This window comes from Lissotriton vulgaris, chromosome 2_1 (assembly GCF_964263255.1).
Source record: "Lissotriton vulgaris chromosome 2_1, aLisVul1.2, whole genome shotgun sequence".
NCBI lineage: Eukaryota > Metazoa > Chordata > Amphibia > Caudata > Salamandridae > Lissotriton > Lissotriton vulgaris.
In genome coordinates, this window is record NC_141687.1 from 1170767321 (window position 1) to 1171920753 (window position 1153433).

Here is a 1153433-nt window from a genome sequence, read left to right on the forward strand (position 1 = left end):
GGAAAAGGTACCTACAGATTTTCTGGCAGGGGTGGTAATTAACTGTTATGATGCGATTATGGTATGTCTGCAGGAAAAGGCTAAGCCAAAGGATGTTATTGATAACTTTGTTACAATTACAGACCACATTAAAAGTGCATTAGCGGTTACTTTCAAGAATAAGAATAATCATCAAAGTAGAAAGGGCTGGTTTGATCCAAACTGTACCAGAGCATATAGAAATTTAAAACAGGTTTTGCATAATGAAGTTAAAGATAGAGAGAAAAAATGCTTTGCGTGGAGAGAGTATAAACGGGCCATTAAGGAGAGAAAGGAAGATTTAAAAGCAGAAGCCTGGACAGCACTTTATGATGCATCAATTGCAAAACATCCATGCGCTTTCTGGAAGGCAGTAAATGCCCCTTTTCTTAATGATAAGACTGCCTCAGCAATCGAACTAGCTATTCCTGAGAATAGATGGGTGAAACATTGTAACCTCCTATATGATAAAATAAACAGACTACCATTAGAGTCAACACATACAGTGAGTGTGTTAGAATTATTAAATTTAGATGTTAGTGAAGAACAGGGCTTATCTGTTACAGAATCATGGAATGCTTTTATGCTGGAAGAGGTTAATATAGCAATTGCCTCTAGTTCGGGAGGGAAGGCCGCCGGGCCGGATGGTGTTCCGGTTGATGTATTCAAAGCTAATATTGCCTTATGGGGGCCCTTACTTACCCAATTATTCAATGCTTCAGTCTCAGCGGGTTTTATTACCACTTGGTACGTGTCTATTCTTGTACCTATATATAAACAAGCATTTGCAATGCAATAGGTCTCGCATTAGGAAAGTTTGAGGTATTGGTATTGTAAATGATACATTTTTTATTTGTTTTGTTTTTGAAAATAGCTAAATTAATAGCTTTGTCATTTACAATGCCAATAGTTATAACTTTTGCAAATGTGACAAGTATAGCATTTGTAATGCAACATGTGTTGTATTTACGTGACTTCCATGTATTGATATTACAAATAACAATGGCTTTTAATTTTTTTTCAATAATTAATACTTAAATAAAAGTTATTGTCATTTATAATGGCAATAGCTTAAAGTTTTGTAAATAACTTTTGTGAAGATTATGTTCAGTGTATTTTATTGTGCCGAAAATCCAAGAACAGAAGTGAAATATTAACACCTTTTTGTTACATTTGTAATAAAGCTTGAAACATTGAGAGAATATATTTGAACCAGGTGTTGTTGAATGGTTGCACAGATTGATGCTGTGGTGGCGCTGAGTGATGTTGTGATGGCGAACAAGTGATGCTGTGGCGTTCAGTGATGCTGTGGTAGCGCATAGTGATGTTGTGGTGCTTCTGAGTGATGCTGTGGTGGTGCGGAGTGATGCTGTATGCTATGCTAGGTTTATTTTTGCTATCCTATGTTTTGTTTTGTTATGCTATGCTATGTTTTGCTCTCCTATGCTTTGATTTGTTATGCAATGCTGTGTTTTGTTATGCTATGCTATGTTTTGTTATGCTATGCTATGTTTTGCTATGCTATGCTTATTATGCTATGCTATGTTTTGTTATGCTATGCTGTTTTGTTGTGTTTTATTATGCTATGCTATGTTTTGTTGTGTTTGGTATGCTATGTTTTGCTATGCTATTATATGTTTTGTTTTGCTATACTATGTTTTGTTGTGTTTTGTTAAGCTATGCTATGTTTTGTTGTGTTTTGCTATGTTTTGTTATGTTATGCTATGTGTTGTTATGTTATGCTATGTTTTGCTTTGCTATCCTATTCTTTGTTTTGTTATGCTATGCTATGTTTAGTTTTGCTATCCTATGCTTTGTTTTGTTATGCTATGCTATGTTTTGTTATGCTGTTTTGTTGTGCTATGCTATGTTTTGTTGTGTTTTGTTATGCTATTCTTTATTGTGTTTTGCTATGCTATGTTTTATTATGCTAGGTTTTGTTTTGCTATCCTATGCTTTGTTTTGTTATGATATGCTATGTTTTGCTATCCTATGTTTTTTTTGTTATGCTATGCTATGCTGTGTTTTGTTATGCTATGCTGGTGAGGGTGTGTGAGTGTGTGTGAGTGTGTGTGAGTGTGTGTGGGGGTGTGTGAGGGGGTGTGGGGGTGTGAGGGTGAGGAGGTGTGAGGGTGAGGAGGTGTGAGGGTGAGTGAGGGTGAGGGGGTGAGGGTGTGAGGGTGAGTGAGGGTGTGTGAGGGGTTGTGAGGGTGAGGGGAGTGAGGGTGTGTGAGAGTGAGGGGCTGTGAGAGTGAGGGTGTGTGAGAGTGAGGGGGGAGTGAGGGTGTGTGACGGTGAGTGAGGGTGTGTGAGGGTGAGGGTGAGGGGGGGTGGGGGGGTGAGGGTGAGGGGGTGTGAGGGTGAGGTGGTGTGAGGGTGAGGGTGAGGGGGTGTGAGGGTTAGGTGGTGTGAGGGTGTGTGAGGCTGAGGCGTGAGGCTGAGGGGGTCTGAGGGTGAGGGGGTGTGAGGGAGTGTGAGGGGGTGTGAGGGTGAGGGAGTGTGAGGGTGTGAGGGGTGAGGTGGTGAGGGGGTGTGAGGGTGAGGGTGTAAGGGTGAGGGAGCGTGGGTGTGTGGGTGTGTGGGCTTGTTAGGGTGAGGGGGTGTGTGGGCTTGTGAGGGTGAGGGGGTGTGAGGGTGAGAGGGTGTGAGGGTGAGAGGGGGTGTGAGGGTGAGTGAGGGTGTGTAAGGGTGAGGGTGTGTGAGGGTGAGGGTGTGTGAGGGTGAGAGTGAGGGGGTGTGAGGGTGAGGGGGTGAGGGGTGTGTGAGGGTGAGGGAGTGTGGGTGTGTGAGGGTGAGGGGGTGTGAGGATGGGTGAGGATGAGGGTGTGTGAGGGTGAGGTTGTGTGAGGGTGAGGATGAGGGGGTGTGTGAGGGTGAGGGTGTGTGGGGGTGAGTGAGGGTGTGTGAGGGTGAGTGAGGGTGTGAGGGTGTGTGAGGGTGTGTGAGCGTGAAGAGGTGTGAGGGTGAGGGTCCAAAGTAGGGTGAGAGGGTGTGTGAGGGTGAGGGGGTATGAGGGTGAGAGGGTATGAGGGGAGGAGCTGTGTGAGGGTGAGGGGGTGTGAAGGTGAGTGAGGGTTGTGGGGGTGAGGGTGAGTGAGGGTGTGTGAGGGTGAGAGGGTGTGTGAGGGTGAGAAGGTGTGTGAGGGTGAAAGTGTGTGTGGGGGAAACCTGCATGTGGTCACACTACGGAAGGAAAAACAATATTCTAAGAGGAAATGAAGCCACTGGGATCGATATGGAATCTGTGGCTAAAACGAAGTTTAAAGGCCTCGGCAGTGAGTGTGGCTCCTTGCACTGAGGAAAATCGAGGAACACCTGGGGTCTTGGTTTTTAGGAAAGCTACCCTGCTGGAAGAGAGGGGGTTTTGTTTGTAGGGATAATTGATGCAGTGTATGTTCACTACGTTAAGGAACATATTGCTGATTCGTAACATGTTGCAGTTGAAATTGATATTATGTCGTGCTGAGAATTGAAAAAAAAATAAGAAATGTGAACCAAACAGCAATCGGAAACTCCAAATGCCAAGGTAGCTCTGCTGGTTAAGGTTAAACATAGTGCCAGAAGTAAGTGCAGTACAGAGTTATTTAAAAACATCGGTGGCTTTTCTGACCAAAAGGTCTATTTTTTCGAATTATTTCAGTTTTGAAACATGTGACTGTAGTATTTTATTAGCAGGAGTAAGCTGACACATCAGTGACTGCGGTAGCTTACACAAGTTTCACTTCTGGCACCGTTGCCACTGGAATGTAACTATTGCCAAAGGGCAAGCGTTTGCCTGCATCGTGACTACACTGTTTTGTTTTTTCTTGAAATGCTACCCTCACTTGTTCTGAAAAAAAAAATTCTTTGATGTGTGATTTCATAAAAAAAAGATTTTTTGTGGAAAGGAAAAATGAAGAAAAAGTCGGGATAATGAAGAAAAAAAAGTGAAATCCAATAGCCTGCAGAGAAGTTCATTAGCCGCGTCTCAGGTACTTGTTTATGGTAAAATTGATTCGATGATCGACAAGAACCAACTGTGCAGCCATATGCGCCTCAATAAATTGTCTTGAATAGGAGGGTAACACAAAAAAACATCAGATGGACAGCAGGGGGACATTACAATTATTATGCAAAACTGCATTGCGATTTGCGACTGATCTATCTGAAGACATTTCCTTCTTTGAATTAATGTCCCAATGCTCTATCCGAAGGCATCAGGTTGTCGGAATTAATGTCTCAAGTGTTTCCACATCAAATGCACTTTGAAAGCCGTGCACCTCGAGCTTGCGCACTTCGAATGGCTGGCTGCTGGGAAGGTTTAAGAGTTAGGCTTCTGCTGAGAGTTCGCTCAAACCTCGCTCAGTTGATTTCAGACCTTGGTGCCTCGGGGTTCCGTACCTCACGAATGTTTATGACTGGCTGACTTTCTCGCTTCGCCACCTGGATTTGTGAAGGCCTCTCGGTCTCTGCTGTGAATGTGCCGCCAGCTAGGACCCTGCTGCACCTATCACCCCTCTGACAGATGAGTCGGGGCTGTGACTGGCAAGTCGGTACGGGGAAAGACATTCAGCTGGAGTAGGCTCTGTAACTGCTGTGAAACGAAACACTCTAAAATGCGGGGTGAAAAAGGAGCAGGGAAGAGCCAGGACGGGCGGACGGACGGGAGTCCGCGATAAAAAAAAAAACAAGCTGAGCTCTGATGACTAGTTCCTTCCTGCACTGTCTGAGGGAGGCCCTTGTAAAGTGTAATCAGTGCTGAGGTGCACTCAGCCAATGTCGTGCTAGCAGGGCGGAGCCCCGGATGCAGCCGAAGGGCAGGGGCTACGAACCCTGCGCAGCCGCCGTCCTGCCCCGCCCGTGCACAACAGTAGAAAGTTAACAAGCTGGAAGTTTTCAGCCTGTCCCTGGCCGTGTCGCCCCCGCCCGCCCACCCATCGGGAGCCGAGGACCCGGCGCCCCAGAAATGACTGTCCCCAACAGCAGCGATGAGGAGCGGCTATCGGAAGCAGGTGAGAGGTAGGCCCCGCGGGGGCCGTGCAGGAGCGGACTCCCTAGACTCAGACTCCACCCGCGAGTGTATGCCTGCGTGTGTGTGTGTGTGCATGCGTGTGCCTGCGCGTGTGTGTGTGTGTGTGCCTGCGCGTGTGTGTGTGTGTGTGTGTGTGCCTGGGCGTGTGTGTGTGTGTATGTGTGTGTGTGAGTGAGTGTGGCTGTGTACACACGCAAGGCTGATGTACTGTGAATCTGACACAGGAGATGTGCATGGCGCTGGGCTGGGCGTGCGTGCCCACGAGGAGAAATCTGAGGAATCTCCGCGCGTGCCCATCTCCTGTCTCAGATTCCCATGAGACTGACAACAATAGTTGTCGAGCTAGATGCATGCTTCGCATGCGCACTCTAGCTCGACCTAAAAAGGGGATAGAAATGACCCGGCCTGTTACCGCCCCATTTCTTTATTAGATTCAACAGTAAAAATTCTAGGCCGTGATTTATTGAATAGGCTGCAAGATTGGGCCGAAGCAGGGACAGTAATCAGCGATGTACAATTTGGTTTTAGGAAAAAGCTAGGTACCATTGAGCAAGGCCTAAATTTGAATATTTTACTAAATAAATACATTAAGGCTAAAAAGGTCCCCTTATATTTGGCCTTTGTCGATTTAACCTCGACATTCGACTGTGTAGACCACAATAAATTGTGGTCTACTCTCGAGAAAATGGGCATAGATACCTCACTGATTTGTTTTATTAGAGAGTTTTATTTAGGGGCTAGGGCACGGGTTCGTTATGGGAAAGGGATGAATGCACCAGACACTTTGAAGTGAAACGAGGGGTTAGGCAAGGGTGCGTTCTCGCACCCTTCCTTTTTACCTTATATATAAATGATGTTGAGAATATACTCGTCCAAGGATGTAAAGATCTCCCTGATGTTGGTAAGCGGCCCATCCCCGCCTTATTATATGCGGATGACGCAGTTTTAATGGCACGTACTCCGCTCGGTTTACAAAGGGTGGTTACCACCTTTGCAAATTATATGTCTGAGAGAGGTCTTACTATTAACCCCACAAAAACATTTGTAATGAACTGCGGACCAGAGTGCTCTAAGAAAAAATCGATTTTTATTGACCACAAACGGATAGATTCTACAAAGACCTTTTCTTACTTGGGTATATTGTTTGATACCACAGGGTCATGGGTGCAAGCTGTTAAATCAAGGAGGCTACTTTATATTAAAACTTTATCTGCACTTTCAAATTTTAGTAGGAGACTTGGTAGACGACCCACTGTGGAGCTCCTATAAATTTACAAGGCTAAATGCGTTAGCGTAGCTTCAAATGGAGCGGTATATGCGGAAGTAGGCTCAATCCAGGCAGCAGAAAATATGTTTTTAAAGTTTTTATTGATGGTCACCAAAAGTACCTCCTCTTTTGTGTGCCATACTTAATTAGGACTGACCTATATAGAAGATATAATAAAGATTCAGCCAGTCCTTTTATGGCACATAATATGGATCACTGAGGAGACATATTTTAATAGGGGAGTATTAGATGATAGTAGGATCTTGGAAGGGGTAAGAAGGATTGGATGGTTATCTTATGTAAAAAAGTTCTTGTATGATGTAGGACTGCCTGAATTCTATGATCATCCATCTAGTATGGCTGAAATGAGCAGAAAAGCTCTTAAGACTACTTGTCTAAATTATTTAGCAGACCGTAGACAGTGCGCCGAACTAAGTAAAACCACGGTTCAGACACACAATCTCACAATAACAACATTCTGCCTTCAGCCGTATTTACGCCTTCCAATGAAAGATTACGATCGATTTCTGCTAACACGATTTCGCCTGGGTTCCCTTCACAGATTATTAACTTTCCCAGTAGTTAACAATTGGACAAAATATTTATGTAAATGTGCTTGTGATGACGTTTCAGAGCAAAATACACAAAGAATACCCTGCGGTCTTATGCCAAAGAACAACGAATGACTGACAGATACCAAGACTGATCAGAAAAATACAAACATTTGTACGGATTCCCATCAATCACCGATCCCGGTGACATGCTTCATCCTCTGGGTCTCCTTTTGAAAGGGCTAACACTCCACCCTAGTGATGGAGGAGCCCAAGGATGTTTTCAAAGTTAGGATTTGTACAGGAGCGAGCACGTAGTATGTGCAAAAGGTGTATGGGAAATAAAGTGCAGTGCGAAAAAAGTGATGTGAATATAAAATTGAAGCGGAATCAGACAATAACTTTATTCGTGTCTGATCCGAACAAACATTAAAAACAGTGCAGAAGGGCCGGATTCAACAAATAACCGTCCATTTATAAGAATTGGTCAACATGTTTGAGCACAACCAGGTGAAAAATAAACCAAGTGCTTTTATCAGGACCTCTTAGATGTAAAATGCTACTGCAAAACACATTTCAGTGAAGTGAAAAATAACAGATATAAAGGATACGCTTTGAGTAAAGTCTTCAAAACACTCCTCTTGCCTCTTGGAAAAATCTATAAGAGATCATAGTAATCATCTTTATTGCTCAGTTAATTAAAATCATTGCAATTGTTAGCAAATAAAACCATGAGTTAAATACAATTAGTGTATAAAAGTATAAAATAAGAATGACTTTGTATAAAAAGTAATAATTAATACAGGAATTTGTGCTTGTTTCGGGTTGAGCTTAGAAAAAATAAGGTGAGGCACTTATATAACGCCTTGCTATTTGGCCTTCGAGAAGCGGTCCAATACTCATATCGAGTGATTGATCCCTTGTCAATGTCCGTTTGGGTTTCGCTTCATAAATTGGTGTCAGCTTGTTTCTGCCCTCAGTCATTTTTGTTTCTTTTCTGCTTTCTCCAAGAATTTGACAACGTGGCTTGCTAGCTGAGTGTTCGTACCGTCGAAGCAGGCCTTTACCGCCTGCCGGCATGTTCTTATTCCCAGCCTGTTGAGGTGCTGTTTTAGATGGTATCTGCGTTATGTGTCCAGTCCTTTGCAGGTGCATAGTAGGTGCACAATGTCTTCTTTTTCCTTCCCACAGACTCGGCAATTGATTGTTTCTTGGGGCCTTTTCCATGGAGGGAGATGGTTTTGTACGGGAAGTTGGCCCAACCGTAGACGTAGGAACTTCTCCTTTATGCGCCTGGTGAAGCCAACTCCTAAGTAGCTTTGGCAGAGGCTGCTTGTGTAACTTTGGATAACTGACCAACCATGGGCCCGGGTTGCTAGACTTGCTTTATCCTCAATTAACGACATTTATCTGACTGATTTATTAACTAACTGTTTAAAGGTATTATGAGATCCACCGATCTTCCAGGCTTCTTGTAGGCACAAGGAGTTTATGGAGTGCTTGAGGTATATCGCAGCCGCACTGTTGCTCTTACTTTCCATCTCTTTCCATAGATGGTGATTTAGGCTTATGGCATATCCTCTCTGGATCTTGTGCCATCTTTTGGCGTAGGCGCCCATTCGCTCAAATGTTTGGTTTCTCAGGCCAAATTCCAGCCTAATTTGTGCCTGAGAGGTGTAATTAGGCAGGCTGAAAATTATTCTCATGGCCTTCGCGATTGTGCTGTTCAGTTGCTGGGCGTCCCTTCCTCGGAGGCATTCGCTACTGTAGGTTAGGGCCGGTGTTAATTTTGCCTGAAGTACTTGAAGCAGGGGGGTGAAGCTTCGGCCAACTGTTTTTGTTTTGAGGCTCCTTAGCGCGATCCCTACGCTAATACCCCTCCGTTTTATTGCTTCCTTTTGCTGGTGGTATGAGCCCTTTCTGTCGAGGATTACCCCCAGGTACCTGTACTCCTCCACTGTTTCCAGTGTGGTCCCTCCCATGTGCCAGTAAAATCCTGCTGACGATGTTTTTGCGTTGATCCTCATTGTTTTGGTTTTTAGTCGGTTGATGCTTAAGCTGTTGTCTGATGAATACTTATACGTGGTGGTGATCAGATGTTGTAGCCCTATCGGTGTTCTACTGATTAGGACAATATAATCAGCATACATTAAGTTGGAAAGAGTGAGACCGCCTATGCTAGGAGCATGAGAGTTAGTTTAGTCCAGCTGCTGGGCAAGGTCAGACATAAAGATGTTAAATAATGTTGGCGCTAGGACGCAGCCTTGTTTTAGACCTTTTGTGGTCTTTATTTTCCTTGAGAGGAGGTCACCTGGCCCTAGCTTGACTTGGACCCATGTGTCCGTGTGTAGTAAGATCAGCTGTGTGAGAAGGCCTGATGGGATGTTCCTTTTTTCCAGCTTTGACCATAGTAAGTTTCTGTTGACGGTGTCAAACGCTGAGGTGAAATCGATGAAACATACGGACAGGGGTAGATTTGCTGCTTTTGTGGCGTCGATGAGGAGTGAGAGAGCTAACATGTTTGATGTTGTATCCATTTGTTTGCGGAATCCAGTCTGAGTGATAGGAATTACTGTATTTTCTTCCGTCCAATCCAGGAGATCCTCTTATAGGAGACCGGCGTAGTATTTAGCTTCATTATCGATTAGTGCTATTAGTCTGTAGTTATTTGGGTCCTTAACATTGCCCTTCTTATGTATTGGTGCTAATATGGAGCCTTTCCATGACGCTGGGATTGTTGCTGTGTCTGATATCTGTTTGAAGAGTGGCGCTAGGGCCGCTGCCCAGTAATCCGGGTTTTGCTTATACAGTATTGGGGGAATCCCATTGGGGCCTGGCGCCCCCTCCACTTTCCCTTTCGCAATCCTGCTTATTATTTGTTTTTTAGTTGGGTCAAATGAATTACTGGCCAATTGTGTTGGCCGTGCTGGGCATTTTTTTTCCTTATCTGATCGACTGGTTGTAGCAGGTTGTTGAACTTTATTGAAGTGTACCTGAAGATGGTTGGCCCAGGCTTCCTCGGTTACATAGGAGTCGGTGGTGGGAGTCCTGGAGTTCTCGAGTGAGATGACTGTTTTCCAGAATCTTCCGCTTGTGTTGGATCCTTTGGCATTGTGTAAAAGTCTTGCACATAGCTCGTCCTCTGCTTTCCTTTTTTCCTGCCAGATTGTTCTCTTTTTGCTCTGTTTTAAGTTTTGCAGTTGCAATTGGGTTGCAGAGTCCGGTCCTTCGCGGTGTAGTTTCCGCAGTAGTTTGTTGATTGTACTTTTAAGGGCCTTTATCTCGATGTTTTGATTTGGTTCCTTGTCGCGGTTACCAGTTGAATGGGTTCTCTTTCCTTGGTTTTTGCCACTTTGACGATGGGTCTTAGGTTTCCTTGTGTGAGCCTGTCCCAGGCTCCTTGTGAATTGTTCCCAGGCGTTTAGGTACTCAGACTTGTTTGTGATGCACTTTTCCCACCGGCTTTTTGCATCAGTTGTGAAGCCTTCCAGATTTGACGTGATGCATTTAACTCTTTTCTGTGCCACCAGCAATGAACATCCCAAATTTGTCTCCGGCCTAGATTGCACAACCCCCTGGAAAATTAAGGCCACATTTTTGGGGCTGATGGTCACTGACTGACATTGTACCTATTCGGAAGTCCGTGACTTTCGCGAAGAGTTGCAGGGATACAAATGTAAAGTCTAAGGTGGACCTGACTGTTAGATTGTGAAAAGTAGCAGACGGTGGGCTGTCGTTTGTGAAGCGGCCGTTTAGTGCTGCCAGATTAAGGTGTTCTAGATCCTTAGTGCTTGCCATTGCCAGCCGGTTTTGATTGCCCCATTTGCTTATAGCTTGTTGTGGAATGTCCCATGCGAGGAACAGTTCTTCTAGTGGTGTGTCCCTTGTTTGAGGCCCTCCCAGGAACATGTTAAAGTCCCCTGTTACTATGAGGCTGGGGCTTTCTGTCTCTATCAATGTTTTTACGATCTCTTCCACCAGGAGCTTCATTCCTGTTTTTTTCTCTTGGATGTAGATATACATTCATCAGCCTTAGTTTTTGTTTTCGGTCTTTTCCCCTCACTTCTAATTCTAGAGATCAATGTGGTACATAATACAGTCTTGGGTCACAGTATACGCAGCCTTTGGACAATCTTATGTGGCTATAAATGGCCATCAGATAATTTCCATTTAATGAATATATCACTCCATTGAGCCTTACATCAAGGGTATGGAGGAATCACCTCACGCCACCTGGCAACAGCTCAGGGAGAAGAAGGCACCGCTCTAGAGGGGAGACAAACAACACCAGGCATTTGTACGGTGTTCTGGCTCCTCTATACTTAAAAATTACTAACATAACGCCCACTCCGTTGGTGAGAAACTCTCCTCGCTTCAGTAAAATCTATCTCTCCTTTCATTTGTTATATAAATCACCATCTGATGTTTTGGTGATATATAATGTCAATACCGCACTCAATATGTGCCAACATCACTATACAATTTTACTTCCTTTCCGTACTTTCATGATTTATGGTGAGTGTCTGGCGGATTCATTTTAGAGAGGAAAAGTGGCCTGATTATTTATGTACTCGTCCATTTAAAACATGCCTAGAAAGAGAGCATCCTTCGTTAATCTGGGGTGATCCTCGTTAGTCTATCCGGGGGTTCCTCGGATTACGTTTTTTTTCCGATCATAAATCATGAAAGTATGGAACGGAAGTAAAATTGTATAGTGATGTTACGCTGCAGCCTTTTTTTGTTGCATAATTTAGTCAACACTGTGGCATCATTTTGTCCCCATTGCTGCATAATTCCAGTGGCTCCAGAGCAGGTCGCACATGTGCTTCTGCATGAAGCAGAGAGTGTGAAGTTTGCAAACTTAGTTTGGTGTGTGCGCAAATCCTGCATTGCCAATCCTTGGTAAGTTGCAGCTACTACTGGTGAAACAAGGCCAATGGAGGTACCAATGGGTGAGGCAGACTGGCCTTGATGGCAGGGCCAGCTTTAGTGCTGGTGGGGCCCTGTGCAACAATGTTTGTTGGTGCCCCCAAGGATCACCTACCCCTCGGACACTACACAGAGACAATCATTTATACGTGTGTAAATCACTGTACAGGAAATGTTACATAAGACAAAGGACTACAAGGTGTAGAAGCCACATGACAACCTTACTAGTAGGCAGTATAGTTTAATAGCTCACTGTTCTATGTTGGGATTTTAACTTATAAACTGCAAGTAACAGAAGGATCTCTCTGACAAAAGCAGTAACCTACTAACCCAGTTAACATTATGTGCATTGTGATCTGCATGGTACATGTTCTTTGCAGCAGGCAAATTAACCCTCTGTGCCACCTTTCCAGGAGTCAATCCTTCCACTAGACAAAACTCCGACCTCTCTCTAGGAAGAACATTAATCACCGAAGTTATCATGACATTTTTATTGTTGCCGAAAGTTGCTGAAGGCCAGGAAGGAGGCAGCAAGTTTCTTTAAACAATAATATACTTGCAAACACTACGCACCCACCTGAAATAGGTACCCAGTGTGGTCATACTGTTTGCACCGCCATAACCTGCTCAAGGTTCATGTGACCTCAGTGACAGCGTCACAGTGACTGGATCACAGTTGCTCTAGGGTGTGCTGCTTCGTAGGCCTGCCCGCAAGGTTGGAGGTTAACTTCAGTATGGATTGTGTTGGACAGGCCTTCAAGGTTAACCCACACTTGCCACTGCAATGGTCCACCTGCTGGTGCTAAGACACCTGGGCTTCTACGGTCTAGTGGGGCTTTCTAAGGTCTAGTATGGGAATGCAGGAGAGTGGTCTGGGGGACTGGTCAGGAAGGCTGAACCCGGCTCCCCGGTTCCAAATTCGACAGCTCTGGCCATAGTGTCACAGCCTCTCCCCCACTGAACACCATACTACCCCACTGAGAAAAACTCACAACGCCTTCAGCTGCAACCCAATTGTTCCCCGCTATAAACACCAGGATGAGACTTAATTCAAATTATGCATTTGATAAAAGTAATATGCTGCCTGAAAAAATAAAAAGTAAAAGCAAACACTCATAGGGAGTGCAAGATTAAGTAAAGTATGTGAAATGTAAGCAGATACAACATGGTTACCTTAACGATTTCTCACTCACTATTCAGAAATCAGCGAGTGGTTTTACCTGAAAAGTTAAGGACATGACTACAGGGCCCTGAAGGAAACCATTTCAATGTCCATTGCTTATATCCTTAATAAACGTAAACAGTATGGTTTAAAAAGACCACATCCATAAACACAAAGGTACACATTTTGTTTTCCAATCCACCCATCAACCAGGTATTGCAATACATCCAGGAATGGTGCACTTCCCCACCTGGGGACAACAATGCTTTTCAAAGAAAGAAGAAAAAAGAAAAGTAGCGCTTCACTGCACCGTCTGTAAAGTGAGGCTGATGTGTTTGGATGTGAATAAAACCAATCTGGCCACTTTGGAACTACTCTGTCTTGCTTTATTTAGTTATGTATTTATTTTTCATATTTAAAACCCTTTATTTCTCTCCATCCTGAGGCTGCACTTTGGAATAGAAAAATTTCAGAAAAAGGGCATTTCCCGCAAGAGTGTTTTTTGTTTCTGGATCCATTTCACAGGAAGCAACTAAATGAAACAAGGAAAGTGAGGTTGTGAACCGTTTCTTCAAGTCATGGTTTTCAGTAAGTGAGGAGCAAGACAGAAAGAGAGGGAATAATAGGAAGGGGGGGGGGGGTCAGCTGCCAGCACAGAAAAGAAGAGGACATTGTCCATGTCTTCTCTGGGCCGTAAGGAAGAGACAGATTCCTTTTCCTTCTCTGCCCGTCCTGGGGACAACAATGCTGTTCAAAGAAAGATGAGAAAAGAAAAGTAGCGCTTCACTGCAAAGTTTGTAAAGTGAGGCTGATGTGTTTGGATGTGAATACAACCAATCTGGCCACTTTGCAACCACTCTATCCTTGCTTTATTTAGTTATGTATTTATTTTTCATATTTAAAACCTTTTTGTTTCTCTCCTTCCCGAGGCTGCACTCTGGAATAGAAAAATGTCAGAAAAAGGGCATTTCCCGCAAGAGTGTTTTTCTTTTTTGGATACATTTCACAAGGAAGCAACTAAATGAAAGAAGGAAAGAGGTTGTGAACCATTTTTTAAAGTCACGGTTTTCGCAAGATGGAGAGAGGCACGCAAGGCTTAATGAGCCTTGACAGAAACCCACATGCCGGCAGCGCACGTGACCGCAAGCTTGAGACCAGCAAAAGCATCTGGTAGCACTTTCAAAAGCCACTCACTACATTTCTCGCAGAGCAGCGCATGCAGTGGCTCCGCAAGACCTAAAAACAGTTTTGGGTATACATTACAATGTAAATCAGAAATTTGGAAACGAACGAGATGTGTATACATGATAAGTGAATACATTTGACAGACACAGTTACATCGTATCCATTATTATCTTGACAGTAAAAAAGTTTAACGATGTATCTAGCAGAGAGTTTAACATGCCGATTGTCCTACATAGATCTCGCATGATTGCAATGTATATCATGGACCCCACATATCTGTTGTGAGGCTTCTCTGACCCGTAGGCCAAGCCTTTAGATGACTATACAGGTACTCACATCGTGATTAAGAGGAGAAAAGATGATGTGGGGCCCATTGCCCTAATTACTCAGTAGTGAGGCATGATAATTGTGCATGGCTAGATTCTAGTTCATTGAGCCCATTGGCAATGGTGTCCAGACGGACTATCCATTTAGATTCTCATGTGTTTAAGATAGAGGAAATATTGCCCCCTCTTGGTCAAAGTATTGCTTTCTCTATTACCAACCATTGTAGCTGGTCCGGAGTGTGCCCCTTTGTGTTACAGTGTTCTACCAGGGGTGCCCCCTGAACTTTACAACGAATCCTGCTCTGATGCTGGAGTATTCGCGCTTTGATCTTCTGCTGCGTCTGGCCTACGTACAGAAGTCCTCAGGGGCAGATAATTTCATAGATTACATTCATTAAATTGCAGTAGGTGAAGGAATCTAGAACTACTGTGTGTTGTTTGTAGGTGAAATTCTTAGTGACGATTGTACCTGGTGAGCTAGTTGGCCCCAGGGAACCTCAGGATTGAAGGGGAATTAATTCCCCAACTTAAAACACTCCACAGGGCACGTTTGCATAGTGTTGCTGGAAGGGTGCGGGCCTCTGGTGCGATGCCGGATTTGTTTTTTTTAAGGGGAGGACTGTATGGCCCCCCCTTCCTTTCCTATTTTTTGGGCCCTGGGGACCCCATCCCCCAGGGCGGGACCCCTATTTTGTTCATTTTTTTTGTAAAACGGAAGGGTGCCACATGGCCCCCCGAGGCTATTTTCGGCCCCGGGGACCCCATCCAGTATATATTTTTTATACATTTGGAGGGGGGCCGCGTGGTCCCCTACTCAGGCCACTTATGGCCCGGGGGCCCCATCCCCCGAGCCGGCCTTTCCTTTTTAGGTCGAGCTATTTAAAGCTCTGAACTATTGTAGGAGAACAACACTCGAGAACAAGCGGATTTCTCCCAATGCATGTTGTCTACTGGAGAGTGAAGCTTCGCCAGGCGAGCGCTTGGCCTCACTCACACCCCATATGCCTGCTCCCCTCCCCTTCCTCGCACCAGACTTCATTGGAATGCGCTCCCAAGCTTCTCCCCCCGCCGCTCGTCATATGTTCGTTCCCTCCCACTCGCTCGCTCCCCTGCTCCCCCGCCCCCACACAGCAATGCCAAGAGCTTGTTACGTTCACTATTTAACAAGAGGTCCTACATTTCCCACAGACAGTCTCAAGTCCGTCCTCTCACACACCTTCCTTTCAAGACCACACTCTCCCTAGGGCTCACCTGGCCTCTCAGCACAGGCTCAGCAGCTATCTCGATGCCGTACTTCATGTGGGTCAGCTCTTCCAGGTTCAGGAAGCCCAGAGCAGATGCACATAACCCCAGAAGAACCAGCAGGAGCCGTGGCCCTGCCATCTTGGTAAAGCTCTCAACCCCTTCCTTGCTCAGTCAAAGCTGCGCCCGCCCAACAATGCCGATAGGACACAGGCACACACGCGAAGCTTTTCTATTGGCTAGATGTGTCGCCCGTCTTACTCACTCTGCTTCAGCTGTCTACTCTCATTTCAATGGACTCTGATTTGTTTTGGTTCTTAGGTGCTCGGAGCTAATTGGTCCAAGTCACCTCTTCTGGAACCAATAACACTCACAGGCCTGTCTGTACTGTACAAATTAGTGCCAGGAATGCGAGCTGCCGCCCGGCCTCCGTAAGTGATGTCACCCTGCCGCCGAAAGACTAGGCCATCAATCCTGCCTTAGCACTCCCGTGCATCTACCGACAGCACCTCTCAACCCTTTGTAGCAGGTTGGCGGGTGAGGCTCACTTTTAAGAGGACAACAACCCCCCACCCCCCTTTTATTTAAAACCAACTATAAAATGAATTAGCCTGTCAACTGTATATTTGAATAAGTAGACTCAGCGTACACTAGATACACACTAATTTTAGTGCATGCCGTCTGTAGCAAATTTGTGTACATGGGACCTGTCATGCTTCACTCGAAACTTTTATGTACAGCTGCAACAGGTGACCGTTATTAAGCCATTTCGGAACTGCCGCGGATCTTAATCTCTATGCAATAAGAAAGCGACCTTGTTGTAGCTGCAAAGGGCATAAATAAGAGGATTGCCTGTGTAACACCCCCAGGACAAAGTGCCACCCTGCCGCTACAAGAATGAGGAGGCTCTACGCCAAATTTTGTCCTTTAAGGTCTGCCCAATGCCTCTTTAACTTAAGCCATAATCTCAAGGGAGCAAAGGTGTGCAGCTTTCAAATGCTTAGTTTTTGCCATCAATCCTGCCTTAGCACTCCTGTGAATCTACCAACAGCACCTCTCAACCCTTTGTAGCGGGTTGGCGGGTGAGGCTCACTATTAAGAGGACAATGACCCCCCACCCCCCTTTTATTTAAAACCAACTATAAAATGAATTAGCCTGTCAACTGTATATTTAAATAAGTAACACAACAGCACCACTCAAAGCCACAGCACCACTCTATGTCACAGCACCACTCAACGCCACTGCACCACTCAGCGCACAGCATCCCTCAATGCCACAGCATCACTCAGCACCGCTCAACTCCACAGCACTACTCAACGCCACAGCACCACTCAACGCCACAGCACCACTCAACGCCACAGCACCACTCAACGCTACAGCACCACTCAACGCCACAGAACCACTCAACGCCACAGAACCACTCAACGCCACAGAACCACTCAACGCCACAGAACCACTCAACGCCACAGAACCACTCAACGCCACAGCACCACTCAACGCCACAGCACCACTCAACGCCACAGCACCACTCAACGCCACAGAACCACTCAACGCCACCGCACCACTCAACGCCACAGCATCATTCAACGCCACAGCATCACTCAACGCCACAGCATCACTTAGCGCCACAGCATCACTCAACGCCACAGCATCACTCAACGCCACAGCATCACTTAGCGCCACAGAATCACTCAGCACCACTGAATGCCACAGCACCCCTCAACGCGACTGCACCACTCAATGCCATACCACTCAACGCCACAGCACCACTCAGCATCCCTCAACAGCATTACTCAACGGCACAGCATCACTCAACGCCACAGCATCACTTAGCGCCACAGAATCACTCAGCACCACTGAATGCCACAGCACCCCTCAACGCCACTGCACCACTCAATGCCATACCACTCAACGCTACAGCACCACTCAATGCCACAGCATCACTCAATGCCACAGCATCACTCAACGCCACAGAAACACTCAGCACCACTGAATGCCACAACACCACTCAACGCCACAGCACCACTCAACGCCACAGCACCACTCAACGCCACAGCACCACTCAACGCCACAGCACCACTCAACGCCACAGCACCACTCAACGCCACAGCACCACTCAACGCCACAGCACCACTCAACGCCACAGCACCACTCAACGCCACAGAACCACTCAACGCCACAGCACCACTCAACGCCACAGCACCACTCAACGCCACAGCACCACTCAACGCCACCGCACCACTCAACGCCACAGCATCACTCAACGCCACAGCATCACTCAACGCCACAGCATCACTTAGCGCCACAGCATCACTTAGCGCCACAGCATCACTCAACGCCACAGCATCACTTAGCGCCACAGAATCACTCAGCACCACTGAATGCCACAGCACCCCTCAACGCGACTGCACCACTAAATGCCATACCACTCAACGCCACAGCACCACTCAGCATCCCTCAACAGCATTACTCAACGGCACAGCATCACTCAACGCCACAGCATCACTTAGCGCCACAGAATCACTCAGCACCACTGAATGCCACAGCACCCCTCAACGCCACTGCACCACTCAATGCCATACCACTCAACGCTACAGCACCACTCAATGCCACAGCATCACTCAACGCCACAGCATCACTCAACGCCACAGAAACACTCAGCACCACTGAATGCCACAACACCACTCAACGCCACAGCACCACTCAACGCCACAGCACCACTCATCGCCACAGCACCACTCATCGCCACAGCACCACTCAATGCCATAGCATCACTCAGCGCCACAGAATCACTCAGCACCACTGAATGCCACAGCACCACGTAATGACACAGCACCACAATGCCACAGCACCACTCATCACCACAGCACCACTCAATGCCATAGGATCACTCAGCGCCACAGAATCACTCAACACCACTGAATGCCACAGCACCCCTCAATGCCACAGCACCCCTCAATGCCACAGCACCCCTCAATGCCACAGCACCACTCAACGCCACAGCACCACTCAACGCCACAGCACCACTCAACGCCACAGCACCACTCAACGCCACAGCACCACTCAACGCAACAGCACCACTCAACGCCACAGCATCACTCAACGCCACAGCATCACTTAGCGCCACAGCATCACTTAGCGCCACAGCATCACTCAACGCCACAGCATCACTCAACGCCACAGCATCACTCAACGCCACAGCATCACTTAGCGCCACAGAATCACTCAGCACCACTGAATGCCACAGCACCCCTCAACGCGACTGCACCACTAAATGCCATACCACTCAACGCCACAGCACCACTCAGCATCCCTCAACAGCATTACTCAACGGCACAGCATCACTCAACGCCACAGCATCACTTAGCGCCACAGAATCACTCAGCACCACTGAATGCCACAGCACCCCTCAACGCCACTGCACCACTCAATGCCATACCACTCAACGCTACAGCACCACTCAATGCCACAGCATCACTCAACGCCACAGCATCACTCAACGCCACAGAAACACTCAGCACCACTGAATGCCACAACACCACTCAACGCCACAGCACCACTCATCGCCACAGCACCACTCATCGCCACAGCACCACTCAATGCCATAGCATCACTCAGCGCCACAGAATCACTCAGCACCACTGAATGCCACAGCACCACGTAATGACACAGCACCACAATGCCACAGCACCACTCATCACCACAGCACCACTCAATGCCATAGGATCACTCAGCGCCACAGAATCACTCAACACCACTGAATGCCACAGCACCCCTCAATGCCACAGCACCCCTCAATGCCACAGCACCCCTCAATGCCACAGCACCACTCAACGCCACAGCACCACTCAACGCCACAGCACCACTCAACGCCACAGCACCACTCAACGCCACAGCACCACTCAACGCCACAGCACCACTCAACGCCACAGCACCACTCAACACCACAGCATCACTCAAATCCACAGCATCACTCAGTGCCACAGAATCACTCTGCAGCACTGAATGCCACAGCACCACTCAATGCCACACCACTCAATGCCACAGCACCACTCAGCGCACAGCATCCCTCAATGCCACAGCATCCCTCAATGCCACAGCATCCCTCAATGCCACAGCATCCCTCAACGCCACATCATTACTCAATGCCACAGCATCACTCAATGCCACAGCATCACTCAACGCCACACCATTACTCAGCACCAATCAACACAACAGCACCAATCAACACAACAGCACCACTCAACACCACAGCATCACTCAAATCCACAGCATCACTCAGTGCCACAGAATCACTCTGCAGCACTGAATGCCACAGCACCACTCAATGCCACACCACTCAATGCCACAGCACCACTCAGCGCACAGCATCCCTCAATGCCACAGCATCCCTCAATGCCACAGCATCCCTCAATGCCACAGCATCCCTCAATGCCACAGCGTCCCTCAACGCCACATCATTACTCAATGCCACAGCATCACTCAATGCCACAGCATCACTCAACGCCACACCATTACTCAGCACCAATCAACACAACAGCACCAATCAACACAACAGCACCAATCAACACAACAGCACCACTCAATGCCACAGCACCACTCAATGCCACAGCACCACTCAATGCCACAGCACCACTCAGCGCACAGCATCCCTCAATGCCACAGCATCACTCAACGCCACAGCATCACTCAACGCCACAGCATCACTCAACGCCACAGCATCACTCAGCACCACTCAACTCCACAGCACCACTCAACACCACAGCACCACTCAACACCACAGCACCACTCAACGCCACAGCACCACTCAATCCACAGCACCACTCAACACCACAGCACCACTCAACGCACAGCACCACTCAACGCACAGCACCACTCAATCCACAGCACCACTCAATCCACAGCACCACTCAACGCCACAGCACCACTCAACGCCACAGCATCCCTCAATGCCACAGCATCACTCAATGCCACAGCATCACTCAACGCCACAGCATCACTCAGCACCACTCAACTCCACAGCACCACTCAACACCACAGCACCACTCAACGCCACAGCACCACTCAACGCCACAGCACCACTCAACGCCACAGCACCACTCAACGCCACAGCACCACTCAACGCCACAGCACCACTCAACGCCACAGCACCACTCAACGCCACAGCACCACTCAAGGCCACAGCACCACTCAATGCCACAGCACCACTCAACGCCACAGCACCACTCAACGCCACAGCACCACTCAACGCAACAGCACCACTCAACGCAACAGCACCACTCAAGGCCACAGCACCACTCAAGGCCACAGCACCACTCAAGGCCACAGCACCACTCAAGGCCACAGCACCACTCAAGGCCACAGCACCACTCAATGCCACAGCACCACTCAATGCCACAGCACCACTCAACGCCACAGCACCACTCAACGCCACAGCACCACTCAACGCCAGAGAACCACTCAACGCCACCGCACAACTCAACGCCACAGCATCACTCAACGCCACAGCATCACTCAACGCCACAGCATCACTCAGCGCCACAGCATCACTTAGCGCCACAGAATCACTCAGCGCCACAGAATCACTCAGCACCACTGAATGCCACAGCACCCCTCAACGCCACTGCACCACTCAATGCCATACCACTCAACGCTACAGCAGCACACAGCATCCCTCAACAGCATCACTCAACGCCACAGCATCACTCAACGCAACAGCATCACTCAACGCCACAGCACCACTCAACGCAACAGCACCACTCAATGCCACAGCACAACTCAACACCACAGCACCACTCAACACCACAGCGTCACTCAACGCCACAGCGTCACTCAACACCACAGAATCACTCAACGCCACAGAATCACTCAGCACCACTGAATGCCACAGCACCACTAAACGTCACAGCACCACTCAACGCCACAGCACCACTCAATGCCACAGCACCCCTCAATGCCACAGCACCACTCAACGCCACAGCACTACTCATCACCACAGCACCACTCAATGCCATAGCATCACTCAGCGCCACAGAATCACTCAGCACCACTCAATGCCACAGCACCACTCAATGCCACAGCACCACTCAATGCCTCAGCACCACTGAATGCCACAGCACCACTGAATGCCATAGGATCACTCAGTGCCACAGAATCACTCAGCACCACTGAATGCCACAGCACCCCTCAACGCCACAGCACCACTCAACGCCACAGCACCACTCAACGCCACAGCACCACTCAACACCACAGCACCACTCACTGCCACAGCATCACTCAAATCCACAGCATCACTCAGCGCCACAGAATCACTCAGCAGCACTGAATGCCACAGCACCACTCAATGCCACACCACTCAATGCCACACCACTCAATGCCACAGCACCACTCAGCGCACAGCATCCCTCAATGCCACAGCATCCCTCAATGCCACAGCATCCCTCAATGCCACAGCATCCCTCAATGCCACAGCGTCCCTCAACACCACAGCATCACTCAACGCCACACCATTACTCAGCACCACTCAACGCAACAGCACCACTCATCGCCACAGCACCACTCATCGCCACAGCACCACTCAACGCCACAGCACCACTCAATGCCACAGCACCACTCAATGCCACAGCACCACTCAATGCCACAGCACCACTCAACGCCACACCATCACTCAGCGCCACAGAATCACTCAGCAGCACTGAATGCCACAGCACCCCTCAACGCCACAGCACCCCTCAACACCACAGCACCACTCAATGCCACAGCACCACTCAACGCCACAGCACCACTCAGTGCACAGCACCCCTCAACGCCACAGCATCCCTCAACGCAACAGCATCACTCAACGTCACCGAACCACTCAACACCACAGCACCACTCAACACCACAGCATCACTAAACGCCACAGAATCACTCAGCACCACTGAATGCCACAGCATCACTCAGCACCACTGAATGCCACAGCATCACTCAGCACCACTGAAGACCACAGCATCACTCAGCACCACTGAAGGCCACAGCATCACTCAACACCACAGCATCACTCTGTGCAACCATTCAACAACAAATGGTTCTAATATGTTCTCTCAATGTTTCAAGCTTTATTACAAATGTCACAAAAAGATGTTAATATTTCACTGCTGTTCTTGGATTTTCATCACAATAAAATACACTGAACATAATCTTCCCAAAAGTTATTTACAAAAGTTTAAGCTATTGCCATTATACATTACAATAACTTTTATTTAAGTATTAATTATTTAAAAAAATAAAAGCCATTGTTATTTGTAATATTAATACATCTAAGTCATGTAAATACAACACATATTGCATTACAAATGCTATATGTGTCACGTTTGCGAAAGTTAAAACTATTGGCATTGTAAATGACAAAGCTATTAATTTCGCTATTTTCAAAACCAACACATAATTAAAATATTTGTCATTTACAATACCAATAGCTCAAACTTTCCTAATGCGAGACCTATTGCATTGCAAATGCTTGTTTATGGTCTTTTAAAAACAAAATTATGCAAGGGGCCAGGTGGCACTTCTGATCCCCAGGGACCCCATCACCCGGGGCCGGCCCTATCCGTTGGGGACCGTGGGGGTAGCCCCAATTTCCCCACGGTCCCGCCGGTGCCCTGCCTTATGCGGGAGCCGGCACTGCTTTTCCACATGGGGAGCTGCTGACATGCAGTTCCCTGTGTAGAAAAGCAATCTGCTTCGGATTTTGGAAGCGAGAGCAGGCTATGCTCCCGCCCTGTCATAGCAAACAACAGGGGGTGGCGGTCCCCAGGGCCATAAAGGGCTCCAGGAGGGAGGCCACGTTGCCGCCCTCCCAACGTGAGTGAAGTCCCGGGGAGGTGGTGGTCCCCGGAGCTCGGGGCATGTAACGGACCCCCGCATTTGCATGTTAGTGCCCTGGGGAGGTGGCAGTACCTGGGGTCATGTGGCCCCCACACAGGTTTTTTTCTTAAAGCCCCGGAGGAGTGGCGGTCCCCGGGGCAGCGGTGTGCCCCACAAATATTTAAGAGAAGCCTGGGAGGTGGCAGTTCCCAGGGCTTGGGAGGGCCTAGAGGCCCCCCACACATTAAAAAGCAAGCCCCGGGGGTGGCGGTCCCCGGGGCTGCGGGGGATCCATGTGCCCCGTGAATATTTAAGAGAAGCCCGGGGTGGTGGTCCTCGGTGCTTGGGGGGGCCTTGGAGGCCACCCACACATTAAAAAGCAAGCCCCGGGAGGTGGCGGGAGGGCACATGCCCTCCTGCATAGTATTAATAACATAGCCCCGAGGAGGTGGCGGCCCCCACAATTTTTAAATTAGGAATTGCGCAATGCCCCTGGGACCTGGCCCACCCCGGTGCCTCACTTAAATGAAGCGCGGGAGCCCGTGCTTCATTTTATTTTATAATTTCGGCAGGATTTCCAACCCCAGTGCGAATTCCACCGAAATTATTGTTAAAAATGCTTTTTTGGGCCCTGGGCGTCCGTGTGGGACCGACTGAACAGGCCTAGGGGGTGAGGGTGTTTCTACCCTGCCCCCTTTTCTTGTTTTTTTATGTTTGTTTCACTGTTTTCTTGTGACTTACAGAGTCACAAGATGGCTATTAACACTTCCTGGTTTGGAGTGTTGCAAGCCAATCACAGTGAAGCTCGTGCTCGGGAGGGGTAATGAACCCACCGCGGCCATAGATATCAATATTTTTATTTTTTTATTTTCTCAGCAACTACTGAACGGATTTACACCATTTAAAAAAAGGGCGCTTTCTGAACCAAGCGCTACCTTTTTGCCAAATTTGGTGTAATTCCGTTCAGCAGTTCGGGTTGTAGCCTCGCCTAAAGTTTCCTATGGGAAATAGATTTTTTTAATTTCTCAGCAACTACTGAGCTGATTTAGACCATTTTTTTTTTAAAAAAGGTCGCTTTCTGAATCAAGCGCTACCTTTTCACCAGATTTGGTGTCATTCTGTTCAGCAGTTCGGGCTGTAGCCTTGGCTAAAGTTTCCTATGGAAATTAACATGGAGAAACACTTTTTGGGACCCCCTTTTTTCTCAGCCCCAGCTTGATGAATCACCCCCAACTTTCAGAATAGGAGCTGACCTGGATAGACCTCTTTTTTGGAGACTTTTGCGAAGATTCGTCAAACAACGCCAAAGTTATTTGCAAATCAAAAAATGCTTTTCCTATGGAAACTAGGTTCTAACTACAACTACCTACTGGCAACCTATATTGATATAGATATATAATTAGGTAGATCAAATATCAAACTATATATTAATCACTGTAAATAAAATCTAAATTAGTGTTTACCATAGGAGGACATCACTGTTAAAAAAAATTCAAACTAAACTAACCAATGAAATCAGAGTATGAACAACCGTAATCAATTAAATCAGACAAACAATTAAAGGTATAAAAAAGTAGTTGCATCATTTTATAAGTAAATAACAAATCAATCCTTATCAATCCTGCCTTCAGGATTGATAAGGCCTGCCATAGGGGTGACTGATAGGTTTTTAGGTGTAGTGCTATAGATATATATAGTGAACCTGTATCTAAGTAAGTGGTGCAAGCACCAGCTTGCACAGGTTGCAGTAGGAGACCCGTTGCGTCGTTTCGAATGGCCTCTCATGGGTGACATAATACATGCTTCACCCATGGGAGGCCTCTGGGGTACCTATGCCCTTGGTACATGTGTACCATATACTAGGGACTGATAAGGGTACCCCAATATCCAATCTGGAGTGTACCTAAAGTACATACATAGCAATTTAAGTGTGAAAGCAGATAGACTGGGGTGCTGGATAGCAGGATCCCAGTCAGACTAGTCCAAAAACAGTGAGACATCAGCAAAAAGTGGGGGTAACCATAGGAAGCAGATACTACTTTGCTACAAAATGTACCACAGGTACCAAGGGCACTGTGACCAGGGAAGACCTCTAAGGGCTGCAGCACTTATTGTGCCACCCTTAGAGGCTCTGTACCTTTACACCCACATACTGTCATTGTAGGCTCTGTGTTTTGGGGAAGAACAAAGTGAAGAGTCGACATGGTACACATTCCTATGTGCCATGCCTACAACCCACTGCCCTGGCATAGGTAAGCCACCCCTCTAGCTGGGTGCAATATACTAGTGGTCAGGGTACAGGTGAATGAGCCCTCTACCCCTGCAGTGTCTAAGTCAGTTGTTAGACATTGTACGTGCTGTAATGCCATAAAGAGTATATGGTAATGGGAGTTTGTCATTACGAACTCCACAGCAACATAATGACTTTACTAAAAACTGGGAATTTTGGTATCAAACTTCTCAGCACATTAAACCCACACTGATACCAGTGTGGGATTTAATAAAAAATGCATGCAGAGGGTAACTTAGAGATGCCCCCTAAAAACGATCTAATTCTAGTGTCCTGGCTTAGTGGCTGCTCGCCAGCTGCCACCACCAGACTTTTTTCTGGACCCCTGAGTCGATGGCCTGCCGCTCTCTGTGTCCTGCCGCTCTCTGTGTCCTGAAACAAAGCACATCCAGGGACGAGGTGACAAGCCTCCTCCCCCAGGATGGACAGGGTCCACGGAGAGGAAGCTTCAAAGGCTTGCTGCCTTTGTGAGCTACACCAGCCATTTGCTGCTCCCAGCAACTGGCTCCCACCTTTTCTGACCCTCACCTTGGGCAGGAGAATCGGCGGGTAAACCAAGTTAGGAGGAGAGGTGTGCCCACCTTTGCCAACCCCACCCTTCAGGCGGGGGAGGCGAGGTGAAGCACAACTCTCAATCCACCAGAGTGAGGCCGATGACCCCCCCACCCCGGAGAGTGGCATAATAAGGGGTGTACCCACCCCAAGGAAGAGAACCATTGGTCCCAATCTGTACCTACCTGTAACACCCCTAAATTTAGTATTAAGGGACAACCAGGGCACGAGTCGGGGGTACACGCAGGTGGATGGCATCCACCCACTATTTTCACAGGGTTAATGGCATCCACCCTGCCAAGAATTTGGTCCCCACTGAATACTGTGTTGAATTCGTCCTGGTGTAATTTTGAAACACCAGGACACTTTCAGAAGCAACTGCATGTTGTCTGCTTTCCATCTGCAACAAGCAACAACGTGCAGGCAGGGACGGGGTTTTCTTATATTAGACTCCTTCTGGGCCCATAACAAAGGCCGAATTTGAGGCGTCCTCAGCCCTTCTTTAGTTCGAGTCTCTTACCTGGGAGCAGTCAACAGCCTCACATTTGTTGCAAATGAAACAGAGGGGAAACAAAGGCTCACACCTTGTTAGCACTTCACACATACTTAAGAAAGGCAGCTTTTCACTTTGTTCAGTCCCTGTTTAGGAGATGTGCATGCACTGTAAGAATGTCAGATGTGTTGTCTTTCCCAGTATTTACACAAAACAAATTGCATTTATATAGATCTTACTTCCCCTGAGGAGGCGTTGTTGAAATAATGTAAGAACCACTATTTTTCTTGTATAACCCTACTCACCCCAATGCAGGGTGTCAGAGCACTTTACATCAACAAGTGCCCATTACATGTACAATAAATTATATAAGTTTGTAAATGAATATACAGGATGTGATACATAAAACTCTGGGACTGCAAGGTGTACAAGTCGCATATCATCTTCATTAGCTCACTGTGCTATTATCCTCGCAATGCGCTCAAACGTACACTTGGTAGACCAGCTAAACATATATGTGAGGGCTTTAGATCTGATGTCACTTCTTGTGATGCCACTTCCTGTAAAGTCGTGGCTTGAGATGCCACTTTCTATGATGTCAATTCATGTGTGGTCATGTGGTGCCATGTGTGGTCATGTGCCGCCATGTGTGGTCATGTGCCGTGATGTTGTGCGCTGTGATGTCACTTGCATACTGTCTAACTAGATTAGTACCCCCCACTGCGTTTTTTTATGACTTGTGCCCTGGGGTCAATACTGAACCTTGCCTCCTCAGACAAGAAGTACCAAAAAGACGTGCTGGAGAAGAGGAGGAACGCAACTAACTTCACCCCAGACCTACCGGCCTGTCCCGACCTGGACTTTCTACAGCAAAATCAGAGTGTGTCCAGTTGCCAGCAGCCCCCAAGAACCCGAAGGACCTGCCCTGCCTTTCCAAACCAGACTGTCTCCCGTGAGCACCAGATTTGCTCACCCACAGGCTGTGGCTCCGGCCAAATCCGCAAGTCTGCACCCAACGCCCATGGTCAGAGTTCGAGTGGCCCAACACCACAAGGAGGTCTCCCATGGCAATCGTGACCTGTGATCTGGTGATTCTTGACCTGCCTCAAGTCTCCAACCGATGCCTGCAGCCCCTTTCTGAAGGATCCCCCCCCCGACCGCGCCCATAGCCGGTAAGAAAAACCCGACGCCTAAAGACACCCCTGCACCCGATGTCCCACGGCCTTGGATGGCCCAACAGACGGTGTCCCAGCATCCCTAGGCATCCCCAACTTACCGATCCAACAGGTGATCGCCTCCAGAAGATGTTTGTTACCGAGCTTGTAGTGTTTGTTGCAACCAGAGAATCCCCAATGAAATAAACAGGGTACCCAATGTCAAAACAGCACCCTGCACCCAGCTGCCCCTGTGCTGCTCCGGGTGCACCTTGTGTGTTAACTTGGACCCCCCTTTGCCCTGAGCCTAACACCAGGGGGCTTTGCCCCCACAACCTTGTGGCCTGCTCATGAGCAGCCACCAACCGGAGGACCCCTATTACCCATTGGATAACATTGGGCCTTAGCACTCTGCACCCGGCCGCCATAGTGCTGCTGAGGGTGCTTTGAGTGTATTCTCAACCCAGGGGGGGACCCTTGTTCTAACCCCAGAAACCCAACTCACAAAACAAAGTACTTACCTGGAAACCGATAACTTCATTTCCTCCCATAGGATTGCATTGACTGCTTTTCTTTGAAAATATTTGTGTGTGGAGTTGGTTTGTATGAAACCTTAAAAAAATGCAAATGTCTAAAAACTGAATTACTTACCTATTCTCTAGGAAATGTCCCAGTGTGATATCTAGGCATATCACACGGAGCACAAAAAGTAACTTAAAAAGTAATCTGAAAAGTACTGTATAAAATAATCACAATAGTAACTGGAAAGTAATTTTTTTTCAAAACACATTTTTATTAAGTCAGCAGATAAGACGGCTACATTTCGGGCATAAGAAATACAGTTAGTACTGATCAGTATTGTAAGAGTCAGGCTGGTGACTTCCATATGACATTTACAGAATAAGAAAATAAATATTTTGGGCTTGTGAGCAGAAGCCCATAACTTTACAACCAGGTGGGCCATGTACAATACGGTAATCTGTTTAAAATACCTTGCCAGACAAATCACATAAAACGCAGGCCCTTGTATCATCTCTTGTCCCCCTGATCTGTCATCCAGAAGTTTCCACATTAGTAATGCGAGGGGCAGGGGGTTCCAAAGTGAGACCTCGAAAATCCGCCCAACGTTTTCAAATTTTGAAGTGTTTCTGCAGGCAGCCCCGTGCCTTAAATATAGGTTGCTCCATGCTCATACACCAATCCAGACTCGCCCTCCATGCTCCCAATTTGGGCGGTGCTGGATCTTTCCCTTTTGGCCAGGGTTAGGCCCAAGAATAACAGATGTATTTTACACAGGTTTCACCCAATCTCTTCGGTGACATGTAATAGAGCAAGCTTGGGAGACAAGGGTATTTCCCATCCCAGTACTTCCGACAGGAAAGTTGTGACCCCAGTCCAAAATTTGCTGAGCGTCGTGCATTCCCAAATAGTGTATATGAACGTGCCTTCCGCACAGTTACAGCGGAGACACGAAGGGGAAGCTATCAGGCCTGCCATCCACAACCTATATCTAGTAAAGTAAGTGCGATGAATGTATAGTAAAGTAAGTGCGGTGTATGTATTTAAACTGAATAAATCTTAGGCGCGATGCTATTGCGGCTCCTCTCGGGATTCTAATATCTCCATCCACTTGTCATTATCAAGGGGACCAAGGTCTGTCTGCCGACTGAAAAGTAATTCTGTTGACTTACCTGTAGACAAACCAATTGCATTCTACGGCATTTCAACTGTATTTCACTGCATAATTCCTGCAAAGTATTATATACTTACCTGTACCAGGCTTGTCTTGATTCTAGAAAATAAAATAACTGAATATGTTTATACAAACAAATTGGTCCAAGTTCAGTCTCCGAGTGTGTGACATAATTTCTTGCCTGAGTGTGTACAATAAATGCTAAACACTACCCTCTGATATAGCCTTACAGCTCGCCCACACTACCACAAATAGAGTAAGGTATTATCTAGTTTTACCTCTGCCTACCTTTGGGGTTCCACTGGACTCTGGGCACACCTTATCTTACTTTGGTATAGTATATACAGAGTCAGCTTCCTAGTTACCCAGAGATGTTGTATCAAAACTGGATGGATCAATTAGGTTTTGCGTTGATTTCTTAAGACAGTAGATATCTATCTTTATTCATACCCAATGCACAGGGGAGGATATGATTGAATTATTAGGATCAAGCTAATCAAAGAAATCTGCCAGATTCCTGTAAGACATCAGAATGTAAATGAATCTGTTTTTGCCATCCAGAAAGGACTGTCTCACATAGCTGTCATTCCATTTTGGCTAGAATAGATCGTGCATCAGCTACCTTTAAGATGCTCAAGCAACGTTTACATGATCATGTTCAGATGAGTCTGGTAAACACTTGTGAAACATTTTGAAAATGGCCTAAGCATTCTTTAAGCAAGCAGTCCCATGGAAAATCCAAAGAATGCACACTGCCTTTGAAGAAAGTTTAGTATCTCGATTGTAATGTAGGCGGTTAATTTATCAGACTTCAAAAAGAAAGGTGAAAGTCCTTAAGAAAATTTAAATACCCATCAAAAAGGAAATATGCGAGTTATCTTGGCTGAAAACTACATAAAATAAAGTATGCTCAACTTCTCATGCTTATATGCATCCTTATCATATATGTTGAAAAAGACTGCTTCATCTCTTGTGAAGTAAACAAAGTAGGTGAACTGAGTTTTGCAATTACTTCACCGATCATTGTGCATTAGTGGAGATGCAAGGAGTCAGGAAGCTTGGCTGACTCTCCGGAAAGAGCAGGAAACTAGCACAAGGACTATTGGGGAAAACCTGCTATTTCTGTGACCTAAATAATAAAGAGATGGACTACTTATCCTGAGACTCTGCGAGATCCGAGAAATCTTTTTTTTTTTTGCAAAGAGCTATAGAGACGAAAAAGACCTTTCGCTGCAGATTAACCTCACCCTAAATCACCATCAAGAGAACAGCTCTTTGGGTTTCCAACATGTTGCCCTTTAGGAAAACTGAATCCAGTGTGGCACAAGGTGCCAAGTGACAGCTTACAAGGGATGGCCTGAGACTGTCTTTCTCATTCCCTTTGCATGCTTTGGGGTGTGCAGCCCGCCTGCGGCTTTTCCCCTGCAGTTTCACTGCTGCTGGCCTTGTCCTTGAAAGTTCCCGTTACATTCTTATTTACATGTATATGTTGTAGTTCCTGTTTATATGTTGGGTCGGGTATTTATGGTTATGTTTAAGTCTTGTTATCCCTTGAATCTTTTGTAACTGTAGTCTTGGCAACCGCTTGCAATGTAGTGAAACACAGCTTGAGTACTTGCCAAGCCTGCAGGTCTGCTGATGCTGCCACAATTCATTCATTCAAATCTATGCTGGATGTTCTGTTTTTCTTTCCAACACTTCCGCTATCACTACAGCTAATTCTCCCCTCCCAAACACCTCCCACTCCTTTTGTGCTGTTGATGCCAACCTGGGCGCTGCCCATTGCCAACCTAACTAATTGAGATACTCCCACAGTCCAACTTCCCAAGTCCCAATCCCGTTCGTTCCTTCTTCGGCTGCTTAGAGGTCGCTGCCCGGTTCTGCTGTGTTCATGCAGATGGGGTCCCCATTTGAAGCCTGGTGGGCCCCAACGAGGGACCGAGGTACAAATTGACCGTACTAACGAGCAAGAGTGTTTGCGCGGCCCCCTGTGGCTGGACCAGCGATTCCGTGCGGTCTCTTCCGGGGCAGAGAAGCCTGTGTTTCTTCCGGGATGGGTGGATCATCTTTCTCTGGGCGGGTGTTTGTATTTAAACCAATCAAGTGATTCATGGGGCTGTACCGATGCCAAGGCCCTCCTAGGGCCGTCCCTTTGCATGTCAATCAATGTAATCTGGCTTTCCGATTGCCTCTCCCTTCCTTCACTTTTCAAGGCAATAGTGGAAACTAGCAAAGCAGAGGAAATTGGATTTTAGGTCTCTAGCGGGAGACAAGGCCCGTGTTCGGGAACATCAATAAAAGCGAAGCGGGGAGAAGTCCCGGAGAGCATTGGGTCTCAGGTGAGGGGCGCGAGGAGGGAAGGGTGCGGCCTGGGTGGGCGAGGCTGTGCCAGATAAAATGCCACGGGGAGCCCAGGTGTACTTCCTGCCGGTCACCGAGCCACAGGGTAGTGCAGTGACAAAGTTACCCAGACAGATTACCCCGTCCCCAATACTGGGTCAAACTATGCTTCAAAGTGCAGTTTGAACCCCCAGAATCACTGCCAGATACTAAGCCGACATTAACTGGTGTGCGTAAAACTTTATGATTAAAAGGCGCCCGTAGCTTTAGTTCCCTACTCTGTTGAAAATAGACGTCGTCAAAGGGATATTCACTTCCAAAGAAAAGCCTGCCTCTCACACTTTTTGTTACATTATTACATATTGAAGACTACCTCCTACTTTCCTGCCAAACTCTAAAACTTAAAGGCCACGACAATTTTGCCCTACGCATCTGATTGAAAGAGGATCTGCAGTATGTTTCCTTTTTGCAGATATTAAGCCTCACACATGGCTGCCAGGTTTCCCAAATCTATTCGTGATGTGCAGCTCCAGCTCTAGTTTTTTTTTCTTTCATTACTGGGGCGTTCCGTCTTGTTTTATAATGAAATAAACAAGACCTTAAGTCCCAGAATTTAAAGAAAACAAATAATTTACTGGAGCAGGATGTCACGCGTGCACCTGGGAATCTTGACGGGGCTTCACACAGGAAACCAGTGGTCCACTCCACCTAAAGACCGACTTCACGAGAAGTGTATTACGATTACTATCTGCCCGATAGGAACCAATTAATATGGTTGTCAATCCACTCCCTGCCTTCTAGGGCCCTTTCTAGTCTTGCACTTTATACATAGAAATCACGGCTTATTGTTTAATTAGACTAATGGAAGCAAGTAATTATCATAGCAATAATAATACATTCCATTGTCGCACTACAGCACGTGATTGGGAACTGTGTGCCACAGCATGAGGTGGCCATCCTTCCTACAAAAGCCCTGAGTTTTTAACTTTTGAGAAGCTGTGTTCTGCCCTCCCAGATTATGCATTTTCTACAAAATATCATCAGTTGCGAAGTCCCTTTCTGATTTGTTTAAGGATTACATATTAAGTGTTGGTTTTCTTTGTAATGAACATTGATAGAAAATTACCCTGCACATTCATGCGATCGATGGTTCGGTTTGGACAGCAATCCATATGCAAGAGAAAAGCCATGCAAACCGTTACTCCTATATAAATCAATGCTTATAGCTTCACCTTTGACGTGACAACTGCAGATGTAAATAATTTTAGGGACTAGATTAAATGCCCCATTACCCTTAGGGACGAGATTACATGTCCTTTGCCCGTAACACTATGAAACAAGATGACTATGGTAGTAGTACTATTTAGTAATTTGATAATGTTATTTAATTACGTTGTGCTTTTAAGTGTTGTTACTTATTGATATAATTATTGGGACCCTCATTAAGGACTGAGTGTCTGTGTTCTTTAATAGCAGACATAACATTTTTATAGAAAGTTGAAATAATCTTTGAGCCTGCAAACCTGGCTTTAGGTTAGCAGACCAGATGTGAACGATGAAAGAAAAGTTTTCTTTATCAATTTTTTTTATATACATACATCTATCTATCTATATATCTATATATATCTATATATAATGTGCATATGATCCTGCATTTGTGGACTAACGGTGTAGATGACTCTACCTTCCAAAGTTTCATTGACAGGCCGGCTCAAAATGAGGCCCACAGAAACATTATTTTAATGCAACTTTTTTGAACATTACTAACAAGTTTATTTATTTCTTTTATTGATTTATTTAGTGTTTTATAGAGCGCGAACGTGACCTGTTAGGGTATCAGATCGCTTTACAGGGACATCACGTTGTATACAAGTATGAAGTAGTTGAAGAAAAAAAAAACATAAATAGGGGTAGAATGAAGTGAAAGATTTGGGGAATAACAGGGTGTATACAATGTTCAGATCATAATGCAGAGAAATCCAGCAATTACATTTGTGGAAGTACAAGGTCAGTACATGATGAAGAGCAGCCAGTCAGTCCAAACTCTAGCGGCAACAAAAATAAGCAAAGCAGCTGAGCAATGTATGCAGTGCATGATTTATGGGATAAACTTGTCCATTAGGAAGGTTTTACCTTCCTTTTTAGGTCTCGCCTCTCAATGCGCATGCACATTGAGCGGAGCGAGACTATAGGGGCTTAAACAGACTTCAACTAACTGGCGATTTGATGCTGTGCCCGTGCGTTTTTAGATCAATGCGCGTGCACAGCATCAAATCGTCAGCCATCTGTTGCCCAGCTTGGTGCCGCTCCACCCCCTGTGGCATCAAAGGCTTTCACGGCCGGCCGGTCGTACTTTCAGTTTCACGGCCGGCCGTGTCTCCTTATCTTGCTTTGGTGTGAAGCCGCAGGGTCCCTCTGCTGCACTGAGCCAATCTAATCGTGTCACAACTCCGACTGGAGCTGCTTTGCTTTCCACCCGTCACTGCCTTCAGCTGCCATGTATTGCACCTAATTATCTCACTTTAGTTTGAGGCCGCGGGATCCCTCTGCTATACTGAGCCTGTCCAGCCGGCTGGAAGGCTATTGCATGCACACGTTATTTTTTTCGTAGGCTCAGCATTACCCTTGCAGAGCTTTCTATTAAGCTTAACAAGTATTACATGTGCAGGCAACAGTATATTACATGGTGGGGTGATATACCATAACAGCTCCCTCAGGACGCCAAGGTATATATAACTCAGTATTATTTTAAGAATCACAGTTTTGTTGGAGAAACCGTGACCAGCACTTTCAGGATTGGGCACCATTAAAAGTAGCAACTGGTGCCGTGCCTTCTCCCAGGTGCTCCGTTTCCCCAGAGATGTTTTCAGCACGTTCTCTGCTCCACTCTTCCCAGCACATTGTGCACACACACTTTAACACTGCCGGTGCCACTGCATTCCCCCGAATTCCAGACTTTTTCCAGGCAGGGCTCTTTGTTTTGCTTCCACAGAAACTGCGGTGGAAGAACCGGGAGTGCATCTAAAGATAGAACTGACATTAACATTATCTGCCCATCTTTAGAAATCTTTTACTATTGTGCCGCTTTCCCCTGGGTCTGTCTGGAGAAAAATCCTGTTTCAGCTTGCCGAAAACAAGAGAAGGAATCAACACACCTTTTCCAAGTGATTGCGTGCAGAGGGTGTCCTCGGCAGTGCTTTCAACATTATAATGTTATCTTCTTAGAATTCTAAATGCTTGGCTATCTTCTTACAGAGATGCTCTTCTTTCAGTGTTAGTATAATTCAGTTTGAAATCTTCCTTTTCGTTCAGCACTTTGTGGCAGGCTGTGCCGTAATAAATCACAACAACTCTGAATAAGGTTACACTTGCTCGCCCCTCCAATATCATAGCTATTTAGTGGTAAAAGTCTTTTCCCGTCATCCTGATGGAATGGTAGAAACGTAATGCTTCTTGGCAGGCTGGTATACTTCTCCACAGCAGCTTGTTTTCTATGCGGCTGTCTCTTGCTGTGTGGCTGCCTCTCTCTGAGTCTCTGTGCAGGTGGCTGTATCGATGCCTCTTCAAGTATCCGTCTCTCTCTTGCTGTCTCTCTGCTGCTGTTTGGCATTTTGCTACATGGATATTACGACAAATAAACAGATGGAGCGATTTAAAAAAAAAAAATTCAACACAACCCCCTCAGCTGTCGATGACTGTGTGAAGGGAAAGGGGAGGGAGGATTCTCCATTCTCCATTATTCTTCTGTACCTTTGTAATGCCTTCTCTCCTGTCTTTTCTCTCACTCTCACTCTCACTCTCTTCCCTTCTCTTCTTTTCCCTCTCTTTCAGTCTCTCCCCATTCTCTCACTCACCTTCTTTCTCTTCATTCTGTTATCCCGCTCCCACCTCCCCATTTCCACCTCTTTTAATCTCTCTTCATCTTCTTTCACCTGCCCTTCATCCCTTCCTTCCTCAATTCATTACTTGTCCCATTCTATTCATTTCCCTCTTTCTCCTCATCTGCCCTCGCCCATTTCCCAGCTCCACAACACAAAATACCATACCACACATTTACACTTACTAAAACACAATCCCACTCCAGATAATTCCAATACTCTCAATACCACATAAGTACTACCCACATAATTCACAGCACACCATGCCACATAATTCCACTACACAAATCCACTCAATTCCACGCCACAAAATACTACAACTAACAATTCCAATCCAACTCAAAATACAAACTCCGTAAATATTTCAACAACCGTTTGGCCAGGCACGTTAAGCTTAACCAAATACACTCTTCATACATCAACTTGCTGTAAGATTAACAGTGACAGGGCTGCTCCAATTCGCACTAAACTGCAAACAGAATACAGTGTAGCAATCCTGAATCCCTCACCCTCACACCCCCTCACCCTCACACACCACCACTCACCCTCACACCCCCTTACCCTCCCACCCCTTACCCTCCCACCCCCCCACCCTCACATACCATCACTCACCCTCACATACCATCACTCACCCTCACATACCATCACTCACCCTCACATACCATCACTCACCCTCACATACCATCACTCACCCTCACACCCCCTCACCCTCACACCCCCTCACCCTCACACCCCCTCACACTCACACCCCCTCACCCCCCCTCACCGTCACATCCCCTCACCCTCACCCCCCTCACCCCCCTCACCCTCATAATCCCTCACCCTCATAATCCCTCACCCTCATACCCCCTCACACCCTCTCACCCCCTCAGTCACACCCCCTCACACACCATCACTCACCCTCACACACCCTCACCCACCCTCACACACCCTCACCAGCATAGTATAACAAAACACAGCATAGCATAACAAAACACAGCATAGCATAACAAAACACAGCATTGCATAACAAAACACAGCATAGCATAACAAAACATAGCATAGCATAACAAGACACCGCATAGCATAACAAAACACCGCATAGCACAACAAAAAAAACATAGGATAGTAAAACATAGCATAGCATAACAAAACACCGCATAGGATAGCAAAACAAAACCTAGCATAACAAAACACAACAAAGCATAGCACAGCATAGCAAAACAAAGCATAGCATAACATAAAGCATAGCAGAACAGCATAGTATAACAAAACATAGTATAGCATAACATAACAAAACAAAGCATAACAAAACAAAGCATAACAAAACAAAGCATAACAAAACAAAGCATAGCTAAACATAGCATAACAAAACACAATACAACATAGCTTAGCATAACACAGCATAGCATAACAAAACAAAGTTTAGCATAGCATAACAAAACAAAGCTTAGCATAGCATAACAAAACATAGCATAACAAAGCATAGGATAGCATAACAAAGCATAGGATAGCATAACAAAGCATAACAAAACATAGCATAGCATAACAAAACAAAGCATAGGATGGCAAAACTAAACCTAGTATAGCAAAACATAACATAAGATAACAAAACATAGCAAACCACAACAAAACATAGCATAGCAAAACACAGCATAGCATAATAAAACACAACTAAATATAGCACAGCGTAACAAAACATAGTATCGCATAACAAAGCATTGCATAGCAAAACATAGCATAGCCTAACAAAACACAGCATAGCATAACAAATCAAAGCATAGGGTAGCAAAACATAGCATAGCATAACAAAACAAAACATAGGATAGCAAAACAAAACATAGCATAGCATACAGCATCATTCAGCACCACCACAGCATCACTCATTCAAATATGTTCTCTCAATGTTTCAAGCTTTATTACAAATGTCACAAAAAAAGTTAATATTTCACTTCTGTTCTTGAATTTTCATCAAAATAAAATACACAAGTTATTTTCAAAAGTTTAAGCTATTGCCATTATAATTTACTTTTATTTAAGTATTAATTAATTGAAAAAATTAAAAGCCATTGTTATTTGTAATATCAATACATCTAAGTCACGTAAATACAAAACATGTTGCATTACAAATGCTATAGGTGTCACATTCGCGAAAGTTATAACTATTGGCATTGTAAATGACAAAGCTATCAATCTAGCTATTTTAAAAACCCACACATAAATAAAAGAATTGTCATTTACAAGACCAATAGCTCCAACTTTTCTAATGCGAGAACTATTGCATTTCCAATGCTTATTAAATATTGACAGAGAGGGAATTCTTCTGATGAAAGACTGCAGCGAGTTTCAGATTCTTGGTGCAGCCGCAGAGAAAGCACAATTGTACGTTTTATCCTTTTGGAAGCGGGGTGGTTGGAGCACAAAGTGTCTGGCGGACCTGGAGTTTCTGGCTCCTCCAGAAACCATGATTTTCTGGGTGAGAAATGCAGGGAATTTCATGTGTGGCGCTTTGTGGGTGATACATGCCAGTTTGAGTTGGATTATGGCTTCAAGAGGAAGCCAGTTCGGTGCCTTCAGATGCGGTGAGATGCGGTTGAATTTGTTTGAGCCTTTTATGGGTCTGGCGGCGGCGTTGAGACAAGCTTTTAGGGGGGCCTGCAGATCTTGGGCAGGCCTGAAAGGGTTGCAAACAAAATTTGCATATCGCCATTGTCTAACCCAGGGTGGTGTGGAGTGCAAAAAAACGATGGATTTGGGCCCAGATCTTTGGACTGGGGTGAGTGTGTGACATTGATCCACATTCGGTCCATCACCTGTTGTGTTTGCATATTCCGCCCTAAGTGCGCTGGGGATGCCCAGACGTGGGTCCCAGGCAGTCCACACCACTGGAGTCAAGCTAGCCGGGCTGATGAGAGGTGTTACCTCGAAACCGGTCCGGTCCTCGGATGCTTGATTCCGTTCTGGGAAGGACATGGCTTTTGTAGTTCGGACTGGACTGTTCCCATGGGGCACAGGGTCAGAGCTGATTTGCATATCGCCATTGTCTAACCCAGGGTGGTGTGGAGTGCAAAAAAACGATGGATTTGGGCCCAGATCTTTGGACTGGGGTGAGTGTGTGACATTGATCCACATTCGGTCCATCACCTGTTGTGTTTGCATATTCCGCTGAAAGGGTTGAGCATCCGTGTTCGATTCTGCCGATAACTAATGACTGGCATTATTAGGTCTGAGGCATCAAGGAAAGGTTTTAGTTTCCTCAGATAGCTCAGGTGAAACCTGGTAGTTTTAGCCATCAAGTTGATGCGGTCTAGCATATTCAGGTTGCTGTCTAGGATTATTACGAGCGATTTGGCAGATTCCACTATGGTCGGTGTGCAGTTTAGTGCTGTGATCAACTTGGTCCATTCCCGGATGTCAGTGCTACTTTTAGGGGGGGAGATCAGAAGGAACTCTGTTTTTTGTGCATTTAATTTGAGCTGGTTGCAGACGAGCCATTGAACAGTCAGCTTTAGGGCCTCATTCAAAGAGTAGATCTCCGCTAGAGATGAGATTTTGATGTAGATCATCGGCATACATGTGGAAGGAGATGTTGGCGGTACGTAGTAATTCAGCTAATGGTTCAAGGTAGAGATTGAAGAGGTTGGGGAAAAATGTGATCCATGGGGGACTCAGATCGTTATTGGGTAAGGAGCAGATAGATTACTGTTGACTAAGAATCTCTGGGTGCGGTTCCGGAGGAAGGATCTAAACCATTCAAGAACAGTTCCCCCTACTCCCATCCTGAATTCGAGGCGTTCAAGTAGTTTCTCGTGGTTGACTGTATTGAATGCCGAGGATAAATCCAGTAGAATTAGGAGACATGTTTTGCCTTGGTCAAGGCCTTGAAGAGCATCATCCACATTATGGAGACTAGTAGTTTCCATGCTGTGCCCGGAACTGAACCCGGATTGGAATTTGTCGAGCAGATTAAAGTTGGTTGATATCTTGGCTCAGTTCAAGTTGCACACATTTCTCCAGAGCTTTCGCTAGAAGTGGGATTTTGGATAATGGTCTGAAATTGTTTGGAGTAGCAGGATTCAAGGTGTTTCTTTAAGATGGGGACAACTTGGCCGGCTATTAGAGAGTCATGTAATGACCCTTGTAGTAGGGAGGTGTTGATTATTGTAGTCCAAATGGGAATGATCAATTGTGAGGTCGCTGCCATGCAGCTGGAGGGGAGTGGGTCATTAACTGGTGGGGTGTGTGTGTGTGTTTTGTGTGCGTGCACAAGGACGCTCCTGCTGGGATCTATGGCCCAAGGCAAGTGGCGTGGGATGTCGGCGAAGCAAGCCGTCAATCGATCGCACACATAGAAAAGAATATCTGCGCTCCCAGGTTGTGCCGCAGTGGGATTTAATTACATAAGGATCCTCAGATGATCTAAAGCATATAATCGACTCATTCCACATATAGAGTGAGCTACACAACAGACAAGTTGCATGGCATTTTTGCCTCTAGTTTAATTATATAGTGTCATCATTCTGGGACATACTATCGAGATTTAGTTTTATAATAATTTTCAGAATGATCCCCCTGTTAGCACATTGCCTTTAGTCGGGCCGATACCTAAGCTCTCCGGGGGTTATTGTTTTTTTATACACCCTTTCCTTATCTAAGCAGGTATGTGGTATATGGATGCATTGGGGCCAGAGTCACAAAGAGTACTCTTTTACGCACTCTGTATTCTCTTTAGAGTCTGCCTGAAACATCCGACTCCCTAGTAAAAGTGAATAGACCACACTGTTCTTTCCATTTCTACTAAATATATATGAATATTCCCATTTTAAATGTTTTGAGGCCACACTAAGGCATGTAAGATTAAGTAGAAGAGTACTACAGGAGTTGTACTCTGCCTACTCCAAGATACCTTTGGGACTTATTATGAGTTTGGTGGTGCGTGAACGGGACCGCCCACTTCCGCACCGCCAAACCTGTGTTTGAACCACAGGCCAGATGAGGAGTTTTCTCCTGTCTGGCGGGTGGTTCATTGGTGTTCCCACAGCAGTGCCTATGAAATACCCACCACAATTGGAACGTTCAAATCAGTACCGGCATGGCATGCAGCAGTTAATGTCAAGGAGGTACTAGGGTGTATGCACAAGGGTGCACATCATGTTCCACCCTGCATGCGCCCCATGGCGCAGAGGCACAGGGGCGCCTTGTGGAGCTCCCTTTGTTTCCTCACTGAAAAGTGTGGCGGTGAGGAAACTCATGATATGCTTGGCGGAGTCCGCAGCAGCCCATCCAAGTATATGTCGGTCTTAAGATTGCTGCGTCACCGCCAGGGATCTCTGTCGTAATAGGCCAGTTGGAAGACTGCCCCCTCGAGTTCTGGCGGTCTGTGGATGGCCAGACTCTTAATAAGCCCCTGAGTGAATAGGCCCCATTGTGAGGAACTCTGGGCTGTGGGTTCACTGACAGATGTTATGAAGAACGTTGAGGCAATTATGGGACTCCTGAGTTGCTTAGGACCATTTGCAAATAACATGAGGAGCCTCAGCAGCACATAGGCATACTGTGTGCATTCACAGTCCATGGAGAGCTATAATATGTGGCATTCTGGAGAGGCTTAATGTGCAAATGAATAACCAAGATTCTACTCCGTGGTCTCTGTGATAGTTTAGTCTTGTTACTGATGCAGTGAAACCAAGTTGGAACTGTTCAATGCAAGCATTTAAACAAAATAATCTATCTGTCCATCTCACATATCCTCCTTGCTGTTTCCTGCAAGACCCTGAGGGGGCATTGATATGCAGCAAATCCAGCATAAGATCTATACAACTAGTACACAATTTGTTTACTTCATCCTAGTATGTTTTACTTTGGGAAGGAGTTAGGCAATGATGGGTCTTGCCTCTAAGGACCTTGTTCTTATGTATTCTGGAATTACTGTCAGTAACATTGCTCCAGGGAGATTACTGTATAGCGAAGGTCTATTTTTTTAGGGTCTTTGCCATCAGGTAAACGTGCACTTTTGCATCTGGCGTTGGCCAGCACCTTTAGATTTTACTAACATTATATAACTAGTATACTTACTTTTAGGAAATTCGACTGTAAAACAAAAATGCAAACTTAAATTTTTCTTTAGAATGTCTCATGTGCATCCTAATTTGCACAGTCCCTTGCTCTGGTTTGGAAGGCTTGTCCTACTGCGCATATGGTCTTTTGTTGTGGTATTCACCTTTGTCATATGCCCACTGAAGGATGTGGCAGTGGGATAGCCCACATCAGCCATTGGTTACCTTCACTGTGAGTGTCAGTATTTGGGTCTTTCACAGGTAGGACATCTGCATACAAAGTTGTTCCCTTCAGTGCCAGAGACTACTAAGTAATGTGTGCTTTTTGAAATTTTGTGTGTGCATGTATGTATGTATTTGTGTATACAAATATTTATATATATATCCATATATATATATAGTTATCCAAGAGCTTTTATTCTTAGCTCCTACTCAGTAGGAGCTAAGAATAAAAGCTCTTGGATAACTGCAAAGCTGGCCTGGACATTCCTTTCTGTATTGTGTGGAATCGACTTTGGATATATATATATATATATAATATTATATTATATTATATTATATATCTCAACTCCACAGCTTCCCAGTGCCTTGGTGCACTTAAACAGGAACCCGGACACGATAATAAGCCAAAATCAGATTTTCATTTCTTCAATAATATGTGGATCGGTGCATGCCTCATAAAAAATTATTATTGTGTAGGCCTAGCATCCCCCTCAACAATAAAGTTTTACAAAACTCATGACAAAACAAGCATCAATGTAGACCATGCTAGAACTTTTGGCTTTGCCAGTTCAGGTTTCTTCTTTTGGGCATGTTTTCTTTGTGTAATTCTTTCAGGTAATATCTTGAGCAGTTTGCACCTGGAGCATACTAGGTCCATGTGAAATTTGGACCTGAATCAGTTTTCACTCAATTCTGTATTTAACATGCAGATCAGGGAAATCCTGTAAAATGTGTTGGTGGTATGATAGCTCATTTGGATAATGTCCTTGCTGCAAAGCACACACATACCAACCCTTGAAGGGTTATAGGCATAGAGGATCCTTCAGGATTTGACCCTGTGACTGCACGTTACTCACAGGTGCCATCAGGAGCAGTCACTAGCTTGCCAATGTATTATCCAATCAAACGTCACAGGTTCAAAGCCAGTTGAGCTGACACAACTTCATCTATCAATTTAGTTTACACTAGTTGCTATTGACTAGGGAAATAGAAAAATTAGCACTTTGAACACCTTGTGGTCTGGTGTAAGACCGAAGCAAACACAAGGAGATGATGGATGGAACGCTGAAACATTTCAGATCCTCTTCCCCCAGTCATAGATCTGGGTTGAATCCATCATCGTTCTTTAGCTCACTTCGCCACCCCTGTTCAGACCCAGCCATATGCAAATCATTCTTGACCCTGTTCCTCATGGGAACAGTTCAGTCCGAACTTCCAAGCCAGGTCTTCCATGGACCGAAAACAAGCATCCTGGGACCAGTTTCGGGGTATGACATCGGCCTTAGGGGGACGGTGCTCAAATGGTTCACATCCTTTCTTGAGGGCCGCCGCCAGACGATCTGGGTTTCCCAGAGCTCTGCCGAGATGCCGCCACTGGGAGTCGGGGTTCCACAGGGCTCTGTGTTGAGCCCCACGCTGTTTAACATCTTCATGTCCCCTTTGGCGGCCGCGGTGGAGTCTCATGGGGCCCAGATCGTGTCCTACGCCGACGATACGCAACTCCTCTTCACATGCGGTAAAGACCAGGTGTTTGATGGAGAGGGTATTCGGGGCTGCCTGGGAATGGTCTTCGACTGGTTACAGCGGAACAGTTTGAAGGCCAATTCGAGTAAGTCGGAGGTCTTATTCTTCGGCTGTGCCACCGATCCGGAGTGGCGGGAATGGTGGCCGTCTGATATGTGTCCTCCTGTACAGTCATCACTGGTTGCCAAAAACCTGGGAGTCAAGCTGGACAATCAGCTTTCGTTGAGAACGCATGTTCTCGGTCTGGCTGGCACCTGCTGTGGAATTTTGAAAATGCTCCGCAAGTTCCTACCACTGCTGTCTGTGGAGCATAGGCGGATTACTGTGCAGGCTCTCATTGAAGCAAGGCTGGATTACGCCAATGCCCTCTTCCTTGGCCTTCCTGATTATCTGGTCCAGCGCCTGCAGGTGGCGCAGAACTCTGCCGCCCGGGCAATTTTCGGCCTGCACAGGCGAGCTCGAGCTTCCGGGCTGCTACAGATGCTCCATTGGCTGCCTATCCGGAAGCGGATCATGTTCAAATCCCTGACGCTGATGCACAAAGCATTGTTTGGCTCAGGTGCCGGATATCTGCAGCGGAGATTGGCCTTTTACCGTCCAGCCCGCTCCCTGCGGTCTGAATCCCTCTTTATGGCTGTGGTTCCGCGTGTGAGGAAGGCCCGCGCTGGGGGGCGCTCTTTCAGCTGTAAGGCTCCCCAGCTGTGGAATTCGCTTCCGCTGACGCTACGCAGCACCGCCAATCTGCTTCACTTCAGGAAGAGCCTGAAGACCTTGCTTTTTAATCTTTAGGCCTTTTCTGTTTTCCTCTTCTTTTCTGGTGTTTGTTTATCCCGTGTTGTGTTATTCTACTTTGAGCTGCATGTGGAAAGCGCCGGGACACTCTTTTTGAGTAGCCGTGCGCTATATAAACGCATTATAACATAACATAACAACATTTAGCCAGGCTTAGCTTGAGATCCGTGGCAAAGTGAGCACGGGACCCACGTCTGGGCCTACTCTGCCAACTTAAGGTGAACAAAGCAAATACAAGGAGATGGTGGATGGAGCGCTGAAACAGGAAGCTTCTTTCTGTTCCAGAGAAGACCTGGCTTGTCAGTTCGGGCTGGACTGATTTGCATATGGCTTGGTCTGAACTGGGTCGGCGAAGTGAACTAAAGAACGATGATGGATTCAACCCACATCTGCGAGTGTCCGTCCATCATCTCCTTGTGTCTTGTGTAAGACCGAGCCACAGTTGGTATTCACCTACTGTTTATTTGAAACCCTCAGCCTTCTGTATGAATGAAGCATTATTCAATGCAGACAATTTAGAGGTTTTATAAAGGTGTGCGCAACAGGAGGGGCGATCTTGGTGTTGGTGCTGAGAGGGGTATTTGGAAGAATGTTGGTAGGAACTATGTCATCCCTATTCTGGTTCTTGTGCTCAGCAGTGAAGCCCACCTGTCAAAAAAGAACGCATTTGGGACTGTCCTTAGACCACCACCAGCCGCACTAGAATTAACCCTTGATTCCTTTATTGAGAGTGGATGTGTGTTTTCCCTAAGCGCTAAGGGGTTTTGCAGTATGCTAATACGTTTATGTAAAATTGGTTCAGAGAAGTCAACTGCTAAAAAGACAGAGTTTAGTATATTGAACACAAACATCTCAAATATTTTTTAATCATTACCACTAATTTTCAGCCTTTTCTCGTTCAGTCTATTGCCACAACCCCTTTACCCATCACCTAGGTTATAAATAAAAAGATACTAGATTTTGAAGTATTTATTGGTTAATTTTATGTTGGGGTTATTTGTTTTCAACTTTTTAGTTTAACTGTTTGATATTTTTGTTTTTTTATGTTTACAAGACTGGACTACCCTGCCTTTTATCCAGAAGTGTCTAGCCTTCCAAAATACTATTCAATATTTAAGTAGCCCATTTATCTCAAGTGGCCACTTGTTTCTCTTGCAATCCCGCATTTACGTCTTGTTACAGGCAACTTTAATTTTTTAGTGATTTTGTTACTGATATTTTTACAAACTCTTTGTAAGAGAGTGGGCTTTGAATTAGCCCATTTCTGCAATTAGATTTCATGGGGTTTTAATGGTTTTCCATTCTTTGAGCAGCTATCCATCGAGGCTATTGCATTTTGTGGATTGTTAGTTTAATTGTCCCATTTATGTTTCTGTTGTGAAAGCACTCAAGTAGTTATTTTGTTGGACTGCAGAAGCAACCTGCTATACAGTTTGTAATTCAAAGTCAGTGTGTGTTTGATGTGGTTTACTGACATGATGACAACTTAATTTCTGGTTAATTACTTTAGTTTGGTTTGGAAGCTCACCCTCTTTGTCTTCATGACTGGCTAAAGTTGGTCACTGATAACCCTTGAAAGTTCGTTTAGAACTTGCTCTTCACACAGCAATAAACATTCTTACATGTGCAACTAAAATCCATTGTCATAAGTCTAGCAATATTTTACTTTTTATACATTTTTAATGTCATCACTTACAACACAGACTTTATCTCTAATTCGGTTTAAAACTTCTCTTCTATAAGGGTACAACTAAACTGTGCTTATGCAGTCTGCTACGAAAAGGGCTTAAAAGAATCCGAGTGATCAAATCATATTTAAGTAATTTAATGTGTATAGAACAGCACAGCAACACAGCTCCCAGGCTTACAGAGTCAGAGATAAACTGACTGCCTGGAAGCTTAGAATCATAGAGCCTCATTCTAATGGAACTGGAATGATGTACAAGGAACAACACATAAAGATGACGTGATGCTAAGAATATAACATATCTCCCTTATATAAGGAAACAAAACATAAAAGCTAACAAACTAGATAAGAGAAGAAATTATCTAACATAGTCAAACATTCTTGCAGGAATAGATCTCAAACGTGTGGAATCCTTAACCCTATTAGCAATAGATTCATCAGATCTACCTGTGGTTTGAGTGTCATGAGAAGTACGCGGAATAGATAAATCAGACTGCAAGTTACCTTGAAAAGGATTATGGGATGTATCACCAGTCCCATAATTTTCAGGGTATCTAGAAAGCCGTCTGATGTTCCACAACTTGCCATCCTCAGTTATAATAGATTTTCTGAATACTTTGGTGATTTTAATAGGTCTATAAAACTTACTGGAACACTTGGATTGTATACCTGGTTTTTTAATCCTCACCCATTCTCCCACTTTAAAATTATGTTGTTTAGTGTTCCACTTCTTGTCAAACCAATTTTTCTACTTTCTCTGTTTCTCCTCAACTCTTAGAGTGGTATGTACTTTGTCATAAACATTTTTAATATTACCCTCACATTTCTCTTTAAGCCACCAAGGACACATTTTTGACGCAGGATCCCTACCTTTCAACAACCGAAAAGGACTAACTTCTGTCGAAGAGTGTGGTGTAATCCTATACATCCAGAGTCTTTCCCTCAACAAGTGTTTCCACTCACCATTCTCCTTAATTACCTCCGAAATATAATCCTTCAAAACTCTGTTAAATCGTTCCACCTGTCCGTTCTCATGGGGTGCATACAAAGATGTGGTAACATGCTTTATACCCTGACACTTAAGATACTCCTCCATATCATTCGAAATCAATTGCACCCCATTATCAGTGACAATGATAGAGGGACATCATTCTCTAGAAAAAACTTCCTTAAAAAACTCCAAAACTTTATTTGTTGTGGCCATTGGCACCAACTTAACTTCTGGCCATTTTGAGTGGTAATCTACTAACACTAAAGCATAACATGAATCAAATGGTAGATTAAGAAAAGGACCTGAAATATCAAATGCCAGTTTCTTCCAAGGTTCCTCTGGCAGAGTCAGAGATAAACTGACTGCCTGGAAGCTTCGACTCATAGAGCATCATTCTAATGAAACTGGAATGATGTACAAGAAACAACACATAAAGATGACGTGATGCTATGAATATAACAGGGCTTTCCCATCAGTTTCCAAATTGATATAGTCTGAGAGATTGCTTAATTGGGGCACTTTCTTACTAAGATTGCTGGGAGCAAAATGCTCAACATAACCAAACACTTACCAGAAAAAGGCAGACCTTTCAGCTTTGCCATTGCATGTTTAGGAAAAGTGAGATCTGTTGACCTTTCTAATGTTTGCTTTTCTTTGCCTTCAAGTACCAGCTAGTTTTCTAGTTCCTTTTAAAATGCTGGACTGAAGGTATCAGACTTCTATTAAAAAATGCCTTGGTGATCTACTCAACCCAAAATTAGGGCAACTTAACTTTTGCATGGAATCCATAGAGATCTTAAGAGGGAAAAGCAATGTACTCTGGAATTCAGACCGGCCTGGGGCACAGGCAGTGAGAGCAGGTTCTGGCAGATAAACTGAGCTGTGATGATGAATGTTCATGGCATCCCCAAAGAGCTTGTATTTTGAAGCAGATTCCACTGTAAAACAGACATGCAAACTTAAATCGTGTGGCGGCAACCTTGCTGCAAAATGTCTCGTGCATCCTAAAATGCACAGTTATCCTGCTCTCGCTTGGAAGGCTTGTCCTACTGTTCATATGGTCGAGCAGAGGCTGATTTGGTTCCTGGGAGTTGTAGAATGTTGTTCACCTAGTCTCGTAAGAATATGTCTGGTGCATTTGGTTTATCGAGATTTTTCTCTACTACTTGTCATCCATACTTTGCAATTTGTTTGCTAGATGCACTGAAGAAATTGCAACCCGTTCCTATGTATTTGGGAAATGGTTGCCATTCCAATAACACTATCCCTACATCCATCAGACCTACCTGTGTTTGTGAACTGTTTATTTAAAGATAGCTTAAAACATACCATTCCCTCGAATGAAGAACATTGTCTCATGGCTAGTTACCTATCTAACAATACTTGCTAAAAAATGAACTGAATATGGACAACGAACGATTCAGCACAATGAAAATCGGCTATGTTTTTTGGTACACCTGTCCCTACATATATGCCACTGCAAAGATCATCAGTAGGTTTGAACTTATTTCACTTTCAGGCAGTGGCGGCTCATCCGCAGAGCCAGCAAACGAGCCTGGTGCAGAACCAGGAAATGAAAAATAAAACATTTGCCGTCTCTGAGCAGCTTGTGCATGAAGGGGCAGGACAAGGGAGGTGAGAGGAGAGCTTGGACACTCCCTAAGTACACATATGTGTTTGGACGGCTGTTTCAGGCCGACCAAAACACACATGCGCAGTTAGGTTTGAATGCAGTCGGGCTGGAGAAATCCCACAGACTCCATGACCTGAGCGGAGCGTCTTTCCTGCCCACTCGTCAATTCTTTTGCTGCTCTACAGCACGGAAATTGGATGGGAGTCTGCCCCAGGGTCTGCTGGGACTCAGTAAGAGACCAGCAGGAGCGTTGCAGGAGGCGACCGGCGGTGTCAGGTAAGTTTTTAAAATTATTATCCAGCTCCCTCCCCCCGCGCTTTCAGGTTAACATACGAGTCATTACTAAACTAGACACTTAACAAATCTCTGCTAACCATACTCATCCAAGAATACTCCACCTATAAGAAAATCCCAGAACTGTACAAAGAGAGCATCCACAATAGGAAAGCCCTCCAGTGCCATACTAATGGTAGAAGGTGCTATACACAAGCTTATTAAAAACTTATATCTAAAAACATGTTTGGGTGCTTTTATTGCACAATATGCAGTGGCTTGAAAAATATTTCACAGGTCTCTAGGAAATATAAATGTCTTCATCATATCCTCAGACGTGAGTCCCTTGCACTCCACACCACTGGATTCAAGCAAGCCGGGCTGAAGACGGCTGGAATGCCAGAAACCGGTCCTCGGAAGCTTGTTTCCGGTCCAAGGAAGGTATGGCTTGGCAGGTCGGGCTGGACTATTCCCATGAGGCACAGGGTCAGACTGATTTGCATATGGCCATGTCTGAACTGGGGTGGTGTGGAGTGCAAAAAAAGATGGATTTAGGCCCAGATCTCTGTACTGGGGTGAATGTATGACATTGTTCTGCATTTTGTCCATCACCTGTGTTTTTGCATTTGTCACCCCGAGTGGGATGGGTATGCTCAGACGTGAGTCCAATGCACTCCAATCAATCAATCAATCAATCACGTCATTTGTATAGCGCGCTACTCACCCGGGAGGGTCTCAAGGCGCTGGGGAGGGGAAAGTTACTGCTCGAACAGCCAGGTCTTGAGCTGCTTCCTGAAGGCGAGATGGTCTTGGGTTCGCCGGAGGTGGGTGGGGAGGGAGTTCCACGTCTTGGCTGCCATGTAGGAGAAGGATCTTCCTCCGGCGGTGGCTCTGCGTATGCGTGGTACTGTGGCGAGTGCGTGGCCAGTTGATCGTAGCTGGCGGGTGGGCGTGTAGAAGGTCATTCGGTCGTTGAGGTACTTGGGGCCCAGGTCGTGGAGAGCCTTGTGTGCGTGGGTGAGGAGTCTGAACGTGATTCTCTTGCTGACGGGGAGCCAGTGCAGGTCTCTCGGGTGTCCGGTGATGTGGCTGTGTCGGGGGATGTCGAGGATGACTCGGGCGGAGGTGTTCTGGATGCGTTGGAGTCTTTTTTGAAGTTTCGCTGCGGTTCCGGCATAGAGGGTGTTCCCGTAGTCGAGCCGGCTGGTGACGAGTTCCTGGGTGACGGTCTTCCTGGTTTCCGTGGGGATCCATCTGAAGATCTTGCGGAGCATGCGCAGGGTGTTGAAGCACGAGGATGAGACAGCGTTGACTTGTCTGGTCAATGACAGGGAGGAGTCCAGGATGAAGCCCAAGTTGCGTGCGTGGTCCGTTGGTTTGGGAGCAGAGCCCAGGGCCGGGGGCCACCAGGAGTCGTCCCAGGCGGAGGGTGATGATCCCAGGATGAGGACTTCCGTCTTGTCCGAGTTCAGTTTAAGGCGGCTGTTCCTCATCCAGTCAGCGACGTTTTTCATCCCTTCGTGTAGGTTGGCTTTGGCGGTGGTGGGGTCTCTGGTGAGGGAGAGGATGAGCTGGGTGTCGTCGGCGTAGGAGATGATGTTGAGGTTGTGCTGGCGTGCGATGGCTGCGAGGGGGCTCATGTAGACGTTGAAGAGGGTTGGGCTGAGTGAAGAGCCTTTGGGTACGCCGCAGATGACTTCGGTGGCCTCGGATCTGAACGGAGGGAGGCGGACTCTCTGGGTTCTTCTGGTGAGGAACGAGGTGATCCATTCCAGCGCTTTTCCTCTAATTCCGATGTTGCTGAGGCGCTTCACTAGAGTTCGGTGGCAGATGGTGTTGAATGCCGCAGGGAGGTCCAGGAGGATGAGGGCCGCAGTTTCTTCACAACACTGGATTCAAGCAAGCCGGGCTGAAGACGGCTGGAATGCCAGAAACCGGTCCTCGGAAGCTTGTTTCCGGTCCAGGTAAGGCATGGCTTGGCAGTTCGGGCTGGACTGTTCCCATGAGGCACAGGGTCAGACTGATTTGCATATGGCCATGTCTGAACTAGGGTGGTGTGGAGTGCAAAAAAACGATGGATTTAGGCCCAGATCTCTGTACTGGGGTGAATGTATGACATTGTTCTGCATTCTGTCCATCACCTGTGTTTTTGCATTTGTCACCCCGAGTGGGATGGGTATGCTCAGTTGTGAGTCCCATGCACTCCACACCACTGGATTCAAGCAAGCCGGGCTGAAGACGGCTGGAATGCCAGAAACCGGTCCACGGAAGCTTGTTTCCGATCCAGGGAAGGCATGGCTTGGCAGTTCAGGCTGGACTGTTCCCATGAGGCACAGGGTCAGACTGATTTGCATATGGCCATGTCTGAACTGTGGTGGTGTGGAGTGCAAAAAAACGATGGATTTAGGCCCAGATCTCTGTACTGGGGTGAATATATGACATTGTTCTGCATTCTGGTCATCACCTGTGGTTTTTGCAATCATCATATCCCGTACACTCTTGCTAGGTCAGTCTGTGACCTGGCACTGTCCAGCAGCACTGAGCCTCGGAGTAGGAAGTTTGTGGCCTTAGCTTGCTACCACAGGAGGAGTGCGCTATGCATTTGTAAGCTAATAAATGGCAGAACCAACAGAGTAATTTAACATCTCTGCCGCCTGCTGGCTTTTTGATCATCTTCCTTTTATTGACTCTGCCCTGTCACTGAGTCAGTAATTGGAGGATCACTGTATATATATTTTTAAATTGTAAACTTTTTTGAAAAAATGCCTGATTTCCTTTTTTTTATTTTTTACAAAATCACTGTCCTCTAGGAGAGGGGTCTGCAATGTAAATATAGAGTTATCCTGAAAAGTGTGTTTTCTTAACAGTGACGCTAACAGTCTCCCTTTCTCTCGCTCTATATATCACATACATACACTGGAGGGGAGATGTATTCCCACCCCCAAGGAGGCTGAATGGAAATCAAACGTCATCTCCAGACCGGCCTGAAAGGTCTAGAGTTGAGCTCTGTTCTTCCTGCCCTCCACGATCCGTCGACGCCCAAACCAACAAAGAACCAGTGCAGTGAATTTAGAGCAAGCAGTCATGATCGGACAGCGTTCAGCTGCCACGCTCGAAAGCGCAGAATATTTGTCGTTTTTCAGCAGCAGGCTGCACTTCCTCAGGCAGGCTTCCTCCTTTCAAGACTTTCGAATTGTACAGTTGCTCAACGCCCAATCAGCAGCGAGCAACCATGCTGGGAGACGTGTATACTGTATTACTCAACTAGTTAGTTACCCAGATTGGCCATATGAGAGCAGAGTTCAGATCACGATTTATGGGAGTGACCAGTTTCAATGATCCAGGGTACATTCGGTTGTCTGTCTCCATGAGTACTACAGAGAGGGGGGTTGGCTCTGCGCACAAGTTGAAGCCAGGAGTATATGCCTTGATTGGGCAGAAATTGTATGCTTCCACAGAAAAAAGTGCTTCCCCTCTGCACAGCTGTGATTATTTTATTCACCCAGTTGCCTTAGCTGGTAGTAGTATGGCTGCCTTAGCTTGAATTTTCCGGGGTACAAATTTGACATTAGCTGCATCGCAAAGTATTTTAGATAACTGAAGAAAAAAACAAAAAACACTGTAAATAATCCAAAGGGTAGCACAGATGGTGGGAGGGTTGCTTTGAGGAATATATTGCAGTCCCAGACCGTCCTCTTCATCATTAACTTTAGACTTTAACATGCAGTTTTATGTTACAGGGCAGTATGGGATGCCCAGGACAGCAGTAATCTATTTGAATTTTTAGGACAGGTTTACCAGCACAAATGTTGTGTGATCTTATGTGAACAACAAAAAAGGGCTTTCAGAAAACTACTGAGCGAGGGGCTTGGGTTTCTCCCACATATTGAATCACCCGAATACAGGAGCTGATTGGGCCACATTTGTTTGCTTCCACTAAAGACTGCAATTCTTGGGCCACATTTGTGTGCTTCCACTAAAGACTGCTTGAATTGCACATTTTTGGCATGCCGCAGAGTTTATACTCTTCAGCAGGACTGAGTTACCAACCTGTGATCATGGCTGTAGGTGTAATCTGTCTATTATGAATGTTATGTCCAAGGCACAATGCTTGGCTTATTTATTGTGAAATGCATATATTAGTCAAAACACATTTAAATATGGATTGTTATTACTCTTTATGAATGCCCGCATATAGGTATTTTGCTAGATGGGATCTTGCAGATTACCGTAGTTGGCAAATGCTTTGGTGCTGGTTACCCCTTGTACCCCTTGTGACAAACCGTGGTTATTGAAGCTTTGCTCTTTGATAACCCTTGTTAGAGGCTCCTAGGAGAGATAGTATTTTGCTTAGTCAACTGTAATTTTGTATTCTATGTAATTTTATGAAAGTCTGATTAATACTTTGTGGAAAAGCTTACCCTCAGAACTGTAGGCCCTGAGTTGGTTTCTGTGACAAGCAGTAGGCCGAATTAGTGCACTGCACTGGGAAAGGTTATGTCTGGTGCCATAGGTCTGGTCTGCTCTGCTTATTGTGAAAAGTTATGACAAAAGAAGTAGGTCTGTCTTAATAACTGTGAAAAACATTTGTTAAAGCCAGTAATTGGCTAATATTACATTGTGTTATAAGCTGTCAATAGGTATTTTGTTACATCATCATCATATGATCTTTATATCGGCATATCACCATAAAAGAACAATTATAAATCAATGTATGCCATCCTAAAACAGTTAAAACTCGTGTTAAGATATAATCCTATAATATAAAAATAAATTAATGTTATTTTGTTTTCTTTAAAGAACGGAATGCAGAAAAATAAGACTCAGTTTGAGCAAAATCAATCGATAATTTGGGCTTGTCATTCGACTGGGAAACGACATCCATAAAAGTAACCATTACTTCAGTTCTCTTCAGCCCAATATAGTGCAATGATCTAGTAGATAAAGAATATATCTAGTCTCTCTTGCAAATTAAAGTGCAAAGATCTTTAATTGTGGGTCATCAACAAGGTTACACTATCCCCGGAACACTTGGTGCAATAGAATGAGAGCTCAGCTTTTGCCTAATACGCCACATTGATAACTGGTACCACGAGACGGTGAAAACAAAATATTGGCTTACAACAATTAGTAGAATTCGAGTGGCCTCCTTTTTTAGGTCTCGCCTGTCAATGCGCCTGCGCATTGAGCTTGCGAGAATATAGGGGATTATCCAGAGGTTAACCAAACTGGCGATTTCATCCAGTGCCCGTGAAAAGCAAGCTCAATGCGCAGTGCCAGTGAAAAGCAAGCTCAATGCGCAAGCGCATTGACATAAAGCGAGTGTTATCAAAGCCAGCCATCTGTTCCCCAGCTCCTCCCTCCTCCCCTAATTATTCACGGCCGGCCGGCCTTACTTTCACTTTCACGGCCGCCAGGCCGTGTCTCTCGTTTCTGCCGCGCTGCGCCAATGCTTGTTTCAATTGTCATCCTCTACATTCATTGTCATCGCATTGGGTCACATGTTCGTTCCTTGTCAGAAACCATTTACCACACTGACCATGTTGTACATCTCTCCCCACCAACTGTGTTCCGTACATGTTTGTACTTATGTTCCTGCAGCCCTTCCACTGGCTGACAGGCTTTTTTCTCCATTCAGTGGCTCAATTGTCTAACTTGTCTTGTACCAAGGTTTTGTTTTGTTTAGCTTTCCAACGTTGGCTCAGACCTCCTCTTTGCCTTGATCCCTCGCTTGAGACGTCCTCCGGCCCTCCCACTCAGCGCTTACCCCCCCCCCCCGATCACGCCCATTCCCACACGTCATAACCATTCTTCTCCACTCCCACCGCCGTGCCAAACGCGGAAGTCGTTTCCAGCCCGATTAGCTGCTGGGATCGCATACCGGATTCACTCCATACAGTGACAACGATTGAACCAGGTATGCTTACTGCACCCCCTTTGCCCACCAACCCTACTTGTACCACTCCGTTTTCCCTCGTACACTAATCACCCCCTGTCTTCCTCCCGCAGGTCCTGTTCGCTCAACTCCACGATCAACCCGATCGCCATCGTATTCAGAGATGTCCGACTCCGGCGCTCCAATCTACATACCATAAGTTAGTACCCCTGCCGCGACCCCTGCGTCCCACCCCCTGCCCCACTCTTCGTACTTTTTGCCGACCAGCCCCTTTCTCATTCCAGATCTCCCCAGTAAGACGCTTGCTCGCTTCCCTTTATTGGATCCATTTTGCCGATCCACTACCCCGCCTTGACTTCCTACCTCCAGGTATCATGGTTCCCGCATCCCTTCAAACCCTTCCCTGCCGTCCCGCTTTCTCATCCGTTGCTACTGACCGATCACGTACACGGCACCCCTCGGTCACTTAATCTGCCAGCCTGCCTCCCTCCTCCACCCATTTGCACGCACGCCACCTCACTGCCCTCCAGCCTCCTTGCCCGCCGCACCATCACTTCACCCAGTAGCCTCCTTGTATAGATGACACGCCACCCATACTCCATTAGCGGCCCCCTAGCACTTGGCATTTTGTCACCCCATTGCCCCTCTGCGCTACCCCCTTGCGCCATCTGCTCCCTTCCACCTCTCTCGCCCCACTCTCCCAGTCCATCTCTGCTTCTGCGCTCCCGGGGATTGCTCCAGATTCCCCCCACCCCCTTCCGGGCATAGCCATCATTTATCCCCCCTGGGACTGACACACTGTCTGAAGGGAATTAGCGAGTTCTTCCACACACTTTGGCCCTTACCCAGCCTCGGGCCTCCGCGCCCCCGCCCAGTCAGTAAGCATGGCTACCATATGAAAAACAAGTCCAAAGTACAAGCTGTATGTTTTTTAGGCCTTAAAACAAGTTACTTTGTTTTTTAGGTCCCACTCTGGAACAGACCATGCCCGACCCCCGGCCTGTCCTCCCATCGCCCACCGAACTGCACCCCAACCCAAACGGCCTCAGAAGGATGAAAGACCCCTGTTGCGACCACCCCCTTAATGCAATGTCTCTCCCCTCCTGTACCCATCCCCTTTTCACTTCCTCCCAAGCCATGCAATCCCCCCACCTCCCTCACCCATCCAAACTGCGAGCCCAACTCTGTCCCATTGAAACGTCAGGCCCTTTCCCCACTCTCCCCAATTAGCCCCCCACAATGCCGAAAGCTTGTTTTTAGTGGGTGGCAAAAATGCAGCTCGTCCCCTGCTGCTTTGACTGTTGTCACACAGCTCTTCTCTCTTAGCACGGTGGCTCCTTAACTCAGTTCCTTGGCTGCTCCACCTTTACAGACACCCACCCTGCCTGCCATTGTACCTCTTGGCAAATGACGAGCGCTGTCAAAGGCAGTAGGGTCTGGATTGTATGTATCGTTGACATTACAAAAGCTATAGGTGTCACATTTGAAAAAGTATAAAGTATTTCCATTGTAAATTACACAGCTATTACTTTTGCATGTTTCAAGACCCACACATTAAAATAAATTTGTCAATTACAAAACCAATAGCTCCAACTTTTCTATTTCGAGACCTATTGCATTTCCAATGCTTGTTTCTGTTTAGTACCTAAATTCCTGCATACAGGAATTAGCCATTTTCCCTGCTAAACCTGTATGCTGGGCAAAACAAATGTGTTTCACTGTTTAGTTTGTGGTTCCACAGGACTGGCATATCCACTAGGTTCCTCCATTGGTACGGACCTACTTGGCAGTGTATGAGCGCAGTGGCAAAGGCCCTATGTAACCTGAATAAAGAGCTTCCTTACCAGTGCGGGTCCAATCATCTAAAAACTGTTTTGCTTTGTCTTTAGCCTTCGACAAGAGAAACATGTCTGAGAGTGGGCCTAGAGAGGATTGGGTCAGGAGAGATCGCAATTTATATTGACCATACTTTCTCTTGAGGTCTACTTTGGAAGTGGAAGATGCCACCTTTGGGTTTTCCCAGAGTCTTGAATTCCCCATCTTCCTCAGAGTCTTTCCAACATATATTTAAACCAGGGAAGATCTTTTACCCCCAGAATATTAAGTACCTACACCAGCCCCTGTTGGTTAGAATGAAGTTCAGGAGTAGCCTAGATTCTTCTCATAACAGGACAGGTCTCACCCCATTCCCATCGGAGATCGATCTGAGCCCCATGTCCAACTTACAAAGAAGCAATGCGGTACTAACCGGGAGTCCCATCAACTGCAGCAAGAAAAGATTCTGAGTAAGCACAATGGCATTCACGTCTTTGCGCCCCCAATGTTCTGCATCAAAAAGAGTATTTTATGACATGTAATCTCACAGATTGCTGTAGTAGGCAAGGGGTTTAGCGTTGTCCACACTCTGGCAAACCCAAGAGAGCAGTGGAGGGGATACACTTCACTGTGGGGATTCTTGTTGGGTCCTGTTGAGGGTTTGTGTATTGTTTTGCTATCTGTATTTTTATACACGTTTCTGACTTTATAACTTTAGTCCGCTAGAAGCCTTATTTGTTCATAAGGAAACATATTTTCGATGCTATAGGTCCGATCTGTTATTATGAAAAGTTATAATCAACCCAGAAGGTCTAACATATTGATTGTGGAAAGCATATGTTAGAGTCCATAGGCATTTAAGGGTGGATTTTTATTTCTCTGTATTAAATTGTACAGGTAGGTATTTTGTTTCATGAAATGTCACATATTACTTTTGGTGGAAGGGATTTTGCTGTTATTGATAACGCATCTGACAAACCCCAAGGGGAGAAGATTTGTACTGTAATTATTCTTCCTAGAACCATGTCTCTATAATTCTTATAGATAGCGGGCTTTTGGGTCAGCCTGTCCGAGTGTCATTTACATCTTGCTTCCATCCAAGCCAGTGTACTGTTAGGCGTGCTTCCCAAATATTTTAGACCCACAACCCACTTTTTAGAACTGAGAGGTTTTTTGACCCACCTGCCTGTTAAGGGCATGCCACTCATTTCCACGGTCCTAAAGAAAGCCCACCCTACATACCCCTGCGGGCTGAAACATGTAGACCCACCAAATAGCCAACTACAAGAAAATTAATTATTTTTTAGTTGCATCACACATACTTTTTAACCATATCCTGAGCCGCCAATTTTAAATACGAAGAGGCAAGGATTCTCAGAGATATTTTAAATTCACACCACATCACATTTCTGCACCACATCACATTTCTGCACCACAACTGCTGTAATCAGGCATCGTAGCACAAACAGGGGGCATTCGGCCACCCGGTTGGGACCCCAAAGATGAAGCATGACATCAACCCGGTTGGTGTGTGAGAGGTCTTTTAACAAGCCCAGTGGGTCCCAAACACTGCCTACAAGTGATAGTACCACACATAGTTTGGGTTCGTCCATAATTGTTTAATAGCCATTCTAAGATGGCCAACACATTGGTTCTCAGTGTGTCGGTCATGCTGGAACTTTAAAAACTATAGACTAGACTGTTTACAATACCTCTGCAAGACAAACACTTTCTCTTATGTTCGGTTCATTATTAGAAGCATATGGCGCTGTGTTTAGACTGCAGCATGTGTTCTTATTTCTTATTCTAAGTTATGCATCCTTGCAGTTTGCTATACCGAGTTAACCCACAGACCACTTGCCTTGTTGACCACTGGCTTCTCTGACAGGGGTGTGTAATTTAATGAAATATGTACTTGTCCATGGGACAAGTAGCTTCATAAATCTACATGTCCTGTAACAAAATCCACTTGTCCCTTTGGTGCCATGTAGAGCGAAGTCAAATAATGGCTACAATCTCTTTAGTGAAGAGCTCTGATAATAGACTCTCTGGTGATGTCAGGCTAATACTATAGAAGGATTTGAATTTTGGAGTTTTTTTACCAGCTCTTCTCTAATCTTTTCCCATACTGAGAAATGTCAGCAATTTACCCCTGACAATGGCAGAAGTAAAGTTTCTTCCAGGGCTGGGAAAAATGTGGTTGGAGAAAAAGTGAACTTGTAAACACACAACAGATTTCTGCAGGGGCATATTCATATTTGCTCATGCTAAGATGCAATTCACAAATATTTTCTAGGAGTACGGTTTCCTGGCCTACTTAAGGAAATTCATGTGAATTCATGAAAAACGTAAATCTGCATTAATACAAGGACATATATCTTGGGTGCACTTTTGTGACTTTAACATTTGAGCCCCTAATTACATCTGAGTTACCCAAAACATTTTGTTTTTAATAAAATGCTATCTCTTCCTATCGGTGAGCTGGCTTCATTGTGTCGCAGCATTCTGCTCTTTTACAAAGTAGTCTTGTTCAGTGCCAGGAATTTCTATGGCAATATGGCCTTTATGAGACTAAATACTAGCCGTCTAGTAAGAACGCGCTGGCATACAGCACCACGCCTACCTGATAATCCCAAGGTAGAGAAAGGAGCATAGTGTAGGCCAAGTGAGTAACCAGAAAATTAAAATACCCCCCACGTTTATCCAAAGTTCTTATGACTCCAAGCAAGCAAAAAAAGTAATTGGAATCGTCGACAGAATAGCTCGCTTGTCTCTTCCTTCTAAGTATCTATCCATTCATCCTTTCACCAACTGATATCTAGCATTTCACCTTTACATTGACACCCATTCATTCTTTTATCCATTAGCCTTTCACCAATCTGTTCGACCATCTGTTCATCCGTCAGTCCATCTGCTCATCCATATCCAAACCTACCCGTTCATCTCCAAACCTATCCATTTTAACCATCCATCCATTCTTTCGCTCATCCATACACCCTCCCTTATCTATCCACCCTCCCTTTCACTCCTCCTTTATTTATTTTTTTTATTTTATATTCTTCTATAGCGCAAGAATAAACCCCCAGAGGGGTATCTAAGCGCTTTGCCAGTGAGTAAGTCCTCAGATGTTAAATGAAGAGGAGAATGGTGCATTTAGAGAGAGAGATCAGTTAATGGGAAATAGATGTGTTTTCAAGACCTTACGAAAGGTCAGATGATTGGTTAGAGTCCTTATCTCAAGGTGGGCCAGGGCTCGCCCTCCTTGTCTGGCCTTCTTTATTCTGGGCACCTGCAGAAGCTGTTGGTTCACAGAGCGCAGGGTTCGCCCAGGGGCATAAGGCAGGAAGATGTTTAGGGCCTTTGCCTATCACACTTTTGTGAATTGTGCATAGGGTCTTAAAATGCACTCGTTTCCTCACTGGTAACCAATGAAGTTTGGTCAGCAGGGGAAGGGAGGGAGTCCTGGGGGGGGCGTTGAGGACTATCCTAGCTGCCGTATTTTGGATTACTTGCAGTTTTTTGAGCTGCCCTTCATTTGCTCCCAAAAGAAGGCCGTTGCAGTAATCCACTCTGCTGATGATTAATGCCTGCACTAGTGTTTTTCTATGGCAGTCTGGCAGGTAGGGAAACACTCTCCTTAGCATACCGATGGCTCTGAAACAGGTGCTTGCCACCTGGTTTCCATCCACCCTTCGACCCATCCATCAATTCATCCTTCCACTCATCCATCCATTTATCCTTTAAACTCATCCATCCTTTCGCTCTCTAATCCTTACACCCTGTAACCTATCCACTCATTCACCCTTTACTTCATTATAACATCCTTTGTCCATCCACCATCCTTGTCACTCAACCATCCCGGTCACTCATTCATCCATCCATCTAGTCAGCCACACTTCCACTCACTCATCCTTTCACCCACACATCCATTCATCCTTTCACATTCATTCCGAATCTTTGTCTGCTGAGCTGCAGACAGAAGAGGCCCATCAAGAGCTCCACCTCTACTGTAGCTGCTAAAGCAGGGCGTTCACGAAGCCCCTGTTTAAACCTATTCTGCCATCTCCAAACCTACTGATCCATCCCGCCTTCCTTTCACTCATCCATCCTTTTGCTCATCCATCTTTTCACCCCACACATCCTCCTTTTCACTCCTATTCATCCACCCTTTCACTCATCCCTCCATCCATCCTTTCACTCATCCATCCACCCCATCTATCCTCCTTTACACTCATCTATCCACAGACTTTCACTTCCTCCATTTATGCTTTCGCTCGTCCATCCACTGTTTCACCCGTCCATCTTCCCTTTCGCTCATATATCCATCCACCCATTCACTAATCCCTCCATCCACCTTTACACTCAACTGTCCACCCATCAACCCTTCCACCGATCCATCCATCCATCCCCACCCACTCAGCCATTTATTCATCTAATCTCTCACCCATTAATCCACCCTTTCAATAAGCCGTCCATCCTTTCACTCATCCATCCACTTTCAACCTATCCATCCACTCACCTATCCCTTCATTCACCCTTGCACCTATCCTACCATTCTTTCACACATCCATCCTTACATCCATCCACTCATTCATCCATGCATCTACCGTTTCACTCCACTCATTCATCCATCTATCCATCCAGCCTTTCACTCATTCATCCATGCATATATCCATTCACCCTTTCACTCATTAATGTATGCATCTATCATCCACTCTTGCACGTATTCATCCATGCATCTATACATCCACCCTTTCACTTATTCATATATGTATCTATCCATCCACTCATTCCTACATACACCTATCCAACCACCCTTTCACTCATTCATACATCTAAACATCCACCCTTTCACTCCACTCATTCAAATATCCATCCAGCCTTTCACTCATTCATCCATGCATATATCCATTCACCCTTTCACTCATTAATGTATGCATCTATCATCCACTCTTGCACGTATTCTTCCATGCATCTGTACATCCACCCTTTCACTTATTCATACATGCATCTATTAATCCACCCTTTCCCTCACTCTCCCACCCACCCTTTCAAGTCCATTATGGACCTTTGTCAGCGGACTTGCAGACTGAAGAGGCCCATCAAAAACTCTACAGCTGCTGTAGTTGCTACAGCGGTGTGTTCACAATGCCCCTGGTGCAGGCACAAAGTGAGATGAGAGGCTTTGTGCAAGGACAGAATTGGGGGTGGCCTTAGACCTGCATGAAAGCCCATGGGAAAACTAATGAGCTTTAATGTAAGCCCTTGATGATATGAGAGGTCAAGGGGAGCGGGTCAGGAATGTCAGAGAGGGCGGCGGAGGGTGAGGTTAGGAGGTTCAGGCACCGGGTGTAACATAAGGTGTACAGGAAACGCAAAGAGCGAAGGAGGGGGTGCATGAGAAGGGAAATCAAAGTGAGTTGAATATGAGCAGGGATATTGGAGCCCTATGAGGCCCAGGAGTGGAGGAGAGAATACAAGGCAGGGGGTCATACAGTTTCAGTCAGAGCAAGGGGCCAGGAGGCAGAAAAAGCAGGCTCTTACATGCCATTGGTGCCAGTGTACTGGATCTGCAGAAGCTTGATGTGTGTCTCATGCTTGAAGAAAATAAAAGGACCAGGGGAGGGCCTGGAAGCCACAGGAGCTTATCGAGCTGGCTCTAACTTTGAGCTCTGCTTTATCATTTTGTTGTTCTGCTCTGGGGAAATTAAAGTGCAGGCCCCAGCTTTTGCATGGACCCTTTCACTGCCAATAAACTGCTCAGAGCAACTTATTTACTGGCTGTAGGAAGGAAGATATCTGACTATATGGTTACCCCAACTTTTTGCCTAGTGTTTACCTTGTTTTTGACTTAGTTGGCCTGCTAATCAGGGCCCCAGGCTATCTGCTCCCACTGTAAAATGGACTCCATGTAATCTAGGTACATCTCCAATTGGATAGTGGGTCACCTTCTGAGCCCCTGTATAGTGTACCATAGGTACCCAGGGCATAGGTGCATCCAAGCCTACCAGGGGCTGCAGCATGTATTATGCCACCCCTGGCTGACCATCCAAACTGATACAACTGGCTGATCCCTCAGCTGGGGCAAGGTCGTGTAATCACCCCTTGCTTAGATATAGTATTCCTATATCTAACCTTATATATAGACACACATGCACATATAAGTCACTCCTATGGCAGGCCTTGACAATCCTGAAGGCAGAGTGCTTGGTTTTATGTGAGATGGGGCTCTAGCATGAGCTGAGCCTGTCTGCAGCTTTCAGAACCATGTCCTTATAGCTGTTCTATGATATAGCCATACCATATACTCTTAAGTGCATTATAATCCTAGCAGTTAATGCTAACTTTGGTTTGGCTTTATCAAAACATTTTGTGTAAGGTGTCATATGCTTTGGAATACTACCCCCCCCCCCCGCCAGTCCTGGCGGCGGGGGTTGCATTCCAGCCTTAAACAGAGCCTCAGCATCACAAAAGGGATGCTGCTGCCACAGACACAAGTCTGACCTCCTGCAGCTGAGAGCCCTTCCAGCGAGGGAGGCCAGGACAATAGGTTTCCTGCCTTGGGAGGTGCGAGCACCTCCCCAGACATTCTATAGTGTATTTCGGCAGGGTGGGTTGAATGAAATGAGACACTGCCTGGGGCACACAAGGTGCTTCATGCATAGCCCGGTTCAAACCAGTTGCTGGGGCACTCCAGCCCCAGCGCGAAACTGGACAAAGGGAAAGGGGTGTAACCACCCCCTTCCCTGGTCCCACCCACAGGAGGGACCTAGCAGGGAATCCAGCCCCTTTAATCAGTATAAAGCTAGGAGCTGAGTCTAGAGACTTTAGATTATCCTGAACTGAAACTCTGAAATGAAACTCTGGACCTTCGACATTCTATTGCAACTAGAAGACTGAAGAATCTCCCTTGTGGTCAAGGAGTGACCACTCTGTGCAAACAGGCACCACCTAGCGAATTGCCGGTTTGCTTTGTCGACGCTCCCGAAGGATCCCGATGACTCTGCTTCACAGAACTGGACTTCCTGACTTCTCCGACCCCGACCCACACCTCCTGCAAAGCTGAGACCCGTGGCGGACATGAGAGACGTGGGACCGGACACCTGGCCATTTTGCTCTTTGCTAAACTGTGCAGCTTCTGAGGCGTCCTCGAAGTTGTGCATTGGGACTTGAGAAGCCCCAACACCGAGTCGTAAGTGCACCGAAGCTCAGCCCTCCACACTCCATGAGTGCCGCGTGGGGTCTGCGCTTGCATTTCCTCTCCAAGCGTCTTCGTGGTTGCTAGCCCGCTGGATAGTGGCCATCTTGAAGACTCCATTTTGAAACAACGCTGCTTGCCTGGTTGCTCTGGGCTTGCTCTCACTTCCCCTTTCCTGTAAAGGGGAAGCTCCACAGACCTTGCTGGTCTGTACAAGAAGCCGATCTTCACTTCCTGCGTGGGTTGCCTTTGCCAAAGCTTGTTGACTCCGATCCGGAAGCCGACACCGCCAACAGCGAGAGCCTTCGTGGGACAGTCCGTATCCAGCGCCTGGTCGTCGTCTGCGCCTCCTGGTCCACGTGGCTGCAGAGACCAGTTTCACTTCTTTACCTGTTTGCAGCTCGACATCGCCTGGTTCCTTCCTAGTCACTGGCTATTGACCCAGACTCTGTCCCCTCTGCTTTCGGGTTCTTCACTTCTCCGATCCACCCTTGGATCCATGAGGACATCTTCCTCCTGGTAGCCTGCAGGATCTTCTTGCAGCTCTCCATAGGAATCGACGACGAAACCCGACACGACTTCACACCTATGCACCCGGCTTCCCTGTGTAAGGTAACTCGAGTACTCTGGTGCACCCGTGGGTAATAACTATCCAAGTGTCCTGTTCTAACTGGGTTTCCCCGCAAGTCCACCCGGACTGTCCGAAATCAACTAGTTTCTAACTTTTATGTTCTCATTGAAAGTCTATGAGAACTTGCGTGTGTTTTTTGACACTGCACATCCATCCTGTGAGACTCCGACTTCCTAACCTGTGGTTGTTCAGTGTAGTCCCAGCGATGCCCTAGGCACTAGGCCTATTCACCTGTTCTGAAGTGGTTCTTATACCACTTATTTAGTGTATGGTTCGTGAGGGCCCTAGGGCAGAATTGTATTTGTGCAACTTATAGTATGATTATTGAGTCACTTGTGCTGTATCTCGAAATCTGACCTCATGAAGAGTTCAGAGGGGTTGTGTTAGTAATAAATACATATATATTTAATATATACCTTGTGTGGTGTCCTTTCATTTGGTATTCAAGGGGTTATTATTGGTAAACCAATTGGCTTCACATGCTCTCTGAAGTATTAGCCTAAGATTGCTTTGTTCATGCTACCACTAGGATAGCTGGTCTGTAAGGTTGACTTTACAACCATCACCATAAGGGTTGTTTGGACTGATCCTTGGTGCCCAATAGAATAGTGGACATCACATATCCGGCCAACTTCTCACACTGGCTGTGACCTACAGGGTTGAACAGCTGTGTATCATATTACCATAAAACTGTCTACTTGTCCTTTGGACAAAATGCAAATTAAAACCTCTTGCCATCCTAAGAAATCTAGATGTCTCGGGCGTCTGGAGAGAGGAATTCCCCACCCCTGGATTCTCTTCCTGGCACTTAGACACCTCTTTCAAGCTCTGCGAAGGAAGGGGATTCAAAATGACTTAATAAAGTGAGAAACTGGAGAGTTTTTCTGGAAATCATGCAAAATATTATAGCACTCCAAAAAATGTTACACTGATGAAAAATGTTTCCCGATACACTCATTCAAAATGCAGCCGTGGATTGGCCTTTACAGTTCTGTGGTGGCATGTCGACCGTGATCATTTGGTAACCTACTGCTGTTCTATGCATGCACAAACTACTTAGCAGTAAAACGCATCTGCCAGTATGTGCTGAACTCAAACACACATCCTTTATAAGTCTAGAGTTCCTCATGAGTTGATCAGTGAATGAGACAGTGAAGCAACACTTTAATGGCATATTACAAGATGACCCATTGATATATCTACTGAACATGTCTGAGTTGTGGCATGGCGAGATCAGTGTTTCACACACCTGGTGTCATTGTATTGCAATTGCAGTGGGAAATTATTACACTGTTTAATTACAGAGCATAACCAACATTGGCAAAGCCAATAAGCCTTGCCAATACAAGAGCTATTGGCTTTGCCAGTGTGTTTTTAGCGATGTTGTACACCAGCTGTTTATCAAAGCTAAAAGTTAATTGTGTAGAGTGGCCTAGAGTGTTGCAGAGCTGAGAGGAAGTGTGTAGAATGGAGTGGAGTGGAGAGGAGTGAATGGAGTTATGTAGAGTGTACTAGATTGTTGTGGAATGGCATAGTGTCGTCGAGTGCAATGTCGTTAGGAGTGGCAAGTGTAGGATGTCATGGAATGGAGTAGCATGCATAAAGGGAGTTATGTGGAGTGGACTAGATTGTCATAGAATGGCATAGAGCGCTTTACGTTAGTTTCGGTCTTTTCTGCAGGATAGACGGCAGGCGGTGTCCCTCCCCCTTTTCAATCTGCATTTTCCAGTGTGCCGCACGGTGTACCTCAGGGCTCGGAAATTAGCCCCATCTTATTCATCATTAACTTAAAACCTCTGATTGCGGTCATCAAATCACATAATATTAACATCATAAATTATGCAGATGACACACAGCTGATCCTCTCCTTTAAGGGAGATGACTTGACATCAGTGGAGGTGTTTCATAACTGCTTGCTGAACACGGCCCGTTGGTTACAGAACACTCCCTACAATTCAATGCAGGAAATACCGAGGTGCTCTTTTGTGCCGTGAATAGGATCCCTCATCCCCTTCCTTGCAATTTCTGGCTCCCTGGAGCTTCGGCCGCAGTTCGGCCGGTGAAAACTGTCCTCAATCTGGGAATCATGCTTGACAACAAGCTTACTATGGAAGCTCAGGTCACGAAAACGACAGCTTGCTGTTTTGCAATCATTAGGTCCCTTCGGAAAATCTTTCCGCTATTACCTTCTCAGGCGCGTGCACAAGTAGCAAGGTGTACGATTCTCAGTAGGCTTGACTATTGTAACGCCCTTCTGCTTGACTCCCCTAATTTTCTGCTGGACAGGTTACAAAGGATCCAGTCAGCTGCAGCCAAGTTAGTCTTATGGTTGCCTAGAAGGTCTTCCGCGTCTGCAGCTCTGGCAGAACTTCACTGGCTCCCTTTGAGTGCAATTTAAGTCTCTCTGCCTTGTTTTTAAAGCCCTCCATGGGATAGGGCCTGTGCTGAATCAAAATAAATTTGACTGGTACACCCCAACAAGATAGCTCCGCTCCTCAGCGGCGAGACTGGTGAAGGTACCAAGGTTCAGGAAAGCTAGGTCAGGGGGTACATCGTTTGGGGTGGCAGCGGCCAAACTGTGGAATAGACCCCCCTGGGAGATCAGACAAATTAGGGAGCTCCTTCCATTCAGAAAAAGTGTCAAAACCTCGCTGATCCCCAAGACCTAGATGCCTGACGTTGTCTTGATGCATCCTCCTGCCTTTTTGAGCCGCCAGTGCCAGGAAGTGCCAGCCGCCAGTGCCAGGAGGCCGTCGCTTCTCTGTTAAAGCTGCCACTCGGTGGAACCAGCTCCCCCGCAGATTGCGAATGGAACCCTCCTATTTGGCCTTCCGCAAACAACTTAAAACGCTGCTATTCCCCAATTAGTGAGTCCAACTCCACCCTCCCCCTTCTGAGCCATCCTACAGTTCACAGCGCGGGGATGCCTTCGGGTCACCAGGCGCTCTACAAATCCTTAATAATAATAATAATAATAAGGTCATAGTGCGCTTTATAAGCTGAATAAATAAATAAATAAAGTGTCATGGACTGGCGGATTGGAGTAGTGTGTTGTGGAGTGCATAGTTTTGTCGAGTGGAGTTGTGGCTTCGCTTATTGTTATGGAGTGTCATATTATTGTGGAGTGGCATAGAGGATTGTGGAGTTGTGAAGAGTGGAGTAAAGTGGCTTGGAGGTAGTTCCATAAAGTGTTGTCACATTTGCTTTGCATGCTACCCCACAAGATAAGAACAAGATTTAAAGGCCTGTTTACAAAAGGCAAGACAAGCCCTCGTGGAGAATATAGTAAATGGGGTATGCTCCATGAGAGGGGCGAACTTATGCTGAACAGCCTGAAACTAATAAAGCCAGCAAAAAGAAAGTAAGCAAATATGAGTTACAAAACTGAAAGGCATGGGTAAGCAATGGGTGGAATCTGCTCCTAGGAAAACTTTCAGAATGTCCTCAAGAAGTCGTTAGCAAAACAGACAGCTGCACTTTCTGGTGGGGGTTGACTTAAAAATTAGAAAAATGTTGTATGATATGCAAAACAAAAAGTGTTTGTCCGCAGCCTATCTTAAGAGACCAGGCTCATTATCATTTAAACCCAGTCTTTGACCCATTTTGTGTGCAAACTCTTTGAGCCAGTCTCTTGGCTATAAATGTATCTTTTGGTGTCGGTCTTTACTGCATTGGTCTACTTTGGATGTAAAGAACCCTATGTTCTCATCTACGAAAGTTGGTGGCCTTTCAGGGTTTGGGGAGGGGGGCTTCTTTGCTTTGGAAACCACTGATAGGATTTTAATGTTAACTTGAAAACACTATGAATAGAAAGGTATTTAAAAGGCAACTTTACCTTCATCCAAAACACACGTTAAGGGCACACTAACAAAACAGCATTAATGTATTTTTTGTTGTGTTTCTTGACTTTTGTTATTATTTCTGGTGTTTGTGAGTTGTGGTTAATTTTCTGTATCAAAAATTGCATCCAGCCCTTGTGCTTTATATCCTATTTTCTTAAGTCCTAGTGCTTTATGCGTTTGGCAACACATTCCCTCACTTTTTGCTCCATGCAGCTCCTTACTATTGGCCTTATACATATGGTAATACATGCCATCACATTCATATTTTACTTTATTTGGAGATCATCAGAGTATAGCCGTACCACTTGACGGGTTTTTACATTTTCTTAGCTCAGTGCTTCAATCATAATAATTTGTGTACAGTTGTCAGTAATCGTTTGATAATTACCTTTTCTGCAGCTGATCTTCTCTGGTACTATACCATTAGCCAGCCAAGTTTCATTTTGAGAAACATAGTGCATGTGCAACAAACTATAATTAATAACTATCCGGTTTCTTTCTTGTATTTAATATCCCTTCCTCCTTTTGTGGTCTGCCATTGCATTGTGATCCTTACAGTTTTCTTATTTTTCTGCTAAGTCCTTATTTTATCCAACTCTTGGCGTGATAGCACATATCCAAAGTTATGTTCATAGTAGTTTTGGTAATCTTAAAACCTTACTCAATCTTTCATATTATCCATCCATAATTGAGTAACATTGAGAGTGTGGGTAGAGAAGAAACACACTAGGGAGTAAGCAAGAAAACACACAGACTCCCGTGCAGTGCTAAAAGCAAAAGAAACAAGCATTTGCAATGCAATAGGTCTCGGGTTAATTAAGTTTGATCTATTGGCATTGCTAAATATTGCAACACCAACTGCAACAAAAGCTATTGGTGTTGCAATATTTAGCAATGCCAATAGCTCAAACTTTACTAATGCGAGACCTATTGCATTGCAAATGCCCCTTATCCCACGAGTATCTCACAGCGGCCAGTCCATCCCAGGCCAGGGTGCTTCAATAGCCACCTTCATCATCTTTCAGAACAAACAACCACCTCAGCGCTGCGAGAATGACCACTATTGTCTTCTGACAGAGCGATAGATACCATCTGCTATTTTCACCGCTGCGGCCCAGGCCCATGAATGCTTTGTGCCAGTTTCGTGAATGCGTTGTGCCACAATCACCGCTTGTGGCCCGCCGTGAATACTAGCTGCCACTTGCACCAATGCGTGAATACCTTCTGCCAGTTGCACCACCGCGGCCCGGGAGCCGTCAATACTGCTTGCAGACTTCACAGCTGCGGCCCGGGGGTCTGCACGAACCCTTTTGCCAAACACAAAACAAAATCATCGCTACCGCAATTACCGCTGACGTCCCTGCAGGCCCGTGCAGGTATTGGCACAAGTGCTCAAGCGTCCCCCGGCAATGAAGGGGAGCGTCCAGGAGGAGCCTCGCTGGGATTGGCCCCAGCGCTGACACGTCACCGAGCGATAGCTACCCAACTGGCTTGTCTCTTGAATGAGTCAGGCTGTTTGCCGTGAAGCGCTATAGGGGGTTATTGGACTGGCGATTTCTTTGCCGGCTTTTTTTTTTTTACCGCATCCGTAAACTCAAACGAAAGTAATTTGAAGGGAAATGTACTTAAAAGGGAGTGTTCTCACATGAGACATTAATCGAGGCTAACGTAGGAACACTTGAATGTGTTCCACAACGTGTAACTGCGCTGAAGTATTTGGCAAAGTATAGGAAACTTCACGGGTGCGGCCTTGCTTTGGTTTCGGGGCTCGAAGAAGTGGTGTGGCACCATAGAGCCGCTCGCAGAGAACCGGCGCCGCCGCTGCCGTGTCCTGCACGGATGACCTTGGGCGCTGGTATTGCGGATTCAGCACCCCCGCCTCTGTGTGATTATTAGCCCTTCCCCTAGCACCTTGAGGCACTTGTGCGGTTTTACGCTACCTCGCTCTCCACTCCCTTGGGCTGACTTTCAGTACATGAAACACATTTGTGTTTATTTTAATAAAATAAATGCAATCACTTCCACGTGGGCTGCGTTGCACATTGAGGGCCTGCGATTTGCCCCATGCGGGCCTGCGATTGCTACACCATGCATCACCAGCCTCTGCGGGGAGGAGTGGGGACAGGCCCTTGGGTAAGGTGTGGAGGCCGCGGGTGAGGCCTTCCATATGGGGGTGGGTGGTCATTGCTGTCAAAACGAAAATGGCTGTTCGGGCTGCGAAAGTGCAGCTTTCCCATTATTTACAAAATGTCCTCGTTTTCCGCAGTTGGGGTTTGAGTGAAACATTCTCGCGGCCTCGGAGGCTCCCCAAGAAGGGAGGAGGGCGCAGAAATAAGACCTGTGTGTGTGTGCGGCCATTCGCACTGCGGATTGTGATGTAGCGCTTGAGGCCACCTCCACGCGCACAAGGTATCAGAAGAAATAGACACGAGGAGCAGCCAGCTCTTGGGTAGCCTCCGAGGCCGCGAGACGCGCACCAGGGCTCAGAAGAAATCTTCGCCCAAAGCTAGCTTCCCGGTCTGAATACATTGTGGGTACCTAACTTGGGGAAGGGGCTTGTGGGAGAGGTAAGTGTTAAAGTAAGGGTTATCTTGAGGGGGGAGGGTGGTGGTATTAAGGCTTTAAGGCAAACCCTGGTATCGAACAGATTACCAGTCTCTTTGCTGTGTGGTAAAGTTTTCTTCTCTATGGCAGCATTGACTGTTTGCATAAAGTTCATTCACTGCCTGTCCACAGAGCTGCAAGGAGCCCTCGTTTAATAAATAGGCTGCATATATCTCTGTACTGAGTGGCCAGTCTGGCGCTGCATTGTGCTGTTTTAATACGAACTGCATTAGGAGCGTTTTCCTTACACTACGTGCCATCGGGTTTCCAATACATGGCTGCGTTTGGTCGGTTTAAATAAGATTACCCTTGGCGCAGAATTTTATCCTTTTTAACTATTGACGATAGTGTTTTTTTTATTCATACAGTGACTGTACGTATTTGCGGTTTTAAACTAGTTGTTGCTCTTAGCATTATATTGGAGGCACCATGTTGGGCCTGGGGCTGCTACTGCTGCCGAATGGTGTGCCATTTGAACATGGTGGTTGGTCCCTGCGATATATTGGCTACTGGATTTAATGCAGTGGCTGCTCTTGGCGCCTTGTGGCTTACTGTTTTTGGACCGTAGTTAGTAGGCGCTACACAACTCTTTCAAGTCCGTAGCGGGATTGGCGCCATGCTGGGTGCCGTATAATTCAGTGTCTGCTCTTGGCGCCGCTTCTAATAAAAATGGCGTGACCTGTTTTCATGAAGATGATCTGACCTGTGGGGGGGAGGGGGGGCTCCGATATTGATCCAGCAGAAAGACCGGATCATGTACCTCGACCTGGGCGCCCAGATTTTAATTGCCTGTGACTTCCTCTGGTATAGGAGCATGTGCGGCACCCATGGACGTACTTGCTGCTGGGAGCTTTTAAATAATGCATTTCTATTTTTGTTTACACTATTTGAAACGGTTAAGTCGGGGATGTATGAACACACATTCTGAATGCATTACCAAGATGTGCTTGGGTGAAGTTCTGCCCAGATGTTTCTTAAAATCTCGCTTTCAACGGCTTGAGCCGTGCTTGTTATGCTCAAAATATTTACAGAAAACAGAGCTGCTCCAGCAACGGGAAGGAGGGGGCTGTTCAGGGAAGCCGTACTTGCTGCTGGGAGCTTTTAAATAATGCATTTCTATTTTTGTTTACAGTATTTGAAACGGTTAAGTCTTAAATGTTAATATTCGTACCGTTTTCCGTGCTCGGGGATGTATGAACACACATTCTGAATGCATTACCAAGATGCGCTTGGGTGAAGTTCTGCCCAGATGTTTCTTAAAATCTCGCTTTCAACGGCTTGAGCCGTGCTTGTTATGCTCAGAATATTTACAGAAAACAGAGCTGCTCCAGCAACGGGAAGGAGGGGGCCGTTCAGGGAAGCTGTTATCAGCGCCACGAGCCTCTCTGCAGACTCCCCCTGCATTCCAGAGAGGCGCGCGACGCGATCCGGACTGCCATGCAATGCCGTGTAGACAAGACCTGGCCGCGTGCACGTTATCCTATGGGAAAACGCTGCGCGCGGCCAGGTCTTGTCTCCCTTCGGCGTTCTCAGACTGCTGAGAAGCCGACTATAGTTTTCTGGCGAGAAAGCACTTTTCAAGCGCGTTATAGCCGAGACCTAAAAAGGTAGTTCCATGAAGGTTAGCAGTGGAAGGATACAAATCATTCAGACAAAAAGACGGAAGCTCTAATTCGTGAAAGAGGGTTAATCAAAAGAAGAGAAATGAAGGCCATCGACAAAGAAGGCAGCAAATAAGATTGCCAAGTAAGCAAACCAATGTTAAGCAATGGGCTGATCCAAAGTTCAGTGGCTTTGTGCTTCCTTTGGTTCTCTTAATATCAAGTGATCTGCAGTTCTAGTGCATGGTGCTCCACTAATTATCATCATCCCAGACTGGGTCAGGAGGGAGAGAGTAGGTCTGCTTTCTCAGTAGATGCCTTATCTGCACATGTGAAGATTGAGCGGCGCTAATTGGAGGTTTTAATACTCATGCCAGAGGTAGTGCATGTCGTTCTGGGTGCCCCAAAACGCCTGTTTAAGCTGGGCACTGAGACAAGATTGTGTCTTGGTGCCAGGCTGCCGGCTTGAACCCTTTCAGGGTTCATCCTAAAGTGTTCTACATTTTGTTCTTTCCCTCATTCACCAGTGTGTGGTAGTTTCTACCCTTAAGAAGTGCCTGGTTACACAGTCTGCCATCTCGTGCCTTCCTGACAAAAATAGTTGTTCAGATCACCCCTGTTGGCTCATTTTCTTAAAGGTTTGCAGTATGTTTCCACCTATTCCTATTGTTTCACTTTGGTTCAGATTTTCCTCGCGGCCTCACTGTTAGAACTAAGGAATAGTTATGTTTCTTGTGACAATATCTTTGGCCCTGGGTCTCAGAGTTGGTGGCCTTGCCAGTCCATCCACCATGCTATATTCTATCTAGAAAAGCTGATTCTGTTTATTTGCCTCTTGTTTCTACTGCCTTTCAGATGGACAAGTCTACTAGTCTTCTACTTTCATTGCCCCTCCTCGTCCTTTCTAGGAGGGCTAGTGGTTGCATATGCTGCACCCTCTGCTAACTGTCTCCTATTAAGTCGACGAACAAGCTCATAATTGGTGGATGACCAGCTATTTATTTTTGTTGGGGCTAAGAAAGGCAGTGCTGTAACCAAGTGTACTATTTTCCATTCAGTCACTCTTTGCATTAAGATCAGATGCACCTTGGCCCAAAAACCTATGTGGGCATTTATGCGATCTTTACCATGGCTATGGCAACTTGTGCTACCTGCTCCATGGGTGTCCCTAGTGGCTGATAATTGCTGGAAGGCCACACAGTTTTTGTTGCTTGCTTTTGCTAAACATCATTTGCTAGTGGTTCAGGTGCAGAGTGATGAATACTCTGCAAGAGCTTTGTTGCATGATTTCCTTGGTTAATTGCCACCATCCTGCCCTAGCTTTCATTGGTTCTACTTTGGGACTCAGTCAGTCAAAATCACTTTATTCAATCCTTATTTGATAAGACCATAAAAGCTCAAACATACAAGCAAAGAGCATTCATCATTCTACAAAATATTAAAATATCCTGTTGAAACCATCCACTATAAACAAAGTAAAAACTTGTAATTCATTCCAGGTTATTATGCAATCTCCTAGTCTTCACAGAAAGGCATAGAAGAGACGCAACACAATACCAAAGTGATCAGACAATAATTGTAAAAAAAATATATATCCCTGGGTGGCAACGTCTAAAATTATATTTGCGCAGGATTGACTATATAAATCTTTTGCGATGATTCGAATAAAACTTACAGAAGAAAAAGATGTGCAGATTAGATTGTGAGGACACATAATCGCATAGGTAAAGCGGGAGCTCGAGTATAGAATAGATCCCTGGTGAATAGGACAACATCCAGGGGATAAGATTTAAACAAAATCTAAGTAGGATAAATCAACGGCATTGGTTTGATACAGAGAGTAAGTATGGGGCTATTCCTTCAATGGTAATCGGTCCCTCTAAACAGAATTTTACGGTATGTTTTGAGTTGTTCATTTTGAATCTTTCTTTTGCCATTAGATTTAGAAATCGGGGTTTAATCTCCTTTTTAGGTTTCGCTGGGGGGCGGAGCCGTTAGGCTCCTCCTCCAGAGAAATCTGTAGTTTCTAGTATGGGTGACTTGAACACGCCTCTCTGCTTCATTGGCTAGCTCCATAAATGGAGGCTAGCCATTGGAACAGAGAGGCGTCCGTCAATGCCGGACCAGACACGGGGGCGTTCCCGAGATTCTTTGGCTTTTGCCGACGTCACGCGACGCCGGGAACGCCCCCGTGTCTGGTCCGGCCGGGCCGTGTTTGCTGCTGTCCTGCCTTGTGTCCCTCCTCCCGCCGTCCCCACGTTTCCCTCCTCCCTCCCGACGTCCGTGTCCTTTCCCGCCCCCCTCGTCCTCTCCCGCCCGCCCCCCTCGTCCTCTCCCGCCCCCCCCCCCCCTGTCCTCACAAATATTGGTATCCCGTCCCGCCCGGGGGTTTCTTCAGCCGGCCGGCCAATCCTAGCGCGGCCGGCCGGAAGTGCCCGCCCCCCCCCCGCCGCCCAGCGCGAGAAGAGGAGCCACGGCGAGCGCTGGAAGTCTGCGCTGCTCCCGGCCGGGTGACAGCAGACTGGGAGCCCAGAGAGGAACTCCCGCAGCACCCGGGTGAAGCGAGGCGGGACTGGCCTGCAGCGCTGCCACCCCGGCCGCCTCACTTGGAAGGAGGAAGAAGCGGGCGAGGGTGGGGGGCTAACCGGACAGGAGCGGAGGGCCGGCCAGCCCTGGAAGTCCAGGTGAGTGGTTCCTTTCCTGTCCCCCCTCCGCTACTGACGCTATAATTTCCTTATTTTCATCGTGGGGAGTCTTGAGCATCTCCGCTTCGTTATTTTACCAGCTTCTCAAAAAGACTTCCTTTGGTTGTACACGCTGGTCTGTACTACACTGTGCGGGCCTAGTTCCGTTTTTACAGAACCTTACCCACAGAATCAGTGTCAGTCGCACGATCGCACGTACACCCACATCTACAAAAACAAACACGTACCCACATTATGAACACACTCGAAATGCCCCGAAGTCCACCCACACGTAGAAGCATACAGGTAGTACTGTAGAAAAAGATAAGTATCGCATCAACGTGCGCCGACAGCCAAACACACAGCTCACACATTTGCTTAACATACCCACAGACCGTGCCATACCTTGCACACACACACATACACACACGGCACCACCCCAGTACTCTGGTACACTCACCAACGCATGGAAAACAAGCTTCCCCACTCGGGTAACTGCTGGAAGTGAAGGTAGGCACATCGGGCATGAGTGTGTGTGGGGCTTCAGAATTGGCACTTTCCCCTGTATGACGAGCACTGCTAAAAACACCAGCATACGGACCTGGAACCCTTGGAAAGCTGCAGTTTCTAATAGAAAGCACAAGCCCGAGTCTAGGAACTCGGCAGCACCCTCCCCCGAACCACAATCCGCCCCCCTCCACAACTATGTAACACCCGAGATGTCACAAGACCGCTCAATAAATCCCACTGCACGTATATTCCGTGGCCGCGTGGACAATGCCACCTTTTCATACCCACATCTGCACATATCCCATTCCCCCAGCAGAGCCAGCGAGGGAACCAAGCCACCAGGGGCTGCGTCCGTGCACTCCCTGCTCCTCCCAGAGCACCTTTCCCTCTAGAACTATGAAACATCAGAAAGGGTTTCTGGCCACCCCAGGCCTGGCGTGTCTTACCCTTTCTGCCGAAAGCAAAAATCTCTACGGTGAACCCCGATTTTCTGGAACCATATACCACGGCCTCAAGTGACAAGCTCTGCCATGCGCCCTTTCCTCTACCCTCCCAACTCTTACAGTTTTTCTCCTCCACAGGCTGAGATTTCTTTTAAGTATTATTCCCCTCACCCATGGCCCAGGTCTTACCCCCCAGTCATGTCGCATCTCGATTCGAGGCTCTATCTCACGCCCCTTCCCGGTGCTAGAAACCCTTCTAAAGGATGCCCCCATCCGAAGCTCTATTTATCCACTGCCCCCAGAGAGATCCCAACTTTGTAACATAGCGCTTTGTTTCTTATTTGGCTAGACTGTGTAACATAGCTCTCCCTCCCTAACTCTTTTCTTCCCTCCCTTCGTCTCCCCCTCTCTCTCCCTCCCTCCTTCCTCTCTCCCTCCCAGCCTCCCTCCCTGCCTCTCTTTGTCCCTCCTACTCATCATCCCTCCCTCCTTTCCTCTCTCGCTCCCTTTCTTCCTCCCTCCCTCTCCCTCCCCTCCCTCCCTCCTTTCCTCCCTCCGTCCCTCTTTTCTTCCATTCCTCTCTCCAGTCCCCCTCTCTCAACACCTCCCTCCCTCTCCACCTCCCACCCCACCTCACTCCCTCTCTCCCTCACTACCTCTCTCCATCCCTCCCTCTCTCCGTCCGTCCCTCTCTCTACCACCCTTCGTCTCTCTACCTTCCTCCGTCCATCCCTCTCTCCCTCCCTGCCTTCCTCTCTCCCTCCCTCTCTGTCCCGCCCCCTCCCTCTCTGTCCCTCCCTCTCTCTCCCTCGCTGCCTCCCTCTCTCCCCCTCGCTGCCTTCCTCTCTCCCCCGTCCCTCTCTCTCTCCCTCCCTCGTCTCTCTCTCCCTCCCTCCCTCTCTCCATCTCTCCCTCTACCTCCCCCCTTCCGTCCCTCCCTCCCTCTCTCCCTCCCTCTCTCCCTCCCTCTCTCCCTGCCTCTCTCCCCCCTGCCTCCCTTCCTCTCTTCCTCCCTCACACTCTCCGTACCCCCCTCTCTCCCTCTCGCTCTCCCTCTCTCCCTCCCTCTCTCTCTCTCCCCCTCTCCCCCTCTCTCCATCTCTCCCTCTCTCCCTCCGCCCCTCCCTCTCTCCCCTGCCCCCCTCCCTTCCTCTCTTCTTCCCTCACACTCTCCGTACCCCCTCTCTCCCTACCTCTCTTCCTCACTCTTTTGCTCTCATTCGCTTTCACCCTCTGTGTCTCGGAGACTCCCTCATGCTATCGGTCCATAAGCCTGAAGACTACTTAAGGAAGCCTGGGACCCACAATTCCCTGGAGCTCGTGGGGGATCAGTACCACTGAACCCCCTGAGATGTGAAACCGAACCCACTGCACCCTCTTATGTGTGAGCTGCTGCTATGTTACGATATTCTAAATACACCTCACTGTCTCCGAATATTACATATAAACACACATTTTGAATTTGGACGAGTGCCCCTGTGCACTGTCAGTGATCTGGCCAAAGAGGGCACGAACTACCTGAAACTGGATCATAAATCCAAGATGTTCCAAACAGGGTCCCCAAAAATACGTTTGGCCCAGAGCCCCCAAAATCCTTAAAATGTCCCTGATGACAGCGCTGTAGTGATGGACTTCCATTCCTGGAACGTGCCAAACCTGGACCATAGGGCATCCCGACTGACCATACATCCTCCTCCCGGTGACGGGATCAAGTTCCTTCATAGCTCATCCTGCAAAGTGGTTCACTTCAAGGCGTTCAGGTGCGTTCATTGTGTCTGGTGGTTTTGAAAAGCGCCAGATTAGGAATATTGGGGTTTTGAGCGTTGTACAATACAGCGCCCCTACATTCAAATCACACAAGGTCAGGTAGGTGAAAGGAGAGATGAGACTTCATGCCCATTCAATCCACAGGGTTTATTCCAATACTGGCAGCGGGAGGAGCTTGTGTACCAATTACATAGATGCCGCCAAAAGGGAACAAGCATTTACAATGCAATGGTCTCGGCATTCTTAAAGTTAGAGCTATTGGCATTGCTCATGACATTATTTTTATTTATGCTTTTGTTTTTAAAACATAAATAAATGGCATTGTCATTTACAATGCCTATAGCAGGTCATAAGCCTCCTTTTGTTGGAGTCTCCTGGCTGTCAGCAGTCAGGAGCCTCACACCTGATGCAAATGGAGCGGAGGGCTCTGTGCGTGTGTTTGGGGAGCTCTTTGCGTGTGTGTGGGGGGCTCTTGTGTGTGGGGGGCTCTTGTGTGTGGGGGGCTCTTGTGTGTGGGGGGCTCTTGTGTGTGGGGGGCTCTTGTGTGTGGGGAGCTCTTTGCGTGTGTGTGGGGGGCTCTTGTGTGTGGGGGGCTCTTGTGTGTGGGGGGCTCTTGTGTGTGGGGGGCTCTTGTGTGTGGGGGGCTCTTGTGTGTGGGGGGCTCTTGTGTGTGGGGGGCTCTTGTGTGTGGGGGGCTCTTGTGTGTGGGGGGCTCTTGTGTGTGTGTGGGGGGCTCTTGTGTGTGTGTGGGGGGCTCTTGTGTGTGTGTGGGGGGCTCTTGCGTGTGTGTGGGGGGCTCTTGCGTGTGGGGGAATCTTGCGTGTGCGTGGGGGGCTCTTGTGTCTGTGGGGGGCTCTTGTGTCTGTGGGGGGCTCTTGCGTGTGTGGGGGCTTTTGCGTGTGTGGGGGTCTATTGCATGTGTGGGGGGCTCTTGCGTGTGTGTGGGGGGCTCTTGCGTGTGTGTGTGGGGGGGGCTCTTGCGTGTGTGTGGGGGGGCTCTTGCGTGTGTGTGTGGGGGGGGCTCTTGTGTGGTGTGTGGGGGGGCTCTTGTGTGGTCTGTGTAGGGGGCTCTTGTGTGGTGTGTGTGTGGGCCTCGTGTGTGTGTGGGGGGCTCTTGTGTGTGTGTGGGGCTCTTGTGTGGGTGTGTGTGTGTGCAAATGCAATACGTCTCGCATTTGCGACAGAGTAAGCTATTGGCATTGTAAATGACAATGCCATATATTTATCTGTTTTCAAAACCAACACATAAATAAAAAGTTTGTCATTTACAATGCCAATAGCTCTAACTTTTCCGAAGGCGAAACCGTTGCATTGTAAATGCTTGTTAGAGATGGTACACCATTTACTTGGCATTTCAAAAATATGTACTAAACCTAGGGAGATTAAACTATTTCTGACATACGTAATCCAAGGGATCCTATGTGATTGTTCCAAAGAAAGATGATCTTCAATAAACTTATGAAGGAGGATAACGGATTCCCTTTACGAAATGGAGGGCCATAAAAGAATTGGGGCCAGGCTAATCAGGTCTGATATATATGGAACGTTCAGTTCTAGATGACAGATAACATTTGAACAGCTTTTGGGGAGACCTACTAGTTTTTTCCAAAAGGTGTCTACAATAAACTGGAGAGCTGTAGGGTTATAGTATCCCCATATACCCGCCCGTAGGTTGCTACTGAGGTGGATTTGGCCATATATATTTAACAATCTATCAAAGGTCTCCCCTAAATATGAAAACGTATTTGTCTGTGCCACTTTTCACCCTAAAACAGAGAGGGGCTCTTTAGATCAAAGGGAATGGAGCCCCCAAATACCATGAAGTAAAAAAAATGTTTTTCCTTTTGGTTTCAATTTATATAAAGTGCCCCACATCTATACTCGCATCCCACACACTTCTCGTGCCATTATCAGGGCTCGAGTCGGGGTACCACACGGGTGGATGGCGTCCCCCCACTTATTTTACCGGGGGGGACGCCACCCCCCTGCCAAACAGCTGGACTTCACTCTTTGGCCTCTCTGGGACGAGGAGCTCGGCACCTTTTGTGACGTCACTTCCTGTCATGACGTCACTTCCGGTGACAGCGTCCCCCCACTTCTTTTTTTATGACTTGTGCCCTGGCCATTATCAAACTATTAAAGCACTTACAAAGAAGACCACTACTATATTTATGTAAAGTACAACTTTTATTTATCATTAAAAACAATGCACTTAGCACAAAAGTTCATTAAAAATTCTACCACAAATATATAGAAACACCTACATCAACTAGAATCATTTAATTGGCTATAGAAAAATATCAGGAGAAAACCCAGACAATTAGCTTTGTCTTGCAAATGTTAATTCAGATTACCTTGGTACAACAGAGGGCATGAGTTAATTCCCTGTCTCCACAGTTTTGTTGAGCCTTTCAAATTTAACATAAAATAGAGCGTTGACGCGTTTCAGTGGTGTTTGTTCGATAAAACCACCTTCATCAGGACAAAAGTAATATATTTCTCTTTACAAATGGTAATAATAATATACCGAATATTTATATAATATATACTTAATATAGAATAAAAGCAAAACATTCTTTTTAATTCCTAACTTTTAAGTAAAATCATAATGTGAACGATTACCACAAAATATATCAAACATTAAACAATAAAACTGTTAAAAACCACAGGAGCTATTCAACCTGCTGTATAAATGGTTGGTGCTTTTTTTGTCCTTACAACTAGTAACTAGGATAAAAGACTTCGCCTCATTCGTTTTTAAATCCAATTTATGCATGTAATTCGCATTTACCTCTAGAAGTTCCTGAAGTGATAGATTGGCGCGAGCAATAAGCACTGCGTCATCTGCGTAGAGAAGTATGGGAATGGGCACCTGGTTCGTCTTTGGAACATCTGACATAGATTCTAACAGGGGAGCCTCCACACCATTAGTATAGATTGAAAAGAGAAATGGGACTCATATGGTAAAGTATCTGCAAAAGGAAGAATTCTTCAGAATTTTTTTTTTTTCGTGCAGATGCAAGATATTCCCTAAGATTCTTACCTGCTTTCTCTCCTCCCTTTGTGAAAAAAATTGCCATGTGCAATATGGTTTCAAGACATCCTAATTTTTACTTCAGTTTGAGGGCATGCAGTTCCTTCAGTTAATCTATGTTTACCCCAGTTCAGCATGATAAGAGTTGGGTATTGATGCCTCCATGCAGACTGTGACATATATATACTAGTGCTGTCACTTCCTGGACGAGCAGAGGAGCAGCTGGAGATGGTTGCACCACCTTGCAACGCTGAATAGTTATTGCTAGAAAGGTTTCTGCATCTTTTCTGGTACCTGTGGATTTTCATGAAGTGAAGAATTAGCAGGAAGCTACTTCTATACTCTAGAACTATTGTAACCAGAGGTAAGTAAATGTTCTTCTGTTACCCAGTAAAATTGTACTCAATTTACTGATCACTGAAGAATGAAAGGCTGAGTTTGCTATGCTGGAATGGGGGGGCGGGAATAGCCCTTTATTAGATCTGCACAGAAACGGATTCCTTTCTTGACAAAGGGACGCAGATGGATTAACTCAGGATGTTGTGCTTTCCTAGAGATTTAAGATAGCCATTTATTTATTTATAAAATCTTTATTTCGGCAAAATAGCCATAAAAGACACATGTATATACATACATAAAACAAGAGGATTTGAATTCCAATTATCGATTAATAAAAACGTGCATGAGCATTTTTCTTAAAATAAAGTTCAAAACAGGTCACGATTCAGCAGTCTCCTTATAACACGGTTCACCAGAAAAAATAGTTCATTTAGCATGGTTCATTTAGCAACAGGAGTGCAATACAGAGTATACCTTCTTGGAGAATCTGACACAACCTCTCAAAGCATTTGACCCAATTTTTTTCGTATAAAAAACACTGAAATTAAGAATCTACTAATGCTAAACACAATGAACTGGGCAGTATCCGTTTTGACAATCCTATATGCAGTATGACAACTTCTAGTTCCTAGGAGAGCACACATAGGTTTTAACCATTTTTTCCGTGCTTTTATGTAAGCATTGCATACAAAGAGCATGTGAATTTCATTCTCCAAACAGGAGGCTGAACACATAGGACATATTCTGTTATTGTCAGTTGTACATGCCACACTTTTCTTTGACCATCGTTCTAAATTAGAAGTTAACATAAGGTTCCCATATCTGAATTTCAGGTAGAGGGTCTTAGCCACAGGAGGCTCAATTTCATCCAGAAATGATTCGAAACAAGGTTCGTCTTTAAACAATAGGAATTCTTTAGTTAGAGTCCCAGTTCTACTCTCGTGAACAACCTTGCTATTCATATAGGACCAAAAAGCTCTCTTCACCATGGTTTTTGCAAAAGGTGGCAGGTTCTCAGGGTGTTCCCATAAAGAGTACAACCCCAGCAATCTAAACCATTTTTGTATATGTCCAAACCATAGGATGGAGTTAAAAGAATCGAGGTTTAATACCTCTTGAAGACTGTTCCTATAGTCCAACAATTCTGGGGTGGACCAAACTCTAATCCAGAACAACAAAGGTCTTAAAATTGTAAAGTAATCAGTTCGCTTAAAATTTAGGTCAAATTGGAGGGGGATTAGGAGGGTGCTAGTAGGAACCCTTACAATAGATCTCATAAATTTGTTATCCAGTCCTTGGAAACACTCTCTGGCCCAGGGACCCCATATTTCAGCCCCGTATAGAGTAGCAGATTGGATTTTAAATTTGAAGAGCTCAAGAGCAGGAGTTGCACTCTTACTTGTACTAGCGTTCAATTTACTCATTATAGGTTTAGCATTTTGAGCATATACCACCTTACTTTTCTCAATTTGGGCCTTCCATGTTAACTTTGAGTCAAGTACCACCCCCAGGTAAGAAAAGTTATCAACGACCCCAAGAGTTTGTCCATTCAGAGTCAAAATCCCTCTATCTGGTCTGCTAGGGTTTAATGCCATACACTTAGTTTTGTTAGTATTTATTTCCAGGCCTTTTTTTCCACAGTAACCATAGCCATTTGAACTTCAGTTTATTAGTTTCTCGCAGAGCTTAAATCGTGGCGTCAACAAAGTGGCCTGAACATTTGACACAGTCTATTCTTTCAAGGAGAAGGATGCCCAAAGCTGACTGGTGAACCTAGGCTGAAGAAGTTCTGATCTCAAGTTAGTAACCTGTTGAGCCAGCGTGTTAACTACAGGCTTTATGTTGGGATTTGAAGACCGGGAAGCCGAGCCAAAATGGAGATACAGCTATTTAGACATCCCATTTGAGGTGTTAATGTCTTCTTTGCAAAAACAGAGGCTCTCATCTTGTGTTCTTCTGAAGCACTCTGTATGCCATGCCTTAGCCCGGGTTTGCCACATACTTCTTATTTCTTGGATTGTTGTCTTGTTATGTTATTTAATTGTGGCCTAGGTATACATTGTGTTTGTTTTGCATCCAAACTGAGTGTGTTTTTTTTTCTTTCTTTGATAGTATAATCCTGTGACTGGTGCCCTAATGGACCCAAATACAGTCACCCCTTGCCGGCATGCATGCATGCCACTTGAATCTTCCCTGTCCTTTGGGAGTCTGTCTTCGGGCTTGTAAGAGGTTGTACATGTCTTGGCTCCAGATCTCAGTAATACGGATACAGTGCGGGATTGAGAATGTGTTAAAATAGGAACATGGTCTCCTGTGTTATCTCGGGACTTGCAAACAGTGCTGAGAACCACCTTAACTATTGTGTGCAAGAGTTACATAGTTAGTTATTTATTACCGAGCTGAAGAAAGTGAAGTGTTATATTGCACTCGGGAAGGAAAAATTACTTTCACGAGTTTCATTGTTAACTTCACGGCCTGGGTGATTCGTGGAAGTGGATCCTCATCACTGTGTAGCAGATGTAGGTCCTATTGAATTGGCAGTCGAGCAAAACAGATGAACTGTGAACACTTCCAGGTCAGGGGTCTCCTCTGGATATTTGTACATGTAGTAGGTAAACCGACACGAGTTGGTTCCCCCTCACTTTCTAGTGTCCAGGTTATTCAGCAGGAAGGGTCCACTGCTTCAATATATTTCCTCCACCTGTGGGATAAAGTATTGTTGAGGATTGTTGAGTGTTGTTTCTCAAACTCCTCGTAGGTACACAATCCCGTTATTTCTTCTCCTAGACGAGAGTATCAGTCTTCAGGTCTTTGAATGGGCCAGCCAGGATGTTTGTCACAAAACCTTTCTCATTGCCCGTAGTATAAAGACTAGGTTAGTGGTTTACCTACCTTTACTGTTTCAATCCAAGTTATACATTGTTTGGAGTATCCCATTGAATAAGGGCCTGGACAAGTTTGCTGCTGATGCGTTATGCCGATCTCTTCTCCAACCATGGTCAAGTGGGCTGAATGGACCGGCTAGCAGACAGGCCTGGATGAGTTCATACCTTTTGGTGCTCTTTTAAGAAGGGGCCATGGTATCTAATGCATTTCATACTTAGAACCTTTTGGAAAGTTAACCTGAAGGTGCCAGGTTAATAGGAATGACCTGTTCTACAAGAGTTTTACATTAAACAATTCTAGAAGCTGACCTGCGCTCTTCTTGGTGAGCCACGGTCATGACATGGAAGACCTATTATTTTCTTTTTAAATGCTAATGTGTATGCAAGGATAGTCTCTTAAAGACTGGAGGCCAGTATTATCCTACATTTTTTTACAGTAAGCCATCATTCAAGGTAACTTGAAATTCTCATAGGCATTTAATGTATTTTGTGTGTAGTTCTCTTTATCATGTATATGGTGCCCTTCTGTCACTTGATAATGTTGTTTATTCTGCTTTAGAACAAGGCAGCAACAAGGGCTCCTATCTAATTTTTTGCTTCACATTGAAGACATGAGATGGAATGCTATTTGGAACATGGCTGGTGCCCTCTTATGCTGGTTGAAGCTCAAGTAATGGTATTAGAACTGCATTTCCCCCTGATTTCTGAAATATTTAGTGTGTATTGCTTTTACTATTGCCTTTGAGGTAGTAGAGAATTGAAAGCACAATCCTAGCCTAAGTGTCCTTAAGATAGTTTGAAGTTTATTGTAGGCCCGTATACATTTCCTGTATTTTCCCGGTTCCTCTTCTCCCTCCCACTCCTGACTTGAAAATAACGGTCATCAGTTGCTACCCTACATCTTTTCCTTATGAACTTTGAATTGAGGAACATGGCGTCCTCTGTTCAAGATTTAAGTTTAATTGTATTTCTAAAATAATTTATATATACTGCTGATTAGGATTTTAATAGTTGAAAGAGCATGAACTAAGAAACTGCCCATGTCAACAAAGGCATGGGCATGTTTGTGGTTGGACACTGCTTAGGTTTCTGAATTGTTGGAGAGTCTATCCAGAAAGGATTCCAGGGAAATAAGAAAAATGCGCAAGGGAAGAGAACAACTGTACCTCTACCTTCAAGGAAAGGGGAGTAACAACCCCACTTGCAAAGATATGTAGTCAATGAGAGAGTGATTAGGTCAAAGTACGTTAGGTCCGGAACCAAATGCAGCAAGGGTATGAAATTGGGAAGGCAATTAAACGTCCTCTTATTTATTATTATTTTTTTTTCCACAGTAACTGAATGGACAAATACATAGAGTAAAAAAAAGACTTCAAATAGACATACAATCAGAAAACGACCCTCAAATTTCTAGACCAATCTTTCGTTTCTTTGCCCCTTTAATAGAATACAAACTAAACTCTAAGTAAAATAAATTATACATGTTTGCCCTCATTCGTTCAAAGGATGGAGGTTCAGCCTGTAACCAATCCGCTGCAATACAAAGCCAGGCAACAGTCATTGCTATGAAAATAAAGTATCTGTGTTTATATAGGGGGTACCCTTCCCCAATTCAGGTCCAATACCCCAAAGCATAATTATTGGTGTTATGACATCCTGAGCAAGGATGACTTTAGACGAAAATCGCTCAATACCATTAATATAATTTGTCAAACGACCACACATAAAAAAATGCAACATATCCGCATTGTCCCCCCCACACCAAAAACATTTCCCATCTTGACCAATCCCCCATTTTCGCATGCGTGCCGGCGTATAGTATATATTAAAAAAAAGTTTCGAAACATTGTGCCTTCAAGATGGCAGACAACAAGGCCTCCCTTGATCTAATTATAACATCCTTTAAACATACATGATCAATTCCTAGAGTCAAAGCCCATTTAGCATTATGTCTGTTCAAATGATCCTTTCTAAATGACAACAATAATTGGTACATCTCACCAATTTTAACACGGCGTTGAACAGCCATAACTACTGTGCTAGGATCGGATCTGATTTTTTTCCGAAAAATAAAATCTCTAATCTGAAGAAACTTAAAAAATTGGATTTTAGATAAACTATGCTGATGAGTCAACTCTTCATAAGACATCAGAGAACCATCATTGTCAAAAAGATTTCCAAGTTGAACAATGCAGTTTGCCCTCCAGCCCGCAACAACAGTGTCCCAAAGAATAGGAGGAAGAAGCTTAATAATAAAGTTATTATATCTGCTCCCCCTTTCTGTACATGATTTTTTTTATCCCTGCACAAATGGACGTCTGCATGACACACAAACCCACTGTATGCGGCATGTTGTTTGAGACCACAGGATGCTTGGCTCATAATAGAGTATTTTCCCTACTTAAAGGTAACATCAAATCCTCCTTCTGGGTAGACGGGCCTTCGATACCCAATAGATAACTGCTCCGCGTATGCACACAATGGGGGCGTGGTGGCCTTACCTATTTCCTTACTTATTTTATAGTACAGCCTCACTTTAGACCTCCTAAGCCACTATTAGTACAAAACCACGCCCGTAGGAGCGCCCGTTACACGAGAAACAACCTCATGGAGAACCCGGTTTTTCCAATATGGCCGCTACACACTGCCGGCATTGAATAACAGACCGGTTTAGTTTTTACTAGACTTGTGGCCTCTCCCTACCGACACAGGTGCAATCAATGATCCCATTCCACCAAAATATAAAAAAGCATCCCCTGCTCCACTCATTCATACCACAGAAGCCGCGGACGAGGGAGGATGCGAAGATTTCTCGATGAGTAGTGAGTACGGCACAGCCGCGTTAGGGAGCCCAGAACCTTGACTTTGAGTATTTGCTCCCACGATCTGATACTGAACCTTTGCACCCCCTTTTTCCTTCTCCTATACCAACAGATGGAAGTTACATTTACCCCTCTTCCAGATCGGCTCATGGGGCATTGACTCCTACTTATTCCAGTATGTATTGAGCAGAATATAAAATTTACCATGAGCAATTCGTTTGCAGCTCACCACTGTTTAGACAGATCTTCACGACATAGAGTGTGTGTTTTATGTTTTGTGTGTCTTCCTTCATGTAGTGTCTTCCTTCACACCCTTTTCTTTGAACAGGTCACAGCACCATAGTGTGTCTTAAAATTAGAGACTTGCTAAAATCGAAAAGTCACTATATATGTCACCATGCCTTTCCTTCCACAGGAGACATATAAAGGTGCATTGGGAAGCGCACGGGAAGTATTTAAGTGCTCTCATTTTATCCTACAGGCTCACGATTCAGAAATACTGATAGGGCTGTAACTGTAATTTAATCCTATACCACATAGGTATTATTTTCTCATTTTTCACTTGTATATATACATTGCACATATTGATGGCAACATTAGTGAGTGACAGAGGGATCTGACCCCGTCCTGACAAAGAGGCAGGCAGCCTCGAAACATGTTGACATAACCAGGAGAACTAGCTCATTGTTATGTTTTGTTTTCTCCGTCACAGTAATTTTAACGATACCAGCCTATGAGCAATAAAGAATTTTTGACTTCATAAGGACAGGTATTTTTTTTATTTCACTTTTCCAATCACTCCTGACCCTACTTACACTCACTCAAATACACCTCACATAGCACTGACAATATCTAAGTGCTCCAGTGTAGTCGCTAGTCGTAGCACGCCCGTCCCGCAACGGGGCGGGAAGACCCCGATGATGAAGCATGACGCCAAGGGCTCTTTTGGTGTGTGAGGGGTATTTTAACAAATACTGTGTATGCCTGTCCTATCTTGGCTCACAGGAAACCTCTTAGAGGTGGATCTTGTTGTTTACTTATACCATTGACTGGAGGAGGGTGCATCCACCTGAGTGCTTTCTAGCACTACCTCTTCACTCCCTAATTTGATTTTTTGTTTACATTAATGAAATCGGCCTATAAGAACCCACCAGCTCCGGGTCTTTACCCTTTTTACTAAAAACTACAATAGTGGCTTCTGCCCACGATTTGGGGGCAGATCCCTCCTGTGCTGCCTAAATCTACGTAGCATATCCTGTTTTAATACGCAAAAAAATTGCTTATATATTTCTGTCAGAAGTTTGTCAGGTCCGGCAGCTTTCCCCAGAGCTAACCCATTAACCGCTGCTTCCAACTCTTCCATACTAATCAGACCATCCAACGTCTCCCTTTCACTAGAATCAAGCTGTGCTATAGCCCCATCAAAACAATGTGGGGTAAATGCACTAGAGGCTAGCTGTTGCGTATATAGTTCTGAGTAAAACTGATGAATAATTGCTAAAACCCCTTTAGGATCCTGACAAACTATCCCGGCATTATCCTTCAAAGCACCAATACGGCTCCAGGATTCTTTCAGACGAAGCTGCAGACACCGGCCAACAGTTTCACCAAATTCATGAATTTGTTTTTTCTAGGCCAGATATTTCCTGGCATTAATAATAATAATAGTCTTTATTTAGATATAAAACAATATCTTTAAAAGTTTCCCAAATCACATTGTGTACAGTTTTATGAGAGAACTAGTTTAAAAGAGAAACCATACAGACATGAAAAGCATAAAAAATAAGAACTTAAACTATTTTGTGAAACATGACCTAGCGCGTCTCAAACATCTCCGGTCGTATTCAATTATAAAATCAAACCATAAAGGGTACATGCTACAGAGTTTCGATTGGTGTTGCGACCCTCCTGGTCGTTGAGGCTTCTGTTACAGTACATTATGTAATCTAAAAAGTCAGTGGCAGGGCCGTGGCAGTTTTCTTTGTATTAAGGCAGCGATACGCTTCTTGAAAAAATTTAGCAAATTTTAGGTTTAAAACAGTATTGTCCGTGGACAAAGCGGCTATGATGGCATGCCTACAAGTCCGAACCCCCAACCTGTTCCATTCTGACCTAAGCATGCGCCTGCGTTGAGAGTTAAAGATAGGGCAGATGCAGGCTACATGCAGAATTGATTCTATCGCTGACCCACATCCTCTATAGGTTGTGTCCTCCTCCGTACGACACCAGATGGGTAGATTTTGAAGAAAGCGCCAGTCCCCCATTCTTAGGGCGATGAAACTGCGCTTTAGATGGAGTGAAAAAGTGGTGGAAAAATACGTGGCTGCAGATACTTGATTGTAGGAGTTAACTACTGCCCAAGAATGGCTACGTTTCGTGAGGAGGGCTTTATCAGTAGCGAGAGATATCGATCTCACACATTTTTTTATTGCATTTTTAAAGGCAGGCTGGCTAGGATTGAGGGCCCAGAGGTCAGCGGCTGACATCTGGTGGATGTAATTATTCAAAAGACAGCCAAATGATCCTCCTGGGTTACTCTCATTAATTTCTTTCCAGACTAGAAATTCTAGTGTGCCAGATTCAGCCTGTCTTAGTTTGTGGCAGAGCTTGAGGTATGTACCAAGGTTATGGGCATCGTAATTTGTTAGCCTCAGCTCTAATCTGATCTGTGCAGGGGATGCAGAACTTGGCAGATGGAGTACTTTTTTGTACATTTTTGTTGTGTGTTTGTTTAAGGCGGTGTTCATTTTACCTTTAAAGGTCTCTATACCATAAGATAATGTGGGGCATATCTTTGCTCTTAGGACTTCTAATAGGGGAGAAAGGGTTGGGCCTGAGAGTTTCGTCGACAGCTTTGTCAATGATACCATTAGTGCCGTGGCTTTGGCTGCAATCACATTACTCTGCTTTACAAAATTACCCCTGGAGTCCAAATGGACGCCTAGGTATTTGTATGATTGGCCAGTGCTGAGGCTTATTTTGTTTAGTGACCAGCCACCACCTCCATAAAGTTTCTTGCCAATGGGAACTATCAGGGTCTTTTTCATATTTATATTGCATCAGTGAGTCAAGAAGCCTTTGTAGCCCTACCCTTGTGAGGCTGCATATAAAAGGTTACATCGTGCCGTGCCCCCTACTTTGGGCAGGTGACTGTTTACTTTGTCTAGGGTGCTTGACAAGTCTGCTATGAAAAGGTTGAAGAGGAGGGGGACCAGCACGCATCCCTGCTTAACTCCTCTTGAGGTCATGATTTTTCGCGAGAGTTGCGTGCCGGACCCTAACTTCACTCAAACCCAGGTACTTGTGTGCAATTGGATAATAGGGTTCAGGATTTTGTCTGGCATTCCCCACTGCCTCAGTTTTTTCCAGAGTAGCGCCCTAGGAACCCTGTCAAATGCAGCTTTAAAGTCGACAAAGCAGCATTATAATGTCCTAGATGTTAAAATGGCTTTGTCGATGATGGTGGAAACTGCTAATAAATTTGTTGTGGTTCCTGAGTTGGCAACAAACCCTGTTTTATTTAGTGGTATCAGATTGTGGTCCTTTACCCATTGCCCAAGGTCCTCCAGAATAAGCCCCGCGTAGTGTTTCGCCTCTATGTCCAACAGGGCAATTAATCTGTAGTTTTTAGGGGCAGCGCGTGATCCAGATTTATAAATAGGGTGGATAATTGCACCACGCCAAGAGTCCGGGATTGTTGCTGTCCTTAGGGTGTAATTGAAAAGGTCTGTTAGCTCCGTGCACCAGAAGGGAATGTCTGAATTAAACAACCTCTGAGGTAGGCCGTTCAGGCCTGGTGCTCCGTCTTGTCTCCCTTTTGTCAGTGCTTTGATGACTCTTTCTTCAGATAATACATATTCCGCGATGGGCTCTTGTGCTAGAACAAAAGGAGTGCTCGATGTTACACTAGCACCAGTGCCATGTGCACTGGGTGGACCAATGTGGCCCGAGTGATCTTGTACCTGAAAGTGGACCATTAGGTATGTTGCCCATTCCGCTTCCTGAATATTTGCTGAGCCAGAATTTGTCAGGTTTGGATTGGTGCCGTTCACGAGGGCCCAAAATTTCCTCGAGTTTTTTTTTCTTGCTCTCCCACACCAGTTCAACCCAGTATTGGGATTCCTGCGCCTTTTTCTCTTGAATAATTGCCCTCCTGAATGCTTTTTGAGCTTGTTGGTAAGTTGTATGGTAGGCGCTATTCCCTGGAAATTTTAAGAACAACCTTAAGGCGTTGTTTCTTGTTCTCTTTAGAAACTTTGTGTCGGTGGAGACTGTGAGCTCAGCTGATGGAGTCGGCTTGAGCCCTGCACTGTCGCTGGAAAGCTATTAATCAGATGAGAGCAAAACAACAACCATTTCACTGTCAGGGTGGCGTCTTGATCGAATCTGCCTTTAATGAAGTCCTTGCTTACTGTTAAGATGTTCTTGCTGTTATTCTCGCTCCATTTGAGCCGCTTTAGATTTTCAGAATGTATTCCCTTGTAGGTTGCGGGCGCCGTTTTGTGGTATTCTATCTTTGTATTAAGGATAATAACCTGGGGCCTGTAGTCACTTTCTGACCGTGGGTGGCTGCTGAAACTGTCCAAATTGAATAATAGTTCTGAGTTACAGATGGTGAAATCTAGGTATGATTTTTTGCTTCCGTTAGACCAGGTCCAGTTTGGAGGGGTGTCACCGGTTGACCTTCCATTCATAACCAAATAGCCTGCATTGTAGAATCTCATCACGGAGAGCTCGCCCAATTTATTGAGAGCTTGATTCAAAGGTTTAGTTTGGGACATGGCCTCAATGATGTTAGTCAGAGCGGGCCCTTCCATGTCTGCAGCTTTCCCCTGAAATAAGTTGGTATTAAAGTCCCCCGTGACAATACAATCCGAATTGGGATGTTCTGTGGCAATGTCGTTCATGATTTCACTAAGGCGGGTCAAGTGATCTTTTTTGGTTCGAATGCTGGGGTTAATGTAAACATTTATAAGGTAGAGTGGACGCTGCTTTCTCCACGGGTTAATTTTGACCCCTAGTAACCTGTCTTCTTTAAGTGAAAGGTGGTTGAATAGGCCTTTTAGGTTCTTAGAAATATATGTAGACAGACCGCCTTTGGGGTGACCGTAATGGCTGTCCCTTAGTGCTGGCTTCCGAAATTCAATGTACCCTGATATGGGGCGGTCCTCTGTGGCCCAAGTTTCCTGTAATCTGATTGCTTCGTGTTTGCATAGAAAAGCCAGAGTGTCATTGTTAGAGGTTTTTTTGGTAGAGCCTACTGATGTTCCATGAGCACAATAAGAAGGGCTGCGACCCCTGTCTGTTGTCTGTTTTTGGCTGTGGTTCTACTACCGAGTGTGGTTTTCCGGGGAATTTATATTTATCCGCCTGCATCTCGGCCACGAACGGTCAGTTTGCATTTTTTGAGGACAGGAGCGCTGGCAGCCACCCCCAGCCTTGGCTTGAGTGAACCTGGGTGCCTTCTTTTTCAGATGATTTGATTTGGACTTCTGGTCCTGACACGTTTTTTAGGATGGAGTAGGGCCTCGCTTGTACTATTAGTTTGGTAGCGGTCGGTTGTCTGGGTGGAGTCGATCTGGTAAGCAGGGAAATTGGATACCCTGGTGTGAAGTTTGATTTATCTATTTGTATAGCGCGCGATTGCCCGAGGGTGTCTTGGCGCTGAGATATACCACTGGCTCATTAAAGGTGTTGACTAGAGCTGTTTAGAGAAAAGCCATGTTTTAACTTCCTTTCTGAAGGATTTCAGGGATGGACTGGTTTTTATGTCTAGTGGTAGTTGGTTCCAGATTCTTGCTGTGTGTACCAGGAAGCTTCTTCCGCCCCAGTTAGTTCTCCTGAATCTAGGGACCCTCATGAGTTTCAATTGGCTGGATCTGAGAAGTCTATTTGGCTCATATAGTTGCAGATGTGTTCTTAGAAATTGTGATCCAGTTCCGTTTAGTGCTTTGTATGCCAAGCATAGTGATTTAAATTGTATCCTACTTACAATTGGGAGCCAGTGCAGGCTTTTTAGTTTATGGCTTACTTTTTCGAACTTTGGTATTCCTAGTATCAGCCTGGCTGCTGCGTTCTGCAGGCGTTGTAGCTTAAGTAGGATTTTCTTCCTTGCTCCGGCATATAAGCTGTTCCCGTAGTCCAGTCTGGACAAGGCCAGTGCTGTCACCACTGTCTTGCGTGAATCATACGGTAGGTAAGGTAGAATCTTTTTGATCATTTTTAAGATGTACCAGAGTGATGAAGCTAATTTGCTTGCTTGAGCGTCTTATGAAAGTTTAGTGTCTAACATGATCCCTAGGTTTTTCACCTTTTCTGACGACTCTGGGCATCTTCCCATATCTTTAGGCCACCATAAGGGGGACCATATGTTTGTGTCTCCTCCTAGTATCACGACCTCACTCTTGTCACCGTTCAATTTTAAGCAGTTCATTCTCATCCATTGACTGATTTTTGCCATGCAGAGTTGGAATTTTTCTGCTGTGTCCTGTACCTCCTTACTTACTGACACCACAATTTGGGTGTCGTCGGCGTAAGATATAGGGGTGAAGCCGTTGTTCCTTATTATCTGTGCGAGTGGAGCTACATATAAATTAAAAAGAGTGGGGCTCATTGATGAGCCATGCGGGACTCCGCATGGTAAGTTGAACAGATTGGATTTCGCTTCTCCTGATTCTACTGAGAAGGTTCTGTTCTCTAGGTAAGAGGCTGTAAGAGCGCATGCTGAGTCATGTATGTTTGCTGTTTTTAACCGCGTTATAAGGATTTCGTGGCTGACCGTATCGAAGGCCGCTGATAGGTCGAATAGTATCAAAGCGGCCTTCGATCCGTTGTCCATTATTTGCCTAAGTTCCTCCACTGCTGTGATCAGGGCCGTCTCCGTCCCATGTTCTACCCGGAAACCGAACTGAGCATGGTCCAGCCAATCTCCGTCTATCAGATGTTGAGATAGCTGTTTGTTTAACAGTTTCTCCAAGATTTTTGCGGCAAAAGGGATCCTGGCTATGGGTCTGTAATTGTTGGGATTTTCGCAGTCTAGGTTAGGTTTCTTTAGCAGCGGCCTGATAGATATCATTTTCCAGTCGTCTGGGAAGATATTGGTATTGATAATTTTGGAGAATAATTTTTCCAGTACTAGGCTTAGTTGTATGGAACAGACATGCATTATTCTGGGTGGACAAGGGTCCATTGGGCTACCTGAATTGGTAGTGTCGATCTCTTTCTGGATCTGCTCAGCTGTAGGGGGTGTAAATCTAAAAGCTGATGTTTGATCTTGTTGGATTACTGGGTTTATTGGGTGTGATGTGTCCTTTTCTATTGTTTCAGTACTCTGATTTTTGAAGGAGTCGTATACTGATGAGACTTTATTAACGAAGAAGTCCCCTAGTATATTGCAGAAGTCTGACGACAGTGCTTCTGGGTTATTGTTTTCAAACTTTGATAGATTTTTGACGGTGTCAAAAAGGGTTTTGCTGGAGTTTTTTGACTCGTTAATCTTCTTAATGAAGTATTTACTTTTTCCTTCTATTATTAGTTTTTTGTATCTGGTTAAGGTATCTTTGTATTCTTGTCTGAGGTGGGTATCGTAGTTAGTTCTCCACTTTTTCTCTGCTCTTCTACACGTTTGTTTTTGTGTTTTTAGAGCTCCTGAGAACCATGGTTTTGATGGGGTTTTTCTTTTCAAAGTAGCCTTTTTTTGTGGGACTGTCGAATTGACTGCCTTGTCTATCCAATCATTGAATTGTTTGCAGGCTATATTACTATTGTCGTTAAATGTGGGATGGAATGTTTGGAGTTTTTCTATAAATGCCTGGTTGTCAATTTTAGACCAGTCACGATAGGTTACTTGCTTAATTAGTTCCACCGGTCTTCCAGTGTCCTCTTTAACTTCCAGAGTGAATCTTACTAGTTTGTGGTCTGACCATGGGATTGGGAGAGTGTCAATTTTATTTAGGTTCTGACAAGATGTGAAAATACCGTCTAATGTATGTCCGGCGTTATGGGTTTCTAGATGTACTTTCTGTTTCAAGTCGAAGTTTGTCATTGCATCAATAAATGCTGCTATCTTAGGGTCTGAATTTTTCTCTAGATGCAGATTGAAATCACCTAGGATGGTATAATCTGGACATGTCACACTTGAAGTATGGGTACACTCTGATTCCCCAATTTTGCAGAATGGACTTGTGTTCCAAAAACGCTCCTACCCAACTGGCCGATTTAAAGGTCACCACAGTGACCTCAGACGGTTGGTTGCCTCTGGGAGGAAGGAATTTGATGGAATCTATGCTGTCCGTTGACAGCCCTGCGAGCCCTGGGATGCCTTCCACAAGTTTTATCAGGTTCGATCTTTTAAGAATGTTGTGCCGACCCTTGGATTCGTATTCAGGAACCAGTAAGATCTGATGGCGCAATGGGTCGTTTTTCCTCCCGTCCGGTCACTTGGAGGCAGGTTGTCCAGTTTTCCAGATAGTATAACTGGTTTGGTTTTGCGTGTCTGTTGTATCACTCTTTTAGCGATGGGCTGTATCTGGTTAAGGTGATTAGATTATTGCAGATGGTTTTAGAGAAGTTTGGTCTTAACATTACATTGTCCGAGGCGGATGAAATTAAAGCTGTTGAAACTTTAGGTTTTCCTGTTGTCAATATGGGCCCAGTTACACTTGTCTTATCTGGGGTCGTCGTTATGTTTACTGTAGGTGCGCCAAGGTTGTCCATTTCTGGGTTCATGATTGCATTACTTTGGTCCTGGTGACTCCTCGCTGGTTGTTGAGTAGCTGTTACTGGGAGATCTCTATTGTGATTTGTCGTGGGCGATCATGCACTAGTTGTGATGAGAGATATTTTGTTTTCTGTTTTTAGAAAAAGAGGGAAGAGTTTCTGATGGACCACATTATTGCTTTGCCTGAGTTTATTTCTCTTTTTACGCTGGCGTTTGCGCTCTCCCTTACTGCATAATGGGGGGGGGGGGCGGTTGGGGAACTTCCGCTGTTGGAGCGGTCTGGAGCACTGGACTCTCTTTTGACCCGGTCACATCTTGGTCTGGACCGATTGTAGGCCCAGTTAAAGTCAATGATGGACCGTTGTCATCTGTCAACTTTGGTTGTAATTGGCCATGGTGGCTCTGCCCGTCTCAGGTGAGATGCTGTTGTTCTTGCTGTGAGGTGGAGGGAGGTATAGTACTAATGTTTCCTCACCTCATCAGCTTCACTTCCCTTATGACAGTAGTCCGGCATTCTGGGAGCAGGGATAGAGAGTCTATGATTGGGGAGCAGCAGCAGACTGGTTGTGAAAGCTTCGCAGATGCTTGTGCCCTTAAGATTAATTTGCTTAGTTTATCCAGTTTGTTGTCGATCCCAGACGTGAATAAAGCCAGGGTGTTTAGTAGATCGACCTGCACCTCCAGTTGTACCGAATTCTAATTTAATGCATTGACAGTTTGTTGGAGAGTCTGGAGGAGTTGCGGCCAGGCGCTTGTTGCTATGTGTTCTTCGGGGTTAGACTTTTCGTTTTAGGTGTGCCTGGGAGAGTTCTGATTGGTCTTGAAAAAGAGAGATAAGTCTGAAATAAGCTGATCATTCGATTCAGGCAGTTCTGGCTGATTTTGCGGTGAGACCTTTGTTAGTCCAGGTGGCGAAAATATCATGTGCAATGGGTTTAAAACTGGTGACGCAATTGGAGTGATTGTGGTTGGTGGTTGGTGATGCTGAGGGTGACTGGCTACTATTGAGAGGCACAAGGTTGACTTCCCCGTGGATTTGCACCGTCGTTGTTTGCCGGTGTAAAACCAGTGAGGGCTCCATTGGGGTCGCCTGGCGGGTGTCAGGGTGCTGTGTTGGAACTAAGCGGGCCTTTGTTGTACACAGAATACCCTCCAGCTGGGTTTGCGATAAGTGAAATGATCCTTTGTCCTCTGCTGGGGGCAAGGAGGAATTGCCCGGGGTGGAATAAATGTGTTGAGAATTTTTACTATTTGCAATAGAGGTTTCGTCTTTTTGCTGCTTCCTCAAAAAATTGTTATTGGTAGATCCAAAGACGTAAACTTCAGATGGTTCCGTCGCCTTTTTAGTTTCGAATGCCCCAGTGTTGCGGTGAGGCCAATTGGGTCGACCCTGATTGAACCGGGGTTATAGGTGTGGATGTAGTTGTCTCCAAAGTTTGAAGGCCTCATTGTGACAATGCAACAATTTTTGCTGGCGTTCTTCTAAAATAGTCCCGTAGGCTTAAGGGTTTTTGAAGTTTTTGAAGTTTTGGTCTGTGGTTGGCCTCGTTTAATGTTTCGGCGGCTTCGGAATGATTGGATTTCTTTCGCTTGATTGGCGCCGTGTACTTCCTAACTTTCCCAGACCTCATATTCCACGATGTGATCACGTTGTGATTAGGGGGTGGTTGGACTCTTCTGGATTCTCCCGAGCCAGGGCTCGACTAAACTAAGCCGGGCTTGCAGTCACTCACAGTGGATTTTTCTTTTTTTAGCGTTGTTTTTTTTTAATGACTGACCACCGTGCGTTATGTCTGTGTAATTATAGCTGTATATATGCCCCTCAAATGGAGGAAACGCTGGTAGACAGCAGAAGCGAGGTAAAAGGCGAGCAGAGCGCGCAGGAGCGGGCCTCGGGCAGAGTCGGACCTAGTCGGCCCTGCCTAGCTCACCGCCCCCCCCCCCGGCTCTTACTTGACAGCTGCCTCTAACGACAGCCGTGCTCGCGATCCCAGGGCCCAGGACTCACCTCACTTTATGGCTTTGTGGTTTGGGTTGGAGCGCAGAGTCTCTAGTGCAGCTCTGGAACACCAGGGACACCAGGGAGGCTCCAGGGAGACGCCAGGGAGGCTCCAGGAAATCTCTCGGCAGCTTGTCCAAGAAAAAGCTCCACCTCAGGGAGGGTGTCAGGGAGGGTGTCACTAAGCAAAAGTGGTGGCAACTCCTTTTGACTGTCGTGCCTGACTGAACACAAAACCACAAATAAAACAAGCAAACTGGGCCCTTGCGTAGGGGGCCATGCTGCCAGCTCCTGCCGTGCGCCTCTTAGAAAAGGAATAGTTGAGACTACCACAGTCGCTGAGGAATTCACTTGCGACCTCTGTTGTTGCAGAGAAAAGTTTTCACAGCTTCAGCTGTGTGAGGATTGCTATGCGGCTCCTGCCATTATGATAAACGTACTCGCAGCATTTAACCGTGTGCGGGAAGGTTTTTTGTCAGCTTCTACCACGGGGGGGACTGACCCGTGGCTTCATGCAGAAATGCTTGGTGGCTCCTGCCGCTTCGGAGGATAACTTGCGGTTCCTGCCGCGTTAGAAAATGTTTAGCGACTTCTGTAGCTTCGGTAGTAGATTTGCAGTTTCCATCGCGTGAGAAAATGTTTTGGCGGCTCCCGCTTCGGAAGATGACCTCCAGCCCGCGGCTTCCACCACGTACGGGGATGCCTAGCCGCTCCCGCTCATGCTCCCTCCGGAAACCGACATCGCGGCCACAGCGCACAGCGCACAGAAGTCAAGGGCTGCTTCTCAGTGACTCCGGTCGCGCCTCTGAGGGCTCTAACGGCTGGGCGGCTCCGAGAGCTCCGAGAGAGTTTGTCAGGTCGTTTGGCAGCAGCAACAGCAGCGTTTGACGCATTATCCATATTCCAAACCTCCTGAATCTTAGACCTTACTAGCTCTACTGCTTCCTCTAGTACTTGAATATTGCCTGCCTGTGACATAGCCCCCTGAATTCATTTATTCTCCGCATCTTTAAGCCTCGAATACAACTCCAACATCTCCTGCTTTCTCTTCCTTTTCTGATGATAAACAAAGCTTAATACCTCACCTCTAAAACATGCCTTGAATCAATCCCATACTATTGCAAAATGAGTAGATTGTCCATTAATAGAAAAAAACTCATTGATCCACTTAGACATATGTCCCTGAAAGTCTTAATTCAAGCAAAGTTTCCGATCAAAAGAAAATGTTTTAGCCGGAAGAAAATGAGCGGGATACCCCGAGTACAATTGGAGAATGGTCAGATGAAATCCTTGGCAAAATTTGAATTGAAGCCCCACCGAATAATGAAGCCGCTAGAAAAAAATTATCTAGCCGTGCAAACTTTTTATGGGGGAAAGAGTAATAAATAAATCCAGGGTCTGCCGAGTTTAAATGACCCCAAACATCCATCAAACCATGATCTTTTACCAAATTGTGTAAAGCTTTAAGCACTTTTGGCTTCCGCCCCTTATAATTCTGGGGCCCATTCTGCAACTCTACAGTAGATAAATTAATATGTATGTCCCCACAGACTATTAAGGGAGGCACCCACATCGCTAATTCGGTATTTAACTCTACTAGAACAGAAGCATTGTCCAAATTGAAACCATGTATTGTACAGAGGGTGCATTTACTATCCCCAATCAAACACTCCGCAATGGCCCATCTACCTACTTTTTCCCTAGTCTACATCCAACGGTAACCGTATTAGCTTTGGCTAAAATCGCTACCCCTCTGATCATTGATGATTGTTGAGAAGCTACTACTAAAGAGAACCCCAATGTTTCTAAGATTGCCCGCTGTGACCAAGGTATATGTGTCTCTTGGAGACATACCAATTCTGGACAAATACTACGCAACTCTGCTGAAACTCTGTTTCTTTTATGCCTGTTATTAAGACCACACACGTTCAATGAACAAATCTTTACCCCCTTAGCTGTCATAATAATGATTAAAAAAAACCATCATTCCACACCCTCATTCTAACCAAGATAACAACACATTTTACCCGGCAAACCAAAAAAACAAATCTGACTTTATTTCCTCCTTGAGTTACTGTGAATTTTTTTACCCTTTTTTCCCCACCTAAGTGATCCTCCCCCCAGCCACCCCCCTACCTACCCCTGCACCGGCTATGTACCCACAGATAATTTGCTGCTACAGTGTTCTTTGTGAAAATGCCCAGCCCACCTAAATCGATTTAAAAAACTCATTGGCGGGACCTTAGTTGGAAAAAAAATGAGTGCGATCCTTAAAAATCACCTTCAGCTTTGCTGGATTCAGCAAATAAGCTCGAGCATCTTTAGGCTGAAATCTAGGAATCGGCTCACGCAACTGCCATGTGAGCTCAACCGTATGTCGGCAAAAATCAGGCTGCACAACGAACGCCAAGTCCCGACCAGATCTTTTTTTGTTGGGCTGTGCGAAGCGAAACACATCCTCACGTGCCAAAAAGCTATTAAATGCAATTAAAAAAGCTCTAGGCCGCTCGGCCTGCTGAACATTACTAGAGCCAACATGAACACGCCTATTCAATGGAAATTGAGCCCTCTCAATTTCACGGTCCCAGTCCTACTTAGACAACTCCGGGAAAGATTTTGTAAAGAGTTCAACAATGTAACGCCGTGGATCCTGTCCTTCCTTCCCCTCAGGGATCTGGATCACTTTTAAATTATTCAGATGAGCGCGGTTTTCAATATCAGCCATCTTCCATTCCATATTGTCCTTAACCATTTGAATAGAAGCAGTTTTAGTTTTTTGCTGAGCCATTTCATCCTCCAAATTGGAGATCCGTGTTTCGGCTTCATTAAACCGGGAGACAAAATTTGCATCTGATTTTGACATCCCACGAACGGAATTCTGCAACTTCCTGCATATATTCTGTACTCTCTGACTCTCTTCACGTGTTTCAGCCCGATGAGACATAATTGACTGGTAGATAAGAGACAGAGAAATCTCATCTTCCCCAATAGGATGCGATTGCTCAGCAGGATATTCTGCGACTTTACCCTCATTTAGCTCTAATTTTTTGCAAACAGTAAGTGATTACCTTTCATTGAGGTCCCCCACTTCCTTAAGGAACGAGCTGCTGTGCTCACTACCATCATTAACACTCATCTGCATTGCATACTGCAGTACAAGGTCTTCACAGGATGAGTTTGAGTGGTCAGACAGTGAAAAAAAATTGCCAGATTCTGTATCAGGCAGCTGCGTTTGATCGTCCAATGAAGAGTGAGGAGGCCCCTAGGACATTCACCCCCTTCAGATACCTCCGCTTCTGTGACCCCCAGCCTCACCGATTTACCAACACTGGCACTCTCTCCCGGTTTAGCATCTCCACCAGGGATTGGGGGTGTAGCGACGATAGGATGAGGTTCAAAATCAACTTCACCATTCCCCCGTCCAATCCCATCTATCACAGCGCCGGGAAGATCAACACTTTGCCTAGGGAGTGCCCAGGCCTCATTAATGGAGTCTGAATTTAAATTAAATTGAGCACAGTCTTTTACATTGAGCGTAGGCTGTTTACCTTTGCGTTTTTCTTTGTTTGCAGAGAAAATTGTTGGTATTTTCTTCTCCGCCACATGTTTGTTTTTTAGTAATCGGAGGATCTAAAACAGCGCGCAGACCAGCGCCAGCACCTTTTACGGTTTTACCGGGATCTTCTCCCATAGCCTCACTCACCTCCATATCAGTGCAGTTACCATCTGCATTCACCGTATCTGGTGCCCGGGTCTTCCACGTGTACCTTTTGGGGGCATCTTGAAGATCTGCAGTCACTTTTGTCAATGCTTCCACACAGAGATCAGAGAGCCTCAGTGATATCCCCGGCACCGATACTAACGAACACAGCGTTGGCCACCGACCACCAGGAGTCACTCTGGCCAGAAACCGAATTCCACAAGTCAAGTGCTGATAAGCAGCTCGAACGAGTTCCCTCCAACAGATGAGCCGACCTGAATGAGCGAGTCTGGGTCCGAGCCGCAAAGCAAGGGAAACAGCCGCAGGCTGTCAGAGCTCAAGTCCCGCCCCACGCTAAACACCATACACCGTACTCTGCTGGCTGAACACCAAACGCCGTGCTCCACTGGCTGTAGGTAATCAGCGTGGACCGATTCTCCCCCACAGCTGAACCAGTCTGAGTCCAAGCCACAAAAGAGAAGAAAAGAATCACACGAAAATCAAAGCGGCAACATGGTAGCAGGTTCCTCTTCTACAAGCCGTAAGAGGGAGTAAGAACAATCCACCTATGCATCCGCAACAGGCGCCATCTTGCCTCTCCCAGTTCAAGGAGTAAAGATTCCAGTTAAACGTCTTTAAATGCATTTTTGCAACAAACTAGATTACCTACATTTTGGATCTGGGCCTACTGGGCAGTCTTACTGAAATTGACATTAGGCATGTATTCATTGCTCTTAGCAGCTTTCATGGTTTTTTTTCTGTGGTAATTCCAGTCGGTCAGAGAGAGATGGCTTCCTGACATCAATGAATCTTTGTCTGGCCTGGCAGTTTCAGTCATTGGGACATGTGCCTTCTCATGCCGCAATTAAGAAGTATTGCAATATAGGTTAGATGGAAAATGAACAAATAATACATGATTTAAAGCAGTGCAAAGGCTAGCTAGCCTTTTAGCGTCTCAGTTCCTTTCCTCATTTTAAAAATTGACTTTCGTGATTTATTTCCTATGGGGCCATAAGTCTCCCTAAATTACCCCGCCCCGCCTTGACACCCACAGATGCAGTGGGTAAAGAGCATTTAAGCATTGGCAAAGCCAAAAATGTTTGAGCCTTTCCAATGTGAATCCAGAGCTCTTGGCTTTGCCAAGTATGGTTTAAAAATAGTGAAAAAAATAATATTTGACAAACACTGGATGAAAAATAAACGCATCTTATGCAATCTCAAAAATGTGCATTGAATTTGATCTTTATAAATAGCATGGTTCATTTTTCAAATACATTTCACTTATAAAAATCTGAACAAAATTAAAAAAAGAATGTTAGTGCCATAATGTAAATGGAAACTCTCGCCTAAGCCTAATTTACTTTTCACAGGATTCAGGTATTTGGACTTCTACTTTTGCCCAGGGAGCAGATTTCTGGGCCTCCTAGAGACATTTTATACTAAGTACACTACCTGCTTCAGAGACCACCTGTGGGAATGCTGCAGATTGACCTTCCCTCAGCTCCATGAATGCCTTGGTGTGCCAAAGCTTGTCCTTTCGTAGAATGTGTAGAATGCAGGACATAAAACCTATAAAGTCTGCTCTTCTGCCATACCACGGCAAAAATATCTCTGTTGATGTGCTTTTCCAGACAAGTTTCAAGAGGGAGATCAAGGGGGCATCATAGTGGCAGGTTTATAAAGGAGACAGCAGAACAAGTGAGAGATAGCTAGAAAACACATGCACTCTCATGGAATGATGAATGGAAAGGAAAAAGTAGTGCCCTTAATGTGAGCAGTGGAAGGAGACAAGTGGGCCAATAAATAGAAGTGTGAAGAGTCTGTGCTCCAAGGAAGGGAACAACACAAGAAAAGGATGGCAAGCAAAGCTAGCAAATGAGGGACCTAGTCAACCAGCGGTTAGCACTGTAAGTTCAGATTCGCTTTTTCACCGCCAGCAAGCTTGCGCTGTCTAGTAGGTGACACTAGCAAATGAGGGACCTAGTCAACCAGCGGTAAGCACTGTAAGTTCAGATTCGCTTTTTCACCGCCAGCAAGCTTGTGCTGTCTAGTAGGTGACACTTAAACTGGTACTCCTGGAGCTATATGGAACAACTGAACAATTAACGCCTGTAGTGCTGCTGATGCTCAAACCTTCACGTTCTCGTACCCTTCCCAGAAGTTACCCCTTCAAGACCCTTGTATTCTCAGTGATGCATAAGGGGACAAAGAGCCCTGGTTGGAAAAGCATATCTAAAAGTTTAGGAATCTAATTGCATGGAAATGGCTTCATAAGACTGTGGGGAAAGTATCATCCACAATTTTCCTTCAAGCCTGGAAGACTGCTGCAGAAACTGAACATCCATGAAGTCGAGCAAAGTTCAAGTGCAAACGGATAAGGTTCCTGAACAGTATGGTTGTTTCCCAGAGTCAAGAGTTACAGAAAAATATAGTCACAAAGTCTCTGCAGTTTTCTTCTTGATCTTGAATAGTTGTATTCTCAGACGATGCACATCTTGCTAATGAGACCAAAGTGGCTATGGTGGAATTTGAGTGGCCATTTGCGTTTGGTCCAGGATGCGACAGGATGATGTGGTTGCAGGTAGACGTCATTGATGCAGGAAAGGATCCCAGGAGTGTGTGGAAGCCCCTATGTTTTGTTGTGCTTTGCACAGTTTTCTTTTTTTTTTGGGGGGGGGGGGGCGCGCTTTGTTGAATTTCCTTATCTAATTGATTGCTTCAGCTTCTATAGCGTGCTTTACATTATTGAACAATTCTACATTTTACTTCTTTGCATTACGCAGGAAGGATGTATTTTTCTAACTTAATCTTCCGTAAGTATGCTAGTCAAATTGTGGGGCGCTACTGAATAGGGAAATATTCTGTGTGTCAAATAGCACAGGACACTAAAAGGCGGTTACCTGAAACTATAATTTTAATGTATACTTCCAGCAGGCTCTTCATCGTTTGAAATATTCCCAGGTGTCAGACTGCGTTGGATGGTTTTAACGAGCTGTAAAGGCGCCAGAATGGCTTCCTCATGGATCCCCATGGGTGACCCTCTCCAGACAGAACGTATTTACGTCATGAAGTGGTGCCTTGTACCATGCACATTCTTCCTACTGATCTACAAATCTGTAAGAAACTACTGCAATGGAGGGAAGAGGCCCCTTGGACTTGATGAATCTGGCGACCGGTGCATTCAAGACTTGTAGAAGATGAAGTGAAGGATGATGCCAATTGCAGTTTAACTCGCGTCTGTAACTAACAGTAAAGGCTAGTGTCCAATTAGAGGTGTTACTTTTACAAATAGTACGTTTGTATTGCAAGTGTTAGAACAATTAGCATTAAAATAATATCTGCCCTACACCAGCCTTGAAACCACATGACCACCAGGTTGTACCCACAATCCGTTTTCCCATAACAAAATACAGTACCTCAATGAATGGCTCTGTTGCTTTTCAAGTCTGGCCTACAGGCAGCATCTACCGGTTTTGACGGCCTCAAGGAGCCCAAATTAATTCACAAATAAACGTGCATAAATCTATATTTACATAGGACTTTGGGTCAGCCCTTTAGTCATATTTATATTCAGCTGTCATTCACATTTTGCGTCTCCCATCTCCCCCACCAGAGCATACAGTGGGTCTGCCCACTTAAGCCATCAGCTTTGTTATGCTCTGACTGACCGTTTTGCCTGATGACAAATACACATCCACAAGCTGCCTATGTGCCAGAGCTGGTAGGCTAACTCGTAATTTTGGTTACACTTTTTTACCATTCTTATATATTTTTTTCTTGGACGTTCTTGTTGATTTACCGTATGGCTTTAAGTTACTGTAATTCACTGCCAATAGGACTTTATTTGTGCCAGTAGAAAGCATATTTTACTGTGATGTGCATTACCAAAAACAGTTTCTATACCTGTTCATCAGCAGATGGGTGTGTCTGGAAGCAATGAACTGTTCTATTAACATTCCATATGATGGCTATATTTTTTTCAATTGATTTTTATTTGATAATATACAGCTGTAACGTTTATGTGGTGGCATGTCTTTTTTTTCCTTTTTATTTTTATGGCCTATGATTGCAACCGAAATGAAAAATATTTACCGATAATTCCAGCTTGCGGAAGCCCTATCTAGTGGCCTTGCCGTGCTTGTTTATTTTTCATTCTACCTCGTCCCTTTTGCCTCCCTGATCTACTCATTCTGGATCAACTTCTTCAGTTATGTGGGTGTTGCACAGCTCTTACCTCCGCTGGATCAAATACTGTCAGTTATTTTCTGACTTTTGAGCATTGGTTAGGCAGACTTACTTGAAGGAATCTGAGATTGGGTCAGGATTGCCGGCCTGTCACATGGCTTCATGACCTTTAGCTGGAAGTTTTTCCTTCTTGCCCTACCCCTATCTCCAATCAAGAATACCGGCTTGGTCCTAGATGACAAGGATGCTAAGCTGAGAATGGATTGGATCTCAAGGCAATAAGGACTGGATACTTCCATCTGAAACCCCTATAATACATGTTATATTTCTAAAATGCTCATTCTCGTTTTAGGCAATCTCTTATCTGGTTGATCAGCCCGGAGTTATTGCCAAACCGCTCTACTTGTACTCATTTGTAAATCTCCTGACATACTTTATCTTAGTCGTGTCTGCGAAGGCCTGGAATGAAATAACAATGTAATGTCACCCTTTAGAAAATTCCTAAAGAAACGCCTCTTTCCTATCTATATCGCCCACCATTCTTTCATCTTCGAGTCCCTGAAGCAAAGTACTTGGGCACGCTGTTAGTTTAGCACTGAAGGGGCACTTGCTGGATTCTGTTACTGTTTACTAATTGCACCACTCAACACAGAACATAATTTGTACATGGTAGCTGTCACCCATTGAGCAGATGGGACGTTGTTAACTTAACGAGGGGATTTACAAAGCTTAGAATATGTGGCTTGTTCCCATGTATTTTTTCCTTCAAATTCTTAGTTGAAGCCTTTGTAATGCAGGCTGCATCATTGTTTCATAAAATATTAGAATGATCTAGAAACAAGCATTTACAATGCAATGGTCTTGGCATTATTAAAGGTAGAGCTATTGGCATTGCTCATGACTTTTTTTTTTAATCATAAATAAATGGCATTGTCATTTACATTGCCAATAGCTTAATCGTTAAATAAATGGCATTATCATTTACAATGCCAATAGCGTAATCGCTCGCAAATGCATGACCTATTGCATTTACGCCCACACAGAGCCACACACACAGAGCCACCCACAGTCATTCACATAGAGCCACTCTCACAGACAGTCACCCACACATAGAGCCACCTTCCAAAAAAGCTATCCACACAGAGCTACACACACACACAGAGCGCTATGCGCTACACACACACACACAGGGCTGGCGGGGCTGTGACGGAACCGCTCCGTCACAAGCACAGCTCACCCGCGGGCCGTGACGAAGCGGTTTCGTCACGAGCACGGGACCGCCGAGCAGCCCCACCTCCCCCTTAATGCTGCGGCAGAATAGCCGCCGCAGCGAAGGGGTTTAAAAAAAACAAACAATAGATGCAGCCAAAACAAATAAGTCCCAATGAAACACCGGGTGAATTAGGAATAATCTTGGCATACAAAAACAAGAGAAAGCACTCAAGAACATTATGAGACACAATTGGCAATAGTCTAAGTGATCCAATAATTGGTGCATCACTACCATATAAGCCATCCATTACCTACAGATGAGACCCGTCCATGGGCAAATGTCTGGTCACAAGTAGTCCTGAGACCACAGAAGAGCACTCATGGATTTCACAACAAAATAGTTTTGTCAAATGCAAGAGTTGCAAAGCCTGCCAATATGGAATCAACAAGACAACATACACTATACCATTTAGGAAAAGGGAATACAAAATCACCAAACCATTGCATTGCAAGACAGACTACGCAATATATGTGCTAGAGTGGTCCTGCAATTTAAAATATGTGGGCAGCACTAAATTGGAACATTTTAAATACTACTTAATAGACGCAGTGGTACTTAATAGAAGGGGTGGTGACAGAGAGGAAACCCTCAGGAAATTAGAGACAAGATACATTTTAGATCTAGATTGTAAATCTTCGGGGGTCTCAACACAACAGAAGATCTGTTCACCTGTCTGCATTAGATTTTCTAGAGTCTCTCCACTATGAATTTTAGACACTATACTGTCCAAACTGAGGATTTGATATATAGAATGTTATACTTTTATAGATATGCCATTTCCACACTTGTGTATTCCAAGGGTACAGACATATGTATTTGTGCATTCTCGACGTATTTAAATGAGAATTGAACCAAACAAATCCTTGCAACAACTGATCCGTTTGTGCCATACCTGGCTGAACCATATAAACAGTGGGTTTTTAGATATCAGCACTCGAGCACTTTATCATTAAAACAGATAACAGACACTGATTAGATGTTTTTTGCGCTTAATATATTTGCACTTGCACTTTGTTCCCTTTATTACAACATAGGCAGGATTTACAATTACAGCTCATTGAGAATGACAAATCAGCAACACAAATACATATGCTAAAAAAATAAAAGGGCGGATTTGAGGAATGCTTAATGCATTATGCAGAAATCTATGAAACACACATATTCCTAAAAATCCACACCAGGTTTTTATTGTATTTATTGAGATACTTTTATCCGGAAATGCATTTTAAATACTTGTCATTGATGTGATCCAACTTTAAATTTGAATTCATAATTTTAAATGGTGGAAAGCCACGAGTCTGCTGTTTACACACTACACTACACCACACTACACTACAACCATTTAGTATGTCTTCAATGTCTATGCGCAATCATTTTGGAAGCTATGCACTTACCACTTTAAAAAGAAAAGAATGAAGGCAGCGTTTGGCATGTGATCAAGTTCCCGCCGGACAGAAACGTGTAATGGCCGATCAATAAGGAAGATACTCCAATTGCACAGATATATATATATATATATATATATATATATATATATGTATATGTATATATATATATATGTATATGTATATATATATATTACACACATATACACACACACACATGTACACATACATATACACACTTTTTTTTACAGAACTTTCAGGACCTTTTTAAGTGAAAAGACCTAGCCAAGAACAGCTGACAATACTAGACATAGAACTCTGCACACCTGGTATAACGAAGATGAGTAACTGTACATAACTTAATGAAAAGAAGATAGAATGACCGATCACTAGACCTAATGCCTAATGTCATGAATCGCAGAACAGCAGACCTTTGAAGTAAAAAATGTATTTCACAGTGTGAGATGAGGGAGGCGTCCCATGCCTAGGAGGCACTTATGTCCCCTCTTCACACCTCAGAAAAAAAGAAGCTTATTGAGACTGCTGCAGATGTCCCTTAACGAACATTGCCTGATCAGATCCTCAAAAGGCGAGCTGGAAACGTTTTGAGTGTAGTGGTTTCCAACTTGTCTACCCTGCCACCGTGTTATATAGGCTCCTCTCCGGGTGACAGTGTTAAAGGAGCTGATATAGCGTGAGGCAGGGTGTTGTGTTGCCATATCTGCCAGGAGCTATATGAACAAGTAGGACACACACCTAGTGATACTAGAAAAATAAACAAAGTTAAACGATGAGCAGATACCAAATAGGTGGCCACAAACTGAAAAGAGACAGCCAAACAATGAAATCTGAGAGTTAGAATATATGTAAGCAAAGCAATATGGATCGTCAGTACCCAGTCTCTGCCCCCACTGCACAAGTTCTCCTCTCTGTGTCCAGGACAACCTGGCAGCCTTTAGTCAACTTCTGCTATACTAGTTTAGGTTTTCCCGGTTGCACTTCCTCTGCATTAGTATATCTGCAGTCCAAGCAATCGTGCCCAGTCCCTCCTGTCAGAGTCCTGCATCAGGACAGACCCTTCTGCCAGATGTCAGCCTCTGCTCTCGAAGTTGCCTGCTTCCCCGGTTGTCGACCCATACATGGCATAGAGCAGCATGTGCCTAGTCTGTTTGATGATCATGTCAGATCTAACTTAGCCCGTCTCCCTTTCAGAACTCGTTGACATTTAGGCTGCTTCCTAGATCAGTGACAGCTGCTATCTCTAGTCTAGTATATGTCTCTGTACCTGGAGGACTGTGCCTCCTCTTTCGCGAGTTTCCGGACGCCTCGCTCCCGCTGGCCCGCTCATAGAAGCCCAAGGTCTCGGTGCGGGCAGGGGCACTGAGCGGTCTGCGTGGCTGCCTCTCCGCTTCCTCTTCTAGACTGTCTCCGTTAGGCTCAGCTGTGCCGCCTACAGCCGCAGCCATCTTGCGCGCTCCGCAACACAACAAACCTGAAAGCAGGTGCAGTGTCATGCCGCCTCACGCCGTTGCGTCCTCATTACGGGACCACTAGAAACGGATGTCAAACCGAAAGACATGGAACATCTGTCCGCGCTGAGCTTCACACATTCGGCTTTGCAACGCGCCATTGTGGAGTAGTGGCCTTTCTGCAAAAATCCACACAGAAACAAAGGATGTAACATGTATAAGAAGAATATCGTAACTCGTCAGACAAAGTTCCTATTGCGATGTTTTTGGAAATAATTTCAAGATAATGAAATATAAAAGGACAAAGGTCAATGAGTTAATAAGGTGCAGACAGACAGACGCAGTTAGGAACCTTACCTGGGGGCAGAAGGCAAGAACGAGAAAGCCAGAGTTTGTGCCTCCGACGCCTGAAGCTCGGAACGGGGGGAGGGAGAGTGCAGGGCGACGAGAAAAAATGGTGCCCGCCAGCTTCTGAATTTTTTGGATTTGGGGGCGTGGTTTTGCTGTTTTGAGTGACGGACGATGTCACGAGCTAAAGAACAGCAAAACTTACGCCCCCAAATCCGAAAAAGACGGAGCCTCTTCGGAGGGACAGCTCTCTCCTCCAATGGCTGGCCTCCGTTTAGGAAGCCAGCCAATGGGAGACAGAGGCGGGACAAATAGTCCAACTAAGAAACATTAATTCTCGGACTTCCGGTTCTGCCTTCGGCAGACCGGATATTACCTCGACCTAAAAAGGACGCTAAGCAGGAAGTACTTCTCTGTATAGTGTGCAAAATAACAAAGTGCTGTGCCACCATAAACAGTTAAAATACGCTATCTCTTAAAATTATAATTCTTTTAATATTGGATCACATCTGAAAAATAGCATTTAAAGAGAGTCCAGAAAAAATTGGGATGGATGAGAATTTAGTTAAGTGAACAGACCAGCAAAGTGCAGAGCACTGCCTTCAGCAGCTGTAACCGGGAAATAGCCTTACAGCTTGCTATGAGACCAGCTAGATGGGACATGGAAAATCGGTTATCCCAGTATGGGAGCACGCAAACTGTTTGCCAATATCTGGCTCAAGGGCAAGGCTTACTTATTGTTGGACTTGAACACATTGTCGCTGTGGTCCAATGGGGCCAAGATGGGTAAGGTGGTGTCATAGGCAACAACCCAATGACAGACTTATTTGCGCTGTATGGTATTACCAGGATCTTTGCTGCAGGGTGAGTTTGCATGCCAGACATGGATACTATTTGGACCTCTCACCTGCACTTGTAATCGTTTTTGCCATTCTGATCAGATCTCAAGGTGCATTACTGTTATGGTTGTAGGGCAGCCTCACAACCTCGAGGGTACAGGCAATCCAGTTCTATGATGATGAATGTTGGTCTTTTTCTTGAAATAGGGTCATTATTTTATTCTGCGGAAAGTGCTTCCAGTAGCAGGCAATTCCGGACAAAATCCAGGAGAAGAATTGTGTTACCGTCTGGTAGCAACTGGAGGGAAATGAAGGTCATGCATTGTCCTGTTTTGTGGAGGTCACAACCTGTTTCTCTCTAAAGTCTTAGCAGCAAGAGGCCAGCGGTTATGCAGTTCAGGGAGGCTTGCCCTGCTATCATTCAGAGTTTTTTCTTTCAGTTGTTCAAGGCTTATTATTCAGAACAGTTGGTTTTGCCAAACTCCCCCCTCCCCTTTTTATTGGTACTGAATCACAGAGGTTGACACCACAGCTCGAGTGACAGCCCACCTTTAGCTGACTTATCATCTCCTTAAATGCAGGCTTGGTTTTTCCACAAAGCTTTACAAACCTGTACTTCCAATTTTTCTCGTCTTGAGACTTTTCGTCTCCGGCATATTCATGTTCCTTCAGTCTAGGCTGATACTCTTTCTGTTGTGCCTCTACTTCATTGTAACCAGGCTTTGTTTACACAAGTGATGCTTTCCGATCTTCCCGATTTCGTGCACAGACTAGTGAATGGTATACAGGAAACATATTGATGAGAGCGCCTTTAAGTAAATCCTAGCCTCAAATCAAGGTTTTAATTAATTGTTTCCTAATGAGATGAGTCCTACTTTAGGAGAACTGTCTATCATCCGCTGTTCAAATGGCCAAGACTTTGTAAAAATCTGTATATTTGGGAGATGCATCCTTTCTGCACCTTTGTAGTGGAGCAGTGAGCCGGTTTTCTCAGTTGTTCATCCACCGTGTGTTAGTTCTGTAGATCATCTGCAGTAGCAACTCTTCCTAGAAAGATGCTGTTCACTGGCTGAACCCTGAGACACGAGTTTACATTTGAGCAATCAGTGGGTGAATATGCTATTTAGATATTCGAATTGACCTATGGTTGACTTCTGTCACCTTGGTGTCATCTGTTTTTATTTGAAGACGTTTTCTCTTTGAAATTTCTCAGGGAAAGCCTGTCTGAGCTGCTACTTCCTTTGCTTAATGCACGTCCCCCAATATCTGTCCTTCGTCCAGTAAACAAGAAAATTGAAGACCGTTTGGCGGAACTGATTTTCTTTCCCATAGATTTGTGAGTTGCATGAGTTACCTGGGCAATCAGGAGTGCAGTATGTTGCTGGCCCTCTGCTTCCTTGGAGGTTGGTCACCAAAATATCACCAGTTTCTGCCTTCGGGCCGCACTACCCTTACCTTTTCCTTCTTTCTGGTGGAATGGTGCGATAGGCGACAGTACACAGGCGCCGCACCACTGTCCTCTTGCACAAATGAATGGACACTAAAAATGTGCCTGATTAGGTGCCAAAAATAGCAAATGCTTGTAAGACATTTGGAGAAAAAGCACAGTGCACTGGTACCCAAAAGACCGAGAAATGCAGAAAAAAAGAATTCAAATCCATCACGGAAACAGAGGGGAAAAACTAAGCAATGAACAATTCCAAAAGAAGTCAACAATGCCACTATATTCACGGAAAGAGAAGAACTACTGTTGTGTAAGGGACATAAAACGCAACCTCTATGAATCCTTGAACATTTCAGTGCGAGTTAGAAAATGAGTACAAATCCTTATGTAGCCTCAATTGCTTATATTGCTCCTATAACCCAGAGATGCCACTTGGTCATCTAAAATAGGTTACAAACGTTTTCAGTCAATGATGCTTATTGCAGCCCTTTCCTTAATAGGGGATCCCATGAGCAGACGTTTCTTCTCCTCTCCTAATCGTGAACAGATGCAAGACCTAACCTGTGGCGGTCCCCTTTCTGGTGAGTGAGGTTGACGTTCAGGCTCTAGGTACCAACGTGCTGTTAGAAGCAGGGGCAATGCTGTCAGGATCTTCATGCTGCGCCTTTCTGTGATCGCGCAAGCGGCAACATCTGCACGACCGCAAACGCAAATGGTGCTGCAGAATAAGTGTGAGGGCAGTCAGGCAGTACTGCCAATGGGGTATAGGAGTTCCTTGACAGGAATCCATGGACGGCAAAACCGCAGCTTGAAACTGCTGTGGAGGAGAGTGGGCTTATGCTGTCTACAGCTGCAGCGCAACACTGGTGTGAAGCCTTAGAGAAGTGACCTGATCACTTAGTAACTGTTGTTGATGTTGCTGGTGTGGTAATGGTTCGTAGAAGGCCTTCTACAGCCCACTGACTCTTACAAGTGAAAAGGGTGTTGTTTCTGAGGTATGTTGCATGACCTGAACCTGTTTTTCAGGGGGAGATGTGATGTGGCACAGTGTAGGAATATCTAGCAGCCATGTGTGCATTATCCGACTGGAACACAGCGTTACTTTTTTAGAAGAGTTCTGTCTTGGAATCCATGCACCCATGTTGTTTTGTGTTCTTGACATTGGAGACTATTGTTCTCACAGCAATAGGATTAATAATGTGCATCGGTCGGTTATAGCTGTTTAGGTTCTTAAGAAGAAAACCATGAGTCTACAGAAAACCATCATGTGGCTAAAAAAGCATAAAAGCAACCATCAAAGATGGTGTGTTTTAAGAGCTTTACTGATGGTAAGGTGGTCAGAAAGGGGGTAAATTTGCATTGGGAGTTTTCATGGCTTGAACCTTCATCCCAGAGAATGACCTCCAGCATGACCGAGTTTAATCATAGAGACTGGTAATGGGCATAGAGAGCAACCTTGTTAAGAGTGTGCAGGGGTTAGTTTGCTTGCAAGGGAAAAAATATTCTTGAAGCATGAAAACTCATGGAATACTTTGTGCCTCTTGCGTTTAAAACGATATTGTGTTTCACTAGGATCTACGTGCTGCTGATACATAGTTGCATTTTCTTACCCGGTTGACCCTTTGAATAGTAAAGCTCTGAATTCTCTGTTTAAATGAGAAGATTCTGGCAGACCTAAATACAGTATCTGGTAGAATTAAGGACTAGATCACCTGCAGGCGCAATTTCACCTACCCCCCACCCCCCTTTCGTTTTATAATTTTTCTGCTGTATTATGTTGTTATCGGGCTTAAGCACTTGTCCTGCTGAAAATGTTTATGGAGTTTAATTTGCTGTAAGAGATTGATTGCCATATGTCTCTAACTCTGAGCTTTCCAAAGGGATAGGCGCTCTGTTGATTACACCCCACCACTTCTGCTCCTTTTCACAGATGGGCTTGACAGATCTATACTCTCAGGAGGCATTATATAGTAGGCTGTGACTCCAGAAATAAGACAGGTTTTGCCCATGTTGTTCTTCAGTGTTTCTTCAAGTTTTGTTCAACTGCTCTTTCCAAAGTGTATTCTCTGTTCTTTTTGCTCGTTAGTGCTGTCTGGAGTATTTTCAAAGGAGGAGGAATCTCCGTGAAATTGTAGTTATTAGAATACATTACACCTGTTTGATAAAGTGTTTTGATGGCTCTCTATCCTCACAAATTCATAATCGCCCTCCCTCCTTCCAGTATGGAGCTTATATGTCTTTTTAGGTCTCGACCTGCCAATGCGCTTGCGCATTGCAGCTCGAGACATATAGAGGTGCATCAGGAAAGCTTACCAAGAGGGCTTTGGCAGGCGGATTACGCACAGTGCATGTGCCCCGTGCACGTGCTTGCCATTTGCTCCCCAAGCTCTCGGCATGTGCCTCGCATCATCACATCAGACCCGCCACAGCAATGCCGAGAGCTTCAAATTTCAAAGGAATGCTCTGACCCGCCCCCCTCTGCGCAATACCAGAGCTTGCCACTTCACGTGCTCCGCAGAATCAGCCCTCTTCCGAAGTCTTGTTTACAGTGCTGCCAGCCTTTTGCGTGCCCGCCGCATCAGACTTCAAAGGAATGCTCCCCCGCCCCCCGCCACAGCAATGCTGAGAGCTTCTTTGGCTCTTTACGACCCTCGGCATCGTCTCTTTTAGTGGCCTCTTTCTGTGCTTTTTTTTCCCTCCGTCTCTGTACCGTCCCTCGCCGTTTCCCCATTCTTCTACCCACTCCCTATTCACCCCTTGTGCCCCCGTCTTCTTCTAACTCCTCTGTCCCAGTTCTTAGACCTTCATACCGCTTTCCCTTTACCGAGCCGCAGCGCTTCATTTTGGGTTTGTGCCTTTTCGATCTTTAGAGCGATTTCACTTTACCAACACCAGGCATTGTATCAGATCGCCTCATGCTACAGTTCTGCCTAGTGTTCTACTGTGTGTGGTTTCTTCCATTTTCATGGCGCTTCCAATTATACACATCCCGGCCACTAACTTTTTTGTAGCAGCCTCTTGGATCTTCTTGCCGCTTTCACTTTCCCAAACCGTGGCGCTTCATTTTGGGTTTGCGGCTTGCCTTTTTATTAGATTTACATGTTGCTTTCACTTTAAAAAATTGCGGACTTTCATTTTTTGATGTGTGACGTCTTTAATTTTTGTGGGCTTGTATTTTACCGCATCTCGCCGAATAGCTTTTTGGTAGCGGCCTGTTAGATCTTCATGGCGCTTTCACTTTACCAAGCCCTGGTGCTTCATTTTGGGTTGGTGCCTTCTAGATCTATAGAGCGCTTTCGCTTTACCAACACCAGGCATTGTATCAGGTCAATTCATGCTACAGTTCTGCCTAGTGATCTACTGTGTGTGGCTTCTTCCATTTTCATGGCGCTTCCATTTTTACGCATCACGGTGACTAACTTTTTTTGTTGCAGCCTCTTAAATCTTCTTGCCGCTTTCATTTTCGGAAATGGCAGCGCTTCATTTTCGCTTTGTGGCTTCTTACATCTTTATAGCGCTTTTGCAACACCGGGCATTGTATTATGTCAACTCATGCTACAGTTATGGCTGGTGTTCTGCAGTGTGTGGCTTCTTCCTTTTTCATGTCGCTTCCATTTTTAAACATCAGCATGTGATCTGCTATGCTGCATATGTACATACCACCCATATCAACCAGGTGGAAACAGCCAAAGGCCACATCTACCCGTTAGTTCCTGGTTACTTTTACAGTCACTGTCTTGTATGTACCTTCTCCTATCTCCATGGTGCTTTGACTTCAGCATGTCCCGTAGGTATATTCTTGTGTAGATGCCTTTTTTTAAAATCTCCTTGGCACTTTCACTTTGCAAAACCGCGGCGCTACATTTTTTGGTGTGGCTTCTTAGGACTAAACTGAGCTTTCGTCTTATCAGGGTTAAACATACATTGATCAGTGACTATTTTGTAGTGCCCCAAAGGTTGGGAAAGGGGGGAGGGTTTGTGATACGTGTGGGTAATAGGTGAAGGAAAAGAGGGTTTGCAGTGACAGTAAAATCGGCGAATTAGAGTATTTCTATGTAGTTACATATCAATGTACCCAGAAAAAAGACCAATAGGTTCATATAAATTCTTTGACAAAAATCATACTCCAAATGCACAACTAATGAAAGCAGTAGGGCGTGGAGTTGACTGCATAAAGCAAAGTGATGTCGACGTTTCGACCCTCGTTCGCAGATGTGGGTTTAAATCTTGCCGTGGGGTCTTCCTCAGGACTGGGGAGATGGGGGCATGTGACCTAGTTAATGTACAAATATACACGTATTAGTGTGGGAAAAAGAAATTCCCATATATTACTCAGGCTTGAAAAACACACCAATCTATTGATGAAAATGACTGACGGGTAGCGAAATCTTATTGGATACATATAGTTCAAACACTGTGTTACCACGAGTATGACTTGATCAACCAATGAATATATTTTTAATCCTCAATCGTGATCATTATGCACAGGAAAAGGGGGGGGAGAGAGTTGTCTGAAGATAGGTCTAACCGCACTTGGGCAACCCATCTAAAACACCGGAGGGCTATACGTGGATTTAGCCGCAAACGTTAATAGGTACAAAATGATGATCGACACTATACAATCCATGCATACCGAATATACCGGTTACTAGGAGAGGTTACAACTTACCACCGTGGTGGTGTGCAAAAGGACCCGTTAGGTGGATGGTAAGTATCAGCAGTAGATCTGTAGATTAAAATTAAGTACGGGTCTTATTATACTAAAAGTGTCATTTGCCAAAAAATGCAGAAATCAACGCGTGGTAGAGGACTTACCAAGGTACCACAAGGAACCGCCTATGGTCGGGGGTCCGTAGAAGCATCAAAGGGGAAAGTAACTCTAAATGTAAAAAATAGAGAACCTTTAAAAACTATCCTCGCAGGGCCGGGAGGGTTAGGACAAAAAGCTGAGACCCATCAAGGACTTACCCGACAGCCGTATTCCTTCGACTTTCGGCGTGGGGTAGTGGGCACTCGCGCTGTGGCGTCGAGTCCGTGGCAGGACTAGATCAGGAAATAAAGAGTACACCAAGCGTTACTAGTCTGCTGGGAGGGTGCGGACTGAACGCATGCACTCCAAAAATTGCTGTGGCTTACCGGTGTGAAGAATTAATCCGGAGCCGTTCACTGCTCGCCGAGGAAATGGCGAAGCAGAGTTCCGCTTACAAAGATGTTGCCAGGGTTACTTGTCACGTGATTAGAAGGCATGGTAGACAGACTCAGTGAGTCAGCGGGTCGCATAAAGTCAGGCACTTAATGGAAAAACACATACGGATTGGTACCAAAACGCGTAGTGCGTTAGTGCACATTGTTGATATAGCCATTAAGGCGACTGAAATAGCGTATTTGGAATTAATATAGCGACTGGGTGGAATCCAATAACGGGATATAACCCTCAGAACGGAGGTATTAATAGCCAATCTGAAATGGGCAATTGGGCACTTATTATTGGAGCAGAATACGTGCATATGGAGGAATGCCTAGACTCGGAGATAACTAGTGAACATCCAAAAACAAATAAATACAGTTCTTTGTGACACGCTAAACGCTGGGTATAGCCCGAATATACAGGGGTGAATAATGACATCATGGCCTCAACAAATTAGTCTCATAACTTAAATACCCCTTACTGAATTGGCAGGGTGCTTTAATATAGGGCGTACCTCACACAAGTGGGTATAAGCCACTGTAGCTCCCTTCTGATAGTTTGATTATGGACAAAATTGCTGGTTGTTGTACAAAAATTGGTTCCTGGGTAATACCACCGTAATCACAGAACAGTTGGTCCTGATCTTGGACATCCTAACTGAATTGATTGACAAAGGTCAAACTACATGGCGCACCTCACACACGTGGGTATAGGCCATTATAGCTCTGTACTGATGATTGTTAATACACACACATATAATCAAGGTTACTACAACATTGTAGGAGTGGCGTACCTCGCACATGCGGGTAAAGGCCAACTACACATTGTCGCAGCTCGTCGATGTAAAATTGGGCTACAGATGTCTTAACTATATGTGGATTGAAGCCAGACATATCGAATCATCATACTAAGTAGATTCATTGGTAGGAAGAGTGTAATGTCAGGCTCATAGTTAATTCTTAGTGTGAATAACATCATTGAAACAATCATCACGGTAGAATAGCCAGTTGGGAAAATGAACTATCATGTTCGTTAAGCCCAGATTCAATGGAGTTAAAGGTAAATATCCACTTTAATTCCCGGGTGTTAAGAATGTCTGAGATATTGCCGCCCCGTGGACCCAGTGTTGCTTTCTCTATGACTACCCACTTGAGGCTTTCTGGTGCGTGGCCTACTGCTAGGAAGTGGTCAACTAGAGGTACCCCCTGGGTTTTGCATCTGATCCGGCTCATATGCTGAAGTATCCTTGCTTTCACTTTTTGTTGGGTCTGGCCAATATAAATCAATTGACATGGGCACAAGATGGCGTAAATGATGTTCTCAGAGTTGCAATTGGTATGAGATTTCATAACGATTCTGTGTCCTCCATGTGTGAATTCTTTTGTTTGAATAGTGCTGGCACAGGCTTTGCAGCAACTGCATCTAAAGTGGCCTAGGATGGGAGGAAGATTCCACATGGTTTGGATAGTGGGATCCTCAGGTGTTTTCAAGAAAGAACGTACCACAAGGTCCTTGATGCTTCTGGCCTTTTTGAATGCATGGAGGGGCAAGTCACTTTGTTGAATATCATCAGAGATGAGGGCCCAGTGATGGTTTATTATCTTTTTTATTTTGTTGCTGGCGGTGTTGAATGTAGTGACACATACGATTTTATGTTCAGATTCCTCTCTGTCGGATTTGGGGGTCAGAAGTTCTTCTCGAGGATAGAACCAGGCTCTTTTCCGTGCACGCTTGACAAGTTGTTTTGGGTAACCCCTGGACAAAAGTCTCTGTTTGAGTTCTTCAGACTCGTTGAAATAATGATCTTTATTGGAGCAATTGCGGCGGATGCGTAAAAATTGCCCAAAGGGGAGGTTGTCTCGGAGGGCACGTGGATGGTGACTCTCGTAGTGCAGAAGAGAGTTTCTCTCAGCTGGTTTTCGATACAAAGTGGTGAGTAATACCCCAGCCTCCTCATAGATGGTGAGGTCCAGGAAATCGATTCGATGATTGTCAGATTGAATGGTAAATTTTAAGAAAAGAGATTGTTCATTGAGCCAAACAAAGAACGCCGTTAGTTCTTGTAGGTCTCCGTGCCATATCAAGAGAATGTCATCGATGTAACGCATCCAGAGACTCAAATGGTCTCTGAATGGTTTGATCTGATTGAGTACAGTATCTTGCTCAAAGGCTGCCATGTATAAGATTGCCACATCAGGAGCAAAGGGAGCCCCCATGGCTACTCCTGAAGTTTGGATGTAAAACTTGTCCTTGAACACGAAGAAATTTTGGGTCATCGCTATACGCAGTAATGCAACAATAAATTCGGTGGGTACTTGCACCGGAGCAGGTCGCTGTTGTAGGCACCGTGTTACTACCATCAGAGCTTCCTGCTGTGGAATACACGTGTACAATGATACAACGTCGCACGTGGCTAACAGTTGACAGTCTGGATTGAAATGTTGGCCTTCCACAACATTTATGGTGTGCATCGTGTCACGTAGATACGCTGGAGTGGCTTCTGCGATGGGTTTCAAGAAAAAATCAATGTATTGACCCAAGGGTTCGAGGATCGACCCACACCCGGAGACAATGGGGCGGCCCGGGGGGTTGGTCATTGACTTGTGTATCTTTGGTATCCACACTAAGAATTAACTATGAGCCTGACATTACACTCTTCCTACCAATGAATCTACTTAGTATGATGATTCGATATGTCTGGCTTCAATCCACATATAGTTAAGACATCTGTAGCCCAATTTTACATCGACGAGCTGCGACAATGTGTAGTTGGCCTTTACCCGCATGTGCGAGGTACGCCACTCCTACAATGTTGTAGTAACCTTGATTATATGTGTGTGTATTAACAATCATCAGTACAGAGCTATAATGGCCTATACCCACGTGTGTGAGGTACGCCATGTAGTTTGACCTTTGTCAATCAATTCAGTTAGGATGTCCAAGATCAGGACCAACTGTTCTGTGATTACGGTGGTATTACCCAGGAACCAATTTTTGTACAACAACCAGCAATTTTGTCCATAATCAAACTATCAGAAGGGAGCTACAGTGGCTTATACCCACTTGTGTGAGGTACGCCCTATATTAAAGCACCCTGCCAATTCAGTAAGGGGTATTTAAGTTATGAGACTAATTTGTTGAGGCCATGATGTCATTATTCACCCCTGTATATTCGGGCTATACCCAGCGTTTAGCGTGTCACAAAGAACTGTATTTATTTGTTTTTGGATGTTCACTAGTTATCTCCGAGTCTAGGCATTCCTCCATATGCACGTATTCTGCTCCAATAATAAGTGCCCAATTGCCCATTTCAGATTGGCTATTAATACCTCCGTTCTGAGGGTTATATCCCGTTATTGGATTCCACCCAGTCGCTATATTAATTCCAAATACGCTATTTCAGTCGCCTTAATGGCTATATCAACAATGTGCACTAACGCACTACGCGTTTTGGTACCAATCCGTATGTGTTTTTCCATTAAGTGCCTGACTTTATGCGACCCGCTGACTCACTGAGTCTGTCTACCATGCCTTCTAATCACGTGACAAGTAACCCTGGCAACATCTTTGTAAGCGGAACTCTGCTTCGCCATTTCCTCGGCGAGCAGTGAACGGCTCCGGATTAATTCTTCACACCGGTAAGCCACAGCAATTTTTGGAGTGCATGCGTTCAGTCCGCACCCTCCCAGCAGACTAGTAACGCTTGGTGTACTCTTTATTTCCTGATCTAGTCCTGCCACGGACTCGACGCCACAGCGCGAGTGCCCACTACCCCACGCCGAAAGTCGAAGGAATACGGCTGTCGGGTAAGTCCTTGATGGGTCTCAGCTTTTTGTCCTAACCCTCCCGGCCCTGCGAGGATAGTTTTTAAAGGTTCTCTATTTTTTACATGTAGAGTTACTTTCCCCTTTGATGCTTCTACGGACCCCCGACCATAGGCGGTTCCTTGTGGTACCTTGGTAAGTCCTCTACCACGCGTTGATTTCTGCATTTTTTGGCAAATGACACTTTTAGTATAATAAGACCCGTACTTAATTTTAATCTACAGATCTACTGCTGATACTTACCATCCACCTAACGGGTCCTTTTGCACACCACCACGGTGGTAAGTTGTAACCTCTCCTAGTAACCGGTATATTCGGTATGCATGGATTGTATAGTGTCGATCATCATTTTGTACCTATTAACGTTTGCGGCTAAATCCACGTATAGCCCTCTGGTGTTTTAGATGGGTTGCCCAAGTGCGGTTAGACCTATCTTCAGACAACTCTCTCCCCCCCCTTTTCCTGTGCATAATGATCACGATTGAGGATTAAAAATATATTCATTGGTTGATCAAGTCATACTCGTGGTAACACAGTGTTTGAACTATATGTATCCAATAAGATTTCGCTACCCGTCAGTCATTTTCATCAATAGATTGGTGTGTTTTTCAAGCCTGAGTAATATATGGGAATTTCTTTTTCCCACACTAATACGTGTATATTTGTACATTAACTAGGTCACATGCCCCCATCTCCCCAGTCCTGAGGAAGACCCCACGGCAAGATTTAAACCCACATCTGCGAACGAGGGTCGAAACGTCGACATCACTTTGCTTTATGCAGTCAACTCCACGCCCTACTGCTTTCATTAGTTGTGCATTTGGAGTATGATTTTTGTCAAAGAATTTATATGAACCTATTGGTCTTTTTTCTGGGTACATTGATATGTAACTACATAGAAATACTCTAATTCGCCGATTTTACTGTCACTGCAAACCCTCTTTTCCTTCACCTATTACCCACACGTATCACAAACCCTCCCCCCTTTCCCAACCTTTGGGGCACTACAAAATAGTCACTGATCAATGTATGTTTAAAGTGACGTATATATATATGATACTAGCACATTGTGAATAAAACAATGTGTCTTTATGATTGGTTTCTTTGATTGTTTATATTTTCTTTGTTACTATTGTTCATGTTTACTGGGACCCCTTCCCATACCTCAACTGATAACCCAGGTCCCTGTAACTCTATCTGGGTAAAACCCCCCTCTTTATAGTTCGTCTTATCAGGGGCATGCATTGTTTCACATGAACTCCTGGTGTCGTTCTAGCTGGTGTTTTTTTCTCAGCCATCTATATGTAGTCTTCCTAAAGCCCAAGTGATATTAGCGTTATAGCATATCTAGATAGAATAGCTAGCATACTAGACAGGCAGGGGGAAACAGCCTCTGGCCACATCTGCCTTATTGTTCAATCAATCAATCAATCAATCAAAGACATTTGTAGAGCGCACTACTTACCCGGAGGGTCTCAAGGTGCTTGGGGGGGGGGGGTGCTGCTACTGCTCGAACAGCCAGGTCTTGAGCTTCTTCCTGAAGGAGAGGTGGTCTTGGGTCAGGCGCAGGTCGGGAGGGAGGGAGTTCCAGGTCTTGGCGGCCAGGTAGGAGAAGGACCTTCCTCCTGTTGTCGTTCTTCGGATGCGGGGGACGGCGGCGAGGGCGTGACTGGCTGATCGGAGATGGCGTTTGGGAGCGTAGAAGTTGATGCGGTTGTTGAGGTAGCTCGGGCCTTGATCGTGTAGGGCTTTGTGTGCGTGGGTGAGGGGACGGAAGGTGATTCTTTTGTTGACGGGGAGCCAATGCAGGTCTCTCAGATGTCCGGAGATGTGGCTGTGTCGTGGGATGTCGAGGATGAGTCTGGCTGAGGTGTTCTGGATCCGCTGGAGTCTCTTCTGGAGCTTGGCGGTGGTTCCGGCGTAGAGGGCGTTGCCGTAGTCCAGTCGGCTGGTGACGAGGGCCTGGGTGACCGTCTTCCTGGTCTCGGTGGGGATCCACCGGAAGATCTTCCGTAGCATGCGCAGGATGTTGAAGCACGACGCGGAGACGGCGTTGACTTGTCTGGTCATGGAGAGGGAGGAGTCCAGGATGACGCCCAGGTTGCGTGCGTGGTCTGTCAGTTTGGGTGCGGTGCCCAGGGCGGGGGGCCACCAGGAGTCGTCCCAGGCGGAGGGCGAGGAGCCCAGGATGAGGACTTCCGTCTTGTCTGAGTTCAGTTTCAGGCGGGTGGTCGTCATCCACTCGGCTACGTCTTTCATCCCTTCGTGAAGGTCGGCTCTGGCGGCGGCGGGGTCGTTGGTCAGGGAGAGGATCAGCTGGGTGTCGTCAGCGTAGGAGATGATGTTGAGGTTGTGCTGGCGTGCGATGGCCGCGAGGGGCTCATGTAGACGTTGAAGAGGGTGGGGCTCAGCGAGGATCCTTGAGGGACGCCGCAGATGATTTCGGTGGCCTCTGACTTGTACGGTGGTAGTCGGACTCTCTGTGTTCTTCCGTCGAGGAAGGAGATGATCCACTCCAGTGCCCTCTCCTGGATTCCGATGTTGCTGAGGCGCTGCACTAGGGTGCGGTGGCAGACAGTGTTGAATGCCATGGAGAGGTCTATGAGGATGAGGGCTGCTGTTTCTCCGTTGTCCATCAGGGCTCGGATGTCATCGGTGGCAGCGATGAGGGCGGTCTCGGTGTTGTGGTTGGCTCGGAAGCCAGACTGTGAGGGGTCGAGGGATCCATTCGTCTCGAGGAAGGCGGCCAGCTGCTTGTTGACGGTCTTCTCGATGACTTTGGCTGGAAACGGTAGGAGCGAGATGGGGCGGTAATTCTTGAGTTCGGTGGGGTCCGCTGTAGGTTTTTTGAGTAGGGCGCTGAGTTCGGCATGCTTCCAGCTCTCCGGGAAGGTGGCGGTGTCAAAGGAGGTGTTGATGATGTCCCGCAGGTGGGGTGCGATGACCGCGTCGGCCTTGTTGAAGACGTGGTGAGGGCAGGGGTCGGTTGGAGATCCGTAGTGGATGGAGTTCATCATGCGGACGGTGTCTTCGGTGCTGATCGGAGTCCAGGCGCGGAGGGTGGTGGTGGGGGGCGGTGGTTCGGTCGTGGCGTGCGTCGGTTGAGTGCTGAAGCTGTTGTGTATGTCCGCGATCTTGTTGTGGAAGTAGGAGGCGAGGGAGTTGCAGAGGTCTTGCGATGGGGTGATGTCGTTGTTTCCGGCGTTGGGGTTGTTCTTAGTTGCTTTTTATTAATGCTCAGTTTTGCCATTAATTGGCCATGGACTTGCTCTGGTCTCCGCAGACAGCTGCAGTATAAACTCTTTCTAACAGTGCTGCACCTATTTCACAAGACTAGTTGGTTTGGCTTTCGTTGTTGTCATTGCCCTAGCACCTCCATTTCCCTTTCTTCTCTCCCTCCCCCTCCCTTCCAATCAGTGAGTGGGCTCCAGTGTTTTCGTCAGAGTAGGCAATAGTGGATGCGCACCTTTCTTTTTAAAAGTGCGCCTTGTCTGACTTGCTCCACCCTCCACCTCCACCTCCACCCTCCAACTCCACCTCCACCCTCCAACTCCACCCTCCAAAATGTACGAAATTACATTATAAATGTCAGAGAAAATCTTTTTTTAAAAATCCACCTCCAACTCCACCGTCCAACTCCACCCTCCAACTCGCTGGACACCACCACATCACTCGGGGACACCACCACATCACTCGGCCCAACCACATCATCACTCAGCACTGTCCTTGCTTGCTACCAACAAGCATTGCCATAGCCAATAGGACTCACATTAGGAAAGTGTAAGCTATTGGCTTTGTGAATAACGATGCTATTAATTTATATATTTTTAAAGCCATCACATATTAAAAAAATGTGTCCTTTACAATACCAATAGCTCACACTTTACTAATGCGAGACCTATTGCATTGCAAATGCTTGTTTTGGTGTTGATGCGATGTGGCTTCACAACCAGAGTGGTGCAGATGCCTTCTGTTGATAGTCAAAATCTTTGGGATCCGTTCCGATTAACAGGGCTGTATAAAAAAAATGAGATCTGTGACTGAAGGTAGAATCTTTTATGAAACATTGTTACCCAAAGTAAATAAATAATTCTTAATTTGGTAATACACATATCATTCCCTTTATTTTTTCCATTTCAATAAAATAGTCCATGGAGAATAAAATAGAATCCAAGGCGTATATTTAAAGGATTTCAGCACACTCCTTGCCTAGCGAGTGTTACTTTGTTTTGTGTTTTGGTGCGCACTAAGGGCACATTTGAAAACTTTAACTTTCCTTCCTTTGTCCTTTATTGGTATATAGGGGCTTTTAGGTCCAAATCAAACTCCATCCCACTTCTTCGAGGCAGTTTGCATTGTCAGTTTTTCCTTCTTGCCTCTGAGACATTTGAGCCCATCGTGCTGACACTTCCCATTGCAGAGACATCTGCAATATGTATTTATTGCCATTTAAAAGTTGAAGGCACTGCAGAGTCCCTATTACTACTAACTTGAAGGAACCTTAACTTTGACTTGAACTATGTCAAGTTCGTGGCTAGTGTATCAAGTTGATGCAGTCTGTAAGATACTGTAGCTTAAGTGTGCGAGGAGCCTTGGTGGATATGTTAGGGGTAGCCTTTGTTGACTTGATCATACAAGATCTTTGACCATGGGGGCCTTAAAGAGAATTCTAAGGGGGGGGAATCAAACTACACGCTACTATAAGGCTGTTCGCTTTGCCTTGTTAACTCTTTAAATCTGGGGAACATGGACCCTCCTGTTGACCCACACATAACATTGCAGCGATATTGCTCCAAAATAACTTTATATAATTTTTAACATTGAAGACATGCTATTTATTCCCTGACGGCTAGTAATTCTGAACACCTATAAAATTGTCTAGGAATGTACTAATTTGGTGGTGGCCATTAATTTGGTGATAGCCATGTTAGCTAGGATCTGCTGGCCACTGGAACTCATGCCTACACTGATGAGAGGAGCTTTTTAGTCTCTTGTAGCATTGTATTAAAGCTCTTTGGTTCTGAATCCAGCCTGATCCCTTGCGCTGGCACTATACGTTGAACGTCTTTGGTTCGAGATCAAGTCTGACCTTTCTCTCTCCCAGAGCTGGCATGAGACATTTATGTATTTCTGTTCTAGATCTGTCCTTCTCTTCCTGTGCTGCTGCAAAGCATTGGTGATCTTCAGTTATGGACTCTGTCTGTTGATGGGTTTTTAGCCGTGCTAGAAACAGCTGTTAATGCCCTTCAGTTCTGGTACATAAGGAGGTACTCTGCCCTGCTGGAGATGGGCAGTAGTGCTCTTTGGTAGGTCAGTACTTGGCCCTGCAGGACACAGGCGCTGCTGCTCTTTTGTCTAATTCTTAAGTGGGTATTCGGCCCTTTGACGCTGATGCTCTGCGGCTGTTGTCAGTAGGTGGGTACTTTGCCTTGCAGGACAGTCTATGATGCTGTTCAGCTCTTGGCCATGGGAGGATACTCTGCTCTGCTAGAGATAGATTCTGATGCTCTCTGGCTGCAAGTAGGTAGATTTTCTGCCTGCTAATGTTAGGCACTAATGTTTTTCTGTTCTAATCCATCAGTGAGGGCCCGGCCCTGCTATGGATAGACTCTGCCTCTGGCTGTTGTGAGCAGGCTGGTACTCTGCCCTGCTACATATATATATGTAGACACTGGTTCACTTCAGTTCCGATCTCTTACGTTCTAATACTCTGTCCTGCCGGAGACAGCTGTTGATGCAGTCTGCTTCGGATACGTAGGGAGGTACTGGCTCTCCTGCAGCCTGGCACTAATTCTCTTCGGTAGCTGTGGACTTGGCACTGATGAAGGGAGACAAGAGAAAATGCTATTTTGTTCTAGTCCGTTAAGTGAGTCCACGGCCCTGCGAGGGACAGACACTGATGCTCTTTAGCGCCTGGCAGTAGGTGGTGGTGTCTACCCTGCTGGAGACAACAGTTAAGGGCTCTTTGGTTCAGGTATTTAGGGAGGTACTCGGCCATGCAGGAGGCGGGCAATGGTGCTCTTTGGCAGTTGGCCACAGGACGGTTGTCTGCACTGCTAAAGAGGCTCTGATCCTCTTCGATTCTAATCCTTAACTGAGTACTCTGCCCTGCCAGACAGCTGCTAATTCTCTTCAGCTGTTGTCAGTAGGAGGATACTCTCCCCTGCTAGAGATAAGTGCTGATGCTCTTCGGTTCTAGTCCATGGGATTGTACTCTACCTTGCTAGGGACAGACTGTGATGCTCTTCTCCAGTTGTCCATGGGTATGTACTCTGCCCTGCAAGAGATGAGTGCTGATGATGCTCTCCGGCTCTGCTCCGTAGGCGGGTATGTTGCATATCCCTGCTGCAGACAGGCACCGATGCTTTTCTGTTTTGATGCATTATGTCCTGCGAGAGAAGTGCGGATGCTCATAAATATTGGCCTACGGGATGATACTAAGCCCAGGGGCAGAGAATGGTTGCCCTTGGGATGATTCTAAGCCCTGCTAGGGGCAGAGAATGATGCTCTTTGCCAGGGGTCCGTAGGTGTGTACTCAGGCCTGCTAGAGAGAAGTGCGGATGCTCTTCTGGATCATAGGCAGGTACTCGACCCTGCTGGAGACAGTCGCTGATGCGTTTTACTCCTGGTCTATAGGCGGTGCCCTCTCCCCTGCTGCAGGCATCCGCAGATGCGTTTCAGGCAGACACATATTCGCTGTGCATGTTGTCTGTAGGTGTGCTCGCTGTCCTGCTAGGGATGAGCGCGGGTGCTCTTGGGTTCTGGCCCGTAGGCGGCTCCTCGGCCGTGCTGTGGCAATCCTGGCTAAGCCCAGGTGTAGGCCGCAGATGGCGGCAGGACTCTTTGGGCGGCGCTCCCTGGGCCGGAATCCACTGGAGCGCGCGCGCTCGCGCTCCGCACCGTGATTAATAATGCTGATGGCGGCGCATCCGGCCTGCAGCTGTCATGACCCCGCTCGTTCACCGAGGGAGGTCTGGGGAGAGAGCACGAAGCCTGCCTGCCTGAGCCGTCTTTTCCTGGCAGAGACCACAGTTGGGGAAGCGAGCACACTCAGCTCCGCCTCCCCGCCGCCCCGGGCTGCTTCGACAGCTAAAATGTTCCTGCTGAGCCCACGCCTGCCATCCCTCCTTTCTCCCTGTAGCAGCAGCATCTCTCTGGGTGAGGTGGGGGCTCTCGTAGCGCTCCTGCCTAGGGCCCAACCCCGTAGCAGCCTGTGTTGGTATTCCTTCCTCCAGCCCTCTCCCCTCATTCTTTGTTCCGTGAGCTACACTAGGGCCCTGACCCCCTGTGCTCTCTAGCGGTGGGGGCTGCTTGGAGTTCGTCCTCTTAAGTTCCACCCGCGCCAACCCCCCCCCCCCCCCCCCCCCCCATTACCCATGCCACTCGGGTGACGAGCCCTTGCCCCGTCTGTGTCTTTCTGTCTCTTTTAACTCTTCAGCTGCGCCGTTTCTTCAGCTTCCACCCAAGTTCTTTGGCCTGGCTGTGTGGAGGGCAGGATCCCCCTGGGCCCTCTTCGGCTCTTCCCAGTCCCCCTCACTGTGACCTCTCTATGCATCCATGCCTCGGCTCCCTCGTCCTCTGATGGAAGGGCCTGTTCCCAGTGCTCTCCCCCTAGGGCGATCAAACGAACCGGATTTGCCCGGACAGTCCCTGTGTTTTGTTTCTTCAAGGACTTTCCTGACACTTTTAATAGAGGGTCGGGCCAACCTGCACATTAGTCAGTGTTGTGCAGGCACACATTTCAACCTTCCAGCTCTCACAAACCGGGGCCGAAAGTTCACTTGTTTGGACTGCCTGCTGTGGTGGCACATCAGGATTTAACGAGGTGTGAATCAGGGCTGCAGAGCTCCCAAATCATACCCTGCCCACCAGTAGCGGACTTTGGGGCTCATCAGAGAAAGGGTAGGATATACAGGGCTTTAAGTAGGCCGGGTCCTGCCAGTGCTCCGCACCAACAGTTCTAAAAGGCGGGTCCTGGGAGGGGTCTCTACCGGCTCCACATTTTGTCTTCAGCTTCAGGGTGAAAAATCTATCTGAACTCTGCTGCAGTACTGCCCTTCACTGCCTTTGATGTAGCTTCAAAGAGGCTCGTATTCGTTCTTTCACAGTCTCATCATTTCAGAACAGAAGCATTTTCAATATTATATACAACAAAGCCATTGTTGTTAGTTATTGGTTGTTAAGACTTAGAAGACTGTCCATAACAATTTAATTCTTTTTTATCTAATTTATGCTGACATACCGTGTTTTAATTATCATTCCAATTGTACAGTCTTATTTATTTCGACATGCTGTTTTTATCTTTTTGTACTGCTTTTATGATATGTGCATATCGAAATAAAGCATCAATCAGTTATTTATCTTGCACAACAAACCACCATTGACCAGGCCAAAAGTCATGGCTTGTTGTAGGTGTAATGTTAGTAGCTGTATTATATGGCTGGATGCAATGACAGAAGCAGCAAAATACCTGTTGGGCAGCACACTATGCTAAGCACAGATTTTTAGTTGATGCGTTTTAAAGCCACGCCCTAAATTATATCGCCCATGCCACTTTGAGAGGACCCCAGTTGTGTGTGTGTGTGTGTGAGAGAGAGAGAGAGAGAGCGAGAGAGAGAGAGAGACGATGCATGTATACAAAGATTACAACAAAGATATTACCCGTAGAAAATTCCAACTACAGCAAGAAACAAAGCTAGAAACCAATCTAGACGGAGTCTCCTCTTGGACAATATCCGTAGTAATGAGACTAAGCAGGGGTTTAGGTTAATTGCTGGTTACTCGAGTAACGTTGAAGCTTTTAACAGCATCATTCAAAAAAATTGGTATATTCTGAAAGTAGTCCCTATGATTGGAACAGAAATACAAGAACAGCCCAGTATCCCATATAGGGGCGGTAGGTCTATAAAAGATCAAATAGTCCGTTCATTTACCAATTAAAGATACAAGCTGAAGTGTAATGGTAGGATTTTTCCCTTGCAATAACTGCAAAGCATGTAAAAACAATAAAAGGGTACTAACATATCGAGTACCAGGATGCAAAAAAACTAAAAATAAATAAACTCATGAACTGTAATACCACCCACACAGTTTACTGCATTCTATGTCCATGCCAACTAAAATGTATTGGCAGGACAATACACCAGATCAAAAAACAGATTCTCGAACATTCAATGGCTAGCTAAGAAAGATCAGTCATATCCCATCTCGAGACATTTTGAGACACACCACGGTAGCAATAGAGTTCTACTGCAAGTATTTTTGTATTCTTCCCCTGTGAGTGCTTACCTCTTCTGTTGGAGATTTGGAGCTATTTACAACTTGAATCAAACTACACGAACGCCTGTCAGTGCAGTGGTATCTATCGATCTATATATCTACCTATCTCCTTTCCCAGTTTTTTGTTCTGAGAATCTGGCCCCCCTACCTCGCCTCCTCCCCCTGTACTTTTTGGTGGGGGAGCCCTGTACCCACTGCCACTTCTACCCCACTGCCTTCCCCCCCCTGTACCCACTGCAACTTCTACCCCTACGCCCCCCTCCACAGTGCCCTCCCCTCTCCATGCTTCGAGTCCATCATCCTTGTGCACTGTGACTGAGGGTATCTACTCCCCCCCTCCTCTCCTCCCCCCCTCCCCTTGCTGTTTGATAGCGGTGCCTCGGACCCAGTGCCACCTCTTCACTCCCCTCTCCCCGCTTGCGGGAAGTAGTGCTCTGTCTGCCACTTCCCCTTTCTAGGGCAGCGCTAATGGCTGCCTGCGATAAATCTATTTTTAAGTGGCTTCGTGCTGTTCTCTTCCGAAATTTGCATGTGGCTCAGAAAGTGTCGATTCTTCGGTTGCGCATCGCTTGCTGATTTAAAACGGCGCAGAAAACTTCAGCCGCCTGATCGGATCCCCTCCGGAAATGTTGCCGGGGCTATAATTACATCACAGACAATTTCTCCCCTCTCAGCAGTCACCGGGGAGAAGGCAGTGACGCCCTGTCTCCGGGAGTGGTACTGTGAGGTTCCTGTGGCGGTTACACTACGGCCTTTCGACGCCTCCTTCGGTTGTCGCTGCAGCTTGCCCCAATGCTCCCTCACCAGGGTTTCGAGGGGCTCCCGACTGGAAGGTTGAAGCTTTCGCTCTCGACCCCCAACTTTTGCCGTCTGTTTCCAGGGTAGCAGATTGATTGGGCGGGGCGAGGGGATGGTTGCACCCGTTTTCGCTCTGTTGGATGTTTCGTTGTGTAACATAACTGGCTATAGCGCCCGCATCACCCCTAGGTGATTTTGGCGCTTTCGGCAGAAACCTGATCTGTGCTGTTAGTCCACTCCTAGGCCCTCTTTGCATCGACTGAATATGAGAGGCGAAATGGGCCCCCCGCAGCCGGTTACATTACCTCTCTGAGCCGTCAGGGCTGAGTAGTATGCGCTGGTGCACAGAAACACCTTTATTAGCGTAGCCATCTGCAGACGCTACCAATTCTTTAAAATCTACGTGGAATGGGCTTTGGACTCCCGCAGGAGCACGACTCTGTTCATGTTCTTGGCTAGTTGGTGTATCATTCCGCTTTCCATGAAGCGCTTCCTTTGGAATGCACGAGGGGCTATTTTTCATCAGGATAAGTCCCCTCAATCATCGCACAGTTTGCCAGATTTACTTTTTCTAAGACGTGCATATGCAGTTAGCAGTCCCCACTTGCTACTTTTCCCCTTTGTTGGCAAAGCATTAATAGGACACATATCATCTCAGTATATTATATGTATTTGTCCATTCAGCACGCGTAAAGAGCATTAATGAATGCTGCTGTTAACGTGCTTTGGCTCATTCATGCCAGACCGGTTGGCTTTGCCAGTGCTTGTTGGTTAAGCTCTTATCTCTCCCGTTGTGTCACTGTTTTCATGTATTCATATTGGTAACAGACTGTACTATACAGGTACAATGTCAGTGTGTCCTCATCTTGGCGTCAATAAATCGTGCGCTCAGCCTTTCTTGATCTGGTTGCCCTTGCTGTATAGCTCTTGTGTTTTTCATCAGTCAGTCGTATAGTGAGGTTTAATTGCGTATGATCAGTAAAGAATTTTTTGTTTACAATTTTGCTTACCCATAGATCCTGATTGGTAAATTGAGAACTGCGTGGGTTGTATCCAGGCTCCAGTAATGTGTTCTGTACCCAGAGCTTTAAGTGGGATGAAAAAACTGGGGGGAGGGAGATGTCTCTAAAAGGGGCGTGGCCAAAGTAATTGAGGGCGTAGCTTAAAAACCTGTAAGCTAAAAATCTTTGCTTAGCATAGTGTGCCGCGCGACTTGTATTGTGTTGTTTCTGTCATTGCATCCAGATATATGATACAACAAGTAACATTATACCTGCAACAAGTCAGGACTATTGGCTTTGTCAATAGCTGTTAGTTGCGAAGATAAATGAGCAGCAACTATGGCCATGGTGACACCACGACATTGTTGCTGCTCCTGAGGTTCAAAAAGAGATGGGAAATCCAGAGAGAAAATGACTTTCTGTAAAGGATTTCCCTTCCCCTACAACAATCACCTGGCATGAGGTCCCGACAGTAGACCATGCAGATGGTCAGTGCAGATATGCACTGTGGGTGATTGGCCAATGTTTATTGGTAGTTGGTGACCTGTTAGTGACCAATGCCATGAATAATGTGCTTGCCGAAGCATCTTTGGCGGTCTCATTTCTGACAAAGTTGTGCATGGCTAAACAGAATTGCACTGACCAAGCTCTTGTCTAACTACTTGGATAGTAGTGTATGAAAGGATAGAGAGGCTCTTTGAGATCTCCAATAGCAAAACAAGCATTGGCAAAGCCAGTAGGTCTCACCTATGGAAGCGCTATTGGCTTTGCCACTATGTTTGGCCATGTTGGCCAACAGAGTAGCTCCTGTTAAGGAGGGCTTAAACCTAGTGGGGTAAAGGAGAGTGGAGTGTCATAGACTGAAGTGTTATGGAGTTTCGTGGAGTGGGTTAAAGTCTAGTGTTGTCATGGATGGAGTAGAGTGGTGCTGAGTAGGTGCCGAGTCCTAGAGTGCAGTGGCGCACAGTGGAGTAGAGTGGTGTAGAGAAGAGTAGAGGGGCACAGGGTAGAATGTTGTAGAGGTCAGTGGTGGAGAGTGCAGTGTTGCAGAGCAGTGTTCTATAGTGCAGTGGCGCGAATGTTGTAGAGAATGCTGGTGTAGTGCGCAGTGAGTCAGAGTAGATTTGGCTGGGTGCAATGGCATAGAGTGTATTCATTTTGAGTAAATTGGCGTTGAGTGCATTGGTGTTGAGTGGAATGGGGCAGAGTGTAATAGAGTGTGCAGAGTGCAGTGGTGTAGAGTAGATTTTTTCCAAGTAAAGTGCTGTGTCATAGAGTACAGCAAAACCAAAGGGAATGATGGACGGAGTGTTGAACATTGCATACACTCTCCCCAAGTCAACTGATCTGGGTTTAATACATCCTCATTCTTTAGCTCACTTCGCCACCCCAGTTCAGACATGGCCATATGCAAATCAGTCTGACCCTGTGCCTCATGGGAACAGTCCAGCCCGAACTGCCAAGCCATGTCTTCCCTGGACCGGAAACCAGCATCCTGGGACCGGTTTCTGGCTAATCAGTCGTCATCAGCCAGACTAGCTTGAATCCAGTGGCAAAGTGAGCAAGGGACCTACGTCTGGGCATACCCTGCCAAATTAGGGCGAACAAAGCAAAACCAAAGGGAATGATGGACGAAGTGTTGAACAATGCAAGCACTCACCCCCAGTCCACTGATCTGGGTTTAATCCATCATCATTCTTTAGCTCACTCCGCCACCCCAGTTTAGACAAGGCCATATGCAAATCAGTCTAACCCTGTGCCTCATGGGAACAGTCCAGCCCGAAATGCCAAGCCATGTGTTTCCTGGACCGGAAACAAGCATCAGCCAGAAACTGGTCCCAGGATGCTTGTTTCCGGTCCAAGGAAGACATGGCTTGATTTAGAACCAGGCTGCAGAGGGTTCTGGGTTGAATCTTGATCTAGAGGTGTATCTATTGAACCATGGAACCATGGGGTTCCTCCGGGGCCAGTGTTGAGGCACAGCTCCATTGAGTAATTTGTGAACCAGGTGTCAGAGGTGAATCATGGTGAACAAGTCAGTGGGTTTGCCGGAGAACCGAACGGGTGGGGGGCGCGAGGTCGTCACTGCTGAATCAGGTTCCACGAGGAGGGGTCACATTTGTAGCCACTGTACATCTCGCCACTTCCCGCCTATTCTCTAAGTTATCACCGACGTGTCTCTGTCTCGTGCTCCCCCTTGCCTGACCAGAATAGTGGTAGCAGGTTCCTAGACCTTCGCTGTCTTTAGCTTCGCCTCCATTACTCATGTTCGTGCGTAAAAGTTGTCGGCGCGCTCGTGCACGTACGTGCTGTGATTGTTCACCTGTGCCTTTCCAGTTACAGTAATTGAATTACAGTTAATTAGCTATTTAGACTTGCAGGAAGGTGGCTCATCGCCTCGGTGTTCCCGGCGCGCGGGAGCACGTGGCGCTGCGGCTTTCATTGCCTCTGCAGGACCTGGCTGCGCTGACGGCTCGGCTTTGGAGGGCTTTGCACTCCTTGTGGTAGGAGCTGGGCGTCCTGCGAGGGGCCTTGATCATAAGTATGACAGGCAGAGCACTCTGAAGAGGGGAGACATGTTAGAATAGAGGTCCACAAGGTGTTAGTCGGGCCTCACATGCGTAACGCACACAAACGGTCCTGTCATATGTCTGTTGTTGCAGGTCAAGATTGTTCTTCGAGTCCTGTGATTTTTAGAGAGGTCATTGAGACCAGAGATTTTATTGTTGAAATGTATAGAGAGCTTACTTACCCCTCTGTGGGTCACTGAAGCGTTTGCCTACATGGTCAGCACGCAACACAGTGTAGGATGTGTGGTTTGAGGTCTGTTTGTTTGATCGTATGTGGGAAGTGTTTCCATGTGGTGTGTGATGATTAACCAAGTGCGGTTATTGTGAAATAGGATGCAGAGCTTAGCATTGTGATGGATGACTGCGCATGAGATAAGCGCACAGCTAATCGTCTAATGTAAAGTGGCAGCTTTGCATGTCCCATTTTGGTATGCATGTTCATAGTGCACTTAGCATGTTACTGCACTGGGTTGTCTATTCGAGATAATTTGTTTAAAGTTCATGGTCCTCAGCTCCTTGTTACCCTACCACCCTATGATGCTGTATAATAGACCAGAGTTGAGGAATTTCTAGGAAGTAATATGAATGTTGATATGAATGTTGCTGACTCTACTATTCCTCCTGAGGTGAAAAGCCGGGAGACATACTGCATGTGTTTGTAAATGAAAAAAAAATCTGATTATTTTGTTTTGCGCCGCTTTTAAATTGATCACCCTTGCAGGACTCTGCTTCCAGCTTACACCCCCCACCCTTTACTCAGCCGAGATAGGCGCTGGGTTAAAGGAGACAAAGGCGCTGAAATAACAATAGCGACCATCTTAGGGAAGGCAAAAAGCACTGCGCTCTAGCGCTTTAAGGCACCAGTATAAAGGTAGGGAACGCGAGGTGTCGTGAGACTCTACTATTCCTCCTGAGGCGAAAAGCCGGGCGACATACTGCATGTGTTTGTAACTTTAAAAAAAAAAATCTGATTATATTGTTTTGCGCCGCTTGTAAATTGATCACCCTTGCAGGACTCTGCTTCCAGCTTACACCCTCCACCCTTTACTCAGCCGAGATAGGCGCTGGGTTAAAGGAGACAAAGGCGCCGAAATAACAATAGCGGCCATCTTAGGGAAGGCATAAGGCACAGCGCTCTAGTGCTTTAAGGCACCAGTATAAAGGTAGACGGTTATGCCTCCGCGCAGCGGACGCGAGCTGCGGGCGTGCCCTTGTCGCGCCGAAGTCAAGCCAAAGTCTAGCCCGTCTGCGCCCATCCGCGCTGAGGACGGGCCAGAGGCCGGACACGATGCTCAGGTAACTAGTATTATTCATTTGTCCAGAGACCGCTTAGTCTCATTTAATAAGCAGCAAAAGCATTGTCATCAGGCGATTAATGTAGACACTTGGGTGGGCCCTATTACCTGCTGTGGATGTAAGCAGATATTAGAACCCTTCCAAAGATTCAAAGGGAAAGGGGCACCCAAGACGATAATTGGTGAACTCATAAATGCATGCTCTATGTGCTGGAATGCACTACATATACATGACCTGATAGTGGAAGGGGAGCTCGATTGCCTGTTTATCACCGAGACGTGGCTAAAAGAGTGGTCTAATCCGGATATTGTACATGCTCTAACTTCTGGGTTCCTAATTCAGAGGCTGGACAGACCAGTGCAGCGTGGGGAGGCTTAGCGATCATCTACCGAGATTCCATGACCTGCACGGTTTCAGAGCTAGTTGATATCAAAGGAGCGGAAAGTCTTGGTTTCTGCCTCCAAGTCCACGACTCTTTCACCTTTGCGGGAGCGCTGGTATACCGCCCACCGGGTCAGCCTACTCAGTTTTTGGAAAGCGTGGGGGGAAGTGCTGAGTAACCTAACCCTTAAGTTTTCTAATTTTACTCTTTTGGGGGACTTGAACCTCCATCTGGACAATACTAGCGATCCGAGTGTAGCGTGTTTTAAAGATATAATACATGTCCTTGGATTAACCATCCGTTGCCTAGATGCTACCCATAAAGCGGGCCACATATTGGACTGTATTAGCTCCAACTTAGATACCATGAAGGTCGAATCTCCTCTGACGCAAATTTGGTCAGACCATAAATTCATAGCATTCAGTTTCATAGTAGATAGCTGTGTCGCGATAAAGATGCGCGCTCAAAATAATGGGAGGAGCACGCCATGCTGGGGTAAAATTATAGATCACCTGGACTTTTACAGTTGGGTAAAAGAGAGCAAGTCCATCTTGACAGGAAACACTACCATAGACAATCAGCAGTTTGAAGAATGGATTAGTGAAATAGGAAATAGAATGAAACCCTCAGGTGCAGAGCCTAGACCCGTCCAAAGAAGAAATCTGCACCCTGGTACTCAGAAATATTAAAAGAAACGCATAGGGAAGTGAGAACATTAGAGCGCAGGTGGCGTCGTAACTACGATAGTAAAGAACACAACATGTACAAAACAGCAAGGAGGAACTATCATATCTTGATTAAGCGGGCGAAGGCCGATTTCTACACGGCCACTATCAAATTGACCAATAACAAGCAGAAGGAAATCTTGTGAATAATTTTAGAAATCCCAACTTCCTCACACGGGAGATTCCTCCATCTCAGACTCTCTGTGACTCCATAGCCAACTACTTTGAACAAAAAATACACAACCTCACAAAGGACTTCCTCCCAGCCCAATCAGCGGATCCAGAGAAAGTGGCTGTGAAGGATACTGAGATGGCTTGTTTAAAGGTTTTCTTCCAGATTACTTTGGAGGATACTCATCAGGCCATATCTCTAGGCAAAAGGGACAAAAAGAGGAGAGATGGATCAGGAAGGGTCATCCTCAAACCCCTAATCAATCGCCACAAAACACGAACGGCCACTGAGTAAGCCAATGGGTCTCCACTATGCAAGACTTGTTGGCTTTGTCAAATGTCTTTTAGACATGTTGTACAGCTGCGTGCTGACATGGCTAGCAGTGGCTGCTTTATAGTGTTGCCCAGGCAGCGCATGTGCTGTCTCTTCGAGACATGCTGTATCTACTCTGTGGGCTTTTCTCCCGTTTTAATATCGTCTTAATCTCCATAAAAAAGACTGAATCAACATCCGCTGTTGTGATAAAAAAAATTTGAACAGATACTTAATTGCTAAAAATGTTAAGGATTCTGTTTTGTTTTTTGGAAAACCGAAATGTGTACTGTTTCTGTCGCGAATACAGGGTGTTTGGGTGAGTGCCAGATCCTGTATATGGTTCAGCCGGTCAGCGCACGTCTTACTGGCCACTCTCCGCCCGACAGTTCTCCCCGGTGCCCGCTCCATAATTACCTACAGGCCATAAAAACAAGAAACTACGGCGCCGGAGCTGTATTTAAAGTTTTTGATATTTACATTTTGTTTTCGTGTGTTGTTGAAGCTAGTAATGGTGTTGCCCTCTTTCGCCAATATGCTTCGCCCCCCCACTCCATGTTCAGGTCGCCCTTGCATTTTTTTTGTTCTGCAGGTTAACTGGGCGTTGAGGCGACTGACTGGCAAGCAACAACAGGGTGGGTAGGACAACTGGGAAAGTAATGATTGGGCAAGCAACACCAAACTTGCAGCCCCACCATAGCAATTTTTAGTAGTGGCAGAAGGGGGTTTTGGATGGAGCAGCTGGGGTGAACAACAACAACCAGCAACATTGAGGCTTGGGGAGGATGGGTCAAGCAATGATTGGGGAGAATGGTGCGGGGACAGAGAAGGTAACGATTGATAGGGCAGTTGGGGTGAAAGCAACGATATAGGAGCTGGGTTGTGAGCTCTACTGGCGCATAATTTGTGGTGCCAGCAGGTGTACCACCAGCCCCAGAATGCCATAGCTTCCTAAGAGATCACAAGGCTGGTTGGCTTGGAGCCTATGGTATGAAAGACAGGACTCTGGTTCCATCAAGGTTCCATTACCACCATGAGCCAGAGTCTCGAGTTTCTCCGGGACTGGACTCCCTATGGCAGATATTGCTTGGCATGGGCTGGGATGTCACTTGGAGCCTCACAGTCACACTGTGTAGAGAGAGTAAAATTACTGCAAACAGGTTATTGAACTTTTCGCAGCTCCTCCGTATTACAAGCATTCCTGGTATTTAATTACCTTAGGCTGCAGTAATATTACCAGGAGGTGCCCGGGAACACTGCACAACTTTCGTGTATAATCCGTGATGGCTTCAGGAACCTTTTTGCTGCCTGCAGAGACTTGAAAAATAATGCTTCTGTCATTAATCAAACAATCTTAGTTTGTCCCAAATACTGCAGAAACATCTGCCAGTAATGAGGACACTGGCCCACTTCATATACCTGCAGTAGCCCACCTGTAATGTGCACGTTCAAGTTAAACCCCAAGGAATGGAGAATTACTGTGTGGACCGGTAAATAACCAGTGGTATTTCACGATTTAGCACATGTTCTGTGCAGGGGGCTGTGGTAAAAGTGTATTGTATGGCACGGTTGGAATGAAGGAGTAAGGAGGGTGCATGGCGGGGTAAAGAATAGTTTGTTGGCAGGGGGAGAACGTTATGTTCCCTCTGTGGCTTGCATGAGGTTTGGGCGAGTGTCATAGAATGGGTCGGGCTGCAATGCAGACATTTCCCACATTGATTTTACCTGTTGCATTTTTCAGCCAGTAAAATCTGGTTTGCTATTTCTGCTCCGAGTAAATCTGTTTGCACGAATGCTGAACCGCTTACAATTGTGTGGAATGGAATTCTACATCTGAATTCTGCACCGCTCTGTTCCCAATTGGAAACTGTCTTTTAGGGGGACCTTGCAAGTGGGCAGATTAGGTAGAGCTAGTGTGACAGCATGTGGCACATGAAACAGTGAAAACAAACAAGGCCTCATGTACCTGTAAATGGCCTTTTTTATGCAATACGGTATCTTGGACTGTATATAATAAAGAAGTTGACATGCCAACAGATTAACCAGGATATTTGAGCAGAGTCTAGCTTTTAGAAACCTTTTAGACCAATGGGCGTTGCTCGCAATGAAGACATTGAAAAATAAATTCAGCTTAATCTACTGTGGGCTGGACACTACAGACTCTTTGTTAAGGTAGGTGGTATCAATGTGGTGCTTCAACGCTATGCCTAGATGAGATGCACTGTTTTTTCGGATATCATTGAAGCGTCAATAATACTTACTTATGCCTTCTGCTACTCCTGGGGTATAAAAAAAAGTTACCAGATATGGTGAGACTCATGCATATTCTGTTATGTCTTTTAGTCAGTTTAAGCTTTGTATATGCTGCAGGATGGTAACTCCTTCTGAGTATGAGGTATGAATTAGTCTTGATTGCGCTATCCCCAAGTACTGGGGTGCGTCCCCAAACCTCACTCGTGAATGATTTATTTGCCTGCACAAGGTAATTCATTTGACCTTATTTATATTTGATATCCATTTATTTAATCATTATCTGATTTCATTTATCCATTCTAGTCATTTATCAAATATTTGTATCCATGAATTCTGCCCAATGCATTTCGGGCTAGGCCTTTCATCAGGGGCTTGCTTCACGGTGATCTTGTATCTTACACGTGACAGTCGACACAGCATAACACGTTCGTCAATTTTATCCGCAAAGGTCGAGTGATGTCTACTCATGTCATCCAAATTCAAATGTGAATTTGGAAGACTCGAGTAGACCTCACTCAACCTTTGCGGATAAAATTGATTCATTAAATGGATAACCAATAAAAATAAGGTCAAATTGATTACCTTGTGCAAGCGAAGAAATCCTTTCACGAGTGCGGTTTGGGGACACACCCCAGTTCCTGGGGATAGCGCAATCAGTATTAACTCCTGGGGTATAGGCCATCAACAAGGACACTCCAGCCATATTTGTCCTTGGCTTTTCTTTCAGTCGGACTCCAGGTGTAACCCATCTCCTTGAAGTCTGCCTCAAAGCCTCTGCGCTAGGTGTTTCTTGGCTTTCCTCTTTTCCTTTCCTTTGAGGGTACCAGGTTGGAGTTTGCCTTGTGAAGTTTGATGCAGGCTTGTGGAGGGTATGACCTATGCAGCCCTTAGTGTCTTCGTGACTTCGTCACAAGCAGGGAGTTAGAACGTCTGCTACCATAGGTAGTTGATGCTGATGGTGTTTAGCCAGCGTATTGTGAGAATTTTCCTCAGACAGGTGTTGATGAAGGTCTGGACTTTGTTGGTTGTGGTCACTGTTGTCCTCCAAGTTTCTGCTCCATACATAAGGACCGATTTTACATTGTTTTTTTTTTTTTAATAGCCTGATCTTGGTTTGCAGTGTTAGGTCCTTGGAGCTCCAGATCTTCTTTAGCTGAATGACTGCAGCCCTTGCTTTGCAGTATCAAGCCTTGACTTTGGCGTCTGTGCCGCCCTGCTTTTCTGACTCTGCCTAGGTAAGTAAAGCAGCCACTGCAGGCGATACACTGGGAGAGGTTGAGACAATTTGTCCTGGCCGTGTTAGCCTTCTGGATCTTAAATTTCCCCTGTGGATATTGAGGCAATGTTGTGCTGATGTGGCTGCCCCATTGTTGGTCTTCTCTTGCATTTGCAGAAGGGTATGGAAGAGTAGGGCCAGGTTGTCTGGACGCAGCTCAATGACCTAGAATTTGCAAAGTGTCTACTGGAGCCCGTTTCTTCTCCTTTCAGTGGGCAGTCAGTGGAATGGACCTCTCCCCTCTCTATATCAACTATGTTATCTATGAGAAGGCATTCCACAGCATGGACACAGATCCCACTAGTGTGCCAGATAAACTTGTAAGAATCATCAGGAACTCTTACGAGGAAATTACCTGCAAGATAGTCCGTTGAGGACAACTCACAAAAGCCTTCCAAATGAGGACCGGAGTCTGCCAGGGTTGTTTGTTTCTGCCTTTTCTCTTCCTGCTGACCATAGACAGTATCATGAAGACATTAACACAAGCTATTTGACGGCGGACAGCTTTTCGAAGACAAAGCAGACTCCTCACTGATGTGCTTCAAAGAAAGTAGGACACAGAGCGCGCCCTCGCCTTGTATGCATGTGTACTGTAGTCTCCCTAGCATTTTCTCCCTTTTCCTTTGCTTCAATACAGAGTTTTCCACAAAAGGCAAAGTAAATACTCCCCGTCCCAACAAGACAGCTCCCAGTCCTTTCAGGAAAGATTCAGGGTTACAGGCTCCATGTCTAGTCCCTCAGGGGCAGCATACTGCCTAGTCCTCTGCCCATCTACTTCAACTTCCAAGCTGCTTTAGTTTGCCCACGGCTGCATATTACTACCATGTTGGAGGCAGAATAAACTATGTCCATGGGTTACGGAGCATAACATCCAAATAATGGGTACTCTGATTGTTCAGCGACCTCTGCCTCTTCTGCTTCAGGCTCCGAAGAAGATCAGGAACAACTAGGCTCAAGTAATCTTAGTGGCTCTGCATTGGGCCAGGAGAGCGTGCTACCCAGAACTTGTGGGCATGCCCTTCTGTCCTCAGATGAAGCTGCTGCTTCAGGAGGATCTTCTATAGGTGCAGCAGTGCAGAGTCCTGCACCCGGGCCGGCTCAACCTACACCTCTATATGTGGAAATTGAGGTGGAAATTGAGCAGAGACAAGTAAATGATTTTGATCTTCTTCCCAATGTCATGCCATTTGTAAGGACCAGTGCCAACACTCCAGGCTCTGATATAGGTGTGTCACCTGTTGTAGCTTCTGCCTTACAGACCCTTTACAAGCAAAGTTGTCTGATGTTTGCTTTTTGTGCTATCTCTAGTCCAGCAAGGATTGGCATTGTTAAAGGTTATTTTCTGCACTTTCGGCAGTTATGCATTTGCTTGACCAGCTGTCCTTGTTTAAATCACTTGCTGTGATGCTTTCTTAAAGGTTTAGTTCAGGTTTCCACCCCAAACTTGTGTGATGCCGCAGTGGGACCCTTGTTCCTTATGTGTGTACCATTTGAGATTATGATCAACAGTCCTTTGCACCTCCTGACTCTCAAAACAGCTTTGCAATAATATCAACTTTCTTGTGAGTGAATTTAAAGCTCTTTCCATCCACCCTCCGTACACTGCCTTTTCCCCTGGACAATCTCACGTTGCAGAACGGAGCAGCATTTCTGCCAAGAGTTATGACTCCGTTTTATGTTGGTCAATCCATCACGATTCTGACAACCTTTGCTCTGCCTCAGCCCTTGAAAGGATTCAGAAAAGGGGTGGTGATGAACAGAGTGTCTGAATTAAGCAGACCACTCTTACCCAGTCCAAGATCAGGGCTTGATCCATCACCGTTATTTATCTCACTGCACCATCCCAGCTCAGAACCTGGCAATATGCAAATCAGTCTGTCCCTGGCCCAGTGCATCATGGGAACAGGGCAGACTAAACTACCAAGCCAATTCTTCACCAGAAAGGAGACAAGCTACCGGGGACCGGTTTCTGGCATTTCAGCCATCTTCGGCCTGGCTTGCTTGAATCCTGATGGTGCAGTGAGAAAGGGACTCATGTCTGAGTATAGCTTGTTTCCTTCCCAGTATAAGAATTGGCTTGGTAGTTTTGTCTGCCCTGTTCCCATGATGCACTGGGCCAGGGTCAGACTACTTTGCATATAGCCAAGTTCTGAGCTGGGATGGTGCAGTGAGCTAAAAAACGGTGATGGATCAAGCCCTGATCTTTGGACTGGGTAAGAGTGGTCTGCTTAATTCAGACACTCTGTTCATCACCACCCCCTTTTCTGAATCAGCCCTTGAAAGAGCATAGAGACTCCCATCATTTGGGCCAAAAAAAGAGCTTTGAGCTTTTATAATGATCCTACCAAGAAATATTCGGCATGGACAGCTCTTTGTCGTGTTTTTGAGGCAAAGAATGGTACAACAGGTCAGGAAACAAATCTATCAAGGTGAATAGTCCTCTGTAATATCTGCTATGCAGTGCCCAAGAAACAGCCTCTGGAGGATCTGAGAGCTCCTTCGACTGGAGACAATGCTGGCATGGAAGGGGGCTTATATGCAGCTCTGTTGTCACTTCTGGGGTGTGACAAAGCTGAACTGGAGCCACATGACGTCACCCGCTGGCGTGCAGGAGTATTGCTGCAAAATCTCCGGATCCAATCTGTCGCCGGGGAGGGTGGGGAATGAAGTAGTCTCAAGGTGATGCATCTGTAGTTAGATACAGATTATCCACTAGAAAGAGTGTTACCGAAGGTAAGTAAAGTACGTGGCCTACAGCAATGCTAGAGTAGTGCAAACCTACTCATACAGCTTTTGTACCTGTTGGGCTTTGCTATCAACGTTCGGCACTTGCCTTTGTGTGTGAAACCCATGCAACAGAAGAAATTTCCAGGGGTGGATGTTAACTCTGAAAGCATTGGTTAATTCCACTGCTGAGAGACTACTTGTGTTTAAAAACACGGTTCCTTTTTACCATACTTCTGTCTGACTGTGAGGACAGCTATGAAATTTTTGGGAGTGATTTTATCGTACACGCATCTGTCGTAGTCAAACCTTCACATGAGGCCTATTCAGGGCCTACTTTTAGCCAGCGGTTTCCGGTGCATCATCAACACTGGGACTTTTCATGAGCACCAGTTAAGGGCACATTCTTTTGGGGACATTAAGTAATTTGCCCAGAATCGCAGGATGTTGAGCCGCCGTTGAGACTAACCTGGTTCCCCAGTGCCGAAGTCGACCGCTCTGGTCATTATGCCACATCCTCTCCCCACTTTCATGCTTAGTAGTTGGTTCTGTTTTAGGCGACACTAACAGGAGAAATGGGCTGGTGCAAGCTGCCCCCTGGCAGGGCACTGACACTTATTTTTGTACAAATTAACCACTGGGCCCCTTCCGATTTGGATCTTATTGTATTGTAATTGCATTTATTAAGGCAATGGTCTCCAGCACGAAGGGACAATGAAAAGCTACTGGTTGTGTCACAGTGTAGTGTAGTTCCTATAGTACCCTTTATGCAGGACCTGCGCTGTTTTTGAATAACATATACTGTGGGTCTGGTGGCAGACTGACTCTGTACACCCCCACTGAGTACGTTAGCCTATTTTTGCATTAGCTAGCTCACAGTGCCACTAGAATCTCCTTTTATCAGAGAGATTAGTTTTTGGCAACCTCCGAACACAACAAACCCTGATTCCTCCGACTCGTGTAAACAAATTCTACTTTTCCCCCAGCCGCTTGTGCTTGCTCATTTTCTCTCAGAGAGATACACGGAAGAAACCGTTGAGCTTGTTTACAATAAGAATTTATTGTACCGTTGTTCTTCTAGTGTAAAATATATGTGCTTCTACAACTGTTACACAGTAGCAGAGATACAGTGAATAAACTGGAATAGTACAGTTCTACCATTTTGCAATAGTAATGAACAGATGCATGAATATAAAATGCATTTATAAAAGTGCGTACTCCTATGATGTCTGTCTAGATGTATCTAAGTGTACCTAGCATGTGAGTAGGTGCGAAAGAGCCTAAGAGCCAAGAATCCTGCTAGGATTTATTCGAACCCCATTACCTGAAATAGTGAGAGTGTGAAACTTCGTCCTGGACTCGAATTGGACACCCCGCAAGGGATAATCAGACCACTGTCAGCTGGAGCTATTGCATGATGGAGCCTCAGTGTCTCTGGTCAGTGTGTTGGCGTGAAGTCTCTGTCCCTCCTCCTTACTGATAGCAAGAGGTGCTATATTTATACAGTCCATGTGCGTGTTAGCTATTGTTTGTGTTCAGTTACTCAAGTATTGTTGTTCAATTAGCGTGAGCCTATGGAATTTGATAAATACACTCATCACACCTGAAGTTAAACTGATACATATATATATTTATATCCTGCACTATAATTGTGTTGTGGGTTGCTTTTTTAATGTTTCTACAGACACTGATGATCAAACACCGTGATTGAATATGCCTGTCTGAAATTATGTTTCACTTGGCAAGCATCTCTTTTAAAAGCTGTAAATCAATGAGCAAACATAGTTGGGGGAACTAAAATAGGGGGGTTATTGAGTTGTTGAGTCTCTCCTAAAATCTTTCCTTCAAGTCTGTGGTGAGCAAGTAGCAATCATAAATACTAATAAACCCTATTAGGCGGAAGAGTCCCAATTTTTAAAGCCAATAATGGCTTCCTTTTAGGTGTCTCCTGCCTGAAATTGTCTCTGCTTCAATATAAGGCAGTGGGGAAAATGAATTCCCCAGATTGTTTTTTAAATCTCCCACTTTCATAGACATGTATGGTAGTAACATTAACAGCATTTTCTGCCTTCCCTTACTCTGCAGTCTTGACATACAGACCAGTTTTAGGAGAGGGACTCAACACCTCAATAACTGCTGTTAAAAAATTAACAAAACAAAGATGGCAGGGATTCCTAAGGTTACAGTGCTCCCAGGAGACTGGGGCAAAGTCTTATTCTGGGAGATATTTTGCCTGCCATTGTTTATTCATCAGTTTACACTTCTAAATCTGGGGTGTGGAGGGAGGCTGTTTTCCAGTGCGTTGTCCTCCTCCAACATCTGGGGATTGGGAGGGAGGGGGGTTGAATCTCCTGTCTCCCTCCATCTCCTACGGTTCCTAGCCCATGTTCACTCGCGTAGGGACGGCATCTAGTGCTGTGAGCTCTTGTGTTCCAAGTACTCATTTTCTCACGTGGACCACCAGAAAGCGCTTACTATTTATCACCCGCTAGAGAGGCACTGGACGGAAGGAACCCTGCTTGTTTCTGGTAGAAGCATTTGCGAAATATTGTGTTGCCTATAGTGCTTGCGGCTTCTAGCCTCCCAGCCTTTTTGTGTTTTAAGGGACTTGTGCACAATACCTTCGCTGTGTCTTTCCACCATTCTGAGTGTTCATAGTCTTTCCGTCGTAAGCACTTCTTTTCGTAGAACCATCCCTAACAAGCTTTCCTCAGCCTCCAATGCTTAATTTGTAAACAATTAAGTGCCAGGGCCCTTCTCAGAAGGCTACAGCAGCCTGCACCACCCATACCCTGCCAGTGGTGCCATTGACAGTACCAATATAACACCTAACCATCACACTCATACAAGCGTGACAATTCAGACGATATCAGGCGCACACAAAGCTATAATGACAGGCTGGTGTTGTTCATTTTCAGTGTATATTGACTTAATAAACACGGTTGTTGTGCTCATATAAAAATTGAAAAGACTACGCCGTCATGTGCTGGGCTGTCACTAGAGCCAATGCTGACAATTAAGTGCCAGGGCAGAGCACCGGAAACCACAGGCACAAATTAAGCACTGCCCGCCTCCCCTCCGTGTGCGAATGGCCCTGTCTGACACTACGAAGTCCTGGCAGCAAGTTCCGGTATCTGTGTGTCCATGGGCGCGGCTTTCAGTCATTAGCGAATCCATGTTTGCAGTGAAAGTACCTTCCTGCAGTGAAGCTCTTCGGCGTCCCCCGGCGAAGAAAAGCGCTTTGTTGAAGCAGTATTGCCGCGTTGTGTGCTCATCGCTCTGATGAAATGTATATTGAGAACATTCCCTTAACCGCATCGCTGCTGCAGTGATTTTTGCGCTACGCGGGTTTTTTTCGAAAAGCCGCGTTAGATGACGAGCTCAGCTCGTCATCCGCACACGCCCCCCGTGGCTGATGACGAGCTGAGCTCGTCATCAGCATCGAACGGGTTAATATTGAGGTTCTCGCCAATCGCCATCCCCTCTCTGCGCCTCATTTCTGCCCCATCTAAACAATTGCTGTTGTGAGCGCGTGTTCTCTTTAGGAAACTGTCTAGCCGCTCTCTGCCTTCCCTTTGGGAAGGAAATGAGAACATACCTTTACCTCTCCCTTGTGGAATTACGGTTTCTGTTGTGCGAGCATTCTTCTCTTAGGTGGGACTGCTCTCCATTCCCGTATAAAGATAACGACCTTTCCACTGATAAGATTTCTTCACAGCTCCAGTTTGGCGCTTCCTACCGCTAGAGGGAATTCCATGTGACACCATGTTCGCCTTATGCGAGTTTCTTGCTGTAGAGGCCTCTATAACCTCTCCTACCCAAGAAGAATTTTTTTTCCTTCAGTTTCACGTAGCGTGAACCCTGCGCAAGGTCATTGAACGCTTTACGTCAACACCAGATTACGTCACACGACGTCAGATGACTTTTTTCAGCGCGTAGAGATTTGCATATGTTGTCCGAAGCACAGGATGTTGAGCAAACGTCGCCTACCCAGCCTGCTTCCCCAGTCGGCAGCCCTGGCCTTTAGGCCTCACACGTCTCCTGCGTGTGACCTCTTTTTCAGTCGGACTCGGCTCTTGGATCGAATGCGCCTCTCCTCGCTCCTCTAATTCGGATGTGCCGTGTTGCACAGCTAACCCCCTCTGCCCGGTAGGGGTGCAGATGTTCTCACGGCCGCGAGAGCAGTGCCTCATCCTCTTGTTGCGCAGGGAGGCCCGGCGGGGGGAGGGTGGGGGTGGGAGGGCCACACCGGGGCCGCGCCTGTCGCTAGTGCGGCATAGATAAGGCGGCGAGGCTGCCAGGCAGCCCTCCCGCCCCCCTCATGGAGGGTGTTTGGACTGCTTGGCAGGCGCTGCCGTCGGTGACAGAAGGGCATGTGACTCACTGCTGTGGGAAGGAGGCTTTGACTGCAGCTGCCACGGTGGCCTTGTCTGAGGGAAGGGGGGCGAGGGCTGGAAAAGGCAGGGCTGCTGAACATTTTGCTCCCCGATGCCCATCGATAGAGCCGCTTTGGCTAATTACATCTGCAGGCGCGCGGTTGGATGGCTCTGCAGCTTCCCTGCCCTTTGTCCCCACCTTCAGGGCACCTTCCCCGACCGCCCGAGCCGTACAGTGGTAGCCTACAGGAAAATACCGAAAGAATAGTGGCAGAAGGCTGGCACTGAGGCCATGAGAAAGGCATTCTGTAGGGAGGCGTGATGAGCAACGACCAAATTACAAATGTCGCGACTGTTAGAATAGATGACGGTAACAATTAATACTGGCAACATAAGGCTAGCCACTGGTACGGTACAGTATAAGAAGTCTTAATTAAACTTAAGGGGTAATAACCGGTACCGGCATTTAAAGAAAACAAACAGTGGTCTGAAGGTTATGTAGTGTTAGAGGTGTCGGGCCCTGCCCTGTTTTGGTGGTGGTGGGGCGGTTAAGGTTGGTTCCGCCTCTGTTCCACCATAGCTTTGCAAACTGGGACTAATACAACCCTTTCCGCTCATGTCTCCCATGGGAGCAGTCACAAGCTTCTTTATCAGGGTGGCAGTGTGGAGCGCCTTTGCACAGCACTCCACAGTCCAACAACAGACACCAAAACGTCCATGTCCAACTCAGTGCATGCCTTTAAAGAAAACCCATTTAAACTCTCAGCAGCACTAAATATTACGCAATCCAACTATTTATACAGACCTTTGACCTTGTATATCCTTCTCCCGTGCGTTGCACCACCAACTGAGTTCCCTTGAGCTTATCCCACCGGATGATGCTTTTATGGCAACCCCCTCCACCCATCCATCCCCCTCCACCGTTTGTCAAGTAAATGCATGAATCTGGTTCAAATGCTGTCTGTTTCCCCCCCCACAGATCACCGTGCACTCAGTTTAGTTTCTTTCGGATCTTGACCCTGGTGGCATAGAGGGTATGCAGTAGTTCTTTCCTCCATTCACCAGAGCGGATCTAATGGCGACTCAGCAGTCCTGCAGGATGGGGCCAAGGTAGACAAAGATAGTTCTAGGGGCCAGCGAGTAGGCCAGGTGCAGCCCTGTCTCTGTACTTGTGGCTGCCTGTCTTAGTCCCTTAGTCCTGTAGCTCAGAGGCCATAGTGACTGAAAGCAGGTGCGGGCGCGGCTGTTGCAGCGTCATTGGGCAGTGGGTTGGTTGTTGGCTGTCTGGGGCAGTGGACCATTTGTTGCCCTCATCGTGCAGTCACAGTAACCACAGAAGATGCAACCTTGATCAGGCTGATGGGCGCAGAAACTTGAAGCACTTCGCTACTAGAACTAGTTGTGAGTGGCACATATTTCCTGTATCCCAGGTTGCAATCTCTTGCTCTCCTGTAGTTAGCTATCTGGATATCCCTCAATCCCTGGGAGGCATTGGGGCTCTTTCCTCCTAAAGAATCTGTAGACCTGCAGGACCAAGTAGACTCATTACCTCTTTCAGCAGACTGGCTTATAGGCACTTAAGCGGTACAAAAGGGGGTGGTAATGGACGGAGCATCTGAACCAATCAAACACTCGCACCCAGTCAAAAGATCTGGGTTTAATCCATCACCGTTCTTTAGCCCACTCTGCCACCCCAGTTCAGACATGGCTATATGCAAATCAGTCCGACCCTGTGCCTCATGGGAACAGTCCAGCCCGAACTGCCCAGCCATGCCTTCCCTGGACCGGAAACAAGCTTCCGAGGACCGGTTTCTGGAATTCCAGCCGTCTTCAGCCCGGCTTGCTTGAATCCAGTGGCAAAGTGAGCAAGGGACTCACGTCTGAGCATACCCTGCCACACTTATTGCGGCCAAAAGGGGTGGTAATGGACAGAGCATCTGAACCAATCAAACACTCACACCCAGTCAAAAGATCTGGGTTTAATCCATCACCGTTCTTTAGCCCACTCTGCCACCCCAGTTCAGACATGGCTATATGCAAATCAGTCCGACCCTGTGCCTTATGGGAACAGTCCAGCCCGAACTGCCAAGCCATGCCTTCCCTGGACCGGAAACAAGCTTCCGAGGACCGGTTTCTGGCATTCCAGCCGTCTTCAGCTCGGCTTGCTAGAATCCAGTTGCAAAGTGAGCCACTTTTGTACCGCTTATAGGCAATTAAAGCAGATTCTTCTCTTCTTCAGCAGAAAATTAAGACTTCATCTGATGCCCCATCATCTCTAGGAGGCTGGCTGTCAGGCAAATGCCACCCAGATTGGACCACACTCCAAGTACTCTGCATAGAACTCCCTTACCTGGTCATGAAGGTCTTAGAACCTGAAACAAGTGGGGTGGTTTTGTAACCACTTTTACTCCAAGCTTCTAGAAAGGAGTAGTGGATCGACTGATTCAAACTTCAGAGCTGGTTTGGTCATGAACGTGAAACTGGATTAAAGTGTGTTGTTTGGTCCTACCTTTAAACACATTTATTAGACTTTGAATGTGGATCAACTGTCTTAAAAACATTTGGGGCGATTCTCTTAAAATTATCCTCCTTGGGCTGATCTCCAGACATAAGCTTTGCGTAGGGTGATGCTTCTCAAAGCAGGTGCTGTCTCCAGACTGTAGCACTAATAAGCTATTAAATACGAAATAATAATAATAATTAATTCAATGCTGCAAATAAATGAGGCATGCATCTGGTACCTACGCAACCAAACTTAATCACCTGGTCATGAAAACGCCTCAGCCAGGATCATATTAGACATCCCACGCAACGAACACATCTCTGGTCACCTTAAAGACCTCCACTGGCTACCCGTCAATAAGAGGATCACTTTCTGACTGCTAACCCACGCACACAAATCACTCTACGACATCGGACCAGAATGCCTCAACTCACGACGGTCCTTTTACACCCCCTCCCGCCAACTACGTTCTTCCAGCCAAGCCCTCGCCACTGTACCTCGCATCAACAAGACCACCATGGGAGGCAGATCCTTCTCATACCTGGCTGCTAAAACATGGAACTCACTCCCCGCTTACCTTCGCCTTACCCAGAACCACCTAGCATTCAGAAAGCAACTTAAAACGTGGATATTTGACAAGTAATCCTCCTCCCCTTTCTAAGCGCCTTGAGACCCTCTGGGTATGTAGTGCGCTATATAAATTCTCTGACTTGACTTGAAAAGAGGCTTAACTGTGCCCCATGGAATCGGTAGGGGTACAATATCCTGGTAGATTTGCTGCCGGGATACCATAATCGGTCTCACCTAGGCACCTCACCTAGGCAAAGCCCTCCGGTTAATATTTCGTATTTAATAGCTTATTAGGCTTTGGGTAAGGAGTGGCGAACACAGGGCTGGTCTCTGTGTAGCCCTGAGGAAGTGCTAGGGGGACGCACGAAACATGTTGGCAGACAGGAGTTGTTAGGTACACCTAAACCCATTACAATTTAGGTATCCTACCATTTCTACCCCATTTTTAGCTTTACCACCTAGGAGCCAGAATAAAGTATTTGCAACTCACTAGGCAGGTCATTTTAACCAATCACATATACTCCACTCCTTCACATCACATTCCTCGCACCACACATAGTCTTTTGTAAGTGCTCCTACGTAATTCCGCAAGTCGCAGCACACCCCAGTCCGTAGAGGGCTGGGATGGCCCCTATGATGAATGTCACCGTGGGGCGACCCTGGTGAGTGAGGGGACACCTAAAAAAATGAATATTTTTCATTTTTTCCTTTTTTCTTTCTTGGAACTATTGACACTATTCCAACACCATTGTGTGCTTTAGGAATAGAGTCATAGACTACGGCTGGGTTCTTGATCTCTGTCCCCAGAGATCTTGTGTGACACTTTTTTTTGTATACAACGAGAAAATGATTTTTCACCAATGCTGCATAACCTCGACATACAGTGTTGGGAAAGCCAAAAAGCTTGTTTAGTTGTTTTCTCTCCTTTAGACGTGACTCCACGGATCCCGTAAAAACACTTAAATACTCCAAATTATCCAGTAAATGCCTGCTTCTGAGAGTTATAGGTAATCAGTAGTGCACAAGTTTGAATTTTGGTAGACCCAGCTCAGCCTTTAATTTTTTAGATTTATCGAGTTAAGACCGTTTAATTGCGTAAAGTTTTTAAAAATCAAGAGACATGTGTACAGCTCAGGCCACATACCAATAATGGTCGATGCGATTAACCCCTTGTGCGCTGATGACGGAACCGCTCCGTCATCGGCTGCGGTGGCGCTGTGCTGATGACGGAGCGGTTCCGTCATGGCCCGCCCGCCGCTCATGCGCGGCGCGAATTCCACGCCTGCGCTGAGCGTTCTATTGAGCGGACGGGGCCATGACGGAACCGCTCTGTCATAAGCACAGCGCAACCGACGCTGGTGACGGAGCGGTTCCGTCACCAGCATGCGCCCGCCGCTCTTCCTCCCCGCCCCCTTAGCACTGCGGCGGAATAGCCGCCGCAGTGAGGGGGTTAAGTGCGCCTTTGTTTTGTATTTGTTATATTGATGCTCTATAGTTCCATCCCCGTCTGTGACATAGTTTGCCCCTTCCCCTGCATTGGCACCTGTCTCTGCAACATCGGGATGTTAAATGCCACTGAGTCACTCTCTTGGACTCTTTTCCTTATGTCAGAAAGGAGCTATATATATTTTCCTGCAAAAATTCCAGTTAAGTACTGCGTGTTAACATTGGAGCACTTCCAAGCCAGAGTTTAGTGCGTAAATGCCTGCCAATTGCATGTGTGCCTGTATTAGCACTAACTTGTATTATGAGAAATGGACAGTCCATACTAAGGTGTATCTGGTAAACCTGCGTGCAAATAAATTGTGATTGTTTTAGTAGCAATTACTTTACCCAGAGGTTGAAATGGCTTTCACCTTGTGGATACCCTGCCAGGGTTATCTCACAGGGGAATACCAGGACGGGTTCCCTAAGCAAGCGCGGAGATGCCCCAGGGTAAGTCATGCGCTATATAAGCTTCATTCATTTCAGTTCATTTCATTTCATGTTGGCACCTAGAGGCATATGGCCTGTAGTTATATCATGTTGGCTGGTATTTTATAGTCCTAAGTATTAGACGAGCAGCCCCCAGGTTCCTCTAGGGAAATTGTTGATATTTTGCTCTTATTTTTTACTATATAAATGACTGGAGGTAAACATCTTGCTGATTACAGGCGATAAAAATATGCACCAGACCAGTGTAACCCTATGTACAGCCCGGGGGCCGATGGTGCCCTGGCAGACCTTTCCTTGCGCTTTGCAGACCTTCTCATGGGAATCTGTAACCAGTAGCATAGAAAAGTTGCTTCAATTCTATTTTTTTTTTTCTGTTGCCAGGCAACATCCTTTTTGGATTCTGGGCTTCTTTTCAATAGTCAGTTCGGCTTGTTTTATGAACAGGGCTGCCTTGCTCATAGAACATGATATGACAACATGATATGACTGTTGAAACAGAACTCCGAAAACTAAGAAAACAATGTTGCAAGCGTACATTTGTTTGAACTCTTCTGGTTGTGGCTTTGTTTCTAGAGCCAGATAAGCTTGCACTGTCCTCCGGGAAGGCATGGTGAAAGATGAGTTGAGTGGACTGTGGAAGGGCATAGTTTAGTGCTGGCTTTGTAAGCTTGAAGAGATCTAGTCCAGGTTTTTCAATTGCACTCTGGTACATGCAATACTTTTTTGTTTCATTGTAAATTCAGGAGTACAGGTAAGAGAGTGCAAAGAAATGTCCAGTTGTGGGTAACTCCTCACACTTGGAAATGTTAAACCTAAGAGATTTGTAGCAGTAAGCTAGCTTTATGTCATCTCTCTGGCATCATTGTACTGTTCAGTATGTTGCTGGTTCATGCCACACATGCCGACGTTTTAGAAGAGGAAATCAGGAGTTTTGAAAAAGAATAATCTGGAGAATATATTTTCCCCATTGACTTCTATTGGAGGAGATGCTATTTATATTATGTATTTGGACATGTAAGTGTGCCTTTAATACTGTTATGTTTGGAGTGTTATCTATTCACTGGAGGCTCTCTACGGCGTTCCAGGTGAGACGGTTGGCTGGAGCCTGGAGGAGTAGCAGAGACTGTGGTGCTGATTTCTTTTATTGGGGTTATTAAACTGGAGGACCTTACCTCTCTTCATGGAGGAGTCTGTACTTGTTGTAACCAACACTATTTGAGACGGGAGACCGCCAAAATAAAGCAATTTTTGGCTTCCAAAATGATCTTAACTGAATCAGGTCTATTGGCATGTATGGGTACTGACTGCATAGAGCAATTGGCCTGATGGCTGGTGGTGTGTGTGCCTGTAGAAATTGTGCACTGATGGCTGGTGGTGTGTGTGCCTGGTGGAAGTGTGCACTGCCGGCTGGTGGTTATGTGCCTGGTGAAAGCGTGCACTGACGACTGGTGGTGTGTGTGCCTGGTGAAAGCGTGCACTGACGGCTGGTGGTGTGTGTGTGTGCCTGGTAAAAGCGTGCACTGTCGGCTGGTGGTGTGTGTGTGCCTGGTGGAAGCGTGCACTGACGGCTGTTGGTGTTTGTGCCTGGTGAAAGCGCGCACTGACGGCTGGTGGTGTATGGGCCTGTTGAAAGTGTGCACTGACTGTGTGTGGTTGTGTGTGTGTGGTTGTGTGTGTGTGTGGTTATCTGTGTGTGGTTGTGGCGTTGTGGGTGTGGGTGTTTGTGTGGTTGTGTGTGTTTGTGGTTGTATGTGTGGTTGTTTGTGTGTGCTTGTAGTCTGAAGTCCGACATTTCTGTAAGGTTTGTAAGCATTCCCAGACAGATAAAAGGAGGAGCAACTGAATGAGGGAGTATGGCTTAACAAGCAGAGCTGCTGACTTTGGAACTGGGACAGCATGTTCGACTCGGCTCTGCTCAACATCTTGTGATTCTGGGCAAACGGCGTAATCTCTCCATGTCTCAAAATAAACAAGAAAATGTAAATGTGTGAAAGCTTTAATGAAGAAGATGGTGAAATATTTCTTGTAGCAAGTTTCATATTTTAATTTACAAAATACCAATAGGAAACAGTTCTGCAAATACAATAAACCGAAAGTATGTGCCATTGTCAGTCAGACCGTGTTAAGCACAAACTTCACAAACTAGAACAGTAGGGTAGAACACAGGTCCCAGATTTCCTTTAACGTGTCAGAAATGTTTTAAACGTGCCCTTTTTGGAATGTTCACCCAGTTCTTTTAAAAACACATACTTAACTGCATCTAATATCTTTATATCAGTGTTCTTTGGCCGCTTGTAAATAACCTAAAAATGGTTACCGTTTGAGGTGAACTTGCCATGATACCGAATTAGCATATTTAATATCCTTTTGCTTAGATGTAGTCAGCTTTGCTGTTTTCCACACCTCAGAGCGGATTACAGCCATACTCCGTTGGGTTGATGATGAGAAATCGCCATACATGTGTCTTATCACAAAAGAGGTTTTAGCCAGAGGTCTGGGCGGTGGTAGGGGGCGCAGGAGTGCTACTCACGCCTGACATGTGTCTGCCTGGGGTCTCTAACGCTGCCCCTTGCCCTGTACATGGCACGACGGCGTCTGCTGCATCAATTGGTATGCAGCTCTTGGGCTTTGTTACATGCGTGTGGGTCATGCGGATCTATGTGACGAGTGACCAGCACCGGTGTCTCATGTCTGTTTCTACTAGTTGTTTAATGATGCCTTTTTGTGCTGCGTGAATGAATGGCTGTGTCTCTTGTTGGTTTGTGGGAATTGATTTATGTGTGTGTTTCTGCGTGTCCCCAGTTGCGATAGGTATCTTGACACACAGCGATGACGTGTTAGTCCACAAAGCACGCATCACTGTCAGAGTGGGTTTATTCAGGTACTGCCTCTTTCAATCTAGCTTTGCAAAACGTATACATTCGATTGTTGTATTATTTTAGAGCAACATAGGCATTTTCAAATAAGACTAGGCGCATGCCTGGAAAGCAGCTTTCACAGCTTCCCAGGAGTGCTTACACATATAAACATTTCTGCACTTCTCAGAAGGACGGCAATACTTTCAATGGGAGAATACTGGCACTGCTCAGTAGTACAATATTTCCATTTAAATAACTGAATTGATGAATACACACGCGTTTTATTATGCCGCAACGAGGGCACGCGGCCGTTGGATTTCACCATGTGCAGATTAGGATCATGTAGAACAAATGCTGCATGAGCATTAAGCTGTCCAAAACACGTCAAGACTCACCCCATAGTTTATCATCGTTTATTATTGTTTCTCTGAAGGGGATTTCCGCACACACGCACGCGTGACTAGTAGGAAAATAGTTTGGTTAATGCATTTCCCTTTTTCCTGCTTCCTGGAAAGCATTCTTAAGCACCACAGAAAGACAAACTAAGCGTAAAACTTTTGTTATAATATGCAGACCCAAAAACACATGTACCTTTAAGAAATACTGATGAAGGTAAGAAAAAAAAAAGACTGATCCCGGATCACCATGCAAGTCCTTCCCTAGTTGAGCAGCCTCAGAGTGAAGCTATGGGCTCGTTAATGGGTCACAAACACTTCATTGTAAAGTCGTTGGCCAGAACAAGGGACAGGGAACCCTGGCAGGAAGATTACCTTCACCATACCTGATGAGGCCGAGCCCACTGACAAGTTCTCCGGCAGCGCCATTCTAGTAGCAGGCAGGCACCGTAGGCATGGGAGGTGCCTCGGGGCACGTAAAGCCGCTCTTGCTGTCCGTCAGCGGCGGGGCTCGGGCTTCAGATGCTCTTGTTTTTCAGCAGTCACCCGCGCTCTATTCTACCGAAGCCATTCAGTTTCGCTTTCTATCGCGAAGGTCCATGGGAGATTTCGGCTAGGCGGGTCCCTCATAAGCCACTAAGAGCCCGAGACGATCTGCTGAGCAGCGGGAGAAGTCTATTAACAAGCTGAGGATCGCCACAGAAGACACAAAGAGCTCTGAGTCTGAATTGGAGCCTGCTACCGAGACTCACCCGCTGCAGAGGGAGAGGGACACGCGGAAAAAGCCCGGTGAGTGGGGGGGGGGAGAAGAGGGAGGGGATGCGTGTGCGTGTATGTATGTATGTATGTGTGTGTGTGTGTGCGTGCACGTCTGTGTGTGATTCTGTGTGTGTGTGTGTGAACAGCATGCCGGAATCGGAGCGCGACCTGATCCGATTCTGGCATGCTGCACGTGCCCATCTCTTGTCTCCCCTTTGGCTCCTTGTATGCAGAGCCGACAGCAATAGGTCTCGCGCTGCGACAGGGCTTTCGCCCTGTATCGCAGGTGCAAGACCTAAAAATGAATGTGTCCTCCTGTAACGCAACTGATACTCATGTAAAGCGCTCCGATACCTGTTCCCTTCGGGTCAAGTATGCGCTATATAAAACTCTGGAAAAAATAAATGCTTGAATGTAATTGAATATACTACTGATGCTAATACTTTTTGCCGTTAAGGCGTATTCTTTGTGCTTCAGGTCAGTACATTTTATAATGAAGTGTCAGCAGAGGTGTCAAACTTAAAATATGAAAATATCACATGTAGGCACAATGCAAACGTTGCGTATGAGCAGGCTGAAAACTTGGCAGCTCTTTATTGTATGTACATGCATGGCTTTGATGGGAAAGCTTTGTTCTAGCACCACAGTCTTCAAATGAATGTGTGTAACTGGAGGGTCACTGAATTAAATCCGGGTTGGTGTACTGGGGAAGAGTGATGCATAATTATAATGCTATTGGATGTCATCTTGTGTCAGTAAGTACTGTGAATTTGCAAGTCAGATGGTCATACTTTTTTTTTATACACAGTATAAAATAGGCTTCAACATTTAAAAAATATATAGACTACATATAGTTTTAAGATACCCTGCTGTAAAATGTGTAAAAAGATTTGAAACAAAGCATTTTGTCATAATGTTTTGAAAAGGTGTGCATTTCTTTTCGTCGCCATAGTTCCACACTGTAGTATGAAGTATGTTTAAAATCAAAGTGGGAACTGCTCCTTTATACCTGCAGTCTTTGGTCAGCCCATATGTGCCCTCACGGTGTCTTCGTTCATCTACCCAAGAGAAATGTGTTGTGCCGAGAACTAAACTGTCTCGGATGGGCGGCAGATCATTCGCATATCTTGGTCCCTTATTATGGAACGCACTTCCCTTAACCATCCGGAATGAAACCTTTTATACATAATTTCGTAAATCTCTCAAGGCCTGGCTTTTTAACCAGTAGCTAATTTAAGCTGACACCTCTTCTTCCAGTCTTTGTCGGCGCCGGGAAACCCTTTTTGGGTAGCTGTTGGGTCTTATAAATTTAATAATAATAAGAAAAATAATATCCTTGTGCGACTCTGTAGCACGAGGATAGCTTAGTGCTATACAACATAAGTTCCATACTCAGGAGTGGAACAGTGCCTGAGTGTCTCACTGCATGTTTCAGTTGATGGTGGCTCTTAGCAGACACCGGGCGCTCCTGGTTGGGGGTTTATGTAAACCCTGAAATAAATAACTGTTAGACGGGGACCCGGAGGGTCGGCCGAGTACAGGGGGAGAGGCCTCCGGTGAGGGTCGTCTCTGGCAATCGTACAGACAAGTAACTTCCCCCCCACAGATGGACACCACACAAGGATGAGTTCAACACACTTTATATAAGAATCTTGAGGCAAGGTGATAAACGATACAGTGGGGTCAGGACACGAGGATCCTCCCAATTCTAGTCTCTGTAGGGGAAAGGGGTAGCGGGACAGTCTTAGTACCGGTCCGGTACAGGTGCGGTAAGAGGGAAGCTCACAATCCTCGAGCTTGGGGGTCCGCAAAGATGGGCCGCGGCAGCGCCAGCAGGCTAGGACGATGGTTCACAGCGAGGAGGGCCGCGGCAGCGCCAGCAGGCTAGGACGATGGTTCACAGCGAGGAGGGCCATGGCAGCGCCAGCAGGCTTCGAGGATGGTGCACGACGAGAAAGGCCGCGGCAGCGCCAGCAGGCCAAGACGATGGTTCGCGTTGAAGAGGGCCGCGGCAGCGCCAGCAGGCTTCGGAGATGGTTCACAAGAAAGGGCCGCGGCAGCGCCAGCAGGCTTCGGAGATGGTTCACAAGAAAAGGCCGCGGCAGCGCCAGCAGGCCTCCAAGGATGAGTTCCTCATGATGTCTCTCGACTCCAAGATACAACTGCCTTCCTGGAGCTGCCCCAGTTATAGGTCTGGTCTCCTTTGATGTCCGGACCCTCGCACTTGGAGGTCGGGAGGTCCGGGATGAGGGAGTCCAGACACCCAGCTGGGGGGTGGAGCCAGCGCCCGGGGAGGCCGGGGGTGATCGACACCTGGCGGAGGGGAGCCATTGACACTCCTTCTCCCATTGACCTGCCAAGTGGTCTCTTCACCCCCTAGGTGGATGGTGGTGCCTCGATGTCGGGGCCTGGCCAGGCCCAGGGTTGGGGTCGAGCCGAGGCCATGCGGCCTTGTTATGTAGTGTCCAAAGATGGCGGCTGGGTCGGGGCAGTGGTGCTGACGGGGGCCCGGGCCAGCCGATCCGGGGGTGTTCGGGGGCTGGCGTTCCGTTGTGGACGGGTCGTGGGTTGCCCCAGCGGGTTGCCGGGATGGTTCTTGTAGGGGATACAGGGAGAGCAGGGGTCCGGTCCCCGTCATGCGGGGAGGGAGCGGGCCTTCCCCGAGGCCTGTCCAACATGCGTCCCCCCCCCCCCAGCTGAAGGCAGGGAGAGTCACCCATCCTCTTGGGTTCTCTCCTCGCCGAGGCGGAAGAAGCGTGACAGGCCGTCTGCGTTGGCGTGGTCCTAGCCTGGACGATGCTCCACAGTGAAATCCATCCCCTGCAGGGAGATGGACCATCGCAACAGTTTTGGGTTCTCTCCCCGCATCTGCATCAGCCATTGCAGGGGTCGGTGATCTGTTTGCACCCGGAAGTGGGTACCGAAGAGATAGGGCCGGAGCTTCTTGAGTGCCCATACCACGGCAAAGGACTCGCGCTCGATGGTGCTCTAGCGCTGTTCTCAGGCCAGCAGGCGTCGGCTGATGAAGGCCACTGGTTGATCGAATCCCTCGGTGTTGAGTTGAGAGAGGACAGCCCCAATGCCATGATCTGAGGCGTCCGTCTGCACTATGAACTCCCGGCTGTAGTCGGGGGCCTGGAGCACGGGGCGGTGCACATGGCGGCCTTCAATTTCTCAAAGGCCGCTTGACAGTCCGGAGTCCAGTTGACTGTTTTGGGGTTTTTCTTGGATGTGAGTTCTGTGAGGGGCCCCACAATGCTGCCATAGTCCTTTACAAACCGCCGGTAGTACCTGGTGAGCCCCAGGAAGGCTCGGACCTCGGTTTGGGTGACAGGTGGTTGCCAGGCCTGGATGGCAGCGATCTTGAGCTGGAGGGGGCCACCAGACCGCTCCCCACTTGGTGTCCCAGGTAGGTCAGGGACCCTTGGCCAATCTGGCATTTGCTTGCTTTGATGGTGAGCCCGGCCTGCCGGAGGGCGTGCAGGACCTCCCGGAGGTGGTGGAGGTGGTCTGCCCAGTGGCGACTGTATACAGCAATGTCGTCCAGATAGGCGGCGCTGAATTCTTCGAGGCCCGCCAGTACCTGGTTCACGAGTCTCTGGAAGGTAGCTGGGGCGTTTTTCATGCCGAATGGCATCACCTTGAAGTGGTAGTGGCCATCCGGGGTAGAGAAGGCGGATCGTTCTTGGGCCTCGGGGGTGAGGCTGATCTGCCAGTAGCCCGCTGTTAGATCGAAGATGCTCAGGTAGCGGGCGGCCCCCATGCGGTCAATCAGCTCATCCGCCCGGGGGATGGGGTGAGCGTCGGTTCTGGTAACGGCGTTCAGGCCCCCGATAGTCCACACAGAACCGGAGCTCGGGGGCAACGCCCGGGGCGGCAGCCTTGGGGACCAGTATGACTGGGCTGGCCCAGGGGCTGTCAGACGGCTCGATCACTCCTAGAGCCAGCATTTTGGAGACTTCGTTCTGGATGCAGGCGCGCACTCGATCCTGCACTCGGTGCGCCCTTTGTCGAATAGGGGGGGCTATCCCCGGTGTCCACGCCGTGAAGGCACCAGGGGGTGACCCCGGGGATGAGGGAAAACAGGTCTGCGAATTGTAGCAGGAGATCTCGACAGTCTTGGCGTTGCAATAGGGGTTAAGGCATCGGAGAGTCTGACCCCTTCCACTGAGCCGTCCTGCTCGAGTGCCCTCAGCAGGTCAGGAAGGGGCTCGGAGTCTTCTTCCGTCCCACTATTGGTAGCGATCAGGAGGCTGAGTTCTGAGCGTACGAAGTGGGGTTTGAGTTTGTTGGCGTGGAGGACCCTTAGGGGGTTCCGGGGGGACTCCATGTCGATCAGGTAGGTGACGGGACCCTTGCTTTCTATCACCTTGAAGGGCCCTGTCCATTTGTCCTGTAGGGCGCAGGGTTCAACCGGGGACATCACCCAGACTTGTTGTCCCGGCTCGAATTCGATGGAGGAGGCATGCTGATCATACCATCTCTTCATGTCCTCCTGACTGGCCTCAAGGTTGGCCTTGGCGAGTTCCCTGAATCGCCGGGTCTGGTTGCGGAGGGTCAGGAGATACTTGTATACATCCAGAGGAGTCTTCTGGGGGGGCCACCTCCCACCCTTCTTTGACCAGGCTGAGGGGACCCTGGACGGGGTGTCCATACAGGAGTTCGAATGGGCTGAAGCCCAGGGATTTCTGGGGGACTTCTCGGTAGGCGAACAGGAGGCACAGGAGCAGCACATCCCATTGGCGACGTAGGGGTTCTTCTAGGCCCATGATCATCCCCTTGAGGGTGCGGTTAAACCGCTCGACCAGTCCATTTCCTTGCGGGTGATAGGGGGTCGTGAATTTGTAGGTGACCCCGCACTGTTGCCAGAGAGACTTCATGTATTTAGAGATAAAGTTCGTGCCCCTGTCTCTGACGACTTCCCGGGGGAAGCCCACCCGAGAGAAGAGCCCCATCAGGGCTCTGCCTACCACGGGCGCCGTCACGGTCCGAAGAGGGATGGCCTCGGGATAGCGGGTGGCGTGGTCCACCAGGACTAGGATGAACCGGTGCCCTTGTGCTGTTCGGGGGTCCAGGGGCCCCACAATGTCTATTCCCACCCGTTCAAACGGGGTGGTGACGATGGGGAAAGGCTGCAAGGGTGCTTTGATCTTTCGGCCGCTCTTCCCGCTGGCCTGGCAGGTTGGGCAGGCCCGGCAGTGGTTGGATACATCATTCCGCATGTTGGGCCAGTAGAAGTGGGTTACCAGGCGGCTGTACGTTTTGTCTTGCCCCAGGTGTCCGGCAAGGGGCACATCGTGTGCTAGGTTCAAGAGGAAGTCTCTGAAACGGAGGGGGACCACCAGCACCCGGCTGGCCCCCAGGCTCAGCAATCTTTTGCTCACTGTAGAGCAGGTCATTGTCCCAATAAATCCAGTGGGCCCCCGAGGTGTCTCCTGTGCTCTGGGCGAGGGCTTGCTGCCGGAGTCCCTCGAGGGAAGGACATGTTCTCTGCTCCTGTCGGAATTGTTCCTGGGTGGGGTCACCCTCTTGACTCCACTGGGCCAGTTCGGGAAGGTCCCGGAGCCGATCGAGTCCTTCTTCGCTGTGTTCCGTAGAACTGGCTTCCAGGGTGGCTCCCTCTTGGATGATCGGGGGAGGAGGCTCTGGCCATTCGGGTTCTTCGGGACTGGGGATGGCGCGGGCGGCCATGGACCGGGTCGTTACGCAGACCCATTCAGGGAGGCCCAGCATCCCCAGGTGCTCTCTTCTCTCGACGGCTGACCAGGGAGAACTTTCGAGGTTGTTCCCCAGGAGGCAGTCCACGGGGGCATCATCGCGGACAGTCACTTTCAGCATTCCGGATACTCCTCCCCACTCGAAGGGGACGCAGGCCATCCGACATAGGCTTTCTGAGTTGTCGGCTGACCGTACGGGGCAAAGGATATTTGGCAAGATCTGGTCCGGGGTCACCAGATGGCAGCGGACTGCGGTCACACTGGCCCCGGTGTCGCGGAGGGCTTCAGCCCGGTGCCCATTAATGTTGACCCACTGGCTGTACTTCTGTGTGCTGGCGGGAAGGGGTGCCTGCGGGATCAGGTCTCTATCCCCTAGGCAGACCAGGGACATGGCGGCTGGTTCCCACTCGGGCTGGTCTGGCTCGTACTCTTCAGTGTCTTCTTGGGTTTGCTCTTCTCCCAGGGTGGCGGCAGCGACCTGGCGGGGCATAGGGCTCTGGTTCTTCGGGCAGTTGGGATCATTGGCGTAGTGGCCGGGTCGCTGGCATCGGTGGCAGGTAACGTTGGCACGGAAACCTGGTCGCATCGGGAGGCTCCCTCTGCCGGCCGGGGGCGGGGTGTTGCTGGCGGGAGCCACCGGACGGTGTCTCTGCCCCGACCCTGGCCTCCTCCTCCCCCTCGGGGACGATGGAGCCCTTGGGCGGCTCTGTTCTGTTCGCTGGGCCCGTTTCGGGGAACTCGGGTGCTTTCCCATCGGTCAGCCTCGACGGCGAGTTGCCGAGGTTCAGTCAGTTTACTGTCAAGGAGGTGCTGCCTGAGCTCGATGAAGCAGTTGTTAGAAAGGTGCTCCCATACAATAAGGTCAAAGAGTTGCTCGTAAGTGGTCACCTTGCTGCCCTTGATCCACCCCTCGAAGGCTCGGCTAAAGAAGTTCACGTACTCCACCCAAGTCGTACCCGGGATCCGTTTGCAGTCGCGGAACCTCTGGCGGTACATCTCGGGTGTGAGTCCGTATCGAGTGAGGAGGGCGGCTTTCATGTGGTCGTAGGATGTCATCTGATGGTCCGGGAGTTGCAGCAGGGCGTCTCGCCCTTCGTTGACAAACCTCTCCCATAACCCGACTCCCCAGTCGCTCCGGGGAATCCGGTGGGAGGTCATGGCTACTTCGTAGGCTTTGAACCATTGCTGGATATCATCGTTCCGGTAATATTCTCTGACAACATCCTTGGGGATGTGGACCTTGGGGTCCGTAGTGACAGGGGGGCTCGGGTGCCTGGGGACCCCGAGATCTTTGTTCTGCCTCAATCTCCAGTTCCTTCAAGTTGCACTCATGCTCGAAGGCTAGCTTTTTCTCTTCTAACTCTCTCTGCCTTTGTTTCTCTTCTCGCTCCTCTCGGAGCCGTAAGTGTTCCAAAGTTATTTTTTGTTCCGCCAATTAGAGTTCTCCATCTAAGCGAAGTCGAGCCAGTTCCAATTCGTGGAGCCTGCTCTTCTCTCGTTCTCGGGCCTCCTCTGGTGAGAGACCCGGTCTTCTTTCTTCTGTCGGCGCGGCACTTGTTTCGGTTATCTCGAGGCTTTGGTTTTGGGGTACGGCCGTACCCGTCTCTGCCCAAGATTCCAGGGCGTGTTTGAAGTCCTCTTTCGTGCTCAGTCCTGTGGTAGCAATGCCCAGTTCTATGCAGAATTGTTTTAGTTCTCTGTAGCTGTATTCTTCTAGTTTTTCCATCTGGAATTTTTCCGTTGTTCCGCTCTCTTTTGTTGTCATGGTGGTTGTGTGTCGTGGGGTGAGTTACTCTCTGTACGATTATGCGTTGGCTCGGATCGCGCCGCTGGCCACCAATATTAGACGGGGACCCGGAGGGTCGGCCGAGTACAGGGGGAGAGGCCTCCGGTGAGGGCCGTCTCCGGCGATCGTACAGACAAGTAACTTCCCCCCCACAGATGGACACCACACAAGGATGAGTTCAACACACTTTATATAAGAATCTTGAGGCAAGGTGATAAACGATACAGTGGGGTCAGGACACGAGGATCCTCCCAATTGTAGTCTCTGTAGGGGAAAGGGGTAGCGGGACAGTCTTAGTACCGGTCCGGTACAGGTGCGGTAAGAGGGAAGCTCACAATCCTCGAGCTTGGGGGCCCGCAAAGATGGGCCGCGGCAGCGCCAGCAGGCTAGGACGATGGTTCACAGCGAGGAGGGCCGCGGCAGCGCCAGCAGGCTAGGACGATTGTTCACAACGAGGAGGGCCGCGGCAGCGCCAGCAGGCTTCGAGGATGGTGCACGACGAGAAAGGCCGCGGCAGCGCCAGCAGGCCAAGACGATGGTTCACGTTGAAGAGGGCCGCGGCAGCGCCAGCAGGCTTCGGAGATGGTTCACAAGAAAGGGCTGCGGCAGCGCCAGCAGGCTTCGGAGATGGTTCTCAAGAAAGGGCCGCGGCAGCGCCAGCAGGCCTCCAAGGATGAGTTCCTCACGGTGTCTCTCGACTCCAAGATACAACTGCCTTCCTGCTCTGGAGCTGCCCCAGTTATAGGTCTGGTCTCCTTTGATGTCCGGACCCTCGCACTTGGAGGTTGGGAGGTCCGGGATGAGGGAGTCCAGACACCCAGCAGGGGGGTGGAGCCAGCGCCCGGGGAGGCCGGGGGCGATCGACACCTGGCGGAGGGGAGCCATTGACACTCCTTCTCACATTGACCTGCCAAGTGGTCTCTTCACCCCCTAGGTGGATGGTGGTGCCTCGATGTCGGGCCTGGCCAGGCCCAGGGTTGGGGTCGAGCCGAGGCCACGCGGCCTTATGTAGTGTCCAAAGATGGCGGCTGGGCCGGGGCAGTGGTGCTGACGGGGGCCCGGGCCAGCCGATACTGGGGTGTTCGGGGGCTGGAGTTCCGTTGTGGACAGGTCGTGGGTTGCCCCAGCGGGTTGCCGGGTTGGTTCTTGTCTGGGATACAGGGAGAGCAGGGGTCCGGTCCCCGTCATGCGGGGAGAGAGCGGGCCTTCCCCGAGGCCTGTCCAACAATAACTAAAACATACCTTCTGTTTTCTTGACATACTTACTAAATCTTGGCAAAGATCAGAATGTACCTGTATTCGTTGTCATAAACCCACCAACCGTTGGCCTTTTTTCCTCTGCCGCCTCGGAAATCCTATATGTATTAGCCACAGGCTGCCTGCCGTGAGTGGCTTTCGCATTTTCTTGCTACCAGACCTCAGCAATTGTCAGACATCGGGTGGGCCTAATGACTGGTGGTGCTGCCCAGGTATTGCTCATGTGTGGCTGTGCGCACATTCATCCTTTCCAAAGTAGGTAGTGAGCAAATGTGCAGGTCTTTTTGTGGTAACAAAACTGCCCCCATCCCCACCTTTCCAGCTCCCAGAGAAAACGCCTGATACCCGGTCCGGCCAGTCTGGCCTTGCTACCACCCTCCAATAGTGCCCCTCCTCTTCACGTAGACCCTCTCTCATGTGTATTTAATATATTTTATAATGCTTCTCAACCCAAGTATGTAGGGCAGAGTGTCGGAGTGTGTTACAACACACACATATTATATAGAGATAGTGACTCTTATAAATGTGAATTTCAATGTATCCGAAATGTTGCTTAAGAGATAATGGAGCTTACAATGTGTAATAATACTTTCATCCATCATTCAGTCTTTCCCCATTCATTCTGTCCTTGCATCTGTGTGCTCATCCATGTACATATTCAACCATTTACAAACCTATCCATCACGTATCCTTCCATCCATCATTTCACTCATCCATCCCTCCATCCACCCTTTTACTCGTCCATCCATCCACCCTTTCACCCTATCCATCCGTACACTCATCCATCCACTCCTCCATCCACTCTTCGACAATCCATTCGCCCTTTCACCCTATCCATCCGTACACTCATCCATCCACTCTTCCACCTATCCATCCACCCTTTCACCCTATCCATCCATACACTCATCCATCCAGTCTGCCACCCATTCATTCATCCACCCAGTCACTCATCCTTCCACCCATTCACATGTTCAGTCATCGATTCACCCTTCCTCCCTTTCTCTCTCCATCCCCCTTCCACCTAGCCATCCATCCTTCCATACAGTCATCCATCTACTCATGAACCCACCCATCGATCCAATCACTCATCCTTGCTTTCTCCCATCCATCCTTCCTTTCTCTCATCCATCCTTCCTTTCTCTCATCCATCCTTCCTTTCTCTCATCCATCCTTCCTTTCTCTCATCCATCCACCCTTTCACTTGTTCACTTACCTATCCATCCTTTTGTCCATCTACCCGCCCTTTCACTCTCATCCAGCCTTGCATCCACCCTTTCACTCATCCGTCCACCCATTCACTCGCCCATCATCCACCCTTTCACTCACCCATCATCCACTCTTTCACTCATCCATCCATCCATGCATCATTTCACTCATCCATCCAGCCATCTCTTCACTTACTTACCCACTCACCTTTTCACGTTAATTGTGAGCTGAGCCTTTGTCTGCAGAGTTGCAGACAGAAGAGACCCATCAAGAACTCCACCCTCGCTGTAGTTCCTAAAGCAAGGGGTGGGGTGGGGGCAGGGTTCACTATGTCCCTGCACATAGGCAATCTGAAAAAGTGGAAGGCATGAGTCCTGCATGATGCACAATGCCTGGACGTGAGGGGACAGTGACATGGTGTCGTTTCCAGAGCTTTAAGTGGGATGAAAAAACTAGGGGGTCTCTCCAAAAGGATGTTCGATGCAATTAAGGGCATGGCTTAAAACACCTACGCTAAAAATCTGTGCTTAGTATAATGTGCCGCCCGACCGGTATTTTTGTTGCTTCTGTTATTGCATCCAGATATATAATACAGCAAGTATTATGTATGATATGCAAAGGTGAGAAAGCGTCTCTCCATTGAGGACCTGCGGTTCGAGTCCCAGCTAGCCGGCAGACTGATGGTTTACAGTTTGTTGGACTGCGAGCACTGAACTGTGGAAGCGCTCTTCCTTCAGCGTCTTCTTTCAACTCCTCGCGGAACCCGCTTCGCGGGTCCCGCATCGCCTGCGGATCCATCGGACTGCGCTCTTTGAACAGCGCTCTGGTCAAGGTTTGAACTGTGGCAAGAACAGTTAAGGTGTGATCCTTGGGGCTGTGGTGCGTGCAGGGCTGCGAGCGAGGGCAGGCGCAGGACTTCAAGTCCCAGGAGCGCCTGACCCTCGGCATTATCACCAGCTGACACGCTCTCCCTGCTGGCTCCTCCCCCGCCTCAGCGCTACTAAAACCTGTGTGCTAGTGACCTTCGCTGGATTGCTCTTGCCTGTTACTCAAGGTTTGTTGGACTGCGAGCACTGAACTGTGAAAGCGCTCTTCCTTCAGCCTCTTCTTTCAACTCCTCGCGGAACCCGCTTCGCACGTCCCGCATCGCCTGCGGATCCATCGGACTGCGCTCTTTGAACAGCGCTCTGGTCAAGGTTTGAACTGTGGCAAGAACAGTTAAGGTGTGATCCTGTGGCGGTGGTGCGTGCAGGGCTGCGAGCGAGGGCAGGCGCAGGACTTCAAGTCCCAGGAGCGCCTGACCCTCGGCATTATCACCAGCTGACATGCTCTCCCTGCTGGCTCCTCCCCCACCTCAGCGCTACTATAAATCTCCCTCTAGGCCCCGCGACGCGGGAGCGCGCGGGAGCGCGCCAGGAGAAGCCCGGGACAAGGGCGGGACCGTCTGAGGCCGTCAGAGGCTGAAGTAGGCTGGGCTGGGCCTCCTCCCTTTGATCTCTGTTATTACTTAGTTTGACATTTTACTACAGGGTTGTTTTGTGTCTTGGGGCTTTGGAAATTTCTTTCTATTTCATCTTGTGTAAATTTTTCTCATGACGGCTAAAAAACTGCGTTCTGGACGTGTTCTAGTAGGGAGATCTGGGTCTAAAACTAAATCTAACCCTTTACGCAATAAAATTACGTCCTCAATGCAATTGAAAGGCCAGTGTCAACTTTTCAATTTATGGGATAAAAGGAAAGATAAGTCGGTTGAGATGCAGCCCCCAAGCGAAGTTCTAGAATATAACGTTTCTGAGCCAGCTAATATGGTTATTAACGTTTCCTCTAGTCTGAGCTTGGTTCCCAGTCAATCTCTGTTTATACCTGCTAGCCCCGAAATAGTAAGGGGTTTGCCTTTGACATCAAACGACTCGCAATTGAAACGGAATTCACTTCTTAAGTCCTCGGGTTGTAAGGTTCTGAAACCCGACAGTACTGTCCCCCCTCAAGCATCTCTCATGGAAGCTCCCAAAGTTATAGTGAATACTAGCCCTTTGTCAGTTTTGCCGGCTAATCCGGCCATCCCAGAGAGTGATTTTACATTACCAGACATTGATTTAACAGCTCACAAAGATCTGATGAGATCCTTTCAGGAGAAATTTAGGGGTATCCCAAATACAAATGAAGTTATAACCATTTCAAGTGCGGGTCCTCTGAGTAGTACACCTTCTAATAAATTAGATTTTTCCCTTGCTCAACTAAATTTTACCTCTTGTTCTGGTCCCAATTTGAACAATCTAGCTGAGGGTTCTCCAAGTATTAATGGGAGGTTAATTTCCAATTCATTATCCTCTTTGGAATCTATACTATCTTCTATTCTGAGCCTACTTGAAAAATTTGTTGGAGGCTCTGAGTGTATTTTTGACACGGTAACTCAAATTTTAAGAGTACTTTTGCAAAATAAGAGTGGACCAGTGTCCGATTGCCTCCCAACGCCTGCTACTCCGTTGGAGATCCCTAAAAAGAGTTCTCCGAGTGTTCAAGTAGCACTGGACTCAGCTCAAACGCCTCTCCTTACGGAAGGCCCAAAAGCAATGAATCCAGTAGCTCTACCATCTGACCTTAAGATTTTCAAGGCGGCTTCGGCTGGTGCTAATTGTATAGCTTCTATTAGTGATGAGATAGAGGTAGTACCTACGTCCCCAGCCAACCATAATGTTGAAACCCCCTCTCTCTTCCCTATATTTTCATTACAGTCAAAAAAGAGGAGGAGATCACTACAGCAAATTCTGGAATTGTAGAAAAATCGATTCCCCCAAAACACAAAAAGATCAGAATAAAGAAGAGAAAACCCATTCGAAGATTCTCTAAAAAAAGACAGAGAAAACTTCTATTTGATAAAAGTTCGGAACCAATTCTAGAAGATCCCCCCCCAGGTTGAGCAGTCCTCTGCCTCTCAGGAAGATATGATTGCTTCCCCTAAGGTGGAACTAACGTCTACAGGATTAGGTCCTATAAGTTCCACTAACCCCTTCCTCCCCAAGGTTACTTCACCCCCTGTTAATCCTTTCCTTTCCTCTCTCAATCCTTCGGCAAGGCCTTTCCAAGATGCACCCTCAACTGCAGTCATTCCTCCTAAAGAAAAAATAAATGTAGATACTTTGTTTCTTGATTTTTCTCCCTTATTTGAAACAGATTTAATTCTAAATAGATCTGCCTTACTTATCTGTTTTAAAGAGATTGAAAGCTTAAAATTAATTCAAACGTCTGATTTGGACGTAGTATTTCTTCTTAACTCTTTGGTAGGGAGATCTACAAGGGTGAAATTTCAATCTAAAGTGGTGCTAAATCTTATTCTACAGTGGGCGGAGGAATTACAAATCAGAGGGATAGATGTTACGCCATACTTCGGGGAAAAACGAAATCAAAGCGCTCTTTCCAATTTGTCATCTCCCTCTAATACTGGTTTGATGTTGTCTGATTGGTCTAGTTCTAGATCGGAGGACTTAAAAATATGTGTGTCCAGGAATGAAAGGCAAGTCTCATATAAAAATCCTCCTCCTCTTAAACAAACCGTGAAGGATGATCAATCTAAATGGAGTTGGTTACCAGGAGTTTTATCGAGTAAATCTGCTTCCTGCCCCAAACCGCACTCAAATTTTTAACAGAGAGCTGAAGCTCATTTCTTGGAATACTGCAGGTTTTAAAGATCATAAGGAGAAACTATGTTTCTTGCGTTCCCTAAAGGCGGATATAATCTGTTTACAAGAAACATGGGTGGAAGGTAGATTATCTCTAGAAAAAGATTACTTTGTTTTGGAAAATAGCGCAACCTCCTCCAGAAGAGGCCACGCAAAGGGAGGAATAGCATGCTTGTTAACAAATAGAATACAATGGAATTACTCACATTATCTTGATCCAGGGAAATTGTTCCAGGCAATAACCTTAAAAGATGTATTCAAGGATTGCCCTAATAGATCGCTTGTTGTGATAAACATCTATATTCCCCCAAACTGTTGCTTTAATGATGGTTTAAAAACACTTTTCTCCTTTCTAACTAAAACTATGGATACTACCCCGTCTCCTCATGTATTAATGTTTGGGGATTTGAATTGCAATATATCCAATTGTGGGCTGGATTTGTTTAGAAACAATCTTAGGGAAGAGACTCTGAATATACCATCGGCCCAGTTCCCTCCTAAAGTTAAAACTAACAAAAGAGGTAAACTTGTCCTAGAAGGCCTACATAAAGTTGACTGTTTAATAGTAAATGGGAGGCTCCCCTCTGACACCCCGGTAGCTTATACGCATAAATCAAATAAGGGAAAATCTATTATTGACTATATTATTGTAGATTATGCTTTCTTTTCCCTGTTGAAAGATATGAAAGTCATTGAGTCTAACCTTAGTGACCATAATGTGTTGATGCTTACAGTTTCTGTCAGTCCTCCGAAAGTGGATCCTTGGAGTATGGATACAGATCTGGTGAATTTTGACTCCAACTCTGGGAAATGTTTCTGGAATTTTCGTTCCTTTGATAGTTTGGTGTCCCTCTTGAATTTAACTGTCGAGAGTTTACCTCTCTGGGAAGGGAGAGAGCTGTTGGGTTTTGCTGACTTTTTAGAATTGGTAACTTCCATAGCGAAAAAGAAACCCTGTGTGAAAAAACCTTTAGCAGTCCCCCATCCCCTGCGGGCTATAAATATAGAAATAAATAAAGTAATAAGGGGCAATATCTATCATTCACCCAAGAAGCCAACTATAAGTTGACAATTTTAAAAAGGAGAGCTAGGCTTAAGGCCCGTTTAAAACGCAATAAGGAAGACTCTCTTTGGATACAACTGAGGGAAGCTTCTTATAACGGCCAAGCCAAGACTTTCTGGTCTTTAATTGGCAAGGGTTGTGGTACTAGAGCCAGTCCTACACCTATTGCCATTGAGGAACAGATTTGGGTCCAATATATTGAGAATTTGTACAGTAACAATAATTCACAATTTTATAATGTGGAATCTAATTTTGTCTCGTGTGTATTTGATTGTCAATCTGAAAAGGAAATTGAATTTGCTATTAAGAACATGCGTTCCTCTGGTGCGATGGGTCCAGATGAAGTTCCCATCTCTGTATTAAAACAACAGAGTGAACTTTGGAGCAAAATCCTCTTTCCAGTGTTTAAATTTTGCTTTTCTAGCGGAATAGTCCCCCCCCCTCCTGGAAAGGAAGTATCATTGTTCCTTTATATAAAAAAGGGGCAAGAGATCTTTCCCAAAATTACCGTCAAATCGCTTTGCTTGATGCTATTGGTAAGGTTTTCGCAAAATGTATTCTTACCTTAATGAACCAATGGGTAACTGAGTTTAAAATCCTGCCTCTTGAACAAACGGGTTTCAGACAAAATCATGGAACTCTAGACAACTTGACGGCATTGCAAGTTATCACGGAAAAATATGTGAAAGTCCGTGGTGGGCAGGTATATGGCGCTTTTATTGACTTCTCCACCGCATTTGATAAAGTGGATAGAATATTGCTGTGGAGAAAGTTATTTGATTTAGGGATGCCCCCCTCTCTCATTAAGTTAATCCACGCCCTCTACTCAGATACCTGGTGCAGAGTTCTGCTGGGAGGTGAATGTGGTTTATCTAAAATAATTCCTACTTCTAATGGGTTAAAGCAAGGTTGCCTTTTGGCCCCTTTGCTTTTTTCCCTTTATACAGTTGATTTACCTCTTGCACTCTCAGCTTGCGCTGGTATTGCCCCGTCTTTGGGTGGAGTTCCGATTGCATGCCTTATGTATGCAGATGACATCTTGATTCTGGATCTTACCCCGAAGGGCTTGAATAATCGCTTGCAAGCGCTTTCTGAATACGCTGAAAACCATTACCTATTGATAAACACGGCAAAAAGTAAAGTGATGTGTTTCTCTGGTAGGAAGAAACCTAAATTTCCTAACTTTCCTTGGGTAGTGGGGGGTCAAAAATTGGAAATTGTGAAATCCTACACCTTCCTTGGCAAAATTGTCACAAGTAATCTAAGTGACAAAGCGCATATAGACAATAACTCCCGGAAGGCTATTTCACAGGGAAAGAGTTTAGTATCCTTGTATAAAGCCACAGGTAGAAGGCACTTCTCTATTCTTCTAGATATATTCAGAGCGAAAGTTCCTGCCTCCCTGTTATACGGAATAGAGTTAATTGACCTAAAAAAGTGGAGTTTTTTAAACTCCGCGGAAGGAAAAATTTTGCGCAGTTTATTATCTGTTAGTACAGCAAATTCGACTGCTTCCCTGAGACAGGAACTTGGCTTACGCAGTAGCTGGGTTCAAGGTTTGGCCAGTATCATACGTTGGGTAGTAGGTATAGCAAAATGTGAGTCTAACACCTTAAGACATCTTATAAAAAATGAATTGCTGGGAAACTTCAATGACTATTCCTTGATTGTAAAAAATTTCAGATTTGCCGTGGCACAATTGAAACTGGATAAAGAGACTTTATTTTCTTTATCCTCCTATCAATTAAAAACCATCTTGAAGTCCGCCACATGGGAACTGGGGTTTAGTCAGGACAGAGATTTCCGGCTGTTGAAAAAAGGCTGTACTCCTGTTATTGAGTCCTGTATTTTGCGGAAAGCTCAACCTTATATGTACTGGAACATCTCTCATTGCGTTAGACGCTTAGTGTACTTAATAAGACAAGACCTGCTTCCGTTGAAAGTTCTTTATGCCAGATGGTATGGCCATTCAGCACTCTGTGATCTTTGTCAGATGTATGACCAGGACTTGGATCATGTCATTTTTGTTTGTCCTGCCCTGATGCCTTTTAGGCGTAGATGGTTAAGACCAATTTGCCTACAACTCAACATTTTATCTGCTTCTTCATTTCAGGCGGCCTTGATTAACCCACCAAATGAAATGTTTTGTTTTAAACTGTACAGTTTCTTTAAATGTTTTTTGGACCTGTATTAAGATGGTAATTTTTTATTTCTTCCTAGTGTTTAATTGACATTTTATGTGTTACTTGCTTTTGTATGTATATTTTGTCTTTTATGTGGACCTCATAAAGAGTTCCTTTATCATAATAAATAAACTTGAAACTTGAAACTAATACAGCAAGTAACGTTACACCTAGAACATGCAACGTTACACCTACAACAAGCCAGAACTATTGACCCAGAACTATTGACTTTGTCAATGGTTGTTAGTTGCATAAAATAAAAAAGCAGCAACCATGGCTTCCTTTAATATAATATTGAAAATGCATCAGTTCTAAAATGATGAGACTCTGAAAGAACTGGTAAGCAAAGTGGGTTGCTGAACTGTTCCTTAGGAAAGGAATTATGTGTATCTGGCGCGGCCTGAGGTGTAGATATGACACCTGTGGGCATCCATTTTGTTGGATGTATTTGCCTCACACACCCATATGGGTGTCATGCTTCATCATAGGCGTTGCTCCTCGTCGGGGAGGCGGTGCAATCCCCGACGGGCTCACCTCTGAGAGGGGCTCTTTGGCGGAGATCTTTTGAATCCAACTGCCTTATGGTGAAGTGCGGGTGTGCGGGTGAAGTAGCAAGTAGCCTAGGAAAGAGATTTAAAATGTAGTGTATATGCTTCTGAATGGCCTCTCAGAGAAGACGTGCCTGTCTGTCTCGCTCGCTACATAACCCTACTGCATGCTTACCGCCTTACTGTGCCTGTTATTCTTGCTCTTGAACTTAATAAAACAAATTTGAAATTAAAATGTAGTGGGGGGTACCGGAAACTACTTTATTCTGGGGGTCCCCCACTGCAATTAAAACGTGAATCTAACTCGCTAGGTGCCAACCAATTAGGTATAGTGGCCCTAGATGAGATTAGGAAAGGAATTGGTCAACATGTTTCTCGCGTTTGGCTATTGCCCGAGATTCATCAGGACCTATAAAGGGTAAAAACTACATTCATTCAACAACATGCTAGTGTCATGTGTATAATACCAGTAGTGTGGGTGTTGGTTACCTCTGTGGCTTTTTCCTATGCCTAAATAGGGAATAAGAATACAGGGTTAATAGCATTAAGTATACGCCAGAAAACAAACATGGTCATGGCCAAGAAATACACACAGTGTGTCATGCTAGTGATCGTGAATTTCAACTAGCATCAGAACAACGTGACTGTGTTGTAGCAACGTGTAGTGTAACCGTCACACAAACACTATGTACGTGAAAAGGGTGCTTCATATTAAAAACAATGGTGTAAAAACAGCAGCTGTCTCACAGGAGAAACATTTTACTTCTTCTTTTGTGGCCAGATGATGTTCAAAAGTGCTCACTAAATGTGCAAAATGACATTACAGACAACCGCCTGACTCGCCTAATGGTCAGGGATTAAATGCCACATGAACGTACGGCGGGTTGGTACATCGGGGTTGAACCTTCAGGTATGGCTGAGGGGGAGACGTGTATATCGTCAGATAGAGGCTTAAATTAGAGTAGTCCGAGCCCTCTGAAAGATCGGGATCAATCATGGCTGAGAAGAGTTACTGGGATCCCGAAGGATACTTCAGGGGTACACCTTACCTCATATTTCCCGTGTCCTCGCAGATTCACCTACCCATCGCCGCCGAGCTCGGATAGATAGTGGAGCTCGGCGGCGCTCGCCATTTCTAGACGTGAGCGTCAGGATACGGCGCCCGTCCCCGCCCCCTACTTTGGGTCAGGTGGTTCGCCTGGTTATTATGGCGGCCATTACGGAATGAGTTGTTGAGAGTTAGCGTGAGGCTTAGTTGGATATAGACAGCTAAGATGTATTCGTATTAGTCTGAGGGGGATCTGCTGTACAGTTATAAACTGAAACCAATACGTCAATAGCCAATAAGGTTGCAATATAGTGATTGCGAATTGGATATACATTATTCGTATTGTATGGAGGGAGCGAATCGGGAATAGTAGAAAACACAGAGTTCAGTTCTCAGTTCCTTACATTAAACTTCAGTGTGGAATGCATAAAACAAGGGGTGGGAAGACCATAGCAGTAAGTTATAGTGGCTAGTCTAAAGAGAGTGCCACGGAATGTCCTCATTGAGGCCTCGACTGTCAGAAGATAGTCGGTGGACCCTCCTTTGTTCTTTCCGAAACAAGGCTTGTTTAGGGCAATTGGGGCTAGATTCTAACACAAGCCATTTCAGTGAGTCTGCAGTGTGATTAGACTCCACATAATGTTTACACATCTTGGTGTGTGTCTTCTTACAGCGAAAATTGCTGCGATGCTCGATAATGCGGGTTTTGATTGGACGTGTCATCATTCCAATATATTGCAATCCGCATGGGCATGTCAACATGTAGATACAGTGGGAGGTGTTACAATTAGTATGTCCCCTGAGTTCCCAGTTGAAGGCGTCAGTGAGTTGTATCGTTTTGTGTATGGCTGTATAGGCACACACTCCACAGGAGCCACATGGATAATGACCCTTGACAGGAGGTAAGTGCCACAATGTCTGTTGAACACCCTTCTTGGTTGCTTTGGGTCTAGTGCTGATCAAGATGTCTTTTACATTCTGGGATCTTTTGAACGCAAACCTCGGTTGTTCTAAGCTAAGGTTGCCTGTATTCAAAATGCCCCAGTGGCGTTTGATCACATTTTTGATTTTGTTTGACACGGGGGTAAAAGTTGTGACACAGGTAATAGGTTGGTTCTGTAGTAGGGGATCTCTGTGCATAGTCATAATCTAGTGAATAGTCCCGCCCATGTGCGTGGACCCCGGCAATCAAAAATAATCTCTTAAGTTGTCAAAATAATGCAGAAACTGCAAAGACACTTAAGAGAGAATTTAAAGACAAATAATGCAGCCTATATCCACAGGCTACACTGTCCAGTACTTCAACTAGAAATTCCACCAAAAATCACCACACACAGCACAGCCTGCTAGTTTCTACCATAGAGAAACTTGCCTCCCCCAGTCAAAGACCCAGGAATGATAGAGAGGAAGGTAGGGACAGACAAGCCCCATAGGCTGCCATTATGTGGCTTAAATAGGATACTGTGCCTTTAAGAGAACTTTCCAGAACTTCTCCCAGTATCCCAGAATGCATAGCAGGTCCCTCTACTTTCAGTTCTTTTTTCCGGCTCCTGCTTACAGGACCCTGGCATTGAGCTCTCCCTTTTTCAAGGGTTTATTCGAATTGTTTTTTGCACTTTTGACTTTTAAAAGTGTTGCAGTTATTTCTTGGTGCTCTCCTCTCCCTTTTGTGCTGTTTTCTAGGTGTTTTGGGGCTCCAAAATGCCTGGCCTTTTTGTGAAGTGCCCAGCATGTGAGAGGAAGAAGGCCAAGAGTGATCCCCATGAGGTCTGCATCGTGTGCCTTCCGGAAGATCATGTCCCTGAGGATTGTGTAATCTGCCAGCAGCTTTCTGCTCGGACCTTGAGGGACAGATTGAAGATCAGGCTGGCTGGCCTGGAGGATAGGCGTCTGCGGGCTGCAGGTGGGTCTAGGCAGCCTGGGAAGGTTCCCTCTGCCTCTGCTGAGGCCCCTGGGGGGCTCCCCGGGGGCAGGAAGTCCAGCAATCGGTCCATTCTCCGTCGGCGTCGATGGCATCGACGACGGCGTCGAGAGGGATGACGGCGTGCTCCCCTTCTCCCCGGGGCTCCGGGTCGAGACGGCGTGACGGCTCGACAGCGAAGGAGAAGCCGACGTCGAGGCCGCCGTCGACGTCATCGTCTTCGTCGACGTCGAGATCTTCCTACCGACGCCGAAGGCATAGTGACGCGTATCGACGCTCGCCGTCGAAGCGGCGCCGACGCTCGCCGTCGAGGCGACACCGTCGGTCGTCGTCGAGGCGACACCGTCGATCGCCGTCGAGGCGACACCGCCGATCGACGTCGAGGGGCTCCTCGACGTCGGGGACATCAAGACGACGGCGGCGCTCGTCGTCGAGGGCGGACCGCCCGACGTCGAGAGGACGACGGAGGTCGACGTCGAGGAGTCGACGTTCGACGCCGAGGAGAAGACGGTCGACGCCGAGGAGACGGCGCTCGACGCCGGAGTCCAGGAGACGTCATTCGACGCCGGAGAAGCGTCGTTCTGCGTCCAGCAGACAGCGGTCAGCGTCGAGGAGCAGGTCACTCTCTCCAAAACGGCGGAAAAGGGACTCTAGTCCCAGGAGTCACGCTGCTTCCAGCGGTGGTCGCAAGAGGAAGAGGTCGCCTGCGGATGGGGATGGCTCTCCGCACCCCTCGCCTAAAGGGACACCGGGCTCGGTGTACTCGGAGGTGTACACTCCGTCCAGGCCCAGGACTCCGACTCCTCCCCCCGTGCCTAAGGAGGACCCTCCGCCCAAACCACCACTGCCTTCAGGGGACCCTTCTCCACCTCCGGTCCCTCCGCATGGGGCCGCACCGCAGCCGAAGGTTCCTCCGCCGAGGTCCACTTCCCTGCCGTCCCTGCCTGCTCCTCCCAAGGGGACTCCGAAACCGAAACCCCGGGAGGAACCGAAGACACCTCGTGATGAGCCGAGGAAGACCCCTCCGCGCAAACCAAAGGAGCGCCCACGAGCTGGCAGGTCTCGCTCTCGCTCTGGGTGGAAGGAGAGATCGAGGCACAGATCATCCACGAGATCGAGGCACCGCCATAGGAGGCGCGAGTCTCGCTCACACACGAGGTCCTCTGGGACCAGGGATTATTCACCTACCCTATCGGGGTCACCGGACACCAGAGTGTCCCCGATAGATGACCTGGTGGCCTTTCAGGACGTACTGTTGCGGGGCGCGGCGAAGCTCGGCATATCCCTGACAGTGCCTACACCGAAGACATCGGTCATTTTCGAGACGCTACATCAGAAGCATCTGTCTCGTCCTCTCCTGCCCCTGGTGCCTGGCCTGGAAGAACCTGCTATGGCTCTGTTTCTCACCCCGGCTGTGACGAGGGCGGCTCCGTCGAGATTACTAAAGAAGTACCGGGCTCCCGACTCGGATCCGGCCTTTTTGAGAGCTGAGCCTCCGCCTGACTCCGTCATCGTCACGGCGGCCCGCAAGCAGCATGCCACCACCCCGACCTCCACGGTTCCCCCGGACAAGGAATCAAGATGGATGGACTCGGCAGGGAGGAAAGTTTGTGGTACTTCCGCGACCTCCATGAAAGCGGCGAGTGCCACGGCTTTGTTGGGTCGCTACGACCGCGCCCTCTGGGACTCCCTTGAGCGCTTTGCGGAGCATTTGCCCCGGGAGCAGCGTGAAGACTTCGTGGAAGTCCTGAGTGAGGGGATGCTGGTGGCCAACCAGATAATCAGCGCGGCTGCGGACTCTTCCCTGTTGGCGGCTCACGGATTTTGCCACGGGATCAACCAGCGGCGCCACGCATGGCTCCGGCTTACGTCCCTGAAACCGGACGCTCAGCAGAGGGTGGCCAATCTGCCGTTTTCCGGTGAGACCCTCTTCGGGAAACATGCTGATGATGAAATGGCCCGCATGAAGGCGGAGGCCGAAATGCTGACGGCTGTGGGCCTGGAGAAGCCCAAGGAGACCAAGAAGCAGTACCGCCCCTTCCAACGGCGGTTCGGCGGACAGGGCCGAGGACGAGGACAGGCTTCGGGGCACTCGCAACAGCAGCAGCATTTCCGGAAGCCGTTCCAGAAGCGGCAGAAGGGCAGGGGAGGCCAGCAGTCGGCCCCGGCGCCCAAGGGCCAGGCGGGGTCTAGGCCCTAGGAACTTACTTCCCCCGGATCCGTTACCCACTCCGGTAGGGGGAAGCATCCAACTTTTTCTGGCAGAGTGGAGAAAAATTACTCAGGACAAGTGGGTGCTGAATATTGTTTGCAATGGATACAGTCTTCGGTTCACCAGCCCTCCTCCAGCTATTCCCCCGGTCAGCTCGCAGTTTCAGCTGCGCGAGCTTCAGGCGGAAGCGGATATCCTGTTGAGGAAAAGGGCGATAGAAGACGTACCTCTGTCTCAGAGAGGAAGAGGTCTGTACTCCCGGTTCTTCCTGGTTCGCAAGAAGGACAAGAACGAGTTCAGGCCCATTCTGGATTTGCGACAGGCGAACAAATGGATTCGCAGAGAAAAGTTCCGCATGCTGTCGTTGCATCAGATTTACCCTCAGTTGCAACAGGGAGACTGGCTTTGCGCTATAGACCTACAGGATGCTTACTTCCATGTGCCCATTGCACACAAACACAGGAAGTTCCTGCGGTTCCAAGTCGGCACCAATCACTATCAATACACAGTACTCCCATTCCGACTGAAGTCTGCGCCGAGAACATTCTCGAAGTGCATGGCGGTGGTAGCAGCACACCTGAGGAAGAACAAGGTGTTCGTCTACCCGTACCTGGACGATTGGTTGATCAAGGCATCCTCCTTCTCGGAAGCGCGAGCACACTTCCAGAAGACGTGCGTTCTCTTGAACAAGTTGGGGCTGCACATCAACATGGCCAAGTCTGTCCCGACTCCGGTCCAATGCATACAGTACTTGGGAGCCTCCATCAATACGCTGTCAGCAAGCGTGTCTCCTTCGGAAGAGCGACGATTATCACTCCTTCGGAAGGCTCAGGCTCTCGTGACGTCTCCATCTACAACAGTGAGGACGGTGTCTTCTCTACTGGGATCGATGGCCTCTTGTATCTTCCTGACGCCACACGCACGGCTGCACATGAGACCGTTGCAGGAGTGCTTGGAGGACCAGTGGGATCAGAGGAGAGGATCTTGGGACGACAAGATTCGACTGTCGCTGCATGCTCTTCAGTCTCTGAAGTGGTGGTGTTCGGCGGAGAATCTCCTCAGGGGGGTTCCCTTTCACAAGGACATTCCCACGCAGACTGTCGTGACGGATGCGTCTCTTCTGGGATGGGGAGCGCACTCCGGGACTCTACAGATTCAAGGCACGTGGTCACCGATGGAGGCCACGTATCACATCAACTTCCTGGAACTCAGGGCTGTTCACCTGGCGCTGAAGGCCTTTCTTCCGTCCTTCCAGACCACCTCTCTGCTTGTACAGACGGACAATACCACCACGATGTATTACCTCAACAAGCAGGGGGGCTCGAGATCGCGCACTCTGTCCCAGGAGGCGCAGACAATCTGGCACTGGCTCCTAGCCAGAGGGCTGACGATAACGGCCACCCATCTACCAGGTGTGCAGAATGTTCAGGCAGACTCACTGAGCAGGCTGCTTCAGGAAAACCACGAATGGGTCATAAACGACGAAGTACTAGGAGAAGTCTTCGCAAGGTGGGGAACTCCAGACGTAGATTTGTTCGCCACCGCCGAAAACAGCAAGTGCAGAGACTTCGCCTCCAGGTACTTCCAACAAGGGACGCTGGGGAATGCGTTATGGATCGACTGGACGAACAGCTTTCTGTACGCCTTTCCTCCCATTCCCCTGATTCCGGCGGTACTCATCAAGCTGGCCCGGTCCAGAGCTCGGATGATACTCATCGCCCCGGAGTGGCCCAGGCAGTGGTGGTTCACGGACCTACTTCACCGGTCTCTCCTTCCTCACATTCGGTTGCCGTGCAGGCCGGACCTTCTCACGAAGTTCGGGGGACGGATGTTACACCCCAACCTCTCGTCTTTGAGTTTGGCGGCATGGCTCCTGAGATAGTGCAATATGGCCATCTGAATCTGCCCGATGACTGCATGGACATACTGAAGGAGTCTAAGAGACCTTCCACTCGGACTTCATACGCTTACAAGTGGAAGAGGTTTTGCATCTGGTGCCAGTCTAAGAACCATGATCCTACGTCCTGCAAGGAAGATGTCATCCTTCCTTACCTTTTACATTTGGCGCAGTCTGGCCTTAATGTCCATTCCATTAAGGTACATCTTGCTGCATTGACTGCCTACAGGAAATGCCCTTCACAGACTTCCTTTTTCCAGATCCCTGTGATCAAAGATTTTCTGGAAGGTTTGAAGAAAGTATTCCCTCCTGTCAGGCTTCCCTCGCCTTCATGGGAATTGAATGTGGTGCTGTCCAGATTGATGAAGGAGCCTTTTGAGCCTATTCATAAGGCTTCGTTGCAGCACCTGTCCTGGAAGGTGGCGTTCCTCGTGGCCATTACATCGGCCCGCAGGGTGAGTGAAATTCAGGCGTTGTGTTGTAATGAACCTTACACTGTATTTCATGCTGCTAAGGTTGTTATGCGTACTCACCCTAAATTTCTTCCCAAGGTTATTTCTGATTTTCATGTCAACCAGACGATAACTTTGCCTACGTTTTTTCAAAACCCTTCATCCCCAGCGGAGAAGTCTCTCCATTCCCTGGATGTTAGGAGGGTGTTGAAATTTTATCTGGATAAAACCAAGGATATTCGTAGGTCTGACCAGTTGTTCATCAATTATGGGTCGGTCAGGACGGGTCTTGCGACCTCGAAGCAGTCCATCTCTAGGTGGATTGTGTCCTGCATACAATTGTGTTACCAAAAGGCTAATAAGACCTTAGGAGGTAAGCCTAAGGCTCATTCCACCAGGGGCAAAGCTGCCACGACGGCTCTGCTCCGTAATGTGCCGATTGCGGAAATCTGCAAGGCAGCCACTTGGAAGTCGGTTCATACCTTTGCTAAGCATTACTGCCTGGACACTGACACCAGGGCAGACGCTCAGGTTGGGCAGGCTTCGCTGCGGAATTTGTTCGCACAGTAGTGGCGTTATGTATTTATTCTCCACCGCCGCTTTGGTGTGGGGATGGGCTTGCCATTCTATTCACTAGATTATGACTATACACAGAGATCCCCTACTACAGAAGGAGTAGTTTCTGTCCTGTAACTCCAGTTCTGTAGTAGGGGTATCTCTGTTATAGTCATAAGCGCCCGCCCTCCTCCCCGGTGGAGATTTTTCATCATGTAAAGAATGCGACATGTCTGGCATGCTTCGCCTTCAAAAAGAACTGAAAGTAGAGGGACCTGCTATGCATTCTGGGATACTGGGAGAAGTTCTGGAAAGTTCTCTTAAAGGCACAGTATCCTATTTAAGCCACATAATGGCAGCCTATGGGGCTTGTCTGTCCCTACCTTCCTCTCTATCATTCCTGGGTCTTTGACTGGGGGAGGCAAGTTTCTCTATGGTAGAAACTAGCAGGCTGTGCTGTGTGTGGTGATTTTTGGTGGAATTTCTAGTTGAAGTACTGGACAGTGTAGCCTGTGGATATAGGCTGCATTATTTGTCTTTAAATTCTCTCTTAAGTGTCTTTGCAGTTTCTGCATTATTTTGACAATTTAAGAGATTATTTTTGATTGCCGGGGTCCACGCACATGGGCGGGACTATTCACTAGATTATGACTATAACAGAGATACCCCTACTACAGAACTGGAGTTACAGGACAGAAACTACTCCTTCTCGACCGGTATCACCTCCCGTTGTTCGAGCAGAGCCTCTCGGTGATTGTTTCTGGCTCGTTTTTGTGCTATAGAGACCTCTCTCCTCGGGTAACCCCTGTCCAGTAGATTCCTGGACAGGATTGAAGATTCTTTCTTGTAATCAGTTAGATCACTACAATTACGCCGGATCCGGAGGAATTGTCCAAAGGGGAGGTTGGAACGTAAGGCCTTTGGGTGATGGCTCGTGTAATGGAGCAGGCTATTCCGGTCGGTAGGCTTTCTGTACATGGTGGTACTGAGTGATCCCTCTTTCAGTCTTATAGTTAAATCAAGAAAGGCAATTTCCGTTGGTGATGCAGACATTGTGAAGTGCAGGTAGGGGTTGAGAGTGTTCACCCAGTTGAAAAAGGCCTCATGTGAGGTCGGTGGTCCAGTCCACAAGATCAGAATATCATCTATAAATCGCCTGCACATCTTGATGTTATCAAGCAAGGGATTGGACTGATGATGTATATGTCTGTCTTCAAATCCAGCCATGTATAGGCATGCCACTGAAGGAGCAAAAGTACTGCCCATCCATGTACCTTGGGTTTGATGGTAATAGTTCCCCTTGAATTCGAAGTAATTCTCCGTTAGTGCTAAAGTGGCACACTCCATAATGAATGCAGGTGGGGTGGATGAGCTCCAGGTTTCAAGCCCAAGTCTTTCCTCTATTACTTCTAGTGTGGCCCTCTGAGGAATATTTGTATAGAGGGCTTCCACATCGAGAGTAATTAAGAGATTGATCTGCTCGGTGTCATGGATAGTGTCCAGTAAGGGCAAGACATCAGACGTGTCTTGGATGAACAAGGGGATGCGTCTTACTAGAGGTTGCAGGAAATGATCACAAAATTGTGAAAGTGGTTCCAAGACGGAGTCAATCCCCGAGACGATTGGTCGCCCTGGTACCGGTCTGGTTTCTTTATGGATCTTGGGAAGAGTGTAGAAGTAGGGGACCCTGGGATCTTTTTTCATCAGGAAGTCCGCCTCTTTTTTACTGATCCACTGTTCACATTCTGCACTGTCCACCAGGCCAGTAATTATGGTCTGTAGACGTGCTGTCGGGTCACAAGGGATTGGTGTGTAGTAGCGTCTATCGTTTAGTTGCCTTGTGCATTCCAGGTCATAGTCTACAGTGTTCATGAGAACTGTAGCGCCACCCTTGTCCGCCTGTTCGATGGTAATCAGGGGATCCTCAGCAAGTGATTTGAGAATATTTATCTAATTTTGAGAGATATTGCAATGCTTTACCTGCTGATCTAGCGTTTTGATGTCTTTTAGTACGGCTTGTTCGTAGGTAAGGACTTCATTCGGAATTATCCCATTGTGGGGTGTAAAGGTTGAAGGATTGTGAAGGCCAGAATCTTCCATTCGATCACTAGGCCTCCCCTCAAAAAAGGCTTTCAATCTGATTTTTCGGAAAAATTATTGAATTTCCCGAGTTTGTTGGAAGAGGTCAGTTTTTGGAGTTGGTACAAAGCCCAATCCCTTTTGTAAAACTTGCTCCTCTCTCTCTGTCAAGAGTCGGTCTGATAAGTTCACCACCAGACTCATCTTTGTCCCGACCGGTTCGTATTCCTCGTGTCCATTCCCTGGGGGCCTGTATCCTCCCACTATAATCCTTACCTTTGAACTTCTTTTGCCACCTTCCTTTGGTTAACTGGGTTCTCGCCTAGCAGCAGCATGGGCGTTTTTGCACTTCCAGAATGCCCTGCCCTTGACCGAGGCCGGAGGAGGATACCACATGCAGTACCAGCCCAGACTGACCCATTGTCATTCTGTATGTGGCAGTCAGCCGCATCTGAATGACAATGGGTGGGGTGGGGCTGCTCTTGTACGCAGAGGAGTGAGAGGTGGCCCCTTCAGGGAGCTGAGACCTTTCGCAGGGGAACAGCTCTGTTCCCTGAAAGGCCCAAAATTATGGATATAAGGCGTCCGTAAAAGGGATCCTCACGGAAAACGGACATGAGGTCCAATTTACGGACGGTCCGTGAAATTTACGGGCGGTTGGTCACCCTATGATGGGAGACGCCTGTACTTCAGAAAAGGAAGTGGCTGAATAGCGATTTGTTTACCTGAATACATGGTGACAGGCACACATGTTCTTCTAGAAATCACAAGTAAGACCCTTATTGACAGCCTGTGAATACAGTGATAGGCGCACCTTAAAATCTATGCTTTGGGATGAACAGATATAAGGTGACAGGCACACATTTAACCCATTCTGCGCTGTGCGAATTTTCCCTCTGTGCGGGCGTTTTATTGAGTGTGTGGATTTCGGACGGCTCCCGGCTGTCCTCTGCACACGCCCACCATGATGTCGGACGGCTAGGGGCCGTCCGAAGCACACAAGGAGTTAAATGTCTGTCTGTTTGTCTATCTATCTGGTTTTTTAACAGCCTGCACACTTGGGGTTTGGCAATCTTCTTCTTTGCAGACAGCCTGCTAATAAATACATGTAGCTATAAGTTTAGGTGGTTTCAGCTGACTCGCAGACGACCAATGTGCAGCATTTCTCTCAACCTCCTCCCTTTCTACAACAACCAGGCAAACCCAGTATTAATTGACACCAGTGAGGGAACGTGTTTGAGAATTATTTGGTAGCCATTGATGTGGTTACATTTCCACCTGAATGGAAAGTAGCAGTTTTATACAGTTGCTTTAGCTATGCAGTACAGCAGGTTTTTGGAAACCTCCCATCAGTTCCTCCACCACAAGGAAGCTCTGGTGAAGAGGAGTATTGGGATCGCTATAAAGAGGCCTTGGCACGCATGAGCAAGCAGTACGATGAGGAGCCGACCATTCTACTGAAGAGACATCATTTTTTTATGAGGAAGCAAGGCGAGGAATATATTTCGCCTTAAGGATATCCGCATCTACGTGCAAGTTTGAAGCACACACTGGTCTTGATATTTTTTATATATATATATATATATATATATATATATATATATCAGAATCAGACAACAATTTGTATTTGCCTGCTTTTGTTTAAAAAAATACAGGTACAACTACTCAGTTGCAGGAAACCTATGCTGTTGGAGACTGTCGATCTAGCAAAGGGCCTTGGGCGCTCTGATTTCAACTAAAGTGATTAATAGTGAACACTGATCAATGCTCTTAGTATTACAATGAATGTTTTGACAGATACTTTCAGTACGGTGAATATAGGCAGATCTGGGAAACAACTGTTTAAAAAGGGAAATGTTTTCTGTTTCAGGTGCAGCTCAAAAACCCACCTTGGTAATGGTGTTAACTGCCCTGCCACAAAAGAAGTGTGTTATGTAAAAAGAAATTGCCCGTATTTAAAGGGCGAATACAGATCAGGCAAGAGGTACACCTGAGTCCGTAGCATAGAGGTGGGGGATTCGGTGGACATGTGTACAGAAAAGCTTGATAATGCCATACTGTTAAATGTAATACTGTATTTGATTGCAACAAAGTAAAGGGTCCATGGGGCACTGCAGTAATTTGTGATGTTGAAATTCCAGTCATAGCTGACTCTAGCTCGCCAATTACCATTCTGTCAGAAGTCCTGTTTCTTGCTAAATGGAAGGACATTGTCAAACTCGAGCTGACAGATGTTAATCTCAAAGTGTTTGGTGAGTCTGACATAGATATACTGGGGTACTTCATAACCAATTTGGAGTTTTTGGGAAGGCGCATTGTTACAAAGGTATATATATGTAGCTGCCACAGGACAGAACATCATCAGATGGCAACACAAACTCCATCGTACAAACTAAGGCAATTTACTTCTCCAGCAAAATATTGAACTCCACTAACACATCTAAAGACATTTTTGTAATTGTTGCTGAGCTATCTAATCCAGATTGAGTCCTGGCTAAACTTGCCCCTACCCAAGCAATCCGCGACGCACTTAACACCTTTTTCATTGAAAAAATTATCACCAGCAAGTCCAGCATACCCTTTAACTCCTCCCCAAAACTCAGCCAACTTTGCTCAGGAACTCTCACTCCTTTGAGCATTTCCCCACTATTAGTAAAGAAGTCTTTCTGAAATTACTATCAAAGATTAAACCTGGCTCCAAAAAAAAAATTGGGCCGTAGTAATTTATAAAATTGAATGTCTTTCCCAGGAGTTTTACTATAACCCAAAGCCATCTACCTTTAGAATCTCTTTGCACCTGTACAATTTCCCAAGGTAAATTTCTTGAAAAATATATTGCGACACCCCTCTGTGCAACCCCTGCTGAGGAAAAGAACCCATGGGAGAAATATCTTGGCAGAAACAATTTTGGAGAATGTGTTTTCAGGTGTGTCTCCTGAAGGAAGACCACCTGGGGCTTAAGAGCTGTAATCCATTTTAAAAGAGCACCGTATTTCTGTTTGTTGAGCAGCCCATTTGCATTTATGGACAGGATTTTACATGGATCAGATCCCATCAATAAAATAGAAAATTCTTAAACATATTCTGTACCAACTATTTTCGATAATAACAAACCTACTGTGCTTGTATTTTTTTACTGCATTTACCCCACCCCACCCTACACTCCCCCAGTGACGTGGGAGTCCCCCCTCCGTCCACGCAACCCACATCTCTCCCTCCATTAGCTTCTTCAGGTGTCTTCTTGTTACACCTGATGTGACCCATTAACCCGGGCACCCGCCTTGATTGTTCCCCCTTTTTTCCCCCCCCTTTTTTTTTTTTTTTTATTTTTTTTTTAGGTTTTTAAGCTTTTAAGCCTAAGCCTTTGTGGATATCTCATTGAGAAGAGTCTGGGCCTCCTCTATATCAGTAAACAGAAATAATTTTCCCTTTACCAGAACCTTCAGCTTTGATTGCTGAGCAATCGAAGCCTGGGCACCATTAGCTTTAAACAGCTGTAGCAATTTTACAAATTCTTTCCTTCTTTTGGCCGCAGCCGCTGTCATGTCCGAGAATATCCTACATTTAACAGTTTCTGAAATAGCAAACTGACGTTGTTGATAGGCTTTCGAAAGAATCCGCTCCTTGATCCTGAAATCCGCAAAGTTCAGTAAGATGGTTCTTGGAAATGGGGAATTCGCGAAACGCTGAGCCGGTACTCTGTGTGCCCTTGTTATTGTTAAGTCGCCCTCAAAGTCTGGTAGGACTACCTTCTGGATGAAGGAGTTAACCCATTGTACTGTGTCGGATCCTTCTGTTCCTTCGGGAACCCCCACGACCCTCAGGTTTGATCTGCGAGAATGATTCTCCAACTCCTCGAGTTTGTTTTCCATAGAGATCCTCTTCTTTGTAGCCTCCTTGGTTGCTCCTGAGACCCTATTCATTTGATCTTCCAAACTTGTTATCCTCGATTCAGCTTCCTGAACCCTAATAGGGAGTGCTAATGTTAATTCCTCCAGTTTATCTATTCTGGCATGGATGGCAGCTAGCTCTGTTCGCTGATTATTTTTAATTTCGCGGATTTCGTCGAGGATTAGGTTGAGCATCTCGCGAATGTCTAGCTGGAATTTCGCTTCAGATCTCCCTCCAGAGTCCAGTAAACTTAAGTCGAGCCCTGTTGCTCCTTCTTTCCTGGGAGTTATAGCTTGTATGATTTCCCCATCACTTATTTCCTCATTTGCTGTTGGAAGCTGGGTTTGGGGCGCAGATACTGTCTTATCGGGGCCTTTAGATAAGGCACTAGGGGCTGGTATATCCTCAGTATCCACCGTGATAGAAACCACAAGGGGCTGTGAAGAAAGAGGGAGGGCCGTTTTTGGAGTTGTTCTTTTTGCAAAAAGTGGAAAGTCCTTCACTTCTTTACCTCCAGTTCCACTCTTTCCGTTCTTCCCATACTCCTCTTCTATCTGGGCTGCTGGTATAGCCAAAGTTGGGGAAGGATTAGGAGTTTGAGGATGAACTACCACCTCTAATTGAAGAGAAGAATCTACAGTATTAACATCAATCCTGTTGTCCTCATTTATTACTGCTTTACGCTGTTCTTCATTCTGTTGGGGGGTGGAGGGGAGAGGTGATTCATCATCTGAAGATTCGGGTGTTGTGTCGTCAGGCACAGGGTTTCCCTCCCTGTTGTCTTCCTCCCTTTTATCCTTAGCAGCTTTGCGTGCCGCCTTTCTAGCCAGAGCGAGGCGAGTTTTAGCCTTCTGTCGGGCAGCCGCTTCCACTTTGCTGAGTTTGACTGCATCTTCGCACTCTTTCTGCGGTTTGCCCATTTTTAGAAGCGCAACCTCACCTTCCTTTTTTTTTTTTTGAAGTATTTTTGGGGCTTTAGCTGTACAAGACTGTGCACATCTATTACAGGTTTTGTGTGTCTATCAAGAGTTTTTTTTTCATTATTTATTACTTGCCAGTCTTTACAAGTTCCAGATGCTAATAGACCCCGCTGATATTTTACTGCCGCGCCGCGCCAGATTCTTCATTAATCGCCTATCTGCAAGCCAATTCAATGAAATGACTGTAATGGGCGTTTTATTCAGCCTCCATGAGTGAGTGAGTCCAATTGCCTTTTATATTCCCCCTCCACTTTTGCACAGTTTTATACAATATAACTCCGTTTTAGGGAGTGCTCACCTCAGACACTGGTTAGGGTCTGGTTAGGGTGTGCTCACCTCGGGCAGCCCAGGAGCGTTACGGCGTTGCTGCAATTGAGAGTCAAACCAGACTCGCGGGACAGAGTTTAAAACGGCTCCTCCGTTTCAGTTTTCTTCTGAAGTCGCCGCCGTTTTGTTCACGTTTTCGAGCACCCGCATTTCCTCTCTTCGCGGCACTTCACAGCATCCAAGCGGTCCGAGAAAACAGCTAGCGTCCGTGGGAAAAGCAGCTAGCATCCCAATAGCTCGAACGCCATTCCGGAGGCGGGGCCGAGTCACGAGTCACGGGAGACTACACAGAGGCGTGGATCTCTGCAGTCTCCGTCATCCCCGAGCCAATCTGGCCGTGGATCTCTGCAGTCCAATTTTTGATGACACCTCGGCCCTGATCGAAATTAGTGAAATGTTGAGGGGTACTCTGGGTCAAATTATAATAGGAGGTGATTTCAATTACATTCAGGATTTAAAGAGGGACACCTCTAACAAGAACAAGAAGCAATTAAAACCAAAAACGAAAAGGGTGCTGGAGGCCTTTATGTTGGAATACCAACTGCGGGACTCTTGGCACTCCCTGAATCCCAATACTGAGTCCTACACATGCTATTCTAATAGATTTAATACAGCCTCCAGAATAGACTTTTTTTTAACCTCCAGATCACTTCAAATCTCCAATGCATTGATAGGCTGCAATCCGTTCTCAGACCACGGGAGGATTGAAATTGAATTGATTCTGGAGGGGATAGAGGGGGGGCGTCCCAGGTGGCAGCTGGACCGCACCCTTCTACAGAATACTTTATGGGTAGAGAGTTTTAAAGAATGGATAAAAGATTTTTTTACAGTTAACAAGGATTCAGCAGAGCCTTTTGCAGTATGGGGCGCATTTAAAGCAGCAGCCCGGGGGCAGATAATAGAATTTTCTAGCAACAAGGCAAATGCCCGTAAGGGAAAAATATCTGCCCTTCAGTGTTCTGCAGAGAAAGAGTACGCACTAAAATTGCATCAAATGCCTAATAATTGGGAACAAGCCAAAGCATCGCTTAGGGACTTCTTTATTTTGGAAGAAATAAACTGCTCAAAGGCCTTCCAGCAAAAATCGTATGAAGATAGCCAACTGATGGGGAAGCTTCTGGCTAACTCAATCCGAAAAAAACAAGTCTTCTATTATTTTGAAAATTCAGGATCCCCTCGGTGGCACAGAGACTCGGAGTGAGGGGATTGCGGAAATATTCCTTGATCATTATAAGAGAATTTACTCTCCAGATATTCAAGTGGAAGAAATACTGATCGGGGAATACTTTGGCAATCTGGATATACCCAAAATCTCTGACTCTAGGCACGATCAAATAAACAGCTAAATAAGCCCCTTGGAAATTCAAAATAGTATAAAAGAAACAGCGGGAGCGAAAGCTTCAGGTATAGATGGGTTCCCGATTGAATTTTATAAGGTGTTCTTGAAGGAATTAGAAGACCCCTTGAAAAATTTATTTAATTATATTAGACTTGGCGGTACGGTTCCTTCCGAGTTCAAGGAGTCCACAATTATTAGTTTCGTTAAGAAAGATAAGAATCCTGAGGATGTGAATTCCTTTAGACCAATTAGTCTATTGAACTCGGACTATAAGGTCTTTATGAAAATCTGGGCTCAAAGATTTATGTTCGCTGCCCAGGAGGTAATACATCAAGACCAGACGGGGTTTATAGCCGGTCGTTATATGGCAGCTAACACAGAATATTTGATACAGGCGCTAGATTTTTTTAATACTAATTCAATCCCTGCATGCATCTTAATGATTGATGCAGAAAAAGCATTTGATTTAGTTAACTGGTCAGTTTTATTTAGTTCCCTGGGTTATTTTGGATTCCCTGCCCCAATTATTAATATGCTACAGAATATCTATGAAGGGGCATCAGCCCAGGTGATAATTAACGCTAGGCAAGCAGAGAAGATAAAAATAAATCGAGGCACTAGACAGGGGTGCCCCTTATCTCCCTTGCTTTTTACCTTTTTTATCGAACCTCTAGTAATAAAACTAAGGAATAATGCAGCAATATCTCCGCCAATCGCTGGAATGTCAAAGCTAAAATTGTTCGCGGACGATATTATCTTATGTATGGCTCCCGATAAAGAAAACATTTTACATCTTATGAAAGATCTTAAAGAATATGAAAAGATTGGGGGGTATAAGATCAATGAGAAAAAAACAGAAGTTCTTGTTCTAAGCTCAAATTTAGATTTCCTTCCGTTAGAACTCCAGCCCCAGGCAGAAAAACGGGATCCAATAAGATACCTAGGGATCTATGTGACCAGGGAGTATCAAGAACTTTTTCGTTTGAATTATTTAAAAACGAAGAACAAAATCAAGAGCTTACTTGAACAATGGGACTTGTTGCCCTTGTCTTTGATTGGCAGAGCGGCTTTGATAAAGATGAATGTACTGCCTTTGCTTTTATTCTTGTTTTGCAATATTCCAATTAAAGTCAACATGGCATTTTTTAATGAACTTGAATCCATGTTAAGAAGATTTATCTGGAATAAAAAAGCCTCAAGAACTAAGCTCTCGGTGGTACAACTTTCCGTAAACCTAGGTGGACTCGCCCTGCCCCATTTTAAAACTTATTATGAAGCAGCTTTTTTTGACATAATGGCGGGATTATTAAGGAATAGACAGGCAAGGGACAATTTTTTTTTTGGATAAAATGCTTGAAGAATCAGGCTCTCAAATTTTTTTCTTTTTAAAAACTGCAAAGCTTCCTAAAAGAACGAGATATAAGACACTGATAGGATACTCATCAAGATTACGGCTTTTATTTAAAAAACATGGCTCAGATGGATCTATTTATTTGAAATTGGTAGAATGTGCAAAGATGGGTCTTAAGATATCATTGAACCACCTGTTAGAATGGGAATCTGCTGGATTTGGGGAAATAAGGCACTTACTAATTCAAAATACTGTAATTGGTTGGCAAATGGTATTAGATAGAGCACATCCTAGACGTATTAGATTTTTTGAATATATACAAATGGTCAATTTTATAAAAAAAGAAATGGGGTTAGACACAACACCCAATGCTTTATTATCAGCTTTATATGGGGAGAAACATACGGGTATTGGATTTTGGTATAAAAAGCTCTTCTCTTCTGGATCATCTCCTATAATTACTAGTCACTTAGAAAAAATAAGCCTTACGACCCAGTGTGTTTTTACAGACAAAGACTGGGAAGTTATATGTCATTTAGGAAACAAAGCACTTCGAGCAGCTAATTATAAACGTATGTCCTTTTTTTCTCGTTGGCTGTTATACTATACCCCTGAGGCCTTGCAGAAAATATTTCCTGAATATGAAAATAAATGTTTCAGATGCAAAACTAGGTCTCAGGGTGGCTGGTACCATATCTTCTTCTCTTGTCCAAAGCTAGAATCCTTCTGGAAGGGGATTTTTACAGACTTGGGGATGGCAGTTGGGAAAATTCTACTTCCAGAGGCAGAGGTGGCCCTTTTCGGTATCTGCAAAGAAAGGAATAGGTTTAACAAATCAGAAGAAGTGTTTATTTTTATCTCTACGGCTGTAGCACGGTCTTTGATCCTTCAAAATTGGAAATCTATGATAGCTCCATGTCAATTAAAATGGATTAACAAAATGAGAAGAACATGTAACTTTGAGAGAGCCTATGCAGGTAGAGTGGGAGCGATAGCAAGATTTGAAAGGAACTGGAAATATTTTGAGATGCTTGAATCGATAAAATGTAGTTGATTGTTCTATTTAAGTTAATTTTTAGATGGTTTCGCTTCTACATTTTAAATATCTGCAAGTATATATTTGATCTGTTATAGTATATCAGCAGTATGTGCACCTAGTCGTATATATATTTGTTAATTCTGCGCGATTCTGCATTTGTATTTTAAAGAAATATAATAATACTCCTGCTGGTATACATGGACAGATTTCGCACTTTAATGCACTAGTCACTTTATATATGCTAACTTTGTACGTTATTGCACTAGCACTTAAGGGGAAAAGAGGAAAAAGAAAAAGGAAAGGAAAGAAAGAAAAGGAAAAAAAAAAAAAAAGAAAAAAGAAAAAAGAAAGGAAAAAAATGTACAATAATACTCTTGCTGGTTTAAATTTGCGGCTCTCATTCCTCATAGCACTAGCACTTTATAAATCATATTGTAATCTTGATGTTTGCTCCAGACCAGTAGTTGTTGTATCTCTCAACTGAGTACGTCTTTGTTCTAGCACTTTATGAAAGGAAAAATGTTTTGTTTTTTTGTTGTCTCTTGTATATTGTCTGGAACTCTTTGTCTAATTATGAAATATTTAATGTACCAATGTTTCTCCTACGGCTTGTTTAATAAAAAGGAAAAAAAAAAAAAAAAAAAGATTAAACCTGGCTCCCTGGCAGATTGTTGCCTCTGCACACCTGAAGGGAAGCCTTCCTCCTATGCCCTGACCCTCCTCTCTCACTACTGAACAATTCCCTCACTCCAGGGAGGTTCCCAAAGCATTATAAGAAGCTGAACTAGTTCCTATCTTGAAGAAACTTAGGGCAGACCCCCCCTAGCCCTTTCGAACTATCATCCCATTTCCCTGCTCCCTTACTTAGCCATAGTCTTGGAAGCCCATGTTACAAATTGCCCCTGTTCTTTTATCGAACAGTCCAAATTTCTTGATCCACATCAGGCCGGCTTTCGACCCTTCCATTCCACAGAGGCTGTAATTTTAACAGTACTAGATGAACTCAGGAAATGGGCAGTCAAGGGCACTACACACGGCCCTGGTACTTCTCGATCTCTCTGCAGCATTCAACACGGTCGACAATGAACTCTTGGTGGACTGTGCCAGCTATGCAGGCATACATGGCCTGGCTCTTAAGTGGCTCTCGTCCTTTCTAGAGGACCGCACTCAAGCTGTTCGCCTCGCCCAGCTCTCTTCCTCTAAAGTCAAATGGACATGTGGGGTACCACAGGGCTCCTCCCTATCACCGCACTTCCTTAATCTGTACCTGTATCCTCTTGTTCAGTCATTAGGTGAAAGGAAGGGATGCACCTTCAACTACGCTGACGATCTTCAACTGATCTTTGACATTGACAAGTCGGACACCTCCATCACCAACTTTCAAACTATCAGGCGACACATCAGCAGCTGGATGAACAGTAACCACCTGAAATTAAACCCAGACAAAACTGAATTGATCTTAATTGGTGGATCCTTAAACCCCTGGAACTCCAACTTTTGGCCGACTGAGCTGAGAAATCTACCCCTACCATGTAGTTCTACTAAAAGACTGGGCATCACAATTGATTGTGATCTGTCAATGCAATCCCAGAGTGGGACAGTGGTTTCTACCTGCTTTTTCAACTCCGAAAAATCAATACGATCGGTAGATTTCTCACTACGGAAGCATTAGTACAGGAAGTATATTGACTATGCCAATTCTCTCTACTTTGGTATACCCGCTTATCAATGTAAAAGACTACAACTGGTGCAAAACCAGGCTACTAGATTAATATATTGCCAGCCAAGATGGCAGCAGGTCACCCCTCTGATAAAAAGCTACATTGGCTCCTTGTAGCCTAACGCAGTACATTCAAGTTGGGATGCATAATTTTCAAAGCGCTGCATGGCAACTGCCCAGCATTAGTTTCCTCCCGGGTTCAGAGATGCACCCCCACGCGGGACCTTGGGTCTTCCCATCTGAACCTCCTAGACACCCCGTCCTTTAAACGCGACTAAGATTTGTGGTCCTGGCCCCTCCGTTTTGGAACTCCCTTCCTCAGGACATAAGGTCTACGACATCATACCCTCTATTCAGGAAACTCTTAAAAACCTGTCTCTTTCCCCAGGCGTACAAATAAATCTATCAGTGGCAGGGCTTCCTTTGAACCCAGCGCCATGAAAACGTTGGTGTACGAGCGCTTAACAAGTATCTTTTAACATAACATAACATTTGGCAAAGATGGGCCTATACTTAGTACCGGTATCTAAGAATCCCTTAGTTTTAGGGGAGATTCCAACAAGTTATCAGGAAGAAGGTCTCCATACAGTGTCTGTTGGTGATCCACATGTGGAGGATACTAAGAATATTTTTAAACAATTCCCAAGTGTGTTTGCCGAAAAACCGGTGACCAACATGGGCTTCAAACGCCAAATTTGCTTAAGTCAGATGCTCAACCTGTTGTGCACAACGTACGTCCTCTTCCTCTAAGTGCAAGAGATTAACTCAAATCTTTACTTAAAGTATGTGCTGAGTGGGTGATAGTGCCCAGTGACTCCTCAGAATGGGTTTCTCCCATTGTGGTGGCAAGGAAAAAATCTGAGCAGGTCATGCTTTGCGATGACTTGCATTCCTTCAACAAGAACATCCTGGTTGATTGCCACCCCCTCTCCCAGTTACAAGAATTACTCTCAAAGTTGGGAGAGCCAAATTATGTTCCATTATAGAACCCCAGATACCACTCACGGCTGAGTCACAAGTGCTTACCACATTTGTCACCCTGTTTGGAGTATTTAAGTATCTCAAATTGCCCCTTGGCCTAGCTTCTGCAGCTAGTGTCTTCCAAAAACACCTGGACAATTTATTGGAGGACATCTTGTTTGTCCAAACCTACCAGGATGACACATTGGTTTTTGCTGGTGGTTTGGAAGCACATAGCACATTTTTGTACATGGCATTCTCTGTGTTAGCCAAGGCAGCCATGAAGATAAGAAAAGAAAAATGTAAATTTGGACCACAACAACTTGAGTATTTAAATATCTCACCTGAAGGTATCAACCCCAAGTTTTCCTTGATCAAGGCAATTCGTCAGGCAGTTCGGCCCAAAGATAGAGACACCTTGCTGTCTTTTTTTAGGCTTAGCAGAGTATTACTTCTGGTTTAATCATTGATTTGCGCAAACTGTGGAACTCTTATGAGCCTTTTTGAGGAAGGGTGCAAAGTTCACTCATCCATGCAAATCTTCTCAACTGGTTTAACAATGTTAAGGATTTGATTGTTGTGGGGGCTGCATTACATCCCTGCCAGGATGGTTGTAAATGTTTCATGAATGTTGATGCAAGCCTAACTGGGTTAGGAGCAGTCTTGGGGCACTGGGTGTTAGGCAAGGAACACACCATAGCCTTTGTATCCAGAATGCTAAGACCAGCTGAAACACATTACAGCAATATAGAACGTGAGGCTGTCGCCCGCATTTCTATCAACAGGTTCAGGGCGTGTATTTGAGGATCTGTGTTTGTGGTTTTTACTGACCAGAAACCCCTATTGCACATGTTAAGTGGAAGTGGTGTAGGAAAAGCACCAACTAGACTGGTGCATCTATTATCTAAACTGCAAGAGTACCACGTCAACATTAAACATTTACCTGGTGGGAAAAATGTCAGGGAGGATTGCCTGTCATGTATGGCCTTAAATTATGACAAAGACCTAGTGCACGCTGAATGTGTGTTGTGGTTGCATTGGATGCTGTTGAAGAATGTGCTCCTGTCAGTGGACAAGTGTGTCAGGAAGCTTATTTTAAAGACTCTAAGCTTAGTCTAGCCAAAAAGTTAATAAATGCCGCCTGAAGGTCGAAAATTGTGTGGCGACTTCGTGTTTTTTCTTGTAACCAATGAGTTGTCTGTGGTTAACATCATGGTTATTCCTCCTGATATGTTCATTCTGCCGAAAACTTTGAGGAAGGATAGAATAGTGGCTGCACACTGTAGGCAATTAGGGGTTACCAAGATTTGCAAACTTCTCAATCCATACTATTTGTGGCCTTCTTTAGAGTCCCAAGTCAAGCCATTGATTGATATGTGTGCTGAGTGTCTGGTTTCTGACAAGAAGTGGAAGATGATGGATACCCCTCTCCATCCTGTTAAAGTTGGAATGTATTTCTCTGGGTCGTAAAAGGTTTTACCTAGTAACATTTGATTTTGCTGATTATCACTCCAAGTGGTTAATATATCATATGTTCTGCGATGTAGAATGTCATTAGATTTTTGCAACTCATGTTTGCAGTTGAGGCTGCGCCTACAACGATTGTATGGACAATGGAACACATTTATGTCCTCCAAATGCTCACATTTCTTGACCTTAATGGTGTACAGCATGTTAAAGTCGCTTTATATTCCCCATCTTCAAACGGTTAATTAAAAGGGCAAGTAGAATAGTGAAAGAAAGAATTCAAACAGCACTTTCATCAGGTCAGAGGGGGGTACAAGAATTTACTAAGATCTGGAATTACAACATTGCTCCACACAGCACCACTGGTGTTCCTCCTTTTTCACTATGAAAGTAGGATAAATGTGCACACACGTTTCTTTCCTGAATGGTTGCTGTGCAAGAGCACAAGGAAAGACATTAGGTGAAGAATGCCTCTGTGAATGCTCATGGATTGCAGAAGCAAAGGGTCATTAAAGAATAATGTGATGCTGGGAAAAGATTAAAAAACATGGACCTCTGAATTTGCGACTGACTAGTGATAAGAAATACCCGGAAGGTGTTGAAGGGTTGGTTGATATTCTCCTCTACTGTACAGGTCACAAGTGTGAAAAGGGGTTTGGCCTTTCTTGGTGATAGGCATGGTGGAACAAGAAGAGTCTTATCCGTCTTTCGGATATACAGGCGGTTTCCTTGAGGAAACTTTATGCAGAAGAGGTGAGCCAATGTGATTGGTCTAACTGGTTGCAGGTCTCATAAGAGGGGTCTTGTCTTCTCTAGTTGAGCTGTCTACGTAGGTTGACAAAACACATCCAGTAGATGCCATTGTTCAGGATGTTATTCACACGGAGGTTACAAGGGAGGTAGGGTGTCACCAAAAAAGACACATTGCAGATTTAATGATTTATGTATTATAATATTTGCTTCATTTTTTGCAGATATGATGCATGCATTATATGTGCTTGTATTCTTCGTTTACTAAGTTTCAACTTATGTTCCTGTAGTTAAAAAAAGGTAAATGTTTTAGAGTATAGTATCCTCATGTGCCTATAGCATGAGGATACCTTATTGCAATACGACATGAGTTACACACTCTGGAACGGTGTTTGCATGGCTCAAGTTTGTCAGTTACTGGTGGTTCCTCACAGACACTGGGGCTCCTGTGTGTGGGTGTATGGAAATTCTAAAATAAACCTCTTAAACTCGCCTGCTGTTTCTTTAACATCCTTACTACACTCACCCGTCTCTCTGGGCTAGCCCCGCTATTGATGCGGCTCTCAAGCACACCTGCACTGTACTCACTGTACTTTTTTGGCCCCCCCCGGACCGCGCCCAGTGCCAGAACCCCTGGTCCCCGCCCCCGCCACAACGACAACCACCGCTACGACGCCAGCACACTCCACGCTCTCATCCCCGGACGGACCTACACCTGCTTCAAGGCCGCCCCGAAATGCACACACGGTGCCTTCACCTGTCGGAACTGCAGCTACACCAGCCTCAGAGCTGCCGAACAACCCGCCAAGAAAGACCTGAACCACCACCGATGCATCCTACTAAACACCTCCTCCGCATGCAAACACGCAGTTGAGCTCTGGGACCTGCTCGACAAATCATCCCCGGACATCGACTTCGTAACAGAGACCTGGATGAGTGGTGACTCAGCAGCAGCCATAGCCATCCTAGACGGCTACAAGACCACCCACAGAAACCCCAGCAACTGAGTCAGAGGAGGAATCGCCATCATCCACAAGAACAGCATCAGGGTCTCGACCAGCACCGCCGACACGCTCAGCACCGCCAAACACATGCATTTCCAGATCCACACAGACCCCAACTCCACCCTCCGAGGCACCCTCGTCTACAGACCCCACGGAGCCCGACCCCAGTTCAGCGACACCATAGCAGACTTAATCAGCACGCACGCCCTAACCTCCACCGACTAGATCCTCCTCGGAGACCTGGACTTTCACCTGGAGAACAACAACGACAGCAACTCGACAACCCTGATCGATAACCTCGCCAACCTCGGACTGAGACAACTCGTCACAAAAGCTATCCAATCCGCAGGCCACACACATGACCCCATCTTCTCCGCAAGCCCCCACGTCGCATTCAGCCACGCCACTAAACTCCTCTGGACCGACCACCGCTGCATCCACTTCTCCTTCCAGAAACCCACCGCACCCAACAGATCCCCCGCTGCTGCTGGAGAAAGATCACAGAAGACCAACTACATGCAAAACTCGCTCTCATCCCACCCACCGAATCCTCCAACACTGACGACGCAGCCCGCAACCTCAGACGCTGGATCGATGACTGCGCCAACACACTCGCCCCGCTGAAGAAACCCGCTCACAGAGACACCAGCAAGAGGGCCAGCTGGTTCACCCCAGAACTCCTAGCCTCCAAGAGAGCCTGCCGGAAGCTAGAGAAGAAATGGCACAGCGAACAGACTCCGGACTGCCACACAGCCCACAAGGACTCCACCCGCAACCACCACCACCTCATCAGGACGGCCAATAGGACCTCCTTCAAAGACCGCCTCGGCAACAACGCACACAATAGCAAGGAGCTCTTCAACATCGTAAAGGAACTCTCCAACCCCAGTTCCAACACCAACGATATCCCGCCGTCGCAAGCCCTGTGCAACTCCCTCGCCACTTTCTTCCACCGCAAGATAGCAGACATCCACAACAGCTTCAACACCCAGACAGCCCCAACAGACAGCAACACAACAATCTCTCCGCACACCATCGACCACGACCCCCTGCTAGCCTGGACCAGCGTAAGCATCAATGACACTATCAAGACCATGAGCACAATCCACTCTGGCTCCCCGTCAGACCCATTCCCGCACCCCATCTTCAGCAAAGCCAGCAGCTCCATCGTACCCCACATGCGCAACGTCATCAATCACTCCCTCGAAACCGCGACCTTCCCAGAGAGCTGGAAACATGCTGAGATCAACGTCCTACTCAAAAACCCAAGGCTGACCCGAGAGACCTCAAGAACTTCCGGCCCATCTCTCTGCTCCAGTTCCCGACCAAGGTCATCGTGAAGACCGTCAACAAACAGCTAACCCAATACCTCGAAGAAAGCAGAAACCTGGACCCTTCTCTGTCAGGGTTCCGCAGCAACCACAGCACCGAGAATGCCCTAATCGCTGCCACCGACAACATCAGGATAGTGCTGGACAACGGTGAGACCGCAGTCCTCATCCTCCTGGACCTCTCTGCCGCCTTCGACTCAGTTTGCCACCGCACACTACGTGCATGCCTCCATGCCTTATGGATCCGAGACATAGCCCTGGAATGGACCACCTCCTTCCTCTCCGGCAGAACCCAGAGCTTCTGTCTCCCCCCCATTCCAATCCAAAGCTTCCGAGATCATCTGCGGTGTACCCCAGGGTTCCTCCCTCAGCCCGACACTGTTCAACATTTACATGGCCCCGCTCTCACACGTTACCCGACAACATGACCACAACATAATCTCCTATGCCGATGACACTTAACAGATCCTCTCCCTCACCAAGGACCCCATCACCGCCAAAGCCAACCTCCACAAAGGAATGAAGGCTGTCGCCAACTGGATGACGACCAGCTGACTGAAGCTGAACACAGACAAAACAGAGATCCTCATCCTCTGCTCCAACCCTTCAGCCTGGGACGACACCTAGTGGCCGATGGCACTGGGGGCAGCCCCGACTCTCACCGACCACGCAACCAACCTGAGAATCATCCGCGACTCAACACTCTCCATGACCAAGCAAGTCGACGCAATCGCCTCCTCCTGCTTCAACACCCTCCGCATGCTCCACAAGATCTACAGGTGGATCCCGACACATACAAGGAGGACAGTCACCCAGGCCCTCATCAGCAGCAGACTCGACTACGGAAAAGCCCTCTATGCGGGAGCCCCGACGAAGCTCATCAAACGACTGCAACGCATCCAAAACGCCTCGGCACGACTGATCCTCGACGTACCACGCCACGTCCACATCACCCCCCCCCCCCCACCTGAGAAACCTGCACTGCCTGCCCGTCAACAAGAGGATGTCCTTCAAGCTCCTAATCGACGCACACAAAGCACTCCACAAGACTGGCCCAGCCTACCTCAACAAACGACTTTCCTTCTACACACCCAACCGCCAGCTCCGCTCCGCCGACCTCGCACTCGCCACCGTCCCGCGCATCTGAAGAAAAACCACCGGCGGGAGGTCCTTCTCCCACCCCGCCGTCAAAACCTGGAGCACTCTCCCACTGAACCTACGACCGACCCAAGACCTGCTGACCTTCAGGTAGCTACTCAAGTCTTGGCTGTTCGATCAGTAGCGCCCCCCCCCCCCCCCCCTCCCAGCGCCTTGAGACCCTCACTGGTATGTAGTGCACTCTTCAAATGTTGTTGATTGATTGTGTGTGTTGCAATTGAGGACTCAACCATAGGTCCTTCCCACATACAAACAGCAGATCTATATGTGCTTAGTGGAAAGCCATATTCATCTTTGGATGACTTATTACGCACCATATGTCAAGGTCATTGCAAGGGTATGTTGGGTGAAAGTCCCCACTTTGGGTCGGTTGCCTTAGTCTTATTGATGTGGTGTGCTGGTCGAGACTATTCCAGAAGTCTGGACTGTAGTTGTACTTATAGAAACGCTGATCATTCCAGGTTCTGTTCTATGGTGAGCGGTTGATGGTAATTATCTTGGAAACAACCAGCGTTTCAACCCTCTACTGAACTTCAGGTGCTCAGTTCAGTCTTCAGATGTGAAGTCCCCTGGTGCATAATGAAGAGAGGGATTCCCAGGAGCAAAATAAGTGTAGGGACACCTCAGATTCCTGGAATGAAGAGTGAGTGGGAAATACCCAATTGTCCCGGAGTAGGAAGCGGTCTCGCAAAGTAAAGATAGGAATCCCTGGTTCAGAATGAGTAAAGGGCAGGATTCAGGGAGCCGCCCGGTAAGGGGAATAAGCAATGGATTTCTGGTGCAGAATGACAAAAATCCCTGGGTGCCCAGTGAGCTTTGTGTGAAGAGAAGAGCTCCTTTGTGCAGAAAGATGGGAGGAGGTCCTTTCGGCAGAATGAGGGGAGGGGTCCCCGGATCCCTGTGTGAGCTGGGAATGAAGAGTCTTCTAATGGGGAAGGAGAATATGAGGCCTCTTGGTGATGGAGGGCAGAAGGGACCTGATGCTGAATGAGGGGGGTGGAACCCCACATTCTGAGGCACTGAGTGAGTGGAAGAGGTCCCTGGTCTAGAATAGGTAGGTGAGGTCCTTGGGTGCAGGGAAGAAGGCCTGTAGCTCCGTGACAGAAACCCTCTGCTCCCTGGCAGAAGGCTCCCTGCGCAGAGTGCGGGAGGAGGTCCCCTGCTCTCTGCCGAGGAGTGTTGATCAAGTCTTTGTAGCCCCAGGGGGCTCAGGCTGCGGTTCCTTCTGTCTGTGCCTCAGAATCCTATCCGCCCATTAGTGCAGCTCACGCATATCTGTCATGGAGCGAGTTCATTCTCTTCCTGAGGGGGTGTCTGCTTCCGCAGTGTTCAGCTTCCCTGGCCGCGCTAGGAGGCGGCGGTAAGGGGGAGGCCGGGTGTGTGAGCTACAGTACTTTTGATATTAGGTCATGGAGGCTTCTGCGTTCCCTTATTTCCGTGGGAGTGTGTGCTTCTTTTCTAGATCTAGGTGTTATAAGAAGCGTTTGGCACATTCAGAGGTGAGAGCACGTGCCCTCTGGGGGACCAAGGTTTCAAGACGTGAGGTTTGTAAAAGTGACCACGTTCTGTGGGTTACTCGGTGGTGTTGGCTGAGAATGTGTGAGGACTCGAGGCCTAACCCGGGCTAATATCAACTGCAAATTATTTATCTTTTTTTTAATGTGTTATTGAAAAGCACTCCTTCTCCCGTGAGCATCGTGGCGCTATTAAGTTACTGATCTGAAATTTCAAAGAGCTTTAACCTGTTCCTTTACCTCCTTGAAGAGTAAACATGTTTCCACCTTGTTTCCTTAAGATTTGGCTCTCTACACTGACCAAGAGGAAGGTGGTTCTAGTGAATGCCGCTCTGGCTGAAAGGGCACATTCACCTAGTCTGGCTTTCCTTACTTTGGGAATCTAAAGAAGTAATTGATATCGAGGTCTAAGCGCCGACAGAGGGCGATAGATACTGTCTAAAAATAGGTGTCATTTTCTGCGTTCAAGAAGAAGGTGTAATCAGACGATTAAAGACAAAGAAAGAACATATGAATTGAAAAGTATGGGAGGAAAATGAAGCCTTGGTGTACTCAATGTGCAAGCTTGAGTTTTGTTGATACAAACGGGGGAAGCTTCGCATTTTGAGTTACGTTATCAAGATAGTCCTTGAACCAAGCTAGTTCGTTAACATATACTTTGCTATATATCCGTTCTATTAATATCCAATGGTTTAGGGTGTCAAATGATGCCAAGTCCTCAGGATAAGTGCAGCTGGCTTAGCCTACCAGCAGAAAGTTCAAGTGCAGCCACCCTCACATTTTCAGTGCTGCACCCAGCACGAGCATCCCTTGCACAGGCAGAAGTGTCTTGTTGATCAGTACAAAGCTCAGAAGCTGAATGTAAACCAGTTTTTCAGGAAGTTTGGATAGATTTAGAAGTTATGAACAACAGTTTGCAATAGAAGTGGAGTACAAAGTTGGCTTCTTCAAAATGGGAGCAACAATTTCAGATTTCCAGTAAGCTGGTACGGAATTGATAGAAGTGCTGGTAATATTTCTCGCATCTCTCCTTTAGGTAAGGAGACATTTTTTGTGAATGTGAGCGGTAAGGGTGTCTGTGGGAGAACCTTAGCAGCAGCAGCAGCTTGTCACTAGTTGGATAAACTCTTCCTTTGTCGCACATTGAAAAGGCAACCGTGCAGTTACTGCACCCGATGTAGTGGGGTGATTATCATGTACATTTAAAATAGCTCGTTTTCAGATATTTAAAGATTGGACACTGGTATCAATATTTGTAGTAAAATCTGCAACTTGTTCACAGCTGTCAATCTATGTGCTTCACAGGGGCAGGGAGCCTTATTAATTTGTCCAATAGCAAAAATAAAAGCAAATGTGTTGGCTTTGAATGTACTGTCAGCATTTTAAGCAGCTTTGCTGTTCTTTATAGCATGTTTATAATCTTGACTACTTTATAGCATGTTTATAATCTTGACTACTGTTCAGACTGTGGATTTTAAGCTAGGGATCATATGAACTACACCATTTATTCTCCATGCCCATACATTTTTTCTTCATTTTCCTAAATTCGTTAGAATAACAAGGTGCAATTGAAATGAGGAAAGATCAGTATCCTGTGGAGGTGCATCATTGTTCCACAGGTAGAATGCTAGAACCGTTACATTGAAGTTCTCAGATTTAAAATGGATATGTCTACTCTGAGTGATATGACGCCAACATTCACGTAATATAGCACCTCATGGTCATTAAATGTGTAGGGAATGTCACTTATTGGACAGGTATGACAAAGTCTGTGGGATCCTCGGGGTCTCGTTCTCTGTGAAGCCTACAGGCTTCTAGTAAGTGTTTTAGTACCAAATAGACCGTCAAGTCTCCAGTACTACAATAGAGAGATGGGTACATTCTCAGGCAAAGCTTGCACTATCAGAACTGTAGGTCCTCTGAAGTGCACTGGGGCGGCTGGGGTCGCAGAGTGTTCTGCTCCTATTTGTTATGACTTAGTTCAGGAAATTCAAGTTCCTGGAAATTTCTTTTTTTGTGATTCCTTCAAATTGCAGTATTAAAAGGTGGACATTTTTCAGATCCATTGAGAATATGGAGCTTTCCTGGTTTGTAGAATGAGACTCCTGAGCCAGAATCAGAAAAAAATTACCAGTCACATTTGATATTTTTGCAGGCTTGGATAGTAGAAGCCGGTGGCTAGGATTTGATGGCAAGAGGCTTGGTAAGCAAATGTTAACTTGGAATGCACTTGTGGCAGTTGACATTTGTGGGTGCTGCATGGTATGCTGGTTATTGGCATGTTGTGACTTGCTGCACTGGGAAATCTCTAGCAACAGCTTTTCATTCCACTGGTAGAAGTATGTTTTTTTAGGTTGAGCCTGGGCAGCGCATGCGCTGCTCTGCGAGGCATACAAAGCAAAACCAAAGAGGATGATGGACGGAGTGTTGAACATTGCAAGCACTCACCCCCAGTCAACTGATCTGGGTTTAATCCATCATCATTCTTTAGTTCACTCCACATCCCAGTTCAGACATGGCCATATGCAAATCAGTCTGACCCTGTGCCTCATGGGAACAGTCCAGCCCGAACTGCCAAGCCTTTTTCACGGACTCAATAATTCTCGCTCCGGTGCCTTCTCGACTCACGGGTTCACACTCTGCGACTCTGGGCAATAGCTTGCTTAATCTCCACAACGGCCCCTCGCGGCGGGATGCCTGGCTTTCACCTTGTGGATACCCTGCCGGGGTTATCTCACAGGGGAATACCAGGACGGGTTCCCTAAGCAAGCGCCGGGAAGCCCTTTGTGGGTAGCTGTGCGCTATATAAGCTCAAATACATACATCAAATACAAGCCATGTCTTCCCTGGACCGGAAACAAGCATCCTGGGACCAGTTTCTGGCTAATCAGCCGTCATCAGCCAGGCTAGCTTGAACCCAGTGGCAAAGTGAGCAAGGGACCCACGTCTGGGCATACCATGCCAACTTAGGGCGAACAAAGCAAAACCAAAGGGGATGATGGGCGGAGTGTTAAATATTGCAAGCACTCATCCCCAGTCAACTGATCTGGGTTTAATCCATCATCATTCTTTAGCTCACTCCACCACCCCAGTTCAGACATGGCCATATGGAAATCAGTCTGACCCTGTGGGTGGGAACAGTCCATGCTGAGTGAGGAAGTCCCACCCACTCTCCACCCATATTTGTAATTGGCTTGTGCCAATGTCCTTCGTAAATGCTGCCTTCTGATTCGTGAACAGGCTTGTTAGTCCCTTCTTGGTATGACTTTGTCTTCCTTTGTAACCTCCCATGGCGACTGGCACTTTTACTTTTGTTGCGACACGGTATGTCTTATTAAGTCTGTAAGCACTATTTTCTTTAATGGGTTTCTCCTACTGAAGGCACTAGTTGCTTTCCATATTATATTCAGCACTCCATGTGCGCTTTCACTTTCAAGCAGCCCTGGACAATGGCAGTCGCTTCTTTGAAGTGAAATAGGTCTCACATTTCCAAGCGTTTGAGCTATTGCCATTGTAAATGACAATGGCTTAAACTCTCGTAAATTCGAGACATATTGTATTGCAAATGCTTGTTTTTAGTTTGAGGGCACTTCCTCCTCCGGGGTGCCTGCCAGGTAGCATTGCAGACCTCCCTGAGCACAAACCTCTCTGATTCCGATGAGCATCAGTAAAAGTTCACAATTCTTGGCTCTGGACACAGGCTTTGACCTTCACCTAACGTGGCCGTGAAATCCTGTAACTCCGAGGGGTCCCACCGAATGTCTTTGGACAATGTAGCTTCTGTGGTTGGGGGTGATGGGGCTCATAGACACCCGGTTCATGTTTCCCTGAAGGGGAATTTGCTTTGCAGACCTGCCAACGTTGAAATTCATTCTACCGTGTGAGGTAGCGGCGGGTACTTGATGGAGCATAGTCTTGTGTTGAAATTAGGGCTTTGAGCCCATCAGCCCTGACCAAACATGAATGGGGACACACGTGAAGGGGGCGGGGGCTTAGAGTCTGGTACTGTCCCTATAGTGCTGTACACTCCAAGAAAACAAATCACAAAGGCTTCTAAGGCTGCCGTCTACGTCCTGTGGAGGTTGTAAAACCCCTGCTGGACGTCGGGTGCGCTTAGCTTCAGGGTGGGCCCTCAGTGTGGTATCGGCTCTTCGCTGAGATATGTGAGGAGAGGCTATAATTGTGTGAGCACACATGGTGGTGCTGTGTGAGTTGGCAGGTCTGGCTTTGTTCAAGAAAATGCTTTGCGTCAGCACCCTGGCAGGTAAAGCTTTCCACTGGAGTCCAGTCCGAAATTCTCAGGTTGGTCCCAGCTGTAGGGGAACGGGCAGCATGTGGCTTTCATATCCACAAGGCACTTGTCAGGGCTAGGCCCATCTTCCGTATGAAGTTGTTCAAAAACAGACTGTAGGCACTCAGTACTTCTAAAGTACAGGGTGTACAGACAATACCCCCCATCTTAATCAACAAGGAGGCTGTTTGCTGTCCCTGAAGATCGCCGAGTTTGCTGACTGGCACAGCACTTGGGGCTTGCACACAGTAGCATCTGGGGTTTGAAACCCCGGTTGAAAAGGAACGGGGGTAAATATTATGGGGAACATTAAATAACAAGTTTGTTTGTGATGTGAGAAACTCACAGCTCGCTCAATTTCCTTAAAGCACTGAAGCACTTGCCCCAATATTAAAGCCTATGATTTAATTAAACATACATGTGTTAAAACAGCTTAAACATCTGGATACAAATCTTGCCTTGGTGGCAAACGGTTCTTTCCCATATTGTAATTGCATCCATTTAGTGCTTACTGCTGCTCGTGAGGCTTATGAGTCTGTATTGTGGTTCTATAATCTGGTAGCTGAAGGGTATTTACTGCGGGGGGGGGGGGTAAGCGGGCCTTGGTCAGCAGCCCTTTGCTTCTTTTCTTCTGGGGGTATTGTACGCATGTTAACCTATAGTTGATATCTTCACAATTTATACCCCGCACCCCCCTCCGTTCATTTTGTGCACACATTGTATTGTAATTGTAATTGCATTTATATTGCGCTTACTACCCCTGATGAGGCGTCAAAGCGCTTTTTCGGCGAGTAGCACGCTACTCCGGGACCCATGGAGGATTTGTGTTGAATTAGTATAGTGAAACATGCAAGTACATTTTAAGTGGTGGATAGGTTAGTCAGTTATTTGGATTTAGAATGATAGCAGAAGGATAGAGGAGGGCAAAGGTTTGTATTTATATAGCGCTTGTTGACGCACGCTATTCAGGAAGCCTACAAAGGATTAGTGGTGAATTAATATGGTGAAATATTAAGTCGTTTCAGTGGTGGACATTAGTTAGTTACTTGGAGTGAGAAGGATAGCGGAGGGATAAAAGGGGAAGAAAGATTTGCATTCATATAGCACTTGTTACCCCTAATGGGTGTTGAATCGCTTTTCTGGCGAGAGCACGCCACTCCGGAACCCATAAAGGATTACTGTTGAAAATGAGTATAGTAAAAAAATATGAAGTAATTTGAGTAGTGGATATGTTATTCAGTTAATTGGGTAGTATATTAGTATAGTTTAATATGGAATATTATAAGTGAACATGTTAGTCTGTTAATTTCGATTGAAAAGGATAATGGAGGGATAAAAGAGTGAAAGATTTTTTTTTTAGGTCCTAGCAATAGGAGGAGGCTAATGGATGAGTAAAAAGGAGTTTTGGAGGGGAGGACCCAAAGGAAAGAGTTTAGAAAGGTTTGTTTTAGGGGATCGGTATAGTAAAAGAGGTGTCAGATTATGCATGGAGGGGTAGAGTAGGAGAGAGTCTAGAAAGGGTTATTTTGGCAATCATAGTATTGGTATGGGGTTTGGGATAAATGAGAGAGTGGTTGTAGAGGATATATTGATAGATGTATAGGATCAGAGATAGGGTAGTGCATTGGAAGGATTATTAGAAGAAGCTTGAGATGAGTCAGAAGATTGGGCTAGAAGACATATTGAGCGAAGTATAGGCTGAGAAATAGGGTAGTGCATTGGAAATGCTAAATTAGAAGAAAGTGATAAATATATAGATCCATAATTACATTGAAAGTATATAGATACATAAAGGAGGTAAGTATATGTAGATTAAAGATATTGATAGAGGCACAGGATGAGAAATAGGGTAGTGCATTGGATATGCTTTTTCAGGAGAAAAGTAACAGACACACAGATCCAAGTACATGGAAGGTACATAGATGCACAATGGAAGTATGTCAGGGCAGATGGTGCAGCACGTGGGTCATGTAGTAATGATCTAAATTGTGTAATGGATGAGAGGCGGTTAGAAGAGAGGTGCTGTATTGCTGTATCTGTGTTAGGTGTGGTGGAAGAGTGAAAGCTTGGCATTGGAGTTTGTTCCTTTGTGTGGTTTGAAAGGTGGGTATATGTTTGTATTTTGTGATGGTAAGTATTATGAGGTGTTGCGCTTTGAAGATCTTGTGCTGGTGTGTGTGATATGTTTTGCTTTTGAGGAGTAGTGAAAAAGGGTGCTGATGTATATGTTTCATGCAACAGATTTGGTTGTGTAGTATTGTTTGTGAGAGGAGGATGTGACGTAGAGGGGGTGGTGATGTGTTTATGAGTAGAGTGTATGTTGCGTGTAGGAGGGAATGAAGTAGAGGTGAGAGTGTTTATCTTAGACTGGTTTGTTGCAAGAGTTACAATGTGTGGTGGTGTGCAGTGTGTGTGTTGTGCGTTAGTGTTATTATGGTAGAAGGGAGAGGTGGGTGTTTGTTGGACAACTGATGGAAGGATGATTATACGTTTGTTAGTGATAAAAGGTGGTCTGTTAGGTGTAATTACAGAAGGGAGAGTGTGTCTGAATGGGATGTAGTTATGTATTGTGTTGATTGGTGTTGTGTTAGTGATGAGTGTATTGGTTAGTGGTATAGGATAGCGTTGTGTACTGTTTGTAGTTGATGGTGGATATGTGTGGTAGTTGGGATAGTAGGGTGTGGAAATGTGGTTTGGTTGGGTTTGTAGTGCAGGCTGGTACATTAATCTGTACATAGTGTTGTGCGTAGTGTACATTTGGTGTGAGTGTGTTTCTATGTTTGTGGATGGTGTGGGCTGGGTATTGCTAAATGAGAAAAAGGGCAGCATTTCTTGCCCTAGTCCCGACCAGTCTCGAACAGGCTCAAACAGGAAACTGCCCTTGTCCTCTCTGCCCTGAACAGGCTCAAACAGGAAACTGCCCTTGTCCTCTCTGCCCATAACAGGCTCAAACAGGAAACTGCCCTTGTCCTCTCTGCCCTTGACCTCGACGCCCGGGCTTAGACACCCTAAGCCTGGCCTTTTTTATAGCCATAGTAATCAGGTGACCCCTTCAGCCAATGGAAACCCTAACCCTAACACTATCCAAGCACAACACTAGCCCTAAAATCTAGAACCAATTGGAGACCAGGACCTTACAGCCAATCTTAGCCCTAGTCCAAGCACCCAATCAGTTCAAAAACCCTGATCTCTAATTCCAATAAAGGCCCTAGCCCTACCAGTAATCCCAAAACAAGTCCATGCAACCAATGCCACAGGTAGCTCTAGTCCCTACTTCCAATAGGAAGTCTAACCCTACTCTAAGTCTCACACCTAGTTCAGCAACCAATCACACCAGAAGCCCTAATTGCTACTTCCAATTAAATTCTAACCTAGCCCTAGTCCCACCCTACTCCCAACAACCAATAACATAGGAAGCCCTAGTCCTTACTTCCAATAGAAATCCTAACCCTAGCCCCAAACCTACAATGATTGAATCACAGACCCAGAAACCAATCGGAACCCTCAAATACCCAACCAATGAGAACATTAACCCTAATCCAATAGAAACACCAGATACAACCACCAATCAGTGTAGACATGTACCAACCACTAGCAGACCATATAAGGTCCCAGGGACCTCAGACAAGGTTTGCTGGCCAGGGAGTTGGAAGCTGCTTCTGCTGTTCAGAATCTCCTAGGACAGACAGGCTCAATCCACACATTGGACATCAGCAGGTAAGGGCCTCACTAGCTTGAAATCTAACAATACTGTTAGAATCAAACTTTACTGCCCCTGCTGGCCAAAAAACGAAGTGCACTGGCCCTAGTAAAACAGTTTAAACAGCTCACATAAGCACCCTCTGATGTAGAAAAATCCCTGTTGCTCGGGGGTGGAGGCATGGGGCTGGTTTCACTGGCTTGTGAGCACAAAATGGTGGCTGGGAGTGCACTGTTTTAACATACAGGTCTTCTTAGCACAGAAAAAAGGAGAAATTTGGAGGGAAAACAGAATTGTCACCAAGGAATGAGAAGGACAAACTACAGAGGTTGGACTACAAATCCCACAATTCAACACACTAAATGGAGGCAATCATGGGCAGGGAAAACCAAATATTTAAAACACAACACAGCTGATAAAATATGCAATTACAGGCAGGCTAAAACTACAATTTTTAACTGCAACAACCACAGGCATAGACAGTAAACACAAAGTGAAAATCACTTTTTGTCTTGGGAAGAGACAGCACTAGTCTGTCTCCTTACCAATTCCTGGACTCTGCTCACTGCACAGGTAGGCTGCAACTCATAAGATGGAGGAGAATGATTTGGGGTGCACCCAGCTAGGCCTTAAGGGGCCTGGGCAGGTGTGAGAGGAGGGCTCAGACTTGCCTGGTAGCTGAATAGCCAATGGTCTGCTGGCCTGGTGATGGGTGCTGGGCAGCTGCTTCTCCTGTTCAGAATCTCCTAGGAGACAGACAGGCTCAATCTACACTTTGGACTTCAGAAGGTAAGGGCCCCACTAGCTTGAAATCTAACAATACTGTTTGAATAAAACTTTACTCCCCCTGCTGGCCAAAAAAATGAAGTGCACAGGCCCTAGTAAAACACAGTTTAAACAGCTCACAGAAACACCCTCTGATGTAGAAAAATCCCTGTTGCTGTGGGGGAGGCAGGGGGCTGGTTTCACTGGCTTGTGAACACAAAATGGTGGCTGGGAGTGCACTGTTTTAACATACAGGTCTTAGCACAGAGCAAAAGAGAAATTTGGAGGCTAGACCTATTGCATTTTCAATGCTTGTTTATGCTTCACATAAAATGTACTCCCAAACGTCCTTTCCTTTTGACTATGAAAAGAGAACCAGGTGAGGCAACTGACTTGAGCAACTGCTATAAATTAGAAATTCCCTAGCGGTAAATTACTTCAAGACTGTTCAAGTGAGGTGAGTTCCCCAACAGCTCACAACTGGATGACAGGATGTGACATCCAGTAGCTAACCTCTAGGTACATGAGCTCTCCTCTTTAGGGAGCCCAAAGTCCTGTCTACCGGTCTTAAAGGATTTAAGTGTGTATTTCTTATACAGATCCCTCCAACTTTGTTGGCAGTTTCTAAATTTCACCATCTCCAGCCTCAGTGTGAAATGAGGCTTTCCAAAGGAAACGGTGTCCGATGAGGGATACGAGATGAGCCCCTTACGCTGTTTTAAATAGTCCCACAACAACAGCATGGAGCTCATTACTAAAGACGTACATTTTACTCCGTGTTTGTGCATGTAAGACCCACAGAACCCACAAGAGCCCAAATATCAAAGTAAAATGCTCAGCACTGCGGGGTTTGGTGGCTTTTACATCGAAAGGGCTAATATAATCCGTACCAATTCGCATGAGAGAGCTCAACCAGGTAAGAAAAACTTCTCACGCCGTGTCCAGACTCTCCTTTCCTAGTTACTGGATACATCACCTGTTGGAGGGCAAACGACATTCCAAAAGCATAATGTAAACACTAGACTCCTTATACAAACAAGTGCGGCGGAGGCGGGCTGCGATCTGAAAATGACAAAGAGCGCTGTGTCGCTGAAGTGGCCACCGCGCTCCGAATCAAGTAATAAAAATAAGTAAATAAACGGAGCGCGGTGTCCCTGAAGCGGGCACCACACTCCAAATCAAAGTAATAAAAAAAAGTAAATAAACGGAGCGCGGTGTCCCTGAAGCGGGCACCGCGCTCCGAATCAAAGTAATAAAGTGCGGCAAGCTAATAATAAACCTACTGTGTCACGCCGCGGGTAAAAAATCCAATCCCGCTGGACGTGGCTAAAAGGAGTCAGGGTGGCAACAAGCAGCGATTGAAATGCCTTAGGTGCAATCATTGCACTGCCTTTGGCATAATTTGTGACGCCAAATGACGCGCACAAATTTAAAGTGAAGGTGGAGCTGAGACACAGCTTCTGGAATTGTATCGATTCCAAGAAGCCTCGTACGACGAGAGCAGCGCATGCGCTGCTTACGTCAGGCCGAGACCTAAAAAGAAAACACCCTCCCTCACCCAGTTTTCACTCTTCCCCCACCTCCCTCTCTCTCTCGCTCGCGTTCGCTCCTCCTCGCCCCCGTGTGGGAGTGGCGTGCTTTATTCATGGTGCCAGTCTTATTCAAGTTGAACATCAAGGCCAGCGTGTTCCAAGGTCTGTTTATGAAATTTACAGCAATGCACACGGAAATGTACGGTGGCACTTCTAGTGAAGTAAACACACTGTTAGAGTGGCATTCAAGTATGAGGTAATTGTTTTTTTTTTTTTGCTAAAAGGAATGCTTAATTTCGACTCTATTCGTTTTAAAGTGTTTGGTGCCTTTTAAGGTATCACAGTCAAAAAGTTGACAACTCTGCCCACTTTGAAAGCGCCAACGCAATTCCTTTTATCCGCAGCAGGGGGGCAATAAGTGCTCTAGGCAGCAGAAAAGAGTGCTCTTTGTTTCGCCAACGCCCTCCCAATAAGAGGACCTAGCTTTTTTTGTGCGTTGCCACGACCTGCCCTGACCTCCGTTTCATTTATTGATGCTTTTTATTATATAACGCGACATTACCCAAAGGTGCAAGAGAACTTTACTGTAGAAAACGTTTGTTAAATAAGGTCCAAAATTACAAAGTAGCGGATAGTTACATAAGGCATATATTTGCAAATGTACGCTTTACATCCTTGTATCTGATTGCTTTACAACTAACCAAGATCTTTATACAAGGTCCAACATTTTAAATGCCATATGATACATACAGCACAGAATTACAGCTGTTCCAAGTAGGGAGTATAAGATGCAGCAATAAACCGATAGTCTGTCCGCTGTGCCAAGTAGGGACATAGTTTTACTTACAGCGGTTTGGGGGTTGGCGCATGAGAGCACACGTTAGTCTGTTTTTCACTGTGTTGTATGTAGTGTCCGCATTATTTTGGTTCTTGTCAGGCTGCAGACATTAAAGAAATGTCACATTTTCTTTGGGTTACCTTGTGGGGATTGTGATGGATAAAGCCTCGTTCTATAACAAGGGCTTTTTTCATCATTAAAAAATATTAATGAATATTCTAAGAATTGTGGGTTATACATTTTTCCCTTTTTGGGTTGGATGGGTGGCGGGGGGTGCTAATATGACACACTGGTGCTGGTGCATAAACACTGTCCAGCAGGCCGCGGTGCAAGGGTGCTTGATTTTGGGGTGCCAGTATGACACACTGGCGCATAAACACTGTCCTTCGGGCCGCGGTGCAGGGGTGCTTGGTTTTGGGGTGCTAGTATGACACACTGGCGCTGGTGCATAAACACTGTCCATCAGGCCGCGGTGCAGGGGTGCTTGGTTTTGAGCTGCGGGGCAGCATGTTTGAGGATCCAGGACTGATCATTTGTGGGCATTTGTGGCTATTTAACCCCTTCGACGCTAATGACAAAGCCAGCTCGTCATGGGCGTTACCTGCGCTGCGCGGATGACGAGCTGGCTTTGTCACGTTACGCGGGATTTTTGAAAATGCCGCGCACAGCGGGAAAAGCCGCCACAGCGATGCGGTTAGAGGGTCTCAGAACGAGAGTACTATATTTAGTACAAAACATTTTGGCTACAAGGCCTCGCTACTTTTGTGGTACCCGAATGATGAACGATTTTTACAGATGCAATATTTTGACATTTTTTGTTGGATATTTCATAAATGTGGCTTTAGGTTTTAAAAAACATTGAATGTCTTCTGTGTGTGTGGGAGTCACTGGTCCGCACCTTGGCGGCCTATATAGTCCAAAGACATACTTTCCTTCGCTTACTTGTGTTTTACTCACAGACTCTGATATGTCAAGCTTTACTCTTGCATTTTCAGTGCTATTAGCCACATCTTCCTGTGTCATGCTTTTTTGATGAAATTGCATGTTGAACAATTTGATTGAATCAGTTTTGTGCATTAACCAACCCTTCTGTGAAAATGCCGGAGTTATGCAGCATTTATGGCTGTAGCTATACATGCTTTGTACACTCCTATCTTCTGTTGAGGGACATAACAAGTTGTTTTTCTCTGAAGAAGTTTTGAGTCACTGGATGTGGAGTGACTTATGCCGTAGTCCACAAAGTGCATTTACCTGCTCCACCCCTGGGATGTTTTTTTCTGACATTTGGTTAGGATGTGGTAAGCCACAGCTCTGATAACAATGAGGTTGCTCCAGCGACTTGGGCCCTGTTTCGGTTGACACCTTCTCTTAGATTTGCACATTCTGCTCCAAAGATGACATTCGATCCAGTCTTTGCTTTAGGTCGAGCCTAGGCAGTGTTCACGAATGGGAACCCCATCCTCCAGCCATACAACAGTACCGCTAACTGGAGGAGGAGGGGGGGGGGGGGGGGGGGGGGGGTCCAACATTCGACCTCTTCACCACTCAAAAAAAATGTACAATCCTGATGCTTCGCCTACAGGTACTCCCTCACTGTCTGTCTAAAATGTACTATGGATTACCTTATTAGGAATAGTTCCACCTCTCACACTGCTCCCTTATGTGGCTGTCACGAATATGATACTAGCCTCCGTGACCTTCATTCTGGTAGCACCAATATTGGCCAAACAGCCATAGTAGTCCGTGCTGTTCGAGTTCGCCATCAACCTTTGCAAGATGAGAAGCTGTCCATCAGACTCCACCTTCTAACTCAACATCCGGGATTCATCGGCCACCCTGACCCTAGGAAACAAAATCTTGCAATTTGACACTGGGTCGTCTTAGAATTGGAATACTTAACTCTTCCAGGAAAGTGCATGGCTATTCTGTGTGAAGAACGTATATCTACCACATGGGTGTGCTTTGCCGCCAAGTGGAAGCAGTTCAGCCACTACTGTCTTGTGAATCTGCTTGATCCTTTTAAGGTAACTCTGCAGGATATAATTTCCGACTTTTCTCATTTACTAGACACAGGATTGGCATATACCTCTAGACATGTCCACCTAGCAGCAGCTGCAAACATGCAGAACATGGAACACTCTTCCCTTCCTAGAATTCCAGTGGTCAGAGTTTTTACGAAGGGTCTTTAAAGGGTCATACCCCCAGATCGTCTCCAGGACTGGTCTGCAATGTGAATGTGGTTCTCACTAAGCTCATGGGACCACTTTGTGAACCTTTGCGCTCAGTATATTTTAATTTCATTTCAAAGAAAAAGCCTTATTGTACTTATTACATCTTCAAGAAATGTTAGCTAGTTACAGGCGCTCACGATCCAGAAGGCCTTTGCTCAAGTGCATAGAGACAGTGGTCCTTCTTACAAATCTAAAGATTGTGGCCAAACAGTTTTAAGAACTTTATTTCAAACAACTGCCCACTAGCCACTGCGGAAGGATACTGCTTTACAGTTGATGCAAAGCATTTGTATCAGCAGCCGCACATGCTATGAATTAAAGAGGTTATTACCCTGTAATCTTCTGTTAGTAGCATGTTATGGATTTTGTAGCATGTTATGGATGCACTTGCACCCTCCCACTTCCCCCCATAAGCGGGCAGCGACTGCATATGTTTTCCCTCCTTTTACTAGCTACAATGCACAAGACCTCTATTTACTGACCTACTACACTTCATTCACACCTGTACCCCGTTGTATAGAAAACAAATCTAAGGATGGAGGCGATGCCCATGCGCACTGTGGACTAAGGAAAGGGTCACCCTACATTCTGTGACTCTAAATTTCTTTAAAGAAAAAACACTTTTAAAACCTGGATCCAACACTAGATGGCAGGAGTATGCAAAGCAAGTGAATTTTCAGCACAATACGCTATGAACAGATGCTCACAGCATAAGTAAAAAAAAAAATCTGTAATGTACTATTACCTCTAATGAAGAAGGCTTAGTAGTCAGTCTGCAGCTCCCAAGCACTGCTGTCTCACTCCGCATTTTCTTTATTTTCCCATTAAGTGCCACTTTTCAGCATTACCAGTAGTTTCTGTGCTACGGAAACCCACTGGGAACAGCTCTACTGCTCGTCAGACAAGCCAAATATCGCCCTGCTTTGACTACAAGGGAGTATTCTCCCTCACCCGAATGTGGAAGATTGAGTGGTTGATGGCAGTATGTCTCATATTGGGGTCTACAGTCTTTTTTTCTGCCCCATAGCTGATGTCTACTGACCCATTCCCCTGCCTTGTGAACCCCCTGTGTCCTCCCTTATCTTGACCTTCCACTTATCTTCCATGAATGTGTGGTATATAGCTGTAATATATTGTGGGAATCATTTCTTGAAACCAACTTGTTTACTTAACCCTGCCAGAACTGCTAGTTCTTGGTAAGGAGATGTACTGCAGATCTATGGCTCTGGACTAGAATCCACCAGTCTCACTATCCAGTCAGCATTCTCCAGTTTGTCCATAAAACAGCATGTATCCGTGCTCCTTCCTGGGAGGCTGACCCCCTGAATATTTTTAACAAATCTCATCTCTTATTGGTGACTGGACATTTAATCTGCTTCCTTCACTGAAGAACTCCTGTACTCCGTTCTATACGTTCCCTTCCACCTCTGATCAAGCTGGCCCTAGTTCTTTTGAACCCTAACTTGATGTCCCTGCCTACTTAAAGTGCTGATCTGTAGACTGGAAGAAACCCAGCGAAAGGAGTCTATTAGTATAATCCCAGGAGCAGTCTGCTACCCTACTAAGACCGCGGAGTAGCCTTAAGTCTCAGAACAGTAAGGTGCTTGGAACCAAGATGATAAAAAGTATGGGAGAATAGCCCGGGTGGTGACAATGCTTCATGGGCATACACCTGCTATGTCAATAAAGTTATTGGATCACTTTTTACAGCACTCCTCATGGGCTGGCATGGTGTTGAGTTGGGGCCTCTGGTTTTGCCCCCACCTTTGTGCTGTAAGGTCTTCTTAAAACACTTTCGCTACCCACTTTCTTTGAGCAGTAATGAGGTCGAATGACTGTAGCTCAGAAGAACAGACCATATATTGTAAATTCCCAAGTCTAACGAAGCAACAAAGCTGCAGATGCTGGAGAGACCCCTGGGCACAAGATAACATAACCATTAGTAAGCAGAGCTAGGTACAGCCTTCCACTGCAATCTCCCACCGGACCCCCTGTTTCTATTGTGATTGAAAAAAAGTTGGAAAACCACTGCGCCAAACTGTAATTTTTGAAATATAGGCCCTATATAGTGTCTGGTGTTTCAAGAATGGTACTATACAGGGAGATTTATAGACCAGCCGGGTGCACCAGGAAAACTCTGCATTGAAGAGTAAGAACAAAGTTAGGCAATTGTTTTGAACATCTTGTGCCTTCATGCTTATTTGGGTTTTGAGCGCGGAGCGAGATCCTTGACATGCTCATGGTAGAGGAAGTCCTGTGCAGATTTTCTCGACTCAAAAGGCAGACTGACCGGTGGATGCTGTGTCCACACCTTGTGGCAGGAAGTGTCTTTGAAGCAGGAAGCATGGCTCGTGGCGATAAGAGAGACTTAGTTTATACCACATTTGCCCTCACAAACAGTCATTAAAAATGTGTGGAAAGTGATTGGAGACCACTATTAGATCTTTGTTTAAAGAGGTATGTCACTAATCTGTTAACCTCTATCTTATTTGCCTTTAACTCCGCAGAATCGCATTGCCTCGCTGCTTTGAATCCCTATCGTCCTTTTGTATTTTACCATACATATACATTATCTCATTCATTTCTCCCAACCTTATCCTATCTCCTTTTCTGATCATACATCCTTTTCTTTACACTTCATTTAACTTTCCCCTAATCAAACGTACCTACCATATCCTTATCTCTTACAGTGTTTCCCTAATAACAGCTCTAAACGTTTTCTATACTATAACTGTGACCATAGCCCTACATCTATCTCCTATCGTAACACCTACTATATAATTTACCTTCAAACGATACCTTTTTTACGTTTATCTTCATCCTCCGCCCTTTCCTACCTGTTTCTTACTGTTAACCTTTCTCATTCTTTAACCATAACCGTTCTTATTAAGGTAAATGTAATGATGGGGTAATGTTGATGAAATAAACAATTTTCAAGAAGATATTGATGAAATAAGGGTATATAGAGTTAATATAAAGATGGTAATTGAGGATACCTAATTAAGAGAAGTTTACATGTAATAATATCTGCTGCGTGACCATCATATATCCGTTTTAATGGCAGTTGTGCTTTTTTGTCTGGCACCTATGTTGATTAATACTGGCTAAAATGACTGTCAGTAGGATGGCCGTCTGGACCAACTTCTAGGAATGCTGCTTAAAGTCCTGGAAACCGTTTCATAGTCCTGCTTATGCAACTGGGCACATTGGTGTGGCCTTTCTAAGATGGTGGGTGACTGGTGTAGTTCACGTCGTCTTGCAGTTTAGCCCCACTGACAGTGCAATGAGTTTCAAACAATGTGCAGACCTACTGCAGAAAGCATAATCTCTTTTGATTGACTTAGATCTAAGGGCTCTGCAGGCGCAGGCACCTTGTTCTGCCTTCATCAGATTTCTGTTGGCTGCCGTCTTCTGCCAGCACTTTTCGCTACTGCGGCCACATGTTTTTTTTTGGTGTTTTTTTTTGCGCAAATAAGTTCTCATTCTGGCATTTTCCTACTGACCCTCTGATGCGAGGGACCACTAAGATGCTGAACTGGCAGAACGGGTAAGGGATATCCAAAGTTCCCCCACTCTTATCTTGGAGTGTGATGCCTGGTGATTAGTGTGGTTTGTGGTAATCTTCTCACTGTAGTCCCAGGGAGGAGCTATTAGGTGTGCGCACAGAAGTGTGATAAGATTGTTTGTACCCAACGTCTCTTGAGCCTCTAGCTGGTGAACTAACCATTTCTTTATCCCAGTCTTCGTGGACCATGTAGAGTCTAGAGGGGATCCCAGTATATTGACTTTGATGATGATGGACATGTCTCATTTCAAGAATTTAGCTTGGGTTCTTCTGTATTGTCCACTAAAAAGGGCACCAGAGTGGGCATCGTTACATTAAAGTTCGTCTCCTTCATGCATGGGTGATCTTTCTGCAGATAGACTTTAGCCGAACAACATTAGGAATAAGTCTTAGAAAATTTAAGATCACCCAGGTGCTGTCGGCTCAGCTGTGGAATTGCCCCCCCGGCGGGTCAAGTGGTTCATCTGGTGTCTGGATGGAAGTATCAAACGTGATGGGGAAAAACCTTTGGCACCTGGCATGCGAATATAACCACCATCAAAGGTGGCATAGCGATTAGTCCGAGCTGAGAAGGCTCAGAGTTGGGAAAAGCAGGAGATAAGTTGGACAATCTCTTCTAAGAAGTACTCCAGCGATGCCCCGCTTCCTCGTGTGGAAGTTGGAAAGATTTTAATTTTGTATTGGCTGGATATTGTTTTCTCTTCAGTTTGATCTGTCTAGATTATGAACCCCTCTTTGTCGATATTTAGTCCTGGTCCCCCAGGGAATACAGCACCACTGCATTTTGCCAGTGCCAGTAATGCAGTTTAGTTGAAGACTGCCTCAAATTGACTTCCCTTCTCTGGGAGGCTTCTCTTGACACCTCTGTTTTCTTTATCCCTCTCCACACTATCTCCAAGCAGTCATGTGCCCCATTCTAGGCTGAAGGCCACTCTGATCTGGTTGAGCAGTTAGTAGTGGCTTGAGGGGACCGGAGTTTGTCTTTAGTACATTTTGAAGTGGCACCGGCATGGCTTTTTGTAGTTTGAATTGGACATCTGATTGAGGGAATTGGGGGTCCCCATTGGACACTTGCATTTAAAGTGCTTTTTGTGGCAGTGTGATATCAACGCAAACTTTAAAGTATTGATGGATGGCAAGTTATTAGACCCTTTCTACACCCGCCCAACCTCGTCCTCTCCCCAAAGACTCTTCTGGAAGGGTAACTCGGTGACCAACTGTAATTTGTTCTGCTACAGGTAAACATTTATCTCTTGCATATACCTCAGTATGGACATGCTTAAATTCAATGCCATAAAATCTCTACATTTTGTGGGCTGCCTCCGTGGCGAGGCCACGTTTCCTAAGGTAATATCCTGGCTTGAGCTGGATTTGACATTAATGGATTTCCACTCCACCCCTGGTACCTGCATGGCTAATGCAGGGTCCTTCTGCAAACCATCTTGGACTAGCTCTCCGCTGATAAATTTTTCCTCGCCTAGGAGAGAAGTACCTTAGTTAAAGTTAGACAGAAGGAAAACTAGAAGCTTTTTATTTTTTGCCAGTGCAGACAGTAACTGCGTAAATGACATTTCGAGAACCTGTCTGGGATTGCTTATTGTGCCCTTCAGGGAAGTCGTGGCCTGCCAGTTTGAATGTTCATATTGGAGCAGGTCCAAGATTGATTTGCATCTAGTTTTTCCGTCTGGAGCGCACACTGGGCCAAAAATAAAAATAACAAAACAGTGGACTGGAATGTTCTTATTTTTTATCATTTATTCAGTGTTTTCTATAGCGCGAACCAGACCCAGAGTTTGGGTGTCAGAGTGCTTTACATTTCAACCACTTCGATATCAGCAGATACCCAATTCTTTCAAGTCAAGAGCATGTCTTTGTATTCCACTAACATTGGCATATATTTATCCATACATAAAACAAATGTAATGAGGAGTAATATAATCATTAGATTACAGTCAAGATTGTTGTGTCATACTTAGATTTAAGATAAGACCATTCCCGAGTTCTTCTATATCCAAGCTGGTTATAGTATTATGTTCTACACATTGATCGTTATGGTAGAAATTTACCCATCAGAAAGGACTCTGTCTCCTTTTTGAATCGTGGCGCATAGGTGATTCTACTGATATTCGATCGGAGTGAATTCCAGATCCTTGGTGCAGCTCCCTTTTACGCTCTATTGTAAGTCTTTTTCTTACGGAAAAATGCTGGTTTCAGTAGAAAATCCTTTGATCCCCTTGAGGGTCTAGTGCCTCCAGACAGCGTAACTTCATGGGCTAGACAGTGAGGAGTTTTGTGGTGTACTGCCTTGTGTGTAATACATGCAATTTTTAGCTCTATTCTTTCATCATTTGGAAGCCAGTTGAGCGCTTTCAGATGTGGAGTGATGTGGTCCTATTTTTTGGTTCCCGTTATAAGTTTAGTTGCTGCATTGAGACAGGCTTTTTTTCAGGGAAGCTGTTGATATCTCAGGGAGTCCTGATAGAGTTGTGCATCCATATTCAATTCTTGATATAACCAGTGCCTGTACTGCGATTTTCAGATCCACGGGATCGATGAGTGGCTTCAGATGGACTATGATCTAAGCGATTTTTTTTTCTTCAGTGGGCGAACATTTTTCAAGCATTCCCACTGATCACCTTTTGTTATTATTGGAACCCAGTCATATTAAACATACTTTGAAAATATTTTGAACCAGTGTAATGGTCAATCTTACCCATTTCTGTTTAATGTGGAGAAAGATAATGAACCAGTGTAATGGTCCAGTGTATCTTGCTTTTTTCACACTGAGCAGAGATCGGTATCTGGTCACCATATAAGGCGTCCATTTTGTGCCGGAATCACGTAGTGTGGAGGCTGCAACTACACTTAGTCCTGCACTGCTCTCTAGATCAACTCTTCTAGTAACGCAAGGTACAAAATGTTGGGACCGAGATTTTTTTTCAAATTAAAAATGGTTAAGAAATGCAAATGAAATTGAGAATAGGACCACATTGCTTTGCACAGGCTTTTTTTTACAGAGTGGCTTCGCCGAGGGCGGCTGTCCTTGCTTGTCCTCAGGGGTATAGCTAAGTCAGGGAGATTCAGGGGGTGCGATCCAGTGCTTGAAATGGAAAAATAGAAGTGCAGGTACTCTGTACCAGAGTACCTGCTTGTTTCTGAGAAGTGCAGGTACTCCACAATTAAAAGTATTACATCTCTCTTGAAGTGCAGTACTCTTTCTCAGAAAATAGAAATGTGTTGGTACTCCATATCGGCATGTACGAGCACTGGTGTTATCTCAAATTTCTCATCTAAAAGGTGGTGAGACGACAGGGTGGAGGGGTGATATGCTCAAGGAGTACAGCATCCATGAGAGGTTGTTGGAAATATCTGGGTGCAGCGTTAAGACAGTTTTTATTTTTAGTGGGACACATGGGTTTTTGTCCATTAAATATTTTTGGTAATTGTGTTGTCAAATAAATTGTTAAGCCCCAAATTCGTTTCAGATTTTGTTGGTGGGATAACCCACAAATTTTAGTGCTCGCTCAGTGCATGACGGGTTGGGATTAAAACAATTTCTAGGGCCTGCTTGTAGCTCAGAGTTGAGCTCTGAAACATTAAGCATAACAATACCACGAGAGTTCGACTCGTTTGAACTGCTGTCAAGCTCCATCTCCCAAACCATCTCTCCAAAAAAAGTAGAAAAGAGAGCCTTAGATATTTCTATTGTGCTCCTCCATCCAATAACATATTAACATTGTGGACCGACTTAAAGTCACATTTATGACCAAGTCCACCCCAGGATATCAGGCGTTTACTAAGGCTTTATTGTGCCTCAGAAATTCATACAGTTAAGCAGTGGTAAATCCTGTGCAAGTAATGTGGAGTGGGAGGTACCATGATTTGCATCGAGAATTTGTGAATGGCCTCCAACTTCTGTGTTGGTGGGCATTGTTAAACTCCGGTCCATTCCCTACTTTGGTAATTGTCAGAGATGTGCTCGAGCAAAGGGCTGGAGTTATTTTACTTGCACGATAGGAAGGTGAACAGAACACCCCAAACTTTTGTGAGGTGCTTGGGAAGGGGTTTCAAATCACTGTAAGAATGCACTGTAAAAATGCTTTACTGTAAAAATGCTTTCCCTTTCAAGGGAAACAAGCACTATTGCAAATAAACCTTTTCCAAATGAGAAGATGCACTGTTTGTGCAATCTGCAGTTCAGAACTGTGAAAACTCCAAAACTGTCACATGACCAAAATGTCGCATGAAATTACCAGTGCTATGTGTGGAAAACTGAGACTGGGGCATCTTTCCAAGCTTATTACTGCCGACATTTGTGAATCCGAAATAGTAGTAAACAATATCTTATTCAAAACAACACTTCTAGGGGTGTAGATTACCTACTTTATTTGCAGATCATCCGCCATAGATCTTTAAGTTCCTTACTCAAAAAAATAACTTATCTTTAGTTAAACGAAGATGATAAAAACCAACACAGACGTAGCAGACCCGACTCCGAGCCCCAGACCCAAGTACCCAGCCAAGTATTTATTTATTTGGGGTGTTGTCAAACCCCCCAGTACTCCTAGAAGCTAGGCCCCCTGCTTGTTCTTCTAGAACCATGGAAGCTCCACTCTCGGGCTGGCAGCCGACACGGTTCACTGCAGTTATGGCATTATATGTTCAGAGTGGCCAATGAACAGAGGAAGTGGGGGCCAGTAGCCGCCACAGCACACAGTGGACGCATTATTTTGGATTGTATGTGCCAAGGCCAGTAAGTGCTGCTGGTATGGCTGACGTCACCGTAGGTATACGGGGAGCTTCTTCTCGCCCCCACTGTACCCTTTGTGTCGACAGGCACGTCGCCGATGCACGGGAGCATTGCCCTGCACTCCAGCCTTCCCGCCCCTCAGTAACCGCGTGCCCCGCACACCACAGTGGAAAGAGCGTCGACGTCACCGCGGGCCTTCGGTGCTTAAACGGGGAGACTTGTGACGGGGGTAGCTAGCAAAACAACACCACGTCACAGTGGAAATGTGCATCATGCATGACTTCCACTTTTTGGATTGCCTGTGCACAGGGGCGTAGTGAGCCCTCCCCCGCCCCACCCCTTGCTTCAGTAACTACAGCCGGGGTGAAGTCCTTGATTGGCCTCTTCTTTCAGCAACTCTGCAGACAAAGGCTCAGCTCATAATTAATGTGAAACCGTGAGTAAGCGAAGGGATGGGAGGATGGCTGGACGGATGAATAAAAGGGTGAATGGATGAATGAAAGGGTGGATGGATAATGAGAGAAGGGATGGACAAGTGAGTGGAAGGATGGATGAAAGAAAAGGTAAAGTCATAGATGTATGGGTGGAAGGGTAGATGGATGGGTAAAAGGATGGATGAGTGAAAGGATGGATGGATGAGTGAAAGGGTGGGTGATAGGCGAGTTAGTGGGTGGATGGTTGAATAAACTGATGGGTGGATTGATGAATTTATAAGTGAACTGATGGATGGATGAGTGAAAGAGTTGATGTAAGGCTGGATGAGTGAGTGATAGGGAGGGTAGATGAACAAAATGGGGTGACTAAATGAATGAAGGAGTAAAAGGGAGGATGGATGAGAGGATGGATGGATGGATAAATGAGTGGATGAGTAGATTGGTGAGTGGATGGAAGGATGAATGGATGACTAAGTGAAAGGGAGATGGAGAGAGAAACGGAGGATGGATGGATGGATGACTGAAAGGGTGAATGGGTGGAAGGATGTGAGTGACTGGGTGGATGAATGAGTAAGTGAAAGGTTAGCTAGATGGGTAAATGGCTAGATGGATGAGTGAATGGATGGAGGAGTGGAAGAGTGGATGGATGAGTGTACGGATGGATAGGGTGAAAGGATGAATGAAGGGATGGATGAGTGAAAGGGTAGATGGAGGGATAGATGAGTGGAATGATGGATGAATGGCAGGATAGATGATGGATAGGTTTACAAATGGTTGAATATTTATATGGATGGGCACACAGCTGGAAGGACAGAATGAATGGTGAAAAGAATGGATGATGGATGAAAACATGATTACACCTTGTAACCCCCATTATCATAAGTAACATTTCCTATACATTGACTTTCACATTTATGAATCATTGTCTCTATATAATATGTGTGTGATGTAACACACTGCGACCCCCTATCCTACTTACTTGAGATTAGTAGCACTATAAAAGAAATTAAATACACATGAGAGAGGGTCTATGTGAAGATGAGGGACACCATTGGAGGGTGGTAGCAAGGACGGACCGGCAGGCCCGGGGTTCGGGCCTTTCCCTCGGAGGCTGGAAAGGCAGGGTTGGGGGTGGTTTTGTTACCTGCACATTTTCTCAAAGCAGCGCGCATACTGAAAAACCATGAAGTGCACAATTGTCTCTACCTAATATAAACTTTTTTTCACTTGTACTTAAGTGGTTGTCTGTTTACTTACATATATACTTTTGCGCAACCACCTCTGATGTGTCTGTGAAACGTACCCTTTGTCCTGAATTTTGACTTCCTGTCCTGAATTTTGACACACTGTCCTGAATTTGCACCCATGCCAGTTGGTCACCCTGGTGTTTGGGGGGAGGGCAGGGGGGGTGGGGTCCTACCTGTGAGAGGAGTCCAAACATGGCAGTGACGGTGTGGTCACAAGAAGAATGAACAAGTCCCGGGAAGCTAGGGAGGGTGCTCTTGTGAAGAGCCTCGTGTGCAGATTGTGCAGAGGCCACCGTGAGTTGGGAATTGACCCCGCTCCATACCACTTTTTCTCACAGCAGGAGGCCTGCGAATTTTCATCGGAGGCGGTAGATGATAGAAAGTCTGAACTGCATGTAAATAAGCGGACACATTCCTGTGCGTCGTGTTTTAACAGATCAAAAGATTATTTCGCCAGAGCAAAGGCGACGCGCCCCGATTTCATGGTTTTTTTAGACGTTTAAAACGCATCAAAGGGAAAAAAACCATATAAAAAAAAGCTGTTGTTTGGTTTTTTGATTTTTTAAAATTATTATTAGTTGAAAAACCGCTTGTCTTAAATGTTAAGACCTTTCATGGGCTAGGTTTTCTTTATTAACACGTATGTAACATCGGGAAAATGATTTGTAAGCAACCTAGTGTAAAACAAAAACCTATATGTGTTAAGGCTGAAATGTTTTCTCCCACCCCTTGGAACGTAACTGCGACAAATGTTTCCACCACACCGTCCAGACCTGACACAAACACACACAGACGGACAGACTGACAAACGCGCGCGCGACCTTTTCTCTTTGGTTGCTTGGGCGGCAACGGCCAGCTCAGCTCACAGGGAGCGACCGCTCTAAGGGCCGGATGCTGTTTCCTGGGAAGGTCTTTGACATCTGAGAGAACGCAGATGTGGAACATTCTTAAAATGGAAACCTACAAAAATGCACATCTCCTGCCATACTCCTCCAGAGTGGGTTGCAAGGTCTCTGGTCCAAATGCAGCACTTTTGGCAGGGCCTGAAAAACTTAACCCACACCCTTGCACCCCGGGTGGAAAGTACGCCTCATATCTCAAGGCCTGGGCTTCAGTGCGCTCTCCCCCACCTGTAGCACACGACCCCAACGGCTACGGGGAAAAATGGATAAGGTCACCAGATCATTCTGTCATCAAGGACACAGTGCTCCACTTCTGGTGTTTTGTTTAACAGAATGCATCCTGGGGATTGTAGTCCAGTTTATTGTAGTTTAACCATCATCTGTGAAAGCAGCGGTATGCTAAAAACTTCCAGGAGTGGAGCAGTGCACGGTGACATGCTGTAATGTGGCACCTTAGCAATGGGGAGATTTCCGGAAGGCTGTGGAAATCGAAGGCTGGTGGGGTTGAACTCACGACCAGACTCACACTTGATAGCGATGCTGGGCATGTTGTAAGCGCACATTGTTTACATTCTTAGTCTGACTAGTACATAATATAATAATAATAATTCTTTATTCGGTTAATCACAAAGAGAAACCATAAAAGAAGCAATCAACATAAGAAATTCATACATACATAGATTAAAAAAGAGGACCGTTTCATAAAAACATTTATGCAGTTAGGCAAAAGGGGAAAAAAAGTAATTTTGTTTCAGGGAGTCTTCAATCATTAAAACATTTTTCTTTTTCTTTTTTCCCTAGTGCAGTTTGCTAAAGGTTTTTTCTGTGGTTCAAAATGCATTTTAAAAAGTTTAAAACCAGGTAGCAGACTTCTTCCGACTCTAAGGTTTGCAGTCTTAGAAAGGCTGGTCGACATTGTCTGAGGCCCCATCGCCTGCATAGCGGAAGTATCCAATATTTTCTGTGGGGATGGTAAAATTTACAGAATAAAATGACGTGGATATTGGATTGGGTTGACTTCGCGTCACAAGGACACGGAGGCAGGTTTGGGTCCCAGGCCTTGTTTAAGGGAAAGGCGACCAGTCTATAAAAGAGGTTCAGTCTGAGCCTGGTAAGCAACATCCTCTCGTATGTTTTAGTATCGAGAGTGAGATACGGTTGAATGCCAAACGTTTGCTGGACTGTGTTTGCGTGAACCACTGATGGTTTAGCTGACTCGGTTGACAGTCTTAGTGTTTCCAAGTGCCGTAGTGCAAGTTCCTTGAGTTCCTTTTTTAGGACCCACCCAGGCTGGTGGGGGTTAGGGGTGTCGAGCCGTCAAGCACAATTAACTCTTCAAAACCAATAGTCAACATAAGCAAAATGAACAGCCTGAACTTGACTGATTACTGGCTTCGAAAATAAACAGTTCTCAGACCACGTTTATTACACATCGAACCAAACTTGATTAATATTTTCTTCATATTTACCTAACTTGGCAAAACACATTGTGACATTCTGTTTTCAACAATGATCTAGACATGGAATCCTTAACCAACACATCCTTAATGTAATGGTTGACCACCCACCTGCCCCTTACAGCATCATTTGATTGACTTGGGTCCCAGGGACCCCCAGATATAGCTTTTCGCAAGACTAACTTCCCCACTTCCTCATGCCATGGGATCCACAGGCCAACTTGTAAGCTGAGCCCCTAACCAACCATGCCAGAGGCAAACCAAAAGAAGAAGTATGGCTCAATGGTTAGAGCGGCAGACCCTGATGCAGAGGTCTAGCCCGGGACCAGGGTTCAATTCCCCGCCTCAGCGGGTCGTGGGCTCTTTCCACGGACCTGATAATTCTCGCCTCGGTGCCTATTCCAATCATGGAGTCCCACTCTGGGCAATAGCTTGCTTAATCTCCACAACGGCCCCCCACAACGCTAAGGATGCCTGGCCTCCACCTTGGGGGTGCCCAGGAGTGGACGCCTCACAGGGAAAGCCAGGATGGGTTCCACAGCGGTATTCGTACAAGCGCCTTGAGACTCTTGCGAGTGAGTAGTGCGCTATACAAGTATCAATTTATTTATTATTATTCTGGCACCTTTTGGGATATGTGCCAAGGCAACCAGGCCATATCAACTTCCTGACATCACCAGTTGTATGCTATAGAGTACTCTGAAGTGCTAGGAGTAATCGCTGTAGCAAGCATCCCGCCGCCCACTCTAAATGCCGCAGTATCACTGCCCTTGCTTGGGATACGATTTAAAAGCAAATCAATCCTGCTTTCACATGGCCTTTTTATGCCTGATGCCAAGGTGTCCAACTGCTTTGTCGCCACAGGCCTGGATGGTGACTCTTTTATCGCGATGGTACAGGCCTAGTACGCGACCCCCTGCTCCAGAGTAATTGTAAATGGAGTAAGCTCTGAGGCATTCCAAGTGGGGAGGGGAATGAGACAGGGGTGCCCACAGTCACCCCTTCGCTTCGCGTTGAGCATAGAACCTCTCGCGGCCAGGATAAGAGCACAACAGGCGATTAAATGAATCCACTTCAGGTCAGAGGAGCCTAAGATCTCTCAGTTCGCTAACAATATTTTGCTTACCCTCCCAGACTCCCAGAACTCCCTGTCCACACTGCATGAGGAGTTCAAACACTTTGAGGAAATAGCCGTCCTCCATATTAATCTAGCTACATTGTACCCCCTTAATTTAACAGTACCAGACGCAGAAGTGGGGATGCTAATTACCATGACCCACCCCCTTTCAGTGGTCAAAGAAGGAGCTTACCTATCTCGGTATCAAACTTACTCCCAGATTTCTAGCTTATTTCAGGCCAATTTCCCTCCACTCCTCCGTAAAGTACAGGGTGATCTTAAGCGCTGGTCCCAATTTATTTATTGTGACTAGGCAGAATGCATGCAATCAAGATTGTGATCCAACCAACGTTTTTAGGTTTCGCCTGTCGAAAGCTGCGCAAGCAGCGTTTTGCGCAGGCGAAATCTTTTGTTTTGCAGTATGTGGCTTTGTCCCGCCTCAGTCTTCCATTGGCTAGCTCCATAAATGGAGGCTAGCCATTGGAAGACCGAGGCGTTCGTCATTCTGTGAGGCGACTCGTGGGCGTTCCTGAGATTTTTTCTCATCCAGCCCCTTTGTGACGTCATTCCGGCGGTGGGCGGGTGTTTTTTTTTTTTTCTCGTCCTGTTTTGGTCAGTTTCAAAGTGTCCTTTGCAGGAGTGGGCTGCGAGATTGAAGTTGCCAGGATGCGGTGGGCTGCGCGATTTCTTTTCTTGCAGGTAAGCGGCATTTTTAAATATTTTTTTCTCCAGTTTTCGCCCCCCCTCCCGCTGTCCGTTTGCCCGTTCCCGCCCCCTCCCGCTGTCCGTGTTTAATGCTTGTTTATTTAGTTTTGTGTAGGTTGGAATTGTGGAAAACATTTAGGAACCACTGTTCATATTTCACCATTAGTGGCGCACCTCTGCAAGCTGCAGTTCAAGACCTGGGCTGTTTGTTTAATTGAAGGGCTGCCTTTAATGCAACGCTTCTTTTGGGCGTATAGTTACAATTTTTACTGAGCACAGTTCTTTTCCATCCACACATTTCCCCAAAAGATTCCTGTTTGCGCCAATAAGAAACATAAGTGTGTTTTTTTTATACTTAAAAGTGCAACCACCCTGTGAATGACGTGTCTCTGCGGCTGCAGCGCCAGGTTTCCAGTCATGGACGGATTACCTCTGGTGCTCATTCAGAGGTAGTCTCTTTCCCAGGAGTCTGATCCCCGTGCGCTCAGTGTGTGCGTTCAGCAGAGTCTGGCATTGGCGTCTCTCCGCCCGCCCTCTCGCTCTCGGCCCCATCGGATGCCGGGTTATTTTAAAAGCGGCTGCAGTTGTGGCGCGAGCTCTTTCCCAGGAAAGCTGCGACCGCAGAGATAATGGACACTCGCACGGCTCTTTCATGTGGTGAGGCGGGCATGCTTCAGATTGTTGAGGTGGGGCCGTGCACCACCGACCAGCACGACCAGGCATGGGGAACATTCAGGAAGTCGCTGCTTGTAAGCAGGCCCCCCACCCTGAAAAAAAGCAAGACTTGCTGTGATAGGCTCCCAGAAACAAGACGTGCTGTGAAAAGCCCCCCAGGGCTGTAAGTGTGATGAAAAAAACTGCGGGGGGGTCTCTTAAAGCGGCGTGGCCGATGTAATTACGGGGGTGGCTTAAAAACACATAAACTAAAAATCTGTGCTTAGCATAGTGTGCCGCCCGCCTTGTGTTTTGCTGTTTCTGTCATTGCATCCAGATATATGATACAACAAGTAACATCATACCTACATCAAGGCAGGACTATTGGCTTTGTCAATGATTGTTAGTTGCATAAGATAAATAAGCAGCCACAATGGCTTGTTGTATATAATATTAAAAAAGCTTCCACTTAAAGCCCTGCTGACACCACGACAATGTTGCTGCTCCTGAGTTTCAAAAAGAGAAGGGAAATCCAGAGAGAAAATAACACTCTTAAAGGATTTCCCTTCCCTTACAACACTCCCCTGGCATGACGTCATGCCGTAACTTCTCCAGTAGTGAGAAGTGAGCAGTGTGAGCACACGCTCATGGATTTGTCTGCTGTCACTGCAGTCCAGAAAAAAACGGACCGCCTGTGCCAGGGCACAAAACAGAGACTGATTGAGACCCACTTTGAGGACCCCTTAAAAAACTGTCGCTGCTCAGACCTAGTGAGACCCGGCCCACTTAAAGCCCTACAATAGGTCTGAACATTTGCGAAAGATTAAGCTAATGGCAATGTAAATGACAATGCCATTTATTTATCTGTTTTCAAAACCAACACAAATACAAATTTTGTCATTTACAATGCCAATAGCTTTAACTTTTCCAAAGGCGAAACCATTGCATTGTAAATGCTTGTTTGGGAGAGCTACCAATGATTCAGGATGGAGGTAGTACTTTTCAAGGCCAAGGTCGGTGAAAAAGTTTCTAACGTAGCTAAGCCACTTTATTCTGTAGGCGTAGTCAAGTGACATTATGTCGGCCACTATCGACTGTGATAGTGTGTTAGCTTCCGACGTCCAAATACGCCTCCACAAAAGCAATGGCTGGATTTTAAGGAGATCCTGCAAGTAGGGAATTCCCTATTCCATGTGGGAGGCGTAGTTTGATGAGCCTTTTGGGGTGGCAAGAAGAAATCTACAAATCGGTTTTCGATTATTTGGAGGGCTCCAACGTCTGTGTGGCCCCAGACCCCTGCTCCATAGAGAGCTATCGCCTGGCACTTGGCATTGTAGATTCTTAGCAGTTCTACTGGGCGCCTCCTTCCGAGTTTCCGAGAAAAGGTCTGCAGGGCTGCTATTGAGCGCTTAAAAATGTGACATCTCGCTTCAACTGCTGGTTTCCATGTTAGATTATCGTCAATCACAATCCCGAGGTATGGATATTGTGTGGCGATCTCCAGAGGTTGACTATCGAGAAAGATGTTTTTTTTGCCTTTCTTCGCCCTCCCCGTGATCATGACAAAGGTTTTTTTTACGTTAACCTTTAAGTCCAGGGAATTCATAAAGGTGGTATATCTATTTAGAGAGTACTGGAGTTCACGCGGGGTTCGGGCCAGGATGACGGCGTCGTCCGCGTAGAGGAGCGCTGGAATCAGTCTCTGTTTCATTTTTGGGAGGTCCTGGGCCCCCCTCAGCATCGCCTCCTCCAAGCCGTTTGTGTAGAGCGAGAAGAGAAAGGGGGCTAGGACGCAGCCCTGCCTAACTCCTCGCTCCACCCCAAATGATGCCGTCAACTCGCCGTTCTTTCCGAACCGGACTCTGGCCGAGGCCCCGGAATACAGCTCTCTAAGAAGGTCCAGCAATGAGGGGTCCACATTCATCTCTCTTAGAACTGTCCATAGTTTGGAATGTGCAACGCAGTCGAAAGCGGCAGACAGGTCTACATAGACCATGTATACCTTCGATTTCTTTGCGTGCATGTATTTGGCCATTATGAGGCTGAGATTAAGTGCCTGCTCAACTGTCCCAAGGCCTTCTCTAATGCCGAATTGTAAATCCGAGATAATGGACTTTTCCTCACTCCACAGTTGCAGTCTCTCCAGAATGACCCTTCCCACCACTTTGCCAAGGGAGTCCAGAAGGGATATGGGACGACAGCATTTTGGGTCCTGTCGGTCCCCTTTCTTGAAGATGGGGACCATAATTGATCTGGTCCAGGAGTCCAAGATGCCCTCACTAGCTGCTGCTATACATACTCTTGTTAAGATAGGTGCCCAAAGCTCCTGGTTGAACTTAAAAAGGTCCACAGGCACGCCATCCGGGCCCGGGGCCTTTCCGGTTTTGCTTTTATCCAAAGCCACCAGGATTTCTGTGATGTCAAAAGATATTGGGATTGGGTATTGTACCTCATTGTGGTGGTGAGGTGGATGGTCTGTGGTTACTTGGTTTTTAAAAATTTGTTCAAAGTGAGCTATCCAAGTTCCCTCATCTATAGCCACCTCTATCTTGGGAGAGTTGTTGTCCGAGAGGAAAGGAGATCTGATCGTTCTCCAGAAGTCCTTACTGTTTTTTGATAGAGAGCTCTTATCTAGGTCGTTCCAGAGTTTCTCTTTCATTTGTTGTAATTTTAATTTACGTTCCAGATTATATTTTCTTCTCAGAAGTTGGATATGGCCCGCATCCCTTGGTTTTTTATGGAGGGCGGTTTTTAGGTCAGTTAGGGCTCTCGTGCAGTTGTGATTAAACCAACCTTTCCTTTCCGTGTGTTTGTTGCTTGTTTTCCCCGTAAGTAGTCTCTTGGCTAATTTCAAGATTTCTGCGAAGTTCAGCAGGACCTCGGAGTGGTTTAGAGCTGGATCCAGGCAATTAATAATATGTGAATATGCCTGGTTGACCAATTGTTTTGTGAATTTTTGTGGGTCGAGCTTTTCCCATTTTATAGAATAGCCATTTTGTTTACACAGTTTCAGACTATCTTGGGTAAGGGCAGCTGCGATGTCCGTGACCTTTGATCTATATTCCGATAGGTGGAGTTCGGTCTTTAATGCATAGTGGTCACTTAGTAGATTGTGTATTACTTGATGATCTGTGACTTTTGCGGCAAGACTGTGGGACAGCAGGATGTAGTCCACTGTTGTCTGGTGGCCTCTAGCTACGTAGGTTGGATTAAACTGATTTTTCTCAGCCTTCGGAGAGTTGGAAATGAATAAGTCAAACTCTGAGAGAGTGTTATTCAGGGCGTTGCCGGATTTATTGTGGACGAAGTGAGCTAGTGGGGCATCATTTTCGTCCACAAAGCCGCAAATTTTGGTGTCTGCCATTGGACACGGGTGTGTGTTAAAGTCGCCTCCCCAGATGAAATGGATCGTTTTGGAATTAGTCTCCCCATATTGGGGGGATCTTAGTCTCTCCTGCATGTTATCGATGAAGGTGAGGAAGTCATTTTCCGTTAGGTTGTTATAAAAGTTGACAAGGATGATGGTATCTTCGTTTACAAAGGAGAGGGAAAGTATCTGGCAGTTGGAGTCGGTGAGAAGGTTAGACACTTTTAGATGGGAGAGAGTGTTGGCAATGTAAATTGTTAAACCTCCTTTGGGTCTGCCTATTGGGCTTTGAGTAGCGGGTGAAAAATAGGTTTTATACCCTAATAAATGTAGCTCTGAAGTTGCCCAGGTTTCTTGGAGGCAGATTATTTTGCCTTGCTCTAGGAAATTGACTGCCACAGGATCATTGATCTTGGTTCGGAGACCCGCTACATTCCAAAATAGTAAAGGTATTATATGTGTGTTCTCTTTCGGGGCAGAGGTTGGTGAAGTTATAACAGAGTTGTTACTTTGGGAGGGGGAATGTATCGAGTTTGGGGTAGTTTGTTCTAAATCCCTTAGTGGTCAATCCACCATTTCTAGGGGACTGTATCTGTTTGTTGTTGGGATGTTAAACCAGGGATCCCATCTAGGTGGAGGTCTGCGGATCCTCCTCTGTTGTTGGTATCCCCATTCTCCGTGGTTTTCTCCCTGCTGGCGTTGATTGACTAGTTGCCAAGGGTTTTCCTGTTCTCTAAAGCGAGAGGTGCCATATTGTCTGTTGTCGGGGAAGCTTAATTGGCGCTGGGATGGCTCGACCCAGGGGAAAGCGGGGTCCTCAAAGAAATTGCTATTTGAGGTTTGAATGGAGGGGTAGAAGAATGAGAGGGGTTTGATTCTTATGCTTCCCTTTGGATTTGGGTGTTCCCAAGAGGTGATATAGTCTACCACCCATGGGCCCTCGAAGGTGATGATGATACAATCCCCTGGGTATTGTTTGCTACCTTTCCCCACCCACGGAGTCCTAAAAAGTGAGGAGATCCTGCCATGGCAGTTTGGCGGCATGGGGCGATTAGCCTGCAGCCAATGATGAACTTTGTTTTTTAGGGACCATGGCGGTTCCGCCGTATTAGGGGGTAGTTCGATTACTCCAATCATGACTGCTACATAGGGAGCGGCCTCAGGAGGAAGCTCCGTATGTAGTCTGGCTTCTCCAGTCTCTTTTAGGGAATTTTTTTGGGCTGGTTGAGAAGAGGGATTGTGTACCGGGGTTTTAAGGGGAGCAGTTTTTCTGGGGGCTGGTTGTGGCCGAGTGATTGTGGGTGGTTGCGTTTTGGTTTGTTTTGATATAGTCGGACCTGCAGTGGTAGGGTTTGGTGTGCTTTGGGTCAGGGTAGCTGGAGGTATTGGAATGGGGGGAGGAACAGTGGGTGGTGCTATCTGTGGTGTAGTTGTGCGAGGGATAGAAGGTTTTGTGATGCTGCTCAAAGAATTAGAGGGAGCGTTGTGAGAGGAATTTGCGTTCCCTTTCTTCTTTGGGGGGGGGGGGGGCCCTGGGGGTGTTGTGGAGACAGGATGAGCTTCGAAATCTGTGTTTCTATCTTAGTTAGCTTTAATTCTACAGGTCGTAGTAGTTGTTTAAAGATTTCTGTTATCTTATCTAAGAGTATAGAGTTGTCCTGATCTTCGGGGGCCTTTATGTGTGGTTGCGATGGCGAATCCAACAGAATAGGTATGGATCCTTCCTGTTGGTCTTGATGAACTATTACAGTCGTAAGTGCTTGCTGTGATTGTAGGGGAATTAGTGGCGAAGTTAATGGAATCTGAGGAATAATCGGGGGAGGAGCGGTTTTGGCTAATGTAAGATTATTTTGGGGGAACTTGTTTTTGCTGATCGCTCCTTCTCTCCTTCCTCTTGCTTGCATGTCGTCCAGGGGGGATATCTGGGTAGGTGATTGAGGTGGTAACTCTGGGGTTTTTTCTAATTCTGAGGCTAACGGGGAGTCTGCAAGATCAGATACGGATAAGTTTACGTTGTTTGGAAGGCTGCGTCTGCCTTCATTCGCGATACCTGACACTTTTTTATTTACAGTCGGGGCGGGAGTTTTGGCTTCTGCGAGATTGCCCAGGGAAGATCGCTTAGCAAATTCTAGATCCAGTGAAACTCTTTTTTCCATAAGGGTGATACTTTGGTCAATGAGTGAATTTGCTTTTGCCAGGAAATCGTCCATGGGTCCCAGTAACTTCCTGGCACTCCCTGGAGCGGGGTTTTTTTGTTTAGACCCTCTTGTGGCTACCATCTTGTAATACTATGGAATGATGATGTTATAGATGGTAGTTTCCGTGGTTTGTAAGAATATGGCTTAAATAGCGATTGTGACGAAGGGTAGGAGAAATACCTTACAGTAGATAGGGCTCTGGCCTATCTCCCGGTCTCGCCGGGCCTCGAACGGCCTCAAACGGCCCGCTCTTTGCCCGGTCTTCGCCCCGGTCTATGCCCCGCGCGCGTCCCGCGATGCGCGTTGCTGGGGTCGCTTTTACGTTGTGCTTGATTGTAGGGGCGTGGCACTGGGAGGGGGCGCGGCTCACGCGGGAAGAGGACCAGCTGGAGCTGTTGTATGCTGGTCCTCGCAGTCCCGGGGCCGGCGCCTCACCCTCCTCTGCGGCCACGAGGTCTCCTAAGGCTTCCCAGCGGATCAGCAGCACTGGCAGGCGTTGGTAGGCTACTCCTGTAGCGGAAAAGAGTCTTGAGAGGCTGTCAGGAACGCAGTCAAATTACGAGTGGCACCCGCGAAGCGGGTGCCGGGAGAAGTTATCGCGCTGTGCTGGGGGCGTGGCACTGGGAGGGGGCGCGGCTCACGCGGGAAGAGGACCAGCTGGAGCTGTTGTATGCTGGTCCTCGCAGTCCCGGGGCCGGCGCCTCACCCTCCTCTGCGGCCACGAGGTCTCCTAAGGCTTCCCAGGGGATCAGCAGCACTGGCAGGCGTTGGTAGGCTACTCCTGTAGCGGAAAAGAGTCTTGAGAGGCTGTCAGGAACGCAGTCAAATTACGAGTGGCACCCGCGAAGCGGGTGCCGGGAGAAGTTATCGCGCTGTGCTGGGGGCGTGGCACTGGGAGGGGGCGCGGCTCACGCGGTAAGAGGACCAGCTGGAGCTGTTGTATGCTGGTCCTCGCAGTCCCGGGGCCGGCGCCTCACCCTCCTCTGCGGCCACGAGGTCTCCTAAGGCTTCCCAGCGGATCAGCAGCACTGGCAGGCGTTGGTAGGCTACTCCTGTAGCGGAAAAGAGTCTTGAGAGGCTGTCAGGAACGCAGTCAAATTACGAGTGGCACCCGCGAAGCGGGTGCCGGGAGAAGTTATCGCGCTGTGCTGGGGGCGTGGCACTGGGAGGGGGCGCGGCTCACGCGGGAAGAGGACCAGCTGGAGCTGTTGTATGCTGGTCCTCGCAGTCCCGGGGCCGGCGCCTCACCCTCCTCTGCGGCCACGAGGTCTCCTAAGGCTTCCCAGCGGATCAGCAGCACTGGCAGGCGTTGGTAGGCTACTCCTGTAGCGGAAAAGAGTCTTGAGAGGCTGTCAGGAACGCAGTCAAATTACGAGTGGCCTGACTAGTACAGTGGAAACAACCCAAGACTCCCACACCCAGAAATCATTGAGCTCGCCAGTCAGATCCCAACACCCCTTCTGTCCGTGCCCTGTAAGCCCAGGGCGGGAACCGCTGTTCAGTTGACATGGAGTGAGGTGTCCAACCAGAGCTCGAGTCGGGATACTACGTGGGTGGACGGCGTCCCCCCACGTATTTTACCGGGTGGTCGCCGTCCCCCCTGTCAAACAGCTGGACTTCACTCTTTGGCCTCTCTGGGACGAGGAGCTCGGAGCTGACAGCACGCTGCTCACGCTCTGACTTCTCAGATGCAATCGCATCTAAGGGGTGAGCGAGGGGAGGCAATGAGCCCGATGGGGCAAGCTACCTTTCGTGATGTCACTTCCTGTCGTGACATCACTTCTGGTGACAGCGTCCCCCCACTTCTTATTTTAGGACTTGTGCCCTGGAGGTGTCCATTCCATATCTGACCTGGACCTGTCCTAGCCCTCTAGGGTTATGAGAGCCACAGGTTTGCCAGGAAGTCGCCCTTTCCCTCTCATGTGTGTACCCATTGAATCTTTCTGCTCACCCTGTGAAAACTAGAGACATCGGCTGCACTGTGCTGGGTCCCTGAGGACTGACTGCAGGGCTCGAATATTCGCATTCTCTGAGCACAGTTGTATGATAGAGGCAAGCATGCCTAACCACTGCTTCTGCCTTCATCACAGCAGCAGCTAGACCGCACACTGCCTTAAACATGCACATGCATGGTTAAGGCAAGTGTGGTTGCGCTTGCATAGTTGGAACACACGTGACTCAGGCCACGGCGTTCTGTTTCCCTCTGAGCACCACATATAATGTCACTGATTTAAAAAAAAGATAAAGACTATAAGGCAGTGCATCTTGGCAAATCTGTTGACATCTACGCGTCTCAAAATGGCAGTCCTGTAAAGGACTAGTGCATTCTGTCTGGGCAGATCTTGGACTCCCCTCCATATGAAATTGGAAGGAGAAGAAAAAAATAAATCTACAACCGAGGAACCCACAGAGCTAATCAGACCTGCCATCATATCACAAACCATATATACAATGCATGTCTGTCTCTCAGTTCTCGCCCATCTCTCACCGTCGAGTGCTGCATCCCATAATAATCACACCTCGGTCATGATCACACACACAACAACCCTCTCCAGATAAACTCCAAGCAAAGACAAAGCCTTATCACACACTCCACACAGTGCAGCATGCTGCCCACGTTGAAAACCACTTCAAGGCCACCCATGGAGGTTGTAAGAGCTTAACAAAGACAATACATTACAATGCAGCAACCCTATGATGACGCACATACCTTTTTGTAAAGCTGTTGACTAGTATTGCTCAAAACCGTTCTCTTTTTGCAAGTCCCTTGAAACGATTGGCACATAAAACCACAAGCTGAGAGTACATTTTGCATTTCTGATGAAAAATTAGGAATTTTTTCTCATTACTAGACCGTTTCAAAATGTCGCCAAATTTTCAATTCTATTCACCCTTCACACCACTCTGTTAGTATGACGGGCGATCCAGTCCCAATAGTGGGGACTTGTTGACCAGCGCACGTGTCCCCTCGGAGCGCACTCATCCTACAGAGTTACTCGCATGCAGTCATGTGCACACATCTGCTCTGAGATATCCATACGTGGTATTACTTCTGTAGTCACTTATTTTTTTTTGTAAAACCGTTTTTATTGCAGAACCAAATCATACATACGTTATACACTTATGAGCACCTTACATGGCCATTATCAATGCTTATTGCTTGTTTGGGTGATTCGTATACACGGCCTATAAGCCCACAACCCGGGGGTCGGGCAGCGTCAAACAGTGAATCGCCCCTCCCTGCAAACCCTGAGCGCCTTTAATTCCCCGTGCAAGGATTTCTTCAGTCTGCTTTTACATTTTTTACCCCTCTGCCCCCCCAAACCCCTCCTCCCCCCCAACTTCTTAACACCCTAACTCCCCCCCACCCATCTCCCAGTGCCTGCGCCTACGCCTGGACTCGCTGTCAGTGTGTGTATATGATTGCTGTCAGGAGTGATTTGAGATTCACAAAGGAAGTGCACCTGCTGTGTCGGGGGGGATCTTCAGTTCCCGAGTTGGAATGCCCCTCCTCCTTCCCCAGCGTACGATCTCGTAGTGCTTGCAATAGCGCCTCCCATGCTGCTGCCGCTTCCAGTGCCCTATCGTCAGCTTTGCGGCGAGCCAGTTGATACCGGAGCGTACTTTCGCTCGCTGCCCATTTGAGGCATTCATTAAACCATCTTTTGTGCGTGGGACCCTTTTTCGATTTCCAATTTCTAGTTATTTCCCTCTTAGCCAGTATCAGCCCCATATCTATAAACTTGCTCGTGATCCTATTCTTGGGTGTGTGCGGAAACCAATGCAGCACTCCTACCGCCTTAGTGTATTGTAGTTCTCTATCCGTTGCGTTGTTCAATGCCTCGCCAATCTCCTGCCAATAGTCTTGTAAGTGTTGGCAGTCCCATAGCATATGGCCTAGGTCCGCCTCTGCTGTGTTACACCTGGGGCAAGCCGCATTTTCCACCCCAAAATATTTTCCGATTTTCCCTGGTGTAAGGTAGGCTCTATGGAGAATATAAAAATGTATCAGTTGGAAGCGTGCGTTCCTCGTGCTCTTCCTTGCCCGCCTCGGTAGTTGCGCCCAAGTTGTGTCGGGGATCTCCAGCTGGAGGTCTAATTCCCATTTGGCCTTCAGTGTTGTCAGGGGTTTTAAAGTTTCTCGCAGCATTCTAGAATAAAGGCACGTCACTACCTTATAAGTACCAGCTGCCATCATAGTGTACTGGCAGGCCATGGACGTGGGGGGCTCCAGCAACCCTTCCCCCCAGTGCGCCTGCATGGCTCTGATCACAGCAGCGTGCATCAGATAGTCTCCTCTCGGGAGATCAAACCGATCTTGCAAGGTCTGGTATGGAAGTAATACCCTGTCTTCATACAGGTCTCCCAGCATTTGTAGCCCTGCATCTTCCCACCCCTGTAATCGCGACCAGTCGCCGCCGTGAGGGAGTGCTGTCACCATTCCCAGCGGTATCTCGGGTCCATATATACGCCGCACTCCTGCTCTCCGTCGTGCTCGATTCCAACAGAGCCTAAACGTCTGCTCCTCTAGGTATAAATCTGAGGATGAGCCTCTGCTGTAGAGTGATGTGCGCGAGCACATGTCGGGGGGTACCCCTGTCCGTCTCTTGCTCCGGGCCTCGATACACCCTCGCCACTTCCTGCGTGAAGAGTTGTAATTGAGCCGCTAGGTAGTAGAGTTCAAAATCCGGTACTGCCATGCCCCCCTCGTCCTTTGGTTGGACCAACGTGTCTAACGCTATTCTACGTCTGCCCATGCCCCACAGGAACGATATCAGCAATGATCTCAGCTGCTGAAAGATAGAGCCAGGTATCAACACCGGCAGCGTACGGAAGTAGTAGAGGAGGCGCGGTAGAGCTATCATTTTCACTAAGGAGATGCAGCCTGTTACCGAGAGCGAAAGAGTGGCCCAAAAGGACATACTTCCCTTCAATGCCCGGACACAACGGCCCACATTGCCCTCTAGCATATCTGCCGCCTTGTGGTACACATATACTCCTAGATATTTCAAACAAGTAGGTTCCCAGTTGAGTAGCGGGCGATTGGTAGGTCGCTTCTCTCCCTGTCGCAGTGGGAATATACAGGATTTAGACCAATTAACTTTTAGGCCTGATAGCTTACCAAAAAGTTCGAGAAGTCTTTCTGCGCCCTCCAACGCCTCACTTGCATCCTCTAGAAATAATAAAAGGTCGTCTGCGTACAACGAGATAGCCTGTGGGTTTCCCCTGTAGACTAGACCCTTGTAATAACGTCCCGTCCGTGCTTCCGCCGCAAATGGCTCTATCGCTAGGGCAAACAGCAGGGGGGATAGCGAGCACCCTTGCCTAGTACCACGGCACACTTGGTACTGGTGCGATATTAGGGAGCCTATCCGGACTCGTGCCGTCGCCGACGTGTACAGCACTTTGGTCCAACCTATATAATTATCGCAAAGGCCGAAGCGCTTCATGACCCTGTATAGATATTCCCATTACAAACTATCAAACGCCTTTTCGATATCAATTGATAATACTAAAGGCATTCGCGTCCCTGGCATCGGGTCGCCCATTAGCCATATCAGCCGGCGTATATTGATGGTGGTGTTCCGCGTGGGATTGAAGCCGGATTGATCGCTATGGATCAGCTCCGTCATGTGGCTCAACAGTCTAGTGGCCAGTATTGTACTCAGGATTTTGTAGTCCGTTGTAAGCATGGACAGTGGACGATAAGAGGCTAGTTTATTGTTCTCCCTCCCCGGCTTCAGCAATGGGATCATCAAGGCTTCGCACATGGATTGAGGCAGTCTTCCCCTAGACTTAGCTTCGTTGTAAACCGCCTGGAGCCGCGGAGCTAGTTGCCCCAAATATTTACTGTAAAACTCTATGGGCAAGCCGTCCAAGCCCAGGGTTTTGTTTCGAGTCATCCAGAACGCGGCAGCCAGGCTGCTAGGGCGAACCACAAAATACCAATCAGTGTCCCCCATCATACGGCAACTCCATTGGCTCCCAGTGAAGAAAAGGATCAAGTTCAAGTCATTGTGTTTGATCTACAAGGCCTTACATAACGCGGGACCAGTGTTCTTCACTCAGAATTTGACCCCCTACTGTCCTTCCAGAACACTGCGTTCCTCCGGCTCCTTTGACCTGGTGGTCCCCCGAACTAAAACGGTCCACTGGGGTGACAGACGATTTCTCGTAGCGGCACCGAAGCTGTGGAACACTCTTCCTCTTTCTATCAAGGCCAGTACTTCCCTCTGGTCTTTTCGAAAAAATCTGAAAACCTGGCTTTTTAACCAATGATCCTGACTATCACCTAGGCACCCCTTGTGGGTTTAACATTTCAGTTATTAGCGCTGAGATGCCCTAGGGCCTTCGTTCGCGCTCTACAAATGTTATAATAAATAAATAAATAAATAAATCTGCTTCACCGCGCTTCCTATCTCCCCCAGTGTAATATCCCTGCCCAGGTCTTCCGACTGTTCTTGATCTAGCTGCGGCAATTGCAGTCACTCCAAAAAGGTGTTGATCTCACATTCTCGTCCTTCCAATCCGCTTTCGTATAGCGTTTCAAAATATGATCGGAAGCTGTCCAAGATTTCTGTTTGGGAGTTGCATAGGTGACCCCCTTCTTCCTCGACGGCCAAGGTCGGGTGGCTGCGCCTAGTTGGGTTAGCCAACCAAGCGAGCATCGTCCCTGCCTTGTCCCCCTCGGCGTGCGCCCTCGTCAGGTAAATCTTATGGTCAAAGCTCCGGAGCCGCTCCGTTTCAACCGCCACTGCTTCCTTGGCCTCACTAACAACTTCCTGTAGCTCGGGATGGTTAGGGCGCGCCAACTCAGCTTTCCGCAGTGCCCTCTCTGCCTTATCCAAATTGTCTAATAGCGTCTTGTGGGCTCCTTCATAATTCCCGATACAGTGGCCTCTGATGACAACCTTGAAGGCATTCCACTCCATCGCTCTGGAGGCCGTGGTGCCATTATTTCCCTCAAAGTATTGCGTGATTCTCTCCCCTAGCGCTTCCCTAAACAGTGGGTCGTCTAGGGTGTCCGGACGTAGTTGCCACGTCTGGACTTGTGAGGTCTCAGTCATCCAGTTTAGCGTCAATAATAGGGGATTATGGTCGGACAGCGTGCGAGTTAAGTACTCTGCGTTTGCCACAGTAGAGATCACGAGCGGGGAGCACAAAAACACGTCCAGGCAGACGTGGAGGTCATGCAGACTAGAGTAATACGAGTAATCCCTCAAGGTTGGGTGTCGTGCTCTCCAAGCGTCTACCAACTCCCATCTCTCCTGCCATTTGGGCCTACGCTTCACTAGTCGATGCACTGGTGACGCTCCCAGCGGCGGGTGAGACCCGTCCAGAGCAGTGTCTACCACTGAGTTAAAATCTCCTCCCATGACGATAGGGCCTGCTAGGCAGCTCGCCAGTGCACCAGAGAGCTTCGTTAAGAAGGCCGATTGATCAACATTGGGTGCGTACACACTGCATAGCACTATATCCCGGCCCCTAAGTTTCCCCTCTATGGCCACAAATCTGCCCTCTGGGTCTATTACTTGTCTAGTCACTTGGAAGGGAACCCCCGCTCGGATCCAGATCAGCGCCCCCCTTGCGAATGCAGAGTATGTGGTGTTGAACAGTTGCCCTCTCCACCTTCGCTGTAGCGCAACACCCTCCTGTTTTGTCAGGTGTGTTTCCTGTAATAGCGCAATCTGAACCACTCTACGAACTAGATAAGCATGCACCTTGTGTCTTCTCGCCATAGTGTGTAGTTCCCGCACATTCCAGGTCACACATTTCATTGCTCCAGAGTTAACCATAGTCTGACAGTAACCATCATAAAACAGTACAAGTCCACATCCAGGCGTACGTAGTGGCACCTCCCCACCCCAAGCCCAACCTCAAAACATAGCCATAGTCCCATGTTAACCAACATGAAATAGCATAAGTCCAGGTGCATGTGGCGGCACCCCCCCAACCCAAGTCCCCCCCAAATCAACAGTCCCCCCACCCCATGTCCCACGCCTCGAACCACCCCAACTACTCTCTGCATCCTACCCCCAGAACAGGACCTAACTTCACAAAAGCAGCTCCCATCCAAACTTCAACAAAAGGGCTAGCTACCCAACCGCTGCCCCCCTAATCCGCAGTCTTCACTACGGTGGCCTTATGGGCCAACAGGGCGTGACGCAACCCCGAGGGTGGTTACCACAGTCCCATCCCCCCCGCTCCACAATCCCCCCATAATCATTCAAGAGCTTCCGATCTTCTTTGTCGTAGTCATCTACGTCGGAAGGCCCCAGTCCCCCCAGGCACTTTGTGTAGTTAGTACTGTTCACCTCCTCCGTCAAGCTTTTATAATTTCCTCCGATGTTTGCGGCGTCACCACTGGGCCCCTGGCGCCACCAAGTTCTGAAAGGTCAGTTTCCGAGCCCGTAGCATGGCCCTCTGAATCCGAGCCCCTACATGATCGGTTGCTCACTGTCCCCGATAAGTCCACCACCGCTTGCAGTGCTGTCCTTCTCTCCTCTTCCGTTTGCGATTCCGTTGGCTTCTTAGATCTCTGTCGATGCCTCCGGAGTCTCTGCGATTTCCGAACCGGCTGTTTACGCTTCTCCTCCTCGGCTCTGAATTGTGCTCCGTCCGTCCCGGCCTTGTAAGTTTCCCACCACGCCCAGGCATCTGCTGATGTAGGAAAGAAGAGTGCCTTATCATCCACCACCACTCTAAGCTTGGCTGGGAAGAGGAGTGAGTATTTTATGCCCTCCACTCGCAGTTCCCGCTTGAGTGACAAGGAGGCCCGCAGCTTCTGCGTTTCGAATGTGAAGTCAGGGAACAGTGTTACTTGGAATGGGCCCGCCTCTCTCGCCCTTTGCAACAACCAGTCTCTGTCCTTATAATGCAACAGTTTTATCACCACTGGACGGGGTGGTTGGCCCGGCTTAGATGGTCTGGCCGGGACCCGGTGCGCTCGTTCCAGCGTGAAGAAAGGGGAAAGTCCCTCTGGCGCCACTTCTGTCCGCAACCATTTATCCAGATATCCCACCATGTCATCACCTTCTTTTTTCTCCGGCAGACCTACCAAGCATACGTTATTGCGCCTACTGCGATTTTCAGTGTCCTCTGCTCGCCGTTCCAGTGCCAGTATTCGGTCTAGAGCGTCCCCCAATCGTCCCTCCATAGATTTATGCCCTGGTACCATCTCTTGTAGGGTGTCCTCCGCGCTCTTGATCCTGGCCTTCAGTTTATCGTGATCCGCGCGCAGAAGCCCCAGTCCTGTTGCCACCTGAGCTATATCCTGTCGCAGAGCATCTTTTGTGGCCGTGATAGCTTCCAGGATACGGTCTTGCATTTGTTGTAAGTCCGTAGGGCCCTGCACCGTGCCATCCGCCGTCTCAGAGCTGGCAGCCCCTTCCACTCTCCCCTTGGGGTTCCCCATCTCGACCTCTCCGCTAGTCGACTGCTTCTCCCCTGTAATACTGGAGGGGGGTTCGCTCTCTGCCCCCCTTCAAGGAGCGTGTTCTCAGCAGCCCTTCTTTAAACCTTTTCAAGAGCACCACAGGCTTCAGCTTATAAGTTCCGGCTGGCGCTCAAAGCCTCAGCCTCCGGTCAGCGCCCTTTCTGTTGCGGCTTCCAGTTCTAGGGTGTCACTCACAGCACCAGCCCGCCCAACTCTTCTCGTCTTGGTCCGGCCAACCTCGGTGCACCAGTCATCCCTTCAGCCTTTACTAGGCCTGCGCTCCACCAGGGACTAGGGGCTCCCCCAGCACTGCACATTCGCTGCTACGCTCACCTCCAGTGTATACTGAGGCCTCGGGCTGAGTGTTCCTACTCTTGTTGCTGCTCTATTTGCAGTGCTCTTGGCCTCCCGATCCTCCAAGCACCATCCCAGCCTGGGCTCAAGTGACGATCCGCATTAGGGCTCTCCTTCACAGACATAGGGCCCTCCTGGAGACTTTGCTGTCTCCGATGTCGCTCAGGCGGCGTGGGTCCACGCAGGGGCTCCTCTTCACCCGCACACCCTTTGGGCTGTACAGTCGTCGCCAACGCCGCCGGCGTCCTAGCCCCAATTCCGCCACTATTTAGCCCTTTTCATGGGGCTCTGCGCACCCCCAGTCTTGCTGGAGCGCTTGCTTCCCCCAGTTCTCGGCAGCTTGCTTAGCCTTAGGTCCGCCGACTCGCGCTCCCTTAGTCCTGGTATGCCGGTAATAGCCGCCCCTCACCCGCTTCTTGCTGGCCTCTGCTAGTCTTTCTGCTGCTTCGGTAGGCGCGCTGCACTCCGGCCTCAAATCGCCGGGAAGTCCGCTCCCCGTATATGCAGGTGGACCACTTTCCTCGCGGGCAGGCTCCGTGCAGGGTGTTCACCATTCACTGTATCCTTGGCCCTTTGGCACTGCGGTTCCCTCATCCGCCGATTCCCGGGGTAGCCGCCATCTTGTGGGCTCCTGCAGGGGAGCCTGTCGGTCAGCAATCGAGGCCGCCGCCGCTGCTGCTAGGGGATTCAAGTCGCGGCCCCCGTTATTGGTGCCGATCGGGAGGGTCTCGGGTGGCACCTCCTGTCTGTCCGGTGCGTCCGGGAGGGGGATTGCTGTTTTCCCTCGGCACTCAGCTGCGCTGGCTCCGAGCGCCGTCCGCCATTTTGGGCCGAAGCGTCGCGATCATCAGTCATTTCGTCGAGTAGGTTTTAAAGCGCTAGATTGGCGTTAAACCCGATCCCTGGGGTTCCTTTGCCCCTCCGACATTCTCTGCTGGCAGGATGCTCCTTGCACGCCGGATTTCGTGCCTTTTAACAGGATTTCAGCGGGGATCGGGCGCGGAGTTCCGGGCTCACGCTGCCTTTCCCCTCGGCATCCAAGCCACGCCCCCTTCTGTAGTCACTTATGTTGTACAAAATTTAGAAATTGATGCCAGAATTTGCTTTAACTATAGAATGGTCGAAAAACAGCCCAAAGGATTTCACTCGTCAACTCCATAGGTTAGCGGATTACACGCCCTCTGCTTAGATATCCTCGCAACTTGCCGCTCATAACTTAGAGTTAAGGTTGCGCTATCACAGCTTCGAGGTAATACCCAATGGCACTGTTTATGCCTGCAATCCTCAAAAAAGGGGGTATTATGGTTTCCTGGTATTAGAGAGCTCTTTGGGAACAGTTGTGTAAAGAGAGTTTATTATAAATTCAGCTCTCGCACATTTTTTATTGATTTATTCATCTATTCATTCCTAGTGATCATTTGTACTGGCATCTGTGACCAGCATGAGAACCAAGTTCTCCGGTTTCCCCCTTAAAGTATTATGCCCCACTGCAGTGCATTTTCTGAGGGAGGCCTTCCTCTAATACCTGACATGGAAGTGGATTGTTTCCAACTTTCCAACAACTGAGTTTCTGGACTTCAATAGATTGGTGCCAAGTATTGGGTGGTTCTGACCAGAAGTGATGGAGAACTCCCCAAAAATTCAGAGAGCAGTCTTTGGGAACAAGTCTGTCCCTGTAAAGTCTTGCAAGAAATTCCTTCTCGTTATCCAGCCATTCTCAGATGCTTGGCACCGACATGGAAAATGCAGCAGACTTGAATCTGTGGTCAAACACACTGATTCAGGATTATTTCTTTCTCTTTTAGTTTTGAAATATCCAGGATATTAATGAAAACTCTGCTCATTTCTGGTTGAGATTGCCATTGTTCTGAGTTCGAATGGTACCAGAATCAATATGACAGGTGCACAATATCCCAGTCGCTGAAATCCAGTGCCAGCAAGAGCTGCCTTTCAATGGCAAGTCTTTGATACATACTTATATAGAAGGAACAGTTATAATAATGATTTGCAGTGAACGTCGGGTGCCTCTAGCTCTGCAGGTACTTTGAGATTTGGAAAGTTCTACATAAATTCGAACACAAAATGATACAGCGGGGTTAAAAATGATCACTTGTACAGGTTCAATACAAAGGTGGGGGCTACCACATATTTAATTGAATGGGGCATTTTTGAGCCAACATATTGTAACACATAAAATTTGATATGCGATTTAGATTTCTGTTGGATTGATTTTTAACTGACTCTTTCTACCTTTAGGGAGAAAATTCGGGCAGATGTTTTAATCAATATTAACTTTCATAAGAACTCTGAAGTGCTTCTGAATTTGGCTCATGACTACAGATAGATTGCTAAACTAAAAGCTTGTTTCTCCATGGACAGTGTAGTTTTGTTGATCTTTTAGAACTACATTTTGCACACATTTATTGCCAAACATACTGCAATTCAATCAAACAATTGTCTTTTTTTTTTTTAAAAAAGGTATTCCTCTCAAATTTGTCATAATGAATTAATTCAGTGTGGCAGTGGAAATCTATGGGCATTGAATATGCAGTAAATTGTCAATGAAGACTGACAGTTGGTGTACAGCTCTGTTTTGTGTTCTTGTTTTATGTAAAGTGTTGAACATTACTCGTGTGTTAAGCGCTTTTCACCCAATTATCACTCTATTGAGGAGACTATTTTTATTTACTGTCTTAAGATTGCTTTTACTCTCTAATTAGAAAAATAATAATATATGGAGTACATTTCCACTGCCTCAAAATATATCTGGATGCCTGGTGACTGCTTTGCTTGCTTGGTTCAGTCATGTCTGCTACAAGTAGGTTCTTTGTTGTAGGTTCGGACTGGGTGTTTAATGCATCCATGGAAGATATTTTAAAATGCCCCCATAGTGTGTACTATAAGCATATCTAGGTACTAAATACAAAAAGAATGGGTACTCTTGTCCAAAGATGTATATATTTTTTTAAACGGGCCAAAAATGAATGTATTGCTCGATAGGCTAATCTATCACCCTGGGGTCCAGCGTTTGTGTGTGGGCCAGATTCAATTCAGAGTTTCAGTGTAACCACTGACTAAGTAAATGATTTCCTTTTAGAATCATTGCATGAACATTTATCTTGAGTGGTTATCGTGAAATAAACCTCCAAGACCTAGGACAGGTGCTCCACCGTAGGGTTTGCAGGGATTAGGGTACTGAAGCTACGTATCCCACTGTGACATTACGTTTTACCGTGTCGGCTGTTGGAATGTATTTTTAATCTGCACAGTCAGTTGTCTGTTCATTTTATTTACATTGTTTCTTATGCTTTCTTTAGAAACGCCTGCTTGATTCGACCGTTCAGTAGCAAGTTGAAGTCCACAATCGAGGTAAGTGCAGCACACCTGGCCAGCTTGATATTTGCAATGTTGTACACAGCCTATAGTGCAATAAAATGACTTCTCAAAGTGTATTTTATTTTAACAATTGGTTGCACAAGTGTCAGAATCCGTTGCACAGCACCAACATACTAAACTCTATTTCGAATGCTCGCTTATGTTTATTTTTACAGTTCTTAACTTCTAGATGTTACTTTTCTTAAAAAAAGAAACAAATTCGTTTTTGCCAAATACTTGACATGCCGGTCTGTGCCTCCCACCCAAATTATTTTTAAGTCTGGCCTCCTCCAAAGCGTTATGAAAAGCATCGGGGAAGGGGCAGGGGGTTGGGCTTATGAGATCATTTCAATGGTAAGTTTTCAGTGACTCATAATCCACACTAAATGTGAGACTTATAAAAGAGCAAATATATGAAAAAACCTGAAATAGACAAAAAAACAAACACTACTCACATTAATTGGGGTCTTGTGAGCCCCTCTCACTCCTTGGCCCCAATGCAACTGCGCCTTTTGCTTGAAATGTATCTGTGGCCCGAGTAGTAGGCTATTCCTTAAGCCTCTTTCAATCCCCCATCATAGTCCTCACTCCAGTCCTGGTCCTCATGCCAATGCTGGCCTTTTCTCCAATCTTGAAACCGTCTCTATCTCCTTTTCAGAAAGAGTGAGCTCCTTGTGTTGTCATCCTCCAGGTAGCAAGGGCACCCTCAGTCCTTATACTCTCCCCTTACCTGTATTGTAAAGTAAGACAGTTGTAATTGTGATGTAGTGGATCTTTCACACTCCTGGGCATCACTGCCACTGCACCTACCTCAGTAACGAGAGCTAATGCCTTTGGAAGCGGGGTGTCTCCTCTGCCCTTTGTTAAACTCCACCCTCATCCTTTTTTCTGCCATCTCTCTGAAGCCTAAGCTGAGATGTCTCTTCAGCTTTAATTTTATCCTTTCTTGGACCATCGATTGGATCGATGCCCAAAGTACCACTGAATCAGCAAGTTTGCACTGCGCCCAAATACAACAAGAAGCTCAAGTGGGATGTCCCAGTGAGGACTCTTCGCTCAGGTTCAGCCATGAACCTGTCTTGCCCCCCCATTTAGGAGAACCACCTGGGCTGGTAAGTGCTTTTTCTGGATCACTGCAGTGCTCTGGAACAGCCTACAACTGACACTAAAAGCTGCTCTCTCCTTACTCGCCTTCAGAAAGGACTTGAAGACCTGGCTATTTTTGCAAGACTAGGAGGCATCCGACCTTCTGCAAGTAATTTTTTCACAAACTGCTCTGCATCCCTACCCGCCCTCTATAGCGCCAATACGACCTCAGGCATGAGTTCGTGCTTTACAAATTACTTTCCTTCATTCATCTGGGCCCCAATGCTGACGAGGAATAGGCCTCCCTTCCATCTTTGCTAATAACTCATTCATAAATGGGGTGCAGTGGCCCCTCACACCACTGCCCATACACCTGCACTAATGGTAGTTAGGGCCCTTTAAAAAAAATGAGCCAACATTTCTCAACAACTTCTTAAGAGCATATCTGAGGAAGTGGGATAGAGGTCTGTCTATTTGTGGATGAAAAAAAAACATAGGCCACTTAACGCCCTCTTCTCTGGGCCATCTCTTTGAGGCTATCAATGGACTTCTCTCCTTTTTCCTTTTTCCTGGGCCATTACCCTGAGGCCCCAGTGGTCTGGACGTTCATGGCTCTGAATATGACCCATTTGGTCTCCTCTCTGTCGCCTCCTGAACTCACCAGAAAGGACATATGCTTGTAAACAGGATCCAAAGTTGGCTGGCTGAATGAGGACTGAAGTGTTCATGTGTATTATATTTTTCATAAACCTTTCCCACAAGGTGATAAAAGCAACCACACCTGAATTGTTAGCGGGGACCTGGATGAACCTCTGTGTGGGAGTGAAAGAAAGGGATCTCAAGTGCTTTCATTTATGGAGTCACTTGAAGCATCATAATCGCAACGAGGTATTATTTTTGAGAGATAATGTAAGGATGAAGAGTTTTGGAAAGTGCCCTTTTAAAGGACTTGGCTAACCAGACTGCACCCAGTGCAGACGTTATTATAGTGCGAATATGTATTCTTTGAAAGCACTTGTTTTACCATACACACTAAATCATTGTGCGCCAGCCTATCTAATATTATGTGTAATAACATTTTAAAATAATGACATATTCACGGTGCTTAAATAATGACTTTTTATTGACATTGCTCTCCGTTACATGCTGGGACTTCATAGCGCTATATGACTCCGGTCTCACAAAGTGATTCAACGGTGATCACGTTAACAAATTGACGTTTCATAATGTGAAAGAGTGCATTTCCCACCAATTCATTTAATTTGCATTTTTCATTTAAAGGCTGTGCATTATTTTATCAGGCAGTTGTGAAAGTAAAAAAAGAAACATACAAAATATTTGTAGAATATTTTGTGTTGTCATTTCTTACACCCCGCCACCACAGGGCTCAGTCACAGCTGACTTACTTAAAATGATCCACTTCGATTGTTTCACGTAAATGAATGAAACACGAAAAAGAAACGAAGTTTCACTCCCAGGCCCTCTTCGTTTACAAGTACCCAAGGAAGAATTTGCACCCTCCTGGGACTGTTTCCAGTACAGTCCTTACTTGTTACAGTAATTTTTCTAGGTGTTCTAGAGCAATGGGCCCAATTTGAACTAAACCAAAACTGTGTCCCATGGTAACACAGAGTAGCAGCCTTTGCTTGCTCTCCCCCCCCCCCAAAGTTTTGTTGATTTATCTAGTGTTTTTTCCTACTCTAGACTTCATTATATAGATGCAGTTCATTGTGCCAGGGGGCATGTGCCTGTTGTGCAGGTCATACTGACCTAGTTTCCAACTCACACTTGAGAAGCTGTAGTAAAAATAAACAAGCATTTGCAGTGCAATAGATCTGTCATTTGCGAGAGTTTAAGCTATTGGCATTGTAAATGACATTGCCTCTTATGTATCTGTGTTGATAATTAACACATGAATAAAAGGTATGGTCATTTATGGCGCGCTGAATGTTGCAGGAAAGCATGTCATGCCTGCAGTAGGAGAAACGCATTAAAGAAAATAGTGCTTACAGACTAAATAAGACGAACTGTGTAACAGAAGTAAAAGGGCCAATCCTCATGGGAGGTTACAACTGAAGACAAGGTGGTACTAAGGAAGGACTAACAAGCCTATTAGCTAATCAGAAGCCAGCATTTACAAAGGACAATGACACATGCCAATGAAAAATATGGGCAGAGCGTGGGCGCAGCTTCAAGTCCATACTCGAATACTGTATGCCTCGCAGAGCAGCTCATGCGCTTCCCAGGCTCGACCCAAAAGTGACAAATGTTTGCCTGCAGCTGAACAGACAAGTGTGTATGAAGTGGCCTAAAATGATTTTGCTTTTTCAGTGTGTCTGATTAATGGTCAAGTCACAGCAATTCCAGTGACCCTCAGCAAATGGTATCAGCAGGATCAGACTGGGACTGGAAGTAGGACCGGGCACCAAAATAAAACTCGCCTACCATTCATGAATTAGATAGTTAAAAGTGGGACATGTTTGCAAATTGGGACACCATTTAACTTGTTAAAACACTATGTATAAGTGTTTTGCAGGGCAAATAAGAATGCCTGGATTTGAGTTTACTGCTGGCAGTACTAATTTTAATATGGGGGAAATCAACAGGAACGATCTGCTGTCAGATCCTGAAACAGCCCACAGACCGTTATAAAACCGGCCCACACACTGACTGTAAGACCAGGCCGGTGGGCACCTCTTGACTGCCCCATAGGGCAGTCCAACCCTAGATAAAATTACACTACTGGGTCGTTCATTCCTCAGTGCTGCGTCCTTCCAGCCCTTTACTGTGGCTCTACATGCAGACCCAGCAGTATCCAAAGGCAATGATGTCTGTTAATTGTGTGTTCACTCCTCGACATACTGGGCTGGACCGTCAAGGACGGTAATCTACCTTTACTACGCGGTCATTACTTTTTATTACCATTACTACACATATTTTATTTCGCAGATGCCATTACTTAGCATTCATTTACTACGTTTGTTCCATTACTTAGCATGCACTTACTATGCATAATGGAGTTAGTGTGCAAATTAAAGCTCAAAATATTTAGTGCAAAAAGGTACTCCCCAAAAATACCCTAGTATTAAATATGGTATTGGGTTCAGGGTGCGTTTAAGGTTTTGGGGTGCAGGTTTTTTTTAGGGGTCAGGTTGGTTTAGGGTTTTGGGGTATAGGGGTATTTAGGTGCATTTAAGTTTTGGGGTGGCAGGGTATTTTTGGGGTTCAGGGTGCGTTTAGGTTTTTGGGGTGCTTGGGTAATTTTAGGGGTCAGGGTTGGTTAGGGTTTTGGGGTGTCGGGGTTAATTTTAGGGTTCAGGGTGCGTTTAGGTTTTGGGGTACTGGAGTATTTTTAGGGGTCAGCGTGCTTTTAGGTTTTGGGCTGCTGGGATATTTTTAGTGGTCAGGGTGAGATAGGGCTTTGGGGTGTAGGGGGTATTTTTAGGGTTCAGGGTGCATGCCAGGGGATAGGTTACTATTAACATAGATTTTCGTTTTAAAGTACTAATAACACGTTGTAACAGTATGTGTAATAATTAACTGCAAAGTATCAGCATTTTTTATGTATTTATATATATTTGCGAAGTAAAAGCATGCGCACTAAAATCATGTGTAGTAATGGTATTTGCGAAGTAAAAACTTTGAATAAATACCTGCGGAGTAGCGGTATGCTATGGTCAAGGAACAACCCGTTTTTTTTTATCCCTGACTCGTTTCCTTTAGAGCTCTCAGCGGTGGGGTTACAGAAACATGGATCTTTCAGCGATTTGAGTATTTATTTGTGATAGGTGCATTCAGCAGTTAATGAGTGTGGTTTGGAGAGTTCGAGAACTGTTCAAACGGAGAGGGTTTCTCATTTGAAGGCAGTGACATGTCTGTGCACAGCAGTTGTCAGCTGTTACCTGCAGGGCAAGTAATGGGCTGCGCTCTCGGGTGGGGCTTCGGCATTTCATAACTTGGAGCCCAGGTCTCTGGAAAGCCCTTGCATGCTTCTACGACGGCCCCTCCTCCTTCTAGGTGTCTCATCTAACTGGGTGCCTTGTCCTATCTCTGCCAGGGCACCTCCCCGCACCCTGCATCTCCACTGTTTATCAAGATGGCCGAATAGTTGAGCTCAGTAGAACCCAACCGGTCTCTTTACCTGTACCTGCCCAAATATCCCTGAGCTGCAGAGCCCTATTTCATGGTCACTTAGTCTTGGTAGGTTTGTTCTGACTTTTCTAGATCTGTACTCTTCAAAAGTTTAATGTTGGTACGCCTGTCATGTGAAATTATTTAATTGCCCCCACATAATGACAAAGGTGACATTTTTACGATAATAATCCAAAGGCAATGTTCTGGCTTCTATTGTTTTTTTGTTGTTGTTTTTTTTTCTACAGTATATCTCACAATTGCAACTAAAATGCTTGGTTAGCAATGGAACCAAAATCTATGAAGGCGTTTAGAGCATGTCCAAGAAATGTTGATATAAATTAATGTTCATTCTTCAATTTATTCTTTCTAATTATCAAACTCAGGCCCTGTCCTGGTGTTTTGGCCAAAAGCACTTGCATGCTAAGATTTTCGGGTTGGCACTAAAACGTTAAATGTGAAATTATAAGTCGCAAATTGCAGTGCATGCTGGCTAAAATATTAGGACTGGCTGAAGGTGTTGTACAAGACATGGAGCCAATTGGCAACTATGAACATATTAAACATGTTGAACTTTGCACTTAGGTTCAATTATCCCTCGGAATTATGTCCCCAAATATACGATTTCTGTGGAGGTGACTGATAGTCCTGGATGCTGTGATATAGAATTGCATGCCAGCTAGATGAATACACCCGCACTCCCAGAATGGGGCAGGTTCAAGACCCTGAATGGTCTTTGTCCCCTTTATTTATTCTGTTAACCATACCTGGCTGCAGGGTGCAAGTGACATGGGTTCTGTTCCCTTGTAGTGGCCAGGTGGTTCACTACATCTCTTTCCAGCTTTGGAATACACCAACAGTATAACGGTTACCAATTTCTGTGGCTTTTGTTCTTGAGTGTTTAGTTTATGTACTCTTAGAGTCTCTGACTTGGCCTAGGGTTTGGTCTAAGCTTATACCTCTGGCTTTGCTGGACACAATTTCCTTATGTTAATTTCTCAAAAGGGCCTTGTTTTTCCAAAGTAGGACCTTGCCTGCTGGCCAGTGAAGATCCATGAGCTGGGTGGCTGGGGCTTTTGGTGGCGGGGGTTCCCACCACTTATCATTTTCCAGGTCTTCACTCTTGAGTGGTGTCATGTCACATTCAACCTTAGTGTCCCTGGTCTGTTTAAACACTGAGCTGTTCCTACCTCTTCAGGGCTGATCATTTTTCCTTTCATTTTGGCAACTGACTATGGTGGAGCTGCAGGCACTCCTTGTCTTGGCCAAGTTCCAGTTATCTTAGGGTTCTGCTGAGGCAGGAGTAAAGACTTCAGGTTGTCACCATCTGCTGCGTCTCAAGGGTCCCTCTGCAGGAAACGTTGCTGCAGAAAAGGGACACATTGAATGCCTCGGTGGGCTTGGTATAACAGGTTGGTGGTACATAAAGAAAGTGGGCCGGGGCGCGAGACTCCTCTGGAACACTGGGCAATATGCTCGAGCGTCTCATAGCCTCCGGCTGGAAGACATTGAGGTGTTTGGTCCGTTATCTCCTAGTCGCCTGTGTGATGGTGGCAAATAGCCTACGTTGTGATAATACAAGATTGAGTGTGCCAGCCAAATGTTACACCCGCTCCCTCAGAATGGGGCTTGAACGAGACCCAAGTGAGGCCTTTCTGTATCCCCTTGGCCGTGCCTGCCCTAAGGGTGCATGTGATGTCTGATCTGTTCTCCTGTAGGGGCCGGGAGGCTCACTACAATTGTCCACATGCTATAGGCAGATATTTCGCCCTCACAGTGTTCACTGTTTGATTCTTTATCCTATTTGGTATCAGTTTTTGGGGACACATTTGAGGCCATACTTTGACACCTACTCTGAGCCAGAACATGAATATCAAAAGATGTACTGATTACTCGGTATGGAGTGGATTACAGATGCTCCATTTTAATTTTGTCCTACCACAAAGCTGTTTTCAGCTTGTTGTTTTTATTGATTGGACAGCGTAAGAGCTTCTTTCTGTCAATTCAATGCAAATTAAAAAAAACTTTATTCTAATGCCAGGTGTATCCATAAAAGTGCGTAAACACACACAGTAAACTGCGTATAATACAACAGGATAAAAACAGTTCATAAAAATGATCAACTGAAATTGTCTCATCAAAGAACAATGAGTACACCAGACATTAGAGCAGATCTATTCAGTATTCATGGAACCACGAGCTCCTACCGCTGTTCTCAGAAATGCACCTAGATTAATTATCACTTTGTCGTCCATAAGTTGAAAAAGTACATTAAGGGCTTCTCTGAGATTACTAATGACACTTTTTTATAAGGGGAAACAGAAAGTGCCTTGAATAAATGGAATTATATCCACAAAAGAATGTAAAGTGCAACATTGTTTTACCAGACTTCCCGTCATAGGGACATGGCAAAACTGTCATCAATGCCTTGATTACTTCAAGGCTAGATTATAGTAATGTGCTGTACCTAGGGGCAAAGAAAGCTACAATCAGAAGGCTGCAATTAGTACAAAATGCAGCGGCGAGACTTCTTTTCAAAATCCCTATGTCCTGCCCCACTACTAAATACGTTATCGAAAACAGGGTTATACCCAATGCAGTCAGTGGGGACCTGGGTAGCAATAGGAAAGAAGGGAAGGGGTCCCAAGACCAAAAGAAAGGAATTACAAATTCATACCATTTGTGTCAATAATTTCAAAAACAACTTTTTTGATGCAAAAAGGTTTTACTTCAAGATTGCATACATCCTAATTAATAGATGTAATATCCATTATACATTTGTTTTATATACAGTGTACGCGCCCACATTCACAACAGGGAGGGGGTGACGTGAGGGAAAGTGTAGGGGGTAGGATACATGTGATATGATTCATTCAGTGACAAGTCTTATTCAAAATACTAAGACAATGTACATGTGGTCCCTTAACATCAGGGCCACAGTTAAAGTCTCCAAAGGAGTCCAAAATAATAAATCACGAAAAGGCCTGCCTCCGTTATAGCCGTAAATGTCTAAATGGGGACCGGAGCTGGCCGTAGGTTATGTAGTGGTCTACGTTTCGACCCGATAATAGTAGGAATCTTTTCCTTACGAAAGGGTCTTCATCAGGACGAGCATAGTTGTGGGTGGGCAACCTCCTTTCACCAGGGGGCGATAGGAGTAGACTCGAAAGATGGATGGATTTTCTTAGTCCAGGCTGATGGTGGGTACCTCTGGTGACTTCTATAGGATGAAGCACCGGTTGATAAATGAGGTATTTCTTGTTGATAGGTACAATTGTTCAACCACTATCAACTGATTCATAGGGATTTAGGTTAAATGGTTCCTGTATGTATTGCGCAGGGAATGTTATTCAAGCGTATTATTCCATTCAGTGTACCCCCAGTCGGTGTGGACGAACGCTAAGATCCTTTGAATGTGCACGGCGAGCAGGAGACGGTGGAACCACTTTGAAAAACGGTCCCTCAATTTGCCAAGACCACTCCACTGTGGAGGTAATAATGGCGGGCCCTTTTGAGAAGTGTTAAGGACTGTAATACGATTATCCTGGCAATCTTTTCGTGCCACTCTTCTAAATAGGTGAACATTCAATATATATATTTTAAAGAAGTGGTGATACCAACCAGTTGAGTGCTTTATCGAAAATCTCCTGCTGCCCCTGATGGTTACCCACCAACAATCGGGGGTACACTGAATGGAATAATACGCTTGAGTGACTGTTGGAAGGATGCCTTTAAGCAATTAATTCAAAAGACCCTGGGATCCTTCTATGATTTAAGGGCCAGTTACATCTTGCCTGGGTCCCCTACATGAGGCTTGGTTAATTTTCCTAGGCCGCCCATGGAGTTTAGACAATTGGTGCAGGTTCTGTAGTGCCCCCTTCATGACAGTAGCTCTGATTCCATCTGTGGGATTGATGATAGCTGTGGGGGGGCTAGAGGGGGCTGGTCGATGAGCTAAACTCTGCTGCTGCAATGGGTCTGAATTCAATCGCTGACAGACCCCATGAGGCTTTAAGAGACATAGAAAGAGTGGAATAGCTTGGAAACAGGTCTGGAAAAAAGATGAACCAGGATCTCGGTCTAGAGCAGTATGTGAGTTTACAGGTGCCCTAAAATGATCCGTAGTGACTGGAATAATTCTGGGCGTTGGCAGTGGACCCCAGCACTCCAGTAGCATAACCAGCAAGACAAGAAGGGTAAAACAAACCATGGCTGACTCCCCACCAGTGTATCCTGTATACAAGGCTATGCCTGCAACTTCAAAGAAAACTAGGCACCCTCTCCTACACCTCAACAAGAACAAAAAGCAACAGTGCAAGAGGTGGTACTGGAAATTATAAAAACTAAGTCCCTTTCAAATTCCTCCAAAAAATGTAATTCCGGGAGTTATTAAACACCCATTTCTGATGAATACTTCTAACTGCAGGTTTCTCACCATGGAGTACTCTCCAGACTGGATCTAGAGATTTCTTTTCAGTACCAGTGCTCATGCATGCTGCTAGGTGGCATGATGCATATCCGTGCAAGCTTCATACCACCTTCGAGTGGTGGAGCAGAGCGTCTTATAACGGCCACCCAGGCTTGCTGACATCAGGTACTTTCTGTCCATGCCTACTGATGCTGTTCCGGAGCCCCACTCACGTTTTTTGTCAATTTTCCGCTGACTTGTAAATGATTTCAATGTACTAGGGAATGATGTCCCCATTGAAAAGAACGGGTATCAAGCCATGCCTTGCTTGCAGAAAGCAGATATCTCTCACAGACCTGCACAAGGTGTCATCGGTCTCTGGGCTCTGAATACAATTCTCAGGTCGTGTGAGAAGTGCTCCCTAAGGTGTACTGAGACCGGGAGGCGATGTTGTATGCCACCAAACACAAGAAGTCGTTGTGGCTTTCATTTAGGTCCCGCTCATACTAAAGTCACAGACCTGGACTTGGAACCATTTCTGAGACCTTTCCTGCAGACATTCACCTTCTCTCTCAAAAACCTCAGTTAATTCCAAGTCTAAATGCAAACATAAGAAACCGGAGCAGCTCACACCCATCCCTCTTATCTGACTCCAAAGAGAAAGCGCGAAGGTGTCACAAAGTCAGACTTACTACTTTAGGGTCTACAGCTGCAAACTTATTTCCTCAGTTGGTCCCAACGCACCCTTAATTTCCCGGAAAGTCTTTCCGCAGTAGAACAAAGCCTTCAAAGAGGCTATGCTGCAAATCTTCAGTGTGCTTCTGGCTCCTACTGCAGGGTTCTCCAGTCGGATTACCTCTGGCGGTCTAGTACCGACTATGGGACAGACTTCTGATCTGGCCTCAAGATCCACAGTGGTTTCTGCCATGCTTATATGGGTGTCAATGCTACTGGTGCCCGAGGATGATCCAGTGACCACGCCAATGTTGGACCCCAAACCGACATCAGTCCAATTCTGACCAATGTTTCACCTTGAATTACAAAAGGGCAATTGGTTGTCATGCAACCTGACTCTAACCCTGTGCCTCTGCCAACTACCAGCAAACGTTCTGTTATTTTGAACTCTGATCCTATGGCAGAGAAGGGAGTATCCAGGAATGATGACTGTAATGGCCTGCTGCCACCTCATTTTACTGATGATGCCTTGTGCCTTGATGTACAGAATTCCTGTCGGCTTGATGCCTCTCCTGGAAGAGATCGACTCTCCACTTGGGCCACGAGTGGACGAGTGCCACACTTGCAGTGGTGGTTCGGAGGGCAGGTAGGGAACTAGAATTACAGCAATCCTCCATTGATACTGAACCTAATTTTCTGACACATTCTGCAGGCTGGACCTGCAACATGAGATAATATTACTTCTAATGATTTTCTCATAGATAATTTGATAGCTGCTTGGTCAATGATTTGTTCTTGCCAGCCTCTAAATAGGCAGGTGGCCAGACCTGACCTGCAAGATATTGCCAGCTGTCCCGGAATGTTTTAGGGTCTCTTTGATCCAAATAATACATCTTTGACTGGACACGGCGAAATATGTCATCTGTGCAGGCCTGGATGCCAGGGATTGCCTGGGCAGGGCAGTTGGTATCCGTGTTATCATTCCTAAACAATTGTGGATGTGGCCCCCCAGATATGTACAGGCCCCCCTAATGGACATGCAGTTTGATGGGTTTCTCCAACGAGGTGTACTCCATGTTGGAACACCTTAATGACAGCAGAGCTACTGCATGTTATTTGTGCTATTGACACCTGCCAAACAGTATCTCCATCAGTTACAGGAGTTTAGAGTGTACCTCAGAAGGATGGCATATAGACAGAACCCCTTTCCAGTCAGTGGTGCAGCAGAAATACCAGACCTTTCAAGGCCATGGATGCAGATTTGGCAGAAAGCATGCAGGTTTGAATGAGTATCAGTCTTGGACGCCTCACCTCTTGCTACAGTGGCCAACAAACCACTTTAGTATGACCTTAGTCGTAGATGCTCAACCATTGGTGGGTAGGATTCAGCATTTCCATCCAGGCTGGCAATCAATCTTGTTTGACAGATGTGGCTTACAGATTGTTCAAAAACAACTGTCATGCCTTTTTCCTCCTGCACCAGAACACATTTTCGAAGAGTATCTAGCCATTCTGTTACAGGAAATACACCTGATGCTCTCCAAGGACACCACGGAGAGGGTACTGGTCTCGGATGAGGCAGGAGGGTGGTTGTTCTCTCTGTTCCATCATCTTGAAAAAGGACAGAGTCATCAGGCCTGTTCTGTACCTTCGATCCCTGAATGCCTTTATGCGGAAGGACACATTTGAAACACTGGCGCTGTCCAAGATCCTGTTTAGTGTGAACCCTCGGCAACTGGATTGTTTTCTTGGACTTGTAGGATGTGTATTTTCATAGACCATTTCTGCAGTCCCACAGGCGTTCTCTGCAGTTTAATGTGGGCAGAAGCATTTTCAGTAGTTTGCCATGCTCTCATTCTCTTTCATCAGCACTCCTTGTGTGTTCACGAAAGCGATAGCGGGGTTTGCTGCCCAACTTGGGAAATCGTGGATACCTGTATTCCTGTAGCTCAACTGGCTGCTGAAAGTTGACTTTCTGCAGTCTGTTATGGGACACATCTGGATGACTGCTGATCTCAACGTAATTTAAGTTGGCTATAAACAAGTCGTCCTGATTCTTCGTCGAGGCTTTTTCATTGATTAGGGTGATCCTGGACACAGTGCAGTTAAGGGAATCTCCTCCACCGTAAAGAGTTCAAGACTTTTGTGCTCTAATCCCAGTGTTCAAGGATTGGCCCTGGATCACTGAGACTGGCTCTGAGACTTCTTGGTCTCATGTGTTTCCCTTGCCACCTATGCCAGTTGGTTCATGCGTCAAGGCAATCTTGCTGACATAATCTAGGGTTCTTCAGAGAAGGCTCAAGATTTTCTATGGTGACTGCTTGAATGTAATTAGTCTAGAGGCAGGCCCTACTCCTCACAAAGTTAGCAATGGTGCAGGGTGCATCGCTGTTGGCTGCGGAGGTCATCTGGTGGTACTGGAGAACTACGAGCACTCTGGTCTTCAGCACAGGGCCAGGCCACCCATCAGTTTGCTGAAGCTGCGGTCCCTTTGTCTTGCTCTAAAGACCTTCCTTCCTTTCTTCAATTCAAGGCTTCTGTAGGTAATTTTTACGTTGCGTTGCTAAAAGGTGTGTGGAGTAGGGTCGCAGGGTCCTATGCCAGGATGCTTTGTGTCTCTAGAGGTGACTGAAGTGCCAGGTCATGTTAGCAAGCCACACAGCAGGGTCCCTGGATGCCTGAGCGGACAAACTGACCAGGTGATGCCTGGCAGATCAGCAATGGTGTGTACGTTCCAAGGTGGGGCAGGGCATCTTCCAATAGTGCGGAGAATGTGACTAGATCTTTTCACCATTGTCTAGAATGGGCAGTGTAAACTGTTTTCCGTGTTGCAGTTCCTCAAAAACAATAGTTCAGAAATGCCTGCTGAAATTGACCAGAAGACTTTTTTTTGTGTCTAATCGGACCATTTAACAATCATTTGATTCACAAATTCTTAGCATCCTAGATAGCAGGGTTGCTAAGCTCCAGAAATTTAGCCAAGGTATAGGAAAGCTTACAATTGATGGTGTTGACTAAAGTATCACCTTTGAGGCATCAAACGAGTGTGCATCTATTTCTGAAGAAAACGACCACGACCATGTCTTCGGCATCCCTTGGATAGCAGGAAATGTTTCTACAATTGCCTGAGTGCAGGTCGACATCTTACTCTAATAATTTCTGGCCTGTGTGACTGTAATAATAGATACCAAACTAATATAAATTGATTATTCGTATTTAACATTTAATATTGATCATCTCAAAAGTAGGATTAATTATATTATGATAGAGCTGTCTAGCTGGAACCTCGTGAGCGATATGGCAGTTGATGACGGACCTGAAAGCGATCATACCCCCTTGTTCCCCATCTTATACCCTTGGTCTTTAGGCATTTAGCTCTTCCAGAAGACGTTGTGACAATATAAAAGTCTCAAAGGTACCCCATGGGCTTTAATTGGGATTATGTTGAAGCAGAGCCTCTGTTACCTTTTTATTGATCACTTCATTAGTGGTGTAATGGGGCAAAGGTAGCCCCCCTAGACCTAGAATCTCATCAGACGTGTGAATTCCTATGATAAATTATCACGCGTCTTAAAAAACGTGATGTCTGTAGGAAGGCGTCTATAGCAGAGTCGCGTCCATGGTTCCGCTGAAACTACAGGCCAGCAAAGACCCAACTCTTCGAAGCTGTAAAGAGCAAGAAGTCTGAAATATAAAGCAATTTAGTAGATCACATAAAATAATCCTATCCGGAAAGAATTGGAAATGGGAACATGTCAGGTCGCCCGACTAACTCAAAGCAGTCAGTGCAAAGGGCCAGAGGCTTTTCTGGTATCTTGTGATGCATGGCATCAAGTGAAACAAGCATTAGAAATGCAATAGGTCTCGCAGCATTAGAGTTAGTGCTTTTAGAATTGTTAATGGTTTTTTTTGTAAATCTTTAGCATGAGGTTGAGGGTGAGTGAGGGTGAGGGGTTGAGGGTGAGTGAGGGTGAGGGTGAGGCTGAGGGGTTGAGGGTGAGTGAGGGTGAGGGGTTGAGGGTGAGTGAGGGTGAGGGGTTGAGGGTGAGTGAGGGTGAGGGGTTGAGGGTGAGTGAGGGGTTGAGGGTGAGTGAGGGTGAGTGAGGGGTTGAGGGTGAGTGAGGGTGAGTGAGGGTGAGTGAGGGTGAGGGGGTGAGGTGTTGAGGGTGAGTGAGGGTGAGTGAGGGTGAGTGAGGTGTTGAGGGTGAGTGAGGGTGAGGGTGAGTGAGGGGTTTTGGGTGAGTGAGGGTGAGGGGGAGTAGTTGAGGCTGAGTGAGGGTGAGGGTGAGTGAGGGGTTGAGGGTGAGTGAGTGAGGGTGAGGGGTTGAGGGTGAGTGAGGGTGAGGGTGAGGGTGAGTGAGGGTGAGGGGTTGAGGGTGAGTGAGGATGAGTGAGAGTGAGGGTGAGTGAGGGGTTGAGGGTGAGGGGTTGAGGGTGAGTGAGGGGTTGAGGGTGAGTGAGGGTGGGTGAGGGTGAGGGGTTGAGGGGGAGGGGTCGAGGGGGAGGGGTTGAGGGTGAGTGAGGGTGAGTGAGTGAGAGTGAGGGGTTGAGGGTGAGTGAGTGAGGGTGAGGGGTTGAGGGTGGGTGAGTGAGGGTGAGGGTTTGAGGGTGAGGGGTTGAGGGTGAGTGAGTGAGGGTGAGGGGTTGAGGGTGAGGGGTTGGCGATTCTAAGGTGGCCCCTTACTGCAAAACTGGTTGCGGAAATCCTGGTGCATGAGCTGGACTGCTGCTGGGGCGCATTGGTGCTGTTACAAGGGTGTAAGTGCAGCAAAATCACCCGATTGAGCGCTGGGCGCTGCGCATCTAAAATGACGGCAGCGCACTGAGGGGGAGACTTCCACCGGCTGCGGCAACGGGAGATGTGCACTCTGTTTGTGAGCGGCTGGGAGGCGATTCGGCGTGCAGACTCACAGCGGAAAACTGCGGAGGCGGCAGTCCTGGGGGAGGAGTCTGGAGGGCGAGATCGCCTTAACCTTCCTGTGGTGCACTACGCTCCCAAGATGGCAGTTATGGGATGCGGGCGGAGGCCTGATGCCGGCGAAGGTGAGAGGCAGACCGAGGCGGTGAGGCGAGGAGGTGCTGAATGCTGGAGTGGCCGCTGGGACACGCACCTTGCGCCCTGACCTACAGCATTGAGAGGTGAGGTGGCAGCGCTGTACCGATCCTGCTACGCAGCAACAATGGTGTGGAGGCACCGAGGACGGAGGCTGACTGGTGGCTGTGAGCACTGTGTGAGGGTGAGGGTGAGTGTGAGTGAGGGTGAGTGAGGGTGAGGGTGAGTGAGGGTGAGTGAGGGTGAGTGAGGGTTAGTGAGGGTGAGGGGTTGAGGGTGAGGTGTTGAGGGTGAGTGAGGGTGAGTGAGGTGTTGAGGGTGAGTGGGGGTGAGGGTGAGTGAGGGGTTTTGGGTGAGTGAGGGTGAGGGGGAGTAGTTGAGGCTGAGTGAGAGTGAGGGTGAGTGAGGGGTTGAGGGTGAGGGGTTGAGGGTGAGTGAGTGAGGGTGAGGGGTTGAGGGTGAGTGAGGGTGAGGGTGAGTGAGGGTGAGGGGTTGACGGTGAGTGAGAGTGAGGGTGAGTGAGGGGTTGAGGGTGAGTGAGGGGTTGAGGGTGAGTGAGGCGTTGAGGGTGAGTGAGGGGTTGAGGGTGAGTGAGGGTGAGTGAGGGTGAGGGTGAGGGGTTGAGGGGGAGGGGGAGGGGTTGAGGGTGAGTGAGGGTGAGTGAGTGAGAGTGAGGAAGGAAAACGAGAAACCTGTGCGTGTTTGTGGGGCGAGGAGTTACACCAAAAAGCGAGGCACTTTTTAGCCAGAGGTTCACCACAGGCTGCTGCCAGGATGCTGCGCGTGCTTCTGCTGAGAGGATTGCTGCTGGGGCTCTGCTGGATTGCGACGAGGGCTTCCCCCGCCCCGGGGACTGAGGGGCAGGGCTCGGTCACCGACTGCCCGTCCTGCGCCCTGGGCAGGCTGGAGAAGGCGGCTCCCTCCTCACAGGCGGACATGGTGGAGGCTGTCAAGAAGCACATCCTGAGCATGCTGCACATGCGGAGCCGGCCCAACATCACCCAGCCCGTGCCCAAGGCGGCCCTGCTCAACGCCATCAAGAAGCTGCACGTGGGCAAGGTGGGCCAGGACGGCTATGTGGAGATAGAGGACGACGTCGGGCGCCGGGCGGAGAGGAGCGAGCTGCTGGAGCAGACCTCGGAGATCATCACCTTCGCAGAGGCAGGTGGGTGGCCGCAGCCCCCTGGTCCCGGCCGGGCGCGAGCGCATGCACTGTGCCACATTCAGGAGCAGACTTGGGACCAGGCGTGAAGGGGGAGGCTGACCGGACAGGCGTGGACGGGGAAGGGTGACAGTGCCGGCGTGCAGAGAAAGGGTGACAGTGTCGGCGAGGACGCAGTGGCTGACAGGGACTGAGGTACGAACACTCTTGACCCTTTTTACCCTAAAGACGGGCAGGTGATGTGCACACATACGCTTTGCAATGCGGATAGCAGAATTGATGAAGTAGAGCGCCACCCCCATAGGCATCTTACATTTTAGAGTTATGTAGTTGTGCAAATACATAGGTCACGCTAGGCAGCAGCTGTACTGGCATCTCTCGTGTATGCGCGCCCTGAGGCAGCCGATTCCGTCAGGCGGCGCTGAAAAGCGGGTGGCAGCAGGTAGTTTAATGCGGCAAGGGTGAATTGTTAAAATCCTAACGCTTCAGACTAGGTGCCCATCAGCAGCACCCTTCATATGGTGAGACAGCGTCACACATTTGCATCTTGAGGCACTGCACAGACAACAAGCGCTGGCAAAGTTCCTTGCTGAAAACGTGCAGGCGAGGTGCGACACGGCAGGACGGAAGGAAGAGAGGGGAGGGGGAGGAGAAATGCGACACGGCGGGAGGGGGCGGAGGGGTAAACAAAGACGGACGAGGGGAGGGGGAGGAGAAATGCGACACGGCGGGAGGGGCGGGCAGGGGGCGGAGCGGGGAGAGAATGAATGTTGAAGGCGAGCAAGACTGAGAGGCGGATCTGTAAGTTAAAACAAGCTTCTCAGCAGTGGCCGCAGGCTGCCAGTGGGAGGGAACGAGCGAACATATGGCGAGCGGCGGGAAGGGGAAGGGGCGGAACAGGGGAGGGGGCGGAACGGGGGAGGGGGCGGAGAGGGGACATGCACGCGCCCGTGACTTTTAAGGTCAATGCGCATGCGCATAAGCTTAATGCGCATGCGCATTGACCTTAAAAGTCACGGGCACTGCAAGGAATCGCCACGATTCCTTGCAGTGCAGATAAAGTGTGGATAACTCGCTATAGTCTCGCCTTGCTCGATGCGCATGCGCATCGACAGGCGAGACCTAAAAGGGCCAAACCATATGCATTATTGAAGGAGTACCTCACCATGGAAATCCTGGTGTTGCTATAAATGTACCGATCAGATTGAGGAAGTCCTATGTTTTGCTTTTATGACTCTTGTACGCCATAGTAAGGACTATTGGATCAGCCAAATGTTTAAAGTGCATAGATGGCAGCGAGGCAACGAACTTTATTGAAATAAACAAATGTAAACACTAATAGTCTGTCTCCTGCTATCTTTTGACCACTTGGATGACTAGGTGACAACACATCAAGCCTTAACTATTTTATCAATTTTAAAGTCTGATCCTATTTTTAAGTTTTTCGTGTACATTAAACCTTGTGTTATAGGCAGCCTGATCTGGTGGCCCAGTGGACTAATGCGTCTACTGCAGGGTCCTGTGTTCGACCTCATGGTCACAGGTTCAAGTCCAGGCGGGTCCACTCAGCCTTTCATCCATCTGAGGTCGATAAAATGAGTACTATTGAGTTGGGTAACAAAAAACATCTGTTATTCAGCGCCAAGATACCCGTAGTGGTGAGCGTATGCTTTACAAATGCACGTTATGTTATGTTATGTTATAGATGTGAAGTTATGAGATGTTTTGGATACTGCTGTTATCATAATCCTTGATCTCTATTATTATTGTTATTGCATTTTATAGATGTATGGGTTGTAAACGTAAATAAACTTATTTTCATTAACTGGCTGATCCTCCCTTTAAGTGAAGGGTGTGTCCCTTGGACAACAAGCCCAGTGACTCCAACAGATTTAATACTGGTCACCCTTCTTTCATACGCTTTCTACCTTACAGAAATATGTTCAGGAGCGACTCCTCCATTTGAGTGAAGGAGATTCGCCCCACTGTTCAGAAGTGGCTCCTCCATTTGAGCGGAGGAGCGTCGCCCTACTTAAATATTCCCCAAAGCCCCGATATTTGTTACCATTTTATTCTTCATCCTCCCGTCCTGAGCCTAGCGTTATGCCGGGGCGGGGCTGCTGCTGAATGACCACAGCAGGGAGGAGGGTGGGCTGTATGTGCATTTTTCAACATGTGCATGTCCCTTTGGCCAGCTGTCTTGCAACAGCCAGCCAGACGTGCACTTTGACACCTCTAGCCCAGCTGTCTTAAGACAGGTAGGGTAGAGTAAGTGCAGGCCTCCGGGGCGTTGTAGAGAGCGGAATAATGCTGCTCCCTTAAATCGTGGTGCAGCTCTAACAGCATGAGAGAAGCACCAGGGTAAGACTAGAGAGTTTTCTGGTGGCCGAGCTGCAGTCACAGGAGGTCCTTCTCTAAGGTAAGTTTACTTTTATTATATTTTAAGTTTATTTCTGCACAACCGTCAATTGTTTGTCTGCACAAACATGAACATCACCCTTCTTGGCAAGCCAACCAGTTGCGAGGCAAGCCAATATTGTGGGTGTGCAGGTGTGAGACCAGCTTTTCTGGCCATCCGCCTTGAGAAGTGAAGCTTCTTGGGCCTGTGTACAGCCACTCTAATGTTCCTCCTTGCCCTTCCTATTGGTTATATAATGGTCTAAATCCTTGTTTCTCCTGGAATCCTCACGCCATTGCTTGTTGGTGTCACCTTCAATTCTGTGCCTCCTCATCAGTTTGTTTCATGGCTTGGCTAAAGAGAGAGTTTGTGTTTAACTGTGGTAACGAGTGGCTGTAACCTGCGTCCACCTAACTCTTTCATCCTTATAAGCATTGCATAGAACAGACCATAAGTTGGTTTCATAGTTGGTTTCAAATCAAGTTAACCTTGACTCCCTTTTATTCTGCTATAAACGCATTGTGCAAGGCTGAACCTTAGGTTTGTTTCAGTTGCCAAAGACTTCACATTTTTTCCACTGCAAGTTTGGCCCGGTAAGTTTTCATTCAGAAGCCACCAAGGTATCGGCTCCATAGTTCTATTGGGCAGAGCTCTAGATAATATGCATGAGGAGCACTACAAGACTTCCTATTTTGATCCTGCATGGATATCCTTACTTGCTGGACTAGGGAATGACTGTGGTGATGGTTGCAATTTAATTAGCGTGAAGTGTAGACAGTTTACCTCCTTATACGGTGGATGAGGTGAAGACCCGCTCTTCTCCTCCACTATGTTATTTGAAATGTAGTCCCCCATTACAGGATTGTTAATTTCACCCAAGTATGTGTGCAAAACTGTGTAAAATATAATGTGTGGGATATAACCCAGCTAGACTCCCCTGAAACCTCAGTCACCATATCTACATGGCGTGTTCTGTAGCTAGATTTCCTTAAAAGGAGTTAGCAAGACGTTTGTCTGAGGTGGGTAAATACACGTCATTTTTCTTCTCAAAACAGACTATCAGTTCTGTTTTTTGGTGCCAAGGGGTGGAAACAATAGTGGCTTCAGAAATCCGGTCTGTCTCATGGTTGACTGGCCATCTAAAATTTGAAACTCACTCCTGTTTTAATTGGAGCGGGGCCCCAGCACATTCTCTATTAAACAAGATAAATAAATGGCACAGCTGGATGCCAATTTCAGTAATTGGAACCAGGCTCAGAGAAGTTCTGTGGGTACCTGGACCTGCTTTGACTGCCTAAGAGCATTAATGTAGAACAAATGCACACAACAGCAGAAGAAGGACTTTATCTACAGTATCCAAGCCTCTCCTACCTTCTCTGACACCAGCTCCAGGACTGTTCCCGACCCTCCCTGCCGGCTTTGACCAGAGATCATGCAAGCCCAGGCGAGGGCCATTGAAGCACAGTGGAAAAGGAGATTCAGCACACTAGAACAGTGATGGGAGTGCACTTGAGCCACCTGTAGTTCTGTCCGTCTCATGAGCATATTATACTTCCCATAGAGGACCTTTCACCCCTTCCTGCTCACTGTTTGCTCCTGTTGGCATAATTACTGCTTTACATTGTGATGTCAACTTGAGACTTCCACCTTGCAGTGTTGAGGTCCACCAACTTACATGCACCTGTATCAGATCCATTCCTTGATTTACAATGGACCAGCAACAAAAATCTGAGGCCCTGTCAACCAAAATATTACTCAAAAGGAGGTCTAGGTTAGCGGGAGCCCTTTGGTGAAAATGTCACCATTTTAGTTTTTCCCAGTTGACATAAACATGATGCTCAAGGATCCTAAGGAATCTGTATTGACATGGCACAGAACAAAAATGCTCCTGTGACCACCTAGTCCTGAGATATGTGTCCACTGGATCCTCCTGGTATCCTGAACTCTGATTGTCCAGTACCGGTATCCAAGGGGTGCCTGAAAAACACAACTGGTCTATTTTGTGATGTTAGCTATTTTTGCCACCAGTTAGCGCTAATGAGAAAATCCAAACCACAAGATGCTCTATGCCACCAGGGAACATCAGAAGAAATATTTCACCGCTAATGTCTGGAGCCTTGATGTGCAATGGCACTTGCACCGTTCACAGCAAACATATTGTATTCTGTAGGTACTCTAAAGGGTATTTGTTCACCCCAATGCAGTCATTGAGTTATTTGCCTTAGAACCTTTAGCAATTGACTTGAGACATGTAAATACCCTTATGGGTTTATCCAAGATTTGTCTGACAATCTCATTTCCTTTCTGTTCGCTGTTTAAGTGGATCATTCCGCCTCCATTGGAATCCTTGAGGGATTGTTTTACGTTTGAACGTTGTGAAACTTTTAATTCTTTCTCTTCCGTGGAATGTGTACTCAAAAGATCTATTTGTTTTGATCTGCAGCAGATCGTTTTGTTGCTGTTGTCTGCACTGTAGATAAAGCTTCTAAACCTATTGGCTTTACTACTGCTTGTCCATTCAGCGCGATTGTCCTCCACAGGATTTTATGGCCAAAATGTGATGTTGCAGCAGTGAAGCTCACCTAGTTGATTTCAGAATTCCGGTCAGCCTTTAAAAATAAATGTAATGTCATCATAGTTCATTTGACCCACTGCCTTTATGTACTTAAAGTAGCGATTGCCTGGAAATCCGATGCCAGAAGATTTGCAGGGATAGTGAGGGGAGTGTTTCTGGGTAATCCTGAAGACCCATGCAAGGCTGAGAAAGGACCCTCTATTTTATTTTGATCTTTAATATGTAGACAACAGTTTATGAGTAACAGTTTTAGAACTAGGAAGGCTACACACTTTTGATTGTAACTGCTATTTGAACCGGAATGTCCCCAGCTGGAAGTACAGACCATATGTATTGTGGGCTGAACAGCTTGTATCTGGTATCTTGATTTTTGTTTTTTGGCACCAGCATCACACTAATCTTGCATGTGTACTGAGGCCTAGGTCTGTCCTTGACATCCTGATGCAAAAAGAACAATGGATGGATGGAATGCTGAACAATGTCAAACATTCACCCCAGTACAGAGCTCTGAACCTAAATCCATCTTTTTCTTGGCCCACCATGTCACCTCATTTTAGACCCTGCTCCCCGTGAAACAGTCCAGCCCGAACTGCCAGGGCAGGTCCTCTCTGGACCGGAAATAAGCATCCTGGGACCGGTTACGGGGTATCACCCAAGCTAACTTGAATCCATCAGCCAGGCTAACTTGAATCCATCAGCCAGGCTAACTTGAATCCAGGGGCATAGTGAGCACGGGACACAGTTCTGGGCATACCTGTCCCACTCCAGGTGACAAATGCAAAAAATATTAATTGATGGACTGAATGCTGAACAATGTCAAACATTCACCCCCAGTACAGAGATCTGGGCCTAAATCCATTGTTTGTTTGCTCACAATGCCATTCTAGTTTAAACCCGGCCACAATGCTCACTGTGCCACTGGATTCAAGGTAGCCTGGCTGATGATGGGTACTGTTGAACGTGTTGAACCCTCTTTTGCCCAGTTAAGCCTTTGCTATCCAAATCAGCTATTCCCTGAGATGAAACAAGTGAGGGTAGGTGGGAGAACCTTCTGGTTCCTGGTCTCCAGGCCCTGGAAGGATCTGCTTATGGCAGTGGTATTTTCTTGATGTGAAGCTCCGACTACGTAAAAAAGAATCTGGTAGGGCTCCCCTGCCTTTAGGTCCCCATATCACCTTGGCCTCCCCTGCCTCTAAATCTCAGCCATGCCCCAACCACCACATACCTGCTAACCATGAACGTTGACATGTGTTGAAACAGTATGTTGGAAGTTAAAGGGAGTTAATTTAGGGCTAAAATCATAATTCAGGCACAAATACTCACACATCCTTTTGTCTTCATTATCTATGCCGCTTGCTACTGCAATTAAGTAACTCTAATAGTGTGTCCTGTGCACAAGACTGAAATTGAGCTGCAGGTCACAATTGCACTAACCAGTTGTCTCCCTTGGTTTACACATTTGTTGAAGACATCCTTATTTAACCCAAAGGTTACAAGTGGCCCTTTTGAGAAATACTTAACTGAATTGTGCACCTGCCACAAACGTGCATGATACCTGGGGCGTAATTTTTAACCCTTTTGTGGCTTCATTATAGAGACCTGAAAAAAAAAAAAGAATGCCATTGAGGTAGATAGTATTTTTACAGGGCTCAAAAAAGAACTGTTTCTATTGTGCATAATCATTCACTTCTTGGAAAAACTTTTTTTATTACCATGCAAAGTTTTCATTTAAATGTTTACTTTTGGCGAGACCTGTAAAACAAAAACAGTGAAACTTTTTTCACTTGATTGGCTCATTCAGTCAGTCAAAACCAGCGGTTGCCAACCTTTCTGTATGAGAGCCATTTCTGATCAGTGGAAACCATTGTGAGATACTGACGGGTAAGCAACTGGTGCATTGTACCAGACACCCATAGCCAGCTTCATTGACTTGAAGCTTAATGTCTATGGAGCCAGATAATATGGTTTGAGCAAAATACTTTGACTAGGGGGCACTATGACAAGGCTGCCATGTGTGTCCGTGAGAGCGTGGTCTTTGGGGATGTATGGACATTTGTGCTTATGAATGGCAGATATGTGTATGGGTGACTAAGCGCTTGTGTTTTATGCACTTGTCTCTTATGCAGTACCTTTTGCCATATGTGGCACCGTTGCACGTATAACACAAACATACCACCGTTTTTTAAGTGAAAGATATTTAAAGTGCAGAAAATTGTTCTGAATTTTTTTCAATATTAGAAGAATTTTCTGCACTTTAAATTTCTCTCACTTAAAATAATGGCAGTATCTTCTAGTTATAAATATGGCACCATGTCTACCAGTCACTATGAGCAGGAGGCCTGCTGTGTGTAAAGATAAGACTTTAAAATGGGAGAAAATGTAACCAAAGCATTAACTTTGTTTAAATGGATTCCATAAAAGTGTCACATATATAAATAGCAGGCATCTTGCTCCCAATGGGTTATAGATGGTGCCATATTTACAACAAAAAGTGTTACAGCAAACAAATGATGGACGGAATGGTGACAATGCAAACATTCTCCCCAGTCAAAAGATCTGGGTTAAATCCATTGTTCTTTTGCCCACTACGCCACCCCAGTTTGGACCCAGCCATATGCATATCAGTCTTGACCCTGTACCCCATAGGAACAGTCCAGACGAAACTGCCAGGCCAGGTCCTCCCTGGACCGGATACAAGCATCCTGGGACCGGTTTCAGGGTATGTCATCCTTCTTCAACCAGGCGAGCTTGAATCCAATGGCACAGTGAGCTAGGGACCCACGTCTGGGCATACCCAGGGTGGAGAAGTGTGGCTCAATGATTAGAGCGGCAGACCCTGATGCAGAGGTCTAGCCCAGGACCAGGGTTCAATTCCCCGCCTCGGCGGGTCTTGGGCTCAAAATTCCATGGACCTGATAATTCTCGCCTCGGTGCCTATTCCAATCATGGAGTCCCACTCTGCCACTCTGGGCAATAGCTTGCTTAATCTCCACAACGGCCCCCACAACGCTAAGGATGCCTGGCCTCCACCTTGGGGGTGCCCAGGAGTGGACACCTCACAGGGAAAGCCAGGATGGGTTTCACAGCGGTATTCGTACAAGCGCCTTGAGACCCTTGCGGGTGAGTTGTGCGCTATACATGTATCAATTTACATTTTTACATTTTACCCATCTCACTTAGGGCAAAAAGTGTTACAGCACACTAAGGATGGACGGAATGCTGACAATGCAAACATTCTCCGCCAGTCAAAAGATCTGGGTTAAATCCATCGTTCTTTTGAACACTACGCCACCCTAGTTTGGACCCAGCCATATGCAAATCAGTCTTGACCCTGTGCCCCATGGGAACAGTCCAGACCGGACTGCCAGGCCAGTTCCTCCCTGGACTGGAAACAAGCATCCTGGGACCAGTTTCAGGGTATGTCATCCTTCTTCAGTCAGGCTAGCTTGAATCCAGTGGCACAGTGAGCAAGGGACCCACGTCTGGGCATACCCATCCCACCTAGGGCAAAAACATAGAGCCCGTTCTTTAAGTGGGACGAATTTAAAGTGCTGAAACATGCTTCATAAAAAAGTTAATCGTAATTGTCTTAATTGAAAGTGGAGGAATACGTTGATAATGTTTCATAGAATTATTTTTCCTCGCTTTAAATTTGTCCCATTTAAACAAACAATTACTGTATTTTTCCGTTATAAATATGGCACAATGCGGACTGGCCATTAGGAGCAAGACCCTTTGAAATGGGAGTAAATTAAAACGAAGGGTTAATTTAATCATTAAGGTAACTTTTAATTTTAATTTTCTCCCATTTAAAAGCATTCAGAAACATCATTTGATTTTTCCGCTCCAATATTGCAGTGACAATGATTTTTATTTAAGAGTTAAATACCTTGGTGCTTCGATTTCTTCACCACTGTGCCCCAGATTGGGTCATAAATCTGACTGAGCACTGCTTGTTATCATGCCCTGCTATCTGCAGCCTGGTGATAATGATGTAAAATAAACTCCGCCTTCCCTTAACTTTAAAAAGAAAACGTGAGGCTGGGTTCATTTAAAAATGAACTCAACGCTGCGAGCTACTCTTAAGGGGTCTGTGAGCTACTGGTAGCTTGCGATCAACTAGTTGGAGACACCAAAACGGAGGTGGCATGCTGTGCAAAGGAATCATTAGTTGGGATGCTACTCTGTACGCTTGCCAGTGGTTAGACAAAATGCAAGTATTCATCCCATCACCTTTTGTGTGTTTGATGTACCACTCTAAATGGCAAGGGTTACCCAGACGTGGGTCCCGTACTTACCGTGCTACTAGAATCAAGCTGCACCAGTCTGAGCCCTTATGGCAAAACTGGCCCTAGGTTGCTTGAGTTCTGGGTGGGTGAGGACTGGTCTGTCAGTTCAGGGTGAACTGTTCCCATGAGGAGCAGGGTCAAGGCTGATATGCTTATGGCTGGGTCCAAACGGAGGTGGCCTGGTGAGCAAAAGAACAATGGGTTGGGATGCTATCCTAAGCGATTGTCAGTGGTTAGACAAATTGCAAGCATTCTTCCCAACACCTTTTGCGCGTTTGATATTAATTAGGGCAAACTGATCTTTGTGAAAGGGTATTTAACACCAACTCAAAGGTCTACAATAAACTAGCAGGTGGGGGGTTGGGGGAGGTTCTGAGCAGAGCCTTAAACCCCAAAGTAGGAACTGCTTACTTGATGTGTGAACCTGCCTTTTTGTTGGATTATGCACCCCTTCAAAGAACATCGAGGCGCCAATGAGGACACAGCCCACAGCTCAAGCCATTGGAACTTCACATCTCTATGTACGGAGAGTGAGGGAGTGGTTTTTGGATTAGCCTTCCTAAGGCTTTCACTTTCTTGGCTTTTTTGTGGTTTGCCATTACTTGGATTGGCTGTCCATCAAGGCCATGGTATTTTGTGGATAGTTACTTTGTCCCATTGAAGGACTCTTTAGGTTCGAGTGGTGGGGCATCAATTAGACCATTTCTTAGAGTACATCTGCAACATGGTGTATAGCTTGTAATTTGTTTTACTTAGTTTACCCAATGACATTTTGATTTTGAATTTTGGGGCTTTTTTATCAGGAAGTGCTTGCTGTTTGGATGACATCCAAGCCCCCCCGCCAGGCAGTCTAAAACCGCTCCATGGTTCTCTGAAAAATTAAAACTAGCCAAAACCAGATGTAAAACTCTAGAGCGCAACTGGAGAAAACATTACAACCTCGAGGATAAAATGCTATATAAGACTGAACTCCATAAATATCATAAATTAGTGAGATCGGAAAAAAGCTGCCATCTCAAAAATAGAATCGACTCAGCGGATAATCCTACCAAAGAACTGTTTTCGATCTATAGCACCTTCGACGCTCATGACGAGCTCAGCTCGTCATGAGGTACACCTCTCGTACACTCATGCCGAGCTGAGCTCGTCATGATTAGTAGGAATTACAGATTTTCAGCACAGGGGGGGAAAACCATAAGCGTCGATGATGTTAAAGAACTTACTATTCCTACTAGATTGGAAGCTCAGGACACGTATTCGAAAGAACTATGTGACTCCATTGCTGATTTTTTTGTTAACAAGATTGACAAAATCCATGCCACCTTCACAAAAGATGAGTCCAGTTCTAGCGAATCGGCAGAAGTCAACAATAGCAACACGGGGACCCCTGGTCTCACGTGCTTCATCACTCCTGAGAAACAAGAGCTTCTCAGCATTGTTAACAGCATACAATCCGGTTCTCAGAGTGATGTATGCCCACCATCTGAAAGAAACACGTTAGTGTTAGATTCCTTACCTTAGAATATCCCCATGCGTCAGTCTGGATCCGGAAACTTTTGCGTAGCAGTACCCCTGCGCGTCGGCAGGCGTCCCCTGCGGCTCCGCGTCCGTCGTCGGCGTCGTGCGCCGTGATGACGTCGCTGGAGTATATAGACGCCGCCTCCGCGCGCTGACGTCAGTTCTTCTTTTTTCCGCGCCAGTGGACGCAGATCTGAAGAGCAGTACTCCGGTCTTTTGACCAAGCTTTTCGATAGTTATTTCTCTCTTTGTGCCTGATAGGATGCCTGGGTTCAAGCACTGTGATGACTGTGAGCGCACGATGTCGGTCACAGACCATCACCGCCTCTGTCTCCGGTGTCTGGGCCCCGACCACGACGTGGACTCCTGCGTCGACTGCCGGGCCCTCACCAACAAGGCTAGGCGGGAGCGGTCCCGCAAGCTACTGGAGCTCCGGGTGTCGGCGCCACGTCGGGACCGGGAGCGGTCCCGGTCCGGCCGGAGGTCGAGAAAGCGTTCGAGGGAGCGGTCGCGGAGCCGCGCCGAGCGTTCCGGAAGTCGACACCACTCATCTGAAAGAAACACGTTAGTGTTAGATTCCTTACCCTAGAATATCCCCAGGCGTCAGTCTGGATCCGCGGTGGCGGCCGTGGAAACCGCCGTGGCGGCGGTCGGGGACAACGGCGGGGTCAGACCACACCTCCCCCCGCAGCATCTGCCTCAAAATCCTCCTAGTCCGTGCTTTCGGCCCCATGTGACGCCAGTGGGTGACAGGGTTCGCCATCACCACGCTCACTGGCGCACGATCACTTCGGACAGGTGGGTGCTGCAAATCGTCCGAAGGGGCTACTCCCTCCACTTCGAGACCACTCCTCCAGCCATGCCACCGCAGAACCACCGTGTGTCGGGGGACCACTTGACACTTCTGCAGGAGGAAGTTACGGCCCTCTTGGCCAAGGGGGCCATCGAGCGCGTTCCTGGGCCAGAAGTAGGGCGTGGTTGCTATTCCCACTACTTTCTGGTACCCAAGAAGGACAAGGGGGGCCTACGTCCTATCTTGGATCTAAGGAACGTCAACGGCTTCCTCCGGAAGGAGAAGTTCAAGATGTTGACGTTAGCTCAGGTCTTGGCTGCTCTAGACCCACAAGACTGGATGGTAGCGTTGGACTTGCAGGATGCCTATTTTCACATCCCCGTCCTGCCGGCCCACCGGCGTTACCTGCGGTTCACGGTAGGCCAGGAGCACTTTCAGTTTATCGTGCTTCCCTTCGGCCTTACCAGCGCCCCACGGGTGTTCACAAAGGTGATGGCGGTGGTCGCAGCCCATCTGCGCAGGTTGGGGGGTTTCAGTCTTCCCCTACCTAGACGACTGGTTGTTGAAGGCGGGCTCGCCCCAAACAGTCGTCCACCACCTTCAGATGACGGCAGACCTCTTGCACGACCTGGGGTTCTCCATCAATGTGCCGAAATCACACCTGTGTCCCTCTCAAAAGCTCCTTTTCATCGGAGCGGTTCTGGACTCGGCGCAGTTTCGGGTTTATCCTCCGGAACGGCGGGTCCGGGATATTCAGGCTTTGATTCCCATCTTTCAGCCGCTATCCCGGGTTTCGGTCAGGTTGACGCTGCGGCTGCTGGGACTGATGGCTTCCTGCATCCTTCTGGTGCATCACGCCCGGTGGCGGATGCGGGCTCTGCAGTGGGACCTGAAGTTTCAGTGGGCCCAGCATCAGGGCAACTTGTCCGACCACGTCTTGATCTCGGAGGGCACTGCGAGACAACTGCAGTGGTGGCTTACGGACCGCGATTGGGTCAGTGGCAGATCCCTCTCCCTTCCCCAACCGGAGCACGTTGTCGTGACGGACGCGTCCCTCCAGGGCTGGGGGGGCCACTTGGGAGAGGCAGAGATCAGAGGCATCTGGTCTCCGGCGGAGTCCCGGCTCCATATCAACCTGTTGGAGCTGCGGGCGATTCGTCTGGCACTGAAGGCATTCCTCCCCTTTGTCAACGGGAGTGTAGTGCAGGTGTTCACCGACAACACCACCGCCATGTGGTACTGCAACAAACAGGGCGGAGTGGGGTCGTGGACCCTTTGCCAGGAGGCTCTGCGCCTCTGGCAATGGCTGGAACGTCAGGGCGTGACTCTGACGGTTCAACACCTGGCAGGTTCCCTGAACACCAGGGCGGACGAACTCAGCCGTCGGTGCTCGATGGATCACGAATGGCGTCTGAACTCGGACGTGGCGCGAGGCATCTTTCTGCAATGGGGAGAGCCTTGGTTAGATCTATTCGCCACAGAAGAGAACGCGCAATGTCATCAGTTCTGCGCGTTGGAGTTTCCAAGACGGCACTCGCACGGCGACGCCTTTCGGCGCGAGTGGAGTTGCGGTCTGTTATACGCCTTTCCGCCTATACCACTTCTGCCCAGAGTGCTGAAGAAGATCAGGCGCGACCGGGCACAAGTTATCCTTGTGGCTCCGGACTGGGCTCGAAGGTACTGGTATCCCGAGCTACTCAGCATGTCAGTCGGTCCCCCGATCCGCCTGCCTCTTCAGGAGGACCTTCTGTCGCAGCAGCAGGGGACGGTCCTCCACCCGAACCTGTCCAGTCTCCACCTCCATGCTTGGAGATTGAGCGGCGGCAGTTGAGGCCATTTGACTTGCCTCCTGAAGTCTGTGATGTGATTCTGGCAGCCAGGCGTCCCTCCACTAAGTCGGTATACGCCTGTCGGTGGAGCAGATTTGTGGCATGGTGCACAGCAAAGGCTGTGGATCCACTCTCTGCCCCTCTTTCCGAGGTTCTTCTGTTTCTTCTCTCTCTTGCCCAGCAGGGCTCTGCTCTGGGCACTATCAAGGGCTACCTTTCTGCCCTTTCAGCCTTTTTAAGGCTTCCTGATCAGCCTTCTTTGTTCAAATCCCCGATTGTAATTCGATTCTTGAAGGGCATCACTCACATGTTTCCACCTGTTCCGTTTGTGATGCCTCAGTGGGATTTGAACCTGGTTCTGACCTTTCTGATGTGTGCTCCCTTTGAGCCCCTTCATTCTTGCCCTCTCCGTCTCCTGACTTTAAAGACTGCTTTCCTGGTTGCCATCACCTCTGCCAGGAGGGTGAGTGAGCTCCAGGCTCTTTCTGTCAAACCTCCTTTCTTGTCCATTCATCCTGACAAGGTGGTTCTGAGGACTCGACCCTCTTTCCTGCCCAAGGTTGTTTCGGCCTTTCACATCGGGCAGTCCATCACCCTCCCTTCCTTCTTCCCGCCTCCGCATCCTTCAAAGGATGAAGAGCGGCTTCATCGTCTGGACCCAAAACGTGCGCTTTCATTTTATATGGATCGCACACGCCAGTTCCGGTTGGATGACCAACTGTTTGTTGGCTACGTGGGTGCGAAGAAGGGACGGGCGGTCCATAAACGGACCATCTCTCGATGGGTCGTTCTCTGCATCAAAGCGTGCTACTCTTTGGCTTGGAAGGAGCCTCCTGTTGGGCTGAGGGCCCATTCCACTCGGGCCACGGCGGCTACTACTGCCTTGGGCCGGGGAGTCCCTTTGCAGGACATTTGTCAGGCGGCTACGTGGGCCTCGCTGCACACTTTCGCGAGGCACTACTGCCTGGACAGTCAAGTCCGGAGGGATGGCTTCTTTGGCCGTTCTGTCCTCCAGGACTTTCTGGTGTAGGAATGTATTGGTTCGCAGACCCACCACCGGGGTTGGTATTGCTGGGGTATCTATTCTAAGGTAAGGAATCTAACACTAACGTGTTTCTTTCAGATGAACAAGTTACTTACCTTCGGTAACGATATATCTGTAAGAAACATTAGTTAGTGTTAGATTCCTTACCGAACCCACCCATCCTCCCCGTTCTGCGAACTGATACCTAGGGTTAAGGACATCCCTTTCAGGGCCCTAGTTTTACATGGCACCAGTGTTGGTTCTCTCATGGCTCTGCGTCTCCTGGCGCGGAAAAGCTGTGTACAAAGAACTGACGTCAGCGCGCGGAGGCGGCGCCTATATACTCCAGCGACGTCATCACGGCGCACGACGCCGACGACGGACGCGGAGCCGCAGGGGACGCCTGCAGACGACGCCTACCGACGCGCAGGGGTACTGCTACGCAAAAGTTTCCGGATCCAGACTGACGCCTGGGGATATTCTAAGGTAAGGAATCTAACTCTAACTAATGTTTCTTACAGATATATCGTTACCGAAGGTAAGTAACTTGTTCGACTCGCTGCAGAGGAGTCATGGAGTCTACAGTTATTGACTATATCGGTCTTATTGTATCACTGTCCTTCAAGGAATGTAAGGTACTAGATGCCTGGAAAATTGCCCAAGTAATCCCCCTGAAAAAAAAGGCCAACATCCACATCTCCCAACTCCAGAATCTCCGCCCCATATCCCTCCTCCCTTTTTGTGCCAAGATTGTGGAGAAAGTAGTGAATAGGCAGCTCATGAGTTATCTGAAAGATCACTCGCTCTTACATCCTACTCAATCAGAGTTCAGAGCCGGATACTCTACTGAGTCAGCCCTACTTTTCTCCACCGAGAGTCTTAGGCGCATAGTGGATGAGGGAGAGCGTTGGTACTATTAGATCTAAGTGCAGCCTTTGACACCGTGCTGCACTCAACGCTGTTGTCTCGGCTATCTGGAATGGGAGTAAAGGGGTCAGCCCTTGCGTGGCTGGAGTCCTTCCTGGCCAATAGAAACTTTCAGGTGCATTGCCCCCCTTTAAGTCCTCTCTTAGAAAGGCGAGCCATGGGGTCCCTCAGGGCTCTAGTCTGAGCCCCACCTTGTTTAATATCTATATGGAACCCCTGGCTCGCATAGTAGAGACTTATGGGGTGGGCATTGTCAGCTACGCTGATGACACCCAATTGATGTTCAAACTTACGCCCGACCACAGAGAAGATGCCACCAATTTCTCCAACTGCCTCTCTTACGTGGCAGCTTGGATGAACAACAATTGTCTTCGCCTTAATGGCGACAAAACTGAGCTGTTGGTGGTAGGAAAATCCTCTTCCGCATGGTCCCACATGTGGTGGCCTGCGAAACTGGGCAGTCTGCCTTGCCCTGTGGCTTCGGTGCGGAACTTGGGCATAACATTGGACTCTAACCTGTCATATAAACCTCATGTGAATAAAGTCACAGCAAGATGTTTCAGCGTACTGAGGGTCCTTCGGAAGGTACTAGATCTTCTTCCCATGGACTCAAGAAAGACCATTGTCCATGCCCTAGTCACCCCCATCTGGACTATGGGAACGCCTTGTTACTGGGTTTGAGCAAGAAGGGCACCCACCAACTCCAGTGCGCTCAGAATGCCGCTGCGCCCCTTGTGCTCAAGCTTCCTCGAAGAGCCTCAGGGAGACTGGCCTTGTCCAGACTCCATTGGCTCCCCATCAAGGAGCGAATTAAATTCAAGGCCCTATGCTTTGCCCACCGCATAGCCCATGGCAACGGTCCAGGTTATCTGCACAGTTTACTCACTATACATCGACCTACCAGGAATCTTAGATCTTCTGGTACGATGTTGTTCAAAATCCCTAAGATAACTAGAGCCAAGATGGGTGGCTCCTCGTTCAGATACTTGGCTGCCAAGGGCTGGAATGAACTCCCTCTCGAGATGCGGAACCCTCTGAAATAAGATTTCGAGGAAAATTGAAAACCTTCCTCTTTCCCCGCTTCTAACCTCTTCATCCCCCCTTGCCCCTGTCCGTTCTTCCTGTGTTCATTCCTCTGAGCTCCTTTGCGGTTTTCAGCGCGGGGACACTCTGTTTTTGAGTAACCAGGCGCTTTATAAATGGCTTCTATTCTATTCTATTCTATTCCTAAAGATTGGTGCTATTCTCGAATTTCTCTTGCGTGTTCGTTTTATTAGTTTGAAATCATGAGAACACCTCATTGTGTTTATGGATTTCTTTTTTTCCAAAGTTAAGCAGACCACAAATAGAGGCCTTCTTCAAGGTATAATAAAAATAATAGCCTTTTGATCTACTATTTATGCCTTTTAGGCTTACCAGTTGAAATGCATATGCATCTTCTGTCTGTTTTTCATAACCCTTTCTGTGAGCGACAGAGTAACTCTGCAAATACAGTCTATTTAGCATTGGAGCCTGCTGCTAATATTGTAGTCCGTGATCATGTTTCATTATTGGCTTTATTTTCTATGGCGGCTGATGGCAACTTGCACAGTCACCAAATTATTATTAAACACTTCCCCTACCAAAAAGCCTGAACTTTTGTCTTTGTCCGTGCTTGCTACATGTCTGGTGAGATGATGTGGAGCCCATGTCTTAGGATGTGACCCCAGAACAGTAACTCGGCAGAAGACCGGTCTCTTAAAGGGCTGTGCCTCACGGAACAGTGCCATGCTAACGAACCTGTGCTTGGCCTGTGCTTTGTGAAGCTCTGCTTAACCTGTGTTGCATGAAGCTGCACTAGGCCTGTATCTCATGAGGCTGCGGCTACCATTGTATAGTGCTAAGCTTTTGTGTCTGAGAAAGTATCGGCTGTGTCCCAGAGGAGGAAGCTGGGCGACTGTCTTGCGTGACAGTGCATTATAGGTGTCTCCTGAATTGGTGCCGGGCTCATGTCTAATTAACCAGTACTATATTTGTGTCTCATTGGATGGTAGAAGGCCTGGATTTCCTTGGGTGGTGCCAGATAATGTCTTGTTAGTTGGCTTGAGACTTTCATCTTGGTGGAATAGGCATGATATTCAACTTCTCAGAAGTTGATTCGTAGTACAGTGCTAGACTGTTGTCTGACGAGACCACGCTTGTTTATTGTCTTATGGAATGACTCTAGACCCCAGTCATGAGAAAGATGTGGGCATTTGTCACATGGAATTGTACTAAGCCTTTTTTACGAGAGATGGAGCTGGGCCAATGTGCCAGGCCCACGGTGAGAGATATGGAGCTAAGCCTTTGTCCAGTGGTAAAAAGCTGCACCGGTGTTTTGTTGGACCATGCTGGGCCCTTGTTGCAAGAGACGGAGGTATGCCACTATTGCTTAGCATGGCACTGTGCCAGCGACCCTTCTGCTGGTACAAAATGCTTGTTATGAGACGGAGGTGAGCCTATACCTCATGGAGTAGTATTGGGCGCCTGTCCTGAGACAGTTGATCCTGTGTGTCCCTGGGAGTGAACTGCACAGTTGGTATGTTGGACATCAGAAGGTTTTTTTCGCAAGACTAAGATACGTTGCAAGACTAAGATAGACCACTGTCTCATGGAACGCCCTGAACCCTCATCGCGAGATATAGACCTGATCCTCTGTCAACATTGTACCCTTGTTGCGAGAGAAGGGTCGGAGCCAGTGTTTAGTCAAATGGTGCTGTCTCTTTACTGTGAGAGCGAGCTGGGTCAGCATCTTTTGTGATTATGCCAAGAAACCAGGGCAGTGATCTGTCTCGAGGGACGGATCTGGACCAATGTCTCGTGTGACAGTGCTAGGTCCCTGTTAAGAGAGACAAAAATTGGCCAGTGTCATGTGAGCGCCCTGAACATCGTCACGTGAGGTATAGCAGAGCCGGCGACTCGTGTGACACCACTTAATCGTTTCCCTGTGAGAGGCCACCATGCGATAGCAATACCACAGGTGGCGTGCTTAGAGAAAGCACCATATAATGCATGAAGGACAGGTAGCGGCGCATCGACTGTAACAGGAGGAAGTAGCGCGGCACGTGGATGGTTCTGCTGGGCGGAGGCCCAGAGTGCCTTTCGGCATGGCGTCCTCTTCCCGCTGCACGAGGATGGCTTTGTGCGCGCCAGGAGTCCTTGACTCGCTGTGAAAGCCGAGGCGCGCGCTCTGAAGGGCTTCCAGGGCAGCAGAGCCTCCCACTGAACCGCACTCATCCACCTATTGTCGCATGTTCTCGGTGTAAAGGCAAGCAGTGCCTTCTGCCGCCCGGCCTTGGGCTAGAGGCCGAGGACAGGCAGGAGCCGTGCTTAGATTCTGAAAGGCCTAGCGTGGAAAAAAAGAGACCCTTCACTCTGAATAGAGAAGAATTGAAGGTGTGGGTGTATGTAGGGGTGGGAACTGAGATGTTGCTCATGTCTCTCAGTGAGGATGTAATCCTCTTTTTTCACAGTTCTTGTAGTGGCAAACAGCTACTATTAATTTCTTTATATATTCTAGTTATTTATTTATTGTAAATTCCTGCAAATGGCAATACCCGTCTGACTCCTTTGGTTCGGATGGGGTGAGGTTGCATGTGACCGTAATTGGAGTAGGAGCAGTGTCTGATGTTGCCATGTTTCTGGGTCTGCCAGTGATTGCACTTTGTCCAGCTGTAGAGTCTCCCGTAGGTACCACACGTGGGAGCGTGGGGGTGGAGTGGGTGGAGAGGTGTTGATAAGGGTATGATAAGCTGGGGCTGGTAGAGATAAATTGAGTCTATTCCTGAATTTTTCATGTCAGCCTCCAGCAGATGTTGTAATAGCTTTAAAATTGGCCCAGAAGCATGCCTGAAAGACCAGATATCCAATCTAGATCTTGGAGGGCCGGTCACTTACCAAAATTTCAGGATAAATGCAAAAAGAACAATTGATGGACAGAATGCAGAACAATGTCATACATTCACCCCAGTACATCGATCTGGGCCTAAATCCATCGTTTTTTTGCTCAACATGCCATTTTAGTTTGGACCCAGCCATATGCAAATCAGTCTTGACCCTGCACCCAACGGAAACAGTCCAGCCGGAACTGCCGAGCTAGGTCCTCCCTGGACTGGAAACAAGCATCTTAGGAACGGTTTCGGGCTTTCAACCCTCATCAACCCGGATAGCTTGACTCCAGTGGCATGGAGAGCATGAGACTCACTTCTGGGCATACCAGTCCCACTCGGGGTGACAGATGCAGAAAGAACAATTGATGGACAGAACGCAGAACAATGTCCTACATTCACCCCAGTCTGAAGTCAAGCGCGTGTGTTTGTTTGTTTTACCATTTTGCCAAATTTGGTCTAATTCCGTTCATCAGTTCGGGCTGTAGCCATGTCTAAAGTTTCCTATGGAAATTAACAAGGGGAATACGCGTTTTGGGACCCCCTTTTTTCTCGGCCAGAGCACCCCATTAGTTTAGAAAATTCTGCGAAGATTCGCTTTTTGAATAGAAACCAGGTCCTAACTATGCACCGCCAGTTTCCATTGGAAACTTTAGACATGGCTACAGCCCAAACTGCTGAACGGAATTACACCAAATTTGGCAAAATGGTAGCCTTTGCTTCAGAAAGAGACCTATTTTTTAAATTGTGTAAATTTCGTTCAGTAGTTCCTGAGAAATAAAAAAAAGAAAAATATCAATGTCTGAGCACTGAGGAGGGTTCGCGAACCCTCCCGGGGCCGAGCTCCATTTACTCTGATTGGCTGCCAACACTCCAAACCAGGAAGTGTTGGCAGCCATCTTGTGACTCGGTAGAACCGAGTCACAAGAAAACCGTGAAATACAGGTTAAAAAACAAGAAAAGAGGGCAGGGTACAAACACCCTGGCCCCCTAGGCCTGCACTGGGGGGGTCCCAATCCCCCCCCACGCTGCCCCGGGGACCGCCACCTCCCGGGGCTTTGATAATGAACCGCATGGGGTGCACCCGACCCCCCGCAATCCCGAAGACCACCACCTCCCTGGGGCTCTGTTTTCAAATTAAAATGATGTGTGGGGGTGGGAGAGCCCCCTCACACGCCCTGGGGACCACCACCTCCCCCCGGGGCTTTAAAGGCTTGTGAAGAGGGCCGCGCATCCCCCTCCAGAAGCCCTTGATGGCCCTGGGGACCGCTTCCTGCAATGTCTCTGGGTGCTCATCCCCGGTACGTTGCCGTTTGCTATGTCAGGACGGAATTCGTGAGGCTCCCGCCCTGTCATAGCAAACTCTGCTTTGCTTCATTGAAGCGAGAGCAGGAAAACCTGCTCTCGCATCAATGAAGCAAAGCAGATTGCTTTTGAGCAAGGGGAGCTGCATGTTAGCAGCTCCCCTTGCTCAAAAGCAATGCTGGCTCCTGCAGAGGCGGGGCGCCGGCGGGACCTTGGGGGCATTGGGGCTCCCCCCACGGTCCCCAACGCAAAGGGCCCGCCCTGGTGGATGGGGTCCCCGTGGCCAGGAACGGCCCCCCTCCCCAATAAAATATATATATTTTTTTAATGAGACAGAGCCCCTGGGGATGGGGTCCCCGGGGCTAATAGAGGCCTCATGAGTGGTGCCACGTGGACCCCTTTTTCCAACAAAACAAATATGGTCATGCCCCAGGTGATGATGTCCCCGGGGCAGAAATCGGCCGAAGGGAGGGGGGGCCACGCGACCCCTCTTCCCATTTTTATCTTTAAAAAAGAAAAAATAGGGGTCAGGCCCTGGGGGATGAGGTCCCTAGGGCCAGAAAAAAGGGAAATTAATGGGGGCCACACAGCCCCCTTCTAAACATCAAAAGGAAAAAAAAGCTGGCATCGCGTCTGAGGCCTCGCCCTTCCCTGCAGCACTCTGCAAACACGCCCCCGGCGTGTGGCATGTTTTCAGTTGGGAAATTCATTCCTCTTCAATCCTGAGGGTCCCTGGGGTCCAACTAGCCCACCACGTACCTCCAGTAAGCGCCACAGTGCTGCGTTGCAGAGTGGTGTATAAAGAGGCGTGGCCTGGTCCACTTCTCTGCAACGCAGTGCAGTTTCGCTTACTGGAGGTAACTGGTGGACTATTTGACCCCCAGGGACCCTCAGGATTGAAGAGGAATTAATTCCCCAACTTAAAACGCGCACCAGGGCTTGTTTGCACACGTCACCTCAGGCCCCGTCACCTCCCTTCACCACTGTGCAAACACGCCCCCTGGCACGTTGTGAGTTAGGGAATTATTTCCCTTTGAATACTGAGGGTCCCCGGGGGCCAACTAGCCCACCAGGTACCTCCAGTATGCGCTAGGGATCTGTGTTGCAGAGAGGTGTTCAGAGGCCACACCCCTTTTTATACCTCTGCAACACAGCTCTATGGTGCTTACTGGAGGTACCTCGTGGGATAGTTGGACCCCAGGGACCCTCAGGATTCAAGGGAACTTAATCTCCCAGCTTTAAACGTGCCACAGGCGCGTTTGCACAGTGGTGAAGGGAGGGGGCGGGCCTAAGGTGACATGTGTGCATTCACGCCCTGTGGCGCATTTAACGTTGGGGAATTATTCTATTTAAATCCTGAGGGCACCTGGAGGCCAACTAGCCCACCAGGTGCTTCCAGTAAGTTCCACTGCACTGCGTTGCAGAGAGGTGGTCCAGGCCATGCCCCTTTTTACTCCTCTGCAACTTATCTCTGTGGCGCTTACTGGAGGTACCTGGTAGGCTAGTTAGCCACCAGGGGCCCTCAGGATTGAAGGGGACTTTATCCCTCAACTTAAAATGCGCCATGGGCACGTTTGCACAGTGGTAAAGGGAGGGGGTGGGGCCTGAGGTGCCACATGTGCATACACGCCCTGTGGCGCATTTACAGTTAGGGTATTAATTCCCTTTCAATCCTGAGGGCCCCTGGGGGCCAACTAGCCCAGCAGGTGCTTCCAGGAAGCGCCACTGTGCTGCGTTGCAGAGACGTGGTCCAGGTCATGCCCCTTTTTACACCTCTCTGCAACACAGCTCTGTGGTGCTTACTGGAGGTTCCTCGTGGGCAAGTTGGACCCCAGGGACCCTCATTCAAGGGGGCTTAATCCCCCTACTTAAAATGCACCACGGGGCACGTTTGCACAGTGGTGAAGGTGAAGAAATAAAAACCTTCTAAGGGGTTCACTGATACACCTGGTTCTTTAAACCAACAAAGAAGAGATTGGCACGGAAGCTGTAATATAAAAACAATGCATTTATTAACCTCACATGAGGGAGATTGTGTCACACAGTACCCTCAGGCCACTGTAGGAGGCATTCTGAGGAGTACAGAGATTAGGGGCCTTATATATATGCATTTGTTACATAGTCCGCATAAACCCAAGGGGAGGTACTGGCACATACAAGCATTCTTATTGACTAATATGGGTATACAAAATGTGCTTGCTCCACAAAGTGGGATGGGGGACTAAACTGAACACATCAGTAAGAATAGCCTGACAGTTCTATACTAGGAGCAGGTGCATTCTACCAGCTAGGCCTTTCTGAGCATTTGCAAGGTTCTGAAAGAGGGAGAAAGCACATGGCTAACTAAAATGGCTGCCAAGAACAAAATGGCTTTTAGCTCATGCTAACAGTGATTCCTGCAATCTTTAACAAAGGGAGGGGCGGGCCTGAGGTGAGTGCATATGATAGTCCTGTACTGAGTGACCACAAGTATAAGTGACAGTACGGGTGAGTGAGTGGATGTGTGTGTGTAAACCTAAGAATCAGTGAGTGTGTATGTAGTTGTTGCTGTTGGAGTGTCTATGGTTTAGAGAATGGCAGTCTGGAATTTAGAGTGGGTTTATCAAAGGTTATATTAGGGTGTGGGAAGATGTATCAAATTATCACATGGTTTTTCCATTGAAGATATATTTCCATCTGTAAGCAGTGGCCATCCTTTAAGACCGTACATGGAAAGGAGCATGATTTCCCTTTGCAGGCTTTTCGTTCCTTTTCTTTACCCAACTAACTCTCTTCACTAGCTCTACCCTATGTGCTATATCACATAGCTTCTGCGTTTCGGGCCCTATATGTATTGCCCACCATAACATGACTCCCTGGACTTCTTTCATTGTATTCCTACTGATGTGCAGACTCCACTCATCTTACCATCAACAACATTTTCATCTACTCCATTGTACCTAATTGAGAGTAATTGTTTAGTACATTGATGACACTCAGTTTATGACTTATCCATCTAATTAACAACTTAACAAATTCCTATTTCCAGAATGAAGATTTTAACCTATCTGCCTAACTTATGACCTAGCCAACCTGAAATATAATTTAATTTCAATCACATTAGGCGCCTCTGGTGTAATGCATGATATCCTTCATCGTAAGAGCAGAAGACTAAAACCTGTTACCTTCAACAACAAGAATCCTAAACTAATGCAGGATATGGTTTCCTGTCTAAAGACTGCAGAAGGAAAGCCTCAGTTTAACCTATGTGCTTACCACTAACCATTCCTACCTGGAGTAGCATGCTACTCACCGAAAAAGTGCTCTAACACATCTCAGAGGTGGTAACATTAATAAAAATGCAATTACAATACAAATAACGGTTGGGTGGCTTGGGAGCCTTCGCCATAGTCCTTTAGTTTTGTGAGAAAGAACTCTGGGTAGGACTTTAGTGAAGACTTCTTTTCGACCTTTTGATATAAAAACAAAAAGAGAACTGTATTAAAGACAAACTAGACTTCAGGTTAGGCTGCCTTTCTCTTTGATTGAAATAAAAAAAATCTAATCCTGGTTGTAGCTAATAAGCCCCAAATCAGATTTTATAGAACATGTGCGCATGTTCATTCTTCCAGTTGCTTAAAACTGTAGACCTCTACTGAGGTTAAACCATAGGTAGATATGTCCCATATGCTTGGAAGATTAGTGGCTGTGCTTGAGCAAGGCAGGTCACTACTGGACTGTTGTATCATCACAGGCAACTGACCGGACTCCCAAAAGCATAAAGCACCCGTGATCTTTGTAACCATTCCGGTTCAAGTGGATGAAGCTAGTGTAGGATGCTGGCTCTGTATATACTATACCAAAATGAGGTATAGTGTGCACAGATTCCGGTGGAACCCCAAAGATCGACAGAGGTAAAAGTAGATAGCACCTTACTCTCTATTTGTGGTAGTGTGGGCGAGCAGTAAGGCTTTATCAGAGGGAACTGCTATGCATTTGTTGTATACACTCAGGCAAGAAATGAGGTCACACGCTCAAAGTCTGAACTCAGACCAATTTGTTCGTATACAAAATATTATTTAGTTATATTTATTTTCTAGAACCAAGCAAGGCTGGCACAGGTAAGTTTAAATGGTACTTTTCATTGCAGGTTGAACAATACAAGCAGGCTGATGAAAATGACTGTTACAGGTTTGTAAATACTTTGAATTCAGTTGAAATTACTGTTGGATTACTTTTGATTACTCTACAGAATTCTTTTTGGATTACTCTCTCTACTCCGTGTAATATGCATAGATATCACACTGGGACATTTCCTAGAGAACAGACAAGTAAAGCAGTTTTTGTATATTTGCAGTTTACGTTTTCATACAAAACCAACTCCACACAAAATTTTCACAAGAAAGCAGTCAATGCAGTCCTATGGGAGGAAATGAGGTTATCGGTTTCAAGGTAAGTACTTATGTTTGGGAGTTGTTTTTCTGGGGTCAGAACTAGGGTTCCCCCGGGTTAAGGATCCACTCTCAAAGCACCCTCACCGGCACTAGGGTGGCTGGGTACAGAGTGCTGAGGCCCAATGTAATCCAATAGGGGATAGGGGGCCTCCGGATGGGGGCTGTTCAAGAGCAGGCCACAAGGTTTTGGGAGCAAAGCTCCTGGTGTTAGGCTCAGGGCAAGGGAGAGGAGCAAAGCTCCTGGTGTTAGGCTCAGGGCAAGGAAGGGATCCGAGTTAACACATAAGGTGCACCCGCAGCGGTGCAGGGGCGGCTGGGTGCAGAATGCTGTTTTGGCATCAGGTGTCTTGTTTTCAATGGGAGTTGCCAGTTTTGGATTTTGGCTGCAGGCTCAGTTCGGGAAGATTTCCGGGAGGAACCAACAGCTGGGCAGGTGAGTTGGAGGGCTCGGGCTCGGGCTCATAGGTGCACCTTGGGTTCTCTTCTCCAGGGCACAAGGTGGCTGGATACAGGGGTGTCTTTTGAGGTCCGATTTCACCTAATTGGGCCACTCGCGGTTGGGGGACACCATGCAGAGACAACAGGCGACGCCAGGGAGTCTTGGAGGGGTCAACCCATGGTGAACTTGGAGTCTGGAGCGCTGGGGGAGCTTGCTGGGACCGGTGGGACACCTGGATTCGGGCCATAGGCATCGGGCGTAGTGTTGGTTCCAGGCGTCTGGTTTCTTTGTCCTCAGCAGGCTCAAAGTCTGTCTTGGTAGTTTCTTTTGAACAGGGATGCTGTTCACAGGAGATCCTGTAGGAGGAGAGACCGGAAGGGGGCCTGCTCCTGATAGCTGGAAAGGCTGGGGGTTGCGTTACAAAGGTGGCAAGGCCTTTGAAGCTCCCCTGTCACAGATGGCTCTTCTTGGCCTTGGGGAGGTGTTACCACCTCCACTCAGGATAGGCTTGTTTCTGTAAATTAGGGAGCAAAGGCTCCCGCCCCAGGGGTCCAGAAATATGTCTCGGCGGCTGGCTGGTGTGTACTAGTCAGGGAACCAACCAGAGGCTGGTTGTTTTTCAGGGGACAACTCTAAGATGCTCCCTGAGTGCATTTTTCTTTAAATCCCACACTGGCATCAGTGTGGGTTTAATGTGCTGAGAAGCTTGATGCCAAACTTCGCAGTTTTTAGTAAAGCCATTATGGTGCTGTGGAGTTCGTAATGATAAACTCCCAGCACCATATACTCTTAATGGCATTACTGCACTTACAGTGTCTAGGAATTAGTCTAGACACTGTAGGGGTACAGGGCTTATGCACCTGTACTCTCACCACTGGTATAGTGCACCCAGCTAGAGAGGGTGGCTGACCTATGCCAGGGCGGTGAGTTGTAGGCGTGGCACACAAGGATGTGTGCCATGTCGACTTTTCACTTTGCTCTGCAGCAAAACACGCAGCCTGCATTGACAGAATGTGTGTGTGTGTGTCTGTCTGTCTGTCTGTCTCAGGCCCTGGGAATCTGATTGCCAGGGATCCAGGGCACATCAAGTCAAAGTGCATCAGTAGTGTTGCAAAAAATGGGGGGGTTACTGCAACAGAAACCCAGCTTCCTACAGCTAGTACCACCCAGTCTAGCATAACAACTGCTGTATGACTTTGATGCAGCAATCTGTGGCAATAAGTACTATGTCACACTTCTTACCTTCCTCCCTGTCTGTCTTCATTCTCTCCCAGACAGATTCACACAAAATGGCACCATGCAGATTTGTTGCCATTTCTTCCTTACCCACATTCTGGACAATTAGCTAAGCAAGATTGATGTAATGCATTTACCTACCACTATTGCCATGCATGGTGGGAGTATAGTTTCTCCCACGTACCACCCGGTGTGTTTGTTAGCTGAAAAACTGGTATACAGACAAGTATGTTTATTTGTTGGAAACAAGCCATTTAAAAAAATATTTCCTGCAGGGACTTCATTAGGCAGTCCTGATCGCTCTCATTTGTTTCCCCTCTGGTCTCCCTTGCAGCCTCCTGTTCGCGACCTTGTGTCTCACGAGATTCGCCGACTGCTGCAGAAACCATCAATGAACTTCAGAGCCAGTCATCTGTGGTGAGGTAACTGATGGCATAGGCATCTTTTTTTGTGGACCTGATGGCATTGGCATCCTTCTTTGAGATAACCGGTGGCAGGGGCATCATTTCTTTTGTGTCTAACTCAAGGAAGGCAGGTGGTTGTTTTTATTTGAACCTGATGGCAGCGGAATCTGTTGGCGAGATAAGATGACTGGGGCATCTGTTGTTAGGTCCATCCTGGGCAGCGCATGCGCTGCTCTGCGAGGCATGCAGTAGTGGAGAATGACGTTGAAGCCCCACCCACTTCACCCATATTTTTTATTGGCTTGTGTTATTGTCCTTTGTAAATGCTGGCTTCCAAGTCGTTAATAGTCTTGTTAGTCCCTCCTTGGTACTGCCTTGTCTGCATTTGTTCCCTCCCAAAACAATTGGACCTTTTATTGGTGTTGTTACATGGTCTGCTTTATAAGCCGGTGAGCGCTATTTTATTAAATGATCTTTCCCTATTCCGCCCACTACCTCGCAGCACGCTGCCCTCTTTTATTTAAATTTTTACTAATGGCGCTCCGCTTTAACTATGTCACTTTTTAAAATGTATTTTAGTAGCCGCACCAATTATTTATATATTTTGTTTACTAGCGCCCATGCGACGCTATCACATTCTTAGAGGCTGCACCCCTTTCTTTACACAATTCGCACCTAAAGAAGGGTACGCGGCCGACTTCAGAGGTAAAGTACGGCATAGGCGCTTTTACCAACAAAAAATAACCATCTGTTTGTCAACTTGACAAACAGATGCTTTTTTTTTTTGTCAAAGCACCCATGCAGTGGTTTCACTTTATTTTGGGACACGACCCTTTCTTTAGACGCAGCTTGTCTGAAGAAAGGGGCGCGGCCTTCTTGAATGTGAAAGCGCCACATGTGCGCTAGTAAAAAAATATATTTGCACTGCAATAGGTCTGGCATTTGCGAGAGTTTAAGCTATTGCAATGCTAATAACTTAAACTCTTGTTAATGCGAGACCTATCGCATTGCAAATGCTTGTCTTAAAGTTGCAATACTATTTATGTGCGTATAGTTTTACTATTTGTGTCCATTTAGATTACCTGCCCTCATGTGTGGGCAAAACCCTCACGTGGTGACATTATCGCTCTGTGGTATTGCCAGATTTTGAATTTCAGGTAAACACAGATTCCAAGGAGGACTGCAGAGATAATATGTTGAAGGTAGTATAGAAATGATAAGGATGAATCGAAAGAATGAATGCAAATCGATACAACCACAGAAGGAATATAGAGAGAACAAAAGGAGCAATTTACCAACATGATAAAGAAGGGAATTTAGAGACACTAAAAGGGAGTATTTACTAGTACCACAGAAGGCTGGATAGCGGCGGACAGAAAGGACTATCAACGGAAAACAAAAATACTATCACAGGAAAGCAGGAATATGGAGTGACAGCAAAAAGATAACTGTAGAGGCACAACGAGGGATGGAGGGAAAAACAGAAGGAGGAACATGGGGCGACAAATGGGTGCATACAAAAGGGCAACACCGATGAATATAGAGAGACAAAATGAGACGAGATAGGCAAAAGAAAATCGGAATTATATGGAGTGGTAAAAGGAAGGATCACTTGTCCTGCATAACTCTGGGTATGCCGTAACTGTTCCGAGTAGTCCCAATGTTAACCCTCATGCACGTGCTGGTAATCGTGTGGTATTGAGCGGTATATCTTATTCTCCGCCGTCCCTTGCACATGTGTGCATAATCATCGGGTTGTTTTTTATGCAACCTCCATCCAGGAGGCATTACCCATTGTTAAAAACAGTAGTGATAAGTGATGGTGAGGTGAAGTGATAAAAAATGTCTCTTTTGATCAGAAAAACTATTTATTTGTTCTGTATTCAGAGGCAATATAGTTAAAAATATGTCGGTGAACGTGAGTTATTATGACTCGACATTTTTTATCACTTCACCTCACCATCACTTATCACTACTGTTTTTAACAATGGGTAATGCCTCCTGGATGGAGGTTGCATAAAAAACAACCCGATGATTATGCACACACGTGCAAGGGACGGCGGAGAATAAGATATACCGCTCAATACCACACGATTACCAGCACGTGCATGAGGGTTAACATTGGGACTACTCGGAACAGTTACGGCATACCCAGAGTTATGCAGGACAAGTGATCCTTCCCCCCCTGATCATAAGTTTATAGTTCGAGGAAATTGGTTGGATCACAAATTCCTCTCTCCCTCCACATTGATTGTGGTAAAAGGAAGGACAACAAAAAGAGGACCATAAAGGGACCAAAGAAAGGGCCAAACAGAGATAACAAAATGTGAAATGCATAGGAAGGCAAAACGGGGTTTATTGAGTCCACAAAGGAGTAATTGTGTTTCTCTTCCAGGGGATCCTCATCAATAGTCATAAGCATTAGAATATTCCCGCCCATGTGCGGGACCCCGGAAACACTATATTATATGTGCCCCACATATATATATATATATATATATTATATATATACATATATATATATATATAAATAATATATATATAAAAAACATGCAATAGTAGCCAAATAACATCAGAGCTGAAATATGCTGTGAAGAATTTCCACCATACATAAATAATAAGCATTAGAAACATGAGAAACAACACCAAAGATTGTTTAGAAACTGTTTTAATGCTCAGAAAGCAGTAGAAATTCTCATAAGTCACTGAAAGCATAGGAAGCTCCCAGGCTGCATTGCAAACACACAGTCTAAAAAGACTGAAAAGCTAACCTGTAGCTGAATAGCAATAAACTGACACCGTGCCTTTAAGGCACTCATGACCCCCTGTATCCCATCATGCCCCAGGGGTGACAGTTAGGTCAGTTTTTCTTTCCGGCTCCTTCAGGAAGGATCTTGGTTACACAGCTCCACTAATTTCTGTTTTCTGACAGAAAATTACTTCACTTTGAACAACTTTTTCACTTACTTTGACATTTTACTTCCAGTCAAGTAAGGAACTGCCTTTTTCAGTCAGTTTGCTGAGCTTTTTCAGTGGAAAATGCCTTCACTTTTCGATAAGTGTCCTTCTTGTGGTAACAAGAAAGCAAAATCAGACAACCACGATGTTTGTATCCTGTGTCTGCCTGAAGAACATGATCCCGGCACCTGTCCTCACTGCGAGCACCTGTCAGGAAGAACTCTCAAAGACAGGGAGAGAATTCGCATCTATGGCCTGGCTCATAGGTCATCCAGAGGAAGGTCTCCGGGGAAGAAGGGTTCCAAGAAGACTAAAACACCTTCAAAACACAAGTCTTCCATCCCTTCAGCCTCAGCGTCAGGCTTGGCGCTGAGGAAAGAACCACCGGTGGATCGTTTGGCGTCAAAAAGGCCGTCGACGGCGGGCTCGCCGTCGAAAAGAACAGGTACGTCGACGACGTCGAAGGATCCAATTCCGTCGTCGAGATCCCCTCCGCCGTCGTCAATTGGGCGACGATCGGCGTCGAGAGATGTTACTCCACCGCCGTCAACCGGGCGACGGTCGGCGTCGAGATCAAAGGCCCCTCCGCCGTCGTCAACCAGGCGACGATCGGCGTCGAGGGAGGTTACTCCTCCGCCGTCGTCATCCAGGCGACGACCGGCGTCGAGAAGTGTGACCTCTCCGCCGTCGTCCAAGAAGCGGCGTTCGGCGTTGAGGACCAAGACCCCTCCGCCGTCGACAGTAACTCGTCGATCGGCGTCGAGTGCGCAGTCTCCGGCATTGCCTCGTCGACGTTCGGCGTCGAGGGTGCCCAATACCCCTCCGCCGTCGTCGCACAGGCACTCGACGTCGAGACAGAGGACTCCGTCGACGGCCGGACATCACCGTTCGACGTCGAGACAGAGAACTCCGTTGACGGCCGGTCATCGCCGTTCGACGTCAAGACAGAGGACTCCGTCGACGGCTGCTCATCGCCGCTCGACGTCGAGAGACCATGGATCCTCACATAGACATTCGAGGTCGAGATTGTTTGACCCGCCGACTCCTCGAAGGCGTTCGACGGAGAGGGAAGAACGATCGACGTCGAGGCATTCAGATGCGATCATGGTAACGGAGTCTGCTTCCCGTCATCCCTTTTCACGGTCCTCTGGCTCCTCAACGGAACCTTCAAGGTCCAGAAGACCTGTGCGCAGATCTCCTGAACGTCGGCCAGATCCTTCGGCCGAGCAAGTCAGACTTTCACCTAGATGGTACAAGTCTTTGGACCATTGGCGAAATTCTGGGGCTACCAGACGTATGCAAGAATATGCCAGCCCACAGCACAGGTCTCCTCTTCAGAATCTGGTAGAGGAGATGGACAAGCGTAGTCCTCCCAGGCGCAAATCACCTGTGAGAACACCAACCAGATCTCCCAGAAGATCCCGATCTCCCAGAAGAAGACCTCGGTCAGAAGATCGGATCAGATCTCGCTCTCCTAGACGGGAGGAGCGTTCAAAGAGATTGCGGTAGCGGAGACACAGTGCTCACCGTAGACGTCGACGAACTCAGTCTACTTCATCTACCTCTTCTACCAGGTCGTCCAAGAGGGACTACTCCCCTACGTTGACGGACAGTCCTACGTCCAGATCCTCCCCAGTGGATGACATTGGCACGTATCTGGATGTCCTACAAAGAGGAGCACTGAAACTGAACATTGAAATGTCTGTCCCTCAAGTAACAACGACAGTCATTTTTGAGACTTTACACAAGAAAGCCATCTCCCGTCCTCTGCTACCTTTAGTCCCGGGGATTATGGATCCTGTCAAAGAGGTTTTCCTAACTCCAGCGGCTATCAGAGCGGTGCCTGCCCGCATTCAGAAGAAATACAAACCGGCATCTTCTGACCCGGTTTTTGTAAAATCTGACCCTCCAGCAGACTCTGTAATTGTGGCAGACTCATGCAGTCGCTGGTTCCTCTTCAGTCCCACCAGACAAGGACAGCAAATCTCAAGACTCCTGGGGTCACAAGGTTTGCAACTCAGCTGCTTCCACTCTTAAGGTTTCTAGTGCGGCTGTGCTTCTGGGTCGATACGACAGGGCCTTATGGGACTCCATGGAAAGGTTCAAATCCAAACTGCCAAAGGAGGACCAGCAGGATTTTGAAGAGACTGTGACAGAAGGATGTCTGGTGGCGAATCAGATGATTAGCACGGCTGCGGATGGTGCAGTGCTTGCGGCGCATTCCTATTCACATGGGGTTTGTGCCAGAGGGTCGGCCTGGTTGCGCCTTACAGGTCTGAAGCCGGATGCTCAGCATTGCATCCTCAATCTCCCTTTTTCGGGTTCCGCTCTCTTCGGGGAACATGCTGACGAAGAGATGACCCGAATGAAGACGGAACTAGATACGGTGAAAGCGGTGGGTTTGGAGAAGAAAAAAGAATTCAAGCGCCGCTTCAAGACCAACAGGCGGAGAGGGGCTCAACAGAGGGTTCAAACCCTCAGTGGTCCCAAAGTAAGAACCATGGAAAACCCCAGTTTCGAGGCAAGCCCAGCAGAGGTAGAGGAGGTCACCACCAATCCTCTAACACCACAAGAGGAGGAAAGGCCTGAGCAGTGGCTTCCTCTGGCTCCGTTACCCACTCAAGTGGGAGGAAGTGCTTCACAACACCTGGCAGAGTGGGTCAGCATCACAATGGATCAGTGGGTGCTGAATATACTGTGCAATGGATACAAGCTACGTTTCCGTGCGCCTCCGAAGAGCATTCCTCCAAAGAGCTCCTGACCTCACCAGCTAAGCTTGCTCCGAAGAGAGGTGAAAGTCCTACTGCAAAAAAGAGCGATAGAGGAGGTTCCTCCCGCTCTAAGAGGAAAGGGAGTTTACTCCAGATACTTCCTTGTCCCCAAAAAAGATCAGAAGGACAAGTTCAGACCAATACTCGATCTACGACTATTAAACAAAATCATTGTCAAAGAAAAGTTCTGCATGTTAGCACTTCACCAAATATGTCCACATCTTCAAGCCGGAGATTGGATGTGTTCGGTGGATCTGCAAGATGCGTACTTTCACATCCCAATTGCTCAACAAAATCGCAAGTACTTGAGGTTTGTCGTAGGGAACAAGCACTACCAGTACAAGGTGTTACCCTTCGGTCTCAAGTCCGCACCACGATTCTTCACCAAATGCATGGCAGTGGTGGCGGCTTTTCTTCACAAAAAGGGTCTCTTCATTTACCCATACCTAGACGACTGGCTCCTAAAAGGCCCATCTCCGGTACAGGTAACGCACGATCTACAACTGTGCCTGCACCAGCTACACAGGCTCGGCCTCCATGTGAACCTGGAAAAGTCAGTCCAGCGGCCTACACAGTCCATCCACTACCTAGGCTCCGTTCTGGACACAAGCTTGGGAAAAGCGTTTCCTTCGGAGAAGAGACTTTTTTCCATGAGTCAGAAATGTGGGATTCTGCTAGAGTCTCGGCTTCCAACAGCCCGACAAGTAGCATCCCTGATGGGTTCCATGGCGTCCTGCATTTTTCTCATCCCAAACGCCAGGCTGAGAATGCGTCCTCTTCAACAGGCTCTGGAGGACCAGTGGGACCAAGCGACAGGACGCTGGGAAGATCATATCTCTCTTTCCCAGGCCACGAAAGATGCCATCAAATGGTGGACTCGGAGAAAGAATGTACTGGTGGAGCTACCGTTTCACCAACTCTTTCCTTCCCAGTCTATAGTGACGGATGCCTCCCTGCAAGGCTGGGGAGCACACATGGGTCCGCTTCAAATTCAAGGCCAGTGGTCTGCGCAGGAGCAGACATACCACATCAACATGCTGGAACTCAGAGCGGTATTCCTGGCTCTCAAAGCTTTCTTTCCAGCGATCGAGTCCAACTCCGTCCTAGTTCAGACGGACAATACGACCACCATGTTCTATCTGAACAAACAAGGAGGCACAAGATCTCGTCCAATCTCTCGAGAGGCTCAGGCAATCTGGCATTGGCTTCTCTCTCGAGACCTCACAGTGGTGGCAGTGCACCTTCCGGGCGAGTTGAACGTAAAAGCAGACGCACTCAGCAGGCACTTCGAAGATCAGCCAGACTGGGTGCTAAACGACGAAGTAGTATAAGAGCTTTTTCGTTGCTGGGGTCGTCCATCCATAGACTTGTTTGCAGACGACGAAAACGCCAAATGCCACGCCTTCGCGTCCAGGTTCCACCGGCCAGGAACGCAGGGGAATGCTCTACTGATGGATTGGTCAGGGACATTCGCATACGCGTTTCCTCCCCTGGCTCTGATTCCGAGAGTAGTTTCCAAGCTCCTCAGGTCGAACATGGAAATGATCCTGATAGCTCCGGATTGGCCGCGGCAGTGGTGGTACCCGGACCTTCTACATCTGTCTGTGTGTCCACACAAACGCCTCCCTTGCAGGCTGGACCTGTTGAGCAAGATGAACGGTAGGATAATGCATCCCAACCTCCCATCATTGAACCTAACAGCATGGCTCCTGAGATCCTGAAATATGGACATTTGAACTTGCCTCCCGAATGCATGAAGATTTTAAAGGAGGCTAAGAGGCCTTCCACGAGAGCGTCCTATGCGTTCAAGTGGAAAAGGTTTTACTTGTGGTGTAGGGATCATCACTTAGATCCGACTAAAGGGCAGGAGGACGTCATCTTGCCATACCTCCTTTCCCTGGCAGCTGTTGGTTTGAAGTACACTTCTATTAGAGTGCATTCGTCAGCCATTGTAGCATACAGAAAATCACCTGATCAGATTTCTTTCTTTCAGGTTCCAGTGGTTAAGGACTTCCTCCAGGGGTTGAAAAAAGTGTATCCCCCTGTGCAAAATCCTTCTCCTCCATGGGAATTAAACCTGGTTCTATCCAGGTTAATGTCACCTCCTTTCGAGCCCATCCACAAGGCCTCCTTGCAACATCTCTCTTGGAAGGCAGCCTTTTTGGTGGCGATTACCTCTGCGCGCAGAGTAAGCGAGATACAAGCGTTCTGTGCAAAGGAACCATATACTGTTTTCCACCACAACAGAGTAGTCCTAAGGGCTCATCCATCTTTCTTGCCTAAAGTAATTTCTGATTTTCATATAAATCAGTCCATTTCCATCCCTTCGTTTTTTCCAAATCCTACGACCCCTGCTGAGCGGTCACTTCACTCCTTAGATCTTAAGAGAGTGCTCAAGTTTTATTTGGAAAAGACTAAAGAGATTAGGAAAACAAATCAACTGTTTGTGAACTATGGTTCAATGAGGACCGGTTTTCCAGCGACCAAGAGGTCCATCTCCAGTTGGATTGTCTCTTGCAATAAATTGGCCTATCAGCTTGCAGGCAAGCCTTTGTTGGTGTCACCCAAAGCGCATTCCACTAGAGGGAAAACCGCTACAGTAGCTTTCTTGCATGACATTCCAATGCCAGAAATATGCAAGGATGCAACCTGGAAATCGGTTCATACCTTTACGAGGCATTACTGTCTCGAATCTGATTCCAGGGCCGATACTCAAGTAGGGCAAGCCTCCTTGAGGAATCTCTTTGCGTAGTCTATAGTCTACTCAGACTTGTTGATGAGATTACTGTCTTATCATTCCTTTGCCTGCAGGGAAGAGGAGAGGCTCGCTATTCTATTCTAATGCTTATGACTATTGATGAGGATCCCCTGGAAGAGAAGGATCAGTTACTTACCTGTAATCCTAGTTCTCTTCCAGGGGTATCCTCATCAAAGTCATAAGCAACCCTCCCGCCTCCCCGGGCAAATGATACTCTTTAAAAAGGAGATATTGTTAACCTATTTGTTACTGGGTTTGTTTTTCAGTCTCTGAAAAGAACAACTGACCTAACTGTCACCCCTGGGGCATGATGGGATACAGGGGGTCATGAGTGCCTTAAAGGCACTGTATCAGTTTATTGCTATTCAGCTACAGATTAGCTTTTCAGTCTTTTTATACTGTGTGTTTGCAATGCAGCCTGGGAGCTTCCTATTCTTCCAGTGACTTATGAGAATTTCTACTGCTTTCTGAGCATTAAAACAGTTTCTAAAAAATCTTTGGTGTTATTTCTCATGTTTCTAATGCTTATTATTCATGTATGGTGGAAATTCTTCACAGCATATTTCAGCTCTGATGTTATTTGGCTGCTATTGCATGTTTTTTATATATATATAATATATATATATATATAATATATATATTTATATATATATGTGGGGCACATATAATATAGTGTTTCCGGGGTCCCGCACATGGGCGGGAATATTCTAATGCTTATGACTTTGATGAGGATACCCCTGGAAGAGAACTAGGATTACAGGTAAGTAACTAATCTGAACTTGTTACTTAATGATGAAAAAAAGTGAGGATTCTGAAAAAGCTCAAAGGGGTAGCATAGACGAAAGGGATGATAGGGGACAATAGAAGCAAGAAAGAAAGAAGGAAGAAAGTGTGGGAAAAGGAGGGATGTGATGAAGGAAGGTGGGGGTCATAGGACTAAATTAAGCCAGCCTAGGGAACAAATTAACGATGCTGTCCAGGGATGTAAAGGATGATGAGTGACTATGAATCCTTGAACATTTCTGTGCGAGTTAGAAAATGAGTACAAATCCTTATGTAGCCTCAAGTGCTTATATTGCTCCTATAACCCAGAGATGCCACTTGGTCATCTAAAATTGGTTACAAAGTTTTCAGTGTTTATCGTTTTTTTTTGTTTTTTTTTTACAATTGCTGTGTACATTTCATGTTTTTCCTCTCTTCCAACCTATTGTAAAGCGCTCTGATATCCACCGGGATCTTGTTTGTGCTATATAAAACTTTATAAATAAACAAAAGTTAAGGATTAGAGACACAAGATCCAAAGTGTTGACCAAGTGGCCAATGGGCTCATTCTCTCCAAACAAATGGATTCGACAAGTCTGTAGGGTAGAGGAAAGAGTGGTGGTTTTAAACTGTGAGAAGATCATGGGAGAAACCAGAAGGAAGGTACATTAAGTATAAAAGGATGGGTCGGGGGCAGGGGGGTAGATGGTTCAGAGAATAAAAGAGGTGCAGATTAAAAGGGTGTAAAAATAATTAATGAAGTAAGGGAACAAAAAGGAACATAAGAGAGAAATGGATAACCAAGGTTTCAGTTAAGAATACAACAGAGCAAATTTGGAAAAAAGACTGGGCGAACAAAGGGGAAATAGGGAATAAAAGTTACAGAACTAAAGAAAAAAAACAGAACAAGGAGCAGGAAACAAAAAATGGGTACAGGTGAAAGAACAAAGGGGTCGAGAGAACAGGCAATTCAGAGCAAAGGGGATCTGAATCAAAAGCAAACTTGTAATCGTGGAAAAAATAAAATGTGAACATTATAGTGAGTGGATCAAATTGGAGAGCTAAGGTTAGAGGGAAGGCAAATAACAAAAGAGCAAGAGGAAGAATAAAAAGTGCTAAACAGTACAAAGAGGAGACCTCATCCAAGCCTGCAGACTAATATGGAATTGGTAAACAGAATGAGAAGCGGGGCAAGAACAATACAAGGTGGGAAAGAGGAAATAATAAAGGGGATCAAAGATAAGATGGATGCAGAGAACAAAAGTGGACTTGCAAGGGCAGTAAGAAGAAAAGGTGTACGGAAAACAAAAGGAGAAAAAAATGCAGGAAGGGCAAACTGAAAACATTGATATTAGCACAAATGAGAAAACTCTTCTATATATGCAAACCAAATTGGCACGGAAAACCTGATTTCAGGGGAAAATGGGAGGGAAAAGAGAGGGAGCAGAGAGAAGTGGGTTTTTTGGAGAACAAAAGCTGAATTGAGGAAACAAAACTAATACAGAAAACAAAAACTGAGCATAGATGTAAAAATTGACCAACGTAAAGGAAACGGGGAGTAAAGGTGCAACAGCTCCAAGTTGAAGGAATGCCTTCATCGCCTTGCAACCAGGCGAATGTCCATCATCTTGGAGCCTCCTAAGGGAGCAGCATGGAGTCTGCGGGTCCTTAGCCTGTGTAAAGCAGGCAGGGTTTGGAGCAGCCGCTTGACTATTAAAGACTTTTAGCCGTGCCTGCGCCTAGCTCCAAAATCGTCGAGGCCTGGGAGGCTGGTCATCATTATTGCTCAAACAAAGAAAACATCACTTGACTCGCTTGTAAACAGAATAGCTGCCTGCTCTTTACCTCCTTGTGCAACCTCGAAGGCCTATCACCCGAGGCGTACCCTCCACGGCCTCTGCATCCCGATGTGTAGGTGTGGGGTGAAAGGGTTGAACTGCGCCCCCACTGTTCCCACCTTTTTCATAGAAAAATCCCTCCCATTAGTACACGTCTTGAACTTCTGGAAGCGCCTCGAGAGTCTACTTGCATATCATTTGTGTAAAATCCTCAATGTCTTTTTCAAGTCAACCCTGTCTTGCTTTAAAAATACATTGATATGTTTCCATCTTGTATTTGTTTCTTTAAGTTTATAGTTCAAAGAAGACAACACATTTATATGATTTTCTAGGTTATTCTTACCAGCTACATTAAAAAACAAATACTGTTCAGGTGGGAACTGTGCTGCCAGGAATAGGGCAAATGAAACGTTTGGCAGGCATGTGGGGCAGAAATGGTCAGAGTTGGGCACCTGGCATCTGCCCTCTCCTCTTTCCTTGGCCCAGCTGTAAAGGCATGCAACACCAGCCCTGTACATCCTGCAACATTCCATGCTAACATGTCGGGTCAAGGGGATCACTAGCGTTCACCTGACGGAGAGTGTCCTCCTTCTTTCCCCACCTCCACCACCCCTGGAAGTCCCTCTGTAGGAGCAGAACTGCCTCTCAGAGACTGCATTCTTCTCGGATAGTGAGCTTTGTAGCTCTTGCACTGTAGCGTAACATTCTTTAGGAATAAGTGGTCCAGCTCGCTACAGACTAGAATCTTGCCGTGGGTCCATCTTCTAAACGTCCGGAACCCATGTTTGCAAAGAAAAAAATTCTGTGCTGAGAGCTGCTCTATCAGTGTTCTGATGACGCTGCTCTGTAGCCCACAGTTAATCCTGTTCTGAGAACATTGTGCTGCTAAGAGCGTGCTCAACCGCTCCCTGGGGTGATGGCGGTCTCGGGCGTAGGCTGGCCATTGGCTGCATTTTAATGCTCAAGACATTAGGAGAGTGGTGCAGGAACCGTGCTTATTCAGACCTTGCACAAGAGTTGGTCTGTTTTTAGCTGAGAGGGGAAATTGCCACCCCGAGCATATGCTGCAGTTCGAAAATGCATGAAAGTCATGAGAATTCTCTCGCTTTCTACTTAGCAACCCCAGGCAATAGAAGGAAACGTGTTTTTTTTTCTTGCAGAGTGCTGAGTCTGATTCACCCGCTGTGTCTAGGAGACCGCTTCAGAACAAGCACGCGCTATTAGTGGCTCTGCAACACTTATTAAGGGGGTTATTAGTAAAAGGTTTCTGTGTTCTTGGGGCTCCTGGCCAGAGTGACATGCAAGAGCACTAAAATCCAGGATCGCTGCCATTTCTCAGTGGGTCGTTAATGGTAATTTGCTCTATTGCAGTACCATGGCTGGGATTGTGGGTATTTTTAATGTTTCTTAATAAGGGCTGCAGGAACATGTTGATTACCAGGGTTCTTTGGTTGTCCCTGTTGGCTCTAAAATTTGCATTTCTGCTCTGCACTAAGGTGTCTCCAATTTGCAAGACTGGTCATGTCTAGCTTCCTCTGGTTGTTTTCCTTCATTCGTGTGCTTGTCCAATTGGGACCATGTTCCTAGGAACTGAATATGCTCTGATTGGTGGTAGTTTGGGTACCTGCCCACATGAGCTTGCCTGGCTCTAGACTATTGTCTCAGCTTTCATTGTGTTTTACCTGGATCCTCTGCACATCTGGTCTTGTTTGGGTTGGCCCTATTACCCTTAGCTCCTTTTGTTGTCTGGTTGCATCTCTGTTACCTGAGCTCCCTTGTGTTTCTTCTGGATGCGGTGGTGTACCGGAGAGCTCCTTGTTGTCCTGGATACCCCAAGTTACTTTGATGTTTTGGTTGTAACTTTGTTAACAATTATCATGTTGTTCACCAATTGGGCCCTGTACTAATGGGTTATTTGAGCCTGGCTTTGTGCTCCAGGTTTCTTTGGTAATTTCGTTGTGGACTCCCATCTGATCTCCTTTAATCATATAGTCATTGCTTTGATCTCAAGGCCTTAGTTTTTTTTGTAATATTACCTCACTCTTTCTTTCATCTTGCTCCTTGTTGATGTAAGCTCCTTGGATTGTAAGGGTGCGTTTTGTACCTTCAACTCCCTAATTTGGAAGCACACCTTTTTAGATTTCATAAGCCCCAAAATGTATAAATACAGTAGATATTGTCTCTGTGAAGAAAGGGAAAACTGATAGGTATGCAACACTCTCCTTGACCCACCCCTTTCCTTGAGAGCTATACAAATTAACAATAGATGTGAATGAAGTGCAGCAGGCCTGCCCAATGACTCTCTGGGAATAAGAGGGGTCTATCCCGTTTTGCACCCCTCAAATCAGTATAAAAATAGGCAGTTATGATAGTGGAGACTTTTTATACCCTAGCATATTTAGATAACACTGATTAGATTTTACATTATTGCAATACAAACGCTAGCCAAGTCAAACAAATTCAGAATAAAAAGGCTTGTGAACCCCACGCGTCACCATTAGTGAGAGTCCTGGCCTACCTTTGTTCCCAGCACTGCGAGGAAATTAAAAACGTTTACTTGTTACCATGGCACAACCCAAGTGACGGGTCTGTTGACCTGGTTCTCTGACAAGGAGATGGTTCTTACAACTCTGGCAGGAGAAAGATGGTTCTGTACTCTTTGTGCCCCAGTGCTGTATGCACTTAAGAAGATTATCATGCAACTCGTTTCAGGGTGGATGCATAGTAACGCTTTTCTGGATGAGCGTACTTAGTAACTTGTGACTGTGCTTGGCTGCTTGGTGACCTTTTTGCAGGCCAAGGTGGTATGGAAACCACTTATCGTAAAGAGTTCACACAGGAACCCCGAGTAAAAGCTGTTAATGACTCAAACATTAGTACTATACTACCTGTGTGCTATCTGCCAAGTTATTTTTCAGAGAAAGTTTAGTTAGTTGAATCATATTGTCAAAACAATATGTAGACAACAAAATATTGTAAGGCCCTGTAGGACTGTACTATGAGAGGTATTTAGTGCAGGTAATTAGTAAGGAACTGTCCAATAAGTGAATGATCAAGTATTTGATCGATCATTGTTACTTTGGCTCTCTTGTGTAGTTTCACATTAATCCTTAAGCTTTCTTAGTTGTATGTTTCTCATTTTATTTCCCACTATTCATTACATGGTTTCTCCTTGTTTCGTAGTCTTCCTTGCTTGTATAGTTGGTTATTTTTCTTAGTCTCTCTTGGTTATGTGTTTGAAACTTCTGTTCCCCGTATTCCTTCAGTTGTTTGGTTGACACTTGCTCCAAAGGAGTCTTAGTTATCTTGAACCTTTGGTAGCTCCTTTGGTTATGTGGTTGAGAACTTGTTCCGTGGGCTCCCTTGTATTTATGACTAGCTCTTGTTCTTTAGACTCCCATGGTTGTATGATTAGTCCTTGTTCTTCAGATGCCCTAGGTTGTGTGGTTGAAACCTTGATCCTGAAAATCTCTTGATCTATTTGGGTATTGTTCCACAGGCTCCCCTGGTTGCTTGTTGGTGCTTGCTTTTCTGACTACCTTGCATGTCAATGCTCTTGTTTCTCAAGTTTACAAGGTTGTGTGGATGCAACGCTGTTCCTTGCAATTTCTTAGTTGTGTGGTTGCACCTCATTCCCCATGTAACAGTGATTGGCTAGATTGACCTTATTAAACATACTCCTTTGGTCGTCTCGTTGGTCTGCCTTCTTCGGAATCCATTGGTTGTGTGGTTGGCAACTTTTTTCCATGTGCATCTAAAGCTGCATAGATGCTCCTTGTTCCTTACCTTTCATATATTCTTTGTTTTGGGCATTGTTCTTTTCCTTCCTTGAGATGTGTTTAGCCTTGTTGCTCAGACTCATTTGGGTGTCTGCTTGGTTTTTGTTCTACAGTTTTACTGTGGTTTGGGCCTTGCTCCCCCTCCTCCATTAGTTGTATTTTTGGGTTTTGTTCCTCAAAATGTTATGGTGTAGTTGGGAATGATTTTCTTTGTGCTCACTTTTATTGGTCTTTGAGACCTTGTTCATCAATCTCCTATAGTTGTGTTGTACAATTTGTTTCTGATGGATACTTCACACTGGAGAGTACGTGCTTCTTCAATCTCCTCTAGGCTCCACACTGGGTCATGAAAATGAGTTGGCTCTCTTGAGTCCCAAAAGCAGCAGGATAGACACCGGGTAGGATATCATGGAGCAGTACAAGGTGTTTGTTATATTTTTTCTTCGCCATGTGTTACACCTGAGTGGGTCTTCACTAAACATTTCTTCCCAAATTGTACTCTTTTTTTCAGTGTTTGAGCAGTATATCTGACTCAAAATCTCCTTACTTCAAACCATGTTGCTCCTGTCACAAATAGGTGTCACTCATGGAAGCCCATGATTGTATTATTGCTATGTTAATATGTATGTTATTTATGTGGCCCTCAATGAGAGCCAAATCATAATAAACTTTTGAACTTTTGGAAGCCCATGATGTCCATCTCCGGTGCCTGTGGCCCGAACACCACTCAGATTCATGTAATAAGTGTGGTTTCATGCATGTCAAGGCCATCAAGAAGCGGTTAGTGAAACTTTTCATGACGCAAGCTTGAGGCTACCACTGATGTAGTCACTTCAGATCCAGTTCCTACTTCGGCCAGGATAGCTGCAAAGCAACTGCCTTTAAAAACGAGGACACGCCTTCTAGGGAGAAGACCAAGAAACCCCACACGAGGGATTCCTCACTTTCCGCATTACACTTCCTCTGGAGGTGATAGGTCTTTCAGTAGGCGGTCTAACTTCCTGACTCTGGTCTTAAAGTAGTCTTTGGAGACTGATTTGGCAGTGATTCAACCAGCGCAGTATTTGATCTCTGATTCAGCTTCCACAGAACCCCTTACTCCGTTTCAGTGACCTTGCACAGATTGCAACATTCACCAAGGTTATGCTAGCACTTTTCCACTCCATTTTGTTCACTCCAAGAAGTCGTCGTGGGCTCCAACCTGGCTTCCGTCGACGATTCAATCCCTGGTGGTTGTCAACAGTCTTTAGCCTCTTGACAACCTACTGATGCTGGCCAAACCGCTTCCTCTGCCAAAGGCCTTACTGGTTTCTCCAAAACTGGATCTGTCTTTGACGCTAACGGCATGACTTCAGATCAGTAAAATTCTTTTTTTTTATTTATCCAAAGTCAAAGGATATTTTGGTCAGATCCTTGCTCAAACACTGCAGTTGATGAAAGAATGGCCCCTGTTCATGCCTTTGCCTGGTGAATATTTTGGCAGACTTTGGGATCTATTTGTCTTGGATTCAGACCCGATTCAGATGCCAAATATGGTTTACCATGATGATAGCAGTGAGGCTTGCAATTGCCTTCCCATTACTAGGAACAATAGTGGTCACTATATGGCCATGTGGCCTGGATGTCTCCCTCGAGGTGAATTTGAAGTGTCCTTGGAGAGGCCTCCTGCTGAGGAAGTAGCCTCATTCACAGCTGTAATGAGCAAGACCTCCGATGTTCTTGAGTTGCTATTGCCTTTGGAGGAAAACAAGGCTAACCTCACAGAAATTCTGCATACAGTATCTTCCATTGTTGAGTCATTGTTCCCTCTAACAAGACCTTGTCTTCCATTGTGGTGGCTTGGAGCAAACTGGTTTCTGCGCTGAAGTGCCAGGTAGTACACTGTCCAATCCAGCCAAGTGCCTGAGGATCTAACGGTTTAGACAGCTCAGCCTTCCATGGAGAATTTTGTTGTTCAGCCTTCCTTTTCCTCTAAGCAGGACCCTACATTTGTTTCCTCTACTTATAGACAGAGGAAATTAAAAAGGTTTAAGGCAATGGGGCGGGAAGTATTCTTTCTGGGGAGCCTTGCCCTTCACTTCACAAACACATTTTTCCTTCTGGTCAATTATACCTTTGCTGAATGAGAAATGGTGCAGATGGTCATTCTGAAGCTCCCCCGTCACCTTCATGATCACATTGAGGAAGCTGTGGGTGATGGGCAAGACCTGGGCATACTTATCTGCCACTCTGTACTGTATACAGTGAATTCAGTGATGCGATCTATTGGCTTTTCTATTGCCATCTGATGCCCATCCTGACTCAGGTTTGTTTTATATATATGCTGTTTCAATGAGCTCACCTCTTTGGCAACAAGCCTGACTAGGTTCTGGAACATTGCAAGCACAGTTTGACTATGGCTCTGTTGGTGGCACCAGCCCCCGCAGCAACCCAACCATTTTTTTCTCTGCTACCGGGTGTGTGGCGGCTGCCAAGTATGTAGAAGACAGAGGCAGCTTCTTCCTCCTCTCTGGTCCCTCCCACAAACCTGATTTAGCTTGTTCTAGGGGCAGCATGTGCAACTTGTAAGGGGGGTGGGGTGTTTGTTTACTTGAACCCCTGGCAGTCCACCACCATGGGACTCTGGGTCTTCCAGCGGTCCATGGTGGTGGACAAGGCTAAGCCCTTCCATTCCAGGACGTACCCCCCCCTTTCCCTTTGTCACCTCAGAGGACCTTGCTTACATTCTGCAGCAGAAAGCTTTTTCTCTGTTGATCGAGGGGGGCATATATTTGATTCTAACAAAATCTGGTAGTATTGCTATTCTATTTTATTTTCTTGTTCCCAAGAAAGACAGTGGCCTTTTTCTCATTTTGGGCCTTTGCATTCTGAAGGCCTTTCTCCACAAGGAGAAGTTCAAGATGTTTTCCCTTGCATAGGTCATTTGTCCCTGGAACTGGAAGACTTGATGGTGTCCCTTGACTTGCAGTATGTGTCTTTTTATCCTGCAGTCGCACATGAAGTACCTGCATTTTGTGGTGGTCAATACCCACAATTTGCAGTCCTACCATTTTGGCTGTCTTCAGCCCCTCCAGTCTTGACAAAGGCGATGTCTCTGGTTGTAGTGCATCTTCTCAGGTCCGGGATTTCTGTATTACCATACCTTGACTGGCTTCTGCAGACTGGTTCGCCAGAGATGGTGTCTGAATACATGCAGGCCACAATCACCTTGCTCTTCAGCTTGATCTTTTTCCACCAACCTCCCAAAGTTACACCTCCGGTTGTCCCAGCTTCTTGTCTGAATTGGACAGAGCTGGACACTCATCCCCCCTCCCCCACACACACATACCTTGTCCTTCCTACCTCCCCAGCGAGGTTGAGACATTCAATCTACGATCTCAATGTTGTGCGAGGGAGCTCTTATAGTCTTCCCTACGCACAGTGATACCTGCTTGCACTTCAGTAGTGCCTCTGTTTTCAGTGGGCCTGGCATTGGGGACGCCTGATGAATAACATTGAAATTTCCCTGGAAGTGGCTCAAGACCTCCGGTCGTGGCTGGTGGAAGACCACATTTTGTGGGGGTTATCCCGATGAATTGAAAGTCAAAGGCCTGTAGTCTCCCAAGTAGCATAAATAAAACATCACTCTACTTGAGCTTTGGTCTATTCTGCTAGCTCTCAAGGCAGTTCTACATTCCATTGACAATAGATCAAGTCATGTCCTGATGAACAACATGACCGCACTGTGGTACACTACCAAACAAAGTAACATAGGCTCTTGTCCTATGTCTCTGGAGGCACTAAGGCTGAAACCATGGGCTCCCAACCCCTCGAAAGTACTGACAGACTATTTCAGTCGGTCCCTTACTGCCGCCCCCCCACTGGCATCTTTAACAGGAAGTGGCTCAACTACCCCCTTGGAGGCAGCCCTCTAGTAAACCTCTTTGCCACACATAAGAACAGCCACTGCCTTCTGTTCTGCCCTCCGCAGTTTCCTCTTCATTGGACCCTGCTGAGGCATTCCTCCAGAAGTGGCACTTCGAGCTGCACTACTCTTCTTGTGTTCCAAGGAAGCTCTGTCTGAACCATGCGCATATGAACTTGGTCACACTGGACTAGCTGCAGAGGGTGTGATACTCCAATCTGCTCAGCCTGTCTGTGTGCCCTCCTCTTCAACTCAGGATTGACTTCATGTTGCAATTGGATGGGCAGATTCTGCATCTTAATCTCTATAGCCTCCAGCTTCATACTTTGAGATAGAGTGGGACAATCTGAGCTTCTTGGACCTGCCTGCAGAAATGGACATCGTCTTGTCAGCTTGCCGCTCCTCTGCCAGATTTCTGTTATTCTAGACTTTGGTCCCATTTAATTTCTTGCTGCGCCTAAAAAGACATTTTTCCCCTCAAGTTGCATTTGTCTAATGTTTCGCATTTTCCTTGTCTCAGCAAGGCTTGTTTTCTGCAGGGGTTGACTTTTTTGTTTTCCCCTTCATGCTTTTCCATGCCTCAATGTGACCTTTACCTGGTGCTCAAGTTCCTGACTGGTTCTCCCTTTGAGCCCATGCACAGATGTCCTCTGTGACTGCTTACCTTAAAGGTAGTATTCTTGATTACCATTACCTCAGCTTGGCATATTAGTGAGTTGCAAGATTTTACTCTTTGTCCTTTATCTTGATTTATCCCAGACAAACTGGTCCTTTAAACTAAGGCTTCTTTTCCTACCAAAGGTGTTTTCTCTGTTTCTTGTTCAGTGCATCACTCTAACTACCTTCGACCCACCTTCGTACCTCACCACACAGAGGAGACTGCACCGCCTGGAACCTTGCAGGGCCCTCCATTTCTACATTGGCAGGCCCTGTGTGTAACTGATTGATGGTCAGCTTTTAATTGCCACCAGGAAAAGCAGGCTATTTACAAGCAGATCATATCATGCTGCCCATCAAATTATGCTATGCTGTTGCCCCAAAGGAAACTTCAGAGGGAATCAGTTTCCTATCCCACCACAACCAAGGCTGCTGCTTCAGTGTTCTCCTGTGGTGTTACAATCCTAGAAATCTGCCGGGCTGCAATGTGGACTGCAGTCCAAACCTTTACCAGGCATTATTGCCTCAAGTCTGAAATTTGCAGGGATGGCCATTTTGCCAGATCTGTCTTGCAGAATTTTCAGTTGTTACTATCTCCTCAGACCTACCACCATGGAGGCATCACTTGGTATTGATTACAGAAGTGAGGATTGTGCTGGTAGAAGTATCCATCAAAAGAACAAGTTAGTTACCTTTGGCACTGATCAGACTGGGGGATACTCGATCTTCAGATTCCGCACCAATCCCGCATGCGTTACTGTTCTGACAAGTGCTCATGCATCCTTTATTAAGTTACTAAGTTAGTTTTGGCATCCTGCAGTTTCTGTCAATTTTGTCAGCTTGGTAATCGCCTCTGCTGGTATGGAAAAAAAGACTGGGACTTGGCATCAGTGCGCTGGGGTTGCACCTTTTGTGGCTGTGTGATGTCCTATCTGAAGTAGAGATGATTAAAGTGGTGAGGATTTTGCAGGTAGCCAGAGTGTCCACCAGAAAGATTGTTAAAGTTAATAACGTATTCTTCAAGCTCTGTTATGAGTGTCTGACCCTGTTTCGCAGCCTCCCTTGATCGTGCGGTTTAGACCTCTGGCTTCCTTCCCTTTTCTGTATGGCTGGGATTGGTGCATGCTCCCTTGATTATTCGCTAGGTATGTGGCAGGAAAAAAATAGATGGTAGTGTTTTAGTAGATAACCTAAATTCAAAGCGAAGGGTCCGAAGAGTATCCTATTGGGCAAGTGATCACTGGACGATGATTGGTTTAATGTCAATATACTCAACTGTTCTTAGTTAGCTTATCACACCCTCCAAGATATTGAGGGACCTAAGAAGGGGGCTAAGAAGTTTATTTCGATGTTGGTAGTGAATATGTGGTAGAAGCAATTGAATGAGTTTAGGAGGTTGCTGAGTGAATCTTTATATTGCGAGAGGGGGAGCTATGGGAATACCACTGACATAGGGTTGGGGTTTGAGTCAGCTTGACTGTAGACGGTCGTATATTAATGTTTGCAAGGTAGGAGGAGAACCAAAATAGAACACTCTCTGGGTTGTTTTGGCTTAGTAAACTCCTACTGAGGATGTCAAGGCTGACTAGCTCAAAGGCTGTTGATGAGTTAGGGAGAGGATGTGATGGTGGGGATATGGATCTGCGCATCCTCAATGCAGTGCAGCATGCAGAATCTTGGTTTAAGAAAGCTATGTATGTCCTTGCACAGAAGACATTGACAATTCTTTTAACATAATTCTTTGTAGAATTACAGAGAAATACAGGAGGATGAAAATGGGCTGGTAGTTCATTGAGTGCATGTCTGTCGTGGGCTCAAGGTTTCTTAATAGACTTATTGTTTTTTCAAAAAAGAAAAAAAATACTGCTCTTCACTAGTGATGTATCAAGTTCTTCTAGGAGAAACAATCGAAGCTCTTCATTTTTTTTGTTCTTAACTTTTTTGTAAATATTTTTACTGCTAAAGCAAGCTTTTATTTTTCTTAAAATTGCCTTTAGCTTTTAAAACTATAGTATAGTTTGCGATCTAGAGGACTGAAAGTTACATGCTTTTTTATGTTTTGACAGAGAATATGCAAAGTGCAAGTTTGACAGAGAATATGAAAAGTGAAAGTTTGCATGTGTTCCTTTCTATGAGCAAGAAAATGCAACCGTTCGCATTGCACGTTTTGGGATTATGCAGATTCCTATATGGACAGTACTTAAATCTCCTAGTGGGATATGTGTTCTGAAATTCATGGTTTGTCACCCTTCAGAATATTTTTTAAGTAAGACAAAGGCTAACAAAAAAATGAAAAATAAGTAATACAAGCAGAGGAATTTGTTATCTACCAGAAAATGAAAACGCTATAAAAGACTTAATTATCATATTTTTCGAATAACATGTGTGCTGCCTTTAAGTATGTGGAGGAGTAAGGTATATTTTACTGGGAAAAGTGAATGACATTTATTAGGAACGAGGTGACAAGTCTGGGGTGTAGGGGTTAAAAGGTACGAGATGCGGTTGGCTGTTTGAGATGAATTATATTGGTAGATAATTGTGCTAGTCGTCTGGGAGGATTGGGTTATTGATGTTAGCTAGGAGGACGAAGTGTGAGGCCATTGTGGTTGGGAGAGCGAAGGGGGTGTGCTTGTGCTGGAGATTGAATCAAGGTCAGGAATAATGATTTTTACTGGGTAGGCCATGGCAGTAGATCGGATTTTCACCGGTTCTCCATCTAGTGGGCTGGAACCTGACCGTAGCACCTGATCTGCTGCCTTGCATTATGTCAGGATACATTTGGTACTCTAGATTTCCCTAGCCTTTGTTTAGTCAGATTGAAGGACCGTGAATTTCCTTTTGTCTTGGATTTTTTATTTGTCCCTCTTAACTCGTGCTCTTGATATTCCAGCCTGCAATAGTTATCGATAATCACTGTCACTGCTATGCTTACATTTTGTTTTTGAACTTCTGGGCTTTGTCTTTAAATGTTGTCCTGGCTTCAGTATGCATGCTGGAGTTTAGTTCATGGATATTACTTTGATTCCTATTCTGCTTCTCTTTTGTAGTCCCTTAATATCTAGACCCTAGTGTGTGATTTTGAGGGTGCTCCTCAATCAGGGACACAGCACTACGTCTTTACCTCTTTCTTTAGGGTAGTTAGAGGTCGACCTGATTCGAAGCGTAATCCTTGGTGATGGAATTGGTCCAGGTCTGTCTAATCTGCGATTGTGACTCAGAATACTAGGATATTTCTTAGTTGGCTCTTAGGTCAATTGAAATTCTCCCATTTCTGTGTTTCGTTTACATTCTGTTCAGGGATAGCAGGTTGCAATCCTCCATGCCATCTTTGTATTTTTTGCCAGTAGGGTCTTCTATGGAAATCTCCTATATTTGCTAGACTTATTTTGCTTCACCTGGTTACATAGCTGGGCTTCACCGTTACTGGGCTCCTGGCTTGGGCTATGCTGTCCATCTTTCTTTCGTCCGTGCAGTCTGGAGTTTTCTGTCCACCTTATTCTTATGTAGCTTGCCAACGTTTGGCCTTCACACCTGCCTCTGCTTCCCACCTATGGCCCATCTACTATGGTGTTTGCTGCATGGCTTTACCCTGCGGATTGGGATTCGCTGCTCACTTTTGGTCTGCTACGCTTGGCTTTGCTTGCTGTATTTTGCCTATTAATGCTGCAGCGAGTGGCCAGTTTTTTTCCCATTAGAGTTTAGGCTTGAACATGAGGTTTCCATCGGTTTCCCACCTAACCAGTGACTCATGGTATTATGCAGCCTGATATGTTGCATTGGTATTATCAGGGTGACTGGAGTCATTATTCTAAGTGTGTGCGAGGGCAATTTGCGGTGTGGCAGACCAAAATAATGTGCAGGGTGTACTTATTCTATAGGCCGCTGTCCTATTGCCCCAGGAGCAGTATGTACTACTCCTATATATTTGGGATCACTATTAGGTCGTCGGGTCTGGTCAGTTTTGCAACAGTCTGCAAACAGTTCAAGTTGCCAATCAAACCAAATATCTGAAGAGGAGTTAGAGGAGAGTTAAAAGACTGGTTTATCCTATTGATTCCTTCGGTGATCAGTCGCCTCCTGGCGGAAAACTCAGCCTCTTGTCCACATTTAGGAAGCCACTACACTGTGCATGCTCTGTTTTGGTGCATGTATCTCCTTGATGCAGCACCTGTTGACATTGTTCAGGCACATAGTTGGAGAATGTGGTGGGAAAGCAAGCTAGGGGAATTGGCTGCAAGGGGGCAAGCTTGAGTCATTGGCTGAAAGGGGCAAGCTTGGGGCTGCGCTATGGAAGATGAGGAGACCTTGCACTACAACGAAGTGAGCTAGAGGAGTGTAGTGGCAGAGAAGAGGGACTCGTTTTCAGGTGGTGTACAAAAGAGGGTGGCTAGAGCAATATTTGAAGGTGCTAGCTAGGGGTGTGGTCTGAGGTGTGGGAGAATGCTCGGCTGCCTCGCCTTTTTAACCTACTTGATTTTTCTCACAGCTTATGTGATTAAAGTGAAGTCGGATGTACTCAGACAATACTCAATTTCTGGTTGTCTCAAGAAGCAACTCCAAAAACGACGGTGCTCGTGTGCTGATAACGGCTGGGGTTCGTCATGGCCCGCCCCTGTTCGTTTGTTTACCGCACGGGGGCGGAAACGGGCCAGCAGGGAAGGGGTTAAGATATAGGCATTGGAGGAGAGGAAGGTGGGTAAGTATGTGACAACCTGAAAATCAACACTAGCGTTCATCCACAACTTCTCCATTTCAGGGCTATTTTATCTTTGTGTTGTACATACAGTTATTTGTTTGCTGTCCTTTTAAGGCCACTCTCTATTTTGTCTATTCATTTTGTGTTGGCTTCTTTTTTACTTCAGTTAATGTTTCGGTTTAATTAATTATGCATGGTTTGTTTACTGTGCCTAGAAACTATGCCTCTTCCTTTTGTTTGCACATTCCAAACACTAAACAAGAACACGGGTTCAAGGGGAAAATGTTTGGGGTGAGCTAGTGATGCATGCTGTGGGTTGTGTTGTGAGACCGCGTAGACAGTCGTGCTCTGGTATTCTTAAGATTAACTCCAGAGTGATGTGTATGAATTGAGTTACAATTAGGTTAGGCTTGAACTAAGGGAACACAGTAACAAAAAGTGAAATGCGAGATGTTAATACATAAGACTAACTTGGAGAATGTGCTGAAAAGAGAGTAGTTTTGCTGAGGAAGTATACTAAGGCAAGAGAGCCAGAGGAGTTCCTGGAGAAAGGAGAGGCACTGGTTCTCCGATGATTAACTGAGCATGTGACATGGGTGCTAGTGGTGGCATGCATGTGGAATGTGGTAGTGTGTGATGTGGGAATGTGGCTGGACTTTGCTAGGGGATGTGGGGGAATAAGCTGGAGGGTTCTGGTGTTACCATCCTAGATGAGTTTGATGGTTTTGCGCTAGAAGTGTTTACATGAAGCAAGCTAGGGAATTGAGATGGATGTGAGCTGACAAAATGTGGTGGGGGCGAGGTAAGAGCGCAGTAGGCAAGCTACAGTGGTGTCATGTGGTAAGATAAAAGAATGTGGTGGAGGAAGGCTGGACAAATATGGTGAACATTGTTTTGAGAAAACTAGAATAGTGGTAGAGTGAGCTACGAGAGTGTAGTGAGGGCACATTTGAGGATATGGAGTTGTGGCTTGAACTAGGGGAGTGTGATGGGTGACCCAGGAGAGTGCAGTTGGTCTGATTAGGGGTCTGTTGATGGCACACGAGGGAAGTATAGTGGGGCGAGGTAGGTGGTGGGGGAGAGCTTAGAGGGACTAGCATGCAAGCCATTGGAGTGTCATGGAGAGAGGTAGGGGAAAGTGCTCCAATGAGATGGAGGAGTCTGGTGATGGTGAGCTAGGGGACTGTTTTGAAGGAAGCCAGGGTAGTTTAGTGCAGTAAAAGAATGTGGTCGACACGTTGGGGAATGTGTTGGGGGTGAAGCATGTTGGAGGAATGCGGCGGGGGCATGTTGGGGGAATGCGACGGTGGCATGTTGGGGGAATATGTTGGGAGAATGCGGCTGTGTGTGTTAGGGTATTGTGGATGAGTGAGGCCTCTTGGTATGTTAAGGCATACTAAGGGAATGTGGTCATTATCATTGAACTAAGGGAGTAGGATGTTGATTAGTTGAAAGTTATGATGAAAAGCTCAGGCAAATGTGCTAGTGATGAACTAAGGCAGTGATGGTGGCGAGCTACCAAGAATGTGGTGTGGTCAAGATTTGAAGAGTGGCAACGGGAGGGAACGCATATTGGGTGAGCTAAGGTAGTGATATTGAGCAATTCTGGACAGTGGTGAAGGGGTGCTGGCAGAATGTTCAATTGTGTTAGAAGTAGGATATTGTGATAGTGGTATTTGATAGAAACTTCTAGCTTCAGATTTCATACCAGAGAGTTATCCCATGCCCTCAGACTGGATCCAGCAAATTTTCATGAGCAGTAACCCTTGCGCTCCAGTAGGTGGCTTCGAGTGGCTCCTCTTGGCATCGTTGGCGGCATCCATGCCAGACGTGACGAGCATGGTGCATATATAGCTGCCATCTGAGCGCACTGGTGTCAATTCCTGTCTTTCTGCACCAGTCAGCGCAGATCTGGAGAGAGCTACCCGTAGACATTTTTTGACTAAGCTTTTTTTTTTTTTTACTTTTGTTGAAGTGTTTTTAGGAATGTCCTTTCCTGGTGTGGCATGGATGTCATCCCAAATGGCCTGCTTCAAGCCCTGGGGGGCCTGTCACCGATATATATTGGTGATGTACCCGCATCGTGTATGCCTCTGCTGCCTCGAGTTCGACCACGATCTGAAGGCCTGCTCCGATTGCTGCACCATGAACCCAAAGGCCTTGAGGGAATGATCCCTCAAGCTTCTTGCGGCTCGACGTGCGACACCAGTACAATCTCGAACCCGAGAGGAAGGTCCCAGAAGCAAGGCCGAGATCTAAATTGCATTCTAAGTCGTCTGGCCACTTGGATAAGAAGAAGAGCAAGAAGTCAAAGAGGTCTTCAACTTCTCCTCGTCCGTCGGCCAATGAGATGAGGGAGCGCCTGCATTCGAGGCCTGGTTCTGCAGTTGAGCCAGCGCCTGGTCGGGTCAGTGCTTCTCTGAGTTTCCAAGATCCAGGGCCACCACCACTCAGCTTCAAGAGTTTTTCTGATACCTGACTCCAACACAGAGATTGATAGCTGTTGCACTCTTCTGGCTCAGGCTGGTAACATGCCTTCTAGGCCAGAGCCTGAGCCATATTCTTAAGGGCTAGGCTTTGGGTAGGGTTGGGGAGGATGTCCACTGGCATATGTGGGCTCTACAGTGGGACCTGAAGTTCCAGTGGGTGCAGCATCAGGAAAGTCTCTCCGACACGTTCCAGATCTCAGAGGGAACTGATCAAGATCTGCAGTAGTGGTTTATGAAACCCGATTGGGTGTGCGGCAGACCTCTCTCCCTTCCCCAACCAGATCTGACTGTAGTGACAGATGGGTCATTCCTGGAAGAGGTGGAGATTATAGGCCTCTGGTCCCTGGCGGAATCCGGACTCCACAGCAACTTTCAGGAGCTCTGGGCGATCTAGCTGCCATTAAAAACCTTTCTACCCTCCATCAAGGGAAGACTAGTCCAGATGTTCATGAACAATACCGCTGCCATGTGGTACTGCAATAAACATGGCTGGGTGGGTCGTGGACCCTTTGCCAAGAGGCCCTGCTTCTCCGGACATGGGTGGAACAGCAGGGCATTTCTCTGGTGTTGCAACACTTGGCGGGTTCTCTGAATGCCAGGGCAGACGAACTTAGCCGAAGGTGCCTAGCAGATCATAAATGGCATCTCCATCCAGAGGTGGTGCATGGTTTCTTTCAGCAGTGGGGAGAGCCTTGGTTTGATTTGTTCACCACTGCTGAAAATGCGCAATGTCCACAGTTCTGCGTGTAGGAGTTTCCAAGGTGGCTCTTGTTCGGAGATGCTTTTTGTCTCGAGTGGAGCTCAGGCCTCCAGTATTCCTTTCCGCCCATATCACTCATGCCCAAAGTTCTCAAGATGGTCAGGAACTACCGGGCCAATGTCATCCTTGTGGCTCTGGACTGGGCTCAGAGAGTTTGCTATCCTGAGCAGTTGAGCATGGCCATCAGTCATCCGATCAGGCTTCCCCTTCAGAGTATTCTCCCCCCGAACCCCTCAACACTCTGCTCTCTTTCGTGGAGTTTGAGTGGTGACAGTTGACAGCCTCTGACCTTCCGTCTGAAGTCTGCAATGTTATTCTGGCAGTCAGGCTTCCCTCCACTGAAACGGTCTATGCCTATTGTTGCGGCAAGTTTGTGGCATAGTGTGCAGTAAAGCAGGTTGACCCCCTTTCTGCTCCACTTTATCAGGTTCTTCTCTATATTCTTTCCCTTGTCCTTTAGAGCTCGACTCTGGGCACCTTAAAGGGTTATCTTTCTGCTATTGCAGCCTTTCTGTGGTTGCCTGACCAGCCATCCATCTTCAAATCCCATATCGTACATGGGTTCTTGAAGTTTTGCTACATATGTTTCCATCTTCTCCCTTAAACATGCCTAAGTTGGACCTTAATCTCAACCTCTCATTCCTGATCTGGGCTCCCTTTGAGCCCTTGCACAACTGTCCTCTCAGGCTACTTCCCATCAGGACAGCCTTCCTAGTGGTGATAACATCTGCCCAGAGGGCCGAGCTTCAGGCTTTATCATCCAAGCCTCCATTCTGAACATCTACCCAGACGAGTTGGTTCTACGGACTAGAGCTTCCTTTCTACTGAAAGTCATCACTCGCTTTCATGTAGGGCAGTTCATCACACCTACTTTTTACGCTCCTCCACATCCTTCTAAGGAAGAGGAGTGACTTCACGTCTGGATCCAAAAAGAGCATTGTTGTTCTACTCTTGACTGCATGAAAGAGTTCTGAGTGGACGACCAACTCTTCGTGGGGTATGTCTGTGTGAAGAAGGGAAAGGCTGTGCAGAAGTGGAGTATTTCCCAATGGATCGGGTTCTGCATTAAAATCTGTCACACACTAGACAAGAAGCAACCCCCAGAGGGTTTGACTGCCTATTCCACCAGAGCCAAGGCTGCAAACACTCTTACCATCCAGAGTCCCACTCCTAAACATCTGCCAGACAGCAACGTGGGCTTCCTTGCACACATTCACAAAATACTGCTGCTTGGGCAGTCAGGTCTGTCGAGATTGGCACTTTGCTCGTTTGGTCCTGCAGAACTTTTTGGTATGAAATTGTTTAGAAGACCCACCTCCGGGGAGGTATTACTAAAGTATCTATTCTAAGGTAAGGCACCTGTGACTAGAAGTCTCTATCAAATGGACAATCTGCTTACCTTCGGTAACACCGTATCTGATAGAGACTCTTGTCTAGCCGCAAATGCCTTACCGGCCCACTCAACCTCCCTGCTCTGCAAACTGATTTCTAGGGACAGGGATTTCACCGTTCCGGGCCCTAATTTCCCACACCAATGGTCTTTATTCTTCTTGGCTCCGTTCTCCTGGTGTGGAAAGTTGCAAAAAAGCAACTGACGGCAGTACGCTGGGGGAGGCTATATAGGGACATTGCACGTCACTTCCTGTGCAGACGCCACCTAACGGCACGCAGGGGTACTGGTCATGAAAATTTTGGGGATCCAAACTGGTTCGTTGGGATAATTCTAAGCTAAAGAATCTGCAGCTAGATAGTCTGTACCAGATATGGAGATTCCAACTCCTTGTCCATTTTTTTGTGTGCATGGTATTGACTAGCTTAAGGGTTGTGGAGCTGGCCTGCTGCGGCAATTTTGGTGGCGAGCTGGAAATGTGTGCTGTGGCGCGCTAGAGAGTTGTGGTACTGGTGGCATGCTTGGAAGGTGAACAGGACGAATAATCTTCAGGAGGCTGCTAGTAAGGAGATGCAAAAGTGTATTGGGGTAGTGTCTTGGTGACGGGCGATACAAGTGTAATCCAAGCTAGTGTGCTTTCAGCAAGCTCGAGTAGTGTGCTAATAGTGCGCATGCTGTGAGCGATCTAGAACAATGCTCAGGGTGAACTAAGAAAGTATGCTGTGGTTGAGCTAATTGAGTACTGTGGATGAACCAGATTAAGGTGTTGATCGGAGGAGAATGCTGTGGGTGTGCTAGGTGATTGAGCTATTGGTAAACGAAACAAGTGTGTTGATGGAGAGTTTAGAGAATGCTTCTTTCTTTCTGCTCATGCAATGCACCTTTGTCACTCATTTATTTTTGTTCAGTGTATTGTTTCCAGAATTATGTTCTTTGCAGTTAGCCCATTCTCAATTCTCATATTTTTTTGCCATCAGGTTTCTTGATTATTTTGGACGGGGAGCTTGTCCGCAGCTGAAGCAATATGCCGCTCGTGACTAGGAACATCGAGCCAAGGCACCTGTGCCGTCAGGCCCTGCCCAGCGTGCAGAGCGAGCTGGAGTGCATGACCAACATCACACTGTCTAATGTCATCCGACAGCTGGGCAGTCTGAGTGAGTTCTGCTTTGGGGATTACTTGAGCGAGCACGGAGGTGTGATGTACTCTGCCTGAGTGATTATGGGTGAAGGTATACTGGACTATTCTGCAAGAGAAACATTATGAGGGGGATTCTGTTAGGGTGAGTAAGATTAAGGGCTCTGCTGGAGTGCATAACTGATCTAGGAAGGGGAACTGCTTGGCAGAATTATACTTTTTTGCTGTCTCTCACCGTGGCTGGTATTTTTATTCTTTCCGCTGCTGCAATAGTCTTGAAGCTAAGCCATAAAAAATATCCACCAAATAAATTTCCTATGTTTTTGGAGTAAGAAAAAATTACATTGTGTTCAGCTTTGCTACTCTACAGATTTTCGACATTGGACTCCCCTCCTATGCAGTCCTTAGCACATACTCTTGCAGTGGTTTGGGCAGTGGGGCACTCCCCATGTGCACCGATCAACTCTGTCATGTCACGCTCAATGCACACATCTTTACTCGTCTCACTCACTACATTTACACTCTCGCCAGACTCATTTCGTTACCCATACCTTTATCATCAGAATCCCCCCTTCTCCACACACAAATTTCCACTTCTACCATTTCTCAGTAGTGGGAGACTTCATGCTTAAAACTAGCCTTTCTGCTTCTACCACTAGCTCCTAAATGGTGGCATATTTCCAGATCCACCTGTCCACCTACTCCATTTTCTCTTATGTACTGCAGACTCCACATATTTCCAATCCTTCACCTCTCTCTCTCTTTAGACAGTCTTCAAGCTTGCCTCATTATTATTATTTTTTTTAATACTATTTTCCCTCTCCTGCCGCTCTTCCCTTAGTGGTAGCAGTGGATTGGTGTGTTTGTGAAATTGTGAGCACTCTTTTCTCAAATGTGGAACAACCAAAGAACACCTTGCCACTTCTACCACGTACCTCTCACTATAGAATGCCTTCAAATCTTCAGTACAGCCATGTCTTTTCATTCTGTACTGACATCCATTGTAAGTCGTGGGGTTATCATCTCCAGTCTTATCAAGGAAAGGTCTGGTGCTGAAGAAAGCTCTCTTCTAAGTTGAGATGGTTTTGAACCTTGACAGGAGAATTTTCTTTCATACCTGGTGTGGTCAACGCACCAAGAAATATCAAGCCATCCTGGCGTAGATTAGGCATATGAAGCTGAACCCATAAAGTATATTGATAGGACTTGACAGATCCCTTCTTTTGAAGGCTGAATCAGTCTCTATCCCATGCCTATAAACTGATATTACTTGGAACAATTGATTCCCAAAACCATACCCTCCTCCGTCCTACATCCAGTCCGTATAACGTTTTCAAAATTAAATCAGATGTAGAACCTAGTTCATTTTGGGTTAATGTGAAGAGCGCACTGAAGAGGATAAAAAGAACGAGAAACACAAATTGGTGCCAAATTTACTTTGAGAAAATTCTTGTTTGGAGATCAATATATTACTGATTGCAGTCTTCTCCGGTACTAGATTTTTCTTCAACGTATGGTGACGCCTCTTTTGGGCCTGTTCATATTTCGTATTCATGAGCGGGCTTAATCCCACCTGACTAGTTGGTTGCTGCTCCGATGTTGCAGGGTGAAATTCAAAGCCCTAATTTTTTACAGGATATCTTCGTTTTATCGTTATTTTTAAACCATATTCTCCAAATACATCTTCAATTAGGATCCACTATTTTTTCATACAAATATGCAGATGCCACAAAGTATGTGTTAATAATTTTTGAATGCAAGTTACTATCTTTCTTTTACTTCAGTGCCTCCTGCTGATTTAAAAAACAGCTCTTGCATCCATAGTGGATTTCCTACATAAAAATATATATATATTCTCAAGCTGAACCTCAAACAAATTAGCATGACACCTAGAGCTTTGTCGTGCTACAGATTGCAGACATTGACCACAAAGGAGAGACTCCTACCAAGCAATACAGTCTCTTTTGCCAGAGTATAGAACCATAAGCCTTTCCTTCATCTCGGTCTCCCCAGGATTTCCCCAGACCATGCAAATCCCTTCAAAAGTAACATTTGTCTTCGATCAAGCAGCTTTTCTGTGAATGAAGCAAACCTTGCTCAGAACCTCTCATATCTCATCCCTGTTCCTTTAAGCACAAAGCACCCAAATGTGAACCTTTGATCATTAACATCAGTTTACATTTACAAGGCAGGTACAATCTGCTGCTTTTAATTGCTGCTGAGGAAAAAAAAGATCCTTCATCTATTTTAGGTTGGATACCGTTTGCGTGCAAGTAGTGCACTCTCTCTTACACAAAGACTCTGCTTCTGTAATGGCATGTGCCTTCTACAGAATAGGTCTAATCTCAATAATTTTACACCACGTCTTCCTCCTGAAGTTGTGTGGGGGAGCGGCTGCCTCACCAACGTTGACTGACTTGGCTGCTTGATATGTATGAATAGGCATGCTTGATTATTCACATTTTATTTAAACCGATATGTGCGATGTAAGGTCATGGACTAACAATTTCCAGACCGTCTTATGGGAATGCCGAAATGTAGTCTCAAATGGAAAATCATTGAACACAATTTCTTCAGCTCCTCAAAAGCATGGTGAATGCCATCTTTCCTGGGTTTTCAGAGCTTTTATGACTGTGCATCTGTCTAAATAGAAATGCGCCTCAAACCAAAGCAGAAAACCTGCTTTAAACCAAAATCTGCAGCAATATAGCACAATTTAGATACTCTAGTGGTTACTGGACTTGTACAGTGCTCAGTTACTTTTAGTACTAATAGTTTCCATGCACTGACAGTGGAAGAACCCTTCACTATGAAGAACGTGCCCTTGGTGTGGCTGTTATGTGCATATGGAAATTGGGTTTTGGAGCGTCCTGGGAACTGGCCTACTAGCCTGAAAACTCCATCATTCCAATGGCACTACCTACATGGTTTCAGCAGTTTCTAGTTCCATGTTCCAGCTAGAGAATAGCATTTTCCGCCTTTGAGATTTGCTAGTTTAGTAATTTTATATACATTTATCTTTCAGCCTACATTCTGTACCAAAGGTGTTTATGAGGGTGGTCCTCTAAGTTGTGTTGGCTCATTTTCAGTTTTAAGAGTTTGCTTTCTTCCTTAATTACAGGACAGGGTGGCACAAACATGATCTGTGTTTGTGAAGCCTTCACCTTGTATGCAACATTTGCTATCTGGGACACCTGGCATGGGCAATCACAAAATACTCCCACCTTGTTTGCACCAAGACACTTTAGTTAAAAATATCAGTATGTGATGTAACTTTGGTCCAGACATTTCCACTGTCGAACATATTTCTGGCTGCGTCTACTTTTTTATACGCTCTGTAAAATGCTGGATCCTGAAACATTTCCTACAAAAGCTTCTTTATGGTGGAGTAGTGGTATTGAATTTTACATGTGTCTGTTCCATCTCCAGAAGTGATGGCACAGAGCTGCATATGGGTGTCACCTCTGTGCCCTAACATTAGGTTCTCTTTTTTGCACACCCTTTGATGTGGATCCAGAGTGCACTCTTAACTTTTTTGGTACTTTTACCATTTTTTTGATAGTGTGGAGGGATGCCTTCCTCTAGAAGTATAAGGTTTAAACCATGCCACGCTTGTAGGAAACCGATGTGGATCACAGATCCTCACTATGTCTACATGTTGGTGCTTTGGCTCCAAACACAACTCAAAGCACTGCAACAAATAATCTTTGATGCATCTGAAGGCTATTGGGGGCCACAAAAGCAAGCTTTACGTTGCTGAGCATATATGGACCGGCCTCTTTTCAGGTCTATGGTCCATTCCTCTTATCAGTACTTAAAGAGTTCAAAATGAAGTTGAAAGACTCAAGTGTAAGATCAAACAAGACTCTGTTTTCTACCCCACTTCGCCCACCATTCCTGTTACAGGGAGAAGTCATGCATTCATAACTCAAAAGCTTTTACTCTAGCAGCACCATCGGGCTGAGACCTGAGTTCGAGGCATGTGGGCTGCTGAATTCATATCTGTGCATAGATCGCCGCCTAGTGTTGGGTCCGGATGATTGCACATTGTTGTCCTGGAAGAGTCTTCGAAGTATCACGAGATAGGTGGCTCCTCCCCCGGACTATAGTGCGCATGGGCATCGCCTCCATCCCCAGATTGTTTCTAAGATTGAAGCCCATGTACCCTTCGTTTCCCAGGCCATCATCGACTCCAGATCAGATACAGTCCTTTATGGGGGCAATGCTGTAGTGAGTCCAGGTGGTTGCAGGTCCATTCATTCTGACGCTTCTTTAGGTCCCGCAGACCTGTTGGAGTCGCCGGTTAGACTTCTGCTGGTGAGTCATTCCCCAGCGCTAACTAACTGAACCTGTTCTGCTTTGGACTGACCTTTGGCTGATGCCAGGCTGTATTGACACCTTTGCCACGGGCCTTGCCACTGGCACCACACTCTGCTCCACAAGTATCAGTTCTGGGCTCAGTCTGTATTCCGATGTCTAATCCAGAACCAACTTGAGCCCGATCTCAACCTAAGTTGCTCTATAAGATAACAAAAGTAAAACTTGTAACTTTGGATGATTCCACAAGAGTTCACTTGTCTTGACACCAGTACTGTTGGAGTTTTGAAGACCTTATTAGTTTTGCTCTGACGAATTTCAAGGGATCGAACAGGTTGCCCATGACAATGAGATGAGGTAGACAGTTTGTCACCCTCACTACACTAATGCTGCCCTCTACCTAGGCCTCAAAAATGCTAGTGGTTTGGACTCCTTGCTTGAAACTGAGCTGGATTCATCATTGGGTCTCCCTTCTGTGGAGAGTACATCCTCTGCTAGTGGTAGTTAGCAATGCAGCAGAGATCTTCGATTTACAGTTGCCAATGCTTGAAACCAAGGTGAAGTTATTGACCAAAATTTTACAGCCTGTGTCATCAGCTACTGGGCCATTACTATCATTTACAAGGCCCTGCTTGTAAATCATGCTTAGCACCACTGCAAGCTGTCCTATTGCTGTGCACCACAGGCCTACTCCTGTAGACCCATCTTTTCTAATGCACCATTTAACTATGGAGAGTCGTGGTGTTCAGGCTTTCGGCAGGCAAGGTAGACTGTAATGCTTTCCTCCTTGGCGTCTTCTAATAGAGAGCATAAGAAGATTGATGCTCCGGCTGAATAGGTCACTCTTTTATCTACTTTAGTTCTTATTTAATACTACTTGCCTCTTTGCCTATGCTCTCACTCGCACTCTCGCTTTGGTACAAGGCGCAAGAGATCTTGCCCATTCTTTGACATTTTTTCAGGACTTCATATGTGCAAACAGTACATGACACCCAGGATGTGGCAAAATACAGCCTTGGGGCCAGCCTAGACACTACTCAGTTGGCTATGCCATTGGCACTAGTGTCATTGTTGGATACCGTGCTTGGATGCACTCTCCCAGGTCTTTTTGGGATTCCCTGGTGTAATTGATGGATTTGCACTTTGATGGACCAGACTGTTTGGAGCAAAGAAGGATTTGGTTCTGAGGTGCATGAAGTTGATGTGGGCTATATCCTGCTTCCTGGGGGTACTCTAGGGGCCCTGCCTGCCGACAGAGGCAGCCCTCACAGCCTGTTCAGTCGTTTTGTGGCTCGTATGCCTCCAGTTTTTGTTCAGACATTGGCAGCGCTGGCTGCCGTACAAGCCATATAACTGCCCCTGAAGGTCATCTGCCTTTCATCTAGGGCATGTCACTCTAGGACCCGACGGAACACAGGACTGCCATATGATAATATAACAAAGGACAGAGTGTGGTCTCATGCCTTATGTCTGGAGACGCTGTGGTGATAGCTGGGCCCACCTGGGATATCCCTAACTGCCAGTCACCTGGTGGGTTCCCTGAGCTTCTGAGCACAAGAAACAGCAGTTGTCTTATCATCCACTACTGGCCACTCCTAGAACTGACCTAGGGCATTTTTGTGAAGTATGGCTTGCCCCCGTAGTAGATCAGTTCGCTGCACCGAGAATGCTCAATGTCCAGCCTTTTGTGCTCTTGAGTTCCCTCCTCCAGGTACGCTTGAAATAGCCTTCCTTCTTCAGTGGGTCCTCCAGCCTTACTTATGTGTTCCCGCCTTTACTGCTTATTCCCACATGGGAGCTCAGCTCCATCTTGATAGTCCCGGGCTAGGCTCAGCAGCTTTTGTACTCCGGCCTTATGGATCTGAGCATCTGCCCTCCACTTCAGCTCCCCTTGCAGGAGAATCTGCTCCCAGCCCTAGGGCAGATTTGTTCGCCTGAACACCCAAGCTATGGAGATTAAGCAGAACCAACTAAGTGGTGGATGTGATTTTGGCACAACGTTGCTTTCTACAAAGTCCTGCTTTAGCTTCTGGTCTCATTGTGACACCTGGTGTGAGGCTGATTCTCTTGAAGCCAAACTGATGTCCCTTTTTTTGCCTGAAGGCCTGTAAGGCTTTGCTGTGAGAACAGTTAAGGCTTCATTATCAACCATTTGGTCTTTTTTCATTTGCCTGATCAGCCCTCTTCATTCAATTCACCATTTGGGATGTGTTTCTGTTGCACTCTGAGACTTTGACCCTCAAGCATGTTTTTCTCATACCCATCAGTACTGCACACCATATCAGCAAATTGCATACACTACTATTTTGCACCAATAAGTTAGTGCTTTGGATTTGGGCATCCTTTTTGTTCCAAGTGTGCTGTCACCTTTTCATGTGAGACAGTTCATCATTCTGTCTGGCTTCGCTCATTGTTTGTTACGTTGGTGTCAAGAAAGGAAAGGGAGCCCAGAAAGCTTACCCTTATTGAGGCAGATTGTTTTTTCCATTAAGTTGTGCTCTGCTATAACCAGAAAATACTTAGATTTTACATTTTATGGCAATTGAGACAAACAAATTTGAATTGAGCCTTGAAGAACTGAATAGCCTTGTTGTGTGCACCAGTCCACTCTGGACCATGTCCCTAGTAAACCAGCTCATACATATTCACCATCAAGTGGTGCTTCTTGTGTTTTTGTCTTGGATCACTCTGTAATTTTATTAATGCCTCTGTCTCTAATTGTGGTCCCATATATTTATCTTGCAGTGACGTAGGCAGTTTATCAGCCTCACATAAGTCTACAACCACTGTTGCTTCTGTGCAAGTCCTGAGAGTGCATGTAAAGTTTTTTTGTCTGATTTCAGGCTGAGCTTATAATTTGTCTAGGCTCAGTCCATCCATAACTATTTTTCCTGGAGTACTTGGAGCGCTTGATCTATGATTGAGTGACTGATTCCTTGTGCACACCAGCTCTCTCCCATGTTCCTCTCACATACAGTAGCCTTTACACCTTTTCCTGTTGTGGCTAGTCTTTTTTGTCTGAACCTTATTCTTTGAGTCCTGGTGCAGTCTGTAACTCTTGCTTTCTGCTCCCCAGGTAAATATGCTGAGGATATTTTTGGTGAGCTGTACACGGAGGCGAGCAGGTTCGCTCTACGGGTCACTACATTGGGTGAGAGGGTGGACCGGCTGCAAGTTAAAGTGACACAACTGGACCCGAAGGAGGAGGAAGGTAAAATCTTAGGGTCTGCAGTGCCTTTTACCTGAATGTACACTATTTCCACAATCCCCATGTGGTTTGTTTTCCGACGCCCATGTCAGGTATACAATTTGCATGTCGAAGCCACAGAACACACACATACTAAGAGCAGCAATCACTCTGTTTAGGAGCAGAGGGCTGGTGTCAGTAAATCGCTCATCTCTGTTGCTACCATTGTTGCATGCAGGCTTGCCAGATTTATTGCCCTCAATAACTTACTTTTCTTATAAAACTCCAATTCCATGAGTTCCAACCACAGTTATAACACATTAGTAGCGCACACTGGAAAAAGACAGAGATGCTTTTGCCAGAATTCAAACTGATGCACTTTACAGAGCAGCTTTCAGAGGAACACCTGTCAATCTTTCTTCAAGCGGTACAGCATCCTATTGCTAAAGGTGCCAAAGAGGTTTTCTGATCTGCAAGGAGGGGCTGGCTGTTACTTCCTCTATTTCATTGTGCTGAAGGAGGACTCCGAGGCATTGTCCTATTTGAGATCTCCACCCTTTGGAACACCTTACTGTGGCTGGACAATTCAAGGATGCTTACGTTGACCCATGTTCCGTCTGCCCTGGATCCAGGTGACTGGATGGTGACTTTGGAACTGCAGGACGACTACTTTCATGTGTCCATCCCAAAGATTCTTGTGGCTCAAAGTAGACAGGAGCATTTTCAATTTGCCATTCTCTCCTGTGTCCTGAAAGAGATGGCAGTGGTCGGAGCACATCTTTGGAGTTTGGGATTTCAGTTGTCCCCTACCTCGACTATTAGCTCTTGAAGGTTGACTGGCCACATTCAGTTGTAGACCACCTCCAGATAATGGCAAACCTTCTGACATATTTGAGGATTACTATCAACTTGCTGAAGTGACACTTCTACGCAGATGCTCCCTTTCATTGAAGCACAAAGAGTTCACAACATTCTGGAAAGATCTTCATGTTTCAGCCTCAGCCCTGGTTCTCAGTGAGCGGGCCTGCTACTTCTTGGCCTCCTACATCCTGTTTGTTGATTACCAGGTGGCATGTGCAGGCTCTGCAGTGCAGCCTTAAGTCTCAGTGGGCCGGGAACCAAGGGAACCTGTCTTATTCCATCCAGGTTTTGGAGGAGTCTGTAAAAGATCTGCAGTTGTGGCTGATAGACCTCAGTTGGACTAGCGGTAGAACCATCGCCCTGTTCCACCCAGAGTTTTTGGTGCTGACAAATGTGTTGCTCCTGGGCTGGGGAGGTCATCTGGGAGAGGTGGAGATCAAAGATCCACATCATTCTGTTGGAGTTGCAGGCGATTTGCCTAGCGCTAAATGCTTCCGACCATCCATCAAGGAGTGGTTCATAAAGATTCTCATGGACAACACCACCGCCATGTGGTACTTCACATGCAGGTTGGGGTGGGGTCCTTGATTCTGTGCCAAGAGGCTCTTTGTTCCTGGAGCTGGCTGAAGTGTCCGGGCATTTCCCTGGTTGTGAACCACCTAGTGCCAGCTTTGAATGTCAGGATAGATGAACTCCATCTTTGACACCTGGCTGACCACAAATTGTGACAGCCTTAGTTGGCATAGGACATCTTCCATTAATTCGATGATCCCCAGCTTGGTTTGTTTGCCAGAGTCAGAAGCACAGTGTCCAACATTTTGCCCACTGGAGTTCTGAAGAAGGCTGTCTCTTGGGGGATGCCTTCCGGCTAGAGTAACGCACAGAATTTATGTGCGCCTACAAGGCTCTTCCTCAAGTTCTGATGATCAGGAGTGACTGTGCTCATGCCATCTTAATGACTTAAGATTCTGCCAGGAGAGTGTGTTATTCAACGCATGAGCATCTTTCCTTCGATCAGGCTACCTCTTCAGAAGGATCACTCTTGGGTTCTGCACCCTGGCCTGCCCAATCTACACCTCCAATCATGTAGACTGACCAGCAACAGTTGACTGCTTTTGATATCCCTTCTGAAGTTCTGGATGTCATCCTTCCTGTCTAAGCCAGGTGCTTGGACAAATTTGTGGTGTGGATCCACACACGGACCCTTTATACGCCAAACTGTCGGATATGTTGTTGTTTTTTTCATCTCTGGCCCAGAAAGGACTTTCAAGGGGCATTATTAAAGGTTATTTGTGTGCCCCCTTGGCTTTAAGTATGCCGGAGCAGCTGTCCTTTAAATCACCTATTGTGATGTGGTATCTAATAGCTTTGATTCATGTGTCTGCCCCAAACCCTTTGTGATGCCACAGTGGGATCTTAATTTGGTTCTCACTTTCCTCATGAGCATTCCCTTTGAGCCAATGCACAGCTGTCCTCTACCTCTCCTGACTCTCAATACTTCATTCATTACTGCTATAATATCAGCTTGTGGTGTTGGTGAGTTTCAGGCTCTCTGTGCCATCCCCTACACCAACGTTTTCTAGACATACTGGTATTGAGGACCACATATGTCAGAGAGGAGGATATGTTTTAATATATCGGAACAAAAGAACATGTCTCCGTATAAAAAAAACCACAAGGCAATATTGGAACTTGGTGTACTGGATACTCTTATCACATAAGCGCATTATATCCAGTGCCATTTGTAATATGGCTGGTGGTATATCTGCAATGCTTTTGCTGTGTGTCCTGTCCATCAAACTCAAACTAAGGCCCAAAACCTGCAATATAAGACTATGTTACACAAAAAAAGCTGCTGCAGTAATACTAAGCTATATATGTTTGCCTTTGTGTTTTTTTTACTTTAAAAGCTGGCAGGAGCTGGAATTACATGCACTTTGGCTTTGAGAACTATTGCCATAGAAGGTGTAGTGCAGGTCATATTATTCTGTACGCCGTGGTTCCAAGTGCGCCCAGTTGGCCCTTTAAAGAGCAATCCGAAGTTTTTGCTCTGGAGATGGCAGTTCACAGTAGATAACCACAGCAGTGATCTCGGTTAGCTGCCAGAGGAGCCTTCCACTGGCACAGAAACATACCTCCTGCTTCGCATGCTGTTGCCACCCATTGACCCAGTCCTTGGGCCCGCATACTTGAGGATCTCATCTTTCAGCCACAGGCTATGGAGGATTCTCCTAGAAGCAGACCTCGTCTGCTTCAGGTATCCTGCCTCTTGGGGAAAGAACAACTGCAGCACATGGCTGTTGCACTGCAGAGTCCTCCTGGTGTTGTTGCCTGCAAGTAAGGCTTTATCTTTGGCTTTTCCTCTCATGAAGGAAGGTAATGTTCCCACCCCTGCCCCATCGTTAGCCAATCCGCAGCAAATTAAAGGATGTTGAGTCAGAAGGGGCCCAAATGTGGGAGTATCCAATTTTACCCTCTCTTATCCTCCAAGCAGCCTCTGATTTGATCCTCAGAAGTTGAGGGACAAAGCCGTTGCCCGATTAGATCGTGAACATCGCTTAACAGCCATCTTTACCTTATGCTCCTGGATGTTTCCTTGGTGTCTTAGCCAGGGGTCACAAGGAAGTGTCCAACCGCAAGGTTGTGCTCAGGGATTGCAGGTAAGTGCTCAGGGGAATGGGAAATAGACATGCAAGGTAATGTAGACGATGAGCCTCCGTTCTAAGAGGATGATGCCCTAAATGCGGAGGATGCGAAGATAGATCCACCCTTGGAGGAGGTACGATTATATCCATACAGGGGTTTATCATGATGTAATAAAAGGAGGGCATAAGCATATGGAGTACAATTGGAGGAGGAACAAGAGGATTCATGTTCCCTACTCGAAACCCACAGCCCTAATCAAACAAAAAACGATTTCTACGTATGCTTCCAAGCATATTACAACAGAGTAAGGAGGTGTTAATGAAACCAATAGTCGCTAAAGCAGTAACATCTCAAATAGAGATAAAGTGTAAACTGCCTTGACGATTCCCCATATAAATTAAAGGTCCCATACAAACGGACTTATTACTAGTAAACACAGCAAAAAGAAGATAAAATAACTTCTCATTAGGGCTGCCTCTTCATAAAGATTTCAAAAGGCTAGAGACCGTTAGGAGAATTTTAGTGAGTGCAGCACCAACACAGCGAAGTGTTGCCAATTCTAATGCTCTTCTTACCGGATATGCCAACAATGGGAGGAAATAGAGGAGCTACTCCCAGCATCTACCTGAAGAATATAAAATTAGAGTTAAGGTAGTAGTAGAATAAAATAAAATTATAGGCAACCCCTGTCTAAAATCTTCCTTGGACTCAGCAAAGACTCTGAGTAGACATTTGTCTGCTCAGAACAGTACAAGTCAATATTTCAGGTTTGAATCAAAAGGTTCCATCAAATGTGCCTGATATACCTTTGTCAGGATAAAATCTATTTGGTTCTTTTGTTAATGCCACTATAGGAATAATGAAACCCAGTAAGATGGCTAGAGCAGCATGGCCATTTAGGCAAGAGGTGGCGTCAGATGAGGTTTGCCTGCTAATAGTAGAGGACAAATAAAACACTGTTTGTAACACACACATCTCAGCAGCCAACTTTCCAATCAACAGGACAGTGGCATCAATGTATCATACAAAGTCAACTAAATGACGTGGTTACTCCAACCTCATAACAAAACATATTTAGTGGGCAGAATAAAGGGCCATCTTAAATAAATGGCAGGCCATAACAACAGGCAAATGGGTTTTGGATTTGATAAAGCATTAGCATTCTATAGCATTCATAACGTCTCTTCCAAATGTAAGACCAAAGAAATAAACCTACAAAAAAGATTATATCCCTCTTCAGCTACAAGAAGAAGTGAAGAAACTACTGGCATAAGAGACAATAGAAGTGTATTTTATGATCCCCTGTTGTGGCTTCAAGACCAATACTAGACTAAATAAGCCTAAACAAGATTGTAAAGGCTCACAATTTTTCAAATGACTACTTTGAAAAAGTCTTTTTAAAAGACGACTTTCTTGCAACTTTCAAACTTAAAGATTTGCACTTCCACATACCTGTGCATCCAACACACATGAAGTGTCTAAAGTTTCCAGTGCTCCGAGGTGATTACCAATGCAACATACTGCTGTTCGGAATAAAATCAGCACCAAGCGTGTTGACAAAATGTATGGCTTTGTAGCAGCTTATCTACCACGCAAAGCCATTCACGTACACCCTTATCTAGACTATTCGTTGATGAAGGCGACAAGCCTCAAACAATGTCAAGACTGTATTAAAATGTTTTTGGACTTAATAGAGCAACTAGATTTACTGTCAATTTAAAGAAGTCGGCGTCTACTCCAGACTAGATGAAAACATTCTTGAGACCAGAGCTCAATATGAAAATAACATTAGCACAAAAAGACCATGCCCCTCCAAAGTCATATTATCCTGTTCCAGATGCCATTGCCTGACAGTGAGAACAATGGTGACTTTGTTATGAATGATTGCATCCTGAATCCATTTTATTCCAAATGCTAAATTTACACATACAACCACAACAGAAATACATGAACAGTCAGTGGTGTCCAGCCAGAGGGGATTGTGAAGATCTAGTGGTTGTTAGAAACAAGTTAAGAAAAGAGAAAAAGTTGTGCAATCTAAACCGTGTGTCAACGAAAAGTAGTTTGTGATTCACTCATTACAGTCCAAACAGACGGGTCACAGGTTTGGGAGCCTTTCTCAAAAACTAGAGTGACAGAGTGTAATGGTCCCAGAAAGAAGTGAATCGTGTGAATTACTTAGAACTAGTGACTGTATATCTGTCTTAAAAGTATTTGGAGACTAATTCATAATTGTGGTACAAATTATGCGACACAACACTAACACATTTTTTTTTATATAAGCAAACAAGTCAGAACTTTGTACTACCCATTATCGAATCTAGCACATTACAAAAATGTGGCTTTGGCCAATCTTGCAGCCCACGCTGTTCCAGGAAGTCCAAATATACAAGCAGATTACTACAATACAGAACTAGACAAAACACACACATGGGTTCTAAAGCAGACCATATCAACCTACATATTTCAAAGGTGGGTTACAACCACCCACTGATATTTTTTGCAATAAAAGAAGCAAAAAAATTCAAAACTTTGCATTCGGACCCAAGCATCCACCATATCTAGAGGAATGCGCATTTGATAAGCTGGTTTGGAATTTCTGCATGTTTCCCCTGATACCACTGAAAGATGTTAGTAACTATTGATATTAAAGCTCCAACATGAATATAATTTTAGTTACACAGCAAGACAAAATAGACCATGTTTTCACACCTAATATTTGTGTTGTATAACAACATTTCCAGTAAGCTACGGTTCTTCTAGATTTGGGAGTGGGAGAGATTTACCACCCATGTCTAAAACAACTGAATTTAGCAGCATGGCTCCTAAGTTACTAGAATCTAAACTTCTATAATTTCCGAATTGTATGGATGTTATAAGAGAGGTAATGAAACCCTCAACTAGGAATAGCTGTGCAATGAAATGGACCCTGTTTCTTAACTAGTTTTAAAAATGAATCTTTACAAACAATCTGAGCGACGAAAGGGTTATGTAACAATACTTAGTATAGCTACTGGATTGCACATTTTCTTATGCTTTATTAAGAGTACATTTATCCGCAGTAGCTGCCTATAATAAAGCATTAAATCAAAAACAACTTCTCATAATACTGGTAATCAAAACAGTTTTTAGGATTTAAGATTATATCCACCACATGAGGTACTTCCACCCACATAAAATAAATTTGTATCTGATTGTAGTAGGTCTCTTAAAATGTTTAAGACTCTTAAAATCTTTCCTGATTACGATTATTTCACTAAGAAAAGTCTGTGTGTTAATAGCATTAACAGTAGGAGAATCTTAATTAATTATACACAGATATGAGGTAGTTATTAGAACTAATCCACATTTAATACCCGAAGTAAGTTCACAATTTCATGTTAAAATCAAGTCAATATATTACCAGCCTCCATTAAAAATAATGAAATCCAGCAGAAAGACTTTTACATAAATTAGATGCAAGGTCTGTAACATGTTACTTATAAGAAGCAAAGGATGTATGCAAAACAAAATCCAGTTACAAAAGTGCAAGATTGCGCAAACTATTAAGATATGCAGTTATTTAACAAACAATACAGTGTTATTTAAACCAAGGCTCACTCAACTTGCAACAAAAAAAGTACGATGCTTTCGTTCATGGGTAATGTTTCGTTTAACGCTATTGTTACAGCAGCCGCTAGGTAATCAAAGCAAACTTTTAACTAGCAACCTTCATGCATTTCAGGCGTGATGAACGAGGAAGCTTATTGGCACAGCAAATAATCAGTATGCCAGCGACTAGGCGTTACACCCCCATCACTGTGATTTTCACACTTTCTTCGTAGAAAGGTTAGTTGCCACTCTGAGATTGGTGCCTTTCTGGTGCCCCTTGGACATCAACGCCTGCCTGTGATATCTCAAGCTGTGCAATTAGGGGTACCTTTGGTGGGCTTGTATGCCCGTAGCGTTCAGTGATGTAGGGGTGGTGGTATGACTGTACCTGGAGAAGTGTGGCTCAATGGTTAGAGCGGCAGACCTTGATGCAGAGCGCTGGCCAGGGACCAGTGTTCGATTCCTGCCTCGGCGGGATTGGGATTAAATTCCTCTGACCGGATATTCTCGCCTCAGTGCTGAATCTAAGCATGGGCCCCATGCTGCAACTCTGGGCAATAGCTTGCTTAGTCTCCACAACGGCCCCCGATACACAAGGGATGCCTGGTTTCACCATGGGATGCCCAGGAGTGGACACCTCACAAGGAAAAGCCAGGAGGGGTTCCCTTGTGGTAGGAGTACAAGCGCCGGGATGCTTACGGGTTACTGTTCGCGCTATACCAATACAACACATTTACATTTACATTTACTGTTCAGAATCCTACAAGAGCAAGGCACTACAGCTTCAAAAAGCCTTTCAGAAGACGTTTTCTCTAGGCCCAGCCCTTGGTGCCCTTACAAAACCTGACTGTGGCCCATCTGGCTCAGCAGATTCTTTGTTGTCTCCTCAATTATTATTTTTATCTTCTTTTCTGGCTCAATCAGGTCGCTGTGTCACTCAACTGTGATTGTGGCAATGCCCGCTATCTGTCACCCTCCTGCTCACCGGGTGCAACATTTTCAGCTTCCAAAGCACACTGATTTTAAAGGCCTTGGCGGCATTTCCAGTCATCTCAGCACCCTCCACTCACTTCTGTGCACATTTAAATTTTATGTCCTGTGCATGACTCGCCCTTCCCTTTTCACGGCCTTCTGCCTTTACTGTGCCAACTGCTGTTTCCAAATTAGCTCCAGCTTGGCCTACTTTTGCACCTGCTCGATTTGCCGGCAGAGAATGGGTTTTCGCCCTTTCTTTCTTTGCTGTAGAGCCACTTAAAATGTCCTTGCTGGTCTGAATGTGATCGTTTTTCCACCACCACGTTAATGTCGTCAGTTAGCAACATAATGTGCTTAGTGATAGTAATCCCTGCCTGGTATGAATGGTAGCAATCGGTGCGTCAGCCAGAGGACTGTACACCTGTGTAGTCAAGGGTGTCTCTAGGTTCTTCATGCTCATCATTTTTTAAATAAAGCTCGCTAGGTGCCATTGCGTTCTCTCCAGCCTGGGTTACATCGAAGTGCTCAATCTCAGCATAGTACTCTAGTTCAGCTTGTGTCACTTTGGCAGGTGAAGGCCCAGCCCCTCTAAGCTCCCAAGCATATGTATCGCTTTTTGCCTTTTGGATTGTCAGACATTTGGTTAGGAGGTGCACCAATGCTTCTCACTGGATGCTGTTGTGTTACAGAGGAAAACGATGATTGTACACATTCGCTCTTACACACACTCATTTAAAAAAAGTATTTGGCGCGCAAACCCGTATTTCACTCACTTTGACGCGCATTCCGTCTCTCACATTTTCCTTCTCTCTCTGTCTTCCCACCCCCCAATTACAATTTCTCTGTTATTGTGCCATTCACATTTTTCTTCCGCCCACTACAGTATGGGGACACAAGTCAGCCCCTGCAGCCATTGGTTAATTTCACTGTGAGGGACCGCATTCTGCTCTTTCAGTAGAACTTCAAACACACTGTAGTTCCCTTTGTGCCTGAGGCTACTATGGCAATTTTTTATTATATAGTGGCAAGGTTCCAGCCAACCCCACCCCGTCAATCGGGTTTAAAAAAAAATGAAATGACAAAATAAACAAGCATTGGGAGAATCAAAAGGCTGTTAGCCCATGCTAGATCTTTTGGCTTTGCCAATGCTTGTTAAATATATCTTTCTTGAAAACATCTTCTTCTGCCAGTCTGTGCATCCTTTTATTGCTAACCACTAATACACTGCTTGCCCCTTGTGGCCGTTTTGAGAAAATATTTGCTAGGGCTGAAGAGAAATGAGATTACTCAAAGCAACACCAAATGTTTTTGCTACAACGTTTAGTTCCTCCATCAGAAGTCCTAATATTGTAGGTGTGGCTTGACAGCGTAGCTGTTTCCAAAGCTTTTGTTTATTACCAAAAAAAGAACTTTATGAAGCATTCCTGAGCGAGGACTCAGCCTCCCCCCACATGGTGATCCTCTTCTCTACAAGCTTTTGATTCGGCAGCTGGTGTGTCCTTCCATTGAAAAAGATTACTTGTACCGCAGTTTGATCAGTTGAATAGGCCTGAGTTAGTTATGGTAACAAGCCAATGATCAAGGCTGATCTGTTTATTATGAAATGTTATGACAAAGGCAGTATTGCCAGACTTCTGTTTTTGTGAAAGGAGTTTGGGTTGGTAATCCACCTTAGGGAAATAAGATTTGCACACAGTGCGTGGGCCGGACTGGCCGTTGTGGGCATCGGGCATTTTCCCGGGAAGCTGGAAGGGTGGCTGTCTGTTTTGCAGAAGTGGGGGCACGTTTTTTGTTACTAGAGGCCGGTTTTGCAGCGTTACTGCAATATTGGCTGCCAGTAACAAAAGCTGCAGTGCTTCACACTTGCAACCCCACCCGCCCACCTCGAGAGGGGGAGTTGGGAGGGGCCAGGTCCTACAAAATTGCCAGTGGTGCTTTTTGTTCCCAGCCCGGCCCTGGACACTGGCACTCATTTTTGGGGAACAGGACTCTCCTTACCATTCAACCTGACAGCAGGCCAAATTTATCCTCCCGCGCAGAAAAGTAACCTGAGACTGCCTGTCCCTGAAGCCTGCACAGGCACAGTCTGTCCCTGCTCACTGGTGAGTGTGAGCACGCCTCTCTGCTGGGGCAGAGCAGGCCATGCGCAGGAAGTATGTGTGACAAAATGATCATTTAAACGCACTTTAAGAAGCGAAAGATGTACCAGTGGCCCATTCAGCTCAAGGCAGGAGCCTCCCAGCTAGGCCTCGGTCCCCTGTCCTGCTTTTTTATTACTCCCCAGTGTTGTGGCCCACAGCCTGCGCTTGCTGTGGCTTTGCACTGGAATCACTGGTAGATTCAGATCCAGGGCAGACTATCCACTGCCAGTCCCTTCCCTTGGTGGTTGTGCAGGCAGTCCCACCCCTCGCAGGTTGTGCAGGCAGTCCCACCCCTCTCAGGTTGTGCAGGCAGTCCCACCCCTCTCAGGTTGTGCAGGCAGTCCCACCCCTCGCAGGTTGTGCAGGCAGTCCCACCCCTCGCAGGTTGTGCAGGCAGTCCCACCCCTCGCAGGTTGTGCAGGCAGTCCCACCCCTCGCAGGTTGTGCAGGCAGTCCCACCCCTCGCAGGTTGTGCAGGCAGTCCCACCCCTCGCAGGTTGTGCAGGCAGTCCCACCCCTCGCAGGTTGTGCAGGCAGTCCCACCCCTCGCAGGTTGTGCAGGCAGTACCACCCCTCGCAGGTTGTGCAGGCAGTACCACCCCTCGCAGGTTGTGCAAGCAGTCCCACCCCTCGCAGGTTGTGCAAGCAGTCCCTCCCCTCGCAGGTTGTGCAGGCAGTCCCTCCCCTCGCAGGTTGTGCAGGCAGACCCTCCCCTCGCAGGTTGTGCAGGCAGTCCCTCCCCTCGGTGGTTGTGCAGGCAGTCCCTCCCCTCGGTGGTTGTGCAGGCAGTCCCTCCCCTCGGTGGTTGTGCAGGCAGTCCCTCCCCTCGGTGGTTGTGCAGGCAGTCCCTCCCCTCGGTGGTTGTGCAGGCAGTCCCTCCCCTCGGTGGTTGTGCAGGCAGTCCCTCCCCTCGGTGGTTGTGCAGGCAGTCCCTCCCCTCGTGGTTGTGCAGGCAGTCCCTCCCCTCGGTGGTTGTGCAGGCAGTTCCTCCCCTCAATGGTTGTGCAGGCAGTTTTTCCCCTTGTAGGTTGTGCAGGCAGTCCCTCCCCTCGGTTGTGCAGGCAGTCCCTCCCCTCGCAGGTTGTGCAGGCAGTCCTTCCCCTCGCAAATTGTGCAGGCAGTCCCTACCTTCGCATGTTGTGCAGGCATTCCCTCCCTTCGCAGGTTGTTCCGGCAGTCCCCTCCCCCTTCGTAGGTTGTGCAGGCAGCCCTCCGCCTTGCGGGTTGTACAGGCAGTCTTCCACCTTGCAGGTTGTGCAGGCAGTCCCCCCTTCATAGGTTGTACAGGCAGTCCCTCACCTTGCAGGTTGTGCAGGCAGTCCCTCCCTTCGCAGGTTGTGCAGGCAGTCCCCCCTTCGCAGGTTGTGGAGGCAGTCCCCCCTCCTCGCAGTTGTGCAGTCAGTTCCCCGCCACGCATGTTGTACAGGCAGTCCCTCACCTTGCAGGTTGTGCAGGCAGTCCCTCACCTTGCAGGTTGTGCAGGCTGCGGCATCAGGACGAACTCTGGTGCAGCTCGGAGCTGAGGTGATGGAGATCTCCAAGCAGCAGAACCTAAAGCTAGAGGAGGGCAAGCCAGCAAATTAACAGGGAGAGCTGAGCCGAGGCTCTGGGTTGGCTCTTAGAGCCCTGAAAATGTTTGCCATTCAAATTGTACAAATCACGTAAAATATAATTTAGGCTCTTCATTATAAAAAAAGTATCTTTCTTGAACGTGTAACCTTTGACATTAAAAATGTTAAATTCTAGAACTGCACTGAGAAGTACTTATTAAAAGTGATAGGTTCGAGGCATATGAGCTGGAGATCGTGCACTATGCATTAGATCGCCACCTGGTGTTGGGCTCGGATGATTGCAGGTTGTTGTCTTCGAGAAGTCTTTGTAGTCACGATATAGGTGACTCCTCCCTTGGACAATACTGCGCATGGGCATCGGCTCCAGCCTTAGATTGTTTGTTTTTTTCCGCCACTGGGTTCGGATGAAAGTTTCTCCGCTCCGGCTAGAAAAACTTTTCCAGCAACTTCGAAGCGCAAAACTTCCACAAACTTCAAGAAACTACCTTCGACATCGAAGACAGGGCTTTTCGACGACATAACTTCCATTCCGGTCATCGGAGTGGGCCATTAGGCCTATTGACACCGTGCGGCCTACACCACATGGAAAGAACTCCGTTCAAGAAATGCCCGAAATGCCAGGCAAAATTCCCGCATAGCGATCATCACGAGGTTTGCAACCTCTGTCTATCGCCGGATCACAACGAGTCGACCTGCACAGCTTGTGCGTCCTTCCGATCGAAGAAGACCATCCGGGATCGGAGGGCCCGTCGACACGAGATGAGGAGATCAGCCCCAGCACCGGAGAATATCTTCGATGATGAGGTTCCGCTCGTTCCAGAAGAAGATGATTCGCCGGATCTCCAGATCATATCAGAGGCAGAGAACTCGGATGACTCGATTTCATCACGACAACCGGTGAGTACCTCTGCCCCTGCACCCCATACACTGCCCAAGCCAAATGCGAAGGTCAGCACTCCACCCAAGGGGCCCAGTCGAGACCAAGCGCTCCCTCTTAAAGCCCAGACTTCGAGCTCGGCTCCGAGGAAGACAACTACGCCTTCAGGTGCTTTGGCACCGAGCAAACCACATGTGCCGATCCCACCACCTCCAACGGCACCGAGGCCAAAAGACTCTTCGGCACCGAAACCAAAAGACTCTTCGGCACCTGAACCGAAAGACTCTTCGGCACTGAAACCGAAAGATTCTTCGACGCCGAAAGCGAAAGACCCTTCGGTACCGAAATCAAAAGATCCTTCGGCACCGCAGACTAAAGTAGTATCGAAGCTGTCGACTTCCAAAGATAAAGATGGAAAGTCAGCTTGCACTCCGAAGACTGCCGCTACGGTGACAACACCTGCAAGACCGTATCCCGAGGTTCCGAAGCCCTCGGACAGGCCTGTCAAGCCGAAAGCAACACCTTCGGCACCAAGAGCTTTGCCACAGGACACTGTAACACCTCCCAAGGCAAAACGACGAAAACAACCTCTGTCGAAACCGAAAAAATCGACGCCGAAGAAGGTGTAGAGGAAGAAAAGGAAGAATTGTTCAGACCAGATCCTAAACAAAAGAGGATCTACATAAACCCAAAGACTGGACATGTGGGTGCTATACCTCATAAGAAGAGACCAGCAGAAACACCACCTACACCTGTGGTTCCTACCAAGAAGGACTGTGCAACTTCCCCTATGCACCCTCCCTCTCCTGTATCTCCTTCCTATCCTTCCTTACATTTCACCTCAAATCTCTCCTGTAGCCTCTCCTGAGGAATCCAAAGTTATTGATGCGTCAGGTAAAAGGATTGCTGCACAAGCTACAAATATATGGCGCATTGCGAATACACAAGCCCTTCTCTCGCGTTATGACAGGGCTCATTACGACCAATTAGAGACACTAATACAGCACCTTCCAGATCAGTATAAAGATCAGGCAACTGAGCTCATTCAAGAAGGCAAATTAATCTCAAATGCCTCAATAAAATGTGCACTAGATGTCGCAGACACAGCTGCTAGAGCTGTAAATACTAGCGTGATACTCAGGAGACATGCATGGCTGCGCATTTCCGGGTTCAAACAAGAGGTGCAAACCACAATTTTGAACCAGCCTTTTAACCAAAACCAGTTATTTGGTCCAGAAGTAGACACTACACTGGAGAAAATGAAAAAAGACACGGATACGGCAAAGTCAATGGGAGCTCTACAGTCCACACAGACTACAGGTTCATTTGGTCGCTCCTTTTATAGAGGAGGCTCCAAGCAGACTGGAGCAGACACAGCAACATCTTTCAAGACACAAACATCCTCTAACAAAAGATATTTTAGAGGAGGATACAGGGGCAATAATAACAAGGGAAGAGGACGTGTTAACAACTAAACAGTGGCTTCCCTCTGCTCCCCCAATAGCATTCCACTCCTGTGGGGGGCAGATTAACACAGTTCCTACCTGTCTGGAACTCCATCACAAGGGACAGGTGGGTGATACCGATTATCCAACATGGCTACTGCCTAGAACTTACAGCAACCCCCCCAAACATACCACCCAGGAAACGTCCTATGTCTACAGATCACCTGACTCGGCTTCAACAGGAAGTCCTAGCACTTCTACAAAAAGATGCTATTCAACTAGTCCCATTAGAGGAACAGGGGACAGGGTTTACTTGCTGTATTTTCTAATTCCCAAAAAGGATGGAACACTGAGACCAATTCTCGACCTCCGGCCCCTCAACCATTGCATACAATCAGATCATTTTCATATGATTACGCTGCAACAAGTGCTCTCAATGTTGCAACAAGGCGATTTTCTTTCAACGCTAGACCCAAAGGACGCCTATTTTCACATCCCAATACATCCTGCTCACAGGAAGTACCTACGGTTTGTAATACAAGGAAGCACTATCAGTTCAAAGTCCTTCCATTTAGTGTCACAACAGCTCCACGGGTGTTCACGAAGTGCTTAGCAGTAGTAGCAGCACATCTCAGAAGACAACAGATAAACGTCTTCCCTTACCTGGACGATTGGCTCATAAAAGCCAAATCATTCCACCAATGTGTACAACACACTCAGCTGACAATTCAACTGTTGCACGACTTAGGGTTTATGATCAACTAACAGTCGCACCTAGAGCCTTCGCACGTGCATCAGTATCTAGGAGCTACCATAAACACATCTACAGCTATAGTGTATCCCAGTCCAGCCAGGATACAGAGCATTCAAGCCTTAGTATCAACTTTTCAACACCAACTGTCTCTCCAAACAAGAGTGTTCATGAGATTAATAGGCATGATGGCATCTTGCATCTTCATAGTGCCACATGCAAGACTGCAAATGCGTCCTTTACAAGAGTGTCTAGCACGACAGTGGAATCAGGCTCAAAGTCAGCTCACAGACCTGGTGTTGGTAGACAGCCGTACACATCGCTCTCTGCAATGGTGGAACACCAAAAACTTGACAAGAGGACAGCCGTTCCGCGAGCCTGTTTCACAAATAGTGCTCACAACAGACTCATCCCTCACAGGATGGGGAGCCCATCTCTTACACCACACGACTCAAGGTCGATGAAACAACCAACAAAAGCTGTTGCATATCAGCCATCTAGAGTTGCTAGCGATATTCTTAGCACTCAAAACGTTTCAACTTCAAGTACAGAACAAAGCTGTCTTAATCCGGACGGACAATATGACAGCAATGTACTATATACCAAAATAGGGGGGACACACTCTCTGCAACTGTCCCAGCTCGCACAGAATATTTGGAGATGGGCCGTTCCTCAAAACATATATCTGTTAGCGGAACACCTTCCAGGAGTTCAAAATCGGATAGCGGATCTGTTAAGTCTGCATTCACAACAGATTCACGAATGGGTCTACATCCACAAGTTCTTCAACCATTCTTCCAACAGTGGGGGCACCCACACATTGACCTGTTTGCCACCCACGAAAATGCAAAATGCCCAACCTTCGCCGCCAGGTTCCCACACCCAAGGTCAGAGGGCAATGCAATATGGATGAACTGGTTAGGCAGATTTACGTACGCTTTTCCGCCTCTCCCCCTCGTTCCACTAGTGGTGCGCAAGCTCAAACAACAGTCTCAAGCTCATTCTAGTAGCTCCCACATGGGCACGCCAGCCGTGGGTCACCACACTACTAGATCTCTCTCTGGTTCCACATCAAAAGTTACAGCTCACACCCTCGATGTTAACACAAAACCATGGAGAAATCAGACACCCAGACCCAAACCAATTGAATTTGGCGATCTGGCTCCTGAAGTCTTAAAGTTTGGTTATCTTAACCTACCACCAGACTGCATGAATATCATTAAAGAGGCGAGAAAACCCACTACTAGAGCGTGTTATGCCACCAAATGGAAAAGATTTGCAACATATTGCAAACATAACCACATTGATCCACTATATGCTTCCATCCAAAATATAATTTGTTACCTTTTACATCTACAAAGGTCTAATTTGGCATACTCTTCCATACGCCTACATCTTGCAGCAATTGCAGCCTATTTATAAAACAGACAACACTTGTCTCTTTTTAGGGTACCTGCAATCAAAGCATTTATGGAAGGATTAAAAAGAATAATCCCTCCCAGGCTGCCACCTTCCCTAGTATGGAACCTAAATTTGGTCCTTACGAGACTCATGGGACCCCCTTTTGAGCCTCTGCATAAATGTGAACTGCAATTTCTCACATGGAAAACTGCTTTCCTTGTTGCCATCACCTCTCTCAGAAGGGTAAGTGAAATACAAGTGTTCACTATACAAGAACAATTCTTTGAAATACATACTAATAAAGTGGTTCTCAGGTCTAATCCAAAATTTCTTCCAAAGGTTATCACACCTTTTCATTTAAACCAATCTGTAGAGTTACCTGTGTTTTTCCAAAACCCAGACTCTGTAGCAGAAAGGGCCTTACACATGTTAGATGTTAAAAGAGCTCTGCTATACTACATAGATGGAACCAAATCCTTTAGAAAGACAAAACAATTTTTTGTATCTTTCTCTCCTCCACACAAAGGCAACCCTATCTCTAAGGGTGGGATTGCCTGGTGGATTGTTAAGTGCATACAGATATGCTATCAAAAAGTTATACGCACGCTAACAATTCCTCCTAGAGCATACTCCACTCGCAAGCTAGGAGCCTCTATGGCTTTCTTAGGAAATATACCATTAGAGGACATATGCAAGGCAGCAACATGGTCTACACCACACACCTTCACTAAACACTATTGTGTTGATGTGCAAGCCAAGCAGCAAGCTGCAGTAGGCCAGGCTGTCCTTAGAACATTATTTCAGACTACTGCAATGGATACAGGCGACCACCGCTAGGGGAGACCCTACTGCACAATCGATGCATAGTGTACGATCTGCAGCTCGTAAGCCTCGAACGGAAAATGCTACTTACCAGTATGCATCTGTTCTTGGCATGTAGAGCTGCAGAGTTGTACACGCCCTCCCGCCTCCCCGGACCTGTATCCATTCCAGTTCTCATCTTACTTAGATGCACACGCATGGACATCTTTTTTTCTTACTGTATCTTTACTAACTCCATCATTTTCCATCATGGCGAAAAACAATCTAAGGATGGAGCCGATGCCCATGCGCAGTATTGTCCAAGGGAGGAGTCATCTATATCGTGACTACAAAGACTTCTCGAAGACAACACCCTGCAATCATCCGAGCCCAACACCATGTGGCGATCTAATGCATAGTGTACGACTCTGCAGCTCTACATGCCAAGAACAGATGCACACTGGTAAGTAGCATTTTCCTTTTTAAACATGAACTTAGGACCATTCCTGATCTAGGAATCCAGGCAGTTGTCACAGGAACCCTGCATGAGGCCCAGATTCTTATAGCTAGAGCAACATTATAGTCTATTACATCAAGCACAATAGGATTTTGTACAGCTGGTATTCCAAAGTCACTTAATTAAAGGGGCTTTTATTTGGGCAAAGAAGGAAAAGGATCGGTAAAATGAAACATTTGCCTAAGATATCACAATTTGGTTCAGTGGAGAAGCTGCAACTAATGTAGGTTTTCTGGTTTCACTTTGTACAAATCGGCCACTAAATGGGTATCTATTGGTCTCTCCTTTTTAGGTCTTGCATGGTGCACTGCGCACATGCGCAGTCGAGCTCGCAAGATTTTATGTTTTTAGGAGTACTTCACTAGTGAGGGTTAAGCCCTGTCCCTCTTCTCCATTGGCTGGCCTCCTAAACGGTGGCCAGCCATTGAAAAAGAGGTCCTATTGACGTTCTCCTTTCTCGCTAAGCCCCGTCCTTTTCAGACTGGGTTCCTTGCCTTACGTTTGTGGTAAATGGTTTCTTATCTTCTTTATGGGTCCAGATTTCCCCATAAAGAAGATAAGGAACCTTTTACCCAAGCAGGAAGTCAGGGCACCCAGTATGAAAGGGACGGGGCTTTGAAGAGTAATTTCTTTTTTTTAGTATGATCGCGGCACCCGTGCATTACTTTTAAAATGTTACAAGTAAAGCGCGGGTGCCGCGATCATACTAAAATAAAAAGAAATAGAAAAACATCTATTTCTTTCATTTTAGTATAATCACGGCACCCGCGGTTTACTTCTAACATTTTAAAAGTATTGCCCGGGGGGAGGAGCTACGACAGCAAGCAAGATGGCCACATAGTCTCCCGGCTCCGCTGACCTCCGTCTTTCGCTCGAAGATCCTGTCATTTATCCTGATATTCCGTCCCATATCTGTGTCTATGAACTAATCTGCAGTCCGATGGAGCAATCCCGAGACTTTTCCGACATTGTGGAGTGGAGTAATGTCGAGGTTTGACTTGAGGCCTAACCCAGTCTGGAATCCGGGGTCTCGAGTGCTGGTCCAGCCGGGTCCTAGTTGAACAACAGCGGACCGGTGAGGGTGGCAGGGTCCGGTTCATGGAACTTTCGACATCTTTTGGATTGCTTTGCTGCCGATCTGCTGCCTGGTCTTGTGTCGAAGGTGAGGAGATGAGTGACGCCCAAGGCGGTGTGGCGGGGGTCCCTGACCCGGAGGCCTAGCGTTTGCATCGCCGGTGCCTTTGGGTTGGAGACTTGGTGCGCACAAACGCATGTTGACGATCTGTCCCTCACAGTTCATTCCTGCTCCGACTAATCTTCCCCCGGGGAGGACGACTCTCCGAGGGGATCACTATGCCTGATGTTATGCGAAACCCGGCGGAGCGGGCTAAGTGCGGCCCGTCATTGCGGTCAGTGCTGGACTATGGAGGCCCAGATCTGTAAACTGATGTCGTGCCTTTATTGTTTCTATGGCCTTTTTTCTCTTTCGTATCTTTCCTTTTGCCTTTTCTTTTCTTTCTTCCTTTTTTGGGTCAGAGTAATGGGTCCACTCTTCAGTCAATTATCGATTTTTTTCTTATCTGTGCCTATACTTTTCACGGTATTTCAGTATCATTGGGCGGGCGCTTAACTGGTGCGAACTGTGATTGTATGCTTGTTTATCCTGAATTGTATGCCTTAGCGCCACTGTCCTAAATGAGATCGATCTAACTGTGGAAATCCTACTATTTTGCCCGCCCTTTACGCGATTCTGTGATATTGTATGGCACCTGATCCTTCTATTTTTATATTGTAAAATGGAGCCTTTAGAATCCTGTCATTCGCATGGTATGCTTAATAGCCAGTTTTAACCGAATTTGTGGTACTTTCGCTTCCCGGGCTGCCGAGCTGTGTCCTAACGGACTTGCTGTGATGAAACTGATTAGCGGCAGGCCCTGGTGGTTGTAGGCCCATATTTGTAACTGGTTGAAGTAACAATAAAGGTTTTCCAAAAAAGAAAAAAAAAAGTATTGCCCGGGTGCAGCGATTATACTAAAATGAAGCCCATCTTGGCAGGTGGGAAGCTGCGCATTGGCCTCTGGCCCGTGACTGCAGGTCATTTAGAGAGATGTTTCATTCGACCCAACCGCAAGAGCTGAACGGTACCACAGGAACATGGAATGGCCCCGGCGAGTAGCGCCGCCATGAGGGAAGAGGCACGGTAGTCGGGGCGTAGCGGGACCCTGAGGTGTATGTGCGGGGTGGTGTCTGCTGCCCAACCTGGTCACGATGTCCCCGTGGATAGGGCGCAGCCTCACGGCCAGGGCTGCTGACCGTAGGCATTGAGGAACCTGGCCAAGCCTCGGCGATCGACAGAAAAAAAAATGCTCTGTTGCAGGTTATATCCTTCCCTTCCCGTGCCCTACGCTGTCCCAGGTGGATTAAACGATTTAGGCACTGCCCCATTACACTGCGTAGGACCCTGGCCCAGCTGCATATCAGTGGCCCGGTAGCATTGTGCAGGCCTTGCAGTGGTAGTTGTGGCCCGGGGCGGGTACGGAGCAGAATTGAGGGGATTTGTACGGGGCCGTAGATAGGCAATCCTCACCCTGCTAGCCCCCAGTTATTTGGGCGACCAGCACCACTCACCACCGGTCGGGCGGGGGACCAGCAACCGCCCCCTCCACATGGTGCATGGTACCGGGGTGTGGCCGGCAGCGAGCGCACTTGGGCTGGTCGGAGCACCAGCTTGAGCGGGCCGCCTTAATTTGCCCCCCAGCTCCCTGCCTGGACAGAAGGCTCAGCAAAATTCAGGGCCACTTCCAGCGCGCAGCCCCCCCCCCCCCCCTCTAGTTGGGTTGGAGCCCTATCACGTGGAGCGCTGTGAGGTCCTCTGACCTCTGCTCCTAGGAGAAGGCCCACGCCCAAGGATAGAGGCCAGATAGTAAAATGATCCCCAGTATGAGCCTGCGCTTAGCTGGCTTCACAATAGGCCCCTGCCTAGGGAAATACCTGATTTAAGTGCACTGGCATGCCCAGCCGTGTTCTGTGCTACTGTGCTCGGGTGATTTTTTTGGTGGTTTGTTGCGGGGGTGGTCCCCCCTCTGCGCGGCTGGGCCTGAGGTGGCCGTGATGGTTCAGGGGTGAGGCGATCCCCGGCAAGTTGCGGGGACACCGAGCCCCGGGTAAAATGGGCACATTTGTGCAGTGTCCGCGAGGGGCCGTTTAAAGCAACACAGTGCAGTGACTAAGGGTGCGTTTCGGGGCCTGGGCCCGCGTGGGCCTGTTGCTGCGTGGTGGGGGGGGGGGGGCCTCGCTGGGATGGTGAGATATGCGGGGGGAGGGCGGAGAGCGTCGCAGCCCTCCCCCATTCGCTGCCGAGCATTCCCAGTGACTCGTACTGTACATGAAGTACTTTGCCAAGGAATCGTAAAGGATAAAATGCTGAGCTTCACATGTATTGCTAAAAGTCTGCCGCCTAAGCACGCAGAGCCTGTAGACATGGATGTGGCTGCCCCGCTCCGATCACGCTATCGCCCAGAGTACCACCTGCAATCAGTTAGACACAACCCCCTCTCTGCGTTAAATGGAAACACCGACGGTCCGCCCCCTCCTCCCTAAGGGCAAATATTATTTTGTACCTGCTCTCTATCCTGAGCTCGGATGGAAAGTCAGAGAGTGACCCTAAATAAGGGGGAAAGACTTGGATGCTGACTGCAGGAGCCACACGAGCCGCGGACACGGGACCGAGCCTCCTCCAGCGGCGGAGCCTGAACTTACTCTGACCTGAGGGACGCTGGTCTTGAACGCTGGCTGCCGCGGCGCGCCGTCGATGGACCGGAACAGAAGAGGTAAGGACCCCGAGCCTATAGTTCACTGCTGCCTCCTCGGAGTCCCCGCCCGGAGCCTCCTAACGGACCCGGAGTGTAGGGCTTGAGTCCTCCCCTCAGCAGTGCCCAGCAGTGCCAGCAGCATCCCTGGAGCAGGGGACCCCGCAGGACATGCAGAGGCGGCCAAGATCAGCTGTACATTGCTACATTCAGAGATCCCAATGTCTCTGGATCTGCCCCAAAGCAGTGCACCTGCACAGAAAACTGCGTGGAAACATTTCAAAACCGAGACATGGAAAAAGCGTTAACCTTGTGTTGGCAGAGAACACGTGGAAAATAAACTGCCACACGGTTTGAACCGAGCATGCATGGTAGCTACTGCTCTCTGGCATAGCTGTGGGGTTGTTGTGCAGTGTCCTTGCATCTTGGTTGCATCACGTGGGCCAGGGCGATGCTGTTGTTTCTGGCACTAGGGTTCGCGAGCTGAAATGTGACCTAACCCTCCCACCCCCGCCCCCACCCTCCCTATCTATAATATCTGAGATTGGGAGTAAATAACTGTGCTGACGTCATCGGCAAACCGGTGTGCATGCCGAGTTTGATTTTGTAGACATATTTACACCCGGTTCAGGCTCCATGAACCCCCATGCCGGGGTTCTGGGGTGCCACAAATGCGTCCTCTACAACACCTCCCCAGCGCCTACCTCCTAAATAAGTATGACCAAGGGCAATCGGCGTTCGAACTGGTGGTTTAAACACGATTGCAGCAGGCACCGGGGCCGCCGAGCTGTCCTGCAGCCATTTCAATCCTGAAGTGTCTCCGAGCGTGATAGTAGGAAGGGGGGGGCTGCGAGGGGCAGTGTCGACTGTGGTAGGTAATCTACTTCTACTTTTCAATCTATTATTTGCTTTCCAAGTTAGAAATCGTGGCCTACAAGTTCTCCAATACAAGTAAAACCAAACATTGTCAAAGCCAGGCTCTGTGTATGTGTGTGTGTGTGTGTGTGGCTCTGTGTGTGTGTGTGTGTGTGTGTGTGTGTGTGCGTGTGTGCGTGTGTGTGTGTGTGTGTGTGTGTGTGGCTCTGTGACTCTTTACTGCTTACTCTTTCACTCTTTGCTACTCGCTTTTTACTACTCACTCTCTAATACACTCTCTACTACTCTCCCCACTCTCTAATACTCACTATACTCACTACTACTCACTTTAGTCCTCTCTACAACTCACTACTACTCACTCTATATTAATCACTCTATTACTCTTTACTACTCACTCTACTCCTCTACTATGCACTCTCTACTACTCACTCTCTACTACTCTTTATTACTCACTCTACTACTCTTTATTACTCACTCTACTACTAGGTCTCGCATTTGCTAGAGATTAAGCTATTGGCATTGTAAATGATAATGCCATTTACTTATCTGTTTTCAAAACCAACACATAAATAAAAATGTTTTCATTTACAATGCCAATAGCTCTAACTTTGCAAAGGCGAGACCGTTGCATTGCAAATGCTTGTTTACTCCAGTAGTAATGCTTTGTTTTTACCTCTTTGTGCAGGAGGGCAAAGGAAGGGAGGAAGGCAGAAGCGGCTTGAAAGCTCTGCTATCAGTGGGCTGGAGGTTTCAACAGGACCTCGAGCCGAGCCGGAGCCAGGCTCAAGCTGTCCGCGTCACCCACCACTCCTTAAAGCTGCTCTGCGATGGGCACCAGTCCAAGCTCTCCCGTGAAGGCAGGCAGAGAGCAATCTAGTGACTTTTCTAGGAGTTTCCTAAAACGGAGCTCATGACACGAAGACCTCAGTGTGCCTGACTCTGTGCGCGCCCCCGGCCATCATTCTTGAGCTCTTGAATTGCTGTGTCTCTGTATACTTGCTTTGTGCTTGTGAGGGAGGTTTGCACTGAGTGCTTGCTCTGTTTCTGATTAGATCTGGTGCTGTTGCTGCCTGTGTGTGAAAGCGCTTGCACGTGTTTTTCCATGATGCAGACCTTTGATGTGAAAACCTAGACTTGAGCTCTTTAGTCTGTGGGTTTGCCCATGTGTTTGCAGTGTAGTGCTTTAATTTCCTACATTTATCTTTGTTGCGCCTTGTTTGGCACTGCTGGCTTTATTCGATTACGTTGCAGTACTTTGCTGTGCTTGGCTGTGCAGTGTTTTCCCACGTTAAGGTGGTGTCTCAATAGGTTGCAGAGCTTTCCTTGGCAGTTCTTTACTGCGCGGTGCTTTCGTATGCAGTGGTTGGCACCCTCCCTTTGGGTTTGCAGTTCTTTTCTACGATTAGCTTGTTCCTTTGTGTTGCTGTGTAGTGGTTAGTTGTGCACTACTTCACCATTCAGTCCTGTGCTGCAGTTTTTTTCTTACTGCAGTGGCTGTGTTTCCTGTGTTAGTATGAGTGAGACCTCAACACGGGTGGGGCCTGGGTATTCTTGATGATCAATTTCCTTGTACTGCTTTGAGCATGCACGGTGCTTTAAAAGTTAATTAAAGGCAGTGTCTATAGTGCCTTGAGGTGGTGCCTCCCCAGCACTAGTTAACAACGGATCCGAGGAGAAGTAGAATATCAGGCCCTGGGGCTCAAGATCTACAGCTCCTGCAACTGTTGCACATTTTTCACAAATGTTTCTGAGACAAGAGTCCTCCTTAGCATTACCAGTTTTCAGGACAGGAAAGTTAACCAGCAGTTGAGCATTTGCAATACTTTAATGTTGTCAACTTCTTTACACTAAAATTAGCAGAGACTCTGTCTCTGCCCCGCTGACTCTGCACCCCTTTTCTCTTGCACCCTGTGCTGGCTAGCAGAGGTTTCAACTGAATTCACAAATGTATTTCAACTTTTTAATTAGAGGGCGCACACCTCAAAGGTAACGCTGCACACCAGTCTATGATAGCGCACCAAAGAGAGAGCACTCATTCTTGGGGACTCTGGAGCAGGGGCGTGGCAAGGGTGCCGCCAGAGCTAATGCAAGGAAGGAAAAGTGTCCGCATTGCCCTATTTGGGCATTAAAAACAACTATAATACGGGTGCATTAGGCCAGTCAGTTTCCGAAGACGCTGCTGACACTGCATCTGTTGCACTATTGATAGCCACAATCATGCTCTGGGGTCAATAGGTACAACGACAGAGCAGTGTATATTGTCCAAGCCCATGAATTGCCGGATCCTCTGTAGGCAGAGCGGTCATTAGAACATTATAATAATGGGAGCTCCATTGAAAAGCTGAAGTGGCTCGAAGCTATTAATGGCTGGTAAAAGCCTTCTGCTGCAGCTTCAAATGTTTGTCTTTCTGTTTCTTCCATTTTCATTTAGTACATTTTACCGTCAGTGGGTGGAATGTTCTAATAGACTTTCTGCCTCGGGCTACAACGGTAGTTAAAGCCCCCTCCATCATTATCATTCCTCGCCTGTGGCTCAGGCCTTGAACTTGGGTTTCGAGATATTAACAACCAGTATAACCCTCAGCTGTGGGCTGGAAGGCTATAGAATGGTACTGGCCCTGGAATTCATTGACTCCGGGTGAAGCATTTAGGGACGCCACTGCTGCTTTGACTCCTAAAATCTCTGGGAGGCCTTGGCACTAATTTCTTACACTTTTTTTTAAAACTTCTCTAATGGTGTATTTTGGCCCTGCTAGTGGTGGTAGTGGGCAGGAACCTCCTTAGAAAATGTTTGCAATATATAGAAAGCTTACCTCCTTAGAAAATGTTTGCAATATACAGAAAGCTTACCTCCTTAGAAAATGTTTGCAATATACAGAAGCTTACCCTCGTACAGTTGACCTGAGTGTGCATGGTGACCTGATTTATTTGTTAGGAAAGATGCCACAGGTCTGATTTGGTTATTTAGAAATGTTAGGACTAGTGGCGGGTGAAAAATTCTCCACCTTCATTTTGCCCACTCGGCGTTCGGCTTAGAGTGCAGAGTTCTGGCAAACCTCCGCCAACCGCCGCATGACAACGTTTTTCTAACATGCGACCCGCAAACATTAAGTTGGCGAGCGTGAGCTGGAATTTGCATTCTCTTCCATGATTTTTGGGTGCTAGAACGCCTCCCGGCGAGATTTTTCAGTGCGGGTGGTCGTGGCAGGTAGCAGCTGTTCACGTTGAGACAGCTGCCGCTTGAGCAGAAAATCTACTCAAGCGGCAGAAGAAGCAGCTCCCTCTAACGCACTGTGTGGTGCAGTTTGCACTGATTTTACAGGGCAGAACAGGCTCCTGGCACTAAAAATCAGCGCAAGGTGCTGAATTCTTTCCGCTTGCAGAACTCTGTGGAATCTCGCTGGGTTTTATGTAACTCAGAGTTCCGCCCACCCCTAGTTACAACAAAGGCTGTATGGCTGACTAATTTATTGTGAAGAGCTTATATTAAAGATAATAAGGTGAGTTGTTAGCCTTAACAGCAGTGGAAAAGTAGAAAACATAAACAACCTGACATGCTTGTTTCTTTGTACTGGGCACTTGGGCTAACGTTTCCCTTTTTTGAGGGAATTGGAGGGCCTTGCAAAGTTGGGGTACAGTGTAGCTTATTAACCCCATTGATGCTGCTGTCGTCCGTTGAATGTTCAGAGCACTACCTGGCTGGGGATGCGAACGTTCAACGGCCGATGCGGCCCCGCCCACTCCGTCGAACGCCCGCACTGCACCGAAATAACAGCCGCAGTAAACGGGTTAAGGAGAGCTGGAGCTATGCTGCAGCGGTGCAGAACAGGAGCCATTTATTAACTATAAAACTGAGAACTGAATTCATTTACTAGGGAAGGTGCTTAAATCCCTATTGCCCTTCTCTGCAAGGCAATAACTACTTTTAATTACTTCCCCTCGCTAATTGCTGAAGGGCCATTAACTGCCATTATTACTCGTAGGTGCGGCAGAAACACTTAATTATGAAAAGTCACAGCAAAGGTAGCAGGCCTGACTTATTTATTGTGAGAAACATATCTCAAAGCCCGTAGGCTTATATAGGTGGATTTGTATTGTTACTGTTGACAGGTACTCTGTTAAATGAAAGTCCAATATTTACTATAATAGGCAATGGTTTTAATGTTGCTTACCCCCTCTGGCAAACCCCAAGGTAAACGATTTGCACTGTGAGTATTCTTGTAAGATCCTGCTAGGAGAGATTATAATTTTCCCAACTGTAATTGTGTACATGTATGTAATTGATAATGGTATATTTGGTTGACTGTGGGAAAGCTGATGTTCTGTACCGTGGGCTTGAGTCGGTCATGTTGACACGCAAATGATAAAGGCGGTGCCAGATATGTTCACTGCAAAACATTTATGCCAAATACAATAGGTGTCATGTTTATTATGAAAAGTTACGACAGTCAGTCGAGGGAATATGCTTTTGTGAAGACTGTGTATGTAGCACGCACAGTACCATTCCAAATGGTTGTCCTCTGCGAGGTTTACTTTTTTCTTCATTTTATTGCAAGGATGTACCCGTCACATTTAAGCAACTGTTATTTTTTTTACCATTATTTGTTTAATGTTTAATTTATCTTGCATATGTTCTTTAAGTTAATGTTTTACAGTGGATAGGTGAGTGGGTGAATGCAGGAAGGAGTCTGTGAACAGATGCAAATGTGCAATCTTGATAGACAGTGCACTTGTGATGAGTGCCTAAACTCGCCAGGGACTGAAGATGCACTTTCGGTAATGAGCTAGAACTGAAGGCATATCCAAAGCTTGTTGTGGCATGTTATTTATTTAATTCCCTCTTTCTAACTTTGTTGGGGCATTTCATTGCTTATTTTCCTAATTGTGGCGGTGTTTGGGTTAGTTCTTGATTGGGCACTGCATGCATTTCTCTGAGGAAAGCATTTTTGCTTGGACCAAGCAGCAAGGGTTGTTCCAGTGATTCTTTACACAAACTTTTTTTTATCTTTTGATGTCATGTTTGGGCCTTGTTTGAGACCAGTCCTCGCATCTAGGATGTGGCCTCTTTCTCCCCCAATGCTCGACACTCGGATATCCAACGGTAGCCCTCCCATAGAAGAGATGGAACCCCTTCCCTGCAGGTTTAGGGAGAGCTTCTCAGCGGAAGCTGACGCTCTGGTTTCTGCCCTTGAGCTTGCCCTCTTCTGCTCCTCTCCTGGGGGGTTCCTGGCTTTGATACCCTCTTGGAAAAGAGTCACATTTGTGCGTTGTAGTCTTTGAATTATTTGCTTCCCACACCAGGTTGATGTGGTTTTTGCTCTCCAGTCTCCCCTTTAGGCTGTGGGAACAGTCTGTACCTGGGCTTTCCAAGACCTTTGCTGTATAGATTCCAGCTGGTTTATTATGAGAACGCCAGCCTTCTCTTGACTTTGAATAGAACCGATTGTATCTTTCCCCCTCTAACCACCATGACGGCTTCCCCTGGCAAAGTGAGCGTAATTAAAAACTCTAGGGGTGGTTCGCTATGCCTTTCATTCCATGGTCTATTTTTTATCACCACATTATTTAGCCACTGTTTGCCCAGGTGTTCATTTAGATTTTCCCGGTGGATTTCTCATCTTTCCGCCTTTAAGAGCACATGAAATCTGGTGGACTTCTATAAGTTCTCTGCATCAAACCCTGCAGTATCCCAGAGGCCTGAGGCAAGCTGAGTCATGTATTCTTTATGAAATATTCCTTGTGTACACTCAGTTAGGGAGTCGAAGCATGTCTTGCCATTGAAAACAGCCACAGGATCCAGCGTGAGGTGATTTTATATAAAGTTACCTGGAAAAGTCTTTCTTTCCGTAGAAAGGAGTAGCTAACGTTCTCTAGGGTCCAGCCTACAGAAAGACAGTAGGGACGTCAATGAAGATTTAGAGGATACCAATTTCCTGCATGAATATTCAAACCACAGAATATTGGGCACACTTTTTTTTTCTTTTCCTGGAGAGTAAGACCTGAGATATATTTTGCGATTGTGTGGTCACAGGTGTGTGGTCAACTCCTGAGGGTGACTTGGCAGACTGAAGTGGCCGTTTGTACAACAGCTAACGCAAACGCAGGCTCCTTCCTAACATCTGGTTAAAGGAAACTTGCTTTCTACATAAAAGTAATGAATAAAAGACCCCAGCGAGGGATATAACCTGCCCGACTTTGCAAATCGCGAGTCCTCCCACAGGTACGAGACGGATTGCTTTTGATGTCAGGAAAGTCCCAGACGGGAATCCGAGCAGATGATTGGGTTATGTCTCGAGAAAAAAAAACTCTGTGACATCTGGCTGCAAACAATAACCCTTTCTGAGGCCTTAAACCTACGAAAACCTTATGAAATGTTCTTTGAGTTGAGGCAGAACACGTTGGGACAGGGACCAGCGCTGTAGCTCTCACAAATGCTTCATGAAACCCACTGCTTATTTGAAGTTGAAAGGTTTGTTTCTTTTCAGTTGTACTGACAGTATATTAAAGTAAAACAAAGGAAATGGTTGGTCATATGGGTGTGTGTTTATTTTCTTTGGTGAAAGAAACCAAGTCCAGAGGTTGGTGCCTTAACAGGTTTGTCCCTGGAGACAAGTCGTACCAAGTGTGACTCCATGAAAGATACCAAAAGACACACAATTGATGGATGGAATGCAGAACAAATCAAAACATTCACCCCCAGTCAAGAGATATGGGTTAAATCCATCATTCTTTTGCTCACCATGCCACCCCTGTTTAGACCTGGCCATATGCAAATCAATCTTGACCCTGTGCCTGATGGGAACAGTCCAGCCTGAACTGCCAAGCAAGGTCCTCCCTGGACCGGAAACGAGAATCCTAGGACCAGTTTTGGGGTTTCACCCCTAATCAGCCAGGCACAGGGTCAAGACTGATTTGCATTCATCAGCCAGGCACAGGGTCATGAATGCTTTGCATATGACTGGGTTCAAACTGGAATGGCATGGTGAGCAAAAAAATTGGATTTAGACCCAGATCTCTCTACTAGGGTGAATGTATGACATTGTTCTGCATTCTGTCCATCAATTGTTCTTTTTGCATTTGTCACCCCCAGTGGGACAGGTATGCCCAGACGTGGGTCCCGTGCTCTCCATGCCACTAGAGTCAAGCTATCCTGGCTGATGAGGGTGAAACGACGAAACTGGTCCTAGGATGCTTGTTTCCAGTCCAGGGAGGACCTGGCATGGCAGTTCGGGCTGGACTGTTCCCATGAGGCACAGGGTCAAGACTGATTTGCATATGGATGAGTTCAAACTTGAATGGCATGGTGAACAAAAAAACAATGGATTTAGGGCCAGATCTCTGTACTGGGGTAAATGTATGACATTGTTCTGCATTCTGTCCATCAATTGTTCTTTTTCAATGAGAGATACCAGCACTGAAGAGACTTATTACAGATAAATAACTTTCTCTTCTCCACCATTCAGACTTTTATAGACCTATGTGTTTTCTTAATGTCAGTTGGAAGTCCTCCATAGAATTTGGATCTTTGTAAAATCCCAACACAAGGAACTATTGTTACAGGTAAATATTTACTTCTATCCATACTGTGAACAGCTGGTTGTTCTAAGATGTCTGTAATTCCCACTACTATTCGTTTATCAAATCTTGTGCTCACTGTGCCTTTAAAGGGTACTCAGGGTTTGTGTTTGTAGGCATGAATCATGCCTCTGAGGTGAACTGTTCATTTCTGACAAAAGGGCTCACTCCTGCATGATTTGCAGGTTTTGAGCCTCTGCTTTAAGTGAACAGGCATGTGAGTTTCTGAAAAGGTTTTCATTGTTGTTTTGGCCTCAGCACAAACGACCATCATGAGTGTACGCTAAGAACACCTAAGTGAGGTACTGCAGGCCAGAGTGGAGCCCTGTGGTTTGGAGGCACACCAAGCACGCCTTCCTTTGTGAGGTGATCGTGACTACTGTCGGCTAACCATGCTGTAAGAAGCTGACGGGTGGCAGTGACTGACCTTTTTACTTCCTCCCTGCTGGGGCAAGTGGCCTACTTGACTCGCCATGTTATAACCGTGTTCCTTGCTACCTCCTTGGGTGTCCGTGGACATGTGACTGTTTCCAATGTAGCATAAGATTGCCAGGAGTAATTGTGCCGTTACCCTATGAAATCAAGTTAAGGGTTGTGTCCTTTGGGCTGGAAAAGGTTTTACTCATCTCATGTAGGCTGGAAACGACAAAAATACACTAGCCCAGCTGGATAAATCACAATTAGTATGCCAGTGAGTGCCATTAAGCTGGTGTTTACCACGCATGGCTGCGGCAACAAACAGTCCGAATCCTTCAGCCTCCCTGGGACAGTGGCACTGCATTCCAAGAGGCCTCATGCAACCGGCTGTTAAGCGCCATATGCACCAGCTGCAAAGCACGCACTCTACTTGCGCCACTGAAATAGATTTCATGAAGGGGTCTCTCCGCCAGTGTATCAAATAATAATGGGCTTTTGCCGTCTACTCATAAAATCAAATTTTAAAGATGATCTCACTTTGAGATTGCCAATTAGGCCAGAAGAAACCCTGGCTACCAAGTCCTTGTCCAGAGGAGGCCCCTTTTAACATGGACCGAAACACATCAATACCATATGCCCAGGGGATAAGACCAGCCAAGATGACCCCAGTGGCCCTCCATAAGAACCTAATCAGAAGGCCGTTCTGGCCACGTGGATCAACAGGGTCACTCTCCCTTTGCACAGTTTGAATAGTTGAGAGCTAAAGTCTTTCAAAATACATTTTCCCCAATGCCCAACTTTCTAATTGCTTGTGGACTGGCGTTTTTACTTGCATAACTCTCGCATCACGGGTGACTCTTACAGCATGTTGTTACAAGTAATGTACGAGATGTTGTTTTAGAACCTTGCTCTTCTCGTACTGTGTATGTCACTATGTAGGAATTAATGAAACATTGCAAAATGGAAAGTTGATTGATTGTGTATAAAATATCATATTAAAACAAGTGAAAGTTTTCTTTTGTTCTTTGTGAAATAATTGTTCTCTCTTCCTCCGGGAAGAGAGAGAGATATATATATATATATATATATATATATATATATATATATATATATATATATATATATATTTCCTCTTGCGGTTTTTTGCTGTGTGGGCAGATTAAAATCCATCTTGATTTTGTGTTTCGGTCAATATGCAAAATGGAGTTGGCAGTGCCAGGCAAACTAGCACAGTGCATTACTGGCATCCCTGGGCATTCTGGAAAGCACCAGTCGGAGGTGTGGTGAGATCGATTCAGGAATCCCTTTTGAAACGCAGCAGTAGTCAGCAGCTGATCATTCCCTTTTGAGAGGTGGATTCGTTGAGGCCTGATTGCTTCTTAACTAACTGTGCTCCTCTGATTCCCGGCCACAACTGCAGCACTCCACTCCCATTTCCCCATCCCTCGATGACGGCACCTGAAAAGGTGGGGGGATGCTTGAGATTGGATAAAGTGCGGCAAACACCCGTGTTTACTGGCAAAAGAACTGGTCCTGTAGGTCTGTAATGATGAGAAGTCCACAAGTGATCATATGATTGTATGATAGATTATTCCAAGTAACATAGAGAGACCCCAACAGGAGCATCCAGCAAGGTGATCAGCCCAGCCAACTGTAATCTCCCAGGCAGATCACCAACATTTTGATAGATACATCACATGAACATTCCATTAGTGGTAGAGAAGGATTGCATTGAGAATACCAAGATACCACAAGGTCTTATTCCAGTGAACCAGGTAACACAGATCTGCTGCACCCAAAGTAGCCAGCTGATGGGCAAGGAGAGGAAAGGTAACACAAGAGGGGCTGAACCTTTAAAAGACTGACTAGAGAGGTCAGTGATTCACAGTCGGAGGGCTCAACTGATAGGCTTGTACTTCAAGAGGGATTAGCACCAGGCAAGGTTATTCCACATTTGCGCAAGCCCACTTTGAGGGAGGAAAAGTGCCTTGTGGTTAGTAATACTGTCAAGAAATATTAGTTCCTTGTTGTAGATGTCACTAGGTAGGTAGCGATTTAGCAATATTGTGACATTGTGGAAGTAAAGCCATGCTTAATTTGAGCCAGTGTTTGCCAATGCTCCGCAGCGGCACTTTATTTTCAGCTCTGGCTCTCACGACCTCCACCAATTAGTGGCGCTGCTTATCCATTTTTCAGATGAGTGCATTGAATGTTTAATAATTCAATATTCATTAAAAAATAACAGTACCAGCCATCCAGGCCATTTTTAAGCTTTGGGTGACTTGGAATAGTCCGCACTATCACACACAAGCGTGATGGTTTGTAGCTGTGTTTATACTGGCGCTGACAAGGGCAATGGGTGGTGCAAGCTGCAGTGGCCTCTTGAGAATAGCCCCGACATTTTGATGTTTCCAAATTAAGCACTGGAATAAAATACTACTCTTTTTACGAGATCAAGCACTGGCTAGATATTTCATCTATTGGAAGGTTATTTTTGTGCAGGGTGAGGTGGGAATCTCTGACCCCACACCACCACCACCAACCACCCAGAGTTAGCCTTCGACTACTACTCCACGTCTGCTATGAGAGTCGAGTGCTATCTGGTTTTACTGTGTGCTCAGTCTGCAGAGCCGAAGCAGGGCCTGTGTGTGGAACATCGATGGTAAACGAGACTGCAGTGCCACCTCCACACCCCAATGGTTGGGGCCCAGTGAGCATCAAACAATGAGGGAAACCTGCCCTGGGATGGCCTGCAAGAGGTCCAAAAGACTAAATGGCACTCTAAACCCTGATTGGATATCTCACAGATAAATCAACACGTGTATTATCAAAACTATTTATTATTGATTATTATAATTCATTTTTTTCATTTTCATTTTGTATTTTAATAGTATAGACAAACATTTTCAGAGCAGACAATTATAAATATGCAATGATAAAAAATTGGAAAAAAGGATTAATTCCTATTCATAGCCCATATTCCCACGACACATACCACAACACACAAACACAATCATTCACACTTCATGCAACACTTCACACAATTGCCACAGATGCAAAAGATGGATAGGGGACAGATGACATAGAGTCCCCGATGGTTTAGTAGGTTCCTGGGGTGGAACAAACGCATGTGAGCCCCAGCACCTCCCCGAATTGGTTCTGACAAGGTGCATCTGAGGTCACATCCGGTTTTGTATATAGGTGATAAACGTACATCTAAGACTAACTTGCTAATGGTGGATTAAGTCTTTACCGTGCTGCTGAGGTAAAGAGGGCCATCAATACAGAGCCGCGAGAAGCAAGTTTTGTCTGAGGCTTGGCAAACTGTGGTAATATGCTGAATTTATAAACACAGGCCTTTTTGTGTGTTTTCTACAGTTTCTTTGCAAGGAATTAACTCCCGCAAGGCATTCAAGAGCTCTACCTCCCAAGACCAGCAGCTCTTTGTGCGGGACTCGCTGCCTGTCCCGGTGTGTGAAACCTACAGCACGTGCAGCGCCCCGCCACCCCTGAACAACCTCTCGAAATACAGGTGAGTGGAAAATATATTTCCTGTGTTGGTTCGCGAGCTTGCTTTCCCTAACAATCGCTACTAGTTTGTGGTGCTCTTTTTAAGCAATGCATTGTGGGTTATTTATATTGTATCTTGGTGTTGGTCAGGACTCGTACTAGCAGAGCGTTATCTGCTGGTTGTCGATGTCCCAAAGTGTGGCGGAAACTACTAAGGCCTTACACTTTGACCTTCTCCATACAATTTGAAAATATTTGTATGATGTTGTGAATTCATTTGTTATGGTTTTAAATATAGGCTGTGCCCAATTCGACATATTTTTCCGTTGTCGCGCAGTCGGTAGTCCACGGGCCTCCAACCATTTCTGTACTAGAGCTATGAAACGCAATGAGCGCTACTAATGTTATTAGTGGTGTATAATCTCCATTTTTTCTAAATGTATGCAACCAAGCGTTGTCATTGTATACATGCGCAAGCATATCTCCTAGTGCCCCAATCTCATGTTACTGTCTCATTGTCTCTATCTCCCAGCGCTGGCATCTCACAGTATCCCATAGTGTCAGTGTTTCTGGTCTTTGTCACCCTATCCCAGTGTCTACGTTCTAGGCCACTCTAGCACCGTCCTCAACTCTCTATCCAAATGTTGGTTTCTCCCAGTCCGAATATCAGTGTATCTCTATCCCACTATCTCCCGGTGGCAGTATCAAATATATCAGCAAGGTCCATCATTTTGTTTTAATTGATTGGAATTGAAAATGTTTCAATCCTGATGGTATAAATCCATTAATTAAACATTGCTAAGGTTTGGGTAGAAGTCTTTGGAGTGTCTCTTTCACTTATGTACTCCCTCACAAACATCACTTTACTCTGCAGTCTCTCACTCAGAATCTTTGGGCCTTTTTCCGGAATCCTCCGTCTGCATATTTCACATGGTATCTCTTTCCTCTTCAGGATTCTTTTCACTCAGTCCTTCTGCACATACTTTTATTTCCTCCAATTTAACACCCCCCTTTGCACATACACATCCCTACACAATAAGCCCTACGTTTTCTTTTTGTATTGTCTAATTGTGTCTCTTTTGCTTTCTCGCCCTAAGTGCACCGGGTATGCCCAGACTGGATCCCGGGCTCACTGTGCCACTGGAATCAAGCTATCCTGGCTGATGAGGGGTCAAACCCCGAAACTGGCCCTAGGATGCTTGTTTCCGGTCCAGGGAGGACCTGGCTTAGCAATTCGGGCTGGACTGTTCCCATCAGGCACAGGGTCAAGACTGATTTGCATATGACCAGGTCTAAACTGGGGTGGGATGGTGAGCAAAAGAATGATAGATTTAACCCAGATCTCTTGACTGGGGGGGAATGATTTGTTTTTTTCTGCATTCCGTCCATCAATTGTCTCTTTTGTTGTCCATATTTTAACAACTGTGGACCTGCTTCATTCACACTTTCCCACTATTATAACAGGCACAAGTGACCATTGCTTTGTACTCTCTGAAGACGGGCCAAGGATTGGCCCACAGGTGGGTACGGTGAGGTGCAGCACTGTCTTCTGCCTCGCCTTCGGGGTCTCAATCATTCGCTGTCCTGAATATATATCAACATCCTGAATTCACTTGGGCACCTTAGGCGTCTTGGTTCACAGCATGCACTACACAAGAATCATATGTTGCCTGTAAATTAAAAAAAACTGAAAAATAACATCTGGGAGCAGCAAATCTTAAGAAATACAAGACGAGCATGTGAAATTTAAACCGGCGCTGCATTACTGACCGGGATTACCTCAGGAGTGTTTAGTCACTTTTGAGCAATAGATCAGTGTTTTTATCTGGAGTGTTTGGGCCTGAATATTGGACCCATTTCAATGAGCCTTTTTGTTTACGGCTTCTGTCACCTGGCAGAGCCTGGCCCACCCAAAGCCTTGACCTTTCTCTTTGCCCCGGTGTCCGCCTCCCCTTGTCCCCCGACTCCCTGTCCGAGTGTTCGTGTCTCCTCGTCCCAGCATCTCCTTGTGGCAGGGCATTATCTCCTTGACCTGTGGTGGGCGCTGCTGATGCACAGGGGAGAATCAATAACGCTGGCAACCACACGGAATAAAGGGTTTCATGTCTCGCCCCTCAAGGTTGTGTTTTGAAATAGGGTGACCTTATGTAGTATCTATGGAGGCGTACTGTTTTTGTGTGGTGCATATTCTTGAAAAAAGGTTAAGAGACTCCACGTGAGGGTGAGTTGGGTATGCTACCGTGTGTTTTTGTTTTGTTTTCCAGCATCCCAACCTCTCGAAGTACATACAAGTGAGCATTGCATATGTGTGATGTGTGTGGTACTGACTGGTCAGCGGGGCGCCAAGGCTGCTTTACTTTTGTGCCCCTGGTGGTGGCCCCAGACCTGGTATTCTGTAGTGCAAACGCCCCTCCCCTCGTCACTCTGGAAGTGTAGAGGCCCCTCGTCCTCCTCTACCGACCACCCACCTGCATTAACTCCCCGAACACAGACCTCTGAAGATCGTCTCGTGATCGTCAGGCGCCTTGAAATGCTGCCCTGTTTTGGAGCCTGTTTACGTTTTCCTCTCCCTCCATGTCACACTCCCTCCCCCACCACCTCCTCTCCAGCCTCTTCCCACAGACCGCAGGGTTCCTGGAGCATTGCAATAATTCCCGCTCCCTCCGGTGACTCCCTGCAGAGTTCTCTCGCATTCTGGAACGACAGCGCCACCCAGCGGACACATCCAGCATTCTGCAGTATTCAGGCACAAACAGACGTGTGTTCTAATTTTTACAAATCTAACTTTCAATTTGTGCACTATTGGGAACGTGTTAACGGCTCCCCTTTAAGAGTTGGACACCTACCCCTTTAGATCGAAATAGAGGAGGAAAGGCCGTGCCGCCCTTAGAATGCGACGAGCAATGGCACTCGGGCGGCTAAAACGTTCAAACCATTAATGGCGTGGCCAATGCTTTAAATGAGAAAGAAATAGTGCAGGTACTCATTTAAGTGGGCGGGGCTAGGGGCGGGACTAAGAGCAAGGCATATTGTTACTTGTTGACTTCTGTACTAGTTGCAGCATGTACCAAAACACACAAGAAATGCGTTTCTATCAGTGGTCGAAGTGGGAAAAAATAAGTAGGGGAACTGTGGATGGAGCACCAGGAGGCGGGAATCACCAGAAGATTGGGACAGTGGGCGGAGTCAGAGGTGTGGCTAAAAAGAGAAAAACATACCAATTTTTTGTATGTTTGGCATTTTACTGACTGACCAGTTACAGTTTATAACGTTATTTAATACAACCAATGGATACACCATATTTAAACTCAGACACCATGCGCTACAGAGTTACAAGCAGACCCAATTTGCAGTGCTAAAGCTAGCACCACAGATCCCAGAATGCATTTATTGCTTAAACTAATGCAGCTGGACTAGTTACCATTATTCCCCAGTGGGCCCACCTTTCAGTATATATATTTACCGGCTATTGCTGGTCTCCCTAAGCAAGTGAAGGTGACTATGAGTGTTGCAAACCGTGACCAAGATGCATTATGAAAGCAGTGCGTGTCCCAGATGGACAGCAGAAGATGTCACTCATCTGACAGCACCGTAAAAGGGTGAAGGATTTCCGGGTTATAAAGTATACTTGTCTAAATTAAAATGAGAAATTATGCGGTATAACACAGTGCATCCTGTGACATTATTAGTTTCCCATGATGTTATTTTAACACTAATGAATACTGCCAGGGTGTACATTTTAATTCGTTATTACCAGTGTAATATAATTTGAATGCTGCAATCAGTAACTAAAGTTGATTGGGTAAGCTTTATAAACACTTTGCGGCATCACATTGGGCGCTTTCTATTACGAATCTTACATCGGCTCGAGCTAGAAACAAAATTGTTTTCGGTCAGAGCTGTATATTATGCCGGAGATGGCCAATTATGTTTCATAATTATGAGGGAAATCTCCACACCAGTACAATCACGCACTTCCAGGAGCCAGATAAAATTAACTGGATTGAGTAGTAATGTAGTTGATCTCGACCCCACATAATCCAAAACTTGAAGATTTTATCAAACAAACTTCAACAAGCATTTGAAATACAAAGGTCTCACATTCGCGAGATTTTGAGCTATTGTCATTGGAAATGACAATGCCTTTTATTTATGTGTAAAAAAACGTGCAATAAGGTGTTGTCATTTACAATACCAATAGGTCAAAGTTTAGAAAATGTGAGACCTATTGCATTGTAAATGCTTGTTTTTTAAAGCGCCTAAGTTTGGCCATTGTCTGCCAGGAATTCTAATTGGAGTGCTTTTCCTTTCTTTGTGGAGTCGTCCAGAGGCCGAAAATAAAGGGCAGATGAGGGCAAGTGTGATGCCTAAAATGCATCCTGATGTGACCATTGTATAGGTCAGAGTGGGGGCAGGCAGGGGGCCTCCTCGCTAAATTAGGTGTAAATAGCGGTTGTATGTTCTTACTTCGCATTCCGTTGCAACGCATGCCTTTACCACGCATGCGTTACAACGGAATGATATTTCTACGCATTTGCCTTTCCTCGAATTCCTCCGTTGTGACGTCATACGTCGTTAAGAGGAAGCGGAAGTTTTTTTCCGTTTTCTCTTAAACGACGTTGATTGCCCGACGTGACTTCTGGTGAGTTTTTTTATGGGGGGGAGACCCCCCCAAGCCCCCTTTTTTTACTTTTAACCTTTACCACATATGCCTTTACTACATACCTCGTAGTAAAGGTATGCGTGGTAAAGGCTTTCATGGTAACCACGCATGCGTTGTACTGCATGCGTGGTTAAGGTATTCGTGGAAACGGCCTCGTTGTAGCTGCCGTTTCCCGTAAATAGCACTCTAGCGGCCACCAAAGGTTGCCGTTTTCGAGTACTTATTAATTACTCCTACAGTGTTGCTTTCCAGGCCCCTGCCTCCAGGTACAGAGGATGAGAGGGAGGAGGTTGTGGCCGCTGTAGACGCCATCCTTAATGTGCAAAGCACAGGGCTGGACGATCGCACAATATTGTTTAAATTCGGACCATTCCTGCCGTCCTGGGACGCATTTTCAAAATACAGAAGTAGGGGAACGGACTGTGTCAAATTTAAAAAGTAGGGGCACGCCGTGCCCTTCTGATCCCGCCCACTTCTACCACTGGTTTCTATAAACAAATCGGTTAACGCATAACGAAAGCCAAACGTGTGATGTTTTAACATTTCCTTGTTTTATAATATTTTAAGTTTCCATACTGTTATTTGGTATTGCTTGGCACAATGATATATATACTCGAGTGTGTGCGCGCACGCACACACACACACTTTTTTCCTCACACAAAACCGCGCACTGACAAACATAAGCAGACACTCAAGCAAAAGAATCAGGAAAGATTAAAGCTTTTTTTAACCTAGTTACCTTCTTTGGATTTCTTAATTGCTCCGTCTCCTGTTTGCCTTAATCCTGTGTTTTGAACACAACAGGATGGTGATCACCGGACGTTATGCAAAGAAGTGCCGGTACTCAGAGTGGTAAAAATAAGAATTGCCGGTACTCAGTACCTGTGAGTACCGGCCCATTTAAAGCACTGGGCGTGGCAAATACCAGCCTCACTGTGTGCCTCTTATCTCCGAAGGATAAGCACTCCCTTTACCTTTGAGAAGGGACAAAAAACAATGACAAAAATGTGATGGGTGGAATGCTTCACTTAATCTCCGCGACTGGTATTTACTCTGGACTGTTTCTATTCCATCGCAGATTGACCCCCCTCCGTGCTACGTCAGAAAGTGATCCGTCAAAAGCAAATCTGCCTTGGTCATGCTGCAGAAGGAACCGTCCAGCCTGGACTGCTAGTGCTAGACCCTGCCCCCTTCAAACAGGAGCGTAGGCAGCCCCAGACTGGATCAGCCTTTTAGGTTTCCTCAGGGGGGTGCCGCCTGAATCCAATGGCCATTAGCAGGGAGCCCACGTCTGGGCATACGTTGCCACGCTGACTTCAGTTCAGAAACTATTAAATGTGGTGGGTGAAGGGCCTGAATTAATCTGAGTTGCCGGTAGTAACTCTGGCCAGATTGCAGGCCATTGTCTTAAACCTCTTCGGACTGGAGCTGTATGCAAATTAATCTTAGTCCCACTCCTTCATGGGACAGTCTAGCTCAAAATGACAAACCACATCTCTTTTAGACCGAGTAAAAGCAAACCCAGCATGCCTTTGGCCACCTTCTGCCTCATCAGTGAGGTGTAACTTGAGTTCAATGGCCCGGTGAACATGAGATCCACATGTTGCTTAAGGGGATTCAAAATATTAGCACTCCAGGGCATTGATATAACAAATTGGTGCATTCTAGGGGTTGTAGTCTGTCATCTTCAATAGAACCAATTCGACAGATACACCTGCAAACAGTGCTTTCTGAAAGTAAGGAGCAGCACTGGAAGATTTGTGTCCCATGACTGAGAGCGAGCCAGTCACCCCGTGCTATTTAGGTAATTCAACATATCAATCATTATTTGAAGAGTGCTGCAGGGTCACCCCTGGGGGTATCTGGGCACTGAGGTACAAGGTCTCCGTCGAAAAGCCAGGTCTTGAGGAAATGGGAAGAGATTAGCATACAAATGCAAAACAGAGGGCAGAAAAGGTCAAACAGAGGGCAGAAAAACTATCATAAAAGGCAGAATAGGGGGCAGAAAAACGAGCAGAAAAGGGAAAATGGAGGTCAGGAAAACGAATAGAAAGACAAAACAGGGCAGAAAAGCGAGCAGAAAAGGCAAAAAAGAGCAAGAAACAAGCCGAGAGCATGTAGACATTCAGAATAGAGTAGCAGAATGCAGGCAAGCTGGACAAGAGAACTGTTGCAGGGGGGAGCTGACATGAGGACCTGCTCAATGGGGTCGCGTTGTGGCCTCCATTAAGTAGGTCCTGGGAGGAGAGCAAGATGGTGGATGGAGGGAGAAGGAACACGTTCGGAGGAGGGAGACAGAGGGAAGAAACTAGCGCAAGAAGGCAAAACAGAGGGCAGATAAGTTGGCAGAAAATAGAGTAGAAAGGGCAAAACTGAGGGCAGAAAAAAACAGGCCAAAAAAATGAGCAGAAATGTCAAAAACAGTAGAAGAGAGCACAGCAGAGGTCAGAAAAAGGCAAAACAGAGGTCAGACAAAAGAGCAGAAAGGCAAAACAACGCAAGACTCAAGCAGAGGAGGCACCAACGGGGCAGCAGGTAGACAGGCAGCAGGGGATACCTGACTGTGGGCAAGCTGGACAGGAGAACTGTCACGGGGAGCTGGCACAAGGACCCCCCTAATGGTCCCTAGGCGAACATACGGAATAGGCGGTTATAAATGTAAAATTATTACTATTAATGCTAGGGATGCTAGTGTTTTTTGTCCCTTCCTATGAGGTGTGTGTAATAATTTGGCCTACATGTTTTTTTTTTTTTTACTTTATCTTCAGCCCTTGCTCTCACTATCTGTGGTGCTAGAGGCGTGCAAGCTGGGAGAACTGGGCCAGCCTTTCATGCCCCCTTATCCCCCCTGGTGGTTGTGTAAGCTCTCAAGGGAGTTAAACCACTTTTTTTGCCGTATGTTGTTTCAATGTAAGCTCTGCAGTGAGCACCCATTTCCTCCTTTTGCCTCTATGGCAAGTTAATGTATCCTGTACAAGAACGGCAGTGAACCTCTGTCCACCACTTGCACACATCCCTGTCCGCTCTCTACGTAGCTCACTTCTGCCCTCGGTGCCTTCATGGCCTGTTCTTGTACCTGTACCTGTAAGGCTAGTAGGGCGCTCACACTCTGCGCCCTTTCACCTCCCCTGTCTGCCTGTAACCTCTACAGTGAACCTCCTATCCTGCTAGCCCTGTGCCTGTACGGCTTGTAGAGAGCTCGATCTCAGCCTTTGCACCCGTTCACCTGCCCTCATCTCCAGCTGCCTGTAAGGCTTGTGGTACTGTAGCCCGTGCATGGATCACGCACTTGCCCCCAGTGCCTGTATAGCTTGTGTGACAGTAACCTGTTTAGTCAGCCTCCTAGCCCTCTAACCCCGTGCCTGTAAGGCTTGCATGGCGCCCACTCACCTCCCTCCTCGGTTGCCTGGAAGCAGGGCTTTAAGTGGGCCGGGCCTCACCGGTGCTGAGCACCAGCGGTTTTTTTAGAGGGAGTCCTCGAAACGGGTCTCTATCGGGCTCTGTTTTGTGTCCTGGCACAGGTGCCCTGTTTTTTTCCAGACTGCAGTGACAGGAAGCACATTGATGTGCGTGTGCTCCCACTGCTCACTTCTCACCAGTGGAGAAGTTACGACAAGACGTCATGGCAGGCCAGAGTCGTCATGGCAGGCCGCGTCGTAGGGGAAGGGAAATCCTTTAAAGAGAGTAATTTTCTGTCTGGATTTCCCTTCTCTGTTTGAAATTCGGGAGCATTAACATTGTTGTGGTGTCACCACGGCTTTAAGTGGAAGCTTTTTCACTATTATATGCAAGCCATAGTTGCTTCTTATTTATCATATGCAACTAACAACTATTGACAAAGCCAATAGTCGTGACTTGTTGTAGGTATGATTTTACTTGGATCATATATCTGGATATAGTGACAAACAGCAAAATACAAATCGGGCGGCACACTATGCGAAGCACAGACTTTTAGTTTACATGTTTTAAGCCACGCCCCGGATTACATTGGCCACTCCCCTTTGAGACCCCTAGTTTTTTCATCCCACTTCAGCCCTGCCTGTAAGATTTATGTCTGGACTGTAACCTCTGCAGTGAGCCCCCTAACCCCGTGCCTGTAAGGCTTGTAGGGCGCTCCTTTTCTGCCTAAAACGTAATCTTGAGTCCTTATGTATCGCAACTGTTCGCTCTATATAAATTCGCATTAAATAAATAAATAAATAAAAATGAATATGTTCCTGTAATCTCTGAAGGGACTGGGAGCCCTTCGCACCACCTGTGCCTGGAATGGCCTTTGTCCCCGTGCTCTTCCATGCCCGCGCGCTCAGGGAATGCGCCGGAACAATCGTCCAGTGTGCGGCGGCGGCCCGGCCTCATGCCTACCCAGGATGCACCGCTGCTGGCAGCCTGCGAGGCTTGGGCCTGGCGGGAGTGCAGCAGGGGCCGGGCCTGCCGCTCAGGCTTGTTTGGATTCACTGAAGCTCACACTTGTGCCTGTGTCAGCAGGCCTCTCTGCTGTCAAGGTTATCTGGAGAAGGTTAGCGCCAGAGGGGGAGGGGGCAGGGAATTAATGGGGGCGCAGAGATGCCAGCAGGCTCCAGGGCACTTCTCCGGCGGCTGGGAGGAGTGACCGGGTCGGAATTAAAATGGCTCTCCCAGCTCAGATCTCTGCGGTTATTGTTCTGTTTTTCATGGAAGCTACGGGCGAGTTCTCCTGGTCTCTGTTTTCCTCAGATGCTCGGGTGCTTGTGCACTCAAAGCTGTTTAAAGGAAAGCTCTCGTGTTCGAGGATTCTGCAAGCGCAGTATGCTGCTGTGCAGCCACCCCCCCTGGATAAACCTGCGGCTATGCTTAGCTCAGGGGGTGTCGTTTTAGTAGTGCACGCACAGCACTTGGCAATGCTTGCGCCATGTGTGGACATGCATGTGCCTTGAATGGATTTTCATGCGCCTACATGGTTATTCGTGTGTTGTAGGCCGTGTCTGCACCTTGTGGGCTCCTTTCCCCCAAGCCGGATGTGCCCCATGCTTATTCCTTTTATTCTATGGAGCAAACCTAGCCTAAAGTCAGCGGTGCGCAGCGCAGGGTCAAAGTAAAGCATAGTCATCGAGTCACAGGAGAGAAAACCGGCTAGTGAATGGTTAATGCATTGTGATGTAGTGTTCTTTAAACAGCTGCTTCTCCACATCCTTCTTAAATTGGGTCAGTCCTGGTGATGTTGTTCCACATTTTAAGTACACAGACGGAAAATGGTGAACTTGTCTGCAGCATTTGCCTGGGGCTATCAGGGCAATAGAGTTTTATTAAGATGGGGTGAAGGGATTATTTTTCCTCAGGCCTTGGATGAAACGTGATGCCGCGCATAGGACGCCCTTAGAGAGGGTGTGGGGGAGCAGGGAGGGAGCAAGTGTGGAGTCTGAAAAGCCATGGAGCAGGGTCGTTACCAAATTGTGTAAAAAATTAAATAGGAGTGGTTGATGTTTCACAGACCTATCGTGCTGTAAAGTAAAAGCAACTTTAGACATTGCACCAGGAAGAACCATGAGGCTTCTGAATTTCAGTTAGCTGGTTCAGGAGGCAGACTTGTCAGAAGTCTTTGCGAGAAAGCACCCAGGCAAAAATATAATGGCGGGCTGGGGGCTTCTGCACACTTTTTCTGATTTTGGCAGGTGCCAGAGCAATCCCCTGCAAGGTATTTAAACACGTGTAACCCGCGGTAAGAGAAAACATGGCGTCTGGTGCAATCTAGTGCTTTGACCATACAGAACCCAAAAGGCTTTTTGAGATACAGCCTAATGTAGACGCACTGTATACTGATATCATTATGGGTGGTGCAACTGGGTGAGTGGAAAGCCCTTGGAACCACTCAACAATTAGTAGCAAAAACTACCAACTTAGAGGAATTACGGGGTTACCAAATGCACTCATAACAAGTAAATCACATAGTATGTAACATTCAATAGTCATATACACAAAACAAAGCAACAGAAAAATGTAGGAATCCCCAGTGGGAGAGTGGTCCGATGGAGTCCTTTATTGTCTAAGACAGCCAGCCGACTATTGCTAATCCTCAGGGCAATATATGGCTGTTTCAAAACCAGAAGGTCACTCAGCTGGTGATAATTCCGACCCAGCCGGGCCCGTAACCGTCAATGAAGAGTAAGCAGGGAAGTAACCTCCAAACCCTGTGTGAGGTAACTGTTAATCAAAACTGTCTTGTGTCGAACAAACGTAGGTAAATGAAGTAGTCTTCCGTATATGCCGTGTTGAGCACTACAGTAATTCTAGTGTCGTTCTAAAAGGGCATCACGCCAATTAGAACAGCCTGGAGTCGGGTACGACTTCAGTCGCTTCGAACAAGACGCCAAATTCTCATGTATCAGAGTGCAGCGCAGCCACGTACTCCTCGTTCGCTGTGTTCTGTTTGGACTTAACATGGCATATACGGAAGACTACCTCATTTACCTACGTTTGTTCGACACAAGACCGTTTTGATTAACAGTTAGCTCACACAGGGTTTGGAGGTTTCTTCCTTGCTTACTCTTCATTGACGGTTACGGGCCCGGCTGGGTCGGAATTATCACCAGCTGAGCGACCTTCTGGTTTTGAAACAGCCATATATAGCCCTGAGGATTCGCAATAGCGATGAAACACGTGCCGGCTGGCTGTCTTACACAATAAAGGACTCCATCGGACCACTCTCCTACTGGAGATTCCTACAGTTTTCAGTTGCTTTTTGTGTATATGACTATTGAATGTTACATACTATGTGATTTACTTGTTATGAGTGCATTGGGTAACCCCGTAGTGCTTTGACCATGTCATTTACCTCTATTAATGAAGATGACAGGCCTGCTTACATTTATAAATCCATAACTAAATCTTGCTGAAGCAGTGCAGGCCTGGGGTACAACACCCTTTCTGCCGCCCTACCCCGTGTGGTGGCCATGTCAGGAGATGAGCACGCTGCTAGGAAAGGAAGCAGAGCTCTGAGTAAACACCTCCTGTCGTGAACAGTGCCACGAATGCTGCACCTGTTGCCTCTCTCTAATATATCATCTTCTACCACTTTAAAAACTTATGTCATGACACTTGTAACAATCCTGGTGCACTGTGAGCCTCCCCTTACTCCTCTGTAAGCGGCACTGCCTCATTACTATGGCCCCTTCTGCCTCGTGGAATGACTCTTGTGATCACACCTCCTTTCCTTCTGAAGACACCTCCTTTTGTCCCAGTGTAACTATCCCCTGCTGCCCCAACAACCACTTCTTTTGTCCCCTGTACCCCCTTCTGCAGTTCCCTAGAACCACCACCTCCTGCTTCCCCCTACAACCTCTTCAGCCCTTTTGGATGCTCTGCTGTTCCCCTAACCACAGACTGTCTCCTGTAAATGCACCCTGCTTTCTCCAGCGGCTACATCCTGCTATATCTAGCTAGTACTTTTTGCTGTCTCTAGGAACCATGCTGGGTGTCCTTTGTCTCTACCACCGCTGTCCCCACACAGGAGCATCCCCTGCAGTCGACTTAACCATTTCTTGATATTCTTCTTTAGCCATCTGTTGCCGTCCCTCCATAGCTACAGTGCGTGGTCCTCTTATAACCACACTGTGCGCCCCTTGCATGAAGACACCCCGGTGCCCTCGCTTACCCACGGTCTACCCCCTGCTGCGTTCCTCTAGCCACACCCCAATGTTTCCCACAACCCTTGTCATCTTAAGGATTTTTGGGTCCCTGGCCAAAAAATATTTTGGCAGCCCCTGTATAGCAAAAACTTAGAATTTTCATACTCCTTTTTTGCTCAAGCTCCTGAGCTGCGTACCATACCTTACCCTATGCCAGGTTATGTCTGCTACTTTTACATCTGTATTTTCAGTGGTTTAAACCTATGGGATTGATCCTTTCAGCTCTCTCCACCTCACCTTTATTTCTCTCTGTCTCGCACTCCTCTCTCCCGACTTAACCATCCTTTCTTTTCAATCCACCCTGCTATCCCACTCACCTCACCTCTACTTCCCCCCACCTCGATTTCTTCACCTCATCCTACTCTCTCTGCCTTATCTACCCGTTTCCCTTCCATGCCCATCATTCTCCACTTCACCCTCCTATTTCTCTTTCCGCCTTATTCTACTTTCACTCTTTCCTGAACTCGCCATCCTCTCACTGTACATCAGCTTGCTCTCACTGGACTTCATCCATCGCACCCTTCTCTCTCCACCTCACTCTGGTAATATAAGGTAGATTTGTAGAGTGCTACTTGTCATCCGTGAGGGTATCCAAGCCCTTCTCTTATTTCCTTGCCCTTTCTGTCTTTCTCTCCATTTTCTCTGTTTGTTCTCACCTTATTCTTGCTCGCCAGCCTCTGTCTTGCTGACTAGCCCCCCTTCTCTCTCCCCCTCAACATCTCCCTCCTGCCTCAGCCTCCTAACTTAAAACGTTTCTGCCCATAATAACGTCTTGATGTCTCTGTACCATAATTCTGATGTCCATTTATTAAGCCCTCTGACTCCTTAGAACCACTGCTTGCTGTTTTAAGTTCCCGTCTCATTCAACCCTGCTGTAACAACTACTTTTACTCTTCCCCCTTAAACTGCAATCCCTCTGTCCCTTAGAACCATGACCCACTACCCCCCGAATGACCGCCTACACTTACACTGCCCCACTCCTGCTATCTTTTTGTAAACTCTCCTTCTAGAACCGTTTGCTACCCCATCTTTTTTTAAAGCTAATATAATTCTGTTTAACCAGATCAGGGACATCTAGCAGTTCAGAATGTGTACATTGACGGTGGGAAATCAGTTTTTTCCCCGTAGCGCTAGCTATAAAAATCCAGTTTGAAGCAGGCTCTGGACCCCAAAAAAAATTGAAGCAGAAGTCTGGAAGGACATAGCAGGGTGCTTCAGCAACCAGACAGAGGATAAACAAGAATTGTGATCTGATCCTGTTTAATCCCTTTCAAGGGTGCAACATGTTTTCATGTGCCCCAGACGGGCCTTTCAGGCAGGATTTGACACTGTAGTGCCAACAGAAGGGGCAGCCGCCCTCACCCTGAATGCCCAGCTATGCTCGGAGGAGTGGTAAGTGCCTATTCATGTCCACCGGACTATCAAAGTGGTCTATTGTGTGGCAACTGGAAGAAATTTCACACCTCATTAAAGGTTAAGTACTGGCTGAGAAGCTGAGTGAGGAGTAATGCAATTTGGCCTCCAAGAGGTTCAGGCAGGGTAAATGTAACTTTCTTAGAGTTAGTTTTCCTAAAACTTTTAAAAATCCAACTTCACAATTTAAATTGGATTTTTTATCGCATAATTCCAGTGGCCCTGACAATATTCCATTTCTGACTATTCATGTGACAAAATGAGAGAATTTGTCGTGAGAGAATAAATTCACAGCCACCGATGCCCCAAATATGGGTATCTGTACTTTATAAATTCTGGTAGAAGGCTCTGCCTTCTGCGAGCACCTCAGGAGATTGAGAGTGGGCAGGACAGCACCAGCAAGGTGCCAGCGCTGCCACGGAATTTTTGCCCATGCTTTTCTTTGTATAGTGGACACTTTCACGGCTCCTTCCCATTCCGTATCTGTTCTGTTAGTGAACCATGGCAAGCCCTTTCACTTGCCAAAACTTGGCCAATGTAAGTTTTCTTTTCTCAATATAGTGCTATAAGCAGGACCTCTGGGGTTTGCGATTCTGTGGCTACAGCGTATTCCGCATAATTATGGATTTGCAACATTTGTCACATAATCCATCTGCTGCAAAATTTGCAGAAATATGAAAAAATTGTTTCTAGCTCAAACAGATCAAAAGTTACTAAAACACAGCGAAGTGTTGCTGCGCATGGAAGGCCCTTCACGAGGGTTGGCTCGCCCCCTTTCAGTTGCCCAGTAATATATTACGGCGTTAAACTGATACTAACCAGCTGTAACCTTTGCCAAGACAGTGTTGAGTTGTAAATATGTAAAAATAAGAAGTTATACTATCATAAAATGTCCCACATACAGTAATTTGCCTTTTCTTGTCACATAATTGTGTCAACCCTGACGCATATTTGGTTTTCACCACCCACATAATTCCAGTGCCCACGGCCATAAATTGGCGGATAACGTCAAAGCAGAAAGAAAATATAACAAACCACTAGTAAAATATATATCCTGAATGTATGCCCATTTTTTTAGTACTTTTCTTGCATTGGAAAAATCCTTCACACTGTTTCTGCCATATAAATGTTTTAATCTCTTACTTACTGGTAGCTGGAGCTTGGGTCTCGATATAGTGGGGATCCTTCTGCTTACAGTGCACAGTGATAGATGCCATCCTCAGTGACCTTACCCATGTCCCTAGGCACTTAAAATTGTTAAGGCGTTGTCGTTTTAGATTAAAGTTGCACAGACAGCTAGACTTTTTTTGGAACGGTGCAGGCCACTTCGATTTTATTTTAATTAGGAAAAAAAACAAAAGATGATTTTTTGCTTGTGAATAGGTCTTGGGTGGGTCATGAGGTTATCTTGAGAGGGCCTGGCCCACTCTAGAACCGGGCATGATATACGCCCCTCTTAATCCCCTGTACATGTCCCTGCTGTTCGCTATAACCACGCCTCTTTTTTTCTTCCAGAAACCAGTTTTATATTCATGTTTTACGTATTACTGCCATCTAGTGGCGCAATCGGGAATTATGGCAAAGGGAAATGGCGAAAGATTTTCCCTTGGTATTCGTGCAGAACAAGTGTTTAGTCAGTCCGAATTAACTTAAGTGTGTAGTACGTTTTTTTTCTCCATAAATCATTTAGTTTACTTTCAGAACTCTTCCTGCCGTCTTACTTGGAGAAAATGTTTCCCATTCATTGCGCAACTTGTCGCAAGAAGTTGTATATCAATATTAGAACATGGGAATGTTGGCAGCTCCATTGAAGATGATGAGGTGGATCAGGGCTAGTTTGTCTGTTTCTCTTTTTTGATTTAAAACACTCTACCTGCAGAGAGTGGAATGTTCTAATAGCATTATATAGACTTCTGCCTCAGGCTACACCGCTAGTTTAAGGCCCTCTCTCTTGTTACAGGCTCGAGCCTCAGGAGAGTGCCGCTCTGGTCCAAGACATTTAACAGCTAGTAAGGTCTTCGAAAGCAGGTTATTCGGCTATAATGTACACCAGCTTTTGTGTGTCTTTTCATCTTGCTGCAAGACTCGTCGGCCTTTCCTCCACAAACCCTTTAAGCTGTTGCTGGCCTCCTGTTGTAGCCAAAAGGCAAGTAGAGAAATAAGAATGCACAGTGGGCACAGGGTCAAGACCAGGCCTTTCTGCACTCTTCTGGTCTTTGTCTCTGGCTCCAGAGCTGAACGTCCGTATGTATAAACCTGGTTACAGTGGTTGCCGCCTGTGAAGCAGTCAAATGCTGTGCAGTTGGTGCAGCCTCCCTTCGCTCACAGAAGTTTGACCTCCGAAGTGCCTCATACTTGCTTTGCCTTTTAGAGATGCCCAGTGCTTAATTTGTAAAATATGAAGTGCAAGTGCTCAAATGTTAGTCGGAGGCCACACCTACTTTTCTCTGGCTCCACCCACTTCATCCACTGGCTCCACCCACTTACTATATTAGCCCCACCCACATTTTCAACTGGCACTGCTAAAAGTCAGAGGTAATATATATCTGGCTGGTCGGAATTTCAGCAAGGAAGCCTTCCTCATAGTAAGGTTTTGATAGGAGGTTTCCTTGCCCAGTGAACATTTTGAAAAAGATTAACCCAAAAGTGCATTTAAAGCACAATTTTAGAATAAATTAGCTAAAATCACTAATGCATTGAAAAGGGACATAAGATTGTGAAAAACCCAAACATACACTAAGGGCAAACTTAGCAAATGAGCCTTGCTCATTCCGGCAGAGGTGGTGAGTGTGTGGTATGTTGCAGTAGAGCATTTAGAAGCCCACTGCTTGTTGAGTGGTGTTGGTGAACTCAATTGTATGAACCAAAGCTTTCCACAATACTAAACTCACCACCCCAAGTACCTCAACTTCCTGCTCTATCCAGTGCTGTGGTAGAATTCCTGCATATCAGCTGATGCTTTGGACAGTTGAATAGCTACCAGACATTGGTAGTGGTTATTTGTTAATTATATGTATGTAGGCATACTGCCATAGTAGCTCAACGAAACAGCTGTAATGATTCAAGATGGCTTGACATAGGTCTTTCAAGCAAAGTGAGCCCTATGAGGAAGAGAAGTTGTATAGAGACCCTACGCCTGCCGTAATATTCGGTATGTTTACTTTGGTACCTCCAGGGCTTGGCACTTTAACTTAAGGCAATTCAGGAATGGGCTGGCAAGGTGAGCTGGCATTCTTCGAAATGGGGAAAACGGAATTACCCAGATCCAGTAAGCAGACCCGTGCCTTGGGTTAGGTAAGGCCTCAAGGGCACTTTGCAGGCAGCATGTAGGCCTGTGTTTAATGCTAAGAGAGTTAAGCTGCAAGCTATCTCAACTCAAGCCTCTCCCAGAGATGCTGTGCTGGCTGGCAGGGGTTCTTTATTGAGCTTCCTGAACAGCTATTAGGTCTGTATCAATGAGGGATAACTTTACATCTATGTTCGGGTTTGCGCACCTGTGCAGACTTATTTACCACATTAAAGTTACACATTTGAAAACGTAAACTTCAATGTAATGACATTTGGGAGTGAGAAACAAAGTCCTAAAATACTCTAGATAATTTGGGCTACAGTTTAGTTGCAGGCTACACTAGAGAAATATTTCGTCTCCGGAGCAGAATACAGTACATTTTCACCAAAACCTTGGTGTCCTAAAAATTAAAAACATTGCTCAAAGTTGTTGAACAATCACCGACGTGTAACGCCCTGTTTGGGAGCATTATGTAGCGGAGTACCCAGTTTCTTACATTAATGTAGTTTAATAGCGCCTCTCATACCAGTTTAAGGTGTCGGAGCACTTTGCATCATTCACACATTGCATAAATACAATCCTACGTGTGTAACTCAGTATAGAGGGAATGTTACATCAGACAGGACTACAAGGTATAGGAGTCACATGTCATCCATGATTGTCATTGTAGGCAATATAGTTTAGGAGTTCAAAGTCTGAAAAAGCGCAAATGCAGAATTAAAAACATACCAGCATTGTTATGGGTACTCTTCAATAAGAATTGATTTCTACCCACATTAGACCCTTTTTGCAAGATTAGGATAATGAAAGATTAGCCCAAAAAACATATAGCTGTAATATATAACTTGCCGTTTGCATGCAGCTCTTTGATGACATACAGACTAGTTAATAGCTTGCTGTTCTATGGTAGCATTTTAACTTACTAACTGCAAGTAACAAAAGGATCTCTCCGACAGAAGCAGTAACACACTGATCTATTTTACATTATATGCACTTTTTGATCTGCATGGTAAACGTTATTTGCAGCAGGTATATAACCCTGGCCTGTACTACCTGCCTTTCAAGCAGTCACAGCTTCCCCTAGACAAAGCTCCTTGCAATATAACAGCGCTATCTATCGCCACCATTGTTCCTGCCTTCAGTGTGTACTTGGTTTGTGTGTCTCTCTCACCTCACGCCGTATCCATTGCTTCAGAAAACCCCAGCCCTGCTTTGCAAATGTTAATGTGTGAGAACATTTGCGCACGCTGCTTGCCTGGCACAGGCCCCAACCCTCACAGATTTTATGAGCGTGCCCGGCCTGCCCTGAAAATGAAACTGAATCCTGCCCTGGGCCTGCACCCTGTAGTACTGATTCCAGGCAGTCCGGCCCGCAACTGGGCAACAAATAGCCAGTGCACACTGCTGGCAACATGATCGTGCATCGTGATGATCTAACTAGGGGATCAGAAACAACATTAAAGGCTTAAGCAGTGTGACGTGACCATGAACATAAAAAAGTAAATCTGTAGGCCTCACCTGCGCAGATTTATTATTTAATCCATGATATGTCTGCCGGCCTACGCCGCCTATCCCAGGCCATCATGTGATAATGATAGATAACCAATCAACCATTATAATTTAAAAAAAAACATAATCCTGCGCCTGCGGCCCCCGCCACCCCAGGCCCTGCCCTGCCTTGCCTTGCCTTGCCTAGCCTCACCTGCCTGCGCAGCTCAGGATGATTATTTCGGCCGGCGCCGGCCTACCCCCAGGCCATCTTGTCCAGGCACTGCTGGTAGACCAATCCGGAATGGATGATTTTAAAAACCTGACTGACTGACCACCAGTAAATTAATCACCGTAAGGGCCTCGCTCGCGCCTCACCCTCACCTGCTGAGGGCTCCCAACTCCTCCGAGTCCAGCACCAGCAACTTTGAAAGGCAACGAGTACTTCCTAGATAATCGGCGAGGGGAGAGGTGCGGGTATGCTGGGGCGGGCAGGCAGGCAGCGAAAATGCACGTGCATTCAATTGCAAATTGCATGCATAATCTGCGCATGCGTCGCTTCCTCTGCTGTGCATAGCCCCAACCCCCGCAGCAAAGCCCTGCCCAGTGCCTGCCCCTGGCCCCTGCAACAACACACAACACTTAACAGTGTCCCGCCCACTGGGGCCGGGGCCCTGATCCGCGCCGCGGCCGAGAGTAAGAGGTAATCACTGGTAGGCTGAGCAGGCACGTGACGTCACCGACAGCAGTAAGTACTGTCTGCATGCATCATCGAGTCAGTGAGTCAACAAGTTTGGCACCACAACAACGCAGTAGCACAGCACAGCCACGCACACTCTGTGTGTGCCAGTCACCAGTGCGCAGTGCTGTGCCACGCACGAGTCACGACTTTAAAAAGTCAAATTCTGAGGCAGGACAGGTGCACTTAATGCCGCGTGATAGACCCGGCCCCCATAATTAAGTGCCGGTGCTAAGCACCGGCAAGCTCCGGCTCAAACTAAGCCAAAGAAAAAGCTTTTACTTTAACCCGTTCCTTGTTGAGGATGGCTCCCTGCCGCCCCATGTGACGGAGGACGGCCGGGGGCCGTCCATTCCCCGCCCACTGATTAAATTGCCTGCATCGGGGCGGAATTCACGGCGCGGTCAACGGGTGCTCTCTGCGTTCAGCCAGTAGATGGCACAGTCATGTATTGCACGTGAGTCTAGATTTGTTTCCCGCTGCAAAAGCATGGTTCTCCCTACTTAACCAAACTAGTGGCAAATATTTCAGAGTATAGGAAATCAGCCTTTCCTGCGTAGTTATCCCTGATTTTTCACACTTAGCTGGACCCTCTTTTATTGCTGATTTTTAGACTTTGCACACTAGGGGACTGCTGTCCATTGTATGTGTTCCACCCCTTAAAACATGGCGGCATTAGTTGGATTAGTGTATTTAACTATTCTATAAGCTTATAGTATATAGTGCAGAAATTCACTCATGACATGAGAAAGGTAGCTGTCACCTGTGGACTGTAGCACTTATTGTGCCATCCACAAGCGCGACAAAAGATAACATGGCTTCAGGCCTATCCTGTGTAGCCTGACTGCTACAGTGGAACACCAGCATTGCAACCCTTTTTGACCGGTAAAAACATCCCTTTTAAATATTTGTAAGTCACCCCTCTGTGAGACTTGTAGCCCACAAGGTTGCGTGCACAGTATTTAAAAGTTGGACATGTAGATAATTAATATTACCATGTCCTTGCATTGACATGGGTTCACCCCGACAAGGTTAGTGATTGTTCCTTGAAGTGGACTGTCACCAACGTCAGAAAAGAATCCCATTTCTTGCAATAGTATGATGAGTAATGTTGCATTTAGGAAATTGTAAGATTGTGGTTAAAAGTTGTGCTAGAAACAATAAGATGTTCTTGCATCTGAACAGCTCAACAGAACTATCAGATCGGTTCATCTGACTTGTGTGACTTCAGCAACTCTGGTTGCAGATACGTCCTCCATTTACTTTGTCACTGGTTGTTTACCAACACATATATAAGTATTCACAATCAGTCTCTCTATGCCAGCATTATGTAAGTTAAAAAAATATTTATAACCTATTCCACGATTCAAAACTAGTGTGAAATGAAAGTGACTCCTTAAAACCGGCTTGCATGCCAAATAGAACCAGTTTTAATGCACCACCATGGCTTGGAGACAAATGGATGACAAACTCCATGGCTTGGAGACAAATGGCTTGTGTTTCCACATTTTATCCTATTTGGTACATTCTGTGATTAGAAGCATATCCCACTTTGTCAATATATTTTAATGTTAATAACTCATTATAACATTAAATAATCATGTGTATCCATTGGTTGATTGAACTGGGCAGTGAAATGCCAAACAATGCGCATTCTGGCCACACCTCTGGCTCCACCCATAGATCCAATCCTTGGGTTATTCCCGCCCTTTGATTCTCCGCCCACTGTTCCCCTACTTTTTTCCCCCCAATACGACCACTGTGCAAGACTCAGCATTTCTGGACCTATGATGTGCCACCGCTGAGGGCGCCGCATGTGCCATTCATTTACGGTGCCGGGTTTCCGCATAAGGGAGCTGGCCATTATTGCATCCCTAAACGTGGGCACGTTGTCAGTTTGACATGGACTACACGTAGAGGGACTCTTAAGTTTCTTTTTAAAAATATAGCTAACATTTGGACCTATACATTTTATTTTGTATAAGTTAATTGAATGTGTGTAAAATTTAGCAATGCCCGGGGAATTTAGTAAAGGGAGCACCCACTGGCGAATCACTAGCGTGTGTGATTGATGCATTATTTATGACTAACTTTGACGTTTTGCTTTAACTTTGGATAAAAGTTATCATGAATTCTAGCACCAAGAAGCCAATATTGGTAAATATGTGTGCTACAAATAATCCCTAACATACACTGTGCATACAGTATATTTAATCTGGTGCTTTAATCATAGGCTGCTTTAAAGTATTCTGATAAAAATCGAATCGTGCTGAAGACAGCCTTATATTGGTGTTGGATCGAGGACCCGGAAGTCTGCACACCTAGCAGATAGAGATAAAGCACCTTGTCAGAAAGTTTAGCGTTTTCCCTACAGGTGGTGTCTGGTGGCCTGTGGCAGGGTCAGTCACATGTCCTGGATTCCTGGCATTTAATTGAGTCTATCCCAGTTCTGCGCCCCAGTGTTTCTTGTGCCTCACCTGGCACACATCATGTCGTAGGATGGTGATAACGTTAACATTTTGCCCCCCCCCCCCCTGGAAAAATGTCTGCGGACGCCCATGCAAGACGACCCAGATCTAGAGCTCTACCCTGCCAAGCCATGCCCACCAGATGAACCCGCTTCATACAATGCAGTAATAGAAAGCGCGGCACATCATTACTTAACAACTGCACAGAATAGAGGTCGAGGAAGACGTCCTGTTTGAAACATGGTCCAAGAGCATACAGTCAATTTCCTCCCCATGCTCAAGGAAATGCTCAGGTGTACAACCAACAACTTTATGGAGCCGGTGAAAGCCAGAGTGGTTACTCCTCAATGTGGAGAAAAAAGATAAATTTGCTCCAGGTGATCCGGCTTACACTCGTGGACAAATTGTTCTTGTCTACTTAGTCATGCACACTGACCATCCTCCCGGTAAGGAGCCTAAGCGAACTGAAGCCACAGCAAAGTTGGTAGCACTTCGTGCTGCTATTCATTTGTCCATTACCCGTTCAGTGGGTTTCCTTTCCGGGTACCACTGGGAGGTGATGGAGGAGCTAGAAAAACACCTACCAGAGACCCACCGTGAGGAAGAAAAATAATTTGTTGTGGAAGGACAAAACCATTAGCAGTGCCAATATTAGATTCACTCACTTCACAGTGGGTACAGCCACAAGGAGTACTGATACCTGAATCCTTCCCCGCAGGCATGCCTGGCTTAGGGTGTCTGAGTTTAGGCTTAAGGTGAAACAGTACCTCTTTAACACCCCTTACGATGGGGATGTGTTGGCCTGATGCTCGAAACAATCAAAAAAGGTCATGCACAGCCAAATGCCTGGGTATCCTAGAGAACCTCCGTCCCAAATCTGCTTTTCGTTCTCAGCATAGAATGACAGATGCAAACTCAGTGTGCTCATGTCGGACTCCTGTGTCAACTACCCTTTCAAGATCCCCAGCAACCTGATATCTTTCAGAGAGGGGTCTATTGGGGAAATGAGTGTGGGAAAGGAAGAGGAGACTCTGCAAGGGTCACCTCTAGTGCAAAACTATGTCTCTCTCTTCTTTCCCCCGACCGCTGCAGACCTGTCTGGAAAGACTGAAGCACTTCCTAGCTCAGTGGGAAAACATTACCTCAGACCTGTGGGCCAACTGCCTTGTGTGGGAAAGCTACCGCCTAGATTTTCACACAACGCAACCCATCCCACCACACTTTCACTACGGTGTTCAGACCACTTTCACATTCTTGAGAAAGAGGTTCAGGTCCTTTTCCCAAAGGGCACACTAGAATCCATGCCTGCACACCAAAGTGGCGCAGAGGTGTAATACCTGCATCTTTAAATCCCCCAAAAGAAAGGCTCCCTCTGGCAATTGAACAAGTGTAACCTCTCCGCTACACTTTCCCGTGGTCACTGTCCAAGACCTCATGTCGCTGCTATGACAAGGCAACTTCATGTCAGCGATGGATCTGAAAAATGCATACTTTCACTTTTGATATACCCAGCGCATCGCCCATACTTTTGGTTCCTGCTTAGTGTACAACACAACTAGTTCAATGTATTTCCCTTCAGAGCCACCACAGCTTTAAGGGTGTCTAGCGGTAGCAGCAGTGCACCTGTGTAGAAATACCATGCACGTCTTTACATACTTAGATGACTGGCTGAAAAAAGAGGCGCAGCGAATGAGGATGCCTAGCACACACTCAAACTGCGGTGTCCCTACTTCACAGCCTAGATTTCCCTGTCAGTGCAAAAAACCATCTTCAGCTGCAGCAGGTTCATCACATCCTTGGCTCAGTCTTAAAAGCGGTGACAGACAAAGCGTAACCAAACAAACAAAGGGTGATGGCATTCTAATAGTTGCTACCTCTTTTTCAGGTGCATCACATTACTGTTTAACCTATCATGAAACAGTTGGGGGTGGTGGCTGCATGCATAGCAGTTGTACAATATGCCAGGTTGCATGCATGGCTGCTACAAGAATGAGTCTCTAAGCAGTGGGCACAAGCATAAGGGCAATAGTAGGATCTAGTATTTTTTAGAACCAAGGCCCAGCACTTTGTTTTGGTGGACCAGCAACAACCTGTTGGTAGACAGTCCCTTACTAGATCCCCTCTGCAGGTGACCATATCCACCAATCCCTCTCTTGTAGGGTGGAGAGCTCGCATACACGACATGACTATCCAAGGCACTTGGACTCTTCACCTCCAGGCGTGCTACATAAACTACCTGGAGCTGAAAGCCATCAAGCTAGCTCTGAAAGCATTCCTCCCATTCCTGTGTGGGAAAACAGCACTAATAGACACACAACTTGACAGCTATATTCTGCATCCAGAACCAGGGCAGTACCCACTCTCCCCAGCTTACTGAGCTAGCACATGGCATTTGCCATTGGACAGCCCGCAACAACTTTCGCCTGTTGGCTGAACATTAGCAGGAGAGGACATTGTCTTAGCGACCTGCTAAGCAGGCTGTATCAACAAGTTCCTGAATGGAAACCCCACCCACAAGTCCATCACGGGTACTTTTAACGGTGGAGAACTGCAACAATAGACTTGTTTTCCACATCCGAAAGCGCAAAATGCCAAAACTTCACCTCCAGGTATTTGTACCCACAGGCCATGGGCACTGTACTAAGTATGAACCAGTCATAAATATTTACCTATGCATTTCTGCCTCTCCCTCCCATACCATAAGTTGTGAGGCATATGAGGCAGAGGTCTCTGACCTTCATCCTAGTAAACCCATCATGAGTGAGTCAGCCCTGGTATTTTATGCTTCTAGAGATGTCACTCTAACCTAAAGAGTAGCTCCCACACGCCCGCCCTCCTCACTCAGCATCACAGTCAGCTCAAACTCCTAGATCCCAAACAACTGTACCTACAATTCTGGAACGTGAGTTCTTAGAGTTTGGTTACCACAGTTTGCTAGAGGAATGCATGGCTGCTCTAAGGGAGGAACAAAGGCCCACTACTCGCAACAGTTATGCCACTAAGTGGAAAAGGTTCATGCATTACTGCATATCCAAACTGTTAAAAACTTTTAACGTTTTTAACAGTTAAAGTCTGTGCAAGAGATTGTGTCTTACCTCCTACACTTGTACAAGGCAGGTCTTGCCTACCCTTCTATATGCTTGCACTTAACCACAGTGGTGGCATACCTTCACAACAGATGTCCCAATTTGCTGTCTAAAATATCTTTAAAGCTTTTATGGTGGGTTTCAATAGGGACATGCCCCCCAAAGAAGTCTCCGGTACCTCTTTGGAATCTGTGACCTGCATTGGGAATCAACACAACTCAAGGTTCCTCCTGTAGAACCCCTAACCTCATGTATTTTCTGGTTTTCAGCTTTTTTAAATGCAGTCACCTTCCACAGACGCATTAGCGACTCAAAGCTCTTACAGTCCAAGAACCATTTGTTTAGGTTCACAAAGATATGGTAATTCTTCTTACCAGTCCTACATTTCTGCCCAATGTTTCACCTTTCCACATGAACCAGACATTTGATCTGCTTACCTTCTTCCCACAACAATAGTCTGTATTAGAAAGTGCTTATGTACTACATTGACAGTAATAAGCCCTTCAGAAATTCTACTCAGCTTTTTGTAGCCTTTGCAAAACCACACAGGATCTGTGCCGTCTTGAAAGCTGGCATTGCCAAGTAGATAGTTGAGTGCTTCTAGACTTCCTGTTTCAATACTATGCACTCCCCATGCCCCCAAACAATCTACTTGCAAAAGGAGAGCCACCACAGCCTTTATAGGCTGCAGCGTTGTTTTTCTGTTCGGCCAGACAAGCCTTGGGTACCCTTTTTACCCCCACTGCTGCCTTTTGACATTTCTGCTGCCCCTAAAACTACTTCTGTCAATCGCATGCTTCCTCCCACAAACTACCATGGTTCCCTTCCAGAACACCCATGCTGCTCCATTTTCATACCAATATAGTTTCAAATGGGACCCACCCATGTTGCCTTTAATTATTACTATCCATGCTGCCTCGCCCGTAATCCCCCAAGTTGACTGTGCTCCATTTTCTCAAGAGGTTGCTGTGCGAAGAACTAGCCTGTATTTTTAGGACCTGGGCTTTTCATCATCCAGGCAAAGGCAGAAATAAGTAAAAGGGCGGAAATGATAGTTTGAAAAACCGTGATAGAGGAAGAGAGCTGAAATGAACAAAAATCTGCAAGATTGAGCTAAAGTGACGGGAAGTATCTGCAAAGGAAGAAAGAAGTAAGAAGCGGAAGAAGCACTTCACAGCCTTGGTTTTCTGCAACACACTCATTCCACAGCACCAGTGGTGGGATATATGTGAATATGTATATATAGATATAGAGCGAGATTGAGAGAGAGAGATGGAGATATAGGGAGAGTGTGAGAGAAATTGAGAGAGACTTGAGAGGGAATTATGTATATATATATATATATATCTATAGCCACAGGGACTGCAACCCACCCAGGCAGTAAACAATAGAAATATGGGGTTTCCCGCTTGCCCCAGCCCTGGAGACTGCCACCTTCCTGGGGCAATTAACACTAGAAATACGGGGTTGCCCTCGCCCCACTCCCACACCCGCTGCCCCGGGACCGCCAGCTCCCTGGGCACACTTTTTTTAATTAAAAGAAAGGCAGCAGAGACCCTACGGCTGGCCCGTGAACTGCCATCTCCCTGGGGCACATACATAATTTTTTTGTAAAGCGGGGGAGGCCCTACGGCCCCGGGGACCAAACAATAATTAAAGGGGTCCGTTGGTCCATGAATCAGTGAGTGGGTGTGTAAGTACTGGTATGGGTCTGTGAATGGGTTTGTGAATGGTTGTGTGGGAGTGGGTGTCTGAAAGGTTCTATGGGGGTGTGAGTGGGTGCGTTAGTAATTTTGTGGATGAGTTAAACAGTGATTTCACTGATCATGTCCTGAGTGTTGTATTATGTGAGGTCATAAGTTATGGTTAGCACAACTAACTATAACTGCTCAATATCACTGGTTTTGTACGAGTGAAACCTGATCCTAACTATAATGTCCTTGTAACCTTTGTTTTTTTCAGTGAATATCACTCCAGCCAGTGGCCCCTCTATAACAAGCTCCTTACCACCTCAGCCTAGGGCTTCTCTGCTCTTGCATGATTGACTGTAAGATTGAGTCTGCTTTATAAAATCTCTGCTCATTGTCTTAGCATACACCAGTATGTTTTTTAAAGACAGTTTGAGTGTATCAAAACAAAGTCATTATATTATGCTGCTTTTTAGCGATTGCTTATTCCATTTAGTTTTATCTTTAAGATCATTCACAGCTTTATAATTTTTTTGTGATTGAGACGCTCTGAAGACCACTGCTCTTTCCACATACCTTGATTTAGGTGTAAGCCAGTTCTTGTGTTACATATCTGGATGCAAGCATAGGAAGCATAGAAGAACATCAAAATACCAGTTGGGTGGCACACAATGGGAAGCACAGATGTTTAGTTTACATGTGTAATCTACATCCTTAATTACATACGCCATGCCACTTTTAGAGAGATAAAGAGATTAAACCCCCCAACACACACAAGTTTTTCCATCCCACTTAAGGCCCTGAGTATTTAGCACCTACCAGCAGAGTAGTATCCGGAAGTAGTTGTTATTGATACTACCTCCCCTAAAGAGTCCTCTTCTTTTGAAAATTCCCACACACCAGACTGAATGTATTGGGAAATTTTGCAATAGCTCTCCTGCACTGTTAGGTGGCTCCTTGTCTACATTGGTTGCTGCCCGGACATGTCACTGGAGCCATGTAGTGATACCTTGACATCAGTTCACTATTGTCTATGCCACAGGTACTCATAGTACGGCCCGCGGGCCGTCAGCGGCCCGGCAAGCCTTCCCCGGCGGCCCGCGGACCTTGCAGACATGTACCTGTGTTTAACATTTTTTTTTTTACAGAGTGTCAGCAAACACCCCTGCGGCAGCGTGACTCAGACTGCTGCTCTGTGGGGGCCGGGCGATTCCCGTCGTAGTCAGAGTGGGGCTGCAGGGGGCTAAGAGGCGACAAAGCCTCATTAACATACAAATGGTCTTTTAAAGACCTGTGAAGTGCGCCGGTGAGGCTGTGTGTGTGTGCCCAGAAGCTGTCTCAGCCCGGGCACACACAGGCAAGGTGGAGGGAGGGCGACAAGGAGGGAGGGAAAGGGAGGGAGAGAGACAGGGAGGGAGGGAGAGAGAGAGAGGGAGGGAGGGTGCGTGGGGGTGAGTGAGAGAGGGTGAGTGAGGGTGAGGGTGAGTGAGTGTGAGTGAGGGAGAGTGAGGGAGAGTGAGGGAGAGTGAGGGAGAGTGAGGGTGAGGGAGAGTGAGGGTGAGGGAGAGTGAGGGTGAGGGTGAGGGAGAGCGAGAGTGAGGGAGAGTGAGGGTGAGGGAAGGCGAGGGAAGGAGAGTGATGGAGCCCGCCAAGAGTGAGGGAGCCCGCCAAGAGTGAGGGAGCCCGCCAAGAGTGAGGGAGCCCGCCAAGAGTGAGGGAGCCCGCCAAGAGTGAGGGAGCCCGCCAAGAGTGAGGGAGCCCGCCAAGAGTGAGGGAGCCCGCCAAGAGTGAGGGAGCCCGCCAAGAGTGAGGGAGCCCGCCAAGAGTGAGGGAGCCCGCCAAGAGTGAGGGAGCCCGCCAAGAGTGAGGGAGCCCGCCAAGAGTGAGGGAGCCTGCCAAGAGTGAGGGAGCCCGCCAAGAGTGAGGGAGCCCGCCAAGAGTGAGGAAGCCCGCCAAGAGTGAGGAAGCCCGCCAAGAGTGAAGGGGCCCGCCAATAGTGAGGGAGGGAGACAGAGGGAGGGAGACAGAGGGAGGGAGGGAGACAGAGGGAGGGAGGGAGACAGAGTGAGGGAGGGAGACAGAGTGAGGGAGGGAGACAGAGTGAGGGAGGGAGACAGAGTGAGGGAGGGAGACAGAGTGAGGGAGGGAGACAGAGTGAGGGAGGGAGACAGAGGAAGGGAGACAGAGGGAGGGAGGGAGACAGAGGGAGGGAAGGAGACAGAGGGAGGGAGGGAGACAGAGTGAGTGAGGGAGAGAGAGGGAGACAGAGGGAAGGAGGGAAAGGGAAGGAGAGAGAGGGAGACAGAGGGAAGGAGGGAGAGGGAAGGAGATAGGGAGAGGGAAACTGAGGGAGAGGGAAACTGAGGGAGAGGGAAACTGAGGGGACAGAGATGGAGAGGGAGACAGAGAGAGTGAGACAGAGGGAGAGAGGGAGTGAGACAGTCGGAGTGAGTGAGACAGAGGGAGAGAGGGAGTGAGACAGAGCGAGAGAGGGAGTGAGACAGTCAGAGTGTGACCGATGGAGACAGAGAGAGGGAGGGAGACGGAGAGAGAGAAAGAACGAGAGAGAGAGAGAGATGTGTGTATACCGGGTCTGGTGGCTCAGTAGACGAAGGCGTCCGCTGCAGGGACCTGTGATCAACCTCATGGTCACAGTTTTATTTTGTTGCTCTAGCCCCGCCCCTTCCCCCACTGACCCCGCCCCCACCGGTGCGGCCCTCGGACATAAACCACACTGTAAATTTGGCCCCCAAGAGAAAGTTTGTGAGTACCCATGGTCTATGCCCTTCGGTGCGGATCTAGAACTTCTCTCTGTGAAATTTCACTCAAAATTCTTTATTTTTCATAGACTAGGGAATAGTTGCCTTGACAAAAGTCAGGGTTTAAATCCTGCAATTTATGTCATGGATGTATGTTCCGCTCTGACCCCCAAGAGGTCTGTTTGTGGCGCATGGTACACTCAAGTTGTGCGAACAGTGTGGCTCATGCACTCAAAAGCTAACAAGAAGGGGGAGGCTAAGCTGTTTATAGCGTGAGATAAGCGTAGGGCTTGGCACTGACCATACTCTAGGTGAAGGTCTAAGTTGCACTCATTGCCCTTGTTAAAATCTTCCGAAGATGAGAAGAGGTGCAGGCAGAACGACTCCGCCCCCTTTGTACTCTGGGGGATGTCTCCTCAACACTCTCTTACACAGGCTGGGACATAGTGAGCTAGAGTTTGTAGACTTCACACTGGCTGAAGAACCTGTGATGCCAAAGCTATGGCCCCTTCCAAGTCTCTGAGATTCCTCCAGTTTATCAGGTCACAGCATAGTTCATAGCCTTCAAGTAGGCTACAATGGCGTTGTCAGAACTCAGATGTTCTCTCTGGTGCTACTGTGGGGCCATGGCTTCTGTCTGGGACATTTCAGACTGGTATGTCCACGATTCCAGCCAACCCCAGGACAGCTGCAATATGGCACACACCCATCTCCTGCTTGAGCCTCACTGACACTCACTTCTGCAGAAACCCACAGGATCTACGCCGGAGACGTAGGCCATCCTGATGCACTCCGGTGTCAAGGTCAAAGGATTGTAGTGGAGGCCAAGAACTGGAATGACATCTAGCCAAGTCTCCTGCCCAGGGAGGACTGCTATCAGAGACTTAATGACCTCTTTGGATCAGACTCTGATCACATTCAGATGTCACAGATCATCCCAAATGACGATGACAACCGCAGTAAGGCAGCCCATTTGCACCCTCCTGTGGACTCCGACGCAGTAGAATATTAGTCTCACAGAAATGGCAGTTGCCTGGGCACCTCTCCCGAGGTAGAAATGGAGTGCTCTTTGCAGCCACCACCGCTGGAAATGGCTTCTTTTACTAATTATACTTAGATATCCTCCCTTGAAGATGTCATCCAACTAAATAACACTCTAGTTAAAACTCCGTCCTGACTAGCCCAAGGCAACCTCAAGCTGAACTCTGTGAAAGGAAAATTCCTACTTGTTGACCCTCACAACAGCTCCATACATGTCCATGATTGGCTCAATCCCCTTTGGGACCTCAACTGCAAATCTACCATTATTAATTCCACTAAATCCCTTGGTATAACTCTCGACAAGAATATGAACATGCAAGCACATATCAGCGCAACCACATGCACTGCGGCATTCCAAAGCATACTATTGAAGAAAGTGAAACCACTCCTACCACATCAGAACTTCAAACTAGCATTACAATCATTAATGGTTTCCAGACTAGAATATGGATGCGTAATCCTTTCTGGTCTTACCAAATCGAGAATGGCTCTTCTCAAACTGATCCTAACCACACCAGCTAGACTGGTAACAGGCGATAGATGCTTTGACCACATTACCCCATCTCTTAGGTCTCTTAATTGGCTCCCTCGCAAAGCCAGAACTCATCTAAACATTGCTTGCATCATATATAAAGCCTTACATATTAACAAACCTACGTACCTGGCAAAAAAGATTTGAATCTCAGGAGGCAGCCGCTCCCTCAGAAGCGTAAACTCTCTCGGCCTAGACTCTACCCCTCCTCCCCCCGAATAAAAAACGTATATGCTCCTTTAAAAAAAAAAGAAAAGAGGTAAAAAGATCCTAATGAATAGATTCCCCTTATAAAGTCTCAGTAAGTCGCCCAGTAAGCTTGTCCCCTTGAGTGCAGTGGACCCTATACCATCACTTATTCCAATAGAGGACAGAAGCACATACTTCCCAGCAGAACGCCACATAAACATTGTTCCCCCCGGGTAACTGCAAAGGATCACACTCAGAGCAGACTCAGGAAACCATCTTGGAGAATCAAGCACAGTGGTTCATAAATGAATGAATGATGTTTATCAATATCTCTGTTACAACATGCCATATAATATACTAGAGTCTTTAGCTTTTGATTGATGTTTTAATTAAGGTGTCCATTTCTTCCTTGTTTTCAGTTTTGTTTATATGTATGCTTCTTCAGTCTCTTGTACAGAAATAGGATACCCTCGAATCATGGTCTTGATTTATAAAACACCCTAAATAAAATTAAATCAATACATTGGTCATCCAGAAGGCTGCAGTGTTTTTTTAAATGTTGTTTATTGCCCCTTCCAGCAGTGGGCACCAAGTCAAACCTATTGACAATGATCCTTCACCAGGATTCTGTGTCTTTAGAGCCACTACTCTTTTAACGAGACTCATATGAGCCTATTGATACAGTGTGTGATATTCCCACGGTCACACCAGCAGTGATCAGGCTAATCACCGTCACTATAGACTGGTACCAAGTGATGTGAAGTTCCTGTTCGCCCATCCCCTCATTGGAAAGCTTGGTGGACCAGGCCTTCTCTTGTTCCAGACAAAATCTACAATCAATCCTACTGCTCCTTCCGATATTGAATCTGAAAGCTGTCTGGAAGAAAGACTTCTATGCAGAGAGTAGGTGCTTTCACCTGTGAATGCAACCTGTTTACTGGTCAGGTATACCTCTTGCTGTTGGAGATGGCGATCATGGCTGTGACTAGTCTGCTGTAGCACTTGAAGGATAGCTGTATAGAGATGAAATCTGAATCTTCCTGGCAAACACTGCCAAGCACATTCTCATACAGGATTCAGTGGCTGGAGCCATGCCCTATTCTTTGGCATTGAAGGGACATGCCTGGCTCTGCTCAGCAGGCTTTGAAGAGTCTCACATCTTTGATGACCAGGCTGACTGCACTCAAATGATTTAAAATGGGTCAAGCGACCGCTTGTTCTTTGGGTTTGGTGTCTCCAGCAAAAGGTGCCTGCAGAGAATACATGAAGTTTTGTGGCTGATCCAAAAGACTCTGATTGTGTCATCCCCAACCCTCTTCGCCCTTCCAGCAGCAGATCGTTTCTCAAGAAGTATTGCACGTGTGACATGTCCAAGGACAAGCCGACTCTACAACTTTCCTACTCCTCCTCGACACCTCCTGGAAAAGCCACTTTAGATTTTCCATAAAAGAGCATGTACGACCTTGTGATGGGGAAGGATGTTATCCTTTCTGTAGGCATGGCATGCCGTTACGATAGACCAGTGGGTCTTACTAATCGTAGAACTGTACTATTACCTTGCTTGCTCACAGAAGACCATCCCTCCCCCGATTCCCTCCTCCCATTGGGAGTACTGACCTTCTCATTCTCCAGCAGGAGGTTGCAGAACGTCTGCACAAAGGGGCTTTGGACTTTGTCCCAGAGCAGGAAATTAGGCAGGGATGTTACACCTGGTACTCCTTTGTTCCCAAGGATAGCAGTTTGTCTCTTTCCCTAGACCTCAGAGCCTTGAATTATTTTCTCTGCAAGGAGAAATGAAAGACTGTCTCTGGCGCTTCTAGCGTTGGTATTGTAAGACTGACTGTGTCATTTGACTTGCAGAACATTTATTTCCACATACTGATCATACAGAGGCTGTACCTACGTTTCATAGTCTCCATCCATTACCAGATCGTAGTTCTCCTGTTTGGCTTAACATCAGCACAGGGTCTTCACCAAAGTGGTGGCGGTACACTTTGTGCGGATTGGGGTCTCACTATTCCTCTACATGAATGACTAGCTACTTAAGGCACTTAAGACCACTTTAACGCCACAGGATCTCTTTTTTGAATTTTCACTTTCCATCAGTCTTTCCAAGTTTCACCTGGAGTCCTTCCAATGTTTCCTGTTTTCAGCGGCAGTACTGGACAAGACGTCCTTCAGAACCTACAATTCAATCCAGCCGATTTCGGACATTCTGGATAGCATTCTGGTGATTTGGGAGATAGCTGAAGCTCCAAGCCTGGGAGTCCTCCACATGCTGGTTCTGCTGGCTTCTTGCATTCTGTTGGTTACTCAAGCATGAAGGTTCCAGCTTTAGGATGATCACACTGGTATTATCAGGGTCCCGTTGGGCAGAGAGACAGATCTTGTGTAGTGATCAGTAGATGAGAACCTGTCAGATGTAAGTCATTTTACCCACCACCGGCAGTGACCATAGTGGTTACAGGTCCCTCCGCCTTAGGGTGGGGGCACATCTGGGGGACCTGGAGATCTGAGGTCTCTAGGCTTTGCACGAGCAAAGACTGCGCATCATTTTGCTTGAGCTGTGAGTAATTCCTGTTATTGCTTTGCAGTGAATTGGTTCAGATCCTGAATGAGAGCACGATCACCATGTCATATGTGAACAAGCAGTGATGCGTGGAGTCCTCTTCTCTGCCAAGAAGCCATAATACTCTCAGCACAGGCTAAGGCGCACTGAATTTGGATGGCTGCCAACCATCTGGCAAGCATTATGAATACAAGAGAATACACCCTGAGTCAGCATCATCTTAAAGACCACGAGTAGCGTCTCCACCCAGAAGTGGTTCTGTACATCGTTGCCAATGTCCCATCCCCCCTCAAAAAATACATTTGATACCTGAGTGTTAAGAAACTTGCCCTGGATTAGCCAAGAAGGGTGTGGTATGCAGATATTCTGAGATTCTCCTTGTCTCCTCTGCTTCACCTCCTGCCCAGGAAGATCTCTTCTTGCAGTTGGAGGGGCAGACCCTTCAGTCTAACCTCCAGAGTCTTCACTTGCATGCCTTGAGACTGAGCGGGATCAGCTGTGCTTTTAGTCTGCTAGAGCGGGTTGATGTGAGCCTGTCTGCACATTGCCCCTGCATGAAATCTGAATTTCTGATTGAGACATCTGTCCCCGATACCTCACCTCTTGAATGTTTGCTAGGCATCAGACTGGATCCAGGAACTTTTCATCAGCATCTTCACTCTGATACTGTTCTGCTCCAGAAATGACATGTAGAGCCTACATAGGCACCATCCCTTGCAAAGGCTTCTGTTCCTTTGGGAGAGCCAAGACTTATCTCGGCAATCGAGCACTTTATAAATATAAATTTCATTCCATTTAGTTCAATACCACCAGACACCGATCTGGAGCTATCACATGCTCCATGAGACCCTTACCTCTTCCAAAACATTGTGCAGGTCAAGCACACCAGAGAGGACATTGGTGACCGATGCCTGGCTTCTGGGTTGGGGTGGCCATGTGGAAGAGGTAGAGATTATGGCTTCTGGTCTCCAGCAGAGACCTGGCTCAACATCAAACTCCTGCAGCAAAGTTGCACTTGGTGTTCCTTATTTCTATCAAGGAGAGGCTGGTACAGGTGCTCACAGACAACACCCACCGCCATGTGATACAGCAACAAACAGGGCAAGGCCTGGTCATGTTTCTTCTGCCATGATGCCTTGAGCCTCTGGAAATGGTTGGGCCACCAAGGAATTTTTCTTGTGGTGAACCACTTGGCAGGCTTTTTCAATGTCAAGGTGGACAGAGTCAGCCGTCTGTGCCTAGTTGATCACGTGGGGCAGTTACACCTGGTGGTGGCTTAAGGTCTCTTCCACGACTGGGTAGAACTGTGGCTTGATCTGTTTGCTACTTCTGAGGACACGTAATGTCATCACATCTGTACATTGGAGTTTTCAAGTTGTTGTTCGCTCAAAAACTAATTCCGCCCCGAGTGGAACTCAGTAGTCCTGAATGCCTTTTAGCCAATACCACTCCTGCCCGAGTTTGCTGGAAGATTAGAACCAACTAGGCCTTAGTAATTCTAGTGGCCATTGATTTGTCATGGAGAGTACTTTATCAAGAACTCCTGAACATGAGCATCTGCCCTCCAAGCAGGCAACCCCTACAGGAGGATCTGCTGTCGCAGCAACAGGGCAGTTATCTGCACCCAGGCCTTCATAGTCTCCACTTTCATGCATAGAGATTGAGCGGTAACAGTTGAACACCTTCAACCTTCCTCTGAAGGTGTTTGATGTCACCTTGGCAAGCAAACAATGAGAATTCCCCTGATCAAAATGAGTCCCTTAAAGTGCAAACTGTACAAAAACTTTCTACACAAGAAATATACAAAAATATATTTATTAACTATAAACCCATATCATGAAAAATATTATGCACAACTCCTAATACACAACATAAACGGGACACGGAAACTCCATATTAATCCATCAATCTAAAATAAGAAAATACCAACAATATATGCATTTATTAATATGACACATAATCAGATATTAGCTCCATATATGTTTTATGAAAATTAAAAAAATCCAATGTGGTGAGAATCACTCCTATTTTGCTCGTCATCTTGGCAGACAGGTTTCCCTTGACAAAGACTGTATAAGATTGTCGCTGTGAGAAATTTGTGGCTTTACACTGCAGATGGACCCTTTGCAGGCAGTAATCTGACCTTTTGTTTGCTTTGTCCCGAGGCTGACCAGGTTTTATCTGGGCACACTTAAAGGGTTCATTTTGGCTCTTTTGTCCTTTTTATATTTCACTGATCAGCCCCCATTATTTCAGTCTCCAGTTATGCTCTTTTTGAAAGGGTTGCAACATGTGTTTCTCCCTCTCCTTTTGTCTTGTCACAGTGGAACCATAACTTGATTCTCACATATCTATGTGCACTCCCTTTGAGCCGCTTCACAGCTAGCCCTAGTAGCTTCTCACCCTCAAGATTGTATTCCTTGTCACCATAACATAGGGGCGTCAAGTGAGTGAGCTTCTGTGTGTGTCAACCTGCCATACACCACCTTCTTCCCAAACAACATGTTTCTAAGGACATGGGCATTCTTCTTGCCTAAATTTGTGATGCTGTTCAACACAAGTCAACCTTTCACCTTGCCAGCTTTCTGTGCTTTGCTGCACCCCTCTAAGGCGGAGTAGACACTCTTCCATTAGGACCCAAGAGAGCGCTAAGTGGCGCTTATATAGCCTCGGCATGACCTTTCCAGAGCGGAACGGCATTGGTGCAGAGCCACATGGTGCTACCTACTAGCTTGCTGCTGAAGACTTGCCGCACCCAATGTGATGCCTGGGGAATATTGAGAAAGGGAGGAATCTGTAACCAGATAGTCTTTACTAGAAAGACCGTTACCGAAGATAAGTAACTAGTTCATTACAGACAGTGGAATGGTTTCTTTGCCTGGTGTGCAAATGAGTCTGTGGATGCCTTCAAAGGTCTATCTCTCTGATGTGTTGTGCTTCATACTGATCCTGGCCCAGTAAGGTTGTGTTTTGGGCACCGTATAAGGCTATGTGTGGCAGCATTGTTATTCTCCATTTGTCTATCAATCCTTGCTTTTTAAGTCCCTGATAATTATGACATTTTTGAAGTTGTCGTTTAAGTGAACCTCTTTCGGGACCCTAATTTGTTTCTCGCATTTTTGATGGGGCCTCGTTTGAGCACATAGGTGCCTGGCGTGGCTGTTGATGTTCAGAACAGTATTTTTGGTGCTAATCAGCTCTGGGCATTAGTAAACTGCAAGTGCTTTTAGTCAGGTCTCTCTTTACTTCTTTCTACGTTGATTTGAAGTGACATTTCTTCAAAAGAGTTAACATTATGCTTTCCACATTTTTCCCTCCAACCCATCCCACCAAAGACGAGTCTATGCGGGCTGGACCCACATAGGGCAGTCACCTACTACATTAACAGGACCAAGGATTTAATATCCTACAACTAATGGTTTGTTTTATATGATGTGGACAACAAGAGAGGTAAGACGGTCCAGAAGAAACCTTTGTATCTGTGTCCCAGTTGCTCACTGGGCACTGAAACGATTCTACTGTCCGGCATAAACTGATGTAATGGAGGGGTGACTTGCAGATAGGCTGACATCGACCATCTCCTGCAGATCAAAAGAGCTCAGCTGCCTCCACTTAATCTCCATCAATGAAGGAGGAGGCTCCGGAGATTGGGATGATGGACCTGCCACTCTAAGCTGATATGGGGGACACATGGAGAGTCTCGTGTCTGTGTACCACATTTTTCCTGGCGAATACTGTGCCTCCAGAATAATTTGTATCCTGTCTTGTTGCAGCTTCCTCAACATTTGAGAAATCTTGTGCAAGGGGATACGAGGTAAGGCATAGCAAAGTGAAATATGTTATGCCCTTGCCAAACAGAAACCTCCAGTATGGATCTGAACCAAGTCTGCCAGGTGTCCCTGGCATTAGCTAGGAGAGTACCCGTAGCAGATATGACATGCAGTGAAATCTGTGAATTCATATGTTTACGAAGCATTATTATTTAGATTTGGCAGTAAGAAAGGATGGCCATTACGTGGCTCGTTCAATGCTTAAAAACTTCCTACTTTGACCATTTCTTCAGACCCGCCACATTGACGGTAGGTATTGGTGTACTATCTATTCAAAAAAGCGAAGAATGTAGCGGTAGAAATCTGTATCAGAAAAAAAACAATTACATTTGGTAACAAAATTTCTTATTCGACCCTACCTTCAGATTCCTCACTGATCCCACTCACCTCCCTGACCTCAAGGATCGTTGTAATTTTCTGGTTAATAAGATTTCAAATTAAAATTGTTGGACTGTGTATTCAACTTTTGATTCAAGGCTGGTAAAAAATGGTCAAGGAACTGACTGCTTAACATGGGGATGGTGCTATAAGGCTCCAGTGATGAGACCGAGCAGGCACCACCCACTTGTGCCGGAGACCTGTTGCAAAGTAGCTGGATCCATTCTTACATTTTCTTCCTGCTTCACACGACACAACATTGCGTCTCTGTTCTTTGGTTGTGCAACACAATTCTCTAGATTCTGTCGGATGTGAGCCTATTTTGCATAAAGGTCTGTGCCTGTGCCCTGAAAATGTCAGTAGTTAAGGCCAAATCTGCTTCTCTAATGAGCATGGTGTCCTCAAAAACCACATGGCTCAATACAGGAGCCAACCAAACTCAAATTGATTAGTTGTTGCTCATCAGATGATGCATATTAGGCCGAGGGACGTAATTTTCTGCACTGTGATGCACACCATAGAGACAACTCAAGCAAGTTCTAACTCCCTGTGTTTAGATGGCAGGTCACAAGATGCGCTGTGGATCCCAGACACACAGAAAGTAGCACACAGACACCGAACCAGACTATGTATCCTCATCTTGGCCAGGTCATCTCTATGCACACCCTTGTGGACAGCCCTCCTCCCCTGTCACGCCTGCCAATTCGCTAAACATCAATAAAGATGGCCGCGCCGCTGTGTGCATGAGCGAGAGAGTCAGGCAGTAGTCAAAAGCCTGAAGTCCCTAAACTCCGACGCTTCGCGCTCTAGTGTTCGTGCACTCATTTCGTCGCATCAATCGGCTCACAGCCCGTTTTCGTATCTGTTCCTGATTCATGTGCGTTCCGTGCCGGTGTTCCTTTCCGCCAGCAAGACTCCGGCTCCTCTGTTGACCTGACCCCTTTGATGTTCTTTCGGATATCAAGGGGGCTTCTAATTCGTTCCTGGTGGTCTTTTCTTTGCACCGATAGCGTTTCCGCTCTGGACAATTAGAGTGGTGCTCGCATCCAGTGGCGGCTGGTGACATTTGAAACTGGTGGGGCGTTAAATGAGTGGTGTAGCACACCGTGCGAGCGAGCGTAGCGAGCGAGCCTGACCCACATAAGGAGGGTTCGGGGGGGTTCTCCCCCCGAGAAAATTTTGAAAAATTAGTAGGCAAATGGTGCATTTTCAAGGCTTTTGGAAGCCACTGTGCTAACCAGAAACAGGCACATGCCTCCCCTCAAACTATCATCAGTTCCAAAGCCCCTGCCCTTTTCTACTACTGACATGATCCTCTTCAACCAATGGCACTACCTGCTGCCTGCATAGACTGACTGAATTCAGGTGTACTACCTGATCGGATATGCAGAGAGAAGAGGAGCAGGTTTTCACTCAGAAAGTTTCAAGAGTGGGGTTGATGCATCTTGCATCAGACAAAAAAAATAAAAAATGTTCAATAGTGCATTTTATAGTGATACTTTCACTAACATTTGCTGAAAAACCATAGACTCTGTTATGGCACACATTAAACATTCCAATACTTTCTTTAAACAAAATTAAATGGAAACCGGTTAATCAAGTTAAACAAGATCAGAGAGAACCAAGTATTATGCTATTATGCAAGGTGGCTACAGATTTCACAGAGATGAGTGAATAGCCAATGCCATTTTATAGGAAGCGTTATATTATATCATCTTTAAGAGAAAAATATTCCATAGACAAACAGCTAATAAATAGGCCCAAAAAGATTTAAAGTGTGCCCCTCACCTCAGACTTGACCTGCAGCACAAAATGGTCCAACTAGCAATCGAGACTCTGGCCTTTGAGCCAATACTCTTCAACTCTTATAGTGGCACAACTCTATTACTGAACCAGTCACACCATGCCATGCTGGTCAGTGCCAGAAGCAGGATAAAGGGTATAACAGTCCTTATGCATGCGCCATTTAACTTTGTTCAGATTTTGCACGCCCTGGCAGCCTGGGTGGGTCCGCATCATAGGGTTGTGCTGACAGATTCAGGGATGCTAAACCAAGTTCTGCAAGCACTACTCTGCAAGCTGTAGTCTACGTGCAAATTGGGAAACAATATTTACATTGGTTAAGTTGCGGTCTAGGCCAGGCACATTGTTTTTTTTACTGATATCTCTGTAAATTAACTCTTGTGAGGCCCAAAGATCTTTCCTTGTGGTCAAGTAAACCCTATTCAACTGTTTTAATACTTAGACACAAAGAAGTATAGTGCACCTGACCTGACTACACCAAAGAGGAATGCACAAATCACATGTCCACAGGAGCCATCAGCTAGGCATATGTGTCTCGTATGTTAACAACTGAAGCAAACCGGGTCAGCTCAAATGAAAACACCAATGCTGTGGCATGTACAGTTCAATTGATATCTAAACCACAGACATATACGGCATTCGTGACCATGTCAGTTCAACTAAGAAACATTTTTAATTTATTGCACCACGCTAATATCTAGCCAGATAAATATGCAGTTTTCAGGACTAAATGCTCACATACACACACAAGCATAGAACTACACAGTTGCCCTGCTCATCAACACTGAACTAGTCACATTCAAACGTGCACCATATCTGCTGCCGCTGGGATCAGCTGTAGGTGCTGTAGGCAGGATGGGGCCAATGCCTCCTAAAAACCGCTGCAAGCTCAGAGCCCATAGTGAATAGGTACAGTAAACAGCTGCAGTCAGCTTTAAGAGATGTTTTAAACAAAGTAAAGTGATGCAGACTAGACGAGCAGGGCAGGTAAGCGGGTTGTATAAGTAGGAAAATGGGTTCAGAGCACATCACATCCAAAACAGAACAATTTTCAGAACAATTTTTAGGCACTGTTGCCACCCACTTGCACTTTCAAGTCCAGTTGAGTACCCCTTTCGCTGCTCTCAGCCACAACAATTTCAATTAACCAACACAACGGCATGCGTGACTGACATTCAATCACCGGCCAGGCCGCACTGAAGATTCTTGTCACCACCAGGGGTTCGGCAAAGCCACTGGAGCAAAAAAATAAGTGCCGGTGGGACACACAAATGAAGTGCAACTCCCCCTCACATGCCACCAAGGGGACAGGATGGAATTGGCGCTGTGGCTGCCAATGATGCATATTTTCAGAGTGTATGAACAAATGATGCCCCCCTCCCCCCAGCTTGACGCCCGGTGCGGTGGCACCGCCCAGCACTGATTGCGAGGTAACAGCTGGAACGATGGGCTAGGCACATCACATGAGAAGTGATAGATTATCATGCAACCTTTGTTATTTTTCGTACACAGAACATGAACAGCAGTGAAATGAAGAGTGATATAGACTATTTGACATATGCCTTTAAACAAACTTGGGTAATGGGTTGTACTGCGCACTCAATTTGCGATGATGATCACTTGTTTCAATTGTTTAAATAGTTTCAAACTGGGCGTGCTAGGTTGGGAGGAGGGAGCTAATCTCCTATGAATAAAGAATGAGTAGTAAGTGATAAGTTATCACTAAACCCTTCCTGCACTGCTGTTGCTAACCCTTTGGGTTGGCTACTCAACAATTACGACAGCTGGAATTTTTATCTATATGAGTTTTGAACCAGAAACTTCATGCTTCTACTCTTATCCAGTACCACAAAGTTCAAAGAATACTGCGAGGATTACGGCTACCAATCAAACCAATGCTCTTCAAATTTCAATACATTAATCACTTTATGGATAAATGGCACGCAATCCTCAACAAATATTCCCTAGATCTAATTTTACTACTAGTGGAGGAACTTGCAAAAATTATCAAAATCTAGAAGAAGAACTTGAGTTATTAACCAATGAACTATCCCGACAAATACAATCAGAAGAATGGAGTGCCATCTTGAAAGAGTTGAAAGACAAATTAGATAAATATGGAAAAGAAACACAGGATCGAAAGTTGCGCAAATTCAAACGGGATACCATTGATTACAAATTAAATGAGGTTTACACCTGGGCAGAGGTGTATGCACAACGAAAACCTCCTCCAAGACCAGTAACATCATCAAAAGAGAGTGTGGTATCCGTCCAAGAATTAACCCTATCACGACAACCACCAACAAGCGTAACAACACCAGTGATCAGTGACAGCAGTTCGTCACAAGCTTCTGGTAGCCAAGATATTGCTCAGCAGAATTTTTTAGAGAAGGGCCCAGTAGCAGGCAAACCACCGGAAACGGCAGGAACTCGAAAACAAGACGTAGCAAAAGAACCAGTAAGCTCAAACCTACGGAGCAAGGGGAAACCCTAGTGATAAATATCTCTAGTAAGGAACTCAACAAACAACAACTACAAATTCTACAAAAAGGCACAAGCTTCGTGCCTACTTTTTCGAGCAACTACTTTGACACCGAAGTTAGTCTTTTTAAATGTATGCGTTTATTGCGCTTGAGACATTTCTTCAATAATATCATGCCTACATTGCCAGAGCCTTCACCAAACCTCACAAGCGAATACAAAGAATTTAAGCCACCTAGTACGTTTATGTCTCCAGTTTCACATAAACTCCTAGACACTTTTGAAATCTTGGTGAAACAAGACTTACAAAAAATAAATTGGCATAGAACAACGAAGAAAAACATCAACAAACACGAGGAGAAAATTCTTCAAAAACTAAATGAAGTAGCCAACCCAAAGGGTTAGCAACAGCAGTGCAGGAAGGGTTTAGTGATAACTTATCACTTACTACTCATTCTTTAAACAAACTTGATCATGTGCCAGCCAGACTGACAACCACTTTCATTAGAGAAATTGCACATTTAAGGACCTGATAGTGACACATGAGTCTAACCTTTTCTAGAGGAGAACTTAAAATCTCTAAAATTAAACTACTGTTTGGTTAGGTTACTCCCTCACAGCGTCACTGAAATCTCTTATTTTTCTCCTCAAATTATATATCATACGTCACTCATGACGAGGCCACAACACCACTGAATCACACAGTGAAAGCAGACACACCACACCCAAGAGCCAGCCCTTCTCCGCTTAGCCTGCAGTGCGCTCACCACCCCTCCACTCCCCCCCCCCCCCGCAAAGGTGGGATGCATCAGTGACTGCTGCTTTGAGCATGTGTGAGAGCTCCACAGATGGGGGTCTGCAGCCGACACACACCCAGGCATATCTGTGGCCTGGCCTGCAAACACACACAACCTGAAGGCAGGCCTCGAATCTGGGGCCTGTAGTCTAATGCATACGTGTTCACTGCCAGCCATAGACTGAGCTGAGGGATGCGCACACACACCATACGTGTGCACATCGTACGCTCGGGAAGACACCTGTCCTGTTACCTGTGCTGTGAAACATGCATGATCAAAGTCACACACAGAAGCATACGCATGCGTGCGTGAAATCTTTGGCCTGTATTCTAACGTCGTATACGTGTTCACAGCTAACCATGGACTGAGGCATAGGTACAGACATCATACATGTGTACGTCATAATATGGTCCAGAGTTCCGTCTCCAATCTCCATTCTATGTGAGGGTATTTCAAATAGGCCACACATGAACAAATATTGAGACATAATTATCTGAACAAACATAGGAATACTGCCCAAGGGGAAACATCCTTTAAAACAAAGTCTTTAATACGAGAGGCCTCAACAACGAAACTGGTACCACAACAGAGTCACTCATTACTGCGCACGTCTTTACTACGAATGGCATTACCACCCATGCCATTCCAACGAAAATAAAACTAACGCTGCACCAGCATTGTGAAGTGAAAAGATTTGGTGCAGGATTACGGGGGAGGTGCTGTTTGTTGTCCGGTTGAGTTAGTGTCTAAGAGCTGCAGTGGGCCAGACAGATTCTCAGCGTGCATAACAACAATTTATTTGTTTATATTTGACAAGAGGTTTTAACATGGCAGTCAGGCAGACACAGCAAACATTACGGCATGATGCCCCGTCATTACAGATTTGTAGAAATATCCCACCTACTCTGAATAACACTGCTGCTTGAGGGTGTGAAGGGATGGAAAATGCACATGGTGTGGGTCTTGAGTCTTAGAGCTGGGGAAGGGGCAGTTTGAGACTTGAAGGACATACATCCAAACGTTTATCAGAAATATGCGCACATAACAGAATGACAAACTAAAAGAGGGATTACTAGTTTTTGCGTGCATCTGCAGCAATAGTACTCCTACCCAATTATGTGGTCTTGGGCCCATAAATTCATTGAGCTCTGTGCAACAGGACAACATATGTGGCACTATCTGAATGGAAGGCACAGTTTGTGTGAGAGCATCGAAAATGAGGTGATCCTACATTCATGCTAAAGTCCTTTTGAAAGTTCAGCAGTGAGCAGGGGAAAATCTGATTTATTTATGTAAGGGAAGGTAATAAAGAGATGTGGTGACAAAACACAGGCATGATGACAATAAATAAATTGCAGTTGTGCGCTGCATTTTTTCATTGGCTCAAGGTAATTTAGCATCGCCGAATGACAATTTTTAAGTGATTTTTTGCACTGCCAATCAATGTGAGGAAAACTGATTTTAGACGAACTACACCCTTCCCTAGTACAAAAAAATGGTTGGCTCTGATGCAGTTTCGGTTTTCCATTCCCATAGAAGCAACACTCACCAAAACAAAAAATGGAGAAAGTGAAACGATAAAACCTGTGCTCCATATAATTCTTGTCTCTGCAATGTAAAATACATTCAAAGGCAAATGAAATTGGCTGTGAGATCCTGGTATTGCTGTTGCAGCGAGATATGCTTTGACGGGTTATGCTAAAGCCTTTATAGTTTAATCCCGTGTTTCTTTCCTAAAGTGGAAATCTATACCCAGAGCAAAACCTGCTTCCTCTCCGAGAGCCTTAAACCCTTCTGATGAGGTTACAGGAGATTCTTGTGATGCAGAAATCCAAAGTCTCCCCGAGAGCTAGGCCATACGGAAACCAGGTGACTCCCCAAGAAACGCTAAATGGGCACTTGAGCAGGGATGTATAAAGGCAGTGTCATCATTATGCATTTGATTCGTGGTACAAGCCTTCGTTCATTGTAAAGCCATACATACATGATGTATGTATGCCTTTACAACGAACGGAGGCTTTTACCACGAATCAAATGCATAATCATGACACTGCCTTTGTCCGAGAGAGGCCCCAGAATTAATTAACATTATGACCTACTAACCTCCAGCTGCAGCTGCAGTCAAGTCAGGCGTGGTGGCAGGATCGGCAAGCAGCAAACTGGCATTCGACTCGAGTCTGACAGTCGTCTCTGCTTCCAGAAAGTTCCAGTCTGTGCAGACATGCTGGAAACAGTCCATGGTTGAGTCTGCGCAGACTCCAATCCTCTGCCTCCCACCTGCCACACCCCTTTCCCAACTCATCACAGGGTGGGTTCCAGCACGCCCTGTAATGAATTGGGAAAGGGGTGAGTGACAGTCTCCACACTCTGATTGACGTGGAGGGTTAGCGATCCCGGGCTTAGACTTAAAACGCCCGGGGCTAACTTTCCCTCCACGCCATCAGGGGGTGGAGACTCGGCCCTGAAGCTCAGTCTTTGCCGGGCTGATGACATCACAGCCTTCAGGGCTGTGAGGTTGTCGCCCGGCAAAAACTGAGGCTTCTGTCAGTCAGTCTATTTCATGTCACGTGATGCTCCTCTTGAAGTCCCGGCCGCGGTATTGGTGAGTGGCCGAGGCGACAGTGCTGGGGTAGACAGGCTGACAGTGGCTGCTAATTGTGAATAACTGTAAAAGTAAATGGAGCCAACATTTTAATTAGAAGACGTTAGAAAAAGTTTTTTTTTAAACTAAATAAATATGATTGAGCAGCTTTTATGAACGGGGGCGGAGCCCCGACGCCCCCGAGGAGAAACCGCCACTGCAGCATCTCCATATTATTTTCCTCAGCGCCGGCTTAGCTCTCTACTTTGCTTCCTGTCCAGGACTCCCACTTGTTGCTCCCGGTTCCGCCCGTCAGCCAGACTTGGTTCTCGTTGGCCGGCCGGGCTTGGGTAGAGCAGGCACGGGGTATTTTTTGGGGCATTGTGGGACTAGTAGTCCGCCTGAGTTACCCTGTATTAATTTTCCCCCGGGCCATTAGTTATTATTTTGCGGCATCAACAGACCAGTCTTTGGTGTGTCGGAATTGGCAGGGGTTGCAGCTGAGGAGGCTCAAAAGATCCGAAATCATCACCAGACCAACACCTCTTTCAGCCTCAACCATCTATTTGCCATTACACCTCACATTAGGATTAACCCATAGCAACGAATGAAGAGAGTTTAGCTGTGGCAGTTAACAAGGGATGTATGGTGTTCAAGAGAGGAGTGTTGTTTCTTATCTATAGGTAAAGTAGTCAGGGGAGGTGAGGAACAGGGAAACAGAGTTTGGTGGGGGTTTTCCTACTTTGAACATTGTTCATTTGTCCTCTTTCCTTACAGTGCCAGTATCCGACTTACAGAGACTCGGGTCCAAGGTGTCTTCTTCCCTCCTTCCCTTGTTTTGTTCCCTCTTTTCACCTCCACGTGCTATGGTCTGGTAGGCGTGTTGGTGTTAAGGGGAGGGGCTGGGCTTATCATCAGTTCCTGGCACACTTGTGGAAATAGCTTGTGGATCCTTACATCCCCCTTCCTTTTCACCTCCGTACCTTTGGCGTAGCACTGCTTCTTCATGAAAACGAGGTTAACTTTTAGTAAACGGCAGCTCTGACAAGATCCTTCAGTTCCAGACTGCTGCTTATGCTTCATCACCTTTTTATTTGAATATTCTAAGTTTGTATCAAGGAGTTTAGATGTTGTAGCCATTCCATTTCAGCTTAAATGCGGGCTCCGAGGTAGTAGGAGACGAACAGTAGGCCACATGTATTGTAGATTCACCAATAGAATTCGATGACCAAACATGGATATCTGCTGCTGTTTTTACTTTTTTTAGCTCCTTAACGAAGATTTTCCTTTTTCAATGCAAAGTTTCCCCAACCAAAGATTTTCGGCACTGGTGAAATAAATCCAAGGAAAAGCGAACAGAATGAGAAGTGGTCCATTCAGACTCCTCGATTTCCATTGGTTACTCACAGGTGCCTAGCAAACTGTGCGTCCGTTTTATGTCCTGCTGGATGTTGATGCATGATTTCATGTAGCTCACCACCAGTGATGACTATTCTTCTCTCCCACCAACACAGTTTTGTGCTGTCAATCCACTCAGTGACTGCTTGGGAATTTCTCGTCCATATCTACATGGCATCTTCTTGATGCTCACCATTTGCTTTCAAGGAGCAAAGAGGATTTTAAAGAAAGCTCATACAGTCATCTCATTCCATCAAACACCCATTGAGAAGTTTGAATTGAAAGAGGGAATCTTCATTTCTGTGCGACAATAAGGAAGGTGCAGAGGCTTCTGCGTATGTGCAATCTGCCTTATGTCTGCCATTGTGGGGTGGGATGGGCTGCATCTCTTCGAGGCAGGCCACATCACAGTGGTGTTGCAGGCACTCCACACCAACCTCTAGGCAGAGGATACACACCATAATGGGGTGCCAGCACCTTATTGTCTTTGCTCTATGCCAATTCAGACACTTTGTGCGCTTTGTTCTGGTAAATGTCTTGTTAGAACACTGATTTGTTCTTGTGAGCCGACCAGCAGTGAAAGATGCTTCCATCTGCTTTTTAAATGCAATTTCTACTCTGTCACCCTGGGGCTGTTCACCCCTCAATTTGCCTACAAGAAAGAAGACAAAGTCAGGATCTAAATTTTATTTTAGATTCTACAAGTGACATGATACCATCAGCCATTCCTGGCTTTTCAGCCAACATAATGTTGCACTTTTGTGGTTGTAGTTTTGCTTTTAACACTCCTTAGAGTAGAAACTCAAATCCCACCATTGCACAGCTCTGTTGACTAAAATGCTGAGTTGGCTGAATGTGTTATACAGGACATGAAGCAACTACTTGTCAGCTACGTTTTAAAATTTGACAAAGTGTTCTACTCTACTACAAAAACCTTTTGTTTTGTTTTGTATGTATCAACCCCCTCCCAGGATGCAAGCATGACTACTAGGCCACAACCGTGGGGGATTGATATTTGCCTTACTTTGGCTCTGCAAGCTGTGCTAAGTACAACCCTTTCTTCACTTAATTGTGGGGTAGCGATGTGAGCAATCACAGCTTCTCAGGAAAGATACTGTGAGTGTTAGTCGGGCCCAAAGATCCCTACTACTTCCAGCAGTGCAGTAAGATCAATGTCTAGCCCCATGATTCTCTTTGTAGAAACGACAGGTACTTTATTTGACAGAAAACATAGAATTCCACAGCAAATCAAGAATTTATGAGTGCCTGGTTCACAGGTGTGAGTCTTTGTGTTATAGGGGCTTTTACCGAACACGTGCATCTCATGCCACAAACTCAATGACTCGCTTAGCAATGTTATGTTTAGCCAGTCTTCCTGTGGGTCACACAGGCCATCATCGGGCGCTTATCTCCGCTTCAGTCAGTCCTGGTGTAAGGGCATACCGCTCCAGATGCCTGGCAGCTACGACCAGGATAACTTGATGAAGGTGGCACTTCCTGATCTGAGAGTACCCTGAGTCTGTTGGATTGTCTCTACACCAGGATCAATCACAGCTGTGCCTTCCATGATCTGCTCATCCTCTCTGGTTAATGCTTTCTTCCATCACTCATAAGCAGGATGTTTGTGGTCCTAGGACAGTCTAGAAATTCCTCCTTCAGATAAGACTCAAGGCACAGTTACGTCGGCTGTGGGGAGTTGACTGCCTGTGTGACATCAATCCTTGATTGCATCGAAGTCGCTCAGTACTCTGCTGGATACCCCTTTCTCTGTAGAAGAGACCAAAATAACTTTGGGTCTTGAGCTCCCATCTTTATAACGATTTTCAGACTGGTGATGTGTATTTGAGGTATGCTTCCTTGGAACCGGTTTGGCCTTCCAGCCTGACCTCTATCTACATGGATGCTCTGCCAAGCAGGAAAGTCTTTAGGTGGAGTGCTCACCATAGAAGTACAAAGAGGTGAGACTAAGCTGCATCCAGCTATTTACGACCCCTCCTCACAGAGCTGAAGAAGAGAAACCAGAATCTGTCTAATGATCTGCTTTGAGAAGTTGAGGTAGAAAGCACAGATATCCCAGGCGTCTGTACGCCTATTGCAAAATTTGAGGGCGATTCTGGATGTAAAACGCAAACTGAGGGAAGATCGTTGAGTAAACGTTTGCACATTTATCAGCAGAAGGCAGTGGCTTCGGCCCTATAGGGGACTAAATTATGAGGTTTTGCGAATTTGAAAAAGCTTCAAATTGAAGAGAACAATTTCTTTAGGTCTCTAATGGCCATGGGTCCTTGAACCCCACTGGTTCCCCTGTTTTTGGAGGTGGGTACCACACTCACTACAGATCAAGCAGGGTTAAAACCTTTGTGTTGGATGCACTTTCATTGAAATATTGGCACATCCGTTTGTATAAAATCTATCCAAGATATGAACCCTACTGTGGTTAAGTTCGTGACAACTGGCTTCAATATTTTAGGAACATTTTGAAAGTGTTACTCTTGCACCACTGCTGGAAGCATCCATCTTCTACTGATCACGACTCTCTTCAGCTTGTTAAGCAACAGTACTGGGCATATATCGCAGGAGAATTGATTAAAAAGGCTTTAGGCGTACATTAATTGGCTAATTCTCTTGTCCATAAGTAGATTTCTTCTCTGGGCATACCCTGACAACTTAGGGCGAACAAAGCAAACACAAGGAGGTGATGGACGGAGCGCTGAAACGTTCCAGACACTCACCCCCTGTCACAGATCTGGGTTGCAACGAAGCCAAGTGAGCTAAAGAACGATGATGGGTTCAACCCAGATCGGTGACAAGGGGTGAGCGTCTGGAAAGTTTCAGCGCTCCGTCCCTTATCAAATTTGCACTTTCTTTGCCCTAAGTTTGCAGGATATGCCCAGACGTGGTCCCTTGCTCACTTTGCCTCTGGGTTTAAGCTACCCTGGCTGATGAGGGGTGTTACCCCGAAACGGATCCCAGGATGCTGGTTTTCGGTCCAGGGAAGACCTGGCTTGGCAGTTCAGGCTGGACTATTCCCATGAGGAACAGGGTCAAGACTGATTTGCATATAGCAGGTTCTGGATTGGGGTGGTGAAGAGAGCTAAAGAACGATGATAGATTCAACCCAGATCTGTGACCGGGGGTGAGTGTCTGAAAAGTTTTAGCTATCCGTCCCATCATCACCTTGGGTTTTATTCTGTAGTTCTAAGGTTAGAGTGACCTGAGAAAGGGATTTTTTTTATTTTTGTTCCTTAATAACTTGGCATTCTTTTGGCGATTGTCCGCGAAGCTTTCCAGATCTGCTGCTCCAGTTTCATTGTCTAAATATGTGAAGTTTTGAGATGTTTGGTCATGGGGTGCAATGAAGTAAAGGGGGTTCCAGAACAGGTGGAAAATCCAATGCATTTTAAATAGACTTTCGGGGGGATTTTCGCAAAAAATGTCAAAGATTATATATTATACTGTTCAGAATATTCTGTGGGGCACAGCAGGTAAGTAGGGTAATTATTTTTATTTTTTTATTTTTACGTGTTTTAAACTTAGTTATATCTCTATCCGCGGTACTGCTGAGGTATATAAGGATGACAAATCATTAGCTGAATGGCTAATGACTGCCTTTTCAAAAGTTAATAAAAAGTATTGCACTACTGTTTATGCCACTCCACCATATGCTTTTGCACTGTACCGTTTTACACTGTAGTGTACGCTATTCTGCTCAGCACCACTGCACTGTATGACACTCCAATATGCTGCAAGCCATTTTACACAATTTAACTTTACAACACTACACTGTAACACACTCCACTTTACGTAAACCCACTGGACACCGCTGAACTGTAACCCACTCCACTGTGCCCTACCCCAGTGTACACTATTTCAGTACACAATATTCAAATATTACAAAACTATTAATAACATTATAAGACCCATTAAAATTCACAAACAACCAAAGGTTAAAGATAAGTTATAGTTAGGAAAACTTTTATGTTTCGTATACAAACCCAGCTTGAACTACAGAAACATTAAACATTCTAAAGTTATACTTATCGCTTAAGTTGATTTTTGCACCACTTTTGCACTTTTTTAAATCTTATTTGTGCCAAACGCACGATAAACTACACAACCAAAACAAATGCAAAATTCATACATATCTGGTGAATTTATCCTTTACGCACCACGTTCACATTACTATAAGTCATAACTCACATTTATACAAATGCACTTGTACACATCCGTACACCTTCTTGTCACCTCACCACACTATGTTAACTATAACTCGCCTTTGTACCATGCCCTCTGTTCTGGCTAATATTATAATTTCCGATGTTTTAAGTGTTTAATTCATGCAAAGATTTCACATCCTATAACTTATGTAATATCCAAAGGGATAGCTAGTGCATAGAAAAGGGGCAAGGTAAATAGTGACCTACATAGAAAAAAATAACAATTGATAGATTCTTGGTAATAGGGTCATGCAAATTGTTGTTATTTTGGAGGGGGTTGGGGGGATTCAAAATTGCCACATAGACTTCCACTTTATCATTCAACTAGCTTCAACAATTGCTTCATAATTTTCCTGAAATTATTGTTTCATGGTCCTATGAATAACTGGCTGTGAAAAGTGCCGGTGGAAGGCCTTGTTTCAAGACTCTGGACTCTGGGAGTCACAGTATTTGATGGTTGTTACCATACGTTTGCAGGCACCCCTTTAGGCCACGTTAATACGGGGCTTGTGGGTTGAGGTATATGGTGTCGTGTGTTGTCCGTTTTTCGCTGACCCAAGTGCATGTTGTGTTTGCAGCTAGAGCTACAAGTCATTCACTTAGTCCCTGAACCATTTATTTAACATTTTCTCCTTCTGTTTTTCAGGGATGATGGGAAGGAAGCTCTCAAGTTTTACACAGACTCCTCCTACTTCTTTAATCTATGGAAGGAGCAGATGCTGCAGGATACCAAGGACATCATGAAGGAGAAGCGAAAGCACCGGGTGAGATGGGGTCAGAGGGGCACATGTTAGAGACACACCGGGTGTGATGGGTAAAGAGGGACACATATTTGTAAGATGTGGCTGAAGACGTGTTTGAGAAACTTGGCAAATGATTGAGAAATACAGGGTGAGTTGGGTGGATTGGCAGACGTTTATGAAATGCTGAGTGTGATGGGCACATAAATACCCTGATGAGATTGGTGCAGAGGGGCAAATGGTTGAGAAATTTTGAAAAGGGCACAGAGAAGCAGGTTTTAGAGAAACACTGGGTGATATGGATGAAGAGGGGCAATTGTTTGTTCGTGGGATTGAACAGAGAAGCAAGTGTTTGAGGAACACCAGGTGAGATGGAGTCAGAGGGTAAGTGATTGTTAGTGAAATGGAGAAAGAGGGGAAAGTGTTTGAGAAACACTGGTTTAATATTGGGGCAGAGAGGCCAGTTTTTGAGAAATGTAGGATAATTTTGGGACGGAGGAGAAAGCTTATGAGAAACACAGGCTGAGGTAGGGTTCAGAGAAGCAAGTGTGTGAGAAACACTGGGTGAGGTTACAGGGGCAATTGTTTTAACATCGTTCGAGATGAGAGCAGAGGGTCAAGAGTTTGAGAAACACTGGGTTGGATGAAGCAAACGTGTAATTATTTTAGAAACATCTGATGAGAGATGAAACCGCGTGTCAAGTGTTTAAGAACCCAGGAGTGAAATGGGGGAGAAGGGTAACTGATGAGCACTGCCTAAGATGGGAGCAGAGGGGTATTTGTCTGGGAATAACCATTAGGGGTGGGGGCAGAGGGGCAAAGGTTTAGGAAACATTGGGTGAGATGTTGCAGAGGAACAATTAATTGTTATTGAGATGGTGGTCAGAAGAAAACCTGTTTGAGAAATTGCAGATGAGTTGGGAGAATGGGGGCAAGTGCTTGCAGGTGAGATGGTGGCAGCAGGACAAGGTTTGGTTTGAGAGACATTGTTCCATGGTGACAGATGGAGTAGTTTCCGTAAATGCCAGGTGATAGGCAGATATCTGTGGAAACATTGGGTCAGGTAAAGGCAAGTAGACTAGACCATGTAAGGAAGGTTGGGCAGGGTGTGGAAAAAAATGAGTTGGAGGTGAGGAGCGGTTGACTGGGAAACACTTGATCAGGTAGGGCAGAAGGGTTTTGCCTATGAATCTCGCACTTGTCAAGAAGGAGTAGAAAAGTGGGTTTAGGTAGAAAGTGTTTGGGACCTGAGTGAAGAGGAATAGAAATGCAAGTATCCGTTCAATTTTGTGAGATTGAGAGTTTCTGATGTTATCCCTTTATAGTAGAGCAACTAAAGAAGTGACAACTCTAGTTCCATGAATGAAAGGAGACGAACACTGGTACTGCACAGCAAGGCATGGGCTCCCTTCTACTGCAATCGTCTGGACCAAAAAGCTGCCCGCTCCTTGGTGGTCACTGTTGCATTAGTTCTTCTGTTGGTGCCATTTTGGGCAGGGCAGAGGTCTCATCTAGTGTTTTATGCAGTCTCAGTTTGTAGATGCATTATTAAGTAGCTGCAGTAAGGGGGGGAAGGTGGTAACTCCCAATTAACTTTATATATTGAAGATAAATAAGCGCACCCTTTTTACTTCCGACTGATCCATAGAGCATTGTCCACAGGCAATGTATTTCCTGTAACTAAGCGGACTCATTTATCCCTGCCCGCTCTGTTTGACTGGGCTCACAATTTCCCCTGCACAAAGCTTGGAGCAGCAAACGGGCTACTGTTGCCAAATCAAAATTAACACCAGCCTTAGAAGAAATATTGGTAAGTGCTGGTTGCTCAAGAAAGTGAGATCGACACCCCACCCCACCCCCCACACACACACACACAAGCACTCTTTCATTATCCTTCGGGGTACCTGTTTGTTACTAATTTCAGTACAGTTCTGTCCATGCTCCTGTTATTCTTAAACCACTGCTTGCTTGAACAGTATTCTACTACTGGCAGCGAGAGTCACTGGAACATGCATGCCATATAGTAACATCAGTAACTGAGGGTAGGATTCCAGAGGTGAATCTACTATAAAAGTAGCTTAATCAAAGTCTGCAGTACTGGTCGACTGTAAAGTTTAAGCTGCTCTACTGCAAGTAATATCTGATCCTCTGCTCACACCACACAAGAGTGCAACGCAATAATGCTTGATTGAGTGGCTGATGAACAGTGTAGTGCTAGAGCTGCGTGTCGCAGTAAACTGTGATGTTCCCCCTCCTGCAAATGGTAATTCCTACTTGCGTATGGAGAGAGTGGATATTTTATGAGTTTCCAAGGTTGGGCTACTGCCAGATCCTCTCTGAAATGTTAGTGGCGACCCAGGCCAACCTTGTTGGACTAGATTATTTCATTGTTAGTTGTATGTTCCAATCTGAAGTATAAAAATAAAGAGAGAGGGGTCCCACTCGCCAAAGGGACAGGACACCAAAATAGGACACTTCTGTCAACAACAAGATCCCTTTGGGCACCTTATGTTCAAAGCATACAGGTACTTCTCAGAAGTCATACATACACTGTTACAATCATCACCAATCACACAAAACTAAAAAGATAATATAAAAGAGAATTTTTATTTTGCTTTATGTAGTTCTCTTAGGATACACAATATATAAAAAATATATAGAAACAATTTTATAAACACATCATCAATGTGCATTCAATGATCAAAGTTCAAAATGATTCAAGAAAACGCAGTCTCACGGGCTGTGACTATTATTGGAGACATAAAACTTATTTATAGCAAATAGGCACACCAAGTCTTATAATTGTATTTAAACAAGGACAGCACATTTGTTCGTTATCCTCTTTCTTAATGACTCTTGGGGATGCTTGGGTGCTCAATGAACATAAAGTAAAGCGACGGGTTTCGGTGCCCCAATATGATTCACCACCTTCTTCAGGCTTAATGTTACAAATCAGTGTCTCCCCAGACAATCCGTTATGAGAGATGGGAGAACGGTTTCTTCCTCTGGTGTGATTGTTTGTCACCTCCAGACCACATCAACCCAACATTAGTGATGTAAGATGTGTGTCCTTCCTTAATTTCCTTCCTTTCGTTGCACTGTTAGGTGGTGCGTGGAAGAGGCCTTTTTGAGGAAACAAGCAAAGGTTTTGTTCGAGGCATATGAGCTGCAGATTACACACTGTGCATAGATCGCCATCTGGTGTTGGGCTCGGATGTTTGCACTTTGTTATTGTCCTGGAAAGGTCTTTGGAAGTCATGAGATAGGTGACTGCACCTGTGGACCATAGTGCGCATGGGCATGGGCTCCATCTTCAGATTGTTTTTTTCCGCCATCGGGTTCGGATGTACTTGTAGCACTCCAGTTCGGAACCGTTACCAATTCTATTTTCGACACACAATCCTTCACCCTTTCGACGGTATTGTCTCGATCGAGATCCCAGTCGACGTGCATCTCAACAAATTTGAAGTCCTTGATTCCAATTGTCGACGAGGGCCTTCTGGCCTTCTGGCCTACTTGGGCCTCGGTATCTGGCTCATGGAAAGGACTCCTTTCAAGAAGTGTCCTCAATGTGGGTCGAAGTTTCCCCACACCAATCTGCATGAGGTGTGTAACCGCTGCCTTTCCCCGGAGCACGAGGCCAGAGACTGTGAAGCTTGTGCCTCCTTCCGCTCCAAGAAGACCATTCGAGATCGCCGAGCTCGAAGGAAAATGGCTTGCTCTTCGACTCCAATCTCTGACGACATCTTCCAGGAAGGCGTCGATGTACCGGAACAGGAGAGCGTCGAACAAATCCTCTGCAGCGAATCCAAAGCAGAGGAATTTGACATTGAAGAAATCCCTCCTGCGCAGCGGGTCGTAAGTTAGATTGTCGACCCTGACCCCCTCTGTACAAGATCGAAAAAGGCTTTGGGCACACCTTCTCTTTCGGACTCAAGTGTACACGACACACTGCTTCCAAAGCCCCGCCCCCGGGCTCGGCAAAGAAGCCTATTAAGCCTTCAGGCGACTCAGGCTCGAGCCAGCCTGCTATCGGTACCGAAACACCGGCACCGAAAAATAAACCGTCTTCATCCTCATTGCCGATCGCTGCTTCCATATCCAAGCACCTGGCACTGAAATCCACCGGCACCGAACCATCAAAGCATTCGGTCCCGAAACCCGCAGGCACCGTACCATCTACTCCGAAACACCCGGACCCGAGTAAAAAGCCAACCACTAAGACTCCAAAACCAACCAAAGAGCCGGTAAAGCACCACAAAACCGTACCGGAACCAGTGCCTCATAAGTCTAGCGAACCGAGAAAGTCGGTGTCGAAAGAGCAGCCTACGCCATAAGAGCTTTTTTATAACTGATCCAAAACTCTTCTCAAGGACCCCAAGACTGGTCAACTCACCCGCCGCTCAAAGAAGAGACCTTTGAATACACCTGCACCAGCCCCACCACCTAAAAAGAAGGATATTGCTACATCTCCCCTCAGGGTCCCTTCTCCACCACCTTCTTCACCGCCTTCTCCTTCACCTCCACCACCACATCATTCTCCTACACAATCTCCACCATACATGATACTGCTAATGAAGGAGACGGAGTACATGAGAAACCACTAGGGGATCATAGTCCACCTTCTTCCCCTGACCCCTTGGATTAGTATAATACACCCGATGTTCCTAATGTCCAATAGGAGGACATATACCTCTCTAGGGGACACAATAGGCTTTAACCAGCTGCTTCACAGAGCTGCTCCGTACCATGGGATTAGCTTACACAGACCCAGTAGAAGAAGATTTTCTTATGGACACTTTTGACACCTCACAAAAGTCCACCTCTATTTTACCAATACTAAAAGGGTTAACTAAGCATGCATCAGAAGAATTCAAAGATCCTGTGCGGGCTAGAGTTATTAACCCCAGGATCGACAAAAAGTATAAAGCTGCTCCTGGAGACCCAGCCTATATTAAAGGCATCATACCATTAGACTAATGCCCGAAAAAGGGCCAACTCCCAAACATCAGGAGATGCTCCACCCCCTGATAAAGAATCCAAGCTGTTAGTCGCCTCAGGCAAAAGAAAAGCATAACAGGCAGTTAATATTTGGCGTATAGCCAACACTCAAGCTCTGTTGGTCAGGTTTGTTAGGGCACATTCCAGACGAACTAGAGCCCCTATTGCAACACCTACCAGATAAATACAAAAACAGGGCCAATGATCTTATACAAGAGGGTAAAATAATTACTAACACTTCCATTTGTTGCGCTCTGGATGTAGCTGATACCGTCTCTAAAGCAGTCAATTTCAATTCAATACAAGCTTTATTCGATTTCAGGTGATAAAATCATTAAAGCATACATACAAGAAAGAGAATTCATCAATTAATATCACATTAAAATGCAACTATATACTACAATCCAGTTAATTATACAAACAAGTTCATAAAAATAGTTCCTTTAAAAGTTTTCTAATTGGTTGGTTGATAGCTTTATTTCGATATGCAAATATCATAAAAGCATTACAAAAAGTTATATAAAATAGCAACTGTACAAGTTAAAAACCAAGTCGAATAAAAGATTTCTAATTGTACAACAGATAAATTATTTAAAAAGGAATTAAATTGATATAGACAGTCTTTTTAAGCGGATCAACCATGCCCATTTTAAAAATGTAGACACCCCACAAACTATGGGGGAGGATGTGTCAGCTAATAAAATCCGTAAAGCCACCATATACTGGCGAGTTCCCAGTTGTCTACAGAGAGGTTTGAGCCAATAACTTCTTGGGCAGGTGTAATCAGGGCACTCAAAAAAGAAATGAGCCACAGTTTCGGGCCTAGTTGTGCATAGTGCGCAGTGTGGTGATGCCTGCGCGGGCATATTCCATCTTGAGAGCAGGTCTCCTAAAGGTAAGGTGCCTACTCTAAATTTAATGTAGAGTGCCCGGTCAGCAGAAATTGTAATTAGGTCCAAGTAAGGCTCAAAGGCAACAACGTCTTTTATTTTCAGGAAGGCTGCGGTGGAATTGCAGTGACGTGGGTTGCTGATGAGCTGGGCAGAGACCCACTCCCAATATAGTTTTTTCAGGGTTGCCTTCGGCGGAGCAGATTGTGTAGTCCAACAAGACCCCAGACCTAGTTCTCCCAGGAGATTTTTGATGTCCCTGAGCCACTTGATCTTATGCCAGCCACCCATTCCCATCACCTCTGACAGCCCGTCCGCATATGTTTTCAATTCGGGGACCCTCCACAGACGAGCCCATAAAAGAAGGGGCCGGAGGCGAGCCTGGTCCTTAATTGATTTACAACCCGCATCCAAAAGCCCCGGAACTGTTGGAGTGCTCAGCGGAATGGCCAGAAGGTCCTTCAGAAATTTATTCTCAGCCTTGGATAGAGCCTCCGAATTGCCAAGGCCCCATAACTCAGCCCCGTAGAGAGATGCCGTGACAGCTCTGGCTTTGTAAATGTCAATTACTGGAGCTACACATTGCTTAGATGAGTTACGGTACTCACTCAACAATGCTCCCCCCACCCTTTTGTGGCTAAGGGTCATTTTGTTAATGTGGGGTGACCAGCTCATGACATCACTCATGCGAATCCCTACGTAATCAAATTCTGAGACTCTCTCAAGGGGAACAGAATTCAGTACTGGAGGAAGACCAAGCTTGCGTGCAGGGTGCATGATCAAGTATTTAGTTTTGTCCACGTTAATGACCAGCCCTCTTTTTGAGCAAAAGTCCTGAAAGCGGTTCAAAAGCTTCTGGAGGCCCTGGGGAGTCTTTGAGATGAGGAGGGCGTCGTCCGCAAACAATAGGGTTGGGATCCTCACGCCCCCCAAGGAGGGGGCGTCTGCTGGTTCTTCAAGCAGGTGCTCTACCACACCATTCACGTACAGAGAAAATAGTGTGGGAGCTAGTACACAACCCTGTCGGACACCCCTGTTCACCGGGATCCTATCGGTCTTTTCCCCGTTCTGTCCCCATCGCACCTGGGCATAGTTGTTGTTATGTAGTTTGATGAGAAGCAGTAGAATATAAGGGGGCAGCCCGAGACCCTGCAAGACCCTCCAGAGTTCCTCCCTAGGAACCAGGTCAAAGGCAGTCTTTAAGTCTATGAAGGCCAGGTATAGACTGCCTTTGCCCAGTTCCACCACCTTCCAGTGTAGAAGCAATAGTCTGAACACTTGCTCAATAGTTCCTGTACCGGAACGAAAGCCTGCCTGCAAGTCGGACAAGATGTGGTTTTCGTCCACCCAGTGGAGAATCCTCCTCAAAATCGCTTTTCCCGCCACCTTCTGGGTTGAGTCGATGAGGCTTATTGCCCTGTAGTTCCCCGGTTGATCCCGACAGCCCTTTTTAAAAATTGGAACTACCTCTGCCCCTTTCCAAGACTCGGGGACAGGACCTCCCTCTAGGATGGCGTTCAAAAGAGCAGAAATCAGTGTGCCCCATTCGCCCGGATAGGCTCGGAGTAGATCCCCTGGCAACCCATCAGGACCAGCTTCTTTCAGGGGTGCCAGGGATTTGATCAGGTTCGTAACCTCCCGTACAGTGAAGGGGTCAGTGGCTCTGTCCAGTGAAAATGGGTCATCAAGTGGCCCGTCTACAGCTGAATATAGGGCCTTAAAGTGGTTGAACCACGTCTGGGCTGGGATGGTACAAGTCCTCAAGGTGTCATCATGACGATTCCTACTGCCCACCAGGTCCCAAAAGCCTTTAGCGTCTCTCCCTCGACTTGCGGTCAGGAGATCCTGCCAAAAGTTATCCTCCCATTCCTTTTTGGCAAGTTTCAAGCATTGTGAATATAGCCTTCTGGCCTCCCTGGTCCTTGTTTGGGACTTAGATTTCACTGCTTCGACGAGAAGTGTCTTAGTTACCCTACACTTGTGATTAAACCAACCCTGTCTTTTCCGGGGGCGTATCTTCCTCCCATTATGACTGGATGGGACAATAAACAAGTTACTTATAGCCTGAGTAAGATTACAGAACCGGTCGAACAGCTCCACCGGCCCTCCTTCAAGAGAATCCAAATTGTCTGAGGCTGTGGCTAGGAGCTGCGTTATGATGGACATCTTCTCAACCGAGAGCGTGAGCTTGGCCCACTTCAGCCGTCTGCCACAGTTTGAGACAACTGATTCACCGGGAACAGTAGCACATACAGTCGAACCCCCTATGCCCTCAAACCACCCAGGAGACAAGGCAAGAGAGAGCAAGTTGTGATCGCTCTCAACGGACGATATCATCTCCATATCTTCCACCGAGCTCCAAAGGTGAACGTCAAGCAGAATGTAGTCAATTCTTGACGTGTGGTTAGGCCTATTATACGTATGGGCTCCCGCTTTGTCGGATCTAGTCCTTCCATTAAGGGCCCTCAGGTCGAACTCCATGGTAAGAGAATTGATCTGGAGTGCCACTTCCGTCCATCTCTTGATTGGGCTAAGCTCTAGAGCCGGTATCCCCCTCCTATAATCTTCCTCCTCCTGGTCTTGAGTGACTTCTGAGCCAAGAGGCTCAAACGTGCAGTTAAAGGCGCCCGCGACCAGGGTACATAGCTTGTAGGGGGAAGATCTAAGCAGACCCTCTAAAAGAGCTATAGTGGGTGATTGTCTGCCTCCCTTTGTGCCCCGCGCATAAATATTGAAGATGTTAAGGATGACTTGACCCCTGGAATTTTTTAAGGTGATATTAAGGAGATCCTGACAGTTTGTTTGGTGCTCCTCTACCCTGCAATTAAGGGAGGAAGATACCCAAATAAGGAGGCCTCCCGAGGGACGTCCCCTGCCTGATACCGGGTAGACAGCAGGTATATAGTGGGATGAGTAACCCGCCTTGTGTAGGGGCTCCCTACTCCATGTCTCCTGGAACACACAAATGGAGCACTCCTCCACGAGAGCATTCCAGTCAGGCAAGGCCAACTTTCCATCTAGTCCAGCCACGTTCCAGCTGAAAACCCTAATAAGTGGGTCCGTCACAGCTGCAGCGCTACTGGACGCGACGGTACCGTCCGAACCTGCCTCTGTCAAAATGGGGTGGTCAATAACAACTTCATTTGGGTCCCGCCCCACACCTGATTCCCGACTAGCCATTAGGGATACCTTCTTCCCTATTGCGGATGGGGAACTCGTCAGCTTTAGAGATGGGTGGAAAGCTCCAACAGTTTTTGAGTCCCCCCGAGCCTCCCCAAGAGAATCAGCAAGTCAGTACCCCCTGGGACTCCAGCTCGGCCTCGGCCATACCGCATGCGGCTGGAACAGAGGTATTGGAGGATGCATTGGCTGCCAGAGATGTTTTGGTAGGTAGCCACAGGGAGTTGACCAGGACATTTCATAGCCGGCCGTGGGTAAAAGTATGTTAGGTCAACCGCATCAATACCTGGTCCACCCATAACCTGCTCAGAATTGCATATTGCGTGAGCAACTCTCATATCTTGAAAGTTGACTACCACACAATCACCCTCAAACGGTTTTTTTCCCTGTCCAATCCATCCTACCCTACGCACTTCAAGAATCAACCCATCCACGCCCCTGGGAAGGGGTCTATTGGCTTTTAGCCAGTGGATGGTTTTATTCTTCAGTGCCTGGTGGTTTTCTAGTTGGGCATCCTTCAAGACGGGAACATTAATGAGGACGGCAACGTATGGATGGAACTCTGGGGGGAGATTTACTGGGGGACATTTTCGAGCCACCTTCTGCGGTATGGCCGCGGGAGGAGGGGCTCCAGGATGGCTCGTTGCTGCTTTTGCCTTTAAGACCGGGGCAGCTACCCTGGCGTCAACAGTTTGGTGAGCCAGTCGTTTTGGCTTAGTTAGGGCCCCTCCCACTTGCAACTTCTTTTGGTCAGGTTTGGGCTTTGCATTCCTCACTATCGGGGGGGTACTAGCATGGACCTGTACAGAATGAATTATAGTTCCCGGTTTTACAGTAGCAGGGGTCTCGGAAACAATTGCCGAGTCCTTCCCTGCTGCTATGGCAGATACAGACATGGACGGTAGTGTTGCCTGGATTGAGCCCCCTAAATCCCCCTTCCCGACATTCCCACCCGCATTGTCCTCCCTAGATTTAGATTGTAGTTTAATAAGAGATTTCAGGGAAAAGAAGTTATCCCGGGTGGTCTGTTCGAACCTATCAAGCCTATCCCCCAGACTCTTGACTTGGTCGATGAGCGGGACCAATAAGGACTTAACCAGATTCTCAATGAGCTTAGGGGAAGGCGCTTCATGGGGAGCTGTTGGTGGTGCAGGGGCGATGAAGTTTGCCTGTGTGGTTTCAGCCACAGTTACCAGGGGATCATTTCCTCCGGTTGGATCGGTGGTCAGTGTGGCAGATCCACGGCTGTTTAGTAGGGCAGGGCCTCTTGGGACATACTTCCTCGGGCGCTTATGAAGTGAAGTAAAGCTACCCTTCTGTGTACTAGTAACCCTTTTTCTCTTAGTGCGAACCAGGGAGACACGTGCCAAACACGACGGGTTAGGAGCCAGGGAAAGGTCCTGAGGGGGCGGTTGACACACCTGGCTGATGGAAGTGCTTGGGGGTGTAGTTGATCGAGGTCCTATAACCACTGGACTAGAGCTAATGGGCAAGGATTGTGCTACCATGCTTTCCAGCCTATCAATGCTTGCCCCTATTGCAGCAATCCATGGCTGCTCGGACAAAATCCCAGGAAGAGGGGAGGCAGGATGGGTAAAAGTTGGAGACAGGGCGTGTGCCACTGCTCCTGGCGAGGAGCGTCTGGCCGGTAAAGAATCTTGTGAGAGGCGGCGTTCCGTCATCACAATCTCCTTTTCAATGACAGCAGCTACTCTTGTGATGAATTTATCCATCGTGCCTATCATGGAACTCCCTGCAGCACCCTCTCCCCCACCCCTCAGAGCTTTCCCAGAACGGGTAGACATGTGGGCCTCTAAACCCCCAAGGAAACTACTAACTCTGAGACAAAAGATGGTAGATGAAGGGGGGGTGGCCCAGCCCAGCCTCTGACAGCCCCTGACTGCCACAGACTGCCCGCCCTTTGCCCGGGCTTCGCTCGGCGTCCTGCTTGCGTCCCGCTGAGCGCCAAGCAACCTGTTAAGTAATGGTTGTTGCAGGCGGGGGCGTGTCTCACTGAGGGCGCGACCGAGCACACCTGAGCGGCGCAGGGACACTTGGTCTTCCGAGTCCCTGCTTGCACACGCCCTCTGCAGATGGTTCAATCCTCCTTGCTGATGTTCAAACCGCCCAACAGCCTTCCTGCCTTAGCCCCTCGCTGCAAACCGCGAAGCGGCACCCGCGAAGCGGGTGCGGCTAGCAGTAGCGGTAGCAGCGGTATCCCTAGGGATAGAGAGCAGGCAGGGCAGCTCTGTGAGTCCGTGGCTCCTTCGTCTCTCCCAGGTAGTAAACAGCGTATTGGGCGTCCTAATGGGCTCTTCCCGGGATTCACTGGTTGATAACTTTTCTAATCCTTATTACGCTCTTTAAGAATCCCACCATGGAACCAATGGAATAAAAACTGTCCAGCATCTACAAATATGTAAAAGCAGGACGACATTGCCTCCAACCTCCCTGTTTAAGTAGCGGTTTTAACCATCTAATCCTTTCAGTAGAGTAAAACTTGCAAAATAAGACCACGTGTATCGTGCTTTGTTGTGATGCACTATCACACGGGCATCGGGATGGTACTCTCGAACAATCATTAATATTTGGGTGCGAAACTAAATGGTGGAAATTCCCAAAATTAAATCTGGTCAGGAGTAATCCGTCATATCTGCTCGAAGCGTATTGCAGGTATGGTTGGATGTTACACGTGGTTATTATTAGTTGATGATGGATCACAGTAGGTTTGTTCATAACAAGTGCTAATCTGTTTTCTTCTAAGTGGGTCATAATGATTCCTTTAAACACTTAATGTGTGATCACATTCAGGTTATCGGGAAGGTTAAAAAATTCAGGATGGCCAATGTCCCACATAAAATTCTCCACATATTTCAGCCATTGGATTTTGCGGGCATTATCTAATTTCATGACATCCCTCATTATATCCCTATTAAGTGTGGCACTCTCTGTGGTCCAAATTCTGTGCCATAAAAGTACAGGTTGGGCCCTGATCAGGTCAGAGATATGTACAACTCCCAGCTCGGAATGGCAATTATAAACAGATATACTATTAGGAACGCTTAAGAGGGACCTTAAAAAGGCATTTTCCGTGCACTGGATTAGCGAACAATCTTGGAATCCCCAGATCCCTGCCCCATAGAGAACTATGCTTACGCATTTTGCGCGATATATCTTTAGCATAATTTCTAGAGGCCTTTTTCCCAGTTTTTTTAGAAAAGTTAAGAAGGCCCTCTAGACACTTTAAATATAATAAATACCTGGCCTTAACCACCGGTGCCCAGGAGCCCGTCCTATCAAAGAGCACGCCCAAATAACTAAATGAGTCAGTGGTTTCAACTTTGCTACCCCCCGCCTGAAATTTTCCTATCTTATTTTTAGTTGGCCCACAAGCCATCACAAAACTTTTCTTAGCATCAGTCTCAGGCCAAGCCTATCCATGAAGATAGAATTAAAAGAGAGGGCCCTCTGTAAACCGACTTGGGTACTGGCCATAAGGACGGCATCATCGGCGTAAAGGAGTGATGCAATCGGGCGGGAATTTACATATGGCGGATCCCTGGTATGTGTCACCAACTCCTGTTCTAGTGCGTTTGTGTATAGGGAAACAGGAGTGGTGCCAACACACAGCCTTGCCTTACGCCTTGTTCTATTTTAAATGGGGCAGTGCACTCACCCTTGGTTCCGTAACGGACCTTTGCAGTGGCCCCAGTATATAAATGTCTTAAAAATTGTATTAAAACAGGGTCAACTTTTAATTCCTTTAGGACCCCCCATAGCTTTTCATGAACTACACAATCAAAAGCCGCGGAGAGGTCCACAAAGGCCAAATAAAACTGCCCGAATTTTGCCTTGGAATATTTGCCAATTAAAGTACGTAAGTTTAAAATCTGCTCGTTTGTGCCTAAACCAGCCCTGAAACTGTATTGAACATCACTTAAAACATCATTTTCTTCGGTCCATCCCTGCGATCGATCTAGGACTATCCTACCTGCCACCTTCATCAGAGAATCCAACAAGGATATCGAGCGATAGCAGGCAGGATTGTCCCGGTCACCCTTTTTGAAAATGGGGACGATGATGGATTCGGACCAAGTATTGATAAATCCTCTCACAACATCCCTGAAATACCCTGGTTAAAATGGGGCCCCACATCTCTAAGTTTAACTTATATAGGTCGATAGGCATCCCGTCAGGACCGGCCGCCTTTCCACTCTTGCTGGCAATAACTGCGGTATTAACGTCCTTTTGTAAAAGATCTAAATTAATTGGAATGAAATGTTGATCGAAGTTCGACAGTTCTTGTCTCCCCGGAGTACCCTCGTTACGCCAGAGAAAAAGTCGATCCAGGTCTTTTCACTTATTGCTACCTCTATGGCTGGTTCCTCATTTTTATTTGCAAGGAAAGGTGCATTTACTGCTGCCTAGAATTTCGAACTATCATTGGATTCAGCAGCTGCTCTGAGATCCTTCCAGGCCTTATCTTTTAAATCTGAAATCCTGTGTTTCCTTGCTTCGTTATACGTTTTCCTACATGCCCTTATCTTAAACAAATCTCTCCCCTCACACTGTAAGGCAGTTTTTAAGTTCGTATAACTTTGTGTACATTTTTTATCGAACCAGCCTTTCTTTGTTTTAGATGAGCCTTTAGATTCCTTAAACAGAACATTTCTCACAGTTTCCGCAAGACTATTAAAAGCCGTTAAAACCTCGTCATGCGAGGGACCATCACCTAGACATATTAGAATAGGATCTAATGCCTTAACAACAATTTCATTGTTCAGTTTCTTTGGATCCCTGCTTCCCCAGCGAACGGCATAACCATTCTTCCTTCCTAATTCAATATCCTGAAGCCATGATAATTTATTGCCATTTTTCTTCGGCCCCCCACTTGGAACTATTAGGTTTACACTAAGGGCCAAGTGGTCACTCATATTGTTTGAGTGGATATCATAGGCTTTCATATGACTGGCAAAACGATTTGGGATAATGATAAAATCAATAGTGGTATTTGCACCTCTCCCTATAAATGTATGACCAAAATCCATAAGGGGCGTGCACAGACGGTTAGAAAATCCCAGGTCGTGCTTAAACATGACTTCATTAAGCAGCTCACCCTTGATAGTATGTTGGAAATGGAAAGCTGGATCATCCCCATCCAAGGATAAGCCACACTTCCCGATTGCTGCCGCTGAGCACAAGTTAGTATTAAAGTCCCCACCCCAGATAGGGAAAATTTACAGGTTTGACTTCGAATCCATTTTCAGGTTTGACTTCGAATCCATGTAGCTGATACCGCCTCTAAATCAGTCAATACAAGTGTACTTTTGCGTAGACATGCGTGGCTACGCATTTCAGGTTTTAAACCAGAGGTACAAACTGCTATTTTAAATCAGCCTTTCGACCAAGAGCATTTATTTGGCCCCAATGTAGATTCCTCATTAGAAAAAATGAAAAAAGAGACCGACACAGCCAAATCTATGGGAGCCTTGCAATCGCAAGCTTCCAGACATTTTTTTTGTCGCTCATTTTACAAAGGCACCTCCAGAGGCTACTCCTCTGACAACCCTACCACTTCTTACAAAGCTCCCACCCAGTCTACCTTTACCAGATGTTACCAAAGAGGTGGTTACAGAGGCAATAACAATAAGGGAAGAGGCAAACCAACAACACTAGGTCTGCCTCCACCCCTACCCAATGACTTCCCTCCCCTCCCCCTGGAACATTCCAATCCTGCCGGGGTAGAATACAACAGTTTCTTCCTGTCTGGAACAACATCACCACAGACAGATGGGTAAGACAAATAGTTCAATCAGGCTACTGTCTAGAACTCACCTCTACTCCCCCAAACATACCACCCAGGCAGCGTCAAATGTCAGTAGATCATTTATCACTGCTCAAACAAGAGGTCATCTCCCTTCTGCAAAAACATGTAATAGAACCAGTACCACAGCATTAACAAAGCACAGGGCTTTACTCCCTGTACTTCCTTATTCTATAAAAGGACGGCTCTCTAAGACTCATCCTAGATCTCAGAACCCTAAACCTATACATACAATCGGACCACTTTCACATGGACACGCTTCAACAGGTTCTCCCTCTTCTGGAAGAAGGCGATTTCCTTGCTACTCTAGATCTCAAGGAGGCCTACTTTCATATTCCCATTCACACCTCTCACAGAAAATATCTCAGGCTTGTAGTGGACGGTCAGCATTACCAGTTCAAGGTACTCTCATTCGGAGTCACCACAGCACCCAGAGTTTTCACCAAATGTCTAGCAGTAGTTGCAGCTCATCTAAGGAGGCAACATATTCATGTGTACCCCTACCTAGGTGACTGGCTCATAAAAGCCAAGTCGTACAACCAGTGCGTACAACACACCCACGTTACAATCCAGCTGCTTCACGACTTGGGGTTTGATTTGATTTTAGGATTTCTAAAGCGCGTAGCTACCCATTGGGCGTCCCATGGGGTTTACCATAAACCATCCAAAGTCTCCCTTGCAACCGTCCCACATACAGCAATACCTAGGGGCAACATTAAATACCTTAAAGGCATTTTCATATCCCAATCCAGCCAGGATATCAAGCATACAAAGCCTTCTCACAAAGTTTCAGCCACAACACTCTCTCCCAGCTCCAGTGTTCATGCAGCTAATAGGGATAATGGCATCTTGCATTTTCATAGTTCCTCACGCAAGACTCCAGATGCGTCCCCTACAGGAATGTCTAGCACGTCAGTGGAACCAGGCTCAAGGTCAGCTAACAGATTTGGTGTTGGTGGACGGTCTCAGTCATCGCTCTCTGCAGTGGTGGAACACCAAAAACCTTTCCAAAGGGCAACCGTTCATCGTACCAGTTCCACAGATAGTGATAACAGCAGACGCATCGCTCTCAGGCTGGGGAGCTCATCTCTTACATCACACCATAGAGGGCACGTGGACACCCCAAAAAAGGTTGCTCCACATCAATCATCTGGAATTGCTAGCCATATTCCTAGCATTAAAATCCTTACAGAAACACATTCTGGCTTTCTCCTAGCCCAAAACGGCATAGCAGATCTCTTGAGTCGTCAAACACAACACACTCATGAGTGGGAACTGCATCCGCAAGTTCTTCAACCATTTTTCCAGATGTGGAGGCACCCAGAGATAGATCTCTTTGCAACCCACGAAAATCCCAAATGCCCAAGCTTCGCCGCCAGGTATCCACACCCATTGTCCAAAGGCAATGCGATATGGATGAATTGGTCAGGCAGATTTGCGTACGCTTTACCGCCTCTCCCACTCATTCCACTGGTGGTGCACAAACTACAGCAACACTCACTGACGCTCATCCTAGTTGCTCCAACATGGGCCAGACAACCGTGGTACACCACATTACTGGAACTCTCAGTAGTCCCCCACCAACAACTACACCTCTCTCCACACCTCTTAACCCATAGCCATGGAGAGATCTGACATCCAGATCCAGCACAACTCAACCTAGCAATCTGGCTCCTGAAATCTAACAGTTTGGTTACCTTAACCTTCCTCCTGATTGCATGAATATTATCACAGAAGGTAGACGCCCAACCACTAGAGCTTGCTATGCAGCCAAGTGGAAAAGATTTGTTATATACTGTAACAATAACAACATCAATCCCTTAGATGTGTCAATCCATCAAATCACATGTTACCTGCTACATCTCCAAAGGTCTAACCTAGCATACACAGCTATTAGGTTGCACCTTGTTGCTATAGCAGCTTACTTGCAAAATAGACAACACTTGTCATCATTTAGAGTACCTGCCATCAAAGCCTTCAAGGAAGGACTCAAAAGAATCAATCCACTTAGAGTACCACCCTCACCTGTGTGGAACTTAAATATTGTCCTCACAAGACTCAAGGGTCCTCCATTTGAACCTATGTACAAATGTGAATTGCAATTCCTTACATGGAAAGTCACTTTCCTAGTAGCCATTACTTCTCTTAAAAGTCAGTGACCTTCAAGCACTCACCATCCAAGAACCATTTTTACAAATGCATCATAATAAAGTGGTTCTTAGGAAAAACCCAAAATTCCTACCAAAAGTTATTTCTCCTTTTCATCTCAACCAGTCTGTAGAGTTGCCAATATTGTTCTCACAACCACAAACTGCCACAGAAAGGGCTCTTCACACCCTAGATGTTAAAAGAGCACTCTTCACACCCTAGATGTTAAAAAAGCACAACTTTTTGTACCCTTCTCTCCACCACATAAAAGCAATCCTATATCAAAATCTGGAATTGCAAGGTGGATTGTAAAATGCATTAAAATTTGCTATCAAAAAGCAAAACGTACCTTAACTATTCCACCTAAAGCCCACTCTACAAGAAAAATAGGGGCTTCAATGGCTTTCTTAGAGAACATTCCCTATATGACATCTGCAAAGCAGCTACATGGTCTATACCACACACATTCACAAAACATTATTGTGTAGATGTGCAAGCAAAGTAACAAGCTAGTCTGGGCCAAGCTGTACTCAAAACATTATGTTCGAGGCATATGAGCTGCAGATCGTACACTTTTACAATAGATCGCCACCTGGTGTTGGGCTCGGATGATTGCAGGTTGTTGTCTTCTTGGAAGAAGTCTTTGTAGTCACAAGATAGGTGACTCGTCCCTTGGACAATACTGCGCATGGTCATCGACTCCATCCTCAGATTGTTTTTTTTTTTTCCGCCACTGGGTTCGGATGAAAGTTTTCCGCTCCGGCTAGATAAGACTTTTTCAGCAACTTCGAAGCGTGAAACTTTATACAAACATTTTCGACATCGAATAGACTTTTCAACATCACCAGCTACATTCCGGTGCGTCGACGCGGGCCGTTGGGCCTATCGGTGCCGTACGGCCTACGCCTCATGGACAGAACTCCATTCAAGAGATGCCCGTTATGTCGAGCAAAATTCCCTCATAGCGACCATCACGAGGTCTGCAACCTCTGTCTATCGCCGGAACACGACGAGTCGACCTGCACAGCTTGTGCATCCTTCTGATCGAAGAAGACCATTCGGGATCGGAGGACACGTCGACACGAGATGAGGAGATCAGCGCCAGCACCGGAGGCCAACTTTGAGGAGGAGATCGTCTCCGAGGACAAAGATCCACTCGAAGACATCTCCGAGGACGAGGCTCCACTCGTCGCCGAGGAAGACTCGCCTGATCTCCAGATGATTTCGGGGGCAGAGGACTCAGACGACTCGATTCCATCTCGGCAGCCCGTGAATACTCTTGCCCCTGCACAACATACACTACCCAAGCCAAAGGCAATGGTCAGCACTCCGCCCATTGGGCCCAGTCGAGACCGAAATATCCCCTCAGACGCCCCGCCTCCGGGCTCGGCTCCGAAGAAAAAAAATACGCCTTCCGGTGCCTCGGCACCGACAAAACCACATGTGCCAATTCCACCTCCTCCATTGGCACCGAAACATCCTTCGACACCGAAGAACTCTTCGACACCGAAGCCAAAACGCCCTTCAGTGCCCAACGACAAAGATCCTTCGGCACCCAAACCAAAAGATGCATCGGTGTCGAAGCCAAAGACCATACCGGATCCGAAAGCTTCGACTCCGAAACCTTCCGGTTCCAAGAATAAAGATGGAAAGCCAGAATCCGGCGCCGCAGGGCCAACAAGACCTATCTCCACTCCAAAATCTCCAACTTTGGTACCAAAGACTCCAAGGCCTGATACAGAGACACCTAAACCCTCTAACAAGCCTACCAAGCCGAAACCACCTTCGGCACCGAAAAATTTGCCACAGGACTCGGTAACGCCTCCTACAGCAAAAAACACAAAACAACCCCTATCTGCACCGAAAAAATTGACGCCGAAGAAGATTGTAGAGGAGAAAGAACTGTTTAGACCAGATCCTAAACAAAGAAAGGTCCATATCAATCCAAAAACTGGACATGTGGAAGCAATTCCTTTAAAGAAGAGACCAGCAGGCACACCACTTTTACCTGTGGTTCCTCCCAAAAAGAAGGATTGTGCAACTTCTCCAATGCACCCTTCCTCTTCTTCACCTTCTTCCTTTCCTATCCCTCCTTACATTGAACCTACAGCTTCTCATGTTCAATCTCCTGCATCATCACACCACACTGACGAAGAGTATGATCTAGGTGGGTGGAATGACGTACCAGAGCCACATGCATACCCTTTAGATGAAGATGTCAATCCAGAATATCCTAAAGATGACGATATATATGGTTTCCCACCACACAATGTGCCAGACATTCCTGATCCTCAGTACTACCCAACAAAACCTTCCCCTCCAGAAGATAGTATTGGGTTTAATCATCTATTAAAAAGAGCTGCCCTTTACCACGGGGTTTCAATGCACTCTGATGCCATTGATAAGGATTTTTTACTGGATACATTTGAGCAGTCACAAAGGTCTACGCAAATACTACCCATGATCAAAGGAGTCATTAAACATGCTCCAGAAACATTTAAAGACCGGTACGATGTAGGGTATTAAATCCAAGAATAGAAAAGAAGTATAGACCAGCACCAGCTGATCCAGTCTATATTAAGGGACACCTGCCACTAGACTCTTTAGTAGTGTCTAATGCACGGAAAAGAGCCAATTCCCAGACTTCTGGTGACACGCCCCCGCCTGACAAAGAATCCTGCTGCCCAGGCAACAAACATATGGCGCATAGCAAATACACAAGCCCTACTCTCACGTTATGACAGGGCTCACTACGACCAATTAGGAAAAATAATGGAGTTTCTCCCAGATCAATACAAAGATCAGGCAGCAGAGCTCATACAAGAAGGCAAAATAATATCCAATGCCTCAATTAAATGTGCACTAGATGTAGCTGACACAGCATCCAGAGCAGTCAATACTAGTGTTATACTCAGACGACATGCGTGGTTACGCATTTCAGGTTTTAAACCAGAGGTACAGACTACCATCTTGAACCAGCCCTTCAATCAAAACCAATTGTTCGGGCCAGAAGTAGACAACACACTAGAAAAGATGAAAAAAAGACACGGACACAGCTAAGTCTATGGGTGCATTGCAATCCACACAGACTAGAAGTTCTTTTTGCCGCTCCTTTTATAGAGAAGGCTCTAAGCAAACCGGCTCAGATACATCATCTTTTAAAACGCACACACAGACCTCCTCTAACAAAGGCTACTTTAAAGGAGGCTACAGAGGCAATAATAACAAGGGAAGAGGTAGAGGTAATAACAACAACCGCTCCTCTTCCACTCCCCTACAGCATTCCACTCCTGTGGGGGGCAGATTACCTGTCTGGAATTCTTTCACAACATACAGGTGGGTAAGACATATTATCCAACATGGCTACTGCCTAGAACTCACAGCAACCCCCCCAAACATACCACCCAGGCAGCGTCCAATGTCCACAGAACATATGATTCTGCTTCAACAGGAAGTTCTAGTACTTCTACAAAAGGATGCTATTCAAATAGTTCCTTTAGAAGAAGGGGGAACAGGAGTTTTATCCCTGTACTTCTTAATTCTCAAGAAGGACGGGACACTATTCTCGACCTCAGGCCCCTCAACCATTACATACAATCGGATAATTTTCATATGATCACTCTACAACAAGTACTCCTACTACTACAACAGGGAGACTTCCTTTCAACACTAGACCTAAAGGACGTCTACTTTCATGTTCCTATACATCCTGCTCACAGGAAGTATCTAAGGTTTGTCATACAAGGACAGCACTATCAGTTCAAAGTCCTTCCATTCGAGGTCACAACAGCACCACGAGTGTTCACAAAGGGCTTAGCAGTAGTAGCAGCACATCTCAGAAGACAACAGATACATGTCTTCCCCTACCTCGACGATTGGCTCATAAAAGCAAAATCGTTCAACCAGTGTGTTCAACACACAAAAAAAACAATTTAGACATTGCACGACTTAGGGTTTACAATAAACTACACCAAGTCGTACCTAGAGCCTTCGCACGTTCATCAGTATCTAGGAGCTACCATAGACACATCTACAGCTCTAGCATATCCCAGTCCAGCCAGGATACAGAGCATTCAGTCCTTGGTCTCCATTTTTCAACACCAGCAGTCTCTACAAGCCAGAGTGTTCATGATACTGATAGGCATGATGGCGTCTTGCATCTTCATAGTTCCACACGCAAGACTGCAAATACGCCCATTACATGAATGTCTAGCACAACAGTGGAATCAGGCTCAAGGTCAGCTCACAGACCTGGTGTTGGTAGACAGCCGTACATATCGCTCTCTGCAATGGTGGAACACCAAAAACTTGACAAAGGGATGGCCGTTCCTAGAACCTGTTCCACAGATAGTGCTCACGACAGACGCATCCCTCACAGGATGGAGAGCCCATCTCTTACACTATACCACACAAGGCCAATGGAACAACCAACAAAAACAGTTCCATATCCACCATCTAGAGCTGCTAGCAATTTTCCTAGCACTCAAAACGTTTCAGGTACAAGTACGAAACAAAGCGGTCTTAATCCGGACGGACAATATGACAGCCATGTATTACATACAAAAACAGGGGGGGACACACTCTCTGCAACTGTCCCAGCTTGCACAGAACATTTGGAGATGGGCCATTCCTCAAAACATACACCTGACAGTAGAACACCTTCCAGGAATTCACAATCAGATAGCAGATCTGTTGAGTTGACAGTCACAACAGATTCACGAATGGGAGATACATCCACAAGTTCTTCAACCATTTTTCCAAATGTGGGGGCATCCACAGATAGATCTGTTTGCCACCCACGAAAATGCAAAATGCCCAACCTTCGCCGCCAGGTTTCCACACCCACAGCCTGAGGGGAATGCGATATGGATTAACTGGTCAGGCAGATTTGCGTACGCTTTTCCGCCTCTCCCACTCATTCCACTAGTAGTGCGCAAACTCAGACAACAGTCTCTCAAACTAATACAAGTAGCTCCCACATGGGCACGTCAGCCGTGGTTCACCACACTACTAGATCTCTCACTGGTTCCACATCAAAAATTACGGCTCACGCCATCCCTGTTAACACAGAACCATGGAGAAATAAGACACCCAGAACCAAGCCAACTGAATTTGGCGATCTGGCTCCTGAAGTCTTAGAGTTTGGTTACTTAAACCTACCACCAGACTGTATGAACATAATTAAAGAAGCTACAAGACCCACTACCAGAGCATGTTATGCCGCTGAAAAGATTTGCAATATATTGTAACAATAATCACATTGATCCACTGGATGCTTCCATCCAGAATATTATTTGCTGCCTTCTACACCTACAAAGGTCCAATTTAGCTTATTCTTCCATACGCCTGCATCTGGCAGCAATTGCAGCCTATTTACAGAATAGACAACATCTATCTCATCTATCTCTCTTCAGAGTACCTGCAATCAAAGCATTTATGGAAGGATTAAAACTAATAATCCCACCTAGGTCTTGGTCCTTACAAGACTTATGGGACCCCCTTTCGAGCCTTTACACAAGTGTGAATTGCATTCCTAACATGGAAAACTGCTTTCCTTGTTGCCATCACCTCTCTCAAAAGAGTTAGTGAAATACAAGCATTCACAATACAAGAATCATTTTTTCAGATACATCCTAACAAAGTGGTTCTTAGGCCTAATCCTAAATTCCTGCCAAAAGTTATTACTCCTTTTCACCTTAACCAATCAGTAGAGCTACCTGTGTTTTTCCAAAACCCAGACTCTGTTGCAGAAAGGGCTTTACACACCTTAGATGTTAGAAGAGCTCTGTTATACTACACAGACAGGACTAAATCCTTCAGAAAGACAAAACAGCTATTTGTATCTTTCTCTCCCCCACACAAAGGCAACCCCATCCCTAAGGGAGGAATTGCCAGATGGACTGTAAAGTGTATACAAATATGCTATCAAAAAGCTAAACGTACACTAACGGTTTCTCCTAGAGCGCACTCCACTCGCAAACTAGGAGCATCTATGGCTTTCTTAGGAAATATACCACTACAAGACATATGCAAGGCAGCAACATGGTCTACAATACACACCTTCACTAAACACTATTGTGTTGATGTGCAAGCCAAGCAGCAAGCTGCAGTAGGCCAAGCTGTCCTTAGAACACTGTTCCAGAATGCTGCAACGGATAAAAGCAACTACTGCTAGGGGAGACACTGCTGCACAATCGTTGCAAAAGTGTACGATCTGCAGCTCATATGCCTCGAACGGAAAATGCTACTTACCAGTATGCATCTGTTCTTGGCATGTAGAGCTGCAGAGTCGTACACGCCCTCCCGCCTCCCCCGGACTTGTATCCGTTCCAGTACTCATCTTACTTAGATGCACACGCATGGACATCTTTTCTCTTTACTTCTACTAACTCCATTTCCCATCATGGCAAAAAACAATCTGAGGATGGAGTCGATGGCCATGCGCAATACTCGTCCAAGGGAGGAGTCATCTATCTCGTTACTACAAAGACTTCTTCCAAGAAGAAGACAACCTGCAATCATCCGAGCCCAACACCAGGTGGCGATCTATTGCAAAAGTGTACAACTCTGCAGCTCTACAAGCCAAGAACAGATGCATACTGGTAAGTAGTATTTTCCTTCAAACAACTGCAACAGATACTAGTGGCCGCCGCTAAGGTGGAGTACTGCTATACAATCTTTTCACAGTGTGTAATCTGTAGCTCATATGACTCGAACAGAAAATGCTACTTACCAGTATGCATCTGTTCTTGGAATGTAGAGCTGCAGAGTTACAAACGCCCACCCGCCTCCCCGGCTACCTCTATCTGTTCCAGTATTATCTTATTTAGATACAGCATACACCGGCATCTTTTCTGTTTCTCACAAAACTCCATCATTTCCCTTACTGGCGAAAAAACAATCTGAAGATGGAGCCTATGCCCATGCACACTATGGTCCATTGGAGGAGTCACCCATCTCTTGACTTCCAAAGACCTTTCCAGGACAATAACAAAGTGCAAACATCGGAGCTCAACACCAGATGGCGATCTATGCTGAGTGTGTAACTCTGCAGCTCTACATGCCAAGAACAGATGCATACTGGAAAGTAGCATTTTCCTTCAATCTCGTGCCTATTTTTGCCCCAAACTAACAGTACAACGATAGGAAGGAAATTAAGGGAGGACACACATCTTACATCACTAATGTTGGGTTGATGTGGTCTGGAGGTGACAAACAATCACACCAGAGGAAGAAACAGTTCTCCCATCTCTCATAACGGATTGTCTGGGGAGACACTGATTTGTAACGTTAAGCCTGAAGAAGGTGACGAATCATATCGGGCCACCGAAACGCATTGCTTTGCTTTATGTTAATTGAGCACCCAAGCATCCTCAATGGTCATTAAGAAAGAGGATAACGAACAAATGCGCTGTCCTTGTTTTCAATACAGTTGTAAGACTTGGTGTGCCAATTTGCTATAATTAAGTTTTATGTTTCCAATAATAGTCACAGTCCTTGAGACTGTGTTTTAAAAAAAATCATTTTGAACTTTGATCATTGAATGTACATTGATGATGTGGTGTTTATAAAATTGTTTTTTATATTTCTTTTATATATTGTGTATCCTTAGAGAACTACATACAGCAAAAGAAAATTCTCTTTTATATTATCTTTTTGGTTTTGTGTGATTGATGATGATTGTAACAGTGTATGTATGACTACTGAGAAGTACCTGTATGCTTTGAACATAAGGTGCCCAAAGGGATCTTGTTGTTGACAGAAGTGTTCAATCTGAAGTTTGCAAAGCCTGACATATGGGCTGCCAAAGATTTCAGGTTGGTACAGGCAGCTTTTGGTTGAGTCTCTTGGTTAGGAATGGAATGCTACAATGTTCATACAGTTGTTTCTTCAGTCTTTCTATGAGCTCTGGCAACGAAGCTCTGTATGGGGTGCTCTTGTGTCGAGTCCCATCACATTCCCGACTTTGGCCTGGAATAAGATGGGACATGATATAAGACTGCCAGTCAGAATGAGTTAACTGTGTGCCAGCCGGACCGCAGAAGCTGCTTGCAAAATTTGAAATGTGCCATCTCTGCAAGTCAATTGTGCACTGTCTGAACCCTCTTGGTGCTCCGTTTGGCGTTTGTCACTGGATGGTTCTGTTCCACAATCTGCAGGAACTTTGCATAAAGTGAAATAAACAGTAGGGTCACCACAATTTGACAGATGAGTGTGAACACGGAGCCTTCTCTGCCAACATGTTAATTTTAAGTGATGGAGGAAGCACTTTCCAGAACGAGAATACCCTCACACTGTGCAGTGCCTGAAAATAGAGTGTATTTCATATAATGCACTTTTCTACCACAGCAGCAGGCACCAGGCCTTCATGTCCTTTTGGCATGGTCCTGCTCTCAATTCGAGAGCAGGTTAACCCCTTTTCCTGTGTTCTTTCTCTGGTGTGACGTGTTCCCATTTCGGGAACCTTTTTGTAGAAAATCCTGTTTCAGTCCTTGTCTAAAATGCTAGGTTCGTAGAATGGGTGGCTGTAGAAAAACGTTATTTGCATACTCCTACTACCTAGTGATGTATCTGGACATTACACAAGTTGTTTTTTATCCTCAAAGAAGTTTCGAGTCACAAGATGTAAAGTGTCTCATCTTAGTTCAGAATGCACATGGACCTCAGCTTCACCCTTAGGTTATTGTTCCACCATCTGGTTCGGACGTGAAAAGCAGTGGCTCTAATAACATTACAGTTGTGCTCGGCAACTTTGGGCCCAACTTCGGTTCATTGGTCCATGGAACACCACTCCCTGGATGTGGCAGATTTGCTAGGGCCTTCAGAGCCACAGGTCTCGAAGAGAACTCCACGCCCTGAAGTCTTATCAGAAGCTTCTAATGAAAAATGCGACCCCTCAGAGTCTCAGCAAGCAGGCCTACCCACAAAGAAGACAGAGTGAGGTATGTGAGTACTGACCTGTGGCATGGGGAAATAATGAACCACCATAAAGGACCACCGTCCCTGAAGGAGTTTGGCATCCAGCCCGTAATAGCCAAAAAGGAACCTGTAGGCCAACCGCTGCTCTTGGGCCCTTCCCAGAGCTGAGAAGTAGGTTCTGAACTGAAACCGCTGCCACGTATGATTCCAGCACCAACCCATCCAAAGGACTGCAAGCCACGTCGGAGTGGAGCGCCAAACTGAGAGTACTTTCAATGCCCTCTTTGGAGACCTCTGAGGTCCCAGATTCTAGAAAGACTAGTAGAGGAGCTTGACACCCTACACTAACACCTCTTTAATCACCTGGACACAAGCGGAACATTTGGTGCAGCCTCCACTGCGAACTCCTCTCTCCATGTTTCCTCTTATTCCAAAGAAAAGGAAGCTTTACTTGTGCACCACCACCTAGGCCAATCTTAACACTGCACCTCTGCCTCTGACACAGTCTTCAAACAAGTGTATTTACTACATCACAGACCCAGTCAGCCCATATGGAGAGAGGTAACTATATGATCAACCCAAGGGACAGGAGATACTCTCTGGCAAGACTACAAGACTACGGAAGATCATGACATAGAGCCTCACCAAGAAAAAAAACATCTCCCACCGGTGATACAACAGTGTCCTATGCTGTAATTCAAAGAGTGGATTGACTCCACAATGCATTTTGTGGAAGATGAAAAACAATTTCCTAGTAAAGACCCTCTCAGGAAGCGAGTGCAGCATTTAGTTCTTATCTATGTTTAAGTGTTTGATGAAATCAGCCAACCCGTGACATCTTTAAAGACCTGGTCAGGGCAAGGATGGTTACGCCTGAATAGAAAATAAAAAATACAAGGTGTCTCCAGGAGTCCCTATTTACATCAGGGCACACATTCCACCAAACTGTCTGGTACTATGTACAGCAAGAAAGAGGCTGCACAAACCATTCGGGATGGCCCACACCCAAATGAAGAAAGGAAGCGCATAGATGCTGCGGTAGGTACCCCAACCCACTGGAGCATTACCAACTCTGTAGCGTTGCTGTCTATATGACAGATTACATTGGGAAGATGTGGAGACCTTAATACATCTTCCTGAGGCATATAGAAAACGCGACGAGGAATGTATGGCTGAAAGGAAAGTATTTTCCAACACCAGAATGTGCTGATCACTGACGCTGCAAACCCTACCTCTTTGGGTGTAAATACCAGCATACTGCTCTGAAGGCATATTTGGTTCTGTGTATCGGGTTTCAAACCAGAGATACAATTACACCTTCTTAACATGCCCTCCTAAGTAGACCATCTGTTGCTCCCTAGGTAGATTAAATATTAGAGAAAATGAGAACGATAAGGAGATTACCAAATCAGTGAGTGCATTACAAACGGCCACCTCAAAGGGCACTCCAGCAGGCTTACCAAAACAAGGCAATGGTCTCATTCCCAGATGCAAGCATAGCAAAGACAACAGACCGTCTATGACTTTCAGCAGACCAAGGGATTACCAGGCAGGGGTAATGCAGGGTCCCCAGCACTAAACAAGAACTAGCCCAGGCCACTTAATACATAACACCAGCTGGACTTGACAGATTAAGGATTTAGTTCCTCGCTGGATTGAAATCACCTCAGATCAATAGGGGCTTGCAATAATTAAACAAGCATTTGCAATGCAATAGGGCTCGCATTTGCGAGAGTTTAAGCTATTCGCTTTAAAAATGTTAATGCCTTTTATTTATGTTTTGATAATGAACACAAAAATAGAAGGTATTGTCATGTACAACGCCAATAGCTCAAACTCTTGTAAATTCGAGACCTATTCAAAGAAGCGGCTGCTAATGTCCCTGGCTGCTTAGAAAGTGAAAGCGTGCATGGAATGCTAAATGTTGCAGGAAAGCATGTCATGCCTGCAGTAGGAGAAGCTATTTAAAGAAAATAGTGGTTCCAGACTAAAAAAGACTTGCTGTATAACAACCGAAGTAAAAGGGCTAGTCTTCATGAGAGATTACGAATGAAGACAAGGCGGTAATAAGGAGAGACTAGCAAGCCTTTTAATTAATCAGAAGCCAGCATTTACGAAGGACCATGACGCAAGCCAATGACCAATATAGGTGGAGCTTTCATTTCATATTCCAATACAGCATTGCTCGCAGAGCAGCACATGCGCTGCCCAGGGTCGACCTTAAAAGGGCTATTGCCTCAAATTCTGCTCCACCCCACACAAAATACAAAATTAAAGGGTAGTCGCTCAACATCATTTCACCCTTCTGAAAGAGGAAGCTCAATCCTTACTTCAAAATGGGGCCATAGAACCAGTAACCACACATCAGTGGGAATACGGTATATACTCCCTATACCTCCTCATCCCCAATTAGGGTGGGACATGCAGCTCATACTAGACCATTGGCAGCTGAACCAGTTCATATTATCAGAGCATTTTCATATAACAACCTTAAAGGATGTCGTCCTGATGCTCTACCAAAGAGACATTTTGCAACATTAAACTTCAAGAATGCCTAGTTTCACATCCCTGTCCATCAGCAGATCGCGATAGCTCCGGTTTATGATAATTGGTCAACCCTGCCAGTTACAGTACTTGCCTTTGGGATCACAACAGCCCAAAGGGTTGTTTTAAAATGTCTCACTATTGTGACCACTCACCTCTGATGGGAGGGTGTCAACATATTTCCTTAACTAGACGAATGGCTGATCAAGAGTGGCTGGCAAAACTGCTTTGATCACACTTAAACAGCACTCCTTCTCCAGTATTTGGGTGTCTTTCATAGATTCACATGCTTCAATATTCCCCGTCGTCGGAGTTGGAGTCCCACGGTACATAAAATAGTAGTAAAAAATCACATATATAAAAATATATATCATAGTAAAAATAATAATAATAAAATAGAATTTAATAATAGAATGCTTGAAAGTACCATATAACATTATTAACACATAAGGAAGCAATGAGGGAGAATCACTTCACTGGCATATCCATGTCGTTATGATAGTCCAAATTCCAGCCGATCAGGCTGTCGTACCCTCTAGAACCTTATCCTCAGAAGCTCAGGCCCTCAGATTTTCTACCGCACGTCGTGTGAAGGGAGTCTCCCTGAGCTCTGCTCAGTTTTTTCTTCTAAATTTCTACATTCTGCAAGTATGTTTACTTTTCTTCAAAGAAGTCTTTATTTTCAACACAGCTTCGCCTGTGGAAGGCTTCGCCTTTTTTCTAAGGACCCTCACGATAGTCCTGTTTTTTTTTTTTTTTACTTGAGGTGAGGAGTCGCAGGTTCTGTGGAACCCTTTTCTCAAAGGACCTATGAGAACGGAGAGGCCCGTCTCCTTCTGTGGCTACAGAGGTTGTAGACTTTCAGACACCCCTGTCTCTGACATGGAGTGTTTGTTCTGGACATGCTAAGTCCTCTCTAAGCGTCGGTGTGGAACTGAGATTCCTTCTCCTTGGCCTCCAAGGATGAAGTAGGATCCTCTGGATATTGTTCCCCCACGGAGTCTGCTGGCCTCCACGCCTACGGGACCTGGTCTCTGGCGTTTCAGACTCTTACTGCCACCTTTACACTATAGAAAGGTGCCAGTCTTTCGACTGGCTCGTCGACACACCCGTCGATGATGAAAGACTCTGTTGTCGTCGTCACTTTGTCGACGACTACGTTGAGTGTGTCGACGAGTCTCGTCAGTATAAGCCTAGTCTGCCTCGTCGACAGTGGCCTCGTCGTAGACGATGGCTCCGTCGATGACAGTGAAATAAGCCTCGTCGACGGTAAGGCTCGTCGACGGTAAGGCTCGTCGACGGTAAGGCTCGTCGACGGTAAGGCTCGTCGACGGTAAGGCTCGTCAACAGTTGTCCTCGTCGACGGTTGGCCCATTTGCGACAGTCCGCTTCGTCGATAGTGGGCTCATCGGCAGTAGCTCGTCGACAGTCCTCCTCGTCGACGGTAAACTTCGTCGATCATCGGCCTCATCAACGATTGGCTTTGTTGACGACAGAGCTGCGTCGATGGTGGGTTCGTCGACGGTCAGCTCCGTAGACGTTAAACTTCAGCAATTACTTCGACTATCAACTTTATCCAACAATGGACTTTGTCGACGACTGAAAGCTTCGTCAACGGTTGGCTTCGTCAAGGGTTTGGCGCTGTCGACAGTTAGCTGTGTTGACGCAGATGGCCTCGTTTACGGTTGGCCTCATCGATGGTTGACCCAGTCAACGGTTGGATTCGTCGACGGTTAACCCAGTTGACAGTTGGCTATATGCACAGTGCTCTTGTAGCCTTTTTATTAGTTGTAAACAGCTTTTCCGCTACATCCATATGATGGCGTGATGGCTCCTTACTCAACGTCATAATTTCTTGGACTAGTTAGAAACTTAGCCAGACTTTCAGCCTCTGGTTCCTCAAGACCAGAATTATGTTTTTCTGACGACAAGGCTGCCATGTCCTGTTCCAGTTAAAATTATACCCTCTTACACCTGAATCTCTATTACATTACCCTCCGGTGGATATTGGAGGATCAAACCTCCTCATGGAGAGAACGGCGACTCGCTTTCATTTTCCCCTCGTCATGAGGAAAAAGCAGACCGTTTTTCTCTTTGATTTTACAATTAACTATGGACACAATTTTGTTCAGTTCCTCTGATACCTTTTAATTGACAAGGTCTTTGACTCTTCCTGAGCACAAGATCTGCGCTAGCGGTTCTTTCACGCCTTCAACACAAATTTAAAACGCCAGACAATTCACCTGCTTGTCTTGTCTCTCAACTACAACCGGACTCATCTTTTGTTCAGGCGGCCCAGCGACGTCCTCGCAATTCCGCTTCTCCTTTGACGTTTTTCTCCCGACCGGGAAGGTCGATGCCTCGTATTATTGGGGGGAAAATTTCTCCACAATGGCTGCAACCACAGTTTTAGTAGGCAACTCTTTAGCCATTTTGGGCAGGTACCACTGCCAGAGGTAGTCTGGCATGTTGTCGCAGGTAGCTCTTATTCCCGAATCCTCCTCAGCTGACGCTTCAAGGATTCTGCAGAAGAATGGAAGAAGTGCATCATAAACAGAAGACCGTGCAGTGCACATTGCGTCTCCAAGTTTTTAGACAGCTCGCAGCAGCAGCAGTATTGCAAAGACAAGGTTGGCAGAACGCTCGGTTTTTCGCCCAGAGGTTCCGCCTAAAATAATGGACGTACCTTTTATGGGTAATCCCTCTTGGCCAACATGTTGAGCAGACACTGCAGACACTACCCACGCCTTCGGTTCTCTCCAGTACATAAAGCAGCCCTTTCGTGGTGCCTGAGGTTGCAGCTCCACATCCCCTTTTCCAAGGAGTTCCACCCAGTATCACTCCTACCATCAGAACCAACTGCATTATTCGACTTTAAATCGTATACAGGATGTAATTTTTCCAGGAAACAACGACTTGCCTTAGAACCCATCCTTAATCCATCCCTAAAAGGATGACGGTGGAATTTCTCTCTTTTATTCCATTTGGTCAACCAAGCCATTTGTCTGTTGGGGGTTCTAATAGTTGTGTCGAAAGGGCACGCTTTAGAATTTGGCAAATTCCCTCTTGCTACACCTTCAAAGGGGACCTTTACCTCCTCATCTACGCGAGTCGTTTGCACAAGTGTCTATATTGATACACACAGGGACCGTCTGAGTGGTTCCGAATCTCCAATAACAGAGTTAGGGTTTACTCTCAGTTCCTCATCAACTAGCAAGTCAGGAAAGTAGCGCCTGATTTTAGATCTTTGCGCAAACTTTTCAAATGTTGTACCTCAAGAAGGTCCTAAAGTTCTACTGCCAGAACGACTTTATAATTACACTCGACCTCCAGGATGTCTATTTTCATGTGCCAATCCTTCCAAAGCACAGGAAGTGGCTACACGTTACAAAAGGTACAAAACTTTTTTCAATTCAAGGTCCTACCTTTTGTACTTCGGTCCGCTCCACGTGTCTTTACGTGGATCCTGGCACCAGTGGCAGCCTGTCTACGTCTGCAAGGCCTACAAATTGATCATTACTTAGACAACTGTATAATAAGGGCTCACTCTTATCAACAAGCAGTCCAGCACACCCAGACTTGTCAGTAACTGTTTCAAAACCTGGTTTTCAATAAATCATGTCCCAGCTAGTCCTAGCTCAGATATGAACATTTCTCGGAACATCAATCAATACAAACCTATCAAAGGTGTTTGTCTCACACGAACGACAGGCCTGCATCTCCCACTTGGTGGTTCTTCTACGTACATGAAAAAAAAAAGTGTTTCAGTAGATCCTCAAAGTCATTCCTGGCTACGGCCTCCACCTGCATCCAGTTGGTTCCCAACTGCAGATTACACATGAGAAAAATGCTAGAGGAGCTAGCCAAGCAGTGGCGACAGCTATCTGGCTCATTCAACGACAAAATCTTATTTGCCTTTCGCATGAGGACACCGCTGGGCTGGTTGGCCCATGCTCCCAGTGTCGCAGCAGGCCGCTTCACCGCTCACCCTTACCAACGATGCCTCTCTGGAAGGTTAGGGTGCGCACCTTCAAGGTTTTTTCCATCAAAGGTAGATGGACGCCTCTCCAACGCATGTCACACTCTAACCGCTTGGAGCTTTTATCCAGCTTCCTGGCTCTGAAAGCCATCCGCTTCCTAGTGCGAGAGGAATCAGTGTTAGCGTCTACAGACAATACTATCACTATACACTATCTCAACAAGCAAGGAGGTACACGATCACTGTCACCCAAACAAGCACAACACATTCGCAAATATGCCATTCTAACCATGTCACATCCCACTCATTGTGCTCAGACGGCCTCGCCGACCGTGGTGCACGGGTCTCCTCCTACTACCTTGCTGCGAACCTATCATGCTTCGCCCTCTGCCACACCTTCTGACAGTGCAGTATGGACGGATTCACCATCCGCATTCCTCAGGCCTCAAGCTTGCGGCTTCAACCTGAGCACTCTGAATTTGCTCACTTGTGCATTGCCTCAGACTGAAGGGAGGTTTCTCGCGAACGCAAGAGCCCCTCCACTACTTAGACATATAAACTAAAATGTAAACGCTTTGGTATCTGGTGCGAGTCTGTCTGCATCAATTCTGTGCAAGCTACACCAGAGCAAATCCTACCTGTTTTTCTCCTTATGGCAAAGTCATCCCTTTTCTCATTTCATCTTGAAAAGTACTGGCTGCACTTCTCGATTTTGCCATGACGAATTCAGGTCTCTCTATTCCTCCCAAAATTATTCGCAAGTTCTTTTAGGGCCTCTACAGAATGTGCCTGCCCATCGGGCGTTCCCTGCCTACTTGGCGCCTCAAAGTCTTATTGGCCCAGCTTCTCAAAGCTTCTTTGAATCAATCCATTTCACCCATTCAACATTTCTAACATAGAAAGTTTCCCTCCTACTCGCTCTCGCGTCTTCTCGACGTGTGAGTCCTATGCAAGCTTTTTCCCTCAAACATATTTACCTTCAACTTCCATTTTACTCTCTCTGGTGCTGCACACCAATCCACTATTTATACCACATGTTCTATCTGACTTTCACCTTTATGAACCAGTCATCCTATGAAACTTTCTTTCCAAACCCTCAGTCTTTAGCTGAGCGCACTCTACATTCTTTAGATTGAAACGATGTGTTAAATTCTACATACAACGGACAGCTGCCTTCGCAAGCCAGACCACCTTTCTTGTGTATGAGCGGATGCGTTTAGTGCATCCAGTGACCAAACTAACCATTGCCCCATGGTTTGACATCCGCTATCTCTTTTTGTTATACAAAGATTGGCAAGCCCTTACCTACTCCGGTGAGGGCCCACTCAACAGGGGCAGTTTCATACTCCACTGCTCTACTCGCTGGAGTGCCTCTCCATAAGATCTGCAGAGTGGCAACGTGGTCCAGCAGACGTATGTTTCACGAGGCACTACTGTCTGGAGGTAATTGACAGCGCAGACACTGCTGTGGGTCAAGCGGTGCTTCGGAATTTTTTCAAGTAAGGTGAGCCTCTGTTGCTTCCCTCCTCCTGCCATAAAAGGTTTTGCATTTTCGCATCAGTGTACCATTAATAGTGTTTGTTTAAATATGCGATATGTTCATGCATTACAGTTGTAACCTTTTATGGATATATTGGCTATTGCTTGCTCTTCTATTCAAGCATGTGAATCTATGAAAGACAGCCCAATACTGGAGAAGAACAAAAGTTACTTACCTATAAACTGTGGTTCTCCAGTATTGGTGTCTTTCATAGATTCACATGCGACCCACCCTTCCTCCCCTCAGAGGCTCTCTTCTCCTCATCGACTCTTTTGTCACACTTGTGCTACGAAAATCTGAGGGCCTGAGCTTCTGAGGAGAAGGTTCTAGAGGGTGCGACAGCCTGATTGGCTGGAATTTGGACTATCATAACAACATGGATATGCCAGTGAAGTGATTCTCCCTCAATGCTTCCTTATGTGTTCATAATGTTTTATGGTACTTTCAAGCATTCTATTAATAACCCCTCCCCTGCTGATGACGGAACCGCTCCGTCATCAGCTACAGTTGAGCTGTGCTGATGACGGAGCGGTTCCGTCATGGCCCAGCCGCCGCGCCTGCGCGGGCGTTCTAATGAGCGGGCGGGTCATGACGGAACCGCTTCGTCACCAGCATAGCTCAACCGCGGCTGGTGACGGAGCGGCTCCGTCACCAGCATGCGGCCGCCGCGCGGCCGCCCCGCCCCTTTAGCGCTGCGGCGGAATAGCCGCCGCAGCGAAGGGGTTAAATTCTATTTTATTATTATTATTATTACTATGATATATATTTTTATATATGTGATTTTTTTACTACTATTTTATGTACATTGGGACTCCCACTCCGACGACGGGGAATATTCAAGCATGTGAATCTATGAAAGACTCTAATACTGGAGAACCACAGTTTACATGTAAGTAACTTCTGTTCATCTCTTACACCACCTAGAGTTTACAGTCAGTATAAGGAAACCCCATCTAAATCTCAGAAATTCTAACACTTCCTAGCATTAGTCCTAAATGGTATCATGGGGAAAGCTAACCCCAATAAACAGAGGGGGGTGGAGAAATTCTAACACTTCCTAGCATTAGTCCTAAATGGTATCATGGGGAAAGCTAACCCCAATAAACAGAGGGGGGTGGCATTTCCATAGCTGCTGCCTCTTTTTCAGTTTACTTGCCTATTGTCAATAACTGTAATAAACCTGCTCAGGATGATGGCATTATGCATTGCAATTGTACCGCACACCAGCAGTGCCTTGTTAGTCAATGGTCACAAGCATAAGGTCAGCTCAATGATAAAGGCCAGTACTCCACACACTCTGCACTGGTGGAACCCCAACAATATGTTAGTGGGCAGGCCTTTCTCAGACCCTTTTCCTCAGGTGACAGTTACCACTGACGTACGCTCATAGGATGAGGGCCCCAGTTTGGTATTAGAACTGTACAGTGCACGTGGCATTCTCTTCAGCAGACCAAGCACATCAACTACCTCAACCTCCTAGCATTTTCACTGGCTCCCAAAGCCTTCTATCCACTTGTACGGAACAAGGTAGTTTATATAAGGGCCAACGATATCACTGCAATTCACTACATCCAAAAACTGGGAGGCACACAATCACTTGTGTTGTCCACTTTAGCTCAACTGATTTGGAGCTTAACTGTCTGTCACAACATAGACCTCCTAGCAGAACATCTCCAAAGAGTTAGCGGACATGCTAAGCAGGACAAATCAGCAAGTATACGAATGGGAACCCTAACCAAGTCCTTCACCAGTACTTTCACAAGTGAGGGATCTCCAACAGTTGACATTTTCACCAAACATGAAAACACAAAATACCAGAGTGTTGCTTCCAGTTACCCACACCTAGAGTCCATTAGCAATTAACAATGGATGAGCTAGTCAGGGATATTTATGTATGCTTTTCCAGTTTTCCTAACTAACATAGAACTCAGCCCCATTAGACATGTCCATGTCCCTACTAGAGAAATTCGCCATCAGATTGGATCATCTCACTCAAAACCAGAGCCTAATAATATATCTCTACCCCAGGAAGCTAAATCTTACAGTTTAGCACCTGGCATCTTAGAATTTGAATACTAGTATCTTCCAGAAGAGTGTATGGCTATTCTGTACGAAGCACGCAGACCTACCAAAAGTGTGTGATAAGCTCCCAAATGAAAGTGCTTTAGTTATTACTGTTTTGCAAATCAATTAGACCTTGCAAAAGTAACTGTTCAGGATATAGTTTTCTACCTAATACATTTTCAAAAAAAGTTTTGGCGTACACCACTATATGACTTCACTTAGCAGCAGTAGTCGCATTCATGCAAAACAGAGCACTCTCTTGTCTTTTTACAATTCCAGTAATCAAACCATTTATTGAGTGCCTTAAAAAGGCTATACTCCCTAAAACCTCTCCAGCACCTGCATGGAATTTAAATGTAGTCCTCACCTGCCTCTCAGGACCACCTTTTAAACCTCTGCGTTCAGTGGATTTTGTTTCTTTCATGGAAAGTAATTTTTCTTGAATAGTGTGTGCATGTAACTCACCAACTCAGCTTAAAGACATAATGGCTACTAAGAACATAGAGACAGAATGATACGGCATACTCAGTGTTTTACCGAAAGAGATTTCTCCTTTCCAATTGAATCAGTCTATCTAGTTTCCAGTTTTCTCCCCAAAACCTGCCTCTGTTGTGGAGAGAGTTTTACACACACATTAGACGTAAAAAGAGCACTCATGCACTCTACTGACAGAACAAAACTACATAGCGTTTTATTGCCTATGCAACACCACAGAAAGGACAAGCAATTTCCAAAGCAGGTATTGCAAGATGGATTGTAAAATGCATTCAGACCAGTTATGCTAAAGGTAAGCAAGTGCTTTCAGTACCTCCTTGAGTGCACTACAGGGAAGAAGCTGGATACCATGACTTTTTTGGGTAACATTCCCCTAGCTGACAGATGCAAGCCAGCAACACTGTCAACACAACACATGTTTACTAAACGTAACTGTGTGAATATATCACCGGCCAACATGCTATGGCTGGGCACAAAGTATTAAGAACATCAACATCCACACATGCCACGAATAGAATATTAGTTATCCTGTAAGCATCTGTTCTCAGCATGTAGTGTTGTATATTCACAGGCACCCTTTCACCTCCCCATAAGTCGGCAGTGAAAGCATATGTTTCCTTTATCACTCAACAGATAAAATCCACAGGGCATATATTTACATATACATAAATCTTTAATCACTTCATTAAGTTTGCTTTTCCACCCTTATGAATGGAAAACAATCTGAGGTCTGAGCGGAAACCATTTGCACTGTGGGATAAGGGAGGAGACCCTCTACATCTGTGACTTGAAACTTAATCTAAGAGAAATAACTTGTAATGTCAGTACCCAGCATCAGACGACTGGAGTATGCAAAGCATGTAAATCTACTGCACTATACACTACTAATAGATGCTTACAGGTGGAGTACAATATGTTTTTCCTTTTGATTTGTAAAGTGTTTATTGTCCCATTTAATGTTTTAGAGAGAGAAGAAAGATAACCCCAACCGAGGCAACATTAATCCACGGAAGATTCGTACTCGAAAGGAGGAATGGGAGAAACTGAAGATGGGCAAAGAGTTTGTGGAGCCGAAGGAAAAGAACGCCCCTCCCGGGTACGAGGGTGGTAGGATGAGATGAGTGTGTGGCCTGAGATGTGTATATCACCGTTGCAGAGCAGTTAGAGGGTGGAGGAAATGTGTCACTGTTGCAGAATAGGTGTTTGCATAAGCTTGCGTGTTGTTGCTCTAAAGCAGGTGGTCACTTTTTCGTCCCTGCGTTCAATCCCCTATTGTCTACAATGTCTGTCCTCATGGGCAGTAAAACCCTCCTTTTCCTGTGTATCTTATATATTAAGCTCTTCAGAGTCCCAGTTCACCCCACGTTAATATTTAACTTCCTCACATTAGTGTTTTCACCTTTCCAGCACTTCTGTCGCTGTGTAAAGCTCTACCTTCATATTTCCAGTTTTCTTTTGTATGAAACTCTTAATATTTCCAGATCTCCTTATGTAATGGCTCTTCCTCCATTGAGTTATTGAAGCCCTTCTCCAATAGCTCCTTTTGTGCTATTACCAGTGCTGCCTTCCCTGGCAGTACCTTACATGTGACTATTTACTCTCACACCTCCATTGCCCTCTTCCTCCTGTTTAGTTAAAAATTGAATGGTAATATATGGTCACTGCTGTGAACTGAATTTCTAACTTTGATTATAAAGTCAAACCAATAACATTATATCATGTTTGTAGCACCAACTTTTGCACTGTGAATCTTTTCTATATTCACATGCTGTGCATTATTCCGCCAACTAGCGGTTGGGTCCAGAATTGTTGTATGTCCTTTTTTTCTTGTTGGTGGGTTTGACTTACCGCCATTTGGTTTCTCCTTGTGGCGTTGTCGTGCTTCCCCGGAAGCTCCCACCTTAAATCGCCATCTTTCGATTATTTATTCCCGACGTTGGGTCTGGAAGGATACGGAAGGAGCTCCAAACTTTGGAGAGAAGAATCGATGAATATCAGGAAAAAATCTACAAAAAACTACAATATGGCGATTCAAGGTACCGGACATGGAATCAAGGTGCCGGACGGTGCTGAAAGGGAATGAACAACCTCAGCGACGACCAGAAAAACAATGCTCGTTCAGGGGCTCCCTGTGCGTGGTGATGGACAAAACACTGTTCAAGTTTTGCCTGAATTGCCTTCACAATTTTGCCAAAAAGGACCAACATCCATTCTTCAACCTCTGCTTACAGGTAGATCACCGAAGTGACGATTGCAACGCGTGTTTGGCGTTCACCCTGAAGATCCTGAGAGTGAGGGAGAGGCAGAGAGGAGCCAACTATAAGATGCAGGGGCAGAGCACAGCACCAGCGCTACGGGACCTGGGCCTCTCCAGCGATGAGGAGGACAATGTCCCAGAAGGAGACACGGAGATGGACATCCAATCGTCCAGGTCAAAAAGAAAGCTTCAAAAGAGGTAAGAGAACCATTGTCCTCGAAGAAACTAGATGCTCAAGGCCTCGAATGGGAGCCTCGGCGTCAAAGCACTTGACGTCCGCAGCTGCGTTTGAGAAACATACTGTAGGATCTTTAGACAAGGACTCCGTAATGGCAAAGACCCTCGAAAGATCCAAGACGAAAGGACTAATCGACTTCAAAACAAGAGGTTGACTGCCAGGGTCAACCATCAAGATTCCTTTTACCACGAAAAGAAAGGCTGAAAGTCTCGAGGCCGAAACACGCGTCGGAGGTAGAGAGTATTTTACAGCGAAAGAAAGATTTAGATGAAAGCTTAAAACAATTTCAGATACCGCCAAAGACCTCGATGAGAATCGAGAAAAGCATTGAGGATGTTTAGCCTCCGTTGACCCCCGAACCTCTGGAGTAGTAGGAAGAGAATTGTTTTTCGAAGAAGAAGAACAAACTAACATAGGATCAGAAACCTCAGAGGTCCAAGAGCTACATTTGCAAGATTTCAACACAGATTCCCCGGAGGAGGCTGTCGACACCTTTCCTTTGAGGCCTTCTCCATCAGAGTACAATTCGAGGAAGAAAAGCCTCAGTCATATTTTTTTGCTGTAAACTCTAATGCCTACACAATCAATGAACCAGTTCCTTCCTATGCTGCCAAGTGTGCTAGACCGGGGAAAGGAGGCATTTAAGGAGCCTGCCACATGTAAGGCAGTCACGCCTCCAGGGGAGAAAAAATACAAACGCACCTCCAAAGATCCTAATTACATCAAGGGGTCGGTGGCTGCTGACTCCATCATAACAGCCAGGAAGAGAGCTAATGTACCAAGTACTATTGGGACACCAATCAATAAGGAAAGCAAGAGAATGGACCTTATGGACGAAAAGTATCGCAAAAAATGCGGCGAACCAATGGCACAGCGCCAATTCTAATGTGTTGCTCAACCGACATGTATACCTGCACTGGGAGGAAATAGGTGAGCTACTAAAGCACTTACCAGAACAATACCAAAAGAGAGAAAGACACATCGTAGAGGAGGGGAAGAATATAGCAAATACCTTCTTAAAATCAGTACTAGATGCTCCAGAAACATCAACCAGGCCAATGATGATTGGTACCACCGAAAAAAGACATGCATGGCTATGAATCTCAGGATTCAAGCCAAAGGTGCATACTGAATGCTCCTTTCAATAGAGAACAGCTCTTTGGAAGAGTGGTGGACGACATGCTAAACCAATTAAAAAAGGACAACGAGGTACCAAGATCTATGGGGGCTCTACAATTCATAGGTGGCATGCGTAGTGGAACCACCCCCTCAAGAAGGTAAGCTCTGACATTGAGGACAGTAGGGACGCTGCTGGGGATGATGGCCTCATGCATTCACTTAATCCCCAACATTCGCCTACAATAGACCCTTCCAAGAATGGCTTCAAGCACAATAGTAACAGGGAGTTGGGAAGATCTAGTGGTTGTCACCCAAAGGATACAGAAAGAGATAGCGTGGTGGAACAAGACAAGCGTATACCAAGGGAGACTTTTACACAACCAACTCCAAAGGTGACCATAGCTTCAGATGCGTCCCAGATAGGATGGGGAGCTCACCTGAACAGCTTCAAAGTAATGGGATTGTGGACAGAGCAGGATGCAATACAACACATCAACATCCTGGAATTAAAAACAATGTTTCTAGCCTTGAAAACGCCTACAGAAAGAGCTCTATGGGAAGATGATTATTTATTTATTTATTTGTTTACATTTGTAATGCGCACAGCTACCCAACAAAGGGTTTCCCGGCGCGGCAGATCGCCATAGCAATGCGGTTACAGAAAACTAGATGTTAAAGAGCCATGTTTTTAAGGCTTTTCTGAATTTGATGTAATTCGACTCAGACCGCAATGTATGTGGCATTGAATTCCAGAGCGAAGGTCCTAGGAATGAGAAGGACTTGCCACCCATGCGTGACAGCCTGGTCCTTGGAATTTCAAAATGATTTGCCGTGGAAGACCGAAGAGATCTGGAAGGACGGTAGGGGCGCACCAGGTTTTGCAGATATTTAGGAGCGGTGTTGGTGGAAATCCTGTGCATAAAACATAGAGATTTGAATTTAACTCGGTTTTCAATTTTTAGCCAGTGTAACTTCCTGATGTATTTAGTGGTTGGAGTAGAGATGGGAATTTTACAGAGTAGTCTGGCTGCTGCATTTTGCACTGATTGCAACCTGCGGACAGTAGTTTTGTTCGCCCCCAGGTACAAAACGTTGCCATAATCTAGCCTAGATGTTATTAGGGCATTGACAACTGTTTTCTTGGTGTTTTCAGGCAGCATCCAACAGATCTTTTTTAGCCATTTTAATATGGCAAAGCAGGTGGCTGAAGTCTTTACCGCTTGCTGATGTAAACTGAGTGAGTCGTCAATAATGACGCCCAGGTTGCGAGCATGAGTAACCGGGGTAGGGGGGTGCCCATTTCAGTTGGCCAATGTTGGGGTCCCCAAAGTTCTTTATTTTTGCCCAACACAATTAACTCGGTTTTTTCGCCGTTAAGTTTTAGGAAGTTTTTTTGCATCCAGTCGGCGATTTTACAGAGTCCGAGTTGTAGGGTGGAGGAATTATCAGAATCTGCAGCTGATAAAGAAAAAAGCAGCTGGGAATCATCAGCGTAGGAAAACATTAAAAGCCCTGTTTCCTCCACTATTTTGGCCAGGGGGCTCATATACACGTTGAAAAGCAACGGGCTAAGAATAGAGCCCTGTGGAACTCCGTGTTTGAATGTCATGGTATCGGAGCAGGCAGTTTGTGAGAAGACCTGGAACGTGCGGTTTTCCAATAATGATCTAATCCAGTTGAGAGCTGCCCCACGGATGCCCAGGGAGTGGAGTGTTTGGGCGAGGACCGCATGCGACACGGTGTCGAATGCCGCGCTGAGGTCGAGCAGCACAAGTGCCACTGTTTCGCCCTTGTCCACCATGCGGCGGATATTTTCGGTTACCCCCAGCAAGGTAGTTTCTGTGGAAAAGCCTGCACGAAATCCCGACTGGTGGGATGGTAATAGGTCATGAGTGGTAATGAAATCAGTGAGGCAACGATGTACATGTTTCTCCAATATTTTTGCAAAGGTGGGCAGCAAGGATATTGGGCGGAAGTTAGCTGGCAAATTGGGGTCTGCGCCAGCTTTCTTCAGGAGCGGATGAATCATTGCATGCTTCCATTCACTGGGTACAAATTGTTCCAGTAACGAAGCATTGAGAAGATCAGTGATGGTAACCAAGACGTTGCTGTTAAGTTGCTTTAAGACTGAGCACGGCAATGGGTCTTTAGGTGAGCCAGATTTAATAGTTTTTAGCAGCCTTTGAACCATATCAGGGTTCAGCAAGGGCCAACTATCAAGTGTGACAGAAGATGCATTAACCGGAGTAGAGCAATCCGGAATGCCTGGAGCATTACCCGAGGTAGGTGATGCACAGTTTGGGGTAGCTTCAGTGGTTAACTTATATTTATTAGAAGCTTGATTAATGTCTTGGTGAATTTGGTCGACTTTATTGATGAAGAAGGCAGCAAGTAGGTCACATTGAGTTTTATTAAGTTCAGGTGGGAGTTGAGACGTATTAGAGCCAGCCAGCTCTTTTACTAGTTTAAAAAGTGTTTTGGAGTGGTCTAAGGCATTTGTGATTTTTGTGCAGATGAATTCTGCTTTAGCCTTGCTATACTGCTTTTGATACGCTATTAACTGAATTTTGTATTTTTCCTTGATTACAGGTGAGTAACTCCTCCTCCATTGACGTTCAAGATTTTTACATCTAGTTTTTTCATTTTGTAAGATATCGTTGAACCAGGGCGCAGGAGAGCGGTGGGTGTTAAGTTTAAGCTTTGTTTTGGGCAGGGTGGAGTCAATGGCTGCAAGAAGCCAGTTTTGTACTGTGGAGGAAAGCTGTTGAACAGTGGTCTTAGTGCAAGGCCTATGTTCTTCCAGGAGGGTATTGAGACTGTCAATGTCAAGTTGTTTCCACTTTCTTATAAACTGGGTGGGTAGGGGAGTATTATCTTTATTTATTGGGTCGACCTGAAGGGCAAATTTAACCAAATAGTGGTCGGACCAGGGCAGAGGCTGGGCAGAATGCGTCACAATATTGTTAAGATTGGAAAAGATGGGATCTAGCAGGTGTCCAGCACGATGTGTAGGCCCTGAGTTCTTTAAGGTTGGATTGAGAGCTGCTAAGTCATTTATGAAGTCTTTAGCTAAAGAGCATTCCTCATCCTCTAGATGCAAGTTTATGTCGCCTAAGATTGTGAAATTGGCAGTTCTCATGGCTAACGGTCCGATAAGTGCAGACATATTTGTCACCCATTTGGATGCTGCCCCCGGAGGCCGATACACAAGGACTCCGGCTAAAGTGAAATAAGGGGCTAGCGTAAGTTTAAATGTCGCCGCTTGGCAGCCATCACATAAAAGAGGTTTAAATTCGCAATTAAAAATCTTTTTGAAGATGATGGCAATTCCTCCGCCAGGTATCTTTTCCCTGTCAAGTCTGGTGATAGCGTAGGAGTCCGGAAGTGCCATAGCTATGTCTGGACCCGAACTTTCTTTGAGCCAGGTTTCAGTAATAAACAGATACAGATACAGACAACCCAACCACCATGTTCTACATAAACAAGGGGGAGCACAATCAGTAGCCCTTTCAATTCCAGCACGGCACAGCAACTGTGGCGATGTGCAATCCTACGGGAGATAAAATTGTAGCAATACACGGACCAGGGAAGGACAATGTTGAAGCGGACAGGCTAAGCCGGAAAGCTTCTTGGTCCCATGAGTGGGAACTGAATCAAACAGAACTCAAGAAGGTCTTTCATAAATGTGGGACTCCAGAAGTCGACCTCTTCGCAACACCACGGAATGCAAAATGCCAACGCTTCGCATCCAGGCAACCTTACCAACAGTTCCCAGGGAATGCACTATGGATAGACTGGTCAGGGATATTTGCTTACGCTCCCCTCGCACAGTGATCAACAACTGCAAGATTAGCCACATGAAGATGATTCTCATTGCTCCACAATAGGCGAGACAGACCTGATTCTCAGAAATAATGGAGATCTCTCCAGGATCAATTTACAAATTGCCAAACAGACAAGACTTGTTGACAATGCAAAAAGGGAAGGGTGCTCCACCCAGAACCGGAAGCATTTATCCTTGCAGCATGGCTCCTGTGGACTTAGTTTGGGCCCCTAAAGCTACCAGAAAACGCAATGGCAATTCTTTCGACCACTAGGAAATGTTATTCGGCAAAATGGAAAAGATTCTCTCTATGGTGCCTCAAAGAAGAACTTCTAAAAAAGAACACAAAGGAAAAGACAGTGCTAAAGTACTTAACACATCTCCTGCACAGTAAGCTAAATTACCCATCGCTAAAGGTTCACCTGGCTGCAGTTGTAGCATATACAAGGTTCCACACAAGAAAGAGCTTCTTCACTTCACAAGTTGTCATAAGATTCCTAGAAGTAGCCAAAAGAATTCTCCCTTAAGAGGGTGCCGGCACCCACATGGAATCTAAATATGGTACTCGCTCAGCTAATTAAAGCGCCATTTCAGCCGCTTCACAAGGCCACGCCACAAATGCTCACATTAAAAACAACCTTTTTAGTTGCAATAACAGCTCTACGTAGAGTGTGTTGCAGGCACTACCGTCACAGGAACCCTATTTCCAAATATATAATGACAGAATCGTCATGAGAACGGATCCATGCTTCATGCCAAAGGTGGTATCACAATTCCACACAAATCAAACCATACAGATACCAAGTTTCTTACAAAAGCCAAAGACGCAGGCAGAAAGAGCATTACACACTCCAGATGATAGAAAAGCAGTGATGTATTATATTGAAAGAACGTAAGAATACAGAAAGACAAAAGAACTCTTTGTTTAATTTGAAAACAGGTTCCTTGTGAAACCAGTAACCAAGTACACAATCGCAAGATGGATAGCACAAACCATACAATTGTGCCTCAAACTGGCAGGAGAAATCTTACAAAGGGCCCCATAGGCTCATTCAGCAAGAAAGAAAGGGGCAACTATCGCCTTTCTCACCAACACACCACTTCAAGACATTTGCATGGCTGAAACATGGTCTTCAGTGCACAAGTTCACAAAGCACTACTGCATGGACATCCAAATGAATAAGTAAGAGAGAAGGTCTTGCATCATCTATTCACAAACCAACGCTCACTCGTCTTTGACCCAGCCACCACAGTACTAACAACCTGCTACAAAATCTGGGTGGGAGCTTTAAGAGGAAGCACTACGACATCACAAGGGGACACCAAATGGTGGTATGTCAACGCCCACCAACAAGAAAAAAAAAAAAAAATAAGGAAATTCAACAATTCCGAACCCAACCTCTAGATGGCGGAATAATGCACAGCATGTAAATCCAGAAAATTCTTCAAGCTGCAAAACTACACAGACGGGTAAGTAACTATATGATTTTGATGGCCTGTCTTTGCTTGAAATGTAAATACCATGAAAAATCTTGAATACTCAGAGTACAAATTCCATTTTTGCTCCCTCATTGCTATCCCAGTTTTTTCAGCGTGAATCTTTTCTGGATTCACATGTAATGCATTACTCCACCGTCTAGTGGTTGGTTTCGGAATTGTCTTTTGTAGTCTCCTTTCTCTCATCTCTCCTCTCCACCAGCCTCCACCCCCACAGGTGTCAAGTCTTCAACCATATGGTGCTATGTCCCTCCTTCTGTGACGTTAGATGCATGCTCTGGAAACCCTTGAACGAAGACACTATCTCAATCATCTCTTCAGATTATTTTTTCTGCCATTGGGTCTGCAAGCAAAGGGCAGAGCTCCCGAGTTGGGAAAGAAGCTGCATCACAGAAGATCATTTTCATCAAAGAAAACAGAGAATATTCTCAAATCACGGGGATCACGACAAACGTTGTTGGGTAAGGAGAAGACACCGGAGAACACGGAAGAGGTGAGAAGCGATAAACACCCTATTTGTTGGAGAATAAGAAAGGAGTATGGAGCACACCCCCTTTAGATTTTGTGTGATTTGCTCTCACAAATATGCGCAGACTCTGACTTACGAAAGACCGTTGTTTGGAAGTGTGCCCAATTTACGCTGAATTTATGCAGGAAACAATCCGGGCAAGATAGAGGGTATGCCATCCTCAGTGAAAGCAGGAGTGTTTAAGAGAATTTGGTTTATCGAATGAGGAAGAGGACCCACTTGAGAAAACTGGAGAGGCCTAGGAAGAAGAACCGGAACTTACAGAAGTAATCAAAGTCTTGTCAGAAAAAAAGGCACAAAAAGATGCTGAGGGACGGCAACACAAAATGCAAGACAACACTATAAGGGCATTCGAAGGCAGAGGATCTTTGACTCGAAGAAGGCAAAACTAGCATCAGGGAAAAATGTCTTTACACTGACCTCTAAAACCTGACTGACACTGGTACAGAAGAGAGGCTTGACACCCACCTCAAAGATTGGCTTAGCACATATGACGAAGAACGGTTTGCCACTGGCGCTGAAGAGCTGATCAACATAGACCTCAAAGAAGAGAAGCAAAGAGTTTATGTTGAACAAAAATTCCTCTGGGTTGCGACATGACAAGACCAAACTGGAAGCCCTCATTAATAAGAAGAGTTTGATGACTCTCTAAAGAGCTACAGAATTCTACTCGGAGTGAGAAGGAATTAACGGAACCAGAACCTCCACTGACCTTAGAGCTGCAGGCGAAGGTGTAACAGTATCTGTTTGAGGTTCGTTGAGGAGAAACCACAATTCCAAGATCAAGAATCGACCACAGACTGCAGAGTCTAAGGAGGATTGGCAGGACACGTATGTCGACCCATCTAACAGTCTCCCCCAGCCAACATTGCTGCATGCAATCAACGCAGTCATTGAGAAAGCTGCAGACACATTTGAGGTACAACGGGAAGAGTAGCAAAAAGAAGCATGCTTCCTCCTAGAGACATTACTGCTAGACCAAAAGAGGAATCATTTCCTCCTGATGTTACCCAGTATCGTGGACCATGGTAGAGACAGGCCTTCAGAGAGCCAACATCAGATAAGGCCATCACCCCAAGTGTGGGAAGCAAGTACTGTTTTCCATCAAGGACTTCACTTACATCAGGGAAGACGTGTCAGCAGATTCTGTAATTGTGGTACTGGCTCGCAAAAGAGCCTACAAACCAACCGACACAGTTCCTCCACCAGACAAGGAAAACATGAGGGTGGACATGGTGGGAGAAAGATGAAGAGGTTGGCTGTGGTGCAATGCCTTTCTCAATCTGTATGCCCATCAGCAGTGAGATGAAATGCAGAAACACTTGCAACACCTACCAGAAGTGTACAAAAAGAGAGCAAATCGTGTTGGAGGGCAAAACAATTGCAAACACCTGTCTCAAATCTGCATTAGACGCAGAAGACACAGTCAGAAGGCATCATGTACTGCTACTGCCCTATGCAGATAAGCCCGGCTTACAGTTTTCAGAATAAAGGTAGACAGTTGACAAAACGCTACAGCGCATGATTAAAGATAACGACTTCCAGGGCCATGGGAGTGTTGATTTATACAAAGAGCCATGGGAGTGTTGCTTTATGCAAAGAACCATCTCAAGAGGCTATGGCACAAGGAAAGAGAGCACCCACAAGGGGATGGCATGCAGCTAAATACCAGACATACAGCTTCAAACAACAAAGCACTGTCACAGCACCATGGCATGCCAGATGGGTTGGAGGGAGGGAACTCTCATAACAATGTGACTAATAAGGAGGACTCTCCTAAACAATTCGCAAGTGGGAGGAAGGGTGGAGGGGTTTCAAGTGGAATCGAGAAAGCTCACCTCCAACAAAGGGATACTAAATATCGTAAGACATGACTATTGCATGAAACTGACAAAACATCTCCCACAATTACATAAAAACAAAAGAGAATCACAAGGGAAGAATAAACTCACTTATGACAGGAGGTAAAAGAGCTGTTAAGAAAAGGGGCTACAAAATGTGTGCCACACCCACTTACTTTCTAGTGCCGATCCTGGAGAACACATTAAGACAATAGTAGATGTAAGGACACTCAATAGGGCATTCAAGGCAGAAATTGAACTTGACAACCCCACAGGAGGTCATTCCACTTATAGGAAAAAGAAGGTACCTGGCAAGTATGGATATTAAGGGCATATACATTCACATACCAACAAACAGATTAAACAAAATGTTCCTCAGAATAGTGGTAGACAAGACAATTTATCAATTTACAGCATAACCATTTGGAATTAAATCGGCACCACAAGTATTTACAAAATGTCTACCCTTAGTGGCAGCACACTTCAGTCAAAGGGGACTAAACGAGTACCCATGTCTGGTCGACTGGCTTATAAGGGCAAGCATGTTCAACCAATGCAGGAATAATAAGTGTCATAAAGACATTACTTGCAGTTTTTATTATCAACTATGAAAAATCATCAGCCCTACTAGATAGAGAAACTTATTTTGGGCCAAATTCTAAATTCAGACAAATGCCTTTCCAGTGGAGAAGAGGGTCAAGGCAACTGTAGGCCAAAGTCATCTCTACCAGAAGGAGCAAAGTCTGACAGTGAGGACAGTGCTGAAAAAGATGGTCATGATGGCCTAATGTAGTTCCCTAATACCACATGCAAGACTGGACATGAAACCACTACAGGAATGGCTGCAACAATAATGGTCACAGGCAGCCAAGAGGTTGGACGATGAAGAGACTGTTACAAAGTTAAGAAGGAAATGCAGTAGTGAAAAGCCTTCAAACCCCCAACTTCCTCAGGGCCATTGCATCAGGCGCATTCCACACGGGAGGGGTAGCTCCCTCGCTAATCCAAAACATCACAGGTATAGGTAGCCCCATAGAAGTGGTACAACACATAAATGTGTTGCAATTCAAGACATTACCTCTAGCACAAAAGGCCTTCCAGATACACCTGATGGGTGGTACAGTGCTAATCCAAACCTCGACAAAAGAGGGGGGGGGAGATGGGGTTTGGGGAGTAAAGCCACACCCCTTATCAAAACTAGCACAAGGAATATGGAAATGGACGATAGAGAACTAAATATTGATATAATTGTCAAATCTGTTTGAGTTCCCTTCAGCACTAATCCTCTGTAGTAGATCCCCCAAAACAACTCAAATACTTGGATGTCCCTCCGTGTGATTTAATGTTTTCTCGTTCTTTGCTCTCTTCTCCTTGTGGCTGTTGACTCTCTCGAACTCCACCTGTAACAGGGCTCATGTTTGACTTCAGTCCCTTGCATCCACCGACACTGCACTCTGGTGGGCTCCTCCTCTCACACTGGGGCACTGGACTCCGGAATCTGTTAGGTCCACATAGTGCTGGCACTCTCCCTCCCCCCTAAGCTGTCTGCACCTCTTAAAAGGCACAGTTTTATCGTTTGTGACTGATTTCATTTTTATATCCCTATATTTGAAAAGGTAATGATATTTGGCTTTACAATTCTTTTGTTATAGCGGTTTCCTTCCTGTTTTTGATGTGTCATGTGGGTGGGCATTCAATGAAAGGAGGTTTGGAGAGGAGGGCTATTTTAACTCTGGAAGTGTAGGATGTACTAAATCGCTCTCCTTTCCTGTCTCTGGTTGGAATTCTAGAGCCTGTATTGGCCAAAGCTTGATTCAACTGCTTTTTACATCAGCCACACTGTCCTTCTCTTTTGTTTGCTCTACTTAAGTGAATTGACAAGAGTCTTTGTGGATGTGCTTATTTAGAAAAGAACAACAAACAATATGCAACAATGGGTCAACGCAAGAATGCAGCAAGCTATGTGACTATGTGTGGAAAAGGGGCACAATTCCTGAATCCCAAGTATCTTTGGTGAAAAAGTGTTCCCATCAGATACCCGTCCTGTACCGCCCTACATCACTTGGGATCCTTCACCCGAAGGAAGTGGAAAGAACCACTTAGGATTAGGTAGAGTGTAGCCTAATCATAGTTTGAAGGAATGTGAAGTGTGTGGGTTTGAACTTAGTGTAGGTATCAGGGGGTACAAAAAATTAACATAAAGCAGTGCATAAAGTGCTCAATGTGGCAACTAGGAGTGGAAGAGTTAATATTGGGTTGTGGGAGTGGAAAATAGAGTTTAATAGAGTCCTACCCACACCCAAGGTTAAAAACAGTGCAAGTAGTGGTAACAAATAACTACTCAGATTGTAACTAGGTCGACATGTTTCTGCAGTGAGTTGGTTCAAGGGATACCAGTCTGCTTCATCAGGACCTTCTTGTTGTTAAAGTGCAACTGCCAAGTTCTGGGGAATGCGTTCTCCACCTCACCCGGCCACAGCTCAGGTACAAATGGAGCACCGCTCTGTCCGTCGGTACTCCTCGCCTTCCTCTAGGCTGACTTGTGGGAGGTCCAACCTTGTGGGAGGTTTAACCTTGGGTGTGGGTAGGACTCTATTAAACTCTATTTTCCACTCCCACAACCCAATATTAACTCTTCCACTCCTAGTTGCCACATTGAGCACTTTATGCACTGCTTTATGTTAATTTTTTGTACCCCCTGATACCTACACTAAGTTCAAACCCACACACTTCACATTCCTTCAAACTATGATTAGGCTACACTCTACCTAATCCTAAGTGGTTCTTTCCACTTCCTTCGGGTGAAGGATCCCAAGTGATGTAGGGCGGTACAGGACGGGTATCTGATGGGAACACTTTTTCACCAAAGATACTTGGGATTCAGGAATTGTGCCCCTTTTCCACACATAGTCACATAGCTTGCTGCATTCTTGCGTTGACCCATTGTTGCATATTGTTTGTTGTTTAGTTATAGGGACTGCAACAATGCAAGGTCATTAAATATTTTCCCACCCTTGCCCCCCTTATTGTGTTATTATTTAGAAAAGAAGCCATGTATCTCTTTGGCTGACCACCTGTCCTCCTTCACATTTCTCAATATGGATAGTAATGCTTTCACACCCCTTCTTCCCCTTTCCTGGGCATTAGATCTTCATACATTCTTTATGCGTACTCTGTGATCTCATGCGCCTCTGTTTATGTTCTCCCCTAAGGCTATCCTGCATAGCTGTATATCCTAGCCTTCCAAGATGTTTAACCAGTTTCGCAGTTTCATTAGATGTATGCCTATACTGATGGTGGGGAAGGCACAGGCACGTCTTGCACAGAACTCACATTTTCAACAGCCCTCCTGCTGCTCCTGCTCCGTGCCTGCATTTCTAAAACCTTGTAGGAAATAAACTACTGGAAGCCATCGGCGTGTTGGAAGGCTGGAGGTGTTTTCTATTCAAAAAGTTCAAATTCTACTAATTTAAAGTGGAGTATGTGTCCCATTGCATTGTGAGGTTTAGACTGACTTACAGATCTGTCTGCAGAACCCTTCGGACCTGTGTCTGTCCAGTGTATGTTTGATGGCACATGTTTTTTGTATTTGCAGTTCTTCAGGCTTGGTTTACCAAAATGGCTCAGTGAGCTCCGGGGACAGTATGGATATAAACCTCTATCCTGCACCTCCGCAATACGACATGGCTTCACCGGGGTCTCCGGCTCTTCCAGATGATGCTTTGCCACCGCCACCAATGGAGTTTGGGTAAGTTAAATATTCACTGCACACCCTGGGGAAACTGTCTCTTCCATTTTAGGGGGCTATATCTATAAAACAAAACTTTGAGTGTTTTCAGTGTAGTCCTTCAGCGACAAGGTCAGGTGCCAACATTTAGTCTTCTTTCTTGTCTGTGACCAACCTCCTTTTTCATTCTGACAATCTGGTCACCCTAAACTTGTGGATGGATACTGGTGGAAAAAAATATGCGAAATTGAGGACCTGCTTTTCTTTCAACTTGTATCCTTATCATAATTTCTTCCCCCCAACCCATCCTTTTTGTGGTTTTACAAACTAGTTTTTGTTCTCTCTTGCAGGTCCTATTGTAACCCGTACTTTCACATGTACTATAGGTTCTGCTTTCGATTATCTGTTTTCCATCATATTAAGGGTTTGTCCTGCCCGTGAAGAATTGCACTCTCTGCATGCTTTTTGACTAGATGTGTTACTACCTTACATAGCTGACGTCAGGGGACTTTTTCTCTGTATGCTTTTACATATCCTTTGTCTTTTAGCACTCCATGGAAACACATGGTTGTTGTCCTTCTGTTTATAACCTTTTTCTTCTTTTCTTCTGATCGCTTCAGATCAACTGGTGTCCACTTTTTTTTCCCTTGTCTTTGTTCCTGTCGCTCAAGAGCCTCTCTTGGTCTGTTGTCTTGGTAATAGTTTTCTCTCTAGCCACCCTTCTCTTGCACCTTAATGGTAACTGTTTTTGACTTTGTTCCTCCTGTATTGGCAGAGCCAGTAGCGTCAACAAGCCATTTTAAAAGTTTAGAAAATATTGTTTTCTGTATTATCTAGATGGTCATCGCATTGCATAATGTGATATGCGTTGCATCATCACATTGTATCAGGCAACAAGATGTGCATCAAGAAAGTATAAAACATTGTGTTCAATGCATGTGTGCTGTAGATACACGTGCTTTGCATACTCCTACCATCAAGTGCTGGGTCCGGATGTTTGCACGTTGTTTTTCTTCAAAGAAGTCTTATTCAGTCACGAGGTATAGTGACTCCTCCTTTCGGTGATAGTGCACATGGGCATCAACTCCATTGTTAGATTGTTTTCTTTCCACCATCGGGTTCTGATGTGGTTGTGGTGCTCCGGTTCGAGACTGTTCTTCGAGATCCCTTCGATGCGCAAACTACTGTACCCTCATCGGTATTGTTTCAAACTCGTTTCCCATCCTCTCGGTGTCGGAAAACTCCCTAGTTGGATCAGGAAAAGTCCAACCGCAGCCTTCGGGCCTAGCCTGTTTCCATTAACTTTCACTCAAGGAAAACATCATTGAGTAATCTGCAGAAGGAATGGACTCCTTTCCAATTTTGCCCTCGTTGCCGCTCTAAATATCCACACACTGCCCTTCACAAGGTCTGCAACCTGTGCCTGTTTCCGGAGCACAAGGAAAGAAGTCTCTGATGACTTTTGCTAATTTCGATCTAAAAAGACCAGCTTGACCATCTGGCTCGAGCGGAAGAGGAATTCTCTGTCCTGGACTCCTATTCGGAACTGGGGTCCCAGGATGTCCCAGCTGGTCAAGGTGCCATCTGTACTAAAACCCCTTTGCCCACAAAACATGCTTCCACCAAACAAGCCTTCCGGGCCATCACCCCCTTTTCTGAATCTTGGTAGTTTAGTCTGCCCTGTTCCCATGATGCACTGGGCCAGGGACAGACTGATTTGCATATAGCCAGGTTCTGAGCTGGGATGGTGCAGTGAGATAAATAACGGTGATGGATCAAGCCCTGATCTTTGGACTGGGTAAGAGTGGTCTGCTTAATTCAGACACTCTGTTCATCACCACCCCCTTTTCTGAATCGATTTTGGCCACTATAGGTGTGGCAGGGTATACTCAGACATGAGTCCCTTTCTCACTGCACCATCAGGATTCAAGCAAGCCGGGCCGAAGACGGCTGAAATGCCAGAAACCGGTCCCCGGTAGCTTGTCTCCTTTCTGGTGAAGAATTGGCTTGGTAGTTTAGTCTGCCCTGTTCCCATGATGCACTGGGCCAGAGACAGACTGATTTGCATATAGCCAGGTTCTGAGCTGGTGCAGTGAGATAAATAACGGTGATGGATCAAGCCCTGATCTTTGGACTGGGTAAGAGTGGTCTGCTTAATTCAGACACTCTGTTCATCACCACCCCCTTTTCTGAATCGATACGGCCATGGTAGGCACCGAGACTCTGTTTCGAACGCCCATCCTCCGGCTTGGCACTGATTGTGCAAGTCAAGCTTTCCGGCCCAAGTTGAGACACCATTCCTTCGGCCCCTAAAACTTAAGTTCCAAAGGATAAAAAGGAAAAATCCGGCTCAGTACTGAAAATTTCAGCACTGAAACAAAAATGCTCCTCAAAAGCCTCGGAACCAATTCTGAAAACTATGCATGAAAAGTCGTTCTCAAAACAAAAGAACATTTATATTAATCCTGACACTGGACATATATAAAAAAAACTGTGATGCCATTATCCTCCAATAGGAAGATTCCTAGCTCACAAGACTTAAAATATAAAAACTCCTTTAAAAAGAAAAAAGGACATGGCTACTAGCCCGCTCCACCCCATTCCTTATTCCCCGCCACCATTTTCACCAGTACTTTTAGTACCAAGTTCAGACCCTCTAGATATTACACCACAGTGTTCCCCTCATACAGATCCTGATGCCGGGGCTGGAGACAACACTTTTGGCCAACCACCACCAGATCCATGGGATGATTATATTAAAAAAAATCTATCTATCTATCTATCTATCTATCTATCTATCTATCTATCTATCTATCTATCTATCTCTCTCTGGACAAAGATCCAGGTCTATACCCTGCAAAACCGGCACCTCCTGATAAGAACATCTCATATCAGGAGTTAATTGCCCCGGCAGCCGCATATCATGGAGTAACTCTACATGAAAAGGCTTTTTATTTGAAGCATTGGGGACCTCACATAAGATGGCAGCCTTTACCATTGTTAAAAGGCGTTATGCACCACGCAGAAGATATTTTTAAAGACCCTGTACGCACACGTATCTTAAAACTCAGGGTTGATAAAAAAATAAATGCAAACCCCCATCATCTGACCCAATTTTTATTAGGGGCCAGCTTCCATTAGACTCTGTGTCCAATGCTCGTAAAAGATCAAATTCCCAGACCTCAGGCGAGTCAGCGCCTCCAAACAAAGAGTCTAAATGAATAGATGTCTCAGGTAAAAGAGTGGTTGTACAATCAGCCAGTCTTTGTTGCATAACCAATACACAAGGTATGACAGGGCACACTGGGATGAAATGGAAGAGTTACTCCAATGCCTCCCAGAGGAGCATAGGAAAAAAAGGGCAGGAACTAGTGCAGGAGGGAAAATTAATGTTAGAGGCATATGAGCTGCAGATTACACACTATGCATAGATGGCCACCTAGTGTTGGGCCTGGATGTTTGCAGTTTGTTTTGTTGTAGAAAAGTCTTTCGGAGTCACGGGATAGGTGACTCCTCCTTAGGATGATACTGCGCATGGGCATCGGCTCCATCCCCAGATTGTTTTTTTCCGCCACCGGGATCGGATGTGTTTCCAGCACTCCGTGTTGGAACCAATTTCCTTCGGCGCGCAATCCTCACCAAACTACAAAGCTTAGTTTTGAACGCTTTCCAGTCGACGCTAATCTTCAAACATCGAGGATCGCGATTCCGATCGTCGTCGACAGCCTTCGGGCCAACCTAGGCCTCAACTCCAGCTCATGGAAAGGACGCCATTTAAGAAGTGTCCTCAATGTGGGTCGAAGTTTCCCCACACCTCCCTGCATGAGGTGTGTAAGTAACCTCTGTCTCTCTCTTGAAACGTGAAATCGGATCGGGGGGAAGATGGCGGCTGGGTAGGACGCTCAGCCGATGTGCTCCTGAACCTGTGAGGCATGCGGGGGAAGACGGTAGCCTAAAAGAGCACCACAATGCACAAAATGACAAGTAAATGGTAATCCAGCAAAACGGCAAGGGATTCTCATCGGCAAACCGGCACGGCATGGTGGTTTCTGCAGTTTCCGTACCTGGGAGAGGAGAGAGTTCACGCTGCGGCAGGCAGGAGAGAGCGGAGCCGAGTTGCAGTCTCAGCTTCTGGGCGGTGGCTGCGGGAGCCAGATCGCGCTGCAGCCGAGCTGCCGGAAGGTTGTGCTTCCAATTCCGGGGCATAAGCGGCAGAGTAAGCGTGAGAGGCAGTGAGCTGCCGAAAGAACACAGAACAAGCACTGAAAGCACTGAAAGTGTGCAGCAAGAAGCGATCAAACCAAACTATACGGGGGAAAAGCTTACTAATAGGGAAATTGGAAGCAACAACAAACGAAACAAGCACAAGCAAAAGCAAAAAAAACTGCAGAAGAAAGAAACAAGTAATTACAACGAAAAAGAAGCGCAACCCCCTGAGGTAAGGTCAAAAAATTGTTTAATTCTTAAACTTCCAATTTATCCAAAGAAAACACAAGACAAAACTTTAGTAACAGTATCTATATGCCCAACTGAACCAACTGAACCAACTACTCTCCAATACCCATTAGACACAGAAGCTAACAAACAAGCTATCAAACAAAGAGAAAGCATAGATAAACAGCCTAGGAGCGACTTGCCGAGCATAGTAGTGGAGGGTGGTAAAAAAGGCTATAACAACTCGGAAAAGTCCCCTCTCCAGTCACAAGTAACAGAAACAGAAACAAAAACTCAGGGAGGACAAGTTCTAAAAATACAAGAAGAGCAAAGAGAACAAAGGGAACAAGTCATATCCACTTATAGCCTGCGAAACAGAAATTTCCTAAGGCAAGAGCAGTATCCTAAAGGGATATCTCCAAGAGAGCTAAAAAAAAAAAAAAGCTCAGAAAACATATTAGAGACAATAACTAGACTGATTTTGAAGGAGGACCGATTACTCTCAAAGAAAAAATAGTATCCTCGTCTCAAACAAAAACCAAAATAAAAGTGACACCCTCTCTAAGATCTTATTTTAAACTTCAATCTACCCAATCTATCCAAGAATGCAAACAGATTAAACCCTCATCTCACGAACTATCACCTACGAGGGCGGAAGAAGAAAGTTGTTGTTGTTTTAACACAGCACTACCACTAAATCGAGCTGAAACTTCAGAAGCTCTATCAAAATTGGATAAAGGAGCCTCGCACAGCACAAAAAAAGAGAGTAAAACTAAGAACAAAAAAGGTGTCGAGTCAAAGTGTCTAGAAGACTGTTGGAAAAGCAGTAAGGAAGTTAATTTGAAAAAGGATACAAAGCCTCAAGGAGAACATATGGCGGAGGGGGGAGAAAAAGAGCAACGTGTCAAAAAAACACAGGAAGCAACAAAATATATGGAGGAAACACCGGGGGAATCACAAGGGGGAGAAAAAGACACTCAACACCCTCAGAAAAATCAAACAGAGGAGCTCCTTGAAAAAATATGGACTGAAATGAGAGAAAAATTCGCAATATCTGAAGCCAAACAGGATAAAATACAAGAAGCTTGTGAAAAATTGGACAATAAACTAAATGCCTTGGGCGAGAGAGTGACGCTAGTAGAAACTGAAGTTGTTGCCTTAGGCAAAACAGTAGCAAGAAATCAGAAAGATATAAATTCTCTGAAACAAGAAACCAAGATAATGAATGAAAAGATGGAATCACTAGAGAACCAAGCAAGAAAAAATAACATACGAATTCTAAATGTTCCGGAAAATAAAGAAGGTTCAGACATAAAGAAATTTGTAGTAGCATTACTGACGGAATTCTTTCCCTGGGCAGACCAAGCACTGTTACAAGAGGACATCCAAAGAGTACATAGGGACCCATTTGGGAAAAACAAGGAGAGGAAGACCACAAGGAAAATACTTGTGAATTTCAAAACATACCTATTAAAAGAGAAAATCTTGGGGGAAGCATTGAAAAATTGCAACTTTAACAAACAAAACTGGACCTTTAGAATAAGATCAGACATTCAAACAAATTTTTGAGAAGCTTATAACAGCACTCCTGTGGGCTAGTAATTCTAACAGTTAGGGCATAAGTTGTGGACCCTCAATATATCAGAACTCTACTACTCGTAGAGTATTTTAGAAAGGAAACAAGTGACAAGGTTGCATTCAGTAAGAGATATCAAAACAAAAGGGTTTCACGATATAGTCCACTTATTTTGTTTTCTTCAATCTTTATTCTTTCAATTCCATAAAACAGATGTTCCCAGCAAAAATAGATATCACCAACACGTGTTTCGTCCTACACAAGGACTTTTTCAAGGCATGAACACGGCGAACTGAGATGTATATTGAGCATCACGTTTTGAACAGAATGAACCGTGACTTGGGGATGAGACTTAATATCCAAAATATATGTGGCAGAGAGAGAGGTAGAGCAGAAATGCGAAATGAGGACAGTTATCCGGTCAGTAGCAACAGTTCCAGTAATCAGATACGACCCAGCTCATCAGCTAGCAATATAATAAACGATAGGTCAGTACACGTCTGTTAATATTTGGTTCTTAATGACGAACACTCGAAGGTAAGCTGGTGTTCTCAAAGAGGTAAAGTTTACAACCATGATAAGTTGGTGCACATAAGTATAGTTATCGCATTACCTCACTCAAACGGTCTTCGTGACGCGAATAAGATCAGACATGTCGAAGGCGTCCCAAACCAGGCAATGGGAGTTAGGAAATTTAATGTCAGAACTTCAACAACTTGGTGCTACGGTACAAATGAAATTCCCACCATCTCTTAGAATAATGTGGCGGAACAAAATGAGGAACATGAAAGAACCGCAAGAAGTCAGAACATTTATTGAATTTATGAGAGACCAGAGAAGAGCAGAAGAACCGATGAGTTAGTGGGAAACCCCTTGAATTCATAATATCGACTAATAGCAGAAAAATCAGAGGTGCAAGGCTACTAAATAACACCACGAGCAAATCAGGAAATCACGGGGCAGGGAAGCACAGCCGGTTATGAAGATAACCAAAGGAAAAGAAGAAGGAGGCTTCCCCGGGGAGGTTTACACAAAACTAATAAAAAGAAAACACAAAAATATCACGAAAAGAAATGAGGGTGGGGCGCAAATTAGGGGGAAAAAAACAAAAAAAAGGTCCTCATACGCTGTATCAAAAGGAGAAACAAAATGGAGATTTTAAACAATAATCTACAATCTAAACAGAAATGGAAAAATGGGGAGTACAACTAAAAACATCAAGATACTCTCCTGGAATGTAAACGGGCTAAGAACAAAGAATAGGCGGAACAAAATACTAGAATATATCAAAACATCAGATTCCGAAGTTATAATACTACAAGAAACACATCTCCTGAAAGAAGAGTGGATACAAATAGTAAAAAATTTAGGCTGGATAGATACATACGCTTGTACAACACAACAATGTAACATCAAAGGAATCATAATAATCATAAAAAAGTCTCTAAAAGCGGATATTGATTCAGTAGAAGTGGACAACAAGGGAAGATGGGCAATACTCAAAATAAAGATTGAGAATAGACCGCTCACGATAGCAGGATATTATGGTCCAAATCAAGACGATGCAGAACCCCTACGGAAACTATACTCACAACTTCTATTAGCTACCTCACCTATTATCCTGGGAGGAGATTTTAATCTCGTGATGGACCCTAAACTAGACAGGTCACCACCAGGAAGACAGGCAAACCTGCCAAAAATGAGAGAGTGGATTGCCATATACAAAAAAGATCTTGAGCTGATCGATATCTGGAGAGACAAAGGAGACATCAAGCAGCCATTCACTCTACACAACAAAAAACTAGGACATAGGTCGAGGATTGATTACTTCCTTATTGATCGAGATTTATCCAGTAGTGTGGCAAGTGTAGTACACCTACCAGCTCATATTTCAGACCATTCAGCTGTCCAATTAACATTACAGATTAAGAAAACAGAAACTATAAAAAGATTCACAGTAGAAAGAGCAATACTACAGGACAAACAAATAATAAAAGAATTAGAAAACGAAACTTTAAATTTCTTTGAACTCAACAAAACCAGCACCACAAAACAGATAATTTGGGACACATATAAAGCAGTGGTAAGAGGGAAGTTATTGAGCCTAGGTGCTTATAAAAATAAAAAATTAAAGAGTGAAATATCAGATCTGGAAATTAACATTACCACTCTAGACTCCTTAATATTAAGGGAACAAGAAACAAGTAGAAAAGAGGAAATACAACAAGAAAGACAGCGCGAGAAAGAAAAATTAGAAGACATCCTCGAAGAGAGAGTGCGGAAAAAATGGGAGTCTAGCAAGTTATCTAAACATGAATACGGCGAGGGATGTGGAAAATGGTTGGCATGGAAACTTAAAACAGACTTAGCCAAAAATAAAGTAAGAAGTATACATCAGGAGGGACAAACAACACAAAGAACGGATGATGAAACAATAAAACAAGAATTCAGGAATTTTTTTGAAAAATGATATACTGAAGACACAAACCCACAAGTTTCACTAATTGACTCCTATCTCGAGGATGTCCCAATACTGGCACTAACAGATGAAGAAAAAATAGAACTAAACAAGGAAATCCTAACAAGCGAAGTGGAAGTGGCCATTAAAAGTCTAAAGAAAGGAAAGGCAGCGGGACCGGACGCTCTACCAAATGAGTTCTACATGGAATTAAGGAATATTTTACTCCCACACATCACAGACCTAGCAAACCTGATTCTTAAGCAGGGAAGCAGCATACCAGATTCCTGGAATGATGCGGTCATCACCATTATCCTAAAACCCGGAAAGGATCCGGCTAGATGCGAATCATATCGCCCTATATCTCTGTTAAATACAGACTATAAAATCTTCACGAAAATAATGGCGACCCGATTGGGAAAAATTCTGCCGAAACTTATAAACACCGACCAAAAAGGTTTTATTAAAGGGAGACAATTGCACGAAGTCACACAAGAACTATTGACTGCAATAGACATAGCCACACAAAAGAATCTCCCTCTTACTATATTAACTGTCGATGCCGCAAAAGCATTTGACAGAGTGAACTGGGCTTTTTTAGAGAGAGTCATGACTAAAAATAACATAGGGAAGCCCTTTATGCAGGTGATAAAACAAATATACAAGACACCAAGATCTAAAATCCTAATTAATGGATGTCTTACGGATGATGTGAAAATTGGTAGAGGAACAAGGCAGGGGTGTCCTCTCTCACCCCTGCTTTTCAATTTATACATTGAACCGCTTGCGAACAACTTAAGGAAAGCCAAAGAAATCACCCCATTTAAATATAAATATGGGAGAAGAAAATTGCACTTTATGCAGATAACTTAATGATCTTCACGAACAACTATTTGAAAGCCAAATATAAGATTGAAGAAACTATTAGTGCTTTTGGAAAGGTCTCAGGTTACTTATTGAACCACACAAAAACGGAAATTATGACTTGGAATACCAAATTTAAAAGTTCAAATATAAAGAATGAAATAAGATACCTGGGAATCCTGATAAATCATGATCTAAATAAAATCACGCAACGAAATATAAACAAAGTCACAGTTGAGGTGAGAAGATTGTTTAAAACTTGGTCCACCTTACCCCTTAGTTTGATAGGAAGATCTAATATCATCAAGATGTCCATACTACCAAAATATACATTTTTGTTCAATTCTATCCCTTTTGAATTCACGAAATCATTATTGAATAAACCGCAAAGCGAAATTGCAAGCTTCATATGGGCCTCGAAAGGCATAAGAATTTCACAAAAAAAACTTTGAAGAAGAAAACAAGATGGAGGACTGGCTAGCCCGGACCTATTGGAGTATCATAGGGCTTTTTACTTTAAAAACATTCGAGTGCTACTTAAAAGCTATGGAAATTACCCAATATACTTGCAAGTAATGACAGACTCAGTTGATCACTTTTTGTTTAAATTTGAACACCCCAAATACTTCAAAAAGATTAAATTGAAGATTCTAAGGGAGGCAGCTAAAGTTTGGACTCAAATAAGAGGAGTCTTAAATGTCCCGTATTACAGCGAGAAAGCACCTATTTGGAGCTCACCAGGGACTCCAGAATGCCTAAAGGATACTTTGGCAACTCCATTAAAGATAGCTAACGTGAACTATTGGGGACAACTATTGAATGGCTCAACTTTGAGAACATGGACAGAACTTCAAGATATTACTAATAATTCAATCTCCAAATTTAAATATTATCAGATTCTAAGTTGGTCTAAAACAATACCCATATATAACAAAGAAAATGAAAAACTTGAAAAAGAAATGGTAAAACATACATTAACATCAAAAGAAGTGGCAAAATGGTACTGGGCATTAATAACAGCTGAAGACGGAAACCAAAACATTGAAGATCAAATCTGGGCGAAAGATTTGACCACAACCGACTTAGACTTAATTTGGGAAAAATCAGTGGAGAAATGCTGGTCGACACTAAAATCAGCGTCACTAAAAAGGAACCATTTATATACAATACATCGAGCATACTGTACCCCGAAAAAACTCAAAATTCAAAAATACAGGAATAAAGAAATGCCCGAAATGTGGCGAAGAAAAGGCAGACGACATCCACATGTTCAGAAGCTGCCCCATGTTAAAGGATTTCTGGAATGAAGTTGGTAAGACACTGAGTGAAATCATGAAGAGAGAAATAACTGTAAGTACTACTCTTACTCTTTTCGGGATAGAAGAATCAGTCAGTAGAGGGGGGTTAGATAATTACCAAGAAAACCTGCTCTTTGTATTAATTGTACTTGCAAGAAGGGAAATCTGCATTAAATGGATAGGAACATCCTCTCCAACACACAGTGAGTGGATGAACTCAGCAGTAAGAATAAACAAATTAGACAGAAAAGGAAACAACAGCAAAAGATTTAAGTATTGGGAAAATTTTGAAAAACACATAAATCCTAGCACAGAGTAGAAACTTTAGTCCTATGATTAAGGCGAAACAACTTCTGGTTAACAAGTATGGTACTTGTTGAGTAGCTATAACAGCTAGCTCCCTCACGTTTCGAAACCGAAGTTTAAACTATGTGATGTTTCAAGGATACTCCTCTATACTACCCAGACAAGAGAGACCAAGGGGTAGAGATGGAACGAAACAAACAAGTTAGAGGTAGACACCTGAAACTCCGACCACATAAAGCTTCGCAATATGAGGACAAAAAAAAAACCTCTGTCTCTCTCCGGAGCACAAGGCGAAAGACTGTTCAGCTTGTGCCTCTTTCCGGTCCAAAAAGACTATCTGGGACCGAAGAGAGAGGAACACAATGGCTCAAAGATCTTCAGCTCCGATTCCGAACGACATCTTGGAGGAGGGCGTCAACGTCCCTGAACAGAACAACGTCGACAGCAGCTCCGAAGCAGACGACATCACTCTAGCGCAGCGGGTCGTAAGTAAGACCGTCGACCCCAACCCCTCCTCGACACAAAAGGCCCCGGTCACACCCTCGCCCTCCAGCTCGGGTGCACACCGTCAAACTGCTTCTACTGCCCCACCTTCGGGCCCGGCTAAGAAGCTAATCAAGCCTTCAGGCGACTCGAGCTCGAGTCGACCTTCACACGGTGCCGGCGCACACACACCGGCACCGAAAAAGACAACGGCCCGACATCCAAGCCATCGGCGCCGAAGCACACCACCACTACTCCTTCGGCACCGAAACCCAGGCCGGAGCCAAGCAAGCCCGCTTCGGATTCCAAGACACCACCAGAACCGAAAAAATCATTGGATCCAAAAACCATACCGGAACCGAAAAAACACTCTGGCTAAGGACCCAGTCACTGGACACCTAGTTTTCGCTCCAAAAATCGACCACTGGGCACACCAGCTCCAGCTCCGCATTCAAAGAAGGACATGGCTACCTCTCCCTTAAGAATGCCTTCCCCTTCTCTCTCGCCTGTACCATCACCACCACCACAGCATTCTCCAGCATCCCCTTCACCTTCTCTCTCGCCTGTACCATCACCACCACCACAGCATTCTCCAGCATCCCCATCACACCACACAGGGATGATAGCTCTGACGATATGGGGGGTAACACACCTGATCCAACAACGACCACAGGATCCCCAGACCCGTGGGACAATTATACCACCCCAGATGTCCCAAATGTCCCTCAGGATGACATATACCCCTCAAGGCCTTCCCCACCAGAAGACACTATAGAGTTTAATGAATAAATGCACAGGACTGCACATTATCATGGGGTAGATATTTATACAGACCCTGTTGAGGAAGACTTTCTGATGGATACGTTCGATAATGCACAAAGGTCTTCATCTCATCCATCTTGCCCATGCTCAAAGGACTGATCAAGCATGCTCCTGAAATCTTCAAAGACCCAGTCAGAACTCGGGTCATTAACCCTCGAATAGAGAAAAAATATAAAGCTGCCCCATCAGACCCAGCATATATTAAAGGCCCAGTACCACTAGATTCACTTGTAGTTTCCAATGCACGCAAGAGAGCAAACTCCCAAACATCCGGTGAGGCTGCACCACCAGATAAAGAGTCTAAGCTACTTGAAGCATCAGGCAAAAGAACAGCGTCTCAAGCAGCAAACATGTGGCGTATCGCCAATACATAGGCACTGCTAGCCAGATAGTACAGGGCACATTACGATGAGCTAGAGTCACCTATGAGGCACCTCCCTGACAAGTAGAAGGATAGAGCAAACCAGCTCATCCAGGAGGGGAAAAACATCACAAACACCTCTATTAGGTGTGCCCTTGATGCAGCAGACACGGCCTCTAGGGCAGTTAACACCAGCGTCTTGCTTCGCAGACACGCCTGGCTGCGCATATCAGGGTTCAAACCCGAGGTACAACGCGCCATTCTTAACCAACCCTTTGGCGAACAACACCTATTTGGACCCGAGGTAGATGTATCATTCGAGAAAATGAAAAAAGATACAGACATCGCCAAATCTATGGGAGCCCTGCAGTCGCAGGCTCCCAGACGTTCATTTCGTCTCTCAAACTATTGAGGTGCCACCAGGGGATATACTTCAGACACAGCTTCTACCTCGTACAAAGCCCCTACACAGTCTACCTACAGTAAAGGCTACCAAAGGGGTGGGTACAGGGGTAACAATAACAAAGGCAGAGGCAAAAATAACAACTCACGCTCTGCCTCTACCCCTGCCCAATGACTCCCTCCCCCTTCCCCCGCCTCATTCCACTCCTGTCGGGAGAAGATTTCAACAGTACCTGCCAGCCTGGGAAAACATCACATCAGACCGGTGGGTGCTCCAAATAATTCAATCAGGTTATTGTCTGGAACTAACATCAACCCGCCCCAAACATACCACCCAAGCAACGCCCAATGTCACAGGAACATATAACATTGCTCAGACAGGAGGTAGTATCCCTACTGTAGAAAAATGCAATAGAAATAGTTCCAGAGCATCAGAAAAAAACAAAGGAATATATACCCTATATTTCCTAATACCAAAGAAGGGGACGGATCTCTAAGACCCATCCTAGACCTCAGACCTCTAAACATTTACATAAAGTCGGATAATTTTCATATGGTCAGATCCTCCCATTACTGGTATTAAACGACTTCCTTGTCACTCTAGATCTCAAGGACGCCTACTTCCATATTCCCATCCACGCAGCCCACAGAAAATATCTAAGATTTGTGCTAGACGGACAACACTACCAGTTCAAAGTGCTCCCATTCGGAGTCACAACAGTGCCAAGGGTGTTTACCAAATGCATAGCAGTAGTAGGAGCACACCTAAGAAGACAGCACATTCACGTCTTCCCATATCTGGACGACTGGCTCATAAAAGTCAGCCCATACAGACAGTGTGTGCAAAACACTCAAGCTACTATTCAACTGCTTCACAACTTGGGATTCACGGTAAATCACGTCAAATCGCACCTGCACCCCTCGCACATACAAAAATATCTCGGCACTACAATAAACACCCAAATAACACTAGTGTATCCCTCTCTAGCCAGGATAACAAGTGTACAAACTCTCCTAACAAAATTCAAACCACAACACTCGCTACCTGCTCAAGTGTTCATGCAACTCATTGGAATGATGGCATCTTGCATATCTGTAGTACCTCACGCAAGATTGCAAATGCGTCCACTTCAAGAGTGCCTAGCACGCCAATGGAACCAGGCTCAAGGTCACTTAACAGACCTAGTGTTGGTAGACGGTCGGACTCGTCGTTCTCTGCAATGGTGGAACACCAAAAACCTTTCCAAGAGATAACCGTTTCTAAAGCCAGTTCCCCAAGTAGTCATGACAGCGGACGCATCGCTCTCCGGCTAGGGAGCCCATCTACTGCATCACACCATGCAGGGCAGGTGAACACTGCAACAACAGTTACTCCATATCAATCATTTGGAGTTGCTAGCTGTGTTTCTAGCTCTGAAAGCATTTCAAACTCAAGTGTCAGGCAAAGCTGTCTTAGTCCGCTCAGACAATATGACAGCTATGTACTACATAAACAAACGGGGGGCGTGAGGCACGCTCTCTGCAGCTCTATCAGTTAGCACAGCAGATATGGAGAAGGGCTATACCGCTAAAAATCTTCCTCTTAGCCCAACACGTCCCAGGAGTACAAAACACTATCACAGATCTGCTAAGTCGACAAACACAGAAGATCCACGAGTAGGAACTTCCCCCACAAGTTCTTCATCCGTTCTTCCAAATGTGGGGACAACCTTAGATAGACCTCTTTGCCACCCAAGAAAACGCAAAATGCCCAAACTTTGCCGCCAGATACCCACACCCATTGTCCAAGGGCAATGCGATATGGATGAACTGGTCAAGACTATTTGCGTACGCTTTTCCACCTCTCCCACTACTTCCGTTAGTGGTGCGCAAACTACAACAACATTCCCTGACATTCATTCTAGTCGCTCCAACTTGGGCCAGACAACCGTGGTACACCACGCTGCTGCAAATGTCGGTGGTGCCACATCAAAAACTAAATCTATCTCCACGCCTATTAACGCAGAACCATGGAGAGATCAGACACCTGGACCCAGCTCAGCTCAACCTAGCGATCTGGCTCCTTGAGGTCATAGAGTTTGGTTACCTCAACCTTCCTCCAGAATGCATGAACATCATTAAAGCAGCTAGACGTCCCACTACCAGAGCATGTTATGCTTCTAAGTGGAAGCGCTTTGTCATATACTGCCAAAACATCCAAATAGATCCCTTAGACGTGTCTATCCAACACATCATAGAATATCTATTACACCTTCAAAAGTGTAACTTAGCCTACATGTCTATCAGACTGCACCTTGCTGCCATTGCAGCATACTTACAAAACAGACAACATCTGTCTCTTTTTAGAGTACCAGCTATTAAAGCTTTCATGGAAGGACTCAAAAGAATAATTCCTCCCAGAACGCCACCAGCACCAGTGTGGAACCTGAACATTGTTCTTACAAGGTTAATGGGTCCTCCCTTTGAACCATTACATACATGTGAATTGCAATTCCTAACTTGGAAAGTAGCTTTCCTGGTAGCAATTACTTCTCTTAGAAGGGTTAGTGAACTACAAACATTTACCATTCAAGAACCCTTTTTGCAAATTCATCATAACAAAGTGGTTCTTCCTACTAATCCAAAATTCCTGCCTAAAGTTATTTCACCATTCTATCTAAATCAATCCGTTGAGCTGCCCGTATTGTTCTCGCAGCCTTAAACAGTCGCAGAAAGGGTTCTACACACATTAGACGTTAAAAGAGCTCTGCTGTACTATATCGAAAGAACACAATCGTTTCGTAAAACAAAACAACGTTTTGTGTCTTTTTCGCCGCCACATAAAGGCAACCCTGTATCAAAATCGGGGATCGCCAGATGGATAGTTAAATCCATACAAATTTGCTACCAAAAAGCAAAACGCATGTTAACAATTCCTCCAAAAGCCCACTCAACAAGAAAGATAGGGGCTTCAATGGCATTCTTAGTGAACATCCCCTTAGATGACATATGCAGAGCAGCTACATGGCTCACACCACACACATTCACAAAGCATTATTGTGTAGATGTGCAAACTAAACAACAAGCCACTGTGGGCCAGGCTGTATTAAAAACACTGTTTCAAACAACTGCAACAGATACGGGTGGTCGCCGCTAGGTGTGGGTACTGCTATACAATCTATGGATAATGTGTAATCTGCAGCTCATGTGCCTCGAACGGAAAATGCTACTTACCAATGTGCATCTGTTCTTGGCATGTAGAGCTGCAGAGTTACACACACCCACCCGCCTCCCCGGCTACCTTTATCTGTTCCAGTATTATCTTAATTAGATACAAATCACATGGACATCACTACTTCTTGTACAGCTCCATCACTTCCTTAATGGAGAAAAACAATCTGGGGATGGAGCCGATGCCCATGCGCAGTTTCATCCTAAGGAGCAGTCACCTATCCCGTGACTCCGAAAGACTTTTCTACAACAAAACAAACTGCAAACATCCGGGCCCAACACTAGGTGGCCATCTATGCATAGTGTGTAACTCTGCAGCTCTACATGCCAAGAACAGATGCATACTGGGAAGTAGCATTTTCCTTCCAACTCATCAATTAGGTGTGCGCTGGACGCTGCTGATACTGCAGCCAGAGGAGTTAACACCAGTTTTCTCCTCAGTAGACGCCCATGGCTGGGAATCTCTGAGTTTAAACCAGCGGTACAACAAACAATACTCAATGCTTCCTTTGACAAGGAACTTTTTTGGCCCTTGAGTGGATGAAGCACTTGAAAACATGACAATAGACACTAAAGGGGCTAAATCCATGTAAGCAATGCAGTCACCCTCTAACAGAGGCTCCTTTTGCTGTTGATTGTATAGGTGAGGCTCAAAAAGTACCTTCACAAATGCCACTGCATCTTCGTACAAACCTCAAACTCAATCCTCTCCTTCTAGGGGATTCTACAAGGGTGGTTATAGAGGAAAATTTTTTAAAGGAAAAGGTAGAGGTACACCAACATGTACCTCTCTATTTCTCAACAAGCAGCGACTTAATAAAGTTTCCCCTCGACCATCATACATCTGTCGGGGAAGACTGCACCAGTTTCTTACCATTTGGCAATCAATAACATCAGACAGATGGGTTTTGGACATTATCCAACTTGTTTATTGCCTGGAGCGCACTAGCAATCTTCCCAATATTCCACCTCACATTCACAAACTCTCTGTAGAGCAGCAACAACTGCTCAAACAAGAAGTACAAGTTCTTTTAGCACAAGGAGCTTAAGAACCAGTTCCCAAACAACACTAAGGATCAGGAGTTTAATCACTTTGCTTCCTGATCCCCAAAAAGGACTGTTCTCTACAGCCAGTATTATATCTCAGGCCTTTAGACATATACATACTATAAGAGCACTTCCATATGGTCACACAGGAATTTTCTAGCCTTTTTGGAAGGCCTTGAGAGTGATACCACCTAAAGTTCCACCTGCACCAGCATGGAAACTTAATATTGTTCTAACAAGATTAATCGGTCTACCTTTTGAACCATTACAGAATTACCCACTGCAATTCCTTTCTTGAAAGTTGCTTTTTTGATTGCTATCACTTCACTAAGACGTGTCAGTGAGCTTCAGGCACTAACCTCGGAAGAACCATTCCTCCAACTCCATAAAGACAGAGCGGCTGCGCACTAGCCGAAAGGTCCATCCAAAGGTAGTCTCTGCTTTTCATATCAACCAATCAGTTGAGGTACCTGTTTTCTTCCTTCAACCTGATTATGTAGCAAAAGAGCTCTACATACATTAGATGTCAAAAGAGCATTATTGTATTGCATTATACTGATAGAACAAAAGATTTTCACAAAACAACTTTTTATTGCATTTGCTTCTCCCTCATAAAGCTCATAAAGGAAAAGCTATCTCTTAATCTGGAATTTCTAAATGGATCGTTAAATGTATCCAGACATGTATGTATGTATGTGTGTTCTTATATAGCGCTCGACTTACCCTAGGTTGATCAATAGCACATAAAAAAGAGAGAGTAAAAACACAGAGACCGGTACAATATGTCTTTAAATGTTACACATCCGTTGTATAACAATATCTGAAGCACGGAATTCAGTAGTTTTATGGTTGATACTCTAAACCATGCCTTTTGTTGACGAATTGTGTATTAGTATTGATGCCTCAATACTATTCCGTGCTTTTTACTCTCTCTATTTTATGTGTTATTGAACGATCTTTTAACTAATCTTGCTTCACTATTAATGTGATGTAATGTACATGGATTGTGTTTTCTACTGAGAACTAAAATCTTTTGTAAGATGAATAAATGAATGTATAACTTTTTAATTTTAATGTTTATGGTTCTTACTTGTTTTATATGGTTCAATCTTTTGTATGGTGGACAAGTGAGTTGAATGAGGGCAATACCTGGTCTATGTGTGGCAGCTTGATTGATTGTTGGTAAAGATTGTAATAAGCTACCTAAAGGGAATCTAGCTTTACTTACTGTACAGTGCCCTATTCCTTTGGGTCTAAGGGGCTCCTCTTACTCTACTCACTTTACATTAAGCCACAGTTCTAGAAATGGCTCCGATGATATGAAGACCTCTAACACTCATTCTTTTTTTCCAAGATTATAGACAACAGATGCAGAGCTTCTGTTGGTCTTTAATTCTTCAAGGCTCAATTTAGTACCTCCTCTTTCTCATCCTCAAACTCGCAATCCAAAAGCAAACACTGAGGAAAATCGAAGTCTGTCACTAGCATCAACTGAAGCCAAGTATTCCTAGCAACGTCCCATATCTGATAGAGAAATCTAGCCGCAGATTCCTTAACTTTTGAGTTCTCCCCAGGCTTCCGACTGGATCCAGAATTTTTTCAGCCGCACTTCTGCACACTGGGGGATGGCCTTTGTATGACTCCATGATGACGTTGACTCCGATTGTGATATCAGTGGAGTCCTATAAGTCCCCTCCGGCACACTGACGTCCATTTCATTTTTTCCACGCTGTAATGCAGATCTGGAGAAGTGGTTCCTCAGGTCTTTTTCAGGCCTCCTTTGTTGATTGGAAACAGTGTGCTTTTCTTATGTTTTGATGCTGTAAGCCTTGGGGGTCTTGTACTCGACAAATGTCGGTTACAGACACACACTCTGTTTGTATGTGGTGTTTAGGGGAAAATCACGACTCCAAAGACTGACTTGTCTGAAGCTGAAGCAGAAGGCGCTCAATGAACGCCGTATGAAACTTCTAGCGGTGCGGATGTAGTGGTCTACAGAGACTTCACGTTGGCCTCTGTCTCTGTTTTCTCCTTTGGAGGGTTGTTCTCGGGCTGTGCCAGGAGTGTGAGCTGGTCATGGGGACATTGCTCTCTATCAACTAGATAAGCACAGGTGTTTGAAGTCGCGGCACCCCCCAACTTCGTCGCATGGAAACTGTCTCCCATGGCTCCTTCCGCTTGTCGGTTAAGGAGGCCATGCACAACTCCGTACTGCCCCTCCCTGTCTTTATGGGAGCAGGGGTGTTGATGAGCCAAATGAGAGAGTACTACAATTCTCTGCATCTTATCTTGGGGCCCCCACCATTCTCTGAAGTGTTGTCGGGCCCCATGAAGGTGACAGGAGCGACACTGGTGAGTTCGACCTCTGTGCAAGTTGGGCTGTTGGGGTTGTTGGGTCGGTGCCGGACGGCACCGGTGCACAGGCCTTTGGGGGTCTCCACCTTTGCCATTGATCCTTGATTAGCCGACTCCGGCAGTGACGTCTGTGGTGCAGATCGAAGCCATTTCCCCTTTTTGTGGTGCTGATCGAAGTCATTTCCACTTTTCCTCTCGACGTCAAGGTGTTGCTTTCTGAGCGTCGGGTGAGGAGTCGGTAGAGCATACTGAGGAAAATGTTTTTCCCCTTTCCTCTAATGGTTTTTCTTCTGGATGTCTCCTTGTAGTGGTTGAAACAGAAGAGTCATGGCTGTTACAGCATATTTTGGAGACTATCCACCTCTTATAGAGAAGAATTTGCTATATTCACTCGGTGAGGCTACTGGCTGGGTCTTACCACCCTCTGGGTTACTTTACCCTCCTAATCTTGCTACTGAGGTGAGTTCTGTTTTTTGCAGATATGTTGAGATTGGCTACAGTATTGAATTATCTCTGCCTATGGTGGAGAAGTCCAATGATCCCCTGATTGATGGATTTTATCAAGGAGCCTATTCTCCCATACAGTGAAGTCCTGTACGACATACTGTTGGGCACTTGGGCTAAGCTTGATACAGGGGTCTCAGTGGGTGAGGCTATATCTCGCAGGCACCTGCCTGCTCCGGGAGATCCAACTTGTATCCTACCCCTCAAAGTTTGGTAGTTCATAAAATATGCATTCTTCACCTAAGGTTCCATTGGATAGAGATTTTAGGAGACAAGATTTGTGTGGCAAACATATTTTTCCTCTACTAGTTCTGATTTAAGGTTCAGTAACACGTCTTGGGTTCTTGGCCATTTTTCTCAAGCTTCGTGGGATTCCTTGCAGACTATGTTCCCAACACTTCCTGATGACCTCCAATCTAATCTTGAACAGTTGTTTCGGGATCAACAGCAGGCAGCTAAGCTGATTATTAGATGCGGCATGGACACTACTGATTCAGTAGGATGGGCAATACAATCCGCTGTGACACTACTGCGTCGTGCCTGGTTGGAAACTTCAGGATTTTCAGAATCTGTCCAGGCTGCCTTGGTCGATGTGCCCCTTGATAGCACCCATCTTTTTGGTGCCCAGGCAGACTCTGCTTTACAGCTTTTCCATGATTGACGAGGTGAAACAGTCATAGTTTCTCTTTTTCTAATTATATATTAAATAGATTTTTCCCTATACGAGGGTCATATGAGGGATATTAATCTTTTGGTTTTTATACGGCTGGCATGTCATGCCAGTGCTATGGTGGTATAAGTTCAACCTGGGGTGACACCTGATGTAGTATTGTGTTGTTAGCAGATATTATTGTATCAATATGGTCTTTGACAGGTTATGTGGTACAGGTATACCTATTGCTTAGGTTTTTCCTTCTCTTTTTTCCTCTGATGATGGGCGTCATGCTCGAGAATATTTGCTTGCGATTCTTCTGGTTGGGAAGATTACCTATGCCTCAGGCTGCTTTGGAAGCGATCGGTATGCTTGTATGCATTACTTTTGATTTTCAGTATATCTTATAGGAACATCTTGCTTATACCTATGGGAGATCTTTCTTTACACCTACTCTGAATATCCACTTCAGTGCAATTTTTGGATCAGATTTAACCAAGATTGCCACAAGGACATTCTTGTTTGATCGGTCCTTCATTTGATTGCAGCCCTTTTTGCTAGTTTTGGCGGGGTGCACTTTGCTTTGAATTCAGGGGGGTGCATGGACTGCTTTTGCATCAGGTGATTTTTTGCAAAGGTTATGCTGCCCTATAAGGGGGTTATGCCAGCTTTACCACATTGTGTGTTAATGGCCTGTGCTTGGGGTTTTGTCCTATGATATGTATTTCTCTTTCTTGGAGACGTTACAGATAGCAGGTTCAAGTGCTCTATTTTGTATTCTTTTGAATGTTTATATTACTAACGCTTACCGTCATTTATGAGGGTTCTTTGGCTTACTCCCGTACTTAGAACATGGTTGTTCCACGATCACTGCTTGTAATCTTATCTGGAATGCAGTGTCAGAATATTTTGACCCTAGGGGGTTTCGGTTTTACGGCCATGTCCAGCATTTTCTGGGAGGATTTCTTAAGAGACTGTTCACCTTTATGGCTCTTCTCTTCTCTTAAGAACATCCTGAGTTTCCCTTTCCATATACTTTGATATGCTGGTGTAGTTACACTTATGTATTTTTAAGCCCTTGTTAGTTTTGCGGGCAAATGTTGGTTCTGTCCAATATTTCTTGTGGTCCAATTTTCCAACTGGATAGCTCTTTTTGAGATATTCATGGGTTGGGTTGAACTTCATTTTGACATATTGGATCATGTGTGGAAGTAAATGTTTTCTGTTAGCAAGGTTTCATTCTCCTGTGTTTTCTTTTTGGCTGATGATAGTAACTGCCTCTCAGGATACTTTTGAGCAGTTGAAATTATCTTAATGCTAAGTCAACCAGGGTACATGGCATACACAGAGCTGTAATGTATCTGTTGTGCATATTTAGATATAGCTTTGCCATATGCAATAAGACAGGACATATTTTATATTTTTGCAGATCTTGCTATGAGTTGCAGTTTGCTTTTCTCTTCACTGTAGTTTTATCTGTGACTGGCAGGTCCTGTAGATATTGGTATGTATATATGTATATATATATATATGTATATATATATATGTATATATATGTATATATATATATATATATATATATATATATATAATATATTCACTGAAAAAACCATAGGTTTTAGCCCATATATAGTTAGGGATTGGCATTTACAAAACCTTAATTTACTCGCACAAAACCATAGAAATTCGCATATATAGTTAGATGTAATAACTATATATCGCGCACCCGCAACCCACTGCTGATGATGTCACATATTACATCATTCATGACATGGTCAGTGACATCACTGATGACATCACTGATGACATCTCAAATGACAGCATCCAGTGACTGTATGTTTCTGTAAAGTTAAAATATGTCTTACATATTGAAGAATGAGTGGATGTATATGTGTTTGGATGAAGGATTTAGTAGGTGCATGACTGACTGTATGAGAGAATGATTAAATGTGTCTCACTGAGTGCATGGGTTAGTGACTAAACTGTCTTAATTTGTGCATCATTATTACTGTAGTTCTGTAAACTGCTGCATGTGTTGATCAGTAGCTATATGAGTAAGTATATGGGTTATTGATTGGTTGCCCAAATATTTGTATGGGAGACTTAGTGTGTGTGTGGGAGTGGCTGAGAGGTGTGTGACTCTGTGCATAGATGTGTGAGCAGTTGATTCAGTAGATGTATGGGTTCAAAAGTGCATGTGAAAACAGCTGTATGGGCGGTTGACTGTGTGCATGAGTGTATTGGTGAGTGAATGGATATCTCAGTGCTACATGTCAAAGTAACTACATATGTAAAACACAGTACATGTAAGAGTTGACATATATAAATAACTGTGCATAAGAGCCAGTGAATGTGTGAGTGGCTGTATGGATCATTGTGAACTTGTATCAGGGATTGTATAAGAGAGTAAATATGTGTTAGTATATGTTTGATTAAGTAAGGTGTGTATAACTGTATAGTTGAGGAAATGGAGGTGTGATTGATTCTTTGCACGACTGACTAGGTTTGTGAGTAACTCCATGGATGAGTGACAGTCTGTGAGAGTCTGTTTACACTGATTGTATCTAAGGTTATATTAGAGTCTGAAGAGGTTGATCGTATTATCACATGAATTATATAATCAGTGATGTGATCAGTAATGACAAATGAGATGTTATCAGTGATTTTACAAGTGATGTCATTTGAAATATCATCAGTGATGTCATCAGTGATGTCACTGACCATGTCATGAATGATGTCATTTGAGATGTCATCAGTGATGTCATCAGTGATGTCACTGACCATGTCATGAATGATGTAATATGTGACATCATCAGCAGTGGGTTGCGGGTGCGCGATATATAGTTATTGCATCTAACTATATATGCGAATTTCTATGGTTTTGTGCGAGTAAATTAAGGTTTTGTAAATGCTAATCCCTAACTATATATGGGCTAAAACCTATGGTTTTTTCAGTGTATTTCAATGGTTTTTTAATAGCAAATATCAAAAGCTGTCAAATGTCAAGTACGTGATAGGTAAAAACTTTTGCGTGTTTATGCACGCTGATGTGCTTTGAACGCTGCCCCCCCCCCCTCTTTTCTCTTAGTAGTACTCTCTCTTTGCAGATAGTGAAGGGTAGTTAACGCAGGCCTTTGCCCCCGTTGTAATCCGTCGTGCCTGCTTGTCTCTCGATTTGATTGATTGTTATCCAAGCATTTACTATTTTACAATTGATTCTCTTTGGTTCATTCTCTATTTACAAACAAGCACAAAGTCGCAATACTCTGTTTAGTCTTTGCAGATAGTGAAAAATCGTGTAAAAAAACAAAAGTAATCGAGCAAAATCAGTAGGCCACTAATGGGATCTCTTTTTGACCTCGCTAATATAGAAACATTAGGAACAACCCTTAATGAGAAATACGAAAATAGTGAGATGAACTGAGCTCCACACCATGAGGGCTGCAAGACAGCTCGGCTCCGCCACCCACCCCGCCCAAAATAACGATAAACTCTATGCAAAAATTATAAATATATACAACACACCAGCAAAGTAACAGGGTAAAACAATTTATTAAATAACTATTTACATAACTATTTTATAGTTTTTGTTGCCTGATCCGGCTAGCTCAATCGATCGAGCATGAAACTCATAAACTCTGATAGCAAGCGTTGCTGCTGATGCTATGCAGACAAAAACTGGTTTTCAGTTTGTACATTCATCAAGATTTTTCCATCCAAGGCTGGTTGAGAGTTTGTAGAACGATGGCTTCAGATTTTCAACATACGATGTGGTGGCGCGGACTGGGAGGGGGCGCTTGGCTCCTTCCCCAAGTCGTGTTGCCCTGGTGTGGCCTAAGATTGCCCCCGACATAGGCGGCCGGCTCCCAGGGTCCGGCGGAACTTTTTGCCTTTTGATGACTCTTCCATTCTGGACCTTGTCCCACAATCCGTTTGACCTGAAGACACGCTGTAGTGGGGCGCCCCTTTACCGTTTCAGTTGCCATTCCGCCGCTTTTGCTACACTGTGCCTCTTCCGCCATTCAGCTGTTTACCGCCCGCTCTTGCGACTTCAGCGCCTCGCTCACCATGTAGTTGAGTTGCTCCCGCTCTTGCGATGCAGCGATAGGCGGCTGCCACAAGACTCTTAAAATGGCGGCCGGCTCTTCAGATTTGGGCGTGATCCACTAAAATGGCCCTGGGACACCTTGGAACTCGGACGCTTGTCTGCTAGGACTTGGGCCCCATTCTCGAAAGCGTCCCCTGAGCCTTGAAGATTCTACAAAAGTCTTGGGGGCCCCCCGACTCCCGCAGGCTTCTGGTGGGGAGCGGCTGCCATGATTGCTCGTGGAATGGCCACGACTGAGCTACGAGATGGTGGTGCTCTCATGCTGACGCCAGCTTCAGTCTGAAACATCCAGAAACACTGTAGACTACCAATTCGATCAGTTCCGGTAGCGCCCCAACGTGACCCGGTAGGGAAGAACTTGCCCTCCCCTCTTTGACTGATGGTTCTTGTTGCCTGTCCCTTCTGTTGTCATTTAACAGAACTTTTTAGACTACTGAAAGGGGTTGTGTTCCGACCGCTGGTTGGTGGAGACATTTTGACTATATTCTGGACCTACGTTGTCGCGTAATGCGTTATGACACCCTGCGTTAGCGCACCCGGAAGTGCTCCGGTGCGCGAAGCGCAGCTTCCCGGAAGCGATCCGGGTGCGGCGCGTAACGTAAGCAAAACAGGTCATGTGACTTGTTTATAAAACTTTTCATTGGTTCATTTTACTTTTGTTATTCTAATGATGAAAGGCTTGGTCATATGACCTAAAAATTACGCTTTTTATTGCTTTCGAACATTATTTTTTCTTAAACATATATGTTATAATGTTCCAGGCTAATGTACTTTCCCAGGAAAATTTACAACTGTCCTGCAAGTAAAATATATTCCTTTTTCTAGCAAAAGGGCGTTTCTTCGTCCCATGACGGAGCCGTTGAGCAAAAGATGCTCGGCCTGCTGTCTTAGTCGCTGATACGCCTGAATATCAGATTCTTATCGATTACTTTATGTTGCAGGAGTAAAAAACACAACAGCCCTTGACCATTTATCTTAACTGCGTTCCTGCGTATTATACCTTTTATCAGTCATGTAATTGGACTGCATTATTTCACTTGCCTTTTACTGATTCGAAAACAGTGACTAAAATTAAAAACTTTACCAATGTAAATACTACTACCATGTTTTGTTTTAAAAACCTTTATTGTGAAAATGTCAGTATACAAATACGGGCCTATAACCACGTGGGCCGGCCACGGAGCAAACTGGAATCGTATATGATGAGGAAACATTTACACTGTAGAGGAACGTAACGAGCGGGCCGTTAGGTTGCAAGAACTAAGGTGTCTAACAGTTGCGGAATCGGTGGACGTACATTTTGTAATTAAAATACAACAGGGCCACTTACAATAACATTTTCTAGATATACATTTGCGGGCAAGTACCATGGGTGACGTTAATTCGAACTTACAATAGTACAGTAATCAATAACACATCAGAACTTAATATCAATAAGGATGTCGAAATATTCAATCAATTCTCGTCCCCGCCCGCCATGTGCTTCAAAACTGCATACGTATCTCGTGATATCAAGGTTGTTCAACCAGTACACAACAAGGAGTTACGAATCCCATTTATACCGGCGCCATTTTGGGCGAGGTCGGGCAGGTCCAGGATATAGTCAAAATGTCTCCACCAACCAGCGGTCGGACCATAACCCCTTTCGGCAGTCAAAAAAGGTTCAGTTAAATGACAACAGAAGAGATAGGCAACAAGAACCAACAGTCAAAAGAGGGGAGGGCAAGATCTAAAGCCATTGTTCTACAAACTCTCAACCAGCCTTGGATGGAAAAATCCTGAAGAATGTACAAACTGAAAACCATTTTTCGTCTGTATAGCATCACCAGCAACGCTTGAGTCAGCTTTGTGTGAAGCCGCCATTTTGATTCAATCAATAGCGTCCCCCTGCACACATTCAGGGACCTGGTCGTGTCTTCAGGTCTAACGGATTGTGGGACAAGATGCAGAAAGGAAAAGGAAAAAAGTTCCGCCGGACCTCGGGAGCCGGCCGCCTATGTCATGGGCGATCTTTGGCCACACCAGGTGTAGGAAGGGGGAGGCTCTAGTTGGCGCAGTGTAGCACTAGCGACAAGCAGGGACTCTCTCTTCCTCGTCAGGGCTGAGGGTTACCTTCCAGACAACCTCTGCTTACCCTCTAGGTAGTGTGGCTTAAGCAGTCTTAGGCTAATCTTTGGGGCACATAGGGTTAAACACTTGCAATATTACACCATCACAATCAACCCACCACAAAATGACACCAAACTGTGTTCTGTAAAAATATATATCTTTATATAGATTTCAAGCAGGCTTGTAAATACAGTTGTCAACTTTCGATAGCGGTTCCAGGTTACTTAAGTTTGGGTTACCACAGTTCTTTCCAGCAATAAGCGTTCTTTAGGGCCTTCTGCCCAATTCAACAAAGTTCTTGTGGAGCAGGCGGCTTTCAGGGGAGCTGTCCCACGTCGCGTTGCCTTCCCGGGGTCGCTGTTCGTTGCGGCTCTCAGCCGAGCAGTTCACGGGTCATCCGGGGCAGCGGTGTTCGGTGGCGGCAGGGTCCTTCCTTCGGCGTTCTCTCCAACCCGGGAGGCGGCGGCTGTTGTGGTGGCGGCCAGTGGCAGTACGGTCCCCAATTGCAGGACGTACCCAGCCAAGGGCCGGTTGCAGCTGCGCGCTCACAGCTGGGCTGTCGGGCAGGATACCGACCAGAGGGGGGTTCTCACAGGGCGGCTGTCCGTCTTTGCAGGTGGGCTGACGGCTCGAAGCACAGTCAGCTCGGGAGCTTGGACCGGACGGGTCCTCCTTTGCTTTGCTCTCGGTTCCCGGTGCAGGTGCGGTCACGGTGTTCAGGCCAGCGGCGGCTGGACCTCACTTTGCTCTCGCTGTTGCCTTGGGTCCCAGTCACGGTGTTCGGGAGGATATCGATGCCTTGGTTTACGGGGAACGTGGCAGGTTTGCCCAGCGCTCCCAGACCCCTCTGTCAGTACTGCAGCGATAAGCAGCACACACAGTCGCTTTCTTCAGGGTGTAGCGCCCACTGGTCCTGGGGAGCTGGTCAGGGGGCAAGTTCAGCAGCAAGCCCTTGGAGATCTTTTAGCAGAGTTTGGCACAAAATCTTGTAAAGCAAAAGTCTTCTCGCAGTCTTTCCTTTTTCCTCTCCTTCGGCAGCAAGGCACCAGACACAGGCAAGAGACAGCACTCTTCCTTGTCCTCCACGGTCCTTCTCGTCGGGCAGAGTTCCTTCTGTAGCCCAAACAGGATCTAACTTTCAAGGAGCAGGGCTCCTTCTTTTATACGGTATTTCTTTTGTTCTCGCAGGCCAGGGGGGCCTTTGCATAGCCACTTTCAGTCCTTGAGTACCCTGGTGGGTGTACTCCGGCTTCTGCTTTCAGTGTGAGGGGCAGGCGCATCAGACGCCCCACAGGAGGTGGAGCCAGCATTGTGCAGACAGGGGCAGCCAGAGTACCTTGTTGATGGGGCTTCGCCCTTCCTGGGCCAGGTGTCGGCTGAGTCATCAGACGCTCCCCAGGAGGGTGGAGCCAGCATTGTGGTGGCAGAGCACAGCAAGATTCAGAGTCAAGAGCCACTCCTACCTCCCACTAAGGTGTAATCTGCGCATTCACCACCTGTCATCCCCCAGCCCTGTCACTCCCACATCCCAGACAGTCAGATACACATACCAGCAGAGGCGGGCTGAAATGGTTAGGCAAGCAAATGCTAACCTTCTAAAAGTAGCTTTTGCAAACACAGGATACTAAAATAAACTTTACTAAAAGAAATATTTTATCATCCTGAGTTCAGGCATACTAAACACGACTCGCTGCCATGCTCCTTGAGCCTGCTGGGATTATAGGGTGTAATAATTCCAGCAGCTCATTCTGGCCTAATGGAAGCAGGTAGCCTTCAATAGTGAAATACAATTTTGGTTGTAAGTCACTACTAGGACATGCCACACACATCAGGGCTTGTCCTACCTTACACCTACAATGCACCCTGCCCGCAGGCCTACCATAGGGGTGACTAATATGCAGTCAAGGGAAGGTTCAGGGGCTGGCAAGTGGTTGCACTTGCCCAGCCGGCATGACAGTACGAGACTGCACGCGGGTTCTGCGGTGGCAGTCCCCAGACACATCTTACGGCTGCTTCTGTGGGTGGCGCAACCAGCGCTGCAGCCCACTAGCAGTATTGGCATCTACAAGCCCTGGCACTCCGAGTGCACTTTACTAGGGACTAACAGTAAATCCAATGAACCAATCATGGATATCAATCGCATGTACAATTTTACAGTAGGGAGCACTTGCACTGCGGCACGGGTCAGCCGTGGCGCAGTGCCCTGAGTATCGGAAAACCAGCAAAACATCGGAGGCACATCAGCAAAAAGTGGAAGGGAAACTCACGCCAAGGTGCCAGGTCTAACATGTGTCCCCTCCAGCTGAAATGTGGGGGGAACTACCCTTCCCCAGGGAGTTCCACATATACTAAGGCGGAAAAATCTGGACAGACCGTCAGCGTTGGCGTGATCGGTGCCAGGGCGGTGTTCCACCGTAAAGTCCATACTCTGTAGAGAAATGGACCACCTCAACAGTTTCGGGTTCTCACCCCTCATTTGCATCAACCATCTGAGGGGCCTGTGGTCCGTCTGAACTCGGAAGTGAGACCCAAACAAGTAGGGTCTTAGCTTCTTCAGCGCCCAGACCACAGCAAATGCTTCACGCTCTATTGCACTCCACCTACTTTCCCGTGGAAGCAACCTCCTACTTATGAAGGCTACGGGTTGGTCAAAGCCCTCCTCAGTCATCTGTGAAAGAACAGCCCCTACACCATGCTCCGAAGCGTCTGTTTGCACTATGAATCCCTTGGAGAAATCAGGAGCCAGGAGCACGGGCGCCGTGCACATGGCAGTCTTCAGGGTGTCAAAAGCCTTCTGACAGGTGTCAGTCCAAATCACATTCCTGGGCTGCTTCTTTGAAGTCAGCTCTGTCAAGGGGGTCACGATCGTGCCATAGCCCTTGACAAACCTCCTGTAATACCCAGTGAGCCCCAGGAAGGCTCTCACTGCAGTCTGGGTCTTGGGGGGTTCCCACGCCAGGATGGTCTCGATTTTGGGTTGCAAGGGTGCTACCTTGCCACTCCCCACTTGGTGTCCCAAGTACACCACCGAACCCTGCCCAATCTGGCACTTGCTTGCCTTGATTGTGAGGCCTGCTCTGCGCAGGGCCATCAACACTTCCCAGAGGTGTCGCAGGTGTTCTGGCCATGTGCCACTGAACACCGCGATGTCATCCAGGTAGGCGGCACTGAACTCGTCCAGCCCAGCCAACACCTGGTTGACCAATCTCTGAAAGGTGGCAGGGGCATTCTTCATCCCAAATGGCATAACCCGGAACTGGAAATGCCCATCTGGTGTCGAGAATGCCGACCTCTCCTTTGCCCCATCGGTCAAGGCGATCTGCCAGTACCCAGACGTTAAATCAAACGTGCTGAGGAACCGGGCAGCCCCTAGCCGATCAATGAGCTCATCAGCTCTGGGGATGGGGTGCGCGTCAGTCTTCGTGACTGAATTGAGTCCTCTGTAGTCCACACAGAACCGGAGTTCGGGTGTGGCTCCCGGCGCAGCAGCCTTCGGGACCAAGACCACGGGGCTGGACCAAGGACTGCTGGAAGACTCAACCACCCCAAGGGCAAGCATCTTGGAGACCTCCTCCTTGATGCAGGCCCGGACCCTGTCAGTCACTCTGTAAGCCTTATGCTTCACAGGTAAGCTGTCTCCAGTGTCCACATCATGGACGCACCAATCTGTGACACTCGGAACCAGGGAGAACAGATCTGGAAATTGCCCCAGCAACTGGCGGCAGTCTTCCTGTTGTTCGGTGGTCAGGGTGGGTGAGAGGTTAACTCCATCCACTGACCCATCTTTTTCACAGGCCACCAAGAGGTCCGGAAGAGGCTCCGACTCCTCCTCCATTCCGTCATCGGTTGCCAACAACATGCCCACTTCGGACCTTCGTAAGTGGGGCTTGAGGCGGTTGACATGTAGGACCCTCAAAGGGTTCCTGGGCGTCTTCATGTCCACCAAGTATGTCACTGGGCTCTTGCGCTCCACAACCTCAAATGGGCCTGTCCACTTATCCTGAAGGGCACAGGGCTCCACTGGGGCCAGGACATACACCTCTTGTCCAGGCTGAAGCTCGACCAGAGTGGCATTCTGGTCGTACCACCGCTTCATCTCCTCCTGGCTTGCTTCCAGATTTGCCTCAGCAAGTTGTCTGAAGCGCCTGGTTTGGTTTCTGAAGGCCAGCATGTAGCTATATACATTCTGGGGAGGTTTCCTGGGAGATTGCTCCCAGCCTTCCTTTACCAAACTCAGTGGTCCTCTCACGGGGTGACCGTACAGTAGCTCAAAGGGGCTGAACCCTAGGGACTTCTGTGGTACCTCGCGATATGCAAAGAGCAGGCATGGTAAGAGGACGTCCCACTTACGCCTCATCGGACCTTCTAGGCCCATGATCATGCCTTTCAGGGTTCGGTTGAATCTCTCAACCAACCCGTTACCTTGGGGATGGTAAGGCGTGGTGAACTTGTAAGTTACACCACACTCTTGCCAAAGGGACTTCATATACTTGGATATGAAGTTGGTCCCCCTGTCGCTCACCACCTCTAGAGGGAATCCTACTCGTGAGAAAATTCCCATCAGTGCACGTCCCACCACGGGGGCCGTCACTGTCCTCAGAGGGATGGCTTCAGGGTATCGGGTGGCATGGTCCACCAAGACCAGGATGAACCTGTTGCCCATGGCTGTCTTGGGGTCCAGAGGCCCAACTATGTCAATACCCACTCGTTGGAATGGCGTACCGACCACAGGGAAGGGTTGGAGGGGAGCCTTGTTCTTCCCTCCGCTCTTCCCACTTGCCTGGCAAGTCGGACAGGTCCTACAATGAGCGTCTGAACTCTTGTGCATTTGGGGCCAGTAAAAGTGGGTGACAAGCCTGTCATAGGTCTTGTCCATCCCCAAATGTCCTGCTAAAGGCACATCGTGAGCCAGACCCAGTAGGAAGGCTCTGAACTTCTGGGGTACCACCAGCACACGGGCTGACCCAGGTTCAGCAGCCTTAGGCTCTGAATACAGGAGGTCGTTCTCCCAGTACACATAATGTGTTTTGGCCTGAACACCATTGGCCTGGTCTGCAGCCTGCTGCCGCATACCCACGAGAGAAGGGCATTCTTTCTGCTCCTTGCAGAATTCCTCCCTGGAGGGTCCTCCTTCTTGCTGCCAATGGGTCAGCTCAGGCAGGTCCCCCAGTTCAGCAATCTGTTCCCCTGTAGGCTCCAGGGCATCCCCCTCAGGGTCTGCTTCCTCCTGGACCGTGGGAACTTCAGGGGCCGGTTTCCCGCGCCCCCTGCGCCTTCTCCCTAAGGCCGGTTCCTGGGCCTCTCCTTCAGGCCCCAGGACCTCTTGATCACCCCTACTGGCTGCCATTGACCGGGTGGTCATGCACGCCCAGTCAGGCAGACCCACCATCCGCAGGTGAGTCGTCTTCTCCACCTTTTCCCAAGGGGAGAGCTTCAAGTCATTCCCTAGCAAACAGTCAACAGGCATGGTTTTCCTTACACAGACCTGCAGAGTACCAGAGACCCCCCCCCCCACTCAAAGGGAACTTGAGCCATCGGACACTGACTCTCTGAATTATCAGCGTTGATAACCCTACAGTAGGCATGGGGTACAACCTGCTCTTGAGACACCAGGTGCTGCCTCACTGCAGTCACACTGGCTCCTGTGTCTCTAAGAGCCTCAGCTTCCTTACCATTGATGATCACCACCTGCCCATATTTCTTAGTGTTAGAGGGCAGGTAGTTCGTAGGGATCATCTCACTGTCTCCTAGCGAGACTAGGGTCATGTGAACGGGATCTCCACCCCCCGGGACCATCACTACTTCTTCTAAGTGAACACTAGTCACTTGACGGGGCGGAGCACCAGTGGGTGCGGGTTTTCCAAACAGGCGACACTTGGGGTCACTGGATATGTGCCCAGGCTCGCCACATTTGTAACAATTGAAGGGCCCCTTTGGAACAGGTTTACCTGTCGGGCCCCATTCTGCTTTGGGGGTGGGGGAGGCTGAGAACCTTGCTGCTGGTTCCCCTGGGAACTACTTTGGGGGCCTTTTTGGAACCCTTTCTGTTTTCCCCCCTTGTCCCCCCCCACTCTTCTGCTGGGGACCCTGCCCACTCTTGGCGGAGTCTCCCACGGGACCCTTGTGGACCCTGGTGCTGAGCCAGCGGTCCGCCTCCTCAGCAAGCTTCCTCGGGTTGGACAGCTTGCTATCGATCAGGTGTTGGCGTAACTCAGGAAAACAGTGATCAGACAAGTGCTCCCATGCAATCAAATCAAAGAGACCTTGAAAATCATTCACCTTGCTACCCTTCACCCAACCATCCAGTGCTCTGCAAAAATAAGTCACATACTCCACATACGTATTCCCAGGCCGCTTAGTACATCCCCTAAACTTCTGTCTATACATTTCAGGGGTAAGCCCGTACCTGTTCATTAAAGCTTCTTTCATGTGGGAATAGGATCTCTGATTTTCAACGGGCAAATCTAGCAAGGTATCTCGCCCTTGGCTAAGGAACCTTCCCCACAACCCCGCTCCCCAATCCTTGTCAGGGACCCGGTGGGAGGACATGGCTACCTCGTATGCCCTAAACCACTGTCCTATGTCATCCCCCTTAAAGAACTATTTAACTACGTCCTTAGGGATGTGCACTCTTGACTCTACCTGCACTGGCGATGTGCTGCCACCAGAGGGAGGATGATCCAAGCCTCTCTCCTTCAGACTCATCTCCCTCATTTTCACTTCGTAATCCATTTGGTGCTTTCGCTCTTCCAGCGGCATTCTTTTGGTGTCAAGCTCCAGTTGGATTTTTATTTCTGCCAGCTTTCTTTCGTGATTCCTGGTTTCTTTCCTGTCTGCCAGCTCCTCTGGCGACAGGCCTTTACCAAAGCTGTGCACGCTGTCTTGCCTTTCGAGATCCACCAGATCCACAGGTGCATTCTGCTCCTCCGTTGTGTCTTGCTCCGCAAGGGCATCTTGATCCTCCGGGGCCTTTCTGGACTCTATCCAGGCTTTCAGGGCCTTGTAGAGCTGTGGCTTGTTCTTGCAACCGGTGTGTGGAACCTTGAGTTTCTTGCAAAAAAACTTCAGTTCCGTTCTGGAGTATTTATCCAGCTTTGTGGCGTCCCACTCCACCTCCAACATCTCAGAGGTCGTGGACTCCGCTCCATCCAGGCTCTTCGTGCCCGGCATGGTTTCCACACTCGGAATCTTCTTTCGGCAAAAAGCAAAGTCTGTGGCTACGTAACTGGACTGTAATCACTGTGCAATGGTCAGCAGTTAAGGTATAGATACCGCAAGTGTAAATTCGAAAATCCCACCGCTGCCACCAATGTAGGAAGGGGGAGGCTCTAGTTGGCGCAGTGTAGCACTAGCGACAAGCAGGGACTCTCTCTTCCTCGTCAGGGCTGAGGGTTACCTTCCAGACAACCTCTGCTTACCCTCTAGGTAGTGTGGCTTAAGCAGTCTTAGGCTAATCTTTGGGGCACATAGGGTTAAACACTTGCAATATTACACCATCACAACCAACCCACCACACAATGACACCAAACTGTGTTCTGTAAAAATATATATCTTTATATAGATTTCAAGCAGGCTTGTAAATACAGTTGTCAACTTTCGATAGCGGTTCCAGGTTACTTAAGTTTGGGTTACCACAGTTCTTTCCAGCAATAAGCGTTCTTTAGGGCCTTCTGCCCAATTCAACAAAGTTCTTGTGGAGCAGGCGGCTTTCAGGGGAGCTGTCCCACGTCGCGTTGCCTTCCCGGGGTCGCTGTTCGTTGCGGCTCTCAGCCGAGCAGTTCACGGGTCATCCGGGGCAGCGGTGTTCGGTGGCGGCAGGGTCCTTCCTTCGGCGTTCTCTCCAACCCGGGAGGCGGCGGCTGTTGTGGTGGCGGCCAGTGGCAGTACGGTCCCCAAGTGCAGGACGTACCCAGCCAAGGGCCTGTTGCAGCTGCGCGCTCACAGCTGGGCTGTCGGGCAGGATACCGACCAGAGGGGGGTTCTCACAGGGCGGCTGTCCGTCTTTGCAGGTGGGCTGACGGCTCGAAGCACAGTCAGCTCGGGAGCTTGGACCGGACGGGTCCTCCTTTGCTTTGCTCTTGGTTCCCGGTGCAGGTGCGGTCACAGTGTTCAGGCCAGCGGCGGCTGGACCTCACTTTGCTCTCGCTGTTGCCTTGGGTCCCGGTCACGGTGTTCGGGAGGATATCGATGCCTTGGTTTACGGGGAACGTGGCAGGTTTGCCCAGCACTCCCAGACCCCTCTGTCAGTACTGCAGCGATAAGCAGCACACACAGTCGCTTTCTTCAGGGTGTAGCGCCCACTGGTCCTGGGGCGCTGGTCAGGGGGCAAGTTCAGCAGCAAGCCCTTGGAGATCTTTTAGCAGAGTTTGGCACAAAATCTTGTAAAGCAAAAGTCTTCTCGCAGTCTTTCCTTTTTCCTCTCCTTCGGCAGCAAGGCACCAGACACAGGCAAGAGACAGCACTCTTCCTTGTCCTCCATGGTCCTTCTCGTCTGGCAGAGTTCCTTCTGTAGCCCAAACAGGATCTAACTTTCAAGGAGCAGGGCTCCTTCTTTTATACAGTATTTCTTTTGTTCTCGCAGGCCAGGGGGGCCTTTGCATAGCCACTTTCAGTCCTTGAGTACCCTGGTGGGTGTACTCCGGCTTCTGCTTTCAGTGTGAGGGGCAGGCGCATCAGACGCCCCACAGGAGGTGGAGCCAGCATTGTGCGGACAGGGGCAGCCAGAGTACCTTGTTGATGGGGCTTCGCCCTTCCTGGGCCAGGTGTCGGCTGAGTCATCAGTCGCTCCCCAGGAGGGTGGAGCCAGCATTGTGGTGGCAGAGCACAGCAAGATTCAGAGTCAAGAGCCACTCCTACCTCCCACTAAGGTGTAATCTGCGCATTCACCACCTGTCATCCCCCAGCCCTGTCACTCACACATCCCAGACAGTCAGATACACATACCAGCAGAGGCGGGCTGAAATGGTTAGGCAAGCAAATGCTAACTTTCTAAAAGTAGCTTTTGCAAACACAGGATACTAAAATAAACTTTACTAAAAGAAATATTTTATCATCCTGAGTTCAGGCATACTAAACACGACTCGCTACCATGCTCCTTGAGCCTGCTGGGATTATAGGGTGTAATAATTCCAGCAGCTCATTCTGGCCTAATGGAAGCAGGTAGCCTTCAATAGTGAAATACGATTTTGGTTGTAAGTCACTACTAGGACATGCCACACACATCAGGGCTTGTCCTACCTTACACCTACAATGCACCCTGCCCGCAGGCCTACCACAGGGGTGACTAATATGCAGTCAAGGGAAGGTTCAGGGGCTGGCAAGTGGTTGCACTTGCCCAGCCGGCATGACAGTACGAGACTGCACGCGGGTTCTGCGGTGGCAGTCCCCAGACACATCTTACGGCTGCTTCTGTAGGTGGCGCAACCAGCGCTGCAGGCCCACTAGCAGTATTGGCATATACAAGCCCTGGCACTCCGAGTGCACTTTACTAGGGACTAACAGTAAATCCAATGAACCAATCATGGATATCAATCGCATGTACAATTTTACAGTAGGGAGCACTTGCACTGCGGCACGGGTCAGCCGTAGCGCAGTGCCCTGAGTATCGGAAAACCAGCAAAACATCGGAGGCACATCAGCAAAAAGTGGAAGGGAAACTCACGCCAAGGTGCCAGGTCTAACACCAGGGCAATAGTGAAGCTGCAGCAGGTGCAAATAAGCTTCAGAGTGTTACAAGCACTGCTCAGAACTCTCAACTATGGCACCCAACATCCAGGACTTGCCATCCGGATCTTGGCGCCTTGTGCTGGTTCCGACCTATTCACACATCGGTCCGCTACTGACACCACCTCATAAGCCAACGGGGCACCCCGCGCCGACTTTCGGCGCAGCATTGTAGGATGGCCACACCAGTGCGGCAACTTGCTGGACACCACCTCGGTGCCATCCGGATCTCGGCGCGTTGTGCTGCCTTCGGCCTACTGTAGCCGCAAGTGCGGACGCAACTCAGCTGGATAGCGAGTGAAACACCAAGGGGCGCCCCACTGCAGCCGAGGAGCCTCCATCTTGGGGGCGACGCACAGCATAACATTGCTTTCTCAAACAGACTGACGCGACCTCACAGGCCAACGGGGCGCCCCACGCCGACTTTCGGCGCAGCATTGTAGGATGGCCACACCAGTGCGGCAACTTGCTGAACACCACCTCGGTGCCATCCGGATCTTGGCGCGTTGTGCTGCCTTCGGCCTATTCGCACATCGGTCCGCTACTGACGCCGCCTCACGTGCCAACGGATTTTCTACGCTTTTTATACCAGCGCGTAACGTAAGCATAACAGGTCATGTGACTTGTTTATAAAACTTTTCATTGGTTCATTTTACTTTTGGTTTCCTAATGATAGAAGGCTTGATCATATGACCTAAAAATAACACTTTTCATTGGATTAAAACATTTTTTTTTTCCCAAACGATGAAAGCCCCACCTTGTTTCTGGATGTTTCAGACTGAAGCTGGCGTCGGCATGAGAGCACCACCATCTCGTGGCTCCGTCGTGGTCATTACGCGAGCAATCATGGCAGCCGCTCCCCACCAGAAGCCTGCAGGAGTCGGGGGCCCTCAAGACTTTTGTAAAATCTTTAAGGCTCAGGGGCTCATCCGAGTTCCAAGGTGTCCCAGAGCCAATTTAGTGGACCAGGCCCAAATCCGAAGAGCCGTCTGCCATTTTAAGAGTCCTGTAGCAGCCGCCTATCGCTGCACCGCAAGAGTGGGCGCAACTCAACTACATGGTGAGCGAGACGCTGTAGCCGCAAGAGCGGGCGATAACCAGCTGAATGGAGGATGAGGCACAGTGTAGCAAAAGCGGGCGGAATGGCAACTGAAACGGTAAAGGGGCGCCCCAGTACAGCAGACGAGCCTCCACCTGGGGAGGCCCGTTCACGATGCCAAAACCAGTGCGGCAACTTACTGGACATCACCTGGTTGCCATCCACATCTCAGCGCGTTCTGCTGCCTTGGGACTATTCGCACAACAGACCGCTACTGACGAGGCCTCCCCCCGCACCACCCGGGACGCCCCACGCCGTTTTTCGGAGCTGCATTGTAGGATACCAAAAACCAGTGCGGCACTCAGGTAACATCACCTGGGTGCCGTCCAGAACTCAGCACGTTGTGCTGCCTTGGGACTATTCGCACAAAACACAGCTACTGACCATTGTTGCTTCTTTTTTAAAAAAATGTTTAAATGTATTTACTGTTTTTGTTGCGTTGTATATATTTATAAGTTATTAAAATGTTATAATCCTACTACTTTGTTGGAGTGCTATATATTTTTAATGTGACACATAATTGTAAAAACTTTGATGTACAAAGAGGCATCCCTGGAATCTTCCGCTTCAGGCTCGGACCCACACACCCTCACAGTGAGAATCCCCTCCCCAAGCACAATACAGGATGGTTATCAGATAGTAGGAACGCGTGTGGTGTGACGGATCTCATCGGGTGGGGGCCTTGATCTACTGTAACTCCTTTGAAGAGGGGTGATTCTCTACAGCTGGGGCCATAAACTACACCTGCAGGACTAGGTGATAGCCTGGGACCGGCCTGGACAATCGGACACAGAGGAAGAGGAGTGTCAGAGGGTGCGGTAGTGAATAGGGTGAAAGGGAGGTGTCGGGCGGGCACAGGGTGTGATTCTCAGAGAAGAACAGCGCAGATGGGAGGAGGTTTCTGGCCCATGCATAAGAGAGAGAGCGGGGGTGACCAGTGCGTGGGGGAGATGCTTGCGAGGGTGGGAAGCCATGCTGAGGATCAGCGGCGTGCAGAGAGTGGGTCTGGTCAAGGCATCTAAAATGGCTGCCGTGCTCAACAAAAGTGTGGCATTGCAAAAAAGGCAAGATGGCGCAGACAATGTTCATCAATAAGGATTAATTTATAACAATTATTTTTAACAAAATATTTAATCGCAGGTAACAAAATGGCGGTCAACAGTTCCTGATTTCCATCAAATCAAACGTTAACAGACGTCACGCAGCAAAAAAAAAAAAACGCTCACGAACAGCGCAGATGGGAGGAGGTTTCTGGCCCATGCATGAGAGAGAGAGCGGGGGTGCACGCAGCAAAAAAAAAAAAACGCTCACGAACAGCGCAGATGGGAGGAGGTTTCTGGCCCATGCATGAGAGAGAGAGCGGGGGTGACCAGTGCGTGGGGGAGATGCTTGTGAGGGTGGGGAGCCATGCTGAGGATCGGCGGCGTGCAGAGAGTAGGTCTGGTCAAGGCATCTAAAATGGCTGCCGTGCTCAACAAAAGTGGCATTGCAAAAAAGGCAAGATGGCGCAGACAATGTTTATCAATAAGGAATAATTTATAACAATTATTTTTAACAAAATATTTACTCGCAGTGACAAAATGGCGGTCAACAGTTCCTGATTTCCATCGACTCGAACGTTAACAGACGTCACGCAGCAAAAAAAAAAAAAAACCTCACGCACAGCCGCTGGAAGACATGTATCAACATATATGAGCCTCCTCAGCCACCCTCAGAAAACATAAGGGGTCAGGATACGTCTCCCGTACCCCCTTATACCTAGTAATTTAATTAAATCGAAACACAAAATGGCGAATTCACGTTTCGCTACCAGTTTGCGACCCGGTTCGCGAACCGAGAAGCGCTTCTACCGCGAAAAATCACATTTTTATTATTTGCCCCACGGGACCCTTTACTAACCCCAACATCATTCCTAGGGGGTCAAGAAGGATCTACCTTGCCCCCTTTCATTAAATTCCCCCTTCGTTTTTCTCCTCCTCTTGTCTCTCGATCCTACCGAGAGACAAGATGGCGGCCGCACCGGACTGTTTAGAATGTTGACAGACACCGGAGAGCCAATCAGCTTCGCTACGCAAAGCTCCGTTACGCGAAAAGTACGTGATCTGGTGCGCTATCTGGGACGCTGTCACAGATCTGTTTTTTTAAACGTTAATTTCTCAAAATCCACTGGAGCACATATATTGAGACCCAGCAAAGGCACATCGGGCTAACAGTCCCTATAATTTTGCCAAGTTTCGTGTAAATCCATTCAGCCGTTCGAGCTAAAAGTGAGCCCAAAGGCCCTATGGAAAAATGAATGGGAAAAACGCGTTTTGGGACCCCCCTTTTTTCTCGGCCCCCCCTTGACGGAACCCCCCCAAATTTTCAGGGGCTGCTCAGAAACAAAATGTGCCATTTTCCTGTAAATTTCAGCAGATTCCGTCCACAAACGCCAAAGTTATTAGACATAGAATTTTCAAAAGTTCCATAGAGAAAAAATCCTAGCTATATATACCTACTGGCGACCGCCAGTAGGTAATATATATATATATATATATATATATCTCTTCATCTTCAAAACTAAAAATCGTGACGGAAAGACGAACACGGACCCAGAAAGTTGAGTGCATGAATATATTTATTTTCCTTCAGACACCATGCACCGCCATGACGCGTCTCGGCTTCCCAAGAAGCTGACGCTGACAGTGCAAGCCGCCCTTTTAAAGTGCTAGTGCAAACCATCACATGATCGGCGGATCAAACAACATGGAAAACATACTAACGGTGTCACAGCGTAAAAAACAGCATAGAATGCGCCTAATAATGTCTAAAATACATTTTAGCAACAGTATATAAACCCTATTCCAAGGGATGTGCAAATTGGCAAAATACAGTACAGACAAATGCTTGACAATTTAGTCTTGTGCAAAATGTGATTAACCCCATAGTGGGGTGCACAAATGGATATGTAGAACAGTCAGACATGACATGAATAACCATAAATGGGCTGAGAACATAACGGGATAAAACAAAGTTCATAATGAATCATATACGTTACGATGAATGTGCAAATAGGCATAAATTGTGCAAACACATTCAAGTTAGTGCAAATTTGTTCAAGACCTGATGAAACCCATAATGGGTGAAGATGCACAGGTATAATAGGTACCTGATTCAAGTAACCGCGCATGTGAATAGGCAATTGTCAGTCCCATGGAACTTATGCATGTCGCCTGGCTGTTAATAATTCATCCCGATTAGGTGATGTGCCTCAATGTGTGTATGGGCCAAAATGCTGCCTTGGTGTACAAAGATGCTGGAACAATTGCAACCTGCGCTGAGAACCTGAGATTATTTTACTAGTACATGGCAAGCTGCCACTGGGATGCAATTAGCTCGATTATGCCTTCACCTTGAAAAAACTGAAAAAGCCTAAACTATAGTGTGTGCAAAAGTCCACGATGTAAAAAACGGTCTAAAATAGCTCATTGATGCCTGTCTACCCCCATAAAAAATTGGGAGCAAGTTGCTCAAATGGACCAGAGTCAATGTTGGTTGTGTATAACAGTTGGAGGCAGTGAAATAAAAATCAATCGAATAATGATTTAAAAACACAATGTTATGTTCACTACCCTCTATAATAGCATATACCAACACAGAAGATCGTCATGAATTTGGTCTTTGAAGTTCTGTTGCACAAAGTATAAATACAAATATCTATTACATCATAAATGTTTTAAAAGCCACATAAAACTATAAGACAGTAAAAACATCCTAAGGTATGGGCTTCACACCAGCATGGTAAGCTAATTGCAACTCGTCTAACATGGACAGGTTGCCAAGTAGAGCATCTAAAAACTTAGATCGTCTGCACCCCATAATGGCTAATTGAATCCATGTGTGTCCATGATACCCAGCCGGGGAGTTTGGTCCACTAAGATCATGATACTAAGCATAAAACAGGAGGAGTGAAGTGTGGACAGAGGGAAAAAGTGATTAAAAAGTCATTGAAATGCGATCACGGGAAATTATCTACTGCTTAAAGAAGTCAATTACAGTGAAGCACGTAGATATAGATGGATTCTCATCTGATGCTGAGATACTCATAAACGCTGGGAGGAGATTTATAAGTGGGTATATAAATCTTCACTCGAGTTCAGACCATTAGAGCTCTTGGTATCAAGCTCGAGGATATATCTTGTTTCCCGTTTCCTGGGTAAGGCCTCACAGTCCCCCCCACGGCGAAGTATATCTGTATTAAGAGTATTGATCCCACATTTCAGCAAGACTACGGCTGGGGGAACATCCTTCTCCTACCGCGCAACAAAGACCTGGAGCACCCTGCCTCTACCCCTTAGGCAATCACCGTCACTGCCCCAATTCAGGACGGACCTCAAGACCTGGCTCTCCGACTGAACCACAGTCCCCTGCAACAGATCTGCAGTTATGGCACGGATTGTTTCACGGAAGAAACTGAAGTCTGCACGCCTTAGGTGACTTATAGGACTCCACTGACGTCAGACCCAGAGTCGACTTCATCACAGAGTACTACAACGCGCAGAGGTACTGTTGAAAAATTTCCAGATCCAGTCTGATGCCTGGGGAGAACTAAAAAGTTAAGGAATCTGCGGTTAGACTATGTCTCTACCAGATAATGCGTCATCGAAGGTAAGTAACTTGTTTATTGATCCCTTAGGGTTCCTACACCTCTCCCCATTTCAGCAGCGACTTTCTTTTTATACCATCATTAGGCATGGATCATTAATGAGTCCATTTTGTTTTTGGTGGTTCTCAGGAGCTGTTTGAAATGTTCCACAGCCACTCCCAAGAGCAGTAACTCTCTAAAACAAATAGGTTTGGCCACTGTAACCACAACACTCAGAATAAAAAATAAAGAGAAAGGGTTCTATACGGAGTTTGTACATCATTGACTACTTTCTTTCCTCAGAAGTTGTAGATGGTGAATTTAGCCCACATTTTGGCAGAAGTTCAGCTCAACAGATGGTTGTGCTTGATGAATTGTGAGATGTATGTTATCACGTCCTTCAGTTCCACTTACTCTGGTTAACCCAGAGAGACCAGAACTACCAACAAAAACAGCAACATGCATAATTGGAAAACTAATAATTCTGGTTGTGTCTTTTCTGCAGCTATATAAGCTCTATTATTATCCTTACTTTGCTGACTGCCTGCTGGGTTATCCTCGAAAGAGGTGGCTGCGCCCAAGACTACCAAAATACTCTGAAGTTATTTAAATAGTTTCTTGTTCCATCATGAAGGATTCAGGGTAATTTCTAGCTAATAGACTAGTAAGAGCTCCCTACATCCAGCCCCCCCCCCAATAAAAGCTAGAGTTGGGGCCCATGTTCTGCAGCTGCACAATCTGATTTATGAACCATCTTTCTAGTTGCTATATATCTGGGTATGTCACTATTAAACACCACATTTAGTCCTTAACCTGAAGTTTTAGTTCCTAGTTGGCACTGGTGAAGCCATTTGATTTGTTTTATTGCTGCTCAACCTTGTTTTGTGACATCATGTTACACTGTAGAATTGAAAGGCGGAATAACCTGAGGCATGACTATAAGAGGCATTGCCTCACCACTTTGAGGAATCCATGTCCTATAGTTCAACATTGTATGCAGTAGGACTCCTCGCAGGTGTAAGAACGAAACCTGCGGCACAAAGAGAGCTGTGAAAAAAGGAGGTATAAAGTCAAACTATTAAGGTAATGAGAGACCTATAGGAAAATGAATACCTGGGAGTTGAGTCACAGTCACTGAAAACTATTTCCACTGGGGCAACTTCAAGGGCTTACACTTTAAGGGGAATGTTGTAGACTTAAGGAGAGCAGAAAACTAGATTCCTGGGTATCAAGAGCTACTCTGTTCTTGGGTGTAGCTTAAAGGGAATCATCCGGATGTGTCAAATAAATGGAACAGCTATCAACCGTATCAAAACCAGTAGAAAAATACATACAGAGTCCAAGCTAAATGCACAATGTTCCACAATGTGGCATTCAACGAGGCCTGCCGGGTTTATAATCAACATGGAGAAAATTGTGAAGATGTTTCCGCCTTTGCTGTGGCTTTTTTAGGTTGAGCCTAGCGCAGCGTGCATGCGCTGCTCTGCAAGACTTTATGTAAGGGCTTTAAAAATCTCACTAGAGGCTTGCACACGCTCTGCACACACTCATGCTTGTGCTTAACTGCTATTGGCGTTTGCGTGCGTCTTTTTACAACGGCAGTTTGCGATTGGTCCAAGGCAGGTGCATGTCCCACCTTCCTTAACAAATGTAACTGCCAATGGCCTATTGCTTGCGGTTATGCGCAGCAGCAGCATGTGTTTAGAATTACTGCTTTTGCTTTTGTTGCTGTGCTCGCTCTCCCCGCTCCTATCTTGCGTGTTTAAGTATTTTTGCCTCCCCTTTTTGCTTCCTGCGCAAGTGTAGTGCGCTCGCTTTGCTATCGCGCTTGTTCGCTCGCCCCCGCTCCTCTCTTGCAGGTTTTACTATTTTCGCCGCTACAAGGCAAAAACACATATGTGTACTTTAGGATAGTACAGTGCTTTAATAGCATCACGCTCGCTTCATGTTGCGCTCCTTCGTTAGCCCCTGCTCCTCTTTTTCATAATTTACTATTACTATTACTATTTTCACAACACATAATTCTTCTTTAAAATAGTACAGCGCTTTAATAGCATTGCGTTTGCTCGCCCTCGGTTTTGTTTTGCATCCTATTTGTAAAAAAAAAACGCAACGCAGGTGACATGAGGGCGTTCGCTTTGCTTTCTCCCTCGTTTGCTTGTCCCGCTCCTGTTTTCCATGTTTTACTATTTTCGCCGCCACGAGTCAAAACACCTACGTTTTCTTTGTTATAAAATACACTGAAGGGGCTGCATTTATAGGGAGGGAGGAATGTACGAAGTCTTGGTAAATATGCAAAAAATACTACGCAGAACAGGTCACATAATGGGCAGAAGTATTGTTTTCATATGATTTACTATTTTTGCCGACACAAGTCAAAACGCATGAGTCTTCTTTGTAATAGTACAGCGCTTCATATAGCATCGCTCTTCCTCGCCCTTGGTTTTGTTTTGCATCCTATTTATCCAAATAACACAGAAGACCGGTCCCATGAGGGTGTTCGCTTTGCTGTCTCGCTATTTCGCCAGCCCCCGCTCCTCTCTTCCGTTTTTCTTTATTTCTGCCACCACAACTTAAAACACTTACGTTTTCTTTAAAATAGCACAGTGCTTAATATAGCATTGCGCTTGCTTGCCCCCCCCCCCTTTTGTTTTGCATTGGATTTTTGGAAATAACACGCAAAATAGGTCACATGCTGAATTATCGTATTGTTTTCACAGACATTGTACATAAACACACAAAAAAACAGGCCTGGGAGGCTCCTATGATAAGTGGCAGTGACATGTGTTTACTATTTTCTCACTGTTCTCTCTTCTATGTGACAGAACTCTCCCGTTCCCATCCTCCCACAGCACCCTCACTATTAGTTCTTATCTACATACTTGAAACAAGTCCTCAGGCTGCTTTTCTCACTTGCGACAACTGTCAACAGGAAGCACCCCAATGGCTGTATAGTAACAGTATGCAAGCAAGTAGCACTGCTGCCAAAGCAAACGCATAAACATATTGCACATTATATTACTACACATAAAAACATATGCTACCTAACTACCTACTTACAACATACCAAAAGCGAGACATATTGGCTATGTCAATGCGTGTTTATACTGACTGGGACTGCTTCTTATCCACCCTTTCCTTTTTCCTGCATGGATGCTACTGACACTGTTCAAGGCAGGTATTAGTCACAGTAGTCGATGGGCAGAGTCCCCCTCCAGGGACACCACAATTCTTCTGATGCACCGATGTATCCAACCCCCTTCAACATCGCATAGAAAATGCCTCCACCCACCTCTGTGCCCACCCCTCTACCACTGTGGGACCTTTAAAAAAGACCGATTGCAAAGCTGTATTTTATAGCACCTGGCATTTTTCAGATACAGACCTGCTTTATTTTGTACTGACCCATATTGTAGGCTGTAGTTATTTGCAGAAGCACTACCTCAAACTGCAGGCAAGACATTGCATGACTACGAGACCAAAAAAATCCTTACTTCTAGCTACTGATCAGGGAAGAAAGAAAGAAGCTGAGAGAAAAGTTCAGTTGTTTTTAGATGGTTTCCTGTTGTGTATATATGACTTTTTAGTAGCATGTTTGTAGTTAAAAACCCTTGGACTGATGAGAGATGTAGTGTTATTACTTGGCTGCTAAATGAGTAAAGACAAGAAGGAAAAGCATAATCCTTGTCTCTAGTTCGGACATAAAAATGTATATCTGAATTACAAATTGTAATGCTAACCTGAATTTGGCTATACAGATTAAGCATTGAGTGAAACAATTTTACGTTTAAGTTTTCTGTAGTGCTGTTACATATCCAAATTATATTGTCAATGCAATGCAAGCTGCTGGTGTTCATTTTGATCCTGTGAATGTTATTGATAATATGATCTGTTAAAAAGGTGTGCATAAAAATATTTACATGCAACATAGCCATTTGGGACCCTATATCCGTTCCTTCCAGTTCACAAATAAAATGTTTCTTTAAATTTGGACTAATACAGATAACATTTTGCTCTTATTTCCAATTATTGAAGTAAAATGTACTCTGCATTTTCAGAACCTTGTTTTTGCAGTATTGATTATAAAAGTAGGGTAAATAGTCTACATTCCTCCGTGAAATCAGGTGTATTCTGTATTTGCTTTATACAATCTACACAGTGTTTAATTAATGTTGACATTGTTTTTAGCTATAGTTTTGTAAAATCTCCTAGATATATTAATAAAAGTTGTAGTAATTAATTTATGCTCTACAGGATTGTCAGAGATGACACATCACACACACTCAAAATGAAAACAGACATGCTTATTAAACCATTGCTTGAGATCTTTGTACACTGAGCGCTTCTTGGGAGGCTCTGGTGCTATATTTAGATGGCTTCTGTGATAGTGTGGGTTGCTTGACTCTTTCATATGAGACCTTACCTGAGAGCTAGTAGAATCCTTTTTTCAGGGTGCAGGGCTCAGAGTGCTACCAGAGTTTCAGCCCCTTTTGAAGAGTGTTGGGGTTCTGCGAGATGCTTGTAATTTCCGATCTCTGCAGCTTTGGTATATCATGTAATAAAGCACTTTTCCAGCTGTGCCCAGCTGCCTGAAAATGAATGCCAGAGTCTGATTCTTTCTATTTGGTTTCCAGTTACAGCTTTCCAATGGATGAACCAGGAGGGCCAGGACTGGTGAAGCGTTCCAGTCTAGTGAGCCCTGGTCACCCGCCTCCTGCACCACCCGTGGGATCCCCAACAGGTGCTAGGCCAGGATTCTCCCCACCCCCTGCCCCTCCACCACCACCCCCCTATGGGGAGAGTCCTTTGCCACCCCCCTTGTATGACTATTCTTCACCCTCTACCCCACCTCCTCCATCTCCTCCTGGTTTCCCCCCTCATCCTTCATTCAATGCCCCGCCTCCTCCTCCACCTCCAGCCTCAATGTTGGACTACACTTCTATGCTCCCTCCACCATCACCTCAACCCCAGAGCGGGGCTCCACCAGCCCCACCTCCACCACCTCCACCTGGACCCCCACCACCACCTCTCCCTCCATCAGCCCCTTCTATAACACCCTCTGCTCCCAAGCCAAAGTCTTCCCTGCCTCCTGTCAGTGATGCACGAAGTGACCTGCTGTCTGCCATCCGTCAAGGTAACCATGTCTTCATATGCATGCCATCACTTCTGAATCTCTCTCTTTCATGGATGATTTTCTACATTTTGATGTTAGTTGGGATGGATTTGAGATATTTTGTTGGCCACTCTTTCAACCAGATCTCCTATGGTGCATGTAATTGATCAGAGGTCTGTGACGGAAAGTCACTTATGTAATCATATTCTGTCCAGCAGTGGTCTCACTGTATGTGTGACCCCAGACCGGGAGCTGTTATTTGGACTAATATTAAGTTTGCAACCTGAATTTGGCCAAACCCTACCCCAGTTTTCTTTATGAAACCGTAGTTGTGCCCAGCATGTCAATGCAACTTTTGCTGAAGCGGTCAAACATTTTCTGTCCAAAGTACATTGTCTGCTGAACTCATTTATGCCTTTTTGGTAATTGTGGGCCAAAAGGCTCTGTCCTTTGTGACTTCCTCATCATCCTCGTTCTTTCTCATAAGATTTTTTTAAAATTCATATAAGCCCTTGTTTCGCACACATGAGTCAGATTACAGAAGACACTATTTAACTAAGTTTTGGTCAAAACTAGCTAAAACAGCAGCTAGGCTGTTAAGTTTTTGTTATCTATTTTATCTATTGGACTCTGACACTTTTAGGAAGGTGGGCATCAAAATCAAGTGGCACTGGAGTCAGTTATTCAGAGAACTTTTTTCCTAAGTGCTGCAAAGAGGCCTAGAAATACACTTTCTTTTGCCTTTTATAATTCTTGTTTTTAAACAACCGTTTCAAAGCAGATTTGTTACTATAGTCAAAACCCTATTCTGCCTGTTTGATTTTTTCATATCTTTACTGAGAATTTTTGTTTACTTTTTCTTAGCCTTTTTCTGTGAGTTTGTTTCAGTTATTCGTTTTGCTCGTTTTGAAAAATACCCTTGTGGTGGAATTAAGTCCACGAACGATTAACTGGTTCTATTCATGGTTTATCCTCCTGAGAGATGGACTGTAAATGAGCTCCCAAATATTTCCACAGTGTCCTATTACCGAGGTTGCAGGATAGAGCAATAAGGTGCTCACAGGACAATCTGGTCATCATGAAAAAGTGCTCACAATCTCCTTAACCAAAATGGAAGTGGCATGGGTGAACATATATGGTAAGGCAATGCAGTTCCTTTCTATATGTTTGTGAGCCACCTACCCAGACATACTTTGGGGGTCACCCAGAGGAGTAGCTGTATGACCATGATGGTTCACATTCCGTTTGGAGTAGTTCTCCGTTGATCAGTTAAAAAAATACCTCTGAAAGGGCCTCTGCCTTGAGGACCTTGCTGTCTACATACAGGGTCTTGTTGCTAAAGGATTAAACAGTGACAATACTGTAAAAGACACAATCCTGCAACTCCAGCTCAATCACTAGAGGCTGCCCCTTAGATCACTACATGTTAAAGTCCAATACATCAAATCTTTCATAACTATGCGCAGGTTGGGCCCCAGGAGTACATTAACTGATCGGGAGTGGAACCGGTCGCGTGTCCTTGACCTTATCCTGTGCCTGCTCTAGTGCCAGCACCACCGATGCCCAGCGGTGGCTCCACCCAGTCATCATTCCCTACTCTGATACTGAGCCACATGGCCATATCAGAGCCAGTGCCTTATTGCTACGACAGGCCTCAATTGGGTGATGATTGGGAGAAGTCTGCAGACCCATATGAATACCAGACTTTAGAATATCCTGAGGACAACTGGTAGGAGGATCTACCAGATGCTAGTGGATTGGACGTCTCTCCTAACACTATCCTGGTCACTCCGCATACCGTGAGTATGGAGGAGGGTGACTCTTTCGCAATGGTGGTGCAGAGGGTGGCTGAGTTCCTGGACTTCACGCTGCCCTCAGTGGCAGTCAAGACGCACATCTTGACGGAGGTGCTTCAGCCAGGAGTTGCTCCCATCAAACCATTACTCCAGTTCAATAAAGCCCTATCTGACGTACTACTCGGGCCTGGTACAAGGAGTTCATGTGCATAGGAAAATTGCCTGCCATTGCCCACCCCAGGAGACCACAATTTCCTCATCCAGCACCCCACCCCATAGAGGTTGGGGGTCCAATCCTCCATCTCTAAAGTCAACCTCAACGCATTCCCTACCAGTCCTTTGGAGAGGGCATCCAAAAGGCTGGATACCTTTGGGAAGATAATGTTCTTTTTCTCTAGCCTGGCAATGTGGTTGTTGAACACTGCATGCCTCTTGGGTCAGTATTTCCATACCATCAGGGACTCTTTTGCGCAAGTGCTGCCCATGGTCTAGGAAATGGCCTGAGCCCTGTCTGCTCTGAACCCAGGAGACTGTATGGTATTGTTGAACTTGCAGGACGCATATTTTCACATCCCCCATCCTACCTGCCCACAGGAGTTACCTGTGGTTCGCGGTTGGCCAAGAGCACTTTCAGTTTGCCATGCTCCCTTTTGGGGCCTTACCAGCACCCCTAGGTATTCACAAAAGAAAGTGATGGCGTTGGTAGAAGCTCATTTATGGAGGTTAGGGGTTCCCTTCTTTCCCCTAGCTTGATGATTGGCTTTTGAAGGCAAGCTCACTGCAGGCATTTGTCTCACACCTCCAGCTACGGTGAACCTCCTACATTTGCTGGGATTCATTAGCAACATGCTGAAGTCACACCTCACTCCCTATGAGATGCTCCCTTTCATCTGAGATGTTCTGGACACAGTGCGGTTTGTGGCTTATTCTCCTGAGCAGTGTGTCCAGGATGTTCAGGCTATAATACTGATATTTCAGCATGTATCCCTGATTTTAGTTAGACTGTGGCTGGTGGGACTCATGTCCTCCTGCAATCTGCCTGTAGCACATGCCCTCTGTCATACGAGGGCTCTGGAGCGCCTCCTGAAGTTCCAATGGGCGCAGGAATCGGGGAAAATCTCCGACATTGTCCATATCTCAGAGGGAATTGCAAAATACATGCAGTGGTGCCTAACAAACCGCGATTGGGTCAGTGGAAGACCCCTCTCCCTTCCCCAACTAGAGCTGTAGTGACAGAGGCCTCCCTCCTGGGCTGTAGTGACCCTCTGGAAAAGGTGGAGGACAAAGGACTCTGGTCTCCTGCGGAATCCAGACTCCACATCAATCTACTGGATCTTCAGGTGATCGGATTGACATTGAAAGCCTTCCTTTCTTCAGTCAGGGGAAGGATGGTGCAGGTGTTAATGAAGAACAGCACCGCCAAATGGTTTTGCAACAAACAGGGTGGTGTGGAGAGCATGGAGCCTTTGTCAAGAGGGAGGCCTCGCACCTTTAGACTTTGCTAGTTCACCAGAGCATATTCCTGGTGGTTCAACACCTGTTAGGCTCTCTGAACTTCAGAGCGGACAAACTCGGCGTCAATGCCTAGCGGATCACGAATGGCATCTTCATCTGGAGGTGGCTCAAGGTCTCGCCCAAGAGTGGGGAGAGCCTTGGTTATATTTTTTCACCTCAGTCCAGATTGCACAATGTCAGCAGTTTTGCTCACTGGAGTTTCCAAGGCTGCTCTCGCTCTGAGACACTTTTTTGTCTCGAATGGAGCTCCGTTCTCCTTTACATATGCCTTTCCTCCCAAAGCACTCTTTTCCAGAGTTCTCAGGAAGATCAGGATTGACCTTGCCCAAATCATTCTTGTGGCTATGGATTTGACTCGGAGAGACAGGTATCCTGAGCAGTTGAGCATGGGTTCTCCGATTAGGCTGCCTCTTTAGGAGGATCTTCTGTCACAGCAGCAGTGCAGGGTTCTTCACCCGACCTTGAAAAAGTTTGCCTTCATGTGTGGAGATTGAGCGGTGACAGTTGACTGCTTTCGACCTTCGCCTGAAGTTTGCAGTGTTATCTTGGCAGCCGTGCGTCCCTCCACCAAAGCCTGCCATTTAAGCAAGTTTGTGGCTTGGTGCACAGGTGAAAATAGTTGATTCCCTCTCTGCACCCTATTTCCAGGTTATTTTGTTTATTCTTACCCTAGCCCAGCAGGATTCTGCCTGCTTTGGGCACATTGAAAGGTTATTTGTCTGCCATCTCTGCATTTCTGCGGTTGCCAGATCAGTCATTGCTTTTCAAGTCCCCTATTGTAAATGGGTTTCTGAAAAGACTTCAACATAAGTTCCCTCCAGAACCTTTCATTATGTTGCAGAGGGCCCTCAATCTAGTCAGATGTTTGATGGATGCTCCCTTTGAACCTCTACATAACTGTCCTCTTAGGCTTCTTACCATGAAAACTGACTTCTTAGTGGTGATAACACCTGCATGGAGTGTCAGCATGTGGCAGGCACTGTCAGCACATCCTCCAGACCTCAACATTTACCCAGACAAACTGGTCCTTCGTAGAGTATCATTTCTACTGAAAATGATAACACCCTTTCACATAGGCTGCTCCATCACTCTGCCTACCATCTATGCTCTGTCTCATCCCTCTAATGAAGACAAGAGATACCATCGGTTGGACCCAAAAAGAGCGTACTCTTTCTACCTTGACTGCAAAAATGAGTTTCAGATGGATGATCAACACTTCATGGGATAATTCGGAGCAAAAGAAGAAAAGGCGGTGCAGAAACGCACCATCTCATGATGGATAGTGCACTGTATCAAAACCTGCTAATCATAGGCAAAAAAGTAACCTCCTCAAGGATTTCAAGCTCATTCCATCAGAGCTAAGGCTTTGACCACTGTGTTAGCTTGCTGAGTTCCTATCCTGAATATCTGTCGAACAGCAATGTGGGCTTACCTGCACACGTTCGCAAAGCATTACTGCCTGAACAGTCCGGTCTGGTGTGATGTGCATTTTGCCCTCTCCGTCCTGCGGGACTTTCTAGGCTAATCCATATCACAGCCCCTCTATTCTAAGGAATCCCCGGCTAGAAGTCTCTGTCAGATAAGCAAGTTACTAACCTGCGTTAACACCTTATCGGGAAGAGACTGTCTAGCCGCAGATTCCTTACGGAGTAAGGGCTGTTCCCCTTGCAAGCCCCTAGTGTAACGCATCAGTGGTCCGTGTCCTTCATGGCTTCACACCTCTGACGTGAAAAACCACTAAATGAAACGGACATCAGTGTACTGGGGTGGATTCTTCTTAGGCACTGCACACATTACTTCCAGCGCTGAGGATGCCACGTGGTGCTGAACACCACCACACCTACTTGCACACAGGAGTTCTGCTCACTAAAAAAAATTCATATCAAGTTTCACGCCTGATGAATATTCTAAAGTAAGGAATTTGCTGCTAGATAGTCTCTACCAGATAAGGCATTTTCCAATGGTAAATAACGTTTTCATCAAGACCAATGTTCTAATCCAGGATTTCCTACTTTCCAGACTGCTGAAACTGCTACTAATGTACAGGATTCATCTGAAATCTTAATGTTAGGTGGGTTGGCGGCAAATGGAGTTTATTATCTTGTAGATGTTGCAATGTACAAGTTTACATTCGGCTCATGATTATTTCACAAACTTGGTCTCAGATGCTTTGCTGCATCATCATCCTAAGGTTCAGGCGTGTGCTTCAAGCCCTCCATTCTTCTCTACCTTCAGTGATACCAAAGACAGTTGTGGTGCAATCAAACCGCACAACCACCATGGACTGCCTCCAACAAGCTAAAACTAGGTTTTAACTCCATCAAGGAATTGCAAAAATGTGGTCATAAGGAATTTCCTTTTCCATATGTACAACTGTGAGAGCACATTCATTTTACTTTACAGATTTTCTTATCACAAATGAATCCTTAATTATGAAATACTAAATAAAGGTTTTAGTCAGTAGGTGCATCCACAAATGATCTATTCACAGAAGTAAGAAATGCTGAATGTCAAAACGCTTCGTCCTTTTATCCAGAGCCCACTTCCAAAAGCCATTTTTATTCACTGGTGCAGCACTTGTCTGTTTATACTCAAATTATGCTTCTGCCCAAGCCATTATCAAAACAAAAGAATCCATGGCAAATAAGATTCAAAATGCTAATGCGTTTCCACAGCAGTGATAGTTTTAAGACATTCTTCCGGGAAGAGATTGCCTTGCAGTCTAGATCCTTCTATCCATTGAGGGTAGCATCCTGCATTAAAGCCTTTCTTTGCAGAATTTGACTGCCTGTGTCCTGGTGAACCAAAGGGCAGAATCTCCTTCCAAACTCTATAGACGTTCTCACCCCGATCTCATGCCCATCAGCTAATATATATTCTATCTGATAGAGACATCTATCCACAGATTCCTTAACTTAGAATATCCCCAGGCGTGAGACTGGATCCGGAAATTTTTCCAGCATCACCTATGCACGCCGGGGGACAGAGCAACGCGACCCCGCCCTGACTTCGTCCTCATACGTGACGTCAGTGAGGTCATATAAATCCCTCCCAGCGCACTGACATCAGTTTCCTTCTTTTCCGCGTGCAACGCAGTTTCGGAGTGAATCCCTCTGGCCTGTTTTCAGGCCCCATTTTCGATGCTTTGTGTCGGGAACAGTGTGCGATGCCTTCGCGCTTTAAATCTTTTCATTTTTGTTTGCGGCAGATGTCCACGACCGACCCGCATCTTATTTGTATGTGATGTCTGGGCCAGCACCATGACTCCACGGACAGTGAAGCCTGCCAACGTCTGGAACCGAAGTCTCGACGGGAGCGCCGTATGAAGCTTCTCTCGGCACGGCTGCCCCGGTGGGAGTCTTCTTGCCTCCCGGCCTCGTAGTTAACTGTAGGTTCCTCTACTATCCGGTTCCACTGTTGAACGCCCTCTGGGGTCCGGGGCTGTCGTTCTCCACTTGGTAAGTCGAGTCTTTTGTCGCCGAGGTCTTTGACCTCACCTTCTTCTGTTGTCATGGGCTCTGCTTCCCGGAACTTTCCAGATGTGCGCTCCCGACAGTCTCCCCCCTCTATCTGCCCTTTACGGGTGTGGGGGCGACTCGGGCCCAAATGGAGGCCTATGCTATGACCTTGCAGGCCTCCCTTGGGTCCTCTCCCATTCATGGGGCGTACTCGGGACCTCGTGGAGAAGTGTGGCTCACTGGTTAGAAGCGGCAGACCCTGAAGCAGAAGTCGGTCCGGGACCAGGGTTCAATTCCCGACGCGGCAGGGTCTTGGGTCAATGTCCGCGGGCTCGATAATTCTCACCTAGGTGCCTAGGCTAACCATGGGTCCCACTCTGCAACTCTGGGCAATAGCTTGCTTGATCTCCACAACGGCCCCAGCAGCGCCGGGGATGCCTAGCTTCACCTTGGGGGTGCCCTCTCACAGGGAAAGCCAGGACGGGTTCCCCAGCAGTATACAGCGCCAGGACGCCACGTAACGAGGTAACAGTGCTCTTTACAAGTATACATACATTACACTTCTTGTGGGGTCTCCGATGGACACGCCGGTGGGTTCGCCTCTGGCGCCAGTTGAGCCCTTGCCTCCCAGGAACGTCGGAGATGTGGTGTCGTTAGGGCGCAGCTGGGGTCACCGCCATCCCGGCGCCGGAGGCTTGCCTCCTCGGCTCTGGCTCCACTCTTTTCTCCGGAATCAGAGCCCGCTCCGGATGAGGCGGAACCGGTGCCGGAAAATTGCCTGGCCGGCCCCAGCGACCTCTTCTTCTTCAGAGGGGGAACTTGTCAAGGTTTCGGCGCCGAGTCTGCGTCTGACGAGGCACAATCTGCGCCGACACGTGTCGTTTCGAGCAGTGTCGACGCAGAGTTCTGGATTCTTCTATAGAGGCCTCTGGAGAGTGTTCGGCACCGCCCTCCCGCCCGGCATCGACGGAGCTAGTGCAACCAGTGGCCCCCTTGGAATTTGTGGAACCTCCTCAGGAGCTCCCAGATCCGGTAGGCTGTTCGCCTCCACAGGAGCCACGTCAGGATCCTCATTCTTCAATGGGGCTCCCTTCCGTTGGCCATTGGGCGCACCCTTTGTGTCTTGAGAGGGTCAACCTGCAACCCTCCACCACTGATGAGCTGTTTTCCCCTCCGCGGAGGGCTACAGAGGCTGGTGCTGCTTTTTTGAGAGTGGTCTCTTTGGACACCCGCATTTTGAATATGCAAACCGCCTCTACCCACTTGCTGGAGGTCCTCCACCGTGGGTCCGGCAATAAGGAGCCGCTTTTGCCTTTTGAGGCATCCCTTTATGATGCCCTCATCGGTTCCTGGGTCCGACCTGCTTCAGGTGATCCGCCACCCCCCAGCTCCACATGATCCGGCATGTCTTTCTGTGCACCATGATGCGTAGTGATTTGTGTTGCAGACTGTCTTTCCTTCTTGGCCCCCTCTAACGCTTCCTCACCTCCCCAGGTGGCTTGAATCCGGGGGTAGGAACGTCTTTGCATACACTAGTGCGGCCCTTCGGTCCTTAAATACCGTATGTGTTTTGGATCGGGCTACCTCTGCCCTGTGGGACTCTACAGAGTCTTTGCCTACTGCCACCTCCGAAGGTGCTCGCGCTGATCTTCTTCACTCAGTTCGGGATGGCCGCGATCAGGCTGAATTTATAATCCGTTCAGCCTTAGATACTGCGGATTCTTTGGCCCGAGCATTAGCAAGTTCTTTGGCCTTAAGGTGTCACGTTTGGTTGGGAGATAGTGTCTTCCCTGAAAATATCCGGGAGCGGCTGGTTGATTTACCCTTTGATGGGGGTTTGCTCTTTGATGCTCACGCCGAGTCAGCAGTTCACCGGCTGATGGCGGGCTTTCACCCTCCCACTTAGTACTTGTTAAGCCTGTCTTCTGTGGTACTTTTTCATTTCGCATCCTTTAGATGCGCTCCGTTTTTTACATAGGCAGTGAGCCTTTAGATGCATCCTGTGTTTAACATATGCAGTAAGCCTTACATCTTCTTTTTTATGTGGTCAAGGGTGTTTACCCTTTTATTAGCATCTTTTGGATGCGTTTTGCTTTCTGTGCCTGTGGGCCTTCTGTGGCCGTGTCCCACAGGTTGCTGTGTCCTCTGCTTGTGGTTTTCAGCTGGTGGCTCAGCTCGGTAATGTCATTACCACCCGGAACTCTGTTCATGGGTTCAGTTTGTTGCTGCATTCTTTGGCCTGGCTTATTGCCCTAAGAGGTATCCCCAGTTGTCCGGGGTATACATACTCCATGTGGGGTACTTTTACTCTATTACATAGCCTTGCTTATCTCACCTGGGCCTGGAGATCATGTGGGCCCCATGCACCGATTGAAGGTCAGTTGTACGGTGTTCTATATTTTTCCTTGGAGCCATCTGCTTTTGCCATGGTCATTCACCTCTTTGGAGGTTTCATAGTTTCCTCTTCGCGAACGGCTCCTACCTGCCTTTAACGTGCTAGGTATAGTCCGGCATATTCATTATGTCTACATAGTGGTTGCCTTGGTTTCCTCTTCCAACGTCGCCACCTCTTTTCGTGGTTGCGAAGCTTGGACCGATATCTCCATATGTGGGGGAGCCTTTTTTAGGTGGTTGCAAGTTGCCATAGGTTCCTTCTTGCTTCCACTTCCTGGAATGATTTTCCAATTGTCATATGCTCCCTTTTTGGTGTTCGACACTGTCCGTGTCTTTTGGAGTGTTGGACTTGGATTCTGAAACTCTTTCAGCCATTTGTTGACTTGGTGTTTTTGGCCTCTCCCTTCGGATTTGCCTACTCTTGTTAAAGCTACGCCTGTGGGACAGTTCTTTTGATGGCAGTGGTCATTGCTTACTGTCTGTGAGTCTATATTGTGGTTGTTCCTCTCTTTGGTTTCATGCTGCCCGGTCGGGCGCTCTTCTGTTCCTGTGCAAGCCACTTTAAGGTTTCTATTGCTGTTTGCCGACGGCATATTCTACCTGCTTCAGCGGGTTGGGGATTGATGCTATTGCCCCTCTTTACCCTTTTGGGGTTGGATGTGCACTTGGCGTGCTTTCTTGTCCTGCTGGCTGTTTCCAATGCATTGCTCAGGTTCTGGCTTGCCTTTGGGCTCTGCCACCAGCACTTTCAGCTTCCTTTTATAACCTAGTCTGTTAGGCGCTGGTTGCATCTCTTCGAGTTCTTTACAAGCTTGGGTAAATGCACTTTTGTGCGCCATTTAGCGGAGAGTGATCCTTCTCTCTTTCTCTCTCTCTCGTCTGAGGATCATACAGTTCTAACTGTCATTTCTATACTGGTATGGTGCCATTCTGGCATTTTGCCGGATATCTTCTATCCTGTGACTTCTGCTCTTCGCGCTGCTGGTGTTGCTGTCGGACTTTCTGCCACAGTTCTTCCCCTTTATCCATTACCCTATTGCCGGATCACATGCCTAGCGCTTTCTGTTGTCCTGTCGCAGACCCTCCTCTCTCTGGGGTATGGCTGTGGTATGTATTTTAAGTTAAGGAATCTGCGGCTAGATGTCTCCATCAGATGTAAGTTACTTACCTTCAGTAACGATGTATCTGGTAGAGACGTTGTCTAGCCGCAGATTCCTTAACGCCCATCCATCCTCTCCGTTCTGTGAGGACCTTTTTCTGGTAGTGTTCTCCACTGGCCTCTTCAGTTGCCATTGGGCTTTATCTTCAGGGGGTTCTAGTTGTTGCACTCCCCTGGGTGCTTTCATATACAGTTAACCACTGCTGAGGGACTTCTTTTCTATTATGGTACCTTAAATTCACGGGAAGGTTCGTTTTCTTCTCCAGTACCCTCTCTTCAGTCTGCTCTACCGCCTCGGAGTCCTGGTCTCCTCGTGGTCATCCTCTTGGAGGGTTGGTTGTGCTCTGTTTCCCACCTCTGTTTTTAGAGGGGAAGGCCAGTCTTCTTTTTCTTTCCTACAGTGGACTGTTGTTCTTTCTGTGTTCCGTTCTTACTGGACGGCACAGTTCCACATGGCACTGTCAGTCTATTTCTGTCTGATGTAATATTCTGCCCTTGTTGCAATCGGGAGGGTGCCTCCGCTTCGCTTGCGGGGCTCTTTCTCACAGCCTTCACTTATATGTGTAGGCGGTGTCTATTCTGCCTTTAGGATGGTGTCTTCCACCAATCCACCTTCTTTATTCACTGAATTTGCATTCCTCGCACATTGTTCCCATACTTTCACAGTTTTTAGTTGTGCTGCGGAAAAGTTTATCCGAAGAAAACTGAATTCAGCGCGCCGGGAGGGATTTATATGACCTCGCTGACGTAACGTACGAGGATGACGTCAGGGCGGGGTCGCGTGGCGCCGTCCCCCGGCGCGGAGAGGTGCTGCTGCAAAACATTTCTGGATCCTTACTCACATCTGGGGATATTCCAAGTTCAGGAATCTGCAACTAGACGACGTCTCTACCAGATACATCGTTACCGAAGGTAAGTAACTCGTATGTTAGAACATGCTCATATGAGAACTCTACAGAATGCTGTTCCCTTGTTACACCAAGGTGACTTCATGACTACTCTAGATCTGAAGGATGCCTGCTTCCACATACCCATCCATCCTGCTCATCAGGGCTGCTTTCGCGGTAAATGAAAAACACAACCAGTTCAAAGTCTACCCTTCAGGCTTACTAGTTTCCCAAGGGTGTTTTCAAAATACCTAGTGGTAGTGGTGCAGATTGCCCACCTTAGAAGTGGGGGCACTTGTGTTCCCACATCTAGACGATTGGCTGATCAAAAGTGCTGGCTGGAGGCAATTACATTCGTTTTTAAATAATCACTCACTTTCTTGGGCCCCCACTTAGATTTAGAAGTGCCTCCCTGTCTCCAGGTGTAGGCCCGCTCTCTACCAAACCAATTTTCTAGAGATCGAGGACTGGCAATGATGAAGCATGACATCTGGTGGTGTGTGAGGCAGTCCTTCACTTTTTGTGAGATGCCCGGTACTCTACCAAGTACCTTTTAAACCCCTGGTCATTTTTCATTCAGGGTAGCTTCTTTTGTGTATACATGTTAATGTTGAAGGCCAGCTCACCCTAAATCCCTGTACCTCTAGTTACCTCCCGTGGGACTTCCCAGGGTCAGTTTGTTGCACATTCCCATTGCTGACATCTGTAAAGCAGCCACATGCTTAATCTCACACACCTTTACTAAGCACTACTGCATGGATACTATTGCCTGTCAGTAGGCTAAAGTTGGCCATGGCCAGACAGTATTATAAACTTTATTTCAGACATCTGTATCTTCTACCAACTAGCCACTGATTTGGAAAGTACTGCTTTAGAGTCTAGGCATAGAATGTGTATCTACAGCCACACATGCTGTAAACGGAAAATGTTATGTACTGTGTAAGCATCTAATCGTAGCTTGTAGTGCTATAGACTTGCCAGTGCCCACGCTTCTCCACGGAGTCAGTCTTTTGTTGCGCATGTCTGTATTATTAAAATCCACTACTATTATACACAATTTGCATGGTCGCTATTATTTATACCTGTTCACCACTCAATACCTACATTCACCCTCTACGTGAAAGACAATGTAACAATAGAGTCTCTGCCCATGCTCATCAGTAACTTAGTCATCGCAAGGTACCTTGTAACTCGAAAAATATCTTTGAACAAAGGTAAATGGATGAGCCTTGTAAAGCACAAGTGTTCAGGGTGCTAAAAAGTGTTTGTAACAAAGCGTCTGCCTCCCCACTCTTGATGGAGTGTGTCGCCATCAATATGGAGGACCAAATAGTAGGCCGGTTCCCTCTTTCCCCGTCGATAAAAGCTTTTGTCAAATCTATCTTATCTTCTGGTTGCATTAGAAATGTTCCCATTGTTGGGTTACCTAAATGACCGCAGGGTCGCACATAACAGTCAGGAGCGTCTAGTCTGTTCAAGCAAACAGACGAATGCAGCTTCCTCGGCTCATTTCTCTACAAACATCATGGCTCGAACAGTGCTTCCAATATTTTCATATTCAGAACAACTCCTCCCGCCAGCAAAGCTTGGCCTCATGACAGTTAGGTAGCCGACTACACAGGTTTTACAAGAGTTAGGCCAGGCCATGACTGGAGCGAAAAGGGCAGTCCAGTGGAGATTCCTAGGACTAGGAGGAAAAGGGGTATTATTTATACTACTCTGATGGTCATTATGCGGTGCCTGAAGCAACAAAGGGTCTGCTTTATGTAAAAAAAAAATGAAAGGCCCTGTAAATCTTGGAGGAGCATTCCTTTTGACTATTTTTGTGCGATCTCCTCCCACTATCTACATTGAGACCATTTCTGACTCTCTCAACTGCGAGTCTGGAGACTCACTCTGTCCTATTCTCAGGGCAGTTTGTGACTACACAGGTAAGGGGCCGGTGTGAGGTTTTGTAAAGCGGAAGAAATCGTATTCTAAAACAAAGGGAATGGCCTTGAAGCCTCGAGATTTACAGGTTTCGTGAACGAGACGGAACAATTTTACATGTAAGTTTGTATGTCCGACATGAAAATCACCAGCCCAGAATGTGTTTTAAAAACATATCTTTGTCACTTCATTCATAGTTCTGGATTTCCCAACACTCTGTGCCTGGGGTATAATTTTGGTAAAGCGCACTACTGTATTAGAGTTTAGGAATGCCACGCCTCCCGATAAACACTAGGAGAAGTTGTATGGGGGAGGGGGGGGGGTGAGTATGTTTAGTTATCTGAGAATATTAACTGAGATGTTGATGTCACTGGAGTGCTCCTTTAGCCTCTAGAACATTTTGATTACTAAAAAGGCAATTCTTATTCTATAACTAGGCTTCTTCCTGTCTAGTTCAGATTATTTATAATTTTTAAAATTTGAAGAATTACAAATGGCTTGAGCAGATGAATTCCTTCTAAAACTATTTTTCATTTCAGTGCTGTTATGCATAAAGAAGTGCCTCGATATGCATACTAGTTTGCTTATTTAATTGTAAAGTGGTATTCTCCCTTAAAATGTTTTTTAAGATCTCAACTTGGGTGAGATTTTCGAGAGATTCCATGATGTGGAACTACGATAACAAGTAAGTAGTGTTCCTTCTTACCTTAATTACATTCTCTTTCCATTAGATAGCGGTCTCCAAACATTGGATCTCCCATAGGTTCTTGTGTTATGGCCCATTACTTCAGTCTGTTTTTTGACTCTGGGGATCATTTTGCTGAACATGTAAATCTTTGGAAGTTTCTAATGCCAGAAAGCCACAGATCCAGACCAGTAACATTGTGGCTGTAGAAAGCATGCAACATTTAGGCGTAGTAAGCTTGGTTCATATGAGTGGAGGATTAACCTTGCTGGAGAAGTTTCAAGCATAAAAGGCATGTATCCATGAAATGGAAGAGCTTTGGGATGTCCTTTTAACTCGAAATCACACGGGTGTTGTGGCCTGGATGTCTGACCTTCTTGCTGGTGGTTCTACAGATGGGATTCACAGTAGTGAAGTCGAATTCCCTAGCTTTGATTTCAGACCATTCTGACCATCCTTAATTACACAAGTATGTACGTAAGACTTACTTGTAAACCTTTGTTTCAAGCAAGTAACTGCTGAGTTTGACAGAAGAGCTCTTGTTGCCATGCAACATGAAAGTTATCTCTCCCTGTTTCACAGTAGATCCTGCACAGTGCTTGCAGGCTAGGAAAATCTTCTGGACATAATAGGGCGACAGAAGCAAGCACATACTCTTAGATAATTTGTAACATGCCACACTTTCTTGGGCATTTTCCATGATTAGCTTCTGATCAATTCCTCTTAAGTGGCAAGTCTGAAGGACTCTTATTAAGGATTGTAATCAAGGCTATATGAAAACCTTGTTACCCACAAGGCTTTACGAACACATTGGTACCCTCATCTGATGTTGGTGTGAACAGATTGATGTTTTTGCTGTGGATTTGGCTCTCTGTTCAGGTCGTGTCATAATGTGTAAGAAAAAGGCAGTAGGGGCATGAATAAGGGAGTGTCTAAATAGAAGGGGCACAGCAGCCTCAACCTTGCAATATTTAGAGCAATCCTTAGCATTCATAGATGCAGTTGCTGACCCATCACCTAGTGCAGGAGACCGCCAACCAGAAGGGTCTGGAGAGACCATTGTGCCCCCACAAGAGATCCATAAATTGAGCCTCGGAGGTTTCAAGAAGGACCATTCCCGAAAGGTTTTCTGACTCATAAAATGGTCTTTGCGAACCATCTTGACTAACCATTTCAAAGGGGCATAAAAAAGCAGTTATCAAACTGCAATTTGGTTTGCAATTTATAAATGCTTTGTGAACGGACGCAAACCATTGAACAGTTACCAACATTTCTAAGGATGTGTTAACTGAGGTGTAAAGGATAAGTGTTCTCTTTGCAAACTCTTCTCTCTTTAGGAATTAAGATGGCAGTTTTTAGGGGAACAAACAGGGGGCCTTAAATTGTGACCTGCCTAAATAATAATTATCAAGCAGATAATTTGCAACCACTCCAAAGACTGTTGGATTTGCAAAGTGACTCAGTAGTATGTAGGTTACTTTGCTAAATCAACTACTGGTCTTGTAGTCAATGTGAAATTTGTGACCAGTGTGATTGCACATCTGGTCCTTAATTGTTTCATACAAGTAATCTCAAATTTTTTAGGTCCTCTGCTTGAACTCACGTTGCTAAAATCCTCTTACCTCGCTGTTCAGTTATCCTGGGATGAAAACTCTACTGCAAGTATTATTGATTGGGATCATGGTTGTGAATGTGTGCAAGTAGTTGTGGAGAATAAATTTTTTCTACTGGCCATTGCCATAAGATTATTGTCGCCTGTAACATTCAAAGTAAAAATAGGAACATGAAACTTCTGTTGATTTCTGGACAATTCAGATTTTTTTGGATGCTTCACGTACAAGCAGATATCGTAACTACTTTGAAGCAGCGTGGCTGTTACGGTTTGAATTTTAGTCTTGAGATAAAATGTGTGTATGGATTGTGGTGTCCGCATCTCTCGCTGATCTCTCTTGACACTTCCCCCTTCTCTTCAGCTCAAAGTGTTTGTGATTTTCACCAAACCAAATTACCAAGATGCCTCTCCTGTTTCTTTCCTATCCGCAGGGTTTGAGCTACGTAAGGTGGAGGAGGCACTGGAGCACGGTAAAAAGGACGTGGGTGGCAGTGATGTGGCTACCATCCTCTCCCGCCGCATCGCTGTGGAGTACAGTGACTCTGAAGATGATTCCTCAGAGTTCGATGAGGAGGATTGGTCCGAATAGCTTCCTTACTCAAGCAATACCATCAACTGAGAAACCAGCCCTGTCACACCAACTTGATTCTGAGGAAAAGCAATAAGACCACCTGGAGCCTTGTTCCTCAAACATGTCCCTGCAACCTAGAATTCTCCAGCCACTTGAGCATTTTCCACAGCCATCTTCGGGTTTTGGGACTTCAACGGATCTGAGCACCTGCCTTCTAGGCATCGGGGGATACTGAGTTCACAGAAAGGTGCTCAGTAGCAATTTGGAGGGTTCTCTGTGCGATGTCTGCAAGGAAAGTCTGCAGTTTGGGACTATATAACGGGAGGAGATGTACCCTATGCTTGTCTGTTGATCATAGAAGCTTTATGTACAGGAGCGTGGGACCTGAGAGATTTTCTGTGATAGATATTACTGGGTAATATTCGAAGACTTTTTAAGAACCCACAAATGTCTTAAACCAAACAAAATAGTTTTTTTTATGGTGAGCTGCTGATTGAAGTCAAGGTGAAGGCGGTGCAAAGCCACTCCGATACAAGGTTGTGTTCCCTGAGTGATCCTATTGTTACATATGGGGGAAAGGGAACGATCTGCCTGATGTCTACTTTTCTATGGTTTAGAGTTGTCTTCCTGCAAAAACAGCCATGTGTCCATTTTTGGCAGTTATAACAGCAATCCTTGAAGGGATGGTCCTCAAAGCACAGACACAGACTGATTCTTAACAATGAACCGTTCTCTCGTATGTCTGTCTGATGTGACCATAGCTGCTTGATTACTTGGGCTTCTTCAGGAATCGTGTAATCTGGGTGGACTCAACTACATACATGGTTTCATACAGCAGATCATATGCTATAAGAAGCCGAATGGCTGCAGATGTTAGAGCTCTTGTCCTCAGCTTGGACTACTGTTCTCGCACGTGAGCATACTTGTATGTGCGTGCATGTACACACTTGAAGTTGTGCGTCCTATCTGAGCAATACTGGAGTGTTATGCAGACACACTCGTTATTTAAAAGCAACATGGGGAGCTGTGAGAACAGCACACACTGCTCTAGCACTTCTCCCATCTGAGCAATATCATGGGCACACAAGGTGTTTTCACATCATCCAACTATCAGCATTGCTGAGTGCACGCAGTTGGATTTTGTGGTGTCTTCCACCTTTCTCAACTCTTCTGTCTGCAGTACCAAGTGTGTCGAAGATCACAATAGGCCTTCACTCTCGACCACCTGTTGCCACTTAAGCTATAGTAAGTGTGTTTGAGGAGTTAAACTCTTATGCACCAAGTAACATGTGCGCTCTGTGCAGAAGAGGCAACCAATCACACAAAGCATCCTTTGGAGAATCCACTTGCTTTTTCTAATGTCGGAGCCACCACAAATGTGAAAGTCAATTGCACTCCCTGCAGGCACTGCCACCTACTCTCCTCCCTCAGCACTGTTCCAAGTCTCTGTCACCTCTACAAAGAACAGTCTGATCCACCAACTAGAACTGGTATTGAATGGAGAGGTCATTTGTCTGCTTATTGGAAAGGCAGTGTCATTGATACAATAGCTTCAATACGCAGAATGCGCACCGTTCATGCGAGAGCAGTGGTCATTCGAAAGCTCCAGGTCCACACCATCTCCATGAGAAGTCTCTCCGTGGATTGACTGCCCAAGTCGACCAACTCCTCTTGCCCAGCCCTTTCCTCCCCCTTGGGCAAATAGACTGACTCCAGAGCGTACCTCTGAACCAGCACTTTAGTAAGCGTAGGTGCTAGTAGGTTCTGCAAGCTAGCTGAATTTTTTGGAATTCGAGGGAAATTAGCTTACTGGATTGACATGGGTGCAGGCATACTCAGGATTGCTCCCCAGTTGCCCTTTTCCCTGCTGTGCCTTTTAAAACCATTTATAAATATTTTACTTTCCCATAACTACCTGCCCACTCTTTTCTGCTCCAACACTCCCTTCGGTGCAGTCGCTGGGTGCATTATAAATCTTCTACTCCACGTGGCTGAGCTGCTAGTTTTGCCCATTATACCATGGAAAGCAAGCTGGTTCTTTTCGCCGTACTCTGTTTTAAACCTATATGCAAATTTCTTTTCCCCTTATCCCTTCAACTTCTGCCTGCTTCCACTAAGAAATGTGTTCTGTCTGGAGAAGACTAGACTTGATAATATAGCTAAATCAGGCAGGTGACCCTCCCACACGTACACTCAATCCTCGACCGATTTTATGCAATCTTTTTCTGCAATTTAGCTTTCTCAAATTGTTCACATGTAATATAAATCCAATTTCTAGCTTTATAGAGTTTTAGTGTGGATGTAACTAATCAGTGTAACGTTACCATTGTGGTCAGTGGCAACCAATAGTTCATCAAAACCATGAGGAATTGAACAGCGTCTACAAATGAAGCAGATTTGATGACCAAACAATGATACTTTGGGCATCAGGGTTTCTTGGTGCACGCCTGTTTGAGGACTGTTTCAGTATCTCAGATTTTGCTGAACTGGAGGTCTTTGAGGATGCCAATTTAGTTCCTTCCAGAAGCATAGGCTGGGTCTAACTGTCAAGTCTTTGTCTGAAACGCAGACCTGACCAGGCCTGGCCTTCATTTCGTGCTTCCTAAAGCACATGACGCAACTGCGCCCAGAAGCACAGGGTGGGCCTGGCCTATATGCTTTTCTTCCTTTAGCACCAGCAAGTTGCATACTCCATAGTGCATCTCTCAGCAATGTGAGCCAAGAGAATTCTGTTTCTGGTACAGCTGCAAAAACAGGTTGGGCAAAGTTCGTAGTGTTCTGTGAAACAAGGACTAGGCCCAGCCTAAAGGAAGGCAGGCCCAGCTCTTGTGCTTTTTGAAGTATGGGCTTGGGTGACCAATATTTCTGCTTCTCCAGATAGGACAGTTTGACCATCTTTCTACGCTTTCTGGCCATCTATATTTTTTGTATATGGTTTTGTAGGAATGTGTACTATTAACCAAATGATGTTTTGAATATTTGTACATTCCAAAGTAATAGCACAATTTTGGTATGCTGAAAAAAATATATATATTTGTGTGTGATGTTTCTACCCAATAACCTTAAATAATGTGTTTGATCGCTATGATAGAATCAAACTGGTCCTTAAAATGTTTTGTATTGTCCATTTAGCTTCTGGACTCTTGCTGGGCCACATGCCAGGCTTTGGTGAGTCTGCCATGCTGCAGTGTGATATTGATGCCTGTGAGTGACCCAACTAGATGCACAACACAGGCTGCACTGTGCCATTGATCTGTGCTCTTGTAACCCTTCTGTGTCTTAACTGGATGCCCCTATCATGCTTCCCTTTCCCTTGATGCTTGCCTGCATGTCCCAGCTAGCTGCATTTTCTAGGTTATTATGTCCCCATGTCTAGCTTCTCTTAGTCCAGAGGTGGGACACCCCCTTGGTAACCTGTGGGCCCTAGATGCTTCGTAGTCACTCATTCTGTGGCACGCCAAGGAGTTCCTGCCAATTTGCAACTGCTGGGTGAGCTTGCTGTTGTTACCCTTACACGGTACATATGGAAGGTTGCTGCAGATTAGATGGCACGCCCGGGATTTTTGTCACTGATGGGTGTGCATGTCTGGCTGTTCTGCTCCAACTGGATTTGTAAGGCAAACTCCTGACCTCTACCGAACTTGAGAAGCACATTACCATGCTTCATTAGAGGGTGCATTAGTAGTTCCACGCTTGCTATGTGTTGATGTTGGGCACCAGTACTTTCGCCTAAAAACATATGACAGGTTGCAATGCCCACCGTGTTTGTGCATGCCAGACTGAAGTAACCCTTCTTGATTATCATGATACACTGCAGTCCCTTTCTGGGTGTGCAAGCCAGACTTTTTCAAGTGCTTGGCATGCATTCTAGGTTGTGAGCCCTCTGCCAAGCAAGCATGCATGTTCTCCATTCTCCCTCATGGGCCAGAATGTCAGGATGCTACACTTGGGGTTACACATGCCAGGTTGCTGCTCTGACACTAGGTATTTATATTCGCAGTTGGTACCCTGCTTGGTAGCTGTGTGCTGGGGCATGGTGGGGCATGGTGAGGTAGGTTTAAATGGGTGTATTGCAGTTTGCGCACCAGAAGTTGCACCATCATGGTTTTAGAAGTGGTTAATGGTAAAATAGTGTGCATGTGAAGTGAGAGTGTGAACTTTAAACACAAAGGTAACCTTCTGTTCATCTACACCCACTGGGATCGTGTGTGTCACTAACCGTGCAACTGCATTGTTACACTAAAGGACCATGTTAAATTTTATTTTGTGTACTCAACTTGTGCCATAGAAGAGCCATGATGTTCCGGAAGTGCCTTCTTTGAAAAATTTCCTCTACTAATATATTTATGTGTATATACTCTGGTTGCTGGGATCAGGTGTGTGGTGTGCAGCAGAGGGAAATGAGAACTGGAATGATATGTCTTAAGAGTTTCAGACCATGGGCAGGTTTACAACCATCTCTCAAGCACTTTCATTTAGGTCTGCCTGCTTCATTGATCTGTTGGGAGTCCACCGTTTGAAAGCCGTGGGAATCAGTGCTGAATTTCAATCAGACTCAAAGGGACAGGCAAACTTCATTTTCATTTGAAAAACAAAACCGATTTTCATGTAAATATTTTATCTGCATTGCTGGCGTTTGTCTTTTGCTTCTCTGTTTTTTAGTTTCTTTGAATCATGTAATTTATAAATCTAAAAAATGGCATTGAGTTTTTAAATCTGTTTAATACTTTTGTATGCGCCATAGAATGATGATGCTAGAGAACCTTCATTTCTCTTGGGCACTGACCTCTGATGTTAGGTTATTGCTTCTCTTTGCTGTGTTGTGCTTTATCTGTCTATCTCAGTTTAACAATCCCATTTCCTATCCTTATCCGTCTCTGCTTCTGTTTCTCTTTTCTATCTACCGTACACGGTCTGTAAACGCTGTCCCTCATTTGCTCTTACTCTTGCAAGGTGATATGTATGGAGGGATCATTTGAAGACCCAGACATCAGACCCTTCAGAAGTCAGAGTTCTCTTCTATGACATCTGAAAATAGAACAAACTTTGTTATTGAAATGTAAATAATGGGATAGTAACAAATCACTGAGAGCAAACATTGTAAAGGTTGTTTACATGTTAATGGTGCACCACATGTTTGTCAGATTTCCCCTAATATTCACAGGTGTAACCCAGGGACTGAGTGACACAGTCTAAGAGAAAAGAATAAGCTGTCTTAACCCCATATTAGAATTCCTAAAGAACATAGTATATTTAATGGTCTTTTCCAAATATCTTTGAATCAGAAGTAAGGATTTTGTGTAACACAATAATTAGGAGCACCATGTGCATCTGACCGATCACTGCCACATGTTGCCCCCAAACTCCCTTGAAAGTAATGGGAATTGCAGTGTCTTTGTCTTCGGTCTACACTTGTTCATTTGTAGAATTGTAAACTGCAACTGCTAGAGTTGTCTTAGTACTGAGCCTCCTGGTATATTTGAGCACGTAAACTCTTTACCAAGCCTATGCCTAGATAGTACATTCCTGAACTCTGCTGCCCTGCCTGCTAAAGAAGTTATTGCCCCTTTCTATATGTCTGTTATTCCCAGATATGCTAAACCGATGGTTGTATGCAAGGTATAAATATTTGTATTCTATGTAAGCATTCAGAAAATCTTTTTGATAAAGCTTTTATAGCCACACTGTAGTCTTGTGTTCATAGCAAAGTGAATGATATTTGATCGAGTGATGTCTGGCGGTATGCTTGGTTGGATCAAATGGTATCTACAACATGTATTGTAAATGTCATGCCTTGCACTCTGCTGCCAACAGTGGTTGGTTTGGAAATAGTCTTTATGTCCAGTGCAATCAAGTGCAGAACTGGTTCGCACTGAAGCTTCTCAAACCTATAATTCACAAGGGCTGAAAACGTACCTTTGTTAATTTCTTTCACAATTCGATTTGAAATTGTGTGCTCCGTTCGTTTGAATACCACAAATGAATCAGAAGATGTTATCTGTGCGTTGGCATTGAAACAATGTTAGTGCACCCTTTGAATCCCAACATTGAAATTTTAGTTTGAACCGACGATCCACTTCCCAAGACTTTTGATCATATGGGAATGACTTAAAGGAGGTGGATAATAAAAATAATGCCTTTTTGAGTCCGTGACATTTGATATGCAAAGTTTACACCGTCTGTTCGGCATCAGGTTTGTAATTTGTGCCTTCCTCTCAATCACACTGAATCTAACTGTTCTGCGTGTAGGCAGTTTAAATATAAAAAGTCAGTCAGTAGCAAGATCATAGCAGGGCCTACTACATCACTATTTAGAATGAGGGAGGCATCAAGATGGTTCAACGCTTTATGAACAATTTGAAAGAAGCCAAAATGAAGGCATCAGTTGAACGCTTCCTGCATAATTGACCCGGAGAGAGAGTATTGCTGCCATTCCATGCAGATTATGAAGTCTCCGATCCAAAGGAAATATCCTTTGCAACTCCATCTAGAGCCGTGTTTCGAAGGACAGAAACTCCATCTTGAAATATAAAATCAAAACAAATGGAATGGCTGGCCTAAACTTTAGAATTGGCTCCAAAGGGGCATCCGCTTCTACACACGGGTTGTCCTCGTTTAAAAGGTCAAATTAGTGTGAGAAAGGTCTAGAACACTACATTCGACAGAACTGCATTCGATGAACAAATTTGAAGTAAAGTTGGCTCCAAGGGGAAAATTCAAGCCCGACTCGAGATCACATCACAGGCGCTGGTACCAGAAGAACTTTGAAAATGAGGTAAATTAAGACTTGGATCCATCGCAGGAGTGACTTCATTACAGACAAAAAAAAAAAAATATATATATATATATTTTTTTTTTTTTACATCTTGACACAGATCATATTTCAGTTACGATTCCAAAATAAGACATAAGTTATGTGGAATTAGTTATCCCAGAGGCAGACAAACGATCTAAACGGAAACCTAAGAAAAAAAATACCTTTGTGCAAACTACCTTCAAAGAGATAAAATCCTAAAAATCTCAGAATTAATCAATGCTAAATCCAAGGATGAGAGCCCAACATACTCCAATACAATGAACAGAATTCTCAATTTTTACCTTGGTACATGATGCTCTCCATCTTTGCCACAGTATCAAAATTCAAGTGAGGCCACTTATAGACCAGATGGCCAATCAACCAGAAAAGCGTGTTGATGGTCTCGGGTACCACATGTGGCAGACTCTGACAAGGCAAGTCAGAACAATGGCCAATCAAAGCTTCATCCCCAAATGAAACGTCAGCATACCACTCTGTTATTCAAGGAGCTACTTCTTGTCATAGGGTTAAAATGGCAGTGTAAGAAGAAGAATTATGTCTTCATAGTATAATGCCGCACTGAAAAGAAAAACATTTAAAATACTTGGTAATAAAATGTAAATCCACACAGCATGTAAAAGGCATATAATCAAGGTGATGTGTCTCTACTTGATAAAGAAACCACAATGATTGACACTTTTAAAAAGTAGCAATGGGAGGGCCAATGAACTGAACAGTTTCAATATCCCAAACCTCTTCCTAGATGACCCATCTCAAGGAAGTGATGGAAAATAGTTTATACGTTTTAATGGAAACATGCAGGAGGACAAAGAAGAAAATAGTTGCTGCAGGCAAATGATTTCTATATGTTCTACATGTTGTGCTTTAGATGCCACTTGACCATGTTTATAGCCAAGTTAATGCACGAATTATGCTGTGTTGACCTGCTTAGCTGAGTGTCAGGCTTCAGGCCATGAAGATTATCCAGATTTTCTAAATCTCCTTTTGGATGCAGAGCATTTATTTGTTCTACAGGTGGACGAAGTTTTGGGAAAGATTTAAGGCACAGGGACTGCCATCTCTGTGGGAGCTTTGCATTACCGTTTTGTGGAGGAAAACCGGTTGGGCATTCAGTGGACTTAAGTAGAGACCACTTTACAGCAGTCATCTTCCACAAAATACCAGGGTTCCTCATAATAGCCTTTTTGAAAAGGGATTTTTCAAGCCAGTTCCAGATCCTGCTTAAGAGGGCCCCAAGACATGTGTTTCTCTGCCAGTAAGCAGTGACGAAAAATGGTTGATTTCTATATTGGAGGTTAGGTATTGATTGAATTTAACCGAGCAGCCTCCACACATTCTTCCTTTCAAGCTCAATCACAATGAGGAACACATGCCACAGCTGCTAGAGGAGAGAGTAGCTTTACTATCAAAAGGACTGTTGAGGCCCAGCAAGGCACAGGACGGAATTCAGTTTATTTTTTGATACCGAAAAAAAGACTGTTCATGAAGACCTATCCAAAATGTGTGCATGAACATTTCTGTAAAGTAAACTGCACTAAATGTGTTTATCAAATGTCTACAGCACAACAGCGTTGCCAAGTGTTTTCAGGTGTGTGTTTTTTGTTATTTTTTTTAATCTTTTACCTGGAAGAGACTAGCTGCATATTTCTTACCTTAGAATATTCCCCAGGTGTCAGACTGGATTCAAAAAATCTTGAGGACCTCTGCGTGTTGGTAGGTGGAGCTGAACGGCTCCGCTACAGCGGCGGCCCTGCTGGAAGTGACATGCGAGGTGCGTTGACCTCAGTTCCTTTCTTTCCGTGCTCTCCGTGTGGATCTGGAAGAGCTACATTGGTTGTTTTTCTAATCACATTTTCGATATTTTGTCGACTTTTTTGAACCTGTTTGTTTCATATGTGGCTTAGGGATGTCACCCAAAAAAACTATGGTTTTTAAACCCTGTGGAGCCCGTCACAAGCAAATATCTGAGACAGACCCCCTTCTGCTTTGCTTGTGGTGCCTGGAGCCAAACCACGGCTCCAGGGCCTGTCGCGACTTCCGTACTCCTGGCCCCTGACATTGGACAACTCTACACTGCTCCAGGTCCTGGTTGCAAGGAAGTACCAGGTCAGCTCTCCGAATTGTTACCACGATTGTCATCGAGGTCAGAGTCACTGTTGGGTAAGTCTCGCAAAATGTTCAAGAAGTCTAAACGCTCGAAGACTTCGCTGCAACAGTCCAAGTCCTCGGATGAGACATAGGAAGAGCGTCAAAGGTCCTAGCCATGCTCCAACATGTCTCCCGTGGAGCATGAGCCTGGTTCCACTCTGCACTTCCCTGAATGACCTGGAGCCAGAGCGACCCCAGCCCAACTCAAGGAGTTCATGTGGCTCATCTTTGAGTGGCCGGATCCCTCTGGAGCTCCCTAGGGCTCCACCGATGTGTGAGATGCCCCGATTGGGTTACCACTGGCAGGTTCACCCTCTGGATCTGTTCTTGGATCCTGACTGACTTTGGTCCCAAATCCGCGGCCTTCGGCAGGGTTTGGTCCAGTGGTGCTGCTCCCTGCGGCGACGAACCCATAGTCATTCCCAACTCTGATATGTATCCGGCGCCCATCAGAGCTTCCTGGTCAGAGACAGTGCCTCCTTTTCCTGACAGGCCCTGTAAGGAGTATGACTAGGGTGAATTTGAAGTTCATTACAGCTACCCCTGACCCCCTTGAAAACTGTTTGGCCAAAGACAACTGGTATGAGGATCTGGCTGATGCCAGGGTCCGGACACCGTACCAGACACTGGCCTGGTCTTGCGTCCTAGTGTGCAGCAATTGATGAAGGGACCTCCTATGCTATGGTGATGCAGAGGATGGCTCTGGAACAATTTGCAGAGCAATTTGAGATCAATTGAGGGCCTCATACCTTTCTTTTAAGCCCTGAAGGCATGACTGTATACTCAAGATTCCACTCCATGCAAGGTCAGTTCAAGCATATGTGGCTGACCCTCAGCTAAATATTTCTGTGGACTTTGCAACTCCAGCACCTTTTGAAAGCTTCCATCTCTGCTTGAAAGATAAATCTGCATGGCTTACAACTAACATGCTTAAGTTCAATGGAAACAAAACAGACATTCCACAGAAAGAGTACCGTGAAAATGCCCTTTTAATCTTTGGCCTTGATCAGATGAGTTACCTTCTTCTTCTGTGTCGGTAGTATAAAATCTATGTTTTCAATTCAATTGTAATCTTTCTTTGTACAATTACGTAAACAAGCTGTCTTCTATCTGTTTTACTCAATTAAAAACTTTGAGGGACATACTCCGACTTCTGCCTAATCATCTGTGATACCCGATAGTACAGATGGCTATTTTGAGTAGTTTAGATTATGCTAATTTTCTGTTTTATGGCTCTCCTGATTACTTACTTAATCTTTAAACTCGGATCCAGAATAACGCATCAAGGCTAGCATTCACTGCCCCATCATTCTAGCCTCTGTGGCATTTAATAAACGTCGCTGCCTCCCTGTACAAAAGAGGTTTATTTTTACATCTCTCTGTATGGTGCATACAGCTATTCATCAGAAAGGCCAGTGTTTCTTCAGAATATATGTCTGCGCTATCAACTGCTGCGATCCTTACGTTCCTTCCAATCCAACATGTTGGTCCTTACCATATTCAAGCGGGTTTGACAGAAGGTAGGAGGGGGCAGGGTAGGAGGAAGATTATTTTCAGTTCAGACCAGCTGTGTCTGGAACAATTTGCTGAGCAATTTAAGATAAATTGAGGGCCTCTTACCTTTTCTTTAAGCCCTGAAGACATGGCTGTGAACTCAGTATTTCAACCCATGCGAGGTCAGTACAAGCATAAATCAGACATAGTGCCAGGTCACCTTCTTAGGTAGCTATTTGTGCTTTATACATTTCACAATAAATATAACAGAAAATTGCTCTAAGATGTTATAAAAGGGCAGAACATCTAAGTTTTTGACTTTCAGTGAAGATTACTATGGTGAACTGAATTTACAACTAATTAACATTTTCCTTATGTTATTCTTCTGTGATCGAAGTTGAGAACACGACTTGATGAGATAGTCAAGTGGCTGGTGGCTACTACAAGAAGTGCTAGTACCTCGTTAATCAGGTGTTATATTACCTTGAGGCAGTCTGTTGAAAAATGTGCAGAATTTATGCCAAAATCGTGAATAAGGTAGTGGTCCTCTAAATCCAGATTATCAGTGCAGACGCTGATGTGATGGATTACCTGAGTTTATGGTTATTTCCATGGCCTTTTTAGCTTTATTTTGGTGCTCTGTGAAGTGTCTATAGTCATCTTGTGACAACTTTGGATCAGAGCATCAAGCTGAAACTCCATTACAGGAGATTACCTGAATGTTGAGAAGACTCAGTCGGACAACTCATTTCTTGACTTCATACTCCGAGCGTAGCTGGCATCCTCTCAGCCTAGCCCGCAATGCTATATCTGCGATTGCAGTCCCTCAGAAGGGTGCTTAACAACTTGTGTGGAATGTTGACAGAGAAGATTTGCAGTTGGAGTCTATAGCTTTGCATTGGAGGAAGGAAGTCTAACTTAGTCTTCTTCTTCTTGTGCCTAGGTGACCTCATGGGTTGGAGGAAAGGAGCCAGGCCGAGCCTTTCGAATGGTCTTTTCCAAAATGGTGGTCTTTCCAAAGATTTCTGCTTGAAATTCCGGATTGATTTGTCATTTCATAGTTGAATCCTATACAACGGAGGCACTGACAACACTTTTGTACCTTTATTTTTTGTCATGTCTGTCACCCACTATCTTCAATTTTTGTCACAGATTTTTGCTTCTTTTTAAGCCAGACTTAATTTTGGATTTTCTTTCTTCAAATCCTCACTGTTCCTTTCTTGTCATGATGCCAGGGAGATTTAAGTCCCTTGCTCATCTATGTATGTATAATTAATCATCTTCAATAAAGAACTAGAGGATTGCCAAGAACGTTTTTTTTGCCTTTTGTGGATCCTGTCAAAGATCCAAGATTGTTTTAAACTTTATTTTCCCTTTCTGCAGCAGGAGAAATTACTTGTTTTGAAACCCCAAAAACTCTCACGCCCACCCGTCAGTGGTACTGGTCCACTTAGACCCTGATTGTGGGAATGCCTAATGATGATCGAAAACTAAAATTAAAGGCATTTTTTGAAGGCAAAACAGACCCAAATGAAGCAACCAGGAAAGGTGACACACGGTTAAGACCGAGTTCCACCTTCAACCCTCCCCCGCACACTGTCCCTGCGGCCATCACCGCCTTTGAGCAGGCCGTATTCAAAGACTTGGAAACGTGCCATAACCCCAAAACTTTTGGGAATTTCAGCACTGCTGAATACCAAGCGCTACAAATGCTGCAGTCAGACCCCTCAATAACCATAAAGCCGGCAGACAAAGGTGGAGGGATAGTTATTCAAAATACTAGAGTACGAGAAGACTTGCAATGACCTGCTTGGGGATATTAGAAACTATACCCCACTCACAACAGACCCTACAGCAGACCTTACCAACAAGATCACGACCTTGGTGCGACATGCAGAGGAACGTGGTCACCTGTCCAAAAACGAAGCGGACTTCCTGAACAACACTAGCAATGTCATACCATACTTCTATACATTGCCCAAGATGCACAAAAAACGGTTGCCACCTCCCGGACGTCCCATCGTGTCAGGGATTGGCTCTCTCTTGGAGCCTTTGTCACAGTTTTGTGACTATTTCCTAAAACCGATAGTACAATCAACTCCCACTTACCTCAAAGATACCAAGAGCCTACTCAAACTACTAACAGAGGTCACGTTCACTGAAAACTCAGTCACTCTAGTGACCCTCGATGTAGAAAGCCTCTACACGAGCATCCCACAGGACGATACCATTGAAGTCCTGGGGAAATCACTAGACTCCATCGAATGGGATTACCAGACACCCAAGGCCTTTATCATTGAGTGTGCCACTATAGCCCTAAAAGAGAACTTCTTCTCATTTAAAGACAAACTATTCCTACAGTGCTCAGGAACTTCAATGGGCAGTACTTTTGCTCCTAGTGTGGCCGGGTTGTATGTCGCAGATTTTGAGGCCAAATACATTCTGCCACCAACCGCGGCTTTCTCATCGTCTACGCTTTTATGGAAGCGTTATATAGACGACATTCTACTCCTTTGGACAGGTAGTGACAGTGAGCTTGAAACCTTTTTGGTTTGGATCAATACTCTAGACCACAACCTGAGATTCACCAATATCATAAGCAAAACAGACATTGTCTTCCTCGATGTGGTTATCTCTGTTAATGGAACTGGGCTTACAACCAAGACCCACCATAAGCCTACAGCTAAAAACAATCTCCTTGAATTCAGCAGTTTTCATCCGCGCCCACTCAAAGAAAATCTCCCCTACGGGCAATATCTCAGACTAAGGAGAAATTGCAGCACCCTTTCTGATTTTAAAGAACAGTCTTCCTGTCTTACAGAAAAACTTGGAGACAGAGGTTACCCAGCACCTATCTTGAACAAGGGTTTCAAAAGAGCTAGAAACCAGCCAAGAGATGCACTCTTGGAAGAAAAGGTCAATAATCCTGACTCAATACCACTCACATGTGTAACCACATATAACAGTATGTCCAACTTAATGAAGAAAACTATCAATAAACATTGGAATATTATAACATCCTGTAAAGAGAACTGGGAGAAACTGCTCTTCTCTTTCAAAAAAGGACGGAGTCTGAAAGATGCCCTGGTCCACACTCGGCCAAAAGAAAAGCCTCCTGACAGTTTGCCCACAATAACTGCAGCATGGGGTTTACCAAGAATTACCGGGCACTACCCTTGCTCTGACTGTAGTGTCTGCCATCTGACAGAAGCAACAAAAACTCTATCGCTGGAAGCAGGCAAGGTTTGGACACAGAGAGAACACACAAACTGCAACTCAATGAATGTAGTGTATCTGATTACCTGCCCCTGCCAGCTTCGCTATATTGGCATGACCACACGCAGGGTCAAACAGCGCATCTGCGAACATCGGAGCAATGTCAGGTGCAAAAAAGTAACAACCAAGCTGAGCCGCCATTTTCTAGACAGGAACCACACACCTAATGATATGAGATGGACTGTAATCGAATCAATCAATGGCACAACAAATATTACAAGTAGACTCTTTGAAAAAGAGCAGCGTTGGGTGTATCGTCTAGGCACTAATACCAACGGCCTCAACGATGACATCCTGTGGAACACTGTGCTATCTTGAGCAGGATATCTGGGCACCCATAAGACAACATGATTAATCTATCTCTATAATGACAAGGCCATTTGGATGTATGCCATTTGGACTGGTACCTCTCTATGCCCTCTATCAGTAATATCCTTTTCTAGGCACCTTGCAAATTTCAGTATAAACCCATAAGGTAACCAGCTGCCCTGTATTGAATTCCATCAGGCAACAGGCTAACTTGTTCCTTCACCATAAATACATTAACATTATGTATATCATCCCAATCACCATATTGCATCCTAGTACTCCCATGCACTGTCTGCATAATAGTAAAGGCGTTCGTTTTTCCATAACCACAGAAATACTTAACCTTATATGAATTTTGTCACAAATGACCATTAATCCAAGCTTTGAATCGGCTCAGAGGCCGGCTAGGCTCTCTATTTTGATTTCGCCACCAAGCCTCGACTTGGTGCAAAGCCGTGCCCCCTCCACAATGGGCGGGCGCGTCCCAAGCCTCGTTCGGGCTAGACACGCCCACCCGGAAGAACGCGACGTGCAGCCCGACTGCTTTAATACTCAAACACCGGCCCCGCTCTCCATCGTCGGGGTCCGGTTCTGAGGCTGAACATAGGGTTCCAGCAGGCTGAGAGCGTTGAGGGCGTGAGTGCACCCGGACTACAAGATCGCCGATCTTCCACATAACCAAGCTAAGTGCCACCCGTATAACTGGGATCTAACAGCTAACCTCTTTCTTTTACAGGATGTGCCAGGCACGCTCCAACCCCCCTCCCGAGACCCATGGTGCAAGTAGCGCCCGTTTTTAAAGTGATATATCAATCTAAGTTACCATCTTAGGGGGTCACAGACCTTTGGTCCATTGATCCCTTCATAAGGAGTACATATATTATGTTTTTAACCCTTCCTTTCACCAATTGAGTTTTTAAAGACACCCTTATCACTTCACTTCCCAGAGTTACCGATATCATCCCCATAGGGTTACGTGGATGGTGTTAAAACTAGTGTCTACTTTGGGAACACAACTTATGCCACAAACTAAGGAGCACTACGACCAAACGCAATGGCATATATTAATTAATTATGTTTATGTTTGTTTGTGTTTGTATGTGTACTTCACTTCACAAGTGCTGAGATACTCCTGATTTTGGAGCATTTTTGGAATGAGCAACCCGCTCTTCCTTTTTTCTAAAGCACTTTTTTCACCTTTTTTTATAATTTTCACTTTCACGCCCCCAGGTTAGGGTGGATGATTAGAGAGTCCATACCGCCGGGGTTTAGTCCTGATGAATGCCTTGGTAAATTTAAACCACCCATATGGCAGAAACATGTTGACTGACTTAATGTATTTTCTCTGAATTTAACCAATCCTTAACCTTGGCATATAAATTCAGACACATAATACTCTGTATCCGTGTCTTAGGGATCACCCATTAAACTTTTTACTGATACCCTTTTAGACACTTTTAATTTTATTTACCCTCACAACACGTCCCTCTTCACACAACCAGCTCCGCAGTCTTTCTGGCGTCGCAGCACACCAAAGGGGCACTCGGCCTCTTTGGTGGGGCCCAGTGATGAAGCATGACACTGACTAGGTCGGTGTGTGAGGGCCTTCCTATCCACCCAAAGTGAGTGTGTGATCCTTATCTCGCTCCATTTTTGTGGCAGTTTTGAGACTGATTCAACCTCTCTTTTTTTGTTTACTTGCATCTAACCGGGGACTGAGAGAGTGTCCTTGATTCTCCCTACCTCTCCCATTGTTGTTTTGTAATGATGAAGCATGCCACAAACGTGTAGGTGAAGGCCTTGTAAATGTAAATGTAAATGTATAGGCATTTATATAGCGCACTACTTACCCGGAGGGTCCCAAGGTGCTTCGACCGCTGCGAAACCCTTCCTGGCTTCCCTGAGAGATGGTCCCTTAATGGGTATCTCCAGGGTGAGACCAGGCATCCCCGGCGGTCTGGTGGGGCCGTTAGTGAAGATGAGGCAAGCTAATGCCCAGAGTTGCCGAGTGTGATCGCTGATCAGAGTGGGCACGGAGGCGAGAGAATTATCGAGTCCGCTGACCCTGGTCCAGAAACCTGCCGCGCCGGGATTCGAACCCTGGTCCCGGGCCGTCCTCTGCTCTCGGGTCTGCCGCCTCTAACCATATCTGCCCAATCTGAGGATTCTAGACCTGAGTAGCCCTATTCGTTTATTATAGTGTGTTTAATATTGACCTGGGAGGATGGAAGAATAGACCTTTAGGACCTCTCTCCCCTCTTGAATGTGTACATACTTGACATATTTCATGTGTAGTTTCAACTGCACGGTGCCATCAAAGTTACTGGGAAGAGCTGCCCTTTCCTTGGCAATCAAGAAGGAAACTTAAAAATCTTCACAGCATCCAGGTACCTACTCTGTAAGTTTGCTCACTATGTAGATTCTTCTAGTGGCCTTTGTGCTGGTGCTACAACAACTACGCTTTGAAAATTCCGATTTAAGACAGCTTGTGGTATTATAATAGAAATAACAACCCCCATCATAGTTTCCATTCAAATCCTGTCAATCCATCAAAGAGTATATATATGTTCATGTATGGCTCAGAGGGATCTGATCTTCATTTTTATTCTTTATTTTTCATTACAAAAACATGTCATTTTTTTACATCTTTCTTGTTCAGAGCATTAATACATTCTCTTCAAGCAGCCCATCCTGAGTATCTTCAACATAGGTCTCACCGAAAAAACAATTTTTCTTTTATATAAAACTTGTCTCATCCTCAAACATACACACCCCATGCATATTCTTTTTTGTTGCTGTGGCTTATGAAAACTACTTTCTACGCAGGCTGAAACATGCTTTGAAAGTGTTTTTCATAAGCTACAGCAACAAAAAAGAACATACTTTTTATAGGCCACTGCAGAAAGTACTGTTTGAGGCATATGAGCTGCAGATTACACACTGCATGGATCGCCACCTAGTGTTGGGCCCAGATGTTTACAGTAGTTTTTGTCCTGAAAAGTCTTTGGAAGTCACAAGATAGGTGACTCCTCCTTTGGATTACACTGCGCATGGGCATCGGCTCCAAACTTAGATTGTTTTTTTCCGCCATTGGGCTCGAATGGGTTTCCTGCTCTCCGGTTTGGAACTGATTCTCCTAAGACGCGCAATCCTCACCATTTTCAACAGTATTGTCTTGAACGTGTTTACAATCAACGCAACTCTTCACAACTTCGAAGTCTTCGATTCCGGTCATCGACGAAGACCTTCGGGCCTACCTGGGCCTTATCTTATGGCTCATGGAAAGGACGCCATTTAAGAAGTGTCCTCAATGTGGGTCGAAGTTTTCCCACCCCGATTTCCATGAGGTGTGCAACCTTTGCCTCTCACTGGAGCACGAGGCCAGAGACTGTTCCGCTTGTGCCTCCTTCCGCTCCAAGAAGACGATTTGGGACCAACGAGCTCGAAGAACAATGGCTTGCTCATCATCTTCAATCCCAGTCGACATCTTCCAAGAGGGAGGTGACGTGCCAGAACAGGAGCAAGAACATGGCATCGACAGCAACTCCGAGGCCGACCACTCGGACATTGAGGACATCACTCTGGCACAGCGGGTCGTAAGTACACACGTCTACCCCAACCCTTCCTCGGCACCCTCCAAAAAGGCTTTGGTCACACCCTCGCCTTCGAGCCCGGGTGCATACCGAGACACTGCTTCCCATGCCCCGTCTTCAGGCTCGGCAAAGAAGCCTTATAAGCCTTTAGGCGACTCGGGCTCGAGTCAGCCTACTCCTGGTGCCGGCACACACCTACCGGCACCGAAAAAGAAGCCATCTTCTTCCTCCTCCATGCCAGCTGCTTCCACATCTAAGCACTCAGCCCCGAACTGGAACCGGCTCCTCAGCACCAAAACCACACTCGGAGCCGAGCAGAAAATTGCCACCGAAAGGATCTGACTCCCATGCTTCGGAGCCAAAAAAAGCCTCGGAACCGAAAAAAAACCACACCTTCCACCGGCCAAAGACACTGCAAAAAAACATGTTTCAAAGGCGAAAGATTCTACCGGTTCGGTGCCGAAAAAGCCTACGGAACCAAAGACCTCGGCACCAAAGGATCTACCTCCCACAGAGGAGCTATAAAGATGGGTGGAAGGAGTGTCAAATTCACCCAAAAATCCTCAGCCCAGTACTGTAGTCCATGATTTTTATTATTCAAAATCTTTTTCCAAACTTCAGAAATTTCCAACAGAAAAATCTCCAATCCAATGTGAATTACAAGAAATATTCCATCCAAATAAATGCTTCCTTGTCCACGAATAATCACAAATCAAAACAGCCTACGCGTTTCGTCCTCCTAGGACATCATCAGGGCTGTGAAATGATAAAACAACAAAGAATCATAATTCAGTTCTGATTATACAAAATCTGATTAACACATATACAAGTTTTACATGCATTTGAGCAGTCCACAGTGACAATGGAAATAAATTGCACAAGTTGCAGTAACCTCATAATTATCCTGCCTAATTCCATTCTAGCAAGTACAATAAAAAACAGAAGAGATTATTAAAGATTTTAAATAAGCTCGAATCCACCACCCTGTACACAAGATTTCGTATTCCTACACAGAACCTACTTCATAATTGCATATAAATAAAAAGTATATGTATGAGAACATACCTCATCAAAATTTACAGCTCAAATATGCTGCTGACCGAATCCTACTTGAATTAAAAGGATGTATATTCATCACCGCACTCCTCATACACCGGGATCTTTCAATTCAAACCACCTATCAATGTAAAATTGAAGAAAAATTAACAATGTAAAAAATGTGGTCTCAAAAAAAGGATGGGGTGTTATTACAAGGGCGCTAACCCTTCCCTATCCAGACCTACAATTTCTTGCTTAAATATCATAAAGTCTTGTATAAGAAAGTGGGAATGTACCAGTCCTCACCAACCACTCACATTCTGTGGACCTATGCCAAACCTTAATACCAAGAAAAACGTTGGTTCAGCCACCGCATGAAAAGACTTATAAAAAAGTGAAAATTCTCACCAATCATCAAAAACGTCCTGTTACTATATATCTTCCAGTTCCAAATGAGATCTTCAACAAAACTCCACATTCTGTAATCTATAATAAATGCAACATGGAAAATAGCCAACTGAGTGCCAAGCAACTAATTACAAAAATATCAACCTCTGTCCTTGTCTCAAAGTCTAACCTTGCCAAGCGTGTAGTATTAGGTCGGAAGTCCCAGACCGGCGACAGTAGGTCGTGATAAATCAACTGTGCAACTCTGCCTTCACTGCACTCGCATTATATCCTCCCAATCGCAATTCAGCTGATTCCTGCCTAATTGATGTCCCAGTTTGTGCCCTTTATGGTCCGCTATGCCCTCAACCTATCAGGCAAACGCTGAACTCTCCACTTCCCGCCAAGTTGATTTAGCCAATCGCCGTGCTTTATCGAGTCAGCCTATCCCCGGTGCCGGCACACCTACCAGCACCGAAAAAGCCATCTTCCTCCTCCGCGCCAGCTGCTTTCACATCGAAGTACTCGGCGCCGAAGACTGGCACCAGCTCCTCGGCACCAAAACCACACTTGGAGCAGAGCAAAAAAATGACCACCGAAAGGACCTGACTCCTATGCCTTGAAGCCAAAAAAAGCCTCGGAACCGAAAAAAACGCACGTTCCACCAGCCAAAGACACTGCAAAAGAACATGTTTCAAAGCTGAAAGATGCTACGGGTTCGGTGCCGAAAAAGCCTATGGAACCAAAGACCTCTGCACCGAAGGATCTACCTCCCACAGAGGAACTATTTCATCCAGATCCTACACAAAACACTCTTGTTAAAGATCCCAGAACTGGTCTATTGACTCTTAGTTCTAAAAAACTACCATTAGACACGCCGGCACCAGCTCCTCATCCTAAGTAGGACATTGCAACCTCTCCTCTAAGGATCCCTTCTCCTCCTCCTCCACCACCACCACCACCACCACCTCCTCCTCCCCTGCCACATCACTCCCCTACTCCATTAGAAGATTATGATAACAGGGATGGCACCTCTGATGACACAGGTGGTGGTGCAGATAATGAGTCACTAGATAATCCAAGTCCTCCTGGCTCACCTGACCCTTGGGATGATTATAGCACCCCAGAAGTCCCTAACATGCCACAAGATGACATATACTACTCCAGGCCTTCCCCACCAGAGGACACTGAGATTTAACCAACTTGTCCATAGGGCTGCCCAATACCATGGGGTTGACCTACATACTGACCCAGTAGAGGAAGATTTCCTTATGGATACTGTTGACACCACACAAAGGTCCACCTCAATTTTACCCATGCTTAAAGGGGTCATTAAGCATGCGCCAGAGGTCTTTAAAGATCCAGTTAGTGCTTGAATCATTAACCGCCGAATTGAAAAGAAATATAAGGCTGCCCCCTCAGATCAAGCCTACATTAAAGGGCCTACACCACTAGATTCCCTTGTAGTCTCCAACACATGCAAAAGAGCCAATTCCCAAACATCAGGCGAGGCTCCCCACCAGATAAAGAGTCTAAGCTCCTCGACGCCTCAGGGAAAAGAACAGCGTCACAGGTAACAAACATATGGCGTATTGCCAATACTCAGGCCCTACTAGCACGATATGACAGGGCACATTATGATGAATTAGAATCCATAATGCAGCACCTTCAGATAAGTACAAAAATAGAGCCAATGAACTTATACAATAGGGTAAAACCATCTTCAATACCTCTATTGCTTGTGCCCTAGCTGCAGCAGATACTGTTCCAAGGGCAATTAATACCAGTGTCCTCTGGCGTAGGCATGCCTGGCAATGCATTTCAGGTTTCAAACCTGAAGTACAAAGTGCCATCCTCAATCAACCCTTTGATGAGCAACACTTATTTGGGCCTAATGTGGACATATCCCTTGAAAAAATGAAAAAGGATACGGACACAGCTAAATCTATGGGAGCCTTGCAGTCGCAAGCTTCCAGACGCTCCTTTCGTCGCTCATCCTACAGAAGCACCACCAGGGTCTACTCCTCAGATAGCCCCTCTACTTCCTACAAAGCCCCTACCCAATCCACCTAAAGTAGTGGCTACCAAAGAGGGTGTTCCAGGGGTAACAACAACAAAGGCAGAGGCAAAACTAACAACTCCTGCTCTACCTCCACCCCTGCCCAATGACTTCCCTCCACTTCCCCCACCACATTCCACTCCAGTTGGGGGAAGACTACAACAATTCCTTCCGGTCTGGACCAACATCACATCAGACAGGTGGGTGCGAGAAAATCAGGTTACTGTCTCGAACTAACATTTACCCCCCCAAACATACCACCCAAACAGCATCCAATGTCACAAGAAAATTTGCTTCTGCTAAGGCAGGAGGTAATATCCCTCCTACAAAAAAGCTCAATAGAACTAATTTTACCACATCAACAAAACAAGGGAGTTTACTCCCTGTACTTTCTTATCCCAAAAAGGACGGCTCTCTAAGGCCTATTCTAGACCTCAGACCATTAAACCTGTACATACAATCAGACCACTTCCATATGGTCACACTCCAGCAGGTCCTTCCTCTCCTTTCACAAAATGACTTCCTTGCCACTACAGATCTCAATGATGCCTATTTCCACCTTCCCATTCACACAGCTCACAGAAAGTATCTCAGATTTGTACTGGACAGTCAGCACTATCAATTCAAGGTACTTCCATTCGGAGTCACAACAGCACCAAGAGTGTTTACCAAGTGCCTAGCAGTAGTAGCAGAACACTTAAGACAGCAGAACACTTAAGACAGCACATTCACGTCTTCCCATATCACGATGAATGGCTCATAAAAGTCAGCTCATACAGTCAGTGTGTACAACACACTTACACCACCATCCAATTACTCCACGACTTGGGGTTCACAGTAAACCACACCAAGTCCCATCTGCAACCGTCCCACGTACAACAATATCTCGGTGCCACAATAAATGCCTCAATAGCGCTAGCTTATCCCTCTCCTGCCAGGATAACAAATATGCAAGCTCTTCTAACAAAATTCCAACCGTAACACTCTTCCAGCTTGAGTGTTCATGCAACTCATAGGAATGATGGCCTCTTGCATATTCATGGTGCCTCATGCGAGACTACAGATGTGTCCTCTTCAAGAGTGCTTAGCATGACAATGGAACCAGGCTCATGGTCAATTAACAGACCTAGTGTTGGTAGATGGTCGGACGCACCGCTTTCTGCAATGGTGGAGCACCAAAAACCTTTCCAAGGGACGACCGTTCCTAGAGTCAGTTCCCCAAATAGTCATGACAGCGGACTCATCGCTCTCGGCTGGGGAGCTCACCTACTCAGGGATGTGGAATATTTGTAAAAATCTACTTGTCCAAGGGACAACAGGCTACCGAAATCTACTTGCCCTGCAAAGAAATCAACTTGTCCAGACTACTACTTAATTTAATTATTTGATGTTCATGCACTGGAAAAAACAATATTACAATATACATCTTGCATTCTGTATTGGCAAATAAAATACAGTTAAAAACATTTTATATCCAATCTGATCTCTACAAAACATCTGTGCTCCAGCCCAAAGTCAGAGATGGACATAAATGTTATTCTTTATATGCCTTAACTATGTTTTCTTCAGCAGAGCAAATGATGTTTTTTTCTGATTCATCAGTAAAGGGCAAGAGTCAGAACTCTTTTCTTTTCAGGAGACAGTTCTGTAGATTTCAGTCCAATTACCATCAAAGCATCATCTCACATGATGTGAAAGATTTTCATTTGCTTGACTGTAACATTGCAACATGTAATGGTAATAAAGAAAACTCTTGGGGCTGGGCCCATGGTTGTGCAAGCAGTCGGAGAGAGAGGCTCAGGTTTATGCCTCAGGTATGGCAGTCTTACCAGCAGTCCCAAAGAGAGAGTACCATTAAACTTGGTGATGAGTCAGTAGGATCTTCAACAGAACCCAAATAGTGTTACAGATTTACAAAAAGGATTTCTATGTCTTCCCATAGGAAGAAGCTGATTGAAAGCTTCAGTAGATTCCAGAATCATTTACCTTACCTGTGGTAGATAGGTAAAACTAACACGATAACCAGTTGTACAGCAGTAGTGGTGACATCTGAAATGACTAAACTCATGCAAGTAGCTGGTATCAGGGTCAAGGATCTGAAAATCCTTCTCTTGTGAATCTGGTCAGTCCCAGCAGGATTATGATGTGGCATGATACAAACTGAAAGAAATACGGTCTATGAAAATGCTTTGGTATGCTCATGATGAACTGCTGAATAAATCCTGTGTTAAAACTATGGACAACATATCGGAAGAATGAATTGTGCGTTATCAGTATGGGCAACATATTGGAAGAAATGCCTGTGTTTTCAAAACAGTTGTGGTTGGAGCTTTGAGGTTCCGCCAGTAATAGCTACCACAGTGCAGTGGCTGAATTACACTTCTGCAGCAAATTTAACACAAACATTCCACCTGAGGGAGAGCTGCAAAATTAGTCTGCATGGATTAGTCAATGTCATTTTCGGTAAGCTCCTTGAAGGAGTAGTTGGCATTCACCCCAACCGTTATTCTCCAGTGAGGGTAGTCTGCCCTGTAAGAAAATACAGATCACTGTCTCCAGGTCCAGTGTATCCTCGTCGGACATAAGACAAAGGACTGTTGCTATTTGCCTGATATACTTTAACCCCTTCCATGCGTCCCCGATTCTGCGCCTGTGCGGTAGAATCGCAAGTGGGCGGGTTCATGACGGCCCCCAGCGGACATCAGCACGCGAGCACCGTACTACATGATGGCTGGGGGCCATCATCAGTATGGAAGGGGTTAAAAGAATCCAACAGGGATCATGTCTGCAGCGTGGCCTGGCCCAAAAACCACTTGCTTACCCGCAGGTTGTCAAGAAATGGGCCCTGAGTCTGGTATTTCTTGAACCAGATACACTATGGTTTAGGCAGGGGCCCAGGAGGAGGAATAAAGAAGGTGGCTAGTAGGAGAAATCTCTAAGGAAAAAGCATAAATGATGCTATATTCTTAAAATATTCCTCAGCTGTTGAGTGGAGAGTGATTGAGTGGATGCTCGGGCATGTTGTAGGCCTGGATTTAGATTTGGCAAAGGAGAGACCAACCATACACAGGGGCTTGTGAATCGGGTTTACATTGAGCATACATGTTAGGAGACAGGATTACTCAGATGGAAGATTGATACCATTTTGCAAATGCAAGACACCACCTGCAGTTTTAAGAAAGAGTAGTGTGGGTGGAGGGTAGGAAGATAAAATGAGAAGTAAAGATGGGGAATGTGAATGTTTTAGGGCATTTGCAGGAAAATAAATGACACAGTAAAGTAGCTGTGCTGGAGGTAACGGTAATTGCCACATACATTAGTCCTCAGGTTTGTATGAAGAGGTTACACCAGTTTTCAACATCCAAAAACTGACAGCATCCTCAGTCTTTCAAACTGTGGCGATCTCTTCTTGAAGACAGCGGCTAAAGAACAAGTAAAAGCGACTACAGAAATTGAAGTAGAGCCTGTGCCCTAAAGTAGGGAGGGTAAATGCAAGTGATTGGTTCTCTCAGTACAACATATAATCCAGGCACGCCCTGACACACAATCATGTGACACTCATGACATTAAATGTATGACAGAACCAAAGACCCTTCGATATTCACAGCAAAATTAGTTAAGGGAGGCAGGTTTGAGGGGGATCTATAGATGGGAATGGAGATCCATGGGGAGCCAATTGTGACTGAGGGGTAACACAGGGAGGCCGGGATGTCTTACAGTTACATCGAGAGCCTATGGTAGCATAGGATTTATAAAAAGAGACAGAGACAGAGACAGTAGTAGCCCAGGGATTCTTAGCTAGAAATGGCTTAAGTGTCACAGGGAAGTCGCTGATGGCTTTGTGGTTACATTGGTTTTGGACTGGTGGACGGAGAAGAGTGAGGGGTGATTGAGAGGTTAACCATTGAGTTAGAGAAGGGAGGGGCGTTAGACAGCAAAATAAAAAATATCTGTAGGTTTTAGACAAGGAAAAAAAGAAGAGTTAGAGTCCTGGAGGCATGGAGGCATGGGTTACACTGGAGACTAGAAATGAGAGAGAGGTTGGGGATGATTGTGTGCAGGAGAATGTAAAGGGTCAGACGTGGATAGAAATAGTTCAGGAGTTTGATATCGTGCATGAGAAGATAGGTTTGTTAGACAAGGATAGATATAGTGGAAGTGTTAGGTAGGGCACTGACTAGTTTTGGTGCCTTTGTTGATTTTTTTTAACAGAGCTGGCAGTTGCTGTGAAGAATGCTACGTAAATGCATCAATTTTTTTCTCTGACTGTTATCCTACTGAATTCCTCTGAGAGTATTGAAATGTTGATTCCTCCTGGATTTAAATTCTTTTTCTGCAGCTTGTAGTTACTGTCTTTGTGTGCAGTGTATTTAAGGCACAATAGCTTCAGTGCTGCCTGTCTGGGGGTTAAAGCCTTGGCTCTGTGATGCTTTTTAAAGGTTAACCCTGTTGCAAGTTATAGGTTAGAGCACATTAAAAACACCTGGAAGAGAAGCCAAATGAAAGTCAAAAGACAGACTGCAAGACATAAAAGTGGTACTGCCTGACAGATAGGCACTTCTAACTGATGTGAAGGAACACCTGTGCCTCGTTAATCTATACACTACAAACAAGAGACTGCGTAGAACATTTCCGACCCATTGCACACCCTCCACACCTCAAGCCAGTTCTACAGGGCCATTTTTAAGAAACTACTTTTTATGCACTGCATTAACACATTGTCAGGCATTTGACCGGGCTCCATTTGGTGTACGTCTGAAATAAACGCCCCAGGTGTTTGCCCTCTGAATGCACACAATATGTCATGTTTGTTAAGATGTAACCTAGTTGCTAGATTAGAAGTGATCAAACGAGGAAACGAAATTTTTAATACTGCTCCACTTTACTACAATATGTGATCTTGTGCAAATGTTCTATTTTCCTGGGACTCTACTCCTTTCCCTGCCAAAACTGCTTGCACTTGACAAAAGGCTAACTCCTATGCGTTATGGCAATCAGCTTGGCTTTTACACAAGTATATATAAGAACCTGAGAACACAACAACACCATTTTTAAAACGTTATTTATATAGTTTTCACACTGAGAACTAAAGTTACCCTGCTTAAGACCCTGTCAGAATCGGGAGGCATCAATCCTGTAATAGGAACACCTATAGCAGATACTGACAACAGCTATTTGTTGCCGTCCTGCCTCTGCAAAGGCATGCTTGGCACGTCATTGAAACTCCTACAAAATACCTCAATGTGTTGAATAAATGCCGGCATTTATTGAAAATACACTATCAGAAAACTTGCAAGCAAACCTGCAAAAGTATGCACTGCCTTTCCTGTTTCTTTTAGCAATCCTTATGTTTATAGATGCTGCTGAAGTGAGAAGTACTACAGAACAAAGCGTTTTCACAAAGCCCCGGGTTTTTTGCAGATTGCACTCACTGTACATAAAATGCAGGCAAGCAGGAAGCACAAGAGATTAATGAGGGGCATACCGCTGCTCATATGTGACGTCCACGGAAAGTAAAAGGTAACAGAAATGCCCACTAGGAGCAGACTTGTATGGGCTCCAAGAGGCCCAGGCAGAAAAATGCTAGAGACAGACCCGACGTGTAGATTTAAGATGATTCTGCAAGGCCCAGAGGGAGCTAGGGCCAGAGACTAGGCCGAAAGAAATGCACGTGGCACAAGGAGGAGCAAAGATAATCGGGAAGGAAACCAAGAGGCAGAACTGAGAGGGCTTCCATTCCTCTCCTCCCCCACCACCCAGTGTCTTACCTGGCAGTCTGATGGGATCTGTGACGTGCGTTTCAACCTCTGCAGAAAAAGCAGCTTGACTTCGCATTTCATCTATCGCCATTTCATAAATATCAGCTGCCTCGAGCTCGTCCTGATTCCCAACCCCCGGCTGAGGTCACCAATCAAAAGCAACGCTTTACCTGAGAGTGGATGCATTGCGGAACGAGCATATCACAATAATGACTACAGTCACAGGCTTAAAGAATCATACGCCAATAAACATTTCAGTTGTTGAAGGCATCTGCTTTAGATTTCTTGATTAACTGTTCGCTCGAGGGGGAAGCAGTTCTGTCCGTAGTTTAACTATTATCAAATCTGCTTGTTCTTCGTACGAAAAAACCTTTAAAACTTCTTGCCCTGGTACTACATCTAGATGTGTCGGGCGTCGGGCGATACAAATTCCCCATCCCTGCTACTGCATCACACCATGCAAGGCAGGTGGACACCGCAACAAAAGTTACTCCACATCAACCACCTGGAGTTACAAGCCATATTTCTAGCCCTAAACGTATTCCAAAAACAGATATTTGGTAAAGCTGTCTTAGTCCGCACAGACAACATGACAGCCATGTACTACATAAACAAACAAGGAGGGACACACTCTGCAGCTCTCTGTTAGCGCAGCAGATATGGAGATGGGCTATACCTCTAAACCTCTTCCTCTTAGCCCAGCATGTTCATGGGGTACAAAACACCATAGCAGATCTGTTAAGCCTCAGACGCAACAGATCCACGAGTGGGAACTTCATTCGCAAGTTCTTCAACCGTTCTTTCAGATGTGGGGACAACCTCAGATAGACCTCTTCGCCACCCACGAAAACGCCAAATGCCCAAGCTTCGCCACCAGATATCCACACCCGCTGTCCAAAGGCAATGCGATATGGATGAACTGGTCCCGCAAATGTGTGTACGCTTTTCCACCTCTCCCACTGCTTCCAATAGTAGTGCGCAAACTACAGCAACATTCCCCGACTCTCATTCTAGTTGCTCCAACTTGGGCCAGAGAACTGTGGTACACCACACTGCTGCAACTTTCTGTGGTACCGCACCAAAAGCTATGCCTATCTCCAAGCTTCCTAACCCGGAACCATGGAGAGATCAGACACCCGGACCAAGCTCAGCTCAACCTAGCGATCTGGCTCCTGAGGTCCTAGAGTTTGGTTACCTTAACCTTCCCCCTGACTGTATGAACGTTATTAAAGAAGCTAGACGTCCCACCACTAGGGCATGTTATGCAGCCAAGTGGAAACGTTTTGTAATATACGGTCATAACAATTACATCAATCCTCTAGATGTTTCTATTCAACACATCGTAGGATACTTACTACACCTCCAAAGATGTAACTTAGCGTACACATCTATTAGACTGCATCTTGCTGCCATTACAGCATACCTACAAAGTAGACATCTATCACTTTTTAGAGTACCTGCCATAAAAGCTTTTATGGAGGGCCTCAAAAGAATAATTCCTCCCAGAGCACCACCTTCACCTGTATGGAATTTAAACATTGTTCTCACACGGTTAATGGGGCCTCCCTTTGAACCTTTACATAAATGTGAACTGCAATTCTTAACTTGGAAAGTAGCTATCGTAGTAGCTATTAGTTCTCTGAGAAGTTAGTGAGCTACAAGCATTCACCATTCAAGAACCTTTTCTAAAAATGCATCATAATAAGGTTGTTCTCCGAACCAATACTAAATTCCTTCCACCTCAATCAATCTGTAGAGCTGCCCGTATTCTTCTCACAGCCACAAAGAGTCTCAGAAAGAGCTCTTCATACCTTAGATGTCAAAAGAGCATTGCTTTTCTACATTGAAAGAACACAACCTTTTTTTCGTAAAACTAAACAACTTTTTTTGTCTTTTTCACCACCACACAAGGCAACCCCATATCAAAAATTGGGATAGCTAGGTGGATTGTCAAATGCATACACATTTGCTACCACAAAGCTAAACGTACGTTATCTATCCCTCCCAAATCCCATTCTACAAGAAAGATAGGGGCTTTAATGGCATTTTTTAGGGAACATTCCCTTAGATGACATGTGCAAAGCAGCTACATGGTCTACACCGCACACATTCACAAAACCCTATTGGTAGATGTGCAAACTAAACAAGCTACTGTGGGCCAGGCTGTAATCAAAACACTGTTTCAAACTACTGCAACAGATACGGATGGTCGCCGCTAAGAGTTGGTACTGCTATACAATCTATGCACAGTGTGTTATCTGCAGCTCATATGCCTCGAACGGAAAATGCTACTTACCAGTATGCATCTGTTCTTTGCATGTAGAGCTGCAGAGTTACACCCGCCTCCCAGGCTACCTTTATCTGTTCCAGTATTCTCTTAATTAGATACAGCTTACATGAGTATCCTTCCTGTTTCTTACAAAACTCCTTCATTTCCCAGCTGGCGAAAAACAATCTAAGGATGGAGCCGATGCCCATGCGCACTGTAATCCAAAGGAGGAGTCACCTATCTCGTGACTTCCAAAGACTATTCAGGACGAAAACAACTGCAAACATCCGGGCCCAGCACTAGGTGGCGATCTCTGCACAGTGTGTAACTCTGCAGCTCTACATGCCAAGAACAGATGCATACTGGTAAGTAGCATTTTCCTTTCATAAGCGACCGCAACAAAAAAAATTGTTTTATAAGTCACAACAACAAACAAGCAAGAACAAAATGGACAAAATAGAATTGCACTTTCATTAGAAAAAAGTTTAGATTTGGACCAATGTAATCAAGTGCTTAAGAGGTTGTGGAATTTTCAAGACATATGTGAAGTTATTTAAATGTGTGTACGAATTGATGGAAGAATAAATGTGTTTGGAGTATGGAGGTTTGAGGATGATTTATATAAAACACAAATTTGTGTTTTCATTGAGAACTGTATTGAAGATACACAGGACGGACTGCCTAATAAGAATGTATTAATGTTTTATAGAAGAAAGAAGTTGAAATATGACTACACTTTTGTAATTAAAAATAAAGTATAAAAATGAAGATCAGATCCCTCTGAGTCATACATGAACATATATATACTCTTTGATGGATTGACAGGATTTGAACGGAATGGCTGATGCGAGTTGTTATTTCTATTGACTGCCCAAGTAACCCTACTCAAGCAGGGGGTCTTATATTTTTTTAGTTTAAAGTCTACACATGTTCCAGTAGTCTCTTCAAGTGCCTTGTTTTCTGGGAATTCTTTGAAGTTGAGGGAATTGTTAGACACTTATAATGCACTTTACCTTTAGCCCAGCACAGTTGAATCCAGATAAAATAAAGTTAGATTACCTGATTGGCTGCATTACTGAACCTGCTTAGGCCTGTCAACTCCTCTAGAAGTGACTGTGAATGCCTACTTGAAGACTCATGGTGCCTTTGATTTGCATTTAAGATGTTTGTATGTCCTGATTTGGAGTATTCTGCAGGAAGATATTGTGCAATATTCAGCTAGTAGAAATTGATAAGTTTTTTCCTACAAAATTCTCTATTTTTACAATGTTCCTTCCTAGAACCACCCCATGAGATCCCTATGACGTCTGCCTCTGATGTTTGGTTTGACACATTACTCCAAGTCCTGAGAGGAGTATGTCCTTATAAATCCAAAGCCAGATTGGGAACGCAAAGCTGTATGTCGCTTAGTACAGAAAGAAATCCTCATTGTGGTCCACACATCAGTTAGAGATTAAAAAGAAGGCATATAAAGATCTGGTTACAGAGGCAGCTAAAACACTAAGCAGAGCAACCGTAAATAGAGTATATTAGGTCGGGGACAAGGCAGGGAAATTACTGGCATGCCTTGATAGGTGTGATCAAGCAAATCAGCTTGTAACAGAACTTATCACTGAGAAAGGAGAAACAATATGTGATCCGCAATCAATTGCAGAGGAGTTTGGGATGCATTATCTGAAGATATACACGTCCACTAATACCATGCCAGAATCGGAGTCTAGAGCTTTACTGGCAGATATGCCACTACCAAAACTCACAGCTGAGGATCTAAAATCGCTTGAAATCGAATTATTTAATGAAGAGGTAGCACAGGCCATCAGGGGCCTGCGGTCTGGGGAAAGTGATGTGACCCAACGGCCTCCCAATAGAACTCTACAAACTGACACCTAACACCATTGCCCCCTACCTCAAAGAAAGTAGGGATGTGGGTAGGCTCCCTGCAGACCAGAGACTAGCCGCCATAGTGATAAATTGTAAAGAAGGTAAACCCAAAAACAAAAGCTCCTCGTATTGTCCTATCTCTCTGCTCAACGCAGAAGTCAAGATTTTGACTAAATTACTGGCCACACGACTGATACCAGTTATCTCGAATCTGGTACACCCAACCAATCGGGTTTCATGCCGGGAAGGAACACATCTAAACCTTTGACGGCTGCATGGGGTGTTGGGCAGGATAGATACACGGAGGGAAGATGCAGTGGTGAGGTCCCTAGACACCACGATGAACTTCGACATAATCGAGTGGCCACCTATTTATTTGCGGTACTGAGTAAAATGGGATTTGGTCACAACTTCATAGGCTGAATAAGACTTCTGTATAATGACTCATTAGCACAGGTAGTACTAAATAATGAATAATCCCAAGTTTTGATCTCAACAGAGGGACTAGACCGGACTGCCCCCTGTCGTCGCTGCTTTTAGCATTGCTACTAGAATCATTAGCATCATGGATGCGCAGAGACGCACTGATAAGGGGACTTAGATGGGGAGAGCGGTGGGAGCGACGTATCTCCTTTTATATAGACAACATAATGCTGTTTTTGGCCTCGCCCCAGTCGTCAATAAAATTTTGGAAAATACTCTGGCTGTATGATTAATTGGACAAAGCGAGCAATTTTCGTGTTGAGAGGAGGGTTTGCCCTCTCCCTAGGGGATATGCGGTGGACAGAGCAAAGGAGGGGTTTACATACCTTGGTATATATATTACTATTGATCCTGAGCGATTTTATGCTCAAAACCTCCTGTCCCCGCTGCAACGCTTGAGGTCTGAGGTACGACACTGGAAAACTCTTCTGCTGTCACTCTTGGGTCGTGCAGCATTATTTAAGATGATGTCTCTCCCACGCTTCTTGTATGTGTTGCATAACATGCCATTTCCGGTTCCCACCTCCTACTTTAAAGCTATTGACAGCGAGCAGAGAGAGCTGTTGTGGATGGGGAAGCCGCCTCGAGTGGCCGCCCAGAAGTTAGTGAGATGATGGTATGATGGAGGCATAGTACTCCCTGACATTAAGAAATACTATTGGGCGGCACAGCTCACAGCTATTAATCACTGCATATATAAGCCACAGGACGACCCTGGCTACAGAATGGATTGATGGATCCTTCCGGGCGGGAGTTTCCATAGAGCTCTCTATACCAAACCATCACAATTGCAGCTCACAGGCCCCACCTGTCTTGCAATCCATATATGGCACTCAGTTAACAAAGGCCTGGGATGGACAGGGAAGATCACACAAGCAACTCCATTATGGGATACGGAACAAGTGGGAACCTTAAGGAAAAGGAAGGGATTTGACCGCTGGGACACAATAGGAATCTCTCAGGTGGGAGACCTGTGGGCAGGGGGGGGGGGGGGGGGGGGTTCTCACCTTTGAACAATTGCAACAAGACTATGAACATGCAGACACAAAGGTTCAGATATATACAGATTAGACATGCCCTGCAGGTAGCAGTCACCAGGGGTGAGGTGCCCCTGGAGTCCTCCCCTTGAAGGACCGAATCCTCATTGCTTCATGCATAAAAAAGCAATCTCCCTGACCTTTCAGAAACTTGTTAATAATGCACCAGATCCCCTACTCCAACTCCGCAGCCACAGTGAAAATTATATGGGGGACCTGGAGGATGATGATTGGATGGAGGGGCTGTCCTCACCAAAGGAGGTGGCGATCTTTTCATGGCTTAGATTAATACAACTCAAGGTTTCACATAGATTATATCTCTCAGGTCCTGCACTGCTCAAGATGGGGTATAGGGAGGATCCCAAATGTAGGAGACAGTGTAATCAGGAGGGTGCGTTTTTCCATATTATTTGGGAATGTATAATTATACAGAGATATTGGGCAGAAGTACTCTGATGTATGACAGAGGTGCTAGGGAGAAACTTGGAACCAGGGACCAAAAGGTGCCTCTTGAATGTTTTGGGAACCCACAGACTTGAAGAGTGAAGAAAAAACCTGGGCTGCGTTGGGAATAGTAGTAGCCAAACGTAATATAGCTAGGGCATGGGGGGCTCCGGAGACACCAATGGTGGATGTTTGGATGAGAGACATGGATTGGTGCATGATAACCGAAAAAAACTATTTGTGAATCTCGAGGCTGCCCAAGGAAATAGAAAAAAATATGGGGCAATTGGAACATCTATCGAGGAAACATTTGTGAGTCCCCTCGACCTGCTACGTTCCCCCATCCCCAGGCTTAATGTGTATGAGTAAGGATAGGAGTGATGAGGTAGATATAGTGGGGAAGCAGGAGTAATGGCAAGAGAAATGTATATTGATTATATGCATATTACCTTTCTCAGCAACTTAATGAATTCCTGTTATGTTTTATTTTGTCATCACTCAAAAGTGTTATAAATAAAAGCAAACAAAATGTTAGCTGCAACGTTTGAGTAATGTGAACAGAAGAAAATATTCAAACATATTAACTGTTTTAGTTTGATATCAATCCCACCCTCATAATTTTAGCTTACTAAGATAAACTCTGCACCAAAAGAAAGAACCAGTTTGAGTTGTGAAAATCGTTCATACTCTTAATACCTGCTTAAAAAAAATAGTCATTGTTCAATACAATAACATAGTCTGCTAATCTCATTTGCGCTTGGAGGAAGGCTGATAAGACGTCAGCAAGTGAAGGCTTAACCTCATAGATGCTATTAAACATTCCTCCCCAGTGCTGCGCTGTCCATTGGAACTAGTGCTGAATGGACGTCCAATGGTCGTGCGCAGCACTGGGGAGGTAGTGCTGCCGTCGGCCAATGCACCGAGGCAGCACTTAAGGGGTTAATGCACCCCTGTTAGCCTTCAGTAGATGTAGTTGAAATGATTCTGAAAGGTTGGTTTCATTTCCGTCTCCTGGCACAAACCCTTTGCAAGCTCTTAACACAATCTTCCTAGGATTGCCGCTCCGGGAACCCCATCCCCTGAGGCCTGGCAACATTTTGAGAGGGAGGAGCATGTTTGGCCGCCCTCACAGGTCTAATTTTGGCCCCAGGGACCTCATCCCCTGGGGCCTGGCAGCATTTTCAGGCGGTAAAGGGCACACAGCCCCCTCCCTGGTCCAGTTTTGGTCCCAGGGACCCAATCTCTAAGGGCCTGATAGCATTTTCAAGGGGGAAGGGAGTGTTTGTGGCACCCAGGGCCCAATCACCTGGGGCTTGACAGCATTTTTAAGGGTGAGGGGGTGGCACACGTGATTCCCCCTCCATGTGCCGATTTCGGCTTCAGGGACCCCATCCCCCTGGGGCCCAGCACAACAAAAGTTTGGTGCCCTGATGCCCACCAAGGTTCTGTTGTTGAAGGCTTTGGAGGGAGCACCAAGGCCCCCCACTGCCCCAGCCAGCTCCCCGCATACATCGGGATCCTGCATTGCTCTTGACTACAGGAAGCAGCTAATAATGCTGCTCCCTGTGGTTGGAAGCAATATTTTCATCTGTTTCCCTGCCTGCTTCAGTGCAGGCAGGGAACAAATGAAATGTCTGCTACCAGTGGTGCAGGAGCATTTTTTAAGTTCCCGTCCGCTGGAAGCAAACTTGGTGTTTTCTCACGCTTGGCGTGAGTTTTGAAATGCTCCCACCAAGCAAGAGCAAACACAGGTTTCCCTGACCACTCCAATTCAGCCGGGGAAAAAGCGATGTCCCAGCGATGGGCTCCCCAGGCCATAGCTTGCGAGCCGGCCCTCGGACTAGGCTCCCTTGGACCTCTCGGGGAGGGGGCCTTGTGCCCCCTTTCCCTTGAAAAGTAATGTGGGACCTGTGGGTGGATTCCCTGGGGTGTCTTGAGGAACAGGGAGAGGGGTGGCGCAGCCCCCCTTCCAAATCAAGCTAATTTTGGCCCAAGGGGTCGGCTTGTTAAGGCTACACCGGGAGGGGGCCACATGTCCCCATCCCCTTTTTTAATGATATCAGCCGTGGCAAAGATACCCCCTTGCATCAAGCTGTGGGTGTTGAGACTGCAAGAGTATGACTGTGAAATCGTTCATAAACCAGGGAATTATCAAAACCCAATTTAACAAAACAAAAGAAAGGAGTATCCACAGGAACCAGAGTACTAGTGATCTAGCGTGGAGAGCAAAAAATGGAGAAATAATTCTTTCTTTCTTAATAAACCCCTCATTCGCCCGACCTAGTCGGTGACATGCTTCATCATCGGGGTCCACCTGAGCGACCGAGTGCCACTCAGGTGTGTTTCGACGCCTGCAACTGTAGCGGAGCTGGATTTTCTTGTGAGTTGTGAAAGAGTGAAAATAAAAAGTGTACTACATGTACTATTCTGGAGTCAGTGTGACACTATTAAAAACAAGTGGGATACTTCTCTTCGCGTGGTGTGACCAGGCAGTATCACATTTGAAGTGACAATATGGTCAACATGTTTCAACCTTATGTAATTTTTTGGTTTTCTTCAGGACCAAATGAGGTGAGCCGGGAGGTCTGCGCACTCTAAGGCGCACCCGTCCCTGACTCAACTGTGTGCCAGACCGTGTACTTACGGTTTAGCTTGCTTACAGCCTTCTGTGTAAGGAATGAATCTGAAACAATAAAACAGAGCATAATAATGGCACAAGTGTATGCATTTCTTGTGTAATTTGCTCCAGACAGACAGGTTTTTGTCTCCGTGACATTCAGTTTATAGGGTGCGGTGCATGCAAGAACCATTCAAACGTGCATGCTATATTACACCATTTACTGGAGGTGCACAAATAGTCTGACCCAGCTGGGTATCTTTACGTTAGGAACATACCCACTCTACAGTCATCATCATTTTGGTGGGCCAAGCGCTCTTCATAAATATATTACGGGCGCTATGTGACTAAATCTAGTCAACGTGTGTATGGTGTCCTAGGATCAAAATGACGTGTACATTTGTACACTTTTTTTTTTTCATTTATACACCTTGTCAAGGGGACAAGGGTGAGATGGCCAATATATCTTTCACTAGTGGTCTAAGTATTAAAAAACTTTAAAACGACAGAGAGTGCACTCAACAAATGGACTTACTAAAAATTACTGGTAGTTGAACACCAAGAATACCGTGGGGGGCTGCCTTTGAGCGTTCTGTGGGCATAAACAAATGGAAAATAGCAGACATAGTATTTAGGGTGGCGGGACGTCGTAGTTAGAGGCGCCTATCCCAGCATCTCACGGCTACATAGAGAGTATTGCCCACCAGTCCATGTCGTGAGCAACTTACATGTCAAAAGGTGTTGGCCCGCTGGAAACCTATCCTTGCCGCACGGAGTCCCAAGGAAAATGCGGGATGTACTTCCGTGTATTTAATACAAGAGCCATGTGGTTGGATGATCGCTAGCCAATCAGAGTGCGCGTCACCCAGTCAGGTGACAGCAGCTTTAGTCATGTGGTGCAGTGTGTGTCTGGGACGGGTTATGGGATCGTTTTTGCAAGAGGTTCTCTCCATATCAACAAGGGGATCTGGGAAAAGTGTTCTAAATGTTAGGAATCAAACTTTATTATTCCCACGGGCAATTTACAATGGAGGCAACAACGTCAAAAAATGGTGTTATACATATATCTCAATTGAAATTGCTGCAAGCTGATGAGAAGGTAGCAAATATAGATGAAGGATTCATGCACATTAATTTATTGTTTTGAATGCATATACTGAGTGTAGCTACAACAGTAAAACACTGAAAAGATGGATGATCTTTGTCTAACAGTGTTCCAGGTATATTATCATACAGACCAGATACATTTGTGGAGAGTCTGTATATCCATAGTTGTTCCTTTTCAAACAAGTGTTGTGTGGTGTTCCCCCCTGGTTGTACTAGTTCAATTATTGTCCACCTTATGTCATTAGTGGTGTGGTTCATCGTCAGGAAGTGTTCCGTTAGTTTAGTGGTTACTTTTTTGCACCTGATTGTGCTTCTGTGTTCACACATGCGCTGCTTGACCTTTCTCCCGGTCATGCCCACGTATTGTAGACCACACGGGCATGTTATTAGGTATACCACGTTGCGGCTATTGCAATTTGTGTGGGTCCTCTGTGTACAAATTTTACATCTTTCCAGTTGAAGGGTTTTTGTTGCAGTGGTCAAGTGGCATACACTGCAATTGCCACACGGGTAGTGCCCAGTGACTTTCAGCAGACCCCAGGCGCTGAGTACTGTAGTTGGTTCTTCTATAATATTCTGTTTAGGGCGTGCATGTACAAGTGTGTCTCTTATAGTTCTGGCTCTTTTAAAAGAAAAGAGTTGGTTTTCCCAGTGAAGATTTCTGGTGTTGAGTATATTCCAATGTTTGTTAATGGATTTTGTCATTTTATTTGACAACATATTGTATGTGGTGACACACGTTAGAGCAGGGGTCTCCAAACTGGTCCTGGTGGGCCAGATCCATGCCAGATTTTTAAAATGACTACATGTATCTCAATGGGGATATCCAAAAAATCTGGCATGGATCTGGTCCTCCAGGACCGGTTTGGAGACCCCTGCGTTAGAGGCAGTTGTTTGTCGTCTTTGACCATATCCTCTAGGAGCGCCTCTCTGGGCTGATTCCTTGCTCTTTTTTGGCATTTTTTTAGGATGTGGTTCGGGTAAGCCCTGTCTGAGAGTTTTTCAGTCAGCTCCTTTGCCTGGGATTGGTAATCTTCTAGTTTACTGCAATTCCTTCTTAATCAGAGATAATAAGGAAGATTTTCCTTGAGCGCCCTCGAATGGAAGCTCTCGTATTTCTGCAACCAATGTTCCCCCACAAATCTTTTTGCCTGCCTTTTTTAGGGATGGGTCGGAGAGGAAGAGGACGACGCAAGGGAAACAATCAGGTCCACTGGGAGGAACAGGACAATGTGGGCAATCACACAAGAAGCAAGACACAAACACCACAACCAGGGGCAAGCAACACCAAGACCTAGTGACCAACTTATCCTCTAGGGCTCTAACAGAGATAGAGATGAGTACACTCATCAAAGGACTAGGGTTTGTCCCAACAGCTAGAGTAGACACCGATATCGTAGCCACCAATGGAGCCTTAAGGGATCTAGTGTAGTTCCCTTGCCTAGTTGAGTGAACTGAGAAGGAACTGAACGCGTGCCACATTTGCAATTGTTTGTCTCCCAAGGTGATGCAGCACCCAATGAAAATGTCTGACATTCCTGCCAATGCTTGATAGAGGGTTGCAGTTGACTTTTTTTGTCTTTAGGAGATGGACATCATCTCATGGTAGTCCTAGATGAGTATTCACATTTTCCTTTGGAGGAAGACCTATCTTCAACAACCCATGACAGAGTCAGAATAGCTTAATGAAGCCTTTGCAATGTGGGGTATCCCAGAAATCCTCTTATCTAATAAAAGGCCCGCCTTTTAACTGTAAAGAGTGCAAATAATTTTTTGTCTGACTCAATGTCAAACACCAAAGGAGTACACTCCTGTAGCCCCAGGCCAGTGGTGTAGTTGAACAACTCATCGGCACCCTCAAGAGGGTCATTCAATGAGCGTCCATAGAGGGAATTGACCTAACCCAAGCTCTGTGCCAGGACTTCTGGGCTTATCGCCTAACCCCTCCCTCCACAACTGGTGACAATCCAGCCACCTTGCTATTAGGGAGCGTTCACGCGCAGCGACCGTGCCCAATCCGTGCCGAAGGTGCGCCAAAGGTAAGCCCGTCTACGCCCGTCCGCGCCTGGACCGCGCCCAGCGCCAGACCCCCTGCCCCTCGCGCTGCCCAGCCCCCCCGCATTACCTACGATGCCGCCGCCCTCCTAGCCCTTAACCCCGGTCGCGCCCCCAACTGCGTTCAAGCCGCTCCTGGACGCACCCATGGACCTTTCTCATGCTACTCCTGCAAATTCAGCGGCACCGACAACATCTCCGCTACAACCACACATCAGACTCCCGACCCCAACCACTTACAATGCATCCTTCTCAACACCCGATCGGTCCACAGGCACGCCATTGACCTATGGAATCTACTAGACACCATTTCTCCGGACATCGCCTTCCTTACGGAAACATGGATGAACGCTTCCTCCGCACCAGACATCACCATTGCCATCCCTGAAGACTATAAGATCACTCGCAAAGACCGCACCAGCCACACAGGAGGAGGAATCGCTATCGTCCATAAGAAATCCATCCGCATCTCAACCAGCTCTGACGCCAACCTCGCCAACTCCGAACACCTTCACTTCCCGATCCACATCGACCCCAAAACCACACTCCGAGGCACTCTCCTCTACAGACCACCAGGACCCCGCGCAAAATTCAGTGAAGACATCACGGACTTCATCACTCCACACGCGCTCCCCTCCAAAGAATACATCCTTCTGGGAGACCTCAACTTTCACCTTGAAAATATCAACGACCGCAACACCGCCACCCTCGTGGACAACCTCGCCAACCTCGGACTTAAACAACTAGTCACTTCCCCCACCCACATCGCAGGTCACACACTCGACCCCATCTTCACATCCAGCAATCATGTCTCCTTCGGCCACACCACGGACCTCCTCTGGACTGATCACAGCTGCGTTCACTTCACCTACAACAAACCAAAACCCAACATCCACCTCCAACCTACCCTGCAAAGAAACTGGAACAAAATCACCACGGACCAAATCTCCGCATCGCTCCTTCAAAACTCCCCAGCCCCCTCTTCTAACGCCAACGAAGCCGCCGCTAACCTCACCCTATGGTTATCCAACACCGCCGACACCTTAGCACCACTGAAAAAACGGCAAAGCAAACCTGGCAGCAAGAAGGCCTCATGGTTCAACGATGATCTCAAGAAGTCCAAGAAACTCTGCCGCTCCCTTGAAAAGGCCTGGAAAAAAGACCCAACCACCAGCACCAAGGACGCCTTCAAAAACGCCACCCGCACTCACCACCAACTGATCCGAAAAGCCAAGAAAACAGCATTCAAGGATCGACTTGACAACAACGCCCACAACAGCAAGGAACTTTTCAACATCGTCAAGGAATTTTCCAATCCCTCGGCCAACTCCAACGACATCACCCCCTCTCAAACCCTCTGCGACTCCCTAGCATCATTTTTCCACAACAAGATTGCAGACATCCACAACAGCTTTGACAACCAACCCGGAAATCAACCCACCCTACCATTTGCTGATCATCTTCCCCCCGTGAACATTCTCAACGACTGGAACCCAATCTCCACTGAGGACACCATCCGCCTGATGAATTCAATCCACTCAGGATCCCCCACAGACCCATGCCCTCACCACATCTTCAACAAAGCAGACTCCGTCATAGCTCCGCACCTCAGAGACGTCATCAACTGCTCCTTCAACTCCGCCACCTTCCCGGAAGACTGGAAACACGCTGAACTCACCGCCCTTCTGAAAAAACCAACAGCGGACCCCATCGAACTCAAAAATTACCGCCCCATCTCGCTTCTCCCATTCCCGGCCAAAGTCATCGAGAAAGCTGTCAACAACCAGCTCGCCACCTTCCTCGAAGCCAACAAATCCCTCGACCCCTCACAATCTGGCTTCCGAGCAAAACACAGCACTGAGACCGCCCTCATCGCAGCAACAGACGACATTCGAACGCTACTAGACAATGGAGACACAGCCGCCCTCATCCTCCTCGACCTCTCCGCAGCCTTTGACACAGTCTGCCACAGCACCCTCCTACAACGCCTCTATAACATCGGAATCCAAGGAAAAGCACTTGAATGGATCACCTCGTTCCTCACCGGAAGAACCCAGAGAGTCCGCCTTCCTCCATTCAAGTCCGAGGCCTCTGAAGTCATCTGCGGCATACCACAAGGATCCTCACTCAGTCCCACCCTCTTCAACGTATACATGAGCCCCCTCGCGGCCATCGCACGCCAACACAACCTCAACATCATCTCTTACGCGGACGACACTCAACTGATCCTCTCTCTCACCAATGACCCCAGCACCGCCAAAACTAACCTACACGAAGGAATGAAAGAAGTTGCCGAATGGATGAAACAAAGCCGTCTGAAACTGAACTCAGACAAAACAGAAGTCCTCATCTTAGGTACATCCCCCTCTGCATGGGACGACTCCTGGTGGCCGGAAGCCCTCGGAAAAGCACCCATCCCGACAGACCACGCACGGAACCTAGGCGTCATCCTGGATTCTTCACTCTCAATGAACAGACAAGTCAGCGCCGTATCCTCTTCCTGCTTCAACATTCTTCGCATGCTCAGAAAAACATTTCGCTGGATCCCCTCCGATACAAGGAAAACAGTCACCCACGCTCTGGTCACGAGCCGACTGGACTACGGAAACACCCTCTACGCGGGTACTACCGCAAAACTCCAGAAGAAACTCCAACGAATCCAAAACGCCTCAGCCAGGCTCATATTAGACCTCCCACGCAACGAACACATCTCTGGTCACCTTAAAGACCTCCACTGGCTACCCGTCAATAAGAGGATCACTTTCCGACTGCTTACCCACGCACACAAATCACTCTACGACATCGGACCAGACTGCCTCAACTCACGACTGTCCTTCTACACCCCCTCCCGCCAACTACGTTCTTCCAACCAAGCCCTCGCCACTGTACCTCGCATCAACAAGACCACCATGGGAGGCAGATCCTTTTCATACCTGGCTGCTAAAACATGGAACTCACTCCCCGCTTACCTTCGCCTTACCCAGAACCACCTAGCGTTCAGAAAGCAACTTAAAACGTGGATATTTGACAAGTAATCCTCCTCCCCCTCCTAAGCGCCTTGAAACCCTCTGGGTATGTAGTGCGCTATACAAATCCTATGACTTGACTTGACTTGACATTAGAACGAAACCCCCCAAATGGACCTCAGATCAGTGAACAATATCAAGGTTCGAGATACCAACGTGACTCGGAAAAGAATCATTTAAATGTATGAAGATCAGAGTCGCCATACCTGAGAGACAGCTTTTAACTCAGGAGACTGGGTACTGGCTAAGCAGAGACAAAAATGGAAACCAGACACTATTTTTGCTGTTGATCCATTACAGGTTGTCATACGCAAGGGACATCTGGTGACAGCCCATCGTCCCGGACAATCCATCACTCGGGACACATCACATTTTAAACACCTACCGCAACAATTGTTAAGTTCTGAAACCATGCATGGAGGTGATCATGCCAGCAGGTACAGCTCAAGTGCCTGAGCATATCAGTTGCAGCTCACCCGCTAAGGCGGAGGAGCGTAACCCCTCCCATCTGAAAAAATAAAACGATAATAATCAAGTTTTATTATTGTTTTATTTTTCCTTTCCTGTTGAGTCTTGGGGGAGGGGGAGGTGACAGGCACATGGGGAGTGGTAGGCACTGTTGTCAAGGAGCATGATGGTTTGGCTGGCCGGCCAAATGGTCATGCACTTTGAAGCTCTCGCCAACCCAGCTGCATTGCTGGGTTGGAGAAAGCAGGCACAGGCTCACAGTCTCACTGGGAGCTCAAATTTGCGGCGCTCAGGCCAATCCTGACACTGCTTTCATGCTGCCACCTGCAGCATGGGAGCAGCATCAGGGTTGGGTGCAGTGGAGTCCATGAGCCTCTGCCTAGAGGAGAGGAGCAGAAGAGCGTGACACAGCTGGCTGCAGGTAGGTTTTTTTAAAATTTATTTATTTCTTTATTTTGTCCCGTGATCCCTCCCACCACGCCCCTCCACTTCTCCGGAACACCGGCCTCTACTGGAGACAATGTTGCTGTTGCCCGATCAGGGTGGACCTCGATCCTCTCAAATCACCCAAGCTGGCAGACAAGTGCAAGCACCTTGTTGACTAATTAAGGAAATGTGATTTTAGTGATGTCTGCTACTTTTTATTTAGCAAAGGGGGAGATGAAGAATATTGATGTTATGTGCTCTAGGAACCTCGTGATTCTGGGCGGACTCTGGAAAGGAAACGTGAATGCATGTTGAGGAATAAAGAAGTATTTCACTGCAGCTCCTGTCTGTTGTAGGGCTGGGGAAGATGATACATCCGGGAGAGAAGAATGCCAAATGAAAATGTAGGTGCTGCAGTGCACCACAGTGGAGCACTGCTGCGGCTGTAGGGTCACCCAGGTTCATGCCTTCTCCGCCCAGGGATCACTGGAGGAGGGCAGGCGCGGGCACAATGACCAGACGGACAAAAGGTCGCCAATTACGTCATTGCGCTCCCCTGAGAACTCACTTTCCTTCGGGATGATGTGAGGTAAAGATGTGTCACATGACCCTCCCTTGAAGAGATTTGGAGAAAGGGCAGGCTTGGTGGATGGATGGGCATATGGGCAAGCCTGCCGGATAGATGGATAGATGGACAAGCTTTCCAAGGCCGGAGAAGGCAGAGGGAGCCAGGAAAAACGCCATAGGAGCCTCATGGAGAGATAAGGACAGATGCTGTACAAAGGAGGTGAATCAGGAATATGTAAACGGAGCAAGAACTGTTTAGGAAAGGTGGGATAAATTAGTTGTTTCACTTTTTTTGTTTTTAATCACAGGATTGTAGGTTGTGCAACATGACGCTGAAGGATGGTTGTTTCATTGCCCATCCTACTCCCTAATAAACTGCCTTTTTACACACTTCTTTGCGCCTGTGGTTCAATTCTCTCCCAATTTACTCTTTGAGGAAAATGTGAACCCTCTGGCAGTGAATCATAAGCTTAGTGTCATGATAAGGATTCTTGTTCTGCGAAAATACTCACTTTAAGGGCCTTAAATACAATAAATGATGCAACGCTGCACCACAAGCCATTTAGCTATGATGTGACGCATCCCTGTGCTTTCCCCTGTGCTGGTGCACAATTGGCTGCCATGCACCAGTGCAGGCACCCTTGCATCATTTTACAAGGGTTCCTGCACTGCAGGGATGTTTGTTTTATTGCAGGAAGGGACGACTTCCTGCACAAAAACAATAATTAATGCCATTTCCATTTTCTATGTATGCTTAAAAGAGTAAAAATAGGGAGAAATAAAAGTATTTCTGCTTGTTGCGCCATTCCTATGCCTCCCCTTGAGATGCGTAGAATTCGGACGAATTCACAGATTTACAAAATGTTCTACATCTGGGAATGCGTCAAGTTCCATGGATGTTGCATGGGAACACCCACAGATACGCCCAAGGAACCCCCTTTCCTCGCAGAGTAATGATGACGGGGGGTCCATTTTTACAAGGCCATGAAAAGCCACGCAGGGTGACTTTACGTGGCCATGTGAATATGGGCAAGCTCATTGCGCCGCCGGTGCGTCCAAAAAAATTACTCACTGGTGGCGCAAAGGGCTTGTGAATAAGCCCCTAAGTATTGAAGTCTCAGCATCCTTCAGTGCAACGTGCTTAAAGTTCTCTTTCAATAATTGCACAGGGTGGCTATGCATCCATGGTAACTAGTGTGAGAGGTGCTGTTCTGCTCATGTTGGTGTATCAGACGGATTGTATATTCACTCCTGGTTGTCTTCAGAGCTAGTCTGGTTTGTCACGAGTGTTGTGATCCCAACGTGTGCATTAATTACTGTTGCATTTGAGTCTATGCCTTCCAGCCCTCACGTCTTGACTTTAAAGGACGATTTAGCACTGGTCACCGCCGTGCATTCGGGCACTCGCGCAACATTGTAGCTGGTGTTTTATGCTTGATTTCAGTGTCCTTTTCTGTATGGGCTTACGTTTGAACCAGACATTAGTGTGGACACATTCCGCCATTTTTACTTTCTGTCCCATTACGGTGGGAAAACAACCGCATGCAAATCAATCTTGGTCTAGCAACAGGAAAGGCAAGGCCACGTCGTGACCTCTGAAATGGTACCCCAGCAACCCCAAGCGCCTCAACAATGTTGGACCTCCTTCAAGTGGTACATCTTGAGATGCTATGGGCCAGGGTGCTATGAAACCATGTCAGGAGTACGTATCACACTCTGGGAACCTCCCATTTTTATGGGGCCGGGCCAGGACAGTTACTTCCACATACAATATGTCCCTCTCTGTTATGGCACAGACAAGCGTTAAATTAACAGAATGGAATGCTGCCCAGAGTAATCAACAACTGCATTATAGTTAAAGGTATATAGCATGTTCTTCTCCGGGCCAGGTAGCAAAGCACATTTGTAAATTGAGGCATGGTACTCCTTGGGAGAGATTTTGAAGAAAGCGTGTGTCTGTCATCGAGCCTATGTGTAGATCTGCTGTGTAGTCATACCTTGTTGCAGCTGTCCATTGCATGGGTGTAGAAGAAAAATATGAGAACAGACCTTTCACGCACGCAGATGCTTTACATTTTTGGAGTGGCTAATGGTATACAGTTTAAAGCACAATGATCCTTTTCCAGAGATGAGCAGCAGAGAGGCCTCCCATGGGAATGGGCCCTATGCCATCAGCCATGGTGTATGGGTATATGCTCTGAGCCCACGCAGGAGTATCAGAATGGAACCAGCACCAACAGGCATCATACCAAAGGCCACATTGTGAGTTCCACCAGGAATTACAGAGGAGTCTGCCACATAATGAATGGCTGGCTGGATAGTGCTAAGTGTCCACCTAGGTGCGGTAGGGCAGTAACTATTAAGTAAGAAACCATTGTATATAATCATTAGCCCAACCACGAATAGCTGGGGAGCGAAACGTATAGGAAAGGGCAGTATACAATCCTCCATCGTATATGATTCGAGGGGGTCATCCCTGGAGCGGTAGGTAAGCTGCCCCTTGCAGTGGGCATTGTAAGATGGTATATCCTGTGGGAATGTCTGAGGTGTCCACCCAGTACAAGAGGAAGAGTGGCAACCATTATAGAACAAGCCACGGTACATGATTAATGAGTCTGCCAGGAAGAGATACTATACATCTAGCAGTATTATATATCTGAGGAGTCCATGCAGGAGTGCCAAGGAGCAGCTCCTATACAGCCAGCTTTTGTGTAGGTCTGTACTGCCTCCCTGGTGCAACAGAGGAGCTTGCGTTTGCAGGATTTGCGGAGTGCAATTCGCGAGGCGTCCTTGCACGTTTATTTATTTTTTGTTTTATCTAGCTTAAAGTCGACTCTAATGCATCAGAGCGTTTTACACGAGTAACAGTTGCATTACATGAGGACATGTTCCTTAGGTCGAGCCTAGCGCAGCGTTCATGCGCTGCTCTAGGAGGTGACCTTTTGGAATCGGTCTGCACTTTTCTAACACTCGTGATTGTGGCGGCATCCACCTTGTAGGAGCGAGCAGCGGTGTGCAGGAGCCATCTGTTTCTATTTAGCGTAGCCACGCTTGTTTACATTTGCCTGTCTCGCAGTCGCTTTCACTTTCCAAGCCCTCAAACAATATTTTAGCAAGAACAGTTCTACTCTGATTCATATGTTTTTGCAGTCTGTGATGAGAATAGAATATTAATTGGGCTGAGACTTGCTCCCTTCCTTGTTCCAAAAGCAGACGGCAATAGTGAGAATATGCGGTGCAAAAGTAATGTTGCTTTACAAGCTTATGTTGCATCATCTGGGGTGTTTATACACGATGCTAGTGCAACTGTATTCTGCAAATTTAAACTGTCATTGCCAGAATAATATGACATAGCTGTTAGGAACAAAGGTTTTGTGGCAGTGACTCTGCCCCTGCATGATCCAATCTCCAAATTATGCTGTCATGTTGTGATAAGGTACTGAGCCTGGATGGAATGTTTTGAATGGATGCACCACTGGATTTAATATATATTTTTTTAATTTAAACAGATTGGCACATGTGCAAGGGAGCGCTGTAGTTTGAGGTTTCAATGGGTTTAGATTTTTGCTGTCTTGGAATGCATGTAAAACGGCATTTGCCCACAGGGTGGATTAGTATAACGTGCTGTTTAGCATGAACGTTTACATTCAGATGGGTTGAATCCTTAAACATGTCTTAGTAAAAAAAAGTACCTGCTAGGAGGGAAAAATGTTGCTTCCTCCTCCTCTTCAACTGCGCTCTGTCAGTCCCCACCTTGAACACCATGCCCCACACGGGAGATGCATCGCTGGGTAGGAGAGTGCCTACAGCATCCAGGTTGCTGCGGGGGCCGCAAACGGACTGCCGCCCCTTCCACCCTCACCTGTAGTTAATCACCGGGCACCTACAAACACTCCTCGCGCCTCCCGCTTCGTGGGAGACGCATCGCTGGGCAGGAGAGTGCCTACAGTATCCAGGTTGCTGCGGGGTCCCTGAACGGACTGTCGCCCCTCCCACCCTCACCTGGAGTTAATCACCGGGCACCTACAAACACCTACAAACACTCCTTGCGCCTCCCGCTTTGCGGGAAACGCATCGCTGGGCAGGAGAGTGCCTACAATATCCAGGTTGCTGCGGGGGCCACGAACGGACTGCGCCCCTCCCACCCTCACCTAGAGTTAATCACCGGGCGCCTACAAACACTCCTCGTGCCTCCCGCTTCGCGGGAGATGCATCGCTGGGCAGGAGAGTGCCTACAGTTTCTAGGTTGCTGCGGGGGCCGCAAACGGACTGCTGCCCCTCCCACCCTCACCTGGAGTTAATCACCGGGCGCCTACAAACACTCCTCGCGCCTCCCGGTTCGTGAGAGATACATCGCTGGGCAGGAGAGTGCCTACAGTATCCAGGTTGCTGCGGGGGCTGCGAATGGACTGCCCCTACTCCCACCCTCACCTGGAGTTAATCACTGGGCACCTAAAACACTCCTCGCGCCTCCCGCTTCGCGGAAGACTCATCGCTGGGCAGGAGAGTGCCTACAGTATCCAGGTTGCTGCAGGCCGTGAACGGACTGCCGCCCCTCCCACCCTCACCTGGAGTTAATCACCGGGCGCCTACAAACACTCCTCACGCTTCGCGGGAGACGCATTGCTAGGCAGGAGAATGTCTACAGTATCCAGGTTGCTGCGGGGCTGCGAACGGACTGCCGGCCCTCCCACCCTCAACTGGAGTTAATCATTGGGGAAGGATATAACTGACCAGCACTTCACGCCACGCGGGACACGCGCGGGATGCGCCGGGCTAAGCCAGGGCAAAGGGCGGGCCGTCTGTGGCCTTCCGGGGCCAGAGGAGGCCGGGCTGGGCCACCCTTCTTGGTGTTTACGTCTAGAGGCCCAGCGATCCAGAAAATTAAGGTAAAATCGCCAATTTTATATTGCTCAGGTGTTTTTATAATTTCTACATAAAGTATGCATAACCTGAGCAAATGGAAGGGGGCAGCAGGCACACTGGACGATTTTATTGTAAGGGCTGAATCGGTGCTCATCCACCAAATCCAGGCAACTGAGAGACGGTTATCCCTAGATCTTGCCATGCCCCAATCACACTTGTCTTTGGGGGGTCACAACGATCCACTGTCCTCGGCCAACTCGAGAGCCAAACCTGTGCCTTTGAGTCCAGACAATGAGATATTAAATTCTTCACCGAATTCTCTGGACCCATATGCCCCGGCGAGTAATACTCGAGGCAAAGTAACTAAACGGCAGATACCGACTGCTTCAACATTGGGTGGGAAGAAAAACGCTCCAAAACCCAATCAGGTGGAACATAGAAAGAAGACAACTGAACTAAATACAGATGTCATAAGGAGCAACGAAGGAGGGGATGCTAAGGGATGCTAATGGAACACTCGAGGCAAGGCCCACCAACACCATTTCCACTCAGACTGATTTTTATCCTGCCAACGGCTCTAACACAACTGATATGGGCATTGAAATTTTGGACACCCTGATGGAAGGCTTTGAATCTTGGTTAGACGCCCTAATGGAGGTTTTTGCAAAGAAACTTGACGGCATATGGAAAGAAATGTACAAAATAAACGACGTAGCTGTAAACATAGAGAGGGTATAGCTGCTTTGCAACCCATGCTGTCTGGTCTTTTAACCCATGACAAGGCCCCGCACCCACACTCCACAGCCAAAACTACGATACCATCTCAAGTAGTGGTGGGTGACATATGTGGGAACAGGGGGGCCACAGGGCGTAACGGTGAAGACGTTACTAATATTAGTAGAAGTGATGGTTTGTCTCTAGGGATCCCTTCCGTAAGCACGCACAGGGGAAATGCAAATCAAAGCAGATGCCCTATGCTGCCCCCAGGGCCTACTGATGGTAGTAAAGATGCAACCCAAGCATCTAACAAGTCAAGTACCACTAATAACCCGGATGCTTTACACCTCCCACCGGCCTCTGCTCCATATGTATTGGTGTTAAGCGGAGTGCCAGCACTGAAAAAGGGTCAGAAGGAGTCCTGGTATGACTTGCAAAGAAAGTCAGTGGACTGGCTCCACAAGCACAAAATCTTTGAACCACATAGAAGGGAGGACATAATCATGGCCAGAAGAGTAGGGTGGGTAGGCCCGTCAAACAAATGTATTCAGGGGGATTGTGTTGTTTTACATTTTAGAAAGCCTCAGCAGGTTCGTCACCTTTTGTCTGTCACTGATGAAACCTTCAACACCCCCACTGATATCAGTGCTCTCCCTCTGGGATATTTTTACAAGCGACCATGTACCCCCAATGGAAGCCTTCGAACAATTACACACCTCTCAAACAATTATCAAGTTCTTTGTAGCCTAGACCAACAAGATTTACCACCAAAACCCTCAGATTCCATGGTTGATAGTATCCCGCTAATTGAAGATACATTTGCGCCATTACATTGTACCCAAGGGAGTAGAGAACCAGTAAATAGGGATAATGGAACTAGCTTAAGTATACTGAGCTGGAACGTGGCAGGTCTTTGATCAAAATTGGCTAATATCGAATGGGTAAATTCATTAAGGGACTACGATATTCTTATGTTCCAGGAAACATGGGCGACTGAAAAACTATATATCGAGGGTTTCCATTGTTTTAGTGTCCCTTCAGAAATACCCAGAAAGGGCAGGCCATCGGGGGGATTAATTATGGGAATTAATGTGGCAGCTGGTGGAAGTTCTAAAGTAATTCTAACGCATAGCTTAGATTTCCAACTACTATTGTACAAAAGAGGCATTCAATTTTATGTATTAAATTTTTACAACAATGATTTTCAGTCAGTTCCTAATAAAAGTTTTATAAAGTTATTCGATTTCATTTCAGATTTAGATAATGAATCTGATAAGGGAGACCCTCTGGGTATTTTGGTAGGCAGTGACTTTAATGCTAAAATTAATAGTTCAGGCCTTGATAAGGGCATAACTCTCTGCGCACAATCCTCACTTAGCCGAGGCATAGAACTTAAAAGTCTGATCAATTCTCATAATCTTTCTGATGTAATGGATTTGGTTGCAGGTCCCGATAGAAGCAACCATCCGACATATAGGGGAAGGGAATGTAGTTCTACAATAGATTATATCTTTGTATGCCCTTTAATTGAAAAGCAGTTGGCCGCCGCCGTAGTCGTACCCTCCGACTTCGGGGATCATAATCCCATTCATGTAACATACATACAACCAGACGCCCTATCTTTCAGACTGAATGTGGGGCTGCAAATTTACAGGTCTCAACTGACAACCTAAGACTATGCAGGAGGGGAGCTGATAACAGAGAAATTTTTAGGACATTGGCAAAGGGCTACATGCCACTTATTGATTCCTGCCTTTCCCTTGAATCCCCATTGTAGGAAGGTGGATATCGGACTATGGTTGCCCCCAACCTTTTGCCTAGTGCTTAGCTGGTTTTCGACATAGTTGGCCTGGGATCCTGCTATTCAGGACCCCAGGCTTCCTGCTCTCTCTGTTAAAATTGACTCCGTGTACCTTAGGTACATATCTAATTGGATACTGGGTCACCTTATCAGCCCCTGTACAGTGTACCTTAGGTACCCAGGGCATAGGTGTACCCAGGGCCTACCAGGGGCTGCAGCATGTATTATGCCACCCCTAGCTGGCCAACCAAACTGACACAACTGGCTGGTAACACAGCTGGGGCAAGGTGGTGTAAACACCCTTTGCTGTAGATATAGTATACCTATATCTAACCCGAAATGGACACATAGATTCCTATAAGTCACTCCTATGGCAGGCCTTATCAATCCTGAAGGCAGAGTGCATGGAATTATGTGAGATGGTGCTCTAGCATGAGCTGAGCCTGTCTGCAGCTTTCGGAACACTGTCCCTATAGCTGTTCCATGATAACGCTATAGCATATACTCTTAAGTGCATTATAATCCTCGCGGTTATTGCTAACTGTGGCATAGCATTATCAAAACATCTCGTGTAAGGTGTCATACGCTTTGGTATACTACCCCCTTGCCAGTTCTGGCGACGGGGGTAGCATTCCACCCTTCTAGAGGGATAAGACATGTATGTAACTAGAACCCCGGTTAAAGTTAACCTGAGCCTCAGCATCACAAAATGGATGCTGCTGCCACAGTCACAAGTCTGACCTCCTGCTGCTGGGAGTCCTTCCAGCAACAGAGGCCTGGACAAAGGATTTCCTGCCTGGGGAGGTGCCAGCACCACCCCAGACAGGACTTTGTGTATCCAGATAGGCAGGGCTGAAAGGAATGAGACATGCCTGGGGCACACAAGGTGTCCCTGTGCATACCCCGGTTCAAACCAGTTGCTGGGGCACTCCAGCCCCAGCTCTGGCACGAAACCGGACAAAGGATAGGGCGTGTAACCACCCCCCCTTCCTGGTCCCACCCATGGGAGGGACCTAGTCACTAGAACAGCCCCCTTTAGCAGAATAAAGGTAGGAGCTGGTCCCATTCCAAATTGGATTATCCTGAACAACTTTACAAGAAGAAACTCTGGACTTCGACGTTCTGCTCCACAGAAGACTGAAGAAATCTCCCTTGTGGCCAAGGAGTGACCACCCTGCACAAGCAGGCACCATCAAGCGTCCTATCGGTTAACTTTGTCGTCCTTCCTGCCGGAACCAGACCTCAGAGCTCGACGAGACCCAGACTCCCAGACCTCTCCGACCTCTACCCACATCTGCAGCACAGCTGAGACCCGTGGGTGCGACGAGACACGTGGGACCGGCCATCTTTGAAGAACTGCACTTCGCTTCCAGCACGACCTCTGAGGCACCCTCGAGAAAGTGCTTTGGGGATTGAGAAGCCCCAGCCCCGAGCAGCTCCTGCACCGAAGACCAGCGCTCCAGCATCCACAAGGTCTGCGTGGGGCCCTTCTGCTTGATTGCTGCTCGACGCGTTGTCTGGTCACTTGCCGGCTGGCTAGTGGCCTCCTAGACGACGAACCTTGAAATCTACACCGCTGGTCTGGTTGCTCCAGAAGGGCCCTTGCTTCCTTCCAAAAGAGAATAATTAAACAACAAGGGGTGGTGATGGACAGAGTTTCTGAATTAAGCAGAATACTCTCACCCAGTCAAGAGATCAGGGCTAGATCCAACACCGTTTTTTAGCTCACTGCACCATCCCAGCTCAGAACCTGGCTATATGCAAATTAGTCTGTTCCTGTCCCAGTGCATGATGGGAACAAGGCAAACCAAACTACAAAGCTAATTCTTTCACTGGGAAGGAAACAAGCTTCCGGGGACCGGTTTCTGGCATTACAGCCGTCTTCGGCCCGGCTTGCTTGAATCCTGATGGTGCAATGAGCAAGGGACTCACATCTGAGTATACCCTTCCACGCTTATGGTGGACAAAATAATTAAACAACAAGGGGTGGTGATGGACAGAGTTTCTGAATTAAGCAGAATACTCTCACCCAGTCAAGAGACCAGGGCTAGATCCAACACCGTTTTTTTTTTTAGCTCACTGCACCATCCCAGCTCAGAACCTGGCTATATGCAAATTAGTCTGTTCCTGTCCCAGTGCATGATGGGAACAGGGCAAACCAAACTACAAAGCTAATTCTTTCACTGGGAAGGAAACAAGCTTCCGGGGACCGGTTTCTGGCATTACAGCCGTCTTCGGCCCGGCTTGCTTGAATCCTGATGGTGCAATGAGCAAGGGACTCACATCTGAGTATACCCTTCCACGCTTATGGTGGACAAAATAATTAAACAACAAGGGGTGGTGATGGACAGAGTTTCTGAATTAAGCAGAATACTCTCACCCAGTCAAGAGATCAGGGCTAGATCCAACACCGTTTTTTAGCTCACTGCACCATCCCAGCTCAGAACCTGGCTATATGCAAATTAGTCTGTTCCTGCCCCAGTGCATGATGGGAACAGGGCAAACCAAACTACAAAGCCAATTCTTTCACTGGGAAGGAAACAAGCTTCCGGGGACCGGTTTCTGGCATTACAGCCGTCTTCGGCCCGGCTTGCTTGAATCCTGATGGTGCAATGAGCAAGGGACTCACATCTGGGTATACCCTTCCACGCTTATGGTGGACAAAATAATTAAACAACAAGGGGTGGTGATGAACAGAGTTTCTGAATTAAGCAGAATACTCTCACCCAGTCAAGAGATCAGGGCTAGATCCAACACCGTTTTTTAGCTCACTGCACCATCCCAGCTCAGAACCTGGCTATATGCAAATTAGTCTGTTCCTGTCCCAGTGCATGATGGGAACAGGGCAAACCAAACTACAAAGCCAATTCTTTCACTGGGAAGGAAACAAGCTTCCGGGGACCGGTTTCTGGCATTACAGCCGTCTTCGGCCCGGCTTGCTTGAATCCTGATGGTGCAATGAGCAAGGGACTCACATCTGAGTATACCCTTCCACGCTTATGGTGGACAAAATAATTAAACAACAAGGGGTGGTGATGGACAGAGTTTCTGAATTAAGCAGAATACTCTCACCCAGTCAAGAGATCAGGGCTAGATCCAACACCGTTTTTTAGCTCACTGCACCATCCCAGCTCAGAACCTGGCTATATGCAAATTAGTCTGTTCCTGCCCCAGTGCATGATGGGAACAGGGCAAACCAAACTACAAAGCCAATTCTTTCACTGGGAAGGAAACAAGCTTCCGGGGACCGGTTTCTGGCATTACAGCCGTCTTCGGCCCGGCTTGCTTGAATCCTGATGGTGCAATGAGCAAGGGACTCACATCTGAGTATACCCTTCCACGCTTATGGTGGACAAAATAATTAAACAACAAGGGGTGGTGATGGACAGAGTTTCTGAATTAAGCAGAATACTCTCACCCAGTCAAGAGATCAGGGCTAGATCCAACACCGTTTTTTAGCTCACTGCACCATCCCAGCTCAGAACCTGGCTATATGCAAATTAGTCTGTTCCTGTCCCAGTGCATGATGGGAACAGGGCAAACCAAACTACAAAGCCAATTCTTTCACTGGGAAGGAAACAAGCTTCTGGGGACCGGTTTCTGGCATTACAGCCGTCTTCGGCACGGCTTGCTTGAATCCTGATGGTGCAATGAGCAAGGGACTCACATCTGAGTATACCCTTCCACGCTTATGGTGGACAAAATAATTAAACAACAAGGGGTGGTGATGGACAGAGTTTCTGAATTAAGCAGAATACTCTCACCCAGTCAAGAGATCAGGGCTAGATCCAACACCGTTTTTTAGCTCACTGCACCATCCCAGCTCAGAACCTGGCTATATGCAAATTAGTCTGTTCCTGTCCCAGTGCATGATGGGAACAAGGCAAACCAAACTACAAAGCCAATTCTTTCACTGGGAAGGAAACAAGCTTCCGGGGACCGGTTTCTGGCATTACAGCCGTCTTCGGCCCGGCTTGCTTGAATCCTGATGGTGCAATGAGCAAGGGACTCACATCTGAGTATACCCTTCCACGCTTATGGTGGACAAAATAATTAAACAACAAGGGGTGGTGATGGACAGAGTTTCTGAATGAAGCAGAATACTCTCACCCAGTCAAGAGATCAGGGCTAGATCCAACACCGTTTTTTTTTTTAGCTCACTGCACCATCCCAGCTCAGAACCTGGCTATATGCAAATTAGTCTGTTCCTGTCCCAGTGCATGATGGGAACAGGGCAAACCAAACTACAAAGCCAATTCTTTCACTGGGAAGGAAACAAGCTTCCGGGGACCAGTTTCTGGCATTACAGCCGTCTTCGGCCCGGCTTGCTTGAATCCTGATGGTGCAATGAGCAAGGGACTCACATCTGAGTATACCCTTCCACGCTTATGGTGGACAAAATAATTAAACAACAAGGGGTGGTGATGGACAGAGTTTCTGAATTAGGCAGAATACTCTCACCCAGTCAAGAGATCAGGGCTAGATCCAACACCGTTTTTTAGCTCACTGCACCATCCCAGCTCAGAACCTGGCTATATGCAAATTAGTCTGTTCCTGTCCCAGTGCATGATGGGAACAAGGCAAACCAAACTACAAAGCCAATTCTTTCACTGGGAAGGAAACAAGCTTCCGGGGACCGGTTTCTGGCATTACAGCCGTCTTCGGCCCGGCTTGCTTGAATCCTGATGGTGCAATGAGCAAGGGACTCACATCTGAGTATACCCTTCCACGCTTATGGTGGACAAAATAATTAAACAACAAGGGGTGGTGATGGACAGAGTTTCTGAATTAAGCAGAATACTCTCACCCAGTCAAGAGATCAGGGCTAGATCCAACACCGTTTTTTAGCTCACTGCACCATCCCAGCTCAGAACCTGGCTATATGCAAATTAGTCTGTTCCTGCCCCAGTGCATGATGGGAACAGGGCAAACCAAACTACAAAGCCAATTCTTTCACTGGGAAGGAAACAAGCTTCCGGGGACCGGTTTCTGGCATTACAGCCGTCTTCGGCCCGGCTTGCTTGAATCCTGATGGTGCAATGAGCAAGGGACTCACATCTGAGTATACCCTTCCACGCTTATGGTGGACAAAATAATTAAACAACAAGGGGTGGTGATGGACAGAGTTTCTGAATTAAGCAGAATACTCTCACCCAGTCAAGAGATCAGGGCTAGATCCAACACCGTTTTTTAGCTCACTGCACCATCCCAGCTCAGAACCTGGCTATATGCAAATTAGTCTGTTCCTGTCCCAGTGCATGATGGGAACAGGGCAAACCAAACTACAAAGCCAATTCTTTCACTGGGAAGGAAACAAGCTTCTGGGGACCGGTTTCTGGCATTACAGCCGTCTTCGGCCCGGCTTGCTTGAATCCTGATGGTGCAATGAGCAAGGGACTCACATCTGAGTATACCCTTCCACGCTTATGGTGGACAAAATAATTAAACAACAAGGGGTGGTGATGGACAGAGTTTCTGAATTAAGCAGAATACTCTCACCCAGTCAAGAGATCAGGGCTAGATCCAACACCGTTTTTTAGCTCACTGCACCATCCCAGCTCAGAACCTGGCTATATGCAAATTAGTCTGTTCCTGTCCCAGTGCATGATGGGAACAAGGCAAACCAAACTACAAAGCCAATTCTTTCACTGGGAAGGAAACAAGCTTCCGGGGACCGGTTTCTGGCATTACAGCCGTCTTCGGCCCGGCTTGCTTGAATCCTGATGGTGCAATGAGCAAGGGACTCACATCTGAGTATACCCTTCCACGCTTATGGTGGACAAAATAATTAAACAACAAGGGGTGGTGATGGACAGAGTTTCTGAATGAAGCAGAATACTCTCACCCAGTCAAGAGATCAGGGCTAGATCCAACACCGTTTTTTTTTTTAGCTCACTGCACCATCCCAGCTCAGAACCTGGCTATATGCAAATTAGTCTGTTCCTGTCCCAGTGCATGATGGGAACAGGGCAAACCAAACTACAAAGCCAATTCTTTCACTGGGAAGGAAACAAGCTTCCGGGGACCAGTTTCTGGCATTACAGCCGTCTTCGGCCCGGCTTGCTTGAATCCTGATGGTGCAATGAGCAAGGGACTCACATCTGAGTATACCCTTCCACGCTTATGGTGGACAAAATAATTAAACAACAAGGGGTGGTGATGGACAGAGTTTCTGAATTAGGCAGAATACTCTCACCCAGTCAAGAGATCAGGGCTAGATCCAACACCGTTTTTTAGCTCACTGCACCATCCCAGCTCAGAACCTGGCTATATGCAAATTAGTCTGTTCCTGTCCCAGTGCATGATGGGAACAAGGCAAACCAAACTACAAAGCCAATTCTTTCACTGGGAAGGAAACAAGCTTCCGGGGACCGGTTTCTGGCATTACAGCCGTCTTCGGCCCGGCTTGCTTGAATCCTGATGGTGCAATGAGCAAGGGACTCACATCTGAGTATACCCTTCCACGCTTATGGTGGACAAAATAATTAAACAACAAGGGGTGGTGATGGACAGAGTTTCTGAATTAAGCAGAATACTCTCACCCAGTCAAGAGATCAGGGCTAGATCCAACACCGTTTTTTTTTTTAGCTCACTGCACCATCCCAGCTCAGAACCTGGCTATATGCAAATTAGTCTGTTCCTGTCCCAGTGCATGATGGGAACAGGGCAAACCAAACTACAAAGCCAATTCTTTCACTGGGAAGGAAACAAGCTTCCGGGGACCGGTTTCTGGCATTACAGCCGTCTTCGGCCCGGCTTGCTTGAATCCTGATGGTGCAATGAGCAAGGGACTCACATCTGAGTATACCCTTCCACGCTTATGGTGGACAAAATAATTAAACAACAAGGGGTGGTGATGGACAGAGTTTCTGAATTAAGCAGAATACTCTCACCCAGTCAAGAGATCAGGGCTAGATCCAACACCGTTTTTTAGCTCACTGCACCATCCCAGCTCAGAACCTGGCTATATGCAAATTAGTCTGTGTGAGAAGTTGGCCCGATATGCAACGTTCGCTATTCTAGCGACCGCTATGTATCGTTCCAACGACCCTTATGGTGTTTGGTTGTAAGTCAACCTATAGACCAGCAATCCTAGTAGCGTGGATACGAGCAGTCTAAGGCTAAAGACTCGAGAGGGCGTGTTAAGCCAGCTGTTTACCACACATGTACCCCTTGAACACCCAGTGAAAGGACACCACACAAGTGTTATGAAAATAAACAGGATATTTATTAAGAATCACAACAGCCCTGTACTCTTTATGAGGACAGGGTACTTAGCACAAACCAAATCTCTTTAGCAAATACTTTAAGTGCACAGTTAAAACAAGTGTCCGAGGACACGGAAAGGTTAAGGCAAGTCGGAAGCGAGGGACTCGGGACCCTAGAGTAAGGAGGCTATGCAGGCACTGAAATGCCGAGTTACCTAGCCACGAGGGCTGCGGCTGCACAAGTCTTACAGGCGTCGGGGTCTTCGCTGACGAGCCAGGAGCCGGAAGAAAAGGAGTTGCTGGCCGGCGACCAGTGCTGAATAGTTCGTAGAGATCCAAGCCTGGATCGGAGATTGATGAAACCTGAAAGCAGAGGGGACCAAGTTCGTACTACTAGCCAGTAGTCAGAGGGTACCAGGAAGGCACCGGTTGGCCGTCACCTCGACCAGGTGAGTGGGCGACGCTAGGCTCTGCAGTCTCACGGACCAGGAGGCGTTGTCGGCGACCACGGTGGAGGTGCGAGCTGTCCCACGACGGATGTCGCTGTCGGCGTCTTGAGTGGACCAGGAGGGTCCGGGGTGCTTCTCGAAAAGATGGAAGCAAGGGCCAGTCTGGAGCAACCAGACCGGCAGTGATGATTCTCGGATGTCGTCACAGAAGGACACAAGCCAGCGGCTAGTGACCAGACAACGTGCTGAGCAGCGAGCAGAAGGGCCCCACGCAGATCGTGGAGCTGCTGGGAGACTGCACTTCGGTGCTGGAGCGGCTCAGGGTCGGGGCTTCTCGGACCCCAGAGCACTCACCAGAGAGTTACCTCGATGGTCGTGCTGGTTTTTAAGAGCGTGCAGGTTCTGATGATGGCCGGTCCCTCGAGGTCTCGTCGCACCCACAGATCACAGCTGAGCTGATGACGTGGGTAGAGGTCAGAGGTGCCAGGGAAGCCGGTTCTCGTCGAGCTGGGCCGTCGGATTCCTTGAGGAAGGACTTACAGCAAACCGCAGAGTTCTTAGATGGTGCCCGCTGATGCGGGGTGACTACTCCTTAGCCACAAGGGAGAAATCTTGAGAAGAGTCTTGAAGTCCTTTCGTAGAAAGTATTCTTGATTCAAAGATGATCTAATTTGGAAGGGTCCCCGCTCCGGCCTTTATCCTAAAGAAAGGGGTGGGTACATGACTAGGTCCTGCCCTAAGGGTGGGACCAGGAAGGGGGGTAGTTACACCCCTCTCCCCTGCCGGACTTTCCCCAGGCCAGGGCTGTCGCCCCTGGAACTGGTTCTAACCGGCAGATGCGTAGTGAGCACCGGGGTGCCACTCCGCAGTCACCTTCTCGCAAAAGCCCTACCTACCCAGAATACACAAACCCTGTCTGGGACGGTGCGAACACCGCCCTCGACAGGAAACCCTTTGTCCAAGTGCTCCTCGCTGGAAGGACTCCCAGCAGCAGGAGGTCAGACTCGTGTCTGTGGTGGCAGCATCCATTTTGTGGAGCTGAGGCTTTTGTTAACTTTAACCGGGGTTCACAGTTACGTACATGTCGTGTCCCTCTAGAAGGGCGGAATGCTAACCTCGTCGCCAGAGTTGGTGAGAGGGCAGCATCCCGATTCGTATTACACCTTACTCGACATGTCTTGATAACGCGACACCGAAGTTACCGATGTGGCACGCGTTATCATGGAACAGCCATTGGGTCTTTTCTCCGCAAGCTGCAACCGGCTCGGCTCGGGCCAGAACACAGTTCACGCGAGCCCATGCACTCTGCCTTCAGGATTGTCAAGGCCTGCCATAGGAGTGACTGATAGGGACTCGGGTGTCCATTGTATGGTTAGATATAGAACTACTATATCTAAAGCAAAGGGTGATTACACGACTTCGCCCCAGCTGTCATGCAGCCAGTTGTGTCAAATTTAGGAGGCCAGCCAGGGGTGGCATAATACATGCTGCAGCCCCTGGCGGCCCTGGGTACACCTATGCCCTGAGTTACAGGGTCTGATAAGGTGGCCCAGTACCAATTGGTAAATGCACCTAGGGTACATGTTGTAATTTAGAAAGAGAACAGCCAGGCTGTGGGTCTGATTGGCAGGCCCACAGCCAGAGAAAGTCGTAAACCAGTGAAACAAAAGCAAAAAATCTGGGTGATCATAGGATTGCAGACCCTACTCTCCTACATGACCCCCCCCCAAACGTCGGAACAACTAGCTAACCTTGACCAGGTAAGTCTTCTTGTTCTAAGTGGAAATATCTGGAGAGCCCATCGGCATTGCCATGATCAGTACCAGGTCTATGTTCCACTGTGAAGTCCATCCCCTGTAGGGAAATGGACCACCTAAGCAGTTTGGGGTTTTCACCCTTCATCTGATTTAGCCACAAGAGGGGCTTATGGTCGGTCTGAATCTTGAAGTGAGTGCCAAACAAGTATGGCCTCAGCTTCTTCAGGGCCCAAACCACAGCAAAGGCCTCCCTCTCGATAGCTGACCAATTCTTCTCTCTAGGGGTCAGCCTTCTGCTTATAAAAGCAATGGGCTGGTCTTGACCATCAAAATTCAGTTGAGAAAGAACAGCTCCCACACCCAACTCAGAAGCATCTGTTTGGACAATGAATGGTTTGGAGTAGTCCGGACTCTTGAGGATAGGCGCTGTGCACATGGCCTGCTTTAGGTCATCGAATGCTTTTTGACAGCTCGCTGTCCACTGAACCTTTTTTGGCATTTTCTTACTTGTCAGTTCATTTAATGGTGTCACGATGGAACCATAGTTCCTGACAAACTTCCTATAGTAACCAGTCAGGCCCAAGAAAGCTCGAACCTGAGTCTGGGTTGTTGGAGGAGCCCAGTCCCTGATTGACTGTATCTTGCTCTCCAGTGGCTGAACCTGACCTCCACCTACAAGGTGGCCCAGGTATACAACCTGTGTCTGCCCTATCTGGCACTTGGTGGCCTTGATAGTGAGGCCTGCTGCTTGCAGCGCCTCCAATGTCTTCCGCAGGTGGACCAGGTGATCCTCCCAGGTGGAGCTAAAGACAGCAATATCGTCAAGATACGCCGCACAGAAGTCATCCAGCCCAGTAAGGACGTGATTCGCCAACCGTTGGAAGGTGGCAGGTGCATTTTTCAGACCAAAGGGCATCACCACGAACTGATAATGCCCACCAGGGGTTGAAAATGCTGTTTTAGGCTTGGCGTCCTCAGCTAACCTGATTTGCCAATACCCAGCTGTCAGGTCAAACGTACTTAAGTAGTTGGCCGAAGCCAGCCTATCAATAAGCTCGTCTGCCCTTGGTATTGGGTGGGCGTCAGTCTTAGTGACTGCATTGAGACCCCTGTAGTCTACGCAGAACCTCATCTCTCTCTTACCACCCTGGGTGTGAGGTTTCGGCACTAGAACTACGGGACTAGCCCAAGGGCTATCCGAGGGTTCAATGACTCCCAGCTCCAACATTTTCTGCACTTCACTTTTGATGCAGTCTCTAACGTGATCAGGCTGCCTGTAGATTTTACTCTTTACGGGCAAGCTGTCACCAGTGTCGACCTCATGGGTGCACCAATCGGTCTGACTGGGTGTCAGAGAAAACAGATGTCGGAACGACTGAAGAACCTGTTTACAGTCGCTCTGTTGATGTTCGGAGAGGCTGCCACAAAAGACAACACCGTCTACCGAGCCGTCGTCAGGATTCTGAGTGAGCAGGTCGGGGAGAGGGTCACTCTCCTCTTCCTGTCCCTCATCTAGGGCCATGAGCAAACTCATGTCCTTCCTGTCGACATATGCTTTTAGCCTGTTGACATGAAGCACCCTGTGGGGGCTCCGGGGAGTTCCCAGGTCGACCAGGTAGGTGACCTCTCCCTTCTTCTCCAGGATGGTGTGGGGCCCGGACCATTTGTCCTTGAGTGCTGCTGGGGCCACTGGCTCCAACACCCACACCTTCTGTCCGGGCTGGTAAACAGTCAAGACAGCCTTTTGGTCATGCCAAGTTTTTTGGAGTTCTTGGCTGGCCTTAAGGTTTTCAGATGCCTTCTCCATGTATTCAGCCATCCGCGAGCGGAGGCCGAGCACATAGTCCACTATGTTGGTTGCCGGCTTTTTGAGAGGTCTCTCCCATCCTTCCTTCACCAAACACAGGGGTCCTCTTACAGGATGCCCGTACAAAAGTTCAAAAGGGCTGTAGCCAACCCCCTTCTGTGGGACTTCTCTGTAGGCGAACAAGAGGCAGGGGATCAGGACGTCCCATCTACGCCGAAGCTTTTCCGGTAGTCCATGAATCATCCCTTTTAGGGTCCTGTTGAATCTCTCAACAAGCCCATTGCATTGTGGATGATAGGGTGTAGTGAACTTGTAGTTGACACCACATTCCTTCCACATAGCAGTTAAGTAGCTCGACATAAAGTTTGCACCTCTGTCGGAGACGACCTCCTTAGGGAAGCCCACTCTGGAGAATACTCCAACCAGGGCTCTTGCCACAACAGGTGCTGTAGTGGTCCTAAGGGGAATAGCTTCAGGGTACCTGGTGGCATGATCCACTACCACCAGTATAAACTTGTGCCCTGATGCTGTTGGTGGTTCCATGGGACCGACGATGTCGATCCCCACCCGTTCAAAGGGCACCCCCACCACAGGCATTGGTATAAGGGGGGCCTTTGTCGTGCCACCTGACTTACCACTGGCTTGGCAAGTGACACAGGAGCGGCAAAACTCCTTGGTATCTTCATTCATGTGAGGCCAGTGAAAGTGCGAGACAAGCCTGTCCCACGTTTTCGTCTGGCCTAAGTGGCCTGCTAAGGGAATCTCGTGGGCCAAGGTAAGTAGGAAACCACGCTGAGACAAGGGGACGACCAGCCTCCTGGTCATGCCAGGCTTGGGGTCTCTTGACTCAGTGTACAGGAGTCCATCTTCCCAGTATACCTTGTGGGTACCTGTGGCGTTCCCAGCAGCCTCAGCAGCAGCCTGCTGTCTGAGGGGTTCAAGAGAAGGGCAGTCTAACTGGTCCTTCCCCAGGTCTTCCCTTGAGGGTCCCCCTGAGCCCAAGAATTCAACTTGATCAAGTTCGAACTCCCGAGGCTCAGTTTCCCTCAATTCCTGTAGGTCAGCCTCCTCTGAGACTTGATCCTCGACCTGGGGCAAGGGGGAAGGCGCAGCCTTAACCCTACTGCTCTTTTTCTTGGGAGGTGTCTGGTCCGTTGTTCCAGGATCCAGCACCTGTTCAGTGGGGCATTTCCTGACCTGTGACCTAGTCACAGCGAACACATGTGCTGGCAAACCTAACATTTCCATGTGAGTCCGGTGCTCCACTTCTGACCATTGTGACGACTCCAAATCATTGCCCAACAAACAATCCACTGGGAGGTCTGGACTAACTACAACCTTCTTTTGGCCAGTTACCCCTCCCCAGGAGAAAGCTACAATTGCCATACTGTGATTGGTAGTGACATTGCTTGCATTGGTCACCAGGAATTCTGTACCTGGCATGATCTGTCCAGGGTCCACAAAGTTAGGCGTCACCATGGTGACGCTGGCACAAGTGTCCCTATAGGCCTGAGCCATCTTTCCATTTATGAAAGGCGTCTGTCGGTATTTGCCCAGCGTATTGGGACTTATGTCAGGGGACACGTCCGCGTCCCCCGTACTGACAAGGACAGCCTGAGTGAGTGTGCCAACTAAGTTGTCACGCCCCTCAGAACCCAGGGTTAACCCTACTAAACCCTTGGGAGGCGCACTACCACTGCTGACTGTACTAGGGGGCACAGGTGCCTTAGGGGCTGCAGTGGCAGGAGTCTGCCCTCCTCCTTTCTTGGTGCACTCACTAAACCAGTGAGATTTACTTTTACAGTACTGGCACCATCTTTTGGATTGGCCTTCTTTCTTCTTTTGGGGAGCCTGACCCCCACCCTCTTTGGGTTGTTGGGGACCTGTCGAAGACTTCTGGTCATTTTGTTCCCCCTTAGAATCTTTACCCTTCTGGTCTGCTTTCTTCTGACCACCTTGATTCTGGCCCTGGTTCTGTTTAACTCTCGTACGAACCCATTTGTCTGCCTTCTGTCCCAATTCTTGGGGAGAGGTCAGATCCGAGTCGACAAGATGCTGATGCAACAACTGGTTCTGACAATTGTTTAAAATTTGTTCTCTCATCATCAAATTATACAATCCTTTGTAATCAGTAACCTTACTGCCCAGCAACCAGCCCTCAAAAGCCTTAGTGGCACAATCGACAAAATCAGACCAATCTTGAGACTGCGTTTTCTGGGTATCCCTGAACAGCACCCTGTACTGCTCAGTGGTTAGGCCGAACCCTTCAACGAGTGTATTCTTCAAGACTTGGTAATTATTAGCGTCCTCTACCCTTGTGGTGAGGAGCTTGTCTCTTCCTTTTCCTTCAAAGGAGAGCCACAAGATAGCTGCCCACTGACTCTGGGGAACGCCTTGCACAGTGCAGGCCCTCTCCAAAGCAGTAATCCATTTGTGGATGTCGTCCCCTTGTTTAAAGGGGGGCACTATCTTCCCAAGGTGTTTCGTATCGAAACTCTTTTCCCTATTACTAGGCACATTGCTGCCACCAGTGGGGATTGCCCCACTTAACTGTTGCTCTCTAGCGAAAGCAAGCTTTTCCTTGGCCAGGGCAAGTTCTTCCCTTTCGATCCTTAGATTAGCTGCCCTTTCTTTCGCCTCGTACACTCTCCTCTGAGGGGACGTCATCCCTCTTTGAGAAGAGTTGTGAGAGCCGTTGGTATGAAGGGATCTGCCAGAGTCTCTTGACAGAGATCGGGCTCGTCCATTCCCCAGGTTAAGCGGAACCGACAGTAGCGCCGGGGTTCCCCCAGTACCACTATCGTGTCTGCTTAAGTTGGACCGTGTTAGTCTGACGACTTCTACCTGTCCCTTATCTGCCTCGTCCCCAGAGAGATCCTCATCCTCATCCTCCTCCACATCCTCGTTCTCGGTTGCGAGGTGAATGAGGTCAGGATCGTCCCGGGTTCCCTCGAGGGGAGGCATGTCTCCTTCTGGATTAGAAGAGCTACGAAGTTTCTCAGCTCTCCTGGCATCATAAGTCTCCAAGAGACCAATCAGAAAGGACGTTGTGGGGTTAGACCCCTGCTGAATCTTCCGGGAGTGACACAATCGTCTTAACTCCTTGAAGCTCAGCACAGTATATCCTGAAGGGATGACCTGTGGAGGGTCAACTGACACAAGGGGAGACTCAGAGTTTCCTCCTTGGCCCGACATACTGTTTCTAGTGTGGTGTAAGTGATGCACCTACCTACACTATGTGTTTTCCTACTGATCCCTTGCTAAGAGTTGTAGCCAAGGTGTGCTAAGCCTTGAGGAGCTACAACAGCTGGTTCAGTAGAACTCAGAGTATTCTAAGCTTTAGTTATATGTACTAACAGTACTTGCGCGATCTTTCAACAAGATATTCTTAGGATACGTGTGGTAAAACAACAGCAAGCTCAAATCCCAACCGCTGCTCACCAATGTGAGAAGTTGGCCCGATATGCAACGTTCGCTATTCTAGCGACCGCTATGTATCGTTCCAACGACCCTTATGGTGTTTGGTTGTAAGTCAACCTATAGACCAGCTATCCTAGTAGCGTGGATACGAGCAGTCTAAGGCTAAAGACTCGAGAGGGCGTGTTAAGCCAGCTGTTTACCACACATGTACCCCTTGAACACCCAGTGAAAGGACACCACACAAGTGTTATGAAAATAAACAGGATATTTATTAAGAATCACAACAGCCCTGTACTCTTTATGAGGACAGGGTACTTAGCACAAACCAAATCTCTTTAGCAAATACTTTAAGTGCACAGTTAAAACAAGTGTCCGAGGACACGGAAAGGTTAAGGCAAGTCGGAAGCGAGGGACTCGGGACCCTAGAGTAAGGAGGCTATGCAGGCACTGAAATGCCGAGTTACCTAGCCACGAGGGCTGCGGCTGCACAAGTCTTACAGGCGTCGGGGTCTTCGCTGACGAGCCAGGAGCCGGAAGAAAAGGAGTTGCTGGCCGGCGACCAGTGCTGAATAGTTCGTAGAGATCCAAGCCTGGATCGGAGATTGATGAAACCTGAAAGCAGAGGGGACCAAGTTCGTACTACTAGCCAGTAGTCAGAGGGTACCAGGAAGGCACCGGTTGGCCGTCACCTCGACCAGGTGAGTGGGCGACGCTAGGCTCTGCAGTCTCACGGACCAGGAGGCGTTGTCGGCGACCACGGTGGAGGTGCGAGCTGTCCCACGACGGATGTCGCTGTCGGCGTCTTGAGTGGACCAGGAGGGTCCGGGGTGCTTCTCGAAAAGATGGAAGCAAGGGCCAGTCTGGAGCAACCAGACCGGCAGTGATGATTCTCGGATGTCGTCACAGAAGGACACAAGCCAGCGGCTAGTGACCAGACAACGTGCTGAGCAGCGAGCAGAAGGGCCCCACGCAGATCGTGGAGCTGCTGGGAGACTGCACTTCGGTGCTGGAGCGGCTCAGGGTCGGGGCTTCTCGGACCCCAGAGCACTCACCAGAGAGTTACCTCGATGGTCGTGCTGGTTTTTAAGAGCGTGCAGGTTCTGATGATGGCCGGTCCCTCGAGGTCTCGTCGCACCCACAGATCACAGCTGAGCTGATGACGTGGGTAGAGGTCAGAGGTGCCAGGGAAGCCGGTTCTCGTCGAGCTGGGCCGTCGGATTCCTTGAGGAAGGACTTACAGCAAACCGCAGAGTTCTTAGATGGTGCCCGCTGATGCGGGGTGACTACTCCTTAGCCACAAGGGAGAAATCTTGAGAAGAGTCTTGAAGTCCTTTCGTAGAAAGTATTCTTGATTCAAAGATGATCTAATTTGGAAGGGTCCCCGCTCCGGCCTTTATCCTAAAGAAAGGGGTGGGTACATGACTAGGTCCTGCCCTAAGGGTGGGACCAGGAAGGGGGGTAGTTACACCCCTCTCCCCTGCCGGACTTTCCCCAGGCCAGGGCTGTCGCCCCTGGAACTGGTTCTAACCGGCAGATGCGTAGTGAGCACCGGGGTGCCACTCCGCAGTCACCTTCTCGCAAAAGCCCTACCTACCCAGAATACACAAACCCTGTCTGGGACGGTGCGAACACCGCCCTCGACAGGAAACCCTTTGTCCAAGTGCTCCTCGCTGGAAGGACTCCCAGCAGCAGGAGGTCAGACTCGTGTCTGTGGTGGCAGCATCCATTTTGTGGAGCTGAGGCTTTCGTTAACTTTAACCGGGGTTCACAGTTACGTACATGTCGTGTCCCTCTAGAAGGGCGGAATGCTAACCTCGTCGCCAGAGTTGGTGAGAGGGCAGCATCCCGATTCGTATGACACCTTACTCGACATGTCTTGATAACGCGACACCGAAGTTACCGATGTGGCACGCGTTATCATGGAACAGCCATTGGGACTTTTCTCCGCAAGCTGCAACCGGCTCGGCTCGGGCCAGAACACAGTTCACGCGAGCCCATGCACTCTGCCTTCAGGATTGTCAAGGCCTGCCATAGGAGTGACTGATAGGGACTCGGGTGTCCATTGTATGGTTAGATATAGAACTACTATATCTAAAGCAAAGGGTGATTACACGACTTCGCCCCAGCTGTCATGCAGCCAGTTGTGTCAAATTTAGGAGGCCAGCCAGGGGTGGCATAATACATGCTGCAGCCCCTGGCGGCCCTGGGTACACCTATGCCCTGAGTTACAGGGTCTGATAAGGTGGCCCAGTACCAATTGGTAAATGCACCTAGGGTACATGTTGTAATTTAGAAAGAGAACAGCCAGGCTGTGGGTCTGATTGGCAGGCCCACAGCCAGAGAAAGTCGTAAACCAGTGAAACAAAAGCAAAAAATCTGGGTGATCATAGGATTGCAGACCCTACTCTCCTACAGTCTGTTCCTGCCCCAGTGCATGATGGGAACAGGGCAAACCAAACTACAAAGCCAATTCTTTCACTGGGAAGGAAACAAGCTTCCGGGGACCGGTTTCTGGCATTACAGCCGTCTTCGGCCCGGCTTGCTTGAATCCTGATGGTGCAATGAGCAAGGGACTCACATCTGGGTATACCCTTCCACGCTTATGGTGGACAAAATAATTAAACAACAAGGGGTGGTGATGAACAGAGTTTCTGAATTAAGCAGAATACTCTCACCCAGTCAAGAGATCAGGGCTAGATCCAACACCGTTTTTTAGCTCACTGCACCATCCCAGCTCAGAACCTGGCTATATGCAAATTAGTCTGTTCCTGTCCCAGTGCATGATGGGAACAGGGCAAACCAAACTACAAAGCCAATTCTTTCACTGGGAAGGAAACAAGCTTCCGGGGACCGGTTTCTGGCATTACAGCCGTCTTCGGCCCGGCTTGCTTGAATCCTGATGGTGCAATGAGCAAGGGACTCACATCTGAGTATACCCTTCCACGCTTATGGTGGACAAAATAATTAAACAACAAGGGGTGGTGATGGACAGAGTTTCTGAATTAAGCAGAATACTCTCACCCAGTCATGAGATCAGGGCTAGATCCAACACTGTTTTTTAGCTCACTGCACCATCCCAGCTCAGAACCTGGCTATATGCAAATTAGTCTGTTCCTGTCCCAGTGCATGATGGGAACAGGGCAAACCAAACTACAAAGCCAATTCTTTCACTGGGAAGGAAACAAGCTTCCGGGGACCGGTTTCTGGCATTACAGCCGTCTTCGGCCCGGCTTGCTTGAATCCTGATGGTGCAATGAGCAAGGGACTCACATCTGAGTATACCCTTCCACTCTTATGGTGGACAAAATAATTAAACAACAAGGGGTGGTGATGGACAGAGTTTCTGAATGAAGCAGAATACTCTCACCCAGTCAAGAGATCAGGGCTAGATCCAACACCGTTTTTTAGCTCACTGCACCATCCCAGCTCAGTACCTGGCTATATGCAAATTAGTCTGTTCCTGTCCCAGTGCATGATGGGAACAGGGCAAACCAAACTACAAAGCCAATTCTTTCACTGGGAAGGAAACAAGCTTCCGGGGACCGGTTTCTGGCATTACAGCCGTCTTCGGCCCGGCTTGCTTGAATCCTGATGGTGCAATGAGCAAGGGACTCACAGTGTGTCATACTGGGTAAGAGTGGTCTGCTTAATTCAGACACTCTGTTCATCACCACTCCCTTTTCTGAATCCTTCCAAAAAGAAGCACCCTGGACCCTCCTGGTCCGCACCAGACGCCGTCTCCACTTGCCGCGTGGGTTGTCTTTGCCAAGGCCTGTTGACTCCGATCCTGGAACAGACACCGCCGACAGCGAGAGCCTGTGTGGGACGGCTCGTGCCTCCATCCTGGTTGTCGAAGACACCTCCTGGTTCACGTGGCTGCAGAGTCAAGCGTCACCTCTTCACCTGATCGGGACAACATCATCTGGTTCCACTTCGGTCACTGGCTAGTTACTTAGAACATTGTCCCCTCTGCTTTCAGGTCTCCATCTTCGATCCGCCCTTGGATCACTCTGGACATATTCCTCCTGGTCGCCTGCAGCATCTTTCTCCAAGGCTCCATTGACTTCAACGCGGAAACCTGACACACTTTCACACCTATGCACCCGCAGCCCGTGTGTGAGGTAACGAGAGCATTTTGGTGCTCATAGGTAGATTGACTCTCCTAGTGTCCAGGTATCCTGTAATTTCAGTCTCAACCAGTCGGAACTGTCTTTGCTTACCTATTTCATAATTTATTCATGCCCATTGACTTTGCATTGAAACCCGCGTGTGTGTTCTAACACTGCACATGCATCCCGTGGGCCTCCTGCTCCTTACCTAAAGTTAGGGTAGTGTAGCCCCAGGGATTCTACAGCCTCTGGGCATCCTCATTTCTTCTATCGTTCTACCTATACCATTTACTTAGTATATGGTTTGCCGTGCCCCTAGGGCACCATTGTAATTTGTGCGACTTCTTGTTTTTTTTTCTTAAGAGTATTGTTATGTGCTTAGCCCTCTGATCTCATTAAGAGTTCAGAGGTGTTTGTTAGTAATAAATATATGGTTTATTTTCATAACAAACTGTGTGGTGTCCTTTCATCTGGTATTCAAGGGGTTATATGTGGTAAAACGGCTGGCTTCACATGCCAAAAGAGTTTAGCCTAAGACTGCTTTGTCCATGCTACCATTAGGATAGCTGGTCTATAAGGTTGACTTACAACCAATCACCATAAGGGTTGTTTGGACTAATACAAGGTGATCACTAGAACTAGTGGTACAAAAGGGGAGGGTGACTGGGTGTGAATGTTTGATTGATTCAGATGCTCCGTCCATCACCACCCCCTTTTGTACCGCTTTTGTCCGCCATAAGTGTGGCAGGGTATGCTCAGACGTGAGTCTCTTGCTCACTTTGCCACTGGATTCAAGCAAGCCAGGCTGAAGACGGCTGGAATGCCAGAAACCGGTTCTCTGAAGCTTGTTTCCGGTCCAGGGAAGACATGGCTTGGCAGTTCGGGCTGGACTGTTCCCATGAGGCACAGGATCAGACTGATTTGCATATAGCCATGTCTGAAATGGGGTGGCAGAGTGGGCTAAAGAACGGTGATGGATTAAACCCAGATCTTTTGACTGGGTGTGAGTGTTTGATTGATTCAGATGCTCCGTCCATCATCACCCCCTTTTGTACCGCTTTTGGCCGCCATAAGTGTGGCTGGGTATGCTCAGACGTGAGTCCCTTGCTCACTTTGCCACTGGATTCAAGCAAGCCAGGCTGAAGACGGCTAGAATGCCAGAAACCGGTCCTCGGAAGCTTGTTTCCGGTCCAGGGAAGACATGGCTTGGCAGTTCGGGCTGGACTGTTCCCATGAGGCACAGGGTCAGACTGATTTGCATATAGCCATGTCTGAACTAGGGTGGCAGAGTGGGCTAAAGATAAAGAACGGTGATGGATTAAACCAAGATCTTTTGACTGGGTGTGAGTGTTTGATTGATTCAGATGCTATGTCCATCACCACTCCCTTTTGTACCACTAGAACTAGTGAGCATCATATATCAGGCCAACTTCTCACATTGGTGTGCAGCGGTTGGGATTTGAGCTTGCTGTTGTTTTTACCAAATATAATCTTGAGATATCATTTGAAAGATCACATAAGGTACCATAGGTACATATAACAAGCTTAGAAATACTCTGAGTTCTACTGAACCAGATGTTGTAGTAGAAAGGGCCTAGCACACCCTGACTACAACTCTTAGCAAGGGATCAGTAGGAAAACCCATAGTGTAGGTAGGTGCACACACCACCCCTAAACTAGAAGGCATGTCTATCACAGGAGAGTCCACAGTGACTCCCCTTGTGATTATTGACCCTCCACAGGTCCTTTCCAGATATGCAGAACTCAGCTTCCAGGAGATGAGACAATTGTGTACCTCCAGTAAACTGAAACAGGGTTCCAACCCTACCCTTCCTTTTCTGTTAGGACTCTTAGAGACCTATGATGCTAGAAGGGCCTCTAACCCAGGCCCCTCAGATCCAGCAGATGGAAGCATACCCCCTTAGAAGATGACTCTAACCTCCCTGAAACAGAAAATGTAGATGGTAGAGAAGATGGCAACTCATCTGAGGAAGAGGTAGACAATGGCCATGTTTTAGTCAGCAGACTTACAAGGGCTAACTTAAGCCTACATGGGGATGGGTTTGGGGGAGCCCCAGACCTAGCCACAAGCAGGCCTAACCTTGGGGATAGAAGAGGTAGGTCTCAGTCCAGAGACTCTAACAAATCTATTCACTCCCATGTCTCTCATGTATCTGCTCAGAGGGGGATGACTTCCCCTCAGAGGAGAGAACACGAGGCAAAGATGAAGGAAGTTAATCTGAGGATCCAAAGGGAAGAACTTGCACTTGCCAAGGAGAAACTTGCTTTTGCCAGAGAGCGGAAATGTATCCAGATAGGCAGGGCTGAAAGGAATGAGACATGCCTGGGGCACACAAGGTGTCCCTGTGCATACCCCGGTTCAAACCAGTTGCTGGGGCACTCCAGCCCCAGCTCTGGCACGAAACCGGACAAAGGATAGGGCGTGTAACCACCCCACTTCCTGGTCCCACCCATGGGAGGGACCTAGTCACTAGAACAGCCCCCTTTAGCAGAATAAAGGTAGGAGCTGGTCCCATTCCAGGAGTGACCACCCTGCACAAGCAGGCACCATCAAGCGTCCTAGCGGTTAACTTTGTCATCCTTCCTGCCGGAACCAGATCTCAGAGCTCGACGAGACCCAGACTCCCAGACCTCTCCGACCTCTACCCACATCTGCAGCACAGCTGAGATCCGTGGGTGTGACGAGACACGTGGGACCGGCAATCTTTGAAGAACTGCACTTCGCTTCCAGCATGACCTCTGAAGCACCCTCAAGAAAGTGCTTTGGGGATTGAGAAGCCCCAGCCCCGAGCAGCTCCTGCACAGAAGACCAGCCCTCCAGCATCCAAGAGATCTGCGTGGGGCCCTTCTGCTTGATTGCTGCTCGACGCGTTGTCTGGTCACTTGCCGGCTGGCTAGTGGCCTCCTAGACGACGAACCTTGAAATCTACACTGCTGGTCTGGTTGCTCCAGACTGGCCCTTGCTTCATTCCAAAAGAGAAGCACCCCGGACCCTCCTGGTCCACACCAGATGCTGTCTCCACTTACCGCGTGGGTTGTCTTTGCCAAGGACTGTTGACTCCGATCCTGGAACAGACACCGCCGACAGCGAGAACCTGCGTTGGGCAGCTCGTGCCTCCATCCTGGTCATCGAAGACCCTTCCTGGTTCACGTGGCTGCAGAGTCAAGCGTCACCTCTTCACCTGATCGCGACGACATCATCTGGTTCTTTCCTGGTTCCACTCCGGTCACTGACTAGTGACTTTGAACATTGTCCCCTCTGCTTTCAGGTCTCCATCATCTTCGATCCACCCTTGGATCACTCCGGACATTTTCCTCCTGATTGCCTGCAGCATCTTTCTCCAAGGCTCCATTGACTTCAACGCGGAAACCCGACACACTTTCACACCTATGCACCCGCAGCCCGTGGGTGAGGTAACGAGAGCATTTTGGTGCTCATAGGTAGATTGACTCTCCTAGTGTCCAGGTATCCTGTAGTTTCAGTCTCAACCAGTCGGAACTGTCTTTACTTACCTATTTCGTAATTTGTTCATGCCCATTGACTTTGCATTGAACCCGCGTGTGTGTTCTAACACTGCACATGCGTCCTGTGGGCCTCCTGCTCCTTACCGAAGTTTAGGGTAGTGTAGCCCCAGCGATTCTACAGCCTCTGGGCATCCTCATTTCTTCTATTTTTCTACTTATACCATTTACTTAGTATATGGTTTGCCGTGCCCCTAGGGCACCATTGTAATTTGTGCGACTTACTGTATTTTTCTTAAGAGTATTGTTATGTGCTTAGCCCTCTGATCTCATAAAGGGTTCAGAGGTGACTTAATTACATGGAATCTGACATTTTGGGCCCCCTTGCTTCTGAATATTTTTAACAATTTGATGCTGGCGAAGTTACCTGATACATGGGCCAGAAGTATAATAGTCCCGATCTTCAAGAAGGGCGACAGATCACTTCCGTGCAACTACCGCCCCATCTCCCTAATAGATAATACCCTTAAAATCTTAGGTAGAGTTCTTTACAATAAAATTGTAGACTGGACGGAAGCAAATAACATCTTAGACCTCTGTCAGTTGGGTTTTAGGGGTAAAGTAGGAACTAAGGAACAATGCTTGAACCTGAACTTAATTATTGGTAAATATGCCACTGCTGAGAAATCCCCGATTTATATGGCCTTTATGGATTTGTCTACAGCTTTTGACCTAGTGAATAGGTCAAAGATGTGGGCAATCCTTTTAGCGGGGCGGTGGACGAAACATTGGTCAGCTTTTTGGCATTTTTGCACAGAGATCTTACGGCCCAAGTAAGAATTGGGGTGGGTGGTGAGGTCTCGGGACTCATTGATATTGGCAGGCGGGTCAGACAAGGATGCGTGTTGGCCCTAGATGATGCTGACCTAATTTTCCGCACCAGCAGTAAGGGCATGCAGAACTATGATGGACTCTTGACACTGTTACAAATAGATTCTGTAATGTTTTTCCATCTTACCAATTTATATGTATCATTTGGATGATCAGCTTTGCACAAGTCACTTTAGCATCTGCAGATTGAATATTTTTTTAATTTTATCGATTTTCTGTGTTGTCATGATGAATAGCTCTGCATAAGTCACTTTGGCAATTGTAAACTGAATATTTTTAAATTTCATGGTTATTTTAAGTGATGTATTTGTCTTGTGTGCTTTTATGGGTACTGTTGTATCCGAATAAAGTTGAACTGAACTGAACATGCCCCACACAAATTCGATTTTAAATCGAAGGGAATGATTTGCCTCCTATGTGCTGCCTCTTAAACTGTAGTCAATCTCAAGTCGTGGTATGTGCATCCGTCCTGTAGATCCCTACAAGTGGAACTAAACACCCTATTAAAAGGATGATTAAAATTACTAGCGTCAGAAGTTCCTTTTTAATTTGATATGTTAAAATTGTTGATTTTGCAGAATTGTGTGTAAGCTTCCAGGACCCTACACGATTTTCACTCAGATGGGGATCTATCTGTGCCTCATCTAAGAAACATTCTTGAAAGGAATGAAAACTTGTCTACAACCTTGCGACCGTTGCCTACAAAAATTACACCTTTTTCGGTAACCTTAACGTTGAGGGCAACGGTTTTTCTTCTTGTTCTCATTTAAAATCCAAGCTTCTATTGCTTAAAGCTATAATCACTTTTTAGATCCCAATATTCATATGTAAAGTCTTTCGTTTTGTTGTTAATAAATCTTCAAATGCTAATATTTTTCCCATACAAAGAGCCATCCAGAGCACGTGATGTATGGTATGGTGCTTGGGGGACACTGGTTGCCTCACCTACCACTGCACTACAGCGACCACCTCGTGCCGAGGTAGGTTAACACAAGGGGGCATAGGAGTTGCCATCACCTCTTTCTCCCCCCCCCCCCCCCCTCTCCCGCAGCAACGAGAGCAGGCGGCGAAAATTCTTTGTTTGTATTTAAAAGTATAAATTGTAAATGAAAGGGACGTTTTTCCTCTTCTCACTCATTCGGCGTACATTTGTTTTGCTCGCAATCTCCCACCCAGTGCTACACGTAGTAAAACCTGTACATGTTAAGCACCCAGAATAATGTGCTGCATGGCTGAAAACTTATAAGGTCCCAAAGACCTATTGGCTATACCAATGTTTGTTTTTTTGTAGGCACGGGGAGGTTAAGTGATTTGGCCAGAATCACAGGATGTTCAGCGTCCCCGAGACTCGAACCTGGGTCCCAGTTCCGAGGTCGACCTCTCTAGCCGTTAGAGGGCAGCGTATAGCCCATTCAGAGTATTGGGATAGGTGCTTATTAGAATAGAACTGTGGAAAGAATTTGGGGGCATATTACCAAGGGCAAGTATCAGCGCTTTTTCGGCGAATTGTGCTGAGAGGCGATACTGCTAGAGCCCTATTACTGAGAGAGCGCAAACTGACCAAAATGTAGAAATACATCACACTTACACGTAGTAAGCACAAATCATGAAGAGAAATGCCATGAGTGCTGATAGTATCCATAGTTATATTCTGAAATGTGTAGTTAATATAGAAGTTTAAATAGAAGTGGAACTAATACAGAAATGTGTGAAGTAATACGATTTTATTAAGCGTGATAATTCCTGAATCCATGTTGTGTAGCTGCTAAAATGTAAGATGGCATATGGAAAGTTGAAATGTGGTAGGCCTCAGGGCCAGAGCAAGACGGGAGGGGGAAGGTGATTAAAATTCACAATATGGATTGCACTAATGTTTAGTATTAATGAGTAGGCTTTTTGATTTATAGATGTGTTTACCGAAATCAGTAGAATATGAGTACTAACATGCTAATAATTAAAGAAGAAGTTGAATGCTATAAAATATAGTAGAGCTGGAAAGCTTTAAATGTTGATTTATACGTATTAGTCTGGGTCGAAGAATGTTGCAATGCGGTTGGAAAACCATGAGAATTGGGATTAGGCTGCAGATGTCTGTCTGGAAGAGAAAAGGGGGTATTCAATTATTAATATAATGAATAGAAGCTTGTTCAAGAAATGGACCAGACATGGAGGAGGGTTCCGGAATGTTTAAGGGGTATCAGCGGGCCGGAGACGAGTCTGAGAAGCAAGGTCGACTCTAACCACAAGGCCTCATCATGGAAACAGCCAGAAGCTACACCACGTGAGGGGCGTCTCACGAGGGGCGTCCTAAATGTTGTTGTATTTTTGTATTAGGGACAGCACCCCTGGGGGGAGTTAGAGCAGACGCCTGAGGATCCTTTAGAGAGCGGATGGGTAGGCAGAGAGGGGCCATGATTGGAGAACTATAGGTTTTCACCAAGAGTTCGAGAGTGAGTGGCTTCCCTTGGGAGTCATTCACTGCTGACACCTTTGATAGATTGAGACCTGGTTAAGTAGGGATACCATCTAGAGCAGGGTAGGGAAAGCCTAACCTGTATTTTCCTTCCGCCTGTAAATGAGTGATAGATTTCAATATGTGTCTATGCTAACGGCACTATTGTTTTTAGAACTGGTATTGATAGTTTCCGTTGTTCGTCTGAGGGCTTTCAGAGAACACGTGTACGTAGTTGGGCCCGTGTATCTGGTGAATCTCATCTTGAGATGCTTGTACTTGCAACTTATAATAAATCTTTGAAAGCTAGAAGTTGTTTGTGATCCTTTGAAGCAGAGTCCTTTACTGGGGGAACTAACTTGGTAAGAGATGCACTTTCTTTCCTCAATGACAGGCAATAAAGATTCAGTCGGCCAGACCGGGGTTTTAGATCGATAGTGATAAGGTATTGATCAAAATCTCAACCCTTCCAGTTGGTAGCTATAGAGAATGGTTGCCTTCTTGAGGAAGGTGATCTAGGCCAGGTTAGATTACCCCAAGCCCCCTAGAGACCGATGATCGGAGGAACCGCCCGCGGAAGAAGGACCGGATGACGTGAGACAGAAAAGCAGCAGTATCGGTCGAGAGTGAGTATAAAGGGTCATGCGTGTTAAGATTGCGGTGTTTTGTATTGTATCTATGTTGTAATGTTTGGCGGAGTTGAATGACTGTAGAGAGACTGTGGAACAGGTTGTGAGCGCGCGCAACCGGTGGAAATCTTAGGCTCAAGGAGAGCTTAAGTGGTTCGGGTGTATCGGACACCCAGAAGTAATTGTTAACCAGGGTGAAGGGGGTCATGAGGTACCAGTGACCACCCGAAGGACCAGATAGGGGGAGTGAGTGCGCGAGTAACAGACGCTGGTCGGAAGTTACTGTGTGCGTAAAGAACCTATCAGAGTGACGACAGACATCTCGTCAGTTGTGTTGATAATTACAGATAGACTGTGGACGTACAGTCGAGGGAAGTGACCGCTTGGTCGGAAGTAGTCATTTTTCGGAGTATGAATGGGACGCATGCATGACCGCGAGGAGAGCTGAGAAAGGAGGGGTGCTGCTGCGAAGCGGAGACTAGTGACGTCAGAAAGTGCCGCGCTGGGATTGGCCGGCCGGGGAAAGACCGCGCTGCGATAGGCCAGCTAGCTAAGCCGCGCTAGGATTGGTGGATTGTCATCAGGAAGTAAACAAAGTATTCAAGCTGGAAATTTTGCGCATAATTATGAAGTGTTTTAAATGGTTAAGAGCGCTGTTTAAAAGAGAGCGCAGGGGATCGTATGAAGGGGAAGAAGCCCCGCCGGAGGGTACGCCAGCTCATTACATGGGGACAAATGTTGGGCTGCACACGATTCTGTGGATCTCAGAGTGGAGTAAGATGACAGATGGAAATGAGGAACTCACGTTCCCGAAGTACGGGACGTATAGATTAGAGGTGCTACACAGATTAAAAGCAATTATGACCTCTACGAGACCCTTGCCTAGACCAACTCAGTTCGAAGCCCTTAATGCATGGATTAGGGCAGCGCATGAGAAGAACATGAATAGACGGCAAGAAAGAGTGAAACGTTCGGTAAGAGCAGTACAGGATTCCAAGTGGGATGAGGATGCTAAACGATGGAGGGTGCATAACATGGAAGTAAATAAATTGTATCCAGTGTTAGAGATGCCCGGGAATAAAAACCCCCTAGAAGAGGATGACGAGAGCGAGACAGAGGATAGCCTGATAAACAGATTATTGACAGACAGGCCGCCTCCGTATAACAGAGCAGGGGGAGATGCCGAGAAAGGGGGGGGCAATGCAGGAGAGCATGGGCCGCTTCCCAGTTCCGAATGGGATCCTGCTGCAAAGAAAGAACTGTCCCAGCCTAGCCAAGTGCAACAGGTGGTCGGGAGGTTTGTGGTGCAAAGAGCGCCAGAAATGGAGTGTGCCACATCCTACGCGTTACCTGATGCACTACAAGTACCGGTTACCATAGGTCCTATAGTATCGGTATATGATCCAGACAGGGCTAGAGGGGAGGAACGAGTACGGAGGGACAGAGAAAGAGCAGAGATGGCAAGGAGGAATGATACGATCAACTCCTCAAGCCAGTTGCCGATACCAAGAGATTGGAGCACCCCAGTACCCACGGCAGGGGATCTGGGGGACATTAGATACCCAGAGGATATGAGGGGACCAGGACGGAAATCCTTTCAGGAGTTAAATGAGTACATGAAGAAGTGGGATGAGGCAGTAGAGGCTCACAAGAACATCATAACTGCGGAAGCTGAAAGGGAAAGGCAGGACAGCAGAGCCCGGACTCACTGCGGGGCTGAAGAGAGCAGTCCGGAGTGGGACGGGAGGGAGAAAGACAGTAGGAGAGGCACCCATTGGGCCCGGAGTGGAGGTAGATCAGACCTGGAAAACGGAGGGGTGTCTCGCCCAATACGTAGTGATGAAGACAGAAGGGCTCGGGAGTACAGAGACAGCTTTAAGTGTAACCACTGCGTGCCAGACAATAGAGAACAGAGTGGGAGTTGCGAAAGGCCGCACCATAGTCCCTGTGATGACGGACATGAGCGCAGCCCAGGGAATATGGGAAACCAAGAAGGATCGTATCAGATACTGAGTGATACAAGGCCAAGAGGGGATGGGGACCGAAGGGAGAATAACAGGGAGTCCTACTGTGAGAAAAGAGGAGAGAACGGACAGAGTAAGGTAGGGGGTAACAGGCCTGTGTTCCATCACCTTCCAAGATCGGATGGCCGAGCATGGGATCTGGAGAGATGGGAACAAGAGAGAGCACTCCCCGACTCTCCCGAACCCAAACGAAGGGCCCGGAGTTGGGATGGGAGAGACACCTGTGAACCTCCCTCGAAGGAGATATTACGAGCAGAAATAAAAGCCAAAAGGCTCGATGTCTCCAGCTTAAAGTCAGATCTGGATGACATGGTAGATGGTACCCTGCCCTTAGAAAGAATAGACATGTATGAGCAGGGTGAAATTCTGTTCATGGCAAAGGACGTAACTCGAAAGGCGAGAGCAACCCATGAGAAATTAGTGGAACTAGCAGGCAAGTACATGGTAGACCTGTCAAGAACCAAAGCCTTACAGGGCAACCACAGGCTACATTACACAGACCGAGACCTAGATGAGAGGCGAACCATCGGATTGAAAACACACATAAGGGAACTGATCACTGGAATAAGGACATGGAGGGCCCTAGATAAGTGGGAAGAGAGGTGGTCCAAGAGAGGGACCGTCAGGAGAAGCACACTTATGATGACACCAGGAGGACAGCAGGGAGTAGAGACATACCCTTTGAGGGAAGTCGCAAATGGGACCTATGTCCACGTCCCTTGGAGTAGGGGGGATTTAGCTGCTTTTACCACCTCTTTCCCCAAATTGCGGGAAAACCCAGTGGAGTGGTATAAGCAAGTTGAGAGATTCGTAAAAATCTCAAAGGTCTTATGGATAGATTTGAACACGCTGTTTGACATAGTAGTGCCAGGAGATTTGTGGACCGCATGCAAGGTTAGCGCTGAGTGGCCCACCATAGAGCCCGAGAGAGATGCTAAGACTAATGGGCCGTCCGAGAGTGTGATGGCAAAGTTCGAGAGAGTAATGACTTGGCTGAAAGATAAAGTGCCAATGCAAGACATAGATTGGGTAAAAATTGACCGAACCAGACAGGAACCCAAAGAGACAGTTCACGAATACTATGAGAGATTGCTGAAGGCGTTCAAACAGTATAGCGGTCTGGATGTAATGGATCCAAAGGACATAGGGCAGTTTGTGTCCAAATTCGTCTTGGGTCTGAGACCGGATATTAGTTTAATGATACAGCAACACTTGATCTGTTGGCAAAATAAACCCCTAGACGAAATACTGAGGTATGCCAGATACTGCTGTGATGAGATAGACTCCAAGGCTAAGAAACTAAAGGAGAAACTGATGGTGGTACAGATGCAGGCAGCAGGGAAGGGGGGACAGCAGCAACAGCAACCGGGAACAGGTACTGGAGGAAAGAAACAGTACAGTCAGAACAAGGACAATGGGGAGAACTCCACCTTTAGGCCCAGGATAGATATAACTGCCTTAAAGAAAACAACTAGGTGCCACCAGTGTAACGAGGTGGGACATTGGAAACGCGAGTGTCCCTATAATGTTGAGATAGGAGACGAAGAGGTAGAAGAGGAAGCGACCCAGAGTGCGCCTGCAAGAGGGGTAACGCAGTACCAGGGAAAGGTGCTCAAAGGGGGGGGGCCACCTCCCCGAGCTCAGTTCCCACAGCCACCCAGATTAGGGACTATGGGTAAGACCTATAGACAGATGCCACTGTTTGTCGGGGGAGAGGAATGTTATTATGTGGACCCACTAACTGGACAGAGGGTAGAAAGGGATGACTGCACCCTCGGGGCAGCTCTGGAGGTAGATCAGAGGGGACCCTATGTTGAGGCCGAAGTGGCAGGGTTCCCCACGACCTTTCTCGTGGACACAGGAGCCACCAGATCCACGATCAGGTCAGCCGCAGTGCCAGGCCTGCCCATGTCTGGAGAGACCATACAAGTGGTGGGGGTCGCTAACAGGAGAATGACCAGTCCTCTGACGGAACCCGTGCAGGTGAAAATAGGGAAGTACAGTGATGAGCACCAGTTTGTGGTTTGCGATTCTAGTCCTGTATGTCTGTTAGGAAGAGACCTTTTATGCAAATTGAACTGCACTATATACTGTACACCGCAAGGAGTGGAGGTACTGACAAATGATGATGATGCTGACTTTAAAGTCGCCAACTCCAGAATATGTGTGGAACTGTATCCCACTTTGACAGTAGACGAGCTCCCCTGGGATCTGAGAGAGACCGTTGCTCCAGAAGTATGGGATTTCACTGGGGAAGAGATTGGGTTGGTGAAAGGAGTAGACCCAGTGAAAATTGTAGTGAAACCACATGCTGAGTTCCCAAGAACCCCTCAGTATAAATTGACCCCAGAAACGATTGCAGGCATACAACCCGTGATTGAGTCCATGATTAAGCAGGGAATACTAAAGGAAATCGTGGGTAGTCCATGTAACTCCCCGATTATGGGTCTGCAGAAACCAAATGGGAAATTCCGGATAGTGCAGGACCTCAGAAAGATTAATAACATAGTCGTTTCGTGTTGTCCAGTGGTACCAAATCCATCAGTGATACTGTTTCAGATACCGTTCCAAGCAGAATGGTTCACTGTAATTGATCTTTGCCAGGCTTTCTTTTCGATCCCTTTGGACGAAGAAAGCCATTTTCTTTTCGCATTTAAGCTGGAAGGTCGCGTCCTAACATGGTGTCGTATTCCTCAGGGGTATACAGAGAGCCCATCGATCTTCAACCAGCTCCTGAAGAGAAATCTTGAAAGTCTAGTACTGCCCCAGAGGTCAGTTCTGGTCCAGTACATAGACGACCTCCTTGTGGCGTCAGAGACAGAGGAAGCTTGCAGGGAAGACTCTATTGCTTTGTTAAACCATCTAGCCGAAAATGGGCATAAGGTGTCCCCGGGAAAATTGCAGTACTGCCTGACAGAGGTACAGTACTTGGGACACAGAATTGAGAAGGGGAAACGGAAGGTGTCACCAGACAGGATAGAGGCCATCATGAAGATGAATGCGCCTAAAACGCAGAGAGAAGTCAGGATGTTTCTAGGAATGGTGGGATATTGCCGACAGTGGATCGCAAACTTTTCACTGAAAGCAAAGCCCTTACAAAAACTGACGCACAAGGAGGTGAGTGATCCGGTACCATGGGACAAAGACTGTTTGATGGCGTTCCTGCAGCTGAGAGAGGACTTGTGTCGTGCTCCGGCTCTGGGAATGCCAGATTACGATAAACCATTCTTGCTCTATTGCTGTGAGAGAGAGGGATGCGCGCTGTCTGTGTTAGTCCAAATCCATGGGAATGCCCGTAGACCAGTCGCGTATTTCTCGGCTACTTTAGACCCAGTAGCCGCAGCGTTGCCCGGATGTCTCAAATCCGTTGCCGCAACAGGTGTCAGCATTGAGAGGTGTGAGAACATTGTAATGGGGCACCCGTTAGAGGTGCATGTGCCCCACTCTGTTGAATTGTTGATGACCAGGACCAAAACCCAGCATCTGACGAATAGCAGGCTCACGCGCTATGAGCAAGTTATTCTTGCTGCAGAGAACGTGACCCTCAGGAGATGCTCTGTTTTGAACCCTGCCACCTTGATGCCACTTCCAAACGATATTGAGGGTGATGATGAATGTACAGACCATGACTGCCTCGATGTGACTGAACTATGCACCAAACCAAGACCCGACATCGTAGATGAGCCACTGACCGACCCCGATGAAATTTTCTTTGTCGATGGCTCATGTGTAAGAGACGAAGTTGGGCAGTTAAGAGCAGCTTACGCTGTTTGTACAATTACTGGAGTAGTGGAAGCTGGATGCCTGGAAGGAGTACACTCCGCTCAGGTAGCCGAGATTATTGCCCTGACGCGTGCCTGCCTGGCAAGCAATCAAATCCGAGTCACCATATACACTGACAGTCAATATGGTTACGGGGTAGTTCATGATTACGGGCAGTTGTGGTCTCAAAGAGGTTTCATGACCTCTTCAGGCTCTCCCATTCGCAATGGAGAGTTTGTGCGCCTGTTGTTGGAGGCATTGCAATGTCCAGCAGGTATCGCAGTTGTGAAGTGTACCGCACATACCAGAAATATGGACTTCGTGTCACAAGGCAATAGATATGCCGACGAAGTCGCACGGTATTGCGCGGAAACAGGGTACTCTTTCACCGAGGTGGAAGTGGGTGGAATAAATGTAAGGACTGAATTAGCTATGATATTGGAAACTGTTGATACTTGGGACGAACTGAAGGAGATGCAAGAAAATGCTCCTGATTGTGAAAAAGAAACATGGCAAAAGGCAGGATGTGTAGTGGGGGAGGCCCATTTCTGGGTTTCAGCAGATGGCAGAGCAGTGTTGCCCAATGAGATGGTGAGCCCAATGGCCCGACAAATACATGGTCCTGTCCACCTAGGAAGAGATGCTATGCTGAGAGTGTTTAGACAGACCTGGTACAACCCCAAGTTCAGAGTAGCAGCCGAAGCAGTGTGCCAGCGTTGTGTGACGTGCCAGCAGTTGAATGTAGGGAAAAAGACACCAGTTGCACTGAGCCACATAGGGAGGTCAGGAGGTCCATTCAACCGAATGCAGATAGATTTTATTGAAATGCCAAGGTGCAGCCGCCTCCGTTATATCTTGGTGGTTGTTTGCGTTTTCTCCAGATGGGTTGAGGCATATCCTACACGCAGGTGCGACACCCTCACAGTAGCTAAGATATTGCTTAGGGAGCTTATCCCGCGCTTCGGGGTGCCGGCCTCTTTGGAATCAGATAGGGGAACGCATTTCAACAGCTCGCTTGTGAAAATGATTTGTGCAGCTTTAAATATAGATCAAAAACTACATTGCAGTTATCGACCAGAAGCTTCAGGAATTGTGGAGCAGATAAATGGCACCATCAAGGCCAGAATTGCGAAGGTGTGTTCATCAACATCCTTGAGTTGGCCTGATGCGCTGCCATTGGTCCTTATGAGCCTCCGTAGTACCCCGGATAGGAGAACTGGTTTGTCTCCTCATGAGGTACTGATGGGAAGAGCAATGAGGTTACCTTCTGTCCCAACTGCTGCATTGATTAGCATCACAGATGATATGATCCTGGACTATTGTAAGGGGCTGTCTGACGCCATTCATTCTGTGTCCCTTCAGGTGCAGGCTGCCGAGGTACCATCGTGCCAGGACCCTTGTCATGACTTGCTTCCTGGGGACTGGGTCCTGGTGAAAAAGCACGTGAGAAGCAGCTGCTTGGATGTTCGTTGGCGTGGGCCCTTCCAGATCATCCTGACCACAAACACGGCCGTGAAGGTGGGAGGCCTGCCCAATTGGATCCACGCGTCGCACACGCGGAGAGTTCCAGCACCTCTGGAAGAAACAGCTCCTCTCTCGGATAGACGTCCAGCAACGGACCGAGAAGCCATAGAGGGGGCTAGCCAAGCTGTAGAGGTGCCAGCGGAAGCAGGGAACGAGTCTGACCAAGCTGAGGACGGTCAGTACAACAGCGAGACAGACGACGCTACTGAAGGGGAAAGTAGCTGGGAGTACGAGTCAGACGCTGATAGGTCTGACAGAGAGCGTGAACAAACGAGAAGAAGACGGAGTAGAAGGGTACGCGGAGAAGCTGATTGGCCGCAGAGAAGGAGCTCTAGCCTAAGGTCAACTCTGGAGAGAACCCTTCCTCCGATATCAGAAGACTCAGACCCAGAAGACGGTGCTCAGGGCGCTGAAGCACCGGAGTTGAGGAGGTCAAGAAGAGTGCGGGTGCCTAACAGAAGATACTCCACCCCTGAGTGGACATATCTGGCGACAGATGGCTTCGAAACCAGTGACAGGGAGGATCAGAGCGGTGGTGGTGTCCAGTTCTGAGCCCATCGTAACAGTGGAGATACGATTGTTAGTACCCGGAGTCGAACAAGAAGGGTCACTGACATTCATGCTTCCCCGTCCTCCCCGCCTCAGCAAGATAAAGGACATGTTTCTCACAGAATTGCAATTCCCTGATTTTGGTACAAAGATATCAGCCGCAGAAGAGCACAATCTTCGTCTGGAAATATTGAATTTTGCTGTCGAAGCTGCAGGCGAGCGCCTGATAGTGGATGCTTAAAAGACTTTGTAAATAAGCGTGAAGAAAAGAAGATTACCTAGCGCCTAGGAAGCAGAGAATCTTAGGGACTTTCCCTGAGTTGATGGAGAAGGGCTAGGGTTGTCTATATTGAACTAAAAGGAACTTTGGCGGAAAAGGTTGTCAGCTTCCAGTTGCGTGGTTCTCAAGACAAAAGGAGTAAAGAGACTGTAAAGGAACGAAAAAAAGAAAGGAACTTTGTGCTGAGTTACGAGAGAGCCACACTATCTGACGAAATGGAGGCTGGTACCCAGAACCGCAGAGCGAAATGTATAATAGGTACACTAATAGTAGGAGTGATAATATTAATAGCTTTAGTAGTAACAGTCTCCTATGTAAAGGGACGTGAGGAAGAGGCAAAGGTAACTGATGTGAAATCTGTAGAGGCGCTTACACCCACCGTTGCGGGTGGGAAAGGGGAAAACACACAAGAGAAAGCGTTATTAGCTGCAGAAGCCCGCAGGTTACACGTAGATGAGTCCCAAGGTGACTTTAGGTCAAATGCTTATGCAAAATTATTGTATGAATATGTGGATGCCATGGAGGTCAAGGACTGCTATGTCTGCATGCAGTTGCCGGCATCTGTAGATGAAGGCATTCGATATCATCACCTCCCGCTGACATATGGCATTACATGTAGCTTATTGCTTAGTATATTTTATGGGAGAGATAGTTTTGAATACTATTTCTCCAATTATGACTCAGTGCTACCAGAAGTCCCAAATTATAAGCAGATGAACAAATGGGACTACTGGAAGAGTGAAGACAGATTGGCCAAGTTCTTCATTCCTTGGATTACATTAGACACTTCACATGCCCGCAGAAATAACCTGACATGTAAGGTGTCAGAGGTCGAGAAAAAGTTCATAGGGCAGGTGGATGATCGGAATAGGAGACAAAAGATTTTGAAAAAATCAGGACAAGGGAAAACAGATTGGACCGATGAAGAAAAAGTACACAAAAGAAAGGGTAGTAGTGGTCCAATAGCTTTAGATAGAACGCAGAGAGGAAAGTTATGTCTTCATAGAGCCAAAACGTAATATGAAAATGTATATGTGGGAGAAGTTAGCTGTGAACATGCTTTCAATTTAGAGTACTACACCAAGGACTTCCTGAAGGGAATGCAAGTGATTCCAAATGTATATTTCGTATGTGGAAGAAATGCTTACGTGAAGCTACCTGATAATTGGTATGGCTCATGTTACTTGGCAATTATCTTCCCTAAAATATACCATGCCCAAGACTTAGAGATCATCGAGGGCAAGACATCATCGAGGGGAAGGAGAGATGTAGGAGGTGTAGAAATGGTTGGGGATGTCTTTGGAGCTGTGCTCCCTTTTCTAGGATTAATTCTTAATGATGTTAAAATTAGACGACTAGCAACAGTCGTAGACAGGTTGTCTGCCAGTACTGCTCAGTCCTTAATGCTGGTAGAAGGAGAGATGCAATCGATAAGGGCTATGGTTCTTCAGAACCGTCTTGCCTTAGATGTCCTATTAGCAAAAGAGGGCGGAGTCTGTAAGGCTTTGAAGGTCCAAGAATGTTGTACTTACATTCCAGACAATTCGAAGCCCCTTGAAAAGGTTATTAGGAACATAACTGATATTCACAAGGAGATCGAAGACCTGAGCAGAGAAAATGTCTGGGAAAAGGTGGGCCAAGGGATAAGTGACGCTGGAGGTTGGCTCACCACCTTAGGCAAAAGTTTTGTGTGGAAAATACTAAAACCTATCATCATAATATTGATCTGTGGGATCGTGTTGTGGGGATTGGTGAGGGTATTCAAATGGTACAGATCAAGAAGGTCAGAGAGGGCTCAGAGAAAGCAGCTGCAGAGATTGGCTGCCATACAAGATAGTCAGTACCGGAGTCTGAGGGCTTTGGAAACCCAGAAACGAGTTATGCTAGCAATCACTGCAGTTTGAATATTAATGATGACCCCGAGAGGTCATCAAAGGGGGGAACTGAGAGAGCGCAAACTGACCAAAATGTAGAAATACATCACACTTACACGTAGTAAGCACAAATCATGAAGAGAAATGCCATGAGTGCTGATAGTATCCATAGTTATATTCTGAAATGTGTAGTTAATATAGAAGTTTAAATAGAAGTGGAACTAATACAGAAATGTGTGAAGTAATACGATTTTATTAAGCGTGATAATTCCTGAATCCATGTTGTGTAGCTGCTAAAATGTAAGATGGCATATGGAAAGTTGAAATGTGGTAGGCCTCAGGGCCAGAGCAAGACGGGAGGGGGAAGGTGATTAAAATTCACAATATGGATTGCACTAATGTTTAGTATTAATGAGTAGGCTTTTTGATTTATAGATGTGTTTACCGAAATCAGTAGAATATGAGTACTAACATGCTAATAATTAAAGAAGAAGTTGAATGCTATAAAATATAGTAGAGCTGGAAAGCTTTAAATGTTGATTTATACGTATTAGTCTGGGTCGAAGAATGTTGCAATGCGGTTGGAAAACCATGAGAATTGGGATTAGGCTGCAGATGTCTGTCTGGAAGAGAAAAGGGGGTATTCAATTATTAATATAATGAATAGAAGCTTGTTCAAGAAATGGACCAGACATGGAGGAGGGTTCCGGAATGTTTAAGGGGTATCAGCGGGCCGGAGACGAGTCTGAGAAGCAAGGTCGACTCTAACCACAAGGCCTCATCATGGAAACAGCCAGAAGCTACACCACGTGAGGGGCGTCTCACGAGGGGCGTCCTAAATGTTGTTGTATTTTTGTATTAGGGACAGCACCCCTGGGGGGAGTTAGAGCAGACGCCTGAGGATCCTTTAGAGAGCGGATGGGTAGGCAGAGAGGGGCCATGATTGGAGAACTATAGGTTTTCACCAAGAGTTCGAGAGTGAGTGGCTTCCCTTGGGAGTCATTCACTGCTGACACCTTTGATAGATTGAGACCTGGTTAAGTAGGGATACCATCTAGAGCAGGGTAGGGAAAGCCTAACCTGTATTTTCCTTCCGCCTGTAAATGAGTGATAGATTTCAATATGTGTCTATGCTAACGGCACTATTGTTTTTAGAACTGGTATTGATAGTTTCCGTTGTTCGTCTGAGGGCTTTCAGAGAACACGTGTACGTAGTTGGGCCCGTGTATCTGGTGAATCTCATCTTGAGATGCTTGTACTTGCAACTTATAATAAATCTTTGAAAGCTAGAAGTTGTTTGTGATCCTTTGAAGCAGAGTCCTTTACTGGGGGAACTAACTTGGTAAGAGATGCACTTTCTTTCCTCAATGACAGGCAATAAAGATTCAGTCGGCCAGACCGGGGTTTTAGATCGATAGTGATAAGGTATTGATCAAAATCTCAACCCTTCCAGTAACAAGGGCATTTTAAAGCCTGGCCCAAGCCCACTTTGCATATCGGCGATAAACATCGCTAATGACATTCAAAGTGGGCGTTCCCACGTCCAACCACATGAAAAATGTGGTTGAAGGTGAGAACACCCTATTACCAAGGCAGGCGTTGGGAGGAAAAGACCTGCGATAAACTCGTTTATCGCAGGTCTCCCAAAGCCTGCTCTGACCAGGCGTTAGGCATTGATAACATGGGGTGTGGATCATAAAGCTGAATCCAACCCCCCATATTATCAAGGCCCACATTAGCGCGTGAAAACGTTTGTTTTCATGCCCTAATGTGCCATATCGCCGGATTTTAATTCGCCTACCTGATGCGCATTGATAATTGTGCGCCAAAACGGCAATGAAATCCGTCGATAGCCGGCGATACGGGAATGTGCGTTGTGCGTTTTCCAATACACTCCTTGGTAATATGCCCCTCAGTTTGGTGGGAGAGTAAGCTGTTAGGGTGGAGTGGTGTTAAGATAAGGGATGGGTTTACTGGTCCACCCTGCAGCTGCTTGATACAACACACTAGTGGGTCATAGTAAGGCTGAGGTGAAATTAAGTTGGTGACCAGTACTGTGCGTAAACGTAGTTACACTAGGAACACGACGAACAACTTGATGTCATTGGGGGAAGAACTATGAGGTGCAGAACACGAGGTGTGGTCTATGGGCACAGGGAAATGCCCCTAACCGCTTCACCCTTTCCCCGACTGGACACAGCAGGAGGGAAAGCTAAGAAGGTTCATATTCATTCATGCATTCACTTTCATCTGCTTCTGTGACTCCGCCCCACCTCTTCTCAATCAATGCATGGTTATACTTCGTTGAGAAGTGTTGGTTTTGTTCGTCTACCTATTGCGTTTACATTTCCTGTGCTGCAGTGTTGCACGTGCTGTGTTGCACTGCAGGAGCCAGGTTGGCAAGGCTCAAGCTCTGTGAAAAATGATTAATAAAATAAATACATATTCAGGGCCAAGGAAGCCACCACTCTTGTAATATTAAAGCACTTTGCATAGCTACAGGCACAAAATAACGCACCGCTCCCAGCACGTGGGCACACTTGATCACAAAGGCATTGATATGGAACACATCACACAGCGGACCACTTCGAGTACAAAAAAAATCCGACAACGTTCTATCACAAATAAACTTTCTTTTATTTTGTAAACAAAAACACAGGTACTTTCCAGGTCTGATAGAAGAGCAGGGTTGAGGGGTCAGTTTCCCAATCAAGCTTTAATGTTCATATTTGGTCATTTTAGTTTCCTTTTTTCAGACGACACATCAATTCTAACATGCTTAGTCAGGGCTTTCGAACACTGGTCCGCAAGAGCCTGATCCAGGCCTTGTTTTTAGCATGTCCATCTGAACAAAATACACATACAATGAGACTAAAATGGAATTATTTACACAGTGGTTATCGTGAAAATGTGGCACGGATCTGGCCATCTTAGTTCAACCTTGGTCCCCACCGTAAATGTGCCATTTCCCTTTGGTGATATAGGGAGGGAGGGTCACTTTGCGGGTTTTTAATTGTCAATCCCTCCAGGCCAGTGTGTTTCACCGCTCAAGAGGAAGATTAAAAAACATTGTTTTAAGCACAAACAAATCAAATTCGACCCTCTCTAGGAGGTGGGGGGCACTAACAAAGGGTGTCAGCCGTTGATTCTCCCATTACAAGAACCCCTCTGTAAAGCAGACTAGGAAAGGCTGTCTCCAAAGTGCCTTGGGCGTCCGTGCACTCATTCCCATGCATGTGCAAATAAAAAATGTCTGGAGCAGTTGCTTTCTGTGGGTCTTGTCGCCCCGCCCGACTTGGGCGGCTCAGGGCCACAGGCCACCACCGAAAAACTTAGTGCAAAGTCTTTACTTTTAAAGCTTGCGCGGCAGGGGCAGGACACGTTGGCGTTTCCAAATAAATAGGCACAGATTCTCATTGCAAGGTCCCCTGCGTGTCACGCAGCCCACTGCCTCAGTATATAAAAATAAAAACACACACACTCCCACCCCTAAAATACTGGCCAACCAAGAGCAGCATGCAGTTTCAGTTCAATGCATTCCACAGTGCGAGCACCAGAGGGCAGTACAACACCAAGCTTCGAGGGGATACAGGGTTATATTGTCCTGCCTACCAACCTGTTGACTCTCCAGAGAGGGTGTAGGCCGGAGATTTTGGAAGTTGGTTCCACTGAAGACAAGGGGGGCATTTCTGGAAGGGTGGCACATGCCTGCTCCAAGGGTGATCCCATTGAAGCCAGTGGAGACTGTTTTTGAAGGGTGGGGGGGATTCCAAGGGCATAGCTGCGGAGTGGCCCCACGTCATGAGTAATACTTCCAGCATGTCCTGGATTTTTAGCCAGAGTCGCTGTGCACGACGGTTTTTTTTAGATCGTACTCTTTATGTTCTGGCAAAACTAAAAATCCCAGAATGCAACTGGTTGTTCGATAAAAATTCAGAACAGGCTGAAGGTACATGGGGCTAACTTGGCAACTATGCAAGGATAGTGAAAGCCTACACAGTATGTGTTTTGGTGGTTGTGTTGGTGTGTTTGCTTGTGTGTGTTACTCGACGGTTAAGTGAGTTATGGATAAATACTTGTATTTTTACATAAGGTAAGGTGGGCTAGGTTAGTCCTTGTCTTGGTTACGTGCATGGTGTGTTTGTGTTTCTATGTGTGGCAGTTGTTTAAGAGAGGTCTGGTTAGGACATTTATTTGCACGTATATTACTCATGTTTAGGTCATTCAATGGTTTTTTAAACTTCGATTTAGAATATGTGCTTGGCAAAAACTTGCATTTACACTTCTGTTAATTTTGCCACATCCACACCATTTTAACGTGTGTTGTGTTAATTATTGTGCAACCACGTATTCTCTGGGTGTGATGACTTAGTTTTGGTGCTTGCACGATAGTTTAGTGTGTGATTGGTTAGCTTAGCTGTTCACACATTAGCTGTCTATTGAGTTAGTACTGCCCCTGCACGTTGTTTAACTGCATAAGTACGTAGTAAATGCATAGAGACCCTAAACAAGTGTGGCTGGATCAGTACTCTGCACACTGCTTAAATCTGCGACTATTTAGTGCACACTTCCTGTTTACACATTGTTTAAGGCATACTGGGGCATATTATCAAGAAAGGGCTTTACATTATCGCCGCTTTTATCGACAGGAAACTGTCGATAAAGCGGCGATAATGGGCTTGATAATATGCTCTATGAATTCCAATCGAAGCCCATGTTAGATGTAAAGACATGTAACATGGGCTTCGATTGGAATTCCATAGAGCATATTATCAAGTCCTTTATCGCCGCTTTATCCGCAGTTTCCTGCCGATAAAAGCGCCGATAATGTAACGCCCTTTCTTGATAATATGCCCCACAGTTTGCACATCGGTTATACGTGTGGTGCGATCACATACAGTATGTGTTTACTTATTGGTTAAGCATTTTCCGGGTGAGTAAACACGTATGACCAAACACACGTTAAGCATGTAGTAAGTTAGTGCCGAGTATGTGTTTACAGCTCGGTTAACGGTGTCATGAGCTAGTAGGGACGATCGCATCAGTTCCCAGAAGGCTTTTCAAGTGTGTGACGTTGTACTACACGAGTCCTATGTCACATACTCATTAATGCTTGTATGAACTGGCCTCGAAATGTCCAGCTTCCGTTTAGTAAAAGTGCAAAGAGGGCACAATCTTTTCTATTTGTACAAATTGTATAGGGATTTTCCTTGAATGCAGCCATTTTAGATAGTATGTGGCCAATCCACAAAGGTACTTAAGTAGTGAAACCACAGGAGAACGACTGCGCGCACTCAAGAATGCCTTGGTGATATGGCCCCTTTTGTGTACAAGTCAGGTAAGTGTGAGATGGTTTTGTAAGCACTATGTCTATACACGCCTTTTATGTGTGTGGCGAGTTACTACACAGTATTCCCACACTGCTTATGCATATGATGGTTTAGTACTGAGTATGTGTATAAACATCAGTCACGCGTGTGATGGGTTAGTAAACAGTATGCATTTACATATTGGTTACTCATGTGGCAAGTTCCTACACATTATTTACGCAATGCTTATGCATGTGATGGTTAAGTATTGCGTATGCGTTTAAATATCAGTTTGGTATGTGACGGGTTAGTTAACAGTATACTTTTACACATGGTTAAACAAGTGATCGGTAGGTAGTATGTACAGGGGCGGCTCTAGGCTCATGGCGGCCCTGGGCAGGGAGCGTAGGTAGGGGGTCCCGGAAGAGGGGGCCTGGGCGGGGCGGAGCACAGAGGCCAGTGAAGAGGGAGGGGGGTCAGGGTGTTTGGAAGTGGAACAGGCCGCCAAATCCCTGCCAGGGGCCGCCACGCAAATATGTATCCATCCTCAGAGGATTATTATACTAAGGGTATATATAGGTGTGGTGGACCCTGGGGTTTGGTGGCCCTGTGCAGGTGCACAGCTTGCACATGCCTAAGGCCGCCCCTGGTATGTAACTGCACATTGGTTTAGTGTCATGGATTAGTAAACACAATTTTTTGACATCGATTATGCATGTGATGAATTCTTCCACAGAATGTGTTTGTATATGGTTCGGGCGGGGGATGGTGTAATATTTGAGCCTACACATTAAATGTAAATGTGACTATGCGTGGGAGCTCATTGTCTAAGTGTGTGCTTGGGGAGGAGGGAAGAGGTAAGCTTGGTAACTCCACTCTGTCACATGATAAATAAATAATTTGGCTCTGAAACAGGAGCCTCTCTCCTCGGTTACCCCGAGAGATGTAATATTTTTTTTTCTTTTCACTTCAAAGCTAATTATATTTATGTAAAAATAAACTTTATTTCGAAGAGATGAGGTCATTGATATGACAGGTACAAAGTTTTTCAGAAAACCAAAAGGTCCTTGTTTGGGAGCTTAGAAAGCTGATCCCCTAGTGCCTGTATCAGGTGTGCTCCCAAGCCTAAGCAGGGGTTCACCGACACCCACACCACAGAATCGTCTCTGGCCTGGGAGTATCTTTAAACACAGGGCAGAGCCCTCCGCGTGTTTATTGCAATAAATAAATAAAACTGCAGTGGTTAAGAAACATCCCAGGGAAAAAATGGCCAGTGTCCGACCCCAATCCTGGACATTTTGTGAGTCAAATATCGTTTGACTCAGGATGCATGTTTTTAACACGTACACAAATTGCCTTAAGTGTTCTTAAATTGCAGCAAAGTGGCATTTTGGTGTAATATACAAATAAATAAATAAATACATACACGTAATCAATAAATAAGTTCTGTGACCAAGGCCTTGAGTTGCTTTCTGCGATGTCTTTGCTTGAATAATACATGCATTCGTGGACAGTGTAATAGCACATTTGGCCTCACGGATGAGAGCGGTTTTATTTTCTGGCTCGTCTGGCACAGCTCCTGCATTTTGGGGCATATTTACAAGCCCCTATCACCACCGGAGCGTCAATTTTTTTGATGCTTCGATGGCGTAATACCATTTTCCATATTTACAAGGTGCCGCTAAGCCACTTAGCATAGCTTAACGCCACCTTGTGAATATGCCCCTTTCCGCTGCAGTCCTCTGCGAAAAAGGGGCGTGCAATAGGTGTTACTTTGGGGCATTCCACTACAACACCCATTGCTTTTTGACGCTGCACCAGATTTACAAGGCTGAGGCAGCGCCAAAAACGAACACCGTGGAATACCGGGTGTTAGAATGGCGAAATGAGGAGAAATTATTAATTTCTTTTTGTTTTTTGCTCTTTCCGTGAGTGCTGCATTCTGTAGCACACATGGAAAGAGCTAATCACCATTGATTGTTTATGCACAGAAGGTGTCCTTGCAACATGGTGTCAAGGTGCCTGCTCTGGCGCTAGGCAGTTTTTTTGTGCCAGCACTAAGGGAAACACAGGTGTGCACCGTATTTTTGTGAATATGGCACATCCCAGCGTTTTAAAATGTCAGAGCACTGCAATACCAAATTTGGCATACCTCTGCGCTCCAAATTGTTTTTGTAAATATGCCCCCTTAAATTTGTCAGAAGCAAATGAAAGCTGTGTTTTCCTGTCACATATATTCAGTATAGGTACCATGAGGACAGAATGTTGGTACCCCACTAAATGCTGTTAAGTTTTAGAAAGCACTGCAATAAATATAACCTATATTTGTAGCATTTGGAAAAGTCTGGCATAAACTGTGTGCAAAGCAGTAGACTGTGGGATAGAGCAAAAATTCCTACAAGACTTAAAAATGGGAAATTCGTCTTTTAGATGAACCCCCAAATAGCGTTAGACCCTGTTGACCAATCCACAGGACATTTTAAAGGTTGACGCTTGGGTGCATGAGTGTAGCTGTTGCCAAATTTTCCACTGATTCGGCAAATGGCACTAGAGTTCTTTGCAAATTAAAAAAATAAACACAATTTCCTAGGGTTAATGCAGCTCTACCCCAATAGCCATTATTGCTGACTGTGAAATATATGGGATAAAGTCCCCCCCCTACTGCATGTTATAGGAATATTGCAAGTCACCATGGAGCCTGTAACCCAACAGAGTATACAGTCTGAGTTCCTTTCTGAGATCACCAAAGCCTCCATATTAATAATATCTGTTGTCACACCCTGTGACGTCAGAGCAGTGTGAGGACTGAAGACGCCATGCTTGACAATAGTCTACTGCTGGGCTCAGAACCTTTTCCACATGATGGAACAGTTTGGGTTTTGGAGTTGCGCTTTTTCTTTCTCCGCAGTGCAGGCGTACAGAAGAAAGATGGACCAGGTTGCTAGGGTGAGGATGCGAGGATGAAGGGAGTGTAAGGCGGAGCTGAGAAGTGCGAGTCTGCCTTGTCATATTTCAGGTAGCAGGTTCTTGCTTCTGCAAGACGTTGAGAATCCCTGAAACTTAGCATCATATTTAGGCACATGAATGATTGGGTCCCCGCACGCACAGCTGCAATAATGGGACATGATAGGGTGGCAGGTTGCAGGACCAATCCCAAGTGGGCCTGAACCAAGACACCCCAAAAGTGTCAATGCATCTCGGAAAAACTTCCATAAGTATCCGAATGGTTGTGCAAATGAGCAAAAGAGAGCGAGAGTCCCAAGGCATTGTTTAGTTTAAACATTAATATGGCGCGGATACGCCCAAGTCTTGGTGCGTTGTGCGTCAGACGTCGCTGGGTGAGCGCGACCTAAAAGGCATCCTGGTGGAGCAGCACCCACAGCAAAGCGTCCAAAGCACCTTCTGAATCTCTTGGTTGCGATAGGCATAGATGACGGGGTTGATCATAGAGTTGTAGGTGGCAGGAAGGATGGTTGCGTAGGTGTAGAGCGAGGGGTAGCTGTAATCACCCAGCAGGCAGTAGATGGCGAAAGGCAGCCAGCAGGAGGCAAAGGTGCCCAGGATGACAGCCAGGGTGGAGATGCCCTTGCGCGTTGTGACGTAGTGCGAGGAGGGCAGGAAGTGGCGTTGCACCGCAATCTGCTGGGCATGCCGGCACACGATCTTACAGATCTGAACATAGAGTTGAAGCATGAGAGCAAAGATCATGAAGAAGGAGATAGACAGGATGATGAGGTTGTTCTTGGTCAAGGGCCGGACAATGCTGCAGGTGGACGGGGCCTTCAAGCAGTTCCAGCCCATGATGGGCAGCATTCCGAAGGAGACAGAGGCCCCCCAGGTCAAGATGAGCATGATGTATGTCCGGGTAACCGTCCTCTCCGAGTAGTAAGTCAAGGCATTGTAGAGCGATAGGTAGCGATCGATAGTGATAGCAAGTAGGCTGCAGATGCTCGCTGTGAAGGAGGCCACCAGGAGTCCCACCGTGACCAGGCTCACCACTTCTGACTGGATGCAGTAGACAAAGGCAAAGTGGAATATGAGGCCCAGGCCTGCCAGCAGGTCTGCTGTGGCTAAGCTGCCAATCAACAGGAACATGGGCGTTCGGAAGGCCGGCATGAACGTGACAATAGCCACCACAATGGCATTTTCACAGGCTATGAGGGTGCCGGAGATGCAGAGCACCACGTCCCACGGGTTCAGTGTCAGAGGCTGGGCCACAGAGGCTAGCTCCAGTGACTTGCTTGCATTGTCCGGCGCAAACCAGTGCTGGAGGATCTCTGAGGGAGGTTGAGTTGAGTTTTCATTCATGGTATCCAAAGGAGACCTGCCAAGAAGCAAAGACACATCAGTGAATGGTCAAACGCATCAAAGCACAACAAGACACTACAAATGGTCATCAGTGTACGAGCACGTAAAAAATGGGTCAAAAACATCAGGGCACCATGTGCTGGCACCTCCAATATCAGAACAAGTCAATGGATGGCAAAGCAGATGTAAGGGTACCTCTTGTGTCAGAACATGTCACCTATCAGCTAAGGATTTCAAAGCACCATAAATGGGTGCATTCTACACCAACAACCATCAGCAAAGACACAGCCACATCCAGACATCATGAACAGACACATCCTAGTTTGGGAAACATTGAATTGCAAAGCACAGAACTGTATGACCAAGTGCATCCACTCATACCACGATGTATCATCGCACAACATAAAATCGCCAATCATTTGAAGGCTCTCTGTATGGGCATCTTTGTTAACCCCTTGTGTGCAGCCGCGATTCTGCGCCTGTGGGGCGCTTTTAAAGAGTGGGCGGGTTCATGACGGCCCCCAGCAGTCATCAGCACACGCCCACCATGCTGCATGACGGACGGGGGCCGTCATCAGCATGCAAGGGGTTAAAGGGAACCACCAACAAATGGCCAATGATGATTAAACACCATTTACCGGTTCCTTCTATTAAAAGACAAGTTAATGAATGGCCAGGCACGAAAAGGCGCCATACATCAGCGCCTTGGGAAATGTCAACAAATGGCCAAGCCCATCAGCATAAGCCCGGACGCCATTGATGGCCAAGTCCTACTTTGGGGAAAAACCATCAAATGTCAAGACACCAAGGCATGGACCAAACACACAAGCTCATGTTCAGAATGATGGCTGCCACCTCTCACACCCGACATTCTCAAGGAATAGTCATTATATTATGTACGGCCACACCTACATCTGAACAAGTCAATAAACAGCCAAGTACATCAACGCGTCAAGATACACAATACGAGCACCATCTACATCGCGAAATACCAATGAATGGTCAAGCCTATTAACACACTAATTATGCACCTTTTACATTCAGAGCAGCCAGCAAAAGGTTAAGTTGGTCAGAGTACTTTAGGGCACCATGCATGACCCAATGAACGACTAGCATGTCCAAATACCATATAGGGACACTTTTTACATTAGAACATGTGAACGATTGACTTTGCTAGCCAATATTTGGTAAGGACCATTTATATAACGCGCCACTTTGTCTTAATTTAATCGAAGCCACCTGGGCCACTCGTGTTATCAGTCTTGGAAAAATGGAAGGCTGAGTTGGTCTGGCTGGATTTGAGACCTGTAGGGTGTACTGAGGTCTCAGCAAGGTTTGTCAAAATAGGTTTCTACTGGTAAATGTGCCTTTGCCTGACCTGTACTTCAAGGGATACACAAGTAATACAACCAAAAACCCCGGAGGAAACACTGTTACCGTTGTGACTCTTTACATTTTAGACAATTCTACTGGTTGCTGTCGTATTTGCTCCCCTACTGACTTGGACATTTTGTTTTTCGGACTAACAGGACATTGTATTACTTGTCTCTCTCTTTTTTTGTTTTTTATTTGGCTGGCTGAGAATTCGGTGTATTCCGGGAAGAGCGTCATCTAAGTGGTGTTTTCCTGCTATTTTCAGTAGCAGAAAGCCTTAGCCAGGTGGGTGAAAGGGCGCCGCCCATGTTGCTGACATGTGGCCATTATTTGCTTATCTTAGAAGGGGCTGGACATAATCTCTAAATACACAAAAACATCACTTGATTTGAAGCCGCTAAAAAACACTCAGAAAGAGAAAACACCGCAGGCAGCAAAAAAATAAAAAAAGTCACTGGTCCTTAAAATCCCCAGTTGCTACAAAAAAAAATCCAGCCTCAGGAAAACAGTACCGCCAGCAAGTGTAACACCAACAGCATTACAAAATCACCCCAAGACCTAAGAGTAACAACAGACAGCACTAGGACACGCTCCTAGTTGCAAATTAAACCAGGTATAAAGAGAACACACTCCGAGCCATATTTACCACCCCATGAGCAGAGAAGCACCCAAGAAGCAAGAAATCATCCGAAGATCCTCAATCAATGTAATAAAATAAAATACTCCCAGTAGCAAAATAAAATCTGCAGAAACAGAAATCTTGAAGAACAGAAAACGCTCCCATCAGCAGAGACAACCCATTCATATACGTGCATCTCTGGCAGCAGAAAATCATCCCGCGCCTCATCAGCAACCCAGCAACAGACAGGCACCTCAACAGCAAACTACCCCCTGCTAACGGAAAACCACCAGGTAGCTAAAGAAGACCCAGCAGCAGAAAACCAACCCCAGCAGTATAAAAACAAGCCCAGTATTCCAAACCCACTCCAGACCTCAGTCACTAGGTTTGAGGTCTGAGGACCTCAGCCTGACGGCCACCGGCTTTACGTCCATCCACCTGCCCATGCGTTGGCCTGTCTTCTCTCACTCTTTCCTCTCACTCTCTGCTTTTGGTTTCCTGCCTCACTCTCTGCTCTTGGCTTCCATATGCACTCATGCTTTCAACCCTTGCTCTCATTTTCACTCATGTTACCACAGTCTTGTGCTGTGCCCTCCCATGCGCCTCAGTATTCTTCACTGTTACTCACCCTTCCTACTCTGCTTTCACTTGCTCCTCTTAACTCTCGTGAACGTCCCAATGTTCCGCACCCATTTTGCCCTATTATTGGGTCTTGACTTTACTCCGCTCTTGTTGCATGTTCTTGCTGTCCCCTCGCCCTCTGCTCTTGCTCCTTACTCCTGTCTGCCCTTGCTACATGTTCTTGCACTCTGATTAGTGGAGTGGAGTGGTGTGGCTCACTGGTTAGAGGCGGCAGACCTGGAAGCAGAGAACGGCCCAGGACCAGGGTTCAATTCCCGACGCGGCAGGTTCGTGGACCAGAGTCAGTGGGCTCGATAATTCTCTTCTCGGTGCCTACTCTAACCAGGGATCACACTCGGCAACTCTGGGCATTAGCTTGCCTCATCTCTACAATGGCCCCCCACAGACGCCGGGGATGCCTGGTTTCACCTTGGAGATACCCAGAAAGGGACCATCTCACAGGGAAGACCAGGACGGGTTCCCCAGCGGTCTTCAGCGCCAGGATACTCCTTGGAGTCACAGTGCGCTTTACAAGTACACCCACATTTACATTTACATTAGTCCCACCTTCTCCTTTTATGTTCTGCTGTAATCCTCCCCTTGCTCCTTGCCCTCACTCCTTGGCCTTGCTCTGTGTTTTTTCTCACCCCGCTGACTCTCTTTACACTAGCCTTCTCCTCCCTTAATATTCTCTCCTACTCTCTGCTTTCTTATTCATTCTTACTCTAGCTGTAATTCATCCTCTTCCCTGCTCTAACCTCTTCTTTATCTGAGTCTTTTTCCACTGGATTTCCTTCTCCCATTGCCCTATTTTCTTACTCCTCCTACTTCTTCCCCTCTTCCTCATGTTCATTCCCTTCTTATCCTTCCGTTTCCCCTTCCCTCTTTCTTTCCCATATTGGTGACACTCTACAGGTCCTTCGGCCACTACTTTCATCCCCTTCACCTCTCTCTGTTCCTCCTCAGTTTTCCACTTGCTTCTGCACCCTCCCCTACCCACCTCCTAGCATCTCTCTATCTTCTCTACTTTCATATTCTCTCATTTCATGTTCCTCCATCCTGCTGTGCTTTATCGCTCTTTCTTCCCCTTGCCTTCTTTCTCTCTGCTAGATTTGGAGAACACCGAAAAAGCACAGTATTCCATGTGAGAACAGGGTGATTAATATAAATATGACAATATTCTCAGAGGATATGGTTAAATAGTTTACCTGTTGGGGACTGTGAAGAAACAGATCAACTAATGAAATAAAAAATGTTTGACAGAGGTATATCTAGAAAGCTAATTAAATGTATTCTTAGCTAGTTGCTGATCCATATTATAACAAAACAAGAATGGTGAAAGTTGTATAAAACCATAAATAGTGAACAATGGGTGCAGCAACTAGTGTCAGAATAGAAGATGAAGTAAAAATCAAATACGGTACTCCTAGTTATTGTTCTAGAGCGACAGTAATCTAAGTACAAGTATCCAGTTAGGTCATGTAATCTGTCAGACATCAAGGAGCATACATGTTTCAACCCATAAGGTCTCATTTGTGATTGGATCATCATCAGGACAGTTAAACAAAGGTACTTCTGATTGTCACTAATGCTTAATTTGAGCCAGTGGTTGACAATGGAGTCCACTGCCACTCTTTTTTTTAGGGACCAGAACTTGTTTTTCTTCATCAGACTTTGACCCAGAGCAAGGGCGAAAAAAACACTCACAGACAGAAAAACTTGGCAAATAGAGAATGCAAGCACCTGCAAGTGTGAAGTAAAGGGGCAGGAAGTGGCTGAAGGCGGATTAAAGAGACAGCAGGTGGAATCAAGATTACGCAGCCTTGATATTTGGCAAGCCAGCATTTAATAGGGCCGGCCGCATGCTTCAGAGCAAAACTTTGGGGTCCTGCACTTACTATTTTACAAACATGCACTGGTTGCCACCATTCTGAAAAAAGAACTATAACCCCATTGTCATTGTGCACCCTAAACACAGTCTGAGGTGGCCTGGTGTATTGTGCCTGCACCCTCGACATATCAGTGCAAGGGAGGGTCTGTCTCAAAATATTTCTTTCTACTCCTGCATCCCCAATTAATTCCCTCTTTTTCCATTCTGCCCTCCATCTCCTCTATTTCTCTCATCTCTGCATTCGCTTCCCAACTGTGTTTCCCTTTCTGTTTCTTTCATTTTCCTAATTCCTTTAGTCATGACTTGTCCTTCATCTTCCTATTTTTCATGTCCAATAGTCCTTCTCCTGTCTCTACTCTTCATCCTTTTTCGCTGCTCTAGCAGCTTCATCGCCAGACCTGTGACCTCTCTTCCGCTCCCTCCCTCCTTCCCACGCTCTCAGCCTCCCACGGTATTATTGATTTGCCGTCCCCTGGAAATATTTGCACCTTCCAAAGCGCGCTCCTGTTTTTATCTTCCAGTACATTTGCATGTGCGCGGTTCGCAAGGAATGCCGCGCGTGTGTGTGCGCGCGTGCTTGCGGTGAAGGGAACTGGCGGCACCATTAGGTAATCTTTTCATGGAGGAACATTCTAGAAAATACCAAAAAACGCACTTTCTCCAAAATCCAGGAAACCGCAAGTATGCAGTAGATAAAGAGCCGACCCACTACTCAATTGTAAAACATGCAATTCAATGTTGAGACTGTGCTGGCCAATCAGCTCGCCCAGAAGGAGGGCCTTAACTGGCAGCAGGGCCTTCATACACCAAAAATAATGCAATGCCGATGCGAAAACGTGGATTCAAAAACATCGACTATCAAAATATCTGCAGCACATAAATATCCCCCTTAAACACAACACTTATTCCGCAGTTTAGCAGGTACTTTGAGCAGCTCCACATACTTTAATTTTAAAACCCAGCGCTGAGAAGGTTTGTGATTTCCTGCTGCTCCTATCAATCAGCTCCTAAAAGCATGAATGAATGTTCTAGAATGCATTACCATGCAGCAATTGACCTGCATTATCGTCACACACCCTCTTCGGTTTTGTATGCATAAGCGGGAGAAGGGCTATTATCTTTCCATAATGCCCTCTGAAAAGCCTATGCTATTGTCGCACTCCTGTTCTTTGGCACCTGCCTCATTGCATTGGTTAGAAAAATAATTTGGAGAGAAAATGCAAAGTAAGGGAATTCTCCCTCTTATATCATATATTTAACCAAGAGTGTTTTCGTATTAATCTAGATGTTCAGGTATGCTCATGGGGTTTGGTGGTCATTGCATTCAAGCCGTTGCGGGGCTCTCTGGGGTCTCAGCTCAGAGGGCGAGCCGGGTTTAGGGGGCTGCTATGTTCCTTGAGACGTCAGCGTTGGGGGTGCTACCTTCCTGGTCCGATCATTATGGAAACCAACGAGTATCAAGCTACCCATCGGCAATTCCAAGGGCCTGGAAGAGAGTTCTTCCGCAGTGCCATCATGTGCGATAGCTCAGCGGGTGAATGCGCCTCCTGCGAAGAAATGGGCGCGGACGCAGCCAATCCCACTGGCAGAGGAAGACTGGTCAATGTGGAAATCTGGAGTCTTTGAGACAAGCCACGTCCTCTAAAAACCAGGCAGTTGTGACCGAGTCAGTCACAGCCAGTTACTGGCTGACAACACGTGCCACATTTCTAACACGTGCTAGAACATTACGTGGATGCAATCAATACATAAAATGTGACTATGTCCCAATCTGTCACGGAAAAAAATCCATGGTTAGATCCGCGTATTTCCTAAGAGGCCTATCTATCTATCGGTGCCGGACCGGGTCTACTCTGCCTTTCACCATTCCGAGGTCGATAAAACGAGTACCGTTTAAGTGAGAGTTACCGTCCGTCCTTTAAGTCCTATTAGTATTATTTTTATGTATTTTTAGGAGGATGGCGATAATGATTGTTATCAATAATAGAATCAACGTAATGAATCGACAGGATGCACTCACCTGGTGCGATGCCGCAGTAAGGAGGCCACGCATGCACCTGCGGCGTGCGGTGCAGGCGGGGGCCGGCTGGGAGGCTCAGGCGCTGCCAGGCGGAGTGACGCAGGGCTCGGCGCGGGTGCAGGATGCGGGGCTCGGCGCGGGATGCAGGACGCCGGGTGCCGGGGATGCTGCTGCTTCTGCACTAGTGCTGATTCGAGACTTGTGAATAAGCTCTTTCGGAGTGAGTCACCCCCTCCCCTCTCTGACAGCGTCACCCGCCTTTCTATGTGACGTCAATTACAGACAGCGGCCAATCGGCGGCGGATCCTGGAAGGAACGCATCGCATAGTAATAGGGCTAGAGCCGGCGGATTCCATTCATAAAAAATACTCCTCATGACAGAGCTGTCAGATGCGGCCATCTCCCCCTCCTCCTCTCCTGGTCGGTCTGGCACCGCCGGGTGATCTCACTGCACCAAGCACGGCTCGCCTGTACTGAACACTGTACCACAATACACTGAGCGCGGATCCACTGGACCCCCCCTCCCCCCCCCACAGCACCAAACATTTCAATGTTCCATTCACTTCACCAGGACTCCTCCCATTGACCCCCTTCAGTAAACCCAAGGTGGTGGCATGGGAGACAGATTGTGGGGTCCATCTCACAAGACCCACTTTTGAATATAAATCGAGAAGAACTGCAGGTAGGACAGGGCTGCTGTCCGCTCAGCCACATTTCAAGGCTGGGTAATGCCTTTCATTGTAAAGTCTCTGCTCCTGTTCCCTCTGCACACCTCGCCCCCTCTGCTCACACACTGCCTTCTTTGCCCTTGCCCCCTCTGCTCACACACTGCCTTCTTTGCCCTTGCCCCCTCTGCTCACACACTGCCTTCTTTGCCCTTGCCCCCTCTGCTCACACACTGCCTTCTTTGCCCTTGCCCCCTCTGCTCACACACCACACACTGCCTTCTTTGCCCTTGCCCCCTCTGCTCACACACTGCCTTCTTTGCCCTTGCCCCCTCTGCTCACACACTGCCTTCTTTGCCCTTGCCCCCTCTGCTCACACACTGCCTTCTTTGCCCTTGCCCCATCTGCTCACACACTGCCTTCTTTGCCCTTGCCCCCTCTGCTCACACACTGCCTTCTTTGCCCTTGCCCCCTCTGCTCACACACTGCCTTCTTTGCCCTTGCCCCCTCTGCTCACACACTGCCTTCTTTGCCCTTGCCCCATCTGCTCACACACGCCTTCTTTGCCCTTGCCCCATCTGCTCACACACTGCCTTCTTTGCCCTTGCCCCCTCTGCTCACACACTGCCTTCTTTGCCCTTGCCCCCTCTGCTCACACACCACACACTGCCTTCTTTGCCCTTGCCCCCTCTGCTCACACACCACACACTGCCTTCTTTGCCCTTGCCCCATCTGCTCACACACTGCCTTCTTTGCCCTTGCCCCCTCTGCTCACACACCACACACTGCCTTTTTTGCCCTTGCCCCATCTGCCCACACACTGCCTTCTTTGCCCTTGCCCCCTCTGCTCACACACCACACACTGCCTTCTTTGCCCTTGCCCCCTCTGCTCACACACCACACACTGCCTTCTTTGCCCTTGCCCCCTCTGCTCACACACCACACACTGCCTTCTTTGCCCTTGCCCCATCTGCTCACACACTGCCTTCTTTGCCCTTGCCCCCTCTGCTCACACACCACACACTGGCTTTTTTTGCCCTTGCCCCATCTGCTCACACACTGCCTTCTTTGCCCTTGCCCCCTCTGCTCACACACCACACACTGCCTTTTTTGCCCTTGCCCCCTCTGCTCACACACTGCCTTCTTTGCCCTTGCCCCATCTGCTCACACACTGCCTTCTTTGCCCTTGCCCCCTCTGCTCACACACTGCCTTCTTTGCCCTTGCCCCATCTGCTCACACACTGCCTTCTTTGCCCTTGCCCCATCTGCTCACACACTGCCTTCTTTGCCCTTGCCCCATCTGCTCACACAGTGCCTTCTTTGCCTTTGCCCCCTCTGCTCACACACCACACACTGCCTTTTTTGCCCTTGCCCCATCTGCTCACACACTGCCTTCTTTGCCCTTGCCCCCTCTGCTCACACACCACACACTGCCTTTTTTGCCCTTGCCCCCTCTGCTCACACACTGCCTTCTTTGCCCTCGCCCCCTCTGCTCACACACTGCCTTCTTTGCCCTCGCCCCCTCTGCTCACACACTGCCTTCTTTGCCCTTGCCCCATCTGCTCACACACTGCCTTCTTTGCCCTTGCCCCCTCTGCTCACACACCACACACTGCCTTTTTTGCCCTTGCCCCCTCTGCTCACACACAGCCTTCTTTGCCCTCGCCCCATCTGCTCACACACTGCCTTCTTTGCCCTTGCCCCCTCTGCGCACACACCACACACTGCCTTTTTTGCCCTTGCCCCCTCTGCTCACACACTGCCTTCTTTGCCCTCGCCCCTCTGCTCACACACTGCCTTCTTTGCCCTTGCCCCATCTGCTCACACACCACACACTGCCTTCTTTGCCCTTGCCCCCTCTGCTCACACACTGCCTCCTTTGCCCTTGCCCCCTCTGCTCACACACTGCCTCCTTTGCCCTTGCCCCCTCTGCTCACACACTGCCTCCTTTGCCCTTGCCCCCTCTGCTCACACACTGCCTTCTTTGCCCTTGCCCCCTCTGCTCACACACTGCCTTCTTTGCCCTTGCCCCCTCTGCTCACACACTGCCTCCTTTGCCCTTGCCCCCTCTGCTCACACACTGCCTCCTTTGCCCTTGCCCCCTCTGCTCACACACTGCCTTCTTTGCCCTTGCCCCCTCTGCTCACACACTGCCTTCTTTGCCCTTGCCCCCTCTGCTCACACACTGCCTTCTTTGCCCTTGCCCCCTCTGCTCACACACTGCCTTCTTTGCCCTTGCCCCCTCTGCTCACACACCACACACTGCCTTCTTTGCCCTTGCCCCCTCTGCTCACACACTGCCTTCTTTGCCCTTGCCCCCTCTGCTCACACACTGCCTCCTTTGCCCTTGCCCCCTCTGCTCACACACTGCCTTCTTTGCCCTTGCCCCCTCTGCTCACACACTGCCTTCTCTGCCCTTGCCCCCTCTGCTCACACACTGCCTTCTTTGCCCTTGCCCCCTCTGCTCACACACCACACACTGCCTTCTTTGCCCTTGCCCCATCTGCTCACACACTGCCTTCTTTGCCCTTGCCCCCTCTGCTCACACACCACACACTGCCTTCTTTGCCCTTGCCCCCTCTGCTCACACACCACACACTGCCTTCTTTGCCCTTGCCCCCTCTGCTCACACACTGCCTTCTTTACCCTTGCCCCCTCTGCTCACACACCACACACTGCCTTCTTTGCCCTTGCCCCCTCTGCTCACACACTGCCTTCTTTGCCCTTGCCCCCTCTGCTCACACACCACACACTGCCTTCTTTGCCCTTGCCCCATCTGCTCACACACTGCCTTCTTTGCCCTTGCCCCCTCTGCTCACACACTGCCTTCTTTGCCCTTGCCCCCTCTGCTCACACACCACACACTGCCTTCTTTGCCCTTGCCCCATCTGCTCACATACTGCCTTCTTTGCCCTTGCCCCCTCTGCTCACACACTGCCTTCTTTGCCCTTGCCCCCTCTGCTCACACACCACACACTGCCTTCTTTGCCCTTGCCCCCTCTGCTCACACACTGCCTTCTTTGCCCTTGCCCCCTCTGCTCACACACTGCCTTCTTTGCCCTTGCCCCCTCTGCTCACACACCACACACTGCCTTCTTTGCCCTTGCCCCATCTGCTCACACACTGCCTTCTTTGCCCTTGCCCCCTCTGCTCACACACTGCCTTCTTTGCCCTTGCCCCCTCTGCTCACACACCACACACTGCCTTCTTTGCCCTTGCCCCATCTGCTCACACACTGCCTTCTTTGCCCTTGCCCCCTCTGCTCACACACCACACACTGCCTTCTTTGCCCTTGCCCCATCTGCTCACACACTGCCTTCTTTGCCCTTGCCCCCTCTGCTCACACACTGCCTTCTTTGCCCTTGCCCCCTCTGCTCACACACTGCCTTCTTTGCCCTTGCCCCCTCTGCTCACACACTGCCTTCTTTGCCCTTGCCCCCTCTGCTCACACACTGCCTTCTTTGCCCTTGCCCCCTCTGCTCACACACTGCCTTCTTTGCCCTTGCCCCCTCTGCTCACACACCACACACTGCCTTCTTTGCCCTTGCCCCATCTGCTCACACACTGCCTTCTTTGCCCTTGCCCCCTCTGCTCACACACCACACACTGCCTTCTTTGCCCTTGCCCCATCTGCTCACACACTGCCTTCTTTGCCCTTGCCCCCTCTGCTCACACACTGCCTTCTTTGCCCTTGCCCCCTCTGCTCACACACTGCCTTCTTTGCCCTTGCCCCCTCTGCTCACACACTGCCTTCTTTGCCCTTGCCCCCTCTGCTCACACACTGCCTTCTTTGCCCTTGCCCCCTCTGCTCACACACTGCCTTCTTTGCCCTTGCCCCCTCTGCTCACACACCACACACTGCCTTCTTTGCCCTTGCCCCATCTGCTCACACACTGCCTTCTTTGCCCTTGCCCCCTCTGCTCACACACCACACACTGCCTTCTTTGCCCTTGCCCCATCTGCTCACACACTGCCTTCTTTGCCCTTGCCCCCTCTGCTCACACACTGCCTTCTTTGCCCTCGCCCCCTCTGCTCACACACTGCCTTCTTTGCCCTTGCCCCCTCTGCTCACACACTGCCTTCTTTGCCCTTGCCCCATCTGCTCACACACTGCCTTCTTTGCCCTTGCCCCCTCTGCTCACACACTGCCTTCTTTGCCCTTGCCCCCTCTGCTCACCAGTTGCTGCTTGTGATCGTAGGAAGTGGTGCGGTGTAAAGGTTGCCCTGAGCGAGTAAGTCAGATTTGTAGAGGAGTTTGCTGTGAATACAATTGAAAAACGCAGCAAACTGCATTTTAAAACACGATTTCCGCACACATTTTCTGAAAGGTCATATGCTCTCAAGGAATACTGATATATTTAACCATCCATACTAGTCTGCCCTGCTATGTACCTGGCATCCTCATTATCAACCCACTAATAAACATGACACTGCTAGAAAGGGCACTCTCTCAGGTTTTTGTAATGCACAGGCAGACCCTCTCTTCCTACCTCTTTTCTCTTCTGTAATGTATTGTTGCTTAAGAATATTGTTTAACCAAGAGTCATACTAAGTAATATTATTAAATTATTATGCTGAGGACCCCTGCAATTTTTTGCACCACAGGATGACTGAACTACGCGGCAGGGTGAAATAAATTATGTGGGAAGGAAAGGCTAAATATCTAATGGTTTGGGATTTGTTTTTACACATGCTAAGCCTATCTGGGCAATACTGGCACCTCATTAGCACCACTTTGACACAGTAGAACAGAAATTAGAAGAGAAAGTTGACTAGTCAGTCCTTGCAAAGGGCCTTCCAGTGAATGAATGAACGAATGCTTCTTTATTGTATACAGGAATTAAATAATCTTTACAATATTAAGATACAGTAAAAACATAAACGAAAACCACAAGGAATATAAAACTTCAATGAAACCCACATATTGTTTACATTTTTTTGAGGCAACTGCAAGTAAGATCTAGAAATGTGGTCAATTTCCCAGTGAATTTACAGTCTTTTGTGGAAAAACGATATGCAACAACATCCTTAACAGATCTGCAGTTATTAAAAACAGATGTATATTTTCAAATATTTCTTTCTCAAGTCTAATAAGCTGTGACACAAACAAATTAAATGCTCAATTGACTCCTCCTTCTACGTACATGGGTGACGTGCCTTTGAAAGTAAACAATTTGTATTTCATAACCCTTCAAATTGGGATATCAGAATCAACATTAGATGAAATCTTAGATATTTTAATTTACATCTTGGATCCAAATTATGATATATATATTCTTGTTTTACACTAAAATATGATTCTGTAGCATATTGAAAATGTTTTTATTTCTGTAGTGCTAACAAGTCCGCAGATCCGGCCTTCCTCCACAGATTTTGCCTTATTAGCCTCTTGCGCTCATGACACAACACGTTAATCAGGCCTGAAAATAGCAGAAGATTATTTTCCATAGTTATTCTATTAATAGCTGCTGAATTTAGTTCAGGGGATAATTCACACTTGTCATCTCAGTATAAATTTAACGCTCTCAAGGAATCCTTGTTTACAATTGCGCCATAATAATTAAACCTGACTGAAAGATATCTTGCAGTTAATGATATCAGAGATAATTCAAATCTGAATGTGGGATTGAGGAGTGAATATTTAGTAAAGATGTAACTTCTTTTATGTAAATTTCCTCCAAGCCATTAGTAAATTTTCCAGGAAGGGCTTTTGCTCCATATAACAGCGCAGGGACTAATTTAAATTTGATTGCCTTTAGAGACTGACTAATCGCATGACCTCCATGAACTTTAATACATCTTCTGATTGTGACACTATGTAAGCTTGGTTTTCATATTTAAGAGATGAGTTGACCATTTAAGCTTATTATTTATCGTTATACATACATATTTGTACCTTGTAACGTCTTCCAAAATGTGCTCATTAATTTCTAGATCAATGGGATTCTGGGATTTAACAAAAACATAACTTTTGTTTTACAGGAATTAACTTTAAGATAACTTTCCATGTTGAATTTTTTTGTAAATTACATACCTGTATTTGAAGGCCTGACAGGGATAATAATGTCAACCGCAATGCCTGATAGCTTATTGGTTTACAACCAAGCTTTGTAGGCAATGCCTCCGGGTGATTTAAATATTTTGCCAGACCCACAATGTATAAAGGAAAAAAAGTGGCGCTTAAATGCAGCCCTGTTTAAGCCCATTTCATGTTGGTATTTTCGCTGACAGCATTTTTTGTCAGTTTAAACTGGAGCCAGGTATTGCCAAGAAAAGAGATTAAAAAAATGTACAATAGTATGATTGATTCCACGTTTGGAGAATTTCTTCCAATTTTTTTTCCTATTGACCTTGTCAAATGCTGATGAATGGTCAATGTGACATACATATAAGCTAAGATTCCCTTTTAAGGTTTTATTGATGACACATTTTAATGTATTGGCATTATCAACCGTTGAATATCCTTGACTCAATCTAACCCACAACCCACCAAATCTCTAAAATTGGAACCAGGCAAAGTTTGGGAAATACAGAGACATAAACATTGCAATACTGCCAATGCAATATATCTAATTACATGCCCATGCAAATTAAGGTACGTTGATATGACCAGTCGGAAGGTGAAAACAAGAGTATGTGAACACAGAAGCAATATTCGGTGTAAAAGAAATACCATTCGAATGACAAACCATTTCCCTGAAATGGGCCACACCACGAACGACATGGAATGGACCACCATTGAGCACTTGGACAACACAGCCACTCAACAACAACTGTTGGAGAAAGAACAGAGATGGATATACCGATTATCCACTCATTTGCATGGATTAAACTATAACATTCCGTGGAACAGTCTGAATAAATGATCCGGAGTAGGATATAGTTTAAGACCATTGAATTATGAGTGTGGCTTAACACCAAACATTAAGATGTAAAACACCACTGAACAAGAAATAACCTAAAGGCATTACAGCTTGACATCCAAAAACTAACCAGTTTATATAAAACAGCCTTAGCTTAAAACACCTGCCTACACAAAATATATTTGCAACAACAGCAATAACAACTTGTACTTGAGACACCGCCTACACAAATAAATTAGCAATAACAGCAAGTAGCCGTTAGTGGCCTAACACTTGTGTGTGGTTATCATTACCAGTCGAAAACCCACAGGCATGAAACCCGTGCTGTCTAGCCTGCTCAAAACAAATGCCACGCTTTTATCAGAAAAGCCACGTTTCATACTTTTGTATCGACCACTAACTATGACACACAGGGTGTCATTATGCATCAACATCTTGCATGTATACCATGCTCTTTAATACCTTTAATATATTTCATATCACTATTGACAGTCATACTACACATTGGCTTTTCAGTCGTAATACGCTTATACTCCTTCTGACACTTAAAGCGCATGCGCACTTGTACCACGGTTCCCTTACACGTAAGAAGTGAGCACTCTAGTGTTAGAACGCCAATGTCACCCTGTAGGCGACATACTAGTAGTACCCACAATGCTTTCCAAGTACAACGCGTGCATAGCCTGTCATGCTTGACAATCCAGCAGTCTAGTGCCCGGCCGCCACCTTCACTACGCAGGTGACGCCCACACGCCCGGCAATTTACCTGCGCTATCCTGCTATTTAACAACATAGCAGTACCCCGCTCAAGCACCAGCCAGGCCCGCGGAGTCCAGAATAGGTTCTCAGACGGGTGAGCCCTTCAACACAAGTAAGTGCAAAGCTTCTTGTGTGTGCAGGACGCGCTCTGTCAGATTTTGTGATCCTTCTTCCTTCTACGAAGATGCTGGCCAGACATGGCTAACCCCTATCTCCCTCAAACAGATAGTGAGGCTAAGGGTCTCCCGTCCCCGGGTCCTGATTTACGTTGTATTTTCGTAACCAATGTAAATATATATTTTTATATATTTTGATACATTTGTTTCCTAAATAGGATAAAGTTCACGGGCCACTAGATTAATTTTGGGCCACGCTCTTCACAAAATGTATCAATAAAGTTATTCCACGTATAACGCGCCATCATTACTACACCTGGGAGTGTAAACGCGTTAATTCCTGGCCAGATACGAGGTGGCCATTATGCATTTACAACGCCACAGGAACCACGATGGACGCGCTATGTGTAGCCCTGTCACAAGCATGTATTTCCTTCACTAAAAATCATCTTTTGGCATGCGTGTCTTGTGAATGAATGGTTTACACGTATGAAAGACACTGCATGTTCTTATAAATCACCACCATACTACCAGTGAGTGATTATATTGGAATTTATATATTAAATGTTGTATTGTTCTGTCTTATTAAATTCCTTTGCAGGTAAATTACCACAGGTGGACGCGAAATACGGTCAGTCCACACAGCATAAGTTAGCACACCTTAGCGTATGTGCTACTTGAAATCCATATACACATGGCGTAATTACTTTTTGCCAATCACTTTCACTTTTTCACCTACACCACATTTTTTCACTGTGAGTAAGGTCCTGAAGAAAGCCTGACACTGTTTTATATGGGCTGAAACATGTCGACCTAACGGATAACTGAGACTCAATTAAATAGTCTCTTGTAGTTATCCACTTGTTTTTATTATATCCAGGGCCTCTGGGAATAAAGCATATCATCAGTTAGAATCCCAGAGATATTTTTAAAACACCACTTCATCACACCTTCACAAAAACCAGCTCCACTGTAATCAGGTGTCGCAGCACAGTTGAGTAGCATTCGACTACTCAGCTGGGAACCCAATGATGAAGCATGACACAAACTAGGTTGGTGTGTGAGGGTTCTTCTAACAAACCCCAGCGGTGCTGCACACTGCAGTGTCGGACATTTTGCTAGACAGGTCAGTCCTCTTTGTTTTTGTAAACCTAGATTGCTCCATTGGAATTAGATTAATATTGAAGGTCCAACGTACAAAGTTGTTGCATAAGAATTTCTTAAAAAGATTTCCTTCAGCATGTTAAATGGCAATGATATAGTAATTATTGAGTCCTGCTTTGAACCCTTTTTTGCAGGGGATGCATAACAGCACCGATTTACAGTATCTGGCCTGGTTTATGAGAGACCGGAGCACCGAACAGAAGTGGCTTCTCTCGAGTGATGGCGAATCAGTCAGTTTTAGCTGTAATTTGTCCAGTACGGCGTACAAATTAGAAGCTCGGCAGCAGCCATGGAAGCCAAACTAATGGTGAGGGTGGGCCTAGCTGTGTCCTCTTTCTTGCCTTTTGGTGCCCCTGTGACTGCACTTTATTTCCCTGGTCTCAGCGGTCATGAAGGCGACAAGAACATTAAGCACTGCTAAAGCTAATGGCCATGCTATTGATTTTGCTGGGTCATTGTTAGCAGCAAGGCTCAGCAGATTAGGTTAGATTATATATATAACGCCTAACTTTGGTCTGCCCTGCCGTGAGGGAAACGGCTTACCTTTGATTCATTTACCGGCTCACCGGCTCCTGGCTGCCAAAAACTTTGCCTTTATTTTGCCGTGAGGGGAACGGCCGATGGAACCTCCCTGCCTACATCTCCCAGAGTGCCTTGCTGTGGACGCCAGTCACCGCGTCAGCAGAGGGCACCGGAAGCCCTCAAAGGACGCCCGGCTCTCCTGCAGCGCGGGACGCGTAACTTTGGTCTGCCCTGCCGCGAGGGAAACTGCTTACCTTTGATTTATTTACCGGCTCACCGGCTCCTGACTGCCAAAAACGTTGCCTTCATTTCGCCGTGAGGGCAACGGCCGACGGAACCTTCCTGCCTACATCTCCCAGAGTGCCTTGCTGTGGACGCCAGTCACCACGTCAGCAGAGGGCGCAGGCGGCCCTCAAAGGACGCCCGGCCCTCCCGCGTCCGTCCACACCAGAAAGAGCCAGGGCAGAGCCACCCCCTTGAGTCTTCGTTTAAGCCGACCCATGGCTTGGTGGCGCAATTGTTGTGTCTCATACAAAGGTACTGTTCCCCTGTTCTTGATATTCGTTTTAAAAAAGCTGGTGGGCTTACTCTTCCTTGTGAACAATTAGTGGACTACTAAATAAGTGGTTTCTTCCTTGTATTCTATTTGTTTGGTACTCCACGAGAAGGGGTTGATCCGGATGGGGAAGCGTAAATCAAAGGAGGGGAGTAGTGGGGGGCCGAGACTGTGACATCTTCTAAAACACGAAAGGGCAAAAAGGCAAGGAAGGTGGCTAGACAAGCAGCTGCCAACTGTGTCCTTGATCGTATTGACAATCTGGTAGAAGAATGTGAGGCAATTCTAGGCACTGCTATTAATGCAAAAGTAACTGGTGTCGTCTCGCAATTGTGTATAGGTGATGTGGGGACAGTAAAAGGGGATAATGTTTTGCCTGTTATTCCTGCTATGTTTCTCACAAAACACAAGGGTGCAATTGATTTTGATTCTGGCACAACAGGATCTCTAACTGTACCAATTAAGAGTACCATAGAGAATAACACTGACAATTCGACTCTAGTGGACAATTGCCAGCCTTCTGTATCTAACCAATTTGTCCCCTTTGTTAACAGGTTTTCTGTCTTGGCCAACATGCATAGTTATAGTCCTACGATAGATATACCCCTCTTAGCTGACACTGATCTAGCCCCCACCGTCAATCCTATTTCTAAACTCTTGCCAAATCAAGTACCTGTTTCTTTAGTACAATCTGGCTCTAAGGGCAAAAATGTTTTGCAGGAGATTTGTGTCTTAACGAGTTTAGTTTCCCTTCTAAGAGATGAAATTGAGTCTATGAAAACCCTAATATTAAACTTATCTGCCATGGTAAGACCCCAGATAAGTGAGAGGATACGCCCGCATTGAATCCTAGCACAACTAATGGTAATGCGTTCCCTTTAAAAATCAGCAGTATTAGGCCGAGGTCCCAAGCTGAGGGTAATATAGCCAGGGTTGGGAATACAATACAATCCACTGATACGGAGCAGGCTAGGGCAAGTGGATCCACTGCATCTGGGAAAGGCCAAAATAAATTGCAAAAACCATTGGAGTATAAGCTGACACATCAGTTGAAGACACCAGTGGGGGAGCACTCCACACCCGATATTGGGGGGGGTATTACTGATAAAGTGCACAATAGAGGCAAAATACCAACAAGGAGACAGGGTGCTGAACCTAGTAGACCTCATAGTTCCAACAAAATCTACATGACAAATGTCCCCAAGTTAGGTTAGGGACGGGGGGGTACATTTTAGAGTGCTGACTCCCTGACCAATAAAGCCATTCACTGGCTACTTTATGTTAGAGGTTGCCGATCAGTAATTAGGGAGGATATTACTAAGGCAACTAGGCTTACCTCAGATGCTGGACAATAGGACTGTAGTGAATTGGTTTTAAGAATGGAGTCACTGGCCGATAATTTATTTGCCTTGGAATTTAGAACCAGCCCTCCAGCCCATTCTCGTATCCAGCTGAGGAAATCGCCTTTAAATTTATCCTATGGGCAGAAATCGCGGATTAACACTGGGGGCTCTGGCCTAGAAAATATTGACTGACTTCCAGTTGTCTCTGCGATAACTCTCTCTGGCTCAAGTCTTGGGGGCCTCGCCAGGGGAGGATTTGACATAGAAATAAAAATTATTAACAGTAGCTTAGGGTCTGGTAATAGTTTAGCGGTACAAACTGGTAATGTTAATATGGCTGACCACTCTATCGAAGTAACATCCGGTAAAGGGTTTGATTGCCTCCCTGGTGTTTGCTCAAACATTAGGGCAGACTGTTCGCAACAATATATATATTCCCCTCTTCTGTTTTTAGCCAGGATAGGCCTACTAGTCTAACTCAGTCAAGTACTTCATTTGACATAGGGACGGATAGGGGGTCTAGTATTGTTATACTCCTTTTCTCCCCTGAGGCGGAAGCCGGGGGCCCTTGAGCACTCTTGCTCCTCTTGAACAGGAAAAACGAACAGGACTGATTGATTGCAAAGCTTGATTTTTTAAGAACTGTAAATATTTTAACCGGGTCGATTTTAGAGATCCTGTGGGCCTTACCTTGGTGCAAGCATTACGTTGCCCAGGGCGGCCTCACACCCCCTCCTCAGCTGGAAAGCCTCGCTAGTTCGGGCGCTCGGCGCTGAAATCATTTTGGGCGCCATCTTGGGTAGGGGTAGGATCGCGGTCTAGTTGATCGGCGATCCCGCCCTCCCAGGATACAAAAGGAGTCCCTCTTCTTTCACTCGAGGTATTGTTATACTCCTTTTCTCCCCTGAGGCGGAAGCCGGGGGCCCTTGAGCACTCTTGCTCCTCTTGAACAGGAAAAACGAACAGGACTGATTGATTGCAAAGCTTGGTTTTTTAAGAACTGTAAATATTTTAACCGGGTCGATTTTAGAGATCCTGTTGGCATTACCTTGGTGCAAGCATTACGTTGCCCAGGGCGGCCTCACACCCCCTCCTCAGCTGGAAAGCCTCGCTAGTTCGGGCGCTCGGCGCTGAAATCATTTTGGGCGCCATCTTGGGTAGGGGTGGGATCGCGGTCTAGTTGATCGGCGATCCCACCCTCCTCACGCCCCCCACACTGGATATAAACGTCAAAGTCCCCCGTCCGCGCAGCGGGCGCGCCGGCGGCGCGCCGAAGGCGCGCCAAAGGCAAGCCCGTCTGCGCCCGTCCGCGACTGGACGGGACCAGGGGCCATACCCCCTGTGCGAGGTGATACAGAGCGGGGCAGATCGATGAGGTATGATGCTATCACATTAAAAAACCTAATGCCTCCGATCAATCACATCTGTCAGCACTCTATCCTCCCGGACTCTCCACCCGGGATATGTCTACACTGTAAATTTTCACTGACCAGCTATTTAGATAAGTCCCCTTCTAGTAAAATCTACAAAATGTTTCTTCTAAACTGCCGGTCACTGACTAAACATGCCACTCAAATGTCTCTCCTGCTGGAGGAAAATGAACCAGATGCAATATTTCTGACGGAGACCTGGTTAAGAGACGCCTCTGACATGGATATCACCTCTATTCTGCAAATGGGATATACCTTGCAGAGATTGGACAGATCAGAAGGTAGAGGAGGAGGCCTAGGCATCCTTCATAAAATCAGTACCTCTGTAGAACCTCATCGGCCGATATTTCCAACTGCGAGAGCATGCTATTCACCCTTGAACTTTCACCCACAGATTCATTCTCTGGTGTACTTATCTATCGCCCCCCCAATCAAATAGGGGATTTCATTGAATCACTCCAGTCAAAAATAGCTAACTCTGTGGTTAGTAGATCCAATTTCTCTGTACTAGGAGATATAAATATTCACTTAGATGATCCTAGCAACTCCATGGCCAAAGCATTTCTGGACAGTATGGCAGCCCTCCAGATTACACAGAAAGGCTTTGTGCCCACGCATGAAAAGGGCCACCTTCTTGACGGTGTTTTTAGCAATGATAACAGACTAGAAGTAGGGACCCCACTACCTCTTACCTGGACAGACCACTGTCTAATACCTATTCAGTGGACTCCAGCCACGCTAACTCAGTCCTCTCCTCGTACAACCCTTCTTGGAAGAGACTGGTCCAAAGTCTCCCCAGTCCAATGGGCCAATTTACTCTCGGCCGCTCCCCCCCAAAGGGCAACAGACCCTGCAGTACAATATGAGAACTACATCAAATGGCTGTGTACAGCTTTGGACTCTATCGCACCTATCAAAGTTCTTAAAGAAAAAACTAAGTCCAAGGAATCACCTTGGTACACTCTTGAACTTAAAGAACTAAAAAGGGCATGCAGAAGATCTGAAAGAAATTGGAGGATTTCCCGTAGTAAGGAAGACAAAACCACACACCTTGAAGCCATTAAAACATATAAATTAGAAATCAGACGAACCAAAACCTTATACTTCGAGGAAAAAATTCTAACTGCCTCCAACTCTTCTAGAGAAATCTTCCAGATAGCAAAATTCCTGGTTGATATCCCCTTGGTTCTTGCTGATCCGAGTACAGCTCAGGCCCGCTGTGAAAGTCAAGCTGAATACTTCCACAGCAAAATACAAAAAATTGCCTCTGCCTTTAGCTCACCTAATCTATCCCAAGATACTGGAACCAGCTTACCTAACATCACGACTCCAAAACTAGATGAGTTTCCACTGCTGGATGAGAACTCACTTGCAACCATTATGATGAAAATAAAATCCGGATCTCCTACAGACCCTGCCCCTCCCTATCAGTTAGTAAAAATTGAGAACATTATCAAACCTGTCATTCTCAATATACTAAATTCATCTATTTCCACAGGTTCAGTACCTACTGCATGGAAATGTGCACAGGTTAGGGCTTTGCTGAAGAAACCCACTTTGGATCCAGGGAATATGGCCAACTATCGGCCTATTTCCCTCCTTCCGTGGATCAGCAAACTCCTAGAAAAACATGTCAATTCATCCATTACTCAATTTTTAGAGAACCATCATCTCCTCCACGACTCCCAAGCGGGCTTTTGCCCAAAATTGGGAACTGAGGCGGCCCTCCTGGCGGTAACTGAGCTGGCCAGGAAGCAAATGCTGGCCTGCAGCAATTATGTTGCTTGACCTCAGTGCCGCCTTCGATACCGTTAACACCAATATTCTTCTTCACCGCCTCAATCAGATCGGAATTTCTGGGAAGGCCATGCAGTGGCTCCAGTCATTCCTGGAGAATCGATCTTTCAGGGTAGTTGAGGGCACTACTCACTCAAAAGTCTGGCCCCTGGATCAAGGTGTACCTCAGGGCTCTTCATTGAGCCCTACTCTTTTTAATATTTACATGCAGCCGTTAGCCGACATAGTGCACTCCTTCGGCATTGATATAATAACCTACGCCGATGATACACAATTAGTTGCATCCATGAATCAAGCAGACTCTTCCCCGTCCAACTTAAGTAACTGTCTGGTAGCGGTAGCTCAATGGATGGCCACCTCGCATTTGAAATTAAATGGCGAGAAAACTGAGCTCATGGTGCTGGGCAACCCAACCATTCCCAGCCCTCTGTCAGATTGGCCACCTTGCATGGGGCCCACACCCCAACCGAAATGCCACATAAAGAGCTTAGGCATTTGGCTGGACTCCAATCTCAGCTTTATGCAGCAGGCTACCACTCTGTCTGCCACATGCTTTGGGCTAATGCGCATGCTGAGAAAAGTGCTGCATCTTCTTCCTTTTGAAGCCCGCAGAATAATGGTCCAAGCCATTATCCTGTCCCGTCTGGATTACGGGAACTCGCTATATTTAGGTGCCCCGGCATTCACAATCAAAAAGCTACAGGTGATCCAGAATGCTGCAGCTCGCCTCCTGCTGGGCCTCAACAAACGAGAGTCAGCCACCACTGCCCTGAGGAAACTGCACTGGCTCACTGTTAAGGCTAGAGTGCTATTTAAATCTCTTTGCTTTATGCACAAAGCTATGTGGAAGAATGCCCCTACTATGATCTGTTCCTTGGCAAAACCCTATCTTCCTCACAGATCCCTAAGATCCAGCACTGCCTTTCTGGCTACTGTCAGTAAAGTCAGACGGACAAGATGGGGCGGACGCTCCTTCTCCTGGAATGCCGCGAAGGAATGGAACTCCCTGCCCACCTCCCTTCGCAGTGAACCTAGCCTTCTAAAATTTCGGAAGGCTTTGAAAACGCATCTGTTCATTTAATCTCTTTCCTTTTTAGTATGACGGTACTTAGCGCTACGAGGCCTCCGGGTTGTTTGCGCTCTACAAAACCCGATTAATAATAATAATAATAATAATAGGGCAAATCTTATGAATGAGGCAAATATTTAATCACCTGTGGGCTGTGGTCCCAAGGGGGACACACTCATTTCCTGGAATATAGCAGTCTTGGGCGCCAAAGTGTCATCACCGGGATGGTTAGCGTTCATTGGAGGTTTTGATGTCTGGCTCTTCCAGGAGACCTGGTCATCTCAGCCACATTTTTGCCCTGGCTATTTAATTTTTTTTGTCCCTGCAATAAAAGGGGTTAAGGGGCGTGCAATGGGTGGGTTAACCATTTGGATGCAGCAGCAACTCCCTTTAGCTATTAAAGAATTACCCTCAGGGAGTAATGACATTCAAGTTTTAAGATTGGATTTGAGCTCTATGGGACGCTTGGACATCTATAATGTCTATGTGAGGGGGGTCCGAGGGGGTAGATCGCAGGTCATAGCGGCCTTGGACTCCGTCATTGAGCTCCACTCGCAGGACACCAATGTGATCGTTGCGGGTGACCTAAACTCTACTGAGCCCCTGGTAGCTACTGATTGGCATCTTGTGGACGAAGCTGAAGATAGTCAGTGGGGGGTACCAAAAGTAGAACTTGAACCTGTTAAGAAGTGGACAGAGGTAGTCATACAGATTAACACAGTCTGTTATGAAAGGGGACTTAGGGCCGTTAATGGTAGCACTTCGAAGGATAGGACTGGGGCTGCTACATTTAACAATGGGCGTAGCAAAAGTAGAATTAATTATGTCCTTTGTAGCCTGAAATTCTGGCACACGATTGTTGACATGGTGGTTAACAACCGCATGGAAAGTGACCATAATCCCCTGTGTGTCACCCACGACTGGTGGGAGCGGGACTTACCTCATGCAGATTGGGTTGAGCTTTATCCCCCAACTATTGTTCCTACCAATGATATGAGGCGTCTTAATTGGCTAAACGTAGCTTCCAACCCAGAGGTTTTGAATAAAATAGCTGAGGAGGTTGATAGTGCTCTACTGGCCCTAGAAGATGTTAATGTTAATACTGATTTGAGCTGTGTAACTCCAATTCATGAGAGCCTGTTTAAGTGTGTTAGTGAAACGATATTGTTAGGACTCTGATTAGATTTGTCATGGGCACCTCGTTGGTGAGTTCATGAAGCCCTTACCCACCACCCTGGTTGGTGGCATGCTTCATCGTCGGGCCCACCCAGTGACACCTAATGTGGATTCAGAATGGTGTTCGGTTCTTGTGTGTTATGCGTTTTAGGACGGGTGTTAACTAGTTGATCCTTCAAGTTATTGCTTTCTTGTAAGCAAAACGCGGTATGTCCCACTGCCTCTGGCCAGAATTCAAGATCTTCCAGTTCTTCTTAATGAGTTTGGCTACCTCATTAGGTACGTAGTGACGCAGGCAATAGGTTGTTCCTGCTCCTCTTTAGCTGTGGTTTCAAGGAGGGCCTCTCTATTCTGGTTCCTGGCCCTCTTCCTGGTTTTGGAGATGATGGCTGGTTGGTAGCCCCGGGCCCCCAGTTTCACGGATAGTTCAGTGGACTGTTATTTGCGATAATCACAATAATGGTACCACCAGTGCCATTACACTTTTGCCAACTGTAGCCTACCCACTGAGCACTGTAGATTCGGCATTCTATGTATATGACTATGTGGCGAAGACGCCTATTTGACTCTCCTTTTGTTACATGTTTTGTCTATGTCTTCAATGTTGTCGGTACAGGCATATATGAGAAGGGAATCCCCTCTCACACTTGGAGAAACACCTTAGTGAGTGTAACACATAGCCTGGATTACACTCCTTTTTAACCTGCACTACACTCTATTTTAAAAAGGTCCTGAGGAAAGCCAGATTTAGTTTAGGGCATTGGCTGAAACATGTCGATCAACTGATGGATGTAGGAGGTAGTAACTTGCCTCCCTTAAACATCCCCAAGCCTCATTTTAACCGCTGACGGGGGCCCAGTTATTAAAATGTAATTTACCCTCGGGTACTGGGACCCTCGCCAAGCCATTTTAACTCACACTTCACTTTACACCTCACGCTGCACTCTCAGTAAAATACCAGCTCCGCTGTAATCAGGCATCGCAGCACACCCGGGACAAATTAGGTGTCACTGGGTGGGCCCGATGATGAAGCATGCCACCAACCAGGTTGGTGGGTGAGGGCTTAATGAACTCACCAACGAAGTGCCCATGACAAATCTAATCAGAGTCCTAACAATATTGGTCATATTTAAGCTAGTCTCTTTTGATAAACATATCAACTACGGGGACTCGGACTAACTTTCTACTCCTCTCTCTCTCTCTTGATATGCGCATAAGTGTGTTAGTGCCCATTTTTTAGCGCCTGTCAAAACTAAGAAATTAGCTACCCCAAAATCACTAAGGTGGTATAATGATGATTGTAGGAAAGCTAGAGCCGACTTGGGCAATGCCATTAGTGCTGGTAATCTGGATGCTGTCTGCCGTGGCATACAGATGTATAAAAGAGCTATCCTTAAGGCCAAGAGACTATGGGATGAGCGTCGATGGCAGGAGCTCAAAGAAGCAAGCGACAAAAAGTATTCCAGATTATTCTGGAATATTATTAAGTGGGGCAGAGGGGTAAGTCTGAACAGCCTGAAAATTATGTCTCTCAAGAAGGGTGGATTGATTATTTTAGACCACAGTATGCGTGTAACCCTGTAGGAAATCAAGTGGAAGATTTAAGTTTTGTTCTTTTTAAAGATGATGCTTTTAATAGTAATGATGTTTTGATTGCCCTTAATGCTGTGGCAGGAGGTAGAGCTCCGGGGCCCGATGGCGTCCCCGCCGATGTCTTTCTGTACGATAAGGCTCGTTGGGGTAGATACATATTACTGTTGGCAAACACTACAGCACAAGGTGCCCCGGTCCCGGCCTCCTGGAAAGGGGCGGTGATAATTCCTGTGTACAAAAAGGGTGATAAGACACGACCTGGAAATTACAGACCTATCAGTCTGATAGATACAATTAAAAAAATAATTGGGAGGATTACCCTGAGCAAGATTTTGGACTGGATCGAAGAGAATAATGTACTGTCCCCCTTTCAAGCGGGTTTTCGTAAATACAACAGTACTATCGATCAAGTCTTTCGTTTTACTCTCCTCCATTGGAAGACTGTGATCCTGGGCAAAGGCAGTCTCCATGCTGCCTTTGTCGACCTGTGTGCAGCCTTTGACCTTGTTCCCTGCTCACATTTATGGATGAGATTAAAGCAATTAGGTTTCTCTGTGGAGATTTTAACTATGGTGATGCAGGCTGCACGAGGCCAATTATGCTAAAATCCAATGGGGAGGCCATGGCAGGGTCACCGCCCAATTTCTGGTTGAGCGTGGTGTGAGGCAGGGCTGCGCCATGGCCCCAACTCTGTTCTCTTTGTACATTAATGGTATAGTTGATTGTTTGTCACCAGTAAACACAGATGCCCCTTCGTTAGCTGGTGTTAAGGTTCCGATTTCAATGTTCGCGGATGACACTCTAATTATTTCCAAAACCCCAAGTGGCCTCCAGTGCGCCTTAGTAATTTTTGAAGAGTTATGTTCCACGCGGGGCCTAGAAGTTAACGTGGCCAAAACTAAAATGATGACATTTAATCCGCATCCTACTTTTAAGGGGAAAGTTTTTATGAACGGGAAACCCCTCGAACTGGTCAAGGCTTTTACTTACTTGGGTGTTCATTTGGGTAAGGATCTTAAATGGGAACACCATATAGACATAGCTGCTCTCAAACACCGACAAATTGCAGGAGCTCTAAACTTGGAGCATAAAAAGTTGTTGACTAAACCAATCCAGCCTGTTTTACAAGTCTACGAATCCAAAGCTGTTTGCTCCGTGCTCTATGGCGCAGAATTATGGGGATTTGAGAAGTTGGCACCATTGGCACTCTCCGAAAACAAGTTTTTTCGTAACATTATTAGTCTCCCTCAGAGCACAACCCTATTGCCACTAAGATATGATTTGGGCAGGAAAGCTATTGTTGATATCGCCAGTATACGCCCTATTTTATATCGGCGCAGGCTCTGGTTGACACATGAGCTCTCCACATATGCCTACTACACAGCTTTCCCCACTTGGAGGAAGACTCCCGGGTGCACGCACAAAATTGACTACAAAGTCTAAAGTATCATATACAGTTCATCAGAAAGATAAATCCAAAAGTTTGAGAGGTTCCTCAAATTTTTAATCCATATTCATTGTTTTCATGAATAGTTCTATTATGAAAAGAGAGAGGAACCCCTTGAAGTAAACAAGGGAATTGGGGTGTTAAACCTAAATCAAACAGAATGATTCCCTTGGGTCGTGTACAGGAGAAGCTTGGAATTAGCTATAACCACAATCAGATATAAACACACTAACTAAAGAAATTGATCAAAAATGAAGTTACATAACAATTTATTGAAACAATAAAAAGACAATTTACAATTACACTGGAAAAAATGTTAAAAAACAATTAAAATACTATATAATTTTGTGACCAGCACAAAAATGAAGGACAGACAAAACTCAATTGTAAAACATACAAATTAGAGATTACAAAGCGTACATTCACAATTAAAATTTCAACGACCCCTGGTTTTATAACCTTACAATCTTATATACACCGGGGGGGGAAAAGATGAATTGTACAGATGAATAGTTCATCAATGCTTGAAGATGCATGGCGCAAACATAATCCCAAATGAAATGTCATCCAATGATTAATAGTCCCAATGCATTTCGGGCAGATGACAAGCCCTTCCTCAGTGCCCAAATCTACAAACATAAAGGAAAACATCATAATGTCACTAAATAATACATGTACCAAACTGTCATTGCACCAATACTACAAACTCAATGCTGTGCAGTTAACAACACAGGGTGTAAGTAGAAACCTCATGCTCAGAACGTAACCCAGTATGAAGAAGTCACGAAAGTGATGTGCAACAACATAAAGCATGGGTGTGTTAATAGAATGGAAAAGGTCGTGTTGGCTAAAAAACACAAATGCGCGGATTTATAAGAAAGATGAGATAACGCTCAACTGCACCCCAGTGCCTCGAGGTTTTAACAAAGTGCCACAGTGTACCGAACAACCCAGGAGTATGCCGTCTCTACATTCAATACTCACAGGATGATTGCATCCGAAATGCGCAGTCGTAATAGCCTGCAGAAAACATAAGCCCCTGCCCCCCCGAGCGGCCCAGCCACAGCTGAGCCGCCCGCTCACCAGTTTTCCTGCCGCTGCTCACCACAGGCCCCGCCCACCACCGGCCCATTGGCCGACCCGCTCCCGCCGCCCAGCTGACCCGCCCTCCCGTCCCCCTTCTTATGACGCCCCCAGAGCGACCGCGCAGCGGACGCGCGCAGCGGGAGCACCTATTGAGCACCGAAGGTGCGCCAAAGGTAAGCCCGTCTGCGCCCGTCCGTGCCTGGACCGCGCCCAGCGCCAGGACCCCTGGCCCCCGCAGAAACCAGCCCACCCGCCGGACCTACGACCCCACTGAACTCAATTCATCAAAACAACAAGTGGTCCTGAGCATACGAAAATAGGGAAAACATTTAGATATTTAGACAGTGCGAGCAGCTTGAGAGACCGACGCCTCGGGGTACTTCTCCCTCACCGCGGACCAGTTATTTGTCTGGCCGCGTGTCCAGACTCAGCGCTAATTCGAGACGCTGCAGGACGCCGATCCGGCCGATAAGGCTCCCTCAAGCATATCAGCTTGCAGTTTCATCCTCAGAAACGGACCTTTTGCAAATCCCTTATAGTCATCAACATACCACGTAAAATAATGACATAGGACCAGATGTCCCAGATTGATCATTTTCAAGATCAGTTATTGCGGTTTCACATCACCGCGCAAACCCTAAAGATCGGGCTGCATCAATCCCAGCACCAATACAGAATCGAGTGACCGACACCTCGGAGAAGTGTGTTATTTTAGATTGGGCTCCATCATTCCCAGCACCAACTCAGAATCCATAACAACCTTTGGAACGTTTTACCCCTTAAGAATTACTTGGCGGACCCATTAAGTTCTCTCATCTGAAGACAAGTCCGTGTCAAGCCACCACCTTGGTGTGTTATATAACTGTGTTCAGGCAAAATTATTTCACTTGTCCTGATGATGATCCCGTGATACCCGAGCTAGGGATAGAAACGTCGACCTTAGAGTAGTTCATACATGTACTTCCCTGATACTATTGGTTGCATGAATGACTCCAGGATACACTGTTAAATGTATAACTTATACCAGTGACCTGCAAGCTCACACTGTTTGCCTGATAAATTTTCTTCACTTACCTCTGCTTTCTCACCTTTCTCCCCCTTGCATGGCACAGGACTGTGCCCCAATGTAACCCGTAATTCTCGGGTTATTTGTTGTATCTTTGAGATTATAAATTTATTGAACCAATAAATATTCTTTGGCTGGCTGGTCAAGGAACCTTGAAATATATAGAGCCCCATTGCGATCTATATATATCTAAATGTTTTCCCTATTTTCGTATGCTCAGGACCACTTGTTGTTTTGATGAATACTTGCTACCCATGGTCCCGAGCGATCTAATGGGTTCCCCTTGTCCCTTCTCAATGACCCACTGAACTCAACGCACTCAACGCCGGCCGAATCCCTGGCTGCTACCGAGCCACCCCGAGGCGCACCCACGGACCCTTCTGCTGCCACTCCTGCAAGTTCACCTGCATCCGGACCTGCACTACTCCAGCACCGACCAAGACCAAGACGAGCAACAGCAGCAGCCACTTGAAATGCATCCTGCTCAACACCCGCTCCGTCCACAGACACGCCGTCGAGCTCTGGAACCTGCTCGACACAACTTCACCAGACGTCGCCTTCCTCACGGAAACCTGGATGAACGCCTCTTCAGCACCCAACATCGCCATCGCCATCCCAGACGGCTACAAGATCATCCGAAGGGACCGCATCAACCAGACCGGAGGAGGCATCGCCATCATCCACAAGAACACCATCCGCATCACGACCAACACCGACGACACCCTCGCACCCGCCGAGCACCTGCACTTCCAGGTCCACATCAACCCCAAGACCACCCTCAGAGGCACCCTCATCTACAGACCCCCGGGACCACGCACACAATTCAGCGAAGACATCGCCGACTTCATCAGCCCGCACGCCCTCCTCTCCGCTGACTACATCCTCCTCGGGGACCTCAACTTCCACCTGGAGAACAACAACGACCGCAACACCACCACCCTGCTGGACAACCTCGCAAACCTGGGACTCAAGCAGCTGGTGACCACCTTCACCCACTACGCCGAACACACACTCGACCACGTCTTCTCATCCAACAAGGACATCACCTTCAGCCACGCCACCGGACTCCACTGGACGGACCACAGCTGCGTCCACTTCAGCTTCAGAAGGACCACGATCCACCACCACCAACAACAGGTTGCACGCAGAAGCTGGAACAAGATCACAGCCGACTAGCTCACGACTTCCCTGAGCAAGAACCCACCCACCAGCGCAACGAACCCCAGCCAAGCGGCCACCAACCTCACGAAGTGGATCAGCGACTGCGCAGACGACCTCGCCCCCCTGAGGACCCCGCCTAGCAGACCCGGTAGCAAGAAAGCCCCATGGTTCACCGACGAACTCAAGAGCTCCAAGAAGAACTGCCGAGCCCTCGAGAGAACCTGGCGCAGAGACCCAACACCGGACAACATGACTGCCCTCAAGCTCGCCACCCGAAAACACCACCAACTCATCCACGCCACCAAGAAAACTGCATTCAAGGAACGACTGGACAACAAGGCACACAACAGCAAGGAACTCTTCAACATTGTTAAAGAGCTCTCCAACCCCAACGCCGGAAACAACGACATCACCCCTTCGCAAGACCTCTGCAACTCCCTCGCCTCCTACTTCCACAACAAGATCGCGGACATACACAACAGCTTCAGCACTCAACCGACGCACGCCACGACCGAACCACCGCCCCCCACCACCACCCTCCGCGCCTGGACCCCGATCAGCACCGAAGACACCGTCCGCACGATGAACTCCATCCACTCCGGATCTCCTACCGACCCCTGCCCTCACCACGTCTTCAACAAGGCCGACGCTGTCATCGCACCCCACCTGCGGGACATCATCAACACCTCCTTCGACACCGCTACCTTCCCGGAGAGCTGGAAGCACGCCGAACTCAGCGCTCTACTAAAGAAGCCATCAGCCGACCCCACCGACCTCAAGAACTACCGCCCCATCTTGTTGCTCCCGTTCCCTGCAAAAGTCATCGAGAAGACCGTCAACAAGCAGCTGGCCGCCTTCCTCGAGACGAACGGATCGCTCGACCCCTCGCAGTCTGGCTTTCGGGCCAACCACAGCACCGAGACCGCCCTGATCGCAGCCACCGATGACATCCGAGCACTGCTTGACAACGGAGAAACAGCAGCCCTCATCCTCCTAGACCTCTCCGCGGCCTTCGACACTGTCTGCCACCGTACACTAGTGCAGCGACTCAGTTACGTCGGAATCCAGGAGAAGGCACTGGAGTGGATCATCTCCTTCCTCGCCGGAAGGACACAGAGAGTCCGCCTCCCCCCGTTCAGATCTGAAGCCACCGAAGTCATCTGCGGCGTTCCTCAAGGCTCCTCGCTCAGTCCAACCCTCTTCAACGTCTACATGAGCCCCCTCGCAGACATCGCACGCCAGCACAACCTCAACATCATCTCCTACGCCGACGACACCCAGCTGATCCTCTCCCTCACCAACGACCCCGCCACCGCCAGAGCCAACCTTCACGAAGGGATGAAAGAGGTAGCCGAATGGATGAAGAACAGCCGCCTGAAACTGAACTCGGACAAGACGGAAGTCCTCATCCTGGGATCCTCACCCTCCGCCTGGGACGACTCCTGGCGGCCCCCCGCCCTAGGCAGTGCACCCAAACCAACAGACCACGCACGCAACCTGGGCTTCATCCTGGACTCCTCCCTCTCCATGACCAGACAAGTCAACGCCGTCTCCTCGTCGTGCTTCAACATCCTGCGCATGCTACGTAAGATCTTCCGGTGGATCCCCACCGAGACCAGGAAGACGGTCACCCAGGCCCTCATCACCAGCCGTCTGGACTACGGCAACTCCCTCTACGCCGGAACCACCGCCAAATTCCAGAAGAGACTCCAGCGGATCCAGAACGCCTCAGCACGACTCATCCTGGACATCCCCCGTCGCAGCCACATCTCCGGACACCTGAGAGACCTGCACTGGCTTTCGGTCAACAAGAGAATCACCTTCCGACTCCTCACCCACGCACACAAAGCCCTACACAACCATGGCCCAGGATACCTCAACAGCCGCCTCAACTTCTACGCTCCCAAACGCCAGCTTCGATCGACCGGCCACGCCCTCGCCGCCATCCCCCGCATCCGAAGAGCCACCACAGGGGGACGGTCCTTCTCCTACCTCGCCGCCAAGACATGGAACTCCCTCTCGACCCACCTCCGCCTGACCCAGGACCACCTCGCCTTCAGGAAGCAACTCAAGACCTGGCTGTTCAAGCAGTAGCGGACCCCCCTCCCCTAGCGCCTTGAGACCCTCTGGGTGAGTAGTGCGCTATATAAATGCTTTGATTGATTGATTGATAAGCCCGCATTAAAACCACACGCAGTAGACAAGCCTAAATGCTGACGCGGTTAACAATTGTCCTCAGTAGATGAAAGCTCTGATAATGTAAAAGTGAATTACGATCGGTGTGTTTGCCGAATATGGTTGTGTTCACCTTTCCTGCATGTCGTTCAACCTTTACATCTAGGAAGTGAATGCACTGTCTGTCAAGGCTCCATGTGAACTGTACTCGGACATTGATTTCATTCCATGTTTTCAAGAAATCAATCAAAGCATTCTCTGTTCCTGTCCATAGGATGAAAATATCGTTGATGAATCTCAAATAGAGTTTCCCACAATCTTGCCAAGCTGGTTGATTCAATATGTGTGATTCTTCGAATGATTTCATAAAGATATTAGCGTACGACGGCGCCTCGCAATTTCCCATGGCGGTTCCGCATAACTGATGAAACCATTTATCAAACACTGTAAAATAACTGTGGTATAAGGTAAATACCATCAGTTCCATGAGTAATACCTGCAAGTCAGCATCTAGGTCAGAGTTGGATAGTTCATGTTCAACAGCTGTTATCCCATGGTCATGAGGTATTGAGGTGTACAACGAACAGACGTCCACTGTGCACAATATCAACTCTTGGTCCTCCAACAGTTCTGACGCTTGTTTCAGTTTAATCAAAAAATCGGTGGTGTCTCTGACATGTGATCTAGTGTTCAAAACAAAAGGCTGAAGATATCTGTTCAAGAATTTACCAGTAGTTTCATGAATGCTTCCTTTTGTCGAGACAATGGGTCTTAACGGTGGTCTTGTAGGGTGCTTGTGCACTTTCTGCAACATATATAACACAGGAGGTCTAGGATTGTTGGGTGTGAGATAGCGTCTGACTCTGTCATTGATAGTTCCATTGTCAAAGGCCCGACTTATGATTCTGATTAGAATAGAAGCAAACTCGTTGGTGGGATCAGTGGGTAAAGGTGCATAAGTATTGGGGTCCAGTGTATGGGCCTGAACTTGTCCTTCATAATATGCAGCATCCATAATCACAAGGGCACCTCCCTTGTCAGCATTTTGACACACAATGGATGGATTATTAGCAATATTTCGCAAGATGTTCTTCTCCTTTTTAGTCAAATTTTCTTGTTTGATCCTAGATTGAAAAAGTAGTATAGCAATGTCTCTTTTGACTAGGTTTTCAAACATGTCAATAATCTTATGACTCACGGGAGCCATAAAGGTACTATGGGGGCGAAGTCCTCGTAGCATATTTTCCTCTTGCATGGGTGTGGTTACTACATTTTGAAAGTAATGCCGTAGCCGAATGATGCGAAGTAGCTTAAAGGTACTGACCTCTAGTTCCAAAGTGTTAGTTCTGGTAGTTGGTACGAAGGACTGACCTTTCTGTAAAATGTGTGTTTCTTTATCGGTCAATTGAGTTGCCGAAATGTTGATCACCAAATTGTCCTGCCAAGTTATTTCCGGCGATTGCCCTTTTTGGCTTTGGGTTGTTCTTTTTCTGCCTCTGCGGGTTTTTTCCCGCCTGGGTCGGTGGGTTGATCTTGGCCCTGCTCTAAAAAACGGACCGCAGTGTTGGAGGTGCTCGGTTGCTGTTGTTCAGCCTGGGCAGACGGTCTAGTCGCTTTCTGTGTTCTGGTGTCACCATCGGATGAGGAAGTCTCATTTTCCGAATACGGGTTGTACCGGCGATTGGGGCGTCGGCGGGCGTACACTTCTGCCCAAGTGTACACCTCGCCGAGCTTATAATCAATGGTGTCCCTTTTGTACTTACGGAACTTACGTTCCTGTGTCTCACGGGTGTGTTTTTCCAGTTGGGCATTCACATCCTCTAGCATTTTGGCCAGATCTGCAGGATCCATGGCATTGTCCAGCTCAGTGCGTATGCTTTTTATTTCCTGGGCTAAATCTTCAAGGGTTTTAGAAAGTTCCTCCACAATGAGAAGAATCAAATCCAGCGAGCATTTGTTGAGAATGGCGAACCATCTCTCAACAAACCTCACGTTGTTCTTACATAGTAATGGTTTGAGGGGTACCCGTAGGCCCCTAGGGATCCGCTGGGCTTGGTGATACCGCACGAGAGTGCAAGCATGAAGTTTTTGGTTGCATTCCTTCTTGAGTAAGTAGAGCAATTGTTTGATGTTACTCTCTGGGCTACGGGTGTTAGCTGCCGCGACTACCTCCTCCTGGATCATTCCATAGATTTTATCCGCATCCCCCGCCGAGAAGTCATCTTTTGTCACGTCATTGTTTTACTGGTACCATTTACATTGCATGTTTATTTTCAGCTACCTGTTTTTAAGTATGATCATTTGTTCATGGTAATGTGGTTTTCATGCAATTGAGCGAGCTTGTGTTGAGCATTTCATTGTTCGTTTTTCGGAACTTTTATTTTCCCACACCTTTCCAAGATGGCGCTGTTTTTCACATCACCTCACAGTCCTATATCTATAGTCATCATACACCCCGCGCGTTTACTAACTCCACTACGATCTCGATTACTAGAGGCTTCTTGCGTGCTGCAAACTTAGGGAGTCTACGGACTTCGTGTAATGTGAGTACCTCTACTGAGGACCATTGTTAACCGCGTCAGCGTTTAGGCTTGTCTACCGCGTGTAGTTTTAATGCGGGCTTATGTTTTCTGCAGGCTATTACAACTGCGCATTTCGGATGCAATCATCCTGTGAGTATCGAATGTAGAGACGGCATACTCCTGGGTTGTTCAGCACACTGGCACTTTGTTAAAACTTTGAGGTACTGGGGTGCAGTTGAGCGTTATCTCACTTTTCTTATAAATCAGCGCATTTGTGTTTTTTAGCCAACACGACCTTTTCCGTTCTATTAACACACCCATGCTTTATGTTGTTGCACATCACTTTCGTGACTTCTTCATACTGGGTTTCGTTCTGAGCATGGGGTTTCTACTTACACCCTGTGTTGTTAACTGCACAGCATTGAGTTTGTAGTATTGGTGCAATGGCAGTTTGGTACATGTATTATTTAGTGACATTATGATGTTTTCCTTTATGTTTGTAGATTTGGCCCCTGAGGAAGGGCTTGTCATCTGCCCGAAATGCATTGGGACTATTAATCATTGGATGACGTTTCATTTGGGATTATGTTTGCACCATGCATCTTCAAGCATTGATGAACTATTCATGAAAACAATGAATATGGATTAAAAATTTGAGGAACCTCTCAAACTTTTGGATTTATCTTTCTGATGAACTGTATATGATACTTTAGACTTTGTAGTCAATTTTGTGCTGTGCACCGGGGAGTCTTCCTCCAAGTGGGGCAAGCTGTGTAGTAGTCTTCTGTTGTTCACGCTGACAGGTACAGACAGCGTTATCTCTTAAAGCACGCCACAGACCATTAACAGTGGTTTATTTTGGATATACCCTAGCTGTGCAAGTCCTCTCTCAATTCTTTGTCTCTCCACATATGCCGCAGGGTTTATAGATGGTATAAAATCAGACTCTTTCCATAAGATTAGTTGGCTTGGTCACCTAAGAAATAGTCTCGTAGCTCTGGGCATGCAAATGCTCAGGGTTAGCCCTGCGGAAGTCTCATTCCTGTCTAAGAAAATCTTGAAGGAAAAATATTGGGAACAAATTGCGTACCAGTCTTGGAGCGACACTGATTCAGCCACTATGGCGGGGATTTTTTTAGGGGCAAAACTTGCACCCAAATTTGAATCTTATTGGGACACTATTACTTAGCCTGGGGATAGGAGGCTCTATTTTCTGCTTAGAGCTGGTTCTCTGCCCCTGAAGGCATTGACCTCTAGATGGTCTGATGCAAGTACTAACATCTGCCTGGCCTGTGGAAACCATACGGAAACTCTTGCACATCTTCTTTTTGTCTGCCCAGGCTATGCAACCCAGATGCATGTTTGGCTTACACCAATGTGCAAGTTACTGGGTACCAACAGAAGTTCTGTAGCTGAAAGGCTGATATGTACCAGCACCATGCCATTTATTTCAATAGCAGTAGCCAAATACTTGGGATGGGTATGGGTGCTAAGGCAGAATTCAATTTGAGACCAATTGATTGTTTCTGAATAATGTATATAATTGATGTCTTTGACCATGTATCGACTATCTGTCAGTTGATCTTACTATTTTTTTAACTTTATCAAATGATTCTATTTATTGTATTTTATGAAATTGTATTTTCAATTCTTCCATTTGCTGCTCGTTTTTGCACTTTTTATTCATTATTTTAATTATGCAATTTTTTAACCCAGATTCATGTAATCTTGTCTGAACTATGGATAATTTGTCTTGCTTTTATGAGTTTTATATCGAATAAAGCTACTTTGACTGACTGGCATAACAGCACCTTTCCATAAAGACGGTAAGATATCGAATTCCAAAACCTTTTTGAATACATCTTAAAGTAAATCATTCCATAACAGAGGGTCTACTTTTATCACGCCAAATGATATACCATTAGGGTTAGAACGATTAACCAAGACTTTTACCCAATATTGCACCTTTTGTTTATGATGCTTACCAACATTTTTTGAGTTACGTAACTAAAATCAATTAAATAATGAATTAACAATTAATAATTAATTGTTCATTAATTATTACTTAATTACCTCTCCCCCTATACCCCTACAAACCTAACAGCCCACAAATAACTATGAGGAAAATAAATCAGTATTACATAAATTAAATAGTGAATATTAATCATGTTATTAAACAAATTGTATTAAATAATTATTTATTGGTTATTACCTACTTAACTTCCTACCCTATCCACCTGTAAATCCAACAAACCACTACAACACTATAAATTACAATTAAAAATAAATCAGAAATTCTAGATCACTTAAAATTACAAATAATATTTTAACACAATTAACATTTATATAAACAATACTAACATAAAACTTACATATCAACAAAAAAAATAATTAAAACACAATATTTCTAACCAATATATTAGTAAAAACAATATTAAATACATCCATAATATTTGCAACTATTGGACTTATCTCAAAAAATTATCTTGTCAACGATTTTTGTGCATCACAATATTTGGTTGGTGCAAAATTTAACTTCTGATATTTCTGTCTTCCGATATTTTTAAATCAATATTTTGTCCAAACATCAGCATCCACATTAGAGAGCAGCAGCACAAGCTTCCCTTATACACAGAACCGATACAACATGAACAGCTGCAGGCCTTGTTCCACCCACAGCTTCATACTCAATAGAGGCAGCAACAGGGGAAGGTCTTACACACAGAACTGCTTTAGCAGTAGAGCAGGTTTAGTGTGTAGAACCTAGTAAACAGCACACTGGCAATGTGGGTACCAAAGGGTGCACTGGTATGTAATTAATACAAATTCTGTTTCATCCAACATTCTACTTTTGTGACCCCATTGCCAAGAGGCCACCCCAAAACAAGGTCAAGAAATAACAAATGAAAAGGAACATTCAATTCTATACAGGATTATCTGTTTCAAAACCAACAGATGGCTAAACTGTTCTCCAGCAATAGATCAAGTAGTCATGATGTGATGAATACAAGTTATTCAGGAGTCTTGAGAGTTGCTTCAAAACCAATTTTATTTAAAAAATGCCAATTTGACAGAAGGAATCCATTCGGCCCAGCCAACGCGTTTCGTCCCAGTGGGACTTCATTGGTGCTGGATAGATATCCCAATGTTGTCATCCACCCAATGTTAGCTCCTGTTGTTGTCTCATAAATCCTCATAGATACAATTTTGTACCACTAGATGGCATGTTGTGCTCCCATATTATCTTCATCCTTTCTGATTTCTGGTTCGAATGTCCTATGAGTTCACAGCGCTTGACATATCAGGGTCCAGGAGAGGTGCGCAGCACGGGCTCCTACACTACTATGAGGCATCACACATAATAGATGAGGAACAGATGTCAAAAGTGAGTGACCAGCACATATTGGTAGAGACAGCCGTAAGTCCTCCTAGAACATTTATTTATTTTTATTATTTATTTATTATATAAGTTTTATATAGCGCAAACATGACCCAAGCGGATATCAGAGTGCTTTACATACAGGTTGCGGAAGACATAGGAAGATAGCTGTGACAGAAAGTCAGAGAAAAATACATTAGGTAGAGAAAAAATACATCAGTTATAGTATGAAGTAGTAGCTGGCTACTCTGAGGCCGTAACAGATGTCAGGTCGCAGATTGGTTGTCAACCAAGGAAGGGGATAAAAGGTGAAAGTCATCTATTTCAACGTAGTGTTCATCAATAGAGATTTTGTTTCCTTCTTGAAGGCAAATGTTGAGGGGATCAGTCTTGTTTCCACAGGTAGGGAGTTCCAGATTCTCGGGGCAATACCAGAGAATGTACAATTGTAGGTTTTTATCTTCTTGAATTTCTTCGGCTTGAGCAGCAATGTGCTCCTAGAGGGCCGGGAGCCACCTGAAAATTCAAGCTTTTTTGTCAGGTAAAGAGGAGTGTTAAAGTGTAGGACTCTACGTGTCATACATGCAATTTTTAGCTGATCCTTGATTCAAAAGGAAGCCAACTAAGCAATTTGAGGTCCGGGGAGATGGGGTTAGTTTTCTTGGAGCCCGTGATGAGTCTATTCGTGGCATTCAGAGATGCTCTGCGAGGGGCTAAGCTGAGTTTCGGGAGGCTGCATAGTGTAGCACTTCCGTATTCTAGTCTTGAGATGACTAGTGCTTGAACAGCAGATTTAAAGTCCTCATGAAGAAGGTAGGGTTTGAGTTTACTTAGGATACTAAGTTGGAATATCGCTCCTTTGGTAGAAGCTCTGATGTGAGCTTGCATGTTTTGATTCTTATCCAGCACAATTTCCAATGATTTCGTGGAATTGATGACATGTGGTGTGCAATTGAGAGCAGTGAGATTTTTAAGATATGTCTCAACAGTGGAGGTTTGCCTAGTAGGAGAGATGAGGTGGAATTCAATTTTTAGGGCGTTTAGTTTGAGGGGGTTGGAGGTTAGCCAATTAATTGTTTTGTGCAGGGTTTCGTTGAGTGATTTGATGTCTTCAGTGTAGGCGATTTTCATGTACAGTTGGGTGTCATCCTCATACATGTGGTATTGGATATTGGATGTTTTGAGGATTACCGTAAGTGGTTCCATGAAGAGGTTGTAGAGTGTGGGGGAGAGCAAAGATCCTTGGGGGACACCCAGAGGGCAAGGACTGGAGTAGGATAGATTTTCATTGGATTTGATTCTCTGTGTTCTGTTGTTGAGGAAAGAGGGAAAGCATTTTAGTACAGTGCCTCTAAACCCCATCCTAGATTCCACAAGTTGAAGTAGATTGTCATGTTTGACGGTGTCAAATACAGATGAGAGATCAAGTAGTATTAATAGGCAGGATTCATTCCGGTCAAGCAAAGTGAGGGCGTCGTCCACTATGTGAGTGATGGCTGTTTCAGTACTGTGGCCAGGACGGAAGCCAGAGTGGAATTGGTTGAGAAGTTGGTATTGCTCAATGTGTTTATGCAGTTGCTCATGTACACATTGCTCAAGGAGCTTTGCCAGTGTGGGGATGTTTGTGATTGGTCGATAGTTATTCAGGTCTATAGGGTTCGCCGTGGGTATTTTGAGAATAGGGAGAACTAGGCCCGCCTTCAGGCACTCGGGGATCTCACCTTAATGAAGAGAGGCATTGATGATCCTGGACCAGAGTGGGACTAAAGATCCTATCATTTCTTTAAAGAATTTTGGGGGAAGGGGATCATTGAAGTGATTTGAAGGTTTCAGGGTCGAGAGTATGCTGAGGATGGAAGTGTCATCGATGGGTGTAAATTGACTCCACGAGGCATTGTTTTTAGGGGAGAGACCGGGAGGGGTGAAAGGGGTCAAGGGAAGGGAGGAGTCAGGAGAGGGTGAGAGCTCAGTCATGGCAGACTTTAGATCTGCATCGATCTTACTTGCCTTTGCAAGGAAGAAATCAGCAACAGCATCACAGTTTGACTGAGGCTAGGAGATGAGTGGGGATTGGAGAAGAGTGTTTTTGGATTGTGACTTAAATAACTAGAACAACTTTTAGAACATATCTCCTTCTTTCCACCACTTCCTTTCTGTACTGATGTCAATCACCTCGTCTCAAACACAACTTCTCTGTTGTTCCCTTTCTCAATAACATCTTCTCATTCTATATTTTCCCTCTACATACCCTGTCTCTCCCTCAATCACTGTTATTCACTATTCTTATCCATATGCTCTCCCCTTAGGTCCCTTATGTCAACCGTCTCCATCCACTGCTACAGACATCCTGGCATCTATCCATTTACCCACCCACCTGGTAGCTTCCAATCAACGTATCAATCAATCCACCCAGCCACCACACCCCTGCTAATCACCCATCCATAAAAAACTCATCCTTCTGCCTATTTTTCTAAAGATATCCATCCATCCATCCATCTGATATTCTTATTAACCCACACATTTTCTTTCTCCTCCCCTGTTCCTCTCTTTCAGTATTTGACCACCGTCTGCCCATCTATTGTACACAAATGGTATGATCAAGCTCCGCTTACGCCGACTCCCCTTCAATATTAACAAGCATTAACAATGCCAGTCAGTCTTGCTTACCTTTACATACAAGCAAGACTAACTGGCATTACCAATGCTTGTTATCTTTGTCAATAGAGTGGAGCCCCACTGGCCCACTCGTGTAAAGATCTGCTGCTTCAAGCTAACCCGGATATTAGCATGAGCATCCCAGAATGTGTGTGCATGTATGTATGTCTGTAGTGTGCATGATATATACGTAACACATGTATGAGTGAGCCAGAGTGAAAGTGGACTGTCGGTTCCATTTTGGCGCCTCTGGCCTGTCCATGTGCACAAGATGGAGGTGAGGTTATGTTCCCAGACAGTGAAACTGGATTATGGGCACTCCTGAGACAGTAAGAAGGGCAACTAGACCCTGAAGTGAGAAAAGAGGAGATAGGCTTCCCTTTAGATTGGGTCTGTTTACTGCAAGGAGCTGCTAATTAGTCTACCTGAGCACTGCTATCTGGTAGATGATGGGGGTGAAGGCTTGGACTGCAGTGTCTGTGGTGCTGAGTGTCAAGGATCCTTTAGATTTTCGATGACGCCAGTCCTTTTTTCTCTTCATGATCACTTTCAGTGTGGCTGGCGATAACCACGTATAGAAGGCTCACACCTATTTATGCCTCAGTTATGGATGCTCCAACCAGATGACAATCCCTCTGTGAGGAGCATGACTTTTCACAAATACTGAGCCGGGAAGTTAGCATGGAAAGGACACATGAAAACAGAACCAACCTCAAACCTATTCTGAAAGTGCAGACAGAGAATATGCCTCCCATGTCTGCCTTCTCTATATAAAAGTGAGAGTGGCTGACCCACATATTCCAGTTCCAAGTTTCACTTTGACCAAGGGGGGGAGTTCTGCAGTGTACCCAAAGAACTGCTGTGCAACCAGAGCTGGTGTCTGCCTGACAGCCTGCCTCCCAGGGGTGAGGGCACATCACCAGGAGTGGAAGGAATACCTGTCTCTCTGTCCTGGAAGTTGTAGTGTCCTCCCCAGCCTGGAAGCATGTAAATAAATATGCCACACACTGAGCTCTGTAACAGATGTCTTTATTCCTCAGTATATGATCGCACACTGCACTCAAATTACGTCATAACTATCTGAAAGAAACACGTTAGTGTTAGATTCCTTACCTTAGAATATCCCCAGGCGTCAGTCTGGATCCGGAAACTTTTGCGTAGCAGTACCCCTGCGCGTCGGTAGGCGTCGTCTGCAGGCGTCCCCTGCGGCTCCGCGTCCGTCGTCGGCGTCGTGCGCCGTGATGACGTCGCTGGAGTACATAGACGCCGCCTCCGCGCGCTGACGTCAGTTCTTCTTTTTTCCGCGCCAGTGGACGCAGATCTGGAAGTGCAGTACTCCGGTCTTTGACCAAGTTTTTTTTTTCGACTTTTTTCTCTATTGTGCCTGATAGGATGCCTGGATTTAAGAATTGCGATGACTGTGAGCGCACGATGTCGGTCACAGACCATCACCGCCTCTGCCTCCGGTGTCTGGGCCCCGACCACGACGTGGAATCGTGCCTCGACTGCCGGGCCCTTACCAACAAGGCTAGGCGGGAGCGGTCCCGCAAGCTGCTGGAGCTCCGGGTGTCGGCCCCACGTCGGGACCGGGAGCGGTCCCGGTCCGGCCGGAGGTCGGGGGAGCGTTCGAGGGAGCGGTCGCGGAGCCGCGCTGGGCGCTCCGGAAGTCGACACCACTCGTCAGGCTCGTCAGGTAGGAAACACAAGAAGTCGGGGCGTCGTCATCGTACCCCCGACTCCCCCCGACGCTCGCGCGATGCGGCCGGGGGCTCGGGTGACCCCAACCCCGCGGCTCCGCGAGAGTCGCCGGCGCGGCCTGCCTCATACCCTCCGGTCCCTGGGCATGGCGCGACGCCTGAGGAGATCGAGGCGTTCCTCATGGCCATGAGGGCGCTCGCTTCTCCGACGGGGCCTACGGCGCCTTCGGGCCCAGTGCTACCGTCTGGGGGCCCTGGCGGTTCGGGTGTCCCTGCCTCGGCGCCGTCGGGTGCTCCGGGCCCGGCATCGCCGACGGCTCCGACCCCGGCGCCGCAGGGGCCTTCGGGATCGGCGCCGGCTGGTCTTCCGGCCTCCCCGGCGCCGTTGCCATCGGGGTTACCCCCGGCGCCGTCCCCGCGCGGCGCCGGTTCTCCACTGCCGGTTCCGGCCGGCGGTGGGGTTCCGGCGCCGGCTCCGGGCGGCGCCGTCCCCTTACCTTCTCCGACGCCGGACGCGGCGCCGGATGGGCGTCGCACGACGCCGGTCCCGGCGCCGATGGGGCCCATGAACCCCGAGGAGCCGGTCTTCATCATTGACTCCGAATACGGAGAGGATGAGGAGTACGGTGAAGGTTGGGAGGGGTCCGAGGACCCTCTGGCTCGCGAGTGCCAGTATGACCCGGACTGGACGGGTGACTTGGGGGATGCCAGTGGTTTGGACGACTCCCCTAACCCTGGTTTGATCTCTCCTCCAACCGTGGCATCGGTGGAGGGAGCTGCCTATTCTGTGGTGCTGATGAGGGCTGCCAAGGCCTTAAACCTTGAGCTCCCCGTCGCGGCCGTGAGGCCTAACATCCTCACCGAGGTCTTCAAGCCGCAGTCATGCCCTTTGGAGCCTCTGCTGCCGTTTAATGAAGCCTTGTCTGACGTTCTGTTGGGCACGTGGTCCAGGCCCGCTTCAGGTGCGCCTGTTGATCGGAACGTGGCCAGGCGCCACCGTCCTTGTCCGGACGACCCCAAGTACCTGTCTACCCACCCCACTCCTGAGAGTCTGGTGATCCAGGCCTCGACCTCCCAGTCCGCATTCCCGTCGGCCCCGCCCGACCGGGAATCCAAGAGGTATGACCAGTTTGGAAAAAAGGTCTTCTCGTCCATTAGTTTGGGCCTGCGGTCTTGCAACACCGCCTGCCTCTTGGGCCGCTACACCCACTCTGTGTGGGATACGGTCGCGGAGCTGCTGCCAGAATGCCCCATGGAGGTGCGGGCAAAGCTCGGTCAAGCTGTAGCTGAGGGCCGGGATGCAGCGAAATATTCCATTCGGTGTGGTCTTGATACGACCGACTCGCTGGGCAGGGCTATGTCTACGACGGTGGCGATTCGCCGTCACGCCTGGCTGAGATCCGCCAATTTTTCGGCTGATGTCCAAAATACCCTGATGGACATGCCGTTTGATGGCTGTCACCTGTTCGGTGACAAAGCGGACCACGCGCTGGAACGCTTCAAGGACTCCAGGGTCACGGCCAAGTCCTTGGGTCTCTCGACCCAGCGTCAGCAACCGGGTTCGTTTCGTCCCTTTCGTGGCCAAGGAAGGGGCGCCCCCACACGTGCTGCCAGCCACGCGCCGCAACAATCCTTCCAACGCGGTGGCGGCCGTGGAAACCGCCGTGGTGGCGGTCGGGGACAACGGCGGGGTCAGACCACACCTTCCCCCGCAGCATCTACCCCAAAATCCTCCTAGTCCGTGCTTTCGGCCCCATGTGACGCCAGTGGGTGGCAGGGTTCGCCATCACCACGCTCACTGGCGCACGATCACTTCGGACAGGTGGGTGCTGCAAATTGTCCGAAGGGGCTACTCCCTCCCCTTCGAGACCTCTCCTCCAGCCATGCCACCGCAGAACCACCGTGTGTCGGGGGACCACTTGACACTTCTGCAGGAGGAAGTTACGGCCCTCTTGGCCAAGGGGGCCATCGAGCGCGTTCCTGGGCCAGAAGTAGGGCGTGGTTGTTATTCCCACTACTTTCTGGTGCCCAAGAAGGACAAGGGGGGCCTACGTCCTATCTTGGATCTAAGGAACGTCAACGGCTTCCTCCGGAAGGAGAAGTTCAAGATGTTGACGTTAGCTCAGGTCTTGGCTGCTCTAGACCCGCAAGACTGGATGGTAGCGTTGGACTTGCAGGACGCCTATTTTCACATCCCCGTCCTGCCGGCCCACCGGCGTTATCTGCGGTTCACGGTAGGCCAGGAGCACTTTCAGTTTATCGTGCTCCCCTTCGGCCTTACCAGCGCCCCACGGGTGTTCACAAAGGTGATGGCGGTGGTCGCAGCCCATCTGCGCAGGTTAGGGGTTTCAGTCTTCCCCTACCTAGACGACTGGTTGTTGAAGGCGGGCTCGCCCCAGACAGTCGTCCACCACCTTCAGATGACGGCAGACCTCTTGCACGGCCTGGGGTTCTCCATCAACGTGCCGAAATCACACCTGTGTCCCTCTCAAAAGCTCCTTTTCATCGGAGCGGTTCTGGACTCGGCGCAGTTTCGGGTTTATCCTCCGGAACGGCGGGTTCGGGATATTCAGGCTTTGATTCCCATCTTTCAGCCGCTATCCCGAGTCTCGGTCAGGTTGACGCTGCGGCTGCTGGGACTGATGGCTTCCTGCATCCTTCTGGTGCATCACGCCAGGTGGCGGATGCGGGCTCTGCAGTGGGACCTGAAGTTTCAGTGGGCCCAGCATCAGGGCAACTTGTCCGACCACGTCTTGATCTCGGAGGGCACTGCGAGACAACTGCAGTGGTGGCTTACGGACCGCGATTGGGTCAGGGGCAAGTCCCTCTCCCTTCCCCAACCGGAGCACGTTGTCGTGACGGACGCGTCCCTCCAGGGCTGGGGTGGCCACTTGGGAGAGGCAGAGATCAGAGGCATCTGGTCTCCGGCGGAGTCCCGGCTCCATATCAATCTGTTGGAGCTGCGGGCGATTCGTCTGGCACTGAAGGCATTCCTCCCCTTTGTCAACGGGAGTGTAGTGCAGGTGTTCACCGACAACACCACCGCCATGTGGTACTGCAACAAACAGGGCGGTGTGGGGTCGTGGACCCTTTGCCAGGAGGCTCTGCGCCTATGGCAATGGCTGGAACGTCAGGGCGTGACTCTGACGGTTCAACACCTGGCAGGTTCTCTGAACGCCAGGGCGGACGAACTCAGCCGTCGGTGCTCGATGGATCACGAATGGCGTCTGAACTCGGACGTGGCGCAAGGCATCTTTCTGCAGTGGGGAGAGCCTTGGTTAGATCTATTCGCCACAGAAGAGAACGCGCAATGTCATCAGTTCTGCGCGTTGGAGTTTCCAAGACGGCACTCGCACGGCGACGCCTTTCGGCGCGAGTGGAGTTGCGGTCTGTTATACGCCTTTCCGCCTATACCACTTCTGCCCAGAGTGCTGAAGAAGATCAGGCGCGACCGGGCCCAAGTTATCCTTGTGGCTCCGGACTGGGCTCGAAGGTACTGGTATCCCGAGCTACTCAGCATGTCAGTCGGTCCCCCGATCCGCCTGCCCCTTCAGGAGGACCTTCTGTCGCAGCAGCAGGGGACGGTCCTCCACCCGAACCTGTCCAGTCTCCACCTCCATGCTTGGAGATTGAGCGGCGGCAGTTGAGGCCATTTGACTTGCCTCCTGAAGTCTGTGATGTTATTCTGGCAGCCAGGCGTCCCTCCACTAAGTCGGTATACGCCTGTCGGTGGAACAGATTTGTGGCATGGTGCACAGCAAAGGCTGTGGATCCTCTTTCTGCCCCTCTTTCGGAGGTTCTTCTGTTTCTTCTTTCTCTTGCCCAGCAGGGCTCTGCTCTGGGCACTATCAAGGGCTACCTTTCTGCCCTTTCAGCCTTCTTGAGGCTTCCTGATCAGCCTTCTTTGTTCAAATCCCCGATTGTAACTCGATTCTTGAAAGGCATCACTCACATGTTCCCACCTGTTCCGTTTGTGATGCCTCAGTGGGATTTGAACCTGGTTCTAACTTTCCTGATGTGTGCTCCCTTTGAGCCCCTTCATTCTTGCCCTCTCCGTCTCCTGACTTTAAAGACGGCTTTCCTGGTTGCCATCACCTCTGCCAGGAGGGTGAGTGAGCTCCAGGCTCTTTCTGTCCAACCTCCTTTCCTGTCCATTCATCCTGACAAGGTGGTTCTGAGGACTAGACCTTCTTTCCTGCCCAAGGTTGTTTCGGCCTTTCACATCGGGCAGTCCATCACCCTCCCTTCCTTCTTCCCGCCTCCGCATCCTTCAAAGGATGAAGAGCGGCTCCATCGTCTGGACCCAAAACGTGCGCTTTCATTTTACATGGATCGCACACGCCAGTTCCGGGTGGATGACCAACTGTTTGTTGGCTACGTGGGTGCGAAGAAGGGACGGGCGGTTTGTAAACGAACCATCTCCCGATGGGTCGTCCTCTGCATCAAAGCGTGCTACTCTTTGGCTCGGAAGGAGCCTCCTGTTGGGCTGAGGGCCCATTCCACTCGGGCCACGGCGGCTACTACTGCCCTGGGCCGGGGAGTCCCCTTGCAGGACATTTGCCAGGCGGCTACGTGGGCCTCGCTGCACACCTTTGCGAGGCACTACTGCCTGGACAGTCAAGTCCGGAGGGATGGCTTCTTTGGCCGTTCTGTCCTCCAGGACTTTCTGGTGTAGTTTTGTATTGGTTCGCAGACCCACCACCGGGGTTGGTATTGCTGGGGTATGTATTCTAAGGTAAGGAATCTAACACTAACGTGTTTCTTTCAGATGAACAAGTTACTTACCTTCGGTAACGATATATCTGTAAGAAACATTAGTTAGTGTTAGATTCCTTACCGAACCCACCCATCCTCCCCGTTCTGCGAACTGATACCTAGGGTTAAGGTCATCCCTTTCAGGGCCCTAGTTTGTACATGGCACCAGTGTTGGTTCTCTCATGGCTCTGCGTCTCCTGGCGCGGAAAAGCTGTGTGCAAAGAACTGACGTCAGCGCGCGGAGGCGGCGTCTATGTACTCCAGCGACGTCATCACGGCGCACGACGCCGACGACGGACGCGGAGCCGCAGGGGACGCCTGCAGACGACGCCTACCGACGCGCAGGGGTACTGCTACGCAAAAGTTTCCGGATCCAGACTGACGCCTGGGGATATTCTAAGGTAAGGAATCTAACACTAACTAATGTTTCTTACAGATATATCGTTACCGAAGGTAAGTAACTTGTTCTTTAATGACCACACCTTAACACCTCTCAGCAAGTTACACAATTCCTGTGTTGAATCTGCCCAGAACTACAAGTGTCCTAGTGCACTCAGTCTAGTGACTCTACATCTCCTACTTTGTTAAATAAAAAGTATAAACAACAATTACATCATAGTTCTTGAATGTCATCGAGGTGCACGCACTAGTCAACAAAATTCAGTGGCTTGAGAAAGTTGAGATGCACTCTGTGTACCGATGGCACAAGTTCTGAAGCTTGATCTGGACTATTAGGCAGGGTCGCCTCATTCATGATTGCAGGAGCTGACAAATGTTGAGGTAGGTGCTTAAAGTGTGACAAGTCCCGTGAGATGACTTACTGGAACGATGAGCCATCACCATGTGTCCTTTGTACGTCACAACCCTCAGATGATAGACAGCAAATGGAGTGTCTGTCTTCCAGTTTTGTTTCTGTTTGACCAGGACCCGGTCACCTTCATCGAAGACTGTTTCCTGAGCTTGTCGATGCAGATTGGCATATGTTTTCGCGTTGAACTTTCAATAAATGTCTGTGACATGAACCGTCTCAGCAATCATGGATCAGTCGGCTGTCCACTGTGGCAGTTTAGTTCCAATACCTCTCCCAAATAGCAAGGTGGCAGGACTCTCACCAGTTGTGGAGTGAGGAGGTGAGCAATGAGCATGGGGTGCTTGACAAAGGGCCTGGTTTAACTCGATTTCCTCCATGGGTACCCTTCCTTTTGTGAGCACCCATGAATTGGTCCACACCATTGGCTTGGGGCCAGAGAGGTGTACTCTTTTGATGCTTGACATTGAGTCTGACTAGTAACTCCTTGAATTCTTTGCTATTGAACGGTGGACCATTGTCAGATTTGAGAATGGCAGGGATACCCCCTCTCTGCAAAGACGTCATCCAGCTGCTCGATGACCTTGTCATGGGCTGTTGATGATAACTCCTCTAGTAAAGCAAAGTGTGAATACTCATCAATGACTACCTTGAGATTATGCTAATTTCCTAAGGGCCAAATAAATCAACTGCAACTCTCTCCCAGGCATGTGCAGTGAGGTCAGACATTGTCAATTGATGCTGCGTCACTTTAAGGGAAAGGCAGTTGCAAAGATGGCACTCTCTTTTAGTTCTCTCTCAACTCGCTCATCTAGGCATGGGAAATGCACTCAGTCTCTAAGGGTTTTTCTGGTGGTTACAATGCTATGATGTCCTTCATGGGCTAGTTCAATGACTTGCTGTCTTAGTCCCTCAGGTATGATGATTCTCGAGCATCTCAATACAACACCTTTCCTGGTACTGGCAGCTCATCCTGTACATTTTTGAATTTTTGAAATTCAACATCTTCATCAAAAGGTACTATTCTTCCATGACTGAGTTGAAATGATGTATTTGAGGATAATCATTAGTAACAGCAAGAATCTGTTCAACAGATATGGCTGCTGGCATGCTGGACCCCACAATGAAATTGATGTACTCAGCCATTTTGGATGTCGAAATGTGATGATTTAGCGGTACTTGTGAAAAGTAATCTGCAGGGTTCTGATCTTTACCTGGCTTGTGTACAATTGCATAGCCATACTCTTGACTTCACAACCCCCATCTCTCAATACGAGGGGGTATCTTGGCTTTCTGGTTTCCAAAAATAGTGAGCAAGGATTGGTGGTCTGTAACGATAGTGAATGTTTTCTATAGAGAAACACATGAAAATGATTGCAGGCCCACACTACAGTCAGACTCTCCTTCTCCAGATGAAAATAGGCACGCTCTGTGTCACACAGGGTTCAACTAGCATAGGCCACATTGTGTTTCTGAGCATTTGGATGACCATTATGTTGAGCAAGGATTGCCCCCAGCCCCACCAGTATCGCATCTACTGTGATCTCAGTATGTAACTTGGGATCACAATAGGCCCTCTAGGTTCCATTCTCAATTGCATGTTTTATTCTTTTGAAACTTTGATCACATTCAGGAGACCACTGGAAAGGGATATTTAATTTTGTCAAGTCTCACAATGACACAAAGAGTCTGTTGCGTCTGCTAGCAGAGATCACATTCCCTGAAAACTCGATCACCCTTGTAACATTAGATGTGGAAAGCCTCTACACAAGTATTCCACAAGACGATACAATCAAGGTCCTTACTAAGGTACTTGATTCAACCAACTGGGAATTCCAGACACCGAAAAAGTTCATTATTGAGTGTGCCACTCTAGCACTGAAAGAGAATTTTTTCTCATTCAAAGACCAACTGTACCTACAATGCTCTGGGACATCCATGGGCAGTACTTTCGCGCCAAGCGTGGCGGGGTTGTATGTGGCAGACTTTGAAGCCAAACATATCCTACCACTCAATGCAACCTTCTTTTCGTCAATGCTTCTGTGGAAACGTTACATTGACGACATTTTGCTCATTTGGAACGGTAGTGATAATGACCTGAAGAATTTCCTCACATGGATCAACACCCTAGACCACAATTTAAGATTCACCAACACCACAAGCAGAAGAGAAATTGTGTTCTTAGATGTGGTCATCTCAATCAGTGGAACGACACTCGCCACAAAAACCCATAACAAACCGACTGCAAAGAATAACCTCCTGGAATTTAATAGCTTCCATCCACGTCCGCTGAAGGAAAACCTCCCTTACGGACAGTACCTCAGGCTGCGAAGGAATTGCAGTACGACCACAGATTTCAAAGACCAATCAGTCAACCTGACGGAAAAACTAAAAAATAGAGGCTACCCTACTTCTACTCTTAATAAAGGATTCAAAAGAGCTAAAAATCAGCCAAGGGAGGCACTCCTTGAAGAAAGAACTAATAACCCAGAACAGATTCCACTCACCTGTGTCACCACATACAGCAGTCTCTCAAACATCATGAAAAAGAGCATAAACAAACATTGGAATATTGTGAAAACCTTTAAAAAGGACTGGGAAAAACCCCTTTTTTCTTTCAAAAAGGGACGCAGTTTAAGAGATGCCCTATTCCACACACGCCCAAAAGAGAAACCACAAAACACGACACCGTCAGTGACAACATCATGGGGTCTCCCTAAAATTACCGGGCACTACCCCTGCTCGGACTGCAGTGTGTGTCACTTAACCCAAGCTACCAAAACACTGGCACTAGAAGAAGGGAAAGTGTGGACCCAACGTGAACATACCAATTGCAACTCGATCAATGTGATCTACTTGATCACCTGTCCTTGCCAGCTCCGGTACGTAGGTATGACCACTAGAAAAGTGAAACAACGGATCTGCGAGCACCGGAGCAACATAAGGTGCAAAAAGATAACAACAAAATTGAGTCGCCACTTCCTAGACAAAAATCACACCACCAATGATATGAGGTGGACTGTTATTGAAGCTATCGATGGTACAAGGAATGTACAAAATAGACTGTTCGAAAAAGAACAGCGCTGGGTATACCGTCTGGGGACAAACACCAATGGCCTCAACGACGATATCCCCTGGAACACAGTCCTAACGTGAACCCCCTGGCTCCTAGCTTCATATGTCTGAAACTGTATCTGATAACGAGACATAAAGGTGATCTGATTAGACATACCACCGAATACTGAATAATTGGTGCATTTTCATAACCTGCGCATTTCTATCATCAATGCCTTAAAATTGAACTATGTCTGCAAACAAAAATATATGTTTGTAATGTCCCCAACAGTGTGTGCATTTCTCTTTTAATACCATTCAATTATCTCCTTAATCACAGCAGTGCTAATATCTCCAAAGTTTTGGAATTCTCCTATCCTTAACACTTGATTTCACAAACGAATACAATAAGAAACGAGCGCTCCCGGTTGCCGCAGCAACCATAAGCGTGCCTAAATCCCTCTCAGTTAAAACTCAGGGATAGGCCGATTACTCCAAGCCTCATTCTGATCCGAAGCACACTCCGCCCAGATGGGCGTGTGCGCTCCAAGCCTCGCTTGCAGGTTGAGAAGCGGGTTGTGAGCGCTGAGGGCGTGAGTCTGCATCCCCATCAGAACGACTTTTACGATCACCAGAAGCTAAGTACTTGTATGCTTGGGTTGCACTGACATTTAACTCTTTCCTTTCCTAGGATGTGCCAGGCGCGCTCCAATCCTCCTCCCGAGACCCATGGTGCTAGTAGCGCCCGGTTTTAAAGTGAGATACTCTCCATACTTACCATCTTAGGGGGGTCACCGACCATTTGGTCAAATTGATCCCTCCTTATGGAGAATTCACATTGTGTTTTTACTCCCCCCTCTACAACAGTAGTTTTTAAACCACCTTTAGCACTCCACCTCTTAGCTTATACTAATACAACATCCCCAAGGGCTACTTGGATGGTGCATAAGATATCAGTTATTGTGTGCACACAAAAGTTTGCCACCATCTTAGGAGCACTATGATAAGTCTACTCTGGCATATACTAATCGTATGTATGTCTATATCTGTTTGTCTGTATATTTTCTCTTACAGGTGCTGATACACCCCTGAATTTGGGGCTTTTTTGGAATGAGCATTTGCTCTTCTAATTTTTAAGCACTTTTTCACTTTTCCTTTTTTCACTTTCACGTCCCCAGGTCAGGGTGGACTATTAGAGTGTCCATACCGCCGGGGTATAGTCCTGAAGAATGCCTTGGTGAATACATACCACAAGCACGGCAGAAACATGTTGACTGATTAATTTTAAACTCGTGGTATTTAGCTGAATTTAACCAAATCCTAACAACCTTGGCACTTAAATTCAGACACATATACCACCCACACGTGTCTTAGGGATCACTCATTAAAAGTTTTTTTTTTGATACCCTGTTAGGCACTTTTAATTTTCTATTTTTCACAACACGTCCTCCCCACACGACCAGCTCCGCAGTCTTTCTGGCGTCGCAGCACACCGAAGAGACACTCGGTCTCTTCGGTGGGGCCCGATGATGAAGCATGACACTGACCAGGTCGGTGTGTGAGGGCTTTCCTACTCAATCAGAGTGACTGTGTACAAAAAAACCCTCTTATCTCTTTGCTCCACATTCCTGGCAGCCTTGTAACTGACCAGACCTCTCTTCTTTTGTTGTTTGAAGTCTCACAATGGGCCACTCACAGTACCAAGGTCACGAATGTACCTTGAGCAATAACTGGCCATGCCTAAGAAGATCACAGCATAGTGCCATCTTGTGGGGGGCAAGTAGCTGACAATGCTTGCACTTTATCTGGGTCAGGAGTCATTCCCCCATGAGAGAATTTGTGGCCAAAGAACTTAAGTGTGGTTTTGTGAAACTCACACTTTGCTGCATTCAGAGTGATACCTGCTACCTCAAGTAGCTGGCACACTTATGAAAGAGCATTGTCATGCTCCTTTCGCATTGTCCCAAATACCATTATGTCATCACTGTAGTTAAAAGCATGTGTAACAGGTTGAATTATTCAACATATAACATCCTGAAATATTTCTGCAGCTGACGACACTCCAAAACTCAACCTTTTGTATCTGAAAAAACCCAACATGATTTGATTAGTAGTAATGTATCTATAGTTCTCTTCCAGCTCGAGATGCTAGTATCTTTTTTTCAGGTTAAGACGAGAGAAGACTTTGGCTCCATTCAGCTGCTTGATCATGTCCGCTGTGTGTGGACCAGCATGTCTTTCTCTCTAAATTGCTTTGTTGGTTTGGCGCATTTCAACAAAGATGTGCACCCCACCTCCACTTTCCTTTTTTCGCACCACCACTATGGGCAAGACAGAGGGTGTAGGACAGCTGGAGTGTTCAATGATGTGATGCTTCAACAGCTTTTGCAAGTGAAAAGCAATTCTTTAGTGCTTCTGGGGAACAGGGCAAATGTCCTCATCAATATGAAGTTGCACTTTCATTTTCTTAAGCCTTTCCAGGCCATGAAACAACAATGGGAACTGAATCATAATTTCAGATTGAGTTTGGAGGTTAGTTAAGGGATATCAGTTCCATGTCTGCAGCAGTGGCAAAACTGAGTAGGCATGCACTGGATGAAGTTCCTGTGAAAAACGCGAATATGTGCTTGCATTGACTTTGTTTTATGTAGCATGGTTACTGTGAACAACCCTTCATTCTGCAATGGCATGGTGGTAGTTCATGTGTTTACCTTTGTGTTTGACAGGTTGAGGCGTGGCACAGGAGAAAGGCTGTTAAACTTTTCGACTGGCATGATGTTAATTGACGCACCACTGTCTATGATAAAAGTTATGGGGCAAAGGTTGACCTTTATTACAATGTTTGAGCAGAGGCCAAATGAATTCTGCTGTTTCGTTTGTTGGTTTGTCTTTGTCCTTTGTTCTTCTCTGCAATCAGCCAAACTACATGCGCATGACGTTCTTTGGTTGATACCATCATCGCACTTCCATGTTCTTCACTGTTGCTTGATAATGACGCCTTTGTAGGATGAACTTGATGACGATTGACTTTGTCTGGTTTCTACTTGTCACATCTGATGTTGCCTTTTGGCCTTATGGGCATGAAGAGAATGCTTCTGGCACCTTCTGGTGCCCATTTTCTCTTCTCGCTGTGACGCAGATGGTTTCTCTTTTGCCTTGGAAATTATTATGAAGGGTCTTTTTCCCACAACCTTTGCATGTCAATCCTATGGCTAGACATTTACCTTCATGGGGAAACGAAAACCCACATCTGAAACACAAACTTGTATTTGTGCTTGCTTTTCATGACCAACCCTGATTCAATTTTTGCTGTTCCAGCTTCCATATCACCAGCTTGTTCAATCCGCTCTTTCATCAGCCCTTGCAGGTGTATGCCTTCTTCATCATTAAACTCATTAAACTTGCATTGTGTGATAAACATGTCAAGTCTTTTACAATCCCTCATTTTACCAGCTTTCTGTCTCACTTAATTGATAATATATCTTTCCTAATTGACATTCAGCATCGGATTGAACCTGGTTCCCAATGCTTCTTTGATCTGACGGTACAATATTACATCAGTCTGCAAGATTTTCTGCAGCACTTCTTTTACTACGTTCTCCAGCAAGGTTGTTTGAGTATTTAATGATATTCTTATCATCTATTTCTTCTAGGGCATCTATGAAGTCATCAAATGTCTCGATCAATGCAGTAAACCTGGTGCTAATATTCTGTTTTTTGGGTGGAGTGGTTTCAGGAACGTGGCTGCCGTATATTTCTCCCTCCCTTCCACCACCATTGAAAGCGTGTGCTGTTCGGGCAGCTTTTGCTGCATTTGGTATAATCCTGCAAACTCTACAATGGCAGGCCATACGTTTGAGTCACCACGCTTATTTGAGGTCGAAATACACTGGCTGCTACTTGCTACGTTACACGCATCCGCCTCTCACCCGTTCCCAGGTCATCACATCTGATTTGAGGTTGTGTGGCACTTCCCTCGCTCTTGACAGTAAGTATGTTGTGCTTTCATACCTGGTTATCGCTGCTTTGCATGGATGATGGCTCTGGATTATGGCACAGCCCAGTATCTCTTCCTTCAGCTGCACCAGTGGGTTCTGGCAGGCTTTCTGACGGTGCTTCTCTGCAAGGCCTTCACCTTGCTTGAGGGATGTGTCTGGGCTGGAGCAGGGCTTTGACTCAAAGTATGGCAACTTCGATCTGCTTCTAATCGATTTGGGTGCATGTGGCACACATGAGCAGTTTGCTGTACTGTTGAAAATGCTCAGTCTTGTTTCTCCGGGGCATAAAACCCCCCTACTTGTCGCAAGTTGTAGCGTCCGCCCCAGCCTGAGAGTGTCCCAATAAATATGCCATATACGGAGCTCTGTAACAGACGTCTTTATTCCTCAGCATATGATCACACACTGAACTCTCATTACATGATAACCATTAATGACAACACCTTAGCACCTCCAAGCAAGTTACGCAATTCCTCTGTTGAGTCCACCCAGAACCACAGTGATCCTAGCGTACATAGTCTCTTGACACTACAGAAGTCTCCTTCGTGTGAAAGCTAGAATGAGGGAGCCTACCATAAAGAAAGAGCCCATTGCAAATGTTACTTACATTATATCAAGTGGGGCAGATAGAAAGCGTTTTTTAGAGCAGGTAATAAACTCCAGGTGCTAGGTAGCATCTAGGTGCTTTTGCAACTTCTTGCCGTATCATAGCAGAAGGAGGGAAAAAAAATAAATTGAATTAAGTCGAAAATGGAAAGCTTTAATTGCCTACCACCTTGAATCTGTTACACAATTAATAACTCTTTAACTACAGGAATCTTTCCAGAAGACCTAAAAAAGGTATACATACACCCATTAATAAAGAAAACGAACCTGGACCCGCTTGACCCCAACAACTACAGACCAATTACAAACGGACCTTTCCTGGGCAAACTGATAGAAAGATCAACATTCTCCCAGATGTCCCAATCTATTGAAGATAACGCCTTACTTTCTGACTTCCAAACAGGATTCCGCCCAGAGAGAGGCACAGAATCTGACCTCATCGCCATCTGGGATGACCTGAAAAACACAGTAGACCATAACGGGGTTGCTGCACTACTTCTCTTGGACCTCTGAGCTGCCTTTGACACAGTTGACCATGACACTCTAAAACAAAGCCTTTATGAAGCCGGCATAGAGGGGACTACCCTCGACTTGATCACATCCTACCTTCAAAACAGATCAAAGATCATCCATTTACCCTCCTTCTCATACAAACCATACATCACAAAAGCAGGGGTCACTTAAGGCTCTAACATCTCACCTGTGCTTTTTAACATCTACATAAAGGCACCACCGGTAATGATCAATGAATTTGAGTTCACATGCTATAACTATGCAAATGACACACAAATACCCCTAAAACTAGAAAGTCTCAAAGACATTGGAAACTCACAAATTTTCAGTTGCCTCTGAGCCGTCAGTGGATGACATGGAGCCATCTCAAATTGAATGTTTCCAAAATGGAAACACTCATGTGGTGATTGGAAAAATGATGACCCACTCTCTGCCTGGCCTGAACATCTTGGACCAGCTCCTAAAGTATCTAAGGAAGAAAGAAACCTTGGAATTACATGGACTCCAAGCTATAAAGGAATGCCCAAGTGAACAACTTAGCAAGATCAAGCTTCATTACTATGAAAAGTCTGCGATGCATTTTCCCCCACCTGGGATTTCCGCATAAACTCCTAGCTACTATCTCTCTTTTACTGTCTAAAGTTGATTACGCCAATGACCTCTACCATGGATCATTTTTATCAACTATGAGATGACTACAAAGTATTTATAACTTTGCTGCCAGACTACTCTTACATCTAAAGCCACAAGCCCACATCTCCCGTGCTTTTGAGGGCACAACATTGGTTATCGGTTGGCAGAAGAACCACATTCAAGCTGCTTTGTATCACCTACAAAGCAAAACATGGAATGTGACCGATCTTCATCAGGAATAAAATTGCCAAATACATTCAACAAAGGAACCTCCAGATTGGCTCCTCGCCTCAAAATCCCACCATCCAAGAAAAAACTATAAGTGGCACATCCTTCTTTGTTCAAGCAGCCAAACTATGGAACTCATTACCCCCATACATAAGATCCACAGATAACTGTCTTATCTTCAGCATATCCCTGTGTATATAACATTTAATATGTATGTATCTAGATATGTGTATTTCTTTGTATAAATATATAAATATGTATAAGAATTATGTTTTTAAATATATAGATATTCTTTTGCTCTGCTTAACAAAAATGTACATATTACATATGCCTAAAATATATAGATACATCTAGATATATAGCTAGATCTCTCTCTCTCTCTCTCTCTCTCTCTCTCTCTCTCTCTCTCTCTCTCTCTCTCTCTCTATATATATATATATATATATATATATATATATATATATACAGCTGAATAGCTGGGAGGAGTTTGAACTGACCTTTTCCATTTATATATATATATATATATATATATATATATATATATATATCCACGCTCCAAACTCGCCTCGTATAGAAGAAAGAGAAAGCACTCTCAGGGGTGAGTTCAGGTCTTTATTCAAGAACTCTCAGTGGCCAGATGCGTTTAGGTAGTCGCCTTTTTCGATGGTGAATTGGCGCACACCGGAAACAGCCATTTTTTATATTATTTCATTTCCGATATGTACATGAGTATAGAAAGCAGACTGTTTTTTCTCTCTCAAACTCCTGCGCCATCTTAGAACATGTTATGGCAAACAATCGTACATTTCCACATTTTTATATATATTGACATTTCATTGCTTCACATATGTTATCGTCATACAATCCATGGATGGGTTCACTTGCCTAGAAACCCAATGTTTTTCTATTTCACTCACATCGAGATGCCTGAGCAAAATTCTAAGGCACAATATCACTACCGCTTAAAGCCCTGAATGGGCACCACTTCCTTCATGTACACATGTACTCAAATCCTTTATTCGTCAAACACTTAAGATCATTCCAAACTTAATTCATTATACTAGCATCTTTTGCTGACCAGAACCGTAGTTTACATTTCATTAATATCATTTACTCAAATGAACTGCCAATTCCTCATTTGTGTTCAATCCCTCTGGGGCTCTTGTTTGGAGATTGATGATGTATCGAGACTCTAGTCTCCTTAAAGTCATCACCATGTCTCCTCCTCGGGTGTGCAGGGACATGATCTAGAGAAAAGAATGTCAAAAGATCTCTTTAGTTTGGAAATGCCGGGCTACCGGATATGTCATATCGCAGTTTAATTTTTTTTAAATATATATATATATCAGCAAAACGACCTCCTTTGTGCAAAGAAATCCAGGGACACAACGGGGATTCTGTGAAAGCCTTTATTCACTGGTTGTCAGCATTAGCATAATGCATTTCGACATGCGTCTTCTTCAGATGATGCTGAAAATGCGTGAATGCCTGTTCCCTCCTTTAAATATCCTCTAGCACTCCCATTGGCGGGAGAACCGCTGATTCTGCTGCCGTAACAGGACTGAGGTTTAATGGACAACTACAAGTCCCATCATGCAATGTTCAAGTAAGTACTACACTCAGGATCCGGTAAAACTGCTGTGAGTGCTGATTGTGTAGTATTCTCATGTAATGTGTATGAATGCAGCACCGCAAAAGGGAGGGCCATGTGGTGGCGGGTAAAAGCGAACTGTTCATGTTGCAGGCTCCCTCAGGTCCCCAACTTCCAGCCTTTGTACTAAGAACACACCGGGCCTGAGACAAGCTGTGATCATGCTCGCCTCCACATGTAGTCACAGGCTGCCAGATAGCAGCGGCCTCTGATCTGGTCCGTTCTCGAGGCGGTCCTGGTCGTATCAATCCCTTGATAAAAGTCTGAGTTGGAAGCAAACACCAGAACTACTTGATGGACGGGTCCCTGTATTGCGTTCCTGGCAGGCGTGAAAAACATCACCAAAACGACCTCCTATGTGCAAAGAAATCCAGGGCAACAACGGGGATTCTGTGGAAGCCATTATCCTATGGTTGTCAGCATTAAAATAATGCATTTCAACTTGTGTCTTCTTCAGATGTTGCTGAAAACGCACTATTGCCTGGTCCCCCCTTTAAATATCCTCTAGCACCGGGCGTGCTACGCTACTTGTGCACGGAAAGGTGATTGGTTCACGGGTGTATGTAAACATTCAAAACAGTCCGGAGCGGCCGCCATCTTGTGTCTCGGTAGGATCGAGACACAAGAGGTGGCATAAAAAAAAGGGGGAAATGACTATAAGGGGGCAGGGTAGACCCCCCCTGACCCCCTAGGTTTGATGTGGGGGCTAAAATAGGGTCCCGCGGGGCATTTAAAAAATAAATTTCGAATTGCGTGGGGGGAGCGCCCGGTACGCGCACCGGGGAGCGAAGCATGGGGAAAATCCAGGGTCTTATTTATGAAGGCCTTGCGACAGTTTTGCGCCGCCGGTGCGTCACTTTTTGTGACGCACCAGCGGTGTAAAAAGTGCGCCTCGTTGCGCCATATTTAAAAAGTGACACATCTAGGTAGATGCGTCACTTTTTAAACCCCTGCGCCACATTATACCTGCGTCAGGTATAATGTATGCAGAGGGGGCGTTCCCCCACAAAAAGCCTCGTAATAGTGACGCAGTGAAATCTATGAGATTTAACTGCGTCACTTTTAGGACGCTGTTGCGTCAAAATCTTGCGCCTGCCTCACAGCAGGCGTAAGACTGACGCAAGCCCTTTCACATGGGGCTTTCCCCATGTGAAAGGACGCATTACTGGAGTTGCGTCACTTTTGTGACACACTCCAGCAATGCGTCACTTTTGCGCTTACAGATACATCAGAAATACTGACGTATCTGTAACTCCTTGCGACATGATTCGTCATACATTAAATATGACGCATCAGGAATGTCGTAAGGAGTGCGCACTGAAAAGTGGCGCAGCGATGCGTCACTTTTCATAAATGAGGCCCCCAGTTTATTCACTGTGTCACCTCTACGACCCTTTCTTGTGTCAATACGTCCCTTTTGCATACATTACACCTGACGTAGGAATAATGTGGCGCAGAGGCTTACAAAGTGACGCAACTACCTAGATGTGTCACTTTGTAAATATGACTGAATAAGGTGCATTTTTTACAGCACTGGTGCGTCACAAAAAGTGACGCTCTGGTGGCGTTAAAGTGACACATGGCCTCATAAATGAGTCCTTCAGTCTTCTACTCATGCTTCATATTAAATTTATGACGTATTATGTTGGAAGTTCTTACAGATACGTCAGTATTTCAGACGTATCTGTAAGCGCAAAAGTGATGCATTGCTGGAGTGTGTCTCAAAAATGAAGCAACTCCAGCAATGTATCCTTTCACATGGGGCCAAGCCCCATGTGAAAGGGCCTGCATGCCTGCTGTGAAACAGGCGTAAGATTTGGACGCAACAGCGTCATAAAAGTGACGCAGTGATATGTCATAGATTTCACTGCGTCACTTCTATGACCCTTTCTTGCGTCAATACGTCCCTTTTGCATACATTACACCTGACGTAGGTATAATGTGGCACAGGGGCTTACAAAGTGATGGAACTACCTAGATGGGTCACTTTGTAAATATGACTGAATAAGGTGCATTTTTTACAGCACTGGTGCGTCACAAAAAGTGACGCTCTGGTGGCGTTAAAGTGACGCATGGCCTCATAAATGTGTCCTTCAGTCTTCTACTCATGCGTCATATTAAATTTATGACGTATTATGTTGGAAGTTCTTACAGATACGTCAGTATTTCAGACGTATCTGTAAGCGCAAAAGTGATGCATTGCTGGAGTGTGTCTCAAAAATGAAGCAACTAAGCGTAAAGGGTACCTCTTAGAAGACCTATATTGCTTTTATCAAAAGAATAAATCCAGCAAACATTTTCATATAAAGGGATGCTATAGTTAGAAGCCAAGACTTGTAGATATTACAAAAACATTATTTTATTTTCCTTTTCTTTTGTCTTTTTTTACCATTTTACTTTTTTAGAAATTTATACATATGTGCATTTTATCATACAACATTACATACAAAAATTCATAAATAATCATTATACATTTGATAGGTTTCAAACAGTGCAATTGGATAAAGTGCAATTAGAAAAAAGTTTTGCCCCTAATAATAACGCATCTTACTAACATACATTCTTTCACACATACCAGTCATACAACCACATTCATAATTCTTTAAAAAAAGAACATACAAACAAGACTAAATAGAATGAAGCAATAACCCAAAGGTGCAAATGGTGGTTCACTGTTCACTGTTGGTACAAAAAATTAGGAATTCCACCAGTTTAGACGATGATCTGTGTGGTATTGACCAATCTTTGATGCATTGTCCAGATCTTATTGGGATGTATGGCCTACGTACGTTTCGGTGATAGGATCACCTTCCTCAGGGCCAAGATGGTTAAACAAAAAAGACTTATACAGACGATCAATATACAGGGTTTAAAAGGAGAAGGGGCAATAAGTATTTTCTTTTCTGAAAGAGAAAGAAAAACAACTATAAACATTTATGCATACTGTTGGTTTTGCATTTTCATTTACAAAATTTTATACATTTGGCATTTTGCAGCATAGCATCCTTTAAGTGCAATGGTCTAGTAGATCCATTTTTTAGTTTACAAAAGACTGCTATAGTATAGAATATATAAAATTTAGTTGAAGACATGGGAGATATGGAGAAAAAGGTTGAGAAATGGCCCAGGCGGTGAGGCAAGAGAACACCCAGTGTGATCAAAATGATAACAAGATTATAAGAAATTGAAAGTGCTGAGGGCTGTGAGACATCACGGATCTGTAACCCAGGTAGATAGATCAAATAAGGAAATAACATGTGCAGTGGTTACCTATTTCAAGTCACAAAAGTGTACAGAAGAAGAAATGCGGGTCCACTCTTACTGCTACAGTTGGGGTAAAATCTAAAGAGGAATGGTGAGACTGGTAAGGTAATGGTGTTTAAAAGGAAAAAGCACCTGCAAAGAAAGTGCTTGGAGGCATTACCTGCTGTGGCAAATGGGACGATATAATAAATTATTCCATGGTTTGTTTGTAGTCTGGATAATACCGTGTAATAATAGGAAAAGCGATGTACATGAGTATTAAATCCTCATGAGGTTCTGCATGGAATAAAGTGCAAACATTATTTTAGGAGCTGATATTTGAACTGAAAGGGCAACTGTCTATTAGGGACACAATGTAAAGGAGTGAAGAATATACCTGGTCTTGTAGTTTTAAACGTGCTGTTGCCAGAAATTTGTATTTTGGGGTTTGTCCTCTCCACCTGTAACAAGTGTTGGAAATACAAAGATAATAAGTACCAGGGTTACGAGTAGAGATCGTAATAGTGATTGTCTATATAATGTGAATGAAACAGAAAATACGAGAGACCCGATAACTGGGTCGGAATGACTCGAAAGATTTGCAAATGACATATAAGTAACACCGTCAAATGCTGGGACTGCAGCACAGGTTTTATATGGGCAAAAGATAATAGACGGCGAGACAGTAGAGCAAGTACTGATACGATGGCTGTGCTAAAGTGTGATAGCGGGGGAGGGCGCTGCTCGAAGGGCAGTCCGACAAGCCAAAACGGGAAGCAGGTAGTGATAAACGACCAATTTGGTGTAATGCGGAAACCTCTTAACATGTTCACAAAACCTCAAGAAAATGAGACGGCTTAAAGCACTTTGAAAAAATATCGAGGGGGCAGGAAAAGTAGCCTGAAATGCACCAAAACACTATGGAGTTTACTTACTTTTAGTGTGGAGACGATGGCCGTAGCAGGGGGTCCCAGACGAGTTCGCGCAGCGTGCGTGTGAGAGAGAATAAAAGACGCCGGTTTATATAAGCCGATCGCCGTCAGTTAGGATCTAATGATCTGCAGCTGAGCTCCGAGTTTGCAAGGAACGACATGAATGTAGGACTAAGAACAGAAAGCCAAGGCGAAGCTCGGCTTAGAATGAGTGTGTATGGACACAGAGAATGGACTATTTAGAAAACAAACACGAGAATACAAATAGTATGAGTGTAATGTTCTGAAGGTATGGGCCCTGGGCCCTCATGGTAGGCGCAGCAAGGATGACACGGACACCAGGAATGAGTGGTAGCAAAGCTCTTGAGCACGTGCGCTCAGCCTCTTTTATTGGCAGCGTCATGTGACACCATGACGTCTGTGGTGGGTGGGTGTAGATTGTATTACATTGCATAGAAACACTAGAACGTGTCCACGCTAAGACACCACATCACTCCCCCTTTTAATCTATGGAAAGACTCAACTTCAGGGTTCACATTTGTAGAAAATAACATATCTCAGGATGCAGTGAAATGTTCAGTTCCGCCAAGCTTTTCAATCCGCCGCTGCTTGGAATTGGGCAGATGGAGTTCAGGTTGTTTAGGGGAACAACTGTCCGCTTTGGCCTGGTTGGTGGTGCTGATGGAAACAGTCTGCAAGCCTTGGGGAGCCCCGTTGTACTCACAATCTTTCTGTTGCTGACCTCCGCGGTGACGGGAGCGGTTAGAGTTCTTGTGGTTCGCCGTGGAATGATGGTTGGCCTTGGGCTCACTGTGGGGACTCACTGCGCACTGACTTCTTCCTTCACTCTTAACTGTGGCAGCAGCCAAGTGGATGTATTCCTTCCTTCCTTACTTAACTGTGGCAACGGCCACGTGTATTACTTCCTTCTATTATTAACTGTGGCAACAGCCACGGGGATATACTTCTTTCTGTTCTTAACTGTGGCAGCGGCCACGTGGATACCTTCCTTGCTCTCAAGCCGTGGCAAGGTGCCACCTGTCTTCCCTTTTCTTCCTTTCTTTTCGCAGTGGCATACGTGCCACACAGATCTCTCCATTTCTTCCTTTCTGTTGACAGTGGCAGACGTGCCACACAGATCTCTCCTCTTCTTCCTTTCTTTTCACGGTGGCAGACGTGCCACACAGATCTCTCCTCTTCTTCCTTTCTTTTCACGGTGGCAGACGTGCCACACGTGTCTCTCCATTTCTTCCTTTCTTTTCGCAGTGGCTGACGTGCCACACAGATCTCTCCTCTTCTTCCTTTCTTTTCACGGTGGCAGACGTGCCACACGGGTCTCTCCATTTCTTCCTTTCTTTTCGCAGTGGCTGACGTGCCACACAGATATCTCCTCTTCTTCCTTTCTTCTCACAGTGGCAGACGTGCCACACAGCTCTCTCCTCTTCTTCCTTTCTTTTCACAGTGGCAGACGTGCCACACAGCTCTCTCCTCTTCTTCCTTTCTTTTCACGGTGGCAGACGTGCCACACGGATCTCTCCATTTCTCCCTTCCTGTTTCGCGACATCACTCGGTCCGATCTTGCGTCTTCTCTCCTGACCTGGCTCCTCCATGCAGGGCGCGCCCGCTGCATGTGTGATCCTGGTTTGTCCCCGACTGGAACGCTTCCTCCTTCTTCCTCAGCTTCCTGAGTTGGCGTCGCGAACCCTCTTCACTAGATACTTGTAGGTGACGTTCGTGGGATGGTGTTTGGAGACCTTGGCTAGGTCGAACGTCCTGGACCCTTTGGCGGTCCGCTCCTGCTGATGTTTTGGCAGGTTCCTTTGGTCGTCCATCGGACTTTCTGATGTAGGTTTAGAGAACCCATCACGGGTCATACTTGGTACGCGATCTTTCTGTGGATCGGCTTCTGGGGGTGCCACGCTTAGTGGTCTTCTTCGGTAACTCTTCTGCACTGTGGCGTTACCTGTGCCCTTCTTCCATCTCGTGGGGGCTGTGCCTTGCCACGTGGCGCGTTATCTGCGCCCGTTCTTTTCAAGGCTCTCGGACACTTGTAGCGTGTCGTCGGTACTTGCAGCTTTGGCTGGCGTCGTTTTCTTGCTGCTTTGGCTGACGTCCAGTACTTTGCTGCTTTGGACCGTCGGGTACTTGCTGCTTTGGATGGCGTCAGAAGTTTGCTGCTTCGGACCGTCGGCGGGAGTAGTTGATGCTGCGGTGATCTCCTGTGGCCACTAGAAGTCACTGCTCTCTCCGTCTTCTGATCTCGGCAGTCTTATTCCCTGATCGTTCCTCCATTGCTTGGCAGTCGATTTCTCCAGACGTTTCGTCCTTGCTTGGATGCTTGGTGAGGCGTTGGTGCCTCTTCCCACGTCACTCTGGAAGTGGCATCTGCCGACTCCTTGCTGGTGCGTGTTGGTGTTTTCTCTTCCTTGTCTTCTGCGCGGAGCGTGCTTTCTGGATTGCGGCGTTGAGATGCTTTCCCTTGGGGCACTACTCCGTCTGTTGCCGCTAGATGGTGCTAACTTCTTTTGTGTTGAGCAGTGCTTGTTCTTGAGCTGAAAGCTGTTGGTGCAGTAATACTTTTGGCCACTGGGTGGCAGTGTTGCTGGATATTTTAGCAACCTGTATTGTCCTACCGGGTGTGCACTCTACTGCTTCCGTGCACAGGGGGTTGAAGCTGCTGCTGATAATGGGTGAGTGGATTCTCTCTGCTTTAGGTGTACCCAGACATGTACTAAAGTTCAATGTATTGGAGTCAGGAAGTCATTGCAGTAACACAGTTTATTTCCCTTGTGTATGGTGCAGGCTTTTGATGCTGGATCTTTGGCAGACTTTTATAGGTGCACCGGTGGTTCCTCTTATTTAAGTGTCCCGGTGGGCTAATTTAAACTTTTGGCGGTGTTGACCGCTTTGCTGGCACTCTGCGAGCACATAAGGAGGGGGGACTGTTGATCTTGGCGGCGCGGGCCGCTTCCAGGCACTTTGTTCCTGTCCACTAGGTGGGGACGCTTTATTTCACGGCCACACTGGCCGTATGCTTCTCCCGCTTTTCCCTCGCTCTCTCTCTCCGTCCGCAGCCGCCTCGGCAGTCTCTCGCGGGCGGGGGAGAAGTTGCTTCACTTCGGTGGGGGAGCTCGTCGCTCCGGTCACTCCTCCGTGGGCAGGGGCGCTCAAGGCAGGCCGCGGGTAGGCTCCGCCGGCTCTGCCTTTTCAATGCTGATTAGGCTCCGGTCTCCCGCCGCAGCAGCTTCACCTTCCACACGCTGCGCGGCGGAGACCTGTCCCGGACGTCGCAGGCCGCGGGTAGGCTCCGTTGGCTCTGCAGTTCTTATCCTTCTCGGGGGTGCCGTCGGCAGGCCGCGGGTGGGCTCCGCTGGCGCTGCAGAGTCTTTCTTCGGTGGGGATGCCACCGGCAGGCCGCGGGTGGGCTCCGCTTGGTCTTGCTCACGTTGCGAGGGGGGTCGGGAGGCGGTTAGCTACTCCGCTCCCTCCCCCTCGTTGTTGACGGGTGTTGCGGGTCTGGCCGCACTTCCTCACGCCGCCCTTAGTCTCTGTGCCCCGCCGCTTCTGAGCACACACGCGGCGGGGGCGGGGGACAACTCGGGCAGGCCGCGGGTAGGCTCCGCTGGTCCTGCTTATTCAGTGGCACAGTTCATGGCGGGCATTTCGCCCGTGGGGCTCACCTTCGGCTGGCGGGCCAGATGCTCCGTCGCGGTCGCGGCGGGTGGGCTCCGCCCGGCCCGTGCACCTCTCCGGTGGGGGTTTTCAGCCACGCGGCCGTCGCAGGTGGGCTCTGGGCGGTCCGCTGTTGCTTGGTGACACTCGTTGGTGGCGGTCGACGCGGGTGGGCTCCGGTCGGCTTGCTGTGTGGCTCCCGGTCACTGCGGGGTTCCGACGTGCCCACCGGCTTCTCGGCGCGCTGCGCCTTGCTGCAGGGGGGTGCCCTTCAGGCAGGCACCTCTCCCCCTTTCCTCAGTGTTTGGTAGTGGCACGCGTGGGTTACACTACCGACCTCGTTGCCATTGTAATGTTCTGAAGGTATGGGCCCTGGGCCCTCATGGTAGGCGCAGCAAGGATGACACGGACACCAGGAATGAGTGGTAGCAAAGCTCTTGAGCACGTGCGCTCAGCCTCTTTTATTGGCAGCGTCATGTGACACCATGACGTCTGTGGTGGGTGGGTGTAGATTGTATTACATTGCATAGAAACACTAGAACGTGTCCACGCTAAGACACCACAATGAGGTGTAGATATAAAGTGATGGACCTACATGGGGATATGTGGATAGTGAGTGTTTAAGAGACCTGTTAGAAAGAGACATAACGATCGTGAAAAATATAATTGTTGTGCTAAAAAATATAATGCACAATATTGATGGACGGGCTGAAGAAACACTAAAAATACTTAAAATATATGATAGCCAGTGAGTGCTGTTAATAAGTTGTTCTGGATACGAATTTTTAAGTCACAAAAGAAGGGAACCTGCGATATTTGTAGAGGTCTGTAGTTATATATTCAGATAGTACGATAGTCAGCCTAAAAAGAATTAGGCTGTATGCAGATAGTAATGGTTACAGAAATCAAGACCAACGTGGTATGACGATGGGGACTGTCACAAGGTCACTATCCAAGAGATCTCCTCATTGTGGCCATAACGTACTGTGTCCAGTTGGTATATCCAAAATGTCTCGCGTTTCTTTCGGACATTTGTGGGGTCTTTGCCTGGTGGTACACGGATACGTTCTAGGATCTGCCATCTCATGTCTTTTTCAGTGTGCCCATATTGCAGAAAGTGCGATACCATCGGAGCATTGGTTTTCTGTGTTCTAATAGCAGACTTGTGTTCTGAAAATCTCGTGCGGAATTCCCTATATGTTTCTCCAATGTACCCTAACTGGCAAGGGCACATGATAAGGTATATTACATTTGATGTTTTGCAATTGGTCATTTCTCTCAGGTTTCCTTTTTTTTGGCCATACGTCCATTTTTCTCCTGGAATTATTTGGTCACATGCGTGGCAACTGCCACATTTGTGGTTTCCTTTAGGTAACGGGTTCCCATCGAGAGTATTCTGTCGTATAGGGTCTTTGTTTTTCCATCTGCTGTGGACCAGTTTGTCCATTAGGTTCTGATTGCGTCTGAATGCTATGATAGGTTTACTTAGTTCTCCTTCTTGTTCATTGGTGTTAAGGATCTTCCAGTTACTGTTGATGACTTTTCTGATCTTGTTATTGATGGTGGAATGATTTAGAACGCAGACAAGTTTTTGGTTTATGGGTTTTGGTGTTGCATGCAGCAAAGCATCTCTATTGTAGTACTTCGCTCTTTTCATAGAATTGCGTACCAGTCTCTTGGGATACCCTCGCGCAAGAAGGCGTTCTGTTAGCATGCTTGCAGGTGTCATGAAATCTTTCATCGTAGTACAATTTCTTTTTATCCTCAAGAATTCTCCAAAAGGGATGGAGTCTTTCTGGTAGCTTGGATGAAAACTACTGTGTTCAAGGATGGTGTTTTTGGCTGTCGGTTTTCTATATAAGTCGACAGTTAGTTCTCCTTCTGTGTGTCGTATCCATATGTCAAGAAATTCTACCTTGTCAGGTGAATAGTTACAGGTGAATTTGAGGTTTCTGTCAGCTTAATTAAGCCATTCGATAAATTCTTCAAGCATGTCCTCTGTGCCAGTCCAAATGAAAAAAACATCATCAATAAATCTGTGCCATCTTGAGATGTTTTCATAAAATGGTGCGATTTCATTGAAGATGTTTTTAAGCTCAAATTCTCCCATATATATGTTAGCTATACTGGGGGCACAAGAGGCCCCCATGCTAACTCCTTTGATCTGGTGGTATAGATCCTCTTTAAGTTCAAAAAAATTGTTTTGAAGAACTAATCTGAGGCATTCCACTATGAACATGTTGGGTCTGGATCCTGGTTCTCTGGCTAGCAGTGCTGCCACTGACTCTATGGCTTTGTCCTGAGGTATGTTAGTGTATAAGGATTCAATGTCACATGTGACAAGTAACTGTGTGACATTATTAAAAGGAGAATGTTCTAGCACACTAATCATATGTCCAGTATCTTTGATGTAGGATGCATAAGTAGTGGTCAGTGGACATAGAAAGGTGTCTAGATATTTTGACAGGGGTTCCGTACTGGAAAATAATAGATGCAACAATGGGTCTAAGCGGAGGGTCTGTTACATTTTTATGTGTCTTGGGGACACCGTAAATAGCAGGGACCATTGGATTGGTGTTGATAAGATAGTCCCTTTCTTTTTGACAGATGTATCCTTCAATGAAGGCATTGATGACTGCTTCTTTTATTTCTTCTGCTAGAACAGTTAAAGCTCGTCTGTTAGTTTTTTTTATAGTGTTCTTCTATTCTTAACATCTGGTTGATTTTCTCCGAGTAGTGGTTGGTATCTCCCCCCTCTTGGCCTATAACTAACTGGGAGAACTCCTTTCTCTTACTATGTCAAAAATTAAGCAACTCCAGCAATGTATCCTTTCACATGGGGCCAAGCCCCATGTGAAAGGGCCTGCATGCCTGCTGTGAAACAGGCGTAAGATTTGGACGCAACAGCGTCATAAAAGTGACGCAGTGATATGTCATAGATTTCACTGCGTCACTTCTATGACCCTTTCTTGCGTCAATACGTCCCTTTTGCATACATTACACCTGACGTAGGTATAATGTGGCGCAGGGGCTTACAAAGTGACGCATCTACCTAGATGCGCCACTTTGTAAATATGACTGAATAAGGTGCATTTTTTACTGGACTGATGCGTCACAAAAAGTGACGCTCTGGTGGCGTTAAAGTGACGCATGGCTTCATAAATGAAGCCTTCAGTCTTCAACTCCAGCAATGCATCTTTTCTTACCCTTCCACACCCCCGTTCCTTTTCAACATTTTCTTTGAATATCCATATTCCCCATATTCACTCTTCTTCTCCTTACTTTCCTTCCCAACACTCACCTTCTTTCAGTCCCCCTACTTCACTTCATTTCTCCTCTCATACCTTTCTGTTCTTTCTTACTCATTTTCCTTTCCATTATCAATGCTCTCCATTTCACTTACTCTTTTTCATTTTTTTAAGAATGTAGCTCTTTGATGAGAATTGGAGGTAGTTCTGAAAAGACCTTTTTTTTCTTCTTATTTTTAAGAACAGAAACAAAAACAGGGAATGGAAACTGCTCAACAGGAGCAAAAAAAACCCCCAAAAAATTAGGGCTGGGAACGGCAGTGATGGTTCTCCAATGCTCGAACCATGAGCAGCACTCTTTGCTCCCCAAAGGTGAGGAGTTGATTGCAGTATCTGCATCTGAGGACACCATGGTTAAAAGCAGGTTGAATATTTGGCACGAGCTCCTGCGATTGCCCCCTCCCAGAAGTAGTTGCTCCTCCGGTGGATGTAGAGGCCCCATCACTGGGAACCTCTTGTGCCAGAGCCCTGACACTTTCCCGGGCAAAATTCTGGGGGTGCCTCCTCTCCACATGCCGGATCATTGTAAAGTTCCCAAAAGTGTATTTTTTTTGGGGTCACCCCATGACAGGACTTGTTTGCAGATCCTGCACTCCACTTTTGGAGCATTCACCTTTTTCTGGTTAGGTGGTATTTTAAAAAATTTCCAAACAAAATGCTCCTTCACCTTTGGTTGAGGAGGCTCTTCATTGATGAATTCAGGCTCTTAATCACTGCTGGATTCTCTGGCAGCCATGGTAAACCAAGAAAGATCCAGGAGCAAAAAACAGGTCTTTCAGTCACAAAAGTGAAAGAAGAAGTGAAGGAAATGGGTGGGGATTTCATTCTTTGTAAAAAAAACTGTTAGCAACCAATGAAAAGTGTTATTTTAAGGTCACATGACTTGACACGCTGACGCTGCGCGCACCAGAGCGCTTCCGGGGGCGCATACGCGGCGTGAACGTAGGCGCTTCCGGGGGCGCACACGCGGCGCGAACGTAGGCGCATACGCGGCGCAAACGTAGGCGCTTCCGGGGCGCATACGCGGCGCGAACGTAGGCGCTTCCGGGGGCGCCTACGCGGCGCGCCGAAGTGACGTCTTGATAGTTTCACGGAAATGCAAAATCATTTTCATTTCCTTATTAAAAAAAACTGCTTTTATTTGTATGGTACGAAATGTTTTGCGTTAATATTTACTTTTCATTCATATTTTTTTCACGAACGAAAGTAGCGCTCTGGGTGCGCTTTCCGGAGAGCTTACCGGAGCGCGCACCCAGAGCGCTCCAGGAAAAAAATGATAAAAAAAATAAAAAAACTTAAAAATTAATACTTACACAAAACAGCAAATTAAAAAAAAAACATAGGTTAGAAACTCGATATAGAAAGGAATTAGCATTTAAAAAACCTATGAAATTCACTGAAAAAACCATAGGTTTCACACCAGTTATAGTTAGGAATTAGCATTTAAAAAACCTATTAAATTCACTGAAAAAACCATAGGTTTCACACCAGTTATAGTTAGCTGGAAATTTTACTGACATAAAACCATTGAAATTCCACGTTATAGTTAGTTGGACTCACTATAACTTGCGCGTGTAATGCACTGCTGATGACGTCACATATTACATCACTCATGACATGGTCAGTGACATCACTCATGACATCACTGATGACACCATCCAGTGAATGTGTGTCTTTCTGAAAAACATATATGTTTTATATATGTATTTGTAAAGGACGATGGAAGAATAAATGGTTAAATAAGTGTGTAAATGGATGTTTGTTTTTATAAGAATTGATTGGTTAACTGCCTTATTAAGTGTATCTTAGTGAATACATATATTAGCAAGTACATTTTAAATATTGAAATGTATGTATCAGTGTTTCACTTTGTGTATAAGTGGCTGTATGGGTTGGTGACTGACTCACTGTTTGTATGTGTTTTGAAGACAGCATATGTACAAAACTGAATGGATGGATGAGTGTGTATATGTGTATGTTAGTGAGTAAACGACTGTCTCACTATTGTCTTTTTCAGTAACGACATATGTTTTAATCTAGTATATGTGAGTATTGATTTATATAAGTGAGGATATGTGAGAGTGAGAGATTGTAAGAGTTCCTGTTTAAATAAGTATGTGTTTCTATAAGTGATTGTTTAAGAGAGTAAGTATGTGTAAGTTTCCTTAGAAGTAAAGTGGTAGTGTGTGTATTGCTCTATATGCAAATAAATGGATGTTCAATAGTTTATTTGCATCTGTGAGTATGTGTGTAAGTAACTTTTGGATGACTGTTGGTGTGTAACTGGATGTATAGGTGTATCACTTCATATGATGAGTGAGTATATGTATGAGTGACTATATAGAACTGTTGGTGAATGAGTGGATGTGTATATAGATAGTTGAATTACTGAATTGGTTGTTGTAACTGATATGGGTATCTCAATTTTTTAGAAAAATGTAGTTTCTATTTTTGAATATGTGTTTCAAGTGTTACATTACAGTGAAAGGAGGTCTGTCACTATGTCACAAGGATGGTGTCATCAGTGATGTCATGAGTGATGTCACTGACCATGTCATGAGTGATGTAATATGTGACGTCATCAGCAGTGCATTACACGCGCAAGTTATAGTGAGTCCAACTAACTATAACGTGGAATTTCAATGGTTTTATGTCAGTAAAATTTCCAGCTAACTATAACTGGTGTGAAACCTATGGTTTTTTTCTGTGAATTTAATAGGTTTTTTAAATGCTAATTCCTAACTATAACTGGTGTGAAACCTATGGTTTTTTCAGTGAATATATATATGTATATATATATATCTCCACAACTCCTTGTCGTGTAGAAACCTGAGCCCCTTACAGCGGTGGGCCGTGGCAGGGGTCGTAAACCCCTGTTCTCCACCAGGATCGTTTGTTCGACGTCACAATAAACAATGCCACAGCCACTAAATCTTTTTAACAGCGTATTTATTTAGGTTTAGATTTTCGGCCAAATCACTCAAGTGAGTGATTTGGCCTAAATAAACACGCTGTTAAAAGGATTTAGAGGCTGTGGCATCGTTTATTGTGACGTCGAACTAATGATCGTGGTGATATGTACTTACATAGAATTTTATATATATATATATATATATATATATATATATATATATATATATATATATATATATATATATATATATATATAATTCTATGCTTAACATGTATATAGGTCACTGTGCAGTTTTCATATAAGTTTTTTGATTTATGTATCAATGTGTGAATGTTATCCTAACTAATTATCTACAATTACTTCACTATTAAATTAGTTATGAATATTTGAAAAAAATATATATTAAAAACACAAATAAATTAGTTTGAAGTACAGCAACACTTGAAAGTCTGAGTTTATTAAACACAACTTACATTTTGATATGTTACCTTCCTTATACATGTATACCATCCAGGTACTTATGTATCTATATATTTATTACTTTACTCCTACTGTACATTAAAAAAATATTGTTGAGTCTCTCCAATTGACTACCCTATGTTTCACCCTATAAGACTCTCAATATATCCTCTACCTTCACTCTCTGACTCATCCCAAACCTCATTCTACTACTCTGAGCTCCATATTAACCATTTATAAACTCTTCCCTCCTCTGTCCCTCCTTGCATCACCTCAAACCTTATTTTGCTTCTAAGATCTCCCAAACAACCCTTTCTAAAATCTTCCCTCATTTATCCCTCGTTAGACTCATCCGGGACCTCATTTACTACTATGATCTCCCTTCTCCAGTTCTAGAGACTCTTCCCTCCTCCGTCTCTCCTTTACTCATCCCGAACCTCTTCCTACTACTATGATCTACCAATAAACTCTTTCTAGACTCTTCTCTCTTCTATCCCACCATTATCCTTTTCAATCCAACCAACAGGCTCACATGTCCACCACTCAAATTAATTTGTATTCCCTATACTAACTCATCACTAATCCTTTCAGGTTCCGGAGTAGCCTGCTACTCTCCAAAAAGCACTACGATACCTTGTCAGGGGTAGTAAGCGCTATGTAAATACAATTAGAATTCTTTATCCTACCACTTGGTGTGCAGTATGTCCTTTACACTGCAGTGTTCCATATTCATTGGTTAGGCTGGGGCAAAGCACTGCTCTTCCATGCTTGAGAGGCTAATTGGTCATAGTGCAACCAATGACTGCAAAGCGAGCACGTAAACATGTAAATAAGTCCCACATTAACAAATGCCTGAAAACGCCAGACTTATTGACTTTACCCACTCTTGTTTGATAGTGCTTTGCTGCCCTGAGAGTTTGGCACCAAGCAGCAGGTCTATGTCTGACATTTCCCAGAGCTATTTACAGAGGTTTGGCCATACATCTATCCACTTTATGCAAATTGCTGTTCATACTTTGTAAATAAATCAAATGACTGCCTACTTCTCAACTGCCCCTCTTGTACCTTACCACTTCTACTACATGTTCACCCTTGCAACGGGCACCAGAATCTTCTGTCCATCTGCAGCCATCTGCATTTTGCTTGCCTTTTAGGTTAGTATCTGTTTCCATGGATCCAGGTGAATTGCATCCACAGCTTTCCTATTAGCCCCATAATCTGCACAATTTCTGTGATTCTCTTCGAATTGTTAGAGGCATCAGCATAGCCCTGATGTATGTGGATTAAAAGATAAACTGGGAAACCACATTAATGGAAATCAAATCATAGAAAAACTATTTTAAGGAAATAGAAAAAAAACATAAAAAATGAAAAAAACATTTTAAAGGAAAGATCATCTTAGGGAAAAATCCGAAATTACAATAAAAATAGGATGGAGTGTAGGGCTACCGAGTGCTTTTTGTGTTCAGGGATGGGTGATATTTAGGGGTGATGCAAGGTTTTAGAGGTCAGGGATGGGCACAGTCTGGCATAGAACAGGGGTTTTAGTGCTCAGGTATGTGTTGATTTAGGAGTGGATAGGGTTTTTAAGGATCAGGAATGGGTGTACTTTACCTTCATTATAGAGGCTTTTAAGAATTACCAATGAGTGGAGTTTAGAGGTGGTAAGGGGTTTTTAAAGTTAAGTGATGGGTAGAGGTTTCGGGTGGTGAAGTGCTTTTGGGCTTCAGGAATGGGTTGAGCTAACGGGTGGTGAGGTGTTTTAGGGACCAGGGATGAGCGAAGTTTATGGCCAAAAATAGGTTTAGGGTTCAGGAATGGGTGGAGTTTAGAGTGGTGAGGAGTTTTAAGGGTTCAGGGATGAGTGGAGTTTAGGGGTAGAAAGCGCTTTAGGGATTATGAAAGGGTGGAGTATAGGGGTGATGAGGGTTTTTAGGGGTCTGGGGTGGGTGGTGTTTAAAGGTGATGAGCGGCTCATAGGGATCTGGGATGGGTGTTGTATAAGGGTGGAGATGTTTTTTTAGGGTTTAGGGTTGGGTGGAGGTTAAGGGTGGCAAGGAGTTTTTAGGCTTCATGGATGGGTGGGGTTTAGGCATAGAAAGGAGTTTTTAGATTTCAGGAACGGGTGGGGTTTAGAAAGTAGTGAGGGTTTTTTAGGGTTCAAGGATAGATGAACTTTATGGGTAGAAATGGGTTTAAGATTTCTGGTTTGGGTGAAGTGTATGGGTCAGTGATGGGTGTATTTATGCATGACAGGGCGGTTTTAGGATTCAGGTAATGGGTAGAGTTTAGGAGTATAAAGGACTTTTAGAGTTTGACATGAGTAGAGGTTAGGGATCAGGGATGGGTAGAGTTAGGACTGTGTTTAGGTGGCAGGGCTGGATTGTGTTTAGTGGTTGTAAGGGATCAGCAAATTAAAAGCAGCCAAAGTAGCAACAGCTGGCTTTCTACCTCTTTAGTGTTGGGCCACACTCCTGTTCACATGATTTTGTAGACTGTGCCTCGAGTAACCCAAATTGCTGAGTTTTCAGTCTTGAAAGGTATAAAGTATTGGGTCCAATGTTTGATATTTAATGATTCTTACTGTTGTCTTTCCTGGTATGTGAAAAATTAAATAACAAGCAATTAACTACCACCCAGTATCTCTGCTTCCAGTAATCAGTAAAGCCTAAGAAAAGCATGTTAATCTAAGCATCTCTGAATTTCTGGAAACGAACTGTCTCCAGTACGCCACACAAACAGGCTCCCGGCCACTACATGGCTCGGAAGCTGCACTGCTGGCGGTGATGGAGGAATCCAAACGTATCCTCGATCAATGGGGTGCAGTGGCTATCATCCTCTTAGACTTAAGTTCCGCATTTGATACCTTGACATATTAGGGAAGAGACTCAGGGGGAGAGATGTCTCAGGGGAGGCTCTCAATTGAATTCAGCCATACTTGGAGAATAGGACCCTCCAGGTTTTCTCAGGAGAAGCCACCTCTAAAGCTTTGGGACTCAGATGTGGAGTCCCCCAGGGATCCTCTCAGAGTCCCACATTATTTAATGTGTATATGCAGCCATTGGCGGAAATCATCTTGCCTTACCGGGTAAATATCATCACCTAGGCAAATGATACCCAACTGGTAATCTCCCTTAATGACCCACATAACCACTCCTGGGACCTGGAAACATGTCTGGAAGAAGTGGCCTCATGGATGGAACACTTCCGCCTTAAGCTAAATGGGGGAAATACCAAACTAATGCTGCTGGGCAACACCTCTGGCCTGGACCTTAAACACAGCTGGCCAAATTGCCTGGGTCCAACCGCCCTCCCCAAAATCTAAGATAATAAGCATGGGTGTCTGGCTGGACAGCTCTCTTAAATTCGAAGATCAAGCGGTAAGAGTAACTGTAGCTTGTTTCGGTGCTATGAGACTGCTGCACAAGATCCTCCCCCTCCTGCCAATAATTGCTAGGATAACCAATATCTAACCAGCTTTTTAGTGAAGTTCTTCAGCTACTTTTGGAATACCAAGAGCAGGGCAGCTGGCCAATCTGAGAATGTTATACATTGTCAAACTTGATGTCACAATTTTAAAAATATATCAAATCTGCATGTGTGGAGATCAAACTAGGACCCCTGTTCTAGGTAGGCTTAGTCACGGATGTTTCATTAGGAATGCCTTTTGTAGTTGGGCCATAGCTAACTAGTCCACCTGAAGGTTCAGATCTTGCTTGAGCTCTGCCATTCAGAAATCTCAGTACTTGAAGGGGCGTGGCCAAGGCGCCAACTAAGATGGCCGCCTAGAGGAGAGTCTCCACCGGATCGAGACAAATTCCTCCTCACTTCATCAGTTTCCTGACGTCATTGTCGATGTAGACCATCTTCCCTCAACGCTGGAATGTTAGGTGCTCATGGTGTGACCTTTCCTGAACTCTGAGCGCTTTTCTGTGCGGAATTACGGCCGCGGCTCGCTCTCGTCAAACGGAGCATCCCACCGCCATTTCAAGTGCACGTCACCTCACTTGCTTCATGCTGCTGCCTACTGCCGTATGATGCCCTGGATGTTGCCGGTGAGCTGTTTATGATATCGGAGCCTGCCTGCTCGCATTTACGTCCGCGTCCCATTTTTTCTTCAAACGAAGCGGTCCGCTTTCCTTTCTTTGTGCTTAGACTTTCACACGTCATGCTGCTGTTTCCTGCTATTCAAGCCTGTATAACCCTGACACTGTGCCTTATGTCAGGTCTCTTCAAACCTCCCCGCATATATTCCTCAGAGGTTGGCTTCCTCATCTATGCTCAGTGTTCCCATCACACCTAACTGGGATGTTTGCTTCATGTACTTCCTTTTTTGAAAGAGTTTCCTCACAGGATTACCTTCCTCACAATAAGACGCTCCACATTATGCCTGCCTTCACTGCTGGAACCTACCTTTTTCCTGCATTTCCTGCCCTTTTGTGGTCTTTATCTCTGCAAGCAGTGGCACTTTTGTTGTTTAACATTATGGCACTTCCCTAAGCAGCTATAAACCTACTTTTCATTGGAGGTTTTTCTAGCATTGTATGTTTCCACTGTGCTCAGCCTATGCTGCTCCTTATAACTCCTTATAATTTTTATAATTTTTGGAGCTTATAATGTGGCTCATTTGTTTGTCTACTTCCAACCAGACTGCCTGTTTTACACGGATTTAGACGATTTTTGAACAAACTTTATCCCTTTTTTTTCAAGCTGCGCACACCGAAATTTATTTTTGTGCCCTCTGCAAGTACTCAAGAGACTGTGTCTACATCTTTGTGTACCTCCTCCACTACATTAACATTGGCTGGGTCTGCTCCTCATCGTTCCTCTGTTGCGCAAGCCACTTCTAATAAATCCTCTCCTCCTACGTCTTCTTCTTAACGTTTAAAGCATGACCCCCCCTCTCCTGACAAACCTTCATCTCCTATCTCTATGGAGTTGATTTTGGAAGAAAATTGCGCATTATGTCCATTTATTGAGTAAAAAAACAAGGATATGCAACTTTTGAAGGAAAAGTGGTACGTCATGGATACCCAGATTTCTTCAGTTGAACAGCAGGTTTCGGAGATTCAATCCCACTCACAGCGTATTTCTTCTTTGGAAAAATCAATTCTCTCCCTTCAACAACATATGGAGGATTTGGAAAACAGAAATAGAAGGAACAACCTTTGTATTTATGGCCTGCCAGAATCCATTGAGGGGGAAGACCCAGTGACTTTCTTCACTTCATTCCTTCCAAAGCTCTTAGACCTGCCACCTTCCACTTCTCTCAGGATCCAAAGAGCCCACCGACTTGGTCCTCATTTAGCTGCTTCTACAAAACCTTGTGGAGTCATCATCCTCTTCTTGAAATGTACTGATCTGCTTTCAGTCCTCTCTGCGGCTAGAGCCAAAAGACAAGTCTCCTGGTTAGGTCAACGTGTATTCCTTTCTCAAGATGTTTCAAATGCTACTGCTTCAAGGAGGAAGGAGTTCCTATCTCTTCGCCCTTCTTTACGTTCCCTTGGAGCATGATATGGCCTTTTCCACCCATGCATCTTCAAGGTCACTCATCAAAATCGAAGATGGACGTTTCAGGAGCCTGGTTAACTTAAGAATTTCATTCTTCTGCATTCCAACGGAGGCATGGATACCTCTGCTCCTCCTAGTGGCTAGACAATTTCACAATTCTACATGATTGTTTTCATGTGTTTTTTTTCCGTTTCTCTTCTTGGTTTAGATGTTGATGTTTTCTGCAGTTTTTCTTCTTACGTTGTGTATTCGCATTGCGCTATATTTGATTCCTGTTGTATGATGCATCTGTTTTTGTTTGTTATACATTTTATATTGTATTCCTATGTTCCCTGTTGGGTCTTCAATTTTGGAAAAGGTGATGGACAGAGTTTCTGAATGATGAAGAATACTCCTACCCAGTCAAGAGATCAGGGCTTGATCCATCAGCGTTTTTTAGCTCACTGCACCATCCCAGCTCAGAACCTGGCTATATGCAAATTAGTCTGTTCCTGTCCCAGTGCATGATGGGAACAGGGCAAACCAAACTACCAAGCCAATTCTTATACTGGGAAGGAGACAAGCTTCCAGGGACCGGTTTCTGGCATTTCAGCGATCGTCGGCCCGGCTTGCTTGAATCCTGATGGTGCAATGAGCTAGGGTCTCACGTCTGAGTATACCCTCCCACACTTAGTGCGGATAAAATCAATTTTGGAAAAGGTGATGGACAGAGTTTCTGAATGATGCAGAATACTCCTACCCAGTCAAGAGATCAGGGCTTGATCCATCACCGTTTTTTAGCTCACTGCACCATCCCAGCTCATAACCTGGCTATATGCAAATTAGTCTGTCCTGTCCCAGTGCATGATGGGAACAGGGCAAACCAAACTACCAAGCCAATTCTTATACTGGGAAGGAGACAAGCTTCCGGGGACCGGTTTCTGGCATTTCAGCCGTCGTCGGCCCGGCTTGCTTGAATCCTGATGGTGCAATGAGCTAGGGTCTCACGTCTGAGTATACCCTCCAACACTTAGTGCGGATAAAATCAATTTTGAAAAAGGTGATGGACAGAGTTTCTGAATGATGCAGAATACTCCTACCCAGTCAAGAGATCAGGGCTTGATCCATCACCGTTTTTTAGCTCACTGCACCATCCCAGCTCAGAACCTGGCTATATGCAAATTAGTCTGTTCCTGTCCCAGTGCATGATGGGAACAGGGCAAACCAAACTACCAAGCCAATTCTTATACTGGGAAGGAGACAAGCTTCCGGGGACCGGTTTCTGGCATTTCAGCCGTCGTCGGCCCGGCTTGCTTGAATCCTGATGGTGCAATGAGCTAGGGTCTCACGTCTGAGTATACCCTCCCACACTTAGTGCGGATAAAATCAATTTTGGAAAAGGTGATGGACAGAGTTTCTGAATGATGCAGAATACTCCTACCCAGTCAAGAGATCAGGGCTTGATCCATCACCATTTTTTAGCTCACTGCACCATCCCAGCTCAGAACCTGGCTATATGCAAATTAGTCTGTTCCTGTCCCAGTGCATGATGGGAACAGGGCAAACCAAACTACCAAGCCAATTCTTATACTGGGAAGGAGACAAGCTTCCGGGGACCGGTTTCTGGCATTTCAGCCGTCGTCGGCCCGGCTTGCTTGAATCCTGATGGTGCAATGAGCTAGGGTCTCACGTCTGAGTATACCCTCCCACACTTAGTGTGGATAAAATCAATTTTGGAAAAGGTGATGGACAGAGTTTCTGGATGATGCAGAATACTCCTACCCAGTCAAGAGATCAGGGCTTGATCCATCACCGTTTTTTAGCTCACTGCACCATCCCAGCTCAGAACCTGGCTATATGCAAATGAGTCTGTTCCTGTCCCAGTGCATGATGGGAACAGGGCAAACCAAACTACCAAGCCAATTCTTATACTGGGAAGGAGACAAGCTTCCGGGGACCGGTTTCTGGCATTTCAGCCGTCGTCGGCCCGGCTTGCTTGAATCCTGATGGTGCAATGAGCTAGGTTCTCACGTCTGAGTATACCCTCCCACACTTAGTGCGGATAAAATCAATTTTGGAAAAGGTGATGGACAGAGTTTCTGAATGATGCAGAATACTCCTACCCAGTCAAGAGATCAGGGCTTGATCCATCACCGTTTTTTAGCTCACTGCACCATCCCAGCTCAGAACCTGGCTATATGCAAATTAGTCTGTTCCTGGCTTGGTAGTTTGGTTTGCCCTGTTCCCATCATGCACTGGGACAGGAACAGACTAATTTGCATGTAGCCAGGTTCTGAGCTGGGATGGTGCAGTGAGCCAAAAAACGGTGATGGATCAAGCCCTGATCTCTTGACTGGGTAGGAGTATTCTGCATCATTCAGAAACTCTGTCCATCACCTTTTCCAAAATCGATTTTGTCCACACAAGTGTGGGGGGGTATACTCGGACGTGAGTCCCTTGCTCATTGCACCATCAGGATCAAGCAAGCCGGGCCGACGACGGCTGAAATGCCAGAAACCGGTCCCCGGAAGCTTGTCTCCTTCCCAGTATAAGAATTGGCTTGGTAGTTTGGTTTGCCCTGTTCCCATCATGCACTGGGACAGGAACAGACTAATTTGCATGTTGCCAGGTTCTGAGCTGGGATGGTGCAGTGAGCCAAAAAACGGTGATGGATCAAGCCCTGATCTCTTGACTGGGTAGGAGTATTCTGCATCATTCAGAAACTCTGTCCATCACCTTTTCCAAAATCGATTTTGTCCACACTAAGTGTGGGAGGGTATACTCAGACGTGAGTCCCTTGCTCATTGCACCATCAGGATTCAAGCAAGCCGGGCCGCCGATGGCTGAAATGCCAGAAACCGGTCCCCGGAAGCTTGTCTCCTTCCCAGTATAAGAATTGGCTTGGTAGTTTGGTTTGCCCTGTTCCCATCATGCACTGGGACAGGAACAGACTAATTTGCATGTAGCCAGGTTCTGAGCTGGGATGGTGCAGTGAGCCAAAAAACGGTGATGGATCAAGCCCTGATCTCTTGACTGGGTAGGAGTATTCTGCATCATTCAGAAACTCTGTCCATCACCTTTTCCAAAATCGATTTTGTCCACACTAAGTGTGGGAGGGTATACTCAGACCTGAGTCCCTTGCTCATTGCACCATCAGGATTCAAGCAAGCCGGGCCGACGACGGCTGAAATGCCAGAAACCGGTCCCCGGAAGCTTGTCTCCTTCCCAGTATAAGAATTGGCTTGGTAGTTTGGTTTGCCCTGTTCCCATCATGCACTGGGACAGGAACAGACTAATTTGCATGTAGCCAGGTTCTGAGCTGGGATGGTGCAGTGAGCCAAAAAACGGTGATGGATCAAGCCCTGATCTCTTGACTGGGTAGGAGTATTCTGCATCATTCAGAAACTCTGTCCATCACCTTTTCCAAAATCGATTTTGTCCACACTAAGTGTGGGAGGGTATACTCAGACGTGAGTCCCTTGCTCATTGCACCATCAGGATTCAAGCAAGCCGGGCCGACGACGGCTGAAATGCCAGAAACCGGTCCCCGGAAGCTTGCCTCCTTCCCAGTATAAGAATTGGCTTGGTAGTTTGGTTTGCCCTGTTCCCATCATGCACTGGGACAGGAACAGACTAATTTGCATGTAGCCAGGTTCTGAGCTGGGATGGTGCAGTGAGCCAAAAAACGGTGATGGATCAAGCCCTGATCTCTTGACTGGGTAGGAGTATTCTGCATCATTCAGAAACTCTGTCCATCACCTTTTCCAAAATCGATTTTGTCCCCACTAAGTGTGGGAGGGTATACTCAGACGTGAGTCCCTTGCTCATTGCACCATCAGGATTCAAGCCAGCCGGGCCGACGACGGCTGAATTGCCAGAAACCGGTCCCCGGAAGCTTGTCTCCTTCCCAGTATAAGAATTGGCTTGAAAGTTTGGTTTGCCCTGTTCCCATCATGCACTGGGACAGGAACAGACTAATTTGCATGTAGCCAGGTTCTGAGCTGGGCTGGTGCAGTGAGCCAAAAAACAGTGATGGATCAAGCCCTGATCTCTTGACTGGGTAGGAGTATTCTGCAACATTCAGAAACTCTGTCCATCACCTTTTCCAAAATCGATTTTGTCCACACTAAGTGTGGGAGGGTATACTCAGAAGTGAGTCCCTTGCTCATTGCACCATCAGGATTCAAGCAAGCCGGGCCGACGACGGCTGAAATGCCAGAAACCGGTCCCCGGAAGCTTGTCTTCTTCCCAGTATAAGAATTGGCTTGGTAGTTTGGTTTGCCCTGTTCCCATCATGCACTGGGACAGGAACAGACTAATTTGCATGTAGCCAGGTTCTGAGCTGGGATGGTGTAGTGAGCCAAAAAACGGTGATGGATCAAGCCATGATCTCTTGACTGGGTAGGAGTATTCTGCATCATTCAGAAACTCTGTCCATCACCTTTTCCAAAATCGATTTTGTCCACACTAAGGGGCCGATCAGGATTGCGGTTTTTCCGCATCCTCGGGGCCGGCGGAAGCCACCGCCGGCCCCGAGGATGCGGAAAAACCGCAGCGGACTGACCAAGGACCCACCGCCACATTAGGATGGCTGGTGGGTCCTGGTTTCCGTCCGCAGCTTTTCCGCCGCGGTTGGCTTACAACCGCGGCGGAAAAGCTCTAATATGGTGACGGTGTCTCTCAGACACCGTCCACCATATTAGGATGGGCAGTGAATTATGCTTTTCCGCGGCGCGTTTCCCGCCGTGGAAAAGCATACGGAACTTCACTGCGGGGGCCCGTTACGGGCCCCCTAGGTGAAGGGGGGGTGGGGGGTGCACATGGGGGGTACCTCTGGTACCCCCCTGCATTTGCATGCAGAAAGCGGCAGGCACCGCACGGTGCCTGCCTCTTTCTGCATGCAAAAGCAATGCGTGCATTTTTAACATTGCCGCGGGTGCAGCTTGAAGCTGCACCCGCCGCAATGTTAAAAATAGAGGATGTGACCGCCAGGGTGGCGGTCACATCCTAATTGCACAGGAGGGAACTCCGCATGCCATGCGGAGGTTCCCTCCTGCTCTGGGGTCGCGGACGGACGCAAGTCCGTCCGCGATCCTGATCGGCCCCTCTGTGTGGGAGGGTATACTCAGACGTGAGTCCCTTGCTCATTGCACCATCAGGATTCAAGCAAGCCGGGCCGACGACGGCTGAAATGCCAAAAACCGGTCCCCGGAAGCTTGTCTCCTTCCCAGTATAAAATTGGCTTGGTAGTTTGGTTTGCCCTGTTCCCATCATGCACTGGGACAGGAACAGACTAATTTGCATGTAGCCAGGTTCTGAGCTGGGATGGTGCAGTGAGCCAAAAAACGGTGATGGATCAAGCCCTGATCTCTTGACTGGGTAGGAGTATTCTGCATCATTCAGAAACTCTGTCCATCACCTTTTCCAAAATCGATTTTGTCCACACAAGTGTGGGGGGGTATACTCGGACGTGAGTCCCTTGCTCATTGCACCATCAGGATCAAGCAAGCCGGGCCGACGACGGCTGAAATGCCAGAAACCGGTCCCCGGAAGCTTGTCTACTTCCCAGTATAAGAATTGGCTTGGTAGTTTGGTTTGCCCTGTTCCCATCATGCACTGGGACAGGAACAGACTAATTTGCATGTTGCCAGGTTCTGAGCTGGGATGGTGCAGTGAGCCAAAAAACGGTGATGGATCAAGCCCTGATCTCTTGACTGGGTAGGAGTATTCTGCATCATTCAGAAACTCTGTCCATCACCTTTTCCAAAATCGATTTTGTCCACACTAAGTGTGGGAGGGTATACTCAGACCTGAGTCCCTTGCTCATTGCACCATCAGGATTCAAGCAAGCCGGGCCGACGACGGCTGAAATGCCAGAAACCGGTCCCCGGAAGCTTGTCTCCTTCCCAGTATAAGAATTGGCTTGGTAGTTTGGTTTGCCCTGTTCCCATCATGCACTGGGACAGGAACAGACTAATTTGCATGTAGCCAGGTTCTGAGCTGGGATGGTGCAGTGAGCCAAAAAACGGTGATGGATCAAGCCCTGATCTCTTGACTGGGTAGGAGTATTCTGCATCATTCAGAAACTCTGTCCATCACCTTTTCCAAAATCGATTTTGTCCACACTAAGTGTGGGAGGGTATACTCAGACGTGAGTCCCTTGCTCATTGCACCATCAGGATTCAAGCAAGCCGGGCCGACGACGGCTGAAATGCCAGAAACCGGTCCCCGGAAGCTTGCCTCCTTCCCAGTATAAGAATTGGCTTGGTAGTTTGGTTTGCCCTGTTCCCATCATGCACTGGGACAGGAACAGACTAATTTGCATGTAGCCAGGTTCTGAGCTGGGATGGTGCAGTGAGCCAAAAAATGGTGATGGATCAAGCCCTGATCTCTTGACTGGGTAGGAGTATTCTGCATCATTCAGAAACTCTGTCCATCACCTTTTCCAAAATCGATTTTGTCCACACTAAGTGTGGGAGGGTATACTCAGACGTGAGTCCCTTGCTCATTGCACCATCAGGATTCAAGCCAGCCGGGCCGACGACGGCTGAATTGCCAGAAACCGGTCCCCGGAAGCTTGTCTCCTTCCCAGTATAAGAATTGGCTTGAAAGTTTGGTTTGCCCTGTTCCCATCATGCACTGGGACAGGAACAGACTAATTTGCATGTAGCCAGGTTCTGAGCTGGGCTGGTGCAGTGAGCCAAAAAACAGTGATGGATCAAGCCCTGATCTCTTGACTGGGTAGGAGTATTCTGCAACATTCAGAAACTCTGTCCATCACCTTTTCCAAAATCGATTTTGTCCACACTAAGTGTGGGAGGGTATACTCAGACGTGAGTCCCTTGCTCATTGCACCATCAGGATTCAAGCAAGCCGGGCCGACGACGGCTGAAATGCCAGAAACCGGTCCCCGGAAGCTTGTCTCCTTCCCAGTATAAGAATTGGCTTGGTAGTTTGGTTTGCCCTGTTCCCATCATGCACTGGGACAGGAACAGACTAATTTGCATGTAGCCAGGTTCTGAGCTGGGATGGTGTAGTGAGCCAAAAAACGGTGATGGATCAAGCCATGATCTCTTGACTGGGTAGGAGTATTCTGCATCATTCAGAAACTCTGTCCATCACCTTTTCCAAAATCGATTTTGTCCACACTAAGGGGCCGATCAGGATTGCGGTTTTTCCGCATCCTCGGGGCCGGCGGAAGCCACCGCCGGCCCCGAGGATGCGGAAAAACCGCAGCGGACTGACCAAGGACCCACCGCCACATTAGGATGGCTGGTGGGTCCTGGTTTCCGTCCGCAGCTTTTCCGCCGCGGTTGGCTTACAACCGCGGCGGAAAAGCTCTAATATGGTGACGGTGTCTCTCAGACACCGTCCACCATATTAGGATGGGCAGTGAATTATGCTTTTCCGCGGCGCGTTTCCCGCCGTGGAAAAGCATACGGAACTTCACTGCGGGGGCCCGTTGCGGGCCCCCTAGGTGAAGGGGGGGTGGGGGGTGCACATGGGGGGTACCTATGGTACCCCCCTGCATTTGCATGCAGAAAGCGGCAGGCACCGCACGGTGCCTGCCTCTTTCTGCATGCAAAAGCAATGCGTGCATTTTTAACATTGCCGCGGGTGCAGCTTGAAGCTGCACCCGCCGCAATGTTAAAAATAGAGGATGTGACCGCCAGGGTGGCGGTCACATCCTAATTGCACAGGAGGGAACTCCGCATGCCATGCGGAGGTTCCCTCCTGCTCTGGGGTCGCGGACGGACGCAAGTCCGTCCGCGATCCTGATCGGCCCCTCTGTGTGGGAGGGTATACTCAGACGTGAGTCCCTTGCTCATTGCACCATCAGGATTCAAGCAAGCCGGGCCGACGACGGCTGAAATGCCAAAAACCGGTCCCCGGAAGCTTGTCTCCTTCCCAGTATAAGAATTGGCTTGGTAGTTTGGTTTGCCCTGTTCCCATCATGCACTGGGACAGGAACAGACTAATTTGCATGTAGCCAGGTTCTGAGCTGGGATGGTGCAGTGAGCCAAAAAACGGTGATGGATCAAGCCCTGATCTCTTGACTGGGTAGGAGTATTCTGCATCATTCAGAAACTCTGTCCATCACCTTTTCCAAAATCGATTTTGTCTACACTAAGTGTGGGAGGGTATACTCTGACGTGAGTCCCTTGCTCATTGCACCATCAGGATTCAAGCAAGCCGGCCCGACGACGGCTGAAATGCCAGAAACCGGTCCCCGGAAGCTTGTCTCCTTCCCAGTATAAGAATTGGCTTGGTAGTTTGGTTTGCCCTGTTCCCATCATGCACTGGGACAGGAACAGACTAATTTGCATGTAGCCAGGTTCTGAGCTGGGATGGTGCAGTGAGCCAAAAAACGGTGATGGATCAAGCCCTGATCTCTTGACTGGGTAGGAGTATTCTGCATCATTCAGAAACTCTGTCCATCACCTTTTCCAAAATCGATTTTGTCCACACTAAGTGTGGGAGGGTATACTCAGACGTGAGTCCCTTGCTCATTGCACCATCAGGATTCAAGCAAGCCGGGCCGACGACGGCTGAAATGCCAGAAACCGGTCCCCGGAAGCTTGTCTCCTTCCCAGTATAAGAATTGGCTTGGTAGTTTGGTTTGCCCTGTTCCCATCATGCACTGGGACAGGAACAGACTAATTTGCATGTAGCCAGGTTCTGAGCTGGGATGGTGCAGTGAGCCAAAAAACGGTGATGGATCAAGCCCTGATCTCTTGACTGGGTAGGAGTATTCTGCATCATTCAGAAACTTTGTCCATCACCTTTTCCAAAATCGATTTTGTCCACACTAAGTGTGGGAGGGTATACTCAGACGTGAGTCCCTTGCTCATTGCACCATCAGGATTCAAGCAAGCCGGGCTGACAACGGCTGAAATGCCAGAAACCGGTCCCCGGAAGCTTGTCTCCATCCCAGTATAAGAATTGGCTTGGTAGTTTGGTTTGCCCTGTTCCCATCATGCACTGGGACAGGAACAGACTAATTTGCATGTAGCCAGGTTCTGAGCTGGGATGGTGCAGTGAGCCAAAAAACGGTGATGGATCAAGCCCTGATCTCTTGACTGGGTAGGAGTATTCTGCATCATTCAGAAACTCTGTCCATCACCTTTTCCAAAATCGATTTTGTCCACACTAAGTGTGGGAGGGTATACTCAGACGTGAGTCCCTTGCTCATTGCACCATCAGGATTCAAGCAAGCCGGGCTGACAACGGCTGAAATGCCAGAAACCGGTCCCCGGAAGCTTGTCTCCATCCCAGTATAAGAATTGGCTTGGTAGTTTGGTTTGCCCTGTTCCCATCATGCACTGGGACAGGAACAGACTAATTTGCATGTAGCCAGGTTCTGAGCTGGGATGGTGCAGTGAGCCAAAAAACGGTGATGGATCAAGCCCTGATCTCTTGACTGGGTAGGAGTATTCTGCATCATTCAGAAACTCTGTCCATCACCTTTTCCAAAATCGATTTTGTCCACACTAACAGCCTGATTCATGAAGTGAAATTGCGCCCGCAATCGCTGCGAAAACGCAAATGCGGGCGCAATTTCCGTAATCGGCATTCAACAACAAAATAGCGAATTCGCTAACACATATTTGCGAATTCGCTAATATAATCGCAGAATCCCTGCTGCTGAGCATTAGCGAATCGGAAATTGCGACACACCACGGAATCAGCGAAAATAATAGCGAATTCGCAATAGAAAATCGCTATAGGCATTCAAGAAAAATCGCAATTTGCGAAAAACCCAAAAATCGCTATTTGCACGGCGCAAAATAAGGACAACTCAAAGCAGGTGGTAACCATGAAAGGCATTGAAATTTTTTTTCAAAAAACCGTTGTCCTATCACCAACAGGGCCAGGCCTGACCAATCACACATAAGGACATTCAGCAGCAGCATTAGGCTTTCCACAATGCCAGGGATGTACATGGTGGTGAGGCGGCGAAGGCTACAGCGAGCAGCACGGAGGAGACGCATGAGGCAGGCAAGGATTTACCGGCTGCGGGTCACCTTGCTGGGCCAAACCAGAGAACAGATTTATGCTAAATACAGGCTGAATGGGGAAATGATCACCTGGCTGATACAAGAACTCGACCCCATCATGCAGCACCCAACAAGGCGAAACAATTCTGTGCCCACACATGTGCAGGTATTGTGCAGCCTGCACCTCCTGGCCTCCGGCAGTTTCCAGGGCATAGTAGCCGCTGCTGGGGGGATATCCCAGCCCACCATGTCACGCTGCCTCCACACTTTTGTTGACGCCATGCTCAGCCAGCTCCACCGGTACATCACATTTCCCACGAGCCAACAGGAATTGGACCTCACTAAACTACAATTTTATAATGTTGCCCATTTTCCCCATGTCCTCGGCTGCATAGACTGTACCCACGTCGCCATCTGCCCACCAGCTGGCACGGAGTATATATACCGCAACAGAAAGTGCTACCACTCCCTCAACATACAGATGGTCTGCAATGCCAAGAGCATCATCACTGACATTGTGGCCCAGTACCCAGGGAGTACCCATGACTCCTTCATCTTCAGGCACAGCGGACTCCACACACGACTGATCAGGGGAGAGTTTGGGGAAGGACACCTACTTGGTAAGTACACTTTGTCGACAATGTCACATTGCTATGAAGTAACTGCGCTGCACAGGCAATCAACATCTGCTCCTCTCATTCAGGTGACAGTGGCTACGCCCTACGGGAATACCTCCTGACCCCTTACCTCAACCCTGCCACACCTCAGCAACGGCGCTACAATGTTGCGCACATCCGGACAAGGAACTGTATTGAAAGGACATTTGGCCTGCTCAAGAGCAGGTTCCGTATACTGCACAAGACAGGTGGGGCCATGTATTACAGTCCTGCAGCGTGCTGCCGCATTGTGGCTGTCTGTGCAATGCTTCATAACATTGCTACCAAGCGGCGGATACCAGTTGACATCTCAGGCAGTGAATCTGAGGGGGACGACCGGCCACCAGCAAATGCGCACCATGCACGCGGGGAGAACCCAGCTGAAGGCCACAGACGTCGCAACCACATCACAGATAACAATTTCTAGCCCACCCCCTTCCCCCACCCCACATATCACAATTGCATGCTAAATATAATGATAACACAAGGCGAATGTATGCTTCAAAATAAATGTATTTGTTTGATTCACAACAGAAAAGGGACATGGAAAGAACTATTTACAAAAAAAATACAGTATTCCAGCATACTGCATGTTATTGTGCATGGCAGGCTTATCTTCAGCCTGTGCCTGTGTCCCTGACACAATGTCATTGGTGCTTCCTGCGCACATTTCCCAGGCGCCTTTGAGGCTCCTCATCCTCATCCTGGGCAGATGGACCAGGCGTAGCCCTGGTGCTGCGCCTAGGTGGGGGGGCCTGCGTGGCAGAGTTGCTGCTCACGCTGGAGGCATCCTCACTCCCATCATCTCCCCCTACGACGGCCGGTACCACAGGTTGGAGCAGTGGGACCACGGCGGTGGTCAAGTGCTCCAGCACTCGGGTGATCTCCTCGCAGCACTGGACCAGCTGGTGCTGCTGGGTCATAGAGCGCCGGGAGAGCTGGGTGGTGGCATTTGCTGCCACATAATTGGAGCGACTATAGGTCGCCATCTGGCTCAGCAGCTGGTGGTGGCGCCTGCGTGCAACACTGCGCTGCTTCCCCAGCGCAGCAGTATTGGCCTCCATTGCCGCCGTCATGCGCCCAATGGCTGCCGTCATGCGGTCCACCCGCTAGCCGACTCCCGCAACATTGCGGCCGATCTTCTGCAGCTGGAGCTGGATGGCTCCTTGCTGCTGGGACTGCCTCTGGTGCAGACGGAGCATTCGCCGCTCCACACTCATGCAGGCATGGAGATGCCCTTTGCCCCTCCTGCTGTTCTGCCGCTGTGTTGCAGATGTGGCTGGCCCTGATCTTGGAGGACGAGCTGCAGGTGTTGTGGCAGCTGGCGTCGCAGGTGCGGCAGGCACTGGAGGCACATTGGTGGGGGGCCTGGCCTTGGCAGGCGGTGGTCCTGCAGATTTTGCTGCAGGTAAGGTGGTGGGCCTGGCCTTGGCAGCCGGTGGGCCTGCAGATGGTGCAGCAGGTACGGTGGGGGGCCTGGCTGCTGGTGTTGGCGCAGCGGCAGGGGATGGTGGCTGGGTGGCGGGTAGGGATACCTCCTCCTGGGCCTCCTCGACGATCACCAGCCTCTCACTGTCACTGCTATCATCTGCACCTGTGAGGGTAAGTGGATACTCATTAGGTGCATGTGACTGTCAGACGTGCAGATGTTACATGCATGCTGGGTGACATTCCCTGGATGGCTGTGGATTTGTGCGCTTAGGAACCTTTCAGGCCGCATAGTGGTACAACTACATTGTGGACATACTACGTCTCCCACAATGCCTCAGGGCATTTCCTGATGCACAACATAGGCATGATTAAGGGCCAATGAGTGAGCCTATTTGGGCAGGGACGGTCATAGGGGACAGGGTCGCAGTCGCATGCCACTTACCTTGGGTGTTGTGGGTTGGGCGGGAGGAGTCCAGGGTGGTCACGCCAACACACGCCTCCCTCTCCAGGGTGTCCTCTACCTGGTCCTCCAGGGGGGTGTTGGGTGGGACAGTCGGTCCACCACCTCCGGTGCCTGATGACTCACCGAGACGCGCCGCCACCCTCTCCTTGGCACGCCCTCGGAGGTCGTACCAGCGCTTCTTGATCTCTTCCACCGACCTTGCCGCAACGCCAACTGAGTTCACGCTGGAGGCAATCCCCACCCAGATCCTCCTCTTCTCCTGTTCGGGGACCCTCCTTGAGTTGGCACCAAACAGCTGGGCGTGTTGGGCCACCACCCCTTCAATGAGGTTCTCCAACTCCGACTCGGAGAATTTCAGCTTGCGCTTTCGGCTAGCGCTGTTGCTGGGGCCGGGCAGTGGTTCTTCAGACATGGCGGGCGCAATTTCTGCCGGGTCGGGAGTCGCTATCGGCGGTTTGGCGGCTGCTTTCCGTCGTGTAGAGTCGGATGATTGCGTCACTGTGGTGTTTGGGGGTGGGATTTGGCAGATTCCTGGTTGTGATGTCATCACGGTGCTCGGAATGCGTAATCCCGTATTTCCGGATCCCGCGATAATGCGACACGCAATCCCGATCGCACGGGATTGCGAGTCGCAATCCCGTGCGATCGGGATTGCGTGTCGCAATCCCGATCGCTGGTGGCCGGAAATTGCGATTTTTCTGCGTTTTTTGTAGGTCGCTAACGGCTTTTGCGCCCGCGTGCGAGTCGCTATTTTTTCCCTGAAAAATACATGAATGCCGTTTTGCGTTTTCTCAATAGCGAGTCGCTATTATTCGCTATTAGGGACACGCAAAACGGCCCGTACATGAATCAGGCTGTAAGTGTGGGAGGGCATACTCAGACGTGAGTCCCTTGCTGATTGCACCATCAGGATTCAAGCAAGCCGGGCCGACGACGGCTGAAATGCCAGAAACCGGTCCCCGGAAGCTTGTCTCCTTCCCAGTATAAGAATTGGCTTGGTAGTTTGGTTTGCCCAGTTCCCATCATGCACTGGGACAGGAACAGACTAATTTGCATGTAGCCAGGTTCTGAGCTGGGATGGTGCAGTGAGCCAAAAAACGGTGATGGATCAAGTCCTGATCTCTTGACTGGGTAGGAGTATTCTGCATCATTCAGAAACTCTGTCCATCACCTTTTCCAAAATCGATTTTGTCCACACTAAGTGTGGGAGGGTATACTCAGACGTGAGTCCCTTGCTCATTGCACCATCAGGATTCAAGCAAGCCGGGCCGACGACGGCTGAAATGGCAGAAACCGGTCCCCGGAAGCTTGTCTCCTTCCCAGTATAAGAATTGGCTTGGTAGTTTGGTTTGCCCTGTTCCCATCATGCACTGGGACAGGAACAGACTAATTTGCATGTAGCCAGGTTCTGAGCTGGGATGGTGCAGTGAGCCAAAAAACGGTGATGGATCAAGCCCTGATCTCTTCACTGGGTAGGAGTATTCTGCATCATTCAGAAACTCTGTCCATCACCTTTTCCAAAATCGATTTTGTCCACACTAAGTGTGGGAGGGTATACTCAGACGTGAGTCCCTTGCTCATTGCACCATCAGGATTCAAGCAAGCCGGGCCGACGACGGCTGAAATGGCAGAAACCGGTCCCCGGAAGCTTGTCTCCTTCCCAGTATAAGAATTGGCTTGGTAGTTTGGTTTGCCCTGTTCCCATCATGCACTGGGACAGGAACAGACTAATTTGCATGTAGCCAGGTTCTGAGCTGGGATGGTGCAGTGAGCCAAAAAACAGTGTTGGATCAAGCCCTGATCTCTTGACTGGGTAGGAGTATTCTGCATCATTCAGAAACTCTGCCCATCACCTTTTCCAAAATCGATTTTGTCCACACTAAGTGTGGGAGGGTATACTCAGACGTGAGTCCCTTGCTCATTGCACCATCAGGATTCAAGCAAGCCGGGCCGACGACGGCTGAAATGCCAGAAACCGGTCCCCGGAAGCTTGTCTCCTTCCCAGTATAAGAATTGGCTTGGTAGTTTGGTTTGCCCTGTTCCCATCATGCACTGGGACAGGAACAGACTAATTTGCATGTAGCCAGGTTCTGAGCTGGGATGGTGCAGTGAGCCAAAAAATGGTGATGGATCAAGCCCTGATCTCTTGACTGGGTAGGAGTATTCTGCATCATTCAGAAACTCTGTCCATCACCTTTTCCAAAATCGATTTTGTCCACACTAAGTGTGGGAGGGTACACTCAGACGTGAGTCCCTTGCTCATTGCACCATCAGGATTCAAGCAAGCCGGGCCGCCGACGGCTGAAATGCCAGAAACCGGTCCCCGGAAGCTTGTCTCCTTCCCAGTATAAGAATTGGCTTGGTAGTTTGGTTTGCCCTGTTCCCATCATGCACTGGGACAGGAACAGACTAATTTGCATGTAGCCAGGTTCTGAGCTGGGATGGTGCAGTGAGCCAAAAAAACGGTGATGGATCAAGCCCTGATCTCTTGACTGGGTAGGAGTATTCTGCATCATTCAGAAACTCTGTCCATCACCTTTTCCAAAATCGATTTTGTCCACACTAAGTGTGGGAGGGTATACTCAGAAGTGAGTCCCTTGCTCATTGCACCATCAGGATTCAAGCAAGCCGGGCCGACGACGGCTGAAATGCCAGAAACCGGTCCCCGGAAGCTTGTCTTCTTCCCAGTATAAGAATTGGCTTGGTAGTTTGGTTTGCCCTGTTCCCATCATGCACTGGGACAGGAACAGACTAATTTGCATGTAGCCAGGTTCTGAGCTGGGATGGTGCAGTGAGCCAAAAAACGGTGATGGATCAAGCCCTGATCTCTTGACTGGGTAGGAGTATTCTGCATCATTCAGAAACTCTGCCCATCACCTTTTCCAAAATCGATTTTGTCCACACTAAGTGTGGGAGGGTATACTCAGATGTGAGTCCCTTGCTCATTGCACCATCAGGATTCACGCAAGCCGGGCCGACGACGGCTGAAATGCCAGAAACCGGTCCCTGGAAGCTTGTCTCCTTCCCAGTATAAGAATTGGCTTGGTAGTTTGGTTTGCCATGTTCCCATCATGCACTGGGACAGGAACAGACTAATTTGCATGTAGCCAGGTTCTGAGCTGGGATTGTGCAGTGAGCCAAAAAACGGTGATGGATCAAGCCCTGATCTCTTGACTGGGTAGGAGTATTCTGCATCATTCAGAAACTCTGTCCATCACCTTTTCCAAAATCGATTTTGTCCACACTAAGTGTGGGAGGGTATACTCAGACGTGAGTCCCTTGCTCATTGCACCATCAGGATTCAAGCAAGCCGGGCCGACGATGGCTGAAATGCCAGAAACCGGTCCCCGGAAGCTTGTCTCCTTCCCAGTATAAGAATTGGCTTGGTAGTTTGGTTTGCCCTGTTCCCATCATGCACTGGGACAGGAACAGACTAATTTGCATGTAGCCAGGTTCTGAGCTGGGATGGTGCAGTGAGCCAAAAAACGATGATGGATCAAGCCCTGATCTCTTGACTGGGTAGGAGTATTCTGCATCATTCAGAAACTCTGTCCATCACCTTTTCCAAAATCCATCCCTGTTCGGTCGTCACCATTTTTCTTCCCTCCCACAGATTCATACCATCTGTTCTCTCCCTCTTGTGACTTCCTTCCTGTGGTTCTTGTGATCTCCCGATGCGGTTGGATTCCGGCTCTTCGACTTGGTCCATCTTGTTAAGTGTCGCCATTTCCCCATCTTCCTCTTGTATCTCTCCTTCAGGTACGTTGTTTGCAGTCATCGCTTTGGATATGTACTGTCTCTTCTGTTATTTCCTTCCCTACTTCTTTCCTTTCTTTTTCTCCCATCTTTCCCCTTTGTTTTTTAGCTTATTCTATTCCTTCTTTTTCCTCTCCCTTTCTTCTTTTTTTCGTTTTTTTTATGTATGCTCGTCTTTTTGCACTTTTTAAAGTTTTTATATTTACTTTGTTTATACATTTAGAGTTGTTTCCTTGAATGTGAAAGGTTTTAATAATCCTATTAAACAACAGAGAGTACTCTCTCATTTATCCGCTTACAACCCTGATATTGTTCTCTTACAAGAAACCCATCTTTCTGAACCTGAATCTCTGAAGTTGAAAAGAAATTGGGTTGGTACTGTTTTATATCCTTCTTCTGTTAACAAAAAGAATGGTGTTGCTGTTTTAATTCATAAAAAATTGTAATGTAAAGTTCTACTGGAGGAAAGTGATGCTGATGGTCAATGGATTTTAGCTAAGTTACTCATTAATTCAATTCCTATTACTGTTTTCAACATTTATGGTCCTATGCAACCTGATTGTTCCTTTTGGCCCCTAATCACTAGCAAATGTATTCAACACAAAGCTGACTTTTTCCTTTTAGGAGGCGACTGCAATAAGATTATAGACCCATTTTTAGATTGTAAATCCTCTGTCCGTTTTATCCCCTACAAACCTCACAAACAGTTTTTAGATACTATTTCACAGGCACGTCTCTTAGACTCTTGGAGGCTTATGCACCCTGACACACTGGACTTTTCTTTCTTCTCTCCTCCTCATGCTTCTTTCTCTCGCTTGGACTATATCTTTCTCTCCCCTTCCTTGTCTCAAAACGTATTGTCTTCCTCTATTGAACCTATTGTTATTTCGGATCATGCCCCTATTCTTACGGATTTTGACTTACTCCCCCCTATCCTAAATCCTCTCGTTGGCGTTTTAATTCCACTCTTCTTACTGATCCTACTTTTTCTTCTTCTTTCCGTTCTTTCACTAATGAATTTTTTCAGTTCAACTCTGATCCCCATACCCTTCCTCATGTCCTTTGGGCTTCTTTTAAAGCCACTGCTCGTGGTTTTATTATTGATTTTGTTTCTAAGAAAAAGAAACAGTTTCTTCAGAAACGTAAAACTTCTCTTGCGCATATAAAGCAGTTGGAACATCAATTCTATACCTCTTCTAAGAGACATATGTCACCAGAGCTTCTTTGAGCCAAGATCGCTTTTAATAAACTCACCACTGACAATGTATCATCCATTCTTCTCCGCAGTAGTGCACGTTATTATGGTGGCCGTAATAAATCCGGGAAACTCTTGGCTAATTATCTTAAATCCTGTAAAGAGCATTCTATTGAAGCCATCTATTCTCCTGACAACATTCTTCTTCGTACTAATGAGGACATTTTTCATCAATTCCAATCGTTTTACCAGAATTTGTATACTCCAGAGCGCCTCCTACTCCCTCTCTTCTTCAATCTTATTTTGACAAATTGCCCAAACCTTCTACTTCCCATCTCAATTTCCCAGACCTTGAGCTTGATCTTTCATTACATGAACTCTCCACTGCTCTGTCTTCTCTTACTAAGGGTAAAACTCCAGGCCCTGAGGGTTTCCCGGTTGAATTTTATCTACATTTTTCTGATCTCCTGTTACCCAAACTTCTCTCTCTTTTTCAACCTTTTTGTTCTTCTGGCAAAGCAGATGGTTCCTTTCAGGATGCCACTATTTGCCTTATCCCTAAAGAAGGTTGGGACCAGAAGTTTTGTAAGAACTATCGGCCAATTTCCTTAGTTAATGTCGATTATAAACTCTTTGCTAAAATGCTCGCCCTTCGTTTAGGTCCCCTCATTACTCACCTTATTGGAAAAGAACAATGCGGTTTTGTGAAGGGTCGTCACACTTCTGATAATTCTCGACTCTTTTTAAATGTTTTAAATAAGGCCTCTTCTCTCTCCATCCTTTTAGCAGCTATCTCTGTAGATGGTGAGAAGGCTTTCAATAGAGTTGACTGGTCTTTTTTATTCACTTCCCTAAAATGGCATGGTTTAGTCCTAAATGTATTTCCCTCATTTCCTTGTTATACTCAATGCCCAAAGCTTCGGTTCTCGTTAATGGTCAGCTTTCCTCTTCCTTTACCCTTCAACGTGGGGTTCGTCAGGGATGTCCTATTTCCCCACTTCTTTTTGTGTTGGCTCTTGAACCTTTCCTTTCCTCTATTCGTAATAATCCTTCCATTTCGGGTTTCCCTTATGGTGACAGCCAATTAATGCTCTCTGCGAACGCTGATGATATCCTTTTATTTATTTCAAACCCAGAGTTATCCATCCCTTCTTTATTGGTTGAATTTGAGGCGTTTTCTCTTGTTTCTGGATACAAGATCAATTCTGACAAAACAGAGATTCTTCCCTTAACCAAATTTTGTCTCCCCATCTTTTCTCTTCTACTGGTTTTTGTTGGAGTAGTACCAAAATAAAATATCTTGGTATCTGGTTTTCCAATTCTATCTCCTCATCTATTAAATTAAACATGTCTGCTGTTATTTCTCGGATTGAACAATTGTTCTCCTCCTGGAATCCCCTCTTCCTTTCTTGGTGGGGTCGTCTTGATTCTATTAAAATGAAGATTGCCCCCATTCTTATCTGTATGCTCCCTATGCTATCTGTCCATATCCCTGCTTTTTACTTCAAATGTATTGATTCATCGCTATCAAAATTTCTTTGGAAACACAAAAAGGCTAGAATTTCTTTGTTAGCTCTTCGCAAAGTTAAATCGAATGGTGGTGTCAATTTTCCTGACTTCCGTCTATACCACAAATCTTTTTCTCTACGTCAAGCTTCGCGTTGGCTTTCATCAGAACATGCTCCTCTTTCTCCTCTTTGGCTTCACATTGAAGAAACTCTATTATTGCCCTTTTCTCTGCAGGAAATCTCTTGTTTTTCTTCTAAATCTCCTTATACTGCCCTTCCTTTCTTTAAGCATACTTCTTCTCTTCTCAAACCTTTGCTTTCTCCATTGCCTGTTACTCGTGAATCTTTTTTTACATTCACCCCTTTGGTATAATTCACTTATCTTCTTACACAATAGACCTATTGGTTGGACGTCTTGGAGATCAAAAGGCATTATTTGGGTTAATCATCTCTTTGATGGTCTTTCACCTTGTACTTTCCCTCAATTCTAATCTCGGTTTCATTGTCCTCGCTCTTTCTACCAGAAATACAACATTCTCATGGGAATAATTCTTGACCGTTACTATTCACTCCCTTCACCTACTCTTCCTTCTCCTCCTTCTCATCTCCTTGTGATTCTCTCTACTCTCCCTAAGGCTTCTCTTATTTATCATTTCTTTTTTACTCCTACCCCTGAAAGTCCCAAATCTAAATTGTAGATTTCTTGGGGAAAAGACCTGGATTGTTCCTGGCCCATTGCTCTCTGGAATAAATTATGGTCTAAACTCTTCAAGACTTCTCGTTCTGCCTCCCTCACTCAATCTTTATTTTTCTATATCACAGACTTTACCTCTCTCCTCTTTCTCTTTCTCGCTTTACCTCCTCTTCTAACTCTAATTGTTGGACGTGTGGTGTGCCCGATGCTGACCTTCTTCATCTTTTCTTTTTCTGTCCTACTGTTGCTACTTTCTGGAAGCAGGTCTGGACTTATATTTCTCACATCTTTAAATTCTCCGTTCCATATTCTACTTCTCTTGTGTTTTTGGGGAGTCTCTCAGATTCTCTAAATCTCCCTCCATACTCACTTGGTCTTTATGATCTCATGCTTGCACTTGCATTCCAACACATTGCCTCTAACTGGAAATCCCTTAATGAAATCTCCATATGTTGTTCTATGCCATTTCCATAGACTTGATGTTGCATTTGCATCTTCATGTAAACCTCCTCGTAATGTCGAACTTTACTGGTTGCCTCTTACCACATTTTTAGATCACTTAACTCAAAAGAAATACACCTTTCTCTCCTCAGAGAATTTTAAACCACCTTGAAGGACTTATAAGCAAACACCAGTGCACATCCTTTTTAGTCACCAAAGGGTCTTTGTAAATTATTGATTCTTAGAATACATGCTGTCCACCTTAAAGTACTTGCCTTGAAAAGCCAGCGGAAGGCGAAACTCGCGTCGGCTGTGACAAGAAAAGAATTAATAAAAGAACATTGAATATTGATGAACATTGTGCGTTTATATCTGTGGATGGCAAGAACATCTGAGATACTGGATTGACGTGGCCGGATGCCCATTGGATAAGAGTGACTAAAAAGGATGTGCACTGGTGTTTGTTTATAAATTGTATATGACACTCTGCCTAACTTTGAGTGGGTAGGGTATCGTAGATTGGTGCTAAAAGGTGGATGAGCACTACATCAGGATTGCACTCCAACAAAGTGATTTAATCAACATTGTATAAATTCATAACAAGGGAGATACTTGATTCTATGATGTGCTGATCGTGCTAAGCAAATCCACCACTTGTTTTTTGTCACCTTGAAGGACTTGTTACTCCCTCCTCCTTGTTTTTTATTTAATATCGCTTGCAGTTTTTTCCTACAATATAACGTTCCTCAGATCATAAGGATTATTCTATTATAACATTGTTTTCATTTCCTTCCTTCCCCCCTTTCCCCTTTCCTTTAAAATCTTACAAAACGCTTTGGTTTCTTAATTATGACATTAGTATGTTCCTTGATTTACATATGTTTTGTTCTGTGCTTTATCTTTTTGCTAATGTCATATTGTGTTTTCATATCAATTTCTTCAATAAAGCTTTTCAAACATAAAAAAAGAAATCTCAGTACTTACTGCCATCCAATTTCTGGTGGCTTTACCCATGCTGCTTCCGCCACATATTACTCAATGAGTAAATGCTATCTCGAAAACAGCTGAAACAAAACATGTCGTGTTTGGTATCAAACACCTTGGAATCATACCTCCACACCGGCAACCAGTGTGTGAGGTATGATTCCACCCTTCAGAAGCAAGCTTTGTGGGATTACTGGACTTTCCGGTACCAGCCTTCTTGACCCGGGCAGCCCAAAATGGTTGCTGGCAACCACAGACACATTTCAGCCCTCCTGATGCTGAGTGAAGCTCGAGCAGGGGAAGGCAGGACAATAGGCCTCCTGTCACAGGGAGGTGTGCCCACCTCCCCGACAGGATTTAGTGTATTGGGGCTGGGTGGGTGCACTTCCAAAGTGCCTGAAAGTCTGCACAAGGGGCACATTTGGTGTCCCTGTGCATAGTCCAGCTCAAACCAGTTCTGGGAGCCGTTGGCTCCTGCTCTAACACAAAACGGGACAAAGGACATGGGAGTATCCTCCCCCATGTCTTGATCCTCACCTGGGAGGGTCCCCTGAATCTGTCCAACCCTCCCCTGTGGGTACAAAAGGCCTTACCTGGCTGTAGGACCCTAGATTCAACGTGGAAAAGATTCTGATCAAGAAAGCTCTGACCTTCAACCATCTGGAAACCCTGGACTTTGCTGGACTTTGACTGGGCCCGACTTCATTTTTCTCTCCGTCCAAAGCATTATCTGTGCCCGTGCACCATACAGGCTCTGTGCAGGCCCTGTGAAGCATCAAGGACAACTGAAGAATCTCCCTTGGGGTGAAGGAGTCACTCTCCTGCATTCGCAGGCACTGTAATGCAACTGACCAGTCTGCTGATCCTGAGCCTCTGAAGACTCTGAAGGCTCCAGCAACACAGGAGGTGGGTTTCTACGTTCCTTGAGGTTGAGCTGCCCCTCTGACTGAGTTTGAGTCCAGTATTCCTTGTGGGGACCTTATAACCTGAACCCCTGTGCCCCGTGTACATTTGTAAGTGCCTATGCTTGTTGGCATTCTCCAACTTTGTGCATTAGGCTGTTGATAGCTCCAACCTCTGCGCACATTTCATACAAAGGACTCTGGCCTCTTCACACTCGGTGCCTTGCTAGCCGTTGCTTTGTGAAACTACAGGAGGGCCCCTCGTAACTCCTGTGCCTACGGCATGTGGGTCTATTTGAGGGACAATCCTGATTTTCTTGGGCTCCCCTGGTTGCTCAAGGCCTGCCCTGACTCCCTTTGATGTGGTGAGTCCCCTGGTCCTTGCTGAGCCAGACCGTAACCATCTTTGACCTTCTTCGAGGGTTGACATTGCCAAGGATTGTTGGTGCTCCCGCCAGACACCGATCCCTCAGCACACGACATCCTTTGTGGGACAGCTCGTATCTGGCTTCTGGTTGTCTTTGACATCTCTTGGTCCCCGTGGCTGCAGAGTCAAGGTCTCCATCTTCGCACTTGAAGCACCCGACATCGGTGGGCATCCATCTACTGAGCCCCTGGTCACTCCTGAGTGACCCAGACTCTGTCCCCTCTGCTTTCAGGTTCCTTCCATCAAGCATCCACCAGCAGATTCCACCGGACACTTTTCTTCTTTCTAGCAGTGGTATTTCTTTGAAGACTCCCATTGAGAATGAATCCTTTTTCCGACTCCTCTTCGACCCTATGCACCCGGCTTCCCTGGGTGAGGTAACTCTGATACTATGGTATCCACGGATGGGGTGGCTCTCCAACCTTCTATGTTCCAAAGGGTTCCTCGTAGTCCACTAGAAAGGGTCCCTAAACTTTAAAAGCTGCAACTGCGACTCTCCCATTGTATTGTACGTAGCACGCAGTCGTATTCTCACACTGCACCCTCTGTGGGGTCCTTACTCACTCACTTTGGTTAGTTCCTTGGGGTCCCAGTAATTCTTCACTATCTGGACATTGTCTTGACTCGAGTCGTGGTTCTTGTACTACTATTTTAGTATATGGTTTGGTCCCCCCATGAGCCCACTGTGTATTAATGCTACTTACGTTTGTTTCTGTGCTATAGTATTATGTGCTTTGTGTTTATCTGTATGTAGCAGATACCGTGAGGTATTTAGGGTGTTATAATAATAAATATATATGCTTATGACTAGTGTGTGGTGTTCCTTTCATTTACCCAATACAATAAGATTGCATTCATGTAAAACAAGCTGCTTAACATTCCTTTAAGACTAAGCCTGAAGGCTGCTCTCCGCTGCTACCACTTGGATAGCTTTCTAAGGGTATCTTCGACCTCTTAAATCACCATAAGCGTTGTTTGGACTGGTGCAAGGTGCCCATTTTAATTAGTGGACAGTCTGTACTAGGCCAACTTCTCACATGCACCAATTACAATATTTACCCATTCCGAGGAGTCAGTGGGTGACATCTCCAACTAGCTTCTCTAATAGATTTTTCAATTCAGCTCTAAGACTTAAAGGGACAGCTCCGGCTTTGTGTGTAACAACCTCTTCAACTTAATTGTGTGCACTTTTTTCTGAACGAGCACAACTTACCAGATACATTTTCTAGTATATCTTTTAACAATATCTTCAGTGGGATTAAAATCATCAGTAGTGAGTAAGAAACATTTGCTACCCTGACTGGTGGATCAGCACCAGGCACAAGCATCAGAACAGGTTTTGCAAGGTCCTGCCAGCCAACTATATTTCTATCCTTGATTGCAACGTAGATTTTAGTTGACATTGACCTGCCAAGACAAGACACAGTGTCTATGAAGAACCTAACCATATTGATATCTTGATAACCCTAAGCTTTAGGATGTGTAGTCCGGTGTGCTCAGGATAACATTAGAAACCCACTGTTGGTGAAATAAAGAATCATATATGGTAGCAATAGGTGCATCTGAGCCACACATCACATTAAGAGTTATTTTGGAACATAGAATCACATGACATAAAGGTTCCTTAATTTTGCTAGTAGACAAGGAGTCAATCTCAAGATTTAGGATCATATTTGAGAGATCCACAGGACAGCCCCCTTCATTTAGGTCAACACTGTGCACTTTAACTTGGTGTTTACCGGATCTGCAAACACTGTGAAAGTGACATCATTTCTTGCACTTATTGCATTGTTTACCTACTGCTGGACATTATATATGATTGCCTGAATGGGATTTAGATCTGCACCTGAAACAAAAAGGGTTAGTATTATGTTGACCCTTCTTAATGACTTTGCCCTTAATTTGTAAAGCATCAACATGTTCAAAATACCCCAGAGCATTAACAATTGGAGAAGATATCTGAGTGGATTCCTGAGCCATCATGCGACTCGAGATTATTGAATGTTCAATGCTTTTGGCCAGATCAACAACCTCTGACAATGGAGGGTCTCTGCAACTGAGTTGCCTTTCTTGTTTCTTTTTTGAAAAACAGCTATACACAAAATTATTTTGAATGCATAGGTCAATGGACGCTACAAAATTGCATGTAGAGGCTGATGCCCTTAATGCGGAAATAAATTCTTTACAGTTTCATCAGTTATTTGTGTTTACTTGAAAAAATGTACTTCCTCCAATAGAACGCCAGGTTGTTCTGAGAAATTGACTCTAAGTCTTGAAATCACTTCTCAGTGTTCATTAGAATCTCCGGATTGTCCAGATGAGGCAGCAGCTGGAGGACAGTTAGCAAAACCTTGCTGCCCTTCATTTAACAAATAACTAAAAAAAATAGCAGCCTTTCTTTTAGGTTCAAAGCCATCTGCTCCAACTGCAATTAAATCGTTTTCAAAAGTTCTTAACCAAGCATTCCACCTAATCAAAGGAAGTTGAAGAAATGGTGAGATCTGAGCTAAAATGTTAGAAGCCATTGAAATAATACCATTCTTTAAGATTCTACCATTCAATGAAGAGTTGATACAGGTAATGACACAGTTCTGAGATGTCAATAAGTATTTCCAAGTTCACCTGAGCTAATTCAAACAAGTTCTAAAGAAATGTTACTGTAAGCTTGAAATATCCAAGCAATCTAGCACTGGCATTAAAATATGAACATATTGGCACAACGCCAATAATTAAAGCAGAAACGGTGCTGTAAACCTGAAATATCTAAAGCAATCTAGCTCTGGCATTGAAATATGAGTTTGTTGGTACAGTGTCGATAATTAAAGCAGAAACAGATCAGAAATGTAAAGTTAGTGCCAGGAGAACATATGTGTGTAGGACAGCTAATTATTTACTTGAAGAGCAAGCACGTAAACTAAAGAAATGACATCAAGCGCATACACAAGCGTGCTGGCTGGGTGGCTCACCAGTGTTAAAGAAGCGGAGCACACAGAGCTGAAATGAAGCAAGTGGGAGGAACTGCGCTCAAAATAGCCCAAAAGTAATATTGGGCTGCGTGGGCTCCAAGAAGTACAGGAGAAGCATTCACCAGGTAACGGCTTTGATGAGTGAAAAAAATGCGTGGGTTGTCCGGAGTACGCTGTACACTAAATTCTTGATAAATTGTCATCAAATATTACATAGAGACTTCGGGAGCCAGCGGAGATAAGCACAGAGCATATTTTGTGAAATACAAAGTAATAAATAAGGAGCCCACACGCAGTCTGTCCTCATGCATCAGATGGCCAACGAACACTGAGCAACCGATGCGGGACAGCAGTGCGGGCCACAACGCAGTAACTTAAAAGAAAACATAGTAACCAGAATGCATTTACTCTTGACAAGTGAGCTCGCTCCGTACAGCAGGAGCTTGTTGCTCACAGCAAGCTCCTAAGGCAGAGCACACTGCATATTATACTGTAATGTCTTATGGTACAACACACACACACCAAAATATATTGTAATTACCGAAATAGTCACCCCTAGTCTGTGGTGTCTATTTGTAGTTCACACAAGGAGGTTACTTGCTGTAATTTTAACAAAACTAAATTCTAATTCTTAATGCTGCAAGGCAATTATTCATTTAATAAGTATCAATAGGAGAGAGAGGAATGAGAATTAGCTAGTTCACGTCCCCTTGGTATATATTTGAGAATCAGAAAGAACTAGCTTCAAAGTAGAAGTTCAAAGTGTGCGTTTCAGGAATAAAGAGAAAACATTTGTTTTTTATGAAGACCCTCACCCACCAACCTAGTTGGTGGCATGCTTCATCATCGGGCCCCACCCAGGGCACCGAGTGTGCCTCGGGTGTGCTGCAACGTCTGTTTGCAGCGGAGCGGATTATGTTTAGTGAGTGTGTAGTGATGGTGTTAAGAGTGTAAGTTTAAAAACTGTCCTAAGGGTCCCAGTGTCCACAAGGGTTATTTTAATAGTGGGCCCTTGGCAGTGTTAAAAGCAAGGCGACGGATGTGAGAGGAGATGACTATGAGCTTCCACATCCAGTGTGGTCAACATGTTTCAGCAGGGCTCTTGTTAAATCTGGCTTTCATCAGGATCTTATGTGAAAAGTGAATTCAAATGGTGGTCTACAGAGTATGCCAGCTAAACGACACACTCACTAAGGTGCGATATATGTGAGAGGATAAATTCCTCTAGTTTCGTACTCTGGTAGTTTCAGAGAGAAACTTCATGAGTCCCGAAAGGGGGTCTGGCTTTTAGTCACACATTCGTCAAAGCTCGAGGCCCATATTATTCACTTGCCCTACCAAGGATTGTTACTTTGACATGATATTGCCTGAGTTGGTAAACTAAGCAAAGTCAATGCTATGGTAAAAATATGTTTTAGAAAGTATTTACTTAATTGCAGTTGGTGAGGCATACCTAAACATGAACACTTTTGAAGGGCTGCGCACCGATTACAGTACTGCTGTTTACTCAAAAGAAGATTAAGCATACAACTGGAATAAAGTGAACTGTTGTGAATAACCAGAAGCTTATCAATGAACAAACTTCATTTTTCCAGACACAGGAAAATGGTTGCCATTGTAAATAATTCCACTGCAAAGTATTTGGTGAGGTGATTTAATATGATCTCACACAGCTCAAAATGGCGACCTTGCATTTACATTGCTGCCAGGAGGTGATTGACAATACAATACATTGCAGCTTTTGCACCAACCGAATGTGAGCTGCAGTCGGAGCCAAGTGCACAGTGAGCATACTCCAATCACAAAGGTTCAGAAAGCTAGGGACTCTTCAGGAATTTTCGGTATCCTTCTTCTTCACCTTGTAACAGTTGATCAAAAAAATGACACCACACCAGCTACACAGTGCGACAGTGGAATACTTGTAGCAATTCCATTTCATCCAAGTAATTTAACTGGAACAATGTTGACAACCACTCTTGCCTCCTTGCCTCATTGTTTGTAGAAAATAGACTAATTCCCTCGTTGCTCCAGTCCACTGACTGCCAACTGCCAATTGTAGGTATGACTGAAAACCAAGCTCTAGCAAGTTGAGGTAGTTTATTTTCTAATGTAGCAGGTACTTTAAAGGAACAAAAAGGGCATACACTGATTTGTTTACCAAACTCCTCACCAGCCATCCAGATTAATTGTCAAACATTCCATCCTACACATTCCACTTCCACTCATTTTGACAGAGTGCGGTTTTCTATATCTTAATCTTCGGGCGTAATCATGAAATAATCCCTGTTATTGGTTGTATGGACCTTTGTTCATCGACAAGGAGAAATTAAAAGGAGCAATCATTTACATCAAACAATTTAAATGATAAAATCATTAAAGACTTTAGTACATTCAATAAAGAGAATTTGTGTGAGTTAAGGGTTCAAATTAATTTCAACTAGAAGAACTACAAATGCTAGTTCAACAACTACTAATGTGACAATAACCACTATTCAACACAGCCTTGGAAAGAATACACGTGTCTACAGTCAGACATTTAGTAGAATTGGGGAGAGGATGTAGCCTTATGGCTAGAGCGTTTGACCTTAAAGTTGGGGAACCAGGTTCAAGTCTTGGCAACAACGCTCACATCCTGTGATTCTGGGCAAATCACTTAATCTCCCAGTGCCTAACAAAAATGAATGTGTCCATCCGTAACGAAACTGGTGCTCATGTAAAGCGCTCCGATATCTTTGTGTCTAGTTTGCGCTATATAAAACTCTCTCTCTCTCTCTCTCTCTCTATATATATATATATATATATATATATATATATATATATATATACATATATATATATATGTATATATATATATATATATATAACATGCATCGATCTTTATAAATTCGTCAGAAAATGCAAACTCAAGAAATGGCATTCTCTCTACAAAAAAGACCAAAGTAACCAACAGTCCATAGAGACTTGCAATGACAGCCCCTTTTCAGACCTAAACATTGCAGATGCAGAAAAACTAAGAGACATGCAAAGTCTGGCTATGGGAATAGGTTCATCTGAAATAGACGAAAATGTAGAGTGGGACCTGTCTGTCCCTACAGAATCAATTAGATCTACAAAATTCAAACCTAAATCTGTTTTCTTTTCCAACCTCCCCCATGACAATATAGACACTTTTCAAGAGGTGGTTATCCAGTCTTTATTAAAATTGAAACACCAAACCAATAAAAAGAAAATCTTCCAGTACAATCTGTCCAGTACACAAAGGGAATTTTTGAAATCATTGGGTAATGATACGAACATCATCATACGCCCTGCAGACAAAGGTGGAAATATTGGCCTATGAGACAGACAAATGTATATTGCAGAAGCACAAAGGCAACTAAGTGATCACAAATTCTATGAGAAAACTAACATAGATATGTATAATAACAGCATTTTTGATAGCTGGAAAAAACTTAAAGATTGGGAAGAAAAAGGTTACATCACATGGGAGGAATACTGTTTTCTTAAACGGGATTACCCAAAACTATCTATTCTGTATCTTTTACTTAAGATCCACAAAAGTGCCACTGTACCACCAGGGAGACCAATAGTTTCCTCCATAGGCAGTACACTTGAGTATGTATCCAAATATGTCGACCATTTCCTTCGTGAATATGTAACTGGACTACCATCACATGTTAAGGACAGTAAGGACTTTCTCATCAAACTGAAAGTAATTAGATGGGCAGATTCAGATCTCATGTTAACCTTAGATGTAAATTCCCTGTACACGATCATCGATCATGTACAGGGCATTTCAGCTTGCCACCACTATCTTAAGAGTAGACCTATAGAGTACTTGGAACATACCAACATGATTTTAGAGATGATACATCTTTGCCTCACGAACAACATCTTTATGTTTGATGGGATTATCTGTAAACAAACCCTTGGCGCAGCTATAGGCACATGTTTTGCCCTGAGTTTTGCCAACCCCTTCCTGGGCAAGTGAGAGGAGGATCTCAGAGTAGACCACCCCCTTACCTCATCCTTTGGCAAAGTCAAACGTTGGCTTCGATATATAGATGACCTTTTTCTAATCTGGACAGATACCAAAGAAAAGGCCATGGAGTTTGTTGAGAAGCACAACAAAAATGAGCGCAACATTACCGTGACCAGCAAGATGAACAGGCATTCTATTGAGTTTCTGGATCTCCTGATAGAACCAAAAGGAAAAAATCTTGAAACCAGCCTCTTTTGAAAATCAACTGCTGGCAACACTTTACTTCACGCTCTCAGTGGCCATCCGGATACCCTCAAATGGAGTATTCCGTATGGTGAGCTACTGAGAGCGAGAAGAAACTGTAGCACCGAGAAGGCTTTCCAAACTGAAAAAGAGAACATGATACAAAGATTTAGCAACAGAGGTTATCCCATGTGGGTTCTCCAGAAGGCAATTAACAGAGTGAACCTAACAGACTGTGCACAAACTCTGACCAATACAACAGACACTAAAACTGACAACACAACGATTGAAGAAACCTTCTTACAAACAACGGAAACTCAGGGCAAATACAAAAAATACTGGCCATCAAATAAGATATACTCACAAGTGATCCCATTATTGGTCACACTTTCCAGTGTAGGCCAAAAATAACCTATAAAAAGGGACACAACCGTAGAGACATTCTTGTCCATAATGATATAACACCCAAGTTGACTGTTAATACTGTGAATCTGAAAGATTTTTAACCATGTGGCCACTGCAAAGTCTGCCAGAACAGCTGCATGAGAACTACAGTTGCAATCCCAGGATACAGTAGACCCAAAAACATTAACCAATTTGTAACTTGCAGTACGACATATTGTATTTATGTGCTGGTATGCCCCTGTAAAATGTGGTATGTGGGGAGCACCGTCTGTATGGCCAAAAAGAGAGTGCTTGAACACATGCGTGCTATTACCAAAAAAGATCAAAACTACTCCATTGCCAGACATTTTGAATTGTTCAATTTATCCAACAGCTCCCTGCTGGGCTATTTTGTACTAGAGCAAGTGCACACTGGGCCGAGAGGAGGTAATAGAACTTTGCTTCTTCGAAAACGTGAACCAAGATGGATACTTGAACTTGAAACAAAATATCCAAAAGGTCATAACTTGGATGAGGAATTATGCACACATCTACGAAATGATTAGGACTTTGCCTCTTGGTAACTTTATAACTGTATCTAAATGTACCCGTCTCCTGTTTTTGCAGACCTTACTCACATGTATTTTGATTGATGCTTAAAAGTGATCTGCATAAGTAACTGAAGTTCAACACTTAGCTGCTCAAGAGTAATGTAACTTGATGATGTTTTTTTCATTTTAGGTGACAATATTAGAACAATATAGCCCCTTTATTGTTTTAACTTTACCTTTTCTTTTCTCTTTTGACACAGGAGGAAAGGAAGGGTCACCACACCTGCAGACTCTCTTCCGTCTCCGGTTACCCTAACCTTTTATTCCCCGTCCTGTGGGTCCTCATCTCAAGATAAGATCAAATTTTTCTTCTTTATTCTGTATTCTACTGCACTTTTACTTCACTTTGGGCACTTCTTGATAGAGGAAGTCAGAGCTGCATTGGTTTAGGAAATGTGAATCCGGACATTGTGTAATTACATCTTTCTTGGTGCATCCATGTTGATTTACCATTATGGTGATCTTATTGTCTACAAAATAATGGCAGGTTTTTTAAACTACTGTTCATAGAGATAAGCATTCAGCATCCTTTGCTCTACAGTTGGTTATTTATATGTACCAATGCCTATCTTGAAGTTCGCCAATAGGGGCACTATGCCATTAATATGCCCGAGCTACACTTTTCTTAAAACATTGGATCGATGTAAAATGTTGGTACTACGTATTCATACTGCTTTACTGTTTCAAAATGTGGCCACACGTAATTCCGATGATCTTTTTGACTTATGTGCACCGGCATTGTTTATTTGTGCGCATGCGCTGTACTTACAATCAAGGAAATTGGAGCTATTCCGTATCTAAATGCCAATTAATGCATTGTTCATCTATAAAACAAATTTATCTTATAAATGTAATGGCCAGTAACCCGCTACACGACTCAGGCTTACAATACTCTATAGTCGTTTCCATACTCTATGCATTCAAACATGACCGCCAAACTTCACAATGATCATGTATCCTCCAGCAGTCTGTCTTTTATTTTGGTAACTATGTAAGACTTCCTCTTACGTCAAAAATTTGTGTGATCAAGTCAGTTTCCTGACGAAATGTGTCACGACAAATAAATCACTTTGGTACTCACTCCGAGTGTAAGTCCTTCTTTTAGAAGATTTGGTGGATAATTATTACCGGGAGACCTGCTCGGTTTGACTTACCACTTGCCAACGGGACATGGATTCAGGGAAACAGGGTCATGTGTGGAGTATATATATATAAATATATAGCAGCAGGCATATTCAATATTTCTGGGTTAACTTCTACTTGTGCAAATGAGTAAAACGTTTGGTGATTAACCTATTTCATTCAGCTTATATACAGTAGTCTTTGTGAGGAATCCCTAGCCCTATTCCACCTTCTTCTAAATGTGTTATCCCTACTTTTCTACTGCAGCCTTGGCCCTGGGCAATTCTTATGAATTATTTTTACTTGTCTTTGTTAATGAATACTTGCCATGTTCCTTCATCACAGTCTTTACTTTTTTGTTAAAACTCCGTTCCTTGTTTGTAAACTTAGATTTCTCTGCTTTTTATTAGCTAAACATTGCTTGTCAAGTCTTTTCTTGCAAATATTGTTTTAGAAATTTAAATCAAATGCTATTTTAATGTGTGACAAAGCATGGTGGTTCAAATGATGTTGATCTTAGTTAATTAAAATGTTGATCTATATTCTTTTTAACAATAGTTTGTGGTATGCGTTCAACTGACACACTAGATTTAAATCTTCCCTCAAATTTGTTCCTTCACCAGGATCATTTGTTTGGTCTTGTGGCAATGCAACAGCTCCTCTATTTTCAGCTGTCAGTTCTCCATTTTCAGTTGATACTTCCACACCACTTTGTAAGAAATGCAGGATCTTGTACAGGTGAGGAATTTTGCTGTGCTTCACCCCCCTCTGGTCCTTCAGGATTTATGTACACAGGAGATATCGGACTCGGCCCAAAGAACACCACTTCTTCCAATAGACACCTCACTCTCTGGGTGTGCAAAGCATGCACCCAATTAGGGATCCCAGCACATTTCACAGCAGTGTTGGTAACTAGTATCACCTGATAGGGACCCTTTCACCTCGGCTCAAAGCAGGATTTTTTTAATGTTCTTCTTGGTCAAAATCAAGTCTTTAGGGTTAAGCTAGTGGCGTTAATTTTTCAAAGATCCTGTACAATTTCATAATTTCTAGTGGGCTTCTGTGAACCCATAATCGTTGAAAAGCAAGGAATTCCAACAGTTTTCTTAAATCCCTTGTTTTAACATGATTAATTTCCGCCACAGTATCAGATGTTAGATTATAGGGTGGTGATCTTGGAAAGACTGCAATTTGCTTGATTGTGATTTGGACCCATTCTACACCTTTGATTAGTCTGATGTCTTTCCTAGAAAAAGCCCATACTTCTGACTTTACAGTATCTAGTAAATCAGCAGGTAAATCCTCTACTGTTCATACAGGATACAATACTACAGGTGGTTCTTGCCGGGCCCTTTTAAATTCGACATCTTCATCATGTGTTTGAAATTCAACACCATCCGCTGTGCAATACATTGTGCAATTTAACTTGCACAAAAGACCCCTTCCTAACAGATTCACGGGACCTGAATCACACACAACAAATTGGTAATCCTCCTCAAATTAACCTATTTTTACATGTTCTTTCTTTGAAACTTGGTTAGTTATTTGTCACTTCCACAACTTGGATCTTCTTTAACATGAGCAGTAGGTCTGGGACTTCCACTGTTCAGCATCTGTGTTGATGAGAAATTACACTTGGTGGCCATTTACCTCTCCTGCTACAAATGGCCTACTTTGGTCTTCCTCTAAGACTGCACCAAGCATACAATCTTGCTTTCCCCTCAGGCACCGTCCTTGGGAATTTTTCAGAATCAAAGTTCTAATTCTCCAACGAGGAAACTGTTGAAAATGGTTTCTGATTTTGAAATGGATTTAAATTTGCCCTTGATACTGGATTAACATTGAATCTGGGATTACCCGCATTTTGTGAAGCCATTGGAGCATGTGAGACCTGCATCATATGGACTTGTGACTGTGTTAACATTTTAATTGACTGGACTGGAGTCTGAACTGGAAATTTTGCATCTGTGTTTGGTGAACACTTTGGATTTGCCATTCACCATTTACTCAATTAGGATTCTGTATATACTCTCTCTTCCAATCCCTGAACCTGTTACCATAAAGGCAAGGAGTCGATTTCTTCAACGTTGCCTTGTCTACCTCTGAATTCAAATCAACTGGTTCTCCTCGACCTCTACCAAGAGAAACATTGATTCCACCTTGAGGTACCTGTCCTCCATTCGGGAAACCAACTCCCTGCATTCCACCAATATTCCCTGTATACGATTGATTCTGAAACTTTTTTTGAGCCAACTTTGTTGGAGCTAACATTAATTTTTTTTAAGCCTTATCTGCTTCATCTCTTGCTCATCACTACAGTATTTCGCGTATCTCAGGATCTCATCTAAGGGTTTTGTCTTCCACAAATCACTTTCTGTTGTACGTGCAATACTGATTTCTGGGAGCAACCCATGATATAACTGCAACACAAAACTCCCTATATCACTCTTTTCTGGATTTTTTGTTCACTGTGCTGTTTAAACACCTGCAATAACCGTTCAGAATACTCATGCACTGATGATTCTTTAGCCTCTTGAGTGATTCTATTAATCTTCATATAACCAATCAATGTCCTACGCTGGAACTTTCCCTTTTAAAAAGGTAATCACCTCCTCGTACATTGTCATTACCACAGATAAGAGTGTATGGGATACTCTTTTCCCTTGGAGGCTCTGCATGTGGCCATTGCACAGCTATTTTACATTCAGACCACATACATACGGAACGACAATATCAAAGAGATATTCAAGCCTGTCAACAAAACCTTTGAGATTTTCACAAATCTGTCAACTTGTGTATATGACTGGGCAGGATCTTTTCTCAGTTTTGGAAAGTTGTTTGTGAATATCTAAAAAATACCTCTGTTCTGTGGTACATGTACATACCCTCCACTTAGTAATGCACTCATAGGAAAAGTTAAAGACTCATCTTCATCTGAGGGTACTGGTGATGATTTACCATTACCTAATTGTTTCTTTTTCTTTCCCTGTTTCTTTGCCCACTTGTTCTCTAACCTGTCAAAATCACTACATAACCCTATTGATACTCACACTTCCACCACTGCAACCGCTTTCAGAACTGCAAACTCCTTCAGTCTTCAAGTTCAGGCTTTGGACTTGAGGGACATGCATTGCCACAGGACCTGCAGTAATCACCTCCTTTTGAGCTTGTGGCCTGCTGTCACTTTCCTTGCCATTAGTCTAGAGAGTTGGTACAGCACATACACTGCATTAGATCTAGATTTTTTTACTTCAGACTCTTATCCAACTTGCCTCTAGCCCCCTCCTGTACTCTGAAATAGTAGACATTGCACTTGTGGTTCACCTACTGCTTCTTGCCAAACTTCCATTGGAAATGCTTAGATTACTCTGGGCAATCCTCATTGTGGTACTACATCAATCTGACAAAGTCCCAAAATGTGCAACTCCAGCTTGAAAAGACCAGACTGGTGAAACTCCATTTTGGGAAATTGCCAACATGAGGGATTCCAATTGCCATGACAATCAGAAGATTGTTGTAGAAAAACAAAATAAGAGGAATTTTAAGAACTTCTTTTTTATCACATCTAATATAAATGGGGGAGAGTACCAAAACACATAAAGAGAGTTTTTTCCATGTCTACTGTCATTCAGAAAAGAAAAAGAAGAAAACTGGAAAGAGAAAAACAAAAGAAAATGGCCCCAGAAGATGAAGATAGAAAAGAGGACATGGTAAGTACACAATAAAGAGGGAGGGGGGTTTATTGATACAATGACAAATGAAGAAAGTGACCTGATTAGGGCCACTCGGGTCACTCGCGACCACCTCTCAGTCTTCCTCATTAATGAAGAGTCGGTCAGAGAGTAGAGAATACAAACCAAAAGTATTTATTGAAAGTACACTCGAGTGGAGTCCAGTCTGACCAGCCTCCTTAGATTGCTGAAGAGGGACTGACTTCTACCACCAGGACAACGTATAATGTACATTTTCAGGATCACTAAAGACACGTGCAGCCTGAAAATTTCCAGTTGGTAGCTGGTGAAAAATGGAGATACAGAAGGATGAGTTGCAATCCCAGGACCGGGTACATGTCTCAGCATCAAGGTTACTCTGCTTGCACCCTGCCGCTCTAAGGGCAGTGAGAAAGTTATGTGATGACAAAAACAGTCTATTCATTAGCACAGCAAAGCTCAACCTTGGAGAAATATAAGAAAAGGATAAAAAATAATATATCATTGGCTTTCGCTGAGGCAGACATACGAGTGAGACAAAAATGAGTTTTGATCATGGCTCAAAATGGCGGCTCAACTTAAAAACCCAAGGATATGAATATAGCCCAGAACCATCCATAGAGTGTCCAGGTACCATTCTCTTGGTGTATGTCGGATGTGTAACTGAGGGGAGCAACCCACAGATCCAGCAATTAGTAGCATTGAAAGTATCATGGGCCTGATGCAGCATCTGTGAAAATACATTGTCTGCATACGTTTTTCAATGGTCTCCTTTGTGAGGATCAAAGTAACAAACATGTGTTCAGGGGGGCGGGTGTTGTCCCAATCAAAGAACGTGCAGGATATTTTTCCTCCAAAAACCAAGCAATCCCCAGCATAAATATCAATGCAATTTCAATTATGGATGAGAAAACTACTTTACTTTTAGAGGACCAACTCCGCTCTGGGCACAGAGGTGCAAATGGCTCTTCTTCCTCAGTAATGGGCCGACCAAATAGATATATAGTGGAACCAGAGAAAAAAGGAATGCAATCAGACTAATAGCAAAGCCTCGACCGTTGAGCTGTACGATCCTAGCTCTTGAAGAAAATCCCACGTCGTCCAGGATACCGTTCCCACACGTTCAATCTATCATGTCCAATGTCCAAACAATGCACCAATTTCGCCTCTCCCTAATCTACTGTTGGTACCATAGACAAGTTACACCCTGACTTGTGCAGTCCATCCCTACTAATCTGACTTCTCCTTTAGTGCACTGGTCCTCCGTCGGGGGTGCAAATTTTACCTAGCTACTCCAGGCACAGAGTGGTCAGGAAAAAGGAGTTCAGACACAAAGGAGCCGGTGGAAAGGGGCTCTTGAATTGCCTTAATCTCAGAGGGCACTGCTTCATTTAGCACCTCATCGTTCCCAGCCTCTGTTTGGGGCCACATAAGCTTATTATCTGAAAAGGCGATGAAAAGTGGGACTTGTTCCCACTCTGAGTCCCCAATTCCTTCGCCGACCCACTGGTCGTAGGGCAGGAGAAGAGGCACTCTGTGGCAATGCTGACAATGAATCCCGTTCTTTCGGCCAGTGACGTTGATGGGACTGTGTGTTGCAAGGAGCACCTGAACCGACCTCTTCCACCTCAGCTCCAGACTCTTCTTTCTCTAGAAATTGCAGACTAAGACATAATCGCCAGGCCGAATGCCATGGCCTGGCCCCTCGGTGCTGTGGGAGGGTTTCCTGGATCTGTTGGTGAATAGAGCGCAGACTTTTAGTTAACTCATACAAATAGTCCACCAATAGAGGATATTCAATTTCTGAAAAACAACAAAGTCGCGGGATGTCCCAAACATTTGTGAGCCGCCCAAACACGACCTCGTAGTGTGACAGTCCTGTTCTAGAATGGGCTGCCGATCTTGTGGACAAAAGGGCTAATGGTAAAGCATCTAATCACTGCAACCCTGTGCTCTCCTGAATCTTTGCTAATTTCAGTTTGAGAGTACCATTGAACTTCTCAACCAAACCCACAGACTGGAAGTGATTCGCAGCATGAAATTTTTGTCACAAACTAACTGGATAACTTTTGTGTTGAAGTGACTTCCGTTATCACTCTAAATCAAACGGGGCAAGCCAAAGTGAGAAAAGAACTCCTTCAGGAGCACTTTTGCAGTCACTATGGCTGTGTTTTCCTTGGTGGGGTAAGCCTCACTCCATTTACTGAATGCACAAACGCCCACTAACACATATTTCAAAATGTTGACTTGGTCGATTTCTATAAAATCAATCTGAAGGACTTCAAAAGGGAAAGTGGTAGGTGCAAAATAACCAGGTGGTGTAGGTATACATTTTTATTGATTGTACATCATACACACCATACAATATTTAACCAAATGAGCGGCTGTCTTCGGGATGTTAATATTTACAAATACCTTTAGCACTGATATGAGCTGGCCCATGCACCATGGTGACTACAAGAAGGACATATGCATCTGGTAGCATCCATCTCTGTTTCCCTGACTTATCAGTCCAACACCCATCTCATCCAAACGTGCTGTGCTTTCCTGCCATATTGCTAATTCCTAAACAGTTGTCTCACTTTGTATCTCCTTGACATTTTCCAGAGTACCTTCAAACATGGTGACCTCGGGCACCCACCTAGTGGGACCTGCTACAAACATCCTTTTCATCTTTGTTCAGGCTGTCGCCTTAGCTGTCTCATCTGCAAAAGTGTTCCCCTTACCTACATTATCAGTAATTTTCTTGTGTGCACTGCACTTCACTGTTGCTAATTTCTTGGGAAGTTTCAAAGCCGACAAGAGCTTATGTATTAGGGGGCCTTGTTGGATCTTTACCCTATGGGAAGTGAGAAACCCTCTCAGTCTCTGCCCAGAGCCGTCCAAAATTATGGGCGACTCTGAAGGCATACTGACTGTCAGTATAGATACTGAGAGCCAGTCCCTCACTCAACTCACAGGCTTGAATAAGGGCAAAGAACTCTGCAGCTTGAGCCAACTGATAGGGAACTTGTGACGTCTCAACTACCACGTGCAGAGTCGTGATTGCATATGCAGCTGTTGTAGTGCCATCTGGTAACTTGAAACAAGAGCAATAAACATATAGTTCCCCTTGGGGGTCAGATTAGGGAACCTCAGTCAGGTCTACCCGTCCTTTATCTCTATCTCTGTCCGGAAGATACAATCATGTATGTCAATTTCCTCACTTTCAGAAGGGAGGGGTAGCAGCTTGGCTGGGTTCAGAGTGGCACATCTTTTGATCGTGACATGCGGGGCAAAGAGAGTTACCTCATAACCGGTCAGACGTGCACAGGTGAGGTACTGGGTCTTGGTCTTATTCAAAATGGTATCTACAGCATGGGACACCATGACTGTGAGGTCAGTATCAAGTACGAGCTCAGACGATTGTTGTATTGAGACAGCCACAGCCACAACTGCTCTTAGACAGCTAGGGAGGGCTCTTGCGACAGGGTCAAGAAGCACAGAAAAATAAGCACACGGCCGTTGCTAACCTCCAAAGGCCTGTGTTAAAAAAGAGAGCGCAGAACCAGTTGTTTCGTGTACGTAGAGCACGAACAGCTTTGCATAATCTGGCATACCAAGCACAGGTGCAGAGCAAAGCACAGTTTTGAATTGCTCAAAAGACTACTGACATACAGGCGTCCAAGGCAAGGGTTCATGCACATCTTTAGTGTTTAATGTTAGCAAAGGCTTTGTTAGTAATGAATAGTTAGGGATCCAAAGCCGACAATAGGAAGTAATGTCAATAGAAGCAAGCACATCCTTTTGAGTTTGAGGGATGGACATTTTAACAATGGTACTGATGCGCTTAGGATTCAATTGCCTACCCTCATTAGACAGTAGGTGACCTAAATAGGTGACCTCCTGTCAACAATATTGAAATTTGGAAAGGGACACTTTATGTCCGTGGTGTGCCAAATGCAGCAACAATTTAACCGTACTATCTTTGCAACCCTTTTCAGTGTCAGAAGTGATGAGAAGGTCATCTACATATTGAAGCTATACATTACCTGAGAGGAGCATAAGGGACTCCAATTGGGCTTTCAAAGCTTGACTATATATACTAGGGCTCTCAGTATAGCCCTGTGGAGCTCAACAGAATCTAAAGCTTCTGCCAGCTAGTGTAAAACCGAACAAGTACCTGCTGTCTGGATGGATCGGGATACTGAAGAATGCATTTTTCAGATAAATAACAGAAAAGAATTTAGCAGAGGAAGAAATCATCGTTAAAAGAGCAGTAATGTCAGGGACCACAAAGAACTGATGATCCACTATTTTATTAATTTCAACCAACTCAATCACAAAAGATATACATTAGGATGATCATCAGAGGAGCCAGAGAACGTCCTCTTAAGAATGGGAAGAATAGGGCTATTGCACAAATTTGCATTCGTCTCTTCAACAACTCTGAATCAAGTATTGTATAATTTGCAACAAGGCTCGTTCCACTGCTTGCGGTATTATGTACTGAGGAATACAGGGCAAAATGGCATTGTGTTTAACTTTAATAGAAACTAGGGATATCTGTAATAGTCCTACGTCAGTGTCACCCGTCACATCCTAAAATTCAGCAGAGAGGGGCGCATCTTTGGACAGACACTACTTAGAGCTGACTACATTTGGGCCCATCATCATGTAAACACCTTCCGGGGAACAATAAATGGTGGCATGCAATTGCTTTAATAAATCCAAGCCCATTACATTTTCTCCACAATTAGATGTCAACAAAAATGGTGAATCCACAGTACAAGGACCTATAGTCAGTGTAAGAGGTTTGAAAATGGGGCTCACAACCGAAACAACAGAAAATCCTACCAAAACATTATTATGGCCCGACAGAGCTGCCCCGGGGACCAGTGAACGAGAAATAGAGCTATTCATTGCACCTGTTTCCACCAAAAATTCTGTACCTGAGCCATGCAATTCTGCAGTAACATAAGGACCGCACTGATATACAGGTATCTGGACTGGTCCCTCACTCTGTCCCTGGCTGTCCTGGCTGTGAGACAGTCCAGTCACCTCGGCCCCATCATAGTCATCATGATAATACTGTCCGCCTCTATAGTCATTGAAGTAACTACCGCCGGGACGACCCTTTGAGGCTGCACCATGCTGATCTCTGTCCTGTCCACCTGCTCCACGGCCCCATCCTCTAGGGGCCGCGACTTATTGCAACAGTGCCAGACATTCACTACGCCAATCACCCTCCTCTTTACAATCTTACAATCCGCACACTGATTCAGCCCTACAGGCGTAGTATTCCGGCTGGTACGCGGAAGCTGCCGGTTCCAACCACCACATCCTTTACGATTACCCCTAGAAGCATACTGCAACAACACCTTTGTCTTCAATTCCTTATGCTTTTTCTCCACCTTCTCCTTCTCCTCATTCTCCCTATGCTCATATTACTGCGCCATACTCAATATTACAGAAGAAGAAGAGGTAGTCCAAGTGATCTCTGTGGCCTGTAACCTAGTCACACTCTCAGGAAGCAAGTTCGTACCAAATCTATTAACGAACAATTGGGCACCTCCTTCCACCGACAAATCCTGTCCGCTAAAATCCAAAGACACCCATTCAAATGAGTGAAGCAATCAGACACACTCTTGTCCTTCTTCTGACGACATGCAGGTAACTTGTCCCAATCTACCCTTCTCGTGGCATAAGAGAGTGCATGTATGCAGTGATTCGACCAGGCAAAGCTAGTATCTCAGCCTTAGGCTTCTACCCAGGCTTCCTCTCCTGGTCCCATGTTTTAATCTGGTCCCAGGTACCACACAATTCCACAACGTGATCCTGTGGGTGCACTTGCCTCCAAACATCAACGGGCACCAGCAAACCAAACACATCTCAATATCTGCAAGCATCATCACTGTCGATGAAGCAGCCTCAGTCAATTCCTTATAATAGTCAGTAGGATTTTTCCTAGGGTCAGGTAACTGAGTAATAAGGGACAAAACCTCACTCCTTTTCCACTGAGTGTAGACCCATCTTGGAAACGGACCTCTACTCTCTGTCTAATAACAGTATTCTGCTGATCCCGTAGCGCTGGTAGTTTAGAGTGATATATGGGGTAAACTTCCCTCATCAGAAACTGGGATACTTTTGGCTCTTGTCTAGCAGTCTACTTCGATAAGCGACCAGCGTCGTGATGTCAGGAAAAACCTCACCAGGTGCCATACCAGTAGCATATACATGATCCCTAATATCATAAATAATTTGGGGTGCCACATCATTAAAACACTGTTCTCACAGTCCAATCAAAGCAGCCTACATGTGCTTAAGGGCATGCTGCTGCACATATAGCTCATAATCTTTCATCACACTCCACACTGTAAATGGGGTTACATGCCCACTGAATGGCCTGATTGGCTACCACTTTTTTCTCTTCATCTCCCACATCAGATCGTATCAATATCCACCCCAGTCGCTCCCTAGCAGTCACCCAGTCTCTACCACCTAGTCCACGTACAGGCGTTCTGCTGCCCAGTAATTTTGGGGAATAGAAGAACAGGGGAGGAGTAGCAGCTGAAATAACAGGCACCAACGTCGCTGCCGGCTGCTTCGTAGGTGTGAGAGCTGGCGAAAGAGATGTCAAAACAATAGGCGTAGCAGGGAGACTAGCAGTTATCGTAGCCGCAGAGGGCGAAGTCAAAGAAAGGGAAGAGGTGCCGTGACAAAGGAAGGCAGACGGAGCAACAGTAGGAGAGACAGAAGAACCAGGTAGCTGGGGCTGTGGGGAAAGTATGGGGTATACTCTCTGCAGGGCCTACGGAGGCGGGGGTCGAGCATCCAACAATTCCTCCACAAAAGTATCATTCTCTTCTCGGGCGACATAAGACTTTTCACATTGTAATCTAAACTTCCTGTCAGCACACTCTATTCCCTTTTCTATTTTCTCTCTATCATGCGCTACGGCTTTCTGAGTCAATGTCTGCATTCTCCCCTTCCGGGCCTTTTTCTCAGCTTTCATTCATCTCTCTTTAGCTTCCTTTTGCCACGTTCTGACGGAATCAAACATTGACTGCCTACTCCTTTTTGCAAACAATTTATCCTGTAGAAAATTAATTTTCTGTTCATCAAAAGTGCCCATCAACGGCCACTGCAACTCGGCATTGTCCCTCGTATATTTGTGAAATAATGTACTAAACATAATAGGGCCAAGGCCATGTTGTACGTACATGTCAAAATTTGGAGTGCCTTCTGGAGGCGCTGGCTGACTTTCTTCCAATCGAGCATCTGAAGAACAACAACAACGGCCCAAACAAAACACCTTACTAAAGCACTGCAGGCATATTAGCAGGAACAGGGTTAAAATTATCGCCGCTTTAGCGGCAGAAAACTGCAGCTAATGTGGTGATAAAAGGGCTTGATAATATGCCCTTTAGAATTCCAATAGAAGCCCAGGTTTACACCAGAACATGGGCTTCTATTGGAATTCACAAGGGCATATTGTCAAGCCCGTTATTGCCGCTTTATCTGCAGTTTTCTGCCGCTAAAGCGGCAATAATTTTAACGCCGTTCTTGATAATATGCCCCTTCATATTTCAAAAGAAAGCAAGTTCACTATTTATGCCAAGCAGATATTTGCAAATATCTTTTTCAAAGTCTGTCCTCAGACCTCATCAAGTACAAATCAAAAATGCTACCATGTTCATAAAGAACTCAAACAAATTCAAGCGCTAGTCCAAAGACGGTCCTCAGCTGTGTCAAATACAAATCAAAATGGCACCATATCAACAAAGAACCAAAGCAAACTCACCTGGTGCACACAGGTCAAACAAGTTTATTCTCCACTGCTGACTCTTCAGACAGAACGGTCAGATCCAAGGGTTTTGCCGTTCGGGACCCCGGTCAGGATGACCATTGGACGAGGCACTGCCCGGTGAGACAGACGGGGCAGCTGCGAGTACAAGACTCTCTCGTGCAGGGATCCCCGGTCTGCCCGTCCGACCCTACATGGCCCTAACCTCCTCACCCAGGATGGGCCTTCCGAGGGAGTCCCTGTTTGAGTACCAATTGAAGGAAGTGATCCGATTAGGGCCACCCAGGTCCCTTGCGACCTCCTCTCAGCCTTCCTCACGAATGAAGAGTCAGTCAGAGAGTAGAGAATGCAAACCAAAAGTATTTATTGAAAGTACACTCGAGTGGAGTCCGGTCTGACTAGACTCCTTAGATTGCTGCAGAGGGACTGACTTCTACCACCAGGACTACGTATAAGGAACATTTTCAAGATCACTAAAGACACGCCCAGACTGGAAATTTCCAGTTGGTAGCTGGTGAACAATGGAGCTACAGAAGGATGAGCTGCAATCCCAGGACTGGGTACATGTTATCTCAGCATCAAGGTTACTGTGCCTGCATCCTGCCGCTTAAAGGGTGGGAGCAGGCCTATCTAGTGAGAAAGGTAAGCGATGACAAAAGCAGTCCATTTATTAGCACAGCAAAGCTCAACCTTGGATAAATACAAGAAAAGGAAAAAATAATATAGCAGCTGCTTTTGCTGAGGCAGACATACAAGTGAGACAGAAATTAGTTTCGATCATGGCTCAAAATGGCAGCTCAACTTAGAATGGTGCAGCAAATGCTAACTTTAAGTAGAGCAATACGCTAGCAAAATGAATCCATAACTTTTACATTCCAACAAAAAGTAGGCATAGAGGTAGTGGAAAGGTCTCACCAGTATTGCTTGGGTTGGGAAAGAGGGGATAAAAACAAAAGATTAAGGGTGGGAGTAGGCTGGGGTATCAGGCAAGAACCCCCCTTATCCCCCTTTCCCACCTCAAAAAAGAATAATGTAGGTGGGGAAGCAAAAAAGGAAAAAAGTGATGGGGAAAAGAAATAATGGAATTTCTGAATTATTGGAAAGAAAAGTATTCGTAGAAGATTTTGGACAAAAACGGTTCATGAGAGCCGATATCTGCTGATCTATTTCTTGCAATTTACATATACAACCTTTATAATGCCAAGCCTTGGCATCCTTGTTCTATTAGTCTTAATCTTGAGGCATGCTGCAACCTCATAGATCTCTGGATATAGAGAAAAGGAGGAGTAGGATATCTAGAAGAGCGAAACAATTGCAGACAGTGAGAAAAGAGGTCTGTAGGTAAAGTCAGGGGCTTTGAAGGCCTGTGGAGAGGCATCAAGCCTTAAAATAAATTGTAAGTAATGAAACAAATATATATGAGGTACCGGTAATGTAAATCAGCTTATTCTCTCACCAGTCCCTGGTTTAAGTCACTGGCTTGGGATAATCGCAACCTCAAACGTTTCTCACTGTCTCTGCCTCTGTGCTCTCATATTGTGAGGGGAAGGACTGACTAAACTGGCTAGTGCTCCTTGCTACACAAAGGCTTTAGTCTGGTGAGGTGGATCAAGGGACAAAAGTGAATTGGAAGGAAGAAAATAATATGACATTCTTACTCAGAATATGTATATACATACACGCAGATGGATGGGAAATTACCTTGGTTACAGAGCTGCAACTGAAGGCCTAACTCATCCTGCACCAAACTAAGAAAGGGCATTTATAACTTCCTCAAGCTCCATACCTAGAGGACTGCAGGGCCATCCCAACAGCATTATAGGCCCCCGGGCAAAGCAGTGCACTGGGCCCTGCCTACACAACCACTCACGGGAATAAAAATGTTAAACTGAAAATTAGTGTTAAATTCTGGTCTGCATGTGACCCCTATATTTGTTGCGTCCCCGGGCACTGCCCAGAGTGCCCATGCTTTAAGACATCACTGGTGAACTGTTCACAAGAAGTGGTGAGTGCAACCCCAATACGACTACCGGCCCTTTTTTGTAGATGGCCTTTGCTGACCCCACATACCGTACGACGCTGCTCACTGCTGCCACCAAAGCTAACGCCACCAACCTCAGGAACCTGCCAGGACAGGTAGTCGGAAGCAGGAAGTCGACGAGTGATCCAGGTCCGGACCAGGAAGCAGATTGTGCCCACATCAGTGTGGAACCCGAGACAAATGCTCCCTAAGAGAGACCTTCTCCCCCAGGAGGTGCAGGAGGACGAGGGAGGCTTGTGGGGGCAGCCCGAGGCTGCTGGGACAGTTTGAGTGCCCCCGCTGCCCCTGCAGTAGTCAAAAGAGATACAGGAGAGATCCAGTGGCTGTACAGGCAGTGCAGGACGAGGGCTTGGCCCCGGTCCCGTCTAAGGGTCACAGAGGCCCTTAAAACACACAGAGAAGACTTGGGCTGAGAAGTCCTGGGGAGTGCTAAGCCTAGCAAATTGTCACCAGGTGGAACCTTGGTGTGGAGACGTGGTGAAGGAGAAGACGTGAAGAAGGTAACCAGGATTATAAATTACCTTTTCACCATAGTTTGTTATAAGCTAAAAAAACCTCCATTAAAGTGTGGTAGTGTGTGGCAAAAGGCATTGAACCACAGGAACAGGGTCTGAAACCAGGCTTGGTACTGGAAGATAAAATTTGGGAACTATTAAGTGGCAGAGCGAACAAGTAGCAAAGAATTAGGGCACACTAAACGGTAGGTGAGCAGAGGTAAGGACTAACCATTTAGATTTAATACAGAAAAGTGTGGAGGAGGAAAGAGGATGAGCACTTGAAAGTGACCAGAAGGGCTGGAAGACGGAGCGTGGGAGCAAGAAGAAGGGCCATTTCAAACCGATCTTAAACTGTTTCTTGGGAATTAAGGAAACAGCACAAGTTAAGGAAAAATATGGCACTTGGGATATTCAAAGTACCCAAGAGACAGAATAGTCATGGAAAATCAAACAGTCCCACCGAGAAGGGAGAAGATGGGATATAATTATGGAGTAATAAGAAAGTAAGGAGCAAAAGCTGTACAGAGGAAATAACGCAAGGCCCTAGTCGCAAAAAACAGGTAAAAGTGCCCTAGAAGAAAACCCCACAGTGTACTGAAGCAGGGGAACAAAGAGGAGGACATGGCGGTGGTGCATCAGTCACCAAATTGATTAAAGACTTTGGGCCAGATGTAGGAGCCCAAATACCGGTCGGTAATGGCCGATTTCGGCCGTTACCGGCCGGTATGTGGGTTTTGCTATGTAGGGGGCTGAAAATTACAGAATCGGTATATTTACTGATTCGGTAAAATTACCGATTCGGTAATTTACCGAATCGGTAAATATACCGATTCTGTAATTCCAAATGTAGGTGGCACAGTTTTCAGTGCCACAGGCCCTTAAGAGTCGGTATTTTACCACACAATCCTATTGTGTGGTAAAATACCGAATTCAGGAATTAAGGAAACAGCACAAGTTAAGGAAAAATATGGCACTTGGGATATTCAAAGTACCCAAGAGACAGAATAGTCATGGAAAATCAAACAGTCCCACCGAGAAGGGAGAAGATGGGATATAATTATGGAGTAATAAGAAAGTAAGGAGCAAAAGCTGTACAGAGGAAATAACGCAAGGCCCTAGTCGCAAAAAACAGGTAAAAGTGCCCCAGAAGAAAACCCCACAGTGTACTGAAGCAGGGGAACAAAGAGGAGGACATGGCGGTGGTGCATCAGTCACCAAATTGATTAAAGACTTTGGGCCAGATGTAGGAGCCCAAATACCGGTCGGTAAAGGCCGATTTCGGCCGTTACCGGCCGGTATGTGGGTTTTGCTATGTAGGGGGCTGAAAATTACAGAATCGGTATATTTACTGATTCGGTAAAATTACCGATTCGGTAATTTACCGAATCGGTAAATATACCGATTCTGTAATTCCAAATGTAGGTGGCACAGTTTTCAGTGCCACAGGCCCTTAAGAGTCGGTATTTTACCACACAATCCTATTGTGTGGTAAAATACCGAATTCAGGTGTGCATGCACACCTGTGCCATGTGACACACAGACATGCCCTTAGGGCATGTCTGTGTGCCACATGGCACACAAGCATGTAAGTGGGGTGCTGGAGGGAGTCAAAGTGACACCCCCTACACCCTTGCAGGATTCGGTATTTACCGATTCGGGAAATACCGAATCTTACAGATTCGGTAATTCTAAAATGAGAATTACCTACATCTGCCCCCTTCCTATTTACCTACTCTTAAATACCGAATCGGTAAAATTCGGTATTTAAGAGTAGGTAAATAGGAATTACCTACATCTGGCCCTTTGTGGATAAACATTTAAAAAGAACCAAATATTGGAGACTAATATATGCAAGTTAAAACATTTAGCGTCTAATAGTTTTGCTTCACAGAATCTGGAAATGCCAGACCCAAGACATTATGACATCTCAAATATAAGCGATATGATACTCGAACCAAGACTGTCGTCACCCCCTCGGCTATTCTTTGCACTCGAGAGGCAAAATGCAGACGATGGGGAGACGGAGAGGAGTACAGATATGGAAGATGATAATACAAGAGTCGAGAACTGGAAGAGGAGCAACAGAAAAAGAACTTACCCCCAGCAAGGGTGAATGATCGAGTGGAAGGGTCAATATCTAACCTAGAAATCACAGCGTCGCCTAGCGCCTCAATGATAGAAGTAATGTTGTTCCTACAGAAGACCTTGCAAGGCCTACTGGAAGTCTCTGTAATGAACAATGACATTTTGAAAGATCAAATAGAACAACTACAAATAATTGTGGGGGAGTTGAAACAAATAACAAACCATGTGCCTTCTATAGTGAGACCGGTTATAAGAGAAGAAAGATCATTACAGATGGAGGAGGAGGATCAGGCACATAAGGGAAAACAGAGCATATATATATATATATCACGATACCCGATGCTTATAAATAAACGGGGAGAAACAACGAGATATAAACAATATATACCAAGAACAAGAAGACAGGTGAGAAGGGGTAAGAAGGGACTGGTTACAAAACATAAGGAAAGAGAGTATGTGACTATAGTGGAAGGATATAAGGGTCCAGCAAAAGACTCAAATAAATATCAGGAACAGAATTTAGGAAATAAAGATGTAAAACATATGGATACTAAGAGAAGAACACAAGATAAAAAATTAAAGAGAATACCACTGAACCCCATAACACAACTCATGAACAAGAACGAGCAGGGGGTAAGGAGTGAGGAAAAAGAAGAATCTGAAGAACAAAAAAGGGATGGGAAGAGTAGGGAAGTGTAAATGGGGAGGGGAGGTTAGGAGAAGAACTTCTGTAAAAGAAAGTGAAATGAAGAATGAGTTATTACTATATCTGGAACAGATAAATCAGAGGATTGATGGAAAGAGAGGAAGAAAACGAATACCTTTAAATCAAACCCAATTGATTTACACCTTCTCTAAATATGGAGGTCTGAAAGACATAGGGACAGAAGACCTCAGACAGGTAGGTTTTACAGAAAATAGAAAGGGACAAGAAGTAACAAAGGTCTTGCTATATTCACGATTGGTAAAGGTAGCATTAATGGGTGCAGAACTAGACTTACTTGAAGAAGGAATTAGATTAGTCCCAGAACAGGAAGTAAGAAATAGGAATTTAGATAAGCAACCCTTCCTAAAAAATCATGCAGGACTAGGAACAAGGCAGATTAGATTGATCGAGCAGGCATACAGAAATAAGGAAGACCTAAAATGTACGCTGAAAATTGATGACAGAGAGGAGCACAGAGAAAGTTTAAAATTAATAAATAGATATAGGCCTTTAAGATCATTGGAGAATGCCGAAAAAAGTTGGTTAGGTGAAATCGATTAGGAGGCAGGGTCGTCACACAGCCTGAGCATACCTACTTGGAATATCAATAGTTGTAATAGGAATTACCAAAATAGATGATTTAAAAAAAGCAATCCAATGCTTTGAAATTGTGTGCCTACAAGAAACATGGCTGTGCGACGAAACCCCAGTGCAGGAAGGGTACGTACAACTGAATAATCCAGCTAGGAGAAGTCATGTTTGGCCGTCCGGCGGGCTGACAAATAATTATGACATCAACTAAAATGGCCAAACAAGTGGTACCTCTGAAAGTTAAATGTAAATGGTTGATGGTCGGTAGAGTGTACCTCCGGGACCCTAACCCTGATTACGAAGATTTAACCATCGTAAATGTTTATATGCAGGGAGGTGGATATAAGGAATATAAAGCAGACCTGAGCAAGTTTAAAGAGGATATCACGGAGATCACAGATGCCTATCAAAAGTGCTTGGTTTTAGTACTAGGTGACTTTAATCACAAATTAGACCCATGCAGATTTGACATAGGATTTAAAGAGATATTGATGGCCTACAATATATATGGTGCCAACTCCCCGGGGGGAGTTACTGCGCGAGATATGGCCTTATGTAACTTAATGAGTTTAATGTGATTAGTCTGTGCTAACGGAAGGAAGGAGTCAGATCGGCCAGGTAACCGCACATTTAAGATGGGCAACCAATTGTGCTCAATAGATTAAATCTGTATTCATGCATGGAATTTGAGAGTTTGAGGTGATGAGGGTTGAAGGAAGCGATCACTTCCCCCTTAACGCTAAGATAGCCAGAGGAAATAAAAAATCAAGAGATGTTATTATCCCAATACAAATGGAGTAACCCAAAAGGTTGACTACCCGTATGACGGAGAGAGGCCTGGAAAATTTGAGGTAATTTCACATATTAGATGACATTCCAAGGATTGGTAACATAGGATGGTTTGAAAATGTAATTACCCAAGTTGTCCAATGTCTTAGAGCTAAGATAAAAGGGAAAGGTTGTAGGAGAGATAGGAAAAGGAAATGTCATACAGAGAAGAACTGGTTCAGCGAGGAATGTAGGAAATTAAAATCAAACATAAGAAAAGGGGAAAGAAGTTTGAAACTGAAGTATGATGCAGATAGGGTGATTAGCCTATAGGAACTAAATACAACTTATAAAAAGGTCTTAAGAGATCATAAAAGAATATATAAAGAGAAATTCTGGGGGAACTTAGTAAAGGCAATAGAAAGTAAGGATGTAAAGAAGTTTTGGGAAGTGGTCCAAGAGGGGTCTGGGAAGACACAGGCAATTATGAATTGCCTAGTGACAGAAGATGATTGGGAACGATATCTGGGTGAAATATATAGCACAGGACAACAGCAAGCAACTGTGAAACAAATAATATGGCCAGCGATGGGGGAGGATACTAGGTTGTCATTCTCAGAAAGCAATGTTAAATGCATCTAACATTGATTAGAGCAGCTGGCCCTGATAACCTCCCGGCTGTAATTATAAAGACCCAATCTGACTGGTGGGCAGACTTTTTTGCAAAAATCTTTTGGGGGTTCTGGAGAAAGGGAAGATGTGTTGAACTGTAAAAAATTTATTCTGTTAAGTTAGCCTCTACTCCTCTTCCATTTTCACTACCAGGCCCCATTTTGTGTTTCTGCTGGGACTTTCGTAAAAGTCAGAAGTTACGTTTTCACTGAAAGCTGGTTGTACTGATAGTGCTCGTGTATCACAGTAAGGAGACCTGCCCTGCCGAAAGGCCTGAGTGCATAGATAAGCCCACCAATGCCTGTAACCTCTGTTGCCTATCTATAAAAATGATGTGGGTAGGGGTTTATCATGATCCAACAGTTCAGCATGTAAGCATTATACAAAGGGGTTGTGTAAGGGGTTGTGTAAGCATTATGTAACAATGACAAATGGGTTTTAGTGCTTGTCTTACTGTACTAAAATGTATAAATACTGTGTTTTAACCTGAACTTGTTAGCCCCCTCCCTTGGGCACTTGCAGTGTCTGAATGATGTGAGGCCTCTCATGAGATGTAATATACTTGTGTTTTGTTCCACTCCAGTGTTGATCCTCATTTTGTGAACCCGTAGACAAAGAGTGTCCCTGCACCAGTGAGACTGATAGGAATCTCACTTCTACAATTGGCGCTGGCAACGTGGGGCCCCATTGAAGGACACAGCTGGACCAGAAGAAGGTCGCTTTGATGAGACGGAAACACCAAGGGGCGCCCCGCAGACTGAGACTTTCTCTTGCGGTCAAGGTGTGAGTTTTAGCTTATCTACCTGACCTTCGTGGTGGCTGTGTGTCTCAACTGGGACTCTTCGGTTGGCATTTTGAAGGTGATCTATTGATTTGAGGATCAGCAGGTGGGAGTTGGAGAATTGCGATCTGGTAGGATCAAATTGGTTGTCTTTTTGGTTTTTGTCTTTGAAAAAGAACATTTGCAAATGTTTTTGGCAGATAATGTGGGAAATCTTTCTCATTTCTCAGTTTTGGTATAAGAGTCTCTTGACAACATTGTTAAGATGAAATTTGGTAAACATGCCTGTTTTTAGCACAAATCGTGCATTATGTTGTTGTTGAAAAATAATGGAATTTTAGCAGAAAGACAGCCAGCGCCTCTAGAAGGCACTCTGAATTATGAAATATACATTAAATATGGTATTTCTGGAGGAGGAGCTACGACACCAACCAAGATGGCTGCATAGTCTCCCGGCTCCGCTGACCTCCGTCCTACGCTCTATTATCCTGTTGCTTATCCTCCTTACCTGCACCGGATCCGTGTGTGTGATCCGACCCGCATTCCAGGGGTGCAATCCCGGAGTTTCTCCGCCGTTGTGGAACGGAGCTACGTCGAGTGTCGCATTGAGGCCTAACCCAGCAGGGAAGCAGGGATCTCGAGTGCTGGCTTTGCCGGGTCCGAGTTGAATAACAACGGACTGCTGAATGTGGTTGGGTCCGGTCTCTGGAGCACTCGGACTTTTTTGATTGTTTCGCTACCATCAGCTGCCTGGTGCCCTACAGTAGGTGAGGTGACGAGTGACGCACGATGCTGTGTGGGGGGTCCCTGACCGGGGGCTCGGCATTCACATCGCCGATTCCCCCGGGTCGGTGCCTCGCTGCGTACTACTGCTCGCTAACTGTCAGTCCCTCATGGCTTACTCCTGCTCTGCCTAATTTTGCCCCGGAGAAGGCGCCTCTCCGTTGGGACCACCATGTTGGAGGATGGAAGGCATCTAGCGGAGCAGGCTCGAACTGGCCCGTCTCTGCGAACGGTGCTGGAGGCACTCATGGCACTTAAGGGGACTATTGAAGTCCAGACTTGCAGTTTGTTGTCTGCGACGGATGGACTCACAAGCCTGAGACCGGATCCTGACTCGACACCCGCGACCCGGCAGCCAGCCCGCCTTTCAATAGACGTTTCGGAGACGCATCTTGACCCGGCACTGGAAGCAGAGTTTGCCCCTATTGTATTGGATCTACCTGAATGTACTGTGCCTGGTCACCCAATGGAACCGTTGGAACCCCCGATTGTGTATCCCTCGGAACATTTACATGTCGTCCCCATTTTGGAACTTTCCACTTTCTATCTTTTGCTGTTTTGGACCGTGTCGACTCCCCTCCCCTGTCGGTCCTTCAAGATGGCGGATGGGGTAAAGCTTGGCTTCGAAGGCAGGGAGGGGCAACATTGGTACCAGCCATCTGCATCGAGACCTGCCGTTCTTTTCTCATCTGTGTACTCCTGTTTTGTAGACTTTTGCAGTATTTTGTGGAAAGGGCTTTCTTTAATTGACGACTTCAGTGAATTTGATCGACGGGGCCAGGGTTGAGATTTTTATCTGGGTCTCTCATTGTGGCACTATGTTTAACAGGATTGTTTTTATTGACCTAACGGAGTCCGGGGCGGGGCTGGCTATGACGGGGGAAGGAGACCGGGAGTCCGTAGAAATATGCCCTCCTCCGCTTTCCCTCATCGAGTGGGGTTCTTTGCCTTTTCTTCTCTTTCCCTTTCTTCTATATTTTGGGTTCTGGTTACTGGGCGACAGGCACGCTGCGAGGGGGGTGGCCGTAGTCATCAGCAGGGGTGCAGGGTGGGGGGGTGGGGGGATGGGTGTTCGTTATTATTTTTGTTCTATGGCCTCTTTTTCCTTCTCTTCCCTTGTCTTTTCTTCTTTTTCCTTTTCCGGGTTAGTGTAGTGGGTTCGGCTTTCTTACATCCTTGTTTCTACATCTGTACCTTGCCCTTTTTTGAGGTTTTGGTGCTATGGGGCGGACGATAATGATGGCCTAGACGAACAATAATGTGCTAGCTTATCCTGAGGCCGTATGTCTTAACGCCGTTGACTTACATTATAGCGAGATTATTTTGGACACGTTGTTCTTTTGCTCGCCCCCCTTTGTGATCCGAGACACTGTATGATACCTGATCCTTTCTACTTATTATTGTAAAATGAAAACCTCCTATCCTGTTTTCGAATTGAACTGCTTTTGCAACTGATGCGCTTTGTGAATGGGGTTCCTATGCTCCCCAGGGAGGCGGGTTCGAAGTTGGATTATAATAACGTACTGAAACGCTAGCGGCCAGCCCTGGGGGTTGTAGGCCCTTGTCTGTATTTGATTGCTAATGTTAAATAAAGGTTTTCAAAAAAAAAAAAAAAATGGTATTTCTTCCATACTGTTTAGCACATTGTGGAACAAATATATGAAGGCAAATGCCAGTTTACCGTGGCCACTTAAATGGTACTTTTGATTTAAATAAACTGCAATATGTAGAAGAGCAGCTCTTTAAGAAAAGGAAGTAGGCAGGGTATGTTTGATACCGAATTGTTATGGAGAAAACAAATTAAACAGAAACAGATTAAAGAAGAACAGGATCAGTAGAAAGTTGAAGAACAGACTCTTGTACCAAAAAATTTAAGAATTACAATTAAAAGCACAAGAAGGGAGTGTAGAAAGTGATGAGAGAAGGGTTAAACTTGAAATGCATAAAGTATATGTGATCAGGGCATTCCCTGGCTGCCTGAAGTTTGAGGCAGCAACTGCCATTTCAATCAGACAATCAGCAGGACTTGTATTGATCATAAATTGACGATTTTTGTTCCCCATTCAGTTGATGTATTATTGAATCAAACTAAGATACAACATTTGACGAGGGCTCGTCTTAGTGGGTACAAACTCACTTTGTTAGCACCACACATTACACTTAAACGCTGCCTGACCTTGAATCGGCTAATTTGTTGCAATTGCCCTCTGAGCAGTCCAGTGATATACATGGCTGTATTTTTACCACTGAAGAACAAACAAAGGGACGAGTGGACCTGACTGACATGCCCCTGCCTGATGCTCAGGGTGAATTGTGTGTAGATGGATCTTGTTTTAAGCTACCTGATGCCTCCACAACTGCAGCTTTTGCTATTACCACACTGCATACAATTGTGGAGACAGCATGGAGAGTTAGTTCAAAATTTGCTGACTGCATTAACACTACCAAAGCAAGTGGCTATTGTCGAGAGTAGTGCACACCAGAAAAGTAGTAGATGATGTTAATTATCAGATTCCTGATGAGGATGCACATTTTAAATTGGCCCAACAAGAGACAGCTATAGCAGAAATGACAGTTGAAAAATTACCTTCTGATTTGAAAGAAATAATAAACATAGAAGTAAAGGAGTTCACAGAGAAAGATGTCAGATTAATAAAACATGCAGAACATGTCTTATTCAAATTAGAACCAGATGACGTGTTCAAGAACAACATCATTTGCAGAAATTTTACTAATAATTGGAGATAAACTCAGTAAAGGATTTTTGATGGAATTGATTGGAAGTTTATGTAACTTTCTGATCATCGGTTAACAGAAACTTGGGGGTAGATGTATCAAGAAATCGTTTTGCACTTCTCTAATAGCGATTGGTAAGGAATCGCTATTAGAGAAGTGCAAAATGGTATGTATGTAGGAATTCGCTATATTTTAGCGATTCCTTAACATTCCTTAATTGCGATTAGCAAATTGCTAATCGCAATTAAGGAATCATTTTCCCATTCATTCCTATGGGCCAGGAGGCCCATAGGAATGAATGTGCAGTAATTCTCAAATTGCGAATTCGCAATTTGCTATTCGCAATTTGAGAATTATTTCAAGGGTGCAGGGGTGTCTTATGGACACCCTGCTGCACCCCTGAAACTTACATGTGTGTGCATATGGCACACATACATGCCCTATGGGCATGTATGTGTGCCACATGCCACCTTCAAAATAGTGATATTTTGTTGTTTTAAAGGATTTCGCAAATTAACACGAACCTCAAGTTCGTGTTAATTTGCGAGTCCTTAACCTCAATTCGCTAACAAAAAAAGCTTCATACATGGCATTTAAGGAATCGCACATTTGCGATTCCTTAAATGCTGATGCAAAATAAGGAATCGCAATTTATTGCGATTCCTTATTTTGCTAATCACACATACATCTCAAAAGATGCAAAATTTCGGCCTTAACGAATCGCAAACTGCTTGATACATCTAGGCCTAAATGAAAAGAACAGAATAATGCAGGAGAGTAGCAGTATAACTTTTCTAGGTTGTCCTATTGTACCGAATCCAGCCAACATATTTTTTCACATTCCATGTGCTGAAAAATGGCTTACTGTTATTGTTTTTGTCAAGTTCATGTCACAGTGCTATTGTATGAGAATAGTCAGGAATACTGTCAAAAAGAAGATGAATGCCTGGGACATATAATTAGAAAAGGAGCTAGAAAGATGTCACCAGAGAGAGTGGAAATAATGCACCAGATGAATCCACCTCAAATTCAGAAAGTCAGGATGTTTTTTCTAAATGGTTGGCTGCTGTAGTGAGTGGTCACCAAACCTTTCCCTAGTGGCTAAGCCTTTATTGAGGCTGACACAGAAGGATGTGTCTGATCCGCTTCTATTGGACAACAATTGCACAAAAGCATTCCTAGAGTTGAAAGAGAAAAAGTGTTGCGCCCCGCACTAGGAGTGCAAGTTTATTTAAAAGAAAATACACCAATTTGCAGTGAGAGGGAGGGCTGCGCTCTCTCAGTGCCTGCTCATAAACATGAATGTGTTCAAAGGTTTGTGACGTATTTCCCTATGACCCTTGACCCCAACGTCACAGAAATGCCCAGCTGCCTTTATTTAGTAGCTATGGTAAATGTCAGTCACAAAAAGAGTGAGGAAATAATGCCTTCCTTTGTAAAGTTGTTTTGGGATAATACTGTGACCAATAAATGTCTGAATTCAAATGTATTGAGCTTACAGCCAACAAAAGAAATTGTGTGTGATGAAACTGAATCTGAATGTCTCATGAATCTATGCGAAAAGCCAGGTCAGACTTTAAGGATGAACGTCTGATTGAGCCCAACAATGTCCATTTTGTAGATTGCCCAGGTTTGAAAGGTAACAATGACAGATTAGAAGCAGCACATGCTGTGCTCCCTATATATTATGTTGTCAAAGCGTCATGGCTTTCAGTAGTTACATCAGCCCAAAATTCAAAATTGATTGCCCTTACCATAACATGCAATATAGCTGCTCAAATGGGAGTCATTATTGTCATGGGAGAGACAAATGCTAATTCAGTTGTACAATACTGTGTCCTGTTAGCATATACATTCAATGGCATTTTCACAGATGAATCTGAAAAGGATACTGTTTATTTAATGCTGACACTTGTAAAGAACTAAAAGAGGTACAAGAACATGTTTTAGAAGCAGACAACAAGGTTGTCTCAGAACAGAATCTGAGAAAAATGACAACTGTATAGTAGCAAATGTGTTAGTGCAAAAACTGATGCCCAGGTATAGATTGCCAGTTTCTCTGAAATCAGATCATAATGAGGTCTCAAAGATTATGTGTGCAGGACCACAGATTGGACAAAGATTGGATTGTAGCTATCTGCCTGAAGTTTCAAGCACAATAACGCAACACAAAGACAGCACAGAGTTACACTTTGCAAAAGACTGTGTTTCAGCATCACTGAAGTGGCTTGAATATGTAAATGCAAATGCACTTGTGAAAAACACTGATGAAAAGACTAGCCATTGCTGTGAAGGTCTAGCTGATGTGGAGCGTGCAGTTTCTCACCAGATTGCAGTCACTACACAAGATCTGCATAATGGTTGGTGCCAAAACTTTGATCGGAGAGATGCTGTGAAATGGAAAGGCCTGTTCCAAATGATCCTGGCAAAGACTGTTGTGAAATGCGGTGGCCTTCTAAATTGGGTGTATGCCTCTCACACACTATAGTCCCGCGTCCCCCTGATAAACAGCTCCTTTTCAAGAAAAAATGCCAGCAGTGGTCAAAAGCCAACAGAAGAGGGTCAGTCAAGCTGTAAGGGAACACACACAGTCTGAAGCAGCACTAAAGCAAACTGCACTGGAAAAGCAAAAAGTGAAAACTGACTCAGATGAAAGCGGTGTCAAAGAGGTGAATGAGTCAGGTGCTGCCTCTGAAGGAAAAATTAGTGCTGTGGGCCTACGAGTGGAGGTAGAAAAAAGTTGGCTGAAAGGGTATCCAAAATGTCTGCGGTGGTCCCTTGAAAAATCATTTGCACCGATAGCTGAAACGTCTGAAACTGATCAAAGAGAAAAAAAGTGAAAGGCTTGCATTGAAAGTGTGCAAAGGATTGATGGTGCTCTGTCAGAGTTTCTCAGCACCTGAGTGATCAAATTGCATGGAAAAAGTACAGAATGCCACATTGAATTAACTGTGAGGTTTGAACTGTATGAGCCACCCTGATGGCAAGCTGATAACAAAGATTCAAGAAATGCTGAAATAAATAACTGAGAACTGTCAAGAGCTGACGAGAAAAGAATCTTTGAATGGAAAGAAGATTTGTGGTGCAGAAAACTGCTGATACTATCCGTGTGTACATTACTTTGCTCTGCCCAGGATTGGAAATAGAATATGAACTTTCCACGAGTTGGCCCAGAAATATTTCTTGAAAAAAGCAACCTATTTAACGATCCTTCAGGGGCTGTTGCAGATGAACTTGTGGATGACCTTTCTTGAAGTACTTGTTACACTGATTTTTCATTGCTATAGTTATCATCGCGCTGCAAGTCTTCAACGATTTTTGTTTTTACTTTTTTAGCTTGGTCTTTTATGAGGTGAAAATGTTGTTTGATTGTTTCAAATGTTTCTTTTCTTTCTGAAACTCCCCATTGACTGATATATGCATTGGACATAAACTATAAACATTTTGAAAAGGAAAATGTTTGCAGCGTTTTTTAGAGACAATACAGTTAAAAACATTGTTGATTTTTGGATGCCAAACATGGAGGAAGAACGCCTAAATATTCAACACCCTATGACAAGATAGACTAAATATAATGGGACATTATTTGTTTGGCAGCAAGTTTATTTAGTGTTATGAGTATTTGTGTAATAGCTTGGTTCCTACATGTAATATTTCCTATGCATACACTTGTCTGCCCAACACCTACACCTGAACATTATTATTTTACTCTTTCACTGTTAGATGACAAAACATAGGTTTTCTTACCAGAACAATTTACTTATTCAAATGTTGCATTATACGCATAGTATTGCTAATATTATTGATTGTTGGGTTTGTGGATTGTTGCCTGCACACTAGGAAAAAGGGGGAACGCCTTTCATACAACTCCCATTCTTCCACAATGACTCTTGCACAGCTTGGTTTGGAGTCTTGTGGGCAGCACATGCTAATAAGATTTTTGGCTTTGATATAGGAGGTCTTAATAAAGAGCTGAATATAGCATGTTATCCAGATGATGATGGTAACCCACAGGCAAAAGGATCAGATTTAGAAGTAGAGGAATATGGTAGTTATGGTGATTATATCACTAAGAATGTTCATTTGTTCTCTTTTATGCTTTCTGTACTGATGAACTTTTATTGATCTGGAATATATGTATTTTTTTATTATTTAATTAGACAAAATGTGTTTAGCAGAGTCTAAAAGGAGGGCCTGTTGAACAGTAAAAAATGTATTCTGTTAAGTTAGCCTCTACTCCTCTTCCATTTTGTCGATCAGCCCCCATTTTGTGTTTCTTCAGGGACTTTCGTTAAAGCCAGAAGTTATGTGTTCACTGAAAGCTGGTTGTACTGATAATGTTCGCATGTCACAGTAAGGAGACCTGCCCTGCCGAAAGGCCTGAGTGCATAGATAAGCCCACCAACACCTGTAACCTCCCTTGCCTATCTACAAAAAAGACGTGGGTCGGGGTTTATCAGGATACAACAGTTCAGCATGTAAGCATTATACAAAGGGGTTGTGTAAGCATTATTTACCAATGACAAAGGGGTTTCAGTGCTTGTCTTGCTGTACCAAAATGTATAAATACTGCGTTTTATCCTTAAGTTGTTAGCCCCCTCCTTTGGGCACTTGCAGTATCTGAATGATGGGACTCCTCTTATTAGATGTAATAAACTTGTGTTTGGTTCCACTCCAGTGTTGATCCTCATTTTGTGAACCCGTAGACAAAGGGTGTCCCTGCCCCAGTGAGACTGATAGGAATTTCACTTACACAGATGCCCCAGACTTGGAAAGGAGCAATTATAAGAGCCATTCATAAACGAGAAGATGTAAAGACCCCCAAAAACTATAGGTTAATTAACCTCTTGGATGTGGTAGAAAAGGTATTTTCCAAAGTAATATTAAAAAAACGTAGAGAATGGGTAGAGGATAACCAAATAATACCACCAGGACAGGGGGGCTTCAAGAAGGGGCATTCTACAATAGACCATTGTTTCTCCCTTTGGTCCATCGTGCGGAAGTCGTGGAGCAGGGGGGCAGGTTGTTCAGCTGCTTCATCGATTTCCCTGCAGCTTTCGATCTGGTTGACCGCAACTGGTTGTGGGAAATGTTGATAGATATTGACATTCCTAGGGATCTTTTGGTTATTTTACAGGAGCTCCACAGGAACAATTGGGCACAGGTTATCCTGGATACAGATGGGACACTGTTGAAGAAGATACCAATTGAAAACGGGTTAAGACAAGGGTACGTCTTGGCCCCTTTGCTTTTCTCTTTGTTCACAGCCTACATACCAATTATATTAAAGAAGGTACAGGGTGGTAGCCCTAAATTAGATGGGAAATATATTTCCTGTCTACTCTATGCAGACGATCTGGTAATTTTAGATCGGACAGAGATAGGTCTGCAAAGGAAGCTGATGGTGTTTAATGAATATTATAAACACAAAAACTTGTTGTAAACCTAGATAAAACCAAGGTCTTGAGTTTTGGGAAGAAAAGGAAGAAATTCAGTTGGTTTCTGGGCTACACTAAGGTGGAAGAAGTAAATCAGTACAAATATTTAGGTATATGGTTGGAAAGATCCTTAAACTGGGAAACTCACCAGAATGTATTAAGAATACAAGCGCAGGCCTCAGTCTGTGGGCTAAAAAAATGTAATAGGAATTGTGGAGAAATTTCAGATCGACCCATCCTAAAGGCTTATATAGCCATGATACCGCCTCAGTTCCAATATGGAGCTGAAATATTCAGGTCAGGTCAACCACTTCCGCCCTTCTCCAAGCTTGAGTTTAGCATTCTAGCTTTCCTCACTAAGTATGTTATGCGCAGACAGACGCGCAGCGGACGTGTGCAAGCCTGTCTGCGCCTGTCCGCGCCTGATCTGTGGCCAGCACCAGCCACACTGCCGGCTGCCCTCCCAATGCCCCAATTTGCTGGTCTATCCCTCAGCTGCTTGCTATTAGAGAGAAATGGTGTAGCTGCATTACCCCATCTCTGTATAATTTTGCTGATCCTTTGCCACATTTTTTGTGACAGCTGCTCCACTAAAATCTGCCTGGAACCCTACCTCCCCCTTCCTCCCGTCCCCACCTTTATGCACCCCACTCCCCCAGCGCCCCTACTGACCTACCCCCGCCTGTTGAAGCCTGTTTCATCAACTGCCAATCGCTTCCCCGTCACTCTGAGGACATTTGGCTCTCCGTCACACCCCATGCCTGGGACATAATGTTCCTGACTGAAACATGGATCAGAGACTCCTCTAACCCTGATCTCAGCCTGGCTTTACTGCCAGAATATCGCTTCACAGGACTTAACAGAACTAACAACAAGCTTGGGGAAGGGATTGCGGTGATCCTTAGGCAAGGTTGGGAGGTATCCTCTAGAAAAATCCCCAACATTAACCCTTTGGAAGCTATGTACTTCTCTATCTCCTCCACTTCCAATCTGGTGCTGGCTGGAATTCTTATCTACAGATCCCCAAGTTCCCCACCTCAACACCTAGTAGACTTCTATGACATTGTGACTGACCTCTCACTGAAGCACGCGCATTTCACTGTCCTCTGCGATTTTAACCTTCACATTGATGACACTGGCTGCCCCAAAGCCAGCCAACTTGTTGATGCTTTGAATGGCCTTAATCTTACTCAGAGGGTGAAAGGTTCCACTCATCGGGTTGGACATTCCCTAGATCTATTGTTCACTAATAACCCCAACCTCCTCACTGCTGCTCCTTTGCCGCTACCCTGGTCTGACCATGCTTTGATTCCCTTCAGCTTAATCTCCACCCCATGCCCTAGTTTGCCTTTCCCTTCCCAGGAGCATAGCAGGAAATGGTGCAGAGTCTCCTGCTCCTCCCTGGTCTCCGCCCTTGGCAGTTCCCTGCCACTGGTAAGTGATGATCTGGATCATGATGTTACCAGCTTTAACAACTGTCTCTCCTCTGCTCCTCTGCTAAGGTTGCCCCTATCCAACCCCTTGTATCCTCTAGATTAAAACCTTCCACCTCGTGGTTCACTCCCACACTACTGGCCACAAAACGTCAGTGCAAAAAACTAGAATGAAGCTGGAGACTCACGTATAACAATGAGGCTAAAGCTACATACTGAGCCACTTTCAAGAACTTTCATAGACAAAAGCGTGCTGAAATGAAAGACTATTTTGTTAATAAAATTAATTCCGCTAGTAACTCTTCTAAATCTCTCTTCAAAATTGTAAAAGGTTTCACTAAGCCTGCTGCCCTGTCTAGTAGGACTCCCCCTACCCAGAAACTCAGCGATTGCCTCTCAGACTTTTTCTATGATAAAATTGAGGACATCTATTCTACTTTTAAACCCTCCCAGCAACCCCCGGAACTAACCACGGGTATTACCAATACCAATGCCCAATCACTCACCTCCTTCACCCCTATTCCTCATGAAGTTGCTCTCCAAATATGGTTCCCTTTTTAATTCTATTCCTCCCCTCATCATCTCCCCCCTGAACACCATTTGGAATACCTCACTACAGTCTGGTGTCTTACCTTCTGCCTGGAAACAGGCCATACTAATTCTATTTTGGAAAAACCTGAGGCTGACCCTTCGGTCTCAAAAAACTACCGCCCCATCTACCTTCTTCCCAAACCGGCTAAGGTCCTCAAAACATTGTTCTAGAACAACTCACCAGCTATCTTGAATCTGGCCACCTTCTTCATGACTATCAATCCGGTTTAAGACCAGGTTTTAGCACTGAGACCGCTCTGTTGGAGGTGTCGGAAAATATTCGCAAATGTGTGGACACAGGCGAGGCAGCCATGTTAGTGCTCCTCCACTTGTCCGCGGCATTCGATAAGGTCTCCCATGAAATCCTGGTAGAGAGACTCCTCAGCCTCGGAATCCAGGGCCCCACCTTATCGTGGATTAGATCTTTTTTAACTAACCGCTCTCACAATGGTTTTCCTGCAACCTTTTGTTTCCAGCGAGAAGCCTCTTAACTGTGGCGTCCCTCAGGGCTCTGCACTTTTGCCCTTTACTCTTTAACGTTTACCAATCCCCCCTGGCTAAAGTAGTTGAATCTTGTGGAGTCCCTGTGATCTCCTATGCAGACGACACCCAACTAGTGTTCTCATTCAGAGACCACACCGAAGCTACCTTCTCCAATTTCAGGCGCTGCTTGCTTAACATCTCCTCCTGGATGGACCTTAACACCCTCAAACTAAACTCAGATAAAACGGAGGTGATGTTCTTCAATCAACCCAGCCCCCCCTCCCTGCCTCTGGTGGCCATCAGAACTGTACCCCCCTCTGGAACCTGTGTCTTCAGCCACAAATCTAGGTGTCAGGTTCAATAGCGAACTCTCTGCAAAAATCAAGTCGACCAACTTTCTGCAGCCTGCTGCAGGAAACTCCACATGATCTGAAAAATGTTCCCCTTCCTCCTTCAGGACTCTCGTTGTCCACGCACTCATCACCTCCCACCTAGACTACGCTAATAGTCTGTACGCAGGGGCTCCCGCGTACCTGATCAGACATTTACAGACGGTCCAGGATGAGGCGGCTAGGCTGATATACAGCATCCCTTATCGCCAATCGATCTCCCCCTACCTTAAGAAGCTTCACTGGCTTCCAGTAGCCAAACGCATCAAATTTAAATCAATGGTTCTGGTTTTCAGATTACTACGGAATACGGGCCCGGCCTACCTGAGAGCCCTGCTCAAACTCACCCAGTTTAGCCGTGCTCTCAGATCCAACCATCTGTGCCTCCTTACATCCCCCGTTTTCTTCGTGCCAGAATTGGCAGCAGAGCATTTGCAGTGATTGCCCCTAAAACCTGGAAGCCTGCCTCTGCCATTGCAAATGACTAATTCAGAATCTATTTTCCGCCGAGACCTTAAGACTTGGCTCTTCTCCAGGGTCTAAATACCACTGAGCTTACTCACCCCCTTGGCCTGTCCAAGCGCCGGGACACCCCTGTTGGGGATAGCTGCACGCTATACAAGCTCCTAAAAAATAAAATAAAAAAATACTGTTTATGAGTGGTAAAAGTAGGTGCAATATTGAAGATGGAAAGTTTATAAAAAATGTATTATCCCTACCTAGATCATCTATGATACAGGCAGTAAGAATAGAACCAGGCATGGTATCTTGGGAGAAACTGGCACGTATGGCACTAATAAGATTTTGGCAACGCCTGGGAAATGGGGAGGAGCAGAAAATAGCTGGATGGTGCAAAAAGGAAATTTTGCAGAGCAATTTGAAATGGGCATCAGGAGTCAGGGAAAGGTTAAAGAGAGTATGCAGGGAACTAGGAGACAAACTAAACCCCAAGATTTACAAATTGATGTTGCAAGAAAAGAATTGAAGGTGATAGGGAGGGAAACGTCTCAAAATCAGGATTACCGGTACCTGGAGGGTAAAAAGTCTTTGGTTTTCATGTTGAAATCCTGGAAATCCGACCAGCAGTTCCCGTATATAGACATACTTCCCAACCGCTACTTTAGAAATTAAGTTTTAAGATTACGAATAGGAACCAATCCTTGCTATGTGAATGATGGGATTAAAGAGGCTATGATGGATCCCAAAGGAAATTGTACCTGTAACAGGCACGAAATGCAATATTTTACACATATTATTAGATTGCCTTAAGGTCCTCGACACACGGAAATTGATTTTACGACCTATATTTTTAAAATATGGTATAAAGAACCGAGCACATGCAGCAGAATTGCAAACGGAAATGACCCATTTGGACATAGCAAGTGCACTGGGAGATGAAGGCTTGAAGTCAAAAAAAGTTTTTAGTGTTTATAAAATTTGAATTTTATGAAGTTCATTTTAGGAAAATAATAGGAATTGATTTAGAAAATGAAATAATTATTTATTGTGGTATTGTAATGCTATTTTGTATGTATGATATTGACATTTTAATGTGGAAAGATGGGAATGTTCTTTTTAATGCCTATTTTATGTTTAAGGACCCACGGTCTAACTAAACATCACCTTTGACTTGACTTGACTTGACTTGAGTGCAACCTAGCTCTGTAGCTTCACACGCATCTTTCAATGGATCATACACCGCAGACCGAGGTGTACATGCATGGTAGTAGGCACGATGGGTTGAGTCCAACCGGCTACCACGACTGGCTGTCTCTCTTGTCATTCAATTCACGTTTTCCTCTTGTGCAGTAGCTGCTGCTACTGGACCTTGGAGGTGGGGTAGAGGCGGTAGCAGGGTTGGGGCGGGGGGGGGGGTGCAAGAACCAGTTTCTACAGGTCTAAAAAGTTTTTTTAAAACACTTAACAGACGGCTGGCCAACTGCCGCCTCTCGTCCGTCCTCTTCTTCCTGACTCCGGTCCCACAACAGGATACAAGAAGCAGCAGGAAGCACCCAGCTCCCAGGCTCCCCATAGTCAATCACAACAGTGCAATGCAGCGCTGTGATTGGTCTGAGCGATTTGGATTGGCCCTCAGCCAGGGAATGGGGGCTTGGGCATGTTCTCCACGCAGGTTGTAATGCAGCCTGCATGGAGAAGATGCGAAGTGCACATGAATATTTCTGGCGCCAACCAACAGTCATGTGCACTTAGGTGTGGACAAAGCCCTCCTCCCCTGCTCCTCTGTCGTCGGAGCAGCCCCGCCCCAAACGCAAAGCTCCAGCAGAAGGAAACATAAAATGATTATGTTTTCTTTAGTTCACTGCTGCGCAGCAGGGAGGCAACGCTCCTCTGCCTTAGCAAGGAGCCGCCACTGCTCTTGTATCTTCTTCAACCGACTTGTCACTCTTGGGTGGGGAGTCAGATTCAGTGGAGACGTCACCAGGATTACAATATGAGAAATGTTATAGATGTGCTCTCCAGGAAAGGTGTAGCCTTGAAACTGAGCATATGTAAGTTGAGTTGAAAGCAATTGGAGCATCTCCGGGATTACAGGCTGTAACTGGAACTCAGGGGGCATCCATTATGCACACCCAGCATGGATGGCAAAGGTTTCTTCTGAGAGTGAGCGAGAGCACAATTGTATTATAATTTTGTATGGTCATTTATGTAATGCTTTCCATAACCATTGCAATGCGTAACGCGCTTTCGGATAATTAATTTGTTTTTGAATATTTGTGAGTTAGCAATGATTTAACTGATTGACCTATCTTAAATTGATATACTAGAGTGTACATTGAGTATATGTTGTTCGGTTCTATCGAATAATTGCTTGGGGGCTCCCTTTGTAGAATGGTCCTAGCACTGGATATTGTGCAGTAGTAGAGAATAAGGGAGTGTACGGGTAGCAATAGAAAACGAATGGGTTATTTAGTAAGATTTGGCAAAAAAAGCTCACGTGGCGCAATGCGACGCAAAGCATTGTGTCAATTTACTTTCTATTAGAAAGACGAGGTGGTGCAGCAGCAAGTTGCACAGGGTCATGAGCATCTGCTCAACCTTTAGTAAATGGAGCCACAAACTGCAAACACACAGACTCGAACAATGCTTTCTTACCCATCCAAAAGGCACTTCAACTCCCCACCCATGGTAGTACACATTATATAAATATTCTTACTATACCTTCCTGCCAACACATCCATCCTACAAAAAATGTATAGCTTCAAAAATGGCAACAAACAGCTAAACCCTCTAACAATCACTTGCCTCTAAATATCCTAGAGCAGTGCTTCCCAAACTTTTTAGAACCACAACCCACTGTTTAGTATGACAAACCGTCGTGACCCTCCTAGCTGTAATGGACATGAGGCAGGTGATTTTTTTAATGGAACGAATGCATCAGAGATACCTTGATGTCATGTACAAACAGCACATTTTCCATTAAAATGGTTACTAAATTTGGACAGACATGCAGTTTTATTGATAAAACTATATTGCACACACTTGATAATGTGTGGAAATCGGGTTTTACTGAATATTTATTAATTGTTCCTCACCAAGTCAGGTGTCTTGATTTTTCTGATATTAATAAAATCTTTGTTTCCATCACACTTCACAATTATTTTTTAAAAAAAGCTTCTTTTTTTACTTTCTTAACTGCTGGATGTCTATAGTTAATTTACCGGTATTTATATTTTGTTGTGTGTTACGAAAAACTGCCATCCTAGACAGCCTTTTCTCCTGATGCTATCTGGTACTACTTGCCAGGGTACATCCTCTTCCTAAATCAAAGTGTTTCTCTGAACAGACAGACTGGCTTGAGGAAGTAGTCGCCCTCCTCTGACAGACTGGAAAACATAGGGAAAGAGCATCTTGTACGTCCAGCTCTTGACTACGCGAGGCACAGGGAGAAATGAAGGTGGTTGCCCAGGTAACGCGGTGGTGGTGATGGTGGGTGTCTGGGAAGGTCAGTTTGCCCAGCTCCTTGTACGAGGGGATGTTTATGGTGAACGGTCCATGACTGTGGACTGCAGCCATTGGTCCAGAGAGGGACACGGGGCTCTTAGCTCGTCACTAAGAGGTTCGTGCCCCATTGACACACTTCCGGTTCTGATTTATCAATTATCTGCAGCCAGGCAGACACTTTCGAGCTCTAACAAGCACTCCTCTCGTGGGTGTTCACTAATGAGGTGGGTAAGCTTCCGAATCGGTGCCGTCAGCTCCCTGGCGCATGGCTTCATTTTTTTTTTCAAAATACACCTAAACGAAGAAACCAATGAAAATAATCGAGCTACAAGACCCAACACGGGGAATAACCATGCACGTGATGAAGAAGGGCGAGGTAGGTTAAGGGAGTGTAAGCAGGGTAAAGCTTAAAGCAGGGCAAGATTGGGCAGGGAGAACACAGTAGGATAGACCAATCGGGGAATGTCAGGATAAGGTTAGAACAAGTATGAGTGGGAAGGACACAGAAGGAACAAACAGGACACTGAGGGGCATATTTATCAAAAAGTCACGCAGCGCAGCACAGCAAGTCACCTTCCTGTCCTGCGTGACAGGGAAAGGGCAGGAATGCGCCGTATTTACAATAATACGGCACATTCCTGGCTTTCCCCAGCGGTGGTGCACAATTTGCTGCATAGCGCCAACGCAGGCACCCTTTCAACATATGGTGCAAAAGTGCCTGCGTTGTAATCAGCATTTTCCTCATTCTATGTGCGCTGCTGTGATGTATGTGGTGTGTCTCGAGGTAACCCTCAAGACACTCCTCAATGTTTTAATTTGTATGTTGCAGTCAGACTCCGTGTTTGGTAGATGTGACATGCCGTGGGTGACAACAACGAGCAAAATAAATGAGTTAAGCCTCTTGTGTCTTCATGAAGTTCCTTACCTTATCATTGTGGCTAAATGGTTAGAGCGGCAGACCCTGATGCAGAGGTCTAGCCCGGGACCAGGGTTCAATTCCCTGCCTCGGCGGATCTTGGGCTCAAAAATTCCACAGACCTGATAATTCTCGCCTCGGTGCCTATTCCAATCATGGAGTCCCACTCTGCAACTCTGGGCAATAGCTTGCTTAATCTCCACAACGGCCCCCACAACGCTAAGGATGCCTGGCCTCCACCTTGGGGGTGCCCAGGAGTGGACGCCTCACAGGGAAAGCCAGGAAGGGTTCCACAGCGGTATTCGTACAAGTGCCTTGAGACCCTTGCGGGTGAGTAGTGCTGCGCTATACAAGTATCAATTTACATTTACAATTACCACAGCTGCAGGATGCACCACACATGGAGGAAAAAATAAAGGAGAAATAAAGATATTTCTCCTCGTTGCATCTCCCCTGGGGTTGCGTACCAGTTTTGACGCATTCCCAGGTCTACCAGTAATGGAAAATCTGGGACGGTTCCAAAATCCATGGAACACCCACGCACCACCCATGGAACCCCTCCCTGTGGCAGAGTGACGCAATGCAGCAATTTGCGATGCATCGCGTAACTCTGGATTTATCAAGCCATGCTGTGCCATGCAAGGGGGCCTTGCATGGCTCGATAAATCCTACTTATGAGTTGTGTCACTATTGTGCCCCGTTGTGTGGCGCAAGGGCAATGCAACTCATTGACAAATATGGCCCAGAATGTTATTGTAAGCCAGATTTAGGCAGGGTAGAGTGGGGTAGAACAGGTTTCCCTAGAGCAAGGTAGAGTGGTGTGGATGGAATTTGGACATGACCAGAGCATGGCAGGGTACCAAAGGGCAGATAATGACAGAGCACAAGTTGTAGTACATGGCAGTGAAGGAAGGAACAGGACACGTGAGGTACTGACATGCCAGAGTAGCGCAGAAAAGGGCAGATTAGAAATGGGCACAAAGAGGGCAGCATAGAGTAAGGTACTTGAGGCAAGTGTATTTCAGGATAGGTTAAAGTAGAGCAGGGTATGGTAGGGTAGTGTCAGGTAGAGCCTGACTGGATGGTGTAGAATAAAGAATGTCATGGCAAGGTAGTACATGGCCTCCTAAGTAGGGCATGAGCAAGTCCTCTGGAAGACACCTGTGCAATAGCCCTGTTTAAAAAACATAAGCATGATTCTATGAACAACTTATTCAGGGAAAGTATGATTTTGATCATTTATCAAACTGAAAATGTGCAGGTTGTCCTCCAGTAGCACTATTAAACAACCCATTTGTGTTGGCAAGAGGTAAAAGGTACAGTTCATCCTGGACTCAGCAGACCCTGTCTGTGCGTGTGGCAGTGCTTGGCATGTGCTTACATCAGGGTTCAAGAAAGCAGAGGTGGACCATGTACTGAAGTAGAGTCCTTGGATAACTGTTGCCTACGCGGCCATTGACCCTTAGGAGATCCCTCTGGATTAACTTTATGGTGAAATGAAGCAGTTCTTGACATTCTTGGAGATGGCAAAAGGCCTTATAATCATCGTCTTTCCAAGTATTACAGACTCACCACCTGAGGTTCCACCCCATAGTAGGCTCCTGGAGGGACTTGAGGTGATTCTGAGATCACCTGAACTCAGGGCCATGTGGTTAATTCGGATAAAGGGCAGTCAATGTGCTGGAACCCACTTATTGCTCCTTCCAGACCTGCATCTGCACACACAGCCCAAAAATAGGGACTTATGGGCCATATAAAAGGAGTTAGATTCCCTTGAACTTAAGGTCACTTATTCACCACCAGAGAAACTCAAGGTGTACCGTCCCAAAAAGTGCTGTTTTGCCAAACAAGATGCTGCAAGATATTTTCCAGAAAACATAAAATTGAAAGGCTTAAGAATGGTCCTTAGTCATCTTCTCTGCTAGCTTGAGCCCAACAGGAGGATGCTTCTGCGTTTAAAGTGAGGGATCTCTTCCCAGCGCTGGGCGCCAGAATGGAAGATAAAGTCTCATGGTCCGTGTTGATGAAGCCGTGACAGCTTTGATTTGCCGCCCAGACCTATTCATCCTTTGGGACCACTGTTTTATGAGATCTTCATACTTTACAGTTTGGAGAAGTTAATATTTTGATAATTTCTGTGTTGCTAATTATGTATTTTTGCATTTTGATTTTGGTCTATTGTGGATACATGTGCTCACTGCTCAGGAATACGAATTATGTGAGTATTCGATAATAACATGATTTAATATTAAAATGCGAATGTCGATCTTCTTAAGTATATGTTTGACAACAGTTATTGCTTTTTGCCACGCATTGGGTTCCCTGCATCCTTGTGGCCCGCACTTGCTGCCGCTTCTTCCGAGCACCTGCCACCAGAGAAGAGCCAAGGAACGAGCCTTGTTTTGCCTCTGACAGACAACTGACCTGGATTTGGCCCTAAGTGATTTGATACAGCACACGGGATTGTACCAATCTGTCTCCATGTCTCACACCCCTTGGTGGAGACATGGAAACTCCTGTTGCCTATTCCCATGTCTTTCCTCAGCTTGGAATTTTCCATTTCTGTGTTCTTTGCTGTGTCCAGTATTTTTCCAAGCTGGAGGCCAAATTTGGCCTCCTGTGTTTATTCTTAGGAATTCTTAATTTCCCTCTCTGCATGAGAGACTTGCTGGGGTCTAATTGCCTGTGGCAGAGTAGGACAAAGCGGTTCTTAGTCTGTACTTCTCACAGGCCACGCTGCTGGCAGAACCTGGCATCTCTGAGTTTCTGGATCGCTCTCTGCTGGACGGTCCCTGTAGCTGGTCTGTGATCACCCAGGGCCACATGTATCAAAATAGCATTTTGCAATTATCAAATAGCAATTTTTACTGAATCGCTATTTGGTAATTGCGAAATGCGATGCATGTAAGGAATCGCTAAAGATTTACAGCCTGATTCATGAACGGGCCGTTTTGCGAGGCTCAAATAGCGAATCATAAGGAATCGCTATTTGAGACTCGCAAAACGGTATTCATGTAGGAATCGCAATATTAATTGCGATTCCCACTGATTCCTTATTTGCGATTAGCTAATTGCTAATCGCAAATAAGGAATAACTCCCCATGCATTCCTATGGGCCAAAAGGCCCATAGGAATGCATGGGGAGTCATTCCTCATTTGCGATTAGCAATTAGCTAATCGCAAATGAGATTGCGAGTACAAGGGTGCCAGGGGTGTCCAAAGGACACCCTGTAGCACCCCTGCAATGGAAATTAACACAGGTGTTGCACACACACATGTCCAAAGGACATGTGTGTGTGTAACATGCAACTCAGAAAAATGCATTTAAATGCATTTTTCTGAGTTTTCGCAATTTACCACGAGGTTTGACCTCGCGGTAAATTGCGGTCCGAAATTGCGATTTCGCAATTGTAAAATGGATGATGAATTACATTTAAGGAATCTCAAATAGAGATTCCTTAAATGTAAATCCTCGCAAATATGCGAATTAGCAAATAGCGATTTTTGTATTTGGGATGTTGAATCCCAAATGCAAAAATGGCACTCGCAAAGGGCCAGATTCTCAGAATCTGGCCCTTTGCGAGCGCTATTTTCATTGATGAATCGGGCGGTTAATGATTCCTTAAAATGGCCAAATATCAATACGGTGAATAAGTAATCACTATTAGGTAATACCACTCCATTTGTTCATATGGGCTTAAAGCCCGATAGGTGCGAATGGTTTTGCATTAGCTAATTTGTGATTACCTAATTGATAATGGCAAATTAGGTAATGCAAAATCAAGGGTGCCCAGGAGCCTAAGGCCCCCGTGAAGCGTCCCCCAAAAAATATACAGATGTAAAGCGTTCACATGCCCCTAGGGCCATGTGTGCCCTACATGGCACTTTGAAAAAAATGCATTTGTTTTGCATTTTCAAAAATTGCACATGGTTACTGGAGTATTTAGAAAATGCTTGGTACATGAGCTTAGAGAATTGCAAATTACGATCCCCTATTTGTGGTCGCAATTTTAGATAATACCAAACAATTGCGATTAATGTACTGCCAAAGCTTTTCAAATATCTTGGAAGGCTAGTTTGCATTCATAAACGCCGAATTTAGCGATTTGGACCATTTGCGATTTCAAAATAGAATGATTCATGTGGCCCCCAGTCTGTATTTAGTAAGCGTAAGCCTTTAGATTGTGCTTGAAGCAAGTTGGAGGCCTCTTGCCTGCACTCTATAGCATTATCGTTTGTCATTTTGCCTCAGCCATCTCTCTCAGCATGCTGTCTAGAGACTTTCGATTTCACTGAAATTATATACTTATATAAAAGGTCTTTCAGCCACCCCCCTTCATCCATTATTCTGTTATTGTGTCATTTGCATTTTGTTCTGCCCAATACAGCGTATAACATGGGCAAATGGATCGTGCCATCTCAGCCAAAGGATAACTTCACTGTGAATGACGGAATTCTGCCTTTTCATAAGGAGCACATCCACAAGCAAAGTAATTCTGTTTAGTGCTAGGGACCTATGGCAGTGTGTGTTTTTTGAGACTAAAAGTTATCTTTGCTCTTTTTCTTTAGATGGTTAAGAGTCTGCCATATTCCCCAAAATTTTAATTTTTCAACAAAAAAAATGATAAACCAGCCATTAGGAAAGCCAAACATCTGGAAGCCAATGCCAGTCAAATTGGCTCAGCCGATGATTGTTTGACGTTTTATAGATATTGGACGCCATTCTGGTGCTGTTGTGGCTAAGACTGAAGCGTAGTCCACCAAATGCAGACATCTTCCTTCCCAGTAGGATGGTTGCCAGTTCTGGTGCCCTTGTAAGTGATATATGGACTCTTTGTTGAATGCTGGGGCTCAGACGTCACTCAGTGGAGTCGGATTCGTCTGCTGGCAGTCTCCTGCCACTTTTTGCCTTCATTGACATAGACAGGTTTGTGGAAAACAACCTAGGCAACATATACTGACCTATACAATGTATTCAAAGACAAATGGCTACAAGAGGTTAAGAAAATATATGTTTTTTTATTCTGAAGTTATTTTTTTTAAAAAATATACACAACATATAGCACAATTAACATTGGACATCAATAAAATTTTTATATCACACAAGTGAAAATTAAAAAAGTTCATATACTGATAACAATATACATGAAAATTGATTTAAAAAAACAGAAAGTGGCAGATAGGATCTCTACGCGCGTTTCGGCGAACCAGCGCCTTCTTCTGGAGTAGCCACACAAAGCTATGCAATATTCAGGTTTTGCGTCAATGGTCAATAAGACGTTCAGATGATGTTTAGATATTTTCTGGCTAGTTGATATGTTCTCGATGCTCGTATAAGTTGACCAGAATCTGTAATTCCCGCCTGCCGGATAGGTATAAAGGGTATTGATGGTTCGATATTGATCAATTTGGTGAAGAAATGTTTCTTAATTCAAATAAGCGTCAGTTGTCGAGTTATTTAAAAGATCTCCCTGCCCGAAATATTTCGGCAGAGCTCTTTAAAATTGAGGGTTATGTTTGAACAAGGAAGAGGATCCCCCTTGTAATGTAACAGGAACTATTCCTGCATGATCTGTAGTTTATGAAGCACCCAGGATATAAGGTGGTTCTGTTTTAAAAGATCTCCCTGCCCGAGTAAATCGGCAAGGCTCTTTGTGGATAGTAGAGGGGAGCGCCCTTTCTGTGGTTAGCAGCAGGGCAACAACAAGTCCGGCGGCGGGATTGCCGTGAAGCATGTGTATTCGGCCGTGACGGATGGCGTCCTAGTTTCGCAGGATAGTTCCTGTTACATTACAAGGGGGATCCTCTTCCTTGTTCAAACATAACCCTCAATTTTAAAGAGCTCTGCCGAAATATTTCGGGCAGGGAGATCTTTTAAATAACTCGACAACTGACGCTTATTTGAATTAAGAAACATTTCTTCACCAAATTGATCAATATCGAACCATCAATACCCTTTATACCTATCCGGCAGGTGGGAATTACAGATTCTGGTCAACTTATACGAGCATCGAGAACATATCAACTAGCCAGAAAATATCTAAACATCATCTGAACGTCTTATTGACCATTGACGCAAAACCTGAATATTGCATAGCTTTGTGTGGCTACTCCAGAAGAAGGCGCTGGTTCGCCGAAACGCGCGTAGAGATCCTATCTGCCACTTTCTGTTTTTTTAAATCAATTTTCATGTATATTGTTATCAGTATATGAACTTTTTTAATTTTCACTTGTGTGATATAAAAATGTTATTGATGTTCAATGTTAATTGTGCTATATGTTGTGTATATTTTTAAAAAAAAATAACTTCAGAATAAAAAAACATATATTTTCTTAACCTCTTGTAGCCATTTGTCTTTGAATACATTGTATAGGTCAGTATATGTTGCCTAGGTTGTTTTTTGTCAATTGGTTCATTTTTCCCTGGCCTAGGAACTTTTGTATCCGAATCCTCAGGGGGTCCTTGTTAAATACACACGAATAGACAGGTTTGTGGTGCAGAGCCCACCTCGAAAGCAACCTCTGCCTGGCAAAGAGCAATAGATGATCTCATTGTCATTCAAAGTTTGCACACGTTCTGCTCATGGCCCCAGCTGGATTACTCAATGACCTTTTATTCCACTCTTCAGTTATCAATGACAGAGCTCAGTTCCCTCTGTAGCTAGGTTCGACCTTCATAAACACATTCAATGAAAAGCAATAATAAAATAGGATTGTGGAGAATTTGATGTCAAGCATTATTCATGGATTAAATAAAATATGCTGGATGTTTCGTGGTAGCTTAGAATGGATAGCTGGATTTGTTTGTTTTTTCTGGTGCTTATTCTCAGGTGCACATAGGTTTGCCTTCTGTGCTACTAGAGATCATTTTTATATTTTTTTCTGACACACCATCTTATTTTTATTTTTTGCTCTTGCCTAGGCAGTGCTTGCCCTTGTCTCTCCGAGACTTGCTGTATTCAGTATATGGGAATTAAGCTCTACCACTTTCTGTCCATCTTTTTAATTGGCTCCTGTCTCTGTCTTTTATAAATGATGGCTTGTCATTGGTCAATAGGCTTAGTAGTACCTCCGTAGTACCACCTTGTTTCTTCTTGTAACCTCTCATGAGAATGCCCCCCATTACATGTGTTGATACTCCCTAGGTTTTAATTACAACCTCACAGCACTATTTTATTAAAGTGCTTCAGGCAGAACACATGCTTGGTGCTCAGTAAGGCTGGCAGTGGTTTCTTAATTCACTAGCACATCTCACATTTATATGGAGCCATCTATAAATTTCCCTTCATCAGCTCCACACAGTGTATAACCTAATCTGGAATTAATATATTTCGTTTGACACATTTCGAAGCTACTAATTGTATATATCGAAATAGCTATTTGAATGTATTCGTGGTACTGTCTTGCATGCAATGCATTTTGGGTAGGGTGGATTTACCATATATTTTGCAGGGTGTAGTACCACATGTAACCAAAAGAGGTCCCATGGGACCTCTTTTGGCCAAATATGGTACTGCACCCTGCAACATGGCTAAATAAAAAACATTGCCATTTATAATGCCAATAACTCCAACTTTGCAGGGTGCAGTACTATATGTGGCCAAAAGACATCCCAGTACTGCACCTTGCTACACGGCTAGGTAAAAAATGTTGCATTTCCAATGCAATCGGTCTTGCATCTGTTAAAGTTAGAGCTGTTGGCGTTGAAAATTACAATAATTTTTACTTTTGCTTTTTTAAACCATTGGCAATAGAGCTATGTAAATATAGTAACTCCACTGCAAATTTATAAAAAAAATAGAAAATGTTATTTTCAATGCCAACAGCTCTAACTTTAACAAATGCAAGACCTATTGTATTGAAAATGCTTGTTTTATTTGGATTCAATGGTCTTTAGCACCATTTGTGCCATATCTTTTGATGTCCATATAAGAAGGTAGTCTGGTGTATTGTTTGCAACTGCTTCCAGATGAGGAATGTATGAGACATTTTTGGAATGTGCCTTTTAGCTATTACACCTTTCACGTGTGGTATTTCATCATGTCCCTTGGTGCTTGAGCTCAAGGAAGTCCTGTCCTCAAAACAGCCATGTTGTATCTAGGGACTGTAGCAACCGCCTGTGTCCATAAAAGAGTGTTTGCCTCAAAGAAGAGCAAGCCATTGCTGAAGAAGAGCACACAATGTCTCTTTCATATTTTCAAAGATTCCTTATGTATGCAGGCCAATATGGTTATTGTGGTAGCTGCTGTTTTTAGGTGCGGCATTCACCAAGACCTTTCGGTTACTAAGTGTATATGTATTTTATACATAAAACATACCTAACACAGGGTGCAGTGGGTCAAACCACAGCCATTGGCTAAGGTCACTTTGAGTGTGCTCTTTCACAAAAAGCACATATGCACACAAAGTAGTTTCACTCAGTGCCAGGGATGGCCAAGGATTCCATGTGTGCTTTTTGAGACCCAAAAAAATATTTTACTTTTAGCCAATATTTGTATTACTGGTGAGGGTAAACTGCTTCATTAATGACAAAAGTTTGCAAAAACCATGACAAAATAAAACAAGCATTGAAAAAGCTAAAATCCTGGCATCTGAAGCTAAATCTACTGTCTTTGCCAAAGCTTGTTTCAGATTGCAGCAAAGCAAGAGAGCACATTATGCCATGTTTCTATTGATGTGCTGAACCCTGCACTGACCTCAGCAGACAAAGAATAGCTCACACCCTAACCTCCCAAGAAAATATAGCAACTGTTAAGGCCAACCCTTCCCACAGAGAGAAATCAGGGCTTGAAGCATGTGGCACTGGACTTTGGTGTAAATATGACTTTGACGTTGATTATCGGGGTTGTATCGCCATACACTCATACTTTTTGATCCTGTGCCAGAAATGTGTCTTGAGATCACTTAAACATGATTGTCCAGACCAGGGATCCCTTTAATGGGAGTGCCTTGTCCTAGAACTCTTGTAGCAGTGTTTACCAAGAATTTCTTCAGTGGGTTTGCCAAGTCCTGGGTTCCCTTAGCAGGATTGCCAGGGACTTTGGTACTGTAGGCAGCTACCAGGATCTGGGGTCTAATTAATGGTTTCCCTACATCTGGGAACCATTTAGGAGGTTTATAAATGCCTGAGATCTTTTTTATCGGGGTTATAGGTGCAGGATCCATTTATCAGACCTTCTAGGACCCCTTTAGCACAGATGCTTATGTCTGGAAACTATTTAGCAGGGTTGGCTGGTTCTGGAATTCCTGTAACATGGTTAGCCAGGCCTAGGATCAGTCTAGGATCTCAGGCAACCATGCTAACACAATTGTGAGGTTTCAATAGTGATCTGAAGTGATCCTGGAATCCTGTACCAGGATTGCTGGGTCTTGGAATCCCTTTATTGGGCTGCTAGGAACTAGATGGTTTTAGGAGCTTCCAAGTCTGGATGAGCTCTAGCTGGATTCCCTGAATCAGGGTTCCATTTATTGGGTTCTGGGATCTCTTTTGCGGGGTTTCTAAGTTATGGGATCCTTTTAGCTTGTTTGTCAGGACCCTGACCCATTTGTTAGACCTGTATAGGTTTGGGATCTCTTTAAGAGGCGTGCTGGCTTCTGGAATTCCTTGAGCCCATTTGCCAGGGCCTGAGATCCCTTCAGCACTGTTGCTTGGGTTGCATATCCATTTTGTGGGGTTGCCTAAGCAGTGGGTAGGGTTGCCACCTTTCCCAGAGAAAAATACCAGCAATCTGTTCACGTTTTCACATTTTGCAAAGGCTCAGACATGATTCTTTAGTAGAACTTTATACGAATTCATCCATATTAATTTTTAACATAACCCTTCTGTCTTTGTCTACTTTCAGTATCACTCAGTGGTCATTAGTGCTGCTGTAGAACTTACTTCAAAATGCTTTCTTTTTATATTTACTGTTTAAAGTATTACGGATAATGAGAAAAATTCCAGCTTAAGGTGATTTTTCTAATTTTTGTACAGGCTGGGACATTAAAATGCTGGCCATGCCGGTATAACAGCGGCAGGTGGCAACCCTAGCAATGGAGCGCTCCAGCTTTGACCCTATAACATGATTGACTACTGCATCTAGGGTGTATTTAGTGGGCCTTGCTGGTCCTAGGAATCCCTTTAGCACCTGGGGTGGTCCCTATATCATGGTCAAAATGTTGACCTACAAAGATGCTGCATTTGCAATATCATCGTATAGTATGTTGAACTTAAGAATACTACATCTATTAATAAATAAATATAACACAAAAAAAGCATACTACATCTATACTTACCTAGATATGCTTTCCTTCACAATATAGGGCCATTATCGCCGCCTTAGCGGGTCTTTTTCCCGCTAAAGTGGCGATAATTTTATCACCCTATTACCTAACTGTCGCTAACACCAGTTAGCGACAGCTAGTAGGAGACAGCGATCATCTTGGAGCCCACTTTGCATGTCAGCGATAATTATCGCTAATGACATGCAAAGTGGGCGTGCCAAGATGTTAGCGACTGGAAACAGTTGCTAATATCGCTATCTCCAATTATCAACAAAGCCTTACTTTTGGAAATATTCGTGCTAAGCGAGAATATCTCCAAAAGCTAACGCCTGCCCAGAGCAGTTCTTAGCCATGTTATCCAATGGTACGTGGATAACATGGCTAAGAGCATTGTCACGATAATGCATGAATATCGCTGATTTTTCAGCAAGATTCATGCATTTCGCAGGATTTTTACCGCTTTTGAGATAAACCTTGATAATATCAAGGTATCTCAGCGGTAAAAATCGTCGGAGCGCGGCGATATAATTTTAGCCGCTAACCATGCATAGCGATAATTATCGCTATCGCTTGGTAATATGCCCCAAGGTATTTTTTTTAGGTCGATATTTTGACCATGAAATTGTGAAGCACAATAATTTAGCAGGAATTCCAGTGCCTGGGATCTCTTTGGGGGCTTTTTCTGCCCTGGGCTTTCCTTAGCGAGGTTGTAGTGTGCTGTGATCCTCTGAACTGTACTACCAGGGCAGGGGATTCCTTTAAAGTGTTGCCAGGGCCTTGGATTAGTTTCGGACCCACGAACACTTTAGTGGCCTTGCCATGGCCAGGGGTCATTTTGGCAGAGTAGCCAGTTCATTGGCATAGATGCTAAACAAGGGTGGACTGAAATGCACCCCATGAGTGTTTCTTTTATTTTCATCTTTCAAGCTGGTTGAGATATCCTTGGGTTTATTATAAATGAAGCCCCTCGTCTTCCCTACCTTTAAAGCCAGTCTGAGTTCACTGCACAGATGAATGCGTTGGATACATGATCTCACTGATGCTGGTTGTCAGGGTGATGCTCCTCCTACGCTCACCCATCTTCCTACTTGTGTACACCGTCCCCCGAAAATAAACCGTCTTCCATCTGAATTTGGGTTTGGTGCATCTGGGGATGCTGCAGTTCACTCACCTCCTTTTTTCGAATTTCCTCGTCCCCCCACCTTCCTTCCATCGACCCTTTCTATTCCCAGTTTTGATTCTCACGCATTCTCTTTTCCACTTCATACCATCTTCTTCTTCTCTCCTTGCTGCCTTTTACCTTCCATCCGCATCTCTTTCCAATCGTTTTCCTTTAAATTCTCTCCTCCTTCTGTCCTCCATGTTTTCCTTTTCTGTAAATTATTTCCTAACTCTTTCGTTTTCTCCTCACTGTACATTTTTCTGAGTTTTATCCTTTCCTAGTCCCATCTGCCGCACCACCCTCACAACCTCAAACCCATTTCTGTCCGAATTTCCATCCTCTCAAACTCCACCCTCATCTCTTCCTTTTGTCCACTCTCCTCCTTCTCTCCCCTCATTCCTTTACTACTCCATCACTCCATTTGTATCGTCCTCTCCTTTATTCCTTGCTTTCATCCACACATTCTTCCCGTTCCCCTCCTTCATCTCCTCTCTCATGCCTTAATCACAGATTTCACCGTCAATTTCCACCTTTCTTCTCACTCCTCCATTTTTATTTTTTATTTTCTCTTTCTCATGTCCGTATTTCCTGCTCTTCTCTCCCCCGTTCCTTCTGTCCTGTCCCCACAGTCATTCTTTCCTTTATCCTTCGTCTTCTTTTTTCCCCTCTTCCCCATTCCATTCTTCTTCTTCTCCACTGATCTCCCATGATTTCTTCGCCTCCTCTCCATTGTTACTTAATCTTCCGCGACCCTTCTATCCTTGTCTTCCTCCTATTCTCCATAGCCAGTCACAATTGCTTCTTTTCTCATTCTTTATTCCTCTCTGTCCTTCCTTTCCTATCCCCCATTCTTTCCTTTCTCTCCTCCTCTCCAATGCGCTCATTCTCTCTCACTCCCCTTTTAGGTCTCAGCTACAGACAGGCAGACCTATTGTTTCCAGTACACAACATATATTTAGAATAGAGTTTGTTTCAGCTCCGTGGTCATGACTGGAAGTGTCTGTCTCACTTCCCTGCACATCAATCAATATCTTTCCTGCCTACTCTTCTGGATGTCCGCCCAGGAGCACTTCGGTCTCACATTGTTTTGATTTGATAATGTACACTCCCACTGCTGATGTTCGACTTTGCTTGCATTGAGGAATATATTCTCTCCTCTCCCTCACCTGTATGGATCCCATGAAATTGTTGTGTTTGTCCTGAGGAATCCATTAACGTAAGTTGCAGAGAAACATGTCGACAGTGGTATATGATGTTCTTTAATGGTCTTAATTAATACTCCATCCAGAGACACAAATAATAAAGGTTTGTGTCAGTCTGGCATATTTAAGGTCGGAGGCAGGTTCCTTTAGTTTTGGGGGGATCCAGTATGCAACTCATAGAGTAAAATTATGAGTGTATAGAAGGTGGCAGTAGCACTCGGCACTGGATAGGTAAGGTCAGCGTCAGGAGGCAGGGCTTGGATAGCAACACTTAGGTGATGGCAGGGAGGAAAATCCCCGTACACCTATGATGATATACACAGTGGCTAGTTGGATTATCTCCGACCAGGTCCACTTGGTGTTGCATCCTTGACGTGTACAATACAACTATGTGCAGTTTATTTGTGTGTTGATGCCCTTATGAATGTGTTATTGCCACAGTGAATATTTAGAGGCTATTTACGAGTCTGGTGGTCAATGGACTGCCAGACTCGTGGGGGGGTCCTAGTACAAATAAGGCAGTCGGGCCACCCTGGCGGTGGCACGGCGGCCTTAACGCCACAATATGCTTGGCGGGACTGTCGCAGTCAGGGCTGCGTGCAGTGGGATGCATGGAGTGGGGATGCATGCCGTGGGACACATGTTGCGCCCCCCTGTGTGCATGCACCTACTGATTTTGACGTTCTTATTGCGGTTGCTATTTCATAGGCACAGCCATGGGAACGTCAAAGAACTGCCCGCCAGACAGGAGAAAACTCATAATCTGGTAGGTGGTTTAACCACGGGTTTGGTAGTGCGAGAGCAGGGCGGTCCTGAACTGATAAATTCATAATCAGGCCATAATTAAATTCCCAGATACTTAAAAAATTAGGTGTTTGGACGATCATGTCCATTTGTATTTTAGTCAACGGTGTTGTCCATTTTTAGGTTATCTGTGTATTAGGAGAACATATTCAAATAGATTTAAAAGAGTCTCCTTATTCCCTTTGGGTGTTGATCAGTCTCTTGACCATTGTGGTGTCAACGGCCCTAGAGCAAGGGAAAGCTTCCACTCATCCTAAAAAAAATACAAGCTGTAGCTAATACATGGAGGTAAGAGCATCAGCAGGGTATCTAGACGAAACCTATCTGAACATGTACACATGACCTCAAGGGGCAGGGTGGGCTGCTGTTGTTGCACTTACTCATTACCAACCTTATATACTTGACAAGTGGCACATAATAAGAATAATATTGAGCACTAGAAAGAAATGAGGGGCAAACCAATGACTATTAGCACGAAGCAGCAGTGCGTTTTTGCAAAATGTACATCACCATAATGCAGACAAGTGAGATTAGACAACAAAATAATGATGGCCACTATTTTACCATCCTTGGAAGTCCAGAGACTATTCTAATGTAGGAAGCATCCATGCTTTTCCCAAACCATAGGCCATATTTACAAAAAAATGCTGGAGCGCAGAGCTGAGCCAAATTCACTAGCGCCGTTAAAATGCATGCGCCATATTCACCCGAAATATGGGCACCCCTGTGTTTCTCATAGTGCTGGCACAAAACAAGCTGCCTATCACCAGCGCAGGCACCCTGCCACCGTGCAGCAAGGGTGCCTGCGCTGCAGGGGCGATTGTTTATGTGCTGGAAGGGACACATTCCAGCATATAAACATTCAATAATGGTGATTTGCTCTTTCTGTTTGTGCTGCAGATGATCGTATCGCCATTCTAACACCTGGTAATCCATGGCGTTAATTTTTGGCGTTGCGTCAGACTTGTAAATCTGGGGCAGTGTCAAAAAGCAATGGGTGTCTCTATGGAATGCCCACAGAAACACCCATTACATGCCCTTTGTCACAGAGAACTGCAGCAGAAAGGTGATAATTACAAGGAGGCGTTCAGCCACATTCAATGGCTTAGCGCCACTTTGTAAATATGGGAAATGGCAATACGCGACTGGAGCATCAAAAAAAATGACACTCTGGAGGCGATAGGGGCTTGTAAATATGCCCCCACATTCTCAGTTGCAAGTGCTCCTTTACCTCATGTAAAGTGGGCAGGAGGGGCGCAAGCTTAAGAGATACGTACATAGTAATATTTGAATCAGGCACAAAAAAGCATTTTTACCAGCTGAATCATCCAGAGTTGTCCCATCGTAGATGTCATCCTGTAGGAATTGGTGGGCAGCATATTTTATAACAGCTTAATTTTTTTGGAAGCTGCAAAGCATCAAGCAAATGCTTAGCATGGGAGCCATGTTTAGTTGGTGTACTGGTAGAGGCCAGAAAACCTCTTCATAACCACCATCTTCCAAAATTTACGCAGCACCCCAAAGAGACACTTCGGTTCAGAAAAAATGGTGAGACTTATTCTCTGCGTAGATGCAAACTTTGATGAGGGCAAGCCACGTGGGCCAAGGACACCTGGGGTAAGCAGCTACTTTCCACTGCATCAGTTGGGGTGCAGCAGCTCAACCTACAGGCTACAGCTAGCTGGCAATCCTTGTTCCTAAGGGAAGATCAGTCAACATGACCGCAGTACTACAATGCATGGTTGGGATACTCTTGTAATCAGGTTGGGCCCTTGCTGAGAAAGAAAGGTGGTGGTTACCAAACAATCGGCATGTGATTCAATGTGAAATATTTAGACAGTCTTGACATTGACAGAACCTGTGTTTTAGTAGTGTTTTTGGTGCCACAACTGAATGAGGTGCAGCAACTGTAAATGGAGAGGCCAAAGCGCTGTTCTCAAACACTTAAACCAAGAGGGGAGTCGCTGCGATTTCAGGTAAAAGGCGGGAACTCTGGAGGATCCGGGATCCAGGGTGGAGGAGCGATCAGCAATGGGCGTCTTCTTGTCCTTGTGTTCTTGCTGTAGTAGCACAAGGACAAATCCTTACTTTTTAAGACCACTCAAAATGAAAAGAGGAGAATAATGAGGTAATTCTTGAGTAAGTACTGAAGGCAAAGCAGTCTTTAAAAAGACAAAAGTATTCTCTCTTTCCGTCGACCAATGCACAGGCTTGAGGTGCCTCTTTCAGAGAGATCCAGCGGTGACTTTATAATGCCAGCAAATCCTAAAACCTACAGTTGGCAATACTCATTTTTACACGGGTGTAGCTGCAAAAGAGGAAAGGAGACCAGAAAATTAAGGCTCACCTAAATGACATCTGCAGATAGATATAATTCTCTGGCTGAAATACAATGACCTAAGTATCAGGCACAGGGAAAAGAAAACTATAACATGTCTGTGGAGGCTTTGTGACCCATGTAGTCTAACTCTATGAGCAAATACTTTAAATCATGTTTGAACTGGTCCAGGGAATTGGAGGTCAGAATAACTCATTCACATACTGGATTTTTTAGGGTCTTGAGAGAAAAAGGAGGTAAATTATAAATAACTTGTGGGAGTCAGGCCCACGGTAATTGTTTCTGTTCCAATGTAAAGGCAAATGAGAATTGGTTCTTGGACTGTATTGGCATTGAAATGGAAGCAGGACACACCTCAAACACTATAAATAGGCATTGGTAAGTGCTATGCAAAATAAGATGAATGAAGCATTTGGAACACCAGGAAAGCTGGGTAACACAAAAGGGTTCACAGCTCTCAAATTTCGTACAGAAGGATATGTATCGCTTCTGAGTTTTTAAATAGGCAGGAAAGAGAAGCTGCACATGCTTTAAGCAGACCAATAAAGAGGAAATAACATCAAGGAAGCAAGCATGAGCCTACACTCCTTCTCTGCTTTACTGAGCCGATGCCTAAAAAAGGTATGTAAGGTATTGATACAGGAGCAGGGTTAGACACACAGATCTTCTGCTGGAGAGCGTGTTGGACCATGAAGTTCTGACTAGAAACCTGAAGGCACCATAAGGCACATAAGGAATTGCGTGACTTGGCTTATTAGCATAATATGTAAGACTGACCCGACCATACCACTAGATGGACAGTTACAATCAACTTTGGTAAAATTGTGATTTTAAATCACAATTCTTTTAAGTCCAAACATGATATTTCTACCTGTTCCCAATCAAACTTTAGTACTTCTAAAATGTAATAAAGTAACCCAATGTTATCCGATGGGAGAGTTCGGCCTTTGGGAGGTTTCACTACCAGAACATGTAAAACTTAAAATCACATGTCCTATCCGTTAAATACAATGCACTCTACCCTATGGGTTATTTAAGGCCTACAACAGGGGTGACATATGTATTAACAAACATTGGCAAAGCCAATAGGTCTCACCTATGAGAGCTATTGGCTTTGGCAATGTTTTGTAGTCATGCTGTACAGCAGAACAGATGTTTTACAGTTTGGCTAAAACTGATTGGAAAAAGGGCTATGAAGCAACCAGTGCACTTTTTTTCAAAGTTCATTAAAGCTGTATGTATCATAGTATTTGTTTTAAATAATTGTTTTTAGCAATGCTGCTATACAGCCTAGCTGCAAATCATCGCCAAAGAAAGCAATGCCCATGGTGTACATGAATAAAAGGCAATGGCAAAGTCAATAGTTTCAAAGTAGAGACCTATTTGCTTTGTCCATGCTGGTTAGGTCTCAGCACAACACCCCTATGATTCTGAGCAAATCAGTACGGGCCTGGATAGGTTCCCCATTCCCCCTTATTTCCCTTTTGATCAACAAAGTAATAGGTGCACAGGACTGGTTAATGGAAGCCACGAGACAAATTATGATGACAAGCTAGAGCTTGGTGGATTTACAAATTGACAGCAAGGTTTATGAATCAGCAATGCGTAGGTGATATGACAATCTCCCTTGTTTAATAGTATGTCTTTAATTTTTGGGTTGGATTTGCATATCCTGTGTGGATTTGAGAATCTGTGGGGGATCTACAATTTAACGGTTTAGATATGGCTAACATGTAATCTCTTCATGCCCAGACTGTATCACTTTTTAAATGCTAATTTCTTGAAAATTACTGAATGGATTTACACCACACCAAGCAAACACATCTCCTAAAGTGAAGTTCTATTTACATGGCAGGTTTAGTGTAATTCTGTTCAGCCATTTTTCTGTGTCAAGGAGGAAAGACTCCAATAGGTGTTAAAATGGCAAATGCCACTTTTGGAAACCACCCTTAATTTTTGGAGCCCTCTTGACTTATCAGCACAAAATCTGAAATGAAGTGCACAAAGTGGATTTCCTTCTTTTTGGAAAGTTTTGTTGAAATTTATTTTACGCTGGCAAAGTTATTAAGGAAACAAAAAAATTGCTCTTCAATTGAAACTCTAACTATAACAATAGAGAAGCGATCCATTCCTCTGTTATACAGTGCCCCTCACGAGTCAACTGTTTCCTTGCCTCCAAAAGCCTATACTTCCCACTTTTCCTTCGAATTTCTTATCATTTCCTAGTTCAGTGTTCCCCGAACTGTGGAGCAAGACCCACTAGTGGGTCGCCAACTGAACTTTGGTGGGTCGCAAAAGTCCATGAAATAAGTAAAGAGGCCTTTACATTCTGTATTTATCTTGTCATATTTGCTGCCCTTCAAAGACAGAGGTGAAATGTCAGGCTCTGTCTTCTGACAAATTGCTGCTTTTGTTTAACATGGGGATTGGTGTTTACAAACTCTTCTCACTTTGCAGTCAGAGAAAACAAAAGTAAAGTGAATTATGTGACAATCTTGGTGGGGTAATACAAAGCTCCCCCCATTTGGAAGGAGACACCCAGTTGCACAGCTTGAAACATAGACAAGATTGTCTGTAAACAGTTCATCAAAGTTGATTCCACCAAATGTTAGGGTTCCAAGAGTATTTAATACTTCATCAAAAGTTCAACATAATTCCAAAGTTCATAAACTTCATCCAACGCAAAAATCATTCAGTCATAAATCCTCCCCAATGCATTTCGGGCAGATGACAAGCCCTTCCTCAGGGGGCAACTCTACAAAAAAGGAAAATACCATAATATCACTATGTATGTCAAAAATTGCACCTCTACAATCACCTAATTGTGTCATTAGCCACATATAGCAAAATCAGCCTTAAAGGTGAACACAGGACTGTAAAATGAAGATCCTCACTCAAGTACCACATGAACAGTGCATGTTATTGTTGTGCTCATCGTTAAACCCTCATCCAAAACAACATAAATGAAAACGTGATTCCTCTAAGTGCCAAAATGAAAAAACAACGTAACGTGCACAACCGGCCACCAAACTGTGAATGAAACTCCAAAGTGCTCGTGAAATAATGCTCTCGTGAGACCAATACTCACGGACGGCTTTAATCAGTGATTCCTGGGTTGTAATATCTGAGAAAACGTAACACAATAATGAAAATGCGGTTCGGAATTGTATCAGGCACGTGTGCCGAAAAAGTAACGTAGTCACCAGAGTGGAGTACTTACAAAGTGATGCGGCTGTTCAGGGGCGAAACCATATCTGTCTCGGGAACCCCACGAGTGATCAAGCCAGGCGGCGATTGATGCCGGCTTGTAGTGAATGCATGCAAAAGTGAAAACGGACTAAATGAAAAAAAGGTAGCCGCCATGTTTAGTAAGGAAAGTGAAGCAAAACGGGTAAAGGGTTTGAATCTAACGCGATCAGTTTGAATGAAAGAAAAGATATGTACAGTGAAAGAGCCATCAGTGCAGAACTAGAGTACACATAAGGTAATTGCAAATGCATAAAAATAACACAAAAGGACTATAGATAGATACAATGCAGAGTACATGCGTATATCATCAAAAGAGTCACAGATAACATAAAAATTCCATACGGTCATTAAGGCCGTGTGGCTGCATCGATGCCATATAGCGAATCCAGAAATTTTCTCTCTTAAGCACGGTCTGCTTATTGTTGTGTGTGGGGGTGATTTGTTCAAGTACCAGGTATTTAAGTTGGGCTACAGAGTGTTTGTGTTCAACATAATGTGAAGCAACAGTGGATTTCATGTTCCCAGTCCTTATGTTGCTTTTGTGTTCGAGTAGACGGGTTCTGATCTTTCTTTCAGTATGACCAACGTAGCACTTCCCACAAGGGCATTTTAGCATGTAGATTAGATTGGCCGAGTTACAGGTGGCATTAACTCTCAGTTAGATGGGATGGCCCTTCATTGGATGGCTGATGACATTTCCCTGGATGCAATTATTGCAATTGCTGCAATTATAACAAGGCCGGAGACCTTTGAACGTTGTGGGTTCACTTTGTTTATTGGCTTTCTTCAAGATTTCTTTGAGGTTGCGTCCCCTTGTGTACGCAAACATCGGTGGCTGGCTGAAGATGCCTTGAAAGTCAGGTTCTAGACTCAGCAGAGACCAGTGTTTACAAATGATGTTTTTAAATCTGTTACTCAGAATGGTGTATTTAGAGACCACCACCATCTGGGTATTCTCTGGTTTAACTCTGGTTTGCAACAGTTCTTCACGCTTCATTCCTCCGATGCGGATGACTGCTGTATCCAAAATTTGTTGAGGGTAACCCCGTGTCTTGAATCTGTCAACCATGTTGATGATTTCCTGCTGGCATCTCTCTTCAGAGGAAACTATCCGTTTCACTCGCATTAGTTGGGACAGTGGAAGATTGCGTTTCAATCCTGGTCTGTGAAAGCTCTGATGATGTAAAAGTGAATTCCGGTCAGTGGGTTTTCGGAAAATAGTCGTATTCCAATTCCCATTGTCACATTGTATCCTGACATCCAAAAAATGTGTGAAGATCATTAATTCCATGATCAAAAGTTGCATGTCTGAATCCAGATCAGAGTTCGCCAGTTCATGTTCAATGGCAGCAATGCCCATGTCATGTGGTATTGATGTGTAGAGTGAACAGACGTCCACTGTACACAACAGTAACTCTTCATTACGTGATGTAACATGGATAGAGTCTGCATACATTTTTTGGATGTCAGGATACAATGTGACAATGGGAATTGGAATACGACTATTTTCCGAAAACCCACTGACCGGAATTCACTTTTACATCATCAGAGCTTTCACAGACCAGGATTGAAACGCAATCTTCCACTGTCCCAACTAATGCGAGTGAAACGGATAGTTTCCTCTGAAGAGAGATGCCAGCAGGAAATCATCAACATGGTTGACAGATTCAAGACACGGGGTTACCCTCAACAAATTTTGGATACAGCAGTCATCCGCATCGGAGGAATGAAGCGTGAAGAACTGTTGCAAACCAGAGTTAAACCAGAGAATACCCGGATGGTGGTGGTCTCTAAATACACCATTCTGAGTAACCGATTCAAAAACATCATTTGTAAACACTGGTCTCTGCTGAGTCTAGAACCTGACTTTCAAGGCATCTTCAGCCAGCCACCGATGTTTGCGTACACAAGGGGACGCAACCTCAAAGAAATCTTGAAGAAAGCCAATGAACAAAGTGAACCCACAACGTTCAAAGGTCTCCGGCCTTGTTATAATTGCAGCAATTGCAATAATTGCATCCAAGGAAATGTCATCAGCCATCCAATGAAGGGCCATCCCATCAAACTGAGAGTTAATGCCCCCTGTAACTCGGCCAATCTAATCTACATGCTAAAATGCCCTTGTGGGAAGTGCTACGTTGGTCATACTGAAAGAAAGATCAGAACCCGTCTACTCGAACACAAAAGCAACATAAGGACTGGGAAGATGAAATCCACTGTTGCTTCACATTTTGTTGAACACAAACACTCTGTAGCCCAACTTAAATACCTGGTACTTGAACAAATCACCCCCACACACAACAATAAACAGACCTTGCTTAAGAGAGAACATTTCTGGATTCGCTATATGGCATCGATGCAGCCACACGGCCTTAATGACCGTATGGAATTTTTATGTTATCTGTGACTCTTTTGATGATATACGCATGTACTCTGCATTGTATCTATCTATAGTCCTTTTGTGTTATTTTTATGCATTTGCAATTACCTTACGTCTACTCTAGTTCTGCACTGATGGCTCTTTCACTGTACATATCTTTTCTTTCATTCAAACTGATCGCGTTAGATTCAAACCCTTCACCCATTTTGCTTCACTTTCCTTACTAAACATGGCGGCTACCTTTTTTTCATTTAGTCCGTTTTCACTTTTGCATGCATTCACTACAAGCCGGCATCAATCGCCGCCTGGCTTGATCACTCGTGGGGTTCCCGAGACAGATATGGTTTCGCCCCTGAACAGCCGCATCACTTTGTAAGTACTCCACTCTGGTGACTACGTTACTTTTTCGGCACAAGTGCCTGATACAATTCCGAACCGCATTTTCATTATTGTGTTACGTTTTCTCAGATATTACAACCCAGGAATCACTGATTAAAGCCGTCCGTGAGTATTGGTCTCACGAGTGCATTATTTCACGAGCACTTTGGAGTTTCATTCACAGTTTGGTGGCCGGTTGTGCACGTTACGTTGTTTTTTCATTTTGGCACTTAGAGGAATCACGTTTTCATTTATGTTGTTTTGGATGAGGGTTTAACGATGAGCACGACAATAACATGCACTGTTCATGTGGTACTTGAGTGAGGATCTTCATTTTACAGTCCTGTGTTCACCTTTAAGGCTGATTTTGCTATATGTGGCTAATGACACAATTAGGTGATTGTAGAGGTGCAATTTTTGACATACATAGTGATATTATGGTATTTTCCTTTTTTGTAGAGTTGCCCCCTGAGGAAGGGCTTGTCATCTGCCCAAAATGCATTGGGGAGGATTTATGACTGGATGATTTTTGCGTTGGATGAAGTTTATGAACTTTGGAATTATGTTGAACTTTTGATGAAGTATTAAATACTCTTGGAACCCTAACATTTGGTGGAATCAACTTTGATGAACTGTTTACAGACAATCTTGTCTATGTTTCAAGCTGTGCAACTGGGTGTCTTTTTCCAAATGGGGGGAGCTTTGCATTAGTTCATAGATTTACGCTGTGAGGTACAGACAGCGCATTACCCCGTTAGCACGCCACAAAATTATCATTTGGATTTAATTATTTGAACTATCCCGCTGTGCATGTCCCTCCCTTACTGCTTTGATTCAAAACAATCTTGGTGGGGCACATGAAGAGTGAAAGGAAAGGCTGTAGGGTCTAATTTTTTTGTAACATGCAACAAAATATAAATACCTGTAAAATGTGAACTGTACACATTCAGCAGTTTATAAAAGCAAATATGAAGCACATATTTTTTTACATTTTGAAGTGTGATGAAAAAAAGATTTTATTAGGGGCAAAACAAATCAAGCCACTTTACTTGCTGATACACAAATTATAAATATTCACTGAAACCTGAATTGCACACGTTATCATTTGTTTCCAATATAGTTTTAACAGTGAAACTGTATGTCTGTGCAAATGTTGTGGACATTTCAAAGGAAAATGTGCTGTCTGTAAATGACAGTGTGCTTGCTACCACACTTTAGTTACATTTCAAAAATCACCTGCCTCATGCCCATTAAAGCTATGTGGGTCACAAAAGTTTGTTGTTTGAAAAACTGGGTTGTGGATCTAAAAAGTTTGGGAAGCAGTGCACCAGTTAATTTCTATGACATCTTATACCCAGGTCTTCGAGACAGGCAACGAGATACTTGATTTAAACCACTAAGTACAAACGCAATATCTCATTTGAAGTTTAAATCATAAAAATCCTATCTCGTTGATGAGATGCGCCAGGTCTGTGCTCTATTCAAGTATCCCTAAAGAGAAATCCCCATCACAGCCTTTAGTAGATGTCCAATCCAGCACTGGCTGCTGCTCCAGGTTATGTTATTGCAAATCTGACTTCCATAGCACCAAGAGTGTTACAGAACACGTCAGTATTTTGCTTTCGGGGTGGAAAATAGCAGCAGTGATGAGACAGAAGTCTCCCCAGGTTCAGCTGGCATAGGTAAGAGCTGAGAGGTGAGGTGGGGCAAGGGTGGGGCATGGTGAGGGGGGAGTTGACAGACGATAGGATAGGTAAAATTAAATTAAAAAAAATAATAAAAACACTTACCTTGCACTCGCCGCATCACCGAGTCGGCGATGCGGCGAATGGTTTTAGTTAATCTTTTATTTAATTTTACCTATCCCGTCTTCTGTCAACTTAACCCCATCCCACCACACCCACCCTTGCCGTGCACCATATCTCTTACCTGTGCCGGCCCCCCCTGAGTCTTTCTGAAATTCGCAGCACACATAGAAAGAGGAAAATGCCATTAATTTTTGTTTTGTGCAGGAAAGTGTCCCATCCTGCACAAAAACAATCATCCACTCAGCGCGTGGCCCCCTTGCAAAATGATGCACGGGTACCTGCGTTAGCGCACGGCAGCCAATTGTGCGTCAGCACAGGGAAAAGCGCTGGGATGTGTCGTATTGTTGTTAATACAACGCATGCCTGTTATTTGTAAATGACGCAGCATGGTGCAGCTAAATGGTTTGAGCGCCGCGCCATATTCTTGCAGATGAGGCACAAGGAGTGGCTTTGTTTTACTAGTGGTGTGTACAACGTTTGTGTAATTAAGTGAAATTTTCAAAACAAACGTAATGTGACATGAAATGCCGGAAATTAGTATGCAGGATCATGCTGATGTAATGAAAATTTTGTCCTAGCCTACTTTTTACCTTGACAACTGAGATGTACGGCTGAACACAGAGTTCCACCAAGGGCATGAACCGTTTTCCTTACATTAGCGACGGAAGCTGTTTCCAGCCCCGCTTCTAGATGGTATGGTTCCAAAGCAGCAATCATGCTACATCTTATGGACGAGTAGCAAATGCCACCATGAAGGTAAGTATATCCTTTCCAAAATCGTTCACCTGAGGAACAAAGTAAAACGAGTAGTACAAAAGAAGCTCTGGGGCAGAGAGCTTTGAATAAAGGCATAGGCTGTTTGTTGCTATTTTGAGGTATCAGCAAAAGGCTTCTCCATTTACACAAAGTTAAATTATTTAGAGTTCTTGGAGAACGTAGGGTTCAACACCATGAAAAGGCATTAATCATGAAAAGGTTTTGTAGAGCACACTGACTTACAGAAGGGCATCAGTACAAAATATCCTGGGGCTTATTTACAAGATCCTTGCGCCACTGGCACATCATGTTTTGTGATACATCGACAGCGCACTTTGCTGCTCCATTTCCACAAGGACACAAAAAGCCACCCTGCGTGGCTTTTCGTGTCCTTGTAAATACAGCCCCTTTACATGCAGCACTTTGCGTGAAAGGGGTGTTCCATGGGTGTTGCTGTGGGTGTTCCCACACAACACCCATGTAGGCTGACACATTCCCAGATTTACGAGAAATTGTACACCTGGGAATGTGTCAGAATGCAATGTCTCCTTAGGGGAGGCTTAGGGATGCGCAAAGAGGAGAAATGTTTTCATTTCTCCTTGTTTTTCCTCTTTCTATGCGTGCTACATTCTGCAGCAGACATAGGAAGAGAAAAATACCTCTTGTGACTGTTTTTTGCACAAACACAATCTCCCTGCACCACAGGCACCCTTGCACCATTGTGCAAGGGTGCCTGTGTCGGTGCATGGCAACCATTGGTGCACCAGCACAAAGGGTAGCACAGGGATCCATCATATCATTGTAGATATGACACATCCCTGTGCTTTGTAAGTGACTCAGTGCGGCTCAGAAAAATGGCTTGCAGCACCAGGCTGAGTCACTTTGTTGTAAATAATGCCCTTACTTCACACAGGGAGAGCGAGAGACGACCCACCTAGTTACATTCTCTCAAATTTACACACCAACATAGCTAGGTATTTTGGACGGAACGCAAAAGAAAGAGACAAGGGAAACACTTAGAGACCCTACTGGAAAATCCAAAGATTTTGGATAAGACGCTTCACCCACTAAATAGTGGCATGCCTCCTCATCAGCGCCTATCCACAGCCTGGTAGGGTAATACCCTCAAGGCAAACTCAACCATGAATGAGAGTTCCTATATAAAATACCTATCTGGACAAAACAGGGATCCAGTTAAAGAAGAGAAAAAAGTTTAAAATACCCTCAAGGCATACAGACCTAATTTCAGAACTACCTTTATTAATAGGGTACCATGGGTTAATTAAAAAAACAGTACTGGGTTTTCATTGAGTGTTAATCTCTTACTCACCCCTGATTTATTGCTGACATGTTTCGGCCCTCATAATGAGCCCAATTGGGTCTGGAGCCTACCTCAGGGTTAAGTATATATGTCCATGGGCATTTTAGCATGGCTTCCATGCAATTTTAATGTGGCATAATGATCTCACCTGATGAGCATGAGTCCTCTGTTTTTTAGGGGTACCTGGTCTTGTCCTATTTCAGAGATCATGCATGTCAGGCAGCGGGGACCATCCTGTTGTCACACATACTCCAAGGACCTGGTCCCGCAATTTCACCTTGGTCAAGTAGTCATTTGAGATGGTATCAGTGATGCCACTGACCATGTCATGAGTGATGTAATATGTGAGATCATAAGCAGTGTATTACAGGGGAATAAGTTATAGGTAGCTCAGATAACTATAACTGCTGAATGTCTCTGGTTTTGACTGAGTGAAATGTCAGCCTAACTATAATGTCTCTGTAACCTATGTTTGTTTAGTGAATATCTATCTATCTATCTATCTATCTATCTATCTATCTATCTATCTATCTATCTATCTATCTATCTATCTATCTATCTATCTATCTATCTATCTATCTATCTATCTATCTATCTATCTATCTATCTATCTATCTATCTATCTATCTATCTATCTATCTATCTATCTATCTATATATATATATATATATATTACCTACTGGCGGTCGCCAGTAGGTAGTTATAGTTAGGATAATTTTCAATGTTAAATCTCAACATTCTATTTTGAATAACTTTGGCGCCGGTTGACGAATCTGCCTGAAATTTTCAGGAAAATGGTCTCATGGCGGTCCGGTCCTTCCCTGAAAGTTTGGGGGGGATTCGTCAAGCGGGGGCCGAGATAAAAGGGGAGTCCCAAAACGCGTTTTCCCCATGTTAATTTCCATAGGGCGGTCGATTTCACTTTTAGCCCGAACGGCTGAATGGATTTCCACCAAACTTGGCAAAATTGTAGGGACTGGTAGCCCGATGTGCCTTTGCTATGTCTCAAGATATGTGCTCCAGTGGATTTTGAGTAATTAAGGTTCAAAAAAATATATATATCTATAGCAGCGCTCCGGTAAGCGCACCGGTACGCGCACCGGGCGCGTCACGCGACTTGCGCGGAGAAAGCTGATTGGCTCTGGGGTGTCTGTAAACATTCTAAACAGTCCGGAGCGGCCGCCATCTTGTGTCTCGGTAGGATCGAGACACAAGAGGTGGCCAAAACAAAGGGGGAAATGACCATAAGGGGGCAGAGTAGACCCCCCTTGACCCCCTAGGTTTGATGTGGGGGCCATAAAAGGGCCCCACGGGGCAAAAAAAAAATTAAAAAAAATTTTGATTTTCGCGGGGTGAGCGCCCGGTACGCGCACCGGGCGCGTCACGCGACTTGCGCGGAGAAAGCTGATTGGCTCTGGGGGGTCTGTAAACATTCTAAACAGTCCGGAGCGGCCGCCATCTTGTGTCTCGGTAGGATCGAGACACAAGAGGTGGCCAAAACAAAGGGGGAAATGACCATAAGGGGGCAGAGTAGACCCCCCTTGACCCCCTAGGTTTGATGTGGGGGCCATAAAAGGGCCCCACGGGGCAAAAAAAAAATAAAATTTTTTTTTGATTTTCGCGGGGTGAGCGCCCGGTACGCGCACCTGTAAGCGTACCGGGGAGTGTACCATGGGGAAAAAGAATGACAGTTTTAAAAGTAGCTGATTAAAAAAAAAAATGTTTAGTTTTTTTTTTATATATACACATACATATATATAAATGCATATGCACATATATATATGCATATATGTCTATATGTGTGCGTGTAGAGAGAGGTAGAGAGGTAGAGGTGTAGAGGTAGAGAGGTAGAGAGGTAGAGAGTAGAGAGTGAGTAATAGAGAGTAGAGAGTGAGTAGTAGAGAGTAGTAGAGAGCAGTAGAGAGAGTAGCAGAGTGAGTAGTAGAGAGTAGTAGAGTGAATAGTAGAGTGAGTAGTAGAGAGTAGTAGAGAGTGAGTAGTAGAGACTGAGTAGTAGAGAGTAGTAGAGAGTAAGTAGTAGAGTGAGTAGTAGAGAGCAGTAGAGAGTGAGTAGTAGAGAGTGGGAGAGAGTAAGTAGTAGAGAGTAGTGGAGAATATTCCAAAGTTTGGCACAGCACCACTTTCACAATGAGTCCAATCAAATCATATCACTTAGAGTACTTATTGAAGCGCTGAATCTTGGTGTATATTCAAATGCTTTTATTTTCCTTAAGTTTATGTACCACAGCCAGCCGAAACGTTTCATTCTGTACAACAGAACTTCTTCAGGGCGTTCTTATTTCCTTCAAGTTATGTCGGTATCCCGTTGTCATATAACTAGATATTTCTTCCAAATGTTAGACGAGACATAAGTATATTCTTATTAAAAGTGACTAGGTATCAATTTTACCCACACAATTCGGGCAGACTTGAGTAATTTATAGCATCCTCAAAGTCAGTCTTTCAAAAATTCCAAAGTATAGGACATGATAATCCAAATCCAAATGTTTCTCAAGAAAAGTCATTTACAATCGTTCGGAATATCGGTGTTTGGGCAGATATGATCCAGGGACCCCCAGTATGCAAGGGGAATTAGTCCCCCCTCTGCAAAGGCGCCAGTGGCCTGCATTGCAGAGAGGTGTAACAAGGGTGTGGCCTCATTACACTTCTCTGCAATGCAGCTCCCTCGTGCATACTGGAGGCTCCTGGTGGACTAGTTGACCCCAGGGACCCCCAGTATGCAAGGGGAATTAGTTCCCCCTCTTCAAACATGCACGGGGGCTGCGTTGCAGAGAGGTGTAAAAAGGGTTGTGGCTTCATTACACCTCTCTGCAATGCAGTCCCCTGGCGCATACTGGAGATTCCTGGTGGGCTTTCAGGTCTTATGTAGTTAGGAATTAGCATTAAAAAAACCTTTGAAATTCACTGAAAAAACCACAGGTTTCACACCAGTTATAGTTAGGAATTAGCATTTAAAAAACCTTTGAAATTCACTGAAAAAACCATAGGTTTCACACCAGTTATAGTTAGGAATTAGCATTTAAAAAACCTATTAAATTCACTGACAAAACCAGTTATAGTTAGCTGGAAATTTTACTGATATAAAACCAATGAAATTCCACGTTATAGTTAGTTGGACTCACTATAACTTGCGCGTGCAATGCACTGCTGATGACGTCACATATTACATCACTCATGACATGGTCAGTGACATCACTCATGACATCACTGATGACACCATCCTTGTGACATAGTGACAGACCTCCTTTCACTGTAATGTAACCCTTGAAACACATATTCAAAAATAGAAACTGAAATTTAAAAAAAAATGGAGATACCCATATCAGTTACAACAAGCAATTCAGTAATTCCACCATCTATATGCACATCCAGTCATTCACCAACAGTTCTATATAGTCACTCATACATATACTCACTTATCATATGAAGTGATACACCTATACATCCTGTTACACACCGACAGTCATCCAAAAGTTACTCACACACATACTCACACGTGCAAATAAACTATTGAACATCCATTTATTTGAATATAGAGTTATACACACACTTCCACCTTACTTGTATTGAAAATTACACATATTTATTCTCTTAAACAATCACTTATAGAAACACATACTTATTTAAACAGGAACTCTTACAATCTCTTACTCTCACATATACTCACTTATATACATCAATATTCACATATACTAGATTAAAACATATGTAGTTACTGATAAAGACACTAGTGAGACAGTCATTCACTCACTAACAAACACATATACACACTCATCCATCCATACAGTCCTGCACATATGCTGTCTTCAAAACACATACAAACAGCGAGTCAGTCACTCATGCATCTATGTGCTAAGTAATACCCCCACCAAACCATATAGACACTCATACTGATACTAAGAGAAACATCTAATAACCCATATACATACGCATGTAGCTACTTACCAACACATGTAGCCACTTATACACAAAGTGAAACAATAATATATATATTTAAATATTTAAACATTAGTCACTAATATTTATTTTTCAGAAAGACACATATTCACTGGATGGTGTCATCAGTGATGTCATGAGTGATGTCACTGACCATGTCATGAGTGATGTAATATGTGACGTCATCAGCAGTGCATTGCACGCGCAAGTTATAGTGAGTCCAACTAACTATAACGTGGAATTTCATTGGTTTTATATCAGTAAAATTTCCAGCTAACTATAACTGGTTTTGTCAGTGAATTTAATAGGTTTTTTAAATGCTAATTCCTAACTATAACTGGTGTGAAACCTATGGTTTTTTCAGTGAATATATATATATATATATATATATATATATATATATATATATATATATATATTCACTTAAAAAACCATAGGTTTCAGGTCATATATAGTTAGGAGTTAGCATTTAAAAAACCTTTGAAATTCACTGAAAAAACCATAGGTTTCAGGCCTTATATAGTTAGGATGTCACATATTACATCATTCATGACATGGTCAGTGACATTACTGATGACATCTCAAATTACATCAATGATGAGATCACTGATAACATCATCCAGTGAATGTGGTTTGCTTCGTTATTTAAATATGCATTATATATATATATAGCAATTTGCATTGAAGTATGAGTGGATATATAAAAATAAATATTTGGATGGAGGACTTTAACAATTTATAGTGTCTCACTAAATATAGTGGATAGTGACTAAACTGTGTGAATATCTGTATCACTTTGTCAGTTGTTGTGTAAACTGGTTCTCCAGTTGGTTACTAGCTATATGAAAGTAAATATTAGTTATTGATTAGTTAACTGAGTATTTGTATGGGAGAGTGAATGTGTGTGTGTCTCGGTGGAGGGTGTGTGACTGCCCAAAGATGTGTGAATAGTTGATTCAGTAGATAAACTAGAAAAATTAAAAGCAGTGTATGTGTCAATTGTTGTATATAAATAAGTGTACATAAGACTGTGTGTGTGACTGTATGGAAAATTGTATACTTGTAATAATGATTTTATTCTACACTAAATTTGACTTACTATCTAAATAAATAGATGAAGTGGTGTTTGTATAAGTGTGTAGCTAAGTAAGTATGTAAGTATGATCCATTGTTTGCATAAGTGAGTAGGATAACTTCATATGTGAATAGGTTGTGTTTTGGTGTGTAATGTCGATATAGGTGTATAAGTATTTTTGATAGTGTTCTATTGATCATTGACAGCATGTATGAGTGAATCTACAGGTAAGTGATTAGATGTGTGTATACATCTAGGAATCAATGAGTGGGTTTTTAGATACTTGTATTGCTGTGTCAATGGATTCAAATATGATACTCTGTATTTTACAAACAGTGATGAAAGATTTTACTAGTGTATGAAAAGGTGTATGTGATTGTCACGTGGATGATGTCATCATTGATGTCATTTGAGATGTCATCAGTGATGTCACTGACCATGTCATGAATGATGTAATATGTGACATCAGCAGCAGTGGATTGCGGGTGCACGAAATATAGTTAGTACAACTAACTATATAGGAGCAATTTCAATGTTTTTTTAAATGCTAGGCCTGAAACCTATGTTTTTTTTCAGTGAATTTCAAAGGTTTTTTAAATGCTAACTCCTAACTATATATGACCTGAAACCTATGGTTTTTTAAGTGAATTTGCAAGGTTTTTTAAATGCTAATTCCTAACTATATATGACCTGAAACCTATGTTTCCTTAAGTGAATTTGCAAGGTTTTTTAATTCTAATTCTATTAGCGGATAACGTTTAAATATGTTAATATCCTTCTGGGACCAATTTTTAAATGCTAATTCCTAACTATGTCAGGCGTGAAACCTATAGTTTTTTTCAATAAATTTCAAAGGTTTTCTAAATGCTAATTCTATTAGCGGATAACATTTAAATATGTAAATATCCTTCTGGGACCACCTGAGCAGCCCTAGGGGGTCAGGGTGTTTCTACCCTGCCCCTTTTTGCGTTCTACACGTTTGTTTTTCTGCTTCTTTTGTGCCTCGGTCTACCTAGCACAAGATGAATGCCAACACTTCCTGGTTAGAAGTGTTGACAGCCAATGAGCATGCTGATTTCCTGTGAAAGGCATGCTGATTGGCTGCCGCTGTCTGTCAACACTCCAAACCAGGAAGTGTTGGCAGCCATCTTGTGACTCGGTAGAACCAAGGCACAGGAAAGCAGTGAAACAAAGGTGCAAAACACGCAAAAAGGGCAGGGTAGAAGCACCCTGACCCCCTAGGCCTGCTCAGCGAGTCCCACAAGGACCCCCCAGGCCCCCCCCCCCAATTTTGTTTTTTGAAAAAAAAGATTTTTTTAATTGTTTTTTTTTTAAATCGTGCTTTTTCACAAATTATTATTTTTTTGGGGGCCTTGGGTTCCTTGTGGGACCCCCTGAGCAGGCCTAGGGGGTCAGGGTACTTCTACCCTGCCCCCTTTTTGAGTTCTACACATTTGTTTTTCTGCTTTCCTGTGCCTCAGTCTACCGAGGCACAGGAGAGCCAATCAGCATGCAGCTCGCACACGCTAAGGTCCGCGCACGTGCAAGGACAGTGCAAGGACGGTGCACGCCGTGCGCGCACCGTGTCCCGCCTATAGATATATAATTTGAAAAAAGTCAATTTTCTCAACAATTACTGAAGGGATTTTCACCAAATATACAAAAGGCACTTCTGCATACCAGGCTCTACCATTTTGCCAAGTTTGCAGTAATTCCATTCAGCCGTTCGGGCTGTAGCTGTGTCTAAAGGTCCTATGGAAAATTGCACTGGACTCAATTTCACATTCAATTTTTTCATAAACTACTGGAGGGATTTACACCAAACATATAAAAGGCACTGCTCCATACCAGTCCCTACCATTTTTCCAAATCTGGTGTAATTCGGTTCAGCCGTTCGAGCTGTAGCCTTGTCAGAATGTCCCTATGGAAATTAACATGGGGAAAACATGTTTTGGGCCCCCCCTTTTTTCTCGGCCCCCGCTTGACGAATCCCCCCGAAACTTTCAGGGAAGGAGCGGAGCGCAGCAAGACAAATTTAAGGAAAATTACAGGCAGATCCCTCAATCGGCGCCAAAGTTATTCCCAATAGAATGTTCGGCATTTCCTATGGTAACTAGGTCCTAACTATATATACCTACTGACTATCGCCAGTAGGTAATATAAAAACTCTTAATAATTACCTGCAAAATACTTACAATTACATATGCCTTTACCATTCATGCCTTTACAACGATATTCGTTGTAAATGCAACCGTGGTAAAGGCATACTCTTGGTAGAAATTGTTGTTGGACAAACAGTTGGGGTAAAGACTTTGTTGTAAAAACATTGATTGTTCTGCCCTCATTGAAAGCAATGTTTCCCAAAAAGAATAAATGCACAGAAATGTCACATGGGCAATTTAACATGTGTCTGTGTCTCTTCTGATGTCACAACGTACAACAATATGTCTAAATGTTGCAGGTGTGAAAGGGTTTTTATGACAAGCAGGGTGGGTCAAAGGTTGAATGCTAGTCACTGAAATATGCTGTGATCTGCAGGTCACGGTGTCAAGTCCATGCAGCCATCCACCCCTCTGAAGTCAGTAAACTGAGTGTCTTCAAACAGTTTATTAGTAACACCTTTTCTTTACAACCGTTAGAAATGTCAGTAGCGTTTTACAAAAAATACTTTATTATTGGGAGCTCCCACCAGTTAGCTGTCTGTGCTACATTTTTCCACTAGATGTATGGGTTCAAAAGTGCATGTGGAAACAGCTGTATGGGCGGTTGACTGTGTGCATGAGTGTATTGGTGAGTGAATGGATATCTCAGTGCTACATGTCAAAGTAAGTACATATGTAAAACACAGTACATGTGAGAGTTGACATATATAAATAACTGTGCATAAGAGCCAGTGAATGTGTGAGTGGCTGTATGGATCATTGTGAACTTGTATCAGGGATTGTATAAGAGAGTAAATATGTGTTAGTATATGTTTGAATAAGTAAGGTGTGTATAACTGTATAGTTGAGGAAATGGAGGTGTGATTGATTCTTTGCATGACTGACTAGGTGTGTGAGTAACTCCATGGATGAGTGACAGTCTGTGAGTGTCTGTTTACACTGAGTGTATCTAAGGTTATATTAGAGTCTGAAGAGGTTCATCGTATAATCACATGAATGATGTCATCAGTGATGTGATCAGTAATGTCAAATGAGATGTCATCAGTGATGTCATTTGAGATGTCATCAGTGATGTCATCAGTGATGTCACTGACCAGTGTCGAACGACTGGGGGTCCAGAAAACTGCTCTGGACCTGCTTGTATCGTTTCTGGCCAATAGATCACAAGCAGTATCTCTAGGACCCTACCAATCATCGAAGGTGTCTCTGCCGTGTGGGGTCCCTCAAGGCTCATCCCTGAGTCCGACACTATTTAATATCTACGTGTCGGACCTTGCAAATGTCATCAAAGCATTTGGGATGAGCCTGACCTCCTACGCCGATGACACCCAATTGGTACTGGCTATCAAAGGGGACGGGGAGGAAGTGGCCAATCGATTCACGAGAGGAATGATGGCAATAGGTGACTGGATGGCCACGAATTGTCTGAAACTCAATTCAGAAAAAACTGAAGTGGTCATCTTCGGTCACCTCTCCCCGGGCTGGTCACCTGTCTGGTGGCCACCATCTTTCGGTCCCCCGCCGAGTCCAGCTAGCAAAGTGAGAAATCTAGGCGTCATCTTCGATGCTGGCCTCAATTTTATGGCACATGCGAATAAAACTGCGGCTTCAGCTCATATGAAATTGAGAATGATTAGGAAAATACTACCTTTCCTACCGAACACGGCCGGGAAAACACTGGTCAGCTCACTAGTCCTGTCCTCCTTGGACTATTGTAATGCTCTATTCTTAAATGCCCAAGTCCGAGTGACAAATAAGATGCAGTCAATCCAAAATGCAGCCGCACGAATGCTGGCTGGGATCCCCAAGTTCGCACCAGTTACAAACATCATTAGGGATCTCCATTGGCTCCCGATACGCAGCCGTATCAAATTCAAATCGCTGTGTATTGTTTACAAGTCACTCAATAATCAAGGTCCCCACTTTCTCAAACAGAATCTTCTCCATCATGTCCCAACCCGATCTCTTCGTTCCTCTATTCAGAACTTCTTGGCTGTGCCTTGCACTAGAACAGTCACCTGGGGCGACAGGCGTTTCCTGGTTGCCGCCCCTAGACTCTGGAACACCCTTCCTGCACATATCCGAGCAAGTCCCTCCCTGTTCACATTCCGCAAACAGCTAAAGACGTGGTTATTTGACCAATAGCCTTGTATATCTTCTTTACCCAGTTGCTGATCCATCCCTTAACTAGCGCCGAGACGCCCACGGGTATTCGCCGCGCTCTACAAATGTCAATAAATAAATAAATGAATGATGTAATATGTGACATGATCAGCAGTGGATTGCGGGTGCGCGATATATAGTTAGTGCAACTAACTATATATGCGAATTTCAATGGTTTTGTGTGAGTAAAATAAGGTTTTGTAAATGCTAATTCCTAACTATATATGGTCTATAACCTATGTTTTTTTCAGTGAATTTCAATGTTTTTTTAGTAGCAAATATCAAAAGCTGTAAAATGTATTCTTCTTTTAAAGGAAAAATATATTTTATACGTATTTAATATAATTTTTTTATGTATATAAATTTTTTGAGGGAATGAATTTATCAACTAGCATGCTGAAGAAGAGTGTGGGGAAAAAAAACAAAGAGGAGGACTAAGAGGAAAGAACAATCAGTTCAAAAATACAATTGCTTTAAAGCATGAAGTGCTTTTCCACACATTTACATTTAAATAACCCATATTAGAACATACAAAATATCTACAGAGGAGACGGTGTACATTGAATTTTAGACTCTTCATTGGTACCTACATGTTGGTACTTACATCACCCACACAACACAACAGCTCTATTCAGAGCTACCCTACCTCAAAGCACTCTAAAATATTATTTTACTATTTCCCTTGGTTTTCCCCTTTTTTTACGTATATGGGCCTCCTCAGCCACCCTCAGAAAACCTAGTGGGTCAGGATATGTCTCCCGTGCCCCTTATACCCATTCCCAACATTGTTTATCCTCCATCTTGTGACTAAATTCGTCCGAAACACAAGATGGCGGACTCCCGTTACGCTACCGGTGAGCTACCCGGTTCGCGTACCGGGTAGCGCTTCCACCGTGAAAAATCGAAAAAAAAATTATTTTATTTTTTTGCCCCGCGGGGCCCTTTAATAGCCCCCACATCAATCCTAGGGGGTCAGGAGGGGTCTACCTTGCCCCCTTTCATTCATTTCCCCCTTCGTTTATTTCCACCTCTTGTCTCTCGATCCTACCGAGAGACAAGATGGCGGCCGCTCCGGACTGTTTAGAATGTTGACAGTCACCGGAGAGCCAATCCGCTTCTCCTCGTGAAGTTCCGTTACGCGCCTGGTACGCGAACCGGGGCGCTAACCGGGACGCTGTCACAGATATATATATTTTTTTGAATGTTAATTTCTCAAAATCCACTGGAGCACATATCTTGAGACCTAGCAAAGGCACATTGGGCAAACAGTCTCTACAATTTTGCCAAGTTTCATAGAAATCCATTCAGCCGTTCGAGCTAAAAGTGAGTCCAACCGCCCTATGGAAAACTCAATGTTAAAAACATGTTTTGGGACCCCCCTTTTTTCTTGGCCCTCGCTTGACGAAACCCCCCCAAACTTTCAGGGGACGCTCAGAAACAAAATGTGCCATTTTCCTGAATATTTCAGCCAATTCCGTCCATCAACGCCAAAGTTATTCAACATAGGATTTTCAGAAATCCCTATTCAAAAAAATCCTAGCTATATATACATACTGGCGACTGCCAGTAGGTAATATATATATATATATATATATATATATATATATATATATATATATATATATATATATATATATATATATATATATAACATTTCTATGGCAAAATGAAACCCCTCATTTTGTTCCTTTTCAAATTAAATGTTTTAAGTGTTAACACTTTATTCCAATCAAGATGACTTCAGGTGTGCCATACTTTTGTCATAAGTAAGACTGTTAGTGCTCTAGTTGTTCTTTAGAACACTCTGGGACATTCTGTCACTGGGTTATAGTTGGGCTGCATCTGGCTGATATTTGGGCTACATTTGTTTTTTTTGTCTCTGGTGGCCATCTTTGGGCTACATTGGGCTACATTGGGCTACATTTGGGCTCTAACATATATATAGCCCAATGTAGCGCAATATATATTTTTCAAAGTTAATTTTCGTAAAAACCACTGGAGCATATATCTTGAGACATAGCAAAGGCACACCAAAGTTATTCAACATAGAATTTTCAGAAATCCCTATTAAAAAAAATCCTAACTATATATACCTACTGGCGGCCGCCAGTAGGTAATATATATATATATATATATATATATATTCAATGAAAAAACCATTGGTTTTAGGCCATATATAGTTAGGGATTTGCATTTAGAAAACCTTATTTTACTCGCATAAAACCATTGAAATTCCATATATAGTTATAAGCGCTAACTATATATCGCGCACCCGCAATCCACTGCTGATGATGTCACATATTACATCATTCATGACATGGTTAGTGACATCACTGATGACATCACTGATGACATCTCAAATGACATCACTGATGACATCACTGATTACAACATCCAGTGACTGTATGTTTCTGTAAAGTTAAAATATGTTTTACATATTGAAGAATGAGTGGATATATAAGTGTCTGGATGAAGGATTTACTAGGTGCATGACTGACTGATTGAGTGAGTGATTAAATGTGTCTCACTGAGTGCATGGGTTAGTGACTAAACTGTTTTAATTTGTGCATCATTATATCTGTTGTTCTACAAACTGCTGCATATGTTGATCAGTAGCTATATGAGTAACTGTATGGTTTATTGATTGGTTGTCCAAGTATTTGTATGGGAAACTGAGTGTGTGTGTATGGGTGGCTGGGAGGTGTGTGACTCTGTACATAGATGTGTGAGTAGTTGATTCACTATATGTATAGATTCAAAACTGCATGTGGAAACAGCTGTATGGGCGGTTGACTGTGCATGAGTGTATTAGTGAGTGAATGGATATCTCAGTGCTACATGTCAAATTAAGTACATATGTAAAACACAGTACATGTGAGAGTTGACATCTATAAATAACTGTGCATAAGAGCTAGTGAATGTGTGAGTGGCTGTATGGATCATTGTGAACATGTATCAGAGATTGTATAAGAGAGTAAAGTAAATATGTGTTAGTATATGTTTGAATAAGTAAGGTGTGTATAACTGTATAGTTGAGAAAATAGAGGTGTGATTGATTTTTGGCATAACTGACTAGGTGTGTGAGTAACTCCATGGATGAGTGACTGTCTGTTTACACTGATTGTATCTAAGGTTATATTAGAGTCTGAAGAGGTTCATGGTATTATCACATGAATGATATCATCAGTGATGTGATCAGTCATGTCAAATGAGATGTTATCAGTGATGTCATCAGTGATGTCATTTGAGATGTCATCAGTGATGTCATCAGTGATGTCACTAACCATGTCATGAATGATGTAATATGTGACATCATCAGCAGTGGATTGCGGGTGCGCGATATATAGTTAGCGCTTATAACTATATATGGAATTTCAATGGTTTTATGCGAGTAAAATAAGGTTTTCTAAATGCAAATCCCTAACTATATATGGCCTAAAACCAATGGTTTTTTCATTGAATTTTCAAGGTTTTGTAAATGCAAATTCCTAACTATATATGGAGTATAACCTATGGTTTTTTCTGTGAATTTCAATGGTTTTTTAATAGCAAACATCAAAAGCTGTCAAATGTCAAGTACGTGATAGGTAAAAACGTTTTCGTGTTTATGCACGCTGATGTGCTTTGAACGCTGCCCCCCCCCCCCACTCCCCTCTTTTCTCTTAGTAGTACTCTCTCTTTGCAGATAGTGAACGGTAGTTAACGCAGACCTTTACCCCTGTTGTAATCCGTCGTACCTGCTTGTCTCTCCATTTGATTGATTATTATCCAAGCATTTACTGTTTTACAATTGGTTCTCTTTGGATCATTCTCTATTTACAAACAAGCACAAAGTCGCAATACTCTGTTTAGTCTTTGCAGATAGTGAAAAATCGTGTAAAAAAATAAAAGTAATCGAGCAAAATCAGTAGACCACTAATTCGATCTCTTTTTAACCTCGGTAAAATACAAACATTAGGAATAACCCTTCATGAGAAATACGAAAATAGTGAAATGAATTGAGCTCCACACCATGAGGGCTGCAAAACAGCTCGACTCCGCCACCCACACCGCCCAAAATAACGGCAAACCCTATGCAAATATTATAAATATACACAACACACCACCAAAGAAACAGAATAAAACATTTTATTAAATAACTATTTACATAACTATTTTATACTTTTTATTGCCCGATCCGGCTAGCTCAATCGATCGAGCATGAAACTCATGCACTGATAACAAGCGTTGAGAGTTTGTAGAATGATGGCTTCAGATTTTCCACATACCGTGTAGTGGCGCGAACTGGCAGGGGGCGTTTGGATTCTACCCCTTCTCCAAATAAGATTTTCATACGTGAATGTTCGTTCATGCTTTTTGTCCCTGAGTTGCTTCCATGTCACTGCCTTACATAAATGGCATAAGTCTTGGTTATTGAGTGCCATACTTCAGAGTTCTAAGCAGTTCTTGTAACACTGTTTAAACCTTATTTGCACCTGCTGCAGCTTCACTATTCAAAGTAAATGGGGTCCATTTGTGGACCTGACTGCATTGGAAAACAATGTGATACGGTGCCTCCCTAAACCGCTTGACGGAGGCCCCCGAGGGGCGGTGAGATGGCGCGGACTGAGAGGGGGCGCTTGGCTCCTGCCCCCTCCCCAAGTCGTGTTGCCCTGGTGAGGCCTGAGATCGCCCCCGGCATAGGCGGCCGGCTCCCGGGGTCCGGCGGAATTTTTTCCCTTTTGAAGAATCTTTCATTCTGGACCTTGTCCCACAATCCGTTTCACCTGAAGACACGTTGTCGTAGGGCGCCCCTTTACCGTTTTAGTTGCCATTCCGCCCGCTTTTGGTACTCTGTGCCTCTTCCGCCATTCAGCTGTTTACCGCTCGCTCTTGCGACTACAACGTCTCGCTCACCATGTAGTTGAGTTGCTCCCGCTCTTAAGATTTGACCGAACTTTTTGGACTGCTGAAAGCGGTGGAATTCCGACCGCTGGTTGGTGGAGACATTTTGACTATATTCTGCACCTGCATTGTCGCGTAATGCGTCATATGACGCGACGCGTTAGCGCACCCGGAAGTGCTCCGGTGCGCAAGGCGCAGCTTCCCGGAAACGATCCAGAGCGCGCCGCGCAGCGCGTAACGTAAGCATAACAGGTCATGTGACTTGTTAATAAAACTTTTCATTGGTTCATTTTACTTTTCTTTTCCTAATTATGTAAGACTAGGTCATGTGACCTAAAAATAACACTTTTCATTGGATTAAAACATTTTTTTTCCCCAAACGATGAAAGCCCCACCTTGTTTCTGGATGTTTCAGACTGAAGCTGGCGTCACCATGAGAGCACCACCATCTCGTAGCTCCGTCGTGGCCATTCCGCAAGCAATCATGGCAGCCGCTCCCCACCGGAAGCCTGCGGGAGTCGAGGGCCCCCAAGACTTTTGTACAATCTTCAAGGCTGAGGGGACGCTTTCGAGAATGGAACCCAAGCCCTGGCAGACAAGCGTCCGAGTTCCAAGGTGTCCCAGGGCCATTTTACTGGACCAGGCCCAAATCCGAAGAGCCGGCCGCCATTTTAAGAGTCCTGTGGCAGCCGCCTACCGCTGCACCGCAAGAGTGGGAACAACTCAACTACATGGTGAGCGAGACGCTGTAGCCGTAAGAGCGGGCGGTAAACAGCTGAATGGCGGATGAGGCACAGTGTAGCAAAAGCGGGCGGAATGGCGACTGAAACGATAAAGGGGCGCCCCACTACAGCAGACAAGCCTCCGCCATGTGCTTCAAAACTGCATATGTATCTCGTGATATCAAGGTTGGGCAACCAGTACAGAACAAGCAGTTACGAGTCCCATTTACACCGGCGCCATTTTGGGCGCGGCCGGGCAGGTCCAGGATCTACTGAAACATAAAAAATGAGGCTGACGTCTCTGAAGCAGTTCACGAACAGCAGGACATAGCAAATAAACATGAACTCTCTAAAGCTGTTAACTCACTGCAGAACAAAACAAGTGAACCTGAAACCTCTGGAATAATTGTCGCTCAAAAGAACAACACACAAAACTCTGTAGAGCCTGAAGAAAAAAAAACAGAAGGGCACTGTAGTTTCAGACACACTTAACACTAATGACTAAACAAAGATATCGTCTGTTTATAAAGCAGTTATCATCTTGACAGAATTGACAAAGAAGTGTACAGACACCAATGCATCAGCATTCTCGGAGATAACATCTTAAGGAACAAAGAAAGACCTGTTCACTCTTGACACCCCAGGTGCTGTGTATATTGCACTATAGTGCTGCATCGAGAAAACGGGCAACCCTATTGATGTGGATTTTTCATTATTGCTTATTGTAAAGAAATGGCGACTCCCCCCTTTAGCAGATTAGCTAAATGTTTGCGTAATTTAGGCATAAAAGTTATATTATTGTTGTTGTTGTTGTTATCGTTATAGTTCTGGTTAATTTCAAAAAATGGTTAAATATATTTACAGTTTTTGTTGCGTTCGTTATATTTAAATATTAATAAACTTTTAAAATGTAACTGTCTTGGAGTACTATATTTTTTTAAAAAATCGGGTGAATGGGGCCTTGAATCGGGTTATTGTCATGTGTGGGCTTTGCAAGTGTACTGCTACAAGATCGGACATTTCAAACTCAAATGCACGTTCTTTTTCTTACCTTTCCGAAGCATGGAGCGCAATAGCAGGCAGAGAAAGGGTGATGCACGTGTTGAACACTGCCTGGCCTGCAAATTGCTGCCAGTGCCCCCCCGCCCGCTCCTGAAAGAGGACACACACACACCGCCGCCCCGAGTACTTCACAAATCTTTAAAAGACCATGCGCTTGTTCAATGGGAAGTGGATAACATGGCTAAGAGCATTTGCTGACTAATGCATGAATATCGCTGACTTTTCAGCGATATTCATGCATTGCGGCCGTTTTTTATCGCATTTGCGATAAATCTTGCTAATAGCAAGGTTTATGTGCGATAAAATTCGCCGAAGTGCGGCGATAATTATTGTCTCTAAACAAGTTAGAGACAAAAATTACCTCTAGTTGTTGGAAATATGCCCCCGGGTTTTTCCTTGCAGGAATCGGGAAGCGAAAGACTAGCACTGAAATCAGTAGTCTCACACCTGAATCGGGAGGGTTGGCATGTCTGGATACTCTACAGCTGGAGCCATAAACTACATCCGCAGGGCTAGGTGATAGCCTAGGTCCGGCCTGGACAATCGGACACAGAGGAAGAGAAGTGTCAGAGGGTGCGGTAGTGAATAGGGTGAAAGGGAGGTGTCGAACGGGCACAGGGTGTGATTCTCAGAGAAGAGCAGCGCAGATGGGGGAAGTATATGGCCCATGCATGAGAGAGAGAGCGGGGGTGACCATTGCGTGGGGGAGATGCGTGCGAGGGTGGGGAGCCATGCTGAGAATCGACGGCGTGCAGAGAGTGGCCCTGGTCAAGGCATCTAAAATGGCTGCCGTACACGACAAAATTGTGGCATTGGACAAAAACGCAAGATGGCGCAGACAATGTTTATCAATAAGGATTCATTTATAACAAAATATTTACTCGCAGTGACAAAATGGTGTTCAACACTTCCTGATTTCCATCGAATCGAACGTTAACAAACGTCACGCAGCAAAAAAAAAAAAAAAAAAAAGCTCACGCACAGAGCGGTTTTTAGCCATGTTATCCAATGGAAGGTGGATAACATGGCTAAGAGCATTTGCTGGATAATGCATGAATATCGCTGACTTTTCAGCGATATTCATGCATTGTGGCCGATGTGCGGCGATAATTTTTGTCTCTAAACAATAAAAACGAAGCACAAAATGGCGAATTCCCGTTTCGCTACCAGTTTGCGGCCCAGTTCGCGGCCCGTGAAGCGCTTCTACCGTGAAAAATCAATTTTTTTTTATTTTCCCCACGGGACCCTTTAATAACCCCAACAACATTCCTAGGGGGTCAAGAGGGGTATACCTTGCCCCCTTTCAATAAATTCCCCCTTCGTTTTTCACCTCTTCTTCTTTCTCGATCCTACCGAGAGATAAGATGGCGGCCGCTCCGGACTATTTAGAATGTTGACAGACACCGGAGAGCCAATCAGCTTTCTGTTATCCAATGGAAGGTGGATAACATGGCTAAGAGCATTTGCTGGATAATGCATGAATATCGCTGACTTTTCAGCGATATTCATGCATTGTGGCCGATGTGCGGCGATAATTTTTGTCTCTAAACAATTAAAACGAAGCACAAAATGGCGAATTCCCGTTTCGCTACCAGTTTGCGGCCCAGTTCGCGGCCCGGGAAACGCTTCTACCGTGAAAAATAATTTTTTTTTTATTTTCCCCACGGGACCCTTTAATAACCCCAACAACAATCCTAGGGGGTCAAGAGGGGTATACCTTGCACCCTTTCAATAAATTCCCCCTTCGTTTTTCACCTCTTCTCTCTCGATCCTACCGAGAGATAAGATGGCGGCCGCTCCGGACTGTTTAGAATGTTGACAGACACCGGAGAGCCAATCAGCTTTCTGCGCGCAAAGTTCCGTTTCGCGAAAAGTAAGCGGACCGGATCGCTGCCCGGAGCGCTGTTACAGATATATATCTTGTTTTGAACGTTAATTTCTCAAAAACTACTGGAGCACATATATTGAGACCTAGCAAAGGCACATCGGGCTAACAGTCCCTACAATTTTGCCAAGTTTCGTGCAAATCCATTCAGCCGTTCGAGCTAAAAGTGAGTCCAACCGCCCTATGGAAAAATGAATGGGAAAAACGCGTTTTGGGACCCCCCTTTTTTCTCAGCCCCCCCTTGACGAAACTCCACCAAATTTTCAGGGGCTGCTCAGAAACAAAATGTGCCATTTTCCTGAAAATTTCAGCCGATTCCGTCCTCAAACGCCAAAGTTATTAGACATAGAATTTTCAGAAATCCCATAGGGAATTAATCCTAACTATATATACCTACTGGCGATAGCCAGTAGGTAATATATATATATATATATATATATATATATATATATATATATATATATATATATATATATATATATATATATATATATATATATATATATATATATATATATATATATATATATATATATATATATATATATATATATATATGCACAGGAACCCTTCAGCAAACCAGCAAAAGGAAGAGGCCACACGGGGAATCCAATTTAGGAGGCTTTAATGTAGACAGCATGCAGGCATAATGCATTTCGGCCAACGGCCTTCCTCAGACGCCCTCTGCTAATCAAACAGCACCACCAACTTTGCGCCTCATAATGCTCCTGCTGTTCCCTCATTGGAGAAACAGAAATCCCTCTCCAATCACGTGGACGCCCTTCAGATGGAGCACTGTGAGCACTGCATCTCCCAGATTGCATCAGTGCTGGGCAGGTATTGCGTGGAGACAACGAAAATTCAGTCCATGTGGGCAGGAGTCCTGCAGGGCAAGGCGCTGTGTGCCTGATTAAATCACAGTCCCAAAAAGCCTCCTCGGGTCCCCGCATCCGTTTTCCACCCCTTGGCAGTGAGCATGCCAGGCCGTGAGCTCCAATTAAAGTTAATCACAGCTCCTTGTGAAGTCACAAGCCGCCCCAGGCGGCGGCCCCTTGCTGTACTCACACGTCGAGGTGGGCTGGCACCGATCCAATACCTTGGACGAACAGGGAACTGCAGATGCAGGAACCAGAATGGCAGCCAGCCACTTAGTGAAAACGAGGCCTCTTAGCGCGCCTCTGGCAGACGCGAAGAAATGCACAGGAACCCTTCAGCAAACCAGCAAAAGGAAGAGGCCACACGGGGAATCCAATTTAGGAGGCTTTAATGTAGACAGCATGCAGGCATAATGCATTTCGGCCAACGGCCTTCCTCAGACGCCCTCTGCTAATCAAACAGCACCACCAACTTTGCGCCTCATAATGCTCCTGCTGTTCCCTCATTGGAGAAACAGAAATCCCTCTCCAATCACGTGGACGCCCTTCAGATGGAGCACTGTGAGCACTGCATCTCCCAGATTGCATCAGTGCTGGGCAGGTATTGCGTGGAGACAACGAAAATTCAGTCCATGTGGGCAGGAGTCCTGCAGGGCAAGGCGCTGTGTGCCTGATTAAATCACAGTCCCAAAAAGCCTCCTCGGGTCCCCGCATCCGTTTTCCACCCCTTGGCAGTGAGCATGCCAGGCCGTGAGCTCCAATTAAAGTTAATCACAGCTCCTTGTGAAGTCACAAGCCGCCCCAGGCGGCGGCCCCTTGCTGTACTCACACGTCGAGGTGGGCTGGCACCGATCCAATACCTTGGACGAACAGGGAACTGCAGATGCAGGAACCAGAATGGCAGCCAGCCACTTAGTGAAAACGAGGCCTCTTAGCGCGCCCCTGGCAGACGCGAAGAAATGCACAGGAACCCTTCAGCAAACCAGCAAAAGGAAGAGGCCACACGGGGAATCCAATTTAGGAGGCTTTAATGTAGACAGCATGCAGGCATAATGCATTTCGGCCAACGGCCTTCCTCAGACGCCCTCTGCTAATCAAACAGCACCACCAACTTTGCGCCTCATAATGCTCCTGCTGTTCCCTCATTGGAGAAACAGAAATCCCTCTCCAATCACGTGGACGCCCTTCAGATGGAGCACTGTGAGCACTGCATCTCCCAGATTGCATCAGTGCTGGGCAGGTATTGCGTGGAGACAACGAAAATTCAGTCCATGTGGGCAGGAGTCCTGCAGGGCAAGGCGCTGTGTGCCTGATTAAATCACAGTCCCAAAAAGCCTCCTCGGGTCCCCGCATCCGTTTTCCACCCCTTGGCAGTGAGCATGCCAGGCCGTGAGCTCCAATTAAAGTTAATCACAGCTCCTTGTGAAGTCACAAGCCGCCCCAGGCGGCGGCCCCTTGCTGTACTCACACGTCGAGGTGGGCTGGCACCGATCCAATACCTTGGACGAACAGGGAACTGCAGATGCAGGAACCAGAATGGCAGCCAGCCACTTAGTGAAAACGAGGCCTCTTAGCGCGCCTCTGGCAGACGCGAAGAAATGCACAGGAACCCTTCAGCAAACCAGCAAAAGGAAGAGGCCACACGGGGAATCCAATTTAGGAGGCTTTAATGTAGACAGCATGCAGGCATAATGCATTTCGGCCAACGGCCTTCCTCAGACGCCCTCTGCTAATCAAACAGCACCACCAACTTTGCGCCTCATAATGCTCCTGCTGTTCCCTCATTGGAGAAACAGAAATCCCTCTCCAATCACGTGGACGCCCTTCAGATGGAGCACTGTGAGCACTGCATCTCCCAGATTGCATCAGTGCTGGGCAGGTATTGCGTGGAGACAACGAAAATTCAGTCCATGTGGGCAGGAGTCCTGCAGGGCAAGGCGCTGTGTGCCTGATTAAATCACAGTCCCAAAAAGCCTCCTCGGGTCCCCGCATCCGTTTTTCACCCCTTGGCAGTGAGCATGCCAGGCCGTGAGCTCCAATTAAAGTTAATCACAGCTCCTTGTGAAGTCACAAGCCGCCCCAGGCGGCGGCCCCTTGCTGTACTCACACGTCGAGGTGGGCTGGCACCGATCCAATACCTTGGACGAACAGGGAACTGCAGATGCAGGAACCAGAATGGCAGCCAGCCACTTAGTGAAAACGAGGCCTCTTAGCGCGCCTCTGGCAGACGCGAAGAAATGCACAGGAACCCTTCAGCAAACCAGCAAAAGGAAGAGGCCACACGGGGAATCCAATTTAGGAGGCTTTAATGTAGACAGCATGCAGGCATAATGCATTTCGGCCAACGGCCTTCCTCAGACGCCCTCTGCTAATCAAACAGCACCACCAACTTTGCGCCTCATAATGCTCCTGCTGTTCCCTCATTGGAGAAACAGAAATCCCTCTCCAATCACGTGGACGCCCTTCAGATGGAGCACTGTGAGCACTGCATCTCCCAGATTGCATCAGTGCTGGGCAGGTATTGCGTGGAGACAACGAAAATTCAGTCCATGTGGGCAGGAGTCCTGCAGGGCAAGGCGCTGTGTGCCTGATTAAATCACAGTCCCAAAAAGCCTCCTCGGGTCCCCGCATCCGTTTTCCACCCCTTGGCAGTGAGCATGCCAGGCCGTGAGCTCCAATTAAAGTTAATCACAGCTCCTTGTGAAGTCACAAGCCGCCCCAGGCGGCGGCCCCTTGCTGTACTCACACGTCGAGGTGGGCTGGCACCGATCCAATACCTTGGACGAACAGGGAACTGCAGATGCAGGAACCAGAATGGCAGCCAGCCACTTAGTGAAAACGAGGCCTCTTAGCGCGCCTCTGGCAGACGCGAAGAAATGCACAGGAACCCTTCAGCAAACCAGCAAAAGGAAGAGGCCACACGGGGAATCCAATTTAGGAGGCTTTAATGTAGACAGCATGCAGGCATAATGCATTTCGGCCAACGGCCTTCCTCAGACGCCCTCTGCTAATCAAACAGCACCACCAACTTTGCGCCTCATAATGCTCCTGCTGTTCCCTCATTGGAGAAACAGAAATCCCTCTCCAATCACGTGGACGCCCTTCAGATGGAGCACTGTGAGCACTGCATCTCCCAGATTGCATCAGTGCTGGGCAGGTATTGCGTGGAGACAACGAAAATTCAGTCCATGTGGGCAGGAGTCCTGCAGGGCAAGGCGCTGTGTGCCTGATTAAATCACAGTCCCAGTCACATATATATATATATATATATACATATATATATATATATATATATATATATATATATATATATATATATATATATATATATATATATATATATATATATATATACATATATATATATATATATATATATATATATATATATTTTTTTTTTTACAAAACAAACAGACAAAAGTGCCTTTACCCATTTGGGTCAGAATAAGTAAATGTAATAAATGTATATGCACTTTACTTTTGTTCGAAGCTGAGAATATTTATAAAATGCTATCAGTTTGCTGTCATATGTTTTTAAAAAGGGAAAGCACTTGAGCACTTTATCTAAGAAACGCCATAAACAAAAAAGACACAAGTAAATACAAGCAAATGAACACATTACAAGATGACCACCACTATGTTTGTGAAATGTATGCTACCGTCTACTATCTCAATGAATGATTATGTCTTTATAATGGCGCGAGTTTTAACACGCAAATTGACACTGGCAAAGCTTTTTGGAAGCGAAACGCGTCTGTTAAGGGTGACGGGGTTACAATAAAATTTACAAAATCGGAGACCTGTGTGCTGGCCTGATTTCAGCCTTATTGGAGTGAAAGTGTTCGAATATATATATATATATATATATATATATATATATATATATATATATATATATATATATATATATATATATATATATAATATATAGTGATTTTTTGAAACCAATGTGCCCTCGCGCAGAGGAGCTCACTCGACTTCTCCCTATCATCCGGTTCTCTTTAGCAGCCCGCTTCTTTGCACCCCATTATTTTGCTTTTGCCAACGCGTTTCAGGGCCACCGCCCCTTCCTCATGGGCTCAAAAAGAAGACTTGAAACACTCGCTGTTTCTGAATTCGGTTCCTTTTATTTCTGGCATATTTACAAAGAACAGCCTCTAGTGGGCGTTTATATATTGTAGTTCATTTCTTTGCAGAATAATGGGACACGAAGTCCCAAAACGGTAACATTTTACTTCTAGTAAGTTCAAGTGCTCTCTTTGTATTTCATTTGCTTTGTTACCTTAGTAGGCTGTTGTGCAAAAAGAAGCAAACTCAATCTGCTTAGTTGAAGTTAAGCTTGGCAAATTTTGCGAATCTGGCGTTCACGAATTTTGCGAATTTGCGAACTCGCAATCCGCAAAATCCGCGAATTCTTGCGAATTTGCAGAATTTTTTTTTTGTGTTCGCAAGGATTTCTGCCAGTTCGCAAGGATTTCTGCCAGTCCGCGAGGGTTTTGTACCAGTTCGCAATTGCGAACTTACATGTCGGCTCGCAGCGGTCACGATTATGTTGTTTCTACGTCTGGTTCATCATCACAGGTTCCCAGAACCCTCTGTTTCACCCCTGCCACCCTCTGTTTCACCCATGCCATCCTCTGGTGCATCAATGCCACCCTCTGGTTCATCATCACTGTAGATTACGGGGGGAAAAAGCAAGCACACCTGCCTGCTTCAACTGACATGAATTAATTTGGGGTTGATTTATTAATGTGTCACTGTTTTAAAATTCCAGTCTGGCACCTGCTTCCTTATCTGTAATTTGCTTTCTGTTGCAGTGCAATTTTTTTTTCCAGGACCTTTGTGGCCTACTTGTAGCTATTCTATGAGCCTGCTGTGAGGGTCAGAGCAGGGTCATATAATTGTTGCAACTAGCAACTGAACTCTGGAGGGGCCCTTGTCAGGAAGCACTACAGGGAATGGTTACTAATGATGAGTTTGAACTTTTGAACCTGCTGAATGCTTTTTTGTGTTCGCAAGGATTTCTGCCAGTTCGCAAGGATTTCTGCCAGTTCGCGAGGGTTTTGTACCAGTTCGCAATTGCGAACTTACATGTCGGCTCGCAATGGTCACGATTATGTTGTTTCTACGTCTGGTTCATCATCACAGGTTCCCAGAACCCTCTGTTTCACCCCTGCCACCCTCTGTTTCACCCATGCCATCCTCTGGTGCATCAATGCCACCCTCTGGTTCATCATCACTGTAGATTATGGGGGGGAAAAGCAAGCACACCTGCCTGCTTCAACTGACATGAATTAATTTGGGGTTGATTTATTAATGTGTCACTGTTTTAAAATTCCAGTCTGGCACCTGCTTCCTTATCTGTAATTTCCTTTCTGTTGCAGTGCAATTTTTTTTCCAGGACCTTTGTGGCCTACTTGTACCTATTCTATGAGCCTGCTGTGAGGGTCAGAGCAGGGTCATATAATTGTTGCAACTAGCAACTGAACTCTGGAGGGGCCCTTGTCAGGAAGCACTACAGGGAATGGTTACTAATGATGAGTTTGAACTTTTGAACCTGCTGAATGCTTTTTTTGTGTTCGCAAGCATTTCTGCCAGTTCGCAAGGATTGTTGCCAGTTCGCAAGGGTTTTGTACCAGTTCGCAATTGCGAACTTACACCGCACGCAGCAAAATTGTATCACCAAGAAAAAAAAATCCGCTGCATGCGAATTTGCGGATTTTGCGGGAAATTCGCGGATCTCGCGGATTGCGAATTTACCGAAAATCCGCAAAATCCGCGAGCGTAACGGATTTTCCGCCCATGCTTAGTTGAAGTGCTGATCCGTAGCTGATTTGCAACCAGGCAGCCTCGCAGCTGGGCTATTTCCTTTTTCCAACCGCGATGGTGCAGCTCCCCACGGCTGGACCGCCATGTAAATATGTTGAAACCAATGTGCCCTTGCGCATAGGAGCTCACTCGACTTTTCCCAACCATCCGGTTTTCTTTAGCAGCCTGCTTCTTTGCACCCCATTATTTTGCTTTTGCCAATGCGTTTCAGGGCCACGGGTAAATATATATATATATATATATATATATATATATATATATATATATATATATATATATATATATATATATTACCTACTGGCGTTGCCAGTAGGTAGTTATAGTTACGACCTACTTACCATAGGAAAATCGCAACATTCTATTCCCAATAACTTTGGCGCTGATTGGCGAATCTTCGCAAAATTTTCAAAACTACGGCCCGCTTCGGTCCGCTCCTATCTTGAAAGTTTCGGGGTGATTCGTCAAGCGGGGGCCGAGAGAAAAGGGGGGTCCCAAAACGTGTTTTCTCCATGCAATGTTCCATAGGAAACTTTAGACATGGCTACAGCCCGAACTGCTGAACGAAATTACACCAAATTTGGCAAAAAGGTAGCCCTTGGTTCAGAAAGAGCCCTTTTTTGTTAATTGGTGTAAATCTGTTCAGTGGTTTTCTAACTATTAATGTAAAAAGAAATATATATATATGGGCGGAGCCTAACCACACATCTCATCATGAGATCTGATTGGCTGTCAGCACTTCATCCAAGAAGTGTTGGCAGCCATCTTGGGACCAATATACATGATAGCACCTCATTAAAAAGCATTGGAGTTAATAGAAGGATTTACGACTTTAGTTACATTATAAATCATTTGTTGATGGTACCATTCTCATTTTAGGAATTGTGGTGTGTTCTAAGGTGATTTTACCATGTGAAAAAGCCTTCTGCTGGGATATCATGAATCATGTTTGAGAGAAAATTATGTTCCCATGCTTTTCCCACAGAGGTTTAGAAGGTGATCTATAAGCTAAACTGAGAGCATATTTTCTGTAAATTCACACTATCTTTCTCAGTCATGTGAGAATGAAGTCTGACATTCTCAGTACAACATGTACATCCAACAAGGGCAGAGACTGTCAGTTGATTCTTTTGTGTTCTACTGCAAATTCCCAGAGTGTTCTAAAGAACAACTAGAGAGCTAAAAGTCTTACATATGACAAAAGTATGGCACACCTGAAGCCATCTTTATTGGAATAAAGTGGTAACACTTAAAACATTAAAGTTGCAAAGAAACAAAATGAGGGGGTTCATTTTGCCATAGAAATTATGATTAGTGCTGCAGCAAGAGACATTAGGGCACATTTTGACTTCTCAAATCCTCTTCTACTTCATTAAAACATTCTAATATGCAGACTGAAACAAGCACTTTGAATACCAGCAGCAGACTTCCCCGGTGAGCAGTAGCTTGACTACAGTGATCTAATGAGCAACTAGAGTGCTAACATTCAGAATTTATGGCAAATGTGTGACACATCTGAATGTCTTCTTGATGGAACCAAAGTAAAAAACTGAAAGTATTTCCTACTGAGGAGACTGCAGTAAATGAGGACATTAAGAAACTTCATAACAAATAAGTCTCCCAAGATGGCCAACAGAGACAAAAGAGCCCAAATGTAGCACAGATATCATCCAGATGTAGCCCATGTATAGCTCAATGAAAGAATGTCCCAGAGTGTTCTTAAAAACAACTAGAGCGCTTACTGTCTTACTTATGACAAAAGTATGGCACACCTGAAGCCATCTTGATGGGAATAAACTGGTAACACTTAAAACATTTAATTTAAAAAGGAACACAATGAGGGGGTTCGTTTTGCAATAGAAATTATGATTAGTGCTGAAGAAAGAAAAATTAGGGCACAGTTTGAGTGACTTCTCAAATCCTTCTATTTCATTAAACAATTCTGACATGCAGACTGACGCAAACACTTTTAATACTAGCAGCAGACTTCCGTGATGAGCAGTAGCTTTACTACAATGATCTAATGAGCACCTAAAGTGCTAACATTCAGAATTTATGGCAGATGTGTGGCATATCTGAATACCTTCTTGAGGGAATCAAAGTAAAAAACTGAAAGCATTTCCTACTGGGGAGACTGCAGTAAATGAGGAAATTAGGAAACTTCATAACAAATAAATCTCCCAAGATAGCCACCAGAGACAAAAGAGCCCTAATGTAGCACAAAAATCACCCAGATGTAGCCCACATGTAGCCCAATGATAGAAGTGTGCAAAACACTTTTTATTTTTTGTGTTTTTGCAGTTTTATATAGTGCAGGCTTGTCAGGTATTGGAGTGCTTTACATGAGCATTGGTTACATCACACAAGAACAAATTCATTTTGGTTTTCGACATGGGGAGATTAAGTGATTTGACCAGAATCACAGAATGTCGAGCTGAAGTAGAAACTTCAACCTGGTTCCCAAGTTGCAAAGTCTGTAGCTCTGGAAGTAACACCACATCCTCTCCCTTAAGTGCAACATTTAATCAAGTGGTCAACTGGATAAAAAAAATAAAGATAACAAATAATTCAAAAGTGCTATTTGAAAACTCAGAAAATATGTCCTCATTTTAGTTTTTTAGAGCACTAACCATAATTTTCATGCAAACAAGACCCTCTCATATATGTAATTTCTAAAGGAAATGCTCTAGGTATTACAGTGTTTTTTTTTTTTTTAATTTTTGAAAACCTTTATTCAGAGCAGAGCACACGGCTATTCAGCCTGACATCCCGGAGGCAAGGCAGCATGGGTAATAGGAGAGTAATAGTGCAAAAAGATCCAGACATAATCATCGAAGGTTTATATTAAGATGAAGAATTCAACAAAAGAGCGCCCGAGGGCGCGAAAAATGGCAATAGAGTCAATATGAATCAGGGCGTCAGGGACGGGTAGGGGAGGAAAGGCAGGGAAGCGATCATCAAGGAGAGGATGTCAGAATGGGAAGGAGGGGGGGGGAGGACACCAGGAGAATGCAGTACATCAGAGCTCAGTTGGTGTTACAGGTCAGGGTGACACATGATCGTCCAGAGTGACTGGTTCAGGAGGCAAGCACACGTCTCCCCTAAATTCATTCCAAGCCCCCCATATTTTATTCCAAGTTTGAGGTCTCCCTCTTGCCACATAGACTGTCTTCTCCCGGAACATGCACCAGTCCATGTTGGCTTTCCATTGTACCACCAGGGGGGCCGTGGACGCACCCCACTTCTGAGCAATGTCCCTTTTGGCCACCATGTTCCCAAGGGTCACCCCCCTAGTCTGCGCTGCGCTGTGGTCAGAAGGCTCCCATACGTTCAGAAGGCATCTACGAGCTTCCGCGTGAGCAATCACGCCAGTAACTTCTTCCATGATTCGGTGCACCCTCCTCCAGTAGGAGGCTATTACGGGGCATTCCCAAAGGATGTGTAGGAAAGTGGCGAGGGCCCCGCAACCTCTGCGGCAGAGTCCGTCAGGCGAAAATCCCATGCGCATCAATCGGGGCCCCGTCATATACACCCGGTGCAAGATCTTGAACTGCACGAGGCGAAGACGGGAGGAAATTGCAACCTCCTTAGGGGAGGAAAGTGTGCTCTGCCAATCTTCATCATCAAGTTCAAGGCCATCCGCCACCCACTGGTCCCGCAAGCCAAGGAGGAGATCTGTGCGCACGTTTATCAATTTCTTATATGACAGGGAAATCGCGCTGTCCGGCATGTGCCCATCCAATATCCTGTCCTCCAGAGGGGAACTTTCAGGAATATCGCCGTCCGGCGGTGAGGCCGAGAGCAGCGTGTGCCTCAGCTGGGCGTAACGGAAAAACTCCGTCGCACCCAGTTGGTATTCGGTTTGCAGCTGGGGGAAGGTCTTAATCGAGCCCTTGGAAAGAATGTCCTCAACTCTGCTGATTCCGATGAGGTCCCATTTATCAAACCCCTTGGTGTGCCACAGTCTACCCAGGATGTCCGAATCAAAAAGGGGAGTGAACCTAGTGAGTCTGCCTTGCCAACCTTGCGCCTTAGTGACCGCCCGCCAAGTGTGGATCGCCGTCCGTGTAGGGCCCGTCAACCGTCGGTCGAAGGACTTCGAGTATAGGGCCCGATAATAGTTGCCGTCGCCCAACAGCCATCCATCCATGGCATAGCCGGGACTACCCACAGGGCCATAGAACCCGTGGTTGAGGGCAGCAAGTTGAGAGGACCAGTAGTAGCGGCGCACGTCCGGGAGGGCAATGCCCCTGTCGTACCATGGAAGCGTGAGTTTATGGAAGGCAACACGAGGTGGACCGTCCCAGAGAAGGGTTCGCAGGAGGCCTTCAAGGTCTCGGAAGTAGCGCGCCGGGACCGGATCCTGGGCGTTCTGCAGGGCGTACAAGAACCTGGGCAGGGACATCATCTTAAACAACGCAGCACGGCCAAGGAGAGAGAGCGGGAGCCCACGCCAGCTGTCTACATCGCGTTGTAGACGCTGGAGAGGAGGGAGTAAGTTGAGGTCGTACCGTAACTTGGGATTGCCGGAGATATAAATTCCCAAGTACTTGAAGCCACGTACGGCAATCTGAATGTTGCAGCCCCTGGGAAGTCGTGGAGTATCTCCTTTAAGGACGTACAGGAACGACTTTGCCCAGTTTATAATCAGACCAGAGTAACGTCCGAAGAGTCTGAGTACGTCACAGGCCACGATGAGGGACTTGCAGGGGGAAGTCAAATAAAGTAAGATGTCATCGGCATACAAGGATACCCTGTCTTCAAAACCAGGGGCCCAAGTAATACCGTGTAAATCAGGATGCATACGCAGTAGGGCTGCGAGCGGTTCAAGGGCCAAGGCGAACAGAAGGGGCAACAGGGGACAACCCTGTCTGGTGCCCCGATGTAAGGGGAATGGCGTCGACAGGCGGCCGTTGACCGTGACATTGGCCATCGGTTCAGCGTACAGTAGCTTCACCCAGCTCACAAAGCCGGCCCGAATCCGAGTTTGGACAGCACTGCCCAGAGGTATGGCCACTCGAGAGAATCGAAAGCCATCGTGGCGTCAAGGGAAGCGAGGACAGCTGGCTCTTCGAGGGTGTGGGCTCTAGCCATGACACCGTGAAGGCGGCGCAGATTGAGGGCGGTATTCCGATGGGGGATGAATCCCGACTGGTCAGGGTGCACGAGGTCGCCAATGACACCAATCAGCCAGTTGGCGAGCAACTTGGCGAGGACCTTGGGTTCCACATTCAGGAGAGAGATAGGACGGTACGATCGGCAGACGTCTCGTGGTTTACCCTCCTTGTGGATGACCACAATAGTAGCCAACCTTTGATCCAGGGGGAGACGGCCCCTCTCAAAGGATTCCAGGAACATTTTCCGCAGGTGCGGAGACACCGCGTCCGGGCGGATTTTATACAGTTCAACCGGGATGCCGTTAGGCCCAGAGGCCTTACCGGTCCGTAAGGAACGGATCGCCAAAGCAATCTCGTCAGCGGTGATCTCTCTGTCCAAGTCCGCGCTTTCGTCCTCGGAAAGGCAGGGAAGTTCAATACCCGAAAGGAAAGCCGACGAGTCCGCCTCAGAAAAGTCCGAAGCAGACTCATAGACCCCCCGAAAATAACTAGCGAAGGAGTCGTCAATGGCACTCGGGTCCATAAGGACCACTCCGTCGTCCCCCAAGAGTTCAGGCACCACTCGGCTGGCCATCTCCCTCCTGTAAAACCAAGCCAGCAACTTCCCAGCCTTGTCGCCTACATCATAGACACGGCCCTGCTGTTCTCTAGCCAGAGTGAGTGCGGCATTCGTGGCCAGATCGTGGTATTCCGCTTGCTTCAGCCAGAGGGTATGCAAAATCGAGGGGTCTGGCTCGGGCCCCAGCTGGGACTCGAGACTCAAGACCTCTTGCTCAACATTCAGCAAGTCGGAATCCCTAGTCCGACGGGCCTCCGCAATGAGCGCCTGGGCCTCACCCCGGAGCACCGTCTTAAAGGCCTCCCACAACGTAACGGCCGACCCAACCGAGCCCACGTTTTCAGCAAAATAAAGGTCAATGGCTTTGGCCAGGAGGGAGCGGGTCTTGATGTTGCGGAAATACCACGGATTGATCGTGGCCGGTCGCTCCGACAAGACCACGTCAAAGTCAAAGGAGATCCACAACGGGGAGTGATCAGAAATGCCCCGCGCTAAGAAGCGGGCTTCGGAAACGGCCGATGCGTGCGATGCCAGTGTAAGGATACAATCAATGCGGGAAAGACTCCCATGTGCACCCGAAAGAAAGGAAAATTGACGGAGTGTCGGATGTAGGAGACGCCAGCCGTCCACCAGGCCCATAGACTCAAGAAAGGAGGGCAACCACATCTGTGGGCTACGTAGGTCCCGAGGCGGTTGGCGATCAAGCAGACCAGAGCAAACCGAGTTAAAGTCACCCCCCACTATTAAGAGGCCAGCCGGCATAGACAAAATGGCACCACCAAGGTCCTGAAAGGTACTGGATTGCAACCCCGGGGGGACGTATACTGAAAACAACGTGAGGGAACGCCCTTCCCATCTACCCGCCACGGCAGCGTAACGCCCCCTGCCGTCAATCATGGTGACATCTATCTTTAGGGGAAGGGACGCGCGCATGAGGATACCCGCCCCCCGGGAACCGGAAGAGAACCCCGAATGAGCCACCATTTTGTAGCCTTTGCGATTCAAAGCTTTGCACGTATTTCCCACCAAATGTGTCTCTTGAAGGAGGACAATATCAGGCATGTGACGTTTGATCAGTTGTATCACCACCCCTCTTTTAACTCGGTCACCCAACCCGTTAACATTCCAACTGAGAATTCTTAACTTCCTACCCCCATCACCCCGCAGCCCGCCCCACCCAGTCCCATAAGACACCGATATCAAATACAGTTCAGGAGCATAAATGACCCATTGCCAAACAGAGAAAAGAAAGGAAAAACCAGCAAACAAGATAACTCTTCCCAACATACCCCCCACCCTGCACCCCTGCATCAGACTAAAAAGCCCCCCCAACCAGCAGTGTGCCTGTCGCCCCATTAACTAATCTACGAAAGACCCAGAGGAGTAGGGAAACTCCATGAATACGTCCCGCCACCCACCATGTAAGCGAAGGAGAGTCAGTTCTGTAACGAGTACCAGCTCCGGCAGTCATTCGAGGCGGGGGTGTCACCAGCCCCTTACTCAGTCTCACTGTTCCGCTCCACCAGAGGCGCCCCCATCTTTATCTTCCTGTTCATCCCGGCGTGGCGAGACTGTGGCCAACCATTCACTGACGTTTTCAGGGAAGTCAAAGAAAAGGGCACGTCCCTTATGTTCAACACGGAGTTTAGCGGGGAACATCATTGAGTACTTGAAACCCATATCCCTGAGGCGCCTCTTCACTCCCGCGTAGCTCAGGCGTTGGCGCTGTACCGACCTGGTGAAGTCTGGATAGAAGTGCACCTCCGCATTCTGGTATTGGAGTGGCCCATACGATCTAGAAGCTTGCAGGATCACGTCCCGATCTCTAAAGATGAGGAGGCGTGCCACAATCGGCCGTGGCGCCACCCCTGTCTTCGGCGGGCCACCCGGTACCCGGTGGGCGCGTTCCACTGAGAAAAAGTTGCTCAGTCCAGAGGGTGCCAAATAGGTTTTGACCAAGTCCTCCACGAGCAGGTCCGTCGCAGCATCTTCGGATCCCTCCGGTACGCTGACGATGCGGACGTTCTGCCGCCTGGCTCGCCCCTCAAAGTCCTCCAGCCGCCTCGAGAATAGATCAGTGGTCATCCGCAGGTTGCGGACCATAGTCTGCAACTCGGAAACATCGGAGGTCAGGCTGGAGGTCTTGATATCTAGCGCCTTCACACGCTCGTTGGTCCTGCCCAAGTCGGCCCTTATAAGAGTAATGTCAACGGCCATCGAGTCTACCTTGCGGCTTAGAGTTTCGTGCTGTTGTTGCATGTCGGCCCGGAGACTCGTGATGGCGCCCATGATGTCGACGAGGGTAGGGTCCGATCCATCCGGCGAGCTCGTCAATGGGGGCCCCTTAGACACGGCCCCCGATGTAGGCGGTGACTTTAGGTTCACATAGCGCTCGATGCGATTCTGCTGCGTTTGCGACTTGCCCCGGCCACCTTTGTTCGATGCCCTGTCCGGGTCGCCTCTGCCCGCCATGATGGGTTCGAGAGAACAAAGGCAAGGCGCCCCCAAGTCCGGGTCCACAGCCGAAAGGCAGGTAGGGCCGAGGAGACAAAACCAGGGTGAAGAAGGCGCAGGCTGGGACACTATCACTCCGCCATTGAGGGCATCAGGCGGTCACTACGCAGTCCAATCGTGCGAAGTGGCGAAGTCCGGAGGGACAATGGCACCGTCACGGAGCGGAGTTCAGCTCGACGCAACTCTGCACAGGAACCACCGATTTGGAAGCCGAGTGCAGTCCCCGCCTCAGCAGACCACCAGCAATACAATTCCACCAACGTGGATCAGGATTTCAAGCAGGATATTTGCGGTGGGTCGGACGGTCCACGGAGCTCCGGGCTTACGCGACCATCTTGGGTGCCCGCGAAGCTCCTCCCTAGGTATTACAGTGTTGATTACATCAAGATGACATCAGGCGTTCCATACTTTTGTAATAAATATAGAATGTTAGCAATCTAGTTGTTCATTAGGATACTGTTGTGAGGCAGAGGCCAGGGGCACAGACTCTGAAAATTGACGGCAGGTAGGAGGGTGCAGAGGCAACCATTTAAACACACTGGGCAGGCAGGAAGAGCAGTGGCAGAACAACAGACTATGGAGGGCAGTGGAAAGATGGGCAGGGGCAACAAACCAACAATACAGGACTGGCAATATAATAGACCATTGTGGGTAGAAGGAAGAGGCAGTGGTAGTACAACCATACATGCCAATAGACCCGATTCAGCCAAGAAACGTCCAATGTTTTTAAGCCCAAATAGGCTTTATTTGATCTGTCTCCTGTCTACAAACTCGTCTTTTTCAATGCAAGTCGAATGGTAAAATCAATACCTTAGTTTTTTTTCAAAATCTCCCTCTCGAGCCGAAACATGTGGATCACGTTCTTTGCAGATTAAATACTTCCAAACTACAACCTGAGTGCTGATTCCTTTATTGTAAGAGTGATTGGAGATTAAATACATATATATATAAAATTCACTGAAAAAAACACAAGTTTCAGGGATTTTATAGTTAGAAATTAACATTTGAAAACCTCAGAAATTCACTGAAATAACCACAGGTTTCATGGACGTCATACTTAGTTGTACATTTCACTCGAACAAAACGAGAAATTTGGCCGTTATAGTCAGTTGTGCTAACTATAACTCGCGCCCCCGCAATGCACTGCTGATGACGTCACATATTACATCACTCTTGACATGGTCAGTGACATCACTGATGACATCACTGATGACATCTCAAATGGCATCACTGATGACATCATTCACATGATCATCTGATGCACCTCCTCACACCTTAAAAACAGACTACCATTCTCGAAACTATAGACACACCGATACTAGTTCAGCTACAATATTTTGTACACTATGCATGCACACCTCTAACCAGCTACAAACTATTGATACGCTCTTCTAAATACCCAGTTAGTACCTATTCAGTGTAGGAATCCTCCTGTCTGTCCCATGCATTTTTCCAATCACCCATCTAGCACTATCTACTTATCCTATTACTTCACCAATACCTAAGCACTTATAAATTCACTATACACTCTGTTTGTAATATTGTAATTATTCTAGTTACTAGTCATGAACTTATGGAATGGCCTAGCTACTAACACAAGTACAGCTATATTATTTTGTGCACTATCCAAGCAGACCTCTAACTAGCTACATGCTGTTGATACACTCTTCTAAATACCGAGTTAGTACTCATGCATTGTAGGAATCGTCCAGTCTGTCCCATGCACTTCTTTAATCACTTATCTACCACTATCTGCTTATCCTATCACTCCACCATTACGTAAGCACTTATAAATGAAGTGTTCACTCTGTTTGCTGCACTGTCATCATTCCAGTTCTAGTGGTATTCTTATAAAATGACCTAGGACCAACACAAGTACACATAAAATATTCTGTGCACAATCCCTACAAATCTCTAAGCAGATACATACTATTGATCCACTCCATTAAATACTGAAGTAGTACCCATGCAGCGTAGGTTACCTCGTGTCAGTCTCTGCCAATACCTAAGCACTTATGGGGCAGATTTAAAAGCACCCTGGGCCACCAGTACATCATTTTTTGTAACATAGTGATGGCGCCAGGCACTGCTTCATAATTACAAGAAGAGGAAAAGCCACCTACATAGTTTTTCCTCTCCTTGTAAATACAACCCCTTCATACACAGAACTTTGCTGTGAAGGGGCGTTCCATAGGTGTTGCTGTGGGTCTTCCCACACAACACCCATAGAACAAGACACATCTCCAGATTTATGAGAAATCATAAATCTGGAGATGTGTGTGAATGGTGTGCTATCCTAGAGTTGGTGTAGCAAGGCGCACGAGGAGAATTGTTTAAATTTCTCCTCATTTTTTCCTCTTTCAATGCATGCTGCATTCCACAGCATACATTGAAAGAGGGCAAAGCCTTTACTGATTGTTTTTGTGCAGAAAGGTGTTCCTTTTTGCACAAAAACAATCTCCGCATGACACATGGCTGCGATTTCTACAGCAGTGCAGAGGGAAGCACAGAGTTGCAACATATTCATGTACATATGTCACATCCCTGTGCTTCGGAAGTGCCACAGTGCGGTGCAGCTAAAGAGCTTGCAATGTCATGCTGCAGTACTTCCTCATAAATCTTCACCAATAAATTCACCATACAGTACTAATGCATTCTTTCAGTCAATCATGCTGTAAACGTATATTCAACCAAACTTTCACACAATACCTTGCAATTATAGTTCTTTCTTTAACCAGATAAGGTAGTTCTGATAAGAACTTTTTTTCTTCTTTTTTTCTTTTGTATTTGTTTGTATTTTTTTTAACAATTTTGTATTTTTTTGGTGTTTTTTCAAAAAATGAACAAAAAAAGAACGAATAAAACAGGAAACTACTGGAATTACTTATCATTCCAAAAACAACAACAACAAACAAATTCAGTACAATGGTTGCGTTGAGCAGCATAAACTGCATCCACGACTGCTCACCGAAGCATATACGTTTCCTACACTTCACACAGTTTTGCTCAAGAAAGGCGAAATCTGGTCTAATGGTCATTGTAGCTGTTCCCGAGGACGCTCCAGACGTACTTGCCACAGCAGGTGAGGGGTTCAAAGCAGCTCGCCTCATTTCCTTCCGAGCAAGATTGAGAGGATGTTTGGTCCGGAGATGCTTGTACATAGAAGCAGTGCCACAAGAGTATTTTCTTTCACTGCCTCTTGACAGGACTCGGTCACAAATTTTGCACGTCACTTTTCTCGCATTTACTTTCTTCTCTCCAGGTGGAAAAGTGAAGAATTTCCACATGACAGATTCCGGCCTCTGTGGACGTGATGCCTTGTCCAGATGCCATTTTGTTTGATATTTTTTGAAAAACACCCAAAAAAACAAGCAAAAAGTGTTCTTGTAGGAAAAGAGATGTCTCTCTAAAGATGCTCCAACAAGAATGATTAAAATGGGTGGGGTCCTTCAATAGTTACAGTGGGAAATGTTATGAACCAATGAAATCTTTTTTTTTTAGGTCACATGGGATCCGCGCACTCTGCGCTCACGAAGCACGCACCCGACGCAAAGTTTATTATAAGTACAAATACATTATTCAGACCCCCCAGGATAAAGCGGCATGGATTAGCAAATTTAGCGGCACAAAAATGGAAATTTAGCGCACAAATATGGAAATTTAGCGGCAATTTAGCGGCATTTTATTTGGCGGTTTTTCCTACAACAAACACAGATATCTTCGTTTTTTCCGTTGTTTAACTACATGAAGCTATGTATTTTTGGTTTATTTACAATGTAGACACTTTGTTTGGCTTCAAGGCTGCATATAGGATATAAACTAATGAATAAATGCCCCAAAAGCAATCCCCCCAGGGCCCGCCGCTGAAAAGGGCCCTCTCTCAGTATAATTTTAGGTTTGTGAATAGGGGAAAAACAAACCATCAAACAAATATATACATTCATGCTTAACCTATCTATTTAATGAAGGTAGTCAATCCACAACAAGCACTGACCCAACTAAAGCATGTTAATTGCTTGTTAATAAATCCTTTTCAATGTCGTACATTTTATAGTTTCCTTTAAGCATGGGCGGAAAATCCGTTTCGCTCGCGGATTTTGCGGATTTTCGGTAAATTCGCAATCCGCGAGATTCGCGAATTTCCCGCAAAATCCGCAAATCCGCGAGCAGCGGATTTGCTCGCATTGTTCGCGTGAGTTCGCGGCTTCCCAGTTCAACCTCGCGCCCCGCGAATAAGCGCTAAATTGCAGAAATACGATTTTAGCAAAACTGAAACTACTTACCAGGTTCAAAAGTTCAAGCTCATCATTAGTAGCCATTTCTTGTAGTGCTTCCTGAGGGGCCCCTCCAGAGTTCAGTTGCCTACTTGCAACTATTATGTGACCCTGCTCTGACCCTCAGAATAGATACACAAAGGTCCTGAATTACAGCTAAGGCAGACAAGCAGGAGCCAGGCTGGAAGTTCAAATCCAGTGACACATTAATCAGCCCCTAATTCATTATTGTCAGTTGGGGCAGGGCAGGTGTTGTAACTAATTTTGCAACAATGAAAGCACTTAGCAAGTGCAAAAGATCACTAATCAGGAAGCACTAAGGAAGCAGGTGCCAGCTAAAAAAATATTCTGTGACACATTAATCAGCCCCAAATTAATTCAGGTCACTTGAGGCAGGGAAGGTGTGCTTTGCCGAAAATAATGTACACTGGACAATCAGAGGGTGCGGTGATGAAACAGAGGGTGGCATGGGTGGGCCAGAGGGTGGCATGAGTAGTCAGAGAGTGGCAGTGGTGACAGAGAGTGGCAGTGATGAAGAAGAGTGTCCCCAACAGGCTGGACACGTAGAAACAACAAGTTCGCAAAACTTGCGACCAGACAGGTAAGTTCGCGTTTTGCGAAATTGTACAAAAGCCTCGCGAACTGGCAGAAACCCGCGCGAACACACACAAAAAAAAAATCCGCAAATTCGCGAGAATTCACGGATTTTGCGGATTGCTAGTTCGCAAATCCGCAAAATTCGCGAACGCGAGATTCGCAAAATTCGCCCATGCTTAGTTTTGTTCTTTTTTATACATTGTGCTTTAAAAACAATCCAACTTTACTTATCTATACACCCCAAAACTGGGTCATTTAGAGAAAACAACTGCGATCATAAATACAGAATGATCGAACAACCACTCCATTTTCACTGACCCTCATTCATAGAGGTCACCTCCTCTTATGCTCGCTCAAAACAAACATAACCCAAATTGATGGAATTTAATTGGCAATCCAGCATGGGGATCACTGCTTCAACATCTCCAATGTTGTGTCCAAGTCGGGGGACTCCCTACAACCTCCGCCAATGCACATTTCAGTGGAAATAGAGATTCTTTAACCTCCTTCTACAAGAGCTGTACCTATATAGCAATTCCGCCAAACACAGGAAGGGGGTACATTCTAATGGAAATAAAAAACCTTACAACGAGGGTCAGGATTCAACAATACATTTTTACACCTCATTTTATAAAACCTGTCTTATACTAAGAAAGCCCAGACTCCACCAAGTCACCACTATCATACCACAAATATCTGAGTAACACCAAGATTGTACCATAAAAGTAACAATGGATAACCACTGTCGCTAGCAATCCCATGACCAGTAGAGTAGATCTTCACAGGAACATTAACAAAAAGATTTGCCATCACCAGGGTAACATCCAGTGGTGAACACTGTTATATTTGTTTGATGATTCAGTTAATTTTGTTAAAATCTTAAGATTATTGAGCGGATGTTGAATATTATGTGGCAAGATTGGCAAATTGATAACAATTCGGAAATTGTAGTTATTGCAGAATCTCATAATTCCAGTGGCTCTACCTCCGACTGATAAAGTTGCATCTTTATGTGAATAATACTCTATCTAGTATTAATACTGGTTTGGTTGTCAAGCTAACTTGTATGTTATGGACTTGCCTTTCTGGAAGTCTGATACTGCAGATTGGCCAACTTGAAAGGGGCAATGTTTGGGCAGTTTTTGAAATCCTGTTGGCCTTGATTGGATTAAAAAAATAACTTATCACAGTGGCTATTTAAAGGGGGCTTGTCTGACTGTGCCAGACTGCTAAAAATGTGGTGTAGTTTATGGTTCTTTGTATCTGTGCTGTGGCAGAGTTGGCCTAATGATATTGTGAGCCTGGTGAACTCTGTGTTTTCAAAGCATGTGGTCAAGGAGGAGTGAACTCATACTGATGGGAATCATTTCACAGAGGGTGGTTTGTGTCCTCCGAGTAAAAGCATATAGCAAGTTAAAGTTGGAGTGCTGTAGGTGATAATGAGCATAAGTAACTAGGCAACAGAGAACATCTTCAGAGAACATCAAAAGATGCATTTCTAATTATAAAAAAAGCAGACAAACAATACATATGAATGAAGAATATAACATAACTCTATTGTCATAGCCGTCTTTCTGATGCCCATGCTGTGAGGCAGCATTCTTGGAAAACGTAGCATCTCCCGTTGAAGATTTATATCGTTTTCCGTTAGTCTTCTAAGGCATGCATGTTGTCTCGAATCTTGTCTCAATAATGGAAATGTATATAATACAATTTTTTTTGTTAAAGGCATTTTTTATACTGCGGAGAAGTTACTAATACCTTGCTCGCGCATTTGTTGTCTTGGTGAGGCTTGGTTGTAAGGAGAGACCTGGTGTCAACCCTCATTAACTGAGATCTGATATTATTTGCATGGTTTGTTCGATAGAAGATTTCGTAAATGTAATCTGCATAGTTTGTGCTCTGTAGTGCAGTTGTATTGTTGGTTAACAGTCCATTTCCCTCTTTTCAGAGTCGGGGAAGATAAGGCTCCAATAGAGTTGTGGCTTACATCGACTGTCGTGATCGCATGTGGTTAATTCCAGCCGTAGGCAGAGGGGTCAAAGAAGGGGTGAAACACAAAGCCTCATTACAAAGTGAAAGGTCTTTTAAAGACCTATTAAGTACTCGGGTGCGGCTGGCAGATAAAAAACTGACTGTCTGTGTGTCCCCGGGAAGCTGCTGACACACACGAGTGTGGAGGGGCGCACAGCCAATTAAAGGCATTGTTTGTTTTGCTGTCTCCCGCCTGTAGAGACACTTTTTTCTAAATATCGCGGCCAATATGGTAATTATCGCGGCCATCGCGGTAGTCTGCCGATTTCGCTATTTTTTCGTGAATCGCGAAATCGCGATAAACTGGAGGGTCTGATTATTGTTATAAATATCTTAGATAATCTCTTGCCCTAATTTGTATATTAGAGACACATACATATAATTTTAGAACAATTTGCGGGAGTCGCGCACCCAGCACGCCCTAGCACGTATATGATGTCATGCGGGACCCACCACCGTGCAAGAGTCGCGTACCATAATGCGCATGTGTCGCGAATGCGTGGGAGCAGGAGTGGCAGACTGGTCGCATACCAATCGCACACATCATGTAATATTAAATGTACATGATGTAACTGAAAAACACGCAGCTGTTGCACACCGTACACGGATCCTTCATGACTTTTCTAAAATGGCGGCTAGAATCCGCGCACCAACCGTGATGTGTAGGCTTTGGGTGCGCGACTCTGATAAACATTTGGAAAAAAAAGAAAATAATATAAATATATTGAAATAAAAAATAAAACAAAAAAATTAAACAATATTTCAGTTTGATAAAAAAATATATAATGTTATTTAATGAATAAAATATTCATAAATAAACAGTTAAAAAACTGTAGAAAATCAGAACAAAAAATAGGTATAACTACTATTACACTTAAAAATTAACATTTAAAAAACCTTCGAAATTCACTGAAAAAAACATAGGTTTCAGAGATGTTATAGTTAGAAATTAGCATTTAAAAATCTTTGAAATTCACTGAAAAAAATAGATTTCAGAGACGTTATAGTTAGAAATTAGCATTTAAAAAACCTTAGAAATTCGCAGAAAATAACATAGGTTTCAGTGGTGTTATAGTTAGCTGGACGTTTCACTCGTACAAAACCATAGAAATTCCTCCGTTATAGTTAGTTCTGCTAACTATAACTCGCACACCCGCAATGTACTGCTGATGATGTCACATATTACATCATTCATGACATGGTCAGTGACATCACTGATGACATTACTGATGACATCATCCACGTGACAATCTGAAACACCTCATCATACACTAGTATGACCTTTCATCATTCACTGTAAAATACAGAGTACTATATTTGAAACCATTGACACACCAATACCAGTTACCACATACCCACTCACTGATTCCTAAGTGTACACACACAACTACCCATTCAACAACAGAATCACTTATGCATGTAGTCACTAAATAATAGAACACTATCAAATGCACTTATACACATATATAGACATTGACACATCAGTAGTCATCTTAGTCGGTTATGGAGTCATCCTACTCACTCATGAAAAAAATTAATCACACTCACATTTACTCACTTACACAATTATACACACAACACTTCATTTATTCAAACACATAGTAACTCATAGTTAATGTTAAAAATTCACCATTACAATTATACACTCATTCATATTGTTACTCTCACAATCACTGACTCTTACATATACTTATTTATATACACTAAAGCTCACATACAATGCTTTTTTTATTTTTTTACTTTGTTGAAGATGTACAACTAAAACATATATTCGCTCACCAACACACAAATAAATACACTCAGTTACCCAAACAACTGTTTCCACATGCACTCTTAAATCTATACACCTAGTCAATCAATCATTTACACATCTATGCATAGAGTTACACACACCTCATCCAACCACACACAAACTCAGTGTCCCATACAGACTCACCAAACTAATCAATAACTAATACACACTCATGTAGTTAGTGACCAACTGATACAGCATGTTATACAACAACAGAGACAGTGATGCACACATTCACATAGTTTGATTACTAATCCATGTATTAAGTAAGACACTTTTAATTACTCACTTAAAAAGACAGTCAGACAGCTACTAAAACATCCATCCAGACCGTTATATATCCACTCAATCTTCATTACAGATTGGTATATATATATAATACATATTAAAGTTTCAAACTAAACCACATTCACTTGATGATGTCATCAGCGATGGTCATCAGTGATGTCACTGATCATGTCATAAATGACGTAATATGTGACATCATCAGCAGTGCATTGCGGGTGTGCGAGTTATAGTTAGCAGAACTAACTATAACAGAGGAATTTCTATGGTTTTGTACAAGTGAAATGTCCAGCTAACTTTAACACCCCTGAAACCTATGTTTTTTTCAGTGAATTTCTAACTATAATGTCTCTGAAACCTATGGTTTTTTTCAGTGAATATATATATATGTTAGACAGCTTGTCATTAAATGCCACTCCTCCTTCTTTCAATGTTGGTGCCAGCAGTGGTAATGACATCTGCTAATATTATTCACAAATAAAGTATCCGGGAGATCCAGAATAAATCAAGCAGAACACTACAAGGATAGCACAAAGGTTTATTGTGCATACAACAACACGTTTTGGTGAAGCCTTTTTCCAGTTGTGTGACCTGCACCCAATAGCCTGTAAAAATACAGGTTACTGTACAGAGACATAGAGAAAATATACATATATCATATATTATTAACAGTTTCTAGTGCAACTTGACACAAATATTATTACATTCATAATACTTTCCAATGAGATCAAATAGCAGCGTATGGAATCGATGTTTATAAACATAGAAGACAGACCTTCTCAGTATTGCCATTAGTCCACCTTAAAATAGAGTATTCTTACCAATTATTGTGCTAATGCGCACAGAGCAGCAAGATCATGGTTGATGACCCCTTGAAAAATACATCTCACAGGTAAACGAAGGTAAAAATTCTATCAGATCGGCATAATTTATTTCTGCCATGTCATGGGTAATGTGCCCCTTATAAGATACGTTTCAAAAGCATGCATAAGCATACATTCTATCACATAAACACAATTAATTCAGTTATGTTGTGGGTAATGTACCCCAAAGAAAATGCTTCTCATAAACAGCCAGAGGCATGCTGTATTCTCACATAAGCATGATTGATTAAAAAAAGATGCATAATCATTTGTGCTCAGAAATGCATGAACATCATAGCGAAAGTCACAAAACCAATAATTAATAGATTCGGCAATAACATTCCATTGATAAAATAGTCAGAGTTGCATTCTAACTGACTCCTAATGGTCAGTGTCTCTTATTACACTACGCATAGTAAATAGTGGGCTGGTACTAAGTAAATGTGATGCACCTAGGTGAATATAAACTAAATTAAATCTTAGAACAGGAATTCTACTGGAAGGGAATATGACAACATACAATATAGAGGGAATCTAGTTACCGGACATAATGTAGCACTGAAGAACTTTTCATGATGGTGCGATAGGCCACTGCCACTTATATCACAACTTTAAATTTCATGGGATGTATTCCCTACTGAGAATGCATCATCATCCCTCCCATGTTAAAATAAAGTGATATTAAAATCAGACAAAATCTGAACAGAATCATAAGTGTAGGCAGTCAGGAAGAATAGTAGATGTATTTACATCATTCATATCCACTGTGGGTTGCTAGCTCTTCTCCTGAATTGAGCCCATGTGGTCATTTAGTATTGAACTCAATATTATATAAAATGTCTGGCTACTGGGTAGCTCAGATCGACATTAGTGACGGCTCTCATGTGTTGCAAAACCCGGGTTTTTAATTACAACTTTGCCCACATGGGCATTGCAAAAAATAAATGACAAAGTCACTTATACATGTGATGAGTTTGGTGATTTTCTTGATTTTACCTTTGCCTGCCCTATAGCTATCTTTTTTGTGGCTATGTTTACAGGCTTTACGTGAATTACATTTCCTGAATCCCTTTAGCATGCCTAGCCAGGTAGTAGGGCTAGGTGTACCTTGATAGCTGTGAACAAGGTGGTCTTTTAATGATTTAGATTTTCTGTAGGTCACCAAAGGTGTTGTCCCCACAGATGACCCTATGACAGGATCAGTTAATAGCAGACCCCAATGTTGTTTCATCATTTGCTTCAGAGCATTGGACTGGGTGTTGTAGGTAGTGATTAATCTAGGTGCCTTCGTTATATTCTTACTATACCTAGCTTTTTTCCTTTCTAATGAGAAAAGAGCCTCATTCTGTGTGATGTTACTGACTTTGTCGCTAGCTCCTGCAATTACTTTATTATTATACCCACACTGAAAGAACCTCTCTTTTAATGACCTGTTGTTCCTTTGCAAAGCCTTCATCTGTGTTACAATTTCTGCTGGCCCGAAGAAACTCACCATACGGAATGCTATTGCGTAAGGGAACAGGATGATTACTGTTGGTGTGAAGCAGTGTGTTGCCAGCAGTCTCTTTGTGAAAGAGGCTGGTCACAATCTGTCCGTTTTTTATTTCAACTGCTACATCCAAGAATTCACAATAGGTAGTACTGATCTTATGGTTGAATTTTAAATTCAGTTGATTCTTTCACAATTCAGTGATAAATTCCTGTGCTAGGTCCACCAGCCCATCCCATATCAGGAACAGGTCATCAATAGTCATCAATATACCTGATCCAAATAGGTATGTGCTCAGTGAACCTCTCGTTAGTGTCGGTCCAGACCACCTGTTCCTCCCACCAGCCCAGGAAGAGATTAGACAGGCTGGGGGCAAAACAGGTGCCCATCGCTGTACCAGATTTTTGTCGATACACAGTCTTCTCATAAAGTAATATATTCTCCTTCAGGCAATAGAGCATCATGCTTTTCAACATTTGTGTATGGTCAAGAAATGAGATGTGTCGTTCACAAAAGAAATACATATAGGCATCCACCCCTTGTTGTTGATCTATAGATGTATACAATTAACACACATCTAACACTATCATATGGTAGGTATCCTCCCACATGACATTGTGTATGCGTCTCAAAAAATCCGAACTATCCCTACAATAGAACTGTAATTTCACAACAATGGGTGCTAAAAACAGATCAAGGAAAATAGATGTATTCTCCAATAGGCCTTCATTGGAGGATACTATAGGCCTCCCTGGAGGTCTAGTTGGGTGTTTATGCACTTTGGGGAATAAATAGAAACAAGGCACACGCGGATTGTCTGTTTTCAGGAATAAATACTCGTCACTGTCCAACAAGCCATTAGCTCACCAGTTTCTCAGTAAATCATGATACCTCATGATAGATGACAAATAGGCATCCCTTTCAATCTCTTCATAACAGTTCGTATCTTGTAACTGTTGTCTAGCCTCCTGATCATATTGTTGGACATCCATAACAACAACATTGCCACCCTTGTCCGATGGCTTCACAATTATACTTTGATCTTCAGATAATGCATTCAGTGTTGCTCGTTGCGTTTTTGTTAGATTGTTGTCTCATCTTGGTTCAGGTGGTTTGTACTTCAATTTGTTAATTTCATGAATCATAATGGCATTGAAAGCTTTGATATTATCATGTGGAAAATTTGGATTAAAAATAGATTTCGGTTTGAATCCACTCCTACAAGAAGCATCAGGTCTAAATCCCAATTCAATAAGCATTTTTCTTTTTTCTTTTTCAGTTAAATCTGTCAAATTGTCTTCCATTTTACTCAGATCTAAAAATAAATCTACATCTTCAATGCACAAAGTGGATGTCTCTTCTGACAAGGTACAGTTGGACTTGGTATTCTTTGAACCAATAACCATCTTGAAAATCTTCATTAGTTTTAACTTCCGGATATATACAAACAGGTCAATACGTGCATTGACAAAATCCATATTATGTGAATGGCAGAAAGAAAGACCTAATTGTAGCAAGGATTTTTCTTCTTTTGTGAGAGTTCAGGACGATAGGTTTATCACCGATTTCTTAGAAGCATTGGAAACAGCAGTTAAGTGGGTGGAGGGATAGGTCCTCCCCCCTCGTCGATTTCTTACTCTTAATCTTTGTTTATTCCTGCGCCTCTTCCTCTTTTGGGACCTTTTCCTCTTCTTCTTGTTTTTACTTGCGGTTTCTCCTCCTGGTCCTTTTTCTGTTTTAGGATCTAAAATTCGTGGAGGAAGGTGAGTGGACGTACTGCTAAAGGGACACTTCTGGCTTCAGTATCAGAACTAAGATCGGAGCTTGAACCTGTGGATATGGATTCCTGTTGTTTCTGTCTTTGGATAAGATGGAAGTTCCTTTGCGCCCAATCAAAACGCTTTGCATGAGTAAGAATCCGACCTTCAGCGTAGTCTTTTTTATCACATAAAAATGTCAGCTGATTCTTAGCTTTAATAGCATCTTCGTAGTTTTTCAATTTTAATACAAGTTGTTTTCCAAAGTCAATTACTGCCGTATCGTTTTAAAATTTTTCTAATACTTGTCTCAACTCAGTTAATTCCTTGCGGGTTGTATCCAGATCAATCTTTGCACACTTTATCAGCATTTCCATCATGCCCTGGCATGTCTTTGCCATAAATGTAGACCACTCTTTTAACAACTCCGGGTTTGGATTCTCATAGGTCGGAATAATAGATATTCTGAGTCCTCTGGGCACTCTATTAACCTCATCGTAGTTGGTTAAAGAAGTCACCTCCCACCATTTGTTGAGTTCTCTCTTTGTAAATTTTTCAAGAAGTGCAAGTTTTTGTTTCAGTGATGGCTCTGTCGTGTTAACACATGTTCCTGGTACAGATGGAGTACTATCTAAGAATCCAATTCCTCCTCAAATAGCGAGATGGATACAGCCTTCCTGACAGTTTCCCATCCATTCATAGTTATAAAAAGTTCTATGTACAGATACATGTCCTCCGACATCCAGTGCAATGCAGGCACGGGCGTTACATCTGCTCCAAATTCCAACTGATCGTGAGCTACATGAACCTTTTACGTGGATGGGTAAATGAGGCTGACTCTCACCCCCACCCTCCGGCACAAGATCAGTACAACTCTCATAAATCCCCTCCAAGCTCGCTTACTCACATTTGATCAATTGATTTCCAGGTAGCGGCACAAAGGTTTATCGTACATACAACAACGCGTTTTGGCAAAGCCTTTTTCCAGTTGCGTGACCTGCACCTAATCAACAGTAAAAATTCGGGTTACCGTGCATAGACATAGAGAAAATATACATATATCACATATTATTAACAGTTTCTAGTGCAACTTGAGACAAATAATATTACATTCATAATACTTTCCAATGAGATCAAATAGCAGCGTACGGAAATTGCAGAATTTAAAAATGAATTGAGGAATTAATTTACTTTCGCCGTGCAGTGTTGATGTTTATAAACATAGAAGACTGACCTTACTGATCAAATCACTTTTCAATATTGCCATTAGTCCACCTTAAAATAGAGAACGACTAGACTACACATAAATACACACTGCTATTACTGCGTATATAATTCATGTCATTAAATGTATACATAGAAAAATCCAGAGTATTCATACCAATTATTGTGCTAATGCGCACTGAGCAGCAGGACGTCTTCCCCTCTGGTGGGGTCTGTACAGTTTGCCTCTCATTGATTCTCTGCCATATGAGGAAGGAGCCAGCGGGCTCCGAAACTCATTGGGGATGCTAGAAACAGCCGTAAAATGCAGCTATCATGAAATAAAGGTTTGGTGAACCTATTTTCCTTGCGTAGTGGCGTCCTTACAGACAGAGGCAACTTTGGTGAAGATATCATGCGGCAGCCTCAGCCGCAGAGGATGCACCACCTGTCGGGAATGAGGTGACAGGACCGCTTGGGGGGTCATTAAACAACTAAGAAAACGGGCGCAGGAAAATTTCAAATTGAAGAAGCTGCTCTTCACGTCTGAGGCCCACCGGAGGGCTTGTAAACCAAATAAACATTATGGCAGAGAATCAATGAGAGGCAAACTGTACGATCCTACCAGCGGGGAAGAATTGAACTACAGCTACCAGCATGCTCTCACTGGGGAGCGCATGCCCTTAATGGTGATTGATGGCTGGAGTGTAACCGTCATTTGCTACCTGCTCCCCCATGAGGAAGGAGCCAGCGGACTCCAAAATGCATCGGGATGCTAGAAACAGCCGTAAAATGCAGCTTTCATGAAATAAAGGTTTGGTGAACCTATATATATATATATATATATATATATATATATATATATATATATATATATATATATATATAATATGTTCAGGTGAGCTCCGCTTCAGTAATTTTAATCCATGACTGGCAGCACCTTTGAAGTTGTTCTTTTTGTTCTTTGCAGTTTCCATATATATATATATATATATATATATATATATATATATACGCGGAAACTCCAAACACCACTTCCGAGTCAGACGGGAGTCAGACCGGTGAGGAAACATAGGAGACGGACCACCAGATGCGCTTCACAGGATCTTTATTGCAGCAAAGCCGGTAGGCAAGAGGGCACTACGCGTTTCGGGCTTGAGAAGCCCTTGTTCACATGCTATATATATATATATATATATATATATATATATATATATATATATATATATATATATATATATATATATATATATTCAAGCTTCAGTTTGTACCAAAATGACGGGGCACTGGCGGTGGGTGCCGCAAACACGGTTGGTACGCCGTGTAGCAATACTACTCCAGATCTCCTCCCCCAGCCGGGAGTTGTTGCTTACTTTGCACATTCCAATATGGCGCTCGTGAATTGTAGACGAGTACTCCTATTTCACTTTCCTCATGAAAACTCACACTGCATTTTAAAAATGGCTCCTGTGCAACACTCGAGTTGACACATTGAGAAAGGGCTTGACCCGAAACGCGTCTGGGAGGAGCGCATGAATAAAGGAATAACTGATAAACACCCCGCGAATGCTGCCTCTTCTTTCCCGGCTGGGGGAGGATATCTGGAGTAATATATATATATATATATATATATATATATATATATATATATATATATATATATATATATATATATATATATATATATGTATCTATATAAATATATATATATATATATACTGCAAAAAACAAAAAGAGCAACTTTAAAGGTGCTGCCAGTCATGGATTAAAATTACTGAAGCGGTGCTCACCTGAAGGAATATGGGACTCGCAGTATTGACGGCGAGCTATATATAAATAGTTCCTGGGAGTTGCTCGATAGGTTCCAGAGTTGAATGGAAACAAGTGAATCCATGATGCTAAGTAGCAATAAATGTTTGTATTTTGCTGTGCTTGATGATAATCATTTTGGTAAACTGAGGAGGAGTTCCTGCTACTGTCAGTTATGACATCCCAGTCTGAGTCCCTTAATAATACGTGTATAATCATGGGGGTGGGGGAGGCAGAGTGAGAATCCTTTCAGTCTCCGTAGATAGCTTTATAATCAGAAGGGGGAAAGGATCACTGGTCCTGCTTAAACCTTGGGCTCACAAGTCAAGGACCTGGTTTTTCTCCCAAATTTAAATGACTCTCATACACGTGTATGTTGGTAGTGGTGGTTTCTCGTTTGCGGTATATACTGTATCCCCGCTTTTCTACACGTGCGTGCGTAATCATTGAGTCATTTTTTTGTCTTGTGCACCCTCCACCCGGAGGTTTTGCCTTAGGGTTTAAGGCAGTAGTGATCGTGGAAGTGGGGGGGTAGTGGTGTGGAAATTAAAAAGTCGGAAGGCCAGACAAGTGTTCTTTATTAAGTCTGGGTTCGGACTGTAGTTAAAAAATTAAGGATGCACTTTGTGAATAGGTAAGGGATTCTAGTGCATTACAATGGAGATTAAAAAGAGGTCGACATGTTTCAGCCTTTGGTAGTCAGTAGATCTATAGGCTTTCTTCAGGACCAATGGGGATAAGTGAATAGTGAAAACTGTGAGAAGAAAAAAGGAAATTTGACCTGATTCTTCGTGACTTTTAAGGTTACGTTGTACCTGTAAAAGTAAACAACAAACACACAAACAGCGACAAATGGGGAGAGGGGGTGTGGAAAAACACATAATTATGTACAATAGTACCTTAATGTTATAAGGAACTAGAAAATGGCAATACTTCCCGTCATACTCATTTCCGGGCGTCAACTCTTCCATTCTCATGCTTCATTTCGACTTATGTTGAGGTGCCCATAGTTCTGACATTAATACTGTAGTGAAGTGCGCATAGCTCTAATTATTTCACTGTGCGTGGTCTATCGTGAAATTACGTTAGACAATGCGGATCTTCTGTGTTACTGCATACATTCTGAGTATTCCAGGAATGGAGACATGATGATGGTGCCTAAAAAATATATCTCACAGGTTGTGTCAAGTGGTTACATTCGTGCTCAATACGCTGCTGTTATGGCAGAGTTTTTGGCTTTATTTAGCAGTGATATAGATCATTAATCTTGCTCGCATCTAGTATAGGTATTCTTAGCCTGTGTTGGCCCTTTTAAGCCCTTTTTTCCAGATCTAGAAGAGGATAGCTGCTTAATATGCCTTTATTCTTGACTTTCACCTGTCTATTGCCTATTGGCTTTAACATATTAGACACATTGGTATGGTTTATGTAGGTATTCTGACAGAGCTAAGGAGCATTTCACCCCTTTTCAGGCCTACAGGCCTAGAGCTAGAGGGACTCCATCTTGATGAAGCTGAGAGGCTTTTCAGGGCAAAGGCAATGTTTTTAGTTAAGGCTGTTGTGCTAGAGGGAAAATCCAGTTAGGACTGCTTCTTATCCGAGAAATGTGTTTTTCTCTTGGGCCCAGACGTAACAAGCAGATGGCCACTGCGGTTGCGTGGAAGCCTGGGAGCTGGCACAGGAATTCGGTAGGAGACAGCCCTCCGGTGGAAATTTCCATGAGGGGAGAGGAATCCATATTAGTGAGCTACAGGAGAGGAGGAGAGCTCAGTTCAGCTCAGTTCAGTTCAGGTTTGGAGGTCAGTCCAGCGTGGTGTGCAGTTCAGCGTGGTGCTCAGAACAGCTTGGAGCACAGAACTGCTGGGAGCTCAGAACAGCTTGGAGCTCAGAACAGCTTGCAGAGAGAGAGAGGATGTCTGCTGGAGCTGCAGAATAGAGTGCAGTTCTTGAATGGAGAAAGAAGGCAGACGATTGCTGAAGATGAGGAGAGAGAAAGCAGTGCAGAGAGCATCAAAGAAGGCTGTCAGCTGGAGCAACTGAACCAGAGGCGTGGTGATGTGGTGAAGGAGGGAGAGACAGAGAGAGCCCTAATCCCACCAGAGGCAGAGAGAGAGCCCTAATCCCACCAGAGGCAGAGAGAGAAATCTTCCTTCTAATAGGTGAGGTAGTCTGAATTAGTTACACTTACACTTTATGTCTAATCTTTTCCCTTTCAGCGGAGTGTTCCTGTTATGTTTAATCCTTCTCTTTCAAGCAGTGTGTTCTACCTATAGTCTTTGTCAGATCTGTGTAAAGGCTTATATTGTACTAATAATAAATGACCCCATTAATTAGTGAATTAGTGTGCATGAGTTCTTTTATGATAAAGTTATCCTGGCTTCAAGCCAGTTGCCGTTGAGCCACTGATGGATCAAAAAGGGGGGTAGGAGCGCTTAAATCAAAAAAAAATAACTCAATCACATAGTGTGTATATCTTTGTCCTCATACAGTAAGGATAATCTTTCCTGGTAAGTATTACTGTTTGAACAGATGCTACCCCTGATCAGGTAAGTAATAGTGAGGGAGAGAGGAGACTTGCAACCAAGGGACTAAGTTAGTACACCATCCCATAATATTATTGTAGTAGCAGACCCTTAGTGAAGAGACTTCCCCATATATATATATATATGTATAGGTGTTCATAGGAATGTGGTCGTCGTTGATATGCGGCGTTAATGAGAGCACTGGGGGGTCGAACCAGTGTGTATACCCACTGGATTGTGGCTTGAGTAAATGAGAGCACTAGGTGGTCGAACTAGTGTGTAGTTTCGCAGGATTGCGAACATTTTGGAAAAGGGAGCATTGGGTTCTGCAGGCCCGTGTGTAGACGCACCGGATTGTGTGTCATATCTGCCCTAGGGTAGAACGGTCTGGGTCAGGGTGGCCGCGAGACCAACTGATGTGAATAAGTGTGGTGTAGGGTATGGATATCCCTAGTAATCAGTGAGTATTCTTAGTATCCCTATAGATTTAGTGGTGTTTTTAATAATATGAGCTTGTATATTGCGAGTTCCCCATCCTCAGGTAGGTACCAGGTGCCTGGATAGAGGAGTCCTGAGGAGGGAAGGTGAGTACGTTCTGGCTGGGTTGGAGGGGCCCCTGGGGGCTGATCCCACCTACTCAGAAAATCCAGCCATTACAGCTGCGCGCGCTCTTTTGGATGCGCATACCTTGTCTTATTTTGGAAATTTCTCCCTCGGGGATTTAAGGCTGATCGAGAGAGGCCTTACTGCAAAGTATTAAGAAGGGGGTATTATCTAGTGCGCTCCTTACACTTACGGTTTTTCGTTGTTTGGACGCTTCTAGTTTTATCCAGTACCTTAGTGCCTTCTTACTCGGTCCTGGCAGCATGTGCTGGCTCTGCCCTTCCTCACCCGGAACTACAAAGTGTAGTGGTTCCTGGTTTCTTTTATACTCCATGGCGGGGAAAAAATAGAAGAAATACTTCAGCAATTGCCGGAGGTCTCTTCTAAAGTTAAAGATAAACTAACCTTTATTAAATACTATGTATGAGTAGGCCGTAGCTATTTTTGCGCTTATGATGGAAAGCAGAGATTTTGCTTAGGCTACAGTATAGGGCTTGTTTTGGGGTCACTGGTAGGGTACATGGGTTGTGAACCCCAGAACGACTGGTAGCGATATCCTGCCAATCGATGTCTTATTTTTTGAAAGTTGAGGTTTAGAATCATCTGTTGAGTGAAAGCCATGGAACAGAATCGTTCAGGCCCAAGGTATCTGTTTTCAACCTATGAACCCAACGTTGTTCTTTTTCGAACAATATTCTTTCCGCATTTCTGTCAATTGTCTCAAGACTTTCCAGGATTACCCAGTGGAGATCATTAGCAGTGTGTTGTTTTTCTTTGTAGTGTGACGACATCTTAGTAGTGCTTTTCTGGCAGTTGACATTACTCCTGTGTTCACTGAGTCTTTGTTTTGCTTTACGGCATGTCATCCCAATATATTTCATATTGCACGGGCAGGTGATCATATATATCACGTGGCTAGTGTTACAATTGGTGTGTCTTTTCAACTTCCATAACATGTCAGGAAGTAATTGTAACTCTTTTGTTGGTTTTGTGGTGGTACAGGCCACGCAGGATCCGCAAGGATAGTGTCCAGTGATTGGGGGATTGTTCCAGAGGCCTGGTAGTTGTTTCTTTTTTCTTGGCGGAGGTCTCGTGTGGACCAACAAATCCTTGATATTAGTGCTCCTCTTGTTCGCAAATCTTGGTTTTGGCCAAGTCAGGGTGTTGGATGTAATAATCTTCCAGTTACGGTTGATTATTTTCTTCACCTGGTTAGTTATTGGGCTGTACGTTGTTACGCACGTGGTCCTGTCATCAATATTTTTTGGGTGACTTTCGAGGAGAGATTCTCTCGGTTGGTTTCTTGCTCGTTTCGCACAGGAGTTGATTATTCTCTTCGGGTAATCTCTGGTTGTCAATTTATCACAGAGATCCTTAGCTTGCGTCTTGTAGTCATTTATTGAGCTGCAATTCCTTCTGAGCCGTAAGAACTGGCTATACGGAAGGTTTTCCCTTAATGGGCGGGGGTGAAAACTGTTGAAGGATAGTAGACTGTTTTTTGCAGTGGGTTTAAAAAACGTTCTCGTTTGAAGACTGTTGTCTTTCGCAAAGATAGTGATGTCCAAAAAATCCAGGCTTTGTGCATTCGATGTGTATGTGAACTTGAGACATTCGTCTTGAGTGTTTAACCAGCTGTGGAATTCTGTTAGAGACGTATTGTCCCCTCTCCAGATTAGGAAGATGTCGTCGATATATCTCTTCCAGAAGAGTATATGACGAAAAAAAGGGTTCTGTGCGTTGTGTACATAGGTCTGTTCAAAAGTGCTCACGTACAGACCTGCTACGCTGGGCGCAAAGGTGCTGCCCATCGATGTTCCATGTTGCTGGAGGTAGAGAGTGTCTTTATACTGGAAGAATGTGGCCAATCAATGTTGAACATTGATTGGCCACATCGGACCCCGAGACATTTCGTATTGGAATGTTGCAGACTGGCCCTCATGGAAAACTTCTTCCAGTATAAAGACACTCTCTACCTCCAGCAACATGGAACATTGATGGGCAGCACCTTTGCGCCCAGCGTAGCAGGTCTGTACGTGAGCACTTTTGAACAGACCTATGTACACAACGCACAGAACCCTTTTTTTCGTCATATACTCTTCTGGAAGAGATATATCGACGACATCTTCCTAATCTGGAGAGGGGACAATACGTCTCTAACAGAATTCCACAGCTGGTTAAACACTCAAGACGAATGTCTCAAGTTCACATACACATCGAATGCACAAAGCCTGGATTTTTTGGACATCACTATCTTTGCGAAAGACAACAGTCTTCAAACGAGAACGTTTTTTAAACCCACTGCAAAAAACAGTCTACTATCCTTCAACAGTTTTCACCCCCGCCCATTAAGGGAAAACCTTCCGTATAGCCAGTTCTTACGGCTCAGAAGGAATTGCAGCTCAATAAATGACTACAAGACACAAGCTAAGGATCTCTGTGATAAATTGACAACCAGAGATTACCCGAAGAGAATAATCAACTCCTGTGCGAAACGAGCACGAAACCAACCGAGAGAATCTCTCCTCGAAAGTCACCCAAAAAATATTGATGACAGGACCACGTGCGTAACAACGTACAGCCCAATAACTAACCAGGTGAAGAAAATAATCAACCGTAACTGGAAGATTATTACATCCAACACCCTGACTTGGCCAAAACCAAGATTTGCGAACAAGAGGAGCACTAATATCAAGGATTTGTTGGTCCACACGAGACCTCCGCCAAGAAAAAAGAAACAACTACCAGGCCTCTGGAACAATCCCCCAATCACTGGACACTATCCTTGCGGATCCTGCGTGGCCTGTACCACCACAAAACCAACAAAAGAGTTACAATTACTTCCTGACATGTTATGGAAGTTGAAAAGACACACCAATTGTAACACTAGCCACGTGATATATATGATCACCTGCCCGTGCAATATGAAATATATTGGGATGACATGCCGTAAAGCAAAACAAAGACTCAGTGAACACAGGAGTAATGTCAACTGCCAGAAAAGCACTACTAAGATGTCGTCACACTACAAAGAAAAACAACACACTGCTAATGATCTCCACTGGGTAATCCTGGAAAGTCTTGAGACAATTGACAGAAATGCGGAAAGAATATTGTTCGAAAAAGAACAACGTTGGGTTCATAGGTTGAAAACAGATACCTTGGGCCTGAACGATTCTGTTCCATGGCTTTCACTCAACAGATGATTCTAAACCTCAACTTTCAAAAAATAAGACATCGATTGGCAGGATATCGCTACCAGTCGTTCTGGGGTTCACAACCCATGTACCCTACCAGTGACCCCAAAACAAGCCCTATACTGTAGCCTAAGCAAAATCTCTGCTTTCCATCATAAGCGCAAAAATAGCTACGGCCTACTCATACATAGTATTTAATAAAGGTTAGTTTATCTTTAACTTTAGAAGAGACCTCCGGCAATTGCTGAAGTATTTCTTCTATTTTTTCCCCGCCATGGAGTATAAAAGAAACCAGGAACCACTACACTTTGTAGTTCCGGGTGAGGAAGGGCAGAGCCAGCACATGCTGCCAGGACCGAGTAAGAAGGCACTAAGGTACTGGATAAAACTAGAAGCGTCCAAACAACGAAAAACCGTAAGTGTAAGGAGCGCACTAGATAATACCCCCTTCTTAATACTTTGCAGTAAGGCCTCTCTCGATCAGCCTTAAATCCCCGAGGGAGAAATTTCCAAAATAAGATAAGGTATGCGCATCCAAAAGAGCGCGCGCAGCGTATTGAGCACGAATGTAACCACTTGACACAACCTGTGAGATATATTTTTTAGGCACCATCATCATGTCTCCATTCCTGGAATACTCAGAATGTATGCAGTAACACAGAAGATCCGCATTGTCTAACGTAATTTCACGATAGACCACGCACAGTGAAATAATTAGAGCTATGCGCACTTCACTACAGTATTAATGTCAGAACTATGGGCACCTCAACATAAGTCGAAATGAAGCATGAGAATGGAAGAGTTGACGCCCGGAAATGAGTATGACGGAAAGTATTGCCATTTCTAGTTCCTTATAACATTAAGGTACTATTGTACATAATTATGTGTTTTTCCACACCCCCTCTCCCTATTTGTCGCTGTTTGTGTGTTTGTTGTTTACTTTTACAGGTACAACGTAACCTTAAAAGTCACGAAGAATCAGGTCAAATTTCCTTTTTTCTTCTCACAGTTTTCACTATTCACTTATCCCCATTGGTCCTGAAGAAAGCCTATAGATCTACTGACTACCAAAGGCTGAAACATGTCGACCTCTTTTTAATCTCCATTGTAATGCACTAGAATCCCTTACCTATTCACAAAGTGCATCCTTAATTTTTTAACTACAGTCCGAACCCAGACTTAATAAAGAACACTTGTCTGGCCTTCCGACTTTTTAATTTCCACACCACTACCCCCCCACTTCCACGATCACTACTGCCTTAAACCCTAAGGCAAAACCTCCGGGTGGAGGGTGCACAAGACAAAAAAATGACTCAATGATTACGCACGCACGTGTAGAAAAGCGGGGATACAGTATATACCGCAAACGAGAAACCACCACTACCAACATACACGTGTATGAGAGTCATTTAAATTTGGGAGAAAAACCAGGTCCTTGACTTGTGAGCCCAAGGTTTAAGCAGGACCAGTGATCCTTTCCCCCTTCTGATTATAATCCCTTAATAATACTGCAGCGTGGACTAATGTGTGATTACAGCATAAAAAGCTACTTTATTTGGACCAGATTGTAATTTGAATTCATTAAACATAGTACATGAAGACATAAACCTTTCTACACCCCCTTAAACCTAAACATTCTCCTAAGCATCTCACCCTTACCTTGAAAAAATTATTTTTTCTTCCATTTACAGTTCTTCCCTTGTATTTCCGAATATCTTGGTCACGCCTCACCTACCAAGCTAATTACCCTTTGCCTGCTCCTGTTAGATTTTAAAAGTTATTCCAGTAATGCACAAGACTTAAAGTGCTCCCTTTGCAATGCTCATACTCTATTCCGTGTTAAGTTAGCATTCATGGCCCCATCTTTCTTGGCGCCATTTTGTTTTGTAACCGGGATTGAGCTCCTGACTCTTAATGCTTGCCGCAGCAGAAAGACTGCATCTGCACCTCCAGCTTGTACTTCTCAAGGTTGAAGCTTCGCTACACTAATGAATGTACTATCTATTGTTGTATACCTTTGCTGTTAGATAAACCCGTTCCCACATCTTAGAATGGTAGACATCGGTAAAGCGGCCTTGGGGTCGAGATAGCATGTGCCCAGCCCTGTGCCATGGCTCATCCCTGTTTGCCTTCTTTGTTCACCATGGCCTGAGCTGAAAAATTCCAGTTTGGGTTGGACTTTAGAGGTTTTGAAAATGTATATTTTGTGTTACCATGTGGACGGGGGCAGTCCCTCGGCAGCTATCCTATGAGGCTGGTCAGACCGGACTCCGCTTCAGGGCACTTCCCATAAAATTGCTTGGTTTGTATTCGCTACTGTCTTCTCAACTCTTCATTTATTGGGAAGGCAGAGAGGTGGTCATGAGTTACATTGGTGACCCTAATCGGGTCACTTCCTTCATTTGGCGCCTGAACAGGGACTCCATCGGGTGTCCCATCCTTGCCCATAGTTGGCTGTGGAGGAAGGGGACGCGTCAAGCGGATCGGGGATCCCCACACAACAAAGCTTAGTTCTCGCAGCTGCCCCACCTCTCTGATCGTGCGGCACCTCGACTAGTGGTCATCCCAGCTGGGGTGCTGAAAGGCAAAACCCTTGGAATTGGCCGTTTGGTCTGAAGAGTCAGCAGTAGAGAATAACTTTGTTTGACATGCGTGCACCAGGTGAGTTTGTCTTGAATAATTTTGGATAGGGTCTGGAGACCATTTCTTGGTTTGATTGTGTAGTTAATAGGTCCGTGAACTGCTTTGGAGATACAGGGTGTCTGAGGGCCCTCTGCCAGGCGACTTGGTAACTCTGTTTTTTTTCTTGAAAACGACTGGGTTTTGACTAATGTTTGAGGTTTGTGATTCTGAGTCTTATTTGAAGAATTGGTTCAGTCTATAGACCGGTTTTTGGTCTTGGAGCATTTAGTACGGCCCGAGAATGGACCTGTGGGGAGGAATTGGTAAGTCACGTGTCGGGTACAAGTAGCAAATTTGTCTCTGTTTTCTGGAAGATGCCCTGTTTTAGCAAGTTTTGCAGTTTGGGGTGCCGTTGTTGTTCTGCTGATGCTCAATTGGAAGAGAGGCAGCCTGCGCCTCCAGAAGGCACCCCAAACTTCGAAACATATGTGAAGCAAGGCCTTGGTAGTATTATGTTTAGTACATTATAGCACAAATATACGAGGGATAACGCCGAGTTACAGTAGCCTTTGACAGGTACTTTTGATGAAGAGAAATCAAACTTCCTACAGGATAAATTGATTGCAAAAAGAAGCAGGCAATCCATGTTTGACAATCTTCAGGTATGGCAAACGCAGTAAGCTAAGCAAAGACGGATAAGAGTGGAGACGGAGGCCCGGATAAGGAAGACACAGACAGTAACGCAAAAAGATATAGCATATGGGAGACAAAAGATAGAGAAGGGCATAGAGTGTGCTGATCAGAGGTTTCGATTGCAATGTGACAAGTCCTATGTGACACGAGAAGACGACGATCCCTTTGTGGAGAATCTGTTAGATGTGCGGCCAACACCTCCTTATGCCCCACAAAGGGTATATACAGCATCCCTATCTACCCCCCATGCTGCTGCCTCTGGTTCCCCTGACTCAGCCGCTTCAGATGGAGCACCCCTCATTTAATCTTTGGCTCCATCAGCCGAGTCTGCAGCAATTACAGGCCAATCTGTTGTGCCTGTTGCCCCTGGCTCTTCCCTACCTCTCTCACACCCACCACAGAGACATTAGTGTCCCCAGTTCCTGTAACCTCCTTTTCCTCGCCCTTGTTGTATGCTGGCACACCGGTGAAGGGACTGGATGATGGGAATCAGGAGGCTGCTAAGGAAAGAATGGGGCGAGTATTGATTCGGTCTGATCAGGGTGATGCAGAGAAGAAGATAGTGGCTGACCTGGCCTCTCAGTGGACCCGGAATCCGATTTACAGTGTGGAGGATGTGTGGAGTGTACTGAAAGATTACGAGTCCTTCATGCAACAGCATGCCCTCAAGCATATGTTGGCTACTCTGATTGGGCTGTGGGAGCAGTGTTTTAATGGTGTTGCCCCCCAAATTATTTATGATATTCGGGACAGTGTGTATGCGGCTGGCATGGCTCCTAATGACGTTTTTAGTAATGTTGCCACGCTGATTGGATACCGAGGCAGGTTGATCCAAAAGAGCCTGATTGCAGTGTTTCTGTTCCAGATGAGGGAAGTACATCCCATCTACCACCCTGAACTACCAAAACTTTGAAATGGGCAGGACCAAGTCATCAGGCAGCGAGTAGAGGTCTATTTCCAGGAACAGTGGGGTTATACACCTTGGTAAAGGAGTGAGGTTTTGTCTCTTAAGACTCTGTTGCCCGATCCTAGGAAAAATCTGACTGCTTATTACAAAGAGTTGACAGAGGCTACGTCTTCGACGGTGACGACGCTGGCCGATATTGAGATGTTTTCGATTTACTGGTGCCAGTTGATATTTGGGGACAGGTGCACACGCAGGACCATTTAGTGGAGTTAAGTGGCACTTGGGATGAGATTAGGGCATGGGATTAAGAGAGGAAGCCTGGCAAGAAGCCTAAGGTGAGATACTAGCTTTGCTGGGTCGAATGATCACGTATATGCACTCCTTCATCCCACCTAGAAGAGTAGATTGGGATAAGTTAAACTCATATCATCAGAAGAAAGATGAAAGTGTATCCAACTTCTTTGCTAGGTTTGAAGGGTTGTTTTTAGATTTTAGTGGACAGGATTTGTCAATGGAGGGAGGCGTCCAGCTCTTTGTTAACAGATTTGTTACAAACCTGCTTCCTGAGATCGTAACTCAGTTGCAGGCTTCGGAGAACACTTGGACTACCTCCTCCCCATCGGTAATATTAAGTATGGTGCAGTATTATGAGCACGAGAGAACAAAGAGAAGGGGAAGGTAGAGAACAAAAATAAGGAGTTGTAGATGATGGTGTTGATGAAGTAGTTGTCCCAGAGCAACGGTAGAGGACGGGGTATTGGCCTGGCCCGGCAGCTGCCCCGCACTAGCAGGAATATTACACCTGTGGGGCTGAATCAGCCCCATAGGCATGTAAGGAGGAGGGGCATTGGCGTAGTGACTGTCTGATGCTGTAGCAAAGGTTTGAGGCCCCGAAGGGACGAGGATCCCGAGGACGAGGTCGGGGAGCAGGTGGCTATGGAGGAGGCCGGGGAGGTGAGGAGCAGCCAGGTCAGTCTGATCAAAACTATTTTGATGACATGAGAGGGCGACACAATTACCATGATGATTATGACTTATACGAAGTGTTGGGACTTACCCACGGCTAGGACAGCCAAGGGCAGGGTGAGGGATCAGTTCAGATACCTGTGGATCAGCGGGACCCTATGTTACTGCTGATCTGCAGGGCTCAGCGAAGAAATTCTTCGTGGGCACAGTGCAATGAATAGCTCTGTTTCTCGTTCACTGGTCCTTGGAGCAGCCCTGTCTGGCCAAAATAATGTTTTGGTAGGCTTTTCAGGCATACCGGTTCTGAGCCCCATCTCTGAACCACTGGCCCTGACTATTGGTCCTTTTACAGTAGATTCACCGTTCTTATTGACATATAACTGTGGAGAGAATTTAATGGGTTCAGACTAGTTGAAGAAGTTGCATGCAACTATTTTGTGCTCCCCGGATGGCATCTATATGACCATAGGACCCAATGTAGGGAATTCCGAGCAATGTTTGTCAAAAGAAGAGCCCCTTCCCGCTGAGTTTAAGGAGGTGCCAGCGACATAATGGGCTACAGGTGACACAGACGTAGGGTTGTTGCAGATACCTTCGATATCCATCAGACTTAAGGACAATGCTGTCCTGCCTCATCTTCCCCAGTACAAGATACTGAAGGCAGGAGAACGGGCGCTTTTGCAGATTATACAGGATTTTATTGCGTCTGGGGTCGTTTAGGAAATGACTGTGAATGTGTGCAATAGCCCTGTCCTTCCCATCTTAAAAAGGGCACCATAGGGTTCCCCAGATGATCACCCCGATGTCTGCCGCTTTGTGATTGATTTGCGTGAGGTGGATACGATTGGGGTCCCTCAGTTCACTGTTGTCCCCGACATTACTGTTCTCCTGACCATGATTCCTCCCTCTGCCACATACTTTTCGGCCATATATTTGAAGAATCGTTCTTTAGCATCCCCATACACCCAGATAGCAGGTATTTTTTTGGATTCTCCTTGGCTGGCAGAAGCTTTAGATTCTGTCGGGCTCCTTAGAGCTATACTGAAAGCCCTAGTATCTATAGCCAAGCTTTAACGAGTCAATTGGACTCACTCATCCTTCCCTCAGGCAAAGTCCTATTGCAGTATGTGGATGACTTTTGATAGCTTTAGATACTGAAAACGGTTGCAAGGATGCAACGGTTAAATGATTTCTACATTTGGCCCATCATGGACATAAAGTGTCCCTTTCTATATTTGAATATTGTCGACAGGAGGTCACCTACTTTGGTCACCTACTGTCGAAGAAGGGAAGAGAGACTAACACCTTAGCGCATTGTTGCTATAACTAAGATGCCCATCCCTAAGACACAACAGGATATGCACGCTTTCATAGTCAATACTTCGTATTGTAGCCACTGGATCCATAACTTTGCTTTACTAACAAAGCCCTTGCTACGCCTAACCACTAAAGATGTGCATGAACCCCTGCCTTGGACGCATGCCTGTCAGCATGCTTTTGAGCAACTAAAAATAGTGCTCTGCTCTGCACCTGTGCTTGGCACTCCAGACTATCAGTAGCCATTTGTGTTGTTTGTACACTAGACGGCTGGCTGCGCACTTTCTGTCTTAACACAGGCCTTTGGAGGTAAGCAAAGGATGTGTGCCTACTTCTCTGCTCTGCTTGACAAAGTCACTAGAGCCCTCCCGAGCTGTCTGAGGGCGGTCGTGGCAGTGGCCATTTCTATCCGACAATCATCAGGGCTCTTTCTTGAAACTGATCTCACAGTTATGGTCCCGCATGCTGTGGATTCACTCTTGAATAGAACAAAGATACAGCACCTTACCAGTAAGCGTCTGACTGGCTATGAGCTGACGCTATTCGCAACACACGTCACTATCAAAAGATGTGACACCCTGAACCCAGCCACGTTACTACCCCTCCCTTCTGAGAGTGAGGAGATGGACATGCATGATTGCATTTTCGTATGGAGGAAGAGAAGAAGGGACGGGTAGACCTGACTGATGTTCCCATATCTGAACCCCAAGGGGAACTATATGTTGATGGCTCTTGTTTTAAATTACCAGATGGCACAACAACAGTGGCCTATGCTATCACCACCTTACGCACTGTAGTTGAGACATCAGAAGTTCCTTCTCAATCAGCACAAGCTGCAGAGTTAGTGGCCCTTCTTTGTGCCTGTGAGTTCAGTGAGTAACTGGCTGTCAATATATATACTGACAGCCAGTATGCGTTGGGCGTGGCTCATAATTTTGGGCTGCTCTGGGCAGAGAGTGGATTCCTAACTTCTCATGGAATGAGAATACAGAACGGCACACTAATACAGAGACTTTTGTCAGCCCTGGCACTCCCTAAGAAACTAGCAATAGTGAAGTGCAGTGCTCACAAGGCAATAACTGGTGATGTTGGAAAGGGGAATGCATTTGAAGATCAGATAGCAAAGGAGAAAGCACAGACTAAAATGAAGAGTATGTTTGTGGCAGGTCCAGCTAGATGGGTGCCTGAAAATGGTATCTTTGAGGATACCCTGGAGAACGTTAACGAAATCCAGAGTGAGGCAACAATTAAGGAGTTAGCAATATGGCAGGAGAGAAGGCTAATTTGGATGAGAATGGGTGTTGGACTGATAAATCCAGAAAGCAGAGATGGATGCTACTGGATGCATATGTCCTCCCTGTGGTTACCATGGCGCACGGGCCAGCACACATTAGTGCAAAGGGGATTTGCAAGCTGCTAGATTCCTTATGGTGGAATTACAATATTCCCAAAGTTGCAGCTCACCTGGTGAAGCACTGCATGATCTACTAGATGCACAATCCTGGGAAGGGTACCCCCACTCCTGTTGTCAGTTTTGCACCACCTTCCTTCCCTTTCGAGGTTCTCCAGGTGGATTACATCGAAATGGAATGAGTCAAACACTTGAAATATGTGTTGGTGGTTGTCTGTGCATTCAGTAAATGGATTGAGGCTTACCCCACTAAAGAGAATACCGCCAAAGTGACGGCAAAGGTAGTCTTGAAAGAGTTCTTCCCACATTTTGGTTTGAACTGTTTGATTCAGAGTGACTATGGCAGCCACTTTAATGCCAAGGTCATCCAATTGATGTGGGATGGGTTGTACATTAGGCAAAAGTTCCATGCGGCGAACCCCCCCAATCAGCAGGTTTGGTTGAGAAGTACAATGGTACTCTCAAGCTGAAAATGGCTAAGATCAAAGAGAGCACATTATTGCAGTAGGAAGATGCTTTACGCCTAGCACTAATGTCTACAAGAGTCACAGCTCACTCTAGAACAGGATTGTCCCCATATGAGGTCGTGTTTGGATGCCCGGAAAATGTCTGGGGCGTCCCATGACCACATAGGTTCTCTGACATAGAATACCCCCTGCTTATAGATTACCTTTACAAGTTGACAAAAAATGTGCATTCTATTCACCAACAGATCGCTGAGATGTTATAGCAACATCCAGAGTGTCCGGGCCACGAGATGCGGCCAGGTGATTGGATCTTAGTCTGATATTTGCAACGGAAGATCTGCTTGGAGCCATGCTGGAAGGGACCCAATCAGGTCCTTCTGGCTACTAGGACAGCGGTGAAGGTCGACGGTCAGAAGCATTGGACACACAGCACCCATTGCAAGAGGGTGCCCCTTCCGCAGCCCTACGACCAGTGCTTCGCGGACAGTATTGGGGACTGTGAGACAGAGCAGGTGGCAGGGTTCATGCCCTTCTCGGATGCCTGGCTTACGTGGGCACCAATGGAAGAAGAGAGCCATGCAGTGCTGATTGAGGCGGTGCCACCTGAAATTAAGGCCATCCGGAAGCCCCAGAATTTTGGACCACCTGTGATTGAGTCAGGTCCAGTTGAGCCCCAATCCACCGACTTGCCTGAGTCTGACCCTTTGCCCCTTGGTCCCCTTGAGCCTGACCCCTTGTTCTCTGCCCCCGCTGTGCCTGGGGCGTTGAGGTACAATTTGCACCCCCGTAAGAGGAGCAGTGCACTAAAGGGAAAGTCAGATTAGTAGGGGTAGACTGCATTGCTGAAGAATAGGGGGCATGTACCCTGCCCGTGGTACCAACGATAGTTTGGGTAAAGGGAGATTGGTGTGTTATTTGAACGAGAGCGGCGATTCAGGCTGCTCCTAGCTCACAGAGCGCGAGCCTCCTCCGTGCTTGGGGTCATTTTGTATCGCGTTTGTATGATTTTAAGACACTTATGTGAAATTTTAATTGTGTTAATGATTCTTACCTGCTGCCACTTTTGCTTTTGACCCCGTTCCCCCGCGGCTGTGTGCCGATCGAGCGGAGGGTCTGTTTCAGAGCAACACGACCACCACTTCCTGTCTGCCACAATCTCAGGCAGGTTAGCGTGCTAGCTGTTTCCTCCCCTTGGGGTATTTCGATGGGGCCATGGCGGAAGCACAGCGGACGAGCGCAGCGGGCGCGCCGACTTTGCGCCGAAGTTGCGCCAAAGTTAAGCCCGTCTGCGCCCTTCCGCGGCCGGTCGCGGCCAGCGGCCATGCATTATGCTCATTTGTCCACCTACTCCCGCATGGACCTTCTTGCCCTTCAACACTCAGGCCCCCTGGACTCTCGTGCAGCTGGTGCCGCTCTTAATTGTGGTATTTTTATCCCCTCTGGCCCCTTACCAGTTACTTTTAACTCAGGTATTCGGGCACGTCATGATGTATCCCCGACCACTTTACCTGTTGCTGGGCCCCCCAGGCCACAATCTCTGGCGGTAGTATATCTGACCACCCGCTCGCTGGTGAAACACCAGCTTGAGATATTCCAATTGTTGGATGGCGATAAAACTGATATCCTTCTTCTTTTCGAAACCTGGCTGACGGAATCTAATAGGGCCGGCGGGAGAGCGGTGGGGGGGTCGCAGCCATCATTCATTCCCAGCATAAGTTCACTACCCTAGAAACCTCCACCCTTGCCAAAACCGACTGCCTTACCTTTAAATTTTCCTCCCCTAGGTTTTCTTTTGTCTGCATCCTGGTTTACCGACCCCCTGACTGTATGCCCCTTATCTCTCAACAGTTTGGTGACTTGGTGTCGGGGCTAGTCGTTAACTCCGCCAAAATCCTTATTGTGGGCGACTTTAATTTCTGGCCCTCTGATCCCCGGGAGAGTAGTTCCTCTGAAGATTTCACCGACTTTTTGCTGGGCCTGAATTGCAGTCAGCACATTACTGTAGCCACTCATTGCAAAGGTCACATTTTAGATCAAGTATGGACGACTAATCTTGACATTTCCCAACCCTTAGTGTACCCTTGCTCATGGTCTGATCACCTTTTTCATTTCATTCTCTATTAACCTCACCATGCCTGTCCGCCCCATCCCCATTACTAATTTTACTGCCCGTAACTAGAAGCACGCCAACCTCGTGGAGTTCCACGCTATCTTGGCCTCCACAGCCCCTAGGGAGCAGGCTTCGTTGACTGACCAGGCCAGTTTTCTGGAACAATGGTTGATATCTGCTAGTGACAAAGTTGCCCCACGAAAAATCGTTAAAACCAAACGTCCCCACGACACTCAGCGTTGGTTCACTGATCAATTGAAATCTGACAAGTTGTCCCTTCGCCAAGCTGAGCGATGTTGGCGGCGTAATTACGATCCTAGAGCCAAATCCGAGTATGTGGACTTACTGAAACACTACAAAAAATCTATTTTACTGGCCAAGACCTCCTATTTTTCCCAGAAAATGATGGATTCCGCATCCAAGACTAAGGAAATCTTTTCCATAGTCGAGGAGCTTACCCTGCCGGATCGTGTTACTGTCCAACCTTTACCTTCCCAAGCTCTATGTGACTCCCTGAACTCGTACTATTCGGACAAAATTGTTACCATTAAAAATAATATCCCTCACACCTTATCTCCCACTGCCCCCCCTTTGCCTCCTATGAATCCTTGCCGATTAGATGCTTTCCCTCCTATCTCACTGACCAAGTTTATCTCGTTGTTACATTCTGTGAGCTCTGGATCTCGTAATGATTGTTGCCCCCCTCAAATTCTTAAAGATATTTTTTTGCCCTGTCAAGACCCCCCCCCCCCTCCTTGTTACTGCTCAATAAATGGCTTGCTACTGGTAAGGTCCCAGAATCCTTTAAACAGGCGGTTGTTGTCCCCATTTTAAAAAAGCCGGGCGCTGATCCTTCTGTCATGAGTAACTTTCGACCCATATCCCTCCTTCCCTATTTGGGGAAAATCTTGGAGGCTCATGTCACCCGCTGCCTCAGTGCATTCATCGAGAGCTTCTCCTTTCTGGAGAAGCATCAAGCTGGCTTTCGGCCAGCTCACTCCACCGAAGCGGTCATTGTAGCCGTGATGGATGTACTGAGGCAAGGCGCCGACAAAAACATCGCCCAGGCTCTTGTTTTACTGGACCTGCCGGCTGCCTTTGACACGGTTGATCATGCTATCTTGATCGACCGTGTCAACAATGTGGGTATACAGGGCATGGCCCTCTCATGGATCAGAGCCTTCCTGTATCAGCGTTCCCAGGTAGTTCATTTGTCCACCTTCTCTGCCCCTTACACCCCCTTGGTTTGTGGAGTCCCTCAAGGCTCTGCTCTGTCGCCTCTTTTGTTCAATCTTTATATGCAACACCTTTTGGCTTCCCTCTGTCATGCCCCCATTGCCATTTTTAACTACGCGGACGATCTTCAACTGATCTTTCCCGTGGACTCCTCCCCTTCCTCCTGTACCAACTATCAATCTACCATGCTTGTGATCTCGGAGTGGATGCAGTATAGTCAGCTGAAGCTTAATCCAAACAAGACGGAGTTGGTATTGATGGGTGGGCCAGCCAACCCTTGGAATTCCAGCTTCTGGGTCCCCTCCCTCGGGCCTCCACCCTGCCCTGTCAAGTCGGTAAAGAGCCTAGGTGTAATCATCGCTAATGACCTGTCTATGAGACCTCAAATTAACGCAGTAACATCGTCCTGCTTTTTCCATCTTCGCAGGATTTGCAAAATCCGTAGGTTTCTTACCACCGAAGCACTCATTCTTGTCATTATGGCTCTGGTGACCTCACGCATTGACTACGCCAACTCCCTCTATGTGGGTATCCCTGCCTATCATCTCCACCGGTTGCAGTTAGTGCAAAACCAGGCGGCAAGACTGGTTTTTCATTTCCCCAAACATCAACACGTCTCGCCCCTGTTGAACAGATTGCACTGGCTCCCTGTGGCCCACCGCTGTCTGTTTAAACTTGGCTGTATTGTCTTTAAAGCCCTTATCGGCCAAGCTTCTGCTTTTATTACATCTAGCCTTCAGCGTTATACTCCATCTAGAGAACTCCGGTCCACCTCCCATAACCTGCTTACGATCCCTAGGTACAAACGTAAAAAACATGGAGGTTTATGTTTCTCTTTCCTGGCCCCCACTCTGTGGAACTCCCTCCATATCCCCCTTAGACTCTGCCCTCGGTGCGACTGCTTCCGCAAATCACTCAAGACCCACTTTTTCAAGCTAGCCTACTGAGTTAACCTGCAGCACTGCCCTTCACGCAATCATTCTGCGCTCCATGAAACCTTTTGGTGACCGTGCGCGGTATAAATGTTTTTAACATAACATAACATAACATAACATAACATAACATAACATAACATAACATAACATAACATAACATACCATAACAGTCACCGAACAGGGCAAACAAACTGTGTGTTCGAGGAGAAGGTATTTTGCCCTGCAATGTGTGATCTGGATCCGAGCTAAACGAACAGCTCCCCTGCCGGTGCACAACAGCGCCTACGTCTCAGGAACAATATGTATTGTCTTAATTTCTTGCTTTTATTCCAGCTTGGCTCCAAGTGTAAGTCTTTTACACTGTTTTACAGGAATGTATCCCTTTGGTCGCCCAATTCAGGAGGAGGAGCAGCCTTCTGCAGCTCCGCATCCTGAGCGGGATGGGCCTGTTTGGTCCTCCTGGTTTGTGAAAAGTAAAGTTGTGTTTGTAGCAATTATTCTGACTTCTTTAATATTGATACTTGGGGTAACATAATTTCTTGAGGAGAAATAGCCTGTGGATACTTTGATTGGTACTATACCTGCTCCCCCGAGCATATCTGTGTTACTCTGGCACCTCACAAGGAGGAGCACAGGAAGTCTTATAAAGATAATCTGTTCATTCAGACCTTACATCAAACGCACACTGCTTATAATACGACAAAATGTTGGGTATGTGTGTTGCTGCCTTCAGTACTTCATAGAACTGAGAATTTGCTATGCATGCCCTTGTCATATGTTAGTAGTTGTGAGGGGTGGTTTGCATTGCTTAGCATGGCAAAACACACAAGATGATGGATGGAATGTTGCACATTGGCAAAACATTCACCCCCAGTCACAGATCTGGGTTTAATCCATCGTTATTTTGCTCACCACGCCACCCCAGTTCAGACATTTCCATATGCAAATCAGTCTTGAGCCTGTGCCTCATGGGAACAGTCCAGCCCGAACTGCCAAGCCATGTCTTCCCTGGAACGGAATCAAGCATCCTAGGACCAGTTTCTGGCTTAGCATGGTCCGTTCATTTCACCAGGCTGACACATTGGAACTAAAAAGTCCTAGTTCTTGTACTCTGACACAGAATGTATGTTTCCAGCATAGAGTGCCTCCTGGTGCTCCCACAGGCCGAGAGCCATTGGCGGGTTGCTCTTGAGCTCTTGCATGCATGCGTCCAAGGGGGTGAGGGAGGGAAATTGGCCTCAGGAGAAAAGGGACAATTTCCTCGGTTCAACGCATCAGAATACTACCAGTCCTTTCAGACCCGCAATGTTACTGAAGATAAGCTGATACCCTTGTGAGTGGTGGATGTCATGGCTCCTTTCTGTGGCCTGGGGGTTGGAGAAATAGAGGCGGGGGAGAGTAGATGCAACACTACTTATATCTTGAGAGCAACAAAAAGTCCACCCCTGATCCTGCCACCTAATGTTTATTTTGTTTGTGGAGCTCATGGTTATGTTTAGCTTCCTGAAGTATGGTCAGGAAGGTGTTACTTTTCTTACCTCCTGCCACCTGTGTATATAGCCCTTCCAATTACCATAAGGACCATCATCTACAGCGCAGAGGTGACCATGTACTCCGGTTTAAGAGAATGATTAGCATTGATGACATAGATCAGACAGACACCACCTTGCAGCAGTTCGCTGATGCAATGAAAGGCATCATACCATTCTGGGGCCCTATGGATAATAGTCTTAATATTAGATGGCTCACTAGGGTGGTGGAAGGAGTGATTAACATAACAGCAGACATTTTGACAAATATCACAGTAGAGGTCCATGCTACGAGACTTGTTGTCCTCCAAAATCGTGTGGTTTTAGATGTTATCCTAGCTGATCGGGGTGGGGCCTGTCCCGTCATAGGCAGCAGCTGTTGTGTGTGCATCCCTGACCACGCCCCCACTGTGAATGCTGCTATACAGAAATTACATAAAATAGGCTCGGATATACACCAGGAGAATGGTATATGGTCATTCACGGGATTGTTCTGGGGCCTGTCCGCCACTTGATGATGGAAGATACTTATTTTTCTCATTGCCATAGCAGTTATTATTTTGACATGCTGTCTGTGTATACACTGCCTCCCTGCCTGTTGTGCCTGCTGTGTATCAATGTTCAAGGACCCTGAGACGTGATTCTAATGCAAAAGCTAAGATGACGCAGGGTATTCAGGATTTGCTAAATAACAATGGGGATATTTTTGAATATTGATTATATGTGGTTAACATTTTTAGGGTATTAGTTTCACTGGACAGTTCATAGGTTAGCCAGGGTAGTCTATGAGTGGATGTTTCTTTCCCCCTGTTTTAGAATTTTAAAGACCCTTAGCTGATGGCAAAAATAAAGCTTAGTATGAATGCTAAAAGGAGGGTCTGTTAGATTTGAAATGTTATTCCCGTAATGCAAAAGACTTAAAGTGTTCCCTTTACAATGCTCATACTTCATTCCGTGTTAAGTTAGCATTCATGGCGCCATCTTTCTTGGTGCCATCTTGTTTTGTAACTGAGATCAAGCTCCTGTCTCTTAATGCTTGCCTCAGCAGAAAGGCTGTCTCTGCGCCTACAGCTTGTACTTCTCAAGGTTGAAGATTCACTGCACTAATGAATGTACTATCTATTGTTACATACCTTTGCTGTTAGATAGACCCGTTCCCACATTTCGAATGGCAGGCATCGGCCGATTGTCCTTAGGGTCGAGATAGCATGTACCCAGCCCTGTGCCATGACTCATCCTTGTTTGCCTTCTTTGTTCACCATGCCTGAGCTGGAAAACTCCAGTTTGGTTGGGACTTTAGAGGTGATGGAAATGTATATTTTGTGTTACTATGTGGACAGGGGCAGTCCCTCTGCAGCTATCCTATGAGGCTGGTCAGACCGGACTCTGCTGCAGCGCACTTCTCATCAAATTGCTTGGTTTGTATTCTCTAAGGTCTTCTTGACTCTTCATTTATTGGGAAGGCAGAGAGGTGGTCGTGAGTGACCCAGGTGACCCTAATCGGGTCACTTCCTTCACTCCAATGTTTAAAGCTTGTCTATTCCCCTTCCCTGTGTTCTCCCCCCAACCACCCAAGGGTGGATACACCCATACCTGAGGCACCAGCCCACAACTACTTCCATCCATGAAAACCTTGAAGGTGTTTTCCGGCCCCACTCTCATTAAAAATACACATGCTCATTTGTAATTACAACCACACCACACTTTCTCATTACACATCCTGGTCAAAAATTCCCTTAACTCCAACAGTAGAAAACATTGCCAAAGTTAGAAAAATGTAGTCCATCTGAACAATATAATTACGCTTACTCCTCTTTAATGCTGATTGTGCCAACGCTTCAATACTGGCCGTCTTGCAGACAACTCTCAATGCCCTGTTTAGTTTACTCCTTGATTTGTCCATAGCTGCATTCTTGTGTGCCCATCTACAAGTTCACCTCATAACAAATTCTGTCCACACCATACATGTCCCTGTCCATTTCTCTTTTAGAAAGATTAAATCCTATTTCATCTGTTTAATCAATGTCAACCCTGAAAGTTGTACCAAGCAATTTTCACCTAGATGTAAAATCAACATGTCCGAGCAACCACTTCTTATAAGCAGCTCATCTAACAAAGGCAATTGCTTGCCCCATTGCATTCACTTTTTTCCCCACCATATCACCTTGTACCTGCTGCTACGCGGTCCCAAAGATCATCAATATATTTGCTCCTTTGCATATTTTGCTTCCCAGCACACTGAGTGTGCAGCAATCCATGTAACCATTCTACTCACCAGTGAGCCCTTAACAGAACCTAAAGCAAATCAAAAGAGAAACTTTTCAATTATCTTACAGTAATATTCAACCTTAATATTCTTCATTTTTTAAACTTTATTTTGATACTTAACAGGAAACCAGAAAAGAAAAGTTGTGGCAGTCATGTTTTACAGAACACACAGCGCCAAACATACAGTGAGAAAAAAAGCGAAAAAAAAAGCAAGAAAGTCAATGCATGACATATAATATACAGTGGAGAATAAAAATAAAAAACAAAACGCTTTACAAAGTAGTTATACAACTCAATTCAGGAGGGAGCATAGACAACACAGGATTGAACTAAAAGAAAAGGGCTTTTCTTTTCATTGCTTAAGCCACTCCTCCAACGGAGCCCAGACCTTACGGCCCAACTCACGCCTCCTTTTGCCCCGCCTCAGGTACACTGAACACTCCAGGTTATAAAGAGAAAGGATCCTGGCCCTCCAATTAAAGAAAGTAGGAGCTTCAGGACTCAACCATTGTAATGTAATACAACGCCGAATCAAAGACATTGTTATAAACAGAAAAACTGAGATATATTTTGCTCTTTCGACAGAAGCAGTGCCTTCACACCCCATTATGACCATCTCTGAAGAGATGTTAAACGGAATATTGAGCCTAGAATTTATGAAACCCTCAACATCTAATAGAAATCCCCCCAGCTTTGGGCATGAATAAAACATGTGGACGTCTATAGCTGCTTGAAGCCCACACCTGGCACAGCGGTCACCTTTGCGGCCCCCCATTTTGCTATTTTTGCTGGTGTGTAATACAGATTGAATAGTGCCATATAGCTTTGGGTAGTAAGCTCCCAGAAACTAGGGCACAGCTTGCCAGAATAAGTGCCAGGGTTATATCCACCCTGCTCTTACTGAGTTTACCCTCCCACTTAACATTCTGTACCACAAGATCGTCAGGGATATCAGATAACAAATGCTGATGCAGAGTCACTATTCAAGCCCTCCTTTGGAATAGTTCAAATAAAATAAGGTGGAACTTGTCCTTTATTAAAGAAAAGGAGGCCATTTGTACGCCAATACCTAGATCACCAATGACTTTCAACCACGAAGACTGCCACCTAAAGGTGACCTGATCTTGAAAAATAGTGGGTAAGAGTCTAACAACCGTAAAGGGAGTGTAAAAATTGATATTTGAGATTGACCATTTCATCGGATTTTACGCCAAACTGAAAACATGGTCCCTATAACCTTGAATCTTGTTTTCTTAAGATAGCTTGGCTCAAGAATACGCGTCAAGACTCCCTTAGCAGCCTCACCCAAGCGAAGTTTGAAGATAGAGGGTCTACTAGAGAGCAGGAGCTCAGCACAATCGCCCAGCAATGGTGGCCCAAAGTGTTGAAGCATAGCGGACAAACAATATATTAGGAGATTTGGGACCCACCAACCACCACGGTCTCTAGAGAGACACATCCACTTGGCTGCCCTCCGTGGGCGATGGTATCCCCAAAGAAATCTATAACAGATCCTTTTGGCCCTGGCCAAGCTTTGTTGTGACACCTTAAGGGGGATGGTCCTAAATGAATACAAAAACTTTGGGAGGACCAACATTTTAAGGACGTTACAGCGGCCAAATAAAGAGAGATGTAGGTTCTCCAATCTTCCCAACTTAGCATTGACTGAGTTGATAACCGGGAGGATGTTCAAATCAGGGATATTACCAACTGAAGCAGTGATTTTGACCCCTAAATATGTTGCTTCTGAGACCACTGGGGCTTGAGAGGGGCCCATAAAAGATGTTTGAATGACCTGTGTTTTTGAAACATTAAGCCTGTAACCTGAGAGGCGGCCAAACTGTTCTGCTAGGATCTTTAGAGCAGAAAAAGCGGTGGCAACATCCCGAGGTAAAACTATGATGTTGTCCGCATATACCAGCATCTTAAACTCTGTAGCATTGACCCGGACAGGTAGAATATCCAAAGTGCCTTCTATCTTACAAAGAAAGGGATCAATGTATAGGGCGAAAAGCGGGGGCGAGCAGGGACACCCCTGCCTAGTGCCTCTGCTGATGTAAAAAGACGCAGAGACCTGACTGGAAATATGCAATGTTACCGCTGGGGAGATATACAGCAATTGGATAGCCTATATAAACTTGGCACTGAAGCCCTTCCAGCGCAGAACAGCCCATAGGAACCCTAGGCGACTCTGTCGGACGCCTTCTCTGCGTCCAACAGGATCGCACAGAGGGGAGAGCCAGTAACTTGAGCCCAATCCAAAAGTGCAATAACCCACCGGACATGACATGGTCGACGTATCCCTCCCCGGGATAAAACCATGCTGGCGTAGTGAGACCAGTGGAGTGGTTACCAGCCCCAGTCTAGTAGATAGAATCTTGAAGTAAATTTTACTATCAGTATTTATCAGAGAGATAGGTCGAAAAGATGAGGGGTTTAGCTCTGGCTTATCTTTCTTCTTAAAGAGAACGATCGTGGTTTGACGCCACGACTCTGGTATAGTACCCCCCTGTGCTCCCCTGAAGACTGAGAAAATATCCTGACGGAGCTCCGGACAGAGTGCCCTGTAGAGTTCCAGTGGAATAGCGTCAGGACTGGCAGCCTTGCCATTAGCAAGTGATTTAATAGCCAGCTCAACCTCCTCCCACTCAAAAGGGGCAGAGAGGTCCTAATTCTGCTCGATTGTGACTTGGAGGGTGTCAATATCCTTAAAGAAATCCAGGGCTTCAGACTCAGTATGAGAGCTGAGATTATCCTCCGTATCGAGCATGGTGTAAAACCCCTGAAAACCCCCCATGACACTCTCCTGTGTATCATGAACGTGATCCTGGTGGTCTTGAATTTTAGTAATACGGTTGGCCAAGCTTCTCTGCTGAAGCCTTTTAGCTAAAATTCTGCCAGATTTTTCCCCAAATCTTGCCCAAAAAATTCCAGAAGTTTGTACCTAATTATGGCGACGGATTGCTGATTCTTACCTATTTCAAGGCCCTTCTTGATTGCACGTGTTAGTTCCACCTCTGCCACCCTGAGCTCCTCAATACGCCCCTTAATTTGCTCCTGCACCATCCTCCATCGGAAGGCTGCGAAGCTCTTGGTCTCACCCCGTACTGCAGCCTTTAGCGTGTCCCAAACTATACCATTAGAAGCAGTGCCTCTATTACTATTCAAAAACTCAGTCAGCCACTACCTCATGTGTTCCAGATAAGATTGTTCCGACAATAATTTCCTTTCAAATGTCCAGACCCTAGGAACACTGGCGCCACGAGGGAAGGGACATTTGACCATCAAGGGATTGTGATCGGACAAAGTTCTAGGGGAAGTAGAAATAGAGGCCGCCTCAGCTACCTGATCAGTCATAAAAAAATAGTCTAGATCAGGGTTCTTCAAACTGCGGGGCGCGCCCCCCTGGGGGGGCCGGCACCATCCCAGGGGGAGCGCGCGCTCCACTACGATCTTGCCTTTGTGCCCGTTCCTTTGTCCCTGTGGCAGCGCGATGTAGAGACTCTCTGTGAGGGAGGGCGATTTCCGTCAGAGTGGGGCTGCAGGGGCCTAGGAGCTGAACAAAGCTCATTAGCATGCGAATGGTCTCTTAAAGAGGTGTGAAGTGCTCGGGTGCGGCTGGCTGGCTGAGTGTGTGTGTGCCCAGAAGCTGTGTCAGCCCGGGCACACACAGGCATGGTGAGATGAAGAGGGAGAGGGAGGGAGGAAGGAGACAGAGACAGATAGACAGAGGGAGAGCGAGGGAGGGATACAGGCAGACAGAGGGGGAGCGAGGGAGGGAGACAGAGGCAGACAGAGCGAGAGCGAGGGAGGCAGCGCAAGGGAGAGCGAGGGAGACTGAGGCAGACAGGGAGAGCGAGGGAGAGTGAGGGAGGGAGACATGCAGACAGAGGGAGAGCGAGGGAGGGAGACAGGCAGACAGAGGGAGAGCGAGGGAGGGAGACAGGCAGACAGAGGGAGAGCGAGGGAGGCAGAGTGAGGGAGAGCGAGGGAGACAGAGGAAGAGAGAGGGAGGCAGAGGGAGAGAGAGCGAAGGAGACATAGGGAGAGCGAGGGAGACAGAGGGAGAGCGAGGGAGACAGAGGGAGAGCGAGGGAGACAGAGGGAGAGCGAGGGAGACAGAGGCAGCTAGAGGGAGAGCGAGGGAGAGCGAGGGAGGGAGACAGGCAGACAGAGGGAGAGCGAGGGAGGGAGACAGAGGCAGACAGAGGGAGAGCGAGGGAGACAGAGGCAGACAGGGAGAGTGAGGGAGGGAGACATGCAGACAGAGGGAGAGCGAGGGAGGGAGACAGGCAGACAGAGAGAGAGCGGGGGAGGGAGACAGGCAGACAGAGGGAGAGCGAGGGAGGCAGAGTGAGGGAGAGGGAGGGAGACAGAGGGAGAGCGAGGGAGACAGAGGGAGAGCGAGGGAGGCATAGTGAGAGAAAGCGAGGGAGACAGAGGGAGAGCGAGGGAGATAGAGTGAGAGCGAGGGAGGCATAGCGAGGGAGACATAAGGAGAGCGAGGGAGACAGAGGCAGCTAGAGGGAGAGCGAGGGATGTCGGGTGGAGCCGTCCACCAGACGTCCGTTATGTTGCCATGTGGGTGAATAGATGTATGGGTGGAGTGGTGGATGTATGGGTGGAGTGATGGGTGGAATGGTGGATGTGTGAGTGACATGGTGGATGTATGGGTGGGGGGGTGGATAGATGAGTGAGGAGATGGATGGATGGGTGAAGGGGTGGATGAATGGTGGGAGAGAGGATGGATGCATGAGTGGAGGGATGGATGGGAGTGGATGGATGTGTGTATGGCTGGAAGGGTAGATGGATGGGTGGAGGGATGGATGGATCAGTGAAATGGTGGATGGGTCGATGGGGGGGTGGATGGTGGACGAGTCGGTGGGTGGATGGATGAGAGAGGTGATGGATGGATGTATTGATGTATTGATGGGTGAAGGGGTGAATGAATGGATGGATGGATGAGTGAAGGGATGGATGTGGGGATGGATGGATGGGTGATTGAGGAGGGTGGATGGATGGGGGGATGGATGGAGGAGTGAAGGGGTGGGCGAGAGGTCAATGGATGGATTCATGAGTGGATGAGTGGATGGATGAGTGGGTGGATGGGTGGAGGGTGGATGGAGGGATGGGTGGCTGGGTGAGGGGGGAATGGAGAGAGAGGGGGAGGATGGATGGATGGATGAGTGAGGACATGGATGAATGATTGGCAGAGTGGATGGGCAGGTGTGTGCATAGATGGGTGAGGAGAGGAGCATGGATATGGATGGGTCAGAGAGTGCATGCATGAGTGGGGGGAGGGTGGAGAGCGGGAGGGATGGATGGGTGGGTGGATGGATGAGTGGGGGGTTGACTGGGTGGACGGATGAGTGACTGGGTGGATGGATGAGTGGGTGGGGGATGGCTGGATGGGTGAGAGGGTGGGTGGTTGGAAGGATGAGTGAGTGGATGGATGGATGAGTGAGTGGATAGATGGGTGGGTGGAGGAGTGGATGGATGGGTGGAAGAGTGGATGGATGAATGGAGGAGTGGATGGATGAATGAATGGAAGAGTGGATGGATGAGTGGGAGGATAGCTTGGGTGAAGGGGTGAGTGGTTGGATGGATGAGTGGGTGGATGGATGGGTGGAAGAGTGGATGGATTGGTGAGGGGATGGATTGGGTGAAGGGATGGATGGATGAGGGATGGATGGGTGAGATGATGGATGGAGGGATGGATGGTGGATGGGTTTGCAAGTGGTTGAAGGGGTTTGGATGTGGATGGGGCACAGATGGAGGGAAGGAATGAATGGTGGGGGAGTTGGTGGATGACAAGGTGTACATGATGGATGGGGAGGGTTGTGATGACTTCCTTTGCCTTGGAGGATTGTGTTTTGAGCTGTGTGGTACGCCTCTGTTGTTTCACCACACCCACTCACAGGCCTGCAGTTTGCTAGGCACTCTTGTTGTGTTGAGCATTGTTTGCCGGATATGGCCCGTGGTGTGCGCGTTGCAGTTGATCATGTGGTGTGCCGGATTCCCGAGGTTTTGGTCGGGTGGTGGGGGGGCCCAACATCTGGGGGAATTCAGCTGGGGGGCTCAACCTGGAAAAGTTTGAATACCTCTGATCTAAATGAACCATTTTATTATGGGGGGGGGGGCAGAATAATATATATAACCATCTTGATCCTTATTACGCCTATACCAAAGGTCAATCAAGCAATGTTCTTGGATTAATGCTTGAAGAGCCCTAAAGACCCTGGGTTTCCTACCCGAATATCTTTGGGCTCCTACTAAATTAAAACCCCCAAACAAATTGATATTCATATCTCCACAAACACGCATAGGATGCGGCCATGCCGCTAATTCTAGATTTAAATGGTTTATAACTTCCTGGTCATCTAAATTTGACCCATATATCATGCAGATAGTTAATGATCTATTGTTAACCACTAATTTAGCTATAGCCCATCTACCTGCACTATTCTGATAGGTTTTCCTACAAAACCCAAAGCCCAGTTTCAGCAAAATGGCCACACCTCTAAACATAGACGATTGCCGTGAGCATCCTATTAACTCATAGCCAGGAATTTTCAGATAATCCCGTTTGTCCAAGGGGACATGTGAATCTTGTAGACAGATTACATCTATTTCTAGAATATGAACCATTTTAGAAAACAAGGCCAGCTTTTTACCTTCATTAAAACCACATACATTCCATGAACATAAACACAGTTTACCCTGCCCCATTTGAGTTTAGAAAAAACCCTAATCTCCACTGTACAGCATTATCAATTTTTTTGATCAAACCTTCATAAAGCGCACAAAACCTAGAAATGCAAAAAACACAATAGATACCATGACTGTAGCTCAAATTCAAACTTTTAGTGACCCCAACCCCACCCCCATCCCACCCCCCTTCACCTCACCCCTACCCAATCCCTTGACCCCTGCCCCTCCCCAGACCCCCCCACATCTTGCACCCCCTTATTGGGCAGCAGGACCATAGTCCTTGTGATGGAGTAGGCTGGTTTCCCCACCTCTCCCCTAGATCCTTTACCCCATGATTACCCTCGCCTTGAGGGTTCGAGCCAGTTGTAACCAAAGAGAAGAAACAAATTACAAAAAAGAAGTTAGCAAATGGCCTGGGCCCTATCTCTAAAAGAAACAAGCATTTACAATGCAATAGGGCTCGCAGCATTAAAGTTTGAGTTATTGGCATTGTGTATGACAATGCGTTGCATACATTTTCCAAAGACTCTGAATTGGTGTATAAAGATAATTTGCAAACTGTCATATGTTGCTCAATAATAAGGAGAGTTGGGAATAATTATGCTATGCTATCTTTTGCTATCCTGTGCTTTTTTATTATGCTGTGCTGTGTTTTGTTATGCTATGCTGTGTGTTGTTATGCTATGTTTTGTTATGCTATGCTGGTGAGGGTGTGTGAGGGTGAGTGAGGGTGTGTGAGGGTGTGTGAGGGTGAGAGAGGGTGAGAGAGGGTGTGTGAGGGTGTGGGGGTGTGAGGGTGTGGGGGTGTGAGGGTGAGGGGGTGTGAGGGTGAGGGGGTGTGAGGGGGTGTGGAGGGTGTGAGGGTGTGGGGGGGCGTGAGGGTGTAGGGGGTGAGGGGGTGCGAAGGTGAGGGGGTGTGAGGGTGAGGGGGTGTGTGAGGGTGAGGGGGGTGAGGGTGTGAGGGTGAGGGCGTGTGAGGGTGTAAGGGTGAGTGAGGGTGTTTAAGTTTGAGAGGGTGTGAGTGGGTGTGAGGGTGAGGGTGTTTGAGGGTGAGGGTGTTTGAGGGTGAGGAGGTGTGAGGGTGAAGAGTGAAGAATTGTGCAGCGTGCACATAGTAAGTGTGTGTGCAGGCAGTGTATGTGTTTGGAAATAGCACTGCACTTTTAGTAAATTTTGAACAATTTACGCTAGAAAATTCTTTTATTTTGTTAAAATTGCAGATTATTCAGCAGATCGTCGATTATGTGGCAAATGCAGCAAGTCTATGATTATGCGAAAATTGCAGCAGGCACACAATCGTATCTTTTCATTGGGCCTGGCTATTACTAATGCGCTCCATTTACAAAAATAGTTTTTTTCTCAAGCACAAGCCCTCTTCTCAATTGATATTTTGAGTGAAAGTAAAGGTCAAATGGCGTGTGCTGTCACTTCCTCTACCCCTCACATTTTGGTGAATTAACATCTCTGCTACGCACCCCTCCCCCAAGTATTATTTGCTTTGAAGTGTCTGCAGCGAGTGTTCAAGTCGCAGTGGCGGAGGTCGCTGGGGGAGTTGAGGTGTGCAGTTGCTGGAGTGGTGGTGCCTGTTTTTTGTCTGTTGCACTGTCCCTGGGTGAGATTGGGGCGGAGTATGTCGTTGTTTTGGTGAATGGGAGGAGGAAGAACCTGTAGTGATCAGCACAAATTGTGGGATAGGGTAATGAGGAGAGGGTGTGGCCTAATGGCCAGAGCTGCCAACTTTGGAGCTGGGGAGCTACGTTCCTAGCATCCTGTGATTCTGGGCCAATCACTTAACTTTGAAAAAATACAGTGGGAGGGTCAAGAAGGGCATTTTTAACGACCAGGGCAACTTAGGCCCTTATATCAACTAGAAAAACAACAAGAAAGTAGCCTGGTCCCAAATCGATGCTTGTGTGCCATGTAGAGCCTAGAACCTAGAATCCATTAGTAACACTTAAGTGAAAACACTGAGCTAGAAAAAATCCCATCAGCCCACCCATTTGGTGGAGTGTCGTCACGTGGGAAATGTATCATGAATCCAGATCTTAGTCAAGGCATCCAATGTTGGTACAAAAGATGGATTCTGTAGATATAATCTTAGCCCACAGTGTTTCACTGGTGATGCCAATGGAGTGCAGTGCAGGTGAAAAAAGTGCAAGTGAATATAAAATTGACTCAAAGAACCAAAAATGAATTTATTGGGTATGGTGCTAGGGTCAAGATTAAAACAACAGAGCCCAATAGTTTTAAATAATAACTATATTGGGGCGTGATGTGGTGGGGTCGACATGTTTCAGCTAGATGGACAATTGGTCCTAGCTTTCTTCAGGACCTAGTGAATACTGCGACTGCAAATAAAAAGTGAATTACAGAAAATAGTGAACTTGTACACTTTGTAATGGATAAATCCTACCAGTCACTCTGAGCCCAGATGTATACTAGTGGCAATCCAATAATGCGGTCTTTCCTAAAACAAAAAGAAAGAGTGTACAACTCTATCAGACATGTATAATGGTATCTAGGATACAACAGACTAGACAGGCACACAAACAAAACAGAGGACAAACTTTCCTCGGTAAGCAGTAGTCATGAGGTACTACCTGGTATTCTGTGTATAAATCACAAAACATTCAAAGATATATTAACTCACCCAGCTTTTTGTGGGATTAAGCCTCACCTCACCCGGCACCCACTCGGGAAAAAGGAGGCCCCGCTCTGTTAGAATGGAAATAAAATAAGCACCTCAGAAAAATATCAAAGGTACTAGGGTCCATGTGGTCACCTACTTCCAATATTTAACTAACAAAATCTAGTTGTAAAAGAAGGAGACTCAACCTTTTTGGAACATATGACATAAACTATGCAGGGTTAGTCAGAAAGGGAAAGCCAAACCTAAATAAAGAAGTATGGCTTGGGAGCATGGCATTAAGATGACAGAAATGTCAAATCAAACAGTATCTATTTACAGGTCCTAAAACATAGACTAGGGGTCATTGCAAAGAGCATCCTACCTCTCCGTCGGTACCTCAGCTCCTACGTCCGAGTGGAAGTGGAGGTAACTGACCCAGTTGCTCACATGACCTTTTATATCCCACCAAATTGGTTAATTGCCTGCAGCTGTCGGAAAAACCTTTGTTTCGCTGTTAGGCTTAGTGTCAAAAACGCGCTCGCGCCACCAGGCAATGCTAATTTAAAACGCATGCGCAGTAGACGCGAAGCGTTCTGTATTAAGAAACGCTCGCGTCTCCTAGAGTGTAAGCATCTGCTGCACATGCGCGCTGCGAGCAATTGCTTCAGCGCGATCTGCGCAGACTCAATATCTGTGCACTTTCAATGCCAGGATTTTGTCGGCGGACTCTTTGTCTGCCTTCATGCAAGTGTCGCGCTGTCTGCTCATGCGCGCTGCGTGTATAGCGTTTCTATATGCGGCTCGCTGCAGTCTGGTATTACTAAAGCGCGCTTTGGATATGTGTGGCAAGTGTAGAGCTGCACATAGATATTGGAGCTACCCTAGTATGGTAATGTTAGTGGCAGTCCATTGAGATGTTCGTTATGAAATATATTAAAGACACTATATAGGCAAGTGTATGTGCCTACACTGCCTAGCATCTATTTGTACAGACATGTTCAAATGAACGTGATAGTATGCCAAAGGTGTGTTAGCACTATCTTCAGGGGGCTATATGTTAATATTATCAAGGCAACATGTGGGATACATAGCGATGTATAATGGGCCTGAAAAGGGGAAACTAGCCTTAGAGGACACAGTGAGTGTGAAGAATACCACTGTGTTTTTGGATGCAAATCTCAGAGTCACCTAGTCACATGACTACGTATCAGTGGACCTCCTGATAATTCATAATGATGTCCATGGTATTTCATCATTGAGTCCTTGAACATGGCTCTTAAGAAGGAAAATCCACTTCTGTTCCTTTCTAAATAGAAATTTCGACACATCAGTAATGTGATGAGGGATGTAAGGCTGTTCTAAGATAACCCATTTCATGTCATCAGCTGCATGTTTAGAATCCAGGAAATGATTAGTAAGTTTAGTTGCTTGTTTGCGACACCTGATGGTACTTTTGTGTTCTCCGATTCTCAGTTTGATTTTCCTAGTAGTGTAGCCAATATATCTCAAAGAACAGGGGCATGTGATCATGTAGATGACGTTATTGGTGTTACAATTTGTATGTTTCTTGAGGACCCACGTCCTACCTGTCCCGATGTCACAGAACAGAACAGAAGTGGATTTTCCTTCTTAAGAGCCATGTTCAAGGACTCAATGATGAAATACCATGGACATCATTATGAATTATCAGGAGGTCCACTGATACGCAGTCATGTGACTAGGTGACTCTGAGATTTGCATCCAAAAACACAGTGGTATTCTTCACACTCACTGCGTCCTCTAAGGCTAGTTTCCCCTTTTCAGGCCCATTATACATCGCTATGTATCCCACATGTTGCCTTGATAATATTAACATATAGCCCCCTGAAGATAGTGCTAACACACCTTTGGCATACTATCACGTTCATTTGAACATGTCTGTACAAATAGATGCTAGGCAGTGTAGGCACATACACTTGCCTATATAGTGTCTTTAATATATTTCATAACGAACATCTCAATGGACTGCCACTAACATTACCATACTAGGGTAGCTCCAATATCTATGTGCAGCTCTACACTTGCCACACATATCCAAAGCGCGCTTTAGTAATACCAGACTGCAGCGCGCCGCATATAGAAACGCTATACACGCAGCGCGCATGAGCAGACAGCGCGACACTTGCATGAAGGCAGACAAAGAGTCCGCCGACAAAATCCTGGCATTGAAAGTGCACAGATATTGAGTCTGCGCAGATCGCGCTGAAGCAATTGCTCGCAGCGCGCATGTGCAGCAGATGCTTACACTCTAGGAGACGCGAGCGTTTCTTAATACAGAACGCTTCGCGTCTACTGCGCATGCGTTTTAAATTAGCATTGCCTGGTGGCGCGAGCGCGCTTTTGACACTAAGCCTAACAGTGAAACAAAGGTTTTTCCGACAGCTGCAGGCAATTAACCAATTTGGTGGGATATAAAAGGTCATGTGAGCAACTGGGTCAGTTACCTCCACTTCCACTCGGACGTAGGAGCTGAGGTACCGACGGAGAGGTAGGATGCTCTTTGCAATGACCCCTAGTCTATGTTTTAGGACCTGTAAATAGATACTGTTTGATTTGACATTTCTGTCATCTTAATGCCATGCTCCCAAGCCATACTTCTTTATTTAGGTTTGGCTTTCCCTTTCTGACTAACCCTGCATAGTTTATGTCATATGTTCCAAAAAGGTTGAGCCTCCTTCTTTTACAACTAGATTTTGTTAGTTAAATATTGGAAGTAGGTGACCACATGGACCCTAGTACCTTTGATATTTCTCTGAGGTGCTTATTTTATTTCCATTCTAACAGAGCGGGGCCTCCTTTTTCCCGAGTGGGTGCCGGGTGAGGTGAGGCTTAATCCCACAAAAAGCTGGGTGAGTTAATATATCTTTGAATGTTTTGTGATTTATACACAGAATACCAGGTAGTACCTCATGACTACTGCTTACCGAGGAAAGTTTTTCCTCTGTTTTGTTTGTGTGCCTGTCTAGTCTGTTGTATCCTAGATACCAATATACATGTCTGATAGAGTTGTACACTCTTTCTTTTTGTTTTAGGAAAGACCACATTTTTGGATTGCCACTAGTATACATCTGGGCTCAGAGTGACTGGTAGGATTTATCCATTACAAAGTGTACAAGTTCACTATTTTCTGTAATTCACTTTTCATTTGCAGTTGCAGTATTCACTAGGTCCTGAAGAAAGCTAGGACCAATTGTCCATCTAGCTGAAACATGTCGACCCCACCACATCACGCCCCGATATAGTTATTATTTAAAACTATTGGGCTCTGTTGTTTTAATCTTGACCCTAGCACCATACCCAATAAATTCATTTTTGGTTCTTTGAGTCAATTTTATATTCACTTGCACTTTTTTCACCTGCACTGCACTCCATTGGCATCACCAGTGAAACACTGTGGGCTAAGATTATATCTACAGAATCCATCTTTTGCACCAACATTGGATGCCTTGACTAAGATCTGGATTCATGATACATTTCCCACGTGACGACACTCCACCAAATGGGTGGGCTGATGGGATTTTTTCTAGCTCAGTGTTTTCACTTAAGTGTTACTAATGGATTCTAGGTTCTAGGCTCTACATGGCACACAAGCATCGATTTGGGACCAGGCTACTTTCTTGTTGTTTTTCCAATCACTTAACTCCCTGATCATACGAACAATGAATGTGTCTTTGTATAACATAACTGGTGCGCATGCAAAACATTCCAATACCCTCGGGTCGAATTCGCGCTAAATAAATCTGCAATAAGAAAACAAAATGGGGACTCTGCTGTTTGGAGCTGTACTGTTAGTGTTTTGGGGCGGCAGCTGCCTTTCTGGTTCTATATAAACAGAGACATTACTGATGATTGCGGCGCAGCTCGAGACACCAGACAAGCGGGCGGAGAGTCACTTTTTGCTGTTTGCTATTTATGTGGCGTTTGCGGCTCAAATGATAACGGGGAGATGTGGAGATAAATGGATCGTTGGTCAGATTACCGGAGCAGGAAGGGACGCTGCATGCAGACGACATCTCCGTATATATCCACCGGCAGCAGACAGCGGCCTGGGTTTAAACGATAGGATTTGAATATTACGGGGGTGTCAACCAAATAACGCTTAGGCGAGGTCTGAATTGTTCTTTCTTAATCTGGGGGAGAAGAGTCCAAGAAAGTGATTTTGTCTTGCACGGAAGTTAAGATGTAAGCAAAAACGAAACCATGAGCAAAAACAAAACTTGCTGTGGGGCGGGACTTCCGTCTTCGGAAGCCCGCGCCCACGGAGTGGCTGGCCAGAAAAGCAGTGCTGGTGACGCGGGGCTCCCATTCCCGAGGGAGAGCCCCGCGGAGGATGCATTAGTCCGGAGTGGCGGTAAGTGGGGCTTGGGGGGAGGGGGTGCGCGTGTGTGTATGGTGCACTGGTGTGTGTGTGTGTGTGGGTATGTGTATGACGGCGGGGGTGTCTGTATGCGTTGGTACGTGTGCTTGTGTGTAGGTGCGCTCGTGTGTGTGCGCATGCGTGCAGGGGGAGGTGTGGCTGTGTGGTAAGCTTTCCAGGAGAGGAGAAAGGAGCTGGGCACAGCGAGCGCGTTCACGTGCGTGTGGCCCGCTCAATTCCGACTCTGGAAGAAGCGCGCGGCCAGATCCTGTCCCCTTTCCTGGAAAGCAGACTCGCTGACAATAGGGTCTCTGACGAGACCGCGCTTCGCTCGGTTAACGCCACGAGCCCTAAAAAGACCCCCTGAGATGAAAGAAATAGAACCCTGAATAGACTAGATAGACTAAATAGACTCCAAGAACTCCTTAACCTGAACCTCTGAGAGGAAAAATCTGGTCAGCCCCTGATTGATTATCTTCAGCTTTGAAGGATAGAGTAGGAAAGCTTGAGCACCCTTCGCTTGGAACAGGGCTATTAACTGGCGGAGCTGCCACCTCCGTTTAACAGTTGCCGGACAAAAATCTGGTCTAACAAAAAACTCTAGACCTTTCCCTGCCCTCTTCCTATCTAGCCTACTTAAATCATAGATCTTCTCCCGGGCCCAAAAATTATTCAAGCAGATTAATATAGCCCGAGGCTTATCACTAGCCTGGCCTGTCTTTTGTCTTTGCTTGTAAGGGAAGAGATGTGCCCGTTGGACTTCAAGCTGCCAGTCCCACTGCTGTACATCCGGGAAGGCTTCGGAGAAGAGTTCCACAATGAACTGCCTGATGTCTTATCCTTCACTGCCTTCCGGAATCCCTAAGATCCTCAGATTGTTCCTTTTGGCCACCTTAATATTCTTCAAATGTATTTCTTGCAACATTTTGATTTCCAGCTCCGGCTGCCTCTATCACATCCCTAATTCTGAAGGAGTGTGCCCTGTACCTTTCCAGTTCTTACTCAGCATATTTAAGTTAGAAGCTGTCGTCCTCCTACCTTCTGCATGGCAGAAAATCTCATCAAATCTTATTTCAGGCCAGTTTAAACCTTCCTCAGTTCCACTTCTGTTCAACCGCACCCATTTTCTTTTACCTGTCTGATCTGTGCTCGAATGCACAAACCAACTTCTCCTAAGTGTACACCCTCCTTCTTTAGACCCATGCACATTTTGGAACTTAATAACTCTGACACCGTAAGTGCCCCAAAAATCATCCTTACCATACATACCTTGAAAATGCTTACTTCATACTTGTCATAATAACAACTTGGCAATTTACAATTTAGTAACTTTTATCATATTCTGCAGCAATTCAAACATGACAGTGCCCCCTCAATTTCATGTTTGTACTCTTTTTCCTGCCACAAACTGCCAAGTCTCACCTTGGAATTCTCCCTCTGCTGGATCGTATCCTCACCAAAATTTTACCAAAACGATACATCTACCAGTTTGCTTGCAATAGTTGTATGGGAAACAACCTTGTCAATCAAGCTCAATAGGAAACCCATTGGCTCCCTTTGTCTGTATTCCTGATCCCTAAATCTCCGGACCCTTTCCTTGAGCAGTAATCTTAAAATGCAATGCCTATGTATAGTTCTTTCTAGCGGAACCGGATATAGGTTTTTCAACTAACTCCACAATTCTCATTCTCCTAATGCCCATATATCCTGTGACAACATTTTCTTCCAATCTTCTGCACCTGGGGCCCGCATCCAAAACTTCTGTCACCGCTAACAAGACAAAGTATAATCAATATTACTGTTCCACACCTGGCACTTGAAGGTGCTCTGAAAACAATATTTGATTGTAAACACTTCAACATGATCCTTCTAAGTGAGTGTAGCAATCTCAAATTGGTTGCTTTCAATCATGTTATCCACATTAAACATCACTTTTGTATTTGGTAGCTACTTTCCCCATATTTCCAGTGCCACTAACAGTGGAGAAAATCCCAGAAAAACAATTCTACTTCCTTGCTGCAAACAATGTCCTGTTCAATTTTCGACACACCCAGGACAGACTAAATGCATTCGGTCCAGAGGAATCTGAGAAGAATTGTACCAGCCACACTGTGTCCTTGACCAAAAGACATAGCGATGCTACATTGGAATCATCCAAAAATGTCTTCATATATGCATATCTGTTTCCAACACCACTCTGATGCTAATCCTTTGGTGTGGTAGCACTGTACTAGACATGGCAAAGTCCAACCCCTTTTACAAAATGTTCTGACTGTTGTGATCACCCTACTGCTGTTTGTATATGCTTTTATGATTATAAAACATCGAATAAAGCTGTTTTATCACCCTACAAGTAATGGTTGGACACCTCAAAAATGTCTGTACTTTCCTCATCTCCAAGCACCTCTCAAAAGTTACTTTCTTAAAGAATGCTTTTCTGATAGTCTAGCTATTAATTTCACTGAGTCCAATTGATTCCTGGAAAGTCAGCTTCATGAGGCTAATGGAAACCTCAACACCTTTGTTAGTTCTTGAAAAGTAATCAAACCTCTAACACGGTCACCTGGCCTACCCTTACCTACAAACATAAAGTCATCCAAGTAATGAGTAACTAATATGTATCCAGTATTTTCTGATATCGCCCATTGTAAAAAAAAATAACGCTGAATGTCTTGATTATCTCAAATAGAGAATGTGATATAGCACATTTCATTGGTAGCAACTTGTCCACATATATAGCCCCTTCAAATTGCATACCTAGCAATGAAAAAGCTGCTGGGTGTACTGGCAGTATCCGAAAACAGACTTAGCATTGCATATGCCAACTCCACTCCTTGTCTGCCTACCCTTACCGATGTAATTGCATCATCCACAATTGCATATTACATGTGAGTCTTCCTGCAATATGAAATTATTGACCGAAGCCCCTTTGGGCCAAGACAAATCACAAATTAATCTGTATTTCCCTTCTGGTTTTTGGCAATCATTCCCAACTGGGAGATAGGTAAATCCTGTAATAGCCATTCAAAAAATAGTCCAATAATTCTGGCTTCCTTAACTTCCTCTTCCAATTTTGTGATGACTATGTGTTTAAACTCATTCACTGACTTCCAATTGCCTCCCGCTCTTTATTCCCTAGGTCCTTAGTGATCCAAATGAAATCCTTCCTTTAATTCCATTCCAATTTTCTTGCCATTTCTTTGCCTGGATAATGTTGCAGCTACCCCCTCAATATGTTGCATTTAAGTGGTGCAGGAGCTCCTTAGAGAAGACCGTAGCTGCAGTATCTGTCCTCTGACACCTCTCCATTGTACACCATCCATAAGCATTTTTTAAGGGCATGTCTATCTACACATGTGGAACATTCATGTTTGTATGAGCACATCTACTGTGCACAAAATCTTCTGGTATATCCCCAACATGCTCCCTAAGTTCCAACTGATCCCCTTGCTTAATACCCCACCCCTGGTGGGGCAGAGTAGACTAGAAAAGGTTGCTACAGTGTGGGTAGTCCACTATCCCTATGTGCAACCGGCAGTGGACGAGTGAGACCCGTTGTAGCCATGATTCTGAACCTACCTCCCCCAATGGCTATGTTAATACTCAGCCTTGCACTAAATTCCTCATCCTACCTGATCCAAGCAAAACCTCCAAAATCCAACTGTAAATTCCTTATAATAATATATTTGAATAAACCTATCACCCTGTCTATATGCTTCCTACAGTATATACTGGCATAGATTAAAAAGGCTGATGCCCAAGTGTTAATATTTACAGGCACACTTGGACACTCAGCCAGCTCACATTATTTCTCCTTTGATCCTTCTTTAGACTGTATTTCTCTGTGTAGGGGTTTATAAATATCAATAAATTAATCCTTCCAATTTTTTTTTCTTTGCCTTAACCAATAAGTGTGAATCCAAAGGCACCATGATACCCATGCATGGCAACTTCTTTTTAAGATCAACTTTTACCTTCTCCTCTTTCTTTTTTAACTTTGTCTCAGTCTTTTTGTGTCCCATCCTCTTCCACGATGTGTACCTCTTTATTTGATGCTATTTTTTTCACTTCTTTTTTATCTATTTTTAACGTTTTAACATCTTTTTTCATTTTCAGATCAATCTTTATATAGCACTTCCCCATGCACTTCAATGACGCTTTTGCCCTCCCCAATCATTTTGCACTGAATGGACTATTGCTTACTCTAACCCACTTCCCAAATCGATCACCACTCATCTCTACCTTGCAGTAAACTGTGCCTTCCATCCATATAAGTCTCACTATATTCAATTGATTTATTTTCTCTCACTTTTGATCCTAGGCCTTTATTGCTGAGTCCTCTCATGACATCTGCAAAGCACCGTAATTCCTCTCTCCTTGATTGGTCTTCCCCATCCTATTCTCATCCACTTTTGTCATTTGTGTCACACAACCCACTCCCCCACTGGCACACAATTCATCTACTTCTCTTTCATTGCTCTCTTCACCATCTTCCAGAACCAGCTCATCCCTTATTCTGTCCACTCCACTCATGCCTGTTTGTTCCCCATCACCTACACCTCATCATACATTTTCCATTCAGCGTCAGTTAAGGACAGTTTTTTGTTCAAAGCACTCTCCCTCCATGTTAGATGCTGCTATAAACCTCTTTTTCCCTTCAGACCGGCATTCCTGAGCTATTAAATGCTCATCTGGTATCTCCTCAAACCCCTTGGCATCATCTGTCAGAATTCATGGATGACTAGCCTTCTGGTAACTCCAGCCTGTAGGCCCATGGCCCCCTCCGCTGCTCTAGCTCTTCTATACTCTCTACGTGCCCCTCATCCTCTTCTTGCGCTCATACCCACTAGCCTGATCCCCTTTCCCCATTCCTCTTTTTTCTACTTGATTGTCTTGTGCTGCTCCTTCCTGCCTAGAATCTATATACATGTGCATATTTTGTGTATATTCTCTAGTGCACAGCTTTCCAAACTTTTTCATGTCGGTGACACACTTTTTTTAGAAGCATCATTTTGGGACACAGTAAGGCAGTGTAGCAAGCGAGCCCGAACTACTTAAGGGGGGTCCGGGGGGATTCTCCCCATGGAAGAAAATTTAGAAATAAAAGTGGGCAAATGGTGCATTTTCAAGTAAATTTGAGACCATGAAGATGAACACAGGCCCATGCAGTGGATGCCTTCATCTACTGAGCCACCAGACCCGGCATACACACATCTTTCTCTCGCTCTCTCTCGCTTTCTCTGTCTCCATCCCTCTCTATCTCTCCCTCCCTCTCTCTGTCTCCCTCCCTCTCTCTGTCTCTCTCTCTCTCCCACCCTCTCTCTATCTCTCTCTCTCTCCCTCTCTCTCTCTCCCTCCCTCTGTCTCCCTCCCTCTGTCTGTCTCCCTCTCCTTCCCTCTGCCTACCCCTGACTCCCTCCCTCTGTCTCCCTCTGCCTCCCTCCCTCCCTCTGTCAACCTCTCTCTCTGTCTACCTCTGTCTCCCTTCTTCTCCCTTTCTGTCTCTCTGCCTCTCTGTCTCTGTCTGTCTCAGTCTCTGACTCTATCTGTCTGTCCCTGTCTCTGCCACTATCTGTCTGTCTGTCCCTGTATGTCCCTGTCTCCCTCCCTCTGTCTCCCTCTCTGTCTCTGCCTTTATCTGTCAGCCCCTGTCCCTGTCTCTGCCTCTATCTGTCTGTCTGTCTGTCCCTGTATGTTCCTGTCTCCCTCCCTCTGTCTCCCTCTCCATCTCTCTGTCTCTGTCTGTCTCTGCCTCTATCTGTCTGCTCCTGTCCCTGCCTCTATCGGTATCTGCCTCTATCTGTCTCTGTCCGTCCCTGTCTCTGTCTGTATCTCTGTCTGTCTCTGTCTCCCTCCCTCTCTGTCTCTCTCTCTCTGTCTCCTTCCCCCTCTCTTTCTGTCTCTCTCCCTCTCTCTATCTGTCTCTCTTCCTTTCTGTCTCTATCTGTCTCAGTCTCTGCCTCTATCTGTCTGTCTCTTTCTCTGCCACTATCTGTCTGTCTGTCCCTGTCTCTGTCTGTCCCTGTATGTCCCAGTCTCCCTCCCTCTGACTCCCTCTCTGTCTCTCTGTCTCTGCCTCTATCTGTCAGCCCCTGTCCCTGTCTCTGCCTCTATCTGTCTGTCTGTCCCTGTGCGTCCCTGTCTCCCTCCCTCTGTATCCCTCTCCATCTCTGTATCTGTCTGTCTTTGCCTCTATCTGTCTGCCCCTGTCCCTGCCTCTATCTGGCTCTGCCTCTATCGGTCTCTGTCTACGGTCTCTGTCTGTCCCTGTCTTTGTCTGTATCTCCGTATGTCTCTGTCTCCCTCCCTCTCTGTCTCTCTCTCTCTGTCTCCCTCCCCCTCTCTCTGTCTCCCTCCCTATATCTCTCTCTTTCTCCCTGTCTCCCTCACTCTGCCTGTCTTCCGCTCTCTCTGTCTCCCTCACTCTCTCTGTCTCCCTCTCTCCCTCTCTATCTGCTCCCTCCATCTCTCTATCTCTGTCTCCCTCCTCTCTCTCCCTCTGTCTCCCTCCCTCTGTCTCCATCTGTCTCCCTCTTGTCTGTCTCACTCCCTCTGTCTCCCTCCCTCTGTCTCCATCCTTCTGTTGCCCCCTCCTCCCTCTGTCTATCTCCCTCTGTCTGTCTATCTCCCTCTGTCTGTCTATCTCCCTCTGTCTGTCTATCTCCCTCTGTCTGTCTCCCTCCCTCTGTCTCCCTCTCTCTGTCCTGTCCCTCTGTCTCCGTCCCTCTGTCTCCATCCCTCTGTCTCCTTCCCTCTGTCTCCTTCCCTCTGTCTCCTTCCCTCTGTCTCCTTCCCTCTGTCTCCTTTCCTCTGTCTCCTTCCCTCTGTCTTTCCCTCTTTCTCCATCCCTCTGTCTGTCTCTGTCTGTCTCCCTCTTGTCTGTCTCCCTTCCTCTGTCTCCCTCCATCTGTCTCCCTCCATCTGTCTCCATTTATTTGTCTCCCTCCCTCTGTCTCCATCCCTCTGTCTCCATCCCTCTGTCGCCCCCTCTTCCCTCTCTCTGTCTCTGTCCCTCTGTCTCCGTCCCTCTGTCTCTGTCCCTCTGTCTCCGTCCCTCTGTCTCCTTCCCTCTCTCTTTCCCTCTGTCTCTGTCCCTCTGTCTCCCTCCCTCTGTCTCCCTCCCTCTGTCGCCCCCTCCACCCTCTGTCTGTCTCCTTTTGTCTGTCTCCCTCTGTCTGTATCCATCCCTCTCTGTCTCCGTCCCTCTGTCTCCGTCCCTCTGTCTCCTTCCCTCTGTCTTTCCCTCTATCTCCCTCTCTCTGTCTCCCTCCCTCTGTCTCCCTCCCTCTGTCTGTCTCCCTCCCTCTGTCTGTCTCCCTCCCTCTGTCTGTCTCCCTCTGTCTGTCTCCCTCCCTCTGTCTGTCTCCCTCCCTCCCTCTGTCGCCTCCTCTTCCCTCCCTATGTCTCCATCCCTCTGTCTCCATCCCTCTGTCTCCGTCCCACTGTCTCCTTCCCTCTGTCTTCGTCCCTCTATCTCCATCCCTCTGTCTCTGTCCCTCTGTCTTTCCCTCTGTCTCCCTCTCTCTGTCTCCCTCCCTCTGTCGCCCCCTCCTCCCTCTGTCTGTCTCCCTCTGTCTGTCTCCTTCCCTCTGCCTCCTTCCCTCTGTTTCCCTCCCTCTGTCTCCCTCCTGCTGTCTCCCTCTGTCTGTCTCCCTCCCTCTGTCTGTCTCCCTCCCTCCCTCTGTCTACCTCCCTCTATCTGTCTCTCTCTCCCTCTGTCTGTCTCCCTCCCTCTATCTGTCTCTATCTGTCTCCCTCCCTCTGTCTCCCTCTCTGTGACTCCCTCTCTCTCTCCCTCTGTCTCCCTCTCTCTCTCTGTCTCCCTCTGTCTCCCTCCCTCTCTCTATGTCTCTCTGTATCTCGCTAGCGCTCTCTCTCTGTCTCCCTCTCTCTGTCTCCCTCTCCCTCCCTCTGTCTACCCTGGACTCCCTCACTCTGTCTTCCTCCCTCTGTCTCCCTCTTTCTCTGTCTCCCACGGTTTCCCTCTCTCTCTGTCTTCCTCCCTTCCTCTGTCTCCCTCTATCTGTCTCCCTCCCTCCCACTGTCTCCCTCACTCTCTCTGTCTCCCTCTAAAAGACCATTTACTGGGAGAAGTTATGCAATAGATGAGGCATAGTGAGAACAAAGCTTTCAAAGGAATGCCTCTTAATTAGCAGCAGTTATGTGCTAAGTGCCCATTAATACCGGTGTCACCCTGCGACACACCCACCATTTGCAGGCGACACAGTACTGTGTCGGGACACACTGTTTGGAAAGCTCTGCTCTAGTGTCTTGATCTGCTCCCACTCTATTTCCGCTTTCCAGAATTCTATTCCAGGCTTGCTGCCACCTAAACTCCTCAGTCATGTCCTGGGTTAATTGTATGTGCTTTCTTTTCTCCCCTGTATGATCTTACAGCATGTTGTGTATTGCGCTGTGTACGTGTGTATAATAATTGTTGGGACTACATTCGCCTCATGCCATTTCACTACTCTCTGCATCCTCGCTGGCCGCCCGGCGCTTCCACTCTTGAACCCCCTGGTGGCCAGCATATGTCCCCTCCTCACCTTCCTACTACCTGGCAGTAATGCTTTGACTTGCGACCCTGCCTCCTTCTGCACTACTTTACCTGCCTGCTGCTCCTCAATTGCCGCTTGTAATCCTCTGCACCAATAACCTCGCCTCCCTCATTGTCCATGGTAACAGCTCGCCCCCTGCCTCACCCTGCCGCCTGCCCTCTCACGCTTGCTGCTCTGGGTAAGGATGTGCTGCACTTGGGGGCTATTTCTAAATGTGTTCCCTCTACTTTTACTGCTTGTATGTTACCTCTCACCTTCTCCTTACTCCTTCCCTGTGGGGGTAATCATATGGCTACACAGCGGGTAATTTGTAAAAACCACGTCAGGAGGTGGCTTGCCCTGGCCCTTTTCTCCTGTTAGCGCCGCCTAAAACAAAACCAACTACTAACCATGAAAGTGGGGAGATGATGTGGCATAATGGTCAGAGCTGCAGACTTCGGAGCTAGGAAATCAGGTTCAAATCGCTGCCGACTCAACATCCTGTGATTCTGGGCAAATCACTTAATCTCTCCTGTAGATGAATGTGTCCTTAACTGGTGTTCATGAAACGCGCCAGTGATGATGATTAAGTGCTTGTTCTGAGCACCAGAAACCACCTGCTCAAATTAAGCACTGTGGCTACCGCTGTCGTTACCCCACAGATGCCTGCCTTTGTGGCTTCCCCATCCCCTTGCGATCCTGTCCTTACATGGTTTTAATAACCTTCGGCCTTATGTGCACAGTGTTCTCTAACAGCATCGCTACTCTCCATGACTACCTCTCTTATAGTAACCTGCCCTCGCCTTTGTATGACTGTTCTATACCTTGACTGACCTACTCGGGCAACAGTTGACTTGTCTGCCCTCGGGGTACCGGAGTCAGCAAAAGGCTGAATTCTATTATCCCAGCCCTACATATGCTTGTCACTTAAGACCCACCGTCTCCACCCTTGACCTATCCTCCTGGCCCCTGTCCCTGTGCCATTGGCACAAAGTTACCCAGGGAGACCTGTCTTTGCCCTCGCTCACCCGGCAGGTCTGTTCTCTTTCCCCCCAACACTCGCTATGTTGGCGTGTCTCATCTGAACTGGTAGGTCATTAAAGCTTCACAGAAGGAGCAGGTAGTACAGTTTCAAACTGAGGAAGGCCTGTGCCCAAGTTCTAGAGCCCAGGTACATCCCTGTGTCCGTATTGTTCCCGGGGGGCGCAAGAGGCATGTGCGCCTGCTTGGTGTGCCGCCTGGGCACAATGGTATTACAGAAGGGGCCGTAGACGCTTGTGCATCCCCTTCTGTATTTCTGATATTGCTGGTGCACATGTAGTGCCAACCCTATCATGAAAAGGCATTCTCTCATTTGCATGGGGATAACCTCATGCAAATGAGGGAATCAAGTTACTCTGCACCTGCACCGTATTAGGGACATGGGCGAGGAGGAAAACATGCCCTTAGAAGGCACACTGAAAGTGTACCACAAAAAGGTGGCACACTTTCAGTGCGCCTCATAAAGGCTGCCCTCTGGGGATGAGGAAGGGGCTCTCATGGTCCCCCTTAGACATCCCACTGCAGGTGGGTGCAGTCGCTCACTGCATCCGCTTGCAAGGGGATCCCTCCCCCCTCTTCAAAGTGCAGCACAGAGCTGCTTTTAAGCAGTCGCATGGGACCCCCCCCCCGCCCCTCTTCAAAGTGCAGCACAGAGCGGCTTTGAAACAGTCGCTCAGGATTTCACTTAAATGTGCTACCCTAGGGGCTGCGGGAATTCCTTGCTGCCCTGGGTGCAGTGAATTCCTTGTAATACGGCGCCCTGTTCCTGTTTGCACCCGGCACACCTTTCGAAAGGTGCGTCGTGGTGCAAACAGGGAAAATGTGCCATATGTATAGTACAGTCCATGGGGCTTACCCAGACACATAGACAACAGAGCGCAATGTTTATATAGAGAGGGGTAGGCAACTGGCTCGGCAATGCCACTCCCGGACAGAACACGTCCACTGCAGTTGTTAACTCCTTAAATCACACACCCCTCCCCAACTCTTCAGCCCTCAAAGCTTGCAAAGAGGGACGATTGTCACTGTGCAGCCAGGGTAAAACATAATCTGGGACCTCCCCCACTACGCAGGGGCACCGGTAATACACGAACATTGTCATACTTAGCTGCCCCAAAGTTGCCTCTGTCCTCTCCAGTGGCCCTGGCATGCCATCTTAGACTGGGTACATAAGGCTGCACGAGGTTGCTTGTGCACACTTCTCTCCCTTCGGCCCGTGCCCTCCCGTACTCTTCCCTGACAGCACAGTGACGAGTAGCCAGTTATTCTTCAGTCCGCCCTGCTGCCCTCTGTCAGTCTGGTAAAAAAAGCTGGTCATGCCAGTCTCTGTGGTTCCTGCCTTCTGGGCTCCTTTAATGCTCAGTCAGCCTAGTAAAGGACTGATCAGGCCTACTTTCGACTTCCTGATCACCATACTGCCATCTCTGCCCTCCATTAATCTCTCGAGCCACCTCGGTACATAAAACGGCCCAATACTTCCGCTACCTACCTTACTGCCCACTGCCCTCACTCAATCACCCGACGAGCCGCAAATGTGCTTACATCCCAGAAACCCCTCTGTATCCAGCAGAAATCAATCGGCCCACTGGAAGGAGCAGAGAAGGAGGATGCAAGTGAGAAGCAGAGTACGGATGAGGAGAAGGGATGACATGAGGAAAATGTGACTGAAGGGCCGCGAGAGAAGGAGAGGCGTAATGAAGGGCGAAAGATGCCGGCCCCAAGCCTCCTGTCTCCTGAGGAGTGCTACAGGCGTCTCAGATAATAGCCACGAGCTCTGCGCTCAGACAGCGAGGGTGCGACGTGGAGCTCTCTGGTTCACTGGTTGTAAATAATGAATGTGCCGCCCGGCCGGGGAGAGAGAGTCCTTGACGCACAGGCCTGCGAGGCAGCGGCTCTGACAGGCTCATTACTGGTCTGGCCCAGAGCCCAGGGAGCTGTCCAGGGTTCTGAAGCCATCCAGACGCCTCCGGGCAGAGGCGACAAGGTAGGATATCTCTCAAGGGATGCAGGCTGCACCCCATGCAAGAACATACCCTCTCAGAGGAGCAGACCTCCATATAAAGACACCAGGGGAGGAATGCCTTCTCAGAAGAGCGGGCAGAGATTGAAGTTATAAAACACAATATGAACTGTGAATAAGCTCAATGGGTCTGAGACGTGGTTAAAAAGAACAAAACATTCTGAAACTATTTTTGTTGGGTTTTCACTTTAAGGTAAGTGCACATAGAATATAACGCACGCACACCGTAAATTAAACATACTTGCAAGTTAAAATGATTAGTGGGATACAGACTCTTTTTTTCCTTATACAAGTTACTGCTTCACTTTAAATGTCTGCGTGTGTAGCCAGATAGTCACATAGTCACAGAGCTGAAACCTGGTTGTTGCCGGAGGGAATTATATATATATATATATATATATATATATATATATATATATATATATATATATATATATATATATATATATATATATATATATTTTTTTTTTTTTTTTGTGCTACAAAGTCCGAGCCTGCAACGGAAAGCACTGGGTTTATGAATATCGTTATTTTAAAATTCTATTACACGCAGTATAAGAAAGGGTGCAACAAAATGTACAAAAATATTGAGGGTATGGTTCAGAGGATAATATGGTAGTAACGTTCAGGTTGTTTTAAACAGAAGTATGGGAACTGCGGTTATAATATAAAAAAAGATTGAGAAAGTTGTTCAAAGAAGATCCTACCTACTTCGACCACTAAGACATGCACCTAGAATCGCCAACAATCTCCCAGGAAAAGATATACCATTCCAGCGGACTCAGATGGATTGAGCCCTGTCCACCATACTGAGGGGGAGACAAAGAGATACAGGGGAGACAGAGAGATCACGAAAGAAAGGGAAATTGCAAAACATAAATTGACATCTTGAACCTTAGAGCAGGTGGGCAGACACACACAAAATCGTGAATCTAGGGACTGGAGGACAGACGGACAAATACATACTCGCAGACATCATGCAACTGTGATGAGGTGGACAGACACATCCAACACACCACACATTTACACACAGGAACAAGTGGGCTCACACCAAACACACACACCCACCCCCTTCACTCGTGTACCTGGGAGCAGGGAGCCACAAACACATATCACACATCAAGACGCAGGCGGACACACACACATGCAAAGCTACTGTTCTACGAATAATAGATCACTTTGCAAGTAAGTCCAAATTCATGTGATGTGATTTCCTGTAATGTCAATATTAGACATAAAGTTACGTGTTACAATTCCCAATGATGTCATCTTTATGTCAAAATCCTCCCTTTTGGTCATAGTCATAAGTAGTGGTGCATTCAGGTGCTCTTCCAAGAATAATACTCTCCTCTTTGTGGAACAACTTTGTTTCAGTGGCAGCAGCTGGTGCGGTCCGAGAGTACCTGCATCACCAGATTGCCTAGCAACTATATATTTTTCTGTTGATGGTCATAGACAGAATGAGAGCACTTATTTTTCAGGTCATGACTCTCAGTTCTAAAATTATATTCTCCCACTGCAAGCTGCAAACAGAACAATAACAAATCCCAAGGTGCATTGCGCACAACAACAGTGGATATTGTTTGAGACAACACAATGGCTCTCCCCGTGAATCAGAAGCTAGACAAGTCTGTTAAAATCACAGCTTTTTTATAAGATAGTCAACACACATGAACAAAAATTGAAGGAAAAATAAGACAATCAAGTTGACAATGTTAGACAGTAGGTTTTCTTTATCCTTTATATTCTTTCTTCTTCTTCATTCATGAACAAAAACGCAGCCAATATCTTTCGCCCAATTACGAGCTTCATTAGGGCATAATATCTGCGAATAATCCTGCAATAATCAGTGGTGGCTCCTCTGCTAAGGCGAAGGAGCATGGTCCCACTGCCTTGAAGCAGTCAAAAAAAAGGAAAAAAATAAAATGATAATAACGCAATGTCATTATCATTTTATTCTGTCCTCGTGTTGCGACAGCTTTGCGTGACGGGTCGTGTCGGGCTGCAGAGCAGGGGAGTGGTAGAACCCTCCAAAGTGCTCAATGACTGTTTGACCAGCCCTCTCTGGCCGCCAAAACAGTCATGCACACTTTCCCTGTTCACCATGCAGGTCACATTACAGCCTGCATGGAGAATATGCCCAGGCCCCCAGTCCCTGGCTGAGCTCCAAACCACGGCGCTCAGACCAATCACGACGCTGCATTGCAGCTTTGTGATTGATCAGTTGAGCTTGGGTGCTTACCAATCACTATGCAGCATCGCAGTGTTGTGATTGATCCGGGGAGCCTGGCTGTGCTTCCGGGAGTCCGAGACGGAGGAGAGCAGGAGCGGAGACGTGGGACCCGGCGGCAAGGTAAGTGTATTTTTTTTAACAATTTACATTGTGCCCTGCGCCCCACCCTACAGTACCCCCCTACCCACCCGCCATCACCACCCACGAGCCATGACGGCCGCCACTGTAAATAATCCAAGTAGAATAAATGTAGTAGGTTCAAGCAAAAACAACAACCATCTATTAGGAACACGTATAAAGTGTATGGACCCCAAGTTATCCAATATCATATTTTTGTGATGTTAAGAAAAAATGGTGCTCGCAACGCCTAAGTTCAGTGAGTCTGAAGAAATTCAGTAGTCCAAACTGCATTCCACAAGAGTATCTTATTTAAAAAAATCCCTATGTTGGGTCATTGGGTAGCTGACCTATAGAGGTGGGCAGCAAGTAGAAACACTTTCAGGAAACTACAGGTAGCGCAGTATAGTGTTCCCTAGCCACCATTATTTGTCTGGAAAATTACAGTTTTGTCAACTTTTTTGTAACAAGGATATGTAAATCACATCATTTACAAATGTCTCAACCATCTGGCTGGCCTGCCTGGAGTTACAGAAGCCCAAGTGAAGCTCCTTTTCTTTTCAAATAATATGATTTATAAAACCTCAAGATTAGTACCTGGGGTATCCAAGAACCGCACAAAAAATTAATAATAAGAGAATACGTTCATATGCCATACAACAAAATCAAACAACTAAATTTACAAACCAGAGACTAAAATTAAAAACCAAAGGCAGAAGATAATATAGAGTGAATTCCATATCTGGTAGCCAGACCAGAGAATTTTTTTGTTTTTTTAAGACGTGCGCTGCTTCATGTGTGTCCATGGCCACCTCGAATGATAACTTTTTGTGTCAGATATCGAGAGGTTCCATAATTAATGGTTTTCAACGCCATACAGGACACTTCAATGCTCATCCTTAAGAAGAGAGGGAGTAAGAACAAGCTATTAAGGATCGGATTATGAAATCCTTTTTTCTGACCCAGACACAAGTTCTCGAGAGAAAATAACACGGATATCAGTCGACCAAGCTCGATGTAATCAGACTGGTGATTAGATTATTAGTAACACAGTTTACCCAGCAGATAGAACTGGCAATTTGCTGACCCGTTAATGGGTTGAACGTTATGTTATTATTGGGAACCCTGATTTCACTCTCAGCATGAGAAAGAAGGTGTTCTGTCATTGGCAAGATGCATGATATTTGAAAATCAGAGAGCTATTCAAAATTGGGAGAATAAGGCAGTTTGATCAACTTAAAGGGTGTTCTGGCATTCAGGAAAGTTAAAGCGTAGATATGCTTAAGCCAGACAGTGGGCATTGTCATCTCAGGGTAGCAGTCCTCCCATTTCCGCCCACCCCACTGACTGTTTGAAAAACTTATTTGAAATGTAGGGGACAAGATACATCTAGTCTCTAGAATACACACACTGCTCTTGGAATGATGGGCATTTTCAGTGCAGACAGGAAGAGGAAGTAGACAATCTTTTTCAGAAGCTCTATGGGGAATAATTTTGCAAACTAGATCAAAGGGAGTTAACAGATTCACAGGTTCACACAGCAGCTGAATAAATATTACTTATATGGCTTGGAGCACCACAACACTTCCATTCCATAGAAAAAAATAGAACTGACCACTAAAGGTCTTCGCAGGGTACCTGGATTGCTCTGTTCTTGTCGTAGAGAAGTGTGATAACACCGCATGGTAGAACTTTTGTGGATCACCACAGACTTCGTGAGTACCCTCAGATTCTGGATCTGTTTATCACAGAAATGTGAAGAAAATGCATAGTTTTACTTAAAGTTTGAAGGACACTGTGGGTGAGAACGTTTGGTGGGATACATACCAGGTACGGATCACTGACAGAACATCGACTGACAAAATATTGAGATGCCAAAATATCGAGGATAAAATATCGACTGACAGAATATCGACTTCCTATCTTCAAACAGGTAAGTACAAAAATATCGACTCCAAAATATCGAGTGTAAAAAATACAGAATGTCAAAATATCGATTTTTTTAAATATGTTAAAAGTAACTTAAAAGTAATATGACATTAAATTAATATAGACATATTTAAAATACTTAAACGTAAAATTAAGAAATAATTAATGTAACTTAAATTTTTTTTAATACATATATATATCTACATATTATTAACAAAACATATACAATATTTTTACCGTACGATAGCAAGAGGGTTAAATGTACTCTAACAGCTCCAGTGAGTGCAAGAGTAGGGTAAGCGTTGGATAGCGTAAGGGTAAAAATTACTATTCCAACTCCAGATAGTGCAACAGTAGGGAAAGCGTTGGATAGCGTAGATGTTAAAATTACTATTCCCACTCCAGTGAGTGCAACAGTAGGGAAAGCTTTGGATAGCGTTGGGGTAAAAATTAATATTCCCACTCCAGGGAGTGCAACAGTAGGGATAGCGTTGGAAAGCGTAGGGGTTTAAATTACTATTCCAACTCCAGAGAGTGCAACAGTAGGGAAAGCGTTGGATAGCGTAGGGGTTAAAATTACTATTCCAACTCCAGTGAGTGCAACAGTAGGGAAGGCGTTGGATAGCGTAGGGGTTTAAATTACTATTCCAACTCCAGTGAGTGCAAAAGTAGGTTAAGCATTGGATAGTGTAGGGGTAAAAATTACTATTCCAACTCCAGTGAGTGTAACAGTAGGGTAAGCGTTGGATAGCGTAGGGTAAAAATTAATATTCCAACTCCAGAGAGTGTAACAGTAGGGAAAGCTTTGGATAGCGTAGGGGTTAAAATTACTATTCCAACTCCAGTGAGTGCAACAGTAGGGAAAGCATTGGATAGCGTAGGGGTAAAAATTACTATTCCAACTCCAGAGAGTGCAACAGTAGGGAAAGCGTTGGTAGTGTAGGGGTAAAAATACCTATTACCACTCCAGAGAGTGCAACAGTAGGGAAAGGGTTGGATAGCGTAAGGGTAAAAATTACTATAACCACTCCAGTAATTGCAACAGTAGGGAAATCGTTGGATAGCGTAAGGGTTTAAATTACTATTCCAACTCCAGTGAGTGTAACAGTAGGGTAAACATTGGCTAGCGTAGGGGTCAAATTTACTATTCCAACTCCAGAGAGTGTAACAGTAAAGTAAGCGTTGGATAGCGTAGGGGTAAAATTTACTATTCCAACTCCAGAGAGTGTAACAGTAGGGAAAACGTTGGATAGCGTAGGGGTTTAAATTACTATTCTAACTCCAGCGAGTGTAACAGTAGGGTAAGCATTGGATAGCGTAGGGGTAACATTTACTATTCCAACTCCAGAGAGTGTAACAGTAGGGTAAGCATTGGATAGTGTAGGGATAAAATTTCCTATTCCAACTTCAGAGAGTGTAACAGTAGGGAAAGCGTTGGATAGCATAGGGGTTAAAATTACTATTCCAACTCCAGTGAGTGCAACAGTAGGGAAAGTAAATATTTCTTATATAAATATAAATAACATAAATAGTAAAATCTATTAGAAAATAATTTAATTATTTTAGAATTGTGTAAAATATATTAAATGATCTATTAAATTGAGAAATATTATTTATTTAGTAATATAAATTACCTAATAATACTAATAATTTACCTATTAACAATCAATTAATTTCAAATTTAAAAATATTTTACAAATTAAACTCAATATATTTATTTAAGCAATGTAATTACTTACAATTAAATTACTTCCAAAAATATTCCTCTATAAACACACAACTCACAACAGAAATTAAATGAATCAAATTAACATATTTATTAATTAATCATTTAAATGTATTTGCCAAATATATTGTAATTAATTATCAATTAATAATTAATTAACTATTAATTCTAAATAAATACCAATAAATTAAATAACATATTTAATTAATTAATATTAAATTACTTCCCAGCCTAATCCCCTATAAACCCACAACCCGCTACAGAAAATAAATTACTAAAATTAAAATATTTATCAATTAATCAATTATAATTAATTACCAATTATATTTTAATTAATTACCAATTAATAATTAATTAACAATTATTTTTTAATAAATACCAATAAATGTAATAACATATTTATTTAATTATTATTAAATTACTTCCCACCCTAATCCCCTATAAACCCACAACCAGCTACAGAAAATAAATAACTAAAAATAAAATATTTATCAATTATTCAATTATAATTAATTACCAATTAAATATTAATTATTTACCAATTAATAATTAAATAACAATTATTTTTAAATAAATACCAATTAATTAAATAACATATTTAATTAATTATAATTAAATTACTTCCCACCCTATTCCCCTATAAACCCACAACCCACTACAGAAAATAAAAAACTAAAACTAAAATATTTATCAATGAATGAATTAAAATTAATTACCAATTATATTTTAATTAATTACCAATTAATAATTAACTAACAATTAATGTTAAATAAAAAGCAATTATTTAAATAACATATTGAATTAATTATATTTAAATTACTTCCCACCCTATTTCCCTATAAACCCACAACCCGCTACAGAATTATATTACGCAAAAATTAAAAATTAATATTAACTTACCTTAAAATCGATTTTTTTGTTTTGTATATTCTGTCTAGTCGATAGAATATCCATTCTATATTTTTGAATCAATATTATTGCTATTCTAGTCGATATTACATTTTTCTAGTCGATATTTTTGTAGTCTATATTATGTCTTGTCGATATTATGTCTAGTCGAAATTAAAAACTTGATATTATGTCTAGTCGAAATAAAAAACTCGATATTATGTCTACTTACTACCAGGTACACCACGCTGGACTCCCCCGGCTGTCTAGTTTTCAGAAATATTTGGATTTTGAAGGTTTCCCTGGTGAGTACTTGAGCCCAGACCCACCTTCCGCAGCTACTCACATCACAAATGAGGGTCGTTTTTTATGCCAAAAGTGTGATGTCTCCATGTTGCATGTTTGTGCTTTTTCTTTCACAGGTCCTACGCCCAGCCACACAAGTGGGATATCAATTTTTGGGGGAGAGGTTTAGGAATGTTGGGTGGTAGGAATTTTTAGGATCCTCCAGTTGCTGGAACTTTCTCTGACAGAAATGTGAGTAAAAAAAATTATTTGAGCCAAAGTTTGAGGTTTGCAGGGCATTGTGGATAAGAAAACGTAGGGCAAACCACACAAGTCACACCACTCTGAACCACTGGGGTGAGTCATTTTCAGAAATGTCTGTGTTTAGTAGATTTCATTGGCTAACGGGTGAGCCCAGGCAGAAATGCTACAGCTATGCACATTGCTTAAAAGGATTGTTTTTCATGCCAAAGTGTGATGTTTTTTGATGTTGTATTTATAGGCCATTCCTGTTACAGGTGCAAGGCCCAGCCACACAAGTATAGTAGCATTTTTTCTTGGCAGAAGTGTGGGAATGCTAGCAATTTTGTGTATCCCTACGGATTCTCACATTTTTCCTCACAGAAATTTGAGTGAAATGCATGATTTTAACTGCCTTTTGAGGTTTGCAAGGTATTGTGGGTGATAACGCGAGGTGGCATCCATAAAAGTCATTCCACACTGGTCTTCCTTAAGTGTCTATTAGGTTTGGCAGGTTATCTGGGTGGTTATTGAGCTCGAGCCCACATTTTGCAGCTACGCACATTACCAAACATGGTAATTTTTCATGCCAAAATGTGATTTCCACACTTTGTGTTTGAGACCTTTACTGTTGGGTGTGCAATGCTATCCACACAAGAGGGGTGCCATTGTTATCATGCAATGTTTGTGAATGCTGGGTGGTAGGAATTGTGTGGATTCCCACAGATTCTGGGACTTTCCCTCAGAAATATAAAGAACATGTGTGACTTTAATTGAAGTTTGTGGTTTGCAGGGCATTGTAGGTAAGAACATGTAGAGAGCCATGCAAATCACATCAACCTGGACTTCTCTGCATGTCTAATTTACAGAAATGTCGGGCCCAAATTCCGCAGCAACCCACATCGCCAACAAGGGTTGTTTTTCATGGCATATATCTTATGTCTTCAAACACATTTTTAGGCTTGTCTTGTCGCAGGTGCAAGGTCCAGACACACAAGCAGGATTTTATCGGGAAAAGTGTGGGATCCCAGCAGATTCTGAAAGTTTCCCTCTCAGAAATGTGATTCTGATAACCAGAATTGGATCACCGATATTACTCCTATAAGAGCAAATGGTATGAGATTAAAATGGACAGGTGTTGACCCAGTTAAAACACAAAAGGAAATCATTATCAATTGTAAACAGGAAATAGATCAATGTTTACGCGAGGAGGTAGATTCAAGTTCTTTGATCTCAAATTTCCTCAAGATCAATACATTCATAGATGGCTTTTTACTAAAAAGTATAGTGCTAGGAAACTGACACAAATAGGCTGGTTTAATAAGAGCTGTATCCAGGCCTTTCATAACCTAAAGATAGCACTAGGAACCAAATCCCGTAATAATGAGAAAATCAGAGAATTACGCTCCAATTATAAATGCATTATACGGGCCCGGAAAAAAGAATTGCAAGACGAAGCCTGGGACAAGTTTAGCATAGCGGCAGCTAGTAAAAATAGTAAACTATTCTGGGAGACTGTCAATTGTCCCTTTCTAAAGGATGACAGTCAACCAGACCTGACATCACATGTAAACAGCGAAGCGTGGGTTGATCATTACACATTCATTTTTAACCCGGATAGGACAAATACTAATTTATTATCAGATTCTATTTGGCCCATATTACCCTTAATGATAAATATAGAAGAGGTTTACGAAGGGTTAGAAGACAGTGAAGGGAGTAAGGCCCCAGGGCCTGACGGGGTGCCCATCGATCTATATAAAAGCGAAATGGATCTATGGGCCCCGATTTTAGTAAGGATTTTTAATGCTGCTGTAGAAGTCCAGTTCCCGCCAACTTGGGGTCAATCATTAAATATCCCCCTTTTCAAAAAGGGTTCCAAATCCGAGGCCTGTAATTACAGACCCATGTCGCTTTTGGACTCATCACTAAAAATAATGAGTCAGGTCATGCTGAGAAGGCTTGAAACTTGGGCTGAAGATAATAAAATCCTCTCACCAGCCCAATACGGGTTTAGGAAGGGTATTGGCACACTGGAACAATGCGTCAACCTGGACCTTCTTATTAGCAAATATACAATGGCTAAAGGAGGTAAAATGTTTTTATGTTTTGCGGACCTGAGTAGCGCTTTCGATCTCGTGACCATTCGATCCGGTGGCCAATACTATTGGACACCGGTGCCCCGAAGGAGATTGTCTAGTTTTTGGCAAGGGGCTACGAGAAACTGTCTATTAAAGCGCGCTACGGTCCAGCAGGTGAATGTACCCCCCTGTTCAAAGTTAAAAGGGGCATTCGACAGGGGTGTGTACTCGCCCCACTTTTGTTTTCATTATTTATCAATCAGGTAGATGCAGTACTAAAAACATTCCCGCAGACGCCCCCTTGATTGAGGGCCAAGTAGTACCAATTTTATTATACACAGATGATGCGGTTTGATTATCACGTACCCCAAACGGCCTTCAGGCTCTTATTGACAATTTTATACTTTTTATCAATGACAGGTAACTTAGAATTAATAAATCCAAAACATTTGTAATGTTGTGTGGCAATACCTTGACTAAATCGGTAAAATCCTCTTTCTTAGAAGGTACAAAAATGGAATCAGTCAAATCCTTTTGCTATCTTGGGGTAACTTTTGCAGAAAATGGGAAATGGTTACATGAATATGCTAACATACATCACAAAATGAGTAGAAATACTAATTGCCTTTTCAGATTTTCTGCAAAAGTGGGAGCACGAAGACTTAAAGACATGGTGACCATATACATTGCTAGATGTGTATCTTCTGCACTTTATGGAGCTGGAGTTTGGGGCCATCACTACAAACCAGTCCTTACAACAAGACAAAAATAATTTCCTTAAACACCTGTTGTGTGCCCCACCATCAGCTTCCACAGAGATTATACACCAGGAAGTGGGCCTAAACTATATTTCAGATTTAGCAGCATTTCGCCCGCTGTCATTATGGCGCTCCATCTGGGTAAAAGATGAAACCATATTTACACAACGCATTATCAAAGATTGCCTGAAGCTCGACCACTGTTTACATATTCCCTGGCTGGGCTTCATTCATCACTGGTTTAGTCTTTTATTTAATAGCAATATTTCTATCGAACCAGACTATGTGGCCACAATTGCAAAAAAAGAACTCAATTAAACATTTTTGGCCCATAAGCGGGAAAAAAGAGAGAGACCAATTAGGTTACAACCTACTGTTGTATTTTATCAACAACTGAATCTGAATTTTGGTTTCCAACCATATCTAGCTGTTGTAACAATAAATTCACATCGCTTCGCCCTAACACGATTAAGGTTAAGGATTGCTCACCATCTAGTGGCATTCCCGACATTAAAAAGAAGTACCAGTTTACCATGTCCATGTGATAATATGTCAAAGCAAAGTTCCTGACATTTTTTACTGTTTTGCAAATTTTATTACTTTTTAAGGAAATTTTATTTGAAACCGTTGTTTTTAAAATATCAAGTTCGATCCACCAAAAATGCCATGAGGCTAGTATCCTCTCTGGAACACATGGATGTTTGTTTTTTCGTGGCATCTTATATACTAAAATGTATTGCTGCTAGGAAATCAGTTGTCCTATAAAACGTTTACTAAAATCTGAGCTTCTTATCTTTAAGCATTTTGCACATTAAGCTTAATTTGCACAAAGTGATTTGCACATAAACATGCAATATTAATTATTATAACTTTGTACGTTGTATGCGCTAATCACTTTACATATGTCACTTTACAAGCAGAATTTGTATATGTTTGATAAATGCTAATATTTGCTATTGCTATCGTTATTCGTGATATTTGACAAACTCCTGATAGGTCTTATTATTTTACCAAGGATGAAAACTTGTGGGTGATTAATGCAAGTACTGTGTATCGCATATCATTAGCACAAACTATTTTTACTGTGAAGACTAATTATGCACTGTGTAATATTGTTATTCTGTATATCTTTTTGCATATATTTTTCTTTTGTTTTTAAGAAGTATCAATGCTACATATGAAATGGAGGTTGCAATTCATGTATTTTATTTATGCTTATATGGTTGTTTTACATACCGAATAAAGCTTTTGAAATTGAATTGAATTGTGTGTTTTGATAAATGTAAGGTGATCAGGATTTTTAAGGAAGAAAATGTAGTGTGATCCATATTTTCGCAATCTGACCCGTCGGCAGAACCCCTGATGCAGCTGGCCATCCTCAGCGCTCTCGGTAAGCTTCCCTAAACCCCTGTTAGGATAAGTTAAATTCTTTTACCCGATTTGACGCTGGGTATATTAAAGCGCCTCTTTTTCTTAAAACAGGAACTTTAAACTTACTCGAGAAGTATCCCGTGCGAGTAGATTTTAAAACAACAGCACTCGAAGGGGCGTCTTTTCCCTTGGCGCCTACGGTAAGCGTGTGTAGTAAACGTGTGCAGTATACAACTAAACTATACCTCGAACTCCCTTTGGAGTCTTCCCATTAAACTTAATCTTTCTGTCCTCGCCCCACAGGACTCGCCTGTGTGGTGAAACGCTTTTGCACGCTTTGTGAGCGTACCGACTTCGGCGCCATTCCCCATATAACTTTGCTGGTGAGGAAGATTTGGTTACGGTTAGAAAGGTTTGTTAAAACTTTTTTCGCTTGCTGTGTATCACTAGCCCAAATATTAAGTTGTACTAGTTTTCAAGTATTTTAATTTAAGGACTATTGCTCTTTTAAGTAGGAGTTCCGTCGCAGCCTATAATACAACCACAAAAGTTATCGTTACGTGCAGCTGCGTTCCTCAAAATAGCTGTCACTTTTTATAAGTGAACTCAACTATTTCACTCGGTAAGCAGCTTAGCGGCTATACCCTTCTAAGTAGTACAGCACTCTTGATTTAAATTGATATCGTGTACATTGTTTTTGTCTTTATTTTATAGGTAGCACGAACATATTTATAAATAACTACGTTACCTCCCATCTTTTCAAATCGGACCTTATTTTGTGGAACCTATAAACTCTAATTTTAGGGTAAGAATGGGGGAGCATTAACATAAACATAGCTTTAAATGAAACCCATCTCTCATGCTAGAACAGTTCTTACATTAAAATGCGAACTATTATGATTATATCTTTTCACTTTAGGAACCTTTGACCGTGTTTCCAATTCTGGGATAAATAAGGAAGAGACTTGATATATGTCCCCTTATATTACTGCATAAATAGGTAAGAATGCAACACCATAGCGTATGGCCTTTTAGGTCATCATTTCAAATAACAGAGCCTCGTATTAGCTTAGTAGATTAATTTAATGGATTACACACGATAAGAAGTATATAAAATCTTTTGTTATTGACGTGTTATCTGTCCACTTACTTTCTATTTTACTTTGTCTTTCTTTATCTTTTCTTTTTACCTTTCTTCATGTACTACTTTAGAAGACATCATTATATTGGTTGTATAATAAGTTTAGTAATAGACATTTGAATATATCATACCAAATATATCTTTTTCAACTTTTTGTACCTATTCATCGATAAAGACAGAACATGCTTTGGAAATCTTTGAAAATTCTTTTCTCAAATCAAAGTTGTAATGATAGCAGATAAAAGTTTACCATGCGAAACTGTTAAAACAGAGGATATCTTATAAGTATACTTCTCCCTGCGTTACAACCTACCTTAAATAAGATTAGGTGAATGTTATCTTGTACATAAGGTGTTCTATTAGTAAGCCCATGACTATATAAATGTATGATGTATGATGTCTTGTTATCTTGTACATAAGGTGCTCTATTAGTAAGCCCATGACTATATAAATGTATGATGTATGATGTCTTGTTAGAGCGGTCTTATCATATATTTGGAATGAAGATTCTTCTGTTTACCAATAGAATGTGCTAACAAACCCGAATCTAGTTCAGTAATAATCATGTGATAGCAATTTTAATGATTTTTTATAGTAATTTTATGCTATAATTATGTCTTACAGAGCTTGTTGATGGTTAATGTCCTGATGAAGACATATTGTATATGTCGAAACGCGTTGACTGGAGACCATTTAACTTTCTTTTTATCTGTTTTGTGAATACATTTGTATCAATTTTTTATCAATTGTGATTAATGTGTTGAAATTTTATTCCTCTTTTTATCAAATTAAAATTTAAAATATAAATAATTTTTCCCACTGAACTAGTTTGTTTGTTTAATCTATTGTGTATTCTCCTTAGTTTATGCCTGGGAGTGTTTTTCTCACATAGTGTGATCCACACATGTCACCCCACCCTGGACTCATCTGAGTGTCCAGTTTTCAGAAATTTCTGGATTTTATAGGTTTCCTTTAGTGCCAGCTGAGCACAGGCCCAAATTCCACAGCTACCCACATCGTCAAATGGTTGTTTTTCATGCCAAAAATGTAATGTCTCCATGTCTCGTTTTGAGACCTTTCATGCTGTAGGCAATAGGCCCACCCACAAAAGTTGGGTACTGTTTTCCAGGGAGATGGTGCATGTAAGCTCTGTTGACCTGTTGGCTTCAGGGAGTCCACTCCTTAATCCTTTTTGAAACAAGGCAAAGTCCTTGTGCTGTAGTTCTAAGTGTGAAACAGGAGTAGGCCTTCAGATTGCACTCCTTTGGGTGCAGGCCAGGGTTCCAGCATGGCAGTCCTTCTTTTCCTTGTAGTTTCAGGCACCTGATACAAGGATGCTATGCAGCTCTTACATATGTATTCACTGATCTGGGACGACAAGCAGGGGAGCACCCCTGTCCAATGAGGTGCAGCATGCCACCCAAAGCATTACAGCTTCCTCCAAATTGTTGCATATATGTGTCCCACAAAGCACTGCACTTCAAAAATACAAGAGGGAGAATCCATCTCTACGTGAGTAAGACCTGTCTAAACCAACCTACTGGTGTGGTTCATTTCCATTAACATTCCTCCTCCAGACCTTCTGCAAATTCCATTCCTGGGCCTGCCATCTGACTGGGGGTACAGGAAGAGGGGGTAGGCCTGGCATTCCTTACTGTCCTGCTCTCTTTGAAGCCCAGTTTAATTTACACAGCCCCCAACCTGGCCTGTTCCCTGCAGCTGCAGAGCTCCCCCATCAGATAACCTCTGCTCTATGCAGGGCACTTATCACCTCACCAAAGCAGCTTGGCTAAGCCTGTTAAGACTAACCAATCAGGAGAGGCTGCTAGGAGGTTGGAACTGGTTCACAAAAAAGAAAGTTCTGTAACTTCTTTACTGTACTAGTTATGATAAATTAAACAGTGGCAAGTTGTTAGATTTATCATTGACAATCTTTTAATTCCTTGAATAACATTTTCAGCTACTTCCTAGCAATATTAATACATAAATATAACAATCAAATGTTGGCCTATGGAGCCAAGGATGTACAATGGGGAAAAACGACATTGGCAGTTTTTCCCTCACCAGGGCATATAAAACAAATGTTATAATGCCACTGCATATAGTTAGTTACATGGCACACCTCCCCCGGGGTACCAAGGGGAGACCTTAGGGGTGACTTATATGTAACAATAAGGTAGATTACCACTTTGGAAGTACCTTTAATTCCAAATTCAAATGTACATATAATTTACTTTTAAAGACAGTCTGCAAAGAAGGGCTGCCTTTAAAAATGACAGCAGGCAACACAGCAGTGCACACTCCAATGCAGGAAATCTCCTGGGTCTCTAAACCTTCCTGCCCTATTATATACTAGGGACTTATAGGCAGTTTGAATACCCCTTGCCATATTATATACAAGGGACTTACAAGGATCTGCTGTTGCCAATTGTAACTATAGCTAATTACCATATACTTTTATAATCAAAGCACTGGCTCTGGGCCTTGTTAGCAGAGCCCAGGGCATAGCCAGAGTCATAGCATTTAGAATGGAATGGTGCACTGGGCAGAGGTTCCCTTCAAAAAGCCAATCAAACAATCTTAGCAGATTTTCCTTTTTATTTCTTTATCTCTTCTTTTTTATATCATCTTCATATGTCATCCTTGGACATAAAAAAACATCCAGCCAGCGTGTTTCATACAACCATATTGAACATCGTCAGGGCTGTAAACAACATATAAAATACAATAAAAGACATATAAAAATGACAAAACACCATAAAAGACAATTCTTAACACATTCCAAGATAAGGTCAACATACATAACTGGTACATATGGACATAATGTATAAAAACATGTATAAAAACAAGTGCATAATACACAAACACCATAAATCACAAATTCTAACAAACGACAATATGACAAGATCATTGACACCAAGGTGTAGGAACGTCCCTTTTCTCCTGCATTTATATACCCATAACAACACGTGATGAAAGCTAATTAAAAAAGATCTGAGTAATAATCCCAACTATCCACAATAGCTGAGTTCCCCCTGGAAAGGAAAGAGGGGCATACAAAAAGTATCTCATACGATAACAAATGTTATAATAGGGGAAATTCGGACGTACCTCATGTATACCGTATTAGTGAATATGACAAGATTATTTTCACTCCAAAATTCAATATGTGAGTAGATATATAGATATTCCTACTTTAAAGGATGGATCAGAAAAGTTCCATTAGTATTTCAAAATAACCTTGTCCCTAGGTACGGAAACAGGGATTATTTGCCCATCATCGGTACCTGAAAGTTATTATTGTCAAAACTCAATTCTCGGACCACGGGATAAGTATCACAAGCTGCATTCAAGGTCTAATAGAAAACTCTCATACAGTAATACCTAAAAGCATGCACTCATTGGGAATTTTTTTAAATCATTTATAAATACTTCACAGAAACAAAAGAACAAAATATTCATAAAATCAGTAAGCATATCGGAAAGAAAAATCCCAAAAGAAGAGTATTTGGGGCAAGTTTAAACATATATAAAAAAATTCCTACAAGTTCGAACAATACTCGCAGCCCATTGCTCGGTGGTTCCAAACATTGGTAGCGGATCGCAACCGCATAAATTATCCACATTTCAACACAAACCAACTACAAGGGGTCTTTACCAAGTGAAACCAAATACAAGATAGAGACAGCACAGAGACGTTTGATATTTCTTCCAGAGCAAATATGCGCACATCTCTTTATGGATTTTTTTTCCGACAATCATACTGATTTTATAAATATTTTGTTCTTTTGTTTCTGAGAAGTATTTATAAAGAATTATAAAAAAAACAATGGCTACATATTCGTCTTGGCATGTTCATAAATGCATAGATTGAGTGGGCAAGATGTGTAATGGTGGGAGGGAATGCTGCTAGAATCTGATGAAGCATGGAATATTGGTGTCTGTGTACCTGGTAAAGTCCGGCAGAAAACAACTACTGAAGGGAGAAAGGAAATATGGCAGGAGCAAGAGACAGTGAATGTAACATGTAATAACGTCATACGCCCTAGGTAAATGGCTCCAGGCTCATCTGTACTGAAAAGGTTTCCCTCTAACTACAACAAAACCGTACTCAATTAACTCAATGTCCAACCAGATGTAATGTTTTTAAAACTCAAAAAGTATTTATTTTTAGGGAGGAAAAGTAATCCAAGTTAAATTTGTGACAGTAAAGTACTGAAATCAAAATAATACCGGAGACTCTCTACAAGAAATCACAGGTCTTCTACAGTCTTGGTAAACATTTGGGTGGCGATTCTTTCTAGGGGCAATGATTCTGTTATATTGCATTAGGGCTCTTCCAGCCAGGCTGGGATGACACCTCTTTGTGTTGTATGGAGTGTTCTGTAATTGATGTCATCTGGTAGGGATCTTTGACAGTTGGCCCAGCTGCATCTGGCAGGGATCGTTTGGGGTTCTCTCTAACCATTAAACTTCAATGTGAAGATATATACGAAGCCCAACTTTGTTTAATTACAACAGATTCACAATGACTAAAAGTGGCAGACACAATGCTGCGAACGCATTAAATGTAGCTCTGACTGGTTGAGGTAGCTGAGATCTTTCCAAAGACACTACCAAAGACCAGAAATTCACCACTCATAATGTAACTTGAATTCCCAACCATCAAAGAACATTTCTGGCTGGTAAAAGAAACTAATCCCCAAGGGAAATTACAAGCGTTGAGTTACTTGTACCACAAGGGACATAGAAGTCAGTGGTAAGGGGACACAGTCTCTACCACACCCACCTCCATAATTTGCACCTCTGAGGTGACTATGTTTGACTTGGTAGGAAGGCCCTTATGAACCAACTATCGTTTATATTCAAGAATGATTTGTTAAATATAACAACATTTAATCAGATTGGCTTGGGTGTTTAGAAATTGTCACTGCAAGGCCAATTGTAATCCACAGAATGGCCTGAAGCAGGGAATTAGGTTCCAAACTGTCAGAATGTTATGCCTCAAGATGAACTCTAAAGCCTTCAATTATCTGTAGTAAATTTCATCCTTACGGGAGTGCTGACATTCAGAGTTTGGCATCCCCTCACCAGTGGAATCCCTACAGGATTCTGAGTTAATATGCTCAGGATGAGACATAACATGCAATATTGGATTTTGTGCATGCATTCCTATTTCTGAACTTTTTTCCCACTTAAATTTCGCAATTTTTTCCTGACAAAATGTGCACAGTGAAAGCAATGAGGAAGTGCAGTAACTAAGCATAACTTCTTCCCAGCTGAATTATCGATGTTATGCCTACATGTAACAATGGCTTAAAATGGCAAAACAAATGCTTTTAAATAGTTGTCAGATGGGAGGGCATTTCGACTTAGGGTGTGTATTTATAGACACTTGGGTAACTTTAGGTAAGTGTTTTGAGGGATGAGGACAGCGGTGATGGAAAATTTTTCAGAGTGGGGGGTGCTGCCATCAATGTTATGTCACAGAAGTCATATGCACAGTGAAAAATCCAAACATCACACAAAGAACAAGTGTAGCAAATGAGCCATGCCCATTCAGCAGGAAAGTGGTATGGGTGTCGTATGTAACCACTGGTGTATTTTGGAGTACACTGTTACAAATATATTACTAAAGCATAGTGTGGCATCACACTGTCATTTATGGACAGCACATCTTCCATTGAAATGGCCACTAAATTTGCACATAGTTTAACTGATGACGTTATACAGCACAATAATGATAATTCATAGAAATTGGGTTTCAGTGAATATTTATCATTTGCACATCAACAAGTAAAGTGTCTTGATTTGTTTTGATCTTATTAAATACGTTTCCATCAAACGTCATAATTACAAAGGAAAGTGCTTTATTTGTACATTGCTAACTGATGATACATTTTGAAATGCTTGTACAATTCAAGTTTTGTTGTTTGTATATAAAAAACAAATACATCATCCAGCCTTTCAGAAATAATCTCACTTGGCAGTCAGGGAAAGAAAAGTAAACACCAATCTCTGCTTAAAATAAGCTGCAAGTTGACAGAGCCTGACAGTTAAACGATATGATAAAATAAAACATAAAGGCATCTTTATTGCCCATTCACCTTTTGAACTCCAGCATGGTTATGTTAGGAGGACCACAGCACCTCTGGCCCAATACCCAACTTCCAGCGTCAATGGGTGAAGAGAGTAAAAATGACAGGAAGGCCCTTGTATTACAGTAAAAGTTGTTTCATTTTTTTTTATTCAGAACGTCACAGCAGTACTTATTACAATTGTGGAACATGCTGATTATTTGTAAAAAAATGTTCAACAGGTTGGTTTTGGATGAACTGGCTCAGCATCAGCTCCAAGGGGTTGCAGAATGCGCAAGAGGACAGGTTTGATGAGGAACAATCCTGGACCAGTCATTTGTTTTAGGTCTAGCAAATAGTAATGTGCTTGATCTGTAAAAACAAAGCAGTTCAGATGCATAAAGTTATTCTTAAGAGTGTAGACTTGTGAATGTCAGGTTGCTACCACTGCTGTCTATACCTGGTTACACCTTTTGTCTTTCTTTCACAACGCTACACTTCCTGTAACTTTATCTCACTCTTGAAGGTTCTTTTTCATCCCTCCGGCAGTGGTGGGCGCCACAAACAAAGGGTGGTGAGGCGGTTGGAGGGAGAGTGGGAGGGGGAGCAAGGGAGTTGGTGTTAATATTAATAATATATTTTTTTTAACGTACCTAAAGCTGCAGGCCGCCTCCTGCGTTGTGTCGCACTTCCTGTGCTCTTCAGGCTCCCGGCATACACTGAGTCAGGCTCCCTATTCCATCCCAGTGCTGCTCTCATGCTATGAGAGCAGTGCTGGGATTGGCCTGAACGGGCTGAAAAGACGCTCTGGCCAGGACAGGGAGTATGTGCAGTTTCTCCAGCCTGGCTGTACAATACAGCCTGGTTGGAGAAACCTAAGTGCGCATGTGTGTTTATCTGACCTGAGACGGCCGGTGAAACACACATGCTCACTTAGAAGTGTACATAGAGCTCCTCCTCCCCCATCGCTGCATACTCTGGCTCAGAGCCGGCAAATGAAAAATAAAACGATGATAGAACATCATTTTATTTTTCACCTGCTGGATCTGATCCAGTGGGGCGATGCTCCTACCCTTCATCCATTCAAAGTTGTTTCTCTATCTTTCTCTTCCTTCTTTTCTCTTTTTGTCTTTCTTTCACCTGCTTCGATTCAAACACTGTTGATGCTGAGCGAACCATTGTCCCCAAAAATTAGCACTGGTGCTTCCCAGGGCTTTAAGTGGCCGGGTCTCAAGGGGTCTGAGCACCGGCAGTTTTTTTCAGGGGGCCTCGAAACGGGTCTCTATTGGGCTCTGTTTTGAGCCCTGGCACAGGCGGTCAGTTTTTTCCCCCAGATTGCAGTGAGAGCAGTTTGCTGTCACTGCAGTCCGGAAAAAAGTGCCAGGATGCAAAACAAAGCTGGATAGAGACCCGTTTCGAGACAGCTTGCACATCGATGTGCGCTGCCCACACTGCTCACTTCTCACTAGTGGAGAAGTTACGGCATGACGTCATGCCAGATGAGCATTGTGGAGGAAGGGAAATCCTTTAAAGAGTCATTTTCTTTCTGGATTTCCCTTCTCTTTCTGAAACGCAAGAGCAGCAACATTGTGGTAGGGTCACCAGGGCTTTAATTGGAAGCTTTTTCAATATTATATACACACCATAGTTGCAGCTTATTTATCTTCTGCAACTAATCACCATTGACAAAGCCAATAGTCCTTACTTGTTGTAGGTATGATGTTACTTGTTGTATCACACATCTGGATGCCATGACCGAAACAGCAAGAAACAAGTCGGGCGGCACACTATGCCAAGCACAGATTTTTAGTGTGAGTGTTTTAAAGCCACGCCCCTAATTACACTGGCCACACCCCTTTGAGAGACCCCCCAGTTTTTTCATCCCACTTAAAGCCCTGGTGCTTCCCACTGCAGACACCTGACCTGCACTCATTAAGAAATGGGCACTCTGTGCTAACTATGGGTGGGCAGAACTCGTGGAGGTTTACTCCGTAGAATTTCGATGAGTTACCTAATAACTCTGTTGGATTCCACGGGTCCTTGAGCGGGATTCCGGTTCTTCGTGCTGCTCACGCTCATTTTTAATGCCGGGAGCTTGTCCTGCGCCGTAAAATCAGAGGGCGCTGCTTCTTTCTGCCGCTTGAGTAGATTTTCTACTCAAGCTGCAACTTTCTCAACATGAGCAGTAGAGGCTTGCTGCGACCACCCGCGTTGAGAACTCACACCGGGACGCAGTCTAGAGCTCATTTATCTCACTCACCAATTTATTGTTGGCTGGCCACGTGCGGAAAAAAAATTGACACGCAGCTGTTGACTGAGTTTTTGCAGAAACTGTGTGCTCCAAGTGGAGCGCGGAGTGAGCAAAACTCCATGAACTCTACCGGTGGAGCAGAGTTTTGTAGGATACTGCTCAGCCTGTGCGTGTGGGTATAGAATGTGGAATGTTTGAATGTTGGATGAATGTCAGTTGCAGTATGAGTTGCAGTACGGGCTGAGCAGAGATCATACTGCTCCTGGTGGGGTTCTCCATTTCATTACTTAAACCTGAAATAAAATACCATCTATCAACTTATCAACCTCGGCTACCTGATCATCTGTTCTTTAAAAGTTTACTGCCACCCCTACCCCCCCAGAGCAACAGTGCCCTGCAGATGTTGTTCATGCTAGCAATATGTCTTCTGATTTTGTAATAAACTGCTACCTCATTTTTCTCCAGTGAATAACTGTTTTAGTTCGAAGTAGCTTTAAGAATGCTTGGTCTACTTCATACCATTACGGTAGAACATTTGTTCCCGGCGGTCACAAAGGGCACGCCTGCCCACCACCCCTTCCTGCAGTCCCTCCTCTCGCTTGCTACCGTGAGACACGAGGCACGTTATGTGCCGAGGGAATTCTTCTTTAAAGCTGCCCTCCGGTGCCAGAGCACGGGCTGCTGCCCTTTTGTAGTAGTACTACCCTTCCGCCCAATGATGTCTGCAGCACTGCGGCACTTTCCACCACGCGCCCCCCTCCTCGCTACGCCGTATTTCCCCGCAGCTGGCGTGGGCGACGCTGACGGGAGAATCCCCTGCTCCTGCGTGGGCGGCGGGAGGACGTCGCGCGGCGCTTGCTATTGGCTGCCACGGGGCCCTGCGACGCGCCGGAGTCCTCGAGGCCTCCGCGAGACGGGGACTTCTGGGAGCAGGTGTTCTGCTGGCGACATCTCGCACGCAATCCGTGCGCAGGTGCGCCCTCTTCCCCTGCTCTCTGGACTTGGAAGAGGAGGAGGCGGGCAGGGCTTTGTATTGATGTATATATTGGGGATTCGTAAGGCTCTGCGTTGTTCCAGCTTTTCACGTGTAGACACTGGGTCGGTCGTGCATCAAGCTCAATGGCGGGGCCTCCGCATTTTGAACAAGTGCAACGCCGAGACCTCGGGTTACTCAGCTCCTGGTGTGCAGGCATACATAAAAAAAAAAAACCTTCTGTAGAGGTTAACTTCTCTGCCTGTCTATTGCATAGTTCCTTAGGCTGTGTGTGGCTTGGCTATTGCAAATACGAATGACCAGCTACTTCTCACTATGTGGAAGACGTATGTCTTTCAGGCTGCTGAGCTGACACTGAATGTCACCTAAGACAGAATGGTGTCGAAATGTGTACATTCACTCACCCACCCAGCTACACGCAGGCGCAGTGAGTTAAGTTCCCTCCAGACCGTTTGCCTATAACCTACATGTAACGCATGCCTTAACTGGACATTTTCCTCGACTGATAAAAGCTTCTACTAGTTTGCCCTGATGAATCTGTTCTGAGGGGAATGGAAGCCTGTACTTGTTCTCTTCAGTGATAGGGAAGCTTGGCTTTCTACTACCATGATATAATTCCAATGATGCGCAGAAAAGCCTGCACAGCTGATGCCCCATTTGGACATGTCCTGTGACAGAGAAAGCTTGGACTGCTGCAGCCTACTTGTTCCTGTGCTCTGACTGGAGGACAAGCTTGCACTGTTCCTGCGCTAAGTGCAGATGTTTTATGAAGAAGTGGTATTTTCACTGCTGTTGCCCCATCTTATGAAAAAAGAAAGGATATATAGAATACGCTTGTGAAACGTGCCCTATGATCGAGGGACTTTTTCACAATAGTCGGGGACTTGTAGTCCTGAGAAAGGTTCCTGTCCCTGTAGGAGCAATATTTGAGGAGCAAACATGTTAGAAAAGAGAAGCAGGGGCCTTTGCTCTACCTTCTGTTTTTGATGTTGTGGTAGGGAGACACAAGTAAAAAGCACTCCCACTCACAATTTTAATATAGGTCTGGAAGTTTTACAAAGGGAGAACATAAATGTCGATATAAGGCACATACCCTCGTCCAAACTAGGATCTATAGCTAGGAGGCTGTCCAACTAATGAACCAGTAGTACTCTCAGATTATTTTGGTGATAGACGTGGAACCCAGTGATGAGTCTTACCACACTAAGTAGGTGCGGTCTCACCATCCTATATGAGTACATGACTGTATGATGATTCTTTAAGGCATTTGGCTATTTCTTCCAGGTGTTTTGTACTTCTTGTATTTTTATGTATGTTTACAGGAAGCCTACAACAGTCCTTAAACTCCTCTCACTCTCTCTGTTAACTACCTCTGTTGCACATGTTCTGCACAGGTGAAATAACCATGTGATATTCCTTCTCCTACTGCCACCTGCCCGTACCTTATTCTTTGTGTTAAGGAAGGATGCAGTGCTACTGCCATTTTGTACCCTTGTTGTGTTGTGAAGCTCGGTATAAATGTTCCGCTACTCAAAAGACAAAACAATGTGCATTGCCTATTTTTGTTTAAAGCATGCATTGAATGACTCAGTGAATCCTCACAAAATATGCAAGCAGAGTTTAGTTGTGGCTTGACATGTGAAACAGGCAGATTTTGAAATGGAGCAGACAGCATTTTTTTTTTTTTTTTTTTTTTTAACATCATTTTTATTGCAGCACCAATATAAATGTACAGACATTAGATCCAAAATCATAAATCCACCTAAAACAAGAAATGACATCGTCTATTGTTCTCCATTCCGGGGGGCCCGCTCCCTCATTAGGCACAGCTCGGCCTCCGTCCATTAGTAGTCCTTGTAATACCTTACATTGTCTGACACTAGTAGTACCAAGAAAAATGCTGGGTTGCTTTTGTGATTTTCACCCCTCCCCCACCCCATAATTTCGATCCCCAACAGCCCGCCAATTCCAGCTTCCTTCCCCCCCCGTGGTCGCGCTGTGCTAAATCACTGCCGAAAGAACGTCTGTTGTGGCGTAGGAAGTACATACTTTCACTAAGGTGTGTCCCCCGGTAAGGTGACAGGGTTAGCCGTATCCAGTTCCTCCACGTCCTCCCGCTCCTCGGCAGCTGTTTCTCGGAGCGCCTGCACCATCATTTCCCACGCAGTCGCCCTCTCCATAGCCTTCTCATCATTCGTTCTCCAGGCCACCTGGTACCTCAAGGTGCTCTCACACGCCGCCCACCGCAGGCATTCCCCATACCATCTTTTATAAGTGGGCCCTGTTCTCGATTTCCAATTTCTCGTTATCTCCCGCTTAGCCAGAATTAGCCCTAAGTCTATAAATTTGCTGGTAGTCTTATTTCTAGGCGTGTGTGGAAACCAATGGAGGACCCCCACTGCTTTCGTGTACTGAATGTCCCTGTCTGTTGCACTGTTGAGGGTCTTCCCAATTTCCTGCCAGTAGTCCCCCAGGGATGGGCAGTCCCACAACATGTGACCCAAGTCTGCCCCAACCGTATTGCACCTGGGGCAAGCAGCTTGTTCCACCCCAAAATATTGTCGTATTTTCCCCGGCGTGAGGTATGCCCTGTGAATGATGTAAAAATGGATTAACTGAAACCTGGCGTTTCTCGAGCTTTTCCGTACTCGCCTCAGCAACTGGCTCCAGGTCGTATCAGGGATCTCCAATTTGGCCTTCAGAGCCGCTAGAGGCTGCAGGGTCTCCCGCAGCATCCTGGAGTACAAGCAGGTGACGGCCTTAAAGGTCCCTGCTGCCATCATCGTGTATTGACATGCCATAGAGGCGCCCGGTTCCTGCAGTCCTTCCCCCCAGTGAGCCTGCATGGCGCCCGTGACTGCCGCGTGCAACAAGTAGTCGCCCCTCGGTAGGTCGAACCGCTCCTGCAATTCCTGAAACGGCAGCAGTACCCCATCCTCATATAAGTCGCCCAGCATGTGTATCCCCGCCTCCTCCCACCCCAGTAAGCGCGACCAGTCCCCTCCGTGAGGGAGGGCCGTAACCATCCCCAACGGGATTTCAGGAGCGTACATAAGGCGGACCCCCGCTCGCTTGCGTGCCCGGTTCCAGCAGAGTCGGAACGTCTGCTCCTCAACCGTCAGGTCCCCAACCAGGAGCTTCTGGTGCAGTGTGATGTATGCCAGCACGTGTCGTGGGGTACCTTCTGCTCTCGCTTCCTCAGGGCCCCTATACACTCTCGCGACCTCCTGGGTGAAGATCTGCAGCTGCGCCGCCAGATAATACCCTTCAAAATCAGGCACCGCCAAACCTCCTTCATCCTTGGGGCGTAGCAGAGTGTCTAGCGCTATGCGCCTCCTCCCCGTGCCCCATAAGAACGCTATGACCAGAGATCTCAGGCGCAGAAAAATAGAGCTTGGGATCCACACCGGGAGCGTCCTAAAATAATACAACAGCCTGGGCAGGGCCACCATCTTAAGCAGGGAGATCCGACCAGCCAGGGATAGCGGCAGTGTAGACCAGAAATCCATGCTCCGACGCAGAGCATTAATACAACAGGTGATGTTACCTTCCAGCAGATCCGCCGGAGTGTGATAGATATAAACTCCCAGATAATGCAGACAGCGCGGTTCCCAACGGAGTTCCTGCGCCGTGAGTGGGCACGGTTCTCCTGATCGCAGGGGGAATAAGCAGGACTTAGGCCAGTTGACCCTCAGGCCTGATAACCGGCCGAACCGCTCCAACAGCCGTCTTGCCCCCGAAAGCTCTGGGCCCGCGTTAGCCAAAAACATCAGCAGATCATCTGCGTATAAAGAAATGAGATGTGGCCTGCCCCTATACGATAATCCGGCATAGTGGCGGCCCGACCTGGACTCCACAGCGAAGGGTTCCATCGCGTGGGCAAACAAGAGAGGAGATAGGGAGCACCCCTGCCTAGTCAGCATGGACAACGGACGGTAGGAGGATAGAGCCGCCCCCTCTCTGCCCGGGTTTAAGAGCGGGATCATGATGGCTTCACACATGGAGCCCGGGAGACGACCCCGCGATTGTGCCTCGTTGTAGACTTCTCGCAGCCTGGGAGCAAGGTACTCCAGGTATTTACTATAAAACTCGATCGGGAGTCCGTCGAGACCCGGGGTCTTACTTCTGGCCATTTGTTTTACTGCACACCCTATCTCCCCGATCGTAATGGGCCGACCCAGCTCCTCTGCCTCTGTGTCTTCCACCCTCGGCAGTTGTAGACCGTCCAAGAAATCGCCCAGCTCATCCATCCCCCCTGTTTCTCCACTCTCATAGAGACTCTCATAATACGCCCGAAACTTATTCAGTATCCCGGGTTGGGTATGGCAGGGCTCCTCCCCTGTCTCCTGGATCATCATGATCGGCGTACCCCTCCTGATTGGGTTGGCAAGCCACGCCAGCATAGACCCCGCCTTATCGCCTTCCGCATGCGCCCTCGTCATGTATGCTTTATGATCAAAGCTGCGCAGCCGTTCCAGTTCCACTGCCAGCCCCTCCCTTGCTCCACTAAGCCCCTCCTGCAACTCAGGGTGATTCGGGCGACCCTTCTCCAGTTCCCTCAACCGCGTCTCAGCCTTATCCAAATCATCCAACAAAGTCTTGCGAGCCCCAGCCGTGTGTCCAATACAGTGCCCTCGCACCACCACCTTAAACGCATTCCACTCCACCGCCCTCGTGAAGGCCGAGCCACTGTTCTCCTCAAAATAACACTCTATACAGTCTCCAAGGGCCTCCCTGAACAACAAGTCATCCAGGGTGACGGGTTGCAGGCGCCATGTTGGTACGCAATTAACGGCCACCATCCAGTTCAGGGATAACAACAAAGGGTTGTGGTCCGACATCGTCCGGGCCAAATATTCCGCCCCCCCCCCCACCGCAGAAAGTACATATGATGAACACAAAAACGCGTCCAGTCTAACATGTAGATCATGCAACTGCGAGTGAAAGGAGTAGTCCCTAGTAGTGGGGTGTAACGCCCTCCATGCATCCGTGAGGGCCCAACTCTCCTGCCACTCCCGCCTGCGCTTGGCCACCCTATGCACTGGGGACGCGCGCAGTGGGGGATGGGACCTATCCAAAACTACATCCTCCACCGAATTGAAATCCCCCCCCAGGAGCACCGGCCCCGCCAAATAGCCCGCCAGTTTACCCGACAGTACGGACAAAAATGCGGGCAGATCCACATTGGGAGCGTACACACTGCAGAGAGACACTACCCTGCCTCTTAGCCTCCCCTCCACCGCCACATATCTGCCCTCAGGGTCCACCAATGTTTTAGTAACCTGGAAGGGAACCCCTGCTCGTATCCAAATTAGCGCCCCCCTTGCAAAAGCTGAGAACGTCGTATTGAACAACTGCCCCCTCCATCGCTTCTGTAGCGCAATCCCTTCCTGCTTGTTAAGATGTGTTTCTTGCAGGAACGCAATGTGCACCCCCCTACGCTTGAGGTATGCCTGAACTTTATGCCTACGTGTCATGGACTGCATACCCCGCACATTCCAGGACACACATTTCAATGCCCCGGTACTAGCCATTCCCCTTCGCCCATTCAGACCGAACAATAGAAATCATTGACCTTGCACGCTCCTCGACCACGGACTGACCCCCCCACCCTCTCCAAACAGGAAACCAAACCCCCACTCCAACAACAACACCCAGAGCAACCCCAACTGCTCTCAATTCCCACCCCCCCAGGACAGGCCCCCCCGCAATTTGAAGTACCCCCATCCAAACCAACACTCCCAACCACCCCTCAAAGAAAGGCAGTAATGTTCGCAGTCTCCACTGCGATGACCTTAAGGGCCAGTAGGGCGCGGCTCGATGCGAAAGGTTCGTGAAAGCAAATCAGTCCCGCATACTCCACCCCACAATCCCCACATCATAGCGCCCCGAAACCTCATGTAACAGTGTTCCGCTGCCTCGGGCCCAACGCCCCGGTGTCCAACCAGCGAGTCCGCTCCACTAGTCCAAGTTAACACGCCTCAAGGATCTCCTCCGAAGTCTGCGGCGTCACGATGGGGCCTCGGGCTCCACCAAATTCCGAAAGTCCCGTCTCCGAGCCCGTGCCCGGGTCCTCCGATTCCGTACCTTTTCCGGACTGGCTCCTGGTATTTTTGGACAAGTTCGCCACTGCCTGTAGGGCCGCCAGCCTCTCCGTCTCCGTCTGCGACACCGAAGGCCTGCCGGTCCTCCTGCGGTTCTTCCTGATCCGTTGAGATTTCCTGATCGGTTGTGCCACCTTAGCCTCCTCCTCCCTGGCCTTGGCGCCATCTGTTCCCGCTTTGTAAGTGTCCCACCAGGCCCAGGCGTCCGCCGAGGACGTAAAGAAGAGTGTCTGTTCATCCACCACCACTCTCAGCTTCGCCGGGAAGAGCAGGGAGTACTTGATGCCTTCATCACGGAGCTCCCGCTTAAGGGACAAGAAATTAGCCCTGAGCCTCTGCGTCTCAAACGTATAGTCTGGGAACATAGTGACCCTGTTGTTGTCCACCTGAAAGGGTCCTGCCTCCCTGGCTCTCTGCAATAACCAGTCTCTGTCCCTATAATGGAGCAACTTGAACACCACTGGGCGAGGCGGGAGGCCCGGGGCCGGCGGACGCGCCGGAACCCTATGTGCTCGCTCAAGGGAGAAGAAGGGGGACAATCCCTCTGGTGCCACCTCAGTTCGTAACCAGTTGTCGAGATAGCCCACCATATCGTCTCCTTTGATTTTTTCCGGCAGGCCTACGAGGCGTACGTTGTTGCGCCTATTCCGGTTTTCCGCGTCCTCGGCCCTCCGTTCCAGCACCTTCAATCGATCCATCACACCCGCCATCTGCGCCTTCACCGCCGCATGGGCCGGGGCCAATTCCTGAACCGTGATTTCCACGGACTTCACCCTGTCCTTGAGCTTATCGTGGTCAGCTTTCAGGAGTCCCAAGCCCGTCGCCACCTGGGCTATATCCTGCTGCAAGGCGTCCTTTGTAGTGGCGATGGCCTCCAGGATACGGTCCTGCATACGCTGCAGCGCCGACTGGTCTCGATCCGCTCCTTCTGTGGCTTCGGTGTCGGTCGCACCATCCCCCTTCCCTTTCGGCTTCCCCATCTGGGCTGGCACGAGTGGTGGCCTCCAAAGCTGCCTCTGCACCCGCTCCGCACTTCACAGGGCCTCGCCCCTAGGAAAGTCCCCCTGTAACAGTAGTGGGAAAGGCCCGCTGTGTTCCACTCCTTGAGCACCACTCTAGACTCTGGTGCCAAAGCCGCCACTCGGGATCAGGGTTTCCGACAGACCGTCGAGCCGTCTGGCGCCAGTCGTACTCAAAGAGCCGGGGTCATCGTCACTGGGTTGTCGCCACGTTGTCGCCGCCACTACCAAGGGTCCGGATCTCATCCACAGCCGGCGGCGCGCGAAAGGTCCACCCCAGAACCCCGAGAGGGATCAGATGCGTCCGCCTACACCTCTTATCGGAGTAGCAGCCTTTAAAGTGGCTCCGGGCCTGCGACTCCGTCGTCTCCGTGCCTCATGCCACCGCCGCCATCTTAGCTCGATGACTTCACGCCTGAGTCCAACTTTCAGAATCGAATACCGGGCTGGGAACGGTCTCGAGTCGACCGCCGTCGGCGCCGGACCCTCCGTGGCACCTTCCAGTATCGGATTATATCAGTTTCGTCGGGGTCCGACCAGATATTCAGGATATTTTTCAGGATCGGGCACGGAGCTCCGAGCTCACGCTGCCTACCTCCTCGGCATCCAAGCCACGCCCCCCATGGAGCAGACAGCATTGTACATTTTTAAAACACAGATAACAAGTGGATCCATGTCAAGTATGAACCTTCTGCCACTTTTGGCATTTTAGTTAACAGCACTTTGCATGCTGGGGTTTTGAGCCTGTAACAAAAGTGTTAAATGCAAAACGACAAGCCCCACAATGCAATATGCTGGTGGCTAAAAAGCAAGGAATAGCTGATGTGTCATATGTCACAGTGCACTTGTCAGACTTATTTACCTTTTTTGTTGTTGAAGGTAATCATGGGTTAAACCGCCCAGTGAGAGACGGCAGATACAGCTTTTCACATGCAAATACAAGCATCTTGCTGGCAATGGAGTACCATTAACACTACTTGGTAACAAAATAGCATGTTAAAAATACATTGCTTCCCAGAGCAATGCCAGCAGCAGATACACTGATAAAGGAAAAACATTCAGCTGGTGCTACTCTTTTGGATCACGGAGTCCAATATCGGCCTAAAGGGTGGTGTGATGTAGGTGGGCCCCTGATCAAATGCAGCACATACTGCAAGTGCTGCCCTGTGAGGGCTGCCATTAGTGCTTAATTTGAACTGGTGGTTTCCAGTGCTCGGCACCTGCACTTAATTGTCAACATCAGCACTTAGAGATGAGCACAATAACAGTATTGTATTAACTCAGTAAACATTAAAAATGACTAATGCCTGCCACCCAAGCCATTTTCATAGCTTATGGGGCATGGGATAGTCTGAATTGTCACACCTGCAGGAGTTTGATGCTTAGTAGCTGTGTTGGTTTTGTAATTGGCAGCACCGGCAGACGCAATTTGCGTGGTGCAAGCTGCATTGACCTCTTGACAAGAGCCCTGGCATGTTATTTATTTACAAATTAAGCACTGGCTGCCGGTGACTATTCTCCAGTATGAAATCTATCAAAGGCTAGGATGAATCTATCATTCATTCATTTTCTCTAAGACTAGTCAGAAATGTTGGGGAGAGACAGTAACAAGGCAAACGTTTTTTAGAGAGGCTAGTAGAGCTACAGAAGAGTAGGTCACAAGTAGGAGAAGTCTTTTTAAGGCTGGAATGGCCAGTGCATATAAGCGTTGACTTAGAGGCCAGCAAGCCCATTGCAGAGGTAGTCATATTGTAGGGCTTGCTTCTCAGCAGCAGGATGGGTTGTGGATGATTACTTAAAACTTTCCTGTGAAAGGCTGGCATTGCTATGAAAGAGTCAAATACTTTAACGACTGCCGCAATGCAAAATACATGTTTGTAGACAGATACCCATAGCACACTATTGCTCCTTCTATTGAGATGCTAGCTGTTCTGGGTATGACTACTCCATTAACATCTGCTGCTGCTGCCTGTAAATATATGATGTTACAACGCATACATTTACAATGCATGCCTTTACAACGCAGTTATTTAATCGCAACGTCCTTTACAATGCATTATTTTACATAGCATGCCATTACATCGCATTTTCAGAAACTACCTTTACAACGCATTCCATTACCTCGCATTATACCTTTACAACGCATACCATTACATTGCATTTAAGGTAAGTGTTGGATGGTATAGGGGTAATAATTACTATTCTAACTCCAGTGACTGCAACAGTAGGGTAAGTGTTGGATAGTGTAGGGGTAAACATTACTATTTTAACTCCAGTAAGTGCAGCAGTAGGGTAAGTGTCGGATAGTGTAAGTGTACTATGCGTTGTAATGGTATGCGTTGTAATGGCTTGCAATGTAATGCCTGCGTTGTAGTGACATGCCTTATAATGACAAGCGTTGTAGTGACATGCAATGTAATGGATGCGTTGTAATGATTGGAATGTAAAGGTAGTGCGATGTAATGACTGCGTTGTAAAGGTTGTTTCCCGCTGCCTGTGCTCGGTGGTTTGCCTGTATGAGGGTTTCTTACACTTCTTTAGACCCTGCTATACCTGATTTGTGTGTTAGAAAAATCAACACTGCTGCTGCTGGTCATTCGTCTCTATTTATGTTGATGTTAGTTAAGCTTAAGAAAACCAACCCACTATGCAGACGAGAAGACTACTTAATTTGCTGGTGCTTGTTTTTGGTTCTTTAGGTTTCCCATTGCCTGAATTGTAGGCAGACTGAGCAGCCTTTGCAGTCATGTATAAATGGTCAGCATTCTTAGAAATGCACATGTATGCCATTTGGAAGGTCCATGCCTCTAAGCATTGTCCAAAAGTGCAGGAGGCTGCGGTACATATTGTTTACTTTCTGAAATCATTGCTTCTCTTAAATAAAACATGTTAAAACTTTAAATTAACAGCATTTCTTAACATTCCCTGCTGGGTATTGTTACTTCACACTTAAAAAAAAATCATTTTATTGATTAATAAGCAAGAACAATACAGCAGCATCAACTTAATCAGTCCGCACAAGTACAGCATTCCACTACATCTTCTAAAACGTTTTATATGATCAAACAACAAGGCCACCTCATGTATCCTCATCTGAGACCTCCACCCCACTTCTCGTGCCATCAGTGATAATTCTTCTGTAATGAGGAGGATTGCATATGTTACTTCTGTATTTGCTTGGTCCACTTTCCCTAGACCCAGTCCCATTTCTTAGGGCACCCTCTGTTCTTATAAACTTCCACTTCTGCTATCAAACACACGTCCATGTCCCTCTCCCATTTATCTCGGGTTGGAGCTTTCACTGTTCCCCTCCCACGAGCGATGTTACGTTTTGCGATCATTAGGCCCAGAGTAGTCCAGAGTTGTTCGGCCCGATTCATATCTGTTGCCTCCCATATGTTCAACAGACACAATTGTATGGCTCCACCGCCCGCATCCTCCATACCCATTATTACAGCTTCCCAAAACGATTTAATGGATGGACACTCCCAGGGGATGTGAATAAAGAATCAAACACTCACGCATAGCCTTCTGGACCCCGCCTCCTCGACCTTTCCTATTTTGACCTGTGTAGTATATGTGATATATGCCCTATGGAGTATTTTTAATTGGACGAGACGCAGTTTTGAGGATATTGCCACCTCCTGGGGTGATGCAAGTGTCTCCCGCCAATCCTCCTCCTCTAGGTTCCCGATATCTTCCTGCCAAAGTTCTTGGAGGCTAAGGAGCGGATCGGGTAGATTGTTGATGATTTTTGTTATAGGTCAGGGAAATGGCTCTACTATGTGTAAATTTGGTCAGGAGCATATCCTCCAAAGGTGATGCCTCCGGTATACTTTTGCCCCGAGACTGCGCCCTTGAGGGCAAGCCATATTTTGGTATATCTAAAGAGTTCCTTCTTGGATATCTCATATTCTTTCTGTACATCTAGGAATAGGATCATTTTCCCCCTTGCCCACAGAATGTTTACTCTTGAGATGCCAATAGTGTCCCAATTGTTGAACAGGGAGAGCGGCAATGCCCGCCAATGCTGCACATGTCCCTACAAATGCGCAAGCGGTGCAAGGAGGTTTAGCTCGTAAGGAGGTGATATAAATGTCTAGATATGTGAATCCCTCCGTCACAGTTTTGGCTTCACAACCTGTCGGTAGTGTCAGAGTAGAGCCTCGTAAGGGGAGCACCACTGACTTGGACCAAATGATAGTGGAGCCGGAGTATTGTCCAAAAGTAGAGCAGATCTGGAGTATTCTAGCAAAGGAGGACCGTGGCGACGCAACATATAGCAGTACATCATTTGCATAGAGCAAGTGTCTGTCTTTGTGTTCTTCTGTCCATCTTAATCCATGAATAATTGGATTCCCCCGTATCTAACTTGCTTGTGGTTTCTTGAAGAGAGTTAAACTCAGCATAGATGCTTAGGATTCCAGGATCCAAAACTTTGCCCTTGTCTCAGATATGAAGGCAAGCCGTTTTATTCCAGGAAACTTATAAAAACAGAATTTTTCTGTGCTTTGAGCGAGAATCACTTATATGTGAATGCAAGATTAGATTAGCATATCTAATGAAGCAGAAGATTAACCAACTGCAAAAGGATGTAAAACGCTTTGACAAAGAAAAAATCTACCCCTATACGAAGGAAGATCAGACTCATCCAGCAGCGAGTCCAGCTACTAGAACAGACAACACAGATGGAGGGACACATTTAGACAACCTCCACCACTGTTCCAAGGCTTTCCAACTCACCCATTCATCATGGCTGGATGGGACCACAGCCGTTATGGAATGGACCTCCTGGACAAAACCCCCACATGCAACAATACCAACAATTCCAAACCCCCCCATTTTTACAACAGAGTTAGGGGCAGAGGAAGAGGAAAAAGAAGAGGAGGATTCCAGAATGTCCATTGGCAGGATCAGGATCAGAGGGTATTGAGGAGCCACACAGCGAGACCCTAGTGGTCAATCTCTTCTCCAGATCCTTAACGTTAGGCAAACTCAGCTCTTGGAGCAGGGCCTCTGTTTTTTCCCCTCGCCCAAGGAAGATGACTTCAGACTACATCAAGAATTTCATTGATTCTTTAGAAATGTGCGCCTAAAAGCACGTTTTCAGGGAAAACTAGAGGTCTTCGCAGATGACACAGGGTTTAGACCTAAATCCCACTTCACACCCACCGCCGCGATGACGCCCCATGTAGTGCTGACGTTCGAGCAAGCCATCCTCAAGGAGGTTATCCACATTACCACCCAATGTCCTTTTGACAATCTTACTAAAGAAGAAAGTCAACTACTGAAGAACATCGCAGAAGACACGATGATCATTTTAAAACCGTCTGACAAAGGTGGCACCACTGTAATGCAGGACAAGTACGCATATGATGCTGAATGCCGTCGCCAACTTTCAGACACCAGGTACTACCAACCAACTGAGGAGGATCCATCCTCATGACTCTCGACCAAGATACAGAGCCTTGTCTTCGAGGCCGAGACAGAATGCTGGATCTTACGAGACGAGGCATCTTTTCTCATAAACAAAGATTCCTGCATCCCCTATTTTTACTGTCTACCTAAGATTCATAAAGGGGTCAATCCACCTCCAGGGCTCCCCATTGTGTCCGGCATTGATTCCCTATTAGAACCCCTGAGTAAATTCTGCGACTTTTTTCTACGTCCATTGGTTACAAAAACTCCGACATACCTACAAGACACCACAGAGGTTCTCAACCTCATTGAACATTTAGTGGAACCTGGATCTATCAACCTCCTGGTTACCCGTGACGTTGAGGCACTTTATACCAACATCCCTCAGGACGCTACTATAGCTGTCCTGGAGAAGGCCCTCCACAACCTGGATCCATGGCCTTACATGACTCCAATCACCTTTATTTGTGACTGCGCTACAACCGCCCTAAAAGAGAATTTTTTTTCCGTTGACAAAAAACGATCCCATCAAGTCCAGGGTGCCAGAATGGGCAGCACTTTTGCGCCAAGCCTGGTGTGTCTCTTTATGGCCAATTTTAAAGCAGAACACATTCTTCACAAGTCCAACCCATTTAATACCAACTTTTTGTTATGCATCGCTACAACCACAACATTATCATTTTTTGGAAAGGGGACGAAAAAGAATGCCGTTCCTTTTTTGACTGGATCAACGCCATAGACCCATTCCTTGAATTCACGTGCACATTTTCACGTGAGTCCATTCCCTTTCTTGACCTTCTTATCTCAGTACAAGATGGTGCCCTCAAAACTACTAACTACAAAAAGCCCCCAGACAGGAATAGTCTCCATATGTACAACAGCCACCACCCTAAGGCACTAAGGGACAACATCCTTGTGGGCCAATTCTTAAGCCTTCGTAGAAATTGCAACACATTGACTGAATTTGAGGACCAGGCCAGCACTCTTACGGAGAATCTTTAAGCGAGACAATACTCCACTAAAATCACCAAACACGCACGTAAAAGTGCTAGAAATAACCAAAGAGAGTCTCTTTTAGAAATCAGGAACAAAACCAAGACAGACACCCTTACATGCGTCACATCATTCACCCCTACCTCCAACAGAATTCAAAAGATTGTTAAAAAACACTGGAAAATTCTAGAGACTGGTACTTTCAACCCAGGTCCCACACACTATTTGCCTTTAAACGAACACAGAACTTGAGAGACATTCTTGTGCATACACGCCCCAAGAACACCACCAGCCAATGACCCACACTCTGGACACTGCCCTCAGTAGTGAGTAATTTCCCATGCGGATCATGTGTAGTGTGCCCACAAAGTAGAACCTCCAAAGAACTAGACTTGGGCCTCGTCAGACCTTGGCAACAAAGACGCCATACTAATTGTAATACAAAGAACTGCGTCTACATGATCACATGCTCATGCAGCTCTAAGTACATAGGCATGACAGTGAGACCTGTAAAAGTACGGATCGGAGAACAGAAGAGTACAATCAATGCAAAAAAAACATCACTAGGCTTCAGAGACAATTCTTGGTGAAAAATCACCCCCAGACAATTTACAGTGGAACGGGATCGAGTCCAATCACAACTGGACAGCACATACCTTGTGTAGACAAGAACAACGTTGGGCATTTAGACTCCGAAGTAATGTTGGAAGTTTGAATGACGACATCCCTTGGGCTGAATTAGTACCCTGAAGGTTTCCTACCCTGTCGACCACCTAGCAGTCTAGAGTAATCTGCAAGGTGCGTCTCTCTCTTCCTTACATGAACCACAGCAATATACCATATTCACCTTCCTTACACCGCCCGGGATCTGCCCTTATCCCCTGCGGTACAAGGTATCCCCGCACCCTTCCACGCCCCCCACCTATTAAAATTCACATTACAATGTGGGGCATAATGAGGGTTGAGGGATGTCTTTAGCCAACTTTCAACTTACACATCTGGACACATGATCCACATAGACGTACACCTTACCCATTCCAGGATCATTAGACAGCGAGGACTGGTGTGCTTCTTTACCGTCCCACCCCTATCCTTACATAGTCTGTAATCCAACATCAGGGTATCAAGGTATCCGTGCACCCACACTGGCTCATTACGATACAGCCACATGACTACTCAGTGGCCCTACACCACCGCAACCATTCCATCATGGCTGCCATTGGGTGCACCGACCGTCCGCGGTGTATTATTCAAGTGCATTACCATTGTTCACATACAGTTGGACCATTTACAACACTATTTTTATTGCCCGGGGTATTTATACTGCTATACCTTCCACCAATAAGCAGTATTAGTTGTCTGCTTTAAGATCCCTATGAGTCAAGGTTCATTTTTACATATTCCAATATGGCCGCATCCCTAGCAACCCTGAGCAATAAGCAGTATTAGGTTGTCTGCTTTAAGATCCCTATGAGTCGAGATTCATTTTTACCTATTCCAATATGGCCGCGTCCCTCGCCCACCTGAGCCTTCCTGAGGAGAAGTGTGGCTCACTGGTTAGAGCGGCAGACTCTGAAGCAGAGATCAGGCCCGGGACCAGGGTTCAAGTCCCGACGCGGCAGGGTCTTGGGCTCAATGTCCGCGGACTCGATAATTCTCGCCTCAGCGCCTACTCTAATCATGGGTCCCACGCTGCAACTCTGGGCAATAGCTTGCTTAATCTCCACAACGGCCCCAACAACACTGGTATGCCTGGCTTCACCTTGGGGGTGCCCAGGATGGGCATCTCACAGGGACAGCCAGGAAGGGTTCCACAGCGTTATACAGTGCCGGGACGCCCCGTTGCTGGGGCAGCTGTGCGCTTTACAAGTATACTACATTTACATTTACATTCTACTCTCTGTGGAGACCCAGGTCGCACCGGTGATGACGCACTATCTGCTGATCCCACCCACTATATCCACATAGACACCCCGCAACACAGTACCGGCTGACTGGGCAGGCTGGTAGGTCCCCAGAATTCTGCAGGCGGGTATCAAGTAATTCTCCAACGCTGTCGACCACTGAGCAGTCTAAGGTAATCAGCAATGTACCGTGTTTCAGAATCGAGCAACGTGTATTAGCATCTCTGTTGCTCTCTCTCTTCCCCTGCAGCTCCCCCTCCTCTTTAGTCCGCAATCCACCGAAGAAGCCCTATTCCACTCCAGGAAGGGTAAGACGTTGTCTAATTGTTTATTAACAGCACAGTTTTACTAGCATATAACGTAGTTGCATAATGAATGTCGGATTATCGCATCCTGTTGTTATTCGATATGGAATGAGCTATACACGTGTGGTGTCACGCAATTTCACTTTTGTTCCCGTCTGTTTTTTCACCAGTATATTTGGATCAACAATGTTACACCGCCACACACCTGCCGCATTTACATTTAGATTTTTGACTTGGTTCCTCTTGAGTCACACACGGTCGTCACGGCGCACGTGTCCAGCCCTATCTACATGATTAGGATCTCGCTCACTCGGCGCTACTCTGTTTCACTTCCACAGAATTGCACTCACGAGCCCCTAACTTTGAGCGGTGTTTTTGGGATGTGATCGGGGCATTTTCCAGTAGTGGCTACTACCGGTGCAACATAAGCACATTTGCTCTCCCTAGATCTACCACACACCATTTACCGCTTGGTCAAATACAGACACTGTTTCTCTTCAGCTTGTTTAGTCTGTTATACATCTGTCGAGCCTAGTCTATTGTTGCACTATTATCCGTTACCACATACTCAACACCGTCTGGAGTCCTCACTGTTTTTTAAAAATTATTAACCTGCTGGTCTCTACAATGTATGCTTAGAAAAAGTGGTAGCCAACCGCATCTTATTGTCACTACCTTGACATCTGCAGTGTTTTTCTTCCCCTTCCCCCCTTCTTTTGTCTCCTTTAGGTTCGAATTTGAGCACATGAATAAGACGTATCTCTTTCCAATACTTCCTCTATCCTCAATGAAGGTACGGTAGGAGTATAGGGCGTTTCTTTCCCTACTCCTCCCTTCCTGGCATTCACATTCATGGTCCTGATGAAGCACTTTGGGATCCACTAGGGACCATCTTACAGCGCAAAACATGTTGACCATTCACCTTTAGACACCACACCACATTACCACTACGGGTTAAAGCGCCCTCTTTGAGGACCCATGAGGGACTGCAGTGCCACCCCCACGAGGAGCAGTGCCCAATGATGATGCTTTACACTTGCAAGGGTGTGTGAGGGCACAACACACACAGGAGTACCACTCCTCACTTTAACACACTCATTCCTTATCTTTGGAGACACCACACTCTTACTTGCAACCATAATAGGCTGCAACCTTCTTTCTTTCTTTCTTTTAGGAACTGTTACCAACTTTGGCATTTCGAGTTTATCTGTCTGGACTGCAATCCACTTATTACAGTTCTTTTACTCTTTCAGTGATTTGAAAGTGACTAAGCTGTTTTGTCAGTGGAATATACTGTATAGATAAATGCATACAATTTATATCTTTAATTCTGAGTGCAAAGTGGGAGGCGTAGCAGCTACTGAACTTGTAAGAGTTCTGATTTGAGCAGATGGAACGGGGAGAAGACTCTAGAGATATCAAAGGAAAATAGCAATGAACATCAACTAGTTCAGAATACTCATGAGGCTCTAAAACTGAAGGCACATTTTAAACACACTGAAATCCATGGGAGTCTTAGACTTCTCGCTTGATACTTTTGGTTTGTTGGTATTTTTCCAAGTCTTAAAAACACACAAAAAGGGATTGACTGAAGTACCATTGAGTAACAGTACCATCATAGCACTTGCATCAAGAAATGATTCAGTAAAGCTCTAAGACAATTAGGAAAATTAAAATAATTATATGATTAAATAAGGCAAAACAAAAACAACTAGATCACTCACTGGATTGTTGTAGCTTCTTAAACTGATAGTTTCATTCCACATTTATTTATTTATTTTTGAGTTTTATGAAGCGCTGATTAGACCCGGAGGTATCAGAGCGCTTTACATAAGGTTCCACAAAGTTACAAAATTACATCCGTTACCAATTACATCAGTTACTACAAAAACATTTCAAGAGTGTCAAGACGAAATAGAAAGGAGCTAAGAAGGCAGAGGGGGTAGGGTAAAAAGATAGAAGGGAAATAGGATAGAGAGACAAGTGTGAGTCTGCCCAAAGTCCGGCTGGGTAGGTGACGGCCGAGGGGGAGGTCCATAGCATATCTCCTCTATAGCTATCAGGTAGCTCCACCGGGCATCGGCCAAATAGCTAGGTCTCAACTTAATAACATTAGGAAGGGGACAAGAAAATGGAGCATAGAGGGGCAAAGAGGATAAGGTAAAGGGGTAGGAGGGAGAATGCGAAAGCTAGACGAGGGAGAGTCTGCCCAAAGTCCGGCTGGGTAGGCTAGGTCCTCAGGTGTCAGAGCGCTTTGCATTGGGTTACATAATGTTACAGAAACATAATGAAAAATTACACATTACATCAAAATATACAACACCGTAAAAGAGAAAAGAAAGGTGAAACAAATAGAGCAGGAGGGGGAAGGTGCAGGTGTAAAGGGAGAAGATAAGGGAAAAGACCGTAGGAGAGACGAAGAGAAGTCTGCCCAATGACCGACTGGGTAGGTGACTGCCGAGGAGGGAATCCACAGCCCGTCTCCCCTATAGCTATCAGAGTAGCTCCATTGGGTATCGCTCAGATAGCTAGGTCTCTACAGACGAGGGAAAGTTCACAGAGAGGACAAGAGCTGGAAAGAAGAGAAGAGTAGAGCGGATAGGGGTAGGGTGCGGGGGGAGGAGGGAGATAAAATCAGGCGAGACAAAGGAGAGTTTGCCCAAAGACCGGCTGAGTAGGTGACGGCCGAGGAGGAAATCCATGGCCCATCTCCCCTGTAGCTAGCGGGGCAGCTCCACCGGGCATCAGTCAAAATAGCTAGGTCTCAATTGTTCAAGAGGAGTTCATCAAATAAAAGTCCTGGTGTGAGGTTAGGAACAGGGTATAGGCTAGACCCGAAGGTATCAGAGCGCTTTACATGAGCACGAAGCATCAACATTTTTTTACATTGTTACATCAATTAGGATTACAATTAACAATAAATGCTAGGGAAAGAAAGATGAGATCTTGACACAATAATATAAGATATTAGAGTGTAACTTAACCAAGACTCACGTTATAGGAAAGGTGGAGGATAGAGGGGACAGATAGTCCGGACAGAGGCAGGGGGGTCTGAAGGGGGAAGGTACTCGGTGTGAATATAGCAGTCGAGTAGTTGCAGAGAAGAGATAGAGGAGCCATGAAGAACAGTGAAAAGCAGTGTCCGAAATCCAGCTGTGTAGGTGACGGACGGCCAAGGGGGTGAGCCAGAGCCAGGCTCCGCTATAGCTGCATGGGACAGCTCCATCGGTCAGAGTGTTCAGTCTCCACGGTAAAAAAGACACAGTTGAAAGAAGAGAGCAGGGGATAAGGGAGAGACAGGGAGAAGGGGAGACACTCAGTCCAAAGTCCGGCTGGGTAGGTGACGGGAAAGGGGATGAACCAAGGCCGATCTCAATAGCTAAGCCGAGCAGCTCCACCAGGCGACGGACACAATGCTCAGACGTCGCTGTCCGGGCAATGATCAGGTACGCTCAGAGAGAGACATATTGGTGCAGAGGGAGTGAGAAACCATGGTCAGAAGTTATGTCTGTCTGTCTGTAGTTATCCAGCTTTTTTTCTTTGATCCAGACAAATATCGTCTTTCTGCAAGGACAGTCAATGTACGCTCTTGCTCAGTGCTTACAAGTGGCCACTGGAGCCACCTTCTGCCTCTAGTCACACAACACAACTCCTTGCTCCAGGGTGCCTCTAGCCGTCAGTCAGACCAGAGTGGCTGGATGAGAGTCAGTTATCTTGTGCAGGCAGGCACAATTCTTAGCTTCCAGACTTCACTGAGTACCTGCAGGGTTGTCCCTGGTTTGCACCTCCATGTCTTGCTGAGTCTTTCTAGGCCAGTAGGCCACCCTTCCTCTCCTCCTCATCTCCAAGCCCAGTCCTTGGTGTTGACCCAAAGATCCTCTGGAGAGTCCTCTTTCTTGATACCAGTTCACAGTGAGTGTAAGGTAGCTTTGTCACCAAAATTCCATTTCCAAAAATGAAACACCAAGTCTAGTGCCAGACCAGTTTACAACTCGTTCACTGGTCGGCTCCAAAAGAAGAGACCTTGGGTACTCCTTGGTGGTTGTGCAGTTGGGCCCACTGGGAATCTGTCTTGACACTGAACCTTTTATGGAATGAAACACACAAATCTTGTTTGGGGTGGGCCACACTCCCACACACAGTACAAGCAGATTTTATCCTGCACCATGCAAACTTGTCTGGGTCTGTCTCCTCAGACTTCCAGCTGGGATCTAGTCTTATTTCAATAACTGTACGGGCCCACAAACCCTTCATTCTTAACTTCAGATGGTCTGTGTTTCTAAAACTCTAAAGCAACAACAGGCAGCAGCAGTGTGCCTGTCTCCAGTCCAATCTAATCCAATCCCCTGTTTTTCACTTTTTCACCATCTGTAGCATGTAACCGAGGTGAGGCGCATCGTCCAATTATAATTTCTAACACCTACAATGTGCAATAGTCTCTCTTTATAACAAAACACCCCCTAGTGGGGGCTTTGTAAATGTTTATTCTAGTAACAGTGAAGTAGTGTGGCTCACTGGTTAGAGGCGGCAGACCCGAGAGCAGAGGACGGCCCGGGACCAGGGTTTGATTCCCGGCGCGGCAGGTTTCTGGACCAGGGTCAGCGGACTTGATAATTCTCTCGCCTCGGTGGCCACTTTGATCAGCGATCACACTCGGCAACTCTGGGCATTAGCTTGCCACATCTTCACTAACGGCCCCACCAGACTGCCGGGGATGCCTGGTCTCACCCTGGAGATACCCATTAAGGGACCATCTCTCAGGGAAGCCAGGAAGGGTTTCGCAGCGGTCGAAGCGCCTTGGGACCCTCCGGGTAAGTAGTGCGCTATATAAATGCCTATACATTTACATAACAGTGAAAAACTGGGCTGCTCTTGTGCATCTCATTTACATTGGTTCCATCCCATTACACTGGTTTGTAATTTCTGATCTTAGGATTCAGTGAAGGACAGGCTGAACATATATATTTTCTCCTCTCCCATCCCAGCCATGTCAAATCCTTTGAGAAATCATTGAAGGACATTCCTCACTTAGCTCCTACAAGGCGTCCTAAGAAGTTGGCTCTCCTCCCGCTTCCTTTTATCCTCTTCAGTCCCCTGTGAGGTCTTAGAAAGGGAAACCAGCTTGGATGCAGCTCTCTCCTGCAAGGAACAGGTAGGTTATGCACCGCCGGCTGATAAACTAAATACAATCAACGTGTACACCAGAAAGGAAGCGCATGCACTGAGAAACCAGTTTGTGGTTTCTCGATGTGCAGAGTCAAAATACCATCCAGCAAGACATCACACATCACGCCAGACCAGCCGAGATGCAGCATTAACACCAAGAGGCTCCTGTCCGTCACCAACGTTGTGAATCGTCCCAGACACGGACCCTAAAAAGATAGAACTGAGCCTCTTGTCCACCTGAATTCCTGACTGCCTAGAATATCGTTGCTAAAGAAATCAACCCCTAAGTGAAAACTACTTGAAAGCTACCCTATCCAGCAAATTACTCATAAAGAGACGCTATCCACGATCAAAGATAATCAAAGAAGTAAATAAATTATAAAATCAGCTTTCTACCCGGACACTCACCGTTGGGACGGCCATTTACATACATTCTGGCAGTATCGTGATACTATAGGTACACAATTTTAAACAGAAATAGAAAACGCATCAATTAGTAAAGTGTGGCTATTCGAAGATCTCTTAAAATAGCCTCCAAAGCAATACACGGCCACCTGAAGAAGGCTACTTGGCCGAAACGCGCGTCGTGATCCACCTTGCCGTATTGCTAACATCTTTTGTCTTTTTCTATTCACTGTGTGTTTAAAAGTATTTGCAGAATGAATGTATATGAATTATCAATGATTTAACAAACTGTATACAAAAATAAGAAAAAATCATTTTTAAAAACTACAAAAATATTACTAAAAAAGATATATATATTTTTGGAACTAATTTCTACAATAAATAAATGAAATAATTTGTTTCTAAATTGGCTCAGTTGGTGACCTTTTCACTTATAACACTGGAAACTTACCATTAGAAATATCACACTGTTTTTATGAGATTTGAGTACTTGGCTATAGACCTTTTTCAACCAGAGTCAAAATACCAACAGTTTCTAGCAGAGAAAATAGCTAGGAACCATGAAAAAAACTGGTAGCCTAATGCTCCCATATTTGACAACATTTACAAACTTGTCTCTGTTGTACTTATTATTTTTGCCATAATATAAGATATACAATAGAGCTTCCCAGTGATAGCTATGGTGTTTCGTGAGATTATCTGCATTTTTTGTGAATTGTATTTTTTTTTATGTTTAAAGGATAATGAGTAAGACCCACTTCGACCAAGTCTAGGAATATACCAGTCTGCTTCGGGGAACGGTTGCATCCCACATACTTCTGTGAATCATGACATTATCTGGTGTTTTATGTCTGTTCCTTTAACCTTGCTTGGACAGACTACCTTGGAACGTTGTCCCTGTACCTGTATGCTTAATCTATTTTTGCACATTGGCTGTTTATGCTGTGGCGGTCTATGTTACTGTTCTTGTTTGTCTACCTATGTGCCACCTCCTGCTTTCGTAGTCTCCCGTTTGATTGTTTCTGCATGGTCATCTTTCTTTACCTGTTCCCCTAAGGTAGTCTGTGCCTATTTCCGTCAGAGTAGTCTGCCTTTGTCTAGCTTACTTTGACCACCATTGTCTGTGTATTTTCCTGTTGGGTAGTCTGCCTCTAATTGTTGGGCAGGCTGCCTCCGGGGTTTCCTGCTTGGGCATTCTGTCTGCCCAATGTTCCTGTCTGGAGGTGGGGGGTCTCTAAATCTGTATTGCAGAGAGTTGGCTTTATCTGCTGTCTGGGGGTGGGAGGGGGGGGTCTCTAAATCTGTATTGCAGAGAGTTGGCTTTATCTGCTGTCTTGGGGGGGGGGGTCTCTAACTCTGTTTGTGTTGCAGAGAGTTGGCTTTCTCTGCTTGTTCCTGCTTTGATAGTCGATGTCTGTACCTCTTCCTGATTTGAAGTCTGTCACTGCATGTTCCTTCGTAGCAATCTGTCTCTGTATCTTGCTTGGACAGCCTGCCCTGGAGCGCTGACCCCTCCCGCGCTTTTACCCCCACCCCCTCAGCTACAACCCCTGACTGCTCAATGCATCATGTTTTGCCGGACCCGTTGTCATGGAGACGGGTTTCCTCTGCATCCCTCGGCGCTGGCTCAGCCGAGGTGAGGGCGTCTGTGTAGGAGAGTGTGTAATGCCTGTGAGGCAGAGGTGCCGCCAGGAGCCTGTGAGGAGGGGCATGCGGGGGTGGGAGAGTGCGGGGTGGATGTGAGGGACTCCACAGGGGAGGCGGATAGACTTCACTGACACTGGTATCAGCATAACAATGACATCTCAGCAGTAATATTAAATACTCATTCATTTCTCACCCCTCCTTTCTCTCACTCTCTTATCCCCCCTCCCCTTTCCTTTCTTTCTTTCCCTCGGCTCAATCTCTTGTCTCGTGTCCTTCCTCTGTCCTCCCCGCCTTTGCCTTCCCTTTTTTGGCCCGTTACTTCCGCCGCCAATTTCTTAACTACGACACTCGCACTCTCCTCTCTCTCTCTTCTATCTCTAAATGCCAGTGAATTAACTGGTACATGTATTTCAGAATAGATCAGAATCTGGAAAGCACAAATGAAGCACATTTTTTGTAATTCTGAAGGGTGGTGGAATCAATATGTTAATACTATCAAAAGAAATCAATGCATTCGGTGATGCTGCTTTACACACTTGGGGCCAGATGCATCAAAGGGTTTTACCCATTCTATGTCTATGGGAAAATGTGTTGACGCATATGGCCCATTATCGTTTGTGTGCTGTATAGTTTTATCAGTAAAATAGTATGTCTGTGCAAATGTAAATGTAATTTCAATTGCAAATGAGTTGCCTGTAATGTCAGCGTGCCACCACATCATGCATACTCTACTCTACATCCTGCCAATCTATGATATTCTACTCTACTCCAATCTCTGCCCCTCCACTCAATGACATTCTCCGCTATTTCACCCTTCAACACTCTACTCCACTCTACGCTACTCACTACATTCTATGGCCATCCACTCTACGACCCTTTACTCTACAACAATCCACGCAACTTTATTGCACTGTATGGAAATCCACTCTACTCTATCCCAATGCACTCTACTTTATGACACTATACTCCACTCCATGCCACTCCATTCTACGCCACTCTATGACGCTCACCTCCATTCTATGAAACTCCAGTCTATGATAGTCCACTCTATGACAGTCCACTCTCCACTCCACTGTATGATACTCTGCGCTATGCCACTCCACTCTACGGCACTCCACTCTACTACATGCCACGCTGCAACCCTCTACTCCATTTTACGGCACTCCACACTACAGCACTCTATTCCATTTTACACTGCTCCACTCTACAACACTCCTAGCCACTCTGCTCCACTACATCAAACCACTGTACAACACTCCTCTATTGTGTGCCACTCCACTCTCCTCCTTTCTATCACACTGTATGCCACTCCTCTCTACTTCACTCTAGCCACTCCACAATAAAACGCTCTACTCCATTCTATGCCCCTCCATGCCACTCCACTCCACTCCACTCCAATCTATGCCTCTCCACAGCACTTTACTCCACTCTATGCCACTCCGTACCTTTCCACTCGACAACACTTGGCTCCACCTAGCGCCACTCCAAGCCAATCCATCTACTGCACTTCCGATACTTTTCTCCACTCTACGACACTCCACTCTGCACCAGTCTACTCCACCCCACTTCCTTCTACAACACTCTATTCTACTCTATGCCACTCCACTCTATAACACACAAGATGATGGACGGAATGTTGCACATTGGCAAAACCTTCACCCCCAGTCACAGATCTGGGTTTAATCCATTGTTATTATTCTCACCACGCAACCCCAGTTCAGACATGGCCATATGCAAATCAGTCTTGACCCTGTGCCTCATGGGAACAGTCCAGCCCGAACTGCCAAGCCATGTCTTCCCTGGACCGGATTCAAGCATCCTAGGACTGGTTTCTGGCTATCAGCCGTCATCAGCCAGGATAGCTTGACTCCAGTGGCGTAGTGAGGATGGGACCCACGTCTGGGCATACCCTTCCCACATAGGGAGAACAGCAAAACACACCTCTGGACTGGGGTGAATGTATGACATTGTTCTGCATTCTGTCCATCGAATGTTGTTTTTGCATTTGCCACTCGAGTGGGACGGGTATGTTCAGACCTGAGTCCCGTGCTCTTCACGCCACTGGAATCAAGCTACCTGGCTGATGAGGGCTGAAAGCCCGAAACCGGTCCTAGGATGCTTGTTTCCAGTCCAGGGAGGACCTGGCTTGGCAGTTCGGGCTGGATTGTTCCCATGGGGCACAGGGTCAGACTGATTTGCATATGGCTGGGTTCAAACTGGAATGGCATGGTGAGCAATAAAACGATGGATAGACACAGATCACTGCACTGGGAGAAGTGTGGCTCAATGGTTAGAGCGGCAGACCCTGATGCAGAGGTCTAGCCCGGGAAGAGGGTTCAATTCCCCGCCTCGGCGGGTCTTGGGCTCAAAATTCCACGGACCTGATAATTCTCGTCTCGGTGCCTATTCCAATCATGGAGTCCCACTCTGCAACTCTGGGCAATAGCTTGCTTAATCTCCACAACGGCCCCCACAATGCTAAGGATGCCTGGCCTCCACCTTGGGGGTGCCCAGGAGTGGACGCCACACAGGGAAAGCCAGGATGGGTTCCACAGCGGTATTCGCACAAGCGCCTTGAGACCCTTGCGGGTGAGTAGTGCGCTATACAATATCAATTTACATTTACATTGCTCTGCATTCTGTCCATCAACTGTTATTTTTGCACTCCACTCTATGGCATTACGCTACCCCACTCCACGCTACTCTACTCCACACTACACCATTCCACTATACATTACTCCACTATATGTCATTCCACTCAAAGCCATTCTACACTATGTCAATTTACTCCATGATACTCTGTTCCACTCTACAGCACTCTACTCTAAGCCACTCCACTCTACAACACTCTATGCCTTTCCACTCTACGACACTCTTCTCCATTCTATACCACTTTCTTTCGTTCTATGCCACTCCACTGTAGGCCACTGTACTCCACTCCGACATTTCACTCTACTCTGTCACTCCACTCTATGCCACTCCACTCTATGACACCCTACTCCAGTTCCCTCTACCACAGTTTACACCACTCCACAGCATTCTACTCCACTCTACTCCCGTCTATGCCACTCCACTCTACAACACTGCTCCACTTCATTCCACTCTATACCACTCCATCTGCTCTACAACACTTTACTCTATGCCACCATCCAAATCTCCACTCTATGCCCATCTACTGTATGACACTCTACTCCATTCTAATCAACCACACTCTATGCCACTCCACTCTATGCTACTCCTCTTTATTAATCTCTAGTCCACTCTGACACTCTATTCCATTTCACTCCATGGCACCTATACTCCAATCTATGCCACTCCACTCTACGACACTCTGCTCCACTCTCCACTCCAAGACACTCTACTCTATGACCCTATACAACACTCTTCTTCACTCAAATCTATGCCACACCACACCACTCCACCCTACACTGCTCCACTTTGCGCCATCTGCCAGTGGCCGCTGTCATCTACGGGTATGGGGCGGGACACATATGTGCAATATATTATATAAAAAAAGCTTACCTAATGCGAAGTCCATGTTCCGTACCTCTTTTTCATCCAGGAACTGGAACCAAATGCTGTAACTTCCTTGCACCAACCTGGTGCTGCTCACATGCAGCATGTGACCAGCACCCTGTTTGGAGGGAGCAGCCTCAGTCAGCGCTCCACAGCTCACTGTGGCCTGCACTTACTCTCAACCCAGCTATCTTAAGACAGACCTTGGTTGAGATTTTTAAAGTGTGCATGTGTGGCTGGTCGTTGCAAGACAGCAGGACTGCAAGGCTCAGGCAACGGGCCCATCCCCTGGGCCTCACAGTCATGATGTAGTGCTGTGAAGGGGGCCGCTGACCCTTGGGGCCCTCTCCAGGGTTTCTCATGCACCATGCACGTGAGCCCCAGGGAGGGTGGTGTCCTATCCAGGGGTGCAGCTATAATTAGTGGAGCAGGTGCAGTGGCATTGGGGCACATTGAACCCTGATAATTGTTGTATTTTACCACCCTACAACTGTCAAAGGGCGCCACTTTCCTTACACCAAAGCCCATGCCATCCTTGCTATGCAAATGGTCCTCACCCCTAGGACTCGCAGAACTCTACAATGGCTGCGAGACCCAAAAGAATGGGGCCTCTCTACCTGGACCTTCACAGTCATGGAGAATTCATAGTGAGGCATCTTCCCACTTTAGATGACAGCACTAATGCCTAGCCAACAAATTAACAAGTTGAGGCAAGCCAATGGTCAGGCTCGGCTCTAAGAGTTTGTGCATAAGACGAGTCATAAACAAATTTGGCATGTAAGTTGCCCACAAAAAATTTAACAAATTCTCTTCAAAGTAAAAGAAAAACGTATATTTCTTTAACATGCAGAAGAAAGGTATTTATTACTAGTGACAGTTTTTAAACATGAACTTAGGAATATTCATGCTCTCTGACCTGCCATAAGTGAACTAAGAGGGGGGTCAGTTGTCTGTACACCCCAGTGCTTAATTTGTGCCAGTGCTTTCCGGTACTTATTTCTCAGGGACGGGTCTACACTCTCACGCTGAGCAGCACACATCCAGTTATTACATTACCAATATTGGTAATGTAATAATTGGCTGTGTGCTGCTCACTACATTGAGAGTAGGGTTCGAGTCTCCCCGGTGAAGAGCTTATATCGCACTGTTCCCACGTGACTGCATGCGCATAAATATTCCAAATGGGATGTTGCAGCCCGAGCCCGGCCGCCCGCCCGCCCGCCTTATTGTGTGGCACACATTACCGCCAGAAAGTGAAACTGCCTGGGTGGTCCCTGTCTCGGCGTAGCGTAGTTCACGTTGCATCTAATTTTGCAATCATTCATTGGTAGTGCACTAGCCTAGAGCACTACCAATGAACAATTGCAAAATATAATATTAGCCTGGCCTGGTCCCTGCTTGGCGAATCGTCAAGTGTGTGGCAAGAGTCAGACCAATCAGCAGTGTCTTAATTGACGGCCCGCCCAGCACACCACAACTACAACATTAATCATCCGACGACGGAAGCAACCAGTAGTCATGCAGCAGACATTCCTCGCAGATCATTTGAAACTAAAAATGCTGTCCCGCAGTCCCGGTAAGTAATGACTCTGAAAACTGATGCTAACAGTAGTTTGTTTGTACCAGTGTTTAGCGCTTTGACTACCAAGTACTGAAATGGCTCAATCAGACCCCCCAGGATATAGCGGCATGGATTGGCAAATTTAGGGACACAAAAATGAAAATTTAGCGGCACAAAAATTGAAATTTAGCGACATTTAGTGGCATTTTATTTTGGGTTTTTTGCAACACCAAACACAGATATCTTACTGTTTGAGTTATTTGACAACATGGAGCAATGTACATTTTGTTTATTTACAATTCAGCCCATTTGTTTCAGTTAAAAGGCATGTTAATCTTGGCCATGTACGTTCAGTTCTTGTGAGCACTCCAAATCTAGACCAGTATTGTGCTGCTGGTTATAATGTAAAAACAATAATGCCCGGATTGATTGCTCTGAAAGGGACCGTCGTCTGGAAGAGAGAATAATTTTGTATATGCTGTTGCTCCTTTCAGCATCTGCAGAGCTTGTCACACAGTCCTTGTACACAGCTGCAAGTTGGGAAAGAGCTGGAATGCGGTCAGCCAGCCCACGGCAAAAGAGGTCGGTGTCAATAAGTCCAGAAACAGACGCCTGCACTGCTTCTGGCCCTACATTTTCAAAGTAGAGGCGAAGCTCCTGATCGGGAACTTCGCTGAAACCAGGGATGGCTGAATAGGCACTCTTCTCATTAGGCAGGATGCAGCGTCGCGCAGGGTTGAAAAGGCGCACTTGCTTCCAGAATTGTATGATTGGCTGGGCCTCCCCCATGTATTTGGCCACCTTTTCTAGTGAATGTTCAAAAGCTTCATTAAGCTGGGCTGTTATTTTTTTTAAAAACAAAGAATAAACGTAGGGAGGGTCAAAAAGGGCTATATTTAAAGACCAAGACCACTCATGCCCTGAGAATGACTGTCAACAAACGAGAAAGTGGCCTGGTCAGAAAACTGTAAGTGTGCCGCAACTGAACTAATACCCCAAGACCATTAGTAGCACTAGAAGTGATGACCCAGGTCTGCTAAGAAAATTCCCATCAGCCCACCCATTTGGTGGAATGTCGTCATGTGGGAGATGTTACCAATCCAATTCTCAAACAGTGCACCTAGTCATGGTGCAGAGATGGATTAACATGGTGTGAATACAGACCACTGGGCTTCACTGGTGATGCTAATGGGGTGCAGTGCAAAAAATAAAAGTGAAAAACGTGAAAGTAAAATTGACTCCAAGGGCCAAAATTAATTTTAATCAGTATGGCGCTCGGGTCAAGATTAAAATTGCCAAAATAGTTTGAAATAATAACTATATGTGGGCAAAGTGAGTAAAGGTCGACATGTTTCAGCTGTATTGACTGTTGGTCTTAGCTTTCTTCAGGACCGTTGGGAAACTGCGACTGCAAATCAAAAATAGTGATGCACACTAATGTACATTGGATAAGTCCTACCAGTTCCTCTGAGCCCAGATGAATACTGTAGGAAGTCCAGAACTTTATGTACCTCCTAAGGAAGAGACATAAGCGTGAATCAAAAAACCATGTAGTGTACAACAGAATTAGGAAAACAAGAACAAGTTGCTAAGCACACAAACAGAGCGATGGAGACAATCTCTCCCCGCTAATTATACTGCTATATTGTAATCTGTGTATAAAATCACGCATATGGGGATAGATGTAGTGACTTACCCAGCATTATGTGGGAGTACGCCTCACCTCACCCGGAACCCACTCGGGAAAAAGGGAGGCCCCGCTCTAGTTAAGGAGGGAAATGGAAAAGAAAGTACCTCTGAAAAATAGCAAAGGGACTAAGAACAATAATTGTTACCATTTCCAAAATTTTTCTTTAACAAAACCTAGCTTTAAACAGAAAAAAGACTCTACCAAGTATAAGGCAAATGGCTGAAAACTCTGCAAGAATTAATTAGCCAAAGTTTGAGGGCAGAGCCACTCCTTAGGAGACTCTAGCTAGCGCTAAGATGACTTAAAGAGGCAATAGCGCTATCAGCAACCAAGTATTAGGTGAATGGCTGAAAACTTCGCAAGTATTAGTTACCCAAAGTTTGTAGGGCAGAGCCACTCCTTAAGGGACTCTAGCTAGCGCTGAGATGACTCGCCCTGTAGGAACAACAGAGGATGGTGTGGTGCCCTACCTGTCCGTCGGTACCTCGATGCCGGCGTCCGAGGAGGAACGGAGGTACCGACACACAGCGCGCATGTCTATTTATACCCTGGTTAATTGGGTAATGGGCTGCAGCTGTGTCCATTAATCATCAAAACATCTTCGTTGAAAGGGTGCCAGCGCTGAAGTGCGCATGCGCTAGGCATCCCGGCAACACTACGCGTGAGTAGTGAATTGTAACGCGCATGCGTCCAGTATCTCGGCTGCAATGCGCATGCGTGGACAACGAGTTTATTTAAATCAATCTGCGCATGCGCTAAGGTGTACTGCGCATGCGCCGATATCGGAACACAACCGATGACGATCTCATCGCTAGTGTGTACCACCATAGTGTTTAAGGGAGCGCTGCTGGTGTCAATTAAACATTCAGCTGCATCAAGGGCATAAAAATGTGGTCAATTCTGAGGGCATGCGCTGAAGGGAGTGAAAAAAGGATCATATGTGCTAATATTCAATCCTTATTGCCAATACGGGAAAAAAATTAAGTATTGTGTGTAAATTGGGCCAGGATGGAGGCAACAATAACTATACTCCTAGTGACAATAGGTAGTCACCGTAATTAGACTGTATATGCTAAAATAAGCAAATATAAATGTGGAGTGATGCATAAAGCGCAGAATGACGTAATTAGTCAATCCTTATTGCCAATACGGGTATTGTGTGTAGATTGGGCCAGAATGGAGGCAACAATAACTATACTCCTAGTGACTATAGGTGGTCACCGTGATTGGACTGTATATGCTAAAATAAGCAAATATAAATGTGAAGTGATGCATAAAGCGCAGAATGACGTAATTAGTCAGAGATGAAGTATCTTGGATGACCTCAAAGATGATAACAAAACGAGTCAATGTAGTAAACAGATGACAAAAGCTCAGGACTTGTTGATTACAGCGATGTCCATGGTATGTCATCGTTTAAACCTTGAATGTGACTTTTCAAAAGAAAAATCCATTTCTGCTCCTTCATGAACAGAAATTTGGCCACGTCACTGATGTGAGACGGAATAAATGGCCGTTCTAGAATGACCCATTTCATTTCATCAGCAGTGTGTCCTTGATCCAGAAAGTGGTTTGTTAATTTGGTGGCCTGTTTGCGACACCTAATAGTGCTTTTATGCTCCCCTATTCTTGTTTTGATCTTGCGGGTGGTATAGCCAACATATCTGAGGGAACAGGGACACGTTATCATATAGATGACATTGTCGGTGTTACAATTAGTATGCTTTTTGAGCAACCATGTCCTCCCTGTCCCTATGTCGACTGTAGTGATTTTCTCCGTCTGGGGGCAGACACTACATGACCCACAAGGATAGTGGCCAGAAACCGGAGGAAGGTTCCATAGGGTTGTTGAGCTGTCAGTCTTGGTAGTCCTGGGTCTTGTATGGACAAGCGTGTCTCGAAGGCTAGGTGCCCTTTTAAATGAAAACAATGGTAATGGAAGGTTTGCATCAGTACTGTTCAAAATCGTCCAGTGTTTGCGAACCAATTTCTGGACAGAGTTAGACATTGTACTGAATGTACTAACAAATGTCAGGCGCTCCATTGGTGGTTTGGATGGGCGTTTTTCAATTAGTGCCTCGCGGTTGTTGTTCGAGGCACGCTTCCATGCTTTGTTCACAAGATGCTTAGGGTAATAGCGTTCCTCTAAGTGGGTGGCTAGTGTGGTTGCATGCTTGTTGAATAGTTCTCTGGATGAACAATTCCTCCTGACGCGGAGGAACTGACCCACCGGAAGGTTCTCCCTCAGGGAACGTGGGTGATGACTGTTAAATGACAGGAGTGAGTTTCTTGCCATGGGTTTGGTAAATAACTCACTACGGAGACTTCCATCCTCGGGAAAGATAGATAAATCAAGGAAGGGGAGTCTGACATGACTGTACTCAAGCGTGAATTTCAGATGAGGATTGCATCCATTGAGCCAAGTATGGAAAGCCTGTACTTCAGGAATAGAGCCTCGCCACACTACCAGGACGTCATCTATATACCTCTTCCATAGCACCAGGTGTTCAGAAAATGGGTTGCTATGGTTGAGGATATGAGTCTGTTCCATTTGGTGTACATAAAGATTTGCCAGACTCGGGGCAAAGACACTCCCCATGGAGGTCCCGGAGATCTGTAGAAACAGCTGTTCTTCAAATTTGAAATAGTTTTGCTTCATTGCCAGTTCTGCAAGAGATAGAATAAAGTTGACTGGGGTTATGCTGTCCAGATCTTCCATTGACAGAAGACCTCTGATTGTATCCAACGTATCCTGTTGTGGAATACAGGTGTAGAGTGATTCTACATCAAAACTAACCATTAGGTCAGTGTCCACGTTGTACTCTATAGTTGGTAATAATCTGAGGACGTCAGCTGTGTCCTCCAGATACGTGGGCATTTTCTTAACTAAAGGTCTAAGAAAATGATCTACAAAAGTGGAGAGTGGTTCCAAAATGGAACCAATCCCTGAGATGATGGGACGGCCTGGTGGTGGTCTCGTGGCTTTGTGGATCTTGGGGAGACAATAGAAACCTGGAATAGTGGGTTTCTCTGTTACAAGGAATCTGGCTTCTTGAGGTGTGATCCACCCCTCCATGTTCCCTTCGTCCACCAAAGTTTTGATTTCGGTAAGTAAACTTTGAGTGGGGTCTGAAGTGAGACGGCGATAGAATTTGTCATTATCCAGCTGTCTAAGGCATTCCTGACGGTACTGTTCCAAATCCATAATAACAGTGGCTCCCCCTTTGTCCGCCGGTTTTATGATGATGGACGGATCTTGTGAGAGATTTTTTACCGCCTGCTGTTCAAGTTTTGAGAAATTGTGGAACGTACTCCGTTCAGTATTTCGCAGCTGCGAAATATCGTGTCTGACCGCCTGTTCAAAGGTAGTGACGAGGGAAGGAACTTGATGACTCAAGGGAGTAAAAGTGGAAGGAGGACGTAGTCCTGTGTTCTTGATAGTGTCATCACCTGATTGAGAGTCATCAGTTCTGTCCTTAAAGAAAAAGTGAAGGCGCACTTTACGGAAGAATTTCTCAAGTTCCGTTCTTAGAAGGAACGGGTCTCCTACATTAGTTGGCACAAAGCCCAGACCTCTCTCCAAGACTGACTGCTCAACTGGAGTAAGAGTACGAGAGCTAAGATTGACAACTAGACTCCTGTCGTCTCCGAGCTGTTGTTCTCTTGAGCTGCTCTCCTGCTCCGAGTGTTGGGGAACGTCTGATCGGCTTCCCAGTGGACAGTTTGTGGTCCTTTTCTTCTTCCCCTGTTCTGGCCCCGGCCACGCCCTAAAAAAGGCTGGTTAGGGAAGAACTGGGGAAAAGGAGTGTATGGATTCATTGGTGGCGGATATGGTTGGAAGCCCCATGAACCTGGTGGCCACCAAGGACCAGGATGTTGATAATTGCCTGGGTGTTGATTATACATAGCACCTCTCTGTCGACCACCTCTCTTGAATGGTCGTTGTTGTGACCCAGCTCCTCTCTGGGGAGCTCCAGACGTGCTGGGTGCCTCTGAATCACTAGAGTAAGTATCGGAACCAGAAGATGAGTAGTTGGATCCATACTGTCTGCCTCTGCTATTGAAGCTGGGGGCTACATAGTTGTCACTAGTGTATGGATAAGTTTTCTCCATAGAAAAACGATCTAAATCTTTCTTGAACTTATCCATCTTACTCATCAGGATGTTATCCTTGTAGTCTTTGTTTGTCTTATTTGTTTCTTCTAACCGTTTCTTAAACAGTGTACTACACGCAGCTTTGATCTGACCTTCAAGAACCTGGATTTCTATGAGAATTGCATCCGCTATTCTCTTAGCTGTACTGATTATCAATATCAACCAGTCCCGCGTGCAGCGCCACGCAATAAGGGACCAGTCTCGTAGAAAGGCTTTGTCAGTCAAGAAAAGACGTGGTGTGTTTGTGACAATAAGGCCTGTAGGGGCACACTTCCCTCTCAGGTATTGTGCCATAATGGTTCCATGGATAGTGGTGCGTGTATGTGATTTTTTTAAATTTAGCAGTGTAAGCCAATCGTCCTTAACTACACTGGAGGTCTCAGGTAATGAGTCTAGAAGGGAGGGGTTGTCATCCAAAATAGTTTTTAACATCTCGTCATCAAACGCTAATCCTGCAAAGTCAGCCATTACCTTAGCAAGGGAGTCTCTAAACAAATATGAGCTAGGTGAGCCTAATCAAGGGATATACCCTTAGAAATAAATAATGTATTTAAGAAAGACCTGCAACAGAAGTTGCACTAAATACAAAGAATAAACGTAGGGAGGGTCAAAAAGGGCTATATTTAAAGACCAAGACCACTCATGCCCTGAGAATGACTGCCAACAAACGAGAAAGTGGCCTGGTCAGAAAACTGTAAGTGTGCCGCAACTGAACTAATACCCCAAGACCATTAGTAGCACTAGAAGTGATGACCCAGGTCTGCTAAGAAAATTCCCATCAGCCCACCCATTTGGTGGAATGTCGTCATGTGGGAGATGTTACCAATCCAATTCTCAAACAGTGCACCTAGTCATGGTGCAGAGATGGATTAACATGGTGTGAATACAGACCACTGGGCTTCACTGGTGATGCTAATGGGGTGCAGTGCAAAAAATAAAAGTGAAAAACGTGAAAGTACAATTGACTCCAAGGGCCAAAATTAATTTTAATCAGTATGGCGCTCGGGTCAAGATTAAAATTGCCAAAATAGTTTGAAATAATAACTATATGTGGGCAAAGTGAGTAAAGGTCGACATGTTTCAGCTGTATTGACTGTTGGTCTTAGCTTTCTTCAGGACCGTTGGGAAACTGCGACTGCAAATCAAAAATAGTGATGCACGCTAATGTACATTGGATAAGTCCTACCAGTTCCTCTGAGCCCAGATGAATACTGTAGGAAGTCCAGAACTTTATGTACCTCCTAAGGAAGAGACATAAGCGTGAATCAAAAAACCATGTAGTGTACAACAGAATTAGGAAAACAAGAACAAGTTGCTAAGCACACAAACAGAGCGATGGAGACAATCTCTCCCCGCTAATTATACTGCTATATTGTAATCTGTGTATAAAATCACGCATATGGGGATAGATGTAGTGACTTACCCAGCATTATGTGGGAGTACGCCTCACCTCACCCGGAACCCACTCGGGAAAAAGGGAGGCCCCGCTCTAGTTAAGGAGGGAAATGGAAAAGAAAGTACCTCTGAAAAATAGCAAAGGGACTAAGAACAATAATTGTTACCATTTCCAAAATTTTTCTTTAACAAAACCTAGCTTTAAACAGAAAAAAGACTCTACCAAGTATAAGGCAAATGGCTGAAAACTCTGCAAGAATTAATTAGCCAAAGTTTGAGGGCAGAGCCACTCCTTAGGAGACTCTAGCTAGCGCTAAGATGACTTAAAGAGGCAATAGCGCTATCAGCAACCAAGTATTAGGTGAATGGCTGAAAACTTCGCAAGTATTAGTTACCCAAAGTTTGTAGGGCAGAGCCACTCCTTAAGGGACTCTAGCTAGCGCTGAGATGACTCGCCCTGTAGGAACAACAGAGGATGGTGTGGTGCCCTACCTGTCCGTCGGTACCTCAATGCCGGCGTCCGAGGAGGAACGGAGGTACCGACACACAGCGCGCATGTCTATTTATACCCTGGTTAATTGGGTAATGGGCTGCAGCTGTGTCCATTAATCATCAAAACATCTTCGTTGAAAGGGTGCCAGCGCTGATGTGCGCATGCGCTAGGCATCCCGGCAACACTACGCGTGAGTAGTGAATTGTAACGCGCATGCGTCCAGTATCTCGGCTGCAATGCGCATGCGTGGACAACGAGTTTATTTACATCAATCTGCGCATGCGCTAAGGTGTACTGCGCATGCGCCGATATCGGAACACAACCGATGACGATCTCATCGCTAGTGTGTACCACCATAGTGTTTAAGGGAGCGCTGCTGGTGTCAATTAAACATTCAGCTGCATCAAGGGCATAAAAATGTGGTCAATTCTGAGGGCATGCGCTGAAGGGAGTGAAAAAAGGATCATATGTGCTAATATTCAATCCTTATTGCCAATACGGGAAAAAAATTAAGTATTGTGTGTAAATTGGGCCAGGATGGAGGCAACAATAACTATACTCCTAGTGACAATAGGTAGTCACCGTAATTGGACTGTATATGCTAAAATAAGGTGAATGGTACCGACGGACAGGTAGGGCACCACACCATCCTCTGTTGTTCCTACAGGGCGAGTCATCTCAGCGCTAGCTAGAGTCCCTTAAGGAGTGGCTCTGCCCTAAAAACTTTGGGTAACTAATACTTGCGAAGTTTTCAGCCATTCACCTAATACTTGGTTGCTGATAGCGCTATTGCCTCTTTAAGTCATCTTAGCGCTAGCTAGAGTCTCCTAAGGAGTGGCTCTGCCCTCAAACTTTGGCTAATTAATTCTTGCAGAGTTTTCAGCCATTTGCCTTATACTTGGTAGAGTCTTTTTTCTGTTTAAAGCTAGGTTTTGTTAAAGAAAAATTTTGGAAATGGTAACAATTATTGTTCTTAGTCCCTTTGCTATTTTTCAGAGGTACTTTCTTTTCCATTTCCCTCCTTAACTAGAGCGGGGCCTCCCTTTTTCCCGAGTGGGTTCCGGGTGAGGTGAGGCGTACTCCCACATAATGCTGGGTAAGTCACTACATCTATCCCCATATGCGTGATTTTATACACAGATTACAATATAGCAGTATAATTAGCGGGGAGAGATTGTCTCCATCGCTCTGTTTGTGTGCTTAGCAACTTGTTCTTGTTTTCCTAATTCTGTTGTACACTACATGGTTTTTTGATTCACGCTTATGTCTCTTCCTTAGGAGGTACATAAAGTTCTGGACTTCCTACAGTATTCATCTGGGCTCAGAGGAACTGGTAGGACTTATCCAATGTACATTAGCGTGCATCACTATTTTTGATTTGCAGTCGCAGTTTCCCAACGGTCCTGAAGAAAGCTAAGACCAACAGTCAATACAGCTGAAACATGTCGACCTTTACTCACTTTGCCCACATATAGTTATTATTTCAAACTATTTTGGCAATTTTAATCTTGACCCGAGCGCCATACTGATTAAAATTAATTTTGGCCCTTGGAGTCAATTTTACTTTCACGTTTTTCACTTTTATTTTTTGCACTGCACCCCATTAGCATCACCAGTGAAGCCCAGTGGTCTGTATTCACACCATGTTAATCCATCTCTGCACCATGACTAGGTGCACTGTTTGAGAATTGGATTGGTAACATCTCCCACATGACGACATTCCACCAAATGGGTGGGCTGATGGGAATTTTCTTAGCAGACCTGGGTCATCACTTCTAGTGCTACTAATGGTCTTGGGGTATTAGTTCAGTTGCTGCACACTTACAGTTTTCTGACCAGGCCACTTTCTCGTTTGTTGACAGTCATTCTCAGGGCATGAGTGGTCTTGGTCTTTAAATATAGCCCTTTTTGACCCTCCCTACGTTTATTCCTTTGTATTTAGTGCAACTTCTGTTGCGGGTCTTTCTTAAATACATTATTTATTTCTAAGGGTATATCCCTTGATTAGGCTCACCTAGCTCATATTTGTTTAGAGACTCCCTTGCTAAGGTAATGGCTGACTTTGCAGGATTAGCGTTTGATGACGAGATGTTAAAAACTATTTTGGATGACAACCCCTCCCTTCTAGACTCATTACCTGAGACCTCCAGTGTAGTTAAGGACGATTGGCTTACACTGCTAAATTTAAAAAAATCACATACACGCACCACTATCCATGGAACCATTATGGCACAATACCTGAGAGGGAAGTGTGCCCCTACAGGCCTTATTGTCACAAACACACCACGTCTTTTCTTGACTGACAAAGCCTTTCTACCAGACTGGTCCCTTATTGCGTGGCGCTGCACGCGGGACTGGTTGATATTGATAATCAGCACAGCTAAGAGAATAGCGGATGCAATTCTCATAGAAATCCAGGTTCTTGAAGGTCAGATCAAAGCTGCATGTAGTACACTGTTTAAGAAACGGTTAGAAGAAACAAATAAGACAAACAAAGACTACAAGGATAACATCCTGATGAGTAAGATGGATAAGTTCAAGAAAGATTTAGATCGTTTTTCTATGGAGAAAACTTATCCATACACTAGTGACAACTATGTAGCCCCCAGCTTCAATAGCAGAGGCAGACAGTATGGATCCAACTACTCATCTTCTGGTTCCGATACTTACTCTAGTGATTCAGAGGCACCCAGCACGTCTGGAGCTCCCCAGAGAGGAGCTGGGTCACAACAACGACCATTCAAGAGAGGTGGTCGACAGAGAGGTGCTATGTATAATCAACACCCAGGCAATTATCAACATCCTGGTCCTTGGTGGCCACCAGGTTCATGGGGCTTCCAACCACATCCGCCACCAATGAATCCATACACTCCTTTTCCCCAGTTCTTCCCTAACCAGCCTTTTTTAGGGCGTGGCCGGGGCCAGAACAGGGGAAGAAGAAAAGGACCACAAACTGTCCACTGGGAAGCCGATCAGACGTTCCCCAACACTCGGAGCAGGAGAGCAGCTCAAGAGAACAACAGCTCGGAGACGACAGGAGTCTAGTTGTCAATCTTAGCTCTCGTACTCTTACTCCAGTTGAGCAGTCAGTCTTGGAGAGAGGTCTGGGCTTTGTGCCAACTAATGTAGGAGACCCGTTCCTTCTAAGAACGGAACTTGAGAAATTCTTCCGTAAAGTGCGCCTTCACTTTTTCTTTAAGGACAGAACTGATGACTCTCAATCAGGTGATGACACTATCAAGAACACAGGACTACGTCCTCCTTCCACTTTTACTCCCTTGAGTCATCAAGTTCCTTCCCTCGTCACTACCATTGAACAGGCGGTCAGACACGATATTTCGCAGCTGCGAAATACTGAACGGAGTACGTTCCACAATTTCTCAAAACTTGAACAGCAGGCGGTAAAAAATCTCTCACAAGATCCGTCCATCATCATAAAACCGGCGGACAAAGGGGGAGCCACTGTTATTATGGATTTGGAACAGTACCGTCAGGAATGCCTTAGACAGCTGGATAATGACAAATTCTATCGCCGTCTCACTTCAGACCCCACTCAAAGTTTACTTACCGAAATCAAAACTTTGGTGGACGAAGGGAACATGGAGGGGTGGATCACACCTCAAGAAGCCAGATTCCTTGTAACAGAGAAACCCACTATTCCAGGTTTCTATTGTCTCCCCAAGATCCACAAAGCCACAAGACCACCACCAGGCCGTCCCATCATCTCAGGGATTGGTTCCATTTTGGAACCACTCTCCACTTTTGTAGATCATTTTCTTAGACCTTTAGTTAAGAAAATGCCCACGTATCTGGAGGACACAGCTGATGTCCTCAGATTATTACCAACTATAGAGTACAACGTGGACACTGACCTAATGGTTAGTTTTGATGTAGAATCACTCTACACCTGTATTCCACAACAGGATACGTTGGATACAATCAGAGGTCTTCTGTCAATGGAAGATCTGGACAGCATAACCCCAGTCAACTTTATTCTATCTCTTGCAGAACTGGCAATGAAGCAAAACTATTTCAAATTTGAAGAACAGCTGTTTCTACAGATCTCCGGGACCTCCATGGGGAGTGTCTTTGCCCCGAGTCTGGCAAATCTTTATGCACACCAAATGGAACAGACTCATATCCTCAACCATAGCAACCCATTTTCTGAACACCTGGTGCTATGGAAGAGGTATATAGATGACGTCCTGGTAGTGTGGCGAGGCTCTATTCCTGAAGTACAGGCTTTCCATACTTGGCTCAATGGATGCAATCCTCATCTGAAATTCACGCTTGAGTACAGTCATGTCAGACTCCCCTTCCTTGATTTATCTATCTTTCCCGAGGATGGAAGTCTCCGTAGTGAGTTATTTACCAAACCCATGGCAAGAAACTCACTCCTGTCATTTAACAGTCATCACCCACGTTCCCTGAGGGAGAACCTTCCGGTGGGTCAGTTCCTCCGCGTCAGGAGGAATTGTTCATCCAGAGAACTATTCAACAAGCATGCAACCACACTAGCCACCCACTTAGAGGAACGCTATTACCCTAAGCATCTTGTGAACAAAGCATGGAAGCGTGCCTCGAACAACAACCGCGAGGCACTAATTGAAAAACGCCCATCCAAACCACCAATGGAGCGCCTGACATTTGTTAGTACATTCAGTACAATGTCTAACTCTGTCCAGAAATTGGTTCGCAAACACTGGACGATTTTGAACAGTACTGATGCAAACCTTCCATTACCATTGTTTTCATTTAAAAGGGCACCTAGCCTTCGAGACACGCTTGTCCATACAAGACCCAGGACTACCAAGACTGACAGCTCAACAACCCTATGGAACCTTCCTCCGGTTTCTGGCCACTATCCTTGTGGGTCATGTAGAGTCTGCCCCCAGACGGAGAAAATCACTACAGTCGACATAGGGACAGGGAGGACATGGTTGCTCAAAAAGCATAGTAATTGGAACACCGACAATGTCATCTATATGATAACGTGTCCCTGTTCCCTCAGATATGTTGGCTATACCACCCGCAAGATCAAAACAAGAATAGGGGAGCATAAAAGCACTATTAGGTGTCGCAGACAGGCCACCAAATTAACAAACCACTTTCTGGATCAAGGACACACTGCTGATGAAATGAAATGGGTCATTCTAGAACGGCCATTTATTCCGTCTCACATCAGTGACGTGGCCAAATTTCTGTTCATGAAGGAGCAGAAATGGATTTTTCTTTTGAAAAGTCACATTCAAGGTTTAAACGATGACATACCATGGACATCGCTGTAATCAACAAGTCCTGAGCTTTTGTCATCTGTTTACTACATTGACTCGTTTTGTTATCATCTTTGAGGTCATCCAAGATACTTCATCTCTGACTAATTACGTCATTCTGCGCTTTATGCATCACTTCACATTTATATTTGCTTATTTTAGCATATACAGTCCAATCACGGTGACCACCTATAGTCACTAGGAGTATAGTTATTGTTGCCTCCATTCTGGCCCAATCTACACACAATACCCGTATTGGCAATAAGGATTGACTAATTACGTCATTCTGCGCTTTATGCATCACTCCACATTTATATTTGCTTATTTTAGCATATACAGTCCAATTACGGTGACTACCTATTGTCACTAGGAGTATAGTTATTGTTGCCTCCATCCTGGCCCAATTTACACACAATACTTAATTTTTTTCCCGTATTGGCAATAAGGATTGAATATTAGCACATATGATCCTTTTTTCACTCCCTTCAGCGCATGCCCTCAGAATTGACCACATTTTTATGCCTTTGATGCAGCTGAATGTTTAATTGACACCAGCTGCGCTCCCTTAAACACTATGGTGGTACACACTAGTGATGAGATCGTCATCGGTTGTGTTCCGATATCGGCGCATGCGCAGTACACCTTAGCGCATGCGCAGATTGATGTAAATAAACTCGTTGTCCACGCATGCGCATTGCAGCCGAGATACTGGACGCATGCGCGTTACAATTCACTACTCACGCGTAGTGTTGCCGGGATGCCTAGCGCATGCGCACTTTAGCGCTGGCACCCTTTCAACGAAGATGTTTTGATGATTAATGGACACAGCTGCAGCCCATTACCCAATTAACCAGGGTATAAATAGACATGCGCGCTGTGTGTCGGTACCTCCGTTCCTCCTCGGACGCCGGCATCGAGGTACCGACGGACAGGTAGGGCACCACACCATCCTCTGTTGTTCCTACAGGGCGAGTCATCTCAGCGCTAGCTAGAGTCCCTTAAGGAGTGGCTCTGCCCTACAAACTTTGGGTAACTAATACTTGTGAAGTTTTCAGCCATTCACCTAATACTTGGTTGCTGATAGTGCTATTGCCTCTTTAAGTCATCTTAGCGCTAGCTAGAGTCTCCTAAGGAGTGGCTCTGCCCTCCAACTTTGGCTAATTAATTCTTGCAGAGTTTTCAGCCATTTGCCTTATACTTGGTAGAGTCTTTTTTCTGTTTAAAGCTAGGTTTTGTTAAAGAAAAATTTGGGAAATGGTAACAATTATTGTTCTTAGTCCCTTTGCTATTTTTCAGAGGTACTTTCTTTTCCATTTCCCTCCTTAACTAGAGCGGGGCCTCCCTTTTTCCCGAGTGGGTTCCGGGTGAGGTGAGGCGTACTCCCACATAATGCTGGGTAAGTCACTACATCTATCCCCATATGCGTGATTTTATACACAGATTACAATATAGCAGTATAATTAGCGGGGAGAGATTGTCTCCATCGCTCTGTTTGTGTGCTTAGCAACTTGTTCTTGTTTTCCTAATTCTGTTGTACACTACATGGTTTTTTGATTCACGCTTATGTCTATTCCTTAGGAGGTACATAAAGTTCTGGACTTCCTACAGTATTCATCTGGGCTCAGAGGAACTGGTAGGACTTATCCAATGTACATTAGCGTGCATCACTATTTTTGATTTGCAGTCGCAGTTTCCCAACGGTCCTGAAGAAAGCTAAGACCAACAGTCAATACAGCTGAAACATGTCGACCTTTACTCACTTTGCCCACATATAGTTATTATTTCAAACTATTTTGGCAATTTTAATCTTGACCCGAGCGCCATACTGATTAAAATTAATTTTGGCCCTTGGAGTCAATTGTACTTTCACGTTTTTCACTTTTATTTTTTGCACTGCACCCCATTAGCATCACCAGTGAAGCCCAGTGGTCTGTATTCACACCATGTTAATCCATCTCTGCACCATGACTAGGTGCACTGTTTGAGAATTGGATTGGTAACATCTCCCACATGACGACATTCCACCAAATGGGTGGGCTGATGGGAATTTTCTTAGCAGACCTGGGTCATCACTTCTAGTGCTACTAATGGTCTTGGGGTATTAGTCCAGACTTAATTTTGCCCCTGCAGTGGTCTGTAGAAATGGCTGTAGTGACTCCACAGTGAGGACTGAATTGTTGGTTAGGTTCATGTGGAGGTCCTCCAAATAATCATATACCTTCATGGTCACTGGTGTCTGACTCTGGAATAACTCCATCAGGTTTAAAATGCTTTGGCATTTTTCTGCCACAATGTCCAATTGGACTTTAATGCACTCCCTTTGGTCGGTGTTAAAAATCTTATGTAGATTTTCAAGGGAATCTGGGGGAGACTTGCTGAGTTGCATCTCTGACTCCACAAACCCAGCATATGCCTCAAAGTGCTTGCAGTGGTACTGGACAGCGGCAAACCAAGAATTCCAGCGGGTACTGCAAGGGTCGGGTGCCACCCATGCCTTCATCCCATGGTTCTCTGCAAGATGGTGCAGGTACCTTCTCTTTCTGCTGCCGGCCATGTAAAAGATGCGGGAGAAGTACAGCAGGAAAGCATTTAGCTCCACAAAAGGCTTGTGTGCTGCGTTGTCAGTGTTGAAGGAAACAACGTTCTGGAAGTCTATGCTGTACTCTGTGAGCACCTTTACAACAGCTTGCGCTATATTCCCATGGTTGCACTGGGATAGGAAAACTGTGTCCACCAGGTAGGTATGGATCTGACGGGCACCCTGCGGAGAGACTACTGCAACTAGCACATTCAAAACACACCGGCCTTCGACATCTGGTGTTTTGTCAAAGATAACTCTGATTTTCTGATCTTTCAATATCTCTTTCAGCTCGTTCTTGGCACTTGTATATCTCTCTGGGATATAACGTTCTTGCAGCTGATGACTCCCAGGTATCGCTCCACCATTCCATACTCGCTCGTGTAGGAACTTGCGCAACACAGGGTGGTCGGTTTTGCTGAGCGGAATGTTCAACGCGGTGCAGACGTTAACCCACTCACTTATCATTTCATGGTTTGCGGCACCAGCAGCTGTACTCTTTGTGAATAGCGAGTTCACTGTCATCTGCCGTGCACGTTTTGGCGAAGATTGCAGGTCAGGATCATCTGAACAGCGCTTCAAATGTTTTTGGGACCACACATGCATATCCACAGTGTGTTTCCGGATGTGGTCCACCGCCACATTGCATACACAGCAAAACAGCACCCCACCGTCAGCGTGCATCACGGTGCTGTAGTCTCTGGCCCGGTCTGCTGCGGTTATCTGGGTGGGCAGATGTGATCTGTGCTTCACACCCTTTGCAGGCTGCAGAAACTTCTCCATTCTGCTTTTCTTGTGGTGGCTTGTTGCTCCCTTGTAAGACAGAAGATCTCGCTGTTGTGGCGCAGTCAGTTAACTCACCTACAAAGATAGTTGGTATTACTAAAGGCACCTCAAAGGGAGGAAAGGCAATTGTTGAATAGAAAGTTCAGAAAGCACCGGTGCTCAACGATAATAAATGCATGCAACCCTGAAGCACAAGTAAAGTGACAAACGTGTTGGGCCATAACTGCAATGGTAAATGCCAGTCCCCGAACGGTGTTGAGCAAACAGACCGTGTGAAAAGCGCGGGGGGAAAAAGCCATAGCAATTGTTGAAAAGCTCCAAGTAAGTGCCTGGAAATTAAAAATGTAACATGCCAACAGTTACATGGGTGGTGCAAATTGGACCAAAACGTGCCCGGTCAGCCACGTGCAAAGAAAGTGAAAGAATTGCCCCAAAATAAACAATTATGAAATTCCCCAGAGGTGCCCACAACCCCAAACTTACCAGTGCGCTGCGGCAGCTGACCCAATTGGCTCTTGCACCAGCAGATTCTTCTCTGTGATGCTCTGCAAAAGAACCAAAATAAAGAGTTAGGAAATTCAGCAGAGGGGCTCAGAACCCCAAACTTACCAGTGCGCAGCGGCACCTGGCCCAATGGCAAGTAAAAATTAATCTAGAACCAAAATAGAGAGTAAGGAATTTCGTCTAAGGGAGCTGGACGGGGAATACTCCTGATCCCCTGATCAAGGAATTATTACAAACAGCTGGAGGAGTACCACCCGATGAGGGAAGTGAAGGCTCTTTTCCTGACAAGGAAACACTGTTCCTTATTATTATTATTATTATTATTGCATTTATTGAGCGCACAGCTACCCGGAGGTTTCCCGGCGCTTGCCTTGGGAACCCGTCCTGGCTTTTCCCTGTGAGATTGCCCCTACAGGGCATCCCCAAGGTGAAAGCCAGGCATCCCGCCGCAGGGGGCCGTTGTGAAGATTAAGCAAGCTTAATGCCCAGAGTTGCAGAGTGAGAACCCATGATTAGAGCAGGCACCGAAGCGAGAATTATCGAGTCCGTGGACATTTGAGCTCAAGACCCTGCCGCGTCGGGAATTGAACCCTGGTCCCGGGTCTGACCTCAGCTTCTGGGTCTGCCTGCTCTACACAGTGAGCCACACTTCTCCTTTGTTAGTAAACCCCTCACTCACCACCTAGTGGTGACTTGCTTCATCATCGGGGCCCACCCAAGTGGCCTAGCGTCACTTGGGTGTGCTTCAACACCTGGGTTACAGTGGAGCAGGTAGTGAAGTGTGGGGTGCAAAAAAACAGTGTGAGTGTTAAAATTGTCCTGGTTAGTACTTCAATATTAGCTTTAATAAAAAGGTAACTGGACAAAATTTAAAACGTATGGTGAGATACTGGCAGGGGAGTTACGACCTGTGTATCTCTGCTATGTGTTGCCCCACAACAGATTAAAATAAATAAATTATGCCCGGCCGGGGGCCCGCCGCGTGCCCCGTGTGCGGCGGGCCCCCACAACAAAGGCCACCAAAAGAATGATGGCCCCCGGGGGCCCGCCGCGTGGCCCTTGTGCGGCGGGCCCCCACAACAGATTAAAATAAATAAATGTTGCCCGGCCGGGGCCCGCCGCGTGCCCCTTGTGCGGCGGGCCCCCACAACAAAGGCCACTAAAAGAATTATGGCCCCCGGGGGCCCGCCGCGTGCCCCTTGTGCGGCGGGCCCCCACAACAGATTAAAATAAATAAATTTTGCCCGCCGGGGGCCCGCCGCGTGCCCCGTGTGCAGCGGGCCCCCACAACAAAGGCCACCAAAAGAATTATGGCCCCCCGGGGCCTGCCGCGTGCCCCTTTTGCGGCGGGCCCCCACAACAGATTAAAATAAATAAATGTTGCCCGGCCGGGTCCCGCCGCGTGCCCCTTGTGCGGCGGGCCCCCGCAACAAAGGCCACCAAAAGAATTATGGCCCCCGGGGGCCAGTCGCGTGCCCCTTGTACAGCGGGCCCCCACAACAGATTAAAATAAATAAATTTTGCTGGCCGGGGCCCGCCGCGTGCCCCTTGTGCGGCGGGCCCCCACAACAAAGGCCACCAAAAGAATTATGGCCCCCGGGGGCCCGCCGCGTGCCCCTTGTGCGGCGGGCCCCCACAACAGATTAAAATAAATAAATTTTGCCCGGCCGGGGCCCGCCGCGTGCCCCTTGTGCGGCGGGCCCCCACAACAAAATAAAATAAATAAATTTTGCCCGCCGGGGGCCCGCCGCGTGCCCTGTGTGCGGCGGGCCCCCACAACAAAGGCCACCAAAAGAATTATTGCCCCCGGGGGCCCGCCACGTGCCCCTTGTGCGGCGGGCCCCCACACAACAAATTACAGAAAAAATAAACATTTGCCCGGCCGGAGCCCGCCCCGTGTCCCGTGTGCGGCGGGCCCCCACATAGCAGCCAGCGTTCAAATTATGAAGGTACCTGGCTCTCCTGGCTCTGCTGTCGTCTCTCGTCCTTTGGTCGTGGTCGTGTCTTCCGTCGGCCGTGTCTCTCTCTCGGTCGGCACCGCGAAATCCTGGATATCCTGGAAGCACTCTTGATCGTCGGAAGTGAGGAGGGGTGGAAGAGGGCAGCAGCAGGCAATTATAGGAGAGAAGAAAGAAGAAGAGAAGACACAAGATTGGCTCCTGTGGGCGTCCAATCGAAAACAGCGGATTTCGCGGCCGGTTTTTCCAAAAATCACGGGATTTGCACAAAGATGCAAATTTCGCGATTTTTTTGCAAATCGCGAAATCGCGATAAGCTGGAGGGTCTGCTCAATATGCTAAGTAAGTAAAGTAACGTTTCATATTGCGGGGCACAGGGTTCCTCCACTGCTGCTGGCTTTTAACTTTTGTGGAAAAAGAAACCTTTCTTTTAGGTTAAAAGCCAGCAGCAGTGGAGGAAAAACTGCAGCCGTGGGCCCCACATTATAAAACGTTAATTAGCATAAAGACCCATTTCACTGCTTTGTAGACAAATACAGCACTGAACACTGGCAGAAATATAGGACTACCTGAACGTGAATTTTGCCAGGACTGGCACGTTCAGGTAGTCTTGTTTTTCTGCCATCAGCTGTGTACCAGTGTTCAGTGCTGTATTTGTCTACAAAGCAGTGGAATGGGTCTATATGCTAAATAACGTTTTAGAGTGTGGGGCCCACGGCTAGGGTGACCAACCGTACGTAAATTTCACGGACAGTCCGTAATTTCGTCCGTCTGTCCGTTGTCCGTGAAGGATACTTTAACGGACGCCATTTGTCCGTAATTTTAACCGGGCACAGCTTCCACCCACCTCCCATCTTAACTCTGAGGCTGTTCCAAAGCTCAGATGCCCCGCAGCATTGGAGAGGCACAGCGGGATGGCAACCCTCACACCTCCAGCCCTTGATGAGCTGTTAAGAGGTGCTCGAAGGTGACAGAGGGAGGGGCTGTGGCTGCAGGAGCAGGGGGCATCCATTCACATGCAAACAGCCCTGAATGCGTCTCTGCAATTTAGAGGGGCCGCCGCCTCACACATTCCCTTTCTGCCAGGGCCCCAAACATTGTAGAACCGGCCCTGATTGCAGCACTGGTTCTCTTCACAGAGCGGGTCTTCAAACATGCAGCCTATAATGTAATAAGTAAAGAAATGGCACAATCGCACCCAGACTGATTAACAAAGTATAGAGAACAATCAGTTAAATCAGTTCTCTTGGAGTATCTCCTTTACGTACTGTACATCACAGTGGGGGCTGGCAAAACTAACATTTTGGACAGGGTGAATGAAAGATTGAATTGAAAGATAATGAGACAGGATGGATGGATTGATGGAGTGGAAGGATGGAAGAGAGAAAAGGTAAATAGCTGGATGTATGGGTGGAAGGGTAGCTGGATGGGTAAAAGGGTGGATGGATGAGTGAAAGCGTGGATGATGAGTGAGTTGATGGATGAGTGAAATGATAGATGATTGATGAACTGATAAGTGCAAGGGTGAATTGATGGACAGATGAGCAAAAGGGTGGATGCAAGGACGGATGAGTGAGTGAAAGGGAGGGTAGATGGACAAAAGGATGAATAGATGAGTGAAGGAGTGAAAGGATAAATGGATGAGAGAAAGGATGGATGCGTGATAGGGTTAATGGATGGATTCATGAGTGGATGAGTAGATGGGTGGGTGAATGGATGGATGGAAGGATTCCTAAGTGAAAGGGTTGATGGAGAGAGAAAGGGAGGATGGATGGATGACTGAAAGGATGGATGGTTGGAAGGATGAGTGACAGGGTGGATGGATAGTAAGTGAAAGGATGGCTGGATGGGTGAAAGGGTAAATGGCTGGATGGATGAGTGAATGGATGGATGGGTAGAAGAGAGGATGGATGAGTGTACAGATAGATAGGGTGAAAGGGTGGATGATGGATGAGTGAAAGGATGAATGAAGGGATGGATGACTGAAATGATAGATGGACGGATACATGATGAATAGGTTTGCAAATGGTTGAATATGTTTGGATATGGCTGGGCTTACTTATATACTATTGCGCGACCTCTGATGTGTCTTTAAAACTTATCCAATTGTCCTGAAGTTTTGTCCTGAATTTTGACCCACTGTCCTGAATTTGTGTCCTGAATTTGGACCCTTTGTCCTGAATTTTTACAGTCACCGTCCTGAATTTGCACCCATAACAGTTGGTCACCCTACCCACGGCTGCAGTTTTTCTTCCAGTGCTGCTGGCTTTTAACTTAAAAGAAAGGTTTATTTTCCCTCGAGTGGCACCAGTAGCTTCTACTGCCAAAAACACTTGGTGGGGGCGGGGGGAATAGTTTAAAAAAAAAACCATAAAATAACTTATCTGCTGCTCCGGCCGAACGCCGCCTCAGTGCTCTTCTGCTCCCGTCCCCACCTAATCATGACGCTGCTCTCACATGAGAGCAGCGTTGTGCACTTTAGCAGTGCACTCTCAAATACATCACAATTGTATGGTTGACTGCCAGCTCTGCAGGGATGTATGACGTTACAACACATACATTTACATTGCAGTACATTACATAGCGGTTTTTACAACGCAAGTCGTTACGACGACTTGCGTTGGAGGGCGCTGGACTTAGGAGTAGTATAATTTACTATTCCAACTCCAGTCTACATACAGTAGGGAAGGTGTTGGATAGTAAATTATACTATTCCTTGTCCTAGAGCGCCATCCAGCGCAAGTCGTTGTAACGACTTGCATTGTGAAAACCACGATGTAATAGCATCGCGATGTAATCCCTGCGTTGTAAATGATGTTTCCCGCTCTGCAGTAGTGCATGTCCTCATGTCCATTGCACTAGAAACAAATTATAGGATCACAAATGTGTGTGATTCAAAGAACTACAACTATCATAATGCAATGGGAAACTAAGACCCTCTAACAAGCAGAGCTATCTTAAACATGTTTTACCTCTGCTGAGTTTGCACTAGTCTGGTGAAATAATCAAACTGTGGTTTATTTAGAAATGGAGTTGTATTATCCTATCACTTATGAATAGTGCTCCCTCCGGTATAAGGCAAAGTCTTTTTTCAGAGTGCAAGACTCTTCTCTTCTGCTACTGCGTGGGGACAGGTGAGGGTAACTAAGCCTTCTCAACCCAGGTCCCTAGGGTCGCCGAGACTGCAGGTTTTCAGTCAGTCAGATGTTTAGGGACCAGCATTTTTAGAAAGCTGACACAAAAGGGAAGCTTTAATGAGCAGTGTCCCGCCAGACTTAAGTGTCTGGAGGCTACAAGCCAGACTGGGGCATAAAGACGGACAGGGGGCACATGCCAGATTGGAGCGTGAGGGACCACAAACTAGACTGGGGCCCAAGGAGGTACACGCGAACTGGGAATGAAAGGGGTGGTACGAGCAAGACTGGTGGGAGACTGAGCAGAAGCCAGACAGCTGTGCAAGGGGGTAGCAGGCCAAACAGAAGAGTAATGGAGGCAAATGCACTTCTGAGGGAAATGTGTGGCAAGGGCCTGATTGCGGTGTGAGGTGGTCGTGGGGGTATAGGTCACACTGAGGGTACTGGCCAGGGTAGGGCATGTGGGAGGGGGACACAGGAGGAGCCGCCCCTAAGTGGCACAGTTCAGGTAGTATTGTTTTTCTGCCATCAGCACACATTCTTGAAATCTTATAAAGTGGAACTAGTAGTCCCACATGGTAATGTGCTCTACTCTTTATAACCTTGCACTGGCTACAGGTAGCAGTGGCTAGTGGCACACATTATGGGGCCAATTGGCCGCTATTCAGGACAGCTCACCTACCTAGCTGTACCATATGCTACAAGATGGTAACATAGTATTCAGTTTCTCCCCTTATTGAAGAGCTTGTTTGCCCGTCAAAAATAAAATTAGTTCTGCCTGTCCCCTTCGCTATAATTTCGTCTTTCAGGACAAAACATCACCCTTTGATGTCAGAAAAGCATCCCCAGTTGGTGTCTGAGTTGCAGTGAAAATTGAAAACCTGGGATCACTGCCGGCTTCCCTACTAGCCAATTTGTGTCATCCTAGGCTGATATTTTCTTTCATTGACTACGCTTTATTCATTGGTGTAAACAAGGAGAGGGCTAAAGCTGAGGACTTCTATTTCCCTGAGATAGTCTCAGATGTGTGTTCTATTCAGACCTCCCACACCTCTCCCAGGCAAAAACGGATTTGTGACATGAACTTATTGTTGCTTAGCTGCAACAGGTCCATCTAGAGCAGCAGATTACAGCTTTTGCTATCTCTTTCTTCTGCTTTATTTTAATAGTTTACACTAACAAGCACAGAAGATACGTTTTTTTTGCACCCCCTAGATAGAGAAACGCTAGAATCTCTTTCTGCATGTTTCCGCTTTCTACACGTTCCAAACTACTCCAGTTTTTTTTAACTGATTTGTATTAAAGTGTTTGTAATATCTGTATGCAGCACACATCCAGCAGGTTTTTGGTGTGTATAATTTTGCAGCACTAGAGATTTTATTTGTATTCTTCATGATTGCAAAAATGCTCACTCTATAATTTAAAAGCGCTATGACCCAAGGTTTTAAGAGGTTTGTGCAAAAGGTGGTGGTGTCGGGTATACACCTGTTACAACACAACTTAGACAACTACCTACCATTACAACGCAACTTTTACAATGCATACCATTACAACGCATTGCGCTGGGGGGCGCTCTAGGATAGGGAATAAGTTTAATTTACTATCCAACACCTTCCCTAGTGTCCACGGGGACTGGAGTTGGAATAGTAAATTATACTTACCACTATCCAGCACCTCTAAGCGCTATGCGTTGTAATGGTATGCGTTGTAATGGTCGCGTTGTAATGGTAGGTAGTTGTAATGGTATGCGTTGTAACGTCATACATCCGTGGTGTCGCCATGTATTATATGGGATAAAGACATACACCCTGGCGTACATGTTCAACCTTATTCCCTTTTCAAAGCAATAATATCTTTAGCCAATCTATTCCAAAATTGTGCTTTAAATACACTTTTGATTTCATTTTTTAACACTTTTCCTCAAGGGCGGTGGGAACCTCTTATGAAAATCTTACGTGAGGAAACCTCCCTTGCTGAAATTCAGATGGGGTATTTCATTGGGCTTTATGTGGTACCAGTTGAGGATGCGGGTAGAGCCACTAGAGCAAGTGGGTGGAAGTGGGTGGTGCTGGGGGAAGTGGGTGTGGCATCCTAAAAAAAATTGAGCACCTGGACTTCATATTTTACAAATTAAGCACTGGTACACCCTATATTTGGCCAAGATTCTTATTACACATGAAAATACATTATAGTTTATTAAATCAAACACAAGTGAAGTAATTGTATATTACACATCCTGAAATCACGCATTTCAATATGCTCTTATGTTATGATGAAGATAAGCATTGGCAAAGACAATATGTCTCGCCTACGCAAGGTGTTGGCTTTGTCAATGTTTTTTAGCCAAGTGGTACAGCAGCGCTCTGCAGCATGTCTGAAAGTTTAAAAAAAAGTGCTACAAGGAGGTCATTATTGTGATTTTTTAGGTTGAGCCAAGGCAGCGCTTGCGCTGCCAGGTGATCAGTTGTATGTACTTTGTGGGGTCTGACTCCTCCCACCACTTTAGATTGGCTTTTGTCAGTGTCATTCAAAAATGGTAGCCTGCAAATGGCTAATGGTTGGTGCATGTGCAACCTTTTCTCACAAGTTAACTCCCAAGGAACATTGCTGTAACACGCACGCTGCTTGCATGCCTTTATCTTGTTGTTTTCTAATGCAACCCATTAATTCAACACTGGTGCGGCCTCACTCAGCACTGCCTTCAGGAGAGTCAGTATGATTTTACCCAATGAGAAAACAATGAGAGAATCACGTGTCATATAGACACACCTATAGGCGGGCTGCTGCAGTGAACACAAATCAAGCAGCTCAGGCAGCTCCCGCTGCTGCTTGTAGGATGGTACTACCATTTTTGGACCATGCACTTATTTGCTAGGCGGAAGTCCATCAGAAGTAACAAACGCCACTAGATTTTTCTCCCTTTCTCTGTTCACATCTAACACTGGGCTATTACAATGAAGGGCGATGAATGGACACCCCCTCCATATTGGGGGCGCTATGTTCACATTAGCAGAGTTCCGAGACTTGCATGCTTAAGTAGGGAGGCCCCCCTTTGTTTAGATCCTATTGTTATTGATAATAACATTTTGCCCATTTCTCTGCTTTTAAGCACTGCATGGAGATATGTGAAAATATAATGGAATTTCTGTTTGCCATTCCTCTGGCTTTTCCTTTGTCTCTTGAGTATTATCTAATTTAATGTATGGGTTGGGCTGATTATTATCCAATTGGCCCTGGCTATTCATCATAAGAATCAACATTGTCTAATTTCTTATTCTTCATGTGTTCAAACACATTAGCAGGGCCAATAGCTTTGGCTAAACACTTATAAGGTCCCAAAAGCGAGACCGATGGCATTGCAAATGCTTGTTTTTCATTGCTGGTGAGGGGTGTGGGAAGCAAAACAGAGGTAGAAGGAGGCAGCACAGAGGGCAGGGGGTAGTATTTTTCTTTGCTATGGTGGTAGAGGGGGCAACACAGTCAAAGGCAGGAGGAGTGGAGGGGGGAAAAGTTCTATGATGTGGCCAGTTGTGTCCAGTTTATAGCATGTTTTTTTCATGGTGGGCGGGGGAAGCAACACAGACAATAGAAGGAGGGGCTAGGTAGGAGCAAGGCAACACAGACAATGAAAGGGAGGGGACCAGGCACCACGATCATGGGGAGGAGGGGGCGGAAAAGGCAACACTGACAACGAGAGGGGGGTCAAGGAAACAATGACAACGGGAGGGATGGAATGTTGGGGCAAGCCAAAACAGACAATTGGAGGGAGTGGGCCAGGCCATCACTGAGCACATGGAGAGGGGAAGAAGGGATGTTGTGAGCTAGCACAAATGGAGGAGGGAGGGAGGGTGGTTGTGAGCTAACACAGACAAAGGGAGGAGGAAGGTGCTATTCAAGCGTTAGAGAATGTTGTAAGGCATAGTTGGTCATGTGGTCCAAGTGGAGCAGGCAATGTAAACACCATAGGCTGCTTTCAGAACCTGGAGGCCCAGAGGTCATCAAAGGAATCTATGCGCCAACTATGCTACTAGTGTACCTGGAACAAAGTTATTAGTGCAGTACAACAGCTGGTTAGGTGATTGGACTTCAATGATAGTGGCGAGAGCTCACTGATTTCACTGTTGGAAATTGTCCTGCAAGAAACGGATGGTGTATGCAGACTGTTGTATATGTTACACTTGTAAGCATGGTTTCCACGAGCATTCTTCCTTCTGTGCTAGTGGAGGATCACGCTCCACACTGGAATGTTATCTTTCAAGGACTGGGATCCGGTTTTAGCGGGGGTTAGAGAAAGCAGTATGTAACTTGGTTTGCACTTGGAAAGACGTATTAAACATCTCTGGATACTTTCTTAATGTCTCCTTCGTCATTTTAATTGGATACATGCAGCTTTCCCTACACTGGCGACGAGCGGCCACGGATTCATTGCCCTTGACAATTATAAAGATTTAATCGTTTTTTTCCCTACATTCTGAAGATTTAATGAAAGAAACGTTTCTGCTGAATCTTTTAGCTTTGTCATCAATGTCCTAGCAAGGACGGTACTCCTCATCTTTAACAGACTACACAGAAGCAGTTTGTTTGGAAACTTATTTTTGCCGATTTTCGTGTGTGCCTTTGAGCGGCTCCTGGAGGAGGCCAATGGTACTTCTGTGCACTGCGGTGCGATTGGCTCAGGAAAGAGGTAGAGAGCATTTTGGAATTTATTGTGAGATTGTGTCTGTTCGCAACCTTAATGAGCAGAGACTCTGCACACTGCAGCACATTTTTTAAAGTTGGGAGCTACGTGCCTACCTTCTATGCAGAAGCCTCTAACCTCCATGGCAACCCGGCTCAAGCAATCCTCACTCCAGTAAACCTCACGAGTCATATCACGCAAGCACGCTTTGAAGGTGTTGATGTTTCGTGACGATATCACGTTTTGTCTTTCACCTTTAACCTTTCGTGCCTCCATCTTTAATTCTATGTCAGGACAGGAGGCTCCGATTATGCTTTCTCATTTCTTTAATGAAATGCTCAGCAGCCAATAAAAATAACCAAAAAACTACATTTCCCATGAACACCAGGGAGTAACCATAGAGTGTAGTGTATAAAAGGTCCCAACATTAGTCTGTCTTCCTCTTTCTTTGCTGCTCCGCAGCCAGTTAAGTGCATTATATTTACTCTCTTGGCATATTGTTTCTGTTTATTAACTTTGTGCATTGTTGCTTACTGTTAGCCTTGTGCTTTGCCTTTGCGCATTGTGGTCGCGCGTCTGGGGCTCTGTCTCCGTTGTATCTTCGCGCGTGTTGTTTGCCGCTGCTGGCGTGCAGTTTACTTTGCTGTCGGAGCGTGTGCCTCACCTCCGTTTCTTAGCCCGAGCGCTTCCTAGCTGCTCACGCGCTGTTAGTGGAGCGGGAGCAGGGGTTCCGTTTTGCTTTGGAGCGCTCTTGCAGCGGTCTTCGGTGGCAGGCGACAGTCGCGCATGCGCGCTGTCCCATTTCCGGTTGTTGGTGTTTCCTCAGCTGGTTGAGTGACTGCGTTTTGACGTCTTGCCCACAGCCTGTCACCGGAATTAACCCCGTCGGACACCGAGGTCTTTTGAGGGCTTTGGTTGTTTTTTCGTGGCATAGGCTCTGCCTAGAGTGTTCTATTTTGTGCAGGCTTTGGCTCCCTCCACGCTTTATTTCTTTGACAAGTCAGGTTTGTTCCTGCTTCTTCCAAGCCTGCTTTGGGGTCTCAACACTCCCCCTTGACTTGTGTTTTTTCAACACTCCATATTGTTCTAGTCGTCTTGTGGGCAATTATCTCTACCTTGCTGTAGAATGGCTGATTATTATGATGACGCTGATGACGACTATTATTATGCTGATGAGGAGGAAGGCTCCTTGGAACAGGATTTGGTTGAACAGTTAGATAAGGGTGTTCAACAATCCGTTAACAAAGCGCTAGTACGTGCTATTAACCCCTTAAAGCGTCACTTGAATCTCTATGCGCAGCAGCAGGGCTGGTTGCCTGCTTCCAAGAAAACAGCGAAATCGCCTGTTAACCCTCATAAGACTGACTTTCAGCATCTGGCAAAGAGTTTGGCGACTGCGTCATCCACAACTACTTTTATACATGATGCTGAATCGGACAACGCACAATCTTCCGCTTCTTCAGACCATGCTTCTCCTCCCCCTAGGAAACGTGTCTGTAAGGAACATTTTGTGGACGCCCCGGAGCGTCCTCCGGTGCTCAATTTCGAGCCTGCAGACATCGTTCATCCGAACTCTTCTTCATGGATGCCTTCACCGGCTGTAGCTTCCTACATTGAGGCACATATTCGCCAACCTTTTGAAGCTTCGGTTCGGGCCAGGTTGCGCTCAGAGTGCCCGAGGCCTGATTTGTCTGCCCATCTGGCCGAGACACCAGAGGTTGACCCCATGATGGTCACATATTTGAAAAAATATGCAAAGGACCCGAAGAAGGGCCTTGATAGATCTTGGCGGTCTTGCCAAGATAAAATGTTAGACCTGCTTGGACCTCTCACCAAGATTTTAGATCTAGGTTATAGAGCGCAGGAGGCCTCTGCCCTTGTGAATCCAAAAGAGATGATTGAGTGGGCACAACGGGCGATCTGCCAATTGGGAAATGCCAACTGTGCAATGTCTGCAGAACGTCGCAGGTCCATCCTGTTGAAGCTTGACCCTAGGCTCTCTGAATTGGCCACTTCGGAATCTGGACCTGAGGCGGACGGCCTCCTGTTTGGTCAGCCGTTTCTTAAAGAGCTCACACGGTTTGTCTCCACCTTCAGTGGTATAGACAAGGCGCAGGCATCATTGAGGCGAGCCATGCGTCCGGTTTTTGCAAAGGCCGGACGAGGTAGGGGACGCTCGTTCGGCCGTGGTTCTGCCAACCAGTCCCAAAGAGGCAATTCCTCTCAGCAACGAGGATCTTACGACGCCGGTTATTCAACCAGAGCCAACTTTTACCCTTCAAGAAAAGGAAAAGGCCAGCACGGCAAAGGACGTTCAGGTGGTCAGCAGGGACACTACCAGGATACCCACTCTACAGGTGAGCCTGATTCGTGCATGCGATGTGATGTTGGGGGGTCGCATTCAGTTTTTCCTGCAAAATTGGCGCATGCTCTCCAGCGATGCATGGGTGTTACAAACTGTTCAAGGGTTCAGAATAGAATTCTATCACCCGATGCATCAGATCCATCCTCCTCCTTGTTTACATTTTTCTCTTCAGGATCAGGTTTGTCTCTCCGAAGAGATAGACGCTCTCCTCAAAAAAGGGGCAATTCTTCCAACCACCCGTCATCCGAAGGGGTTTGCCAGCTCAGTCTTTCTGGTCGAGAAAAAAGGGGGCGGCTCTCGCCTAGTTCTCAACCTGAAAGACTTCAACGGAGGGGTGGTCTATCGTCATTTCAAGATGGAGGGTATCCATCTCTTGCGGGATCTCCTTCGCGAAGGGGATTGGATGGTCCGTCTGGATCTCAAGGATGCGTACCTCTCGGTTCCAATTTACAAACCGCATCGTCGTTTTCTCCAGTTTCACTGGCAGGGAGTCTGGTACGAGTATCAGGTTCTCCCGTTCGGTCTTTCGTCGGCACCATGGTGCTTCACGAAGCTGTTGAGACCGGTTGTGGAACATCTTCGGTCTCAGGGTGTCAGGTTGATTATTTATCTGGACGATATTCTCCTTATGGCGGATTGTCCACTCAAACTTCTTCAACATCTGGAATGGTCCATCACTCTTTTACAGTCTCTGGGTTTTCTGATCAATGTTCAGAAATCGGTTTTGGTTCCTGCCCAGTGTATGGAATTCCTGGGTTTCCAGATCGACTCGGTGGCTTGTCAACTTCTCTTGCCCAACCAAAAGATGCGTTATATCAAGAGAGAGTTGACATCTGTTATTTCCAGACCGACTGTGTCATTGAGGTCGTTGGCACGAGTAGTAGGTCTGCTGGCATCGTCCATCCAGGCGATATTTCCGGGTCCTCTGCATTACAGGGCAATGCAACGACTGAAAATTCTACATCTCCGGAAGGGCCTCGGATATTCCGATCAGATTCCTCTTACGGAGGAGGTCCGTTGGGAAATGCAGTGGTGGTTGGACCACATGGAGGCCTGGAATGGTCGAGCCCTCTTCGGTGTATCCCCGGATCTAGTGATAGAATCCGATGCCAGTCGGTGGGGTTGGGGAGCCCGCTGCGGCTCGGTCTCGACCGGGGGTCGTTGGTCCCCTCAGGAATTGACTCTACATATCAACTGTCTGGAACTCCTAGCGGGTTCCTTTGCGATCAAATGTTTTTCCCCCCTGCAACCGAGTTGTTGTGTCCTTCTCCGGATGGACAATGTATCAGCGGTCCGCTATGTGAACAAACTGGGCGGGACCAGGTCCAAAATCTTGGCGGAGATCGCCAAGGATTTCTGGCACTTCTGTCTGCAGAAGAAGATCACTGTTATTGCGGAGTATCTTCCGGGATGCCACAATCAGATAGCGGACTGGCACTCCAGACATCTCCGGGATTACAGCGATTGGAGGCTGCACCCTCGAGTCTTCCGTGCTCTCCATCGGCGTTGGGGTCCTTGTCAGCTAGATCTATTTGCCTCTCGCCTCAATGCGCAACTTCCGCGCTTTTACAGTTGGAGACCGGACCCTCAAGCTCTGGCCACGGATGCCTTTCTCCAACAGTGGCCATCGACTCTTTGCTATGCCTTCCCACCATTTCTAATGATTCCCAGAGTGTTGGCTTACTCCAAACGTTTTCAGACGGATCTGATTCTAATTGCCCCTCTCTGGAGGGCTCAAGCGTGGTTTCCGGTGCTTCTGGAAATGTGTTCGGCTCCGCCGTTTCTCCTTCCCCCATTGTGGAATCTCCTATTGGATCCTCTCGGAGGTCCCCATCCCCTGATCCTCTCAGGCTCCCTGCACCTGCTCGCGTGGAGGATCTCGGGGATCGTTGGTCGCTCCCGGGCCTTTCAAGCGACGCTTCCAAATTCCTCAGTGAGGCATGGGCTCCCAATACTCACAAGCGGTATAAAGGTTCTTGGAAGCGTTGGTGCGATTGGTGTGTTCAACGACAAGTTGATCCCGTTTCAGCAGATGTCAGTGTGATTGTTAATTTCTTGGCCTCTTTAGCCACCTCTGGTCTTGCTTATTCGACTGTCAATGGTTTCCGTTCGGCTATCTCAGCGGGTCATGCCCACATCGATGGGAAACCTGCGGGTGAACATCCTTTTGTTTCCAGGTTACTTAAAGGAGTTCGTTTTGCAAAACCTCCCACTCCTAAGTATGTTACCTTATGGGATGTTTCAGTTGTCCTCAGATTCTTGGAGGCCTGGCCTTCAAATTCTTTGTTGTCCCGCAACAATTATCTGCGAAACTGACGATGTTGTTATGTTTGGTCTCATGTAAGCGCGTGTCAGACGTACGCGCTTTAGATCTTGCGGGTCGCAGTTTTACTCCTGAAGGAGTTTCTTTTCGTCTTTCCAGACGTACAAAATCTAATACACCTTCTATTACTTATCCTTCTTTTCCTTCTCATCCCAACCTTTGTGTGGTTCAGTGCCTAAAGGATTACGAGGTGAGTACCGCTTCTTTGCGCTCAGACATGCAGGGTCAACTACTGATTGCTTTACAAAAGCCTTTTCGCCCTGTCTCTCCAGCTACCTTGGCGCGCTGGGTGCGGTGGCTTATGTCTGAAGCAGGAATTGATGTTTCTGTGTTTGGCGCGCATTCTGCACGTGGAGCGATGGCGTCCAAAGCTTATTCCATGGGTGTTACTCTGTTTGATATCATGAAAGCTGCAGATTGGTCATCTGCCTCTGTATTTAAAACGTTTTATTTTAAACCGATTGATAGTGTTGCTTCTGTGGTGGTGGATCAGCTTTAAAAAAGCATAATCGGAGCCTCCTGTCCTGACATAGAATTCAAAATTTGCAAACATTCGTGACAAGAATTTTCAATTCTATTAAGGACTAGGAGGCGAGGATTATCCCACCCGTGTTTCATATTTGTATGCTAATGTAATATGACTGTATACATGCAATTACAAATATTTCACTCCTTGTTCTCCCTCCCTGACTTGCTGAACAGTATTATTACTTTGGATATTATGGCTCTGTATCTTTTTCCAGGTTCAGACCAGAAGTGATGTCGTTTGTTCCTTGGCGGAATCTGTTTCTCCTCCTGGTTTCTGGACCCATGGTTCTTCGGCTGCCTACTTCAGGATCCTCTGGATGAAAACGGCTTGTTTGGAATTGTTGTTCAACTTGGACATATTTCCACAAAGAAAGAGGAAGACAGACTAATGTTGGGACCTTTTATACACTACACTCTATGGTTACTCCCTGGTGTTCATGGGAAATGTAGTTTTTTGGTTATTTTTATTGGCTGCTGAGCATTTCATTAAAGAAATGAGAAAGCATAATCCTCGCCTCCTAGTCCTTAATAGAATTGGAAATTCTTGTCACAAATGTTTGCAAATTTTGAAATTTGTTTGGGCTTACACTCCGTGTTTTTTTTTTTTTGAACATCGTTATTTAAGGAAGTTTTTTCATACAATTCTCAATAAAAGAAATTCATCGGTGACACACACACCATGTATTTACAAGGTACATTAATTAATTATCACCAAGTTTATTGAAAAATATAATTTGTGGTAAGGAATTCAGGAAGCGGGTTTATTTGTGTACATAAGCCTTTAGTCTTTCTTATTGTTTTACATCATATCTTTTTAATTGATGTTTCACAGTGTTATTTTTCTCTACAATTTTACAACATTATTGATTGAATTATATCTAATTATAAGCATCTTCTATTATTTATAAGTTTATCTTCAATTGTGCCAATAGTTTCTTAAAATATCGGGCATTGTATCACCTCCTTCCTTTCTTACATTATCTGGTGAACTTCCTATGTCATGGGAGGTGTGGGAACCTATGTTTTTGGCATATGTTGAAGTTATGGAAGGTGATGACTGTGAACCTGAGAGGAAACTAGCTTTGTTAAAACATTGTCTAGGAGGATTTGGATTGAAAGAATTTTAAACCCTACCTGCTTTAATTAATCCTGGGAGAATTAACGTATACCAGTATGTTTCTTCACAAATTAATCTGCCTTTTGGAGAAAAAAAATGTTGTAATGGAAAGATTCCACTTCTTTCTGCCCCTTTTGTCAAACAAGTGTAGAGTCTGTATCCCACATTTTGTTTGTTTGTCCGGCCTATGTGCGTCCAAGGCAAGCATGGCTTAAACCCATACGTCGGAATATGGGCACAAGGCACTCAAGTGAAGCACTCCGTATTTTAACATCGGACACCCGGCCTCTGTATGTCTGTGGTCTCTCCAAATTTTTATCCTGGACATGGTCTATTAGAGTTAAAAGGCTAGCATCTAATGTTTAATTGCTTTTTAATCGAAGGATTAACCTTGAATTTTAAACTTTTAATTCTCTTTTTACTCTTTTGATATTCAATGTATTTTAAGGTAGAACTTTTTAAAGATGTCTAAGAAATAATGTTAAAACCAATGGGCAATTTTATATTTGTACAAAATGTTCTTTTTTTGTATTACTGTGATGCTTTTATGATTTGATCTATCAAAATAAAGCCTTTGAACTTGAACATATTTTATTCACGTAAACAACAACAAGATGAATCAATTGAAGACAATGTTTCAGCCCTCAGATCTCTTGCAGTTTCTTGTGCTTTTGAACATATCTTTTACGATCAAGTACTAAGAGATCAAATCTTAATGCGAACTAATAGCAAAAAAGTTCAGGAAAAGTTGTGGTCCACATCTGATTTATCTTTAAATGCGGCCATCGATATTGGAAAATCCATTGAACATTCTGAGAAATCTGTTAAAGAAATTAGTGGAAATGAAAAGGGAGATGTTTTTATTGTCAACAAAGAATCCAAGGATGCTGACAAACAAAACAAATCCTTCAATCAAAGAATTGATAACTCCAACAAAGCTGAGACCAAAGACAAGAATTTGAACGCAAAAGTGGAAAGACCCAATTCATCTCTTCTATGTTTCAGACGGGGAAGTAATACTCATTTAGCGAATTATAAAGGCTGTCCTGGTGTTGATAAAGTTTGTTCTGAGTGTAATAAGAAAGATCATTATAGTAAGTTTTGTAAAACTACACCCAGGAAGGTCAATTAGATACAAAATTTAAATGATGATGACATTTCCTATGATAATGATGAAAATGAAATCAATACTCCTATTAATGTTTGCAGTGATGTTAGTGTTTCAAAATGTCCTTCTTGTTTCATCAATGTCAATGGAATTAGTCTGAAATTTTTAGTAGATTCTTGTGCTTGGTATTCCATTATTTCTTCGAAAATGTTCAATAAGAATTGGCCCAATAGATCTCTTAGTGTTCCTGATGTGTCTCCTGGGGGTTACACCGGGCACAATATTGATTTAATAGGTTATTTTTCCGCAGATCTTGAATTTTATGGCAGCCATACTTTCAGCAAGATTTATGTTGCAAAGTCAGGGAAATCTCTTCTTGGGTGGCCACATCAACAAGATTTGGGTATTAGACTTGATCCCAGAGCCAATCCACCTGTTTTTGCTATTAATTCCTCTGCTCATTATGAACCTATTTCAGTTGATAAATTAACAAGGGAATTCCCAGGAGTTTTCAGTGGCAAACTAGGTAAATATCAAGGTTTTGAGCATGTTATTAAACTACACGAAAATTCCACTCCTATTTGTCACAAAGTAAGCAATGTTCCTCTTTCTTATAGGGGCAAGTTGAAAGATATGTTAAAGAATCTTAGCAAAGAGGGCATCATAGAACCTATTGAGTTCTCTCCAAGGGTTTCTCCCATTGTGATTTCGGTAAAATCTTCAGGTGAACTCAGGCTGTGTGTGGATCTACGCAGTTTAAGTCGTTCTATATGGGTGATGCACACCCCCTTCCTAATTTACATGAAATGGTCTCTACTTAGGCTGATGCCCATGTTTTTTCTTCTATTGATTTAGCAAGTGCGTATCACCAAGTAGTCCTCTCCTGAAGACTCAAAAATGTTTACAGCATTCATCACACCCGAGGGTCTTTTAAGATATTGCCGCATGCCATTTGGTTTGGCTAGTGCCGCATCAGTTTTCCAGAGATTGATGAAGGAAACTCTGGAGGGATTATCTGGTGCTATTGCCTTCCATGACTACATCCTAGTATATGGAAGGAATGATGAGGAACATGACCGTAACCAATACAATGTCATAGCGGGTTTATCTGAGAAGGGCCTTACTCTTCGTTTGGATAAATGCAGAATAAAAGCTAAGGAGGTTGAATATTTAGGACACACAATCAGTGGGGATGGCATCAAACTAAAACAAAAACACATTGAAAGTATTGTTAATGCTCCCTTGCCCTCGTCGAAAGAACAGTTAGTTGCGTTTCTTGGATTAACTGAATTTTACGCAAAGTTCATTCCAAATTACTCAGCCAAAGTTGATCCTTTTAGATGTTTGCTTAAGAAAAACGCTCAGTTCATATGGTCTAATGAAATGTCTGAAGCATTTGAAAACGTAAAAAAAATAATTGTTAATACACCATATTTAAAACCATTTATTCCAGGAAAAAAAATGTATAGTAATGGTTGATGCCAGCAGTCTAGGTCGTGGTGGTGTCTTCCTACAAAAAGACAATTGTAACGAATGGATTGTAGCTTATGCTTCTAGAGCTTTAAGAGAAGCAGAGTAAAATTACTCTGTCATTGAAAGGGAACTACTTGCTTGTGTATGGGGTGCTGAACACTTTAGAAGTTTCCTGTGGGGCACTGAGTTTGTAATCAAAACTGACCATAAACCGCTTGTATTTTTAATGTCTCCTGGTGGAAGTAGATCTATGTCTGCACGCTTAGCTAAATTATCATCAACATTGCAATCTTTCCGGTTTTGTATTGAGTATGTTCAAGGAAAGGCAAATATGCATGCTGACTGTATGTCTAGATTACCTATTGTTATTGACAGGAATTTTCAGGATGATGATTGTGAAGTAGCGTTCACCAATCATGATCTGAATTTAATACATGGTGGGAAACCAACTTTGTGTGAGGATATTGGATATCAGAAATGGGAAAGGATATCGAATTAAATGCTGTTAAGAAATACATTGTGCAAGGTTGGCCAGAATTAAGGAAATTGTCTGGTGATATGATGAGTTTTGCTAAGATTCATGATGAATTGTCTATTGAAAATGAGTTAGTCATGAGAGAGGATAGAATAATTCCCCCCTTTGCTTTGAGAGACACTATCATGGAGATTGGTCATGAGGGACACCTTGAAATTTCTTTTACGCTGAGACGAATTAGGGAAGCTTTTTGGTGGCCTGGAATCGATTCCTCTGTCGAGCATTTCATACGCAAGTGCACTAAATGTTCGAATAGCGATAAATCAGCAGTTCCTTTGCGTGTTGAATCTCATCCTGTTAATTTTACTGTTGGACCATGGAGGAAAGTAGGTCTAGATATCATTGGTCCATTCCATGTTCTACCCAAAAATGAATGCTTTGGCATTGTTCTAATTGACTACTTCTCAAAGTGGCCAGAAGTTAAAATGGTCACAGAAGTTACTTCACACAGTGTGATAGAGGTTTTAGACAATATGTTTTTGCAGAGAAGGGATTCCGCAAGAAATTGTTACGGATAATGGTCCACAATTTGTTAGCAAGAAAATTGAGTCATTTTTGGGGAAATGTGGCATGACTTATAGGAAGATAGCTGTGTTCCATCCAGAGGCCAATGCTCAGGTGGAACGTTTTAACCGAGTTGTGAAGGAAGCTATACAACTGACTGTTAAAGGGGGGTCTCAATTGGCCTAATGCTTTGCACTCTATCTGATTATCTTATAGGGCTTCTCCGAATTCAGTCACCTTGGCTAGACCATTTGAACTCTTGAAAGGACGTAAACCTAGCACTAGTCTAGTGCTGTGGTGGTTAAAAAAAAAGCTTACGTGATGACAAATTATCTGCTATTGACTATGATATAGTTAAGCAAAGGGTCAAGATGTACAAGGAAATAATTAAACTAGTCATGCATAAGAAGAGAGGTTCTGGAAGTAAACAAAACATTGTTATCGGTGATCTGGTTTGTTTAAGAAGGAAATAAAATGTTCCTAAAGGTTCTCAATGTTGGTCAGATCCAAAGAAAGTTATAGCGGTGTTCAACAATGCGGTGAGAATAGAGGGAGTAAGTGTTTGGAATATGAACAGGATTTCATTGTACAAGGACATTGCGCATTCATTTAAGAACACTAGCAAAAATACATTTGTAGATGATGTACACACTGATGTTTCCTCTAAACAGAATCCCGGTTGTTCCCATTGGAACAGCGATTCCTCCAGGAGGAAACAGGAACATCACCGTCCTGAAAGATTCAAAGATGATGTCATGGATTTGTATTTGTTGGACCCGGCCCTTTTGGCAGGTTCACCCCAAGACTTTTTGCTTTTCCCTAGCCTGTTTCTGTGACCTGGTGTTGGTGGTTTTAGGCCTCTGCGCACTTTTTCACTGTGGTACAGTGTAAAGTGCGTGAGCTCTCTGTGTATGTGTGGTGAGTGACCTGCCCTCCCATAGGAATGCATGGGGAATATGTATGACCATGCTAGTTCCTGATGTGTGGGGAGTGCAGGGTCGAGTTTGGTATGTGCGAACTCGTGAGATTGAATGCTGCGCAATGATATATGCGGCATGATTGTATCTAGTGTAGAAGTGCGACTTTTAGAAGTTGGCATATTTGTGTAATTTGTGTCTGGCATGTGATTGGCTGGTGAGCCTGACTCCAAGAGTCTGGGAGGGTCTGCCCCGGTGGTGAATGGAGTATTTAGCATGCTGATGTGAGGGGAGGGGTGCACCTGGGCCTGGAAAGGGCTGGGCTTTCGCCACACATTGCTGGCTCCACCCCCTGTGATGCGTCTGATGTCCCTAACCTGGCCTGTGAAAGGAGTTCCCTATAACCAGTTGTAGCTGGTTCTCACACTGCCTGCACCCTGCTAGACAAAGGATTACTCTGTATAAAAAGGGGCTGTGTCCCCTTACAAAATGTTCTTGTTTCTGACTTGAATCCTGCCAGGGGCGTGCTGCTGCTTGGGCCCAGGGGAAGGCTTGCCTCCCTGGGCCCTGCCCAGCCCCTGGATACCTGATGGACTTGGAGACTGATGGACTTTCCCTGGGTACCTTTGCCTCTGGTCCCCTGCTTGCAGACTCCTGGGAACTTGTTCTTGCTTTTGCCAAGGTTTATTATAGCCTAAAGCGCCTGGAAGCGCTTTGTCTGCTGTTATAGCGCCTGGGAGCGCTTTAGCTGTCCTTCTAGCGCCTAGGGAGCGCTTTACTTTTAACTTTCTGGCAGAGCGCTGTGGTTATCCCGTGTGGGAAGCGCTCCTGCCCTTTGTGTGCCGAGTGCGCAGGTGCCACCCTGCGTCTCGATCGATATTGGATTATCCTTGTGGACGGGTGCCACCCCGGTTATTGAATTATTTAGTGAGTGCCTACCTCGCTTTGTTATTGATTTAAGAGAGGGAGCCCACCCCTCGGTTGAGTCCTCGCCTGCCCGCCTGCCTGAGAAGGGTCGCCTCGCTGCCCGCGGTGACCCGGAAGCTTTAGGGGCCAGGACCGGAAGTCCCGCCCTCGCAGGAGCAGCCCGAGGAGAGAGAAGTGCAGCCGGAGAATGCGCGGGGCTCCCGTGAGGAGAGGGGAGCCCCACACCGAAAGCAGAGTCCAGGCCGCAGCACCGGAGAGTCCAGAGGAGCGGGAGCTCTCCTCCCCCCAGCCGCCGCGAGACTGTTGAGTGCCCGTGAATGGAGGGGGGCGTCGGGGCACATTGCCGGTGCCCGCCCCTCCCCTCTAGTGAAAGGCTTGTGGGGGCCTTACTTGTTTTAGAGCCTCTTGAGGCTCCGGGGGCATTACTTTGTCTTTGAGCCTAGTGAAATGCTCCGGGGGCATTTGGTGCATTTCGAATCCCCCCACGAGGGACTCCAACGAAGGGGTCACATTTGTCTAGGGCCCGGCGGCCCCGCCTACAACGGGGGCATTGTGTTTCTCGAGCCCATGAGAGGTTCACGGCGCTGCATTTGTTCCAGACCCCGAGAGACTCAAAAGTGCCACAGTTTCTAGTAGAGACCCCACGAGGGCTCAGGGGGCATTAGTAGTTCAAGCCCAGAGAGGCTCTTGAGTGCCACATTTTGGTTAGGAGCCCAGAGAGGCTCATGCTCGCATTTCTTTGCTTGGAGCCCAGAGAGGCTCAGGGGCGACCAGTTGTTCAGAGCCTGCGTGGCTCCATCATTATTGATTCCCAGCTGCCCAGCAATTAGTGGGCAGCTGCACCGTTTAGGACCCTGACTATTGGGATACAGGGCGTCCTAGCCCCAACATGGCCAGTTGGCCTAGGGACTGCCACAGGTGGTGGCTTATGTAAGTTTGGCGCAATTGTGTGGTTTTTCCTGCACCTCTGAATGTTTTTAGGCATCACGTGTTTTTGCGCTATTGAGTTGTGTTCTGGCACCTCTGAATGTTTTTATGCATCATGTATCTTCTTTGTTCTGGCACCTCTGAATGTTTTTAGGCATCATGTGTCTTCCTTGTTCTTACACCTCTGAATGTGTTGGTTTATGCATTATGTGTCTTCCTTCCCTGCACCTCTGAATGTGTTTTTGATGCATCATGTGACTTGTTCTTACACCACTGAATGTATGTTTTATGCATCATGTGTTTTCCTTCCCTACACCTCTGAATGTTTGTGATGCATCATGTGTACTGTGTTCTTGCTTATACCCCTAATTGTATTGTGATAATTAGGTGGTTGTTCTTTCTAGTACAGATGGGCCTAGTGAGGTCCTGGTTCCCTGCGTGACATTGTCCTAAGGTCGTTAGGGTTGTGTAGGTGGTACTTACCTGTTATATAACAAACAATGTGCAACAATGGGTCAACAAAAAAGTGCAGCAAACTATGTGACTATGTGTAGGAGAGGGGCACAATTCCTAAATCCCAAGTATCCTTGGTGAAAAAGTGTTCCCATCAGATACCCGTCCTGTACCGCCCTACATCACTTGGGATCCTTCACCCGAAGGAAGTGGAAAGAACCACTTAGGATTAGGTAGAGTGTAGCCTAATCAAAGTGTGAAGGAATGTGAAGTGTGTGGGTTTAAACTTAATGAAGGTATCAGGGGGTACAAAGAATTAACATAAAGCAGTGCATGAAGTGCTCAATGTGGCAACTAGAAGTGGAAGAATTAATATTGGGTTGTGGGAGTGGAAATAGAATTTAATAGAGTCCTACCCACACCCAAGGTTAAAAAACAGTGCAAGTAGTGGTAACAAATAACTACTCAGATTATAACTAGGTCGACATGTTTCTGCAGTGTAGGTTGGTTCAAAGGATACCAGTCTGCTTCATCAGGACCTTCTTATTATTAAAGTGCAACTGCCAAGTTCTGGGGAATGCGCTCTCCACCTCACCCGGCAACAGCTCAGGTACAAATGGAGCACCGCTCTGTCCGTCGGTACTCCTCGCCTTCCTCTAGGCTGACTAGTGGGAGGTGGAACTACTTGCACTGTTTTTTAACCTTGGGTGTGGGTAGGACTCTATTAAATTCTATTTCCACTCCCACAACCCAATATTAATTCTTCCACTTCTAGTTGCCACATTGAGCACTTCATGCACTGCTTTATGTTAATTCTTTGTACCCCCTGATACCTTCATTAAGTTTAAACCCACACACTTCACATTCCTTCACACTTTGATTAGGCTACACTCTACCTAATCCTAAGTGGTTCTTTCCACTTCCTTCGGGTGAAGGATCCCAAGTGATGTAGGGCGGTACAGGACGGGTATCTGATGGGAACACTTTTTCACCAAGGATACTTGGGATTTAGGAATTGTGCCCCTCTCCTACACATAGTCACATAGTTTGCTGCACTTTTTTGTTGACCCATTGTTGCACATTGTTTGTTATATAGTTATAGGGACTGCAACAATGCAAGGTCATTAAACATTTTCCCACCCTTGCCCCCCTTAGTGTATTATTGGTACTTACCTGTTACCAGTGGTTACTGGTTGTGTGCTATATTTGCTAATTTGTGCTACAGTGATTTTATATCCTATATTTCTAGTTCTAAAAGTGCTGATTCGGACAGTGGCCCATGTGGCCCTGTCCTGTAAATAATCCCTTGTGAATATTGCCCGTGCCAGTTGGCACAATGTATATTGTGTGATTACTATCTGATGTGTTTTGACAATACAAAAGTTATTTTTATATAACCTTGTGTGGAGTTCCTTTTGTAGTGTGCCTAGGATGTTGTTGCTGTTGTGTGCGTGCGCAAATGCTTTACACATTGCCTCCGGGATAAGCCTGTCTGCTCGTGCCAAGCTACCAAGGAGGTGAGCAGGGGTTATCTTGGCGTGTGAATCCCTTGCCCTGAATAGAATGGTGGTTTCTGCCTGGCTTTGGCGTTGCCTTAGCCAACCAGAAATAGCCAGTTCTAACATTGTTGGACAGCGGTGAGGATTAGGACTTGTGTTTGCGCAGTGCCACAGCGACAACTGGCTACATTACAAAACTCTGCATTTTCTAGATAGTCACATGTTTGGGATTATTGTTTATGATTTTTTCCTCAAGAGTGTCATTTTCAGATGGTGTTCCTGCGCTTTATGTTTAGTGGCAGAAGAGAGAAAATGACAGGGCGGGACGCCAGTAGAGGGGGAGGTTCCCATAGATAAGGAATCCCTTGCTGGGTCCAGTGCCCAATCTCTGTTCCTGTCCCTGTGTGGGTCGATGGAAGAGAGTGATGTGTGGAGGAGAAATAGCTAGCTCGGGAGGGTGGTTATCCCCTGAGTGTAGTGTGTGTGTGTCTGGATTCCCCAGTATGGTAGGATCCAGTGGTGGCAGCTAAAATGTGTCCAGTGCGTGAAGTCCCATTCCCCGTTCCCAGAGTATGGTGCCTGGTGCTCAGTAAGAGGGGTACAGGTTGAGAGTCAGAGGCAGTGATGAACTGTCTCACCAGTCTGAGAGGGGAGTGTGTGGATGAGTGGTGTGTTGAACTAGAGGAGTTGGTGTGAGTTTTTTTTGTAATAAAAGAAGCTTGCACGGGATGTGTACCTCTGGTGGTGTGCAGGAGGTCCTGCAGAGGCACTGGATAAGAAGGTGGACGTCTGGCGGTGTGCTAGATGTCTTGCAGAGGCATTAGGAAGTGAATCTAAAAGTAGTGGCTTGTGTATCTGATGATCCTGTGTAGGGGAAGAGGTTCATGCGTAGCCCAGCTAGGTCCCAGTAGGATGGTAGGGGCTCATGTCCTGTCTCAGTGGAGGCGGAGTGAGTGTGGGACGGTGTGTCCCACATTGGCCCAAAACCCTGACTCAGGGCCTGGAGGGTTCCCTAAGGGAGCGCCAGGTCAGGGGCCTAGGCTGTACATACAGGTCATTTGAGGAGGATCTTCCTGTGTCTAGAGGACGGGGAGTGTCTGTAACCGGAACTCCGGCGGTCCTGGTGTTGGGCAGTGCTGCTCCTAAGTGGAGGGTGCAGAAGTCCTGGTTCGCTGGGCATTTGACCGTCTAGAGTGCTTGACTATTTGTGGGGCCTCTGGAGGTTGTTCCCCGAGGAGGGGGGAGGCCAGGTTGAGGTTCAGCCTGACCTGGAGGGAAGGGCATCTGTACTCAGTGTCCTGACCAGTTTTGGCTTCCAGGGGTACCGCTCCAAGGTGGGAGGGTGCAGAACTCTGGAAGGGGGTGCAGAGGGACGGTGTACTTCTGACCCCGGTGCAACCTGAGGGTTTAGATCCTAGGTTGGGAGATTAGGAAGCTTCCAGGTCAAGAGGAATCTCTACCAAAGTAGATCAGCTGAAGAAACTGAGGGGGCTGCCCTTGCTGTGTGATCTGGGGCTCACCTGCAGTTTGTTGTTTCCACTAAGGTAGAGGAAGGGGGACTTTGCTGTGTCCACCCACCTGCTTGAAGAGGGACTTTGCTGTGTGCTGCGTCCCCCCACCTGCTTGAAGAGGAACTGTGCTGTGTGCTTTGTACCTCAGAAGTAAAATAGTTTCCAGGTGGTAGACCAGTGATGGAGTGAGGTCCTGATCTGGTAAGAGATGTGTTCTGGTGGGTTCTTACCTGTGAGGGTGCGGAAACCCAGAAGTAGAGGTAGGGTGGGGCATTCTTGCCCGTGACCTCTGGTCAGCCTGAGGGTATGGTCCCTAGTTTGAAGGATCAGTGGTAGTTGTAGCTACACTGAGAGGGAGAGTGGAGAATGGCTATTGTGTGCCAGGGGTTACTGCCCCCCACTCTGTGGATTGGACAGGACCTGTGACATTTGGAGGGCCTAGGGCCTGGTCCTGGCCGTGGATGACTAGAGAGTACCAGTGGGGTATCCTAGTTGTGCCAGAGAGTTCTTGTTTGGAGGAAACCATGTGGGTTCAGAGTGGCAAAAAACCGGAGGGTGTCCTTGCCGTGCGGGTCCATGTCCGTGTTTTGTCGCCCAAAGCAGGGAAGCCCATCAGTGGAGTGATTGGTCTACCCTGCAATTTGGCTGGAAGGGGGTTGTGTTGGACCCGGCCCTTTTGGCAGGTTCACCCCGAGACTTTTTGCTTTTTCATAGCCTGTTTCTGTGACCTGGTGTTGGGGATTTTAGGCCTCTGCGCACTTTTTCACTGTGGTACAGTGTAAAGTGCGTGAGCTCTCTGTGTATGTGTGGTAAGTGACCTGCCCTCCCATAGGAATGCATGGGGAATATGTATGACCATGGTAGTTCCTGATGTGTGGGGAGTGCAGGGTCGAGTTTGGTATGTGCGAACTCGTGAGATTGAATGCTGCACAATGATATATGCGGCATGATTGTGTCTAGTGTAGAAGTGCCACTTTTAGAAGTTGGCACATATGTGTAATTTGTGTCTGGCATGTGATTGGCTGGTGAGCCTGACTCCAAGAGTCTGGGAGGGTCTGCCCCGGTGGTTAATGGAGTATTTAGCATGCTGATGTGAGGGGAGGGGTGCACCTGGGCCTGAAAAGGGCTGGGTTTTCCCACACAATGCTGGCTCCACCCCCTGTGGTGCGTCTGATGTCCCTAGCCTGGCCTGTGAAAGGAGTTCCCTATAACCAGTTGTAGCTGGTTCTCACACTGCCTTCACCCTGCTAGACAAAGGATTTCTCTGTATAAAAAGGGGCGGTGTCCCCTTACAAAATGTTCTTGTTTCTGACTGAAATCCTGCAAGGGGCGTGCTGCTGCTTGGGCCCAGGGGAAGGCTTGCCTCCCTGGGCCCTGCCCAGCCCCTGGATACCTGATGGACTTGGAGACTGATGGACTTTCCCTGGGGACCTTTGCCTGTGGTTTTTTTTTTCCCTTAGTTCCCCTGCTTGCAGACTCCTGGGAACTTTTTCTTGCTTTTGCCAAGGCTTATTATAGCTAAAGCGCCTGGAAGCGCTTTGTCTGCTGTTATAGCACCTGGGAGCGCTTTATCTGTCCTTCTAGCGCCTTGGGAGCGTTCTATTTTACTTTTACTTATAGCGCCGGGAGCGCTTTACTTTTAACTTTCTGGCAGAGCGCTGTGGTTATCCCGTGTGGGAAGCGCTCCTGCCCTTTGTGTGCCGAGTGCGCAGGTGCCGATATTGGATTATCCTTGTGGACGGGTGCCGGTTATTGAATTATTTAGCGAGTGCCTACCTCGCTTTGTTATTGATTTAAGAGAGGGAGCCCACCCCTCGGGTGAGTGCTCGCCTGCCTGAGAAGGGCCGCCGCGCTGCCCGCGGTGACCCGGAAGTTCTAGGGGCCAGGACCGGAAGTCCCGCCCTCGCAGGAGCAGCCCGAGGAGAGAGAAGTGCAGCCGGAGATAGCGCGGGGCTCCAGTGAGCAGAGGGGAGCCCCACACCGAAAGCAGAGTCCAGGCCGCAGCACCGGAGAGTCCCGAGGAGCGGGAGCTCTCCTCCCCCCAGCCGCCGCGAGACCGGTGAGTGCCCGTGAATGGAGGGGGGCGTCGGGGCACATTGCCGGTGCCCGCTCCTCCCCTCTAGTGAAAGGCTTGTGGGGGCCTTACTTGTTTTAGAGCCTGTTGAGGCTCCGGGGGCATTACTGTGTCTTTGAGCCTAGTGAAAGGCTCTGGGGGCATTTGGTGCATTTCAAGTCCCCCCACGAGGGACTCCAACGAAGGGGTCACATTTGTCTAGGACCCCGCGGCCCCGCCTACAACGGGGGCATTGTGGTTCCCGAGCCCATGAGAGGCTCATGGCGCTGCATTTGTTCCAGACCCCGAGAGACTCAAAAGTGCCACAGTTTCTTGTAGAGAGCCCACGAGGACTCAGGGGGCATTAGTAGTTCGAGCCCAGAGAGGCTCTTGAGTGCCACATTTTGGTTAGGAGCCCAGAGAGGCTTGTGGCTGCATTTCTTTGCTTGGAGCCCAGAGAGGCTCAGGGGCGACCAGTTGTTCAGAGCCTGCGTGGCTCCCACGTGGCCCCATCATTATTGATTCCCAGCTGCCCAGCAATTAGTGGGCAGCTGCACCGTTTAGGACCCTGACTATTGGGACACAGGGCGTCCTAGCCCCAACAAGGCCAGTTGGCCTAGGGACTGCCACAGGTGGTGGCTTATGTAAGTTTGGCGCAATTGTGTGGTTTTTCCTGCATCTCTGAATGTTTTTAGGCATCATGTGTTTTTGCGCTATTGAGTTGTGTTCTGGCACCTCTGAATGTTTTTATGCATCATGGGTTTTCTTTGTTCTGGCACCTCTGAATGTTTTTAGGCATCATGTGTCTCCCTTGTTCTTACACCTCTGAATGTGTTGGTTTATGCATCATGTGTCTTCCTTCCCTGCACCTCTGTATGTGTTTTTGATGCATCATGTGCCTTGTTCTTACACAGCTGAATGTATGTTTTATGCATCATGTGTTTTCCTTCCCTACACCTCTGAATGTTTGTGATGCATCATGTGTAATGTGTTCTTGCTTATACCCCTAATTGTATTTTGATACTTAGGTGGTTGTTCTTTCTAGTACAGATGGGCCTAGTGAGGTCCTGGTTCCCTGCGTGACATTGTCCTAAGGTGGTTAGGGTTGCGTAGGTGGTACTTACCTGTTACCAGTGGTTACTGGTTGTGTGCTATATTTGCTAATTTGTGCTACAGTGATTTTATATCCTATATTTCTAGTTCTAAAAGTGTTGATTCTGACAGTGGCCCATGTGGCCCTGTCCTGTAAATAATCCCTTGTGAATATTGCCTGTGCCAGTTGGCACAATGTATATTGTGTGATTACTATCTGATGTGTTTTGACAATACAAAAGTTATTTTTATATAACCTTGTGTGGAGTTCCTTTTCTGGTGTGCCTAGGATGTTGTTGCTGTTGTGTGCGTGCGCAAATGCTTTACACATTGCCTCCTGGATAAGCCTGTCTGCTCGTGCCCAGCTAACACGGGGGTGGGCAGGGGTTATCTTGGCGTGTGACTCCCTTGCCCTGACTAGAATGGTGGTTTCTGCCTGGCTTTGGCGTTGCCTTAGCCAACCAGAAATAGCCAGTTCTAATAGTATTTATGTAAAACAAAAAACAAAAATAAAGGAAGAAGATGTGTTGTATATGTTACACTTGTAAGCGTGGTTTCCACGAGCACTCTTCTTTCTGTGCTCGTGGAGGATCATGCTAGTGTGAGCGTGGTTTCCAAGAGCAATCTTCCTTTTGTGCTCGTGGAGGATCACGCGCCACACTGGAATGTTATCTTTCAAGGACTGGGATCCGGGAGGCGGCTTTAGCGGGGGTTAGAGAAAGCATTATGTAACTTGGCTGGTACTTGGAAAGACGGATTAAACGTCTCTGGATACTTTCTTAATGTCTCCTTCGTCATTTTAATTGGATACATGCAGCTTTCCCTACACAGACAATGAACTTACAGGGAACATACGCAAAGCCTATTGGTTGCTGGTGAGTAAATGGTGTGAAGAAGACAACAGATCAAGTCGTGGCATCTTTAATTCCCCAGGGAACCAAGAGAATGTCTTAAGAGAAGTGCTGAAGGTGAGGACTGTGAAGATTGAGAACCACGCATAAACCCCATTACCCTGGGCTAGCATGCAATAAAGCTTGTAGGGTTCTCTTGTCAAATTGCATTGATGCATCTTTTGTGCTCCCAGTCCAGCTGAGGGTATTTTTCAAAAGTGAAGCAGCTGGGCAGGGTCTGGAGGGGATGGTAAATAAGGAAACTGAGTATATTGTTAACATGCGTGTTGAAAATGTCTTAGTTGAGGTTGGGCTTACTGACCTACCTTTATTTTTTGGGGTAGTGCTTGTGAGCAGGGGGAATAGAAATTTTGGGTTTGTACAGGGAGGAGATTTATTTTGTCGCTTTGTCACTATATCACTACCCTACCCCACTGCTTCCCCTAATAGGTTTATCTTTGTTCTGTAGGTGCTATATTTGTTGGTAAAGTGACTTGATTTGAATGTTTCTGCTTTCTCATAATCATTATTGGTGGGGTCAACTTACCCCATGAATATGAATGAAATATGATGCACAGATTATATGTATGTGACAAAACTCTGAATTTCTGTTTTGACATTTAAAAAAAAGATTTCAACCTAAATAGTGTATTTTTTTGGGGGGGGGCGGTGGGGGGTAAATGACTCTCACACAGAGATTGATGCATCGGAAATTAATTGTACCCGAGACTCTTTCACAAATATGGTGTGTTGTTCACTTGTATAAAGCTGCAGGTAGCCATGGTCAAGGAAGGTGAGGGTAGGTTGAGTCATACACAGACACGATCCTGATAAGAAGACACATGTTGGTCACAGAAACAAGAGACACAATCAGCGCATGATGCAGCAGATAGCGCCATCTAACAGTCACCCCAAAGCACAAGATTGATTCATGTAACAGATGCAAAAAGCAACCCATTTTTTACAATCTTTACAAAATCTAATTGATACTCATTTCCTCTGACGTCTGCATATTGAAATGCTGAGTCAGACCTGCTAGGATTCCAGCTTACAATGTACATGTCACATGAACAAGTCTGCAGCAGGAGCACTGGGGCAATGAGCTACATCACAACTGTGATAAGTCAAGCTTGCACCCTCTGCCAGGAGATGCCCATGTGCTGCCATTCACAAAGGGCACACATCCTAGGGTTGCCTTCTCATTCCGTGTAAGCAGGGCATCATGTGTTCAGTTTCAATAGTCAAATTCGTGTGTTCTGGGAGTTGTAGTTGTGCTTAGCATCCATGAAGCCACCTGACAACAATGACCTTTAACAGAGCAGGCCTGGCCAAGGTGCCTGGACATAGAGCTGGGGGAGAAACCTTGAGCAAATAACCACACTTGGATAATACATGGGTTTGAAGGCCTGAGTTCCCCGACCTATATACCTATTATAAAAACCGAGTTATGGGCACTGAACAAATTAGGATGCAGTTCCCACCTAAGTGAGGATGGGGTTGGCATAAGGGGGAATCTATTGCCCTAAAAGGTCCCACGTTAAAGAGCAGGCTGTGTGGAAGGTGGCTGCTCGAAACTGTGGACAGGCACAAATAAATCAGCACCCAGTGAACACAATAAAGAAACAGTAGCGAATAACTTGGCAATGAGACATCAATGCATTTTTAGCGTCGAGACGCCCAAGGGTATTTGTACGCGCTCTACAAATGTCATTAATAAATAAATAAATAAATAAATAAATTCAACACAAAAATATTTATTTAAAACTGAAACAGTACAAAGACAAAATCTCAATACTTGTAAGGATCCAAATGGGCAAGCAATGACACAGGAAGGGGAAAGCAAGTACAATGAAGGAAGCAACAAGAAAAAAAGTACCTCAATCTGAGCACAAGCAACTGGAAGACACCAATAAGAAGTAATTCAATATTGGGTCCATGCATGATCCAGGTAAGGGACAAATACATGAGGAGAAAGTGAAATCAGCCTGCGTTAAACACTGAGCAGCAAGGAACTGAAAGTGACAATGAAGCCAACCAATAGTACATAATGGGTGGGCTCTAAGCCCCCTATAAGCTATATCTCGAAAGCCACAACGCATGCACTGTCTGACGAGACCTAAAAAAAGGAGACAGACTGAAATAAAATATTTACCTAGAATCACACACTTTAGTCAAGTGTCTCTCTTTTTATATCAAAGGTTATTTTTTGTAATACGTTTTGGGCATGAGGTTAGACTGTGAGGTTAAGCACACAGAACATAAAAATATCAGCCTGTGTTGGGTGCTTATTGGCTCACCCATCTCTACTACTGCCCTTTGCATTATGTCATATCAGTTCACAATGATACAACTTTCTTCTTCAGAAACCAGCATTACTGCCCTGAGCATACGGTCAAATCAGTTTGTAAGGCTGACGTTTCCTACTACAGACTGCAGAACTACTGCCTTGTGCATACATCCTTAAGAGTTTATAGTGCTGCAGCTTACCTGGTTTGGATTATAGCACCATTGCTCTGAGTTTAGGACCCTATAATTCCACTATGCTGCAGCTTGAAAAATAGACTACAGCATAATGTGGAAGAGGTGTGGTGCAGCGGCCAGGGCGACTGACGCCGGACGCTGGGGATCACAGTTTGATCCCCGGCACCGGCTGCAGGAGTCTGCCCAGCACCATGTGACTCTGGGCAATAGCTTGCTTAATCTTCCCGACGGCCCACAGCGCTGGGAAACGTACGGGTATCTGTGCGCTTTACAAATACAGGATTATTATTATTACTACCCTGTTCAGGATTTTTGTTCATATTGCTATGGTATTGCAACCCTATTAGCCTCTATGTATGGCCTATGACTTGACTTCATGAATCTGTAGTTTCATAGACTGGAGTGCAGCTCTATGCCCTATGCAGGTGAACACAAAAAAGTGTAACTCTATAGCTTCTCAACATGAACTTCACAAAGGTTGACATAGTTACACTACTCTGCAGATCTGGTATACATTATATACTAAACCTTATGCCAGAGGCGCAACTAGAGTCAAATTTCGGAAGGGCCTAAGAATACATTTCACGGGGGGAGGGGGGCTGAATCTTTAGGCAATCGGCAGAGGCGAGCTGCAGGGGCTCTTAGTAGGGGTGAAACAACAACAAAGCCCCATTAACATGCACAAGGTCTTTTAACCACATCGCTGCGGCGGCTATTCCGCCGCAGCGCTAAACGGGCAGGGCGGGCGCACAGCAGCCGCCTGCTGGTGACAGAACCGCTCCGTCACTAGCCGCGGTTGCGCTGTGCTCGTGACGGAGCGGTTCCGCCATGGCCCCGCCCGCCTAATAGCACGCGCCGCGCAGGCGCGGCGGCCGGGCCATGACGGAACCGCTCCGTAATCAGCACAGCGCACCCGCAGCTGATGACGGAGCGGCTCAGTCATCAGCATCGAAGGTGTTAGAGACCGGTGAAGTGCTCGGATGCGGCTGTGAGCGGGCCCGGGAAGTGTCTCATCCCGGGCTGCCACACACGACGCGGGGGGGGGGGCTGAAGCCCTTTGAGGCCAATGAGTGTTGCGCGCCTGCCTTATGCCATGAAACTGACTTTCATCCAGTGCTATGTATTCAACCTTGGTGCTGCTGTCCTAAAGCCACCTTCATGTTGCTGCAAGTTAACAGCTGTGTTGCAGCACTAGTACCCTTTGTAGAGATTCCAGTTGTCTGCAAGGAGAATGAGCTTTGTGGTAGTGCCTTGTATTCAGACAATGTGTAGTAACAGAGAATTGACGCTATATATATTGCCTGCAGTAATGTCATTTTTCACGGTAAGGTCACCACATAAAGGAGAGAAAACTATCAAATGATGAGAACGAGCAGTCGGCTGAGTTTATCAATTTAAAAATGCATGTCAAAGGTTTGAATCTCAGCATGAATAACTCAAGCCTCCATTTTTACCAGGTTTATGAAATGAGTAACACTGACTGGGATGATAATACCTATTATTGTGGCTTCCAGAGACAGTTTCAACAGTGCTACAAGTATGTTACATTTTCTGACCCAACTGAAGAGCTGATAAACCCCCCTGAAGCCAGTATCCGAGTGCTCCTTCACCCCTCTATGGAAAGTGTACAAGGCTTTCTCACCCACAAGATTGTTGATGCTTTATCACATCTGCTGCACACAGAGATACATATCTCATAGCACTGTGGAGCAGCCGTAACAGTCACATAAAAAGGCATCTCTCCCAGGGCTCATTATTGCTCTCTTGGCTGTACTGCAAGCACCACTCACTCAAGCTTTGGCTCTGCTGCTCTGCCTCTCCTTTAGGTGCTTTGCACCGAAGGCTTTTTTACTCAGTTCCCATCTCTCCCCTGGGACTCGCCGCCATGATCTAGCACTGCAAGGCCCAGGAGAGGGGGGTAACACACTCTGGAACCACCTAATTGTAAGTCTACTATAATAATTACTTTTATAAATATTAAAGGCTGCAAGTGGGTCTTGTAAACAGGCCTAATGGCACATGCCATTAAGAGCTTTTAGCTTACATATCATTGCATTTTAGAAGTTTCACATTTAACAATGTAAGTTTGGGATGGTTAATCACAGAGTGCTAATCGCTGGCTCTGTATATACTATATCCAAGTAAGGTATAGTGTGCACAGAGCCCAGAGGATCACCAGAGGCTTACACAGGCTTAAGTAGATCAAAACAAAAGCTCTATTTGTGGTAGTGTGGTCGAGCAGTTAGACTTATCAGAGGACTGTGTTAAGCATTTATTGTACACACTCAAGCAAGCAATGATAGCACACACTCAAAGACTGAATCCAGACTTATTGTTTTGTATAACAAGTTATTACTTTGTTACTTTATTCTTAGAACTAAGAGGAACTCAGTTGCAGGAAAGTCACAGTTGAAAAGTAGAAATACTTTTCAAATGCAGTGAAATTGTTTTGCAAATGGCAGTAAACAATGCTTTACAGTAGTAGAAATACTTTAGTGTTTTCAGTTTCGAACATTTGAACTTTGCAACAGAAATAGACAGTCTTTTGTATGCAATAGATAGAACGCAATGCAATCCTATGGAAGGAAAACAGTGTTAAGCAATAGTAGGTAAGTACTTGACTTACAATTCCAGTCTTCGAGGGTTTGGACTAACACTGGGCAAGGATCAGTTCAAGGTAGGTGCTTCACCGCCAGCTGTACTGGAGCATCCAGATGCAGAATTCACAGGGCCCAATGTTAGTTAATGGAGACTGGGGGTATGTCGAAGAAGCCCGGTTTGCAGGTAAGTACCCAGAATGGTCAGGGGTCGCGGATCCGCCTTAATCCGGAATCCTTGAAGATGGAGTCTTTCTGGACAGAGCCTCTGTTGGAGGATTTCCTAAGGAGGGGGGTCACCTTGGTCCTGGCAGAGAGGGGACACACCTCTCCTGACTACTAATTTTCCTGCCGACCTTGCAGCCAAAAGTGGGGCTTGGTCAAGAGGACAGACATCTCCACATCTCCACAAGCAGGAAAGGCCCTGGCTAGCATATCAAAGGGCAGGAAGCCTTTGGGACTCACTGCCCTGAATGCTACTCCTGCTTGAGGGTAGGTGTGGAGCACCTCCACCCTAAGCGGCCTTTGTCCTTAGCCCATGGGAGCCCAAGGGCTCCCACCTCAGGGGGGTCAGAAACATATCTGTTTTTGGCAGCCTGGTGCTGGCCAATCAGCTGGACACGAGGGAGATGGTAATTTTTCATCCCCCCTGAGTGCATTTTGTAATAAATCCAACACTGGCATCAGTGTGGGTTTATCATGCTGAGGAGTTTGATACATAGCAAACACCTTAGCATTTACTGAAGCCGTCATGGAGCTCTGGAGTTTGTAATGACAAACTCACAGCCCATTGACTCAATATGGCTCCGCTGCACTTACAATGTCTGTGAATGGCACAGGCACTGTAGGGGCACATTGCTCATGCATCTGTGCCCTCACCTGTGGTATAGTGCACCCTGCCTTAGGGCTGTGAGGCCTGCTACAGGGTTGACTTGCCTATGCCACAGGCAGTGGTTGGTGGGCATATCACACAGGTGTGTGCCATGTTGACTCTTAAGTTTTGTCTGCACCACAACACATATTCCGCAATGGAAGGGTGTATGTATTTGGTGAGGGATCTCTGAGGGTGCCCCAATACATTCTTCAGCCCGGTGCCACAATACATTCTTCAGCCCTTAGAGACCCTCTCTGGTCACAGGGCCCATGGTATCACTGCTACAGGGACTTATATGGGAGCCAGAGGTGTGCCAATTGTGGAAACAAAGGTACAGTTCTGTGAAAGAACACAGGCACAAGGAACCTGCTTGGCAGGGACCCAATGGACACTCAGTCAAAGTGCATCAGATATCAGGCAAAAAGTGGGGGGTAACCATGGAAAAGGGGCACTTGCCTACAACCATCAGTAGGGGAAAAAGAAAAGAACAAGGCATTCTCCTGTGCACTGAGGATCTGAAACATTTCCCCTTTATCCCTCTGGTTAGCCCCAGCCTAGTTCCAATTTAAGTTGCAGCAGAATACTCACCTCTTTAAAGAGCACTACACCTTGACACAGTAACAGCGCACAAACCAGCTACCCCTCCCAACACATGTTGACTGTGTCTTTGCCTTTGATCCTCTACAGGCCTCCAACGCTTTTCTGTTAGGTTCTCAGTATATAAATGCCACCAAAGACATAATAACATACTAACCCGGATAGCTCTTTTAACATTGGAGTGTGCCTAATAAAATTTCTTTCCACTTCATACAGCTTTACAATAGAGGTACTTATTTTATTAGGGCTATTACTTATGTTTTATTGATTTCTTCATCTGAAAAGTTGCTTGTTGCAAAGTCACTTCAACAATGCCAGGGAATTAACCGTTGATAAATGGCACTACTTTTCATATCATGTTGTATGCAAAATCGAGGAGCCTTGCATATTCCCAGTCTTCCCAGGGCCCCACAAATCATTGAATCGGACCTTATATGACTAGGCCTCTGTGACCCTTCTTTACTAGAAAAGGAACAATAATCTTTAGAAATGATAAGCTGCATTGCTCACCTTGACCGAGGTGCCTCTCAAGCCCAAACCACATGTTTCTCTATAGGGATCAATTGATGAGGGTCGAGGAACCTCCCATATGAGCATTCAACGGAGATATAGTAGGAAGTCTGCCTTTTATTACCAGATCTTGAGGGTGGAAGAAGAAAAATGTTGACCAAGGCAGCAAACATGTATTCGCCTTTCTATGCAAGTGGCTCACGGGATCCAGCGAGGCTGTGTCAGGGAACCTCCTACATGAATAACAAGGAAGAGGTTTGGATCCGGGGGCAGCGGAAGGAAGTCCGCCTTTGACCCTGGATCTCCATCCAAGCTACAGAAATAAACAGTTTGCTGAAGCACCTGCACTGATGGATCTGCTGTGCGGCGGGTGCTTGGGGGCAATTTTTTTCTACGGTCAGACAGGATTTGGCTTGCATTGCAATCTGTGATATTTTATTTGGCTTTACTTTTACAGCATGTGTATATGAAATTATTTAAAAGCGCTTTATCTGTTGCTTATGAAATTACTGTTGAATATATAAACACATATCTTGCAAAGATAAAGTGCGTGTGCATTGCAGTATTTAAAAAGAATTCTGAATATAAGTGTTAAAAAGTGCTAGTTCAAAATAGATATTTTTAAAACATTTAAAATGGTAGTTAGAAAAGTATGAATACGTTTTATTTACGTTAAAAAGCTCACATTATCCAATAGACCCAGTTTTAAATATGGATGACCGTACACACCACATAGAAAATAAATAACGAGAGACTGAGTACACTATGGTCAGACTAGTATCATATTTTAGGAGCCTATAGGCCTCCACGCAATGCTTTGTCCCAAGATTCCGGCATACCTGTTGTAACCATTGGTATCTAACCTTCTTGTATACTGGGTAGACAAATAGTACATGTTGATCTGTCGTCAGAATATCTGCACAGACTGGACAGCCCTGAGTCAGAGTATTTCCCCATTTATTTGTAAATTCATGCAGTGGTAATACACCATGCCTAAATTTTAGGTACAGTGTTTTGCAAGGGGTGGCTGTATGACATCAAGAACAGGTTCTAGCTTATATTCATCTTTGGCCTTTAGAAAGGATAGGATCAATGTGCCAGTGTCGGAAGTGGCCTTTATCTGGTTAAATTTAAATTCTCTAAAAATCTTTGACAAGGCCTTCTTGGGAGTTGTCGTGCCAGTTGCTTCAGCATTGACCCATAGGTCTCCCAACCTCATAGTAGCCAAGGTATTTGTAATATAGGACAGCCATGGGATTTTGCCAACTCTCTGTAAATTTAGGACCTCTTTTATCTCTTCTCTAAAGAACTCAAGTTCTTGAGTACTCCAGATTCATCTCCAATAGAGAAGAGGCCTAAGGGCAGCTTCCTCCGCAATTGGGCTAACCCCAAGGTCCATGCATAGTGACGTCAGTGGTGTTCTTTTGGGAAGGCCTAATAGCTGCCTAATAAAAGAGTTCTCATTCTTTGAGAGGGGATCAGATGGTTTATGGCCCCAGATGTCTGCCTCATATAATGGCGCTCCCCTACCCTGGGCCTTATAAATTTACATTGCTGGACCAACCATTTTGTGGGTGCACTCCTTAGACATCTTTGCTATCCCCCCAGCTGTTTGTGCCAGCTTTAAGCTAGCCTTCTTAATTTGTGTGTTCCACTCCATTTTGTCAGTGAGTGTTAGGCCAAAGTAGTCGAAAACAGTCACTTTCTCTAACGGTTTCCCATCTAAAAGAGGGTTTGGTCGCATAGTGTTACCTGCGTTGAAAACCATAAATTTTGTTTTTAGTGAGTTGATTTCCAAACCCCGGTATTTACAAAATAGATGGAAAATATCCAAGGCTCTCTGTATTACCATTGGGAACTTGGATAATAAAGGGGTATCATCGGCGAACATCATGGCCGTAATCATGTTGTTCGCCAGCCTAGGGGCATCTATATCCCTCCCAGCATTCAGAGCCTCCACCAGACCATTGATAAATAAGCAAAAGAGGGTCAGGCCAGGACGCATCCTTGTCTTACCCCTCTGTCTATTGGAATGGGGTCAGTAAGCTCACTGTTTTTACCGTACCTAACTTGAGAGTAGTTGTTTTCGTGGAGCCGTTTCATCTGGTAACAGAGGTAAGGGGGGATCCACACATCTAATAAAATGGACCACAATTTATCCCTAGTGACAAGGTCGAAGGCCGACATTTACAGCATGTGTATGTGAAATGATTTAGAAGCCCTTTCTCTGCTGCTTATGAAATTACTGTTGAATATAGAAACACATATCATTTTCTGGGGACATTTTGCGCGTTCATTTTTTTATGTCACTTCCGGCAAACTAATTGTGACTACCTGAAAAATAGTTTGGAGCTGAGCAAGGGACATGTCTCTGCCAACTTCCTGTGTCAACACACCCGCTCTCCCAGTGCACTGCCCCCCTATTTGCGCACATTTACGTACCTTCACTCCATGCGCATCTATTTTCAGCTATATAAAACTTTTAAAATAAAAATAAAACCTACCTCCACTTGTAGGCCCAGTAGCCTCCCTCTACACACTTTCCCTTCCCGTGCCCATCTTTTCACTCAATGAACACCGTATTTTAGACTCTTAGAAAAACTTTTTTCCAGCAGTGAAAGACAGAATAAAAGCATATTAGAAGGATAAAAAGCATTGTTAAAAAAACACATCTAATGATTACCTTAATAACAGATCAAGTAGAATAATTATAGTCACTAAAAAAAACAATCAAAAGCCCCCTCAAACAAATTAAGGAAATATTAACCTGCCCTGGAGCAATGTGCCCCGCCGACATCAAATGAAAAGTTTAAGCTGGCAGGATCAGGCTATTAAAACGACATCTGTTTTCTATTGGCAAAAGCACCCTTTAAAAAGGAAAAAATAGTAACACAAAGTGTGGGAGAATGTAACCCTCGCAAATAGAGCAGAGCCTCAGCACATCCTCTAATACCACAAACTTGAACTAGGGGTTTTAAAACCTCTTAAGAGAGTACCTGATAATATACAAAAGAAGGTAAAGTGAAGCAAACTCTGGGGCGAAGACTCGTCACAGGGGCAGATTAAAACCTTATTAGGGTCAAACTGGCCCAAAAGAAAATTCAGATGCCACCTTATAATTCCAAGTCTAAATCTAGTCAGAAGAATTCTGTCCCAGGTGGAATCCACCCAAGATAGGTTTGACTCCATATTGGCTGTGGACTGTAGAGGTTCATACTCTCTAACTGATGTTTTGACTGATTCTTCCATCTCTTTAAGCCACATTTTCTGCCAAAAAAGCTTTCTTTACCCAGGTATCAGCCTTAGTAATGACAGTGGGGGAAGAGAAGAAGTCTGGTCTCCCCAGAATAGTCAATTACTGCTTAACATAGTGTAACCAGGGTATAGCCAAGCCTCAGTCGCAGGCTAGACAGTCGAACATCGCCTTTCTATTCAAACCTGCATGCCAATTTACCCATATTTTACACCATAAGACCAGGGGGCAGTTTAACACGGCCCTCAACATACTCAACCCCAACTCTTGACGAACAATGTATGTGGTGCAAGCTGGTGGTACACCTAAAATACGTTGCAAGAACTTATGTTCTTCTGTTTGGAGAGCGAGAGTGTTAAAAAAGCCCCAAATACAAGGCCCATAGGTAATGATGGGTAAGCATTTGCTCCTAAAAACTTCCAAAAGGGGAGGCACTGTATCAACATATGCACACTTCTTCTTTCCGTGTATGTGTGCATCTCCTGTGCTTACCTGATGTCCCTTGCAACATCCCCTGCCACATGGACACCAGCTCTCCCTGTTTGAGCATCCTAATACTGTGCATATGTTCTCTCCCAGTGCCCAGTTTCTCTCCCGGTGAACCTTTTTCTTTCTATGTACATATACACATGTTCACACATACTCTCCATGTGCACACCTTCTGTCCCTGTACACACCTTGTCTCCTTCTCCCATTTACTTTCTGTGTCTGTGTACACATGCTCGCCATGTTAATATACACTCTCCCTGTGCACACCTAAGGTCATATTGCATTAAAATCTCACATGGTTGTGGTATGAGCCAGACAGGTGCGTCCGGGGCAAGCTGGGACCGTACTCCATATTATAAATAAGGCTCCCTGTTTTCTGTTTTTACTGATTTTTACAGATAAATACAGACAGAAAAACATTTTTTCCTGTCTGTAATTATTATTAAATGTGTATAAAAATATAAATTTGGTTGTTTTTGAGTAGTTCTAATGCTGTCAATCATGACTACCAGGCCAATATCTGTGTAGATTGACAGGCAAGGGGATTAAACAAATATATAGATTTTAGTAAAGAGCCTTAAACAGCAGTAGATTTGCACAAACTTGATACTAAAATATACATACTTCCTTACAAGTGCATATTTTACTATCTGAGTGTGTATCTATCATTGAAACCTGTGAGGCATTCAGGCACACGTGCACACTAACTGGTTAAATAAATGCTGAAATATACACATTTCAGCTTGATTTCTACACAAAACCTAAAAAAAATGGATACATTTGTGTAAAATATGCAAAAAATAAATATGGATAAATACCGACGGAAATTACAAAAAAATAAATACCATAAAACCGGGAGCTCTAATTATAAATATAAACGTCTGTGTCCCTAGTGTAATTGTGAAGTCGCATCTGTGCTGAGGACAGTGAAGCACTAAAAGATGGAACATTGGTTTGAAATGAATGCTCTGTCTTTCAGTGCATCAGGACCGGTCGGTTTTCAAGTACTCCCCTTGAAGTGGGTGTGGTGTGTGATGGCATCCACCTGTGAGGGGGGCTTTTGGGAGCTCCCCTAGGTCCTGCACCCCCAACTCAGGTGGCGCTCCAGTGTTGTAGAGTCAGTGGGCCTCCTGATGGCATGTTTGCCCCTACACCAATGTCTGTAATATGATGAAAGTGCTGGGGCAAAGTCATTCCCTCATTAGCATGTCACCACACCCCAGTACAAATAAGGGAACATCCCCTTCGGGCTGTGCGAGAGGAAAGTGTGCACCAGCATGATGCATATTACAAAAGGGGCCTTTTCTGTTTTATCAAAGTGTCCCTGCGGTACAAACAAGCATTTACTATGCAATGGTCTTGCCTTTGCAAAAGTTAGAGCTATTGGCATTGTAAATGACAAATATTTTATTTATGTGTTGCTTTTGAAAACAGATAAATAAAGGGCATTGTCATTTACAATGCCAACAGCTTAATCTCTCGCAAATGCAAGACCTATTGCATTTGCACCCACACACACACACACACAGAGCCACACACACACACACAGCCACTCACACAGAGCCACACACATACACACACACACACACAGAGCCACACACAGAAACACACAGAGCCACACACACAGAGCCACACACAATGCAACTTGAATTCACCTTCACGAGACAGCAGCCTCCGGCGCTGGGCCGCATCCGGGGCGCACAGAGCTTGCGTGTGCGGTGGCACCACGCTTGCAGAGAGCAGCACGGACCGCGATTCCGTGAAGGCCCAGAGCAGCTCCCATCAGTCACTGTCATGTATAATGCACAGCACTCCTGCATTCAGTGCGCAAACCTTATAAAGGGTCACATCTCCAGCTACAATACTCTTCTGTTTTTTACACCGCACCTCACAAACTTAAGATGCCACTAAATTATGATTATCGTGAAGGATGAATGTCTGCAGCTACAGTTTTAAAATGTTTTTCACTTTACTAAATATAAGTATCGCTTAAAGAAATGTGTTTCTAATAAGTGAACATAAGACTGAAATGTCCATTCCACATTTATGCGTGCACTGTTAATTATATGTGTGGCTTTTAGAAAGCGTTCAAGCAATTTGAAGGCTGAGAAGAGTGCTAATAACAACATAACGTCATCACACAAATCTCACACCATCTCATGGAGCATGACTTGACTTTAACTTACCACCGAGATCAACTTTTTAAACATATAATAACTTAGATGCATGGCTTCTTAACGCAATCTCTTTCCTTCTTAATTTGAATTTCATCATTGCATGACAAGTATGCCCACGGTCATGGGGTGATTGTGGACCAGCCTGCTGAGATATGCTTAACTGCAAAGTACTATGTATGTGCCTTTGCAAAATGTATTACTGTTAATTGTACAATGTAAATGTAAAATAGTTAACTTGTTGATTTGCTTGTATGCACATGACTCTGCAATGTGAAACATTTAAAGAAATGATTCACACAGGCTCGAAATAAAGACTGTGTTTTTCCTTCTTCAGTGTCCAGCCGGACCTAGAAGCGTTTATTTTGGAAAATATTTTAAGTATAAGCAGAATATTGCGAGACAAGTCGCACATTGATAACTGGGCACAAGCCTGTACCTAGTCAGAGAAAGACAATACAAGGGAAAGAACAAACAGTTTACAGGCAAACAAGGAGAGGAGGGTGGCTTATAATGCAATGCAAATACATTTTTGAATAAGCTCGAACCCACAGTAGCTGCCGTGACACATACAAATCATAAAACGAACAGTACTGCACAAACAGTCGATGAACGTTTCGATCCCTATCTCCAATGATATAGTGGGATCATCTTCAGGACTACAAATGACTTTGCCTGATTTGTCGAGTAAGCCTGTGGGGTTTAAACAGGAAAGAGGGGAAAGAAGATTTCTGCATCAATTCATTACAGAGTGAGTGATAAAAACACGTCAATTACCACTTTTACCATGCGCAAATGCAACACGTGTACATGCAGTTGCTCATTTCCAAAGGGCACAGGTGGCTATGTGCTCGTGTTTGGAGTTAAGGTATTCGAGTGAAAACATAGGACATGCCGCATACGTTTATCTTGAGGTGGTGCTAAATAGTAGTGGAGGTTTAGTGAAAAATTGACCGTGGTAATGAATTGATGCAGAAATCTTCTTTCCCCTCTTTCCTGTTTAAACCCCACAGGCTTACTCGACAAATCAGGCAAAGTCATTTGTAGTCCTGAAGATGATCCCACTATATCATTGGAGATAGGGATCGAAACGTTCGTCGACTGTTTGTGCAGTACTGTTCGTTTTATGATTTGTATGTGTCACGGCAGCTACTGTGGGTTCGAGCTTATTCAAAAATGTATTTGCATTGCATTATAAGCCACCCTCCTCTCCTTGTTTGCCTGTAAACTGTTTGTTCTTTCCCTTGTATTGTCTTTCTCTGACTAGGTACAGGCTTGTGCCCAGTTATCAATGTGCGACTTGTCTCGCAATATTCTGCTTATACTTAAAATATTTTCCAAAATAAACGCTTCTAGGTCCGGCTGGACACTGAAGAAGGAAAAACACAGTCTTTATTTCGAGCCTGTGTGAATCATTTCTTTAAATATTTTTCCTAACCTAGGACCTTTGTTAAATTAAAATAAGTAATCCAACCCATGGTCCTCGGCCAATTCCTTTGGGTTCCCTTGTATACCTATACCCTCTGCAATGTGAAAGGCATAGTAGGGTATTTAAGAGTAGGGCACCAAAAAAACTCCAGAGCGGGCTCCAGTATCATACTGTGAATGCCTGACTGGACACTTGACATAATTACTCATCTCAATTGAAGGTTGCCAATTGACTCCAATTCAACATGGACAATATTTCCTAGTACCGGGGCTTTAAGAAAAGTGCACTCTGGCAGTTGAAGTCTTGGTTCATTCAATCGAAGTGGAGGAACACAATTTTTTAAATAATGATTTATAAAAGAAAAGCTCAATTCTGAAATCTGATGTGACTGGTAACAGGAAGCCAGCTGCCCTCTCTACCCCGAGTAGCCTGGACCCAGAGTAAGCATATCATGTTGTAGCGAAGGAGAACTCCAACACATCATTACAGACTCTGATAGAGCGGGTCTTCCAGAGAGGGGGAGCGAATGGGAGGTTGCGACTTCCCGCTGCAGCGAGGTGTGCGTGAGACCAGCCGCGGTGCAGACCACTGGCTCCTATCCACGGACACACCGCCAGATTGCTCATCTGGACTTAAGCAAACCTACGCCCGTGGCTTTCAGCAATTAAAGGCAGATGGGCTTAAAGCGGTGTCCTTACAGTTTTGAACAGATATAGTCGATCAGCTCACCCACGGAGTGCCCCGCCCGTGGCCCTGCCAGCCTGGTGGAGTAGGGAGCAGCCGAACACACTGCCTCACAGCCTGCAGCAGACCGCACCACGTTCCTCACTGACAGCCTGTGGGCACGGAATTTACCTGCTTCCACCCGTTGACGGGCTCCTTGCTTCCTGACTGAATAGCCCTGCCTGTCCCTAGTGGGTGTCCGGGCCTGAGGCAGCTGCAAACCCCTCTATTGTGAACGGGACCGGTCTAACTGAGTACACTTCCGCTGACGAGCGCAACCCCGTCTGTACCTTGCGTCATGAGCGCGTTGTCCCCCGTGGCCCTCCGCCTACAACTTTCTCCCGTGCACCATGGCTTCACTGTTGGGTTGGACCGTTTTACTGTGTGAGTCCATTGTAAGAACTCCTGGGCTGAAGTAGTGTGACGGTAGTGGGCAAAAAGGCTGATGGGAGAATGACTTGTTGACTTCTTTGGCTGCATCCCACCCGATCATTGGTCTTCAAGAGATTTAAATGGGAAACAGCAAATGTCATGGTAAAAAGCAACTAGGTTGTGGAAAGCGATTTTATGCATGCATTTTTATATAGGGCGAACTTTACCCAGAGGTGTCAGAGCGCGTTACAGTAAAACGAAGTAAATTATATAAGCCTACAGAGCCTTTTTGTCTCTAAGCCCTGTCCTTTTCAGAATGGGCGCCCCGACTTCCTGCTGGGGTAAAAGGTTCATTATCTTCTTTATGGGGCCATCTGGACCCATAAAGAAGATAAGAAACGTTTTACTTCAGCAGTAAGTCAAGGAACCCAATCTGAAAAGGACGGGACTTAAACAGAAAGAAATACGTCATGGCGACCTCTTCTCCACTGTCTGGCCACCGGTTAGGAGGCCAGCCAATGGAGAAGAGGGGTGGGGCTTAACCCTCGCTATTGAAACTCACTCTGAGACATAAAATCTCGCAAGCTCGACTGCGCATGTGCGCAGTATGCCACGCGAGTCCTAAAAACAGGTTCAGATGCCCATTGCCCCATTGCGTCCCTTTGTCACTATCTGTAGCACAGCCTCTGGGGCCACATCATGAAAGTATGCACCGAGACAGAGCAGATCTATGCACCTATTATTAGGACACTAAGGGGCAGATGTATCAACATCCTGATTTGCGAATCTAAAATAGCGATTGTTTAGAAATCGCTATTTGAGATTTGTAATTAGGGATGTATGTAGAAAATCGATTTTTTTGGGCGATTTCTTGAAATTATTCTCAATTTGTGATTCTCAAATTGCGAATCACAATTAAGGAATCATTTCCCATTCATTTCTATGGACCAGGAGGCCCATAGGAATGAATGGGAACTTATTCTCAATTTGCGATTAGCAATTTGCATATCGCAAATTGAGAATAATTTCAAGGGTGCAAGGGTGTCATAAGGACACCCTGATGCACCCCTGAAATGAACATGTGTGCGCATATGGCGCACATACATGCCCTAAGGGCATGTATGTGCGCCATATGGCACCTTCAGAAATGCAAAAAAATGCATTTGTGAAAGAAATCGCAAATTACCACCAACTTGAAGTTGGTGGAAATTTTTGATTTCTTAAGGAGAATTCGCAAAAATTAAATGCTTGTTGCATAGCATTTAAGGAATCGCAATTTGCGATTCCTTAAATGCTTACGCAAAATTAAGGAATCGCGAATTTTGCGATTCCTTAATTTTGCGATGCGATTTCCCTAATACATACTATTTTGCGAATTTTTAGTAGCAAACAGCTTTTTTGCGCATCGCAGCGTTTGCGACTAAAAATTGCCTTGATACATCTGCCCCTCGGACATTATGACACTGTCTGCCACGCATACATAGTCAAGTCAAATGTTATTGTTTTAAAACCAGAACAATGTTTACGAAAGGTATAAACAAATTATATTTGCTGACATCTTTTAAAATTAATCTCAAAAGGATACTTTTTTCACATTGTGCATTCATTTTATTGATAACTTTCGCACATCCTATCACTATATTGTCAATGTTGCAGGCACAAGTACATAAAATAAACATTTCTGCTCCAGCGGATAGAAGCGAGTGGAAAATTGAAAGTGCAAGTTAAGGGGCTATTATGAATTACAAAAATAGCGACAATGAAACAATGATTTAAAATGTAAAGTAGTCAACCAGTGTTCTTTCCATACACTAAATTTCAAGTTTTTTTGGGTTAGTGTGTGAGCAGCAGAAAGCACATTTTGGAAGCTGGTAGAAGTGGTATTTTTTCTCTATTTCTGAGCTGTACTTTCTGCAGGTCCCACATTAATCTTGTAAATTGTACCAGTACAATTTTTTATAAACCGGGGCACTGCTCTGATCTGCATGGATGCCCACACTGGTGATATGACTCGCAGTCGGAGAAGTCTTGAATCAGTGCAGGTTTAGGGCTAAGGTGTATTGATATGCATGCATTTTATAAGTAAATGTAGTGACGGCTTCTTGCCTATTCCGCTATGCTGGATCATACAGATTGAATGCGGCCTACGTGGTTGTCGAGGTACAAACATACTGCCAAGCTTCATCACAGATCTGTACAAACATCTGCAGAATTCTAATGGGCCTGGTTACATTTACTTCCAGGAAGAATCGGAATGCTTCACTATTCTTCTGAAAACACCGAACCCGTCCTCTTACTTAAATTCCTCGGGACAGTGTTGGTAATGATGGGAAAATGCTGCCGGTTCCAGCTCGTTAGACGCGCTCCGCTGAGACTCGGCTTCCGCACTCCTCTTACCTCTGCCGCGGCATCTGACGCGTTCCTGGCAATGACGGGGCCTGGGATGGGGGCGGGGCGTCTGTGGAAAGCTCGAGACCGAGGGTGAGACTTGACGCCGCAGGCCTCCACCCTGGCGCACGCGTTCCTCTCGACAGCCACCAGGGCCAGGTGTATTTCAAATGAATGTGTGGGGCCTTCTTACATCTTCCAGGGGCTGCATTCCAATGGCAGGCATGCGCAATGCAAATACTCCCATATAGCATTAGAGAAATAAAGACAACATATTGGGGAACAAAAACTTAATTGCAAGTAGGGCTGCCTCTTACTGGTGTTTTTCTAGCCTAACTGATATTATCACTCAAAGACAAATCAAACAAATCATCAAAATCCTGCTTTTTTCACAATTTGAAAAAAATCAAAGCAATAAATAAAAAATACAAAATGTGAACATTTTGAGGTGTGAAAGCTACTCATGATTGATTCCTAACTCAATAGAGGCCGAATTGTGTCTTTAAAAGAATACATTGGGGTTTGTACAAACTGTTACTTAAGTATCATCCCTTGACCCTTCTAGGACCTCAAACAACATACAAATGACCGAGGAAGATGACAATCCTGGTTAAAAGTGCAGTGGGAGCATCAGGTATGAAGGGCAAGGCATTGCTGAATGCTGCCAGACTGCTGCAGCTGGAGCTGCCGGTCTCAGGGAGCCGCTGGGGCTGGGCCCACTATCCATGAAAAGCTGTGAAATGCCCTATTCGTACCCCATCAACATTTAGCAGCACTTGAATAGCATCCCCCAAAGACCACACTCGTACATTATTGACCACAGAGAGCAACCTACAACATCAGCCACAGGAGGTGCTCATAAACTATCAGACACATGCAGCGAACTTAAACCTCCAGTAGGAGGCAGCAGGCCCAGACCACTGCACACAGGTGGCTCATATCCACCGCCACCAACAAGAGGCACTCATTAACTGCGAGCTGCAAGCAGCACATGCAAAGCTACAGCTACAGGCCCACACCATCCACCACTTCGCCCACACCATCCACCACTTCTGTCGCTCTTGCTTTCGGGTTACGGAGCTTTGGTTCATGCATTTCCTTCCATCGCTTGTTTGTTGTCGCAGTGAGTCTTCGGAGTAATGGTAGGCAGGCCCAGACCAATGTCCTAGGCTCTTTTTGACAAAGAAACTCAAGTTGCACCTCTCCAATAATTATTGCTGGGACTTTTGTGGGGTGCGGGATTTCTCATTGAGCTGGGACATGAACAAGGAGCTCAAGATAGGCTGTATTTCAGGACAGTATTACAAATGATATGTTTCAGAATCTTCCACTTCTGTATAGAGCAGGGAGCAGTAAACTAATGGAATGGAATACTGCCCAAAGAAGTTCCGGTAGCTAAGAACTTTTGATTCATGAAATTCCATCCATTCACATTTTAGTTGCCACTCGACCATTGGTTCAGCTCCTGTGCCAATGCTCACTGTCAGTGACCCTACACAGTCAATCAATGCCTGTGCACATCAGGTGCCATTCCCTTTCGACCACAGGAGTAGACACACCTACACCCTTGGCCTTGGACAGTGCTTTTACTTCATTGGCCGCCAACGGCAATCCTACACCGTCTGCCATTGCCAAGGCCCTTATACCATTGCAAATTAAAAGTGCCCATACATGACCACGGCACATGTCCTAAAAAAGAAGTGGGGAAACTAACCAATTTAGACTGTACGCACGTGACATCACATTGCGTGACATCACAGAGCATGCCATCGCACATGGTATCACTGGAAGTGACATCACAACCCATGACCTGACAACAAGTGACATCATATCTTAAGACTACACCCCTATGTTTAGCAGGTCTATCATGAATACATTTGCAGTGGCGGTTGGTGACTTTTAAAAGTGGTGAGACTTGAAAGTTCTTTCCAACTTTCACACTGTGATTGAGGGAACTGAATGGACCCAAGGACCCAAGGTTTGAAAAAGTGAAAGCTTACCTGCTTAAAGGCTAATAACATCTATCCTCCCCACCTAATGGAGGAGGATTCCTACACCATACCTCAAAGCCCCACCTTCACCAGCCCTACCCCAAGCCCAAACACCTTGACCCTCCGCTGCTTATATCTTAATACCAGATCTCTAGTAAAACACCAACTAGACATCTTCCTACTACTCAAATCCGACAGACCAGATATTTTATTTCTATCTGAAACATGGCTTACGACGGATTCCTTACCGGACATTCTCACAGCCCTACCGGCAGACTACTATATTCTGCTGACAAACAGAGAACCAGGAAAACCTGGAGGGGGCGTTGCCGCAATTATTCATAAAAACCATATATTCACCACTCTACCCCCTCTGGTCCTTCCAGACACGGAAAACCTAGTAATTAAATCCGACTCAGACAAAGGAACTATGGTACTGGTACTGATTTATCGCCCACCTAAAACTATGCCTACATTCCCGGCATCGCTGTCTGAACAAATGGCCAGCCTAATCATCAATTATGACAAAGTCTTGCTGATCGGAGACTTAAATTATTGGTACAACGACCCGGAAGCAGGACCTCAGGCTACAGAACTCTTTGAGCTTCTCTCCCATATGAACTTTTCTCAATCAGTTCTGACCCCCACCCATGAAAAGGGACATATTCTGGACCACATATGGTCTCGTAATGTCCCATTATCCACTCCGACGATAACGCCCTGCATATGGTCAGATCACCATCAACTTCAATTCTTCATTACCTTTCACGGCCATCTAAAGGCCCCCGCCTCCGCAGGGGGGCTAGCAAGGAAATGGAGCTCACTAAACAAACAAGATTTCATGTCTACTCTGACCAACTCTCTCCCAGCTTCTTCCCCAGACATTAACCTCATGGACAAAGATCTTACCAATTGGCTCTTGGCTGCCAGCAACGAGCATGTCCCCTTAACCAAGTTTTCACGTGCTCGCCGCATGGATGCACATAGATGGTTTACCGCAGACCTCAAAAACCAAAAATCAGATTTGCGCCAATTAGAGAGAAAATGGAGACATGGGTACTCTGATGAAGACAGATTATTATATATAGCTGCCCGCAGGAAGTACAAAAACTCTATCTTATCTGCTAAAGCAGTCTTTTTTTCTGAAAAAATGTCAAACGCCCAAAATAAAACCAGAGAAATCTTCAGGGTCGTAAACGACCTATGTAATGATGCCAGAACTTCCCCCTCTCAAGCTCCCACGCAAACGTTATGCAATCAACTCAATGACTTTTTTAAGGATAAGATTGCCAATATAAAAAACAGTATCCAGCCCAGCCTGACTCCTGCGGGAAGAGTAGATAGCGGTAGAAATCTTAACGAACTCGATGCTATTCCTCCTATAGAACAACCGAGACTAGCAGAATTAATGAACCGAGTTACGTCCGGATCGCCTAACGACCCTTGCCCCCGCACTTACTAAAGGAAGTTTATTCGACAATACCCCAAGGAATAATTCCCCTCCTGAATGAGTCCCTATCACAGGGAATAGACCCTAATTCGTTCAAAAACGCCACGTTGGTCCCATTAATCAAAAAACCCGGCGCCGACCCTTCCAACCTCTCAAACTACCGACCCATATCGCTTCTCCCTTTTGGGTCAAAGATCTTAGAAGCCCATGTGGCTAGCTGTATCTCGAGCTTCATAGAGACATCCGACTTTCTAGAGGCCAATCAAGCCGGCTTCCGCCAGGCGCACTCTACCGAGTCGGTGATTCTAGCGGTCCTGGACACCATGAGGTCTAATGCCGACAAGGGCATACATCAGGCCTTGGTGCTCCTGGACTTGTCGGCAGCGTTCGACACGGTGGATCATACCATCTTATTACACCGTGTCGAACAGGCCGGCCTGCGAGGCATGGCTCTTGGTTGGATCAAGTCCTTTCTGAATGACCGTCTCCAGGCTGTCAAACTCGAGAACTTTACGGCGCCCAAACTCCCCACCACCTGCGGCGTCCCGCAGGGCTCATCACTGTCCCCCCTCCTGTTCAATCTGTACCTCAAACCGCTGCTGCATTCGTTAAAAAACAGGTCACTATATACAACTATGCGGACGATCTGCAGCTTATATTCCCACTAAATTCCCCAGACTCCGTTGAAGAATTTCAGGCCACTATGTTGCACATCCAAGGGTGGATGGAGACGAACCATCTAAAACTCAACCCCGGAAAGACCGAGCTGGTACTCCCGGGTAAAAGTGCAACCAGCTGGGGCCCTCAGTTCTGGCCGCCCTCTATGGGATCTCCACCGTCTCCCTCTCCATCGGTAAAAAGTCTCGGGATCACCCGTAACACCGATTTATCATTAAAAAGTCAGGTGGGAACTGTGATCTCCTCTTGCTTCTTCCAGTTACGGAAGATCAAGAAAATTGCTCATCTGCTTACGCACTCCGCCCTCATCCAGGTGGTAATTGCCTTGGTCCTCTCCCGCTTTGATTTCTCCAACTCCATCTATCTAGGTATCCCCTTGGCTCTTTCCAATCGGTTGCAGATTGTGCAAAATCAAGCGGCCAGACTAATATTCAAATGCAACGGCAGGAGCTCGGCGAAACTACTGCCAGCCACCCTTCATTGGCTACCTATAGCCCAACGGGTAACCTTCAAAATAAGCTGCCTGACCTTCAAGGCTCTTCATGGAAAAAGCCCCAAGTTTATAAACCATCTCATAAACAAACACGAACCGACTCGCAATCTCCATTCTGCCCACCTGTCTCTCCTCACCTTGCCCCTCTTTAAAAAGAAACGCCTCGGCGGATGCCGGTTTGCTTATTTGGCCCCAAAGATCTGGAACTCGCTTCCCCTCTCACTTCGGAGCTGCACCAATCTAATGCATTTCAGGGGTGCACTGAAGACCTGGTTATTCAAACAAGCACACGGTTAGGATACTGCTCACCATCTTTCCTCTTCTCCAGCGCCATGAAACCTCTGGGTGCCTGTGCGCTATACAAATTATGAATAACATATGAATAACAAAGCAGAAAACCTGGGACCAATACCGGCTTCTCCCTTAAACAAAGTGTGTGGACTGGCATTTAGAGTACATTGAAATACAGGAGTTCAGGGTGTTCACTGTCCAAAAACGTCTTGTGTTTGATATAATAGAATTTGCTATTTCTTCATGTATTATAATAATCTAAACCACATATATGGTGACCATAACAACTGACTTGCCTCTTTATTAATGGCATCGTCGCAAGAGCGGAGGCAGCAACGTTTCGAAGTTCACAAACTTCCGCAAGTTAAAGAATACATTTTTTTTTTAATTTTGAAGAACATTTCTCATATTTTAACATATTGTCTACAGCAGGTTTGTTTTACATGCAAAATATTTCCATACCATGGATCACGCAGGAGCTCTTAGAGCCAAGGAAGACCATTGGCTCAGCTATCCTTATTAATTTGTTGGCTCGCTGGCTGTTACTAGGACCTCTTCTCTAGAGTCCCTCTCCACCTGTCAGACACACCACTTGCGCCCATATGCAGAAAGAGCAGGTGGTGCACGGTCTAACTCACACACACACTCAAACAGTCATACTAGTAGATACTGTCATCTTTCTCTGCCTCTATAGTATGCTCTTATCTTTTAAAAGCCAGTTAGTTGACCCTGGCCCCAGGGGTGGCTCTAGGCTCATGGTGGCCCTGGGCAGGAAGCGTAGGTAGGGGGCCCCAGAAGAGGGGGTCAGGGTGGGGCGGAGACCCTCCCCTGGAGTTCAGGAATGTGTTTGGAAGTGGAACAGAGCCCGGAGCCCGCCAAATCCCTGCCTGGGGCCACCACGCAAATATGTATCCATCCTCAGAGGATTATTATATTGAGGATATATATTGGTGTGGTGGCCCCAGGGGTTTGGCGGCCCTGTGCAGGTGCACAGCTTGCACATGCCTAAGGCCGCCCCTGCTGGCCCCGCAAAAGCTTTTGACAGGCCTGCCAATCCAGCTCATGTGGCAACCTTCACGGTTCAGCTCTTCGAAAACTGTCAAGTCATGCAGCCCTATCGAGTTCACATTGGCTACACTACATTTTAGCACCTCCAACATTTTAACAGCAGGATTTCAGTTACCTGCACTCCTCCTGTAACAAACTAAGCTCCAATTAGGGAAGTGATTCTAAGTTGAGAGCAGCAGTCCTTTGAGCCTGTTTTACTTTTGCCGCTAGCTTTGTTGGCTTTGACACATATGCAACGGACAGTATGTGCTACAGTTCTCTGCCCACCGCCACCCTCTGCACAGCAAGGTACTATTCGTAACACCGTGCTGCAGCTCGGAACTAAATAGATGGGAGCGTGTGACTCACAACGGCAGTGATACTCGCATTTTCATGCTAAGGATTTAAAATAAATTAAAGAAATCGCGAGCGCAGAGGGGCGCTGGCAGAAAAATATTGGTGCAATTTGAAATACCTTTCTCTTGAACTACCTTGTTTTCTTGCACACCACTTGACGCTGCCTCAATATTGATTCCATCTGTTTCTCCCTCTGTGCGCCTGTCCTTTGGGACTGCAGCCTGCGTGTCCACAGCCAACAAACCTAACCAATCCTGTGTCTGCTCACATGCTGATTCAGCATGAAAGAAGCGCCAGGATTGGGAAGAGCAGGCTAACCCAGCGCTCCTTTAGAGACTGGGAGCCTGTGTCTGCCATCAGCTGGACTGTTTAAACAGCTCCGACTTGTGCATTCAGAAGTGCACATATCGGGCTGGCCGTGTCCAGAGACCCGGATAATCCGACATGCACACTTTATGCTTTTAGGCAAGTTGAAGTCATCCCCAATCCTGCTGTCAATCAGCCCACTCCCTCTCGCTCAAGCTGAAACAGCGGCACAATCTTCCATGGCAATGTCATCATGATCAGCATTTTATTCATTCACATTTGCTAGGTGGGGTGACGCTCCTCTGCCCAAAAGGAAGAACCCCCACTGTACTTTGAGCCCTTTACAATATTGAATAGATGAGATGTTGTGTTAGGGTTGTGCCATAAAAGTGACGCAACCCCGACGCAATATCTGGGCCTCAACTTAACATTTAAGGCCACATTTATTATTTGTTCATACAATGCAGCAAGATTACTTGCTACGCTGCAGTGCATGAGAGTGCAAAGCCATGAATGCCCATATCTAGCAAGATATGGCACATTTCTGCTCTCTCTTTGCACTGCCTAGAACCAATGCATGTGGCTACGTTGCAGGGAGGATTATTTTTGTGCAGGAAGGGGCACCTTCCTCTACCAAAACAATTCTTTGAGGCAGAAAGCAGCACACATAGAAAGAGGAAAAACGTGGAGAAATAATATTTCTCTGTGTTACACTTCCCCAGGGAAGGCATAGCATTTTGAAACATTTCCAGGTCTATCACACATAGTAAACCTGGGAATGTGCCAAAATCCATGGGTGGCTGTGTGGAAACAACGCCTCCCTGGGGCAGCATAAAGCAAGGCAATGACTTGTGCTGCCCTACCTTACTCCAGATTTACCAAACATCATAGGGCTATGCAAGGTAGCTTAGCGCGACATGGTGAATCTTATCCAGGGTTTGCATCGCCTTTGCCTTACATTGGGTGGCAGAAGTGTGCTGCAAAACCTTTAATAAATATGCCTTTTTTAAAAGCCCAGCCATGAAGAAATTGGCAAAAGGAGAAACCTGGTGGTAAATCTGTTCTGCTTAATTGGTTGCAAGGCCTGCATGTTAAAATACCCTATGGGGTTAAGACACCTGCTGCGGAAATCTCTGTGTGCCAACTAAATCTCAGGCAATAATATTAATGGTTAGATAACTCTGGAGAGATCTGTGTTTTGACTAGTCCCAGTTTTGAATCAAAGTAGCACAGAGGGTAATATGTCTTCTGCAAAGTACATTATGTAAAAAATCATAATACACAACACATTTACTGATTAAAGTCATGGAAAGCTAAAAGTGCACTTTGCACACATTAGAGACAGTGACACATGAAACCAAGACAAGTGTAGTAGAAGCACCTTAAAATTGTACTTTAAAATCTATGAAAAAGAAAACATACACACAAAATAATACTAATTCATATAAGTGAGTTGCACTAATGAATTTCTTATGAACATGTTGTTTATTAAGGTTTACTTATGAAATTGTGCATTTAATAAAGTGGCCAAGGGCCCGATGTAGGTAAAAGGGATTTTCTGATTTCAAAATACCGAGGCGGGCCGAATCGGTATTCTGAAATCGGAAAACGAGATGTAGGAAAAAAACAGCGAAATAATACCGATTCGGTAGGCATCGGTATTGTGAATCGCTACGTACCGAATCGGCACGGACCGAATCGGAAAGTACCGAATCGGCTACCACCGAATCGGAAATAGCCGAATCGGTAAAATCCGATTCGGCAATTACCGATTCGGAGGTCTGAAAACACACCCATGGCCAAAAAGCCCATAGGAATGCATTGAACAAACCGATTCGGTAAAATCCGAATCGGTAAAATCCGAATCGGTAAAATCCGATACAGCCAATGAGGTGGATCCCCCCTCCCCCACCCAAGCAGGGAGTGGCAACCCTGGCAGGTGCAGCTAATTAAGAACTTTCTGGAGAGCCAGCCTGAGCTGAACACTCACAGTGAGCAGAAGTGGGAGCAGGAGGCAGAGAACTGTTGAGAGCAAGATGGCAAACACCAGTGAGAGCCAGAAGGCTGGCCAGAAGAGAAAGCCAAAGTTCAGTAGCATGGAGCTGCAGGTGTTGGTGGAGGAGGTGGTGAGGGTGCACAGGCAGCTATCCGGGAGGCTGTCCCTCACTGTGCCGGACAGCACTAAGAGGAGGCTCTGGAGTGAGATAGCAGAAAAGGTCAACGCTGTAGGTGTCACCCCCAGGTCCCTTGATGACCTTAAAAAACGCTTCTACGATATCCGCAGCCTGACCAAACGAAAGATGGCTGAGATCCAGAGGGAAGCTGGAGTGACAGGTGGAGGCAGGAACCCGGCGCCACCCCTCACTGAGCTGGAGGAACTGGTGTCCAGCACCATCGAGAGGGAGTGCGTGACAGGAATCGGGACCCTGGACAGCTCAGCCAGAGCTACAGCTACAGGTAAGATGCATGCGCATCATGACACACCCTACCAGACACCTCCCCTTTAGACACAATGCACAGCCAAACCCCAGCCCAGTACTGTAACCAACATACAAGAGAAAAGCATCATGGTATATGTAGTCAGCAGAAGTTAGCAAAATATGGCAGTGCAGAATCACAAGATAGGAAACAGTGGAACACATTCAAAGGAGATGCAAGGACATGTGCAATGCTTTAATTGTACTGACTGTAATACATCGGCACTCAATTTACAAATGCTTCTTTATACCTAGGGGCACCATCAGGCGGAGGACCACAGGCAACAGAGGCACCAGCACCAACTACCAGTGCAGTCGCAGGGCCTAGCACGAGTCAGGCTGCCGAGGAGGAGGAGGACAACACCATTGGGCTGGGTATTGAGGGAGACCTGGCAATTGACTATGACTTACTTCACTCCCCACAAATGTCAGGCACCCACCCCCTTGCTGTTCTCCCCAGAGAACTCTCCGACAAGGGCCCACCCTGCACCTACACCACCTCCTGCCACGATTATGGCTGTGGCTCCAGTAAACCCTATCCTGGGAGCAGGGGGTCAGGCCCCGGCCACCACCACACCCACACCAGTGGCACCCCAGCCCACACAGCAGGGCGGCAGCAGCAGTACCCGGAGGCGTGCCATTCCCAGCACTGCAGCGCCGGCACCGGAGGGCAGTGTCTTCCAGGGCCTTGAAGGGAGCATGGTGAAAATCCAACGGCAGCAGGCGAAGTCCATCATGGCCTGCCAGCGCCAGCTCCGCCAGCACAACCTGCAGATGGGCGAGATGGTGAAAGGTTTCAAGGCTTTTGTAGACACTAACAAGGAGGTAGCTGCAGGTCTTGGCAGGCTGACCACAGCCATAACACAGTTATGCGGCAGACTTGAGGAGCATGAGCTCTCGCGCAGGCGGGATGCCCGCGTGCAAAACCGCTCCATTAGCCGCCTTGCTGCTGCAACGACGCAACTGTGTCAGCGCGGTGCCAATATGGAGGCAAGTTTAACCCAAAACACCGCCGAGATAACCAGGGGAATGGCCCGCATCACTACAGCAATGGAGGCTATGATAATCTCAAACACTGCCGCCAATCCAGCCCTGGACCTGGGGGATGCTGGGGACAGCAGCAGCCGCAGCAGCCCGGCCAGCGCTGCGTCAGAGCCGCGCAGGAGCACCAGGCGCTCCGCAGAAGCCGCAGGACATTCTGAAGGGGGTGAGAGACACCCCAGTGGGGCTGCCAAGCGCTCCAAGAAGTAGGCTTGCCAGGGCGGGTGAGGCAACCCGGACCTTAGACTTTTGTTTTCTTAGCTTTTACATTTTATTTTGTTGCACATCAGTGCAGTAACGGTGTTGCAACAGTATTAAAATTTGCTTTTCCCCACAACCATTTACCTGTCTGTGCATCTGTACTCACTCAGAAATAGTTTTCTGTAATCTCCTCACGTCTGTATCTGCCATCACTTGGCGTAGGCACCCCAGCTGGCTGTGTTAGTGGCACAGCATCGTCGTCGTCATGGTCCTCGTAGTCAGACAACTCCACCTCAGTGCCCTTCTTCACCGCAAGGTTGTGTAACATTGCACAGACAGCTATGATCTTGCAGCAGGTGATGGGGGTATACTGCCTTGCACCTCCACTCTTGTGCAGGCATCTGAATCTACTTTTCCAGATGCCAAAGGTCCGTTCGACGACATTCCTTGTGCTTTTGTGGGCCCGGTTATACCTCCTTTGGCTGGGTGTGGAGGGGTTGAAGTAGGGGGTGAGTATGAAAGAGCGGAGGGCATATGCACTGTCGCCTGGAAGGAAAAGGGGTAACATTACATACATGCATACATGTATTACACCTAGCTACTTTGTGTTATGGGGGTCTGATGATGTGTCTCACCTAGGAGGTATCCTTCACCAAATTCGCCAGCCATCAGCCGTGCATAGATGCCGCTCTGTTGAAAAATGTAGGAGTCGTGGGTACTCCCTGGGAATTTTGCTACCAGGTCTGTGATGGTGCACTTCGCATTGCAGATCACCTGCACGTTGATGGTGTGCGTAGACTTCCGATTGCGGTATATGTATTCTGTGTCAGCTGGGGGGCAAATCGGAATGTGCGTGCCATCTATGCAGCCAATGATTTGGGGAAATTGTGCCATCTGGTAGAAGTCAGCTTTAGTTTGTAGCAGTTCTGCGTGGGTTGCAGGGAAAGAGATGTATTGGTCCATCCTGTGTATCATGGCGTCAAGGAATGTGTGGAAGAACCTTGACAGGCTGCTCTGGGTCACCCCTCCTACCGCTGCAACTCCACTCTGATAGCTGCCAGACGCAAGCAGGTGTAGGCTGCATAGCACCTGGACGTGTGCTGGGATGGCGTGTGCCCTTGGGGTGGGGTGGTCCAACAATGGTTTGAGGTCCCTGATGAGCTCAAGAATGGTGTCAGAGTCCAGCCTGTATCTCTGTAGGATCTCTGCCTCTGTGAGCATGAACAGGGTTATCCTCTGTCTGTAGACCTGTTCATCTCTTTGCCATTCCCTCTGTCCTTTCTGCTGTAGCCGTAGCCGCCTCGCAATGACATAAAAAGCTGCCATCCTGCAAGTTGCAATGCATTTTGGGGCTGTTTTTATGGGTTGGAGTTGGTTACCACCTGATTGTAATCCATGGTAAATACCGAGTGAATACTACCGATTTTGAGCCGAAATCGGTGTTTCTGTGCTTCCCTACATCTCCCCATCTGTCCGAATCGGGGACTTTCCCGATCGGTGATTCTACCGAATCGGTACGTTCTCCGATTCGGCTTATGTCCGAATCGGTGTCTCTACCGATTCGGTACATGGACCGATTCGGCTTATTTCCGATTCGGTGTCACTACCGAATCGGCACATGGACCGAATCGGATATTTTCCGATTCGGTGTCACTACCGATTCGGTACATGGACCGATTCGGATATTTTCCGATTCGGTGTCACTACCAAATCGGTACATGGACCGAATCGGTATTTTCATCCGATTCGGTGTGTTACCGAATCGTTACATATCCGATTTTCGGTATGTACGTATCGGATTATTTTCCATTCGGTACTCATTCCGATTCGGTTTTCGGTCTGAAATGGACTTTTTTCTTTGCCCTACATCTCGATGGCAGTATACCGATCGGTAAGGGCCCAACATCGGTATTTTCGGCCGTTACCGATCGGTAACGGCCTACCTACATCGGGCCCCTAGTGTTTCTATTGCCTTGTATTAGAATGAACCATTTAGAAAAGTCGGTGCAAAATGTGTAAAAACTAGGTACAGTCGTGAAATGTCAACTAATAATACTAGAGATTCTATAGTTTATGAAAAGTGAAAAGCAAAAGTGTGAACTTCAAAAATTATTTACTTATATGAATATTGAGAAAAATTGTGGTAGTAGGTTGTTTCTAACATTAGCTATTTCGATGTAATAATCAACGGGTAGGTTCTACATGTTCCCTATTTGATAGATTTTCTTACATTGTATTTGATATTACTTTAGAGTTTATTTCATTTGAAATGTGTAATGCCTATTTAAAGGCTCTTTCGAAAATACCTTTTCTCTAACGCTGTCCTTTCCCCATACCTAATAGAATAGTCCTTTTGCAAATAGTGAAATGTTGCTTAATTTGATCACTACATCTGTAACTTTTGACATTCCTAAATGTTTCTTCAACGTTCACAGTGAAATATTCCTGTGGTAACAGGATTTCAGTTTGTAGCATAGGCTGATACTTAATATTTCTTTTTCGCCAATGTTAGGCCGTGTGGGTTTCCAAATCTTTTTTGTCTTCTCGTGACTAGCATGGGAAAGCATCTTACTTTAGTGAGTGTTCTAGGTGACATTATGTGAATCTGAACATAGGGCAGTTTTTCAATGGTGGTGTGATGCTACAGCACTGGGAACTTGTTGGAGACCTTATAAAAGATGAAATTGCAAAGGAGGGGCAGCGTCATTTCAGATTTTTCCCAGTCTGAGACCCCGATGCTATGCTGATCAATTTTTGATGATTACTAAGAACTGTCCTTTTACTTCTGGACTGCTTTGCTAATGCTACAGTCGGCAGCTGATGGACTGAAACCTACTTTGCCAAACCATTTCATTTTTCTTTATGTTCCATGCTAATGGACTCGTCCAATATGGACTTTCTCTTTAGGATTTGAGCTGCTAGACAAACAAAATAAACAAACTATCCTTCTGCCTTTAATGGTAGTGGGATTTTTACAATTACGATCCCATAAACCCTTGCCTAAATGCTTGGCGCTTTAATTCGAACTGTGATATTCTTACTGAAATTCTAAAAAGATTGCTAATTGTTATGGATGTTGAATCTTTAATACAATAACAGAATTAATCTAATTTCTGTCTGAGTCTATTATTGAGTATTATTGGTTCTTCCATTTATACTGTGCTATTTTACTGATGTCTTAAATGTGTTGTAGGGAGCATCAGGGAGCTCTGATAGAACATCGAGTATTACTTCTTTTGTACTGTGTTGCTGTTGCTAAACCTTTGGTCTGCATAATTCTAACCCAACTTAACTTCGAAAGGAGGCTGGATCTTCCTGTTGCTATTCTTTATTTCTACAGCATGGTTTTAAGAGTGATGTACCTAAATCTGATCTCAAATTTGCGAGTTAGCTGACAATTAATGATCTTCATTAACAGCTAACGTGGTGTTTTACCATGTTTGTGCTGCAATATAACCCTTCTAATATACCACAGTGAGCTATGAAGGACATGTGGCTCCTATACCCTGTAACCCTCACTGTCTTATGTAACACAACGTACACATTTATTTACGCACATATGATTTATTGTCAATGTGTAATGTGTACATGTGATGTAAAGCACTCTAACACCCTGCATTGGGATGAGTAGCATTACAATGCTATAAAAGAAATAAAACAAAATAATGGTATTTAAATTGTTATTTGTGTAAATATTGGGACACAGCAACACATCAGACATTCTTGCAGTGCATGCATATCTCTTATATACAGGGACTGAACAAAGCCAAAAGCAACCCTCTCTTAAGTACCTGTGAAGTGATAATCTCTGTGCCTTTCTTTCCCCTCCATTGCATCTGGTTGTGAGGCTCCCGTTTGCTGCCAGCCAGAATTCTCCAACAAAAGGAGGCCTGATGGCCCCTTAACTTCGACCTTTGTTATGAGCCCAGCTTTTCTGTGGGGCTCGACCTCTTGGCTGGTGAGATGGCATCCACACTGTGAAAAGAGTGGGTGGACACTGTCTACTCTCAATTTGTTCCCTATATATGACCTCCCGCTGCCGGGCTTGTACAGGACCAGCAAGTGCCAGAACGCCTGCATCGTCACACCTTCAGCCACTGTCTCGGCCCATACACCATCTCTTACTGGCGGTGCTCTTCTCATTGACCAAGCCACCTCCATCCTGTCCCACAGCATCCTGTCTCCTGCACACAGACACATACACAGCTCTTCCCTACTCCACCATAACCAGGATAATCAGACACAGCTCCCCAAGCTCACTTTACTCCTGACCCTCAGTGCCCCAACTATTCCAGTAAACAGGCACAGCTCTGCCAATGTACGTCAGCACCCCAAGTATGCCTACACAGACAGACTCCCCTGTGCCAGAGCACTTCAGTTCTCTCTCTCAGTTCCGTAACAATTTCAGCACACACACACAGATTGGTCAATGCACCTCAATCCTGCCTTGATGCACCTTGTTGTAGAACAGATAGACACATCTCTGCCAGGGCACTTCACTCCAGCCCTACGGTATCCTATTTCTTCCAATACACTGAATCTCTGTCTGCAGACCTAGCTATGACATTGCACCTCACTTTAGTCTTGTTGCACCCAAGATATTTCACCGAAGAGACTGACTCCAACAGTTCTGACAGTGCAGTTCAGTCCTAACCTGCAGCAGTTCAGCCTGTGTCAACAGAGAGTCCCTCGCGCAGCTTTGCCATCGCACCTCACTCTGATCCCCAAACTCCCCAAACAATGACACCAGCAAACAGCTCTGCTGGTGTCCCTTGATCCAAGCCAGAAACAGCCCCGGCTAATGGAGTAAACAAACCCACACGCAGCTCTGCCAATTTCTGCTCAACAGCATTTTTCTGATTGTGCTCCAGCACACAATTCCATTAAAAATAAGGGGCGTAGCCCAGTGCAACTTTCATGCAGCGTAGCCCAGTGCAACAAGCCACCTCGCTGAACCACATGAAAGGGCAGTAATGTGCCAATCATTAACTTTGAACATTGTATTTCTGTCCTTTACTTTTGCTGGGGCCCTTTTGACCGCCTAGCTCCAATGCCGGCCCATTGGACCATGGTGCCAGGGTGCCTGCTGTAAGCAGGATTGTTTTTGTGCAGGAAGGCCAACCTTACTGCACAAAAACAATCCACTGAGTCATTACACATCACCCAGGGTGGCCTAGCATGTTGACATATTCCCAGGTCTGCCAGTCATGGTAAATCTGAGAATGCCACAAAATCTGTGGGTGGATGCTTGGGAACACCCGCGCTCCACCCATGAAACGCCTGACAGAGTAAAGCAACGTAGCACTTTGCGCTGCAATGAATTACTCTAAGTTTATCAAGCCATGCAGGGCCATGCAAGGTGGGCGTGCATGGCTTGATAAATCTGACTTTGTTGTTGTGTTGCCTTTGCGCTCTCTTCGGTGGTGCATGGACGGCGCAACAATAATGATAAATATTCCCCTTTGTTTAATTTATTTATTTATTTACGATATTTTTATTGCGCATACAAATACCCGAAGGTGTCTCGGCGCATGTGGAGGCCAGAGGGACCGAACAGCAAGCTCACTGGTTGAACCACCATGTCTTTAGGAGCCTACGGAACCTCATCAGATTGGGGGCAGTTTTGATAGTACGTGGCAAAAGGTTCCAAAGCTAATTCAGACCTTTGTGTCTGGATCTACTTGAGGGTTTCTGTTTTTCTTATTGTGTCCTTATTCAGTTCTTTTCATCTGGCCCTTTGCCTTTGTCCTGATTCTTATGGTTGCTCTCTCACTTTATTCTCGTTGTGGGAACCCTTTCTGGAGCCTCAGGGCAATCAAGCACTACTGCATTCAAATTCTAGCAATGAGAGCCTTCCTTACTGTTGAGCCCAACACCGAGCACCGCACCCCTTTTACCACTTGACCCTCAGAGTAGGGAAGTTTAGCAATCCAAGTTTTACTTGGGCAGTTAGTGTGGGGTAGAAATGTAAAACTGAGGAAATTGAAAAACTTCAATCCATATATCATTGTCTAGACGGTGCTTCTACTTAAAAGGACAAAAAAGAGGATAATCATTAGGTGGAGGAATAAGACAGTACTGGCTTCTGCTGATCCCCTGGGTACATAAGATGCAGGTTAGGACAATTTATCACTCAGGGAAAATGGTAGAGGCATTTTCCCATACCTCTTAGGGCCTAGTTACAAGTTTGGTGGTGCGGGAGTGGACCGCCACGCGGGCAGTCCGCTACTACACCGCAAAAACCCGTTGTTGCACCGCCCACCAGATTCCTAGTTTCTTCTGGTCTGGCGGGCTGGTTTTGGTGGCTCCATGGCGGTGCCTCTGAAACTGTGCACCGCAATGAAAATGCCAAAAACAGTCCCTGCACTGCATGAACTGCTGTGCCCCCCTGCATGCATCCCCATTGCATATGGGCAACAGGGGGCCCTGTAGGCCTCCCTTTGTTTAAGGACCGCCAGCCTTTTCATGGAGGAAAGACGTCCATGACACCTCTGGCGGTCCTGAAACTCGTAATATGCATGGTGGTGCTGCAGTGGCACCACCAGCATGTTACTGAGGTCCTGACTTCAACGCCACTGTCAGGGAATGGCGGTTCCCTGGCGGCTGTGGCATTGCAATGACCGCATCAAATGCGGCCGAGAGATCTAATCAGATCATGACCACTGATGGGCTGCTTTCTACGAGCATCCCAAGTTCGTCCATGGCCAGGAGTAGGGCAGATTCAGTCCTGTGTCCAGGTCTGAAATCGAATTGCTCCTCCTCTAGGAGGATGTGGTCTTCAACATATTGAGACCGTTTTTTTTACTAATATTTTAACTGGGTGGGGCAGGAGAGATATTGGCTTATAGTTAATGAGGAGAAATGGGTACAGGCAGGATTTTTTTTCAAAACAGGGGAAACTATGGCCTTTTTCCACACCTGGAGTACACTGCCAGAGTCAAGCAACTGATTGCAGGTTTGAAATAGCAGTATGAATAATTCATCTGCCAGGTCTTTCCAAATCCTATGAGGCAGAGTGTAAAGTGGCGAATCTGATGAAGTAGACATGGCAATAGTTTAGAAGCAGTCCTCTGTGAGGGAGTTCAGAGTATTCAAATGTGTTCCCATTGCTATTGGATGCATTTGCCCATATAGGCGTTTCCGTCTTGGTAAGACTAGACATCTCTATAGCTGCAATACCTTCAGGGCAGGCAGCAGCTTTACTGGGATCCCTCAGTTGACGAGAGTCTCTGCTATGCTCCAAAATCTTGCTGATCTTTCACTCAGAAGAACTCTAAGGTTATCACAGAGTGCCTTTGACGGTCTAATATCCTGGCTCAGACACTCCTGATTTGAGCCTTCTCGCGTAATTTAAAAACCTTTTCGACATTATTTGGAGATGCAAGAATGGCATTGGCATAATACTCTGCTATTGCCCTGCCAAAACTTCCTCTTGAATTCATATAAAGAACTCTTTAGGACCTTTATGTCCTCGTTGTAGGAGCTGTGCCACCTTCTCTCAATTTTCTTACAAGCTTGTTTTAGCATTTTCAGGGATGTGCTATACCAGGGGGCAGACGTTCTATTGGGGAATTGTTTTATTTTTCTACATCAAGGGTTTCTAGAATTCTAGCCTCTATAGCTTTATAGTTTTCTTCCACTGTACTATTGGAATCAACTATAGAAAACACGTTAAATAGCCTGGCTTGTACTGTCCTGTTGAGTTTATGCCATGCCCTACCGGATTGCTGTGTGGCTACAGCCAGCTCAGAGGAACTAAGAACCCTTCCATGAGGATGGAAGGTTACTAATGCATGGTCTGTCCAGCAGAGGGGCAGGGGTTCTCTCATAGTACTTAGCCCATCTGTGGCAAAAATAAGATCCAGGGTATGACCACCCTGATGGGTGAGGCCCTGTACTAAATCTTGCATGCCCAACATATTGCAAGATCCTTGCAATTCCTTAAAAGGAAATGATGGGTCCCCCCTCACCCCACATATTAGACTCTCCTAAAATAAAGAAATGTGAGTGGGCAAGGGCGATATTAGTAATGACCTTCATGAAAGGTTGCAAATATGTACTCAAAGGTCCTGTGTGTGATATCAGAGAATACTAGAAAGAATACAACCTTTTTCAGCTTTCAGAAAAAAATCCAGCAACTCAGGACCCAATAGCTCATCTAAAATGAGGGCTAAAAAGTTCCAACTTTCATTAAAAATTATTCGTCCCCCCACCTCCTTGTTAATGCGGTTTGTGAGGGATTTTATATCTGAGGGGAGAAGCCAGGCCCAGGTCAACGGATGAATCAGGAGTGGTCCATGTTTTTTTGGTTATAACTAATGCATCCCAATTATCAGTCTATAACATCATGTTAATCTGCAAGGAGCGTTTAACCAATGACCTAGCATTGAGGAGGCCACATCTTAATGTGTCAGACTTCCTAACATTCATAATACTTGAGGAACTAGGATTACTTCCAGTATACATAGGAGTCAACATATCGTTGCCAGCCTGCTTACCAGTTTGCAGTAGCTGATCTTCAGTGTAGTTTGATCTAGCACTCAGAGTCCCCCAGGGTTCGGTGGCACTGTGTGCAGTCGGTGCGAGGACAGGTGCAAATGGGCTTGCTTTGGTGCGTCTGCTGCATGTGTCCACTGCACGATCACGCCAGCATCCAGATTAAATAGTTCCGTCCTCAAGGGCGACTAGACCGTCACCCAATATGGCAGCCGGAAAATGTCCCGCTCTAACAGACGCTGGCTATTTGGCCACAAGTCACAAAACACTCGCTCTGAACTTTTCCCCCAAATGCAATTAGTCCCCCAAGGTAAAAAGATCTTCTCAATCTCGCCCTGTTTTTAAACTCCTTGCTCCGGTTCTGGTCTTTTGGGTCTCCAACCTTTTCTGTACTGAGAGCTACTTATGTTCAATGAAACGAATTGAGAGCTACTAATATTATTAGTTTTGTATAACCTCAACTTTGTTATATGTATATTAATTCAACCAAGCAAAAGCTTTCTAAATTAATAAGCTGGGCTTCACACAGGTGAGCTACTCAGAGACAGCTGGCGAGCTACTGGTTGGAGACCCACTCTGCTGCCCCCATGCTCTCATTCTGTCCAGTGCCTGTGGTTATTTGCTTTATCTCTCTTCTTTTGCCCCAAGGGTCACTAGACCTGCCCTTGGCATATAAGGCCTACACTATAGTATGAAGTCAGGAAGGCACAAACGTTCAAGGACTCCGAGATGCAGTAATGCATCGTTGTACTATGTGAAGCTGTCACTCCCCGCACAGGAAGCTTGTCCTGTGGTAAACACGTCTTTCTGGGCTATGGCCGGGCTACCTTCAGCGGAGGAAGCTTGGTTTCTGCCGTGAACATGTCTCTCCTGGCCATAGCTCTGTCACTCCATGCAGCGGAAGCTCACTCTCTGCAGTGGAGATGTCTTTCTACGCTATCGCTCTGACACCCCATACAGAGGAAGCGGCGGCTCTCGCATTGACTGCAGAGGAAGCTGACACTTTGTGGTGAAGATGTCTTTTGTAGGTTGCCTTTCTGGCACTCCATGCAGAGGAAGCTTGCTCTCTGTGGTGATCACGTCTTTCCCGGCTGCAGCTCTCTCGCTCCTTGAAGATAGAGTGACCAGAATTTCAAAGTCTAAAACCGGGACATTTCCCAAAAATAGAAGAAGGACTACACTTTTACTTAAACCCAGCACACAGAGTGACAGTGCTCCTGAACAGAGAATTACTGAAGAGGCAGTAAGAACATACATAAAATGCAATTTTTAAAGCCAGTTACATGCCTGTTAATGAAATTGAATTTTTTTATAACAGCTGCTAACTATCCCTGCTTTGCAAAACATAAAAAGATACCACCCACTGTTTTCAGCCAACCCACTCTAAAAACTGGGACATGAGCTTAATTTCATGAAATCTGGTGGGACAGCTGGCGAAAAACCGGGACTGTCCGGGCAAATCCAGGACGCCTAGTCGGTCACCCTACTTGAAGAGGCACTACATACACTCTCAGCGGTGGAGATGTCTACCCGGGCTGTGGTCTGACACTCCATGGAGAGAAAGCTTGCTTTTGGTGAAGAACATGTCTTTCTAAGACGGTGGCTCTGCCACTGCGTGCAGAGGATGCTTGCTGTCTGCAGGGGAGATGCTTTTCTAGGCACTCCCAGCAAAGGAAGCTTGCTGTCTGTGGTGAACACGTCATTCCAAGACTGGCTCTGTCACTCCATGGAGAGTAAGCTTGCTTTTGGTGATTAACACATCTTTCTAAGACTGTGGCTTCTCTGTCACTGCATGCAGAGGATGCTTGCTGTCTACAGGGGAGAAGCCTTTCTAGGCTGTCGCTCTGGCACTCCCTGCCAAGGAAGCTTGCTGTCTGACGTGAACACGTCTTTCCATGACTGTGGCTCTGTCACTCCATGGAGAGGAAGCTTGCTTTCGGTGATGAACATGTCTTTGCAAGACGGTGGTTCTGCCACTGCTTGCAGAAGACGCTTGTTGTCTGCAGGGGAGATGCTTTTCTAGGCACTGCCAGCAAAAGAAGCTTGCTATCTGCGGTGAACACGTCTATCCGGGCTGTGGCTCTGTCACTCTATGGAGAGGAAGCTTGCTTTCAGTGATGAACACATCTTTCCAAGACTGTGGCTCTGTCACTGCATGGAGAGGAAGCTTGCTTTCGGTGATGAACACATCTTTGCAAGACGGTGGTTCTGCCACTGCTTGCAGAAGACGCTTGCTATCTGCAGGGGAGATGCTTCTCTCTGCACTCCCAGCAAAAGAAGCTTGCTGTTTGCGGTGAACACGTCTTCCCGGGCTGTGGCTCTGTCACTCTATGGAGAGGAAGCTTGCTTTCGGTGATGAACACATCTTTCCAAGACTGTGGCTCTGTCACTGCATGGAGAGGAAGCTTGCTTTCGGTGATGAACACGTCTTTGCAAGACGATTGTTCTGCCACTGCTTGCAGAAGACGCTTGCTTTCTGCAGGGGAGATGCTTTTCTAGGCACTCCCAGAAAAAGAACTTTGCTGTCTGCAGTGAACACGTCTTCCCGGGCTGTGGTTCTGTCACTCTATAGAGAGGAAGCTTGCTTTCGGTGACAAACACATCTTTCCAAGACTGTGGCTCTGTCACTGCATGGAGAGGAAGCTTGCTTTCGGTGATGAACACATCTTTCCAAGACTGTGGCTCTGTCACTGCGTGCAGAGGATGCTTGCTTTCGGTGATGAACATATCTTTCAAAGACTGTGGCTCTGTCACTCCATGGAGAGGAAGCTTGCTGTTTGCAGGGGAGATGCTTTTCTAGGTACTCCCAGCAAAGGAAGCTTGCTGTCTGCGGTGAATAGGTCTTCGCGGGCTGTGGCTCTGTCACTCCATAGAGAGGAAGCTTGCTTTCGGTGATGATCTTCGGTGATAAACACATCTTTCCAAGACTGTGGCTCTGTCACTCCATGGAGAGGAAGCATGCTTTCGGTGATAAACACATCTTTCCAAGGCTGTGGCTCTGTCACTGTGTGGAGAGGAAACTTGCTGTCTGCAGGGCAGATGCTTTTCTAGGCACTCCCAGCAAAGGAAGCTTGCTGTCTGCGGTGAACATGTCTTCCCGAGCTGTGGCTCTGTAACTCCATGGAGAGGAACCTTGCTTTTGCTGATGAACACATCTTTCCAAGACTGTGGCTCTGTCACTGCGTGGAGAGGAAGCTTGCTTTTGGTGATGAACACATCTTTACAAGACTGTGTCTGTCACTGCGTGGAGAGGAATATTGCTTTTGGTGATGAACATATCTTTCCAAAGACTGTGGCTCTGTCACTGCACGGAGAGGAAGCTTGATTTTGGTGATGAACACATCTTTACAAGACTGTGGCTCCGTCACTCCGTGGAGAGGAAGCTTGATTTCGGAGATGAACACATCTTTCCAAGACTGTGGCTCTGTCACTACGTGAAGAGGAAGCTTGCTTTCGATGATGAACACATCTTCCCAACACAGTGGCTCTGTCACTGCGTGGAGAGGAAACTTGCTTTCGGGGATGAACCCATCTTTCCAAGACTGTGGCTCTGTCACTGCTTGGAGAGGAAGCTTGCTTTCGGTGATGAACACATCTTTCCAAGACTGTGTCTCTGTCACTCCTTGGAGACGAAGCTTGCCTTTGGTGATGAACACATCTTTCCAAGACTGTGGCTCTGTCACTGCGTGCAGAGGACGCTTGCTTTCGGTGATGAACACATCTTTCCAAGACTGTGGCTCTGTCACTCCATAGAGAGGAAGCTTACTGTTTGCAGGGCAGATGCTTTTCTAAGCACTCCCAGCAAAGGAAGCTTGCTGTCTGCGGTGAATGCGTCTTTCCTAGACTGTGGCTCTGTCACGCCAAGCAGAGGAAGTTTGCTCTCTGCGGTCGGACTGTCTCTCTAGGATGTGCTTCTGAAATTCCCTGCAGTGGAAGCTTGCTGACTGCGATGTACACATCTTTCTAAGACTGTGGCTCTGTCACTCCATGGAGAGGAAGCTTGCTGACTGGATGAACATGTCTTTCCGGGACATGGTTCTGTCGCTTCCTGCAGAGGACGCGCACTTCTGTGAGCAGTCTTTCTAGGCTGGGGGCCTGTCACTCCTCGCAGATGACAGGTCGCTCTCTGCGGTCGGCCTGACGCTTACAGCCTTAGATCAGTCACCCCCTGTGGTGACGCTGGAGTTCCCGTGGTGACGCAGTCGATTACTGCAGTTAATTTGCTGCTGTATGTTTCACCTATCAGTACGGTGTATCGACGTAATCAACCCTTGTGGTGCGTGGGATGGGCTCGGTGGTCAATGGTTGGCTCGGGTCACACAGGTACGGGTCTGCAGCGTGCTTTCATGATATACCCGGCATGGAGCCCCCTCGTACAGATTTCCCCAAAGCAGTGCTTTAAATGGGTCGGTACTGACCGGTATTGAGTACCGGCTCTTCTTCATTTTCTCCCCTTGAGTACTGGCACTTTTTTCTAGAAGAAAGAGATTACCGGTACTCATGAGGATCTGACTTTAACCGAGGCAGCGCGCTCCTTTTATCCCTCAAGTTATACCACGGCAGCACCATTCAAGCCCTACACGGAATCAATCAATGGAGCTCGTCACCAGGACCCAGTGTGAGCTGCTTTGTAAATCAGAGCAGGGGTGTGTCTGCTGACTCATTTGCTTTTCCAAAGATCTTTCACAGTGGGCGCTAAGAGGGGGCTGTAAAATCTAATGGGTGGCAGTGGGAGGCACTATTCAGGACATAACAAAAGAACGTATAGGAAGGCTTTTACAGTGGCTACGCATCTGAATTGCTTTCTTGCACACTTCCACTTCCACACTCGCTGATCCCTATTTCATCGACCTTGGACAGACCTTAAGACCAATCAAAAATGTGGAGATTGGCACCTGGTTCCCCAGTAAAGGCGTTATCAGCTCTGGCCCTAACTCCGGTTTACAAATGTTCCAGGAGACACTTGTTTATTTATTTTATGCGTTTTTATACAGCGCAGACTTTACCCGAAGGTGTCAGAGCGCTTCACAATAGGGACAGTAATGATACATGAGGAGAAAATTACAAGTGAACAAATTACAAAAGCAAACGTTAAGTTACATGAGGCAAAAGTGACAATTGTGAGCAAACAAAATACAAGAGGTAGCAGAGAATGCATTACAGGAGGATAAAGTGATATGTGTGCAGGTTACAAATGCATACAAAGTACAAGTAGAGGTATAGTACTGCAATAAATGGCAGACACTCCAGCACAAGAACAAACGTTACATGAGACAATTGTGGCACTTGCGCAAGTATCTAAAGCAAACAAAATGTAAGCGGTAGCAAACAGTGCGTTCCAAGAGAAAAGTGACGTGTGCATGTTACAAAAGAGTACCAGTACTGGATAGATGGCTCAGTGGGCTATAGGCCACCGGTTCAATTTAAGGCAGGATGAAGCAGCATGTAATCCTTAGGCGGTTGATAAAATGCATGCAGATTTCGTGCATAGAACCGTGGCACGGTAAAAAAGCTAACCCCGCCCCTTGTTCCTCCTTAGCCCCACCCTAAACTCCGCCCACTGCTCCTTTTGGTGAGTACCTGCACTTACTTTTTTCCATTTGAAGCACTGGGCCAAAGGGGAGCTCCGTCTGTACTCTGCCCTATTTTAACAAGCGCCCTCTGTGTCCCTGCGGCGGGGGAGTGGGGGAGGGGGTGGCTGAGCACGGGTGGGTGATCAGAGCCTAAATCAGATGGCCACTCTTTAGACACAAGAATGGGAGGGTTACGTTCCACTGTGTGTCTGAGTGAAACGGTGAGGCTGTGATTTTATGCTCGGGGGCGCTGTGGATATTTCACTGCGCATCCATGCGGTCCAGCATTCTCATCTTCTGGGAGGTGTATACATAAGACTATCAGGTAGATGCATCAAGCATTTCTGCGAGCGCAAACGGTGCTAATTGCAAAATTCGTAAAAATGGCATTTGAGATGCATCAAGGGTTCATGCACTCGCAATTTAAGAATTCACAAATAATTGCGAGTTTTCAAATTGCGATTGCATTTGAGGAATCGTAATTTGCGATTCCTTAAATGCAATGCATGAACCATTCCAAGATTGCGAATTCACAATCTGGGGTCGCTATTTACCACGAATCCAAACTACGTGGTAAATAGCAAAAACTTAGAAATATGCACTTTACGGCCAGATGTAGGTAGCCCAATACTGGTCGGAAACGGCCGAAAATACCGATTTTCGGCCGTTTCCAACCGGTATTGGGCTATGGAGATGTAGGCCCTTGAAAACATACAGAATCAGTAATTTTACCGATTCGGTAATATTACCGAATCGGTAAAATTACTGATTCGGTAAATTTTACCGATTCGGTAAATATACTGATCGGTAAAATTACCGATTCTGTATGTTTCCAATGTAGGTAGCTCTTTTAACACTGCTACAGGGCTTTCATGATTCAGTATTTACATGCAATACAATTGCATGGCAAATAACAAATTCTTGTGTACATGCATATCTGTGCCATGTGGCACACAGACATGCCCTTAGGGCATGTCTGTGTGCCACATGGCACACAAGCCAGAAACAGGGGTGCAACAGGGTGTCAAAGTGACACCCTGTCCCCCTTGGCAATTCGGTATTTTTACCGATTTGGTAAGTACCGAATCGGTATTTGCTATTGAATGCTATGGGCTTCAAAGCCCATAGGATTCAATAGCAAATACCGATTCGGTATATACCGAATCGGTAAATACCGAATCTTACCGAATCGTATTTTTTACCGATTTTTTACCTACATAGGTTTTACCGATTCTTAAATACCGAATCGGTAACATTCGGTATTTAAGAATCGCTAAAACCTATTTACCTACATCTAGCCCTTGGTGCATTTTTCTAAGTTGTATATTGCACACACACATGTTCTTGGGACATGTGTGTGCGCAACACCAGTGAATATTACCATTTCAGGGGTGCAACAGGGTGTCCTTTGGACACCCTGGCACCCTTGAAATTGCGGAACATTTGTGATTCGCTAATTGCTAATCGCAAATAAGGAATGGATTTCCCATTCATTCCTATGGCCCATTAGGCCCATAGGAATGAATGGGAAAGCCATTCCTTATTTGCGATTAGCAATTAGCGAATCGCAAATAAGGAATCAGTAGGAATCGCAAATAACATTGCGATTCCTACATGCATCCCGTTTTGAGAGTCTTTAATAGCGATTCCTTAAAATTCTCTATTAAGGACTCGCAAAACATAACTTTGATGCATCTGGGGGTAAGCCTCCATTCTGGTATTATTTGGGAAACTTACAGCCCACTGTCCAAATTTTTAGTAGATACATTAAGCGAACACTCTGTGTCTGACCACTGAAATAATTTTTTAATATTTAGCAAAACACCCCAATTGGTTTTAGCTCTGCGCCATTCACTACGATCTTACGATCTTGAGCCCTGAATCTCTGTAGTGCTTGTTAGCCCTTTCACGGACAGCATTTCAATATTGATGAACACACTTTTACACACTGCATCATGTATTTAATTCCAGCGTGTCTGTGGATAGGACCATATTTCGCATGATGGACCCCTAGATTTTTGGCTTGACTGTTTTTGACTGGCTGTAGAACTCTCCGCACCTTACCCCTGATGATAAATAACATTGGCATACCCATTAATAGCATATTTAAAATACCTATAATTTCCTAGTATATGGTACAAAGTGCACCGAGGCTTGGAAACTAGATGCCATTTGTAGACTACATCCCCCATTGTGCCATCCACTACAGTGCAATGCAAACATGGTGTTAGGCCTACCAGTGTAGTCCGACTGTAGCAGTGTTAAAACTGCAATTTGTCCAGTCAAAATAAACCCTTCTAACAGGCCAGAGCCTCCCCTCTAAATATTAATGCACACCTATGTATGCACTGTTGCCCACAAGGCAAGGTCTGTGGTATTTAAAAGTAGGGCATGTAGAAATGTAATATTAACATGTCCTAATAATCCGATATAACATCGTCTTGTCTGAAACACATTCCTTTATTACGTTAATTGTATTTTCTTTATCCCTATTTTCTCTTTTTCTCTTAAACATTTATTCCTTTCTTATCAGAATATTTGCTATTGTTATTATGTAAGGGTTTTATACTATGGAACTGAGAGAGCGCAAATTTGAATAAAAAATATGTATAGGCCATATTTACAAGCACATCATATAACGTAGGAATGAAATATATATCGTAATGTGAAGTTGACACTTATAACATATAGATAACCGATATAATCCAAGGTAATATAGGAAATGTAACTGTATTCACTTTAGGACATGTATTAGATTTAGAAGGCCCGTATACGTAGTGGGCTGATGTAGAAAAGCTGTAGAAATGCTTACGAAATGTAGAACGTGCAAAGTAGAATTCATGTACGTGTGTAACCTTAAACGGAGAAGCGGTGAGAAATGAAACGTGAAGAAATGTGTAGAACATGTATAACACGATAGCGAATGAGAATATAAAGTTATACTCTATGTAGTTTGTATTCTATGATAATGCATTCACTTATATTCTATGTAAAGGATTTGTTAAATACGAATATATCTATTAAAGGTTATACTGTGTAGAAGGCTTTTTGTAAGAATGTTAGAAAGGTTTAGGTCATTTGTGATTTTAACCTGACTGACCAAGGCTTCGCAGAAGTGTAGTCCGCTGTATGTAATTTAGTGGGCTCACAGGAGTCGTGAATAGCCTTGCTGTGAACGTGAGAGCCAAAGAGTCTAGCGCTTGCTAGATTTAGGGTGACAACGCTGGACGAGGTTTATGGTCTGAACGTGATAAGAAGCGCTTAGAATTTGAGACTTGTTTTGAATGACCATTCACAGGACCTAGAAGGGTCAAAGAATCGCAGTTGTAAGTTAAAGTCTTGTTTAAGTTCATATGACTTTTGATCTGAAAGTGTCAGTAGAAGTCGCCAACAAGAAGACGAAGATGACATCGGAGGAGAAAGGTCAACTTAACGGACGGCGAAAGAAAGGAACCAAGGAAGAAGCCAGAAGCTGACATCATCGGGGAAAGTCCGTGGTGGGCATCAAGGGGCGTTTCACCCACACTGTGATTGTGTATTTTAGGGACAGTACCCCGGGGATAAGATAGCGATTAGCTCAGAGCGAGAAGGGAGAGAGAAGGGTGAAGAGTAGATGACTTGAGCAGATGCGCTGAGAGAGATCAGAGCGCAAGGGAGCAGTAGGCCGAGGACCCTTAGAGAGCAGATGGGTAGGCAGCAAGGGTACTGCTTCTTAAACTTAAGTTACCTTTAGAGGCTAAGAGAGTTTGAACTTCTTTGGCAGTCAAACTGCTGACACCTTTTTAGGTTAGGAACTTGCGAAGTAGGGATGTCACTTAGTATAGAGTAGGGACAGATTTAACTTGATTAATTTTCTCTTTCTGTAGATGACGCCAAGGAACCACTTTACATCGATACTTTAATTGCTGATTCTGGAATTGATATTGTATTCTTTTGTATACTTTGAGGTTTATCCTGAAAGGATTGTATTCGCATATAAATTTGACTTTTATATAAAACTTTCAAAACTTTATCAGTTGTAAGTGGTTCTTCAGAGTGGCGTCAGTTTATGGGGTTCATTTAACCTATGTGGGGGTTGTCTTTTACTCAATGACAGATACCAACGGTCCAAAATAGATGAATGAGATAAGTTATTAAATTAATCATAAATTGATATCAAAATCTCATTCCCCGCAGTTGGTAGCAGAGTAAAGATGGTTATCTTCTTGAGGAAGACGACCTAGGCCAGGTTTAGTTTACCCCAAGGTCCCTAGTCATCGACGACCAGAAGAAGAATTGCAGCCGAAGACGGTGCTGACGGTGCGACGAGAGAAAAGCAGCAGAGTCGGTCGAGAGTGAGTATAAGGGTCATGCGTTGTAAGATTGCGGTGTTTTATGTTGTCCCTGTGTTGTAATGTCAAGCGGAGTTGAATGCCTGTAGTGTGATTGAGGGAAGGTTGTGAGCGTGCGCAACCGGATGAAATCTTAAGATCCAGGGAAGGACTTAAGTGGTTCGGGTGTATCGAACACCCAGAGTAATTTGTCTACCATTGAAAGGGAGTCATGAGGTACCATTGATTTCCCGACAGACCGATGATAGGGGGAGCGTAAGAGTGAGTGAATGAGTAGCGGACGCTGGTCGTACGTTTACTGTGTGTAAGTAACCTATCAGTTGAGGCGATCGTCCGACCGTCAGAGGGAAGACGTTTCGCCAGTTGAGGTAGAAATTACAGTTAGACTGTGGCCGTACAGTCAGAGAAAAGTGATCGCTTGGACGGAAGTAGTCATTTTTCAGTGTATGAATGAAAACGCATGTGAAATCGTGAGACGAGTTGAAGATCGGAGAGAACTGCTGCAGAGGGAACGAGTGACGTCAGCATAGAGCCGCGCTGAGATTGGTTAGTTTGTCAGACGTCAGCGAAGAGTCGCACTGAGATAGGCCGAGTAGAGAGAGCCGCCTAGGGATTGGTTAGTTGTCATCGGGACGTAAACAAGGAAGAGTAAGAGGAAAATTGTAGATTATCGAAAATGAAGTGTTTTAAGAGCTTAAGAGCACTCTTTAGGAGGAATAGAAGAAACTTATATGCCGGAGAAGAAGCTCCACCAGAAGGCACACCAGCTTATTATATGGCAGTGAATGTAGGCTTGCACTCGATACTATGGATCTCCGAGTGGAATAAGCTAACTGAAGGGAGTAAGGAACTGACGTTTCCGAGATTCGGAACGTTTAAGCTAGATGTGTTGAACGAACTAAAAGCGGTAATGCTTGCAACAAGACCTCTACCGAGGCCAACACAGTTCGAAGCACTTAGTGTATGGTTCAGAACAGCACATGAAAAGAGCGTAAAGAGGCGCCAAGAAAGAGTGAGACGATCAGTAAAGGCAGTGCAGGATGCTAAATGGGACGATGAAGCTAAAAAGTGGAGGGTGCAGAAGATAGAAGCAGACAAACTGTACCCGATGCTAGAAGTTACGGGAGAAAGGAAACCTCTAGAGGAAGAAGAGGAAAGCGAGACAGAAGAGGAACTGATAGAGAGGCTATTGACAGATAGACCACCTCCGTACAGCGGAGGGGCCGCAAGTCCCATATTACCACAAGAGGACGGAGCTAGATGGGGGGAATATAAATCGATCCCAGTAACAGAGTGGGATGACAAGAAAGAGGAGGAAATACCTCAATCTAGTTCCGAACAGAGAGTAGTGGGAAGATTCGTGGTCCAGAAAGTGCCAGAAACGCAATATGCAAGATCGTACCAAATGCCAGATGCTCTACAAGTACCGGTTACCATAGGCCCTATTGTGTCAATCTACAACCCAGAAGGGGTCCAGCAGGAGGAACAGGCACGATGGGATAGGGAAAGAGCAGAGATGGAGAATAGGAATACCATGATGAATTCTCAGAGACAGATATTAGCACCGATGAGTCGGAGTACCCCATTAGATGCCGCAATAGGTCCCTGGGTAGAACAAGGGGGTCAAAGAGGGCCAATGGACTTAAGGGGACCAAAACCGAAAACCCATAAGGAATTAAGGGAATACCTGAAAGAATGGGACACTGCCGAAGAGGCTCGGAATAAAAGTTTAGAAACAGGAGCAGAGTGGAGAGACCAGGATAACCGGATCCTCTCTCATTGTGGAGCTGGAGAAAGCAGCCCGGAGTGGGAGAGAGGGAGTCAGGAAAACAGAGGAAATAATTGCCCTACTATTAGCGGCAATAGGCAAATGTGCGACGACAGGAGTACAGGGTGTGGCGAAGTGCCTCGCGTCACCTTTAGTGAGGGGGAACGAAGGACGCAGGAGTACCGAAATACTTTCAGATGCACTCACCATACCCCGGGCGAAACAGTGCAACATTGGAATCACGGGAACATGGAGAGTCGTGAAGGGTCTCGCCATGCATCCGGTGACCGCGAGCGAAGTCATGAGAATATAGGGAGTCGCGAAACGTCGCGCCATACTTCTGGTGATCAAGAACGAGATCGCGGGAGCATGGAGGGCCATGAAGGACCTTATCGGTTATTGAGCGACACCAGACAGCAAGCGAGTTACAGTGATTTAGAACAGAACGGTGGATCCTATATCGTATCTGGAGAAACCGAGCCGAAAAGACGCAATGTAGGGATGGGGGATGGAGTAATGTTCCACCACACCCCACAGGAAGATGGAAAGGCTTGGGATCTAGAGAGATGGGAACAAAGGGATGGAAAGAAAACTCCTCATAACTCACCTGTGTTTAGGCGTAGGGCGCATAGCGGAGGTGAGAGGGGTATGAGCGAACCACCTAGGACTGACATACTGAGAGCTGAGATAAAAGCAAAACGGCTCGATGTAATGAGTTTGAAGTCAGACTTGGATGAAATAATTGACGGCACAGTGGCAATAGAGAGATTAGAGTTGTACGCACCAGATGAAATATTGTTCTTATCCAAGGATGTTACTTGGAGAGCAAGGTCAGCTCATGAAAATTTATCTAATTTGGCAAATAGGTATATGATAGACCTGTCACGAACCAAAGCTTTACAGCCCAATCATAGGCTGAATTGCACAGACCTAGATTTGGATGAACGTAGAACGATTGGACTAAGAGTACACATACGGGAACTAGTCATGTGTATCAGAATATGGAGAGATCTGGATAGATGGGAGGAAAAATGGTCTAAGAAAGGATCTGTCAGAAGAAGTGCAATTGTGAAGTCCCAGGACACAGACCTAATGCGAATGGAAGCTTTCCCTTTGCGAGAAATCGCGAACGGAAACTACGTTCACGTACCCTGGAGTAGGGGGGATTTGGCGGCATTTACCAATTCCTTCCCAAAGCTTAGAGAAAATCCCGTTGAGTGGTACAAGCAGGTAGAGAGGTTCGTGAAGATCTCTAAGGTGCTGTGGATCGATTTGAACACATTGTTCGATATCGTAGTACCCGGAGATTTGTGGACGGCATGCAAACTAAATGTTGAATGGCCTACTTGTGAGCCTCCGAGGGATACCCAGACAAATGGTCCATCTGATAGAGTCATGGAAAAATACGAAAGAGTAATAACATGGCTAAAAGAGAAAGTGCCAGTGCAGGACATAGACTGGGTTAAGATAGATCGAACAACTCAGGAGCCCAAAGAGACAGTTCACGAGTTCTATGAGAGATTGTTGAAAGCATTTAAACAATACAGTGGGTTGGACGTAATGGATCCTAAGGACATAGGACAGTTTGTGTCGAAGTTTGTTTTAGGATTAAGACCAGACATAAGCCTGATGATACAACAGCATCTGATCTGTTGGCAGAACAAACCTTTAGACGAGATTTTGAGGTATGCAAGGTACTGTAGCGATGAAATAGATTCAAAGGCAAAGAAACTCAAGGAAAAATTAATTCTGGTACAAATGCAAGCAGCTGGAAAGGGTGGACAGCGGCAACAGGGAACAGGAACGCAAGCAAAGAAACAGAATAATCAGAGCAGAGATGAGGAAGAAAGACCGAGACCGAGAATGGATATCGCGACACTGAAAAAGACAACGAGGTGTCATCAGTGTAACGAAGTGGGACATTGGAGACGCAAGTGTCCTTACAATGTTGAGACAGGGGAATTAGAACAAGAGAAGGAAGAGGTACAGAATAACGTGGTTAAGGGAGCAGCAGTCCCGAAGGGAAAGTTTATCAAAGGGGGGACTCAGACTCCTCGAGCCCCGTTTCCTCAACCACCTCGCATCACAAACGGAGGGAAAACCTATAGACAAATGCCATTGTTTGTAGGAGGAGAAGAATGCTATTACGTTGATCCTCTTACAGGGCAACGAGTGAATAGGGAGGAGGATTGTACTCTAGGTGCAGCCCTGGAAGTAGATCAAAGAGGACAATACGTAGAGGCTGAAGTAGCTGGATGTCCTACAACCTTTTTGGTGGATACAGGGGCCACTCGATCCACGTTGAGATCAGCGGTAGTCCCAGGTCTGCCAATATCGGGAGAGACGATTCAGGTGGTAGGAGTCGCAAACAAGAGGATGACTAATCCTCTGACCGAACCAGTGTCAGTAAAGATAGGGAATTACAGTGACGAACATCAGTTTGTGATCTGTGATTCTAGCCCTGTGTGTTTGCTAGGAAGAGATCTGTTGTGTAAACTGAACTGCACAATACATTGCACACCTGAAGGAGTAGAAGTACAGACCAATGATGAGGATGCCGATTTTAAGGTTGTAAACTCGCAAGAGTGCGTGGAATTATATCCTACCTTAACAGTGGAGGAGCTTCCACAGGATTTGAGGGAGAAAGTGTCAGCTGAGGTGTGGGATTTTACTGGAGAAGAAATAGGACTGATCAAAGGAGTAGATCCAGTAAAAATCTTGGTAAGACCCAATGTTGAGTATCCAAGAACTCCACAATACAAGTTGACACCGGAGACGATTGCAGGAATAAAGCCTGTGATCGAATCCATGATTAAACAGGGAATACTGAAGGAGATCGTGGGTAGTCCATGTAACTCCCCGATTATGGGTTTGCAGAAGCCTAGTGGAAAATACAGAATAGTGCAGGATCTTCGGAAGATTAATAATATTGTTGTCTCATGTTGTCCAGTGGTACCGAATCCATCAGTGATATTATTTCAGATACCGTTCCAAGCTGAATGGTTTACCGTGATAGATTTGTGTCAGGCTTTCTTTTCGATTCCTTTAGATGAAGAGAGTCAGTATCTTTTCGCTTTTAAGCTGGAAGATCGCGTCTTAACATGGTGTCGTATCCCTCAGGGGTATACAGAAAGCCCATCGATCTTTAACCAGCTACTGAAAAGAAATCTTGAAAGTCTAGTACTGCCCAAGAACTCGGTTCTAGTCCAGTACATAGACGACCTCCTAGTTGCGTCAGAAACGGAGGAAGCTTGCAGAGTAGACACCATAACCTTGTTAAATCACTTGGCCGAGAACGGACACAAGGTGTCTCCAAGTAAATTGCAATATTGTATGACTGAGGTGCAATACTTGGGCCATAGGATTGAAAAGGGAAAACGGAAGGTGTCTCCAGACAGAATAGAGGCGATCATGAAAATGAACGCGCCTACAACACAAAGAGAAGTCAGGATGTTTCTAGGTATGGTCGGGTATTGTCGGCAGTGGATAGCCAACTTCTCACTGAAGGCAAAACCTTTATTACAACTGACGCACAAGGGAGTAAGTGATCCGGTACCATGGGACAAAGATTGTTCGATGGCGTTTTTGCAGCTGAGGGAGGACTTATGTCGTGCCCCGGCTTTAGGAATGCCTGATTACACAAAACCATTTTTGCTTTACTGCTGCGAAAGAGAGGGATGCGCGTTAGCAGTTTTGGCTCAGATACATGGAGATGCGCGTAGACCGGTAGCGTATTTTTCGGCTACATTAGATCCAGTAGCCGCAGCGTTGCCCGGATGTCTCAAATCCGTAGCTGCAACGGGTGTCAGCATTGAACGTTCTGAAAGTGTAGTAATGGGTCATCAGTTAGTGGTGTATGTACCTCATTCTGTAGAATTGTTAATGACCAGGACTAAGACTCAGCATCTGACAAATAGCAGGCTCACACGCTACGAGCAAGTCATACTGGCTGCCGAGAATGTGACCCTAAAGAGATGCTCCGTCTTGAATCCTGCAACTTTGATGCCACTTCCGAACGAGATCGATGACGAAATTTGTACAGATCATGACTGCCTTGATGTGACTGAACTATGCACCAAACCGAGACCCGATATCGTGGATGAGCCATTGACTGACCCCGATGAAATTTTCTTTGTTGATGGTTCATGTGTAAGAGACAATATCGGTCAGCTGAGAGCAGCTTATGCAGTTTGCACAATTACGAGAGTAATAGAAGCCGCTTGCCTGGAAGGAGTACACTCCGCTCAGGTAGCTGAAATTGTTGCTTTGACTCGTGCTTGCTTAGCGGGCGACAAACTTCGAGTCACCATATACACCGATAGCCAGTATGGTTTCGGGGTAGTTCATGATTACGGGCAGTTATGGTCTCAAAGAGGTTACATGACCTCCTCGGGTTCTCCCATTAGGAATGGAGAATTCGTGAGACTTTTGTTAGAGGCATTGCAAGGCCCAACAGCTATTGCAGTGGTTAAATGTGCAGCGCATACGAAAAACGTAGATTTTGTATCACTAGGTAACCGCTATGCGGATGAAGTAGCGCGTTACTGCGCAGAACAGGGATATTCTCACACTGATGTAAAAGTGGGGGGAATCCAAGAAAGAACTGAATTGACAATGTTGTTGGATACTGTAGATACGTGGGATGAATTAAGAAGTGTTCAGGAAAATGCACCAGATGATGAGAAAAAGAGTTGGGAAACAGCAGGTTGTTCCAGAAGTGAGATGAATTCCTGGATCTCCGCAGATGGGAGAGCAGTTTTACCAAATGAACTTGTTAGTCCAATGGCAAGGAAATTGCATGGATCAGCGCACATAGGTAGAGATGCTATGGTGAGAGTATTCAGACAAACGTGGTTTAATCCAAAGTTTAGAGTAGCGGCAGAAGCAGTGTGTCAGCGATGTACGATCTGTCAGCAGCTAAACGTAGGAAAGAGAACACCAGTCACACTGAGTCACATTGGGAGGTCTGGGGGGCCTTTCAATAGAATGCAGCTTGATTTCATAGAAATGCCTAAATGCAATAGACTCAGATACGTTTTAGTGATTGTTTGCATATTTTCTAGATGGGTCGAGGCTTACCCTACACGTAGATGCGATACACTTACAGTAGCAAAATTGTTACTTAGAGAGTTGATACCGAGGTTTGGGGTGCCATCCTCTTTGGAATCGGACAGAGGAACTCATTTTAACAGCGAAATAGTGAAAATGCTATGTTCAGCTTTAGGTATCGATCAGAAGTTACACTGCAGCTATCGACCAGAAGCTTCAGGGATTGTAGAGCAAATCAACAGCACGATAAAGTCCAGACTTGCCAAAGTTTGTTCAGCAACATCCCTGAGTTGGCCAGACGCACTTCCAGTGGTTCTTATGAGCATACGTAGCACACCGGATAGAAAAACAGGTCTCTCTCCACATGAAGTGCTATTGGGGAGAGCTATGAGATTGCCATCGGTTCCGACTGCAGCTCTAGTGAACATCACAGACGATTTGATCTTGGACTACTGTAAGGGACTATCTGATGCCGTTAATTCTGTGTCCCTCCAGGTCCAGGCTGCAGAAGTTCCATCAGCACAAGATTTGTGCCATGACCTGAGTCCGGGAGACTGGGTCCTGGTGAAGAAGCATGTCAGAAAGAACTGCTTAGACGTGCGCTGGAGAGGACCGTTTCAAGTCATACTTGTGACGAATACCGCAGTAAAGTGTGGAGGCCTGCCAAACTGGATACACGCCTCACACACCCGAAGAGTGCCAACACCTCTAGAAGAAATAGCTCCTCTCTCGGATGAGAATCCAGCGGAAAGTGGAGAAGCCATAGAGGGGGAAAGCCAAGCTGTGGAGGTGATCGAAGAGGCTGAGATTGAGACGGAACAGGTCGACGAAGGTCAGGACACCAGTAAGACCGAAGTCGCCTCAGAAGAAGAGAGTAATTGGGAGATCGAATCAGATACTGAACAAGCAGAGAGTGACCAAGAGACAAGTCCAAGAACAAGAAGCGGGAGGACAAGGAGTGATGAAGCTAGTTGGCCGGAGAGAAGGAGAAGGCCAAGCTTGAAAGCAGATCAAGAAAGAGCTCTTGTCCCGATCGCTGAAGAATCGGATCAGGAGGAGGAAACTACAGACTCAGGAACTGAAAGTCCAAGGAGATCGAGAAGGGTACGTGTGCCCTGCAGAAGGTACGCCACCCCAGAGTGGACTTATCTAGCAGATGTACAGAAATCTGGGAGAGTGAAGAAAGTGAAGGTAATCGATCACGATCCATTTGTGGCAGTGGAGATATGGATGTTGACGCCTGGACTCGAGACTGAGGGGTTACTAACTTTCACACTTCCCATACCCCCATATTTGAGTCAAATCCAAGATCTAGTGCTAAATAGATTACAGTTTCCGACTTTCGGTCAGCAAATTCCAGAGGAAGAAGAAAAGGTTATTCGTTTTGAATTATTAGAAATTGTTGTGAAAGCTGCAGGTGCGAGAATTATTGTTGATGCATAAAAGACTTTTGTATATAAGCTATAAAGAAGAAGATAACCTAGCGCCGAGTGGAAAGAAGAATAAAATTAGGGATTACATTTAGAGGACGGAGAAGGGTTAGGGTTGTCTGTTGCTAAAAAGGAAAAGACATTGTTGCGAAAAAGAGACTTTGATGATAAAGAAGCACTTTAAATAAAGAAAATAAAGACTTGCAAAGAAAAACTTTTTCGCAAAAGAAGGAGCTACGCTGTTTTGATAACATGGAGAACGGCAACCCAAACCGAAAAGCTAGATGTATAATAGGTACACTAATAGCAGTAGTAATTTCTCTCATAATTACAGTAGTGACCATATCATACATAATAGGACATGAAAGTGATAAAGAAACAGCAAATGTACAGCCTGTAACGACTTTGAAACCTGCTCTTATGGGGAAAAAGGAGGAGAGCAATGCTATACGTGAAAAAGAGTTATTGGCAGATGAAGCTCGTAGATTACATGTAGACGAGTCACAGGGAAACTTTAGGTCAAACGCATATGCTAAACTGTTATATGAATATATCGATGCCATGGAGGCCAAAGATTGCTATGTTTGTATGCAATTGCCGGCTTATGTAGACGAAGGCATTAGATATCATCATCTCCCATTGACTTATGGGATAACATGTAGTTTACTGCTTAGTATATTTTATGGTAGGGAAGGATTTGAGTACTACTTTTCAAATTATGATTCGGTACTGCCTGAAGTTCCGAATTATAAACAAATGAATAAGTGGGACTATTACAAAAAGGAGGATAGACTAGCCAAATTCTTTCTTCCATGGGATACACTAGATACTTCATATGCACGCAGAAATAATCTAACTTGCAAGATGTCAGAGGTAGAGAAAAAGTTTATAGGACAAGTAGACGACAGATACAGGAGACAGAAGATTCTAAAAATGTCAGGACAATGGAAAACGGATTGGACCGAAGAAGAGAAGGCACATAAAAGGAAAGGTAGCAATGGTCCAATAGCTTTGGATAGAACGCAGAAAGGAAAGTTATGTTTAACTCGAAGCAAGACATATTACGAGAATGTATTCGTAGGTGAAGTGAATTGTGAACATGCTTTTCGTTTAGAGTATTATACGAAAGATTTCATGAAAGGGATGCAAGCGATTCCGAATGTATATTTTGTATGTGGAAGAAATGCTTATGTAAAACTACCTGACAATTGGTATGGTTCGTGTTACTTGGCAATTGTCTTCCCCAAAATATATCATGCAAAGGACGTAGTGATTATAGAAGGAAAGGCTTCGAGGAGAGCGAAAAGGGAAGTAGGAGATGCAGAAGTAGTAGGAGATGTATTTGGAGCAATGTTTCCTATGTTAGGTTTAATACTTAACGATGTTAAGATCAGGAGACTGGCTACAGTTGTGGATAGATTATCTGCAAGTACTGCAAGGTCATTAATGTTAGTAGAAGGCGAGATGCAGTCGATTAGAGCAATGGTTCTTCAGAACCGACTTGCTTTAGATGTACTGCTAGCAAAAGAAGGCGGAGTTTGTAAGGCTTTGAAGGTTCAGGAATGTTGTACTTATATTCCTGATAATTCAAAACCACTTGAGAAAGTCATACAGAATATTACACAGATTCATCAAGAGATCGAAGATTTATCAAAAATAAACGTTTGGGAAAAAGTCGGTCATGGAGTAGGAAAGGTTGGAAGTTGGTTTGCCAACCTTGGTAAAAGCATAGTGTGGTATATAATAAAGCCTGTATTGATAGTATTAATTTGTATAATCACCTTATTAGGGTTTGTGAAATTGTATAAATGGTATAGGTCGAACCGGTTACAACGAACAATGAGAGAGCAAGAAAGGAGACTAGCTGCTTTACAAGATCAACAGTACAAAAGCTTAAGAGCTCTCGAAACGATGAAAAGAGGGAATATTGTAACTAGTTCTGTTTAGAGATGTTATTCAAATTGCATTTAGTGATGACTCCTAGAAGTCATCAAAGGGGGGACTGAGAGAGCGCAAATTTGAATAAAAAATATGTATAGGCCATATTTACAAGCACATCGTATAACGTAGGAATGAAATATATATCGTAATGTGAAGTTGACACTTATAACATATAGATAACCGATATAATCCAAGGTAATATAGGAAATGTAACTGTATTCACTTTAGGACATGTATTAGATTTAGAAGGCCCGTATACGTAGTGGGCTGATGTAGAAAAGCTGTAGAAATGCTTACGAAATGTAGAACGTGCAAAGTAGAATTCATGTACGTGTGTAACCTTAAACGGAGAAGCGGTGAGAAATGAAACGTGAAGAAATGTGTAGAACATGTATAACACGATAGCGAATGAGAATATAAAGTTATACTCTATGTAGTTTGTATTCTATGATAATGCATTCACTTATATTCTATGTAAAGGATTTTTTAAATACGAATATATCTATTAAAGGTTATACTGTGTAGAAGGCTTTTTGTAAGAATGTTAGAAAGGTTTAGGTCATTTGTGATTTTAACCTGACTGACCAAGGCTTCGCAGAAGTGTAGTCCGCTGTATGTAATTTAGTGGGCTCACAGGAGTCGTGAATAGCCTTGCTGTGAACGTGAGAGCCAAAGAGTCTAGCGCTTGCTAGATTTAGGGTGACAACGCTGGACGAGGTTTATGGTCTGAACGTGATAAGAAGCGCTTAGAATTTGAGACTTGTTTTGAATGACCATTCACAGGACCTAGAAGGGTCAAAGAATCGCAGTTGTAAGTTAAAGTCTTGTTTAAGTTCATATGACTTTTGATCTGAAAGTGTCAGTAGAAGTCGCCAACAAGAAGACGAAGATGACATCGGAGGAGAAAGGTCAACTTAACGGACGGCGAAAGAAAGGAACCAAGGAAGAAGCCAGAAGCTGACATCATCGGGGAAAGTCCGTGGTGGGCGTCAAGGGGCGTTTCACCCACACTGTGATTGTGTATTTTAGGGACAGTACCCCGGGGATAAGATAGCGATTAGCTCAGAGCGAGAAGGGAGAGAGAAGGGTGAAGAGTAGATGACTTGAGCAGATGCGCTGAGAGAGATCAGAGCGCAAGGGAGCAGTAGGCCGAGGACCCTTAGAGAGCAGATGGGTAGGCAGCAAGGGTACTGCTTCTTAAACTTAAGTTACCTTTAGAGGCTAAGAGAGTTTGAACTTCTTTGGGAGTCAAACTGCTGACACCTTTTTAGGTTAGGAACTTGCGAAGTAGGGATGTCACTTAGTATAGAGTAGGGACAGATTTAACTTGATTAATTTTCTCTTTCTGTAGATGACGCCAAGGAACCACTTTACATCGATACTTTAATTGCTGATTCTGCAATTGATATTGTATTCTTTTGTATACTTTGAGGTTTATCCTGAAAGGATTGTATTCGCATATAAATTTGACTTTTATATAAAACTTTCAAAACTTTATCAGTTGTAAGTGGTTCTTCAGAGTGGCGTCAGTTTATGGGGTTCATTTAACCTATGTGGGGGTTGTCTTTTACTCAATGACAGATACCAACGGTCCAAAATAGATGATGAGATAAGTTATTAAATTAATCATAAATTGATATCAAAATCTCATTCCCCGCAGAACTTATGTAATGTTCTACATCTGTGTTCATTTTCTCAATAAAAAAATAAATAAAAAACATGCCCTAATAAGGACCAGCACCCAAAGTCTTTTTTTCACTGTGGCAGGTCTAGGTGTCCTATGTAGAAAACCAGAATACATATTACAATTCCTAATAATGTATGTCAGGAATGAGACTAGCAAGAAAATCAAGTAAACAATTATTTTGAGTAGTTATTAAAACTCAAATTCTTGGAAGGCAATGGTGTCTAGATTTTTTTAAGCTCTTGTGGTGGCTAAGGATATCTGCTCCTGGGAGAAACAGACAGAGGTGGAAGGTGCTGTCAGAGACAAGGCAGTACTAAGTGGTCTGACAGGCAGCTCTCAGGTATGTGCCTGTAATGTGGAAGGTAACCAGGGATGGTTCTCAGATGACTGCTTGTAGTCTGTGTTATAAGCAGACCTGACTTTCTGGTGTTTGCTGGTAGTGTGTGAGAGAAGCACACCTGACTCTCAGGCTTGTAGTGTGTGCTTTAAGGAGAGCTGATTCGGGGGCATGGTCTGGTAGTGTGTGAGGTAAGCTGAGTAGGATTTCAGGTATTTTGAAGTCAGAACTTTGGTATTGTGGTTCAGGGCTAAGCGGGTGCTCCAATCATGTTGCAACAAACTTGTAGCTGTGCATGGAGCAAAGTGAAGAGGAGTAAGAGGTAAAGTTGTGTTTTGCCTTTGCTTACCATGGGGCATATTATGAAGCGTCAGCGATAATTATCGATGGCCGTGCTTATCGTGAGATTTTTTATCGCCGGCATTCGCTGGAAATTATCGCCATGCTAGCGCTGTATTAACAACGCATAGCGCAATGGCGATAATTTTTCCAGTGATAGCGGTGTTTTTCATGGAACATCGCTGGTTTTCCAGCGATGTTTCATGGAAAACGGCGATAACCTTGCTGATACGACCCTGTGGTCGTATCAGCATATTCCACCCCAATGTAAAGTATAGGTAAGTCAGCATTTTAGCAGACGTTAGTTTTTGGCGAAAACCGCGGTTTTCACCAAAAACTAATGTCAGCTAAAATGCGTGGGCATCCTTGTAAATATTGCGATGTGCACATCAGCGATAATTTACAAGCAGTACTGCCCAGTGACGCCCACTTTGCATGTCATTAGAGATGCAAAGCGAGGCGTCGGGAAAACAGGTGCTAACATGCGCTAATGCATGTTAGCACCCACTTGTAAATAGGGCGATAGTTTTATCACCGCTTTTTTGTCTTTTAAAGTCAAAAAAGCGGAGATAAGCCCTTGTTGATATGCCCCCCTGTTTGTAGGTGCTGCTAATCTGTTGGTAGTGGTGACTGTGAGTGTGGGCCCTGTCAAGTGGCCTATATTAGAAGGGTTTGGTATTATGTGAGAAGCATCAATTGTTGTTCTGTGTTGCAGCAAGCATGTTATTGCATTTAGACATGGTTTAGTGTAAATTCTGCATTGCTACATTCAAACTCAGTCTAATAACTGTGACTGCATTAATGTCTGGAATGTGGTCCATGAACTGAGGAGGAGACAGAGTTCTGACTTGTCCTCCTTTAAGGATAAGAGTGTAATTTGTTGAGCATCTTTGTCTTTACGGTCATCGTGAATTGCTGGTGACCCTGAGTGTTCTGATCTTCGCTGGCAGTGCCTACCAGAGCTTGGGTGTCTGAACGGAGAACGCGCTAGGCCCATTGCACATATTTTTAAGGGCAGAAGTATCATAATGAGGACAAGTACGAAATGGTGGGCCCTCTTCAACTGGATGAATGTTGGTCATATATCACGGAGGCCCCGGTGGGAGAAGCATAGGACCTTGAAAGCGCCGCGCTTGACCATTGGAAAGCAACGCAGAGCTGTAGCCTTCGAATGAGGTATAGTGGCGGCCACTGCAGACACTGCTAATGTGGTCCTGTTGTGACGGCACCAAAGAAATGGTGGTCTCGCCTCTCTGAAGGAGTCCAAAAGGAGAGGAAATGTAGTTTAGGGTTATCATGGGGAAGATGGTCCTTCTCGTAACTTGATTTATTTGTGGTGCTAGGGACAGCCTGCTGTCGTTATCACTCCTAAATGTCTTACTTTCGTCAGCTTGTTTGGAGGTAGCCCAGATTCCTCTGGCTGGATGGTGGTGGAGGATTCTTCGACATGTTTCCTCTGGTGGATCTCTGTTTTTAATGCTTTGAGTTGGAGGTGGGTCAGTGGCATCCAATAATCTGTGATTTACAGGCACTGGATTAGATCACATCAGGCTAAATCCGCCGGATTTTTGAAGTTTTTTTTATAACCACATTTTATTGTTTTTCAGATATATAAGCAAATGCGGAAACAAACCCCAGCCATCACACCCCGGGTTTTGAAGTTTTAAGATGATCTAGCAGTTGTCGGCATAGCGTAGGTTAGAATGAAGGACTTGACAGGTTCTGGTAGGGGCTGATGTATGTGTTGGAGGGAACATTAGAGGTGATGCAGATTTTGGTGCTGCAGGTGTTGGTGGGTAAGGACTAGGGGAACAAGGTGATGCTGCTGACTGAAGCCGGACCTCTGTGGGATCTCAGATATTGCCAGGTACTGGACAGGGTGGGCAGAATAAAGACTTCTGGGGATCTTCCCTTATTGGCCCCTTATGCGGAAAGGGGGTGTAAGGTTTTGCTCAGAAGTTTAGAAGGTGGGCAGGCATAACTCCCTGGGGGTGTCCAGGGTGGCCAGTACGTAGCAAAGAGGGCAGAGTTTGACACGGTGGGTGTTGTGTATTGGCCAGTAGAGTGAAACAGGGACAGACTGATTCCTCTCGGATATTGGTCGATAGTGTAGAGGTGGATTGCTGGGGCTCTCTGTGATTGGTCGTGGTGTGTAAGGTGAGCCGAGGCTGACCTCCAGCAGTACGGGTGGGTAGGTAGTGTCGAAGATATGCAAATGGAATGGCTAGTTGTATGCATAGTGAGCAGAGATTGACCTATAGCAGGCTCTGGTTTCTGCAACCGAGGTTGGTTAGCGAGGAAAGGCAGGGTGTGGTCTGAGACTCTATTCTTTCATCCTTGTGACATTACAGTCAGGTGGGTTCACCAGTCACTACCAGTGGCTTATATGGGGGCCTGGGCCCTAATGCGAGCAAGGATAAGACTCCCCCGTCCCTACACAGGTTAGTAAATACATCTATAATTGGGGTACAGTGGGCCACTCAGCCCCGAGGTCCCTAGGGCAGATGTAACTGCTGCACAATTAATAGTTACGAGCCCATGGGCACTAGCGAAGCAGACGCTTGACATCCTGCCCCGTGTTATGCAGGGAACAGCCGCTTGGAATTTTTCCGGTTCCGAACCTTACCCTTGACTCTACAACCCAAGGTTTACTCATACAAATACCATCCATAGACGTGAGCTAGATGCGCTTAAAAGATAAGAGGAAGCTAGCACTCTACAAAAAAAAAAAAAGATGGAAGACAAACAAGCACTGGCGTTGCCAATAGGTCTCGCAGTAGGAAAGTTTGAGCTATTGGTTGTGTAAATGACAAAGCCCTTTATGTATTCAAAATGATAACAACAGTGAAAGGCATTGTTATTTGCCATTGTAATAGTTCCACCTGTCGTACTGCGAGATCTATTGGCAACGTGAGTGTTTTTCGTGTGTGAGTGGCGTTGTGTGTGTGAGTGGCGTTGCGTGTGTGAGTGGCGTTGCGTGTGTGTGTGGCGTTGCGTGTGTGAGTGGGGTTGCGTGTGTGAGTGGGGTTGCCTGTGTGAGTGGTGTTGCCTGTGTGAGTGGCGTTGCCTGTGTGAGAGGTGTTGCCTGTGTGAGAGGTGTTGCCTGTGTGATTTGTGTTGCCTGTGTGAGTGGCGTTGCCTGTGTAAGTGGCGTTGGCTGTGTGAGTGTGGTTGGCAGTGTGAGTGGCGTTGCATGTGGCAGTGGCGTTGCATGTGTGCGTAGTTGAGTGGCGTTGCGTAGTTGAGTGGCGTTGCATGTGTGAGTGGCGTTGCATGTGTGAGTGGCGTTGCATGTGTGAGTGGCGTTGCATGTGTGAGTGTCGTTGCATGTGTGAGTGTCGTTGCGTAGTTGAGTGGCGTTGCGTAGTTGAGTGGCGTTGCGTAGTTGAGTGGCATTGCGTAGTTGAGTGGCGTTGCGTAGTTGAGTGGCGTTGCGTTTGCTATTACTTTATATTTACATCGGAAGGATGAACCGCCCAGCTGACATTACTTGAATTCAGAATTCTAACTGCAGAACGCATGTTGGTCAGTAGCAGCGTTTAACTTTAGCTCGTTGACCAATCTGGGTATTGAAATTATCAACACATTGTCAGCTTGTTGCAGTTTTGGCAATTCCGCCATGCCTTCCTTATAAGCCACCCCCGTACTATTCACATTTATTAATGTTTTAATTGTGTGCATTTTTTTTGTATAGCAGCTCAGGTTGGAAGTATTTAGAACTGGATAAATAACGCACAGCTCTACAAATTGCGGCCACTTGAGCGTACATTAGGAGCTGTTAGGAGTGGCGCTGATGACTTCCTTCTCTGCTTGCATGTGCCGTTTCTTTTTTGAGCCCTCATAAAAACTAATCTGCGGTCGGAAGTAGCTCTGAAGTTTTAGGTGTGTGCACATGGGCAGGCAGTGTGCTAGCTTGGGGCACCTTGAAAGACACTGCAAGGAGCTAATTGCATAAGACAAGAAGTTATGAATTGCTGTGGGTACATGATAGGCCACGGTGAGGTAATTGAGCAAAATGATAGAGAATGTGAGGAGTTTGCAGTGCCACGATCAAGGAATTGGCCTGTAACTCACTGCAACTAGCACTTTTCACAAGTAGCCCCAGGTGACTTTTCTACACGAGTGTAATCTCACGTAAATCATTATTGTGTTTAGTGTGTCTCTTAGATTTCGGGTGCGGGTGCTTGGCTCTCAAATGTAACAAGAAGCCAACATTTTAGAAGGGAGCGGCCGCGCTCGTAAAAAAAAAAAGAGCTGAGGCTGGAAGGGGTTAATATACCACAATGGCTGCATAAAGGTGAGAGGAAGACGGAGCCTCGGTGGGTCCGTAAAGTGCTGGGGGGGCGCTGGAGCAACAAAGCAGCAGGGCGTGTGGTTTGAGGAGGCCTGAGGCAGTATGGGGAGGCAGGGACATCAGACGCTGGGGCTGCCCATTCATACCTGGGTGAGAGGAGCCACAAGGCTGCATCAAACTCTGATTACCACTGAAACTGTTGGAGAGGAAGTAGAAAGCGGCACACACGAGTTTGGTGGGGGGGGGAGGGGGGTGAATCAGATGTTGAACATGCATTGGCGGCCGCAAAATTAAATTAAAAGCATGCAGGCATGTGTGACTTTCTACGTCATGAGCTGGAGCAGTGCGTTCCTGCGGGGTGCAGAATCAAATCATGTTGCAGAGCTGGTTGGATTCAGCTGCCTAGGAAAGCTAATTATGTAACATGTTATGCAAGTGCATTCTCTGTTGTGGAACATTCTGTGGGATTACTTTGTAGTGCGATTTAGTGCATGGGGAGGGGGCATATTTACAAGGCCAGGAGAGAAAATAAAGAGAAACAAGCGGAAAACGAAAGCCGCCGGGAGAGCCTGGGTCGGGAATGCGAGCGAGGGGAGGCAGGCAGATTACGAGGGAAGCCGGATGGGGGCGGGAGAGCCTGGTGGGGGAGCCTGAGGGGGGAGGAGAGAGTGCGATGCGAGCAGCAGCAGGGAAGGCAATCAAGCGGAAAACGAAAGCCGCCGGGAGAGCCTGGGTCGGGAATGCGAGCGAGGGGAGGCAGGCGGATTGGGAGGGAAGCCTGATGGGGGCGGGAGAGCCTGGTGGGTGGGCGTGAATGCGAGAGAGGGGAGGTGAGCACACAGGAAGGTACCAATGTAAAAAGTAAAAATTAAACAGACAGGCGGAAAACGAAAGCCGTGCAAAACTAGATGGGCCGGCCAGCAGTGAAAAAAAAGTAATGTTTCGGGAGAGCCTGGGGCGGGAATGCGAGCGAGGGGAGGCAGGCAGATTACGAGGGAAGCCGGATGGGGGCGGGAAAGCCTGGTGGGAGGCGTGAACGCCGGATGGGGGCGGGAAAGCCTGGTGGGAGGCGTGAATGCGCGAGGGGAGGCAGGCGGATTGGGAGAGAAGCCTGATGGGGGCGGAAAATAGCAAAGGAAACAAGTAAGGGTAAAAGAGGTTAAAAAACGTGAAAATTGTTACAGAGCACACAGGAAGGTACCAATGTAAAAAGTAAAAATTAAACAGACAAGCGGAAAACGAAAGCCGTGCAAAACTAGATGGGCCGGCCAGCAGTGAAAAAAGTAATGTTTCGGGAGAGCCTGGTGCGGGAATGCGAGCGAGGGGAGGCAGGCAGATTACGAGGGAAGCCGGATGGGGGCGGGAAAGCCTGGTGGGAGGCGTGAACGCCGGATGGGGGCGGGAAAGCCTGGTGGGAGGCGTGAATGCGCGAGGGGAGGCAGGCGGGAGGCAGGCGGATTGGGAGAGAAGCCTGATGGGGGCGGGAGAGCCTGGTGGGTGGGCGTGAATGAGGGGAGGACTGGGCTGGGCTTGCATGCGATGCGCGTGCATGTACACGGGCACTGCATGAAAACCGCAGGGCTGAAAGCCCTTTGGTTTGAAGATGTTTTCGCCACATGAATTCTCGCTACGCTCGATGCGCTTGCGCGCATCGATAGGTCGCGAGACCTAAAAATCATATTATCGTGGGCATAAACAAAGCGAGTGCCTTTTTGTCAGGATCTTTGCGTTTCCAAACTGTGAGAATCCTGCCACCTCGCGGTGGGATGAGAAAGTCCCTCTCGATGTACTTAAAATTCAGAGTTTAGCCCAGTTAGAATCCCTGTGCGTGAGTAGTCGGGGACAGGTGCGGGACCACTCACTCACTTACCTCCCTCTGTGCGTGACCACTGGCCACTTCCCTGCGCGTGACCACTCGCTCCTCCCCTGCGCGTGACCACTCGCTCCTCCCCTGCGCGTGACCACTCCCCCTATATATTGGGGATCGTTGTGTCTTGAAATTTACTTAACTTTAAACGCACGCAGTAAGAGGGAGATTTGGTCACAGAGATAATGGGCTCGCTTCTGCGCTGGTGGCGCCTGGTGCAACAATGACCCCTCCCGCGTCCCCCCCCCCCATGACCTCTTCCTTGGATTCCTTCCCTGCCACCAGGCAAAAGTGCCCCTCATCTAGTGTGACAGTTAAACCGTCCGGGACATTTGGGAAAAATAAAAGAAGGGCTACAATTTTTCATCCACGGAATGGCGCAGAATGACAGCTGTGCTGGCATCAATATAGGATTACAGAAGATGCATTGAGAAAGTAAATAAAATGTAATTTCTACAACTAAAGTCATACCTATTAATTAAATTGCTTACTTATAACAGTTGCTAACTAGCAAAGCTTTAGAACACCCAAAAAGAGCCTCTCACTGTTTTCAGTCCACCCCCTCTAAAAATCGGGACATGAGCAAAAATTGCCTAAATCTGCTGGGACAGCTGGGGAAAAACTGGGACTGTCGGGGCAAATCCGAGACGTCTGGTCACCCTCATCTCTCCATAGCCTCTTTCTCACATACATTTCATTTGTTTGAAGGCGCTGGTAAAGGCTGGTTTTACTAATCCACTCAGCTATCCACAAAAAGTGAAGATCCCGTTCTTTGCAGCAGGCATGTTAACCCTCTGCGCTACTTTATGGCAAGACAAAACTGCCACCAGACAAAACTCAATTTCTCCCTCTCTAGTAGGAACATTAATCACAAGAGTTATCTTGACATTTGTATTACTGCTTGAAAGCTGGAAGCAAATGGAAGTCTGCAGCAGGTGCCTTTCAATTGTAAGGTATTGCTCAACAAAGCGCTCTCCCCTCCCTCTGTGGTTAGTGCCCTCCTCCAGGTCAGGGCCCAGTGCAGCCACACCAGTCGCACTGCCCTAAAGCCAGCTCTGCAGAGAAGTGAGTGATTTCCTCTCTGTATAATGCTATGATGAAAGGGCCCAGCCTCCCATAGGCCTATCTTTGGGCACCTCACTGGTGAAAAGTGGGCTGTATCCCACTGGTATGTGCTTCTCTTGCCTGTCTTTCGACAGGCTGATTTTCCCTGCTCCTAGTCCATCTTTCTGCTGTGGCCAGTGATGTCAAAATGATGCTGTTATGGTGGATGATGAGTGGGCAAGCGCTGCTAGCCCTTGCAAATCACTTAGACTGAGCAGCACCAACTCTGTGCCCCAAAAAAAGACTGTGGATGCCCATCACCTGCAACCACCAGCACAAATTAAACACTGTCTAAACAACAACTCCAAGAGGCTGGTCTTTCAGTGCAGTGGACACCATAGATGGACTACGCTGGAAGCAGATTCACATTCTGTTTAAGAACTTAGAGGAGAGGTGTGGCATAGCGGCCTGAGCGGATGACTCCGGAGCACGGGGCACCACGGTTTGATTGACAGCAGCAGCTCAGCTCAGCATCATGTTACTCTGGGCAATAACTCACTTAATCTCCCTGATGGCCCTCAGTGCCTGAGTATCTTTAGGAGTGATAAGTGGGCTTTACAAATATGGGATTTCGTTTTTAACTTTCCAGACAGTGAAGAAGGTGACACCTTCGACTTGGCAGTGGCTACATGCAATATGCACTTCAGCCCTCAAATAACTCTGGACTACGAAAGATTTGTCCTGCTCCAAGTATCACAGATACTTGTGTATCAATACAATACTGTAATGTTATGTTAAGTCGATTTGTAGAGTACACTAATCACCCATGTGGGTGTCCAGGCACTTGAGCAGGTGTGTAGGCATGTGATCCCTGCCGAATTATTGAAAGAGCCAGGTCTTCAGCTTCATGTGAAACTCAAGTAGCAAGGAGGCTCTGATGTGTTATGGGAGGTTGTTCAGTGTTTTGGGTGGGATGTAAGAGAACAAGCGACCTCCTGCTCTGTTTTTGTAAATGCAGTGGCTGTGTGCGAGTGAGCGTGAGGCTGAGCGTAGGTGTTTTGAAGGGCTGTGAAAGTGTATGCAGCTTTTGAGGTATACAGGCCTGTGTTGTGTAGGGCTTTGTAGGTGTGCACAAGGAGAATAGAAAGCCAGTGGAGCTCCCAGAGGTGAGGTTGAGGTAATGAAGTTTGACTTTGAGTCTTTCGGTGGCGGTATGGATAGTCTGAAGTGTATTCAGGAATTGCTTGGGAATTCTGACGTAAAGTGCATTGCCGTAGTTGGTTTGTGATGAGTGTTTTCATGATGGTTCATCTGGTGTTCTGTTTAAGCCACTTACATTTTTTTTGTGGCATTCATAGCATGTGGAAGCAAGAGGAGCTTACTGCGTTGATTTGTGCTGTCATGTTGAGCTTGTCGTCAAGGGTGATCCCCACATTTCTGGCATGGTCGGTGGATGTTGGTGTGGGACCCAGTTCTGTCAGCCACAAGGTGTCAAACCACTGGGTGTTCTTGTTTCCAAAGACCAGTACTTTATTGTTGTCTGAGTTCAGTTTCAAGCCATCCACGAGGGCCATGCAGCTGGTGAGGTTGTTTCTGGTGGTGGGTGTCTTGTCTGTCAGGGAAAGAATGAGTTGGGTGTGGTCTGCGTTGGAGATAGTGGTGCTGTCTTGAGATCAGATGATGTGGGCGAGTCGAGCCATGTAGACGTTGAACAGGGTTGGGTTGAGGGAAGAACCCTGGGAAACACCGCATACCAGTTACTTGGCCTCGGATGTGAAAGAAGGCAGTCTGACTATTTGGATTCTTCCTGTGAGGAAGGAGTAGATCCAGTTGAGGTCTGGTCCTTGAATACCACTCTTATAGAGCCTTCTTATGAGTCTGTTGTGGGAGATTGTGCCAAATGCCACAGAAAGGTCGAGCAGGATGAGGGTGGCTGTTTTTCGTCTGCTTCGTCAAGGGTGGTCCTGATATGGTTAATGGCTACGATGATTTACATTCTGTGCTGTGGTACTTTTAGAAGCCTGATGTGGTGTGGTCCAGTAGGTGGTGGAGCTCGAGTTGGATAGTGAGTTGTTTGTTGACGGCCTTTTCAATTACTTTCGCTGGGTAGGGAAGCAGGGAGAGAGCCCAGAAGTTGGCCATTTGGCTTGGGTCGGCTGAAGATTTCTTGAGGAGGGCGTTGACTGCTGTGTGCTTACTGGCTTCTGGGAAGGTGACGAAGGTGGTGGAGGTGTTCAGGATGTGTTTGAGTGCTGTGCTGATTGGTGTTGCGCTGAGGTTAAAGATCTGGTGGGGCCTAGGATCCAATGGGGCACCAGAGTGGATGGTCAGCATGATTGTGGCTGTTTCTTCTCAGATGAGGGTCTTCCATCTGATCAGGTGGTTGTCTTGATTAGTGATGGACAAGTTGATGATGAGTTTACTGGGATCTGGTTGACGTGTGAAGTTTCTGTAGATGTTAGTGTTTTTGCTGTGGAAGAAGTTGGATAGGACGTCACAGAGTTCTTGCAAGTAGGTGATGCTGTTGGCAGAGGCTGTGGGTCTGATGAAATCTTTGATGATTGAAAAGATTTCTTTACCGCTGTTGGAGCTTCCGTGAATCTGTTCCGCTAGATAGTGCTTTTTTCTTGGTTTCTAGTGCTTAACGTATCTGCCTGCCAGTGAGTACTCTTTCACACCTTCACAGATGGTGATTTTGATAAGCAGGCAATAGTCTAAATAACAGCAGCTGGAATCCTTTGCAGACTAATTCTGTGTGATCCAAGGATCAGCCTAGACACCTTCCTCATGATGCTGATGAACATTGATCTGGTCCGCACCAAAGCCCAGAAGTGCTGGGACATTTTCAGAGTGGGGTGCTGGCCCTCAACACCCCCTCACTAAATTAAAAGAGTTTGTATAAATTAAAGGATTACTAAAGAAGCAAATTTACCAAAAACCTTAGTTGTTGCACATATTCATATATATGTTTCACATATTTACCTTGACAATGTAACAGTAGCGACATGGATAGTGCTAGAAAGGCTCATATCTGTTTGTCAATTCATGTTAAGATGGCAAAGTTCCCCCGGATCTGTTTTCAAAACAGCCCCTTGCAAGTGGTGAAAAATGATTAAGACCTCACTCTCCCTGAATCAAAAGTGAGTCTAGTGGTTGTTTCCGGGCATTTAGCTGCATAAAAAAGGCAACTTGTATACAGAATGTGATATAACTATATCTATGTATGTATTACAGAGTGGGGGTTGCCACTCTGTAGTTATAGTTAGGACCTAGTTACCAGAGGAAATTGATTTTTTGGTTTGCTAATAACTTTGGTGCTGTGTGACAAATCTTCACTAAACTTTCCAGAACAAAACTCATCCCCCTCGTTTCATTCCTGGAAAGTTTTGGGGTGATCTGCCAAGCCGGGGCTGAGAAAAAAAAGAGAGGCTTCCAAACGTAATTTCCCAAAACCTTTTTTTCCATAGGATAATGGCTGAAACTGGCTAAACCAAATTACACCAAATTTGGCAGAAATCTAAACCTTGGTTCAGAAAGTGTGCTTTTTGTGATTTGGTGTAAACCCATTCAGTAGTTTTTGGGGAAATACAGTTCAAAAACATTGTTTATCTGTATGGTTGAGTTCATGAGAGTCTCAAGAGAGTCATGTGATCACACAACTTCAAATAAAAGAGCAAACTGATTGGCTGGGAGGGGTTTTTTCCCATCAGCTGTCTCACTCCTGAGGGAGTGAAAAGTACTCATGAACTCCCATGGGAGCTAGTGCTCTGATTGGCTAGTGCAACATAAAGAAAAAATGTTGTGACTACCATTTCAGTATACAGGGGCTCGGTCCGTATAAGGATGTAGTGTAGGGGTGCCCTAACCACCTACTTTTAATTCGTGTCACTATTTTTCTGTTGGGGGCTCTAAATTACTTAGTTAAAAGGGGAATTTTACTGAGGCACACTGACACCCCTCCACACGCTACTGCTTCTTGCTCCCTGCCTCGCCCAGCCGTTTATTGACCCGGTTGTAAGCGACGATGGGCGCGATCTTTGGTGTGGCTGGGGCTGCGCTCTAGTCGCGCCGGCCTCCCGCCCTCCTCACACCCTATATAACTGTCACCATGACCAGACGGTGCAGCGGGCTGGCGCAGCGGGCGCGCCGAATGCGACCCGAAGCCGCGCCTAAGCCAAGCCCGTCTGCACCCGTCCGCGACCAGATTCGGCCCAGGGCCATGACCCCTGGCCCTTCAGTGTGTTACTCCTCCCTGCAACTAAGACAGTTGAACCCTGGCTACTTTTGCCAACACTGTATCACCCTGCCTCTTTCTACTGCTGTGGGTGTTACCCCTCTCCCTTGTCCTGGGTGCCAATACCAACTTCCGCAACCTTGTTTGCCAGACTCCTCAGCTTCTGACGCCCCCACTAATATATGCTATCAGGATATGAATATCACTAATTTTCATGGCTGTCGAGCAGCGCCTATTAACACGCGCTCCCTTCCATGCCATAGTTTATATATTAGTGAGTTTATCATTGCTCACGATCTTGACTTCCTTTTCGCCACTGAAACCTGGGGAGACGCTGGCTCAGGACCGGACTTTTGCCAGGCAATCCCCGAGGGTTACAGTGTTGTGAGACATGACAGACACATAGGAAGAGGTGGAGGACTCGCCATTATTTATAAAGATCAGTACCGCACTACGCTTGATCCCATTCAATCCTCCAACTGTGAAGCAACCACCTTTGCAATCAACATTAATTGCAAACAAGCCCTCAAAGGAATTTTGCTATATCGACCTCCTGGACCTCGAAACTCCTTTCTTGCTACTCTCTCTGAGCTAAATGACCACATTATATGCTCGACGGAATACACGATACTGGGAGATTTTAACTTCCCTTTGGAGGAACAGGGCAACCACAATACCATTAAACTCACTGCTGATTTCCTAACGTTAGGACTTCAACAATTGGTAAAGGGAATTACTCACCAGGCGGGACACACATTAGATGGGTTGTTCACTAACAACCCACACATCTCTGTATTAGATATCCTGCCCCTCACGTGGACTGATCACAGGGCCATTATCTTTGGTATACATACTCGGCCTGTTAACCTTCCCCCCTCCAGGCCACCTACTAGGAGAGGAACCCGTGCCTGGAAGAATGCTGATATCCCTCAGATGGTAGACATCTTGACACTATCCTCCCCCATAAGAGGAGCCAACCCTGCCCCCTCAGCCTCCGATTTCCAAGACTGGATTCGGAATGCTGCTGATCAGGTGGCCCCGGAGAAGTTTATACGACCCAATAGAATATCTCCGTCGGCGGTTTGGTACACCGAAGAGCTCAGGCTTCACCGACAACATTGTAGGAACTTAGAAAGGCGCTGGAGGAAATCCTACTGCCCCATAGCCAAGCAATCCTACAAAGATGCCCTGACAATATATAAAAAGGCTATCACTGCTCGAAAAACGACCTTTTTCTCGACCCAAATAGATAATGCCAGGAATTCTGCCAGAGAACTGTTCTCAGTGGTCACCTCCCTGTCCACTCCTTCCTCGGGTCCTGGAGCTGAACCTTCCCAGCCTTTCTGCAATGCTTTATCCAGCTTTTTCATCACTAAGGTGGCAGATATTTACTCATCTTTTGCTGGGGATGTAGGGACAAGATCCAGAGTCAGCAGTAAGGAAGATTGTCACTGACCATGATCCCTTCTCTTCTTTTGTCCCCACCACACAAGACCAAATTAGCAGACTTGTCTCTACTATTAAGTCTGGCTCCCCCTTGGACCCCTGTCCCCCCTCAGTGATGGCCAATCTAAGTGAGGTGATCTCTCGCCCACTTATGGAAATTTGTAACACCGCATTTCAAACTGGTCACTATCCTGCCCCGTGGAAGAAGGCAGTGATTAAACCTCTTTTGAAAAAACCCTCCCTGGATCCCAATGCTCTGGCCAGTTATAGACCTATTGCGTGTCTCCCCTTTCCTGCCAAAATATGCGAAGCACTGATGAATAAACAACTCTCAGAGTTCGTCGATACTCACCAACTTCTAGACGAAACGCAGTTTGGCTTCAGGAAAGGGCATGGAACTGAGACCGCTTTAATAAAGGCCTCAGATGAGATCAGAGCCATTATGGACCAGGGAGGTGTGGCAGTTCTGATTCTTTTGGACCTGTCCGCAGCATTTGACATGGTCGACCACGCTATTTTGGTCGACCGTGTCACAGCTCTGGGGATAAACGGCATGGCCAGAGATCTTATTTCATCCTTTCTGGCCGACCGTACCCAGACAGTCAAGTTGGGTAATTTCTACTCCCCTGTCTCTGCACTACCTTGTGGAGTCCCACAGGGCTCCTCGCTAAGTCCTACGCTATTTAACATCTATGTAGCGGACTTAGCGAGGGTAATAAAGGCCCATGGGGTGCGACTTACATCTTACGCAGACGACACACAACTGGTGCTGGCGATCCACAAGGACGGCCCAGTGGTGGCAGCCAATTTCCAAAGGGCCATGCTCGCTGTCAGTACTTGGATGTCCTCCAATTGTCTGAGGCTTAACTCAGACAAAACTGAGGTCATGACCTTCGGCAAACTCTCCCCGGAATGGTCCTCCATCTGGTGGCCCAACCAGCTGGGCTCTCCACCTGTCCCAGTTGAAAAGGCGAGAAACCTGGGAGTTATTTTTGACAGCAAGCTGTCATTTAACCTTCACGTCAACAAGGTTGTGTCATCTGCCTTCTTTATTTTAAAGAAAATCAAGAAATTGCTGCCTTACCTCCCTATCTCAGCTGGGAAGACCCTAGTTACTACCCTAGTGTTTTCCAAAATTGACTACGGAAATGCCCTCTTTCTTAACTCTCAGAAACTCGTTTTGTCTAAGCTGCAGTCCATACAGAACGCGGCTGCTAGAATTCTTTTAGACATCCCTCGCCGCCAGCCTACTACTCCCGCCATTCGTCAGCTTCATTGGCTAAGAGTAGAGGGCCGAATTAAATTCAAGGCCCTCTGCATCGCCTATAAGGCAGTACATGGCGTCGGACCCAAGTTTCTGACTGAAGCATTTCAGTTGTACACTCCTAAAAGGCAGCTGAGATCTGCCAACACCTGCCTCCTACCGGTACCTCGCACAAGAACAGCAACTTGGGGAGACAGACGTTTTCTGGTTGCTACGCCCAAGCTTTGGAACCTTCTGCCACTTACTATCAAAAATGCCCCCAATCTGATGAGCTTCCGTAGGCTCCTAAAGACATGGTTTTTCAACCAGTGAGCTTGCTGTTCGGTCCCTCTGGCCCCCACATGCGCCGAGACACCTTCGGGTATTTGTATGCGCAATAAAAATATCATAAAATAAAATATTAAAATAAAAATAAATAAATAAAAATAAACAACATGTGTAGCGGAGGGTGGGGGTCCTGAGCCCAAATAGAAACAAGCATTAAAAATGCAATAGGTCTCGCCTTTGATTAAGTTAAAGCCATTTGCTTTGCTAATGGTATTGTATAGCAAAGCAAATGGCTTTAACTTAATAAAAGGTGAGACCTATTGCATTTTCAATGCTTGTTTTCATTTGTATTTACAAACTAGCGTTATTACATTTGTCATAACATACCTGTTATGCTAGTCGCAAGTAAAACAACAAAATAGCAATCCACCTTTCACCAGTCTCTGAGAACTGGAGAGCCGCTCGTAAGTACTGTAAAAATACTGTGAATAACTAAAAAGCCCATAGGGAGTGTAAAAGGCCAAAGAATGAAGAGGGCTATCACTGAACCTTAGGGTGAGAAATATTCCAAGAGCACCTGAGAGAGCAGTAACCTCTGGGGACCTCTCTGTCGGCAGGAGATCACGAATCTGAGTGTGAGTAAAAGCCTAATTGGGCCATCAGCGGAAATGAGTTAAAGGATTTCAAGGGTAACTGTGTGCTTTGGGAACTAACTGATGTAACAAAGAATCTTGCGGGGTTAGTGAGTGACAGCTTTTATATTTTGCTCACTACCCTAAACTGGTCCCAGAGGGTGTAGAGAAGTCTCAAGACCTAAGAGTGAGTAAGGTCCTCTGGAGACTTGCGGGTCTATAGGATGGAAGAACCTTTAAGGATGAAAGAAGCCTGAGGGCCTAGTGGCAGACAGGACATTTAGGGAGCTGAGACTGAGCTTAGGCAGCGTGGTCTAAGGTTGAGATGCAAATTTGTGGCGCTTAGCGTGAGAACGAGATTTATAGCCCTGAAGCTGAGCGCCAGAAAAATCTGTGGGTGTGTTGCAGTGGAATCATTTTGTTTACAGTCTTGACAAGGGTTACTCAGCCTATAAACTTTTAAATACTGTTATTAATGCAAATGTTTACCAACATTAGTGCAATTATTTTAAACAAACAGCGTTTTGCGTAGGGTTGCAAATTGTGAAAGCGTGCCACTTTTTGTGAGCTGCCTGGGCCGAATTGTGGCCCCACTTCAACCCTGGTTACGGCTTTTTAGGGAAAGAGCACAAGTACTTCAGAAGGGGTCAGCAGTGGTAAAGTGTGCAGAATCCCAAGGCCAGCAAAAACAGGAGGGTGGGAGGGAAAAGGGCTGAGGGACCTGAGCCAAGGATGCCAGGTCTAACAGCTATAAACATGGGAATTTAGAAAAATTGAATGGTTCTGCATTCTTTTTAGCTAAATTCTTGAGCAAATTTAGCTGATCCTTTGAGCGAACAGGGAATTAAAATTGATGCAATGCAATTCTCGACTATTTGAAGCTGCACTGCTATCAAGCTGAATTTCAATAATTCTTAATAATGCGCAGGTTAAAGTACCATCTGGGTTAAAACATCATTTTTATAACAGTGCCACTCCCGCACCCTTGACAGACTCAGTAAACAGAGCAAGGTGAACTGAACTCACCCGCGCACAGGACATCTGCTTCTGGCCTGCACCATGGCGGCCGCGCACCTTGAGGAGATCGTCCATGAAGGCGCCACCTACTAAATCTGCTTGGATTTCTTCACAGAGCCGGTGGCCAAGGGATGCGGTCACAACTTCTGCCATCCATGTATCTCAAAATACGTGGCGGACCCGTCTGCAAACTTCTCGTGCCCGCAGTGCAAGCGGACCTCCAACGCTGAGGGCCAACATGCAGCTGGGTACCATGGCGGACCGGCTGAAGCGCTTCAGCCTGTAGCGGAGCCCGGAGGGCGGCCACTTCTGGTGCCACAAGCACGACGAGTGGCTGAAGGTCTACTGCAGGGACGACCAGCGGGCGATCTGTGTGGTGTGCAGCCTGTCCCGCGAGCACAGTTCCCACACGGCGGTGCCCGTGGAGGAAGCAGCGCAGGAGTTCAAGGTAAACCGCGGTGCACTCCTATAGTCCTGCTGTTGTTGACTCAAGTAAAATTGAGCACCTGGATTGCCCTAGACACTTCGTTTACACATTTAAATTAAAAAAGTAGTAATTTATACTTTGGTTGACATGCAGGGCAAAGCAGCTGTATTACAGAACCTAGCGATCCAAAAGGGGATGATGGACGGAGCGTTTGAGCAAATCAAACACTCACCCCCAGTCCACTGATCTTGGTTTAATCCATCACCATTCTTTAGCTCACTCAGCCACCCCAGTTCAGACATGGCCATATGCAAATCAGTCTGACCCTGTGCCTTATGGGAACAGTCCAGCACGAACTGCTAAGCCATGTCTTCCCTGGACCGGAAACAAGCATCCTTGGACCGGTTTCGGATTCATATTCCTCATCAGCCAGGCTGTCTTGAATCCAGTGGCCAAGTGAGCAAGGGACTCACGTCTGAGCATACCCTGCCAACTTAGGGCGAACAAAGCGATACAAAAGGGGATGATGGATGCAGCGTTTGAGCAAATCAAACACTCACCCCCAGTCAACTGATCTGGGTTTAATCCATCACCATTCTTTAGCTCACTCAGCCACTCCAGTTCAGACATGGCCATATGCAAATCAGTCTGACCCTGTGCCCCTTTTGTATCGCTTGTATAGCGATTCACGGGCTAACATGCAGCCTGCAGGCAAAGTAAAATGTCTCTTTCCCGTTCACAGTCTTTGTGTAGTGCTGTTCTTATCACCATGTTTACCGGCGAACACACCTTCTGGTAAGTGTACTTTCACATGAGTCATCTGCTGCACTGCATTCCCGTAGTGAGTGAGGCTTGAAGTAATAGCTTCCCACTGCACATTGTAACAATCCTGGTACCTGCCGCTTCCAGGCCCAGCTATCAGAACCGTTCCACAACGCTTTGAGAGTCATGGTGGCGCAGGGCTGCGGGCTTTATGAAGGGGGCAAGTCCCATGTAGTCGGTAGGGCTCGTGCTATCCCTAGTTACTTCTGTCTGAAAGCAAACACTAGTAAGAGCTAGGAAGCACTAGCAAACAGTAGGAAGCGCTGGCAAGCACTGGCTTTACATCCATAATCTCAATGTAAAGTGACACTGACCAATAAACCTTTTTTGAGGGACCACTGCCTAGGACATGAGGACCTGAGCAAATGTTCCAGCCAAACATTGAGATTACACCCACTGAACCCATGTTGTAAGTCATTTCGTTGCACAAAGTTTTTTGAATACTTCTGATTTCATTTACTGAAGTCCAGCTATGGGATATTTTTTGTGATTTGCACAGGTAAACCCAACTACTATTCTCCAATTAGTGGGTTTGATGGTATTTTTTTTGTCAGCCATGAGCCATGATCTGAGCACCCCATTTTTTTTGTTTAAATATTTATAAAGCTAGAAGCAGTTATCACAACAAACAGCACTTCAAGTGACAGTACGAAGCCCGTGACGCAGTGCAATTTTAATTCAAAACACAAGCATGCAAATTTAACTTTATGGAGTCTCGGAAAATGCATTGTCCCAGATGTCTCCGTTGAGTTATAAAAAAAAAAACACATCAAAAACAAGTTCCATGACGTGCTTTTACGGGGAATGCGGTACAAAAGGGGGTGGTGATGGACGGAGCATCTGAACCAATCAAACACTCACACCCAGTCAACAGATCTGGGTTTAATCCATCACCGTTCCTTAGCCCACTCTGCCACCCCAGTTCAGACATGGCCATATACAAATCAGTCTGACCCTGTGCCTCATGGGAACAGTCCAGCCCGAACTGCCAAGCCATGCCTTCCCTGGACCGGTTTCTGGAATTACAGCCGTCTTCAGCCAGGCTTGCTTGAATCCAGTGGCAAAGTGAGCAAGGGACTCACGTCTGAGCATACCCTGCCAACTTATGGCGGACAAAGCGGTACAAAAGGGGGTGGTGATGGACGGAGCATCTGAACCAATCAAACACTCACAATGTGCGTGAAAAACCGTGTACAGGTGAATTTAAAATACTCACAGGGAAACCCAGCCCATTGGGTCACTGCACCTTCCCAGAACCGACGTAAGCTGCCGTACCACTCATCAAAAGAAATCACCAACACCGGCAGCAGATAACTAGTAAGGCACTCGCTGATTAGGAAACTACCTTACGGCGAAGAATCATCATTCAACCATGCCCGCGATATAAAGGACAGCCATTGCACACCCTTGAATTGCCCACGTTCACGAGCTCACTAGGGAGCCCGGCTGGCTTTCCCTGTGAGTATTTTAAATTCACCTGTACACGGTTTTTCACACACATCACCTATAATCCAGCAATTCCAAAATCAGATGTCCCCACTATTATATGTCCTGAAGAGACCCTACATCCGTATTAGGGTCGAAACGCAGTCGACAATTAAAAAGTGAACCAATGAAAACGTGCACTCTAACATTATGTAGAAGCAATATATTTCTGAAAAAAAGAGAGTGGTCGCTTTTTGTAATCAACAAAGTTTAATTGAATCCTAGCACATATTGTTTCACAAATGTTATTTATATGCTTTTGGTTCATACATTCACTTGGGACACACTGCACAAACTGTAAATAATTTCAAGTATGTTATGTAAGATTATTTCACTGTACATTTTAGAATCAATGTGTCTGAGTACTTTTCTACATGACATCTCGGACACTGGTGGACCTCTATACTAATAATGTCGCGGATGAAGGCTCTGCCAGCTCCACAAAGGGCTCTTTCACCACATTGAACGCCATTTCGGCAGCCATAAAAGACACTAGAGAATCCTTAGAACACAAGTTGGCCTCTGTGGTATTAGACCTGGGCATTATCAACGATGACCACCGAAAGCTGGCTGAGCACTTGTCAACAATGGAACGACCCGTTACTGACATGCAGCCCACTTTGCGGGGCCTCACAACACAGATGACCGAGCTGCTGGAGCGGATACGAACCCTAGTGCACAGAGAGGGGGACACAGAGGGGAGGGCACAATATCCAGAATAATATTCATCTTGTGGGCCTCCCGGAGAGAGTAGAGGGATGGGACATGGTTTCCTTCCTAGAGGATTGGATCCGATCAGAAGTAGCGCCTGAGGGCCTTTCCGCCTTCTTCGCACTAGACCGGGCATGTAGTGCACCGGTGAGACCCCCACCACCAGGTGCCCCGCCTGCGGACAGTTGTAGCCCGGTTATTGCATGACCGAGATCATATCCTTGGAATGTCCCGGGACAAGGGGAAGATCTTTGTTGAAAATCACAGGGTGATGGTATTCCCGGATTTTGTGCTGGCGGTTCAGCGTCAATGCTCTTCCTTCCTGACTGCAAAGGCGAGGCTATGACAGCTGGGGGTGAACTATGCCATGCTATTCCCGGCTAAACTGAAAATACTAGGGAATGCTGGAGGGCAGTTTTTCACAGATCCAAAATATGTTTAGGCATGGATTGAGGCTCACAGGAGGAACAAAGAGGTGCCTATCACAGCGGGGCACTCTCCAAGAAGGGCACAGAGGAGGAACTACTCTGGCCCTAGGTTCCCTAGCTGCACCTCCCAGAAACAATCTCTGAGGGGTTGACTGAGTGCAGTAGCGGCAGTGGCAAGCCTTGGGGGCTAGCCTGGATCTCAGCTCTGTGGACAATGTTGCGGATCACTACTCGTGCAGCAGATAATCTGGTTTGATCGATCCACACAGAAAGTGGACACTGGCATTTGGTAACTGTATGGGGAGTGAGGATTGAATGTGCAGCCTTTTTATTTGCTGGTTGTTTAATAGTTGGGCTATATCCTTTGTACACAGGCGTGATGTTCTGGGGCCTGGGGGCAACACAGACCAGCCTAAATTCCTAGATGAGCTGTCACTGATTCTGGCCCCTTTCCTGACTGCCCCCCTGCTCATCAGAGGGCATTTCAATTGTGCGGCAGAGCCCTCCTTGGACAGGTCCCATCCACCCAATAAAAAGTTAGCTGACTGGACCCAGAGGTGGGTATTGGTAGACACCTGGCGCTTGCGGCATCCTGCTGAGAGGGATTATTCTTTTAATTTGCACTTACATGACCTGCATGTGCATCTGGGCAAGTTTATTTGTTCCTGGTTGTCCACGCCCAGGTGTGGCACTCAGAATATCTGGCCTGGACGCAGTCGGACCATAACCTACTTCTGCTGGTCCTGGCCTCTGTGCCAGCTCGTATTTGTATACCTAGCTGGTCCTATGCAAGAGGGCAGGCACCATGATGGTATAGGCAACAATCTTCTGCGGGCGCCATGTTAGAGTCAAAAAAAGGCCACCACATAGTAATAAATAAACAGCATAAAAAGCGCTTTTGAGACCTTAACTTTGGAAAATGGTGCTAATGAGCGCATACCAAGATGAGAGTCTACAAAAAGCAAAATAAGCAAAGTGCTGAGTAAAAGGTTGAATACAACCATCTAATAAGAAGAAGGATGCAGAAGTAACACATCTAAATGGAAATCAGGAAACATGAATACAAATATAAAGAATCTGAGAGAGAACTAAATCCAAAGCATAAATAAGAAACAGTTATAATTACGCATTCTCTCATGGAAGTTATTCGTTGAGGCCTTTGACAGACTTCTGAAGTGTGTAAATCCACTTCTCTCTTATGTGTAAGGCCATCAGAGTTACCATCCTTGGGATGATGGATCTTCTCCAGGATCATCCATTAAAGATCCTATTCCAAGTGGTCACAAGCACACCAATGAGCCACCAAAGGAGCACCTATCCGTTTATTTCTAATAGCGGATTTGTCCTCACTGAACCTGGTTCTGAATTCTCAGCTTGTCTCCCCTACGTATCCCTGCTTGCAGGGACACAGGATGAGATATATAACATTAGCTGATCTACCACCCTACATATGTTCACAGCGCCCTGCTGAAGGCATTGGCATAATATTTTCACCTCCGAAACACGCGTCGGCACATTTGTTGTGTTCTTTGTGAATATTTGTATTGTGTATTTCTGTGTATGATATTATTGTCCCTTGTTTTGTGATTTTTTTGTATGTACCCGATTCATTATATGTTTGTGATCTGTTGAAGTTTCGTATTATACACTACTTATTGGTTCACGTAATGTGATTATGGGGCTCCATAATTATTGATGTACATGTTTATGATCTTTAAGATAATTTCAGCTTTTTATGTGTTATTTATATTTATGTCGTACATTATATTAAAACATTTAATAAACTTTATTTTTTAGATAATATCATTGGTCTTTGAGATATGTAATTTTGTGGATATATTACCCTTTGAAAATTTTATATAGGGAAATTGTACTTCATGTTGGCTCCGGCAGTTGGCACAAAACCCAGACCTTTGTTGACTACTGCAATTTCTGTGGTTGTCAATGTTGCATATTTCAAATTCACAACCAGATTCATTTCGCCCTCGGGCCCAGTTGTTGGTCTCGAGTCTGGCTCCATGTATTCATGCCTTCTGTTCCTCCGTCGTCCAATTGGATTCTTCTCCCTCCTCTGCGGCCTCGTCTGTTTCTCCGATCATCTCTCCCTAAAAAATGTTGCTGGGTAGGTTGGAAGTAGGGCATGTCTTGGAATGATGGGGACCTTGGAATGGATGTGGATGGTATTGTGCAGGCCACATGTATGGTGGAGGTTGTGAGTACATGTTGTTGTAATATTTACCTCTTCTTTGTCTCTGCCTCTCTTTCCAGCTTTTTGTAGAGTTGTCACTTGACCACTCGTTTTGGTCATTGCTAGTTGAGTCAACGCCACTTCTGATCGAGGATTCAGTTTCTGAATCATCCTTTTTCTCATAGTTGTCTCTGGTGTAGGGATATACCCTTTCATGTTAGAACTTTTTCAGGTCCTCTGGAGTTTAGTAATGTTGCTTTGCATAAGAAAGTCTTCGTGTTCACCTATCTCCTAATTTATTTCCTCTAGTCTTTTTTTTTATAGACTGTAATCTTGATTTGCGTGTTAAAGGCGTCTTCGTGAGTTTTGATCTTGACTAGCATGGTTTCATAGATCCGTTTGGCCGTATTGATGATGAGTATTAGCCAATCACGTGAGCAACCCCAGGCTATAAGTGACCATTCTTTTTTTAAAAGGGGATCATTCGAGAAAATCCTTGGTTCATTGCTGACTAGTAAGCCTGGCGGTGTTGCGTTGCCTCCAAGATACTCAGTCATGATTGCTCTGTGTTGTAACGTTTTCATTTGGTCCCTTTTACGTTCCTTGACTTCATCCCAACTCTGTGATTGATTTAAGCCTAGTGTTATATTAGTGTCTGGCAGGAGAGAAGGAGCCGCTAGAATAAGGAAGGCCATCTCGTCAGTGTATGCTAGGCCAAATTGTTCCATCATTTTTATATGTAATCCTTGTACGGTAGAGGGGGCAGTAATATTTTTGAGGGTGTATCACTTTAGAAAGGGCGGTGTTATTTATGGTGAGTCAATTGTCTCTCGAGAGGCCTGCACGTTCAAGAAGGATTTTTCTTCCTATGTCAAATTATGTGTGTGTGTGTGTGAATACACAAGCACGGACACATTTATCTTTACGCACCCTACAGTTGTACGCTGCTCTAATTGTGGTAAACAAAAGGATCCAAACAAGGGAAGCTTGCTGGATCTGGAGGGTGGAGAGGGCCCTTCTGATTCGAAAGGAGAGGAGGGATGGATCCTCCCAAGATAAATCAATGTAGCCAAAAGTTATCCCACCCGGGATCATGGTGTTTATTGAAGAATGTGCACAGGACATGGTATAGAGGGGTTGGTCACCTCTCGTGGGTATGCTAGCTCCGCATGACTTGTGCGGGGAAGGAAAATATTCCTTTTTAGGTCTCGCCTGAGCCAGCGCGCATGTGCTGCTCTGCGAGGCATTAGGTAAGGGCTTTTGAGCTCTGAACACACGCTCGTGCATGTGCTTTTTTTTCTTAGTCCGCAATTGGCCTGTGCATGTGTCTTTTTTAAAAACACAGCTCGTAATTGGAGCAAGGCTGGTGATTGTCCCTTCTTGTTTTGTCTATGGCCTAGGGTCGGCGGGAGCGAGCTTTAACCCCATCTGTTTCCAATTATCGCGTTGGCGGTAATTGCAAACAGATGGTGCACCAGTTTTTTTCTTGTTGAACTCTGCGCTTGTTTTCCCTGTTACTGCTGTCACTTCCAGTCTTCTCACTAGCGCTCGAGAACCCAGGGGTATATGTACATTTTACAAGTTTGGATTATATAACGTTTTTAAATCGCTCCTCATTAAAAAGCTTGCGTGTACAGCATATGTTGTGATGTTAGGCGTGTTATATAGCGCGCATTTTTTCCGTGTAATTGTCTGCCTGTTGTACATTTTCACCACGTGGAAATTAAAGCTGCAAATCCCCTTCCTGGGTGATATAATATTGTTTCGCTCAGAGTCGAAGTTGCCTCCGATGTTCACTAATATCTGCAATAAAGGGAAAGCAGAGCACACGGAAGGGTTAGGGCGTGAGAACCCACCTGTCACAGCCAGAACAGCGCACATTGACTGACATTCACTACAGTTTCAGTGATGGATTCACGCTGCAGCTTTGTACAAAGACGGACGGCGAGCTCTACATGAACAAGCCATTAGCGTGTATTTTTAGATGTAGCAATGCCTAGGTGCTGCTGGTGTGTCATCGTGAAGCAACAAGCGCAACCACAGCATCACTCAGTGCAACCACAGCATCACTCAGAGCAACCACAGCGTCACTCAGCGCCACCACAGCATCACTCAGCACCACCACAGCATCACTCAGTGCCACCACTGCATCACTCAGCAGCACCACAGCATCACTCAGCGCATCCACAGCATCACTGAGCATCACTCAGCATCACCACACCATAACTCAGTGCCACCACAGCATCAGGCAGCGCCACCACAGCATCACTGAGTGCCACTACAGCATCACTCAGCACCACCACAGCATCACTCAGTGTCACCACATGATCACTCAGTGCCACTCAGTGTAACCACAGCATCATTCAGCGCAACCACAGCTTCACGCAGCACCACCACAGCATCACTCAGTGTCACCACATCATCACTCAGTGTTACCACATCATCACTCAGTGCGACCACTGCATCACTCAGCGCTACCACAGCATCACTAAGCGCCACCACAGCATCACTAAGCACCACCACAGCATCACTCAGCATCACCACAGCATCACTCAGCATCACCACAGCATCACTCAGTGCCACCACAGCATCACTCAGCGCCACCACAGCATCACTCACAGTACAACCACAGCATCACTCACAGTGTAACCACAGCATCACTCAGCACAACCACAGCATCACTTATCGCCAACACAGTATCACTCAGTGCCACCACAGCGTCACTCAGCACCACCACAGCATCACTCAGCGCCACCACATCATCACTCAGAGCAACCACAGCATCACTCAACACCACCACAGCATCACGCAGCGCCACCATCTGTGGTAGCGCTGCGGTAGAACCGAGGCACAAGAAAACAGAAGGAAAAACGCGCAAAATGCAAAAAGGGGGCAGGGTAGAATTCCCCTTGAATACTGGGGGTCCCTGGGGGCCAACTAACCCACCAGGAACCTCCAGTATGCGCCAGGGGGCTGTGTTGCAGAGAGGTGTTCTGAGGCCACACCCTTTTTTACACCTCTCTGCAACGCAGCTCTGTGGCACTTAATGGAGGTAGCTGTGGGGCTACTTGCACCCCAGGGACCCACAGGATTCAAGGGGACTTAATCCCCCAACTTAAAACGCTAAACGTTTGCACAGAGTAAATGGATGTTTGATTCTTTATTAACATGAGTGACTATGTGTGTGAGTAACTCTATGAATGAGTGGCAGTGTGCGACAGGATGTATAGTGTATGAGTACATATGATTAGTGAGTACATGCATGAGTGACTATATAGGACTTTTGGTGAATGAGAGGATGTGTATGTAGATCTTGGAATTACTGAATAGGTTGTTGTAACTGGTATTGGTATGTCAATTGTTTTGAAAATTGTAGTTTCTATTTTTGAATGTGTGTATCAAAGGTTATATTAGGGTGAGAGGAGGTCTGCCACTCTATCACAAGGATGATTTCATCAGTGATGTCACCACTGATGTCATTTGAGATGTCATCAGTGATGTCATGAGTGATGTCACTGACCATGTCAAGACTGATATAATATGTGACGTCATTAGCAGTGCATTGCCGTCGCGCGAGTTATAGTTAGCGGAACTAACTTTAACGGGGGAATTTCCAGCTAACTATAACGCCCCTGAAACCTAAAGTTTTTTCAGTGAATTTCTAAGGTTTTTTAAATGCTAATTCCTAACTATAACGTGCCTGAAATCTATGTTTTTTTCAGTGAATATATATATACTATATATATATATATATATATATATATATATATATATATATATATATATATATATATATATATATATATTAGATCAACAGATGTCTGCCAATCTCCCAGGGTGTTGATTGACATTCTGTGTGAAAAATAAACTGCACGCTAAAAGGATCTGGGCTCGAGTCAACTTCTTGATGGTAAAGTTGTTTTCGTGGATATATATATATATATATATATATATATATATATATATATATATATATATATATATATATATATATATATAAAAATATATATATATACAGCACGTGACTCCTCTGGATCTCTCGGTGTTTCAGCAACCACGCAGCACACGAGCAAACAGGAAGGAGACGGACCACATCACATCAGCAGAGTTGTTTTTTATTGAACAACAGAAAGCAGCTACGCGTTTCTGGCAAGATGTGCCCTTGTTCACGCTGCAACAAGTACATCGAACTCAATGCTTTATAAATGCTAATTACACATTGTGACCATCCCCTAACAGTGACATAGTGAGTCATGTGACTTCATAGGAATAAACAACATACTTCCACAGTAAAATGTCAGTGTACCTAGTGGTAATTTACCAAAAGGACGGAAAAACATCGCTGGTTGAATCCAGGTATTGGTATACATGAACCATAAATTCTCACCGGTTAAATCCACCTATGATACTCATGTATCACATACAACCTGTCCAGTAATTATTAGAGATAATATCCCATACTTAAAGAGCAGATAAGCATCTACTCCACAATAGTAAATAACAGGAAAGTTCTAATATCTACAATTCAGGCCTAAGAGTGTTTCCGTCTATGTACCAGTGGTCATATGATAAAGTGCTAAGTGAGTAAGGTAAAGTGCAAAATTTGTAAAAAGTGCATGAGAAAAGAAAGCTAAACCAGCAAAAGTGCAATACCAGTCATTATATCTAGTACGATAAGCAAATATCTATTCACAGATGGATTGATAGTGGGTTTTAATTACCCTATCATTTCATGTGTATATTTCACGTACTTTAATAATAATAAATAGTATAAATAGTTAAAAAAGGAAGGAACCTAGAACAATGGAATACACCCGGGTTTGTGGTGGTCAATTATCAATATATATAATCACCTTTCAATATATACCTATTAAAATATACGGCACGTTGTCGTCCTAACAGAAATTCCAGCCGAAAAACAGACGAGGCAAACCCAATACTGGTGCGTGTAGATTTTATTCAGCCCAACACCACTCTGCCATGACGCGTTTCGGCCTCTCAAGGCCTATGAACACATGACACAGTCAAGGGGGCGGATATCCCATTTTAAAGTGCAAAGTGCCATTGCATAATAAACATAGACAAAATACTCAGTATGTAATCACATAATGTGAAACTCTCGCGGCTGGGGATTCATCAAATACCCATATTTACCTCATTAGGTGATGACCCCAACATATTGCACAATTGTATACAGATAAAGTGGCTTTAGCAATTTAGAATAATGATAAAACGTATAAATATCTAAAATGTTTTAAAATATAAATATTCCGTGTCATTGCTAAAAACCAAATAATAAAATCCATTAAAGCAACAATGTAATAAAACATGGCTAACCATATGCTAATATCAGCATTAAAAGCCTATTTCATTGTTTTTTTTAAAAGCATGGATGCTATGTAAACATTTCCATTCATATGCTATGTAGGAATGCTTAATTAAGCCCAAGTGGGCAAAACTATCTGTTTGTGCAATAAAACGCTATATAAATACATTAATAAACATGTTTAAGCAATGGTTAAAAAATTAGTGCTACCAGTGAGATAAAAAGTTAAGTGATCTAAAATATCAAAACATTGTATATGGTTGTGGTAAGGCAATCGTAACATCCTAAACTTAAAGTACTCATTCTATAAATTCATTGTTGCTATCTGGTTACAGTTTCATAGATAGGTATGGCAATCTTCACTGGCGTTGAGACCATTCGGCACTTTTGAATCGAGCAGTATGATATGCCTAGTTTCCAGTTTTCGTAACTGGGCTTCACGGTACACAGACAAAATATCGATTTTTAAATATCGATATACAAAAATATCGAAGTTTAAATATCGATGGGACAAAATATCGAAGGTAAGTAATATCGACAGTCTTAATATCGATATTAGTATGATATCAGTAATATCGAAGTTTTAAATATCGATGTCAATAATATCGAAATAAATAACTTCGATGTTACTAATATCAATTTTTAAATAAAGTTACTGTATATTATATTGTATTTATTATGTTTTATTATTTATTTTTAATGTAATTTAATTAAATATTGTCTTTTACTTCTGTAGCGGGTTGTGGGTTTATAGGGGAATAGGGTGGGAAGTAATTTAATTATGTTAAATTAATTATTAATTAGTAGGAATTATTAATTAATTAATTGAGAAATAATTTGTAATTAATTTTAATTAATTGATTAATTGATAAATATGTTCTGTAGCGGGTTATGGGTTTATAGGGGAATAGGGTGGGAAGTAATTTAATAATAATTAATTAATACATATATGTTTGTACATATTTTAATTAATAATTAATTGGTAATTAATTTATATTAATTAGTTAATTAATTAATATAATTTTGTACATATTTATAATTATTAATTAGTTGGTAATTCATTAATATTATTTATTTAATTACATTAATTATAGTAAGTTTTTTATATATGATTTTTTGTTATTCTTAATTAATTAATTGGGAAAAATAATATTAATTATTAAATTAAATTAATTACAGCTAATGTGCTAATATATTTAGTTTATTGTTATTGTTAAATAATAATTAATTGGTAATTAAATAATATTAATTAACTTTGGGTAAAGGAGTATTTTTAGGGTTCAGGGTCAGTTTTCAGTTTTTGGGTAAAGGGGTATTTTTAGGGTTCAGGGTCAGTTTTCAGTTTTTGGGTAAAGGGGTATTTTTAGGGTTCTGGGTCAGTTTTCAGTTTTTGGGTAAAGGGGTATTTTTAGGGTTCAGGGTCAGTTTTCAGTTCATGGGTAAAGGGGTATTTTTAGGGTTCAGGGTCAGTTTTCAGTTTTTGGGTAAAGGGGTATTTTTAGGGTTCAGGGTCAGTTTTCAGTTTTTGGGTAAAGGGGTATTTTTAGGGTTCAGGGTCAGTTTTCAGTTTTTGGGTAAAGGGGTATTTTTAGGGATAAGGGTCAGTTTTCAGTTCATGGGTAAAGGGGTATTTTTAGGGTTCAGGGTTAGTTTTCAGTTTTTGGGTAAAGGGGTATTTTTAGGGTTCAGGGTCAGTTTTCAGTTTTTGGGTAAAGGGGTATTTTTAGGGTTCAGGGTCAGTTTTGGGTTTTTGGGGTACATGGATATTTTTAGGGTTCAGGGTCAGTTTTGGGTTTTTGGGGTACAGGCGTACAGGGTAAAAGCAAAAAAATATTACATTAAATCAAATAAATAACATTAAAAAAAAATTACATTAAATTATTAATTGTTTTATTTAATTAAAATGTATATGTATTAGTTTTAATTTTGTTTTAATATTTTTATTTAATATTTGTAAAATTATATGTATTTTAAAATTATTTCTACATTATTATTAATACATTTAAAAAAACGATATTTTTGATTCCGATATTTTTGTACTACGATATTATTTTTTCGATATTTTTGTACTTACCTTTATGAAGATAGGATTCCGATATTTTTGATGTCGATATTTTTGCTCCGATAATTTTGTATTTCGATATTCTGTCTGTCGATATTATGTCAGACATTCGGGCTTCACGGTCACTACCTCTTCTTTGAGAGGGTACAGAGTCAATAACATAGTATTTGAGCCCGGTTGCGTTCTTTCCATGCCGTTCCTCAGTGGCCCGCCACAGGGTATGCTGCATCTGCATTGGAAATGGCCATTAGATGTTGCAGGATCCGTTTGTGCACCTGTGGCCTGGTACTCCCCACGTACCTCAGACCACAGGGACATTCCAAAACATATACAGCGTACTCTGTCCTACACGTCAGTTTCTGTCTGATCTGAATCGGATTCGCGCTGAACGGGGCCATGTACTCTTTCTTGCTCACACCATTCCTGCAAGCCTTGCAGGTTGAGCATTTCAAAAAACCCTTACTACTGTTGAGCCATAGGGTGGCAGTTCTATTTTCGGGGCTACTGGAAACAAGGCTATCCTGCATCGATTTGGCCTTCCCGTATGTTATATTGGGCATACCTGTGATATATATATATCCAACAATTAGTCGTGCAGAACCTGAGCCGCTTGCATTGGCGGGCTGTGGCAGGGTCACGAACCCTAACACATCCAACAAAAGCGTTGTCTTTCAAATCTTGAAAACAACACACTGCGGCCACAAATTCCTTCAGCGTGATTTATTGATCCAAATTCACTCGACTCGTTTCGGAGCGTCCGAGTTTCAGAGCGTCCGCTCCTTGTTCACGAGTAGTGAACAAGGAGCAGACGCTCCGAAACACGTAGAGTGACTTTGCATCAATAAATCACGCTGAAGGAATTTGTGGCCACAGTGTTTTGTTTTCAATATTTGAAAGACGGCGCTTTAGTTATATATATATATATATATCATTCACAAAGGATCCTGTCGCAGAGGGAACAGCTTAGCAAGTCGGTGCTGGGTTCGGGGCCAGGACCGGGTCCCGTGCATTAATCTGTCACGAAAAGGAAAAACCAGCACTCCGCTCGTTGGATGCAATGAAGATTTATTCAGACACTGTTACAGCCTACGCGTTTCGAACCAGATGGTTCCTTCTCACGGCAGTGTTACACAGTTGTCCTACTTTACTTTCAATTATTTATATTCTAGTGCATCTCAAAGTGTATTGTGGGACATGCAGTTCAAGGCTTATTTTGCACGGCGTGATTCAATTGGCGAATGAAGGCGCCCGAATACTGACAGAGGATAGAGTGAAACGAACAAGCAAAACCCTTTCCACACCCACTGGTCGAGCGCCGGAGTGCTGGGTCGGAGGACGCAGACACTACCGGGAGTCTCCCAGGTAAGCGGTACGGTGTGTGAAAGTGAAGTGCTGTGTGTCGAAGTAAGGTCACAGAGTAAACATTTCACTTGTAAACAAGAACTCATATGAACGAAACCTTTTCAGTTCAAAACGTGACCTCGCTCGTTGGATAAACAAACAAATGTGCACTGTTAATTAATGATATCCCGCAAAGGGGATCCATTGACGAATTACAATTTAAAAGATCGTGAAAAGCTGTCTAAAAATACTTTCAATTAGAGTGAACAAGAGAGCAAAATAATACAAGGATTATCAAAATACACCATTGCTAATTAATTCCCAATGGAGGAACGCACCGCAAAAAGACTAACACTCGCAGAAAGCATATTCCAAAAAGGCACTGAAAGACCGGATCGTGGGAGAGAGGAAATGAGAAAAGAATCGCTACCCACAACAACCACAGCCAAACAGCTTTTCTTGCAACTAGAGAAGCTAATGCGAAAGGAAATCTCGAGATCATGGGAAATAATAACCCTCGAGAAATATATTGAACACAAAATGGTTCCGAGGGGTCTGCGAATTTTCACCCTCCCAAACCACCCAGACACCAAACCGGAGATGCTAGAGGAGTGGGGCATTAACAACATGGACTGCTCACGCAATATGATGCTGATCATCATAAAATATCCGAGAAATGACGTAGAGGAGTTTCATGATAAAATAAGGGACATTGAAAATCAAATTATAGCCCTAAAAGAAGACAGCGGGACTGTCAAGAAATTGCGCATGGACATGGAGAAAAACCTAGACAAACACGAGGAGGAGGTACAACTACGGAAACAAAGAAAATTCCGTAGAGATGAAGATGATTACGAATTCGGCACAATTCTGACATTTGCCAAGAAGTATGACATCTTCAAACAACAATGGAAACCACCAGGCGAACCAACGACTACACCATCATCCAGTGAACGGGAATCTGAGGTCAGTGAAGGAGAACAACGCACTAACAGAAACATTCGAAGGCTCTCTTTTTTAGACGAACTGACCCTGGTATACCAGGAACAACAGGCTCCGAGAGGAAGAAACAGAAACAGAAATTACCAAACAACGAGATCAATGGCAAGGGGAACTTATCAATCAAGAGGACGAAACGAAAACAAGGAGAGGAAGGAGCAAAAACAAGCGGATACAACCTGCAGAACCGCAAACCCTCCAAGAAATAAGTAACAACAAAAAACCAATTGATAAGAAACCACCTGATCTCATAACAAATCTATCCAGATACATACCTTCCGAAGATGAACGTAGACTTCTAAATAAAGGTCTGTCATTCTGCCCAGAGATACACCAAGACATTGTGGATACCAAAATCGACCTCTACAAATATGTGAGGAAATTAAAACTTCAAAAACACTTTACGAAATTCCCACATCAAAAAATGACACCACCCTCATTATCGACTATGAACATCCAGGACTCTATGGACACAGCAAATGAATTTACAACAAATGAGATTCCATGTCTACGTACGGCGTACGAATTAGCTAACCAAACAGAGGCCTCCGAAGTGACAGATACGCAAATATTACAAGAAATGGAAGTGACAACTGACAAGAGAAGACCAACAGAATTTAAAAATAAATCCAAGTTCTGCCCCATCTTGAACCCTGGAAACAAAATTGACACTTTTTACGAACTAGTGTTGGCAGATTTGGAAGAAATGAGGCAAACGGAAAACATTAAAAAAGAAAATCTATCCAAATCAGAACGTTCGGCAATGAAAACCCTAAAAGAAAATACCTCGATTGAAATAAAACCAGCCGACAAGGGTGGGAACATAGTGATCATGGAGAGAGTGGACTATGTGGAAGAGGCCATGCGACAACTAGGTGATACTAAAAACTATACCTGTCTAATACAAGACCCGACACCAAGACTCAAAACTGAGCTGGGAATGAAATTACACACTTGGAAAGAAAAAGGATTAATAACGGAGGAAGAAAATAAATTTCTCATGGTGGAACATCCTATCACACCAACTATATATTTCCTTCCCAAAATCCACAAGACATTGAACAAACCCACAGGGAGACCGATCATTTCCAGTTGTGGCAGCCTGTATGAACATATGTCAGAATATGTTGACCATTTCCTATCTCCCATAGTACCTACTCTAAGTTCGTACATTAAAGACACTGGAGACTTTTTGCGTATTATAATGGATACCCAATGGCAACCCACGTACATGCTAGTAACCATCGATGTCATATCACTATATACATCGATAGAACATGAGATAGGCATCAACGCAGTACTTTATTTCCTCATGCAGCAACCAATGAAAGAACGAGATCATTCTAAAATTCTCATTGACATGATCAGAATTTGTCTATATAACAATGTATTCCTTTTTAACAAAAAGGTCTACATACAAAAGTGCGGTACCGCGATGGGAGTTTCCTTCTCTCCAAGCTATGCTAACCTCATGATGGGGCGGTGGGAGAGGAGCATAGCTTGGAGAGAAGAAAACGACCACCATATGGCCAATGTAGCTTTATGGTTACGCTACATTGACGATCTCTTTCTGTTATGGAAAGGAACGAGGCCCGAGTTTCTAACTTTCTTTGACGAACTGAACAACAACTCAATTGGTTTAAAATTCACCTATAACATCAGCAACAAAGAAGTGGAATTCCTGGATACCAAAGTATATGTCCATAATAACCAAATACATACAACGACCTTCAGGAAGAAAACGGCCACAAACAGTATACTGCACGGACGAAGCTTTCATCCTGAAAAATTGAAGAAAAGCATCCCTTATGGTGAATTGTTAAGAATGTGGAGAAATTGTTCTGAAGAAGGAGAAATGGAAAAAAACTTTGATGACACAAAAAAAAGATTTTTACAACGCGGTTACAAACATGAAGACATCATCCAGGGAGAAATGAAAGCCAGAAACAAAACCAGAGCAGATACATTACTACCCAAATCATCGGGTATTGATCACAATACAAAACAAACTAAGCATGATCCCCCTAGGATGATTATCACGTACAGCAAAGAATGTCACAAAATACGGAAAATACTAAGCAAGTACTGGCATCTGATTCAAAAAGATCCTGATATAGGTAAAAATGTGGGAGAAAGACCTTTAATGACCTACAGGAGAGCTCCCAACCTTGCAGACCACCTAGTACACAGCCATTATGAAGACAAAAAAATGAACAATTGGCTAACGGAAAAGAAGAAAGGATTTGCCAGATGCAGTACGTGCAAAGCCTGCAAGATAGGAAAAAATACGGAGACAATAATTGATCCTAAAGGCAAAACATACATTATAAGAGAGCACATCACATGTGAAACCAGCTTTGTAGTCTGCATGCTACAATGCTACTGTGGGAAGAAGTACATTGGCAGTACCACCTGTACCCTAAAGAAAAGGATTTTGGAGCACATTCGTGCTATACAGAACAAAGACTTCACATATGCTATGGCCAAACATGTAGCAACTCACAACAACAAAACGTGGAAGGACACTTACTTCTTTGGCTTGGCCTTAATACAACAGCACGAACGTGGTGGTAATAGAAAACTAAACCTAAGAAGATTAGAATCTAAACTGATCATGCGTTTCAAAACGAGACAACCAATAGGTTTGAATGGGGACGAAGAACTCTACTTTCACCTCTTAATAGATGTACTCCGAAAATCTGCCCTAGGAAATTCAGTAACTTAATCAACATTGGGAGACAATATGTGACAAAATGAAATTTGTTGCTCTCTTGAATCAGTGCATATGTACATTCAGTGTCTAATCATTGGCAGTGACAAGGGCACTCAGCCCGAGGAATACAAAACTGCTTGCACAGCCGGATCAGTCAAAACGTCGCGAAAAAATGGAGGATGAATCTCCTTTTAAGTGCACAGTTAAACACACTGCTAAGACACATAATCTAAGTGCTAACTGGACATTAATCATATGCATGGCACTAAGCCTGAATTGTACAAATATACTTGTATGCATATATACAATAACATGACATAAATGTTGTGAATAAGTGTGCAAAATAAGCCTTGAACTGCATGTCCCACAATGCACTTTGAGATGCACTAGAATATAAATAATTGAAAGTAAAGTAGGACAACTGTGTAACACTGCCGTGAGAAGGAACCATCTGGTTCGAAACGCGTAGGCTGTAACAGTGTCTGAATAAATCTTCATTGCATCCAACGAGCGGAGTGCTGGTTTTCCCTTTTCGTGACAGATATATATATATATATATATTTATTTTTTATTTTTTTGTCTGTCGAGGGTGAGGGGGGTTTGTAATAAATGATTTAGAAATTGGATACCCGTGTGCTTGCTGTTTTATCGACTGGATTTGTTGATAAGTGCTGCTATAAATATATATATATATATATATATATATATATATATATATATATACACAAAAAAAGAAAGCTACAATGCACAGTATTTTTTCCATGTTCTTACACATGTGGTCTGTGATGCAAACAGTAGGAGGGGCGCTTTTTGCACTTTAAATTGAAATCATGGTGTATGCAACTTTGTGACACGTGATCAAGGGCTTACGGGCTTGAAACGCGTTGTGTTTGGGTCACTGAAATAAAATATTGCCCACTTGAAAAAGCTCCGGAGGTCTGCGTCTCTTTCCTCGCCTGACTGCCGCTGGGAGAACTCAGGAAGTGGTTTGAGGGTTTCCATATATATATATATATATATATATATATATATATATATATATATATATATATATATATATATATATACATACACACACACATATATATATATATATATATATATATATATATATATATATATATATATATATATATATATATATATATATGTTTGGGTGCTTTTATTTCACAAGAAGTATTTACTTGCAGTGGTATAAAGACCCATAGTTAACAGTCCACTCTGAAATTTTTTATGGTTCCTTGTCAACTATGATTTCATCATCACAATGAGAGGCCCCAATCAATCTGCACAGCTGCTAGGATTATGAACCATGGGGTACAAAGTTAAGCAGCAAGGGTCTCATAATTATATGGTGAAAATTGCAAATTATACAGCACATTCCCGTTTTTGCCAGAACCTACATTTATATGGAATTTTTAAATGTGGCAAAATATGTATCAAATTCAATCAAACCATAATTATATGGTAAATCCTGCTCCCATAGAAGCGCAGATATTCTCTGGCCCTCACCTTTGTCCATTGTACCATCAACAATTTATTTGTGAACGGTAAACGTAAACATTCTGTTTGCAATTATTGCCCATTGTTAGTTGTCATTTGAAGAAATCACATTTTCAAGATAACTTCCTCAAAATAAGCATGAACTATAAAAATACATAACTGATAACTGTGTAATATGGTCCAATATTGCCATCTCGAGGTTCTGGTGACATTTGCAAACCACTCCTCCTTCGGCCTCATGGTTTATGAAGGCACCAGAATACTTACATGGCAATACTGGACCATAATACTAAGCTACCCACTATGTACACTGTCTACGATATATACATATGTGGTCTTGGCCGAAACTCGTCATCTATCTATCTATCTATCTATCTATCTATCTATCTATCTATCTATCTATCTATCTATCTATCTATCTATCTATCTATCTATCTATCTATCTATCTATCTATCTATCTATCTATCTACTGTAGCAAAGAAAAAAGGTTAAAGTGGCGTTATAGGTGAAAATGTTTGTTAAAACATAACATTTTATTTATCTATATATAAATATATATATATATTTATCTATATATATTTACTGTAGCTAAGAAAAAAGGTTAACGTGGTGTTATAGGTGAAAATGTTCGTTAAAACATAACATTTTAAAAACACTAAAATTCACCAGCTGTAGTTTACTGGTCTAACTGGAACATTTGCCTCCCCCATGCCTAGAGTTGTCAGTAATGATGTCATTTGAAATATTATCAGTGATGTCATTGAACAAACCATGAATGATGGAGTCTGTAGTCATAAACAGAGCATGTTGGGGTACAAGTTCTGGTTAGCTCAGTAAACTATAACTGGTGAATTCCAGTGGATTTTGAGTTTAAAATTTTACATTTTAACTGTCATTTTGACCGAACTATAACATCACTTTAACCTTTGGTTTCGTTCATTGAATTTCTGAGTTTTTTTTATGTAAAGTAAGATATTATTACCATCGCAAACTATACCGTCACTTTTATCTTTGTTTTTTCAGTTAATTTCTAGTTTTTTTAACATAAAGGTAGATCTTATTACCATACCCAACCCTGGGAGTGGTCAACCTCCAACCGTGCACAGCCTTGCACCCAATCTTCCACAGGTGGCCAAACCCTGCATATTCACAGATTTTCACCTGCATCCTGGCCCTGTGCCCATCCTTCAAAGGACGCCCTCCCCTCCATGGACACCAGCCCCACGTTTTTTTTACATTTGTATTTTTTTCATTGCAATGAATTTTCCGGTACCTCAGGACTCACGCAGAGAGCCCTACTGGATTGTAGCAACCTCCAATTATTTTTTTCTATTCATTTTGGGCCCAATGTGGTCCCTATGGGACACCCCCACAATGACCAAGAGAGCAGGATACTAGCCTGCTCCCTTTTATGATATTTTGTAAAACTTTTGGGGGCGAGTCCTCATATTCTGTAGTGGCGGCTGCAACATGTCTCCTCATGTTGAAGCCCCCCAATCAGAGATCCCACTCCTGATCTCGGTCCGTGGTAGTGAAATGACCAACGGGAAAAAGAGCCTGCTCAGCTTATTACAACACTTTATTTTTTTTTAATCCTGCTCCTGCGGTACTCATGAGACTCCCTATGTATCAATGGTCAATATATTGTCACTTTTTGAACCTTAATCTCGCCAAACCTACTGAAAGGATTTACCCCAAATCACAAAAAGCAAGCTTTGTGGGAAAAGATCTAGATTTCACACAAATTGGGTGTAATTCTGTTCAGCTGTTTATTGTGTATGGGAATTACAAGGGATATTGAGTTTTCGGACACCCCTTTTTCTCAGTCCCTGCTTGACAGATCACCCCCAAAACTCTCCAGGAAGGAATTGAGATGAATGAACTTTTTGTGGATAGTTGTGTGACATTATTAGCAAAACAAAAAATGTTCTGCCTATCTAAAGTCTGGCCTGACCTCAACTACGCAAGGAGAGGTGGCCTCCTCCCTGCACAGATTTTAGCCCCCCAGGGACCTCATCCTCTAGGACATGACCTTTCAATTACATTTTGAGGATGCATGCGTCTCCCCTTCTGGGGCAATTTTGGCTCCGGGGATCCCATCCCACGGGCCAAGCTGTAATTTGAAGAGGGGGAGGGGGACATGAGGCTGCCATTCCGGGCCGATTTCGGCCTTAGGGACCACATCCCTGGGGCTCAGCCATAGTTTTAAGAGGAGGGGGGCAATTAAGCCGATTTTGGCTCTGGGGACCCCATGCTTTGGAGCCCGGCTGCAAATCAAATGGGAGAGAGTCCGAACGCCCAACCTCCCCCATACCCATTATTAGCCCTGGGAACCCCATCCCCCCCAGGGCAGGCTCCTGCTATGACCCAGGGTGTCCACTCCCGGGACATAGCGGATTCCCGGCTCACTCTGGTGCGGACAGAGAAACCTGTGTTTGCTCTCTCTGGGCAGAGCAATTTCAAAACTCTCATCAAGCAAGAGCAAACACAAAGTCTGCTCCTACCTGGTGGGAGGTTTACAAACGCTCCCGCCAGCTGGGAGCGGACTTCAGATCTGTTTCCCTGCCCACAGTGATGCGGGCAGTGAAACACATCTGAATATTTCTCCCACTGACAGGGAGCAGCATTTTTTGCTGCTCCATACAGACAGGAGCAATGCTGACTCCAGCAAGATGCGGAGAGCCAGCTGGGGCTGTGGGGGCTTAGAGGCTCCCCCTGCGGCCCCCATCATAGTTGGCCATGACCTGGGGGATGGGGTCCCTGGGCCCTAAATTGGCCAGTGAAGGGGCATCACGTGGCGCCCCCTCCTTTAATCATTGCCCTGGGCCTGGGAGAGGTATACACCTGTTACAACGCAACTTTTACAACTACCTACTATTACAACGCAACTTTTACAACGCATACCATTACAACGCATTGCGCTGGGGGGCGCTCTAGGATAGGGAATAAGTATAATTTACTATCCAACACCTTCCCTAGTGTCCACTGGGACTGGAGTTAGAAAAGTAAATTATACTTACCACTATCCAGCACCTCAAAGCGCTATGCGTTGTAATGGTATGCGTTGTAATGGTCACGTTGTAATAGTAGGTAGTTTTAATGGTATGCGTTGTAACATGCTACATCCCCTGGGAGATGGGGTCCCAAGGACCGATATCGACCTGAGGAGGGAAACTGTGTGCCCCTCTCCCCCTTTCATCCTCGGCCGGCAAAGGGGGGTTAGGGTCTCGGGGGTTGGGGTCCCCAAGGACAAAAGGAGGCTGAAGAGGGAGCCCATGGGTTAGCAGCCTTTGGGGTGCTGGCTGCAAATATTACTTAAAAAAAATAGAAATTCACTGAAAAAAACAAATGCTACAGGAATGTTATAGTTAGGAAATACCATTAAAAAACCTAGGTAATTCACTAACAAAAACAAAGGTTACAGGGACATTATGCTTAGGTTCAGATGTAACACACATAAAACAATAGAAATTCAGCAGTTATAGTTACAGTTATCTCAAATGATGGACTACAGTACACCAGCCAAAAAGAGCTATAATCTAGCCCTCACGAGCTACAAAATAGCTATTATTAGCGCCAAAAAGAACTTCCATACCAGTAAAATTGAGGGGGCAAAAAATTCTACTAGAGAACTCTTCAATGCGGTTAATGCACTATCCAAACTCCAACAGGGCGTCACTTTCGCTCCGGATCAAGGGCTGTGCGACAAAATAGCTACGTTCTTTCAGTCGAAGGTCCAAACAATATACCAAGAATTAGAGAGCCTGAATACAGAGCCCTCCTCCCTGTACGCTCCGCCCGAGGTGGAGGTATCCTCTGCATCATGTATCCTGTCTAGTTTTTCCCCCCTGACCACTAACATCGTAAATAACCTTCTAACTGCAATTGAATCTGGCTCCCCTATGGACCCTTACCCACAAGATATTATCCATGGGGTCTCAAATACAGTCAGTACGTTGCTTACCCCTCTTCTGAACACTTCCATTGGCATTGGAGATTTCCCAACCTCATTGAAGAAGGCATGTATAAGGCCTATCCTAAAGAAACCTTCTTTGGATCCTCTGGAGGTGACCAACAATCGCCCGATTTCATGTCTGCCCCTTGCAACTAAGGTTCTGAAAAAAGCTGTTAATCCAGAGCTCACTGAATACTTAGAAAACAATAAACTCGAAGATCAAACCCAACATGGTTTTTGTTCAGGCCATTCCACAGAATCTGCACTTATTATGGCCACTGACGAAATACGTTGCAGATTGATGGGGGTGGGAGGGCTATTCTGATCCTACTGGACCTATTAGCCGTGTTTGACACAGTTAACCATACTGTTCTCATGCAACGGCTGAAGACAGTAGGTATTGCAGACACTACCATTGCCCTTCTCACCTCTTTCCTCTCTGACAGAGCGCAAGGGTTTGTTGGGACAATCTGAAATCTGGCAACTTTTACCTGCCAGGTGGAGTACCACAGGGGTCAGCACTCTACCCAACGTTGTTTAACATCTATGTCTCCTCTCTAGCCAAACTGATCAAGGACCATGGCTTTTCACTTGTATCATATACAGATGATGCTCAAATCATCATATCTATCTCATCAACAGCAGATCCAATTGCAGACAGATTCCATAGCTGTCTTGGCCATATTATGACCTGGATGCATAAAACCTACCTAAACTGAATGCTAATAAGACAGAGGTCATGGAATTTGGTAATGGATCTCCAATCTGGACCCAGTCATGGTGGCCTGCAGAGGCAGGCACATGCCCGGTTCCAGCCACCAAAGTCAGGAACCTAGGAATCCTCTGTGATGCCCAACTTAACTTCTCAGGACAAATAAACCAACTGACCTCTGCCTGCTACCTCCTCCTAAAAATACTCCGAAAAATCCTGCCCTTCTTACCCATGGAATTGTGGAAAATGGTGGTGGAAGCCCTCATTCTTTCCCGTTTGGACTACTGTAACACTCTTTACCTGGGTGTAAATAAACGTTAGTTGTTCAAACTCCAATCCTTGAAGAATGCGGCGGCATGCACCCTTCTAAATATTCCAAAATACAGTCACATCTTGGATGCCATCAGAAACTTACATTGGCTCCCAGTTGAGCAGCAAAATAAGTTCAATGCTTTGTGGCTTGTTCATAAAGCCATGCATGGAGAGGCAGCCAACTAGTTTCACAAATGTTTCCAATGGCATGCCCCTTGCCGGATGTTAAGATCGGCTAATAAAGCTCTGCTCTCCGTGCCCAGAGCCAGAAGAACCAGTTGGGGAGGCAGATGCCTCTCTTTTCTGTCATCGAAGCTCTGGAATGAACTTCCATTAAACATCAGGCAACTCTCTTCTAGATCTAAGTTCAGGAGACAAACTAAAACCTGGCTCTTCCCTCGTAAACAATGACCGAGACCTTCATGACTTTCCGTACCTCTTTTGCCCTCTCAGCGCCAAGATGCCTCGGCGTTCGTGCTCTTTATAAGACGTTACTTACCTGCTTACTAAGTAACTATAACTCGTGCTCTAAGATAACTATAACTTGCACCCTCGCCATGCACTGCTAATTACCCCACATATTACATTACTAATGTCATCTTTTTTGACATTATTGATAATATCACTGCAACATTTGCTGTAAAATTATTAATGAGAAAACTGTGCATGTGGGGGCACGAGTTATAGTTACTTGAGATAACTGTAACTATAACTGCTGATTTTCTACGGTTTTGTGTGTGTGTGTATATAGGTAAGCCTCCTTATTGAATGTTTGCCAATCGTTTCACATTAAGATCTCGAATTTCACAGAAAAGAGGTCTGACCTATGTATTCTTTCCTGTAGTACACACACTGCTGAATTAAAATGCTGGATATTTTTTTAAAACAAATAAAGGAGTTAAAGCTCTGAGTTGAGCCGCATGCGATGTTATATGGCTTGAGACTGACATGTTCTGTCACTCTGTTTGATCTTCAGTTTCTGTTTCTATGGAAACATTCCAAACAGATGCACTCTGTAAAGTGTGTGTGCTTCTCTCTAGACTACATTTTGGTAAACTGCATCCTTATCACTGAACGCGGGGTCACCATTTTGTTTTATCTTCCTTTTTCGTATCACGTGGTTTAATAGTATATTTATTTGTCACATTTTGTTCAGAAATTTGAATCAACCATTCTCATGATGAAGGACACCTGTTGTACTGAGACTGCTTGACATCACAGAATGTAAAATGATGAAAGAACACGTATATTGTTCAAGCTTGTATTCTCATTTATGATTATGAATTAAAATTCCTTTTATGCTAAATTAAATTCGGAACATTACATTTTGATCAAATGTTGTTGGGCTTCGATTAAACACAAATCATAATTGTAATTGAATTATATAATGCTTATTACCCCTCATGAGGCGTCAAATCGCTTTTTTGACAGTAGCACGCTACTCCGGAACCTAAACAGGATTAGTGATGAGTTAGTATAGGGACATATGAAATTAATTTGAGCGGTGGACATGTTAGTCTGTTATTTGGATTGAAAAGGATAGAGGAGGGATAGAAGAGGGAAGGGTTTGAATTTATATAGTGCCTGCTACCCCTGATGAGTTTTTGAAGCGCTTTTTGGTGGCTAGCATGCTACTCTGGAGACCAAAACAGGATTAGTGTTGAACTAGTATAAGGGAATATATACTACATATCTAATACCGAATCACCGCGCTGCCAGTGCACAGGCAGGTGGAGGGTACACTCCGCTCCGACCTGGTGCAGCAAATTGGGTTATGTTCTTCTAAGTGTCCTTGGACAAAGAACACCCCCCAGTTGAATGAATGAATGAATGAATGAATGATGGGGTTTTATGGAGCGCAACAGCTTCTCCAAACAAAGCATTCTGGTGCTAGATACCGAAAAATACCAGAGTCTAGCAGAACACCCTTATGGGCCCAAAGATTCCATGGAGAGAAAGTTCCACCCCACTAATGGATTTAAATTTGGAATAGAAGTTAACACCACTGTAACTTCAATTATATCACAACCCGGACTGCATCCTAGAACCCACTTTGTGTGTCTCTAACCTTGCTTTGCATTTAATAACGTTGCAGGCCATGTATGCAGAGAATGTTATAAATTGACGCGTCATGAATAACTTGTGGCAACATTTTCAGGTAGTGTTCTTGAAAATGTCATGTTAAAAATGTGTTATTCTCTATAAATGTAACTTAATGCAGTGATATAATCTTGTGTGTTTAATTGAAGTACCCAGAGATGCTGAATACATTTTTTTTTCATTTTACAGATTCTTTATCATATTTTTTCATAACATTAGTTTCCTGGTTTAAATGCTGAATATTTCGATCTCTCGGCTCATGTCTTGGTTCTTATGCCCCAGCCAGGGACCTTGCACCTTGCTAGTTGGCACATCTCATTGAGGCATGCAGAGGTAGGTAGGTGAGCCGGGGCTCAGGAGGTTCTGAGGTGGGCAGGAGTGAGATAGGCCCCTAGGGGGTGAGGGAGCTAGGAACCTGATGTGGGTATTGCTGCTGGAGGACACAAATGGATCTGAGATGGGCAGCAGTGTTTTGTCATAACTGGTCGAGATGGTTCCTTTTCTCCACCAGGTGATGCCGGCACCTGCGCTGTCTTGTCTTTAAGCGCCACCCTGGAATGCCTTGCTCTCTCGTCCTCATTTTGGTAGCTCTCTTTCAAGAGGGGCTGTGCAGTGCTTAGTTTGTTAAATAAATAGGTGTCAGGGCCCTCACTAGGAGGCCACTGCAGCTTGCACCACCCATTGCACCTGCCAACGCTGCCAATGACAGTACTAACACACCTACTAGCCAACACACTCCTACAAGCATGACAATTCAGACTTTTAAAGTCCCAAAAGCTTTAATAATGGCATGGAGGCAGATATTAGTCATTTTAATTGTCGGATGAATTGAGGAACAGCTGTTGTTGTGCTAATCACTAAATAAGGCAGAGAGCGCCACCATGTGGCAGACTGGTATAAGTGCCGGTGCTGACAATTAAGTGCCGGTGCTGAGCACCGGAACCCCCATCTCAAAGTGAGCACTGGGGCTGGGGTTGATTCCTGCATCTGCCACTGCACCAATGGATTTCCGCGTTGAGCTCTGTTAATTAATCACATTAATTAGTTACTTTGATAGAGCTTTGCTGCAGGCAGCACTGAGCCCAATGGACAGACGCCCAGAGGCCTCAGTACTGACGCACAGATTGGATCCCAGGCCCGGGTCCCTGCCTCCCCACCAGTCATGGGATGCTCGCCCCCCCTCTCACAGCTGACCTCATTTTCTCACCTCACATGTGTGAGGCAGACGCTCACTTCCGCACCCCGCGGTGTTGCCCTGGGAAGAGAATGGATGGATGGATCTCCACACCTCAATGGTGTAGAAGGACTGGGTGGCCGGCAGCCTGATGGATAGTGATGCAATGGCAGTGACTGATGGTGTGCTATCACTTGGTGTCATTCGTATCCTGATGGCATGTGTTGTGTTACGGTGCTGTTAGGTTGCCTGACTGTGTGTGTGAATGCCAGGAGCCAAATGGTTGACTTGCGGTGTGTACTTGCTTGTTGGTGTTTGTTCAGGGCGCAGATGCGAATAGTGGAAAAGGTGCAGGGACAAGAAGACACTGTGTGAGACTCCCCATGTCTGCCTGCACCCCAACTATATTTGGGCTTTACTACTCAACTACAGTGCTGGGGGCCATTTCCTTGCCTCTATTATGGTCAATTGTAGCCGTGTTACTCCGCTTTGTTCTGTTACAACCTCAAGATGTTTGGTGACAGCATGGATGTGTGCAGAGCACAAGTCCATGGTACACTCTTGAAGACGATGTCTACTCACTGCTTTCACAGGGTAGATGGTGTCCATGCTGCAGAGATGATTGGTCCCACTTAAATATGCTGAACTTCTCCTGGTGTAATTTCCAGGCACGGCACGTTTAGCAGTGCCTTTACACTGTCTGCTTTCCATTCCCAGTAGCACCTGCAAGTAGGGAGGGGGGCTTTCTTATCTCCACCTCCAGCTGTGCTTAGGATAAAGGTTAAATTAAGCATCCATCATGCCTCTTTTTGTTCCAACAGTATTCTTGCTGGGTGTGGTCTGGAGCCTCTTAGACTCCAACACAATGGAGGGGAAACAAAGGCACACTCTTGTTATCACTTCACAGGTATTTAAGAGAGGGGTGCTTTTGACTTTGTTCAGTCCCTGTGTATAAGAGGTATGTATGCACAATAATAATGTCAGATGTGTTGGTCTGTCCCAGTATTTACACAAATAACAATTTAAATACCACTATTTTATTTCTTTTATAGCTCTGTTCATCCCAAGGCAGGGAGTTAGAGCACTTTAAGTAACATGCACATTATACATTGCCAATAAATCATGTAAGTCAATATACAGGATGTGTCAGATAACACCTTAAGGGTTACAAGGTGTAGAAGTCACATGTCCTTCATAGCTCATTGTGCTGTGTTAGAAGGATTACAATTCTTGAAGTACAACTAACAAAAGGATCTCTTTGTTAAAAGCAGTAATCCACTCACCTATCTACATAAAATAAACATTTGTCATCTGCATGTTACATGGAGTGCTTTGTTGGAGACATATTACATTTCTATACTACCTTGATTCAGTTCTGAGACTAGACAAAACACAGATCTCTCCAGCAAAAGTGTTAACTCCAGAGTTATCGTACCATTATTATTATTCTGTAAGATTTACTGGGCACACAAGGATCTCTGCGGCAGGTACCATACCCTCATAAGATATTTTAAAATGCAGACTTTACAGCCAATTAAGCAGAACAGATCTACTGCCTTGTTTCTCTTTGTTGCCAAATTCTTTATGGCAGAGTTTTAAAAAAAATGTTATTTGGGGCCCAGATTTTGCTTCGGGGTTGGCCTCATTTTAGCACAACCCCAATGCAAAATCTCATTTGTTAAACCTTGTAATGCGCTTAAATGTACTTATGACTGACCTGCTAAGCATGCGTGTGATGTCACTGTTATCATGTCACTTCTTGTGATGGTATGATGTAATGCGCTGTGATGTCATGCGACATTATGTCACTTGCATACTGCCTAACATTCGTTAGTCCCCCCACTTCTGTTTTAGGTCGAGCCTTGGCATCGCATGCGCTGCTCTGCTGTTAGATTTGAAATTTAATTTCTGTGTTGCTTAGGCCCAAAATGCTCCTCCCTTGCACTTATAAGCCGTTTACTTTCTTGATGGCACCATTGTTATTTGTGGCATACCGTACTATGACTGAAGATGGAGCTTTCTGTGTCATGGTGTTTGCCTCGGCCGAGCTGCTGCTCCTGCAGCCCCCTCCACCTCTTGTTCCCATGGCTAAAATCTTGCTGCCCTAGTGAATGTATTATCTGTTTTGCATACCTTTGCCGTTAGATATGTTCATTCCCACATCTTAGAATGGTAGGTCCCAGCCGAGCAGCCTTGGGGTCGAGATAGCCTGTAACTGGCTTTGTAGCATGACTCATCCTTGTGTGCCTCCTTTGTTCATCCTGGCCTGAACTGGAATTTCCCAGCCTGGGCAGACCCTTGAAGGTGCAAGTTTGGTATAATTGTTATTCCTGAGTTGGAGGGAGTCAGTCCCTCTGCTGTCCTCCCAGGAGACAGGTCAGATTGAGCTCCGTTGCAGCGCAATTACTAATAAAAGAGTGGTTTGTATTCTCCTCTGTCTGACCAACTCTTCATTATTGGGAAGGCATAGAGGTGGTCTTGAGTGACCCGAATGACCAGTTTTTAGGGTAATATCCTTCATTTGGCGCCCGAACAGGAACTCCATCATTCGAGTGTCCCATTCTCACCCGTAAGTGGGTGTGGAGGGAGGGGGTGCGTTGGGTCGGATAGGCAGATCAGGGATCCCCATATGATTGAGCTTAGTTCTTGAAGCTGCCCCGCCTGTCTGATCGGGAGGTTCCTCGTCCAGTGGTCACCCTGACTGAAGTCCTACAAGGCGAAACCCTAGGAGCCGTTTGGTCCGGGGAGTCGGCAGTGGAGAATAGCTTTGTTCGACCAGTGTGCACCAGGTGAGTTTGTCTTGGTCCTAGGAAAATATAGCGCATCTGTAGTAATTTGAATATGGTCAAGAGGCCATTATTAGTCTGTTTGTGAATTTGGTGGGTCTGCAGACCGTTTTGGGAATACAGGGTGTCTGTCGGTGCCCTGCCAGGCAACTTGGTAATTCGATTTGTTGCTCTTTGAAAAAGCCTGGAGTTTGGTTGGTGTTTGGGACTTGGGGCACTGAGTCTGATTTGAAAAATTGGGGCGGTCGGTGGACCGGTTGTTTTTTGTTCCTCTTCTCTTTGATCAAGAGGGTAAGGAGTAGGTGACTTGTTGAATAGGAAAAGAGAATTTGTCTCGTTGTGTCTGCTTGCAAAAGGAAAATGCAGAGCCTTAGTAAATTTTGCTGTGTTGGGTGCCGGTGTTGTTCTTCTGATTCTCGTCTAAAGGAGAGACAGCCTGCCCCTCCAGAAGGTACTCCAAATTTTGACATGTATGTTAAGAACGGCCTTGGCCCTATTATGTTTAGTACATTGTGTCACAAGTATACGAGGGACAACGTCGCGCTGCTATTGTTTCTTTTTCAGAAGTTTACAGTCTACCTTCCCACCTGAGCCCAGTCTTTTAGTTTGTAATCCTGTCAATATCAGTGAAACCAAGAAGGCAGAGATATGTGTGCATTGTGCAGGTCTCAAGCTCAAGATACTTGCAGGGCCGACGCAGTCTTTCATTCTTCTTTGTTTTTAGGCCTGTAAATTCTTAACAGAGATTGGGGTCATACCACACTCAGCACGAATTCTTTGGTGTCTGTGAGCAGAGACTTGCATTGAGTATGGATTTACAGCCCAGTCCCGGTGAGCAGCCTTTACAACGCGGGCATTACCACATGCTGCCATTACTACGCTGCTTTTACAACGCAAGTCGTTACAACGAATTATGCTGGAGGGCGCTGTTGGATAGGGAATAGTTTAATTTTCTATTCCAACACCTTCCCTACTGTAACGTGGGCTAGAGTTGGAATAGAAAATTACACTATTCCACTATCCAGAGCTTACAGCGCAAGTCATTGTAACGACTTGCTTTGTAAAAACAGCGTTGTAATGGCACGCGTGGTAATATCCCGCATTGTAGTGTCATACAGCCCCAGTCCCTCCCCCTCATCATTCCCTGCCAAGGAGAACCATGCAAAAACAGGCCTGTCTGTTTCATCTTTATTTCCTCAGTCCCCCCACCCCGGAGTGGTCAACTTCTAGCTCTACTGAAATGCCTATAGGGCTGAGCCAGTTCCAGCTGAGCAATATTCATTTCTGAATGCGTTTTCTAGACAAGAACGTGATTCTCTGAGAGAATCACTTCTTCCCAATCCTTATACATGACCTTGTTCCCTGCGTTCCCTCTTCCACTGATGCCGCAGTGGCAGATGGTGAGTGGGCTGGGAGCGCGCTGCCAGTGCCAGAGAGATCTGTAACTTGATCCCCCAAGAGAATGCATAGGGATCCCACATGATTGAGCTTAGTTCTTGAAGCTGCCCCACCTGTCTGATCGGGAGGTTCCTCATCCAGTGGTCACCCCGACTGAAGTCCTACAAGGCGAAACCCTAGGAGCCGTTTGATCCGGGGAGTTGGCAGTGGAGAATAGCTTTGTTCGACCTGTGTGCACCAGGTGAGTTTGTCTTGGTCCTAGGAAAATATAGCGCATCTGTAGTAATTTGAATATGGTCAAGAGGCCATTCTTAGTCTGTTTGTGAATTTGGTGGGTCTCCGGACCGTTTTGGGAATACAGGGTGTCTGTCGGTGCCCTGCCAGGCAACTTGGTAATTCGATTTGTTGCTCTTTGAAAAAGCCTGGAGTTTGGTTGGTGTTTGGGACTTGGGGCGCTGAGTCTGATTTGAAAAATTGGGGCGGTCGGTGGACCGGTTGTTCTTTGTTCCTCTTCCCGTTGGTCAAGAGGGTAAGGAGTAGGTGACTTGTGGAATAGGAAAAGAGAATTTGTCTTGTTGTGTCTGCTTGCAAAAGGAAAATGCAGTGCCTTAGTAAATTTTGCTGTGTTGGGTGCCGGTGTTGTTCATCTGATGCTCGTCTAGAGGAGAGACAGCCTGCCCCTCCAGAAAGTACTCCTAATTTTGACATGTATGTTAAGAACGGCCTTGGCCCTATTATGTTTAGTACATTGTGGCACAAGTATACGAGGGACAACGTCGCGCTGCAGTGGCCCTTGACGGGCACTTTTGATGAACAGAAATTGAACCTCCTGCAGGACAAATTGTTTGCGAAAAGAAGTCGACAGTTGATGTTTGATAATCTCCAGATTTGGCAGAAAGAAAGTAGGCAAAGGTGGATCAGAGAAGAGAAAGAGGCAAGAAGATGTAAGATGCAGACAGTCAGGCAAAAGGCTATAGCTTACGAGAGAGAGAAGGTAGAGAAGGGTATTAAATGTGCTGATCGAAGGTTCAGGTTACAGTCTGATAAGTCTTATGTCACTCGTGAAGACAGTGACCCATGTGTGGAGGATTTGTTAGATGTTCGACCACCACCTCTTTACGCCCCCGCAAGGTGCATTTGCGGCAGTGCCGCCTGTTCCCCATCCTGCCTCCTCTGTTTTCCCCACCCCTGATTCAGTCACTCTGGATGGAGCAGTTTCGTTTTCCTCTCTGTCCACACCGGCAGCGGTTGCCGGAAAAACAGGCCAACACGATGGATCCGTTGCCCCTGGTTCTCCCCTGGTTATTCTCTGTCCCTCCTCGCTACCCCTACCTCCCAGCCGTTATTTTCCCCATTACCCAGCCCCGGAACATATTGGTTCATGTGTGTTAGATACTTCCAGAGAAATCCCCAAAAGTTCTTCCTTATCGTTCTCAGATCTCATTCATGCGTTTGCTGCTATTGTTTCTTTTTCAGAAGTTTACAGTCCACCTTCCCACCTGAGCCCAGTCTTTTAGTTTGTAATCCTGTCAATATCAGTGAAACCAAGAAGGCAGAGATATGTGTGCATTGTGCAGGTCTCAGGCTCAAGATACTTGCAGGGCCGACGCAGCCTTTAATTCTTCTTTGTTTTTAGGCCTGTAAATTCTTAACAGAGATTGGGGTCATACCACACTCAGCACAAATTCTTTGGTGTCTGTGAGCAGAGACTTGCATTGAGTATGGATTTACAGCCCAGTCTCGGTGAGCAGCCTTTACAACGCGGGCATTACCACGCGCTGCCATTACTACGCTGCTTTTACAACGCAAGTCGTTACAACGACTTGTGCTGGAGGGCGCTGTTGGATGGGGAATAGTTTAATTTTCTATTCCAACACCTTCCCTACTGTAACGTGGGCTGGAGTTGGAATAGAAAATCACACTATTCCACTATCCAGAGCTTACAGCGCAAGTCGTTGTAACGACTTGCGTTGTAAAAACAGGGTTGTATTGGAACGCGTGGTAATAGCCCGCATTGTAGTGTCATACAGCCCCAGTCCCTCCCCCTCATCATTCCCTGCCAAGGAGAACCATGCAAAAACAGGCCTGTCTGTTTCATCTTTATTTCCTCAGTCCCCCCACTCCGGAGTGGTCAACTTCTGGCTCTACTGAAATGCCTAAAGGGCTGAGCCAGTTCCAGCTGAGCAATATTCATTTCTGAATGCGTCGTCTAGACAAGAACGTGATTCTCTGAGAGAATCACTTCTTCCCAATCCTTATACATGACCTTGTTCCCTGCGTTCCCTCTTCCACTGATGCCGCAGCGGCAGATGGTGAGTGGGCTGGCAGCGCGCTGCCATGCCAGAGAGATCTGTAACTAGATCCCCAAGAGAATGCATATAATCCTTTGCGATAGGTGCTGACCGCCAGCGCACTGGAATGCGATCCGCAGCCGGTCTAGCAGGGGTCGATGTGGCCCACATTCAAAGCCCTAAATTCCTCCACCTCAACAGCATTACTGAGAGTACCGCTTGCACACGTGAGGCTCACTGGGAGAGAGGCGCGGCAGCACACAGTAGGTGCCAGGCAAAAATCAGCTCTTTATTTGAATTTATTCTTTAGTTATGCTAATGAGGCATTTCACTGCTGAGGGAATCCTTTGTTTCAGAGGGGACGAAAGGAAGGCTACTGATCTCTGACAGTGATGCAATGTGGGATCAGCCTTAGTGGCTTGAAAACAGCTGGCAAGGAGGGCGGAACACTGTTGGGGGAATGGACAGTCCACCCCACACTGACCACGTGCAGTCATGGGGGATTCACAGGATGTTGAGCTGATGCAGAGTCTCGAACCTGGTTCCCCAGTTCCAAAGTTGGTAACTCTGGCCCTTGTGCATTCTAAGTCAATTGCAATCTAAGGTCCACAGAGATCAATGGACAATATAGCCAGCTGATGCAGACTGTGTCCCACACTCAGCTGACTTATGAAGACAATAAGCATTCAACTCCATGTAATTCCACGACACACAATTACAGTCCAAGCTAGATAATTACAATTTATGCCACATAATTACACCCCACATATATCCACTTGGATCCAAAACACATATTTACACTCACCAAAGTTCAACTCTGCAATGTGCCACATATTTACACACCACATAATTCCACACCATCCCACATAATTCAACACAATGCACACCACACAATTCAACACCACACAATTCCATACCACACAACATAATTACACTCCCCATAAATCTACTCCATACAGCATCATAGCACTCAAAATAAATACATCCAAATACATGACACATAATTATGTTATTCATAATTTCCCTCAATGACACACAATTCCACAGAAAACAATTCAACTCCACACAATTCCATTCCACTGCAGAAAATTACACTTCACAATACATAATTCCACTACACACCACATACATCTAATCCACACCACACAATTCCACATCATCCCACATAATTCAACACACCACATAACTCCACTCAATACATGCCACTCCACGACACACAATACTACTACAGATAAGTCCACTACACTTTATACCACATAATTACTATCCACATAATTCCATTGCACATGTACCCACTCATCCAGCATTTCTTATATTGGTTCACTTCAGGTCTTTCAGCACAGTTTATTTACCTTAACTTTTTTAAAAATCGAAACAGCAAACACACACTCTCCTCCTCTTCTTTTGGTGTCTTCTGCATACACAAGCGCAGCCTCTTTATGCGTCTATAACCTTCTCTTCTCTTCATTCTCTCTTTCTCACACACTCTTTCTACTACTCTGTCTAGAGTTCATTCCCCACTTCATACACAAACTACCTGTCACTCAGTGTCATAACAAAACTTGAGGAGGCCCCCCTGTAAAGTGCTTGCAGTGGGCCCTTGATGCTCTGAATCCAGTTCGGAGCTCTCAGGCCAGGGACCTGCCAGTGCCGGAAGGGGCCCCCAGAGCTCAGGGGTACCCCAGCACCACGGGTACTTTTGTTCCTCCAATGCCATCACTCTCAATCTTACTTTCCATATTTTTGTACAGCTCTCCCCCATCTATTCACCATACCACATATTTCCAATAAACAACTACATTACACACCACACAATCCCACCCCACACAATTCCACAACTAACAATTCCAATTCAAACCACATAATTCCACGCCAAACAACATACACATACTCCACTACAAACAAAAAACATAACTAAAAACACAATATCATTTACAAAAAAATAGCTCTAACTTTCACAAATGCGAGACCGATTGCATTGCAAATCCTTGTTTAGGACTTGTGCCCTGAAAGTGTGATAGCTTGGCGAGGTGTTCACCCTACAACCCGTTTATGGAGTGCGTAGTTTACCACAACTCTTGTGATAAACACACGCACCTTCAGGCGTGCCGCTGACAACACGCACATCCACAACCCTCCAAGGCACTCATTGTAACCACTAGCGCCGGAAGAGAGGCTGCAGGGGTCTTCATGCACAATTAAACACCTCAAGGGATTCCCCCCGGCGTGCTATGGGACAGTAGGCGCAGCTCGCGCAGGCGTGTTCTTGTTTACATAAGCATCAGCACAGCTCCTCTGGGGGTGTTCAATAATACATGGGCCTCAGCACAGCCTCTCCAGGGGTGTTCACGTAACGTGATGCGCCTTCCTCGCACTTTGAAGATTGAGTCTCCTGCTCTGCACTTCCCAGAGTCACGCGGAGCAGACGCCTTTGCCTCAAAGGTAGGTTGACAATGAAGCCGAGGACATGACAGGCACCGTAGCTGCCGTAGTGTTTAGAAAGCCAACACCGCCATCTGGTGGAATGTGAAAGATAACTCATTTGATTTGGCAGTGTGAACATATGACAACATTTTGAGACAGATTACATACCTGCACACATTGAGCAGAAATCTCACCCTGTGAGGAGGGGGCAGGGCCTCGTGCCGAGAATTAACTAAGAGGCCCTTTTGAACCCCACCCAGCACTCAAACCACCTCCCCTCCCCCCAAAAAAAATCTTGCTTAGGCGGATGCCAATGTTCTAGACCTCAGCAGTTCAAAGCCTCTTGAATGAGCTGGAAAACCACTATTTACAGTGGATTTCATATCGTTTTCACTGCCAGCGTGTGACGTGAGCTTCTCACCAGGTGACCGTGTAACGATGTGACCCTGTGAGGGCGCAGGTATGAGATTAGGAGATTTAGGGAACATTTGAGGGCACAGAATTTCCGATTAAACTACGTTGAAGGAGAGTAAATTGTAAGGGAATAAAATAAGGCCATTTGTGGTACTTCTTTATCTCTCGCATTAGTAGCGTCAGCATTACGCGTATGCGCATTTATGTTTTTTGATAAAGTGCAAACTCGAGCCTAGGGTAAATCATCGCTTTACACGAACACCAGATTATGTTGCACAAGGGCAGATAATTTGTTTATATAGTCATGAAGAGATTAGGCAAATTGCCCATTTTTAGGTCTCGCAGACCTGCGTTGCAGCGCGCATGCGCCGCTCACTCTGCAAGGCTTTTTGTAATCGGGATATTTTAGAAGTGGAATTGAATCTTTTTGATTGGCTGGCGTCACCGTTTATGCTAAACGCTGGGTAGTGATTGAGAATGAGGCTTTTTTGTTACTGCCCTGTCTCCTTCTTGGACTGCACATCCGGACTGGATTTTTTACTTGCAGCGTTATACATTCCCCTTTAACTGAGTGGTAAGCACTATTTGTTTACATTTGCGTAATGGCAACAACTTGTTTCAGTCTCCTTTGGCAAGGGTGGCCGCTTGTTTACATTTGCATCGCGCTTTCACTTAAAGTGAAATTGTAATGCAAATATAAACGCTCCGTTTATTTATTTCTTTTTACTTTATTTCGGAGCGTCGCACCCGCTTTAGGTACACCGCTTTCTGTTTATTTATTAATTTTAATTTATTTTGGAGTGCGGCACCCGCTTTAGGGAGACCGTGCTCCGTTTATTTATTTATTTTTACATTATTTCGGAGCGTGGCGCATGACTTTGGACACCGCCCACACCATCAATGTAGGTCAGACTTCCTAGTCAATTCAAGTTAACACCTTTGCGCCTTCAAATTTAGGCCACCAGCTTCTAAAAAACCTCAGCGAGTTAGAGGATGGGGTACTGATGAGCAGAGATGAAGACCAAGTGCAGTCCAAGTGTATGAACCGAGCACCTCTCTCATATTTTGTGTTAGATGCAGGTGAATTCTGCCTGGCTCTGCATGATGTTATGTGCTGCATTGGCGCTGCATGATACTTCCTTGGTGCATTGTCATTCTTGCCATCTCCATTTAGTGTCTGCAGTGAAGCAGACTTCTCCTCCAGCTGTTCCAGAGATGGCACCTGCCACGATTACTCGATCTGAACACAGGGTAAGCCATGAAGCTGAAAAATTCGGAGCTCCCACCTCTGCCATATGAAGGGTTTATCAGTGTTTTGTGGTGGTCCTGATTACTAGAACTGTTCTTTTTAGCACAGGGAGATAGTAAATAATTTAGTTAGAACAATAAGTATCGGGGAAAGTGAGTGAAAATCTGTCATCTTGGCTCTTTGGCATTGTTGACGTTTGCTCTGCCCTAAGGGCACCAATTGTCCATTCATGGCTGCAAACCTTTGATGACCCCCCAATCTAATCGTTTATAGGTGCTAGTGCTGGTCTTGAGTCCTGATGATCGCTGGTTCTTCCACTCAGCAGACTCCTTCTTTGATGTGAGTCCTCTGATGTTCATTGAAACCCTGGAAAGACTTTTAGGTAGAGGAGGAGGCCGCAGTTTTGATGGCAAATCCTGCCAAGTGGATGTTGCCTCGGTGACCTTGGCCTTTCTGTGTAGAGAATTATAGGTTGTACCTAGGTCCTCTTCAATGGGCTGGTTACATAATGGTAATAAAAATGTGTTGCAATGCCATAGAAAAGGGAGCTGGCGGAGTAGCTTGTCCTGGCTCATGAACTTTCAAGATTGAAATGCAGGACAAGAAGCCCCAGGATAAGCAGACGAGGAGTTGTCACCTCATTAATCAACAGAGCCTAACCCACCTAACTGTCCTCTAACTACACCAACCAGGGACCATAATTAATAACCCTCCCATGTCTCACCTTTGGGACCGCATAAGTGTTTCGCCATGCAACAGTAAATGTTGTTGCACCAAGGATATTGTGCTGCAAGCTAAATACTTATAAGGTCCCAAAGGCGAGACCTATTGGCTATGGCAATGCTTGTTAAGACATGGGAGGGTTATTAATTATGGTCCCTGGTTGGTGTAGTTAGAGGACAGTTAGGTGGGTTAGGCTCTGTTGATTAATGAAGTGACAACTCCTCGTCTGCTTATCCTGGGGCTTCTTGTCCTGCATTTCAATCTTGTCTCCAGTTTAAATGTATTGGCTCCTGGAAGGCACCTAGCATCCATAGCCCCATTCTGAGGCATTTGCAGGGCTCTCGCAATGCACCTCTATGCCAGTCTGCACCATGCACACATAGAACATTCCTGAGACATTCACAAGGTTCCCATGATGCAGGACGATATGAGCCAGTACCATGCACCAGTTATATGACACTATGTAACATTATTACCACCCTTGCCTTGAGTTTTACTTACGTATTCACACCTTTCGATTAGTGGCTATGTCAATTTAGTGGAGGCAATATTATTGTCAAGTGACGCAGTGGGGGCGTACCTCATGGATCCAAGCTCCAGTGGCTGCTGGCAGAGAACGGGGTTGGTGGGGCGGGGGGGGTTGAAAAAGAGCACTTACCCTTTGCCGGCCGATGTCTCTCCTCAGCTCCGGTCCCTCCTGACACCGCTGTCTCGCCTCACCTTCCGCTGCAAACCGGCAGCACCCAGGCTCCCTCCCCTGAGCCAATTAAAGGCTGCAATGCAGCATTGTGATTGGTTTGAGTGCCATAGTTTGACGCTCAGATGGGGGCAGGGGGCCTTTGCATGTTCTTCACCAGGCTGTGTAATACAGCCTGGTGGAGAAGTACGCATGACAGTTTGGCCAGCCCAAGACGGTCAGCCAAGCAGTCGTGCCCACTTGGACTGGGCAAACCACTCCTTCCCCATGGCACCAGCCCGCCCTGCTCTAACTCAACCATTACGAGAATGGGGTGGCCCATAAGGTATGGACCTGGGTGAACGTAATTATAAACAAACAATGGTCCTAAACCTATAAATTATAGTATTTGATCAAATCAAAAATGAATCAATGTTCAAATCAAAAAGCAACAATCATCAGTCTGCTATCTGTAACTCAAAGACTATATTATCACCGACGGCATCCTGCAGCACCGTGAGGCTCGGATGTAGACGATTTTTTCGTACGGAAGAGCGGCTTTCTAAAATCGAGCAGGAGCATCCTCTACATTAGCATGCCTGGACATCCGGAAGCACCGTGAGGCTCGGATGTATACGCCGATATCACCAATATAGCGTCTTCTTCCAAATTGAATCGGAGTACTACTGCCATTGCTTATCTGAAAAAGAGTATATTTTAATTCAGTGTTCGTTGAATTCCGGAGTGGAAGTTCACAAATTACAGACTTGGGGGCATTGATTTTCCCAGCAATAAGGTACCGCCCACCATGTTACATATGAATTAGCGTCACTCGGACATCGACCAAGATATGAATTCAAGGACTCCTGTTGAGATGTGGTAAATTCTGATCACCCTACATAGTTTTCTCTATCACGAAGGGGTTATTCAATATCCCCTGGTTGCCTCGTTTGCTCTTTGTCCTGATGAAGACTCGCAATCCCCAGGTCCAAATCACAGGTTGGGAATAAGTCGAGTCGAAACGTCGACATTTTCAATATATGTACCTAGGACCATTTGTTTGCCAACATTGTATACAGTGCAAGACTGAGAATATTTATGCTTATGTACTACAAATGTTGTGGATCACAATCATATGAACTACGTTGTTGGCGAATTTTGTGTCCAGTATTGATTGCAAAATTATGTAAAACCATCTCTTAATCACTACTGTGTAATTCCTTTTCTCCTCTTCACTTGTTTTCACTTTCTGGATCACATCTTTTCTTTTGCACGCTCCTGTCTTGGGGCAACCTATGTGTTTTTATCGACAAAAATAATGTAAAAAATTAATACAGAGAAAAATTAAACAGGAATATATTTTCTTTAACCCTGCTCTAACTCAGCCCCGTAATGAAAAATAAAATGATAATAATGAGGTTATTTTCATTTTTTTCGTTTCTCCTGTGCTGAGAGCAGTGGGGCGATGATCCTCTCCTTAGCCGAGGAGCCGCCCCTGCCTAGCCCATTGCTGAGACATGCACAGGGCTCTCATGATTCACCTCTAGACAGGCCCTTACAATGCACCAGTACATCTCTACGCTCTAATACACCATTCATCCCCAGCCACGGCCGGTAGTAGGTGTAACTGCAGGGCGGTGACGTGGGGAAGGGGAGGGGCAGGGTGGGGGGTAGTAATGTATGGATTATGGACTTTAACAGGTAAGTAAACATTTAAATAAATAAAACGAATTTCGTTGTGTGAACTGCATCACCAAATGCAATGCAGTGCGCGCAACGAAATTCGTTTTATTTATTTAAATGTTTTTAAATGTTTACTTACGTGTTAAAGTCTGTAATCCATACATTATAACCCCCCACCCTGCCCCGCCCCCTCCCCACGTCACCGCCCTGCTGTTACACCTACTGCTGGCCGTGGCTGTTCATCCCTTTTCTTTTCACTGACTACTTCTATACTGGCTCGTACTATGCAAGCCAATCCCTCTCAAAATTCACCACTATGCTGGTGTGCCTCATGCATCACTAGTCCATTCCTGAGACATTCGCATTGCTTTCATGCCGCACCTCCATGCTGTCCTTATCCTTTCCATGATCCTCTTCAGTACTGGTCTGTACCTCACACTCAGATTCTCTCACAGTTCCCCTCAGTACTGCTATGCACCACATACCCATAGCCAACTCTTGAAGCATTTACAGGCCTCACCCAAAGCATCTCTAAATTGACCTGCACCCTACATTGATATCCCACTGCCTAGACATTTACAGCGCTCTCACAATACATCTATATAGCGACTTGCACCAGGCCCCCCGGGCCCACTCATGAACACTCACAGGCCTCTCACAGCATACCTCTTTACTGGCCTACATCATGCACTGATCATTGGAATGGTGAACTCTACGACTGGCCTTTAAATGGATCTCCACTATACACTGACAAGCAGCCGCGGCCCGTGTAGGTAACAGCGGTGGCGCCGGGTGGGGGACATTTCGGACGATGATGACGAGGGGAAATGAAATAAATAAATAATTGTCCCTCATCATCGTATGTAAAAATCCAAGGCCCCACCGGTCTTACCTGCATGGGCCGTGGCTGCTGATAACCCATTTCTGAAACAAATCTTTCGCTCTTAATGCAACACTAAAGTGGCCTGCAGCATCCACAGATATTCCTGTACTGAGATATTTGCAAGACTCTCATGATGCTCCTCTATATTGACTGCCAGCATCCACTGATATGGCAGTAGAGCACCTCCATATTGACTTTCAGAATTCATTGATATACTGAGAAATTCATCGGCTTCTTAGGACAGGCCACTGAACTGGCCTGCACCGTGCAGGGTTATCCCAACTCTTAGATATTTACAGAGACGTCTTGACCCCCCTCTCTCCTGACCTGCCCCACACACCCATATCCTATTAATGAAACAACAAGAAACCTCTCAATGGCATCTATTTTGTCTTTCACTAACCATTGATAACCAGGTAGTGCGACATTTGCCTAGGTCGCATGCTTCCACATGCTTTCTCTACTGAGACATCAGAAAGTGACACAAAGCACCGCGTCATAATCTGATACCCCTGTACTTACACACTGACAGGGCATGACTTCCACTTTGCACTGATATCCCAGTACTGAAACAATGAAACTGCTCTTACAGCAGTGCTTAATTTGAGCTGGTGGTTTCCGGTGCTCGCCACCCACACTTAATTGTCAGCACTGGTACCTATGAAAGTCTGGCACTTGGTGGGGCTGTTGTTTTTAATTCAGAGATGACCACGGCAACTGTTTATTAATTCAATATACATTAAGAATGACAAACACCTACTGCCAAATCCATTCTTTTAACTTTGGGGTCCTGAAATTGCCAGAATTGTCACGCTTGTAGGAGTGTGACTTATTAGTTATGCTGTTACTGAAATTGACAACGACAATGTGCAGTGCATGAGGAAGTAACCTGCTGATTAGAGCCTTGGCCCTTAATTTTTTACAAATTAAGCACTGCAGTACAGGTTCATACTGCCTGCACTTATATTCGAATACTAACACACAGGAGCGCCAACTACAAGTGTCTTGTGTACGGTTAAGTAATTTACTTGATCCGGGAAATACTGTCACCTTGGCGCTAAGACTTTACTGGGGGCCATGAAATACCACCTGTTAGAAATTTTCATTGGACATAGGGTATAACATGTAGATGTCGGTGCATACCGCATGTCTTAGTAATCACTGTGCATTTTTCCTCCTGGTAAATTTTGGCAGGTTTAACTTGTCAAAACAGGCCTGAGGAAAATTGTGCACAACTTTACAGGGCTCAGCATTCTGAACCTTAAATAATTAGGTGTTAGTGCAGAATTCAAAACGCTATCTTTTATTGATAATCTGGGCTGTACAGGGCTCTCACAGATCTCATTCATATTACCCGGCACTGTGCATTGAAATCCTAGGGGTCTTTTAGGATGGCGGGTGGAATGCCACCGCCCTATCGGCGGTGGCACCCACCCCCCTCCAAAACACCCCGCCCGACATCCTTTTAACCCCCCACATTAGTATGGCGGGGGTACAGCGGCGGACGGAAAGACCGTCCGCTGCTTTACCGCCAGTAGGCAATTGTCATGATTGCCTACCGGGCGGAATAGGCCTGCAATATGGTGGCAGTGCCTAAAAACTAGAATGCCTGCTTCCATGCAGCTTAGTTGTACCCTTTTCCCATTACTGAATAAATAAACAAGAGAACTATGGGTTGTACGACGGTACATCGCATGCAATTACTTCGCATGCCTTTTACACGCATTTTTTAGCGTACATGTTTTTAGTACGAAAATGCATTTAAAACGCATGCTAAACCACGCATTGTTTTTATATTTAAAAACAATGGGGCAGATTTATGAGGCCCTTTCGCCTCCTTGCGCCGCAATTGCGTCACTTAATGTGACGCAACGGCGGCGCAAACAATGTGCCCTATTTACAACGTGACGCATCTAGGAGATGCGTCACGTTGGAAAGCCCTGCGCCATAAGGAGGCGTTCCTGCGCAGGGGGGCGTTCCTGCGCAGGAACGCCTCCTAAAAGTGGCTGAGTGAAATCTATGAGATTTCACTCAGTCACTTTCTACGTCAATTCCTTACGCCTGCTTGAAGCAGGCGTAAGGGTGACGCACCATGCATTGAAGAGGCGGCTCCTGTGCATTGCAGGAGTCATGTCGCACTTGTGACATGACTCCTGCAATGCGCCGCCCGTACGCCGAGAGATGCGTCACCCATCTTCACTAACTTGCACCATGGTGCGCCGCATCATAAATGCGGCGCACCATGGGTGGCGGAGCAGTGGCGCACTGTGGCGCATGTTAACTGGCGCATCCCTGGGGATGCGCCAGTTAACATAAATCTGCCCCAATGTATTTGTGGGGGGAGACCCCCCACCAACCCCAACTTACTTTAAATGAGTTGTATTGGCATGCGTTCTAAATGCATATTCGCAGTAAAAATATCTGTTCGAAAAAATAAGTTGTAAAGGCTTAACGAGGTAGAACTCTCGTTGTAAAGGCTGTGTCCCGAACTATGGAGTCTAGATCCGCACAAATGCTCATTTTCATTGTGTTTGCTGTTTGATCACTGGGTCCCCAAACATCCTACCTATCACTTTGAATAACCTTAAATCTTGTATGTGTTTCATGTTTTCGACTTTTTCCTAATTAAAGAACTATTTCTCGTCTAGTTGATTCCTTTGGCACTGATTGCAATTGCTTCGACGGAGACACAGTGCCCAGATACCCCTATGGGCGAGAGTGTTGCGCTTTACAAATGCTGTTTGAATGATTGATAAATGAGTTACTGTGACTTCCTACAATTGAATCCTTAGTGAAACACTGTTCTCTTATAGGTGCTGACCCAAATTTCCAACCAGGCTTCGTTTCCTGACCCACATACTGCTTTCCCCACTGGTCCATCAGTCTCTCTTCTGCTTCCAAGTTCTGCTGCCGATTCATTTGTGCTCCAATTATCTTCCCCACACGTTCAGACTTCCAGCCATGCACTGCCTTTTGAGATGTGAAGGATTGTACATAGGAAAGGCATTTTAGGTTGAGTTACATAGCCTTAGGAAAGGTTGAGACCTCCAGGGAGCCATTGTGCCATCCTGCACTTGATAACAATTAATTTTGCTGAACTAGGGGAGTCTTAAACTGGAGATCTAATTCCTTTGTGTCCATTCGTTCTTGAGAAATCCTAATCATGTCTTAAAAGGTTGAGCAATTCCAACCACTAAATGAGTAAGAAATGCAGGCGAATCATGATTAAGTGATGTCTCAGGATAAAGCATCAGTCTAACAGTTCTTGGAATCCTGAATAAAGTGATTGTGGCACTGGATGGTGAAAAGTGCCCATTTAGGGGCTTATTTTTGAGCCCTTTGCACCTCAGTCGACGCTGCAGTGGTGTAAAAAATGCGCCACATTGAGCCATATTCACAAAGGGATGCATCCAAGCAGATGCATCACTTTGTAAAGCCCTGTGCTACATTATACCTGCATCAGGTATAATGTATGAAGGGTGGGCGTTCCCAGGCAATAAGGGGTTGTAGAAGTGGCGCAGTAAAATCTATGAGATTTCACTACGCCACTTCTAGGGCAGCACTGCATCAAAATCTTACACCTGCCTCACAGCACGTGTAAGACTGACGCAGGCACCTTTAACATGGGACTTGCCCATTTGTAATGACCCATTGTTGGAGTGGCGTCTATTTCAGACACACCCCAGCAATGCACCACTTTTGCGCCTACAGATACATCAGGAATACTAGCGTATCTGTAAATCCTTGCAACATGGAGCGCGATACAGTAAATACGGCGCATCCATGGTGTCGCAAGGAGGGTGCACTGAAAAGTGTTGCATTGCTGTTTTCACACAGTGATGAAACACTTTTCATAACGGAGGCCCTAAGTTTGTTGAATATTTCTACACTGAAGATGTCGCAGACATTGCAAATTCTGTTGACCCATTTGAATTTCAAACAGTTTCTTAGTGCCCATTGAAAGATGTCTCCAATAAATAAAAGTCATTTTCATAGCTAAAAGTTCTCTTTCAAGGACTGAATGCTTTTTTTCAGAATTTGACAGAACATGAGTTAAGTAAGAGGAAAAGGGGCTGATACCCAAAGATATTTATGACAACGAGGAGGCATTCTACAGGAGTACTCTTTTACATACTCTTACACACTTTTGTGAATTGGCCCCACACGTCCAACTCTCCATAGTAAAAGTGCAAAAGGCCCAGTCCTTTCCATGTAATATTCCCTGCATATTGCAATTTCGTTGCCATTTTAGAAACTTTGGAGCCAATTCACAAAGGAACGTAAGAGCACATACAAGAGAACCCCTGTAGTGCTACTCCGCATACTCATAAAGTCCTTTGTGAATTGACCTCAGGATGTTCTAGGCAGGAGCGGCCCGTACAGGTAAGAGCGGTGGGGCTGTGGGGCAGGGTGGGGGGGAGTCGATAGACGACGAGGGAAAATGAAATACAGATTTAATTTGCCCTCGTCGTCTGTCAACCCCCCCCCCTCCGAAACCCCCCCACCCCCCAACACACCCAGCCCCACCGCCCACCGCTCTTATCTGTACGGGCTGCTCTTGTGTTCTAGTCCATCATTCTCAGTGTTTGAATCTGTACAGCTCAACCTTGCCTTTAAGAGCTGTCTATGTTTCCACAATAAATGTCTTAGAAGTATCATGCTGGCATAGAATTGATGCTCGAGTAAACAGCCCTGAGAGTTTTAACGTTTTTCAATCTGTCCAATCAAAACCCTTACGTATATTTTCTTTTTTTCAGAACAAGATGATGTCAATAGCTAGCTCTTCATTTTTCTAAATAAATGTAAAATAATTTGCAAATCCCAGGAAACTTTGAGTCTCTTTGACATATATAGGTGAAGGCCATTTTTAAATAGCTGAACCCACCTTTGGATCCATGGAAATGCTAGCGGCATTCACTCTAAATCCAAGATACTCATTCTTTGCAAGTTTACAAAACTAATGATGTTGTTGAAGATGACACCAGGCTCAAATGTTTCTGTGCTTCATAAGAGTTGTAGAATTCAACAGGATATAGCGCCGAGACACCGTAAGGTATTTGCGCGCTTTAGAAATTTTAAAAATAAATAAAAATAAATATGCAGCTAGAGTAAATCAAATTCATTCAAGGCATCAGAAAAAAATGAATTGATAAAATGCTGAGGAATGGCTGCGGCACTAAACAACCCAAATGGCATTATACAATATTCTAAATCCCCAAATGGTTTGCAAAGAGACTTTGCCCTCCTTTTTTCAGTTCAGTAACAAACAGTGCTCGGGGTCAAGACTGATTTGCATATGGCTGGGTCCAAGATGGGGTAGCGTAGTGGGCAAAAGAATGATGGATTTAACTCTGATCTTTTGACCGGGGGAGAATGTTTGCATTGTCTGCATTCCATCTATCATTTGTTTGCTGTAACATTTTAAACTTTGCTCATCACATGACTCAGAATGTCATCCCTAAACAAAGCCGGCTCTGCTACAGTAACATTGGCACCGTGATATCAGTCTCCTAATTTTCCTATCCACTGGACCACGGCACATATATATAAGGCGTCAATAACATTGCTGCTCCCTAAGAACAGCTGCACTTTAAGTCTCCCTCTCGTGTGAGTCTGTCCCCAAGGTCTACCACCCCTCTCCCTACCACTCCCTCCTAGTTCATAGAGGCCTTGCATCCCGGGGCTCCAATAAGTACTTGAGCATCGCCGTCCACACCCTCATATCCTCTGCTTCTTTATCACCCCTGCGAGTCCTGTGCATATTTATTTATAAAGTTTTATATAGCCCGGACATGACCCATGGGGATATCCGAGCGCTTTACAGTACATAAATATCACTTGTTATACATACAATTGGGAATCGCATATAATACAAATGAGGTAGACATTGCTGTTTGATTAAAAGCTGTGGCAAGTAGGCTTCAGAGAGTTAAAGGTTTAGGATGTTAATTTGTTCTTGAGAAACATTTTCGCTTCCTTTTTGAAGGCGGTAAAAGAAGAGATTCTGCGTACGTCTGGGGGAAGGTTGTTCCAAATCTTCGGTGCGATACCTGAGAAAGCTCTGCACCAAGTTCTCTTTTTGTGGAAGGATTGAGGTTTTAGTAGTAGTGAGCTTGCGCTTCGCGAATGTCTACAACCTCCTGACTGCTCTAGCTTTTGTGCTAAATAGCTGGGGGTGTTGCTATGTAAGGTTTTATGGGTCATGCAGGCGATCTTTAGTTGTATTCTCGACTCGTATGGTAGCCAGTTCAAAGCCTTCAGGGCGGGGTGATGTGGTTATTTCTTTTTATTTCGGAGACCAGCCTGGCCGCAGCGTTAAGCGATGCCCTGATCGGTGCTAGTTTATATTTTGGAAGACCACAAAGAGTGGTGCTTCTATAGTCCAGTCCTGGTAGTACTATGGTTTGGACCGCCATTTTTAGATCAGTCTGTGGGAGGAAGGGTTTAAGTTTCCTTAAGATACTCAGCTGAAAGTTGGCTCCTTTGGTGGTATTGTACGTTTGTTCCTGCATATTTAAATGTTTGCCAATGGTAACTCTCAGGGATTTTGCGGAGTCAATGATGTGAGGGGCGCAATCAAAGGAAGTAAGATGCTTCAGCCATAAGTCTATCTTGGGTGTTTGATTGGGAGGGGAGATGAGGAGGAACTGAGGGGCATATTACCAAGCAATAGCGATAAATATCGCTGTTGCTTTGTTAGCGAGAAAAAATTATCGCCGAGCTGCGGCGATTTTTATCGCAGATAAACCTTGGTATTAACAAGGTTTATCGCAAATGCGATAAAAATCGGAAATAATGCATGAATATCGCTGAAAAGTCAGCGATATTCAGGCATTACCGAGCTAATGCTCTTAGCCATGTTATCCACCTACCATTGGATAACATGGCTAAGAACTGCTCAGGGGCAGGAGTTAGCTTTTGGAGATATTCGGGCTTAGCGCGAATATCTCCAAAAGTTGGTAATAGGAGATAGCGATGTTAGCGACTGTTTCCAGTCGCTAACACCTTGACAAGCTCACTTTGCATGTCATTAGTGATAAATATCACTGACATGCAAAGCGGGGCCCAAGATGATCGCTATCTCCTACTAGCTGTCGCTAACTGGTGTTAGCGACAGCTAGGTAATAGGGAGATAATTTTATCTCCGCTTTCTTGGCTTTTAAAGCCAAAAAAGCGGAGCTAAACCCCCTTGATAATATGCCCCTTAGTTTTTTGGTATTAAGCATGAGGTGGTTGCCATTGATCCAACTTTGGGTATTATGAAGAATGGCGTTGAGGGAGATGAAGTCATCTGGTGAGGAGATTTTCAAACATAGTTGAGTGTCATCTGCGTATAGATGATATAGAATGTTTGCAGAGCTAAGCACATTAACAAGGGGTTCCATGAGTAGATTAAAGAGTATAGGTGATAATGCTGATCCCTGCAGGACTCCTAGTGTGACCATGGAAGGTTGAGAGAATGATTGCTTCAACTTGATTCTTTGGGTTCTGTTGCTTAGGAAGGTGGTAAACCATTGTAACACTGGACCGGTTAGGCCCATCCTTCATTCAAGTAGAGACAGTAGATTGTCGTGTTCAACCGTGTCGAAGGCGGAAGATAGGTCAAGAAGTATCAATAGGCACGATTCGTTGTGATCTAACATTTTTAAAATGTCATCCATTATGTGGGTGAGGGCTGATTCAGTACTGTGACCTTGACGGAAACCGGATTGGAGTTTATCTAGGAGGTTGAAGTTTTCAATGTGATTGCAAAGTTGAATTTGTACACATTTTTCCATTAACGTTGTCAGCGTGGGGATGCTGGATATAGGGCGATAGTTGTTGAGGTCTGTGGAGAGGGAGTTGGCTTTCTTTAGTATAGGTGTGACCTGCCCTATTTTCAGACAGTCCGGTCTGGAACCTTGCCCAAGAGAGGGGTTGACAATTTTTGCCCATAGTGGTAAAATAGAGGACTTTATCATTTTGAATACTGATGGGGGTAGGGGATCGGAGAAATGATTGGCAGAGTTGATTGCTAGCAGGGTGCTATAGATTTCGTGTTCAGTGATGGGCGAGAAGGAGTGCCATTTGGCATTGTTCTTTGGAACTCTTCCTTGTGACCCACTTGGCCACCTCCCCGCAGCCAATCTGAGATCAGTGGCAGAACCTAGAGATCCATCTGATCACAATTCTATATTTTGCCAGAACCAAGCTAAAGAGTATAAACCGCTGACTGAGTTGCCTCTTCTTGTGCTTGGGAACCATTCCAAGCAGACACATCCTTCAGCTCAAGTCAATCGACCAACGAGATGGCAACTCCAGCACCGTCCCCATTTCTCGCCAGTATTCCCGTATCAGTGGACACCATACACCACATGTAAAAATTCAGCTGCATCCTTGCTACGTCGGGTACATGAGAATGAAAGGCTGTGTAAATAATACACAGTAACTTGGGTGTCAAATAGACTTGAAGTACAATGTTATATTGAATCAGCTTGAATTGGGCATTTGTTGAAGACTTAGACACCCCGTCTTGAACCGCTTGCCATACCGCCTTTGTGAGTTGCTCCCCCATGAGTCATGCCATCTAACCTAAATTGCCAGCCCGGGTGAAGGGGCATCCTCATGCAATGCTCTGTAAAGCTGCGACACCAACCACCAACCACCTTCCACCCACCAGACCCAGTAGTTCCACAAGTACCCGAGACATCTGTGGGACATCAGGGATGGAGGGCTGAATGCCCCGCACTGTGGCAGCCAGCTTTGCATACTGCAGAAATTGACCAGACCCCAAGTCAAATGTTTCTATCGCCTCCACTAATGTAATAAATCTATCGTTGGGATACAGATCCACCAGGAACTCACGGCCCCCCTCTCTCCACTTTTCCACCTTCACCTGCCTGGCTGCAAGTTGTAAAAATGGTCTACGGATCCATATGTTTAATTCAGGCAGATACGGGGCTCTACCCAACACCCTCAGGACCATGAGTTCCCCTGCCCTGTAAACCTGTTGGACCACAAAAGACACAATGCTGAGTACCTTATCTCCAAACATTAAAAGTTTGGGTAGTGACGTGGTCCCTTCCAACAAACGTCTCTCCCAGTTTCCTCCCTTGTAACAGCAGTTGGGTAGGCAGATAATAAATATTCATTCACAGAACCTCCATCCCACTGGATCCATGTCTTCTTGAGAGTGGCCAGCCCCATCGGCTTCCTCCCCGCTGCCCATAAAATGTCCATTACAAGTTTGTCCAGCTCCAGTGTTGTTTTTCACTTTTAGATAAAGGACTGCTAATGGTTTCTGATTGCATAGGTTACTCTTAAGGCAAAGGATACAACAGAAAGTCTGGTTGACTAAACTCTGAGCAAATTAGAGAAACTTCCTCGGGATTTCTTTCTTTCTTTTCATCTTCGTTCTAATTAATATTAAATGAACCACGCTTGATAAATTAGTTCAGAAATAGAAGCAGGACGTTGCAAATGAACCAGCTCATCTTTAATTTCCCCTTTCAAGCCAAAACAAAGAACTCTAACGATCTTTTGTGTTTTTCAACCCAAGCAGTTTCAGCTATTAACCGACTAAATTGAGTCACATGAGTCCATGGATGCATTTCTCCTTGCTAAGTATCACACAAGGCTTCTTCAGCACAATGCCTCAACTCTGAAAAGTGAGGAGTAAGCCGTCATATGACTCCAAAAAAGGTGTCTGTAGTCATAATCAAAGGAGTTACCCAATCCAGAGCAGATCCAATAAAGCAAACAATCACATAGTCAAACTTTACTCAATCTTGTTTAAATTGTGCAGAAAACACAATACGGTGGAGGGGGACCTAGGGGAGTTTAAAGACCAAGCTCTGGGTACTATCCCCAATAGAACCAATAAACAACAAAGGTACCAGAGGGTCTCAGGTAAATGTGCCCATAAACATAAGAAAACCCAAACAAGAACTCACCCCTACAAACAGGTTATATCACAGAGAGCTCCCCGTGGATGAGGACAAATACCCATCAGTCACCATTCGGATCCACCCTTCATCATTTGGGATTTTATCCATACCACCCGTCAGAGATTGTTGGTACTCTCCTAGGAGGTCAACCCGGTGGTAGGGGGTATCCTCACTAGAGTAGAGAAACGACAGTGTGGTGTACCACTCGATGATGGTGAGTGGTAGAAAAAGGATGGGACTGGGGTGTGTAGTGCAAAGGAAGGTGTGAAGGAAAAAACCAAAGGAAGTGGGTTTAAAATTGGTTAGGGATAAGCACCAAACAAGGATTTATTACAATTGTGCTTACCATACCAATGTTAAAAACAGTGCGCCCGCTGACTGTCAAATTATGTGGACAGCCTCAGGACAAAAATGGTCGACTAGTTTCAGCAATTTAGAGGACTAATTTTGTCATTGCTTTCTTCAGGACCAAAAGGCTAAAAATAAAAGCTACTACACCAAGTGAAACAAAGTTACACCCTTGGAACACAAAACAAGTGCATACAGTCACCTGCACGTTCTGGGTGTCCTTACAGTCTGTGCAAAACACTGTGGGAAGAAGGTGAGGAGAAGGTTTTAAAATAATAAATGGGCCAAATGGTCCAACCATTAAATATGATTTGGACTGAAAATTAACTTTAAGTTGTTATGAAAATGCACCACCTGAATGCAGACGTAATTTAGATACATTTGGATCAAGAATTTAAAATACCAAATGCTAGTAAACTCTTACCTTAACTTGTAAGGTCAGATAGCCTCACCCCACCTGGCTGTGGCTCAGGGGAAAATGAAGCACCGCTCTAAAAAACATGTGAGACACACATTAACACATAAAATGCACGTAATACAGACAAAGCTCCTATGGCATCCCAAAGCAGAGAACAAATGGTCATCTAGACCAAACCGAATAATTGGATGTTAAAAAAGGCGAGCTCAACGTGAGTAGACAGCCCTGTTATAAATATGCTGGCAATAGCGCGAGGGTTCACCTTACCTAACCGTCGGTACTCCTGGCCGGCGTCCTGGCCATCTGGGGAGGTACCGACAGCTGGTCAGGAAGTGTTAATAAGCCCTGCCGTAATAGGATGGAAGGTCACGTGGGGTACTCACTCGCGTCTGAGGATCGGCATATGTCCCCGCAATCCGATGCAGCAATACGCTGCCGAGTCAGCCCAGTCAGTCGCAGGCTAAGTGAAGGTTGAATCACACCCCAGCCGCTATTGGAAGCGCGGCTAAATTGAGTCACATGAGTCCATGGATGCATTTCTCCTTGCTAAGTATCACACAAGGCTTCTTCAGCACAATGCCTCAACTCTGAAAAGTGAGGAGTGAGCCGTCATATGACTCCAAAAAAGGTGTCTGTAGTCATAATCAAAGGAGTTACCCAATCCAGAGCAGATCCAATAAAGCAAACAATCACATAGTCAAACTTTACTCAATCTTGTTTAAATTGTGCAGAAACATAAAGTAAAATGCTCCATCAGAGAATCCCAAAAAATCTCTTATTTTTGCTGAATTCCCCCCCAAGAAGTGTGCCACTTGAATGGACTTCCGGATACCTACCAGACATGGTCTGTGCAGGTAAGGTTGGTGGGGCAGGGGGTAGGGTAGGGGGGAGTCGACAGCTTACGATGATGGAAACTTAAACTAAAAAAAAGAAAACCACTTACTTTGCGCTCGCTGCATCGCTGACTCTGGGATGTGGCGAGTGCAAGGTAAGTGATTTTCTTTTTTTTTAAATGTAAGTTTTCCCAGTCAACGTCTCTTGACTACCGCCCACCCTAACCGCCCCACCCCAACTCTCTCATCTGCACAGGCTGCACCTGATATATACATAAAAAGCAAAACCTAGAAAGCAAGGTCTGTTCTGATGCTGAATTCTCAAGACTTCCAACCATTATACATGCTTCTTCACAGGGCTTGCCTCTCTATTCAGGCAGTCTGGCATTACGCTTGTGGGCTACATTTAAGGCTGCGGAGGCAGCCATGTTCCAGGTCTAAAGGTGCTTAGCCATATATTTGAAAGGTTTTACTGCAATTTGCACACTGTAAGCATGTGGGGTCAGGAATGTCCCCAGCATAATGTACAGTGGTAGTCCCCTGTCCTGAGTGCCGGACTGTGAGCATCTGGTATCCTGGCTTTTGATTTTAGCTCCAGCCGTATGGTAATTTACTGTGTGTACAAAGGCCTCGGCTTGGCTCTTGGCAATTGTGAGGTCCTGGAGCTGTCCTGTGACCTGGAGGGCTACCATCAAGTGTGCAGTGGCGTAACAAAACTTGAGGGGCCCACCTGCAAAGTCCATGGAGGGGGCCCCCTCCGTACTCACTCAGGAGCAGGCCAGGGTACTTTGCTGAGGGGGCCCTATGAAGCTCGGAGGCCCCCTGCACTGCGGGGGCTGCGGGGGCCTTTGTTACACCACTGCAAGTGTGCCTTTATTGACTGACACTGGACAACCATCCTGGTAATGGATTTTACAGGTAAAGCGGCAGTGATAGCATACTATAATTTGTAAATCAGTGGCTGTGACCAGATATTTTTACCTGGGTCAGTGGACTGAAGGCCTACTGGCCCACTTGTGTAAAGTTCTTTTTCCACGCACTAACCCATATCTTAGCGCTAACATCCCACGTTTATGTTGTGCATGTGGCCTCTGTGGTCTCCAATCTCTGGCTGTGAGTTTGCAGAGATGCAAGGGCAATGGGTCTGAGACATCGCTATAGGGGGGCTTCATGAATGTGTGAGTGATGTTTCATGCTGGTGATAGGCAAATTGGTTGATAATGAGCAAATCATAGTAAAGGGGTTTCTGAGATTCCTTTTTTGTAGCCCCTATTCTGTTCTTGTGCACAAGATGGGGGTGAGGTTGTTTTTCCTGACAGCTTAAGTACAGTGCTGACATTCCTGAAGCTGGAGGGAGAAGACCTTGGCACTGAAGTGAGGAAAGAGGAGATTGGGCTCCCTTTAGAAAATTGTATAGGTTCCTTTGCTGAGAAGAGCTGCTGTCTACTCTTCCTTACCTTGGCGGCTTCTCCATTATGGCGGAGGAGCATCGCCATTCCAAAAACAGCAGGAAAGGAAAAATAAAACAACCCTCATTTTATTTTTTCTTTCCTGCCGAGTCTTGGGGGCTGGACCTTGTGGTGAGTAGTAGTGCATTCCTATCACTGTGCATGATGGTTAGGCCGGCCGACTCAGGCCGGCCAAACCATCATGCACAGAGAAAGCTCTCTCTAACCCAGCAACGCAGCTGGATTCGACAGAACAGACACAGACTCTCAGTCTGTCCTGGAAACCAAATTAAGAGCGCTCAGGCCAATCCTGAAGCTGCTTTCATGCAAGAGCAGATTCAGGATTGGCCACAGGGCATTCTGGGAGCCTGTGCCTTCCGGACATGGAAGAGGAGCAGAGGAGCGCAAGGGGACGGCTGCAGGTAATGTTTTTTAATTTCTTTATTTTTCATTCCGCCCGTGACCCCTAGTGCACCTTCCCTTCTGGGTCACCCGCCCCCACTCCTCCCGCATACCGGCTGCACCTGCTTCATTATCATTGCCATATGGAAGACGGTGATGATGAAGGATGGGACTGCAATCTTTGTTGTTCACAGTGTGGAGGGTCCTTTATGTCACACCAGCCTTTTGTGACTGTCTTGATCACTGCTCAGGGAGTCTGTTGATAGCTGGTTGCAGGAAGCTCACACCTCTTTGCGCCTATGTTGTGGGTATTTTGGGCTGGGGATTATTCTGCTGCGAGGAGCAACATTCTGCACAATAGCTATGTCTGGAATAAATCTAGCGAGGCCAGATGAAAGAAGAACTAATCCAAACCGGTTCTAGAAGTACAGACAGAGAATCAACATACTCTGTGCTGTGACCCCAAAAAAGTGGGAGCCACTGGCTCACTTGTTGATCCAGTTCCAAGGTCTATTTAAACTTTAAACAAAGAAAGGAGTGCTCTATAAAGTAAACAAAGGACTGCTGTGCAACTAGAGCTGGGGTCTGGCTGATAGCCAGCTTCCTGGAGCCGAGGAGACATCACTTGGAGTCTGACCTGGCACTATTAATCTGTCCCCCTGTCCTGAACCACTTGGAAGCCAGTCTGCCTGCTGAGAAAGGGAAGGAGCGTGCCAACCCTGCAGGAGGTGTGAATTTTCATGATGAGCTAGACACATCTGATCCTGCAGTTTGGTTGCCCATCCACCCAGGAAGATGAAGGAATGCAAACTTCATGCTCCAGTTCTGGCACCACAGCAACCTCATGAAGTTATGCCCAAGCGCACCATTCTTCTGCAACCTCATGAAGTTGTGCCCAAGAGTACCATGCTTCTGCAACATCGTGAGGTTGTGCCCGAACATACCATGCCACTGCAGCATTGTGAAGCTGCAACTGAGCGGACTTGCCTACTGTTACTTTGAACCCTGAGCCACACCTGAGTGGACTGTGCTGCTAACCCAGCAACCTGGCGGGATTGTGCTGTCACAAGAAAAGTGCGTTGAGGTGGCCCTCTCACTTGTTGCCCTGCAGCTATTCACTTGTACTCAGTCAAAACCTAGAATTGGGTTTATGACTAGCCAGACACCTGTGACAATGCCTGGGCCTGTACAGACTCCAGGTGGTGGACTTCATTGCTGCCTTCTAGAGACTTGGCCTGAGTACCGGCAAACTTGCAGCCAGCGCATCTCCTCCTGGAAGAGGGAGAGAGAGCTAGATGTGTGTTGCAGGCTCCTATCACAGCCAAAGAACTTATGAAACTCTTAAGTGATGAGATAAAGAGATTGTCACTAAGCAATTGAGTGCAGAAACTCAATCGAAAGGTGACATTGCACCGCAGTCTGATATCTGGCCAAGACTGAACTCGAACCCTGGTAAAAGGCGAAAACAAGAGGTGAGGAAGTAATGGGGGACCATGTACAACTGCCCATGCCAGTGAAACATCTGTATCTATGCCCTATAGAATGTGGTATTTAGCTTTTCTGTGTGTATCAAAGTTCTATCTTTTAATAAAGACAAGCACTGGCTTGGGTAATCTGTTGATGCGCTGCCAAGTAATTGTTGAGTTCTGAGCTTGAAATATCCACACACTACCTCCCTGACCCCCGTAACTACTCGCCATTACTACTACTGAGAGTCAAGTGCTGAAGGGGTTGTACTTGGCACAGCTTACAGAGTCATAGTTGGACAGTCCTCAGGACATCAGAGGCACGGCTGAGACCCTGTAGCACCTGCTTGCACTGTGGCCTCCGAAAAGGTCACAAATCCTAAAAATATCTGAATGGAACACTCTCCTCCAAAACCCACAGAGAAGGTCAGGCCAGCTCACTGTATTCACTCATACGGTGCCGTATAGGGCAATTTGCAACATTTTTGCAAGGGCTGAGTTTGGCACCCAGCCAGGCCCTGGCTGTGCAACTGCAGAGGTGTGAGGGACACTGGTATGAGGGGCTGAGGCATGGCTACGGCGGGATGTCATTAATGTCTGATTGATGTTCAAGGGTGATGATAGGAAATTGGTTCATAATTAGGGCTCCCGGTTTTATGGTATTTATTTTTTTGCCATTTCCGTCTGTATTTATCCATATTTATTTTTTGTTATTTTTATCTGTAGGTATCCATATTTATTTTGCGTTTTGTGCAAAAATTAAGCTGAAATGTGTATATTTTCACATTTATTTAACCAATAAATATGCACTCGTGCTTGAAGGTGTGCCAGGTTTCAGTGCTGTGAACACCCGTAGAAGATAAATCAGTGCACTTATATGAAAATATGAAAATTTCAGCATCAACCTTGTGCAAATCTACTGCTGTTGAAGCCTCTTTTCTAAAAATCCTTTCTTTTTAACACCATTATCTATCAATCCACACATCTATTGGCCTGGCAGTCTTGGCAGACAGTATTTAGAATTACTCCAAAAGCAACCCAATTTCCGTTTTTATCCACATTTAAAAATAAATAAAGACAAGAAAATGTATGTTTTCTGTCTGTATTGATCTGTAAAAATCTGTAAAAACTGAAAACAGGGAGCCTTATTCATAATGAATGATTCAAAATATGCGATGTTGGTGGTGGTTTACTGGAAGCATGAACATAGCTGTCAATACTACAGAAGGTGAAGTGGCACCAGGGACCAGAGTTTTGAGTGTCCAGCCAGTAAACACAGGGCCAATTTCCCTGAAGTGAGGTCTACTTATTCCCCAGAACCTGTTGTGACGAGAGAGAGAGAGAGAGAGAGAGAGAGAGAGAGAGAGAGAGAGAGAGACTGACTCTGACTGACTCAGTCCTAAGCATGAGCGAATTTTGCGGATCTCGCGTTCGCGAATTTTGCGGATTTGCGGATTCGCAATCCGCAAAATCCGCGAATTCCCGCGAATTTGCGGATTTTTTTTTTTTTTGTGTTCGCCCGTGTTTCTGCCAGTTCGCGAGGGTTTTTACAATTTCGCAATTTGCGAACTTACCTGTCGGGTCGCAAGTTTTGCGAACTTGTTGTTTCTACGTGTCCAACCTGTTTGGGACACTCTTCTTCATCACTGCCACTCTCTGTCACCACTGCCACTCTCTGACTACTCATGCCACCCTCTGGCCCACCCATGCCACCCTCTGTTTCATCACCACACCCTCTGGTTGTCCAGTGTACATTATTTTCGGCAAAGCAAAGCACACCTTCCCTGCCTCAAGTGACCTGAATTAATTTGGGGCTGATTAATGTGTCACAGAATATTTTTTTAGCTGGCACCTGCTTCCTTAGTGCGCCCTGATTAGTGATCTTTTGCACTTGCTAAGTGCTTTCATTGTTGCAAAATTAGTTACAACACCTGCCCTGCCCCAACTGACAATAATGAATTAGGGGCTGATTAATGGATTTTAACTTCCAGCCTGGCTCCTGCTTGTCTCCCTTAGCTGTAATTCATGACCTTTGTGGCATATGTGTAACTATTCTGAGGTTCAGAGCAGGGTCACATAATAGTTTCAACTGGCAACTGAACTCTGGAGGGGCCCCTCAGGAAGCACTACAGGAAATGGCTACTAATGATGTGCCTGAACTTTTGAACCTGGTAAGTAGTTACTTTCAGTTTTGCTTAGATCGTATTTCTGCAATTTCGCACTTATTCGCGGGGCGCGAACTCACGCGAACAGTGCGAGCAGTGCGAGCAAAATCCGCTGCTCGCGGATTTGCGGATTTTGCAGGAAATTCGCAAATCTCGCGGATTGCGGATTTCCCGAAAATCCGCAAAATCCGCGAGCGGAACGGATTTTCCGCCCATGCCTACTCAGTCCTCATAGCGTTGGTTAACCTTGTCAGAACCAGACAAACACTATCTTTTTGAGGACTACTGCGTTGTTAGATCCGGGTCAAAAGTATGTTTATGTACTTTAAAGCAAGTGTATGAAAAAACTAAAAGCGCAGTTAAATTCTTCTCGTCTGCCTTATAACCTACCCTAGTATCAAAGCACGCATGTAGTTTGAATAGTAATTACACACTTCAATATGGTCAATGACCGGTCCTTATAATAGTAGATATGTTAGAGTGCTGTGTGCGAGAGAGAGAGAATTGGGGGTACATTTTCATGCACACCTGTGATGCTTACTGTTAGATACTGATGCCTGTGTTTGGGTACCCTACCGCTCGGATACAGCTATCCATTGTTAAATCTACCATAGCAGCTTTATTACAGCCTCGCTTGGGGACCCCATCCTGTTTGCAAATTGGTTACCACCCCCTCTAAGGAGTCGGTAAATTATTAATATTTTGGGACCATATTCCAGTCGCAAAACAATCATACTAATACCGAACCGCAAAAGTTCCAGAGTCTCATTTTGCCTTTTTTACATGACAAAATGCATTTTGCCTGTCGCAAACAGCCCATCATAAAATGTTATGTACATCTAGCCTGAAGTGAAGAACCATACACATTCGTTCACTGAACTGGTAGTAAACACTGTAGTAAAACTGAAAAACCATGCTTCTCAGACTTGCTTAGAAGCTGGGAATGCTAGATCCCTATTGTTCCAACAGGTTCACATTCAGTGGTGTTTGTGGTCACAGGTAAGTAAACAATTTAATAAATATTACAAATTTCGTAGCGCGCCCTGCATCGCAAAATGCGATGCTACCTGCGCTACAAAATTCGTTTTATTAATTAAATTGTTTACCTACCTCCAATTATCCATATTCCGGTTTTTAGCACCCCCCACCCTGCCCCTCCCCACCCCACCTTTCTGCCCCACCGCAACTCCCTCCAATGGCCGTGGCTGAAACTAAGGCAATAATCCGGGTTAATTGGCCCTCTGGGTTCCAGCTCCACTGCACCTGCTGAGCCAACGGAAGCCACGCCCCTGACTCACGCTTAGTTAGATATGCACGGCACCGTGTAGGCAATGGCCTACGCAAGCAGCCTACTGCAGAGCTATCTGCTGTCTCTCTCTCAGCCTGCCGAGTGGTGGAGAGGGTGGGGGTTGTGAGGGCGTCTAGGGTCTCGGGGCACTCTAATGTATGTGTTAAGAGCCTGTGCGGAGCCTCTCTCCGATTTTCTCTCCTTCGGAGTGCTGTTTCTATGGCGATGGCATTAGTCAGTCACCTCATACTCACTCTGCTGCGCTGGGCGAGGAAGGGGGGGGGAGGAGGTTTACTTGTGGAGCCAGGAGGAGGCACTAGTTTTTGAAACCCGCCGGACTGGATGTCTCTTGTCGAACTCAAAGGGTGTGAAACGTTTCCCACCTACGTCTCCGGGCAGGCTGCTGTCTTTTTCCACTGCTCTGATTATACGTCATTCCAAACCCTGGAAAAGACACTGGCTCCCATCCTGAGTGGAATATACTGGTGCCGCAAACCCTCCACACGTTGTTATTCCCCAACTTTTGGGCTTCCTCTACTCTATGGCCTCATTTACAATATTTGGACACACGGCAGCGCAGCAAACCTTCCTGCTGCGCTGCCCTGCGTCAAAATAAAAGGGCAGGAATGTGCCGTATCTACAAGATTCCTATCCGTCTCTCCTGCGCCGGCGCACAAACAGCAGCCATGCTCCGACGCAAACACCCTCGTGTCATGGTTCCTGCGTTGCGGGGATGATTGTTTTTGTGCAGGAAGGGACACCTTCCTGCACAAAAACAATCATTAATGGTGTTTTCCTCTTTCTATGCACGCTCAAAACAAGGAGAAATAAAAGTATTTCTCGTCGTTGCGCCACTCCTATGCCGGGGAGGCGTAGTATTCTGACGCATTCCCAGCTTTAAGAAACAATCTCGGAATGTGTCAGGTTGCATGGATGTTGCGGGAGAACACCCACATCAACACCCATGGAATGCCTTGTCATGCAGAGTAATGTGTGAAAGGGGCCCATTTACAAGGCCATGAAAAGTCATGCTGGGTGACTTTAGGAGGCCTTGTAAATAAATATGGGCAAGCCAATTGTGCTTTCGGTGCATCCAAATAAGTGACGCACCGGCAGCTCAATGGGCTTGCAAATGAGGTCCCGAGTTTGTAGGCGACTGCGGTCCACCAGGTCTGCTTTATACTGAGGATACCTAGGGCCTGCTTGAACGACATGGAGACTCGAGGATGCTACAGGCGTTGTGGGAGCATTATGTTGGGGTGTATTTAGGGGTTGTGAAGCAGCAATGAAATGCAATTGCTTTATTAAGATTGGGGATATATCTAAAGTTCTGGCCTTTGGGCATCCTGACCCCTTCTTTCAAGTCACAAGCTTAGCATATTCCTATATCAACCCATGTGGAGGCAAGGCAGAGTCTCAGGTCCTGATTACGGGTGTAGGTGGTATTTATCAAACACTGTAAATAACAATACCACAGGCTAGGTTATTTATAGGGTGCCATAAATTCCACCTATTACGAGTTGTTGGGAAATAACATGCCCATTTTGGTATTAAATGCACCAAAATTCGCATGATACTGTAAATACGGAATGGTTTTCCTGTGTTAAACTTGCCGCATATGTCATCACCCTAGTGCCTGCATACATCACCATCCATCCGTGTATCTACGAAACAACATCACCGCTGAGCTGTAAACCGGCTGAACGTGGTCCGGGGATGCCTGTGTTCCTGTTCAGATATCTTTTTTGTTAATCTATATCTCACTGAGTAGGTCTAAAGGTCTTGGGTGGCTTGTTTTCTGTTCAGAAGGGACCTGTCCTGGCAGTATGGGCCGTAAGTTTACTTTTGGAGCAAGACACCAGCAGAGTACATTTGGCTGGTTGTTGTCTGATGGGCAATGGTGGGCAAACAAATGAAGTGGAATGCCCGGTACCACTTTGGCTGAGGCTGTATTGCCACATTGTGATCCTCCAAAGGGTCTCTCTTCCTTCCAAACTTAGTTGCCCCCTCTGTGATTGGTTGGCTTACTTCCGCAAACAGGTCAGCACTTCTGGAAAATGTTCTAACAGTTTGACCTAAATAAGGAAATATCAGTTTATAAAAAGCAGTTGCTTCATATCGCATGCAGTCGTTCATTCCCTCACCACTATTTCACCGCACCTCATTCAAGGCACTATATACTCATAGAGGTGGATCTAAGACTTAAAATCATTGTCTCAAAAGGCATGAAAACAAGTGCAAATACAGCCAGATGTTTCCTGGCATCATTTGAATCGTGAACATAAGGTTAACCTTAAAAACCACCTGTCTCCATCCTGTGAATCACATAGGTCATGTGCAACCCAGTATTATCTGCTGTGAGAAGCTAGCCTTCTCCATTGAAGCTCAACAGGTACATCAATCGAAGCTGCCATCTCAACTTCAAGGTCCAAGGCTCTTTATGGTACAATGGAAAGCAGCCAATGGGTGGCCAGCACAGCATTTAAAGAAAGGACAGGACTTTTAGAGAGGTGATCAATTACAGATAAAAATAGCATTCTTTTCATACAGCCCAGAATCGCTAACAATCACCATCCATAGGCAATGTAAAGTATTCCTTTGTTTGATGGCGTCTGCTTGGTTTTTGAGACCGGTTGTGACATCTTTAATCAGGTAACCCCTTTAATAGAAAGCTAAAGCGTAAGGGAAAAATAATGTGTGTGATAAATGTACAGGGATGGATTGACAAATCTCTTTAGTGAAAGTAAACATCAGCACACCAGAGAAAACAATATTCCTACTTTAGACAGAGATGTTCTTCAGCCTTACCTCACCAAGAGCAATAGATCCTTTCTGCCCCTGGAAAAGTGGTATCCCTCACCCCAGAGATAGAGCCCCGGAGAAAGCGGCCCTCATTCTCCCAGCGAGAGAGAGAGAGAGAGAGCTACTCCACATCCCAAAGAAGGAAATACCCATACCCTTCATGGGTACTGCCACAAAATGACATGCTCGCTTGGCTGAGGCTTTTTATTTTTTTTGGCCGAGGCTTTTGAGGAATGTAGACTAATATGACCTACAGTGCATAAACTGAGGGGAATACAGTTGGAACCCCCATCCAACAGCTATTATAGTGCCAGATTCATCTGTCCCTAGTGAATATACTGAATTTCTACTTCCATCCATGTAGTTTCCCCCCACTAGGACACAATCAGCAGCACCTGCACATTGTCTGCCTTCTGTACCTAGTAACAACCTGCAGGCAGTGAGCAGGGCTTCTTATTTTCACTTCTAGCAGGGCCCAAAACAAAGGGCTGATTTAAAAGCCCATCAAACCTTCTTATGTCCAAAAATCATCTTGCTTGGAGCTATCTGGACCATAAGACCTAGATGTCAGTGCAATGGAGGGAAACCAAGGGGACACAGCATGTGTCAGTGTTTGGATAAAAAAATCGATTTAAAATTTCGGGAGGCAGAAATAGTGGAAAATAAATACTGTGATTCACAAATATCGTGATGCAAAAATATTGTTGACAAGAATATCGTTTTTTTTGGTAAGTAATTACATTTTAAATAATACTGATGTTTTTGATATTCTTCTCAATAATATAGGGGTACAAATATAGTTTTTTAATTATTTGAATGTGTGTTAGTTGATATATTAATTTTATGTGATACTATTGTTTATGTAAAGGCAACTTTTTAAAATACACCATGTCATTTGAAGTGATTTGGGATTTTTTCTTTAATTTCCTATAGTAATTTATTGTGTCACAGCAGGTTATTGGATTTATAGGGGGATAGAGTGAAAAGTTAATTACTGAATAATTATGTTATTTAATATTTTTGATTTCATGATATGATAATTATGTAAATTATGTAATATTTATTTATTTTCATTCTATGTTATTTGCAGGCAGTTCGTTTTGTAGGGGTATAGGGTGGGAAGTTAAATAAGGGATAGTCAGTTAAACATTAATTAATTGTTAATTAACTATTTAATTGATTTTAATTTTGAAATTTATGGAATACTTATTTATTTCACTTATATTTTAGTTGCAGGGTGCTAGGTTTATAGGGGTGTAGGGTGGGATGATAGGTAATAATTAATGAAACAATGTATTAATCATTTGTAACTCATTATTTCATAAATTTTTAATCATGTAAAATATGGAATACTGATTTATTGTACTAATATTTTAGTTGTGGGATGCTAGGTTTGTAGAGATATATGGTGAGGAGTTATTTAATTAATAATTGATTAATTATTAGTAAAATAATGATTGTATTTTATTTTAAATATTTATATTATGAAATATTTAATTATTTCAAATACATTTTGGTTGTGGGCAGCTAGGTTTGTAGGAGTCTAGGCTGGAAAGTGAATTAAGTAACAATTAATTAACAATCAGTTATTAATTGTTAATTAATTATTTAATACATTTTAACTATGTTAAGTATGGATGCTTATTTTTTTAAGGTATATTTTAGGTGCGGGTTGCTAGGTTTTTAGGGGTATAGGTTGGGAATTTAATTAATATTGGAATAAAAATTATATATGAATTGCTAATTGTTGGACCTTGCTCTTTTTGGCAGGTTCACCCCGAAACGTTTTGCTTTTGCCTAGCCTGTTTCTGTAACCTGGTGTTGGTGATTTTAGGTCTCTGCGCACTTTTTCACTGTGGTCCAGTGTAAAGTGCGTGCGCTCTCTGTGTGTGTGGTGAGAGGGACCTGCCCTCCCATAGGAATGCATGCGGAATATGTGTGACCATGGTAGTTCCTGATGTGTGGGAAGTGCAGGGTCGAGTTTGGTATGTGCGAACTCGTGAGATTGAATGCTGCCCAATGATGTATGCGGCATGATTGTGTCTAGTGTGGAAGTGCCACTTCTAGAAGTTGGCATGTTAGTGGAATTTGTGTCTGGCATGTGATTGGCTGGAGCTGGCTGGTGAGCCTGGCTCCAGGAGTTAGGATGGGTCTGCCCCGGTAAAGAATGGAGAGATTAGCATGCTGATGTGAGCAGGGGTACACCTGGGACCTGAATAGGACTGGGTTTTCCCTCCACAATGCTGGCTCCACCCCCTGTGGTGCGTCTGATGTCCCTAGCCTGGCCAGCGAAAGGGAGTTCCCCATAACCAGTTGTAGCTGGTTCTTACATTGCCTACACCCTGCTAGACAAAGGGATTTTTGTGTATAAAAATAGGCCCAGGAGAAGGTTTGACTCCCTGGGCCCTGCCCAGCCCCTGGATGCTGAAAGATTTCTATAATCAAGAGGAACCTCTGCCAGAAGAAGAACAGCTGAAGAAACTGAGGAAGACTGCCCTTGCTGTGTGCTCTGGGGCTGACCTGTTTTGCTGCTAAACTGAAGGAGAGAAGAAGGGGACTTTGCTGTGTGCTGTGTCTGCAAGAATCTCCAAGGGCCTGAGAAGAGCTGGCCTCCTGTCCTGGAACCCAGGGTTAAAAGGTTCCCAAGCATTTCCAAGACGCTGTAAAGATCGTGCTGTATTTGCCCTCAGTGTGCGTGATTTCAACTGCTGATCATGTTGAAGGATCGATGTGCTCATTTTCACATAATCGAGGGTGACCGGAGGCTCGTTGTGCCTCCCTACGTAAGGAATCGCCCCCAAACGATATTGTGGCCTTGTGAGCGGTCTGACCCCGATCTGTGCCACGAATCAGCCCGTGCCGCTAATCACCGCCGCTGCCCGGGCCTGAGATCACCAGAGGAATCACCGTCCTCGGCCCGGAGCTGCGGCCGAAGAACCGAAGGGGCCGCACTGTGATTGGCTGCCAGAGAAAAGCTTTCCCTAGGCGCCGCGCTGTCATTGGCGGGCTGCGGGAGAATCGTCCTGTGAGCCGCGAGGTGATTGGGCCACGTAAGAAGAATCGTGACGTCGGAGAGGGGCTCGTCCCGGAAGCCGCCCTGCGATTGGTTGACTACGGAGCAGAAGCCGCGACGTCACAAGAGGCTCGTCGAGGAGCTGCGCCCTGATTGGCTGACTCCAGGAGAAGCTGGCCGAGTGAAGGCCACCGCGGACCGGGGCTCCCGTGAGCAAGGGAGAGCCCCGGGGCCGCCAGAAGGAGACGCGGGACTCTCATGTAGAAGGGAAAGCCCCGCAGGAGGAGTGCCGCCACGGCCACAAGGCTCTCCGGAGTGAGAGAGCCCCGCCTGCGGCCCAAGAGAAGGCAGCGGGCATCTCTCCTCGCGAGGTGCCATTGGTGAAGAGCCCTGAGAGGCTCTTGGGGGGCATAGTTGCTTCGAGTCCCCAGGAGGGGGACTCCAACGGTGGGGCCATCTTGTGTTTAGAGCCCGCGAAGCTCAGGGGGCATTTTGGTGTTCGAGCTCTGAGAGGCTCCGGGGCCCCACAGTTGTTTCTGCGCCCACGAGGGCTCCCACAGGGCACCGTTGTTTTTGGGCACTGAGCCTGCAAGGCTCACACGTGGTTTTTGCCCCATTATTGTTTCAGAGCCTAGAGGGCTCCAAAAATGCGCAAAATGCCTTGCTAGAGCTAGATGGCTCCAACCTATGGCGCAGTCTTTGGGTAGGCTCAGTGAGGGCCCTGTCGCAGTTTTGTCATTTCCCAGCTGCCCAGCAATTAGTGGGCAGCTGCACCGTTTAGGCGCCATTTGAGTGAAAGTCCTTGTGAGGGACGGAGATGACACAGAGGTGCCAGGCCTTCCACAGCTGCACAGCACTTAGTGCCAGCTGCAGCGTTTAGGCCCTTGGGATTGTCATGAGCTGTCCAGCAATTAGTGGGCAGCTGCAACGTTTAGGTTTGCACTGGTGGCGCACCCCTGACTGGCGCTGCGTGGCAGTGCGCCCTGACATTCTGGACACAGGGCATTTGGGCCCTTCTTGGGATGGACAGTTGGCCAGGGGGTTGGTATGTGGGTAGGGCACAAGGCCCTAATGTGATTTTTGCGCAATGTGATTTTACTATGTTTATTATGGTAATTGCCTAATGTGATTTTTGCGCATTGTGATGTTACTATGATAATGAGGTTATTTTACCTATGTAGGTTAATGTTAGTGAGAGTTTACCTCAATGTGAGTTACGCCCCTAAATGTGATTTATTCTTAGGAGGCAGAGTCTAAGGTGTTTAGACTAGTGAGAGATTGCCTACTGTAGTTATACTGTTTAGGCCTAAATATAATTGCTGCGTAATGTGCTTTGCCTTTATGCTTGTGTTATACTTCTAAAGGTGCTCATGCTTAGAAGTTTGCTTTGCCTAGTATGTTATACTAGAGAGGTTATGTGTCCATGCGTGATCTAGGCCTATGGTTATTAGTATTGCGTAGTGTGTACCTACCTGTTACCAGTGGTTACTGGTTGTAATCTATAATTGTTATTTGGTGTGACAGTTATTCTAAGTGCTAGTTCTACTAATTGCTGATTCTGACAGTGGCCCACGTGGTCCTGTCCTGGTGTAAATAATACCTTGTGAATATTGCCCGTGCCAGTTGGCACAATGTATATTGTGTGATTACTATCTGATGTGTTTTGACAATACAAAAGTTATTTTTATATAACCTTGTGTGGAGTTCCTTTTATGGTATGCCTAGGATGTTGTTGCTGTGGTGTGCGTGCGCAAATGCTTTACACATTGCCTCCGGGATAAGCCTGTCTGCTCGTGCCAAGCTACAAAGGGGGTGAGCAGGGGTTATCTTGGCATGTGACTCCCTCGCCCTGACTAGGACGGTGGTTTCTGCCTGGCTTTGGCATAAGCCTTAGCCAACCAGAAATCCCAGTTCTAACACTAATCATTTATTTTAATGACTGGTTATTATCTATCTATATATACCTATATCTATATCTATATCTATATCTATATCTATATCTATATATATATATATATATATATATATATATATATATATATATATATATATATATATATATCCACATGATAAACAACTCCTTCTGGATCCCAGATGACCCGTGGAAGGTGGCGTACGTGTCGGCGGAGTGAAGCCGACTTGCATCAATTGAGAGAACAGAAAGTCAATAAAGTACGCTCTCAGGGCACGAAAAAGGCAAACACCGGTATACTCTTAGTGCTGTTTATTCCACAACGCATTTCGCCGTGAAGACGGCTTGATCACGTGGAAAACAAGTTGCAAGGACATTGGTTATATCTATTATACATCATAGACATAAAAATAGGACTTGTAAGTGTTGTGAAAAACCAATAATGAATGCACTTCATAAATTTACAGAACAATCAAATGTAAACTGCCTGATATATTGTTATGTCATACCCGTAATTGTAAGGTAAGATGCACATTGTAGCATCGCAATCATACATCGAAACAAAATTGGGTTTCAGCGCAAAAATGACAAAACATGATGCATATATGGCATGCCAGTAAACAAAATTAAATTATATTAAATTGAGGCACCAGGTACACCTTCAAACTAGAACAGACGCGTTCTCGTAAAAGTGAGCGTCAGTATGTGTCCGCCATGTTAGGCTAACGCGAAATGCGTATCACTAAGCATGCAGTTTCCGATTGCACACTCGTGGTGACAGGACCAAATTAATGAATTAATGGCAGGGGTCCACACCAAAGAACATAACTGAAATATCAAAATGAGGCATAAAAAGTGCAGATTATAAACGCAAGTGCTGACGAAAGTAATTTACCTTTCTTAAGAAAATACGTTCAGTATTCACAAGTGCTCGAATAAAAAATCGTCCTATAACAGTCTGTCTTTGCAATCCATGCAAGTGCCCTTGTGCTCAAGAGGTAGAGAAGGGGAGAAGTCCCGTGAAGTGAAGTGCCAGTGGAGTGGGCCCCTTCTCTCTTGTTCCTGCAAGAACAAAGTGAATAAATAAGTGCACGTTAAAACCAGGTAGGTTACATATTCAATTCCTATGATATGCTACATAGGACTAAACACAAGCATAAGGTATGGTGAGAACGAAAATTACATTGCAATATAGTATGCTTACATGACACAAAATATATATATATATATATATATTACCTACTGGCGGTCGCCAGTAGGTATATATAGTTAGGATTTTTTTGAATAGGGATTTCTGAAAATTCTATGTTGAATAACTTTGGCGTTGACGGACGGAATTGGCTGAAACTTTCAGGAAAATGGCACATTTTGTTTCTGAGCGTCCCCTGAAAGTTTGGGGGGGTTTCGTCAAGCAGGGGCCGAGAAAAAAGGGGGGTCCCAAAACGTGTTTTTAACATTGAGTTTTCCATAGGGCGGTTGGACTCACTTTTAGCTCGAACGGCTGAATGGATTTCCACAAAACTTGGCAAAATTGTAGGGACTGGTAGCCCGATGTGCCTTTGCTATGTCTCAAGATATATGCTCCAGTGGTTTTTACGAAAATTAACTTTGAAAAATATATATTGGGCTACATTGGGCTATATATATGTTAGAGCCCAAATGTAGCCCAATGTAGCCCAAAGATGGCCACCAGAGACAAAAAAAACCAAATGTAGCCCAAATATCAGCCAGATGTAGCCCAACTATAGCCCAGTGACAGAATGTCCCAGAGTGTTCTAAAGAACAACTAGAGCGCTAACAGTCTTACTTATGACAAAAGTATGGCACACCTGAAGTCATCTTGATTGGAATAAAGTGTTAACACTTAAAACATTTAATTTGCAAAGGAACAAAATGAGGGGTTTCATTTTGCCATAGAAATGTTATATATTACCTACTGGCAGTCGCCAGTAGGTATATATAGTTAGGATTTTTTTGAATAGAGATTTCTGAAAATTCTATGTTGAATAACTTTGGCGTGGATGGACGGAATTGGCTGAAATTTTCAGGAAAATGGCACATTTTGTTTCTGAGCGTCCCCTGACAGTTTGGGGGGGGGTTTCGTCTAGCGGGGGCCGAGACAAAAGGGGGGTCCCAAAACATGTTTTTAACATTGAGTTTTCCATAGGGCGGTTGGACTCACTTTTAGCACGAACGGCTGAATGGATTTCCACAAAACTTGGCAAAATTGTAGGGACTGGTAGCCCGATGTGCCTTTGCTATGTCTCAAGATATATGCTCCAGTGGTTTTTACGAAAATTAACTTTGAAAAATATATATTGGGCTACATTGGGCTATATATATGTTAGAGCCCAAATGTAGCCCAAGGTAGCCCAAAGATGGCCACCAGAGACAAAAAAAAACAAATGTAGCCCAAATATCAGCCAGATGTAGCCCAACTATAGCCCAGTGACAGAATGTCCCAGAGTGTTCTAAAGAACAACTAGAGCGCTAACAGTCTTACTTATGACAAAAGTATGGCACACCTGAAGTCATCTTGATTGGAATAAAGTGTTAACACTTAAAACATTTAATTTGCAAAGGAACAAAATGAGGGGTTTCATTTTGCCATAGAAATGTTATATATTACCTACTGGCGGTCGCCAGTAGGTAAATATAGTTAGGATTTTTTTGAATAGAGATTTCTGAAAATTCTATGTTGAATAACTTTGGCGTGGATGGACGGAATTGGCTGAAATTTTCAGGAAAATGGCACATTTTGTTTCTGAGCGTCCCCTCACAGTTTGGGGGGGTTTCGTCTAGCGGGGGCCGAGACAAAAGGGGGGTCCCAAAACATGTTTTTAACATTGAGTTTTCCATAGGGCGGTTGGACTCACTTTTAGCTCGAACGGCTGAATGGATTTCCACAAAACTTGGCAAAATTGTAGGGACTGGTAGCCCGATGTGCCTTTGCTATGTCTCAAGATATATGCTCCAGTGGTTTTTACGAAAATTAACTTTGAAAAATATATATTGGGCTACATTGGGCTATATATATGTTAGAGCCCAAATGTAGCCCAATGTAGCCAAATGTAGCCCAATGTAGCCCAAAGATGGCCACCAGAGACAAAAAAAACAAATGTAGCCCAAATATCAGCCAGATGTAGCCCAACTATAGCCCAGTGACAGAATGTCCCAGAGTGTTCTAAAGAACAACTAGAGCGCTAACAGTCTTACCTATGACAAAAGTATGGCACACCTGAAGTATTCTTGATTGGAATAAAGTGTTAACACTTAAAACATTTAATTTGCAAAGGAACAAAATGAGGGGTTTCATTTTGCCATAGAAATGTTATATATATATATATATATATATATATATATATATATATACACATATATACACATACATATATATATATATATATATATATATATATATATATATATATATTTCACACACACAAAAGGTTACCCTTAAGGAAGAGCCGCCAAGTAGATTGTTGTTGCGCTTGTTTTATTGGGATACTGCAATGCGTTCAAGCAGAGAAACGTGCTTTAAAGTCCATAGCGCCTTCAGCCAGACGCGTTTCGAGTGTCCTCTTATTCATTGGCATTCAGGTGCAGCAGTGAATTCAGGCAGGCGTGTTGCTTGATAAAACACTCGGACCGCCCATGTGGGCGTGGCCGCTACTGTGGCCTTCTGGGTCCTGTAGTAACAAACAATTAATTTTTTCTCTAGTGAGAGTTGCCCAAAGTCTTGCGTTTGAAAAGTGAAATCCTTTGTAGGCAAAGATCACGCTCTCCTGATGCGCATTGCTCAGTTCGTGTGTCCCAATAGGCACTACCTCCCTTTTCACTGTGCATTCTCATCTGAAGTCACCGCGGGTCCGCAGCAGCAGAGTGGCTTCTTCCGCGACTGGGTCAGCCGCCAAATATTTCACACACACAAAAGGTTACCCTTAAGGAAGAGCCGCCAAGTAGATTGTTGTTGCGCTTGTTTTATTGGGATACTGCAATGCGTTCAAGCAGAGAAACGTGCTTTAAAGTCCATAGCGCCTTCAGCCAGACGCGTTTCGAGTGTCCTCTTATTCATTGGCATTCAGGTGCAGCAGTGAATTCAGGCAGGCGTGTTGCTTGATAAAACACTCGGACCGCCCATGTGGGCGTGGCCGCTACTGTGGCCTTCTGGGTCCTGTAGTAACAAACAATTAATTTTTTCTCTAGTGAGAGTTGCCCAAAGTCTTGCGTTTGAAAAGTGAAATCCTTTGTAGGCAAAGATCACGCTCTCCTGATGCGCATTGCTCAGTTCGTGTGTCCCAATAGGCACTACCTCCCTTTTCACGGTGCATTCTCATCTGAAGTCACCGCGGGTCCGCAGCAGCAGAGTGGCTTCTTCCGCGACTGGGTCAGCCGCCAAATATTTCACACACACAAAAGGTTACCCTTAAGGAAGAGCCGCCAAGTAGATTGTTGTTGCGCTTGTTTTATTGGGATACTGCAATGCGTTCAAGCAGAGAAACGTGCTTTAAAGTCCATAGCGCCTTCAGCCAGACGCGTTTCGAGTGTCCTCTTATTCATTGGCATTCAGGTGCAGCAGTGAATTCAGGCAGGCGTGTTGCTTGATAAAACACTCGGACCGCCCATGTGGGCGTGGCCGCTACTGTGGCCTTCTGGGTCCTGTAGTAACAAACAATTAATTTTTTCTCTAGTGAGAGTTGCCCAAAGTCTTGCGTTTGAAAAGTGAAATCCTTTGTAGGCAAAGATCACGCTCTCCTGATGCGCATTGCTCAGTTCGTGTGTCCCAATAGGCACTACCTCCCTTTTCACGGTGCATTCTCATCTGAAGTCACCGCGGGTCCGCAGCAGCAGAGTGGCTTCTTCCGCGACTGGGTCAGCCGCCAAATATTTCACACACACAAAAGGTTACCCTTAAGGAAGAGCCGCCAAGTAGATTGTTGTTGCGCTTGTTTTATTGGGATACTGCAATGCGTTCAAGCAGAGAAACGTGCTTTAAAGTCCATAGCGCCTTCAGCCAGACGCGTTTCGAGTGTCCTCTTATTCATTGGCATTCAGGTGCAGCAGTGAATTCAGGCAGGCGTGTTGCTTGATAAAACACTCGGACCGCCCATGTGGGCGTGGCCGCTACTGTGGCCTTCTGGGTCCTGTAGTAACAAACAATTAATTTTTTCTCTAGTGAGAGTTGCCCAAAGTCTTGCGTTTGAAAAGTGAAATCCTTTGTAGGCAAAGATCACGCTCTCCTGATGCGCATTGCTCAGTTCGTGTGTCCCAATAGGCACTACCTCCCTTTTCACGGTGCATTCTCATCTGAAGTCACCGCGGGTCCGCAGCAGCAGAGTGGCTTCTTCCGCGACTGGGTCAGCCGCCAAATATTTCACACACACAAAAGGTTACCCTTAAGGAAGAGCCGCCAAGTAGATTGTTGTTGCGCTTGTTTTATTGGGATACTGCAATGCGTTCAAGCAGAGAAACGTGCTTTAAAGTCCATAGCGCCTTCAGCCAGACGCGTTTCGAGTGTCCTCTTATTCATTGGCATTCAGGTGCAGCAGTGAATTCAGGCAGGCGTGTTGCTTGATAAAACACTCGGACCGCCCATGTGGGCGTGGCCGCTACTGTGGCCTTCTGGGTCCTGTAGTAACAAACAATTAATTTTTTCTCTAGTGAGAGTTGCCCAAAGTCTTGCGTTTGAAAAGTGAAATCCTTTGTAGGCAAAGATCACGCTCTCCTGATGCGCATTGCTCAGTTCGTGTGTCCCAATAGGCACTACCTCCCTTTTCACGGTGCATTCTCATCTGAAGTCACCGCGGGTCCGCAGCAGCAGAGTGGCTTCTTCCGCGACTGGGTCAGCCGCCAAATATTTCACACCCACAAAAGGTTACCCTTAAGGAAGAGCCGCCAAGTAGATTGTTGTTGCGCTTGTTTTATTGGGATACTGCAATGCGTTCAAGCAGAGAAACGTGCTTTAAAGTCCATAGCGCCTTCAGCCAGACGCGTTTTGAGTGTCCTCTTATTCATTGGCATTCAGGTGCAGCAGTGAATTCAGGCAGGCGTGTTGCTTGATAAAACACTCGGACCGCCCATGTGGGCGTGGCCGCTACTGTGGCCTTCTGGGTCCTGTAGTAACAAACAATTAATTTTTTCTCTAGTGAGAGTTGCCCAAAGTCTTGCGTTTGAAAAGTGAAATCCTTTGTAGGCAAAGATCACGCTCTCCTGATGCGCATTGCTCAGTTCGTGTGTCCCAATAGGCACTACCTCCCTTTTCACGGTGCATTCTCATCTGAAGTCACCGCGGGTCCGCAGCAGCAGAGTGGCTTCTTCCGCGACTGGGTCAGCCGCCAAATATTTCACACACACAAAAGGTTACCCTTAAGGAAGAGCCGCCAAGTAGATTGTTGTTGCGCTTGTTTTATTGGGATACTGCAATGCGTTCAAGCAGAGAAACGTGCTTTAAAGTCCATAGCGCCTTCAGCCAGACGCGTTTTGAGTGTCCTCTTATTCATTGGCATTCAGGTGCAGCAGTGAATTCAGGCAGGCGTGTTGCTTGATAAAACACTCGGACCGCCCATGTGGGCGTGGCCGCTACTGTGGCCTTCTGGGTCCTGTAGTAACAAACAATTAATTTTTTCTCTAGTGAGAGTTGCCCAAAGTCTTGCGTTTGAAAAGTGAAATCCTTTGTAGGCAAAGATCACGCTCTCCTGATGCGCATTGCTCAGTTCGTGTGTCCCAATAGGCACTACCTCCCTTTTCACGGTGCATTCTCATCTGAAGTCACCGCGGGTCCGCAGCAGCAGAGTGGCTTCTTCCGCGACTGGGTCAGCCGCCAAATATTTCACACACACAAAAGGTTACCCTTAAGGAAGAGCCGCCAAGTAGATTGTTGTTGCGCTTGTTTTATTGGGATACTGCAATGCGTTCAAGCAGAGAAACGTGCTTTAAAGTCCATAGCGCCTTCAGCCAGACGCGTTTCGAGTGTCCTCTTATTCATTGGCATTCAGGTGCAGCAGTGAATTCAGGCAGGCGTGTTGCTTGATAAAACACTCGGACCGCCCATGTGGGCGTGGCCGCTACTGTGGCCTTCTGGGTCCTGTAGTAACAAACAATTAATTTTTTCTCTAGTGAGAGTTGCCCAAAGTCTTGCGTTTGAAAAGTGAAATCCTTTGTAGGCAAAGATCACGCTCTCCTGATGCGCATTGCTCAGTTCGTGTGTCCCAATAGGCACTACCTCCCTTTTCACGGTGCATTCTCATCTGAAGTCACCGCGGGTCCGCAGCAGCAGAGTGGCTTCTTCCGCGACTGGGTCAGCCGCCAAATATTTCACACACACAAAAGGTTACCCTTAAGGAAGAGCCGCCAAGTAGATTGTTGTTGCGCTTGTTTTATTGGGATACTGCAATGCGTTCAAGCAGAGAAACGTGCTTTAAAGTCCATAGCGCCTTCAGCCAGACGCGTTTCGAGTGTCCTCTTATTCATTGGCATTCAGGTGCAGCAGTGAATTCAGGCAGGCGTGTTGCTTGATAAAACACTCGGACCGCCCATGTGGGCGTGGCCGCTACTGTGGCCTTCTGGGTCCTGTAGTAACAAACAATTAATTTTTTCTCTAGTGAGAGTTGCCCAAAGTCTTGCGTTTGAAAAGTGAAATCCTTTGTAGGCAAAGATCACGCTCTCCTGATGCGCATTGCTCAGTTCGTGTGTCCCAATAGGCACTACCTCCCTTTTCACGGTGCATTCTCATCTGAAGTCACCGCGGGTCCGCAGCAGCAGAGTGGCTTCTTCCGCGACTGGGTCAGCCGCCAAATATTTCACACACACAAAAGGTTACCCTTAAGGAAGAGCCGCCAAGTAGATTGTTGTTGCGCTTGTTCACTAGAGAAAAAATTAATTGTTTGTTACTACAGGACCCAGAAGGCCACAGTAGCGGCCACGCCCACATGGGCGCTCCGAGTGTTTTATCAAGCAACACGCCTGCCTGAATTCACTGCTGCACCTGAATGCCAATGAATAAGAGGACACTCGAAACGCGTCTGGCTGAAGGCGCTATGGACTTTAAAGCACGTTTCTCTGCTTGAACGCATTGCAGTATCCCAATAAAACAAGCGCAACAACAATCTACTTGGCGGCTCTTCCTTAAGGGTAACCTTTTGTGTGTGTGAAATATTTGGCGGCTGACCCAGTCGCGGAAGAAGCCACTCTGCTGCTGCGGACCCGCGGTGACTTCAGATGAGAATGCACCGTGAAAAGGGAGGTAGTGCCTATTGGGACACACGAACTGAGCAATGCGCATCAGGAGAGCGTGATCTTTGCCTACAAAGGATTTCACTTTTCAAACGCAAGACTTTGGGCAACTCTCACTAGAGAAAAAATTAATTGTTTGTTACTACAGGACCCAGAAGGCCACAGTAGCGGCCACGCCCACATGGGCGGTCCGAGTGTTTTATCAAGCAACACGCCTGCCTGAATTCACTGCTGCACCTGAATGCCAATGAATAAGAGGACACTCGAAACGCGTCTGGCTGAAGGCGCTATGGACTTTTAAGCACGTTTCTCTGCTTGAACGCATTGCAGTATCCCAATAAAACAAGCGCAACAACAATCTACTTGGCGGCTCTTCCTTAAGGGTAACCTTTTGTGTGTGTGAAATATTTGGCGGCTGACCCAGTCGCGGAAGAAGCCACTCTGCTGCTGCGGACCCGCGGTGACTTCAGATGAGAATGCACCGTGAAAAGGGAGGTAGTGCCTATTGGGACACACGAACTGAGCAATGCGCATCAGGAGAGCGTGATCTTTGCCTACAAAGGATTTCACTTTTCAAACGCAAGACTTTGGGCAACTCTCACTAGAGAAAAAATTAATTGTTTGTTACTACAGGACCCAGAAGGCCACAGTAGCGGCCACGCCCACATGGGCGGTCCGAGTGTTTTATCAAGCAACACGCCTGCCTGAATTCACTGCTGCACCTGAATGCCAATGAATAAGAGGACACTCGAAACGCGTCTGGCTGAAGGCGCTATGGACTTTAAAGCACGTTTCTCTGCTTGAACGCATTGCAGTATCCCAATAAAACAAGCGCAACAACAATCTACTTGGCGGCTCTTCCTTAAGGGTAACCTTTTGTGTGTGTGAAATATTTGGCGGCTGACCCAGTCGCGGAAGAAGCCACTCTGCTGCTGCGGACCCGCGGTGACTTCAGATGAGAATGCACCGTGAAAAGGGAGGTAGTGCCTATTGGGACACACGAACTGAGCAATGCGCATCAGGAGAGCGTGATCTTTGCCTAGAAAGGATTTCACTTTTCAAACGCAAGACTTTGGGCAACTCTCACTAGAGAAAAAATTAATTGTTTGTTACTACAGGACCCAGAAGGCCACAGTAGCGGCCACGCCCACATGGGCGGTCCGAGTGTTTTATCAAGCAACACGCCTGCCTGAATTCACTGCTGCACCTGAATGCCAATGAATAAGAGGACACTCGAAACGCGTCTGGCTGAAGGCGCTATGGACTTTAAAGCACGTTTCTCTGCTTGAACGCATTGCAGTATCCCAATAAAACAAGCGCAACAACAATCTACTTGGCGGCTCTTCCTTAAGGGTAACCTTTTGTGTGTGTGAAATATTTGGCGGCTGACCCAGTCGCGGAAGAAGCCACTCTGCTGCTGCGGACCCGCGGTGACTTCAGATGAGAATGCACCGTGAAAAGGGAGGTAGTGCCTATTGGGACACACGAACTGAGCAATGCGCATCAGGAGAGCGTGATCTTTGCCTACAAAGGATTTCACTTTTCAAACGCAAGACTTTGGGCAACTCTCACTAGAGAAAAAATTAATTGTTTGTTACTACAGGACCCAGAAAGCCACAGTAGCGGCCACGCCCACATGGGCGGTCCGAGTGTTTTATCAAGCAACACGCCTGCCTGAATTCACTGCTGCACCTGAATGCCAATGAATAAGAGGACACTCGAAACGCGTCTGGCTGAAGGCGCTATGGACTTTAAAGCACGTTTCTCTGCTTGAACGCATTGCAGTATCCCAATAAAACAAGCGCAACAACAATCTACTTGGCGGCTCTTCCTTAAGGGTAACCTTTTGTGTGTGTGAAATATTTGGCGGCTGATCCAGTCGCGGAAGAAGCCACTCTGCTGCTGCGGACCCGCGGTGACTTCAGATGAGAATGCACCGTGAAAAGTGAGGTAGTGCCTATTGGGACACACGAACTGAGCAATGCGCATCAGGGGCAACTCTCACTAGAGAAAACATTAATTGTTTGTTACTACAGGACCCAGAAGGCCACAGTAGCGGCCACGCCCACATGGGCGGTCCGAGTGTTTTATCAAGCAACACGCCTGCCTGAATTCACTGCTGCACCTGAATGCCAATGAATAAGAGGACACTCGAAACGCGTCTGGCTGAAGGCGCTATGGACTTTAAAGCACGTTTCTCTGCTTGAACGCATTGCAGTATCCCAATAAAACAAGCGCAACAACAATCTACTTGGCGGCTCTTCCTTAAGGGTAACCTTTTGTGTGTGTGAAATATTTGGCGGCTGACCCAGTCGCGGAAGAAGCCACTCTGCTGCTGCGGACCCGCGGTGACTTCAGATGAGAATGCACCGTGAAAAGTGAGGTAGTGCCTATTGGGACACACGAACTGAGCAATGCGCATCAGGAGAGCGTGATCTTTGCCTACAAAGGATTTCACTTTTCAAACGCAAGACTTTGGGCAACTCTCACTAGAGAAAAAATTAATTGTTTGTTACTACAGGACCCAGAAGGCCACAGTAGCGGCCACGCCCACATGGGCGGTCCGAGTGTTTTATCAAGCAACACGCCTGCCTGAATTCACTGCTGCACCTGAATGCCAATGAATAAGAGGACACTCGAAACGCGTCTGGCTGAAGGCGCTATGGACTTTAAAGCACGTTTCTCTGCTTGAACGCATTGCAGTATCCCCATAAAACAAGCGCAACAACAATCTACTTGGCGGCTCTTCCTTAAGGGTAACCTTTTGTGTGTGTGAAATATTTGGCGGCTGACCCAGTCGCGGAAGAAGCCACTCTGCTGCTGCGGACCCGCGGTGACTTCAGATGAGAATGCACCGTGAAAAGGGAGGTAGTGCCTATTGGGACACACGAACTGAGCAATGCGCATCAGGAGAGCGTGATCTTTGCCTACAAAGGATTTCACTTTTCAAACGCAAGACTTTGGGCAACTCTCACTAGAGAAAAAATTAATTGTTTGTTACTACAGGACCCAGAAGGCCACAGTAGCGGCCACGCCCACATGGGCGGTCCGAGTGTTTTATCAAGCAACACGCCTGCCTGAATTCACTGCTGCACCTGAATGCCAATGAATAAGAGGACACTCGAAACGCGTCTGGCTGAAGGCGCTATGGACTTTAAAGCACGTTTCTCTGCTTGAACGCATTGCAGTATCCCAATAAAACAAGCGCAACAACAATCTACTTGGCGGCTCTTCCTTAAGGGTAACCTTTTGTGTGTGTGAAATATTTGGCGGCTGACCCAGTCGCGGAAGAAGCCACTCTGCTGCTGCGGACCCGCGGTGACTTCAGATGAGAATGCACCGTGAAAAGGGAGGTAGTGCCTATTGGGACACACGAACTGAGCAATGCGCATCAGGAGAGCGTGATCTTTGCCTACAAAGGATTTCACTTTTCAAACGCAAGACTTTGGGCAACTCTCACTAGAGAAAAAATTAATTGTTTGTTACTACAGGACCCAGAAGGCCACAGTAGCGGCCACGCCCACATGGGCGGTCCGAGTGTTTTATCAAGCAACACGCCTGCCTGAATTCACTGCTGCACCTGAATGCCAATGAATAAGAGGACACTCGAAACGCGTCTGGCTGAAGGCGCTATGGACTTTAAAGCACGTTTCTCTGCTTGAACGCATTGCAGTATCCCAATAAAACAAGCGCAACAACAATCTACTTGGCGGCTCTTCCTTAAGGGTAACCTTTTGTGTGTGTGAAATATTTGGCGGCTGACCCAGTCGCGGAAGAAGCCACTCTGCTGCTGCGGACCCGCGGTGACTTCAGATGAGAATGCACCGTGAAAAGGGAGGTAGTGCCTATTGGGACACACGAACTGAGCAATGCGCATCAGGAGAGCGTGATCTTTGCCTACAAAGGATTTCACTTTTCAAACGCAAGACTTTGGGCAACTCTCACTAGAGAAAAAATTAATTGTTTGTTACTACAGGACCCAGAAGGCCACAGTAGCGGCCACGCCCACATGGGCGGTCCGAGTGTTTTATCAAGCAACACGCCTGCCTGAATTCACTGCTGCACCTGAATGCCAATGAATAAGAGGACACTCGAAACGCGTCTGGCTGAAGGCGCTATGGACTTTAAAGCACGTTTCTCTGCTTGAACGCATTGCAGTATCCCAATAAAACAAGCGCAACAACAATCTACTTGGCGGCTCTTCCTTAAGGGTAACCTTTTGTGTGTGTGAAATATTTGGCGGCTGACCCAGTCGCGGAAGAAGCCACTCTGCTGCTGCGGACCCGCGGTGACTTCAGATGAGAATGCACCGTGAAAAGGGAGGTAGTGCCTATTGGGACACACGAACTGAGCAATGCGCATCAGGAGAGCGTGATCTTTGCCTACAAAGGATTTCACTTTTCAAACGCAAGACTTTGGGCAACTCTCACTAGAGAAAAAATTAATTGTTTGTTACTACAGGACCCAGAAGGCCACAGTAGCGGCCACGCCCACATGGGCGGTCCGAGTGTTTTATCAAGCAACACGCCTGCCTGAATTCACTGCTGCACCTGAATGCCAATGAATAAGAGGACACTCGAAACGCGTCTGGCTGAAGGCGCTATGGACTTTAAAGCACGTTTCTCTGCTTGAACGCATTGCAGTATCCCAATAAAACAAGCGCAACAACAATCTACTTGGCGGCTCTTCCTTAAGGGTAACCTTTTGTGTGTGTGAAATATTTGGCGGCTGACCCAGTCGCGGAAGAAGCCACTCTGCTGCTGCGGACCCGCGGTGACTTCAGATGAGAATGCACCGTGAAAAGGGAGGTAGTGCCTATTGGGACACACGAACTGAGCAATGCGCATCAGGAGAGCGTGATCTTTGCCTACAAAGGATTTCACTTTTCAAACGCAAGACTTTGGGCAACTCTCACTAGAGAAAAAATTAATTGTTTGTTACTACAGGACCCAGAAGGCCACAGTAGCGGCCACGCCCACATGGGCGGTCCGAGTGTTTTATCAAGCAACACGCCTGCCTGAATTCACTGCTGCAC

General features: G+C 45.8%; 2 protein-coding genes across 4 annotated transcripts; one reads left to right on the forward strand and one right to left on the reverse strand.

Annotated features, from left to right (window-relative positions):
• Positions 1-31884: 31884 nt before the first annotated feature.
• On the forward strand, positions 31885-538491 carry WASF2 (WASP family member 2). Of its 3 annotated transcripts, none has more exons than XM_086956878.1 (11): positions 31885-32058; positions 251018-251069; positions 294596-294683; positions 324405-324581; positions 331956-332090; positions 365699-365852; positions 417547-417664; positions 455190-455320; positions 469124-469276; positions 516325-516824; positions 532670-538491. In XM_086956878.1, exons 4-11 carry the CDS (start codon positions 324452-324454, stop codon positions 532825-532827), a joined length of 1479 nt encoding a protein of 492 aa, XP_086813004.1. In that variant the 5' UTR covers positions 31885-32058; positions 251018-251069; positions 294596-294683; positions 324405-324451; the 3' UTR covers positions 532828-538491. The 3 variants fall into 3 exon arrangements, with proteins under 3 accessions (XP_086813004.1, XP_086813006.1, XP_086813005.1); XM_086956879.1 differs by having other exon boundaries at positions 31924-32058; positions 294596-294678; XM_086956880.1 differs by lacking the exon at positions 294596-294683 and having other exon boundaries at positions 31914-32058.
• An 87477-nt stretch (positions 538492-625968) lies between these two features.
• LOC147731757 (G protein-coupled receptor 12-like) lies at positions 625969-635937 on the reverse strand. The gene is made up of 2 exons (XM_086958801.1): positions 635814-635937; positions 625969-629304 (listed from the first exon to the last, which is right to left on the reverse strand). Exon 2 carries the CDS (start codon positions 629286-629288, stop codon positions 628305-628307), a length of 984 nt encoding a protein of 327 aa, XP_086814927.1. The 5' UTR covers positions 629289-629304; positions 635814-635937; the 3' UTR covers positions 625969-628304.
• Between the last annotated feature and the right edge of the window lie 517496 nt (positions 635938-1153433).

Excerpts from the sequence above, each read along its gene's own strand:
- LOC147731757 (XM_086958801.1), bottom strand. The coding sequence starts at position 629,288 with ATGAATGAAAACTCAACTCAACCTCCCTCAGAGATCCTCCAGCACTGG.
- WASF2 (XM_086956878.1), top strand. The coding sequence starts at position 324,452 with ATGCCGCTCGTGACTAGGAACATCGAGCCAAGGCACCTGTGCCGTCAG. Across the intron at positions 365,853-417,546 it reads AACAACCTCTCGAAATACAG|GGATGATGGGAAGGAAGCTC; the intron begins GTGAGTGGAAAA and ends TCTGTTTTTCAG. Across the intron at positions 516,825-532,669 it reads GCTGTCTGCCATCCGTCAAG|GGTTTGAGCTACGTAAGGTG; the intron begins GTAACCATGTCT and ends TCCTATCCGCAG.